The sequence below is a fragment of the Rousettus aegyptiacus genome, unplaced genomic scaffold (genome assembly GCF_014176215.1).
Source record: "Rousettus aegyptiacus isolate mRouAeg1 unplaced genomic scaffold, mRouAeg1.p scaffold_m13_p_1, whole genome shotgun sequence".
Lineage (NCBI taxonomy): Eukaryota > Metazoa > Chordata > Mammalia > Chiroptera > Pteropodidae > Rousettus > Rousettus aegyptiacus.
The window spans coordinates 114,962,599-116,116,031 of record NW_023416284.1 but is presented as its reverse complement, the minus strand read 5'-3'; the positions used below and the strand labels follow the sequence as shown (position 1 = coordinate 116,116,031).

The 1,153,433-nt window shown below is 31.5% G+C and overlaps 6 pseudogenes; 4 read left to right on the top strand and 2 right to left on the bottom strand.

The window, feature by feature from the left end:
* Positions 1-310,723: 310,723 nt before the first annotated feature.
* Positions 310,724-310,842, bottom strand: LOC118605382 (annotated as a pseudogene).
* A 916-nt stretch (positions 310,843-311,758) lies between these two features.
* On the top strand, positions 311,759-311,877 carry LOC118605525 (annotated as a pseudogene).
* An 84,853-nt stretch (positions 311,878-396,730) lies between these two features.
* On the bottom strand, positions 396,731-396,849 carry LOC118606773 (annotated as a pseudogene).
* Positions 396,850-400,823: 3,974 nt separating this feature from the next.
* Positions 400,824-402,546, top strand: LOC107517171 (annotated as a pseudogene).
* Positions 402,547-441,396: 38,850 nt separating this feature from the next.
* LOC118607039 lies at positions 441,397-441,515 on the top strand (annotated as a pseudogene).
* A 321,337-nt stretch (positions 441,516-762,852) lies between these two features.
* On the top strand, positions 762,853-762,971 carry LOC118604306 (annotated as a pseudogene).
* Positions 762,972-1,153,433: the final 390,462 nt, after the last annotated feature.

Below are 1,153,433 nucleotides of genomic sequence, written 5' to 3'. Positions count from 1 at the left end.
TGCTATTGCACACTTAATAGAGAACAGTATAGTGTAACTGTAACTGTAACTTTCATATGCACTAGGAAACCAAAAAATTGTGTGACTTGCTTAATTTTGATATTTGCTTTATTGTGGCAGTCTGGAACTCTGAGGTATGTCTGTACTTTAAAAGTTGCTGCCAGAGTGTTTGGCTTCCAACTGGCTTGAATCTAGGTGCTGACTGACATCCTCCTCTCTAGGATAAAAAATCTTGGCACACCCTCAACTGGGCAGCATTAAAAATAAAATAGGTCACTTAGAAAATCACATAGATTTGAGAGACAAGAGCTAGGGCATGGTTGAGCAACAAGTTGTATATACTACACAAAGTCACTCTGTCACTAGTCGAAGAGGTAGCTCCTTCATCTAATGAAATCAACAGTGCTAGGGAAAATGAAAAAAAAAAAACAAAAGAATATGTTCCATATAAAAGAACGAGATTAAACTTCAGAAAAAGTATTTAATGAAATGGAGAAAAGTGATTTTCCTACTTAAGAGTTTGAAATAATGATCATGAAGATGCTCACTAAACTAGTAAGAATGGACCAGAAGAATACCAACATTCACGTTGTATGGGTCTCAGAAGGCAAAGAGAAAAAGTCAGAAAATTAATTTTAAGAAGTTATGGTTGAAAACTTCCCTAACCTGGAAAAACAGACATCTAAATACATGAAGAGTTCCAAATAAAATGAATCAAAGAAACCTCCACCAAGGCACATTACAATTGGTTCTCAAATAAAATCATTTTGTTCGATGTCATTTGGTTATAATGTTGATGAGATTCTGTAGAACTTAACTCTCTTTTATGTCAATTAGCCTATAGTAAATTTGTTGTTGTTATATGTCATTTCACTTAAAGTCTCAGAACCTATTAATAACATTAAGACACTGTGTAATTAAAATGTCAAAAGTTAAAGACAAGAGAATCTTAAAAGCAACAAGAGGAAATCAATTTGTTATGTACAAGGGAACTGCCATCAGACTACCAGTAAATTTTTTAACAGAAACTTTGCACTCCCATAAGGGAATAGCATGATAAATTCAAAGTGCAGGAAAAAAGAAAGGAAAACCAAAGATCTGAACAATAATATTTTACCTGAAAAAAATTGTCATTCAGGATTAAAGAAGAGAGAAAGGATTTTCCAGACAACAAAAGACGGAGTTCATTATTACTAAAGTAGCAATAGAAGAAATGTTAAAGGAACCTCTTCAAGGTGAAACAATGAGTGCTAATTAACAGGAAAACATATGAAAGTGTAAATATCACCATTAAAGAAAATATATGAAAAATTTAGAATAACAATGTAATGGTAGATTAATGACATATAACTAATGAATGTTAAAAGACAAAAATGGTAATTACAGTAATGAAGGACATGCAAAATTAAAAGATGTGAAATCTAACATTAAAACATAAAACATGTGGATGTGGTATAAAAATATAAAGCTTTATAATACATTCAAACTTAAGTTGTTTCGACTTAAAATAGACTTGTAAATTGTTATATGTAAGCCTCATGGAAACCTATGTTACATACACAAAAGATAAAGAGAAAGGAATCTAGGCATACCTCTGTAAAAGTTATAACCAATATAAATAACAAAGAAAGAGAACAAGAGAAAAAAAAAAAAGAACAGAATCATTACAAAATAGCCAGAATATAATGAACAAAATGAGGATAAGTACATACTTATTTATAATTACTTTAAATGCACTAAATTAAATTCTACAATCAAAAGACATAGAACAGAAAATAGATAAGAAATAAGACCCATCTTAAATGTTGCCTGTAAAAGACTCACTTCACCATGGTTGGATTTTGTTTTCAATGTTATGACTATTAAATTGTTCATGTCTCTTTCATCGCTGGACAGTCATTTCTTCATCTTTATATTGATGTGTCCGACATCATAATTATTTCATCTTAAATTTGTAAAGGAGAGATGAAATGACGGGTATGTGGTAGGCTTTGTACTTCTCTCCCTACCTCGCACACTTTACAGTTAGTAGTCTTGTACTACTTACACATTTTCCCATAGGCAAGTGCTAGTTACATTTTCAGTTTTTAGAGACCTCTGTGACCTGTGAGTAGTTGCCCTCTAAGAATTAATGTCACCTTATTTCATTTTTGTATGTAAAAGCTCTTCAGTGTTACTTTCTTTGTGACTAACTAGAGCAAGCTAATTTTTCAAGAAGAGTAAAAATTGGGTATGATAAAAATAAAGTATATGTCACAGTTTTATTAAACTCATTAATTAGGAAAGTAGGATAGTAAACTGATTCAAAGGGTATTTAAGGAATTGATATTCACTGAGCAAAAAGAAGTTCGGATTTCTAAGTTATATACAATCCTGACTGAGTAATATCCTAAAGGGCAATAAAACCATAATCTTTGGTTATAATTTCAATCAGACAAAAATTACTTGTATCTCTAACAGACAAAATCTTCAAGGTAATGTGACATTTTGGACTCTGGTAAGTAATAAAAAGCATGTCAAAAAAGGTTTATTACACTAGAGATTTCAATAATTCTTGGGTAAAACAATGCTCTACTATGACACTGAAAGCACATGCGGTAATCTTTCTATCTTATTTCCAATATTTTATATTTCTTCTTAGCAGCGATGATTATACAATGTTATGAAGATTAAATAATATATGTGCAATACTTTATACCATAAAGCTTCATAAAAATATAAATTGTTTTTGTAGGTTATTACTATATTTATATATCACAAAGGCAAGCTTGACATAAAGGAATCAAGTTAGAGTGAGACTATCGATATTTTTTTCTGAGATCCTAAAACAGAGGAAATGGTGTATCAATAGCAAATGATAATAAATTTATGTCAACTGGGATATTTTATGCACAAAAGATTAAAGGGACCACAAATCCTTTACTATTCTGGAGAGAAATGTTGCAAAGTAAAATTAGTTTCATTTTCATGCCTCAGCTTAAAGATACTCATGCGAAACTACATTTCCTACTTTATTAATTCAACAAATAATATGTTGAGCACTAATAAGGTGCTTTGTGTGTCCTGATATGGGAGGTGGGAGGAGACTGAAGGGAAAAGGTATTCACTCTCTCCATAAGGATCTATTTTTAGCTGCAGAGACAACAAGAAAATAACCAATTGCAACAAAGAAGGGAAATAATTATTTTGTTCTGAATAAGGGCAACATAGATCTTTGATTAATTTAAATATTGTTTAATTGTTTATAAGTTGGTAGCAGTATTTCTTGTTTTCTATTGGATACTACTCATACAGAACTGCATATGAAACTCCCCATATTGCTTTGTCTTTATATTGTTGTTTATTTTCTCCTATGAAATATTTGATGTTTGGATTAAGATGAGATTTAATAAATTTAACAAAAATATTAGCTTCTTTAATGTCTGATATTAAAAAAAAAAAATGTGGACCTGTGTTTGAGAAACAAAACTAAAACAAAAAATAAATCAATTAAAAAGTGAATTAATACAATTAAATGAATTATTATAAAATATTATATTTAACCAAATATGTTAATAAATTAAAGCCAATGGACTAAAGACTAGGATTAGGAGATGTTTTATTAGATAGTATATAGTTCTATCTTGCTTTTCTATCCTATCTACAAGAAACCCACATTAAATATAAAGGTAGGTATAGTTGAAAACCCACAAAAAAGTAAACAAGATATACTATGTAAACGTAAGTAAGGTTAAGATAGCTGAATAGCTATGTTACTATCAAATAAAGTACCTTTCAAGATAAGGACTACTATCAGTTATAAAGAGGGATAATTGTAAGGATAACAAGAGACAGTTTATCACAAAGATATGAAATTATAAAGTTGTAAAAGCTAGTAACAATTTCCTAATAAAACAAATGGTGACAGAAACAAAAAAGAGACATTTAGAAATCTACAAATGTAGAAAAATTTCAAGCCTCTTATCATTTCATAAAACAACAGGAGAAAAAAGTAAGAATAGAATAAATTTGGACAATATTCTCAAGCTTAATACTTAAAGACCTCTCCATCTAACGTTATGGATACATTTTTCCCCCCAAAAATACCTTTACATAACCAATAGGTTAAAGAAGAAATCACAATGGAAATTACAAAATATTTTAAACTGAATTACCTTGAAAAAATATATCACAGTTTGAAGGAGGAAGTTAAATTAGTACTTAAGAAAAATGAGAGCTTTAAATATTTATATCAGAAAAGAAAATTTCTATTTTCAGTATGTAAGATTCCACAAATGAAATTTAGAAAAGGAGGATAAATAAAACTAAAGGAAAGATATAGTATAGATAAGAGCAGAAATCAATTAACAAGAAAACAGAAAATTATAAAAGCCAAAACTTGGTTCTTTAAAAACATTATAAAATATGTCAAATACCTATTGAGTTAAGAAAAAAACAGACATATCACTATAGATCATACAGACATTACAGTAGTAATAAAGAGATATGAGCAATTTAATGTCGATACATGAAGCAATTTTGGTAAATAAATTTGTTATAACATTCAAAATATCAAAAGTTATATAAGGGTAAATAGACAATTGGAAAAGCCTTGCTTGTGTCTAATAAAGCTCTTAAATTTGTCATTGCCATTTTCAATAAAAAGAACTCCAGAAATAATTGATTTTACAGGTGAATACTATAAAATGTTTAAGTGATGAATGAGACTAATTATAAGACTTCTTTTAGAAACTGAGGGCAGTATAACTCTTATATTGAACTTTTGTCAAGGTTCGATATAAGAGTTATACTGCCCTCAGTTTAATACACACACACACACACACAAATTTAAGACCAAAAAACACGCAAAAAAAAAATTAAGACCAATCTCTCATGAACACAGATGCAAAAGTCCCATACAAGTTATTAGGACATTTAATTTAGCAAAATATGAAATATATATTTGTATCAATTAGGGTTTAACCAGAGAAGAGGAACCAGTAGGAGATATGATAGGTATATAAATAAATACTGTTATTAAAAGGAATTGGCTTACATGGTTTGTGGGAGCTGGTTGAGTAAATATGAAATTCATATAGAAGTGAGGAAGGAAAGATCATGAGCAGGATGGAATTCCATGGGCACAGGTAGAAGCTGCATCTATAGAATTTTTTACCACAAGAGGAAATCATAGCTCTGATTTTAAGGCTAACAGATTCAGTCAGAAATATCAATGGAGCATTGTTTACAACATAATCCCTCTTTTTGTTAATGTTAACTGATTACCAGGACTAATTTTATTTATAAAATATATTTATAACAATACCTAGGTTATTGTTTGAAAAATCGGAGGTGGCTCCTATGCCATACAGACATATTAAGGAAGCTATTGCAAACTATTTATTGATAAAATGGGGTTTATCCCAGGAATGCATAATTTATGTAGCATTTGAAAACAACCTAAATTTACATTAATGGAATAAAAAATAAAAATATAATTTTCAATATTTATGCTAAACATCTTTTAACTTTGAAAGACACTGTTAAGGAAAAAAAAGGCAGTAAATATATTTCTAGTATATGTATTTGACAAAGAACTTGTATCCTAAAGATGTAAATAACATTAATCATGAACAAAAAACATTAAACACTTTAGAAGATATTCAAGTGTCCATAACCATGTGAAAAGATGCTTGATACCAGTAGTCATCAAGAAAATAAAAATTAAAACCATGATGAGATTAAGTTATAGATTCCGTGAAATAACTAACATTCAAAAGATTAGCAATACCAAATTGGGGTATTGCTAAGGGCTTTCATACCTTGTTTGTGGGACATAAGATAATATAACCACTTTGAAATAATTCGGCACTTTCTTATAAAAGTAATCATAAACCTATCCTTTGACCCACTGAAGTATCATTAACTCAATTTTAGCTTTGTTGTTTACGCAAGAAAAATAAAAAAAGTTCTCAAAATTACTTTTTAATAAAACTAGCAACTAGCTTAAAAAATTAGAAACAACCCAAGCATCTATTAACAGTAGAATGGATAAACAAATTATAGTATATTGATACAGTGAAAGTTTACTCAACAGTACGGAAGAATGAACTACTGATACACTCTGCAATATACCAAAGAGTATACACTGTATAATTAAATTTATATGAAGCTCTAGAGCTAGCAAAATTTATCCACAGAAATAGAATTCAGAACAGTAGTATGTTGCCTTTGTTGTGTGAGGATTGATTGGAATATGAAATTTTTAAGAATGATGTTATTGCTTATATCTTATTTGAGGTTTGATTACACAGGTTTATTTATTTAGTAAGACTGATGCAATTGGGCTTTTATGACTGGTGCATTTGGCTCTTCATTTTACTTCAAAAATGTAAACATTAAATTTTTTTTAATTAAAAAATCAGATGAAGTTAACATGGTAAAGTCAACATTATAAAAAAGGTTTAATGTGGGCCAAGAAAAGCAAAACATCTAAATTATAGTATAGTTCCAACTTGAGGGATATAAAAAAAAATTTTTGCAATGGAAAATTTGATGTTAAAAAAAGTTGGATTTCTTAGATAACATACAATAGTGAATTCTTCTCATGTTGAAATTAAAAAATATATCTAGTTTCTCTCCTAAAAATAAAATGTGTTGCTCATATTAAATTATGCAGAACATTTTTATCATTCTCTACCTTATATTCTGAAATTTGCCATACATCATGATCCTCGATAGATAAGAGAAAATTCTACCTTATAGGAATTTTCCTCCTTAAAAGACTGAAAACTTAGTTTCACAAGTATCAAAATAGCAAGTTGGGTCCCTTTTGTATAGTAAACAGTCCATATAAAAGGCTTATAATATTTATAGCATTAAATTTGCTTTTACATCCTCTCACATTTCTGTTAAGTCGTTTAGTCATCAAAAAACAATTCTAAGAACCTTTTTACATTAGAGGGAAGATGTGTATTTGCCTAGATTTTTCTAGATATGATTATCCACACTAGCTCTGGGGGCTGTAAGTGATAGGGCAGATAGATCGAGTGACATAAAATAATTGTGTAAATTAATATTACAATTCTTTACTTTTTAATATTAAAGTGGTAGTTCTGAATATGAGAGAAAGAGTTATTTGCCTTTAACACTCATAAGTTATCTTTAGAGAAGGGGATACTGTAGTTAAAGTAAATGATTTTACCTTGAAATTAGGCAGAAAACCAAGAGCTTTGTGTTTAGGTGTAGGGCTTTCGCCCTGTTTTTAGGGCTTGTGAGATGCTTAAAGGGGGAAAAGTTGTCCAGTGTGGACAATTAGAGTTTGAGTACATTAAGGTTTTCATCCATTCCTGCTTAAAGTTGGTTACAAATAAGCTAAACCAAGCAAAACAGAAAAAAAAAAATCAGGTAAAATAAAAATGAAATAGAAGATTCAAGACCAAAGACTCTACAGAAGGGCTACCAAGGCTGAATCAAAACATATTAAAAATGAGAGGGATGCAAATCATCAACTTGTACAATACAAAATCCTAACTAATTAAGATTGGATTTCATGGAAGACATACAGTGCAGAATTTTTCCTGTAGTGAAACTTGAAAAATGTGTTATACAAAACCATTAGCACAAAGCTATTATGACTCCTCCATTTAGCTTATTATAGAAGACACAGACACTTGAAAGTCAGTCACCCAAGTTTATTCCTGATTTGAGAAAGAGCCATATATGGATAAAGTTCTTGGAAAAAATACAGAAGGAAATAAATCATCAGCAACAGTACTGCTAATTTGTTGGAATTATGAAGTATATTCAACTATATATGTATATATATATATTTAATCTTCAATGGGCACACAAATGAGCTTTGTATCATTCTTTCTCACAGCATTATAAATAAGAACTTTGAGGTTATTATTTTATGTGCCAAATGCACTGCTACACACCTACTAATCTTTGGTTTATTGACATTTATACAATGAGAATTAAATGATCAAATGGGTATAAATTAATTTTTTATATCATAATAAAACAGTGGGATTAACACTTTGGAAAAAATTTTCATTCTAGATTTTATTAGAAATTCACAAAAACTGTCAGTTGTGTCTAACCTCATTACAGTGACGAGACTATTTAATTTTCCTATAATACCACATACCATAATGCAATCTAATTCTCTTTAATCTTCTGAGACAGAGATTTAATATCTCAGTATTTGGATTATTAAATTGGAAAATAATTTGGTAATTGCTTTCAATATAACATATGTTTGCTTCTTTTAACTATACTTTAACCATCTTTCTTGTAACGATGAGGACATGTATGTATTTTAATTTATAAATGTTCACTACTTACATTAAATATAAGTAAATGACCAACCTGAGGGGTCTTGTTGGAAACTAGAGTTGGGAGTTAGAAAACAGATTAAAACACAAATAGGAGTAAATTAATTTTGTCACTTTTATATAAATATACACTAAAGGTAATGTGTATACTTACCTTTTAAAACAGTATTCGAAGTAGTATTTACATGGGGGCTTATTTGACGTATCATAAGAATTTAAGTAATGCTATTGATCTTTACTACTTATCTATTTTATTACTTATCTCACAATTATTTTCACATCTGTATGAAGAAAATTTCATATACAACATATTTTTTCTCATTCATTTAATATATTAGATAACATTCTCTTAAATATTACCACTTTTGTTGATTTTAGTACATAGCAAATATTGCAAATGCCATTGTTAGGGCAAGTCCTACATATAAACCAAATTGTGCATGTGAGTCATCTGCCATAACAATGCAGGTAAACTTTCCTAAGAAAAAAGGATGTTTGGTTTGGTGACAAGGCAGCCTCATACATCTGCTTGCTTGGCATTAGATTTATGATGAATTAATCAAAATGGTTCATGCTTTGTTAAATGGTGATCAGCTTCTTGAACTGGGAGTGCAAGTTCAGATTGCAAAGCTTATTTCATTCTGATATTACAATCTGAAATCCACATGATTCTGGTCTCTGAACACATAATAATGGGACAAAAGAGATGGGGGGCATGGATTTTTAATTCAACAATGAAAAAGGCAAGTATATTATTCAGCTGACAAGAGCACTTTGAAATTATGATGCTTTGAAAAATTTGTGAGCACAAATTTACTTCTATTTGTTAATTTTCTAAATTGTTTTGGGTTATATATTTCACTGCTCTATTGCACTTTATTTTTCAGAAGCCATTTTAGTCTTTTTAGTCTATTAGTCTGAACTCCTGCAGGTTGAGGTGAATATAAAAATATAATTATCCTCTTGAGTTTTAATTATAATACATATTTCTGAGAACTATACCTTTACCAGACTTGTGGTAGCAACAGCTCCTTTGATTCACTATAACTTATTTAATTATATCACTTAAATATTACGTCTATGTAAATGAATATAAAGTCATTTTAATGAAAACTGTTTCAACTTTCTCTAGCATTCCACATTCTTCAATGCTGTAACCACACTTTTCTGAAAAATCCATTTTTAAAAATGTTGTATAATCCAATAATTTGAGAAATTTCAATGAAAATCTTTAAAAGGGGCCATTACAAATTGCTAAAGGCAAAAACTGATATAAAATTATTTGTATATACAATTTTCAAATTATGCTGATGATCATGATTGGTAATTCACAAACCATTGTTTGTGCTCCTCAGCCTGGACTCATCAACCTAAAAGGTTAGGAGTAACAGAGAAAAATCTCTTCATTGATTGTTCTTGTTCCTTTGGTTTTACCAGAATTTCCTGATTTAACTGGAAATCAATTTATGGAAAGAAAGTATTGCTTTGTGTCTACTTCCAGTTCCTCTTGCTAGACTAATTCCAATTCAAAGCCTGACTGGTCATTATCTATTCAAAACCTGACTGGCAATAGATATACACAAACTAAATTAAAACATTTTCAATAAATACATTTAGGGTTTTCAATTTATTTTACTTCTATATTTTATAATGAACCTATTATATATGACAAGAGTTTCATTTCACTTCTCTTTTCCAATAGGATAAATAATACTTTCAAACTCCCAAAATTATAATGTCAGTTCTTTCATTCAATGGAATCTCTACAATTCTTTACAGGGTTCAATGAGAGGAAAACGTGGCGCAGTTGTGTGCATTGTGCATAAAAACCAGGTTACAAAACTGGTGACCTTGAATAAAAGCTAAGTTGTATATGATTAATTTTTAAGCTATTAAGAAAATATTTCTGCTTCACGGAGTAGGTATGAAAAATACTAACATGGTTTTGAATTTCCCTGAAGAAATACTTTATAAAGACTTCAAGTATTATTAATTACAGTAATAAATGGGAAGGACAATATTCCACTAGGGTGTCTAGAAATAAAAGAGTCACCTAAAGCCATGCCCAGCCAGTCTCTGGATTTTTTTTAAGTTACAAGAAAAAACACCTTTTTCACATTGGTTATCCACAATACATTTGTTGGAAAATAAATTATATGAAGTGTTAAGTACTAATTATTATTTCTTTTTATTCAAAAAGAATTAGTTTTGAGTCTGGCTACCACTCCCTGTTTTCTTAATTTTTATTTAAGGTGTGTAAGAATGCTACCTATGGGTGAGTTTTATTAGAATGAACATAAAATAACTTTAAAAGCTTTTAGCACTCAGGACTTTGAACTTAATGGCAAAATGATTCCTGAAAGACTGTGTTTTATTATATTACCTTATTCTTGGACCTTATGCATAAAGGCTTGACTAAAATCTACAGAATTTTCATCTTAACATAATAGTATTATGCCATGAGAACTATAATAAAAAATTAAATTGCTTCTTCTATTATAATATCCATTGCTCATAGTTTAATGATCCTGGGATCAAAATACCCTGGGTAATTTGAAATGCATTTTAGGTCAGAATATAAGTTATATTCAAATGTGGCCTTATGAAATTATATATCTATAAAAAAATGCAATCAAGCATTTTTTTTCCTAAAGTAGAGCTCAATCTCAACTATTTACATACAGAAAAAAAGGATTTATTTTTTGGTTCATTTTAAAGAATAATAGTATTTACTATATTGAAAAAAAACTGCTTAATCTAAACAAGATAAAACGGTTGTTAAGTCATTAAGGAAAATATAATTTATACATTTGCTGGAAAATACAGTACCTCATAGAAAAATACTCACCTACACTCATATACATAGTCTTTGCCTTCACGTTTTGTGCAACAAACTACTGACTTTCCTATGGGCATAAGTTCCCTCTAGCTTTTGTTCTAAATTAAATATTTGGTATAACATTAATGTATGTTCTAAAATATATTTCTGGGATTTTTCTGTTTTCTTGATCTATTTTTACAACTCATACTAATTCTCCCCCATCTGGCATTTTTAATAGTCCCTCTAGAATTAGAACACAGAAATCTGCATATTATGTTAGAAATCATCTAATGACCAGCACATACTCCAACCTGCTTATATAATGCTGTTTCCTAATCTTGTTTTTTATGATTAATGTTTATTCATATAAAACCTAAATGTGTAAATTCCATCAACTACCTATATGAGAAGTACACAATTGTTTTGAAATAAAAGTTGTCCACATATCTATAGATGCTCTCATCACAGTAGCTTACCTAATTAGACTTTATTCCATAAGCTGTGCTGTGTGTTCTAACAGCATACATTTAGTTGCTTTGTAGTGAACTCTTGGACCTGTACTTGCTATTTAGAATTTCTTTTTTAGTATTTATCTAGCTCGATAAAATAACTCCACTAAATTCCCAAGATGCTAGGCCACTAGGCAGGATTTTCGATGATTTTAAACTACTTCTTGTTCTTTTCTCCCAGAAAAATGTAAAACACTAAGGTTCCTTCTGCAAGCCTCCAGGGATTTGCCTCAATATCACATGGAAACTGCAGTTTCACTTGCTCTTTTTTCTATTTTTTTTTCACAACTGAATAGTTTAGTAAGAATCTATGAGAAATGCCACAGTATCAAGGACTGTGCACATATTTAAAAGCATAACCCTTAGTGTATGTCAAGTCTCTTTATGGTAATTGTTAACTATTTTATTTTCATCAATATAAAATTCAATTTAGAACATTAAATATAGCACACAATAATTTAAACTACTTCAAAGTAGTTTAAAAAATTAAAGGCACATATAAACATAATTTCTAGATCGATACATATATTTCGACTAAAATTTATGGAGTATTACATCTCTTAAATGCATAGAAAATGTTATCTGTGTTATGACATAAGTGGAAAATATATGTGCATATTCATTAAATTTGTCTATTTTTATCTATTGAATCTATATAGACTACATTGCAAACAAATATTACACATATCCTAAATGAGACAGACTCATACAGCCTTGAAAACTGTTTTCAAAAGTAAGGATTATAAACATCATTTACCTTAATAGTTTCTACGTCCTTGTGCTATGCTCTTATAGTAACATTGCTTCCTCTTCACCCTGACTTTTCATGTGTTATCATGTCCTTAGCTCATATGCAGACTTCTAGATTGTTGAAAGTTCCTTGACAGAACATGACACTATTGTTTTATGGAAAAGAAAGGACTTTTTAAAAATGATTTAATGGGCCCAAGATTTAAATTGTTCTGACAGTCACAGGGATATAGACTATAAAAAATTTTCTGACAAAATGATTCTTGTACAAGATCTACTAGTGCACCAACTAGGCATTTAAAGATGATTTTGAAGCAGAAAAGCAGGTTCTAGTCTGGCCTTTTTCTTTTATTTAGTACCACTATGCCTTTAGCTCGCCCCACTGCAAACACATAGGCCTTCTATCTGTTACAAGAACACACTGACTTCATTCATACATTTGAGTCTTTGCCTTGACTCTGCCTGGAGTACATGTCACTTGATTTGGCTTGTCTCTCCAAGCCTTGTCTTAGAGGTTACCTCCTCCGTAAATACTGCACACTAGCCAGGTGAAATTAGCTTCTAATATATTTCTCTTCGTTCAACATTTTATTTTTTAATTTTCTTCATTACTTATTATGCTCTGAAATTATATGGTGAATTATTTGTTAAAATCTACTGTTTCCTGGTAGACTATTAGGTTCTGTAACAGTAGATATCTTATCTTCATCCCACAGTACCTCCAATGCCTATAAGAAAGCCTCAGTCAAATAAGTAGTAAATAAGTGTTTTGTTAAATGAATTAATTTACTAAAGTCAAGTAAAGTATAATAAGTAATAAACTGTTTCAACTATGTAATTAATAATCTGACTCTCTTGGAACTTCAGGATGCCAAATTTCATACTCTGAGTCAATTTTGAAGCTCTTGTAAAGAGACAGTGTTCTCTTGCTCAACAATTTTCAGGAGTCTAGAGAGATGGTAGAGAGAAATATGAGTGGGGAGACTTTAGTAATGGGAGCAAAAGTACAAAAATGTCTGTTACATTATTATCCTAGCTTGTTTCCATTAGGTAGACTGGATTATCCAAGTTTTAATGATTATTTATAAACCCACATAATTGCTTTGACTATAATTCCATTTTATGTATCTGTGCAGTGATAGCCTGTTTTCACATTTTTTGGAATCCTCAACTTAGGAAAACAGTAAGTGCTAAAACTTGCAGGTGATAAAGGAAATTTCAGTGATACTTTTTCTCAGAAGCATGGTTGTTCACATGTACATGATCTTTGTAGAACAGCAGGTTCTTAATACTTAATGAAGCTCCTTTGTGACTCATATTTCTGAACCATTCTAAAATGTTTATAAAACTTAAACTATAAATATGTAGTTCATGCAAATATAATTTTTGTGTTAAATACACTATAATACATTAAAATCATATATAGATTTTCTTATGATAACAGAAATCTGCTTTGAGTTAACACATCTATGTGCCTATATATGTACTCTCTCTTATACATATAATTTTCAATAGAGAGTAATTATATGAACACTTAGGTTTACTTAGAATATGCTTTGAGAAAATTTGTAAGAGCTATACTTACACATTAAATTTCATTTAATTTTATTACATTTTAGAAATGTTAATTTCTTTTAATTTAAGACTTTAGATTAAAATTATCCTAGAAATATCTATTTATATATGGATATAAAATATCAAATCCAGTAACTATATTTTTATAATAATGTAAATGCTTTGGAAAGTCACAGAAGTCATAGCCAATAATATTTTTCTTAGGCTATACATTCAGAAAAATTGCAGCTTGGCCAAGAAAAGAATTTCCTGATAAAAATATTAACCAAAAAATACACTTTTTCTCTTTTCTCCAAAGCTTCAGTCTTAAAAGGACTATTAGCAGAAGTACTCTAGCTGACCTTCATTGTTAGAAAAATGTACAGATATTTGCCATCATTTATATCCTCTACTGTTTTTAAAAAGTCCTCTAATTTTGTGACTTTTCTTATATTCTCTAGTGTCCTATTTACCATGCCCTACCACCATAATTTCATTTATGCTCTCTCAAAATGATCATCTTAAAGGTGTTTTGTTTTGTTGTTTTTGCTTATTTAAACCACACTGATATAGTGGATTTTTATTTTGGCTACAGGTTTCACTTTGAAGAGCACATCACTGCAAAGCTGTGGTATAACAGCTGTTTGTACTGACACTCCAACCTTTTCTGATTAGAGACTACAGGAAATTGTTTTCAGTTTCGTTTTATTTTATTATTTTTTATTTTATTTTTGTCGTTGTTATTGGATCACAGTATTTTGTATTTCAGTTCAGTGTTATTTCTCCTACCTTTCAAGTTCAATCTTTCCATTTCCTAATGTTAATAACAACTCAATTGTCCAATCTGATTTATTTGCATTCTCGTTTCAAATGTCCTATCTCATCATATTATTTTCTCTTTATGCTAGTTTATTTCTTGGATTTTTAAAATCATCAGTAATTTTGCTAGTAAAATTCTGCCTTTCACAAAAATAACTTTTGATTTTAAAAACAATATAACTAATGGTAACTTTTTAAACCTGTTTCTTGAGGTTACTAACCTAATGAATGCACACACATCACTGCTATTCTTTAACAAAATTAATGTTTCTGCTTAAGAGAAGATCATTTTCAAGTATTTTAACATCATGTTAATGATGTTGATTGACTCTTATTAAAGGGTTAATATTAATATAAAAATATGCATATGTAATTTTGAGATTATATAGCATTAGAATACCAGGTTTAACATAATTATCCCTGTTTAAAAATGTTTGATTTTACATAATTACTCCAAATCAGTGGAGTAATTTTCCAAGGCAGAAAAGGTGTACTAAAATACTAAAAATTGTATTTTAAAGTAAGAAATGGTAACAGAGACATAATTTTAAAAATAAATATACCTTACTGTTAAAATGTACAGTGGAAACGTATTGGATTTAGTTAACCAATGTCACCATAAAAAATATTAATTAAAAAAATAAAAAATAGAAAAAAAATAAACCATTAAAAAAAAAAGTCAGTCAGAAACTTGTAAGGTGTTTACTCCGGGGCCACTGCTGCATCAGACAAGAACAGTGGGGAGAAAACAAAACAAAACAAAACTTTAGCTCTCTTCCCAATCTAATATTACCTAAAATACTACTATATTGATCTTCTAAAGACATTCTCTTTTCTCCATTGGCTCTTGCCAATATTCTATAGCTGATTATTTTCTATTTATGGATACTTAAGTATCTCTGTCTTTTATTTATCTTCAACACATGGCTATTGGCTGGGTTATGTGCCCTTTGCTCAGCCTCTCATGTATTCTTTTCCACCATAGCCCCATTGTACACAGAATGTATATTTTCCCTCTCATTTTTACTAAGTAGTTTTCTATATTTAAAATGTTATGAATTTTATCCTTTATAAGGGTTTCATCCATTGTAAGGTTTAACTTAATAGTCAAAGAACATCAGAACTTTTGACAACCTTCTTTTCACACTTTTATTACACATTAAAATGACTTAAGCATTTTCCTTTTTTTTTAAGAGACTTATTTTATGGATTCTTTAAAAACTTTGAGCAGTAAAATACATATTTGTACTGTGTATGTTAAGGTACATTCAAGCAAAATTCATGTCTTATTTTACCTTAGGGGTCTAAAAATATTAGATCATAAGTATAGTGTAGGAATGCAGAATTATATTTTCACTAATGCAAATGAGAAATATCTCATCTTTTACCTTTTCATAATAGAGATTTTATTTATACATGAGCTTGCATAATTCTAAATTTTTAATAGACAAGATGGTTTTCTCTGTGGCAAGCCTAGAATAAAAACAAATGGAAGTAATATTGTCATAACAGACACTGACTTATCTATTTTGAACTCTATGCAGGGTCATACAGATTTTAATTATCGTTTTCATTTTAAAAACTACAAGTATGGGCATTGTTTATGTTTGGACTTCAAAATTAGTAAGAAAGATTTGGGCAGCTGGATTAAAATTAGGCAAATAATTTCCATCCCCTCAGTGTATACAAATTCTAACACTTAAGATCTGTGATTAAGTATTGGAATTATTGGTCATAAAACCTATTACATTGCCTTCAAATATGTAATATTATGCCAAGTACACATAGATTGCTTTATCCCTGATCTCTAAAATTATGACCAAATATAATTATAGAAGGAGGGGAAGACACATATAGACTTAGGTATTGTCTTAAGTTAGGTTTCCTAAAATCAGAATTCAAGTGAGGTATATATGTCCATGTTATTTATTAAAAAAAAAAACATCAGAAGAGGAATGATGAAAGTAGGAGAGGGCTAGGGTAAGTTATGAGCTATTAAAGCTGAAAGAGTCAGGTGAAGGCATCGACAGGCAGCACACCAGCAATGTTATAAAATTGTAAAATATAAGAAAAGGGTCTTTATTTTCAATGGCAGATGATAACTCCTGATGTAACACCTCTTCATTTTCTAAATGAAAATATAGAAGGGAATTTAACTAAGTCTATCTGGTTTCAAATAAGCTGTTATTGGTGTTGGTGGTGGTGGTGATGGTTTGTTTTTAAATTCCAGTGTAAATTTAGTTTCTTTGAATTCAGAGCTTGTGTTTCCGGGTTTCTCCTTCCAATGTAATTTATCTATATGTTAATAGCAGATGCTGATTTGATTTTCATTTTGCCTGGCCTGTGTGTGTTAATTTTACCTCCCTGTAGCCACTGTTTAAGTGTCTTCTGGTAATGACACTTCTATTTTCAGGCACTCTGTTTTATCAGTTTACATTGCATCCAGCTCTATGTGATGTAACATTCATTTAACTATAGCTTAAAAGCTTTATTTGTTGTTTTATCCTGGAGGCAAATACCAGTTTCTGTAACTCTTTCAATCGCATTCTAAAAACCTGGCCACCTGTCTGAGACCTTCTCATTCTACTATCTACTAATACCTATGACTTTAGGCTTGTAAAATGTTTTTAAAGGAATACTATTTTGAGGTTTTTCTTCTTTGTTAAATGGGGCTGTGAATTATTTAGCTCTATTTTATTTCACCCTCACTATGAACCCATATGCTTTATATCTTCTAACATTCTTTATAATTTTAAGTCTGATAATTTTGGTTTTATGTGTGTATAATGGGGCTTGGTGCTTTCTAGAATAGCTATGAAGTTATTTTTCTAGCATCTTTTTCATTTTAATGGTATGTGAAGAAGAATCAGTAAATGCTGGTACTTGTTTATCCATTTTGTATAAGAAATCCTGTATCATTTTCTGTCTGATTATTTATTGGAAATCAATATTTCCTATATCTAGTGAAAGTATACAACTAAAGCATATTCCTAATTATACTTATGCAGTAGAATAAAATTATATGTATTTTAATTTTAACTATAATTTTTTAATTTATATAAATATAACAAAGTGTATTTAATTTGTTGAGCAGGGTCATTTAAAAAGATTCTATTGAAAGTAGGTTAGTGTAACCTTGTTTCTATTACAAATGTCTTGTTTGTTACATGTTTTGACAGAATCCCACTGGGACGTCTGAAATGAACCTCTTTATCTCTTCTATAATATGCTTTTATAGAGTTATGAATTTTTAAAGACAAATATTTCTTCAATATATCTCCACAATACAAAAATTTATTCAATTAGAATTTCAAATCTAATTGCTCAGAAGTCTGTTGTTTTTTCCTTTTCTCTATCTTAGTGAGATATTTATATTATATAACTTTTTCTAAGTATAACTTATTTCTTGAGAGAATTACAATATTGTGATGTTAAAAATAGGAAAACTTTAATAATTACTGTTCATTTGGTTATTATGGGATCCATAAAAGCAATACAAAATACATGCTCTGAAAAGAAATTGAGATTTTGGTTTTAGAGAACCCGAATGACCTTGAATATTTTCACTATGTTTCAAAGATTCAAGTATATTAGTTCTGCTATTTTGTAGGACTTTATAAATTAGGTCACTGTACCACACAAAAAGAGATTTTTTTTTTCAAAGTAAATGTCAACTACAGGCTAATATACTTTACTTAAATTTTCTTACCTACAGAAAAAGTGCAGAATTGAAAAATTCTAAACACACTAATATTTCTACTGAGAAAGGGCAATGAGAAAGTATCTTTTTACTAAAAGCATGCATCAAATAAAGTTTCCTTTCAAACTTTTATATGATTTGTGTATAAAAAGGGCATTGTTTAAAGATGAAGATAAGGCTAACTTATATTTTACATTCTTCTTAGATTTCCTTTTTGAGATTTAATTGAAAAATGAATACCTATGTAGAAACTTGCTGAATGTATTCCAATTTGTAGGTATTTTCTCTAAGTGTACACACTAACCATGAAGCCAAAGGAAGATTAAAAAAGAAAGAAATATGAAGCATAAAAATAAACATTCTAGTAGAAAATACACAGACAATAAATGGAATAAATAGATTAAGTATTGAGAATACAAAAATATAAACTGCTTTTATTCCATTAAGAAAATAATCAAGTGAAGTCAGGGACAATTATGCTTATTTTGCATCTGAGATGCTAAAAAAGTAACTCCTGTGTGTCATAGCAACATGAGTCATTTCCTTACTCTCTCTCCTTTAAGTTACAAACAGTGGGGCATTCATGATTGAACAAAGGGTCCTCTGCACAGCAAATGCCAGGATGCCTGAGAAATCCATACAGCTGTACATCCAAAGGTGGGTAGGTTGGACCTTGTGGGGGTGGTGGAGCCAGAGGAGCAACAGTGCTAGAGCTCACAGTCCTCAGGAGCTGAGGCACAGCCTACATTTGGAGACTCCAGGAACTTTAATGGCATTACATCCAGACTGAGCCGCCCCACTCCCAGTGGTGGTGACAACAATCTGTCCCTCACAACAGTGGGGGCTACATCAAAGATTCCAGGGTTCATGGCAGTTAAAGTGCTACCCAAACCCTGAGGCTCTAGGAACTGATCCAGTGCCCCGAGGCCAGAAGTTCCAGGAGCTGCTAAGGTGTTGGTAACCCAGTGAACCAATAGCAAGGCACTAGTGACTTTGAAGGCACAAGCAGTCACAAAAAGGATACTGGCAACGCCATTAGTAAAGGCAATGGAGGGTAGAAAGTACTAACTCTAAAATATAACAAGGCAATCCAGAAAGGTGTTTGCTACTTCAAGTGTGCTAACAGAGGAACAATTCATTGAGCACCAGTAAAAATCACAGTAACATGATATTACAAAAAGAAGTTGAGGTAGACTGCAATCTAACTGATAGAAAATTCAAGGTAGCTGACATGAAGAAATTTAACAAGGTCTAAGAAAATTCAGAAAGACAGTTCAGTGAGCTCAGGAAAAAAAAATAATAAACCGAAGGAATCGTTTACAAAAGAGATTAACAGTCTCAAAATGAACCAACAGAAATTCTGAGGCTGAAAAACTCAAAATATGAGATAAAAAATGCATTAGTAAGCATTGTAAATAAATCATACTGTATGGAAGAGATATATTTTGAACTTTCCATTCAAAAGCAGAATAAACATTCTTCTCAAGTGCACATGAAGCATTTTCAAGGACTGACCATATGTTAGGGCATAAAACAAGTCTCAATAATTTTAAGAAGATTGATATCATATCACATATCTTTTCTGACAACAATGGTATGACACTAGAAATCAACTCCAAGAAGAAAATGAAAAATCACATATACAGAGATTAAACCACATACTAATGATTCATGAGTTTATTTCATTTACATTTAGGGTAATAATTGATATACAAGGGCTTACTGCTGCATAACTATTGGGTCAAAAAAGAAAAAAGTTAAAATACTTAGAGACAAATAATTTTGGGGATGCAGCAAAAGCTGTACTGAGAGGAAAGTTTGTAGCAATACAGCTCTACCTCAATAAACAACAAAAATCTCAAATAAACTAACTTTACACCTAAAGAAACTAGAAAAAGAGGAACAAATGAGACCTAAAGTCAGTAGAAGGCAATAATAAAATTATGAGCAGAAATAAAGGATTCACACACACACAAAAGAGATCAATGAAACCAGGAATTAGTTCTCTGAGAAGATAATTATAAAACCTTTAGGTAGACTCATAGCAAAAAGAAAAAACTCAAATAATAAAAGTTAGAAATGAGAGAAGTTACAAGATAGCACAAAATACACAAATTGTCATAAGAGGCTACTATAAACAGCTATATGCCAACCAATTCAAAAATCTAGAGGAAATGAATTATTAGAATTATGCAACTTTCCTAAACTGAAAATAGAAAGTCTTCATAAGTCAATTGTTAGTAAGGAGATTGAAATAGTAATCAAAATCCTCCTGAAAAAACAAAATTTTGGTACCAGATGACTTTACTGGTTAATTCTAACTAATGTTCAAAGAAGATTTAATACCTATCCTTCTCAAACTCTTCCAAAATATTGAAGAGGAAGAATGTTTCCCAACTAATTATACTAGGCCAACATTACCTTGATAACAAAACCAGATAGAGACAACACTATAAAAGAAAATCACCGGTCAATAACTCTGATGAACATAGATAGATGCAATTATTCTTTTTTAAAAAAAATTAATTATTTTTATGGTGACATTGGTTAATGAAATCCTGTAAGTTTCAGCTATATTAGATTAAACTATTTTTAAGAATGTTAGCAAATCAAATAAAACAGTACATTTAAAGATCATACACTGTGATCAAGTGGGATTTATTCCAGGGATGCAGGGATGGTTCAACATTCACAATCAATCAAACTGATATACCACATTAACAAATTGAAGGATAAAAATAATATAATGATATTAATAAATACAGAAAAAGCATTTGACAAGATTCAAAATCCATTTATGATATAAATTCTCAATAAAATGGATATAGATGGAAGATACTTCAACATAATAAAGGCCATATATGATAAACTCATAGCTTGTATCACACTTAATGGTGAAAAACAAATGTTTTCCTCTAATATCAGGAATAAGAAAAGGGTTCCCACTTTCACCACTATTATTCAACATAGCAATCAGGCAAGAAAAATAAATAAAAGTCATCCAAATTGGAAAGAAAGATGTAAAGCTATTACTATATACAGATGATGTGTTCATGTGTATATATATATATATATATATATATATATATATATATAAAACTCTAAATACTTCATCAAAAACTATTAGAAATAATAAATACAGTAAAGTCACAGGATACAAAATTAATATACAAAATCATTTTTGTATATTAATTTTTATACACAATGGAAAATCAAAGAGAGTATAAGAAAACATCATTTACAGTTGCAACTAAAAAATACCTAGGAATGAATTTTAAAAAAAGAGGTAAAAGACTTGTACACTGACAACTATAAGACATTGCTGAAAGAAATAGAATAAGATACAAAAAATGGAAAGATACTTTCTGCTCATGGATTGGAAGAATTAACATTACAAAAATGTCTATATAAGAAAATCTACAGATTCAATGCAATTCGTATCAAAATTCCAACAGAATTTTTCACAGAAATAGGACAAAAATCCTAAAATCTGTGTGAAATTACAAAAAATAAAAATTAAAAATTAAAAAAAAAACCTAATAGCTAAAGCAGTCCTGAGCAGAAAAGAAAGTCAGAAGAATCATAGTTCCTGATTTCAAACTTTATTACAAAGCTATAGTAACCAAAACAATATGGTACTGGTAGAAAAACAGATAAACTGATCAATGGAACAGAATCAAAAGCTCAGGAATAAACCCATACATATCTGGACAACTAATTTATGACAAGGGAGGCAAGAAGATACAATGAAGAAAGAAGTCTCTTCAATAAATAGTACTGGGAAAACTGGACAACCACATGTAAAAGAATGAAACTAGACCACCATCTTACTCCATATGCAAAAATTAACTCAAAATGGATTAAAGACTTAAATGTAAGACCTGAAACCATAAAATACACAGAAGAATCTATCATTGGTAAGCTCCTTGAAATCAGTCTTGAAGTTTTATGGACATTACGCTAGTGATGAAGGGGAAAAAAAGCAAAAATAAGCAATCTGAACTACGGTAAACAAAAAAGTTTCTGCATAGCAAAGGAAACTATATACGAAATGAAAAAACAAGCTACCAAATGAGAAAAGATATTTGCAAATCATACATCTGACAAGGGGTTAATATCCAAAATATATAAAGAACTCATACATCTCAAAAACAAAAACACAGCCTGATTAAAAAATAGGCAGAGGATTTGAAAATACTTTTTTCCCCCAAAGACGACACAAAGATGCCCAACAGGCACAAAGATGTTCTATATTACCAATTATTAATAAAATGAAAATCGAAATCACTATGATATATCACCTCACTTCTGTTAGAACGGCTATCATCAAAAAAACAAGAACAACAAATGTTGAAGGGAACCCTCGTACATGCTGGTGGAAATGTAAATTAGTACAGCCACTATGGAAAACGACGTGGAAATTTCTCAAAATATTAAGAACATAACTACCGTATGATCCAACTATTCCACTTCTGAATATTTATCTGAAGAACATGAAACACTAATTTAAAAAGGTATATGCAGCATTATTTACAATGGCCAAGAATAGAAACAACTTAAGTGTTCATTGACAGATGAATGAATAGAGAATATATATATTATAATATATATATCTCCTGGAATATTACTCAGCTATAAATAAGGTGAAATCTTACCATTTTGGGGCAATATCAATAGACCTTGATGATATTATGCTAAGTAAAATATGTTAGAAAAAGATCATAAGGTATAATTTCACTCATATGTAAAATATAAAAGCAGTAACAAAAACAAATGAACAAACAAAAGCTAATTATAGAGGTAGACAACAGACTGATAGTTACTAGAGGTGAAGGAAAGTGGAGGGTGTGTGAAATGGGCAAAGGAGCTTAACTGTTTGGTGACAGATGGTAACAGGACTTTTGGTGGTGAGCAAGATGTAGTACATATAGATGTCGATCTATAGTGTTGCACGCCTGAAACTAATGTTATAATCCATGTCAACTCAATTAAAAATAAATTTAAAAAGAAACCTTATATAGGAAGATTTAGATATCCCCAACAGTGTAACAGTATAATCAACTATATTTCCTATCAGAAGTCTCTTAGAAACAGGTCCAAAAGCACAAACTTCTAAGCAATAAGATGCATCCAAAACCAAAGAGGAATGGGTAATTGTGTTATCTGTCAACAAAATTACTATTTTAATAAAACATTGCAAGTGAAAATATTAAAGAATTTTCATCAGTGAAAACAATCTCAAGATGTACAAGCCACTAGATATAAGCTGACATTGTACTTTCTCAGTTGTTAAATGGTACCTGAGGAAATAAAAACCTATCGAGCAATTGCCTAGACATACTGACTGACTGACTAGGCTGAAAAATACTCAGACTCTATGCCTATTTCCATCCAGTGAACTAATACTACCCCAGTAAAATAAGAAGTAATTACATTTTCTCATTGCCATATTGCTCATTAAATGTGTAAAGATACTCCTTACAGAACAATAGCATTTTGGGAGATGCAAAACAAAAAGTTAATTAAATATTTATGAGGTAGAGAAAATGACATTTCAGGGAATGTCACAAGATATTTAAGGACTGGTTCAGCCTATTTAGATTTCTACAACAGAATCAGGTAAGTAAGAAGAAATTAGTTTTAAGCCATTTCTTCATTTTTGTTGACCCTTGAGGGGAAGGGTCAAACATGCTAGGAAAAATAAAACTTTATTTTTTTATTATTATTTTTTAAAATAAAACCTTGTAAAATGATATTTTATAGCAGTGGAAACAGCTGACTGGTCCCCATTCTTATGAATACCGATGACTTCGCCATCAGATTATATATTTGCATAAAGGTTAGTAGGTTATGATAAAGTGCTATGGTACTATGTGATCGATAGATGGAATTAGAGGTATATGTGGTGTGATGATGAGTCGGGGTGTGGAGTAAAGAGGAGTAAACAAAAAATTAAGGATGACTCTGTGAGTACAATTTGGTTGTGGAGAAATGCATATGCAGACGAGCAAAGAATCAATAATTTGAATGCCAGATGAGGTCTCCATCAGTGCCAAAAGCATGCCATATTCAATATGATTTAGGCCCATTAAGGAAAGGAAGAGATTGCATGAGGCTCTGTGGATCAGTTTATTTAATGGAAGTAGATTTGAGCATGATGTAAATGGTTAGAGCTTTAATATATAAAGAAGGGAGGGAGAAAATTCCAGCTAGAGAAGAAAAAGTAGATAAGAAAAAAAGCAAGAGGTATGCTGAGGAGGAAATGTGGTAAGTAGATTTGCTTTAAAAATGTGTGATGACAAAGAAATCTAACTCTGGGATGTGAACACGCAGTGTAAATGTATATATGCCTTACTGTTAAAGTGTACAGCTGAAACTTGTTGGGTTTTGTTAACCAATGTCACCATAAAAATTTTTAATTAATTTAAAGAAAAAGAGTAATGAGAAGAAGTAAATTTAAAAGAATAAATTAATGACAGATTATGGATTTAGTAATTTTGGCTGCCGTTTGACTGATTTGTTTTCTCACTGGCTATTTTCTCTGTCAGAAATGGTCTTTGCTAGATTATAAGCATTGTGAGAATATGGACTGCGTTTTATAGTAGTTCTCTGTATGCTCCACAGCACTTATCAGATAAGCTGGTACTGGATGTTTGACTTTCTCAAAAGGCAATAGAAATAGAAGATTAGTGTTTATTTGAATAATGGTTTCCTGGGAAAATCATTCCTGCATATATGCTAATGCTGTAGTTTCTATTGCTTAGGTATTTGGAACAAACTTTGTTCCTCCCAATATCTAAGGCTTTATCTAACTTTCCCATTGATTCTAGGAATGCATTATGGGCTTGCAATAAATTTCTATTTTGCCTAAGTTAGTGACATTTCTGCTTATTAAAAAGAAAAAGTGACCTAGTAGATGACCCCAATTTTAAATTAGATATTTTGCTATCTATGGGTTCTTCCCCCAAGAACATGACTTATCATCCCAGTAATATTATCTCCAAAAGAAAAATAATCAGCAGATGTATTTTTAAAGAAGTGATATTTAGAAAACCAATGGTTTATCCATATGTAATGAAGTCTGCACATGTGCAGGTACATATTTATAAAGTTAAAAAAATAATTTTTCTTATGTTCTTCATACAATTTACATCTTTTGACCGCCCAAAGATTACTTTTCAAGATAGACCATAACTGGTATAATCAATTTATCAGATTTGGTGTAGAACTAATTTTCAGATCATTAAAGAATTCAGTAGGCAACTTTTGTGAACAATAAAAATGGTTATGCAAATTATTCCATTTTCTGCAAAGACAATTTTACCATTTTCTAAATATTCCTTTAGTATATAAAATGTTTATTTGTAACTTTTGTTAATATTTGTACCTTGAATTATAGCTATAATATATAAAATGCACAATGTATTTCTTTTCATTAAAAACCACAGTTCAACATTTTTCATTAATAGTTTGAAATATCTCTCGAGTATTCCTTCTAAAGAAAGTAAAATGAATGAAATTGATATTAGCATCAAAATTCAAAGAATGAAAAAGAATAAGCTGAATGATATATATTGTACAAATAACTTTTGCCAAGCTGTATGGTGGGTATTTTGCATAGTCAATCCTCAGAGCAACCCAAAGCAAAGGGAGAAAGTCTTTGAAAGACCCATATTTTAGAGCAAAGTCATTTTTTGAAACAATTATTTAGAAATTTCAAAAAAGTACACCTAGGTCATTTCTGTTCTCCTTTCAGTTTGTTAAGCACATAAGATTAAATAAAGGCATGATTCTTGATTTAGTTGTTAGTTTTTAGGCAATATAAAAAAATATGTTCACTTTATTATAAGTAAGCAGTAAACGTCAATCATTATTTTGCTTGAGAGTTGATTTTTCCCTAAATGTGTTAAGTGTTCAGACAAGATGCCTTTGGTTGTAAGCAAACCAAGATTGAAAATTGGCTTTTAATCCATAAGGTGGTTTTACCTCCTGGCTTTTCTACCTCAAACTGGTGGCAAGATGGCTGCAATAGTTCCAAGCAGGTCATCCACATACTACTGGACAAAAACAGGAAAACATACTGTGTAATATGGTATCTTTATAAGGAAGAGGACAGCTTTCTATGAGTATTCTAGCAGATCTCCCCTTCCTGACTCAGAAGTCAGCAAAGTGCTACATTTTTAGTATTTATAAACTACTGCTTTCATTCACTACTCCATATCCAAATTTTTGTCTTTTTCCTTCAGACAACTTTTTGAGCAATAGAACCATCGTGACTAGTCTTTATTAATCAGGATTTATACACGGAACTATGTAGGGGATCACCCTTCCCTGAGTCACCTAAGGAAGAGATAGACAGCTCAGCAAAACTAATTTCTGTCATGAAGGTCATGAGAAGAATGGAAATTGACAGTCTGTCATAATCGGTATCTATATTAAACATTAAGTTAAAGTTATATTCAAAGTATATTCAATTATTTTTACTGACTACTTAGAATATATCTTACATCATGCTTACTTATGCAATATCCATCAAACTCAGCAATACTGGTTTTCTTCATTGTTGTTTCCAGAAAGTAAAATTAAAAAAAAAAAATTAGTAGGAGTACCATGTAAAGTAATCATTGTGCATGAGTAGGTTGACTCTGCCCGAGATCTGTAGGATCCTTGCTGCATTTAAGTTTTATTGACTAACAACCTTACACACTATGATGGATATATTCAGTAGCTCACAATGGTAACTGGAATATAAAATAACCCAGTTAGTAATGATGATGGTAGATTAATAAATTCTATTTAAAAAATCTAGCTTACACCATTGCTTTTCAAACTCAAATATTTAGAGGCCCCTAAATTATATTTGTATTTTCTAGGGGTCCCTAATTTCAGAAACACTATATACAAAGTTAAAAGTCCAAAGTTTGGAGGATTTTCAAAAGACAGCTAATGTATGGAAAAACACAAACACATGGGACAATACTCAGCTACTTCAGTATTTATTAGAGTACAGAAAAGGAAAGAATACCACATCGTGAAGCAAGAAATTTGAATTTTGGTTATAGCTCTCCTGCTAAGTGATTCTGAGAGGACCTCAAACTTTTCCCACAGTAACCTCATCTCTAAATGCAAATTTTAACTAATTAATCTCCATGGTCTCTTCCAGATACAAAAGTTTTGTGTCTTTGTTAAGATTTGGGTCACCTGTTAAAATAAGCAAAAATGTACAAGAAAGGTCTCTACCCATAGCAAACTGCATATGGTTATAGTGCTCTTATGTGGATTAATTATATGAACTTCTACCTAAAAGAAATAATTATTCTGGATTTTAGAAATTGGGTTGGAAGAGCCTATGCACGCAAATATAATAATTTATTCATTCACATTCTGACATATTTATGATGTGAAAAACAATTTAATGTTAAAATAATTTTTGACATACAGAAGAACACAAAGATAGTGCAGAGTTCCTATATGTTTTATGTTTTTCACCAAGCTTCCCCAAGGCTATCATATTATATAACCATTTTATAGTTATCGAAACTAAGAAATTAACATTGGTACAATATCATTAACTAATGATATGCTTAATTCAGATTTCACGTTTTTCTAATAATATTCTTTTTATGTTTCAAGATCAAATCCAGAATGGCATGTTACATTTAGGCATCATTCTAATTTTTCCAGTCTATGATTTTTTTCAGTTTTTCCCTTTTGCTCGAGATGTTTGCACTTCTTTGAAGAGTACTAATACAGTTTTTTGTAGAATGTACCCTCAATTCGGAATTGATGTTTTCTCTCGATTAGACTAGGATTATAGAATTGGAAGAAGCATGCCATTAATGTTAGTATTATTTAACTTAGTTAAGGTAGTGTTTACCACATTTCTTCACTGTTTAGTTACTACTTTTTCTTTTCTGTATCATTCTTGGAAATAATTCACTGAGTCCAGCTCACTGAACACACTATTAATAATGACAAATTTATTTCTAAGTGATTCTAAAAACATAATTACAGAGGTCTTATATAATAAGTTAAAAGCTTCTATTTGAGCCCCTGTATGCAGTCATTTATATATATTTCCCTAAAAGAGAATGATAAAATTAAGTAATTTCTATATTTATGTGTTTCAACAGGAAAAGTTAAAGTTCTCCACAAAGCTCTGAATTCTAAACAGTGCTAATATAAATATCAAGAAGTTATGAATCTTGAAGAGAATGTCAAAAGCATAGAGATATACTCAGAACCATTCCCAAGGTGTCAGCTGCATTTGAAAGCCAAATTGATTCTCACAGAATGTGAGAATACATTTAGTACCAGAACCATTACTCCTATGACCTTAAATTATTGTTTGATGCAACTTCAAAAAGTGCCTAACTTGTTTAAAAGTACCAACTTGCTCACTAGAAGAATGAGTCAGTTCTATTTCAAATATATTTTTGTTACATTAAGCTAACACTTTACAAATTATTGGTTACATTCATTTGATGTATCATAGGAAAGTCTCTTAGTAAAACAGAAATCTTGCCATATATTTATTAATTGATTGATATTTCCATTTAAATACTTTAATACAAGGAAAAGAAGGGAAATCTTTGTGTTAGTAAATTCGTGAGAAATTCATTAAAAATAATTTTCATTAACTTCTCTCACTGCCACCAGAAGGATCTCTCAAGCGTGCACACACACACACGCACATGCACATGCACACACACACATACATTTTCTATTTCTGTTAGAGATGTTGGTCAATATTACAAGTATTTTTGATGTCAACTTCGCAATCACCTTCACAAAATTTAATCAATCATCTACCAAGTTTTATTGACTCTTCTTTCAAAATAAGTCTTTAATTTAGCCCTTATTTATACTTTTATTGCCTTTGCCTTAGTTTAGGCTCTCAAAAATGAACCATCAAAATATCTTCCTCCCTAATATTCTTTCCTCGGTCTCTCCTTTCCTATCATTTGATACCCCAGCATCAGAGAATATTTGCAACCGTTGTGTGGAATGTATACATTTTTGCTAAAAATATTTAATGGTTCACCTTGATTTACAGAGTAATACCTCAGATATGTTAGTGCCTTGCTCCTGTGTACATACATACATCGTAGTGGATGTTTGTAATTTGACTATCTTATTCCTTTTTCTTTTCCTTCTCTGTCTTCTTCTGGGCAATTCCCCCTCCCTATATTCTAGCCATATTATTCTAGTATGACTGTGTTTTCTTAGACACATTCTGCATCCTTTACTTTGTGTTGATTGGCCTGGAATTTGGCTTCCAGAATGATATGTTAAATGTATTTCTTTATAACTATGACCACAGTTAATTGCTCAAAGAATAGTCATTGCCACAATTAGGACAACTAGAATTCTTCCCCAGTTTTGTACTTTGGTTACAACCAAAGGAAATCTTAAACCCTTCCAAGTGACAAATCTAGAGATATGAAGAGCAATGTTTGATGCTGGTTATATAATCTACCACTTGCATAAAGACACTGAGAAAGAATGAAGCCAAGAAAGTAAAACAGATATTATAAATGGAGAGACCCAGTAGCATCCAAGGTTTTTGTTTTGGGAAAACTGGCTTAAAAATGGAAAGACTATCAAGAGAAGCTTAAATAAACCACAGAGTGTCTGAGGAAGATGCATCTGGAGATTAGATGCCATCTCTAAAACCTCTACCACCTGATATCGCTGTTGTTCCCTAAGCATGGATTCTCAACCGTCAAATTCTTTGTCTCACTTATCTAGATTAAAGTCCCAGGTGAAAGTGTCTGATTGCCCAATATAGGACATACATATGCACATTGGTTACCAAAACTTGAAGAGAGAAAATTTCTGAAGAGAGCAAATCTCTGATGTCAGAGGTGAAGTCTACCTCTCACTATTAGTCACATGACGGCAAAGCCCCAAATATAGAAAGTCAGTTTTGAGGCTACCAAATAAATGACCAGAATTTCATTTTAATTAATGTTATTTTTTTGCCTAAGCTAGTTTCAGAAATTTCTATTGCAAACATGATTTATATCAATATATTAATTACATATTAATAAAGCTAACATGCCTTAAGAACCTAGTATATGTCAGGTACTTTTTATTATTTTAATTCTCACAATAACTTTATTAAATACATCTTATTCTTCCAAGTTTTACATATGAAAAAATGAAGGGAGAACTAGTGACATTTATTTGTCATAGACTGTACAATTAAATGACAAAGCAGTGATTTAAATTCAAGCTCTTAACTTTTATATATTGCTACTTATGGCTACTACATCATCTTTTCCTGAATTCTATTGACATTCTAGCTGTTGCTTCCACCAAGTAACCTCCCAGTCACTCTCACTTATTCACTGAACAATTTGGTTTCTGGCTTACTGTATTCCTCTCCACCCATATCTCTGTATCTTGAACCCATAGATAGCAAAATATCTCATTTAAAATTGGGGTCATCTATTAGGTCACTTTTTCTTGGTCTCTTGCTTCTTTACCTCCTGAGCATTAATAATTTTCTTTCCATCCCACATTTTTCACCCACTCACTCTCTAGATACCTATACCTTGTCATCACCAGTAATTGTAATAAATTCAACATCTGAATTTAAACATTTTACTTCATCTCCTGCTTTCTCGCTTATTCTGGTACTCCTGAAGAAAAAAATTTGGATTCTTTGTCTATTTGTTGAATAAGTTTTATATATATATATATATATTTTAGATACTAATCCTTTATCAGATATGTGATTTGCAAATATTTTCTCAAATGTTTAAACTGTCTTTTTACTTGAAAGTATCTTGAAAATGCTTTTTAAGCACAAAAAATTTTAATTTTGATAAAGTTCAATTTATCTATTTTTTTTTACTTGTGTTTTTGCTATTATATTTATAAAGGCTCTGCTAATCCAATAGACAATGAAAACACTCATTTACTTCTAAAGTTTTTATTGTTTTAGCACTTACATTTAGGTCCATGACTCATTTTGAGTTAATTATTGTGTATGATGTGAGAAAGGAGTTTAACTTTATTCTTTTGCATTGTCCTGGCACTATCTGAAAAAACTGATCATACAATTTTCTTGGCACTCTTATTAAAAATTGATTGTAAGAATTTATTTCTGGAATTCTAATTTTATTCATTGATCTATATGTTTATTTCACTATCTTGATTACTATAGTTTTATAGTAAATGTTGATATCAAGAAGTATGAGTCCTCAAAACTATATTTTTCCTTTTCAAAATTGTTTTGTCAAATTCTGGATTCCTTATATTTCAACATGTATTTTAGAATCAGCCTGTCAATTTCTGCAAAAAAAAAAAAAAGATTGTAATTTCAAAATAGGAATTGTGTTTACTCTGCAGATCAATCTCAGGTGTATTGCCATCATTAACAATATTAAATCTTCTGATTCATGGGATATATTTTTATTTATTTGTCTTCAATTTCTTTGACAATATTTTGTAGTTTTCAGAGCATAATTTCAGGATTTTGTTTGCTAAATTTATTTCTAAATATTTTATTTACTTTGATGCTATCACAAATGGAATTACTTTTTAAATTTCATTTTCAGATGGACTCATTCACAGTGCATAATAAACAATTGACTCTATATATTGATCTTGTGCTCTACAATTTTACTACATAAGCTTATTTGTTCTAAGAGGATTTAGTGGATTCCTTAGGACTTTTTCTGTACAAACTTCTATCATCTATGAATAATAAAATCTTCACTTCTTTATCTGGAAGATTTTCTTGTCTAATTAGGTTAGATCCTTCAGTACAATGTTGAATAGAAATAATAAGAGCACATATCTTTGTATTTTTCCTGATATTAGGGACGCAGAATCAATCTTACACACAATAAGTATAATACTAGCTGTGGATTTTTAATAGTTGCCCTTTTCAGGTTGAAGAAGTTCCTTTTTATTCCTAGTTTGTTGAGTGTTTTTATCATGCATGGTTTCTCTAATTGTCAGCTTCTTTGTATGTATATCTTCAGATGATCTTGTGGGTGTTGGCCTTTATTCCATTGATATGGCTTACATTAATTGATTTATGGATGTTAAGCTAACCTTTTATTTTTTGGATAAACCTCAATTAATAATGGTGTGTAATATTTTTAATATGTTGCAGGATTTGCTAGTGTTTTGTTGAGGATTTTTTGTATCTATAGTCAAAAGAGATATCAGCCTATAGCCTTCTTATGAGGGTTTGTCTGGTTTTAGCATTATCATACTTCTCTCATAGAATGAGTAAAAAAGTGTTCCTCCCTCTTCATTTTTGGGGGGTAGTTTATGAAGAATTGGCATCAATTATTCTTTAAATTTTTGGTACAATTCACCAGTGAGGCCATCTGACCTTAAGCCTTATCTTCGCTGGAAGCTTTTAAAATTAATAGAATTTCTTTAATTGCTATAGGTCTATTCATATTTCCTACTTCTACTTGAGTGAGTTTGGTATAATTTATGTCTTACTAGGATTTTGCCCATTACTTTGAATTTATCTTATTGCTATACAATTGTTTATAGTATTCTCTTATAAGCATTTTTAATGTTATGAGGTTGATAGTGATGTTTCCTTAAGAGTGTCTTTTAATTTTCATTTTGGTGGTGATCAAGATATGGGGACAGAGGGTATAGCATTTGGAAGTATGTAGAGCCATGAAATATGTATGCATATACTGAAATTAAAATTTTACTGAGTGCACTGTGAAATTTTCATTAGACTGATAAAACATAACATTTTCTGCTATTTTTATATTTACTGAGATTGGTTTGGGGTTATTATTTTTGTAAAAATATTTAAAAGAACTGAAGAAAGCAGCACTAAATTATGAAAATTGTAAGATTTAGAAGAGACAGGGTTATCTATATATAACAAAAATGCATATTTTTGAAGAGACTGCTTATATTTTCCTTCTGTACTTAATGAAAATTTCATTCCTAGCCTGAAAATTATGTTGCACTTGTGGTCACTATCTCTGTTGATCACTGGCAGAATTCAAGCTATGACTTAAGATGCTTCCAGGTAAGGCCAGTAATAAATGTGCACTGAAATTTATCAGTTATCAGCGTGAAGCAAAATCTGCCTATGACTAATGCCTGAATATGAATTTTATTTTGGCCACAGCCTTAGACTTTTGATTTTTGGAGTCCTGTGAAATGTCTCTTCTTACTATTTTGTAAATGACAATATAGCTGACTCCGTACTACCTGCCTAAGATATTGCCTCATAGATTGATCTCATACACAGCCTGATTTTGTGTTCTTGTCAATGTTTTAACTTTCCCTAATTTTTATTTGTTTCACTAGATTTTGAAAACTAAGATCTGTTTTTGGTGTTCAATACTTTTTATCTTAAAAGAAATAAACATTTTTTTTTCTTTTTTCCCCAATAGTATTTTGGAAAATGTATGTATTTAGAACATTGTTGCATGAGCATACTCTCTAAATAATAATGGGATTCAAATGAAAGTCTCCAGCCAACAAATATTCACTGGCTAACAAAATTAAAAACAATTTATAATTCTATATATTCTCGGTTGGCATAGTTGAATTTTCTTTGCATTTGAATAGGAAAGCAATCCTGTATATGCCCATTTACCTTATTGCCTGAAATTCTTCCAACTACCTCACTGAGGTAGAAAAAAGGTTCTTGGAATTTACTTTGCCACATTTCTCTTAGAAATCTCAAATTCAAATAGAAAACCATGAATTTCTCCTGGAGTTTTCATGAGTAATTTTCAAATCGTATTTGCATAACCTTTTAAAGTTCTAAAAAATATATTTTGGAAAATAGATTTTGAAAGAATAAGAGAATGCTACTTGAGAAAAATTGGAATACATTTAGGTGTTTCTTAGCATTTATCAAATCCATAGGTAAATTTTCAATCACAAAATGGTGACTTTATGGGTTTTTTTATGTTAAAAATGTTTCATAATAAATGTTTGTTGTAAGCAATTTACATAAAATATACCAGATCTATTTTCATGTTATTTGGAAATTATTGTTCATACATCTTTATGTATATTTAAAGATTAAAATTAAAATAAACACAAATACCTTTTCAAATACAAGTATGCACTTAACTATTTTATTACTACTATTTCTATATCCTATTTCCATTTACTCTATGGTGCTAGTCCTTCTTATTCTTCCCACTACTCCACTACAAACTCTTCATGACTCCTCATTATTTGATCACAATTCCTTTGTGAATTACATAATATGCATACTATGTAACCTTATTTATAACATTTTAATTTATCTTGTGCTATGGTGCTATTCTTAATTCTGTTATTTATTTTGTTTGTATGCAGAGCAGAGAAAATATGTTATTGACAATACTACTGAATAAGGGTTTATTGTTTTTAACTTCTTTTGATTATTGATTATTTTTAATAGTTTACCCAAGTATAATTATCCTCCTTATAGCAACTCCTAAGTGATTAATCTAATTTTACCTTCTGTTATTTCATAAGTAGCCCTCAAGATTAGCACATGGAAAATATCAAGAAAAAATGATATTAAAATTTCTTTTCCAAAATGTGGTTTTTAAGGCACTGCAATTAATAAATAAGTCACATTTTAAAAAGCATTTCATGTGACTTCATGCTTACAGATATGGCAGGATGTCACTTTATATCTACTTCACTTCTCCTTATTCTTGGTTAAACTCAGTAAATAGAAACTTTGTTAGCATAATAAATCGACAGAGTTATAAAACAGTGTTATGACATGAGAGACAGTTGAAATTAGCAAAGGAGAGATTTTTGTTTATCTTTATCTCTAAGGATCCTAAGGAGACTTTTTGAGCATTCAAATTAGGAAGTTGATAATTCTTTTTGTAGATGGACCTTTGAAAGAAAATGGAAATGAAAGTAGTACTGATTGCAAAACCAAGTTAGATATAGGACTGTAGGAGGAATACTGAGGATAAGAACAGATAAGAGATACAGAGGTTATATGGAGATAAAAGAGAACATATTGAAAACATAAGAGAAAGCCTAAAACTTGTTTGAGTTGGACTTTGAATGGCTTCATAATTGACTTTACAATTAATATTTTGGATTATCATAACACTCTGTATGCATTCCTGATCTGTAAAGGCAAATCTTACCTTCTTATAAGGAATTATATCTTTATGCTTCCCCAGATCTCAAGCAAACTGAGATTGCATGAGAAGTAGAGATTTCAGTGTAGGGATTTTTAACTGCAGTCTCATGTCTGCCTATTTCAATTTAAATCATTGTCTTTAACAAGGAAGGCACTACTGTGATATTTAAACTGGTGGAGAGAAATGGGCATGAACCTCATCTGAGAAGTAATGGTAGAGAGAAATGAGGTGATGCCTAACACGGTAATAGCACCAGAGCCTCTGGGTAAAGTCATAAATAGTTCAACAAGAAATCCAGAATTATCTTCTGACATTAGTTTTCTATGCTGATCACCATAGAAAATTTTTTGCAGTAGTTATTCAGGAAAAGACCAATGGAATGTGGTCCACATACTACAGACACCAGATTTTTATAGAAAGTTCTATTGTTTTTGAAAAGGGAGTAAAGATGTTCTGTATCACATGGTGGGAGGGTCTAGGCAGACCACCATATTGGTACTCTAGACCGAAAGATTGTGTGACAAGTAATAGAAAAGGCAGTGTAACTTCTACTGTATGCAAAAAGGTATTAAAATGATCATATTTTTTGAGTGGAGCTGAGTAAAGGTATGAAACTTGTGCCAGGGAGGAGAATTTTGAAGTCTGCATAGAACATACTGTGGCAATACCATAATAAATGGCCCAGATAAGATTTATAGCTTAGGAGAAGCTGCCTGAGGAAGTGCTGAGTGTGAAGGATGAATGGTTTTGTGTCTGCAAGTGACTGGTTGCAAGTCTTTAACAAAATCTAACAAGCAAATGTATTCTAGGCTTGGGACCACCCAGGAGAGAAGAAATTTTTAAAAAAACTCTAGATTTTTAACTATCTATTTTTCTATTTACAAGCGGTAGGAGGGCAATGACGTAGGATGCAGGGAGAAGATGAATTTCAGAAATACAAGACAGTGCAAGAAGACAGATACAAATAATAGATATATATGATTCTTTTCATATAAACTCAAAAAGAATATAACCAATCTCTGGTGTTAGAAGCCAGGTTATTCTTTTTTCTTGGGGGCAGTCATGTGGTGGGGACAAAGGAGTCCTCTGCAATGCCAGGAGATGTTCCATTTTATGTTCTTGGTAAAGGTTACATAGATTTGTCAATTTTGTGAAAATTCAGAGTTGAGTACTTATAATTTGTGCAATTTTCTGTATGTGAGTTATTCTTCAATGTAAATTTTTCTGAAATAATTTTTTAAATTGTGATCATGTTAGTGTAGTGGGGCCAGGGAAGAACATGACTGGAGAGATCTTAAAATTGGAGGCAAGAACAGGAGAATGAGGCTGACATTAGATCAATGTATTGGGGAAGAATGGAAATTGAACAACTTTGCTCATCTTCTGGGTCTGATCTCTGAGAACCCCTTGGACAGATGAGACGGTATTTGCAGGGTGTGGCAAGCTTGCTTATTATTCATACATACTTTGTGTCTCACAGCAGAGGGAAGAGCAGAAATACTAAAACCTGGTCTCTTTCTACCCTCTGATCTCCTATGTCATTTATTTGCCATACTCAACAGGAAACTAATTGGAAAAGAAGCTTGGCGATGTAGTTTATAGGGGTCTGATTTTCAGGCATAAAGCAAAAACAGAGAATAGATCTGGATGGACAAATGAAAAAGCCACAGAGGAGAATTCAACAACTACTGAAATAACCATTTGTAAAGGCTATTGTTATAACTACAATTGTAAGTAAATACAGTCACATTTTATTTTTTACTTGATTTGGTTGCTATAAATTGCAGGATTGGACTGACCCAATGTTTTCCGAATTCCAAAAGGCTGCTGAGAGTCAACAAATCTGTGGAATTGACTGGAAGTTCAAAACTTTCACATAGCTTGAGGTGTTTAAGACGTGGACAGTTATGACCCTGTACTTTTTAGTTATGTTCAATTTGGCATCTGTGCCTGCTGTTTCATCACGAATTATTCCCCCTTAGTTACCTCTACTTCAAAGATTTCCTAAATTAAGATGCCACTGCTGAACTGCCAACAGCTGGATATGTGTATTTAATTGTTCGTCCAGGAGAGAAAATATATTGCACCCATCCCATTGGGACCACTGGCTTGCTTTCCCAGGATGGCTGACTACATTTAATGGTGCAAATTGTATTGGTAGAACAGCTTTGTTGTTGTTGATGATGTTGATTTTTTTTTAACACAAAACTAATTGTTTCATACAATTAGATCCATAACCTTGTATAATTAACAATTTTCTAAACAACTGATAATCAACCTATAACATTTTAGTTAATGGTGAAAATTCAATGTGATTCTCACAAATTAAGTGAAAGACTTTGATAACTTCCTAAGAGGTTAAGTATCTTGGTTTCCTCTAAATTTAATTTATAAGGTGTCTATTTTATTCATATTAAATGTACAGATACTTTTAAAAAATTATCTAATTTTATTCTGTTTTGCATATATACATATACACATGTTGAAGGCTTTTATTCCTCTAAAAGAAACAAAATATAACAATTCTACATTTAAATACTGATTTTTTTATATAGGGAATTTAAGATTAGATAGCTTTCTCCAGTATATACTTATAGTTTGTAAATACACTACATAAACTATTAGGAATCTTAAGAGCCATTTTGAAAATTAATATTAATCATAATTAACCTTAACATTATGTTATTTTTTCACTTCTTCATTCACAAAGATACAATTAAATTAGTAGTTTAATATTTTATTTTCAAAACCACATGTGACTTTAAAGCTATCCAAAAATAGAGGCTTCGAGGTTGCATAAAAGTATATTTATACATACTTACCACAATCTATAAAAACAATGATTTTATCAATAGCTCAATATCTAAATCCATCTATCAGTAGCAAATTTACCAAACTTTTGGATATTTGAAATTCTTCAATAAAAATAAAACAAAAAATGTTTCAATACTGCTTTAGAAAATCAGACATGACTTCATAGCTCCTCACTAATATACTAATAACCTCTTTAGTTGACCTCAAGCTTTACCTACTATTTCATTCACATCAGATCACCAGTAGCACAGCTACTTTTGGGGAGTATCCAACTATAAGCAGTTAAACTTATGTGTTAGTTTTGGAGAGTCACATTCCAGGTCCATGGCACTCATTCAATTTTATGCTATATAGCTTTTCTACATAAGCTAGTTACATTTAACTAAATAATATCTAATTTGTAATATGAAAGTTAAGAAAATAGTTACTTTTTACAGGTTTGTTGAATATTTATCACATTGTTTCTTCCACGGCAACAACATTTGAGAGGGCCTAAATAGCCAGATAATGTGGTGGAGCAAATGTGACCACTCAGAAAAATTTATCTTCATTAGTTTGTGAAACTCTTAATGACAGATGGTCATATTTGTAGTTATACCCCAATTGTCTAATGCAGTGCATGGCATGTTATAGGTTCTTAACATATGTTTGCCTAAAGAGAAAATGAAACCATATACTTTGGGGCACTAAAACACATAGGATGATTAAAATAAATGTTAAATAATTAAAATAGTACCTCCATTAATATAAATACTACTTAAAAAGTAATACTACTTCCTATTATTAGATTTTCACTTAGATAAAAGAAAACCAATATGATTGCATGTAGATATTTATATTAGGAAATGATGCTCTTATACAAATCACAAATATAAAAAAATATTAGGAAAGATTTATGATGTAATAATTCTTTATAATTTGCAAGAAAATTTTAATGCTTCTTTCTCCATTTTTAAAAAATAAATATGTCTGTCTATTCCTTTCTTTTCCTTGATTTATACTATATTGATAACCTCAGTTTGAAGAGATAATAAAATGCTTTAAAAAGTATGACACAAATAGCTAAATTAGACTCTAAAGCCTCCAATTTCTAAATTTCCTTGAACTACTTTCTGTTCTCTCTCATACAAGTTTACTTGGATTGAATCCAATACTGGTGAAAATTAATTTTCTTCCTTCCTTGGAGCCTAGGTACCACAGTTAAATCCTGTGTCATAGATAGATATTATAATGTTGTTAAAATGTCAAACACAAAATAAATTCTATAGTAGGTTCAATGTGACCTACTTACCTATACTGAAGTAATTTTTGTTCTTTGGCATACTAACTTTTTACTCCTGAAATTGTAGGTCATGTGTTAAAATAATAGAAGATTTGAATAGCTCAAAGAATTTGAAAATGCCACATTTTTCTCTTTATCTTGGAAAGGATTAGCATATTTTCAGACTAGAGAAAACAAATAGGTGTGGAGAGCTTCTGGTCAAGATGGCAGAGTCAGTAAAATGTGCTGGCTTCCTCCCATGACCACATCAAAATCACAACTACGTTAGAAAACATCCATCATAGAGAAATACCAAAAGACTAGCCAAACAGAACTCCTATAACTGAGGATATAAAGAAGCAGCCACATCAAGACTGGTAGGAGGGGCAGAGATGTGAGCTGGGCAGGTCTCATACCCACGTGTAGGAATTAAAATTTAGGAGGGATATCTCAGCTTCAGAAGTCCTTTTGGGGAGTGAGGGACCCCAACTCCACACTGGGCTCCCCAACTTGGGGCACCAGTGCCAGGAAGGATTCCCCCTAACATCTAGCTGTGAAAACCATTAGTAATTTCATTCCAAAAGGATTAGAGTCTGCTGGTGACAGAGGTAAACCTCTTAAGGGGCCCACACATAGACTCATTTGCTCTAAGTTCCAGTGCAGGGGCAGTAACTTGAAAAGCACCAGGTGTATATGATAGGGAAGTAAAATGACTAACTACAGGGCAAGGCTGGAAGGGCAGAGGTTGGAGCAACTCTCTCCAGGGACAGAATCACTGGGGGGCATCATTATTTCTTTGTGGAGTTCCCCTCCCACATAACCATCCCAGAACATGTTGGCCCAAATCTTTGTTCTCCTTTAACCTGGCTAACACCATGGAACGGCTCTTGCGATACACTGAGACCCTACCCTACTCAATTCACCTGCCCAGGCCTCTTTCAGCAGCTACTCCTTACAAGAAGCCTGTCTTAATTTAGATGTTGAATTTCCTAAAATCTCTTAAAGCTTCACAATCCCTGAAAAAGTAGCAACTGACTTCAGTATGCCTTGTAGCTCCTATTAAGCAACCCTAAGCCAACCATAAGCAGTGAATGGTCTCAGCCTGCATTCTAACTCCATCAGGTGGCCCGAAACCTGGTATAAACAGTGGTTAGGCTGGACCTGAAACACAGCTTCAACTAAGAAGCCACAAGCCTGGCACAAGTGATGACTGGCCTCAGTTCACATCACGGTGTCCAAATGGGCCCAAGCCTATCACAAATGACAGTCAGCCTCAGTTTATAGCATAACTTGTCCTAGGCATCTCCAAACCCAGCACAAGAGGCAATCAACCACAAATCAGTTTGTAGCTTATACCAGCTAGCCTCAAACCTGGCATAAATGGCAACTGACCATGGCCTAAACTGAAGCACTGCCCAAAAAGCTCCAGAACGAATACACCTAGTGGTTGACTTCAGAATACACCTGAGCAATACCCAACCAGTTTTACAAATGACAAACCCAAAAGGCAGACTCAGATGACTCCTGCTTAGTGAGGTTGGTTCTTGTGCAACAGCTTATTTTCTGTAGTCACAGCCAGCCCTTACATCCAGTCAGCCTGAGGGTCTATCCTACAGACATGTGCCAATGACAGTCGAAGCTCAACTACAACACACAGCACACACAGGAGCACCCTGGAGCACATGGCTAAGATTTCTAAGGAAGCTAAGCCGTGGGCCTCCAAAGGACACCTTTTACATAAGGCCACTCTGTCAAGACCAAGAGACATATCAGATTTACCTAATAAACAGAAACCAACACAGAGAGTTAGCAAAAATGAGGATGAAAAACTGGTCCCAAATGAAACAAAACTCCAGAGAAAGAATGAAATGAAATAAAGACAAGAAATTACCAGATACAGAACTCAAAACACTGGTCACAAAACTGTTTAACAAGCTTGGGGGAAGACTATATGAACTTAGTGAGAACTTACGTAAGAGATAGAAACTATAAAAAAGAAATAATCAGAATTGAAGAATAAGTGAAATGAAGACTACATTAGAGGGCATTGACAGATTAGATGAAGTAAGACTAAATTGGTGATATTGAAGACAAAGTCGTAGAAAACATCTGATCAAAATGGCAAAAACAAAAAAAATTAAAAAATAAGGATAGTTTAAGGGACCACTGGGATAACATCAAACATACCAACATTCACATCATAGAAATACCAAAAGGAGGAGAGAGAGAAGAAGGGATTGAAAGCCTATTTCAAGAAATAATGACAAAGAACTTCCCTAATTCAATGAAGAAAATAGACATACAAATCAAGGAAGAGCAGAGAGTCCCAAACGAGATGGAATCAAATAGGCCTACAGTATCATAGCTTACAGACAAAGAGAGACTCTTAAAAGTAGCAAGAGGAAATAAGTCAGTTACATACAAAGGAACTCCCATAAGACTGTCAGCTGATTTCTCAACAGAAACTTTACAGGCCAGAGGGGATTGGCATGAAATATTCAAATTGATAAAAACCATCAACCTACTACTAAGAATGCTCTACCCAGCAAGGCTATCATTTAGAATCAAAGCAGAGGTAAAGAGTTTCTTAGATAAGAAAAGCTAAAGAAGTTCCTTACCACTAACCAGTGTTACAAGAAATGTTAAAGGAAATACAAAATCTGAATAAGAAAATATGGAAAAAATTCTGATAATGGCAAACACTTAGTAAAAGCAATGAATAGATCAAGTGCAAAGCTAATACAAAGGTTAAAAGACAAAAGTGGGATGATCACATTAATTATAATAAATTAGACACAAATACACACAAAATAAGTAAAATATAATCAAAACAAATGGGAAGGGGTAAGTAAAAATTACAATGGACTTAGAATCTGTTTGAACTTAAATGACTATTCACTTCAAACAGACTGCTATAAATATATGAAGCGCATGGTAATGACAAACCAAAAATCTATGAAAATTAATATAAAAACAGTGGCCTTAAATGACACATTAGCCTAGATGGATTTCACTGATATTTTTTAGAACATTTAATCCAAAGGCAGTTGATTATACATTTTTTTCGAGCACAAATCACACATTTTCAAGGTTAAACCATATATTAGGTCACAAAAAAATCTCAATACATTTAAGAAGATTGAAATTATATCAAGCAAACTTTTGATCTCAATGGTATAAAGCTAGAAATCAATTATGAAAACAAAACTGCAAAAACACAAACATGTGGAGTCTAAATAATGTACAATGACTGGTTTAACAATGAGATCAAGGAATAAATCAAGATACCTTAAGACAAATGAAAATGAAAGCACATGACCCCAAATCTATAGAACACAGTCCAAGCAGTTTGAAGAGGAAAATTTATAGCAATGTTGGTCTACCTCAAGAAAGAAGAAACATCTCAAATAAATAATCGAATCTCACACCCAAAAGAACTAGAAAAAGAAGAGCAAACAAAACCCAAAGTGACTAGAAGGAAGAAAATAATAAAGGTCAGAGAGGAAACGAAATAGATTCTAAAAAAATAATAGAAAAGAATGAAGCCAAGAGTTGGTTCTTTGAAAAGATAAACAAAATGGGCCAGACTCATGAAGAAAAAAAGAGAGCCAAAATAAATGAAATTAGACATGAAAGAGAAGTGACAATTTCACCACAGAAATACAAAGGGTAAGAAAATACTATGAATACTATATGCCAACAAATTGCACAACTTAGAAGAAATGGATAAATTCCTAGAAACACACAAGCTTCCAAGACTGAATCAGGAAGAAACAGAAAATGTAAAGAATCTAATAACAATGAGCAAAACCAAATGAACAACCAAAAACTCCAAACAAACGTCCTAGACCAGATGTTTTCACAGGTAAATTTTACCAATTATTCAAAGAAGAATTAATACCTGTCCTTTTTAAACTACAAAAAAATTGAAGAGCAAGGAAGGCTCCCAAACTTATTTTATGAAGCCAACGTTACTCTGATAGAAGAACAAAAAACACTACATACACAAAAAAGAAAATTATGGATCACTATCCTTGATGAACATAATTGCAAAAATCCTCAACAAATTATCGGCAAATCAAATTCAACAATACATTAAAAAGATCATTCACCATGATCAAGTGGGATTTATTTCTGGGATGGAAGTTTGGCTTAATATATGCAAAAAAAATTAATGTGATACACTACATACACAAAATGAAGGCTAAAAATCAAATTATATAATTAATAGAGTCGAAAAATGTTTGACCAAATCCAATATTCATTTATGATAAAAACTCCCAGCAAAATGAGGGTAGAAGAAACAAACTTCAACACAATAAAGGTTGTATATGACAAACACACAGCTAACACAACACTCGGTTGTGAAAAGCTGAGCTTTTTCTTGCAGACCAGGAAGACATGGATGTAAACTTTCACTATATTTATTCAATGTAGTATTGGAAGTCCTATCCACAATAATCAGAAAAGAAAAAGAAAAGGCATCCACATTAGAAAAGAAGTAAAACTCATTATTTTCAGATAGTATTGTACTATATATAGAGAACCCTAAAGATTCCACTGAAAAAAAATTATAATAAATAAATTTATTAAATTAGAAGGATACAAAATTAATATTCAGAAATAACAAATTGTCAGAAAGAGAAATTAAGAAAACAATCCCATTTACAATTGCAGTAAAAAGAATAAAATACATAGTAATAAATTTCACCAAGAAGGTGAAAGACATGGAAACAAAAACTATAAGGCACTTTGAAAAATAAAATGAAAGAAGACACAAATGTATGGAATGATAATCAATGCTCATGGATTGGATGAATATTCTTAAAATGTCCATACTACCTATAGCAATGTAAAGATTAATTGAATTCTATCAAAATTCCAATGACATTTTTCACACGTATAGAACAAACCATTCTAAAATTTGTATGGAACTACAAAATAGCCAAAGAAATTTTGAGAAAGGAGAACAAAGCTGAAACTATCACGTTCCCTGCTTTTAAACCATATTACAAAACTATAATAATTGGCATAAAAACAGATATACAAATCAATGGAACAGTATAGAAAGCCTTGAAATATATCCATACATATGAAGTATATCGGTTTACAATACAGGAGGTAAGAATGTACAATGGAGAAAGGAGAGGCTCTTTAATAAACGATGTTGAGAAAACTGGTAAGCTACATGAAAAAGAATAACGAGGATTATATTACACCATACACAAAAATTAACTACAAAATAGATTATAAACTTGAATGTTAGGTCTGAAACCATAACAGACCTAGGAGAAAACATAGATATAAAGCTTCCTGACAGTTCTTGGCAATACTTTTCTTTTGTTTTTTTGACATCAAAATCGATGGGAAAAAAAGCAAAACAAACCATTGGAAATACATCAAACTAAAAAGCTCCTATACAGGAAAGGAAACCATCAAAAAAGAAAATAAAAAGGCAACCTACCAAATGGGAGAAAATAATTGAAGTCATGTATCCAATAAAGAGTTAATACCCAACATATATAAAGAACACATACAACTCAAAGCCAAAAAACAAAAACAAAAATAAACAACCCCCTGAATCTATTAAAAATGGGAAGATCTGATATTTTTCTGAAGAAGACATACAGATTGCCAACAGGTACATGAAAAGATGCTCGACATCATCAGGGGAATACAAATTAAAACCATAATGAGGTTTCACCTCATACCAGTTAGAATGACTATTATAAGAAAAACAAGTAATGTGTTGGTGAGGATGTGGAGAAAATGAAATCCTTGGGTACTGTTGTAGATTGGTGTAGCCATTATTAAAAATGTATAATTGTAAAAAATTAAAAATAGAACTATTATATTATCCTGCAATTCCACTTTTGGGTATATATCCAAAGCAAATAAAAACATTGACTCAAAAAAATATATATGTACTGCTATTTCATTGCAGCATTATTTACAATAACCAAGATATGGAAACAACCTGAGTTCACTGATCATGAAACAAAAAAGGAAATGTGATACATACACACACACACACACAATGAAATATTGTTTGGCCATTTAAAAGGATGACATCTTGCCATTTGCAACAACCTGAATGAACCATAAAGGTATCTTGGTAAGTGACATAAGTCAGACAGAAAATGGAAAATAATGTATGATTTTACTTATATCTAAAATAAGCAAAAAAGAAAACACAAAATAAAACAAACTCATAGATACATTGGTGGTTGCCAGAGGTGGAGGTGGGGTGGGCAAAATAGGTGAATTAGGTCAAACTTTCAGTTGTAAAATTAATGTCATACAAATGTAATACTACATTGCATAAGTGAAAGTTTCTGAATGAGTCAATCTTAAAAGTTTTCATCATGAGAAAAAATTATAACTATGTGTAGTGATAATATAAATTAGATTATTTTGGTGATCATATAACAATGTATACAATTATTGAATCATTGTGTTGAATACCTGAAAATAGTGTAATGTTATGTCAATTATACTTCAATAAAAAAAGAGACAAAACAAAAAACATGATCTTAATGTATCTTTTGGTTAATTTACTAGGTTTCTTAATCAAGTATATATATTTTTAGTTTTTTTCCTTTAAATCTTTTATTTCTTTTTAAAATAATTAAATGTTTATTTTTTCAATTATAGTTGACATTTAATATTATTTTATGTTAGTTTCAGGTATACAGCATAGGGGTTAGAAATTTATGTAACTTAAAATGTGACCCCCCACTTAGTCTAGTACTACTCACCTGACATTATACATAGTCATTATAATATTATTGGCTATATTTGCTATGCTGTACTTCATATCCCCATGACTATTTTGTAACTACCAATTTGTATTTCTTTATCTCTTCATCTTTTTCACCTAGGACTCCAAATGTCCCAAATCTGGCAATCGTCAGTTTGTTCTCTGTATCTATGAATGTGTTTGTTTTGTTTGTTCTTGTATTTTATTCTTAGATTCCACATATAACTGAGGTCATATAGTATTTATCTTTGACTTATTTCACTTAGTGTGATACTACTTCAGGGTACTTATTCAAAGAAACACAAAACACTAATTCAAAAAACATATATGACCTCTATGTTCATTATAGCATTATTTACAATAACCAAGATATGGAAGCAACCTAAGTGCCTATCGATATATAAATAGATAGAGAAGAAGTGGTTCATATATATAATGAAATATTGCTTGGCTATTAAAAAGAATGAAATCTTACCATTTATGACAGCTTGAAAGTATACATTTTTTTTAAAAGAGGGAAATTCAATGCATAAAATGACAGAAATCTTACAACCAGACCAGGCAAGTCTGAGTTCTGAGAGGGAAATTCTAGGCATGCCATCATATATTATTCATTTTGGTTAACTTTAATAAAACCAAAGAGAATGGTCTTTTTTTTCCCCCTAATAGTATGTTGGACTAGATAACCCAAATAATTTCTGTTCCAAGATATATAGAAATGATGGGAAAAACCCTCCATATCCTTTATTTATTTTTACTTATTATTTTATTTTATAAGTTTATTGGGCTAACATTGGTTAATACAATTATATAATTTTGGGTGTACATTATAATTTGACATCTATATATTTTATTGTGTGATTTCCACTTAGAATCCAGCTTCCTTCAGCTACCATATATTTGATCCCCTTTACTCACTTCACCCTCCCCCAACCTACCTATATTTGACCCCTCCATATCCTTTAAATACTATGTAACTAAACTAAAAAGAAAGTTTTGGAAATACCTGAGCACCTAAAAAAGTTGGCCTGAAAACCAGAGTGCTAAGCACATGAGCTGATGTCGCAGAATTCCCAGTAGGAATTTACCTTCTGGGGACATGAGATAAAAACTTGGACTCATGCAGAGTGGAGAATTAGAAGTAATTCTATTGCCTTAATCCAGAACCCTCAAAAGGCTATACTGCCATTCTAATGTAAGCAGTAGAAAAATAAAATTTGTCAGCACAGTGAGTAGTCCAAGTTTTTCCATTTTGGACTTACCACTAAAATGGTTTTAAAATATATGAGGTTTTAAAAATTTAAGTATTACCACATGTCAGTTCATGGTACAAGCTTACAATACCACTGCAGTCCAGAAAGTTTCAGTTTAAGAAATTAACAAAAACAATAACAAAAATTATTCTAGATTACGGATACCACTGAGGTGCTTGACAAAAACAAATACAAAACCATTTGAGAGAGAAAGTATTTCAATCTGGGCTACAAAAGATTTCCAAGGACAAAACATTACTACAATAATTTTTATATTGTAAAATTACAAAATGCACTAAGAAACAATTTACCATGAATGACAGCCAGACATTACAAAGAGCATTATTTGTATCCAAGAATTTTATATAACAAAAGCATTAGATACTATAATACATTTGTTAAGGTGATTAGAAAAAAGTCAAAACTAGAAGAGACAAAAATTATCTTAAAATTTAACAGCACCACAAATAAAAATTCTTTACATTAAAATTTTAACGAGCAAGTAAAACCAAAAATTAAACATTGTATTGAGAGTCTGAAAGCAAAAAAAGACGATTCAGAATTGGAAAATATCAATAATGTGTTAAATAGAAAGGAGAGTAAAAGTTCTAGAATGTGTCTAAAAGGAATTTCAGAAAGTGTGAGTATAGAGAATAGAGAAATATTTGAAAATTTCCGAGATTTTTAAAAAGCGTTAATCCTTGTTTCTAGAAATGACAAGTATCAAGCAAGATAAAATGAAATGGAAGGAAAGAAAGAAGGGAATCCACAGAGATATGGTAGTGAAACCATAGAGCGCCAAAATCAAAGTAAAGATCTTAAAAAGAGCAAGAGAGAGCGCTTCCCAAAAAGGTGCTGATATTGTATTGATATTATTAGCAACAACAGAAAATAGAATTCAAGGAATACTATCTTAAAGGTGTTGAAAGAAAAAAATATCAGCATTGAATATAACACCCAAGTAAATTATCATCCAAAAATATCAAGGAAATTTAAATATTAAAACCCCATATCCAAAAGCCATCTTTGACTTGAAGCTTGAATTTGCTAACCAAGCACTTTTAATGCCTCTCCTATATGCTCAACCCAACACATTCAATTTTTAATCATAAATAATATACCCACATCTATAAATTTAACATGAGCAAACATACATATCATTCTTTTGCTCTATCAGCCTTGGAATCTATTTTCATTTATTATCCCCAGATTTCTACTCATAACATAGATGACTAAAGATTATATAATCCATTTCTGTGAGGAAAAATTACTTTTTTAAAATGCTGAGTTGAGATCTAATTCTCATTAAGACCTTTGAGGTAATAAAGGTATGGTGGGGGTGACAAATTACTTGTGAGACAGCTTCCCCAAGTAAAATCTTTTACTATTATTTTAGAGGAAAGCTCTTTGTGGTTGGGGAAGAATAAAGGGTAGTCCACATCTTATGGCAAGGGAAGTTGAAAGATGTTTGAAATTAGATTTACCAGCTTTGTGTCTTTCTCCTAAATATCTCATCCATATTTGAGTCTCAATACTTTGCTTCAGTGCTGTTAATTTAGCTAGAGATCAAGTATTTTTTTATATTTATTTGGCACTGAAACTATGTAACTTTTTTGTCTGCTAGGCATAGATCTCTGCACTGAAGTTACAGGAGATGGAGACTCTTTTAGAGCTGCTATCAAAGCTGTCTGTTCATTCGTATTCTTATTTGAATACATAAAGCTTTCCATTTCTCCTTTTCCTTACCTAAACTGTCTTGATCATGGAATAAGTGAGCTAGTCCCATCACTTTATAGTCACTTTCATCATAATGACTAAGAGCCAAATGTACTGGATCTCCTAATGTTTTCCTCTATTTGCACTTTAACCTATGTTATGTCCAATGGTTATTTAAGCAAGTGCGATAAAATGACATCAAGTAAAGAGAGCAGTCCTCGAACCTGCAGTGAGACAGAACTATGTGCAGAGGATAGCTCGATGGTAGAACTGATTTTCAATTGAATGAACTGGCCAGCCAATCCAAACCATGAAGGAGGGAGCAGAGAAATTAATGTCCTGAATTCACTTATCTTCCTTCCTCTGATAGTCTTAGTATTCCCATTGGCTAAATCCAAGTGAAAGCCAATGGACAAAGGAATCTCTTGATATACTCTCCCAACAGGTCAGCCCTCTAAGGAGAACTGAGAGTGGCTCTGAAGGGACAAAGAGAATATGTCTTGGATACTCGGCAAGAAGATTATAAATGTTCAAATTTCTAATGATTAATTCATAAGTCATTTTATTAATGATATGCACTTTGTCAAGTCTTTCTTAACTTGGAAATGTTTTTTTCTGTTGGGGACTAGATAGCCCATACATGATGATATAACAAAATAATCTTATTACATTAAAATTAAACAAATTTTTGGAAGTAAAGGAACTATATCTTTAGGAAACCCTATTGCCATGACTGCAGTGAAATATATTAGCATTCCATATGAAAGAAACTCAAGGACAATTCATAATTTCCAGAGATATAACTTTTCCCTTCTTGCATTTAGTACTTAAAGCATATGAGTTTCTGCATCTATTGATATGATCATATGACTTTTATCCTTTATTTTGTTTATGTGGTGTGTCACAGTCAATTTTTATATATGTTAAACCTTCCTTGTGCCCTTGAATGAAACCCAGTTAATCATGATATATAATCTTTTTAATGTATTGTTGCATTCAATAGATGCAGAAAAAATATTTGACAAGATACGGCATCCATTTATGATTAAAACACTTAAAAAAAGAGGTATAGAAGGAAAGTATCTCAACATAATAAAGGTCATATATGACAAATTCTCAGCTAATATATTTAATAGAGAAAAACTAAAAAACTTCCAAGATCAGGAATAGGATAAGGCTGTAGGGTATCACCACCCTTACTCAATATCATGTTAGAAGTCTTAGCTAGAGCAAGCAGGCCAGAGAAAAAGCATTCGAATTAGGAATGAAGAAGTCAATTCATCATATTTTGGAGATGATATGATTTTCTATACAGAAAACCCACTAAAAAACTATTAGAAACAATAGATAAATAAAGTTTGGGGATACAAAAATCGATGTACAAAAATTCATAGCATTCCTATACTCTAACAATGAATTTTCAGAAAATGAGAAAAAAAAACAATTCTTCTGCAATTGCAACAAAAGTAATAAAATACCTAGAAAAAAAACTGATGAAGTATGTGAGGGACATATACACTGAAAATAATAAGATATTATTAAAATAAATTGAAGAAGACATAAATAAAAGATATTCCATGTTGATGGATTGAAAAAATCAACATAGTTAAAATGGCCTTATTATCCAAAGAAATATACAAATTTAATGCAATCCATCAAAATCTCAATGGCATTTTTCAAAGAAATAGAACAAAACATCATCAGATTTATATGGAATCACAAAAGACTTTGAATAGCCAAAGCAATCCTGATAAAAAACAAGGCCAGAGGTATTACTCTGCCTGATGTCAAAGTACACTACAAAAAGACAATAATCAAAACATGATACTAGCAGAAAAATAAACACACAGACCAATGGAACAGAATCAAGGGTCCAGAATTAAACCTTTGTATGTATGGGCAAATAATTTTCTACAAAGGAGCCAAAAACATATGACATTGCTGAGAAAACTGGAAAGCCACATGTAAAAGAATAAAACTAGAATGCTATCTGTCACCATACACCAAAATAAACTCAAAATGGATAAGATCTAAATATAAGACCTGAAACAATTAATTGCATAGATGAAAACATAGATACTGAACTCATAGACCTTGGACTTAGGAAGGATTTTATGAATTTGACCTCGAAGTCAAGGTAAATAAAAGTAAAAATAAATGAATGAGATTACATCAAACTAAAAAGCTTCTGTACAGCAAAAGAACCCATCAACAAGACAAAGAGTAACCAACTGAATGGGAGAATATATTTGCACACTACGCCTCCATCAAGGGGCTAATGTTCAAAATATACAAATAACTCATATAACTCAATAATGAAAATGAACAATCCAATTAAAAAATGGGAAGAGGACCTGAACAGACACTTTTCTGTAGAAGACATACAAATGGCCAACAGATATATGGAAACATGCTCAATTTAACTAGTTATTAGGGAAATACAAATCAAAACCACCTTACACCCGTTATAATGGCTATCATTAACAGGACAAGTAATAAGGAGTGTTGGAGAGGTTGTAGGGGAAAGGAATCCTTATACACTGCTGGTGGGAATATAAACTGGTATAGCCACTATGAAAAACACACTATGGAGGTTTTTCAAAAAATTAAGACTAGAGTTACCATATGACCCAGCAATCCCTCTTCTGGGTATTTACCCAAACTTGAAAACATTTATCCATAAAGGTATATGTGCCCTGATGTTCATAGCAGTATTATTTATGTGACAAAGACATGGAAACAACCAAATTACTCTTTGATAGGTGATTGGATAAAGATATACAATGAAATATTACTCAGTCATAAGATGAAATACTGCCATTTGCAACAACATGAATGGATCTTGAGTTTATCATGCTAAGTGAAATAAGTCAGTCAGAAAAAGTTGAGAATTACATGATATCATTCATATGTGATATAAAACTGGAAAGCAACAAATGAACAAGACAAACAAACAGAGAATCATGGATATGGACAATAGTTTAGTGGTTACCAGAGGGAATGGGGAGGTAGATAAGGGTAAAGGGTGTCAAATATATGATGACGAAAAGAAATTTAACTTTGGTTTGTGAACACACAATGCAATATACATGACATATTATTGAATTGTACACTTGAAACTTAAATGATTTTATTAACCATGTCACCCCAATAAATTTAATAAGAAAATAAAATTTAAAATTTAAAAAGAAATAAAAATAAGTATATGTAAGAGAGAGAGGTCAACAGTTATATTAACTATCTGTTCCTCTTATGTCTGTTGGTCCCAACCCAGTACTAAGATACATCACCAGAAATCAAGTAATTACATATATTTTCTCAAGTTGTTAATGTTTCAATTATGTTACCAAAGTTATTCCCTCATTTTCATAATAATTATACACTAATAGTTATAGAATATTTAGTATGTTCCTGTCATAAATCAAAGATCTTTGCATGCTTTAATATTCACAAAAACTCTTTGTATAACTACCTCTTCGAATTATATTTTTGTATGTTTTAGAAAATAATGAGGGAGACACTGTCTGTAGTATTCACTATTTTAAGACAAGACATACAGTAGTCCTCCTTTACCTGTGGGGCATACATTCTAAGACCCCAATGGATGCCTGAAACCATGTATAGTTTTTTCATATATATATATATGCACTCTGGGGTCATTATTAAGTAAAATACCAGGGTTACAAACACTTCGATACTATGACAGTTGATCTGATAACTGAGCTACTAAGTGAGTAACGGGTGGGTAGCTTATAAATAAAGTGTGTATAGAATGGAGAAAGGGATGGTTCACTTCCCAGGCTAGAAGGTGCAGGAAGTGAAAAATGCAATGTAAATCTTATGAATTGTTTATTTCAGGAATTTTTCATTTAACATTTCAGACTGCAGTTGATTGAGGGTATTTGAAATCATGAAAAAAGAAACCATGAATAAGAGGAAATTACTGTGTGTGATAAATTTTATGCTTTAGCAAAAATTTTATGAAAATCATTTTTTTCTCCTTAGGTATGCATACGTGTGTGTGTGTGTGTGTGTGTGTGTGTGTGTGTGTGTGTGTGTTGGAATATAAATGTGTAATTTATCAACATCTTAAAATTTTAAATACAGATTTTCACAAGTTCAGAATTAAATTCAGACTTTGGTAAACACAGCTCAGGTGCCTGAGAGTATCTACTTTCTCTGGTCAGTTTACATGATTTTTATTCAATAATTATGTAAAGGAACACATCTCTTCTTAGTAAAAACATAGTGAAGTATTTAAGGTTAAAGGACATCATATAAGCAACTTACTCTTAAATGGTTTAGGAAAATAATATTTAGAGTTGGGGAATCTAAACCAATGGTATTTGGGAATTATTTGAACTTTCAAGTGTGAAATTATTTGGAAATACAAAAATGTAAAATACATTTTGTTAGTTTTCTAGGACTGCTATAACAAAATACTGTAGACTGGGTGGCTTAACAAGAATGTATTACTCACAATCATGGAGACTAGAAGACCAAGATCAAGGAGTTGGAAGGATTGGTTGTTTCTGTGGCCTGTCTCGGCTTGGTGATAGCCATCTTCTTCTTGTGTATTCACATAGTCTTTTCTATATGTTTCTGTCCTAATTTGTTTTTCTCATAATAACACCTGTCATATTGAAATAGGGCCAACCGTAATGACCTCATTTTAACTGAATTACCTCTTTAATAAAACTATCTTCAAATATAGTAATATTCAGAAGTACTAGGGGTTAATACTTCAATATATAAATATTGGGAAAAAAGTTCAGCCCATAACATACATAAGCCTTTAAAATTAACAGTATTTCATGGCTATTTGATATTAAAATTTCTTTGGGGATTAATTCTTACATATTTAAGAATATTGGCACCAGACAAAACATTTATGTGGTTTATTATTAATAGAACTAAATTATTAATTTTTATATTGAGTTTATTTGCATTATTGTGTTGAATAAAACTACTCTAACATTTACCAGTATGTTTTTTTTAACGTGTGTGTGTGTGTGTGTAGATTCCATTATTTGCTTTAAAAATAACTTATTCCTCCTTTCATTAGTGAACACTGAAAGCATTTAAAACTGAAGTTCGGGAGTTGTAAAGGCTTGTAAAATTGTAGGAGATGGAAAAGAAAAAATGTGTAAAATTTTTTTCACAACTAAGTTAAATTTAGAGACAATTACAAAAATCTTTTGGGAATAATGATTAAATCTGAAGTCTGGAAATAGAATGCATAGTTTTCCTGCCTGATGTAAACATTGAAATTTTCTCTAGTAATTAGTATTGTTTAGACCCTTTCTTAATACTCTGAGGTATTTTCTCCAGTACCAGTGCTCTTTTCATAGCATAAGCTTCTATACCTTCCCATCTGAATTTTGGCACTGCCATTCTAAAAGATTCAGTGTTCTTATCACTAGAGTTACTCTTTTCAAAATCTAATAAGGTCACCAAGAGCTTAATACCATTTAATAGCTCCTGCAAAAGTCTAGAATAATTTGGTTTTCAAAATCCTTGCATAATTCTGTGCCCATTTACCTTTCCTGTTCTTTCATCAGTTGTCTCATATAATATGTTAAACCAACCCTAATAGCTCCTCTCTTGTTCTGGCTCATGTGTGGTTGTATGCACACACATACACGCACACACACACCCTGTAGTTCTAATATACTTCAAGATCTTATAAATATTTTGAAAAAATTTCTAGACTTCTGAAATCTGGTCAGTGACTCATTTCTGATCATATAGCATCTTTATTATTATTTTTTGCAACAAAAAAATGATCTATCATATACACACCATACAATTCATCATTTTAAAGTGTACAATTCATTGATTTTTAGTATATTCATTTTAGTATATTGCATGAGGTTGTGCTACAATCACCATTACCTAATTCTAGTACATTTTCATTAACTCCCTCCCAAAATCCCCATATCCATTAGCAATTGCCCCTCATTATCCCCTTCCTTTAGCCCCATATAACACATGGTCTTTTTTCCCCTGGCTTCTTTCACTTAGCATAACATTTTAAGGAATAATATATATTGTAGTATGTATTAGTAATTCATTCCTTTCTATAGCCAAATAATATTCTAATATATGTAAACACCACATTTTATTTACCAGTAATACATTTGTTACCTGCTCATTGAACTACATTTTCACTTTTTGGCTATTATGAATAATGCTGCTATGAACATTTGTACATAGGTTTTTGTGTGGACATAGGTTTTTAATTATCTTTATATACCTAGGAGTAGAATTTCTGAGCCGTGTGGTAACTCTATGTTTAACTTTTTGATGAACTGTCAAACTGTTTTCCAAAACTGCTTAATCAATTTTATCATTTTACCAGTAGTGTATGGGGTTTCCAATTTTTCCATATCCTTGTGTATATGTATGATTGTCTCTGTTTTTCTATTTCTCCTAGTGGGTGTGAAGTGGTATCTCATTTTAGTTTTGATTTGCAAACTCTAATGACTAATGATATTGATAATCTTTTCATTAGCTTATTTATTAATTACATATATAGATAGATAGATAGATATACACACACATTTTTAAAAGTGTCTTCAAATTTTTTTTTTCCATTTTTAAATTGGGTTATATGTCTTTATATTGGTGAGTGGTAAGATTTCTTAACATATTGTGGATACCAAATCCTAATTAGTCATATGATTTGAAAACACTTTCTACAATTCTATGATTGTTCACTTTCTTGAAAGTGTCATTTGAAACACAAATATTTTAAATTTTGGTGAAGTCCGATTTCTTTTTTCCTATTGTTGCTTTTGATGCTATATCTAAGACTGTTGCCTGGATCCAAGGTACTAAACATTTATAAAATCTATGTATAAAATCTGTGTTTTATTCTAATATTTTTATAATTTATGTCTTATACTTAATTCTTTAACCCACTTTGAGTTAATTTTGTAAATAATGTGAGATAAGAGTCCACCTTCATTCTTTTGCATGTGGGTATCCAGTAGTCCCAGCATTATCTGTTGAAGCCTACCTTTTTTCCCATTGAATTCTCTTGGCACTCTTGTTGCAAACAATCTCCTTTCATATATTTTATCTGATTGTATTGGTCTGCTTGCGCTACCATAATAAAATAGCATAGATTGATGGACTTAGACAACATAAATGTATATTCTCAGAGTGCTGGAGGCTAGAAGCCTCATATCAATGCCAAGCAGGTTGGGCTGGTTTCTCGTGAGGACTCTTCCCCACTTGCAGATGGCTGCCTTCTTACTATCCTTACATGACAAAGAGAAAGCTCACTCTCCTGTCTTTTCTTAAAGAATATTAGTTTTACTGAATTAGGGCCCTAACCTTATGATCTCGTTTAACTTTGGTCATCTACATAAAGGATCTATCTCTAAAAACAGTCACATTGAGGGTTGGGACTTCAACATATGAATTTTGGGAGAATACAAAGATTCAACCCATAATAGTCAGTAATATTTTTCTTGTTTGTACACTCTGATAAATTATACACTTCTTGTTTCATTCCCTACAGTGGCCCCATACTTAGTAAAGTACCAGGTAAATAGCAGATATTCAGTAAATATTTGTTGAATGAATGAATGAATAATTCTAACCTAAAGTTATAGTGGAGAAAACTAATGAGCTAAATATAGTTGAAACATATTTATGGTATGTTTTTATGATTCTTTGTTATATTATGGTAGGTAATGGATAGGTTAAAGAACACATTAACAGCTGAGAATTTTGTGCAGTTAGTGTTTACTGAAGAAAAGCAGTAAAGAGAATGTCACGATAATTTCTTGACCACTCATTTAACTTCATTTAAAAGCATGATCTCAGTTTTCAGAGAAACTATATGAAGATTTTTTAAAAGAATTTAAATTGAATCTGAGCTGTTGAGTACTTCCAAAATTATTTACCAAAGTGAGACAGAGCTAAGAAGATTCTTGAGACCTATTAATCAGGCAATTTCCTAAATATATATTTTCCATTAATGTTTTTGTGTTAATACTGCATAAAGTTATGTATTGCATACATTGGCATTGACCTTAAATATATTTCATAATTAAGAATTCTACTACTTGTTCATTTATATGCTACTTTGATCATTCATAGATGAGTGACAGATTATAACTAATCAGAAATGAATATGAGATGAGTTGAAATTATCATGTCACTTTCAAAAAATTGTTGCTATTTGCATTTTTAATGAAATCCATGTTTTAAGTATACAGTCAAATATTTCATTCATTTATTCAATCATCCAACATGTATTTGTGGAGTGTCTATCTATGACAGGCACTGAGAACACATGGGTTGTTAAAATAAAATTCCTATACTCCAGGAGCCCACAGTCTAAAGTGAGACAAAAGAAAATAGATACAAATTCATTTGTTGAGTTGTGTACTCACTATGTACTTGTGTACTTACTATGAGAGGATTACTATTTAAGTAATTACATGTAATTACTATATTTTCAAGAGAGGCTTTTCAGGTGAATAGAAACTCATTCTGCTAATTGGAAATAAATAGTTTTCCCAGTGAGAAGGAACTGCCTATAGATATAAACAAAAAATCAGGCACAAAGGGCTGCCAGTAATTTAGTATAGAGGGACCACTGGATATATAAGGGGAGATGAAACTAGCAAGGTCTGCAAAGCATAGGTCATAAAAGAGATAGTATTCAATCTTTTTCCTGTAGGATATTCAAAGCCCTGGAGCATTTTTAACCAGAGAAGTGATCATCAGCATTTCATTTTAGAGCAATCACTAGGCAATGCAGAGTCAAGAGACAAAATAAAAAGTAGAAGCCCAGTGAGGAATTACCTAATAGTCCATAAATATGCCAGAATTAAGACAATGTCTCCCAAATGGTATAGAATTACCAACACTTAGTGACTGATTGCATGTGAGAATTGAAGAAGCAAAAAGGTGCCTAGAATAGTAGTACTCAGTTTTTATGTCTCGGGAAACTAGGATTGAGGCCACATTATTACTTTTCTGAGTCCCAGACACTCTTATCTTTATAAGCCACTTCCTCAAGTGAAAAAGTTAACTATGTTGTTATCAATAAAGATATGTTAATATTAGATATTTAAACATTTTCTTTGACTGAAAATTTCATTGCTTTCTTCAGATTTTGAAAGTAATATGGGCCCTAGACACTATGTCTATTATTCTTGTGGATAAGCCAGCCCTGAGATAAATTATGACACAGATCATAAAGAACACACACAAAAAAAGTAAGCTAAGTGTGGGACATCATTTGTTTGAAGTGTCTCTTAGACATTGAAGTGAACTAGTTCAGTACAAATGAAGTCTCTGAGGAATGTCTAAACTGAAAGTGAGTACTATATTCTGGGTATTTGAAGCTGTAAGTTCAAACAACCTAACCTATGGATGTTTAGCATGAAAGACATTATATCTCAGGATAAACTTGAGGAAACAATGATATTGAAGACACTGATAATGCAGCATAAGACAGACGCTACAACCACAGAGAAAAGATTGTAATGGTCATGCTGAGTTTTGAAGAAGTAGAAAGGTCTACAGAAAATGGTTAAATGAAATATAAATGAGAGACTATAATATTAAAATTTGCATCTGTCAAGTAATTAAAGTATAGAACATGGACACAGGTTAGACATATCACTGTGAAAATTGTGCAGACATCACATCTCAGTTTTTATGTACTTACTATGATGAAGAGTATGTGGGTCATGAGAAGGTGATGTCGGTATTGGAGACTGGAATTTTTCATGTAGCTTGGCTCTGAAGGCAAGACAAGGACTTGTGTGATAGGTAGAACCCTAGTGTTGAGAGGTTGTCATTGTTTGTTTTCTTTTCATTAAAAAAAAAAAAAAAAGGTTTGCATAGTCTAAGAATTGAGTGTAGAGGAATAACTTGAAATTGCAGGAGAGAGAAAAGATATGATGAACTAACTAAAGTCCCAGAAGAAAGGAGAAAGAATGGTAGTCGAGAATGTTGTTATTCAAAGTATATTTTGTGGGCCAGTAGCATGAACACTGGTAGGAATTTTTTTAGAATTTCAGGCTCTAGTCTAGACCTACTGAATCAGAATCCGCATTAAACAGGATTCACAGGTACTTCATAAACACATTAAAGTTTGAGAAGCTCTAGACTCAGATACCATTGGATTAATTAGTGTTAGATAAGCAGAGTGATTTTTTTATTTGAGACTAGAGATGAGAAAATAGGGTGTATGCAGATAAGTTTACAGTTGATTAAATAGAAGAGGTAGATACTGATTATTTAGTTTCAGGAATAGAAGGCAAGCTCTTCTATTAATAGAACAGTGGTTGGGGCTAGCACAGGTTACAAATACGGAGAAACTTTAAAAATTGTTTTTGGAATAGCTGTTGGGAATGAGAGAAGTTAGAGATTCAGTGAATACTGTTGTGTGTGTGTGTGTGTGGGGGGGGTGAATGGGTGATAGCCAAGATATTTTAATACTAGGCAACATATAAATGTTTTTGACCCAGTAAGTCCCAACAGCCCATGTTAGAAATAGAGAATTCAGAAATTATGTCGTAGTGCTCTAAGGTTAGAAAGAGGATATATCACCAAGAATGTTGAGACTATTGGTTAGAGAGTAAGAAAGTAATTTAAAACTTGTTTTTGGTTGGGTAACACTAATACTGAACATCAATGAAGTCAAAAGGACTGATAAACACTGAAAAAAGGTAGTATTAAAGAAATCGTAGAGATTGATGAAAACGAAGAACACATTTACAGGCAGTACAGAATGAAAGGATATAGAGGTTAAGGATCATAATCCAAAAAAAGGCACATTGTAGTTTAAATTTTTGGATGTTATCGAATTTGTATTTGGCACTATCTGCAGAAAGAATCACTCAGTAAGGGTCTGAACCGTGAAAGAAAAAAGAATTCAAATAATTTTATCTAAAATGTTGGGTGTTCATTCACATAGATTCTCAAAGAACATTTATCCCCCTTTCACCAAAGCTCCCACACTGCCTTGATGGTAAATGGAAGACTGTGAGCCCACTGTCATGACCACACTGAGGAAGAAACAGGAAAGGTAGGTAAATAGCCAGGAATAAACTTCACAGGTGGGGGGTGGAAGCACTGCTTATGATGGAAAACTAAAGGTTTAAAATAGATAAAGAAATAGTCTATATCTAAGGCCTTAAATGTATGTAGAATGAGAAAGTACCTCCTATACAGAGCTGCAGAGAGAGACATTTCTTTTTAGACACCAGGTTTGAAGAACTCTACCAAATTTTGAGGATAAGTATTAACACAGAGGAGAAGACTGGAAGGCAGGTATGCAGAGACAAGATGGAGATATGTTTTTGAAAAGACTTCTTCATAAGGGAAAAGAGAGAAAATTATTTCTCTGAGGACATTTACCTCTAGGCAGCATCAACAATCACCCCCCTTGGAATGTAGAGAACACTGACACAGTTGGGGAGAACAAGAAGATGCTTCCCAGGACCCAAAGTCCAGCCCCAGCCTACCCCTGACCAAAAAATAGGTCTCCCTAGTTAGTGTGGAGGGGGTGGGGTATGAGGAGAAAGAGTATCAGGGAAATATCCTTTCCTGGTGCCAGTTACTCTGGGGTTGAGGAGCAGCACCGCTGATTGTGGTCATACCTTTTATAATACTCAACCATCACTGCCAAAGCTGGGGAACAATTCATAAATAGTGCTTGGACCATTGAGCCTTCACTTCATTCAGTCCCCTTACTTCTCTTGCATTACATTTGTATATAATTTCTGGAACTGTCTGACTTTCCTAATGGACCGAAGTCTACATTATATATAGTTACCATAAATTCATCATCCTTGTCTTGTCTTTTCCAGCACTCCACAGCCTACTTTATGCAATAAGTATTTGTTTCCTAAATCAGTAAATCTCAATGGTCTTGTGTCACAGGATGCTGCTGTTTCAGGGAGCAGAATAACACTGTATGAGCAATGACTTTGCATTCTTTCAGCAAGTAGAATGTAATACATATGAATTTGTCTATGGGACTGATATAAAAAAAATGGTAAAAATGAATGGCAGGTTTTTAATTCAATTTCCAAGTAGCTCAGTTATGCTTTAGGGTTAATGGGGCTAATTTCTCCATTAAAAATTGGGAGTTTATATGTTCTTATCTATTCTACAGTGTATTAGCATTATTATTTTATTATGGGAAATCCAATAAAATCCTTCTTCCTGAGAAAAAGTTTATATATCACACATAGCATGATGCATGCTTACGTTTTTAGAGTTATGATTTGCACCATGGTCGGTTATTTTATGGCTATGATTATTTTTACTTTTTATATTAGCCATGCTTTTTCTGTAACATGCTGTATGAAAGTTTTTCTCAGAATTACCATTTTTTCCTTTTATTTGCCAGCAGTACATTTTATTGCAAATAACAGAAAACCTACTAACACAGATGGATTTATTTATTTCATTTTATAGAACATCTGGTAATAAACAGATAAGAGCTCAATGGTACTATCAAGAACCAGGGTCTCATCATTATTTATATATGCCACTTGTGAGATATGGCTATTTTCCTTGAAGTTCAAGATGGCTGTTGTACTTATTTTTATGTTTCTGGCAAGAATGGAAGAAATGGGGAAAGGCAAAAGAGGCATGCCTGTCAAACCTCTCTCTTTTAGAAAGCCTTCTTGGAAGCTTCACCCAGATATTTCAATTTTTATTGCACCAGCCAAAACTGGGCCATGTGGCCTCATGGAGACCATTTGCCTAGATGGTAGCCATAGAGAAAAGTACTGTGAATAACGATTGGTTAATCCAATCAGAAAAACTATTATTACCTTTTACTATTAATCAGAATGCTTGTGTAATATTCTTTTCTGAAGTATATATATCTTGGATTCAAACCCCATATTTTATATTATGCATCGTTATTTATCTATTTCTTTTATAAGGATATGTTAACAATAAAGTATCAACTATGGCACATATTTGTTAGCTATTTACTCTGAGTAATGTGTATAATAATCTTATTCAATCTTAATTCTATAGAATATTAAGGAAGAACTGGGTCTTGGATTGAATAAGTCACCCGAAGTTAACAAAAATTTTTATTTTTTGAGGGGAAGAGTGGTGGGAGGGTTAAACATATTAAGTCTAGTTTCTGCTGTTTTTTAAATCACCTTTTCCTTTATGAAAGATATTACTGTTAGAAAAGAGTATTTATTAAGGTGTTTCAAGTATTAAGTGATATACATTAAAAACAGCTATGCAGTTAAATATTAAAATATTGTATAAAACAATTGAAATATTTATTTATTTGATTACGATTTGTTTTCCCAGCTGAATAAGCTTTCAGAGAGAGGTAGCTGTGTCTGTGTTGCTGCTTATAAACCCAGAGTCTATTATGATGTTCAATTCAAAGTACACCACATGTAGTTATTTTCATATAAATCCTAGAGCTCTTACTATGCCAATGAACTGAATGAAAGTCCAAGAGAGTGCACACAGGCTTAAGCCTCTGTTTGCAAAAATTACTATATGATTAAAAAATACACTATGAATTTTTAATATGTGAAAGACATACAAAATTAAAAAAAAAAAAAGGGAATGATGTCACCAAAATGGCAACATACGTCATTCCTGACTTTGCTCCCCCTCATAAGAACAACTAATAATTACTAATGGACAAGGTACCACTTGGAGAATTCTAGATCACAGCGGAGATGCTGAAGCACCCACCCTGCACCAAGGCAGACTGAATTAGAAGGGTAAGAGGAATTGCTACATGCTGACAGTATTGCCCTCCTCCCCAGGCCAGTGCAGAACCACATCAAGGGGTCTCTCCTGAACCTATCATTCCTACAACAGGAAAGGAAGCCCAGGTGTGACATTCAGTCCCCTGCCCTTCAAGAGTGTGGGCTGCATTGCGGGAGCATGAAGATTGCCAGGGAATCTTTAGAGCTCAAACCCTGGAATCTGACTGTGACAGAGAAGGCAGAGAGGCTTCCAACAACCAGCATTCAATCTTGATAGACTGAGTTTATACCTGCAGAGCCCAGTAGCAGTCCCAACCAGTGGCATTTCTCAGATGCAGAATCAAGTTGGTGGCACAGTCTGACCAGGGAACTTGGAGGAGTACTGGTCTGGCTGATTTGGGTCCTCAAAGAAGGAGCTTTGTCTGCCATGGAGCCTGGTTTGCCCATGGCCAGGCAGACGAGCTGAGTGACAGCTCCACCTGCTAAGAAATGTGTTTCCTGGCCCCATCTGACAAAAATACCTAGCTAGAACATCTGGAAGCTATATGACCCAGCAATGCTTGAGCAAAGAAGTAGGTGGGCAAAACTGATCATCCCAGAGCAAAGCCAGTCTCTCTATTCAGCCAAGAGCTTTGGGGAGTAGGTTCGCTTGAATCAAAACCACAAAGAGCTTTAATGGCCTTGAACCTGCTTCTCCTACTAATAGCCCCACTTATTATGAGTATAGCCTTCAGCCTGTCCAACAAGGGAAACTTACCAGAACATACAGGAAGCTGTGTAGCTCATTCTACCTCCCTGATTACTGTAGTACTTCAACAGACAACACAGCCTGTGCCTTTCCCTGTCTGCAAAGAAAAACCAGTGGCCTCACCTGACCAGGATATTCAGTGAACATCCTTGCCTTATATGAGTCCCCAAACAATAAACCAGTCAGGCCCTGGGTCTCATTCTGTTGCCCTAGTAGGGCGGGAAAGCTAATTCTTAGCCTCATCTACTGCTGAGTATACTAACCAATCCTGACCATCTAGAAAGCCTGACCAGAGAATCTAGGCAATTATGGAGCCCATTCTACAGATTCACTGGGCAGGGAACTATGGCAGCTGTCCTATCCTGCTGTTTGTAGCCAATGTTACATCCCTGCACCTCCAACCTCAGAGCTCAAACCGTTGTCTTGCCCCCAAATAGACCCTATTAGCAGGCCCCACCTTCCCAAGGACATTTCCAGCAGACACATCCAAGAATCTAAACTGAGCTGGCTGGTGAAGGACTGTCTCTGCCAAAGCAGACCTATAAAGTATGAAAGAGGATACCACTTACCAAATGTGCAGAAACCAACATAAGGATCAAAGATCATTGGAAACCAGGTAAATATGACACCAAAGGAAATTAATAAAGCTCTCATAACTGGCCCTAAGGAAGTGGAGATCTATAAACTATCAAAGAATTCAGAATGATCCTCTTTAAAACGTTTAGTGAACTACAAGAACACAGACAACTAAATGAAATTAGGAGAACAATGCCTATACAAAATGAGAAATTCAACAAAATAAAAACCACCTAAAAAATCCAAACAAATTCTAGTGTTGACAATTTAATGACTGAACCAAAGAGAGCTTCAAAAACATACTCAACCATGCTGAAGAAAAAAAATCAGGGACCTGGAAGACAGGACATTTGAAATCAGTAAGAGAAATAAAAAAAAAAAAAAAAGAGTAAAGAAAATCTATGAGACTTATGGGAAAAGAGAACAAACAATATTCGCATTGTGGGAATTCCAGAAGGAGAAGAGAAAGGGAAAATAACAAAAACTATATTTAAAACAATAATGGTTATAAAGTTCTTAAACCTAGAAAGAGGAATAAACATCCAGATACAAGAGACCAAAGGATCCCAGATAGATTGAACTGAAATAACACTACTGTGGGACATATAATTAAATTGTTACATCAAAAACAAGGGGTTTTTGAAAGAAGCCAGAGAAAAGAGAGAAGTTACATAAGACTGGTGGTGAGTTTCTAAACAGAAACTTTTCAAGCCGGGAGAGAATGAATGACATAGTCAAAATATTGAATGAAAAAAAAAACACTGTATAGTAAGAATACCATATCTTTTGAGGCTGTTCTTCAAAAATGAAGGAGGTATAAAGACTTTCTAAAACAAAGAAAAGCAAGAGAATTTATCCCTGCCTTAAGAGAAATGCTAAAGTTATCTGAGTGAAAATAAAATAATAAACATCATAAAAACATATGAAGGTAGCATTAAACTCACTGCTAATTATAAAGTCAAAGTTAGATTCTGTAATATGGTAATGACGGTATATAGTTCACTTACAACTCTATTTTAAAAGTTTAAAAAAATAGTAGTAAATAACTACAATAATTTGTTAGTGGTCACACAATATAAAATGTGTAAATTGTAACATCAATAACCTAAAATGCAAGGGAGAGAGAAGTGTAAAGTTTAGGAATTATGTTAAAGTTCTATTGTTATTAGTTTAAAATAGGGAGTTACAATTTTAAGATTTATGTAAGGCTCATGTTAACCACAAGAGAAAAACCTGTAGCAAATACACACACACAAAAAACATGATAATGAAGACAAAGCATATTGATATCAAAAGACATTAAAGTATATTTAAAAAGTAAACAACCAGAAAACAAATAACTAGATGGCAATAGTAAATTCTTACTTCTTAGTAATTACTTTAAATATAGATGGATTAAATTCCCCAAATGATAAAATGAATTAAAAAAATAAACCAAAAATGAGATTCAACAATATGCTGCCAGTAAGACTCACTTTAGTCTTAAAGACATACATAGAGTGAGAATAAAGGGATAGAATAAGATGTTTCAAGCCAATGCTTACCAAAAATAAACAAACAAATAAATAAATAAAGTGAGAGTAGCTATACTATATCAGACAAAATAGACTCTAAACTAAAAATGGTAAAAAGAGACACAGAAGGTTGTTATATTATAATAAGGGGTTCAATACATCAAGAAGCTATAACAATTTTAAGTGTTTATGCAGCCAACACTGGAGCACCTAAATACATAAAACAAGAAACAACAGAGCTAAAATAATGAAAAACAGTAATACAATAATAATTAAGGACTTTAATACCCCACTCTCAACAATAGATAGGCCATCTAGATGGAGAATCAATAAAGGAAAAGCATATTTGAATAACACTATAGATATACGGACCTTACCGACATATTTGTAAAGAACATATATATAACATTCTCTTTGACAACAGTGGAATACATTCTTCTCAAGTACACATGAGACATTTTCTAGTATAGGCCATATGTTTGCCCACAAAACAAGTCTTACCACATTTAAGAAGATCGAATCATAACAAATATCTTCTCTGACAACAATTTATGAAACTAGAAATCAATATAAATAGCAAAACTAAAAAAATTACAAATACATGGAAATTAACCAATCAAGGATCAAAGAAGAAATTTAATGGGAAATAAAAATTTATTTTGAGACTATAGAAAATGGTAACTAGCTACCAAACTTATGAGATACAGCAAAAGCAGTTCTAAGAAGGAAGTTCATAGCAATACATGCCTATATTAAGACGCAAGAAAGAGCTTAAATGGACAATGTAACTCCACACCTTGAGGAATGACAACAGAACAGCAAAAAGAATAAATTTAGCCTAAAAGTAGCAGAAGGAAGAAAATACTAAAGATTGGAGCAGAAAAAAATGAAATAGAGAACAGGAAGACAACAGAAAAAGTTAAACTAAGTGTTGGTTCTTTGAAAAGAAAAAAATTTACAAAACTTTAGACTAACCAAGGAAAAAAGAGAGTAGACCCAAATCAATGAAATTATAAATGAAAAAGGAGACATTATATATGATAACAAATGCAAAGGATCATAAGATGCTACTATAAATAATCATATGTCAACAAACTGGAAAACCTGGGATAAAAAAAAATTCTGAGAAATGTAAAGATTACCAAGTCTGACTCAAGAATAAATAAAAAGTTTGAATAGACAAGTTACTAGTAAGAGATTAAATCATTTTATGATACCGGCATTGTCCTGATCCCCAAACCAGAAAAGGACACCACTAGAAAAGAAAACAACAAGCCAATATTCTTAATGCATATACATACCAAAATTCTCAGTTTAAATGCAAGCAAATCAAATTCAGCAGACTATTAAAAGGATCATTCACCACAATCAATTGGGATTTATAACTGGGGTGCGAGAATGGTTCAACATATACAAATCAATGTGATGTATCATTTGACTAGAATAAAAGGAAAAAAATTGTATGATTATCTCAATATAAGCAAAAAAAGCATTTGACAAAATTCAACATCCATTCAAGACAACAGTTCTTAACTAATTAGATATATAACAAAGATACATAATGAAGTCTATTTATGTTAAGCCCACAGCTAACATCACACTCAATGGTGAAAGATTGAAAGCTTTTATCCTAAGATCAGGAACAAGAAAAGGTGGCCATTCCAACTACTTTCATTCATCATAGCACTAAATGTCCTTTCCAGAGCAATCAGGCAAGCAAAATAAATAAATGAATACATATATAGATAGGTAGCAGCTGAATTCAAAAGGATAAAGTAAAATTCTTTGTATTTACAGATGACATAATTTTTATATAGAGAACATTTTAAAGACTTGACCGAAAAGACTGTTAGATCTAATCAACAACTTTAGTAAAATAGGATACAAAACTCAGTATTGTTTCTATACACTAACAATACATTATCTGAGAAATAGGGAAAAGAATCTCATTCATAATAGTATCAAAAATGAAATACTTAGAAATAAGCTTAACTAAGAAGATAAAAGAGCTCTACTCTGAAAACTACAAGACACTGATGAAATAAATTAAAGACACAAATGAAAAGATATTCCATGCTCATAGATTAGAATAATTAATATTGTTAAAATGAGTATACTACCGAAAGCAATCTACAGATTCAACACTATCCCTATTAAGATTATGATGATGTTTTTTGGTTTGTTTGTTTGTTATACAGAAGAAACAATCCTAAAATTAATGTGGAACAACAAAAGACCTCCAATAGCCAAAGCAATCTTGAGAAAAAGAACAAAACTGGAGGCAACACACTTCCTGATTTCAAGGTATATTGTAAGGCTACAGTTATCAAAACTGTATGATATGGGCATAAAAACAGACAAATAGATCAATGGAACAGAGTCTAGAGCCCAGAAATAAATCCAAGCACATGTGGTCAACTAATATTTGAAAAGGGATCCAAGAATATTGAATGGAGAGAAAAACAGTCTCTTCAATAAATGTGCCAGAAAAAATTAGGTATCATATGTATAAGAATGGGTCTAGACTCTATGCCACTCATGAAAATCGACTCAAAATGGTTAAAGAATTAAATGTAAGACCTGAAATCATGAAACTCCTAGAAGAAAACATCAAGAAAAAAGCTTGACTTCGATCTTGGCAATTTAGTTATGTATATGACACATAAAGCACGACCAAAAAAATGAAAAACAAAAGGGATTACATCAAACTTAAAAGCTTATTCTCAATCTAATTATGGATGACAAACACACAATGCAATGTATTTACAACATACTGTTGAATTGTACACATGAACTTATTGGATTTTGTTGATTAATGTCACCTCAATAATTTTTTTAAAAATGCTTTATGCATAGCATAAGGGACCATAAATAAAAAGACAACTTATAGAATAGAAAAAAATATTTTTAAACCATATTTGATAAAATTTAATATTCAAAAAACAAAGAATTCATAACTTAATAGCAAAAAACATATAATCCAATTAGAAATAGACAAAGAACCTGAATATACATCATTCTGAAGAAGATATACAAATGACAAACAGTACATTAAAAGATTGTCAACATCACTTGTCAGAGAAATAAAAATTAAACCTCATGCTTTTTAGAATGGCCATCATCAAAGACAAGAGATAACAAATGCTGGTGAGGATGTGAAGAAAAAAGAATCCTTGTGTGCTGTCTGTGGGATTGTAAACTAGTACAGTCACCATGAAGAATAGTATGTAAGATCTTTGAAAGGTTAAAAATAAATCTACCATATGATCCAGCAATCCGCTTCTGGGCATACAGCCAAAGGAAAAGAAGACACTAACTCAAAGAGATACCTATAACTCTATGTTCATAGCATCATTATTTACAATAGTAAAGGCATGAAAACACCCTGAATGTCTACTGAGGAATAAGGACATCATGATATATATGTATATATCACATACATACATGTAATACACACACAAGAACACACATACATATGATGGAATATTATTCGGCAATAGAAAGATGAGGAAATCCTGCTATTTTGTAGCAATGTGGTTGATCTCACGTATATGTGGAATATAAAATAAATAAACAAAACACTAAAAAATGAAACTCATAGAGGAAGAGATCAGATTTGTGGTTACCAGCAGTTGGTGGCTAGGAAGGAAAATTGGAAAAAGGTGTTCAAAATGTACAAATTTCCAGTTATAAGATAAATAAGTACTAGGGATATAATGTAGAACATAACTGTAATTAACACTGCTATATGATGTATTTGAAAGTTGTTGAGAGTAAACCTGAAGAGTTCTCAAAACAAGGAAAAAGTTTTTTAAAAATGTTATGAGATGGATGCTAAATTTATTGCAGTAATCATTTCTCAATATATGCAAGTCAAACTATTTTTATGTACACCTTAAAGTTATCAACAATGTAGATTGAGTACATCTCAGTAAAACTAGGGAAAAAGAGGTGAGCTACAAGGTAAAAAAAGAAAAGGTAAAAAAAATGTAAAAAAGCTTTAAAAATGTTTTTTAAAAAGTTAAAAAGTAGAAAGACATTCTCCCTACTCAACTTCTTTTCCAGCTACTTGTTCCTTTTCCTAAAAGCAATCACTTTTACTAAATTTTTACATATTCTCCTAGAGAAACTGTGTGTGTAAATGCATGCATATGCATGCATTTGTGGGCACACTCATATATTTTTTCTGCAAGTGGAAGCATATTGAGCTCTTGTTCATTTGCTTAATCTTTTGACTAAACAATATATAGTGCCCTATCTCAGTACATATAGAACCATTTCATTCTTCTTTTAGCACCATATTTCCTTATATGGCCTCAACATAACCTAGCAAATCTCTATTTAGGTTTTCTCTGCATATTACTTCATTTCATACATGTAAAAACCTTTGTAAGATGAATTTCAAGACATGAACTTGTTAAGTCAACATGTATTTGAATTATCAAATTTAATAGATTGCTAAATTGGTCTCCATTAAGGTTATATGAATCTATACTCTCATCCATAATGGATATTTGTTTTCTCTGTGGGACAATATTTCACGTAATCGGTTTGTTATCTATAAAGTTCTCATAAATTATAGTTGAGCAAAGTAGACTTTATGACTTTTAAATTTATTCTGAATGTGTCTGCAACATTATATCTTATTTTGGATTTTGTGCTTTTTACTTTTAGCATGCTAGATCTCCCTGCCTCCATTTCATTGTATAATTTGGTAAGTTCTGTTTTATTAACATATTCCATTTTGTAAATGTGTGTGTGGGGGGTGGGGAGGGGTATGTCTGTGATGCTTAGTATATGACATTAGTTTAAATATACTCTTTTAATCGTTATAAATACTCACAATATATTTATGTATTACTCTCATTTTAGAGATGTGGAAGAGACAAAGACTCAGAAGTTTAAGACCTTACCGGAGGGTCACACAGATAGATAAAATAAAACCTAAAATTGATTGCAAATCTTAAACTAAACATGGGCCATCTGATTATAACCAATATGTCAACTTAGTTTTATCAACGTTTTATTACCTTCTATTATGCTAAAATGATTTAATGAGAGAAAACGTATGTCTGCTCACATATACAACAAAATGGACTCCATTTTTAATGACTCATATTTCGGTTCGTTAAAATACGTATTTAATTATTTTCAAATAATCAAACTGAACTAGCTATCTGAGGTTTATAATGATTACAATTCCTTCTGTGTTAACTATGTACCAGGTACTTTCTTAAGCACCTCACCTTATAAAAAAAATTGCATCCTCATGCAACCTTATGTGGCTAAAATATGATTTTTTCCCCATTTTTTAATTAAGAATAAGACTTAGACAATTAAGTAACAGACGTAATGAGAGAAGCTATTTCTACCCATGTATAACTAATATTAAAGTCCCTATCCTTTATTGAAAAGTAATAACGCCAAATTTTGTTTAGTAAAATAAATTCTTTTAACATAAAACATATTAGTTGATCAAGGAAGATGTGGGTGTTTAGAGGGACTTGAGTTTAGAGGAATGATATAGACAGTAGGTTTTCAGAGTAAGCTCTGCCTGACAGAGTGAGAACACCAGTTAAGATTCAGGTGACTGGATTTTTAAGACTTCTTATCATGAGTCAGTGAAAATGAAGGATTTTGAGAGGAATTTAGAAATGCTGGGGGGGCGGGGGAAAGGCAATTTTCTACCAGCAAAGGAAAGAACTTCAGTTCCCCAAGGAGAAGTTAGTGAATTCCGGACCCGGTGATTAGAATTACAGGGTAATTGTCATCCACTGATGGGATGTAGTAAGTAAGTGAATTTGGGTTTTAAATGTAAACTTCTGAAAGAATGTCTTAAAGTGTAATTAAAACGGAGACTGGCATGTTCCTAAGACTAGAAAATGTTTAAATTTTTCCAAATAGAGAAATTCAAAATTAATGTGAGCAGTAACTAATTATTGTTGAAATTTTCTAAAAAACAAATCATAAATACTTATATTAGAAATAATACTGGGCATTATATTCATTTGTTTATGTTAGTTTAGTAGAGATTTAAGTATATTAAAATTTATTTTGTGTGTGTGTAGCAAAATCTCATGTACAAAATTTCACTTTTCTCTTAGGAGTCCACACCTGGGATACTTCTTACATTTTTTGTTGTTTTATGGAAACATGAAAATGCTCACACCCTCATTAGTCATGAAAGGCAGCAGAAAATAGTAGAAAGAGTTTTGGGTATAGGACAACATATGGCTATTTTTTGAATCCTGGACTTATACAACTACAGTAAAAGTATTAGCCCCTTGGTTTTCAGTAAAAAATGTGGGCATAATACCAAAATTTTAGATTTGATAGATTTGAAAGTCTTACCCAATTTAATAAAAATTCCAAATAAGTTGGGAAAAGTACCTGGCAAATGATATGCACTCATTTTTTAAAAGCCTAAGGGTAGTTAAAATGCATAGTGCATGCCTATATAAAACCGATCAATGAAACTTCTGCAATTCTGAAGATCACAGCTGAAAGAATTACATATCTAATTCATTCATTCATTCATTTTGAATGCCAACTACATTCAATGCCAGCATACTTCAATAACAAGGCTTTAATATTTGTTTTGTCTGAAATGCCTTTTCCAAGATATACACTTGACTGATTTTATGTTCCTTGAGCATCCTTAAAAATAGTATCTAAATCGGGCTCTCCCTTATACTGTTTGTCACTATCTGACACTTTAAAATGTTTATTTGCTTATCTTTTGTACCTATTTCACCATAATAATATAAGCTTCATATGGCCAAGGGTTTATTTGTTTATGGCCATGTAGCTAGTGCCTTAAATTATGTGTGATATATTTCATGTGATCATAAATATGCTTGAATAAATGATTTAATAAATTATGCCATATCATTATATGGGGTGCCCATTTATGCTTGTCATAAAATATCCTTTTCTAATATTCTTTAATGTTAATATGTTATTTCCTGTTTAAGAAAATTCAACATTTTCCTTGCTTTAATTTCAAATATTTTGACATTTCTAATAATGCTACAATAAACATCTCTGTATATAAATGTTATTGCCTAATTTTTCAAGATTAAAATCCTAGTGTGGAGTAGCTTGATTAAATGATTAACATTTTATGACTTCTTAATTATTTTGACAGCACTAGATTCATTGGCTACTGCTAGCCCAGCACCCTGCTAATAAGAACTCAAGCGATATTTTTTTAATTAAGTTTTTGACTAAAGGAATAGGGTGAGATGTGGAAGGAGCTCAGAGAAATGAGGTGGTCTAGCGTAACCTGGAAATCTGGAGTATTTCTATACAAAGGTTAAAAATCATGAATTTGATCAGGTATTAACTACACGGGGCATGGGGTGGGAGGGGCAGGTTGTTCAGTTCTGGATGAATGTGGTCATAAAGCAAACAGGGAATAAGATTTTAAAGTAGGTTTAGTGTTTATGCAAAAGCCGATCACTGTCTAGATATATAATAGAATAAAATGCCCAATAAACAAAAATGGCATTTTACTTTAAGCTATGAGACCATCAAGTTAATATTAACTTAAAGGGGCTTCTAGTGATTGTACTATTTAGCTGACTATATGTAAACTAAATTGCTATCTATTATTCGGTGTAAGGAAATTACAAATTAAAATGCTTTTGTTAAACCATTCTTTAGCTCATTAATATAGGAGTATTTAATTGCCCCATCTTATGTCATTAATAGGTACAAATGAAGCATTTTAAAAATTTCTCTGCTTTTCAGACCATCAGAGCACCCTTAAATTTACTTAAGCAGGCTTGTAAATCAATCAACACTCTGCAGCAAATATCATGTTAGGTGGTCTTTGCTAGAATAAGACAAGTCACTGTTCATGTCTTTGGAAGATTTTAATCCCTTTGGGAAGAAATACAAATATAGGAAGTAACCAAATAGTTAAATAAATGTTCAAGGGAAGAAGAAGCAGTGAAGTAAACAGTACCAACATCCCTGACAATCAACAGAAGTGTGACCTGAATTTAAAAGAGAGAAGGATAGCTTAATTTTAAGTGCCAGGGAAGACTGGATGGAGAAGATGGGATAGCAGGATTTAGGTGAAATCAGTGGAATGAGATAGCATTATGTCTGGAGAAACAATGATTTAAAAAACCATAAAAATGTAAAGAAAGAAAGTGGGAACGAAATAACGTTTACTTCAGAAAACAAAACAGTTTGGCTAAAGTGGATAGCAAATGTAGAAAATCAAAGGCAGATGACACTGAAAGACACAATAGATATTCATAGAATACTAGGTAAAAACACTTATTAGAAGACTGAAAAGAGTGACTGTAACTTCTAAAATGATTTGCCTAATCATTATGCATGTGACATTTTAACAGTGAACCACATGCTTTCACAGAGAATTATAAAGACAGGAGTTGATCTATGAATGAAGTTAATTGACACTACTAAGTAATTTCATTCACCTTAAACCAGAAGGTTCATAAAATGTTTAGCCATTTAGTTCATTGCTGCATTGGAAGCACATTAGGAGAAGGAAACTGTATAAGCCCTGGACAGACCTAGCATAATTTAATGGACTAACATTTCATATATTCAGAGGTTGTGATTCCTAATCCTGCTCTTACAGTTAACACAGCATGTGTCCTTTCGGCTTTAATTTCTCTGGTTATAAAATAGCTGTTTCTCACAACTCTCAAGGGAATCCTACAAAATCAATTGAATAACGGCAGATAAGTACTTTGAGCTTCTTAAAGAGAAAACTAAATCTTATAATTGCCTTCTTCAACCACCTTCATTTTATTTTATAGAGTGAACTGGAGTACATATAAGAGATGGTTTAATCTTATCTCTCTTCATTTTTTTTCTTGGTAATTGCACAAAAAAGAAATTGTCGCAGAAATGAAGCATATAAAACTTTTGTTCATAAATGATAAACATAACTAGCAATGAAATCGCTTCTAAAATACATTAAAGAATTGAGGCTTACTTCTTTGTAATCAAAACTCATACATATAACATATCTGAAGTATGATTTTATACATAACCTACCTTTAGAATGCTCTGTGAATGTTCTTTTGCTTTTTTAGAAGAAATATGGACTTTCACTGATTCACCTACTTTTTTTGGTCCAGATTCAACTTCTCTTCATGGCATAGATTTTTTTAAAATTTCTGGTTAAGTTTAAATGTGCTGTCCTTGGACATAGAATGGTTCTCTGTGTAACACTAACACATTTATTGTATCTGTTAAGGTTATTTTGGGTTCATGCAATAGAAAGCAATGGACCTTGACCTACTTAAGTACAAAAGAGATTTATTATAAGGTGGCATGGTACTCAAAAGGCAATGACAGAGCAGAGTCTCAAAGTCTCTGCAAGGGCAGGTGCCAGAGTAGCACCAGGGAAAGGAATTGCTAGAAGTGATAGCCAAAGCATTGTCATTAAGTTCCCTCATCTCTCCTGGGATTCCAGTTTGTATCTTTCTATGATCAAAATTCCTGGACAAGGGGTGAAACTGATTGGCTCTCCTGGAATCTTGCTCATAATGGTTTGTGCAGAGTACAGACTGAGGTATTTTGGGGCTGTATTAAGACTAGGAAAATTTTTTAGGCATCCAGGACCCACCAAACTTAGTGACTACTGAGGTTCCAGGGATAGAAGACATTTTTGGCTTTTATTAGACACTCTTCTCCAGGATATGCTAAAGGGGATTTGAACAAAAACACCTTCAATAATAGTAAGTGTAGTTGGAGGGATAAAAAAGGGCATCTCCTGAGAACTAGGACAAATAAATTTGTTAGGAGTTAAAACAAGTTGTACGAAAGTCACTTTAAAAATCTGAATGGTTATCACTCAAAAAAGGATTTGAAAAGTGGATTATAGAATATAAAGGGCAAGAATATAGGAAGAAATAAAAGATACAATAGTATAAGAGAAAAATTCTAGTATGTCATATAAAGTAATTGAAAATGTATTCAATAAACATCCTAAGGACTTTGGATGTGGACACGAAAATACTGAGAACACATAATAGATGATACAAAAGAAATACTTTAGCATGTCAGCTGATATCAGTTTATATGTATCATGGAAACTTTAAGAAAAGAGACTAGAACTGGACTAAATTATTTCCTTAATAAAAAGATCTAGAAGAGAAGTGGTAGAAGTGTATCACAGATGACAATGAGGTGTGCAACTGAATGCGAATCCGTGGATCCATGGGTGAATCACAGCAGATAACATTTGGGTGAGGATAAAAGGAAAGAAAATCATAATTGATATTGCTGTGGAAGTAGATGACAGCTTACTCAGCCCAGCAGATGCTTCCCTAATACAGATCATGAAACTGTCACAGAAGCAATATATAGTAGTAATGTGGGACTTTAAATGTCTGGACATCTGCTGGAAGTCTTGTTTTGCTAAAAGCAACAAATCTGATAAAGTCCACAGTGGTAGATGATGTGTTCTTTTTAATGTCATCCCCATATGTCTCATCTCAGCATTCTCCTACAAACCCATCCTCCAGCCCCACCCAGACCTTTCCACTCCAGGAATCCCAATCTCATGTTCATAAACCTCTAATGAAGCATAGCATTCTCTTTTATTGGCTTTTACTAACAACTGGTTCTTTTCTAAGAAGATGGTTTCACCATTCGTTTAAGGGACATTGTCTTAGCTTCCTGTTTAATGTAATGCAGGTTTGAGACTACTTTGAGGGACTCGTTTCATTGCTGCTGTTTCTAAATCACTATGACCCAAAGCTTATGTAAATATCTGCACTTTGCTTTGATGCTTATGATATCTGGCCTTATTACCTTAAGTCTTTCCTCATCTCTGTCATCTACTCATCATTTGTCAATACCCCACTATTACAATCAGCCTCTTTGACGTGCCTGACCCTGGTTTAAGTTTTACCCTATGCCTTAAGCCTTGCCATTATTTTGGAGTTGACAAGGCCAAATCTTAGAGCATTCTGACTTCCCAAATTTTTGCCTTCAATTTCTAAGACTCTTTCCCCCATTCTACATTAATTACTCTCACATCTTTCACAGTCTGGAGTAGGCTTTTTTGTAACAGTATTTTTACTTATGGAGTCTTATATTCCACTCCTTGCATATTTCTTCAAGTTGCTCACACTTTTATCCCTTTTACAAGTTTTCTAACTACATTTAGAAAGTTCATCTTTGACTATAATTTTTCCAGCTAACCAGGACAATTCTCCCTTTGCTTTTTAAAATTAAATTTATTGGGGTAACAGTTAATAAAATGACAGGTTTCAAATGTACAATTTAATAATGTCATATGTATATTGCATTGTGTTTGCCATCCAAAGTTAAATCTCCTTCTCTCACCATATATTTGACTTTCTTCACCTTTATCTTTCTTACCCCACTGTCTCTCTCTTTCCCTCTGGTAAGAACTAAACTGTTGTCTGTTTCTATGAGTCTGTTTATCTTGTTTATTTGTTGCTTTCAGTTTTATATCCCACATGAGTGAAATCATATGGTTCTCACCTTTTATCTGATTTATTTAGCTTAGCATAATCTCAAGATCTATCCATGCTGTCACATATGGCAGTATTTTATCTTTCCTATGGCTGAGTAATATTCCATTGTATATATGTACCACTTCTTCTTTAAATAATCATCTATCGAAGGCACTTCAGACATTGCCATGTCTTGGCCACCATGAATAATGAGGCAATGAAAATTGGGGGTGCATATATCTTTATCAATACATGTTTTCAATTTTTTTTTGGGGGGGGCTAGATATCCAGAAGAGGCAAGCAAACTAGAACATGGTACTCAAATTTATTCATTCTCTTGCCCAAAATCTCATCTCCTAAGTCTTCTTTCTTCACCAGCTCTTATTTAGCCTATTAACTCTCTACTTTCTCTACTCATATCTAGGCTATTGAGTGTGAAAAAAAAAATTATTTGCAAATTGTTGTGGTTAAATACTCATGTTTTTAAATCTCATCTGCTCCTAACACTACATTTCTTGTATGTAATCCTATTTGGCTCTCATTCCTACTCACTATAGTTGTTATGCTCAACCTTCATTTATGGTAGATCCAAATTGATCACCTGCCTCTAATTCAAATTGAAAATAGAGGCCCTCTAGAGAAAAGTTCTTAACATCTCTTATCTCTTTGAGAAACAGGATATTTTTGGCTGGAAGTAGCACAATTTTTAACCGAAATTGTTTTTTTTAAAGAGTAAGAACTTTTATTTACTCCTTTAAAAACAAAAGCTCTGAAGTTAGGTGATTTAGGACTAGTTCAACTGCATAATAATATCATTACAGAATTAATCACTTTCCATCTATTGTAAACAGATTGAATTATGAACTCTCATGATCCCTAATTTCTAGTATTCATGTCTTTGTATAGTCTCCTTCCCTGGGGTGTGGGTAGGACACGTGACTAAGTTTTAACAGAATATGGCAAAGGTGACAAGATGTCACTTGTTTATGGTATGCATTCTTACTAGTGGGCTCATTTTAGAAACACTGCTGTCTTTGAAGAAGCAGACATGTTTAGAGGCCCACATGCCAAGAAGCTGAAGGTGGCCTGTAGGAGCTGAGGGGCAACTCTAGCCAACAGGCAGGAAGAAACTGGTGAGCTCAATCTTAAAACCAGGAGGAAATAAATTCTGCCTATAATATGAGTGAGGTAGGCAGCAGAAAATTCTTTTCCAAAAGAGTCTCCAGATGAGAACACAGTCTGACACCTTGATCTCAGCCTTGGGAGACCCTAAGTGAAGACTTCGGTAAGCTGTGCCTTGACACCTGATCCAGAGGAACTAATGAGATGATAGATGTGTATTGTTTTCAGCCACTGTTTGTCATAATTTATTACCTAAGAACCTGTCTTGATTCTGTGTGTCCTTGATATGCCACAATCAATTCATCCACAGTTCCTATTCAGTTTACCTTTAAAATGTAACCGCTGTTTATTACCTCTGCCATAACCACATTCAACCAAGCCAGGATACTTAAAGGCATTCTAATTCTTTATTTCCACTCTTTTATACTTATGGTATAATCTCTATCCATAAGATGGAATGATCTTTTAAAAAGCAATAATTAATCATGTACCATACCCATATACCATTCAGTGGAAAATCCTACAAAAGCATTCTATCCTTCTTAGAATACAAGTAAGTTTTTTACTATGTCCTGCAAAAGCCTTCAAGATCTGAGCACCGATAAACTCCTTAACCTCATCTTTTTATTCTTTCTTGGAACTCATTCTACTTTAGACAAAATAGGCTTTTTTTCTTTTTTTAAACAAAGATTGGTCCCCCCAATAGACTTTGACTTGATATTTCCTTTTTAAGGCACATTCTTCTTTATTCAGTTATACAAATTTAATGCCTACCTTGTGCCATGCACTAACCAGATAATAGAAATTTAGCAACAGACAAAACGTTTTTATAAAAATGATACCAAATATTGCCTAAATAAACTATTTAAATTACTACATTGGATACAGCTAGAAATAAATTTGGAAACTCTACTAAGATAGCCCAGTATATGTAATCTGAACAGTGATTCATTCTGCACCTTTTTGGTATCAAATCCAAGTCTATTCTATGCTTATAGATATCTATGATGAACTAGGCCAATTACTGAGAAAAGTGAAAATAGAACATGGCATGTTTTAAACACTTATTGTTTCCAATGTGGAATTCCTCAAACTGACTTATTTCTCTTCCTCATTCCTCCTATGTAATTAATCAATTCCTCTTCTTTTCCACTTAAAAAATAGTTTACATATTTTTCTATTTCCTGAATGTAGCTCTTACAACAGTGTAGGCCATAACCGAAGGATAATTTTCCCCTACTTCTTTACCACTATTATTTACAGTACAAATGAAATGTATCTTTTGGTTGAAGGCTACCAGGTGTAGACTTTGAGTTAGCTGTTTTGGTTTCTGCTCCTTTGATACTTTACCACTGACTTATGAGGCACCTAAAATGTTTATGTGATTGACATATTTGTCTGCCCTACTAGATGAAATGTTTTGCAAGACTAAGTCTATATCATATTAACCTTTTTATTCTTTAGGATCTAGAAAATGACTGCTATAATAGTCACATGGAGTATATTTAGAAATATTAAGAATTAATGACACTCCCAGAAATAAAGCTGAACTCCTTTATTCTATTGATTTACATCTCTAAGACTATCTTCATTTTAAAAAGATAACTGCTAATATTATTGGCAATGTAACACTAATTAAGAATTTTTACAAATTACTGAGAAACAGTTTAAAGAATTTTTAGTTGAGAAGGATTGGAAGGAGTTTAGAGAACTTGAGAGGGGTGGGAAAATATGGAGAAAATGGATCTATGTTGGTTTTCATAAATTGTGTACTTCCCATTAGTTTATAATTTACTGATTATTTGCAGTAGATAATATAATAAACACATCCTGTAATAGATATGTGTTTTGGTGGCTTACAAATGCCTAACCTTTACAACAGACCATGTTATGCAGAGCTCAATGACAGTGGAGGAAAGAAAAATAGGAGTGCCCTTCTGAGAACAGATACTGCAGTTTGGCTAAGAATCTGGATGATCAAGAGCATGTTCACAGAAATGGATAGGGTTTGCAACAAGACCCATGAGACTAGTATGAGAAACAATACTTTGCCACCAAATCAAAAATAATGGCAGTCCAAAGCAGAGGCATGATATCTGATTGGATTTTCTAATTTTATTTCCATGAGGCCATTAATGTTGGAATAGTTCCTTTCCAGTGAGAACTACTATAGAATTATTAATTGTGTGTGTGTCTAATATTTAAGATGAAGAGGCTGTGAATCCCCCCTTTTGGGTACTTCCTGCTAGTCTAACATATGGACACAGGTCAAATTTAATATGAAAAGAAATGTGATTGTGTGTTATAATCCATCTGGCCAAAATACAGTTAAGGATCCCTATCACTCTGTCCTCATTATGGACAGTTACATGAATTTTAGAACATGTTCTATCATCTCTCAGCCAAAAAAAAAAAAACAAGTTGTATTATATTACCAAATTTTTCTTACTGTATCTTCGGATGTTTTGGTTTTACTATCTAGTAGTTTCTAAATTGTTTAGATTTGTTTTTAAGTCATAGCCGAATTTTAGTATAAATTATGAAGACATGGAATGTTTGTTGAAAGGTAATAATGACATGAAAATTTTCAGATATTAATTTTTTCCTGTAATATAATTTTAGCAGATAAAAATGGTAATGTTTCCTGTATATCTTAAAGAGGTGTATTTAAATAATATCATGAAGGCAAAGCTCTATTTAACGTGTCCCTTCTCTCTCCATTTTTACTATCTCTTTACGTTCATTTTCTGCCATAGTTGTAGCATGTCTCACATCTAAGCTCAAAAAAGTCTTCAGTAAAGTGTCTCTGACAACTCAGAATAGATGAGCCTCTTTTATGTATGCTCAGTGCAACTCCCTTACCTTCAGAAAATTTTAAAACATGTCAGAGCACAATCTAATCCATTTCCTGGAAAATGGAAAATCTCTATTAACATCTGTCTGAGTCCACAGGTACCAGAGTACAAATCACAAAGATTCACATGCATTCCACATTGGTAGTGGAGTGCAGTTTTTCACCTGGGTGGTGAAGTTATACCAAATGGGCAGGATGAGGGACTATGGAAAGAATAAAGAAGAATGGAGATGTAGAGGGAAGTCAGATCAATATGAAATATACTTTCATACCTAATACAAGAAACCTGATCCACCAATCCCTTATTTGACACAATAAATGACGTAGATGAGATTGTTGGATTCCTTACTTTTGATTCCTATGGGAGGCTAGATGACGTTTTGATTAAAAAATGCTGAAACCCCCAGTAGTGCTTCTCATGCTAATCTTCTCTGGGGTAAGCTGGTGTAATAGTACTTAGGAAAGTAGTTTTACTTGCTTCTTGGTCCACTAGAGAGGCTGTCAAGGCAGAAGGTAGAGGGTAGTGGTGGCAATAGTTCTATCCCTGAGACTTATTGTAAAAGAAAATAATATCTCACTTTTGTATGATTCGCAGGAATATGAAGAGATATTTGACACTAAAAAAACTCAAAATACATATTGTGTGCTTTCATTTGTATTTCTAACCTCATTATGGAAATCGATGAGATCTATAATATTTTTTAATGCACCCGAAGTTTCTGGAGCCACGCGGGAATTCATTTTTTCTGTGTGAAAATTCAAGTAGAGAAAGAATTAAATGCTTTTAAGTATTTAATTCCTCAAGCCTGGCAATCCATTCACCCTGCTGTTTCTTCCCATGATCTGTTTCCATCATACCATCCTGTGGCACCACTAAAGGTAATTAATAGAGGCACTAATGAACTTGGAAGAGTCGAAACAAATAGTCCAAAAGAAAGTTCACTTTTTCCTTTCATCTCTCAAATTAAATGCCCCTAATTCAAGGTTTTTCTTACACTGCTTCCTTCTCTTAATCTCTTCTTTATCATCATTTCCTTTTTCATCTCTTTTTCTCATCTCATTAAAAGCATATACGAGTAAAATGAAATCAGGAAAAATATTATGTTTTTATTGTAAAATCTGTCGGTTTTTAATCATATCAAAGTAGATTATGTTTATATAGGTTAATTCTCTAAATTGACTTAATTCATTATATCATTTGTGGTTATTGTGATTCTAAAGAAAAATTCAAGGAATGATTCATTTATCATGAACTGTTCTTTACCTTTTGAGTTTAATCCTCTATAAACATAATCAAGCAAGGGATATTATTTGACATTATTTGTAGTTATTTACTTATAGCTATTAATCGTGTTTTGAATATATTTTAGAAAGTGAAATCTATAAGTTTTGCAATTCAAACACAAAATACTATCTCCCCAGGAGGACTATTGTACTTTGAAAGTAATACTCTGGTGGTTCTTTTAGGTTTTGTCCATTAAATACATGCCCCTGGAATAACATATCTGGTCATTCATATCATTAAAAGTTTTTCAACAAATATTTATAAAAAACTTAACATGTTCTAATTCTTTTGGGCCTGACTGGTTCACTGCAAAAGATTATAGTAAAATTCTATATTCTGCCTATTTAATCTTTGTCTTGCCCTTGATGATCTCCTTCATGAGAATCACCATGAGAGATATCTTCTCTATGCTTGCATCCATGCTAGAAAAAAAGTGATAGCCAAATAGAGCTGGCTTCTCAATGTTTATACCAACCAGCTGCAACCTGGCCCTGACTACTTCTCAGCACGTCCAATATTTCTCCCTCATTGACTCCTTGGCTCATTGTTCTCAGAAATGTTCCAAATCTCTTTAGCCTATAAGCTTCCAATTTCTCCTTCTTAATCTGTTAGAGCACATCTCTTACTTCTATTTAGGGACAATTCAGAAGTTCTTTTGTTATCTCAGCATTCCTCAATTTTTTTTTTCCTCAGGAGTAGAATGAGGTGAAGTTGTCCAAAATGCAGAACTATTTTTGATGCCACATTCTGGCATCCTCAGGATGCTAAATGCATGCTAATCCCTTTGATTTTAAATATTTTAAATGACATCCTCCCATTTTTTTAAGCAATTCATTCAGTTATCAAATATTTACTCTGGGCCTGCTATAATAGGCACTCTGTCTAAAGAAACAAATTAGTCTTGATATTAAAGAGTTTATAAACTGATATTTAGATGATTATTATATAATATGGTGAATGAAATACAAATATTAATAAATATTAAACTCTGACTATAGCCGAGTAGTGCATTAAACTCATTCAATATAATTCTGAAACAAACTATGATAAAAGAAAAACTAGTCCAAGAAATTTCTATGCATATATTATTTTTACTGACTATAAAACTGAATTTTTGAGAGGTTAAATGACTTAAAGCATATTTAACTAGAGGGCAGTAGAGTGGATATTCAAACCTGACTTTGTGATTTCAGGGCTCATGCTCTTAAAGTATTATATTATCTGTACCGTGATAATGGGCTCCATACAATACTATGGGAGAACAGGAATGTCTAATTTCATACTTAAATATTGCAAAGGCTCCGTAGAGCAGATTATATCCAAGTTGTCTTACCAAGTGATAGTTGGATTTAGATGAAAGAGTGGATGGGTCTTCCTCTGGAGAACATTGTATATAGAAGAGACTGCACATAGCAAGGTGACTATGAATAGCATCAATAGAGCAAAAACAGTCTAGTATTAGAAGATCATAAAGTAGAAAGATAGGAGTAGTGGAAGATTATGCTGAGAATTAGGATGGCACTTTATCCTCGAGGGCCTGGGATGGCACAATGAGGTGTTTAGATTTTACGTAAGAAGCAATTAGGACCCGGTACAATTTTAATAGAAGAACTTCCATGGTTATATTTGCATTATGCACTTATTCATAATTCTGCCTATAATGGGAAAGGGTTAAAGAAAACCAGAAAAGGAGTAGAAACAGAAGTTAAACAATTGTTCCAAAAATCTAGGTGAGACGTGATTAATGAGGGCTGTACAAAGCAATGACATTGGCATCAAGCAGACTTGTGCTATCATCCTGACTCTGCCACATACCAGCTGTGTGACTCAGGGACAATTTTAACCTAATTTCCAAGTTTCTAAAAATGGTAAACGAGGGTAATAACACCTTCATAGATTTATTGAAAAGACTAAATGTGGTAATCCATGTAAACTGCTTAACATATTACTTGGCACATTTATAGTATTCAACAAATTAGTGATGCTATTATTGTTACATTTACTTGCAAAATCAATGCTAATAGCCTTCTTGGGGAGCAGACATAAGTATTATCTCAAGTTTTGGTCTTAGAAGTCATGATTAAATGTTGTAATTGATGGATCAGGTCTAGTGCACTGGGCTGCAGCGTTTTCTAGACACAAAGCATATGTAACAGGTGGCAACTGTAGTGCACATACATGAGATATATTTCACATGGACACTGCATTCGGGCCTTTTCTGATACAAGAGTTTAAACTTCAGGTATTATTGGGGCTCCCTCTCCTCCATAGGGTCCTATAGGTTTCTAAAGACCTGAGGGAAGAGCCCAGGCCCTTAATCCATAGTGATGCTATTATTCCTTAAGTTCTTTGGATTCTGCTACCCAGGATAAGAGTTGGTCTTCAAACTTTGTTCAATACACTTCTCACAGTGAACTCAAGGATATTTTATTGGTCAGATTATGCTGTGGTAGCAACGAACCCCAGAAAATTTTCTTGCCCATGCTACATGTTCATTTCAGAACAGCTGGAGGTCTCTGCTCTACATTGTGCACATTTTGGGACCCAGGATAATGAAATATTTCCAGGCACCATGGCAGAAGAAAAGGCCTTATGAGTCCCTCATTGACTAAAAGCTTCTATAAGAAAGTGACATGCTACTTTTTTTCATATTTAACACTGGCCAAAGCAAGTTATGAGGGCCCACCCAAATCTCAAAGGGCAGAAAAATAAAATTCCGCCATGTACTCAGGAAGAGAACCAGAGATATTTGTCAAATAGCACTAATGCCTACCACAAATACCTGTCACACTCTGCTACCCACAGACTTGTCCACAGTAATCTGTCAATCAGTTCTTTAGTCTGGAAAGTATAATGTCCATTGATTTTCAACAGCAAGCTCAAATATGAGGCATTGCTTGTTGATGTGGGCTTTGTCTCCCTTGTGCATGGAGAATATCGCCGAGACCACCACACTGAGAATCTCAAGCTTCCATGGATGGTCCACTTCTGCTTCTCTCCACTCAAGCTTTTTTTGGCCCACCAAAGTCTTAGTGAAGATAACTTTTAGATGTCTATGAACTCTGCTTCCAACCCTTCAGTTTTAAAACAAGCTAAAGTCCTGAACTATCACTCACTATCTCCATCAGACCCAAAACTCTAAGTGAAGAGCTCTGAAATGAGAACTAATACAAATTCCATAAGACAGTAGAAAGTAAAATGCCTTCAACAGTAAGAAAAATAATATATACATACACACACATTATGTAAAGGAACATTTTTAAGAATTGTCACATTTTAAGCAAAAGCCAGTGTGTAAAGGATAGTCCTTAATGAACTACCTACTAATCTTTGGCAATAGTGGGGATGATCTGGCCAATCAGGAAACAGGAATTGGAGAGAGCCTCTGAGACAAAGACAAAAAGAAAGAACACTTTTATACAATGAAAGCACTGGAGCCTGGGAGTGGGGCTGGCAAGGAGAAAGCAAAGGGCACAGAATCTGTCCCTGAGATAGATATAGTGGGTTTAGTGAATAAAGGATGATTTTTAGGTTTAAGTCTGGTCCCTTGGGCTATTGAGGGTATCATTTACTTAAGTATTTAACACTGAAAGGGAAGTAGGTATTTTCTAATTGAGAAAGGGGATATGGTTTGGTTATGTTCAATTTGAAGCATTTGTAAAGCAAAGAAACAAAGATCTACTAGCTATCAGGTATATGAGCCTGGATCTCAGAAATAGTTGAATTAGAAGAACTGCTACTTGATACCACAAACCTATTGTTTTATCTGCTGTAATCCGACTGAATCATGTGGAGAATAATTTTGGTAAAAATACTATTAGAAATATACTGGTATGTTTTGTAACAGATCTTTCACACTAGAACAAAAGATTTCAATATAGATGGAACAGCAAGCACACCGGAATCAATGGTTAGCTAAGTAATCTGGTTAACTGGAGAACTGATTTTGGTTTATTTAGCCTTGGTCTAAAACTCTTACTGATACATCCAGGAGATTACAATGAGACCTATTTTCTTGACCTAAAACTTTAGTGACAGCAAATAGCCACCATGGTCTTTAGGCCATAAACTACAATCGGCCAGCCCGAACTTTGTTATTGTTTCTTTCCATGCAGTCCAAATAGAAACTCATACACACGCATTTCCTATTTTACTGTGTTTCAGCATTGCCTAACTATTTTTATTAGTAGTTATAAAGCTGAAATATTACAGTATCTTCTGTGATTTTAGCAGTCAAATACCTAATGTTCACTACTAACACATACATGCAGAATTAAGGAGCTTAAGTGGACATTTAGGAATGTTTCACCTCACCTGTGTATGGCAATTTTGATGAATTACTTCAAAGCAGATGTTAACATTTAACACATTTGCTTCTTGGATGTTCATTTGAAAAGAAACCTCTTAGGCTGTAAATGATCAGAAGAATGAGAGAAAGGGAAAATATCTATATTTTTCCTATCAATTAAACACCTTTGATTTTAGAGTCAATGTCTTTAGTGAAGCCTTTCTGAGCTGTTAAACATTGTTCATGTTTCTTCAATTACTCTAAGCATTTAAAAACCCCATAGGGAAAAACTGTTCTCCCAATGTCAGTGGTTGCGCAATTCCTGATGTTAATCCTCTTACTCATTAAAAACATCTCTTACAGTAAATATCTGTTCTGAAAGAGCAGGTCGGGATTACTCAAGTCACATATGGAATAAAATAATGGATGTCAAACATCAGTGTGCATCAGAATCAATGCAATGTGAGCATATTAAAATGCCGACTACTAGGCCCCACCCTCAAACTTTCTGATTCAGTAGCTCTGGGGTGGGGTCCAAGAATCTACATTTCTAACAAGTACCCAGGAAATATTGGTGCTGAAGTTGCTGGTTTGGGAAGCATACTTTAAGGACCACTGGTATTGGTATAAGTTCAGCAATTGTCTTTCTAGGTTAAAAAAGTGTTCAATAGTTTTAAGTTATAAAAATCCTGCAGACTAGATGATCCTATTCCTTGGAGATTTACAAGAAACATTTTTAGAAGCCCTAAAGATTTTTTTGGGGGGGGGGAGGCGGTTAATTTTCTTTAACTATTTCTCCAAATTTGCTCCAAACTCTTTTTGTAATTTATAGTTAACATCTACTTGGATATTTTTTGAAACAGTTTATAAACTTCCTCACTTTGAAACCTCATAGCCTGCTGTCTTGAAGAACTGCATTGCTTACATTCTTTTCCTCCTCTTCCTTTTACCAAGAAGATATTTTGCTGTACCACATAAAGTTCAAGAGATCACTAGTCTTCCTCACAGAGACAGTAGAACTCACATTTATTTTAATAGAGTAGTAGTTACCAATGAATGTGAAGGCAAATAGGACATTTCAAATGAGAAACCCAGGCTCAGAAACCATAAGACCTGAGGAAACAAGTTTAGCTGAAGTATGGGGTTAGAGAAGGCAGATGGAGTAACACGATCAGACAAAATTGGCTTCTTGCACAGTCACAGTTAGTACGTATCAAAGTCCACTTCCTTACTGTCAGAAAGTTTCAACAGTTGGTCAAAAGTTTTTAAAATGTCCAGATACGGTCTCTTATATATCATTCCCTCTACCCCAGCTCAAGTTACCTTCAAGGGGAAAGTCATTGTTTTTATCCTAGGAATGTATTTGTAAAGGAGTTTTTCTTAGGTATTGTAAGAGAGATGTTTGTTGTAAGAGAGTTGAAACAAAAAGCTTTCATAGATTTTTGGATTGAAGGGTATGTATATACTGAAGGTTGGAGTAAATATCAACAGGTGAGGTGAAGTCAGGCTGAATTTAATCTGTTATTTTCATTAAACGTAGTCAATTATTTTTAAAATTATCTTAGTGTTAAAGTCTACCCTCGCTGATTTATTTTTATAGCATTTATCCACCAATGTCCCAGTGTAGGAGAATATGACACTTTAAGAAAAGGATGCCAAATAACTTACTTAACTTTCGGCATAGAGAAAGACAGCAAATGACATCAAACATGCTCCTTGAACGTATAAATAGTTTTCAGGTGGCTAAAATAGAATAGACATGCTCATCATATTGTGAGTTATTTTTTTCAGATGTTACAATCTGTCAAAAAATATTTATTGGTCACCTATCCTGTATCCAATGCTCTTTTTCCATCTTTAGATCCAAATAAGATTCATAACTTCTGACGAATAAAAATGTCGCCTAGGAGCCAAAAGGAGGTGGTAACTGAATTTGTTATGCAGAAATACAAAACTAATAATCCCACATATAGCAACTTAAAACACCACACATATACTATTTCACATTTCTGTGTGTAAGGAATCTGGACACAGCTTACCTGGGTCCTATGTGCAGGATCTCACCAGGCTGCAAGTTGAGGTGGTGGTCAGACTGCATTTTCAACTGAGGATAGTTCGTCTTCCAAAATCCCTATGGTTATTGGAAAAATTAATTTCTCTGCAGGCTGAGGTGACAGTTTTCTTCCTGACAGCCAGTGTCAGCCTCACCTCCTAGAACCTGCTCACTTCCTTGCTCCGTTACCCAATCCACTGGCCTTCTCACAATGTGGGTGGCAGCTCACTTTTTCAAAGTCACAGAAGGAAAGAGGCTCTATACTAGCGACGGTCTAGCTCTTCTTTTAAGGATTTTCTACTAATTAAGTCAGGCCTACCCCAGATGATCTCCTTTTCGTTAATTCAAAATGAACTGATTTTACGTCTGCAAAATCCTTTCACCTCTGCCATATTACATTGGCTAGAAGCATGTTTCACTCACCGTCAAGGGGAGGAGAATATATGGGCTAGGGTTATCAGGGGGCAGAGGTCATAGGTTTCATCTCAGTGTTTTCCTCTCACAATAACTTTAGGTCACATGTTATTTTAATAAGCAAATCCATAAGGATCAGACAAAAACAATTTAAATCAGTGATTAATGGAAGGGAGAAACACATGCATAATTTTAGATCATGTTCATGACTGGGCCTTACACTAGAGTTTATCATTTAATTATTTGGGAATAGGACTAGTGCTTCAGTTTTTAAATATTCCCAGGTGATTCTTTGTTCAATTAGGTGGACACAACTGCTTTCAATACCTGGAAAACAGAAGAAAAGAACTACAGCACTTACCCACAGCACATGTGCTTGTAATCTCATTGGAAGACCCTAAATAAATGAGTAAGGCTCTCTAATTGAACACTGCAAAACAAGGGGCTATCAGAATTTGGGAACTGTTTTTATTCAGATTTTTTGTGAGACATGGGAAATCTAGATTTTAATTCTTTAGATAAAATGTTTAACTTTAACGAATAGTTCATTTGCCTGCTTTCTTCATGAAAAATTTGGTCAAGGGTGAGAGCAATTTAGTCATGCACTGGTAGGGTGGAGTTGCTGCTCTGAACTGGAGAAGAGTGTGACTGAACAGTGGGTGAGAGTAATGGAGTGTCAAGTCTGAGAAAGGTGAGGAAGCTGTCTGTACTGGGGTGGTGTCTTCAGTAGACTTGTGACAAACGTGAAGACTGAGCCTGTTTACCCTGGTAAACATATTAAAGCAAGATTTCTCACTGTTAGGGAATGGAACTATAAATATAGAAAGAAAGGAAACTATAATAAATCTTGTGATGATGTTAGATTGTGTTAGATTGGTATTGAATTAGCAATATGAACTCACAATTTTGTGTGCGTGTATTGCATCCACTCTATCCACTGAAAAGCCTCGAAGCAGTGACACCCCAATAACAATGAACTCGTTTAGTGCTTAGATCTTGGCTTCTAAATGCCACTGTCACTAAGAGGAACCATGGCTTCTTGAAGAAGTGACCGATTCCAGGAAAAGGGCAGCAAGTGTATAAGATGAGCTTGGAACACCTCGTGGAGAAAGTTCTCAAAGAATGTTGGGGATATGTCAAAACATTAAAGTAAGGTCGAAGAGGCTCCCACTGTTGAAATTAGGGATGATTTAAGCATCAAAATAAATAAATATATAAATTATATAAATAAATGAATACAAAAAGGAGAGAAGACATCTTTCTTATAGTAGAAAGCCATGTAATATATAAAGAATTAAAAACTCACCATTGGTAAATATCAGAATAATTGATATAGGAAAGAATCATCTATAGATTCTAAAAATATCAGGTAAAATTTTGATGAGAACCAAGATATTTACATAATCTCAACCTATCCCTCCATAAACAACAAAACAACAAAATTAATTTTAAAAGGAAAAAAACTATCCTTTAAGTGAAAGATCACAACAATGTGACCCTAATTAAATGATTAAATTAACATTACCAACACTGGAACAAGTTCAAAAAAGGATTCAATGAAATAACAAACAGCATGCATTGTCTGAATCTAATCATGAGGAAATTATAAAACAATGTGAATATCTTTATATAACATAGCTCTGCAGAATTGTATGTTCAAGTGTCAAGGTCACGAAAGTCAATGGAAGAATGAAAAACTATTCCAGATTAAAAATGGAGAGACATAGCAACTAAATAAAACTGACAAGTCTTGTTTGACTGTTTCACTATATATTTTATTATCAGGTAGTTGTGAAAATTCAAGTGAGATTTGTGGATTAGATAATGTATTAGTTTGCTAGAGATGCACGAAAAATATCACAGACTGGGGAGCTTAAACAATAGAGATTTATTTTCTCACAGTTCAGGAGGTTGGAAGTCCAAGGTAAGGGTTTTTTCTAAGGCCTCTCCTTGGCTTGAAGATGGTTGTCCTCTTGCTGCCTCTTCACGTAGTTGTCTCTCAGTGTATAAGTGCCTCTGGTATCTCTTTCTGTGTCCAAATTATCTCTTTTTATAAGAACACTAGCTGGATTTAACTGAGACCCATCCTGCTGGCCTGAATTTAACTTAATCTGCTCTGTAAAGTCCCTACCTCCAAATGTAGTCATATTCTGTGGTACTAGGAATTATGACTTGAATTTATAAATTTTTAGGAGGCAAAATTTAGCCCATAGCAGATTCTATTAACAAATTGGTTTTAATTTCTTATTTTTGTTGGTCATATTGTGGTTCAATTAGAAAATGTCCCTAGTTTTAGGAATTTGAAAGTGATAAGAACTCAAGTCCTTAACTTACAATTGGTTCAGGAAAAAAAATAATAACTTATTTGTGCAATTTTATAAAAAAGTAGGACTAATATGAAATAAAAGCTTATGAGTGGCATTATGGAAGCGGCATCAATGCATTCTGAGGAAAAGGGGTAAGAGAGAGGCAATATTTACTAAGTGACCACATATTTTTCGATTTAGTTCGTGTTGGAAATTATAGGAAAAGTGAATACAGATGAAATCACTTTCTTGCTCTAACTGTGAAAGATATCCAGGCAGATAAAACAGAACCCTAAGGAAAAAAAGGAGAAATAAAGCTCCAGCTCAGTATAGTCAAAAAAGATGAAAGATTTTTGAGGCTCGCGGCACAAAACTTTACATCAACTTCTGACATCTTAAGTGGAGAGCTCTGACAGGTATGCATTTGTGGTTGTCTGTGAATAAACTAAACTGGAAGCGTCAGAATGGAGAGTAAGTTAAAATAATTCTGGAGAACACCAAAGATAAGTTCGATATTAGTTAATAATTAATAACATTTGACAGTACATAAAAAGAAAACATCTCATTTTCCTCTACACTGATTCTTTCTTCTTTGAATATTACTACCATATTTAATTGCACTAAACAAAATTAGTTGATTAGTGTCCTAAACTGTGCGTACAACATTGCGGAGAATAAGAAATAAGTTTTCCCAAATAAAAGACTTACCATCTGGTAGTAAAAAAAAGAAAAAAAGAAAGAAAACGATACTCTAGTATTTATACACAAAGGAAAATAAGGCCTATTTTGCAGTTTATTGAGGAAAAACATGGCGGTCAGGAGGGTGAGAAAATATGGCAATTACTCAGTGTGCCATGTTCTCTCTCCTTCAGGTCTTTTTAACATGCTGTAGATATTCTTCCTCCCCTTTTTTGGAGCTCAGTTCACTTTGCTAACTCCTATGCAGCTGTAAGTGCCTAGCAGCATAAGTTCTGTTTTGTAGACAATAAGGAGACTTTAGGTGTTTTGGAAAAAGGAATTAGCATAATAATCTAATTTTGGGCTCATTCTTTATTTCAAACAAAGATTTACTGCATCCCAGACATGATAGACTTCTTTCAGACATTCTTTCCTGACACCCCAAGAAGGTGGATTGAATCCCTCCCTCCCTTATAGTTGTCTAGAACCTTGTACCTATAACTAGTAAAGCATCTCAAGCATCGCAATCTGCTTGCAAGTTTGGATTCCAAGTAGCTTATGTGTCTCATGGGCAGTTGCTTTGTTTCACTGTATGTTAGATCTTCAGCACTTAGCTTCATCCCTCATACGCAAAAGTCTGCAAAAAACTATTTGATGAATTGAAGAGTAAATACTTGCTAAAAAACTTATAATGAAAGAGTTTGTAAACTCAGAGAAATTTCTTCCACATGAATAATCACTCACAGATTGGGTGAAACTTTAACTGTTATTTGAACTATGGATATAATTTGAAAGGCTAGAGACGGAGGAAAACAAATTCTAGGCTGGGGTAACAGTATTGGGAGGATGATCTATGTTACTGGATTGAGTGTCTAGTCTAACTGAAATGCACTCTTTTTCAGATATTGCAGTAAATATTTTGGAATAAAAATTGGTGGCTAGGTTGTAGAGGATATGAATATTATGCCTAGAAGTATAAACTCTATGTTGCAAGTAACCTGGAATTCACTAAAATATTTGAGCAGGGAATTGGCATTTTCAAAGCTCTGATTTGGGGTTCATTAATTACTTCAGTAAATGTTTTCTGATTGATCTCTATTCTAGGCACTATGTAGATTCTAGAGATAACACTGAATAACTATCATGAAAGTCACTCTGATATATATGAAAAGACTGGAGAGAAAGCAAAGAAAACAACCCAATTGCAATCTTATTGAAATAATCTAGTGAGAAATAATAAGACCTTTTTCTAAGACACTAATGCTGGAAATATTGGAGTTATGTTAATAAACATAATATAATTTACAGAAAAAAATAATTTTATATAATTAATTAATTTTATATAATTAAAATATATATATTTATATATATATAAAATATTTTTGTCTGTATTACATTAGTTGTTCATACTTGGAAGTCTATGTACTAGGACCAGGTAATCCTTTTATGAACTGACTTTTGGAATATCTCTGTTTATAACTGAGTTTCAAATCACCCTGACCTGTTCATATTCAACTAAATTAAGTACCTTTTAACAACATGTACTTAAAGGGTAGAAGCCATTTACTGGGCTTATGAACAAAAAGAAAAGGACACATGTGGCACAAACTGCACACTTCCTTCCGCTTCATTCTTCTTAGAGTTCCAGAGGGGGAGGGGTTCCTTCTGTCTTCCTTGGTTGAGGGAGGATTCTGCCCTCTGGTGGAAGAGGTGTTAATGGCTCCTTCTGGAAGTTGTCTTACCTACATAGGCCCCTACCTCTCTAAAGCCAAGGAAAGCTGAAGACTTAAGGTTAAGTCTTAGCCTATTTCAGGGGTGGTCTGACTCCAGTTTGTGTCCAGGGCTTAGACTTTTAAAAATACTTCTCCAGCCCCTACCAATCAGAGTAGGACCAACTTTCTCCATTTCTTTTTTCCAAAGGCAGTGGCATCAATACAGAGCTTACACCTCCTTGGTCTCTTCCTCCTAAGCCTCTGCCAGAGATATGTGTTAATTAATACCAATTCATTACTGTAACTGTATCTACTTTAGCTTAGAGAACTGTACCTAATATAATAGATTAGAACATTTTTCTGGATTTTTGGCTTTGCTGACCAGTATAAAGAAAGCTTTGATTCATAATACATTTGGGCCTAAACATATTCACAGTCTAATCCTAAAACTTCACTTCAGTTTTCAAAGAGAAACCTATACTGATGTTCTGACTATAAAAATGTCCTACTTTAGTTTTTTATCCTAACTTCTAGGAATGGCTTTTAAAACACAGGACTTTAAGAAATATTGTCAATGTTTTTAAATTTGCAAAACTGACTTTGGATTGACAGCTACTAGAATTATAGGCATAATGGCTAGAAGAAGATAATGAGCTTCTAGGGTGACCACCTTGTCCTTCCCCCTTATTTAAATGATGATGAATGTCCCATAAAGTGTTAAAGTCAGTAGGCCTTCTTTCTCATGCCTTCTTTTTCATTACATCATAAGCCCAGGGGTCAAAAATTGCCTCTGTGTCACCAAAAATCAGTTTGAGCCACCTTGGCATACTTCCATGGTCACTGATGCATGCTTGAAACCCATGTTTAAGTACTTCTTAAGCATTAGCCCAACAGTCACTGTTGAATATTATTAATGCCAATTACTGAAAGTAGATTTATTTTCAAAATGTATATAGAAAAATACAGTATCATTATATTCTGAGCAGTTTTAGTTTTAAAGGTGATGATATATTAGGGATGAAGTTTCAATTGTGTGGGTATGTTTGCAGTCAAAATAATGCAAAATCATTGAAAATGATTGGAGGCTGCTAAAAGAGTGGTACACTGAATAGTAAGAAATTACAGCATATGTATTTTTTGGATGCTGCGCTGATTTTTATTATAGTATATTGGTAATGTTTAACAAGGCTTTGTTTCTAAAATAAACAATAAGAATTCAAAAGAAAAGAGATTTCTATGACATATTCTTAGCATTAATTAATTGAACCTTAATAAAATACTCTGTGCACTTGTTGAGTACCTGCTGGGTGCTGTAGACTGATCTCAATACGTTATGTATATTAACTCATGGCAATCATACGAGTTAGGTACTGTTATTGTCCTGATTTTATAGATAAGGAAATCGAGGCACAAAGACATAAGTACCCTGTCCAAAGTCATACGCCTAGTGTCAGAATAAGGATTTAAATCTCAGCTGTCTGGCACTAGAACCTGTGTTCTTAACCACTGTGCTACGTACATTTGCTTCTCTGAGCCTAGAAACAGTAGGGACCTTGCTCGCCAGTGTGAGATGGCAGAAGCCAATAGCCAAGTGGCAGAGAGAGTGCTGGAACATCAGCTATTGAGGGATACAGAGTACTCAAGATGCTACTACTTTACAGTGCAAGGGAGTAGGAATGAAAGCCAGGAAGCAGGTCTAGGAGGCCTCTTCCTCATGAGTTACATATCCAAAAAATAAATGCACAGAAGCTGCCAGAGTGAACTCTACTGAGATCGAAATAGTTTATTTTTTTTTTCAATATTAAAAGATGACAACAAATCCTTCCATTGAAGTATCTTTACTGTTGCCCTGTTAGGGGATATTCTCATATCACAATCGTCTTTAAAGAATTTAGTATACCATCTTGGTGGCTCAAGATAGCAGACCATGTGATCTGTAATGCTGTGGTCTGAATGTTTGTGTTTCCTCAAAATCGATATGTTGAAATTCTAATGCCTGATGTAATGGTTTTAGTAGATGGGGCCTTTGGGAGGTAGTTAAGTCATTAGGGTGAAACCATCATGAATGGAATTAGTGCCTTATAGAGGAGGCTCCAGAGAGATTTTTTACCCCTTTCACCATGTGAGGACACAGTGAGAAATCTGTGACCTAAAAGAGGGTCCTCACCCTATCATCATGGCATTCGTATCTTGGACTTGCAGCCCCCAGAACTGCGAGCAATAATTTTTTGTTGTAAGCCATTCAATATGTGGTATTTTGTTGTAGCAGCCTGAACAGACTAAGATAGGCTGTTTTGTGTATCACAGAATATTTTTAAAGAACTAATAAGGCAGAAAATTTGGTATTTGTCTTTTCTAGATCTTATTTAGTTTTTAATTTTTAATTAATCTCAGCGTGATCTGATATTAATTTCTTATGATTAATTGCTTCTATCATCTAGTCTCTTTTGACCATTTTTAGTCCTCCAATAATTTTCTACATTCAGGGCTGGCATTCTATAAAGATGGACATGCAGACCTGAGAGATATTCTTATTATCAGTGCTCATGACATTTCTATCATTGATCATATTATCACCCCTGCTTATGTGACTACTATTGTCCTTGTCTCACTCTCTTACTTATTTTCAAGAATTCTCACTATCTCGAAATATTAGGTTCTGGATGGAACAAAAAGGACAATGCCAGGGGATGAGAATAAACATCAGCTACATTTTCATCTCCTAATCAATGTAGAACTACAAATCTCATCCTTCCACTGCATATAACCATTAACAACAATGTGGAAAAAAAATTATCATCCTAGAGCTATTATGACCAATGGCTAAGGAATGAATTTGGTGTGAAAAAATTTGCTTCACTCCTGAACATTCAGAGCAGCATAAATTGTTAGTGATGCCAGGAACCTGGGAAGTTATCTAGATCATTCTCTTCCTTTAATTGGTAAGAGAAGAAAGTCAAGAGGAATTAAGTGAGTCAGTCACTCACAGAGGTTGTTCAGGGAAGAAGCAGGAATGAAAATCTCAGATAAACAGATGTGAAAACTTTGGGTTATAGCTGAAGATATATAGAGTGCCTACTATGTGACAAGCTAAATTTATACATGTTAACATTTAATTTTCCCAACCATCTTCATTTGCATCCTTTTTGAAAAAAAGTTTTGGCTTTTAATCTAGGTGGCTGAAATATACTTGTGCCTTGGCTAGAACAAAAAACATTTTCAGAGAATATAAGATGTGTGTAGAAAAAAAACACTAAACGCCTTCTTTGTCCAGTAATATATGCTTGCAACAAGGCTCAAAATAAGCATAAACTATAAACACTACTTTTTAAAGAGATTATGGTTTTCTCAGATAGAATAGACTTATACAGAAGATACAAATAACAGACAATATTTAGAAGTCATAATCATAGAAATGACAACTAAATCAGGAGTATGGGCAATATCATTCATTCATTTATTCAGTGAATATTCACTGGGAAGCTACTCACTACCATGATCAGTTCTAAGGTTAGGCTGCTGCAGTGAATAAAATGACAAAGATTATTTCTATTGATAGAGTTTAGATAATAGTGGAAGAGACACTCGAAGAATAAAAAATGTAACAGGTAGGGAAATTTATATTTTGTTAGAAGATAATAAGTACTTTGTTGAATAGAAACAATGGGTATTATTAGGATTTGGGAGGATTTGAAGAGGAATTGTAGTTAAAATTTATATGATGTAGTTAGAGTAGATTTGCTTGAAAAGCTGACATTTGAGTAAACTCTTTGAGACAGAGATACGGATATTTGGAGTAAAGGGGGACAAATAAGTGTAAATCTCCCTATGAAGGAAGTGGTGTCTGGTATGTTCAAGGTACAGCAAGAGGCCCAGTGTGGTAGGGATAGTGTGAGAAGAATAGTTGGAGATAAGATCAAAGAGGCAACGAGGAGCCAAATCAGACAAAGCTCTGTTGGGCTTTTATTCTAAGAAAAAAGGGGAGCCATAAAAAGGTTTTGGGATAAATCAATTTACATTTTGAAAAGGTCATTTTGATTTGTGGATTGAGAAAAGTGTAGCAACATAGGATGGAATCTAAGACAACAGTCAGGAAGTTATTGCAACAATCCCAGTGGAAGATCATACCGATGTCTACAAGGATAGGGAGAGTAGAAGTAATCATAAGTGGTAAACTTAATATATTTTGACATTAGTGACAGTAAAATATACCTGGAAAATTTGTTATGGGGCCTGAGAGAAAGGATGGAATCAATGATGGATTCAAATATTTGTTTGTTTATTTTTTGACTTGAGTAACTGGAAAAACTGATTTGTCATCAACCGAGAGAGTGAAAATTCTAGTGGCACACGTTTTTGTGGAGATATTACTAGTTCAGTTTTTACGGATAATATTCGAGTTGGATATTGGACTTCCAAGTGGAGGTATCAAGTAGGCAGTCTGAGCTGTGACAGAGAGAGGTCTCAGTTGGAGATACAGAGTTTGGGATTTCTTTTGTCACATAGGTGATATTTAAAACCCTGAGGACACCAAGAGAATGTGTATTCATACAGAGCAAAAGAGGATCAAGACTTAGCTCTAGGCACAGCAACATGAAGGGTTAAAAACAGGAGAAACCAGCAGAAAAACCTGAGCGGGAAAAATCAGTTAATTAGAAGTGACATCTAAAAAACATGTAGTTTTGGGAAACAAGAGACTAATAGTGTTGAGGAGGCAGCAATCAGCTATGTGAAATTCTGCTGATAAGGTTAAATGAAGGCAGAACATTAAACTCTGGATTTAGCAGCACGAAGGGAATTGGTCACATAGCAGTTTTATGGAGAAATGAGTGTTAAGTTGGATCGGGGTGGATTAAACAGAGAATTGGCTAAAAATTAAAAAAAAAAAATAAGTAGAACAACTCTGGAGGAATTTTACTGTGAAGAGGAGTAGGAAAATAAGGCTGAAGCTCTTGGGAATATGTACACATATATGGATGATGTTTGCATGCTGAAGGGCATTATCCACTAAAGTGAAAAAAGAGTGAGGAGAAAAAAATGAACCTAAGGGAAATGGGAAACAGCTACATTTTAAAAGTGATAGAGGAAATATAGCTAGATAAAAGAAAAGAAACAATCAGAAGAGAGATTTTAGAGAAGTCAAGAATAAGAATACCAAAAATCTCTTTTCTATAGATATGTTCATTATAGAAGTTTTAGGATAACTAGGTTAAAGTCTGAATATAACTGTTTAATGGAGGGTACTGGATAAAGTCACACTCCTGTAGGGGTGGTATGTTTGAGAAAACTGCATGCTAGTGATTCTGAGAGAAATCACTTGAGGAATGCCAGCTGGCCAACCAAACACGTCCCAATAGGGAGGCACTATTTTGGTGAATTCATTACCGCTTAACTGTCAGAACTGAATTCATGCTGAAGAAGCTCACAGAGAATACAAATTTATTTTTTTAAATTAGGCACATTCTTTTCCGACCAATGCTAGAGACATTATCATATTGTGTCTTTTAGTCTCCTTTTATTTTTCTTAGTCTTTCTTCTCTTCATATATTCTTCAGGCTCTTTGAACACAGTTAAATGTAATTATTTTAATATGTGTTTCCTTAGTTGTACCGTCATGCCTCTGTAAGAGCATTTTTTTAAGGTCATTTTGATCAGATTGCTGGTGCATAAAGAATGTCTCGAATAAAATGATTTAGAGAAATGTGGTGATAATTAAGCTTATTCCACGTCTTGAAAGTCCCTAATTAATTTATAACTGGGTAAATTTTACTACAGTACTGGAGGAACTTTGTGTACACCTCACATACTACTCATAGGTAGTGGTTCGATTCTTCTTTAACCCTTTTTTCATTTAGGAAAAAAGTGCAACTCACTACCAGCATTTAACATCATGAGTAGGAATGCTATGTTTTCTAGGATTTGACATTTTCTACGATCAAAAATTACTATATGTCGTAAATGGAAATACCACTACTGAAAACAGAATGCTATAAATAGAATGATGTCATTTGTTTCCAAAGACTTAATATACTAGAGTGATGCAAAAATAATAAGAAAAGCGAGATATTTTGTGGCAAACTTTGGTGGTAAGGTTAGGACTGTACTCTGCTACTTATCTTTAGGGGTAAGCACTGCAGCCACAAGTGCTGTCAATGACTATTCTTGGGGCAAATGGGAAATGGTTTAAAAATATGGCCATTTTGGATGTTAGTCATTCAGGAAACATAAAGAACCTGCAGAAAAGCCAGAGACTAATAATTTCCATCCCTTTAGGCTTTCTTTTTACACGTGTACAGAAGATATTAGACACATGCTCTTGGGGACATACTTACTGGCATTTTTTAGAAGATAGCCATCCAAGAAGTAGCATCATTTGTTAACTTAGCATAGTATTTTGTTATTGGCTATAGAAAAATGAGCTTTGCAAAATAAAGTAAAATAGTTCAAAATATATAGCTTAGGGTAGATACGGTAGATACGGTGACTCCATGAAGCCATAACATCAAAGGCTGTCTATCTTCTTCCCTATTATTCATTCTTTGCAATTGACTTGTATCCTCAAGGCTCTCTCATTGTTATTGGCAGTCACTGCAGCTCCAAGCATCATGTCTCCAAAAAGGCAGAGAAACCTTAGAATCCTGCAAGCTAGATTCAGCCTCCCAAAAGCTTCACCTAAAATTTTCACTCACATCTCATTGGCATAATCTGTTTCTACTAAAAAAACAAATGAACAAACAAACAAACAAAAAACCAACAAACAAACAAACAAACAAAACCCTGGAAATATAGGGAACACGGAGTTTTGTAGTTGGACACAATATCACCCCCACAAAATTAGGGTTGTGTTACTAAAGAAGAAGAAAACAATGGATTTGGGATGAATAATAAACCTTTTTCTCATGGTCATACTGGGAATATGAGCACAGCAGTGGGCTAATTATTAGAAATGTAATAATTTGTGTATTAATTTCTTAATTTTGCTTCAATTTGTTATACCTGCAATTTTATTTTATTTTTTACTTACTGTTCCTGTTGGTTTCTTCTATTGCTGTCTTTAATTAAATTTTTAAGTGTTGCTCCATGTATTGATGAGTAATCATTGGACCTACTGTTTACATTTAGAGTTGATTTTTACCACCCAAAGTTAAATTCTCTTTGTATTGCTTTGACAATTATTTTTCCAAGCCTATTCTGTTAATAGATATTCACCTAAACTTAAACTGTGCTTTTGGCAAAATAAATCATTTCACATGCAGTCTTCCATACAGTGATTTTCATCTCATTATGCTAAAGACTATTACCACAATAAATTTGTTGAGTTTCTATGTAATCTATCTTCCCAATGCTCAAATGATTTATAATATTTCAACACTTATGATTATTAATTTGGCACTCCCAGGTTTGTTTTCTTTATGACCATTTTCCAAATGTAAGAAGATAAATTTCTACTTACATACTTCTCAAAATATTGTTCTTTTTTAATTTTCCTGGTTTAGATAGTGTTACATTCGTGATGATAGCAATTCTATAAGGATGTGTTTTTTTTTTTTTGCATTTTTATTTTGTTAAGGTTAAATAACAAACATTTATAAAAATATCCAGCTTTACAGAAACTTAGAATCCAATTTAGACAAACTTATAAAAACAATTAATAATATATACTTACTGAGTACCTATGTTGTATCGAAGTAATACTGTAGAAACATGCATACATGAATAATAATAGTCTCGATTTAATTTTTTTTTAAAAAAATAAGCAAATAAATGCAATGCAGTATGATCAATGCTGTTATAGGGACATCAGCTAAGTCATTTGTGCAATGCCAGAATGAGCTCTACTTGAACAAATCAAAGCAATGTTTTTCAATACTCACACTCTCTCAGAATTAACCTGAGGAATGAAAAGAAAAAAAAAAAAAAGATGTCAGTGTTTCACTCCTAGAAATCTAGAGATTTCTTAAATGATTCTAAAAAAACAGATAGATGCGGGGGTGGGGAGCAGGGAAATACTGGATTCAAGATATTTGTGCTAATTTTTGAGAGTGGGCAGGGTTTTTCCTGAAGAGGGTTTATTAGGCAGATATAATAGCAGCCACAATCACCAATGGAAGTCCTATAAGTGTTTCAGTGTGACAGGAATCAGAGATGAGAAGAGTTGCTATCAGCAGGTTTTAGAAGAGCACAGGGTTAAAAGCACTCTTATATTGCCACACATGAGAGTTTGAAATTATTCCATAGACCAACATTTATCAAATTGTGTTCTTAAGCTTGTATGCCCCTCCCTCTCTGCCATGGATTTTATAAATGAATGGTGTTCCATCTTCTTAGATATTAAAAATACCTGTAACATCAAAATGTTCGGAGAAATCTTGGTAATAAAACAGTTACAATCACCATTTTCCAAGCTTATTTGTCCAAGGAACTTTTGTTTCTCTCCCTCAACTCTATTTTGGGTTTCAACTGATATTCCATGGAACACAATGTGGAAGACACTGTAATGGGCTATTAGAAAGCTTTGAGTACGGCATCAAAGAAAGCAATGTGCTCTGTGTTTCAAAAATTCATTTTAGTAGTTATTTAAGTTGAAACTTGGCTAGACTGGAGGCCTGAAAGCAGATATCAGGCTATTGCACCCGTCCATAAAGAAGATCATGAATTCCTGAGTAAAGCAATGTTAGTGAAGGAAAAAAGAAAAAGAATAGTTTTGAGAGAGATTTAAAAGACAGGACAAGATTTATAGATCATGAAATAAGAATTATTCATGTACAGGTAATAAAGTTCAGTTTACTTCAGGAGAGAATCAAGGATATTTACACGGGCATACTTACCAAGCCAAATGAAAAAATTGCAGCTTTGTGAAAGATGCTTTATTCTGAAATGGAGAAAGACAAATGCCTATTAGTAGTAATTGAAGTATATTTACATGAAATAGTAAAAATAACTAGCAAATATTTTAGCTTAAAATAAAATTATTTTAGTTACAAGAAAATTTGATTTTAATAGAATTCAGTAAGGAAAGTACACAATTTTTGACATAAATGTGTTTTATAAATGTCTCCGAAACACATGTATTTTGTCAATGGGATAATACACAAGGAAGAGTTTGAGAAAATCATGTAAACTGTCAGCCTGAACAAAGAAGATACAGCGGAAATGTGATCTGAGGAATAGTATGGGTGATGACATACTGGGAACCAGAATATGATAGCATGGTACATTTCTGCAGTATGTGTGATAGGGAATGGAGAAACAAGTTTTTATTGATTAGCTCTGTTTTTAGTAACTTAATAGACTATATTTAGTCTAAATTTGAAGTATTTGAAGGACAAAAGATTCACAGATCTTAAAATTTTACTCTTGGTTTACTCTCTTATTTCTTAATTTCTTTATTTATTTTTTAATATACAGATTCCCTCAGCCTGGGTGCTATTACCAAAAGATTTTCATCAATATTGATGACAAATAGATGTTTCCACTGCACTACAGAGCTTAGAATTTGGGAGTTAGTGATTACTATTAAAAATATAGGATTTTATGTATTTTTATGAGGTAGGAATAAATTAAAATTAAGCATTTAGATGTGATGAGTATGCCTTTGAGCTATTCTTTTTTTAAAAAGATTTTTATTAAAATATAGAGCTGTTTTTATATTTATTACAATATAGACTGCAGGACTTTTTATATGTCACAGTTGAAATAACATAAAATTAAATTAAACGTTAAAAAGATTAAGATTAAATCTAAAAAGATTTCTAATCTCTCCAAATACTATAAGGATATTATAGTCCTAGATTAAAGCAAAATGTAGATTAATATCTACCCTAAATAATTTAAGTGTAAAATATCCAGCTTAAAAATTTTTTAATTAAGCACTCAAAAATGATGGTATGAACATATTGAAAAAGAAGAAGTGTTCTAATTTGAATATATTTGGCTATCTAATGAATACAAGGCAGTGTGCAGCAATGTGTGTGAAATCTCGAGTGTTCTATTCCATTTTTTATTTCTTGCATTTCTGTTGATCATAAGGAGAAACAGACAGTTCTTCTCTAAAGAAGTATAGGCCCATCTGCTTCTCATTTTGCCTCTCTTTATGCTTGAAAGTTTTAAACTAATTTTCAGACCATTTATAAAGCTGATCTAAAAGAACTTTAATTTTTAAACCAGGCACTGAAGAAGACAGCTAAAAATCCTGATCGCAACTCATTTATTTCTGTTAAAATATTTGATATTGCATCATCAATTTTTTTCTCTTCCAACAAAAATTGATATTGGCTTTAAAGCTTTTCATCATCATAAATATAATAGAAAATAGAAAATAAGGACAAAATTAATATATTCTGAGATCAATATACTGTTAATTTTCATTTCTCCTAATGGATTTCTTAGTAATATCATGACCCTCATATTCCTTCCAAGTAAACATCATTGTCATTTATGAATAGATTCCATATATCTCCAATTATAAAGTCATCTATTTATATATACATATTCTTTTGCTTTTCCTTGAGGAATAAAAGTAGTATCCACTGATAAAAAGGGATTAAATTAATTTAATTTATGTGGAGGAATTAGACTAAAACAAAACTAAAATTGCTATTATTAATTTACTAATTATGTTTCAGATCTTTAGTTAAACCTGTTCAAATGGACAGTTATAATTCATTAACAAAATAGGAAAAACATGTTGATTCCTGCTATGTACTGTTTTTGTCAATTTCGCAGTTTATAAGATTTAAGTATATTAATTCCACTTGAGGTTGGAGGAAATTTGTAGAAGTTACCTGTATAAAATGATATTTTAATTATTCTCCATTTAGTTCAACAAAAGAATAACAGAAAATGACATAATCAATAGGAACCATCTTCTTACCTCCTCTAACAACTGAATTAAAGGTCAGTTGGACTAGAGAAAAAAACTTTCCATGATTTAGCAGTAGTCCCCAACATTTTTGGTGTCAGGAACCAGTGCTTCTATGAGAATCTAATACCTGATGATCTGAGGTGGAGCTGAGGCCGCGATTCTAGTTCTGTGGAGCGCCTGCAAATACAGATGGACCTTTGCTGGCTTGCCCACCGCTCATCTCCTGCTGTGCAGCCCATTTCCTAATGGGTCATGGACAGGGAGTTAGGGACCCCTGATATAGCACTGAGGACTGTGAGGGCTGCAATATGTTTCAAGGTAAGCACTTGTAAGAACTGGTTAGTATTATCTGCAGGTCTCAGGAAAGTTCTGTGCCCAATTCCATGACTTGGTTCATACTGTATATTGGGAAATGGAGTGAGAAACATACAGTGCAGAAGATACTTTTTAAGAGGAAATGCATTTGAGTTTAGTAGAGTTGCATAAGAGTGGGGGAAACCAAAGCTTGAACCACAGGCACAATATTCCTGCAGAGTTTTGATAAATGTTTCATGGAAAGGCTTTGCATTCTAAGTCCCTCAGAGAGTCTCAGTGTCTCTATACTCCATATCTCTAATATTATATATAAAGGAAATACATTCCCTGGTCATTAAAATTCTTCCTGTAACCAGATGGTGATTGTTTTCTTTCCTTCCTTCCTTCCTTCCTTCCTTCCTTCCTTCCTTCCTTCCTTCCTTCCTTCCTTCCTTCCTTCCTTCTCTCTCTCTCTTTCTCTCTCTCTCTCTCTCTCTCTCTCTCTCTCTCTCTCTCTCTCTTTCTTTCTTTCTTTTTCTTTTCTTTTTGATATTCCCAGAAGTACTGAGAGGGAAAATGTCAGGGGTACATTTACATAAAATAAATTAGTAATTAATAATTACTAATGTGTGGATTATGGTATTTCTAAAGACTGCTGAGATATTCCTAGGTAGAGCTTTGCTAAATATGCATGTTGCTCATGTCTACTTGTTTGGTTCCTTGGCAGATAAAGCAATTTGCACTCTCTCAATTAAGAAAGGTCTGTGTTGTTTATAGTCACAAATACCAGACAAATAAACCAATAAAAACTATTTCTTATCATATTTCATGTTTCATGGAATATTTATAGATCTAGAACTATTTATAGAAAAAATTATAAACCATGTTTGAATTTCTGATTGATAATCTTGCTCTGGTGCATTCTACAATGGTGGGAACTTGGCCAGAATGGGCTGAACACTCTCTACCCAGCAAACAGCCAGAAAATGATTGACTGTCCTTCAAACAAGCTGCCCAAGCTTGAGGTCATTGAAGGGTCATAATAGAATTGCTATTCGAGGTTATAATGGATTTGGCCATAGTCTCCGCAGTCCCAGCTGCCCACCAATTTCCCATAGAGCCATAGGCGGGACACAGTCCATTGTATGCCTGAGAGAGCATTGATGAATACTGCAACTCCTTGTGGTCTGAATATTTTTGAACTAATGGTACTAGATGTGGTAAGCAGAATAATGGTCACACACACACACACACACACGTCTACATCATAATCCAAAGAACCTGTTACTATATTAGTTACGTGGTAAAATCTAATTATGGTTGCAGTTGGAATAAACAATGTTAATAATTTTACCTTAATATAAGGAAATTATCCTGGATATTTTAGGTGAACCCAATATAATCACAAGAGTCCTTAAAAGTGGAAAGGGAAATTGCAAGAGAGAACGAGAGAGATAAGAGAGAGATTAGAGCATGAGCACTATTTGTCCTGATGTTGCTGGCTTCAAAGATGGAAGCCAGCTAAAGAAATTGGTAGTCTTTTGAAGATGGAAAAAGAAAAAACTCTGTTCCTACCCAGAGGCTATGAAAAAGAGCACAACAATGCTAATACTTCATATAAGCCTTGTGAAACTTATGTTAGAGTTCTGACCTTTAGGACTGTGAAATGATAAATTTGTGGTAATTTAGTATGGCATCAATGTAAAATTGTGTATTTGTGGTGCCTGGAATTGGGGTACTACTGTAATAACTATCAAAAAATGTGGAAGTGGCTTTGTAATTGGGTAATGGGAAGAGGCTAGAACAATTTGGAGGAACATGAGATAGAAAAAGCACAGATTTCCTGGAACAGACTGATAATTAATAACCCTGCTAGGGAGAACTGAGGAGGAAGTGATAAGTATGGTAGAGAAGGTACTTATTGCCTTAGAGAGTACCTAAATTGTCATTACTAAACTGTTGGTAAATGATGTTGAAGGTGCTGCTGGCAAAGTTTCAAAAGGAAATGAACATATTATTGGAAACTGGAGAAAGAAGGTTCTTGTTGTATAGCGCTAGACTTTTAGCACAACTGTGCCTTGCAGTTATGTGGAAAGTAGAATTTCTAAATTTATGAATGATGAGATTCAACATTAACTGAGATTTACAAGTAAAGTGTTGAAAGTGTAGCTTTTCAATGCTTATAGTAAAATAAAGATGAAAAAAAAAAAGATAAGTTAGAAACAAAAAGGAACCACACTAGATGATTTTGGAAAATTTCAGCATATCTGGATTATAAAAGGTGCTAAAAATAAAAGATTCGCTATTGGAAAAGTGGGTTTTAGGGAAAAAGCCTAGCATGTGACTGGGCAATATCCCAGAAAGATCAAAAGTTTCGAATATGTTTTCACACAAAAGGCTCTGAAAATAATAAGTGTGTGACTCAGATCCCCTCAGCCATACCAGGAAAAGCCAAAATTAGAGATGAGATTATTTATAAAAGATCTGTGGAGGGGCCTCTTGTCTAATGGAGTGAATGTTACATGATATAACAGCTATATAAAAGTTCAGTGACAATCAGTGCAATGGCACACACTTGGTACCCCATCCTTCTCGACGAACACCGGCAGTGTTAGAGAACTGTATTAGAAGCTTCCTAAACTGTCAGGCTCATTTTGAGGCTACTACTCAGTGCCAATGCTGCCTCTGTCCTCATTTGATCTTTGAAGCTTCACATTTGAGAAATAAATTACAGCACATATGGCCAATCTTATGCTTGTTTTGTTAAAATATTGTACAGATCAATACGGCAGGAGCTAGCATAGATATACCGGACACTAGAGCTCTTTATCCTATCTTCTGAGAGCAGGATAACTACTCTTCCTAAGCGTGTTTTATCCCTCTGAAGGAGTTCTGGCAGGGGATAGATTTTATGTTTAGCAACAAATGGTGCCCTTCACGTGATGATGAAGAGATTGTTCTCCAGTTTCTGCTGTCTTCTATTTTATCAGTGGGAGAATGATAAAATTTTATATTTTATAAGAATTAAGCAAGTTGTCATTTGAGGGTTTTGTGAGAATAAATATATTTCCAACACCATTTTAGTTTTATGAGTTTGAATTCAGACTCCTGAATGTAAGATTTAGTCCTTATGTTCAATCTTCCTACTCCTGAACTTGAAGACATATTATATATAATAAATTTCTTGGGCAGACATGTCCCAAGAGCATTGCTTATGGTTTCCTTGATCTTCTTCTAATATAATCTGACCGAGTGATAGAGTATCCACAAATAGTTAAGGAAAATTAATTTAATATGGCTAACTTGCTACATACAGTTATGATATATCAAATGTCATGAGTAATTCATAAAGATCAAAAAAGGCTCTTATTTACACACAAGAACTAATTTTTTTTTCACATTTTAAGTTTTACTAAATTTTTGTTTCACTGGATAATTCAGTAAATCCCAAATATTCCATAGCAATGACAGATTGTAGTTACTATATCAAAGCAACCTCTTTAAAATATATTTTTTACCTTTCCCTGATATTTAGGCTTAATTCTTCCCATAATGCTGCATACCTATTGTAAACTTTACGAGGATAAATGAGATTGTAAATGCTTGTTATATGACTTTTTTCTTGATATATTATTAAATATACAAAGCTTGGAGGGTGATATATATGTTATCAATGTATGAGAGCTTTCTTTCCCTTGTCTATGAAAGCTGCTGCTAGAAAAAGGGTGTTTTGGAAAAGAAAGATCATGTCAAGTTTTCACAGAGCACTGAAACGATGTGGCCATTTTATGGAGGAGGCATTTCAGATGCAAACTAGACTTCTTTATAATCTGAAAAGCCCTGGTGATGACAGAAACTATTTCTTCTGGTCTTAGACAGTCCCTTCTGGTATCTGGACACACAGATGGGATGGAGATTCTGTCACATGAAAAAAATCCCTCTCTCCCTGCGCTCCAATCTCTTTGATACACATTTATTTTCTTGAGTTCATTCTGAAACTCTCATGAGCTTAGAAACATCAACTAGGAATGAGTTTCTTAAGATCCAGGATACAAAAATAGAGTAAAACCAAAGCAAATTATATCCTATGGTCCCTGTTCATATCCCTTAATTTATGCTTAAAACATTAGTTTTTGACCTTTAGAATCAAACTGCAACAAGGAGCATACAGATACCATTGTAAACATTAAGGTATTAGCTAGTTCTTGGCTCCTGTATATACCAAAAAGTATCAGAAATTTATTTTATAATGGTAAAGGTTGAAATTAAAATGTCCCACATTATTCTACAAATGACAATATATATCACAATTATTATAATATAGTGAATGTTTTACATCAAAATGCATATTTTAAAAGGCAACCCCAGTTTTTGCTAAGTGATTTGAATCTCTAGGGACATCAGAGAATGTAGAAAGATAATCACCTAATGAAGGAACAGTGCTTTGCACTATAACTATTTTTTGAAAAGGTAGTACAGTATGGAATCTAAATCAATATACTTAGTTAAAAAGGCATAATTTAAACAATTTCTTTAATTTTCTATTTATAGAAATAGACACCTGAATACAACCATGGTAAAACTTTGTTATATTAATTTTTATAATAGAGTAGTTATTGCTATTTTCTTTTTAAAAGTTTAAAAAATGAAGGTTCAGAGAGGTTAAGTTCTATGAGATCATATGGCTTGAATATACTCAATTTTGGATTCCAAAGACTACCAGCTGCTTTCCACTTTAATAAAGACTATGGTAAGGAAAATTGAAAGACTACATACACTTACAGTGTCAGTGATAATTAATGTAATGCCTTCAGGTTCAGGTAAAGCATCTACTCTAAAAAAGGCTTCAAATTCTCACTACTGGAATCTCCTCTTTAAAGATTCTACTAAATTAGTGTACTATTTTTCTCATTCTAATCTCGTAACATTTCTATTATACTCAAATGAAGTATACACATATATAAGCATTGTGTGATTTATCCCAACTCTGAAAATGTCTTTATATAAAATTGACAATTTTTTTTAGTAATACTGTATTTTATTAATTTACAATTTTAATCTATAGATGTTTGGCTTTGCATATTACATATGGCTTTATGTGATAATCTTCAAAGCACTTTACCAAAATCTCTTTATTTCTATAATAATCTTATACCAAAACTAAACATTCTTATTTGCAGATTAAAAAAATAATAACTCCCCTCTGCCCCCTCCAAAAAAATGACCATAGGTGACTTCTTTTAAATTATTTTATCAATAAATAGAATAAGAGTTCCTTATAGCTAGGAATTGTTTTTATTTTCTTTTCTGAGCTCTAAGCTGTCTCTTTGTGTTTCTACAATGGTATTTTCAGGTATATTTCGAGTTGAGCCTTTGACGGGCATAAGAAATGGCTTTCTGCTCTGTAGCCATTCCATGAAGTCTTCTTGGGGCCTGCAAACCTATGGATTACAGGACGTCTTTATACATGGTTTAAAGGGGTATCTGATGAGTACTTCTGTTTTAGTAGCAAGCTCTGGATCAAGGTAGCAAGGTCAACATGAGTATTAGAATTTCTGTGATAATCTTGGAGCCTACCTGGTCACATATTTGTACTTTAGTTTCTAAAAGGACCTTAAGCAGTTCCAAGCAAGGGAAAGTGTGTGCATAATGAGGCATTGCTAAGTCAGGTCTCGAAATCTCAAGTTTACTTTGAAGTCGATGGAGCCCTACATTAAGATAATTTATAGAAAATGGATAAGCCTACAACATTCTTCATGGAACACAGTTATGGAATGAAAACTCTTCAGATACATATAGGTAATCCAATAAGTATATTCAGCTTGATTTTTGGCAGAAAATATGCAAATAAAATTTTATTCTTTATTGCCTTTTCCTCCATTTTGATTCTAAGTCCTATTTTTAAAAATAAATTACACATTTATGGGTAATAACATACAAGCTATGAGAGAGAATCAGACATTTGTCTAGATGCATCTTTAAAACTGAACAGGTTTAGAATATTTTATATCAGTAATCTTAATCTCATGTTTATAAATTTTTTCATGCATTTGAGATTGTTAGAGATCTCCTCACTATTCAAATGTGTTCATTTACATATTGAATCTTACTGATACTTAAAGTCCTACTATATTAAGAAATTTACAGGGAAAGTGATAAGACAATCTAACCTAAACTCTTGAACTGTTAATCACATTCTTATTTTATCTCCATCTGGGTCCTATTCCTAAGTAATATTTACAAATAAGATGAACTATGATTTTTTAGATGTAACAAACTTTTTATTTGAAAATTGAAACATTGCATGATTTATAATTTAATTACAAAAGAAAAAATGTTTTTAGTATTCTCGTGTTAAGAAAATACAGATCAGGTTCTCGTTTCTACTTTGTGGTAATGATATTCTTTTAAATGATACTTTATGCTAATAAACAAAAACTCTAAAATCTCTGACATATAATCATGAATTAAAATGATATATTTGCATTAATGACAAAATATATAATTAAATAGAAGAACAGTTATTGTATAATTATTTCATACTTGCTGTATGACTATTTATTCACCGAATAATTTACACACTTTAAACATCACTTTTCTAATGCTAAACATAGTGAATAATGAATAAATAATATATATATTCATTAATTCACAAGTATCTTTTTCTAGAGTCATCATGCTATACATTACATCCCAAGAACTTATTTACCTTATTTTATAATTGGACATTTGTGCATGTGTGTGTTATGTGCCACTGAGTTGGCTCTAATGCCTGGTGACCCTATGAATGAGTGATGTCCACAACGTCTTGTCCTTAACAGCCTTGTTCCACTCCTATAGACCCATGCCTATGGCTTCTTTTAATATTTAAAGTGGTTTTGTAAAAATCATAATTATGCTTTCCTTTATTTAACCGGTCATAATATTCTGCTAATACATGATAAAAAGTTGGTATCCAAGATAGTGAACAAAAAATTTAGCTTTTAGGGCCCTCTGCATAATTAAGAAGTCTTTTTATCTTATGTTACAAAATATAATGTTGCAAACCTTTTATATTCTCAGTGATAAGTTGGTGCTTTCTTTTCCTGTACCAAATAATCTGTTTAGTTTGGTAATGAAAAATTATATAATATCTTTTTTTAAATCTATTCAATTCTACACCAGAGTTAATGAATCTTATATTCATAGAGATTTTTTGTGTGTTTTCTTCTAACTGGCCAACAATTGGAAAATGGTTAAATAAATTGTAATACATTGATACAATAGAAAATATTTAATTACTTATTAAAATATTTTCACAGGTAACTAATTACCTGGGAAATGCTTATCATATAATAATCAATGAGAAAAAATTCACATGTGGACCACCATTATTCAGTTCACCAATATATTATTGACTGCTGCTCTGTCTGTATATATAGATTCTCCTTTTGTTTACTGAATGGATCATATTCCATTGTATTCAGCTAATCCTGTTTTGATGAACATTGAGTTTATTTTCAAATAGCCTATTATAAAAAGTGATGAAAGACGTTTTTTGTATAAATGGCTTCACATACATGCATAATTATGTCTTTTAGGTTTATTTATTGAAATGGAGGTATAATTTGTAAAAAGAAGAGGCATATTTTAATTTCCTGAGTTAATTTGTATTCAGATATTCAAAAGTCATTTTCCCACTGAAATCGTAGAAATTTTTTTCTATTTTCAAATTATTTTTATTTTTTAATTATACTTGACATTCAACATTACATTAGTTTCAAGTATACAGTATAGTGGTTTGAAATTTATGTAACTTACTAAGTTACTCCCCCATAAGACTAGTACTCACCTGGCACCATACATATTTATTACAATATTTTTGACCATATTCCCTGTGCTGTACTGTACATACCCATAACTATTTTGTAATTGCCAACTTTTACTTCTTAATTCCTTTACTTTTTTACAAAACCTTCTAACCTTCCTCCTATTTGGCAAACATCAGTTTCTTCTCTGTATCTAGAAATCATAGAAATTTTAATTTTATTATAACATAACCTAAATAAATCTGCTTCACATTTGATATAGAAATCAGTAGAACCCTTCAATAAAATTATGAAAAGTAATATAGAATTGACTTAAAAATAACATGATGTAATATATTTAAACATATCCAATTTTTTTAGTCCAGATATTTTTTTAGTTATAAAGTAATGCCTGCTCTTTAAGAATTTGTTTTAAATATAGAATTTATAAAGAAATAAAACTAGCTATAATTTTCTTATTTAAAGTACCCCAAAAAACTACTCTTTACATTCGTGTATTTTCTCCCTGAAAAAAATATAAAACATATAAATATATATACATATATAAATATATATATGTGTTTTTATTTGACTATAAATATATGTATTTTTCATGTTATTGGAAATTTTTCAACAACATTTAATGTCCTATTAAGTAGGTATTCCAGTTTGCTTACCCAGTCCCATAACGATTGACACAAATTATTTATAGCTCTTCACTCTTACAAATAAGCTTATAATAATGACCCTTGTACAGAGAATCTGTTGCATTTCAGAATATTTTCTTAGAGTCACTTCTAAGAGGCCATAAGAAAGGGTTAAACAGTATTTACATGTTTAAGCTCTCCACAAAATTGCCAAGCAGCTTTTCAACTGTAGTTTCTAGGAATAGAAGTGTTACCAAATCCTGTGCAAATATTTTTTAAGTAGATGCAAGCCTTTATGTACCATTGGCATGTCTTCTTGCCTGGCTCTAATAAATTGTTTATTTTCACAGTACTCAATCTTCCTCAGAAGCAATTTTCACTTTGTGACTATTTTTATTATTAAAGAACTTGCTTTTTATTGTTTCATCTATGCTCAGTGGTTGTTAATTCTTAGTTTCCTTTGCTGGCCCCTCCTCCTTTGATCGACCTGTAAGTATTAGAAGATTGCAAGGTTCATTTTTTGTAGGCCCTTTTCTTTTAACTGTCAATATTTCCTCTTTAGATGAAATTTCATCTCTCTTGCTAGCATATCCTCTAAGCTTTGGATTCACCTAGCGGTTGCCACTTAATCTTTCTTTTAGTATCCCCAATCTAACATATTCAGAGCATAACACTTAATCATCAGTTTTTCCCATTTTAGCTGATGGCAACACTATCAAGTTGCCAGATGAAAATCTGGAAGCCATCCTTGATCTCTCACACATCAAATCCATTGGCACAAACATTGATTATACTTTCACATCATATCCAAAATCCAATTATGTTAAATCATCTTCATGTTTAACATTTTAGTTCCAGTTAACTTCAATAGCTTCCTGGGAACTAATTTACTCCTCCATCCCAGACTTTTCCATGCAGCAGTGAGAGTGAATTTTAGAGAAAAAAATCTAAAGCAATTATAAGCATGTCTGCAGACTTGAAGCATGAGTGTGCAGACACACAATAGCTATACATGATCTGATATTGCCTGTATCTCCGGACTTATATTACTCTCACTCAAGTTGAAAATACCCAAGCATACCCGCCTTTGTGTGCAACTCAATGAGCCAGGCTAATTTCTCACATAAAAACTGAACTTACTATCTTTTCTGCTTAAAGTGCTCTCCCTACATTTTCACTTGGCTGTATGTACACTTGAAAAAAAAAATCGCTCAAATCTGAGTTTAAGCATTAACTTCTCAAATACACTTTCGTGATGAAATCATATAGGTGTCATACAGGCGGACTATCACTTATGCTGTGTTATTGTCTCCATAACACTACAATTTACATAAATATTGAATGTTTTATCTAACTAGTATATATTTTTTAAATATTTCATAATATATTGTTTTTATTAATAATATATATCCTTTACTACCTCCTACTGCCACTTTAGTTTATGAGTTGATCTTTGAGGAAAATAGTGCTGGTAAACTCTAGATACTCAAGAGGCTAGTATGACATCAATCACTTATACCCCATGATCTCAAGCTAGCCTTTGCTTCAGCATTACCACTGGAGTCCTTTTCTGACCCAGACATATGGAGTATTCTAAATTTGTGGGGGGAAAACGTATATGCATACACGTTTATATCCATGCACACAATTTCCTAAGCTTTACTATACATTACTTGTGATCTTGAATGCTATTGCTAGCCATAAAGTAACTTCCACGCTTTTTTCTTTCCTCTACCTGCTGATTACCTTATATTCGCCCTACACATTCTTCCTCTTGTGAGATCACAACCCTGATCTGAAATGATTAGGTTTTTCAGTTCAGGTCTAGGAGTTTTTAATTAGCTGATGGAGCAGATAAATAAAGCACACAGACTTTTAGTAATCCTAGACAGTCTGTTTCATATAAAGACACAGATCAGAACACAGAGCAACTCAAATATGAAACATTGTAGATTTTTTAAATTTTCTGTCATTGATCTTCACCAAACAATGTTTCCTTCCTTGCCATAGGAAAGAATGAAAATTTTCAAGGGTGTTTGGGTTCTGGTACATTCTTGTTCTTCTTCTTTCCTTTGAGTATCCACTAAATCATAAGTTTAATTTTCTATCAGCTAGTTTTGTGTGCAGCCTTTCTTTCTGCTACCACTTTCTGTTACCGTTCAGCCTGACCTAAACCTACTTCCCAACATCCTTCACATCTGCCTGACAGTGTAGGTAGAGAAAGGACTCCTCTAGCTCATTATTGACCATTCCCTGAACTTCCTGTACATGCATCAGGAGTATTCTTGGCTTAATACTGGGACAAGCCCATTTCTGAACCAATTATAATGGTCCAGGGAAAGTCATTGCAGATTGTGTTTCTGGTAGTGAGGGGGCCCCACTTTTCTCAGTCAGAGGAATGGAATGGAGTAGTTCTCCAAAAAAAAATTTCAGAATTCTATTGCCATGAAGGAGAGGGAATGGGTAATGGACAATAAAGAGGCTTCCACTACAGCGATGAAGTATAGCAAGTTGGAGATTACTTCTGCTTGGCATGCCCAAAAAGAATAGTATGGCTTGATGACATTAGTCTGGAAACTGGAAACCTGCCTTATTTTCTAAAATATTTGCATATTTGCAGAAAGAATATCTCTAGGTTCCCTTTCTGTCTTGCATCAGCTTCTGCTGGTTTAGCTCTTGTCAAATGTTCTTCCAGGGTCCACCCATTCAAAAGGAAATCACTCAGAATAATTGTGGCTCTGTTGATAACTTTAAATTCAAAAAGAGTTCATAGTGAGAGAGTTGAAGAGCTATCAGGGAGAGACAGAAAGGAGAGAATTAGAGGAGAATTATAACTTTCTTTTAGAGATTTGCCCATAATTTGATATAGAACAAATATAACAGGAATTTTATAAATTTGATACTCTGTCCTGATGGTGTCTTTTATTCCATTGAAGGAAAAAGAAATCCTAGAAATCTCAGGGAACATAAGAAACTTTTTAGATTTTAATTTAGATTTTTAGGACAAAATCCAAATTTACTACACTATTGCTGCTGCCTACTTCAGTCTCAGGATTTCCACTTATTTCTGAGTTTGCCACACTCTAGACACAGATAATGTTTGAATTTCTTTAATGTTTTAAAAAGAAAAAACAAACTCCTTTATTCCTCAGTCTTTTGCTTAGGCTACTTAGATTCTCTCTCTCTCTCTCTCTCTCTCTCTCTCTCTCTCTCTCTCTCTCTCTCTCTTTCTCAGAATTTTATTCCACAACTAATTTAAGTTCCCTTGCAGCATGCTTCTTAATCACCCTATACATATACTTCTTTTTTAATTACTCATAGTTTCACATCTGTCTAACTATGAAAGTGATTTAGTATGAAAGCTTGACTATGTGGAGTGTTAGAATATTTTAAGATATCACTGAATTGACCATCACAAAAACCAAGATCGTACCATCACCAACACCATTACCAAAGTAAGTATCCTTCCAGTTCTGGTGGAAATAATTATTATCTGCCTTGTTCTAAAGAAATTTTATTTTAATCTTTGCCTCTTCCTTTAGAGCCTAATTATTTATTTAGTTATCTTGTCTTACAGATTCTATTCTGTTACACGTCTTTCCAATTAATTCGTTTCATTATCCCTATAGCCCCTGGAACCTGATCTAGTTTGCTAGACTTCTATACAACTTCTATACAACATCTAAATGCTCATATTCACTTTTTCTCTTGGCCTCCAGTTCTTTACATTGAAGCCAATATGGTCTTGATATAATACATATCTGATGATGATATTTTACTGTTCCAAAAGACTTCAGTGACTTGTTGCTCCTTGGAAAAAGCCCAAAGTCCTCTTGCTTTGAACTTTCTTGTCTCTGAAACCTCATACTCACTGTTCTCCACCTCAAACTCAACTTTCTAACATGCAAACATTTACTTTCTTCAACATGACATGCTTTCTCTGGCTTGTAAAACTTTGTCCTTTGTGCATAAGACATACTTTCACTTCTCTCCACTCTATTTCTGCCTCACCTAGGCTTGTTCTTACTCATCTTTAAGGTTTCTACTTCGGATTTGCTTCTTTCAGAAACCCATCTATTCTCCCCTTCTCCAGAGTCTTAAGTACCCCTCCTCTGTGTTCTGAGAGCTTCCCTATTCCCGTATTTTGGAGCTTATTAGAATATCTCATAATGACAATGTTTATCTGTCTTCTTTAACAGACTGAAATCTCTGTAAGAACGCAGAGGCCTATGTAGATGCAATATAATTTCTGTGCAGACTCCATGTAGGTGACTAGTGATAGGGTAGCTTTATGACTTGTCACACCTAGGAGTGACAAGAGATGAGATTTGTAGTTTATAACTGGAGAAACCATTCTCTAGGTGACAATTCTTTTATTCTTTCCCAAGTTATGGGGCTTCCTGAAAAATAGAGGGTTAATACACCCCTCTCTATCCTAGAGTCACTCAGTCAACTGGGAACAAATGAACAAATAGATATGCAAAGAGCGTGGAGCTTGAAGAATGTGGCACATATCAGAGAGGGTGAACACTTCCCAAGCATCAGGGGCAGATTGAGCAGATGGTGGCAGCAAAGAAAATGACTTATTTGTTTCAATTCAGGATTCACTGGAAGTAAGCAAACAGAACAAATTTAAAAATAAATAAACAAATTGTAAGTGTATAATGAGAAATGCAGGTTATCATAGATTATAATTGATGTTAAGTCTACAGAAAAATGATTATAGGTAGATTAAGATAGAAAAGAGAATAAATCCAGAAAAGAAAGGTGAAAGAGAAATTGAAGGTGGTCATTAAGGATATCCAACTATGGAAAATGAGCTCAAATAAGAGAATAATTAGACTTCGGAAAAGAGTTGTCTTCTCTTTTTTGTCTAAGATGATTAAATAGGAACTTCTAAGGTGGTTTTTGCCTTTTACTCTTTTCTTTTTCCTCTTACTACACACACACACACACACACACACACACACACACACCATGTCTTTCTTACTTAGTGTTGTAAAAAACAAAAACCTAAATCTCACAGAAACAAATAAAAAAACTATGACTGACTCATATAATATTCAATAACATTTGTTGAAGTAAAATTAAACTTCACATATTCTATATTTCTATGCAATAGGAAATATGCCGAATGTTAAGTAAAACACATCTATCCCTTTCCTGCTACCAAGTGATTTGTTGAGACTGTGATTATCTTATATTATCTTGTCGGTGTGCCTCAAAACTGCTGGGCTATCTATTATATGCTTGACAAATACATATTTAGCACCAGTACATTTTTTTCCATTAACTCATTGTTAGAAACACAAAAAGTTTGAAACCCCTACAAACAATATTCTTAAGTAATTTTTAAGAATACAGGGTTTTTTTCCTGGTAAAATTGTATTTGTTAGCTCTGGTTTCCATTATTCTGAGACCTCTTATAATTTGCTAAGAGAACAAATGGACTGTACTAATTATAATGTAATTTTTATAATTGGTCTCGTGCTTCTGTCCAGTAGACAGTTACAATATCAATTTTCTATTAAAGGAATGATGTCATTTAACTAGACTTTACATTTTAGAATAGTGAACACAACTTTAGTATTTTCACATATCAAGCATATGTTTTTGCCATATTTCGATGTCGTGTACCACTGTATTGGATTTTCTTTATTCTTGAATGTGGCTGCCTGAAATGTCAGATGCTCAGTTACTTGCTTTTCTTTATGTTATATATGAGAAAATAATCATGATGTGGGATGAAGACAATCATTGCCTTTATAAATCTTCTGAAAAATGGAAATATAAAGCAAACATGCAATACCAGAAAATAAGACATCTTTCTATGACTGAGTTCAGTTTTTAATAAAAGTTTCATTGAAGTATGATACACATATACATACAAAGATGAAATGAGTTTAATTAACACTCATGATTGATTTTCACAGACTTTACATAGGGGTAAATGTATCAAGATCGCAAAACAGAATTTTATCATTATACCAGAAAAAACACCTCTCCATAGCTTGCTTATCACTAACCTTATTTCCCACCGTCCCAAATTTGAAAACAATATATTCATTTTGGCTCTTTTTGAACTTTACATAAATGAAATCATATAGTACATACTCTTTTGTCTCTTTTTTTTTCACTCAATGTTAACAAGACATCCATATTGTTGGGTGTAGTTGTAGATAATAATGTTAACAAGACATCCATATTGTTGGGTGTAGTTGTAGATTGCTTATTATTATTGCTGTGCAGTATTCCATTACTGGAATATAGAACAATTTATTTTTCCATTCTATGGTTGATAGACATTTGAAAAATTTCTGGATTTTTCCTATTATAAAAAGTTCTATTATGAACATATAAGTATTTCTGCTAGGTATTTACCCCACGTTGAAATTTCTAGGTCAGAGGATATATGTATATATATTAAACTTAATATATAGTTAAACACTTTCCAAAAAAGTTTTACTAATTTGTTCATCAACATGCAGTATATGAGAGTACTGGTTTCTCCACATCCTTGCTAACACTTGTGATTATATTTATTATTATTATTACTACTAATACTATGCTCATCCTTGAATTTTCATGGATTATCTGTTCCATGCATCTTTTTTTTTAATCATGAAAGAAAACTGTGTAAAAAGAGCCCAGTACAAAAAGATACTAAAGAAATAGGCCAATATAAATTATAAAAATATTTATTACACATATTTTCACATAAAAATGCTAGTGAAAATTCAGAGAAAAAGAAGTAAATTTTATTCGCTGCTGGTGTCTGTACTGTAATCTGAAGCAATTAACCTTCTCTTTTTAATTGACACAAAGTCACTATCTTCATTGCTTGAAATATTTTGAGGTACTACTTTGGTTTCATTTTTTATGTGTATGTTTTTGGATGATCTTTTTCCAACTCCATCTTTTTCTAAGTTTTCAAACATTCTTCAACATTTACTGCAACATTTTAAAAAATCTTTTAGAAATTTTGAAGATTTGTTGGATGTTTAGATAAATATCTAGAATTGCAGTTTCCAGTTTTGTGGCCAATTGAAGAGCTCCATAAATATCTTCCACAGTAAATTAAACTGGTTCAAGGTCACTGCTGTATTCATTGGCAGGATGGGCTTCAGATATTAAGTGAAGTAATTTGTTATCAGTTAACTCATGATCGACCAATAATTTGTTAATATCATCTAAATTCAAATGGTCAGAGCCTTCCTCTTAGAATTTATTTAATAAATTAATGATGCCAGTTAATCCTTCTTCAGTTGTTGGAATCATATTCCCTGGTACAACTACTTTTAGCCATATTGCTTTCTGTAAGCATTTAAATCTGACAGCTTTTTATCACTCAAAGCTAAAGCAATATATCTGATATGACTTAAAATTGTGTATTTATTCCAGGCTTCTGTAACTGTGAGTCATTATCTTCAAGTTTATTTAAAATATCGTTAAAACTCCATTTAATATAATTAATCTTAAAGGTAGAAATAATGCCTTTATCCAAAGGTTGGATCAAGGAAGTTGTATTTGTTGGCAAATACACAACTTTTATATTTGGATGTTCTCAATTATATGGATGACCAGGTGTATTATCTAAAAGTAAAAACATTTTAAAAGGAAGACATTTTTCTTTCATATAATTTTCAGCTTCTACAGCAAAACTAGTCCTAAAAAAACATCAGTAGTTGACTCATGCTTTTTTATTGTCATCCAATGAATGAGATTATTATCAATAATTGTGCATTAGTAAGTATTAATTGTTTTTGTTCACAACTCATTGACCATAATTAGTAACATGGCCCTATCCAACCAAAAGAGGGCCAAGAAATACATATTTATCATGTGGCTGAAAGGTGAAGAGCTGGAATATCTGACTAACAGGTGCAATGAAAATTTTCACCATTCTCACTGTGTGTGTGTGTGTGTGTGTGTGTGTGTGTATTTCTCAGGAATACTGTGTCTTTATAGCAACAAACAGAAAAATACACTCCACCACCGAGATGTGTACAATAATAGTTCAGCGGCTACACACACACACAAAAAAAAAACATGATAAATTTTTGATGAGAGTGAAAAGACTTAAAAAAGAGGGATATAATTGATATCTACCTTGAGACATAAATAAGAGTTCAATATGAAAACTAAAATGGGATGTATAATTATTTCAGGCATAAGAAACAACATGTTCGAATCATCACAAGTACTTATCTTTAACAGGGAAAGTTTGTGAGTTAGCATAGTTGGATCACAACATAAAGGAGAGAAATGTCAAGGAAGGAAACTGGAAAATTAGGAAGGGATAAGATCATGGAAGGACTTGCATACCAAAAGCCTGAGCATAGATTTGTATGTTTGTAAAGGGGGCAAAACTGAAAGATTTTGAAAATGAGATAAACATTACCAATTTTTGATTCACAAAAAAAATGTTTTGGTTCTAGGTGGAGAATTGATAGCTAGCATGAAAATGTAGTCAAGAACTCGTTACAGAAGGTAAAAACATGAATAAAAATGTATTAGTCAGCATAGATTGAAAAGAAAAAGAAAAAGTGTATGTAAGATATCAAGAAGCTTCTGCTTTGGCCAGAATGGAAGAAGCTAATGAAACAGACAACATATATGAAATAATGGAATTCTCTATTGGACATCAGACAAAAATTACAGTGATTCCGAAGAGACAGGGAAATAATGAGGTGAGTCATACAGTTGCCTAATTTATTACTTGGAAAGAGTTTCCAGTCTGTGGCACAAGGGAATTGGGGACCCAGATAGACACTGATGATCTTTCTTAGTTATAGAAATGAAACTAGGAGTATAGAAAGGCCAATGCAGCTAGATAGAGTCATTAGGGAAGAGTAATTGAGAAGAAGGGGACTGCAGTGAGAGAGAAGGAGGAAGAGAGAAGAGAGGGGAGAGAGAGAGAGAGAGAGAGAGAGAGAGAGAGAGAGAGAGAGAGAGAGAAAACAGGAATTTTCAACAAAATACTGATCTTTGTATATATAAAATGTAATGGAAAATCCTTCAAGACCAAGGAAAGAACTATCTGAAAAGACAAGATAACCAAGAACAATTCCTGATCCCACCAGTTATGGTGGAAAATCTCATAATTTATAGAGCAAATGATTGAGTTTGCATTTTTTGTCTCAGATTGAGAAAAAAAATATTCACAAATTGAATCCTGCTCTGGTACTGCATAGCAAAGTTTAGAAACTATACCTAACAGCATAAAACTTTTTATAACTAACAATGATTTACAGAACAAAGCTCAAGAATATTTATAGAAACACAAAATATGCTCCACCTGGCATGTTAAACACACAATGTCTGGCATCAAGGAAGGAAGGAATTTCCATACATACAAAGAGGCAGAAAAATAGCACTCAATATGAGAAAAAAATTAATTAATTGAAACATCTAAATTTAACACAAATGACAGAATTTGTAGACAAGGGCATTATAACACCACTATTACTGCATTCCATATTTTTAAGAAGCTAGAATAAAGACTAAGCATATTAAGTTATGATGTAGAAGACATAACAAATATATATTTTGAAAACATCAGTGGCTATCTAGAGACAGGGTGGTAGGGTTAGGGCTGTGAGAAACAGTAGGAAAGGGTTTGTGAAGTGCCATAACAACATTTTGGTTATGAATATATTTATTATTTTCACTATGGTAATGGCTTCAGAGAAATTTTATCAAATTATAGTCTATAAAGACTATAAGAAGATCATTAATTTAGTTTTATTTCTAAGGTTCTCTTGCAATTGTTTAAGTGATGTTACCATAATATAAGCAACAATGGAGGCACAGTGTAAGGGAAAAGAATGTTTATTACATATACGTAACTAGAAGTTACTTGGAACATTCAGAAGGAGATGTCTTATAGAAAGTTTGACAACATATTAGTAATGTAGAAGAATATTGTTGTATAAGATGTTTTTGGAGGTCAACACTGTAGCTAGCAGAGGATACTGTAGTATAGATGAAGCCATAGTATTTATGAAAATTAGGTGTCAGCATTAATCAGTCAGATGAGAGATAGGACTCTGGTCTATGGTCATGCCACCCTGAATGTGCTGGATCTTGTCTGATCTTGGAAGCTGAGCAGGGGTGCGTCTGGTTAGTACTTGGATGGGAGGCCACCTAGGAATACCAGGTGCTGTAGGGCCTGGTTAGTACTTGGACGGGTGACTACCTAGGAATGCCAGGTGCTGTAGGTGTTAAAAATGAATAAAATAAAATAATAAAATAAAATTAAAAAGATAGTACTCTAATTAAATTTCTATTAAAAGAAGGATGAAAAGGGGGATTAATAAGGAAAGATAAGAGAAACTTTAAGAAGCAACAGAGCAGACAGATTAGAATAAGAAAATTCTCAAGACCTTAAAGGAAGTTCAGAACATATGTGAAAGGATGACCAAAAAACCAAACTAAACAAAACAAATTACTGTGAAAATTGAGGAAGTGATAAGTACACAAAATTAGTTTTTATATTTAGGAATGAGATATGAGGGTATTTACCTCTGACTGGCTAAATTTACCCAGTGTAAGTTTAGAAAGCAAGATCAAAACCGTGTGGAAAGGATGTCTACATACATCTTTTATAATGAAGACAATGCAGCACACAATAACAGAAACGTAGCACATTTAGTTGACAAATTATGATGCCTCAAGGGATAATGTAACATATTATAAATCTAAATTAAATAAAAATATTTCTCATGATTTCATTTAAGAAAAGTTTAATCTGGCAGATTAATTATAAAGTATACAATAATGAAATCATTTCTGAAGTAGTCACCCCCCAAATATGTTTGTTTATTGCTCTTTGGTTTAAATTCTTTGACTAAATTTGGATAGTAACCTAGGTGAGACAAGGGCTGAAGAAATTCACTTGGCAATGGTAATGTTTTATAGCAAATTCTTTGACTAAAGTATTTAATGAGTTTAAAGGTTAGAACTGATAAACAACTTCAGTCAAGTTACAGGACACAAAATCAATGTACAAAATTCATTGTATTTCTGTAAGATAACAATGACCTACCTGAAAAAAATTAAGAAACAGTCCTATTTACAATAGAATTAAAAAGAATAAAATACCTAGGAATAATTTAACCATAGGGTAAAAGATTTGTATACTGAAAACCATCAGACATTGATAAAAAGTTGAAGACATAAACAGATGGAAAGACATCTCGAGTTCATAGGTTGGAAGAATGAATATTGTTAATGTTTTTATTCTACTCAAAGTGATGTATAGATTCAATGATATCTCTATTAAAATCTAATAGCTTATATTTTCATAGAAATATAACAAACCTAAAATTTGTATGGAAGCACAAAAGACCCCAAATAGCCAAAGCAATTTTGAGAAATGAGAATACTGGTAGTTTCACACTTTCTGATCTGAAACTATATTATAAAGCTATAGAAATTGAAAGAGTATGGTATTGGCATAAAAACGGACACATTCATTAATGGAAAAGAATAGAGAGTCCAGAAATAAACACACATGTATGGTCAACTAATTTTTGACAGTCACCAAGAGTTCACAATGGAGAAAGAATACTCTCTTTATAAAATGATGTTGGTAAAACTAGACAGCCACATGCAAAAAAAAAAAAAAAAATGACTTTGTGCTTCTTACAGAATACACAAAAGTCAACTCAAAATAGACTAAAGACTTAAATTTAAGACCTGAAGACATAATACTCCTAGAATAAAACATAGATGGTAAGCTCCCTAGCACTGGTCTTAGCAAGATATTTTGGATTTAACACCAATAGCAAAGTGAACAAAAGCAAAAATAATCAAATGGGACTACATCAAACCAAAAAGCTTCTGACAGCAAAGAAAGCAAGTAGCAAAATAAGAGAACAACTCTGGAATGGGAGAAAATCTTTGCAAATCATATATTTGATAAAAGGTTTATATCTAAAATATATAAAGAACTCATACAATTCAATGCCCAGAAAAAATATCCCAAATAAGCAAATTAAGAAATGATGAAAGAATTAAATAGACATTTTTCCAAAGGAGGCATACAAATGGCCAATAATTATGAAAAGATGTTCAGCATCACAAATCATAAGGGAAATACAAATTAAACCTATAAAATATCACCTCACACCTGTTAGGATATTTATTATCAAAAAGACAAGATATAACTAGTATTGGTAAGGTTGTAGAGAAAAGGAAACCCATGTACACTATTGTTGGAAATGTAAATTAGTACAGCCATTATGGAAAACAGTATAGAGATTCATTTAAAAAATTAAAAATAGAACTACTACATGACCTAGCAATTCCACTTCTAGGTATACATGCAAAAGAAATAAAATCACTATTTCAAAGAGATATCTGCGATTCCATGTTTATTGCAGCATTATTCATAAGAGTCAAGGTGTTGAAACAATGTAAGTATCTATGGATCGATTAATGGCTAAAAAAAAATTCAGTATATAGAATGAAACAATATTCAGCCTTAAAAATTAAGCAAATCTTGCCATTTTCAACAACATGGGTGAAACTTCAGGGCATTATGTGAGTGAAATAGCCAAAGACAAAAACTTTATGGTATCACTTATGTGTAGAGTCTTTTTAAAAAGTGGAACTCAGTGAAACAGAGAGTTGAATTATGGTTGCTGGGGTAGGTAAATGGGAAGAGGTTGTTTAAAGGGTACAAATATTCAAATATAAGATGAATAATTTCTGAAGATCTAATGTACAGCATGGAGAATATAGTTAATATTACTATATTGTATATTTTGAAATTTACCAAGAGTAGATCATAAGCATTCTCACACACATGAATACGAAGGTAACTATGTGTGGTGATTGATGTGTTTATTATCTTGATTGTGGGAATCATTTCACAATGTATATGTATATCAAGTCATCGCATTGTACACTTTAAATATATATGTATGTGTGTATATATATTTATATATGTATATATTTGTCAAGTAATTAAAAGAAGTAAATAAAAGAGCTGAAGAAGTGCAGAATGCCTGGAGAAGAGAGGACTCTAGAGAAATCTAAGGTGATTATATTAGAGGAAGACACATTACTGGCATAGGGAAATAATTTTTTTTTGTCACTCTTAGACATAAGTAATAAATCTAAGGATGCCATTTAAATTTGGGGTAGGAAACTTTTAAAATCTCTCTTGTTAATTAAAATAAGTTAATGCCCCATTTTTATTGAAAACTAGCAGTTTAGATGCTGAAAGAATAGATGACTCTTGGAAAGTAGCATAATAAGTTTTAGTTTAGAATATATATATATGATTAGGCTTTTGATTGCACTTTCCCTCTTTTCATTACTTTTTAGAATCAAAATGGCTGATTACTTGTATGTTCCAAATAGTAGGTGTAGCTAATACCTATTCTCAATCCTTTACTTCAAATCATTAAATGTCACATTTAAAAATTTATGGAATAGAAGACTGACTAATCCAGATATCAGCCTTCCTCTTATATCATTGTCCTCTCATGTGTGCCAATGATGACAGGCAATAGGATCTTTTTTTCTGTTTGATATAAAGTAATATTGATTTGTTTCTTTATTTCATTATTCTAATGCTAGCCTCTAACTATTGATTTGTGTCAGCAGAGTCTTAGAATGTAAAAAGAAAAAAAAAAGGAAGCTGACTACAAATAAATGTCCATCAAAGATTTACTGATGGGAAAATTACTAAAAATAGCACAACAGCTGCAACAATAACAACAAAAATAACTACCATTTGAACCCTTATGATATGTACTGCTCAGCAGTTTCCACTTAAAAATTAAGACATTTTATAAACCAGGTTGTATAGATTACTGTAATTTAAAGGTTAGAATCTTGAGACTGAGAGTAGGTAACATCTCAGACCTGACAATTAAAAAGTTGCAAAATCAGCTGATCAAGATGGTGGTGTAGGTAAATGCTGTGCTTGCCTCCTCCCGTGACTGCACTAAAATTATAACTAAATAATAGAACAATCAACCTGGAGGACCATTTGAAGTCTGGTTGAACAGAACTTCTATAATTAAAGGTATAAAGAAGAGACCGCGTTGAAACTATTAGGAGAGGTGGGGACACAAAATAGGCTGTCCCCCATGCATGGCAGTTGAGCATCAGGAAAATCTAAGTCTGCACTGGCCTGATGAGTGCAGCTTGCTCCACTCTGGTGACTCCCTGGGACCTCACTGCATCCAATTCTTGAATTGCCAGAGGAAAATTTGTGGCTAGGTAACCAGACTCACCTTATACTCCTAGCAGGAGGCTTTTTCAGCAGTAATCAATAGGCGTTAGCTCTCAAGCCTCCAGAGACACTTTCAGTAGTGGGCAACAAGCTCTGGCCTGAGCTACAAGGTTTCTTGAACAAATCTCAGGGTTTATGCACTTGAAGTTGGAAGCAGCTGGCTTTGATGTAATCTGAAACTTTTGTGAATGGCCACAGGCTCAGCACTGGTGCCAAATCTAAATCTGCACTAACCTGGTGAACACTACTCTCCCCATTCTGATGACTGCCTGGACCCTGTCTCAACACATTTGCATGCTTCTCGAAGCTCTTCCAGTTGTTGAGGCTTTTGGGGAGCCAGCAGGCAGCCGCAGGCCCTGGGGTTTCCTAGACCTTTTGCTGAACTACTCCAGGCCCAGTACTGGTGGCAGCCAGCCTTGATTTGCAGCATGGCATCTTTTATGTGCCTTGAGGTACAGCACAGGCAGAGACCAACTGTGGACCACATTACAGCTCCTCCCAAGTATCCCTGGGCCAGTCAAAGGCAACAGCTAACCTTGGCCTATACAGGAGACCCTCCCAAGGGACCCCAGAATCAACATACCCAGAGGCCAATGTCAGATCATGACAGAGCACCACCACCACCTGACTAGCCCCATAAGTGCCCAAACCAAAGGGTGGTTGCAACAGATACATGACTCTGCTGCAGTAAATCCCACTCTGAGAGGTCAGCCCCTACAGAGCCACTCATACTCTGTGGGTATGGTCAATTCCCACAGCTCATCAGCCCAAGAGTCAATCCCATTCACTGATGTGCTAACAGCAATCAAGTCTTAGCTACAACAGAGGAACACATACAACCAACACAAGTAAACAACAAGAGTCCCCAGAACAGATGATTAAGAAGATTGCCACTGGGCCATACAGGACACCTACTGCATAAGCCCACTACATCTAGCCAATGCTGGGGGATATAACAAATTTTCCTAACACATAGGGCAACTAAAATAAGAAAACAAAGAAACTGCAAATGAAATAAAAGAAGAAAACTCCAGGAAAAAATTAAACAAAATGAAGGCAAGTGACATGTCAGAGACGTAGTTCAAAACACTGGTTATAAGGATGCTCAAAGAACCTCAGGGGGAGAAGAGATGATCTCAGTGAGAACTTCAACAGAGAAATAGTAAGCATAGAAAAGAAATAGAAACCATAAAAAAGAACCAGTCAGAAGTGAAGAATACAATAACTGAAATGAAGAATACATTTGAAAGAAAAAAGAGTACATTAGATAAAGCAGAAGATTGAGTCAGAGAGTGGAAGACAAAGTAGCAGAAAACACTCAAAAAAATAAGTGAGGAAACTGTAAGAGACTTCTGGGATAACATCAAACATACTGACATCCTCATCATTGGAGTACCAGAAGGAGAAGAAAGAGAACAAGGGATTAAGACTCTATATGAAAAAATAATGACAGAAAATTTTCTTAACCTTGCAAAGTAAGAAACTCAGAGTCCCAAAAAAGATGAACCTAAAGAGGCCCACACTAAGACACATCATAATTTGCATGCCAAAGTTTAAAGAGAAAGAATCTTAAAAGCAACAAAAGAAAGGCAGCTAGTTATTTACAAGAGTACTCCCAGAAGAATGTCAACTGAATTTTCAACAGAAACTTTGCAGGCCAGAAGGGACTGGCAACAAATATTCAAAGTGATAAAACAAACAAACAAACAAACAAACAAACAAACAAGAACCTACAACCAAGAGTGCTCTATCCATCAAGGCTATCAATTAAAATGGAAGGTGAAATAACGAGATTCCCAGACAGGAAAAAGCTAAATGAGTTCATCACCAACAAGTTAGTATTATAAGAAATGTAAAAAGAAGGGGAATGGGGAAAACACATAAACATGAATAATAAAATGGCAATAGCTACTTTAAATGTAATCACTTTAAGTATAAATGGGTTAAATTCTCCAATGAAAAGACATAGGGTAGCTGAATGGATAAAAAAAATCCATGCACATGTTGTCTATGTAGACCCACTTCAGATCAAATAAACACTCAGACTGAAAGTAAAAAGATGGAAAAAGATATTTCATGCAAATGGAAATAAAAAATAGCTGGAGTAGCAATACTTCTTTGAGACAAAGAGACTTTAAAACAAAGGCTATATATAATAAGAGAAAATGAAGGGCATTTTATGCCAACAGACTGGGTAGACTAGAAGAAATGGATAAATTCCTAGAAATATACATGCTTCCAAGACTGCACCAGGAAGAAACGGAATGTGAAGGAACCAATAATTAACAAAATCAGATTAGCAATCAGGAAATTCCCAAAAAAACAAGTCTTTGCAGCTGAATTTTACCAAACATTCAAAGAAAAATTAATATCTATCATTTTTAAAGAATTCCAAAATTGAAGAGCAAGGAAGGCTCCCAAATTCATTTTATGAGGCTAGCATTACTCTAATACAATAACCAGTAAAACACTACAAAATAAAAGAAAAAATTATAGGTCAATATTTCTGATGAACATAGATGCACAAATCCTCAATAAAATATTAGCAAACCAAATTTGGCAATACATGAAATAGATCACGTATCATGATCAAGTGAGATTTATTTCTGGGGTGGAATTTTGGTTCAAAATCTGCAAAATAATTAATGTGGTACACATATAAACAAAATGAAGGCTAAAAATCATATGATTATATCAATAGATTCAAAAAACATTTGACAAAATCCAAAATCCTTTAGAGAAAAACTCTCACCAAAGTGGGAATAGCAGAAACATACCTCAACATAATAAAGTCCATATACGACAAACCCATGGCTAGTATCATATTCAATAGAGAAAGGCTAAAAGCATTTTCCTTTATATCAGGAACAAGACAATTATGTCCACTTTCCCCACTTCTGTTCAATATAGTATTGGAAATCTTAGCTACAGCAATCAGATGAGAAATAAAAATAAAAGATGTCCAAATTACAAAAGGAAAAAGTAAAACTGTCATTATTTTCAGATGACATCATACTATATATAGAGAACCTTAAAGACTCTCTAGAGAACAGATCAATAAACTCAGTAAAGTAGCAGGATACAAAAGTAATATTCACAAGTCAGTTTCATTTTTATACACCAATGATGAACTACAGGAAGGAGAAATTTAAAAACTAATTCCATTTACAATTACATCAAAAACACTAAAATACCTAGGAATCAAATTAACCAAGGAGGTAAAAGACCTGTTCTTAGAAAATTATTAGCCATTAAAAATGAAATTGAAAAAGACACAAGTAAATAGCATCATATACCATGCTCATTGGTAGGAAGAATCAACATCATTAAAATGGCCATATGACCTAAATCAATCTATAGATTCAAAGTAGTCACTATCAAAATACCAATGGCATTTTTCAGAGAATTAGAACAAATAATCCCAAAATTTACATGGAACCATAAAAGATCTTGATTAGCTACAGCAATCTTGGGAAAGAAGAACAAAGTAGGAGGTATCACAGTACCTGATATAAAACTATACTACAAAGCTAATCAAAACAGCATGGTACTGGCATAATAACAGATACATAGATCAATGGAAGAGAACAGAGAGCCCAGAAATAAATTCACGCCTGTATGGACATTTGATCTGACAGAGGAGGCAAGACTATACAATGGAGTAAAGACAGTCTTTTCAACAAATGGAGTTGGGAAAACTGGACAGATACATACAAAAAAGTGAAACTGGACCACCTTCTTACATCGTATACTAAAATAAACTCAAAGCAGATTAAAGACTTAAATGTAAGACCTGAAGCCATCAAAAATTTAGAAGAAAACATAGGCAGTAAACTCTGATATTGCTATAAGTAATTTTTTTTTCCTGCTATGTCCTCTCAGACAGGGGAAACAAAAGAAAAAATAAGCAAATGGACTATATCGAATGAAAAGTTTTGCACAACAAAGGAAACCATCAACAAAAGAAAACTTACTGAACGGGAGATTTGCCTATGATATATATCATAAGGGCTTACTATCCAAAATTTAATTAGAACTCATAGAACTCAACACCAAAAAAAAAACCAAACAGTTCCATTAAAAAATGAGCAGAAGACCTGAATAGGTATTTCTCCCAAGAGGAACTACAGATGGTCAATAGACATATGAAAGGATGCTCAAGATACTAATCATAAGAGAAACACAAATTAAAATCACACCGAGGTATCACCTCCCACCTGTCAGGCTGGCTATATCAATAAATCAAAAAAGAAGTGTTGGCAAGGACGTGAGGAAAAGGGAACCTTAGCAGACTATTGGTGGGATTGCAAATTGGTACAGTCGCTATGGAAAACAGCATAGAGGTTCCTCAAAAAATTAAAAATAGAACTACCTTTGGCCCAGCAATTGCACTTCTAGGTATTTATATAAAGAAAACTAAAACATTGATCTGTAAATATCCATGTACTTCTATGTTCAGAGCAGCACTATTCACAATAGCCAAGATATAGAAGTAACCTAAATGCCATCAATAGACATTGGGAAAGAAGTTATGGTTCATATATACAATGGAATAATACTCAGTCATAAAAAATGAAATCCTCCCATTTTCGGTGACATAGAAGGACCTAGAGGGAATTATACTGAATGAAATGTTAGAGAAAGATAAATAACATATGGTTTCACTTATATGCAGAATCTAAGGAACAAAAGAAATACAGTAAATAAAAACAGACTTGTAGATATAGAGGACAATCTGGTGATTGCCAGAGGGGAGAGGAGTACGAGGTTGACTGGAAGTACAAAATAGTAGCTACAGAATTGTCACAAGGACATAGAGTACAACATAGGGAATATAGTCAATGGTTGTGTGTAGAGCTAGATGGGTGCTAGAGTAATTGGGGGATCATTTCATAAACTATATAAATATCTAACTAATGTACTATATGCCTGAAACTAATATAAAATAAAAATATTTTTAAAGATGTACACATATACAATCAAATATTACTCAGCCATTAAAAATGAAATGTTACCATTTACAATGACATCAATGGACCTAGAAGTTACTATGCTAAATGAAATAAGACAGAGAAATTCAAATACCATATGCTCTCATTTATCTGTGGAATCTAAAGAACTGATGATTGCCCGTTAGGGAGGAGTTTGGGGAACTGGGTGAAAAATAGTAAAGATCATTTAGAAGCACAAATTGGTAGTTACAAAACAGTCACAGGGATGCAAAGTACATGTAGGGAATGTAGTTAATAATATTATAATAGCTATGTATAGTGCCAGGTGGGTACTAGACTAACTGGGGGGATTACTTTGTAAATTATATAAATGCTTAACCACTATGCTATGTACCAGAAACTAATATAAAATAATATTGAACATCTACTCTAATTTAAAATAAAAATAAAGTTGCAACATCAAAATTTGTATCCATCTAAGTATGCACTCTTAAAAACAACATACTAACTTTTCACTTTATGAGATTTGAATTGAAAAAAAAAAAAAAAAAACAGGAACACATTATCCTCATATACAACCTCCAGTCTAAACGCATGCAAATTGACTGTGGGTATTTCCATTACAAGGAGATATATGTCATAAGGAGGCATTCTCTGATAATGATAATTTTCTCTTCCACTAGATGTGGTATAACTAATGATGAAAATCTAGTTTAAATACAGAATAATTTTAAACTTCTGGAGTTAAACTCAAAATACTACTCAAAACAGAATTTTATTTCAGGGATCTTAAGTAAGTTCACCTCTCTGAACATTATTTTTTATCTTTTTAATGGGGATAATACATGTTTCATAATTGTGAAGATTTAGGGAGATAATTCATAGGAAATGATTCATAAAGTGACTGGAACATAGTGCATATTCAACAAATGGACCTACTCTTACCATCATTATCACTATAATCTTCATCATTTAAAATTATATAAACCCATCTTTCTACAGAGATAACTATTATGTATGTTTGATATACTAATGCAGGCAAATTATTACAATTTTCATCCTAAGCTAGTTTGATTGCAGAGAGTGATCCAAAGATTCTTCTTGTTCTATATAAACAGCAAAATGGAAAATACAAATTCAATACAGTTATTAGATTCTTAAGTATAATTTGAATATAAGACAGATATTGAAAGTCACTGACACATAATAAGCTATTCTAAATAGTTTCATATTTCATGAAGGAAGAAAATGAATATTGTTATATTTTTGGATTTATACTTATTGATCAAATTAGAGTGACTTTATAGTGATTTTTATACCTCATTATCAAGATTTTGGTTAAGAGCATGTTAAAAAGATCAAGTCAGAAAAATCAAAAGTGTTTTTTTAAACTATTTCCACAAACCATCTACATTATTGTGTGTTTGGTATATTAATTATACGACATGTCCATAGAAAGAGAAACCAACAGTGGGTGACCTACTTGCATCTAGCTGGTGGTTCTCACTTATGAAAACTTTCAAAATTATTTAAATATTATTTTAGTTTGTGGCTGTGCTTTATATTATGAGACACGGAAAGTATTATAGGAAATATAATTGGATTGTGACTTTTGATGTTTTGTTTTAGAATGTGACCTTATGACATGTATTTGATTGGACAACTTCAACTCATGCATTTCATAAGCAAAGCACATGAGGGCACATGCAACTAAGCAATGACGATCTTTGGTGGCAAGATCTTTGACTGGAGAGATTTTGTGAGCTTAAAGCTTAAAAATAAAATTAAATAGTGGAAATAGTGGTTATTCCTTCAGATAGAAAATTGTAGTCCAAAGAAAAAAACCTGTTATGTTGATAAAAATGTACTGGTATTTAACATCATGTTTGTTAGATGAAAGAAAAACATTTTCAGAGCTCTCATCTGTACATATATTTGTATGCTTTCAGATTGGTATAGCTTAGTACTAGACAGAAATTCTATACCTTACTGACATGTTGCTTAATTGAGGAGAGAAGAAAACAGAGTTCAGTTTGCTGGGTTCACATAAAAGGTAGAAGAATTAATTAACATATTTTAATGATTAACTTAAATTCTATAATTTCTAGCTGACTTGTGTCAGAAATTTTGAATGTAATAGAAGTTCAATAAATATTTGTTAAATCAAAAAAATTAAATAACTAACTTGAATAAAATCATTTGGCCCTTTTTAAAAATAAAATTAAGATATGACATTCACTTTTTAAAAATAAAAATAAAAGAAGGTATTCTTATTCAAAAGGAGTGTGCGACTCCATCCTGGCTCAGTGTGAACAAATTTTGGTTGATGAGTGTCATCTGCTATGGGCGGCGGTGGAGGGAGGCACTAGTAGTATGCATGACAGGCTGTCTTTAGTCTTTTCTATGTAGATCCCTCAGAGCTCCTAAGCATACTTTTTTCAAGTAGAATAGAGCCCTAAGTCAAAGAAAGGTTGTAGAAATAATCATCTGTTTGTACGATAACCAATGCCTTTTGAATACTATGTAGGCGCTGTATACATAGTACATATGACAGTTAGCAATGATATTTTAACTCAGCCTCTTACTAGATATATGTCCTAGGCTGATTTATGTAAACAACTTAATAATAAAAGTAACTTGTTCTGGTGGTGGTTATGGAGTTTATGAAACATGATTAGTACAATCTCACATAATAAAACCTCAATAACTATTAGTAATTATCATTCTCATTATGCTAATTATACAGCAACAATTTGTGTGAGAAAATATTTATTCTGACCATTTTCTTAAGATATATATATATATGATATTAATAAAAAAGAGGCTTAATGTGCATATATTACTCATAAGTAAAAAAAATATTATTTAGTATAATGGCATTCCTTCTAAAGAGTGTAATAAAAAGAGCCTAAATTGTCTTTGTTCTTCACGATTCTATGACTTTTATATTAAGCTCACTGTTATAAAATGAGAATAAAACAATATTTTCATACATGTTTTATTGTTAAAAATAGCACAATATGATTGGTGACCTAACAAGTACCTGAATATTGCTTAAATTATTAAAAGTAGAATTTTAATATTTTTATGTCTCGAATAACTTCAGGTAGCAAGTTGTTGTGACTGAAATAGGTACAGGATCATAGAGGTTTCAAATGGTCAACTTTTTTTTATTCTAATACATTTTGAAGAAAGCCTGGATTTAAGTAAATATTTGTACACTTAAGACTGCTCAGGTTTTCTCCAAAACTTCCTCTCTCTGCTTCTCAGCTCTTGAGTGGTAGAAACATTGGGTTGTGAAAGTGTAGAAGTCTAACTTGATTATATTATAAATGTAGGATTTATTGCAGCTCACTTCTTCAAAGTATACATGTCTTTTTTTTTGGACACTATTTGTGGGAATGTAAATTGGTACAGCCACTGTGGAAACTAAATGTAGGTTCATCAGAAAACTAAAGTAGAACTACTATATGATCCAGTAGTCACTCTTCTGGGTATATACCAAAAAAATAAAATAATAAAATTGATATCTTACATTGATATCTGCCTTCTCATGTTTATTGTTGCATTATTCACAATAGCCAAGATATGAAAATAACCTAAGTGTCTGTGGGTAGATTAATGAATAAAGAAAATGTTACACACACACACACACACACACACACACACACACACACACACACACACAGAGGAATATTATTCAGCCTTAGAAAAAAGAAGATCCTGCCATTTACAACAACATGGATAAATCTAGAAGAAATTATACTTTGTGAAATAAGCCAGACACAGAAAAAATAAATTGTATTATCTCACTTCTATGTAGAATCTAAAAAAGTAGATATGTAGAATCAGAGTAGAAAGACTGTTTCCAGGTGCAAAGAGGCAGAGGAAATGGGGAGATGCTGGTGAAAGAGAACAAAGTTGTAGTTATGTAGGATGACTAATGTGCAACATGATTGTAGTTAATTAATCTCTACTGAATATTGAAAATTTACCAAGAGTAGATTTCAGGTGCTCTCAACATACACAAACAGAAAAAGTAACTGATAGGAAAAGATGTTAGTTAGCTTGACAATAGTAATCATTTCACCATATATATATATATATCAAATCGTGTTGTATATCTTAACTATATATAATGTTTATTTAAAAACAAGCTAGACTTCCTGGAATTAGTGTAGTTTAGAAAGGAAAAACCTGAATCTGTATTAAAATCTAGGCAGGACTAGTTACTAACCCTTTGATGCTAGGGAAAACGATATTAATTCTGCTCCAATTTCCTTACATTTAATAGGGTGTAATGATATTAAGTTTACAGGACTATTATGGGCACTAAATAGAAAAGTGTATGCACAGGGCCTCACTCATATTAAGTACTCATTATTCATGAGATTCCTTCATGCTTTTCCTAGTATAAATAGTCTAGTAATTAAAATAAGAATTGATATTTTTCATCACATAGTGGGGGAGGAGATATGGTGAACTGCCCAATGATTAGTTTATATATCCAAAGTTTATCGTTTAAGATATCAATCAGATCATGCCAATATCATGCCTAAACCTTGCAAATCTTCTTAAAATGCAGGTAAAACCTTTTACTATTGCTAACATAGCTCACTATATCCATTGTCTAATCATCTCTTCAAAAATATATTTTTCATCCTCTTTGGGGCAGACAGACACTGGGAGGCCCCCTTAATCTCCACCTCTATGCCCTGTATAATAATTCTCTGTCCTTGAATGTTGTCAGGATTGATGACTTCCTTTTAATTAACAGGATATGACAAAGAGGAGTGATGAGATATCATACATTTGAATATGTTATGCTAAATTAGACTTCATTGTTCTAGCAGATTCACTCTAAAGTCATCCTTGGTGACTTTAAAGAAGCAATTTGTAATAAATTCTATGACTGCGAGAAAATAATTCTGTCAACAACTTGAATGAGCTTGTTAGTAGGCTTTTCTCCAATTGAGCCTTTCGATGAAAACTCAGCCTTAGCCAAAACCATTATCACAGTCTCACAGAGGATCCGAACAAGCACTTCCAGAGTTCCCAATACCCAGAAACCATTATATATACACACACACAAATAAATATATGTGTATATGTAATGTTTGTGGTAATTTGTTATGCAACATAGAGAATTTCCTATTTTTCTAATCCTTCAACATACAAACCGTATGCTCATGATTTTATCTCAACTATGCTAAGCCCTACCATTCCCAAACTTTCTACGTAATTTTCAATAACATTATCATTTCTTTTATTCACTGTCCTGATATATTTGACATTAATTTACTTTAAAACATTTATTATGTGACTTCTCCCCCAGGAGATTGTATTCTCTATGTTTGTGCTGTATTCTGCAATATCCTCAGACCCTTGCATAGAGCCAGGAAGGGGAGGAGCTCAATGTCATTCTTCCCACAGTGCAGTTTATATCTATACAGTTCCAACTAACTGGCTTGTACATCTCACTGATATAACTGAACTTTGGTTGAACCTTTTCTAGAAAAATTATTTGGTTCATAATATACATTAGTAACAAATTACTGTATATAAAAGCAAGATAAAATTGGCATTAAATATAGGGCATCTAATCATAAAATGTACAAAGTCATAAAGAAAATGAAGTTTTAAATATAAAAGTTTTAAAGATCACAAGATGCAGAGCTATAGAGACTTCATAATCCTTTTTTTTATAAAAAAATTTCCTGATGATCATATTTCTGAGACACAAATCTGTAAATATATTTTCTCAAAATCATGAGGCCTAAACTACATACTATATACCAATAGATAAAATAGGCTATTTTAAAAATGCCTTGTTTAGCACTCAAATTTTGACAAACTTGCTTCATTTATTTTGAGAGAATTTTAAAAATCTTTAACTGTGTAAAGAGAAAGAGGCAAATGTATTCAGAAACAGCAAACATGTGTAACCATATAAGAATATATAAGAATTTCATAATAAAGATGTTCTAAACATCTACCAGCTTATTAAAAGCTGTAAAATGCTGAAGAGAGATCAATTTTTGTTTAGAGAGAAGACAAGTGTGGAGATAAATTTAATTCCTTAAAAAAAATAAAACCATTTTTAGTCAATGCAAGCTTACCTTTTACATTCCACTACATTGAATGGAACATATCTAGAATATTAAAATTTGAAAACCAAATACTTTTAAATCTGTTCTTTAAAATAGCTTCAACACTTACCATGCCAAAAATGCAAAAGGTTCCTTTTGATAGTACATATTCTTTATCCCTGACACTTTAAAACATGATCATGGCAGAGAAAATAAAAATTTGGGATTAGCACATGGACGGCGAGTCATATAATATAAAATATTAATATACAAATTTCAATGTATTTGACCACAAATATTAAGAGTATTTGCTATAAATATCAACTATGTGTCTGCTATACAAAATATATTGAGAGCATAAATTTGAATTATGTCCCAATCTCCACTGATTTTTACTTTGACAAAATTAAGTCGCCTTATTAACTCACAATCCCTTCAATTTAATATATAGAAACTAATTTTATCTACCTCATAGTATTATTATAAGGATTAAAAGATGTAACAAATTAAATGTTTAGCACAATAATTGATTAGCAACATATAGTTAAACATCGCATTTGTTTTAATATCATGAGTACTTAGGTGGGCTTTCAATCAAGATGGTAGAGTAGGTAAATCCTGTTCTCGCTTCTTCTCACAACCACATCAAAATTTCAACTAAACTATGGAACAACTATCTTTGAGAATTGCCTTAAGTCTAGCTTCACAAAAGTCCTAAAACTAAAAATATACAGAAGAAGCCACCTTGAGACTATTAGGAAGGTGGAGATGTGGAAGGGATGGTCTCATACCCACCTGTAGTAGTTAAAAACAGGGAGAAATATCATAGCTGTAGAAGACTCCCCTGAAGAATGAGGAGTCCCAGTCCCACACTAGCCTCCTCAGCCCAGGGTTCCAGTATCAGGAAGACAAGTTCCCAAACTTCTGGCTCTGAAAACCACTGGAGATTGTAGTTGAGTGAAACAGAGAGCTGCTGGAGTGTCAGGCATTTCTCTTAAAGGGCCCATGCGCAGACTTAAACACCGATGGACTCATTTGCTCTGAGCATCAGCACTGGGGCAGCAGTTCCAAAGGTGCCAGGGATGTACAAGGAGGAACTGAATTGTCTGGTTTCAGGGCAAGGGATGGAAGGGCAGCTTTTTCCCAGAGAGAAATGTTGGTGGAAGCCAATATTTCCTTGTTGAGCCCTCACTCACCAAGTGTGCAGATGCAGGTGGCAGCCGTATCTTAGTCTCCATTAACTTAAATAACACCATTTTGCCCAGCCTGGTGATTCCTTGAGACCCTATCCCACCCACTTTGCAGGCCCACCCAAGCCACTTTGGTAGCTTTTCCATACAAATGTCCTGCCTTGACTCATGCTGTGGACTATCTAAAAATCTCTTAAAGGTTCACAAATCCCAAACAAGTAGCACCTGGCTTTGGCTTGCCCCATACCTCTTGCTAAGCAGTCCTAAGCCTGGCTCTAGTGGTAGCCAGCTTCAATTTGCAACTCTGCCTCTACCTAGGCACCTCTAAGCCCAGCAAAAGTGACAACCATGTGCAGATCACTTTGTAGCTCATACCAGTGGCCTCAGGTAGGGCACAGGGATTGGCTAAACTTGACCTGCAACAAAGTTTCTTCCAAAGGCCCCAGAATCAACACAAATGGTGGCCAGCTTCAGACCACATCAAAACACCATCCAACCACCTTTACAAAGACACACTCAAAGGGCAGACTTGGCAGACATCAGGTACCCACTAAAGCAAATCTTGCTTTGTAGGATCAGCTCCTGAACAACATCTCTTCATCGATAGTTACTTCCAGTTCTCACAACAAATCAGCCCAAGGATCAGTCCCTCCCATTGATATGCAAACAGCAATCTGGGCTCAACTACAATAAGAGGACACACACAATCCATACAAGGGACATGTCTGAAGCACCTGGATAAGGTGACTAGGTCGCAGGACAACTATTACATAAGGCCACTCTACTAAGAATGGGAGACATAGAAGCTTTACCTAATACATAGAAACAGATGCGAAGAGGAAGCCAAAATGAAGAGAGAAAGAAATATGTCCTATATGAAAGATTAGAAAAAAGCTCAAAAAAAAAAATTGAATTAAATAGAGACAAGTAATCTAAAAGATGCAAAGTTCAAAACACTTATAAGAATACTCAGCAATCCCAGTGAGAAACTTAACAAAGAGCTAGAAAACATAAAAATGGAGATAGGAAACATAAGAAAGAACCAGTCGGAAATGAAGAAGAGTACAATAACTGAAATAAAGAATACATTAAAGGGAATCAACAGTGGATTAGATGAAGCAGAGGATCAACTCAGCAATTTAAAAAATAAGGTAGCAGAAAACACCCAAACAGTAATAAATAAATAAATAAACAAATAAACAAATAAATTAATAAATAAATTAAATAAATAAATAAATAAAGGAAGATAGTTTAAGGTACCTCTGGGACAATGTTAAATGTACTAACATTTGCCTCAAAGGAATATGAGAAGCAGAAAAGAGAGAGCAAGTAATTGAATACCCATTTGAAGATATAATGACAGAAAACTTCCCTAACCTGGTGATTGATGGAAATAAACAAATGAGCCCAGAAAATACTGAAGTCTCAAAAAAGATGAACTCAAAGAGACTCACAGCAAGACACATCTTAATTAAAAAGCCAAAGTTTAAAGACTAAGAGAGATTCTTAAAAGTAGCAAGAGAAAAGCATCTACTTACCTACAAGAGAGCTCCCATAAGACTTCCAGCTGATTTCTCAACAAAAACTTTACAAACTGGAAAAGATTGGCACAACATAATCAAAGTGATGAAAAGCAAGGATCTACAACCAAGATTGCTCTATCCAGCAAAGCAATTATTTAGAATCAAAGCACAGATAAAGAGTTTCCCAGAAAAGAAAAAGTTAAAGGAGTTCATCACCACCAAACCAAGGGGACTTCTTTAAGAAGTAGAAAAAAAGATAAAAAATATGAATAATACAATGACAATAACTACATATGTATCAACAATTACTTTAAATATAAATCAATTAAATGCTCCAATTAAAGATATGAAGTGACTGAATAAATAAGAAAACAAAACCCTCATACATGCTGCCTACGACAGATCTACTTCAGATTAAAAGACACACACAGAGTGAAATAGATATTTCATGAAATGGAAACAAAAAATAAGGCTGGGGTCGCAGCACTTATATCAGACAAAATAGACTTTATAACAAAGTTTATAACAAGAGACAAAGAAGGATCCAGCAATCTCACTTCTGAATATTTATCAGAAGAAATCCAAAATACTAATTCAAAAGACATATGCATCTGTATGTTCATTTTTTACAATAGCCAAGATGTGGAAGCTCCCTAAGCATACATCAATAGATAAATGGATAAAGAAAAAATGATGCATATATACAATGGATCATCAGTCTTAAAAAAGAATGAAATCTTGCCATCTGCAACAACAGGATGGACATAGAGGGTTTTATGCTTAGTTAAATAAGTCAGATAGAGAAAGACAAATATCATGTCATTTAACTTATATGTGGAATTTAAAAAATAAAATAAATAAACAAACAAGACAGGAATAAACTCATAGATACAGAGAATATTATGATTGTTATAGATGAAAGGGGATTAGGAGGATAGATGAAGTGAGAGGAGGGATAAAAAAATACAAATTAGTAGTTACAAAATAATCAGGGGATATAAAGTGGAGCATAGGGCATAGGCTCAATAGTATTATAACAACTATTTATGGTGTCAGATGTTTGCTAGATTTATGAGGGTGATCATAAGTTATATAAATGTCTAATCACTGTTTTGTACACCTGAAACTAATATAACATTTTATGCCAGCTATAACTGAAAAATCAAAAATTATATACTTAAAAAGTTAAAAAAAAATAAATCATGAACATTTAAAGATAATACATTACATGAAATAAGATAAAATAATTTAAATTAATTACTTTATTTTTTTATGGTGACATTGGTTAACGAAATCCAATGTTTCAACTGTATACTTTAACAGTAAGATACACACACACACACACACACACACACACACACACACACACACACACACTGTGTGTTCACCTCCTATAGTTAGATTTCTTTCTGTCACCACATATTTGATCCCCTTTACCTTGTTTAACTGCCCCTTTCCCCCATCCTCTGGTAAAAATAAATATTTTTATTTTGCCTAATTTATAATGCTATGTGTTGCATTGCTGACCTGCAAAAAAAAATAAGCCCCTGGGTCAAAAAAACATATGCTACAAATATAATGCCATGTCAATGTTACATAATTATAAACACAGCCACAGTTTTCCTTTGAAGAGAAGCAACATTTTTCTAGTGGCAGAAAGCCTTTCTCTCACCTGCCAAATGCTACTTCCTCAAACTACTAAAGATAACTTTGTAGACTATGTGAGTTATTATGTACTTCTCTTCTCCAAGTTACAACATATGCTGGTCTGAGGAGGTCTGAGAACCTTGGTTAATATTAATGAAATAATTTGGGCCACAAGCAGCCCAGAGAGCAAACTTTGTCTTCATGGGCTGTGCTGTATTGCCTCATTAAACACGGGGAAGCTTCCCCTCACATTCAGTTACAGATGCCTAAATAATATTTTTTTCCCCTGGCAATCTAAAAGGTTTTAAGCATTAAGGAGGGAAAATAAAAATCATCTTTTCTTTCCAAATAGCATTATTAATTTTTCACACTCAGACACAAAATGCTGTCAACCAACAGTAAGTGTGTAAGTGACTCATTGGTCAGGGAGATGCTACATGCTTTTTTGAGAAATGATGAATGATTTAAAACACATGATTTGAAAAAAAAATTGGATTCCTAAGGGTTATTGGAGAATTGTTATCTGTAGCAGCTCACAGAAAGCCATAGACTGCTGGTTATGCACTATTTGAGCAGGCTTGTCTCAGGAGGTCTAGGCTACTCTTGGGTTTTATGTTATTAATTCTTCTGGGAACCAGGTACCTTTTTAAAGTAGTAAATATGGCATTAATAAAACAGAATCCAGGATAGTGTTTAGCAAGCAATTATCTCAGTGGGGTGAGGCGATGGAAAATTTACAAATTTTCCAAACTCAAATAAACTCACAAAATCTGGCTAATAATTTTTTTCTCATCTTTTTTTTTTCTTTTGCTTTCCCCGCCACGTTTTCCATGAAAGGTGTCTAGAGACCTCCCCATATATCTTACGCGCCCAAACTTACTTTTGCTAACACATGAAGACCATTTATCAGCTTCCTTAATTGCTAATATTCTACTTCTCTGGCAGATTAAGGAAGGAAAGGGAAAAACTAACATTTTTCAAAAGCCTATTCTTATCAGAGTGCTCAAAACAACCCTGGATATTAGTATCGTCCCCTCATTTTATGGACAAAAATATTTGGTCCAAAGAAATCAAGTGGATTCCTGAAGATTATATACATTGAGCTACTGACAGAGTATGAATCCTAACTCAGGTCTGTCTGATGCCAGGGTCCATGCCTCTTTCCAAGAAGCTGACTTCACTTTTGCTAATGCTGAGCATCTTTTTGCCTATGTTTTTAATTTCTGCCTTATCTAGGGACTACTTCCTCCAGTTTCTACTTTTCCTAACTACATTTAAAACACCTTTTTAACTGGCTATTTTAAAAGTAAATTTGTTCTTGCCTTACATAGTGCAAAACAACAAATAAAACTATCTTTCTTCAAAATTGGTAACTTCCATTACAGTCCAATAGCCTCTTTCCTTTACCTTTTACTTATTTGAAATAATAATTTACACTATGGATGTCACTCTCTCAGAAACCACTTTCTTTTTAATCCCTTGCAATCTGTGCCACTTCCATCTTTTTAATAAATAAGTCTTCACGAGGTCATCAATTGTCCCAAGTAAATGCTTCCCTTTGATATCTTGCAGCATTCTTATTTCTGGTTTCTAGTACAACATAATTCGTTTCCCTTTATGAAAATATCTAAATATGTTATGTGCTAGTGACTCCGTTAGGATCTTTACATCTTCATTACATTTAATCCTAAAGACAATTCATCAGGATAGAAAGTATTCATTACCACAAATCAAGAAAATGAGGCTTATAAAGTATGTAAGTTCTGCAAGGTAACACAGCAATGGGGAACACCTGAATGTGATCTCATAAGTGCTTTGTTTTGAAGTGTCTTCTTTACTGATTAATTTTTCTTATATTTCATATATTATGGCACTTCCTATGATTTCATGACAGTGTCTTCTCTCCCTTCATTAGGTTCTATTCTCTAACAACATCATTGTCTATGATGTCAGCTAACTTCACTAGATAGACTGACTTAAATTTGAACTCCATTGTATATCTCTCCTACACCCGTCCATCCTTCTGTCCACATATCTCCACCCCAGAAGCTTCACTTTCTTATTACCACCGGTTACACCAAATACTCTCAACTAATTAGTCTTGAAAAATAATGCATTCTTATTCCCTTATATCTTTGTTGCCCTGTTGCTAATTCTATTTTATGATTATTTCTCCTTTCTATTGGTAATGCTATAAAGTAGATCGAGGCCTCATTGTTTTTGTCTAAGCTATACCAATAGCTCATTACAAGGTCATTATGAGTCTTGTACAGAATGTCAAATAAATCTTCCTAACATGTGTCTTCCTTCATAACATTTTCTTGCTCATAAATCGTCATAAGATTTCTGCTTACCTCTTAAGTCTGGCAAATAACTCCTTCTTTCATGAAGTGTCAACTTCTCTAATACAGTCAAGCCCACCATAAGTAATCTGTATTCAAGTCAAATGGAATTCAACTAGAATTACTCACTTATACACCTTTGTTTGTGCTTTTAGGAGAAAAAGTCGATTTTCTTCCACACATTTACTTATAAATCTTATTTCTTGATTATATACTATGATATACATGTGTATGTATACATATATACATGTACGTGTATATATGTATATATACAGACACGCACATGCATGTATTATACCACAACGCATGGTGTTTGTTTTAAGAACATTACCTATCCTGTATTTAAAAAATTTGTTTATTTTTTGGAATTATGTGTTTTCCAAAGAATTTGGAAGTTTGGAAGATTAGTTTGTAGAAAATCTCTCTCTCCACGCATGCACACATACACACACACATATAGGTGATGCATATACATACATGTGTATATGTACATATGCATACATCTGTATGTATGTGTGTGTTTATACACACACACATACACACACACACACACACACACACACACACAATGTAAAATCCAGATAGTTAAGCATGAATTTATTTGGGAGTACTTATTCACTCTATTTACATCTAATTGACTTATTTGGTCTCTTTTCCCACATTTTATGTATCTGCATCATTTTTCAATAGGAATGTATGTTTTCCATGAAATATCATGTTTCTTCTATATATCCAAATTTCGATATATACTATATAAAATAAGAAAAGAATAGACAGTATGAAAATGAGGGGGAAGAAAGAATCGTCAAGCAAAGATCTTCTGTTTTAAAGTAATGATTCTTGATTTATTGTGTATATATATTCTGAATTTAATGTTTCTTTTCACATTATCTTTTTTTATATGTATAGTTATATATGCTAAGAAATTAAAACAAATTTTTAAGACAATACAATACTTAATGTCGCTTGTAAAAACATTTAATTTATGGGGACTCTCGATTCAAGACGGCATAGAAAGTAAAGACAGTACACACCTCCTCTAGCGAACCACACCAGAATCATAACAAAACTACAGAGCAACCAGTATGCAGAGGCCTGGCTGAACAGAAGCCCTAAAACTAGGTCACCTCAAATAACAGATCAACTCAAAATGGTAAGGGAGGAAGAGACACAAAACAGCCCAGTCCCACAACACAGAGTGGCAATCGAGAATCAGAAGGGCTATCTTGACCACAGAGCCACCTTCTCCACCTGAGTGAGAGGTCCAGGCTGCACATCAGGCTTCCCAGCCCAGGATTCTAGTGCCGGGAAGATAAGTCCCTATAATCTCAGACTGTAAAAACCAGTGGAGTTTGCGGCTAGGTGAGATGGAGGGCTGTAGGAAGTGGAAGATCATTCTATTAAAAGGCCCACACCTGGCTTTACTTGCTGATGGATTCACTCACTCCGAGCTCCAATGCTGAGGCAGCTGCTCAAAGGGCACCAGGGATATATAGGAAGGTGCTGAGTTGTCGAGTTTCAGAGTGAGGCCTGGAGGGGTGGCTGGATCCTGGACAGAGGTGCAGGCAGAAGTCTTTGTTCCATTTCTGAGGCCCCAACCCACCTAGCCTGCAGACATGGATACCCTTAACCTGGATAACACAGGTCGCTCCGCCCAAAACATTCTCTGAGACTTCACCTCTTTCAACTTGTGGACCCACCCAAGTTGCTTCTGTACAAAAATTTATTCCATACAAATAGGCTGTCTTGGTTCCTGCTGAGAACTTTCATAAAATATCTCACAGTCTCACAAAACCCAAAGAAGTAGCATCAGCCTCGGTGAGCCCTGTATCTCTTGCTGAGTAACCCCAAATGTACGCCAGCAGCAGAGAGCCTCAGTTTCTGACTTGGCTCCATGGGGTACCTATAAGCCCAGCACAAGTGCCAGCCAATTGCGGACTGCTTTCTGACTCTTTCCACGTGGCCCTGGAGGAGCACAGGCTGCAGCTGAACTCGACCTGAAGCTGAACCCCTCTCAGACCTATGCCAAGGGACCCCATAGCACACCTACTACATTAAGCCACTCTGCTAAAACTGGGAAACTTAGGAGCCCTACCTAATACATAGAAATAGACACAGGGAGAAAGTCAAAATGGGGAGACAAAGCACGTACCACTTAAAAGAACAGAACAAAGCTCCAGAAGAAGAATTTGCCGAAATGGAGACAAGTAATATACCAGATGCAGAGTTCAAAACCCTGATTATGATGATGCTTAAAGAACTTAGGGGAAGAGTAGTTAAATTCAGTGAGAAGTTTAACAAAGAGGTGAAAAACAAAAACAGGGATGGAAAACATAATAGGAAGCCAGTCAGAAATAAAGAATATAATATCTGAAATGAAGAGTACATTAGAGGGAATCAACAGGGTGGATGAAACGGAGGATTGAATCAGTGACATAGAGGTTGGAATAGTAGAGGACAGAACAATCTCAACAGCAACAAGAGAAATAAAACCCCAAAAATGAAAATAATTTAAGAATCCTTTAGGACCATGTCAAATGTAACAACATTTGCATCATAGGGGTACCAGAAGAAGAGAGAGAGCAAAGAATTGAAAACCTACCTAAAAAATATAACGGCAAAAAATTTCTCTAATCTGGTGAAGGAAATAAACATACAACCCCAGGAAGTTCAGGGAGTCCCTAACAAAACGAACACAAAGGAGCCCACACCAAGAAACAAAACAATAAAAACATCAAAGATTAAATTCAAAGAGAGAATCTTAAAAGTCGCAAGAGAAAAACAGTTAGTTACCTATAAAGGAACTCCCATAAGACAGTCAGTTGATTTATCAACAAAAACTTTTCAGGCCAGAAAGGCTTGGTACAAAATATCAAAAATGATGAAAACCCAGGACCTACAACCAAGATTACTTTATTCAGCAAAGTTATCATTTAGAATCAAAGGACAGATAATAAGTTTCACAGACAAGAAAAAGTTAATGGAGTTCATCACCACCAAGCAGTATTACAGGAAATATTGGAGGCACTTCTTTAAGAAGCAGAAAATAATTGTGTACCAAAAGTCTAAATAAAGTATTTTAATAAAAATGAACAAATTAATAAATTTCTTCTATTTCTACCATTCCAAACACAACTGGTTTCCTTAGAGCCTACCTTTTTTACTGACAACTGTGATCGAAGCAAATGTGAAGGACTCCATAAAAATTCTTAAATAAAAAATCATTGAAAATCTCAGATTTACAGAATAGAAATACATGAAACTGTGTCCTGGTCAAAAAATGACCAATGAACCTCACTGTTAATTTTAGCATTCTTATTTGTAATATGGATGCAATAATAGTACCTGCTGCTTAAGGTCACTATTAGTTTTAAGCAAGTCAATGTATGTAGGTCACTTAGCAGAATCTACAGCCCATAGTAAGGACTCTATAAAATATTCATTATGTTTTGGGGAAAGATACCACTTAACTTAAGGATTTGTTATTATCTAAAAACAGATGTATTTTGTATTATATAGCTTTTTTTTTTGTAGTGTTATATACAATTTCTTTAAACTCTACTGGTAGGTTAAAAAGCCTAATCCAAATATAAGATGAAATAATAATTAAACTTAAGGTGTATGTTTAATGCTATTAGAAGGAAGCGTATTGTACCAAAAAATCTATGGTACAATATGCTTCCTTCTAATAGCATTAAACATATATCTTAAGTGCACCCAGTTGAAGGGAAATGAAATTTATTGGCTTTAAAAGTCAAGAAGGTAACAACACATGATAAAGGCAATAAAACATCATTCATGTCAGAGACAGAAATATTCACCAAGTGGTTCATTTACTCATTTGTATTTTCCATCTCTCTTTGCAGAGGGACATGACTGTGTTGACTTGACCAATGAAATTGAATAATGATGCATGTTATTTCCAGGGTAAACAAGTACAAGCCTATTCTCCAGCCTCTTTGTGGTAACTATAGAGGCTACATAGTCTAAGAAATGCAGGTGTTAGGCCTCTGTCAGTCTGAGCTCTTGAGAAACTGGAGAAAGCACAGAACTCCCCTGCTATTCCACACGATCACCCCAAGAACATGTAGGGTAAGTAAAAATAATATTTGTTTTGATAAGTCTCAGGTATTCTCCAGGGGTAATTTGTTAGTACAATATAACAATGCTATGCTAGTAAATACAATGTCAATCACAGTGTAAGACAATACCTTTATTATGCATGTTATTTTAAGACTAATATTTTCCTTTATCATAACACTGCATATCATTTCTCATTCAGAAAATAATTCTTCTGTATAAATAACACTATTCCGAAGGTAATTTGAAATGGCAAATCAAGCTCCAAAGAGAATTTTACTGATTTAATTACTTTGTTGTAGATAATGCTTGAAAGTTTTAAAGTTTAAGATATTTGTAATTGACATTCCCTAATAGTTTCAACTTTATATAGTTAAGTAAACCATTTCTTTTGGGGAGTAGTTTGGCATCTGAGACTCCTTCCAGAGTTGGAACAGTAAACTGTTTTATAAACCCCATGACAGGCAAGATTCTAGATTTCACTACAGGCTGGAAGGAGACCCTCCCCTCCCCCCGACCCCACACATACACACACCGATTTTCTCTAATGCCTGGTGCTGAGATTGATGGTGAGCTAGCCAAACTAAGCTAATTCAGTTCTACCACCTGGAACTTTAACTCCGATTCAATGGCACAATGAATTAGGGTGTGGATTGGAAGTTATTGCAGTGGTAGCCACCTTCATACTGTGGAAGTCTTGGTGCATACTGCAAAAAAGCACTACCACAAAGATAAAATATATTACTCCTTTTTTTTTTTTTTTTGGTATTAGTCTTAGGAAAGATCTGAAAAGCCTCATAATCACTCAACAGATGCTATTGAGTTTTAAAGAAACACTTTGTAAACATTATAACAGGATGAAGTGCAGTCTGTTCTTTAGTTCTTAAATCAAGTTAGTCCATTGAATTTTAATGAATGTTTCATTCCAGATATTTTTCATCTCAGGTATATGCATCTATCAAAATGAATAAATCTTATATTTTAGAATTTACATTTGAAAAAGAATTGGAATTTATTATAGGGAAAAAATAGCTATAGTTTTATCCATAAATAGAATATTGCCATAGGGGATGTAAGGAAACCTTTTTTAAACTGATGAAGAGGAAAATAACATTATATTCTACATACCATAAATTATATTATTTAAACTATAATGAATTATATTCTATATTAATTTACAAAAATAAGGTCTAAAAGTTTTATATATTCAGCTTCCTTGAGAATTTTAAACTAAACATCTAATTTATGCTCTATCAGAAAGATTCTGCAATTCTCTTTAAAATATTAACTGAGTAATAATAACTTTTACTGGAAACTCTCTACCAGTTTAAAAGTAATGTAGTGTTTATTATAGTTTCTGGTTAACTAGAATTAAGTTGGAACTGCTTTTGGATATTTCCTTTAGGATTCCCTGATCTTGCCTTAAAAGGATATACCAAAAAAAAAAAAGAAAAGAAAAGAAAAAAGATATCACTGTTTGCTCAATGTTATGTTACCATAATTCTGAGAACTGGTGCCCATCATATTAGATTGTAAAAAGAAGATATGAAGAATTAAGTCTACTGTTTTACTAAGTTCTGGGATAGAGTTTTTCAAAGACATGATAAGGATGTTTAAGATGAATTCTTGATGTGAATCTGTGCCAAACTGTGCCTCCTTTACTAATGCTAAGGAGCTACCTTCTTTATGTTCAGCTCTGCCAGGTCCACAAATCACTGGAAACTCAGTGTAGACTAATTTAGGACTCCTTTATTAATAAGTAGGACATGTGATATTCCATGATGATGGGCTTTCATCCCATCTGAATAGCAGCCATCTCTCTCTTAATCTTATTAGGTTCTTAATGCACCTAACTGTCCTTGAAACTGTCTATCTTTTAGCTGTAGTTATCCGTTGGAACTCCTGGAAACCAACTGGAAAACCACACCTTTCCCTCTCCTTAGATTCATTCTGTACTATTTATACAAACTTGATTCTTGTATCAATATGGGCAGAGTTGACACTCAAAGCTTTGTTTGGTATTAAAATTTGTTAGACTATTTTAATAAAAATCTTTCTGTCCTTACACCCCTTAGAAATGGCAATATCTAGCCTCATACCTGAGTGTCATATGCTCACTTTGTAAAAGAAGCTAGTCTTTCATCTTTTCCTTACTATTTTTTTTTTACCCCACAATGGGTTTATTTTTTGATTCAGACAAATTTCAGGCCTTTATGCTGTATTGTAAACATTTTCCTCTCGTTCTCTTGGTATGATTTCTTCACTGAATTCTTTAGGAATGAGAATTAGTGAGTTAGTTGGAGAAATAAGTTGGAAAGGGAAACTGCTTTCTTTGTCTCAGGTTGATTAAAATTCTCGGTTCTTTGAGCTTTTCCCCGTTGGCCTTATTTTCCAAAAATTACTCATCTTTGTAGCTCTCTGCTTAACCTTTGCACATTTTTCATGCTTTTTATATCTGAATTTTATAATTCTACTTTAGCCATATTAACCTATTTTACTTTTTTGTAAGTTACTTCAAAACAACTTTAAAAAAGTATTTTAAAAACAAACTAATGGATATTTCTTATGTATTTTGGAGCTTTTGTATTACCACAATGAACTGGGTAAAGGTGACTGAAAAGGAAAAAAAAAATAACATTACTATCCTAAACTCATATTAAGAAAACATTATTTATCACCTATCATTTTAACTCACATAATAAATGATGAGAGATACCAAGAGGATACAACACATTGCTTACATGCAAGATGATTTCATTTATTAGAGATTTAAATTTTTTTTATTACAGGAAGAAATATAATAAATAGTGAAATTGAATGTTAGTCTTTTTTGTTCATTATTGCTTTTATTTAGACTGTAGTATTTTTATCTATAAATTTGGTCATTTCTACCTTTTTCAGACCTTACAGATTGAGAGTTTTGATTGTATCTTTATTAGCACTTTTAGTAATAAACTTCCATTTCAGAACCCACTTATAAGTATAAGCATTTATATTCCTTTATTTAAGGTGCAAATAATTAATTCTTAGGATCAATAATCACACCTATGATAAATGTAAACATATCATTTAAGCATCTCTGGACATGTGTCTGAATCTGAAACATAATAATATTACTCTCATACTAATATTAGTTAATTACTATTGTCTGTGTACAATACCCCAATATTTTCTCATTTTTAGATTACTTTAATATTCTATGCTCTGTTCTATTTAATATCATATTAATTTCCCAAAAATTTCTGTTTTATTTTATCACCACAGCTACCATTTAAACCTATGACCAGTAAAGTTGAATGGGTTAAGTGGAACAAAGCAAATATATAAATTAAAGATGATAAGATCACTGTTAAGTACTCTCAGACTAATCCAGGTGGCTTATGTGGCTTATCACCATTTACTGCAATTTGAAGAATGCATTTCAGGGGGAAACCTTGCTGGCTACTTAGACAGGTCTCTACAGGACTGCAGCATATTGGTATTATCATTAAGTATCATGATCTGCTCTGTAATGAATATCTGTTAATCCAAGAAATTTGATTCTATTAGTGCACCCAGAGGCAATGAACTCAATGATATCTACAAGGCATGCATAAAAATCAGAATGTTAATTTTTATTTTATTTTAACAAATATTTCATAATAAATGTTTATTGGATTGATGTTCATGGACTATACTTTGTTTATGGGCAGATCTACATAGTAATTTAGATTACAATCATAAGATTTCTTAATATGTGTAGAATTTATCCAGGTAAAACATAAAGTGGTATTTATATTTAGTTTATTTTGTCTACTAAACACTGAAATGCCCATTTCCACTGACAGGTTTTACCAATCCCACCAACTAGATACTTATTGATGTTACTACCACCTCATCCACTACTATCATTACTAGTATCACTGCTGCTGCTGCTGCTGCTACTAGTACTACTATTACTTCTACTACTGCCACCACAACTACTGCTGTGTCTCTACAATACTGCTTATACTAGCTATTCTTAAAGTTTCCATGGAAGCATGGTCATTAGTGTAACCCCCCAGGCCCCTCTTTTTTCTATTTTCTTATGTACTCTATACTGGAGTGACTTTATCTGATGGTGGATTTATTTAAAAAAAAAAAAAATCTAACATGCCTACATCAACCCCATCCTTTTTTCTATTTTTCTTGGGAACTTCATACTTGGACAACACAAATACTGCTTTGTTTCTTCATGCTGTAACTCTTATAGAAGTAGATCTCTCACATGGGGAGGCTAGCTAGGTCCGGTGTCACTGTTACTGGTTGCAAAATTCTGCCTGAATCTCAGTTTCAGTATTTTTAAGTCTACTTGCTTATAGTTATAAGCTATAATGCTTTAGATTCAGTTTTATCCATATTAAAAAAAGATTTTCTACAACTGCCTTATTCTACCTTATTTCTAAATTGTTCCAGAATTTAGTCAGAAAATATATCTAATATATCTATTATTTATTGGGCCCTGCTACCATTCATAGAATATTTATTAAATGCTAAAGTGATTTGTATAGATAGGAAAGCTACTCTTGTTATCACCATTTTACAGATGTGAAGGGTTGAGAAACAACTGAGAAATTTGTTAGAGGTCACACTGCATGTATTACTTACCTATGGGTGTGTAACAAATTACCTATGGGTGTGTAACAAATTACTCAAAAGGCTGCAATGAAGATGGCCCCCAAACTGTAGCCTCTTTTGAAGAGTTAACTGGAGAAGTATCTGCTTCTAAACTCATTCTGTGGTTGTTGACAATATTTAGTTTCTTGCAGGAGGCTATTGGCTTGAAGTCAACCTCAGTTACTAGATACCTGGGCCTCTCCTACATGGCAACTTGCTTCGTGAGAGCATATAAATTAAAGAAGGAATAAGGAGTCTGATAGTAAGATGGAAATTATAATCTTGTGCAATCTAATTATGTAAGTGACATCTCATTGCTTTTGCTATATTGCATTGTTTAGAGTCAAGTTACTAGGTTCAGCCCCCACTCCAGAGAAGGGGGTTACATAGGCCATGACTAACAGGACATGGATATCTTTAGAGACCATCTTACAAGCCAGGTTATCACACTACAATTAAGCGCAAGGGTCAGAATTTGAATACAAGTCTTCTGACACAAGAGACATTCTCCCAGCTATGTCAATAGCTCAAAGCAACTTCTGTCCTCTATAGTGTTAGAGCAGTTTGCAATCGTTTGACTATATGATTCTCCATTTCTTACTCTCTATTTCTAGCAAACCCATATCTAATAACAGAATTTTTTTAAGAAGATTTAGACTATTGATCAGGTTATGGTCAAGTTTTCATTTGTGTATCACTATAATCTGATTTTACTTGTCTGCTATAAGGTATGATTTATATTTTTTAATATTTTAAATCCTAGATGAGGATCGTTCTCCTAGATTATGCAGTCTGTCCATTGATTATTTGAAACATAATTTTTTTTCTAAAGTAAAACATACTTTTTATTTTAAACACTAAATTTTAATACTAAGAAAGTGATTCTAGATAAAATATGGTGATCAATCTAAATTAATAATACAAGACATTTCCATATATATTTTAAAGCCAAATATAATTCTCAACTATTATTACTCTTCAAATTATAATAATATGCTTGAGTACTGCACATTTATACAAGTTGCATTGTATAGATCACTTGAGACAAGAGGAAATTATGATCTTATAATAGTAATGTTTTAAATTATTTTTCCTCCTATTTATTTTTTATAATGCATGACACCAACATGATAAAAAAAATTTATGAAATAATCAGAGTCTATATCCAAAAGTATTAGAATTTTGCCAGTGAATATGAATTAAATATTTCCTACTAAATTATATTATAATATTTTAAATATTTTCTTTATTTGCAAATCATTTTTGGTACGTGGGGATTTCAAATATTTCAGACTTAGGCTTTTCTGCCCCTCAGGCTCAGACTCTCATTCAAGTAGATATTGATTTACACATAGACACTGAACTGGACTAATAGGGTATCTATTTATAAAACCTGTAGTAGTCTACTATAACACGAAGTATTTCTACTTAATCATTTTATCTATAAATGTAAATTTTTGTCCTTCACATTCTTAAAAGCAATATGAACCTATTGTTAAGACACGAAAATACTCTATTTTTCCAGCAAATATTAATCGGTCAATTCAAATTCTTATAACTTGCTTTTAAAAGGAAATCCTCAAAGTGTCTCACATTTCTGAACAATTTTTTTTAGATTTTGTTGTATTTCATAATCAATACTCGGACTGTTTATACCTCTTACCTTTTATTTGCTGTTTTATCCCTTGAGTTTTCTCAATTCTCCTAATTTTCTTTGTGTTATTCACTGGAAAAAAACATAACATTTCATGTGAAGAAATACTATGTTCATCCTTTAAAAAAATCAATATATTTCGTAGTTTCTTCCTCTTTCTACCTAGACTCTGTGAGATGTATCTATGCCCTCGGAAAGGTCTTCTTGTAACTCATCAATTGCATTTTCTTCTGTTAATATAATAAAAATCTACAATGCTTTACTTGACAAATTAAAGAAAATGTTGGCACTTTATTATAGGTTACTTAACATGCGAATGTATAGAGAATGTTATCTTGGTTGCTGCTTTTTACCTTTTTCATTTTATGATATTATTAATTATGGTTATTAAAATGAAGGAAGGTAATCCTTAGTAACTCAAATTGTATTTGAATTAAAATATTTCACTGATGTTTTAAAAATGTTGTACTCTATAAATCATTTATTTTATAATTGCAAATGAAAGTACATTTGAAGTAATGCAGGTTTGAAGTTCAACACCCCTGTAAAATATAGGTTAAATAATCTGACCATGCATGCATGTTTTAGAAACACATACTAAAGAAAAAGTGTTCCTCAATTCTGTCCAACAAAAGCTCAGTCTGGGTCATGAGAACATTAAATTCTTTTTATAATGTCAATTTATGATATCCCAACTGCTATATTCAGAACCTGCCATATGGTAATGAAAGGCAATTTAGCAAACACATAATGAAAACACTTTTCTCATATTTTATTGCCAGTGGATACCTACCTTATCCTATACCAAATTGTACAGTTGTTTGTGGACTTTTAAGACTTTTTGTCTCTTGGCTTTTTTGATTCATTATCTTAGATGTTTTTGGATATTTGAGTTGAGTGTCACTGTTATTTATAAAAATAAAATTTCTTCATTGCTGAGTCGATGTGAGACCACATATTGGAAATATGTAGAACTCACATATCATGAGGAAAGGAAGTATCTAAATTCACTAACCTATAGTATAATATGAATCAAGTGTAAGAAAAGGAGAAAATATAATTTTAAGATATAGCTGCATAAAAAATACAAAATTCTAGGCCTTGTTGCATATTAGAATCACATTTCGAGGACTTTAAAAATTATTGTGCTTCCATCTCCAGATATTCTGATTCACTAATCTTAAATAGGGCCAGAACATCTGTGTTTGTAAATATACCTCAGTAATTTTTATATGCAGCTAGCTTTGAAAACAGTTTAAATCCATTGATATTAAGAATTAACATTATGCAACATAGTTTATTTGTGTATTATAAAAAATATAAGAAAAATATCATTCCTCATGAGACATCGATCTTTATAATTATTGTTATAGTAATCTTGAGTAATTCTGACAGTAGAAAAATAGAGATATATTAGAATTTTACTAATTAAGTTACATAATTTGAGAAGCAAAAATTTTGCTTAGATAGATAGAGGTAGGGTGAAGCTTGAAGTCGTATTAACAAAATAGAACATATCGTAGAAGGTAGGTAGAGTAAGCAGAATAATATTCTTATCCTCCATCCCCCCAAAAATGTCAAGGTACTAATCTCTGAAACCTATGAACATGTTACAAACAATACATGAAACATGGGCATTAAGATTGCAGATAAAAATGAAAGCTGCTAATCAGTTGACTTTATGATACAAAAACTATCCTGGTCTACTTGAGTGGGCCCTGTGTAATCACAAAGGTCTTTAAAAGTGGAATAGGAAGGCCGAAGAGGAGGACAGCATGACACGATATGAGGATTTGACCTGTTGTTGCTGACTGTGAAGATGGAAGAATGGAGCCATGAGCCAAAGAATGCAGCAACCTCCAGAAGCTGGAAAAGGCAAAGAAATGTATTCTCCCCTAGAACCTCTAGAAGGAAATGTAGGCTTGCAGATGTCTACTTTGATTTTAGCCCAACAAGACACACTTCAGACTTCTAAACTTCAAAAATATAAAATAATACATTTGAATTAGTTTATACCTTAAAGTTGGTTATAATTTGTTATAGCAGCAATAGAAGTAAAATGGTAGATAGTCACACAATATTAAAGTGGGTATTAGGGAAACAAGTTTTCAATGTGCAGCACATGTTCTCAGGAGGAGAGTGGAAATTCATCTGCGAGCATGTATTATCTAGACACTAAAGTGATGCTCTCTCTTTCAAGGTAGGGATAGTCCAAGTGGTTTTCAAGGTTGTTCAAAGCATCTCATGAAACTGTTTTTTCTTCTATCTCTTTCTTTTTTTCTCTTTTCTTCCCTTTCCTTCCCCTTCCTCCTTTCCTTCCTTCCTTCCTTCCTTTTTCTTTCTTTCTTTCTTTCTTTCTTTCTTTCTTTCTTTCTTTCTTTCTTTCTTTCTTTCTTTCTTTCTCTTTCTTTTCCTTTCTTTTCCTTTCTTTTCCTTTATTCTCTATTCACCAAGAAAACTTTTAATGGCTAATTTAACATTCTATGTAAACTTTCACAAAAAGACAATACATATACTTCTTGTCATTAGATTTTCTGTCAAAAAATTGACAAATTTACTTTCAGCGATACATTAGTGTGTGTTAGTCAGTGAAAATTACTTACTTTAATCTTATTAATATTTTTCCAAAACTAAGAAATACTTACTCCTTTTAGGAATGGAATTTTATTGACGAAGCAGATGTGTAAACTTTCTTCTTTCAACACATGAAATTCTATACAAAAAATTCTATCCATTTTTAGATATTTTGGTGTACTACTCATCAAAATATTTATTATCAAATTATAAATTACTTTTATAATGCATTAAATATTCCTCATATACCCTCAAACATTCTTTTTACCTCTTTTAGTACTTTCAGTATGTATATTTAGTCTGCTTAATAGGTAGGCTCTAGCTTCATAGGCAGAGGCAGGGGATGCATATTTTTTGATGTTTCCCAATATTCAGTGACAAAGACCCAGTTCTTCTTGAAACAAATTCTCTTTTAATGTAACAATTTCCATTCATTAGCTTACCTGTTATATCATGTGTTCTCATTGCCCCCTGAGAATAGCAGGTCAACAGAATTATATTACATATAAAAAATAGAATTTTTAACTAAAAATATAGTTTGATAATTGGTTACTAGGAATAAATTGAAGAGATTTTTTTTCTTTTACAATGAGTATTTCTTTGGTTTGACTCTCTAGTATTATAATTCTAGCATAGTACTTCAAGTATTATGATTATAATTAATACAAACCTCATCATTGAATGGTGATGAAAAACAGGAATTTCATAAATCAGGTAAATAAAATTAATATGACATTGTATATTCTGATATTTGGTTGGTCCTAAAATCCTCTGTGTAGATACAGATTAGAATAAGTGCTTACGATTGGTCATAACAGCTCATTTAAGATTCACTTGTTTCCCTTTTCCTATTTTTCCCTCTAGTGGAGTGACTATTGAATTGCAAAATAATCAAAGGATGGCAAATTCCAAATAGGAAATCAGTTATAACACAAGAGAGACAGGTAAACCATGACTAATGTGAGAACCATTGTCCCCCTATTAATTTTCTCAAACATATTTATTGCGCACCCTTCATCATTCAGGCTGTACTGGGCTCAAGACATTCAAAGAAGTGTGAGAGTTGGTAACTGTGCCTGTGCTCTCAACTCACCAGAGAGTTTTGTACTCATTCACGCTATATTCTGTGCATGCCTTTCCATTTCATTATTATTTCCCAGGAATAATTTTTTCTTGAGCATTTCAACCCTCTTGAGAAGAATTTGTTTATATATTCTCTCAATGTATTTCTTTCTCTCTTTCTCTCTCTCTCCAAAATCATTTTTCTCTTATATTTTAACATTCGTTCCTTATTATTCATTCCAAGAGGCTATAGAGACTTTCTCTAGAGTTCATACCACTTCAACTCCTTAAATGGTTTCTCTTATTAGTGATAATTAAGTCTAGATGTTGTTCATTTCACTTCCTTATTCTAGGATTTGAGAGATGCAATGGTTATCAGGTCAAATAAATATTTGTCAGATTATTTACTATTAGACTGTGAGGTTTTTTCTACATCTATAACAAATAACTTCCTATACTAGGAATTTATTATCATTCGTTTATGTTATTACTCGTTCATTCATTCTCTATAGGTATATAATATATAATATCAACTAATTTGCAGACGCTGAGTAAAATTTTCTACTAGATTGTTTCCTTTCCTTTGACAGTTTAAATTAAGATGACTTATTTTTAGTCAAATGTGCAAAAAGGCTAAAATTTGGTACATATTTCTTTGACTAAAAATAAACATTTATTTCTCTTTGTTTATTGTTTTGTAGATATGCCTAGGGGCATTGAGTACATTTTTGTAAATGAAAAATAACTTTGTGGGATGTTGATAACAGACAAGGCTATTGCCAACTATACCACATACATCTGGTAGGAAGGGTGGTTTATCTTTAACCGTAGACTTCTAGTTTAGTTAAAAATAAAGATAAACCAGTTAATACTGTTGCCGACAACTTGTATATTTGAATATTAGACTGAATGGAATGATGTTAAATTTGCTTAACCAAAGTATTTTTGTTTTTCAAAGCATATGTTATTGATTAATGAAATAAAAGACTGGGACTCAGTGAACTATGTTCAAAAATATCATTTACTATTTTAAAATATGTATGAAATATTGGTTTTATCCAACTCTGGAATCCTGGCAGAGAAAACCACTAGACAAAATATGAGATTCTTTTAATATTTTTTATAATATCCTAAACATTACTAACTAAATATCTGAATGTCCAGTTAAATACATGCTGTTTTGACTTATATAATGACAAACCTTAAGTCACTTGGCTTTTAAGTTTATTAACAATTAGGAAAAATATAAGGCTATAAAAATATCATAGATGAGGTGGAGCATTAATGCAATCTACTTATTTTATTTTATTATCTTTTTTTGGCTGAAACACCAAAAAAACCATAGTTCTTTTTTTTTTTTTTTTTTTTTTTTTTGGTAACTTGAAAATGTTGGTAGGGATATCAACATTAAAAATATTTAGAATTATTATTTAAGCAGTACTAAACTTAACATAACAGACATTAAACAAAGCATTTGGACCATGCCCTATTCAAGTCTTACAATGGAATGTCTGGAAATGTGTACTCTGTGAAAAATGAATAATACTCTATTTCCTAAAGTGTGTCTTTAAGAACCATTCACAAGAGCATCCAATAGCATCTCATGCTTAACCACAGTTAAAGCTTCTGACAGGGCTAAAAGTGTCTGGGACCAAGCGGGGTGATTTATAGAGTTCCTCTACCAAACTTGGATAATAAACAAGAAATTGCGATATCAGGAATGCTCGGGAATTCTCAATGTAATTATAACTTCTTCACCCCAACCCCACCACTATTGCTGAGAAATAGAAATCCGGAATTTTAATTTACAGAATAAAAATGGCGCAATAACAACTTGCCAAGATGTAGTGGGTGTTTTTAAAGGACTGGGAAAGTATGCTGATAAAAATGAGAGTACAAGAACAGATATCAGCAAGAGAGTGATTTTGAAATCGCAAAACGAATTTTCAAGATATTTGCATGAAACTTAATTCTTATGGGGAATGACTCTCAAGATTTTCACTGGTAACATATATAATACCCTGAATCCCTGGATCCATAATGAATAATCAGGAAGATATGGCAGTAAGAATAGACCTAGATTTGATCCAGGAACAGTGGCAAAAGTTGACTTTTTACTTAATATGTCTTTAAGACCCAGAAAATCAATGACGCATATGCCATTCTATGGTAATATTCTCAAATTCTGGCCCTCAATTATGTGAGAGACTAGGCAATTATTCATATATGCTATACGTTGATAGTAATATTTCTGACTGATAAAAGTTAGTCATTGAAGCAATTATTTTATTTCCCTTTATTGTAACATGCTTAAAAATATTTTGTTATTTTCACATATGTATACATTTATATACAATTTCAAAAACATGGCAATGTGAACTAAAGTCATGGATAATGATTGTCTCTTATTGTTCAAGTTCTTACAGAAAAATACTGCAATGGATTCCAATAATATTATCTTTTCCTCGAGCTGCTAACATTAGTTTCCTTGTCCTCCTTCTGAAAATTTATTATTGAAATAAACCTTTAGTTAATGAGTTATTCAAGTTTGGCTTAATGGCAAATGTTCCAGTGAATATGAGTATATAGTCCTCAGGAATATTTGTGTTCAGACATGGGATTTATTCGTGGATTTGACATGAATAGACTATTACATTCACCATTACATTCACCCTCCTCTCTTGTATTTGTAAATTTTCAATAATACTGTAAAATAATTAGAAAACAGTAAAATCTATTTTCTTCATTATTTTATTATAAGAAAATTTCAAACATACATAGAAGTCGAAAAACATTTTACAGTGAATATACATGTGCAGACCAACTAGATTTTATAATTAGCATTGTTTGCTATCTTTATTATATCTTCCTTTATATTTTTATCCATTTATCAGTTCACTTTGGAATATTATGTATCATAAATAAATTGCAGAGATCAGTTTAAGGTTCCTCTAAACATTTCAGCATATACATCACTGATAGCTTGTTACAAAAACCCTCTTCCTCTAGCTGTATGTTATTTAAAATTTCTCTTTTTACTTGTTTCTTTCATGAGTATATTTTCCCCTTCAGAATATTGTTTTAAAATTTTTAAAGAATTTAAGGCTAGTTTTTAATGATTTGATGTGCAAAAGTAATAAATTATTGATTTTAACTGCATATTTGGATTAATGCTTGATCATGAGTTTTTTCTTCTTTGTTTTTTAAGGGATGTCTAAGATACTTCAAACAAAGGATAAAGCATTACACCTAAAGTCTGGATAATAGTCTTCTCCATAAGGTTTCTCCTCTTGATTCTTGCTTACTTTGTACTACATTCTGGGAATAAAACCAGTATGAACTTCTTTATTCCCTCTCCAAAATAGTGACTTGTACTTTGCAAGAGGCAGGAGGATTTATTACTTGATTTCATATGTAACTATTGCTAAAACTGGGAGCTGTTTTGGTTTTGTTTTAAACAAGTACAGCAACTGAACATCATATATCCAAAAATTCTTAATTTTATTGCAAGATTCCAATAGAAAATGCTTAATTTCATCCTAAATGCATTATGTAAAACATGTTTTTTTTTTTTAAAGCAAAATGTATACTGATGTGGTTTATACTGCTCAAGTAATCTATACTATGTTATCTATAACAAATAATATAAAAGTTGATCTATTTCTATCATTTCAGACTAAAAGTTTATTTAGCTCAAAACATTCACCAAAAACTGCAAATTAATTAGACTAATTTTTAAATCCCCAAAAAGTGTCATTTAATAAACTGCCTCTAAAAATTAACATAAGTATAAATACATATGTACACATAGACACAAATATATATAAAATGCTTTCAACAGGGTAAAAAATCAAAGCATTTTAGTTTGGTTACCACTTCATCATTCATCTTAAAGGAAATAATATAGAATTCTCTTTAATTGTATTGATTCCATTTTGTCTTATTATTTATGTGTTTCATAGTTAGATAATATAATGTATCAAATAAATATTAGAAACAAAATTAATAAATATAGAATAAAATAAGGTATTGAGCAATTGTTTACTACTGTACTTCATTACTTTCATATAACTGCATATACTGTAAAGTTATCAGTCAATACTTTACAAGGTTAAAAAAAATCTATGCATATACAAAGCTGATATTTTAGGAAAGACTTAATCCCATATATTCTACAGTATATCAATACTGTTCTGAGGGGAATAATTCAATAAGACTAAGCTTTAGTATGTTATCTAAAAATATTTTTTAAGAAAAAATTTGAGTAATGACTTATTTCCATATAATGGAAAAAATAAAATATAATCAAACTTATTTGCCCACTTCCTTAACATGAGAACATATGGAAATATAAATCAAATTACAAGAGGTAATCCTCATTATGCATATGTTTTTAATCTCCAAAAGAGCATTCCTACAGGGGAAAATCCATAGTAAATAAGTCGATTTCAACCATTAGTTTCAGACTTGCTTAAACTGCCAATAAATTCTATCCTCTCGTGAGGTCAAAAGCATTCTGATTTTAATTCAAGGTTGAGCTGTAAAATCTGTATTAGTCTCAATCTGTAAAGATGTTTTTATTTCTGTTCTTTTCAAAGTAGACATTAGGAACATTTGTGCCAGATTCTCTTAGTCTAGACCTGGAGTTTACTCTAATACCCATGAGATGCATGCAGGAAACAAATGGTATTCTAACAAGAAAAAAAAAAAAATGAGTAATCTCCATAAAAAGAACAACTGATTCTTTGTTGGTAAATCTCTGTTGTGAATATGAATAAAAGTTGGAGAACAAGACAAACCGAAGAAAAATGTCTTTCTCAAGGGAATAACACTAGTTGATTATATAATGTGGTAATATTGATTCAGTGTTGTTACATCTAGTAAGAAATCTATTTTTATGAGATATGAGAAGTTTTACAATTTAATTGTAAACAACTTATTAAATCTAAAAATATAGACAAAACTCAACAACAACAAACACCGATGGTCAATTAAAACCCATCTGCCTGATCAATAAAATCTGAGATCCAATGATTCTTGACTTGTTCAAATTAACTCAAAAATTCTGCTTCTTTTTGATCTCCAAAGTTCTTCTTCTAAGTACAACTATTCTAAGGAATGAGGTATAGTTAAGTACTCCGGTTCCTGAAGATGCTCATTAGAAAGAGATGAGCACAGGCAACACGTGACTCTTGGAACAGTCTTCAAAATGCATTGATTGAGGTCAGATATTCTCAGCCTTCTTGAAGATGTATGGAAACACAGCTTGTGGCTCCAACCATGTTGCTTCAGTAAGATGTCCTCTTCCCTCCCCTTAATCTTTGGGAATGCTTTTACTCTTCTTCCATGCTGATCTTGAGTGACAATAATTCTTTCTTCTTGACACAATTAGCCAGTTGACCAAAGAAAGAATCCAAGTACATGGCATACAGGTTAATAAAATGATGTAGTCTCAACAAATTTTGTAACTTAACTGAAAATATTTTTCCACTGAATAGATAGCAAAACAGTTAGCCCCCAATGGCTTTCTCTGATTTTTTATTGCTTGACATAGTATTCTGTTCACTGTGGATTTTTTGATGATAATTATATTTGCTTCGTTTATGTAGTTTTCCCCTTATCAATCATACAACACATTTAGGTAATTTTGGTTGGCTCTACACACTGTGGGATAGTTTATTTGAATATTTTTTTGAAGATATCAGAAAATATTTCAGATTTCAATTCTGACTTTGTCATGACTCCCATTCAATAGCATTTATATTTTTTATTTACATTTACATATAGTACATACCATGAATATTCTTATGTCAATATTTATTATAGATATTAGAGTAATATTGCTTTTCTGGGTGCCAAATACCTTCAAATACACTGCCAGGATCATCATACCAGGTTTGTTTAATAAAATGTGCTTAAAATTTGATAGAATTTTTTCTAGACCTTCTGGCTTTTTGAGTTTTTAATTTGCTTTACATAGTAATTAAACAAGCATATCTTGCTGGCATGCTACCTTCATAGTCTAAGAAATCACATACTCACAATGAAATAAAATCCTAGATTACCAGTCTACATATGAAACGTTCTCAGAAAAGGAATTCACTACTCATTTAACTCTACAGCCAGGTGTGATTTTATGCTCTTAAGTCATACGATGAGACTAGGTGCTTAGATTGCTAACCAAGGAATCAACAGGCTAACCATGCTTTTCAGCTATCTCCCTGAACATATGTCTCTCAGAGGGAACATTTTTTCTGAAGTCTAAAATGCTCTGTTAGTTTCCGAATAGCTGTATTAAAACCTTTATTATTTCCCATTCTCTTGAGCATAGAAAACATATCCTGGAGGTCAGGTCCCCTGAAGGGTGACATTTTGTAAAAACAACTACAGAATCAAATGCAGTTACAAGCAGTTTTAAACATCACTATTTAGATTCTATTTGAACAACCCTTAATCCCATCTTGAACTAAAAGTAGTTGAATACATAGAAAGGTTAAATAGTCATTTAAAATTACACGTAATAACTGATGTAGGACAATTCAGACATTCTCCCGAAATTAATAGCAAGTGTCTGCTTTGGATAACTTTGTGTAATACATTCTTTATGATACTATATTTAAATTATTTTTATTAACATGCTTCTAAATAGAATATCACAATATTATTTATTCCTCATCTCAATTTTTTTGAGATGAGGAATAAATATTATGATACTCAATTACATACATAAATTTTCCTGTACTCCAATAATATGCTATAAATACAGCAGCACATTCTTTTTCTATTGAGCTATTAAAGAAAATGTGTTAAGGCTATAGCTGAATCCATAGTTTTAGAATCCATATGTAAAGATATTACTCCTACTTACTTAACAATGGGATACATATGAGAAATTTGATTCAAAACAAAATCGATCTAAGACAGATCCTTCAGGAATTTTACCAGTCTCTTCTTTAAAACTTGTATGCAAAATAGGTTAGATAATTATGCTTACTCTCTTTGAGAGAAAGGATTGTACAGGCTCTGTGCTGATGGGATCCCTGCCTTCAAGACTGAAGGACTTATTCGCCCAACTTTTAGAGAGTGGCTGGCTGCCTTGCCCAAGGTCGTGCCTCTTTCCCATGGGCTGCTGAACCCAATGACTGACTGATATAAGGAGTTCAAGCCTCTTTGCCTGTCAGAAATCTAAACGTCTCAGATTATGCTTTCTAGTAGATGCTTATCTTCACCACTACTCTACCAAGAACCAAGTTTGGAACAAGTACATGGTGAGTACTCAGTAAATATTTGCTGAATGAAGTATGTTGAATATAAACTGTACATAGAGTGGTGATCAGGCTCTAAATTATTTTCACTTTGACTTTCTCTAAAAGTTCATCAAAGATTTCAGATAGGTAATATAATATTATGTGACAAGATGAATTTAAATCACTATCTTTCTATACTTCCCTTTGAAAGTTTACCTAAAAAAATATTTAATCCCTGATTATAGTGAAGTAGGAAAGCTTAAGCATCTCAGTCATAGTCAGAAATAAAACAAACATAAAAATATGGTTAACTCTCACTCTAATTTCCACTAGAAGTTGAGGTCAAATTAAATGAGAGAGAGAGAGAGAGAGGGAAAGAGAGAGAGAGAGAAACTATGTGTAAGTAATGTCAAATTTCCAGCCAGTGTATCTAAATGCTTATTATTTTCTAGTAGTGATATTAAAAAATTTTTTAAATGATGGTTAATTTTAATCAATTACATTAACTTTGTGAAATTAAAGCATGCTATTTTTTAAAAAAAAACAGTTAAAATTTGAGGTTGAACATTTGTTTTGTGAAACTATTGGTGTTTCATAAAACTTTCTGCTATGGATTGAAATTTTACTGAAAGTGGAACATAAACCTCCAGGTGTAACATCTGTTACCATGAATATAATAACATTTTTGTTGGGCTGGAACAGCTGCAGCAACTGCCAGGTCTTTTCTCTGGAGGAGAATACCCTGGAGAGAATAAAAAAGGCCCTGTAGAATTACCATGGGCTAACACTGAGTAGTAGTGTTAACCTGTTCAATAATTTTGTGTGTATGTGCCAAAAGTTGGAATTCTTTTTAGTTTCTTGTGATTAACGTATGTCTCAAGTAGTGACTTTTTTTTTTCTGATTAGACACTAAAGTAATAAATGAGAAATTTTATATTAATGATGTATGTACATGTTTTATTGTTGCATTTTTATTGTTGTCCTTACATTGTTCAACATCATCCCCAATTGCTTTATGCTATGACTTTCAGATACAGAGAAAAGCATATCCATTACTACAAAGCTATGTTTACAGTAATACAAAATGGCACATACATACTGATGCAAACTTTGTATTTTAGGTAACATGAAAGAATTACTGAGAACTCTGTATAATGTAAATTCTGCATGGAGCTTTAATTTAAAGTCCTGAATCTTGGAGTAGAGACTTCTAATGTTTTTGTATATCCAATTTTCCTTTCCTTCTATAGATGAATAGGGAGATTACAATCCCATGCTCTGTTGTAATGAGATAGAGACATGTGACTATTTCTAGGTAATGAGCTTTGAGCAGAGGTGGCCTATATCACTTCCAGGACAAAACATTCAGTTGATGGTTTCAGATCTTTCAGTACTTCTTTCCTGATTCATTGGCTAAGGGTACAGCAGTAGGATGGCGGAGCCTTTATCAGCCTAGAATTCTGAGAAGCCACATGGAGGAGAACTATTTTGGGAAGACTGTTAGACACAGGAAAGACTTTGACAAGTGAGAAATCAATCTTATGTTAAATTAGTAGGATTTTGTTATTGTATGTTCATAATCTATCCTATTCTGACTTTTGCACATAGCTAAAATATGTAAACCAGATGTTTATTTAAATTTCTTAAGAATATATTACCTGTATTGTTTTTGAAATATTCATGAATTAAGAGACAACTTAAAGAAACACTTCCTAATAACAGGATACAGGATAGTGTGGCTTCGGAAACACCAAAATCGTTTTAGTTCTCCTTATCGATTAAGTCATACCTTAATCAATGTTACCTGTAGTTATTTCATATGTTAAAAGTCAATTTTACATCATGAAAAAAATTAATGAGTTTTTCTTAACCTTTCTCTTTGAATATTATGGATATACATTCTTACTTATAATTATCTATATATAATACGCTTAGTTTATGTTATTATTTTTCTAGTTTATTCTATTAATATTATGAATTAATATATCCCTATGCTGTCATCATTCCACAGTGTTCATAATCTCATCATTTCACAAGTTCTTCGGGAAAATAAATAAACAGAAAACATTATCAAAATATAGATATAATCAAGCTAAGTAGATCACATGACATCTTCTACCTTGTTTTCTATATTTGGTTTTTAATATTTTCTCAGTCAGATTCAAGTACATTTTCTTGCTAATTTCCTTTCCAGAGAATATGTTCTCTTATCTCATTTTCAAGATTAATATATGTTTTTATTTTCCAGCTTTTTAAATTATTCCCTTTTTTCTTGTTTTATGTGTTGAAGTTCCAGTTGCATGTTGCCTACTAAAAAACAACAAACAAAAAACTAAGTCATACTGAGATTAGCATAAACTGCTTTCAGGAAGAAGTAGATGCTTTATTGTTTTTCCTTCTAAAATACTTGAGTGTGGTTAATGAGAAAGAAATGAGAGCCATAGATTTCTTTAAAAAATAATAAAATAAAATAAAATAAAATAAAATAAAAATCATTATAGACATGATGATAGATTTCTGAAACTACAAACTGTGACTCATAGTCTAAAGACTGCTTCTGTTTTGTGGAGTACATATATAAGATACATTAAAACTACATAAAACTAAAATACACAATATGAATTTAAGAAGATATTCTAATTATAACAGAATAAAGTAACATGTAATTAAGATTATGGCAGAAAGCCTCGTATTTATTCTAATAGTATATCATACACAAATCAGACATATAATATAGCCAAATAATCACTAAATATAGGTAACCTATATAATAATACCTTATTAATAATATACCTGAGAGAGATAAGTAATACACTATGATTATGCTCAAATAAAATAATAAGAGTTAATGTGCTCTGGAGATTTGAAGTAGTTATAGTAATCAAATTGTTTTTTATTGCTAAAAGAGTAGAATTAGAAAAAGCATCATGTGGCCAAGACTGAATTTCTTAAACTATTTTCAAAAACATGAGTTTATTAAGAGTTAGATATGATTTCAGTGATATTAAATGGTATTTGCCTTGAGATTCAAATACTACCTGATTCTCGTTTCACAATCACTTCCTTTCCTATGAGTTTTCTGAGATAGCTTATGCTAATAAGGAGCCATAACATAGTGGGGAAAATATCATCTTATTGTTAGATGGACCAATGCTTAATACTCAAATGTAGAGTTAAGGTAAGGCTGGGTTTCAGTATATCTGTAAGGTGAACCAGGGGGCAAACAGAAGTGATGCTTCAGTTTTAAGGCAGAATCTCTTATTCAGGAAACCTCAAGTTTTACTCTTAAGACCTTCAGCTGATTGGAGGAAGCCCACCACATTACTATGAACAATCTCCTTTACTTAAAGCCACCAGATTGAGCCATTATCCACATGTACAAAATACATTCAATGTAACACCCAGATTAGTGCTAGATTAAATAACTGGGCACCATAGTTCAGCCAAGTCGCACATGAAACTAACTGTCATATCTCCCTCTAACACAAAATCTAAATTTTGGTAACTTAATGGTGTTAGGTTAGACACTTGGTGTAAGGACCTGCAGCAATCATTAGTTTAACTGAATGCTTAAAGAGAAGAGTTCTAGATGGTTAAACTCTACTGAGCTGGACCTAAAGCAGAAATAAAGGATAATTTCAAAGACAATCATAGAGGCAAACACAGTTTTGGCAAGAATAGTATCCTGTCTATTCACAAATATTACATGTCTTAAACTTTGTGAACTGACGGAGCAGGTAGCAAACCCATCCTCTCTTAGAGAGAAACAAGGAGAATGAGTTGACAGAGAGCTGAATGGAATGAAAGCTTTTTTTTCTCTCCACAAACACTTGGGTAAATCCACTTTGAAAACAGAAGCTCTAGCATATACTGTTGGTGCACTGTTCAAACTCCATCAGCACTTATCATTTCTGAGCATGCCAGAAGTTTCCTCCTAAGGAAGTGCCGGGCAGTTAAGATCATTGGGAATGGTTCTCAAGTAATGATGAATAGAGGTTAGAGGATAAATATCTTAGATTCCTCATCTCAGTATCGAACAACTCCGTGGTATATTCTGCAAAAAAGTCTCTTAGAGTTCCCCATTGGGATTGTGCCTCAGCTGCCCACGGTGAGAACCTACTCATTATGCCATCTGTAGTGGTTTCCTCTCTTTTGTGACACTTATCCAGTCTCCTACTGCTATTTCCTGGGATTATCTCCCAAATAAACCATGTGTGTTGGGATCCTTGACTCAGATTCTCCTTTGGGGAGCGGGCATAAATGAGATCTAAATCTAAGACAAATACCTATAAAATTCTTCACATAATCATATTAAAAACTTTGAGAAATGCTGTAATAAAAAACTGGCTATTCCTACATTGTTTAGTATACTCTAAATGTATTTAACCATAGAATCCTTTTTTTCATATTACCATCTGGACCAAGTTGAGTCTTCTACATAAACTTTGAGAAATGCTGACCTAGAAAAAAATTGTTGTTTATCCATAATCATCAACTGTTGTGATAATTAATTTCTTTATTAAAAATACACATGTAGCATTCTTTCAATTACTCATGTAATTTTCAAAATTATATAGAATTTCTAGATTGATGGATTTATTTATATTTAATGTTTCCTAGTGAAAGTCTTTCTAGGCAAGACAAAACATGCAAAAGCCCTATATTTAAGAATATTAATATAATATACTTTAATACATAAACATAAAAAATTTCCACATGGAAAAGTACTGTAAGTCCAAAGACAAATTGAAAACAAATATTTACAAGTCTTATCTCAAAGTCATAATTTCCTTTATATTAAAACTTTATATTGTCTGTAGAAAAAGTTCAATACCAAAGAAAACAAGATGGGGAAAAGATATGACAGGCAATTATAGGAAAAAAATACTTTTAAAAAATGAAAAGAAGCATAACTACATCTTATGACAATTATATATGCACAAACTATAATCACATTTAAGTAACATATTCTCCTACATGTAAGATCAAAACTCAATAACTTGATCTATGACAGCAGCATGACTATACATTCCTTATGAGAGTATAAGCAGGAACGATCCCCCTTGTAAGATAATATGGCAATATTCGTAAAATTCCACTTTTAGGAATGTATTTACAAATAAATTTATTTGTGCAAAAAGATCTATTTATAGGAATATTCTTTGAATCAGTAATAGAGGACTTGAAAAGTTATAACAGTTCTATATTTGAACACTATTAGTCATTACAAATAATAAGACTTTATGATTATGATTATTATGTACAAGAGATTGGTAGCAATAATTACTTTGTGGAAGAGGAATTAGGAGGGGTGGAAAGAAAACATCTATTTCTATATCCATTAGACCATTTGAAGTTTTGGTTCCATGTGCAATCATTATTTTAGGGTAAAAAAGTCTGTGTGTGCAATATCATTTACCCTGTTAATTAACTATCTGAGAAAAAATATATTTAGAAAAAAATATTTAGAAATATGTCTCCTGTGGTTTCTTTCTATTTTTATTAATAGCTATATTTCCTTGATGCCATTTGTATATATTAAATATACAAGGAATAGGAAGGCAAACCGCGAGAAATGTGAAAATCACATGGCTATATATTTCCAGTCAGAATTACTCATAGAACTGGCTTGCTTTGAAAGCCAGCTGCAGCTAGGCGCCAAGTCCTGTGCTAGGTAGGAAAAGAATCAGAAGTAACTGATACTGTTTTCAAGACCTCAAGGTCATGGCAATTCTCAGGTGTGTAGAGGATCCCAGAGGTTAAACAACTTTTACACCCTTTAATTCAACTGTACATAACACATTAAACTCTGTTTATAAAGAAAAGATTATATTAGGTGCTATGAGGAGAGCAGTCTATGAAAGATACACACTTAAATTTATTTTTCTGACAGAAATCTTTATAATGAATGACTTGGGCTTAGTAGATTTCCAAATATTGTATCTCTCTTTGCTGGGAAGATGGTCCCTAGGGAGCTGCAAATCTTTAAAGCAGATAGCTCTAACAAGAAGGATTTCCAAAACTAATTTCTAAAATGGTTTGTGTTCCAATTAGAAAAGATATTCTATAAAAAAAAAACACACATTTTAAAAGAGAAAATTAAAGCTTCTTAATTCCACAGACAATTCCTTCGTCTTATCAGTTTCTCCCTAACTTTCCCACAAACTCTGCCATTTTTCCTTTCTTAGTCTCTATAGCATATTCAGGGTTTTTTTTTTTTCCTTTTTTTCCATTTTTACACCGTCACCAAGAGCTATGTAAAAGGAGTGCCACAGCACATAGTTTTAACATCCTAATTTTGAATTTTTCTTCTAACTGGTCAGTGAATATTATTGATCCTGACTATGGATCCAATGGTCTCAGGTTTAGTTGTACTGTACTCTTTCCTTCTTGACTCTACAGTTTGGTATTTAGTAGCGATACTTTACTATAAAGAACTCAGATTCTCTGCATTATGATTCTGTTTCTCCTCTCAGAGGTTCAGGCTGACAACTGTAAATAACCTTCTCAGGTTGATATCCTCGAGGATGCCTCCAACTTCAATGGGTTTCTTCCTACTAGGCATCCTCTTCCTGAAACCAGAACTGAACACAGGAGGCATCATTTCTATAAAGAGGTTACAGATTTTTTTCACCTAATTCATATATTTAATTTTTCACTGTCCTTTTTGAGAACATGTGTAAAAATATTTACATATTTTATTTTTCTTATAAAAAAACCTTGTTTGCTTGTCAGCTGCATAATAATTTGCTATTTGGAGATTTGTTTTTGCAAAATACATTCGACTATCAATAAAGTTATAAAAACTGTTAATTTATATAAAACATACTCTGTTGTTTAGTTTGTCGTATGTGTCATATTTTTATTTGTAAGTTAGGAATGCTAAGGTATAGTTCCTCTCTTCCTCCTTATTGTAGTTTCCTAAACTGAATAATAATTTAATGAGGTACAAAGATAACTAAACTCAAGATTATTGATAACAAAGTTATTAACTATTTTTTACTGAAAATATTTTAATTTTTTCAATTACAGAAATTTTGAGTGGCTAAAAGGGAAAGTCACTAATTGCTCAGCTATATTGTCTGTGATTGTATTAAAGACAATGCAAGGCTATGGACATTTTAAAAGTAAACTAAAATACTGACTATTATTCAAAATCATTAAAGGCGTAAATAACAAAGAAATATGTGCAAAGCATTGCAGTTAATGAAATGAGTCAACGAGCAACATAAGTTCTAAGCAGAATGCCTCTCTAGATTATTGAAAGTTAAGAAACTGATTTGGAAGAGTAAGCGAATGAAAGTTAAGATAGAAAATAATGAAGCAAATTTACTTTATCAAACTGAATAGAATATTTCAGCTCACAACATTGTATTCCTCAAATCTATTCATGGCAGACAGAAGACAAGAGAAAATTGGCTCTCTAAAGTGACAGGGGAGAAATGTATCTTGTGGATAATGTAAAGGAGATTTGCTAAGCAGTTTATTTTTTTGTTATCATCAGAACAGAGAAAGGCCCCTATTTCTGAGGCATATTTCTTTGTATATGTCACTGCCCAGAATCATTAGCACTACATCCAATCACAGCTAGCTACAATGACTCAGCCTGACCCTTAACTGCCATCTAAGAAAATATAAACAACTCACATGGTGCCTACTTACACTTGAGAGGTATCTCTTCTGTTTTCTAGATGAGATTTGGAAGTAGAAACAATAGGTTTCATTGTAGTTAGTAAACCTACTACTAATAGACTGGCATGATCCTCAAAAACACTGACTCATCTGAGCATTATCATCCCAGAACGTTACAGTATCAGGTAAAAGGGAGAAGGAGAAGAAAAAGATGCTTTGATTATAAACTTGTCTGATAATTTACCAAAATAAATGCTAAAACAGATGCCTGGGCTCACCTCAGATATTCTGAATCTGTATATTTGAGTGGGCCATAAGAATTTACCTTCCAAAAAAAAGCTCCAGCGTTGTATTGATGCTTGCAGTGTGAAGATCACACAGATAAGAGCTAGAAAGCTTTCTTCACTTTATACACTCCCTATGTAGCTGATGACTGCCAATTTGCTCCCAGCCCCATCTTTGTATTACCCCTGCTCTGCTCTATATTGTGGGAAACCACATTTCCCTGTAAACCATTGCCCTCTCACTTTCAGGTAAGATTGGTCAATCACAGGTCTTCTTGTTATATAACCACTTTTTTTCCTTTTTCTCTAGACCTGAGACCGATAGAGTCTGCTGTTGCTAATGTCTAAATCGCTTCACCATCTCTTGTTTGACCTCAGCGCTATTCCACTCCATATATAACCAATTATTTATATTAAAGATATTTATGAAAGATCTAAAATTGCTTCTCTTTCCTTGATGGACCCTGACTGAAAAAAAATATATTATTGTGTCATGAAACTACTTTGGGCTTTAGACAAACAAAATCATGAAAATTTATTCGTATATCTATTTCTAATGGATAAATTGTAATATTTTTCCATGTTAAATGTCACTCAAATCTAACAAATTTTAATCACTTGGGAAGAAAATAAGTTTAAATTGTGATAAATTAAAGTCAACCTATAAATTAAAAAAAAAAAAAATCAGTTAATTCCACTGAGAAACGTGAAAGATATTGGGAAGGTTTGTTTTCTTACCTGAGGCAAAAGGGGGTAGAAAACATGTAACTTCAACAAATCCCTATTTGTGAAACTTGAGAAGCTATACTATTAGTCAAACCAGATGTGATCAGACCAATGAGTTTCTTAAATTTAAGTCAAGTAAACTCCTAGAGAAGAGAAATCAGTTTAAGCCCCAAGAATTCTTAGATTCCCCAACAGTACATTTTTATTTGTTGTCGCTGTTGGCATCATGTTTAAGCCACGATCACGTACAATGTATTTATTCTTTGCATTTAGTGATAAGGATGATTATTCTTTAATTTTTTTGTCATTCTAGGGATCAGAATCACTGTAGTACAAAGATATTCAACCAAAACTCAAGACTATTTATTTGCGAACCACTGATTTAAATCATTACTAAGTGGTTTCACATGAGGAAGAAATTGTCGTGCCTCTGACAGTATTTATGCTTGGTTGGGGAGTGGGAAGTAAAAGAAGATTATATGAGAAGCTCTTTGTGTACCAGGCTCTAAAATGATTTTAATTGTATATTAGAATCAAAGTTTGTTACTAAATATGTTGAATTTATGCTTTAAAAGGATAATGAAATGGAATAAGACAAAAAAAGAATTACTATCAACTTTGAAGTATTACCTTTGGAACCTGTAACTTGCACAGAAAGAAATTATTGATATTGTTTTGATACTTGTAGGGTTTGATAACTGAAAATAAAATTTATCTTTTTTAAAACTTAGTATGTTTGAGTCTAAGTTCTTTACATATTTTAATTTACTCGAGGATCATAAAATCCTTACCTGATAAGTACTATTATTATCTGTTTTAAAGATGGATGTGGGTCCCAGGTCTGGCTGTTCCTAGGTCTGGCTGTGATCCAGGATCACGGCTAGGAATAGGATCCCAGATTTAGAATGTTACATTAGTGTAGTAGGGTGCTTGTGTCTAACATACGTAAACATAATTCAGCTTATTGTATCATGCATGTGTGGCAGATATATGTGGAGCCCATGTGGTCCCCTAAGAGTAGAAGCCTAAGTACGCTCTCCACAACAGAAGCATGCTTCCTGCAATAAAGTTGATAGCTACTGTTTCATTCTCATGTCTGCCCCTCGTGCATTCCTTCAACTGGGCATCTCACCATTGAAACCTCCTCTTCTCAATCGGCTCAGTGCTGACAATGGGGAATCTCAAAACACATAAATTCAGAAATTGCCCAAGCGACACAGGTCACACATGGCAGAGCCAGGATTTGGATGCAGGCAGACCGCCTCCAGAGTCCATACATTTGGCCATTAGTATGTTCTACCTCATCTTGTACTGTAATACCATGACACTCTTTATGTATTATCTGCAGAGGAAATTCTAGGCTCAAAAAGTTGTCTTAGATTAAGTAGAAATAAAGTCCCGAAGAAGGAATACATATTGGCGTCTAAAATTAGAGTTGAAAAATTCCTTAGAATCTTCTAAAATCTCTATTTTTTTCATCTAATTGATCCAACTACACAATTTTTCTTCTTGAAATAAATTTATTTGGAAAACAAAGACTTTATATTTCTGAGCTTCATAATAGCTGAGTATAGATAAAATGGTCATTTAAAAACTGCTGGAGTATTTTAAAAGTGAGCTGTAGAAGACTGTTTCTACCCTTTTCTGATGGGGAAGGTTTGAGATGGGAAGTGTGGGCCATTGGTAGCTCTATACTTGCTATGTAGAGGAAGCCAGTTCACAGTTAGAAAAACTGAAACCAACATGTTAGAAAATGTAGTAATAAGAGTTGTCTGCATGTGTTGGAAAAGGGGGCGAGGTAGAGTAAGAATTTAGCAGTGTTCCATTCCCTGGGTTTGGTCACACCAGAGATCTCTGCCTTTCCCATAGTTACATGAACTTGAGAATGAACAACTTTCTTTTTACCATGCCTACTGTGACTTTTTTGTCTGCCATTTGCAATGAAACATATCTGCTAAGAGTATAAACATGCCTTTAATTTTTGTGTAAATACCTTTCACTGAGGACAGGGCAAAATCTTTTCAAAAATTATTATATTAGATAATCACGATCACCTTTTAAAAGCAGGGATGCAAGTGAATTCTTAAATACGGAGAAATCGAGCAAGAGGGAGAGAGTTCCCATCTGTATGGGGAGAATTCTCTAACCCCATTATGTTGGCTTTGAGCTCAGAGGGAGACAGCTTTACCAGTAAATCTCAGAGGTATAAGACTAGTTCATAAACAATGGGGACAATTATATACAGTATTAAATGTTCTTGTACATTTAATAAAGTTTTTTTAAAATCAGCAGCCTTGTTTAACCTCACTTTGGAAAGTAAAGGGAAGGACTATCATGCATATTTTAGAATAAATTGAAGTAGATTACAAATTCTTCATACATATTCAATATAAAATAGGATAAGCCACAAATAGGATGTGTCATTTTCTTCAAGGCCTTGATCGAGGCTTGAGAAAGGAGCTATAATTTATAATATTAAATATTAAAAACTTATATTATTATTTTGGACATAAAAGGATAGGATTCTGCTCAAAATATGAGAAATCTAGAAACACCTTGGGTACATATGTTGATATTTTTATTATCTTCTGTACCAACATTGGATCCATCAGAATAATTGTTACTTATATAGCAAAAACTGACTACATAGGTAAGAAATTTATAAAGTTAACTGAAAGATAAATATATTTGATTACATAGAATTAAACACATGTGTGTTATAAACCATCAAAAAAAGTCAAATATTAGAAGAATATTTGCAACATTTAAGACAAAAGGTAACATTGACAATTTGTTAGAACATTAAAAATGATCCTAGAGAAATATGGGCATAACTATAGATACATGGAACAAGTATATGGGGTTACATTTACATGAAAAGAGTCAATAATCATATTAAAAGAAGTTAAACATTAATAATTTAAAATATTGCACTTGTTTGTAAAGATGTATAATAATGATGGCTTTATATAATAATATCAAAAATGTAATATTTGTTAAGGTAAAATAAACACATTACAAATATGAAGCTTTGGAAGCAACTAAATGTTTAACAATATGGATTGGTTGAACAAATAATGCAATGACAATAAAATGATATTGTAGAAAAGATTAAAATGACATAATAAAAGTTGTTGACATATTGCAAGGTGACATAAAACAGGCCTTAAAACAGTAGAGTAAGATTATAGTATAAGACTTTCTACAGGAAAAACGGTCTTAAGTGTATGTTACTAAATGGACCTGTACCAAATTGTTAATACTTTTATCTTCATGAGATAAAATTTGTGTTGTTTAATTTTTTTCTTTTATTTTTTTTCTGTACTGGGCATGAGTTCATATTTGATGTCAAAAATGCTGTGGTAAAAATAGTAGATATTTGTATGTAAATGTGCATATAAAATATGTATGTAACAATAATATGCATGTAATAAAATAGATATATAAAATAAAATAATCATGTAATTAATAAAATAAAAATATGTATATAAAATAAATTAGCATGACATAGACGTATAATAGTCTTTCATCTCCTAGAGTGAAAGGCAGGAGATAAAATCTCTTATCATTGGAAGAAATACCCTGAGGTTAGTTAGTTTCTCAGAACCAAATGGAAAGTGAAAGAGATGGTTTCCTAAGAAGGATAAATCTTTAGAATTTCATAAATAGATATTTTATAATAAGAAAAATTTTAGTCTAAAATTTATTTTGTTTTAATATGTAAAACAAATATGTACGAACATTAAAAAAAAAATTGCCAAGGATAACCAACAATTAATTATCATCTCTCATTCTTCTTTGAGTCATTCAGCTGAACACTTCTCACTTGGGGACCTTCACGTGATAATACTCTAAATTTGACTGGAACGTCAGGCATCTGAAGTCCAAACTGGGCTTGTTATTTGAGATGGCTCATTCGTGTAGCTGACTGTTGATCCTGGTTTTCTGCTAGGAGCTCAGCTGGAGCTGTTGACCAGAATACCCACACATGAGTTTTCTCCGTGACTATAGTGTTTAATAGAATAACATTTGGGTTGAAAGTAGGAGTGTCCTAAGAGTGAGCATTTCACATGACTCAAAGAGAAACTTAAGTCTTCTTGTAACTAGTCTATGAACTAAAGCAGCTCAAGTTTGCCACATTCGATTGATCAAAATGTGAATCACGAAGCCAACCTAGATTCAAGAGTAGAGTAATATTATGTGAGGGTACAGCTAGCTGGAAGAAGATATCTCTATGTGGGAAGAAGCATCCTAGGAAACTAGCTGCCGCATTCCTCATACCTAGTTAATAATAGAACTTAATATCAGCATATAATTTGGAGGATACTAAAGCTTAAGTATAGGAAGTTTAATTATTCTACCTAAGGTTAACAACTAGTAATTGTACAAATCAAGTTTGAATCTAGTATATCAAACCATGAGTGATGATCTTTAGTCACTTCCCTACCTCGATTCTAATGTATTTAGACTTAAAGCCAGGTGATTAGAATTCTAATACCCACTCCACCACCAACACATTCTTGACTTTGGGCAAGTCACTTATTTCTCAACCTCTGCTTTTATTGTCCTCAGAAAGTAGATTTATATTTTTCCCTTGACTCCCTTAGTAGCTACATTCTACACTTCCTCCCCATAAGTCATCCCCTTTTCACTCACAATTTAAGCTCAAGCCATTCTGAAAGTCAGTTTCTCGACTTTAGGATGCCCTCTCCTATATAAGTCTGCTGATGTTGTTCCCTCTCCCTGAAATAATCTTTCAATCTCTATCTAGTGATTTTCCACATGACCCTTTTAGGTACAATTTTCAACATAATTACCTCAAGTAGTTGTTTCTTCAGACTCATTAGACAATATCACGTGTTTTTGTCCACATGTTCATTATGTTACTTGGCCTATATTGAAATATACCCTTGTTAAAGAACCGTTCTCATACCCTGTATTTTCCTTATTAAACCATTATACACTAATGTTATGGCATATTTACCTGGATCTCTAGGCTATATCCTCAATGTTTAGTCTTATCGCCTGATTGGCTTACTATTACATCCACAGTATGTAATTGTACAAGACTTAGTGGGCACTTAAGCATTTGCTGAATAAGTGAACGAATGAATGAATAAATAATAAACAAACAAACAAACAAACAAATAAATAAATAAATGGATGAATAAGACAGTAAATAAAGAGATTTACTATCCTTCTGAAACCAGGGGCTAATATTTTTCTCAATAATGAAAAGGAAAGAGTCATTTTTATTGGATTTTTAAAGCATTGATATACTTGAGTCCAATTAAACAATACCAAAAAAATATTTATAAACTTTCAACTCGGCCATTTTATTTGAAATTATCAATGCCAATTGCACGTGCAAATTTAGTACCATTTTCCTTTTTTTCACTCTTATAGGCACACTTCCATTAGAATTATATTTAGTGTCTAATGAAGTTAAATCATTTTGTCTAAAGCCTAGAAATTAGAAATAATAAAAAAATAATGTGGATATTTTAAAATATTTCATCTCAAAGTAAAAAACATTATTATGGTTTCGAGAGTTTCAGAAGTAGTAGGTATTTTAAATTCTTTTAAGAAATTAACTGTGGGTTCTCTTCTTATCTAGAAATAAAAATATTTCAATGTGTACATTCACATACTACTCTTTTCCTCTATGAGAACTGAGATGGGAGAACACTGTTTTTCCTTTTTCTAATCTTGAATTATGGACCACATCAAATATTTAGATTCTAACGAGTATTCTACATCAAGTAAATTAGTTAAAATTGAGGATGACATTTGAAATTTTATTAAGTATAATATATGTGTGCATCCGTAAATTAGAATATTATTCATTCTATGTTGTCTCCTTCCCTTAATTATTTTTAATATTCACCAAATGTACTGAACATCTTCTAAGTTTAGGGCACTATCTGACATGAAGGGAAATGAAAATGTGTAGGAGCCTTTGATCTCAAGGAACTTAAGATTCACTGGGAGAGTCAGGCACACAACTCGAGGAAGCACACCTACCTCACCCTGAGATATTAAAGGAGGCTTCTTTGAAGAGTTAAGACTTCAACTAAGTCAAAACTGTTAAAAGGGAATTAAACGTAGCAAAAAATAAAAATGGGAATAAAAGTGGGGAGATTTTAGCAGAGAGAACAGAATAATAAAGGATTAGAAGCTAAAAACAACAGAGTGTTCAGTGAATTAAAAGTTGTTTTATGTGTCTGTGGCATAGTGTGAGTCCTGGCATGGTGAGAGATGAGACTATAGGGATTGGGATGAACTGGCATGTTTCCTAAGAAACAGAGATATTATTCTATATGTAATGAGGGGAGACAGTGTTAAAGGATTTTAAGCAATATCGTGAAATGACTATATTGCATTTAGATAGATCATTCTGTGTGGATGATTATTGTGAAACTGAAGGCAAAGATACAAATTGTAGAGAAATCTCAAGCCTTACTAAAAAGAATATCTTCAGAAATATGTAAAAAGGTTGAGAACTTGCAGGACCACCAAAGCTGCTTATAGTGGCTCTTTCACACAAACAGCCTGTCTTTGCTCATATTGTGGATGTTCTTAAAATCTCTCAAAAATTCACAAATCAAAACAAGCAGCATCTGGCCTCAATATGCCCCCTACATCTTGCTAAGAAGCCTCAAGCCTGGAACTTGCAGCAGCCAACCTCGGTTTGCAGCTTAGCTTCTTCCAGACACCTCCAAGTCCAGTACAAGAAGCAATCACATGCAGAAAACTTTGTAGTTCATACCAAATGGCTCTGGGCAGGACACAGGCAGCAGTTGAACTTGGTCTGAAACACAACCCCTCCCAAGAGGCCTCAGAACCAGGTGGTCAGCTTCAAACCACACTAGAACACCACCCAATCTCCTTCACAAATGACACACCCAAAGGGCAGACTCTGCAGGCATCAGAGCCCCACTAAAGCAAATCCTGCTTTGTAGGGTCAACTCCTGCACAACAGCTCTTCCACTGTGGTCACAGGCTGTCCTCACACGCATCAGTTCAGAGAGTTAATTCCTCACCCTGATGTGCAAATAGCAATCAATATATACCTCTCAACAATTACTTTAAATATAAATGAATTAAATGCTCCTATCGAAAGGTGGCTGAATGGATAATAAGACCCTTAATATATTGCATATTAGTGACCCACCTCAGATCAGAATACACACATAGACTGAGAACGAAGAGATGGAAAAAGATATATCATGAAAATGGAAACAAACAAAACTGGAGTAGCAATGCTAATACCAGACAAGAGACAAAGAAAAATCCAGTAATCCCACATCTGGGTATTCATCCAAAGAAATCTAAAACTTGTCCACAGCATGAGCCAAAACAGGCCATGTCTACTTCAAAGGGACATATGAATCCCCATATGTTTATTGCAGAATTATTTACCATGTATGGAGGCCAAGATGTGGAGGCAACCTGGGTGTCTTAACAATGGATGAATGAATAAAGAAGAGGTGGTACATATGTCCAAATAGAATGTTAACCATAAAAAAGAATGAAATATGGCCATCTGCAACAACATTGACCTAGAGGGTACTGTACTGAGTGGAGTAAGTCAGACAGAGGAAGACAAATACTAAATAAGTTTGCTTTTACATAGAATCTAAAAAAAAAAAGTGAACAAGCTCGTAGATACAAAGAACATTTTGATTTTTGCCAGATGGAAGGTGATAGGGGGAGTGAGTGTAAAAGGGGGATTAAGAAGCACAAATTAGTCATTATTAAATAATGATGGGATATGAAGAATAGCATAAGAAATACAGTCAATGATGTTGTAATAACAATGTATGGTAGTTATATAAATGTCTAATAACTATGTTGTACACTTGAAATAAACACAACGTTCTATGTCAACTATAATTTAAAAAATAAATAAAAATATAGATAAAGGTGAATTATTACTTTGAAAATATAAAATTAAATTTACAGAAAACTTCTTATCAGAACAATAAATTCCTTAACACTGCTGAGTAAGAGTGAGGGTAACCTAAAATTTTATACTCAGATAAAATTGTATCAGAGTTAGAAGAAATTAAGACAATTTTAGACAAAGACTGAAAAAGGTCACGTTTTATAGAACATTACTAAAATAAATTCTAAAAGATGTGTTTTAGCAATAAGAAATGTGAATAGAGATAAAGTAGGTTGTTAAAAAATGGCAAAAAAAAACCTTGTAGTGATCAAAAAACAAAGTATTATTATATATAATTAAACATAGGCCTTCAGAAAAACATTTTTCCTCTATAAAAATATGGAACTGAATTTCCAAACAAAAAATAAAGAGCAAGATAAAAGAGGTGCTGTTCAGGTGTTCAGTGAGGAGCTAAATTATGTTGACATTTTTATCATGTTCAAGAGGAGGATAAACATTTTAAACTGTTAGTTATTTATTTTAAAAATACATACTATGTTAAATTATAAAAGGAGAATGACATATTCTCTAAACTTTCCTGTCATTTCCACTTACCCATCCGTTCCTCCTTGTTGCTCAGAATTAAGTTCAAAGTAGAAGGTCCTTCATCATTCGCACTGTATTCTAGAGGTAGAAATGATCAACTGAAGAAGCTAGAAACTCTAGAAACTTATCCAACATATCAACTAGAACATATAAAGTATTGAACTACACTTGTATTATTAGTAGAATAAATCCCTCCCCGCCCCCCCTCAACATTTTTGGTAACGAGATGAGTCTAGTTGTCTTCTCCAGAGTTTAAGGAACTATTCATAGACTTCTCCATTCAGAAGTAATTCCACTCACCTGGTTTTGTTTGTGGCTCTATCTTGAGGTAAACTTTAAAAATAAAAGTTTATTTTCCACTATACTCATCTGCCTCCTCTGCTTCCTGCTTAAATGCCGCTCATATCGACTAAAGTACAGTAAATCAGCAGAGACAGTGGGCTTTAGAATAGGTGATCTTTACTGCATACTTCTAAGAGCTATTCTGACTACCTTTGTGCCTAAACGTACCAAAGGGGTAGGTGCAGAAGAGAGAGTGAACAGAGTGAGGGGTCGCAGGAGACAATGAGGGACACTTACATAGGAGTCTCCCTCAATTGGCTCTAAGATCATTATTTTCCCTGATAAATACCTAAGGGAAAATTACTGTTTCATCTGAAAAGATAACTTAATTTTTAATAACAACTTGATATTTTATTAATTTTAGAACTCAGAAATATATTTCAAAAAGAAATGTGCCACTACTTCTGAGAATATATAATCTATAAAAAAATATTCAGTTTAATGAGCCTGTGACTTCAAATGCTTTGATGATACATATGTTAATGTGTACAATTAGAGACAAAATATGGTTTCTCTGTATTTGTGGCTTTGGCTAAGAAAGTATATTTTTTGTCATGTTTATTTAAAATGTGTGTGTGTGTGTGTGTGTGTGTGTGTGTGTGTGTGTGTGTTTTACAAACTCCTCTAGGAAATAGTCTCTTTGTAACTATTCATATAGTTCTTCCCTCCTGGTTCTTATAAATGCTTTTCTTTTAATCCAATCTTCTGGAGGCATTTTTGCAGTTAATCTAAATTATTAGAGTCTTTTTTTTTTCCTGTGACATAAACACTTAAAAGGTAGTTTTTCATTTACCTGAACATGCCCACGCAGATTTTCTTTGTAAATTATACTTCAGAGACAATGCTTCTTCTCTACTCAAAGTCTGACACAAAAGGAGACCAGTCTAATTGTGTACTGTCGCCAGCTCTGCCTCATAGAGGATCAGGAAGTTTTAACTGCAGAGAAGAAAGACTGAGCAAGATATGCCTAAATTTCAACATTGTAAAAATAAAATAGTACTAGTAGATACCCTCTTAAAGTGCTTTACTGGATTTTATTTTCTTTGTTTACCATTAAATTATCTTAAGAGGGTTCTGAAAGTTTTCAGCCCCTTCACTTTATATCTTTAGATTAATATGCTGTGTTTGAAGTAAATGAATCTCGGTTCTGTGGAAATTACATGAGCACTCAGGTGGATCCTAACCCATTAACCAGGGTACAATTATGTTAGTTCAAGTGGCCTTCTGTGTCCCCTTGGCTATGCCTTCTTTCCTTCCTTCAAGCAACCAATCCTTCCTCCTTCTTTATTACTTCTTCCTGATCACAGACAAAGTTATTAGTTGTATCTTATTGGCATCGATATGTTTAGTGTCTTTATTTGTGGAATGAAATTATTTTTAATTCTCTCTTTAATGACTTTAAAATGTTATGCAGTTAGGGAATTAGAATGAGATAGCCATCGTCATTTGGTGTGTGGAGAAGACCCAAGCTTTTCAGGCAGACTGGAGCCAGACTTTTCCCTCTATAATGTTTATCAGGTGTGTTACCTTAGTCAAGGAAAGCAGCGTTTCTGAGACTCATTTGCTCATATGTGAAGTAGGATCCATGAAAATATGTCAGAGAGTTATGACAGTAAAATGACTGGTATGTAATGAACATTTAATACTGGTTAGTTTCTTTGCTTTTCCCTTCTTTTTGTATTTTCTTAAATGGAAACAAAACAGTACTACCTCCCTTTAAACAAAATATCTTTAAACAGATAAAAATCAAGACTAGCCCTGAAAGAATATTTTATGAGGCATATTTTGGCTTTAGGATGCTCTCATTTTAGGAACTTTAGTTTTAAGCCATTTTATCCTTAATCCAAGTTCTTGGTAGCCTTAAACTAGTTCTTAAGAAATGATCTGCTAATTTCATTTACTAGTAGTAGAAAATGACTCATGCGATTAAATTCTACAGGGAAATGTGCATTTTAACGGAGGTCAAAATTTTAAAATGAATGGGTATTTACCACTAGTAAAAGACAGCAGATAAGAATCTATTCTCTTTTTAATCTGTACTCTCAACGGGCATCACTCATATTAAACCATATAAACCTCTATCCTTTGTATCTTCCCCATGCTGATTGAGACTGTGAACATTTTACTCTGCAGAGAAAGGTGGCAGTAGTTGTGTGCATGCCCTCATGAAGCAAGAAAGCCACATAATAAGGCATTTGACTGATTTGGGAATTAAGCACTACAGAGGCACACTTGTCGTGTAACGGCATTTTCAGTTCCTGTCTTGAATCATTCATATATCTTCAAGGAAGCTGAATTGTTTAAAATTATCTGTGACTTTAACCTCTGATTCATCACATTTCAATATATTCTATCCTGTATTCTAATTTATCTCAAGATTCCTTTATATTTTTTTCCCTTATCTTTAACATTTAAGTCTGCCATCTGCTTAATTTGTTTTACTGTGCAGGATTTAGCTGGAAGCACAGTGCAAATAAAGCACTTATGGTGAGTAGCTTTTATTTTGCAAGTAACAAAAAATGAGGTCTATGCAGGACTATACTCAAACAGTAAATGGTAGAAGTGGAGGGTCAGAGGTATCGTTTGCTTAAGTGTGCTGAGGGTAGTGTTTATGTGAAGAGGGGATGTGAAGGAGGAAGAATGAGTAGAACAAGGAAGAGAAATAATTTCACTCTTTTTGATATAGAAGTAGAATTTGTATAAACATGGCCAGCGCACACACATGCATGTGGAGACAGGGCTTTTCCAGGTGCAAACCGCTTGCCCTCCTGTGTAGTATAACACAAAATGATATGATGCCCTTCTACTAAGAATGTCTATTTTCATATGGCCTCAAAAGGGGTTGAGTCACTCATCAATTTTCCACAATGTTCTATTTACCTCTACTATGAATATTAGGTGCCTGGACTCTATATTCAGGCTGCCTGGGTTTGAAATCCAACTGCGTAATTTAATTGCTATGTAACTCTGAACAAGTAACATGATTACCCCATGCTTTCTTATTGTCATCTATAGAATAACAATGATTATAATAGTTCCTATATCATAGCTCTTGAAACTCAGTAGTTACGAGCTATTTTCAGAATGTATAAGAAACCATTGAGATTGTTTTCCTCTATTTTTTCATTTGTATGATTATATTATATTCTCTTAAATCAACTTATTTTAAAGTAGAGAATTGTTTTTTCTAGTCACTGTGAAAATGGACATTTATCTTGAGAGACTGGAATAGTTACAGAGGACATACCTCTCTAATTACTTTTCAATAGTTAAAAATATTGCGTTAATCATTTCCTTGTGAGGAGGCAAAGATAGCAGATAATATAATGTGGGTGTGCTATTCAGTACTTAAAACACAACTTAAATGGGAGGGTTAGGTTGAGGGGAGGAGATATAATAGCAAGGGGATGGAATATTTTGATTGTCTAAGCTTCTGGAGAGTTAAGGTTGGTCTCACATGAACACCTAACTTTTGTAGAATTACTATGCAGTGCAGGATAATTCATTCTCAATGAAAAGAAATCTAAGTAGACAAACATAAATGTCTATTCTGTTCACACCGTTGTAGTCCACAAACATTTTTCTTCTTATACATATACTTTAAAAAGGAAAATGCCAGTTCTAATATAATACAACTACTTCCACATGATACTGAAAATGCATTTGCTTTCTCCTCAAAGGTTAATAACCCAAAGTTTTATTTAATTTCTGGTCCCCGCTACAAGATCAGGATCCTTGGGTGATCTAATTTGCTCTTGTTCAGTCTGGATGACGCCCTAAATAATTTTGTAGTATAGCTATGTGATAAATATAAACAGCCCCAAAATATCACATCCAAAATGAAGTAGGTAGAATGGGATAAATGCATAAAACAATTTCATATGTAAAAGAAGAGAAAAATAAATAACACACAGCAGTCTTTGAGCTAGAGCACATATCACTTCTGCTGAACAGGAAACAGAGGCCACTGTTCTGTGCCAGTTGAGTTAATTCCTTGGTTAAACTGACTCTCCGTCCTATTTCAGGATGTTCCCTGTTCATTCTCCTCCATGGCTGCATTTGGGAAGATTATTGTAGTAGTTACATTTTAGGGGTATCACTGCTTTGGTAGAGAACTTCCTTTTTGTGTAAACTAGGAGATATTTGATTTGCTTTAGACTTTGGAAAGTTGCCAGGATTAAAGTTTCTCTGACAAAATAATGCCCTTACTACTTTAGCTGACTCTTTTGACTGCTCCTTTCTTCCTCCCTGGACTGATAACCAGCATCCAAGCTTGGTGACTATCATCTTAAGTCTGAATTTCATTCTGGTAGTTTCTACATCTTAGTAACACATCTCACTGTTTCTGCCTGGGACAGTGAGGCCACAAATCTGTCTCTTAACTCTGGACTATGTAAGAGTTCATTATTCTTAACCACACATTTCCTATGTGCTTTTTCAGACTGAAAGTACACAGTGGGTGTTTGGGTCTGGTTCTGTTCTTACAATTTTGATATTTTGTTTTGCATGAATGTTCTGCATTAATTTTGATTTCTTAAAATATTATTTGTCTTGATTACCAAAGATTTTTAGTTCCATATTTTTAATATTATCCATATATATCCAGATCTCACTGAACAGAAACATTTCCCCGAAGAGTGACAAAATTATGAGATAGACTGTGGTTAGTACGGCTTGGATCGTATGGCCTTCTCTAAAATGTCTACTATAGCCAAGAAGATAGTCTGATTGATGGTGTGCTATGAGTGGCCAGGTTTTGCCCACACATAATCTATGGGGAGGAAGTTTGAAGAGGGTGAGTCCTACTATAAACACAAAGACCGAGTAGGATTACTATGATATGAAGAAAGGATGGTTCCTCAAAGGGGAAATTTGGAGAAAATGAAAAAGGTTCCATTTCAATGTTACACATATGCTCTAATGGGGGAGAAGCAATAAGGTTACATTTTAAAACTCTGAGGGATTTGGACAGAGAGCGATGTAACTAAATGAAGGAATAGGTGTAACATTCACAATTTATGCTGGACTGCTCCCAGGGACTGCTCTGATCTTCCTGGGAGAAACAAAGACACGCTCTCTCAGAACATTCTTTTCTTCACCTTGGTTGGCTTGATTCAGAGATATGCCTGGGCTTCCTTTTTTAGGATGACAATTTTCTCCCTGTAGTTAAGCAATCCCAGTAGATTGTGTGAAATGCGTGCTATTTGTGTTGAGGAGGGTGGAGGGGATGAGAGCATGAAAGAAGCTTCGCTTCTCTCCCGTGCAGGATTTAGGAATGCACTGCACAGATATCTTTACAGTCCAAAGTGGCCTTTACAATTTTTCAGTGGTTAAATACACACCTCTAGAGTAGTTTCAGTATTACCTTAAAATTCTTAAAACTCTTGTTTTTCAAAATATTGAATCCACAAATGATATAAATCAATAATTCTGAATCACAAGCTAGAGAAATTACTGGGAAAGTACTGAATAAAGCTGTTTTAAACGAATATTTTTCAGCACATTTCAGTAGAGTACTTTAAATTCCTTCAACATGTATGAGTACATTTAGTACGGAAATGAAACAAATGTTTAAGAAGTGGTTACATAAGCTGGCCTCTTCTGCATGTGGAGGAACAAGCTGTCTCAAGGGCACATACAGCATCTGACTCCTCCAGACAACTCCAGTGAGAGCTGTTTCTTATATGGGATCCAGAAAACACACCCCAGGAATGCCCTGAACTGGGGAAGAGAATTCTATTGGAGAGTTAAATTATCATAGGGACTTTTTAACTTATAACTTCTGCCTTGAGCGATTGAGGTTTAATTCCTCACTGATGCCAACATCTTTTCTCCTTTGCGTGGTTGTAAAACCCAGTTTCATGGACACACAGAAGTTTCTTGAACCCTTTGAAATGGAAGCAATATTATGAATATATCAATGCATGTACATTTGTCTCATGAGAGGGCTTATGCAATTTTGTAGAATATTGTGGAATGAATCCAAGAAAAGATAAAGACCACTGATTTATAGGAAATACAATATTTACTAACAGATTAGGGAAAATGCTCAAGTCCCCACTATTTGATGCATCAAATGAAAATGTGATGAACCCAAACCTAAATTTTCTTACAAGGTAACACAACTTAGTCTGCTATAATATGTCTATACAATCTTCAGAGTGGAGTGATCAGAAATGGATATCTCTTTATCTGTAATTCCACTATTCTACAAAAATGAACCCAATTGTCAATAAAAAGATAGAGAATTGTGACAGTTCTCCAGTCTCCTTGCACAATACTGTGGCAGCTTGTGGCTGCTGAAGAGACTCCATTTCTCCTCTGCCATGATAACTGTTCTGTGGCATTTCCCTTCATTCAGGAAAATAGGAACTGAGAATGCTCATAGCCATATTCCCCCTGTTCTCTGAAGTAGGGTGGGAAGTTCAATTAGCCTCTGCTCAAATAGTTGCCCAGAGCTGACTACATTGAAATTTTAGAGTGTTATGAAATTTCTTCACTGAATATCTACCATATGGTGCATGTTACTAGGTGTAAAATGATTGAAATTTTAATGAACAGTTTATAGTTGATTTTCCAAAGACCCTAGGCCTTTAGAGATGGCTGGTTTGTGAAATACCCATGAATGAAAATGACCCCAGGTGACTGAACATTACTGACACACAGATATGTGTGTTATACAGTCAAACAATGAAAAGAAAGCCTCACAGAATGCTGATTGTATTTGACATGCAGTTCCTTGTAATTGTTGCTGAAATAAAGAAAATGACATACAAAATTTGTCCACAGCTCCATTATAGATGTGGTTAGATATGTATTTAGGATGAAAATAATATGTTATTATTGAAAGGGAAAGTGGCTCCTGCAGATATACCCTGAATGCCACTGCCTCAAGTCTTCTGAACAACAAAAAAGCAGCTTTGGCCAATGCATACAACAGCAATTGATTCATTTCATGGGTAAGAAATCCTTAATTATGGCTGCTTAATAAACATGCAAATCTTAAAAAGTTCACAGTTTCAGAAATGCAATCAGATATAAGTTATGCCCTCCATTTTATCTACTTTATGAACAATTTCTGAATGCTAGATGCTTAATTTACACAGCATCTAAAAATATTTCTATGAATATATTAAACATGAATGAAAAAAAGTGGTAAGCCTAGGAATAATAGGTTTAATACACACTACATTTTTATAACCATCTGTTAATTCTCCCTGGTCATGTAATTCCTCAGCTAACTAGAATATGCAATGAACCTAACCATCCCAATTCCTGACCATGCTGTATAAATAGGGGAATTTATTATATTTCCTGTAAAAAGTAATAGTTCTGTGGGAGTTGGTCCAGTGTTTCTACATCTCTAAATCACTTATAACCACTTCCAATGAAGAAGCAAGCTACTGTGCCTAGATGAGACAGAAAATAAAAAAATTAACTTTAAAGAATTTGGCTCCATAAACATAATTGAAAATTTATGGAGTCAATGAACTTAGTCAAGGATAAAAATAAATATTTAGGACAGTTTAAGTACTAGTGGGACAGATTAGTCATGTTCTCTCTAGAAGGTTCAGAGGATGGCAAATAACACATTTCCTAGTTTCAAGAAATATTTGGTATTATAAGGCCAGCTTACAATCCAAATTTATTCTCTCACAGGCTGGTTTTGATGCCCTTTCATTATGATTATGTTCGTAATCATTATTATAGATGATTTTGGAAGCATTAGCTGCATGTGCATAATCAATTATTGAATATCTTTTTCTTCCTTTTCCTTAAAAGGTCTTTCTTCTTTTTCTTCCATTTCTCTCTCTCTCTCTCTCTCTCTCTCTCTCTCTCTCTCTCTCTCTCTCTCTCTCTCTCTCTCACTCTCTCTCTCTCATAGTATCCTAATTCTCCTGCAGATTTTTCACGAGAATATTTGTCATCACAACCTCTATGTTTGCCTCTGTTACTTATTTGCTTTATTAATTTTTCTGCAATTCAATATTCTAATCTACAAATAGAGAAGACTAATCTGACACATGGAGTTGTTGAGACTAATCGATGGATAATATGCAGGGCCCCTAGCACAACTCATAATGGATGCTTTCCTTCCTTTCTCCTCATTGAGGTCCTTGTGAAGTATTTTATGCTTACCCTTTTATATCAAGGCCCTCCGCTACTGAAGTTTACTCTGATCAATGTGCCATATCTTAACATTTGCCTAATATCAACTTTTATCTGTTATTTATCTTATTCCCTTGGAACCACCTGTGGCCAATCTAAGGGAAAGGGGCTATTGGGGTAAAACTGATATAAATCAGCAGCTGTTTGAATGTATAAATTTCCCATATAAGAAATTTTATTTTAACACTGAACTTTAGCAAGCAATGGCTTACTTAAAGAAATAAATCTAATGAATGATGTTTCAGATGAACTAACAGGTGTATACAAGATGATTTCAGTTTATTTGAGTCTGTTCATGCCTATTAAATTCTGTCATGTACAAGCTATAGATGTGCTTTTTAATTTCTGGTCCACGGTATGGTATGTGCACAACAATAAAATGGAATTTTCTCCATTACTTTTCTTTGATTAGATAATCTGAATATTTCACATATTTTACTATTTTATGTGAACTTTTATGTGACTCTTACTATCTTAGGATGAGTCATTTATTTATGTAATGTTTACATTTTGACACATTTATTTATCAATTGAGAACTGACTAGTTTTTTCACCAATATTATTGCAGGGTTTTTTTTTTTTTCTGTTTAAAATGTGCTATATTACATCTAAGAATATGAGGCAAAGACAATGACTCAGAAAAACAGCTGGGTTAAGAGAAAAGTACAAAACACAAATAACACAAATATGAAAATACAGAAAAACAACAGCCATGGCTATTTCCCTTAAAACCACCCAACTGACAAAGGTTCTCTGGAACCTGATGGTAAGTAAGGCAGAGCAGTCCAACTTAATCCCTTAAAAGAGATGAAAAATAAAAATTTTTTTTTCACCTCTGCTTGAAGATAAAACAAAAGGTACATAAGTTTCCTTAGCAATGTCCCTACTCCCCTGCCCACCTATTTCATCACTACTACACCTGAAACGTGTGATAAGACACAGATTTTCATCTTCTCAAATATTAACTGCTTGAGAATCTTTAAATTTGGAATTTTTTCTTTTTCCTGCACATACATAGTGTTGGGAAATATCCCTTAAACTAATGCCCCAACAAAAGGCATACAACATAATGATGGTGTTAGTTCTCAGAATGTATTGGTATATAGAGCTAGTGGTGTGAACATAAATTTGAGAAATAATCTAGGGCCATTGAAGAACACATAAAATAAAATCTGTTTTATACTCTTTGTTCCAACTTAAAGTTATAAAACTTTGTCTTAAGTTAGTAAATAAAATACAAAAAGAATTATAAATGTTATCTTGTAAAGGGGCTTACTATTGCCACATCCAAATTATCTGCCTGTGCCTGCACCATATTTTTTTCATTACCTTTTGTTTTGTTTTTCTAGATGTCTTAAATTCTAATCCAGAATCCTCTGTTTTACTCAACTCTCAGCTTTAAGTAGCAGTTAATGTTACTTTGCTTTAATACTTAGGTAAATCATATATGAAATCTTTTGAACATGAATATTCTTTACTCCTAAGTTCTTAGAGAAAAAAAAGTATTCAATAATTGATCTTGGATTTTGTCCTAACAGATGAAGCACACTGATTTTATTACATTGCTCAGCATTAATATAATAATTTTCAAAATATATAGGTAAGAAAACAATTTGGTTCAGTGTACCTGACATTTGAACAATGCCCACCAGTTCACCAATATTGATTATTTACATCTGGTATCCATTCTTCTTAGTGACTTTGCTGATTAAATTAAAATTTTTATTATCACGCCTGTTTGTAGATAGTGGAAAATATATGTGATTTTATTCTTTTTAATTTAAATACATATTATCCTCAGGGGTCTCTGAAATTAACCTTTGATCTGGTAACTAGCCCCAGATAAATAATTTTAACCTAATTTAATACAATCTTAACACATTCAGACTTTTTGTTTTATGTTATCCATGGAATTATAAATAGCACAAGCTTAAGCAACAGAGTATAGGTAGTTAACTAATATACTGTTATGTAAATATGGTAATACACAAATATGGTAATATTCTTATCAGTTCTTATGAAATTTTCTAAACGATGCACTTATCTAACTAATAGGTTTATGTTTTCTGTGTCTATATCTACCCATATGCATGTATCACTGTTAGGGAAGCACTTTTTAATTTTTCTCCATTCTGGTGAAGTAGTATTGTCTAAATTGCCTGTGATAATCTACCTGGATATTAAGGGACTTTACCATATTATATGAAATACCATTTTGGTTTTTTATTCTCCACAGGAATGCTTTCATTTCACAGAATAAATTTTTGTTGAACAACCGAGCACATGACTTTTACACATTGTTATTTTAATACCCTATGCTTATTTCTAGCACGTGGTTATTCGTAATACTTACTAATTATCAGATACGTGATCTCCTTCACTACACTTCTTCAAGGGTCTGCTAATTATTGCATATTTAGCACTATACCTTCCAAAATCATAGCAGGTTTGAGGTAAATACTTACCCACTGGATGAATAAATGAATTAATGAATGGCTTTATTTACTGAAGACTCACAATTTACAGGGTTTGATCTATAACATCTCTCTATAGATCTATTCATAACTGCCACTGTGGACACTCTTGTTAACTAGCTGACTCTAACAAGTGCTTGATGTTTAACCAGGATGTAACAGTTTGAATTACAATCTGGAATTACAATTTCCAACATTCAGAAAAAAAAAAGAACTGTTATGTCCTAATGCGGCTTTAAAATAGTTCACAAAATTAGGTACTCAAGAATTTATTTGGGGCACAAAAAATTTGCATTGACTTTGTCCAAATTTATTGTTAACATGATTGATCAATCAACAAGTCCAAATGCTTTAGAGCATCTTTTGAGTCTTTAAGTGTTGCATGGGCCTGCTTGATTATATCATTGAATTAGATGCAGCAAAAAAGAGAACTCAAAAAACAAATTTAAAAAGCACAAAAAAACAACTTGTGGAAAATTGCAAAATTAAAGAACAAAGAAAGGAATCAGCAATAATGAAACTCAGGGAAAATAATGATTACAGCCCTTCTTATTGGATTGAAAATTTCTTTGTGTGATCCATATTTATAGGTCTCTCTCATATGTCACTGTTCTGTTGAGACTTAATAGCTCTGTTTCCTCTCTTATTCTGCTCCTAATTATAGCTATCTCCATTTTATCTTAACCACTGCAATCTTCTACTCAGACAGCTAAAAAGTAGTAGTAATATGTCCCGTAACAGAACTTATATAACACAGAGAACTAGCAATGACTACCATTGCTATACAATTGATCAATGGATCTACTTCCCAAGCAGTTTCTTAGGAGGCAGTTCAATGCTGCTGCTAAAAGCACATACTTTGCTATAAAACATAACAGGGTTGAATCCCAGTTCTGCCACTTACTAGCTTGATATCTTGGCCAAATTGCTTAAATTATAGAGACCTTAGGCTCCTGGTCTATAAAATGAGACCAAATATCTACTACTTAGAGATTTTTAAATACAAGTTAAACAAATTTGAAAGCCTAACTCACCAGTATTTAAGATTCTGTATTATCTTGTGCTATCCTGGCCATCCTCAGAAGTAGGTGTGTTGATAACTGGCCTGACAGGGAATCTCCAAGTAGTTTGGAAAATCCAGGTGAGACTAGCTTCTGAGCTCAGTCCACAAGATATAATTATTTCTCAAGTTCCAAAGAGAAAGTCGAAAATTACTCCTAGTGTTACATAAGAACTAAATCCTAAAGATGTCTAAGAATTTCAAGTTAAATCAGCTTCTATTATATTAGAATCCAATTGTCTAAATTTAATTGTATAATTATTTTGATTTTGGTCTTTTTTGTACTCATTATTTTTGTCAACACTTCCCTTAAAGGGATCAACTTACTTTTTACACATAAGGGTATTCTGAAAAATACATCAGAAGGTCAAGCGTATTTTTGCAAAAATTCCTGAAGCAACTAGGGGGCAGTGCTGTCAAGTGATAGCTTAAAATCAACATTAGTCAATGGAACTATAAAAAACAATTTGGCTCAAAAAAAAAAAAAAAAGAAGAAAGAAAACAGATGAAGGATGATGTAATAGAATGTATTCAATTGAAGTGTTGCGTGTAAGTCAAACTCATGTAAAACGCAGACCAGCATAGTCTCATATTTGCAGGAATTTATGAGTCCCAAGTTATCTTTGACTCTAATTTTGATATAATTAGTGAGGCCCAGCGATGCTTTGTTTGAGGTCTTATTTGGTTGTATGTCTTTTCCATCACCTTTTTCTTTTTTCTCTACACAATTCCAGTCTTTGAGTTCTTATCACTTTTTATATAGAAGTAATAAGTACCTCTTACTTGGTATCACTGAATCTAAAGGAGATAAGTTTTCCAAAAATTCACTTGCTCCCTGAGAGGCAGGATAACATGTATTTGAGGGCCTGAAACTTTGTGTCAAGAATATTGGAGTTTTCATCTTGGTTCAGCTGTGTACTTTGGTATCTTGGATAAATTGATTGACCTGGTTGAATCTCAGATTCTTCCTAGATTTAACTCATGTAATTAACATCTTCCTGTCTTGAATCATTAGTTCTTAGATGATGGGTTATTCACTTGTATGAAAATAGACAATGTTTTAACCTTAAAAAAATAAAAAGATTAAAAAAATCTTTTTCAAAAAATGAAATCTTTTTTCTTGATCTTGCATCTATCCTCTAGTCCCTGGCTTATTTCTCGTTCTTATTTATACACACTTTGAAAATTTTTTTGTACTTATCTCCATTTCTTCACTTCCCATCTCTCTGAATAGTACTCCAGCTAGGGTTTTTGCCACTACGTGTTTATGAAGACTGTGTTTATCCCCCTAACCAATTTCCAACATTTTGTCATGGTTGATATCCATCTCCCCCCATTCCCTTCTCTTACTTCTCTTCTCTAGGTTTTCTTATTTGTCTCTTAACTTTAAATAATATTTAAACAGTGATGCTTCCAAGATCAGAATTTTATACTACCTAAACAAATGGAATATTCCTCACTTTAAGTCATATTTGTCATCTCAAACTTTACATATAACCAATGTAATCTTTATTTTTAATCCTCTGAAACATCAAGGATTTTCTATTGCAATGTATGTTACCACCACTCACTTACTGGCTCCAGCAGAAAATAAAACAAAATAATAAACAAAAGAAAGCCATTCTTAATTTATTTATACTTACTCCCCATCTTATTTTTGTGATAGAATTCAGTCTGGTGGACTTTTATCTCCAAAATACATATCCATATTATCCCCACCTACATCCACTGCCACAATCTTGTCCATGCCACCATATAGATCCAAAAGAAGACTGTAACTGTCTCCTAATTTGTTTCCCTGCATCTAATCTTGCTCCCTCTACAGCCTCTTCTCTAGGCAGCACATTAACATATTTTCTTTAAAGTAGCGCTATGGTCTGAAAGTTTGTGTCCTTATAAAATTCATATGTTAAAATCCTAACCCTCAAAAATGATGGTATTAGTAGGTGAGACCTTTTGAGAGGTGATTAGGTCATGAACTGTGGAGCCTTCGTAAATGGGATTAGTACTCATATAAAAGAAATCCCACAAAACTCTCTAGTCTCTTCTGCCATGTAGGGATACAACTAGAAGTTTGAGACCTGAAAGATAGCCTTCTCCCAAGCATACCAGAGAGCCATGATCTTGGACTTCTACCCTTCAGACTGTGAGAAATACATTTCCGATTTTATAAGCTACCTAGTCTGTGGTATTTTGATATAGCAGCCTGAACAGACTAAAACAAACAGTGATCATATCATGTTAATCTCTTGCTTAAATCCCTCCAGTGACTTCCCACTGTAATTGGAATATGGTCAAAATTTATTGCCACTGACTAGGAGGCATTATTTGATCTATATATTATCTCTCCCTCCAAATTTGCTTTGATTCATTCTCTTAGACACCTTCCAGAGACAGCGGTATTCCTTCAGTCTCTAGAACTGCATTGTTTAATATGGTAGCTATTAGTCACAAGTGACTATTAATCACTTAAAATATGATCACCATGTTTACATATTCTAATCTAAATTCATTTGCTCCACATGTGCAAAATATATACCTCATTTCAAGGACAGTATAAAGATGAATATAAAGTATCTCATTAATTTTTTAATCAATAATATGTACAAAAGCTACTATTTTGAATATATAAGATAAAATAGAACAAAGTTAAATATTAATGTAACTCAACCACTTTATTTTTATTTTTTTAATGTGGCTCCTAGAAAAATTTTAATTATTTATGTGTCTTGCATTATATTTATATGGGATAGTATATTTCTAGAATAGACTAAATTTACTTTCGTTTCGGGAACTTTTATTTTTCTTCCTAGTTGTCTTCCTTTCTGAATATTCTCTCACCAGATTGTCATTTGATTGTTTTTTCACTTCTAAGGTCTCAGTTCAAATTATATTTACTCAAAGTGCCTTTCCTTGAACAGCGTAGATAAAATCTACCAGCACCCCAATACCACCTTATTTACTCTTTATAATATTTCTTATTTTATTTAATTCTGAGCCCTTATAATTCTTTGAAATTGTTATTTTTGTCTCATACATTAATCGAAAAGAAGGCATTGTCTATATTATTCATTTCCATTCCCTAGGTTCCTATTTATACTGACTGGCAAGTTGTAGATACTCAATTTATATTCATTAGCTAATCGAGTTACTGAATGACTAACTGGCTATCTACAATACTTTTTTTTTTTTTTTTACTTCCATTTTCACCTACTCCAAGTGTTGCAGTTTCTTGCTATTGAAGACAGCCATTTTAGTTCATATGGTGGTAGAGAGTGTGTGAATAGAGGAATGGAAAAAATTCTCAGATACTCATGCTCTTGATGTATCTTGCTTCATTTTTCATTGCCATAAGGGAACACAGAGAATTTTCTTGGCTTTTGGAACTCTCAGGGAGACTTTACATAATCCTGGGTACATATTAATCATTCAATAAATTTATGTTGATTTTATTTTTCATGAGCTACAAGGAGCAGATGTAGTGAGACTTTAATTGAAACTGATTCTGTTAGAGCACATATAGATTCAGCTGTACTCAGTTGCTCTACAAAGATCCCCATGGAAACTCATAAAAAGAGAGAGAAAAAGAGAAACAAGATATTGAATCAATTTAAGCTTGCCAAATGATATCCATTTGAATGGCTTACTTTCTTGTTCTTTATGAGAAATAGATACTTATCTATTTTCTTTATAATTTTGATTAATATTATTTTTCCAATCCTCAGTAATCGAAATGCATTTTTGTGAGAGCCCCTAATAAACTAGATAGTGACACAGAGAAATTTGTTGTGGAGACAGATGAAGGTGTAGACTCCTCTCTTGGAGTCCTCCTTTCCACTGAAAGAATTATTTTTCCTTATTTGAAACTGAAACTTTGATAGGAAGAAGTTGATTTTTCTCAGGTCGCTTTCTAGAGTAAAAAAACCTAGTTATTGCAATATGTAGAAGATACAGAGATGTGCTTTGCAGATACCCCTTCAAGAAAGGACATGACAGCTTCTAGGGGAGAGGTTATTCAAAAGCCTTCAGCTGTTAGCTTTTTCCTGGTCAGACTCCGATTTTGGTCTGAAGTAACACTCTGTTTAGAATGGCTGCCAGCCAGCTAATGAAAAAGCAATGGTCCAAGGACTTAGCCATCTGCAAATGAGGCTAAGATGGGACCTCTCTAACAACTAATCTTTAGTCTAGAGCTCTCTGTGTGGCTGAGAGACTTCATCAGATCTCACCATTCCTCCCACTGGCATTACTTCCCAATAATAATAATAATAAAATTGTACATCCATCTCTGACTCAGTGTTCTCCTTGGAGAGCTCAATGTGCAATGCCTGGCATTGTCTGTAGTGGACACTAGCACTCTATCTATGCAGCAGCCACCGCATGTTGTCTATTGAGAAATCAGCTAGGAAAGGACAACAACAACAAAAGTAGTTAACTTATCTCTTCCTCTCTGTTTCCCATCCTCTTTCTCATTCTTTCCTGTCTTCTTTCTTTTTTTCTCCTTTGTCCCTTCAAAATATATTTACTTGGCATTTAGGCCCAAGATATACAAAGGTAACAAGAATGATAATACATATTCTCTGCTCTGGTAAGTGTCTACTCACTAGCAAAAATGGATTTTTAAATATTTTGGGTAGCCAGATCTTTTAAAAATTAAAAAAAAAATTAACTAGGTCTCTTTTACATAAACATATACACAGTCACACAAATAGGCACTACAGGTTGTTATTTATCATAGAAAGTAGATCTGATAAGTACCCTAAATCTATATGGATTTACTTCTATTGTTTTAAAAGATAATATAAATTTGCAGAAGTAAAGCAGCTCTGCTGAATTTTGTTTCTTAGATAGGGAAGTTGGACAGAAAAAATTGGTTGGATGTTTTAAGTGGTTGTAGATCTCCCTAAAAGTTAAAGTAGGTCAAGGAAACACACACACACACACACACACACACACACACACACACACACACATTTTACAAATACACAAAGGATCAGACTGCCTCTTTCGTAAGAAAATTCAAGTCTGGGTACAGTATTTATGTACTGAGAAGTTAAAATGGACTTGTTGCTAGCAGCAATAAAAGAGCTTACATAAGAAAGCCTGCTTTCTAGCATCAGCTGACAGATTTCTTTGAGAACAATTGGACATATCACTTGGCAAGGCAAACAACATTGCAATTAGGTTTGTTTTCCACAAAGTAAAAGCCATTCCCTAAGATTCTTTGTAAGTATATGTGTGTGTGTGTGTGTGCGTGTGTGTGTGTACCCTGAACTCAGTCTGATTCACAAAAACATCCATTTTATGGCATTGTCTTTTTTTTTTAATCAATAATTGAGGACTGAGGGATACAGATGATGCTTAACCAAATAATAATAATAATAAAACTGAGGAACTTTAGAAAACATGAACAAAAGAAAAGAATTGGTGATTATTTTTCGTTTTCAGGAGATGGCTGCATTTGGATGAAGTTCTCCTTCCTTCCAAAGACATATGAAGCACTTTAACTTATAAAAACTATATACCTTTTAAATTTGTGGCAATATGTATAAAGCATGAGATGTTGAATAATATTGATAAAATATATATTTTTTTTGCTTTGGGAAATGAACTTCCTCTCAATTCTGTTTCTGTTCTCAATATTCTCTCATCTAATAATGGGTTGAAGACACCATGCAGGTTAATATCATCAACAATAAAACCTTCTCTTCAAAGAGCAACAGGTTAAGTATAGTCAACACAAAGACATGTAGTATATGAGATTTAGAATCCATTTACCTAAAAATTAATTTTATGGATACTAAAAATTTAAATATATTAATTTACAAATACTATAAATATACAAGTTTATAAATATTTTCACTGTAATCATTAGTTTCAAATTAGGATAAGTCTCCTCCACACTAGGCTCAGAAAAATGATCTCGGTTACTTCTCTTGATGAAAATCTTTCCACAAATGCTTCTTTTATATTTAGTAAATGTATATCATGTGCCAGACATTGAGGTTGGAAGATATCACAGGGAAAGATATTAGTTTAGAAGTATACCTTTGTATTTTTGCATATTTTAAAGCCATAAGTTAAAGCAATGAGGCCAGATGGAAAAAATTAGCATAAAGGTTGGAAAGGAATCTTTGGGTTGCAACAAAATTTTCCAGTGAATTTGAAAACTTCTCTATAAGCATTTGGTAACTATATATACATTCACTTAGGGGGAGAAAAATACGTACTTTAAAAGGCCAGTTTTTATGAAGGCATTCTGCTCCTTCCAAGAAAAAGTGACACAAATCTTCATGAAGAAGCCTATCAACCAATTAATATTCCTAAAGGAGTATACAATTTAGTGATTAAATGATCTTTGAATTCAGACCGACTAAATTTGAATCTCTGATCTGATACATATTAGCTATGTGAGCTTGAACAATTTATTTAATCTCTTTGTTATTTAGTTGCTTGCTTCATTTGTACAAGTGGGAACAATAATAATATTTACTTCATGGTATTATTTTGAACATTTACTGAGTTGATTCATGGGAAGTACAGTGCCTGGCAGAGTAAGTATGCAATGAATGTTAATGTAAAAAGGATTCTTTGAGAACATTCTGATTCCTTCGGTTTTTTGCCTGCAGAGGGGGATCTTATATGTTTATAAAGAGTGTTGCTCTGATTTTGCAAGGGAGAGTTAGCTTGAGTAAGATTAAGACTTGGGGAGGTATACATAAAAAAATGTTTTTGTTGTTGTTATTTATTTTTTTAAATTGAAAATTAGTACCAGACTATCCAATTTACAGCTCCAAAGAAATAAATCAGATGAAGTTCAGAGAAGAAACTGATAGCTGAATCTAAATCCTAGCTGGGCATGGCAAAGATCAAGGAAGCAAGTGACTGTCAGTGACAAAGGATATAACAGGCATTTCTAGAAAAGTTACAAGCTCTTGAAGAGAGTTTAGACAAGATAGACTATGTTATGGGGGAATTAAAAGTACATAGATTTTTTTCTTTTAAGACAGAGCCTTAAAAAGAGCAATAATATGAATAATACATTTTATGGGTCATGCTCAATATTTTTTAAACTATACACCAGAATTGCCTACTTTATTTCAGATATGAATTCCTTTATTGGAACTAGTTAGTCCTATTAGAAAACCTTAGGCTAGAAAAAGGAAGAACTATGATAACTGTTCATGATGAGAGGAGGGTGAAAAAATCCATTAAATCATTGATTAAAAATAATTTTAATCTCAGTCGAATTATCATATTAAGGGATTTTTTCCCTATAGGCTCAACCCTTTCTTTATTTTTAGAAGAAAGTAAGACATGTCTTTCTTGTGGTTCAGTGGGAAGATCTTCCCATCAAGCCATCATATTTTCCAAGCTAGAAAATTACAAGTTTATGGAACACATCTAAGCTTCTTGATATATAGTAATATTTGGAAAAAATGAAGCTGCCTGAATATTTATTGTGTTTAAAAGAACTCCTAGGCTATGGCACAGAAAGCCAGATGGGTAGATTTGGACTATTTACTATTCTATAGGTTTCTTAGGTGCAATGATTCAAAGGACTTAATGATGTATAAATCCTCTTCCCAAGCCTAATATGACCTCTCTAACTTTACCCCCAACATGAACTGATATCTCCACCCTTTGAGTCATTCCTTGATATTTACAGCATACCGCATAGTGGAAATAACATGGAATCTGATCTCTAAAAACCTCAGCTGGAATTCTGACATGCACAAATTATGTGAATATGAGCAATTAACCTCTTGGAGGTTTAATTTCTTCATCTCTAAACTATGAATAATACTTATCCTGTGGAGTTGTCGAGAGAATCAAAAATTATATTTTAAAGTGCCTGATATGTAATATTTATTCAAAAATTGATAGCTGCTATTTGTAGCATAGATTTATTTTTTAGCTTTCACATTCTAGGCACTGATTGCCTATACTTAGGGTGAGCAAATAGGAATAGGCATGTTTCTTTAGGGTGAGGGGAGGAGAAATGAGAAAGTTCACACTACTAAATGGTTCAATCAGGCAAATCCCAGACAATGGCATTTGGAACATTGATGTGAAGTAAATATACCCACTTAAATCATTCACCCAACAAATGTTTATTAAGTAGGCACCTTATAGCAGACAAGTGAGGTACTTTGAAATTGTGGTGGTAGTTTTAACTGATAGATGGTCCTGATGAAATGAAAGGACTTGGGGAGTCAAGGTTCTAGAGGAAGTAAACTGGAAGTATTGGAAGTTGGGACCAAAGCATGACTTGTTTAAAATTGAGACTATGGAGGTATTATAGGTATTGGAAATAATAATATGTAGAGTAGAGTAGAGTAACTTTGCTTAAAGAGTCAGATAGTAAGTATTTGGGGCTCTGTGGGCCAAGAGGTGAATTTGAAGATATAATGTTGGTATTTATATATACCATTTTAAATATAACTATTGAAAAATATAAAATCTATTTTTAGGCTCATGGGCTTTAGCAAACTAAGTGACGTGTCGGATTTAGCCTATGGGTTGTAGTTTGCCAACTCCTGTATATCTGTAATTGGAAGAAGGTCAGATGGATGAAAAAGAAAAGGGTGTTTGAGGCAGGATAAAATCTTTCTCAGGGGAGACCAGTGCCAGTGAGGCCAGTGAGATCTTGCCAGATAAAGTTTATTGGCAAAAATTCTGTTACCCTCAACCAATGAAGGTCAAGTAGAATACAGAACAGAAACCGTCAGGCAGAGATGAAAACTGGAATAGGTCCTCACACAGGACCAAAGGAACAGAGGGTGGAAGTGGGGGCTGAGAGATGAATTTTTCAAGCAGATGAGTGTGACTCTGCGTGATGACGCAAGGCAGATGCTTCCTCCCATGATGGACTACAGTATGTTTTCTGAGATATTATGTGAAAGGGTCCAACCGCATTAAAAGAATAAAGTATCTGGTGGAATGACTGAAGAGGGGCAAAGATAAATCAGAAGTATTTCTCATTTTCAATCCTCCTTTCATGTAATGTGGGTGCAAATTAAGAGTCTAATCATTATTTTTTGCCTTTGTCTACATTTCTCATTTGAGACAAAAATATGATGGCAGATTCATGGTGTTTCTGCACTGCTGTCTCCTACCTTCTCTAAGGGCTTTCTTATTTCTGAGTTGTGATAGTGGCAAGCTCTTGTTAATTACGGTGAATCTATCCTTATAAAGTCCTGCAGTACATGCATAACTCTCACTACTGTTCTTGTGCAAGGGTCGATACTGCTGCACTGTACCTGTAGCCCTGAGTGATCGTTGGGCGCGAACCTGAGGAAGCTGATTCAGCTTCTGCAACAGTCAGGAGCAGGGTGCCTCAGACTCAAGTCTGTGGTACGGTATCTTTATATGTGCTCACATGGCCTCTCTTTTGCTCAATCTCAGCCAAGCCCGCCAGTATTCACCTTTCCTTCTAACATTGCAGACATAATTTCTGTCACTGTGTCAAAACCTTGTGAATTTGTAAATTTTTTTCTACCTCATCAACTGCTAGAAAGTTTTTGCTTGATTTTCTTGCCTGGGAAGTGGCTATTTCTTAGGCATCGCTTCTTTCCAGTGAGTGTGTAACTATCATTACAACTAGAAAGGATATATTCTTATCAGTAATATAGATCTCAATGTTTGCGCCTCTAGACCTGAACTAGAGGTCAAGGGTGGTGTTTGAATAAGAGTTGATTTTTTACTATATGATGATTTTGGAAAGAGAGTAATAAATTTTTGCCTGAATGTTAATTATGAAATTTTAAAAAATAGGAAGCATTTCAAAGAAAAAAACTTCTATTTTTGGCACATTAACATACACACATTTATTAGTAAGTATATTCTTAAAACATATTAACTACTCTAGTAAATCAAAGAATGCAAAAAAAAAAATAGCAAAACTTTTTAGCCAATAATATATCTTGGCAATATTTGAAAAGTAGCACCACAGAGAAAACTTTCTAAACTTTATCTTTAACTTGAATCTGGGGCCATATCAAGAAACTGAGTGAGTTTTATGTATTGTATTTTGTTAATCATTACTGGCATTTGAAACAATGGAAGAATCTGATTCTCATATTATCCTTACTGTGACCCTTTGAAGAGGAAAAAAATACAAATTCATAAAGTAGATCCCAAAGTTATCTTCAAGAAATGTCCTGACATAGGAACAACACTAACCTTTTTCAAGGTATGGTCTCTCTCGTCTCATCAAAACAGAAGGTTTACAGTAATGTCATTCTCTTTGACTTAATTGTAGTCAGCATTCTTGTTTGCTCCAAGGGAGGTCTGAGTTTCCAATTCTAGGCATAGATCTATCTGGTTTGGAGGAATGGGAACCCATTTGATACACAGTCTCAATAAATGCTGATTTTAGGATAAGAAATAAAGATAAATAAATGATGGAGATGATGGGGTTAATTTATCACTGTGTAAGAATATAGACAGCAAAGTCCAGAATAGTGGGTTAGCCTCTAATAAGAAAAATTGTTTGTATCAGAATTGAAATATTGAAAAGAAGATTTTACCTCATTGTCAATTGAAGCTCCAAGTAGTTTTCCCATATAGGGAACTGAAGGAGATAAATGATGTAAATAACTCTTTATCATCAGCCTTATTTATTTATTTATTTATTTATTTATTTATTTACTTACTTACTTACTTACTTACTTATTCATTCATTCATTCATTCATTCATTCATTTTTATTACGGTGACATTGGTTAATGAAATCTAGTAAGTTTCAGGTGTACAATTCAAGAGTTAAGTATATATATACACAGCATTATGTGTTCATTGCCCATAGTTAGATTTCTTTCCGCCACCACATATTTGACCCCTTTTACCTCTTCTACGCCCCCACCCTCTGGTAACCAGTAGTCTGTTGTCCATGTCCATGAGTCTCCGTTTGTTTGTCCTGTTCATAATACCATGTGATTTTCAACTTTTTCTACCTGGCTTAGCATGATTATCTCAAGGTTCATCCACATTGTTGCAAATGACAGTATTTCATCTTTTCTTATGGCTAAGTAATATTCCATTGTATATATGTACCACAGCTTCTTTATCTAATCATCTGTTGTAGGACATTTCAGCTGCTTCCATGTCCTGGCCACTGTGAGTAATGCTGCTATAAGCATTGGTGTGCAAATATCATTTTGGATATGGATTTTCAAATATTTGGGGTTGATAACCAATAGAAGGATTGTTGGATCATATGGTAGATCGATTCTTAGTTTTTTTGAGGAACCTCCATACTGTTTTCCATAGTGGCTGTACCAGTTTGCAGTCCCACCAGCAGTGTATGAGGGTTCCTTTTTCTCCGCATCCTCTCCAACACTTGTTATTATTTGTCCTGTTGATATCAGCTATTCTAACCGGTGTGAGATGGCATCTCATTGTGGTTTTGATTTGCGTTTCCCTAATAACTAGCAATGTTGAACATCTTTTCATATGTTTGTTGGCCATTTATATGTCCTCTAGGGAGAAGTATCTGTTCAAGTCCTCTGCCTATTTTTGATTGGATCATTTGTTTTTTTGTTGTTAGTAAATTGTATGAGTTCTTTGCATATTTTGGATATTAGGCCCTTATTAGAGATGTTGCTTGCAAATATATTTTTCCATTTGGATGGTTGTCTCTTTACCTTGTTGATTTTTTTTTTTATATGCAGAAGCTTTTTACTTTGATGTAGCCCCATTCATTTATTTTTGCTTTTAATTCCCTTGCCTTTGAGGTCAAATTCATAAAATCTTCTTTAAGTCCAAGGTCCATGAGTTTAGTTCCTATGTTTTCCTCTATGCAATTTATTGTTTCAGGTCTTATATTCAAGTCCTTAATCCATTTTGAGCTAATTTACCTAGGAATAAATTTAACAAAACATGGGAAGGACCTATATGATGAAAACTATAAGACCCTATTAAAAGAAATCGAAGAAGATATAAAGAAATGGAAAGATAGTTTGTGTTCTTGGATTGGAATAATCAACATAGTTAACATGACCATATTACCTAAAGCATTATACAGATTTAATGCAATCTTCATCAAAATCCCATTGCATTTTTTAAAGAAATAGAACAAAAAAGCCTCAGATTTGTATGGGAGCACGAAAGACCCGGAATCACCAAAGCCGTCCTGAGAAAACAGAGCAAGTCTGAAGGCTTCACTCTGCCTGACTTGAAATTATACTACAAAGCAGCAATAATCAAAATGGCAGGGTATCGGCAGAAAAACAGACACATAGACCAATTGAACAGAATCTAGAGTATAGAAGTAAACCTATATGTATATGGGCAAATAATTTTCAACAAAAAAGCCAAAAACATACAGTGGAGAAAGGAAAGCTTCTTCAATAAATGGTGCGGAGGAAACTGGAAAGCCACCTGCAACGGAATGAAACTAGACTGTTGTTTATCACCATACACCATTAGTCTTTTTAAAAAGAGATCTCTGTCTTATTTTGATGAAAGAGTTCATCGTAGGTATTTAATATAGAAGGAAGAGGAGGCCAATGATTGAAAAACAGAGGGTTAGCTCCTCACTAGTCATTTTAACCAGCAAAAAAACACCTGGTATTCCCAGAAATATCCACTTTGACATATTTAAGATATATATCTTTTATGTATTCACATATTTATTTTCTGTATATTATATTATTTAAAGGAACCATTCAGTCTGACAGCTTCAGTGGGTCATAGACACTTAATATTTTCACTTATTGAAAGCATGACTTTTATTTCAGAGAACATAACTGCCATTGACTTAACCAAAACTCCTTTTTAGTTTGCTTGAAATGGGAAAAAAATATTGCACTTTAGAATTTTGTACCTGTTCATATTCAAGAAAAAAATAAAATATTGTTTTTTAACCAAAGGGAGAATAATGGCTCGCAAATCAGTATCTTATTTTTTATATTTTTAAAAATCAACTTTAGGTTGCAACCTACAGATTACCTTATGTTTTAAGACTTTATTGAGCCAGACTCTGTCTAGCATACAAGTTCCTTCACCACAGTCAAATAGAAGAGTGTATTAGCTCTCTCAGGTCTCAGGGGATCCATAATGTGATTGTCTGTCTATGGCTGTGCTCACAAAGCTCAGAGCAAAGATAGATTTGGCAATTACAGACAGGTCTCAACTAACAAACACATTCCGCTCCAAAATCTTTTATTTATTTATTTATTTACTTATCCATTTATTTATTTATTTATTTATTTATTTATTTATTTATTTATGTGTGTATTTATTTATTTATTTATTTATTTATTTATTTATTTATTTATTTTGAGTCAGATATTTGAAATCCAAATCCATCATTTCATATAAACACTGTAAGAAAAAGGCAGTAAGGCTTCCAGGGCAACCCATACAATCCATTTATCATGTAATTCAGCATAGACATTGAACTGCTGCAGCAGGTGTCAGGACATTTGTACCTCACCTGGACACTTGCTGAAGATGGGGCAGTGTGGTTACCTTATTCTAATTGAATGACACTCTTTCTGCCCTGAGGATGCTTCCTGCCCTCTGAATCATTTGGAATAACCCATTTTCTCCTCTAGAAATTCATTTTCATAGGTATAGAATATGCATGATATGACTATTCCTAATTTTGGAACTATTTCCATCTAATGAATTACATCAATGTAACAAACATGTTTGCATAATTCTGAGCACAAAGTAAGTTTATTTGGCTTGAAAATCTCTAATTAGGCTTATTGCATAGCCAAGTTCTTAACTGCTTCCTATGTTTATACTTGGTAAATTTAGCAATTGAAATAGACAGTTCTGCCTAAAGTGTTATTTAGCACTTTATGTGTTTTTAAATCAACCATAATAAGAGTAGTCACCTAATAATATGAAGGAAGTAATTTTTATTCTTATTTATCATGAAGTATTAGATACCGCAGAAAGTTGAGCTCACTTATTTTTGACTCTTATTTTCCCATTGAAAAATAAATCAAGTTAATTCTGACACTATGTGAATTTGTGCATATTTATTTTTAAGACATAGTCCAGAAATCTTTCTTATTTCTTATTTATAGTATCCATTCTGCAAGCTGTTTGCTTTCTCATATTCCTTACTGGCCATTAAATGCTCTGTTCAGAGTGTTCTTTCCAAAACACCTCCATCTCTCACTAAATTATTAAACAATTCCCATTGAACCTCCTTTTCTTAAATTAGCATAGCCAAAAAAATGCAGTATTAGGCATAGTAAAGCACAGAACTCTTTGTTCTTCTATTCCAAATGGTTTATTGATATGTTCCACTTAGTATAATATTGAAATTCATCCAAAATTGTGGTTTTGGAAGGATTTTTTCCTGGAGTAAAATTGTAGATTAAGCCATTTTCTATTGATTGAAGCTATATTTATTTACTTACCAAAATTTTAAAAATCCATTAAATAAGCATTTATATGTATGCTTTTAAGCCATTTCCATTGCCATTAATTGCTAGATAATTTATGATCTAGAGATACAAATTATTTGTTAAAATTAATATTATATATTTAACAATCTATATTAATGAAAATATATTTTGACATGAAATGACTACAAATATAGTTTAAAATTATTAGTCATGTAATCTATAACTGTTTCAATAACACTTTAAATTTTACCTCCTTCATCAAGTTTCTCTTTTTCTCTTTTTATAATTGAGCGTAAATTAATTTTAAAATATTATTTTAGATTTTCAAACATTCCTTCAGAATTAAAAACTATAGGTTTATTCCCAAAATAACTTACATATAGGTACTGAGATAACATATTGACAAAGATTAGTGAGCAAATAAAAGATAAATTTTTTGTTTTTCATACAGTAGTTAGAGGTACTCATTATAATTAAATGTCTTCCTGAAGCTAATATTGGAAGAAACTAATTCTCAAAGATTTTAACAAATATATATATATTTATTTATATGTATTTTTTTATATATATAATACTCGTGTGATAGTGATAAATTCTAGGAAGATTCCTGATTTTCAATAAATAGTTTCTTACAAGACACACAAATACATGTAATTTATATTAAATAAAATTGAAAGAATCATTTTTAATCATTAAGTTTTATAAAATCCTAGACCTGGAAGGGATTATATTGGTTACCTATTGCTGTGTCATAAATTATCCCAAAATTTAGTGGTTTGAAACAATATTTATTGTCTCATCATGTCTGTAGATCAGTCTTACAAGCATGGCTGAGATGAGAGATTTTACAAGGCTATAGTCAAAGTATCAGCAGAGGCTGGGGACATCTCACAACTTTACTGGGAAAAATCAGTTTACAAGGTCATTCATGTGATCGTTGGTAGGATTCAGTTCCTCATAGGCTACTGGACAGAGAATCTCAATTCCTCAGAGACCTCCCTCAGCTTTATTCCATGTGGATTTCTCTCCATGACTGTTCACAATATGGCAACCAGCTTCATCCCAATAAGCAAATGAGGGCATGAGAGTGCAAGAAAGACAGCAGTCACAGACTTGTGTAACCTAATTTCAAAAGCAATATCCTTTTGCTTTTGCCATAGTCTTCTAGCTATAAATCATTAGGTTCAGTTCATGGCCAGGACATGGAATTATACAAACACTTGGATACCAGGCAGCAGGAATGGGAGCTATTTTGGAAGTTGCCTAGTACAAGAGATTTAAACATATGCTAATACGAACTGTTCTTTATACAAAGAAACTGAGACACGGAAAAATGAATTTATCAGACATCTGCATCTGTCTAGGACCACCGATAATATTAATAGTTAACCTTTATTTATTTCTTTATATGCTTGATGTATGCTAAGTGCTTATACACATAATTTCATTTAATCTTCTCGGACATCTTTTAAAAAAATTATATTTTAACCTCATTTTACAAATTAGGAAACTGAGGCTCTAAGAGATTCGGTAATTTTCTCATATAATATAGCCTTCTGTTGGTTGAACTGGGACTTAATCCTTGGCAACTGGATTCCAGATCCAGCACTTCTAGGAACAGTATTATACTGAAAAGTTTACAGAAACTAAAACTTAAAATGCTATAAAACAATTGTTAAAGACCTCCAGTTTTTAACACATTTTCTTTAATAAATTGCCATTTGAGAATTAGTTGAGTATTAAGGTCAAGAAAAAATTTTTCTACTCTCAAAAACTAATGTACTTATTTTATTTTATAATTACAAGATAGATCTTATCACTTTTTTCCTCTTTAGAATGATTTCCAGAACAACAAAAAAATTTTTTTTGAGAGTGTACATTGTTTTTTAAGACAACACAGCCATATATATTAAGAACATTATGTTTTTCAATTTCACAAATTTGTCTAGATAATAAATATAAACGCAATATGTATACCTGTAAAAGATACTGTAAAAATTTTATTAGTATTATAAGCTATAATGAAATAAAAAATCCAAATTTTGAAGTAGTTAAGTACAGTAAGCAGTTAGGATAGAATATTATTTAGCCATTTTAAAGGATATTGTAAAAAAATGATTGAAAATTTTCATGCATTAGCTGAAGAAATTATCACAAAGCACTTAGATGAAACATGAACTCAATTAAGAAAGAAAAAAATGATAGGACTACAGAGCAGAAATATATGAAACTGTTCTACAAAGGTTGCTGTGAATTATGTGAGCAAAAGTTTCCTAGTTTTATTTTGTCCTTCACTTAGATTTATTATTTTGAAAACCAGGGAATAAAATTAATTAGGTAAACTTTTTAAAAAATGATTCCCATGAAAGTGAACAGTTCTCTGCTGTCATCGTTTAAACCTCAATTTTTTTTTTTTTTTTTGTATCCCGTCAAGATTTTATTCTCAGGATTTTAAGTATTTACTATTCTTCAGCTGATTTAACCTTTTATCGCTTTTACTAGATTAAAAAGTGCCATGAGGGTAACTATTCTATCTTATGAATTCTCAGTGCATAGTGTAATGCTTGGTACAAAGTAGGTGCTTAAGAAATGATTCTTAAGAGGAGTTTTAGTTAAGATGACACAGTAAGTAAACACTATATATTGTTTCCTCTCATGACCACATCAAAAATACAACTAAACTACAGAACGACCATCATTGGAAGTCACCTGAGCTCTAACTTACAGAAGTCCTACAACAGAGGACACACAGAAGCTGCTAACTCAAGGCTGGCACAAGGGGTGGAGATGTGAAACAGGCTAGTCTCACACCCACATGTGGAGGTTGAGAATCAGGAGGGATACCTTTGCAACTGAGGTCCCCCCAAAAGTGAGGGGTCCCAGTCCTACTGCAGGTTCCCCAGCTGACGGTTCCAGTGCCAGGAAGAGAAGTCCCCCTACTGTCTGCCCCTCACCCCCACCACCACAGACAACTTCTGGCTATAAAAACCAGCAGATTGTGACTGCGTGAAATGAAGGGCAGCTGAATTTGCAGTGGTTCTACTTTAGGGGCCCACACATGAACTTACTCGCTGACAAACTCACTCACTCTGTAAGCTCTAGCTCTGGGGCAGCATATCGAAAGGTGCCAGGAACATTTAGGGAGGAACTGAGTTGTTTGGCATCAGGACAAGGACTGGAGTGGCAGCTTTCTCCTGGAGAGAAGTGCTGGCAGAGGGCATTGCTTTTTTTATTGAGCCCTCCTCGCTCTTGGAGTGCAGACTGAGACTGGCACCACATCTGAGTCTCCATTAATCTGACTAACACCATTTGTTCTGTCATGGTGATTCCCTGAGACCCCACCCAAGCCTCTATATATATGGTCTGTCTTGCCTTATGCTACAGAATGTCCTAAAATCTTTCAAAGGTTCGGAAAACAAAAACAAGTAGCATCTGGCCTCGGCATGCCCTTTATCTCTTGCTGAGCAGCCTCGAGCCCAGCAATAGTGGCAGCAGGCCTCGGTTCGCAGTTTGGCTTCTTGAGGCACCTCCAAGCCCAGCACGGGTGGTGATGATTTTGTAGATCTCTTGGTAACCCGTGCCAGGTAGCCTCAGGCAGGGCACAGGCTGCAGGTAAGCCTGATCTGTTGCAAGATCACTTCCAGGAAGCTCTGGGATGGCATGCTGGGTGACCAGTTTCTGACTGAGCTAAAGTACCACCCAGGGCTGCATCAGAGGATGACACACCCAAAGGACAGACTGAGCATGCACCAGAGCCCTGCTTAAGCAAATCTTGCTCTGTAAGGTCAGCTCAGGTGACCAGAGAAGACTGCCACTGGGACCTACAGGACACTTACTATATAAAGCCACCCTCTTAACACTGGAAAACATAGCAGTCCTACCTAATATATAGAAACAAACACATGGAGGCAGCCAAAATGAGGAGACAAAGAAACATGTTCCAAATGAAAAAAACAGAACAGAGATCCAGAAAAAGAGCTAAAGAAAATGAAGACAAGCAATAAACCAGATGCAGAGTTATAAAAATGTTCAATGAACTTAGAGGAAGAGTAGATGAACTCAGTGAGAATTTTAACAAAAGGATAGAAAACATAATTAAGATAGAAAACATAAAAAAAGAAACAGAAAGGAAAAGTATAAAAACGGAAATGAAGAATACAGTAGAGGGAATCAATAGTAAATTAGATAAAGCAAAAAACCGAATCAGTGATTTAGAAGGTAAAGTGGCAGAAAGCACCCAATTGGAATAGCAAAAATAAAAATAGGAATAATAAAAAAAAATGAGAATACTTTAAGGGGACTCTGGGACAATGTCAAGCATACTAACATTTACATCATAGGGATAACAGAAGGAGAAGAGAGAGCAAGAAATTGAAAACTTATTTGAAAAAATAATGATGGAAAACGTTCCTAAACTGGTGAAGATAATAGGCATACAAGCCCAAGAGACACAGAGAGTCCCGAACAAGATGAACCCAAATAGATTTAAACAAGACACATCATAATTAAAATGCCAAAGGTTAAATACAAACAGAGAATTTTAAAATCATTAAGAGAAAAGCAATTAATTACTGACAAGGGAGCTCCCATAAAACTGGCAGCTGATTTATCAAAAGAAGCTTTGCAGGACAGAGGCTTGGCACAAAATATTCAAAGTGTTAAAAACTCAGGATTTACAACCAAGAATACTTTATCCAGCAAAGCTATCATTTAGAGTCGAAGAACAGATAAAGAGCTTCCCAGACAAAAATAAGCTAAAAAAATTGATCAACACCAAGCCAGTATTATAGGAATTGTTAGAGAGACTTCTTTAAAAAGAAAAAAAAATATGTATCAAAAACAGGAATTAAGAATGGTTATAACTACTTTCCTATCAACAATTGCCTCAAATGTAAAAGTGACCCAACCAAAAAATAGAGTGGTCAAATGGGCAAGAAAACAAGACCCCTACATATGCTGCCTACAAGAGACTCACTTTAGATTAAAAGACACACACAGACTAAAAGGAAGGGGATGGAAAAAGATATTATCTTGATGGGCCGTGAGGGTATTGCGCTGAATGAAATGCATTGGATAGAGAAAGATCAATATTGCATGATTTCATGTACATGTGGAATCTAAAGAACAAAATTGACAACAACAACAAAAGTGGAAACAAACTCATAGGTACAAAAAATATTTTGAGGGCTACTAGATGGGAGGGAGGTGGGAGGAAGGCAAAAAAAGGCAAAGGGATTAAGAGGTACAAATGGATAGTTGAATAATAGACATGGAGAAGATGGTTAATAATGTTGTAATAAATATTAAGGGGGAAAAGGGGTACCAGATTCAGTGCAAGGTTCGCTTTGCAAGTTAAGTCTCTGATCACTATGCTATACAAGTGAAACTGGTATATCATTGTATGCCAGTTTCATACAATGACTATACTTGAAAAACTATAATTGAAAAAAAAAACCTCACTGAATTGTATTTCTCTATTATATTTCAAATTTTTGTATATCAATATATTTGTATATCAAATATATTGATATACAAAAAAACAATATAGTCAATAATATTATAATAACTATGCATGATGTCAGTTGGATACTAGGCTTACTAGGTGATCACACTGTAAGTTATATAAATGTCTAATCACCATTTTGTACACCTGAAACTAATTATTGAAACTAATATAATATTGTATGACAATTTTTTAAAATTATTAACAAAAGAAAAAGATGTTTTTGAAAGTTCAAAAAATAAATGAGTCTATATAGTAGACATTTTTATTTATCTTCCCTTCTATGATTCTGACATTCTATTTTATTAATTTTGCTTTATATAACAGATCTCTACTTGAAAATTTGGGGGGGGGAACAATAGATAAAAATTTTTAATTTTTAATGTAGATTTTTATTTTAAAAACGGCCTAAGACTAGAGCCTAGCTCTCCCAACTCAGGACAACTATATCAGTTTTCAGAGTTCTCTCCTCAAATAGATTTTGGAGTGTCTTGGCATAAAGAATTATATCTTATTCATCATTCATTTTCTTTACCCAAAGTCTTAGCACAGATCTTGGCACAAAGCAAGCACTTGTGAAGATAGCAAGAATGGTTGTTGACATGAATAAATGCTCTGAGAAGAGCTGAATTAAATTCTTCTCCTTAAAAAAAATATTGTATTTTATATATGCAAGGAATTATAAAAATGCGACAAGAAAATGGGTCATCATTCCAATATATAGATGTCCTGAAGAAATAAAACAAAAATAATTATTGAACTGTTTTTAGGAAACTCTGAGTAAGAAAGGTAATGATTCTTTCTTTTCATATTTCTATCCCAATGATAAATTTTTTTTCTTGTGATTTCTTATAGAGAAACAATCCATATACTAAAATACCAATAACTAGTTATATTCTTTCACATAGTTGTTTCCAAATTTTAGCATACAACAGAATCACTTGAAAGACTGGTTAAAAACATAGCCTTCTGGGCCCCATGCCCAGAATTTCTGATTCAGTACATCAGGGGTGATACTTAGAATTTGCTTTTCCCAGGTGATACTGATACTGCTGGCCCAGGGAGCATACTCTGAGAACCACTAATTAGCACAATTTACTAAAGAGATAATGCATACTGTTTTGTCCTTTCCTTATTCACTCATAGCATTTCTTTAAAATTCAACACAGAGGCGTCCAGAGTTTGAAGTAAAAGAGTGTTTAAAGGAAACAGAAGAATATTAAAACTGAAAACCTTAGAGGGTCTTAAGCTGGGGAAAAAAAATTGAATAAAACACAAGGTTTACCTAAAGAAATTGTTGTAGAATGTATGTCAAAGTTTTCTTTTTCCTGTGACTGGTTCCTCTTAGGGAGCACTATTTTTATGAAAATCAACTTTTCCGTCTCTTTTAGATATCTTTACTGTCAAAAATTGAACATACATGCTTTAACAGAGAGGGTTATGCTCTTTTAAAAGAAGCACAGTCATATAAAAAATCAGCAAACAGACAGCTGTAACATCTCATTAACATAAAAGAGCAGACTGGTTTGATCCCATGATCTTAAAATGTGTTTTTGGTTCTGTATTTTTCCATAATTAAGAAGATTCTGAACTTTTTCATATGAAATACATACAGTACCTCCCCCCACTCCAAACATTACTTTGAAGTTTTGGAGCTCCCTGTAATATTCTCTGTTTATGTGAGTAAAGTATTTGAAAACAGAGTTGTGCCATGTGATTGAAAGAAGTATTAGTCAAAATTTGATGGAGATATTATTTAAAGCTTCCTTATTTTTACCTTTAAGATTACATAATATCATCTTTAAAAAGTGTTAATCATGTGGTTAACTACATTTGAAGATGCTTACAGATTGCCAAGGTTGGTGAAATAAGTTTAGAGGGACTATGTAAATGCGATAAAATTTGGAAGCTTGATAGTATTCCCAAAAGGAGAGTTGAAAAAAAAGTAAATTAATTTTCATCTCTACAGAGAGGCCTCAGAGTAAAAATAAAAGAAAGAAAAAAGCCAAGTTTCTTGTGAATAAGCTTTCCTCAGTAGCAAAGGTAAGTGCCAAAAGGAGATTTACTGAGCTACCATGTTATGCATCAACATATTTTTTAAATTAAAATATTCTTAATGCAACAATTACTATAACAATTGTTTAAATAATTGTTATGTTCATTAAGTGCTAAGGTAATATTTTTTGTTACTTTTGGTTTACTATAACTTGCTATAATTTAAACCATTTTATATAATTTAATTTTAGTTAATTTAAACCAACTTAATATAAAATATTGGTTATAGTTATGAATTATAATCACTCATATTACTTGTTGGTCATTGATTGATGATATTTGCTACCAGCAAAATTTTTCAAGATTTCACAAAAGGCTACTACCTACAGCAAACTATAATTTCAGTGTAATAAAAAATATGTATATCATAAATTGAAAGATTCGAGTAATATTTTAATATTTAATTTTCTCTTGTTAAAGCCTTAGCATATTAGATATACATTGAGACATTTTATAAATACTAGAAGTAATAATAGGAAGGAATAAAATACAAAACTTAGGTATATGTGCAATAGAATTTTTGTGTATTAAAATCACAAACGAAAAGTGAATATATCAAGTATTTATGATGTCAGTAAAGAAGATGTGAATATTTTTTCTCAATTTTTAACTTTTATTGATGTTTAAAATGATTGTATAGAAAACAGATTTCATGATTAAAACACCTCAAAAAGCCTCAAAATTTGACAATTAACTTGGTATATTCTCTCTAGTCTAATGTCCGACTCTTGTAGATAACAAACCTTGTTTTGACTTGAAGAGGAAGAATAGACTGTCTGTTATGAATGAATTCTTTTTAATCAAAATTGAAACATGAGCAAGAAATTCAAGTTATTAATTTAAAATCAGGATTATACTTGAGATATAGAATTTGACAATCTTGTTAGCACAAACTAAATTTTCTCCCTGTATTACTGGAAGTAAAATTATAAACAAAGTTTTGGGATGAGCCTGCATCAAAGGTCATTCAAATACTCTATGACATGAAGCAATGATGAATATATCCATTTTCTTAATAGCCATTACTGAACTTCTTGTGCCCTTTTACGAAACTATCTTCATTACACTTCATGTCACCCAGACCTAATCCTTGTTGCTGACTGACCTTCTTCAAGCTCATTCCTTCACATTCTTTGAAGACTCTGGCCTCTGGCTTATAAAATTCTCTCCACCATTAACTCCACTATCATCCTGGACAATTTTAGAGTGTAGGAAAATAAACACCTACACCTTAACAATAGATCACAATGACTTTTTGTTGAACCCTAGTGACATTCTCTACTCCAGCATTACTAACTTGTTTCATTAACTCAAGTCATAATATCTATTAAACTTCTGAAATCTAAACTACTATAGTCCCAACCCCATTCCTTTTAAGCCATTGTGCTCTATACTTTCAGGATTTTCATTCTCTTATTCAGAATCTAACTTATAGCCAACGTCACCTAGATTTGACCATTTACTAGAAGTTTTAGCTCAATCTGCACAGCCTTTTAAAAATTGATTGTAATCATTATAAACATGAACACCATTTATCCTGGTTTTCCTGGTGATGGACTCAGTTTATTCCTGTTAACTGATATCCTGTTTGATTATTGTCTTCTCTCACTCAAAAAATCCCAGTTTGGATAATAATTTATACCATCACTGAAAAAAAAAACAAACAAACATAGTCTCATTCTCCTTATTATCCTAAACATTCCTACCTCATTTTTGTTTCATTTAACTGCTTTACATTGACATAACCAATGACTTAATCATTTCTTTACCTGGTTCACTGAATATGCCTAGAGAAAATCACCTAGCATTGTATATTGAAGCCAATTTAAATTTGTGTTCTCTAATCACATATGCAATTCCAATACTACCCATGGATTCTCTGAAAAATCCCTTACCCAGATAACTCCCTCATTGCCTTAAGGAACTCTTCCAAATTTTGAACTTCTTTTCAAACTCCCTACCCTATAAGCTGCTCTCTCAACCTTAGGCCAAATTTGTTCCCTACCTCATTAAGACAATGAAACCAACAGGTTTTTATATTGTCTTCCCTGATCTTCGCATATGAGTAATCATATATTCATTTATTTTCTAGCCATCTTCCTTTATCAATGGAAATGGTATGGCTTCTCCTAAATACAGTGAATACCCATATATGGGTTTTGGCTTTCATCATTCCCACATCTGAAATACCTTGATTCATAAATCAAGCTTTCACATTCCTGCATTATCGGCCTTTGCCTTCTTATTGGATTTTTATCCCCAAAATGTGCATACAACAAAGTCTATTCAGTATTAAAAACAACACAAAATAATATTTTTCCTAACTTATGTTCCCTTTTGTTTGGTGATTTCTCTTTCAACCTAAGACAAACTTTCAAGAGAGTCAGCTGCCTATTAACTTCACCACCTCCCACTTTTTCATACCTTAACCCACAATGTTCTGGTTTCTGCTCTCGTCACTCTACAGAAATTGTTTTTTTCCAGGATGGCTTCTGTACTGTCTTCTCTAAAATTCCCAATTCTTCACTTATTTAAAACATTCTGTTCCTTCTTCTATATTTCTGGCTTCTATTTTGGTATTTTCACTGATATATATATTCACTTCCTTAATATTCATGCCCACTAGGGCTTAACAATGACCCTATCTCTTTCCTTTTCCATTCATTGCCCTTGTGTATCTCATCATAACACATGCTGATTGCCAGAATGCTTATTTTAATCACTTTCATACAGGTTATGAAACAATTTTAGGAGCTGTATCTATTACTGAGAACAATAAGATGCATCAGCAACTCATGTTTGACCTCAATCCTTTCCAGAACACTTCTTCAACACTCAGTGCTAGTCAGTACTTATTTTGTCAAAAGACTTCATCAATAATAGTTCAGCCAATAGAATTAGTAATTCTCTTTAGCCTGTTCCAAATTCTTTTAAATTTGAATGTTACACCAGTTGTAATCTGTATATACTTAAATAAATATGCATGGGACCTTATAATAATAATAATAATAATACTTAATCTTCATGAATATATTTCACATCAAGAACTTTGGGGGAATTATTTAAACTTGATAGGAGATTAATATTATAGCTACAAAACTGACAATATTGAAAATATCAGTAATATGTTATCATTTTATAACTTACAGTTGTTTTTCCTTTTCTGTGAGGAATATGGTCCAAGATCTCCAGTGGATGCCTGAAACCACAAATAGTACTGATTCTTATACATATTATGTTTCTTCATGTATATATATACACATACATACATAGATTTTATGGCTTCTTTTTGGCATATCTGAATTGCCAGTACCACTACACTTGTGCTTTGGGGCCATTATTATGTAAAAAATGCTGCTTGAACACAAGCAATGCCATATTGTGATAGTCGATCTGATAATCCAGATGGATACTAAGTAACTAAAAGGTGGGTAGTGAATGCAATGTGGATACTCGAGACTAGGGGATGATTCACATCCCATGTGGAATAGAACAAGACAGCATGAGGTTTCATCATGCTGCTCAGAATGGCAAAAATTTCAAACTTTTAATTGTTTATTTCTGTAATTTTTAATTTATTATTTATAGATCGTAGTTGACCATAAAAAATAAAACCATGGATAAGGGGAAATGATTGTATTCAGAAATGAGCTTTAAGAAAAGTAAATCTTATCTACTCTTTGTAATAGTATGTGGCATGTGGAAATAACTTCACGTAATGCAGGCAGGAAGGTGCCCCTTTGAAGTATTAAAATATCAAATTCTTTTATAATTGATCAAAGCACAGAATTACACAAATATATAGAGATTTATTTTTAACATAATGATAACAATCATACTAAAATGGGTTAATGTATCAGTGGAGTCATGAAAATCTGATCTTTCTGAATGAGAAAAAAATGTCATAAGAAGTTTATGTGTATTAGTAACCTTGGCATGTCAACTGGCATTTATTTTCATTGCTTAAAGAGAAGAGGCCCAGATATCCCAGGATCCATGTACCTGAGCATAAGGGTTATAACTTTCAAAATTACTCTCTTTAAAATTATCCAGATAGCTTATAGAAAAATGACTTAATGTTTATCTTAGATACTGATGTGCTATGAGTAGAGAGCAAAAATTAGAATATTTATCAGAAACCTTCTCTTCACATGTCATGTTCGTCCCTTGCAAAAATAGCATAGCAGAGAAAACATTTATTTTAATTTTGAGCACCTAATAAGCTTTGCTTTTTCAAGCCTTGAACTATTTTTCAAATTTTACCATAAAAATACATCTATTTATCTTAGCCTCTAGGCACTTGTACATTGAAAATACATAAATCATCTGAGAACTAATAAAACAACTGTAGCCCAGCAGAAACTCAAGGAAATAAAAGCATTGTTTAAAAGACTAACACAGAACATCTCTATCGGACTGAAAGAAAGAAACAGGCTGTTTGCTTTCAGCAAATCTAACTTATATAATGAAGGGACGGCATTGTAATGGCTACACAAGTTTTTATCTGTCATGAATAATAATAATAATCAATATATTCTACAAGGTTTCGGAGATCACATCCTGACTTGGATTTAAAGTGTAACTGGGGACAGGAAAGTGTCCTGAAGAAAGATAACACTAAACCTTGATAAGAGGCCCAGGAAATTCTTTACCTTAAATTTTAACATCCTTATCAGTTGCATTTTTTTTTTCAGAATTAGATAAAAGGCCTTATTTGTAATGGCCTACTTTTTTTTTTTTTCTGTTTTAAGGTCATTAATGGAAAAATAAAATAAAACATCAAGAGAAAGTATATACAAGTACAAATAATATAAATAAAAAGGTACAAATATTATATGCATATCTCACAAATATGATTGCATTATCACAAATATTAAATAAAGTCATTATGACTTTAATAGCATTTGTCATTCCTTTGTCAAGATGATAGAAAATGCCTAGATGAGCTTTTATTCTTCCTGTCTTCATTGGCTCTGATTTTCTACCTTCTTTTAATTCTTTTTCTGACTTATCACTTGTACTTTATCTTTACCTTAGCTTTGATCCAAATGGTGCCAGCATCCTCCTTTCCTATATCAGTCTCATAGCTGACACCTATATCCTCTAAAAGACTTATACTTATTAATCTTCATAATAAAACACACAAAAAATATTACATGTGCATCTGTGTTATTTAAAATATTTTTGGCTAATCCACCACTGGGGCTATCATTTGTAACGACAGTTTCAACTTTTCTAGAATAAGTCTAGGTCTCCAGACCTGTTTTTATCCTCCATTTCTTTCCTTCTTTTATTGCTTCTCTCCCCACCTAATGGTTTTGGGGAACTATGATTTCTTCTCCCCACTTCCGTCCCTGATTTTTCAGAACAATTCAACTAAATTCAGCAAAAAAGTCTTCATTTGTGTGTTTAAACCCTTTGCAAATCTTTATTAACCCAGAATCACCTCCCTTTTTTATGAAGGATTCACATACCTTAAACAGTAGTCTTTTAAAATTAAATTTTTTTCTCTGATACATGTAAGATATAAATATTCACACCTTTTAAAATTAAGTTTTGCATTCCAGTATCTTGGATTAATTTAGTTTATGATGACCTAAAATACAGATATTCTCATTTCACAAGTAAACAAACACATGTTCAGAGATTGAGAAATGGGTTCAACGGTCTCATAGGTGCCTAGATTTGAATTCCTGTAACTATGAGTTCAAACACTGGATTTCTGTAAATTTATCTAATCCAGAAGATTTCACAATCTACTTTGTTGTTCATGTTAAAGGAATTTTATGCTTTACTCATCAGAAAGTTTGTAGGATTATGTACAGGAAAGCAGGAATAATGGAGTTAAAATACAAAATTTAGAGAGGTAGATTGAAACTAAAAAATAAAATGATTTAATAGTTTCGAAAGCTTGTTGGGGCATAATGTAATTTGTTTTCTGAATGTTCTAATATCATGATGACATGATTTAAAAATGAAGTTATAGTCACAGCTAGGGATAAAGTAGATGTGTGATTGGGTGTGGAGGTCCTCCAGGACATCCAAGAGAAATCACAGGTCCTCTGATTTTACTTACTTCAGTCTGTTCCAAATTATAGTTGGAAATTAACTCCTAAATTCTTAACTGCTTTATACTACAGCTTCACATATTTTTAAATGAACACATAACTCCAATAAATGCTAAAGAGTGTTTAAGAACTCACTAAGGAAAATTATTAATGACTCAATAAATTTTTTAAAAGGTGATGGAAACGAAGTTTTTTGATTTTGTGTATATAAATATGTGTGAAGTCACAGTTGCCGATTTCAAAACAACTCCCGGAAAAGATAAGAAAAGTGTTAAATGATTCTGTTGTCTCAAATGTGATACATAGTATAGTGGGGGGAGTCATTTTTTAAAAGTCAGACAGGTCTAAGTTTGAATCCCAGCTCTTTTGCTCTCAACTGGGACATCATAGGCAAGTTACTTCTCCATGCCTGTTTCTTTGTCTGTATGCCTGCAAATGACAATTGGTTTTAATTTGTTTTTCCTAATTATGAATGATGTTGAGTTTTTTTCATATGTTTATTCCTTATATCCTATATCTTCATTGGTTAAGTATCTGTTCATATTTTTGTCCACTCTTACTCATACAGAGAGTTCTTTATATACTCTAGATACAAGTCCTTTACTGGACACGTGATTTGTAAATATTTTCTCACAGTTAGTGGCTTGTATTTTCATTTTCTTAACATCAATGTTTAAAGAGTAGACATTTTTAACACTTTTCCCATTTGCCCTGAGAATGCTCTCTGCTGGCACTTGCGGAAGCAGTGTTTACCTCTAGATAACTCACTTATTATAGTCCTAATCTTACCCTGAAAATTTGCCATGAAATATCTAGCTTTTATTATTATTTTCACACCACTATAGTATATCAATAGTCTTCGGAATAAAATAACATTTTATTTATAGCATTCTGTTTTTAGTAGTTCAATCACTGGAAATGTCAAATCTTAGAAAACGTAGCATTCCTATGCGTGATGTTAAATGAACACTGGCAGCAAGCTGTGCTTTTTTTTTTTTTTTTCTAAACAGGAAAAGAGCTGAATTTTGATAAGTTTTCATTTATCACCTAGTTCTAATATGGCTTGTACAACTTCTTTTTCAGTCATTCCTGTTAATATCTGTAATATAGGTCAATATGATATTCTGTGTAATGTCCAGATAATTCAGGTTCCTAGGGATCATATTACAACAGAGGGTAGGAAAGTTAATATAGCAAGACCATAAATGTTCATTGTAGTCCATTCTAAATTCATGTAAAATGTTTCTAGCTGTCCTTTGTGATTGGAATATAAAAGAATGCTTCCATCAGAGCAGTGGCTACATGGCATGTTCCTGAGATAATGTTATTTTGCTCTAGTAAAATACTACATTTAAAAAAGCAGCTGCAATTGGGTTTCAGAAGAATATGACGATTCGAGGTTTTCAAATTGCTAATATCCCAGGCTCCTCCAGGGTCCTGACATTGGGTTAGGAGTCTCCTGAATTTAAATGTCAATCTCTCCCAGGGCTCTGCTAGTCATGATTGCACTCTGGGCTGATTATTGACTTTTCCTACATTTCTCCTGTAAGAACTGCTTATATACTCCGAGGCCCACTTACTTTCATCCGTTGCAGTTGTTGGTTATTTTTCACTCTTAGTCTTTAATTGTCTGCCCCTAAATTATTAATTGGTTCCAGAAGATTCATTCAGTTCTATAATTCTCATGTTATTATTTATCCTACACTTGTGGGAGAGTTTGCAAAGAAGAATGCAATAGGAACCAGGCACTCATACCCTGACTGAGATACTAAAATATATGACTGGTCTTGATAAAAGATTGTGAAATTGGTTTGGTCAGTATTTACCCATTAGTGACTTCCGTTTTGCATAATATAAGGCAAAGTATTAGTTGAGCAGTTTAGGAGCTAAGACTGGTATTTTTTGGGGGGAGGAAGATATTTTTAGACTTAGTTCCCAAAATTTCACATGACTAGTGGGGGAACAACTGTCCTTCACTTCGGGAATCCAAGAGAATCCCTGGAGGACTTGATATATATATTCTCTAAAGTATGAGAGGCTGATCTCTGCCACATCCTGAAAAATCTGAAGTCTAGAGCTTGTGGTAGCAAACCACCCTGAGACAGCAAAGATGGCTGCTTTTGAATGCTTTCACTTTCAATGTAACAAAAAGTGCGAGATTGCGTGCATATGCAACATAAGTATGATGTATTCCCAGGGAAGGCAGCTGGACCAGGCAACCGTGGGTGGAGTTCTGCCCAAGAGGACAATAAAAGAGACAAGTGAGTTCACCAGAGAGGATCTTCAGAAACCAGGTCCCCTAACGAGAAATTGTGTAGGGTCAGAGAAAGCATGGTTTTCTTCAAAGAACTGTAGATGAGATTAATACAGGAATAGGATCACGCCAGGAATAGAGAGTCATTCAAGAAACTTCCCATCCTCTGCCAGTACTGGATAGAATCAAATCCTGGGATCTCCACACCTGGAAGAAATCACTGCAAGGACCAATACTGCAGCTCTTGATGGAGAAAGAAAATGTGGGAAAAAGAAAAAAGGTGTCATAGCATCTATTTCACCTACAAGAGCTCAGAAATAAAGAGACAAGTCTTACACTGAAAAAAAAAAAAAAATGTCTGCAAGTTTGGCACTACACTGTACCATGTATTTTTTAATACATTTAGAAGGAGACAATTTATTTACTTCCTAAAAATGATGAAAGACTGAAATTTCACTCAGAGGTAGGGAAACTGGATGCAGAGGGAGGGTTTGCAGGGTTAAGTAAAAAAATCATATGTCTTAATAACCTCATGGAAATGCTTCATTTGAAAAATAGTAGAGTTATTAATTTCATTCCAGGGTAAGAATGAACATCAGCATTTCTTTTTACTCTTTTCACTAAATCATTGACAGAAATTTCTGACTTCTTTTTATTAAATATCTATAAAAAATTTTTTATCTTTTTAAATGTACTTCAGATTTATTAACCTCTAAGTCCATAAATATTTGTGATAGCTAGCTTTAACATTTTGTAAATCAATAGTACTTTGTGCCAAAATATTATATTTTACATTCATTTTTGAAGAAGCTTTCAAAGTTTAAAAAATCAGTTTTGGCCTCCTTTCCCTTATTTAAAAAAGTTTCAGTTTAAACTTTCTCCTTTTCACTCTAGGATAGTAGATTTTTGTGCTACTACTCTGTTTCACATATTTTGAGTCTTTATCACCTGGGTTTCTTTTTTGATAGCCTATAATTGGTATCATTTTTTTTTTAGTAGGAGTAAAGAAGAGAAACCTAATAAGAAATTATATGAAAATGCAATGAATAGAAATCAGGCCTTAATAGAAGAAGTTTTATCTTTTTCTACATCATTTGATACAGCATCTAAAATTCAGGCAATAATCCAGAATAAAAGCAATTCATAACCTATACATAGACCTAAAGTACATTTTCTTCTCTCCAAATACTGCCCTTACCGAAACTGTTATTTCTGTGTTCTATTTCATTTAGGTTCTCTGTGGTCGTTTTGAATTAGCAGAGGGAATTAGCAAGGATACAAGGGAAGTCATACTGCTTTCTACCTTCATTGGTACTAATAAATCCTATTGTGTGCAAATGAGCTTAAAAATCTCTATGTAATTAGCGTTCTATTTTACCTTGAATGTTTTAATGCAGATTGTTAGCTAATCAAGCTGGGAAATTAAAATAGAATATACACAACATTGTTTTGAGTAATATTATAAATAAGAAGGGCAGCTAGCACTGTACATGTTTTACTGTTATAATAAAATAAGCAGTGATATCAGCATTGCATCTATTTAGGTGTAATTGTATAAATTGCCAACTAATCAGATGAGAAACACAGTACTTAAAAGACCGATGTTCTTTTTATATGCTATTACCTTTTTTTATTTAGCTATATGTGTAAAGGATTTTAAGATTTGAACACAAAGAATAAAAATGTATTTAAATTTTTTTGATATAGAAAAGTGAATTTTCTCTTTTTTTGCAATAATAAAACTTCTTTTAAAATGTGAACTTGTGTAAATGCCTAACATTCACTGAAAAAAATACAAGCCTTTTTATCAAGCCACATGAAGTTATTAGCTCGAAGGATTTTGACATGCTCTACACAGCAGGGTCCCAGCTAGACTTGTTCAAGTCTGGCAGAAAGACATGTAAATTTTTCAAGAAGTAGGGTTGAAAATTTATGAGCACAACAGGAAGTGACATGTTTTCACCTTTCTATAACTTTTATTTTATCTCAGGTTTTATATACTATAGTGCAAGTTTGACAATGCATAATTTCTCTTGTCCAGTGAAAATTTATCTTAGAGAAAAGCTTTCAGATATAGAATAAGGAGCACAAATTAGGATTTCCTGATTTATTGTTTCTGCCTACTCATTTTTGATGCAATCCCAACATACATTCCAAGGAATGAAAAGTATTTGCTGTGTGTAATATATATTTGTGTATGTATGCATCTGTGTTTATATATGTGCATGTATCTAGAGCTGACAATGCTATTATACTATTTTTAAAAAATGGCGCAAATTCCAGCTAATGCTTTTTTTTCAGACAAATAAAGAGTTAAGTCTACAGCTTTCTTTTCAAAATTCATATATTCTACATATATATGTTTAGCACCAACTGCGTTCCAACATCACTTCTGGTGCTTCTTTCATGCAGCTTGCATTTTACTAGTGGATCTCTGCTTGGTATAATTTCTCTAAAAGGCCTTCTCTAGTTTCTCCACATTCTGTCAGATTGTGCTTATTCCAAAAGTGTATAGTCGATAAAGGAATTATATTTATACTTAATGCTTCCTCCTTGTACTCATTGAACTTTCTATAACTTTAATTCATATTAAAGTAGCTTACCTTTTTCTAACTAGGGAAGAATTGTGTAGCAGCAAGCACAGGTGACTTACTATACACTAAGAAGAATAAATTACAATACTAAGAAAGTGTCTATAAGTTTCTCTAGTCATCCAAATATTCACATTATTAAAACATCTTGTTTAAAACATGGTGCCAGATTCAGAACTACAGCCCTGTTAACTGGCTTTAAATTCCTTGATCTTTCCATTGAGTAGAACACATACAATAATAAAAAATACACATAAATTTAAAATGAGGGTTAAGTTTTAATTACAGCTCCATCAGATGTGACATTAGTTAAGTTGATGTGATATAAGTCATTTCATTTTTCTGAGTCCCAAATAATAATCCATGAATTGGGGATAATAACAAATCAATTTGTAACTATAAACTTTAATGTAATATACTATCATTGCACATTATATTTGTGATATACAAATGTTTGTTCTCATTATAACAGACATTGATAATGTTCCTTGTGCAAATAAATGCTGCAGAGTTTCACCAATGACATTGCTTTCCAAGTTAAGGTCATGGACATTTCAGTGATTAGATTTTCTTATCATTTTGAACTGATCTTGGTTTGATTTGTTCTAAAAGACACTTTTTTTTAGAGCAGCTTTAAGCCCACAGAAAAATTAAAAGGAAGGTACAGAGAATTCCCATATGAACCCTTCCCCACACACGCATAGCTTCCATTATCAATATCACTCACCAGGGTAGTATTTGTTATAACTGCTAAACCTACATTGACACATCACTGTCACCCCAAGTCCATAGTTTACACTAGGACTGCATTCTATGGATTCTATTTTGGTGTGCATTCTATGGATTTGGACAAATGACATGACATGTATTCACCATCACAGAATCATATAGAATAGTTTCGTTGTCCTTAAAAGTCTCTACGCTTCATGCATTCACCCCTCCCCTACCCCCAGCTTCTGGCAACTACTGATCTTTTTACAATCTCCACAGTTTGCCTTTCACAGAATATCATATAGTCAAAATCATATTGCATGTTGCCATTTTAGAATGATTTCTTTTATTAGTAATATGCATTTCATTTTCCTCCCCATCATTTTATGACTTGATAGCTCATTTTTTTGGTGTTGAAAAATATTCCATTGTCTTCATGTACCACTGAAGAACATCTTGGTTGCTTTCAGTTTTTGACAAACATGAATAAAGCTGCTGTATACATGCTTGTGCAAGTTTCTATGTGGACATGTTTTCAACCCTTTTGAGTAAATACTAAGCAGCATGATTATTGAATTTTATTGTAAGAATATATTTAGTTTTGTAAGAAACTGCTAAACTGTCTTCCAAAGTCTCTGCACCATTTTGCATTCCTACCAGCAATAAGTAAAAGTTTTCGTTGATCTACATCTTTATCAGCATTTGGTGAAGTCGGTGTTTTGAAGTTTGATCTTTCTGGAATGTGCAATCATATCTAATTGTTTTAATTTTTTTTAACTTGGTAATAAATACATATTTGCCTTGGGCAAAAACATAGATGAGTTCTTAATATGTTAATTAAGAAAAGAATTTAGGGATGCAAGTAAAGTATTTATTTTGGATTTCCTGACATTGTAGTTTTCAGGATATTCTAATTGGCATATACTAATTCCTAATATGATGCATTAGGTCAGAATCAAAGCTTATTGAGTTGGAAGAGTTTCCTATAGAGCCAGAGACAGCATGCAAAACTGAGTCATGCTTTAGTTCTTAAGTTCTTAAGCATAGAATCAGTGAATGAAAATACTGAATAAATCTGCAATATTCAAGTAGCATTGTTTTCCATAAATGGTAAAATGATTCATATTAAACAAAAATGGCTTCAATAGTAACAGTATCTGTTATAAAATCAAATGGTAGCCTTTATGTTTATAATGAAGAGGAATTTTCAATTCAAATGGCTAACCTTGTAATCAGCTCTTTATTCTGCTTCTGTAGATATGCTTGAAACGTAGGCCAAAGGGCAGGGTAACCTGAAGATCAACTGAAGACTCACCCTCCCCTTTGCTTGTTCTGTCTAGATAACATGCATCCTTGGCTTATTCGTGGATAAGCCCTATAAAAGTAAGATTATTCCCAAGCTCAGAGCCCAGATCTTCTGAACACTAGCTCTTCTGAGACCGCCAGCATAATAAACCTGAGTTCTCCAACTTTCCGAGTGGTGCTTGGTTTCTTGTTGGTCTGACTTTTCTGCAACAATAAAATGCCTTAAATATTTTTATCAAGTTTAATATCTATAAAATTGTTGCTGAAATAATTTAGTAAAAGTGTTGAAAAAGAGTTGGCAAAATAAGATATCTCAGTTAACATGTGAATCAATATTGTATATTTCATTAGGTCAATCACCCTTAAGAAATTAAACTTCAAAAACTAGATTGGATTAGAGTCACAGGGCATTATTTTAGTCATTAATAACTTCCATTTTGTATTCATAGATACCATACTGCTTACAGAGAATTATCACATTTGAAATCTAAAGTTTTAAGTTTCATTAACTTTTAAGACATTTCTCTATCAGGAAAACAAATAAGTATTTTAAAAATCGATATGCACATTGAAGAACATATATATATATATATATATATATATATATATATATATATATATATATATATATACCCAATACTATTGCTGTTTCTGCTAAGAATTAAAAAAATAAATTATTTTTTCTTCTATTTGTAGTTAAGTTCTCATTCCATTAACAGAGAAACTGAGATCTGGAAACTAGAGTAAGTTCAGCAGCTAAAATAACATCAAGTTTGGAATTTTCCACACCTTATGCCTGCTCTACTCATATACATTTTATTCTTTTCCTATCCATTATGCAACCAGAGTGTAACTAGAAACATTTTCTTTTATATTCTTTCTCTTATCACTCTGCAGTATTTTCCCCTTCACCAATGTTAATGAAAAAAATTTAAAAAGCCTTCTTAAGAACAACTTTTTTTTTTATTGTGTATTTGGTGCAAACCCTAGTCTTTTGTAATAAGAAAGTCTCAGTGTTGCTTTCCAAACTTTATCTGTATTGTAATTTCTAACTTACATTCTATTGTTAATATTATCTTCTTGTTATTTTACTTCCTTAGGGTGCTTCAAAAACAGTATGAGCAGTGTCCTATCAGTTAGCAAACATCCCAGATACTTCTGGAAAGTCTTAGATAGGTTGTTACAGACATCAAGTTGAAATTCAGCTTCTCTCATCTTCCACTTACACTAGAATTTTAGAGGAATAAACACTTGCAATATAGTTTATCAAGTTAGATTAAGGAATGTTTTCTCAAGATTCTTCTCCTGGCTACAAAATGTATACTTAAACCTGTCTTGGACCTGAATATCCAAAAAGTCTGAACTATCTCACAGGTGAACAGTGAGTTACAAAGGATATATGGGCCTATATATTGGACAATACAACACTTAATTTATATCTTAATTGATACAAGTAAAGCAAAATAATTTCTTAATCATTGTATAGATACAAGTATCTATACAATTGCTGTGAAATGGGAGGATGAAAACATAACCTGGATGTTTTTGAAGAAGGTTATATCTCTAAAATCAATCTACTCAAGGAGGTAATGATAAAATTGCTTAGCATCTTCAAGAAATTTTTAAAAAATTAATAACAGACTAAAAAGCATAAGAATGAAATGGACTGAGATTAAAAGACAGGTATATGACATAAGACAAAATTGAAGAAAACTAAAGAGCTAAGACCTGAGTCTATATTGATGATAGAAGGCACCAGACTTGATTCTGAAAAATCAGTAATTAAGACCATCTTTAAAACTGTAAATGAGTGTAATGCAATCATGAGAGCAATGTGAAAAATTATTAACTATGTGCCATGCTATTGAAAGTATATATTTTAAGAGGTTACATTTACTTAGGGAAAAAACAAAGTAACATGACAGAAATAATAACTAAATAATTGAGATACAAAAGAAGAAAAAAACTAAGAAAAATATTGATAAGTTTAACTAGTAAAAATTATTAAGTGTGTTAATGTCAAAAACTATAAACTAAACTAAAATTCATATATACATGTGACACATAAGTGTCATAAAATATATTGAACATGTAATAACCTCTAAATACTCAATGAATTGAATTTTAAAAACACTAAAATAGAGACCAATTTTTACAATTTTGTACATACACTCACACACACACAGCATAATCATTGTGCAGGTGTATATTACAAAAAATACAGCAATCTTATAAATTATTTTAAGATGACAATTTGATCATATTTTCCCAATTTTCTACAATAAAAAATGAATGATTTTATAGTTTAAGAATAATCCCAAAGAAACAGATATTTTTATCTTTAAATGATGAGTCATTAACTTATTTTTAGTTAAACATGAAGAATGTATGTTAACAAAGTTAATCTACTTACCTTTATTCTCGTTCAGATAGATGTTATTGGTGTTTAGGTTTGCTTGCCTTTATAAAGGGTCTTTTTGCGGAATGTGTGTTTTTCCCAACAGTCTTAGCAAAAAGATTTCTCACTCTATGTTAACCAAGCCTGAGAACATCCCCTAACTTATGTAAATAGGATCCTACCTGAGATTTGTCTTCCTTCTTCACTTCTATTGTTTTCTTGTTATTTTACAATTTTGTGTGACTATGTGCTATTTTTTAGTCAACCAATTCAGAAGAAAATAAAAGAAATACTCAGAAAGTTTTCGTCCAAAATACATATTTTGATGTAGCTGAGGCATCTGAAAACCAAAAGCATTCATTCATTAAGTGAAGCTCCAGGCAGGTGCCAGTCAAAATGTTTTCATGTTCGATTGTTATGAGTAGCTCACAGGGCAATCGACAGAGACTTCACCAAAAACAAAGGTTTTGCTGAAATACACATGTAAACTTGAAGTGCTGGGGGCAGACAGTGAAAACAATCTCTACATTTTTTCCATCTTCATTTCAAAAATACCACAGCCACATTGTACCCATAGGACAGAAAGACCAAAGACATTATACAGAATTGCTGATTAACTGGAGGCCCAGGAGACCCAGGATAGGTGTTAGAGACACCACAGACAGCTAAATCAAGAGAAACTGAACCAATAGGATTTCTGCAGACTGTTTCAAGTCTTGAAATACTCTTGAACTTGATTATGAAAGTCATTCTCCCTCAGAAATTTTGTCAAAGCATCTTGGCTACACCTGGATTATTGTGAATTTTAATGCACATCAAAGAAAAATGAAAAAATGACATAAGAAGAAAGTTATTGAATTTTTCTCACTTCGCACTTAAGACCTGTTTTTCTACCAGTGTTTTCTTAAACTAGACTGTAAGAAACATTTATCATAACTTTCTGGCGTGTTATCCTCTTTTTCCAATTTTCCTGAGCATTTATTCAGGTGATAAAGCCTCTATTCTCATTTTCTCTCATCTCTATTATATGTTACCTGGTAATTATATTACCTTTTCCAGCTTACACAGCTTATCTCCCCAGCTCAGGATGTGGAGACTATTATTTTGTGTTCCAAGAAAGCCCAGGAGAGTATCTAGTACACAGAGCAGAAACAGTTGCTGATTGTATGATTAACTGATTGATGAAGAAGATGAGAAATATTGATATGCTACACAGGGATTATTAACACTGGCAAATACTAATGCAAGGGATAGATTACTTCGATTGTTCAAGATGAATACACATTTTCCCCTTTTCGAATGGGCCACCTAGTCTATTGTTTCCTCTGCCTATTTAGCTTTTCTTTGACAATCCCACCAACAACACATCACTATGAGAACAGTTTGAGTAGCATCAATATTAATGAACTAATGTGCACCCTTAAGGCAATCCAAATACTGCTTTTGCAGGAGTGTCTTTATGTAAATTTTGACTAAAGTCACTTTGTCGTAGTATTATGCACACCTTTATTCTGACAACGTTCTGCTCATTTCAAATTTATATTTAAATATTGTCAACAAGAATTAAAAGTCAGGAAAAGGTGCAAAGGTTAGAGGTGATACTCAGACAATAAAAGTATAATGTTTAAATGTAAGTATTTTGTCACAGGATTTGAAATTTTGCTAACACGTAAAAGGAGATTGATGACCTAGTATTGATAGCATATCTACACACAGTGTTCTTGCTTGCTTCCCTCTCAATGGATTGCTTGACTGCCTCATTCATGGTCACCAATAAATATGTATTGGACTTCCACGAGGTACCTGGTGTGTAGATATAGATTCATTCAGCATGAATATGCCTTATCCTCTCTGTAATAAATGTTGAAAAAGCCTAGTTAATACGAATTTTAGAATTACTGCACTGTTAGCCAATCAATGTATGCATTTAAAACTCCATACTCAGTTCATTTGGTCTAGTGTAGTGAGGTTTAGATTAAATGACAAGGTAAAGAGACAAATATTCAGGAAAATATGTACCTACTTCCTTTATATAGGCAAATAATATAAAAAGAGCTCTTCCTGTATTGGCACTTCTTTATAAATCAACTAAAATCAGAGGTTTTATTTTGTTTGTTTGTTTAAAATAAATTGTATACAAAGGGCATGATTTCTGTACTCCCAGAGAATGAGAAAATGTAAGAACATCACATATAACAAGAGATCCTTGAAAAAGCACCTTTTGCTTAGATCACATTTGCATTTGGTCTTGTCCCAGCAATTCTACAAGATAATTGAATTATTTAATTTGCAGCTGGATCGTTTTAGTTGTTCCTTCCATCACTCATTATTGAATAATACCTAATTCTCCTAAGAGTAATTTAAACAAAAATTCTCTCTTTGCTTTACATTGAGCTGAATGTACAGATGCTTTCTAATGAGTCAATAAACAGTATAGCACTTTAATCAGTGTTGTCATACATCTGAAAACTGCTACGTAAATACCTCTATGCTCTGCTACATATGTCACTTTCATTTTCTAAAGTAATTTTAATTAGATTGGCATGTGAGAAACTATAGACCATTTTCTTTGAGGTGGCATGAACCAGACATTAGCATTAGGTCTCCTTGGATGCTAGAGCTTACATAGTTAGAATGAACATAATGCACAGTGGAGGAGGCAAAATCAAGAGAATAATAGGAGCCCGATACAGTGCTGATTACAATGGGAAAGGTTTTAGTGACTGTGCTCAAGTAAAATATGAGAAGCAGCTTTTCACTTGCAGACTATTCATTAGGTAGAAGAGACTTTTTCCTCTATTTAGAAAATACTATCAATAGGATATTACATCATAACTGAACTTAATAAAGGCAGTTTTATTTTTAGTATGTTATACCAAACCAGAATTATGACATTTTAAATGCTTATGATTAATTCAAGGAGGATTAGAGACAGTGCTAAAAAAATGAATAAAAACCTACTAATTAGTATTTATTAGGACCTAAAAATGATAGACTGATAATATAATGATTAAGAAAACAATTACTAAGTTTTAACAATAGCTAGCAGTAACATTGTTAAAGGTTAAATTTTGTTATGTTTATCATTTTTCTTTTTACCATGATCATATTTACTTTAAAAACTAGTACCTTATGAATTAAGTTTTAATGCTGTATTTTTCTTGTCTAAAAATTTATTCACAGAGCTTGAAATAGGGAAATACAGTCATATCACCAGAAGTTTCCAAGGGCAGATGAAATAAAAATAACAGGTTTGTCATTCAATTAAATAAAACATAAAGCTCAGAAAATTAATAGATCATTCAACTTTTTCGTTTTAAAAATGCATTGACATCTCATTCATTAAATTTTGACCGTAAGAATGTATTTAAACTGTACCTTTCTAAAAAATTATGTAGCTTTTGGTTGCATATCAATCAGTGTAATTTACATTGATTAAAATTGAGTGTATTTTATGCTTTATGCTGCTGAATTTTTGTGATTTCAGAACCAAAGTCCAGTTTCCTTGGAAATATAATTGTAGGTCAAATTCAGGGTAAATATAAACTCTAATTACCACTTGCCTCCCCGTAATGGGAGGGGAACTCCCAAAACAATACAAATTCTATTCAGTAGACCAAGTGACAAAAGCAACAGCCATTTGAATAAGTCAGATACATTTCCTCTCCAAGCTGTATGGTCATTTATTTTGAAGTGGCAGCTTCTATACATCATAGGTAAATACTGGAAGAGTGAGATGGACATGCAAACTAGTCTTCACACTTTCAAGCCTTCATGTTTGGTTCATGGATGGTCCTCTTATCTAAAATCGCAAAAATCCATCCTTTAAGAGGAAATATTGAGCATATTATGGTTGGTTCGATTTCTAAAACAGATATCCTTAAAATGAGTAAATGGCTTCATTCTCATTTCCTATACTCTCTAAATTTCTTTATGTATTAATGTAGAATCATAAGATTAAAAATCCTGACACTATAGACTGAATCTCCAAATATTGTTTTGTTTGATTTTGGTTTGGTTCATATTTTTTCTTTTCAGTAGTATTTAGAAACAATTTCAAAATTTAGATTGATGAGATTTGGGTGTGAATCCTATGTTTTTAAAAAACTTTGTAATTTTAGTAAATAACCTTACTGAGTTTGAGTTTCTTCAAACTTTGAAAGTAGAATAGTAGCAAAAATGTTATGCAGTTTCAAAGAGGAAAAAACTATTAAGCCTTTGATATACCAAGCCTGTCAGAAAATGGTAGCTTTAAAAAAACAAATCTCTATGTAATAAATTCGATTGTCTTAAAAAATAATAATTTAAGTTCTAAAAAGATTTTTTTTAATGCAGATCATTCCAAGCTATCTGTAAAAATGGATTTATGGGTCTGTGAGTCTGTGAATCACTGTATTTGCCTAACAGGCACCAATGAACCCTAAAATCTATATAGTTTAACTATAAATTATTTCAGAATACATATCTTTAAATATATGTATCTTTATATTTATATATTTAAATATATGTATTCTGAATAAATATAGTCTCATCAGAATTTCAGCACCAATGTAGGCAACAAGACAAATAGATGAAAGCTTCAGCCCAAAACATAAATAACCCATATTCCTGAGGCATGAAGGGGCCCAAACCGTTTGTGTGGGTCAGAACATGAGGGATGAGGAAGAGCTCAGGTTGGAAGAGGGGACAGGGCAGAGGCTGGAAAGAGAACATTGTTGATCCCCATCCACACTGCTCTTGCTCCCCCAAAGAATTCAAGTCAGAAATAGACTCAATGTAGCAAAGCCTAGACTAGATGGTTCAAGCTCCTTGACCTTGGTATAATGGATGTGCGGCTGAAGAGCAGGTGTCTCTTGTTGACCATAACTCACAGACAAAGGAGATCTTTTATAATAAAAGAAGCAATGAAAACATTAAGCGGATACTTTAAATATATTCGAAATACAATTTCTAAGCAAAAGTAGCAATGCCTAGGAGATTGAAGCTGCCTAGATGTTAATTCTCTTTGTTTTTGTTATTGTCATTGTTTCTGGATGTTAATTTATTACGGCAATTCCGTTTTGTAATTGCTCTCATAATCTTGAGTTTTTAGTTTTCACTAACCAAATTGGAGAATCATGGCTTTCCCCCTCCCCTAATTTACCTTTTTTAATACCTCCTACAAAGTTCTGAACTTGGTAGACCATCACTACATACTTACAAACTTACTTTGTGTTAATGAATTTTTTACTATCACAGTAATTTATTGATTATTGAGTCTTATTAAATTGTCATAACCTTATTGAATCACATTGTTTGTATTTCCAGAGCCCATCATCACCCGCAATACTTTTACCTTTTAAACATTTCTTCGTTCCAGAATTATGGAGACTGATAATACTCTAAGACAGACTTGAGGCTCCAAATTCTAGCTACCATCATATACAGCACTGAGATTATCCATCCATAATTAACTTCTTTTCTGATACATCACACATTTGAACTTGGCTTAGCTGTAGTTTTGGACTTATCTAAGCTGCTAATAAAACAAACCCTCATCTCTTTTATCTCTACATGTGTTTCATTTCCTCTTCAATTTAAAATAAAATTAAAACATGATCTAATGCTTTTATCCTAGTTCTGGGCAAAAAGCAAGTGTTTAGTAGATTCTTATTAATAGACTGCGTCATTCCTCACTGTTATCTAATCTCCTCAGTAGTAATGTCTTTATACATTTCTAGTGACAAATTCTTGCCCTTTTTATTTCATTCATTCTGTTCTTCTTAAAAAAAAAAACTTATTTTTCTATATAGATAGAAAATAATCATGTGGTATAAGACATCAAAAATGAAAATTTGAGATAAAAAAAAGAATAATAACTGAAAATTTAACTGTGCAACTTGCCTTTGAGGGACTTTATTCAGTTATCATTTTTTTTTTTTTTTTTTGGTGTTTTGGTGGAGAAGGAGAGCATAGCTTTCACCACAGCAACATACATATAAACCACAAATGAGAAGGGTTATATATAATAACATATATATATATACATATATATATTATATATATATATATTCAATTTGCTCCAGAGAGTCTCTTAGATTAGAAATGCCCTTGAGAAAATATCTTAGGAATAGACTATTAGATCTTATAAGAATAAATGTCTACAGAAACACAAGCAATCAGCATTATTGAATTTTAGTTATTTCATCTGAGATGGAGAAAAGACTTTTTTTTTTTTATATTCTGGGATATAGAAGGAAAGAAAAGAAACAGTAAAGCAAAAGGGATTCTATATGAGTAGTGGTTACATAAAATGAAGGGTAAAAATAAAAAGAAGCAGTGGTTGTGTGACTATGAGACATCTTAAAAATGAACTTACCCAGTGTTTAATTTAAAATCATATGCATTATTTTAACATAAATATATGTTTTATGATTCCATCCTGCCTGCTTGATTTTCACTATAATTTATTATACACTATTTATAGATTTTATATAAATAAGAGTTTGAGGTTCATGTTTGAATCAGTGGCCTACAGACTTTGAGAGTTGAGCCTTGAAGAGGACACAGATCCAGAGGTAATTATGAAATTATAAGATCTCTGGATATTAACAGAACACTTGCAGAAAACTTTAAAGTTCTACAGGGTATATTCAATCATATTGAAGTGGAATATAGACTCTAATCAGCATCTGGTTTCACCTCCCATACCCACACCAGGACCAAATTGTGACTATGATTGCGTAGAAAAAATTTTCAAGTTATACTCATTGCTGAGAATTTTAATTTTCACTTTTTTCCTCTGTGTCAGTCAATTCTACCACATGAACTTCAAATAATGAAGAGTTGTTGTGTCTACTTTTTCCCATGATGTTAATTATTAGGTGCAAATTTTATTAAATCACAGTTTTTGTTCTCAGATTCAGGTCAATTTTTATGGTATCTTTTCACAACTGCCCATCATAGGTAAAATTATTGACAACACCAATAATTGCTTATCTAGTACTTGATTTATTTTATGATTTATATATTCTATTATATTATTTCTCTATTACTGCATAGCAAAATAAAATCTTGACACTTAAAAAAATATTGTATTGTATGTTATCTCATAGTCTCTGTAGGTCAGGATTTAGTTGATACCTCTAGTTAAATGTCTTTCATGAAGTTGCATTCGAGCTTTCAGCCAGGGCTAAAGTTTCATCTAAAGAATCAACTGAACAAGTAGGCTGATCAGTCATTATAAAACTAACCAAGTGATTTTATTAAGTAGCCAATCAATAGACTGTATATTAATTTATATAGTTAGATGGGTAGATAGGTAGCTTTTGGATGGCTAAGGCATTCTCATATAATGAAAAAAAATAATCATTGCTTATAAAGATAAATGTACATGTTCATAATAAATGTTACTTTTTTCAAATATTAAAAAAAAGTATTTGGTAGAGGATCTTCTAGATTCAGTGATGTGGTTATTTGAAGAATTTGATTCCTAAGAAGCTGTTCAGTTAAGGACTTTAGTTCCTCACTAGTTGTTTCCCAGCTGCTTGCTTCTTTCAGAATAAGCCAGTGATAGGGCAAGAGAGAGCACCCAAAACAAAAGCCATATTCTTTTTGTAACAATCTCACAAGTAATATTCCATCATTTTTACTGTATTTTATACTTAAGAGGTGAGTCACTAAGTTCAGCCCACATTGAAGTAGAAGGGATTACACAAAGTCATTAACACCACATGAGGATATATTAGAGGCTGCCTATAATATTCTGAAAAAGAGGAAGCACGTTTGTATTACATATAATGTTACCTTCAAAGATTAGCATTTGGAGGAGATTAGGAGATTAAAAATTAGGAGATTAAAAACTTATTAAATAAAATTAAGTGAATTAATTAGGAGATTAAAAACTTATTAAATAAAATTTAAGTGAATTGAATTTGATTTACCATAATGGTAAATAAAACATTATTTTCAAGTACAAGAAAGTGAAAATAGCTAGTGTCTCATGATTTAATAATTGAGAAGTACACAATTTTTTAATTCATATCTAAATACTAGTAATTGCTATAAGACTTTATTTAGCAAAATTTATATTGATAGTATTTTATATCTAATAATATTTACTTTGATTCTATTAATATGATAATATTTTACAAGATAGTCATTTCTATTTCAAAGTGTAATATATCAAATTAAAATTACACATACCCTTATGTATGGTAGGAAGAAAATTCTGTCTACAAAAGACATCACTAAAAAAAACTTATTTTGAACCCTAACATCTGCTCAGTCAAAATAAGTTCTATTTTAGTAAACATTTGTTCCCCTATGTATTACTTTGGTGTGTAAAACAGTGTAACTTGTATTTATGGTTCAATTTGAAGGGAAGAGAATCCACTTTACTGTGAATAAAAAGAATACTAACTAGAACATATTCTATATTTTTTTATGTTCTTAAGCCAAAAAATAATAGGGCATTCTCAGGTCAGAGAAAGCAGTGAGGGGCTGGAGCTGACCAACAACATAAGATGTAAAAGTATTTGTTTTTATTGTTGTTGTTTTCTAGAATTTAAATGCAGAGTATCATATAAAAACAGATATGATACGACTTGGAGAAAGGGTTAACAAGTAATATATTGTAGTCAAATCAGACTCCTATAGAAACTCGACATACTTTTGCTATTATAGTAAATAACTACACATTTTCTAAATGCTTGGTCAGATTGCCAAATCCATAAAAAATTTTCAACAAACATTATGTAAGTAAATCATATCTTATAGACATATCTTATGACTACTATAAAAATGATGATTTACTCCCAAAGATTTTTTTTATATGACATAATAATTTCCCTAATGTAGTGTGTGATTTGATCATAGCCCCTTGGAGAATTGAATGCTTTTTTGTTATGTAATTTTCCTTCATCCCAGATAATCTTCCTCGTTCTAAAGTTGTCTTTGTCTGAAATTAATATAGCTATACTAGATTTATTTTAATTAGTATTTTTATGAAATATCTCCATCCTTTTATTTTTAACTTAGCTGAGTCTTAATATTTAAAACGATTTTCTTATAGATAGTTTGGTCTAGTTTTTTTTTATATTCCAATCTAAAAACATACGTCTTCTAACTAGTGTGTTTAGATCATTTATATTTAATGTAACTATTGATATAGTTGGATAGAAGTCATCATCTTTCTGTTTTCTATTCATGTACTCATTAATTTTTTTTCATTTTTTTAATCTTCTCCAGCTTTGATTAAGTGTTTTTAATGATTCTATTTTCTCTCTCTTATTTTAAATTTCTATTTATTTTTATAATAAAATCTTGAGGTAGCTTCCTTCAAATTTAATATATATATATATATATATATATAAAATTTACCTTGAAAGGTCTTTTATTTTTAGGTTAACAACAGGAAGAATGTGTCGCTTACTAGGGGTGTTAGCCAGTTACAGAATGTGGCCAGCTGTTGTCCTTCCACCGAGGGTGAAGAGAAGGGGGACAGCGTCTAAGGCTAGGGTTCATTCATGCACCTGCACTAGGGCCCTGTGCTAGGTCCCACCCAACACCTCCCGGCAGTGCCCCGCCCCCCCCTCCCCCCCCAGGGCTCTGCTTGATTACAAGTAGGGTGCAGCAAACTTACCCTTCCAGCGGGCAGCCCAGCCCATAACAAAGGGTGATGGGCCCTTGCGGCCAAGTTCCACCGATAAGAGATGCCGAACCTTAGAGCATTCGCAGTCTGACCTAGAAGGAAAGGCAGCTTTGGTGGTGCACCGGCCAGGCCTGTTCCACCACTGCTCACTGCTCTCAGAAAGCATTAGTCAGAGAGCACACCAAGGAGAGTCACCTCCTGCCCTCCTCCAGATACATGGGATGCTACAATAAAGATTTTTAAATAATATGTCTACCTTTAAATAATGGATGACATTTCATATGTAATACTGGTGACTTAGAATAGTCCCTATTTGTCCCTCCTATCCTTTATATCATTTATTGTCATTTATTTCACTTTTACATATATTACAAACATCCAATGTATTGTTACTACTTTTAAACAATTTGTTCTTTTAGAGGAATTAATAATAAAAAAATTAAAAAGTATGTATTATCTTTGTGTCTTTTATACGCTCTTCCTTTCTGATCCAAGTTTCTAACATATGTCATTTTGCTTTAGCCAGAATCACTTGTTTTAACATTTGTTATAGGGCAAACTTATTTGCAATGAATTCCCTTATTATTTGTCTGCTTGGTATAGAAGACTGAAAAGTGCTTTTCCCTAAGGTATCCATGTCCTAATCTCCAGAACCTGTGAATATGTTACTTTATACAGAGAAATTATTTATCAGTTGTGATTAAATTAAGGTTCTTGAAATGAGATTATCCATGGATATCTGGGTGGACCCAAAGTAATCACAAGGGTACTTTCTAAGAAGGAGGTAGGAATTCAGACAGGAGATAAATGCTACGCTTGCTGGCTGTGAAGATGGAAGAATGAGTCATGAGCCAAAGAATGTAGGAGGCATCTAGGAACTGAAAAAAAAAAAAAAAAAGAAAAGAAAAGAAATGGATTTTTCCCTCTAAAATTGAAAGGGAATACAGCCTTGCTGACACTTAAGATTTATTTATTTATTTAATTTAGTTGCTTTTTTAAAAAAAAATTATGCATTTATTTATTATCAGTTACAGTCAATATTCAATATTGTTTTATATTAGTTTCAACATAGCAGTTAGACATTTATATTATTTAGGAAGTGATACCCCCGATCAGTCTAGTATTCACTTGGCACTTGCTATATGTACCCCACATCTCCGCGACTATTTTATAAATACCAGTTTGTAGCAATTAATCCCTTCCCCTACTTCGCCCATTCCTGAAACCCCCATCCCATCTGGCAACCAACAGTTTGTTCTCTGTATCTGTGAGTCTGTTTCTGTTTTGCTCTGTTTGTTTTGTTCTTTAGACAGCGTAAGACAAATACCCAACACTTCGAATTTAAACATCTGACATTGGAATTGCAGGACAACAGATTTCTGCTGTTTAAGCTCCTAAATTTTTGGTAATTTGTTAACAATAGCAAAAGGAAACTGATACACTAAGAAATTCTATTTCTCCTGTTTTCAAGGATGTTTTCACTGAATATAGAATTGTGGGTTGGCAGGTTTTTCTCTCTCTTTCCTTTTCTTTAAAGTTATTAAAGATTTCACCTCACTCTCTTCTTGTTTGCATGGTTTCTAAGGAAAATTTCACTATAATTTTTATTCTTTTTTCTCTGTAGATGTGGATTTTATTTTTCTCTTCTAGCTGCCTTCAAGAATTTCTTCTTGTCATTGGCTTCTGCAGTTTGATCTTCTTGTGTTATTTATTATTATGATTATTTGTTTGCTTAGCTTTGTTATTGTTATGGACATTTATCTTTCTTGACTCTGAGTTTCTTAAATTTGTAGTTTTGTTTCTGTCATTAATTTTGGAAAATTTTCAGTCATTACTTTAAATATTTTCTTTGTCTCATTCTCTCTTCTCTATTTGACATACCAATTACATATATGCTATGCAATTTGATATTGTTCCAAAGTTTTTGAATTTTCTATTATGGGTCCCCTTTTTTATTCTCTGTTTCTTCTTGGACAATTTCTATTGACCTATCTTCAAATTCACTGAATTTTTTACTTGGCTGTGCTGAGTCTACTAATGAAGCTTTTGAAAGCATTCTTTATTTCTTGTACTATGCTTTTGATTTACAGCATTAAACATTTTTTTTTCTGTATAGTTTTATATGTTCTTTCATGTAGCTTTGATTTCTTTGTAGATATATACCCAACATCTGGTGTTGTGTATTACATATTTTTTTAATTAGCATTTTTAGCATATTAGTCATAGTTATTTAAATTCTTTGTTTTATAATTCCAACTTATGACACACTAGAATCTGGCTCTGACGATTTTTCTATCTCTTCAGACTCTGTTTTGGTATGGTTTATAAGTTCTTGTTGATAAGCAGACATGTGCAGGACTATGGAGATTGAAGTAAACAAAAATTCAGTATAAGGATTATGTTGGGATATGCTTAATGATTCTTCAGCTAAAGACATCTGAGGTTTCAAATTGCTCTGGAGACTTTGATTTTTTTTCCCATTTTAACTCAGGGCTTTCCTGTATACTGTCTCTTACAGATTTTTGAGCTATAATCCCGTTATTATTACTGGAGGCTTGTTAACTTGATGGTAGGCAGTGGGCAGGTATTATGTAATCTGATTAAATATCAGTCTTTGAAGTACTCAGTGGGCCTGTGCCTCAAGAGTCTGGCCCTAATTAGAGTTTCTGTCTTTCCACCATGAGTAGAGCTTTTCCCTTGTATTCCTTAATCCCTTTTCTTGAGCATCCTTCAGTATTCCCCATCTATATCCTATGTCCTTCAATATTTATTGTCATGTCAGAGAACAAACCTTTAAGTGATGTGATGGGATAAAAGAAGCTAAGGAAATACGGGATCAATAAAAATCTTATGAGCAGCATAAAGAAAGGGTCAGAGTGTTGGATGCCAAAAGGATGGGTAATTTGTCAAAAATGAGGACAGTATGGAAGAAGAATAAAATTATCTCATTAGTGTAAAATCCAGAGGGAAATTTCATTATTTTTTAGCAAATTGTGAGATTATGATAGATAATTGGTTATAAAATCAAATGAAATGAAAATTTACTCCAAATGATTTTACCTCCATTAATAATCAATATATCTACTGAATGTAATCTAAAGAATTTATATTTGCATATATCTGAATAGGAAGATAGATAAATGATTGGCTTTAAACAATAGGGTTAATCTTAACTTTAAAGAAACAAATTTTACTTGACTTCGAAAGAGGTAAAAGGCATTTAAAAAGATAAAAAATACAACTGATGGAATTAAGATTTATTTTTTTATAAATAAGTCCTATATACCCTCAAAACTCTCTCCTCTTTATCTCTCTCTTTACACACACACACACACACACACACACACACACACACACTTTCATGTGCTAATATTAATAAAAACAAAATTTTAAAAAATTACCTATGCATAAAAACATAAACTACCATACATTGCTGATGGGAATGCAAAATGCTATAACCACTTTGGAAGACAGTTTGGAAGTTTCTTAAAAAGTAAACATACTCTTGCCATATAATCTAGCAATCACTTTCCTTGATATTTACCCAAAGGAATTGAAAACTTATGTTCACATAAAAACCTGCACACTGATGTTTATAGCAGTTTTATTTATAATTACTAAAACTTGGAAGCAAACAAGATGTCCTTCAGTAGGTGAATGAACAAATAAACTGTGGTACATCCAGACAATGGAATATTATTTCATGCTAAAACAAAACGAGCTATCAAGCCATAAAATTATATGGAGAAAACTTCATTACGTATTACAATGTAAAAGAAGGCAATCTGAGAAGGCATGATTTCAATTATATGATATGATATTCTGGGAAAGGTAAAACTATGGCAACAACTAAATAGATCAGCATCTGACAGGGGTAGTAGCAGGACACATGAATAGGTGGAGCATTAAGACTTTTTAGGAAAATGAAAATACTTTGTATGATATTGTAATGATAGATACATGCCATTATACATTTGCTCAAACTCATAGAATCTACAATACCAATAATGAACTGTAATATAAACTATCAACTTTGGGTGATTTGGATGTGTCAATATAAGTTTATCTCTGGTAAAAAAAAAAAAAAAAAAAGTACCACTGTTGGGGAATGCAGATAATGGGGGAGGCTAGGTATGTGCGGAGGCACGGGGTAATGTAAGGCTCTGTACTTAAATTTTAATTTTGTTGTAAACCTAAACCTTGTAAAATGTATATATAATTTATATATATAAAATATAATATTTGAATTTTACATAATAAAATTTTACTTCTCATTTGAGAGATTAAAGAATGCAAACACTAATATCTCTTTCTACTCCAAAGGTCCTCTGCCAGTTCAAAGGTAATTGTTATTTGATTTTGAGTGAGGAGTATTCTATTTTGTTTTGCTTTGGTTTTGCTGATTAGTTTTTATTTTATTTTATTTTAAAAATATGAAATATGGTGGGGTTGGAGGAGATAAGATAGGCAGCCAGAATTTTTAACTCCAGTTTTTCAACTCAAAATCTTGCTAACAATACTACTCTGTTCACTGCCTTCCTATTATTTTTCACTTTATTTTCAGCCTTACATCTTTGTATAGTTCTGTCTGTTATGATTGCTTTGTTTCACCTATACTCGTGGTGGATCACAACTCACTTTTGGCAATTTCCTTCAGATTAGCGGTATGTCATGGATAATGAAGGTGTCATATCTGCCTGATTTTTCTTTTAGCTCTAACTTTTCAACCTTGTTTTGATGTGGGTCCTTGTCCAAATAAAAACATTTTCTATTCTTGTTCAGTTCACTCAGTGCCTAGATTAAATTTCTCTAAAAGATTAGTTGATGGACCTTTCATGAGTTTTACACTTTCAAAGAAATTTACATTCTTCCCAAGCTTTAAAGAGGTATGTGCATGTTCTCAATATCTTTTATTGTTTTGAGTTAGATTTCACTATATTGGAAGATTCTTCATAGCTTTCTTTTGTAATTATGGCTGTGTAGTGAAGATAAATTATCTAAAGTATTTTTTGCCCTTTCATAGAGTTTTCAAATATTAAAAGTAAAAATAAAGGTAAAAAGCTTTATCTCTTTCATTTTTTTTTCAGAAGTTTTGTGACATATTCTAAATGATTGATATGATGATGGAACATCTTAAGACACTCTTCGTTTCCACTTTATTTTTCTACAACCAAACCACTACATATATAAATGAGATTATTGATATTGTCTCCCTTATGTTTATGTCATCTCCTAGATAACAAGTCATTTTTTTTTAAATACAGACAAAGGTTAAATAAAGCTAACCAAATTTAAGAATTAAATAAATAACTTTAAGTTTATTTAAAATTTTTTGCCAATGCCTTGTAAAATAAGTATTATTAAAAGTAGAAATCAGGTCACATCTAATAAAAAAGATTTGCTGTTTTTGTATATGAAGAATATGTTATTTTCTTATGTAAGAATTTATACTTCTATCATTCAAATGTTAGCATTAAATGAGCTGTGACTTTCAAAAAATTAAACTTTAGAACCAATGACTATATTAAAAAAATTGAGTGGTGAGAAAATAAAATTACTTTCTAGAATTAGATTAACTACTTCTAAAAAAAAAGTAAGCAAAAAAGGATTGTTTCCTTATAATAAAACAACTTTCCCTTGATTAGTTAAAATTAGTGTTTAAATATGCACCTAAGTACTTGATTTTAAGCTTAAATTTGTGTATTATCAATATACTTATTGCACCATTCAAGGAGAATATTCCAGAATCCTAGTGGTTAATTTTTTTATGCTTAAGAAATATAAAATGTGACAGAATCTCTCAGAATAGTACTGCTTGTTCTCTTTTTATTGGTTCAATATAACATAAAGGTGTGAAATTACAAAATAGTATTTAAAAATGCAGCAATAAATTTTATAAATATAACCTATAAATGCTTTTGAACTGTACTTGTTATTCTCATGAGAGATATATTCTATAAAAATAGGTATCTCCAAAAAAACTATATTGCAGGCAATGTTCCATTGGTATTTAAACAAACACTAACTTTTTTCAAAAATATATATATTATATTTATTAAACTTTTAGTGTTGACTTTATGAAAATCATACAATGAAGCAGAAAGCCAAGACAACAGTTCAAAATAGTGTAACACTTCATAATAATTAATTGTCTACTATTCTCATAGCTAACTAGAAAATGAAAAGGAATAGACAGATTGTGTGTTATAGATATTAGAATTTTAAGTTTTATTATAATATGCAGCTGAATAAAGAGGAAGTAATTACTATCATTATCAAGAGGGATATTAGTGAAATTCTTAACAATTTAATTCAACGAGCATGTATTTCGCACTTACTTTAGGTTCAAGAAAATGCTAAATTCTGAGAAAAATAGAGATAAAAGATACCTATTTCAATATCTATTTATTTATCTATTATCTAGCTATCATCTATTAATCTATAAATCTATCTATCTATCCATCTATCTATTGCCCAACTATCATTTATGTATTTCTTGTTCTAAAGGACTTCACAGACTATTGAAACTTATACATAGATAAACTTGGACAGTGTAATAAATGTAATAGAACAAGTGAGCCAAAGGAATGCCGATGAAAGGCACATAACTTCATTGGGTTGGGGAGTTTTAGGAATACGTGGGTTATAAATATGTGAAAGACAAAAACTAGAATGAGATTGGAGACAGACTAAATTAGAGAAGACTGTGCAAGGGTTATACACAGTGAAAATCTTCAAGAAGTTATATTCTTCCAATTCAAGGGTAAAAGAATAAGTTTGAGAAAAAAGTAGATAGGATATTTCAGGACTTGAGACTAACTAAATGTATTACTTTGGAAAAAAAGCTGTTTTATACCATCTTTCATGGTTTTGTCAATATTAAATGAGAAGCATTGGTGGCTCTGTCAATAACTGAGTCAGAGACAACAAATAAAGGCCCTGATTTTAAGTTATAAAATTATTTATCTAGCACTCCCAAAATATTGACTGAGAAACTATTTTATGCATGACTTTTGGCTTAGTTCTAAATCTACAGAGATTAAGAAATATTAATTGTCCTTAAGGAGCTCCCAATATAATAATAATAATAATAATAATAATAACAAATAATAATAATGTTACTGTTATTCTTATTATATTACATATGTAGTGTAATTACATTATTATGTAATTATATTATAGTGTAATTACATTATTATGACCTCTAATGTAGGTTAACTCATTTAATCCTCTTAAGATATGTATAAGGTGGGCACGACTATTACGAACTATTTTATAGCTGAGAGAACTGAAGCAAAGAGAGACTAAGTAAACTTCCAGTGCTAAACATAGGGGAATGGCAAAGTCAGAACTCCAACCCAGGAAGTTTAGCACCACAGTCCATCCGCTTAATAATTAAACAAATAAACAAATAAACAAATAGGATTAAAAAAAGAATACAAAATTATGACTAAATTCAGTTAAGGATGCCATGTAGGCTAAAATGAGAAGGCAGATAATTCGGTCAGCAGACACTTCTTGACAGAGGTGAAGTTTGACATTATTGCTGAAGGTCAAGGAAGGTGTAGGCACAAGAACAAAGAGAAGTTGTTTGAACCAACAGATTGTCAGTCGAAACCATGCAATTTGCAAGCAATAACAATTAGTGCAATATAATAGAGCTGATGACATGCATGGTCAGTTGCAAGAGGTAAAACAGTTGAAATTATGGGAACATTCATGGGATCTACATATTTTGTTATAATAAAATAGAGAATTCAATGAAGGATATGCTGAGTAATTTTAGTAAGTGTATATACAAGTTTCTTAAAAATTAAAATCTTCATATTTATAGCACATAGCACCAAAGCACAAATTTGATAGCAATTATTTACATTTGCAATATCATACACCAGTTGTTTTAATTCTACTTTGCTGAGGCAATAGATAAGAGTAGATAGTGTATCAATTATTTGTAAAATCTCATACTTTTTCTCAGATTATATAAAATTTTTATTTAACTGATGTTGGAAAGTTATATGAACTACTCTCTCATAAACATAAAGGTATGAAAATTAATTCATCATTAAATACTATTTGTAGCCCTACTATGTGTTAAGAAATATGGAAGTAAAGATGAATCAGAAACAATGTTCTTAAAAAGCTTTCAATCGAACTCTCTAGGTACATATATAGCTATAAAACCCACTAAAGTGTGGTCAGGGCCTTGGAGAGATTCAAAGAGCTATGATAATTCAAATGATTAAAGCCAGTCTACTTTAGATTCATGAAAAATTTCCGTTAAAATTACAGGGAGAGCAAAATGGTGGTGTAGGCAGTTCCAAATACCCATCCCTCACATGAGCATAAAAAAACAAGTAGAAACAGTCAGAACAAACTTTATTAGTAAATAGTTAAAGCCTGATAACCAAGCGAAGGCTTGATCAAGAAAGAAGCAACTTAGAGATGGTAGGATAGATATGTAGCATTTTATTGACCCTTCCCTAACTCCCTTTCCAGATCAGCAACAGTGATGAAGATGGAAGCCCATGTTCTCAGTGGTTCCTGGTTCTGGAGAGAGCATAGCAGATCTTATTCACAAATTGTTATGTTTCTCTTTTCTAACCTATCTAGGGGACTACTAGAAGAACTAAGACAAGATGCTTTTCTTTGTTTCACTTACCTTAGAACTCATTCAGGGTGGACAAGCAATAGACATTGCTAGAAAACATTGTAAGTCAAATGAAAAACTTGCAGACATCTGGGGAAAATAATTATTGTTGAGATATATAATAGACTGTATGAAGCCTGAGAGGAAAATTTGGAGTTTCTTTGAAAAATTAAGGTATTTAAAAGAAATTTGGTAAGCTATGCATATGCTCAGGACAGAACAAACTGTCAGAAAAGGCCTATATCTGGCAAAATGAAGGAAAATTTAAGGCATTAACAGATGATCAAATGTAAACATGACATCTAAATTTGAGGAATGTGGTAACAGCAGTGCTTAGAGTGCAATTAATAACACTGAATGCATATATTAGAAAAGAAGAAAGAGCTATAATCAATAACCTAAGATCTCACCTTAAAAAGTTAGAAAAAGGACAAATTAAATATAAAGTAAGTATTAGAAGAAAAGAAATAATAAGGATTAGAAAAATGAATAACAGGAAATCAATAGAAAAAATAAAATGAAACCAAAAGCTGATTCATTGAAAAGATCAATAAAGTTGATAAGCCTAGCAATGCTAATTAAGGGAAAAAAAAGAGAGAGGATAAAGGTTAATATCAGAAGTGAATGAGTTCACTACACTATAGATCCCATGACATTAAAATAAAGAGTATTTCTAACACCTTAAATGTGTGGTAGAATTCACCAGTGAACTTATCTGGGCATAGTGCACTTTGTTTTGGTAGGCTTTTATTAACTCAATTTTTGATAGATATAAACCTGTTCGAATTGTTTTTATTGTATACATTTTAGCAGCTATATCTTTGAAAGAGAAGGAATTGGTCCATGTCACCTAGTCGGCTGAATCTAACAATATATTAAAAGAATTATACACTATACAAAGTGGAACTTACTCTAAAGTGCCAGGGGGGTTCAATTTAAGAAATTCAATACATATAATTTACCATATTAATAAAAAGAAGGAAAAAAAAAAACATGGCCCTCTCAATTGATATAGAAAAACATTTGACAAATTTCAACATGTTTGCATGATAAAAACACTGAGACAACTAGGAATAAAAACGCAAATCAAAACCCTCATGATGTACTACTTCCTATCCGCTAGAAACATATGAAAAAAAAATGGAAAATAATAAGTGCTGATGAAAATTTGGAAAAATTCAAACCCTGTACATTACTGGTGGGAATGCAAAGTGTTTCAACTGTAGAAAAGAGTGTGACAGTTCTCAAAAAATTAAACATAGAATTACCATATAATTCAGCAATTCCACTCCTAGACATATATTCAAAATAATTGGAAACAAGTACCCAAACAAGTATATGTCCATGGGTGTTCATAGCAACACAATTCACAATAGCTAAAAGGTGAAGACAGCTCAAATGCCCATCAAATGATGAATGTGTAAACAAATGATTGCGTACACATATGATAAAATATAAAAGGGATAAAGTATTGACACGTGTTATAATATGAACTTCCAAAACACAAAAGATTAGATATTGTATAATTCTATTAACATAAAATATCCAAAATAAATAAATGTGTACAGATAAAGGGCAATTGAGAGTTGCTAGGGCCTAGGAATAGGAAACTGCTAGAAATTGCTTAATTGGTATAAGGTTCTGCTTTGGAGTGAAGGACTTGTCTTGGAACCAGATAAAAGTGGTGGTTGTACAGCATTGTGAATGTGCTAAATGCTACTGAGTTGTTTATTTAAAATAGTTAATTTTATATTATGTAAATTTCACCTCAATAAATAATTATTTTACTAAAAGGAAAGTATATCAAAATCCTCATAACATTAAAAATTTATAAAGCTCATGCTCCCTAAACTACTGAAATGTTATCATGTAAATCCTCATATTAAGCAAATATTAATACATTTTTTGTACATTTACTGTTCTTCCTAACAATATACATAGAAATGACACAAAACCTTCTTTATCATTGACTTGTTGAGTTTTGAAGCTGTGAGACTAACTTGTTATGACTAATACAACATTTTTTTCAGAATCTGTTTATCTCAACAATTGAAAACGCGACGAGAACATGGCACATACAGGATGTTCTTTTTACATGAAGCAAGCTGGAGAAGAGCTTCAGAAGATGAATTAACCTGGTCGCTCAGCCTGTCATCCTCATAAATCTACAGAGTAGGAGAGAATCAGATTCATTAACAGTATGCTCTTAGCACTAGCAATATCTTTCTGGTTTTTGGATCTGGGTACCCAATGGAGTAATTCTGTTATACTATGTAGCACTCTGCTACAGTAAATTAGTTATATTGAATTAGAATACATTGATGTCTACACTTTTGTGCTCACAGTTAATTGTGGCTTAGAAACACCTGTATTAACAGTAAGTATTCTTTTGTTTCCCATGAAAATGCAAAATGGAGGTTTGTCTAATTCTTTTCAATGTGAACCCAGTGAGATTCTTTGGATAGGATGAGAATCATATTAGAGTAGTCCCTTCCTAATTTCAGAATGAGACTTGTTGGAGACTAAGTTGATAATAAAATAATTGAATCAGTATGAGGTAACCTCTCCTTGAAAGGTTTGGTAAAGCAGTGGAACAGTGTTAAATGATCTGCCAGCAATTCATTGAAATTAAGTGTTAAGGAGAGAAGCATTTAGTATAGATAGATGTTGAAAGGTCAGAGAATGAAAAGACTTGACAAAATTTTACTGAAGATGAAATTCAGAAAAATAGTACCAGTTCAAAATAAAATTGTACATAGTAATCTGATTATCCAGGAGAGATTATTCAGATTGTCCATTTCACTGCTTATTAGCATTTGAATACAAGTATGTGCATACAAAGGTAAGTAATTAATGGACAACTAACTTAATGCCCTGCGCAAACTGCCATGGCTTTCAGGTCCTACTCAGAGGAACAGGTTTGAAAGTAAGGAAGTCATTATTACATTGACTATGGAAATAAACGGTGACCATATAGGTAGATGTAGATGTTACCATCCTTATCTATTTTGGCCATTCACAATGCTAAGTTCAATAGTTAAAGGTAGGGAAGTGTTATGAGACTCTTACCAATAACCTTGATGCCAAGGCATGTTTTAAGGAAAATAACTGAAATTTGCTAATGCCTATCTCTTCTTAAATTCATTTTAAAGATGGGATGTCATGGATAGAAAATAGTCATCATTTATTCTACTCTATGTAGTATGGAGAATAAATATTATCATAATAATTATTGATAAAACAGCTGGAAAATTTAACATCCAAGTCCCAACATTTGACAGTGAAGGGAAATGTTAGTAATCATAATGCCATGATAACCAGTGTAAACTGGGCCTAACAGAAGCAAAATTTTGATGTATGGTCATCTTAGTCACAGGCAAAGGGAGATCAGATTAAATGAGAGTAGATAAGGGCTCCTGATTGTATTTTGTAATGTGATATATAGGTCAGTAAATAAATATTCATATTTATCTAATTATAATATATATTTCTCAATGTCTTATAAATAAAAATATATAACCTAAGGTAATGCAATAAATAATTCAAATAATTATAAATCCTATAGATATTTAAGTCAAAATGTTAGTATATTAATATAGATAAAATAAGAACTCCATATAAAACAATGAACACAGTGAAAAAGACCATGAGACAATGAATTTGGCTAAATAAAAATAAACAAAAAGAAATACAAATTAATAAATAATCTAGATGTTTAATTTTAATAGTAAATTGAAACAAATACAACAAATAAAATCAAGATGAAGGTGGTTTGCTAAAACTGAGGTTTGTTTCAATATTCAAATGTATATTTATTTGTATGCCAGTCTTCATGTCAGTTTATAGGTAAAAGTAACACTAATAGAAAAGTTTTAATAGAAATTTTCATAAATAAGTTGATGAGCTTTCACCTAAAAATATCTCTTTAGAGTAAAGATATCAATTTATTTTAAAAGTGATAAAAATATGTCCATCATGAAATTCCAAATTAGGCAATGTATAAACATTAATCATAGTATACACTTCAAATTGTTAAAATCCAAATAGGTAAAACAAAATGACATAAAAGCAAAAAATACAATACAAAGGAAGAAAATACATGTAGTTCAAAACAGGTTAAACGGTAAGTCTTCATAATATGGGACTGTTATAGAGTGTGTTAATGGTTTATAAGCATTGTACTGCATAATTGCTTCAATGGACTTAAACTTGTAAATAAGAGGTTGCATATAAAGAAAGGGACTTAAATTATACACAGTCCTTTTATTTCTGGCTTTAAAGTGTTTTATTTAGAAGGCACTTTTAATATATCTTATGTAAATTCTTTCTAACCTGAATACACATGACCTCGGAAGATACCTACTATAAAGCTACAATAATATGATCTATATTAATATATATATATTATAATAATGTTAAAGAAGCCAGGACTTATGTAGAATAATGTAATACAGTGAATATTATTATAATATGGTTTTTAATTTAAATTTCAGAATTAATTTCATATCTAGAATTTATAGTCTGAGAGGCAATGTGTTTTTCACGATAGACAAGATTTGATGTGGAAGAACTCCCCCAATTTTAGCGGCTTAATACAAAGAAATGCTTATATCAAATTTATACTATGTGCCCCAAACCAGCCAGCTGGGGTGCCATTTTATGGAGACATTTAGAGATTCAGGATATTGGAGGCTCCTAGTACTACCTAGTACCTGTCACTATCAAGTAAGATCAGTGGTCCAAAGTATTAATACACTTGGCTACAAAATAAAGTGAACAGATGTAATCATGAAATGAAAAAGAACTCTGGGTTATTTCTGACTCTTGTTCTTTAATCATACATGGCCAAATGTATCATTCTGGACAGGTCATGTAAACCCTCAAATGTTAAGTTCTTCAGCTATAAAATGATGGCATAAAATTGGATAATTTTTATGTTCCTCTCCAGCACTAAAATTCAATGGTGATGATATGTAAACAAATAGACAACATGTAAATGTGAGTAAATGCTCATGTCTGTGTTTCAAGAAAATTTTGTTTACAAAAATAGGCAATGGGCCAGATTTGGCTCATAGGCCATAGTTTGTCAACCTTTCACCTAGAGTAATCCCTGTTGGATAGGTGGAACTTTTTTTTCTTCCACTTCTAATGGATACTCGGAAAGGATTTAGTATGGTAAAATTAAATTTACCAATGTAATAGAAGTAATATGAAAGAAAATGTCAAAAAGTTTTGGAGGACTTATACATTCCTCTGTTCATCTTTTATTTTCAGTATGGAACTTTTTATAATGTTATGTTCAATTTAAGTGTACTTAAAATACTGCTCATGAGAATGAATTTTTATAGTGTTGGTGAAAACATATGTAGTATATATTTATAAGTCTAGAGAGTCTAAGATAATGGTGGGGAAGGTGATTTTATTTAAAACCATTAAATGTAAGTTGTGGGCTCAGATGGATTATATATAATCTATGATTCTAAAAAATTAATCTGTCAAAGCAGGGACCCCAGATGTCTAAATTGATAGGTGGGAAGATGGTGAGGATAGAATGTATATCCAAGAGCAGGATCCTACAGATGGAGCAGAGGGTCTATACTTCTTTGTATCTCTGAAGGTCAGGGATATATTCAAATGAGAAGATCAAAATGTGAGGCAAGCCACACTAAATGTATTAGTTGAAGACATATTATGTCACAAAAATACATGTGTTTTAGATCATCTGTGACATATGTAATCTAAAGTTTCTGTACCCTCTAGGTAAATAAAATTTCTTCCTTCTTTGTTCTGTTTGGCCTTATTTATCCTTGAAACATGTGTTCTTCTTGTACTATACATTGCTTTTGTTTTCTACTTTTTTTTCAATATTTTACTTGCATGGATTACAATTTACAGAATTCACTGTGAAATTTTAACACTTCACTAGCTTCATTTTCTGCCCCACTGTCCTGAAACTTTAAATGGAAATAAAAAAAAATAGTGGTGGAGTGAAGAAATATTCTTCTTATTACACAAACTATACAGTAATTTTAAATGGGTGTTAAGAATAGTTGAGTTATGAGAGATTAACTCTTAAGATATAAGAGAACTCAAAAGGCCACACTAGGGCTAAGGGAGAGTATCTGAGGGAAAACAAATTAAAAAAGAATGTTTTCTCTTCCTAAGGCTGGGCTTTAGATCTCATTATAGAAGTGGCTGCAGTTACTGTATAGCAGAGATGTTTGTGGGGTTGCAAGAGCCAGCGCTGGTCTACCATAGCTAGTCAAGTGGAAATAACCCTCTTGGTTGGAAGGCAAATGAACTGGGGCACTGCTGTACATGAAAGGACTGGGATTGTCACTGTCTGTTGTGGGAAGGCTTTGAGAAGAGGGTCACAGAATTCAAGTTTGGGCAGTCTAGGCTGTTGAAGGACTTTGGGCATGCAGCTGGGACAGGTCACCACTAGATGTCTCCACATATCTGCACCTCTGAATGCAGCAGAAGTAAAAGAAAAACCAAAATACACACGACATACCACAGTGAGACACACCCTTTTTTTCTACTCTATCCTTTCAGTACACTATGTAGATAGAGCTAACATTTTGCTCATTGCGAAGAAGAAATGCTTAAAGAATTCAGTACATTATCATGTACTAGATAGATAGATATAGAAAGGTGAATTTTGAGAGACAATAAACCAATAATTGGTAGACAAACCAATAGGTAGATAAACCTCTATTTTTCTCCATTCAAATCATTGTAGTTAACAAATATAATCCATCAATGTTAGAAAATTCGGGATTAATATCTTAATTCTAATAATCATAAGTTTATATCTTGAGATCTGCTGTATAGCAATGCACATATAGTTAATAATACTGTACTATCTACTTAAAAATTTAATAATTGATACGATTTTTTTACCACAATAATGAAAAATGAACTCAGCATATAATAATGCAAAAACAATACATTACATAGAAAAACATTAAACAAAAAGCATGGAAAATCTCTGAAAATTACAAAAGATAGCTAAGAGAAATTAAAGTAGACCTTAAGAAATAGAGGACAACGCTATATTTATATATTGGAAGATACGACAGTGTTAAGACGTTAGTTTCTCCCAAATCTACCTAGATATTCAATGAAATTTCAATTAAAATTCCATTGCTAATTTGAAAGATTTTCAGTTTGTACTAAATGTGAAGTGCAATGGGCATGTAAATTGTTTGTGTGTTTGTAAAGTTGACCTTTAAACAACTCAGGGGTTAAGGACACCAACCCTCATTCCCCCGCAGTCAAAAATTCACCTGTAACTTTTGACTCCTTAAAATTCTAACTGCTAATAGCCTACTGTTGACCAGAAGCCTTACCAGTAACATAACCAGTCGATTAACACATATTTTGTATGTTATTTGTATTATGTACTGTATTCTTATAATAAAGTAGCCAGAGGAAAAAAAAAAGTTTCCAAGAAAATCATAAAAAAATACATTTATAGTATTTATTGAAAAAATTCACATATAAATGGACATGCACAATTCAAACCTGTATTGTTCAAGGGTCAACTGTATTTGTATTTAAATATTAAACATATGTTCAAAACTCAGGAATCATATAAATAAACATATCTTTGAGAAGTTGTACAAGATATAGTAATGAGAATAAAACATTGTACTATTATTTCTTTTTATAATTTTTCAGTTTTGAAACACTTGAATACATTATTCAAAAATTAAATTAGAATACTAATTACATTCTATAATTCTCAAGATACTAGTTGTATACCTGCAAGAATATTAGTTGTACAGAGATATGGACCTAAGTATTGAGACTGTGATTTATAAAAATAATCACATGACCAAAATATATTTCTCATAAATATGGTATTTGTCCATAGTTCCTGTCTCATAGCTCCCCAAACAGTTGAAATTTCTTTAGTGTTGAGAGTGATAAAGGTGTTATGTTAATGAGTGACTTTTGAAAAGCATTAAGGATGGGAACCAGTTGCGAGTAGAAACAACCATGTGATTAGAAGGTTGATAATTTTAGTTCCTCCCACCAGACACCACCTCAGAGATGGAGAGGGTCTGGAGGTTGAATTAATTACCAATGGCCAATGATTTAATCAACCATAACTTTTTAATGAAGCGTTCACAAAAGTCCAAGAGGACAGAATTTAAAGAGCTTCTGGGTTGGTGAATATGTGAAGATGCCTGGAGATTGGAGCACCTGGAGAGGGCATGGATGCTCTGTGCCCTTACCCATACCTTGACCTATGCCTCTCTTTCATCTAGCTATTCATGAACTACCCTTTATAATAAATTGCTGATCTATTAAGTAAATGTTTCTCTGAGTTCTGTGAGCAGCTTTAGAAACTAATTAATCATACCTAAGGAAGGAGGATGTCTTGGGAACCTCTGACTTGTAGCCATTGGTCTGAAGTAACAGGTGGGGCTGTGACTGGCATCTGAAGAGGGTAACAGTCTTGTAGAACTAAACTCTTACCTCGTGGGATCTGATGCTATCTCAAGATAGATAGTGTCAGAATTGAGTTGAATTCTCCTACACTACTGTTATCTAAGAATTAATTGCTTGTCTGTGTGGGGAAGCCTCTGCATACATACACTGAAATTGGATCCAGAAACCCAATTTACAGGGAATTAAGCAATGTTCTAAGTAATAAAAGATGCTTATTCAAAAATTTGAGGGGGGAAACATTACTTAGGTGTTTATTTCAGTAGTGTAAGAATAATATGGAGTTAAGAAATGTGTACTTCAAATTCAGTTGGAGAAAATAAAATTTGGGAGTAACATTATCTCAGTCAGTAAAGCAGGAAGGGTATACATTTCAAATATGGTGAGAGAAATAACTGAATTTAAAAAATTTCAATTCAATGTCTTAAGAAACATGCTGGAGTAGGGAAAGTACTCTTTCAGAATCAGTTGAAGAAAAAAGCCAATCTAGGAAAAACAAAGAAGGAACAATTGCACTGTGCAGTCATGTCAAAACAAGTGAACAATTCAGGTTAGAAAGAAGTAGTCAGCCTCTGTTCTGGATGTTAATTGATAGTTAAATCAATCTGTATTTTCCCTCTAAAAAGCAGTACATCAGTACAACTAGGTTTCTGTGTTGTTTTCAATTATTTACTTTGAAAAATAGATCGTGTCTAACTTATTTGCTGAAATTCTAAAGCTGCCCTATCCAATATATAGTTCTTAGTTAGATGAGGCTATTTAAATGTGATGGGAAAAAAAAGATTCAATTCCTCACTTATACTAGCCACATTTCAAGTGCTCAAGAAACACATGTGTCTAGTAGCTACTGCATTGGAGAGCACAAATACAGAATATTTCCATCAGGACAGGAAGTTCTCAGAATCTAGTCTTTCTAACGAACCAACCCTATACGTAAGATTATAAAATAGTTATTAGGTGTCTCGGGTCATAGTGAACTTAATAAACAACTTCAATGTCACCTCAAACCTTCTTTCTCCCCAGCAAATACTTTCCTATATTTCTTTATTGAATGACCCCAATGTCATTCTAATTGAGAATTTCTTCTATACTAGTACTTCGCTTGGGATGCTCATTAGAACGACAAGGCATAATTGGAAAAAAAAAAAAAAATCCCAACTCTAGATTACCGATGAAGATTGGTCTGGTATAATAGCCAGGCAGTACTGCTCTTAAAAATCTCCTCAGATGACTGTAATGTGCAGCCAGGATTGAAAGCCTTTTTTAGAAATGCACCTAAGACCCATCCCAGACCTCCTGAATCTGCAACTCTGGGAATGAGACCCAGCAATCTGTATTTTCCCACATAAACTGTCCATGTAATTTCGATGCACACTTAGATTCTGATGCATTCTTAAATCTTAAGAATCATTGCTTTTCTACTTTCCTTTCTATCTAAATACATCTGTGGTTTACTTTCTCTTCAAAATTTACAACTGATTTTGAGAAAACACTGCCCTTCCTACATGTTCATGCAAATCTCACACAGCTGTCTTCTTAAACTCCTCTTCTACCTACTTCCACAATCTGCTTCTTAAAAACTCTAGAGCTATTGATCTTTGTTTTGTTTTCTTTCCATTTATATCTGTGGATATTTAAAATATACATATAGACATATATACTAAAAATTCATATATGTATAAAATCTACTATATCTACTTGGTAAATATTTAAATATATAAATGTATACATTAAAATGTATATATGCAATATAATACCCTACACACACACACACACACACACACATATAGAATTTTCTATATCTCCATTGAAATATGTTAGTTTATGTGAGAATGTCTCAGTGGGTATTTGATGTAATTTTTTTATGTTGAGATTTTTTTCAATGTGAAATTGTTGCATGTGGCAAAATAAATGTCATGGCAGTCTTAGTTTAAATATATATAAATGGATAGAGTAACTACTTTCAAAAAAATACATGTTTTATGGGAGAAAACATATATTAAATGAAACTTCATAACCTAGAGAAAAATACTGTTGATGTATTGATAAGCACTTTCATAAATCTAGCATTATAGAAATTCCCACATTTAGTATGTTAAAGAAATAGTACCATATTATGTTTCAATCTTCTGAATCTTAGACTTTTCAATTTGTTTTAAAGTCTTTTTCTTTTTCTTATTATTTATTTGTTACTTTTTTGCTTATCTGTGCTCCCTTAGAGAACCAACATTATTGGCCTGCTTTAAAGGTATGAAATAACTTTTTCTTTGTTCATTATGCATACATATAAATATATAAAAAAACATATGTACAGATTCTTATTGTTGTTTTAAATAAATAGTATTATGTAAATATTTCTAGAATGATTACTTTTACAAGTTAAAATACATTGGAATATCATTTTAAATAAAGTGGCACAAACCTAAGTCATTTTTTTTAGTGCTGCTACATATATCAATAGACACAGACATATTTCAATTATTCTCTAACTGGTAATTATTCAGATATTTTAAAACTAATCAACAGTTTTACTATAATACTTATGTATTAATGGCTTTATTGTATGGTATATATCCTCAAACATGGAAATGTTAAATGAAAAACTTATGCATTTTATTTTTAAAAGGTAATAAATACCTTAAGGCTTACACAAAAGACAAAAAAAAAATGAGGTTTACAAAACATGGGTGCTTTCTTTTACCACATCCCTAATAACAATAGAAATCATTAATCGGATTTTTGACAATGTGATGGGTGAGAAGTGTTCATCATTATTTTAATTGTGTTTTTCTACCTTCAAAGATGATTGAGCATAGTTAGCTTCCTTGATTGTTAGCACTTTCCTCCTTTAATTTGCCTTTTCATATTCTTTTCTTATTAAAATATTTTGTTGTATATTTTAGAAATTTTATATTTATTATAGACTTTATGATTTTGTCATATAATTTTGTCTAACATCTTATGATTTACTTTTGACTTTGATATATTTTTCTTCCTAGATGACCAGTTATTTAGAAAGAACTGACATTGTTGTTACATGCTACATTTTTAAAATTTATTGAGGTAACATCAATTAATAATATTACATAAATTTCAAGTGTACACCATTATAATCTGATATCTGTATACACTATTGTGTGCTAACCACCAAGAGTCTAGTTTTCTTCCATTACCATAAATTTGATTCTCATCACCCAGTTCACAACCTCACCTTCCTTCCCCATAGCATTCTGCTATCTGTAACTATGAGTTTATTGAAACAACAACAACAACAAAATGGGAAGGTGGATTTGCCAGTCAGATAATAAACATATTATAAAGTCTTTTTAATTATGAATGAAACACTACCTTAGAATGAGAAAATATGTAATTGAAGATTGAAGTCCAAAACTATGTTTTGCCAAATTGTTATGCCAAATTTTATTGGCTATTGTCACACATTTAAGAATCTACATGAACATTAGTATCATTTTATCTTACTCACTCTGAAAAAGCCATTACAATTTTACTAAATTTATATATTAATTTTGAGAGTATTACAATCCAAGAATATGTCATATTTTATAATTTCTTCAGAGCTAAGTTTATATCATTCAATAATATTTTGTGGTCATTGTTTAAGTTCTTTACTTTTCTTATTAAATTTATCTTAAGTATTTCTTAGGTACTCTCACATGGTATATGATATAATCTTTTGTAGTTCCATTGTTAACTATTTTTGGGAAAGGAGCTGGTGAACTTTTGAATATATATTTACCTTACATTTAGCTATTTTAACAAATTCTTTTCTATTTAATTTTCCTTTCTTAACAACAGTATTTTGGGTTATTTGAAGGAATGATATCTATTATCAACAAGAATATATTTGTTTCATCTTTCCTATATTTATACAAATATTTCTCACTTTCTATTCTTGAATTTAAAAAAATGTTAAATAAAAATGGTGAAATGGAAGACAACATGTTCTTGCTTTTGACTTTTAATTGGAATGGCTTTACTATTTTGCAGTTTAAAATGATATCTGCTCTTGTTTTTTATTAACAATTACTTTCTGTTAATTTTTATTTCACTTACAACATATTTTAAAGCTAATGTTTACATAAGAATATTGTTTATTTCTTTAATTTGTTGATGGAATAAATTATAATGAAAAGCTATAACTACATTTCTAGAATATTTTCTACCTCATAATTTTTAATATTCAGCTGAATTTACTTTTCTTCACTTTTAAAATGCCTATTTTCATATTTACTAATAAAATGTTTCTATTTCTTACCTGTCTATGTTATCTTCATCAGAAAAAAGTTATGCTAAATTCATAAACTAAATTGGGATGGATTCATTTTCTTTCAATGAGATTAATTTAAATTAAATGCAAAGTATCTTGCCAAAAATTATATTTAAATCTATATCACTTTACAGTCTTAACAGAGCTTGTCTATTCCATTTTCTTTTCATTAGATCAGTTTTTTAAATTTATAGTTAGCTATTTATATTGAATGGTATTTTAAAATTTGTTGTCATATATTTGTATTTAATTTACTCCTATGATTATTTTATATTTTTATATCTCTTATGGAGTTTTCTTTAGTCCCAATCTTATATAGTTGGTCTCTATTAAAAAAAAATCTTACTCATAAGGGATTTATTTATTCTAATGATATTTTAAAAGAACTAGATTTTAGATTTATTAATTGTTTCTATATTAAAAATATCTAAAGTTCCAGCCAGCTTCCCAAACTCTTGGAACTTCCTGAGCAATAAGAGTCATGAAATCATCTTTTAAAAATAATTTTGGTCTCTTGTCCTTAGTTCCAGAAAGATGAAATGGGTGTCTTGCTATTTATAACAAGCCCCTCCATAACAACCGGATTATGTTAATGAAAGTGACTTTTGGAAAACACCTAGGAATGGAGGCTGGTTGCCAGGGGAACAAATCCTAAATAGAGGGTTGAAACTTTCAGTCCTAGCCCCTGATTTCTGGGGAATTGAGGGACATGAGATTGAATCAAACACTAATGGCCTATGAAGCCTCCATAGAAACTCAAAAGCAGGAGGATGGGAAAACAAATAGCTTCCACATGCCAAAATGTCAGACCTCAAGCTCCATGAGGAGAGAAGCTATTTTGCTAGGGAACTCAGTGAGAATTTTAAAGTGTACTCAAAATAGAAACTTAAAGTAGTAATTTGTTTGACTAACAGACAGTGTTTAGGATACAATATTTGTTTCTTTCCTGATGCAGAAGTTGATCTATGGAGTTCTGCTTCTTTTCATGTAGGGGGTGGTAGTTGGAGCGCAGAGGAAGATAGAGATGATCATTCACTTTATTCTCTAAAATATGATACAGTTTAGTCACAATTTAGATAATTAGATTAAACATATATTGAGTTACCAAGAGCAGCAATTATATATTAACAAACGAGTGAAGATAACATTTCATCTTGAAGTTGAAAAACATTTAATTTAGAAAATGAATATGTTATAGACGTGGCTGAAGAGCAAGAAACCAGAGATCAAATAGGCATACAAAGAAACGGTTTTCTAAATATGAGCCTATACTAAAAAGACCTTTCCCTGTACAGTGCCATGATAAATAGGAGGATAAAAACTATAACTCAAAACTATAGCTTTGAGCACTTGATGCAGAAAAAAATCTAGAACTGATAGTAGTTTAGTAATTGAAGCATTATTCAGAACCAAGCATATTTGAGGCCCAGTTGGCATATATGTGTTTGACTGTGTTTACATATATACAAATACATATATACACATACACTTGTATATGTATATATATTTATATATACACATACATAAATACATATTCATATATGTGTTTATTGAATTTCTTAAATATTTATCTGCGCATAATTTATTACATTTATTTGTCTAATTTTGATATTATGTAGATCTTTACATATACTTTGGAGCAGAGTTTTCAACCTTGGCACTTTGACATTTTAGATTACATAGATCTCTGTTTTGGGGATGAGGCTTTTCTGTGCAATATAAGATGTTTAGCAACATCCTTGGACTCTCTGCTCATAGATAAACAGGAGTAGCCAACCTCCTAGTTGTGACAACTAAATATTTTTCCAGACATTGCAAAATGCTCCCATTTAAGAAACATTACTTAGAGAAAATTATTTAATAAAAGAAACTGGTATATATCCTGACTCAGCATATGGAGATCTTTTGTAAATATGTAATATAATTTTAACTTTATAAATTGCTATATTTTAAAAATATATTATTTCTTCTGTGGCCAATTCTAACTTGAGAAGTATGTATGCAAAATAATAAGGTTAAGGCTATTAGCATATTCTTTTACTTTAAAAATTCTACTTAAACTCATCAGAAGTCTGTAATGATTGTACAGTTATTATCTGTAAAGAAGTGTGTAAACTGTGTAGCAATAAACTCCACACTCTGTATTAAAAATTTAAAGACTAGAGACATCTGCACCTTACATAAATTTACTTCTATAGACAAAGAAAATGTTAATAAAGAACATGAACTTGAAAATGTTTTAAAATAAATACTTGTCTAATTTGGAAAATCTATTGAAATCTTGCAGTACTTTGATACTTTATGCATTAATTCCTTCTAAAACATTGTACTGTTTTGTTAGAAATTTCAAGGACATATTGAAAGAAAATTAAATTACCAAGTAACATTCGGCTCATTCTTATACTTATTTTGAAAGAAGGAATTTTTTTTTTGATGGGGTAGAGAAATATACATCATGCTAATGCACACTCAATTTAAAATTTGCCCTTCATGCTGCAACTGGACTTTGTCGAGCTCATTTTGCAGTAGTTTTGTTTGTTGGAGAGGAAAGTTGAAATAAGCACACTCCATATTTGTCTCCGCTTAGAACATATTTTCTGTTTTACATTTATGTGGGAGCAGTGAAACAAAAAAATCATCTGCTGAAAAGAATAACCTCCATAATAATCACTTCCAAAATCTGCTGAACTGATCTTCATATGTCTACCCAGATGGTGAAGTGGTGAAATGGAACCAAGAACACCTCAAGGCAGTTGTTATTATTAATCTCTGGAGAATTTCAATGTGGGAGCATACCTGCCCTAAGTATGCATCAACCATGCAAGTTAAAAGAGATTTTTAATATATCATCTAAAAAGTAGGATAGTAAACATTTTGTGTATTTACTCTTCTGTTCAAAAAAAAAAAAAAAAGCCTATAGAATTTTGCTGGTATGGGAATACAAATGTGTAACATGGCCTTGCTTAAGAACTAAATTAACAACCACATTTACTGCAACTTTGCCCTGAGGTTCTTCTAAGTTTTCAAATTCCTATAAATTCTGTTCTAATGCACTTAAATTCAAAATCTGGGCTGGAAAACAAGCATGCCAGGAAGAGAAAGAAACTTTAAAGGATAATCAAGAAGACAAACTCCATTTCCATTCGTGAAGAAGTGAGTAGTAATTAAAGGAAGCAAGACCCTGAGAACCTTTTGATGTTTAAAAACAAGGTGATGAGTGTCATTTTAATACAGATGATGACATTTGGAAATTACTCCTTGGATAATTCCCTGGCCAAGGCTATTATAACTCCAAGCACAACCAATTAAAATGTGGGAAAGGAACCAAAAGGATATCATCTATCTTGTGAAAATAGTCAGTGGGAATTTGTATTATAAAACAGGACTTTTCTATTATTATTAAAATAGAGTCTTCATTAAGAAACACATTGGTATTTTCTATCAACATTATTATGTGAAATTCCCCATTTAAGTTAGAAGAAGAGCATCTTTATGCACATGTCCACACATAGATGGATAGATAGATAGATGGATGATAGAAGTAAAGGGAGAGAGAGAATCAAATAATTCTTAGAGTCCCATTCTGCCATTCTGTTGACCAACTCTTAAAGGTTACTTTTATTTTACAAATGTTAATAATGACCAACAATATTTGGAATTTTCGAAAAAGCAAAAATAATGATTTTATAAGGTCCTAAATCCCTAAGATGCATGGATTTCTTGGAAATAATAATTTTTAAAATGTACATGTTAATTAACATAGTAAAACTAATGAATTAAAGTATTTAACATAGTACATTTTCAACTAAATGTGGCATAAATGTAGAAGTATAGTATTGAAAATTGTTTTCATTGTCAAAGTATATGACCACATTTATCAATTAAAAAAAGTGTTTTGCTCAGGAATTAGTCTCAAATGATTGCCAAGCACCATTCAACATCCAAAACCTGCATTTAATATAGCTCAATATATCACCATACATTTTCTAAAGGACAATGTGAAGATAAACAAGCTATAGCAATTCTTCTAAGGCTTTCAAAGTATATCTTTCTTCAAATATCTTTAAACATTGCAGCACTTGTGCTGTTCTTGTATACATTTTCTTGTAATCTTTGAACAAACATCTTTGATGTCTTCTTTTCATTATTGTCTCCTATATTATAGCTCCATTTTTTTTCCCCCCAGAAGATCAAAAACCGTTTTGGCAAGAAAGAACCTTAGTGAGGAAAAGAAATAAGTGGGTCAACATGAATTTTCCTTAGTGGATAATGAAAGAAAAAGCAGTGGGAACAATAATTTTATTCAAAATTATAGTATACTATATTTAATTTTGATACTATATTTGATTTAGAATAATGTAGGATTGTCCTAAAAACAAAATACAAAGATTGTTAAATTAATAATAGAAATTATGAAAGGATGTTTATTTATTCAGTAGACAGTTATACCACATGAATAAACAATTTAAAACACAGTACAAATGGCTGAAAAAAGTGGTCTACATTTATGCTCACTAGCAGTAAAAAATAACAATAATTCAAGGGGGAAATAGTGTTTAAATAAAAATTATGTGGAATTAAATGCTATTCTCTAAAATCTAATTTCTCCACTTACTACAGGCATGAGGATGAGTAAATGACTAAGCTCTGGTTTCTTCCTCTGTAAACTGGGGTTAATAATACTTTAGATTATCATTGTTCAATAGTGATATAGAATTTCTGTGTAGATGAAAATGTCCTCTATCAGTCCTGTTCGGTATAGTAGCTAGTAGGCACATGTGGCTATTTAGCACTTTAGAAGTGACTAGTGCTACTGAAAACTTGAATTCTTAACTTTAGTTAATTTAAATTTACATAGCCTTATGTGGCTAGTGACTACCATATCATTTAGCATAGCCTTAGAGGACTTATTGATATTATTAGGAAATTGTATTAGTTTTTTGATGGAATGTTTCACTATTTCCTTATAAAATTAGCAAAAGTTTAAAAAATAATAATACTTGGTGTTGACCAGGGTGTGGTAAGAAAGTCTTTTTAATAAAATTATTATGCAAGAGTATACTAATATTATATTAGAAATAAAATTAATAATATATACTGAAAGTCTTAAGCTGTTAATATTTTTGACATCATAATTTTATTTTAAAATATAATCTAGAAAAATAATTTTCAGACTAAGCCTTCTACACAACTGACTTTCACTTTAGGGGAGAAATTGATTAATTGCTCTAAGAACTCATTAATTCATTATATATTCAAAGTATGCGAGCAACAATAATTAAATTTAGCACCTACTAAGTTGGCATGGATTGATGTGAGTTGTAGTACAGTGAAGAACTACAGAAAAACTACTCTAAGAAAGACATTTCACTTATATAAGCTAGTTTTATATCTTTGGGAAAATCAAAAGACTGCTGTGGGTCTTGCTTTCTCATTTACAAAAATGAATGGTAAATAATCTATAAAAGACATTCCAATTTTATAATTCTATGTCTCTTGATGTTTTTCTTTTAAAAATCCAGACACAAGCAAACAAAAAATCTTGTTGCTCATCACAGTTGTATATAAAGGGACTTGTATCTTTAGGGAAAAATTAATGTCTATCCTGAGGCAAAAACATTTTTAAGTTTAACTTGTTAAATGCACTTTGAGAGTATACTGTTGTGTATAATCAAAGAGGGGGAGAAAGCATTTGGATTCATCTTGTAGTAACATGTAAGAAAGACTCCTTGTACTGGAGGGTATAAGGAGAGCTCCAAGGCACACACAGCAGTCAAAGGAGAAATGAGCGGGATAACAAACCGGGTGAAATATTAACCCTGGTGAGAAGTTGACTATTTCTATAAGGTTTGGTAATCAAGATAAAGTCTAAGAACAAGATAGTGTGTTTAGATTTTATTTGTCTAACTTGTAGTGATAAACTGGAAAGAAAAGGCCCGGATTATCTGTGTAGGATGCTGGGGAGATGAACTTACATATGGAAATATTTCTGATCCCATCAATGTGATGCTGATAATGAACTATGAACTATGAACGTGAGAAAGAAGAGGAAAAATTTTAGAAAAAGAGCACATATTTTACTTTTTGGTCTAGCGAATCATTAGTGTTATGATATAGCTATGAGAAATGAAAATTTGAAGCTTTAGCAGCAGTCAGATCAAGAGAGATTTTTTGATATATATTATGTATATTCCATGGGATCAAAACTCTAGTCATCATTGGAGCTAACACTTATTTTACCTTCAAAATCCAAGTTGTTAAGAAATCTTGTTTCGTAAACACATTTAAACCAGCAGGGTCCATCCGGGCACTAAAGCAGTTATAGCCAATAAATCAAACCTGAGATACTTTTATTCCACCTATGGCAGTTATCCCATGTCCTCTACCCTATGTCATATCTCAGTGTCCTTCCATAGTAGTTCTAATGTGCCACAAATCCATGTGCCACAAATCCATGGTCTTTTAATTTTGTTTCCACAAAATTAAATCCATGTGCCACAAATCCATGGTCTTGAACCATGGATTTGTGGCACATTTGACCTCACTTCTATCCTTTGCTCTGACCAAAGAATTTTGGATTTGGGTCTCTATGTTCAGTTGTGTCATATCTATTCTCTAAATATTTCTGATTAAGCTCATAATTGGATCACTTTTTATTGAGCTACCAACCAAAGGTTGGCTATTATATCTAAATTATCCTTCTAGATCTTAAAACTCTGTCCTCAACATTCGCATCAGGTGTCACTGTGCAAAATGATTCCAAATACATGTAAGTTGCTAAAGGGGCCACATCTATGCTCTAGGATCTGTTCTCCTGGCCATGGTTTTCAACCTACAAAATATAACCTAACTCAATTTAGGCAAATCACACTTTCTTTTCCAGAATTTGAAGCCTGAACAGAGATACAGCTATTTGAGACTCTTGGAATAAGATCTTAGAGGTACGTTGAAACCTGCTCTGGATAATGTCCTGGCCAAGACTTGCATGTCTCACTTTGCTTCCATTCCTGAGTTGCTCAAGGGAACTACTGATAATTTTATTTTGCTTATGCTGTCCTGAGTGAGTGTCAACCAGAACCTTAGCAAACACAACCACACAACCCTGTGTGGTAAAGATACACATAGACAGATATCAATATAAGTATCTCTGCATCTCTCTATCTGTCTATCTATCTATCTATCTATCTATCTATCTATCTATCTATCAATTATCTATCATCTATCATCATCTATCTATCTATCCATCCATCACCTATCTATCATCTATCTATCATCTGCTTCTGGGTATTTCACTTAAGCCATCTGACCTGAAATTTGGTCGTTTAAAATTTAGGATGAGTTTAGTTATTTCTTACATCTCTTACACTCTCTGTGAGTTCTTACTAAAAAGGCAGGTTACTAAAATCCATTCCCCAGAGATGCTGATTATATGAGGAGGTGAGTTAGAAATATGGCCTAGAAAACTGCATTTATTTGTTTATGGTCACTATTTTATATATGTATGTATATATATATATATGTAGGAGTTAAATGTATATATATGTTTATAAATATATCTTAGTTGAAGCACAAATAACCACAGTGAAATTTTGTGGAAACAAAATTAAAAGTAAAAATATAAGGTTAGAAAATTCAAGTAAACTATGACTAGGAAAACCCTTTTTTTCCACTTTACCTCATGCCCTTCAATGAAAAACAAAAACAAAAATGAAAAACTCCGTATGGCAAATTTATGTTCTACTTGCAAATGGAAGAAAACAGCTCTGAAGTATATACATTTAATATCAGATAGTGAGAGATGTCTTATTTATAAAGATATATCAGATATACAGAATTCACACATGAACTGACTTCAGAATAGAAGAACTAAATTTATCTTATTTCCCTGTTACTTGTTTTATAGCCTATAGACAATGTAAACACAATTAACACCCTTTGGACTTTGTCTGGAATCTTATCACTTAAACTATATACGAATGAGATTCTAAAATATTTTCTATTGTTAAAAGTACAAAATACTTTTCAATTGTGTCAAATAATATTAAAGACAAATCATGTAACAAGTATTAAAAAATGTAGGAGTCTTTAGCACCCAGCAGAAAGAGACACTGGGGAAGGCCACTCTGGTTTCATCGGCCACCCATTGATATCTTCAGCATTCCCAACCATCCTTTCAGTGACCATCATGGAAAGTTTCCAATCAACAAGAATAATCAAAACATGAGAAGTTCCCTTTCCTCATTTTCTTACATACTTCCATGGAACATTCAGATGGAAGCACTACAGCCTTGCACTGCAATTTAACTGCTGACATAGAAGCGAAAGGTACTCTCCTCAGTCATTCTGTTGCTCTGGATTATTTCCATTTTTAGTCTCTGTTGCATAGGACCAAATATGTGGTACTAAATCAGTAATTTCGTGGAGTTATAGAAATTTTCTCACTGTTTTAATTTTAACTAAACTGAAAGAAAATTGAAGTTTGAACATGATAATGAGTCAGACAATGGTGAATCTGAAGCTCAAGAGAGAATTATATTTTCAGAGTTTAAGATGAAAAGCTGACAATGAGTAATTCAGTTCAACTACATGTGTACTCATCCACGGAGTAGAGAAACAATCATGTGTATGATGTTAACACGTATTTGATAAACTAATAATGTTAACTTTCACATTTGGAGTTTTACACATGAGAAATATAAAACAAACAAATAGCCACAAACTTTGTTTTCCCTTCATTTTGATTTACAATGGTGTCCTTAGATACCAAGTTGTATTTTTGTAAGTCTATTAAATATTGCTCATTCTCTTTCCTTCCCCTTCCCTCTCTGCCTCTCTCTCTCACTCTTTGTTGATAAGCCTCATGGAAAATTCCTCACTCATCTCCTCAGAAGTTTATCTTTTAAGCTGTATTCTCTCATCATTTCAAATACTAGACTTACCATTTTCTGTGCCTCAGTACTGAGGGTTTGTAGGTGGCTAGCACCCTAATCTTTTAAGGGCTGGCACCTAAGGCAGCTTGAGGTCTTGGGTAGGTAATGGCAGCTCAGAATGTAAAGTCAGCAGGTGTTTGCCATACCATTATAAGAATAACTCCAATATAAATGCTGGTCTCAAAAGGAAGTAAAATGATTAGTTTCATTGATAGGTATTTATTTTAAGAGGTGCATAAATTTGTGGTTACAGGAATTTGGCAAGGTTACTTATTTTAAAACTCAATTCTATATTTTATGACTTATATGGCACAATGTCTGTTGCCTTTTCTTTCATTACTAAAGTCATGCAATCCCCATAGCAACAACATACTGAATCATGAGTTCAACTACTAAAAAAAACCTTCAAAATGAAAATAAAAAGATCTTAAGCCTATATATTTAATATCTGTCTCTCATAGAAGATTACAAATAGAAATCATGTTTTTCTTGTTCACTGCTCTATCTCTATTACTCCAGCACAATGTCTGGCTCATCTTAGGTGCATGATAAATATTTTTCATTGGACTCGCTTAATGAATTATATCTTACAACCATGGTCTCCAGGATGCTGCCACAATCCTTATACCCCTTGGATTTTTTTCCATACTTAGAAACATCTTTTACTTCTCAAAGCAGAGTTGAATTGAACCACACTTTTAAAGAAGGTATGAAGTTAACAATAGGTAATAACAATGTAGAAAGGGGAAAAAGAATAAAGTAAACTGGATAATATATCTGACCACTTCAAAAGTGCGTAGCACAAGGTCGCTCACAGTGACTTTCTCTTATCAAATCTGGAGACTTCTTCCCAAAGACAACTCACCCACCTCAATGCTCACTTTCATCGCAGAAGTGCCTTCATAATGTCTTCAGGTCTGACTGGTATTCTTCAATATTCCCCTACCCCTATATTTGAATCATCTTCTCTGAAATGTAATTAATTCACAATATAAACACTCTTATGACCATTGGCAAAACTAGTTACTTCTTTTTATACTTTGTATTCTTGCATAGGACATCTATTTTATATTTATATAACCAGAAATCTAAACAAAAGGAAACATTGCCCTTGAATATTAATTCATATTTTTACTTAAAGAAAAGAAAAAAAACTAGAAATCTGACAATAGTTGTCCTATCCCCTCTACTCATCCAAATTTCAATTGGAGCCCACTTGTACCTAATAATTTAGGGAGGCTGGATATGTGGGTGCCAATTTCTTGAATTCCAATTAAATTCAGCAAAAATTGACTGAGTACCTACTGTATGCCAGATGGTGTTCTATAATGAATAAGATGCTACAAAGTAAAACACAATTTGGAAAAAGAATAAATATGTTCAAATGTAGCTAAAATATAATATAATGATTGCTATATTAGCAGGATGAGCAAAGTGCTGGAAGGGTACAGAAGAAATAGTTGTTTCACTTTAGAATTTCAAGGGATCTAGCACAGAAAATGTGTCATATAAATTGGACCTTGAAAGTAAGAAACAAAAAACTTATGAAAAGAATTCTAATAAATGTGGCAAATTGAATGCATGTATTTATCTTTTTAATTCCACTAAAATTCTTGTTAAAATTAAAAGGAAAAAATAAAAGAAATATATACCTCCTCCTCCAGCTCCAAACACTTCCACCAAATAAAGAGAATTGGAGAAGGGACAACTCAATTAGAGAGTATCAATGTATTTTTATACATCAATAGAGGAGGGGCCAATGAGAAGCACAGTTTTTTTTTCTTTTTTTCTTTTTTTCTTTCTTTCTTTTTTTTACCATGAGATGAATAAAAGGTTACAATGTTATGAAACTACTACACTAAAAATTTAGAAAGCATGTTTTTACAAAGATTTAAAAATTTCTTCACATTTTTGAATTGTCAAAAATTTAAGAAATGAAAAATTTAATGAAGGCAAAGAAAAATTTCAAAGGGACTACCTTCAAATTTTAATCAATACATAATAACAGGATGTATATACTCCCTTGGAACAGAAAAATATGGAAAGTCTGACAATTAATTTTAAACATTGGTAATGATAAAAAGATACAAATGTATGCTTATTTTCACTGGCAGTAAGAGGCTTATGATGAATTTGAAGACTACATTGCTGTAATGATTAACCACTGCAAACTCTTAGGGTCTTCTAACAATAAATATCTAAGTCTTGTTCATGTTTTATGTCATCAACTGCATGTTGCTCAGATCTGATCTTGCGGTCTCCTTTTCCAGAACGCAAGCTGGAAGAGCAGTCTTATTTAAGACATTCCATTTTCTTGGCAGAGAAAAATAGGAAAACTGGTAGAAATTTGCTATGCTTCTTAAAACTTCTGCTCAAAAGAAGCACATACTATGTTTTCTCAGATGCCATTGATCACATACATTACAAATCCATTAGTATCATTACTGAGACAATACACACTCCTCCCATTAGAGACATTGAATATCATGTGACACCGAGTTGGGACCATTGAAAAAATTATTCATGTTATGTAGCATATGACAAAAAAAAAGTATTTTTATTATGTAACAGGTAGTTTAGATCATTTAGGATAGCATAAATGGGACCTATTTGGAGAATTCAATGTTATACACTAAAATGTTAAGCTTCGATTAATGAAATTTAATAAGAAGTCAGAAATAACAAATCAGATAAATTCTAACAAAGTAGCTGAGTAGTACAAAACAGTGAATTCTTAATAAATTGAAACTACCCTTAAAGTGGATGATCGACTTCAAGTCTAGAACAGATGAATGGGCAATAAAGAACAGTAGGATTATTGATGAACTTTTGCCCATATGCATAAATTGGGATAGGAAGACATTAAACAAGTAAAGTGTCCATTTCAAAGTGTGTTACATCCCACAGAATTTTGCAAAGAGATGAGAGAGGTAATGGGTAATAACATTTATACTTAAAATTTGTTAAAAGCTTAGTTAAGTACCAGGCAAAATGTTAAATTCCTTTATATGCTTCATTTAATCTAATTCTATCAATCTCTCTATGAAGTACTATAATTTCTAACTTTTTAGATAATATAAAAATTGACAGAAAAAAATAAAATAATTTTTCCAAATATATAATTTCAATAAATTTTGATGTAACTTTGTTAGATAAAAATGTTGTTTTCTGTTTATCATTGTGAGACTATTACAGCAACATGAACTCTGATGACAGTGAGATTACAGTTTGTTAAATCCTGTAGTTTAGACTTCTTGTTTTTTCTTGAAAACTGTGGACAGACCACGCATGTTTCTCTTGACAACCTTCATTGGGATGGTAGTAGTGGTGAGTCACAAGAGATGAATACATGTTTGACAGATTTTTAGACGTGAAAAAGTACTAGTAAACAAATCTATAGATACATAGAACAGAGATAATTGCAGTTTACATTGCAAACAGGAGGGGACTGCTGTTTATTTTGGAGTTAATCTTTCTAATGATAATCAGGGAAGAGAACAGTTTAAGAGCTGGGTAAAAATATGAGGGAAGGAATGAAGTAACTGAAAATTTATCTCCAGAAATGTTTTTCTACTTGGCTTTCATTTTCACCATGAGGGCTAAGCAGTTTGCTATTTATATCCAAGACTCAAAATCAAAATTACTTGACAATGTCTCTAGTTCTGAGAACCATGTTAGTTAATGGGGATGTGGCTCTCCTTATTTTGACATTTTGTGGACCTCTATGCAGATGATGATTCTCTGCAAGTGATGATAAAGGAAAGGTTGCTATAATGCAGCAAGCCCAGTGAACATACAGATTCCATTCAGAATTCCAGTCACTATTTCTTTTCAGGTTGAAACCCATTAGTAAGACAGACCAATAGCAGGGGGCTGTTAACGTAAGAAGAAAGAAAAAGCAATGTAGTCATCTCTTAAGAATGAAAAGAGCCTCAAGAAAACAGACATATAAGAAAAAACAGCATGAGAGAGAACAAACAATTAAGGAAAAAAAACAGCCCTAAAATAATTGACCAGTAGGAATTCAAAAGATTTAGTGTGATTATCTACAGAGAAATTCAAGAAAATATTTTAACCAGGACAGGATTATTATAAATGTAATAATAAATACTGATAAGAGGCCCATGAAGTCCTTTGATTTAGCTTGGAGGCTTTATATGGTAAAGATTTCTGGGGTCTCGGATAACTGGGATTTTTTTAGATGGGGACCATGAGCTCTAGGTGGTCATGCTCACTGCCCTTCCCCACTACCCAGCCAGTCCTTGCCTTGTGGTAAAGAGTATAAATATATAAGGGCAAGCGCTAGGCTGTAAAATTCTGGACTCCATAATAAACAGTCACTTGCTGCAACTGAAGGGTAGTAGTAGATGGAAGAAGAAGAGCCTCTAAGGCTGTGAGTGTATGAAAGAGCAATTCATCCCAAAAGGTATTTTGAGGTAAAGTGGTAAACACATTAAATGCTGCAAGAAAATAAAACTATGCATTGTCTTTAATAACATGAATTGCAAAAGCCATTTTAGGGATATAATTGGGGAAGATTGTAATAGATTTCATTGCTTTTGTTATAATTACAGTATCTCTTATCTACAAGGAGTGTTCTAATCCTCTTCATGTTTAGTTGTATCTTAACTCAACCATCTAAATCAATGGATCCTCTCCATGAGACCTGGAATAAAGAATTCTGTACTTGTTGGAAAGTATGTCAATATCTTCATTTCAGTTTATATACTATGTCATAAATCCTTGCATTGCTATTATCTTCCCAACATTGGTCTTGGCCTTTTTTTTTATTCAGTAAATGTTTATTGAATTAATACCATTGAATAAAAAGAGTTTGTCTATTCTTAAGTTGATTGTCTATCATTGCTGAAGCTGTTGTTTTTTCCCATTAGCTTGAAAAAATGTCTGGTTTGATGTATTATCTTTTCAAGCTTAGGCATTGGTGAGCTAATTTATCTCAAATAGAATCCTCCAGAAAGTCAAATTCTCAGCCGCCTGAAGAAACACGCATATTGAGATAATTGAAAACAATTTCAAAAACAACTTGAAGGAAGTCCTACCCACTTCAGCAGCTGAATGTTGAGAAAGAAATCTAAGTTAATTTGTGGCATACAAGAAACAAGTAGAATATGTGAATGAAGCAATTTCATTTTTTTTACTATATTTCTAACACGGGAACACAACGATGACTTTTAACTGCCTGTTTGAGTCATTTTTGTCATAAATTGCTGTTGTTGTCTCCAAACCAGCACAAAATGGTTAATTTACACAATTTCTATTTGATATCCTTGTATCCAACTTAGATTGTATAATGCTTTCCCCTTTCCTCTCTTTTTAACATTTACTGCAGAATAACATATTGAATGGTGGTAGAAAGGGGAAAAGAACCTTTTAAAAGTGATTTTGAATTTCACTGGACTTGAACTCCTTATATCTTCACAGAACAAGCCATTGACCCTAATTTTAATAATTTTTGAACAATTGTCAGTATATCCAAAGATATTCAACCAAGAATCTAAAGTTCCTTTTCATATTGTCATCTCTGAACTTCCAGGTAAGTTGATGTCCTTTTCTTTAGAAATTCATATATTGTTTCCTCATTTTGCTGCACAAAGTCAGCAAATAAAAAAAGATTAAGTTTATTTAGTATTCTTAGTTGCCCATAAACAGAAAAGTTGGTTTTCTGTCTTAATAATGTTGGAATTTTTTCAATGTAACTAAAAAAAAAAAAAAAAAAAAAAAAATGAGGAGAATGTTTTTAAAACTAAAAGAAATGTTTACTCTTTGTATCTATAATTTGTAGAATTTACAGATCCAAGCCTTCTCAAAAACAATATTTTTCTGTAAATAGTGAAATAGAAACATACCCTTAAAAATGTTATTGTACTTTTGATAAGATGCGTACTTTTCTCTAATGTATGAAAAATGTACCATTCGTGTACATATTTAGTAATATTGGAATTTATAACTGACTTATTTAATAGTAAGTTTATTTTCCTGGAAGATCACTGTTCCTGACAGTAAGTTGATGATCCTGATCTATTTCTGAGTCTGTAATAATATGACTGCCTGAGAGGCTAATCACTCACCTAGGTTATTTTACTAGGAACCTTGTATATTTTTTTCGAATATATCCTTCTGCTGAAGCATTAGTCAAAAAAAGTTTGATAATGTAATTAAGAGTCAGTGAGGCTAGAGGAGAGAGGCATTGACAACAGAGTTTCAAGGTCCAGAAGGGAGGAATATTCCAAGAAAGGAAGAACAGATGAGTGCTGGAAGATTAGAGCAGACAAGACTTTTGGAATAGACACCTTTAATAGAACAAAACCTGTTTCAGCCTCAGTAATATTATTGCTAACAAATACACACACTACGAAATCCTGGATAAATTAAGATATATAAACTAAACTTCATTTAACAACTTATACTACTTTAGAAGTAGGATAAGTTTAGCAAGATATATTTTGACTGTTTTAGTTCAGTTGAGTTCAACAAACATTGATTAGTCTCGATTCTATAGCAGTCATTTTGTTTCTAGATAGAAGCAAAAAAATAGGGGCAAGTTTGTAAGATCTTTGGTAAGTACAAGTGAATGCATGTATGCAGGTGAGTATGTGACGTTAGGTAGCCGGAAATACGACTCTGGATTTCAAGATCTATGCAAAGGATTGAAAGAAAGATTGTCAGAGGATGGCATATAGAAGGTAGCTGTGCCCTCAGGTTTTAATAATCTCATTAGGTCAGGTCTGTCGAGTATAATTAAGACCAAACCTCAGGACCTGTATATGACTTTATTTAAAATTGCCTCAATCTTTTCCTTATCCCAAAAAAACAGAAAAATAAAATTACCTTTTTTAATAAAGTTGTAAGAGTTTACTAAAACATTGGTTTTCCAAGCTGTGTGAACTTTATAGTTTCCGTCATCGAGAATAATTATCTGCTGAAAGGAAGATTCTAGTTACTTTTGCTAATGATGTTTCAAAGCAAAGATTGGAAAACTGGCCTGTTTTATAAAATGAACTGTTTTATAAAGTAAACTTGTGCATGTGTGTGTAATGGTGTGTTATGTCTCTACGGGGTAGGTACTGGAGTGTTAAACAGAGAACAAGGGTCTTACTTGGTGTTTCTACATGCTTCCTAATCATACAAATATGGATTTCCAAGGGTAAGAATTACAAATTAAAGACTAGAAGGCAAAACAAAACAAAATAAAAAAAGACCAGCAAACACTAAGAAGTAATCCAGGGATCTGGATATTTTTCCCAGAAAAGGAAAAGATATATAAATAACTCCTGGCCTTACATTTTCTTTGTAGGCTCTTTGCATATTCAGGAGATCAGAGTCCCACATCAAAGGACAACATTTAATGTGGAATCTGATAGGTTCCCTTTCACATCGTGACAAAGAGTGACCACTTGTGTCTCTGTTTAGCCACTGATTTCTCAAAGAAACCAGGGAACATGGGAATAGTTTAAAAACAAAGCAAAACAAAACAAAACAAAAAACAAAAAACAAAACAGATATTAGCTGTCTCTCTTTTTTAATGACTTTTTTAGAGCCTGAAATTCTTTCTCTTTATGTTCAGGATTTCCTCAGTCTAAGAATTATAATAATCAGTTCTTGTAATTCAAGGATTTCCATGTTAGCATTTGCCACCTTGATCGTATATACTTAAAGCTCCATTTTATATGGTATCGAAGTAGTAGATTCTTAAATCTTTTCAGAAGGGAACTACTACTGTGCTTTCTAAAGATCTGCACTGATGATAACATTTTTATTAATTTTAATTGAAATTATTCTACATTTGCTGCTAGAACTATGGTGGACATCACCTCCAGTTTCATCAATTCCTGCTTCTCAAAATTCCTTAGTTTTCCAATCAAATGTCCTTGAAGATTTTAATAATATAATAAAGTTGAGGAAAATCATAGATTAAAATTTTAATGGAGTGTTCTACTTAAAATAGCCCCAGTCTGATTGAATCCAAGTGGTCTTTGAGCACATTTTTTCAGAATCTGATGACTTACTGCCAGTGCTTGCCTGGCAATGTCTCTTACTTCTATACATAAGCATATTCGTCCTCTCCAAGCTTTAGGAAATGCATGAGAATTTACAGAGTAGCTTTCAGACTCTTTGTTCAAGGTTAAGCTAACAATTGCTACTTTAGCAACTTCTCAGTCATATGTCTTAGCTTCCACTCAACACTAAGTTGCATCCTGATGGAAACTCAATGTTGATGATTATGTTCATCAGAAATTATAGGAAATAATGCTCTCCAAAAACTCATCTTTGTGATGAAGAGTACTCATCAAGTTGACTAAGTTCCAGGGCTATTGACCATAAACAGGGTTTCCACACTGCATTCACCAGGCCAACCGTGGTGTGTCTTCTCTCTCAAATAATAAAGTTATCCTCTTTAAGATGTTTTAAAGTTAACTTTAAGGATTCCTCTTCTCAATAGAGATTTTTGGAAAATAATTTTGGTTAAAAATTATAAATTTTCACATAAATATAGGTATGGTAAAAATCCTTTTTGGATCATCTCAGACCTGAAAAACAGATGCATTAGATAGTCTATTTTAGCTTTTGCCCTTACAGTTCTTCTCAGAACTAGCAGGTTTTAGTATTGTCAACAATTCTAGAGACTGGTCATTTTTATTCTTATGTCCTGTTACAATAAGCACAAAATTGCTAGGTTTGCCTAGGTGACCCACAAAAATAAAATAAAATAAAAATGCTTGAATAGCTGTTTTAAAATTTAAGATGTTAAACAGTTTATTGTGTAAAATGGAGGATGGTCTCCAGTTCATTTATGACAAAAATTTTTTCAACTTTGGTGACTTGCTTATAATCATATATACATCACATGATCTGGAGCCAAAATTGCCTTTGAGAGTTCTGTAATGATTATGTGATTCAATTGAATAATCATCATTAGCATTTATATATACCTATAATAATTTCACTATAGTCTACAAAGGACTCTTGGAAGTCTAATATTGAGGTATAAAGATCCTGCTTGTGATTTGAATGACATCACCTGGATGGATAATTATCTTTTGGACATGCCTTGAACTTTTAAATTATTACTTTTATTACTTTAAACATTTACAAGATCATTTCTTCAGGTGTACAGTAGTCTTTCAATACCCAAAGCATTATTCAATAAATATTTTAGTGAGCATTCAATGAGACTAGCCAGATAAAACCAGGCAGGTTTAGGCTTGTAAACAAAAAAAGGCAATACCATTTGGAAGGTGTTATAATGAAGTAACATACAAAAAAATAAAAATGAAAAAATAAAAACACACAACAACAGCATGAAGGAGAGATAAATAAAAGGTTTTCTGTAGAATATGACAATTGCACCAAACCAGAAAAACTGAGTTAAAACTTTTTTGGTAATTTTTTTTTAACTCAGTTAATATACCCAAGTAAAAAACAGGCAGAATATCTAAATAAATATTTTTCAAAGAAGACATACAGATGGCCAACAGGTACATGAAAATATGCTAAATATCTTTAATCATCAAGGAGATGCAAATCAGTACCACAGTGAGATATTACTTTACACCTCTCAGAATGTTTATTATCAAAAAGACAAAAATAGCAAGTTTTAGCAATGATGTAGAGAAAGTAGTACTCTTGTGTACTCTTAGGTTCAGCCACTATGGAAAACAGTATGGAGATTCCTCAAAAATTCAAAAGAGAAATACCATATGATCCAGGAATTCTACTTCTGGACATTTATCCAAAGAAAACAAAAACACTCTCTCAAAAATATCTATGCATACCCATTTTCATTGCAGCATTATTTACAATAGCCAAAACCTGGAAGTAACTTAAGCGTCTGCCGGATCGAATGTGAAAAGTAATTGAATATATATATATATATATATATATATATATATATATATAGTATATTACACATATAATATAATATACACAATAAAATATTAGTCATACAAAAAGAATAAAATCTTGCCATTTGTGGCAACATGGCAGATCCTGAGGACATTATGTTAAGTGAAATAAATCAGACAAAGAAAGACAAATACTGCATGATTGCTCTTACATGTGGAATCTAAAATTAAAATAAAACAAAACAAAAACAAAAGCAAGTTTATAGATACAGAAAACAGATTGGTGGTTGCCATTGGGAGGAGGTGAAGGGAAGAGAGAAATGTGTGAACTTTTTTTTTTTTGGTTTAAATAAATGTGTGTGTGTGTTTACAGATAGCAAAATATAATCAAAAGAGCTGAATTCCAACTCTGCCCCTGTAGCTACTCTGTGGCCCAGGAGGCCAGTAAGAGGCGGGAGGAAAGTAGGGCCATAGTATTAATTTCTTTACCTGCCTCCTGTTGAGGAAACTCTGAGTGGGCTGTGGCATTTTCCTGAAGGCTTGTTTTCTAGGAATTGCTTTCTTGGCCCACTCTTGTTTTCTAGGAATTGCTTTCTTCTATTTGTCCTTTCAGGCTGAGTAATAAGAATAATTTCTAGCTATTACTAGCCCCAATATATAGCACAACTCCTTGTTGCTTTTCTGTAAATCTTGCCTATAACATTGTAAATAGCCTCTTTATTAAATTCTGCTCTATTACTACCATTCCACTCAAAAAAATTTTTTTTTGGTAAACAAGAGATAAAAGGCATTTGAATTGTGCAAGATAAGTAGGACAAGTAAATACAATAGTCCAGTAGAAGCAAAAATTATGGAGGAACACACACATACACACACACACACACACACACTATAACAGGAAATAAAAAATGAAAAGTTGATTTACCCTTGAAACTGTAAGGAGTTCAGAGTGGTGAAAGCAGAGTCTGAGGGTCTGATAGTGGCTAGGAACTGAGAAGGTGAAAAATCCACATGATTACAGAGCCTTGTCTTGACTGTTCTATAAGATTTTTTTTTTTTTTCTGTAGGCTCTGGGGTGATGTGGTGAATATTTCCAGCAGACAGTAGTGTTTGTGTCTCAATTTTAAGATAAAGATTTATGATTCTCAGCCTATGAGTGGTAGGTAAATCTAATAAAGAGAATAAATAAAGTTATTCATAGAAAACACATAGAACGAGATGAGAAGAGGCAAAATGACAGAACCATAAGAAGTTATCTAATTAAAGCACATGGAGGTAATGCTCAGATCAACTGATGACATTTGTATAACTAGTCACATATAGTTAATTTAGAATTATATGTAATTATAGTTGAATTATTTTTTATAACAATAAAATAAAATGAATTAATAAATAATTATAACCCATTTAAAATAACTCAAATGAGTTAGTCAATGACATGTTACACTGCATCCTTACCGGTTATAAATTCTATTTTGTTAGAGTAGAGAGATGTCCCGGGTTGATGCCTCTAAACTATTTTCATAATCACAAAAATGTATTTATTAGTGTAATCTTGCTTTATGTAAACCAACTCCAAAGTGCTCAGCTAGGGCTGGCGCTGAGTTTGCTCACAGCACATAATGGAAATTATACCTGCTTGTTCTCTTGCAAGTCCTTCACACAAAAGGTGTCGCAACTTTTTTTTTCGGATCATGGAGTACTACTCACTTCTCCTTAGGAAAGTTCTCCTTAATGCCTTAAAGATATCTACACTCCCTCTTCAGAAAGAAGCTACTTCAGGGACTCAAAAATTGTTTGCTCTCTCCTCAGTGATGATTGGAGAGATTTCATAGAGTGAGGAAAAAAAAAAAAAAAAGACTGTCAGACTCTAAGAAACTCATCTGATATAAATGTTCTATGTTTCAGTCACCAGATTTGGAATTCAATGTAGTTTGTGCTTGGAACAACTTTCTTAAATTTTCTGAGCCACAGTTTACTCATCTATAAATAAACATATCACTATCTACCCTATTTACATTGCACAATTCAAGTATCTCGTAAGACATTTTTATGAAAGTACTTAGCAATATTTTCTTGGTCTACTCTCCTCAGGCAAGGGCAACAAGGAAAAAATAAATAGGATTACATTAAATTATAAAGCTTTTGTACAACAAAGGAAACCATTAAGAAAATGAAAGGAAGAAGATATTTGCAAATCATAATTTAATATAAGATTAATATCTAAAATTTATTTAAAAACTTACACAACTTAATATTAAAAAAGCAAACAGCCTAGTTAAAAAATGGATGGAAGACTTGAGCTGACATTTTCCCAAAGAAGACATGAAGATGGCCAACAAGCACATGAAGAGGTACTCAATATCACTAATAATCAGGGAAATGAAAGTCAAAACCACAGTGAGATATTACCTCACTTTTGTCAGAAGGGCTATTATCAAAAAGACAAGAAATAATAAATGTTGCCAAGGATGTGAAGGAAGGAAACTCTTGTGCACTGTTGGTAGGACTACCTTATGATCTAGCAATTCCACTTTGGAGTATTTATCCAAAGAAAACAGTTACTAATTTGAAAAGACAGTGAATCCCTATCTTCATTGAAGCTCTGTTTAAAATAGTCTAGATTTGGAAGCAAAATGAGTCTCCATCAATGGATGAATAAATAAAAAAATTTTTTAAATGTGATATATATATATGTGTATATATATATATATATATATATATATATATATATATATATATATATATATATATATATACATACAATGGGATATAACTCAGCCATAAAAAAAGAATTAAATCTTGCCTTTGTGACAACATGAATGGACCTAGAGGTATTATGCTAAATAAAATAAATCAGAGAAAGGTAAATATGATATGGCTACACTTATATGTGTTACTACAGTTATATGTGTTACTCATAGTTACAGGAAACAAACTGATAGTTACCCGAGGCAGGTGTGGTTAAAGGTTGGATGAAACAGGTGAAGGGAATTAAGAGGAAGAAACTTCAGTTATAAAATATATAAGTCATAGGATGTAATGTACAGCATAGGTAACATAGTCAATAATAGTGCAATAACTTTGCATGGTGACAAATGGTAAGTAGAATAATTGCGGTGATCATTTCCCAATGTATATAAATACTGAAACACTGTAGCGTACACCTGAAACTAATAGGATATTGTGTCAATTATACTTTAATTTAAAAAATTTAGGAAAAGTACTTAATAAAAGACATAGATCATCATCAAAATATTAGGAATTGTGCTATTAAACTAAATAAATATTTTATATTCTAGCTTTATTGCTGTATCAGTATTTAGCATACTCTTCATGTTCCCACTTAAAAAAAATGCATAGAAGAATGTTGTCTGTCTTTCATAAAACCAGAATCCTATGGATAGTTAGCCACCTTTAAGTTACTCTACAGAGCTTGAGTCTTTATAATAAAATACTATGTCTAATTTTATGATGTTATGACAGTATCTGTACCTTCAGATGTTATTCATATTCATGAGCAATTTGCATATTCTTTAATATTCTCCTGCTTTGCTACATTTGTTGTGATATGCTATCTAAATTACCAGCTCAATTTTCAAAGAGTGTTATAAGTGTGTAGTTAGAGGCAATGATATGCAGTAGCACTTACACAAAGAGCTCAAAATATTTTCAGAAACACAATTGAAGCATCTTATGCTAAGGGATTTGTAGTGCTTTCATATCTAAGTCAGTTTCCTTCCACTGTAGGTGAGTGCAAATCAGATTGCCTAATAATTTGGAAATAATGCTTAGTACTTGCTCTTTCACAATGTTTGACTCTTTTTATTCAGTCCCTTTAGTTTCGCTTTCATTAGCCTACTCTAAGCAGATTTTAAAATCTTTTTTTCACTCCATTCTAAAACCGACTTACCAAGTATAGATTAGAAAAGAGTAAAAAGTATATTCTAAAAACACAACACTCACAAGTCTTTAATGAGAGAGCATTTTCATTTGTTTAATTTTCAGCCACATTATTTTTTTATTGGCCATCTCCTTCATTGTTTGCCACTATCAATAAAACTTAAGAAATCCAGAAATGAAATCATTATTTCTTCTCCATAATCTGCTCTTCCCTACCATGATTAACATCACCCAGGCACCAAAGTAAAAACTGTAAAAATTAATCTAGATTCTGTTTTCTTCTCATTGCTCCCCATCCTCTTGATTCAATCTAACCCTAAGTGACATTGATGTCACATTTAAATATCTCCCAGATCATTCTCTTTCTCCACTTCCATTCATTTTGCCCTAGTTTGAACTTTTTTGTTGTTATTGTTATTTATATTAGTTATCCCAACTACTGGCCTTCAATCTTGCAAACTTTTGTTGTTGTTGTTATTTTTCAATTAATAAATTTTGTTTTATGAGTCTTAGATTTGCAGAAAAATTGAGGGAAAAAAATACAGAGAGTTTCATATACTACCTCCCACCCTCGTTTTTCCCATTAGTAACATTTTGCATTGGTGTGATCCTTTGTTATAATTGAGGAATCAGTATTGAAACCTTATTATTAACTAAACTCTACAGTTTACATTAGTGCTCACTCTTTGTGTAAAGGTTTTTTGGGGAGAGTTTGACAAATACATAATGTTAAGTATCTATCATTAGAGTGTCTTAATGAGAAGTTTCACTACTCTACAAACCCCTATGCTCTATTTATTCTTCCCTCTTCCCTCACCTCCAAGCCTCTGAAAACCACTCGTATTTTTTACTATCTCTATTTTTGCCTTTTCTATAAAGTTGTAAGTTGAAATCATATAGTATGTAGTGTTTTCAGATTGGCTTCTTTCACTTAACAATGTGCACTTTAAAGTTACTTCCTATATTTTTGTTGCTTGGTAACTCATTTCTTGTTATTATTGAATATCATTTCATTGTATGTATCACAATTCATCCATTCACCAAGGGAGAATATCTTGGTTCCTTCTAAGTTTTGGAAATAATCAATGAAGCTGCTGTAAATTTTTGAGTAAAGGTTTTATGTGAATATAATAAGTTTTTGACTTGTTTGGGTAAATACCTAGGAGCATGATTGTTAGCTCCTATGGTAATGGTAGATCTAGTTTTTAAAGAAACTGCAAAGCTGTCTTCCGAAGTGACTGCCCCATTTTGCATTCCCACCAGCAATGTATGAGAGTTATTCCACATCCTTATCAGCATTTGGTGTTGTCACTGTTTTGAATATTAGCATTGTAATAGGTATGCAGTATTATTTCCTTGTTTTAATTTACAGTTTTCTAATAAGATATATCAAAGACCATTTCAAAAGTCCTTGATTGTTTGTAAATATTCTATGGTGAGGTGTTAAAACCTTTTACTCATTTTTTCAATTGTTTGTTTTCATGTTGTTAAATTCTATGAGTTCTTTGTTTATTTTGGATACAAGCTCCTTATCAGATATGTGCTATATAAATATGTATTCACACTTCACGGATTTTTGTGTTTTTTTGTTTTGTTTTGTTTTGTTTTGTTTGTTTGTTTGTTTTTTTGCTGTTCACTTAACGATATCTTTTATAGAGCAGAAGTTTTTAATTTTAGTCAGATTTTATTTATCAATTGTTACTTTTCTCAATCTTGCTATTGGTATTGTCTTTAAAAACATTGTCAAAGCCAGCATTGATAAACCTATGCTATCTTCTGAAAGTTTAATAGTTACATTTTACAGCTAAGTTTATGCTCTATTTGGATTTAATTATCATAAAAGGTGTAAGGTCAGTGTCTAGATTTTTTTTTTTTTTTGGCATGTGGGCACCCAATTGTTCTAAGGACATTTGTTGAAATTTTTCCCTATTCTGTTGCCTTTTGCTTATCAAAAATCACTTGACAGCATTTGTCTGGGTCTATTTTTGTGTTCTCTTTTATGTACCATTGATCTATTTGCTTATTCTTTCATCAATACCACACTGACTATTTGGATCACTGTAACTTAATAGTAAGTCTTGGAGTCATGTAGTGTCAGTCCTTTGTTCTTTAATACTGTGTTGGCTATTTTGGATCTTTTGCCTTTCCATTGACTTAGAGTTAATTTGTCGATATTCACAAAGTAACATGCTAGGATTTTGATTAAGGTGGCATTAAACCAATAGATCAAGTTGGGAAGAACTGACATTTTAACAATATTGTTAAATTTTCTTATAAACATAAAATATCTCTCCATTTTTTAAGAATATCTTTGATTTCTCTCACTTACTTTTCATTCTTCACAGTAACACCTCACTATGCCTCAGAAAATTTATATATGATATGCTATTTTAAGTTTCTTCTTGGTTATCTCTGATCATTTCAATAAAACGCGGGCTCCTCTCAAACCCTGAAACTTGTTGACCTCTCCAGCATCATCCTTTCATATTCTCTTCTTCAAAGTTTACTGCTCAGCAATACAGATAGATTTATTTTCCTTAATGCACTATTGGCAGACCATTTGAAGTGGTCTAAACTGTTTAATCTCTCTTTACTTTTGACTGCAACATTAAAGAGACTTAAAAATTATTTTTATTTCTAGACTCCTTTGAACCTAAAACCAACAATATCATCAAATATGTCTAATACACTTAATTAAAACTTTACTGAGGTTTCCATGAAAGATGTTTAGTTCTGATAAAAGATACAAGGCTCACAAGAAGAACTGGATAAGCTGCCTGGGGCTATGGTACCCATCTTACAACCATCAGAGAAATAATAAGACAATAGAGGTTACATTGATCCAACACCTTAAATTTCTGGAGTTACTAAACCAACTGTACAACTGCTTATATTTCTTTATTAAAAAAATAAATAGCCTCATTATTTAAACTCCTATTTGTCAGGCTCTCTGTTACTTGTAGCTGAAAGAACTCATAAGTGGTTTATGTATCATTTTGTTTGTAAATTTGTGGGTGTTAATGATCTCTGCCTAGATTACAATTCTATTTTATCTGTACTTCAAAATTCAAATCAGTTGTCATAACCTTTATAAAATTTTCTCTGATTCCCCTACAGCACTGAGAAAATGAATCATTTCCTACCACCTTTTGTCATTTTTGTAATTATTTGTTTACATGAAAATCTCTCCTATGAGTTATTTTTAAGTAGAGATCGATTTTACTCATTTTTGAATGTATCTCTTTAAGAAGACTCTGTAATAGAATAATGTTTATTGTTTATCACTATTTGCCTCAAAGCACATTGTTCTTATGAAGGAACTTATTTAAACTTCCAACTTTAGAGCAAAATCAGCTAAACAAATATGTTTATGTTTAATATTTTCCAACGGTGATTACTTGAATCGTGATATGTTTCTATTTCTTAGATCTGAGTGAACACTGAATCTGATACATATTTTAGACATGCATATATTTTGAATGTTTTACTATTTTAAGTAATGACTAATTTTTTTCAAATAGAAATACATGAGTGGAAATAAAATGACAAAATTATATTTAGTATTTTTTAGTTTTAGCCGCCCAATATATTATGCTGATTGGAATAGAATTGAAATCAAATAATTGTACTGAATTCGTTAAAGGGATCTCTCATAAGTTAAAACAATTACTTTTAGTCTCCATTCTTTTCTTATTATAAAAATATTGTAGAAAACTTAAAAATACAGATAAACGAATGAATTTTAAAAAGTTATTCACATTCCCATACTATCAAGAGAACCATGGTGAACTTATTTCTTTATTTCTGACTTTTCACAGTTAGATTTATTTTTTAAACAAATACAGCATCATCCTATACATAGTCTATAAACTGCATAATTCACTTAAAAATCTATATGATGAACATATTTCCACATTATTATATATTTTTCTACAAGATTTAAAAACTTTTTATTTTTTAAAAAATTTAACTTACTGCAAGCATGCAAAAATAGCGTAGGCACTTCAACCAACTTCCCCAGATGTTAACATCTTGTACAGCCACAGTAAAGTTATTAATACTAATGAATTAATATTGACCAATACCATTAACTAAACCACAGGCTTTATTTAGATTTCACCAGTTTTTCTCACTAATGTTCTCTTTCTGTTCCAAAATTCAGTTTGGGGCTCCACTTTTCATTTAGTTGTTTGCAAGCTTATTTTTAATGCCTTCATTGTTTTCCATTTCAGGGCCCTATATTATAAGGAATAATAATGAGAGACTGCCTTTATTGAACATTTTCTATAATCCAGACAGTTTTCAAATACATTAATCCTATGATTTAAAAACATTTATTTTCAATTTTACAATTGAGGATTCTGAGGCACAGAAAGATCACATTTATTGCCAAAAGTCATACGGCAACACTTGTCAGAGCCAATATTTGAATCCGAGTGCTTTAATCTTCAAATCTTTGTTCCTTATCACTTACTAGTAATAGGTATTTATAAGTTTGAAATTTTTACCAATATAAAGATTATAGCAGTTTATATTCCTGCGCGCGCACACGCGCATACAAACACACACGCACGATTATTTTCCTGTAATAAATTCCTAGAAGCAAGAATCTCTAAGTCATTTTCTGAGATTAAAATTTTATCCTGTTTTTGTGAAATAAACAAGTGAAATAGCATCTCCAAAAGTGCTTTAATGAATTCTACATCTCTCAAACTCAGTTGAGGGTAGATTCCAAAACAAGAATTATGTCACACAGGCTGGGTATGTGATAAAAAAAAAAATGCAGATGATTAAAATACGTGGCAAAGCCTATGGATAATATAGCTACTATGTGTATATAAACTCAAATGAGAATTTAGTGAACTAGAACTGAAGAAATAAAAAGAATTTGGTGTAAATAAAAAAGAATTACTCATTAGTCTGACATAGTTTTTTTGAAGGTTTATGGTCTTACTTATTTATATACCTTATATATGATAGGGTACTAATGTGTTTGTGTAGTTTATTACCATAAAGTGAGCTTAGAAAATATTATATTAGTATATCTAAAATATATGCATAAAGTGCCTCGAAATATGGTACATCTTACTACTAGTTCTATTATTATTCTTATTATGATTACTTGCTCTATAATGTAGTGATAAAGTTTAACTTTTATGTTTAGCATATGTACATTCTGTATTTCAGGGGAAGTTCTGTACAGTTGACAAAATATCATTATATTTTATAAATAAAAAACATAACCACTTAGATTGATTAGTTTGCCTAATTTTTTTTTTTTTTTTGGTTGATTTAAAGCCCTGATTTTCAATGTTCACAGCTTGGTGCTTTTCATTAAGGTTTTTTTTGTATTTCTGTTTTATGAAAATCATGACTGAGGGGTAGGATAAATAAATTTGTCTCAGAGTAAGATATTTTATAGTATATTTTATGGCATTTTAAAAAGGTAAATATGTTTGAAAAGTCCAAATAGTATAAAATGGATATTATTATCATTTTTTAAAAATACCACTTTTTTTGTTCCTCCTCGCACTCTGTCTACCAACCACCTTGTTGCATTCTCATTCTAATACAAAACATGATTAAAAATTATGTTTACTCTATACTATCTGCTTCAATTCATTGCAGTATATCTTTTACCTCTGACATTCCATTAAAATGACTCTCAGAGCATCAGTGCCCTCCTGCTGCACCAGGCCCTACTGGCTCCTTTCTGTTCATCATCCTTGACTCCCCTCTTGCATGTGAAAACTCAGATCTTGTTTCTTGTTATCACCTTCTCCCAAGCTTCTTTCCATTCATGTTATCTGCCCATCTCTGCTTAATTACTCTTTCTCACTTATCATTTATATTTTTCATGAAAAATTTTCAAATGTACATAAAATTAGAGAGAACAGTGTAACTCCTCATCCTCATCACCAATGTCCCAAAATATATCAATATTTTGCTATAATTGATATATAATACCTTTTTATTATTGGTTTGTTTTTAACCTTGTTGAAGTGTTTTAAAATGAATCCAAAACATATCACTATATCCTGTGTATTTGGTATAAATTTTTTGAGGCATGGAAATTTCAATATAATAAAGCATATAAATGTTTACTTGTATAACTACAATGCCATTAACCTATTCCAAAGTGTCTAGATCCTATTCAAATTTCCACTCTGTGATGTTTGAATGTTTGTATCCTCTTCAAATTTGTATGTTAAAATTCTAAAGCCCAAAGGTGATAGTATGAGTAGATGAGGGCTTTGTGAGGTGATTAGGTCATGAAAGTGAAAGCCTCATGAATGGATATTATGCTCTTATAAAAAAGACCCCACAGAGTTCTCTAGCTCCCCATACATGAAGATACAAAAAACAAACAAACAAACAAAAAAAGCAAAACAAAAAACACGCTGTGGAATAGATCTCTCACCTAACCATGCTGGTCCATAATCTCTCACCTAACCATGCTGGTCCATGCTGGTCCTCCAGAACAGTAACAAATAAATTTTCTATTATTTACAAGTCTGTGGTATTTTATTATAGCAACCCGAAAAGACAAGGCACCCTCTTATTATAAAGAAAAAAAAAAAGCTTCTTTATTGTAGGTTGTGTGTAACAGAATTCATAAAGTGCAGTTTTTGAATTTGATTATCATATTTCTATTTTTTTTTCTATCTAGGGCATTCTATTCTCTTTTTCTCCCATAACATTAAAGAAAAAGTGGTCGTCTTATAGACTGTCCCACCTTATCAAATTGTTGGCTTTTTACATTGTGGTCTTGTTTAGCTTAAAGTTTGATTACGAATCTTTTGGGAGGTGTGGATTGAGCAGGAATCCTTCATTGATATTGTTATAAAATGAATATTCTGCCTGCCACACTCCCAACCCCCATTTCTCATTTATTCACACAATTACTTCCAGGCAGTGTCTATGTGCAGTTTTTGCAATTTTTCTCCTTAAGATGAGGAGTTATACTTTAGGTGAGATGCTTGCGAATATTAACAATGAAACTATTGAACAGAGTTCACAACTTCTTTTTAATTAAATTTGTTCTTATATTTCTCTGGTGGATGGTAGTATTGTTTCAATTCTTTTTTTTAACAAACAATACCACAATTAATATTCTGTGCATCAAGATTTTGCTATTTCTGCCATGTGATTTTTGGCTAGGTTTTGAAAAGTGCTGTTGCTGGATCAGTGGGAAAATTTTGCTGCTTATTCTGTTTTATCCCTTTGGCTTTTTTTTATTTTGCATATCCACAACAGAGGGACCTTTTCCCACAACCTTAACAACAGAGAATGCTGCCAAACTTTTCACCAATCAAATAAGTGAGAACGATATTACATTTATAAAACTATTATTGGCTTTGTGTATTCTAAGAGCCACATTTTTTTCCTATGGTTTGTCTCAGCATATTCTTGGCTATTTGTCCACTAAATTATGTCTATTTCCTTTTCATTATTAGGAAGCACTTTTTAAAATTAGTGATATTTTCCAATTAATTGTCATTTGTCATTTACTATGGTATTTTTATCTGCTTTTACAAAAGTTTAAACATGGTATTATTATATTTTTATGTAATTCTAATTTATAGTGCATCTTTTTATGCTTTTGGATTTTTGAGTTACTTTCAAGAATTACTATGAATTGTATCACCCCTCCATAAAAGATATGTTGGAGTCTTAAACCCCAGTATCTCTGAATGTGACCCTATTGGAGATAGAGTCTTAACAGAAATAATCAAGTTAAAATGAGGTCTTTAAGGTGGGCCCTAATCCAACATGACTGGTGTCCTTATAAAACTTGGAAAGTTAGACACAAAGACAGACACACATAGAGGGAAAATGTGAGGAGACAGAGAGAGGATGGTCACCTAGAAGTAAAGAGAGGGTCTGGAGCAGATTGTTCTTTCTCAGTTCTTGGAAAAAACTAATATTGTCACCACCTTGATTTTGGACTTTCAGCCTCCAGAAATGTAAGATAATAAATTTCATTTTTTTTTAAGCACTCGATTTGTAATACTTTATTATGGCAACCCTACAAAACTAAAAAACCAATAAGGAAATATTTTACCTTCACAAATTTTAAACAAATTTGTCTCTATTTTCTCATTGTTTTAGCGCTCTTAGATACTTTTTTTCTTATTTATAGTTTTTTTACTATTTAAATGACTGATATTTTTATACTGGGATGTACTACAATTTTAATTTTATCTTTTTTCTTCAAATATCTTGTTTCTACATTATCAGGAAGTCTCTTTTTTCCTACAGATTTGAGATGTCTTTGTTATCATATATTGAGTTTTATTATATACTTGGATTTATTTCTGTAATTTCTGCTCAATTTAATGTTCTATCTCTGTGTTCATGCATCAAAACCACACTCATTTATTGTGCAGCCTTTAAAAGATGCTTTAATATCTGAGACTAGCTCCACCCACTTTCACCCCTCCATCTCTCTCTCTCTCTCACACACAAACATTCTTTGCTTTTCTTTATATCAGTGTTTATTTGGATATTTTTTGCTTTTTTTTTTCTATAGGAATTTTTAAATGAAACATTTTATCTCCATAATATAAAAGAGAAAGTTTATTTTCAGTTCAATGGTATATTTTTAATTAACTTAGACAGTATTGGAAGCTTTTGGATGTTAAATTATTTTTTTATACATAAACATGTAATGTTTTTCTGGTTTTTTTAACCTTCTTGATTTTCAGAATGAACTTCACATTTTTTAGGTTTATGTGTAGGTACTTTATTTTAAATTTTGTTGCTATTTTAAATGGTGATTTTTTTTATTTATTGTATTGCCTAGCTGGTTATTATTTGTTCATATAAATGTTATTAATATTTATAATAATTTTAATACTAGTTCATTAAGTTATCTTATTGTTATTTTTAAAATGTCTTACACTTTTCTTAGATACAATTTTATTTTTTTTCTGATTTTTATGCTTCTCTTTGCTTTCTATGATCACATTTGTAAATATGTCTAATATATTGCTAGTTATAATGGTCAGTTTTTCTTCCTGACATTAGAAGAAATGATCTTAGAATTCCTCTTTTATGTAATATGCTGAATTTGGGGCTGACCTGTACATAAGCACATATACCTATTTTGTATGTTATTTTAATATCCATCAATATGTATTTATTTATTTAATCAGAATTTTATCAAATTTTCTCAAAAAGTTTTGGGTATCTATAAACATGATTGTGTGATTTTTTTAAATATTCAACTGCATGTGCTTTCATGGAATAAATTTGAGTTATATTTTTTTCGTCAATTTTCATAATCGAGATTTGTCTGTATTTTTGTGTGTAATATTATAATGTGTTGATATCGATGTGAAATTTATTTTATAAAATAAAATAGAAAGTTTTGTTCCTTATGAAGTTTAACTTCAGTAGGACATCTATGTCTTATAAAAAGCTTTATAGAAAGATAACAAAAAAATTGCTGCTACATAATTAAATTGCTCCATTATCTACTCCGGATATATGAGACTATAGATGACAATGTTTCAATTAATGCCCTCTAAAGATTATAAGTAATTTAGAAGTGATAAATAAATATAGCACCATGTTCCAGGTTTGTCTTTTTGTATACTATTTTGACATCTTTAGGATATAGTGAAGAAAGGAAGGTAGAACATCAAAAGCGCCATGTTTATTGATTTCAAGATTCAACAAAATGAAGTCTGGAATATGGACTGAATCACTGTGTCTCTTGTTTTGAGGTTTTAGCCCAAGGACAAAGTAATCTAAAGGCCCATCATAGGTACTCTTTACTGTTTCGTCAAGTCCCTTTTTATAGTTAAGCATTCTCAGAAGTTTGAAGTCGAAGAAACACATACACAATCCCATACCCCACTATTCTTTTAAGATATACTGTGTGAGTTTTCATTCAAACTAAACAGAGGGGTTCATGCTGTACTCCAGAACTTTATTCTTAGTAATACAAATATGTTAGAAATTCAGATCTTTCAGTAATCTGAACATTTTGAGGTTTTGCCTCAATCGAAGCTGCGAAAGAAGAAAAAAAACTAAAACGACTTCCATCTTTGTCAAGTTAAAAAATGAAATTATCAGTCACGTGGAATGTCTGTAACTGATGGCTAATAAAAGGTATGAAACTGACCACTACTGTCTCTTAAAAATATCTCCCACAGTGGTGGAATGGAACGTCTTTCATAAAACCCTTAAAAGCATTGTTTTGTAAGGCATATCTCTTACATCATTCCTAGAATAAGGAAGAAATACATAGTTAATAAGTATAAATTCATACATTCATAAATAAAATTTTAAAAATGCCAAGGGACTAATTAATTTTAAAGGAGAGATAACCATCTCCTGTATGTACACCAAGAGTTTCTCTCCAGAGCCATTTCTATTCCCTACTGTATTCATTAACTAGAGAGAGAAAATCTCAGATGAAACTTTTATATCAGCAAAGCATCAGATGCTTATCACTATGTGCAATCGACTTCATGTTAACATATGTAGAGTCTGTGATCCTTTCAACCATTAATTTGAAACTTTAAAGTAGTATTAACCTATGGTAGCCAAGAATTTAACACTACTATATGTTTTACGCATCAGTCAGTATCATTTGAAAAACTTAGTTTTAAAGATTGCCTCCGATACACTTTCCAGTTGTGTAGTATGATTGCACATCATTTCTTACTCAAGATTTTATATATCAAGGAAAATATAACCTTCCCTGAAGCTTTTAGCTTTTATTTTCCATTTTAGTTTTTCATTAATAGTAGGGGGGAAAAAGTATTTTTAATTGGATTATTTTGAATGTGTACATAGTGAAATCTCAAGAAAGTTTAATAGTTAACAGCTTTTATTACTTAGTGTTTTTTATGCAATTAACGTTTCTATTCTATTGCATAAGGGCTTTGCATCTAAAGGCCCATCATAGATATAGTGTAAAACAAAACTTTGCTAATGAATCTTTAATTTCTTTTATAGGATATATAAAATTATGTTTATTTAGTTTGTTTCCTCTGTTGATCCCAAAGAAAAGTCTCCTTGAGTTTGTCACTATAGTCATACCTTTTAAATTCTCTTCATTTTCTCTGCTATTGTGTTGACTTAATCTGTGATTTAAATGATTAAACCGCACAACACTTTCTACATTTCCTCTCGCCAATGTTTGTCTCCAGCTGCTCCTTGTTGAAGGTTTTGTTCTCTTTTCAGCAGGAAGGAATATCCACCCACACCAGCTTGAAGTGCTTTATTAACGTCAACTAAAGATATAAAACAGAAAGTAGAAATCTCAATATTAAGTACTTTTTTTTTTTTTTGGTAAAAGTAAAAGAAAGTATATTGGAGATGTTAAATAATATGCATTAGGTAACTTTTATGAGTCGCACACTTTTAGATAAATTATCTCATTTAACCCTCAGAACAGACTTTCACATGATGTGTGAAACACAATAGCCATAAGATTTGTTATGTTATGAACTACCAGACAGGTAGTAATTCTCAGCTTGGAATGCAAACCCAGCCTGTTAATCTTCAGAATACATGCTCATTCATCTCTGTCATCATAATAGGTGTAGTGAATATTTAATGGTTTTAGTCACCCATTTAACCTTATGTTTCTGGGATACAATATTGTGCTCTGCCTTCCACAGTGCACACTGCAAAGTTCAGATACTTGCTCTCTATAACCCTTGACAGCTGGATCAGGGTCCATGGCCTAGATTTGTCCCATCAGATACACCAGCATGAAGCTTTGAATCTTCAGTGAGTGTCACAAAAAAAGCAAAGGGCATTAAGAATTTACTTTTGTGGTGGCAACACTGCCATCCAGTGTCCAAAGGTCTATGGTGGCCACTCAAGTAGCAGCAGTGGTAGTTGTTAGTATATAGGCTGCTGTACCTCCCTTTGTTTCTCCGATTTTCAGTGTCCAGTTCTCTAAGCTGTTTCTTTAGTCTTTTTCCCATCAATTTGGTAGATTATTCAAAATACACTCTTGGAATTTCTGTTCTGCTTATGTTAACTAAAGTTAATTTGTATATTTTGCAACTAAGAACCTAAACTAATATAAATGATAATAAATCAGATTTCTAGTGGTTAATGTCAATAATAGATAAAAAAGGTGTAATAAACATGGCATTATTATGTCAATTCCTAGTGGTCATAACATTTAAAATATTGTCAAAGTTAATAGGAAAAACATACAAGCAACCAAATTAGCCACTTAAAGCTAAGGTATTTATATTAAAAGATCATTTTCCTGAATATATTAATGCCCAGAAATTCAACATTTGTAGTTTATCAGCATCAATATGGTACATATTTACTCATGCTAATTCACACAACTTTCTTCTTATGAATCAGCTCTAGTTCTCATTTGGTAATTTAAAAATAAATCCCTAATTTATATTATCTTTTTTTTTTAGGTGTTGCTCACTTGTATTTATTCAGGAGTGTTGACATATCTTTTTTCTTAAATAATTGGCTTTATTCTCTTTCTGAAGTACTGGCATGTAAAAACCAGTCCTAATTTTCTGTGTTCTGATTCCTTGCTTTCTAATCTTATTTGAATATACATTTTAAGAATCTTAAAATGGTTAATAGTAATAAGATACCACAAATCAAATTCTCTCATTTAATAGGCATGCAAATTGCTGGAGAAATTATGTATCCGGCTCAAAGCAGCAGCTCCTGAGCATGAGTTCAAGTCTCTTTACATTGCTCGTTTGTTAATGACTTACTTTGTGCTAAGATTGCTATTACATAAGTACATACAAATGCTTTAATTATTAACTTATTTAATCTTTCTAACAAAAAAATCGGTGCAATCAATATATCCATTTTACAGATAAGAAAACTGAGGCATCTAAAAGCTGGGTAAAACTTGCCTAAGGTCGCAGAGCTAGTAAGTGTCAGAGCCAGGATGCGAACATAGGTCGCCTGGCTTTACACTCTGCTCTCCCAGCCACTGGACTCTGCTGCCTCCTAGATTTTGGGCGCTTCCGAAAGAGTGATCTAAGTTATTTGGCCATATATCTATTAGACTTCTGTTTTTATTCTCCCAAGATATACCTTATTTCCCTTTGATTTTACTTCACATTTCAAAATACATTCTCTAAGATTGATCTTTGAGGTCATTTATTTAACCAAATTAGAATTTATATATCTGAAAAGGTATAAGCCATTGAAATAGCCACTTAGACCACTGACATTGCTTTTGTTTAAGATGTATCTGAATTGCCATTAGACAGAAAGTCCTTATTCCTTGGGGCAAAGAAGCAATAATTTTTCAAAAGTAATTCTTGTAGAGGGCATTGTCAAAATACATAAGTATAAAGGACGAACTATATAGTATATCTCATGTTTTTCATGTGCTCTAGAAGGCATGCCAAAGATGAAGTTCTCTAGATGTTTTGAGACATCATAGCATCCTGATGTTAGTAGATATGGTTCCAGGTTTGTAATATTGAGAAGGACAAACTTTGTCCTTTGGACACTATCAGTTATACATCCAATAATACTATATCATAAATACATTGAGCATGAACCTTCTCTGTCATTTCTTCTATATTCCTGGTATGATAGATGTGGAGTATGGGACACAGAGAAGCTGACTCCATTTGGGATCAGCTAGGACATAAAAAAGAACAGATTATGTGCCAGAAGATAAAAACAAGAACAGGAAAAATATTTGGATTGCTTTATTTTTACATTTTTTTAGCTTAATTTCATAAAGAAGGGGTTAAGATATAAAATATCATTTTTATCAATGATTTCAATGGTTAAAGATTTTGATTGATATTGTTTTTCAGAATCTCATGTTTTAAGGCTTTGCAAGAACACATATATCCTTACATTAGTAATTCATAAAATTATATGTCTGAGTTTTCTGTCTATTTTCTTAAATAGTATCTTTGCCAAATAAGGGAATAAAACAAGTATGCAGCTCAAACAACAACAAAAAAGCTTTACAAAATATTTATTCAAATGGTGCAAATTTAAAAATAAATGCTGAATTGTAGTGACTATTTGAGAAATAATTACACACTAGGACAAGGATATATTTTCCACGTCCTCTCAGCTGCTTCTAGAATTCATTTTATTTATCCTTATCATCTAATTAAGTTTAGCACCAGTGGCCAAACTGGAAAAAAATTTAATCTATGTTACAAGGAGAAAGGAGCTTATATGAAATATCCAGTACACTTGAACTTAGGAAAACTGAACTTATTTTAATGATTTAAAAATCATTACAAAATGAAAGGTCTAGGTTCAACAAACATCTAATATATTAAAATAACTTTTGGTAAATTACAAAACCTAACAAAGCTCTACTGGGAATTTATTTTCTTGTTATAGTATATCTTTTTTTCCTATTTTCATTCCTCATAAAATTTGGTACATCTCATGCAGTTAAGTCATCCTGAACTTGTTTACTTATGGTCAAATATTTCACTTGCTTCTTCTGAAGAAAGTGTACAAAAGGAGATAACTCATTCACTGCACCATGAATTATGTTTCCCAAGTCACGTAATAGTTTGCTAACTTGGTTGGAATTTATAGACTGGTTTGTTGTGGGAAGCATTATTTCTACCACAATACCTTTTATATAGTACTCTACAGAATATACTGAATAACCTGTGGCTTAGTATTTTGAATAATTACAACAAAGGAATAATTTTAGAGTGATGGACTTTATGGATAGGACAGCATTTTGCTTTTTTATAGTTGTGCTCATGTACTATTTTTGCATTATTGGATTTAACTGTCCAAATGTTTTTTTTTGAATATGTTCGATTTGAGATGACTTACAAGATGTTTTAATGAAGTCACCAGAAACTTATTTATATACTGAGGCATTGTTGAAAACATTTATCATTTATAGGAATATTTTGTATAACTTAAGCAATTTCAACAGCTATTTCAAATATATCTTTCAAGATCCGTCCAATTATATATTTCTTTCTAATTCCTGAACTATTATTCAAATGAGCATTTTTATTATGTATTTTAAAGTGATGTATTTCACTTTAAAATTTTGATAGATGACTGAAGGCAAGAGATAGAGAACCAATGGAAACACCTGCTCCTGTCACACAGTGACAGGCTGTCTGAACTCTCCAAAGCTCTTAGACAAAATAAATTCACGTGCTTGAAATTCTTCTCTCCCAAGTTTTCTATTGTTTCCTTTGTACCCTAATTTCAGTTACCCTTGATTTTCTACATAATTATCTTTATTGCTATAATATGATCAACCTGAGATTTTTATTTTAACTTAAAACATTCTAAAACACATTTATTGGGCAATAATAGTTCAAACCACTGTGACAGAGCAAAAGCTTGCTTCTTTTTAAGCGGGGGAGGTTTCAGTGCCCTCATGTTGCATTGCTACATCTCATCCAAGTCAAAATTATCCTTTTGCTACTTATATTTCAACATTTATATTCTCAGATAACTTTCCTTTCATCTAGTTGGCAAGGATTCATTCATTCGAAAATTTATTTAATGCACATGTTGCTTTAATTGTATTTAAAGATTCAAAAGAAATATCAAGGGATGTACAGTTCTTGGATGAGATAAGCAGGTAAACCAACAGAGACACATTAAATACACAAGAAACAAATCTAGCAGGCATCACATGTATTTAAAAGGGAAACATACTAAGCTGAATTGATGGATTCCTGACAATCTAATACAGGACAGGAGGGGGAAAAGGATCTTTATTTCTCCTAATATTCTTAAACTATTTCTACAGATTTTTCTCGCTAGGTAAAGCGTGGGCCCATCTCTTAGCTTTCCAAATAATTTTCAGATTAAAAGTTATAAAATTAAAAAAAAAAGTCTGAAAATAAGCAACTCCTCAGTGTCTGCCTGTGAACTTAAAATTATCTTAAGATAATTTTCAGCCAGCACAACTAGAAGCTATCTAAATAAATTTAATACCTCATGAAATATTGGGGGACATGACAAACATTACATATTTTAAAGACATTTTTATAATAAATTGTTTAAATATGTATGTTAAAATACTGACTACTCCAAAAGCCATGCTAAGTCAATATGGTATTTTCTAACTAGGAGCTCAAAATATCAGAAAGAAAACACTGATGTCAAATGATTGACAAGATTAAAAGGAGAACTGAATAAATGAAAACAACCTTATTTTTAAACAGATATTGTGTAGAGGAAGAAAAAAGATATACACTGTAATAGACAACTTGAGTGATATGACAGAAGTTCTTAGAGGATAGAAAAATAATAAATGCTCTTTCAATTAAAGAAAGATTGTTAGGACAGATACAACTTGCAGATCAGAGTATGTGCAGGAGAGACTGTTCCACGACATGACTGCCGTTTGTCCCACGAGCTAGACCCAGGCCAGAACAGAGATTGCTTACTGCAGACTCCCCTTAAAGACTGATCATGATTGATGTTCATTCTGAAATAAATCAAAATGCCTACCTCCTGCTACATACTGGTTCCTGGAATAGGCCATTGTCCTGATCTGGTCAAGCATGGAAAGTAATTTCTCGAATATCTCATAGCGTTCATGTACTAGTACTGGTGACTATTCCTTCTCTTTACCCTACATAGTTCTTTGGCACCTGCCAAGAGGTGCAGAGAATATTGTCTTCTTCTTGAAGTCACCCAAGACACAACTCCTATGTCAGTTTCCTCTCATAAACTCATTTAGTTGTTAAACTGGAGTAGCTAGCCTCTTTCTTCCACCTTTCCCTGCCCTCTGCTTAGAGAGGCATATTTTTCAGTCCCGGGGCTTTTCTCTGAGTCTTCACACTAACAAAGTAGGAATGTTAGAATATATGCCATTTGAGAGATCAAGAGAAGGTTCTGTATAAGATAAGAAATTAAGATGTAATGAAATTATACTGTTTATTTTTTGAGGCATTGGGCAAACTCTAGGCTATCTCAGTGGTTTTGTGTTGAAACCTAAATCTCCAGTCATCCTCAAGAATCACCTGCTCCAGGGCACCATGTGGAATCCTGGATAGCCAATTTGAATGCCACTGTTGCCCTAAGATACATTAAAACTTGAAGTACTTCTAGAAATACTAAAGGACTATAGGAAGAAGAAAGATTATTAGGATGATTGCTAATTTTACACAATTGCTTAATTGGAGACATTATCGTGTATTAGAATAGCTCAATGCTCTCCAAAGTATATCCTGGCAACACTATTCCTACAAGTTGCTCTGCACAAAGAAAGGAAGGGGAAAAATGATTTCATTTTAAAATGAGTTTTAACTGCTATACACTATATACTCCTTTTAAATAGCTATGATGTACATTTATATATTTTTGAGTCTGAGGAGTACAACCTTAGAAAAGCCTTAATTTGTTTGAACTAGACATTTAAACATTATTTGACTACAGAAACCAGAAATCACTTAATGCTCACTGATAACTTGTTAAATTCTGAGAATATACTTTGTGAGGACTTGGTCCGATTGCTTCTGATCCTAAGATACATGAGTATATTTCAAAGGAACTATCAAATCTGTAAATTGCATACAAAAATTTTGATATATTTAAATGTTTTAATATATATAGAGAGATTTTTATTCATTATAAAATATCTATGACTTTAAATGTTAGAAACCCATTGACTAGGAAAAAATTCTTAAAGAACAACAAAAAAGTTCCATGTATCTAATGATAGTTTAATAACTTTTAATTATTATTATTATTATTAAGCGAAAATTTAAGTCATTATTTTGAATTATTTTATAGCATAGTCAATGTATCTGAATATAAATATCTTTATTTACACACATCTCTTTTTGGATTTGGTAAGTCTCAAGATTTTCTGTAAAGTCAATGTATGTTTAGCAAATACTATTTTTCCCAAGAAAAGCATGACACTTTACTTTAAAAAGGAAGAACAACAAAACGCAGTCATTTCTGGCTAATCACTTAAAAATATACATAATTTGAAACAATTTTAAAAGAAAAATCATAATTTTGCTTATCAGTGTATAGCGTTGTACAATAAAACAGAAAGTAAAAAAAAAAATACTGACAATCAAAATATGCTACCAATCAATGGAACAGAGTAGAAAATGCAGCAATAGGTTCACATAAATATAGCCAACTGTTCTTTGTCAAAGGGGTGAAGGAAATTCAATGAAGAAAGGAGAATCTTTTCATAAATACTGCTAGAACAATTGAATATTTATATATAAAAAGTGAATCTAGATACAGACTTTATATCCTTCACAAAAATTAACTCAAAATAGATCACAGACCTAAGTGTAAAACAAAATTATAAAACTCCTAGAAGATAAAAATAGGAGAAAATCTAGATGTTCATGTGTTTGACAATGCTTTTTTAGATGCAGCATCAAAAGTCCAATCCATGAAACATAAAAATAAATAAATAAATAAATAAATAAATAAATAAATAAATAAATGAAACTTCTCTGAAAAGGACACTGTTAAGAGAATGTAAAGACAAGCCATAAACTGAGAGATAATATTTGCAAAACAGAGATGATAAAGGACTGTATCCAAAATATACAAAGATTTTCTAAAACCAAGCAAAAAGCCAAGTTAAAAAGTGGGCTAAATATTTCACCAGACATTTCACCAAAGAACATATACAGATGTTCAGCACACATATAAAAAGATGTTCAACATCATATGTTATTAGGGAATTGCAAATTAAAACAACAAGGAGTTACCACTGCACACCTATTTGGATGGCTAAAAGCCACAACGGAGAGAGCACCAAATAATGACAAGAATGTGAAAAAATAAACTCTTATTCATTGCTGGTGGGAATTTAAAGTGGGATGGTCACTTTGGAAAGCACTTTCGTAATTTCTTATAAAACTAAACATAGTCTTACTATAATGATCCAGCAATTGTGCTTCTAGTATTTATCCTAATGAGTTGAAAATGTCCACCACACAAACACTTGCACATAAATGTTTATAGTGACTTTATTCACAATTGCCATATCTTGAAAGCAACCAAGTTGTCCTTCATTGATTAATGAACAAGTTGAGGGACATCCATACAGTGAAATATTCAACAATAAAAATAAATGAGCTATCAAGCCACAAAAAGTCATGAAGGAAATTTAAATGCATTAAATAATTAAATTTAAAAATCCAATCTGAAAAGTCTACATAACTATCTAATTATATTGCATGCTGGGGGCGGGGGGGGGCGGGGAAAGAAAACTACTGAGACAGTAAAAAAAGCAGTGGTTTCCAGAGTTTGGGGGAAAAATAAGGAGGATGAATAAATTGAGCACAGGGTATTTTTTAAATGGTGCAACTACTTAGTATGATACTATGCAGACAAATACATATCACTACACTTTTGCTATAACCAATAGAATGCACAACATGAAGTTGAAATGTTAGGGTAAACTTTGGTTTTTAGTCACTAATATTGTACTGATACTGGCTCACCAATTGAAACAAATATACCACAGTACTACAAAATGTTAGCAATAAGACAAACTGTGAAAGACGATCAGGGGTTATAAGAGAAATTTCAGTACTCACTGCTCAAATTTTCTGTAAATCTAAAACTGCTTTAAAAATAAATTTTATTAATTAAAAAGTTTAAATATGGAGCCTCAAATAGTAGATGCCCCAATATGAGAAATTATTTCTAAATTAGAAAAATTACATAAATGCATTAACGTGATGCTTACTTAATCATTTTTTCTAACCTCAAAATTAATTTTTATTTATTTTTTTACATATTTCCAGGTACGTTCCCCTATAGAAAATTTTATGTTAGCCTTGGTTGTAGGCGGCAATGCATAAAACCAGAAGTTGAAATTTTTATTTGCATTTAGCCAATGAGATCCACCCATTAATAAATTAAATTTTTTCTTTCTCAAAACAAAACAGTTTGCTGATTTATATTACAGTTAGTATCCTAAGAGCTTGATGCAACTTCAGATGTTTGTAGGTACTGCTTATTACAGATTGGTTACATATTACTCGCAGACAATTAAGGAGTAAAAGAGAGAACGGCTGGATAGAAGAATTTTGATAAGTCAGGAACCCTTTCCTGGAAATTATGCCATTCTCTTAGGTTGGCCCAGCAATCCAGAGCCTCTCTCCCTGTGCACTGACATTGAATGAAGCCACATACTTATGAAGCTGGCTGTAGATGAGTCTCACATAAACAGACACGTCCTAAGGTAAATTTTAAAGGCTAAACTTGATTTGAGCTAAATCTATTGAAGATTACCATTTCATGGGTAAGTTTAATCTCCTACTAGTCACTTTAAAGTATTTTACTAGGTTGTCAGCACCAGAAGAAGAGCTATATTGAGAAATATATAGTACTCGGTGCATGGAGGGTTGGAAGGTAGCCTGAAATGTTAAAGGAAAAAATACAGAATAAATGTAAGGTGAAATGTGTGAAAGATCTTGTTTACGCAAGCATTGTTTTCTACAATATAAAATTGCATTAATGTCACGAATGTAATTAGTTAGCATTTGTGCACAAGTACGTGCCCATACACAAATACAGTCAAGGTATAACCTCAGAGATTCAAATTAAGAAATAGAGAGTTATCTGAGGACAATTTCTGTAGTTACTTTTTTCTTATTAAAGTTTCTAGGTTGAGACATCACTGGTTTTCAGCATGTGTTTATGATAACCTCTTTATGTCAGTCAGCCTAATATTCTAAACTTTCAATTTATTTCCTGTCTCTGCAACCTAGATAATAACCTCCAATGCAGAATTTTGCTGAAAATTCTCAAAAAGTATGTATAATATTGAATACCTCTTTTGTCTCAAATGACAGCAATATCTTTTGAGAATTTAACTAAGTAGTAAACAGCCAGCTTCCTTATTTATTCTTAGTTCTTATCAGATAATACCTTTATTTTTACCCCTTTCTTGTCTCTAATCCTGTATTTTTTTTTTGTTCAATTTTTGAAGAGTTTGAGTTTATAAATATGTTTGCAATATCTATTACTTATTTCAAGTCTTATCTTGTATAAACCAATACTGGATATTGTTTTCTCGGTCATGTATCTTTCAATTTGAAAGCTTCGATATTATCAATTCCTACACGTGAAGAAACCTATAGAAATTAACATTTAAGCTCACGTATGCAAAATATGAGTTAGATTGTTTCAAAACATTCTCATCAGTAATAACATCAGCCTATTACATAGGTCGGAAATTCACCCTGGGTCTTATTTTTTTATTCAAAGTGACCCTGGGCCATTTTAAGTCTTTCTATGTGCAAAAATTCATGGGGCTCTGAGTAGAATGGAAGGTAGAAAAAGTGACATCAACTCAGGACAAAAACTCAACTGGTGCTGTGAACTGTTGCCTCCATAATAGTTTGTTCCTCTGTCTCACTAAATGTCATTGTGCTTTCCCTGAAACTGTGACCCCAAATTTGCGAGAATGAACACATTTTTTAATTTAAATAGTTAAGTTTAAATGTGCTTTAAATCATATATTCCATAAAAATGTATTTCTTATCTATTTTTTGTTCTAATCTTTTATCATCTCTTGTACTTAATTCTTTGATTATGGTCACTAAAAAGTAATTAGGGGATATTGATTTTTAAAATGTCTAATCTGTGAATAGTTAGAATGCTATTAATTGACATTGATAAATTTACAAATTACCAAGAAATTACACGATGAGGGGTTAGCGGTACTCCTCGACATTTTAAAATTGATAGTTTCTTTTAATAACTATAAAAATATAATTCACTTCCCAACCCTCAATCAAGAAATGCTAAAATATTCTTCTTTAAAATTCTTCTCATTTGATTCTTAATATTTCACCTACTTTATTATTTGAATCAGATAAGATAGTTTTATGGAAGATTATTTTGCCTATTACATAATGGTTTTTTACTTTCGATTATACAGATTGTCAGCTAGAATTAATGATATCTTTCCTAACACCAGGAGACTTATTTCTCTGAATAAAAATAATTGGACTAGGTAAATTTAGGATTATCAAAATTTTATTGAGTCTTTTCTCTAAGACAAAGATCAGTTTACTCTGCCACTTATTGTAGTATACATGGAAGAGAAGTTCAAAATGCAGTGTTGTATCTTTGCCACAGGGGAGTCTAAACTCTGGTGTGATATCTGAGCCTATGTGTAAGGTTAGGTTTATAGTACAGCAAGATGTAAGCATATATTGAAATATTCATGCATTAAACCATATATTCCTTACAATATAGTCTAGGAAATATTGACATAACTATTCAGACCTAAACATGTTCTACTTTTTTCCTGAATAATTGGGCTAATTGTTTTCTTATTTTTGTTTTTCTTTACATACACAAACCTAAGAGATTATTCTACTTAACTCTCATTAAAAGTTTGCTTGCTTATTTGTTTTTTAATGGTGCTAAATTAATCCAGCCAAAAATACATGACTTAATTTGAGATAATTCTGGAAATTGTCAAAGTTAAGTCTTTACTTTTAACTAGTTATAAAATTATCTCTGGACCCACGAAACAAATAGCTTATTGAGTGCTTATAATTTCCAAGCATTTTACATGATTCTTCTATGTTTATTACATTCAGTGTAGAGTATTTCAGAATTTATACACTTACAATCATATCACTTGATTCAGCCACAGAAAAGGATAAGTTAAAAAGTAGAAGATTGTCTTTTAAGAGTAAAAGTAAACAGAAAAAAGCAAGTAAATTTAGTTATTATTTCTGACCAGTGTAGGTAAAAAAAAAAAAAAAAGATTGTTGCATATGAACAATAAAAGCACTGATTATGTGTTAGACTGATGATTGGGGTGAACATTTACATACAGCATGAAACCATGCAATCTGTGACACTACGATGACTATATACGTAATCAGATGTATGTCAACATATGTATAGGTAGCACTGTGGAGCTGAGTTTACAGGAGAAGAAAGGGCAATTTGCAAGTTGGATGAGGGTCATAACACAAACATTTAAATGTTTATTCACTATTCTGCAGGCACTAATAACAGTACTGCATGGGGTGGGTGATGAGCACAAAGCCAATCTAAAAGAAACTTGTGATTATAAATAAATAGCAGCATTTTTGTTTAACTGAGCCATAGTTTCTTTTTTTGTTATTATGACTTAACTCTTCCCTCATCACTTCCAATGGCCTATGATCTAGGCACATATATTATTAAAATAATGTACGATTATTCAGTCTTCTAAAATATTCAGTTTCTTCTGAATTTCACATAATGGCATAGGAAAAATTTGAAATAATCTATTTATCTCAAAGCATCAGATATTTTAGAAGAACATTTAGTATAATTTATATAATATAATAAAAATTAGTAAAAATATAATTTATATTATCTTTTGGTAAAGTATTAGAAGTCTAAATGGTGATTCCATGTTATATAAATTGGTTTGTGACTGGAAAGAAACACAGAGAAGGCTCTGGGGTGAAGGTAATGTTTTGTGTTCTTTTATTTATTTACTTATTTATTTATCTATTTATTTATTTATTTTAAAAATGTTTTGTTTATTTTTAATTTAAATTCTTTTTAGGTGAGACAATCCTTGGTTGACCTCACAGCAAGGACCTTGTCAGCTTACAATCCCTTCTTTTTTATTTTTTATGGCTATGACACCCAGTCTTCCTGGGTGGTCTCCCATCCAAGTACTAACCAAGCCCAACCCTGCTTAGCTTCTGAGATCAGACAAGATTGGGCTTGTTCAGGGTAGCATGGCCGTAGTCTTGTGTTCTATTTTTTAATCTGAATGTTGGTTACATTGGTGTGTTTAGTTTGTGAAACTTCATTCAACAGTACCTTTATTGATTTATGCATTTCTATATTCATGCTATACTTTAATAAAAAGTTTAAAAATTTACAGAAAGCTACTGTAAAGGGGAAAGTATATTTTTTTATGTCTTTACTACTAATAAAATCATTTAATATTTATATTATTAAGATTTTGTACCTTAATTTCCCTGTTTGAAATTATCAACCAACATCTGTTAATCAAGATTCAAAATTAAAAAAAAAATGTAAAACATTTTAAAAAGATAAAATAACCCCATTTTTTATCAGTTAGGTATTTCAACATGTGAAATTACATTTTAATTTTTAAGACAGTCCCATGAAGTTCACATGATAAGCAGTCACACATTATATTATAAATTTATATTTTGAAAACTCTTTTTTAAGTACTTGGTTTTTATTTACTTTATTGCTCCATAAACTGTAATAACATTTAATCAAGAATCCTAATTTTTGACAAATCAGTTCACAAGGACAATATAATTCCAGCATTAGCCAATTTTTTTCCTGTAAAAGGCCATGTAGTAAATATTTTAGGCTTTGCATGTCAGATATATTCTCTCTTAACTACTCAACTCTGCCACTGTAGAGCAGCCATACACATTAAGCAAATGAATGGGCATGGGTATGTTTCAATAAGATTTGATTTGCAAAAATGAGCAGCAGACTGAATTTGATCCTTCTGTTACCATTGGGCTGATTTGAACTTTGGTGTCACCCCAACGGCACATGGGTGTAGCGGATAATGGCCCAGAAGTGTAGTTTGCATTTTTCCTCAGTTCTTCCTCATTGATGCAATGAATAATCACAAGTCGGTGAGATTTAGAAAATATTTATTAAAAGCATATCTTAGTCTATGACCATGCTACCCTGAACAAGCCCAATCCTGTCTGATCTCGGAAGCTAAGTAGAGTTGGGCCTGGTTAGCACTTGGATGGGAGACCTCCTAGGAAGACCAGGTTTTGCAGGCATAAAAAATAAAAAAGGGATTGTAAACTGACAAAGTCCTTGTAATCTGTGAGGTCAATCAAGGGTCGCTTCACCTAAAAAAAAAAAAAGTTTATTTTAGAAAGACAAAAAGACAAAGCACACTCCAAGGAGGCACATGATTTCAGTGAAGAGCTATAACCCAGCACTGTCACAACAACCAACCAAAGACCACAGAGACAACAACGACCAAGAGAGGGAGAGACCTTTCTTACATTAGGGCCTTGATGGATGGTTAGGTGATTGGCACATGAGGTCATTTTGATTGACACTTGGCTGCTATGTAACTCTGCCTACTACATGTGCACTTACCCAGGATTCTACTGCATTGGAGTGTTCTTTAAGTGGTCTCTAGGCTGGACCCCTATTCTTTTGTTCCCCATTTCACTCATGTCTCACCAGCTACCTCACACTTGGGCTGTAGTTTGCCTTTCCTAAATATATGTCATGGAAATGAGTTGAATATCTTAAAACATTTAGAAAAAACCATTGCAGTAAAAATTATATGGTGTTTGGTTAAATTGTGGTATGATGTTGCTTAGTCTAGTATGGTTATTTACAATTATATATAACCCAGTGTCACGATTTGCTTTTTAAAAAAAATAACAAAAAGAAAAGAATTCTGAACATACTGGGTTTCAAAAACTAAATTAAGTATTCTGAAAGAAAGTCATAATTAGATACATAAATCCCACAAAGAGAATTTAAATGAACAGAAACCTATGAACTTTAGATGTACTTTCTGTTGCTTAACCATATGGTTTTTATCTTAGAATAATAAAAATAATAGAATAAAATATCTTCATTTAAACAAGAAAAAAGATAGGTTCAGGGAGGTTAAGTGATTCCCATGGTCTCAGCTAGTGCTAATATTTAGTTGAATAATCAACTTGTTATCTGTTTCCAATTAAAGAAAAATCCTATTCTCACTCATTTACCATAGTACTCCTGGGGATATTCATACTTGTCTTTTGGTTCTTTGTTTCTGTATGTCACTACTGTAAACTCAACCCTATCAGCCTTTGTCGTATTTCGTACTACATTTTAAACTCCTACAAATAAAACTTAAGATTTAAAGGCAATGCCTTGGTAACAAAAAGAAGTAATTTACAAGTCTGACTAATCATATGCATTATTTGAAGAATTTTGAGAAATCAGGCTGTGAGGCTTGTACCTGAGTGCAGTAGGCTGGAGTAAAGCTTGTAATCGGCATTCTATAAAGCTCGTTGGGCCATATTAAGATGGTCAGGACTGGGAATTTTCAAACAGTCATCATAGTAGCTAATTGCTCACTCAGCCTGGCTCTCTGCACTTATTTTATTTCTCAAAGCACACAAATATTGCAAATATTGACCTGGGCTTCCTGAATGCTTGCACTTTAAAAAGAATTTGTTTTTATTGTGAAATGTACAAATTCAAAGAATATATAAAATGTATGGTGATAAGAATATTAAGTAAACATGTATGTCATTAATGTCTAGGTTCAGATAGAATGTTAATGCCTGTGAACACTTCCTCTCCCTCCTCCAATATGGATAAACACAATTCTGTATTTTGTTCATCCTTTTTTACTCTTAAAGTATTTGTACATATAAGTGTAAAATAAGCAAGTTATAACTAAATTTGTTTTTTTCTATTTTTGAGCTCTGTATACATGGTATCGATTTGATTTTCCACTTTGTACCACACTTCGAGCTTCCTGTATGATGAGGCATAAAGCTATTGTTCTTATTCACTAGCGTGAAAATTTCTTTGTGTGAATATATGACAATGATTTTTTCCATTTTTCTGTTTATAGATTGTTTCTTGCACATCTTTGAATTTTTTATAAGTAACAGTTGTTTTTAAACCCTATGAATATATATTTTAAAAGGCTTCTGGTAAGTATCGTTTGAATGTATACCTGTTGGCGGAAATGTTATGTCTTGAGTGTATATATATTTAGCTTTACAGAATAATATGAAATCATTGTCCAAAGTAGTTATATCAATTTAATCTCCATCCAGCAGTATACAAAATTCTCCGTATTTGCATTTGTCAGCAATGCTAATATTACCTGACAACATTATTATTGCCAATCTAAGGAGCCTAGAGTAAGATTTCATTAAGATTAAGACAAATAATTTAATTAATACTTAAATAATAATCCACCAACACCTATAAGTGCACATTTTCATTAATTTTTAAAGAAAATTAAGAATTTAACTTTTAGTTTTCAGCCTTCCTTTCTGTGTGTCAGTTTACAAATAAAGTGTTCTCTAGCTCTGTTATTTTTTTTCTATACTATTTATATATGGATTATTAGACTTTTTTTTCTAATGGAATTGCATTTTGCATTTTTTTATTATAAAAATAATACTTCCCTTTCCACATAAAATTAATGTTCATGTACAAATAATCATTATATGATTCAAGCATGTTCTAATCTTGTGCATTTCAGTAGTTCGAATACATCTGAATCTGATGCAAGGAAGACTGCTATTACTCATGTTTTGTTTTGTTTTTCAATTCTTCTATGCCCTTTCTTTTTTTCTTCTGTCATCCCTTTTTTTCATGAAATGAAAAGTCTTCTTTTTCTATGTTTTTTCTTTTCTTTCTTAGTGGTATTGGCAGCAACCGAGAATATAGTTTACTTTTTCCACTGAGACTCAAGAAAAGTTTATCTTGCAAATTATGATAGTAAACATGCAATTAGAAATATTAAAAAATGTTGTTTAAATTAAAATTAGCCTCACAGGACTCTTCCTTTTTGCCATTTCCAAAATCATAAATTTGGAAATCTTAGGTTTATACACTGTGTACAATTCATAAATTTTCCTCATGATTAAAGGAGACAACAAAAATAAACATCTCGTATTTATGGATTTAATTCAGTTAGGTGTAGTTGAGGAAACATTATACTTTAAAATATTTTTTTCAGATATGCCACTCAGTTATTGATTTGTAATACTTTAAAATTAATTCCAGGTGACTTCAATATTGTGTCTCAAAATGATGACATTTTTCTATATGCGAAATTTTTATCTGTATTGTTCTTATCTATACGCAACAGAAAAATAAATCTTTTACATTGTTTCTATAAAAAGTGTGTGTACAGTTTGTACCTGATAATCTAAATTTATTCAGGTTTCCATTTAAAATGTTTTTATTTTAATTAAATAGGAAATTAATTTCTGGTTAATGGATAAATTAGTGCTTTTTATAAAATATTTTTAAACTATCCCTGTTTAAATATATTTTACTGGAAAGAAAAGAGGGTATACAAAATATTATGTCAAGTCCAAGGGAGTCTACATGATATCATATTTGGGCTTTAAAAAATTTAACTTTTAGATATTAAAATGTCAGCAATGTCACTAAACAATAATATTAACACATAATGATTTTAAAAATCTGATTTTTTTGAGTTTCTTTGGTTTTGTCTGGAATGAGGAAAACTTTTATAATTTAGGTCCCCTAACAGTCTCTCTTTCAGCCATAGCATCTCAGCTTTTAACTGGATTACAGATCGATCATTTACTTAGTCTATTTTTATTAAAGAAACTATTTGATGGTTTATTAATAAATATTGTATCATAAAAATAATATTAATATAATTATTAATAAATATTTAAGTAGTGAATGAAATATTAAAAGGTTTCACTTCAGTGCAGGCTACATCTCATAAGAAAAACACTCATTATTTTTCTATGGTTGCCATTTTCTGGCTAGATAAATCCACCTTTCATATTATATTATGTTATGTGTTATGTTATGTTGTTGTTGTTGTTATGTTATGTTATGTTATGTTATGTTATGTTATGTTATGTTATGTTAAAGAGAGAGCATTAAACTCAGTTTAATCCACTAAATTCATTTTTTAAATTTGATATCACACTTCATGAAATACTTTGATGTCATACTTCATAAAATACCATAGAAGTTGTTTTGCTGAGGTTTCTCAACAATTGAACATTTCAATAATTCCACTGGTCAATTTTAATAGACCCTTTAAAAGCCATGTAATAGAACTGAAAAATTGTTTGCTTTGATAGATGAGTAAAAATAAAGCAGTTAAAGTGGTAGCACATGCAGACGCAGTGAGAAAGTCAGTTTCAGTATTACCTAAACATTATTACTGTCAAATAGAAATACAATAACTTATTTTGCAGAGATTTGTCATTTTTACACATTTAAATATACTTGTATAAGTATTCCCTGAAATGCGAAAAGGAGATTGGAAGATGTGAAATTTAAATAAATCCTTTCCCAAGTAAGAAATAATAATCACCATAACTACCTAGTTACTTAAAAATGACCACAGATGAACTTGTAGAGAAACAAATCAAAATAATTATAAGTACAAGCACAGCTTCACAGGTTTAAGTATTTTTTAAAGTAAGGGCATGCATATGTCCTTGGAGGATAAAAACAACACATTTTATCTATTAATTAATTTTTACATAATTTGTATTTATGCTTTTGTGAAATTTATTTAGCATGTTAGTTAATTGATACTCATAAGTTCCAAGATATGTCATTTCTAAACAACTTTAATTTCCCGGTAAATTTATACCTAAACCACAGTACATAAGAATCAAGAGCCATTTGAAGAAGAATTTTTTATCTTCCCTCATGTTTTGGAGCAAGGAGTATGTTTCTTATTTGTTTTTCTCATTTTCTCATTGTCAGCAATTCCTGCAGCAGCAACAGCATTAGTCTGAAACTTCTGAAAGATTCATAAAACTGTGAAAATGTTTTGAATTTTGCAAATTAAATAATGTTTTCTAAATATTGAAAGATCAAACTGTTGGGATACAAGAACTACAAGACCAAAGCTAGAGACAGAGGTCATAGTAATACTAGCTAGAGTTTAATATTCTCCCTTTCCAGAAGCCCTGCAATTATTCATAATATTGATGTGGGAAAAAAATAAAAGCTGGAGAGAGCCCTTGCAAAACCCAAGGAGGAAATTATGGGATTAACTTGCTGCCCTAGGGAGACTCTCTAAATAATTTGAATCTACATAAGAAAAGACAGTCAAATGTAAAATCCAAACTAAATTTTAGAAGTATTTTTAACTCACTGCAATGCAAGAAAACTTAATTCATTTCTAGTAATAGTCATGACACTCAGCAAAGATTATTACCACTGCCTTCTGTATCACTGGCAACTGCCCATGTGTGATTATATAAGCAGATTGTAGTTTTCCATATGAACTTGGGGCAAAAATTTTAATGGTATTTTGAAAAATGTATACATTTCATATAATCTTATAAATAGATACAGAATTGTGCATAGCAAGAGTATTACATAAACCAATCTGAAATATTTGTGCAAATAAATAATATATAAAAAAGAATGCCTCTCTTTTTAGTAACTCAGATTTTTTATATTGTAAAGGTAGAGAAAAACAAGTTGGTGTTTAAAAGTTTTAGTAGAATAGAAACTATTTTTAAGAATTGACTAAGAATTATACAAAGATTAAAGCAGTGCCTTTGAAAAAGAAAATCAAGTGTATTTAATATTAGCTGTTAGGGAAGTAAATAATAAAAGATCATTTTGAAGAGCACACCTGTATAAATAAACCATCTATACATTATAATTTGAGGAGATATTGCTTTTGTAACGTGTTATGTAAAAACTAAACCCATTTTTTTTACGAATAAGAAAATAGGAATGGCACAATTATATATTTCATTCTAATCCTCACCTGTTTGTATCATCTGGTTATTTTCCTGACATAAATAAATTTAAATATAGATTGCATTTTTAAAATATGAAGAATGATATAAACATATTTTCTTCCTATGGAGAAAGGAAATTATAACAGTATTTAGCCCATGGTGTTACTGTAAGCCAAAAAAAAAAAAAAAAAAAAAAAACTAAACTATGTAATGTTCTTAGCACACTACTTGATACAGAGCAAACATTTAATAAATGCCAATATTATGTTTTAAATTAATGCTTCTTCATAAAAATCTAGTTTTCTGTTTGTTTCAACATGAATATTTTCTTCCATTTTGTGGCAAAAATTTCTAAGGATGATTTTCTGCAGACACAGAATATTGGAAAGGCCACTAGATTTAGAGTTGTGTTTTTACTGACAAATATTTTTGGGCACCTGCTAAATATCGAGCATATAAGTGAGCTCCTGTTTTAGTTCCTAGAGGCATGTCCTGTTAAAACACAATTCCTAGCCTGGAGAACGTCACTATCCTGACAGGAGACAATTTATATATGGGTAGACCAATAAATAGAGTATGATAGAGTACAGCTGACAAGCTGGGCACCATGTTGCCCTTGGGAGAGTCATCTGACCTGGCTGGAAAGGAGACAGGAATAGCATAAGACTTCACAGTTGGGTTGTAATCTCATTCTGGAGCACTGTGGAGTTTGGTAGGAGAAGAGGGGAGAAACATTTTAAGCAGAAAGAGAGCAAGCACATTGGTCAAGTAGGAGACACACGTGAGTGTGTTCCAACTAATTCACATAGTAGCTCTCAATTTCTGTGTAAGCCATTCAACCCTTTGAATGAGTTTTCTTTGCTATAAGTTGAGAATACCAAAACATATACGCTATTTCTTCCTGATGAGTTTCTTGGAGGGAGGAATTAAGTAAATAATAGATGTATGAGTATTTTTCTACCTTTGAGTCTGGTGAGAATATTAGTTATAATATTAGTATAATTAGTATTTATTTTGTTAAATTAGTTATTCATTCTATAAATTTACTTATTGAATTGCTACTAAAATATTTCAGGGTCTCTGAATTCTTTATTTTTGCTACTCATTTCAGTATAAACTCATTTGATCTCCAAACTTTAATTGCCCAACATCACACAGCTCGTATTTGATAAAGCATGATTTAAACCCATTAGTCTGCCTTCCCAATCCAAAAGTACAATTCCTGAGTTTACTATCTTGTTATATTATGTCACTCTTATCTGTTATTTCACATGAAACATATCTAGTGCCAGGGACAGAGGCATAAATAGTATGGTTCTTGCCTTTCAGGAGCACCCTCCCAGTCTTATGGGTACCCAGCTAAGTATGGTGATTAGGATAAGAGCATGATTAGTATTATCAGATATGGAGGAAGGATGTCAGGTCTAGGACAACGATATAAAAAGGCTTACTTGAGGATGTGATACAGGAACTGAAACATGAGAGATGTTCTGACAGAATCAGGCAAAGAAATTAAGAAGGACATTTCAGGCAGAAAGCCTAAAGATAAAGTGACCGATCATTCATCCCTGTTAGTCTGGGATGGTCCCATTTTAGAATTATTAATAAAAACCACTTTAACTCTCAGCGGTGTCCTGGTTTGCACGATTAATTATATGGCCACCCTACCTGAGGGCAGGGACACAGAGTTGTGAGCAAACATAGTATATTTGGGAAAATATAAGCAATTTATCATGGCTAGAATTCAGGATGTGAGATGGGAATTGTATTAGAGTCTGGGGATACAGCATGAAGAGCTTGCTCCTCTGATAAGAGGATTTTAAGTTACATTTGAAGGTGATGGCAAGTCACTGAAAGGTTTTAACTGAAGGAAATAATGTCGTTCGATTATGCTGTAAAAGATCACTCTGAGATTCAATTCATACACTGAAGAAAATGTATCCTTATGTTGCATGATTGGATAGAGAAAGGTAAAAACCTTCATTCGACACATATTTAATAAGGCCCTACTACATGCTGGTATACATTAATGAATAAATTACATTCTGGTGGGGGAAGTCACGATAATAGCAAACATAATAAATAAAGTCACAGTAACAACAAACATAATAAATAAAGTGACCAGGGAATGCTTTTAGTTTCATATTTGAGAAAAGACCTAAAGATATCAAGGAAATTGGCCATTTAGATATTTGAGAGGTGTCCCATCTGAAACGAATAGCCAGTATAAAGACTTTGAGGTGAAAGTGTGGCTGGGAATTCCAAAGAACAGAATTACGCTGGTGTGGATGGAGTAGGGAAAGCAAAAGGTGAAAGAAGATGCCACAAAGTGAGATTGAGAGCATTTAGGATATTGCAGGCCATTTTCAGGAATTTGAGTTTTACTACTAGTGATATGGGGAGCCATTACACACCTTTGAACAGAGGAATGACACTATGACAACTTTGTACAAACTTGCTCTAGCTACTATGTTGAGAAAAAAATCTGTAGGCACAAATGGTGGTCCATGAAAGACTCTTAGGATGCTATTAAAGAAATCCAGGCCAGAGATGTTGGTCTATAGGCAAAAATATCCAGGCAAATGGAGATAAAAAAAAAAAAAAAAACAACAACAACAAAAAAAACAACAACAACAAAAAACATAGATTGTAATTTTATCATCAAACAAGACAGAATTGAGACCAAAATAAATGAAAGAGAAAGATTTTATCATGTGAAAGGCCGTACTTTACTGTGAATATATAATGATATTGAAGATCTATGGATCAAATAAAAAAAGAATTCTCCCTATAAACAGGCACTACTGGAAACAAAGTGAGGAAGTGACAGAATACATTAAAAATAGATTTTGCTACTCTTAGTTTGAGGAAGATCAAGTGCATAAATACTTTTAAATATATTGGAAAAGATTTTAAAACTATATCTCAAAATTCAAATACAATAAAGAGGCTTATAAATTTAATACCTTATTTTAAGTATTTGTATTGTGACAATAAACAATAAAGTCAAAAGAAAGATGACAAACTAAGAGAATATATATATATATATATATATATATATATATATAGATTACAAAGTGATACTCCCTCTAATTTCGAAAGAATTTTTATAATTTGGTGGCAAAAATAGTTCAAAAGCCTTACAGACAAAAAAATGGGAAAACCCACAAATAATTCACAGAAACATGTTATAAAATTAGCTATGTATTTAAACTTATGAAAATTTTCTGAATTCTACACACAGTAGGAAAAATAAAATTTAAACTACACAGAAATATTACTTGTCATCTATTTATTGACAAAATTAACTGTCAAATATCTTAGTATATAATTGTGTTTCTTCAGCCATGAGCCAGTTTCAGATCAAGAAATTGATGATTGAAGGAGAGACCCTTGAAAGAGGGCTACAATGCTACCTTAAGAAGGTATAGGAAATATTTCCCCATGAATGAATTAGAGAAGTATAAGAAGTAGTAGTAGCATGCTCCTCTGTTTATGAACCAGATCTCCTTGGTTCACCTCTGATTTCAATAGTAACAATGGTGGACATTTCTGTGCAAATCAAGCTTATCTCAAATTTACAGTATGACACCTCAGAGGCATTATCTTTCTGCCTCTGGCCCTTCCCCAATGCCATGGCTATTTGGCCCAAATGCACTTTACTCTGGGGATTCTGGAGTTAATGCTCTTGGGAGTGCCCTCAATCAGTGGGAGATGGGAGCCAATAAATTAATTAGTCTTTCAAACAGACAGTTTTGCAAAGCATGCTGTACACATCAGGCTGTTTGACAGTCTTGCCCTGTTGCCCACAGCAGTGAAACTGAAAATGCACTCTTATATTGGATATTCATCTTCCTCTCTGACTCACTTTTGCTTCCTGGGATCATCTCCAAATAGATTACTAATCCTACATTCTTCTTCTCCCCCAACACTCTTCAATATATTGATTTCTTAAGCTACCTTTTAGTTTTCGTTGTGCGTTTTTTTTTTTTTTTGAAAAGTCTCTTATTGGCTATTACATGGAGTAATTCCTTTAAAGAAGTTTGTTTATCTTCCTCGTAAAATGAACATTTCAAGTGTAAAATAAAATTGGTTCTACCTGGTTGACAAATATACTCCTAGCTTTCAGTAAAAATAAGTGTATTATCCTCAACTACCATTTCATCTTGCTATTACCTAACTTGGAATAACTTTTAATATTTATACATTCTGGTTTCAAATTCTCTTATCATTATCTTATCAGTTCCAAAGCAAATATTACCTTTAAAATCCATTGTCTTCACTTTACCTATGGTTACACTGAGCTAACTATTACTTGTTTCTACTCCACAACATTTTTATTTTCTAAGATCTGTGTCTCAGGAATAACAATCATAGAAACTAAATTTCCCAGACTCTTAGCAGCAGATTTCTGGCTTAGATTCTACTAATAGAAAGCCCTTTCTTAAGATGCGAAAGGCAGCAGTAGAAAAGAATTAAACAACTGCTATATCACTGCTAAGTATTTGAATTTCAGCAGAAGGCAGACAAGAGGTTCTTGTCTTGGCTCCCAAATATCCTCCTGTACATCGGTTGTTCTTAGATGTCTTAGCCAGCTGAGATCACTGACAGTTATCTTCTGAGTCTCTTGTTCCCAGGTTGCTGGAAAGTCAGTGGCCCTTTACCCTGATTTTCACTTCCCGAGCCCTTTCCAACTGTCTAATTTTCCATATGAGTCTCTTCCTGTTTGAAATATCTACAATATATTTTTGTTTTTCCTCAAAAATCTGATTGGTAATAAAGCCTTTTTACAAAAAATGAAGATCTGTTATTTTATCTTGTTTTGTTAAGGTGACTATTGTTGCAATCATCTTACTTATAAAATATTTGGATCATTACTCAATTTTAACAATTTTTCTTTCATTCCTCAGGTTATTTTCTCAGCCAGGGATCTGCAAACTACTGCTTGTAAGCCCAATGCGATCATTCTCATTCAAGTATGCAGTCTATGGCTACACTTGAATTGCAATATCAGGTTTCCATAGTTGCAACAGAGACTATGTGGCACAAAACCTGAACGCTTTTACTATCAGGATTTTTATAGAAAAGGTATGCTGACAACTGTTCTAGACTAATCAATTTTTGTTAATATGTTATACATTCCTGTATAGTGCAGGAGATGAATTGAATTATATTTATTGAATCACTCTTGTGACAAATTTAATAATAACAAAATCCTTCTGCCCTAAAAGTCTCAGAAATTTGAAGCAGTATATATCAGGAATGGAGAATTATAAGCCAGAAGATAGGATGCTTCAAAAGTCAGTTATGAAGAAGACCTAATGTACATACTGATGATACTAGCTAAGATTAGCTGAGAGCCTCAGAAGTGCCAGGCATTGTACTAGAGCACTTTACAAGCATTAGGCCACGTCGTCCTTACATCACTCTGACATAGTTAAACCAAGAAAATGAGACAAGAAAACAGTATGTTTCTCAAGGTCACATAGCTAATTAGTAACTGGTATCCAACTCAAGTTTGACACCAAACTCTGCAGTACATCGATTGTTAATTGTTAAAACATTTGCTATGATAATGAACTGTGTATTGGTAAGAATGTTTTTTTTTTTTTACACTACTATATGATATTTTATATCATTTTACAATGAAATCAGAAGGTGAAATTCAATTACTTATCACTATTAGTCATACTGCTGACATCACTTAAATTCTCTATGTAGTAATCGGGGCTCAAATCCACACTATTATATCATTTATAACAAAGATTTGGTATGATCCCAGAAAGCTGCTGAAAGAGTATAGTTACCATCCTGTCAGGGCCTTGGCTTGCTGTCTCTTCTGACTATACTCATGTATTACATAAGCTGATTGTGTTGGATGAGTTCATGTGTCTAATTAGAGTTGTCTCATCAATTGGGGGAAAATAAATCAGAGTCTTTATGTCAAAATAGGTTATATTTGGTGGACACTCCAGGTACGATTTCCTATACTGATAAAAACAACATTTTTTCCTTGAAATTGAAAAAGTAATTTCTATACATGACACCTGAGATCATTTGAAATAAAATTCAGAAAATTGGAGAACAATCTGGCTGCCTTCACTGCTTGGCTGAAAAACACTGTCTTCTCAGGATTTAGCTTTTTCCCTCGGGGACATATTGTTAAGTCTTGGAGAAGGTTGGATAACATCAAACTAGGGTGATATCACAGGTTTAGAATAGTTTCATGGACATGCGAGCTTTTCTGATATTATTATCAACTTTTCAGTACATGAGGACATTAATGATGTATTTCGAAAATGAGTAAAAAATGTCATCAACTTTGTAATCATCAAGATAGTTCTCCTATATTAAATACATCCCAGCACGTACACTTTGAAGAAATGTAGTTATGTATCACAACTGATATTTTTTGGACATTTGAATGAATGAGTAAATGATATGGCTAAATCTAAATCTTAGGAAACTCTGGTTGCAGGGAACCATTTTCAGAAACTAATCAATAAATGAAATATTGATAATAGAACTAATTCCAGTCAATAGAATAACTTATTCTCTGGAAGTATCTAGGTCATTTTTACTGAAGCTGCTAGAGATATGTCTGATTTCCTCAGCTCCTAAGTAGATGAAGTGCAAAATGTAAATTATAAAACTTTTTCTTGATATTCAAAAACATTATTTTCAGAGGAATTTAGTTTTGTATTCATGAAAGTGACAGAAATTCTTTGCATTTAGCAAGATTATTAATTTGTCAATATCTAGGGCCATAAGCTCTAACCTTGTTTGTATAACAGTTGGAACACAGGGGCTGTTAATGATTTAAAACCCTTACATTATTATACCAACTAATTACTCTAAATGCCATATAAAAAAGATTCTTTCCACTCCTGTTAAGCAGATGCACACTTGATTTGCTCTTATTAGAATTACGCACAGCATAGGAAAAATGTCAAAATTGCAAAAGATAAATTTTATTTTGTTGAATAGCAAACCATTCATCTTAATTATTTCTGACACCTTTTGCATTATGTTATGAGTATCTCAAGAGAGAAGAGAGAGCTCATCTTCTTTAAAAGCAGTTTATTGAGAATGACATGTTATTGTCATAATCTGAGAATCCTAAACCCTACTTTAAAAATCTAGGAAAATAATAATAAAAAAAGACATAGTTTTAAGAAAATTCATCTGTGAAAAGCAAGATATCATATCAAATATTTGTAGCTAATAAAGTATTTTTCTTAAATGCATGTAAAATACAAAATTGCATTCGACTATTTTTCTTAGATACATGTGATATATAACTTGCAAATTGTCAAATTTAAAATAAGAAGTTCTCAAACAATTTCATTTAAATGTGAAGTAATTGTATGGATATTATGGTTAAGACATAACATCCATTGATCTTAGTATTGGAAAATGTTCAATTGCCTCATATCATCATCAATTGTCAATTTGAAATGACAAACCTATTAGGATGGCACATGATTAGGCATAGTTACAATCACAACTATTTATTCAAGGATCTCTGTCAATGAGAATAAAGAGCAAAGCATGATTAATAGAAGGCAATTGTGAATACACCAGAGATTAAACTTTTCATAGTGACTAGGGTGGATTAAGTTTACATATCATCTGAAGGTGTGTGAAGAAGGCTGAAGAAAAGACAGTGCCAGCAGTGAAAGGGACTATTGAAAACATAGTGATCTGAAGCAATTGGGGAGTTTGGGAGGCATGAACAATAAATATGAGTTAGATATCACATCTGAATTAGACAAAAAATATGAGAAATAGAATCTGGGAGAAAAGTCTGTTATGTTTTACACGTGTGTGTGTGTGTGTGTGTGTGTGTGTGTAAATTGAGCAAGATATAAACACACAACTATATCAGAATGCAGAGAAGGGATTTCTGAGGAATAACCCTGAGATACTACTGATTTCTATACATGAAATCTAAGGGTCTTATACTCATACCTCTTTCTCCTTCTACTCAATTTAGCATGCTCTCACCAAGAATAATTGGCCCAAATATTCTCCATTTTCCTGTAGGCTGCTTTTGAAGCCCATAATATCTAGTGATCTCTACATGAATATCAAACACCTTATTCATTTTTAGCTTGATTTTAGGACTCCTCGTCTTTGCTTTCAAAAATTTCCTCATCTTTGCTTTCAAAGATTTCCTAACTGTAACAGCACATTACTAGCTAACTGTATCAGCTTCTGCTCCAATAAATACATGCTAACCAAGTTAAGTGTACCTCTCTCTGCCCCTTCTTGCTGCTGAAGTTGAATTCCTTCCCCACCCAAATCACACAGAACTTCCATGGCATTTCTTCACCCAGTTCTTGTACCCCCATGCTTCAAAAATCAGCTTGGCTCTGCCTCCTCAAGAAATACCACAACAATCAGTCCAGTCCATATGAAAGTCATAGATGTGTAGAATATCTAAATTCCAGAAAAAGAAGAAACATTCAAGAATGCCCAGCAACACAGTCCTGTCATTGGGCAGATATGGGGGAAAAAAACCTAAGTTTTTTGTAAGATCATAAAGCCAATAATTGGCAGACCTGGTTTTCAAGCAGAGATTTGAGCACAGTGCCTGGGCTCTCCTTAAAAGATCATATAGTCTCCTTTATTAATTAATAAAAATCATCAAAAATTATAGAAGAGGAAAGAAAGGGCAATCTTTCACTAACTAGATAATTTCAATTTATACTTATGCTTTTCCCCCCATATCTGCCCAATGACAGGATTGGGTTGCTGGGTATTCTTGAATGTTATTATAAAGATTCAATGAGAAAATGGAAGTGATTTCTCTATTACAATGCCTTACACACAGTAGGTGTTCAGTAAATGTTATGTAACTAACTGATTGCTTAATTTGCATGCGTTATTTTCCCAACTTGTGTACACTCTTTTAAGGCCTAAGTAGTATTTTTCTTTTCATTGTTTTACTCTCATCAACTAAGCCAGTAATTACATATTAAGCACTTAATACACATTTTTCTAATGAATTTAATGTCTCCTTATTTTTCTTCTTGTTATTCTCTTACTTAAGTCTGTTCACAAAGAACATAAAGAATCTGAGAGCTTCTAAGAGAACTACACTTACCAGCTGAATATTCATACCAAAAAGTGTAACTAAAAAATCAGGGATTTTACCATCTGAGGAAAATGTATGTGAATACCAAGGATTCATTTAACAATATTCATCAAGAATTCATCAAGAATTTGAAAGACTCTTTGAATTAGTCAACAGGTCTTGCCATTTTCCATTTGCAACAATGAGGAGAATTTTCCTGTGAATATGATATTGTTAAGCATTGGAGTGTTTCATAAAATTACATTTTATTAACATTTTTGTTAAATCCTTAAAAGGAAAGAGATTCTTACTTGTTTCTTACACTTCAGTGATAGAACTTTTGTGCAACTGGACTAACATTCTTAACAGATTAATGCCAATTTTGCTACATGATAGTAATATGGACAGAAGTGCTACAAATAGATACTGGTAACATCATCATACAGAATTTCTGTGACTAATTTTGCATGGTATTTTCTTTGGTATTGTTTTGTTACTCCAAATAAAATTAATATAATATCCCTATAGAATATGTTATAAAGAAAATAAAGCTATTAATTGATCTGTTACAAAAACTTGAAATAGCTATAATTCTGTTTAGAAATTGCACCAATGTACATGAATACGCTGAATATAGAATAAATAGTAAGTTTCAAAATCAGTAAGTAAAATATTTGATATATTATCCTGTCCTTCTAAATGCACAAATGGCTGCTTAGGTTTAATATGTGGTACAAAGACAGTACTGGAGATTGCAAACATACTGATATGTTTTCTTTTAATGTAGACACTAAATACAACAAAAACTCCCACATTTTAAACCAAGTGTTGAATATAGTTTCATAATCTTATAGAAGAAAAAAGACACTTTTTAGGTTTACAGTGTCCTTTGTTGCCTCCTTTCAAACATTCTGCTATTTGATACCAAGTGAATTTTTCCCTAAGGTTAAGAATGCATGAGAGACATTTTAAAAGTCATAAAGTTCATGGTCTTCCTAGCACAGTAATAGCTTCAAAACAATTTGAAGCCCAAGATATTTAAAATAAAAATGGCCAAACATTATTTTTTTATTGAGAGAATATTTTCTTCCTCATACCAATTGTCTAACCGTTATCTATTTAGTGAAATATTATATGTATTTATAAATACATAGGCTATGAAAATCTTTTATAATAGGCTCTCAGAGTTTCCAATATTTTAGATAGCCTTACTTCCACATTGTGGGAGAATTGTCAGTAAAGATGTATGCTCTTGATGAGAAAAAGGTCATAGCCTCACTAAGAAACTACAGAGAAGAGAACTAACCCACACAATCCATTAAATCAAGATGTCCTTTCCTAGGCCAAACACCTTGCTATAAACTCTACCCCTACTGTTACTTCCTGGAAAGAACATTTGCTCTCCATCATTACCAAGACCCTCTTCACTATTTATAGTGTTTAAGTCTCTGCCCCTCGCTCTAATATTCACGTCTCTACGTGTTACTAACCCCCGTTTCTTTAGCCTTTTCTCCTAGGTCTCATTTCTCCAGTTGTTAATCATTTTTATTACTCCTCTTTGGTCTCTTTTCAAATTCTCCGTATCATGACTCAGTTAGGGATGTCAAATGAAACCAACTATGCTAATAAATATTTGATCAGTGTTGGAGTTAAGAAGAAAATGTCTTTAGTGATTTATATGGACACTACTTGCTTGAAGTCTCCTTAGCTAAGGATTAAAGATAGTGGAACTTGGAATTCTTGAGGTTTGGCCTTAAAAAGAAAATAATAGGACATTGTAACAAAGTAAGAGCTGAAATGGTGAAACTGATTCAAACTGTGTAAGAGGCAAAACAATGAGAATAAAAGAGAAAGAAAATGCCAACACAATGCCCTATGGACAGAATCAGAAATAAAATAGGAGACTGAGATAAATATCGATAACCAGGATGATAGTGAAATGCAATGGGAGAGAGGTTATGGTTGAAGTAATGCATTCCTTCATGAATGCCATGAATGAAGCTGAAGTATCTCTGGTTCATTTTTATTGGTCAGTTACTTGTTTGTGTAGGTAGACAAGGCAGATGGAATCCAACGTATATTTGAGGCAGATATTATTTCAGTTGTAGCTATAATATATTTGCATTATTCTATATAATAAATGCAGGTTTTTTTTCACTTGTTAACAACTTATTTAAAGTTGATTTCCTTACAATTATTCCACATAAAATGGCATGATAAAAGTTTGAACTGTGTAAGGGAAATCCTCCATCTCCAAAATCTCTCTCAAAGAGACATTTGAGATTTTACCAAAGTAAAACATTATTTTACCAATTTGAGACAAGCAAAATGATATTTCTCTTCTTGCTTGTCATATGTAAACGTGAGGTTAGCAATTGTGTCTGTTTTATTCACTGTTGTATCCCCAGTACCTTAAACATTGTGGCAGCTCAATAAACACAGTGGCAGCTCGATAAATGAACGAATAGTATTTTCCTCTGCTTTCCCATCTTGAATGGTGATGCTCTACCAAGTTAAAGATGCAAGACACATTCTTGACAGCCCTGATTCCTATGCTTTATCTTCTTTTTCTTTTGTCATTTTCATAAATGATTTAAGTCTTTCATAAATGTTAACCTATGCCTTATTCTTTCCATCTAGTCCTTCGACACATCCAGAAATGTCAACTCTTTAATCTGAACCCTCCTCTTATTTCCTCAGGTTTGACTTATTTTGTGCTCTTTTAACTACTCACCTGATTTACTAAAATTGGTGTAGAATTCCCCTTTCTCACTGCAGACAATTTTCCAAAACGCTGTCAAAATAATCAGAGCAAACTTTCTAAAATATGATTGTAACACATTCCAACTTTAACAATTTTAACAGTTTTATCGTCTTTGAAATTTAGAAACGCCACCATACCAGCAAATGAGCTCCTAGCTATATCTCTAGCTCATTTTCCGGTTTTTCTTTCCTCTAGTCCTTTTTTACCACCCCATATGCTATAACCATACAGAGGACTGCAGCCATTAAATATCATTATGCTTTTGTACATGCTATTTTTTATCCATCTAAAATCTTAATACTTCTTTCCCTCATTTTCTCTAAATTCTCCGATTCAATTAAAATCTTTTTCTCAGCAGCAGTTAACTCTGTTGACCACACATTTCTGCTTACAACATTTTTTTTTTTTTTCTCATTTGGAGTTTCAAGAACTTACACTCTCTGACATTTTCTCATACTCCAATAGCAGCTCTTCTGGGTATCATTTTCGGGTTTCATTTATTCTAATGCTTCATCTATGAAACTATTAAAACACTGTGGGTCCTAGGGCTTGGTTCTAATCTCTGCTTTTGTTTAATTCTATATTCTCTTTGTGGCATATCTACATCCAAAGTGTGATTTCAACCTCCTTTCTTTTCCTTTCTCTATCTTTTGAGATCTCACTAAATTATATTTGCCAATTAGACATCCTCTTGACCTCCAGACATGTGTATTTAAATTGATACATCTTTTTGGATAGCTCTCAGGCACTATCCAGAGATTTAAACTGGTATTCATTTGACTTGTTTTCTTGCACATTTCAACCTTTTAGAAATGTAACATCCTCTCAATTGTTCATGCAAGAAACTCTGACACTATTTCTTTTTCACCTTACTCCTCTAACTTTTGTCTGTCCCCATGGCCAACACCTCAGTTAAAACATTAGTTTCTCACCCTCTCACCTAGAATTTCAATACCACCTCTTCCAGAGCCAAAGTTAAGGTTTAAAAATACATACCCGTTTGTATCACTTCACTTCTTAAATCCTTTCTATGTCTTTCCATTGCTCTTAGTTTGAGAGAAAAATGTGAACATGGCTTATAAAACCTATCTCTAACATTCTACTGCCCAGATCCTTCCTTTTTTTTTTTTTTGTTCCTTCATGCTACACATAATTCCATTAATTTTATTTTTTAGATCAATGTTGAATTTAGACTTTATCTCAATTGATTTTGTTTTCCTCTAATACTCCCTTAGGAACTTACCTCTCCCACTCTCTTGTCTTTACTCATATAATTTTTCACTCTTTCTTCTGTCACACAGATCCTTTACTATGCCTATCTTCTTCCTCTCCAGGCCTTTGCAGATGTTAGTCCCTTTGTATGAAATATCTTACTTGACATTCTGACTAGTTTCTTCTTTCCGTCTTAAATATCAACTCAATATCTTTCTCTCAGAGTAGTTCTTTCTGATCATCCAAGCTAAAGTAGGCCTCCAACCCCATCCATTCCTTCCTAACATTTTTCTCAGTTGTTTTCCTAACTTGTCACTATGTATTTATGTGTCTGCTCACCTGTTTCTTAACTGTCTCCCATCCTAGAGTGAAAGCTACAGGAGGTCAGGGACCATGTTTGTTTTGATTATCTATTGTACAGGTGATTGATATTGGGTTTGGCCAATAAATATTTATTGATTAAATGAATAAATATAGTTTTATAATTCCAGATATTAAAGTAAACAATATACATTGGCTCTTCTTGCATCCTTAAAATAAATATAATTCAAACTGTGCAAGGAAAATGTTTGGGTCCTTTTCTCCTGTTCATAAGTTTATAAGCCACATAGGCCCTCAGTTTATGGCACCAATATGGAGGGCCCTGGTTTTGTTCTTTATCAGATACTAAGAGGAAAGTGTGATGTCTTATGCTCTTCAGCATGTTAGACTCTGAGCAGATGGATTGGGTGGCAAACAGACTGATTTAGACCTTCTCTGGAGTTCCAGGAGACAAGAAATGGGCTGGAGAATGGCAGAGCTACAGTATAGAAAACATTCATGAACTGAGACAATTTTCACAGTTAAATCTTAGAAAATTTAAACAAAAAAAATATTACCTGAGTACTTCACCATAAACTTAATGATGTCATTCAGAGTAGGACCATCATTCTTTTTGTATTGCACTTGCTAGTAATTCAAAACTCATCTACCACCAGATACTCTTTTTGGCTAATGCTCATTAAAATAATTCACTTATTCGATATCCTTTCGATGCTTCATATTGACAAAATATATATTGTGTTATAAAAACGTACTAATTTAAAATAGTTTTAGAGAAAGTTATAGTATATTAAAAATATTCTAGTCAGGAGAATGCCATTTTGTGACTTTGAACAAATGACTTACATTATCCAGGCCTCAGTTTGACAACTTATAAAGCTTATATTCAATCTTTTTGTATGTACTATTATTTAATGTTCTAAAAGTTGGCCTGTACCTTTGTTGTATTTTTGATTTACTCTGAGCTGAGAAACTGTTCTCCCAATTTCTGCTGCCCTGCTGTCTATTAACTGGAAAGCCTCACGGCATGGTAGTTAGTCCCCGAAGACAGAATGATTTAGAATCAGTTTTTCTATTGTATCTTCCATAGCAATTTCACAGAAACTCTTTCCCCCTGTATTAGCTTCCTACAGCTGCTGTCACAAATTATGATAAACTTTGTGGCTTAAAACGCACATGGTCACACAATTTTTTTCTCTTATAATTCTGGAGGTCTGAAGTCAAAAATATGTCAGCATAGCTTCATTTCTTCTGGAGGCTCTGAAGGAGAACCTGTTTTCTTGCATTTACCATCTTATGTTAGCCACTTACAATCCTCAACTTTTAGTTCCTTCTTAATCTTCAAAGTGCACAGTGTAACAACTTCAAATGCCTCTCTCACTCTGATCTCTGTTTTTATCATCACAGATCATCTTTTGATTCTATTATGACCCTTCTAACCCCCTCTCATAAGGACTCTAATGATTATGGTTGAGCTCACAAGGTAATTCTGAAAAATCTCCCAACAGCAAAATTCATAATGCAATCACATCTACAGAGTCCCTTTTGCAATGCAAAGTAACATATTTGCAGGTGCCAGGGATTAGGAGACATTAGGACATGGGGTTCACTATCTAGCCAAGAACATTTTTCTTATGTTTTTTCTCCAAATAACCAAACTGGTGAGGGATGCATCTCGCAACACAGTGTCAACTCAAAGATAATCTAATCCCACCATCATTATTACTTCATCTGTCGTTGATACTCAGTCAAATTACTTCTCTCATTATTTTACTGCTTTTAATCATCTGTAAGGCACACAGAACTCCATGTACTATGAAGACCTTCTGTGGTTGAAGGTCACTATTCATTGAAGTCTGGAATGTTGCTGATATTGCTGATAGTATGTACTATTACCTACTGTAGGTCCAAGAATATCAGTGGCAAACTTTAATTTGTGCTAAATATATATATGAACAATAATTGAAGAAGTTTCTTAAGTAGAGACATTTGAACACACATGTATGAAGATGAATGTCTTAATTCAGTTCTAGAGTGTATATGACATACATTTCTAATCTAAGCACATATGCCTTACATTGGGATGTTAAGAGTACTTTTCCCTTTTTCTTCATTGAAAATCTATATAAAATATTACCCCAGTATTATTGAGATTTTTTTAATGTTCTGTTAATGTATTATTTTCTTATTTTTTTAATTTCTATCTGTATTGGTTTATATATTTATCTCTTTGTGTATCTCATATTGTTTTTGTTCCATGATAGTTTGAACTAAAAAATTGGTTCTATGTTATAGCTTTTGTTTTTGTAACAGAGAATTTTTATCTGCATTTATTATCATTTCATATTTTAAATAAGAACCCCATTAATTGATTTCTTAGTAGCCCATGTATTTCTATACCATGCTTTCTAAAATGTATTCTTTAAATGTACTTTTCACTTTAGGTTCTTCATATTCCTTTTCTTAAGCATCCAGATCATTTTGTGATGTCCATTTTGTGTCAAGTGTACTGCTTGGATCTGGGGTTTCAGTGGTCTATAAAAAGAATCATAGCCACTGCTTTCATGGAGCTTATAACTTAATGAGAAAGAAAGTAGCAAACAAACAATTACATACATCGATATTGTATGTGTGCAAAGATTTAGCATTTCTACAAAAGTAAAAATTTTTGAAGTCATATGCTAAGTCAATTATTTTGGACAGTTCCCAACAACACTGTATCTAGTGCACTTAGCATACAATGAGGGCAATTAAATATTGGCGACTGTCCATCAAGGGAGACATTTGCCTATAAAACCACTGGGCAGCTATATACACAAATTTCTAGGAAAACAATACCTTTTTAAAAAATCAACAGTTCATAAATACTACACATTCTCGTGTCAACCTGATTCAGAGGTTTAGGGCTCATAATTTAATTGTTCTTAATTAAAGCTCTTTCTTTTCCCTGGACCTCATTTCCTTCAGGAAGGCATGTTTTCATGACGACCCATGTCTATTACCAACCTTTTATTTTAGAATAAAATAGAATTTGTAAAATAAAATTCAAGGGAGTATATAATTGTAAAAATGGGAGAACTTTGGAGCTACATGGTTTATAATGAGCAGATTACGAAACTGAAGGTTTTGTAGATGATACAGCACAGTAAAAAAAAAAAAAAAGAAAGAAAAAACAAACAAACAAAAAACACCATAATTTGGGAAAAATTCAGTTGCTGTTTTTTGAATTTTATTCACTAAGTGAACTCAGCACTCTGTCGCTTAATTGAGCGCAAGATAAAAATACATAATCTAATGCTAGACCACATTTTGTGACAGGAAACGCATCATGATGCCTAACTTATAATTCAAATTATAAACTACCCAACCTTCATGGAGTCATATTCCTACATGGTGAGTCATCTAATTTACAACTAAAAAAAAAAAATAACAATTTATCTTATAATTTTATTTGTGATGCTTAACAATATTACAGAACATGTAAGTGTTTTCTCTCAGTGCTAAATTCAAAATCGATATAAATCAGATGTTTGATTTACAAAGGTTTTGTAATAGAGATAGAAAACACAACTTGTATATCCAATGTTCATTTTGTGACAAAGATTTCTTTATAAAAGTAAAAACATGAAAGATGAATTAATTTAATATATTACCTGATATATAAATATATAACTGATCGCTCATATCTCTAAAAATAATGTAAATAAATATACTAAAAAAGATTCTCAGTTTTGTTTTATATAGAGAGATCAGATTATATTTTCATTATTAGGTGGATGGAATATGCCACTCTGTTGGGCTCATACTGTTAAGTATTTATCCTGCTCCCCTGTCTGTGCTCTTTCCCAATTTATTCTTCACACAGTAGTAAGAAATGTTTTAAAAATTTAAACAGTTTCATATTCTTCGCTGCTTACACATTGCATTGCCTTTACTTTTGCTTACAGAATCTTCAGATGGTCCTTGCTTAATTCTCTGGCTTCATCTTATGTCACAAACTCACCTTGTTCATCATGTCTCAGCCTAACAGAGATTTTGTAGTTATTTAAATATTCCAAACTCTTTTCAGCCTCAGGGCCTTTGCACAAATCCATTTATTTGCTAGAACACTCTTCTGCTATGGCATGCCTTGTTCCACTGGGTTCTCAGTTTGAATTTCACCTTTCCAGAGTCTTTCTCTCATCGGTCAGCATTGGGTAGGCCACTAGATAAAACACAAATGTATCCCCGGATATTTGCATTCTCTCTTATAACTCTTTGAGCTTTTCTGTTATAGGAATTTACTAATTTACTTACTCCATTCACTAAATAAGGAGGGTAGGAAAGTTTTTCTTATTCAATATAATATCTTTAACTCGAACACAGTGAATAGCATTTTCAGGTGCTTTATAAAGTCTTATTGGCTACATGACTAAGTGAATGAATGAACGAGAAAGTCCGTTTGCATTTATTCTTTAATGTGCATCTTTCGCTGTCTCAGAGACAATGAGAGAACATGCTGCATATCCAGGACTATTGTGCAGTTCAGCATGAACATTCTAGCATCTGCAAATGATTGAGGCTTCATGGAGTCAGGGTATATTTTCTATCTTAGAGTTTTCAGAAGAAAAACATTGTAATTCATATATTATTAATTACAGTCCAGCCTTCACTGACTAAACAATGTGGTTCCAGATAAATACACAAGGAACATTACGGATAAGTGAATGTCAGATACTTTAGTTGGATCACCCTCAAATCTACATAATTGCTAGTCTTTGTGGCTCTTTTGGGCAGTGTGCATATACTGTGTAGTATTCTGGTCCTGGAGTGGGGGCATATTTGAAAATCACTCAGTCATCGAGGTATTAGTTTGAGGAAATCTAGTTTATCAACCAAGACATGGAAATTTGCTATATAATTATGAATAAAGCATCCTTTGTATGAAAGGACTGTGTAAAGAGAATTGCTCTATGCTTAAAAATTATTTTTCTGAGAGAAAAGGAGAATAATTAAAATATAAACATAATGAAGACTCTTCTGTACAGAGATAAATAAATTCTGCTTGTGGTTTTATAGAAAAATCTTAAATTCTTGCTATTAATGTTACAATTAGAACCCATAAAAACCCAAGAGTCATGTAAAGTTTATGAGACTGCAATTAAATCAGAGCAATAGTAGCATCCCCATCCCTGTAATCAACTACTTTGGCATCTCAATACTCAAAAGTAAAGAAATCCAGGATTAATAATACCAAAAGTTAAATCTAATATTTGAATAAAATGTACCTAATACACAAAATAATGAAGTTCCAAAGGGAACGTAAATAGGACCAAAGGGGATCGGTACCACTATATGATATTTAGGTGAATTTGCAAAGTAGTTTTTTAAATGTTTATACTTTTCTGTAATCTGAGAAATAGCTGTGGAGCAACAAATGAAATACTATCTTACTGATTATTTACTTTTAGAATTCTGTATCATAATTGTCACAAAATATTGTACTTCAATTTTTTAATGTAAATATTGGCCTTTAAAACTTTTGACAACTCTACACTTCAATTTTGATTGGTAGAATATTAAAGTTTATTTGAATACAATTATGTGTTATATATTTACTACAACCAATTTCAAGTATTTTTTGTTCTATAGGTTTCTTAACTTGATATGATATTGCTTCTGAAATGACAATATACTTTACTAAAATGTGTATTCATGTAGTCATTATAGAAACAATTTTATCTTCAATGTTGAATTCAACTATTTTGCAAAGTATTTGTCATGATAATACCTAGAGATTATGTTAACTGCATTTTTTAAAAATATAAACTCAAGTCAATATGAGAATAATTGATTTCCTATTTAATTATATGATAATAGGGATATAAATCTAGTGTTATCAAGCTATTTGCAAAAGTATTCTGCTCATGAAGCTAACACCTTAATAATTATCATTTCTCATTTTGTTAATTCAAGAAAAAAATTTTAATCAAAATAAGTAAAATTAAATTAGAAGAATAATCATTTAATCTCAATGAAAAGTCATGGTTTCCCTATATGCAACTTCTGTAACTACACGTGTCAAATCCTGTTGTTCAATTCAATCATCTTAAAATTATGTTTAAACATGATAGATACTAATATTATTACTTCAGCATTTTTGTTTTTTGATTTTTATGTGGTTGGGATGTTACTTTGATGCTCATTTTGGGTTATATACATGAACATACATTTGAAGAATGTAACTCATTTATAGTCAACATTTTTAAGAAAAAAATTCAACATGTTATATTTCATTAAACATGCATTTATATTTTTACCACATTATTTCATAAAAGGTTTATTGTAACATTTTAAAAAGCATTGCATTCAGTAAAAATAAACTCTTGAGGCAATAGCATTCAGGTTCTTATAGCTGGTAAAACAGGACTACCGAAGCCCAATTTCTCATATACATTCCACATACACTTACCTTATAATTCCTCATGTTTTCCCCTGACAAAATAAAATCCTTCTCCCACTAGCCCAATGAATAGAAGCACTTAGTTGTGCTGAGCTCCTCACCTCACATCTAGTACAAACCATTTGGTGAATAAGAATCTTTCATATATTTTTTTAGAGAGAGATATTACGTTGTTGTGTCTAGAAAGGATTAGAAAAAAGAGAATTTCTGTGTATTGTTTAATTTTGACTAGTTGTAAAATTGAAAACTTTTTTCAGTGTCTCACATTACTAGATAAAATTATGGCAGAAGTTAGAAATACTAAGTGGAAGTCTACAAAACTCAACAATGACTATTAAAAATATTTTGTTAACACAAATAATCTGCAACAAATTCTAAACTTGATGTGATAATGGGATGAGAGTTTTAAAATGGGACTGTTTTGCCCAATTGCAATATATAGTTTGTTTGTAGGAAAATCTAAATCTATAAAATAAACAAGATGTTTGTCAGAAATTGCTATATACATATATATTTTTAAATTTCATATGTATATTAAATTTTCTGAAAGTGAATCTAAGTGAATCTGAAAATGGAGAGGTATTTGTAGCAAGATTCTACATAATGTTCTAAATGAAAGCAGAGTTTTTGGATATGTGGTACTGCTTCGAACTTTTTGTGGTATCACTGAGTTCCTTTATTTGTCTCCAATATTAGTATGCCCTTCACACATCTGTGTTTGATTTATTCATCTGAATGCTCTGAGATTCTCCTACATTGCAGGTGTAGCATTCCAGCCAAGCAATCACACTGCAGCCAAGATGAGGCCCTGTTGGAGCTAGAAATACTCATGATATTAATTTCATTTTGTCTGGAAGTTTAGGTAGCTGGAACTGAAATACAAGATGATTTGAGCCACTCAGATTCTCTAGGCAATGGCAAAGTTATAATTTGAAATCTGAAATTTACCAGAGTATTAGGTTGTAGGATTTCTTACATGACAAGAAGTCCAACACCTCTTGTAGGGTTAGTAATAACCTTTTTTCTCTCCCTCTAATTCAAAATCTAATCACATTAAGGTTTTCTCCTTTTGTTAACTTAATCTTACCACTTTATTACTTCTTTAATAAGATTAAATAAAACAATGGTTCTATTCCTGTTCTAGACTCTCTAAACCCCTTTTAGAAGCCATTATGGTTTGATCATGGACCACTGATTTAAAAGACCTGGTTTTGTAACTGAAAGATGATTATTTAAGGTCATCATATAGTAGAGTTGTGCTTCAGATTTTTAATCTTAAACAGAAAATTATCTTTCCTTGAGATGTTTCATGGAGACCTAAAGAGAAAATGTATGTGACTGTACTCAAAAATTACATAATGCATAGAAGGAGCTAAATAAAGGAGAGTAAAATCTGAATCTAATTGTATAGCGATACTCAACTTTTGAAAATAAAACTAAAGAAGGCATATATTTATTCAGTTACATATATTCATTTACTGTAAGTCACTTCAGAAGGCACTGGGGATAGATACATCAGTAAACAACAATATTCAAAAAGAGTCCATATCTCGGTCCTCATAGAGCTTAGAATATTGGTGAGATTAATTTAAAAAATTCTGAACTAAGCTAAAGCCAATTTCTTTGTGATATAAGACCTTTCACTAAAGTTTTCCTCATGTCAGACTTGTACGCTTTCAGCGAGAGATATAGACAGAAACCCCTCTCTAACAAACAGAGATGGTTGCCTTTAGCGATATCATATAATAAACAGGTCTACAGGTCTTCTTGTCAAGCCAATGATTGAAATGATTAGTACCATCTATAGGACAATAAAAGACAAGGGAAAAAAGATCTTGTTTATTTAATAAATAAGGATATCTGCACCTGCTTAAAAAATCTTTGGTTGGAACAAACACTTCAAATGTCAGAATAATTCAGAGTGGCAACCGGTGAATATTCATTTTTTTGTATGATTAACCAAGCCAAACCTCAGCTTCTTCAACTCTATAAGTTTATGTATCATGAATTGTAAAGCAGGAGAAAGATGAAATAATGTAAAGCAGGAGAAAGATGAAATAACAACATTCAGGTTAAGAATTCCAGAGTCTAGACTGCATTACTTTTCATGGACAGAAGATCTATTTTAGGGCTCCATAAGTGAAATGTTTTCATTTTTTCTGGTTGATTAAAAATGCTTAGAGATTGTATTTTAGCTAGAACTCATCTCCTTTGTATCTACAAGCTTATTGGGGGGATTTCTACCTGAAAGATAATCCTGAAGATACATTCTTGTTTCACTAGAAAGTTAAAATAATAACTGCATTACACAAAATCTCAGAGTCCAATATTTTAAAAATCTGATTGTCAGAACTCCATAGTAGAGAAAAAATTGTCTATCTAAAATTTTTTCTAGTATTCCAAAAGTCATGTAGGATACCATCTGAAAGACTTTTTATTAAATCTCAGTGCCATGAAATTAATTTGATTTATTGATGGATAAACTTTATTAGTATTTTTATATGTTATAGCAATAGGCTTTTTTTGCTCATTTAGTGGACTCTAAGTTGTTTTACCAAGTCACTGAAAAAAATATATCAAAGTTATAAGGACATATTACTCAAATATATCCATCTCCCTTGCCTTCTCCCTCACCACCTTATTAATCCGGTGTATTCCCAAAACATTCTGATGTTCAACCTTTGAAGACAAATAAAAATTTGAGACACTGGTTTAACAAATTTAGTGGCAACAAAAGTAAATAATCATTAGTTTTCAGTAGTGTGATAAAATAACCAAACTTTAAATAAGGAATCACTGGCCTCAATATTTTCATGACAATTTGTATAAATTCATGTTGTAATATATAGTTCTGAAATTTTAACTTATATCTACAATGCAAATACTTATTTTTATGAGTATCTCTGTAGTTTCATGCATAGAAAGGCATAGGTCTGATCAGGCAGACAATTAACAGAGACTTTATTTGAATGCATCAAACCATTTTATCATTCAGATACAATTCAATAAACTCCTATCATGGTTTGCAGGCAGAATTTTTTGAGGAGAGCATAGGAATTAGGTAGACTGTGATGTTGTGCTGTATACACTTGAAGAAATCTGCTCAAACCATGACCATATCTCTATGCTAGCTTAGTCCAAAGAATTCATCTTTATCTAACCAGTATGGTCTTTGGGAAAGTATGTCAATTTACTTGCATCTAATTATTCTGCTTTAGCTAATATTTATGGAGTCTACATGGATTCTACTGGAAGAATAAGATGTAAGAATTATAAAAGAAATACATTTAAAAAATTGGCACATACATATGAGCAGAAAAAAGGAATGCCCTTAATAAGGAGGATTTTCATAATTAAGTACATTTTCATAAATATATTCTTATAGATTTTCAAGACTTTCAAATGATAACTTAGGCATGTGAATTAAATAGTTCTTAAATTTAACTTTCTCCCCCAGCATGTCCAAGCACGAGAGCAATGTAGATTTACCTGCTATGGAATTATAGTTCAATTTATAAAGCCCTATTCTGTACTGCAGTCATGCGGGCACCTTTAAAAAAATGATGGAAAGAAGGAAGAAAGGAAGAGAGGAAAAAGAGAAAGAGAGAGATAGAGGAAAAAAGATGGGGAAAGGAAAGGGAAAAGAAGAAAAACTTACACGGATTTTCAAATCAAAACTCGTTTTAATATCTGTGTATTGAATTAATGTGTCGATGACAACTTTTTCTTTTTCTTTAGAATTTTCCGTATATTCTAAATATATAAACAGCATAGACAAATATTTTAATCATAGAAAAGATATATAAAATAATTAAAACTTCTTCTTAGAAATATATTCATTCTCATTTGTTATTTTCTCTGATGTTATCCCTTCTTTTAAAAAGTTTTATATTGCATATCTCATTTTATCTTTTCAGATCTTTTTGGAAGCTAATGTTCCTTTTAGTATGTAATATTTCCAGGAAAGACAACAAGATGTCCTTTATAGAGTTTTGAATTGAATTTACCAACATTGGAAAAGTTCTCTCCGTGGTAGTCATTTACCAAATAATTAGATGCAGGGCATGTCTGCATGCATCGCTTCAAGTGAGTATTTAAAGACTACTTAAAAGTCAGCCATCAAGCACTGAAGGCTGTCTCTTAAACTTTAGTGAATTACTCCAGACTTTTAGGCTCCCCATTCTCCCTCCCTATAGAGTGTTGTTTGTGTTGGTTATTCAAATATATATGTATATACAAAAAAAAAAAAAAAAAAAGAAAGAAAGAAAGAAACATTAAGAAACATTAGATTCAATACTTAGTTTCTCAACAATCCTCTACCTACAAGAGACTGCCGAGTTTCACTAAATTACAAACAAAAATCATTTGGCAAGATCTAGAAATGTTGCCTGTGTTCTTTCTACATCCTCAGTTTTAAATATCCTTAGTTTTATATAGCTGATTAAACTTTTTTTTTTTTTTTTTGGAATGCGAGATAGAAGAGAAAGTGATTGATTTTATGGCAAATTTTACCCAATATTAAAAAAAAAAAAAATTACACCAGTTAAACAGGCCAGGAAGACCTTTTTCAAGACTATTGTATTAGGAGAGCAGGATTGAAGTCAACTCCTTTGAAACAAAAGGCAGGAGAGTTTTTAAGTGTTCTTTGAGTTAGTGGAGAAGTATTAGAAGATAACAGGGGGAAGACTGATCAATGTAACTAGGCCATCTGTGTTTGTTCATTGGTGCTTATCTAAGCTGGGCTCCTACCCTCCCACAGACACCGAAAGATAGGGGCATCATCTTCTTGATATTTACAATTATCAAAAGGTTGGCTCCCAAGAATGTTTCCCATCTCAATGAGGCAAAGAAAGAAATTATAATTTCAAGTTTACTAAAGTAGATGTTCTAAGAAAGGAACGTCAGGAGCCTAGAGGTAGGAAGAAAAACTATCTAAAGTATAGTAAAGGTGAGGGCAACATTAAAGCCCTCTTAGTTGCCAGGCAATAACTTATGACTCCTGAACCACTCCTTTATTTTCTTTTCCTTATTTATATCTTCAAGATTATGTACATTGTCTCAATGCAATGTCTACTATGACACTTATTTAAAAGTCTTATAAACATGTGGATCATTCATACCTAAAGATGCCACAGTCTTGCAAACTGAATCTATTCTGACTGAAGAGACCTCTGGATAATTATAAAAAAGACTCAAGGGCATCATGCAATTGATTTGACAACATTTAGCTGAGCCCTGAAAGCAAATCTATTTCGGTTCAAGTGCACGCTTTTTCTCAGGGTTTCTTTATAACTATGTAGAATACCATCAACACTCTTATATAGTACATGCTCAATAAAAATTTGTTGAATCAAATTCGTTTTGGTCATTATCATGGAATTATATTTCTGATTCTTTCTTTCCACTTTTTTTTAGGTCATTTTCCTTCCATGGCAGAGTTCCCCATGGGAACTCTATTTATAGATAGATAAAAACAAACAAGTAGTAATTGCTCTTCATTAACCTTATGTTAACTATATATTTGATCAATAGTTATATGTTTTCGGAATTATGTTTCTATATATTTAATTCTTAGTCTTCAACAAGAATGTTTTTAATATAAAACAATAGGAAATTGAATACATTTTATATTTCTAAATGTTTTTAATCATTACTGTTTCCAACTGAGATTTGTTCTGTTTTCTTTAAAATGGTTACTAACAGCATCATAATAATATTACTATTTTTAAAACACAATAGTTTAAAAATATTTGTCCATGCATAATTTCATTTAATATTCACAAATAAAGTAAATGAAACCTTCTTTAATTTTACACATCAGTAAGTAACAAAGTAGGGACTCAAACTTAGCATGTTGCTCTCTTCTTCCTTTCATACCTCAATGGTTTAAAAATAGTTGACAAGGTGGATTTGCCGCCTGATAGGAAATAGAATTGACCAAGAAAAATGTCTGAATTTTCCTTTTAAAATATTGCTATGAGAAAATGCTTTCAAAACCATAAAAAAAATAAATTCTAAATTTATATTTAGAACAAAATGCTATTACCTTCACGGAGCCTGTTATTTTTGCAATTCTTTGTATTGAAACATATTTATTTGATTATGACTTGGATGTATTCATTTTGTTGTATTTTGGATTAAAGAAAAGTGAAAGCTTTGGTAAAATTTATATGTAATTAACAAGGTTTATTAAAATCACAAATATTTTATTTTTCCTTGACTCATTCATTAATATAGTATTGTGCAATTTTACTTCCCAAAAATGTTTCTGTATTGGAAAGCACACATATTTGGGTGGTATACCATTTTAAATATTTTTATGATAATATTATTCAGATTGTATCCACACATGCAAAGTGAAGTGCTGAGCAATTTTCTAACTAATTCAATTAATTTATGTATCCACTCTGGATAATTTGAACCAATAAAACCACTTTCATTTAGAACAAGTTTATTTATCTTCATTACCTGAATAATTGTTCCTCACTTCATTCAAATTTGCCTACAGAGAAATCACTTTCTGAATTAAGAACCAAGATGTTAAGATGTTGAATCACCTTCAAAAAGAATTAAAATAAGAAGCCTAAGATTACAAACATCTTTCATTTTCAAGTCCTCTTTAATGAATGTTTTATTTTTTATATATAATTTAAAAATGCATTGTCCATCTGGACTGAAAGCCTATCAGCCAAGTTTCAGTCCAGGGAGAATTTTACCATAAAATATAATTTTTAAGACAAAAATGTATGGATATTTATCTATATTTATATTTATCCATTTATTGATTGATATACCTATAGTTCTAATTTAATCTGCAAAAATCTCATGGTAGTTTTTAATCCTATAATTGCAATTTTACTCTAATTTTGAAATTTTTCCCTATTATAGTGGTAGACTAATTTAAAGTACAGAAACAATTCACTCTCTGCTAAGGAAACACAATCGATTCTGCAATTAGAATAGGAATACAAATGAGGACTAGAAAAAAAAGGTTGCTTTAAATTTTATACTTTCAGACTCTTTACATTACTGAAGTGTAACCTATTTCATTTCTTTCAACAGTAAATATCAATTGCAGTAGAGAAAAGTGACATTCCTCATGGTGCCCCTGAAATATAAGATAGTGTGCTCAAATGACAATTGAGAATTTATATGCATGGTATCAAAACGCCATACAAGCATTTAGTATACAACACCCAGATCTCATTTTCCCTGTGACACTGATTACCTGTATTTACCTGTATTTAAATCCATTTCTAGGTTCTCTGTGGTTATGAACTTTCTACAGCATACAACTGAAATAAACAAATCACATAAACAATTTATAACTCATCTATTGTTTAAATGTCTTACGAGAGAACAAAAGTTATTGTCCTTACATAGTAGTGAATATATTGTGCCCATATGTAGAACAAAATCTCATCCTCTTAATACTACCATTAAAAAATAGTATTTTAGTATAAACGACAATTTCCATTGAATTTCGTATTATCACAATTAGGTTTGTATTAATTTGTAAAAGTCAATTTGACATATTTTCAGATACCTGAGTTCTTAACCAAATAGGTGCTTATTCATTCTGTATCTATTACTGAGACATCTATTTGTTTTTTATTTTTGTCCCCTACATTCCAGATAGGCTCATTGGATCTTCAGCATTCATGACAATATATATATATGTGTGTGTGTATATATATATATATATATATATATATATATATATATGTCGGCAAGATGTTAATGCCTTGGCAGAGACATATATAAAACATATAGTTGAAAATGAATTTTGAGCAGGACAAACTGTCTTCTGTTTACAAATCAATTTTAATACAATTTTATGGAATGTGAGTTTACACAAAAATTTTTTATTATAACATTGAAATTCTAAGGTTTTGTCATTTTAAGTTAAGATAATTTTGGAAAATAAAAATTTTCTACTGAGTTTTGACATACTTTGGCTAAAGATAACTCAAATTAGAAATTAACTGAGAGCATTCGCAACAGTTTTGAGTTTCTTTTTAATCTTCTATCTTGAATATTAAAACCTGGTGAATGAAGAAGAAAAAATACACTTAAAAATGCAAGTGAAATCACTAGCAAAATTTATTGTTGACATTATTCAATGATGTATTTACATACAGAGCTTCCATTTCTATCCTTTTAAGGTCAGGAATCAAATTTTTATGATTGAACTTTCCTCCTCTCATCATGTATCCCACATTATTCTTTCATCGGTGCTGGCTACTTAGGATACTTTTCACTTTGGTTATGTTTACTAAACAGACAGGGTTAACTAACCATGGTTGTGTCAATAGACCAATATAGTTTCAGAAAACTTTCCTCTACTACACACAAAGAAACATTTTCTGCGTGGTTGTGAAACAATGTCTCAATGTAAGTGGTATAAATATGTGGTAGCCATGGAAACACACCTCCTAGATCTCCCATCAGGACGGCATAATTGAAGGAAGGCCCCTCCTTTACTTTGACAGCCACTTCTACACCACATTCACATCAAGGCCAGTGAATGAGTGTACAAGGCATGCTAAAGCAGGCAGATGTCTGTGAGGCATGGGACTCCTCTGATGAATGACTTTTGCTTGAAGACTCAATCTTGCTGAAACTTTCTTGGAACTGCGCTGCAGTTTAAAGTCTCCCACTCAATCTTTTTTCTTTTCCTCATTCCTTGACAGAGATAAGATCTGTATTAGAGTTCAATAGCTCTCACTATCTCCTCTACATCCATCCTCCTTCTCCCTCACTAGAAATTACCCCAATAGAGACTGACCTGTGCAATGAGGGCTATTATTGTGGGGAAGGCCTACAGTAATACTGTGGAAGCCAATAGAAATGTTTCTATCTAAGAAAACAGTAAACAAAAAACAATATTACATTCCTGGAGCTGTTGTAGTGATTAGGGCCACTATAAAGGACTTGAAGGACACAGGGGTGGTGATAACAAAACAGCATGCCTGTTCAATTTGTCTATTTGGCCTAAGTAGAAAACAGATGTAACTTAGAAAATGGCAGTGGATGTTAGTAGGCTTAACCAGGTGGTATCTCCAGTTGCAGGTAATATACCAGGTGTGGTTTCATTGCTTGAGCAAGTTAACAGATCTCCTGGTAGCAGGTATATAGCTATTGGTCTAACAAATGCCTTTATCTCCATCCCTGTCAATAACGTACACCAGAAACAATTTACTTGCAGCTGGCAAGGCTAGTAATACAACTTCACTATTCTACTTCATGAGTATATCAACTCTCTAGCCCTACGTCATAATTTACTTCTCAGGAATCTTGATCATCCTTCTCTTCCACAAGGTATTACACTGGTTTATTACATTAAAGACATTATGCTGATTGGATCCAGTGAGTGAGAAGTAGCCACTACTCTAGACTTATCAGTAATATATTTTTTATGTTAGGGGGTGAGAAATAAATCCAACAAAAATTCAGGAGCTGTAACTTCAATGAAATTTCTAGGTTTGAAACTTTTTGAGATATCCTGTCTCAGGTGAAGGAATAAATTTTTGCATCTGGACCCTCCTTCAACCAAAATAGAGGCACAAAGCCAAGTAGGCATCTTTGGATTCTGGGTGTGACATATTCCTTATTTAGAGTGTTTCTCTGGTCCATATTCTGAGTAATTCTAAAAGCTGTTTGTTTAGATTAGGAGCCAGAATAGGAGAAGACTGAGCAACAGGTCCAGGCTGTTGTGTCATCTGCTCTGTCACTTGAGTCATATGATCTAGAAGATCCAATGGTGCTTGAAGTGTCAGTGGCAGCTAGGGATGTTGTTTTGAGACTTTGAGAGGCCACAATAGGTGAACTGCAGGGTAGACCTTTAGGATTTTAGAGCCAAGTTCTGTCAATCTCTGTAGATAACTACTTCCTTTTGAGAAAGAGCTCTTAGCTTACTACTATGTCTTAGAACCGTACATCCTCAAGTTACCATGTCATCTGAGCTGCCTGTTATGAGCTGGATATTACCAAGCCATAAAGTTGAGTGTGCAAAGTAGCACCCCATCATCAAATGGAAGTGGTATATATGTGAATGGGCATATGTGTAGGCCCTGAAAGCACAAGCAAGCTGTTTGAAGAAATAGCCCAAAGGCACTTGGCCGCTATGCCTGATCTACAGCTTTCTCTTTCCCAGGCTGCATTTATGACTTTTGGGGGAAAATTCCTTATGATTGGTTAACAGAAGAAGAGAAAACTCAAGCCAGTTCTGCATGATATGCAAGCACTACCTGAAAGTGGACAGATACAGTGTTACAACCCCCTTGTGGGGACACCCTTGAAGAATAGCGAAGAAAAATTCTCCAAATGAGTAAAACTCTGGGTAGTGCATCTGGTTGTTCATTGTACTTGAAAGGAGAAATGGACAGATGTGTGATTATACACCAATTCATGGGACTGTGGCCAGTGATTTGTCTGGATGGTCAGGGATTTGGATGAACACGATTGGAAAACTGGTGATGTCAAAATTTAGGGAAGAGATATTTGGATAGACATCTCTGAATGGGCAAACATATGAATAAATTTGTGTCTCACATGAATACTCAGCCAAGGAGGATTTTAGTATCAAGTGGATATGAGTACTCATTTGGTAGATATCAATCAGCTTCCTTTTCCAGCCATTCTTGTCATTGGACAATGGCCTCATGAAGAAAGTGGTCATGGTGACAAAAATGGAAGTTATGCATAGACTCAGGAACATGGACTTCTACTAGCGAAGGTTGACATGGCCACAGCCATCACTAAGTGCCCAATCTGCTAGCTCAGAGTCCAACACTAAGTCCCAAAGATGGCATAATTTCTCAGGGTCATCAGCCAGCTACTAGTTGTCAGCTGATTATATTGGACCACTTTCATCATGAAAAGGGCAACATTTCTGTTTTTACTGGACTATATACTCTGCATATAGATTTTCCTTCTCTATACACAATGCTTCTGCTAAAACTACTACCCATTGGCTTACAGTGTGCTTTATCCACCATCATGTTTTTCTATAACCCATTGCTTTTGAGTATAGACTCATTGCTGCACTTCTTTTGCTCTGAAATAAACAGTCACTTCAGAGCAAAAGAAGTGCAGCAATGAGTCTTGCTCGTGGAATTCACCAGGCTTACTATGTTACTCACCATTCTGAAATAGCTGACTTGATAGATTGGTGAAATAGCCTTTTGAAAACTCCAGTGCTAGGTAAGTGGCAATACCTTACAGTGCTGAGGTAAGGTTCTCCAGAAGGCTGTTTGTTCAGAATCTGTATCATACATCTGGTGCTGTTTCCCTCATTCCCTGTAATTATAATTAGAACTGATATAATGGGCAATTGAACTAGCCTTATATTAGGTTCCCAGCCTATGGAGTAGGGTCGATTGTAGAAGAAAGGCTAAGTGTAAACCTCTGAAACTGCCCCTGTGATCAAGATTGTAAATCAAAGACAAAATTGAATCCTGGAAGTGGGGAAGATAGATATAAATAACACAATTAAATTTCTAAAGGAAGCAGAATTTTTGGTTCTTATCATATTTGTTTAGCATGTCGATCTTGCCCTGCAGAAGCTTGGGAAATGACTATACACTAATGCAGGGTTAATTAAATACTATCACTGGTCCTAGTTGTGCTGAACATGGTATCATTTTAGAGTAGATTAATAAAATCTTAGGTACATATATAATGACCATTGATTTTTTATTTATGCTCTTTTTCATTCCAATCAGAAAAAAAGGTGAGAAACAGTTTACATTCAAGTGGGACACAAAGAATATTCAAGTTAAAGACATGGTTCCATAGTGTAGCAGTTAGTACATCTGCTTTACACGCAGAAAGTCCTGGGTTCACACCCCAATGGAGCCACAGTCAATGGTCTACGGCCATGCCACCCTGAACAAGCCCGACATCTGATCTTGGAAGCTAAGCACGGCCGGGCCTAGTTAGTACTTGGATGGGAAACCACCTAGGAAGACCAGGTGCTGCAAACATAAATAATATTCATCCCACTAACATCTGCCTTATTGATTCCACTCAGGAAGAAAGGGTTTCGGGGATCATGGGGCATGTGGTCCTGGACTTTGCGAGATAAGTAGTGTCCTGTGGCAGCAGTGTTTATACACCATTCAGATCTCCTGTTGTGAGGAGCATAAATGACACTTTGAAGATGTTTTAATCTTTTCTGGGTCCCTCATCATTTTTCTTCCGTAGCATTTTCCCCAGTAAATCTCTGGTACGCCTAATACTGTCACAGTGTTTGGACCAATATTTGGTAGAAACTTAAGCACTTTTTAGAGTTTTTATACTTATTTTATTTTATTTTACATTTCTTTGTCACTTATTTTTTACCATATTATAATAATTTATTCCTATGTCTATACTCTTCTCAAATTATTTAAACTAATTATCTCAAAAAAGAACACTTTATTTTTTCTCTCCATGTCCTAGCATTCTATCCAGAACATTTTCAAAATATGTTTATTTAACATAAATATTAAATTAAAAAATGATCAAATGTGTAAGTAAACATTTTATATTAATACTTAAAGAAGTAACTATAATGTCAATATACTTTCTTGGCTTCATATCTTCTCTTTAGAGGTGGGTTTTAAAAAGTAATAGATTTACATGGATCCACTTTTTACAAAACTTTTAGCACATCAGCAATAGGAAATTGATATATAGTCTAAAAAACAGATACATGCAAATAACTAATAAGTAAAATGATATTAATTTACTTTTGAATTGAATAAAGTCTTAGGGAGGACATATTCTATTATACACCATCTTTCCAAAATAATTGCTATTAGCCGACATTTTGCACATGCTAAAATCAATATAACATATAAACAATGATTCCTCTGACACTGCTAAAAATGCTTTCTTAAATTATGACATAAATTTTACCACTTTATATAAAGGCAATTATTTGAAAATACAGAGGAAAAACAACACACCTATAGATGAAAGAGAATTAAAGTAATCCTTTTATTAATGGTGTTATGTCCATATGTTTAACAATAGACAAAAGCTAATCATATTATTTTAAACTTTAACTGTATTCTAATGATGCTAGGTGATATTTATGATGTCATTGAAATTTACATAATAGTAATTTGTATTAGAATGCAATCATTTTACATTATAAAGTTCCTGACGATAAAGAAGAAAAAACACTAACATAATTATAATAATAAATTATTTAAAAATAAATTAACTAAATATCTACTAATGGTAGGAATAAGTGTTTAGGATGTATATTAAGCACAAGCTGATTATAGAGAGAGCAGATATAGAATTTAAACAAAAATGCTTTCACCTATTGTATTTCTCTAGCAGCAGTTGGATCATTTATGGTCAATTTAATTAATGACTCTTCCCAAAGTGACTACTTGTCATAGACAAGCACATAAATATTGCAAATAGATTTTTAAGATAAACATGACATGGGCATTTATATGGTCTATTAGTAAACACTTTTTCTGTGTTATGATGCATGAAGCTAGGGCTGACATGTTTTAGTTGCCTGAGGCGGGTATTAAAGAGGAACTAATATAAAATCAAATAATAATGTTATGTTCTTATGGATATATTTTTTATATATTTTAATTTTTTAATTATAATTGGCATATGATATTATATTAGTTTTAGGTGTACAACACAGTGATTAGACATTTATATAACTTACACTGTGATTACCTTGATAAATCTAGTACTCATCTGATACCATACATAGTTATTACGATGTTATTGACCTTATGCTATACTTTACAATCCCATAACTATTTCTCCTTCTTAATCTCTTTCTTTTTTTCACTCACTCACCAACCCCCTCCCATCTGGCAATCATGAAAATGTTTGTTGCATCTATGAGTTTGTTTCAGTTTTTTGTTTGTTTATTTTGTTCTTTAGGTTTCACACGTAAATGAAATTATATGGTATTTGTCTTTTTCTGTTCTACCTACTCCATTCAGCACAGTCCCCTCTAGGTCCATTATGTTGCAGATGGCAAGATTTCGTTCATTTTTTATGGCTAACTAATATTCCATTGTACATATATGTACCACCTCTTCTTTATTCATTCGTCCATTGATGGACACCCAGGTTGTCTCTATATCTTGACTACTGTGGCAATAAACATGTGAATTCTCATGTCTCTTCCAAGCAGTGTTTTGAGTTTCTTCAGATAAAAACCCAAAAGTGGGATAAATGGGTCCTTCTTTGTCTCTTGTTATAGCCTCTGTTCTAAAGTCTATTGTGTCTGGTGTAAGTATTACTACCCCAGATTTCTTTTTTTTTTTTTTTTCATTTCCATTTTCACGAAGCATCATATTTTATCCCTTTAGTTTCAGTCTGTGTGTGTCTTTCGGTCTGAAGTGAGTCTCTTGTAGGCAGCATACATAAGGGGCTTTTCTCTTGTTGTTATTCTGATTTGGGTGTTCTCTGCTAAGCTGTTGTGACCCTCTGCTTCATCTAATGTGCTGTCGATTCCTCCTAAGGTATTCTTCCTTTCAGTTATTGTAGTCTTCATTTCTGACTTGTTCTTTTTTATAGTTTCTTTAACCATTTTCATGTTATCTATCTCTTTGTTAAAGTTGTCACTGAGTTTATCTACTGTTTAACTAAGTTCATTGAGCATCCTTATAACCAGTATTTTGAACTCAGATTGCTTGTCTCCATTTTGTTTATTTATTTTTAGAGCTTTGTTCTATTCTTTCATTTGGGACATGTTTTTGTCTCCCCATTTTGGCTTTCTGTCTGTGTTTGTTTCTATGTATCAGGTAGGGCTGCTATGTCTCCTGGTCTTAGTGGAATGGCCTTATGTAGTAGGTGTTCAATGGGGCTCAGTCTTTCTGGTCACCTAAGCCAGGTGCTCCAGGGGTGCCCTTGTATGGATGGTGCATGTCCCCCATGTTGTAGTTGAGCCTTAGTTGTTGTTTGTATGTCAGTAGGAGGGATTGACCCTCAGGCTGATGGTTGCGAGGACTAGTCGGTGACTAGAGTGGAGAAATTGTTGTACAGGGGCTGACCTTACAAACCAGGAGTCGCCTTAGTAAGGCTCTGGTGCCTGCCTAGTTTGCTCTTTAGGTGTCATCTAGAATGGGCGGTGCCCTGGCTCAGGCTGAAACTGGACACTAGGCATGCAGGCTAGGATCTATAAGCCAAGTTAAACTGCAGCCAGTGCCCTGCCTGGGGCCACCTGGCATAAACCACCAAGCAATGCACAGATGGCCACCACTGACACTGGGCTTAGGTATGACTCAAGAAGCCAAGTTGCAAACAGGCTCACTGTTGCTAGTGCTGGGTTTGAGGCTACTCAGCAAGAGGTATGGGGTACACCAAGGCCAGATGCTGCTTGCATAGGTTTTGTGAACCTTTGATAGATTTTAGGAAAGTACACAGCAGGAGCCAAGACAGGCTGTTTGTATGGAAAAACCACTAGAAGTGACTTGGGTCCACAAGTTGAGTAGCATCTCAGGGAAACACTAGAACAGGGAAACCAGTGTTAGCCAAGTTGATAGAAAATCAGATACGGCAGTAACCTGGGTCTGCATGCCAGGAGGGGAGAGGGCTCGACAAAAGAGGCAATGGATTCTGCCAGTACTTCTGTTTGGGAGAAAGCTGTCTCTCCAACCTTCACCCTGAAGCCAGACAATTCAATTCCTCCTTGTATGTTCCTGGTACCTTTTGAGCTGCTGCTCCAGCAATGGAACGCAGAGTGAATGAATTTGTCAGCAAGTAAATTTGTGTTTAAGCCCCTTAAAAGGAATGTCTGGGACTCCAGAATTTTTCTGTCTCACTCAGACAAAAATCTCTGCTAGTTTTTACAGACATAAGTTGTGAAGACTTCTCTTCTCAGCACTAGAATCCTGAGCTAAGGAGCCTGTTGTGGGGCTGGGACCCTTCACTCCCCAGGGAAATCTTTGTAGCTGCGCTACCCCTCCTGATTTTCAACTGCCACATGTAGGTGTGAAACCAGTTCTTTCTGTGTCCCCGACTCTCCTACGAGGCTCGAGGTAGCCTATTCTGTGTGTCCCCAATTGTAGGACTTCTGTTCAGGTAGACTTCAGGTGACTCTAAATGATGGAATTATGATGCGTTTTTAAGAGGAGGCAAGCACAAACCTATTCTGCCATCTTGACCAGAAGCTTGAAAACATTAATATAAGAAATATATATTTGGTCTTCATTGCCCCCACCACCACTTCTTGGCATAGAGCTACTAAAACTCTTTGAATTTTCTAAGACTAGGTATTGTTAAAATGAACTGTCGGCACTATGTGATCTGCCCTTTCATACAACTGAGACAATTAAACATTACGCATTTGTATTATTGTAGCTTTTGTATTTTCTTCTACTTTATGACATACAGTTAAAATAAAGGATATAAAAATAATTCTATTTAAGCATATTAAACTTTCCTTCCATGTGATAATCACTATTAGGTATTATCAAGCTTTTCATTCCAGTTAGAGATTCTTGGTAAATGTTTATATGCCTGCTTTAAAAATAATCCTTAAAATTTTGAAATTAATCTCTATTTGACAATGCAATTGTATAGTTGAAGAGCATAGTCTCGAGACAACTTAAACATTTATAGAGTACATGCATTTAGCTAACATTGTGAAGAAAATTATTTTTCAGATTTGAATTGAATAATTTAATAGTTATTATAGCTTCACGTTTAGAGCCTAAATGTAAAAATCATAAAGCATTTTAACTTCATTAGGCAGAGAGGTATTAATAATGGTAGCTGTATAGATCTTATTAATCATCCCTTATATTCCAATGATATACTCATAACATCTGTACAAAATAACTACAAAAATAGTTGGATAAGTTAAGTTCAAATCTCAGAATATTTTATGGGTCTCAGAAGGAGCTGATTGGTTTCTAGATTGATTTAACTCATTTTTGAAATGATTGTTGTCACTGCATATTGGTTTCAGAAAGACATAAAATAATGACATGTAAGCTGGTAATGGCCTTAAAAAACGAATATGCATTCCTGCCTCTGCTATTCCTTTATTTTTTATTATGTTTATGAGATTTATGTATGCAACAGCTTGGATCTCAGATGCCACAACCTATTTTTATAGGAAACATTAGTAAGAATTTGAGGAAGAGAGAAAAAAGAACTTTGATCAATATGGGAATACAAATTCAATTTGTATAGGCCGAAAAGCCTCCCCTTGCATCTAGTTACTATAATATTTGCTTGGACTGCATATTTTTCTGCCTTTCAAGTGACTCTTTACCTATCTTCGACTTCTTGTTTTACTGACATGAGAGACAGCAAGGTCTAGTTCATTGATTCAGGAGGTAATAATTCTAATTATCTTCCCAAGCTTAACTCTAACTTCTCTCTCATAGCGAAGGCAATGAAAGCTGGAACAGCAGCTGAATTTAAACATGGCAACGCTCAGAGACTTGATTCCAAAGGACATGATTACCTCTTCTTTTCAGACTTAAAAACTATGTTCTTAAGACAATTTGAACTTCTACTTTGGAATACAAAAATGGAGCATTTAAGTTGCTTCTGGCTTTAAAATGAAACCAGATTGGTGAAATCACCTGGATAAACCCCCACAATGTGGTGTGACAATTTCAAACCAACCATGTGGAGCTTGTCTGTACTGTGAAGGTGGTTTACCTTGACGTATGATTCATTCTTCCCAAGTTACTGCCTTCAGAGGCATGTAACAGAGAACTTACTTTGTTATTTAATTTACCTTTTTTCTTATATTGTTGAATTAAAAGCATTTGAGTTGCTCCTGATTTATCTTGTAAGGAAATACAAATTTCAAACCATCTCTATTCCTGCAATTACACTTTATCTCAGCGTGGTGTCTGGGAAAGAAAGTAAATGATAGATTTGGGATGGCATCATAAAAATACCAACCTTTCCTTCCATTGCAAAAATTTAAAAAATGAAATAAAAGCTATTTTGCAATGCTATGCTATTTCCAATCACATTTAGCATGAGGTGAATTGAGAGTATCTCTCTTTTTCATTTTTCTTACTCTTTGTTAATCTATTATCTACATAATGTTTAAAAGATTGCTGTAGCTCTATTGTTTTCCTTCCTTTTTTCCTTCCTGACATTGAGTTAGCATCTGAGGAATTAATCATTTCACCATTTCATGCTAGCTATCCTATTGTCTAATATTGGTCCTTCTGTCCAAGATTGTTCTGCTTACATCACTGAGCAGAGAGCAGCATGCATCTTTTCAGTGCGTGTTTCTTGATAGCTCTTGTCTTCAATGATAGCAAGACAGAGCTTTCAGGGTCTCTATTAAATAGACTTACTCAATTTGTTTCTGCTCTTGCATTACATAAACAAACCCAATGGAAAATATATGCACTGAAAAGTATATCTGACATAATTCCCAGGTATGTTGTTCCAAATGATTTACTTTAAGATTGTGAGTACAATTGCAATGGGGTAGGGGACCTATCCTGAGGTCCAGATACAGATGGATGATGCGAGAAATAAAAAGGTTACTTTACTGAATCAAGCAAAAAGACATTATCTCACTTTGAGCATAAAGATCTGTTATAATGGGACTGGATTGAAATTGGAAAACTAGGGCAAGAGGCAGAATTTTAAGCCACAGGAGCAAAAACTAAATATGGTTAAAATTTAGCAACAAGCAATAGAATAGAATAACTCTCAAAGGTCTTATGACTCTTTTCTTCTTGCTATAAACATTTCCTGAGGGGTAAAGTAGGAGGCAGAACAAATGGGGATATAAGATTCTTTGGCAGGTAAGGCCATTTAGTTGATGAATAATCAAATTTTTACCAAGAGACCAAAAACAACATTTTTGTTTGTTTTTATTCTCCACAAAATTTAAAATATAACTTATGAAATTTAAACAGTCCAAAAGAGGAATCCAACATTTGGTGCTATGAGTTCATAATAATTACACAACCTACTATTACTTTGTTATAGTTGTTTATTTTTTAGAGCGTAAAAGGTAAAATTTGACTCTGTTCTGCAAAAGTAAATCTTTTATAAATGGCATTTGGACTGCGCTAGTTCATGAAATACAGATCTGTCACTCAACTGCTGAGTTTTCCTTATTTGTGAAGTAGTCTTATCTTCTTTACATGCTCTTAGATACAGCAGCAGCTGCTAAGTGTGTCTTAAAAGAACCAGCTATTTTATATGCCATGGGGTGACTGGGGTGACAGCTATGAACATTCAGGAACGTAATTAATTTGTCAATAACTGTATGTTCTCCAATAAGACACAATTGGAGAGGCTTTTCAAACAAGGAAATTAATATACTGTATTGCCTGATGCACAATGAGTGTGTGATTATTCTAATATGCTTCTTAGATGTTTTTTCATACACTGAAATGTTTATAATGTTTCTGAAATTATCTTAGCTGAAAATGATCTTTAGCTCCAGAGGGTAGAAAAAAATAATTCTCTGACATTTCTCCCCTTCTCAATTTTCTCTCCTTTTATTGGCAAAACAGTATACTCTTTAAAAGGGTAAGAAATGTGACGGGCAAATTGGGGAAGAGTATGGTGAAATGCGTGGGACTGTTCCCTGTGAAATTTACCTTTTCTGTCTCCCGACCCTGTGATGATTATTACTTGGGAGGGAAAATCTATGTAAGTAAAGGAAGAAGCTCTATCTCTGAACTTAGATTTAGAAAAAGTGATTCATGGGCTCCAATTCTCATAAAGGAGATTGGTCGAGGATTGAATTAATCTATGCTTTGGAGAACAATAAGTCTGCTTCATCTGAAGCAGGTTCTTCAAAGATTTATCAAATAGGAATCTATTCAGACCTAATGGGATTGTTATGAAGACCAGTGAGCTAGTATACTTTAACACTTTTAGATTTTTAAGGAAGAAGCATATTGAACTGGGTGAAAATACTATTATTGTGAAGTCATAGAATCCCATAAAGTTAAAATATCATTTCTCAAAAGCACTTCTTGCAACTTCTGAAACTATAAGCACAGTCATTTCTACAATATCTTTTTTAAATCTAAGGAAAGTGCAGCCAACTAACTACTATTTAATAAAAGTAATAGAAACTCTTCCTTTGCAAAAAACATTTTTCATCTACCAAGTGCCGAGAAGGAATATTAATATTGATTCAGACTCAGATATAAATTCTGACCTCAAAAGTACTGAATGTGATTAGCCTGTATGTGCATTGGCCCCAAGGATTATGAATTCTGGCTTTTTTCTTGATAATGATATTTTGAATCAAAGAAATTTGAGCTTTCTATAGCAATATTGAAGGCCTGAGTATTTTTAAATGCTTTCAGTACAGTCCAGAAAGGACAGAAAACTAGATTCTTTTCCCACATAATTCTGTACAATAAATACCATCTCATCTGCTGTTAGGGTATATTAACCACAATATAAGTTTGGTAAAATCAAAGTGATATGAATACAGTAAATGCATGTTTTGTCTAAGCTAATAATATAGATATAATAGTAAGGGTAGAGTGAACAGCTTTATAAATATTGGTATATACAGTTGCTCCCCTTTAAAAGGAAGGTTTCTTGTCATTAACAGAATGCTGGTTTCAGAATCTGTGGAAGCCAAGTAAAATCAAAATCAATGGATTATATAATACTAAGTGTTCTTTACTGATCTAGGTGATTTAAAAATGTAGTACCCCTCTAAAAGAAGTGATTCTTTGTGATTCCAAAAGCAAATTAGAACCACACAGTTTTCAAGATTACCAGTGCCAACCTAGGCACAATGTGGACTACTAACCCAGAATTCTGTATCCAGATTCATAAAAATTGTGAACTTTTTCTTTGTCTTTAACATCTTCTTAAATTTCTCCTTGGTGATGTTCCTACTCTGTGCAGTCCATACAGTTCATTTTAATAATGACACAGGTACTCAGAACTAGATGTATACATTTTCTTCAGGATCATTAATCTTTTTGCTTTTCCCTCTACCTCCAACATCTTATTTTCCTACTTTTCTCAGTTTTTCATTCTCAATTGACTTGTTCCCTTTTCCCACATGTATTGATTGTGGAGAAATTTAAATGAGCCGCATTACCATGAGGAGGTTATGGTTCTTTCATGCATAAAGACATCCCAGCACATCATTTAGTTATTTGATTTCTACTGATGTGGTATTGACTAAAAAGTGTAAAAGAGAAAGTATATCCAATTAAAGTGATACAAACACATGTGAGCATTAAAAGACAAATAAATAAATCCAGTCACATTTTATCCCATCAAGTTTAATGAAAGTAGTATAATCTGAAATGTGATTCTTAAACATTTTTTGACAGGTCTTCAGTGATTTCACACACACAGACACACTCTCTCTCTCTCTCTCTCTCTCTCGCACACACACACACACACACACTCTTGAAATGCTTTTCTGTTTTTTGTGACACTAATGACTTTAAGAATTTTTTTGCTTGTGAATATATTTTCTGTGGTAATTTTCATTGTTTAAAATTATGTTGCAGAAATAAATCCACATGTAGAGACTGACCAAACACTTGTTTTCAAGAGATGTTTTGTACCCAAAGGAGATTGTCTCTCTCACTTCTGTAAGTGTAAAACTGTTGTAGAATTTTTAGGATTTGCATGGTTAATTATGTCTTTCAAAGTGTCAACAGTTCTCTTTAAGGGTTCAGACTACTTACGCATTATAATAAATTTTCTGTGATAAATAGCAAATTCCTTTCTCATATATATGTATATATAAAATACAAATAATTATTAAATACACATTTATACACATGAGGATCCTAATTGTTTTTTCTTGCATTTCCATTTCCAGGAGGCTAAGCCAAATCATGTGACCTCACAAAATACTCATTATTGTTTAGAATTAAGCATTAATAATAGAAAAATCACAAAAGGCAGCTGAAAAGTAGGAATGCCCAAAGATAGTCAGAGGTAAGATGGGAAAATTGTCACTATGTAATCAGATCCTTCTTGTAACAACATAGTGTGCCCTGCTCTCCTTCAGTAATGTCCCTCTGATCATTTAATGAACATTCATTAAGCAAGTGCCATAAGCCAAACTGCTAGGTTACAAGACAAAGGGAATTCATGAACCATATATATGAGGAACATACATAGCAGACAAATAAGTACACAGCTAAGATACTTGGTAGGTACAAGTACTATGCAGACAATGAAGAGTCTATGGCTATCTACTGAGATAATCAGGACAAAAAGTGTTGAGTTCTCTGTGTGGATCAATATTTGACTTTGGAAGTCTCAGAAATATTCTCTGTGGCAGAATGGCTTGACATCAGTGAAGCATGGCATTAAGTGATCTGGTCAGATATATTGCTTTTACAGATATCATTAGCTGTTCGATTTTGCCCAGTCTTTGATATTTATCAAGTAGCAATGGAAAATCAAAATTTAGACAATTAAAATCAGGAAATCATTAAATTAATGTGAAAAGGACCTTTGAGATATCTAGTTCAATTAGAATTATTAGGAAATATAGCATTAAGTTTAATATATAACACTGTATAAAATTTCTTAAATATCAAACAATAACAAACTCAATAGTAAAATGATATTTTCAATTAGTTGAATAAATAAATGCTGCTTTATGAATCATTTTATGAAAGAAAATTGTGGGAGAGAGATTTTAAAATAGACCTGTCTGATAGGTAAAACAGGTATAACCCATAAAAAAGAGAAAGCTCATTAAGTAAGTAAATTCGAGAAATAAATATCTTTATATCTTTCCCAGAGGGAAAGATATGGCAAGACCCTAGTGGAAGGCTAAAAGAGAATGCATAGTAAAATTAACTAGAACGACTAGAGAAAGAGAAAGTACAGAAAATTAGGTGCCTTAATAACAATAATTAGTTTTAAAGTTATACTTCACATGTACCAGTTTTCAATTTATTGTGTCTAATTTTCTTCTGCTTGTGGTTACAACCCTGCTGTGGATAATCTTCACATTTCTTATTTGGGAGGCAGCTGTCATGTGGAACTGTAGTGGTTTTTCTCAGTTATTGATTCATAACGATCACGTCATTTTAGCAGAAGAGCTATGAAAGATAATTTGTATAAAAATCCATGTTAAGAAAGAAGGATCTAAAATCAGAAGACTTCCACTGTTAAAAGTATCGTTTCATAAACATAATAAACTCAACACTCTCAATCCTTCAGTGACTTTTCTTGGCCCTACTTTTAAACTGTAGCCAGTATCTGACCATGTCTTATCATTTCTGCCACTGCTGCTCAGTACCAACAGTCACCATATCTTGGATTACTGTAATCTCTTCTAAACTGGTTATTCTGCCTCCACTTTTATGCTCCTACAGTCTGTTTTTCCCTCAGGGACAACATGGCCTTGAAAATGCAAGTAGTATAACATGCTGTCTACCATATCACAGGTAGGAGCCAATGTTCTCAGAGTGACCTACTGCCTTGTCACATTTCTGGCCTCATGTACTTTTTTGCTGCCTTTACTTTGGCCATAGCTACTACAATGGATATGGTAAGCTTTTCTTCAGGAACTTTGAAAAATGCTATTTCCTTTACTTTAGTTGATCTGTTCCCAGATATTCTCTTGTGTGTTTCTTTACCTCCTTCATGATTTTACTAAAATGTTAGCCACTGGCTGTTACTGCAGTTCAACATTTTTATTCAATATTTATATTTTTATTAAATTACAGTAACAACCCACATTAGCAAATCTAACTAGATCTTCTTAAGATCAATTTAATTCAGGTTTTAAAATGACTTAAATAATAATAATATTTATTAGCAACCTTAAGTACCTACTGGGTGTCTAATCCATTTGTGGGTGAATTCCTGAATTCTTATATATAGAATCTACAAATAAATGAAATTCAGGATGTAGCAATACAAATACATACAAAAAAGTTTTTAAAAAATGTTGTTATAGAATGTTTCCATTAATTCATCATAATTATATAATTCTTCAAGAAGCATTTTTAAAATATATAGTTATGTATGGTTTCAAACTAGTATAAAATGATTGTACATGTAGAAATTTTAGTTATTGAATCAGTTTTTATCTTTGCATAAATTTATAAATATATCAAATTTCCCAAGGCTTTAAGCTCATAGAAAATTAACAACCAAACTTAATGCTTTGATACAGCTATTAGGACTCTAGGCAATTCAATTTTAATTCAACCTATTTTGTTTGAAAAGTTTTTATTGTGTATTTTTAAGTAACTTCTTTATATCTATAACTGCCTTAATGTAAGGAAAAAAGAGTGTATTATATAAAAAACATATAGTGGTCATTTACATCCCCAAATACTTCTCTGTTCAGTTCTAACAAATTCTTTGCTTTCGAAGTTTAGTTTTTTATCCTAAAGATATTCTTTCTTTGAATATTATAACTATGAATAACATGGAAATTATGTTTTAAATATTACAGTCAATGGCTTTCTCTAGAAATGATCCTACTAACATGAAGACATAATCATCTTACAATAAGGTGCCATCAATAAAGAATCTTCAGAATGACAGTGTTTACTGTATATTTCTGAGTAGTCCTCAGATTTCATTTTAATTTAACTTATATCTGTATTCAATGAAAAGAGAGAAAAAAAGCTCTCTATGTGAATGCACAAATAATCCAAAACCCTTCATTATTCTCCCAAAGTCAACCCTTGGTGATTTTCTCTGAAGGCTGGATTCACATCACATGATATGTAAGTACATTCATATTTCTAGTCATATTTCTTGACACATTCAGTAGTTATAGTAAACGTTTCTTTTATTTATTCCAGGGAAAAGAAGCATTCATGTTTCAACCATTTTTTAAACTTTGAATTTTAATCTTCATACTTCTTGCACTTACTGTTTTATTGTTTTAGTGCACATTTGTTCTAAATAGCCTATTAAAATTGAATAGGTCAAATTGTTCAAGCATACTCGTCACAATTTTTTTCTCTGCATTTTGAGCATTTTTGTATTCATGGTTGCAAATATTTGAATTTATTTAGTACAGAATTTAACTCAATTTAACTTTTTCATAAGGATGGGTGAACCCAGCCATCTTTTTCATTTGTCAAATGACTTGCATTATTTTAAAGGGTTTTGGCATACTATAATCACATTTTTTTTTTTCAGAACAAGTTATACTTAAGAAAACCTACATAGGAATATCTCTTCCTATTCTTTATTCAATATTAATAAAAATGGAAATATTTACTTTATTATAGGGATTCATAAAGTTTTGGGAATCATAGTGAAATAAAATATAAATATTTATGTATGTAATTGAATCTGCAGTGAAAAACATTTGAAATAAAGGATTTTTTTGTTGGTATCAAAAATGCCAAAACAAAACAAAACAAAAACAGTAAAAAGAGAGTATACAAAACTGAATTTACATTCAAACACATTATTTCACTATTCTGGTTTATAAAGCTCATTACTGTGTCCCTAGAACATTGAGGTCAATAAATGTGGAAGTGTAATAGACAAGTCAAAAATATCTATCTTTTTTATTTTCTGTGTAAAATTAGCTCCAATCATATATTGTACCTCTCTAAAAATGTTTGCATCGTTTTTCAATTTGTTAGTCAAATGAATAAATATCTTGACATAGAATTTAGAGAATAATATCAAATAACCAATCACATAATGAATCCTATCAACATTTACTCACTGCTTCAATTACATTCCTTTAAAGCTTGTTTCTAACTGTAAATGCAACAATAAAAATAAAGTAATTGCTACCATAATTCAATTATGGATGTTTCCTTTTCTTTTTTCAAGTTTTTATATAATATGGTTTCATCATCTTAATTGATAATAATATAGGATGTTTGAGATGTTCTGTAAAGGGAAAGAATGTTGATGTGCAATTACTTATTCATCTATATAAAAAAAAGCACATCACTGTTCCAAATCAGATCAGCTCCAGACACACAAAGCAGAAAGTGAGCATAGACTCTTTTATATTAATTGCCACCTCACTTCAACCTCCAAACTCTAGCTAGTCCATGTTTTCTTTTACTCTTTCTAAAATAAAATAATATGTCCTCACAGTTTGAACAGGACTAAAAATAATAATAGCAAACATTCTCATACATTTATTACATTTCGGGTTTACTCTAAGAGCATTTCATGAATGAAATTCTTTAGTCTTAAAGCCAACACTAAAAGATTAGTATTTTCTCCGTTTTTTAGATGAGGAAAACAAAGCATATATGTTAGATAACTTGCCTAAGCCACTCATCTGGGATGTGGAAAGGCCGCTTGAACCCAGGGAGTCTGGCTCTACAGTGCTTGCTCTTCATCACTCTCCTAGTACTCCACAAATGCACAGCCCTGGATCCTGTTGAAATATTGATAATTGAAATAGGTCAGGGCCAGAGGCTGAGACTGGGCATTTTGAATGACTCAGCTCTTCTGCTCAATTTAAATGAGGAAAGCTTGGGGGCATAGAAAACATGCATGACAAAAGAGGTCCTTTTGACTGCAAGTTTATCTTTGCCTTGCATACAGAGACAGCACCATGTAAGGCTTTGTTACACAATATCTGGTCTGAAGAACAGCACCAATTTAAGAGGCAGTGATTTCTAGCCTTGTCCTTTCTCCCTTTCTTTTTTCCTTTCATCCTTTTTTTCTTTTCCTTTCCTTTTTTTTCTTTTATTTCCTCCTTTTTCTTTCCTTCCTTCCTTTCTCTGTTCCTTCCTTCCTTCTTTACTTCCCTCTTTTGTAAAAACATTTAAATTCTACCCTCAGCAAATTTCAATTATACGACATACTGTTATCAATTATTAACTATAGTCATTTTTTTACAGTTAGTGTTTCCTTATTATGATCAATACCTAATCAAGTATTCATAAGCCTATCACAGTTTATCTATATTTATCTCTTCCATGAGTTGTCCATTTCCTCAAGTATCCTTTGTCTATAATAAAAGATGTACCTATACTAATGAACTCCTTTAAAGTTAGTGTTTAAGTCATCGACTAAATTTTTTCTTTCAATTGAATTGAAATTATTTTAAATTATTATACAAGTCATTCAAAATAGATTGATTAACCTCATTTAGAGGATTGGTTTTTTTGAAAACTATTTGAGAAAAAAATAAAAAGATACAAAATAATATTCAAGTCTAATTATATAAGCAACATATACCTTAAAGAGCTAATTAGGTTAAGTAAGAGGGTTAGAAATCTCTTAGGACAGAAGCATCTGGAGATGAGCTTTCTTGGGAAAAACAGCGACCCCTTATAAAGTAGTAAACGATTTCAAGGTCCACAAAAGTGTACTTCATAGCACAGAGAGGTGTGGATAGGTTGGGATAAGTTAGAACTAAACAGCCTGACAGAGAGAGATCAGGTCTCTCCAATGAGGAAACATGACCATTTAGGGTTGCAAAAACTAAAGTTAGGATTTTTAAATTGAAAATAGAATGTAAAATAAAAGTAGGTGGTAATATTGGGGTGAGAGTTGTGATGAAATTTAGGACAATCAGAAGAGCAGAAAGGCTATAGCCTGAAAAAGGAAAGCAGTAAGATTGTTTAAAAGAGAGGAAATCAATTACCTGCTTTATAAAATACCAACAAATTAACAGAGATATAATTAGTAAGTATAGTTAATAAACAGAGGAAATCCAACTGTTGGGTTTAAAGAACCAGGACATGGCAGATTTTAAAGTAACTTTAGGAATCTATCTACTTTGGCATGGAAATCACTTTGTCAGTAAAGAAATAAAAAAAAGAGTGTTTGTAGAATACATAACTGTGACATTTATAAAAATGCGTGTATCACAAACACTCAGAAGTATCAGAGCTTCCCTTGTAAAGTTTGTACATTTGAAAATTATCACATTCAACAGAAAGTCTCTATAAGTGTAGTTTTTCAAGTAAATGCCCTGAAATATTGGTTTTATTATTCTCCAGTGATATGTGTAAACTCCAGTAAAACCAATTTACCAGTTTAATACTTTTTATTTGTGATAGCATAACTATATGAAACTTTGATTTACAATAAAAAAACTCAAGTTCTTAACTTCTGGATAAGTTTTTATTTTCTTTTTCACTAGGAAAATTGCTTAAGGTAAAAGAAATTTTAAAAATATATGTATTAATATAATATAAAAATTAAAACCTGAAGTATGTATTATAAGAGTACAAGCTTCTAATTTTCTGATATTTGTATAAATTACATGAAATGATATTTACTATCTTAATCTTTTTCATATTTTTTGTTTTGTGTATTCTTCTTTGCAAAATACTAGTCACATTTCCTTTCCCCATTTTATTCACTGTACCCCCCATTTTTCCTTTTGTTTTGTTTATATACTGAGTTGGTATTTATAACTATATTTTTGGTCTTGCTGATGACATTTAAATGCTAAGGACACACTATATGACACTGAATGCTATGGAATATCCAAATGACAGCTATCTTAATTTTCTTGTTTCTAATCACAGCAACTCTGAGTTATAAAGTTGACACACTATTACCTCCAGACATGAATACTTGGAATACAGGTAATTTTCAGTTATTTGTCCAAAGTCAATGACAGATGCAGATCTCTAATTTTCATTTCTGAATATCTCATTTTCAGTAATATTGAGTCTACTATATGGGCACAAAATAAGAAAAATATCTCTATTTCTACAGTCTTTTACCCTTTGTAAATGGAATCTTCCTAGTTACTGTTAACCCAGGAATACCGAAATAAGTAATTTTCTGTTTTCTTTCAAAAGTGATGGCAGAAGGGTGTTCCAGGACCAAAAAATGGATTTAGTCAGAGTAGACTGCAGGATCTCCCTCACTTTCTTATTCTGGACACATTCTTTATACCTTGCATGTGTCATTGGACATGTGCCGTCATGATTCAGCATTCATCTTCTATTCAAGTGTTAGACAAAAAGTGATTGTATCACATCCATGTGTTCCAACATACTTCTATTGCATGGAGAGAGAAATTGTAAAATAGAGTTTTATTTTGTCCCAATTTACAATAAATATTACAGTACTCAAGCCTTTACTTGATTTTCAAACATCATCACAATACTCAAAGTAGTTAAAATGCCAAGTTAAAAAAAATTAACACATGCCATTTTCAATTATTTAGTGTTTTTTATTTTTTATTTTTAATTGAAGAAATGATTTAATTTTTTTAATTGAAGAAATGATTTAAATTATTTTTATTTCTTCCTTTTTTTCTCCCTAACCTCACCCTTCTCCCCTATTAAATGTTTTTTGACTGACATTTTAATAGAATATCTTAAGCAAATCCACAAGACTTATGGAATTATAGAAAAAAATAATATCAGAGCATTCCTGTAATATTCCTGAAGTAAGAATTTATATTTTCAAGGAGGGTATCATTTCTATAGTTTTACATAGCTAGGTTATAATTTGCAAATTTCTTAATTATTTTGTTATATAATAGCTATGCTTTATTTATGCCAGAAACTGTCCTGGCATTTTCCATAATTTAACTTATATAAAGCTTATGTTACTTTATATGGTAGCCAAATTATTATCACATATTGCAGATGAAGAAACTGAATGACAAGTTAAAAACCTGTCGAAGTTACAGTTCATAAGTGATAATGTAAGGAATGAAACAAGTTTGACTGACACAAATTTCAAATTTTTAAACATTTTGCTCCTACAACACAGCTCATAAGATGTTATATAAGTATTTAAATTTATTCTTATTATCTTTTCGGAGTGGTAAGTCAAGCCAACATTCTTCCTACATTATATAACTGAACTGTGAATTATCAATTTAAGGGCAAATATGATAAATGTGGAGGAAAAAACACATTTGACTAATTATCCATCTGATATATATTTACCTCTTATGCTTACTAATACAATATACTTTCATTAAGTATGGCAATGTACCTAGCTAAAAAAAATATATTTCCTAGTTTTCCTTATGATTATCTGTGGTTAAATGAAACAATCCTAAATCATGAAATGTAAGTAAAATTAGTTAGATGATATTCTGGAGTGGCTTTTTAAAGCAAAATTTTATATAATGTCCAATACCTGGCAGTCTTTTTGAGATAATAAGAATGAGAATCAGACTATAAACATGACAGAGCTTAAAGAGTGTGACTCTTTTTTACTTTGTTTATGAGAAATAATCAACCTTTATTATAATATAATTGAAACTGCTGTTTTAGGATATCTCTTAATAACAACTGGATGAAATTCCTTCTGATATAGTACTTAAAATTAACTCCATCAAAAAATTGTTTTATGCTTGGTAAATTTAATTCTTCTTATTTATATTAATTCATAAACTTTTTTAAAAATTGCATTTATGGCAAAAGATATGTATATTGTTGAAGAAAAACATTATTTCCAATGGCTAAAGACTCATTTCACAGTTAAATTAATTTTTAAAAAAGTCTTTAAAAAGAGTGTATATTGAAAATTAAACTGTTATAGTCTTTCATCAGTATTTAAATTATAAAGTCATTGAACTGATTCTATTACCATTTTCAAAAAATTTTACATTCCATTGTTTTAAGGTAAAGAATAGATTTCTAGATAAAATCTTAAGCACATCCAAGAGATCAAACAAAAACATGGATAAAAATTAATATTATTTATGAAATGTTGAAGGAAGAAAGTGAAGGATAAAAATAGAATATACAAAAAGTAAAATTTACTTATTTCAATGGCAAAGATAAAATCAGCAACATGAAATACTCAATTTTAGCTCTATTGGTGTATTTTATATTTGCAGGAGTAAAATAAAATTGACCTTTTTCTGTCCTTACTATTTTTCTAAAAATATAATATTACTTGTATAAAATAGATGCAATGTGCATTTTTATACATTGAAACTTATTCTGAAAAGGAGACATGTAGTTTTACATTTGTTCTTTTTTCATGATTTTCATGAAAATCATAAAGTCAACACTTTAAAAAGAGTAGAAAATAACTTTCAGAAATAGGAAAACATGCCAATCAAAATATGTATTCTAGAGAGTAAGATTTCTAAATCTATCTTGTAATAAGAGAAAATAAACAAATGCAGTGATGATTCTATAAGATATATGTGTTGTAAGGCTAAGGAGATATTGAGAGAATGAGGAATATAAAAAAAAAAATGAAATTAAGGAAGTCAATATCAACTGTTCTCATACAGCACACGTATGGATAGAAGAGTTTATTATAATACTAGAGACTCTTATTTGTGGTTTTCTCTGTGGTCTGATTTTCTTTTCTTCTGATTACCAGCAAAGAATTAGATGCTTATCAACAATGAAATTTCAGAAGGTGGTTCCCTGTGGGCATTCAATTACTTTCTTCCTCTGCAGTCAGTTACTGGGAGATGGTAACTGATTGACAGATGACTCTGGGGTACAATCCTCCAGGCCCAGGGGTACTCCTCCACTTTGAATCTCAATGCTGAGACTTTTCCAAAACTCTTTCAAGGACACTCTGGAGAACCGTAATTGATCTCCAGGGGACTGAACTTAATTCATTTTCAACTCTTGGTAGCTCCCAGCCTACAGAAGCCTTAGACCCAGAAGCAGCTTGAAGTTGTAGGCAAAGGAAACAGGAGCCAAGCCAGGAGATCTAGGTTCCTCCTGCATCAGCATATCTGTCCTCCTAAGTATATAAAGTGAGCCTCATGGTTTTGATAGTAGATAGTACTGTTATTCCCTCTGCCTGGAGTGTCTTTTTCTCATTCTCTGTTTCTCTGTAAAATTCTGCAATTTTTAAAAGTCTACTCTAAAGTCTTTTCTAAAAAGCCTTTCCTAGTGTGTTTGGGGATCACTCATAGTATATTCTTAACATTTCCAAGGGCTTTTGTAAAATGAATAACACGAAGGCAGAAAAGGGGCCCTAGAGATCAGCTACCTGCTTGATAACCTGTAATTTATAAAATGGGGCTTACTATTTACAGGGAGTCATAGAAATTCCTCTTGGGTCTGATTTACTCTGTCTCCAGATGTCTAGAAAGCACACATATACCAGGCTTGTGGGAGCACAGCACAAGTATTTCCCAGTTGAGCTACATTTTAGCTTCTGGAAATGGCTCTGACAGGAAAATTAGCATATGGCCAATTTGCTGGATGCCCAGAGGTTCCTGGTTCATGCTGATACATCTTTATCTACTCATTAAGATTATGGCCTGAAATTTGATTTTCTTGAGTTTATGCCTATTACTTTTGAAGTATGATAGATAAACAGTTCATTCACATTATGCTTCGCTTTTTCTTTCTATGAAATAGATTAATTAACACTACACTAAAAAATAGGCTTGGTAAATATGTCGACATACATCTAATTATATGTAATGTCTTCTCAGTGGGCAGGGAGTGAGAAATGATCTTCAAATTATAGATACCTATAATGTTTACTAAAGATTTTTGTTATCATTAGGGCAACATTTAGACCAGTATACAGATGGCTGATACTCAGTGTGTTTGCCTTTTTGGTGTTTATATATTAATAAGATCTCTTTCAAGAACATTAATAGATACGTACCATTAGCATTGAAACCATCTTATTGAAGAAACTACTCTTCATGTAATCTTAACGAAATTAAATTTCGCCTTCTATTTCTCATTTAAAAATCTATTTAATGGGAGAACATCTTCTCTTGCTGTCAGGTAAAACTTGGGCAGGTCTCAGAATTCTTTATTTATCTGCTTACTCTTAAGAAACTGCTAGGTTACAAAAGCATTCTCAATTTAGATATTGAAATGCTCAGTCCTGTGCAATAATCACAACTCTGAACCTGATTTGCCATCATTTATCTTCCACCCATCAGTTCTACATGACACTTAGTGGTGAATCCAGCATTGGAGTCATTTGGTTGGGCAGATGATCTAATGTTCTCTTCCTCGCTCTTTCTTTTCTTTCTGATGGTGTTTTCTTGGAGACATCAGAGGTTTCCCTGTTGGGTACCACATGGGTGATACCACTTGCCCCTTAACCCAGCTCTTCATTATCCCACTCCACACTATTGTGGTGTTATTGAATTTGTTCTTTTGAGTCTTTGGAATGATGATAGTGCTTTACTTATTTTAATAATAATAATAGTAATAATAATAATAATAATAATAATAAAGAAAAATACCTGTAAGTATGGGGAGGGTAGAGTGAAAGGGAAATGGAATCTTACTGCTGAGGTAAAGAAATAATAAGTTAAGTTTATTCTGATATTGATGTTGTGAAGTTTGCCAAATGAGGTCCAGAAAAGGAAAGTCTCGTGGTCACTGGAATAGTAATTGCCACTCAGAAGAAGATATTTTTGGAAAGTATCACTTGACTGGGCTTGTTTTGGGAAACTGAGAGCACAGGCTTAGAAACAACAGCAAGACTAACAACTACTTTTACATCTTTTAAGGCAGATTACAAGGTTTATAGTTAACTGTGGGTATGCAGGGTGAGTTTCCATGGAGATAGGATTTAAAGGCCTAAGGAACCAGATCCTGGAAAATGAATGGTAGCACCGGGATAAAAAAGACAGTTTGGGATAGTGCGGGAGATAGAGAAATACCGAGTAAATAGCAGATAATTGGAGTGGGGGAATTTACATAAAGTTCACATGGAAAGTTTGTTCTTATGAATGTGGGCAACTTGCAAAATTGGAGATAGTCTCAAAGCAAAGCTCATTTTCTGTTTACTCCAGGGTTACACACATGAGGACCAAGGTAGAAATTTTTTTTAAAAAATTAAATATATACAAATATATATTACATATCTAATATATACATATCTTAATGTCCCTTTCATATATGTATGTTTATAGACTTATATGTACATGGAAATTAAGAAAGAGAAAACTAATGAAACTAGCTTTAGTAAATATATTAAAAATTTTGCAACTATGCTAGTGTTTTTCAGATAGAAGGAAGATAGTTTAAATAGGTGGTCAATTTTTTACCCTTGGATTTTTAGAGACTATCACTACCTTAATGAAATAAAATTAAGATATATATGAGTTTTAATGCACTTTTAGGGGTATAATAGAGATATTTCATAAATTAAATACTGCTTGCTGTGTGAGATGATTAATACAGCACAGTAGATAGCGCATCTGTTACTCTAAGACAGAGATCAAATGTCCAATGTAGGAAGAAAGGACCTGGGATGACATATGTGAAGCCTTAGACCTCTGTCTGCTTTGTTTGTACCTCTTGAATAAAGCTTGATACTCAGTAAGGTCTCTGACGGACAATCAGATATATTTGCATCCACATAGATTGGTTCTATCATCAGGAGTGCCTTTCAGTCCAATGAATCAAAATATATTAGTAAGAAAAATGAAGGGATGAAAAAATATAGTGAGCATAAAACACTGGAGAGTTGCTATTCATTCTTCAAATAGACTAGTGAAAGATTTAAAGCAAATTATTGGGGTTAAGTCTTATCAATGGAATTCGGAGCAAATGGACATTGCCTGAGGTAAATAGGGTATTTTGATTGGCAGTATATGCAAGGCTGAAGGAAATGTAGCAAAATATATATATATATATGAATATATTTTAAATTTTCAATAAGGAAATATTGACCAAAGTCAGATGATAGAGAAAGCAAGAAAAAGTTATTACAGCTGGTTGGTGATTAATTTCTTCCATGATTGATGGGTGATGAGACACTTTAGAGGAAAGGAAAAAAGACAGGTGACCTGGCATAATCTCTTTGTAAACATGCTGATTGCATGTCTGGGTATATAGATTAATAATACTAGTTATTATCTATCTTCTTAAGATATTGCATAGTCTTAATACTCCTGGATTAAAATTGCTTAGATAAACAAACATAATTAATGGAGCATGTCACATTAATTATACAATTCTCTGAGTTATAAGATATAGATGTTTCATAATTTAAACTCTCTTTGTTGTATGTAGTAGCCTGTGAACCTCTCATAGAAACTTTCTCTATTATTTTGAGACAGAGAATATGTGCTTGATGTGGAAAACAAGAGTTCTGGGGGTGAGCTACACAAGACGATCCATATCTTCCTTCTTTGTCTGGCCTCCTGATTAGTTGACCCTAAAAATTACTAAGAATCTTGACTGATTCTAGATTGGATTATTTGAGGATTTAGAAACATTAATTTGCTGAACAATTCTAAGAAGAAATTGTTGTTTAGATTATAAACAACTGTTACCTCATATCATTTTGAAATTTGTTTTTGTTTTCTATTCTTTTTCATGGAGAGCTGGTATTGTTATATTCCTATGTCTCTTCTCGCTCTTAAGAGGATTTCATGATAAAATTAAAGTTAGGGTAACTCTGTGGTGAAGGAGTGAAAGGAGACAAGCTCTAGAGAAGATGATGAAAGCCACTTGAAAGAAGCTGACTCCGAGTAGGCACCTGAGTGAAACCTCTTTGGCTTGCACTGAGCAAGGATAAAAAGAAAACTGCGTGAGGGAGATGTATGTATATACATACACGCTATTTTTACTGTAGAATTAATAGGTTCACCTGAAAATGTGAGAAGTTCCCACTGTCAATATTGATGGGATAGGGATAAATCCAAAGCATTTCATGTTGCTGGCATCATGTTCTTACATGGTATCCATTATGTAACCCTTACATAATGAACTTTGATAGACAAAGAGGTTGGCATAAATCAAGATGGGAACAAGAAGTTTAAAATATTATTTTATAACTTGTATTTTTGAAGTAAACTTAATTATTGTCCCCTCATATTTCATTTCAGAGGTGTCCATGGCTGAAATATATATGCCATTGTTCTAAGTGATATACGTTTAGGTCAATGAGAATAAATTAAAAATAACTTTGGAAGGTTTAGGTGAGACCTTTCTGATACTCGACTGTGTTGAGCTCCTTCCTTCACACATATAGTCCTGATTGAAAACAGTATGGATTTGAAGTCCAATGGGTTCCAAATAAAAAACAAAAAGTGGGGAAATTTTGGCTTCTGGGGAGAGTGTAAGGTTTCTTCTTCCTTCCATCTTTTGTTAGAAATTTCAGTTTCCACTTAAGGAATATAAAATATCAGGCCACAGATTCCGTGGAAAACTATCACCCTCTTGTCTCTCTTTATAATATCTCTGTGTCACCATTTAGACAGTACGATAAGACTCTAGGCTGTCCTTCAGTGTCTGGGAAGAAACCTCATCCTGGGGAAGATTTGGGATATAGTTTGACTGATCCTGTTGTGTATCTTATTGCTTTCATTCTCCTCTATGTTTTTACCTTGGAATTATATACCCTTCATAGATCAATGTGGGAGTCCAGATTCAGGAGAGCCAGAAACAACTCAATCCATTTCTGCCAACTGCACTTGGGGGCTACTCATGGTTTGCTGACAGGATTGGAGTATCATATCTTACTCCAAAAACTAGGGAGATTTTTGTCTTATGTACCTTTTCTGCATATCTGTTTAAAAAATCTGTCAGGAATAGGCAAATAGTCAGGAATTTTGGTTTTCAGGATTATGATTCCCAGCCAAGTAATATTTCATCATAACTAACATCCATCCACCTATGACTCCATCCATTTAGGTTGACCAGGCAAGGCAAAGTGAATAAGTGAAGAACCACTCCTATATTTTTGCAAACATTACATCATTTCCTGAATATTTGGAAAAGTCAAGTATTGCCCCTTGTGTAATAATTCCCTTTCTTGCTGACAAAAAGGATTAATCAATGTAGATACTTCCGTTAGTTGGGAATAAAGCCACTATCATTGATTTAAGCATTCAGCATGTGCAGATGCTGCTAGGGGTCTCTCTTGCATCAATTATTATAGAAGTCATACCTCAAAAAAAAAATGTCTCTTAAATCTACCTCTGCTGGTGGTGATAGCACAATTGTAAAACCTTTCCTTTGAGTAAGTAGAGAGTAAGAAACTGCGAATTCTGTGTTTTTTTTTTTTATAAGAACATGTCAGTTTGCTATATAAACTGTTTAAATCCCTAGATTCATCAGATATGTAGAGTTAGCATTTGAAACTTATAGTTAACAGCAATCACTTCAACTGTAATGCAGTATGTGGGAAAGTAAAACCAAATAACATCTAATTTATTTCAACAAGAATTTAAAGTATGTCATATTCTATAAGTCCACTTTTCATAAATAATCCTGAGTTATCTGGAATGGGAATAAAAGCAATTTAGAGGTGGATAATTGTAGGAGTAACCAAAATAACTACTGGTAGTAAGAGAAGAGATAAAACTACATATAATTCAGATTAAAATATTCCACACGATGATGAGGATGAGGATAATGAAAATAGTTTAATGCTTTTAATGTAAATTAGGAAGCACTCTCTCTGTCACTACAAGTATGTAATTCGTGAGCACCCCAGAGACTTAATATTATATCAGATCTACATTTGTGTACTTTGTGATATTTATTCATGCTAGTTTTTGTTTTGCCAGATAACACAATATTCAAACATTATCCAAGATGGCAATAATATTTGTCTTTCTAATCAACAAATAAAACACTATAACAAAAGTTTCCCTGCCAATCAAATATTAACAAAATATAAAATATGGAAAAGACTAAAGATAGTAAATATCAGTGAAAAAAAAACAAAGGCTTTTGATAGCAGACTGGTTTAGAAAATTGCTAACATTGAAGATGAGGGAAAGTGGTTTCTTTATGAAAATCTTAAGTTCTTTAATATAATTTACTAAAAATATTTAGTTTACACAAATATCACAATTTATAGTTCGTAAATACACTTTTTTCACACTAACATGGCTTTTGCAGTTAGCATTTACCTACTTTCTTCCAGGTGCCAGGCACTATGTAGAACAGGTTTCATAGCAACATTCTCTCCTTCCAGTACAAAAATCTATAATCCTTTGATTTTACCTCTCATGTTCTGTTAAACGCTGACCCTATACTCATTGTTTTTTAATTCCATCTTGGATTTCATGGATGATGTTGACTCCCAATTAAGTCAAATTCTCTCTGTGGCATTAATCTCTAGATAATGTCCTAGACAATTGAGCAGTCTTTCTCCACACTTAGCTCCTAACTTCCCTTTTCTTAGAGTGGATTTCATGATAGTCTCTTTCAAGCCTTTTGCAGAGCACATAGATATTCCTACTTGTCTTTGATTTCAATATACATATTGACTTGATTATACAAAACTTTCATCATAAGAAACAAATAAATGCCATTCTAAAATGTTTTAAATTCGTGTGTGGTAAATAAATGTAAAAAGGATTATGGAAATGATAGAGAAAAAGAAACAGAATAAAAGTAAATCAGAAAAAGTCAAAAACCATTTAGCCAACCTATCTGATAATTGGAGCATTTAATCCATTAGCATTTAAAGTAATTGTTGATACATATGTAGTTTTTGCCTTTTTATTATTCATATTTTTGAACTTTGTTTTTTCCTTCTTAAATAAATCTCTCTAACATTTTTTTTTGTAATACAATTTGGGTGTTGATAAACCCCTGTAGCTTTTACTTGTCTGGGAAACTCTTTATCTGTCATTTGATTCTAAATGATACCTCTGCTGCGTAGAGTAGTTTTAGTTGTAGGTATTTGCTTTTCATCACGGAGTATTTCCTGCCAATCCCTTCAGACTTGCAAAGTTTCTGTTGAGAAATTAGTTGACAGTCAGTCTTATGGAAGTTCTTGTGTATCTAATAATTGCTTTTTTCTTGCAGCTTTCAAGATCCTTTCTTTGTCTTTAATTTTTGGCATTTTAATTAGGATGCGTCTTGGTGTGGATCTACTTGGGTTCATCTTGTTTGGGACTCCATGCTTCCTGGAATTGTATGTCTATTTCCTTCACCCTGTTAGGGACATTTTCTGTCATTATATCTTCATATAGGTTTTCAATTCCTTGCTCTCTGTATTCTCCTTCTGGTACCCAAATAATGTTAATGTTGGTACACTTGATGTTGTTCCCTTAAACTATCCTCATTTTTTGGATTCTTTTTTCTCGTTACTATTTTCATTATGTGTTTTCTGCTACCTTATCTTCTAAACCATTGATTCAGTGCTCTGGTTCATCTAATCTACTGTTGATTCCCTCTAATGTATTCTTCCCTTCAATTATTGTATTCTTCATTTCTGACTGGTTCTTTATTATATTTTCTATCTACATTTTTATGCCTTCTCTTTGTTAAATTTCTCATGGAGTTCATACACTAACTACATCTGGTAGATTGCTTGTCTTCATCTTGTTCAGTTCTTTTCTTAGAGTTTTTTTCTCTTCTTTCATTTGGGACATTTGTCTTTGTTTCCCTATTTGGACAGTGTGCTTATGTTTGTTTTTATATATTAGGTAGGGCTGCTATGTGTCCTGGTCTAAGTAAAATGTAGTAGGTGTCCTGTGGGGCCCAGTGGCACAGTCCTCCTTGGGTACCTGAGCCACGTGTGTCCCTTGTATGGGTTATGTACAGCTTCCTATTGCAGTTGAGCTTTGGTTGCTCTCTGTACATCAGTGGGAGGGACTGACTCTTGGGCTGATTTGGTTAAGAGTACTGGTGAGGCTGACGGGCTGATGTTATAGTGCAGGATTCACTTTAGCAGGGCTCTGGTGCCTGCTCAGTCTTCCTTTTGGGTGTGTTGCCTTCAGATATAGCCCCAGGTGATTACTTAGCTCTGTCTGAAGCTGGCTACTAGTTATGGTAGCCCCAGGGCTTCCTGGGAAGGGGTCTCACTGAAAGCCAAGTACAGCAGCAGACTATGCACTGCCCAGGGCCACCTGGCAATAGTCACCGAGCAATCTGCAGATGGCCGCCACCTGCACTGAGTTTGTAGGTGCCTCAAGAGGCCAAGTTGTAAACTGAGGCTGGCCACTGCTAGTGCCGGGCTTGGGGCTGCTCAGTAAGAGGTATGGGGCATGCCAAGGCCAGAGGCTGCTTCTTCAGGTTTTGCAAACCCTTGAGAAAGTTTAAGAAAGTTTACAGTATGAGCCAAAACAGGCCATTTGTATGGAAAATCCACTGGAAGTGGCTTGGATGGGCCAGCAAGTTAAGTGGGATGTGGTTTCAGGAAATCACCATGGTGACCAGTGATTTTTCAGGTTGATGGAGACTCAGCTGTGTCTGCCTGCATCTACATGCTGGAAGGGAGCAGAGTTTAACAAAGAAACAATGGATTCTACCAGCTCTTTTCTCTAGGAGAAAGCTGCTCCTTTAGCCCTTGCCCTGAAGCCAGACATTTCAGTTCCTCCCTGCCTGTTCCTGGTGACTTTTGAGCTGCTGTCCCAGTGTCAGAGCACAGAGTGAGTGAGTACCGTTAGTGAGTAAGTCCACACACAGGCCCCTTAAGAGGAACATCAATGACTTCGGCCGCCCTCTGGCTCACCCATCCACAATCTCCATTGGTTTTACGACCAGAAGTTGCGGGGACTGCTTTTTCTGGTACTTTAACCCTGGGTTGGGGAGCCTGGTGTGGGGCCTAGATCCCTCGTGCCTCCAGGAGAACTCCACAGCTAAAATATCCCTTCTAATTGTTAAGCACCACACCACACGCACGTGTGGGACCAGATCATTCTGTGTCTCTGTGCCTCTGATCAATCTCAAGGTGGCCTCTTCTGTGTGTCCCCAGTTCAGCTAGACTTCAAGCAACTGCCAATGATTGCTGTTTTGTGGTTTAGTTGTAATTTTGATGTATTGTGAGAGGAGGCAAGCACAGCATATACTTACTCTGCCATCTTGACCAGAACCCTGAAAATATAATTTAGAAACGAGGGAAGAAACAAACTTTTATCATTTAACTATTGTTTAGATTTTCATCAGAATTTCTTAATATTTAAAAAATTAGAATACAGATATTAAAACAGTGCTTAGGTTTTTCAGATTATATATTCAAATACGCTTGATTGCATGAATGCTTATATGTCTGTATGTAAGTATCTATCTATATCATAGTCATTTTAGGAAGAATAAAACTTTTGTGTTTTGGCATACGTTAATCTGTTTTATATTTTATTATTGCCTACTGAGTAGGTAAGATAAACATAAAACTTAAAATAGAAATTTCTCAGAAGTAAAAATACATTAAACTATTAAAAAAAATCTGTTTATTATTTTCCCTTTTCATGATTTTTTACTACATGTTTTTATATCTATATATTTATATCTATCTAATATATATTGATATGAGAGGGAGAGAGAGAGAGGCAAAATACTAAGCTAGATTATTCTCTAATATTTGGAATAGATCTTCAATGAATAAATATTTAAAAACTTCATATGGCCATACAAAACAAGCCAAAAACATTGGTAATAAAGAAGAAATAAAAAAAGAAAGAAAGAATGAGTTGCCTGAAGGACAACAAAGCATAAATTTTAATAAAAGTAGCAATTATGACTTAGAAAATTGATGTCATACTATGTTGCTTAATTTAAACTTATGTAATAAATAATTTATGCTCTGCTTATTGAGAATAATCTATCAAATAGCTACTAATATGAAATAATTTGATCAGAGCTTTTCAAGGAAACTTAGGTCTGATTTCTGTGCTATAGGCTTGATGTTTCTTATAGCTGTCACTTAAGTACCAGAATGAGTTTTGGACAAAGAATTATAGAATATTCTCTTTTATGACAGATTTTCTGGTAGGTTGAGATTTTATCATTTTCTTATGTAAATTTATATGGAGGTGTTTGTTTGCTTCATCAGAGTTAGCAGGGAAAACAAACAGAGTGACTACTGCTAAACATCCTCAATGTACATCTCACTGCTGCTGTGGTGGAGTATATTGATTTAAAATGGGTATCAATACTGGGATTTGCACTATTTTTTAAAAATAAATATTTCACTTATGTAGTATTTATATACATTTTATACCTAAATGCTGAAGGGCTCGCATACTTAGAGATAGCTGTTTTTTTGTAAATACACTGGCAATTGAATAGCTAGAGGCCACAACAGCTTTCCTGTAGAATAAAACATCTCAAGGCAGAGAAGCTGCATATATAGCTGTAGGGTTCTATCGTTTACAAAATATACCTTTCTAAAAGTAGTTTTCAAAACTAATGAAAAGCAGAATTAAAAAAAAAAAAAAAAAGCCTACACCATGCATAGCAACCTACTTTGCTACATTCAATGGTTAAAAAAAAAAAAAAAAACATAAATTGAAAAGTAACTTTTGTGTCCTACTTAAGAATTAGTTCATTATCTTACTGTGTTCATTCAGTGAGTTATTTAGTTAAGAAGTCTGCATTAAATTCCATCACAGCCAATGAAAGACAAAGAATAATCAAAGGCTTACTAAAAGCTACTGTGGATGTGTGATCATCTTCAAAAATTGTGCTATTGGTTCCCATCACCAATCTATAAACTATGTAAGCCCAGGATAGATTTGTGTAGGATGTCACACTATCTTTCTTGATAATTATTAGGAGTTTAAATATTTCATCTGACTTTTTGATAAAATGTTTCTGTATTTCTGAAGTTACAACTTTAATAAATATCTCTTCCTTTTTTCTTTTTAAAAATATTTCTAATTGAAAAAATATAAAAAAAATACCACTTAAAAAAATCACTAAATCCTCAAATCTTGTAACAAATAAGGTAAAATTAATGCATTCCTTTCTTTTGGAAGCCAATACAGTTTACAGAGAAATAATCTGAATTGCTATGGCTTTCTCTGAAGTATTTATTGAACAGTCTAATAAGAAAATATTATAAATAAGTAAAACTTTAATATATTTCAAAATAACTTATTAATATGATTTTTAAAATTTAAACATTTCAGATGAGAATTCTAATTAAATAAGTCCTCTGCATACACATTTATCTATTCCACCTTTCTTTTAATATATCATTATAACTTTATAGAACTGGAAAATACATGGGTTTACAATGGCGACATGATTAGAAAGGGAAAAAACACCATAAGAGATTTCATAAGATGGCAGGAACATTAAATGAATATAGAGGAGTAGTAACTGATAAAATAAATTGTCAGAGCTGCAGCTTAGATTATTTACACAGTTTTCTTCAGAGGGGAAGTCAGTGATCCTGCCCAAAGTAATCCTGGAAAAGCTTTGGATTTGGAGACACTAGGGAAGTCAGAGGTAAGTCATAAGGTTGAAAACCAGGAAAATTAATTAAAATTACACAAAGCAGTTAAACTATCAATTTTCCTCCCGAATTTCATAATGAGAATGCCAAGAACTATGAATTTTACAGAAATTTGCATGCGTCCTGGGCAAGAACTTTTACTTTCTGTCCAGCAAAGCAACCAATTCTTAGACCAGATATACAAAAAATATTAAGAATGACATTGAACGATTCCTGCCCACATACATAGAGCTTCTCTCCCATATTTTAGGCACCATTCTTAAGTATGAGTGGACTGTTCTGGATCAACGAAAATTAAAGAAAATTTAACTTTGGGCGGTAAACACATACTGCAATATACATATGAACTAATATTGACTTATACACTTGAAACCTATATAATCTTATTAACTGATGTCGCCCCAATAAATTTAATTTTAAAAAATAACAAAAAAATAAAATGCCTGAAATGAAAAAAAGAGAATGAATGATTTAAAAAATACAATCTGTGACTGAAAGAAATAAAAATAATTCCAGGATTAGAACAGAACTTTTAGATACACTGTTATTCAAAGAGTCTACAAGGAAACATAAAATCATAAATGAGAAAAGGGTGTTATAATAATAGTAAAGGCATAATAAAATATTTATAAAAATATTTATAAAAAGTGAATTATATATACATAAATTATAAGTTCTCTCTTAATTTAAATAAACATAATTTAAATATCTATACATTAATTGTAATTATATAAGAATTATATATTAACATATTATCTAATTATAATATATGGTAAATTAAAGATAATCTTGTAGTTTTAATTTAATATGTAAAAAGTTTGGAAATTGTCTAAACATAACAAGAAAAAAGCTGAATGAACTAAAAATCAATAGTTTTTATTAAAAGGAGATAGGTGAATCCAGAGACCAAAAGCTGGTTCTTAAAAAAGATTCATAAAATTGATAAATTGGTTAAAATTGTAACCTCTGGTCAGACTAAGCAAGAGAAAAAAAGAGACAAAACACAACTTATCAATATTATAAATGAAAGAGGGGACATTACTACTGATTACATAGTCATAAAAATAATAATAAATGAACAACTCATTGATCGCAAGCTTGATAACTTAGCTGAAATGGACCAATTCTTTCAATGATTCAAACTTCAAAGCTCCTGAAGGAGAAATATATAATCTGAATAAGGCTATATCTATTAAAGCAATTTAACCAATAATTAATAACCTTCTAAAAAGTAAAGAGTCAAGTACAGATAGTTTCACTGGCATTTTTTACCATTTAAAGAATAAATAACACCAATTTTTCACAAACTCATCCAGAAAATATAAGAAGGAACACTCTCATTGTATGAAGCCAAAATTAACCCTAATATCAAAACTAGACAGAGACAATGCTAGAAAGGAAAAGTACAGACCAATTTCTCTCATGAACATAGATGCAAAAATGCTCAACAAATTATTAATAAACTGAATTCAACAATGTATCAATAAAATTATTTCGTGATTGAATGTGATTCATTCCAGATACACAAGTTTGTTTCAACATTTAGAAGTCATCTAGTGTAATTCACAACATCAATAGACTAAAAAAAGCAAATCATATACAGTCGGCCATCCATAACTGTGAGTTCCGCATCTGTGATTCAAACAATCACAGACTGAAAACATTAAAAAAAAAAATCATGTATCAATGAATTATCAAAACCCATAGAACTTTACAGCATGAAAAGGAAAATTAATGTATGCAAATTTAAAAATGAAATCCCTTTGGGAGATTGGAGGATTATCATGAAGAAATTTTAGACTATGACAAGATAAATTAATGATATTATTAACATATAAAACAAGCATTGTAGAGGCAAGGGGAAAATATCCTAACTTGACTAACTTTGGGAATGAGTTTATAAGAATTAAGAAAAAACTAACTGCACACAAGGTAATCGTTACACAAATATAAGCACGGTTAATAGTAGGGACTCTCATTACAATGTAATAAAGTTGATCAAGTTGTTTCTCACAGGGGTAAGGATGAACAAGTATGAACATAAACATATAAAATAGTGTGTGTGTGTATATTTATATATATAATATAAATATATTATATATTTATATTATATATTATATATATTATATATTTATATTATATATTATATATATATTTATATTTATATATTATATATATATTCACGTTTAGAGTGAAAATTTATAGATGAGTAGGGGAGGCTGGAATTATCCATGTGGTAATAGATTAGAGTTGGAGACTCAGAATAAATTAATATTAAAGTAATATAAATCAAGATCTTTACTTACAGAAATATTTAGATAAATTTATAAATGGATCAGTATACACACAGATATTTCCACTAACTGTCTGGTAACGGTGAACAAACACATCAACTACCCAGATTTGGTTTTTAATACCATTCTTTAAAAAGAGGATCTGGCTTCTGGGAGAAAAGACTGATTCTTAGAAGGGGAAAGAAATATACTCAGTCTTAAACACGACTGGGTATAGCTTCAGTCATATTCCAGTTTGGAACATCTTATAATGTCAGAAAGTGAGACAATGATAAAAAAATAAAAATAAAAATAATCATTGGTGGAGGTATGTCACAGAAACACAGAAGGAACTAAAAGAGCTCCGAATGGCCAAAGCTGAACTAATTAGCAAACAAATAAAGTAATATTGGATTATAATACAAATGTAAATTAAATATTCATGAATCATTACTGATAAAAATAAATAATAAATAAATATTAAAAAGGGAATGGGGTGGAGGAGATACACCTTCCATGTAGAAGAATCCCAAATAATTTGTGCAGATAATTTATCCTCATAAGAATAGGTAGCATAAATCAACACACCCTAAATGTTGACTGTACATAATTAGATCCTTCCAATGATTAAAAAAATAAAATAAAATTCACAGTGGAGAAATCTGGAAATCACTACCTCAACTAGGTAATCGAGGTCAACATCAATAGTCATAAGTCGTGTTGTAGTACCTACCCTTGATACAGTGTGATGAAAGTGACACTTATCTCAGTGGCTATCCTCTCCAATACCATAATTCCAATCTAATCATGAGAAAAATTTCAAGCAAATTTCAACAAAGGGGTATACTCTAATATACTTGTTTAAAATCCTTTAAATTGTCAAGGTTATCAAAAACAAAGAAAAGTTAAAAAAATGTTACAGACAAGAGAAGCCTAAGAAGATATGACAATTGAGATTTTGTGGTATTCTGGATGAGATCCTGTAAAAGACAGCTAAAATATAAGAAAAAAATGAATAAACTATGTACTTTATTTAGTAATAATATGTCAATATTTGTAAATTAATTCTGACAGAATTGTATCATACTACTAAAAGATGTTGTTAATAAGGGGGAATTGGTATAGGATATATGAAAATTCTTCGTAATGTCTTCTAATTTTTTTTTTAAATCTAAAATAAAAATTTTAAGTCCATTCTTAAAAAATGAAGGAGAGATAAAATCTTACTCGGGCAATAAAAACTGAAGAATTTCATTGTCAATAGAACAGCACCACAAAATATACTAAATGAAGTTCTTGAAGTAGAAGAAATTTGATGTAGGTCAGAAACGTGTGTGTGTGTGTGTTCTGATCATATATATATAACCAGAAAAGGAATATGTGAAGTAAAATATAACCTTTTAATTTATTTATATTAATTACCCTAAAAATAACTTAAAGCAATACTTGTGACAATGTATTGTATGTTTATAGCATATGTAAAAGTGAAATAAATGGCAACAACATCATAAGGGATGAAAGAGAAGAATTATGATTATTTTGTCAAAAGAAGTCTGCACTGCATGTGAATAATATTGTTTGAAAATTAATATACATTATTTCAAAATATATATTTTCAATCCAAGAGTAACCTCAAAAATGTTTTCCAAAAAGTATAAATGAGATATCCAGAGAGGAGTTTAAACAGAATCATAAGTGATACTCCATTAAAGCCAGAAAAGGAAGGAAAAGAAATTAAAAAATATAAAAGTGAAAGTAGTGAGCAGCGGCAACAAAAAAATAGCTTATATTTGTGTAACGATTACCTTGTGTGCAGTTAGTTTTTTCTTAATTCTTATAAACTCATTCCCAAAGTTAGTCAAGTTAGGATATTTTCCCCTTGCCTCTACAATGCTTGTTTTATATGTTAATAATATCATTAATTTATCTTGTCATAGTCTAAAATTTCTTCATGATAATCCTCCAGTCTCCCAAAGGGATTCCTTTTTTAAATTTGCATACATTAATTTTATAGTAAAATACCAATCTTACTATCTCAGTATTATCACATTAAGTGTAAGTGATATAACCTACCAGTTAAATGAAAGAGATTATCAGATTGGATTAAAAAAAAAAATCCAATTGCATGAGTTCTATAAGATAAATACTTTGTGTATATAAAGATTAACTTTAAATATGAAGGTACAGGTCAAAAATAAAAAGATAAAGAGATGGAGAAATATATACCATGATAAAACTAGTCGAAGAAAGCAGAAATAATATTAACAAGATAAAACTGACTTAAAAACAAGAAAGGCAATCAGGGATAAAGGGAAATATTATATAATGATAAAGGAGACAGTTTTCTAAGAAGCTGTAACAATCCTAAATGTGCATGCCTATATAAACACATAATTTCAAACACATGATGCAAAAATGTTAGAACTTAAAGCAGATTCAGACACATTCCAAATTATTATTGGAAACTTTAATACTCCTTTCTCATTAATCAATGTATCATATGGCTAGAAAATCAGAAAGGATAAAGATGGTCTAAATAGCAGTCCTTAATCATCTTGACCTGACAATCACAGAATTTAAGTTTTTACCATGAACCACTATGGAAGTCTGGTGAAGTTTATGGATTCTTATTTAAAATAATTTTTTAAAATATATACAAGAAATATGTAAAATTACAATAAATATAAATTATATTGAAATTCGGTTGGCAAAATATTAAAACATATATTTGATATATAGCAATGTTTTTCTTTGCTAAAAGATTAAACAACAATATCTAGTAATTACTATAATTTTAAAGTGGCAATGAATATATAAAGTATTTCGAGATATATATAACTTTGATGGAGGTGAGCGAGCCTTACATTCATGCATAGCCAACACTACTCTGATTTGTTACCTATAATAAAAATCAAATGTAATGCATAATATTAATTATAGTTTAGTTAAAATAAGAAAAAACCTTTATTTTTTAATAGTTCTTATTTGAGTTCACAAATCCCCTAAGTTCTATTCATGAACTCCAGGTTAAAAACTCCTAGTCAAAAATCTCTAAACAGCTAAACCCCATCAGACTAAAATTCACCTAGGTTAAATCCCAAAGTGGATTTGACAGGTCAGAATGTAAAATTTTATGCTTTTGACCTTCTGTATTATGAAAATGCCTACTCTGTTTGTTGGAATCTTCAAGGAAGACTTCATGAGACAATAGGGGTTATTTATAGGTTTAATTGGTTAATGCCATAATAGTTATTATATAGTATTATTATTTTAATAGTTATATTAATTTAAAATGAATATTTAGGAATGAGAAGAAAGTAATTTTTCACTGATTTGTAAAAAATTATAAATGTGATACATATGGTAATCTCACAGGCTTTGTCCATTAGAATTTTCTCTGTTCCATTTGCCATTGTAGGCTCTCTGAAATCTGAGTTTTAAACTGTTATACTAGCAAGGACATGGAATTATCTTTCAAGTTACAAATGAAAGAGAATTTATCATTAATCCTTAGTTTAATGAAATAATTATTTTATCCTGTAGTAGGTATTTAAGATTTGCCTTATTTTTCATTTGTTTTTATCACAGCTAGTTTGCAGAGTAATAAGAACTCCCGTTTGAGATATATTTGTAAGGAAAAAAAAATGGTTTATTAGCCTCCTGTGGATAAACAATATTATATTAAAAGGATGAAGTTTTGAGGTTTTTGAACCACAGAAAGAAAATATGTTTTTGAAGAGTTTTTGGTAAAGTATTTAATCACAGGAACATTGGTTTCTTTAAAGATTTTGCTCTAGTGGATGTATTATATTACTATACTACATTTTGTGGTTTTTGAAATTTTAAAGATAAAAGGTGCTTTTCAAACACAAAAAGCTATTATATGATTATGAGTCACTTTTTATTAAAACTAAATATAAGTGATCCTCTTGATCCATTCGTTTCCTGTTGTTGATGAAAAACCATTTCCATTTTTGTAAGTATTATTAAATAAAAGTAAATGTGAAAGGTATATTTAAGTGCCAGCTATTCAAGTAGGTGAATAAACATGTAATGTAAAAAAGGAACATTTAAACAATTATTAACCCTTTTTGTACGAAAGAAAATTGCATATGTAAACCTATTACTTTTATTTATTGTTTTCACAGTTTGAAATAAGTCATCATCCTTGTTATAATTGTTAAGTTCACATGTTCACATAAAATCTTGTATATAATTTCAGAGACTGTTAAATAGACTGCTTTTAAACTAAGCAGACTATTTCCTCACTTTGAAATGTTCTTATTAATGGTTTCTGTCGAAAATAAGAAATCCTTCCTAGAAAATAAAACATAATTGGAATTGCATGTAGGTGTTTCAAGTATAAAAAATATTACAAATAAAAAATACATATTAACGTAAGTGTGGATATAGATGTCAATATATACATTTTCATGGAAACAAGCTCAACTACATCTTTAGAAATTTGAAAATATTTTATGAAAAAATTATACAAATTCAATATTTTACAATTTCACTATTTGTTTTTAAAATAATGACATAATTTGGAAAAAAATGCCATGCATCAGTATGCCATATAATGCTATCATCTTCTGAGTGTCCCGCTACTGAATAAACAGAGATGGAGTGCACCACTTTCAGCAGCTACATCGTGTCTTCCGGTTCCAGAGTCAGTTTACTGCCTGCCTAAGAGGGAACGCTGAGGCCTGACTCTTATTTTGTTTGAAACTCTACTTTTGACCACATTCCTCCCCACAAGAACAAGAATTTCCGTAAAATTAACGTGTTTACAGGGTCTTTAAATGAGTGGCTTGTAAGCTGCCAAAATCATGATAAGAGAGAACTGAAATGAGATGACTTTTAAAATAAATTAACCTGGGTGGCGTGAATGAAAACACTTTTTGCCTAATAAAGAAGGTAGCTATAGGAGTATCGCATGTAGAGGCACACAAAGTATTTGAGATAGAAAATTTCCATATGAATATAGAAAGACCAGGTTCTGAAACTTGAGATTGCCTTTCATTGGAGGAGTTTAAAACAGTTTTGGGCCAAAACATATTAAGCTGCTACTTACTATTTATGATATAATAATTACTTTATACATGATATATATTGATGTCATATAAGATTTAATAACTATCTAGGTTGCTTTCATACCTTGACATTTGCTTTTCAAAACAATCCTAATTAGAGATTACAAATTCTCCATATGTGTGTGAGGAAATTAAAGGTCATAGAACCTAATTAAATATTTTTTGATATCAGTTTTTTTCTCATACCCACATCCAAAAAACTAGCAAAGACTCAGCTGGATCTTTCAAATAGGTTTAGAAACTGGCCACTTCTCACTACTTCTGTCTTTATAACTGTGGCCTGAACCATTATTTAGTATTGACTAGAGTCAAGACACTTAGAATAATTCTGACTTCCCTTGTCATTGAGACTAGTCTGCTTCTCATACCCTTACACAGTCCATTTTTTTTTTTTATAGTGCTATGAACTGAATGTTTGTGTCCTTCCAAAATCTTTAATTGAAACTTTAATCTCCAATGTGATGGTATTTGGAGGCGAGTCTTTAAGAGATAATTTAATTTAAAAGAAGTCATAAGGTTAGGGCCTTCATACTAGGATTAATGTTCTTATAAAAAAGAAGAGAACTAGGATCACTCTCCCATGTGAGGAGGTGACCATCTGTAAACAAAGAAGAGAACCTTCAGCAAAAACCTAATCATGTTGACTCCCTCACCTCAGACTTCCAGCCTCCAGAACTGTGAGAAATAAATGTTTAAATCACCCAGTCTGTCACATTTATAATAGAAGATGGAATTGACTAAAACAAGTATCTGGAGTGATATTTTTTAAACTGTTAAATGGAAAATTGGAATTAAATTCAAAATCTAAAGTGCTTTCCATGGTCAAGTCCCAAATGATGATTCTTGGTTTAAGTTGATCCTCTCTAACTCTCGTCTTCTCCCCCCTCTCCCTTGCTCACTCTGTACCAGCTCACCTCCTTTCTTGCTGTTCTTCCCACCTGCCTTTCACTTTCCTACCTCAAAGCATTTATATAGTTTCTTCTGCCTAGATCTCTTCCTAGATATCTAGATATCTAAGACCTCTCACACTCATTTCTGTCTCTACTAAAACGTCACTACAACCTATATTCTCTATCCTTTTCAATCTGTGTATTTTCTTCATATATTATTTCCACTTAAAGCAGTGGGTTATATATATATATATATTATATATATAATATATATATATATAATAGTAGACTTAATGTGTTTTATTCATTGCAGTACTCTCAGCTCTTAGAATAGTGCTTGGCATCATTGCTGCTTAATGAGTATTCATTGAATAAATGAAGTTCACTCAGCTCAGCTTGTGTTAGAGACCATATTTGATCCTCGGTTTCTGATTTCTAATCTTACATTATTATGAACTTATCATTTTCTGTTGAAGTCTAAATAGTTCACATATATTTCTTTGGTTCAACTAGTGTGTGAAGAAAACAAAACAAAACAAAAAACAAATGTACACAAACTTCATCAGATTTTAACCCAGATATTTAAGATGCTCCAGAATGGTTATGTTCAAGTCTTAATATGACAAACCTGAATGATATTTTGTAACTCAAAACAATATAATCATAGGAAGTAATTTAAAGAATCGAAATGACAATATAAGTGAACTATTTACAGATTTAATAACTAAATATTCTGGGCATCATTATAACTACTTATAATGTTACTTATACGAGGTTGTGGATAGCAAGGATATAAAACAGCTTGGGATGGGAAAAATGGAAGTCTCAATCATAGATAATTGACTTCATTTTGGTATTTTCTCTAATATTCATTGGATTGACCTTTTCTCTCCGTTGAAATATTGTTCCTGGGAGGAAAGAGCACTTACCAAGATTCTTATGAAATTACCCCACCCAAGTTTCTAATTTTAAGAGTGAGAATGTCATTACCATTATTGTATTAATATGCCTCCTGTTCCTGCTACTTTTATTTTTCGTATAACTCTGTATCTTTTTTTTTCTTTCACATAGGTGTGCATCGCATGTCATATCTGAGTAAAATTTGCTTTTATTTTTATAAAAAAAAACAGGAAATTTATTTTTATCTTTTATTTTTCAAATTTTCTACAAATTACTATTTTTTGTGATAAGCTAGTTTACATTTAGTTTTTATTTTTTTCTTTGCATGTCTTTTTCAAGTCATATTTATCCTTTGATTATTTTACCCTAAGAACATAGCTAAGATAGAGGTACCAGTTCTCTATGGCAAGGGTTTTCAAACATTTTTTAATGCATTTGGCAGATTAACATATATTTTATATTCTCTCTCTTTATGCATGCACAAATTAGCAAAACGGATAAACATAACAGACACATTTCATGTAAAACTAATTGTCTTTACTCATAGGATTCTCTCTCTCTCTTCCTCTCTCTTTCCAAATAAAATACTTTTAGAAAGATATTCTCAGAAGTAAAAAGAGTTTTCTTTGTTTCAAGGCCTCTTTCCAAGAATCAACTGCTATCCTATATTAATAGTTGCAAGTAAGAACTTATGTTTAACTCTTATGAGAAGAAAATTTTAAATATTTTTAAACTTTTTCTTTAATTTCAACTGTATAATTTGCATTAATTATCTCTATTATTAGGATTAATTAGTTTTAATTCTGTTAATACATATTTACTCCAAAAGCCAGTTAATAAAATCTCAGGTTAGTGAATCCCCAAGTTATACCAAAGCAATTTCTGTGTAGAGCTTTGAGCTTCCATATTCTCCCTCAACACTGCTGTAAATCAAGCTGGATCACGTTGAAGACTCATTTATGAAATTTTCTATGCTATCTACTAAAATTAAAATATGAGTACATTAGTTAAGAGCATTCATCCTCAGATAAATCAATGACTTTGATATGATTTTAAGCTAGACTATAATTTAGGTATTTATTAAACCTCTTCTTCATGAAAGAGAAATATATTTAAGAATATTCTCATGTTAGTTGAATCTAACAGGCCAAGAGAACAATTGCCAGGTGGCAAATTATTTCAAACCAATGTATTCTTAAAATACTCTCTTGTATGAATATTCACGTATTTCTGATGAAAGCAAGTAAATGTTTTTGAAAACCATTCTTCTGTCCTCTCCCCTATGATTAGAAAATTCAGTAAAATGTTCATCAGGAGGCTGCCAATTTGCTATAATAGAGAGAACAAATTATAGTCACAAGATTTTACTCTATGGCATTAGTCTAGTCCACAGTTCTTTTAAATTTCAATGAAATTCAATTTTTCATGCACTGGCATTGATGAATGCTTGTTATTTTTAGACCTAGAGCTGTAACAAGTCACCAGTGTTAGAAGTACCCTGGCTAACATGGCGGCCGTTACACTTTGATTGAGATTACTCTTGACATAGGTCAGGCAGAGCAGTAGACCGGGTCATGCTGTCCTGGTCGCTGGCCTCTTTCTTGTCCTTGCACTCTAAAGAACCATGAACCTAATTCAGACCATGCAGCATTGTGGTGATAATCATTTCTAATGGAATATGATTATAAGATGTTGCAGAAATAGATATATATCATCAATATCATTCTGCCCTGGTAATATATCTTCTTTGCAGAGAGCAAATAGTGCCCTACTTAACGAGAATGGGCACATTCATCTTGATCTTCCTGGGGTGTTAAACTTTACTTGGTTACTGAACTGATTTTCTAAACAAAAAGCAGTAGAATGTTAAAACATGTTGGAACACAAACAAACAAAAGATTTCTATTTATGCAAAGATTGAATGTCAAAGCTCTTTTAAAAATTTTTCAGGTGAATATACAGTCATTCAAAGAACAAATGTTTTGGTTATGTTTTATTTATGGGTTTTTAAAGACAATTAAATATTAATGATACTTCTAGTTAAGGGGAAAAGAAGTATAATTAAAGCTGTTAAACTGCTTTCTTCAAAATTAAACTTATAAGTATTATAATTGCTTCTTCCTATTCAGACTTAAAAAGAAGCAACGAGACAGATGGTAAATGCAATATAATCCTATGGCAGAAACAACTACCTACTCAATATCCATTCTCTTCCTCTTTCTTAGTAACTCAGCACCAATTTTACTTCATGTAGAAATGTGTCAGCTAAAAAAAAAAAAAAAAATCCCTATATTCTGCAGCTTTTCTTGCCACTAGGAGTGAATGAAATGTAAACGGGAGACATTAATCAAAGCTTATGAGAACACTTCTGAAAGAGTCCCCAATTCAGCTAGCAAGTCCTTTATTTCCCTTATCTTTTTCCTCACTCCTGCTTCTTTGATCCTAGAAATAACATTTAGGTCTTCAGCAAGCATCTTATGACAGTGAGGTGACCTCAAGTAGGAAAATTATATACTAACAATGGCTTGGCAGAAAGAGAGAAGCTACCATAGACTGACTTCCTCTTGATTTCTTTATGAGAGATAAAAAAATAATTACCTGTGTAAACCATTGTTATTAACAATCACCTTACTAGCAGTAAAATTTTATTCCTATGTGACATAATTCTAGATTCTGTAATGGAAATGTTTTCCTCTTATTATGGGTGCCCTAATGCCCTGTTGGCATTAGATTTTCTCAGAGACTTGTTCAGACTTCCAGAGACTAGAGAGACGATGTGGACAGACAGAGGGGTGGCCTCCATGTGCCCTCCTCCAGGTAGCAGTCACTCTTAATTCTCCTTGTAGGTAGTTACATATTAACAATCCCTATGTTTGTTCAGTAATTTTTTGTCTGTGGTTGTATTTATATGATATGATTGAATTTCACGAAGGCCAGTGTTGGAAGATAATTCATAATCTCTCTTCTACACATGAAATTATGGAATAAGTGGAAATTTTGGCTGAGAAACAAAATATCTGCTTTCTTTGAAATAGAAAATAGAAACTGGGCCAAAGATCACTTATCAGGAGGGACAGCTAGACAAAACAAATTGAAAACTTTGGTTTCTTCTTAATTATTTTGTTTCTTGTAGATTCTATTTGTATTGTCAATCTTAGTAACCCTTTAGGGCGGGATTATATACATTGTATAGCTTCTGTGATGAGATGTGCCTTTGGGAAAATTATCTCTTAATTTTTGAAACATTTTTTGTATATTTGGTAAAAGGATTTTTATATTAGAAAATATGTAGATTCAAAAATTTTTAACATGCTGGGCTAAATGACAGCAGCAGCAGTATAGCTTCTGAATATCTCTAAGTCATTCCATAAAATATAACATAACAAAAATTTAAAAAATAACAAAAATATTATAGCCAACTTATGTAATAAAGCCAAGTGACACAGTATCTTCATGCAGAGGAGTCTGAGTCATTGATATTAACAATATCAGAAAAGAATTTGTAAAAAGATGCTTGATGGCCTAACAATAACCTTAATAAAAATGTCCAAAATGCCATGAGGAATATTGTAAAACTTTCCTGAAAGACACAAAAATAGCTTAAGCAAATGACAGGCATATTATGTTCTTGAATGAGAAAAACCAATATCATAAAAATGTTAATCCTTCCAAAGTTAATGGAAAAAGCAATAAGAATATTATTTTTTGTTTTTATTTATTTCTCTGCTTGTCTTGCTTGAGTCAGACAAACTCATTATAATAATCAGTTTGAAGAACAAGCAAGTAACGTAGCCATAAGAATCTTGAAACAACAAACAAACAAACAAACCAACAAACAAAACCCAGAAATGAAGCAGAGGCTGTATTCACCAAATATTCAAACACATTTAAATTGCAGGGGAAGAACAATAATTTTACTTCGGCCTTTCTAAGTTCTTCTGGTTGGTTTAATAATCAAATTAACATGAGACAGAGTAACAGAAGAGAATACTCAAATTTATTTTGTATATACATACAGGGATTACCTATCTTCTTTCCATATTCTCCTTTTGAAGACTATTTTATTTTATTAATGAACTACTATTATTATATTTTAGGTGGGCTAAATCAAGGCCTTAAAGATAAATGCCAATTATGTATGAATAAAATAAAAGGAAGTATGGATTATGCTTTAAAATTATTCTAGAGAGGAAAATATTATAAAAAGCATAGATGAATCAAGATGGATGATGAGTTTATAAATGTTGAAGTTAAATGATAAGTAGTTAGGGGTTCATAATACTGTTCTCTCTGCTTTTATAATATTTGGAGTTTTCCTCAAGAAAAAGTTTTATAAATTTTAAAAATAATCTTGGCATTATACCAATAATGCTATCATATCTTACCTATCCAAAAAAATATGTTATTTTGAGAGTATATTTAACAAAGTCCGGCATGCATAAATGATAAATTGAAAATCTGCATCATATTCCACTGAGAGAATAGAAATTGTCAACCAGAAAAACCTCAATATCCCTCCACTAATTATACATAATTTAATACATTTTTTGCCATATACTCAGTCTTCCTTTCTGTTAATTACAATGTTAAACTCTCCCATTTAGACTAATCTTTTCATTTGTTCAATTAATTGCCTGTACTCCCTCTTTAATCAAGAAGTTTCCTACTAATATTATTTCTTTTTTCTATATCCTTCCCTCTTTTCTGAATCCAATCCAGCAGTATACAAACATGCTGAGACTCAACAAATAAACCTAAAAACCACAAAACAACTAAAATATCTGGACCATGGCCCCCAGCTATTACCATGTTTTTCTCCTTTCCACTATAGTATTATTTTTTCCATTTCTGATTCAGGCCATGATGAACTTCCTGGCATTTGACTTGTCTTTATGCCAAAAGAAAGACTGAGAGAGAGAAAGAGAGAAGGAAAAAAGAGAAATAAGAAGGAAGGAAGAGAAGAAGGAAAGGATGCTGATCCCTGGAATATCCTGCAGAGAGTAGCACTTGTAAAACTGAGGAGCACATTGGAATCATCTGGTTCATCTAAAATATGGACACCCAAGTCTTATCCTAAGAGATTCTGATTTAATTAACATGTGGTCTGTCTTGGACCTGGGGATTTTTCAAAGGTCCTCTCAGATGACATAATATTTAAGAACCGCTCAACAAAAGTTTATACTTAATAACAAGAAAAATACCATCCCTTTTTTCTGTTTTCTTTCCTTTTTCATTCTGATGTTTTATTTTTTTGAGCAAATAAAAATGCCACTAAGTTAGTCAGTCTTGCATTCCTTTACCTGAAGCATTACCGTACATTTATTTGCTTGTTTGTTCATTCTTGCTGTAATACTTTCTCAAACAGTTTTTTCCAAAGTCTCGAAAGCTCTCTGACTCTCTAGGTTCAAGTTTAAGCTTTACTACTTACTAGCTGTGTGAGCATAGAGACTTAAGTTACTTTTTCTCACTCTCCTCATGTGAAAAATAGATAAATTAATAATAAGTAGAATTTGTATTATGATTATTAAATCATACAAAATATGCAAAGTTTAGAAAAATAACTGACACTTAGAAGATTTAAATAAATGCTAGTAATTGTTATAGTCATCTTCATCATTAAAATAGTGTTGATTGGTAAGTCTTCTGACAACTTGTTCGTTATTTTTGTTTTGCTATCCAACACCTTTGGAAAATTCTTCTTATATTTGGGGAATTTCCTGTTTAAGATGGTACACACCAGAAACTCCTTTTCTTAGTCTCCCTTGGAGAAAGGACTTCATCATATGATCTAGGCTCCACCTAAAACATACATCTAGATGAGGCTTCCAGGCAGAAGAATGGACCCTGCAGACTCTGTATTCTGGCCTGGGGTGAGGTCCAAAGCATTTGAGAACAGTGTTCACAGATGTTCTGGTGTCCTAGGCACAGTACCAGTGGTGACACCTGAACTATCCATGCCCAGACCTAGTGACGGTTAGTGCTTCCTTGGAGAAGTCCGCAGTATCGTTTTAGGTTTGTTCTTATATACATATGCCCGTGAAATATGATTCTTTGTTCATAGCTATTATGTTCCATAAAGTGATTGCCAACACTGAAGTGGAGAATATTGAACACTGTTGCTAGGAAAAATATGGGCTAAGGTTTTTGCAAGCCTTTGGTCACAATATCTTCATCAACAAACCGATATGTCACTTTGTTTCTTATGTGTTTCTGTTTAAAGACAACTTATTTAATATACATTGAACTCAGAGCCAACAACACAATAACTTATGCTGGAACAAAGCTGATTTAACACACATTTTCTCCATAACATGAATCATAGGCTTCTTGTGTTTAGAAACATTAGACAAGCACTAGACAGCACCGTGACATTGTGGTTGGGGGTCATTTTAAACAGTAAAATCACACTTGAAAAAAAAAAAAAAAAGACCCTGAAAAAATGTGAAAATAATAAACCAAAACCCTTAAACACATGGACTAGTTATAATGCCGAAAGGACACTTGTTTACAGTATGGTTGCCTTGTTGGATTTCAGTTGGTTACTTGCACATAAGGCGACTCTTTTTTTCTGCTGCTTTGTGCATATGCACAGATGATCACTAAAGCACTGTGAGTATTGATTCTGAGGGTACGAATACATTTTAGTGAGTAGGTGAATTCATAAATTTGAATCTGTGAATGATGAAAATAAATTATTTTTAAAACCAGCTTTTCTAGTGCACTTGGAGATTCTGTGTACTAGTTCATATCCACTAAATATTTTTGTTTCAACACTGTAGAGTGTTACTAGCCTAGTCCTATTTTATACTTGAAGGGCTGTTTCACATGGTCTAGGCACCAGTAGTGATTTCTAATCACTAAGATTTTTATAAAATTTAAAAAAATCCTCTTAAGGAATTATTTGTATTTTCTTCTGTTTGTGATTTTATTATTTTGCATCTACTGAAATTGCTAGTCTATCCTATTTTGTAGTTAGTGAAAATAATAAGACAAGATGTAGCGCTAACATCTATAAAGCATCTATTGTGCCAATAAATCTGTCAGATATTTCATTGTGTGATTTATAAAACTCTGTAAGAATTATTTACATTTTCAAGTTGTATGAGGGAAGTTTTTAAACTATATTCTGTGTTTACTTTTTCTTTTTTCTTTTTTCTTCAAGTGAGGCAACCCTCGGTTGACCTCACAGATTGCAAGAACCTTGTCAGTTTACAATCCCTTATTTTTTTGTTTTTAACACCTACAGCACCTGGTCTTCTTAGATGGTCTCCTATCCAAGTACTAACCAGGCCTGACCCTGCTTAACTTCCGAGATCAGACAGGATTGGGCTTGTTCAGGGTAGCATGGCAGTAGACTGTGCTTCCTTTTCCTAAAACGATCTCTAAAGAAAATCATAATTAAAAATAAGATTAAATATGCATGCACGTTTTACATTTGCACACATCATTTCCCATTTCTATCATTCTTCATTCCTTTGATACCTCCACATTTATTTCAGGTTTTTTTTTTTTTTTTCTATCTGAAGAACATATTTTAAAAGTTCTTGTACTGAGAATTTCTTAGTGCTTAATTTTCTCAGCTTCCCTTTGTGTTATATTATTTTTAAAAAACATATATTTACTAACTGTGAATTCTAGATTGGTTTTTGACAAATTTATTTTATTTACTTCATATGATTTTCTTATTAGTAGGTTATTATTTATTCTAATCAGAATATTAGAAAAATTGAATATTTACATGTTTAAATCTAACCACATTAATATTTTCTTCTCAGAAATAGTTGTAATGTCAGGAAAGATATTTTTTCTTTGATAACATTAATTCTTTTATGGTACATAATATTTCAAGAATTAATTACTTAAATCTTTATTTCAAAATGTTTATTTAAAAATTGATTAGATTTCTAACCTGTGATGTACTTATGTGGATTATTCTCAACTATTCATCTCTCTTGATTGTTTTAACCAACCTTGCAACTTCCTCACATCTTCAGAGGCAACAGTTGTTATTTTTTACTCCAGTGTTCCTGTGTGGGAAGGGGCCTGTCTAGCAAAATATCCTTGAGAACAGATGTACTTGGAATGATTTCAATTAACTACAAAAGACTGCCTCTTTTTTTTTTAAATAAAATTCTCAGTCTACCATGTGGAAAAATAAATCAAGTATGAAGTAGGGAGAAGCCAAAAAAAAAAAAAAAAAGAGTGAAGAGGAAGTATGCTTTAGTAAATGCAAAACAATATATTATTTTGAGTCTACCTTAAAAGTAAAATCAATAATAACACATTTAGTCTACCTGAGATACATTAGTTAAAATTAATGAAACCTAAATAGAAAATTACATGTGCAAAATTATTGAAGACAAGCTATTTAATATTTTAAACTGACACTTCCCTAAAAACTTTGTTAAGTAGCATCTGCTTGTTTTCTATGAAATTTAATTTAGATAGATTTATCTAGCTAATGTTAGGCTACATTTCTAATATTTGAACTTTGGCTTAAATGTATGTAGAGACAAAGAAAATATGGGACCCAAGGAATAAAAGGAGAGAGCTTAATGAGTTTGGATATTTAAACCATTACTAAATGAAAAGTTACAGAAACAAAGGATAGACAATACATGGAGAACATGACAGAAAAAAAAAAAAACTTATTGTAAAATGTTTAAGTTGCACAAAGACATGTATTTTAGCCTCTACATATGATATAGAGCTCTGTCTGTCTGTCATTCCATCAAATGGAAACATGGTCCTCCATCAGTTTTCCTACTTTATACACAGATAGATTTCTTAAAATGAAGAGATTGTCAGCCTCCTTTCTTCCCTATATACTAAGGTTTTAATCCTGAGATAGACAAATTATGTAGTCCATAGGTTAAATTCAGCCTACCATGGCTTTTACATTTTTAAATAGTTGGAAAAATGAAAAGGATACTAATAATTTATATAATATGAAAATAATATAAAATTCAAATATCAGTGTCTATAAATAAAGTTTTATTGAAATACAGGCATGCAAATTTGTTTATGCTAATTTTCTGTGATTGCTTTTTCATTGCAACCATAGAGTTGAGAATGGTTCATAAAACTTAAAGTATTTATAATCCATTCTTTTGCAGAAATGTTTGACAAACCTTATTCTAATTCAACAAAGCCAAAACTTAGACTCAAATATGCCTAGTTCCACACTGTATAGCCCTATTCATCACTTCCTCTTTAGCTTACATTAATTTGCATGTACATATTTTCTCTTTTTTCTACACCATAATAAAATTTTTGAAGGTAAGTTTTATGACTTATATGTATTTTAGGTAAATTTTTCTTCACTATGTCTATAGCCCTTATAGTTCATAGACCCTCAAATAGTTTAAGTAGACATGTGAATAGCATACTTGATTATAATGGAGACATAGTAAAGATGAATTAGCTCTTTCTACTCATAATTTTATAATTGGTTTTTTGAGCTAGTGTTCTCACAAAACGAAGTTAAAAAAATAATGAGTAAAAAGGAAAATTTATCTTAATACACTTCATCTTTTGGTCATGTATATCTTAATCTTTTTTTTTTCCAAAAGCAAGTTGCTTCTCTACTTTGCTATCTTCCAATATTTATTGCCTTACTTGTGATAATAACTATGCTAGCAAAGTAATTAAAAAACATATGTAAGAGGAGAAAAATTATTAATTTATGAGTTTAAAAACTTCTCCTGTGTTGCCTTCCACTCTCAAGTTAAAGTGAGATAAGGAGATTAGGAGAATTCAACACCTATGCTGATTCTCTAGAGTGAATTGGTGAGATGCGAAGAAAAATACCTTTCCTAGGTTCTGTGCACTACAGAACGTATTGCTTCCAGCCCTTCACTGCATCAAGGGGGTTGAGTGTGGCCACGGTATTAAAATTAAAAATTTTAGACCATTTTTTATTTTTAATGAGTAGCATGAGTGGAAATAATTGTTTTTTCCTTTAAAATGTTGGAAATTAAGGTATTAGAACATCAGAAATACATGTAATGGGAGAGATGAAGAGAGGACTAGAGTTTGGAAGAGCTTCCCTTTACAGTTTTCTAAAAATATAAGTAAAGGACTGAGCTTTGAATAGAATAAGTAACAGAAGCCAGAAAATTATGGCTTTATTAGCATTAAAACCGAGCTGTGGTGGTGGAATTTGGACCAGGGACTTAGCTGCCTGTGGAAGCAGTTTCACCATAGCTTCCTGAACTTGCACTTATACTTTGATAAACTAAAACAGGATGTTGTACAAGCTGATATGTTTCTTAAAATACCACCAGAAAGATAGAAGGATATTATAAAGATCATGCTGAATTTGAAATTACTTTTTCTCCCTTCCAAAGAATATCCAGTTTGAGACTGCATGTTCCAGAGGGAAAAACAGAAGTATATGGCAAATGTGAGTTAGCTAAATAAAAGTTAGAAAAATGACCTGGCGAAATTACAGGTTGAACTTTTTTGTTGTTGTTCAAATGTCGTTAAAGATACCTTGTTTTTAAAGAAATTAAAGGCAATTCTGGGACGAGAGAGAAAATCAGTGACAGGGACTTATTGAAGGCTTCAGCACTATCCTATCAGTCAGGGGCCAAAAAATAAGTCGGTGAATTGTATACCTATGGGCATGGTTCTTGGACAGGATTTAGAATAAACAGAACAGAAAACACAGGAAATATTATGCCATGGATGTGAGAAAAGACCCTTGAGCTGTGATAAGTATATACCATTAAGATGATAAAAGAGCAGTAGAGACTTACCCAAGCAAGGCATATGAAAGTTTAGGAAGCTCTTCACCAAGACTGTTCATGAATTTAAAGTTCCCTAGAGTAGTGATTCTATGTGGAATGGCTTTACTTTTCCTAATGAAGATACTGAGAGTCATCTTTATGTGTCATCACCACTAATAAGCTTCTGACTTCCTGCATTATCTTGCATTCCTGATAGGTAAGATTGAAACACCACACACATGCCCCCCTCTCGTGCATGCATACACACACACACACACACACACACACACACAACACAAACTGGTTACTTTCAGAGTTTATGACAAACAATAAATAACTCAAAGTATGTTAAAATTACATTTTGACCTTCGAGTTGCACTCCTTGGATTTGATGCCCCAATGGCAAGGAGACTCTGGAGATGGGGTTCCATTTACTTTTTTGTTTGTTTGTTTGCACACATAATGTATCAAGCTTAGTTTAAATTCTTTTTATACTCTCCCCCCCATTTAATCCTTATAATAGTCTCTGAAATATAAATTACTCTCATTCTTAATTTCACAGATAAGAAAATCAGGTCTGAGACTGAACAAGCTTCCAAAATGATGCCCACACCAGTTATCCTGTTGAAAGAGGGGACCGATAGCTCCCAAGGCGTCCTCAGTTTGTAAGTAAGTGCCTACCAGGTCATTGCCGAGGCTATAAGAACGACCCTGGCTGGTCCCGCATGGCATGGACAAGCTCCTTGTGGATGGCCGAAGCAAAGCCACAATTTCTAAAGATGGGGACACGATTCTGAAACTCCTTGACGTTGTCCATCCTGCAGCAAAGACTTTAGTGGATATTGCTAAATCCCAAGATGCTGAGGTCGGTGATGACACCACCTCAGTGACCCTGCTGACTGTAGAGTTTCTAAAACAAGTGAAACCCTGTGTGGAGAAGGTTTGCACCCACAAATCATCTTCCGAGATTTCCTCACTGCCACCCAATTGGCAGTTAACAAGACCAAAAAGATTGCTGTGACTGTGAAGAAGGAAGATAAAAGTAGAATGGAGGAAGCTGCTGGAGAAATGTGCCATGACTGCTCTGAGCTCCAAGCTGATCTCCCAGCAGAAAGCTTTCTTCGCTAAAATGGTGGTGGGTGCAGTGATAATACTCAATGATCTGCTGCAGCTTAAAATGATTGGAATCAAGAAGGTAAGGTGGAGCCCTAGACAAGTCCCAGCTGGTAGCTGGTGTTGCATTCAAGAAGACTCTTTTTTTATGCTGGGTTTGAAATGCAACCCAAAAAGTACCATAATCCAAAGATTTCCCTTTTAAATGTTGAGCTCGAACTGAAAGCTGAGAAAGATAATGCTGAAATCAAAGTCCACACAGTTGAGGATTATCAGGCAATTGTCGATGCCGAGTGAAACATTCTCTACGACAAGTTAGAAAAGATCCATCATTCTGGAGCCAAAGTCTTCTTGTCCAAACTCCCTATTGCTGATGTGGCCACCCAGTACTTTGCCAACAGGACATGTTCTGTGCTGGCCGAGTGCCAGAAGAGGATCTAAAGAGGACAATGATGGCCTGTGGAGGCTCCATCCAGACCAGTGCGAAAGCTCTGTAAGCGAATGTGCTGGGCCGCTGCGAGGTCTTTGAATAGACCCAGATTGGAGGGGAAAGGTACAATTTCTTTAGGGGCTGCCCCAAGGCTAAGACTTGCACAAACATCCTCCGCGGTGGCACCAAACAGTTTATAGAGAAGACAGAGAGATCCCTGATGATGTATTTATGATTGCCAGGAGGGCCATCAAAAATGATTCAGTAGCGGCTTGTGGTGGGGCCACTGAGATGGAGCTCTCCAAGCACCTGCAGGATTATTCAAAGACCATTCCAGGAAAACAGGAGTTGTTGATTGGAGCATATGCCAAGGCCTCGGAAATTACCCCATGCCAGCCGTGTGAAAATGCTGGTTTTGATGCCACAAACATCCTCAATAAACTGCGGGCACGGCATGCGAAGGTGGCACGTGCTCCGGGGTAGACATCAACAACAAAGACATTGCTGACAACTTCGAGGCCTTTGTATGGGAGTCAGCTACGGTGTACGGATCGATGCCCTGACTGCAGCCTCTAAGGCCGTGTGCCTTATTGTGTCTGTTGATGAAACCATCAAGAACCCTTACTGGACAGTGGATGCATCCCAGCTGCTGGCCGGGGCCGAGGTTATGGCCGCCCCCACAGAGAGATATCCCACCCCTCACATGAGTGGCTGGCAGGCTGGCAGCAGGGTGTGCTCACTCTCCTGTCTTATTTAATTGGTATTACAAGGGAGAGATAGTAATTTGCCCACTGTTCTCACTGAAGGTTATTTAAATAAAACTTAAGACTTGGGGGAAAAAAAGGAAAATGAGGTTTGAGGTTCAGAGACAGTAGATTATTTTTCCAAGGTACCAATTAGTTGGTTAGAAATTTTGATGCACATCTATTTCTTCTCCTTGACCAAGGCTTTTACAATTAAAGCATTTTAGTGCAGAAAATGGAACCAGAAAGTCAGAATTACAGGACTAAAGAATATTTTGGACAGATAAAGTTCAAACTTACTTTTTTTGAAATGAAAAATTTGAGTCTGTCGTAATAAGTGGCTTGTTCAAGTCAATGGGTGATGCAGAACTAAAACTTGTCTCCTGAATCTTGAATGCCCATTTGACTGTATAGACTACTTATATTTGCTTTTATAACAAAATATTTCTTCTGTCTATTGAACATTATTCTAATTTGGGTAACTTTCAAGATACTCAGTGCCTACATAATAAGTAATGTAATTTTATGAGGTGTTTATTTAATAACATCTTTTTTTAATGGTTCCATAAATTTTCAGTGAACCTGTCTTGCTGACATACAAAAATCTTGATCTCCATGTAGCTGGTTAAGGAGGTATCATTATAAACCATATTGAAAGCTATCCAAGCACTTGAAGTTAAATTGATTCCTATGCCCCTCAAATCACCAATCTTAAAACTAAATCAGAAACTTGGCAGGATGAGCTTAAATTCTTAAATGAAAAGATTCAAACATTACAATCTGAACCATAGACTTATAAAGCTCTCTCTGGAGTTTTAATTAAGGATATTGCTGGGGTTTTTTTTGTTTTTTGGTTTTTTTTTTTTTTGTAAAAGACACATTTTAAAATTTTATGGGGGAAAATAAAGCAATAGATTTTAAATCCATGTGAGAACTCAGAGAAATACTATATATTAATCCTACTTCTATAATTGAAGCTATTTCAAAAATTTAATTCTCATTCCTCCCTTTTTACCAAAGGCTAATACTTTTGCATGCCAATGATAAGGTTCAATACCCATGTGAGCTCAGAGATATCTTCCTTGGGGCTTTAGGAAGCAATGCTGTAGATAAAGATAGAATTGCCTGTATTGTATGAGGAGGAATTATATATACAATATAAAGTGCTTTCTTCTTTTAATTATCACCTCGTTTTTTTTTTTTTCAAAGGTTTTTGAGCCTTCTCCCAAAGTGGCACTATTTTACCTTAGACAACATTTTTCATTCTCATGTGATTCATTTGCTGTATCACTGAATAAAATAATAATAATAATAATAATAATAATAATAATAGTAAATAAAAACAAATAAAACATTTTATAGTACAAAATTGGCCCAGAGCTATAATGTTTATATTATGGAATATTAAGAAATATGATGTTAGTATTTTTTAAATTAATTGGTAATGTTTAAGATGGAGAGTACCACGTTTAGATTATCTAAATTTTCAGCCTTCTAAATATCAAAACAGTATATTTTTACTTCAAAAAATTCAAGTTCAATTTTCTCAATAGAACATAAGAAATAAATATATCTAAAAATTATGTGTTTAATAGTGTGATGCTATCTATATTCATTAGTGAGTTAGATCTATGCCATAACAAAAATCACCATGGTTATTGTATTGAAACACCAAATAAGTTATTTCTATAAAACTTTTGATAAATGTTACAGCTATAGCACAATTGTTCATCAAATGAAAGAAAAACCTTAAATGGAAATTAAAATTGTGTTTTACTTGGGATGTGAGTATAATACGCAATGAATATATATTTTTTTCTAGCAAAGTGATTTTAGAAAACTCCAATAAACTGCAGTAATATTTTGTAAAGTACTGGGAGGAAAATGTGACCAATAGGGTGTTATTTCAAGTAAAATTTAATTGGAAAATTTTAAGAAAATAGTTTCTTTGCATAATCTGTTCACTTATACCTCATATATATGGTTATTATATGCTAAGCATTTTTGCTTGTTTTTATGAATCTTACAGTCTGTTGGGGAAGATAGACATTAAATAATTAATCATGCAGATATATAAATTTCACTAAAAGATTAGAGATTACCAAATCTAGGGGCAAGGAGAAGATAGGGAATAATTGATACTGGGCCCTGGGTTTCTTTTGGGGGATGATGAGTATATTAAAAAATGTTGTAAAGGTGATGACTCTGCAACTGTGAGTCTATTAAAAACCACTGAATTGCAAACTTTAAAAGAGTAAAATTTATGTCGGTATATCTCGGTAAAAGCTCTTAGTAGGAAAAAAGAAAAGATGATGACTATTTATGATGGCTCAAAACTCAACTTCCCTTACATTTGTCAAGCTTAGAAAAACATGTAGTTATTGCTACCATTTTTGAGGATACAAATTTAAAGGACTATCTATCTCTCTTACCCCAGTTGCTCCCATTCTGTATCTCATTATGCTCACTTAACAAGCCAAAATGCTGTTCTTCAATTGCCAAACTTATTTTTGCCCTAGTGACTTCACTCTTTCTATTCCTCTTCCTGGAGAGCAACTGCCCTGGATAGTTTTAAATTCATTCTCTTTTGTCTTGAAATCTCTATTTGAATGGAAAAAATTTGGAAGCATATTTCCTGAACACGGTATCTGAAATACCCAGTTTCTCCACCTCTCTCTCATCCATATATCCCTTAATATTTCTTAATATTTTGTACATAATTATTTCTTACTATTTACATTTCTCATATTTTTCGATAAAATGAGACAAAGCCTCTGTTTTATTTACTTATAAGGTTTTGGCATTTTTGAATGAGTTAATAAGTGGAAAAATAAATTAATAATTGAATATACTAAATCTATTAAGCATAACAATTAAAACTTAAATCTGTTTTCTCATCTGTAAAAAGTAAATAATAGTAGTTGCTGTTTGAAGATATTTTATAGATGAATTAAATAATGTGTACAGAGTACCTGGCATGTACTGTGCTTAACTCTCCTAATAACGGTCCAAAGCCAAATTTTTCTTTGTAGAAATTTTAGGGATTCTGAATTTTACACATGATCATTTAAAAACACTAATAATTGGCCTTACCTTGAAAATATCTATACATAAATTACAATAAATGAAAGAAATAAAAAAGGAAACAAGAGAAATAAAGAAACAAAGCATTCAAGGTTTAAATATAATATGCTTTGAGATCGTGAACGTTGATATTGTTAGTGATTTCTTGTATTGACTCATTTAATGTCATAAAAGTCCCTGGAGTAATTGGATTACTTGTTCCACAGTACTTACTAAAAAAAAGAATTATTCAAACCTGCTGATTTATCCATAGAAATAATCTGCAGAAAGAAGGCTTGAGTGCTGAACCAATTTTATGCTCTCAACATCTAAAAAGTGTTGTCCAAAGGAGAGCATAAATTTGAGAGTCTAAAAATTCTGTCATTTTCTTGCTTTTTGTTAAAATAATAACAATAATATTGTGCTACATTTTTTCCCATGAACTTCAGAAATTATCAATTTTGAATATATTTTACCAAGTGAGCAGTCATGGGAATATATGTTTTAAAGGGATGTTTGAACCGTACAATCATTTATGCAGGTAAGAATCATATGAGAACCTAATGTTTTTATGTCTATGCTTGCCCTGAGGATTCTAGTAAAGGACAAAACAGACACATATTATGTGTTCGTGGAGATTAAAGTGTTACAGGGAATATTGACATTAAACAGACCAAATAGTAAAAAAAAAAAAGAAAAAAAATGTGCGGTTGACCCTGAACAACATGGGTTTGAACTGTGTGGGCCTACTTGTATGCAGATGTTTTCAATAAATACTTTAAATGTATTTTCTCTTCTTAGTGACTTTCTTAATAATATTTTACTTTCTCTTGCTTACAGTATGTAATATATATACTGTAACACACATACAAAATGGGTATTAATCGACTGTTTATGTTATTGGTAAAGCTTCCAGTCAAGTGCGGGCTTTTAATAGTTACGTTTTTGGGAAGTCAAAAGTTATACAGTTTTCCAAGAGTCAACTATATTTAAAGATGTACATTAAGCAGAAATAACAACTACATCTAGATTACAAGGAGAAAAAAACAGAAAGATTGCTGGAAATTTCAATTTAAATTGTAATTAGGGCATATTTCTTTGAGAAAAGATAATTTGGATAAAAGCCTAGAAATTAATTTGGAGGTAGCCAGGAAATAATGAGGGATTTATGAATTCGAACCCATAACTGAAAGGAGCAGTATACAGACATTCCTGAGAGAAAAGCTAAGTGAGCCTTTGAAGACGGAAGCATAGTGTGATGAGGAAACAGATTTGAAGTGGGTACATTTTCTAAGATGCGTCTAGAGACATAGGCAAGACCAGAACTTTTAAGACTTTTCTATGTATTTTCAATGCATTATTGGGTTCTTTTTAAAAATCACTTACGAAGTACTTGTTATTTTAAATAGTCCAAGATAGGAGACTACCTCAATCAGTTTTGTATTTTTAAAATTATTGGTGTTTTTCTTTATTTTCAAAAAGCTATTGCTTCATTCCTAGTAAGAGATGAGTTGGTTTAAACTGAGGTGATAGGGCAGTGTGAATAGATTTGAGTGGAAAGCCGGAGATTTATTTTAGAGGTTGGGTTGACAATATGAGAGGAGAAGAAAAACGAATAAAAAAAAAACATTTAAAATCATTTACTAAGTAATATATATGGTGGAGGCTCTTGTGTGTCTATAAAATCAACCCCACTTGGTAAACACAATACAAGCCTTTCATATGGATTAAGAATCAACATTTTTGCAGCTTCCTCAAAGCTCTAAATAACAATAATAATTATTTTACCGATTGTTTACATACTATACTCTGAATTATATTTGCTTCTTACCCAAGATCTTTGAAATAATAACTTGTATAAGTATCATTATTTTCGCAATTTTATAATGGAGACCAGGGCTTAGTAAAGTCACTCAATTTGCTCAAGGAATCCCAGATAATATGTGGCAGAATCTCCACTCTAATTCATATTTGTCTGATCTGAACTCCTCTGTGACACTGGTCATCAAACCTAAGTCGACATACGCATCATCTAAGATACTAGATAAAATATATATTCTGAGATATCGAACCCCATTTTTTGATTCTGTGGATATGAGATTGGCCCTAGAATTCTGTATTTTCAATATCCATACCAAAAAAAAATTGGATAAGGACCACACTTTCATAAAGATTGACACATTTCTAAAAGATGTTTTGGAGGCATGTAGGTGTGTGAGAAGAAGGGCTACAATCTTCCATTTCTGTAACACTCCAGATTTGACTTGCAAAGCTACCTGCTTTCTATTTTGTTGGGAGAGAACAGGAAACTACTTCAGCCTGTAAAACTAGTATTCCCAATACTCTAATCTGCTAAAGTATAACAGCGCCAAGGCACCCAGAAAGCCAGTATGGTGGTAAAAGTTTCAGTATTCAGGTTACTTTGATTTTCCTAGAAGATATTATGCCTCCTGAGACAGAGTTAGTTTAAAAGCAATGAGAAGACAAGCTGGATTCCAGGACTGTATTAGAAAGAGTATCTTTCAAATAATCAATAGCTACATGAAGTAGATATGGAATATAAATTCCATCTGGCAGTACTACTGGCAGCACATTCTTCTGCTTTCAGACTATCCTAATTTTCACATCCATAGATGGCTATCTTTACTGTAAATTGTGATAGAATCTAGTGGAATTGTGCACAATTATGTCAACAACTTCTTAGTTAGATTAAACTTTCCATTTATTTGACACATAGGTAATAAAAATTGTTGCTTATAATAATAAATGATGTATAGATGTATAAAGTGTTCTTGCTCTTGAAACTACAATCAATAATATTCCAAAATATTGCATTTTCAGATGACGAATCTATTCTTAGCTTGTGCCACTCCATCATGCTTAAATCCAAGAACTCAATAATTACTTTAATCATTAACATTTATTCCAGAAACTACAACAGAAGATCAAAAAAGGACAGTTTACTTTTCAAAAGTATAATTTTTTAAACATTTGAACTTGTTCAAACCTATTCATATTATTTTGTCTACTTTATATCATTTGACAATTATAAAACTAATATTACTACTATAAATAATAATTTATATAATAATATTTTTAATGCATGTATTACTGCAACTATAAATTATCTTCTTGAGAAGAATTAAATGCAAACAGTGCACAATGACTCATAAAAGAAATACTAAAGTAGATATAAATTTTAAAACACATGGCTTCAACAGATAGCTGAGAAATGAAAATAAGATGAAATTAGGTCACTATACTACCAGAAAGTAAGTACTATCCCACTTAAAAAGCTAAAAGGACACTGATACGTAGAACTGTCTTTGAGGAATAGAGGACACATTTTATAAAGACTATCACTACAGGGATTAAGAACACAGACCACAGGATAAAAGAAAACGAAATTCGAACCCTCAGATGCCATTCATTAGTAGGGTGTACCTGGTACGATTTATTTAAACTTCCTGAACTTTGTGGTTTTCTTGTCTCTACAACTGGGGAAAAATTTTTTTATCCCATTGGCTTTGTTAGAAAAAATCATGTAAAGTAATGCAAATGCATTCTTTATGACAGTATTTCACACATAGTACGCATGAACAATTAGACAGGGTCTATGACTTTCAAGTTCTCAAAGGAGAATAAGTGAATTTAAAATCTTGTTCTGCACTTAACAATGTTCTTAGTTTTCTTCGTAACTCACAAAACTACTACACTACAGACTTTAGGAAGGTTAATGAAAACTCCGAACCTCATTTTCTTCTTCTACAAAAAGAAACTAATGACAGTATTAATTTAATAGAGAGGGTTTTGAGAAGTTTCCTAATAGAACAGTGCCTGATCCAGTATAGGATCTCAATCAATGTATATTATTATTGTTATTGTCCTTGTTATTGTCACAGCACATTCTATTTTTTTGAGAAGGCAAATTTATAATTACTGCTTATTTTTCCATATCTGTATTTTCTATGTTGCCTAAGTGAAGCTTTAATTCTAGCTTAGTCTTTATGACGAAATAATTATAACTTGTACATATTCACTTTCCCACAAGTGTATGTTGACTTAGGAAATCTGAAAAATAAGTTAGGATATTAATTTTATTAAGAATAAAATGATATAATGCATCCCAGGAGTCAATTTTAATACCTTTAAAAATGTCCCCGACACTGTTTTCCCCATTAGATTTGAGTAAAATTACTAATAATTATAATTAAGTAAACCCTAACATATTATGTGAAATATAACATTTATTTTATTTCTTTATGTTCATAAACACTTTGCAAGGCTTCTACCAGTTTAACGTGTAGCTATCAGGACAGTCATTTCATACACATCAATCAAAATGTGCAAGGGTAAGCCATAATGTCTATAATTGACAGATAAATTTTTCAAGATTGCTTTCTTTTTATGTGAGTAGGACCTAGAAGAAATACTGCCTAAGAGGGATGCAAAAAACTCTGTAGACAACCATTACTTTTGCTATTTAAAGCACATATGATATTGATAAAAATTCTGGCCCAGAAGATAAAGCATTATAAAAAACACTAAAAACATTGTTAAAGATAAAAATATTATACAAACACTAGGAATATTGTTATCAGGTAAGAACAAGATAAACAAACAAATATCTACATTCAGAAACAGTGCTATAGAACAAACATCCATATCACGACTCTTCATACCATACTCAGAGAGTATCATTTTTTTTTTTTTGTGAGAGACTCCTTACAAATACTCTTATGATGTGAAGTATGTATTTATGGATGGTTCCCTTTGACAGACAGTGAATGACATTTTATTTAATGTAACTCACAAAACTAAATACAAGTATATATTGAGCTTTTATATAACCTGGCAAAATTTCAAGCTGGGGATGACACTAGCCATTGTTGACTTCCTTACATTTAGAAGAAGATGCAAAATTCTCAACCAAATTTAGTTTTAAGAAGGTTAGACTTGTAAAAATATTATTATTATGAGAGAAAAGGTCACTGGTTTTCTAAACACATAGTCTTAGCACCACCATAAAAGTGAATTTATTTTATTAAATGAGGGATGGGCCAAGAAGGTCACAGTGGCTTGAAAAGAACAATAGCAAGCCACGAGTTTATAAATCTTGGAAGAACATTCTTTCATTTATAGGGCCCAGGATTATGATACAATTTAGAAAAGTGCAAGAAGCAATAGGTAGTCATTCATGCTGATACAAGGCACCAGTTAAAACTTTAAAAATGTTGAGCGTAAAATTTTACCAAGTTTTTATCTGAAAATGTGTGAAAAAAGGACAAAGTATATAATTTATGCCATTTTGCAAAACATTACAGAATCAACATAATTTAATAACGTAAGTTATTTGCCAATTAACATAAAAATGACAAATTCAATTTAACTTTTACATTGCTGATTTGACCATTGTGCTTATTTTTAGTTATTTTTCAATTAGCTTGATTAATTATAACTTAAACTACTCAAGTTTCAGTAAAATAAATGAAAATAATTAATATTTCTTTCACTTTTTTAGTTTTTTTTCCTGTAAATGTTATATTGTACCACCACAGAAGGGAATGACCATTTCAGAGTACCTCCGTGATATTTTAGTTATTATAAAATCTGAGAAGAATGAAAGAAATATATCCGTATATATCACAAGATATAATTTATTCCATTGTAGTTATTTGTCAATAAATCTTATTTCACAAAATATATGATAAAATTCTATAAAATACAGAGCAAAAATTTGCCTTCTTTAACTTTATAACATATAGCACATTTTAAACATATTATATACTAGAGAATATTTGTAAATTAGTGAATAAGGATTATTTTTTTTAACATTTTTAATTACATAAAATGCATTTCAGTGTATTTGAGCATAGTGATTATTTTTTTTTCTACTGAAAATAAACAAAATTAACTTTCTGTTTTAGCTCTGGCATATAAAGAGCTTGGAAATCAAAATTCCTGATCTTGAGTGAAAAACTAAACATACTAAAGATTAATGACTTTCAGAGAATTGATAGTACAGGACAAACTGCCACCTCTGAAGAAAAGTGAACCCAGAGACTAAATGGAGATCTACTTACTTAGAGTAGTGCTGCTAGATACATAAACTAGTAAGAACACTAAACTGGTAATTTTCACAAATTGCTGAAAGATGAGATTAGATTAGTATGAGAGAAACTGCAGAGGGCTACAATCTTGGGAGAACTCAAAACTCAAAAATCTCCAGGTTCTCATGTTGAAGATTCAAAAAAGCTCTTATCTCTGGCAGGGAAAAAAGAAGAATAATTATTGTGAAATACGTTCAGAACGTAGTTCATAAGAAAGGCCTACGGTCCACGAAAAAGACCTTATTGGAACCTTATTCCAACTGCAGCTTCCTACAGCCTCTGTCTTCACCTAAAAAGGAAAGGAAACATGCCATCAGAAAATGAAGGACCTCAGACACGGTTCCAGTAAACATTAAGATTTACTAAAATTGAGGAGGGTTGGAGGGTTGGGTGAAAAAGGTGAAGGGATTAAGAATACAAATAGGTATTTACAAAAAAGTCGTGGGATGTATAGTATAGGGAACATAGTCAATAATATTATAATAACTCTGTATAGTGCCAGGTGGGTACTAGATTAATCGGGGAGATCATTTCATAAATTATATAAATGTCTGACCACTATGTTGTACACCTAAAACTCATATAAAGTAATTTTAAATGTCAACTCTAAAAAATAAAAATTAAAAACTAATAAAATTATAGAACATGTTCCTTTCCTCTCACTTTACAACCAGACAAATGGAATACCAGTATAACTAGATTGCAGCTGAAAGAGCTAAAAGATGCAGACTCTCTCTAAGGACAAGTACTTGAGGAATATCAAAGGCAAAATAAAGACATAAAAGGTGTTTGAATTCCTGAAACCTATGTAGGGAAGGAAGCCTTCCTTTTACACCCTTAGGTTGTATGGTTGGCTAAATAATTAAACTGACATAAAACAAATTAACAGGAGTAAATCATACACATTGATTTAACATTTTTATATTTACAAAGGAGTTTTCATATGAAAAATGAAGACCCAGACTCAGATATAACAGACATTGGAAATGTGAAATAAGAAATTAAAAAACTATGATTTATATGTTAAGGGTTCTAATAGAAAAAAGTAGAAAATATTTAAGAGCAGATGGATTGTGTAAGCAGAAAGACAGACACTCTAAAAAGGAAAAAGGAAATGCTAGAAATCAAAAACACTATAACAGAAAAAAAGAATCTCTATGTTGAATTCATCAGTAGACTGGACACAGTTCAGTAAAGCATGAGTGAGCTTGAATATAGATCAACTGAAACTTTACAAACTGAAATGCAAAGAGGCAAAGGAAAGGGGAAAAAAAAAGAACGGAAAATTCAAGAAGTGTGGGGAAATCAAAAAATGTGTAATGTATGTGTAATTAGAACACCAGAAGGATAAAAAAGAGAGAACGGAAGAAATATTTGAAGTAATAATGGCTGAGAACATTCCAAAATTAATTATAAATAACAAAATACTGATCTTGGAAGATCAGAGAACATCATGAGGTATAAGTGTCAAAAGAAAAATCCATTCCACAGCATGTCATATTTAAACAACTACAAAGACATAGAGAAAAATCTAGAAATAAAGTAGAGGTTAAGAAACCACACCTACCTATAGATGAAAATGTGTGTGTGTGTGTGTTTGTGTGTCTGTGCGTGCGTGCGTGTGTGTGTGTGTGTGTGTGTCCCTTTAGGAATAATCATATGGCAAAGAGCTAAAAATTTTATATTTAGAAGTTTTATACTTTGAAAAATTTGACACTTAGAAAATAATTTTTCTACAAGCCTTTAATATTCTACATGTAAAAGATATCCACCCTAAAAATATCTAAACTTTTATAATAACAAAAATATCCTCAGAGGAAAATTGTATTTAAAACTCTGTTTTGTGAATGGAGCCTGTGGAGTCTAAGCAAACTCTTCATTTATTATAGTATTTGCCTGCATCAAGCCAGTCACTTTCAGTGTAATAGAACATTTTGATATCTGAATCAGAGTAGGTCAAGAAACAAAGGGAAGACATCTATATTTATCTAAAGGCATTTAAGTAATTTAAATTCAACTCTAAAGCTGCCCATGATAAAGGATAAATAATGACACCTCCTTTGAAATTGAAGCTTTTAAAGCAGTTATAGACAAAACCTCAGAGACGTGTTATTGTCTCTATTGTCTGTCATTGCATCCATAGACAAATTGGATGTGAGTTCTGTATTTGATATACTCTGAATCCTAGTTACTTTAGAGAATGACTAGAATTTTATTTTTTCTTTCAATAGTTGCTGTTCAAGTGAAGACAGCAAAAGGGATGGTCTTGAACTACATTATTTGGAGACTGATCTAAAGGTCAAAAAGAAAAATAAAGATTTGCAAACTTTGTAGCATCACTATAATTTAGAGATATGCCTAATGTGATAATATATAGAAAGGTATGCATACTTTGGTGAAAGAGGGGAAAATGGGGTGAACAGCTTTCCTTTTCGTTATCTTAGCTAACATTAAATGAATGTTCTCTGTGTACCGGGCATTTTTCAAAGCGATTCCCAAATATTTAAGAATTGAATTCCTAAGATGACCATATTATTTATTCCATTATTATTCCTATTTTACTAAAGAGGAAATCAAGGTACAAAAAACAGAGTAGATATAGATATAAAAGACAAAGATGGAAGGTAACTTGCCCAGGGTCACATTACTCATTATTTGTGAACTGAAGAAACTTCACACAACAGTCTTGATTCCAGAGTTTGTACCCATTACCACTATGTTATGTTACCTCTTAGAGCTAGAGAAAAGCAAAACAAAAATAAAACTTGCTAATTAAGGGGAAAGAATGTTAAATGTTGCTCCTATCACAGAAGTATTTAGCAACCCCAGTGTATAAAATATAATTTTTTAAAAAAAGTATTTATATCTATTTTAATGTATATGAAATATATCAAGAACATTTTAAGTAAAAACATTCTAATGCATTAAAAAATGGAATTGCAAAGAAAGAAAATAAAATAATAATTTAAAATTATTGTCACTATTAAGCAAAGCTTTTTTATATTTAAAATCTGTTTTTATTGTGTGGGAAAATATATTATTCAAATTAACAAGCATAGCATTGAATATGACAGATTTTTTTCAAAAACTTCACAAAGGATATAATGAACAGTTGAAAAGTTGTGAGTAAAATGCAAGCTATCATATCTACTCCAGTACTCTTGCCCCTGGAACATTAATATCCTTTTGAAATCAATAGAGATTTCATTTTTTTACTGAGAAAAGTAAAATCTTGAGGAATAATCCATACTCTTTTTAAATAGATCCTAGAAACATGTTTTCTAAGCAATTGAATATTTCACCATTGGCCTTTAAAAATGGATGATTCATCATTCATATGACATCCTGTGAAACAAGCCTAAAGGGCATTTTGGTAATTGAGAATTAGCCCCTCAGTATTTATAGTAATTGATTAAAATATTTATTTTTATAACTTAAGGGTGTTGTTTTGGGGCATTATTCTATACCTTTAAAATTCTTCTTCCTCCGATAAGAATGAAAACCTTTTATGAATAGCAAAGCATAAGCCCGCAGGCATGTTCCACATTACAAAGTTCAAAGCCCAACACATTAGGGGGCCTGTGCTACAAACTGGTTCATTTACACAAACACTGACATTGTTGCACATAATAAGATACATTGCTGTCCTGACTGAGAGGAGCAGATGAAATATAGTAAGTTTTCTTACAGCTTCATGGTCTAGAATATTCTTTCATGATGTGTAATCTATATCTTTTCATGTGTTCGTCCAACTCTTATACAACTTTACAGAGTAAGTTTATTTTTTTTGAAATCACAGTTTGAATTTAAATTCTCAGCTTTCCCCAAATATTCAAATAGTCCCAGGACTGCTCATTAGCACTTTGTTTAGATGCCTGAAGCTTGAGAATGCCATTTAATGTGCCATCCAATGTAAAAGAGACAGTCATACTAATGACTAATGTAGGGGCGGGGAGGAAGGAGGGAGGAATATTGCATCATAAAATCTGAACACAAACTGCTATTTATGTGGTTACTTTATGTATCCACTTCGCAATTTACTGCAGATATATTTCTCGAATACCTATTGCAATACATTCCAGGCAACTGCAATGACATGGAGGATTCATCAGTGATGAGGACAGAAAAATCTGTTCTCATGAGGGTTTTGTTCAGTGTGAAATCTTAAGTTATTTTATACATAGAATGCTATCAAATAATTTTCTTTATTTTGAAAATCACTTCTGTTAAAATTAATAAACAATATTATTTATTTCTCTTTCAGAATGAATGAGAGTTCAACTCTTTAAAATAATCACTTAAAATACACTTGGTTATGACGTAAATACATGAATGAAAAAAATTATTTTTGAAAAAAATAATCCATGTCTTCTTTCTTAGATATTTTTTGCATCTTCTTTTTTGGCAGATTATTTAAAGTAGTGTTGGTGGTAAATAAAAAAATGCAAATGCTTGTTTCTCCATTTCATTTCTTTGCCATTTTACTCCATTTTTGTAAAGTTAAAGCATCTATAATAAGGCAACATTAAGCAATATTTAGGGTAAACAAAGGAATATAGTAATAAAAAAATAAAAGATAGATGATTCCCTGGTAATATGACAACTTTGTGTGTGCAAAATAAGAGTTACAACAGATGTTAAAAATGTCATAAATTCATTAAATGAGGATTTATATAAACTCATGTTTTAAATTTTTACAAGTTACTACCAGACATTGTCACAATGAATTTACCCTGAAACACACCATCACCCTCACGTTTATCACAAATTAACAGAAATAGACAAACATTAGTGAGGCAAATCATGTTATGGGACTGGTGGTTTACAGACACAGAATCATGATGATAGCACACAGACCAGCTCTGTCAGTAGGCAAACTCAGCATAATTAGATTCTATGTCTCACAGGAGAATCTAGAAAGTGTCCACAGGAGAGTCATTTTTTTCATCTACTCTTTCGTCAAAGAATAAAAAGTGACTTTTAAAAAAAGAAGCTATAAGAGGTTTATAAAGATTACTATGTTTTGATTTTTTAAATAAATATTTATACCTAATTATACATGGCCTATATTAATTAAATGAAAAATTGACATATTCATTTGGTATACAAATGTATGTCAAATAACTACATTTGTAGTTAGCTAAAATATTCAGTTCATATATATACTATCCCTAAAATTGTTATAATGTCTTTTCGAAGAAAAAATTAAAAATAATGTATCTGATTATAGAAAGTACTCATAAAACTATATGAATAGAGACCATTTTTACTTATATGGAAAAATGAAATCAACTAGAAATTCTTAAGTTTGATGAAAACATGAAGATTGGAAACTGATTTGACCCCTATGTCTTTGTCTTAGATGGAGAATTTCAGTCTTCAATTTTCTAATTTTCATTTAGTTTACATAATTATATTTCTTTCTAACTACAATCTGCAAAGATAACTGGACATAGCAGGACATAGCATAGTTGTAACTGTTCTTATAATAACAAGTTTTCTGAATTGAACTTGGCCATCTACATCTTTAAAATTTCATCAGATGACAGAGGGAGAATATAAACCCTTTGATCAGAAATTCTGTGTCTCTTTTACATTAAAAAATAAACACCTTAAGAAACATTTTACAGATTTAAATAAAAATGAATGTTGCGGCTAAGGAGAGTATATATTTATTTATACAAGCATTTATAATGAATGCTCTGCTCTTATTTATTTTATTGGGTAGAATTTAGCCCGATATTCTTGGAAATCTTGACATTGCTGTCAATATTAAATGAGCTCCTTAACCTGAAACATTTCTTTTATCTCTTCGCAACCCTATTTATTACAAAATAGTGTGGAAGATGAGTTTAATTGTACAAAAAGAAGGAGAAATTTTAAAATCAATTACCGTGTCAATTGTTTTTCCAAGCACTTGTTTTGTTATAATTTTATTATGAAAGCCAACATTAAACAAATTATACATCTTCCTATTAAAAATAAAACCCTTTTAGAAAAAGGTGTGTCCAATAGATAATTTGAAAGCATTTACTACCCTTTTGATAAAAATTAATATTCAAATTGTTATATAAAATTAGCACATAATTTTAAGTGATTCATTTTGTTTAAGAAAAGATGTGTTTGTATGCATATGTGTGTGAAAGTGTGTTAATTCGTATAATTCAGTAGATAGTATACATAGATAATAATTACATAATAATACAAATAATGACATCAGCTGTTTATTGGAATAAAATTAAATGATAAGCAATTGGTATGTGCATATTTTAATCCTAATAATCATGTAATTAGGTGTTTTTCACCTCCATTTTTCAGTTAAAATAATATGTCTCATAGATGGTAACTCACTAACTTCAACGAACATCAATGTGAAAAATTATAGCCGGGAATCAAAACTAGGTATATTCTCTCTAAAACTCATGCATTTTCTATTATACCATGCTAGTTCTAGTGGAATTTTTTTGTGAACTCTTGTAGAATGTGTGTGTGGGGGGTGTGTGTGTGTGTGTGTGTGTGTGTGTGAGTGTGTGTGTGTGTGTGTGTGTGTGTGTGTGTATACATGGGTATCTGAACTGGGATCAAATTCAGACTTTGATATTTGCAAGTTGTGTGACTTTAAGTAAGTTATTTGGCTTGCTTGAGATCTATTTTTATTTGTATAAGTGGATAATAATTTTATTCAGATTAAATGGTTGTTTAAAGATTAAATGATGTAACACAAAATTTCTAACATATATGAGGGAATATACACATATTATGAAGAACGAATACCTATGCCTTGCTCTGTTTGTGTATGTATGTAAATGTATATAAATGTATCTGTGTATATGTGTATATATAATAGAGAAAGAGAAAAAAGGATTGAAAAAGCATTTTTTCAGTTGATTTTAATGCAAATTTACAAGTATTTTTAATTATATTTTCTGCAAATGTCAAATAAGTTGAGGTCTCAGATAAAATCTGTAAAAATGACTTACATTTTTCCAAATATTCTTTTTTTTTAAAATATAGCCTTCTTAAAAGTTTAGACTTCTTAAAATTGCAACATGGTGGATTTGACTAGAAAGCTTCTATTTTATTCCTATTTAACCTGCATCATGTATTGAACTACAGACATTCTACTTCTCAAAGGAGATTTTGTTTTTAAATTGGGGCATAAAATTGTAGGAAAAATGACACCTTTTAGCTTTTGTAATAACTGTAGTTCAATATTCTAGTATGATTATGTCTCATTAAATGAATATTCTTTCTAAGTTTTTAGATAAATCTTAATCATGATTTACACATAATTTTTTCTCTTCTACTTTCTATGATTTTCTTTTCTTCATATAATTGTGTGCTTTCCTAATGCTTCTCCTATTTGAATTTTAAATAACATATTTGAATAGTATGACATTTTTTATTTTGAGTTCTGAATAAAACAAAAAACAAACACCTGAGTAAATAAATATGTATATATTTACTTATTTATATTTTGGTTTATTCCATACATTGTTTTAAGCATCCTATAATATGAATAGTGACAGTAGTGTCACAATTTATTCAGAATTATACAATGTTTCTATTAAGCATGTGAAATAAATGTATTTTATGGATGGTCACATGCAATTGTGAACTTATGAACTATCCTGGCCTAATTATTCATGTATGGTGTGCTAACTTTTATCCATACCATTTTTCTTTTTCAGAAAATGCTTGACTATTGCTAAATTCAGTGCACTCACCTTAATTTAATTTTTAAAGTTTATATAAACTCTATTATGAGGCAAAACTTTATTATCAAAATTTTACCATATCATTATATGAGTTAAATTTATATTAATCATTTATAGCAACCCATCAGAGTGCACATTAGTCAATGTAGATTTGAAGATTCAATTGTGTGACAACAGCTATACTGGCTGCATTGTCTTTCCTGAAGGATAAGACTCAGCAGACATGTCTCATAAGACCATATTTTAATAATGAGATTTTTATTTTGGTATGTTATCATTTATTATTGCTGTTAATTAAATATTTTATTCTAAGTTAAGACATATTACTTGGATTTTCTAGATCGCTCTGGAGAACATATAATATATTTTAATCCATTCATTTAAAATTTTGTTTTCTTGGAAATAATAATAATAATGCAAAGGAATTATAGACACAAAATATATAAATGCCCTTTCAAGTAAGATTATTAGTATTTCTCTTTGTCAACATTGTATTATCCTATAATTTTCTAATTATAGTATAAGTTAAGTTTATAAAAATTAAAGAAAATCTTACTAAATTTTAATTATGATTTGATGTCAACCTGTTTGGAAAAAATTAAATAAATTTCTATTTTATTAAAGTAATAATTAAAAGATCTTACCCTGATTTAAGCTCCTGTTTATAATTTATCTGAAGTAGTAAGGTGATAATTTACAGAATGAAAACAAGCCCTCTTAATATCCTTGGCTTCCCTTCCCAGATATCCATGGAATATTAATATATACTGGCCGACAAAATTTTCTACTATTTTCAATTTTATAAATTTTGATTTTGTTATTTTAATTTTATAAAAACCCTAAGCCTTCATAATAATGCTATGCTTTGCCTCATTTATGCAGGGCCAAGTATATTTGTATTTGTATGTACATATATAATTTTTCTAAGCGTATTTGAGAGGAAAGAGTAGAGTCTCTACTAATAAAATATGAAATTCTATGTTAAATGCAGAAATAGACTGATGAGTTATATATATAATATACTAATATGTGATACATAATAATATTATACATATATATGAGAGATTCTTCTCTTGTATGTATTAACACTTATATCATATTTTATCTTATATTTGGAATATTTTATAATCTGAAGAGAGAATCAATGTCAACATAATTTTATTATCCCCACTTTAAAAATGAAAATATGAAAGTATGAAGCAGAAGGAATAAGAGAATGAACTAATTCAGGACAAAGTCTGACTCAATTGTCCGTATAGCAACTTTGGTGAATCTTCATATAAAGTGAGTACTAAAATTAATAATACATGGAGATTTACTGTTTGAAAAAGATAAAATGTAAGTAAGTCTTAGATGGCTGCTCTAGGCACTCATATAAACATTTTTCTTTGCCGTCAAACTTTGCATGATCGCTTATTTGAGGAATTTTTCTTCTTCTAGGAATCTAGTCACACTGACTGTTTTTAATTTCTCAATTCAGATTCCATGGAAGACTTGGATGTAAGAAAAGCAGCAATGATTTGGGAATTCCAACAACGTGATTGATATGTTGTATGATCTTGACCATGTTACTAGATTTTTTGAACCTAATTCACAGAGTAGAGAGACTGGCATGGTGAGAATCGGCCTGGCTAAGTAAGAGGAAACAGAAGGTATTGTTAAAGAACATAGCATCTGGAATCAGGCAACTGGATTTGTATCCTGGTTCTACCACTTACCTCTTTTTTTTCAGTTCTTTCATCCAGAGAACATAATTAGTATTAGTAAATTCACTCAGGTTTGTTATGAGAATTAGATAAGTGCTGCATCAGTATTTTCAATTTCTGTTATTATTGCAAAGCTTGAATAAATTATATTATTGCTCATTTATGTTTTCTTTTATATCACATTGTAAATTCTTATTTATTTATTGTATACTTCTCTAATTCAACTAAGTGTATGCTTAAACTCTAGATGGCATGTGATTTTCATATTGTATTTCTCTAGGCAGGAGATTAGGACTGTTCAAACAGAGAAAAAATATTGATGATATAAAAACAATTTAGTGAGAAAATAATTGAAGCAAAGGAGAAAATAACTAAATTGCCTGATTTTTAACAGAGATAGCCCAGAATATACTAGCACAAGGAAGATGAAGCTTATTTTTCTTTCTCTAGTGGTTCAGAGGTGAAAGGTTGAAAATAAGTCGTCCAGGTGCTCTGGTTCTTTCTGTAATGTCATACCCATGATCCTCTACTTATTGTCCTCGTCCACATACTTGAAGCTGGCTCACTGGTACCACATTCTTATTCTGAGTAAAGAAAAAAAAAAATTTCCTGTACAAGTAATTCATCTAGAATTTGCATTCATTCAGATCGCATCTTGCTGGTTAGAACTTAGACTGAGAAGCATCCTTAACTTTAAAAAAAAAAAAAAAAAGTTTTCTAACTAGATGTTTCTGAGTCAGCTCTAAGAAGGGAGGTAAGGATAATTAGTGAAGTAAAATTTGCCATATTACAACCCAGCTAACACTCTTAAAACCATTACAAATTATAGTTCTTACTTTAAATTAATGTCTGAGATTGACTTCAGATAGCATAAATTGCGTAATAAAATGAAAATACGATAAAATATGAATGCAATAGTATTTGGCATATTTATTTTTTTTCCATCAGCTTTCCTAAACTCTTTTATGATTTTTTTTTAACCATTGATGAACTGATATTTTCTCAACAAACACTCAAATGTTTCACTGTAGTTGCTGCAAAAGTGGTTTCTAGGTCTCCAAACTGTGTGCAAAGAAAACTTCAGAAGACCTTTGGTAAGCATAACTTCCAGCTTCAAAGAACAAAACTTATTCAAGCTACCTTAATGGACTAAGTTCCATTAGGTATGCTGCAAACTCAGCAGCATCAAGACCATCTGGGTCTCATGGGAATATTGAGGGTGGATATGAAAACTTGGCAAGGAATCTTTTCTTCCTTTCTTTGCCCTTATGTCTCTCTTTTTAATTAAATAATGTCTTAAATCTGTTCTATCTTCTCTCTACAGACTTGACTCTACTGATGATTAATAATTTATACATAATCATTAACTCTAAATTTTTAGCTCAGTTTTATCAAAATCTCACATTCTCCATATTTTCTATTTCTTTTTTAATTGAAGAATCTGATCAGTTTGAGGTTCTTTGTTGTTATGGGACTATTTATTACAAGCATTATGATCAGGGGTATGATAATTTAAAAGACCTATGGGAAGATAAAGATAATTTAGTGGACTTTTACCATTCCGTCATGAATATACTTTGTACTTCTGTTCTTAGGTAAGTTTTCAGTTGTACCTGCTTGTTTTAAGTTAAAAAAAAATCTAGACTTACATTCTTTATCTGATGGAATTCATAGCCTATTTTTTTAAACCTTTAAAACTGTGGATTCGAGAGGATGTGAATATGGAAAAAATAATGTATTGAATTATACCAATAAAGTGTATGTCTTTGCAATGTGTGCACATTCATACATTAATTTTTCTTTATATTAAAAAAGATACATTTTGTAGGTATACACAGTCTTTAAACATTTTTAATAAGAGCATGATTGATTATTAGGTGATTTTTATGATTGTAGACAGGAGTTCATGAGAAAAATAACAAAATATATGTTTAATTTTTATTATTTACTCAGATAAATTTGTATATACTAATTATATACATGATACAGAAAAATATCTTCATTTCATACTGTTTATGTATTCTGCAGTGTAGTGCCCACTGATTTTGTCAATAAATTAATTTCATATAAAATCTCTTTATATAAAACGAGATCAAATACTTTACCTTGTATTTCCAAACTGTCTAGAGTAGAAAAGCAAAACTCTGAATAAAGTCAATAATATTGATAATTTAGGTCAAATATCTTGCTACTATTAAAAAAAATATATATATTTTGATTGATTTTAGTGTTCCAGAATTCTTATCTTCATTTCTCTAAATAAAAATCAGGTTCACAGCCCTTCTCCAAAAATTGTTTCTATGGGAAATTTTAAATTCAAGTTTATTTTTTTTTATATTTAGTTTTAGTGACAATGTCTAGTATCATACTTTACACATTCTAGCTGTTAAATAATTTGAAGAATGACTGAATATTTTCCCATAGAGTAAACTAACTAAAAAATACAACTTGTAATGAAATTTATAGCATATGGAAAATTTGACAGTTTCTGAAATGTCTTTTTTCAAAGATAATAATTTGAAGCACAGTGGTCACAGGTATCTGAATTTTTCAAAACAAAATGTGTAGGGTATTATAAATATTCCCATATAGAGGAATAATTCAGTTGCTAAATGGCAATTGGACTAATACACATGAAAATTTATTAATTAGATGAAAGTTATTCCACAAATATATATTAGCTATAGAATACATGTCACGTTACTAATTTAGCCACTGGACATAAAGCAATGACCAAAAGTAAAATTTCCTGATCTCATGGGACACGTTTATTTTGGACAATAAATATAGTCAACTATATATCTATAATTGTTATGCATGTTATGAGTGGTGATAGATGCTTTATAAAAAATATAGACTGCTAGAATTGTGAGTGAACAGGACAGCAATTTTAGATAAAACAAGTTGTCATTTGGCATAGATCTAATTGAAATGAAGAAAAAAATTATAGAGATATGCAAGCTGATAAATGCTGAATCATCAAAAGTATCTCACCAGAATAACTTGGTCAAAGCCAGGTTTATTACCTACTAAAGTAAAGGAGACATTTAGAATAGGAATTGTTTAGAAGGGCAAGATAAGAATGGAAATTTTATACATATGTGTAAAATATTATATATATGGGCTCAGGTATAGGCTCAACTAGTTTAAGACACATCTTAAAATGCAAGGATCTAATTGTGATTAAGCAAAGTTTCTAACTTAATAGCATAAGATTGGAGGACAAACCAAAGTGAGAGAGTCTTGAAGCAAATTGATTAGTGAATAGTTGTCTGATGAGTGAGATTTTTTCTCCAATGGGCAACCTACTATTTTAAAAAGTTTGCTGAAATTATTAACATATTGTACAAATAAATTGGGTTTAAGGAATGTCCTGAATCAAACTATAAAGAGTAAAATATAACCTTATCTTTCCGGAAATTTTTTTCTAGACTGAAGAGTTAAGATGTTTACATCTGTTGGTCAAATTTTCAGTCATGGTTACACGTTATTGGATGCAGACGGTTTCAGTTTTTAGCAGGAAAAGTATTCAGGCAGATTGAACATAAGTGCAGGGACAATAAAAAGTAAATAAAGCAAATTTATAGTAGCACAAGAGGTTTCTTTCTAATGCTTAGCATAACCTTATATGTAAGAACTCAGTGCAATTATAAATGCTCTGAGTCTTTCTTGTCAGGAAAATGGCTCTGGGCCTTTTTCTAATGTCTAATGCCCTATTGAAGAAACAGCTCGCCAAATGGTAAAGAACAGAGGATGAAATGTATCAGCTATTGCATTCCTAATACATCTTCCGTTCTTTGATATTATAAATCTTTATTCCTATATTCACCTGTGAAGTAAGATGTTGTGATTGGCAAAAGACAATCCCAGACTCCTAGAAAATAGCATACTTCATATGTCTTTTGTTTTCTAGCTAGCAGAGGAGAGTTTGCACCACAAATTTTAACTAATCAGTGAATAGTGACCAAAGAGGATAATGATTTTGAGTGAGTGACTTCAGAACACAAAAAAAGAAAGAGCAAAATAAAACAAACAGATATTAACAACAATAAAAACAAAAACAGTACAACTGTCATACCAAAGAAATCTTTGGATTTTTCATAGCCTAGAAGTCTCTGAATTCCTTTCATTGGTTGTTCTTTAGCATTTGGATGTCAAATCCATCAACCACCTTAAGCTAGGACTCACCTCTGCAAAAATGGATAGTCCGCTTACTTTTATTTAATTAATAATTGAACCCATAGTAGTAAAATAAACCTGATCTCTCATGATTTGTGAAGTTTGTTAGTTAAGTAGTAAGGTGGTGATCTAATCTATTAGTAGCCCAGCTATAAAGAACAAAAGAAATATAGAATAAAATGGTTTGGAAGCCACATAATGTGGATTATAGTGAAAATGGGTTGAAAGTGATAAATATTAGACATTAATTGAAGCTTAACAATCAAAGGGCTAGGAATAAATAACAGGCAGAAACAGAAATAGGATGATATAGGGTAGAGGATTATGATAGCCTGAATTTTAGTGGCACATAAATTATTTTTCTTAAAATTTTGTTAAGTTAAAAATTGGTGTCACTGACAATTGAGTATAAATTTCCAAGTCAGTGTCACCTTGAATTTCATTCAGAGGTTTAACATTTTGTTATTACCTTCTATATTTTATAGGGAAGAAGCTCTAAATGTTGGCATGAACAGACAAGCAATAAAAATTTTAAGGCTTTGAACAATGCATGTCATATCAGCCTTTTAAGTTATGATAGAATCAGGTGGATGCTTTTAAAAATGTTTCCTGTGTTAAAAACTATTTGGAAATAACATTAAGTGTTTTAACTGAACATAAATGCTACTTTTGGAGGCAGCATACCTCTTAGTACTATAAAGAAAACAGAGTAGAAAATGTTCATTGCTGAGAATAAATAAATAAACATACTTGTGAGTTTCTTTTGAATATCATCTTTAAGAAAGAGAGGAGAAAAAAGCAAAATAACAGAATCTAACTCATCATAGGTATAAGTTAAAATTTTTGTGTTTACACACACAATGTGGTAATTTTTAAATTAGTTTTCTTCATGGAAAAGGATAGAGAAAAAATATGCATTCATATGCATATCTAAGGGATGAGTGAAGAAGACTCTTAGAAAAGATGATGGCAGTTTCGCAGAGGTGTAGATTGTAAGTGGGTTCTTCAGTGTAAAGCATTTCTTCCAGTGATCCTTGTATCATCTCGCTTTGGTCCTTAAATAATTTGGCTGAAATTTCTATGAATTCTCTTATCCAGAATTTATTATGAGTAATTGTTTAAGACAAAACTTAGATTTTTTTTTTTTTCTGAGTTAATATGAGAACAGATTTCAGATAAAAGTAAGATAAGTTTTCACATGAATTACTCTGGGGGTGAATTTTTTACAAACATTAAAAAATAAATTAATTAAAATTAGTTTCTTTGTCATTCTTACCCTTTTTTTTTCTTTTTCTCTTTCTGCTTTTTTCTCCTGTTTTTCTTTCTCCCTTTCACCCTTCAACTTTTTCCTCTTTCTTTTTCTCTTTCCTTCCATCTTATTATAATGGTACACTATTGCTTGACCATACATAGGGTATTCCTTCTAGTATAGAGTTGAATAAAATCCTTGGCAAGGTTTTCTTTGGGACACTGAAAATTTGGGCTTATTGTGACATGCACTTCATCTTTTGGGATCCACAGCCTATCCAAATATATGCTCCATTTCTTCAGTGATTCTGTCTTTAATGTGTCTTAAGCATAAACATGACTAACATACCAATGTTTCAAGTATCTCAATTTCTGCCCATCTGTCCTCTTTCAGGCCTCTATCCACTGATCTTTGCAGGCTCTACCATGAAGACACAGGTCTTCACTTTGAGTTGGCCTTCTTGGCTGTGTGCCCATGAGAAACTGCTTCCTTCACGTGTTCTGTAGGCCACTGCTAAACCATACAGCTTCCATCATCCAGAATTTACCCCACCACCAAAAAAGTTTAGTCACGTGATATCTTCCCAACAGTCATCAAAATCTTAAACTTATTTTAAGAAGGAGAATTTTAATTAATGAGTTACATGCAGTCCAAAATAAATATTTTATTTAATACAAGGTACATGTAATGGATATAAAGCACATAAATATCAATGATTTTTTTTTAGATCTTCTATTTTCAATGAACCTCTTCCTTCTCACCACCCTCTACCCCTCCCCTCATTGGAAAATTAGTGGATTTTTCAAGTAGTTGAATTTCTCTGGGAAACTTGTTTTGAAGTTAAAAAACTTGAAAAGTCATCTAAATAAATCAAACGATGGTCTATTTTTACTTGATTATTTTTATTTTAGGAGTTTGCATTCACAATGTAGTATTTTTTTTTTTATGATCAATGTGAGGCCCTTACCTATATTTATGCCTTTGATACTGTCTTCCCATACTACTCAGGACTTTGCTATGTGTTTTACTTTAGCAAATGGGACAGTAGCCAATGTGGCACAAGGAGAGGCTTGAAACAGTACGTATTCACTGGACTCTGCCCCTTTCTTCTCTATTTGAGGTTCTTCCAGCAATAAGAAGGCCAAGCATCCTGCTAGAAGATGAGAGATGATATGGAAGAGAGATGATCTGTCCTATCTCAGAACCTATCTCCTATATATTTTTAAAATCTTTTTCCTTAAAATGACTATGTGTTAATGCTCTAAGGCATCCAGTGTATATAATGCATTACTTTTTTTCATATGTATTTAACATGGTATTAGTTGTATGCCACCTTTGGGATAATTTAAAAATACACAAATATTTTTCTGTGATCTGTAATCCAGATCAAAATTTTAGTTGACAAAGCATTGTTGCTTAGAAAATCTGGTCACTGACTGCAGATCCACAAATGATCTCAGCTGGTACTGGAAGACTGTTTAGTAAAGCCCTGGTCAAACTGCCAATACTCAGAATCATGAGATAAATACTTTCTTTGTTATTATTTTAAGTTTGGGGTGGTTTATTGTGCAGTTTTAAATAACTGATACAAGCAAGAATTGGAAATGGTTAGTTATGTAACAGAGTGAAATGCTTGGCATTTCCGACTCCATCTCATTGCGTTCAGGTTAATAGCTTCTTGCATAAAGACATGCTAATCATTAGAGGAACTCTGTTTGTGGTTTGAGTTTTACAAAAACAGACCCTTATCAGAAGGTGCCTCTTCTGGGGAGATAAGGGAAGTACATACAAAAATAACAGTGCTTTTCAGTGATTTTCAGGAACCTCATGATAGCACTCAAATCAACTAGAGTTAACTGACTAAAATCAAAAGAGGTTTCAAAGTCTTCTTTGGACCCCTTCTGGCACCCAGATACCCACAGTCGTCAATCATTTCTTGCCTCTCCCATTTCCCCTTTCCTTGGAAAAAAAAAAAAAAAAAAAAAAGCCTGAACTCTACTTTTTTGATGGATTTGAGGCACCACTAGGTCTCCCATTTTCTTAGTTGGTGCCGTCTCAATCAATAAAGCTTTTCTTACTCCAAACTCTGAGATTGTGAGTTTTGAACTTTTGAAGCATAGGGAACATAGACTTTGGACCAATAACAGTTACTGGTGATTAAAAGAATCAAATTGCTTGTGTTATAGACACAACCATTTTTTAAATTATTATCCCTATATTGATGATTACATATTCGTTATATTACATAGTATATATTGAGCAATTGACCTAATAAAATTTACAGATCATCATATTTCCACATAACCATCCTCTTTACAATATTTCCTCATTTAATCTTTATATCTTTATTTTATTTTATTTACCATTATATCAAAATCATTTTGAAAGATCTTAATTAAACAAAAAAGCGCTTGCTAAATTAAATGTAATCAAATTATAACATGTGTATGTACAAATAATTAGAAAGTTTAATTTTCAAAAATAAGAATATTTAAAATATAAATACTGTATAGAATAGTATAACAGATTCTAGAATATATTTAAAACACGTTGCAACAATTAACAAAATAGCAAGTTGGAAAAACTTGGTCTTTAAAATTTTTTTATTGATTTCAACATTTCATTTCCTCTGTAATGCTTAATATTTATTTTTAATGATTATATATGTAAATGCAATGTGATTTTTAAAAATGAAATTGTATGTATTTAAAACACACAACATGTTGTTTCGATCTCCATATATACAGTGAAATGATTACTACAGTCAAGCTAGATAACGTATTTGTCTTTTCATATAGTTACTTTTTGTGTGTGTATGTGTGGTGAGAGCATCTACTGGAATCTACTTAGCTGATGATTATAGTTAGTAATACTGTATTGTATACTGGGAATTTGCTGAAGTGACTTGATCTTTAGATAGTGAGAAGAATGTAGATATACCATTTTCATTGAATTAAACTTTGTGTGTTGATTGCAGCATTCCTGTGAATAAATTATTCATATTAATTGGAAGCAATCTAGTACTCCATCATGAAAATTACAAAGGCTACAACTCAATATATCCTTGGAAGGGAAAAAGCTCAACTGTTTGTTTTGAATATATTAGGCATTTTGTTTATAAGCTACTTAAATATTACTCAAAAATTACAATTAAGTATAGGCTACCATATTTGTCAATTCAACATGTAAAAATAAGTTAATAACAATAATAAATAAAATATAAATAGAAAAATAGAAAAAGACACTGAGATTTTAAAGATGATAACCAAGAACAAGCTAATGAAGGCAGTAAGATTATTTGGGGGATACTATAATGACAGATTCAACTGAGAAAAAAATACAAGTGGAAAAATTAAGTCAATGACAGATTTCTCAACTGTCTTGCTCTAAATGATTTTGGTAAAACACTTTCTTTTTATTTTCACCTTTTAAATTCTTTTTTTCATTTTTTTATATATATTACATTACAGTTGGCATACAACATTATATTAGTTTCAAGTGTACAACATAGTAATTAACCATTTACATAACTTACAAAGTTAATATATCTAGTACCCATCTGACCCCATGCATAGTTATTATACTATTATTGGCTCTATTTTCTTGTGCTATACTTTATGTATCATGACTATTTTGTAACTACCAATTTATACTTAATATTCCCTTTGCCTTTTTCACCCTTCTACTCAATACCGCTTCCATTTGAGAACCATCAAAATGTTCTTTGTATCTATGAGTTTATTTCTGTTTTGTCTGTTTGCTTGTTTTGTTTTTAGATTCCACCTGTAAGTAAATCAATCATAAGGCATTTGTCTTCCTCTGTCTGACTTACTCCACTCAGCAAATACCCTCTATGTCCATCCATGTTGTTGAAGATGACAAGATTTTATTATTTATGGTTGAGTAATTAATATTTCATTGTATATTTGGGGGATACTATAATGACAGATTCAACTGAATCTATTCAGCCATTGATAGGCACTCAGGTTGCCTCCATACCTTGGCTATTGTAAATAATGCTGCAATGAATATATGAATTTACATGTCTCTTTGAAGTAGTATTTTGTTTTTCTTCAGATAAATATCAGGAAGTGGATTATTGGGTCCTTCTTTATTCTTGCTATAACCTTTGTCTGAAAGTCTATTTTGTCTAGTATAAGTATTGTTACCTCAGCTTTTTGTTCGTTTTCATTTTTATGAAATATCTTTTTCCATCCCTTTATTTTCAGTCTGTGTGTCTTTTGATCTAAAGTGAGTCTCTTGTGAACAGCATATGTAGTAGTCTTGTTTTCTTATCTATTCAGCCATCCTGTGTCTTTATTTGGAGTATTTAATCCATTTACTTTTTAAGTAATTGTTTATAAATATGTATTTATTGCCATTTTATTATTAATATTTTTTATCTTTCTTTTTCTTTTTATTTTTTCTTCTTCATAAAGAAGTCCCTCTATCATTTCTTATAATACTGATCTGGTGGTGATAATTTCTTTAGCTTTTTCTTGTCTGAAAAGCTCTTTATCTGCCCTTTGATTCTAAATGATAGCTTTGCTGGGTAGAGTAATCTTGGTTGTAGGTTCTTGCTTTTCATCACTTTGAGTATTTCCTACCAATATCTTCTGACCTGCAAAATTTCCCTTGAGAAAACAGCTGACAATCTTAAGAGAGTTCTTTTGTAGGTAACTAACTGCTTTTCTCTTGCTGTTTTTAAGAGTCTCTCTTTGTCTTTAACCTTTGGCATTTTAATTATGATGTGTCTTGGTATGGGCCTCATTAGGTTCATCTTGTTTGGAACTTTCTGTGCATCTTGGGCTTGTATTTCTATTTCATTCCCTAAGTTAGGGAAGTTTTTGTCATTATTTTTTTCAGATAGGTTTTCAATTCCTTGCTCTCTCTCTTCCCCTTCTGATACCTCTGTGATGTGAATGTTGGTATGCTTGATGTTGTCTCAGAGGTCTGTTAAACTATCCACATTGTTTTAGATTCTTTTTTCTTATTGCTGTGCTGATTGGGTGTTTCCTGCTACCTTATCTTTCAAGCAAATGATCTGATCCTCTGTTTTATTTAATCTGCTAAAGATTCTCTATACTTATTTTTCATTTCAGTTATTGTATTCTTCATTTCTAACTGGTCCTTTTTTATGATTTTTATCTTCATTTTTATGTTTTTTATTTCTTTGTCAAAAGTCTCATTGAGATCATTGAGCATCCTTATAACCAATGTTTTTGAATGTGTATCTGTTAGATTGCTCATCTCCATTTTTAGTTTTCTTTTCTTTTGTTTTTCTGGAGCATTATTCTGGTTTTTGTTTGTTTGTTTGTTTGTTTGTTTTTCAACTAGGAAATGTTTCTTTGTCTCTCCATTTTGTATGCCTCCATGCATTTGTTTCTATTTATTAGGTAGGCTGCTGTATTTCTAGGTCTTTGTAGAGTAGATTTATGTACTAAGTGTCTTGTGGGCCTCAATGGAACAGTATCCTTGATTACCCAAGCCAGGTACTCCAGATGTCTCCCTTGTATGGGTTGTGTATACCTTACTGCTGTAGTTGAGCCTTGGTTGCTCTTTGCATGTCAATAAGATGAATTGACTCTCATCTGATTGATTGAGTAGACTGGACATGACTATAGTGGAAGAGCTGTTGTGTAGGGGCTGATCTTATAAAGCAGAATTCTCTTTACCAGGTCTCTGATGTTGGCCCAAATCTGTCCTTTGTGTGTGTAATCCTCCAATGTGTCCCCAGGTGGTATTTTGGCTTGATCCAAAGCTAGCTACTGGGCATACTGGTCCCAGGGCCTTCTGGGTGAGACCCCACTGCAAGCCAAGTTCATCTGGAGTCTGTGCCTTGCTTAGGATCACCCAGCATGAACCACCAAGCAATTCGCAGATGGCTGCCACTTACACTGGACTTGGAGGTGCCTTGAAAGGACAAGCTGTGAACTGAGGGAACTGCTGCTAGTCCTGAGGTTAGGGCTGCTCAGCAAGAAGTTCGGGGCATGCTGGGGCCAGATGCTGCTTATTTGGGTTTTGTGGACCTTTTAGATATTTTAGGAAAGTCTGAAGCCTGAGCCAAGCCTGAGCCAAGACAGGCCATTTGTATGGGAAAGTCACTGGAAGTGACTTGGGTGGGTCTGAATGTGGGAGGGAAAGGTCTCATGGAATCATCAGGGTGGAGTGAACAGTGTTAGCTAGGTTAATAGAGGCTTAGATATGGGAGCAACTTGGTCTGCACACTGGGATTGGGTACAGCTCAACAAAGAAACTATGGGTTATACCACTACGTTGGTCTGGAAGAAAGCTTCCCCTTCAGCCTTCACCCTGAAGCCAAACAATTTACTTTCTCCTTGTATATTCCCAGTGCCTTTCATGCTGCTGCCCCAGCAATGGAGCTCAGAGTGAGTGAGTTCATCAACCAGTAAGTTTGTTGGCAGATCCTTTAAGAGTCAAAGGCCCTCAGTCTCACTTATTTACAATCTCCGTTGGTTTTCGTAGCCAGAAGTTGTGGCGACTTCTCTTCCTGGCACTGGAACCAAAGGCTAGGGATCCTGATGTGAGGCAGGGACCTGTCAGTTCTCTGGATGGACCTCACAGCTGAGCTGTCCCTCTCAATTTTTAGTGCCACACATGGGTACGGAGACTGCGTTTTCACCTTTCCTACAAATCTGGAGATGGCCTCTTCTGTGTGTCCCCAATTGTAGGACTTCTGTTCAGTTGAACTTCAGGCAATTCTCAGTGATAGTTGTTTTGTAGTTTAGTTGTAATTATGATGTGGTTGTGAGGGGAGGTGAGCACAGCCTTTACCTACTTTGTTGTCTTGACCAGAAAAATCCCCTTTTATTCTTTTACGGTTTTCTCTTTTTGACCCTTTAGCATATTGTTTTGTTCTTTTATTACTTCTTTAATTAACTCAATACATCCCCCAAAAACCCACAAAAATAATCAAATAAGAATTGAAAAGTTAGTTATAACAACCAGATCTATTTAAGTTTCTACTATGTCAAGAAATATACTGGTCATGACAGGGAGAATCAGGTTGGTTTTTATTCTTGAGAAAAATCTAGCCAAATTTGGTAAACCTAAAACTGTAAGGCTATATTTTCTATGCTGTTCATTTGTCTCCCATCACTTAACAACATTCTAAAGCACCAAAATATGAAAAATTTATTTTATTTTTATTCATATATTTAAAGGAAACAAGTGCAAATTTAAAAGTAATATGGAATAAGAGAATATGGATGAAGGTATATTTGATGGTATAAAATAAAAGACTGGTAAATATAAATGAAATAAAGCTATATTTAGAAGATATTTGGCCATTATATAGGCAATATGGTGAAGAAAAATTGAAAATGAAAGAGATAGTTGGAGTTTTATATCTACCTTGGCATTTTGCAGGCATTCTGTGGATGATACAGTATGGCAAATTACTTGTAGGTCTTAATAAAAGGCTTAGCAAAGTGCACAAAAAGAAACACATGCCTGGGGCTCTCTAGAAGAAATCAATGAAAATGTTTAAGAGTTTAGCAAGAGAGATCTCTAAGTGACGATTTTCTCTAAGAGTCTAGAACTGCAAATTTATTAACATTTTTCCAGAAAATGGCTTTGTGCCAAGTAATAGAGAAAGGAATGTAGCAAACAGTTATTTAGAGGAGAGAGGAAGTACTTTAGTATTCTTCTCTGTTTTCTAGCCTCAGAAACCCCATGATAAATATGCTGGATCTACCAATGTGAAGTTCAACAATTAATTAAAACTATATTTAATTAAAGTCTATTATGTGGAATTATATTTCTAGATAATTTAGCCAATTGTTCATGGGTTAGCAAAAACAGTTTATGCCAATGTTCAGTAATCCACACAAGAAAATTGGTTTATCTAAGTATATTTTCCACCAGGTAAAAGGGAGGAAGGGGAGGAATAAAAGAGGAAAAGGAGAATGAGAGGAGACTTATTTGTTTGGATTTAAAAGGCAGAGAATTAAGTAGTGGCAACTCTGCCCCTAGTTCACTCTAAATCTTTCTCAAAGGTACATTTTTCTTAAAGGACCACATGATCTCCCTTAGTCTAAAACAGGTGGATGCCATGTTAGCTACTCCTCTTGGACCACAGCATAATTTAAAATATTCTCATGTTCAGTTATTCACCCATAAAAGAAGGTGAATTTGATGAGCCATGACTTTCTTCCTTATCTAGGGATCAGTAGTCTTGTGATTTCGTGCCCCCAAATTACCATCTTCTCATCAACAGGAGGGGCTTAATCATCTGGTGTGGTTCATCTCTCCTGGAGTGATAAGTCAGAAAATTATTACATTGGATTACATACAACTTGCTCTTAAAATTGGAGGCCAGATAATTATTAGCTCCATCACTGTATTTTACTGAGCAGTTTATTAACACTAAGAATTAAACTAATTCAGTGAAGAATTATGGCTTTATTTTATTTTCTTATCTGATTATAACCAAACTTGAACAAGTATCTTGACATCTCTTTGCATTACTTTCTCATCTTTAAAATGAGGTTACAATAGTAACAACTTTACAAAGTTGTAAGCTTTAAATGAATTAATACAAGTAAAAATCTTAGAATGTTGACTTGATAGTACTTTAAATATTGGCTATAATTATCATCATGCATATTATCATTGTTATTACTGTTATATTTTATATTATGCTTATTAGCATTCCTCCTCACAAAAGTAACTAAGATTGGAGCCTCAATTTGGGGGACTTCAGATCTCTTCGGTCTTTGTTAATGATCTATACTTTATGCAGATATTTGTTTCTGGAATGAGGTGAGGAACCACAAATTCAAGGAGCACAGTTATTGTGTCTGTTTGCTCTTCCAAGAATTTTGTTTAGTTAACTCTGAAGTGAAGCCCAGAATTCTACAATATTGGCAGAATTACAGGTGATTCTGATACAGATTGTAAGCTGGCCTTGATTTTAGAAAATGATCCTAAAATTAATTTAAAATTTTGTTTACTCATTCTTTCATTTATTTAGTAATTAATTAATTCATTCATCCATTTATTTTGGCCATATGCTTTAATGAGGCAAATTCATAATTTATATAAATTTTCTCTGTTTTTCAAAAAAATGATCAAATACTGCAAATTAACTTTTCTGATGTAGTTGAGCATCATTTTTAGAGGCCCATGGGAAATAATATAATATTAATTTGGGTCATATTTCTATAATATTCGAGATGGATTCAATATTCATTTTTCTTGTCTTATATAATTTCTTTATATATATATTTTTACTTTTCTAGTTAGAACTCTCAGTAATGTTTTGAAGTTATCTAAATATAATTTATTTACATTTTTCTTTAAATATATTCTTAGATAATTTTTGTTGTAACCATTTTAAAGGGATAAAAAATATTTAGATGTAAAGCTAAAATATTAGTACTTTACTTCTTGTTCAAGATAAAAACAGTTAACTTTCTTGTATCTATTTTTGAGTGGTGAAAATAGACAAGTTTTATAAGTATATTAAGATAATTAGATTACTAATCTAGGAAGAAACAAGCTAATTGGGTTGTCTGATGATTTCTATGCTGTCATACACTTCTTTCCCCCAAGGTTTTACTCTCTCACTGATAAAGTTAAGAGCTTTTGAGTGCTTGGGGTTTCTTTAGACCCAAAACAGACTGACAATTCCATTGTTTCTAAAATTTGAGGAGGAGGTCTTGAGTTTATTCTACTATAGAAATGTCTCCACCACAGTAACATAATTATATCCTGATATGATAATGAGGAATGTTATTAAATAGAGTTTAATGACCAAAAGGGAATAGACTTAACCGAACAGATCCTGGTTGTTGTTGAAGGGAACATAGAGGAAAAGAAATAACATATCCATGATGTGGTGAAAGTAAAAAATATTTAAGAGTAATGAAGGACTATAAACTCCATTGTTCTTTTTATGAATCAGGCAAGCATGCTATAAATCCACCTATGTCAGTAAATATGTACTATTCCTAAAATAGTTTTGTAGAAAAAACTGGAGTCCTTGCTAGCATGATGATTTCTATGCTTCTTAGTTTTGTGAAATAACCAAACCCAACCTTGTTTTCACTGAAAACAAAGGAAAAATAGACACTTTGTATTGGGGTTAATAGTCTTTTACTTCTATTTCTGTGGTTTTCTAAAGCATTCATTTATTTATCAATAAACATTTTCTGCATCTCTCCAAAATGCCAATAATGCTGTCACTCGTGAGACAGACTGAGGGACAAGACTGAAGGTAAAAAGATTCATTAGTTTATTTGATAATTCACCAAGCACATTAGTAAGAACACATAAGTTATATATATATATGGATATATATATATATATAGACACACACACATATATATGCATACACACACATATATGTGTCTGTACACACACACACACACACACACACACACATATATACACATTTTAGCTAAATTTGCTAATTCAAAATTGAAACTGGTTATCTGAAGACTAAGAAAAACTAGGCAAAACAAAATAAGTTTTGGGCTGTCCAAACCCCAAAGCAAGGTAGTTGCTGGTATAAGAGTATCATATGATAAATGTTAGTTTTACTAAATTTCTATATTTATTTTTATATATTTCCTCTAATACCAAGTACATATGTCTATGACTATCTCTAAATACCTTCAAAATAAGCTCATATTTTTATCTATACAATTTTATTTTTTATTAACTACTACATAGTTTCTCCATGACACCTTTTTACTTTTTCGTCTGGAATTACTCTTTTCTAAATATTAACTATTTTTGATTTTCTAACTCACTCTTAGCAAAGACCAAGACATTTTGATGACATTCTGTTTTAAAGTACATCAACAATTAATTTTGTACTCACTAATTTAATAAAATGATTATTGTTTGGTTTTGCCTACTGATGTTTCCTGTTTTGTTTTTAGGTTCTTAGGAAAGAAATCTTGCAAAATAGGATCTACTTCCTTTGCCATTTCTCGGGAGTTGTTTGACCTTGAATGATAGTAAAGCTATACAGAAGGACAGTCACATGTATAATCTACACATTTTACAATAGAAGAAACTAAACTCAAGAGTGATTAGTTACTGGTTTGATTGTGATATTACTGGTTCTAAACTCTGAGTCTTCTAATTCTGATAATGTGTCTTCATCTATAGTAATCTAAAATTTAAAAAAAAAATTAAACTTCTAAAAAATAATAAATTTTTATTATATATGTTTTAGTGCTATCACTAATATCTGAATATTTTATAATTATTTAATTTGCTACCTAATTCCCAGTGACTACAAAAGTGCAGAGCAAATACTATGGAGAAAATTAATATGTTAGGATTGATAGGTTAATTGTCTTTGAGATGCTTTGCCTTTTTTTAAATTAAATTTTTTGGGGCAACATTGGTTAATAAAATTATATAGGTTTCGAGAGTACAATTCAATAATACATTATATATGTATTATGTTGTGCGTTCACCATCCAAAGTCAAATCTCCTTTCATCACTATATATTTGATTTCCTTTACCCTTACCCACCTTCTTTCCTCCCCACTTTTCCTATGGTAACTATTAAACTATTACCTGTGTCTATGAGTTTTTGTTTAATTTCACTTACATGGTCTTATTATCTTTGACCCAAAATTCAGTAAGTCAAAGTCATGAAATCATGTAATTTTCTACCCCCAGTACCTCTACCCCATGGTCCCTAATCAATCAACATATTTCCAACAAATACTGATTGAGCACATATAATGTATCAGGCACTCCGGAGACAAATAGTAAAAAGAAAAAATAATAGTAAAAAAAAAAAAAAAACACTACCCTGCTTTAATGAAATCCATAGTCTTTCAAAATAGACAGACTTTGGTCAAATAAACACACTCAAACCCCTCCCCCAACACACAAATACACAGACACAGACAGGCACACACACACACAACAGGACGCAGATGATATCTAACTAGATTAAATGTTTACAAGATACATATGGTGAATCAATGAAATACTAGGAGTATACACATCCAAGAATTGACAGAGTGAGCAAAGAAAATAAAAATTAGTTCTTGAATAGACACTTGTGTTCATTATAAAGATGTACAGAATTTATTTAGGTGCTACTGACTGAAAAGAGAACTCTTGGAGAGAACCAGAATAAGGAGGGATGGCTCAGATTATATATATGGGAAGTTGTGTTTCTGCAAGAGATTATGGAACATTTTTTAAATTAAAAGTCTGATCCAGGTATATTCTTCGTTTTTTTTTTTTAATACTGAGGAAATGCCTTTGAATTTTAATCTGAACTCACAGCTCTGTCAGTTTAATGTTGTTGAAAGTTTAGTAGATTTTAAAATTATCGAGCCATCCATTAATTACACTTTTGCAGAACTTTCAGCTTTTCCTTAAGATCTTCATGTGTTACTCTGACTTCACTTCTAATTGTGAAGTAGCTTGTTTCTGATTAATTTAATACATATCATGCTGGGAAACATCACATATGAACCAATGTGACTTTCACATTAAACTTACATCACCCCCCTGCATATGACTATTTTGTATGAGTCAATTCTCACTAAAGAACCACATGTTGTAGCAGAATATATTAAATTAAGTTTGAAATTCCTTTGAGACAAGCGGTTAGACATATGGGTCTGGAGTTCAGAGGAGACATCTGTGCTAAAGTTATAAATGCTAATTATGTGAGCATGGTTGGTTCTTGAAGGCCTGCTTATGAATGAGATTACATATGTAGAGAATATAAAGTGAAAAGACAGGGACTAGGACTCAGATGGAAGAACTCCACCTTTTTATAACCATGATCTTTAAAAGGAAATAGAAAATGGCCAGAATATCTAGAGAAAGCAAAAAAAATAAATTAAAGCAGCCAAGGGAGGAGGTAAACCCACAATTCAAATATTTCCGCTAAATTACCATCTTCTTTTCTTATACCATTTCAAGTATACTTATAATAAATTAAAGCAAAATTAAAACAGATTTTAAAATTGCACATTAGCATGTTCATAAATAGATCTATGTTGATATAGCAACTTAAATGTACATGCTTATTCTTCGTGTGTGTAAGCATGTGTATGCATTTCTTTGCATGTGCATGTGTTTTAAAGCATAATTCATGGCATTTTATTGTGAATTTCTTTTTATTTTAATCTCTCCTCACAGATTAGTAAATAAATGACTCATGTGCAGGCTATTAGAGATACCATGTAGATGTGCTAACTATGTGCCCTTGAAAAGAGCAGAGAGAAACTTTTATAAAGAATAATATACACATAAAAATTTCAACAGAATTGACAAAGAAACATATTATCTACACCTTGGTTGACAATGATACATGATACATGAAATTTGAAAGAAACAGAAAAGCCATGAGTAACTACTCAGAATTTTATGCAACAACTCTATGACATGTAATGATGCTGAGAAGCCAGGAGCCACTACTAAGTGGAACCTAGTAGTTAGAAGATAATAGCTATGATAAATGATAAAATGGGAAGACAGTGGAGTGAACTGAAGGAGGGTACTCTGTGCAAATTTTTACTTTCTGTTAACAAGAATATACAGAGAGAGGCAATACATTGAAAATATTTTTTAAAAATAGTATTAATACATATTTTGGATAGTAGAAATAACTACAAGTATAGTGAAAGATGATTCCAAATCTAAAAAAAAATCTTATGAATCAGAGTTAGAATCGGATTTTTGAAAATTAGTTATACAATTCACAGCTACTACAATCCTGGTCCAATTTTACTGGCTTCAGGTTTTAGAACTAAGATTAGCATAAACCCTATGTGATTATGAAGAGATGCTGTTTTCTACTCTGTTTTTAAGTGCGGGTTCTCTAGTCTCACCCTAAAGTAATGCCTCTTAATACCACTTTGCTCAGGTCTTTACCTGCATAGACAGAGGTGTGAAAGACAGTGAGGATGAGTAAATATTTCTACTACTACTTCAGAAGCCCTCCCAACCCACTTTAAAAATTGACTCTACAATAATTAATTTGTATTCTTATACCTCCTCTCCATAAACCTCGTTATATGGTTTATGCTTCAGGCCACATCTGTATATATACACTTTTAACCTGCTTTTTAAAAAAATCTTTTCTAAGTCATATAGCTAGAGTAATTTGATTATAGAATATTTTATAATGGGTGGAGTACTATGGGATTGGGCTGCCAATTTTTTTAAATAATTGTATTAGAACTTTTCTACTTATTATTGAATGAATTGGATTCAAAAGGCTGTGATGCAGAAATTGGTTTTATTTCATCTTATCAGTGACTTTCAAAGGTGCTCAATTAGATCTCTCTGCCCTACACATGGGCATCATTCCATGCAAATTTCAGAGCTTTTTTTGTTCACTTTTAGGTATTAAGAAACAATTCCATTTTTATATAATTTTAACTATTATAGCTCTCATTCAATTTAATGCCTTTTTTTTTTTTTTTCTCTTCACACAGCCTGACTCACACTTGGCAGATGACAGTGTGGGGAGTGGAATAAGGATTAGAGAATAATGACAAAGTTTTATATAATAACAAAGCTAATGGTATATTATGCTAGCTTCTGGAAACTCTTCCTGGCAAATTTTCATATAATGCCTCAAAACATACAAGTTACTTTGGTTTATACTTTGCGGATAAGTGACTTGTTTTTGTACTGTTGTCCAAATGAATGATAATTCTTGTTTTAGGACCTCCTCTTTAAATTCTGTAATTAGTGGGACATCTTGCAAAGATTTATTGTTGGAATGAATTCACTCAAGATTACAGAGCTTGCAGGCAGATTCCCTTCGAGATTACCTCCAACCCAGCTCCTCATCATATACACATATAAAGCAGCCAAAGTCTAGAAGTGATAGTTGATCAGCCTATGGCCATGCTACCCTGTACAAGACCAAACTCATCTGATCTTGGAAGCTAAGCAGGGTTGAACCTGGTTAGTACTTGAATGGAAGACCACCTAGGAAGACCAGGTGCTGTAGGCTTAAAAAATAAATAAATAAATAATAAAAGAAAAGAAAGTTGATCATAGCTGAACATCAGAGACGAATGCACTTATCATTGCACCTTTAGATTTCACTGAAGAGTGTCAGACACCAGTTCCTGCATTGGTGAAAAATCAAAAGAAACATATAAAAACTCATTTGATCTCTTGAAGTCAGCTGACTTGAAATAGTAGTGGGCAAGACGGGTGGAGGAAGCACAACACATAGAAAACTCCCTTCGAATAATTCTCTAACAATTCTCTCTTCAAATTTGTTTCCTGCCTTCCCAGATATATCACCTATGGTGGGAGTGAGCTAAATTTCCACTCCCTTAGCAAGACTTCTATTTGAAATTTGGGGTAAACTTTTCACCTATTGTTCCCAATTCTCATCTAAATTGAGATAATAGTAAAAGTTTATTTAACATCTAATTATGTATTTAAGGATTATTTCTTAGCCACTTAAAATAGGAAATAGTGATGGTGATAAAGTATGAGTTATTAAGAAAACATAATATAAAGATACTTATAGTATTTTTTAAAGTGTCATAAAGGTGAACTGGATGACAGGATAAGTGATTGGAGGTAAATTAACTAATTTGGTTATTGACAGATCCATGAATATTCAAGGACATATTTAATTCTAATTTGTCTGAAGAAAAGCGCTAAAATTCAGAAAAAAAAATAGGAAAGATTTCTAAATTTCAACCAATACTTCATATTGAATATTTGTGCTTAATATTTAATATTAATGTGGTTCCTCACTAAATAGTATTATTAAAAGTATTCATACATATCATTCAAATATTTGAGGTTAATACAATCACCCTTCTTTGTGGTGTTTAAGAAATATAATATTCTTAAAACTGTGAAATAATAATAGCAAATAATATATCCTTTGTATGTTGGAAAGTAATGTGATCTTTCAAAGACAGGAGAATATTGGCATGTAACAACCAGGAAAACTGTATAAGATACTAAATTTTTGATATCCACTAACATTCACAGCTTGATATTTTAGAAGTTGCACAACAACTGTTAATCTTCCTGCAAAACTATTAGGGAAAGATCTAAGTACTTCGTGTTTTATATTTTGTAAAACCATATCTTTGGTAGCTACTGACAGTGGGTGATGAGAACTTCATTTCACCTTCAAATCTAGAGTACTCAATTTAGACCAGAAGATAGAAATTTTAATCCACAAATATGTCAATTTCAGTAGTGAAATTAGAGGAAATATTAAGATAACTGAACTAATGCAGATTAAATGCAATCTAATAACAATACTGCAAACATAGAAAATCTAGAACCCCATCTAAATTATCTCTAAATATTAGAGCCCCATCTAAATTATCTCTAAATATATTATACATGCATGTTCCTTAAAACTTTAACATATAAAGAAGGATAAAATGAAGTCACTTGGAAGAATATTATCAGAAATATAAATATTTCCAAAGATAAGTATTCTCAATATTAAGAATAATAGGTAAAGCTGAACTAGTTCATGGCTAGTTTTTATTTCATTATTTTGCATCTATAGATGAACTTATAAATTTTTGATGGAACCATTCATCATTTATAAAAGGCAAATGAAAAGTTCTTAGGTTGTCTTTCCTAAATATAAAATATTTCCTAAATACAAAAATCCTAAATATATTTTTAGTTTCTTGGAAATCTCTAAATGATTAATCTGAACTGATCATTTCTTTCTAGATGTATTTTATGTTCATAAGACTATATTAGCTGTCATGGATTAGGAGGAAAGCATTTGATTTGATGACCTCAGAATATTTCCAGTCCTATATTGTTGGTTATATCACTATCTGGTCTTATTTATGATCACTAAATTCTCTTAAACTGTCAATTCCCCTACCTTTGATAGGGAGCAGTATCCTCATCACTGTAATTCTTCAAGGGATATGTTTATTGCAGGAAATACTCTATACTGATACATTCTTAATTGAAAATTAAGCTGTGGATCTTAAATTCCTTTCATATATCCTTTGCTAATGTGCTAAACTAGACAATGTAAGTTTCCAGGAATGATGATCAACATTTATCCCAAGAGCTCAATAAAGACAGGCTTAAGTAGCTTGTTCCACTTTATGAAGTTGGCCCCTTGCCTTGCCTTGATTCTATTTGACCTTCCCAAGTGTGAAGGAGGAAATTACCTCCCAAATGAGATATAGAAAATAGAAGTATGCAAGAGCAAAAAGCAAAATGAGATAAATAGATGGTGCACTGCCCAGTTGTTTTTATAAACTGTGTTTATCAATTAAAATTCCAGTACCCGTGACAGTGCACTAACTACATTTAGTATAGAGAACATCATTTTGTTGCTCATTTATAGCAGAGATCTCCCCCTAGGGATGAATTAGGGGAGGGGATCTATGAGTTTTATCTGAAACAGTGACTTTTATATGTCTTTTGGATAATATTCTGTTTTAAGAATCTGATGAAAAAGTCATGAACATACTGTACACAAAGTCACGAATATAGCTATCTATCCAAAAGAATATTACTCAACAAAAAGAGAAAGGGTTTAGTGATGGAACAATATAAATTAACCTAAAAAACATTATGCTGACTAGATATGAAAAAATACATAGTGTATAATTCTATTTATATGCAACTGGAAAAATTAAGCTATAATGACAGATAATAGGTCAGCAGTTTCCTTGGCCAAACACTGAGATAACTGCACAGAGATAGAAGAAACTTTCCAAAATGAAAATTTATACATATTGATTATGATGCTAATTACACAGGAGCATTTGTTTTTTTTTTTGGTTAAACCTCATTTTAATGTATATAAATTAAACTTCAATACATTGTACTGTTTTTAAAATGACATACCTCAAAATGGTGAATTCAATTCTGGGGCTTCACAGACCTCATGAACTCCTTCAATATATCTTATTAATATTTTTGACTCCTATTTGGGTAATATAAGATAATGTAAAAAAAAGAGTAAAAAACCAGATAGAATTAGATTTTGAAGGGTCACAGTAAGTTCAAATTTGCTTTAAAAGAGAGTAAAGAGACATAAATACTTTACATAGAATTGAAATGTACGCTGAATTTTTGTGTTCATTGTTTGTGCAAGATTGTGTCCAAAGAAAGATAATTCTGGAGTTAGTTTTAAAAATTATCATTTACTTTGAGCAATTGATCCTTTGCATATATTTTCTGATATTCTGATAAATGCTAAAAGAAATTGATACCATACACGTATGTAAAATAAATAAAAGCAGGGAGTGAACAAGTGGTTTTAGATGTGTTCTTAAGAATGTGGTATACACACACACACACACACACGCACACACACATCATGGAATGCTATTCAGCCATAAGAAAACATGAAATATTGCCATTTGCGACAAGTTGGATGGACCTTGAGAACATCATGCTAAGTGAAATAAGTCAGCTAGAAAAAGTCAAGAACCATATAATTAATTTCACTCATATTTCGAATATAAAACTAAAAGCAACAAACAAGACAGACAAAATCTTATAGACATAGAAAAAATATAGTAGTTACCAAAGGGAAAGGGGGGATGCAATGTCCAAAAGGGTAAAGGGTGTCAACTATATGATGACAGAAGGAGATTTTGACTTTGAGTGGTGAGAACACACTATAATATACGTGTATTGTATTACAGAATTATTTTATACTTGAAATCTATATCATTTTATTAACAAATGTTGCCCCAATACATTTAATAAAATTTAAAAAAAAAAAAGAAATGCTGGAGTTAAGAGGAGTCAGCTAGATCCTCCATTTTGTTATGGGAACTGAGAGAAGATGGCCTGTATTGTTCTGGAAAGCAGACAGCGCAGAGTATAGGGGACGAGCTTGAGGAGAGTAATATAGGTTTGCAGCAGGTGCTTAGAAAAATTGGAAAGGGATAATGGGAAAAAAAAAGAAAGAAAGAAAGAAAGAGAGGTCTAAATGGTGGCAAAGACAATCCATTTATGCTGGAAATCATAGATTTGTGTCAGCATCAATCTAAAAAGTTGCATTTTTTTTTTTTTTATTCCAATGGTTTGAGTAGCCCAGGAGGTGAATATATCTACAGCTGGATTAAGAAAGAGGTGGGATTTTGAAGGTCAGTGTATTTTAAGAATGAGGAGCTAACCTTGCTTGAGGAAGTGAAATCAGGGCTACTGACCTTAGGATCTCTACTGATTAGGAAAAGAAGAAAATTCAGAGGGAGGGGACTGATAAACTGGGGAAAAAGAGACGCATCAAGGGACAGGTGTCCTGAGGAGGCAAAGAAAAGGGTATGTAAGAGCTCTGGATGGGGAGAATGCTGTAGACAAAGAGAGGCATATTTGGTTTTAAAAATTTTAGAAGTATAGCAGTGTGCAGTCTTAGAGAGTTTAACTTTATCATCTTCTGAGGCTGGAAGTGAGCCTCAGGGCTTTCAATTGAATCAGGAACAGAATTGGTGGAAATGACCTACTTACTAACTTGCCAGACAGAGATATGGAATTTGATAGGAAAAAAATTACTTACCTAGAAAATTTACTTTATCAGGATTAACCACGAATAGGACATAAGAGATAAAAGTTGCAGGGAGAGTGAAGGAGAAAAGACCAGAGTGAATAAGTTATTGTGTTTTGTTTTCTGGTTCATCTAATTTACATTCCCTGTCATTTCTATTCAAACTTCTAATTACCTCCATCTATCTAACTTACATTGCCAGGCAAGAGGGCCTGCTCTCAACTGGGTGATTTTTTTTTTTCACTGCTTTAAAAGCAGTTAAATTTCCTGTCCAAAGCCATATTGTTTGTGATATAGAGAACATTTGTTTTCTCAGTAAAAATTCTTAGCAGATCCCCCATCAGTTTGTGATTCAATAGTGAAAATGTGTGATTTTTAGTACCTACAGAGAATCTGTTTATCTTTATCACTGGCTCACTCTGGTCAGGTTTCTTTCATGAACTCCAGCAGTGGCCATGGGAACAATAAGAAAACAGGGTAAAAGCACTTCTTCATAGCTAGTTTCCTGGGATCTCAGGGACTTTATTTTTGTGTTATACAAATTATAATCCCAAAATAAAATGCTAGTATTAATTTAAATATCTAACTCAAAGAGTTTTCATTTAGATTATTTAAAAATAAATCATTAATAAAGCATGATAAGACCGTGTAGTGCATTTTCATAAATACCAAACTGCTCAAAATACTTGGGAGAGTTCAGTGGAGAATATTCAATACACGAACCATCATATACATAGTTCCACAGTAATTTACTCAAAAAGTTCTAAGTTGATCCTAAATGAACATTTGAGATAAGTTGTATTTTATAAGGAAAATTTCGTTTATTATGTGTCATGTCAAAAATCACAAAGGTGCCAAATTATGGTGACTGGATTGTTGGCTTCAAACCTAATGCATTTTCTATTAAAATCTGCCATCTTCCTGAGAAAATTTCTGAGCACAAGTTGATAAGAACCAAGTTATAGAGAATGAGAAGGATGGATTATGAACAAAGATTTTGTTCTTTCAACATTTTTCTATTGAGCGTCTGTGGTGTGCCGAGGCTGCTCGAGGAACTGGGATCACAAAGGTAAATGAGAAACAGCTTTTGCTGTCATAACGGTTATATATTAAAGCTGCCTGAATTATATAAATATATATTTAAAGGACAATTAGACAAGATATAAATGTGACTAAATTGTCAAGTAAATGTTCTGAACTTCAGGAAAAGTGTGATTATTTTAGTCTGGAATGGTCATATATGTAGAGAAAAGTGATGCTGAGTAATCATCATAGTCAATAGAGGAGGCAGAGCCAAGTCATCTGTAGCTTTTGAGGGTGGTTCTTTCCTGTTATATCCTGAAAGTCAGGAGAATTTTAAAGACAGAGTATGACAAGCAAAGAATCAAAACTGAGGTATGAGATTAGATCTCCGAAGAGTAATACATTCTACTGTGGGATCCCAAACTGTACATGCTTACAGCATTCAGGCAGATCCAAATGTATCTAAGGGAAGAGAGATGGACTAGTTAATGTGACCCATGGCAAATTGGAAAGCACATAAGCTACCTAAAAAAACACTCACTACTCAGCTCAGCTAATTTTACTATATAAAAGGATGTATTCTCAGATACTTTTATTATTAAAGAGAGTGTTGGGAGCAGGTCGTTGAGAGGCCGTGACTGCTGGATGAGCTGAGAATTGGACCCAAGCATTTGGAGGCTCCTCATGCTCGGTCCCTCCCACTGTTTCCCCAGTGAGAGCCAGTTTCAAGGATGCAAGCAGCTTTGAGAGAGCTATTGTTAAGAATATATGTACTAAATGAGTGATTAAACCCTGTTAAGGCCTCTATAAGAACCTTTAAGATTCTGGCTAGAGGGTGCTGAGATCTATACGTCTTGTGACAACTGAAGAGAAGCCATTTGTATATATTTCCTTGCTTCTTAAACCTGCCGTCTACCAATCTGAACTGGTGTGTCTTTTTCTCCATTTCTTCTTGCCCTCTGTGTCTGAAGGCTATTTTCAGATTTCGTGAGGGGAACTCCCGAATTTGTGAACCAACAAAGTGATACAAAATTAAGATTTTCAAGTAAAGATCTCTGAATTTGTAATTTTTCACACAATTTAAGTGTGTACTAAAACTGTGTAAGCCGTAAATATGCCTGCAGGACAGATATAATCTAAGGATGTCTGATTTGTGCTCTGTGGCCTGAAAGAAAAAGCATTTACAGGATTATGAATTTGAAGGCTCAGGACCTTCCCCTGGTTGCCTCTGGCCTGCTTCGTAATGTACAATAACTTTAAGGCTCTTTGCTTCCATTTACTCAACAGAGCAATAAGACTGGTATCTAACATCTTGTAGCTTAGAGTTGTTATGAGGGCCAAATGAGATAATGTTGAATGGGATCTGAAAGGTTCAAAATGCTGCTGAGAAATACTTTTATTATTTACAGAAATGATTTATGAAGCATGACAAGGATTTATTGCTGATCAAAAAATAATGTATTGTTTCTGTGTTGTCAATTCTGTTTTCAGCCTGAAGAATTGTTTGTTTTATTGTTTTCATAAGAAGCTATTATCACTTGAAGTGTGTAAAATATCACTGGGAAAACACAATTTATCACTTGGCCAGACTCAATAGGAAGCAGTTTAATGTGTTCATTTAACAAGTGTTATTTAGGTTTTAGAACTTGGAAGCGCTGCTGGATAACCTGAGATTGAGGATAATTTTGATATGATTCATACCTTACTGGTCTTCTTCATTATTGCTTGAAACTAAACTGAATTTTAGGAAGTATCTGAATCATACAGTAGTGCTGTTAAGTAAGTGAATAAACAGAAATGAGAGATGGTTGGACAGTTTAAATACCAGCTTATGGAGAGGGGGATGAAATTGGGACCACTGTGTCCAAAGAGATGTAGTAAAATTGGGCTTGGTTTGGACAATTGCCAATACCGAAGGATTAAACTCGCACACATGATCTAGCTCTACAGAAGTTTGCAGCTGATCCTCAAGGGAGGTTCAGTTCCATGGAAAACATCCATGTAGAGCTGAGTGCCATTTGCATCTGATGACATGGATAGTAGATTCTAGTAGCCATACCTTTTAAGTGACTGGAATCAGTTCACTGATCACTGATCACATCTATTTGAATTTTTAACTGAGACGTAATTTAATAATATAAAATGAATGTGTTTTAAGGGTACCACTTTATGAGTTTTTAAAAATATCAGCTGTGTCAGTCCATACATGAATTAATGCATTGAACTTTTCCAGCACTCCAGCAAGTTACTTGATGTCCCTTCCATGTGAACTCTTCTCTTTAAAGACAACTACTATTCTGGGTGTATAACCACAAAATATTTTTGCTTCTTCTAGAACTTTGTACAAAGGAATCACACCCTGTGTACTGTTTTTGGATTTGGCTTCTTCTATTCAATATGTTTTTAAGATCCATGCACCCATGTTGTTCAGCATATCAGCAGTGAATTCCTTTTCATTACTGTCTCCCCCTCTCTCTCTCACCTCCCCCGCCTCTCTTTTGGTTAGTCTGTTTTATCACAATTTTTTGAATTTTTGGCTTCATTGATTTTTCTATTATTTAGTCATATTCTATTGTATTGATTTCCTCTCTTATTTCTATTATTTCCTTCTTTCTATTTATTTTAGATTGTGCTAAATAAAACCAGAGCTGGACAGTGATTTAAGTGGTAAAAACAGATTTTATTAAGAAACTATTGCAATAGAGGTATTGAACTGGGCTTGATCCAAATATAGCAAGGACAAATCAGGGTTTATAGTTAAGGAACAGGGAGAGGGTCAGTAGATGGACAATTACTAAAAGGTAACATCAGGGAAAATGGAGAATTCTGGCTAAATCAGCTTGACAAGATTCTTTCTTAAAGCAGGCCAGGATGAACAAATATCATCTGGATGGTGGTAGGAGAAGAAAATATTAGTTAGATATTGAATGTAGGGGATTCTTTCTAAAATAGCTTAACAAGATTCTTGCAAAAATTGGGCAATGCAGACCCAACAAGGATGAGAACCAAAGCCCAAAGTTAAAGCCTAGTTGAGAAGAGGCATTAGAGAAGCCTGGCTAAAATTTGGTCAAGAATGGTGTCTTTGTCAGTTGAATTTACTATGACTCTGGTTTCTTGAGATTAAGTGCAAATCTTTTATTTTACAATTTTTTTCTTTTCTAACATAACTATTTCAGCAATAAATTTCCCTCTAAGACTACTTTGGCAGCATTCCACAAGTTTTAATAGGCTGTGTATTCATTATCATTCAGTTTGAAATATTTTCTAATTTCCCTTGTGATTTCTTCTTTGTTCATGGGTTATTTGGAAGTGTGCTGCTTAATTTTAAAATGCTTGGGGATTTCCTAGGTATTTTTAAAATCAATTTTCAGTTTAATACTGCTGGGGTCAGATAAAATGCTTTGCATGATTTTAATGCTTTGGAATTTATTGAGACTTATTTATGACCTAACATATGGTCTGTCTTGCTGAACATTCATGTATTCTTGAAATGAATGAGCATTTTGAAGTTACTGGCTATAGTGTTCCATATAAAAAATTATATCAAGTTGTTGATATTATTGTTTATTTACATTATAGCCTTAATAATATTTGACTAGCGTTTCAATCACAAAGACAGGGTGATAAAATTTCCAGGTATGATTGTGAATTTACCTATTTCTCCTGTTGGTTATGTCAATATTTAATTTCTATATTTTGAATCACTGTTATGACGTACACACCTACTTAATTCATGTTGAATTGACACTTTTGTCACTCAGAAATTAATCTTTTTATCCTGGTAATACATTTCTGTAAATGCCTATTGTCAACGTGGTATTAACATGACCATACCAGCTTTCTTATATAGGTTTTTCCTGGCATATTATTTGTTCCATCTTTCTACTTTCAACTTATTTGTTTTTATATTTAAAATCTATCTATCATAAAACACATAAAATTGGATCTTGTTATTGTATTCATTAGATAATCTTTGCCCTTTAAGTGTTTAACATAATGGTTGATGTACTATTTGTTTTCTACTTGTCCCTGTGATTGTTGTTTCTACATTTCTTCATTTTCTGTCATTAGGTTAATGAAGCATTTTTTATATACAATTTTTGTTTTATATTGATTTTAGCTATACCATTTTACTTATTTTTTAGTTGCTATAGACATATCTTACTTCGAATTAATATGCAATGTAAGTATTTTAAAACAGTTTAGTACCATTTATACTTATCCCGTCTGTTGCGCTATTGTTGTTATGTTTTGCTTCTGCATATATTATAAACCCTAAATGTACATTTGTTACTTTTGCTTTGAACCAGCAATTTACTTTTAATGGATTTAATAAAAGAAAAGATAAACTATTTTATATATTTACCGTTTTCAGTTTTCTTCCTTTTTTCCTATCAATCTGTAATTTTAGGTTGTCTCATTTCCCTTTAGCTTGAAAATTCTTTTTATCTTCTTTTCTGAGAGATTTTGTTGACACCAAATTCTCTCAGCTTTCATAATTTAAAAATGCCTTTATTTTTTATTTTTGAAACATATTTTTTTGTCAGATATAAAATTCCAGGTTGACTTGTTTTCCTTTCACACTTTACAGATGCTATTCATTGTATTTTGATTCTATCTTTTTCTGATGAAAGATCAGAAGCCATTTATATTTTATCTTTATTCTTAAAGGTTTTAAAATTTGTCTTTATATTTCAGCTATTTGACTAGGATATGCCTCCATGCAGTGTTCATTGTATTCACATTTTGGAGTTTACTGAGTTCCCTATATATTTGGCTTACTAATTTGTTCAAATTTAAAAATATTAGTACAAATTATTTTATAATTTCTTATTGTACTTTAAAAATTGAGGTATAATTGACATATGACATTGTATTTAAGTATACAACATGTTCACTTGACACATTTATATATTACAATATGATTACCACCGAAGTGTTAACAAACATCTCCATCATGTTGTATAATTATCATTTTGGTTTTTTTTTTTGTGGTGAAACCATTTAAGATCTAGCCTCTCAGCAATTTTGAATTGTATAATAAAGTATTGTTAACTATAATCACAATGCTATGCAGTAAATCCGCAGAACTTATGCATCTTTTATTTATAAACTATCACCCTATGACCAACATCTCCCCAGGTCCCCCATCACCCAACCTCTGATAGCTACCATTTTACTCTGTTTAAACTTTTTAAAGATTCTGTATATAAGGAAAATCATATAATACTTGTTTTTCTTTGTTCATCTTATCTAACTTAGCTCATAAATGTCATTTAAAAATTTTTCTGCCTCATTTTCTCTCTTTTGGAGATTCTAATTAATTTATATTAAGACTTCTTGACACCATTTCACAGGTTATTTTTCTTTTTCACTTTATGTGTGCATGTATCTTTTTTTAAATGTATTTCTCCAAAGTTTTACTAAACTTCATTCTTTTGGGTTTAATTTATTTTTAATACCATCTTTTTTTTTTAATTTTATATACTGCATAGAGTCTTTTAGATAGTTTAAAAATCTTCTGTAAATTTCTCAATTTCTTCTCCTATTTATTATGTTATATATATCTTTATCTATAGTCTTTGACATATTTATCACAATTTTAAAATTTGTATCTGCTAATTTTAAGATTTGATTTAACTATGGATCTTAGCTACTGACTCACTTTTCTCTTAACTATTGACTATATTTTACAGTTTATTTTCATTCTGTGTCTTTTTCTGAAAAGTTTTGTGCTTTATAAAAGTAGTTAAATTAATAGTGGATTACTTGTAAACTTGAAGCTTTAAAAAAAAACACAAAACATTATTTATGTATCTCTATTGGTTTTCCAATAGTTCTAGGGACAATCTCTAAGACTAGGGATATTTGCTTTATTCTTAATGGATGCCCCTTTTGAGATTTCATTGTAAATCTTATAATATAATTCAATTTCCTCAAACTCTGCGAGTATCAAACTCCAAACTCTGTCTTAGGTGTAGAAGCCATATTAAAATCTCTGCTATGTATAGATTTCTTATTGAGTTATTTGGAATTTCATCCATGTATGTTCAATTCAGGACTAAGCCAAAAATGTTAGAGAAATTTAAAATTATATTTTGGGGCTTCCACTTCAGTGATCGTCTTCTTTCTAGGATTCCATCTTCCATAATATTTATGATTAATCTGGGAATCCCAAACTCAGTCTTGCATTCCCAGGTAATATAACTCTAATTCAGTAAGTCCTCCTGGGAAGAGCTAGATATCAAACTTATTTTAAGGGTATAATTCCTTGTAGATTCTTCCCACTTTGGATCGTTTTACATGTCTAGAAACAGTGTGTATATGTGTATATATGCGTACATGAGTGTGTATGTATATCTCAGTTATATCCAAAATTTATAATTGCTATCTAAAGATTGATTGTCTAATACAGGATACTTCACTTTATAACCAGAAGCAGAATATTTTACACTCTCATTCTCCACTTAACTTCAGAGTCTATTTTTTTATTCTATTAAAATTTTAAGAGGATAGGATAATGATGACATGCTTCCCTCCTTTCAAAAATAAAATAACTTATTTGTAGCACTTTGTATTCTCCAACTTTGTTTCTCTACTATGGCTGTGGTAAAAACAAAACAAAACAAACAAACAAACAAAAATGATCATATAAATACAGATTATAAATTTTACCTCAAAGGCAAGGAAAATAAAAGCAAAAATAAATGAATGGGACTACATTAAACTAAAAAACTTCTACACAGCAAAAGAAACCATCAACAAGCTAAAGAGACAACAATTCAAATGGGAAAATATGTTTGCAAGCAAATTAAGCCCTCCAATAAGGGCCTAATTTCCAAAATATAAAAAGAACTCATACAACTCAATAACAACAACAACAACAACAAAACAAACAATTGAATTAAAAAATGGTCAGAGGACCTGAACAGATATTTCTCCCTAGAGGACATACAAATGACCAACAATCATGAAGACATGCTGCACATCACTAGCTATTGAGGAAATTCAAATCAAAACCACAATGAGATATCATCTCACACCTGTTAGAATAGCTGTTATCAACAGGACCAAGAAATAACAAGTGTTGAAGAGGATGCGGAGAAAAAAGAACCCTCAAACATTGCTAGTGGGACTGCAAATTGGTACAGCCACTATGGAAAATAGTATGGAGGTTCCTCAAAAAACTAAGAATTGACCTACCATGTGATCCAGCAATCCCTCTACGGGGTATTTACCACAAGGACTTGAAAACTCATATTCGAAAAGATATTTGCACACCAATGTTCATAACAGCATTATTCATGGTGACCGGGACATGGAAACAATCAAAGTACCCTGCAATAGAGGATTCACTAAAGAAGCTGTGATACATATATACAATGGAATATTAGCCATAAGAAGAGATGAAATATATCCATTTGCAACAACATGGATGGACCTCGAGATAATCATGCTAAACAAGTCAGACAGAAAAAGTTGAAAACCACATGATATCACTTATAGATATGATATAAAAGCAACAAGCAAACAGGACAAACAAGCAGAGACTCATGAACATGGACAATAGACTAATGGTTACCAGAAGGTAGGGAGGGAGGGGGAAGAGGAGAGCTAAATGGAGTAAAAAAGGGTCAAATATCTGAAGACAGAAAGAAATCTAACTATGGGAGGGCACCACACAAAGCAATATATATATATATATATATATATATATATATATATATATATATATATTAACCAATGTCATCATAATATGTTATATTATGTTAACCAATATATACGTTAACCAATGTCATCATAATAAAAATAAATAAGTAAATAAATTTTTAAAAAATTTAAAAATAAAATAAAAAAGAAATAAATGCAGATTCCTACAGAAAATTCTAGCCCTTTAAATCTTTGTTATTTATTGACAGTAAATATTTGAGTACTTACTTTGTTCTAGGCACTGTTATGAATGCTAGCACTACCACAATGAATGAAGAAAATTTCAGCCACTTTGTATGCTTATAGTGGAGCCATATAATCGATGTGACTAGTAAAATTTATATCATCTTTGATACTAATTGAGGATTGAGAAGAATTAAATAGAAAAGGGATTATAAGTAATGTTCTGTGAAAGGTTATAATTTAGTTTATATATCGTTGGATAATACAATCTATTACCACAAAATATAATAACATAGATTATTTCTATATGAACACCTACTACCTCACTTTTTAGAAATTAACACCTTCTTACATTACTCACCAGGTATTTTATACATTCTTCAGCTCACTGGCCCAGGTGTGCATATACTGAGATCCCTCTGATCATGCTTAATCTTCTGGTCTCTTATTTTTCTGCTGCCATAGGTAATGCAGCTGAAACCCTTGAAATAACCCCTCTTTATTGATCAGAGCTCCAAGAGAAATCTGCTAGTGCTCCAAAATATGGATTATATCTTTATTTCCTAATAGTCATGTGCCTTTCAAATTCTGGCCTGATGGGTCAGAATCACTGTTTTTCTTTAAAAAAAAAAAAATTGAATTACACGCCTGTTTCCAAAGATGTAAATAATACAATAATGGGCAAGGGACAGGAAAGAAGAAAGAGTCAGGATGGTGTCATGTATGTGTGTAAGTGTGTATCTTCCATTCTGATGCATTCTGAGCCTGCTTGACCATTTTACTTTCTCCAATCTCCAACCTACATAATTGTGTCTGGGGTTTGTATAACTCCTATCATTTTGAAGAAAATAGTACATTTTGAGAGAATATTATTTTAGATCGATTTTAACCTCTTTTTATAACTAATTGTTTAATGCAGCTAAATTATTTCCTAATTCTGTCGATACCTGTGCTACAGCTGCTTATTAATGCGTATGAGAAAGATTTTGGCTTTTGAAGGGCAAACTATTTTTTATTCCTTCAAAGTCTTTTATACCATAGTTTCTTTCTGTGCCACATTAACTAAAAACACAGGCGATTTAAAACATATTTTTGCTATACCTTTCCATTGTGCCATTTGTCAAATTCTAGAAGGATTCCAAGATTTTTTCTTCTTTCTTTCTGGTGTAAGACTAAGAATGAATTAGAATTTAGAACAAATACAATCATTCTCTAAGAATGTTATCAAAGTTCAATAGATAGATAGAGATAGATATAGATATATTATGTGGACCATTCTTTCTCCATGTACTCATTATTAAGTTTAATTACCCCAGTTCTTATACTTTTAATTTATGTGCTTCCCTTACTTCTTGGTGGTTGGGCAAGTCAGAAGCTATAAGCTTCATAGGTCTCTAGCTCCTTAAATACCCCTAACACTTCACCCCCATACTTTATGACAGCAATCTTTTGATGAATTATCTGCCTAATAATTTTTTTTTCTATTAGCACATCTGTAATTGGAGGTAAAAGGACAGGGGTAGGACATAAATAAAGACGCCTATCCCAAGAAAAATGAATCATAAATTGTCTACTCAATATGAGCAATCCTGTTTCTTTATGCCAGTCTTTGATAGGCATTTGGCTCACATCCAACCAATGAAATGTTAAAGGAAATTTGCTGAGAGCATTGCTATGATGGATTTTTCTCTCACTAATAAAAAGAAGCATAGAAAGAGAAGGATTTTTTGCATCCATCATCTTTGTTGCTGCTTAGGAAACTATTCTGTGAGGATGTGATGCTTCACACTGCAGGTAAGATTAGCATAGATTTGATGAAAACATTTAAAAAGACAGAGGAACTTTGATCTTTGATGATATAATTAAACTACTAACCCAACTCTTGAATTGAATTTTTCAGGACATTTTGTGATATAAGAAACAATATGACTTTCTCGATTATGACACCGTTTGTTAAAAATCATAAATAAGAAGGCATCCTACCTGAGACAGAGGAACTAAGAAAAGCTAGTCATTTCAATCATAGAAAATATATTAAAACAAACAAACAAACAAACAAACAAAAAATGCTACCCTTTTGTCTCCACTTCCTTGTGGCTAGTGGGCTTGACTTTTTATATGGTTATAGTAGTGTGTTTTCAGATTTGGGTTTAGGGAAAAACTACTATCTGAAAACTTTAAGATCATTGCAGAGTAGTTCAGAGAGCTAGATAGAGATATGGAAGACTGACAGAGCTATCAAATGTGGAGCTTTTAAGAAGAAATGAAAACATTTGGGCAGATTAATGGTGATTAAAACTGAAAGTGAATGAGCTGGAAAGTGGTACTGTCAAGAGTCCACTTGTCTATTATGAAATCTGCTAAAGTCAAGAAGAGATTTGAAGAGAGAGAGGTAGAATGGCGATAACTAAGTGACCAACCTCATTACTAAAAGATAGAGTTCTAGACTTTTAATATAAAATACATACCTTACACAATATTTATTTTTAAACATATTCCTAATAGAGACAACTTTGGTGAAATTTTTCATGCAACGAGTTACTGGAATGTTTTCTTTCACATGACATTATTCCAGAAAAGCTGATGATTACCTAAAAATGTAAATTACTCATTGATAATCAATTCAAATAATTTAAAGTTATCATTGGTACCATACTATATTATATCAGTGTTTAAAATCTAAATTAAAGGATCCTGCAGCAGGTAATATATTAATTTTTCTACTATCAAGAGTGATTTCTTGTCAAATTCTGAATTTTTATTATAGTAGAGCTTTCAATCCTTTTTTTCAACTAATTTGTGTGTTTTTGTTTTTGTTTTTGGTCTGTACTTCTTAGTGAAAGCACAAGCACAATGAATGTATGTAAATGCCTTAGGATATTCCTCCTGTCCTATTCTTGAGTTAGATTTATGCCCTAGTTGGGAAACAAATTGTTTTTCTTGAACTAGTAGCCTTTAGGGTTGTAGGTTAATTAGCGTTTCTGTCATGTCCTAAAATCCCCACCTGGGAAAAATCCTGAGCTACCCTGGATAGAACTCTTTGTAAAACTCTATGCTGGAATAACAACAAGAGATCATTCTTTTCTTGCATCTGAAACTAGAAAAAAGTCCCGTGAGTGACAACAGTGGGGATTACTTTGTCCTCCTGAGTACCTCTGCTCTTTGACAAATGACGTTTGTATAGTAATCTGATCTGGTTAGTCCTACATACACAAGTCTACTTGTATTCCTTTATGGAATATATATGCCAATACAAAAATATATGTTTAAAAAATATATCATTTCTCTTAAGTTTAAATTAAAAATAATTGGTATGCTAGTTGGAAAAGAAAATTTTATTTTAAAATATCCTAGAACTATTTGCTTTATAAAATAAAGACTTTTACGTTGAAATGATTTAGTTGTAAAGGACTTCTTTCTGAAGACATTAGAAATGTAAAGAAATAGTATTTTTTAACCATTTAAAATTACTATTCAGTGATTCATTAAGCAAATACATTATTTATTTCTTATATTTCCAGTATAGACTAAATATGAGTTTTAACATATACAAGGATATCTTTATGTTTGTGTTAGATTTTTTTCCCCCAGTGCATTACTAACAAATAATGCATTTTAAAAGCTGTAGCTAAATCTATTGTTTACTGGATATAAATCTGTTTGACTCTTAGATGGTTGAAGAATTATAAATGGAGATAGGATTTAAATATCATCTTATTTCAATTGACTGAGAGAGGAATTAAATTGGCCCTACTGAGTAATGTTGATCATCTAGTATCTTTGACCTTTTTTACATATCATGCTTAGAGGAAGAAGGAAAAAAAAATTGAATTGGTAATGGGAATTGCATAGTATGAAATTTAGTATCTAAGTAAATAACTATATTTTAAAAAATTGATTTTAATTAAAAACAAAATAACTTACTAAAATGTCTTGTGTTTTTTTTTTTCCAGATAAATATAAATACTATGTGTTTAATATACCTTCCAAATAGATTTGGTGACTAGATTTGGTTGTTATACACCATACAGATAGTAAATTAAGCTCAGAGATATCCTACCTTTGTCACACTTTGCCCACCACACACATGCTGAACTCTATTTTTATGCCAACAAATGGCATCAATTTCTAGCTCTATGCACAACAGATATGGCCAGAGGACACCTAATGAGATTGAGGGGGGGGGGGAGGGATGGAAATGATGAAGTAGAGAACTAAATTCGAGATTAAATGAATTCTAAAATACAAAAGCCAATGATGGTGAATAAACTGCCTCATGAGGAGAAGTGAGGAGAACCAGACTTTATAAATCTAGTATTATGGAGATCTGTTGATTTTTGTCTATCAATGCTGTTCTTCCTCCTCATAATAGAACTACATTTTGTAATTGAGAACTCATTTTCTCAATAAGGGGAGGTTTAAAATTGTGTCATGATAAACATAGTGCCTTATCAGAGTACTGAATAAACAAGCCAAGGCAGGCCAATATGTTTACTTTATCTTCCTGGCTAAGGTAATTGTCTCAGAGATGGGCAAATGACCCAAGCCAAGCCATTAGTGTCTTTTATGAAACTTTACTGTTGGACTTCCCAGAAAGATGGTCTTTATACTGAGATTGTGAAAGAGATAGAATATGAATTTAGGTTTGGTTGTGGCCATTTTGCCAGTTATAGGGAGAACAATTATGTCTGGTATCTACCAAGGTTGTAAATAATATCTGAGCTCCTAAGCACTTCAGATAGTCTTTTATTTAACAGACTGTACTTTGTCAATGATTTTTGCTCAGCTTTTTTAATGGAGTGCACTTAATATCATTGATTATTTGACTAGTATAAAATTATATTCTTTCAGCTCAGTTTGTTTCATATTTACTACATCCTTAAATGTTATTCCAGCAAAACTTTCTCTCATATCACAATAAGAGCAGCTTCAGTCAATCTCTTCAAAGACATGGGGATATGGAACACAAATATATTACAATGGTACTTTTCTGACAATTTAGCTCCCACATCTACATCATTAGATATTTAAAATTTCAATATCTGGATTAATTAACAGTAGTTGCTATAGATCACAACTTTTATGTAGCTTTAAATAAGTTATCACTCTAATTTTAGTTTCATTATTGTAAATCACAGATAATAATAGTTATTACCTTATGCAAATATTAAATGAGACGATATATGTAAAGCTGTTATCATCCTGCCTAAGCTAGAGGAACTACTCAGTAAACATTACATTCGATAATCTATTTCTCCTTCTTCCCTTTGTAAGCCATCAACGTTATTATCAGCAAAAGTGTTATATTTAAAAGGACTATATGAAGGAGAGCACCTGTCACATGCATTTTATTGAACATCGTTGTCCTTATTCACCTTTTCAGCATTACAATTTTTTATGGCATTCTTGAAACTTTCACTTTGGAAAGAATGCATATGGGAATATAAGGAAGAAAGAAGGAAACTGAGGAGTTGATGTCTCTCATTCTTCACAACACAATAGGAAACATTCTTGGGATCAGTGATGTACATGACAGAGGATCAGCTTAGTTGACTGTATGCATTGGTCTTAAAAGGTGTAGGGTATTCTAAGCCGTTGAATTCAATAGGACTAGGGCTTATATAAAACAATTGATGTGTGTGCATCTGTGTATGAGAGGGTGGGGTTCTGCCTGCCTTTCTGTCTGTGTATAGATGTATTGGAGTGGAAAATTAATCCAGCCAGCATTGTTTTAAATACTACAGATTTCTATGACTGTGTCTTCTTTACCATTGAATAAAATCGTATGGCAGCTTTGCATTGTTGGTGCTTGTTTCCAGTTTACCCCAAAATCAAAGATTATAAGAATGAACTCTGATAATAGAGAGCTAGAAAATAATTCTGAACCATTGAATCAAGGTGGCACAAATTCAAAGGTAAGGGGTGAGGAAATTTAGAAATTAAGAACAGGTACAAATGTGGAGTAGTTCTCCTTCTTCATTTCATACTCTTTTACTACTTTACTCTTTTAAAATTATTTTATTTTTCTCATTTTCTTATCTTCTCCTTAGTCTTTTATTATCTTCTTTTGTTGCTTTTATCTCAACATTCATTCTTTTTGTCTTTTTTCAGCCTAATTCGCTGCTATCATTTCTGACCTACAACTCAAATCTTTGATGAAAATCAGAAAATCAAGTAAATCGTATAAAGTAAACACACACTGTATAAAGAGAGACTCTTCATGGTTTATTTTATTTTAGTTTGAACTTTTTATTTATATATTGTAAAAAAATAGAATATTACTTAATAAATTTTACACATGCTTAAAGGAAAATAAATATAATTGTTTAGATCCCATAACTCAGTTACTATATTAGATTTCTAAAAATAAATATTAAATAAATAAATAAATAATAGCAAAGCCACCCATGTCTTATCTATTTGTGAGGGAAAACAATGGCTAAATATTTCATTGCATAGAAGTTTGGAGAGAATCAATAGGATGTGTGTTATGCGCATGTATCTGGAGAGAAAGAGAAAGAGAGATGTTTACTTGAAATAATTGACTCACATGATTATATAAATAAGCAGGCTAGCAAATTAGAAATTTGTAGATTAGTTAGGTAACCTGGATATCCAAGGAAGAGTCCATATTGTAGTCCAAAGCTTATCTAGAGGCAGAACTCCTTTTTCTTAGAAGAATATCAGTCTTTTTCTCATAAGATGTTCAACTGATTGGATGAAGTCATCTACCTCATGAAGTGTAATTTGCTCTAGTCAAAGTCTACTGATTTAAATGTTATTCACATATAAAAGGGATACCTTTACAGTAGCATCTTTGTCGCTTTTTGATTAAACATCTAGGCACTATAACCTAGTCAAGTTGACACGTAAAATTAAGCACCACAAATGCACCACTTGTCAGTTTGGCACCCACACACATCTCCTTAAACCATACTTAATAAAGACAATAGCAAGGTAATAATTTGGCCTAATATGATAAAACTATCCTTCATTCAACTGAAAACAAACTAATTGTTTTCCAAATATAGGGTACAAAGTCACTCTTCTCCTTGATATCTTGTAATTTAAATACTGTGAGATAAAGTTAACCATACATAAAATTATGATGTGAAATTAATTCATTTTATGTTATATGTTAATGGGATAAGAAAAAATAAAACAAAATTTTTTTATACACAAAGACATGTTTATAACAAAATAAGAAATACTTATAACAGTTACTACTCCTTTCTGTACTTTACAACATGATCATAGCTCTGATATTTATAACTACCTTTTCCACTATCCATTTTGTATTTCCTTTGTTCTCAGCAAGCACCTCAGCTAATCATGACTTTTTATCCTTTGGATTGACCCAAATTTTCATTCCTGAAGGGTCTGGGCTCTTAGTAGTCTTGCCTAAATTGGATCATCACAATGTCCCATTGATTTTCTTCACAGGGCATGGTAATACTAAGAGATGCCCCAAGTGATCTCCTATATTAAAAAATACTCTTCCTTACCTTCATTGTGCTGTAGTTGGTGCAATTTCCCTTTGATAGTCAAGATCAGTTACCCCAGGCAGCACAGTAACTCCCTCCTTTGCCCATTAATTCAGAGGAATGGGAGCCCAAAGCGGCCAGTGGCTATCTTAACTTTTGATTTAATAGAATCATCGGTGTGTCTCCTGATAAAAATATTCCTCACTTTGGAATTAAGACCTCTAGACAAGCAGAACACAAAGTGGTGGGGACAGGAAGGATAAAATGTTGCTAGTGGAATGCCAGAGTTAACAGTTAATGGTAGCACTCCTGTTTCCACACCTGGATTCCTGGACCTGTGAATCCTGCCAATGGCAGAAACAGCATTATATATTGGATGCTCGTTCAGAGCATATACAACTTTCTAGAAAACTTTGAGATTATTTGGTTAGAAATATCCAATGGTGATATTTTACATAGCTCTGTTGCCACACAATACTATGAGTGTTTTCTGTAATATTAGAAATAGAGTCATTAGTGTCTTTAACTCTTACCAGAGTGAAAAATCAATTTCAAAAGCCCCAGACCAATTCAGAAAACTCAAGTTTTCTTAAGATTCTTCATTCTAGAACCACTCTTGGTACTAAAATCTGAAACAAGAGCATGTGATTGTTTGTAAGTGTCTATACATGTATATATGTGCATATATATGTATGTGTGTGTGTGTGTGTGTGTATGTGTGTGTATATATATAGAGAGAGAGAGACAGAGACAGAGAGAAGGATTAGACTTGAGATTTTAAGAAACTGGCTCACACCATAACTTAAAAATGGATGATCTAGTGATCCACTATACTGGAAAAAGACTGTTTTTGAACATTGTTTGAGGGTACCTTGTTAGGTTTTCTTAACTACCAATAAAACATTTAAATTAGAAATTAATACTTAGGTCTGCATCTCACAATTAAATTGACATCTCCTATCCAATAAGAATCAGAAATAATTGGAAAGCTAAAGATCTTTAACTTAAGTTCCACAGATGTCCTCCAAATGTTCCATGAAACTTTGATGCCTACTTGCATCTTTACGACAAGTGAACAACAATATAAAGTAAACAGATTTCATTCAAGAAAGCCAGAATATAATTATTTTAGATGTTGTAAACTCCTTTACATAACTCTTATTTCTTATGTTTTTGACTGCGCTTTTTACATTTATAGGGTTCAATTTACATACATTTGATTTAGTCTATCATGGTCATTTAACAATAATAATATGTTAGTTAATTTAAGACTTCCTAGAGGTGATAATCTATTTCCTTAAATTCACTTAGTTATTACTAGTACAATCAATTTGTAAGTCTTATGGAGCTGGTTTCTAAGGATATTGATATCTTCAATATGAGTTGTAAAAATCTAGTTGACATCAAAAATCTATCTCTCACTTTGGCTGACATGATACATTTTATAACTTGAGCCCTGGGAGCAGAGCAAATGTCTTATCCCAAATCCCAAGTAGTTACAAATAATAGATTAGCCTTAAATCTACTTTTGGCGAATCGATGAGATGGGGCTTTGTATTGTTAATACTTCATGTTGTACCTGTATCAATACTTGGGTATGATGTAAAAATCTATATCTTAGCTCAAAGAATAAGTGACCTGTCTATTTAGACGAACTCAGAGAACTTTTGAAATCTCTTTACTTATCCAACCCTGGAAAATCTTGGTCATGGTTCCAGAGTATTGCCCATGCCCTTACTTTACTTTTAGGAATACTTGTTGGTCTCACAGTTCTTTAACATCTGAGATTCAGAATTTTAATTGTTTCTGCATAGTCACATTTTGACAGTAAAAATCTTATTAAAAAACAAAAGTAGAATGGAATAATTCTGAAGATATTAAGCAAAATTTGAATCTTTGCGAATAAAACTTCTCATATTAGAGAATCAACAATAGTGGTGATGATCTAGACAATCTTTATTGATATCTCTTGCACCATTTGTTGAGGAACAATAAAAAAAGGAACTAATGATAATAAAATAATATATCTCACACTTTTAAAGAAAATAATTGATGACTTTTTTTAGCTATGATAACAAGTATCACTAGACTGCTTTTAAATTTATAGAATTAATCAAGAAAAACTTGTCTCAGTAAAAATGCTTTGTAAGCCAAATAATCAATATCACCTCATTTCTGAATCTCAGCCAATCAGAAACATATCTATTTTAGTACACATACTTCAAAGCGTTGATCAATCATCAACAGGATTACAGAAATAACCACACGTTCATAGATGATGTCAAGCTATTTACATATCTGATAGCCTGCCAGCCCGTATACTACTTACAAAATCCCCGTATAATATCAATAGTCTTCTCTACTTGGGGAAGTCATACCTGATTGTCCTGGCACTCCCTAAGCAATAAATTCAACTTTGTTATTTATTTTCATTTTCTCTTGACATAGTGATGGTAATGATATCATCTTATGAGATTAAAAAAAATATTTGTGTGTGTGCATATGTATGTATGTACTCAAATATGCACACTAGATCTTTGATCTAGGGCAAATGACCTTTTAATAGTTATTTTCTTCATTTGTTAAATACAGGTATTGAACTATGTAATTTTTAACTTTTATTAAAGTTTAAGATTCTATAGTTTTATACATACAATCCCATTGAATTTCAGTGTAACAAATCATTTAAAATTTAATAAAGCCTTATGTTTTGCATAATAAATAAATGTTAAGTGAGTCATGTTTGTAATGTAGTTTAGAGATTAGTATTGAAGAAAGAGGCAAACTTAAAGGAAAGAATATTGATTGACAACATTTATAAAAATTATTATTCTGGTAAGTAGTTAATTTCCAAATTACTTATCAGTTGCTTTCAAGAAAATCTATTTGACGATATTTTTTAAAATATCACAAGCATTGTGAAATAAATCTGAAAACTTTATTTGCATATTTGAATCTCTTTCATTACACTAGATAACACTCAAGAGAACTAGTTTATTATATCTCTTTGAATGTTAGTTTCCACACTGATAAAAATAAAATTAAAATATTTATAATGTATTTGGATATAAAATGGGAATACATACCTGTACACATAGTTTTTAACACAAAATATCTACTACTTTCTTTTTTTTATATTCTCAATATAGTTTATGTGTTTTTATCCATTCTCACATAAACTATTAATCCAATATGTTTATATTTTCAATTTATTATATGCTTAAACAAAAGGGAAGATCTTTGTTGAAGCCACTTTATTAAAATAAATCTGCCCTGAAACCTGTATCGAACATCTTTCATGACAGAATTGGCAGAGTTTGGTTCAACTAAATTAGCCTCCCTATTTTACTTGAAAGGGCAATTTGATATGTCATCATTCAGAAGGTTTTAGTTTCTCTCATTCCTATAAATAATGTAACTATGCTATTTAGCCTCTAAATAAGAAGAGGAGTAAATTCTGACAATAATGACCACTTACAGGACACTAGCGAGCATTGACTATTATTATCATTTTAATGTTAATCTTATTTTAAATTTGATAAACTAAATAAGCATAAATGGTGTTTTCAAATATTTTCATATATATTTTTTAATTCAAACACTCTATTTTTAGGTAATTAGGAGTATTGAGTCACAGAAAAAAAAAACAACAAAGAATGCAGAAAGGCTGAAAATTAGAGCAGTGGCAGTGAATCTGCTGCTTTCTCACCTATTGTGGTAACTACTGATTCACCCTTATAATCTACCTACTTCTTTTGGATCACAAGGAAGGCTTTCTCTCTTAAAAGCTGAAAGAAGTTAATGAATACAGCTATTGTCTACTTTCAAATGATCATATTTACAGGACTATCCAAGGAATAAACACAAGAAACTTTATAAACTGATGTGTGAGAGAAGAATCCTTCAAAAAATGTGGCAGTTTTTCTAGAAAAATGATCAGTCTGGATATAGACAGATGAAGGCAAGGGACTAACCAAAATTCAGATATTTTCTAAAATTAAGAAAAGGTTAACTAAGCTATTAGTACTGTTAAGGAAAAGAAGGTTGTATTTGAGTTGGGGAAGACCACAAACTGCAATAATAAATTTATTGGCATAACATTTCTCCCTTCCTTTCCTCCTTACATTTTGCTAAGAACATGGAAGACATAGCGGACAGCAGAAGGAAAATGTTCTTTCTTTCCTTCTGTGGTGCCTGGAACTAACATCCCAAGATATATGTGGTCAAGTCTCCTTTAAGTTCTAAGTTTAAACAGATGAAATTTTTGAGTTCTTTCACAGCATCATTGTTTTGGGAGATCTGGAGTTGGACTGGCCCAAGATTATCTCAATTTACTTACAACAAATCTCAATAGTCAGTGATATCTAAATGATTATCTCCTCAATTTAATCACTAGAAATAGACATGAGAGAAGGAAGAGAATCAATCAAAAGAACATAGTAATATATCTCAATTTACACACACACATACACACATATACATAATAAAAGGTATAAAATATTTTAGACATTTAAAGTAGCAAGACATTTAGAAATAAAGAAGGGAAAAAATCTTATTTAGAAACGAAATAAAACATACATGCAAGAAAAACAAATCTAAATCTGCTGAAACCAAAATACAGACTAACTCTTATGTTGAAAGTAGCAGAGAGGAATTTAAAATAACAGATATGAATATATTTAAGAATTTAGCAAAAAGCTGAAAGAGATAAAGATTGTATGAAGGCATAGGAATCTCAAATCTATTTTTAATAAAACAAATTGAATTATAAAAATTGTAGAGAGACGTAGAGTAGTAGAAAGGATCATTGAATTAAAAAATAATAATAATCAATAGAAATTATCAAAAACACAAAATGCAACATAAAGAGGAAGAAGGAACTTAAAATTTAAAATCTGAATAGAATATTTGTATCATAATATCAACCTATCATATTATAATTATGTAAAAGAATGAAGCATAAAGAGAAGAATAATAATGGCTTAAATTTTCTGAACTTAATGATCATCATAAGTTTAAAAAGTTCAGAAAACCAAAAGCAGAATGCATGCACAGAAAATCAAATATGACACAATTTTTTTTTTTTTTTTGTCAACTTGTTGAAAATAAATCTACATACAAAATTTTAAATGTAATCTTAGGGTGAAAAAATTTATACATCTTATATAGTTGAACAAGGATAGACATAAAAGGTTATTTCTCAACAGAAAGATTTAATTATAACAATGAAATTACATTTAAAATCTTAACAGAAAAGTAGCTCAAATTTGAGTTTAATAATTAGCAAAAATGTCCTTGAAACTGAGGTAAAATATAGTTTTAAGTAAATTGTAGCTGAGAGAATACACTATTATCTGATCTGAATTACCAAAAGTAAAAAAAAAATAGTAAAAGTTCCCTATGCAAAAGAGAAAATACATCGATTGAAAACTTAGAAATACAGTAATGATAAAAGAGCACTGTAAATAGTACATAAATAATAAATATAATGGACTTTTTTATATTTCTAATTTTATTGAAATATATTTAATTATTGAAAGGGAAAAAACTTGCATTTTAGGTGGGTGTTTAAATTTAAAGAATGGAAAGAAGGTGAAGGTAATTGGAAATATATTGTTGTAGCTCTTATATCATGCATGACATGCTAGAATATTGATACAAAGACTCAAATAAATTAAGGAAACATATTTAACAAAATACATAAACATAATATAAAGAAGGAACACAGAAACTCAATACCAGAATTAAAACGAGGCACTAAAAAGTAAAAACCAATAAAAAAGGAGACTGAAAGAGAACCAAATGAACATAAAGGACAAAAAGAAACAAAAACACAAAACAAATGGGCTTAAACCCAATCATATTAATACTTATTAAATATGATTATGCCAGATATTTAAAATTAAGGAGAGATTTATCATATGTTTTAAAAAATTGTACTTAAAAATACAATTTGTGAAATGCAATAAAAATAAAACAATGGGAAAATGTAGACATGTATGCACTGAGTATAAAAATGCTGATGTGTCTATTTAATACCAGATAAAATAAACTTAAAAAGTGGTATTACCAGATTTAAAGAGGGATATTTCATAATGATAAGAGTCAATTAATCAAGAATCGTCAGTAAAACTAAATATGCATGTACATTGTAGAATTTTAAATTATATGAAGCAAATTTTCAGAATTAAGTGGATATATAAACAAATCAACAATAATAGTTGAAGATTTTACTATTCTTTTCTTAGCTATTGATGGAAATAGACAAAAAATTAGTAAGCAAATAAAATATATAAAAACATTGTTAATCATCCTGACTTAATAGATATTATACAAAAATACATGCAATAAGTATAGAATATACATTACTTTTATATATATGTTATAAATTCCTCAAGATAGACTATGTGATGGAGCATGAAATAAGTTTCAGAGCATTAAACCGTAGAGAGTATATTTATCTTACAAAATCAGAATTAAATTATCAATCAATAAAAGAGAGATAGACTTTAAAAATCCCACAATATTTAGAAAATGATGATGAAGATATAATATGTTAACGTTGTTAGATGTAGCTAAAGTAGTCTTAAGAGGAAAATTATGAGTTTAAATATTTACTTTAGAAAAAATAAGAAATTCTAAAATGTAAAATTCTAGCTTGAGAAGTTGGAGAAAGGAAAGTAAATCCAAAGCAGAGTTGATAGACAGAAGGAAATTGTTAATGCATAAAAAATAATAAATTAGCAAACAGTTAAACAAAGCAAAATGTTGGGGGTTTTTTTTGAAAAGATTGATAAAATGTGATGAACTCCTAATAAGGTTATTAAATAACTGCAAAGAAACTAGAAATTATCAATATCAAGAAGGAGAAAATACACATCACCAATAGTTCTATGGACATTAGAAAGATAATAAGGGAACATTATAGATAACTTTATGCCAACATTTAAGAAAATGTAGCTGGAATAGTCAAATTCTTTGAGAAACAGACAAACTATATAGCTTCATACATGTTAAAATGGTTATACTTGTAATTAAAAGTCTTAAAAACAAACAAGAAGGCAAACAAACACCTCATGGCTCACAAATCTTTACTGGTAAATAGTATGAAATGTCTAAGAGAAAAAAATGTATGACTCAGGGTCTTTCAGATTCATTTTCTTTTGTGTTGTCTTTGTAATCCCAGGCTTATCAACTTGACAAGTACATTTCTAGAAAAGCATACATGAATAAAAATTATTAACAAAGTATTAGAAAATAAGATTAAACAATACATTAAAAAGATAACACCTCAGGCGAAGTGGGGATTCATACAATTAATTAAAGGTTAATTCAAAATTAAAACAAATGATTTGTGTACCAAATTTATAGAAAATAACTAAAAAATGGTAAATCCCAATAACAGAAAAAGGAACAGAACTTAACACCCAACAGAAAAAAAAAAACAACAAAAAACAAAAATATCTCCCAGTATTTAAGGACTGGAAAAAACTTTTTAAGTAGGAAGTCATATACAATATAACCTATAGCTAACAACATATTTAATGATGAAAGACTTTATGCTTTCCCTCCAATATTAGAGGAAAATACTTGCATGTTCATTATTACAGGATATCCTAGAAAACATAAGATGCTACTTAAAAGAATTAAAAGCATAAATATTGAAGAAAAAAGAATAGATATCATTATTTGCATATGAAACAATTATTTATGTAGAAATCTTAAGTAATATACAACAAAACTAACTGATATAATGTGTAAATTCAGCAACTGTTCAGGAAAAGAGAATAATATTCATAAAGCAATTTATTGATACATAATAAGATATTGAAAAATAAAAATGAAAACATCAACATTGTTTATAATAACATATACAATAAAATAGGGTCAGTTTAACAAAAGATGTATAAGAACTTTGCACTGAAAGCAAAATGTTGCTGAGTAAGATTAAATAAAAGATATGAAAGTATCTCTTACAAATAAATGGTGTAAAATATGCCATGCTTACATGTCAGAAAACTAAATTTTATCATGTCGATTTTCCTCACATTATTCTATAGATACAACGTAATTCCAAAAAATCCCAGGAAGCTTTTTTTTTTTCCTTTTTAGAGATTGTCAAGATGATGCCAAAATTTATATAGAAATATAAAATACCTGGAATAGCCAAAATAATCTTTTAAAAGAAGATCAAACTCAGATGTCTTTCATTATATAATTTTAAGAATTACCTAAAATAATATATTGTTTTAAAAATAGATAATTCAATGGAACCAAATCGAATCCAGACACCGACTTTCTCCTTTCTTTTATTTAAAGTGTGCTAATTCAGTCCAATGGGTGAAAGTAATATATTTGCAACAAATGGTACTAGAAACTCAATAAGCATTTGGAATCGTAGGGAACATTGACATACCTAATTGTATAAAGATATTAACTTGAGATTGATTATATATCTAAGTGTATAAGCTAAAACTATGAAGCTCTTACAATAACATATGAGACAATATCTGTAGTATTTGGCTGAATAAAGATTTCCTAGATCAAATGCAAAATCAAAAACACAAAAGAAAAAAAAAAGATGATAACTTGAACTTTATCAAAATACAAAAATCTTCTCGAAAGACTCAAAAAAGAAATCTGTGAAAGGAGAATGAAACCACAGAAGGAGAGAAAATATTTAGAAAAACAAACACTTGACAAGGGACTGATTTCCTGAATATTTCTGAACCATGTACAATGTTTTAATGAAAAACAAATAACTCGATTTTAAAAAGAGATTTATTATTATTATTATTTTTGGTATTGCCTTGGAAACAGAAAAAGATTGGAAGACATCATTTCTGTTCTTGCAGTAAAGAAAACACTGAAAGAACCAAAAATAAATAACTTTCCTAGGACTTTTCAGAGAATTGAAGTCACAGGGCATGCTGCTACCCCAAACTCTAGAGAGAAAGCGAATGTAGAGAATCAAGCGGAGATGCACTTACTTGCTAGAGAAGCTACCAGAGTCATAAAATGGTGGTATAAATGATGAAAAATAACACTGATCAGTTGCTTGAGGTGAAATGTTGATTAGTGTGAGAGCATGGTTGCAGTTTTAGGGAACTCACATACTTCTTTGAGTGTTGAGTCCAGGAACCCCACATTTCTCACCAAGAAGAGTCAGAAAAACTCTCAGTACTTCTAGCAGTGCAGAGGGGAGATAAAATAATTTTGAAATTTGTACAGTGTGTTCTCCCTTACAAAAGCCTCCTAAACAAAGGAAAAAGTTTACCAGATCCTTATCCTATTGGGGGAAAAAGAAATAACCCACCTCCACATTTTGGCTTTCCTGTCTCATCTAAGAGTTAAAAATGGATAAAAACACTTGTGAATGTCACAGCTGAAGGATACAGTCTCAATGAAGACTGAGACTAAATTATGGGGTTATAGATTGCTTCCCACATCTACAGGGCACAAAGGGAATAAAAATGTATTATAGCTGAAAGACTTTAAGGCTCATAAGGGATGTTTAGAGAAACTGAGACAAAAAGAGATAGAAAAAAAAAAAATACCTGAGGAAATCGAAGCCTCTGGCATCTGCAGCTAGAACAAGAACTGAAGGCAGATCGATACTTAGCCTGATTAAAATAAAAACTTACATTAAAAGGCCTATTTACTTTGGTTATTAAATCTGATACAGGGTATCCAGCTTTAAGAAAGAAATTACAAGGCCTCCTAAAAGGCAAGTAAAAACACAATCTGAAGAGAGAAAGGCAACCATAAAAACTGGACTCTGATAAGGCAGATATTTTGGAATTATCAGACCAGGAATTTAAATAAACTATGAGTAATATGTTAGCGCTATTGGGAAAATTATACAACATGCGATAACTGCTGGGTAATGCAAGGGAAAAAAGTCTAAGAAAGAATGAAAAAAAATTTCTCCAATTCAAAACCTCTATAATAAAATTGAAGAATGGCTTTGATGGACTCATGAATAGACTGGGCATGTCAAAGAACATAAGTAGTGAACTTGCAAACTTATCAGTAGAAATGTTATATAAATAAATGAAAAGAGAAAAATCTTTTAATAAAACAAAACAGAATATCCAAAATTTATGGAGCAGCTTCAAAAAGTATAACATGAGTTATTGGAACACAAGAAGAGAGTATAAGAAATATCTGAAGTAATAATGGCTAAGATATTTTCAAATGACAAACACTAAAATCTCAGATCCAGGAAACTCAAAGAATATCAAGTAAGTTAAATACCAATTCCCTGTCCACAAACAAAACTAAACTAAAAACTAAACTAAACTAAACTAAACTAAACTAAACTAAACTAAACTAAACTAAACTAAACTAAACTAAACTAATGTATTCCACTGCAGAATTCCAAGAATGAAGGGAAAAATCTTAAAATCAGCTACAGAAAAAGGAAAAGGTTTTACTCATAAAAAAAAAAAGGAGAAAACTACATTAGTCTTCTCAACAGAAACTATGGAAGCAGGAGAGTAGAATGAAATAAGTGTTGAAAGAAAACAAAATATTAACCAGAAACCTGGGAAAAATATCCATATACCTATTAATTTGAATGTTATACAATAAAGTGAAAAAAAATTGGATGGCTCTCCAAAACATAATAAGCCAGATACAAAGTAATGTATACTATACATTTTCTTTTATAAAACAAACAAACAAACAAACAAACAAACAAACAAAGACTATGTTATGAACAATCAGAATAGTGATTATAATTGGACGGGAAGGTCGAATACTAAGGGGCATGTCAGGGGCCTCTAGGATGTTGGTGGTATTCTTTTTTTTTTTTTTACTTTGATGGGCTTCATTGGTGTATTCATTTTTTGATAACTTTTAGACTTGTATATATATATTATTTGTGAATTTTCCTGTTAGCATGTTATACATCAATTTAAAAACTTATTTGATAATTCATCATCTGTATATTTCATTGTGCGTTTGCCACCTAAAGTCAAAGTATTATTAATTGTATACTTGAAATCTATATAATTTTATTAACCAATGTCATCCTAATACATTTATTTTTAAAAAATAATAAAAATATAGACAAATGTCATTTAAAAAATAGTAATATCCTAAGAATTTATACTTAAATTCTGGGACCAGAAATGGAATTATGCCTCTGAGCCCTTATTTCACTTCGCATTCTCCCTCTGTAATGGATGCAGAAAACCAGGATCACTTTGTAGACAGAGTAAACAAAAAACATTGTCTGAAAAACATAATTGCCACATGCTTTGCACTAAAAAAAAAGTACAAACGTTCAGGGAATTTTAAGCCGTATTCATTATTTTTTTTTGGTCACTATTTGATAATGGGATTGCTCAGGATAGTATCTGTGCAGAGCTTTGGCTATACTTACTATAATTTGCAAATCTTGAAAATGGACTTAATTCTTACTGTAGAAAGCTGGAATCAGAAAGTGGAATTGCTGCAATGAATTTGTAAAATAATAAAGAAGTCTGAGAGAGGAAGAGTAAAAATAAATTAAAAAATAAAAATTTATGTAGCATTCTGAGTTACTTAAACAATCTAGCCATATATTCAGTCAAAAGGGGTGTCTTTTGCCTTCACCTCCAATCTGTGACTTAGGGTTTGTGATTGAGCCAAGATCACATAAGTGAATGGGACCAACTCATATAACAGATGCTCTCTGGGTGCTTCTTTTCTGAACATTTTGTAGGATTAGTTAGTGTCCTTGCTGCTAAAGAATTAATCTTGAATCACTGAATTAGCTTAAAAGACATTATAAATATTACAGAAAGCTGTAGATCCTAATAGCAAGCAATTTTATATAATGTTCACTTTCCACTAGAAAATAACAATATAGCCTTTTTTTCTTGAAATATAAGAACACTTCTTGATTCATATAAATATGGAATAATAGTACTTTCAGAGTTTAAACAAAATATTCTGACATTCTTCTATCTGTTACCTTCACTGTCAGTAGTGAACCATGAGTGTAATATCTGGATGTTCTTTAGTGTTTAAGATTGTGTCTTTGATGTGATTTTGACCTGAATGGCCCTTCCAACTCTGTAAACCAATCAGTCATATAATAATACAAATACTTTAATTATAACTCATCTAGCTCTATAATAGGCCTTAACACATGTACAAATTCAAGTAGCATAGTTCATCTAAACCCATTTTATCTCAGATCACTCTAATTTTTCAACTATGGAGTTTGGTCTCTAAGTTTGTTCATAGCTCCAAATACCATTTAGGTTAAAAATCACAAGATACTGTAAAAAAAATTCAAATTTTCTTTTGAATTTACTGAATTCAAGGACTTGATCTCTGTTTCTCTGAACTCTTTCTCTTATATTATTTTCAAGAAGACATTAACATATAAATTCTGGCTTATTCATGTCCAATTGACTATGTGATGATTATAAGAAAATCTATAAGCTCAGTCTCTGCGTTTGTATTAAATATGCAATAGGTTTAACAGTCCTTCCTCAATTTTGAATGCTTTCAGAAAACTGGGGAAGAATACAATCAATCAAAGTTTTCAAGTTTTTGGTCATTCAGAGTAAGTTTGTGTTTCTGTTCTGGGATGCTCCCATTGCATATTAAAAGTGAGCTGATTTAAAAAAACAAAAAACACAAAGATGAATTATTCTGCTTGAACAGGCCAAGCTGTTTTAAACAGCCTGCTGCTGACAGTGCTTAACTAAAGTCAACAAAGAAAAGATAAGGCTTACTGGTATTGTTTGTTGAAATATTAATACCAATTCCAGCTGTAAAAATGATAAATACTTTAATAAAGATAGCTTGTTCCTCACCAAAGTTTGCAGTACTCTTTATTCTCTCCACGCAGGAGATATTCCCAGCAGACAGATTTAATCTCACAAAAGATATGGGTTACTAAAATGTTGTTATCTTACAAATGTCCCCAAAGCTTTTAAAATAAGCAGCCAAAATGTGTTAGCTACATTTCACATCCTTTAAAAATACTACATATCTTTTCTTAATTAGTAATCTAAAAGAAGTACATTAATTGTGTTTAATATACTACGTCACATGTATTAGATGTACTCGAACATCAACTGGGTGGAATTTTTTTGTCGTTTGCCTTTTTGGTATCTGGGGGTTTTTTGTTTGTTTGTTTTGATGCTATTTGCTTTGTTTTGGTTTTGTTTTTGTTTTCTGAAAAATATATGAACATGAACTACATGGCGTCAAGGAGCAGCATAAATTATAGAGGATCGCAGAGGTAAACTGTTGAACTGAACTTAAGTGGTGGAAACATTATGTGCTAATTTGTTGGCAGAGCAGCTTTGTGCTATGTGCTTTGTGTATGCTGATAATGAAAGCATTATATGAGGCCGACGCCACTTCAGTTTCATGAGCTTTTTATGTGACATGACACATCAGATCTGCCAAGCACAAGACCATCTGGAAAGAGAGTACCAGTTCGAGAATGTGATTTTATTTGAAAGAAAATAATGTAGGTAAATATTAGGTATAATTAAAGGTCAAACAAAGATTCACACACAGAATCATTGTGTTATCACTATTAATAATAAAAATAATCACAAATGGATTATATGAAAGCAAAACAAAATGGTCTTTGGAAATCATTAAAGCCAGTGTTTAAACCCCTTAGTGATTCTGGGTCATAAATTAGTGGAGGGAAAAATTACTCAATAAATGTTATTTGGATATTGAAGTAATAATTTCTTTAAAGAAAGATATTTTTCATTTACTTCAAACCCAAATAAATTGCAGATGCACTTAAAACTAAGAAAAGGCTAAACCTTGTAAGGTCTACATCATTATTATAATAAGTAAATACACTTTGCCTATTTATTTTCTCTCATAAACCCCTGACAACCACTAATCTTTTTACAGTCTTCATAGTTTTGCTTTTCCAGAAGGTAATTTTTCAAATTGTCCTCTTTCACTTAGTAACACGCATTTAAGTTCCTGCCATGTCTTTTTATGGCCTGATAGCTCATTTCTTTTTAGCGTTGAATAATATTCTATTATCTGGGTGTACCATAGTTTTTTCATTCACCTACTGAAGGATATCTTGGTTGCTTACACATTTTGGCAGTTACGAATAAAGCTGTTATAAACATTTGTGTGAAGGATTTTGCGTGAGCATAAGTTTTCGACTCCTTTGGGTAAATACCAAGGAGCATGATTGCTGGATCATATGGTAAGACTATGTTTAGTTTTGCAAGAAAACACCAAACTGTCTTCTAAAGTGGCTATAACATATTCCTTGCTTCCCTGATCTTGGATTTAGTGTATTGGTTTTTAGTGTCTTAGCAACCTTGCTCTAGAGTGTGTTCATGGTTTCTAAAGAAAGTTCCTTTATTAGTTCACTAAGAATCCCTTATTTCTTAAGATAATACCAGATTTTTTTTTTATTTTCTATAGAATGTAATAATTAGTTATGAAATACTTTACGATTGACATTTTTTCATCTTTTTCATTTTGGTGTAATGGTTAAATAAAGCAGTGTATTTAAAGTCGGTATTAATGTTTTGCTATGTACAGTTGAATCTTTTGGTAGAAATTTTATGGCACAATCTTCTGTGTGACAAACTAATGCTGGCTTGAAGTTATATAAGTAAGTTTTGTAATTCAATTATTGGTAAAATCAAACTGTTAACTTTTTTAAGCTCCATTTCTTTATCTATCTTCATTTTTTTGACACCACTAAGGGTAATCACTGACTCAGAGGGTTGATAAACACCAGCAGAGAGTGAAAGAAGAGAGTGAAAATGACCAACATTTTTCAAACTTTAAGGATCCTGAGACTATATTGCAGTTTGCTGGCATTTCTTGGAATTTTCTTCATACTGTAGCTCAGTCCTTTTTATCCAATTTAAAAACAAAGATCATGTGAGCTAATGTGGTGCCAAGAAGGTTACATGACTGACATAGCGTCCCCAAAATAGTGATAGAATATAAATCATTCACTTCCTGGGTAGTATTCTTCATGGATTTATTGAAAGGTAGGACTTCTAAGCTTTCAGTGTGTCTCTAACTCACAGAAAAATAGGAACATGATGATAAATGCATGCCAACACCTGGCTTATCTAGGCTACTGCAAATATACTTTTAACTATTTCCAAACAATTTATTCTGCAATTAGAGTTCTTTTCTGAGCCCTTCTTGAGGTGTCATATTCTAACAGTAGACCTGTCTTTTGACTTTCCCACAACTCAGATTTATGTTAATAAAATCTTTTCATCTTATGTTAGTTCTGTACTGAGCATAAATCTCTTGTACCAATATAATAGAATAGAATTCATTAATTTTAAAATGGATTAAAGTCATTTTAGTCATTCGAGCTTGGAAATCATTCAAACTTGTCAGACAATATGGATAAAACTGATGACCTCTTATCAGGAAAATGCTCCATGAGTAGTAATACTTAAGATTCAAATTATCTCAAGCATGCCATTTAATATATTGGTATTAATTCATTAATATGTGAAACATTAAATTGATATAATCACCCAAAACCTCAAGAGATATTCATCAATATAGGTAGTTGTAATTTAAAATATGTCTGCTTTAGAGGAGAGAAAATGTTGTATTTCGTATAAAGTAGAATTTGACATATTGGTGTGTGGCATTATTTCAGCAAGCCATTTCTATCCTGTTCTTAGCTTTGTAACTTTGGAAGATTTATTGTTTTAGTGATGATTAGGTAGAAATGGTAATATTTTCACAAATATGTGAGAAAGTATATTAGCTTATGTAAGGTAAGGGTTTGACAGGAAATTAGAGCTGCTTAATGGAATCTTACTTCAGTTTCTCAGATTATCAAGGAAAGAAAAGAGTATGATTATTAGGTGATAATATTCTTCTATGTGCATAATTTTATGGGATAGCTATACTCTGTTCTTTACATTTTCATGTAAATGGTTCATAACACACTAATTTCAGATGTATAAAAATAGCATGTTATGTTTTGAAAAGTGTGGGCAGAAGAGTACTGTGACTTTCCCGGGTGAAGTTTTGTTTGAACATAGAACGTAAACATGTTTTGTGTATTGAAGATTGTGTTGATGGGATGTATAGTGTCACACAAAAATTAAAACATCTTTCTTCCAGCAAGAAATATGTTGTTTTGTGAATGCCTTTTCTATGGAAAAGTGTACAATAAAATGATCTGAAGGATATGTTAAATGCATAAAAATTTACAATGTACTATAAATGGTTTGTCTTATATCTCTGAACAAGACATATGTCCTAAGAAATTTAAAATAAAGCTTTATTTAATTTTAAAATTAACCAGGCAACATGATTTTTGGTTTCCAAATTCTTATTAAATTTAAGTTATCATTTTGCTACTTAGAGTGAAACACACTTATCGCTTAAATTTTAAAATGCTTTAAAAATAACCAACAGATAGAATAAAAAACTCAATAATGATGAAATTTTGGAGAATGTCCACCTGTCTTAAATGTTTTCAAAGAAAAAAAGCAGTCTATAGGCCTCATCCATCATATATGGTCTATGTTACCTCTCCTCAAAAAGCTTTTGTAACTGAAATGAAATTGAAAACAGGGATTTAACATGAGTATAATAGGATGGACAGACTAAGGAATGGGTACACAAATTCTTCACCATGGTCCTAAGTGAATCTGACTACTCAAATAAGTTTGAAGACAGTAGCCAAAGAGTTAGAGGAAAACCATGAGAGCGTGATATCACCAAGCCAAGTAGGAACGTGCTAAACATTAAGCCAGTCAACTTTGTCTGTTGAGTCTGTGGATGTACTATCTTTGCTCTATAGGCATCCACTCACACAACAGTTATTTACTGAACATTTATTGTGTGCATGGCACTCTTTTAAATATTATGGGTAAACTGGCAAGAAAAAAAGCAGAAAGCTCTGTTCTTATGCAGTTTATGTTTCATGAAGGAAAATAGTCAATAAATAAAATAAAATAAAAGTTAATAACAAAAACTGTGACTTAAATGCAACGTGGTGAAGCTGTGGAGAGTGGTGTCTTGCTGAAAGGATAGTTAGTATAAATGTCATTAAGATAAAAATTCCTTTGTATCAAGGACAAAGAAGGCATGTGATTAAGCACAGTGAGGGTGAATGCCTTAGGTTGGCTTCCTGGAAACAGTTTTTGCATGACTTTTTGAGGAAGTATTCTAAGAGGGGAAAAAAAAAATCTATAAAGGAGAAGGCAAAGTAGGCTATGAAAGGGATAAAGCTGAGCAAAGATGTGGGCCCTGGAGTGTAGTCTGTGTGGTCCAGTTTTGCATCCCTGTGAAGCAGTTTCAGTTACTCTTTGGTTGGGGAAACCATCCATCTAGAGAGCTTAATACTCCTACCAAGATGGCTCCCATCACTTGAGAACAACTTTATGGATGAGAGCGGATCTGTAAATCTATAGCATTCAACACTTATGTGAGCTGGGGATAAGTACATCAGCTTTGGAAAAGGGATCTGTGTGCAGTACCACAGCTTTGGTTAAGGTAAGAGGAGTTCAGGAGAAAATTAGAAAGACCAAAACCATGAGCAACTTTGATTTAAGGTAAATAATTTAAATATTATTTGAAGAACAATAGAAATCTTTGGAGGGTATCAAAGAAAAGGATGATATGATCTGGTTTACATTTTTAAAAGTTAACAGTGAATGGTAAATGTAAAATGGGATAGGTAAGAGGAAATGTATAGATATAAATTATGAAGTAGTTTCAGGATTCCTGTCAGGTAATAATGGTGGCTTGTGTGAGCTGATATTACAGGGAATAGGAAAAATAAAATGAGCGTAATTTTCCTGTGAAGAGGAGAAGAGAAATAAATCGGTAAAGGAAAGGATATGTAGAATTAAAGTATTAAAAAAAAAACTAATGTGATTTACTAGAATATATTTATTTAAGAGAATAATTCAGTTGGAAGAAAGAAATGAATATTTCTCAAGAAAGCAGGAATAATTTCAGAAGCTATGTCTTTCATAAAGTAAGAGACAATAGAATGCACAATAAAAGTGGAGGTGCCAAAATGTTAAATACAGTCAGGATTTTGTGTAGGTGAGTGATGTGATAGCATTCTGAGTATTATTATTACAAGGTTCAGTAAATCCTGTCATTTTTTTTCATCCACACCTAAAATGTCATTTAAATTAATCATTGGATCAATGGATGGGAGAATAAGTCACACATTGTCTATACTACCAAAGGCATCATCTTGAAAGAAGTGATCAGTGGTTGTTATTCCATGGGATACATAGGAGAGTAGATGAGGAAAAAGAGGACGGGCAATCTACTGCTGTAGGTATTTAGTAGTGAACAAGGAAGGAGAAAGTGAATAAAACACGTAGAGGTTATTGTGAAACCAGGACTTCTTGTTCGCTAGTTCTTTTTATTACATTAACTGCCTTCAGAACTGTGCTTCTCATTGTGAGCCATTCCTTACAGTTATATATACCACTCTCATCAATGAGCTAATGAGTGAGAAACAGAAACTTAACAATATTCTTTATACCTTTGGTGATTTAGAGTAGATTATGAAGCAGATGTTTTGCATTAAGCTACATCATAAAAGTGTGATCTTACATAACCTCTAGGATTTTGCTATGAAAACAAAACAATTTATTTTCTAACCAACCATAGTGTAAGCGGTAGTCGAACACCTGGCAAGGAGATTAGAGGCAAGGAGCAACAATTCTATCCTCTAATCAATACTAAACCAAAGCATTCTAAATATATATTTACTTAGACAAACTAGTCTTCATTCTGTACGCTAACGAGGATCGACATTGAAGCCCTAAAAACAACAACAACAACAACAAAAAAACCAAAACAAATGCTGTGCTAATGCCTGTGTCCAACACAATTGTTGGGAAAAGGCAAGTTAGATTAGAATTCAAAGTTACACATGGTGATAGAAGTTGTAGCACAGTCCTCAGTGATCTATAAAATCGAATACAACAATAGATCAAGCAGTATCAAAGTTGCCTGAGAAATCTCAGCAGTAGTAACAAGTCATTAAAAACCCTATTGAAAATCCCTTTGGTGCAATGACTAGGCCTAAGCCCAGATTGAAAATTTAAAAATAATTGACTCCGAGGGAGATGGGTGATCAGCTGTACAGCAACTTTTATATAAAACTCTTGCTGAGGCGAATATATTTTACATGGGAACATTGGAATGAAATTGTCCTTTAAAAGATAGAGATGCACTTTTCTGTTACCATAAAAACAGTAATTATATAATTTGTATTTCAAATAAAACTAGGAATGTTCATGTATCAAACATAGGCGCTCCTTGGAATCCAAAATTTCACATGAAACTTTTCTATATATAATAAATAGAAACAAAATTCAAAAATCCCAATATCTCGCATGTGTAAACACACACTACACACATTTTAGTTTATCCCAAATTCATTTTCACTGTGTGTGTAAAACTTAAGTTTGCATAAATTGTATGCATTCTAACATAATCACCTAGGATGCATCTTTTTTCCTAGTTTAGCTAAAATAATTTTCTCTCTCCCTCCTTCACTCCACACCTTTCTTTCTCTTTCTTTCTTCTTTTTTCTTTATTTCCCCTTTCCATTTGTTCTTTCTCTGTCTCTCTCTTTCTTTCTTCCCTATTATCTATCATTTTTAAATTATAAGCTTCTTTAGGAAAAATGGTGTTTCTTTTTCTTTTTAGGAAAAAATGGTGTTTCTTTTTCTTTTTTAAAGCCCCAAAAGTTGCTTTCTTCTGCTGGCAATTGAAATGCTGGCAATGAGGTTACAGTAAGATCTCACTTTAGGAAAGGGAAATCAGATCATCTGTATAAGGTTGGGTCCATGAGCTTTATGTTTGATAGATCGAAACAAATTTATATCAATTTTACAGAGAGATGATGGGCTAGATCAAATGTTTTATACACCTAAAGAAAAACTTGGGATGTGCCATCCATAGGAATATGTAGTCTGTTTTAGAAAGTTATAAAAATGAGACTATTAAAGACAAAACTTTGAAAATTCAATTAAATTATATACATTAGAGAGGCAGTCATGTTCAATGAGCTAAAAATATTTTGGAGTCATTGGTAAGACAATTTCTATTTTTAGAAATGACTACGAAAGCTCACCCCACTTGAAAGTGATTGTATTTTGAATCATGTAGCTAACACCTGGCATAGTACCTGGCATATAATTAATTAAGTGAATTTGATAAATTTTCTATTCTGATTTTTTGTTTATTTGATGAATGTACCCTTAAACATTGGTTCACTATTATATCTATCTGAAGGAGAGAATAAAGTATATATTACAACTTGAGTGATCCAATTTCACATTAGTTATATTTATTTTTATAAATTGACTGAATTTGAGTTTTTGGGTTTATTCCTCAGTCTCATGAGCTTGGACAACATACACAGTCTTGGTAAATAAATGTGTTCTTGTATACAGTTTATAGTATAGTATGTCATATAATACCTAATCCCATTAAGTCTATAATGCTTATTGATGGCACATTCCTTATGGGTAATAATATCCTTAAAATCATTTTACAGCTAGATTTCTACTAATATGATTCTTGCCTTCAGTACTAGGCTTTTTGGGTTTTTACAGGCAATTTTTGTCATTAAGACATTAGGGATAACTGATAGAAAGGAAAACTACTCCATTAAAATTGGAAAATGATTATTATATATTATATATTGAGTACTCACTATAATGTAAGGTACTGTGGTAAGAATCTTAAATACATTTTTATTATATCTTTTAAACATTTTATTGATAATACTTACTATCGTCATTTTATGAATGTAGAAATCGATAATATTTACCCTGGTCGACGAGTGTTGGAACTAGAATTCGAATCACTTTCTGATTCTGAATATTATATTATTAAAATTTTTTTACACACAAATGCCAAGCATAACCTCATTAGTGGTTCATAGATTTATTTGCTTTTATTACAATTTGCTTGTATTTTCCAAAAATTTGAAGAACATTTTATATGAAAAAAAATTTTGAATTCTCATTTAAATGAAGCATCCCATAGGATCCCCCAGAATGCCTATGGGTATATTGAATCTACAAGAGAAAGATGTAGCACAGATATTGAGAAATGATGACTTCTGAAATGTAATGGTTAAAAACAAGGGGAAGTCAATAATCCTCTACATTTTTACTTTAAGTAAAAAATAAGTACTCATGTAAATAGAAATTGAAAATCAGTATCATTAAATCTTGCATTATGATCCAGAGTCTTCCAACTGTTTCTCCTCTTCAGAATTTACAATATTTCTATCTGGATAAAATTAGTTTCAGAAAAAAGCCATGATAACTTTTCCTTATTATTTTATAAAATACTTTACTTATAAATAATTTAACATTTTTCCAATCATATTTACATATGTTATCTAACTTGGTCTTCAAAGAATTGTGAAAGAAATCCAAAAAGGTTATTATAGATATATGTAATAAAAGATTTGTCAGCATAACATATGTAAGAGACATTTAAGACACATTTTACATTATAAGAAAACTCATGAAAAATGTTAATGACTTGTCAAAATATTTTTGAAATGTTTTTAAATATTAGGAGAAATTTATACTAGTACCAATTTCTGGAATACAGTGATAAATGATCATTATTTATGCAACAATTACCTACTAAAGCTAGAACAAATATCACATAGCTAGAAATAAATATAATTTAATGACTACTCATATAGGGGGAAAGAGCACAAAACAGTATCTTTTATAAAACTACATGCAAATATTCATATCTAAATAAGTACTTTAGAATGAATTAAAATTACATTATAAGATGAATTTTTAAAAATTAATCACACTATAAATAATTTTATTTCTCCATAAGTATCTAAGGCATAACAATTCTATTGCACTATAGGCATCCTCTATGTAGGATGCAAACAGAGCATTAAAATAAACAACATAATTTTTATACCGATATGGTAGATCAAGGTAAAACTATACATTATCAAGTATTCCAAAACTATGTTTCTGCATGCAGTAGAAAACATGTTTCACTGAATGAATAGAATAACCGTCGAGGAAGGATTTTTTAAAAAAACTTATTTCAGGAATAGTCATAGTCACATAAGTGGCAGTAAAATAATTTAAAATAATTGTAAATGCCTTATTCTTTTATTTTCAAACTTAAAAAAGGTCATATGGTGAGACAGTCATTACCAAATAACATCACTGATAGAATTATAATGGAACCTCTCATCACTATTAATTGTTTACTAATAACTGCATTTAATGTATTAGAAACTGTACCATCACTAATCTTCAAAAAACAATTATATTTGATATCATTAAAGGCCTTACACTCTTGGGAAATTAAATGATACATGTTTGGTTCAGGACGATGCCGTAAAAAAACAACATTTCAGAGGAAGCAAGGACTCAGACACTGAAGTTCATTTATATTGTGGATTAAGCTTGCACTCCGTATTTCCGTGTGTGGTCTATTTGTCATAAGAGCCACTCTATCCACCCATCTTTCCAAATACTGGCTAGCCAGGAAAGCTAAGTGTGAAGGTTTATTAGCTTTAGTGATTCCTTCGGCTCATGTGCCCGAATCCAACGGTGTATTTATAAACGGACTGGCGAAGAAGGTCAATGAGGAGTGTAGAGACACTTATTATGAAGGCGATCATTTATCTGCAACATGGGTCCATCGGACACAATTTTAAATCAGAAAATTTTGCCATATGTTAACAACTATTATTTAATTTCCATGATGAACCCCTCCCCAAAAAAGTTTTATTTGACCTTGTATATAAATGTTATGCCAATATATTTGTTACTGTTTTACTCTCATTTGTTCTCTTCCATGAATGTGCATTATATTACATGAAGCTATGTTGAGTTATAAATAACAAAATGCTATTTTTTGCAATATATTCCTTTGATACAGTTGTATTTTTTCATGGAGCTTGAAGATGTTTTAAATGTCTTTTTTCTACTAAAGAGTATTGGTTTCTAGGAGAGAATTCCTTTAATCTTTTTTTCCCCAGCTAATATTTTTCTAATTTAGCCTTTTCAATTTTTAAACTGTAGCTTCAAATTTCCCATCTTCTTTACTGGTATAACTTTCTATTCTTGAAAACCAAATAACTCAGTTCAATAGTATCTTACCGAGCGCTAGCTTGAAGTTGTGTATGTTGTTAATGTTTGTGTGCACAAATGTAATAAAGGGAATAATTCGTGGAGAAATATCAAGAGCAAAGTGCCAATAGTACAGTTGATTAGTCTTTTTCCAGAGAAAGAATAGCTCTTTCTTTGAAATTAAAGATAAGAAAATATAATAGGAAGTAGAGGGAACCACACAGAGAGACTTTATACTGAATGTTCTCTCATTTTTCTATTAACTGATGAAAACATCAGGTGCCAAGAATGAAAGGGTAGATTTTGTAGGAAATTTGATTAGAGTGAAAAAAATCAGTAGTCCCCACTTATCTGTGGTTTCATTTTCCATGGTTTTAGTTACTTGCAGTATATCATAGTCTGAAAAAATTAAATGAAAAATTCCAGAAATAAACAGTTTATGTCTTAAATTGTGTGCTGTTCTAAGTAACATAATAAAATGTCCCACTGTCCTGCCCTACCACCTTCTATCTACTCCTATTTCATCTTTGTACCCCAACTTGGGACATGAATCATCTCTTTGTCCAGTGTATCCATGTTATATATATGCTATTCACCTGTTAATCACTTAGTAGCTATCTCCTTTATCAGATCATTTATCAAAGAGATAGGGAGAGAGAGATCATATTCACATAACTTTTATTACAGTATGTTGTTATAATTGTTCTACTGTATCAGTAATTGTTGTTAATTTCTTACTGTGCCTAATTTATAAATAAACTTTTATCATAGATATGTATGTAGAGGTAAAAGTATAAAGTTTGGTATCATTCATGGTTTTTGGCATCCACTGAGAGTCTTGGAATATATCCTCTGAGAATAAAGGAAGACTACTATATGCTGTAGTTTTATCTGTTCTTAAGCTTAGTCCTATTTTCACATTTAAAATAAATTACTTTTGCTCTAATGTGTCTAATTTAAATTTTTTAAATCGAAGTTGTCATGAATATCTTATATAGATCAGTATACATTTTAAATATAAATGGCTTTCTTTAAAACCATTTATTTTAACTTCTCTTTTAAAAAATTTCTTCTTGAATTCTTTTTATTCAATTTGCCTATTTCCTGGCATTTAGAATAAGAAATAGATTTTCTGCTTTTTAATCATCTCCTTTTATCTTATTTTTATATTTCTTACTATTCAAACAGAAATTTGCTCATCCTCCAAATAATTCTGAAAATTTCCCTAGTTTTCGATAAGTAAATTTCTTCTATCATCTAATAAGAAAAAGAATAATGGAATTTTCTTCTTTAAATACAAAAATTCAAATTTACATCTGCTTTAACTGAGTTGAAAAAAGGTATTACTACAGAACCTCTTTTCGCATTAACTTCCGGCTTGGAGATTTTGTGATAATCACATCATACAAATTATGATCTCACACCAGCATGAGATCAGTGCAATGACGTGAATACCTAGAAGAGTCTGGAAGAAATAAATATTGTTCTTGATATATCCCTATATTGGTGGGCAGGTTTTTTCTGCTCCTACTTTCCATCTGATATGTGCCTTTCAAAGTCAAAGTTTTAAGTGACGATTTCAATTTTAATATTATTCCTCTGGTCTCATATGTCCATTAATATGCGATACTCCCACTAGGGTCAATGTATGGAAGTGTCAGCTTACGATCACATGGCCACTTTCCATTTCCCTCTTCATTGTTGGCATTCCTTTATTTTCTTGATGCTATGTTAATTAACTATGGGTTAGAATTTCCAGGGATTTTGTAGGAAGAAGATATAAACTAATTTGGTCCAAGTCATAATTATGTTATAACTAAAGTAAAATCTGTACTATATTGAATCATTGTTCTTAGAGATATTTTCCAATATATATATTTTATAAAAGAAAATGTGATTATACTTATCTAAGCACAACTGTCTCATCATACTAAATTTTAATTCAAAAATACATAAAATCATTTATGCTTTTTATTTTATTTGTTTCTGTTTTTATAAGTAGGATCATACAACGTTTATTCTTTACTTTTCTTAAAATATATCTTAAACAACTGTTCAACTCAATAGACATGTATTAATCCAAACATTTTTCATACCTAGAAAATATCACATAGTATACAAAATTATTGAAATATTTCCCTTTCCCCCATTCTTGAACATTTAGATTATTTCTGATTTTTGCTATTAGATACATATGAGAATGAATCTGTTGTACATCTGTCATTTTAGAATTGTGTTTTTATGTGATTATATGAATTGACTACCCAATACTATATATTAAAGTAATGTTTATTCCTATGACAAAAGAATGTCAGATAACTTTCAAAAAAGTTGTGTAAAGTATCTGACATTCCCCTGGTAATGTATGAGAATTTCTTTTGTAAAATTTGGATGGTGCTTAAATATTTGCCAGTCAGGTAGGTGAAAACTATTCTGTCATTTTTGCTTTAGCCTACAGTTATCTGAAAACTATCAAAATTGAATGCTTTTTCATATGTTAAAGGGACATATGTATTTCCTTTCTCATGGCTTGCCTATTTTTTAATATTTATTTTTTGTGTCTGTCTTCATTAATGTTATATACTATACTAGCAGTATTCACATATGTCTGACCTACATATTACTCCTTTGAAAAACTATGCCTTTTTTTCCTTGTTTTGTATTTCTTGTCTTGCTTATTAGATTTGGTGTTTAAATTGGATAATTTCTACATTCCAAAATTCTATGGTTCAAATTTTAAATTTCTGAATAACAAAGAATATTTTATCATGATAACAATGCTATACTGACTGAGGGTGTATTGAGTGACTGGCAGAGCATTCCCACAGGTTAAGCAACAGGAAGTCCAGAAGAACTTACTCTGAAAATTCTTTCTCTGTAAGTCACTTTAAAGTTCGGTAATAGTAATTCATTTCCTAGATATTTTTAGAAATTATAATTACTCACCCTGTGCATATGTTCCTTTCTGATTATATTGTAAACCACAATAGTAACTATACAATTGAGTAAGGGATATTATATCAATATTAAATTTATATGACAAGCCAATTGATATTTTTCTTATTATGCTTACTCAACTTACACACACACAAATTTTATAAGTACCTGTATTCAGTGTACTTAAGAAACAATTGAAGTGATAGATATGTAAAACCCCAGAATCTCATTTAAATTTTTATAAGTTGCATGGATTATAAGTACATGATTTTGTTAACAGAATATCAGTCTAATTAAAAATAATTATTGATAAATATTTTTAAATTTGGTAGAAATTTTCAGATATTAATAAATGAATCCCACTTTAGTAATTAAATATAAAATTGTTTCATTAGAGTTATTTTTGATATTATTAAAGAGTTTAGTTAGAAGTTTGCTAAGGGACTTTTTTTATATATTATGTTAAATGAATGCAAATGATTCTATCTTTATGTTTTGCCACAGTTTTTCAGTTGGAATAAAGAAAATACAACGATTACTTCTATTTTATTTTTGTTTATAGATTTAAAAATCTGCTTCCATTTCCTAAAATAAAGAACAAATTAGCACTGTTACAAAAATTTGATATTTTGTTCTTTATTTTATTTTGGGATACATGATATATTTGAACACGTATCAATTTTTTCCCTCATTATGTTCTTTCTGACCATATAAAAGTAAAAATTATTTAAATAAATATATATTTAAAAAAACAATTATTGCTATGTAAACTACCTAAAGTACAAAACCAAAATATTAAGCATTTATTCAGAAAATTTATTTTTATTTCATGTATTTTTAAGTGTAATTAAATGTACTCTAGCTTATAGTTTAGTAATATAAATAATTCTCTAATATCTATTTTTAAATACTTTTTTTACTCTTTCACAATATTTCTGCATAATCAATTTGTTAGAAATAATTACTGAATTTAAAGTGGGAATTATATTTTTATGGCATTTGATACATATTTTTTAATTGTCTTTCAAAATATGTGTGCCAATTTACACTTTCATCAGCAAATATATGACTGTCTTCTGATCCACAACACTGAGTATTATTATTGCCAAAATGAACTCCCCCAAAATGCAAAAACACCTTATTATCTATCAACATATTACTTACTCTGGAAGCAATGAAAAGATCTCGTGAGGAAGCAACTAAATAAATTATGAGTACATCAAAATTATCTAGAGGACCTGTTAAAGCAGGACCTGTTAAAACATTCATAGGTTCTGGCAGTTAGCTAAGGCGAGGTCCCAAATTTGCATTACTAGCAAGTTCCCAAGTGACAATTATGCTACTGGTACAAAAACCACATTTTGAAAACCATTACTCTATAGCTATATTCTTTGTCTACATTCAATCCTCATTCCAATCTACTTTTTTTCTGGTTGGGAGAAATTATTTTTAAAGATCAAAATGCTTAAAGCAAGAACCATACAATATGTTCTTTTTACACTGTGTCGTATGACTGTATTTATTAGATTAAACTCAATGTGTTTGTTGTGTATGCATGTGGGATATAATGAGAGAGATTGGAATTTGTACTTCAGTGCCTTATTACAGGTAAAAAGGAAGTGACAGCTATGCTACTAGTACATAGGATGAGAAAAAGATTGATTTTAATAAGTAGGATTTCACCAGGGATTAGTAGCATAGAAGAAAAGTCATTTGGAAGTAAATCACTGGTTTATTTAAGACAGTAGAGTTTTCTGTTAGTAAAAAATGGATGAGGAGTAATGGAACTTCAAGAGGAATGCTAGAAAAGTAAAGAGGACAGAAGTCAAACAATATTTATTGCTAAAGTATTTGACTTTTGTAGTTAATACAGTTGGGATATCAGCACAGTTTTCTAAATAAGAACTCAAAAAATAGAATCAAAACAGTGAAAGTTAATACATTTTAAAATACAGTAAAATAAATAGTCTCAAAGCCATAGATAAAAATCAGCTATACGGTTTTCGATCTTTAGAGACCTATATATCAGTTGACTTTTGTGATTTTCCTACATCACAAAGTACTGTGTCTAAATCAAATTCCCATTCACACTAAATACATTTGAAGCCATTTGTATGAAGTCAAAATTTTAAATCAGTTTTCTCTGATTCAAGAAAATGTATAATATATATTTTATATTACATAAAAATGCACATTTTAAAATAGATTAGAAATTAACTTATTTTGAAATGCATAATGACATATAGTACAGACATATAGTATAGAGTCTCCAACTTTCATAATTTCACTTTGGATTTATTAGCAAAAAATTAATTTAAGAAGCAAGGAATTCTACTTGCTTAAGAAATATTTTTAGATGGTATTATCAGCCTCTTCAGAAAAGTCATCAGATTTATCAAAGAAATATTAAAATATACATATATATATATGATGAACTAATTAACAGGTAATGCAATGAAGGAAATTTAAATTTTTATAATGAGACAAAATAATGGAGGGTTTTGGATAGTATTATAAAGAGAGAATCTAATTAAATGACTGACTAGCAGGCAATTGCTAATATTGAAAAATAAGCCTAAGATGTTATTGTATGAGAGCAAAAATGTGTTTATGAACTGCAAACGCATTTGGTAACAGCCTACACTTTGCTTAGTCATTTATTAAATAAGTTGATTTTAATTACAAAATTAACATATTGAGAGTGATGCATTCACTGTCTATTCAGCAGAGCTTTGTTGTGCACTTACTGTGCTCAGTACTACTATTCTTGGTGATATATCTATGACCTTAGAAAAGTAATATCCAATATTGTAGAGATGTGTTTAAATGGCAAACTCATAAAAAGAAAAGTGGGGTAAAAATATAGATGACCACGTGAACATAACCTTTCTAGATAATAACTATCCAATATGCATGTATAAGTCCTAAAATTGTGTATATTTGACTGTACAATTAATTTCTACAAATATGTTAAAAAATAATCACCATGAATAAAGTGACAGTTATTAAATTTTTAGCAGGTAGATGAGCCTAAAAATTATAAATCTTTAAGAAATTTAAAAGGCAGGAAGACTCTTACTCATTTTTTGGAAGGTCTATGATTGAAGACTATGAGTGTTGTCATGGGACTCAGGTTCAAGGACAGACTAATAATATTCAGGCAAAGAGCTTATACAACAGAAGCCATTGGTTCCAGAAGGCAAGGGACAGATGTGAATAACTGACTCAGGAAAAATATGAGAACCAGAAGCCATTCCTAAGGGAATGGGTTTTTGTTCTGGAAAGATGTTAAATGGTTCTTTTATTCTGGGAGCAGTGTTAGATAAGTCTATAAAAGAATGATTTTAGTGAGTGAGGGAGCTAAGAGACATACAAGAGAGGCTGAAACAAGATTTAGGGTTGTGGTTAAGTTCCAGGATGGGTGAGGATCAAGGATATGTGTAGATCTTACTTGTTTATTACAGAAAACTGGAATAAAATTGTATTTAACATCACAACAAAATAAATGGCAGCATGTTCTGTTAAAATAGCCAGCATTCTCTAAATAACCAGATCAAAGTATCATGTTCTCAGTTTAATTTTTGTTAGTATGTTTCCTTTGCAGGGAGATATTCAGGGACTGATGCCAACAATCTCTCATTTAGGAGACTCCGTGACCCCAGTATAAGAATCTGAGGGAAGACAGAGCAATGGGAAATGACTTCATTGTTTTACAGTTGGCTTTTGGAAATGAATGAGAAACACTATACCTATAACTAGCAAATTTGTTACTGCTTTCTGTCTCCAGCAGAAAATCATGAAGTCTTCCTTCCTTATCTTTAAATCATACCAAAATGCCTAAGGCATTATTCAGAATTTACAGTGTGGGTGATATTTTAGTAAATAAAAATACAAACACTAATGTTTTTTAAAGAAAATGTCAGTATTTTTAACTAAAGCAGATTAAATGATCATAATTATTCAAAAAGACCTATTTCTCATAACCTGCACAGTATCAAAGGGGATAATTAGAAATGTTATATTTCTAATCTACCAGTTTTTTCAGTAGACTATCAATTCTTAGGAAGTTACAAACACAATTTGAAGATGTCAGGAATTTTAGGTATTATCTAAAAAGTTTAAGATAAGAAATAAATCTAAACAACTAATGATCTGAGGACAAATAGTTTAAAATTCAAAAGAAGCATTTTGTCACGAATTATAATGTGTCATATTAAATAAGATTATGGAATATGTCACAATGATTATTTTTGTCCTTTCTGCTTTTGTAGATGTGGTAGATAAATTTACAATTCAACTGAAAACGTTATTTTCTAAATTTACCTTAGCTCAGTCATGTGCTAATCTTCCAATTACTTATTTCAGGCTACAATACTCTTTTCTTCTCAGTCTACATATCAAAAGCACATATCATCTAATCATCTTAATTCTTGTGACAGAGATTTCTTTCTAGAAAATGTTATTTCTAATCTTTTTATAAAACATTCCTGTAAGTTTGTTTGCACCAATGGATTAAATGGAAATTTGGTCAATAGTCTGGCTACTAAACTTATAATTCGAAAGAAAAATAGCTATTGTACATCTGTCACATGCCTTGCCCTGTGCTAATTCTGAAGTTTCAAAGAAGAAAGAAGCCTTTATTTAATTTGTTTGCTCTGAGCTTACTACAAGAAATGGACAACCAAACAAAGAAATAAAATGCAGCATGATGTGAAGTGGTGGAAAACTGGTAGATACTCTGTATTTTGAGGACGAAGAATATTAGTGAATCTTAATAGAGATATTTGTAGTTGAACTAGATTTTGAAGGATGATTAGGAATATGTTGTCGGCCAAGTAAGGAAGAACATTTTAAGCAAATAAAATATTGTATATCAAATGTAGTAGTAATAAATAACACAGTTTGTTCAGGAGTACCACAAAATAATTTAGTATTGCTTTTTATTATCAGACACTGCTAGTTTTCTGTTTCAATGCAATCCCTCCTTTGTAGGTGACAAAGGTTTATTTACTTATACTTTTTTTCTGGAATTCTCTTTATAAGTAGCTATTTTCTCAGAAAGGGGTTTCCTTCCCCTTTTTGGCAGATACAGTGTGCTATATGTTCATTAGTTTCTAGTTTTCTTGACTGCATTGGAAAATCACATTTCTCTGAACTTTGGTGATTAGGTGGTGTTACCTAGTTACCATGAAAGAATCTTTGGTTATAGGAAGGGCAGTTTCTGGCAGACACAATGTACATATTTTTCTACATAATTTCGGGGTCCTAGTAGATTCACGGGAAGACATTTCCCAGCTCCTTTGCTCTGGGTGGGTCATGTGACTAGCAATCTCCACATAATGTCCAGTACCCACAAGTCTGAATTTAAAAACTTCTTCATTCATTGGGCTCTTTCCTGTTAGAGAGAGCAGGGACACATAATGGCAAGGGCTCAGGTCTCTGAATCACAACTTTGAGCAAAGCTACTCAGCCAAAATTATTAAAATTGTACTATATATAAGAAAGATACAAACATATTTTGTCAAGTCACTGAGATTTCATGGTTGGTTTATTTTTACTTTCATCAGCTTGTGCATCTTACCTGACTCATATAATCCCTATTTTACATCTGTGTGGGCACCCAACCGGAATAGCTTATAGGATGTTGATTTCAGTCTTCTAGAGTGAAGTCACATTTATAGGCAGCACAATACTTAGGTCAAAATATAAATTAGATGAGGTGGGATTATCTTTATCAGTTACCTAGCTTATTAATTTTTTAAAATCTCCTTCAATTTAATGTTCATCTTTAATCATCTAGAGAGTTCAGATGCTACCCTGGCTGTACTCCTTCCATAGTAACCCATCCCATTGACATTTCTTTACTGCTTAAGGCACTTCTGGTTGATTTCTACTTACTGTATGTGGAGTCTAACTCTAGACTATAAGTACCCATGAAATGCGAAAAAAATGTTTCCTTTTCTGAGATACACACATCACTCTGGGAAGTCAGAGGGAACCTGAGGACGTCATCACTACCAAAATCAACAATTATATATGTAAAAATAAAAAGAAGGGAATAGCAATAGAAAGAGGAAAAAAATGGTTTGGCCCTTGCTATGTACTAGGAACCATGGTAGGTATTTTTTTTTTAACATATATTTTTAATTTTTCAAAAAACCTGAGAGATAGAAAATATCATGATTAATTTTTGACAGAAAGTGTATTTGGAGTTCAGTACTGTTTAAATAACTTTGCCAAGTCAGAGAAACTCATGTTTATGAAGAAATTTCTAAAATAAATAAATATAATTCTATATTGGTAGAGAGAAGACAACATTGAAAGCATTCATTGGAAAGGGAACAATTGAGTTTTATATGATCTTGCTTTAGAAATGATTTATGCTATATATTTGTAGTGCTTTTTCATTTAAAAACTGCCTTCATATAAATATAAATTATTTCATTTAATAATTACAAAGATTTCAAAGTCAGTTATATCTTCATTATACCAATGAAAAACTATGACTCAAAAAATAAATAAATAGGACTACATCAAACTAAAAAGCTTCTGCAGCAAAATAAACCATCAACAAGGTAAAGAGACAACCATCCAAATGGGAAAATATATTTGCAAGCGACACCTCTGATATGAGCCTAATATTCAAAATATACAAAGAACTCATACGACTCAATAACGACAACAAAAAAAAAAACCAAACAATTCAATCAAAAAATGGGCAGAGGACCTGAACAGACACTTCTCCCTAGAGGACAGACAAATGGCCAACAAATATATGAAAAGATGCTCAACATCACTAGCTGTTAGGGAAATGCAAATCAAAACCACAATGAGATACCATCTCACACCTGTTAGAATGGCTGTATTCAACAGGACAAGTAATAACAAATGTTGGAGAGGATGTGAAGAAATAGGAAACCTCATACACTGCTGGTGGGACTGCAAATTGGTATGAGTACTATGGAAAGCAGTATGAAGATTCCTCAAAAAAACTAAGAATTGACCTACCATATGATCCAGCAATCCCTCTACTGGATATTTACCCCAAAGATTTGAAAACTCATATCTGAAAAGATATTTGCACACCGATGTTCATAGCAGCATTATTCACAGTGGTCAGGACATGGAAGCAACCAAAGTGTCCTACGCTAGATGATTGACTAAAGAAGTTGTGGTACATATATACAATGGAATATTAGCCACAAGAAGAAATGAAATATTGCCATTTGCAAAAACATGTGTGGACCTAGAAATAATGATACTAAGTAAAATAAACCAGATGGAAAAGGATGAAAATCACATGATATCACTTATGTGTGGGATAAAAACCTAAAAGCAACAAAAGAACAAGACAAACAAACAGAGAGTCATGGACATGGACAATGGACTAGTGGTTACTGGGGTCGAGGGGGGAGAGGGAGGAAGAAAATAAAAAAATAAAATGTTAATAAAAAATTATGTATATATAGTATGAAAAAATAAACTGGTATTAAAAGAAAAAGACAAAAAAGAAAAATTATGGCTCAGGGATTTTATATCATACAGGCAGTAAGTAAGCCAAGCTACCCAGAATGAGAAGTTAGTTAAGCCATTCTGATTCCATATTCCATGCACATTTTCTTAACCTACTTTGTGCTTAGCTTGAATTGGTGAAATTTTTGTATTAGGTACCAATATACTTGGGTTCTAGTCTTATCTCTCCCTCAATATTGCATGACTAAAAAAAAAAAAAAAAAAACAAGACAACTTCTCTGTAATGCAGTTTTGTCATCTCTAACATCGCTTTCAACCCACATGTCTTTGTTTCTAATTCAAGCTTAGATACTAAGGACTGATAATGTCTCAAATAATTAGTTTTTTTCCTATGTCATTTGCACTTAAACTTCATTTCCCTAATCTCAGTTGAATATTTAGGTGGCAGTTTTAGACAGGGTTAATGAGGGAGCTATTCTGATACTAGATTTTGTTTTGGAGTCACTCAAATCACATTCCCTTCCACAGCAAAAACAGTTCTGCTTGTAGAAAATAACAGATAAAAGAAAAGACAGCATGTGTTGAATTATATTTTATAAAATTTGAAAACTACGGAGTTCTTTATTAATGTGCCTAACATGTAACAACTTATGATGTGATTAGCAGTGAGTAGAACTACCTGTCACTGCTATTATAATTTATTAGCCTCCTTTTTTGAATAACAAAGATGATGGGGTAATATGGGAGCAGGAGGAAATCTTCCAAGTCATTGCCCTGCACCTGAGGCTCAGCCTGTTGTTAGTCTCTGTAGAGTATACACAGTAATAAATCTATATTGATTAATTAATTAGTGCTACCCATTGGTTCTGTCATCAACGAGCAAAAATAAATAAAACAAAATAAATGCTCTGAAATTCACAGTTCTCAGACAGATGAACTAATATCCATTTCAGTTTAGATTTATCTTTCAACTTTCACTCAATAGCCATTTCTTGGGTATCTTCTATGTCAGAGGCAAAATGTTAGTTGGTGGGCATACAAATATACAAATACAATATGTTACCTCTGAATGCTTTCATCACAGTGAAAAGAAGAAACACACAGTTATAGCACATTGAGGAAAGAGTTAATGGAATAGTGAAGGCTACATGGGGTGTTCTTGTGGGAGCACAATAGAAAAACTAGCTATAAATTTATCTAATTTAAGGACACAGCTGATAAGGAGATGCATAAAATGGAACAATAAGAACTATAAGTATGAGTTAGAGCTTATTGATTTAGCACTTGTTACATGAGAATAGCCTTCTCTGGATGCCACTGGGGAAGAATGAACATTAGTTACTCTGGGAGGCTACATGTCTCATCTTTTGGGTCAGTCTTTGAGATTTAGGATAGGTGAGGTGACCAGTAACAACAGAGTTTTTGGGAAGCTTTTATTCACTCATTCATTCCTTTAGTAATTTACAGTCCTCTAGAATAAAATTGACCGTATCACAAGTGCTATAAATAATCATAATAAATTACATGTGGAATTTTTTCACTTATTCCCAGTGAGGACCATAAGAATCAGGATGAGGGGAAAAGAATATAGAGAATAGATTTCACCAGCATTAAATCACAGAAAACACTAATCCTTTCAGTTCCATTACAAATTGAAGTGATCTTCCTCCAAGACTATTATTCTGTCGAAGAATGAGCTGGCTAAACAGTTCCATTTCTGATCAGCACACCCACTTTGTACATTAAGCCCATGCTTCAGCCAAGCCTTTTGCTTTTACTAGAACTCAGCCCAGCTTGTGGCTGGCTCACCCTGCAGAGAGCCCATTTCTTCTGCTCAAATTGAACTTGGCTGTACTATTGCAGATCACAGCATCTAAACGGTTCTCTCAGCTAATGCTGTTCCCAAGCTCTGCCTTAATGGAGTTTTAACTCAAATTCTTTTATCTGACAACCTTGTAGACTACAAAAAAAAAAAAATGTTTTCAGTGTACTTTAATGGTGTCAAGTCTCCCGCCCTTCTGAGCTATTTGCCCTGGAATACATCTTTACCAGTTGGAGGGCTTTTGTTGCAGAACACACTGTAAAATGGTTCTGCAATACCTGTTAAATGAAAGTGGGGGTTAGGGGTTCCCTAGTGAGTCCATCATGCCTATCAACATTTGGATGATCTTCTTCTGTAATACAATGCATGCTAGCAAAGCACTGCTGAGGGATCAAAAAGCCAACTTCACCATTTTGTTGAAAGTCATTGTGAAAGGTTCATGGCTGCAAGTCTGACATGCCTAAGCAGGTTGATACTTGACCTCTGCCTCATTCAAATCAGAGCTCAGTGTCACTTGTAAAACAATCAACACCAGCTGAATTTCCTCCTGAGCTTATGCCTCTAGGGCACTAGTGTCAGCATGTAATAACTCCTGGATGACTATTTCAAAGACTGCCTCGAAGTCCCACTTTCTAGATGAGCACACGTTAATCTTTATATAAGGGCTCAGATTTCTGTGGGCTTGAGCTCCATAGATCTGTTTGATGGGAGAACTGTAATGGATGAAGAAACAAAAAGAACTCTCGGTGCCTTTAAAGAGATTCTGAATAGGCGCCAAAACCCCTACAAATATGGCAGAGCTGAAATATGCTGGTTTCCAACATGAAAAGGGACCAAGCTGCTTGACTCTCACAATTGCAATGAGGATCCTTTATGTTTGAAGATCTGTTGGCACTGCTGCTGTTAGGGGTACTTACATCACATGTGAAAGTAAGTAGCAGGTAAATGTGTGATTATGTGACCAGCTCTGCCTTTCAAACTGTGGTTTCTTGTAGATGCTGCCATTTTACAAGGCTACTGCTACTACCTGAAAGCACATCTGTATGCTTTAACTCAGTTTGGCTTTTTAATCTCTTCCTTCAATGAACAGAGGTTTTCAAGAAAAGTTAGCTGTAAGGAACATCTTATTTTCCCACTGGCTTCTGTTATATAATTAGATATGTATTGGTACAAAATACAAAGAAATGGCATCTTTCCTAATGGAATTAAGACTATGCCTGTCTTCTTGACATTCTTGGCATTGTGGCATGCTGGCAACATTATGACAGATGGGAAATTGAGAATAAAATATACATTTTGCCTTTAAAAAAATTCTTTATTTTTAAAACTTTCTTAACTCTAAGTCTCTTCTATGGAATTGGCTCTCCTCAACAGCAATTTCTATAGCCTGTGAAGTATAAGTGTTTTTTTTATATATTTTCAACTTTAGCACTGCTCACTTTGAACACAAAGCTTAAATATGCTTCTCACACTTTTTCTCTTTGGAATGCACAGTTTTGTTGGATTTGAGTTGCTATATCTTTTACCGAACCCGTAATTTACTGAACTCAGCCTTTCTTGTTTTTTATGCTTCAGGATATAAAAATAAATTTTGAAGAAATGGCTAGGGATATAGTCAGTCATCATGGCGTCTAGTTACTGGCTGTTTCTCATGAGGATCAAGTATATAAGATGTATAGTTTACATCCCTACATAAATATGTAGTTTAAATACACATGATCTTGATTGGCTTAAAGTAGCAAGTTTAATCTGCTCAAGCCATACAATGTTCTTGATACATTGAGAAAGTGGTACCATTAATAACTAGTGATGCTAAAGATACTTTTTAAATGAGCATCTCAATCTCATTTTTTAATTCCCAAAGCATACATACTTTTTTTCACACTCATCATATAACCACTAAAAAAAAAAAAAAAAAAAAGACGTTTGGATGGAAAGGCTCTATAGCAGGAATTTTTCAGTAATTGATTAAATACACAGATTTGTGCTGAATTTTCAAAGAGTGGGTATTTAAAGCTTTAGAAATAAAAGGTGAAATCTTTGAAGTAAATAAGAAATATATTAAGACATGTGTATCAAAAGTGGTATAACAATCCTAACCAAAAAACATAATTTCACTGTAGACAATTTGGGAACATAGAGCATAGTGGCATGCAAGCAAGAAAAGAGTGTATAACCTGAATGACGAAATTAGAAAAGTCTAGGTCAGGGAGTACTTTGAATCATTGAGTTTCTTAATAAATAGTGATTGTATTCAATATAAAAACTGTCATCAACTTGAATGTTTATATATATTTGTATTCTATTATCTATTTGAATGTATTAATATGTAAGTATTCTATAAAGTTGTGTGACCTGTAAAAGTTCTTAATTAAATTTTTATGAGTAATTAAGTAGAATTGTCCAGATCTCAGAAGATAAAAATTATTACAATTTTACTTTACAGAGTTTAAACAAGACTTTGCTTTGTATTTTATATTACAAAAGCCTCACATTATCATAATTTAATAAATAACAGGAAATTTACTTAAAAGAACTACCTGCAAGAAAGCAAAAGGGCCACCTGCATAATTCCTAATATAAATATTGTTTTGTTTCAAATGTATGTCAACTGAAATATTAGACTGTTTCTACTTACATGTTCTGATAATATATGAACATAAGAATACTTTCCAGCATGTAAAAGTATAATTGTTGCATATATAAAGATATAATAGATTTCAAATTTTACTTGACAGATGATTGAACATAATTTGTTATTAACTTATTTTTAAGATTTATTTACTCTTTTTGCCAAATGAAAATTAAACTGGGCATAAAATATAAGGTTTTAACTTCCAAAACTCAGAATTGAAAATAAAATTGTTCATAAATAGCCTGTACAGTCAAGTATTAAAAAGAAAACTGACATTCAGCTTTTAGAAATGGAAAATTTATTGAGTAAACAGGAGAACAGAACCTCTTTTTGTCCTACCCAAAGTATATGAAATATTCCAGAGTAAGGACACAACAAACTCCTCAATTTGTAGTGATAAACATGCCAAATGTTGCAATTTGTCTTAAGTAATTTATATTAAAGTTAATGGGAACCAAGCATCTGAAAACCAACATTTGTCATTTTATACAAATGTCTGGCAAATTTTCATTATACTTAATCTTCATGCTGTTAGGTTATAGGATTTTTTCCTTTCCAATTTACTAGTCAGATAAATGATGGAGGATTACCTCTACTGGAAATTTAACTGAGAATGATTTGGTTTCCTGATAGTACTGAATAACAGCCTGCAAGAAGTTAATGCTCTTCTGAAACCCATAGTAATGAGAAATTATACCTATAAATTTAGTATAAATATAGTAGAAAAGAGATAAGTCTCTGATTATGAAGCTGTGTGTGTGTGTGTGTGTGTGTGTGTGTGTGTGTGTGTATTTGCAACATAATATAAATAGAGGAAAATATCCATTTAAGAGTAATTTCTGTTCTACCTTCAGGTGATTCACTATTCATATTTATTCAAAATTACCTTAATTTTGAAAATTAAATAGAAACATGAAGTACACTTTTTCAATATGAATTGCCTCAACTTGATTATCACTAAGGGAACTGATTCTGTATCAGCCCTTACCAGAAGGAGCACTTTCAAAATTGACTTGACTTCAGTTGTGAGTATTTTGTTAAAAAATCATCATCACCAAAACCATCATACTTTGGGAAGGGAATTCAAAATGACAGACTGACCGTTACTTAATATTCTTTACCAAAATAAATTAAATTTCACACTACTATACTCCATGAAGGGTCAGGGATAATTTCTACAGCACAGATTATATATTGTTTTTTTGGTTTTTTTTTTTTGTTTTTTTTTCTCAAGAAGAATCACAATCTCTACACTTTACTTCAAACAAATTATATTAGGAAATCAGAAAGTAGGTCCCTGGGATTTTTTTTTTTTTCTTTTTAAAGCACTATTAAGCAATAGAAAATGAATTTGTCCTTCACAAATCTACATTCTTTATTACTATAATTACTGCTGAGCCTTTTATATGAGATTAAGTTGTAGCTTCCCAGCTCCTTTGGCCTCGATTTCCTGCATAATCATAAGACAAATGTCATTTGAGGCATTCACTACCACTTGAGACCTTGTTGAAACTGCATACAAACCCACATTCAAGGATCTATAGAATTTTGAAAGATGTTTGCTAATTTTCAGTAGTCTTACAGTCTTTCATTACATTAGTTTAGTGTTACTCCACAGTTCTTCCTGTCTCCTTAACATATTAACTCTTCATCTTTCATGCCATTCTACCACCTCAGCCTCTCTCACCTTGACCACTATCAAGCATGTCTCTCACAAAGAGCGTATATGATTCCAGCACCATGTGCTGAGAAAGCTGAGGATCCTCGAAATGGGTTACATCTGATGAACTTCAACTCCCACTTTTTGTTTGCTTCCTCTCTCTTCTCTCTACTACAACTGCTACTCAAGTTTCTTCAATATTCTCTTGTAACTTTGGTAATTATAATACCATATCCTAAAAAGGAAGGAGAGTATGATAAATTGTACCTTCTGAAATAACTACTTTACAAAATATTGTTTTATGAAATATAATTCTTCCTGAGGAAACCTTATGCTGGTTATTAAGGAGATTACATTTTCTTTTAACTGTTTATGAGTTAAACCACTATTATTAGGCTTTTTCCTGCTAGAGTAAGCTCATGGTACTCAGAGAAAATCAATGACTCCTTAACGATTGGTGGGGGGGAAGTAAAAGCTAAATTTTAACTGTCTAGAGTTTTTCAGTCTATATTGTTATTATAATGAGTGAAAAAGTTAGTCTTTACGGATAAAAATCCATTGTGTTTTCAAATGACTGCAGCTTCTGTTAAAGCACTCAATAAGGGTTTTGGAGTATCTAGTCTGTACCAGGTGGGGGACATTTTAAGCTCTGGATATCTGGCAAAAGAAAAAAAAAAGACAAAAATCTGGGGAAATGTCTAAAAGCCAAATAAAGTACATTTAAGTGTATTATAGAAAGAAGAAAAATTAGAGTGCTATTGGAAGGGATTAACTTAGATAAGGGATGGTATTTTAAATACAGTGGTCAAGAAAAGCCTTAGCAGTTGCTAGATTAGAACAGAAGAAAAATCCCCTACTCCCAATCACAGACTTAGAAGCAATAGAAGTCTAGTTCTGGGGGAGGGAGAAAATTGTAGAGAAAAGCTCTGTCCATGATGCAAGCAAGCAGGAATGACTGAATGATTAAGTGCAGACTAAAAACCATCCTTTGACAACTGAAATATCATTTGGAACACAAGCAACAGTATCTCATGGCTAGAAGAACTTAAAGACTATGGTTCCCTGAAGGTGAAAATATCAGTAAGAAAACTCAAACCCACTCAATTACTTATCAGGTTGACACATACTGAATGACAAAAGGAGCCTGCTTAATTCCAGACATAAATAATCTTGATTTCAGTGTCTACTATTTCTCCAACAATGTTAACTTTAACTAAGGAAAAAAATAAATAAAAGAAAGAAAAGCTCATACAGAAAGTAAGACATGAGCAGTTGAGCAGTCAACTAAACCAGACTTAGAGATAGATATCCAGATATATTCTAGAACTATTAAACAGGAAATTTTAAATATGTATTATATATGTTTAGAAATTTAATGGAAAAGATAAACAACATATGTAAACATTTGGGTGATTTCATTAGAAAGAATGAAACTATAAAAAAGAGCCAAATGAAAATTCTGAAATATAAAATACAATTCTTATAAGTAATGAAGATTCTTTCAGTGGCTTCTCTAGTAGACTTAACACAGCTGAGGAGAGGATTGGTAGACTTGGAGATAGGTAAAAAGAAATTGCTGAAAACTAAAACACACAAAGAAAAAAGAGTGACAAAGGAAACAAGCAAAAAAAAAAATCAGTACAGCAAAAAAAAAAAAAGAAAAGAAAACAGTGTATCCAAAACTATGAGAAAATTGCCAATAGTCTAATGATGTGTTATTGGAATCCATAAAAGTAAAAGAAAAAAAGAGAGAGAGAGAGAGAGAGAGAGAGAGAGAGAGAGAGAGAGACACCAAAAAGAGCAGAAGTAATATTGGAACAAAAGATGGTAAGAATTTTGCAAAAACTAATGAAAGACATCAAAGCACAGATTTGAGAAGCGAAGTATAACAAAAGTAGAATGAATACTGAAAAAAAAAACCCTAAAAAACAAAAAACAAACAAACAAAAAAAACTTGTACTGAAAAAATTGAAAAACACTTAAAACTTAGTGACTTTGTAACACAAGGATTTCTTCTTGTGAGATAGGAATTGGGTAGCTCTTTAGAGCTGCTTGTCTTTCTTGCTATTTATTACCCAGTGACCCATGTTTTTTTCCAGCCTGTGGTTCTCACATCTCATCTTGTGGCCACAAAAGCAATTTAAGAATAAATAACATTGTGTATAATATTAAGGAAAAAATATTCAAAGGATTTTCACCTGCTGCCTTTTTAGGGGAATGTGTTTTACATATTTATCCATAATATTCAAGGTCTATCTATTATGCTCTTTGTTCTTAAAACATAGATATTCTTTACTCATTTTTCTGTCCTAGACATCACATGATTGTGCTTCTGTTTGTACATGTGTGTATTTTATATTTTTTATTTCTAAAGCCGTGATGATCAGAACTAGATGTGGTCAACCTGAACCAACCATATTTATATTTATTTACTACTAATCAAAAGCTGAGCAGGCTAAACCGAGGTATACATTGTGTAACAATATAGCAGATAAATTCTATAAAGTTAATTATCTGGGTTTACTACATTGGAAACTGTTCAGCATATTCCAACCAATAAGTTGATGTAGAAGATTATTTCTAAGCTTTGCAGGTACTTTTGGAGAAACGTGCTAAATTTCAGCGTTTTTAAAAAGGAAATGACTTTCTTTGGTCATGTAGCAATTAGAAAAAATAGAGGGAAAAGTAAGAACATTTTTATTGTCAAAGTTGGATAACTTTGAGTAAAGACTATCTTAACACATGATTTGTGAAAAAATTAATAAAGATATGATGACTGTAGTTAACATTATAGAATAAATTTATTTCTCTCATTAATAGTTTTTAACGAGTTCACATGTTGTAAAAGACTTGTGGTTTCCTTTAGCAGAGTTTAAAAAGAAATTCCTAGACCTTTAGATGAAACTTGGATCATATGACAGTGTCTTAATTTAAAGATTACTTCCTGTGGAATTTTCATTTGCCACTGTGTGTGGATATCTGGCAAAACAAGCAATTTTCATGATTTAATAACAACAGGGTAAAAGCCAGAAATCACTTTAATAACTAAAAATGTGTTTCACAGTCAGAAAATCATTCTTTATCAAGCATACTATAATCTCCAGTAATTTGACAATTACTATATCTTTGCTGGTATAGATTTTTTCACTGATTGTGTGGTTATATTTTTTTAAGTGTCAGAAAAACCTAACATCACATTTTTTTCAGGAAAATATCAAGATATATTTTCCTGTTTGAGAAAAGAATTTGAAAGAAAAAATATATTTGTACTATGCTCTTTAAAAACGGTAATAATGGCAATTATTATATAGGATATTTATTAATGGTCACCACTACTGAATGAGAACAGTCATTGCTTTAACTCTCCTCAGTTAATGCTAATTAGTCACTACTGACTTCATGGATAAAGTAAGCATCACTTGGCAAAAGATCACTGCCTATAATAAAGTGTGTGCAATGATAAATTATATCAGATAGAGTGAAAGTGTGTATAAGAAGTGAACTGAAACATAAGAACTCTTATGTACTAGCTCTCATATTTTAAATATCTTTTAAAAATATTTCTTTCAATTGCCAGAGTTGGGGGATCATCTCATGTTTCCACTTTACAGGGTGACAAGGGCTTGAAGAGGTAAAACAATTCAAGAATGCTTGATGTATAAATTAGGAGTTCAAAATAAACCAAAGACATTGTTTTCCATGAATAGATTGAGAGTGACTTTCTCACTTGATCCCCTCTCCCTCAAATTTATGTGAGATTGAGGACTATAGTTTCCAGGTAAATATAGAACATCCTGTTAAATTTGAATTTTAGGTAAACAAGTAATTATTGTAAATATCTTCTGAATATAGCATGGGACACATTTATGCAATATGCTTATACAATATGTAAGTACATACTTATGCATTTTTCTGAAATGAAAATTTAATTGAGCGTATTTTTGGTGGTTGTTTAATTTTACCTAAATCTGTCAACCCTAATTGGGTGGGAATATATAAAAGATTCAATATTAATAAACTGAGCAATGGGAAATAAACTTTAAAAATCAACTGCTGGATGCAAAATGAAAACAGAAACTTCTAAGAGTGGTAGAAAGTCACTATAACTCTCTCATATACCAAAGCACTTCAAACCTGATTAAGAACCAAAAAAAACCCCAAAAAACCAAAAAACAACAAAAAAACCCTCCTCCATCAAACAATGACTCATAAAATCAATGGTCCATTTTTACTTATTGATTTCCACTTTTCTTCGAGTAATGTTAGTTCATTCGTGTTTTGGATTTTTTTGCTCAGCAGTGAATCAGTCCTTTGCATCAGCACTAAATGTGTTGTACTCAGTTTGCGGCCCTGAGGTGCTCTAAACATGAAAGACTCAGCTAGACGTAGATATAGCTGGTTAAAATGCCAGCAGTGGGGATCAAGGTGCAGATTTAGATTATGTTTCTGAACACAAGTTTAAGAGTCTTGATTTTGAAACCAGAAATTATGGGTTCAAATCTTGACTCCGACATTTATTAACTATGTTACCTTAGGCAAATGACTTAGCCTCTCTCTTTAGCATTCTTCATCTGTCAGCTCTAGCTAATATTATACTAGTCTTCTAGAGTTTTTGTAAAGAACAATGACTTAATGTATATAAAGTTTTTATAATGGTTCAGGGCACCTGGTAAGCATTATATATATATTAGTTGTTATTCTTATTAGTATTTTACTTATTTGGTATTTTAAACTACATTCTTTATAGAGACAAAACTGTCAGATGGTAAAAATAATTTTATAATTCAACTCTTTCAATGACAAAACTAGTCATAATATATATTCCTAAAGGTATTACATGTTCTCTTAATTAATCAGTAACCATAGGTAGAAAGGTATATATAAATTGGATCTGGGTTATTTAATTATTTTTGTAATTTTGTACAAAAGAGTTTTTGAATAACTAAAATAGAGATAAAAAATGATATAAGTAATATATGAATTAAACCAAATGAACCCACACTAGAAAGCCATTTCATACTTTTTCCATTTAGAGAAACTCTAGATATATAACTAGAGGAATTAGTGAAGGAAAACTTTCATAAATGAAGAAAATAATCATCATGAAAAGGATGAAAATGTCACAGAGGAAGTGGTGCTGGCACAAATGTCACATTATAGGAACATTTAGAGTTATTTCATGATATTGAAAGCTTGAAAAGATAAAACATTGAAGGCTGCTCCAAACATGAAAAGGAGTATGACAATTTTCCAAGCAATAAAAAGAATTCTTGCTCCATATGTTATGTTACAAGAAGGCAAGCACTAGTCAAACTACATTTTTTTTTTTACAAAGAGATGAAACACTTTAATTTTTAACAAACCAGTATGCAATAGCATTTATTTATCTTTGTTCAATTACAGTGTGCTAAGTAAAGATCACCTTTACTTTTTTTTTTTATTTTTGCTTTCTTATACATGTTTAATTGACAGAGTTTTAAAATATCTGGCAAAATATATTAAAGGCCATAAAACAGTTATAACTTTTCCCATTGATTATTAAGATCGTTTTGTATGATTTCAGCATGCATAGTCATTTTTACAGTCTCGCACAATACAGTACATAGAGATATTGCAACCCTTCTGCTATGTCAAATCATGAGAAAAAGTGCATCTTGGGAAGACTGCTTGACATCTATGAAACTTTTTAACCAGAGCTCAAATGAACAAAACTGGCAATCACCATAGAAATATTGTCATATTTTATGATATTTTAAAGCGATAATCAAAAAATGTTACAAATACATAGGAAAACTAAAGAATAACCAATCAAAGCTTTAGGTCCAATATCCCAAAATAAAAAATATGAGATTGAGGTCATTGTTTTCTATTTCAATGTTTTAGTGTTTCTTGCTTTCAACTATCATTTTTTGTTGTCCCCAAATATTACCTGCGAAAAGTTGTTTATGAACCAAAGGAACCATAGCACATCTCCCCTTTACTTATTTAATGTGAAACAACTTCATCACCCAGAAACAATTTTTTTCACAGGATAAAAAAAAAAAAAAAGCATATATATATATATGTGTGTGTGTGTGTGTGTGTGTGTGTGTGTGTGTGTGTTTAATACACTGTATTTGTTTAAATTGAAGTTTTCATTGATTGTAATATGTCCCTAATTTTGTCTTTTAAATAAAAATAAACTATGACACCTGTTTTCTATTAATAGAGTTTTTATTTGATACTTATTCACTTGTCTTTATAATCTTTATCATATCTGTTATTTATAGAAAACACATAGGAAATAAGAGACATAGTTTAAGAATAAACATGAGGAAAATATAAAATAATTTGGTTAGGAAATTTTTTAAACTTCTGTAAAGAAGATTAATACTTCAGAGTTTAATTCTCGATTTGGGCTTAGAGTAGTTAATGTTTATGTTTTCTGCAAAATGTAGTCCTTTGTTTTATCAAAAATATTGCTGGTACAATATTTCTTAAAAGAATTTCTAAAAGAATTAAAGGCCCACCTTGAAACTACATAAATTTAGCCTGACTTTTTGGGAAATGTTGGAAAGCACATCTAAATGATCGCCTCCCTCCCAACTCCCACACTATTTAGCTACTTGATATTAAAAGATTACCCATCTAGGATTTTCTTCCAAGCCATTGCTCTTTTAATTTTTACTTTCAGAGAATAATCACGTCCTTATCTTTCATTTCTACTACATTTAATATAAATACATTTTCCCTGTAGAGAGTTTGAATAACTTATTTGAGAAATACTTCCATGAATTCAGGATTTGGGGCATTTAGCTAGCTTCATCTTCAATGATGTGTCTATCAGTTTTATAATCTCAATTTTAAAGAAAAAAATATACATTTTCTGTTATTATGAGCATTTTGACAACATTTCTTTGGTTTTATTATTTTCGAAGCAAAAATACCTGGTAAAATATTGTTTTAAAGTTTAAAGTTTTAAAATTATTAACTAAATTCTACATAAAATAAAATGCTACATTAAAATACATTTAACTGAAAACTGTGGGACATACTTTTGTTTGTAGGCTTCTTTGAAACACATTTATAATCTGATGCTAAAATTCAGGCTATTGAAGGAAACATTATTATATAGGTAGAAATTTATTAGGAGAATTGTATTTCAAGATCCTGTTCATCAGGTGACATTTCACAAATACTTAAGACTGCTGGATACTATTGTTACAATCTTCCCCTGAAACTCTAGCAGACAAAGTCAGTGAAACTGTCACAGGTCCCTGTGTAATGACACCTGGGAGAGGCTCTTATCTTCTGAACAGTCTATCTAACAATCTTTCTGAACATAGATAAACAATGCAAATAATGCTCAAGAGGTAATAACAATGAACTCAGGCCTTTTAGAACTAATATAGCTATTTTGCAGCAGAGAAATGATAATTGTGATAATTTTTAAACTGCTAAATATAAAGAAATGTGTGCTTAAAAGTATTTTATCGAATGCTGCAAATTATAAAAAGCTTTATAGCAGCACTCATGACAAATATATCGATAAATGTATCTATGAGAGAAAAAATGAAATATGGAAAAATGTATAGGGTAGCAATGTTACAAAATTTTTTTTTTTGAAAATGCAGGTAAAATGAATTTTACTAATATTTTATTTTATCTAGTATATTCAAAATATCATTTCTATATGTAATCAATATTTTAAATTTATTAATGAAGCATCTTACATACTTTCCACTATCTTTGTAACCTGGTATGTAAAACATATCTCTATTCAGTTCAGTTATGGTTCAAGTGCTCATGAGCCACATGTGGCTAAGGGCTGCCTTGTTGGACAACACAAATTTAGGGATTTATTTTTTTATCAGTATAAATAAATATGGTTAGAGATAATTTCCTCTTTGGTATATAGAGGGGGAAAAGCATCCTATTTTCTTACCCCCCAATTCCTTTACGTGTCCCTAGCCAACAGGATATGTGATGCTCATTTAACCATTTGACCATGCATCTGTCATCAGTTTGCACCAGAAAGAAATGTTTCTTTCCTCTTACATTGTAGCAACAATAAAGCAATTATTTGTGTGAAATATTTTTGACCATGAACTTTAAGAAATTTCTCTTAGAGTGATGATTCATGCAAATGTTTCATTTTAAAGAAATTTCCAATTATTAAATAATTTAAATACATATCACATTTAATTTTCATTTTACTCTTATTAAAAGGTAATGCATCAGTTTTAGGCACAAGTAGATGTATGTCTGAATCTCAGTAATTATCATTACATGATCATGAGTGTGTCACTCAGTTATATCTGGGTCTCAGTTTTCTAAATTAAAAAAAAATTGTTATAGTTATAGTAAAGTCTTTGTCCAAAGTCACACATTGGTAGTAATTGGTTAAGTGGACCTTTGAAACTATACAGAGAAGTCTAGTACATATGAATAGTTTAGAAATATATTAATTAGTAATATAAGTAAAGATTTCATCAGATATCAGTTGGCCAATGTTACAGATTTTCAAACAAGGATAATGACAGGGTGAACAGAAAAATTGAGAAAGATATAGCAAAAATTATATTTTTGTCTTGGAGAAAAGCAGTGAAGGTAGTTATGGTAGTGTGTATTCCAAATCATGAAAAAGCTTGAGTAAATGTATTGAGTCAGAAAATAATGTGATATCTTTGGGGAAAAAAAACAAATGACTGAATTTTGGAGCAGCAAGATTAATACTTTCTGGAAAGGAAGAGAAGTTATATTGTGGAAATAAATAACAGATTACCTATTTTACATTGGTAGCAGCCAGTAATAATGAAAGAGGCATTTAGAGAAGAAATTCTAAAAGTGGTGTCCACATTAGTTCTAAGATTCTGCTTTTGTGTCTGCCTTAATTTTCCATGCTGGACATGATTGTTTCATAGAATATTCATAACACTTAGAATAGTCATAGGATCAGAGCATTGATTTTTCTACCCCTGCTAGGATCAAGGTATAAAAATCAACTTTGGAATCACTAAAACCAAATATTTTATATGTATTAGCTCTAATAACTAACAATATTTTTGTGGCATAGATATTATTTCCTTTAACATTTAAGGGAAAAAAGTCATGGAAAGGTTTACAAATTTTCTCAAAATTCAAACACTTCATTCACGTGAAGCTAGGAGGCAAACTTATTCAAGTTGATGGCAGAGCTATTTTCTCCTGTTTGATCTTACTAGACATATCTCTATGTTTTAGACACCTACTATATTTCTCCTTTCTTTTTAAAATCCCTATATTTCTCTTCTTGTATTGTTTTAATAACTGTTAGCATACCAATTAAAAGAAAACAGCATGATTCAAGAGATTATTCCATTTGACTCACTGTATTCAGTTAAAAAAGAGAAAGGTGATCATTCTCACCTCTTTAGGAAGACACTCTTCCAACTCCTCCCATCCATATAATCAACTCCCACAAAATGCTTTTGTTCTAATTATTTATTCCATACTTGCTTATTACCTTTTTTTAAGAAACAGAATTTTTTTAAGTAAAAAGAGGCCTTTCAAATATCCAATCTTATTTCTTCTAGCTGTTATATTTGTATGTTCAGAATTTTAAAAATATAGCCTACTCTTTTATCTGCATTTTAAAATAAGATGATAACATGATGGCAGAATTGCACATATTGTATAAAAATGATTATATGTTGACTCTTTTTACCAGGATCTGTTTGTGCAGACTGGTTGACAAAAGATGAGTGGGATATGAGTAAAAAATGAAAGATTTAGTATTCTCAATAAATGATTACAATTTTCTATTCAGGATCCGAAGGAAAGAATGTTCTGGGTATTTATTTTGGTTAAATTGTCAACTGCATTTGCTGTTTTATAAGATGAATTTAAATGGAATTCATCATAAAGGCACATTTTAGATATAGTTGTATAGTCATGTATATGTGCATAAATTGACGGGCTCAAAAGAAAATTAAAATCATAATCTCATTCAGCATAATGGAAAAGAATGACTCAGACATTCTTTTCTTTCCGAAGCTGTTCTCCTTTATTCCCTATTTTAGTTAATTGCAACATCCTCTTCCTATCCCTTAAGCTTAGAAAATATAGAATTATCATATCATTATATTCATGTATCTTTCAGTCTATATATTACCTAATTTCCTGAACCCTTAATGAATTTTCATGTTTTTGCATCCTTTTTTTGTACTATTTTCTCAGCACAGGATTTTATCTTCCTTAATTCAATGTTTCTGTAGTCTTCATTCTGTATAGGGAATCTGTCAGAATATCCTGCCTCTTGATCTCTTCCTTCACAATTTTACATAATCTCTTTCTCTTTTTTTATTTTATAGTTTGTTTTATCTAATAACTTACTAAGTCTCATATCCCCCCTTCTATAGTTTGAAATGCCTGAGAAAGTTCAGTGTGCAGCATAGAAGTTTAATAACTATTAACTGGCATGGAATATTTGGGTATGTTCTTCCAAAGTAGAAACTAAGTGAGAGTAGATTAGGCAGCACTTGTTTGTTTCAGTTTGTTTTTTGAAATAAAATTTACTATAGCATCTCTAAATAGCTTTTGTACCACACACACACACAAATGTAATAAATGTTCAGGACATGTGATATTTAATTCTAAATTAAAGAATACTTGTCAGGATATTTCTGTTATATTTAATGTTACACTTTCAGCCAGTCAGTAATTAATGAGATAATATTGGAAAAGATTCTTGTAGAATCTATCCAGTCATATTTTTTATTATGTCTTTAAATTTTTTTCTAAAGTTAAAAACCCCAATTAGACCATCAGCAGGTTATTCTTATGTTCAGAAAACTTTCAAGAGTAACAAATTGACGGATTGAAATGGCCAGGATCTATAAAATGGTAAAAACTGACAATTTGGAAAAGCAAAATACCAACCCATAAAGTGAAATGTAATGCATAAAGAGAGAAGTTCAGTGAGGACTATGGAAAACAATGGCTTTTGAATTTAAAAACAAATAGCAAGTGAAGAAAACTCTTTTGCTCTGCTTTAAAAAGAAAACAGATATAAATTTCACAGTATCTGATATAAATTTGAGGCCCCAATTGTTAAAAATTTTTTTAAAGTAGAAAAATGCAATAGTATTTTTTTTCTTCCTTTTCTTTTCTAAAACAACATTTAAAATTGTACTCCCTGACAGGAAATGTGAAGATATTCTCAGCTTCCTGGCAGATAGGCAGTTCGGAGGCAACGCCCAAGGGAAGAACAATCGTCTTTTGCTAAACTTTGGTGCTGTCACTTTAGAAATGCAGCCCAAAGGCTGGCACTCAGAGTTTGGCTAAGTAACATCTCCTGACACCCTTCTTGAATGCTTTGAGGTGGCAAGAAAACATAGTAGGGTGTTTTATTTTGTTTCATTTTGTTTTGTTTTTACAAATATATTGCATCTAATTAAAAATATTATATATATAACACAACTAAGTGAGTGGAATATTATTCCCTAAGAGGAAACAACATTGTAACTTTCAGTTATAGGATGAATAAGTTCTGAGTACTTATGTATAAAATGGTGACTATAGTTGATAACACTAGTGTGTAATTGAAATATGCTAAGAGAGTAGAACTTAAATGTTCTCATTCATACACAAAATATAAATACATGAGTTGATGGATGTGCAACAAAACTAGATGAGAGGAATCCTTTCACAATGTATACTTAAATTATCGTGATGTATACTTTAAATATCTTGCAATTTCATTTGTCAATTATACTTCAATAAAGCTGAAAAATATTGTATATCAGTAACAAAGTTTTGTATCATTTTTTTTTAAATTTTAATCACTAAGTATACATGGTTTCTTAAGTCATGAAAGTATTTTCCTATGAAATATTTCAATAAAATGGCTTTACAAAGCACCCACTCATTCTTGTAAATAGTGAAAAGGAGAAAAAAACCTAAATGCTCATTATTTGAAATATTTTCTCCATAGTAAATTTCCTGATTTCCCTCAATCAGGCGAACATAAAACAGTTCAAAGTATAGTGTCTTCAGTATTGCAACTAAAAATGTGGTCTGTGGACCAGGATCATTGACATCACCAAGGAATCTGAGAAATTCAGAATCATGGGTTTCATCCCAGACCTAGTGAATAAGTATCTGCATTTTCACAAGATTCCTGGTGTTTCATATAATCATTAAAATTTGAGAAGTTCTGGACTAGTAAATGTGGATAGGAAAGACAACATATTATAGATATTTCTTGCTGACCAAACTGAAGGAATTAAAGTGTTCTTTGTCCTATGTTGAACATCGTAGATATGGACCAGGGCTAGGGAATTTGTTGAACACACAAAAAAAGAGACATCTCGAAGGTTATCTAATAAAGCATATCAGTAACTAATATTCACTTCTGCCAGGATCCCTGTAGTTTTCCAGAGGCAGGACTTGGCCTGCAACTGAATTTTTATTTCTCCAAAATTTTAGTGAAGAGAATTTTTCAGAATTTTGTGGATAGTGTTATTATCTGCGAGACATCATATCAGACTCTAAATTATACATTATAGTTTCCTTGAAATCGTGATTGAAAAACAAGTTACAATGAGGCTTTTAGGATGAATTCAGAGGACAGAACATGCTATCTCATTTGCGTATTTTACATTAGAAAATATATAAACACAAGGAAGCTTTCTGTAATAATGTCCTATCTTTGGAATAGGAAGTAAAGAAGAAAATAAAATACTTTGTTATCCTATTTTATTATTTTATCCTAAATAAAGTCTGTCATAGTGTTTCTTAGTGGTGTTTAATGCAAAAGTGGCATTAGTCTGAATCAATATTGAAAGTTAAGGAAGTACAAATTAGTAGTTGATATTGGGTCACAGAGCTCGGGAACATGGCATAGAAAGTAGAGTCAGCAGTAAGGTAATGGCTATGTGTAGAGCCAGAGGGAAAATAGAGTAATCAGAGAGATCGTTTCATAAGCTACATAAATGTCTAACCAATGTACTATATATTTGAAACTGATAAAAAAAAGTAAAAAATAAATTTCAAAAAAAAAAGAAAGAAAGAATAAATAAATAAATAAATAAATAAATAAATAAATAAATAAATAAATAAAACAACCATTTAATTAGGGAGGATTTCAATCAAAAGTTGCTCTTGTAGGGACAATTACTAAGTTCTATAAGGAATTAGATAGAATTGCTAGATTTCTTGAAAAGCCAAAACTAGGAAAATTGTGAGTCTGGTAAAAGTCTGGTAATAAGAAAAGGAGATTGAAGTCCCAGACACATCAATCCTAGTGTATATGTCCTGACACCTCACCAACTTCATACTTGCTTGAAATGTGTGTGCACCAATCAGTTGCCTATTCTGCCTAAATTTGATCCATCATGAACCAAATGGTAGTTGAATTCAGAAAACTTGTATTAAAATTTCAATTTTCTCAGTGGACTCTCTGACTTAAGCAGCCAATTGGAAACACTTAAAATTGTTTATGTAAATCCATCATATTTATAGTTTAAAAATATTTTATCTAAGAAATTATAGCAAGTGGTTTCCTAATGAAGATATATATGTGGTAAATAGCTACAAATCCCTATTTTAACAAGGCTACTACATATGTGTCCTTTATTTATAATCTATATCATATTGTATTCTAATACATGAAAAAAGATGTTATTTTTATTCTTTGATTTAAAGTGATACATAAATTTTATCTACATTTATTGGTACAAGGACATCAATAGCTATAATAACAGCTTGAGCCAACCCTTGGACACCAGTTTTGCGCATGTAGAATAAACAACAAATATATATCTCAGTGGTTTGGCATGGCAAATATAGATGCTACAGTTTTAGTATCCCTGTAATGATATTTGATTATTTTTCCTACACTACTAATATGTTGCTTAACAGTACTCTTTCCTACTCTATTACCCTAGTTACTAGGTTCCTCTTTTTGCCTACTCAGCTTTGAGTCCTCTCTGTAACTGAGCCTTTTTTATGTAAAATTGCCTGTTAGTAGTTAAGTCATACATATCACCTCTATATTACTTTGATACCAAGTGGCTCCGGTAGAAATAATACAAATAATCACTCTTAAAATTATTTATGTATGTATATATACATTTACACATATATATTTTTTTATGTTATGGATTTTGTACAATATCCATAGCAACACAATGCTGGAGGCATTGGTATTTTTTTTAATATACATTTTATAATGGAAGAATCTGAGTCTTAAAGGACTTAAGTGAATTCACCACTGTTGCCCAGTAAGGGAATTTGTCAGTCATTTTTTAAACATAGCTTTGTTTAGTGTCAAAACCTGTTCCATCAGCATCACACACACTAATTTTTAATTTACTTGCTTGTCTCTGTTTGATTTTTCTCCCCCACCAAATCAGTGATGGCAAAGAAGATTTATCTTTAGCACCAACTCTGGTCAATTGATATATACTACCTAGAATTCTGTCACAAAATTTTATTTTTTTCGTTACTTTTTCTTTGAGAAAATTATAGATTCTATAGAATCTATAATTTTCTCAAAGAAAAAGTAATGAAATTGAATAAACTCTTTCCTCAATTTCCCCAATGATAACATCTTATGGAACTGAATAATAAAATATCACATCCAGAAAACTGACATTGACATAATCCACCACTATATTCAGATTTTGTCAGTTCTACATGCACTTGCATATGTGTGTGTATACATTTAGTTCTATGTAAGTTTATTACATGTGCAGATTCATGCCACCAACATCACAGTTAAGATATAGAATAACTTGATCACAAGGATGCCTCATGCTAATCTTTGACAGCCACAGCACCCTACTTCCCTTTCTATATTCCTAATCCTTGGGGACTACTAATCTCTTCTCCATCTCTATAATTTTGTCATTTCATGAATGTTATATAAATGTAACCTTCTGAGATTGGCTTATTTCTCTCATCATAATTCCCTTGAGATCCATCCAAGTTGTTATGTGTATCAGTACTTCATTTTTTTTTTATTGTTGAGTAATATTTTATGACATGGATGAACGGTAGTTTGTTTAAGTATTTTCCCATTGAAGTACATTTGGGTTGTTTCCACTTTTTGATTATTAAGAATAAAGCTGCTCTAAACATTCTTATACAGGTTTTTGTGAGGTTGTAAGTTTTCATTTCTCTGGGATAAATGTTCAAGACTATAATTGTTGAGTTATGGGATAAGCCTATGCTTTGTTTGTTGTGTCAGAAACTGCCATACTTTTTTCCCAGAAGCTGTGCCATTTTACATTCCTGCCAGTAATTTGTGAGTGATCCAGTTTTTCTGAATTCTTAACATCATTTGCCAAATGTCATCACTATTTTTTCAAAAATTTTAATCATCCTGATAGATGAGTAGTGATACCTTATTGTGGTTTTAATTTGCTTTTCCCTAATGGCTAATGGTGTTGAACACTTTTCATGTATCTATCCATGTCTTTTGCCCATTTAAAAATTTTTTTTAACGTATACATTTCCAGAGTTTTTATGTATTCTAGACACAGGTAGGTTGTCATATATGTGGTTTGCAAATATTTGTTTTTTTATCACAGTCTGTCACTTGAGACACTAGGATTTAAATGCTTTATTTGGGTTAGTATGAAAGATTCCCATGCCAGTTTGGTAATGTGTACAAAGGAGACTATAAAAACTTTAGTTTTCTACATGTACATTTACCATCCCTATCCTACATATCATAGTTCAGACTTTAAATGAGCTTTCCGTCTCTCCCAACTTATTCAATTTAAATAAGAGATACAGACTACTCATAATGTATTATACAGAATAAGAGACTTTGATAGCAAAATATGATTTTATCATATACTTTTCTATTTAATTCTTGGTAAGTCATCTAAAAATTTTTCAAATTAAACATGTTAACAGAAGATATTATTGTAAATTACTAAAAATTAATATAAAAGTGATTAAGTTAATCCAAACTACTAAAACATATGTATATATTGCTATTGAATATTAGTGTTCATTTATTATATGCTTGTGGAATATTTCTGCCTGTTTTTATAATGGAGACATATTTGGGCTCAATTGTTATTACTTGGACCTCATTTTAATGAGTCCATTTTTGTTTTTGGTGTGTGATTTAGCAACATAATAAAGTAAATGTAAATACATTATCTCTTCCTTTTTAACTGCAGTTAAAATTATTCTTAAACTAGGAATTGAGTTGATAGTTTAATGTTAACTTTTTCAGAGTTGTGCAGTTATGCTGCTACTAGAAAAAGAGGAAGATCTCACCACATGCAGCACATGATGAATTTCCTTAAACTGCCTCCTGATATGTAAAAGTGTTGGAAGAGAAATTTCCCCATAAATAGTCTATTTATATGCTCCTAAATATTTACTTCAAACTTGATTTAAGGAATCTGGTTATATATTTTTTCAACACTAACTGATGACCAAATATATAATACAATGATGAATTTATACGTTATTGTTCTAGACATATATTCTTGGTTCTCACAAACAAAACTAATTGCTGAGTAAATGGTCACTTAGAGTGAATGGATAAATAAAATGAGACAAATGCCTGCTAAACACCCTCTTTCTATCCTCCTTATTCTCTTCCCTACTAAATACCAGATACTTACTTCAAATGCTTTCTTTTGCCTGCACAAAAGGAGTCACAGGGAGGTCGATGGCATAAAAGGGGGCAAATATGTGGTGACATAAAGACATCTAACTGTGGGCGGTGAACACACAACGCAATATATATGCCTTATGGTTGAATTGTACACCTGATACTTACTGTATTTCATTAACCAATGTCACCATAATAAAAATAAAAATTTTAAAAAGTCACACACTTTATTATTTTTATTTTTTTTATTTTTTAGACAAGGCAACCCTTGGTTGGCCTCACTTATTGCAAGGAACTTGTCAGCTTACAATCCCTTATTTATTTTATTTTATTTTTATTTTTTTACGCCTATAGCGCTTGGTCTTCCTAGCGGTCTCACATCCAAATACTAACCAGACGCGAACCTGCTTAGCTTCGGAGATCAGATGGGATCCGGCTTCTTCAGGGTAGCAGGCCCAAGACAAAAATATGTCGCAAACTTTAATTTAGAGAATGGCTGTGAAGTTGATGTGAAAAGAGCCCCTATTCATTGTAAGCTCCACCTCATTCTCCTTAATTGCTCCCTCTAGATTAAGTTCCTAGTCATTAATTTACCTTGAATTATATAGGCTAGATAATCAAGTCTTGCATCTGGATAATACATTCTCAAGTGAATCTTTCAATCATTTATTTAAATTTTATTTTGTAGGCCTGGAGAGAGAGATCGTGGTCTAATACAAACACTTGCCTCAACATCTATTGTGATAAATAACACAGTCCTGCTCAAAAATTTTGCTCCTTCAATTAAATAAATAAATAAATAATCCATACCTTTTAAATGAATAAAGACATGTAGATTTTTAACATTTTATTTAATGGAGCATAGTGATTCTTCTCTTTAATGTTTTTCTCTTCCTTTTGTATGCAACAGAAACAAATAAATGAGAAATTACAATTATAGTTAGAAGCATTCTGTTTAGGGTTAAATGTATAGAAAGCAGACATTAAAATATTATTAGGAGAGATTTTTCTCTTCAATATGGAAGACGGAGAACTTTCATTTTTGTTATTTATTTCTAAGTATTTGACTATTAACAGAAAATTAAATTTTACTTTTTAAATTAGATTTTGCAGTAAAAGTTAATTTTAAAAAAGGACAAAATAGATATTTTAGAAGAACTCATGAATTGCATGTATTTGGCATGGGATTTTCTCAGGAAGACTTATTCCATTGGTCGTTCTTAAAGTACATTTGCTTTTAAGGGTAGGTTCATGATAGAAGATTTAGTAATCCAGAAGATAACTTAAATTACAGGATGAGTACAGTATGCCCAAGAGGTATTTTATTCACTTTAAATTCCAGGGGACGAGATAAATGAAATTATACTGATTTATTGGTAGATTGCATGCAAAATTCATCACTTTATAATAACTGTCAAAATGACAAATAATTTGTAAATTATTTTTACAAATAATTTAACATTGAGTTAAAAAACAAAAAAAGAAGCAAGCATTTTAAACCACTTTTATATAACTCCAAGTTAGAATTTTGTCATTCTAACCCTTCTGGGAGATGGTGAAACATATAAAAGTGTATAAAACACCTGAGCAATGCAAAAGGAACCACAGAACCTCTGAAATTAAGTTAGACCTCCCTTTCTGAGTTCTATTTGCCTTGTAAATAGAGCCAAATTTAAAAGCTGGGTTGCCTATTTTCCTAATTTACTATAGATTAGAAATTGCCGTTAGATCAGAAGCAATAAACTAGGTATAGGAGGAGGTAGTGAAGAGTATTGGTTAAAAAGCATTCTGACAGCAGCGAGACATTACAGCTGACAGCCTGACATTGAGGAATACAGAAACTCCCAAGCATATGCAGAAATGTGCCCTGTGTTCTAGCACAGAACAAGAATGGAGGTACATAATGATGGTGATGAGTCAAGAAAACAATGACGTTATGTGCTGTGTCTTTGGTTGAGAAGCAAGTGAAATGTACTCTCTGCTTTTTGGAAGAATTTCTACCAAAAAAAGAGAGAGAGAGAGAGAGAGAGAGAGAGAGAGAGAGAGAGAGAGAGAGATAGAGAAAGAGAGAGAGAGAGTTAAAATAGATCATTGGCGCCTGATGGGAAAAATTTTGTTTTTCACTTATGTAATATGTGGTTTCGTGAAAACAAATTCTCCCTGACCTTCGTGTTTTTTTAAGGATTTTATTCTGAAACAAATTGGGATTATAAAAATATACAGGTCCTAAAAAAAAAAAAAAAAAAAAGTAAGAATGTGAATTGAAGTTTTATACCTTAAAGTGTATGACCAGGCAATGAAGTCTGTTTGAGGTCCAGCATTCACATCAGTAAACTCCAGTTTTACTTCCATTATTAGTTTCAGTGCAGAGCAAACAAGAGTAAATGAAAGTGAAGTCAAATTGATTATGTGATAAAGTTGTTACTGATGTTTGTACAGGCCTTCTCTTTTAGTAATTGAGAAGATTTGAGGTTCTGGATACTGGATTGGACTCTAGGCCAGATGTTTATATCACCTTAAACCTTCTGGAAGACAGTAGGTTATACAAAAATATATAATATATAATGCATCTGAAGTACTTAATACAGAACCTGCAATTAAGAGGCTTTTGCTCTGAGCTCTGTTTGCACTGTAAATCTTAAAAAGTCAGATTATCTATTTTTCTGTTTTATTTCAGATATTGCCTTCCTTCTTTTCCTTGTTTTTCTTTTTATTAAGCTTCATTGAGATATAATTGTTTTACAAAAAGCAACATATGTTTAAGGTATAATTTTATGAACTTTTTTTTCTGAAAAAAATTAGATGGGACAAGAACTAAGAGAAGTTTGAGGAGAAAACTGGCTATACTTGCTTTAAATTTTAACTCATCTCTAGATGATGATAATCTAATTAAAATTCTACTTTTATTCATTTAAATATTTTATTATATTGTAATAGAAAATAAAATATAAAATGTTTATTTTTTGAGATTAATGAATATGAAGATAAAATTTATGAATAATCACAATTGCTTTTGTGTTACATATTGTATCTAAATAAAATTAAGTATAATATCAATATTTTGAAATTCACAATCCCTGTGTGTATAAATAATGTCTTACAGTACTTTCATTCTAGACATTTCTTTGTTTCTCTGAATAGGAACAAAAAATCTATTAAGTTAGAAAGCCTCAAGCCAGAAAATTGTAAAATAAATTATCTTATTTATATGATTTAGCATTTTTTGTTGTTTTTCACTCTCGAGTTTGACAATTTATTTTTTCTTTGTTTACATTGTTCTTTGATTCAAATTATGCTTTTCTTCCTTTTTATCTGCATGACATCTTATTAAATGATCCCCTGGAATATTCATATGTTAAATGATTTTGAATATCATTTATCTTTCTTTTTCAGGTGCCGAAAATCAAGAAAAGGAGTCAATTTCAAGAGTTTTTTCTCCCCATGATGAGTATTATGTGTTTCATAACTCTTACAAGGTAAATTTTCCATTGGTCAATGGCAAATTAGGTGAGTAATTTTCATTACTTTTAATGGGCACTATGCTGTGATTGTATTCATATTGAACAAAAACATAATCTTTATGATGAGAAAACGCTCCAGTGTAAAAAGATGGAACCGATATATTTAATTTTCCTCTTGTAAATGAATAAGCATAATCAAAAATTTTTAAAGCTTGATTAATCAAATGATAAATGAAATTTATAAATTGAGAGTACAGACGTTTTCATTTCTCAATTATATGAACTGTTCACTTTCAATTTTAAAGAACTTATTTCACATTAATACAACAAATAACAGGAAAAGAAAAGGCAGTCTATTTCATAACCAGAGACAGATATAGGCCAGATTCAACTACAGTGCTCTGTATTGTATCATTTTGACAATGCACTTGTTTCCAAGTGCCTTAAATCATTCTACTCAGAATAAATACCTTCTCTTTTACTTTTGGAAGAAAAAATGCCAACTAAAAAATTATATTATTTAGAGAATAATATAAAATCTAGTACAGCAATCAAAGCAAAATTTAATGTAATTTAATATTTTCAGTTGATTATTTTTAGTCATTAATAATATCATTTATAATATGCTTACCTTACTTTGCTAATGTACTTAAGCTGACAATGATAATCTCAATAAGTAAAAGATTAGTTTCTTTAGATTTGCAAACTATGTATAGATATGATGTTTTGTCTATCTCTATTTAGTCTCCATCCCCAAGACACACCCTTGCAGGCCTCTACTCTGGGAGCTTAATATATGTTTACTAGAAATCCTTCTTCTTGGCTGACTTTAATCTATAATTCTCCCCTACCCCAATTATTTCAGACTGAAAGTTCTACTGAGTTTATAAACCACGTTTTTGTTGTTGTTGGCTTTTTGTCTCTTTTATATTACAGTTTAAAAATCTCAAATGTTTCAAGTGAAAAACTGGCAAAGATTATCAAGCTCTCTTCAGTAGTCTTGTTCTAAAATTTTAACCCTCAAATTTATGGTGGTTTTGTAGGTATGAACTTGAAATTTTGTCTGGTCAGATATGTGACATAATTAAAAATTTTTTTGGTTCTTCTGGCTTAAGGGTTCCCTTCTGACTGACTTTATAGGCTCCAGCTCACAGAATTTAGAACTTGGAATAACATTTTACAGCATGTTGGATCTCACTTCAGTTAACTGTCCAGAATTATTTCCTAGAATACTGGCACACAAAATCATTGTTCTTTCAGATGCTATCTATTTACTTTAACAGACTCCTTTTTTTTTTTTCCATTATCTAACTTTCGTAGTTTTACTTGTCATAAAATTGTTATGGTAAAAGCCACTCCATCATAGCCGTGATCCCGGCCTGAGGTTTTGACTTGAGCAACGAGTTAGATAGTTGGTGCCATTTACTAAGATGAGACATTCATGCAAGTGCCCACATGACATCAGGAATAAATAATTCCATTTTGAGCATGTAAATGTTGAAATATATTTTAGATAGTGGAGAGGATCAGCGAGCAATTTTATGTATCGATCTTGTTCATTCTTTAAATTTATCAACTAGGTGTCCAACATATGCCAAATACTATTCTCATGGCAGTATACATTGATGAAAATACATTTGATTTAAAAACATTAGACTGTATTAAAAAGCATTAAAATAACTGTGTAACACAGACACACACACACACACACACAATCTTCGAGTGCCAGGTTAATTGAAAACTACTAAGTAGGGTAGAGCAGTGGTTACCAAAAATTAAACTGTGTGAGAATCTCCTGGAGGACTTGTTAAAATACAGACTCAATGACTCTCCACCTCAAGTTTTTGATTCAGTGCACCTGAAGTGTTGCCTAAGAATTTGCATTTCTGAAAAGATCTCAGGTGGTGCTGATACTGTTAGTCAATGAACAACACCCAGAAAACCAATGCTTTGGAATACACATATCAAAATATATTTTCTTCAAAAATGCATTATTTTAAACCTATCAAGCATTCAATTTTCCTTTGGCTAGCTTTTTATTTGAAAGCAGTTAGCCACAATCTGTTCCTAAATGTTCTGTTGTAATTTATAACGCATCACTTGTGGTGAAATATCACTTTAAAATAGAAACAACAGAATGATCAGATTCCTTAAAAACTGGATATATTCAACTTTCTTAACCCTCTTACACATGATAAAATGTGTGCTATTAATAGAGCTTTATTTCCTTCTAACTTTACTACTTACTAGAAATAAAGACTAGAATAATGAGTGTGCATACATAATTTGATACACAACTGACTTTTCCTTCCTAAAAGCATTTATTTATGTAAGAATTTGATTTTTGGATGAAATATGTTTTTCCCTTTGTGAAGTCAAGATACTATAAACAGCTGGGATTTATTGGGAATTCACTGAACAAAAGACAAATGTGTATACTTCCTTTTTTGTCTATTCCTAAATACATGACTAATCTACCAAGTAGAATTGCTTTTGAACTTATTAGATGTTATATATATGAAAAAAATTGTTCAACTTAAAATTTGTTTGAACATTTTATATGAATGTGATTCCAAGTGTACTTCAAAGAGGAAGTAATACTGATAAAAATATATATTAAAATGTTTTTAAAGGTACATGATAGAGTGTGTATGTATATTTGTTACTTTTCTGAAAAAAATCGGTATCACTATGATACAAATTATTACTTGAAAAATAAAATGATAAACACAAGTATAAAGAAAAAGAATTGAGCAAATTTTCTTTAGACAAGAGAAAAAGATGTAAATAAATGGTCAATAAACATGTAAAAAAGATATCTCCGCACTAATTATTTGAGGAAGAGAAATAAACCAATAAAATAATTGCAAGATTTACATTTATTTTTTTATCTTTATCCTATCTTATTAGTTAGCTCATTCATGGGTTATTTATCTTAATAAATATTATTATTTTTTAAAATTTTCATGCTTTTTTTTCTTCATGAATTTACCTGTCATCTTTACCATGCTAATCTTCTCTGTATTAAACCAATTTTAGAGCACTCTATGCTCTTTTTTATGGAAAGAATTTCTAATTGCTTTTTTATAGCTTTTTGATCTTGCACTATGGATATCAAATTCAACTGTTCTATTGCTTCCTCTTGATCTTACCTTATGTTTTGGACTTCTTAAATGGTCCACTATTTATTGGTTGTCCTTTCATATTTACAAATAAAAACATATCTATTGATTTGAATAGCTACAGGAGTTTTTTTGTCTATATTTGTCTGTCATCCATGGGCTGTACCTTCGGTAACATGTGCATTAGAGGACCAGGCTCACTGACACGAGGTTTCAATAGAGAGTAGGAAGGAACTCTGGAACCCCGACCTCTACTCCATATAGTTAAAGTAGTTTTTCTATGAATTGTGAAATACAGTGTATTTACTGTTGAACCGAGTCATATTACTTTGCCTTACTTTTCTTTCTTTCATCATGTTTTGGAGGACCCTGTTGTCACCAAACTGAAATTCAGTCCCTTGATGAATTACTCTGCTTTTTAAGGACCAGGTCCTATCTTTTATTATAGTATATGATCTCTCATTTAATATACCTTTGGTGTTCTAGTATAAAGAATCTTACTTATCTCAGGAATTTTTCTCTGCTTTTATTTCTTCATTATTGCGATCCCACAAGCTATCGAAACTAGAAATTTTTAAAAAACATATCATCCAATTATAGCTCCCCTTCCAGTTTTTAACACTTCTTCAACTGGATATTCTACATGTTTGTTTTAGGCTGCCAACATCACCTCAGGCCAATTCACCAGGCACCACAGCTTTTTTTAAAGATCTTCATTCCAAAATACTCTCCTTTACCTGTTTATGATACCATATTCAGTCTAATTCTCATTTTTCTAGCTCCTAACTTTGCCCCTTCCTGTTTGTAGCCTTGCCTTTATATTCCAGGTTATATATATATATATATATATATATATATATATATATATATATATATATATATTTGCCATCCCAAGCCTGATTCAGAGTCTTACTATAGTTTGCTTATGTAAAATGCTACTGATTTTTTTTTTTGGCCACAGAATATTGATGCCAACTATATATAGCTGATGTTTTGTTCAAGTTAATTTCTGTCCTGCAAGCTGGAACTGTGATGTTGATTGCACCACGCTGGGGAGGCCTGTACTATGTAAATATAATTAATTAGTCTTTGTTCAACAATGTTCCAAGACATGATATTTGCCAAAACAGTATTTATTAAGGGGCACTCATTTTTAGTGGCAAGGTTGGAAAATATATTTTTCACAGTATTTTCATAAGTGCTCCCTTCACTTAGTAAATCCTTAAGGTATGATTTGACTTTTATTGGTTTTTAGTTGGCAGTATGCAATTACAAACTAATGTCAATGTTGAAAGACATCCCTGATCTTACCTGGAAGTCAATAGTCACCGAGTATTTCAATTTCACTAGAGAAGTAAAAGGCTCAAAAGAGCTTGCAGGTGGGGAGATAGTATCACAAAAAAACCCTCACAAATATGATATAGTTGTTGACAGGTTCTGAAGTTCCCGAGCGACAGCAGGATCTTGAAAAAGGAAATTTTCCTAAGAGGATTTATACAGTCGAGGTTTGATATATGAAATGAAGGAAAATATCTCTACCAAAGAAAATGTAATATAAATGGGGGAAAAAAAAAGAACTGAATAGACTTGAGTTATAAGCTACTTAATATATTGTGAATGCAACTGAACTAAATATAGTCATATACATTTAGAGAGAGATGAAATTAACTTTATTTTTCTATAATTTATTTCTTGCAATTTGAAACCTGTGCCATTTTTAAAGCATTTAAAAAATTATAATCAAATTAAATAGTGATTGTCAGTGATTACAATCAGCTGGATCTCAGTATATACTGGACTTAATTTAAGGATGATTAACCTCTACCCCATAATTTTATTTCTTAACCTTTCTAATGAATTTACAAATTGACTAGAAATCAACCCTTTTGATTATAAATCTGCTTGTCATGATTTTTTTCTATCTTTGGGTGGTGTGCTCTCAGCCACAGAAAGGAGGGGTGGGATGCTTCGTGAGAATTTGCAGATTTCCCAGAGGTGTCTCTGGATCACAGTTGCCCGCTCATTCAGGCAATAGTAGAATGATTTTTTTTTTTTTTTCTCTTTTGGTGGTGATAAAACTGCAGTGGCATATTCAGTTGTACACACAAGAGTTTAATTATTTCATAATGTGCCTGAATTATCTTCACAGATATATTTTTTTTTCTCCAGAAACTGATGCCTTCAGGTAAAAAGTCTTAGTTAGACATAAAAGTCACTTTGAAGTACTTTGGACTGCTTCCCAGATCTGGTGTGCCTCTTTTTTCGCGATATAGTGACATCAGCATTTTATATTTCAAAATTTATTCTAAGGAAAAAATCATTTTTTAAAGCTAAATAAACAATGATATCACTAAATTGGCAACATTGAAGGAACAACAAAAGCATCTACATATACTTTATGTTCCTTTAAAATTGTGGGATAGAGATGGGTGTATGTATCAAACTGAGTTTATAAAATTGATAACACATAAAAGGCTTTTCTCAGGAAAGAAAATATTCATGTTGTTACTTTTCATCTTTTAAATATGACTTATCATTGAATATCACAAAATTGTCTATCTTATATTTGAGAAAAGTGTTTTACATTTAAAATTCAAGTTATTATACTTTGTTGAGAGCTTATACAATAATTGTTGCTGAGGGGCCAAGAAATGGAATTCAAATATGTCGATGTATGAAACTACTAGGTTTATTTCTTATGAAATGTTAGATTCATTCTAAATGATTGAACTTTTAAATTAGTATTATACATGAGTTAGATAGGGGAAATAAGTCTGAAAATGTAAAAAGTACACTTTTTAAGTTTTATTTATTTTAAGTAAATTACTTGTATCTGTGGTAATTTGAGCAAATGAGAAAATGCTTAAATATTTACTATATATAAATGTGATATATGGGACTGTGCTAGCTACTCTGGTATCTAATAAGAAGCCTAGAATTGATTCCTTATTAAGGAGTTAATGCTGTTGATAGAAAAATAAATGTAAGCGTAAGATTAAATTATAATTTACTTGAACAATTCCTGATAATTTTTTTTCATGTGAAACATACAAGTGAAAGTTCTATATAAAAAAAGGGTACATTTAAAGACTAAGGTCAGAACCCGTGCTCCATAAATTACTCTGAAGCAAAGCTAACCAGTTCTTATTAATAAAGTATCAGCTTGAAGCATGTCCCCTCAATAAATCTTTGCTGACTACAAATTATCCACAATAATATCTTTTTTTACTTCTGAATTTCTAAACCATTTAGTTATACATACGTCTAACATATATATTGACATATATTTTCTATCACTATCTATGTTTTTATGGTTGCAGTTAGTCCTCCTAGTTTACTATAATCTTCTCACAGTAGAAGCCTTTTATATTATACTTCTTTACTCAGCAGAGTGTATTATATGTAGTAGGCACTAAGTAAATATTTACTAATTAAACACAGCACACTTAGATTATAATAGATGTTGTTTGTGGCATGTGCCCTGACTAAAGACGCTTTAAGAGGTAGTCTTACGTACCACATGAACTCTCTCCAGACACAGAGGATTAGAACTAACCTGGCAAATAATTTTCAGACATTCCAATAACCTATGCCGTGTAAGACAAATCCAATAATTCTGTCCGATGAGAATTTAAAATAAACAACACAGACAGTATTATTATCAGTAATGAGCTCTGGATGAAACAGACAAGTCATAGTGAAGAAATGAGGATGAACTGTATTGAACCAAAAGTAAAATACCTAAATAGAGAAAACTAGTTGAGACAAAAAGGATTAAAAAAATAGACATGAAAGAGCAAGAAGCCCCAGAGAAATGTGCTGTCTTTGGTTTGGATGGATTTCAAGAGAACATTTTCAGTTTGCAAAGATTAGTAGGTCTTTTTTTTTTTTTTTTTCTTCCTGAGGAAGTGGAAGATAGGTCAGAACAGTCTATTAATTTCAAGAAAAAAAGTTCTTTCGAGTGATTTTGATGAATGGATCTTTGATAAGCCCCTCCCATTATTTGAGAATCATTGATTAAATATGTAAAAATTAATGTGATTTTTCTAGACCTCATTTCTTAATTTACCAGAGCAGATAAATAAGGTATGGCAGTTTCTTTCCTTAGTGAAAAAATAATAATATAGAAATTCAAAATAATCACATTCGAATGCTTGCTTTGCTTATCCATTTTAGATTGATAAATATGACTTTAACCCTTATTTACATATACCAGATCAAATTCTAAAAATTATTTACAATATATAAAAACACAATTCAATGCAGAGAGTCATACACCTTGCTAAGTTATTATCACTGGCTATCATCAACTTATAACTGAACAACCAAATCATCATACATGCTTCAAGCAGCTTTTGAAGTACAAGTTGAACTCTGCATACTCTAAATTAAAAGCATAGATCCATTAGCATTCTAAGTGTTTTTTGTTAAAGAATGTATTTATTTTTATTTGGCTTGACAGTTTTCTAACAACTGCTCAATCATTCTGTGAACCAGTTTGATTTCAAACCAGGAAAATCCTTATTCAATAGCATTTAGATGATAAATATATTCTTTTATAAAAGTCATGAGAAGAATTGCTTATAAAAAAAGTTGTGATGTTGTTAACACAATTATAAAAGGAGTATTTGAATATGTCAAATTTAATTTAAGCTTGAAATGCTAATTCCAACATTTACATTCAAGGTGACGTTCAGTTTATTAAACTCACCACTGGCAAGAATGTGTCAAGAAGAGGCATTTAAAGTGATAAAATTTTCAATTTAATTCTGCAAATATTTATTGGGCAATTACAATGTGCGAGCACTGCATTAGACTTAGTTAAGAAGACAAGATGAAAAAGACAAGGTTCCTGCCCTACATTCTATAAAGAAAATGTAAGCAACTATATAAGCTTGTATTTCTTATCTTTCAAATTAGATACGGGCATCTTTCCTGAATTGCTATTATAGTTTTCAAGGTATAAGCTATATATTTCAAAACTGTGATTATCTACTGCTTCCTTAAAAAAGCAAATTACAGGCACTGGTTCAATAAGCTAATTTGACTTTTTTTTTTGGTTGTTAAAAGATCGAATTCATGAGAAGTTGTGATAAAAAACAACAACAACAACAACAACTCTAGAAGCCACGTATTCTTACTTGAGTTTTCATATCCTCCATATCATAATTTTCCTTTTTCTAAATTACTAGTTTGATAAATGAAAAGCTGTTGTCTTAGTAGTATGGAGAGGATGTTAAGAAGAATGGCTACTTATGAGGTAATTCGAGTAAGTCAGTTTAGTAGGTAGAGGCTTTTTGAGAAAGAAAAAAGTGGGTGGGTGCCATTTTCAATGAAAAAATAGAAAGTGATTTAGAAATAGCAGAAATCCTTACAAAATAAGAACACCCTTTTGCTTTTCTTCTCTAAAAAATATATGAGGTGAGGACATTAAAATTCTTTAATTTTTAAAACTACGTTTGTTGAGTACTGGCAAGTTGGGACTCGGCGTGATAGAGGTGAGATAAATTATCATGGCCTATGGGTTGAGTATGATTTTCAGGATATCTTTATTTGGCTAAAATGTCTCGACTTAAAAACAAAACATTAACATAACCAAATCCTTATAAAAAACGAGCACTGGTTATAATTTCACTAGAGTTTCTATGCTTTGCTTATTTTTTAATATAACCATGATCTCTATTCTAATATAAAATATTGCCTTCAAAGAACATTAAATAAAACAATTCTAGGAGACATGGCTATTTATACATCTCATTTAAAAAATATGTTATAGTGAATATCGACGAACTTATTCCAAAGTTTATTTGGAGAGAAAAAAGAGCTAGGATAGCCAACATGTTATTGAAGAAGAAAAACAAAGTTAGAAGACAGACGCTCCCTGACTTCCAGACTTACTATAAAGTTACAGTAATCAAGACAATATGGTTTGGTGAAAACATAGATATATAGATCAATGAAACAGAATAGATCCACGTAACAGGTTTTTGATAAAGGAGTAAAAATGATACAATGAAGCAAAGGCAGTCTTTTCAACAAATAGTGCCAGAACAACTAGATGACCACATGCAAATGAATTATAAATCTAGACACAGATTTTACACACTTCACCAAAAATTAACTCAAACAAATCACAACTCTAAATATAAAACTTAAAACTATAAAACTTATGAAAGATAGCATAGAAGAAAACTTAGATGATCTTTGGTATAGTAATGACTTTCTAAGTACAACACTAACGGCATGATCCATAAAAATATAATTTATAAGCTGGACTTCCTTAAAATTAAAAAAAAAAAAGAAATCTGCTCTATGAAAGACAATTTCAAAAATGAGAAGACCAGGTACAGACTGTGAGAAAATATAAGCATAAGACATGTCTGATAAAGAACTATTATCCAAATATACAAAGAATACTAGTGGTTACCAAAGGGTAGGTGTTGGGGGTGGAGGGAAAAAGTAGACACAATAAAGGGGGTCAAATCTAGGGGGGTAGGGGAGGAAGTGGGTAAACGGGATCAAATATATGGCAGCTGAAGGAAACTGGACTTTGGTGATAAACACATAATAGTATATACAGATGTCAAATTATAATGCACACCTGAAAATTATATAATTGTATTAACCAAAGTTACCCCAATAAACTTAATTTTTTAAAAGTTAAAAAAAAAGAAAATGAACAACCTAATTAAAAAAATGAACCAAAATCTTAATGGACACCTCACTTGAAGAAGAAATGCAGATGAAAAATAACCATATGAAAAGATACTCCACATCATGTATCATCAGAGTAATTCAAATTAAAGTAACAATGAGATACTACACACCTATTAGAATGGACAAAATCCAGAACACTGATAACACCAAATGCTGGTGAGGAGGTGAAAAAGCAAGAACTCATCATTTGCTAGTGGAAATGTAAAGTGGTTCGGCTACTTTGGAAGATAGTTCGGTGGTTTTTTACAGAACTAAACATACTATTGCCATATGATCCAGCAATCATGCCCCTTGGTATTTTCTCAAAGGAGCTGAAAATGTATGTCCACACACATGCCTGTACATGTACATTTATAGTAGCTTTATTCATAATTGCCAAAACTTGCAACGACCAAGATTTTTTTAGTAGGTAAATAAACAAACCAAGGTACATTAGGCAATGGAAATGTTGTATTCAGTGCTAAAAAAGAAATGAGCTATCAAACCAGGAAAAGACATGGGGGAAATGTACATGCATATTACTAAGTAAAAGAAGCCAATCTAATAAGGCTACATGCTATATGATTCCAACTAAATGACATTCTAGAAAAAGAAAAACTATAGAAAGGATGAAAGAATTATTGGTTTTCATGTGTTGGCGTGAAAGGAAGAGATGAATATGTAGAGCACAGAAGATTTTTAGGGTAGTGAAAATGCTCTGTATGATACCATAATAATAGATACATGTCATTATACATTTGGCTAAAAACATAGAGTATACAAAACAAACAGTGAACCTTAATGTAAATGATAGACTTTGGGTGATTATGATGTGTTAATAATATATCTTGATCAGTCGTACCACTCTGCTGAGGTATGTTGATAATAGGAGAGGATATGTGTTTCTGAGCGGGGAGAAGGTATATGAGACATTCGTGTGCTTTTCTCAATTTTTGCTTTAAACGTAAAATTGTTCTAAATATAAATTCTTAGTAGATAATTATAAGGAATTTTAGATAGCTGATGGATCAAAAATAATGCCTAATTAAAAAATATGTTGTATTAGTTTACTAGAACTGACGCAACACAACAAACTGACACAACAAAACACTTACTGGGTGACTTAAATAACTGATTTATTTTCTTATGATTCTTGAGGCTAGAAGTCAGAGAAAAGATATTACTATAATTTATATCCTTTGAAGACTTTCTCCTTGGTTTGTAGATTGTAGTTTTCCTCTGTCTTCACATGGTCTTTTCTGTGTGCGTATCTTTGTCCAACTTTTCTTTTATAAACACACTGGCCATATTGATTTAGGACACATCTGATGATCTTATTTTAATTTAATTACCTTATTAAAGACCTAATCTCCAAACAAAGTTACACTATAGGATACTGAATGTTAGTGTCTCAACATATGAAGTTGGGAGCAAGCACAAATCAGCCTATAATATAGATGAAATTTATTTCTTTCTATAGATTAACTCAGTGTTTCACCTCAAGACATCTTTATACCTAACACAAAGTGTTTTTGTATAATTCAAATCTCTATTTCTTTCTTTATTGAGGTGGAAAAGATAGTTCCTTTATTGCTAATGTCAAAATCAAAGTTAAATATTATATTTTGTGGCAAAAGATATAAACATGATATATTGATCAAAAAATTTTAGATATAATAGTTCTAAAGAAAACGATTAAATAACATTTATTTTCAAAAACATATATTTAGACTATACATTATGAACAAGTAATATTCATTATAGCAGAGCAAAGCTGGTTTAATTTAGGAAATATATCAACACATATTCTTAAAAATGGAAGAATATACCAGAATATGCTAAAAAGTCATACAATAAAGTTGGTAATCATTCTTAATTTCAATTTCAATTTCACTGAACAAGAAGTAAAATAAAACAACCTAAATATAACATTAATTATTCCAGCCAAAATTAATCTATAACTAATAAAACAATAAAGACACAATGATTAAAATAAGAAAAGAGAGAAAGATTTCTATTATTTTGGTCAGTATTTGACTAAATTCTAGATGGATGCTGATGTTTAGGAAAACAGAGACAATTAAGATACTTTTAATAAATCCACTCTCGTTAGGATGTCAGATAGTTGCTATGTTTTCGACCTCAGTTTTGTGTCCTTTTAGACAATGCTGAGAAAAAACAATATATTATAAAGTACAAGCATTCCAATTTATAATAGAACTACCAATTAGAAATAGTTTTGAATTTCTATTTATAATAATGAAAAAACATAACATAGCTCGAAATATACAGAAAATGTAGAAGGCCTGTTCACCTAAAACTATAAAATTAATAAAATAACTAAATATCCCTGACTAATATGTAGAGGCATGTCATTTTCCTGTATTTGAAAACTTTATATAAAAATATAAATCATTTTAAACTAATATAGAAATTTACTGAAATTACAATTACAATTTCCAAATGGTTTCTTGGAATTAGTAAAAATGATTCATAACTTTAAAAGGAGGAATGCATTTCTGAGACTTTTCAATTGATTTTTTAAATAAAACGCAATGTATTTAGACTGAAAATAATGCTAGTATAATGAAATCAATTACCATTATAAAATTAAAGGTATACTCTCAGATATGCTTCATATACATTACTTGTATATACCTTTGATTTCTTTCCAGTTTCATCAATTATGACTAACTGGATTAACCATTTTTTTTTCATTGATATTCCAGTTTTCAAAAGAATGAATTATATATATTTTCTTAATTTTCTAATATTTTATAGTTTTATTTATAAAATGATATTTATAAAACTTTATGAAATTAAAAGAAAGAAATTAAAAATTAAAAGAAAAAATTTTGAAAGAATGTATGTAACTATATTCAGTGAAGGCTCATTTTTTTTATTAAGTAATGCAGGAAATATAAAAACCTTAAAGACTACATAATTAATTAATATTTTCTGTATACCAGACTGAACAAGAATTAGTAGATAAATTATACACCAAAGAATATTCTTATAATATATAACATGGTCAAAGGCTCGATATCTCAGTATAAAAAGATCTACACACACACACACACACACACACACACACACACACGTAAATAAAAATGTAGGTAAAATGTTAAATGGGTAGTTATTAGAAATAAATGAAACTGTATTAAAACTAAAAAGTATCATTGCCTCATTTATATGATGAAAAAGAAGATATTTTACTTTGTTTAAAAATTATTTTATTTCAACCATACTTTATTTTACCTTTCAATTACTGTAATAAACAAATTTTACGAGTAGTTTCTTTCTCTAAATGTACCTATATAATTTGGATATCAGTAAAAATAATTACGAAAAATTAGTCATTTTAGTGATTATTGCTTAATATAACAAGGTTGATAATAACTCAATTATTCTAACAGGTGGTAAGATATATATTCCTGCTGGAGTAATTATAATCTCAAATGTAAGAATTTCTTTGCATAGTGGATTGTAATAAACCTATTGCAACTTAATTTCACGGGAAGTAGTTCTGAACAAATGTCCCAGGAACCTCAGTTCTTGAAGGTGTATGGAATGTGCATAAATAAAATTAAAACAGAACTTTTACCCCATTTGGTTAGTGCATTTATACTGCTAATTTAGTACATAATTTACCCACTGTATTTAACCGAGTTCTTTCCCAACAACCTTTACACCAAATATATCACAATAAGCAAAATTGAAACATATAGTTTTAATTTTCAGCTTAAGCAAAAGGAAGCTATTTTTCCCATATTTTCTATTTCTATGGAAAAAAGTGTTCGTTAGTCAAATATTTAAATATCTTAAAGTGATTTAAATTCTAATATTGTTGAGAGTATACAGATACAGTCACATTTTTGTATATATATATATATATCAGCAGATGAATTATTTATGCTGTAACAGTTTGTAAATATTATTTGGCAATATTAATTATCTATATATTTTTGTATTTTTAATTTTATTTCTTTGATTCTTTAATGTCACCACATATTTGACCCTTTTTACCCCATCCACTTCCCCCTTCCCCCTCTTCCCCTATCCTCTGGTAACCTCTTGTCTGTTGTCCATGTCCATGAGTCTCTGTTCATTTGGTGCTTTTAGGTTTTTATCCCATATATAAGTGATATCATGTGGTTTTCAAATTGAATGAGATGAACTCCTAAACTAGATTTCTAAACTACATGATGTAGTAGTTTTTAATTAGTTTGCAGAAAAATCTTTTATGGACGTATTTCAAGTACAGAATACATCACATAACAAGAATCCAAAGTGACAAATCCTCAGTTAACATCATACTTAATGGTGAAAAACTAAAAGCCTTCCTTCAAAGATGAGAAACAAGCAAGACAACTCTGTTCACTTTCATCACTATTATTCAATATGGTATTGGAAGTACTAGCTAGAGCAATAAGGCAAGAGAAAGAAATAAAAGGCATCCAAATCGGGAATGAAGAAGTCTAATTGCCGCTTTTCACAGATGCAATGATTCTGTATATAGACAACCCTAAAGACTCCACTAAGAAACTATTAGAAATAAACAAATACGGTAAAGTTTCAGGATACAAAAACTGCGTATAAAAATCATAGTATTTCTATACTCTGACACTGAATTTTTGGAAAAAGAGATTTTAAAAAATTTCTTTTGAATTGCAACAAAAAGAACAAAATACCTAGGAATCTAACAAAACATGTGATGGACCTATATAATGAAAACGATTAAGATATTATTAAAAGAAATTGAAGAAGACACAAAGAAATGGAAAGATATTCCATGTTCATGGATTGGGAGAATCAACATAATTAAAATAACTTTATAGCCTAAAGCATTATACAGATTTAATGCAATCTCCACCAAAATCCTAACAATATTCTTTAAAGAAATAGAACAAAAAAAATCATCAGATTTGTATGAAAGCACAAAAGACCTCAAATAGCCAAAGCAAGCCTGAGAAAAAAGAACAAAGCCATAGATATCCCTTTGCCAGGCTTCAAGTTATACTACAACATGACAATAATCAAAACAGCATGGTAGAAAAACAGACATACAGATCAATGGAACAGAATTGAGAATCCAGAAATGAACTCCATACATATGGGCAAATAATTTTTGACAAAGGAGCCAAAACCATACAACGGGGAAAGGAAAGTCTCTTCAATAAATGGTGCTCCGAAAATTGGAAAGCCACATGCAAAAGAATAAAATTAGACTGCTATCTGCCACTATACACCAAAATTAACTCAAAATGGATCAAAGACCTGAATATAAGACTTGAAACAATAAATTGCATAGAAGAAAAAATAGGTACTAAACTCAAAGATCTTGAATTTAGAGAAAATTTTATGAATTTTATGAATTTGTCAGAGTATAGGTGAGGGAAGTAAAAGCAAAAATAAATGAATGGAATTCTATCAAACTAAAAAGCTCTGCACAGCAAAAGAAACAAGACAAAGAAGCAACCATCCGAATGGGAGAAAATATTTGTAAACAAAGCCTCCAATAAGGGACTATTTTCTTAAATATATGAGGAATTCGTACAACTCAACAATAAAGAAAACAAACAATCCAATTTTTAAAAAGTGGACAAAGAACCTGACTAGACACTATTCCCAAGAAGATATACAAATGACTGATAGACATTTAAAAAATGTTCAACTTCACTAGCTATTACGGAAATGCAAATCAAAACTCCAATGAGATACTACCTCACACCTGTTAGAATTACCACCGTCAACTAGACAAATAATAAAAAGTGTTGGAGAGTTTGTGGGGGAAAAAGAACCCTCATACACTGCTGGTAGGAATGTAAATTGCTACAGCCACTATAGAAAACAGTATGTAGTTTCCTCAAAAAGCTAAAAATAGATTTATCATATGACCCAGCAATCTCCCCTTCGGATATTTACCTAAAAACCTTGAAAATATTTCTCCACAAAGATATAAGAACCCCTATGTTCATAGCAACATTATTCATGGTGGCCAAGACATGGAAACAACTAAAGTGTCCCATCAGTAGATGATTGGATAAAGAATATGTGGTACATAAGACAATGGAATATCACTCAGCTGTAAGAAAAAAATTGAAATACTGTCATTTGTCACAACATTAATGGATCTCAAGATTATTATGGTAAGACAAGTAAGTCAGACAGAAAAAGTTGAGAACCATATGATTTTGCTCATATGTGGGATATAAAATTAAATGTAATAGATGAACAAGACAAAAGAAACTCATGGATATGAACATTAGTTTAATGGTTATGAGGAAGAATAGCGGGGAGATGGAGAGGTAATTAAGAGTAAAGGGGGTTAAATATTTGGTGATGGAGGGAAATTTGACTTTGGATGATGAACACACAATGCAATACGCATATGATGTATTATTGAATTGTATACTTGAAACCTATTTGATTTCATTAACCAATGTCATCCTAATAATTTTAAAGAAAAAAAAAAAGAATACCAAGTAATATGATCAGGACGTACTAGAGAAAATAAGAGGAGATCAATATGCTTAAAGATGAGTTGTCACTCATATACAGAAATTTGCTCGTTACTGGCCTCAAAGGCCCTGTTCAGGGGATTTGGTTTTATCTCAAGAGAAAAATCAGGAAACCATTAATTACCTTATATTTAAGCAAGTGAATAAAGTGATTTGAATGCTAATTTTTAAATAATATCTATATAATAGTTTGAAGGGAGTAAGAAGATGGCATGAAGATAGGAAAATTTTCACATATCTTGTGGAAGATGCTGTCTTGAATGAGAGTACTCAAGAAATAGTGTGAATATATAAATGTGCAGCATGCAGAGAAAGCAGTGCTAACATTGGCCTCTTCATTGGATGGCCTACAGACACTTAAAGCTGAACTTACTTAATATCAAAACATTTTTCTCCAGGTTTCCCAATTTCAATAAATTGTACTTACTGATATTAGTACAGATGACCACTCCAATAAAATGAACAATTTTATTAACTTATCCTCTATTCACTGCCTAGATAAAGTCAATAAAAAATTATACTATGTCTGCGCACTCATTTAATACCAATCATTGGCTCAAATTTTTCTTGGTGTAAAGTGCAACTCGTTAAAACATAAGTTAATTTGAAGGCTTCTTATCTGGCCAGTCTCAGCATTAACAATACATTAATCCCACAAATTTTCCAGAAGTATAAATAGCATGATACCAATTCCTGAATTCTTTCATAATACAGTACACTGTATTTATTTGTTTATCTCTCCTATCCTAATGCACTATCACCCATCATCTAGCACAATGTGTGACACATCTGATATGTGATATTTTCTCAGTGACGATTTGATGAATTCATGAATAAATGAAAGTAATAACTATATGGATATAATCATGAGAGTAACTAGTAGTGATCTGCCAGTCTGATACTAAGCTGATTGTTTTATAAATAGAAAAGTTCATATTTTTAATGACAAAATTGGCATTATTTCAAGAAATATTTCAGATGCCTATAGACTTTTAAAAACATTTACATATGTTAAGTAATTTATTAAATTTTTGCTCCAATTGTTGTTTGTTGGCATGAGATAATATAAAAAAACATTGTCAATGTCATCTCTACTGTAGTTAAAACTTTCTTTAGCACTAATTTGTAATTATTCTTCAAATATAACCATTTAGCAAAAGCAACATGACAGAAAATCGAGACAATATTTTTCTAGCATTGTAGAATCAATTACAACTATATGTGACTTTTCCCAAATGCATATGTCTCAAAGAACAATGTTTCTTTTGTGGAGCACAGTTAACAAACCATTTTTTAAAATTTGCTTTATATAAAACAATGTACATAATATATATTTGAACACACTTTTAATTCAATACTAACATATTATATAATTTATTCTTTATTATTTCATACCTGTTTTTATGCTATCACGTGTACTGCCTATTCATTCAGGTATTACATTGTAATAAAGAGTTAACAATTATTTTTTGTTCTAGACCATGAGACAGCATATAATGACTCACAGGGTAAACCCCACTAGTAAATTCTTTTCACATGGCCTATGAGCTAACAGCAATTTTTTTTGAAGTGCTATTAAAACAAAAACAAAACAAAAATCTGAAGAAGAATCTGAACAGAAACATATGGCATGCAAAGCCTAAAATATTTATTATCTGACCCTTTAAAGAAAAAAAAAAAAACGCCAAACTCTAAAACTAATTGAAAATTCCATGTTCAATTATTTCTCAAACATTTATCCCTTTCAAATCATCATTTTCACACAATTAACAGAGAGATTATAAATATCTCCAGACACCTTTGAGTCTCAGCTATGTCACTATTCAAATTGCAAATATTTGTCAACCAACGCAGTATGATGCTAATTTGTGACTGTGGGTGAGCTACTCACCTGTTCTGAGCCTCCTTCTCCTCATCTGTACCATGAGATACAGCAATAGCCTGAGGTGATATTTTGAAGATTATTAAAACAAAAAAGACTAATGACTTAATACAGCGACTCACACATAGTAAGTATCCCATCATTGCCAGTTTTGCTTTCCCATTTTCTATTGATTCATTTTATACATTCATGTAAATTGCAGAGATATAATAAACTAGAAAATTAGAACTCCAGCAACAGGAATGAACAAACAAAGCATCAATATTAAAATGCAGAAATAAAAAAGTAAAAATATTCTCACCTATGTGAAAATATAATTGTTTTTATTTTATCAATTCCAAAAGTCAAGTGCATGACTAATGTTCAGTGTTGGATTTGTATGAGTAAAACTGCAATATTTTAAAATTACTCTGGTTAACAAATTCATATACATTAGGGACATAAAATTATCTATAGATTTAGTCATTATTAGGATATAGAAAATTTCTCTCCCTCAATCTTTTAGTCATTGCTGTGTATTGAAAAATAATTGACAATGATTGCTCACAAATTGTTAAATGCTTACATATTAGTCTTATGACTTACAGAATACTTTTCATGGATTATTGCATTTAATCTTCAAAAATCCTTTGAATTAAGTGTTATTACTCTCATTTCAAAGATGAGAGAACTGAAGCCTAACAAGTATAAGTGATTGCCCTAGATCTCACCGCTATTAACTGGCTAAGTCAGAATTCAAACCAAAACATTTTGACCCGGAGCCTGTGTTCTTAACCACTCTGTCAAACCATTGCTGAATTAATAGCAACACGTTAACAGTAAATTTGAAGTTATTAAAGTTCATCACTAATTTTAGATGCTCAACTGATTTTAATAGTTTGGATATAGGATATGGGAAATTTTAAGGATGGCAAGGAAAAAGCTGTACAACATTTGAACTAATTCTAGGCCTATTGAGAAGCCTGAGGCAGTTCAGACTACAGAACCATAAAAGAAGATGGTAATACTGTTTAGCCGCCAGCCCCCGAAAGACACACGGACCACCAGAACTCAGCGAGTTATAGGAAACACACTCTTTATTCAGCCAGCTGGGTCTGCCAGGGGTACGCAGACCCCAAATTAAGCAGCCCTGAAATGTAGAGGTACAGGGTTTTAAGCCCAAAATCCCATTCTTCATTCTGTCCAAACACAGAGGGCTATCTTTCTTCTATTCACTACCTGTCAACTCACAGGTCAGGTGCATAAGCGGGGTTACAGAAGCAGAAAGCTTGTTTAGAATGTTATGTTCCTATGGGTGACAGCATATGTTCCTACGGACATAGCCAAGCAGTAATTTTTCAGCCAGCACAGTACAGAAGGAATAGCATAGAGGTGTTTTTGTTGTTCTGTTTGTATTATTGAGGTATAATTGTATAAGTTTAAGATGTACACCCTGTTGCTTTGATACATTTATACATTGCAATATGATTATTATCATAGTGTTAGTTAATATCTCTATCACCTTTACACAATTAAGATCTAGTCTAGCAATTTTGATATTTATAATACAATATCATTGACTACAATCTCTATGTTGTGCATTAGCTCTCTAGGAACTATTTATCTACTAGTTGCAAGTTTATATCTTTAAGCATCTCCCCAATTCTCCTACTCCCAGCCTCTGGTAACCTACATTCTATGCTCTTTTTTTATCTTTACAGTTTTTCTATATTCTGTGTATAAATATCATACAGTCTGTGTATTTCTTTTTCTGACTTAACTCACTTAACATAATACCCTCAAGGTACATCTATATTGTTGCAAATGGAAGAATTTCCTTCCTTCTCATGGTTGAATAATACTCCCTTGTATATATACAGTCATACCCTGCTTAAGGACAGGAATGTGTTTGGAGAAATGTGTCCTTAGGCAATTTTGTCCTTAAGTAAACATCAGAGAAGTGCACTCACACAAAGCTAGATGGAATAACTTGTCAATGTAAGAAAGTCCAAACTTGTAGAGAATTTTTATAAAATTTTATTTGAGCCAAAATGATGACATTTCTGGGAAGCAAGATCTCAAATTCTTATGAGATAATTTGCAGTTTTTTTTCACTCATTTGGAATTAAGGAGGGAATGTAAGGAGATTACATGAAAGTGGGAGAAAAGAAGACAGGAATTGGATTATAGGATGGTTAATAAGATTACTTGCTTTCTTAAATGTGATTACAATTTATTTCAAAGGTAAGTTAACCTCAGTGCACTGAAACAATGGACAAGGCTTGCTTAAGGCAAAGATAAACTTGTGTTAAAAATTTGTATGCCTGGGGATGTGGTTCCATAGTGTTGTGGATAGAACATCTGCTTTACGTGCAGAAGGTCCTGAGTTTGTGCCCCAGTAGAGCCACAATCCATGGGCTATGGCCATGCCACCCTGAACAAGCCTGACGTCCGATTTTGGAAGCTAAGCAGAGTTGGGCCTGGTTAGTACTTGGATAGGAGATCAACTAGGAAAACCAAGTGCTGAAGGCATAAGAAAAAAAAAAAAAGTTATATTCCTGGGGTTTAACTACCCACCACAACCTGCTCATTTAGGAATATACGATCAGATCACCCCGTGGCATTACTTGTTATGGAACTCTTTTTATCCACAGGAGAAAGGAGACAATAGACTTCTTGAGTTAAAAAAGTGAAACAAACAAAAACAAAAACAGAAAACAGAATTTAACCCAGTATATTTGAAGATCTAATTGGCTTTATTAAGCTATTCATGAATCGAGTAGCATCTCATCTATAGCAAATAGATGGATACTCCTAGGGGTTGTACAAAAAGAAATGTTTTTATAGAAAGAAGGATGGGGCTAAGGAGCTATTAACAACGACAAAAAAAGAATTATTTTGGGGCTGGGATATATTTTTGGGGGGAGTGGAGGCAAAGGGAAGGATTTTTATCATGCAGATTGCCTCTTCTTTCTATGAGGGATGAAAAAGGCGCAGGTGACAGATTACTGGTGCTTGAGCAGAAAATTCCAGACTGGTCGATTAAAATTGAATATTAAATCTAGGTTTGTTATCATGAACTTTCACAAGTAACACCGTTTTGGGACTGTGGTTTTCTCTTTAACACTAGTAATACAATTATTTAATATATATAAACATATATAATATATATAAATATTGAAAACATTAGTCTGTTGTTTTAATTTTCTGCTTTGTAGAAGCAGCAGCGTCAAAAGCTGAACTTAGTGTGCATATAAATTAATATTAATAAGTTCTAGAGTATAGTGTCCACTTTTGAGACTCCTAACAGAATTCATCACATTTCATTTTTTGGTGCTAAGAAATGATGTCCCAGTTAAGGGAGTTCCCTAGGCCTGAAACAATTCCACTGTATTTTGAAGTGTGAATTCTATTCAGCATTGTTTTTCTTTTTTTAGTGCATACTTCGCTATTGTCACAAAAACTCTGAGAAGGAATCCCATAAACTGTTTCAGTAAGAATTTAATTTTATGCAGAGCAAAATAAGTGGCTTTCAATGACTCTCATTTTATTTAAAAGCATAGCAACAACAGCAAAAATATTCAAGATCCTTCTCATCACTTCCTGGCTGTAACTTTTGCCATTATTTGCAACAAAGGGCCAATAACTTTATTTTTAAATTAAAGATAGTTAAATATTTTGTGACACACAACATAATTGTATTTAAGAATGATATTAATATTATAACAAATGAAGTTCTTCTCAGAACTAATTCAAAAGCCCATCAAAAGCATGTAAAGCAATGTAAATACATTGGGAGTAAAGGGATCTAGTTATGTAGTTTAGAATGAGACACTTGGCAACTAAAGTTTAAATCAACTGGACTGCATTAATGTAATGTCTACCCAGAAGAGAATTGCAATAATAAAGTTATATATTAGTCCTTAAAGTTATGACTAAAATTCTAAACTAATTTTCTTATATTACTGCCTTGGTCGATAAATGAGATTTGGTGTAAAATGTTCTAGCTAGATGATGAGAAAGCTATTATTCTTTAGCTTACTATTATTATGTGTGAACCAAAAATAGAGCTATCTTAATATAATATTTTGGTTATATTAAATTTAAAGATATGGAATAATGTTCTATTAGACATAGAATGTTTATTTAAAATAAAGAGATTAAATTTAAAATTTTATCTCTATGACAAGTCAAGCTTTCTAAAATGTTTAAGTCTAATTTTAGTCATTTTACTACATTTCTAGTTATTGCTGGTACACGAGAGTGTCAGCAAAAATTTCCAAAATAATACAGAAAGAAAAAACTTTCAAGCAGACAGTTTGCAAACCAAGGAGACATAGCCTTTTGTGGAAACTGAAAGTGTGCTCCACCAACATAAAGGGGGAGACATCTTTTATGGAGAAAGTTTCAACCCAAGTTCCCAATTTGGTTCTTTGTATGTAAATGAGGTTTCCAAATGATGCAGTTCTGATTGATCTAAATTGCGTAGTTCTGTTTGTTCAATACAGATGCAAATGAGGATATAATTTGTGCATTTCTGATTGGACTGGGCAGGTCTCAGTCCTTTGGTTGAAAGACAAAACCAGAAACTTCCTTGCAGTGGTCATCTCAGAGAGTTAAACGGGTGAGGACATAGTGCAGGAGTTTGAAAGGCCTCTGTCAGCAACAGCCCCTAAACCTTGGTTATAAATTTGGTTCCAGTTACCCATGAGAAGCCCATTTTGACAGATGTATGTCTCAGGGTTCACAAAATGAAGATTAAAATTCTATAAAACTCATCATTTTTTTCTGTTCTCTCTCTTTTCTTATCTCTTTTTTTAAATTCTTTTGTAATTGGAGGAGTTTAAAAATGTATTTCATCACATTTTATTAGAGATTTTATTTTAATCATTTGCTTGGTGTCTTTCTTCTACTCCATAATATGAAATATTCTTATATCTCTTTAGTTTACTAGTATTTTCTTAGTTCCTAAATAGTATCTGAAATATATGTTCATTAATTCAAATGTGAATAAACAAAATGATGGATAATATCAAGTAGAAATAGTTGATGATTCTCTTAAGTAAATTATTAGAAAGATATTTGTTCCAAGGATGTAGGAGGAGACACAAACAAGAAAATATACAATACATGTCAATGTTAGTAAATAAATCACATAATTACTATTTTGACCTAACATTAAGGTCTATGAAACTTAAATATATGAATAGCTAAGTAAATATTTTTAAAAATAAAATTAGTATTAAAAATAAAAATCCATTTTTAAGAAAGATGTCAAGAAGTCAAAAGGCTCAGTCCTCTTTGCTTTATGACTACAGAGATTTTTTTTATTTGTTTGAAGCCTGAAATTTTTCACAAATTTTTCAAAGATATGCTTAAACATATGATTGTACCAAGTGATAGAATACTGAAAACATCTTGCCACACTGTCTATCTCCTGAAGTATTCTATATAAAATTATATTAATTATTTGTGAAAAGATATTAGTATCACTAGTAATTAATAATCAAGACAGTTCCAGACTTAATTCAGTTCTAGTTCAGTTGAACTGGGGATCCAGCTAAGATGGCCAGAAATCATATATTGGGTACTCTTTCAAACTTGGAAAACCTAAAGGAGAATTGAATGTAGTATAGATGAAAAGTTTATTTTCATTTTACTAAATCCCCATGTTTGAATTTCATCAGTAAAGGCAAACAAACAAATAAATAAACAAAGCAAATCAATAATTATCCAGGTAACTGAGCTGTCAAATTCTGAACCTGGCTTAAATGACTTATTGAAACAACAAATGTAAATTTAACTGCATATTTTCATCTGAGATAGAATTAAAGCATATTATCTACAAAAATTAAATAATAATTAAATCATTTATTTTCTTTTGAATGTCCTTTGTTGTGCCAGGCAATGTTCTATATATTAGTTTTACAAATAATGATGAACAGATCTTAACTCTATTCTCAGATAGTTAAATCCGCAAATAAATCCTGTATAATATAAAGAAATCACATAATGCTTTTACATTGAATATGATGAACCCATCGAATGAGATGAACTCATAAACTAGACACCTAAGCTATGAGACAAAAAAATTTTTAATGAGTTTGTAAGAAAATCTTTCTTGGAAGTATTCTAAGAATACATTATGTAACAAGAATCTAAAGACATGTGATCAGGACACACTAGAGAAAATAAAAGGAGATCAATATGCTTAAAGATGAGTTGTCATCAATATGTAGAAATTTGCTCATTAATAGTCCCCAAGGCCCTGTTAAGGAAATTTTATCTCAAGAGAAAAATCAGGAAGCCATAAATAACTTATGTTTAAGCAAGCGAGTAAAGTGATTTGAATGCTAATATATATATTTTTTATGCTACTTATGTAATAGTTTAAAGGAGGCAAGAGGATGGAATTAAGATTTTCAAATATCTTTGTACTTTTGCCTTGAGTAAGAGTACAAACTAGCAGGCAGAGAGAATAAATAAACTCAAAGAATAGTGTGAATATAGAAATGTGTAGAATACAAGGAAAATAAAATTACAGTGCTTAGATGGAATATAGAAATGTGTAGTATACAAGGAAAATAAAATTGCAGTGCTTAGATGGAAATTTATGCTATCAAAGGCATATATTAGAAAACATCTAAACTAAATAATATTTTGCCTTAGGAAATAAAGAAGAAAAGTCAAACCTAAAGCAAGCAAAAGAAAACGAGTAATAAAACATAGAGTAGAAATCAGTTGAATTGAAAATAAGAAATTAATAGAGAAAATCAACATAACTTAAAGATGGTTCCCGGAACAGATCAATAAACTGGTAAATCTCTAACTGGGATAACCAAGAAAAAAAGAAAACACTAATTATCAATATTAGAAATGAAAAGAAATGATCACTGCTGATCTCATGAAAATTAAAAGGATAATAAAGGAATCCTATAAAAAAAAACTTCATGTTCTAAAATTTAAAAACTGAGATAAAATGGACCCATACCTTGAAATACAGAAGCTACCACAACTTACATGATGAGAAATAGGTAATCTGAATAAGCCATATGTAGTATAGACATTGAATTACTAATCAATAGTATTCTAAAAAAAGAAATAACATGTCACTGATGATATTATTGGTGAATTTTGACAAACATTAAAGGGATAAATAATACCCATTCTTTATAGTCTCTTTTAAAAATAGAAGAAAGGGACCATATTATAATTAATTCAGTGTGGTCAAAATGGCTCTACAACCAGAAAACAGAAAGTCATTACTGGATAGAAAAACTATTGAGCAAAATCTTTCATGTGTATAGATGCCAAACCTCTTAGCAAAATATTACCAAATCAAATCCAATATTTATAAAAAATAATTATACACGAAGACCAAGGAGGATTTATTTCAGGTATGCAAGGCAGTTTCAACAATTGAAATCAATCAGTGTAATCTGTTGCATCAATAGACTACAGAAAATGGGAGTAAAGAGAAATTTCTCTAACTTGCTAGAGAACATTCACAAAACTCCTACAGCTTATATCAAACTGAATGATGAGAAACTGGGAACTTTTCCCCTAATCTGGGAAAAAAGCAGGTATATCCTCTCTCACCATTAGTATTCAAGATTATACCGGAAGGCCTAGCTGGTGCATAAAAGAAAAAAAAAAAGTTTATACTAAATAAGAAAAATTAAACCTTATCATTTTTCACAGATGATATTGTTTACGTAGAAAATCCTAAAGGTTCACAAATAAATAAACTTCTGGAACTAAAAAGCAATTATTAAAGGGTAACAAGGTATAAGTTTAACATGCAAAATCAATTTCTTTCCTAGATACAGAATGAACATTTGGAATTGGAAATTAAAAAACAATGCAATTTATATTAGCACCAAAAAAAAGAGAGAAAGGCATAAATCTAACAAAATATGCACAAGGGCTATATGAGGAAAACTATCAAATTTTAATTAAAAAAAATTGATGGAGATATAAGTAAATAGAGACATAGTCTTTGTTTGTCAATAGGAAGACAGTATTGTAAAGAAGTCAGTTCTTCCCAACTTGATCTATTGATTCAATGTAATCACAATCTGAATCCCAGTGAGTTATTTTGTGGATATTGACTGTAGACATAAGAAATGTCCAAACCTGTAGAAATGTTTAATGAGTTTGTTTGAGCCAAACTGATGACAGTTGCTGGGAAGCAAACTTTCAATGCATTAAGAAAATGCTCCGAAGAATAGTAGTTTTGCAGTTTATTTTACACATTAAAATCAAAGAAGGAGACATAAGGAAGATTACATAAAATCATTAGTAGTAGATTAAGGGGGCAAGAGAAAGCAAAGCCAAGAAATCTCTGGGATTGGATAAAAAGTAAAACAGAGAGAAAAATAATTCCTTCACATTGGTGGGTACAGGAGAGTTAATTAAAATTTATATCACATAGAGATGGTGTGTGGGGGATGATATATCCAGGAGGGGTTCTGTGTTCTCTCCTTTGTGATCTGGTGTGATAGGTTTTGCCCTGAGGAATCTGGAATAAAAGGGACTATTTTGACATTCCATGGGTGTGTTATCTAAGGTGCAAAAAGACAATGGACAGAATCACTTAAAGTAAAGATAGAGCTTTGTCAAGAAAGCTACAGGCCAGGATGTGACTACCACCGTGACCTGCTTTTAGGTAGGAATTTTTATGTTCGGACCATCCCGTGTGGTTATTTTGAGTCTCTGAGTTTGTAGGGCTCTCCATTCAGGCCTCCCCTGAGCTCATCAGGCAAGAAAAGCCTGTGAAGGCATAAGGAGTAAGTATGATGTAATCAGGATGGAATCCTGAAATAAAATGACATTAGATAAAATTGTAAAAATATGAACAATTATATAATTAATTAAAAATTGTCTGTGCATCCTATTAGCCTCTATTTCCAATAGATTCTCTTATAGTTACTTAGGCAATATGTCCCAAAATATATTATAATTTTGGGTAAAATTAATTTAAATGTATAATTTATATCTTTGTAGTAATAAATTATCATATTTAAATATGTAGTTTATTTTTTCACTTAAAATTTTTGTTTAATTTTTCTAATATGGTAACTTTTTCCAGAATATCTTATTCATTCATTTTAATTCCATTTTTATATAAAATTGTTATAATAAATAAAACATAAATTCTCCTAAATTTATTTTCTGATGATGTCCTTACTGAAAAGCTGCTTTCATTTTCTTTCTAGTAATTTGTCATTGGCTATTTTTAGGTATCTAAAATAGAAAATTATGCTATATTTTAAAATTATAGTTTTGTATTCTATTAACTCTTAAAGAGTAAACTCAGATTTTTGTGCACTATTAGTCTTTCTTCTTAGGTTGATAAGAGAATTAAATTAGAATTACAAAATCATTGTATCTAGTGGTTATTAATTATTATAGTTATAGTAATAATTGCTCTCTTTGTTAGCTCTTTTATATAATTTTTTCCTAACTAAAACAGGGAGAGCAACATCTCAGATATATGTACAGGAATAAAAAGTATATATTATTAATGTTCTCCCCACTGCTCACATTGAGGTAATTATTCTGATTTAAAAACAATGCATACAACATAGATAATTTGTCTTGAGAAATATTAGGAATATATAGAGTGAGAGGGAAGTATATTCTATAATAATTGTTCAATATTATTTTATGAACTGTGTTTTTGTAATTTATTAATTCTTAATGGATAAAAAGGCGACCATTTTGATTAGGATAGAAGCAAAAAAAAAAGAAGTGTAATCCATGAGTTGCTTACTCTAGTTTATTAACTAAAATGTGAATTAGGCTTAAATTTAAATCTCTGCCCTTCACTTACCAGCTGCATGACTGTAAAGCAAGTCTTTCCATTATTAGCCTAACTTCCTTATATATAGAATAATTTTACCCATATCACAGGGTTTTATACAAATTTTAAAGGGAAATTGTAAGTGGCAAGACACACATTTAATTTTTATTATAATCAAGATGATTATTATATCAACTCTAATATTCATGGAGGCAAATATAATATAATTTAAATCAAGTCATAAATTACCTTAAATTCAAATAAAAAGAATATGGGAGATGAAAAACAAATTATATGTAAGACCTTAACACTAAGTTTAATAACAAATAGGTTGATACTCCATCCTTGCTATGGAATAAACATTGAAGGAAATGGTAATTTTTATAAAATAGATAGAAGGTTTGGTATAGAAGTATATTATAAAATATGTAAAAGGTATAATATGATTATTTTAAAAAGAAATAATCTGAATTTACATTAATTATACTTCAGTTAGGAGTACCCTTTGAGCATTAATGAAGATTTTTCTTTTGTATTTACTTCAGAGGTTAAAGATAGATGCTCAGAACCTACTTACAATTCCGAAGAGCAGAAGTGATTTTTGGATCTCAAAAATCTTAAGTGTCCAATAAATTGCATGTAAGAATTCAGAAAACAGAGCACATTGCTTTAGAATAATATTTTCTTTATGATTGACAAATAATTATAAGATGATAGATACAAATTAAGAATTATATTTTACTTTAAGAAAAAACAAAGCAGATGAGAAATATGATAGATACACAAAGTTCTAGTATTATGTTTATAAGGCAACATATATATTTAGTTAATATTATATAATAAATGAACTTAAAATGATTGTGACATTGTCTCTGTTAGCATTTTGTCCTCAAACAGCAAATGCTTTTAAGTATTAGGTTACATTGGTTTTCTTTGAACTGCCACACATTCACTGAAAGATTTACCTTTGCTGACTTTGTGAGTAAATCTAGGCTCTAGTGACTTAAAATATGAAATTGAATCAAAGAGAATAAAAGAGCAAAGAGAACAAAAGTTGATTACTGGTTATAAAAAGAAAAACACATTTATAATTTACAAAGCTTAACTCAAAAGCTTTAATAGAAGATAAAACATTATGCATTCTAGGACTAGAGAAATAAACAGAATTGGCCTTGTTAACCTAAAAATAAAAAGCCCAAATGAGAGGCAACAAGCATTTATTTGGTATCAAAAAGAATTGCAATTATTGAAGCACAGATTCAGATAGAAACCCAAATACGGAGTGAGGACAAGGGCTTTTTATGAGAAAAGGAAGGGAATAATTATATAAATAGAAGAAAGAGATTCTTATTGGTGGTAACAAACTGAGTTACTCTTTAGCTATACATGGTTGATTGCTGAGACTCTGTCTTCAGAAGGTCCATATTCATTAGTCCTTTTGTCTGCTTTCTTATTAGCTTTGCAAACAACTGTTTGTAAAACAATGTTAATCTGGCCCAATTCCAAGTTGTCTCACCATTCTCACCCTGGATTTCAAACATTCCAAAGTTTCAAGGAGCAAGATGTGCAAGGCAGTTCCTGTGGTATGGCAACTCAGATTCCATTTTAAAATAGTTCCACTTACATTAACTTTTACAGCCTTCATTTTATTCTAACATAATTGATAATGGAATGGGCAAAACCATGGCACTATTTTTAGTATAACAATTAATGCACTGCATTTTCTAGAAGTGAATAAAATATATTAATTAAAAATATAAATTAAAATTTAATATAAAATATAAAACAAAATGTAACTTTGTTAAATATTGTTTAGTGTAATTGAATGCCTGTAAAATATTACCTATAAATAGTCTACATTAAGATTTACATGTTTCTGAAGTATTGGCATTATAAATATATTATATACTTTGCATAATATTAATGTATTATTAAGCACATTAATTTTCTTCTAATTTAAAATGTAATTTTGACCTAACATTTTTAGCCTGCCCTTCTTTTTCTTAAAAGAAGAAGTCCTTCCCTTTAGCATATTGCGGAATTGAACCAAAACAATAAACTTTTATTTCCTCACAAATGAGAGATTTCCTGAGAGATTATTCTACTGCCTATAGCTTCTCCTCTACTATGGACTGAATTGTGTCTCTCCAAAATTTGTGTTTCAGCCATAATCTCCAATGTGACTGTATTTGAAGAAAGGGACTACAAAGAAGTAAATAAGGTTAAATGAGTCATATGGTGGGGCCCTGATTCAATAGATTAGTGTCTTTATAATAAGAGACACCAGATAGCTTGCTCTCCCTCTCTGTCATGGTCACAAAGAAGTTATGTGAGCACATAGCAAGATGATGGCTCTCTACAAACCAGGAAGAAAGAGAGTGCTCGCGAGAAATTGAATTGGCTGGTCCTCCATCTTGGAATTCCCAAACTCCAGAATTGTGAAAAAATAAATTTATGTTGTTTAAGCCAACAAACCATGATAATAATAAAAGCCTTTTGTTTAGTATACTATTTTATACTATAGAAAAAATAGTGTATTCTTTCAAACAAACAAAATTATCTGGTTTATTTGGGATCAACTATTAATAAACCTTTATTTGTTGGATATAAAAAATAGATGAGAGTAATAAATAAGTTCACATATGTAGGATCCAGAGGTCTTTTACTTTTAATATTTTAACCATAAAATGAAGTGTATAGTATGTCAAGATTATACAGTGAAGACACAAGGATGGCAACAGGAAGTGATTTGAAAGTAACAGGATGTAGATGCATTGTAACCAGATAACTATAGTTTGTTAGCTTTCTAGTTGTTTGTTTGCTTATTTATTTGGCTATATAATAGGTTTTAAGAGGGTTGCCCCACTTTCCTTCCTAGACAGTGAGAATTTGATCTCTAGGCAGAAATGTCACTTCTAGTACAGGGTATCAGTATGAGTGGTGGCAGGATAACACTCAGCTAAAGCAGAGAATCAAACATAATTAGATTCTGAATCCTAGACTAGACTTTCTAGGAATACATCGAAGTGAGATACAATAAACTCAAAGAAGCAGACCCACATTGAATTCCATATACAAACAATTAGAAGCAGTGAGCAAATTAAAAACCCTAGCAAGTAGCAAAGTTACAGCCTAGAAAAATCTCATGAAATAAAATCCTACTAAAGAGGGTAATTTTATGGAATATAAACTTCAAAAGTTTCTGGGTTCCTTTTTAAGGGAATTATACTTATTCAACAAGAGAATACTTAAATATTTAGTGAACATTATCTATGTGCTATGTATCAGGCATTATGGCTGGTGTTTTCTACAGGAAGTTAGATGTGGTATCTGCCCTCATAAGTCATGCAATATACTGAAGGTGTCAGCTGACTAAATGTTAATATTATTATAATCTCACAAGCCCCCTCATGAGAAATGCAGGGTGCTATGAGATGAACAGCAGGACCATATGACATAGTATAAAATGATAGAGCATCTCCAGTGAAGTGACAATGAAGACGAGTAGGAGTCATTCAGGCAAAAAGTAGGAAGTACGGGTTTAATCAGAGGAAAGAGCACAAGAAAATGAGTGAGCTCATTCAATATAGTTAAAGGTAAAGTATAAAGAGCAAAGGATAGAATGGGAGACTGAAAAGTTAAACATGGACCATATCACAAAGCACTTTACAAGCTGTGTATATTAGTTGCAGTTTGGATTTTAACAGAAGAATTACTGGGCATTTCTAAATTGAAGGGAAATTTTGTTTCTTAGAAAGAAAATTATGGCTATAGCTTTATGAATGGTATAACGAAGGGTCAAATTGGGGTTGTTTCAGTTAATTAAGGGGGAAATGATGTAACCTAGATTAAGGAAATAATATATGAAATAGAAAGTACTAATTTTTCAGTTTTTTTTCAAAATAACTGATTCAAGAATGAAAGAGTAAAAAAAATTAAACATAACACTGAAATAATTTTATATAATATCAAGAGCTCATATATTTTCCAGTAATTCTGCTAAGTAATTTAAAACACCTTTCTATAATCTTATGAGACCATTTTAATAATCAGCTTATAAATTTTAAAATAGGTAAAGGAGTTAAATATCTTGTGAATTGTCTCATTACCAGTAAGTTATAGAACATGAATCAAAATACTAATTTCTCTGATTCAGAAACAGGCATTCTTATTCACAATACTACATTTTAAAGAGGCAGTAGGTCTTTTGATACATGCTACGTTCAGTTACTCATTATATGAATATATCATTTAATGAATAATATGAAAATGCCATAAATTGAAATGAAGTCAGCATTTAAAAATCTTTAAGAATTTGTAGATGCCAGGGAACCAGAGTTGATGAATTTGAGAATGAAAGTACATGGTGGTAGTTGCTCTTCATAGTTAATAGTCTGTGGCTTGCATTTTAATTTTCCTATGTCTTTTAAACAACAGAAGTTTTAATTTTTTATGAAGAGCAAGTTATCATTTTTTTCATGTTTCATTATTGTTACATTTTTGCTTACCCCAAGATGGCAAAGATATTCACCAATATTCTATAAAATATGTATTTTTTAAGCTTAGCTTTAAAAAATTACTTAGTTTGTGATACATTTCATTTAATTTGTGTGCTCCTTTCATTTCTTTCTGGATTATTTTTAGCTCTTCAATGTGAAGTACTTGAACATATTTTGTTACATATACCAGTATTCATTTCAAATGTGATCATTTATAAAGGTTGTGTAAGGCTTAATTTAAATTTTCTAAATGTTTTTAAATATACTTTAAAAATAATTTATATATGAGTATATCAATTCGTATGAGCTTTTATTCTCTTATCTTGTAAATCACTTCTTAGTTGTAGTTGTATTTACTCATTTATTTATTTATTTATTTATTTATTTATTTATTTATTTATGCTGTCTACATACAGAACCATAACCCTATGAGCTAAGAGAATTAAACCTTTTTCTTTCCATTCCATATGCACTTTATAATATTCTTCTGCTATGCTGTACTGGGAAGGATCTCAACTACAAGGAAGGATCTTTCCTGGGTGTTGTGTTCCATGTCAAAGGAAAAGTGCTCAGATTGAAAATCTATCGTGGTAAAAGTATAACAACCAATAATTCCTGAACATACATGCCACTTTTAATTTTGCTTCTTCTGGAAGTAAGGAAGCCACATTGCTTCCATAGCATTTCAAAATCATGAGCTACTCTGGAAGGATATCTGCTATCAGTATAAAGGTTGACAGCTTTGCCTTTGTCTGGGATGCAGGACTGTGTGCTCTGTGTGTGATAATTCAGTTCATTGGATGATAGTAGCGAAAGGCAAAGTTGCCACTTCTGTTATATGAAAGGGTGTTTATATTGCATATCCAGCACCACATTTGTTATTATCACCTTTGAAATAAGTACCATCAGTAAACCATGAGAAGTTGCTGTTACTAAAAGGAGTTTGCTGCAGATCATCACAAGGGGTCAGGAGGAGATCTGTCAGCATTAAGCAGTCATGAAGGGTTTTGTCATTAATGAAGTGGGGAAGGACAGCAGGGGTAAAGTTATTACAAGATGAAAGGGTTATGTGAAGAGCTGTTAACTAAAGGATTTTATAAGACATGAGGTGGCTGACTGAAAAGTGGTGAGTATGATGAGATTTCAGGAGGGCTTCTACTGTTTGGGGTAAAAAGGTAGTTAAAAGAAGATCCCACTGTGATTTCCTCAGTGGCCTTAACCTAAAGGGCAGTGGCAGTAATGGCTCTAAAGTCAGGAGAATATCCCTGAACTATAGTGTCCAGTTTCCAGCTATTACACCCTATAGGTTGGTGATGTTCTCCATGTTTTGGGGTGAGTAACATGAGGGCATTCCCATCGTTTCACATACTAAAAGGAAAAGGAAATCTTATCATTGGAATCCCCAAGGGCAGCTGGGTTTATCAAACTCTCCTTTAAGGTGATAAAGGCTATGTTGTTTTATTCTTCCCATAAAACAGGGTTAAGGATGTTGATCTTTAGTAAAACATACAGAGGTTTGGCCATAAGGGAGAGATTTGGGATCCAATTTTGGCAATAACTAGCCAAAGAAAACTTTGCAGCTGATGCTCAGTTTGGGTTTAGGGAATCTTAGGATAAAATGAAACCACTCTGGATAAAGGTGTAGTTCTTGTTCTAATATCAGATGCACTAAATACAAGACTTAGGTTTGGGAAAAGTGCAAATTTTTTTTGGCGATTTTATTGAAGGCTAAAAGCTTTAGCAAGGAGGTGATGTCTTCCTGTGGGGAGACGTGGGAGGAAGAGAAAAGAAGTCACCCATATATTACAACAAAGTAAAACTCTTAGGGAACTTTATATCATCTATATCAGCCTTCAGGATTTGTGAGAAATAAGGTGAAAGCCCTGAGGCATCACTGTCCAAGTAATTGTTTCCCTACCCAAGTGAGGGCCAGTAGATATTGGCTAGCTTCATCAACTGGAATGCTAAAGAGTGCGCTACATAAGTTACTTACAGTAAAAAATTTACTTTCAGTTGGAATAGATGTTAGTAGCGTGTGATGATTAGGAACAGCAAGGTGTTCAGGGATAACAATGTTATTTATTACTGGAAGGTCCTGGACAAACCTTCGCCCTCAAGCCTTGGGTTTTGTCACAGGCAAAATAGGAGTACTAAAGGGACTAGTGCAAAGGATAATAAGTTCCTGAGTCTTATATTCTTTTATTATGGACTTTATACCTGAGAGGATCTCTTTGTTTTGGGGATATTGATTGATTTTGGAAAGGGGTTTTGAGGGATCTACTTGAACCTTAATAAGAGGTGCATTGTAGATTCTAATAATATCTGTTGAAGATTTTGCGCATAAAGAGAATGACAGCTGATCCAATCGGGATAAATAATCAGTGCCCCCAGGTTCAGCTATAGTTCTGTTGGAAATGAAACAGAAGATGTCAATGGGTCATTTAACTCACCTGATTAGCTATATTGATGACAACTTTCAAATACTAGATTTCCCCCTTTTGGTAGAATGATACTTTTCTAAGAAGTGTAAAACTAATAAATGAATGAATGAATAAATAAATAAATAAGGGTGATAGAACAAAGATTAAAAAGGTGAGTATCTCTCAAAAGGCCTAACCAAAGAGGGATAAGTTTAGAAATATATATTTATTGAAGCTTATTAGAGATTCCTACTATTTGAACTGTTTTAGTACTTTGAGTCAGGGGATGCTTTATAGCAGTGAGGTTGAGCACAGAAAGTGTGGCTCCGATAATAGAGATTCATTCCCAATCTCGAGTGTGATTTCTTTGAGCCAAGTAAGAGAGATGATTGAGAAGCACCTCTGTAGTTCCTCAGGGTCATGCCATTCATGATTAGAAGGATATTGGAAGGGCTGGTCAGAAGGCTGAAGTCACCTGAAACATTTAAATTTGTGACAATCTATTTTCCAATGTCCTGGCTCTTTACAGTGATAGCAGAAATGAGAAGGTTTTGGTTTCATACAGGAATTTCATTTCCCGGAATTGTAAATTAAGAATTACAGGTATTTCTCCCCCCTCGCCCACCCTCAGGTGACTTATCCAGGTTCCAGGCAAGCTGATTTGCCAAATTAACCACATCTGGAGTGGACAGGAGCTTCCTTTCCACCTGGTTCTTTTAACTAAAAGAGACAGTCTTGGTTCAGTTCGTTAATAAACGGAGTTAAAAGCTACTTGAGTAGAATCAACATCTGAAAAAAGACCAGATTTTCTTTGAAAACATTCTGAAGTTGATTATAATATTCATGAACAGGTTTATCAGACTTTTGTGAGAAAATCTGAATTTTAATCCAATCAGCAGGCTTTGAGAAAGCCCTAGGAATTGCCCAATAAAGTCACTTAGTGATTGCCTGAGCCTGATTATATAATAAGTCAGGAGGCTTGGTCTCCCAGTTATAATCCTAGAGACCTTTCAGAATTTTTGCTATCAGCAATTTTCATCCAATATTGAGCCTCGTCTTCACCTAAAAGCATATCAACTAGCTAATATTAGTCAGAGAAACCAGGTTGATAAATCTGAATAATTAGAATAAATTCCTCAGCATATCTGCAGAGAGCCTCAGTTACTTCGGAAATTTTTGACTGTGACTCACAGTTCAGCTTTAGTCCAGGGAATATAAAAAACAGGGCTTTAGGTTTTCAAACCTCAGAGGCTTAATTTTTAAAGGGACATGTTCTGATAGATTCAGAGGAGGAGAACATGGGGAGAATATCAGAGGAGAAAGATGGCACTTGACTCAGAGCCTGAGACAAAGGAGCAGGGTAAGGAGAATGATAGCTTCAGGGTACATTTTATCTTTCTATAATTGTTTGTTGGCCTCAGCTAATCTTAATTTTTTTTTTTTTTTTTTTTTGCCAAGAGGTAATTTTAGGCTCCTGGAATGACACTTGCAAGCCTCAAAATACCAATTGAAATAGGCATTCCATTCAGTTTTGAAAATTTCAGCACTATGGTTGTCCAATTCAGTTTTAAGAAAAGTAAGATTGGATAGTTCAAAAATACTCCATAATGACCAATGGTGTTCAAATTACTTCTGGTCAAATTGATTCATTTGGATGTAGTTCCATAGAATAGCGCTTAGCACATCTGCTTTACATGCAGAAAGTCCAGTGGCGCCACAGTCCATGGTCTATGGTCATGCCACCCTGAACAAGCCCAATGTCTGATCTCAGAAGCTAAGCAGAATCAGGCCTGGTTACTACTTGGATGGAAGACCACCTAGGAAGATCAGGTGCTGTAGGCATAAATAATAATAAAAATTAAAAAGAAAAAGAGAGAGAGAGAAAAGAAAGAGCTCCCCCCCTAAATTGGTTCATTTATTTAGAAATGCTTATGATAAGGGTAGAAGTTTTTAAACATAAAATTGTCCAGCACCCCTGAAGAGAGGTGCCTTTAAAGTATTTAGGTAACTGAGATCCCATTTTTCAGAAGCTTTTTTTCTCTACAATAAAAGTCTAAACAGCCTGCAGGTCAAAACCAGCATGGCTTCATTAGGAACAGATTGATTTTACAAAACTAAACCAAAGGCGAAACAGTATAATTCCATCAGAAACAGTTTGGTTCCAAAAGAAATTGGACCAAAAGGTAAATGTTATAGTTTCAATGAAATAGCCCTATTTCAAAAGGGTCAGGCCGAAGTGCCAACTAAGTACTCACAGACAAAACAATGCCTTAACAGAAAAGGATAAAATCTTAAATTAGTTACATCTTTAACAGAGCCTAGCGAGCTTCAAAATGCAAAGAGCTCAGATTCAGGAGAGAGACTTATTCTAGCACTCCGGGGTCATCAAGACAGCAGCGAGCTTACCACATCTATTCACTCAGCAGCCTCAGATTTGTCAGGGTTTTTTTGTTTTGTTTTGTTTTTTTCTGGATCCCCGTATGGGAAGCATTTAATGTAATATTTGAATGTTTGAACAGTAAAAAGCAATGACTTACTCTCTTGACTTTCCTGCCACTGGAGGTACTAGAAGTACCATAGAGAGTTTTAATTTGTAAAGAAGTAGTTATATAATCATCTTCACTATGTTTTTTAGAGTTTTTAAAAAAGTACAATAAGAGTATTAAGTAAAATAAATTGTGTTTAATTAATTTATCGAATGCCTAATGAGATCTATGTGCCTAGGACTTTGCCTTACAGAATATAATTTTTGATAACTTATGGCAATGATTGAGTTAATAATTTGACAATTATATATAGTGTATGTACATATTTTAATACAGTGTTGTTTTATTCCAAAAATAATTAAATTTCATAAAACTTTAAAAGAAATTCTTAATGCATTTTAGTTGCAAAGAAGTTTTATTGTGGTGTGGATGATTGTGGAGTCCTTTCATAGTAGTTCATTGTATTGAGCTAGCACTGCACCATTAAAATTTATTTGAATAATTTGGCATATATTTTACTGAAATGTACTTTATTTGAAACATTTATAGTTGCATAATTAAAAAAATATTTCTCACCAAGTTTAATTACAGTCTTTCCCATTTTCTTCTGGAATTTCTCAAGATTTCTTCATTGAGTTTATTATGTTGGGATATTTATATCATTTCCTTCAGTTTAAAGCAATTTGGGATGTTTTCTAAGTATATTTATGGCTTAGGAAAGCCATTTAGCATGTGACATATATAAGATTGACCTAAGTCTTGAACTCCAAGTTTTATAGTGACAAGCTAACTTCTGTGCCTTCAAGAAGATCCTAGTGTAGTAAAGAAAGCAGAAATTTAAAATTAGAAATAATTATTTGTTGAAAAATCTGCAAACGTACTTGCCTTTTCTCTAATGGAAAGGTCAATGAATAGCATTAAGTTCCCATAGAGATAATTCTGAATGTTGCTTTAAAATATTTTAGACCAGACAAAAACAAAAATGAAATCTCTTTAATAGATTTTATAGTACCAGTATATTATTTATACTGAAAATGGTAAAGATAATCTGAAAACAAACTGATGCTTGATATAGATTAAAAAGTACAATGTGTAGAAAATGGAGATAGGCAGTATATCAAAAGAGTTATGTCTGAAGACCAAGTAAAGCACAGACCTGGAATGTAAGAATTATTTATCATTAAGAAAGTTATTATCTTAATTTATTTTATCAAAATAAATAAGAGAGAAACACATGATCATATCAATAAATGTAGAAAGTTATTCTGATAAAATTCAATACTCCTTTGTTAAAAATTAAGTAAAACGACATAAAAAGTAATTGCTAAATATGATTAAATATTTTTAAACCAAAATCAAACTAAAGCATAAAATTCGAATTTGGTTTGACATTATTTGAGAGCTTCAAATAAATTTTTTAAAGCATGAAAAAGAAATAATGTGTATACGTCTTTGGAAAATCAGTGTTCTAATTGAAATTAATTCTTGCATTAAAAACCTAAGAGTCTCTAGGAAAAATTTTTTGCATTTGTTTATGTTTGAAAAAATCTGCTTTTTTATAAATCTTTAAAACATTTTTATTTTAATACAGTAGCATTTTTGAAGTAGTATTGATTATTGTAGATGCATAAAAATCCATCAAGTAGAAATATTACAGATTACTTAAGCCTAATTTTTAATATTAGATTACTTCTAATATTAAATAAAAAGTTTACCTTTGGGCATTTTTTAACCCATTCGAAGGTATAGTATGCTGTGATATTTCTCAAGACCTAGGCTTAACTAGGCTGTTGATATGTAATGGTAGCATATTAATATTATTAAAGACCTTCTAAATAAAATTTCTGTGAATATATGCAATTTTCTTCAAAATATTTCAGCACATACAGTGTTATATTATGCAAAGCTTTAATTAAGAATAATGGTCTAGGAGTCAGCCAATTATAGCATGCTGATCAGAAATGCATTTTTGAGTATTGGTCAAATAGTGCTAAATAAGAAGTTACCAAAAAAAAAAAAAAAAAAAAAAAAAAATATCTCAGATATCCAGTAACGTGATTATTTTACTGAATATCTGAAATGCATTTTTATTTGTGAAATCAATGACATTAATTAAAATAAAGAATATTAGAATGGACTCTCAATCAATTTTTTAAAAATTATTTGATTAAAAAAATCTGTAATTCACTATACTAACACTTGTAACAATATTTCAAATAATCACTTGTTGGCTATTTTGGAGGTTTAAACCTGCAGAGGTAATTCCATATACTAAAAGTAGGGTTAAGTGAGAGTTATACCTTTTTTCATCAAGTAGAAAAGTGTTGTGAAATGTGAGAAGAGATGCTCCTTTATCACAGATATGTTTTAAAGAGAGTACATGTAGAAGCCAAATATCCAGAAATTATTTCTTTAAAATTATTTCAGAAGAAGTATTCTTAAATGCTGTACATGTTGAGACACAGTTTTCCAGTTTGAAGACCACCGTCAAAGACATTTATTCCCTAACAGGAAAAAAGGCAATTGGTCTTTTAATTATGAAAATGTCTGTTACTTCTGCTTTCAACCAAGAAATATAGCCTTTCTTTTTTGGAAAGTTGGTAGTGGCAGGAAGGTTAGTATAAACTCAATGCAGGGATTTTGGCTCAAATCCCTTTTCAAGTTTTAGGAAATACAAAACTTGTCTCTAATTAGAATCTCCTGAGTTTTTCTTTCTTTCTTTCTTTCTTTCTTTCTTTCGTCGTGGGTCTTTGCTTCTTTAGGGAGGTATTAGGTGTTTATTTCGTTCTTCTTTATTCTTCTGCTTCGTTGTGAGCTCTCTCTCTCTCTCTCTCTTCTCTCCTCTCTCTCTTTCTCTCTCTCTCTTTCTTTCTTTCTTTCTTTCTTTCAATTAGTTTCAAGTATACAGTACATTGGTTAGACATCTATGTAGTTCATAAAATGATCTCCTCAATTGATATATAAAATCTTTTAAATTAAACATAAAAAAACGTTAAAATATTTTTACAGTATGTAAGATAATATCTACGGCAATATTATAACCTATATTTTAATTTATTTTTTAAATAAAATAAAGCAAAATATGACCAATCAATTATATTTTAAATATTCTTATATATAAGAAAATACAAAAGTATTCCTCGATGTTTATACTCAATGTCATAGGTTGCTTTGTTTCTATTAAGAATTTTCAAGGAAGAGAAAATTTTATCTTTATCGATATGCTTTATTTTTTTAAATGAAACCTTTTTAAGCTAATTTTCAGCATGTTAAGAAAACACCTCTTAGAATTTTGGATTAGCTAAGAAAAGATATTCTACCCTTTAAGGTTTACATCAATAATAATAGAGCTGGAGTTAATGATAACCAAATATGTCTGCATATTTTGCTACTTCAACTTACATGTGCAATTGCATAGTAATTTATTCATGCTCTATTAGCCATGTGATTACAATGAAGCCACTGTAAGCATTACACTGAAGCAATTACAAAACAAAGACACACTAAAGTTGAATTTTAAAATATTAAATAGAGCATTTAGATTGTTTCATATAATTACTAGGTCATGTAAAATTTGAGGTAAAAAAGAAAAAATATTTAATATAGATATGTAATCTTTTATGTTTGTAATTCTTTATGTTATTACTTTGTTAGGAAAATTTTTTGATTGCAGGTATTGATGAGGATACAATATTAGAGAATATACTAACCAGATCATCAGTGTTTGTAATATTAGTGTTATCAAAATATTTAAGGGCATTTTAAATGAAAGAGATGAAAAGAAAAGCACAATGTATATTTATGCATTTACCATTTGGGCAGTAAATTTCAGGCTTTAGATTCATTTTTCTAGTGTATAATTCAGAAGATCAATACTAATGTGATACAAAAAAGGAATTTTTGCAAACTAAATTATTTAAGATGTTAAACTCATATCAATGTTTATACATTTATGTTACTATGAGATATATATGGCCAAGATTTAAAAAAAATAATAAAATAAAAAAAGCCCAGTGCAGTTTAACTACTGATGGATGTAACTTAAAACCCTAGACACAATACAAAAATAACTACCTGAAGACTCTAAAAAATAAATCAAAATCAAGCAGATTACAAAGGGGAGTCAAAATTGGGGAACTGATCAATATGGTTAGTTAGGGTTAGATATAAGTATCACCACTCTCTCCCTCTTTCTCCCTTTCTTTCTCTTTCTTCCCACTTTCGACAGTCATCTATTGAATGCTAGGCTGTTGGTATTGGTGGGTACCAGTAGCAGCTATAATTACAATAGAAATATTCTCTTTCTAAAAAGATAAACAAAGGAAAAGAGGTCTCCAGTTTGAAGAGAGATGGGGAGGAGGATACACATTTTTTCTTTTTTCTCTTTTAAGGACACTACAGTCACAGAGGTGCAGCTGAAACAGCCATTTTAGCTATTTCTCCTAGAAGCCCAGTGTCTACTTAGTGAAGAATTGTATTTATAAACCAATAACTGTGCTCTAGGTTTACTTATTACCATTTGTACATGTGCACGAAGACATACACACAAATAAATCGGTTATCTATCTATCTATAGCTAGATGAAAGATTAACATTCAAAAAGCAATGGTGTAACTACCCATTTGTAATTCTTAATCCCTTCACCTTATTCATCTAGTCCCATACCCCTGCTCCCATCAGGCAACTCTTAGTTTGTTCTCTGTATGTATGACTCTGTTTCTATTTTGTTTGTTCATGTATTTTGTTCTTTAGATTCTAAATATAAGTGAAATCATATGATATTTCTCTATCTGACTTATTTCACTTATAAATTGGTAGTTACAAAATAGTCACAGGAATGTAAAGTATAGTATAGGGAATATAGTGAATAATATCATAACAATTACAGTACCAGATGGGTACTAGAGGGATGACTATGGGTATGAAGGGATCAGTTTATAAATAATATAAATGTCTAACCACTATATTATACACCTGTACACTTGAAACTAATGTAAAATAATATCAAATGTCAACTATAATTGAAAAAAAAACAAACAAAAAATAGTGTTTTTTATAATAAAAATTAAATATAATAAAAAGACAAATTGATTTCTAAGAGTAACAAACCCTATGTAGGATATAGTTATAGATTACTTGTGATAAGATCTCGAATGTTCTTAATTGTAGTATTATATACTATAGCAATAAAGAGTGGTACAAACTTTCTTAACAGGTAAGCAGCATGATCAGAATTCTGCTACAAAAAATTAGTTCAGGGCCTATGTAAAAACACACTGCAAAGTGAAGATAGTGTGGGTGGCGACTTTGCTTATTATGCTACTTCCATACTCTAGATTACAAATAATAATTTCCTATAGAGAAATAATTAAATGTAATTAGAAATGAAAAGGAGAATATAAATAAATATGAGAATAACAGAGGTAGAATTTTAACAACTTAGCAACTTATTGGTTATGTGATGCAAATCTCAGATGTGTTCCCTGAGCAATTCAAAATGTGATTAACCAAATCAAAGAGTGATAGGGATACAGGCTCTAATGAAAGTCAAGAGAATAAAAGGCCCTCAGAGAAGAGGAGAAATGGCTGAGAAAATATAATGGTGTCTCTCAACCAAATAAAATAAAATCTGTGTGTTTTTATGTTTAAGTGTCAGTGTACATGACCAGTAAATAAAAACTACTAAATCTAGTAGAAGAGTTTTTAGTCTTTAAGTAATTTGCATTTTCTAAATATTTGACAATTTAATATTGTGATAGTCAATTTTATGTGTCAACTTTGTTCACCCACAGAACCCAAACATATGGTCAGACATTATTTAGATGATTCTGTGAGGGTGTTTTGAATGAGATTAACATTTAAATCAGTGGAATTAGGTAAAGTAGTTTCCACTCTAAAATTTGTATAGGCCTCATCCAATCAGTTGAAGGCTTGGATAGAACACAAGACTGACCTTTTTCTGATCAAGAAGGAATTCTCTAGCAGACAGTATTTGGAGTTGAACTGAGAATTTTGGGTATGTTAGCCTCCATAATTGTATGAGCCAATTTCTTTTTTAAAAACTCTTTCTCTTTTTTCTCATCATCATCATTATCATCAACATCATCATCATTTATCTACTCATCTTACTGGTTCCATTATTCTAAAGAATCCTGACTAATATAACTATTGTCTCTTAACTTTTCCACATATAATCAGGATTTATGGAATAACTTTTCCCTATAATTAAGATTGTCTCTTCTAGTTTCTCTTTCCTTACTTCCCTTATAAAATAGATGCTCCCAGGGCTCCACCCAAATTCATCTTTGATTTTTTATTTCCTATATTTAATTGAAACATTCTTTATTAATGTATGTATGCCATTAACTGCAAAATTTCTATTTTCAATACTTAAATTGTATTGAAGTTTTGTCGTTTGATATGTCTAGTGGAAATGCTTTACTTTATAAATCTCTTATCCACTATTGCAAAAGCTTAAAATATGTAGAGTGAACGTGAATCTTATTTTGTGGCCAAAATATTTTAAAAGTCTGAATTTTGAAATGCGTTTGGCTCCAATAATTTCACATAATGTATTTTAAATCTGTACTTGGGTTTATTAAAGACACCTCAGATTTAACTTATATTTTCATTGATTATATGAATTGTTAACCCCAGCCCTGAGTTCTCAATTAGGGTCAATGATACCATCCATTTTTGTAATAGAAACCTTATAAGATTCCATGAGTTGTTTTTTAAATTTATGTTTGATGTTGTGGAAAATAACAAACTTAAAATATAACATTCAAATTTGTAGAGCTTTAGAATTTATCACCTTAGAAATAACTTACCTACCAAATATGTACATAGGTACTCATGTTGCATCTATTTTAATGAGGGTTTTTAATTTTTATCTCATAATTTCTTTTTATTTATAAAGCTCTAAATATCGGAAATACAAAGAGCTTAAATTCTCTTTGATCATCTTTTGGTGCTGCAATGAACATTCTTATATTGTCCTTTGGTGAACATTTATAACTATTTTTGGTAAATAACTAGGGGTGGAATCACTAGGTTACAAGGTCTATCTACACTGTTTTAATAGAGAGTAGAAAATCATTTTCCAAGCAATATAAATTTACATTCTAATCAGATATGTATTATATTTATTTTTGTTTACCAAATTTTAAATACTTATTTAAACACAATGACAGATAATTATAATCACTTTGATAAGTATATAATAACATTTTAATTGACATGACTTTCACCAGTAATACTCCAAACCCTTGAAGTTATATTATACTCAGACCTAATTATACTATCTTTCTGAGCATTCAATGAATCAGTTAATCTTTTCTGCTAAAAAGTTAAAGGGAACATTAAGTAAAGTGACCCTTACAGGATTGCATGTGCCAGTGTCACTCACCCAGTCAGTAGAGTCAATCTATCTATATATTTTTTCTCTGACCATCCTGTGCTCATTCATGGCATGAAGTCTATCTGATCGTCAATATTTTTATTTACTCTTCTTTTCTAATTGTCACTGTTTTATCCTCTAATACCACTCTTCTACTTGCTACAGTACCTAGTGAAATCTCTCCATTATAAATACTCCTACATGTAATCATTCTTTTCACAAAATACTCTGTACCATCATGTCTTGATGTGTCTTATGTTAAGCTTAGTTCTCTTACAGAATATTTTCTTTCTTGTGAAACATTCAAGTACATACTGCTCACTCACAAATACAGTGTTCCTAGAGTCAGATAAAGTTTCTTTGCTTTTCTATTCAGTCTTTTAAATAACTTCTGTTATATTCTTATTCGAAATTCTAATTTGAGAGTCATTCTATCTCAATCTTCCTTTTTTTTTTTTTTCATAATTACTGTCATCCAGGAATGGTGCTAACTCTTTTTGTTCACTTTATTTCATATTGTTTTTTATTCAATCAGAGAATTACCTGTATCTCCTGTCTTGCCATCACTTTTGAAAATAATAGCTAGCACTATCACTCTTTTTTCTTCTTCTCATGCATAGATACAATAATTCTTGAGTTTGATTAACTTAAATATTTGGTTTCTTCATTGCTATATTATAACTTCTAAGACACTCCATGAAAAATTATATAAACCAGAAGATTGTGACAATTAAGAATTATAATCTGCAAACTCAGTATTGAAATTGGGGGTGAGACATACGTACATCCTTCATATGTTGGGACAAACTCATTTTCTAACACCACATAGCATCTTTACTGTCTCCCTTTCCTTTATTCTTTTTTAAACCTTTTCCTTTTATTCTTTTTCCTTTTCTTCTTTCTTTCTTTCTTTCTTTCTTTCTTTCTTTCTTTCTTTCTTTCTTTCTTCCCTTCTTCTTTTTTTTTTTTTTTTTTTTTTTACCAACAAGTGCCCTTGGCATACATTTTAAAGAGAAAATTGAGGCTAGTAAGCATTAATTTATCTACTTTCCTGTTCCATAGCTATGGATTTATAATCTCTGATTACTCTTGGCTCTGAGATAATAATTTCGTATGAGCTCTTGATTTATTAATTTGCCTTTTTCCACTTTTTTATTTTTCTTTCTTTTTTTTTTTTCTACTTGGAGTGCACCACAGAAGAACCCTAAGATTAGGAAACTATGATATTATGTAGAGCTGCTGGTGAACTGCTCAACCATCTTCTTTTTAACAGAAACAAAGAGAAGAGAAGGTATTGAGAAAGAGAGAGAGAGAGAGAGAGAGAGAGAGAGAGAGAGAGAGAGAGAGAGTGCTAGCACCTGCACAAGAACTCTGGAATGTAAACAGATGTTCCCAAGAAGGGGAATAGGGCATCATTAGATTTATTATCCTGAGAAAAAAATCAAATCTACTTCAGGGAAGAGAAAAGACGTTTTCACATTTACTACTCTGGACCAGGGAGTAGCACATGTCTTAAACATTACCATCCTGGATTTTTTCCTGTACAAGTATTCTTAACTTCATTTAAAATTCCTTGCTCAGAGGATCTGGACCAAGCAGAAGTGTGATAAGCATAAAAAATAGTCTCCCAACAACAGTCATACTTTGCTGTCCTTGAACAAATATTTATAATTGCCAGTGTTCTTCCTGAAATTTTTCTATAAAATCATTTAAAATTTACTGCATGATTTCATCTGAGAATTTCCTTAGAGTTTTCTTTGACATCATACTTAAAGCAGTCTTACCCATAGCTATGTAAAAAACTCTTGCTTTAATTTGTTGGTATGGTTTCATTTACTTATTTATTATGTATTTAATGTTATAACTCTCGTTTTATCTGAAATTAATTTTAGTGTTAGGATAATAATCCAAATGGCTAATTGATTGTGTCACTGTCTTTATTTGAATAGTCCATCATTTTCTCACTTATTGAAATTCTACGAGTCTCATAAAATATCTGCACACACAGACACATATGATACATACTTTTGATTGATTGTAAAATTTATTTTCTGCTTTATTAATTCATCTTAGCATTCTTTGGAATGGCTTTACCTTTTAGTATATATTTAATATTTGGTAGATTTTTAAGTGATTTTGTTTAAGTATTGAGATGATTGATGATATATATATATAAAGTATTTACATATAAAATACTGAAAAGAAAGATTTTATAAATAGAAGGGGATCTTTGAAAAGCCAGTAAGATTTGGATTTGGATCACAGGTGTAGGACCAGTTGTATGTATTAGAGATAGAATGTTATTTCCATTAATAGATGGAAAATAATAAAGGTATGCAATAGTGCTATATTTGAAGTTTATTGTTTGGACTTTAAAGCATGTATTTGCTAAGGAATTCTGGATTATGTATGTTGCTCTTCTTTATACTAATGTTGATCCACTTAGTGTTCCTCTCTCCTGTGAATTCTGGATGATTCTAAAGACTTCCAGTGAATTATTTTTCTGCTGTGTCACTTTTAATCTTTATTTAACTTTTATTGCTGATTTAGTTCTATAATGACATGATTTAAATTTTCAAAAACTCTTTTTAAATGTTTAAACTGTTGTGCAAAATAATAACATTATTTGCTTTTGTCTGCCTAAAATTCTCTTCTTGGTATGGATGACACTTCAATTTTCCTTCAGATAACTACTCTCTTTCCATTGCTTACAGTTTTATTTTGAGGATTCCCCATCTTCTTCAGTTTATGGAAATTAGTCTCTTTCTTATAGAAATTTGATTTTAGTTAGAATATAATGAAGAAATAGTTTGTTCAACTACTTCCCATGAACTGCACAAGTTGTTATCCTTTCTGAAACAGAATCCTTCCATTTTTTTCTTTCATTGCATGAGCTTCCCTATAGATTTATTAAATTTCTTTTGCTGTGCATGTGTTAACAAAATCAGTTAGTGTTGTCTGCACTTACACTATGTAGCAAAAGACAGAGAATAGGCTAAACCTAAGTGCTGATGGAACAAATTTTAATTTGTTATGGAACCGACATGGGGCAAAATACAGTGCCAATCTCATTGTTTTTCTGAGGTGTAAAAGTAACAGTCTATGGTAGTTAATTATGACCTAAGACCACATAGAACTTTGTTTACTCTAGGGAAAAGCTCTGGGTGGTTGAATAGCCAAAGACAGAGTAATTTGAAGAGGTTGATGAATTATGTAATCATGGGGGAAAATGGTGGTGTGCTTATTTAAATGCAAGAAGAGAAGAGAATAATTAGATTCTTAAATTTTCTTCCTACTCACAGAAACTTAGAACTCTTTTGCTAAAAGAATACTATACTTCTTGTAGCCACAGGATTGAAATCACTAAAAGAAAAAGCGAGTCCTAGATTTTTAATTTGATAAATTAGAACATCATTGAATTCAAATCGAATAATTAGAATGAAAATTGGTGTAGATTCAGGAATACACTAGTAAATCGATTTGATTGAACATCCTAAACTCAGTCTTGAGTTCATTTCCAATTAATTCTTATTCAACACTTCTTTTTTGAGCATCCCCTGAAACATCCATTGAGGGGTGAGAGTGTGACAGAGAAAAATGTGAAGTTGTCATTCAATGATGTTTCAACATCTCCTAGAGCATAGCAGTCTTTTATTTTTACGAACCGAGTTCATTGAATCATTAGGAGACAGCAGAAAGTGTTGATTTAACTGCTTCCTTTGATTTTGTCTCTTTTGGGTTTATGTCAGAAATCAAACTCTCTAGTAGCTGCAGGGACAAGCAGCAATAGCTATTTGCATCTTCTTGTCTTTTATTAGAGTTGTACTTCGCTTAATCCTGTTGACACATCAGCTCCATCTATGCTACTGACATCTAAAAGCTGGCAATATGGCAGAGGAGCATTTGCTGGGTTTTGAGGAGACTCTTCAAAGACTCCATGTTTAAGAAGATACCTTGTACAAGGAATGTAGGCAAGCTGCACCTTCACCCACCACAGGATCCCAGGAATTTGTCCACCTCATACTATAGGCTCTAGATACAGTGCTCACCCCCTCTAGTAGATGTCCCTTTTAAAAGACCGAAAAGGTATTTTGAAGTTGGTAAAAACTCCCATAGAGTCTTCTTAATCCACACATACTCAAGTGATTTTGCTAAATCAAATAAGAAAAAAATATTTCTCCCTGCCATGCTTAAACTCTTCTGCTTTACTCTATATGGCTTCTGCTGTTTATATGACTTAGGGATATGTGGATGAGAAACAAACTATGACTTAGGGGGACGGTCAGATAGAAGAGGGAAAGGAGAGATTCTGATTCCCTGATGAGATACCTTGCTGTTTCTTTTGTTACCTATATGTAGAGGAGGGTAAGTGCAAATGGTGGGAAGCCATTTTGTTTCTCCTGGAATGCCACTGTTCTGTATACCTTCTAAAGGGGTCACAGACAGTCTTTCAAATTAGAAAGTGAAGCATATACGATCTTCTGTATTTTATCTGTGAGCTAACTATATACTTGTTTTTTACTATCCTTTAGCGAGTAAAATTGGAAATCGTTACAAAATAAGGAAAGTAACTGTATATCTCAAATTTTTGAATCCAAATAAACGCTTCTACCACTAAACTGCAAAAGTGAACAAAATCTATATTTACCATGGTCTGAAGAAAAATGTGAAGTTAAAATATAGAAGAAGGAATTTTCATTCATAAACTGTAGCAAAAACTTATTAATGTGTTTTAATATCTTAAGGCTATTTTTAGTGACTTTTGAGATTAACTAGAGAAACAAAACAATGTTCAATTAGACAGCATTTACCTTTATAAGTGCACTTACTAGAGATCTTGTGGTTCTTTGGATGAGTCAGTTTTCTATTGTAAACCAGTATGCAAATTTGGTGCCCAAAAGATTTTGAACAGACAGAAATCACATGATATTTGAAGATATTGGAATTCAAAGATATTGAATTCTAGATTCAGAACAATTCTGAAATGCTGAATATATTTTAACAAATTAATTGAAAACTGTTGCCTAATTTTATTCTCTGAGAGGTACTAAAATGCACTTCCTTTACCAAGCAAGACTTTAAGGAAAAGATTTGAGAAAATGCACAGGTTTCAAAAAAATACATCTGTGAATGATGTAATAAGGAGTTCCAGTTGAAAGTGTGGCATGTTGGATTACTAACACCAGAGTCTAGGTACGAGAAACAGAAAAGTTTTAAAAGAAGCAAAAATGATGTGATTAAAATGTGCCTCTACAGACAAGCACAGTAATCCAAGGTTAACCTCACTGAAAAAAACTTCTTAGGCCACCCTGTAAGGAATTATTTGCTTTATGTATCAAAGTAACAACTATATAATTTTAAAATTATGGGTTTATTATATTTGATTATATAATATAGTTAACAAAGTCTAGACTTGATACATTACATTATAGAGTCACAATGCTTCCCTCAATACATGTATCTAAGTCATGGCATATTGCCAAGTCCTAAAATGAAGAGAAATAACTGTGTTCAAAAGCCACATGTTCTTATAGTGATTCTTTCTTCAAAGCTTCTCCAAAAAGATCCAGTGATCTTGCAGTTACTTACCTGCCAAATTAAGCTTTACGGAAAGGAAAAATATATACAAAATTATTAAGAATTAGTGGATACTGGGTTTTATTTAGCATTAATCCTTGGGGATTCAGAACTGCATTATGGTCTGCTGATATGAGTGGGGTTTCTGAGTCTCAAGAGATAAATGGAGTTTACATGAGTGCTACATGGCAGACATAGGTGAACTCAAATCCCCATGGAGGTCACTTTTCCAGATCCTAAGGTCACAGTTAAAATTGATATACTCTCAATTGATGAAAAACTGTAAGTTTTATGATATGTGAATAAGATTTATATTTATAGGGAGGCTCAAATGGTATTTATTGATGTTTCTATTATTTTAAAAAATTAACTCATAATCATAACTCATTTCTAAAAGAATTGCTCAGCTATTCAACTATAAGGGTAACTTGAAAGTTTAATTTCTATCATGCCTCTTTTCAATCCAGTTGTAGTTCCAATGGAAAAGTCTGATAGTTTTGGGAAATTACATGTGTTTATCATAAGCTCGATGTAGTTTTGACCCTGAGTATGTGGTAGAGAAAATAACATATTTCATCAAGTTATTTTACTTTACTCCTGAACACTAGAAAGTTTGCTTTGCCCCACTTCCCTTGCTTCCAGAGTGGATCTCGTGGCTGAGTTCTGGCCAACTATGGGGAGAAGTGAAGCACAATTTATTTGTGCCTGAATGTAAGGCAGTCTTTACAGCCTCTCACACTCTTTTTTATGCTTGCCTGTCTGATAGTGAAGTACTCCAGATTTGGTGGAGCCACATGATAGAACTCTAGATTTTTGAATATGTTAAACAGAATATAGCCATCAAGAAATCCACCATACTAGAATCATCTGCATAATATCATGTGTGAACAAGATTTAAATCTTTACTGTGCAAAGTCGCTAGGGAATTTGGGAAGGTTTGTTCTCTTAGCTTGTGATGATGTATATATACTTACTTCTCAGTTCTTTATTATACTTAGTTCACTTCCTAGTGATTTTTTGCTGTTATCAATTGCTCACTATTTATACTGAAAATATAAAATATTAGAAGTTTACAGTTTATCATCACAGATGTTTCCATCCTGCCTCAAAGGAGCATCAACTCTTTGGTTAGTTATGTATAATATAAGCATCAAGGAACTTGGCCATCTTCCAGCTTTAATAGGACATAATACTTGTCCACTGAATTGATGAAATCATGCTGATAGGTGCTACAGATCAGAAAATAATAGATTCCTTATATGGCTTGGTAACACACAGAGCTTTCAGAACATGGGAAATAAACCATATATACATACACACACATACACACACAAACTCTGAGAGACTTGCCACCTAAGTGGAGTTTTTCATATTGTGTGTGGAATTTCAGGAAAAGTGCCACTGAATTAAAGAAGAATTTTCCATAGGTTTGGACCTAAATTATTATATGTGATTCACTTGATGGAGTCCTAATGTATTGTAGAAAGCATAAACACATTTTGACTTTCTCATTTTACTTTACCAGTTAAATTAAAAAAAAAAAAAAAAGTAACCTAAATTTTAATGTAGCCTAAGGTGGTAAACTGGGAAGGCTCACTGTTGGAGGAGATCATTGAGAGGATGTGACTGCCAATTGACCTATGAATTAGGACCAGGAAATAGGAGGCTTCTTACCCCCTCCCCTTTCCTTGGAAAATATATCCTGCCCACTGTTCCCATAGCAGGGGACACAAACTTGAGAGAACAGTATTAAGATCATCTGGACAGTATATATGGCTAAATTCCATTAAGGAATCTATATAAACTCTTAAAGTTATGGCTGAAGGTGCAGCAATCTACTTGTCTTGTAGCCACCCAGGATAAACCTCATGTGTAAGTTCTCTTAGTAAAATTGTCAGCTACAGGTCTAAATTGGTCTGCTTCTTTCTTCAGTCTTTCCCTGCCTTCTGTGAACAGAGGTTAATTTCAGATTTTACCCAGGAGGATCTTGAGGCTTTAAACCAACCAACCGCCAGCTGCTTTTGATTGCAGGCCTAGTGGATTTATTTGCCTCTTGACCTTTAGACCCAGGAGCAATGATAAAAAAGAACCAAAATTAGAGGACATTCTCATCACCTATATATTTTCTGTATAATGAAACTTCAGGTATTTCTCTCTATGCCATCAATGCTGCTTCAATTGGCCTGCTACAGTGTAAGTGGCTCAGATTATTGAACCAATTTTTTCAAAGTACAAGCTTCAACACCATAACTTATGTTTACTTCAGTGTGAGTCCACATTACAACTACAGAGAAAATATAGGGAAAACTAATGTATGGAAAGTTACCCCACAATCTCTTCTTTTCCTTACTACTAGCCTCCAAATGGCATTACTGTTTTTCAGAGAATGTGATCCATATGAACTAGCACCTTTGTGTTGCATAGTCTACTCCAAAGACCATATTATTATCCATTACATTAGAAAATACTAATAAAATTTGTCGTAATTTTCTTGTTTTATTTTTTCATAGCACATATCAGTATCTATAGACTATCTAAGCCTTAAATTTGTTTTTTTAAATAATATCTACCTTTCTCAGATGGAAAATAAACACACTTTGAACAGGGGCCTGACTTATCTTTCTCAAAATTCTTATTGTCCTTAGAAAAGGGCCTGGTATATGTAAGGTAGGGGCCACTTAAAATTTGTTGAATGATTAGCTGGTCTTCTGAGTTTCCAGCAGATATTCTAATTGGGCTGATATGAGGAAATACTCTCTACCTGCCGTTGAGCAATTTTTCTTTCCTTTCTTTTTTCCCTTCTTTCTTCCTTCCCTCTTCTTTTCCTCCTCCCTTCACATCACCTCTGTATATCCAGTACTGAGATGAACCTGTTATTCGCCTTAGGGTATACTAATCAGCATCTATTCAAATTAATTATCACCCAAGATATACCAGTTTGTTAAATAATTTTTACATTTTTTTTCTGCATATCCAAATCCTTTTAGTATACATTCACTCATGGTGGTTTGTATATGCAGCTCAAAATTAGCATACTGTAATAGATCAGATCACAATTCTCCCAATAATCTCATTTGGTTTCATTCTCAAATAATAGCAATGCAGAAATCCACTCTTTCCAACTTACATACACCCAAACTGTCCTGCATAGTCTCCCCTCTTAAACTGCTATCTCTATTATCTCATACTACTCAGTCATTGCTTCCTCATGAGTTTAGGCACTGATTCCTTTCTACCGGAAACACTGAAATATTATTCTGACTAGTTTCCCTGCTCATTATCCAACAAACCTCTAAATAAGCATTTCTAAAATGAATTTTTCTAGGGATTTGTCTAAAAAATAAACATCAGCATGTTAAAGACTCTGAGATTAGCAATAGTGAAGAATCTGAATAGAAGAGTATTGAAAAAGAGGTACTCTTTAATTAGACTGTCTGGGTTCAAATTTTAGCACTTCCCAGTACATAAAACAATGTCTAGCAGATAATATGTGCTCAGTATATATCTGTGGATTTTCAAATAGAATCCAATTAACAGATAAATATTATGGGAATGTTAGTTAACATTCTTGTCTTATTTTCTCATCTTACAAATCAGCTAGCAATGTGCAGACCTACACATTTGCAGTAACTAAACAAGAATGAAGGAATGAAAAAGGTCTATTACTTTTGTCATATAAAAAAAACATTCTGGAAGTAGATACTTCGAGGTTTGATGTACCTGTATGATCATAAACACAAGCTTCTTCTAGTTATCTTCTTTTCTATTCCCCTAAAAAAAATGTGTGTAAATTTTTTTATTATATTCTGGCATCTCATTTATGTCCCAGGCAGGGAGAAGTCAGAGAGAGTAAAGGGTAAAATGACATATCCCTTTACATCAGGAAACCAGTAGAATTACTGAATGCCTCACCTATTTATTACACTATATTTTCTAACTGGCCGAATCTGGGACACACAATTATCCCAACTTCTAAGAATCAAAGAAAATAACGTTTTTAAAATATGCATATGGATATTTTGCAACAAAATTATAGTACTATTAGTGAGTTAGAATAAAAGAACATGTATGTATCAGCTTTCACTACTAAATGAACCCATGCATTTACATTTTAAACAATAATCATTTATTTATTGCTCAAATGTCTGTTTTAACTAAGTGAATTTGCTCATATGAACTAGCTAGGCTCTACTGATTTCTACAGCCTGGCTGACATTTTCTGAAGGCTGAATGTTCTGGCAGTTGGCTCACTGTCAGCTCTGATTGTGAAGGGTAAGGATGGTGACTGGGTTACATATTTCTTATTATCCAGTAGGCTAGTCTGAGCTTGTTCACAAGGCAGCACACAGCATGTTTCCAAGAACAGCGAAAGGACAAAACTCAATGTGCAAGAAATTTTTATATCTCTTCTTACTTTGCTAATAAAACTTTAGCCAAATTAAAGTCATATAGTCAAGCCCAGAATCAATATGGAAAGAAATCACCAACCAGCACATCTACAGGGAGGCAAGAACAAAGTCGGACCATTGCTGTAAACATTCAACACAGTAGATAGCTTTTTCTGTCTCAAGATAACCAATCAGTTTCTTGGGGGAAATAAGAAAGACGAATCAAAGTGTATAACACAATGTCTTGAACATAGTCAACTTTCTATCAAATTTAGTTATATTTGTACATTTAAACCAGATTTTCTTAAAAATTTAATTTCTCCTTATTGATAATGGAATTTTTAAAATATGATATATATTATCACATGGTGTTATTATTATACAAAAGATATATCTAGCAAAATACTAAACTCTTCACACTTCTGCCAGCATAGCTTCTCCAAATAGATACCTGATTCTGCTATTCCTTTTACTAAACTCTTCAATGACTTCCTGTGCTTACCTCATAAAGAACACGCTGTGAGCTGACCCGGGAGGAGCCTCTGTCTTCCTAGCCAACATATTAACTACTTTGATATGAACATTCTATAATCAGTATTTTTTTAATTTAAAATTTGAAACATTATATAGGTAGCAACCATTAATAAAATAACATCAGTTTTTATTTTGCTAATCCTCAGGAATTTGGATAATGTTATTTCTGGATAAGTATCCCTGATATTTTAATATCACTAATATTATACACACTAGTGACTCAAGATTTATGTTGATATATTTTTTAAATTTTTAATTAAAGTATATATTAATGCCTTTAGACCTATGACATGTATTATTTCTAAACTATATCAAGTCATTAATCAAATTAATTAAGTGAATAATATTGTTAAAAATAAGTACCATGAACGAGACTCACCAGGGCCAAGATGGTTTAAAAACTAAATTTCAAGTGCTCTCAAGGGATGATGGATTGCCTATGTGTGTCAGGCAATCTTAACATACAAAACCACCATGGGTTTACATTGTTTCTGTTATTAACTGTACTGTGCCCTAAGTGAAGTGAAAATAATTGTGCTGTCAGTGTCTTTAGGGTGACAGTGTCTTGAGCTGAGGCATTACAAACAAGAAGACAATGATGTGGCATCTGGAAAATTAGAATAATCCTTGCAGCACTAATATAATAAAAATGTGTCTTTTGAAAACAATATCATATATAATATATACATATCAGTAGTACACCTAGTTAAAGCTTTTAAAATATATTTAACATATATTTTATATATACTATATGTGTTATATATTATATATTATATTATATGGTTTTATATAATATATAAATGTAATATATAATATGTAATATGTAATATATAATATATATAAAATGACTGGACACACTTTTCATTCAATATATACATTCTTTTGCAGTCTTTTATAATTAAAAAGCTACCCTTTTTCTAGAAACAAATACAACATTTATGCAGTGATGGCTTTTTTGACAAATATTGAACACATAGCGCACTCAATAGTCTCTTTTATGCAACTTAAAGTGAAAAATAATACCAGGGAAACATACATGTACATATGTCAAAAGAGATTATAACATAACTAACACGAATAAATTTTGACAGTATTTTTACAAAAAAAAATTACTTTTGTTACATACCTGATACTACAACTATAAAAATTAACATAGGTAGGTAAAACACTTTAAATCATCAGGATTAAACATTATTTTTACTGTATAATTCTCAATTATTTGCAAGCATGTATTCAGAAAAAAAAAGTACAGTTAGACTGGGTTGACATTTGATTATATTTTTAACTAGGTGCAGAAATATAGGGTTCTTTCTGATTATCTCTCTGCTTTATCTCTGAAGTCAAACTATTATAAATATTTCTGGCTCAGTTCCAAAATTTTTATTTCACTACCCTAAATGAATCTAATAATATCCCTCTCCAAACTTGCTAAGAATGTCTAAGTTATTATCTACTTTAGTCATCCACCCCTTTCTGTACATGTGCATTTATGCAAACATAAAATATATTAAATATGACAGGCCGAATTAACTTTATAATAAATATTCTAAATTAATATCAATCATTTGCTTAAGTCCATGCAATGGCATTAATTTGGATCTTAATGATAAAGACCTTATCTGTGACATGGTGTTGGGATTAATTAATAATTAATAACCACTATTCAAAAACAACAACAAAAGCAAACACACATACACATAGATTTCTGTGGTTTAACACAGTGGAAATTTATTTTTCATGGTCATAACTGTATACAACAAGAACTCAGATGACACTAGTAAAAAGGAAATGGACACTATTCTTCTCACTGTCATTTGGAAATCAGACTACAGGTGGCTCTTTTATCTTTAATACAAATCACTAAGACCCCAAAACATTGGCATTTAGCTTGCTGATGTAAAAAGAACATTAATAATTGACTGTGTCATTTTTGTGCCCAGTCTTGGAAGGAGCACACATTATTGTCAACCATTCGCTCTCATATTTTATTGGTCAGAACACAATCACATGTTCACACCGAACTGAAAGTGAGGCTTGGAAATATAGTTTAGATGTGTTCTTAGAAGATGACAACATGGTTGGGTGAATAGCTAACTGGTTTCTGTCACGCTCAAAGACCTGCATTATCTGGCCCCTATTTCTCCAGCATCGACTCACAGTTTCTACCTCTGTTGCTCTGTTGCAGGCATTCCTGTCTTTAAATCGTCTATATACTAGGCCCAATCTCACCTCAGGTATTGGTCCCTTAACACATTTTCTCTATCATCCATCCTTCATCTTTTGTATCTGAGCTCAAGCAGTGTTTGCTTAGATAATGCCACCCTTTCCACCAATTGATTAGTTGTCCCTAAAACATGCTTGTACAGCACCCTGTATATTTTTATATCAACACTTACCACTGTAGATAATTACATATTTTTGTGATTATTGGACTTATAATATACTCCTGCCTTCATTAGACTGTGTATAATTAGTTTGCTAGGACTGCCGTACAAAATTTCACAGACTAGGTGGCTTAAAGAATAGAGATTTATTTTCTCACAATTCTGGAAGCTGGAAGTCCAAAATGAAGACATCGAGAAATTTGATTTCTCCGGCGGCCTTTCTCCTTGGCTTGCAGATGGCTACCTTCTCTAGTTAACTTGGCCTTTCTTCTGTTCATAAACACCCTGGTTCTCTCTGTGTGTCCAAATTTTCCTCTTCTGATGAGAACAGTAAGATTGGATTGGAGTCTATTATAACAGCCTCATTTTGACTTAATTACCTTGATTAAGGTCCTATCTCCAGATACAGTTACATTCTGAGGTCCTGGGGGAGTTAGGACTTCAATGTATGAATTTGTGGGGGCATTAAATCTGTCTTTAACAGATGGAAAACTTCATGATGGTTAAAAGTAATATTGTTTCTCCAGTATTAATAGATCATTCAGCATATAGTAGGTACTCAATATAAATGTGTTGAATTAATGAATGATTTGATAAATAAATATAGTAGTCATAGTTTTAAATGTAAGCTTTTTTTTTCATCTTATGTAGCCACCAAAGTCAATAATGAGAATCCCTATTATAGGGTATGCAGAAAATAATGTTATACATTTTTCTAAGGGCTGAGAATACTTTATATAATTTAGTCATTAATTTACTATAGTAAACCAGAATACATATGGATAAAACCTTATAATGTGAGTAATAATTTTCATTACAAGTGATATCATTAAAGTTCCTGACACCTTGTTAATTCCAAGGGAATGCAAGAAGTTAGCATGAGTGATGGAAAGAGTCTGCATGGCATAACTGTATTGAAGCAGGGTCACCAAACTTACTCTGATACTCCTTGAATTTCCTTATTAAAAAAAAGAATTTAGACAATTTACTTAAAAAAAAGCTATGAAAATTAAGATGGATTATTAAAACATAAAATATAAAATATGATCCTGTACAATGTTCAATAGAAGTATTGATAGTGAAAAATCTGTCTCATTCCTGACCCCAAGAAGATAGTTTTCAATATTTACCATTTAGTATTTTTTTAAGTTTTTTTTTCTTGTAGACACTTTTAATTTTAGAAGATAGTTTTCTTTTTTAAGCCAAGAATAAGCATTTAATTTTATTTGATACTTTTTCTGCGAGCGACAATCCTATGATTTTTTTTTTCTTTGTTTTCATTCTAATGTGGTTCATAACATTGTTTTGTGATTCTAATATTAGGCAAAACTTGAATTTCTAGAGTAATGTTGACTTGGTCTTGACACATTACCATGTTGGAAGACATGTAATGCTAAATTTCTCTTAGATAGTTCTTAGTATAAATATTTATACTTAATATTTATGAGAATATTCAGATTTTCTTTTTATTTTAATTTTTATATTTTATCTGAATTGATTTCATTCATAATATCCTAAATATTATATGTTTAATGTCTGTAGAAGCTTTTCTTATTTTTTAAATTTATAATTGAAAATTAAGTTATTTAAATACATACAAACACATATTTCAATATTCAAGAAATCAACCTTTAGCTTTGTAAAAATTTCTTAATTGTATCTGTGTTTTCTATTTTATTATTTAACATTTTTTAGAAATTATTTTCTTTATTTTTCAAATACTGGGTTTAATTTGCTCTTTATTGTCTAGTTTCTTCAAATGGTACCTATATTAATGTGTTCCACATTTTTCTTATTGTTGTGTATGCATTAGACACTACACATTTTATTCTCACAATAGGTTTCACCACATTCCACAATTTTAATATGCTGTATCTTATCATTCCATTCCAAATATTTTTTAATTTTAATTTATTTTTTTATTGACTCAGTGTTTCCTTATATATGTTTGGATTAATATAAAATATTTTTGGAAATTTTTAATTTGAGATTTTTATAATCAATTTTTATTTATTACTAAACATACACAACTATGTAAACTTTCAATCATTTGAAATTAGTTGAAATATAATATTAGTGCTCAATATGTTGTTAATTTTGGCATACTCATCTGCACTTAAAAATATACATGAACTGCAATTGTTATATTCAAGGCTCTTTATAAGTCACTTTAGTTAAGTTTATACATTGGTTTCCAAATCATCAATATTTTTATGGACTCTTATCTGTTGTATCTATAACAGAAATGATTCTTTTAAAATAATCTTCTATAGTTGTTGAATTTATCCATATGCAGTTTCTTCTGCATGTATTTTAAGACTGTCATATTATTCTTTAGAATAAACCTTTTTATTATGAATTTTTTTATATGTAATTATTTTCCTTGTTGTATTAAAGTCTACTTGGTGCAGTGCCTTTTTTGGTTGATAATTGCTTCACATACATCTCTCCATGTTTTGTTTTCTATTCTTTATGCATTTTCATATTCAATAATTCTATTTTATAAAAAGTATACAGCAATTTCCTACTGATATCTAAAATTTTAGTAGCTTGAAATAACACATTTGTTATCTCACATTTTCTGTTGGTCATGAGTCTGGATATAGCTCAGCTGATTTCTCTATTTAGAATTCACTAGACTGCTGTCCAAATTTTTGATTAACTGTATTCTAAACTGGAAGTTCAACTAGGAAAGAATCTACTTCCAAGTTCATTCAGATTGTTGGCAGAATTCACTTCCTGGCAGCTGTAGGTCAGAAGACCCTAGATTCTACCTGATTTTTGGCTAGAGGCAATCATCACCTCCAATAGGTCATCTTCAGTTCCTAGAGACTAAACACAATTTCTTGCTACATGAACTTTCATAACCGGTTGCTCACCTCATTAAACCAACAATAAGACTGTCTAGAGTGATTTGGCTAGGACAGTGGAGATTCAAGATAATCAAGGAGTAATAGCTATTAACTTTGTAATAATCTAATACTTACAAATAAGACATGGATCCTCACCCCACTTGGGGGAGGGAGCTGGAAATAATTACGCAAAGGGATAAGGACTAGAAGATCAGGAGGTGTGAAACATGGGAGAATATGTTTTTCTGTCACAGCATATCATTCAATTTCTTTCAAAATTTAGTTTTCCGATCACCTTCTTATAATTGGATTATTTAGTCACTTTACATTTAGTGTGATACATATCTAGAAAGTAATATTCCATTATTTTAATTTTATTTACTTATTTTTTGGCCATTTTTATTTTATTTTTTTCTTTTTTGGGGCGGAGGAGAAGGTTAGGTCTACTCTTAAGTTATTCTAGTGTTCCCATCATTATCTCATTAATTGTGCATTCTTTTATTAATCCCTTAAAGCAGACGTGCTAACCACTACACTGTGGAACCATGTCTAGCCCTTTTTCTATTTAGAAAAAAAAGTTCAGCTCACTGCCAGTGTTCATTTAACAACATGCATAGGAATGCTATGTTTTCTAGGAGTATACATTTACAGCGACTATAATACTGAAAACAGAATGCTGTAAATAGAATGATGTCATTGTTCTCAAAGACTATCGATGTATTAGAATGATACAAAAATAATAATATAAGTGAGATATTTCATGGCACACTTTGGGTGTAAGGTTAAAATTGTGATTTGCCAGTTATTTTGGGGTAAAGGCTGCAGCTGCAAGTACCACCGGTGAGTATCCTCAAGGCAAACTGAAAAAGAGTTAATAGGTATTCCATGAACTACAAAAATCATATTTAATTTATTAAGGTTTACTATGAATTTTCTATTTCTTTGACAAATTAATGACCTTACAACACTTCATATCCTTTTATCATACCGCATCTTTTGTTTGACATATACTTTATCTCTCTCTATATTTTTATATAAGATGACAATATTACTTATATATGTAGATATATATCTATCTATCCATCTAACATCTATCTCTCTATCTCTCTATCTATCTATCTATCTATCTATCTATCTATCTATCTTCATTTTAATTTACCCACGTATTTACCTTTCCATTCTTGTTTTAAGGTGATTTCATCTGGAATTCCTGCATCTTCAAAAAAATATCTTTTGCTGCTTGTTTTTGTGCAAGTTTGCTGAAGATTAATTTTTTAGTTTGTGTTTTTATAAAACTATATGCTTTTAAATGTGAATTATACATACATATAAAAGACCATGCAAATCTGAATTTTATTTTTAACAGATTTTATTGTGTAAAGGTTATATAATACATATAAAGAAGCCTCTTGTTTTATAAAATAATTACAGAAATAATTTTGCTTCTACTTCCTCCTAATGCAACAAAACTCACTTCTAAAATTTTATTTCACTTGGCTTATCTCTTGAGGGCTGTTTTCATTTTAATAAACATCATAAAATTATAGCCATGAATAGTTATTATGAAATTATACTAAGTAAGGAATGCTAAGGAAAAGAGTTAAAATGAGCCTTAGAAGATGTGATTTTTATTTAAAATAAATTTGAAAGTCATTGCACACTCAGGAAGACCATCACAGAAAATATGACAGAATGCTAAATAGAATCAGTCATTTTAATGAAAGATATATTCCTTCTATTATAAAACATTAACAAAGGATAAACAAAATAAGATAAAATTATTTTTCAAACAGATTATTTAAAAATATTCATTATTAAAATTACATGCCATGATTTAATTTCATATTAACCCTTCTGTTGAAATTATGATCTATATTAATATAGAATTGTAAAATATAAGTGTTTTTAAAACTAGACTTATGACTATGACTCTACCTCAATAGTCATAAAGCTGCTCATGTAATTTTACTGAAAACAAGTTCTAGATTTAGTAGGTTGTTTTAAAATTATGTGGTAGAAATTACCAGAGTAAACACCTTAATACTACCAGGAGAATAATTATTAGTAAAATAATTAATTTTAATTAATAGTCTATTTGTAAAGCATTGTATTAAAGCTTTATATTAAATTGCTAAAATTTCAGTAAATTTTTATCTATATATTATAGTTGTATGTTAATTGATTACATTTAAAAGATGGCAAATGAGAGAGTGAAGGCAGCATCATGGCAGTATAAGACATTCCTCCTTTTATTTTCACAAACTAAGTTACCTTGGTGGGAGTTGTGGGATTCAGCACCATCTGCTACAGTACCTGGTAGAAGTCTGGCTAACCTGTGCAGGCAGACACATCTTGTTATGGCTATGGAACCAGTAGAAGAGCAGCCTTTCTTGCCATGGTTGGAGAAAAAACCTGGAGAGTTATAACCTAGAAAGATACTCCAGGACAAGAGAGAAATTTTCAAAGTCCATCCTTCTAGTGGGGGGATTTAGTGTGTCTTTGGAGGAAAAAAAAAATGAAGACATGGTACAGTAAGAAGAACTTTAAGAAAGATTAAGAAGTGCTGCTCCCTCTCCAAGGCAACACTGCCTAGGGCTCTCCTGTTGGAGAAAAGGAGTGATATGAGACTCAGTGGGAAGAATATGTATCTCCCCAGCAGCACCCAGAGTACTGAGTTGGCTTCTCAATGACTAAGAGGAAGGAGAAGATTGTGAAAGAGTCAGGTAAGACTATCAAAGGGCATTAAAGGGATATAATTAAATAAAGCAGAAGAAAATTTAATTGCTAATCAAAGAACTCTCAACAGAAAACCCAAGACCAGGTAGCTTCACTGGTGAATTCTACGCAACATTTTAAAAAGAATTAATGCAAATCCTTCTTGCAATATTTCAGAAAAACAGAAGAAGAGGAATATGTCCAAACTTATTTTACAGAACCAGCATTTCTCTGATAACAAAGCCCAATAAGAACAGAAGTGGTGACCAATCTCCCTGATGAGTACTGATGCAAAAATTCTCAACAAAATATTAACGATCCAAATTTAACAATACATTGGAAAGATTATATGCCATGATCAAGTGTGATTTATACTTGGAATGCAAGAATGGATCAACATATCAATAAATCAATGCAATGCATCACATTAATATAATGAAATATAAAAATTATATAAATATCTCAATACATCCACGGAAAACATTTGACAAAATGCAAAATTATTTTATGTTAAAACCCTTAAAAAATGACATATAGATGGAACATGACTCAACATGATAAAAGCCAAATATGACAAACTCACAGGTCAAAATAATAATGAGTAATTAAAACTTTTCCTCTAAGATCAGGAACAAAACAAGAGTGCCCACTCTCATTGCTTTTATTCAACATAGTACTGACAGTCTATCTACAGCTATCAGGCAAGACAGAAATAAAAGTTATCTCAAGCATAAGAAAAGAAGTAAAATTGTAGTTATTTGAAGACGATAGGATCTTATGTATATGGAAAACCCTAAAGACTCCACCAAAAAACTGTTGGAACTACTCAACGAATTCAGTAAATCTCCAGATATAAAGTCAACGTACATAAATTAGTTATGTTTTTATACACTTACAACAAAACATCTGAAAAAAAAGTTGAAAAAAGCCCATTGACAATGGAAACAAAAAAATAAAATGTTTTGAAATAAATTAACAAGGAGGTGAAAGAGCTACACACTGAAAACTATAAGGCAATGATAAAAAAAAAAAAAAAACAACTGAAGAAGATGCAAACAGATGGAAAGATAATTTATGTGTATGGATTGGAAAAATTAATTTTGTTAGAATGTCCATACTACCCAAAGCCATTTATAGATTTAATGTAATCCCTATATAAAAATGCCAATGACATTTTTTACAGATAGAAAAATTTTTTTTAGTTTGTGTGGAACAACAGAAGAACCCAGAATAGCCAAAACAATCATGAGAAAGAACAAAATGGGAGGTATTTCCTGATACCAAACTATACTACAAAGCTATAGTAATTAAAACAGTATAATACTATTTTTATAGACACATAGACCAATGTAACAAAATAGAAAAGGCAGAAATAATCCCCACATTTACATTTAACTAATATTTGACAAAAGAGTCAAGAACACTCAGTGGAGAAAAGTTAGTCTCTCAATGAAGTGTGTTGGGAAAATTGGACAACCACATGCAGAAAAATGAAATGGACTCCTATCTTACACTACTCACAAAAATTAATTTACATTAGATTAAAGACTTAAGCATAAAACTTGATTCTGTAACATTCTAGAAGAAAACATAGGGACAAAACTTCTTGACATTGGTCTTGGCGATGATTTTTTTTTTTTTTACAAATGACATCAAAAAAGGAAGCAACAATATCAAAAAGCAATAAGTTGGACTACATCAAAGTAAAATGCTTCTGCACAATGAAAGAAATAATAAAAAAAGGGCAACTTATGAAAGGAAGAAAATATTTATAAACCATATATCAGGTAAGGGGTTAGTATTGAAAATATATAAAGAACTCATACAATTAATAAAAACAAAAACAAAATATCTGGTTGTTTAAAGGGCAAAGGGACTGATCATACATTTTTCCAAAGAAGACATTTTTGTGGTCAACAGATTTATAAAAAAGATACTCAACATTACTAATCCTTAGGGAAATGCAAATCAAAACCAGAAGGTATATTACCTCACACCTGTCAGAATAGCTATCATCAATAAATTAACAAACAAGTGTTGGCAAGGATGTGGAGGAAAGAAAACCTTTGTACACTGTTAGTGGGAATACATTTCGATTCAGCCACAAGAATAACAGTATGGAGGTTCCTCATAAAACTAAAGATAGGACTACAGTATGTTCCCACTTCTGAGTGTATATTCAAAGGAAATGAAAACAGGCTATCAAAGTAATATATGCACTCTCATGTTTATTGCAGCTATTCACAATAACCAAGATATCAAAGAACCTATATTCATCACTGGATAAACGGATAAAGAAAATATGGTATATGCATATACATACATGCCATTGAATATTAGTATGAGAAATAAGGAAATCTGCTTTTTGCAAAAACATGGGTGGATCTTGAAAGCATTATATTGAGATAAGTCAGACAAAGACTAACACTGTACCTATATGTGAAATCTAAAAAAGTGAAGTCACCAAAACAGAGTAGAGTGGTAGTTATTATGAAATGGGTGTTGGAGGAATTGGGGAGATGTCATATGAGGTTACAAACTTGCAACCACTAGAAAAATAAGTCCTGGAGATCTAATTCACAGCATAGTGGTTATAGATGTTAATACTTTGTAATATATTTCAAATTTGCTAAGAGACTAGATCTTAATTGTTCTCACTAAAAAAAAAAAAAAAAAAGGAATGATAATTATATGATGTGCTAGAGGTGTTAATAAACGCCACAGTGCAATATGTAAGTGTATCAAAAAACACATTGTACACCTTAAGCTTACATAGTGTGATATGTCAATTATAGCTCAATAAAATAGATGTAGACAAAAAAGATGAGAAAAGACTGTTGAGACCTTGTAATTTCTGGAAATTGCAAAGCCAGTATATTTGGAGTCCGGAATTCAAATTTAGACAATCCGATTTTAGACCCATTCTATTGTAATTACTGTGCTAATGTGTGAAAGCAATAATTTCAGAAATCTGAATGATAATTTTTGAGAATATGATCAAAATGGATAAAATATATTTGATATTTAACAATGTACAGGCCTTTGTGCTACATTATAAGGCCATGCAAATTATTGAAGCGAAAAATCTCTGCTCTTCTAGATTTCACTGTTAATTAGAGGAAATGGATATGTAACTCTAATATAATGTGATATGGATTAAAAGATAGGTAACTATAAACAAATATGTAGGAGCAAGTGATTTTGGGGGGAAATAAAAAAATTTTTATAAATGATAGTTATATTTTTTTTAAAGATTACTAGTTTTGCAGGTGAGCAAGATGTAGATGACTATCTTAGAAGCATAAACGATAATGATATGGTGGCCTGAAAGTACAAAATATTCTTGGGAACTAGAACTGTTCATGTGACTGACACATAAAGAGGCAAGCCAAGGGGGAAAGGAGGAAATGAGAATGAAAATTTGGTATGTCGTAAATGACACTGTGTAACATACAATGATCAAAGTATAATTCTTGAAATTATAAACAATTTAATGAAAATATTCTTGTGAATTTTGTTATAAATAAATGCTATTTCTTTACAGTCACAGTGGACTATGAGTAACATATTTGACTCAGGACCATTGATTAAGTTTGCAGTGGTTGAAGGATATGCTTAATTTCCTAGATATCTGAATGTAGATATCACCTTTTGATTGAAATCAAAAGGTCTCCTATAGGTTTGTGAGAGCTTATCCTTAGCTTAAAGAAGATTGTTGGACCTAAACACTGACTCAGAAAAGTGTGGAAAATGTACATGATTATATAATAGGTGGACAAAGTTTATACATATAGCACTAGCATAAACGCTACTCAAAAATCAATTAAAAAAATATATACCATGTTTTAAATAACATATCCTCAGGAGTAATAGAATTTTATTTATATCTCTAATATTCATTTTGCAGTTTCATCTTGCTACAATTTAGAATTATACACGGTGCACCATTATTTTTATATTTTAGAACCTTTAAATACCTCGGTATAGCTCCAAGCGAAGAAGCCTGAGGTGAAGGTTAGTAATAAACCCATTCTGGATCCTCAGAGGAAACCTTCCCTTAGACTTATGCAGAGAAACTTTACCCTGCTTCTTTCCACAGTTATACCTCTAGAGATTATTGTAGCAACTCATCTGCTCCTAGAGAGGTCAGTAGGGCCAGAGGCTATCCCTTAAAGGGTACCAAGACATACATAAGAAAGAGTTGGTGCTATTCCCAGCTACGGAGAAACCTCCAGGAACAGATGCACTGCCTATAAAGAATCCTATTGCTTCAGGGTGAGGTTCTAAAATACCAGGCTATGTATATCTGGGCACTAGCTAGAAACAACCAGAAATGAATAGAACCAGATACCAAAAGCTGATCCTTGCTCGGGATGAGTGTAGAGAAACAAAACCAGAAATACAGATGTTTTAAGCTACAGTGTAAGTCTTTAGCCAGACCAAGAGATTAAGCAAGACTCAGACACTGGGTAATTGCAAGATACTCTAATAAGACATGATTCATTCTGTCCCTATGGTATCGTAGGTACATTTTATTATGACCAAATATCTTATTCTACTGTGCTGTCTAATAAAATCGATGGCCATCAAGTTTTTAGGAAACACAGGCTTTGCATTATTGTCATTAGGTCTAATTAATTTTAGTAGACATGGCGGGAGAAATATCAAATTTTAACTAAAAGATTATCATACACTTACACTTAAAAATAGAATTATATAATCATATATTGAGCACAAAATCAAAATGTTATTAATAAACAAAATTACTTCTTACTCTAATATATGAATTTAATTTATCATTCCACGTAACCATTTTAAGTTAATATTTTACTGAACATGTTTATATGAATGTCCTGCTGAGAAAATATAATGCTATTTTTTATCATTTGGATTTAGTCATTTGCTCATTTATCATTTTCATTTCCTTAGTGGATTGATTTCCAATTCTTCAAATTGTTATAATTTCAGAAAACAAAACTATTCTTCATCACATGCATTGATTACTTGAAGTTAGTTGTAGCTTCTAAAAGAGCAAAGACACATTTTCGGTATGAATCAAACTTCTGTGGAAAAATTACCTGCTCACCTTTACCCTACATTTAGTTTGCTGCAAACAAAACTGATTAATAGTCATCTATGAGGTTTATTATGACAACACACAACAAGCCAATTTATGTGGCACCAGGAGATCATTTTGCATTCATCTGGGTGTGGAAAAGAAATATAATGTGCATGCAAACAGGCCCAGAAGAGGCCATTTTGCCTTTAATGATTGAGACTCTATTCTCCCCTTTGTCTTTAGAGACTTCCCCTAGTTAATAGGTTTTCTGAATCACAATCAAGGGAGAAAAAGCCAGCGGAAATTTTATCATGGCTGGAGCCTAGGTGAAAACAGTTTCAGCATATGTCTTTGGGATCCTAAAATGTGCAAAACATTTTAACAAATAGAGCAGAAGATGCATTGCCAGGGATGATGACTGACAGGGATAAGAGGGATGCAGAATTCTTACCCCTGTAGAGTTAAACATCACTAAGATGAGTAAATAGGTGCTAATTGCTCTTATTAATTCATTAATTCAATAAGTAATTATTGAGCACTTACTGAGATTATTCCCAGGTATATCCTAAAGTGTTTTTTCTATCTCTGATTTATAATACCCTATCTAAATATGTTGAGATAATCCGGATGTTTTTCCTAATTCCTTTGCATATCAAAACCAGGAGATATTTATGGTCTGTTGCACACACACAAATAATAAAGATAATAATGTTTACACAGTAACATATGACTATTAGAATTAGTGGGGTGATTGCATTGTAAAGTAAAAAATATATATCGAATCATATAATACGCTTGAGACTAATATAAATAATATAATATTGCATACCAACTATATTTAATTTAAAATACATATATATGTAAAATTTCAGTAGATACCGTCAGAGCTCCACTCACATTCCCTCAGATCCCTTTACTATTTTCGTATGCAATGGTCCTGATGTGCTTTCACCCCAAACAGCCAACAATTGTGTCTGTTGTTGGCGGTCATAGTCAAAGATTGCTTAATCAAGATTAAATATGCTTTTTCTGTTTTCAGATCAACCACTGTTTTCTGTATTGATTGAAAGTCTCTGAAAGTATCCAATAAAATTAATGTTCTCAATGTTCACCTTTTTATTAAAATCTTTTGTGAGTATATATTTTGGATTCCACATTATAAGACATGACAAGTTATACATATAGTGAGGATTACATAATATGTTTCATGAATCTCTCAATAGAGAACTTCTCATTATCCTATCTGTTCCACTAACTCAACCAACATTTAGGATCTGTTCATCTATAGCAGTTAAAATAGAGGGTTAATTAAGAGCATTATTATCTCACATAATAAGAAGTTCAGTAGATACGAGTTCAGTTTCTTTGAAGCCCAACCTTCCTCTTTCCAACTGATCAGCTAGATATAAGCTCCTTTGTGGTCAACTGATGGATTTTCCTCAAATTAAGAAAAGTAATGAGAAAAGTAAGGAAGGAACAACTAGATTTAAAAATATTTGGTTAAGAGTGATTTTGTGATAACTAACTCAGTTAAAAATGCTTGTTGAAAAGTTGGGGTTTTTGTTTGTTTGCTTGTTTGTTTTAAGGAGATATATCTTATCACTTCTCAATGTGTTCAACAAAATCTCCTTCCTGGATACTATCTTAACAAGTTATAAAAACTGAAAAGTCAGGGTGCGTTTTAAGTTGAGAGTAAAAAGTTTTGACTAGTAAAGTTATAATAGATTATTATGGAAAACAGGAGTTAAGTTTGTATTTTTAAGATGCTTGAAAATTTAATCTCATGGCAAAGATATTAAACCAGTTTACCTGTGAGATCTACCTGTGCTAAAGACAGGCCATCAGGTTGGAAAAACTAAGGGTTCAATACTAGTGATAAAATTTTTAGGTTCTTTCTCTTCATGTTTCCATTACTGCTATAAAGATTTTCCTTTTACAGCTACTGCTAACCTTTCTGAGATTCTTTGATATTGTATCTGCTGCTTTCTGCTCCAAAAAAATTATCATGTTCCAGGAAGAGTCTAAATTTTCAAAATATTCATTGAACACAATTTTTCTCTACTTGTAATTCACACTAGGTTCTTTAATCAAAAAGAAAGAAATAAGATAGAACATTATAATACATGAACGGTTTTTAACTTACCCCATAAGAGATGAGGAGTTTGTATAAATCCGTGAATCTTACTTACATCTGTATATGTAAAGAAAGAGGAGGTAGAAAGAATTACCATGATTACAAATATATGTGACTCTTTAGGTGTAAGATTTTATTGCTTATTTCATTCTTCCCTGCAGGAATGATAATGAAGGAAACACAATTAAAAGATTGCAAAGTGGTATTTACAAAATCTTTAGCACCATGTTTATACTAAATGAAATAAGTCAGCAGAATTACCTTTTAAAATCTAAGAGAAAGAGAGAGTATGTGTATGTGTGTAGAGGATTAATAAAGCTTGTTGTTTGTCACACCTTAACTACGTGATATTGAGTATAGCAATATTTTTTCAATGTTTATCATTTTTATTAAATTATCATAATTAAATTTTTTTCTACAGGCGTTTTGTCATACCATTAATTTCTAGTTTGTACATTAAAAGTACACAAACTATGGACTTAACTACAATAATAATGTAAAAGAAAGTATTGGATTACCATGATTACAATTTGCACCGTAATGGTTTTCTATAGCATTTACTTTCAATTTGAAGAAACTCAGTTTAGCATGGCTCTATGACACTGTCAACTATCAAAGCTAGTTCTGCAATTTCCTCTTTCATCCTTGAGTCACAATTGCAGTCCATTTTCTCTCCTGTTAACATTCGGTTTGTTCTGAGCATGGACTGGTGATCATGCTGGTTTAACCAGAGACATTCTGCTGCAGTGGTGGTAGGGAAATATTACTAGAGTTTAGACGGCCACACAGAGCCAGTTTAACAAATTGCAAGTTAGAAGGGCCTCAAACACACAGCTAGTTTTCATTATGGGACATCTGCTGAGGTTTAAAGAATTGCAGAAGACGGAGAGAATGGCCTGGAAATCAGAAAGACATGTCCTGCAGTCTCATCAGAGAAGACAAAGTTTCCTGGAGGAAAGAATTCTGCAACAAGCACAGGGAACAGCAATGGTTCTCCTCAGGCTATTTGCCAGATTTCGAAATGAAGATGGATTGAAAGATAAAGACTTAAACTCAAAACCACCCAAAGACAAATTTTCCAGGGTCAAGGTAATAGAAGCTGTTGTGAATAAGGTATCAATGGCAATGCTAATGCATTAACATTTAACTGCTATGGAATAAATGTTTTAAAGTACATAAACAGCTAGGAAAATTGGCTTCATCCAAACTAAATTTTGTTTTAAAAAGAATATGGCTGCTTTTACATCATTAAAACAACCATGAGTATCATTTTAATAATCCCTTATTGAACCCAGACAATATGTTATCTCAGAATAGAATTTTTTTTTCTATTATGCCATGACATCAGTTATGATGTGAAATTATTTTAATACTGATAGCATGCCCCTTTTCTCTTCAAAATTTGGGTATAATACATTATTCTGTATTCTTCCTTATTCATAGGTCCAAGGGCAGGTGGAGGAAAAGTACTGATAAAATGCGCCAGATCCTGTGTGAAGTGTCTTATGTGCATCTGCCTCATTTGATATTCAGAGCAATTCGATTGTTAATTGTGAATATTGCTCTTTAGCTAATAATAATTTTCAAAACCATCAGCAAGGCTGTTTTGCAGTCTCAATATAAGTAATAATTGCTACCATTTATGGTGCCCTCATTATGTGCCAAGAAGTCTACTTGGCATTTTTCTTATATTGTGTTACTTAAGCCTCCAAACAACTCAATTTTTTCATTAAGAAAAAAAAAAAAAGCAAATAGAGAGGATAAGTAACTGTAGGTAAGAAAGAATGAATTCATAGTTAGGCTCCTTTGACTAGAAACATGTTATTAGCCTCTCTATGCCATCGCTTACACTCAATCTCTCCAAAGTTAGTTGTAGCCATGATTAGGCATGGAGACAAGGGGAATTGGTGATGTGGTTACTTCAGTCATGTCAGAGCCGTACTTATTTCTCTTCTGAACTGACTGTGTTAGGCCTCTCTCTCTCTCTCTCTCTCTCTCTCTCTCTCGCTTTCTTACCTCTCCCCATCCCCTCATATACGTATGTACATGTGTGTTTATAAAGAAGAGTTAAATTTTCTAACATAAGAAACTCTTTTGTTGGGGTAATAGGAGTTGAATGTGGAAAACTAGGAATGGGAAAATTTCAACCATCATAAATTATTCCAGGAAATTTGTTTTCATTCTTTAGAGATTTTATCAAAGACCAATCACACTAAGATTTCTTCTACATTTTTATCATTTAAATACAAAATACAATACATATTTTGTCCATATTAGGTTTTATGAGTGATTTATCAGTTGAAGCAGCTGGAGAAATAAATATGCATATATGTAATATAATGTATATATACATATTACATTATACTATATTACATATATATGTATTTCTCCAATTGCCTCTATTGGTGTGTGTGTGTATGTGTGTATATGTATATATGGTATACACATATACACATACACAATGAGTACTCATTGTGTGCTATATATAACATATACATATATATATATATACACCCATACCTCAAAAGTGCTAATAGACATGATAACCTAACTTATAAATTTTATACTCTTAGAAAAAAATAATAAATACATGAGAAAAGTGAAAAGTGAATATGCATGACTTTATCAATTTAAGGGAAATTCTCTAATTTTATTACCATAGAGTCAGAGACAATGAAGAGAACTAAAGTATAACAACTTTCTTATATAGGAAGCATTACTCACATTATCTCTTCATGTTGTGCATAATGTATTTAAAATTGTGGGTTCTGGCACATATGGCTCAAAGGGTTGTACAAGTGATTTTACTGCTTTGTGACTGTTTCCCTATTTATCTATAAAAACTACCTCTGTGGTATTTCCCTATGTATGTATAGTAATTTTACCGATACCAAAGAATTGTGAAGATTCAGTACAACAATCATAATAAAACGTGTTTAGGTTTGTGCCGGCCCATATTAGGTGCACAAATTGTGTTAGCTAGATTCTTTCTGCTCACAGATAGAGCACAGCATCTATTCTGGAGCAAGTCTGCAGTAAGTATTTCCTACATCAGTAGTTATAGTATCTATGGGTATATTACTCCTTTTATTTTCTCATCTTTTCAGGTAGTTTCATTTTGGCCTAGGCTTGGGGACAGAGGGAATTGTATCTTACAATCTCTTTTCATAATACAAGTTAAAAGAAGTATTCAATTTATGTAAATATAAACTGGCTGAGAAAATTGCAAGGGCTTTAGAAATACAAGGATTATATTTATTTTTCTAAAATAATTAAGTGTTTCATTATGAAACTTCTAGTTTCATATATTTCAGAAATTTTCTTTTCTGTAGATGACATATGTGATTTATTAGTTTATTTAAATATACTTTATTGGTTTAAATGCATTGTATTGGCTCAGAAAAGAAACTAAATGAAAATAATCAAAACAAATGGTCCTATTTTCTGCCACTGCCCTATTGGAATGAGTGCAGAATGGGAGAAAAAATGCATTTGATTATTCCCTCACCACTGGCCCTATTCCACAGGTGTGGGACATATCAGCAGAATCAAGATAGGTGAGACACTCTTAATTCTTCAAGGGATGACAGAATTTTCATATGAAAAAAAGCAGTGATTTCAACCCTTTGAAATGTTGTCTCTATAAATCTTGCACTCTTTATTCACTTAACAAAAGGTAAAAAAAAAATCATTAATATAAAAGATTCTTATATAAAGAGTATGAGATCAGAAAATTGGTGTGACATTTTTTAGAGTGTTTTTCTATGATTTTTAATGGCCAGGAACAAATTTTATCCTTGGTATAATCTTGAATGACAGGTAAAGATAAATCAAGTATATGCTAAGTGAGTATCTGCTCCCTTCCCTAAGAGATAGTGTGTATTTCTTAGGGAGAAGAGTAAAATTAAACAGGCAATTTGACAATTTTTTCAGCTGTACTTTCTTTAATAAAGATGTACCCAACTAATCATTAACCCTTAATTTGGCATATTTCCAGAAAATATGACAGTGGGTAGATTCATTAATTTTAATATTGAGCTTATTTTCATGTCACCAGAAACTACTATAATTTACATAGGCCAATAGAATTCTCATAAAAACTACAAACTATGCATGCTGACCATTATATTATGCATACAAATCTAACATCACACAAACTTCTTTTGCTTTGGTAACTAATCTGTCACAAACCATTAAACATGTCAAATAGCTCAACAGTTTATATTTTACAAACAATATTTTTTAGGAACAAATCAATGTGTTATGTATTGAAATTTGTATATCATATGTCAAATAAGTTACATTTCATTTGACCTATCCTTTGGAATTTTAAGTACTAAAGTTACCAACAATAAGCTTTAAAATGCTTCAGTTTTGGTCTTTAAAAAAACATATTAAAAAACTGCTTAATTATAGCTTAAAATATAGAAATGGCAAATTTTCTTTTTATTATATTTAAAATCAATGTTAAAAAGTGTTGAAAAGTGATGTAGAGCTTTTGCTATGGGGATATTCTTTCTTTTTAAAAATATAGTTAGCATACAATATTATATTAGTTTCAGGTTTACAAACTAGCGATTTGACATTTATATACTTTATGATATGATCACCAAATTATGTCTAGTAAACATCTGTCACTGTGCAAAGTTATCACAATATTATTTACTATATTCTTCTTTACCTTTTTCACCCATCTCCCTGGCCCCTTTCCTTCTGATAAGCATCGGTTTTATCTCTGTTTCTACGAGTCTGTTTTTGTTTTGTTTGTTTGCTTTGTTCTGTTTTTAGTTTTCATGTGTAAGTGAAACCATCCAGTATTTGTCTTTGTCTTACTTATTTCACTTAGCCTAATAACCCCTAGGTTCATTCAATTTCATTAGTTTTTATTGCTAAATAATATTTCATTGTGTATATGTATCACATTCTATTTCTCAGTTCATCTATTGATGGACACCTAGATTACTTCCATATCATGGCTATTGTAAACTATGGGGGGATCAATATGTTTTGAGAAATGCTCCGTGGAGAGAATTCCTAAAAATTTCATTCATTGTAAATATATTTTAACAAAGAAGGATTTTTTAAAATTATATGTAATGAAGAGCAAGAAAAATTTTACAGATGTTAATTAATTTGAATAAAATTAATGATTTATCAAAAATTTATTCAAAGAATCAAAAGCTATAATGTACAACAATTAAAAGCTAAAAATGTTGAGAAGTTATCCATGTTCATGCTTATGTCTTATTTGGTTGCTTACATGATACGAATAAAAATTTAACTATAAAGGGAGAAAATCAGTAACTAAGTCATCTCATCTATAAAACATGCAGTAATTTTATCAAGCTGAATTGATATGATTCTAAAAGAAGTTGATTATTCTTAGGAGCAGTTAACAATGTAGTGTCACGAACTAACAGCCATGAGTATACCTTGAGTCTCACTATGGCTTCTGTCACTCTGTCTCACCAAAGTGCTAAAGGGCCTATCACAGCAATGGAGCTCCAGTTACTACAAGTTGCAGCCATACTGGTCTTTCTATTGCAGCTCTCATCACCTTTCAATGAACATGACAATTACTTTTACAAAGTTTATTTACTTAAATGTAACAAATACATGTCAAAAACTAAAACATTAAAAAATAATAATAAATTAAAATAAAAAACAGAACATTCAGAACAATCTTATTTGTGAACTACGAAAGCAAAATCCCACAGAAATTATTATATTAAACCTATTACCTGATTGAGAAGAATGATTACCAAGTTGAAGATGGTGTGAAGCCATCTAATTAATACATAAAAGGATAAAAAAGAAAAAAATACATAAAATACAGCATGCATTTCCAACTATTTAAAAAAGCTTATTAAATAGGTATAAAGGAAATTTTTCTTTACATGATAAAAAACATTATTAATTTACCCCAATAATCATCATGCATGTAAGTATAATACTTGAAGATTTATATCTAAAATAAGGCCAAAATATATTTCCTTGCATTATATTACATAACAATATAATGAAAATGATATCTAATATAAAGATAAAATAAACTCAAATATTCAATTTTAGGAAAGGATGAGAAAATTATCATTGCTTAATTCATTTGTTCACAAATATCTTGAGCTACTGTTCTGCTCAGCATTTTGTTAAGCATGATGAACAAATCCAACATCCCTAATGAAGCTAATCTTATCTACCTCGAAAATTCAACAATAATAGCTAAAAATCTTTTTGAAACAACAAAAAGATTCAATAATTTGCCTGTTCCAAACAATTAAGCACAAGTGAATAAATTCCCTCTATACTAATATGAAACAGAAACTAAACTACTGAGAAATTCTGCAGGATGTGTGCAAACGTGTTAGAAAACCACACATTTTAGTGAGGGGCTCAGAAAAAAATCATAAACAAATAAATAGTTAAATAATGCATGTCTCTCATAAGAAGTTCAACAATAATTTCTCAAAAATAATCATTCTACTTAAATTAATGTATAATTTCAAAGAAATACCTATAATATTTCAATTTTTTTTTGCAGGTATCATTGAACGAAACTCTTTCAAAGCTTATCTGCAAGAAGAAATAGTTACAGATTTACCATTGCAATGTAGACTTGCATTATCAAACAATGCATTCTGCTATAAATAAATAACAATAATAACAATAAACTTGGACCAAAATCAATGGGAATCAAAAGCCTAGAAACAAGACTTGGGGTATTTCCAGTTTATTATATAGCAAACATAGAATCCAGGTGAAGTAAGAAAATGAAGCATAGTTTTAAATATTTATAAAAACACTTTTTAGTAAATAATGTTAGGTTTATAGATACCCTTTTATAGACAGGAGAAAGATACCTTAAAGATACATTTCTTGTCTCTACAAAAAGTACTGCTGAGAAATAAAAAATGTGTTAGGTTGGATATCTTGAGGAAACAGTCTCTGTGAAGGAGATCTGTGATCCAGAGGTTACTGGCAGTGCTGTCAGTTTCAACACCTGGGGCAGTGAAGGGGGTAGGACTGTGCTTAGGAAGAACTGTGTTGCAGTTGCAGGCTATAGGTCCCAGAGGGAGCTCTAGGACAGGAAGGGCTCCTAGGAAATATTTCACCTTGAAGGCCAAAGACTGGCATTGATATTCCTGCTTTGATCAATCCTTGGATTTGGGCTGAACACTGGGGAATCTTAGGTGAGAGAGGTCTCTTTGACTGAAGCCAAATCCTGGAGAGAGCTATGATCACACAGACACTGAAAAAAGTTTTGAGCTCTCTTTTTAAAAACTCATACATATGATAGAAAAATATCTATTTATCTATCATCGATCATCTATCTGTATGTGTATATATAAATGATAGTAAAAAGTCGAAATCAAAATTAAAAGACGAGACACTAGAAAATATTAAATTATATTTGACAACTGAAAGGTTAATATGTACAAATCATAACCCCAAATTAGTGAAAATTAGAGAAATATCACTAAAGCAAAATGAGCAGGGGACATGAACAGTTAATTCACAAAAAAATTTTAATTTGCCAATAAATATATGAAGAGATATCCAGAGTCAAAATTAATAAAATAAGTGCAAATTAAAACAGTAGACTGTTATTCAGTGGTGGAGAGCCATTCATGAAATAATTAGAAAATAAAATGAAAAAAATTTAAAGAATTGCACAACTACAAAAATTGGAAGGGATAACAATTATTTTTCATTTTATTGTATTATTTAATATTCACTTAATAATATTTTGATTTAAAAATATATGCACTTTCAGTCACTCCTGATTGCTCTGTGATCGTCTAAACTTCTTGGCCTGGAACATAGAAATATTAAACATTTCAGAGCTTAGCATTTCATTGCTTCTGGCCTCATCTCTTGCTACTCTCCAAACCACTCTACACCATAAAAACAGTCAATTACTTGCAGCTCCCAGGATTGTTCTGCATGGTAATTCCTTCTACCTGGAAACTTCTCCTCAATCCATGCCGAATCACACCACCTGCTCCTTAATTTCCCAGATGAGCAGTCCTCCCTTCTCCCAGCTGTCCCTGATTACTCAGGGCTAAGGTAGGCGCTCCTTCCACTATATGTATGAACATTCTGCACCCAGGGCATCCACCGACTACATACTGGGACAGTTTTCCTTGTTTCTTGGAGTAGAATTTAAACTGCTCCACAATTAGCCAACTCCACTTTTCAGTGGCATTGAACAAAGTTCATCCCTCCCTCCTGGAAACAGTTTCTTCATTGCCAAGTGAACACAACTTGGACTTGATTTCCTTCCATCATAGGTAACTATTTCATAATCTCTTTTGCTAGATCGCTTCTTAGTCTTTCTATATTGACATATGTCAGGATTCAACTTTTGAATGTCCTTTTTTCCATCGATACCAGTGAGTTTCTCCATATACAAGTGGCTGCACCTTAGAATTTACTGCTTTAGTTTAAAAATGCAGACGTTAAGGCTCTATTCACAAGTTTATTAAACCAGAAATTCTAGGTAAGGACTGGCATTGGCATCATTTATAATAGCCTAAGTGACCACAAAGTTGAGCCAAGATTGGAAATCATTTGATCTATAATCAATCAATCTCAGGTTGATCTCATCCATTCCCATAACTTAAAATACCACAAATATGCTGATAATTTCCAAATTCAAATGTCCATCTCTTCTGATCCACATGTCTAACTACATATTTTAAATCTCCCTTGCATGGCTAATAAGAATCTTAGCATTATTCATTCATAATAGAAGCTATTTCTTCTCACATTGTACCAAACTTGCTTTCTCCCAGTGTTCTGAAGCTCAATAATAAATATCTCCTATTACTAGTTTTTTGGACCCCAAACTCTGGTGCCATCTTTAACTTCTTTCTTTTATTCTTGTCAGTTTCATCAGTAATTTATGTTGGATTATGTAAAATATATCTCCCATTTAGTCACCTCTCACAATCTCCATTTCCACCTAATTAAGAACTTTCCAATTCTGGTGCCAGGGCCCTTGAATTGGGGATGATTGTAGTTGTGCTAAGATAATTATCCTTTTTAGCCTACCTGGGGTGCTGGTAGGACCCAGTTGAGTTGCAACATCTGGGTCTGTCCCATCAGGCTTAGAGAAGCAATCCAAAGTTACCATCGGTCTTCCCTTGACTACTGCAGTCCTCTCATGTGAAGTTCTCTTGTTCTAATTTTCAATCCTCTGTACCTATTTTCGAAACAGAAATTAAAGTGATATTTGAAAAAGACAACTAATTATAATACTCTCCTTCTCAAACTCTTTATTGGCCTCATCACCAAGCCCCTTGCCTATTTTTTTTTTACCTTCATTTCTTCATTGCTCTTCCACTGTGACACTCAGCTTCTAATTGATCTTCAAAAGAGTGAAGCTTGCAGTCTTGCATTTGTTGGTATCTAGACCTGTGTGCAGTCCGATCATTTCCTTCAGATATCGGCCTTATGATACCACTCAGAGAAGCTTCCCTTGCCCATAGATTTCCCCTTATCATTCATATGTTTTTTTTTTTTTTCATGACATAGGTTACTACTGTATGGTAACTATGAATTTATCTGCTTATAAAGTTTGCATCTCCCAATGGAATAAAAACTCAGTAATGCAGACTTCCACTGCTCTAGCTCAGCATCTGGAACAGGTGCCAGCAATAGCTGTGTTTTAAATGGATGAATGAATAGATATGATTATCAAACCACATTTTTCTCCTTTCCTTTCTGAAATTATTTAAATATTCTTTCTGACTGCCTGAAAATTAAGAGCCAGAAACCAGTGCTAAATTGATTGTTGTACTTATTGGCAGCAGACACTACTAAATCGAAATAAATTATAAAATATTCTGAAAAAATAGAAGAGTTAAAAACAGAAATTTAAAGATTTTTAAAATTAATTATTTGGAAATAAAAGGACCACTTTATATCCTAAGATCATCTCATCAGCTGATTTTGTAGAGGGTCAATTCCAAATTTATTTAAATAGATTCTTTACAAGAGTTAACACAACAGTCAACTTCTCCATCATGGTCATATTATAATCTGAAAAGAAAATAAATGGTGAATAATTCATGGCATTTAATATGCTTTTATGCCTTCTGCCCCTCCCTCCCATTTTTGATTAAAATTTTGATGTGGTGGCATATAAATAAAATTTATATAGGTGAAATTAATATCATTTTTTAATATTTCTATTCATTTACAAATATAACAGATACAATTTTTAATAGGTAAATATCATATATTACTTCCGAAAAGTATATGAACAAATGGACACATGGAAACAGCATAGAAGGAGTTGAAAAAAATAACAAAATAGATTAATCACACATTTAAAATACAATGGATATTTAGTGTGGATACTGAATTGATGCTGCAATTATTTTTTTTAATTAAAAATCAAATAAGCCTAGTAAACAGTAAACGTTATTACTTTGGATTTATATTACTTAATCAAAGGATAGTCAACGACAACTCCAGATTCCTAATATTATGTTGAGATCATGGTGCAACTGAACTTTAATCGTTTTGATAATTATTTATATCCTTTTTTGATTACACTCTAAAAACAAAAGAAATTGGTTACTAGCAGGGATAATGGACTATATATAAAATTGCATGCTTTTATTTTTAATATATTTAATATATTTAAATAATTTTGCATGCAACAAATGTTCAAAAACCACTATGCCCAAGCAGTACAATCATGAGAATGATAGTTGTTAAATACTCTATATAAAGTCTTTTAACTGAAGTACAATATTCTAGTTTGTTGGTTTATCTTTAGGCTGTGTTCAAAAGAAGTTTCTATTTTGATAATGCCAACCTCTTCTTTTTTTTTTCTTTCATGGATAATTATTTTTAATGTTGTATTAGAAAACTCTGTGCCCAATCCAAGGTCTCAAAGACTTCCTTATCTTTTCTTCTAGAAATTTAAAAATTTTAGGTTTTACATTTAGATCTAAATCATTTTGAATCATTTTTAGGATTTTTAGGCTGCCACTTACAGTTGTATGTATGTATATGTCATCTATTTATTGATCTATCTAACCTACCTTAATCTATTATTTATTAAAATATTTATTTTGTGCATGCATAATTGTTTAGTAGCATTTGTTGAAAAAACATTATTCTCTCCAGTAACATTATTTTGTATTTTTTTTTAAATAAATTGACAATATTAGTGTAGTTTTATTTGTGAAATATTCAACATATTCTCTTCTTTCCCTGGTGCCAAATTGTCTTCATTACTATTCATTGCTCAACAGTATATTTGGAAAGTATTTAGTGTAAGTTTTCTAACTTTTTTCCTTTTCAGAATTGTTCTCTTACATTTCTTAATTGTATTATAGTTTCTTGATATTTCTCAATACTTAAAAAAATTCTACTAAAATTTTGATTGGAATTTAATTGGATAAGTAGGTCAATTTGGAAAGAAGTGGAATTTTAACAATATAGAGTTTTCTAATCTATAAACATGATATATATGTCTCTCCATTTAGTTAGATATTTTTATTTCTTTCATAAATTTTTATAGTTTTAGGCAGATAGATATTACAATATTTTATGTTTATATTTACATATTTTATTTTTGTGCTATCAAAATAATACATGTCTATACCTATTACATATATGCATATACACATATATAAACACAAACATCATTTCTTATTGTTCATTGCTAATATGGATAACTAGAATTACTTTTGTGATGAATTTGAATTTTCCTATTGAACTTGTATTTTCCTATCTAGTTAAACTTATTTATTAATTTTAGTGGTGTTTTATAATTCTTTGGGATTTTTATACAGATAATAACTTTATCTGAGTATAGATATATTTTATATCTCTCTTTACAAACCCTGTATTTTTATATCTTTTAAATTTTTATTGAGATAACATTAGTTTATAACATTATATAAGTTTCAGAGGTGCAACATTAAAATTTGACATCTGTATATACTACATTATGCTTACCACCAAAAGTTTAATTTCCATTCATCATCATACAATAGATCACTTTTACCACTTTACCTTCCCTCCACCTTCCAAACCTGATAACCACCAATCTGTCGCCTGCCTCTATGAGTTTTTTTTGTTGTTGTTGTTTGTTTATTTTGTTTTTGTTTTTGTTTTTACATTTCATTAGTCCACTAGTAACTGATCATTAGCAATTTGAAAATTTTAGAGGAATTCTTACTGACATACAACAGTGTATACTCCAAATAAGAAATCTTTCCTTGCGGGTATTGGCCTAACATTTCAATTTACTTGGTTATCATGTGACCACAGATGATGGTTTTCAGATGGTTGTGAATTTGCAGGTTCTCTATTGTTATATGGTTGTTGTTATAAGAATAAAAAAATATATTCTTATTAGCTGTCTGAATCTTAAAAGGAAAGTATATTGTTGTCTTCTTAAAATGTCTTTTTTAGCCCTTACAGTTAGATCTAAGATGCATTTTGAATAAAATTTTTATAAGGTGTAAGTGAAGGATTATTAATAGTATTATTATTGTTATTATTGTATGTACCATGACATTCAGTTGTTATAGTATGTATTGAAAGAACTGTCCTTTCCCTATTGTATTAGGAAACACTTCTGTCAAAATCATTTGACCAAACATATGAAGGGTCTATTATATCTCTCTATTATCATGTATTGATTTATATTGCTTTAGCTTTTTCCAGGAAAATACTATATTGATTAATATTAATTTTGAGCAGTTGTGATATCAGGTAGTGTAGATATTTTAATAATTGTCTTTTAAAAAATTTTTAGCTTATTTAGTCCATTTAAATTTTCATATAAATGTTAGAATCAACTTGCAAATACATACAAAAATTTTTCCTGAGATTTTTTTATTGGGGTTACATGGAATCTAGAGACCATTTTGTAAATACTGGATATCTTAAAAATAATAAATCTCTGATTAATTAATTTTGTATATCTCTCCTTATTCAAATCTTCCCCATTTCTTTCAATGATACTGTGTATGTTTTGGTGTAAAATTTTCAGATCATTTAAAAATTGTATCTCTATTCTAAATTTTGATGTCATTGTACATGATTTTTAAAACATCAATGTCACATTTTTGGCTGGAATAAATGCTTTTGGGTTTTGTATATTGACCATGTATTTTGCAATGTTGCTAAACTCATTCAATATTTCTAAGCTTTTTTGCGTGTGAATTCATTCGTGTTTTCTGCTTAGATAATCATATCATCTAAACAAAACAGTTAAACACCCTTCAATTCCAACCTATGTTTTTATTTTATTTATTATGCTTTATTTTACTGATTAAGAACTTGAGTTGGTTGTTGAATAGAAATACTGAGAATGAAACGTTTTTCATTATAACCATTCTTAAGGAGAAAGTATATATATATATAGGCTCTTCAAAAGTCTCTGAGATAAATGTGATTTCTTTATCTGAATATTTTTGTTGTTTTGTTGACATGAGGGTAAAAATTTTCCATAATCTAGTTTTTAATTTTTTCATTTTTATTTCTCCTTTTTTCCTTTTTAATCCTTTCTCTTTGCCATGTCATTTTTTTGTGCTAATCAGAAGTACAGATTACGATTGTATAAATTTTAATTTATTTTAATGTATTTTTCATTTCTCTTATTTTTCTTTTTTTATTTCCTTTCCTCTTCTGAAATATATATCTTTGCCTATTATAATCAAATTTTCTAGTAAATTTTTAACTTATTGATAGTTGTTCTACTTTTTTTTTTTTTTTGCCTACTACTATAACTGGTTCAACTATAATTATTATTCTATTTACTATATTTTCTCTCTTTTTTTTTTTGTTTGCATTCTTGCTTCTTTGCATGTACTATAACTTTTTAACCTTTCCAGGCAAGTTTTTTTAAAGGAAAATTATGATAGAAATAGAATGTTTTCCTTCTTTCTTTTCTTTTCTTTTTTCGTTTCTTTGATTATTTCTCAATGAGTACAAGCCTTTTTCTCTCTGATTGATGGGCAAGTTGCTAATTCTATAGATTCCCCCTAGAGTTGATTTGTCCTAGCATCCTACCCTGTCATCATCTATGGATTGGATGATTTTCTTCAAGCTTTCAAAATAATTTTTTTCTATAGCAACCCATTCCTATATCTTCTCCTATTCAGATGAGGAAATTATCCCCAGGAATGAAAATTGTCATGGCTTTCTGCTGCCTACAAAGGAGGGCTTATTTCTCATCTGGACTTAAGTTTGTGTTGGCTTTCTCACACACTCCACTCCAGTTTTTCTTAGCCTATAGAAAACTATGTTATATTAAATTTTGTATAATTTTTCTTTTTGGTTTCAGGGGTATCCCAAATAGTGAAAATATATGTATCTTGTTCACTATTAGTCCCTTAATACCAAGCAGAGAGTATATATATATATTTTCACAAATATATATGTACATTCACAAGTATATATATTCACAAATGTCATTATAAAAAATATATGCTTACAAAGTGGACATACATTTAGTTATATTAAACAATAGATTTCCACTTAAGACTAGTGCAATAAATATTTTATATATAAATAGTAGTCATACAATTAGCCACAAAGAAAATCATGGAATTTTAGTTAAATTGTGATATTAATATCAGAACTTTAAAACTTAGCATACGACTTTACTGTGGACATTTGGAAGATATCTGAAGTTTTGAGTTACACAGAAAGTAGATCTGAGGACAGAAAAGAGTATATTGAAATAATTAAAATTTTAGAACGTATTTATTTAAAAAAAGAGCTTATTTAAAAGTAATGATATCTTATACATACAAGATAGATTAAAAATACCAATAAGTGTGGTGATAGCAAAGTATATGCTCAAAAAGTTCACTTGAGAATACTAGAGGTTAGATAATGTGTATGAATATCTAACATTGATTGAAAGATTCTTCTCATTTTAGAGGATACGCAGTGTTTTAAAACTCATGAAGAGCAGACAAGATAAGGTCTGTGTGGGCTATAAATAAGGTGATTATATATTAATATCACAATTTAACTAAAATTCCATGATTTTCTTCTTTATGGCTGTCATTGATAGCCTCTTATTGACTATCCATAATCTCTTCAGCAGCTCTAGAGTAGTAGTTAAAAGTTTGTTGTTCCTCAGTTCTAGTTGCTACCTAATGGTTGTTATTTCATTGGAGGATTATAAAGAAATAAGTATTCATTTGTAAATGTCTTAGTGTTCAATATAGTACATGCCTAAGGTGAAATAAGCAATCAATTAGCAAAGAAGAGGATGAAAAGGAGAAAAGATACATGCACTATCTGCAATTTGGCACTGATATTCAGAAGTATATAAAAAGAAAATACAATATATCTCATGGAAAGTGGTTCCCACTAAATTGTCACTCAAGATGGTAATTCATTAGCCATTGCACTATATTCATAGCTTGTTATGATACTGATAAGTAATGAATGTAAATCATCCTAAAGACTCAGAAAAAAACACATAATTTCCTAAATTGTATAATAAAGTGCTCACATATTACTAATTTTCTAGAACATAAACAGAAAGAAATTTCGATGCCAAGTTTTTCAAATGGCTAGCTACAAGGTCTTTGCTATTAAGAAGTTTTAGTGTTAGTTTTCCAAAGGTTATGTCTGCTTTCTTAGTTTCAATAAAATATTATCAATTTGCTCTAGTTTTGAAATTCAGAGCACATTATAAAATCCTGAAAGTGTTTAATTTATTATTTTAAAAGATAATATATATTTTATTATAGGTAAAACAATCATAATTATAAACAAAATCATATCATCTTTCTCTCTTTAAGAAGAAGAATTTTTCAAAACTGATAAGAATATTTAAAGATATGTGTTTAAATACATAAGTATAAATATCCATAGCTTTGTGAAAGTATTCTGGATAATTCTTTTTCTCTTTAGTGTTTAATATGAACACAATTTGCTTCTTAGTATATATATTTTATCATGTCTCACTTCATTTCTTGTCTTTATTCATTAATGTTACTAAAATTTTAATGGTATTTAAAAAATTTTAGGACTATATATTATACCTCTGTGCGTGTATGTATATATGTGTGTGTATGTATACCTCTGTGTATATATGTATATACATATACATATATATATATATATACACACACATATACACACACACACACACGTATTTTTTCTTGGAGAATCTGGAAACCAAGAAGTTTTAATAAAATATCTCAGATCAGATGTACAAGATTATAATAGAAAGAACATTAAAAAAAAAAAAGGGTCACATAATGAAACTGCATTTCATCGATGTCCCTGGTTTGCTCTGTTATTATTGACAAACCATTTAGAAGCTCTGTACCTTTGTTTCTTCATATAAAAATGTGGGATAATCAAGTAATCTGTGATATAAATTCTAACTGCTTGCAGATGTGCCTACAAATTTTACCATTTGTAGAGTATGACTATGATCAGAAGTATAAAAGCATTCTAATTTTGCAATTATCTATTGATTTTTAGGTGTAATAGACAACACTTGTTTTAAAAATGAAAAATAAAAAATCAAGATCTTATTAAAATGAACATTATCAATAATCGATATTTGATAAATTATTTTTAACTTTCTTTTCCTTAATATAACTTTTCTTAAACATGCAAAATTTGTTATGAAAGAGCTTATTTAAAATATAATATTGTTCCATTTATAATTTTCTAAATTGTTAGGCATATAGACTATTAAGTATCACATGACCTGAAATAAACTACCAAAGTCACATCACTAGAAATCTCACCACTGAAATATGAACAGAAATCTACATGATTTCACAGTATGAACTCTTAACTACCTTCTAGATTTCCTCCAAGAGTCACAAGAATGTAGGGATATTAAGATTATGCAAACTCTTCATTTTATAGTTTAGAAACCCGACTGTGGTTTGGGAGGGGTTAGATGGTTAGTTCAAGGTCATACAATGAGTAATTACAGTATTTGAAAAAAGAAAGGTGATTACTCATTTTATGCAACTTGTGCTCTTTTATCTACATAATACTCCTTTCATTATACTTATGCATAGTAATTATATCATTAATCAGATCTACAAAGGAAAGCAATAGTAATAATTCAAGCTAAAGCCCCATAGAGGCATTTTTAAAATCATAAGTTTCATACGGTTATTGAAACATTCCTTTTCATTTTGTCTCTATAAAATATAAAGAAAGTCGTGTTCAAAGGATCAATGTAGCCATAATATTCCATGTGGTTATGACTTTGGTTATTTAGATAACTTAATCTTGGGAACGATGAAGTTTGACATGTTACCAAGTAAAGATATTACTATTTAGTTGCCTGAACTATTACCAAGTATTATCAATTACCTGGTAAACTGTCACCAGTTTAGGATTTGGTTCTGGATGTAGCTACAGTAAATTGTGCCCCATGTTCCCTGTTCTCTCCCTACATCTTTTCTTTCCTAAAAAAAAAAAAAGATAATAATAATAATAATAATAATAATGCTATTCTCTTATCTCCTTTTATCCATCACTTCAATGTAATTTTTGCTCAAATATTTATTTCTCACCATGTAGCTATTTTGAAAGGAAATTTCTAGTATGTTTGTGTATTTTCTCTTTTAAAAAATCTTTATGTATTATAATTTAAAATTTATATTTATCTTCTTTTAAACCTTCAGTCCTTTAGAATTTTTCTTCTTTTATTGTTGACATTGAAACCCTCTTAATCATTTTACTAGTTAAGTTTCTGTTTTAAACAATAGCTAGTTTGAGTAGAAAAGAACATCTTATCTGACATTAGTTTGCTTACAACATAATTGAAAGAGTTGAAATAATAGATTGTAGACAGAAAATTTAAAATAGCTCTCTGGCTCCCAAATTACACTGTCTCTGCTAAAATTGCATGAAAACATGAGTCAGAAACTTGACCATTTTGACTCACTGAAGAAATAAAAATGTTGCCACTGCCGATGCTGGAAACTGTAAAATCATGAAGCTGGGAACTGTAGAACCATTTTGCTGCTGCAAAATAGATACCTGATACACTTATCTTTTTCTACTTAATCTACTTTTGAGCATAAATCGTGCATTAGTAATTCTGATTAGTAGTACCTAAATCACATTTAGAATATTAACTTCAAGGAAAGATGAGATATGTAGTGTGTTTGTTTATTTGTTTGTTTGTTTGTTTTTCTGTGAGCTATTGCAGAGAAAAGTACACTAGTAAGAATTTGGAATGAAATTTGAGTAAGTGAACTGATAGCATTTCTCAATGCTCTCCTTATTTCAGTGTTAGAATTGCTTCTGACTTCTTTCTCTGCTTGTTATACCTCTTTATCCTATTTGGCATTAAAGTCTACACATTCTTCCCTTATCACATCTCACATATCAGTCAGTATCTTCCATATCTATCATTCTCTACTTTGCTTTTTGAGTTTATTCCCATACTATTTCAAAAGTATCCTTATGGGCCTTTCATAATATATAATTTTCCCCATATAGCAATTTTTCTAACATTCCACTAAAGCATCTTTAATAATTAGCCATTTTCAGAGAAATACAACTCTGAGAGTGGTAGTCTGATTTCTAATTACATTGAAAGGTTATCTCTCACTACTCTGTACATGTAAGTTAGATTGTACTACAGGATGCCCCATGGTCGTGTACCCCAAGGCCCTGCACCCTCCCTTCATCTGTTCCTTTAACTTGAAAATACCTTCTTTTAAACAAAATTCTAAATTAGAAAGAGTGGCAATTTTATAAAAAAGAATGATATATTTTTATTACATTGATGTTAATTTTGAGTTGGCAGAGGTACCCTAACCAACTACCATTATGTTTTGGTACTTAGGAATATACATTTCAATGAAATTACTAAAATTAAAAAAAAAAAAACATTCCCTTCTTGCCTCTTTTTTTCACATGTAGAAATTATCTATGGCTCAACTCTTATTTTATTTATAAAATAATTCCTTACTCTTAACTAGAACTAATCATTGTTCCTTGAACATTCAATGGTAATTAACTGTTATCTTGTCTTTCTGATTTACTTGGTTGTATACGTCCTCACATTTATACCAATATTAAGTAAATTATGTCTTTGATGAATCAATTCTCTGTTGGTTCCTTGCTTCACTGCTTTACTGCTCTTGTCACTGTGGATTCCAGTTTTCACACTCAAAGTCACAGATGTAGTTCTGCTGAATTCCAATGATCCTTCTTTTCCTCTTTCCATGTTTCTTTTTTTGGTCTATATTGGATTTTTTCACATATTTATAATAATTTTATATTTTTTGTCAACTAGTCTTCCACTTTATTTTCACTGTGAAAACCTAGTTTGATAATATTTCTGTCTTAAGTTCATTTTAGAGAATCCACAGAAATATATTTATCTATAATATTTTGACTATTTTGCAAGGTACCAAGACATATGAGAAATGTATAATTTCCTATCTTCAAGGGGGTTATAGACTATTTTCAAAGTCTAATAAGTAAATAAACAGTTATAAAAACAATGAGTAGGTGCTCCATTAATTAATTATAGACTATGGGAGCACACAACATATCAACCTGTATCCCATCTGGGTGGAGGGGAAAAGGATTTTCAAGAGAAAGTCTAACTGGAGAAAAGTTAATGATAGAGGAACTAAAACTATGATGGAGAAAATCTGAAACTTAAAGGAAAAGTCAGGGCTACTTTGGTGAAGAATGAAAATGCCAGTAGGGAAACAAAAGAAAAAAAGAGTACTTTCAAAATATACAGTAGCTTGCGTATGAGTGTCAGGGTATGAAACTAAAATTTCAAGAAGGAATTGGACATTAAAGACAGTTATATGCTATTTGAGTGCATTTTTATTTATCTTGGAGGTGTAAGCACAAAGTTTGGAAGAACTGTCTAGAGGAATGACATAGTCATATTTGTGGAGTTCAGTCAGGCAGATTAAGCTTAAAATGCTTTGTAACATCAAAAGAGACAGGTCTAATTGATAGTTAATTGTATGACTCTGGAGCTGAGGTCTGGGCTAATAATATATATTTACTATTTATTAGCATATTTATTCTGTTAAAACTATAGATATCCATAAACTTGTATGGGAAAAAATACTTAGAATGAAACAAAGGACTGACAGCATAAACTGTAGGGATAATCAACATCATACTGAACTGTCCCATAGCATACAATGCAAAATTTTGTCCAAGAATTTACTTACACTCTTACATAATACTAATTTTCCTTTTGGACTCCACAAATAAAATGTGAACTATCTTTTATCCTTCAAGATATTTCCTTTAAATTCCTTTTATTAAAGGAAGTTTTTTTAAAAAAAAATCAAAATTATCTTTCATTATAAATAAAATCTTACTTTTTCTCTTGCTGAAAAAAATTTTGTTATGTCATTATATTTGGCTCCTATTTATATCACAATTTTTAAATTTGTCAGAACTTACAAGTTCTGATACCAGAAAAATTTGTTTTTAGGTCCAATCATTGGATGAGTTCTGATTCTCCAATCTGAGGAGCAGCAAAGGACATGTAGTCAAAATGATAAACAGAAGACCCAGAAGCCAGGGCTGCTTGAACTAAAGGGGGTGGCAAACAAAGCTGGTCCTTCGCAAAGGTTAACTGAGGGAAATGATGACTGAAAGCCTCTACGGATAGGAATATTAGGAGGTCACTAATGAAAGTGATTCCAGTGGATTCTTAGTAGACAAAAGCAGATTGTGGTAGATTGAGAAGTGAACTGGATAACGTAGTAAAGATATGTAATTTAGATGGATCTTATAATAAGCTTACATGAATGTGAAAAGATACAGCTGGATGGTAGAAGGGGAGACATTTTAAGGAGTAATCTTTCAAAATTTTTTTGTGGTTAAATTTAGTGGATTTTGTTTCTTCGTTTGTTTAATTGTCTGACTCTTTTATTTAGTATGGGAAGATATTTGAATATGTTACCAGTATGTGGTAGTTGTGGATTACTCAGTGAGAGTTTATTTGTATTTCAAGATATTTTAGTTCTTTCTGGTAATTTTCAATTTCATATACTGTTTTGGAAATCTAGAATTTGTAGAATAAGGCATCTTTAGACATAGGTTTAACTTTATCTTTTGTTTTCTGTCAATTGTACACCTTTCTCAGGGTGATGTCTCTTAATCTATTCATAATCCTGAAGTTTTCAAACACGTATCATTAACATTAATTGCAGTAGCTCTAAAATAATTACAGTTTTATTTTAAAAAATTGCTGAAATTTCTTTGGAGAAGAGATGTCCAGACATGTTACACAATAATATATACCAGTTATGAAATGAATGGATAATATGTGAGTATGAACAAAATTTATATAAATGCTAATATATATTTGTATTTAATATATACTTCTGAATCAACATATAGAATATTCAATTTGGCAGCTTTGCAAAACATTTACAAATTGAGAAAAAAAAGAAGACTGGTAAACTTGAATGTTCTTAACTTTATTAGGTTGTGATTATTTTAAAAGTATGACTTCTGACAAAGAATTGTAGCAATTGAACATTATGTGTAGCAATTTACTTCATTATTAGACATCATCCTGTTTTTGTGGAACATGTTAAAATATAGCAAATTAAAATTATCTTGCTTCTTTGAAAAAAATACTGATTATTGCTCATGTTCAAATTTCAAGTGCTTATCATTATTGCATTACTTTATGAACACAAATTTGAAATGCAAAGTGATAGTTGGTATGAAATGAAATAAGACAGGCACTAGTAGTCATATTTACTAATATGGCTTTGCATATTAACTACATTAAAAAATCTTCTATTTTGGCATTTTGTCAGGAGTATCTTCAAGCTTTTTATGAGGTTACTGATAATATTCTAGAAAACAGTACAATTAATTATGTGAACTTTTGTAAATCTGTTTATCCTTATGGTGAGAATCAGCTATAATTAAGTTTGAAAATTGCCATGCCCCTTCCAGTTATGGTTGCAAACAATTTTGTATTCATGCATAGTCAATAAACATTGACAGAGACCTGGGAATAATCAGGAAAAAAAAAAGCTTTAGGAGAATTTGTTCTCTTAGAAGAGGCAGGTATAAGCAAGTAATTGCCCTTCTACAGTGCTATGAAAAAAGTGTTATAAAAGCCCAAAGAAAGAAAAAAAATTCTGTCTGGGTCAAAATGTGGGAGGAGTTATTGAGAAAAGGATTTATAAGGAAAATATTTTAATTAGATCATAAAGATAAATAGTAGGAATTTTCCTAGAGCGAAGAGAGGGAAGAACATTTTACATAGAGAGGTAAATATTTATGTTTACCTAAATCAAAAGAATAGGAATAAACTTTAGAAAAGATCTGATAGGCATTGTATTAGCCAAGTTTTCAATGTGATGCAAGCAAATTTGGGTGGGTATGCTTATTCTATAAAATACTTTCATTTTCTGAAAGAAAGAAAAAAGAAAAGTAGGATGGAGGGAGAAAGGGAGAGAAGAAAGGAGGGAGGGAAGAAGGGAGGAAGGGAGGAAGGAAGGAAGGAAGGAAGGAAGGAAGGAAGGAAGGAAGGAAGGAAGGAAGGAAGGAAGGAAGGAAAGAAGGAAGGAAAGAAGGAAGAAGGAACACTTGTGCTTGGTTCTTTCTACAGACTGAGCACTATTGTAGGGACTTTATAAATATTCTCCTGATTAGTCTCCTCAGTCTGATGTATTTTTAGGCTAAAGAATTTTTATATAGGTGATGAATTTTAAGGTACATTTACTGACTCAGTTATGTATAAATAGTAAAATTTGAGCTACATAATATGAAATATAATAGTGTAAAATTAATTATTCTTAAAGACAGAAGAGAATGAGTGACATATGTTACAAAACAACTAAAATAGGTAGAATAGTATTGTTGTTCATGAATATATTTTTAAATAGGTCATGTATACAATATCTATCATATATACTTCCAGATATTATGCATGCAAGAAGAGTCTGTGCATCACACAAAAGCATGAAGAAGATCACACTTGGACTAGGGTTTATGGGACAGAGAGAAAGAATTGGTGATCTAAAGTTGAAGTGACTCCTGCTTACAGTATTCTTTTGTGGTTTTCTAGCAGCAGGCCATCTAGTATAATACTAAGAGCCAAAAAAGAAAAGCAAGAAGGGCTTTACAAAATTGAGACTGGTTCCAAGGGAACAGACTGAAAAGAAACCCTGAGTTACACTAATCTTTTCATATAAAACCACTTTGGACACATATTAGAATGGAGAATAGTTGACTTTATAGTCTTTTCAATTAAGATTAATACATCATTAAGAAGAAATGTTTAAGGTATGGATTATCTAATTATAATCAAACATTTTTCAGAAGCCCCTGAAATGCATTAGGAAATCTTTCAGAAGTAAGAAGAAAGTTGCACAGTTCATAATTTTTATTAATAGCCACCATTTTTTACTTTTCGAACACTATGAATTGGTTTTCCCTTGTATCTTAAAAATCAATTAAAAGTAAGACCAGAGTTTACAAATGATGTTGTTTAATATGGAAGGGCATGGGGAAATTTCCATGGTGTGTTGTTATTATAGAATTAAAAACAAAAATAAATCATGTTATATAATCTTACTTGCCTCTATTACAATGCAAATGGGACCCTGCTTCTATGAAAGACAGCCCTCCTACTTGTGTCCTGGATCCTATTTAGTTTTGCAATCTCAAGAAATGATTTCCTACAGTTATCCCTTCTTTCAGTTGCAATGTTTACTACTCCTTTTCTCTGACTCATTTCCACCAGAATGCAAATGTGCTTTACAAGAACTATCTTGAAAAGATTACCTCCATCACATATACTCTTTAATAAATGCAGCCCATCTTCTGATTCTACAACTCTGTTAGAATTTTTCTGTCAGGATCACCGACTACAATCTTGCACAGCATTTTACTTGGCTAGATATTTTTTTTCTTAACTGCCCTTTTTATTTTATTTTTATTTTTTACGTTCTTATTTTCTCTTTTCTCCTACTCTAAGAAAACGCAGTAATGTTGGAGACCCTGAGGAAACACCTAATTTGTCTAATGTTTGTATCTCTTCTCTGTTCTTAGGTGATTTTTATTCAATCCAATGGCTCTAAATAATATCTGTTTGCTGATGAATGCTAATTTGCATCTCTATTCTTGATTCCTCTTAAATGTTTGATTTTTTTTAATTTCTATAATCTGACAACAAATTTCTCTGAATATCATAAAGAACCCTAAACATAACATGTTTAAATTAGAACTGTTCCTATCCTTCTTCTTTCTCAAGAGATCTCAAGTCGGACTGAAGTTAAAGACTATGAGTCATTTTTGTTTAAACCTTTCTCCCTCAACAACACCCTCCTTCAATTCAGATCCAGTCCAACATCTACCAATATGGGTGCGTAATCTAAATTTTTCCACATTCTCTGTCTCCAGATTTCTCTAAGCAGCCTCAAATTTCACTTATACTGCTATGATGGTATCCTAAGTTTTATTTGTGATTGTAATTTTGCCCTCATTATCAACATAGCAGCCAAAATGCTGGTTTACAATTACAAATGAGAGCAAATGACCCCTCTGTTTTAAAATAAATAAACACATAAAATCAAAATTCTTTCCCTTGACGCTCATCACTGTAAATGTGTGCAATCTACCTCTTCAAATTCTCCCTTCAATGTTCTCCTTTGGTACAGCCTTATAAGACTGTTTTCTCTTCCTGTACATTATATATTTGCTCTGGCCTCTTCCACAGGCTCTTCTCATGACTGATTCTTTCTCCTCACGTATGTCTCATCTCAAAGAAGAGAGGTGAAAAGACTTTCCAAGCTGTATTCTTTAAGAGCCTCCTCACACCTTCCTACTTTAGGCACACTCTAGCATACATTTATTTCTTATTTCTTCCCTTACACATACACTAACATTGTTTATTTATTTGGTTTTCGTTAGATAAATGATGATGATGATAAATAAATAGGTAGATGATTGATAGATAGATAAGATAGATAGATAAGATAAATAGATAGATGATAGATATACTCTATAAACTCCCTCTTTTCACCAGTTTGTTCCATGAGAATAAGAATTTGGTGATCTGGTTCTTGTTCTACCCTTAGGTTTTGAAACAGTGTTGCCACGCAGGACTGATGCTCTGAAAATGTTATCAAGTTAAAAATATAAATAAGTGATAAAATATAAATTTAATTTTCTTAAATTCATAAATGCTTAACAAACACTCAAAGAATATATATTTAACAATTTTTATATATTTTAGGACTATCTTATGATTTTTTATCTCTTAATTTTTCAGAACACTTAAAATTTACACAATAAAATATAATAATTTTATGGACCTTAATAAAATTAAATATTAAAAGTTTATCCTAGATAATATTTGAATAAAATAGTTAAATAATAATGGCCTGTTTCAGGTTCAATATGGTGGTATAAAATGAACCAAACACTTTGGAAGACACTTTTATAGACTTTTTTCTTTTAAAGTTAAACATACACTTACCATATTAATCAGCTATTCACTCCCAGATATTTACCCAAGAAAAATAAAATTATGTCTACACAAAAACCTGTGGATGAATGTTACAACAGTTTTATTTGCAATAATTAAAAACAAAATAAATTTTCATAAATAAGTGAATGAATGTATTATTGTATATCCATAAAGGGACTCTTACTTTACAATAAAACTCACAAATGATGGATCAATATTAAATCATTATAATGAGTGAAAGAGTAGATGAAAAAGTATATATAATATGTAATTGCATTTATATATATATTTCTCAAAAATGCAAACTAATCTTCAATGACAGAAAGCCAATCAGTGGTTGTATAGAGACAGAATGAAGAGCATAAAATATTTTTGTATGTGATAGAAATGTATTTGGATTGTGATTTTGATTTCATACATATGTCAAACTTCATCTAATTGTACACTTTAAATATTACAGCTTATTATAACAACAAATCCTATAATAAAATTATAAAAAATAGATAAACCCTACTGGGAGACTATCTTCTTGGTGGTTCATTTAGTAACTCTTGAACTGAAAATAAACTTTAAAAGAAAACTATTCATTATTAGTGCTAATCACAGTGTATAATACTCATGATCCAATACACATTTTTTTTTTTTTTGTGCTAGGTACATATTCTCACATTTATATGATGGCTACTCTATTCCAAAAATCTTTTATCACTGTCAAGTGGATTGATTACTCTTTAATGTATTAATAGTAACTTATTCTTCGGTTAGGAGAAAAGTATATTTCCTATATAAAATATAGTTTTCCTGCCCTTTTAGCAATTTGCATTAATTTCTCTTTGATAGCTTGATTCCAGCTGCCATCATCAATCCCAATAACAAATTATTTAGATATGAGAGATTCAGGTATATTATTATTTAAAAATTATAATTATTTCAAAAGTCTGATAAATCTGTATAAACAAAAGAGATATTATACCTTCTCAAAACATTACAGTTTTTATTAAAGTATTTGCTTAATATGTTGCTCTAATATAATCTTCATATATGTCTAATTATTTTTAATTAACTTTGTGTTAATATTTTTCAGTATCACATGGTAAATAAAGCATATTAAAGTAGAATTCTACTGTAAACTATCTTGCAATGAAATAGTTGAAATAAAAGGTTCAATAATATAATGAAACTTAAAAAAATAACATTCATTTGTGAATTACTTTACAAGGTCATATTTATTCATCTATTTATCATATAGTACTAATGACTGTTCTGTGCTGAACACTGCACAGATCAATAAAAATGCAAAAATGAAATAGATAGGACCTCTGCCTTTTTATGGTGGCAAAAGAATCGATATAAAAGTTACTAATTATAATAATTGTGAAAAAATATGCAGGAAATAGTCAATCATGGTGATTAAAAATGCAAATTTTTGGAGTAAAAAAATCTGAATTTCTATTGTAGCCCTAATAAAATGTTGAGTTAGTTACTTGATATCTCTAAACATAAATTTTGCACCTTAAAAATGTGACTAATTAAACCTTCCTCACAGCGAAGGACCAGTGAGGAAATGTTTATCTGTCCTTACCCAGTCCTTGGCATATAAGATAAGATCAATAAATTTTTATCCTTTGCAGTGTCTAACCTTTTGAAAAAAAGAAATTGCTCAATATTTGTCCATAGTATTTAATACAGTTCCAGTGCTACAGAATGGGCTCAGTAAGTATCTGTATTATGAATTATGGAATAAGTAGATTTATTTTTTAACTTTAGGGGGTTAAGGTATAACTTACATACAGTAAAATACAAATTAATATATTTGTGCAACCACAACCAGAATAAAATATAAAACGTTTTCAACAACCCAAAAGCCTCTCTTATGCCTTCTTCATTCAATGCCCTCCAAAGGCAACTACTGTTTTTTTTCTTTTTACCATACACTACATTTTGTCTGTAAAATTTATGTAAATGCCATCACATAGTATGCAATCTTTTGTCTCTTATTATTTTTTACAACATAATGTCTTTAAGAGTTTATCATGTTCTTAGATGAAACCATAGTTCATTATTCTTCATTTCTTTGATATATTCTATTGTTTAGATATTTATTCTGTTGATGGAAAATTAAATTGTTTCCAATTTTGTATTGTTATGAATAAAATTTCTATGAACTTTTTTTTTTTTTTTTTTGTATTTTGGTGACATAGCCACTCATTTTTCTCTTGGGAGTATATCCAAGAGTAGTATTGGCAGGCCATGAGTAATATGTACATTTAGATTTAATAGATATTGCCAGAAAGTTTTACAAATTGATGTACCAATTTATACCCATAGCAGATATTAGCACATGTGAGAATAGCTTCTGAGATGTCATTCAGAAGTTACACATAGACTTAGACAAGATGAAAAGCCCATCATCAAATGATGAAAACACCTCACAGAAACTCTGATCCCAGTAAACTCCCTGAATGTTAGTGCACCCAACTTTAGCCTTATAAATTGCAATGACTTGATATGAACTGAATCTCTCACACTTACTGCTCTGTAGAATTCATCCTTCATCTGTGATGGATGTGCATACAGTTACTGTGGAGCTCGGGGGAGAAGAACCAGTAGTTCAAACAGACTTCAGGGTACTCCTAGCTAGATCCACAGCCCAGGAACTAAACACATGCTATTTCTTTTCCTCCCTCTTTCTCTCTCTTTCTCTCTCTCTCTTTCTCTTTCTTCCTTCCTTTCTTTCTTCCTTCCTTCTTTCTTTCTTTCTTTCTTTCTTTCTTTCTTTCTTTCTTTCTTTCTTTCTTTCTTTCTTTCTTTCTTTCTCCTTTTTGTTTTGTTTTCTTTATTTTGTGAATACTTCAAATCTCCTGTTAGTAAATGTCATTTATACAATACAGTGTTATAACTATTGTCACCTTGCTGTACATTAGATCCTCTGAAATTATTAACCATATAACTGAAAGTTTGTACACTTTGACCAAAGACTTCCTATTTCCCTCACATAAGGAAAAGCTACTTGACATCGATCTTGACAATGATTTTTTGTATTCACAGAGACAAAAACAAAGGCAACAAAAGCAAGAATAAACAAATGATATTATATCAAACTAAAAAGTTTTTGCACAGCAAAGGAAAAAGATAAACAAAAGCGACTTGTGGATTAAGAGAGTGTTTTCAAACCATATATGAAATAAACAGTTAATTTCCAAAATGTTTAAAGAAACACTTACACATACAATTTTCTATTCTTCTCCATCATGAGAGAGGCCTGAAAGGGTTTTCTATTACAGAACTCTGCCAATTAAATAGCTTTCTATTTGTTAAGTATAAATTTATTTTAAAATCATTTTTTTAAATATCCTGTTGGGGCATATGAGAAAGTAGCTATCTATTATTTTCAGCTAACCATAAAGACAAAACAAACAAACAAACAAAACACTTAATAAGGCAGATACTGTTGAGGTTTTATGATATATAAGGACCTTTTAAAATTATGTCATAGATGTAAATATACATTTAAAGTACATTAGAAGCATTTCTGATTTTCAGCCATTCTTTGTATGTATTTCAACAATTAACAGAGAGGCAGTTGTCTAAATGTTAGTTAGGCCCTTTTCATCCTATATTTATAAAAAGCATTTAAATAACATAGAACTTTTTTTTTCAGAAAATGAGAATTTCTTACATTAATTTTTTCCTAAAAATGCTTTAGGCTCTGCTCTTTACTTTAGTTATCCTCAATACCTTTTCCTCATGTTGTAGTAAATTATAATTCACAGTGAAGCTTATATGAGTTTTAATAGACAGAGTTAACTTCTACAGTAGTGATTAGTGCCACTGAGATGTTTATGCTAATATTTTAGAAGATGACTGGGAGTCAATATTCTTTATGGAGCTGTTTCCACTCTGAACTTGGACTCTTCTCTGTGTGTAATTAGTCATTCTATAGAACAATGCTATATTGGAGGAGAGGTGGTCTATGAGCCTTAAGACATCATTGAAATATTTCTCCCTAGGAGATATGTCAGGTCTTCCTGTAGAGCTCATCTTTGAACATGAAGAAACTTTGCTGCCAAGTTCAAAACCTTAATGACCACTGACTCTTTTCATGTTTATTATAATGCCATGGTTGTCTCACAAGGGACACCATTATGGTAATGTGGCACAGGATACCTGCTGCCTTTTGTCAAACTGTCCTCTATTTCATCTAAAATTTGACCCCACTCCCTTCCTGGTGTGCCCACATCTCCTTGGAAAGAAAGAGTATAAACCCAATTTTTTTTTTTTTTGCGCAATATGTAGATTATTTGAGCAGTTATATTATTCAAAACTGAAAATGCTTCCCATCTACAGTCAGAGACTTGGAACAAGTGTTGCACTGATAAGATATAAACTTCGGGGTTGAGATAAGTAAGCTTGGGTAAGTGCACACATGTTTGCATTATAATTGTGGCATCACAGAAGGACACAGAAGGCAGGATGAAGTATCTTCCAAATCAAGAGTAAGATGATCCCCAGTGATGTGAAAGAACATGCACTCTGTTTTTCTGCAGTGGTGTTGGACAATTTGGGATCTCTGAATCTCATTCTCTAAATGGAATTATTGGGCCGAAACATTGTTGTATATCTACTGATTCAGATTAAAGTCTAACAGGTTAAAAACAAAACAAAACAAAACAAAATAAAACAAAAACGAAAACAAAAGCAAAAAAAGCTCCTAGATGCTGTATGTAGTAAGAACGCACAATTCTCCAACTATCATAAAAAATAGCCTTAAATTCTGCTTCTCAACTCTGTCACCATTCTTCTCAAAGATCATCCCTCACCTTTTACCCAAAGAATAAACAAAACCAGTTATACGTAAAACTAATGATTTTTTTCTCAGAGACTTTCAATAGTTTTGCATGCAATATATTCTATAGCATAAATTATTTTTTTTAAGATGTGATAAATTTTAGTTGATCAGTTTAACTGGTTAAGTAAATAAAACAAAACCCAAACAAACACAAAAAATTAAAGTGAGACATTTATTCTGATACATTTAGCTGTCTTTAAAGACTATTATTCCTTATCATACTGTAGTGTTGATTCTAAGGAGAGGCAACCCAGAGAGGACATAAGAATTTCTGACCAACTGAATGTAAGCAGAAATGGTACACAACATGTCTGTGATGGGAAGGTTAAACTTTTTGTATACAGTATCAACTGCTTTTTCTTTCCAGTTATCATGAAAGTCATGTGTTGAATAGGGCAGAATCACAAGTTGGAAGAGGTTTAGCTCCCTAAGTCACAGCTTAGAGGAAGATGCCCAGGAGGCCCACTCAACAAGTAATATCTATATTGAATTCTTCCACAAATGATAAGGGAACATATTTAGCAGCTAATAATTTGAAATCACATTTCAGCATCAAATGTCATGATTTTTACTAATGAAAGTAAGAAAGAGGTTGAGGAATTACAGAAAGATATAAATGAAGAGAGATGTAGGTGCAACATACTATTTGTGAGCCTTAGTGGGAAACGTTACAAAAAACTTGAGGAAGACACATACTATTGAAAATACATGATACTCAAAATTAAGAATTTATTGAGATCCCATAATAAATGGGGCAAATTTTAAATTTAAAAAATATCAATGAGGGCCATGCAGAAAAGTGTATGTGTGTGCCTGTGTACATGTGAAAGACAGAAAGAGGGAGACAGACAAATAGACAGATAGAAATAATGAATTCAGAGAATATTAATAGAGAGAATGTTCTTTGCATAGCAAACAGCTAAATTAAAAGCATGTATGCAGCATAAAGCCTTGATAAAGAATTAGATAGAAGATACAAAGGTACAGAAAGGTGGTAAGGAAAATTGAGGAAGTTGTAAAAGAGGAAGTTGGCAATAATGGAATTAAGAATAAAACACGATAGCTAGCATATTAGAATTAAGGATATCTTTTTAACATTTTGAGGTTGGGGATGTTGTGTTCCTTTGGGAAATGTATTTAAATTCAATGGCTTCAATTTCTTTCTCTATTAAAGAACTAGGGAATAGACAATATGCATCCTTACCTTTCTAATATTTTATAGCTTAAGCCTTGTGAAACTTCTAAATATACACACATAATTTAACTAAGGAATTGCATATGCCGCAGTAAAACAATCCTTGAAATCTTGTGTTATTTTTTCTCACTAAGTCAAATAAGGTCCCACACATAATAATGTACAAATCTCCAGTTAGAAAATAAGTATTACCTCAGTCTTTGTCTTGTACTTTCTAAAATGATTGCATTTCAGCACCTCTTATGACAGCAATCAGAAAAACAAAGCTTGAAATTTCACTTTGACAGTTTAAAAATAAAGATTTTTGTATTCGATCATTTATTTCTATAGAACTGATAAAATATTATCACACTTCTTTGATGAAACTATGAGGAATGACAGTAAAGATCTATAATCAAATGATAGACACTCTAACTTTCCTGATTTAGAAAGATTTAGATATACATCATTATAATTCATATTCAGAAATGGCAGAGTTGATGCAATTTCTGTCCTTGAGCAAGTGAAAATGTACTGGTATGAGCAAAGATATTTTCGCACCTAATGCATTAAGTAATTTCCAAACCATTTATGTCCTGGATGCCTTCAAGTTCTAAACTTCCAATTCTAAAAACTACATTACTATCATCTTAGCTTGGGTTCCCCACCAAAGCAGGCCCTGAGATAAATATTCTTCTAGAATTAATTTATTTGGATGGTGAAGAATAAGCCAATATGGATGAAGGAAAATAAGACAAGGAAAGGACCTATTAAAGATGCATTACCAAGGCAGTTACAATGAAAGATATTGAAAGTTAACATAACTGGGAAAAATCTGCTATAGTTATGTCTCAGAGAGGCAAGTAGGAAGAGATATTTAAATACAAGCTCATATCGAATATCTGTTGACTGGTGAACTTGAGCATTAATGCTCGACATTTCCATCCACTTGCAAAAGCGACTTCAGCAACAGAGAAAACTCTCAAAGAAATGAAGGACTTAGAAATAAAAAGTAAAGCCAGTGTGTGCTGATTTCAAGAAGCTGAGGGGACATATGTGCACATCTTTTATTTATGGCCACTTGTTTATTTTTTTATTAAAATTTTTAGGGTGATATCATTTAATAAAATCAAATAGGTTTCACATCTACAATTTAATAATGCATATGTATATTGCATTGTGTGTTCACTACTCAAAGTTAAATTTCTTTTGTCATATTCGTACATTTTAATAAAGCCTTCAAGCCTATGATGTCTTTTGAAAAACTACCATCATAGGTGCACTATTTTAGGACAAAAGTGACTTTGATTTCCTTCCAAATATTTTAGGAGGTTATGAGTCGTGTGGAAGATATTGGCAAATATTTCTCAAGTTTGGTAATTCCACAAAACTTCTGCAAAAGATATACTATAGCTATCAGGAAAAATGTGTACAATTTGGATCACCCATATCCTCAAGGGGATTATAGAACTGACAACAGGTAAGATTATTTATTTGTAGGATATAGCACCAAGTACTTTAGAACTTTAGATGGATGATTTGGTGTGTGCGAATATAGTGGTACTTTTATCACAAATATAAAAGTTAGGAAGATATTGGAGGTGAAGTGGAGGAAAAAAGATATTTGCCATTATTACCTCCTTTGTGTTATGATTCATTTATCTTGAAGAACACTTTCATAGAGTTCTCATTAGGATTACACATTAAAATATTAAATATATGGAATATAACTATGTTGCATATCACTTTTTAACCATTCTTTCATAACAATATTTTCTTTCCAAACATAAAAAATGGAATTTTTACCATTTTATTAATGAGCCTAGATAAGTTTAACTTGTTTATAAACATTTGAGTAAAAGAATATATATATATATATATATATATGCCTTTACTTTAAAACTCTGAAGCAAACATATTTTGACACAAATAAATCTAGAGTATAAATGATATTCTAGATTTCTCTATCATTCTGGAGATATTTCAATTGATGTACCTTAATACATACACATCAGTGATCCCAAGCTCTCTTTTCTGGGAACCCGTTAACAGCTCCAAGTGAGGCTGATGAACCTGACATGGCTTTGCTGCACACTTTTTTGACAGCATGTGCAGAATAATTGCTGTAAGAATACTAGAATGACTTTTAGTGTTAAACATGTCAGCTGCACTGGTTAAGAATAACACTAACAGGTGTTTTTTTTTATGCTAAACTGTGCCTCTACTGCCATAGTATTATTTAGGCCATAGGGTACCACTGAGAAAGGGGGGGAATTTATCTGTGTAAATGTACTATGTGGTTGCAATTCTAAAGTAACAGGTGCTTTAAAATTAAAACCTAGATATCAGAATTAGTCAAGAGACAGTGAACTGTCTAGAAACTGGTATAAAATGAATGGGTTCCTATGAGCTTGAGTAATGTATGGAGAAATTGAAGCACTGTAAAATCACTAGCAAAATATTTAATTAGATACCACCCATAGACGCTTCAATAAGTATCTGGAAGACTGAGATAAAGAAATAGAGGATTAAAATTTTAAATTGGCACTAGGATCTTGAGATAATTATGCTAAGCAATGTAAGTAAAACAGAAAAAGTTGAGATGCATTTTTCACTCATATGTGGGATATAAAACTGGAAGCAACAAATGAACAAGACAAACAAAAACTCATAGACACAGACAACAGTTTAGTGGTTATCAGTGGGAAGGGGAGTATTGAAAGGGTAAAAGGAATCATATGGTAACGGAAGGAGATTTGACTTTGCGTGGTAAGCACACACTGCAATATACAGATAATGTATTATTAAATTATGCACTTGAAACACATAATTTTATTAACCAATGTCACCTAAATAAATTTAATTAAAATTTTTTTAAAACTAAAATAATTTTTTTTACCAGTCTGTGGTTTTCCTGCTGTTGGATATTTCTCATATGGTAGATAGTTGTCAGACATGGCACAGTTACCAAATCGAGACCCTCTCTGTAATGACCTTACAAGAATGCATTGAGCCCAGAGATAATTTGTACCATCTAATATCTAGACATAAGCATGTTTTCTCTGTAGTAAGAGAGAAGATCACACACACACACGCGCGCGCGCACACACACACACACACACACATTTACCTATCTCCAAAAGTTGGTAAAGAATTTCCTCAATTGAATGAAGGTATTTTCTTAATTGAATACTTTTTTTTTCACTCATTTAATCAACACTTAATTATTAAGTATCAACAATGTGTCAAGCTCTAGGAATAAACGAAACAAACCATCTCTGCTCTTTTGTAGGTGATGTCAATAGATTATGAGGAAAGAAAGCCATTTAAAAAGTAACCTCTCTTTACCTTGTTGATGTTTCTTTTGCTGAGCAGAAGCTTTTTAATTTGATGTAGTCCCATTCATTTATTTTTGTTTGTACTTCCCTTGCCTTTGCGGTCAAATTCATAAAATCCTCTTTAAGTCTAAGGTCTATGAGTTTAGTTCCTATGCTTTCTTCTATGCAATTTAGTATTTTAGGTCTTATATTCAGATCCTTAATCCATTTTGAGTTAATTTTGGTGTGCAGTGATAGACAAAGGGGTCAAATATGTAGATACAGAAAGAAATCTAACTAGGGGCAGTGAACACACAGTGCAATATACATAAATATATATATATATATATATATATATATATATATATATAGTACACCTGAAACTTACTGGATTTCGTCAACCAATGTCACCATAAAAAAAAATAATAATCTAAAAACCAGTAAAAAAAAAGTTACTTCTTAGTTCAATAACTCCAATTGTGATTAATGGTCCAAAACACAGGCAGAGTGCATGAAAAGCTTTAGCAGAAAGTCCTATTCTAATCTGTTTCTAGAAGTATCGAATATATTTATATGTATATATATAACATTTAAACTGAAATTGAGAGGCATGATTGTTAGTTGCTGATTGAAGGGAAAGGAAATGTTTAGAAACTATAGCATGTTCAAAGTACCCTAAAAAGAAAAGTTCTTGGTACAATCTGTAAATCTAAAAAAAAATAAGTTTGGCTACATTACAGTCTACATTTTGTGAAGGAGGCAGAAGAAATAGGCAGACAGTTTATAATGTAACCTTATAATAAGGTATGTTAAAAATGTTGCATATTTTCCTAAGGGTAATGAAAAACATTGGATAATTTTGATTTAGAACAGTGGATCTCTATAGGGGATGATTTTGCCCCCAGTAGATATTTGACAATGACTAGAGGCATTATTGATTATCATATATAGAAGAAGGGGCTACTGGCATCTGGTGGCTAGAGGGCAGTGATGTTGCCAAATACTCTTCAATATACAGGACAGAGTTCTCACACGCACACACACAAATTATCTAGCCCTAAATGTTAATAATGCCAAGGCTAAGAAACAGTGACTTTCTAGAAAATTATAGAGTAAGATTTAAAATCACAATGTTTCTTTGGAAAAGTTTGAATTTAATAGGAGCAACAGAAAATGTGGGATAAACATTTAGAAAGTTATTGCAATGTTGTAAGCAAGAGGCAATTGTAGCTGGATCGAGTTTGTAAAACAATTTCAAATTTTGGAAAAATAGAGTGGACGCTGTTGTCGCTCATGCATATCATCATGGATTTCTTGGCTTACCTTTTGGTGTAAGGCAGCAACTTGGCCCACAGCTCTTCGAAATGCTGCTAAATATCCTTCTTTACCTCTTTTCGGTTATTGGGCTAGATGCATATTTAGCTTCATAATGAAGGTCACCAACTTTTCTTGTTCCTCATTCTATTATTAAAGTTGCAGATATAATAGTGGCGAGAGAACAATATAGTTCTAGTTTGTCCTGTTGACTCCAGCTCATCCTTATGAATTCTGGTTATTTTCTCTTCCTCTTTTTTGTATTTATCTTTTATTCTTGACAGCTTACCTTGCTGCCTGCAGACCCAGAACCAGACATACATGAATAGCTTTGTGTAAACTATTTAACCACCTTCCAAAATTATACAATGCCGAATTTCTCACAATTATTTTATGCCACTCTTAGTAGTTAGACATTTCTAATTAAATTCTGACTGATACAATTGAGAGCCATCAGTTTAAATTTTAGCCCTTTCCCCATTTGGCTCAAGATAATTTCGAGGGTATAGTCCTAACTTTATCCCCAAAGTTTGCCATAAAATATCTTGCTTTTACTATTATTTTCTCATTGCTCTAGTATATTTATAGTCTTTGGAAATAAATAATATCATTCTATTTATAGCATTCTGTTTTTAGTAGTTGGATCTCTGAACATGTCAAATCCTAGAAAATGTAGCATTCGTATGTGAACTGCTCTTTTTTTCCCCCCTAAAAGGGAAAACGGTTAAAACTGCTTAGTTCAGGACCAACCAAGGCCTGACTGGTAGTTAGGGCACAAATGGGTAAACTACTGTAGTAGAAGTAAACTTAAAAGAGAGGTTTTCACAAAGACTGATGCATAGCTTTGAATAAATCAATCTTGGATTGTATCAGGGCTGTCTGCTTTCTAGCCTCACTGGTTTCCAGCACAGGAAACAAATCTCTTGGAAGAGACAATATCAAACAGAATCTCAAATTGTCTTACAATTTTTAAATTTGTGTTTGTTTATAGCAACACTTCCCAGTACAACTTTCGTTATGTTTTACATTTCATTTTTTATTTCTTTAAAAATGTATTGACTATTCTTGAGGCCTTCTCTGTCATGTAAAATGTAGGATGAACTTTCTGATAAATTAGTTTATTATAACTATTAATAAAGTCACATTACATTTGTATAGATTGATGTATAGATAATTAAATTTATATAGAGGATACTCTGATCTTTATAAGGCCATATATATATATATATATATATATATATATATATATATATATATATATATATATATGCTTGAATTTTTGGTCATTCAAAAACATTTTTTATTACTTCAGACTTATAGAGACAGAAAATATAAATACTTAAAAGGTTAATTTAGTGAAATATAATGTCTAAATGTGGGTAGTAATATTTCACTTTACTCTTCACTCTTTAAATCACATTTAATCTGAAATATTCACCTATGATTTTAAGTGAATATAAATTACAAGATTGTAGCAAGAAACAAACAGAATTCTACAAGACAAGAAACCAAGCCTTTTTTATTTATCTAATATACAGCTAGAGTTTGCAACAACCAATACTATCATTTTATTTTTGGAAATAATTAAAGCAAAGAACTTAATAAGCTGATGAAGACATCTATATTTAACAAAGATAAAATTTAAAAAATAATAAAAATCTTTAGCCTGAAGACACAAAGGCTAAAAACTATATAGCATTCTTCATATCTGAGAGATTTTTACTTAGAAGAAGGAATAAAATTCTGAAATTAGTAAGATTATTGGAGTCTATAAAAAGGAGATTTGGACCTGTGTATATTAAAGAATTGTACTTTTCTGAAGACTAGAGTTGTTCAATAAATTGTGGTTGGTAAGATATCTGTCATAGAGAATAAGTGCCTTTCAGAGGTTAAATGCAAAATGAGTTTGTATAGGTGATGATGGTCGTGTATATTAGTGCTTGCCAAGTACCAGCATTGAGGAGATTCCTTAGATTTGAATTGTGATTCAGGAATCTATTTTACATTATTCCTAACTGAATCCAATGAAGACTGAAGTTTGGATATCATTATCCTAAATAGTGTCTAAATTTCAAGTAAAATATTCTATTTTTCACTTATTAAAGAAAATGTGAGGGGGCATTATTTAGCGATTGTTGCATAAAAAACAATCTTGAAACAGCTTAAAAGAAACGGTATTAAATTAGCTCATGATTCCTGTATAAGCCAAATTTGGCTGATCTCTGATGGGCTCATTCATGACCTACAATCAGCTGGTGGATTAGTTTGGAGCTGACTGGTCTAGGGTGACTTCACTCATATATATAGTGCTGGCCTGACGGGTGAGGCTGGGATCGCTAGGCAATGCATCTCTTATTTTCCATATAGAAATCTCTGGACTTATTCACATGGTAGTGGCAGAGTTCCAAAAGAAAGAAAAAATAATAATAACACTAAACTACTTAAGGGCCAGTTTCAGAACTGGTGTACTGTCTTTTCTGCTGCTTTCTATTATTAAAAGCTAATCACAAGTCTGGTCTATACCTAAGAGAATTAAGTAGATTTCATCACGTTGTAGAAAGTCATATCGCAAAGAGTATAATACCCAAAAGAGTAAAGATATGTAGATATTTCAACTGATCTTCCAAAAAAATGAGAATAACCAAAGGTGCATGTGAACTTAACATCCTGAACATAGTACATCTATTATCTCGGCCTTAAATATATTGGCTTTGATATTATGTTATAATTCTATGATTTACACTGACTTCTTTACTCACTGAAAAGCTTATTTACCCTATATGCCATAAAAATAATGGATTATTCAAAACATGACAATATTAATGTAGCTCTGATTCCTGTTGAATTCAGTGCTTGAAAATAAATATACAGAGTTGCGCAACTTCTTCATCTGGAAGATTATGTGAAAATAAATTTAAATCAGCCTGAAAAAGAAAGTGTCTATACGGTTCTATCGACAGTATGATGAGATTTAAAAATCCTTATTTTTATTCTTATAAGAGAACAGTTGAAAAATCACAAGACTACGTACATTAGTTTTCTATTGCCATGGGTTTACTGATACTGTTGTGAGGCTAGAGTAAATCATTATTAACATAAAAAGTATAAAAAATGTGAGCTTTGAACCTTATCGTTAATATTGGTTAGGACAGACAATTCAGTTAAGGCATAGATTTGATATGTATAAGGGGGCTACATCCTTTTTTCCACCATGCCATATATTTCTAAAGCATACATAAATTTACATGTTGTTACATGCTTATAGGGAGTACAGAAATAAGAATTATGCTCAGTTGTAGTAATTATTTACTTTATTAGATATTTTCTGATATGTTCAATCTTCTCAGCTTAAAGTCTTCATCTTACTTGAGCCAATGTTTTATCTTTATTTTATTAAATCTATTTTTGCCTTTGATTAGCTTATTCAAATTATATCTGGAGATAGTAGCTGAACTGAAATATCAGAGAAAAATAATTATAGAAATTTCTCTGTCAAAATTTTTATGTTAACCTATCTGAGAATAATTATAGAAACTTTTGTTAGAGATAATGAAGCAAATAATATATTTTCATTAAGAAATACTCCTAGATTTAGATTGTAAAAATGAATTGCCTTAGGCAAGGTTGTAACCCCAATTACTTCAATTAGGTGTTTCATGGAATTCATTATAGTCAAATAACATTTGTTGAATTTATTCAGTATTTATTCAGTATAACACTTTTATGAGTGTCATAAAAATGCATAGATAAAGTGAACTTAAAATTTTTATTCCTGAAAGTTGAGTTTGAAACATAACTATCCAGATTTCTGTAGTGACTTATTAATATTTTATAGGTTCAATTTTTTAACCTATGAATTTAGAAAATTTTTCAGATCTTTGGTTTTAGTGCATTTCTATTTCAGTGTTACTAGAATCTATCTTCTACAAGCTAACGATCGCTCATAAGTGGATCCTAACCACTCTCCCAAAAAAACATATTATCTGGTTTCAAGATTTTTTAAAACTTCTTTCTTATTCTCTTTTTATATTACTTTTGTCCATTTCTATATGACTATCATTTTCCTCACAAGTTTCTAAAACAAAAACTTGAAAATTCATTTTGAAATAAATATAAGTATTCTCAAAAAACAGTTTATAACTTTGTAAACAATTACATCCAGTGACTTTCCTGGGGTTTTATTAATTGTGTTTTATAAGTAAAATGTATTGCCTGAATTATTATCTGAAAACAAATAGTAACACCGTTGGAAGAAATATTGAAAGTTATTTTTGTAGGGGACTAAACTTATTTCATAATTTACATAGAAAAGCATTGAAAGTTGGAACTGTTAAATAACTGTTTTAAATAAAAGAACTAGTAAACAGAAAACTCACTAATTCTGGACCTCCTTTCTAATCCCTGGATTAGATATTTTCTTCTATATAATCCTGTAAGAAATTATCAAGGAAGTATTGCTCCTCTAAAGGACATTAATTTATACATATTCACTCTTCTCTCTGATATATAATTTACTGATCTAAAAATGAAAGTTAGCTATCATTAGGAACAGTAGGAATCACTAGTTATCAGAATCTTTGCTTAATATATCTAAATCTGTTGAACTCTTGTGAGAATTGGAAATTAAGTGACAGAATTTCAATACCAAGTTCTTAAGACAACCTAGATGTCCTACTACATCTAGATGAAAAATAAGGGAAGTACACAGAGAACATACTGCTGCCTATCAAATTATAATGGTTGTCTTGAGAAAGGCATGAGTGTGATTGTTCCAGTTGTGAGCTGAAATGTCCAATATTTTTTGTAGAACGCTCAATAGAGTTCCTATTGAGTTCCTATTTGTTTATTTATATAATTTCTATCTCTTTATTAAGATATTTGGTGAGAGGTAGTTGTCATACTTTAGTTCTTTAAACATTGTTTTAAGTTCCTTGAACATTTATAAAGGACACTTTAAAGTCCTGCTAGGTTGAACATCTAGGTCTTTTCACAACTTCTATTGACTGTTTATTTTTCCTTTATATGGCCACAATTTTCTGTTTACTTGCAAATCTAATTTTTTGTTTAAAAGTGAACATTTTAGATAATATGTAGCAATTCTGAAATTAGAGTTCCCAATGGTTGTTGCTGTTTTTGTTGTTGCCACTGTTGCTGTTTGTTTATTTACTTCTCTAGACTAATTTTATGTAAATTATATTTCTTACAGTGCGCAACTGCTAATGTCTCTGTTGTTTTTATTTTGTTTATTGTTATCATTGTCTCAGACTGTTGGGCTGCTATAATAGAATACCATAAACTGGGTAATAGAAACAACAAAAAATTATTTTTCACAGTTATGGAGACTAAGAAGTCCAAGATCAAGGTGCCAGTAGATCTGTGTTTGGTGAGGCCCACTGCCTGGTTCATATTTCTACTGTGTCCTCATATGGAAGAAGGCAAAGGGAACTCTGGGGTCTCTTTTATAAGAGCACTAATCATAACCATGAGGGCTCCTCCCTCATGATCTAATCACCTTCCAAAGGCCTCACTTCAAATACCATCATCTTGGTTTCAACTTGTGAATTTGGGGTACACAAAATTCAGTCTATATAAATCTAGATCATGCAGGCTTCTGGTTGCACCTGAATCAGCAGTTAGTATAGCTTAGTGATCAGCCAATGACTTCCTTAAGTTCTTTAAACCAGTAAGTTTTCTACCTTTAGAAGAGAATCTGTGCCCACGTGCGTGTGTGTGTTAAGGTTAACCATCAGTGTATAGGCATTGTATAATTCTGCCTTATACTTCACTTACTACTTGTGTACTGGTTTTAGAACAGCCAGAGGTCAATAAATGCAGCACTTTCCATACATGTAGCTTGCTCGATCACCAGGAAATTATCAGGGCTTTTTATAACCTTCCATTTATACTTCCTGTTCTCTAGATATTACACTTACTTTTTTAACTCTGGTGTTGTTTGTTCAAACTAGTATTATACCTCAGGTAACCTCTGTGTTAAATAACTGCAGCTGATTGTTTTCAGTGCCTGAGGATACAGTTTTTCCTCTTGAGCTGATCTTTGAGTCAGGTCGAAGAGCTGTAATACCCTGGGAATGAGACTTATCCTGGGAACTTCATGTTGGGTCATACAGTGATAATACACTGGTGATGTGACTTTTAATAAGTTCCAAACAGGTATACCCTTTCTCATGGCTCTGAGGTGTTGATTTTTGAGATAGTCTTAAGTTAAAATGTCAAAAAACAAAACAAAACAAAATTCTCATTAATATTTAGTATTTTTTCTTGAATAAACATTTTTTGGTTTGACTTAAACATTATTTTTTTAATTTCAGATTTCAGTGTTTGTGAAGTATACCTTGAATAAATGTTGTGCTCTGACAGAAATAACTGAGTTTTAAATTTAAGTATATTTTCAGTCACGAGTGTAGTCATTTGTTTTTCCAAAAATGACAAAAATGATTCTAGAATTTATCTGGAAGTAAACCAAAGTGCAACTTGACACATTTAGATGAAAGAATAAAAATAACTTTTTACAACTAGATAACTGTTTTTAAAGGGTGCAAAAATGAAAATCTTGTGATACTGGCACAAAAATGTTTTTGTGAATATTCCCAATTTAAATTAGAATCCATTTTTTTGTTAAAATAATCTAAATTACCCATACTTCTATTTTTAAATGTTTTATGAAAAAATATCCTGAGATAAACAAAGTAGAAATTGAATATTTTACTGTTATACATATATAATTTTTCCATGTGTTTTATCTCTTAATCATACCCTAATACAAAAATTTATTTGACAGTATACAATATAAAGACAATATTTTGGAAGTAAATCTGGCATCTTCTTCATTTATTACTTTCTTCACTGAATAAATATTGTTGTACATTCCCCAAAATATATTAAATACTAAGAACATAGTATTGACCAAGATAAACAGGACCTCTACCCTCATGGAATTCTCCTATTGGAAAGAAGACATAGATTAAACAAATTTAATATTCTGAGTATGATAAAGGGATAATTGGAATTGCCAATATCAACAGATCATGGAAAATGTAACCTCATTTGTTAAGACACAGGCAACATTTTCTATAAACATCACTGTATTTTCACTTTATTCAACTCAGTAAATCAAGACTTAATATGTCATAAGACTTAACATTATCCAGGAGCAGAATTTGTCACTTCCAGTTATTCATCTTTCACTGGTCACTTAAAGGTTTGACTTCAGAAGACTTCTTAAAGATGAGAGAAATAATTTTGATGACAATCCAAATATACACTCTGTTAAGTGCTCTAATTAAAACACTTTTAAAATATCAATATGGACAAAGATATTATCTTGAAAAAATGTAAATAGCCTTGCATTTTCCTGAAAAAGATAAAGATTAACAGGACTAACATAATCACACAAGTAGTTCATGTGGACTCTGGAGTTGATAGACTGTCACAAGTTTAAGCAGTCAAAAATTATATACTATTTCCATTTCCATATCTATAAAAAAGTAATTTCCAGGAATTTGGGTGTGTCATTAACATATATGGCAAGAACTAAGGAAAAAGGTAAAAATGACTTTATTTGAATTATAGCACATTAAAAGCTTCCAAAAAAACAGACCGGTATATATGAAATATAACACATAGGCATATATATATATAATGTTTGTATGTATATGTGTGTGTAGATAGATGATAGCTAGCTACCTAGCTGAGTAAATAAGGAAGTAGCTAAAGTAGCTAGCTAGCTAGATGTCTATTGTACATACACAAACAGACAGACATATATACACACATTTCGTTTTGGGGGATTGTTTCTGCCACAGCATTCATGATAGTTTACTCAGAATGTTGTCATTGTTTGTTTAAAATACTATTAATTCTTCTAGGAGTTAGAAAATGATGATCATCAGAGTGAGCTTTGTGCTAAGATGTATATACTACGCATATTATATACATGACTTTTAAAAATTCATTTTAAGAACAAAATGGTAGTTGGAACTATATCCATGTTATAAAATGATCATGTAAATAGCCTGTTAAATAAATTAGTCACTGTATCTCTATGGCTCGAGATATGCAGAGTTCTCATATTTATTGTGTAAATATAGTGACTTCACCTTACTTTTTATGTTATATCTTAAGATATATTTTTATAGGAAACTTTCCTGTTCATCTATTTTGTTTATTAGATTAATTTAATAAGTTCCCTTCCCCCCAGGTAATGCTGTATTAGTGGTTATATTCTTGCATATTATATCCGTCTTCTTCTTAGACTATTCTGGAGGACAAAATGTGGATAAAATTTTTAGAAAAAATTAGTAAAATATTTAGGTTTATTCAATATGGTGAGTGAACATAGCAGGTCCTTGAATAGCATTTTGTTCAAAATCATTTTGTTGTAATGTTGACGAGATGCCATAGGAACGTAATTCTTGTTTATATCAATTAGCCTACAGTAAAATTGGTTTAATTATACATTGTTTTTCCTTTAAGCTACAGAATCTATTGAGGATGTTAAATGAGGTCTTACTACACATTAAAATCTATCTTGGTGGGGTATTCAGTATGTTATTCATCTAGGTTACTGGCGACATCCAAGATGTTGAAGTGAGACTTGCTAGCCACTTATTAGCTGTTTACCACTGTTATTAAACAGCTTTATGCCTCAAATTAGGTAAAATTAAAATAAACAAGTAGGTACTTTGTAAAGTAGTTAAGAATTAAATGAATTAATATATATGTGTGCATGTATATAAATATATATTATACACACACGCACACACACACACACACACGCACACATATTTGCTGCGCTTCGCACATGGTAAATGCTCAGTACATGTGAGTCAGTACTATTCTCAAGTAGTAAAAGGAAGAGGGCCTTTTTCTCTATTAGATACAACAATAAACAATTTTTTTTAATTTAAGCGGTTCTCTCACAAAAAGTTCTGAGTTGATATTTCTAATTTAGAAGGGGGTACTTTTTTAAAATGTATTTTTCAGACGTGGATAAATAAAGAGGTCAAAGGGAGACACAAGTAATCATATTCTTCAATTGCTTTTTTTTGGATAAACTTCTAGGATAATTCCAAACTCAGTGCAATTTTACCATTTCCATTTTCTCTGAGAATAAACTTTTCCTATATCCAAGTTACTGCTTTTAATCCACCTTTAGTCTATTCAGCATTTTCTAGCTTCAATCTAAAAGGACTTAAAGAGTTGACTTTAGATATTGAAAGCTCTAGTTCCTACTCATTTTTCTGCTAAGAGCAATTTCTTATGTCCTATATGTTTCCTTCCAGGCAGTAGACTTTGGCTTTGTTTTAACCCTTACTTAACATTGAAACCTGGATTCTTTTCCTTAGAATTTACTAGAAAATTTATATGTCCTGTAAAAGAAAATCATAGTTCTCACATTCCTCTCTCCAAAGACATATTTGTAAAAGTTTAGAAAAATGTAATAAACGGTTTCATAAATTCATATTTATACAAATGTTACCTTTTATTGCAAATAAATACACTTTTATACTGTTCATATGGGATTATAAACTTTATTTCTTTCATGTTTTTTAACATCTATGTTTCATAATGTTGCTCTGTCAAGTTTAGTAAGTAAATTTGTTAATTAAACTGGCTGAGTTACTTTTTATTATTATTAATAAAGAAAACATTGATATTTTAGAATTTTCATATACGTAGCCAGCACATTTTAAAACAAATATGCAATGTGACAATTGTAACATTTTAAAAATATTCTCATGTCACAAACACTGCATATAAAATTTTATTATGAAATACATGATAATTATTTGAAATAAAAATAAAACATAAAAATATATTGTAGTTGTAAAATATTCAAATTCCTAGTATGTAGAGATAATTACTGTTAACTCTAAAAACATTATTTAACATATAAAGTATTTATGATGTATTTTAAACACCATTTGTTATATATTACATATTATAATAAATATGGAAATATTTTAATATTATATATATTATAATATATATTACATTCTATATATGTATATATAAAATTGTATTCTATGATATATACTATTGTGACTTTCTTTATATAATGAACAATACATACTCCTTTCTGTATTGTAAAATATTCCTCGATAATATTATTTAGTAATACTTGTTTCATGTTATTTAAAACCTTGTTTTTTATTGTGAGAAATTTAAGTTTCTTTTGATATTACACTATTATAATGAGTGATGTTGCAATGAATATTCTCACCTATAATTTTTATATTCCTCTTTTTATTTTGCATTAAACATTTTCTAGAAGTATGCTTTTAGGTCAAAAGGTCTAGGCTAATAATTTGATTAAATGGTGACATTATAATTTTGAAGTAAGATTTATTTATTTGGATGTATGAAAATAATAGTGATTGTAGAGCGTTTGAAAATTTTGACATACAAACAACCAACAAACATATGAAAAGATGCTCAAATTTACTAGCTATTAGGGAAATACAAATTAAAACCAGAATGAGATACATCTGTTAGAATGGCTATCATCAACAGGACAAGTAATAACAAGTGTTGGAGAGGGTGTGGAGAAAAATGAAGCCTATACACTGATGGTGAGAATGTAAATTGGTATAGCCACTATGAAAAACAGTATGGAGTTTCCTAAAAAGTTTAGAATAGAATTACCATATGACTCACCAAACCCTTTTCTGGATATTTACCCAAAAACCTGAAAATATTTATCTGTAAAGATATATACACCTCGATGTTCATAGGAGCATTATTTGTGGTGGCCATGACATGGAAACAACTGAAGTATCATTCAATAGGTGATTGGATAAAAATATGATACATATGTACAATGGGATATTACTGAGCCATAAAAAAGATAAAATGTTACCATTTATGACAGCATGGATGGATCTCGAGATTAAATGTTAAGAGAAATGTCAGACAGAAAAAGTTGACAACCACGTGCACTCATATGTGGGATATGAAACTGAAAGCAACACATGAACAAGATGAACAAAAACTCATAGTGTCAAATAGTTTAGTGGTTACCAGAAGAAAAGGGGAGAGCATAGAGATAGTTAAAGGTAAAGGGGGTCAAATATATGGTGACAGAATATTTGAATTTGAGTGGTGAATACACAATGCAATATATATAAGAAGTATGATCTAATCGTACATTTGAAAACTATATAATTTTATTAGCCAATGTCACCTTGATCAATTTAATAAATAAAGAAAATAAAGAAAAATTTAAATCATAGGGCCATTTGAATATTTTATTTGACTATTTTAATATATATTTATTTGAATATTTTAATATATGATCAATGTTATATGTGTGTGTCTGTACACAGACAGATACACACATGTAACAGTTATTTTTTGTTTATATAGAGGAGCATGAAGACACAGACTCAGTAAGCATTTCCATGTTACATATGTATTTGATTCTTGCTATTGATGGTAGTTATGTTCTATAAAGTCACCATGAGCACTATATAAGTGAATGCTGAACCAATGCTTCTATACATAATTAGGTCTTGTGAGCTTCTGATAACATTTTTATTAATAGGTCAATGCATAAACTTATCTTATCTGTGTTTCTGTTTAAAGACACATTGTTTAATACAGATTGTTGATTTATAAACATTTAACTCACACCCAGTAGCACTATGGCTCATGCCCGAATGAAGCTTATCTAACATACATATTTTCTCAGTAAAATACATTACAGCCTTTCCATGCTTAGAAACAATGCTCAGCACTCCAGCACTATATTTAGGAGCAATTTTAAGCAGCAAAATCACTAGCAAAAGAGTGCAAAAATGTGACACTAAATATATCAAAAAAGAATACAATTTTTATAGTATGAGAGCTGAGACAGGAACACAGAACATCACTTTGTTCAGCCTCAGCTGGTACCCTAATAGCAAGCAACTGAAATATTTCGCTAATCAGCACATGTCTGAATGACCATGAAAGTACATGAATATTGATTTGGGGGTTAAAAATAAATTTTAACAAGTAAGCAAATGGCAGATATAGAATCTATAAATAATGTGAATTGACTTGTAAATAGCTATCTATCTATCTATCTATCTATCTATCTATCTATCTATCTATCTGTCATCTGTCTATCATCCATTATCTATTTACCTGTAGATAGATAACTTAACGCCTAAATGTGGCATAATCAGAAATAATACGATCTTACTTAGAGCAGAAAAATGGTCACACTTTGTTCCAGTGGCTGAAGCTAAAAGATATCCTTACTTTTACCATTTGATAATTATTCTGATTTCATCAAACAGGTGGTTGTACCAAAGTTCTTTTTAGATCATTTTTACTTATAATATTCCTAAATTTTCCCTACCCTCATACATCTCATGCGCTAGGGAGATGGCTATATCTTGCCCTTGTCTTTTGGGGTCAAATTGATTTACTCATGTGGCTGAGCTCGGTAAAACTTTGCCTATATATTCAGTCTTCAGAATAGACTATGGGTCGAGCCACTACCAAACTCTTTCTTTGTAAAACTTTAAGATTCTATTTGATAAATCACCCATTCATGACTAGAGCTGATGATCCAGAAGGTGCATGGATGAAAAAAAGACTACTAATCCCATTTTGCTGCAGATGGTAATGCCCATATTCTGATTAAGATCTTATTGAGATTTCTTGAATATAAATTCTTGGGAGGGAGTACTTATAGGGTATGAGAATGTTTAAGGCATTAATTGTGTCTTGGCTTGACAAATTAACTTTCAGAAAGTTGGCATGAGTGTACATTTACATTAGCAGTCTCTAAAAATTTATTTTTTGTTGTATTCTCACCAAAACTTCTACCTTTAACTTTGCGATTTTGGCATGACACTTATTAAAATTCATTTTTTAAATAAATAGTGAAGTTGAACTGACTTTTAATTAGTTATTATATTTTAAAATATTTTATCTGTAAATTGTTATTTCTTGTTTCTCTACTTTTCTATTGGGATATGGAATTTATAGATTTACATTTGCACACTGCTAACTGAAACAATTAAATTTGGCTTTCTTCTTTATTCTTCAACCCAAATTTTACTTCTTCTAAATATTTTATGAGTTGAAAGTCATCTGATGTATAAAAATAGAGACAATCATACACTGAATATACATCATCTCTAAATAAGAAAACATTTAAAATATGATTTTATATGTTAATCATTCTCTTACCTTTCCCCAATTCTTTCCCCAACAAAAAAAAACAACTCAAATATTTATTATACTATAATGCAGAACACCATTCTGTCATTTATATAAAGTGGATGAAAATGCCTATGTGAAAATTAGGAAAGGTGAGGGAAACAAATTAAGGATTGATTTATTTCATTAACTGCTTTTACTATCTTTTGATTTCATGGAGATGTAAGTCTGTTCTCAGACCAATTCCTGCCAGCTTTTACTACTCCTTTGCTTCTTTACATTGCTAGTAAAAAGTTCTCTCATTTGAAATTCATCTTCACCCAATCTCCAAACCAATATTAAACCTGTGTGGTTTTACACTTAAGTGGAGTCCAAAAATGAACTGCTCATCAATTACTGTGAGCATGATGGCTAACCCTGTCGAACAGAATAGTCTTTTCTGCAAGCCTCACCATAATATTTTGTACTTTCTTGTATAGTGTCCTGCTGGTATTAAAGCTGAGCTCATTACACTACCCCTTTCCTTACCCATCACTTTCAGTCATGATGTCCAAAACATTACTTTTGATAACTTCAACCCAAACTGAGCCCTTTTTCATTAAAAAGATTTCATATATTTTTGTACCATAACCCTACAAATACTTTAAACATTTAAATATTTAAAATATAGTCTCTACCATACTATACAATTGTCTTTAAACAGTTTGTTAGTATACAATGATTATATAGGTATTATTGTTTCACTTGATATTTTATTCCTCTATTATCACCTTGAGAGCATTGCTAATTAACATTTATTAATTTATTATTATGTATCAAATGTTGTTATAGATATAGGTTCCCAGAGACAATTCTTGCTCACACTTCTGCACATTTATATGCAAAGACATTAGTGGCCATCTTGCTTTAAACTATCTTCCAAAAAATGTTTTATAGTAAATATTCATGGAACATATAGTATTTCTCTCTGGAGCAGATTTGTCTAATGTGTAGGAAAAAAGATATATCCCTCTATGACGATTCATCATATTTGCTATCAGCCCACATGTAAGATCAGGGCTCGCTAATCCCAAGGTTTCTTTCCTATAACACATTCTACTGATTGTGTAGGGAACTCATCACGCGAAACTGGAGATTGGGGTTAAGAAACCACTATGATGATATTGTTTTGGCTACTGCTACTGTTGTTGGTAATAAATGATCATTTGTCTCTCACCCAAGAGCATCATACCTTCTGCCAATATCTATGAAACTAGAAAGATAACTGTTATCTTACAAGTATGGTAAAATTTCAGGCCCTTCACAGTTACCCAAAACAGGTTGTATATTGTATACAGGATTGCCAGGCTCTTTAAAATAATGATATTCTATATCTATCAATCTTTTTGTGTAAATAATTTCATTTAATCTTTACAACACCTCTGAAATATGACACTAACACTGTTAGTTATTAGCCATTATATAGAGGAACTTAACTTCATTGAAATTTGTTGTTTTTATTTTTTAAAATGATATGATTTCCACCTCATATCTTTGTACAAATTAAAATAGTTGGAGAATATAAAGCACTTAATAGAGTATCTGTAATAGGATTGGTTCTCAGAGTGTCTTTCAAATCTCACTATTCCTTCCAATTATTCTGAAACCTAATGACCATTCAATTTCTTATTCAAATGGTTCTTGATAAAGCTTTTATGTTGTGTCCTCATTTCTCAAACCATTTATTTTTACCATCAATGTATGACTTATAACTTAATAATATGCTTTCACATGTAGCTTTTGGGAGTTTCTATGCAGACAGTAAGCACTTTCAGAGCAGAATCTAAATATCATACATCTTATTTTTCTACTAAAATATCTAATAGAATTCATTCACATCAGTGATTAAGATCCAATAAGATAACTCTAAAACCTCAATATATTCTAAAACTTGGACATATTGGGCGAATGAATAATTAATTTTAGACTTATTTTTAGAATGAGTCATAGCTCAATTTTTCTAAATGTTTTGTGTTGTCTTCCCTCATTACTTTAGGAAAAATATATGAATATTTATTTTCTTGAAATGTACAAAGAATTTACCTTAAATTAGGAAAACTGCTCCAAAATAATTATTCTTTGGTACATATCATATGAAAGATGCCCACAAATCTGGGCAGCTTTCCAATGGTGCATGATTGACTTTCCCAACTGTATCATAGAACAGTAATAGTAACTATAAACTCAAAGAATTCTTTATATTACAATGTAAATGTCATCAATAGTAATTATAGCTAGTTAGCAATATTTCTGCAAAATGCACTAATCTTTATCTAATTAGATTATGTTTCCATTTGCTTAACTGAAGCCTAGAGTTCCATTTAAGATATTTGGTTTACAACCAAAGTATTCAAAGTAACTTTATAACTCAAGAACATATTTATATTTGTAGAATACATAAACACAGATCATTTACATTTAGATGTTCTGTATTGTGTAAGTTGTCAAATAATGTCAATCATAATATAGAGAACTACTAATTGTGTTATCATTGTGCTGATAAAGTAAATAGAGATATATGAAGGTAAAAAACAGAGAATGGCACTATAGTTTAATCAATCTTGCAGCAGAAATATTTTAAATTAGTCCATAAAAAATAGGTAGGTTAATTAAGACATGGGATAGACATTAATATGTAAGACTTTTTTTTGTAGAACATTGAAACTAAGTTGATGTTAGAATTAACCTTTTGTCCCAGAAGGCACATCAAATACTTTTTTTAAAAAAGGTATCCTTTCTTATTTCGAAATGATAAAAGCTATCAAAATTAGAAATGAGCTCACAATATAATACAATTAGAATAAAGATTTATTAAGTAATAACTTGTATAACATATACCAATTTGATAGAAATTTTTCCAAGATTTTTAAAAATTGAAAAATAATTTAGGAGTTAAATTTAACATCATATGTTATATAAAAAAAAGAAGTGTTAAAAATAAATAATAAGCTAGCATTCTATGACGATAAAATGAACACTCTATCTGTAATAAAGTATTAGTATCTCTAAAAATCATAGCAGAAAATATGATTTATATTTGTCTCCTTATTTCTAATTTTATGATTTGCACCATAGTAATACTTAGGAAAAAAAATTGAAAGATAATTTTAATCTATTTAAAACAAATTGAATTCATTGGCATGGAATTACTATTTTTGAATAAATATCTAGAATTTGTTTTCAGGATAATTTTTATGAAAATACATAGCAACATTTAACTGATAGTTCTGGTATGTCACTACCAGACCATAAATATTCCATTATAACTTGTTCCTTATATAACAAAGAAAATGTAGATTTTTAGAGAAAACAAATCACAATTAATTGTAAAATGTGCAACAGATGGTGAAACTTATAATCATTCTATCTGACTAATAGTATACTGTCTGCATTTTGGAATTGCTTTTCCCAAAAGATGATATTGGGTTGAAGCCATATTGACAGCTGGTACATTCCTAATGTAGTTAGTTTGATATACCTCATCTATTAAATCTTGTACATTTTCCAAAATAACAGATAACAAGTGCAATTGACCACCTGGGAAAAGACAATTTCAATAGAAAGAGAAAATTGATCTTCTCTTTTGATGATTGTAAAGTTACTTGCTGCTTTTTTCTATTTTGGATTATATTATTAATTCGTAGCATATTATTGCCTTCAAAAAGCACACATTTTTGAACACAGGCAATGATTAAGAGTTAGAGTAATGTATGAACAACTAACATCTTTTACCTATCATAATTTTTAAAAACATTAACATCTTTTGTACAATATCAATTCAAAGGAGCATTTACAATTATGTCTTACAAATGTTACATTGAAATATCAATTAGATAATAAATTTCTCTTATGTAAATAAAAATGGATCATAGTTGAATGGTATATAATCACTTGTATAAATCTGATTAATAATTGTATAAAGTAAAGCTATTCATTGTAATAAAATATTTAATGTGTGATGCTTTCAGATTGAACAAATTATAAAGTTTCTTTGGCTTCAGTAAGACAAGCACTAGCAGATAATTAAGATAAGAGAATCATAGACTATAATGGCATGTGAAGCATATGCTCTTAAACTATAATTTTAACTTGGTTGTACCACTGAGGACTGCATATCTCTTTAATAAGAACCTTCTATGTCAGTGCATAACTGTTCAGAAGAATCTTGTGTATTTCAGAGTTTGTAAAAAGTGAAGGCCTCACGAGATATTATTAGATAATAAAATACGTCTGTTTCTACCATGGTAATATTATTTCTTTTCAAATTTTTCAAAAATAGGCAAAATGTTGAGTTTGAAAACAATTCAAGCCTTAACAATATAGATACATTCAAACATTAAGAAACTAATCAATAATTCAATAGCCATTTACATTAGATATACTCTCAAGCTAATTGATTTTAAAATTTGTGAAATAAAATATCTTGAAAGTAGAAGTGCTTGTTTACTGAACAATAATACTAGTATAAGAATATTTAAGTAAGAAACTAATAGCAAATATTTAATTTTGTGACAATATAACTAAACAATAGCATTTAAATTTTATCTTTAAAACTTAGAATTTTAATCTTTAAATCATATAAAATATAAAAGGAAATGTAAATAAAAACTCAAACCATATGATGTATGATTTATAGTCAGTAAAAATTAATCTATTCGAATAGAAATATACTCTTTTCTCCAAGTTTTTCAATTGAGTACATGTGACTATAACCCCAGATTTGTTATACAACCTTATTCCAATTAAGCATTTTCTTTAGTGTTTAAGATTCTTTTAAAATATAATACCAAGTTTATTTTGATGTTATTTTAAATCTAATATTTATTTTTAAAGTGTTAATACTATTCAAGCTTAAGTGTGTAATTATTTTCCTCACCCCTACAACAAAATTAATTTTAATTAAAATGTTATGTTATAATTAATGTCTAATCATCATTGTATATCATAATTTATAATTTAGTATATAATTTAATTTATATTAAATTCATGATCATTTACTGTATATCATAATTCAGTGTACATTATAATATATATAAGAACCTGTGGAAACAAACATGATAAAATTAAAATAATTGTACTATGTATACGATAGGAACATAATACATGGGTAGAAAAGAATGCATGATATTACATCTAAGAATAGTTGCAGTTACCTAAGTAATTTATCATGACACTCTCAAAAAATTATTCTACATAGACTTCTGTATACCAGGGTGAGAAGGAAGGACTTTGAAATAAAATAAAATCATTCCAAGCAGTGGGTGAAATATCATTGTTATTGACAAAAAAAAATTTATTTACATTTAGAGTTTAAATAACATGTCACGTTAAAAATCTGGACTATAGAGTTCTGGCATTGAAGAGTAAGCCCACTAAAACCTATATTCCTCACTAATTATAACTAAAAAATTCATGAAAAATGGAAAGACAATTGACAACGAATTCAGAACATAAACAAAACAGTTAAATATTTAGAAGAGAGTCAAAACTTGGGTAAATGACCTTCAAGGAACCGGTTTCTCATTCCCTACCCCCTTTCTCTGGAGGGCTTGCCCTGAGGGTGTACTAGTCTCTGAGCGGAGGGAAAGAATTGGTAGCTAAAAGAAGTAGAAATTTATATTTCTGGTCAGAGGAACCAGGAAGAATGCCACTAATAAGGTAGTAAGGGGCAGAGGGAAACACACAGAGGAAGGCACCCAAAGCAAATTAGCAAAGGCATTAGGAACTGAACTGATATTAAAACTGGCCCAAGGATCAGATTACCCTCTGAATTTCAAACACATGAAAGTAAAGAAAGAAAATAAAGGGGACCATACTCTGAACTGAATTAAAACATGTATACATTTATATGTGAATACTTATATGCAAACACACTTGTAGAACAATTGAGTTATAGAAAGCCCAACATTGAGTGTACTAATAAATATATGTTTATATGAGTAGAGGCAAAAGGGAAACCCAGTGTATGATTTTAGGAAAACTTTAAGAGGAGAGTTGTCCTCAAATAGATTCTCTGTCTTTTATTATGATGCATCTAAGTCAAGGAATGGAGAAAAAATGATTTACTCCTCTTTTAAATTGTTTGATATTTTGTTCATTTTACCTTTGTGTATGTAGTTCATTTTCTTTGTTACTGTTGTATTTCAGATATGCTATAGTAAGTATAAAATTGTCTAACACTCATCTACTAATATTCAAGGTAATATGCTTTACAAAGGTACTATCTTTTTATAACCCTAGCTATTTACATTCTTTTTTTTTACAATATAGATGAATCTATGCAAATGAAAGCTGTCTCAGATATCTCACTCTCTTCCATATAAATGTATTTCACGAGTGCTCTTTGAGTGTTCTCCACAAAAAAAAAAAAAAAAAAAAAAAATTGCTGCAGCCACTATAGGAATAGAATTATTGAGCACACTGGATTTTTGTCAAAAATAATAATTTTCTATCTGAGCATTAGTCTGAAATAAACTTACTTCTCTCTGTATAACACAAAATTTGCTTCGAATTTATTTTCTCCCTCCCTCCGTCTCATGTTCATGGACTCCTGCATCTGGGGTAACTCTACCAACCAACTTCATTGGTGGAATTCTACCTCTTTAAGTACTTAATTGTCACTTTCATTTGAATTAAAAACATATACATGATTAATGAGTAAAATAATATCTATTAGTGAAATTTAACAAGTTAATTTATATTTGCTTTGCAATGAGATTTTGCATATTTTTATTTTGAATTTTCTGAGCTGCATTTGTTCAGAATTTTTAAAGATAAAGATAAAACTATGAAAAATAATTTAATCTCACGAATAAATTGAAGCTTTTCAATGTCTTCATCTTCTGATTCTATTCGTTTGATTTAATGTCAATAACAGTATTCTCAGAATTCAGTAAAATTGTTTACCCTCATGATAAAAATAACTACCTAAAACAACATGACTTTTATCATACAACTGCTAGCTCTCATCATATCTTGATTATAAGAAATATCAAATAAAAAATGTTATGATATAAAAAGTGTTTAATATAAATTTTACTGAACTTTCATAAACCAAATGTATTTATGGTAACAAAATTATGTTCTAATATATGTGATAACGATGTTAATATAAATTAAAAAGTAAAATTTAAATGAAAAAAGTTAAAAGAAACATTTAAATATGAATCACTAGAGTTGATTAATGGTGCTTAACATAAAAACATTAACTATGCTCATTTGGCATGGTTTTCTATGTTTGAATAGTTTTTTATAAATATTTTTCCACAAAATATGAACAAACAAATAAAAAATTACGGTCATTTTAAAGACAGAATGTGTTCATGTAATCTAGATTTAGCATACAGCTAGTTCATTCAAGATTTTGTTATTTGTGTCATATTAGCATAGATACAGTAGTTCTAATTTTAGTTTTTTATTTTGTTCTTGTTTTTTCCCCACTTAGTTACTGTTTTATTCTCTTTTGACATTTTACCAAAATTATTAGCCAAAACCTACCATTTGAAAAATATGACAAAATACACCATGCATAGGTATTGTTTTCCGCAATGTTACTTTATTTCTTTACTGAATTTATTTGTTCTAAGTTTTGATTTGAATTAATTTTTCAGAGCATTAAATATACAAATGAACTTCCAAACACTGAGCATTTGTCAATATCATTTTGTTCCTGTTGCCAAATTAGAAAAGCCATTAATGTATATTTGAGCAAGCCAGAAAAATAATAAATGGAAAACTAAGGTCTACAGGTATTAACTGTCATTTGAAAATATTTATTGAATAGATTTTAAATGTGTGAGTCAAACCATTTTTTATGAAAAAAAATCATTGGAGCCATTAATTACATTAATGTGCATCTAGCAATTGGATCACCTGTCCTCTAAAGGACTAGAAATTCTGTACTCATTAGTATATTAAATATATATTTTTAAATTCTCTACTTAGAGGCTTACATACAGAGAACCGTACCTTCCATTATTTACTGACCAGCAAATTGAGGACAACTTCCCTACCTAGAATCAATGGAAACCTACTGGCATAAACTGTTAGGAAAATGATTTTAAATTACATGCTGTGTGATATAGCTCTTAGTGATACAGCTGCTTTGTCCTAATTTTGAACATGATGTAGATATTGCTGTGTCAATTGAAACTAAAAGAGCTTTTTGGAAAGAGGAACTTTCTAATGCAAAAAATGCAAAGATTATGTTTAACTTTTAACACTGGCTGGACGACTATGGATATTTTATCTGATTTACTTTTAGCTACATATAATGCATCGATGATAAAATATCTGTTCTTTCAATGCCTAACATTTGAGTCACACATTGTGTTTTCAGTCAGATGTAATTATTTATCTGGGTTTGATACATAGACATAATTTCTATCTATCTATCTATCTATCTATCTATCTATCTATCTATCTATCTATCTATCTATCTTCTATGTATCTATCTATCTATATCTATATCTATCTATATCTATATCTAGATAGATAGATTTTTCAGTATACGTACCTGAGACAATTTTTGTACAATTTATCTCTGAGTAGTTTAATAGTCTACATTTCAATTCTAAAAGAGTTTATATTCAAAATGATCTTCTCTATTTGACGGGCCTTCTATTAGTCAATCCATCTGCTTCTATAGGCCCTGTTTTTAACAAGAAAATTCGACCTTGTTATTTTTCACCTGGGTCATTGAAAAGAATATATATTCCTAAAGAAAATGAGTTTTGTATAAGGCATAGCTCAAGATACTTAGTTTTGTTTAAAATAAAAAGTAAAACTATCAATTTTATGAAAATAATTATATAATTCAAATAACGATTTTTAAAGTCAAAATAGTGCAGTGAAAGTTTCAAATTGTTTTTAACTAAAAGGTGAATTAAATTAAAATGTTTTGACATGCTGTATAGAATGGTTTTCAAGCAACTTGATAAATAACAACAGATTATTTCACTCATATCGACCTGCCCTTAAGTTTCAACAAAAACAAGCATTCGGCATACTAGATATTTAAAAGCATAAAGGGTTTATTTACTTGAGGTTATTTGGATGAGTCAAAAAATGGTAGAAATAGTGGAAGTGCTTCATTCTTATAAACTATTCTAGAGGAACCAAAGAAAGAGAGTCTCACCATCTGGCTGTCATTTTATGTAGTCATAAAAATAAATAAAAATAGTATGACCTAAAAACATGCCTTTAATCAGTTGTTTCATTATATTTTAAGCAACTTTTATGTTCTATACCTGTTCTGGATAGAGTTCTAGAAACTTTTCTAGATGTGTATACTAGGATGTGAAAACAGACATGATACCTATTTGTACAGATTTTAAATTTTATCTATATAACATACTTTATATATATAATTGTGTGTGTGTTTCCAAAGGAAAATATATATGTATGTATGTATGCATGTATGTATGTATATGTATATACATACATATATGTGTCTTTTAAAGTAATTTGTTATAATTGTGAGTTATATAAATGAAAGATATACAGGTTTATAAAATTATATAACATGAAAAACTGATTTCATATGAGATCAAGAACTTCATATACAAAGAAGTAAAAGTTTATGCTGAGGACAGAAGGACCAGTGAGATTGAGGCAGAGTGTATATATAGAGTGAGTAGGAGAAAGCAAGCTCCTCCTGGGAGTAGAAAAAGCTTGTCTTGGGAAAGATCAATAGAATTTTTCCTTCATGTTGCTACAGCTACATTAGGAAACCAGACTGTAGTGTCCTAGTCCATAAGAGTCTTCAATATTATTGTACCATGTCCATTATCACAATCAAGAATTAGTTAGTCCTCTTTAACATTTGAACACCATGGCATATGTTATGGATGTGAGAAAAAAGAAACATAGAACACAGTTCTTAGCCGCAATATATTTGTAGCTTCATTGTGGAAATCATGTTTTATGAAAACATAATTCAAGGTAATATGTAATGTATTAAGAGCTTGATACTTAATAAGGGTTGTGAAATGTGATGAATGTAGGGAGATTTATGAATATACCATTTGGTTAAAATTAGAGATTAAAGTAGGAAACAGCAGAAGCTGAAAGTTAAAAGGCAGTTAGTTAATAGTCCCGACTATCTTGCTATATAACTTGGGCTGCTCCAGTCACTGACAAACCACTGAAGATTTTAGAGTTTGTTCTACATAAAAGAAAAAAATATTCACAGATTTATAGAGACTACTCAATTCAGTAATACCAGTCTACAACTAGGTCAACCTTATACGAAAAATTTTTTCAAAGTATTTTCAGTATGATATAGCAAAATGACAATTCTTCACTACATGATATTTAATTTACATAGTTCTATACTTTAATTTACATAGCTCTACACTTTAATGAATGTGACTTGCATGGAGATTGACCAGCATTATATGCTTTACTTGGTATATGGTTTGTGTTTTGTAGTTTATTGTTCTTTTTTAATATCTAACGTATTTCACAACTGGAAAAATGGAAGATAACAGTTAAGATATATCCTCAAGGTCCAAGACAACAGAGAGCTAAAGGTTAAAAAGATAGACCTCTACCACTGTCATTCACTGGTAATCTCAGATTTGTCAGATTTGTTAGGTTTTACTGAAGCACATGGCAATATAATTTTCTCTTCTCTAGATTTGAAAACATTGTCTTATGTAATATAATCATAAAAATGATTCTCTAGTATGTAACTTTGGGCTATATGTAGAGTCCTAATTTTGCTTACAGTCACCATGATGGCATATTAGCAGCTGGGTGCATAAAAAAAAGCAATATTTAAAGATAAGATGCGCATTAAACAGAAATAATACAATTTCACCATTTTTCTGATTATTACATAATATTTAAGTTGAATATCCAGGTGGCTTAACAAACAAATACTTAACTTTAAACTTCACAAAGGAAAAAGAGCAATAGAAAGATCTAAAAATAAAATTATAATTTCCCTAGGACACTTTAAGTCAACATTAGGGGTATTAATAGACTCTAATGGTAAATGGAAAGAGCTTGAATGCATTTAAAATTATTTTATATTTTAATCTGTTCAAAGGAAAAGGAAATCATTAAACCGTCCAGTTAGTCACTTAGGTATGCAGGAGTATTTTTAATTTAATTTTGTTTTGTTTTCACAAAACATTTGTCTTCGCAAAGAACTCAGACAATGGAGACAACCTCACAAGTGTATACAACAATGGATGATTTAACAATTGTTAGTTATATGTGCAATGCTTTCTAGAGGAGTGAGAATGTAAAATTTAGTTCTATGTCTATTTGATAATAAAGACCAAGTAAAATACGATAGATTATATAAGAAAGTAGAGAAAAGTGTAGCTATTAAACAACATATAAAAGATGTTATCGCACAGTGTACATTCCTTGTTATATATAACAATATAGAATTTATTTCTAATCTTTTAGTTCTCTTAAGTATCACTTATTTCCTTGAAGGAATCATGTAAATTAATAAAAATTAAAGTAACAGTACACAATTTTTTTTACTTTAACAAATGAAAAATATACTTACACATAAAAGCAAAGCAAAATGAATAAAATAGACATTAAAGTTTATAAATAAATATATATTTAACATTTGTCTCACTGCATATACTAGAAAATCTTTACCACCATTATTTATGCTAAAATAACTAATATTATTTTATATACAAAATTAAATCATTAAAATATTTTTGTGTATACAATATGAAGACAAGTTCAAATCCTTGAATGATTGATTTATACTTTAAATAGAGCTTTTAAACTTTCTAATCCCCGAGGTTTCTTTCCATAGCTGTATTTATTATAGATCATTTTTACTTCATTGCCCTACTAAATGTCAGCATTTAGTAGGGCAATGCAGTAAATTGTTTTTTCAAATATTTCTAAAATTTAAATATAAGCAAATGAACAAAAACAATGTACATATCTATGAATTTTTACAAAGCAAACATATCTATCTAACCACTACAAATATCAAAAAATAAAATGTTGCAAGCATCCAGGAAGACATGTATCAATCACATTGTCCCCACTTCCAGACACATTTCCACCACCTATCAGAACATAAGAGAGAAGTTAAAGAGAGCTTTAGGAAAAGTATCCAGACAAGGAGTAAGTACCACCACCATGAGGTCGAGCAATAATGAAAGTAGCGATTATTTCACCTAAATTAAAAGTTTATTTTAAGAGATGATAATAGGAGAATAAGTAGAGAAGGATCATATTTAAATAATTCAAAAAATCATGCAGAAGTGTTCAGTTTTTATGTAATTGAACTCAAGTATTTTGTTATCTTTCAGGTACTAACATCCTTATAAAATCATTCTGTTCTATAATCTTACTGAAATCTATTATAGTTGTGAGCCACTTTAAAGTCAATCTTCTTAAATACAAACCAATCTTATATTAAGTGTAGGAGTAACCTATGGGCTAGGAAGATACACAAAAGGTGTTGAGATTCAAAATATAACCTTATCTAAATTAATAACAAACCTTATTTCAACTCATACTCTGCATCATTGTAGTAAAGCAGGGGCATAGTTTAGTCTAATACAGTATAGGCAGTACTAGGCTCTGCGTTTACTTCAGGTAGCAGAAGTAGACCTTATTTATTTATTTGTTTGTTTGTTTGTTTGTTTTTGTTGTTGATGTTGCTGCTGTTTTGTTAGTGCCTTTTGATTTTTGTCTGTTTTTCACTTTTAAAAACATTTATTTTTTTCAGAAGGAAGTGATATTGCAAAACGGAGCTGTAGAAAAAATAGGAAAGGGTAGATGAGCAGAGCCTTGAAGAATACAATAGCCTCTTCTAGTGTATCGAGATTTATCCAAGAGGTTTCAGGTCCCATGGACCATAAATAAACAGTATGTACTAAAATGACGGTAGCTAAAATATTGTATTGTAGAGTGAGTCATTTTAAATGTTACATGTGAAGTGAGTCATTTTAATACAAATCTTGCCCCCTCATTCTCAAGTTAGTATCTCGATGTGGATAAAATGTCTTTTTATGCTTGTGATTTTTTGCCTATGCATTCTGAAAAGCTGATAAACTCATGGAGTAATCATAAATACAACATATCTTGACAACCACTTAAGTTCTTTGATTTCTCTATTTTATCAATGTATGTATTTTTTAAATAATCATTAAATTTTACATTACATCTATTGAATTAAAGATTTGAGATAAAATTTAGGTTTATATTTTTACTGAATATAGATTATAAAATGTCAGTTAACCAACCACACCAAAAAGAAAGAAACAAAACTTGCCTTCTCTTTTCATCACCTCCCATCTTTACCCTCATTTAAAATTTATCTTTTGTCTCTTTGACATAAAAGGAGTAAACAAGAAACCACGTTATTATTCATGTGTTTATAAATAGCTTTTGTAATTTTTATTAGAGTCTTTTGAGCTCATTTTTCTAGAGACATAAATTTTCATTATTTTTATTTCAGGCACAAGCAGTTTTTCTTTCCAGACAAAATAATAATAATAATAAAAACACAATATATGTTAACATTTAAACTTTGTGCTTTCTCATTAAAATATGGATGTGTTATCAAAATTTATTTTTTATATGATCAATCTTTGATTTTAAAACCTATCTCCTTTAATAAGTTTATGTTCTCCTAAAACTAAAAACTATTATAAAGTATCAAATTAACTTTAAATATATGCTGTCTCTTAATCTACTGAACAACAACAGAACATAAGAAACAGATATTTTATCAGCACACAGTAAAGCAGTAATCTGGCAGAGCAAACACAGTATAATATAAAAATTACAAAACAGTTCTATATCTTAGGTAAGTCTTTGTTAAATGTTTCATAATTTTGGAATGCAAATAAATGTGCTATATATAATTTTGAAGATTTTCAAATTTTATATATGAACATACATAAAATACATATATGTATACCATAAAATATATCAAGGTCTTAATATTTTAAAATCTCTATTTTAAGTTTTAATTGAATTTTGTGTTTCATTATTATGTAGTCTTTACTAAATAAAAATTCATATTTAAACTTTTAAGTTCAAATTATTTACAGAAAAAAGGAGATATTTTTCATTTTTCACCTAAAGGTTACCAGAGTCACACTTACCAACATAAAAATTGTTTACATTTCAAAAGTTTTGACACTGAAAATCAAAAAAGAACACTTTTTTCCATGTATTTAACATTAAAGATTTTGATTTTCAAAGATGATGCTTTTAGTATTTTTTTATGCTCTAGAAAAGTAATAATATATTTGTTTATCTATTTTTTCTTTTGACAATATTAGCAAGTAAATTCTTTATACATTTCCCTTAGCATGGTAGTGCAGGACTATAAAAAACTAAAACTTTGCAAAGTGTTCCTAATCACCAATGGAAAATATTGTTTTGTGATCTTTAAAAATTTTGTGAAATGTTATTACTGTTGGTTATAAATTTATAAGAAAATAAAAAAGAATAAAACTAATATTTATTTAGTACTCTGTTATTTAAAATATAATATTGAAAATTATGCGGTTTGTTTTTTTGTAAAAACTTATGACAAGTAAATAGTGTATGTCTTCTCATGTAAGTTATGAAATGGAGATAGCATCATTTCTGTGTCTTAGTGAATTGTCACACTTCTTCCTAAGTTTGAATTAGCTTAGAGCATTTTATCCTTGTGATTTAAATGTTGCAAATTATCTCTGAAAGTTCCTTTATCATAAAGATTTGTCTATGTCACTTCTCTGAGATATCATGATCCTTTTGGTCATAAGCACCCTCCTTAACTAATCCTTGGAATCTGGTTGCAAGTTTCAGAGCAGCAACCATATCTACATTAGCTGTTTGACCAGGTAGCTTAACACTAATCAATGCATTCCATCTTCTGAAATGATGAAACTACTCTTTTCTGGTAAGATTCCTTTTTAGTCTCTAATTCTCATTTTTATTCACCTTAGTAATTAACTTCAATGTTTTGGCCAGGATTCTAGTTAAAGAGATTGGGATTTGGGATTTTATTTTTTATTATGGAAGTATTCATTCCAAAGTAGAAGTAAACACTATTTCAACCATAAGCAGCATTCTGCAAAATAACTTTTCATGAATTCATAAAAATATTGAGGTCACAGGGAAAATAAACTGAAATGCAGAGAGTGACAAGTGTCTTTAGATAATAATGAGGACTGAAAATGTGTTGATCCTATTGAACACCATATATGCATACAAGAAGATTCAAACTAGAAAAAATTGAAGGACTTCTGGAGACTAAATATGGGCTTGTTTGTGAGTGTTAAGTCCCTGAAGCCTATGATTACTCAAATCTGGTAATCAGAACCAAAAATATCTTCAAATAAAGACAGAGTCTTGATTAGATTAACCTATATCATGCACTAAATGTCAAGTGGTACAAAAGTTATACTAGTTTCCATGTATATATCTTACACAACTTGTCCAGATTTCTAGATTAGATAGATAGATAGATAGATAGATAGATAGATAGATAGATAGATAGATGATAGATAGATAATAGATAGATAGATAGATAGATAGATAGATAGACAGATAGACAGATAGATAGATAAATAACAAAGTAAATCAGAAGGTAAGAAAAAAGCAGTCTGAAAAGACAGAGCCATCATTAGAACCACACTCAGAAATGAAAAAAATTTTGGAGTTATCAGAAAGGGAATTTGAAATTATTATATTAATTATATTGTAGGTCCTAAAAGAAGAGATAAACAATAGGCACACTCAAATAGTTAATTTCTGCAGGGAAATATGAACTATAAGAATAAAATGTGAATGTTAAAAAAATAAAACAGTAATAGAACTGAATAAAATCCTTTTGATGGGCTCATTTATAGACTGTACAGAGGCAAGGAAATAATCAGTGAATGTGAAAATAGGCTGATAGAGATTACCCAAATAGAATGCAAAGAGAAAAAATAAAGTAAAGAAAAAAAGATTCAACAGCTGTTGGCCAATATCAAACCATGACACACACATAATTGGAATCTCAGAAAAAGAGGAAAAATGAATGGAGGGAAAGACATATTTAAAGAAATAATAGCCTGGAAATAGCAAAATTAATGACAGGCAGAACACTTCAGATCCAGGAATCTCAGGACACCAAGCATGATAAACACCAAAATAAAAAACAAACAAACAAGAGAAGAAAATCATATATATCGATACATATGATATTTTAACTCCTGAAAACCAAAAATAGAGAATCTCGAAGGTAACCAAAAGAAAAATAAAACATAATTCCCAGAGGAAAAAAAAATAGAAATTAGACTTTCCCTCTAAAATCATGTGTGCACGCAAGATGACAAAGGGACATCTTTTAAAGTATTGAAAAATATGCCTAATCAGAATTCTATATTCGGCAATATATATATGTATGTGTATATATATATATATATATATATATATATATATATATATATATTAAGTGAAGGAGAAATACAGATTTTTCTCAAATAAAGACTTGGGAAAATCATTTCCACCAGATCTAATTACAGGGAATGCTTAAAGAAAATTTTAAACAGAGGAATTTTTATATAGGTCAGAAATTTGGATGTTTGAAAAGAAAAAGAGTGACAGAAATGGACAAATGAAGGTAAAATATAACTTTTTTCTATTTAGATTGCAGTCATGGGGGCATAAAAAATATTTTTTTTCTCACTCTCTAAGATCTTCTAGCAGAATAATAATCAGATTAACAGAAACAGATTAATAGGAGAAAATCACAAAAGTTTATTATATGAATGTATATTTAGGGGCTTAAAAAAATGTAACCTAAAGAGACATTGAGTAGTTGGGTTTTATGCCATGTTGAACAAAGGAGAAGGGCAAGGTGTGCCTGAGATTACAAGGGGGAAATAGGCAATTCGCAAGTAGCAGAGAAGGAGCAGAGAGGTGGCAAACAAAGTCCTGCTGAGCAACTCAGAAACAATGGGATAGAGAGAGAAGAAACAGTCTTTGCTATAGATTTCTTTCTGTCCATCTCATAAGCCCTAAAATAAATAATCTGAGATGATTATGCTAAGATTCCCTTTCTAAAGCAAGTTTATCTGTGTTCTTTTAGGAACGAAGGAGAGGGTCAAATTTTCTCAGTCTTTTAGTTTTTAATAACCAGCTTAAACTTAATACCTCAAAAGACACATTTTAGAGTGGCAAAACTTTGGTCCCCCACACTGTACAACATGTGTACCTGTAAATCAATTTTTCTATGTATCATATGTTTATAAGCATATGTTAAATAAAGTAGGACAATAATGGCACAAAAAATGGGAAAGAGAAATTGAGAATATACTCTAACAAGGTTTTTAAACATGAAGCGGTGTGAAATTATTTGTACATGGACTTCTATGCCGGGAACAGAATTTTAATTTATGTAAAATGTGAACTTTGAAGATGGAAAATGTTAATGGTGAAAAAGATATGTACGTGTGTGTGTGTGTGTGTGTGTGTGTATATATATATAAAGTTTACTAGGCAATCTGGATTCTTATATTTAAGGAAAATTTAATTGCTCCCATACTGTGTTAGAATTATGAATTACTCACTATTGCATTTATAATATGCCTTCCATAATTATGTAGTATTTAGGAAACAAATGTTCACTAAGAAAATATAACATGATAATTAAAAATAGGACATATCAACTTCAAAATTTAACCATTGCATTGTGCTAAGGAATTAAATTTCATCAATGTATAAATTTAGTGATGTAAACTTTTTCGTTGATTTTATTCATCACATAAATAGAAAAAAAAACTGTGAAATAAATATTGTCAACATGGTTAAACAGAAAGAGTTTATTATTCTCATGTTTTCTCTTCATAGTTTCCCTACTGATGCATTCAAATATTTTAATGATGAGCTATTCTCCTAAATTTTCTCTTACACCATCTGAGTTTGCATGGTCACAAAGTAAATAGAGTGTTTATGCATGTATGTATAAGTTGTGGATGGAATTAAATACAACTTCATCCTTGGAATAAATATAATCTTTCCTTCTTGCAAAAAAATAAAAAAATAAAGAACAAAGGTACACATTGACAATTTTTTTTATAGTTCTCTTTAGGCTCTATTACTCAGTCTATAACTGTCTATTTTTATCCACAGTATCTTCTTTCCTGATAGTTCTAAAGAATTGACATTGCCCTACTTGTGTTCTGATCATAACTAAAATATATAAACATCATTGATATTTCTATATAAAATTTAATCCCTTAGCACAATGGAATGGGTACATTTTGAGGTCACTGTTTCAAATATTCTATTATCAATATGTTTTTGGTATTCTAAATCTTTTTTATTTCTAAATATTAAATAATTATATTCTCTTGTGCAACTTAAGTATATTTTGTGCTTTTAGAGCAAATGCTTTCAAATGCAATATTGCCTGGCTAAAGGTTTGGAGGATTAATTGAGAAGTTCAAATCAATTTAAAAGCATATGCACTTTTAATATAAATATAATTGCAATTATACATAATAATTTATAAGTTCTTGATGACACCACTCAACTTACATAAAATCTAAAAAATGTATTATATTATCTGAGGGCCCTCATTATTTTTTTTATAACTTTTAAATTTAGAATGAGCCTAAAATAGCATAGACTAGTTAAAGATTCATTATTTTTAACAAAAGCTGAGTGAATTAAATTTTTTTCCATAGACTATCAAATTTTCTTTACTCGGATTTTAAGGCAGTCTTTAAATAAAAATGTGCAATTTCTGAAATCAAAGCTAATTTTTTTTTAACTTCAGCAGAATGTTCAAAGTGAGAATTACCAAAGTGAGAGAGGGCTCTAACTTTTGAACTTGATTCAGGATATTTTGGTGTTTCCAAAACTTAGAAATCAATTTACTTCAAATGCAATTATTTACATTCTCATACTTAGGGAGAGGGATAAAGATGGTGCAGATGTGTAGTTAGCATTTTCCCTCGGTTCTTCCTCAAATGACGGGAGTGAACAATCACAGGTCATTGAGATTTAATAGTTTTATTAAAAAATATATTTTAGAAACACAAAGTATGCCCCCAAGGAGGCACATGGTCCCAGAGCTGCAACTAACATAAAAAGCCAAAAATGGCCACAAAAGGGTAAAAAAGACACAAAAGGCCACCAAAAAAAACAGAGAGAACCAAGAATGACATAAAAGGGCCCAGAAGCAGGAATGTCTGCTTTATATTTGGGCTGTGAAGGTTTGGTTCCAAAGGCATTCCTAGGTGATTGGCAAGTGAGGCTATTTTGATTGACACCTGATTGCTATATAACTTTGCATATCCAGAATTCTACTATCATTGGGGTGTTCTTTGGGTGGTCTCTAGGCTGGGCCCCTATTTTTTTGTTCCCCTGTCACTCATGTCTGGCTAGCTACCTAACACTTTTGTCATATGTACAAATTGATGATTGAGATGTAAATCTTCTAGCTGCAGGTTTAAACTGAAACATCAAAGTCCAGGAAGTACAAATGAGACTTTAAATGTTCCCCTCTGACAAATATTAGTCTTATTATTGTAGGCAATTTTACACTAGTTTAGACCATTTTTTTTCTTAATAATGTAAATTTTTTTAATATGAAGAATTGTAGTTTTTATAATTTGTATTTTTATTCTTTACATAGACAATTGCTTTTATTTATTTCTCTTTTTAAAAAGTTTCTTGTTTGCTTGGATTGTTTTAAAACATCATTAATCAATGGAGAAAAAAATGGTGTAGATGATAGAGGCTCTGTTCATCCCTCTGGCGACGAATTCAAAGTTGTGAGGGAAACAAGGAGCAGCATCAAGGAAAAATCGCCTGAGATCTAGATGAACAAGTCATACAAATATGGAGAAATCCAAGAAAGCACTCTGCAACGGCAAAAGGTAGGATACAGGCCTGCTGGATCCTGAGCGGCCGAATGTACAGCTGAGCCTCACAGTGGTCTAATGTTTTATATTTAGGTAACATTTGTTAATAACATGTAAATTTTGAGTGCACAACATTGTAATTCTATATTCATAAACTGAATTGAGACCTTACCACCAAGTCTAGTGTTTTTTTTCTTTTATCATATATTTGACCCCCTTTACTCATTTCACACTCTCCCTACCCTCTTCTCCTTTGATAACCACCATTCTGATATCTGTAACTATAAGTTTGTTTTTGTTTTGTTTCATTAATGTTTGTTACTGTTTTATATTTCAAATGAAGTATTATGGTTTTTGTCCTTTTCTATCTGATTTATGTTACTCTTGGGAGCCATTTTGAGGCAGGATTAAACTGCCAGTAAAGCTGGAGTTTTGCAGAGTTGGCGAGCTGTGCAGTCTGCTGACTCAGGGAGAAGTGCAGCTGGCTTGGGGAAGAGAAACTGAAGGTAGCTACAAAGTTTCAGTGATTGTTTGTTACTTAGAGGTGTTTTGCTTCTTACGCACTCTGTAGGGTATAAATATGCTGTGCAAAATAAACTCGGGGCTGCAGTATTCACTGTTAGCTCTCCAGAATCTATCTCTTGTCTCTGTCTTTTTCTTAATCCTCACTCCCCCTCTCAGGAGCTGTTCGACCTAGGCAGGCTGGCTCCGGCATTTTACTTAGTATAATACCTCAAGATCCATCCATGTTCTCACAGTATTTCATCTTCTTTATGGCTGAGTAGCAGTCTCTCTATATATTTTATTTAATATATTACATTTATATGTTTCTATATGTATGTTTACAAGTTTGTTTCCATATCTTAGCTATTGTAAATAATGATGCAATGAACATACAGGTACATCTATCTTTTCGAATTAGTGTTTTTATATTCTTTGGATAAATATCCAGAAGAAGAATTGCTATCATATGGTAGTTCTATTTTTAATTTTTAAAGAAACCTCCATAGTGTTTTCCATAGTGGCTGCAACAATTTACGTTGATGATTGTCATTCTAACAGGTGTGAAGTGATATCTCCCTGTGGTTTTGATGTGTATTTTTCTAATAATTAGTGTTCCATTCATATACCTGTTCTCCATCTGTATGTCTTCCTTGGAAAAATGTCTCTTCAGATCCTCTGCCCATTTCTTAATCATAAATCTTTTTTTTTTTTTTTGTATAGTGTTGTTGAGTTTTATGATTTGTTTATATATTTTAGAAATAACCACTCCCATCAGAAATATCATTTGCAAATATTTTCTCTCAGGGTTGGTTGTCTTTTTGTTTTGTTGATGGTTTCTTTTGATGTGCAGAAGCTTTTTAATTTGATATAGTACCGTTTGTTTAATGTTCATTGCTTCCCTTGCCTTTGGACTCAAATTCACAAAAGCACCACTAAGACCAATGTCCAGAAACTTAGTGCCTATGTTTTCCTCTACGTATTTTATTGTTTCAGGTGTTTCAATCAAGTCTTTAATCCATTTTGACTTTATTTTTTTGTATGATGTAAGATAATGGTCTAATTTCATTCTTTTGCATATGATTGTCTAGTTTTCTCAACACCATTTATTGTAGAGATTTTCCTTTTTCCACTTTCTATTCTCTGCTTCTCTGTTGTAAATTAGTTGCCTCTGTGTGTGTGTATGTGTGTATGTGTGTGTGTGTGTGTGTGTGTGTGTGTGTACACGTGTGTGTTTATGCTCTCAATTTCAACAATGATTATTCTTAATACTATATGACAGGAAAAGTTTCAGTACCTATCTGAGATCTAAGTCACTCTAATTTAGCTCATCATGTCAAATAACTTTCAAAGTATGTATTATCTAATTATAACTAAGGATTTCATAAGTACTTGGAGAAGCAAGGACTTTATCATCTTCTGAGGAGATTCTCACTAGATACTGACCATTAAAAATACAAAACAATAAACCAGAAATAACATTTAATTTGCAAACAGTATGAGACAATGTGGGTCATATCTATGGGGACTACTAATTCACTCAGAGATTCTTCTCTAAAATAAAAAGTGAAAAAAATTCCTAGTAATGTGGCTACAAATCTCTGTCAAAACTTCTAAATTTGTACAAGGAAGAGTTTTAATTTTTTATTTGATGGACTGAATGAAAACCACCCCTAAAAGGCTTTAGTGGTTTAACATCCTCTGCTAGATTCCTTCTTACTCAATATCCTGCAAGAATGTTTCTGTTATTTAAAGGAGAAATTACTGAAGCTTATTAGCAGAATGTTTAACTGTCATTGGTTAGTAATAATCTAGACTCTGACCTGTACACCATTATTTACTAGAAAAAGTAGAATAAAAAGGACATTTATGTCATGATTTATTAATGAAAACCACAGATTGCTTTTATTCAGTATTAGATTCACATTTTCCAAATAAATTAATGGTATTTCCATCTCATTAATTAAGGGGATTTTGCATTTTTATGCTTATTAACATTGTGAATCATGTCACTTAATGAACAAACTACAATATTTCACTGCTTATTAAAAAGAAAAACTCTCGTTTTCTCAGTTATTGCATGTACTGCTTATTTTCTTTCTCTCTTTTTTTAAAATCTTTTTTGTTAGGTGTATTTTTGAATGTCTTCATCTCACCTTCTAGATTTGATGAATACCATCATTTTTCTATTTCATAAGATTTGTATCAGCCTATTCAACAGCTGCACAATGTTAGTTTATTTACCATTGAAAAGGGAAATAAGATACATTTGGACAAATCTGCTGATGTCTATTTTTATTTCACCTATTTGTATCCACCACATGAGACTTGTGAAACTAACTAGAGACAGAAAATGCTTGCATGAGTATTCAAAAAATAATAATAATAATAATAAGGAGGAGGAGAGAGGGATGGAGAAAAAAAAGAAAATGTTCCAAAATTACTCACCTTGGAATGTCAGTATCGCCATAGGCTAAAATAATCCTCAAGGTGACCAAATAAATGAAATACTTTTATTTTTTCATGTGAGTCAACCCTTGGTTCACTTCACAGATTGCAAGGACCTTGTCAGTTTACAATCCCTTATTTTTTTAATTTTTTGCACATACAGCATCTGGTCTTCCTAGGTGGTCTCCAATACAAATATTAACCAGGCGCAACCCTGCTTAGCTTCCAAAATCACATGGGATCAGGCTTGTTCAGGGTAACATAGCCATAGATTCCAAATTCTAGTAAATTCAAGTGATTTTTTTCCTTGACAAAAAATATGAAACCTACTAATCCCAGACAATTCTTTATTATTTCATAAAATAAAATTTTTAAAAAAATAAATGGTTTGACATTAATACTCAGGGGGAGCCCCACAAGATAATCCTTCATATTTGATATTAATATATAGTAAGATAATTTTTTCTTACTTTAATGGTTTCTAGGAAATAGGCACAATAGAAAATTTATAATAAAATTGCTTAAATAAAAGTGTTATACTTGCAAGTCTGCCAATTAATTTTTTTCTAACTGATTCATCTCCTATTCAGATAAGTGTTCAAAAGGATTATCCTGTGTGGATCTTCTCAGCTCCTCAACAAATAAAATAAAATAGAAAATATTTGAGCTTTGATTATCTATAAAAAATTCTTGTAGGAAAGAAGTCCCACATGAAACTATAAAATAGATCTCCACTGCCTACTTTATTTTTGATCACCACAATGGTTACCTTCTTGTATATTATATTTTTATTTATGTTGTTTGTCTACTCAAACACAATAGAAAGTACATGAGAGCAGAGTACTTTATTTTGCTCCCTAATATATACTCCAAATAGAAAACAATCTGGCTCATTAAAGTGTTTATTAAATATTTGTTAAATAAATATATGAAATATATACACAATAGATTCTAACTAGACCATAAAAACTGACAGCAGGAAGAAATGTAGGTCAGCAAATGACTACAATATCGCATAGAAAATATTCTTATGAATTTTAGGTCAGGAATGTTTTCTTTCTTTGTACAAACTCCTAAAATGAAATAGGAGAGTCTTGGGTCTTTTAGAGGAAATTGGTTAATGTTACCAGATTCTGAGGAGTCCTCGAACTCCTGGTCCTCGGTTCTTGGAGTCCTATGACTTGAGGGTAGATGCCTCCCAGTTTGTAAGCAAGCTAGTTTTACTGAAAGCAAAACTACACTTCTCAGGTGGGAGAGTAGGCTGCCAACAGCATTCAACCTCAAAGATAAAGTACACTCTCAGAAGGGAGAGTGGGCTGCCAAAGAGGTCAGCTCCAAAGCCTTCTGCTTTGGGTTCTTTTATTCTGCCTGCAAGTCCTTTGTTCTCCATTTGTTATGGTAGCCCTTCCCCTACAAGCCTTGATTAACAGGTTTCTTATATAACCTTCTGTTGAGCATACGTATATCCATAATGCACTTGGTCTACCTATAAGGGGATACAAAACCACGATGTAAATTTATTATAATGATTGAATACTGAGTGATCATATAATGAAGTGGAGGTGAAATCTAATCACACCAGCTGTCCTTCTGTGCATGCCTATGTTGAGGAATTTCCCTATCATTGCCTCACTATTGTGTCAGGTCTGATAGTTAAGCCAAAGTTATTGTTTTAAGGCTAGTTTTCATTTTGCCTGCCCTGGGGAGGGCCCCCTAGTGTAACTCTTACTTCATTAGTATTCAAGGTGCACTGGGAAACCTGGTCAGTTATAGCCGACACTAATTATTAACCCTTTTCCCCTTAGTGAGCTTCCCACCCACACTTTTTATTGACAGGCCCACTCCCCAGTTCGGCACATATTAAAAGCAATTATCACATACTGTTCTCATTGCTGAGCTTTACATAAGTCCTTCATGAATGGTGAATTAAACAAACAGAAAAAAAAAAAAACATTGATTTTTCCAATCACGGGAAATTAGGTGTTTATGCTCCACTCCATTGTTATAATCCAGATCTAAGTATATCGACCAAGTTAAAAAATTAATAATCATAAAATTCTAAACTCTAAGTTTAGAAAATGGCTTCATTTCTCTCAGTAGTGGCAATGCTATGGAACACATGATATAATGACCTAAATTCTATTCAGAAAAAAAGTTATGATAGAAACTTAAACTTCAATACTTTGCTTTCAAACATTCTTTCTAAATTTTAATATTCTCTATTATCAGAGAACATGAATTTTAGACAATTAATTTTCTCATATCTATAAAACCATCTACTATTATAACCCAAACTCAAGATGAATAAAAGTGGTTTCAAAATTGATGCAGGTTTCATAAATATGAAACTGACAAACTTTAAAGTAAGTAGCTTTATATATATATATGTGTGCATTAAACATTTACTTCCAAATTGACACATTTTTGATTGCTGAAATTCTCCCATGAGATCATCATTAATTTTTCATAAAGACCAAATTATTTAACTTAGCTCATATGACCCTACATAGTCTATATTCTATTGACATTTGCATCTCATCTCATACCTGTATTCTTCTTTAAAGTAGTGAATTATGAAATTCACAAATTTATAAGTATTACAAATGTTTGAATGATGTGCCATGGGTTAAGCATGAAAGTAAGAGTGTAATCCTGTGAAAAAAATTTGAGATTCATAATTAAGATGTAGTTTTGGTTTTACTTCTAATATTTTTTAAGTATGTATCTATGTTACAGCTACTAAACATTCTGTACTTAAAACAGAGTTGGATTGATTATTTAAAAACCTCACTTAAAGTTTTTTTTTCAGTCATTTTACAAGTGTATATTGAATATCTACTATGTTCAGACACGGTTTTTGGAAGTAAAAAATTGTGACAAAAATTCTTACTCTCAGAATATTTTCATTATTGCTATGAATGACAAAATTAGAAAATATTAAAAAAAATAATAACGCCCAAAAGTTAAAACATTACATAAGTAGTTGATTTGTTTTCTTAAGTATTATTAGCATATAGTGGTTTTTTGCTCTCTAATTTTTGTGATTCACATCCTTGTCATTATCACATTTTAAAATTTGTTTTCCCCCTTTATTTACTAAATGTACAACCAAAACAACATATTCCAAAGACTATGCTAACTGCTATTTCTACATCGATCTATTTAAATTTTACAATTAAATAGACCCTATATTAACACTATTAGAGTTCTCCTTCCTCTGGGGGAGCATCAAGACAATCTCTTTTGCACAAGACTCATCACAAGTTACAAGGCAGAAAATGTCTTCCATTATAAAGCGGAAGTTCCACCACCACTAAAGCAGAGGAACGACTCTTAGGTAGGACCAGGGTAAGAAAGAATGATATTTCACACAAAGTAAGTCCCTAAATAGCCCATGAATCAGAGAGTCAGTATGGAAATTAGAAAATATTTTGCAATGATTAAAAATGAAAGCACAATGTATCATAATTTGTGAACCACAACTAAAGCAGCACTTATAGAGAAAGTCATATGATTAAATGTTTACATTAGAAAAGAAGTTATCAAATTAATGACATAGCTAGCATATTAAGAAACTAGGAAAATAACAGCAAATTAAACCCAAAACATGCAAAAAAAAAAAAAGATAATATAAGAGCAGAAATTGAGGAAATTAAGACAGAGGAACAATGAAGAATATTAATGCAATTAAATTATTCTTTGAAACCATTAATAATTTTAATAAACCTATCACAAGATTGATTTTTAAAAGAGAAAGCAAAAATAATAATATTAATAGTAAAAGAGGGACATCACTGCAGATTCTATGGATATTAAATGAAGAGACTATTGTGCCCAACTCTATGCTAATAAATTATAAAACAGATGAAATGAACAAATCCCTTGAAAGAAACAAATTAGCAATGTTTGGTTATAAAGTAATAGAGAAGCTTAATAGTCCTATATTTATTCTTAAAAATAGCTTCGGTGGTAAATTCAGTCAAACATTTAAGAAAGAAATTATATCAATTCCATGTGCATTCTTTTGGAAAATAGAAGAGAAGAGAATACTCACTTTGTGAAGTTAGCACTACCCTGATGAGAAAATAAAAGAAATACAAGATAACTAAGTAACTAAGTAACTAACTAACTAACTAACTAAATAAATAAATAATAAATGAAAAGAACAACTACACATTTATATTCTTCATGAACATAGATTCAGGCATTCTCAACAAAATATTAGCAAATTAAATCCAGTAATACATTAAAATTATAGTACATATAATTAAGTGGGCTTTATCCTGGAAGTGCATGGTTCAATACTCAAAAAACTGTTTAATTGTATCAACATATCAAAGAAGAAAACTCATATAATTATCTTAATAGGTGGAAAAGAAACATTTGACAAAATTTAATAGACATTCACTTAAAATAATCTAGGCAAATTAAAATCAAAGTGAACTTTAACAAACTGGTAAAGAATATCTAAATTAAGTCTGCCTCTGACACCATGCTTTATGATAAAAAAATGAATTCCACTCCTTAGTATCAGGAAAAATGCCACGAATAGCCTCTTTTACCACCTTTTTTTTTTTTTTTAACACTGATGGAGTTTTCACTGACTGCACCAAGCCAAAAAAAAAAAAAAAAAAACAGAAAAAGTTTCAATTTCAACATTTTAAAAAATTCTGCTGTTCAAAAGACATATTGAAAAAATCAGAAGGGAAGTCAGAAGTAGGAGAGAATACACACAAAGCATATATCTGCATATTATAATTTATACATGGTAAAATTCACCACATACACATACACACATACACACCACATACACATACCCACAAAGATATACTCACAACCCAATGATAAGGATAAAAAAATATTAACCTTACATAAAAAGTGGAAAAAGGATTTGGATAGACACTTCACTGAAGAAGATAAATGGATGACATATAAACACAGGAACAAATGTTTAACATCATTAACCATTAAGAGAATGTAGATTAAAACCTCACTGATTTACCTTAACATACCTATCAGAATTGTCAAATTAAAAATAAAAATAATAACTTCTGGTTAAGATGAGAAAGAACTGGAATTCTCATTATTGCTGATGAGAATTCAATATGGTAGAATTCTTTCAGAAAAGTTTGTCCATCTCCTAACAAGTTCGTATGTAGTTACCGTACACTCCAGCAATCCCACTGTGATTTACTCATGGTTCAATCCATCTAATCAGTGTTAGTCAAATATGTATGAATGTTATGTCTACACACGACCCTTTATTTAAACATTGATAGTGGTTTTATTTATAAATGCCAAAAACTGGTAAGTTCAAATGCTCTAGGATAAATGAATGGATAAACAATGCTGTGCATTCATACATTGGGATATAACTCAGCAATAAAAAGGAACAAATTACTAATTATCTGAATCAATTTCAAATATTTTAGATTTTAACTTAGACTAAACGAGCTGCATATTTTTTGATTCTGTCTTTGTGATTTGGGAGGATGGTAAACCTCTAGGAAAAGAAAGATCAGTGGTTATCAGGATAGAGTTCAAATCATGGCATTTATTACAGCAGACTATAAGTAAACATCTGCAGTGTTGGATGTGTCCTGTATTTGATTATGATGACAATTGCATGACTATAAGTGCTAATAAAATTCAACTTTCAATGGAATTTAATACTTAAAGAGGATGAATATTAGTGTATTTCAATTATTTAAAGCCGACTTTTAAAAATAGCACGTATAACACAACCAAAGCTAGCAATGGTGATTAACAAGCTAAATTATAGTATCTAGAAATTAGAATTGAACAGCTAGTATCTTTCCTACTGAGATTTATATGAGCCCACTTATTTGACAAGCAGATTTTTAAATTATAGTATGATAGTTCCAGTTTTCTTCTGCAGTAGTAGGGGTGATTTAAATATAATTTATTGCTTGGAAATTAATTCCAGAAAGTGATATGATCAGTATGATAATTGGAAGTAAAATGTTCAAGAATACAATACAAACAACTACAGCTATGCTTGTAAAAAAATTTGTATAAATTCCAGATGACTTATCAACAGAAGAAAAATATATAGATATAATATCCAGATCAATAACTGACGTCTATTTAAATTATAACAATCCAGAGACTTCATTTATTCATGGTTCATTCATCTAATTAACACGTTTTCAAATAAGAAATGCATCAGCATGTGGGTATAATATCCTTATCAGCCGAGGTCTTAAAAATGTTTATAATCTGCCAAATTCCTAAAAGTTAACAGATATGCATCATGAAAACCACAAGGATCCTTTACTTCATTATGTAGATTTGAAATATGGGCAATGATTAGTATAATTTAGGTGATATGCTTTTTTAAAAAATCAGAAAATAAACATTTAACTAAAATATTTATTTCAAAGGTAACAGATATGTTTATGTGAAATGTCTAGTTCTAAAGATAAATATCATTGTAGCATTATACAAAATACATGAGAGAACTCCCAGTTTATGATCATTAAGTCAGGCAATGGGATATGAAAAAAAAAGAGACAAACATTAGTTTGGGTGGAGGTGTCAGGATTGTTTTTGTTCTTTACAAAAATAAAACAGAAGATTAGGTCATATCAGCCTCAGGATTTGTTTCCTTAGGGAAGGATGGAGATTGTACATGTTATCCTGGTATATTCAGAAGTGTTGAAGCTTCTAGCCACATAATTTGTCCTCTTGCTAATAAAAGGACAATCACCTTCTACCCTCTAGAAGAAACCAAAGCCCAACTTCAGAACAGAATTCTGGAGGATGCAGGCTGCAGGCAAGTGTTATGCCCTTTTACCCCTATGCCTACCAAGGTATGAGTTCTTTCATACAAATTGATAAATAAGGCTGGCATATTAGAGGAATATTTTTCAGGGTAAGATGAAATATCTTGTATTTCTAGATACCAATTTCCTTAAGAATATAACAATTATTCTGCAAAGCAGATGCTAATAATCTATTTTCAGACTACTCTAATAAAAACTACAACAGCACAGGAAGCAATCTTGGGTCACTTTTATATATGTATGTATGTGTGTGTGTGTATATGTATATGTTTTTTAGTATATGTGTATATAATGATTGCTCTAACTCCATTACCAGAAATTTTCTTACTTGCTGTATACTCCCCCATTAAGGGAAAAAACAGTGGCGTCAATAATTCATAGTTACTTTCCTATTACAAATGGCATGTTGACATAAAACATGTCAAGAGATAATTGTTACATTTTAATTTGAAAGTAATTGAGTCGATCTTAGCTCGTTGGTTAGGGTGTGGGTATGGAAGGGATCTTCAAATATTCAGAGTCCATTGGTGTGAAATAAAGTCAGTTGAGTCCCTCACAAATGGCCCATCTTCTCCTTGTGTTCCATATACCATTTCACTGGCTAACACATATGAAATATCCAGTCGAATAAAATGTATTCACTATGGCTATTTAGTTGCAACTATAAGATACAAATAAATATTGGTAAATTTCTTATATACTTTTGAAGATTATGTCATGTTATTAAACTGGAAAAAGTGAAATCTGATACCTAATGTGGTAATTTATGAGATCACTGAAACATATTCTATTTTCAATAAGGCCTGTTCTACATCATATAACTCTCTGAGCTCTACTGTGATTCTTTACAACCAAACTGTTTTCTAGGAACATTTGGCTTGCATATTGATTCACTAATCCTCATTAACATTTCAGTCATGCCTATGAACATATACTGGTTCCTATTTTATAGATGAATAGATGAAACAACATAAAGTTTAGCCGCTATTAGAATGTGCACCCTTATGCAGAGTTGGAATTCAATTTCATGACGGACTCTTGTTCTTTAATTTTTTTCCACAAAGATGCTGAAGTTCTAAATAGAGTATTACTATTTTCCCACAAAGGTGCTAAAGTTCTAAATAGAATATTAAATATTCTAAGGCTTTATAATAAAATTCTTTGTATTGTATTAATACTAGTGTAGTAATTTTATAATTTCTTATATAAGAAATAATAAATGACTTTAAATATAAAATTTAATAAATTAGAGAACCGAGATCATAATTTACAAATATGATACCACTACATATAAGCTCCCAACTTTATCTTTGCTATATTTAAATATATGAATATAATGACAGTAAACTCTTTAAAAATAATTAAATATATTTGTGCATATCTGCATGCACATACAGGCACACATTATTCTAAGTGAATGGTATTTATTTAACAGGTATAGTTGTTTATAGATAGATGATAGATAGATAAAGCTTGAGTTCACTTAAAACATGCTTAATGAACACCACCTTTCGGAGACCCCTCATAGCAGCATGTTCTAGTCCCCAATAAGCAGGATTGAAAGAGTGAGGACTCGGGATGGGGAGTGAGAGGTTAGTGTGAAATGTTTAGGCAGAAAACCAGAAAGTACATTAAGACATTGTTGACGGCCTTCACAGATTTCCCTAGAATGTATATCTAATAGAAAAATACGGAATTTCCCATATTACTCAGGAAAAACACTCAAATGTAGCTCTGAGAAGAAAGCCAATATATCTGTTGAGAAACTACAGTTTAAATTAAACACTTACACAAGGGCATGACAGGAACTCTTGAGGCTCTGCTGTGCTAAAAGAAGTCAAGCTGGGGCCAATTCAGTCAAGGGGAATGAAAACCACCAACTTTTCATTAGACCAAATGATCAATTCAGCCTTGTGTGCCAGCAAATTGTAAAATATTTACAATAGGCAAGATTCAACTCCATGGTAGATGGCATGGCAAAGAGGACAATAAGCTCCCACTACATGCATACATAATACATTTATTAATTTATAATATATTCCTTGGATTAGAAGCGAGAGACTGAGGTGGGGGTGAGGGGAGAGAGAAAATGAGAAAGAGAGGAATTCAATGACTTAAAGAGCCAATATAAATTTAATCACCAGTAAGTTCAATAATGTTAAAGCTATCCTTGTTATAATGTTAAATGAGCCCCAAATATACATTATTCATATATCTCAATACAATTAAAGAAAAATTACATAAGTTTAAATAAAAATTAATTCCATTAATAGATATTCCTTTAGAAATATAAGATGTTACAAAAATATTTTTAAAGTTTGCTAAAGAATGTTTGAAACTCAGTTGCATTTTTATAGAAACAACACATCATAAAAGAGGTCTTCTTTGGCTATGTAGACAAATATAATAAAATTACAAATATGTGATAAAAGCTCTAAAACAATAGTCCTAAACATCTAAATATTTAAAGTTCATAAAGTTCATAAAGATGACAGATGATAGATGATAAAAAGATAGAAATAACAGATAGATAGATTAGATAGATAGATGATAGATAGATAGACAGATAGATAGATAGATAGATGATAGATACATAGTAGACAGATAGACAGATAGATGATAGATAGAAAGTAGATAGATAGATAGATAGATAGATAGATAGATAGATAGATAGATAGATAGATAGATAAATAGATAGATAGATAGATAGATTATAGATGTTAGATAGATGATAGAAAGAATATGTATGCTTTGTATAATAAAAAACTATTTATATGTATGTAGCTGCATCTATGACTATGCTATTATACTTTTATCTGTTAGGTCAAGGTTTAGAGTTACCTGCTTATCATAAACATATATACCTTTGTTTGTGTGGCAATCAGAAGCCAACTTTGAGAACACCTTTCTCAAGATGTTGCAAGCACACTATTTCAAATTTCTACATATATATGCATATATATGTAGCTTATATATATACATATATACATACACATAAATATATATACATACATAGATATATACATATACATATATGCATCTATGTACATAAGCATATGTATCCTATTGTATCATTTTCTGGGATAGGTGATTTCAAATTTTTAAATAAAAAATGAGAACTACTAGCTTCATTCAAAGAGCTTACAATATATTCTTATTTTGATTGTTTTGCTCACATGGACTTTCATATGAGAAAATAAAATAGCATTTATTTATTCATTTAGCTAAAATTTTTAAATCTGTTTGTTTTAGGAAAGTTCAAAATACAGATAAATGGGCTACAGATGTTTTTGTTAAATAGCCATCAAGCCCTCAGATATACCTTCTGTTAGGTTATTGTTCTCATACTTGAATTTTACAAACTTGGCATATATGTTATGTCATTTAGTTTTCTGGTATTTTACACTTTTCTAACAATATTCTATGAAATGAAGTGTGGTAAGCATTGAGTATTACAATTTTGATTACCTTTCCATTCTTTGATCGGTGCTTAAACTTTTAGTACCTACTATTACCCTTAAAAATTACTTTGGTTCTTAGATGGTTATAGATATTTCTATGAATTATCACTCTCAGTATTTTAAATATATTTTTAAAAATTTAGTATGTGTTTGGTTTGACTATATTTTTATATGGTCCCAAGTTTGTTTGTTTGTTTGTTTTTTGCTAATTATTCATCATTACTGTTTCCCAGAGATGGAGGTATGTTTGTTTTTAGACCAGCAAGTTAATCAATTTTTTACTGATAAAAATTCCATTATGAAATCTAGTAAGTACTAAATAAATATTGGTGAATGTTCAACTAATAACTCTTACTGTTTCCAATTTTTACGAAGCTTTTCATTTACTTGGCTTGGTTTTTGTCTCAGAGTACCTAAGTCTTCTTGAGTCTTATTGAAGATATCTTGATAGCTATTTTATTAATGATTAAAAATTATTGCTGCATCATTTAACATGTATTTTCCTAAAGCTTTATTTATATTACACATAGCTAAAAATATAAATTAGTTAATCTTTAAATATCTTCTAATCAGAAAACAAATTAAGACAGACACAAGAGCTCTCTCTCTCACACACACACATACACACATAAATATAATATATATCACATATACTAGATTTCATATACACACCATTATTTCTTTAAATATATAATAATTGTTTCAGAGACTAAATTTTGTCATCTGACTATCTGATTTTTAATTTATAATCTGTACTCTTTCAATTTTTCTTTATATTCTACTCATATATGTAGTGAAATTTTTTAGTCATATAAGGTTTTTATCTATTTTTTTTGAATCTGTAAAGGTATTTCAGTAATAGGAAAAGGTTCAGAAGAGACAACTAGAAGATTTGCAAGGTGACTATTTAAGCCCTCCTTTGACAACTTACTACTTTGGTCCCTTCGAGATGCCTAAAAATAAATGGAAGTAAAATGAAATTCGTACGAGCACTAAAAAGCGAAAGGGTAGCATTACCAAGCTAGAAAGTTTAAGTGCTTGCTGGGATACACAGAGTAAATGGGTTCAAGTTAAGGAAAATTTCCTTATTGTAACAAATGCTTTTTCCTGAGAAATCAATGGAAATTCTCTAAACGTACAGTTTAAAAGATGAACCTTGTGGAAGTTACTGGGGAACAAATAAAATAATTTTGAGGATTTTAAAGGTGTATTGTGCACAGCTGCCATGATTAGCCTTGTATTCCAACAGATCGTAAATTAAATCACATGGCATGCCGCAAATGATTCCTAATGAGAGCTGTTAGAACACACAAAGAGATGTAGTCTCCCTTCTAACTTCTTGCTGCCAAAATAATAAGAAAAATATAACTTTGCAACAATTGTATACATCTCTAAAATATATTTACTTGCTCGGCATCTCTCCTATATTCCATAGTTCAGACTATGATTTGTTTCTTGTTCCCATTATGCAGTACACAAAAATTGAGAGAAAGAAAAAGTCAAAGGTACATGTGATGCAATGAATAGCATCAACTGTAAGCCTCAGTGAGTACTTAGGAAAAATTGGCAAAATAGCAAAGTTACTCTTTTTTCCTTAAAAGTATTGGTCAAATCTCAAATTCAAATGTTCCTCCATCCTTGGAGGAAAAATCAGGTTTGCTTATTTGCCTTTTTTACTAGTATTATGGCATTATCAGGGATCCATATATCCTCTGAAGACAAAAAAAAAAAAAAAAAAGAAAAAGAAAAAAAGAAAGGAAGAAACATTTCAGTCAGCAAGAGGAAATACATTTTTTAAAATGAGTTAGAAAATTTAAAAAGAATCAACTGTCCAATTTTAAAAGACTTCCCTTTGGTTGCTCTTTTGTATTTGGTATGGCCATTGTTATCATTTGTACGTCTTTGAGCATGTCTATGTCTATTTTATTTAAGCAGTTCGAGATAAAAGAAAGTCATTAAGTTTCTTTTCATAAGTCAAAAACACACCACTTTTCTTTAATTACATATGTAATATTAATAGAAATGATATATATTTACTTCATAAAGAGTTTCTGTAAGGTTATGATAAGGGTCCTGAATATAAAAATATTAATGAGAAACTTTTTATGTATCTTTCCTTGCTTACTTTTAAATGCTGCTTTGTTTTACCCTTCTTGCTTGTCAGGTTCTTTTTAAAAATACCTTGGGGTTGACTAAGCCAAATTTAATAAGCCCTAGTCTTGCTCTCGGATAAGGTGCAACCTGTTCCCATATCTACTTGTCTACTGCAAAGCATCTGGTCAGCCTACATTTCCATAATTGCAAGACATGCATGTCAAGATGTTTATGTGGTTCCTTTGAATTTCCATTTCCTTTCCATACCACATACAACATGCCAACTAAACAGACCTATCCAAATTTTTCTACTTCACCTAGTACCCACAAATTGGCTGATGGTTAATGTTGGCTAAATGCATTTTATACTTTCTTAGGCTTTCTTATACTGGTGGATTAACATTTAGTTTCAGTATATGGAGGTATATGGAGGTAACTGGCAATAACTGTAATGCTCCAAATTTGAAAACTCAGTCAAGGCTGGAAGGGAAAAATTCTTATTTTAATATCCTGCTACAACGATATACTTTTGAATAATATTGTAAATAAAAATTCATTTATTTGAACTATATGACTAATTTTAACTCTATAGAGTTTACAGGAATTCATACAACTACAAGGAATATTAGATCTTTATTTTCCTAAAATTTCACTGGTTTGATAATAGTTTATAAAAACTTTTCCAATCAGATAGGGCAAGTGGTCTCATTTTGACCCATAAGTGTGTAGATTTTTAACTATTAATCTATCTATCCAGAGAAAATCACCAACACAATCAAGATAATGAATATAACTATTACCTCTAAACGTTTTCTCATACCGTTTTCTACTCCCTTCCTCTTACCCCTCCTTGTGCTCATTCCCATAAAATATATGGGCATTTGCTTTCATATCTTGAACTGGAATGGATTGAACATATACTAGTTATGTATTTGACTTTCTGAGAAACTGCTAATTGACTTTTAAAGATGTACAATTTTATATTCCCAGTAGCAATGTCTGAGGATTCCAGTTGCTCCACTTCCTTGCCAACATTTAATGATTATTCTAATAGATGTGTTATGATGTTATGTTGTGGTTTTAATTGGCATTTACATAATATGAATATCTTTTCCTCTGCTAATTTGGTGTATTCCCTGGTAAAATATCTATTTAAATCTTATATACATTTTAAATTAGATTGTTCAATTTTTATTTAATTTTTAGAATTATTTATATGTTCTGGGTACAATTATTTTATCAGATATTCGATATCTAATTTTTTCTTCCAGTGATGGGTATCTTTTTATTTCCTTTACAATGTATTTTAAGAGCAGAAATTCTTAACTTTGAAAAAGTTAATTTATTTATTTTTTCTTATATAGATCTTGCTTTTGATGCTAAATGAATGAATCTTTGGTAACAACATACAAAAAATAATCTTAAATTTTCTTCTAGAAATTTATACTTTTAGGTCAGGTATTTATGTCTATGATCCATTTCAAGTAATTTTTGTATATGGATTAGCATTTGTTTTTCTACATATGGATCTACAATTGTTTCCATTGCAAAAAAGACTATTCTTCCTCCACTAAAATGATTTTATATTGCTGTCCAAAATCAATTATTTACATATTTGGAGATCTATTTCTGAATCATTTACTCTTTTCCATTGCTTTGTTTGTGTAATATATGCAAATGCCACACAGTGTCTTGATTAGTATTGTTTTATAATATCATGAAATCACTGTATGTTTTTCAACTTTTTCTTCTTCAAAGTTGGTTTGGTTAGGTCCTTGGCATTTTCAATTAATTTCTACAATTAATTTGTAAAGTTATCCGAGAAGTGTGGTGGCCTCTGGTTAAGATTTCTTTAGGACTATATATCAATTTATGGAGAGCTGATGTTTAAACATATTGAGCCTTCTGATCCACATTCTTTAGTTTGTCTCAGCATGCCTTGTAGTTTATACTCTATTGGTGCTGGACATCTTTAATGAAATTTATTCCTAAGTATTTATTTTTATGGTATTTAAGTGGTAATTTTTAAAATTTAAAAATTATTAATTACTACTAATAATGTGCAGAAATATAATTGAAATAAATATTAACTTTTATTTTATCCTATTTTCAATAAATTGATCCTTGTACATACTTACTAGCTTCACTTTTTTAAAATTCAATAAATATCTTCTTTTATTTGTATTTCATTCTTGAGTTTTCTTTTTTATTTATAACCTTTATTTAATAATTTTCACTTTTGTGTAATGATATAAATAATTAGGACTATAGATGTTTCTATGATCAATTACCTAAAGGTAATTATATGCAGTCTATTTGTTTTACTTATTTAACAAATATACGCTCTTTGAAATTTTCAAAAATGTTCTGTTTAACTTAAGATTTTTTTAAACATGTTTTATTTCTGTCTTAGTATCTTTTAGAATTTTGTTTTAGCAGTAGTATTTTATTTTAGAGGATACAGAATTTTATCTACTTTTAAAATATATGATTTTTTGTGATCTAATAAATGTTAACTTTTTTAGTGGTTTTATAGACATTTGAAATATTTGTGCTATTTCAATGACATGTTTAATATGTACATAAATCATATTGAACTTTTAAATTATATTATTGATTGCTTCTATTGTCTTAATAAGGTCGACCAATATTTTAGAGGAATAAATGAGTTTGTTTTAATTTATTTTTTAAATATCTCTATTTCTTTTTTTATGAACGCCGATATCAATGTTATTTTGTGCACAAAGAATTGTAATAATTACATATCTATTTTTGATGCCAATTTTTGTCATTTTAAAGAACTTATTCTCTTATTTAAAAACATAGGAGTCTTAATAAAAAACCCATCTAATAAGATAGGAACAATACTCTCTTTGTTTTCTTGCTTCAAAATTCTAATTAATCAGTTCAATAAGAGCATATGAATTCTTTTAGTTAGAAAGCCTAGGATTATTAAAATGGATAATTTTCAGAACCTTGTAACTGCAGGACATAAAAAATTAAATATAGCTATTAGGGAATGCTTCAAAAATAGTAATATAAGCAATTAATTTTTTGAAAATTAGAATCAATAGAAACAATTATACTTTGACCACTGTGGGGACTCAAGTGTACTCTCTAGATTCAAGCTAACAGATTTTATGGTCTAATGCAGAGTTACACTGCATCCAATTAACCCTGAGTTGACAAGCGAAAGCTTTTTTAAACTTGTAAATCACTTACCCTTTCCCAACAATGAGGCATTTGCCACTATAAGTCCTACCCTTATAGTTTACTTATCTATTGTCTTCACAGGGCCCATTCCTTCTCATAGATACCTTTGGAGATAGAACTTTCATACTCTACACTATTATTTTTTACTTTTTTCATTAACACTTAATATCAAGTCACCTCCTAAAGGAATGACCTAAACTTTTGTGTTTCATCTGCCTTTTATTCTTTCCTGGCAGTAGACTTGATATAATGCTCACGGTATCTGTGCCTCAGAGTTCGGCTAACTGGAGCAGGTCACATATTCAGAGAAGCAGTCAAAAAGAAAACTTTACTTTCCTCAAAATTATGAAAAGAAATGGCACCAAGAAGTATTACAGCCAAAATGCCACCTACAAAAATATATTGACAGAGTTGGTTATATCTTCTTTAATTGAAACAAAAAGTGGATCATTTATTAGCAAGATCAATTTGAAAAGAAAAATGTCAATAAAGGTGAGTGAAGAGTGAATATTTTAAAAATTATTTATTACTTTAAATAGTAAGGGGAAAATCCAGATCAGTGTTGCAATTAAAATGGATAACAAATGTTATATACATATCAACTTTGGAAAAATATCAATATCAATATCTAACATATATTTCAATTATCACTAAAACGTACCCTGTCAGAAACACTTTTGAAAGGTTTACAATAGTAATAGATTATTTGTTGTGTCTTTTTTAATGAGTACCAGTACAGATACTTTATTTCAAATATGTATCTGCTTGTTTCAAAGCCCTGCACTTCATGATTATTCTGTAATTTTAAAGTTACTTTGATAGCATTTTCAGGAGTCTCATTTTTTTCAGCCTGCCACAAAATATTGAGTTTTCCAAATACCAATTCACTTATTTATTGAGATGCAACATTATGTTTATCACTATTCCATAATTGATTTTGAAATAAATTTAATCTAGTAATAATTTCTGATATAGTTCACATAAATATTCAATAATATTGTGAAAATTATACTTAGCATTCATTACTCAAGAATATCAAGATTTCAAATAATAAATAAATGTTTAAAAATAAATTCTCTAAACCTTTTGAATATTTTAAAATTTTAATACATTAAGAGAATTTTGACATATAACAATAAAGTTATTGATTGATAATTTATGACTTTAAACAATACAAAATACTTTATTAAAATACAAAAATAATTCCAGTGGCACAAGCTTTGAACTCAAAGTTAAAATTATAATAAAGCTACTGGACTGAATGACACTTGAAAGATGTGTCAATTATTTTTTTTTTACATCTAAAGGAAAGATATTATTGATCTATTTTAAAAATTGCTGATTTTTTACTGTTTTTGACCTGCGAAATGGCAATTTTATGTGGTTCACATTTATAATTTTATGAGGAAATTCACACAGGCTGAGTTGAGTTATGTGAATTGGCTCCTTGGTATTGGCTAGGTTCAGATGTGTTGGAGTGAAAATGAATTGCAGTGCCTCCTAGACTCAGACAACCCCAGACAATACAATGAAAATCAGAGCTGCATCTTAACTGATTTTTCCAGAGCGGAGAGATTCCTTGCTGACTGTCTGATTACTCTAAGGGTAAACTGATTATTCTTATATAAACAATAAAAACAACTCAAAGTGTAATTACTGTTGCTTTGACCGGACTGGACAGGCTTCTTATTGTTCCTCTTTAGGTTTTACTCTGAAATACTGTTTTGGGCCTGACAAAAGACTTGTATCTAGATGGAGGGAGACATAAAAGAGCATTCATTTCCAATGTGAAAGTCAAGCTTTTTAAGGGCAGTTCCTCAAGTGAACTAAACATGTTTTCTCAGAAGAGACCTAACAGAATTTTTTCACCTGTTTCTTGAGATACATTAAGCACTAAACAGTGTTAACTGATATTGTGGAAATTTTAAGTGTTAGAAGCTTATGTTATTAAGGATTCTATTTACTTTTATGCATGTTGAATGTCAACCTTATTTTCAAACATTATTTCATCTTTTAATATCTTTTGAAAGTTTCCCGCATTTATGTTAGATTAGGTATTATCAGAATACAGTACCAAATGTATTATTCCTAAAGTTATAAAGTTGACATTAAACTTTTTACTTCATATAGGTATCTTTTAAATATAGATTTATCATAGTCTCAACAAAAGATTTCATCTACTTAAATACTGAAACATTTACTGTAATCATGGGGCCATAAGAATAAACTAAATTGGAGAGCATTTGAGATCTTGCTCCCTGGCATATATGGTCATTTTGGCTCAAATAAACTCATAAAAATTCATTACAGGTTTGAACAGTTCTTACACTGACACCTTTAAGTGTCAAGACAATTCTTAAAAGGGACATCCTTACTTATAAAAATGAAAACAAAATTCTTATTTGACATGAATAGTTTTTGTGACATTTGTCATGACTCTCCTTTAAAGTGGATTTTCTTCCTTGAAGAATGTGATTTTTTTTACATGGATGCTAAGTAATACTAAATTATGCAAAGTTACACCATGAAAGATTGTATCGTGTGTTTCAATAAATCAAATTGGAAGATCATTTCTCAGAGTTATTCATTTTATGCCAATAGATGGATAGTATACTGGTTCATAATGCTAATATTAATAATTTTCCTAAAATTTATTAAATGCTAGTGGACGAAAAGACATAAGTTGATGTGATCACTGTAGAAGCTATGCAACAATGATAGTGGAACATAGATTATAATTGCAAGGAATTTTATAAGCAAATACTGCAAAATAAGAAACTGTTAAGGAGATTCAAATTATCAAGGAAATATAATGAAAGAAATGTTAAAAAAAAGAATAAACTAAATTAAATTGAACCTAGAATTCTGTATTATGATACTACCTTCTTCTTTTGAGTTATTGGTGATAGTTTTAAAACTGAGTAGATAACCACATATAATCAAAAATCATATTTATATAACAAATTATGAAGTATTGTAGTCACCTCACAGATGTGTGACTGATGTCCCAAACCAAAATTTGTTTTTGATGTTCAGACTGATATCAGCATCTATGAACCAAGAGGGTATAAAAAGTTTTATTATTCACTTGATCAGGCTTTTGTGGAAAGTAAGGCAGTCTCCCAACAGATTTAAAAATGATTTCTTTGAAATGGAGTTGGAGCTGGATCCTAGAAAAACTGCCTTGCACGTCTTACTCCTCAAACCTTTGGAATGTTAAAGTAGGGCAAAGTAACATTTGAATTAGGCTTAAAGCATCATTGTGTCCCCTGCCACCACTTTTCTCTTTGTACCCTCTTATACTCCAACATTTTACTGAATTGATATCTTGTTTCTCTATTTACCTTTTTTTTTGAAAAATACTAGTCATGTTTATTCATAACTTTCTGTGACTTCTATAACATTCATAGTCTAGTCCACTTTGCTCTCTCATTCTCAAAAATGTTCTTCTCCTTTCATATATTCAGTTATTTACTTTTTGTTTTTCAGTTTCTAACAATTTTTCTATTAGATCTTCTCAACTACTTTGGTATTATGTCATCTTTGCCACCCTCTCAGACTTGTGTTTTGAACAACTACTCTTCTGCATGCTTTCTTTAGTGATCTTGACTTGCTGCAAGATCACACTGATTTTTTTGCTCCATTGTCTCTTAAATCAATTAATGCAGTCTCAATCACTAATAAATAAATAAAAAATATGTAAAAGATTAAGCTGATTATTTTGTTCGTGTTCAATTCATCCTAAATCAGTATCTGTGCATGTCACTTTATTGTTTTCAACAACCCGGAGGCCTTCATGGCTCGATATGTGCCCAGTTGGAAAAAGTCCTACACTGCAATTAGCTTTGGTGAAAATATATGGAGGTAACATTCTCCAAAACCTTCAGAAAACTTTCTTTGTGTCTCACCCTGAACCAATAACTGTTTCCAAGGGAGCAGGGTGAGAAGCTTAATCTAATGAGAGTTCATTTTTGGAATTTGAACATGAAGAATCTTTAAAGCCTCAAAAGCAGATAGTATCCTTTTGGGATGGGAGAGGGGCAGCAATCTGATTAAGAATTATGAATAGGAACAAGATGCTGAAAGCAGAAATCATCAGTCTATCCTTTTGCTTACGTTCCATTTTACTGCTTTGTTAATCTGTCTCTTCCAGAGATGAGAAGGGCTTTGTATGTCTTTAACCTTTGTGTACTCAAGCAGCTAGAATATTTACACAATTTTTTTTGCTGAGTAAATAAATAAATTAAGGAAATATGAAATAGTATATGGAGAAATACAATGAGTAAAGAAGATGAAACCAAAATACAAGCAGGGGGCGGTCATGAAGTACTCTGCATATTATATTAGAATAAACTGGGTTATGTCACAACAACAAATGATGCAAACACTCAGTGGCTAAAGCAACAAATTGGTTTATGTTCATCCTCTATATGCAATGTGGATGTTCACAGCTCTGCATACTACCTTAATCCAGAACCCAGGTTAATGGAGGCTTGTCTCAGTCCATGTTACCACCACTATTATATCATGAGCAAGGATAGCAGGAGTCTTGCACTGGCTCTTGGAGTTTCTACAAAGAAATTGTTTATGTCACTTCTGCCTATACTTTATACTTCACATCCAACTTCAAATGGTAAACAGGAAAGTATTTTAAACTATATGTCTGGAACATTTTGTATAAACTTTTTAACATTTACCAAAAATAGTATATTTAAATGCCTTTTATCTAATTAAAAAGACATATGTGGATAAGAGAAATTATGAATTGTGAGAAAAAGAATGGACAGAGTATATGTTCATAACAACCATCTTAGCTCAGTTTATAATTTTTCCAGAACATGATGTTAGTTATTGTCAATTAAGATGGTATGTTAAATATTATCATATATTTAAGTTAGCTGAATAATTTTAAGAAAGGAATAAAGGTATACAAACTAACTATATCCGAGGAAATATTCCATTTTAAAAGACTCATTTAAAGTATACCATTGTAAAATATTGAATAACAAATTGTTGAGCTAAGACTTGAATTCATATTTTTCTTACACCAAAATTAATGAACTTGTCTTTATACTACATTTTTTTTCTAAAACCAAGTAAACAAATAATAAACAAAAGTAATCAAAAATTCTAGTTTCACCAGGAGCAAAATGTCCAAAGAAAAAGACTTAATAAGTGTTCAGGGGAACCTTTATTACCACTCAGGATGTTTCCTTTTATGTGGACAGTTATGATTAACATAACATTCCTAACCCCATCTGTTCCCTCATTCCTCCTATGCTAAGTAAAAGAGTGATTTATTTTATTGGTAAGTTTCAAAGAGGAAATTCTCAGCTTCTTCTTTGTTTTTTAAAAGTATTTATCTTCCTGGACAGAGGACCCATTGCAAGCTCCTCTTCCATGTCATAAGTAATGCAAGTGCTGGTCCTCTGATGGGGAGGACTGTGGTTACCTAGCATGACATGTGAGTGGGTCAGAAATCTTTCAGTTTCCTCTTTCAGTTTTAGGAAAGTCATTGCTGCCATATGCCCAAGTCTCACTATCAACTATCAACTATCTAAATAATGGAAGTAACACATGGATATATCCATGTTCTTTCCTAATGTCTTTTCCTCAGTTGACTCAGAACTTGGACAGAAAAAAGAAAAGTGCCATTTTTTTTGTCTTTTAAACACCAAAAAATGTAAAGAAGGCATAATAATGACTTAGAGAAATGCAGCCTTTGAAACTGGACTTAAAAAAACAAAATAATATGTGATAGATTTAGGGAGAGCATAGTTAAAAATCCTATTCCAACTTAAAAGTATTTAAATTCATATTGCACTTGGGGTTTATTCTACACAATAAACACTTAAATAAGGTAAATGTATAAGGAAATTCAAGGTGCAAATATGGAGTTGCTGCTATTGTGCACATGTACCTACACAATTCTTAGAATATTCTCCAAGATATATTATAGCCCACCTTCTTTTTGATGATTTCCCTGACTTATCAGATATTGCAATATTGCTTTTGCCAAATTTCTGCAGCAGTTTGACTTGATCTTATTGAAAATCATTAATTTCATATTTTTATAGGTTTTTTATCTTTGTTTTGAGTTAAATATGTTTTCATATCATTCTTCAGTTGATTAAATCTTATCATGTCAGTAGGATTAGACTTTTTATGCAAACTTACCATGGATTATAAATCTTCGTATCCCCATAGTACCTTGTACAACTTCTTGAAGCTAGTGAATAACATAATTAATTATTGCTGGTTTTATCATTTAATGCATAGCATAGCAGAAATCCAATTATAATGAAAAAAATGACAAACAGCTAAATTTCAGCTTTATTATCAGTTAAAAAAGGTGATCAGAAAAATATGACGTGTAATGTGCAGTGAGGAATGCATAGTTATGGAAGAGGAGCAGGATAGATAAGAAAGTTGAGTAGATATAATTTTTTATAAGAAAGAGTATGTATTCATTCAGTCAGTCAATTAGTAAACATTATCTGGAACCTACCTTACGACAGGGCTGTACTTCATGCTGGTGATACATTCCTGAGCAAGTCAGACATGCTATCTGTCTTTATAAGATTAGAATCTAATAAGAAAAAGATAAATAGGACAAATAATGACAATATATTTGATTGACTGTTGTGATCATCTATTTACTGAATGTTATGTATTCTTTATGAAGACAGTCCACAACTTAAACACAGATGTCCTACACACATTTTCTTAGTGAGGAAAGTGCTAAAAATGGAATTTATCGTGTCAATGTGTTGAAGTGGCAGTTGGTGTGTATGTATAGGGCAATCTGGGATCCTGGAAGTCCACAGATTTTTGCAAATCTCAGACTCTGAATTTTACATTAAATTCTTCAAATACTGGAAACACAGACTTCACCATGGTGGGGCGGGGAATGGGTGGAGAGGAGGTAATGTTATCACAAATTTTTTTTGTCACTAAGCCATAGCTAAGCAAACAGAAATGCATCTTGACATCCAGGGGATATGCTGCATCTACATGTCAAATGAGTATTCTCTTGTTTTCAGAGTAGAGCCTTCGTGATTTGGCTATCATTGGCAACTGAAGGCCTGTACAGGAAAATTAGAGTGCAGTGAGGCTTTATGTGGAGTAAATGTTTTAGAGTATAGTGAACAAAACAGACATAAAATGTGTTTTGTTCAAGAAATCATTTTAAATAGTTTTATTGTATTCTCTTAGGAGTCAATTTAACTGACTAATCTTCAAAGAGATAAAATATTAGGGAGGAAACATAATTAAACAAGTGTTTCGTATTAATTACATTTGAAAAAAATAACTATATCTAGGTATTGTCTTAAATGAAAAGTGGATAAGAAGGAAAAATAAAAGTGGGTCAGAGAATAGAGAAAAGTATAGGTGAATAATGCAATTTGCATGGACATGGCCTGAGAGCTTCTTGATCCATTTGGTGAGGTTATGAGCAATTTCAGCAGGGAGTCTTATCTAAAAGTATTTTATTTCTGTTTGTTGAAACCATATGTAACTATGTAAAATCCAGGAGGATATTTTCATGGAGTAGCTTTTTTTTCTATTTTCACATGTTCTGGGAAATTTCTACATACTTATGAGGTGAATTATATTCTTACATTTGCATTATATTGTTAATATTTAACTAATTATTATTTTTAAAAGTTTTTATTCACCAGAAGAATGGCTTTTCAACATTTATCATGTTTCAGAGTGAGATAAATTATCCTTTATGTTAACATTAATACAGTAAATTTTTAAACTTTGAGATTTCGCTAAGATTTAAATTGAATATAAAACTTATATGGTTTAATTTCTCCATAAGTCACTTAGATATAGGAAAAAAATGATTGAATTGAACTATCATTTTGTTTTCTGTGAGGTAGAAAATGGGTGAATGGAAAATCTCTTTTCTGAATGGTTACCATATCAGTTATTAACAGTACCTGTCATTGCCTTGGGTTCTTAGAAGCAGCATGAGTCTTTTTGCCAAATGCCATATTGGGTTACACAACTGATTCTTCTAATCCTGAATCCATTCTTGACATAGATTTCTAGCACTGTTTTATGGAAAGATATGGTTGTACTATACGATATCTAGTATCAACTTAAAATACATTGAATACATCTCAATTTTCCATTAGCAATCTGTCATAAAAACTTCATATACATTTACCTAATCATTTCAAATTGCCTTATATCTTAATCATGTGGCATATCAGCATAATGTAATAAATATCAAGTGATGATAATCTTTCATTTGATAGGTAAATAAAATTGAATTAATCCCTATGTATTAGTCAGGGCTGTCTAGAAAAAAGAACAAAAAAAATGTGTCTGTGAGTTTGTGTGTGCGTGCACGCGTGTGTGTGCTTTTAAAGATTTATTATAAGGTATGGAGGCAGGTAAGTCCAAAATCTGCAGTAGAGGTCAGCTGGCAGAGATTCAGAAGAGCTGGTGTTGCAGTTCCAGCCAGAAAGTGTCAACTGGACAGCGAAGCAAGTCTTTTTGCTCTACTCAGGCCTTCAGTTGATTAGATAAAGGCCACTCATAATGGGATATCTGCTGTGCTCAAAGTCCACTCATTTCAATGTTAATCTCATCTAAAACATCCTCTGAGTTGATGCATAAAATTAACCATCATACTCTGTTCATCACATTTCTGCCTTGTACTTATTAGCAGTTTTTGAATGCAATTTAGATCACAATTTTTTATCTGTTGCTCATTTGGTAATCTTCCCAGCAGATTAATTTCTCTGAGTATGAAATGTAGCACACATAATTTAAACATAAACAAACAAACAAACAAACAAACGTGCATGCATACATACATACATACATACATACATACAAAACGTAGGTGGAAAAATAATAAGACTTTATTTTTCGATCGCTTAATCTCAACATTATCCTCATTTTTATGTCAAAAAACATAATGTAGTTAATTTAACATATACAAACTTGTTTTTTTTTTTTTTTAATGTATTGCTTGTATTAGCTTCAGCTAAGTTATTTCAGGACATTATCCTAGTTGTTCTTCCTTCCCAGGACAGTGTTTATGCTTCTAGAAGTTTATAATCTGTTGTGGCATCAAGGAAAGGATCTGATCATCAGTGGTGGCTTCCCATTGGGGATTTGGCTGAGGTATAGACATGCATTTGGTTCTGGGTGGCTCTATTCTATCTATACCAGCATTTGCTAAGATGGCTGTGGTCCCAACTGGTCTGCCCTGGCAGAATCCATGTAACTAAGGCTATTTTAAGATCTGCAAGCTCTCTCCTACTAAACTATCCATGTTTCTGAGTGGCACAGGAATATTTAGTTCTCCCCTCATTCAACTCTAGGGTAACAAGAGATTTGTTTGATAGTTCTGCCTCGGGTCCTTTTTTCTACTGTTCTATACACATCCATATTATTTCACTATTGTCATACTGAAGTGGTACTGGGGAATTCTTCAAAATTCTCACCATCCAGAACACTAGCAGAAGGTCAGAAACAAAATCTTCTCCACTCTTAGATGTCACTAAACTTCCCAGAGGTTGTATCATATTCTTGCCCCAATGACAACATGGTTAAAGGGAAACTAGACAGCGACTCTTTCTCAAACACTCCAGTAGCACCTGTATCTATACTATATGTTTCTGATTTTCTTCCTTCTTCACAGTCTTAGAAATTGTATTAATCCTTAAATAAGAAAAATTATAATAATGTCAACATGAATATGTATAAAATATGTTTTGACCTGTTGATATAGAATAACTAGGATTTGGAAATGTGAAACTCCCACAAATAATGACTAAAATCATTAAGAAATACTTCAGGGAGTTAATAGAGACAAAACTAACATTTTTTTTTTTTTACCATTTTTCTCATATTTCTGTGGTGGAAATTCTGATTGCCTTCACCAATCCTTGATATGAGACTTACAAAGAAAAAAAATAAGAGAAAAGAAAAATCGTATCTATTTATGTTTTCAGTTAAATCTGGTGGATAAAACATGTGTTTATTCCATTCTGAAATCCTACTTTTATGAGTAAAATAGAAAAAAATAACAGTATAAAGATACAAGAACAATGAGAATTTAGAGGTGACTACAGCAGATGAAAGATGTCAAATTATTTATTTATGTTGCTCTGCAGATGGATGAGGGATAATTGATTTAAGATTAGTTTCTTTTTTCAAATAAGAACTTATAATAAAATAGTCAACAATATATAAAATTATTTGTGCCAGGAAATTCAAGAATGTCTTAAGAAATTTAGACAACAGTACCTTTGAAAGAATGTCACTGAATGGGACTAAAAAAGAGGATAATTGGTAGAAAGGCAATTTAAGTTATATTCGGATTCTAAATACCTTATTTCTACCCAAAACAGCTTAGCGATTGCCTATTCCACAGTAAGAGATGACAAGTGTTATTGTTAGTGTAACTTGAGTAAGAGAGCTCATAAACTTAAAGAAAACATGCTTAGTTGAAAGAAGAAAGAAAAATAATAATAATTCTGTACGTTAAATGGTAACTAAGCATTCTTTTTCTTTTTGCTTTTTTAATTATTTTATATTAGTTTCAGGTATACAGTATAATGGTTAGATATTTATATAATTTATAAGGTGATCCCCCTGATTAGCACCCATCTGGCACTACATGCAGCCATTACAATAATATTTATTACATTCCCTAGGGTATACTCTACATCTCCATGACTGTTTTGTAGCTACTAATTTGTACTTCTTCATCTCTTCATCTTTTCCACCAGTCCCCAATAAGTGTGAGAATCACCAATTTGTTCTCTGTATCTGTCTGTTTTCATTTAGTTTGTTCATTTCTTTTGTCTCTTAGATTCCTCATATAAGAGAAATTATATGGTATTCATCTTTCTCCATCTGATTTATTTCACTCAAAATAATACCCTCTAGACCCATCTATGCTGTCGCAAATGGTAAGATTTCATTTTTCATGGCCAAATACTATTAACATATATATATTATATATCATTATATATATACATATATATATAATAACTTCTTTATTCAATCATTCATTGATGGACACTTAGGTTGTTGCTATATCTTGGCAATTGTGAATAGAGCTGGCGTGAACATAAGAATGCATAGATCTTCACGAACTAGCGTTTTGGTTTTTTTGGATAAGTATCCAGAAGTGCAATTAGTGGGTCAAAAGATAGTTCAATTTTTAATTTTTTGAGGTACCTCCAGACTGTTTTCCATAGTGTCTGTACCAATTTACAATCCCATCAACAATGTACAAGGGTTCCCTTTTCTCATCATCGCCAACACTTGTTTTTTGATTCATTGATGAGAGCCGTTCCTTCTTGATTAACTTCCAGAATGCTGACTCTCAGTCTAAAATTTTTAGTAATAAAATAATTTCTTCTGGAAATTGAAGCTTAAGAGACATGTACTATCAACCCCAGTATTTAAAAATCTAACAAATGTAATCAATTCTCACTATATCACCTTAGTATTAGACACTCTGTTGATAAACCCTATCCAAGCAAGCAGATTATCCTTTCAATACTATGACTACTCACAAATAACTGAAGCTTTCAAAAGATACTAAAAATGAAAGGAAAAATACATGTAAAGTAACATACAGCAGAGAAACACGAAGAGCAGAAGTAAATGAAATATTATTAACAACATTATTAACAGCATACTCAAGTAAAAGAGATTATTATACCCATTAAATAAGAGTAGGATGACTAGGAAAATAAAACACAAAGATAACAGAATAAAGCCTTGAAAATAAAAATTAAATATGTATAGTATTAAAAGTGGATATAATATGGTTTTAAAATATGATCCCTCCACCCCAACTTGTGGTTCTTTATTACAGAAGCCCTAGGAAACTAGTTCAACCCACTACTCATCTTTTCCAACTGGAGGCCCCTCTGTCTTGCTAGTGCTCTCCCAGGACCCTGTGCCCTGGACTTTTGGAAAGGAGAAAGTGATTGAGGTCACCAGACTCTGTATTAGATACTCTACATTCTTCATTTCATCCTCACATAGCCCGAGGAGGTAACCATTACCATCCCCATTTGGGAAAAAAAAAAATCAAAATATGATTTAAAAAATATATAATTGATGGTAAAGTTGAGATCATCTCCTAAAAAGTAAAAAAAAAAAAAAAAAAAAGTGAAAAATAAAATAGTAGAAAAGCAATAAATTAGAAGATCTGCTGGGAGCTAAAATATTGACACAATTTGTTGCCACATAAAATAAGCGAAGTACATTATCAATATGATAATAAAAGAAAGTACTGACAAGCCCATTGAATGCATAGTAAATTTAAAAAAAAAAAAAGCATATCATTGTGATATTTCAGAATGCTGAGCATATAAGGAGAATAAAAGATTGTCATTTAGATTTCCACATTATAGTTTCCATAAAATAAGAACCTGGAGAAAAATGTATATTACATAGATAATCACTTTGTCCCCTGTGAATGATATTCTTAATGATATTCTTCAGTGTGTACGGAGTCTTAAGAGGTCTCTACTAGAAATGAATCTAGTGTACAGTAGAACTTAATACTATAGTATGCTTCAGGGTCATACCTTTATTTTTGCTTAGATAAAATGCTCTAATAGTTGTTTTCTCACCCAAGACTTTCTTCCTGAATTTTCTTATCATTTCTCACTGTGTCATGATGTACTTTTGATTCACAAAGCTAGTTTTGTGAAGTTTATCCTACAGTTGATTATTTACCAATGTTATTAAACATCTCAATAAGATTAACCCCTTGGAACTTCAGACCCTTGTTTAGGCAATTACTAATAATACTGAGAGAACAAAACTCTAGTTGCCTCAAAAATTCTCTCTTTAGAGAAAATTGAGTAAAGAATATGCAGTATACTACTGCATTACATTTGAGACACTGACTGCTCTGGTTGAAGACATTTCTTTTATTCCCTTTTGATGTAAACTTTTATTTACATATTTCAATTATTAACTTTGTCTCAATGAAAATTCGAGGTTAAGATAAAAGGTAATGGAGGACAATGAGGTATCCCTGAGAGTATGGAAAGAAGATCAAATAAAGAATCAGATTTTTTCTAGTTGACATCAAATGATTTATAATTTTTAATTCAACAAATAACAAAATAAGGATTATTATAAGATTATTGACATTTCTACAGAAAATAAAATTTTGTTGTTATGAATCTAAAAGAATAGGTAGCTATAATCAACAAGACAAGTAATAACAAATGCTGGAGAGGAAGTGGAGAAATAAGAACCCCTCATATCCTGCTGATGGAACTGAAAATTGATATGGCCACTATGGAAAACATAGTGGTATGGAGGTTCCTCAAAAAACTAAGAATCGATCCACCATAAGATCCAGAAATCCTTCTACTGGGTATTTACCCCAAAGACTTGAAAACCCATATCCAAAAAGATATTTGCACACCGATGTTCCTAGCAGCATTATTCACAGCGTCCAAGACATAGGAGTAACTGAAGTGTTCTATGATAGATGATTGGCTAAAGAAGCTGTGGTACATATATACAATGGAATATTACTCGGCCATAAGAAGAGATGAAATACTGCTATTTGCGATAATATGGATGGACCTCGAGATAATCATGCTAAGCAAAATAAGCCAGACATAAAAAGTTGAAAACCACATGATATCACTTATGTGAGGGCTATAAACCTAAAAGCAACAAATGAACAGGACAAACAAACAGAGATTCATGGACATGGACTATAGACTAGTGGCTACTAGAAGGTAGGGGGTGGGGGGAGGGAGAGGTAGATGGGGTAAAAGGGGTCAAATATGTGGTGACAGAAAGAAATCTAACTATGAGAGGTGAACACACAGTGTAAATATATATATATATATATATATATATATATATCTTACTGTTAAAGTGTACAGCTGAAACTTATTGGATTTTGTTAACTATCGTCACCATAAAAATTTTTAAATATGTAGCAACAGTTTTTTAAAAATATTATTATTATTTAATATTAGTGGCTTTCATTAAAACAGGTACTTTAATATTTTGGTAATATAAGTTCTCCTAGGAACATCGGTGGTCAAATTTTAGTAGAATAAGTACAGGACCCTGGGATACAAAACCGAATAAGAACTCATACATATCTAATTGGAGCTCAGGAATTTGAACAGGAAATTTTCAATATAATATGTGACATATAAAAAGAGAGTTTTAAAAAGGATGTGGGATGTCAGAGAGTGGGTTATTAACTCTTCTTTAGGAGTTAGTGAATAATTCGCAAAAGAGTTTATATTTGAATTAGAGCTTGAATAACTAAAAATAATTAGCTAGAACTTTTGTTTCTGGTAGCAGAGCTCTTTACCTAGATTACCTATCTCCAAAAAAAAAAAAAAAGGGCAAAAAGTCTTGGTTTGAGGGCGAGGGCGTGGGGGACAACTCTTACAATTCAAAGGTGAGCTGGAAGTAATAAAATAGTTCTACCAAAAACTAAGGAAAGAAGCTGGAGAGATATAAAAGAGTAAGGAAAACTATGCGCTATAATGCTGATAACATTTATCTGTTTTGGTGAACTTGAACTTTTGCTTTTCATTGTCTCACAGCACCTGAGGACAAAATGCAAAATTCAGATCATTTCCCTAAAGTACAGACATAGAATACCTTCATCCTGTCACGATGAAAGTTTTAAGTATGAACCAAATATAAACCTCTCCACCTTAGATCAACCAAGAAAGCCCAAGAGAAGTGATTTTCTTGAACCGTAATGCTGAGCAGAAAAGGAAAACAAACGCACACATACAAGCACTGTTGTAAATGTGTTTCTTCACTAAAAAAGAAGAATGTTTAAAAACATTAAGCATTTATTTCCTCTCTTTCTAGGATTAGTTATACTCTGTATTTCATTAGAATATCGAAAGGCAAAGGCCCAGATAGGACACAGTTGTTCCGATGCCAGTGGCCATTATGAGATTAAAAACAACTGCCAAGGAGCTAAAAGCTGAACATTCTCTCTATCCCAATTATCCAGACACTCAGGGACACCAGAACAAGTTTAAGATAGTCTTTGGATTGTTCGAAAAAGAAGAATGAGGTGTATGTTGGGGTTTTGTTAAGACATTTATTTTACAGATATTGATTTTTCTTGAGCACATACTATAGATCTAATCTTGCATTAGCTGCTCCTTATCTCTGATGAATAATAACACAGTAACTTAATTTATGTTAAAATAAATATAAACTGATGCTATTGTATTGTACAGGTTCAGTAAAATTTAGCAGAGACAATAGATCTATGTTAATTCTCATTTCCTCTAATTCCAACAATGAATATTTGTTTGTTAATCACATTTTTCAGTTATTTTATTTATATACATAATTTATTGCACAAAATATTTTACAAATTTTTACATAAATTACTTACAACATAATATTAATAGATTGTAAGAACAGAAAATATATGATTTTAGACATATCAACCAACTATAAAATAGAGACAGAGATAATTAAGCCATAAGGCATTATACAATTATTATTTTTGAGCAATCATTCTTATGCTAAGCTTCCTTGTGTTTAATGCTTACAAAAAACTTGTATTTCAAAACATACAAGAGAATAATGTTGATTTAATTTTTTTAGTTCAGTAACGTCATTTGAACAAAATGCTTTTGGATTTCAGAAGGTAAACTCCTTGCCTCATTGCCCTTTTTATAAAGTTTTCTTTTATGAGTTCATTCTATCCGTATCAAGTCATAACCTCATCTTCTCTGAATTTTGGACTTTGCTATCAATTCTTTCTACATGTCTCCCACAATGTCTTTCAGAAGAATCCACATTTCAAAATATCTAAAACATAAACATTTTCCTGACCTTACTCCATGCTGTTCTTTTTCTTTACTGCATTTTAAATCTTCCTTGTTAGCAACTTTACTAGAATAAATATCTTTCCTTATACCACCACATTAAACCAAGCACCAAGTAGTGTTTATTTTACCTCCTAATTATATTTTAAATAATCATACTCTTCTTCATCCTGAGTGCTAGTACTCTAGTTGTAAGTAACATTGCTCCCTGTCTCCATTCTTGGATTGCAGGCATTTTTTTTCTAATAGTCACTACGTTGATCTATGGAAAATGCTTTGCAAGTCTCTTCCCTGTCCAAAACTCTCTAATGGACCACAACATTTACTGAATAAAGCTACTTAACATGGTATGCAACATCAACCACACCTGATGCTGGAATAAATCTTTAGCCTTAATATTCTCTCACTCCCTTCAAACTACAAGAAAGCAAAATTAGTCTTACAGTTTCTCATGCTAATAAGATGCAGTTTTTTCATGCATACCTCTGATTTTTCTTTTTTACAATTCTCTCTTCCTTCCTGTCACTTTTTCTTCATCTCTGCCAAGGAAAACCCTCCTCATCCTTCAGGTCTATAGACTGGAAATTACTTATACAAGAATCAATTTATAATCTTCCTGGTTTAGTAATCTCCTCTTTACTCCCAAATGCATTTCTCTTCTATTGCTCTTAACTTTGTAAACATATAATTATTTGTCTATTTCACCAATTAGAATGCGAACTACTGTGGATAGTATTTAAATAATATTCTTCTTTATGTCCTTTATATCCTCAGCCATCAGTACATTTTAAAACAGAGACATCAAAGGAATATATTTTGAAAGAATGGATGAGAAGTGACATCCTTGTGAACTTATCTCTGTATGACTATATATCTGTCTTTGACTTGAAGTTTATTGTTTATTTGAAATTTAATATACTTTGTAAAACATAATCTGCCCTCGTTTTTATTTTCCATAGTCCATCTCTGAAAATAGAATATATTTTACTCACTCATCTGTTCTTTTTACAAATGTATGTGGTTTAAATAGCTTATGAGTACCTGAAATAGCATAAACACATTCTTCTTTTAAGCTTGTATTTTTAAGGATTGAGAACTTAATCCAATTCTATTAATTTTTTCTTTAGTGTAATTTACCAAATCTATTTATCCCTATGAATACTCCTAATCTTTACAATGGCACTTGTGAGGGTTTGGAAGTCTTTGAGATTCTGTGTATCTCCTGATAAGGGAAATCTAATGAGTCCATATCTCCATGGAAAAGAAACCTGTTGGGTTCTATAAACAAGATAATATAAGCCAGTACATGTGATTGGGTGAGGGATTAGTGCCACAGGTAGAATTCTGGCTGTGAAGTACTCAGCAGTTCTAAGAAAGCCCAAAGGGCCTCTACCTATGCTTCTCCTGTGGCAAAATTTAAATTTTGAAATCGGGGAAATAGATATGGATACATTTTATTTATTTTTATTTGAAATAATTTTAGAGCTATGGAAATTTTCAAAAATAGTACAGAAGGTTCCTGTACAGTACTCTCCTCATATATGGAGTTTTGCTTTCCATGATTTCAATCAACTGTGGTCCTAAAATATTAAATGGAAAATTCCAGAAATAATTTATAACTTTTTAATTGTACACCAGTCCTAGCGATGTGATGAAATCTCATGCCATTCCACTTTTTACCATCCCATTTTGTCCTTCCTGAGATGTGAATCATCCATCCCTTTGTCCAGCCTATCCACACTGTATAGAATACCCACTCGTCAGCTGCTCATCCCTCTCTGTTGTCAGACGAATTGTCATGGTATTACAGTGCTTGCCTTCGTTCAAGTAATTTTTATTTTACTTAACAATTGTAGCAAAGTATAAGAGTGGTGATGCCGGCAATTCAAATATGCCAAAGAGAAGCTGTGAAGTTCTCCCTTTAAATGAAAAGGTGAGTATAATATATTAAGATATTGTGTGAGAGAAAAGGAGAGACCATATTCACATAATTTTTATTACAGTATATTGTCATAATTGGTCTATTTTATTAGTTATTATTGTTAATTGCTTACTGTGCTTAATTGATAAATTTAACTTTATCATAAGTATATATAGGAAAAATTATAGTATATATAGGGTTCGATACTATCTGCAGTTTCAGGAATCCACTGGGGGTCTTGGGATGTATCCTCCACCAAGGGGGGCGGCAATTATACTGAGATGCTATACTTTACGTTACAGTCTTAGTTATTCTTATATCGTGCTCATTATAACCAATAATAGGTCTTGTAATGCAAATATTCTTCTCTTCATAATAAATCATGTTATTTTATTTTGTGTAATAAAGCATCAAATTTGTAGAAATATTTCTACAGAGTTAGGATGGTATTGCTTGCTTAATTCATGATTGTTCAGTGAAAGATAATCTTAAAAGGATTTGTGAAACCGCATTTCAGCCAATTAGAAGTTCAAGGTAAACTATTATTATTGTATAATAAAATCATTTATGATGCAATTTTATAGTTTATAAAACATTTGTTGATTCACTGTCATTTTCAATCAACTAAGGATAAACAGATGTAGGAAAATGATGAGGCTTAAGACTTCTCTGTGCATAACACGGAAAAAGAGGAGCTCATTGGTGAAGATGATAGATTCATATTCACTATTCACAAACGATATGTCTAAGGATTATTTTCCAGATCCTTGGGTATTTTTATTTTAATACTAGATCGGGAAGAATGGTGATTCTTACACTGACACAAAATGTTGAAATATTTTTTTGAATAAATCAACTAAATTATATTCTCGCTTAGTTATTAACCATTGAGGTAAGTATTACATTGCTTTTGGTCTAAAAATGTAGTAGATGTAATGTTAGTTTATAATCAAAGGACTTAACATTCATGGGTTATAATATTCTTATAGAAAAACAGATTCAATAATTCTACAAACATCAGGAAAGATCTGTTAATCAGAGACACTAGATAAAATACCGAGGGGTATATTACCATGTGATTTCTACTGAGAAACCAATCAAATTCTCAATCTCACTTGGCAGTTCAATTTTTATTCTTGATTTTTTTCCCCATTGTATTGTAACTTTTTCTACACAATAACAGATGCTACAGTTAAATAGTCAAAATTCTAATTTTCCAACATTTTATAGTCTAAAGGAAATGCTGGATAAATCAATTCTGATTTTCTTATTAAGAATTACTTCAAAAGACTAAATAATGTAACTTGTTAAAATTTAATTAAAACATGCAGTTAGAATTATATCATAAATATAAATATATATTTTTTGAAAACACATTTATTTTTATCAAATAGTTAATTTTTTTGCTTTTCCTGGGGAAAAGTAATTGTTCCTAAGCAAATGTAGGCACATAGATATTTCTTAAATGAAAATTTGTAATAACAATAAATATTTGACTATTAACAACTTAATATAAACATTATAGATTTTAAAAATACTTGCTTTACTAGATTTAATATACAGAATCTTTCTTCAGTGATGTAATTTCATATATTCTGAATATCTTTGAGTTTTATTTTTCTTTGTGTTCTGTACACATATATATGTCATTACTAATATGAATATCATATATTTGCTTTTATTTTAGAATAAAATTTTTCAGTTAATATCTACTTTATGATTTTAAATATTCATGACCTGTCAGGAAATTTTTTACAAGTAAATGTTTAAATATTCAATTTATCAGTGGTTTTAACCCCTGCTAGAATATGCAGCCCTCATTTGTCCTTCTCATTTCAATAAGAATTTTGTATTTTAACTCTTCTATTATTATGTTCTGCCTTAAATCAATAATTTACTTTTCCCAATGAAGAACCATCAAATGTCTCCCCAGTGACACATACTATGTACGCACTGAGCATACATTAATATCTCTTACCTCAGCAATCAGTCTAGTTAGAAAAACATAATTCCTAGGGTTCTACATGATTATGTTTAGTGAACCCTACTAAATTGCAATGATTCTGTAGCATAGGCAAACAGTAAATTTTGTTGGAGTAGGCTGCTGAAATTTGGACATATAACATAATGTAGTCTAATACAATGGCTTTTTAATTTCTCTTCTAACTTTACCATTTTTATCCAAGATAGCTCATTTTAAATCATACATACAGTTAACTCTTGAAGAAGGGAGGGGGATAGGAGCATAAAAGCTCCACAGAGTAGAAAATCCACATATTTTAACTTCCTCAAAACTTAACTTGTTTCTTAGTATCAATAGGGGATTGGTTCCAAGAACCTGTTGATACCCAAATCCAGGGATGTTCAAATCCCCTATATAAAATGGCATGGATCAATGCATACAGTCAGCCTTCCACCTCCTCAGACTCCCAACTCCAGGTATTCATTGAAAAAAATCTATATGTAAGTGGACCTGAGCAATTCAAATCCATGTTGTTCAAGGTTCAGCTGTAACTTCATTCCATTAATGAAAATATAAAAATGGATACATTATTACAGAATGTCTAGGTCCAGAAATGAAATGAGTTTTTATTGGAGTATAGGAGATTTAGGTCATACATTGGAAGCATTATGAATGATAGTAATTTAGACTACATTTATAATATTGAAAATATTTAAACATTTAAAACTATGGTGGACTTATAAGATAAATGAAGAAATTGGTGATGATAGAAATAGAATTATATGGCTATGAACTGGAAGGAAGTATATTTATCTTAGATGAATATTAAGAGGAAGAATTTAGATCAGCTTCCATAACAACATCAAAGAAATAATACAGATAATTTTTCTTAAACTTTTTCTTCTTATTTTAGAATCTTAAACACATCTACTGAAAATTATTTTACCACCTTTTCCTAAAATTTATCAAGCTAGCACCTAAATTTCTAAAAGGAATCAAGACAACCAGATAAGTAAAACCAAAAAAAAAAAAAAAAAAAAAAAAATCACTGGGCAGATAAAGATTTACACAATATAAACTCTCAAAACAGACACAATGCTTGCATTAATAAGGTTTCTACTAATTGCACTTGAGGGAAGGCCAGTGTCAATAAGATATTTATTTACTTATGAAATTGGAGAGCACATTTATGAAGCTTAATTCAGAAATCTTCGAGGATTTTATCAATCCAGTACTATTTCTTTATTTCCATCTTTCGCTCATTTTTATTTGTTGGCTACAACTTCTTGTACTTCTGACTTGATGGAGAAGACAAAACATGAACATGCTAAAACATTTACTGATCATGAAATCTGGTATTATAATTTTTAAAGTAGAGAAAATATTCTAATATAAGTTTGAACATGTAAAACATATAGTTTTTAAATGTATCATTCTACGAGCTCAAAAAAACCCAATGTTTTCTTAATTGCTTCTATGCTTATCTAATGCCTCTAAAAGTAAACGTTTTTTTATTAATGTTACAGACAAAAGCCATGCACAAACTCTGGTAAATTTACTTCTAATATCTGTGTTCTCTTACAATATGTGTAATAATTTATTTTTATATAGTTGTATAGTGTTATTATTACTGTTGATACTTTTAAAGCTAATATTTATTTTGTACTTAATATGTGCCAGCCACTGTGAAAAGCACTTTATAACCACTATCAGCTCTTTTATTTCTCATAACAACACTTTGAGGTGGGCATTATTATTATTCCTATTTTAACAATGAGGAAAACAAGACAGGGATTTTAAATAAGTATAAGCATATACAGCTAGGAAAGGGGGCTATTATATCTTGAGAACTGTAACTTATTTCTAATACACATACACACATACACACGCACACACACTTTCCTTTTTCTTGCACAAATATTTTCTTTAAAAAAAGCAACAACTACTAACAAGTTGATTTAGTAAACCAATCTATATTTATGAGTCTTAGGGGACATAGGGGGATGGGATGGAGGTCAACATTTATGTTTCTTGCTCAGTTGATTCATAGAAATAAATTAATCTGTAGATTGACTGTATTAGGTTAAGTGTCAATATAGTTTAAATCTTAAAATTTTCTATTTAAATCAGTTGACAATTGTAAGTATAGAGAAAACAACTCGAAACTTTTTTTTTATCCAAAGATATCATATCCTAGTATATAGAACTCAAACTTTGATGACGGAAATGTTCTGCACTGTCCAATATTGTAACCAGTAGCCACCTGTAGCTGTTAAACATTTGAAATGTAGTTAGAACAACTGAGAAACTAAAATTTAAATGTATTTATATTTGATTAATTTAAATTTAAATGTTAGAGTCACATGAGGCTAGTGTCTACCATATGAGACAGTGTATCTCTAGGTGATCTTATCTAGTCCAAAACAGGCCTTCCAAATTATATCCCCTGCATATCTTAATAATGTATTCAATTATTTTCTTAGCATTTCAACATGTATGTCTAAAAGGCATCTCTGTTTAATCTATCTAAATTCCTGATTTTCATTGAAAGTCAGTGGCTTCTCTTATACTTAGTTCCCATCTTCATTAAAGCACATTTCTTATAGCTATATTCCATAACCTATCAATACAAAATTCATGACATTTTTACCTTCAAAAATCTATAAACGTTTCACCAAATCTAGAACTGTACCTTGGTTAGAGAGACATTCATTATTTTTTACAAATTAAAAATTAAATACTTTTATGAAAAAGTCAAAATTATCCATCTAGCTTGAATAAAGAAATATATATATATGTGTGTATGTATGCTTATGTATTTATTTATTTATGCTATTTATTCCAATTTTAAATTTTTATTTTTAATCATTGGTTTTGTGTGAAATTTATTACAATAATGGTTTTATTTATAGATGTAAAGCAATTATTTATACTTATATCCAACTATTATTTATTAAATTAAGAGTTCTTATCCAACTGAATATATATTTTTCCTTACCTACTGTGGGAGTTTTGTAGAAATATGATTAAGTTTAAATATTATCAGAAGCTCTTATATCAGTTCTCTGTGCCCTGATCTTATTCAATTTTTTAAAATTAACTTTATTTCCCCGTATCCCCTCTCCTCTTTAGTAATTATCAGCTCGTTCTCTATATCTATGGGCCTGTTTCTGTTTTGTTTTCTTCATTAATATCTTTTCTTTTGTTTTAGATTCCACATGTAAGTGAAATCATATGGTTTTTATATTTCTGTCTTACTTATTTCACTTAATCTACTACCCTCTATATCCATTCATATTGTCACAAATAACAAGATTTCATTGCTGACTGATGTTCCATCCTATATATATCACATCCTCTTTATTCATCTGTTAATGGACACCTAGGTTGCTTCCACATCTTGGCTATTATAAATGCTACTGAAATAAACATAAAGATGTATACTTCTTTTTGAATTAATGTTTTTTTTGTTTTCTTCAGATAAATATTCAAAAGCGAAATTGGTAGATCATATGGAAACTCTTTAACTTTTTGAGAAATCTCCATATTGTTTTCCCTATGACTGCACTAATTTGCAATCTTACTGACAATGTATGAGAGTTCCTTTTTCTCTATGACCTCAGTATTTGTTATTTGTTGATTAATCAATGATCACCATTCTGACAGGTGTGAGGTGATATGTCTTTATGGTTTTACTTTGTATTTTCCTGACGATTAGTGATGTTAAGTATCTTATGATATGTCTGCTGGTCATCTGTTTATTCTTTGGAGAAATGTCTATTCAGGTCCTCAATTCATTTTTTAATTGGATTGACTTTTTTTGTTGTTTGGTTTTGTTTTCTGTTTTGTTTGTTCATTTTGGTATAAAAAATTTATTCTTGCCTGGATTCTATTTTTTCACTTTCTAACTGAAATCCCTCCTTCGCCTCTGAACATTACAGTGTCTCTTACCAGTTTTATTTGTTCTCAGATCAGATTTTTGTCCCAGTTTCATAAGACAACTTTAAGTATTGAGGACAAGTCAAATATGCTTCTCTGTGGAGTCTTTGTTCTTGTCTGAAATTATCTCCATTTGGACATCCTTGTATAGACTTAACTTCATTTAGATTTCTATTCAAATTTCACCTTATTAGAGAATCCTTTAACAATATTTCTGGAATAACATTTCTTTATCTCATACTTAAACTTAATTTTAGTCATATATTAATATGTATATATTTTTTCTGTTTCCTCCATCTAGACTCTATGTACAGTATAGCCAAAACTTTTTTGTTTTCTGCTGTATTCTCAGTGCACACACAGATGTACTAAACCTAAAATTATTCAATAATTATTTATTAAATAAAAATATATATACACATATACATATCTGGTTTAGTTTTAAACAGCGTCATATAAACAGCAAACAATATATATATAACATTTCTTTTGTTCATGGCCCTGAAACATTTGCCTTGATTGCCAAATGCAAAAAGAAAAATTGGGGTTAAAAAATAAAATTCTCAAGTTAATATCTTAAAAAAAATTAAACTGGGCCTTTCACATGTGAGACAATGACTAAAATCATGATATTAGACGAGTAATGCTTCAAATGTTTAAAAAAAATAATGATAGATAATTATATCCATGTCAAAATATCTAAGGATTTAATTTTTATGCTTTTATTTAAATTTATATGTCATTAACTATAACCATTCTATAGCAGATTAAGTTTTGAAACAGATTAAATTTATTCCTTGCATTGAAATGGAGCAAGAGGAATTCTCATTCATTACCAATGGAAATGAAAAATAGTACAGCTACTTTGGGAAATATTTGGTGGTTTCTTACAAAACTGAAAATACTCTTAATATATGATCAAGCAATCACTTGGTATTTACCCAAATGAGTTGAACATTTACATCTACACAAAGACCTGCACACAAATGTTTATAACAGCTTTATTCATAACTGCCAAGATGTGAAAACAACGAAGATAATCTTCAGTAAGTGAATGGATAAACACCTGGTTATCCATATGATGGAGTATTATTAAATAAAAAAAAAGAAATGAATTGTTAAACCACAAAAGACATGGATGAAACTTGAATGCATATTGCTAAGTGAAAGAAGCCAGTCTTAAAGGGCTACATATGTATAATTCCAACTATATGAATTATGGAAAAGACAAAATTATGTATACCGTAAAAAGATCAGTGATTGAAAAAGATTTGGAGCAAGAAAGAAGAAATGAATAAAAGTAGAACAGAGGATTTTTAGGGCAACGACACTATTATTTGGTATGATATGTAACAATAGATACATGTCATTTTATATTTGTCAAAACCCATAGAATGAACAACATAGAGAGTAAACCCTAATATGCGCTATAGACTTTAGTTAATAATAATGTACTGATGTCAGGTAATTAATCATAACACATACCACTAATTAATTCAAGATATTAAAAATAGGAGAAGATAGGGAGTATAGTGAAGGTTATGTGGGAACTTTCTGTACTTTTTTGTTCAAATTTTTTCTAAATATAAAACTACTATAAAAATAAGTTTATTAATTAAAAAAAATTCTCTACATGGTTTTTTTAAAAGTCAGTTAATGATATCAAAAAAATTGTGAGCTCACAATTTTCTCTAGTGTTAAATTTAGTCAGTCAGTTTAATTCCACATAGAGTAGGATTTCATAATTCTCATCTTTCATTTTTATGCCATGGATATGCTATTATACATTTCAGTCAGCAAAAATAGATATTCATTATATGCTACATATGCAATATAACTGGTCTCATAAAAATGGTAGAAGGTATTAAAATAGTCATTTTTATATTCTTATTGATGACAGTCTGATTAGAAATGAATAAGAAATTTTACATTTGAAGTACTCAGAAGAGAACATTAAGTGGTTAGGTTTATCTGCTCTGCACAGTCATATTCATATCTAAAATGCTTGATTAATTTGTTTGATTTGCAATGACCAAGATTTATAGGAGCAATTTATTTTTTAAGGATTATAGATAATTTTTTATGAAATCTAATAATTGTAAGGGCCTTTTGTGTTTTATAACTAATAGGTCAATGGCTAATTAAAACACAGTATAATAGGACTTGCATATACTTTATTCATGAGATTAATGAAGTGTTCAACAATTTTCTCTATTTTAGGTAACATATTGATAAATTTTTATAGACCAATATTTGTTAGATTGTTAGGGAGAACTACACTTTTAATTAAAGGCGTTTCATGAAAAGTATATAAATAAAAAAAGTCATAATTTTACCTTATCTTTAATTAATTACACATAGTTATGCCATCCTCTTCAAATAGAAGATGGAATTAAAAGAAATAAAGATACATTTATAAATGAAATATATTTTGAAATGTTTTCTATGTGAACATACAAATTGTTTGGATAACAAATATAAAGTTAAGATTCTATACTTATTATTGATTTGGACAGAATTAAGAAAAATGGAGAGTGTTTGATATAACTCAGAATAATAATATGGTTTAAAAAGTATTCATTTCAGCAACAGATTTTTCTGCTAGCCAGATACATTTTTGTTGTGTACAAAACAGACACATGTATATACACATCAATTACAATATATTTTGTGCCAAGCACATTAAGGGAGACTGTGAGACATTTCAGTGTCTCACAGTTTTTTTATTAAACACTTTTATGGCAAGTGTTTAATAAAAAAAAAAAAAAAAACAAACAAATAGATGTTCTGGTAGGCTCCTACTCCCACTTCTACCAAGAAACTTCCATGTTCACCAGGTCTGTATTTCACACTATCAAAGGCTATTGTTTTTTATAGCCAAATGAAGTTTGGGGATTTGCTACACTAAACAAAACATCAGGAAAATCCTCTATAAAAAAAAAGGTAGTTCAAGCCAATGAATTACTTAATTTGATTAGTAATATTTCTCATAGAAATCTCCTCTTCTCTGTATGCTAGTTTTATACTAATCATTTAAAAAATAGGGTAAAATGAACAAAAATATATTTGTTTTTTAATCTTATTTTACTCTGAAGTAAAACGTAAAAAACAAAATATGAGACGTGGAAAAGAACACACTTTACAAAGAAAATAAAAACAATAGTTAAACACTGTCTATGTTCTTTGTGTATATTAACTGTGTTAAAATTTACAATGATTTGTATATAATAACTGACAGAAATTCAAATCTCGACAAAATTAACAAGCAGGGATCTGTTTGGTTTATGTACCTGACAAGTTCAAAAGACTAATGGATATATATATATATATATATATATATATATATATATATATATATATATATATGTATATATATATGTATATATTGGCACATGACTACCCAAATAGTTTCAGGAATATGTGCTATTTTAAACATTTCTATGGTGTGTTTTATTCTTTTGTTGAGTCAGGGTTTAATTAAGTGGTGGAAACAATGATCATGATCAACTCTAGGAATTTATTATGTTTACCATATCTTTAAAAACAGAACACCACTTTCCCAAGACTCTGAATGTACTATAGTTTTCCATATTTCCAGCTGAACTAATAAGTTTAGAAAAGGCCTAGGGAAAATAATATCTCAAAATAAGAAGTATAGATACACACAGAAAAGCTAGGCAAAATACCACATCCTCTAAGCCAGTATAGTTATTCAAAATATGGCAGTTTACTGTGTTGAATGGAGACTCCCAAAAGATATGTCTACATTCTAATTCCCAAGAATCTGCGATGTTACCAAATTTGGGAAAAGGACTTTTGTAAATGTAATTATGTTAAAGATCTTGAGATGAGATCATTTTTGATTATCTGATAAAGTCTAATGATACTAAATTCAATAATATAGTATTAACACTAATAATAACTGAATCCAATAATGTGTCCTTATAAAAGACAAAAAGGGAAAAGACATATAGGAAGAGAAAAAAGACTTGTAATGATGGTAGTACAGATTGTAGTTATGCAGCCACAAGCTCAGGAATGCCTGGAGCCACCAGAAGCTGGAAGAGGCAAGGATGGATTCTCTCCCAGAGCCTTTAAAGAGATCAAGGCCCAGCCAACACCTTGATTTAGTATTTGTGGTCTCACGACTGTGAGAATATAAATTTCTGTGTTTAACCTAACAAGTTTATGGTGATTTGTCACAGCAGCCACAGGAAACTCATACAGTCAGTGAGAAAATTGAGCTCAAACCTCAAAGCAATTTGGCATTGTGTGTACAATCAATAAGTAGTAGAATAGAATTCAAAACCAACCTCATTTTTTCTAACTCCAAATCTTCTGCCCACTCTGTTGTTTCTACACCACTGATATTTTATAGATATATTGAACCAAAATTATAATTTAAATACTTATCTCTTCCACTAAAGTATAAATATATTCAAAGAAGGCTACTTTTTCATTTACGTTTGTAATAATCTTTGGTTTTATATTGTCATAACGGCAATAATCTCTTTGCAACCAAACTCTTCTTTTACAAGCCGCCCTTCAAAAGCAGTCAGTTTTATTTCTCTAAATATCAAGTTGGATGAAGCCTCATATAGGCTGTGTGCACTTGATGTATTTATTGAATTTTGGATTTTTAATGCCACTTGACTATCTATCATCTATCTATCTATCTATCTATCTATCTATCTATCTATCCTATCCATCCATCCATCCATCCATCCATCACCTATCTCTCTATATCCACATAAAAATCTATGTCCATATCTACACCTAGCTAGCTAACTAGCTATCATATTAGAACTGTATATAGCCGTTGGAGGAGAACATCAAGAACATGTGATTGCCCCTTGATGCACAATCTGCTCCTAGGTAATTGAAGGCTCCTCACTCCTCCCCTATCCTTTGAATGTCTTTCCCTGGCCTCCCCTACTCCCAAAGACTGTTTCAAGAATACAAACTTGAAAAAGAAAGTGGTATTAAGGCTATACGCACTGGGTATGTGACTGAACCCAACTAAGGCCTCTCTATAAACTTTTAAGAGTCTGACAGGTGGATTAGAAAAATTAGCCTTCCTGTGGCTGCCCAAGACAATCCTTGTAAATAGGTTCCGTTGCTCATTAAAATTGCCACCTATCAATCTGGAGTGGTCTTTTCTTCAGTCTCTTGTTGTCTCATGTGAGTACATGGACAATTTCAGATTACACCTGGGAAGCTCCTGAGAAAGTTGTGATCCAACAATAGCCTAGAGTTCTTCTAATATATGTAGAGTGTTTATCTCCAAGTGTACATTACAGTCTCATACATTAGTGTGTTTACACTTTTCCTTTTATCTGTTTATATCCTTTTCTGACTTCTGTTATCAAATTATAACCAGGGTTTTTGTTTTTGCCTTCCTTAAAAAAAAGAAAAAATATTTTGAGGTCCTTCTAGAACTTTCAAAAACAAGAAAGATATCTTCTCTCATTTGCCACAGAGAAATCTCTATGTACAATACAGTATTTTAATGTCTTACCTGATGTTGTAATTGTTGAATACTAAATTTTAAGTTTGTAGGAAACTTTAGAATCATTTTATAGACCCAAAATTCAAAGAATAACTCCTTAAAACTGAAGTATAGATCTACGCATGAGAGGCAAAAGAAGCAAAATTGTCCATAGAATTTTACATAGTAAACAGTGTTCTCCAAAACATATTGCACATCTTGCAGGGACTTCACAGTAATTCCTTATTTGGAAAACAAGATCACCAAGTTCAGACAAACCATGTGACCCTCTCTCAACTCTGTTTATGCTGTAATGCGGCAGCATATATGAGGATGAGAACAAAAGCATATTGTCAATGTAGGAGGGTGAGATAGAAGTGATAGGTAGAAATAAACACTGCAGAAATAATTCATAATTAGCTTAATAGAACGGAACAGAGTTCTTTCTAAGTGACACCATAAACGTCTATATTACATAGTGCCTCACATGACCAGGAGGTCTTTCTTTGTAGAAAACTGGAGATATAAAGATCACATAGATCCAAAAGATGTTATGTTTGGGAATTTATATGATTGTTCAGTTATGAAATAAAAGCAGTTTAGATGAGCATAGTGGTAAAGATTGAGAGTTAACAGATTGAGAATATTCTTAAAATAAATGAATAAAATTTTACATTGGTTTAAAAATGTAAATATGAGATTGGAGAGAGGAGGAGATATCGAGATTGATTCCCAGATCATTACATTTGAAATGAGATAGACAATTGTTTCATCAATATAAAAGTGGATTATAAAAGAAATACATGCTTGCAAAATAAATTTAATTATTTACATTTTGAGGTATCAGAGAGAATATATTAAGAAACAGTTGCCATGGATACAATTGGGATTACTAAGAGAAAGATTTTTGAGGTATCATTCGCAAAATCGTGCCTTGAAAACCTCCAGTATGTATAGACAAATAAAAGGTGATGAGTGTGCAAAATGAAAAGGAGTAAATTAAAAAAAAATCGAGTAGAAAAAGAGAAGTCAATGATATTAGATACAACCGAGATGCAGACAGAAAAATATCTGGATATATCAACAAGAAGGGCAATATTGGCCAAAAAGAAATGGCTGCTCTGAGGGAATCCTAGTAATGACCACAGTTTAGTATGTATTTGCTGGGAAATTGGAGTTAGAATTCTGAGTTACATGGCCATTGTTTCTGATTCTTTGGGCTCTAACCCATACTCAGATATCTAATTTTTAACCTGAGGGAAGCAATGATCTTGTCCTTCTATTTATTTTACTGGATTAAAGTCTAAGTAGGTGAGAATTTAGGGTGAGAATGTAGATGTCTCTTTTACCCTCAATTCTTCTGAAGCCTGAACTTTCTCTACCAAGCTTGGTCATGATTTGATCATCAGATCATCTTCAGTTGTTCTTGATTCCAAAGCCTGTGTTAGAATTATGTCTCTCAGTAAAACAGCGGAAGCTTAAATTCAAAGGCAGTATAACTCTCTTCCCCTTTTTACTTGGAATAATAAATTCAAAATATAAGTATCAAGAATGCCTATCATGTTGATAATGCTTCCAGATGTAATTAGGCATACTACTCCAGAGCTAGTAATAAAGGCTTCTACGATTTCCAATTTTTGACAGTCACTTCATCTCCATTGATTCTTTGCCTACAAAACAATATTGTAACTATCATCAAAAATCATCTTTCATATATGAAATTATTCTCCACACATCTTTCTCTAATTTTTTGTTCTATAGCTCTAACTCCAAATATGCTTATTTATTTATTTTTCATAGCAAGAGCTTAGTCTTCAACGGTACTTATATAGATGGTCACTTTGAAAAAAGTTTTTATTACTTAAATAAAATAGCATACATTTCCACAAAGACTTATAGTATGCAAGTTCACATGGGGTATCTTTAGTATAGTAATTATATTCTATTTTGAAAATATTTAGGTCTTTGTCTAAAATACTCAAATCTAGATCATTCAAGCTTTTCCTTAAGTGTATGTTTCCAATCCCCACACCATTTTTAAAATTTTTCTTTGGCTGTTAACTTCAATTCTAATAACTATCCTATTCAACTTTTAAAGTAATTTTAATTCCCTTACAATAAAACTCCAGTAATGCTGTGCTCACATTTTATGGTGAATTAATTCTTCTGTGCGTTTAATTTTGGGTTCACGGTTTTGGAAGATAGAGCCAAAACTATAGATTTAAAAAATTACATATGTAACCACCTTGGTACACTGATCCTAGTATTATGTCCCGATTATGGTGGTGAAAAATATACTTGCAGAAGCCCTTTAGTAGTTATTTTTAAAGCCACCAGGGTGTTATACTAGGCCCAAGGGCTTTTGCATGATGAGGCTGGCCTTAGAATTGCTGGCTTTTGATTTCCCCCCTCTGCATTCCCCTAAAGAACAAAACATGTCACTAATAATGTTTTTCATCAAAATATTTTTTAAAAAGCTAAAAAATTTTAAATGATTTCTGGATTATGAATAAGAATATTATAAACATATAGATTTGGGAGTTTACTGGTATATAAAGTTAGGTCTCACACACCGAGAGTTTCCCATGCAAGGAATGCCTCTCTCTGGCATTTTGAGCAATAAAATTCTCTATTTTGTTTCCTTAATTAACAATATTTATAATTTTTAAATTAGCAATATGTATAATTCATATCAAATTATGCATGTTCAAGCATAAGAGGCTTGATTATCCCAAATCAAGTTCATGGCAGTACTTAACCTTTCATTCTCTTTGTGTCTCAAAGGGAAAAGAACTATCTTTACCCTTCGCTTTGTCCCTAATATACCGGTGGCTATCTGAATATTTCAGTTTCATTATTATGTAGAATACAAAGTAACACCTGGAAAGATAGATCAGGGTTGGGACTGGGATTACTCGTGGAAAATTTTTCTTGATTCAACAAAAGACATACATGTATTCCCTGCAAAAATTCAAAGATGCTAGTATATGCCATTTCATGAAATAGTCTCAATATTTTAATAGACAACTGCAAGGTTTAAAATCAACTACATCTTCTAAAAAATAAAATCTTTTTATAATTCCACAAGCAATGAAAAAAATATGTATATATACACAAATATATGCACATGTATCCAAGCATTAATTTATCCAAATTTTATGCATAATTATTAAAAGTTTTTATGTAGGTTCATCTATAAATTATGTTTCATTATTTGGAGTTCTTTGTAAAATTCCATTCGAACAAAGATATCTTAATAGAAAAGGAAACAAAAAATAGAAAAGGAAAATATAAACCTTCGTGTATAAAGAAAATGCTCTTCTGAGAACTTTTCATTTTCATTTATATATATAAAGACAAAGATACATGTAAAATAAAAATAGATTTTAACAATTTAGATGTCACCAGTTTTTACAAAATGATTTAATATTTCAAAAAGTTATGACTTTTCTAAACAACTCTTTAAATATAGCCAGACATCTGTTGACCAGATGAGTTGTTAACAACTTTTGGATAGGATATTTTCTAGCAAGCTATTCTGTTTTGAATTATTTGATTTTGAGCAAGATGAAATGAATAACACATTAAGTGCTATACATTGGATACAATGGATAATGCCAATACACATCTACTTTTAACCAATCTCTGTTTTAATTTACTCATTGGGCCAGGAGTATGGAAAATGACACTATTAGGTGTTCTGCCTTCTTAAATTTTCTTCAAATGGAAGACTTTTTCATTTAGACGGGCATAGTTGAGAGGAATCATCCTTTTTGTAGCACTCTGAATCCAGGCATTGAAAATTTTAGAGATAGCTACAAGAAATGCTAGCTTTATATTTCATACTGAAAAAGCTTGAATGTACCTATTTTACCCATTACCTAGCAAAGACTACCCCCTTGATTCTTAAACATCATCTGTATTTCCCAAAAGAAACTTTAATTACTTTAACAGTTTAAAAAACTATAAGTATGAATACATGGACAACTACTATAAAAAATAAAAAATAAATAAAAAAATATAAATAAATAAAATTTAAAAAGAAAGAAAGAAAAGAAAAGAAAAAAAAAGCCTATTTTAAAAAAAATCCAATTAAAACTCTTTTTGTATCTACTCTTCTTAGTAGCTTAACCAACAGCTTTTCTTTCAATAATGACGGTAGAGTATATATTGTAGTTAAGTAAATGAAATTCTATAAAATCAATATATAAATGAAAGGACTTCTAGTAATATATAAATGAATTATCCTAAACTTGTTTATTCTCATAAATAAGTTTATATCTACTCAAGCAACATTCTCCATATAAATATATCACATAAATTTGTGTCTTAGTTTATTGGGGTTGCTATAAAAAACTACCATAGACTAAGTAGCTTATAAACAACAGAAATTTATTTCGCACACTTCCAGAGGCTGGGAAGTCCATGATCAAGGCATCTACATGGTCATTCATACTCTGGTGAGGTCCCTCTTCTTGGTTCATAGACGGTGTCTTCTCACTATAACCTTACATGGTAGAAGGAATAAGAGATCTCAGTGGGGCCTCTTTTATAAGAACCTTAATTCTGTTTATCGGGGCTCACCCTCATAATCTAACTATCTCCCAAAGACCCCACCGCCTAATATCGTCACATCAGTTAAGATTTTATCATATGAATTTTGGGAAGACAAAATAACTCATATTATAGCAACATGTAATTTATATGAAAATTTCATATAAAGCTGCTATTAAAGGAAGAGAAAACTACTATAATGGCAAAATTGATATAATGAATATACCAATGATAGTTCCACTTGCAACACATTTCTCTTACAGCTACTCTAGAATTTATGTAATTCAAAGTATGGATGATGTACCTTCAAAATGTAAGGTACATCTATCTCATTATAGTAATAAAATATATTCTCTATTTTCTGTTATTTGTTTGTAGAAGCTCCATAACCCATTTAAGAGGGGGAAAAAATCAATGCGCAAGGTATATTGCTATTAGTAAGCAGATATACTATACTTTTATGTAACAACATTTTTCATAAAAATAAGTTTCAATGTTGTAAGGAGTTTTAGAAGAGCAATCAGTACAATTTAAAAGTACTCATTTTCTCTATTTAAATGGTGAAATATTTTGTACTTGAGAGAAAATTAATCTATCTTTGAAAAATGTAGTATTTTGTGAGGCACAAAACTGAATATGTTTTAAAAAGATATCAGTGCATGAAAGCATTTTATCTGTATGGGTTCTAATTTATTAGCGACAACTTGTTATTTTAAGCTTTAATATTTAATGAATGTAGATGTTTACATGTTCGTGACTTTTTCCTTTGAAAATATTTTCTGATAAAAGCAAACTTATGTAAGTTTTGAATTAAGAAATAGAAATCATTAGACTACCATGGGTCATATTCCCTGTAATAAAAGTTAAATTCTAGTGTTTTTAAAAATTCTATTGTAATGTATTGGTTTGCAGAAAGAAAAATCCAAAAAATAATACATCTTTAGCAAACATATAATTCTGGAGAGCATTCATTAACTAATTCAGATTAAGTTACTGCATTAAACTGTACATTTTCTTAGCAATTTTATCAACTACTTTATGATTTTCAATTATTTACATCATTGTGTTTCTTTTAATGAGACTGAGATACCTTAATATTGGAATATTTATTTTGCAGATCAACTAGAACTAATATCAATGATAAATAATCTAGATTTAAAATTAACAAAAAAACAAAACAAAAAACCTCATGGCATATGCAAGCACTTGACTCCATAATATATTTTTGAATAGTCCAAAATGAAAGCTGGACTTGTATTCCATGACAAGTCTATCACTAACACTTACTGAGTGTTATTACACACTAGATTCTGCTTTAAGTGCTTTACATACATTTGTAGATTACATGTTCAAAAAAACGCTATAAGGTTGATACTATTATAATCTTTTTTTCTGTAGACTATGAAACTGAAGCAAGAAGAAATAAAGTAACTTATCAAAGAACACAACCATTAAATGTTGGAACTGGAATTCAAATTGAAGAATTTGGATCCTGAGTCTGGTGCTCTTTGTTATGTTATCCTGCCTGCAGAGTTCAGCTTGTGGGATATTATTAGGAAGCTCTCAGACTGACAAACCCTATCTTGTTTCCTAGCATGAGATGGTTTAAAAGGAGTGGTTAGTCCACAGTTCCCCCAAATTTTATTTTCTTCTATCAGTTTCTATCAACCTTTGTTTTCTCACTTTAGTTTTTTGAGGGTGTTTACACTTCTTTCTTTATCTCATCTTACTCCTGAAAAGTAACTCTAAATGACCCAGCACTCTCTCTACTCTATCACACAGGAAACGACAAGTCCTGGAGACCTTTTAACTTTTTTATATTTCAACTATCATTGATCCAACATAGTGAAAACAAGAAGACAAGTGAGAATTTATGTTATTGTTGTAATCATTTGTCACCTTTGGAAATATCTGAAACAGCATTTAGAGATGTCATAAAGAGATGTAACTTCTGAAAAGATAAAAATGGTGCCAAATATCTTAAAAGTAGATTCGCAACTCAATAAAGATAAAAGTAGTCAGCTTCAAACACCTTGAATTATATTTTACCACATCTGAGAGACTGGAATTTTGAACATATATTTAACTGAATCTACCAAGGCAGCATTTTCTGTTAGTGAATTTAATACATATTCAATTTAAAAAAAAAATTTAAGCATAAAGAAGCTGGCTTATCCAAAATTACTTCCAATGTTAAAATATGATTTTTTCACATGTAACCCCATAGTATATTCAGTTAAGTTTAGTAAATTAAGAGATGATAGATTTAAAGTTAAATCAAAAGAAGCGCAGTTCTTCATTCATTGAACTGCCATGTACGACGATAACCAAACTCAGGGCAATGGTATCCACACATGAAAGGTGACTTCTTGAAATGTAGACCTCTTGAGCTGGAATTGAACATCTTTAGGGTAACAAGCAGTGATGCAACCCAAAGTTATCTAAATTCCAAGGACAGAGGAGGTTGCAGTTGACACTCAAGTTCTATTCATCTTTTCTTCATGTATGGGACAAAAAGACTTTAAATAATACATATAAAACCAATTAAACTTCCCAATGTTTCTTTTTCAGCATCTATACAGTTCTCTATTAAACAAAATTAAAGAATGGAAGGTACTAATAATTCAGTCTTCATTCTGCTTCTTATATCCTTGTCTTGAAGTTTTTCGTCCTTGCTTATATGAGGTAATTGATGATTAAGCGAATCACAAGTGAAAACCCACCTCTACCCACACTCCTAAATACATCCACCTCTCTTCTGGATAATTTCACCACAATGAGAGGCAGATTTTGCAGTTATTATAGCAGAAACAAATAGACAAATCTCCCTCTTAATATCTTTTTCTTATATTCTAAAATTTTCCATCGACCCAGTTATTCAAAGAAGAAAAACTGAGGTTAACATTTCTTGTTTTCCCCTTTGTCCACATTCACTAAATTTTTGAATGATCTTAATTTGTTTTAAATAGAGACAACTCTTACCATCTGCACCATAATCTTTACATTGTCTTTCTAACATTGATGTTTCTTTATAACATTCTATTTCACAGTCGAAAAATTATCACCCTAAATTAAAATATTACCATATGCTTGTCTTCTAAAAATAATTCTGACCTAATATAGTTATAAATGTTTATGTACAGAAACACTTATACATATGTGTGTATATAGCCATATTCACTTTATTGTGTTTTTCATATTTTGTACTTATAAAACTGAAGATCTCTGGTAACCCTGCATTGAGCTGGGGCCATGTTTTCCCAACAGGAATTGCTCATTTAGTGTCTACATGTCACATTTTAGCAATTCTCACAATATGTCAAGCTTTTTTATTTTATAGATATATTATGGTGATCTGTGATCAGTTATCTTCGATATTATTACTAATTGTTTATGGGCACCACAAAGCATGTTCATATAAGGTGGTGAACTTAATAAAAAAATGTGGTGTATGTTCTGACTGTTCTACCCACTGGCTATCCCCCGTCTCTCTCCCTCTTCTTAGGCCTCCTTAGTCCCTGACACAACAATAAAATACTAAAATTCTTCCAATATTTGCAATAATCCCATAATAATCTCTGAGTATTCAAGTGAAAGGAAGAATCACACATTTCTCATTTTAAATCAAAAGCAAAAATGGTTAAACTCCGTGAGAAAGACGTGTTGGAAGTCGAGATAGGATGAAAGCTTGTCCTCTTGCAGCAAACAGTTAGCCAATTTGTAAATGTGAAGAAAAAGTTCTTGAAGGAAATTAAAAGTGGTATTCTGGTAAACACATGAATGATAAGAAAGTGAAATAAGCTTTTTGCTGATATGGACAAAGTTTTAGTGGTCTGGATAGGAAATAAAACTAGCCACTACACTCTCTTAAGACAAAGCCTAATCCAGAGCAAGGTCCTAACTCTTTTTAAGTTTACAAAAGTTGAGGCGAGGAAGCTGTAGAACAAAGTTGGAAGCTAGCAAAGGTAAATTTATAAGATTTAAGGAAAGAAGCCATCTTCATAACATAGAAGTGTAACATGAGGCAGCAAGTGCTGATGCAGAAGCAGCAGCAAATTATTTAGAAATCTAGCTAAGATAATTAATAAAGGTGGCTACACCATAGAACAGATTTTCAATGTAGATAAAAAGCTTATATTGGAAGAAGATGCCACCTAAGACTTTCATAACTAGAAAGAGAAGTCAATGTATGGCTTTAAAGTTTCAGAGGACAGGCTAAGTTTCTTGTTAGGAGTTAATACAGTTGGTGACTTTAATTTGAAGCCAATGCTCATTAACTATTTTGAAAATTCTAAGGTAGGTAAGAGTTATACTAAATCAACTCTGCCTGTGTTCTATAAATTGGATAACAAAGCCTGGATGACAACACATCTGTTTGCAACATAGTTTACTGCATAGTTTAAGCCCACTGTTGAGAACTACTGCTTAGAAAAAAAAAGATATCTTTCAAAATATCACTGCTTAATGACAGTGCACTTGGTCATCAAGAGTTCTGACGGAGATGTACAATGAGATTAATGTTATTTTCCTGCCTACTAACCCGACATCTATTTCACAACCCATGCATCAAGGAGCAATTTTAACTATAAAAAATTATTATTTAACACATACATTTCACAAGGCTATAGCTGCCACAGATAGTGATTCCTCTGATAGATCTGGGCAAAGTAAATCGAAAACCTTCTGGAAAGGATTAATCATTCTGTATGTCTTTTAGAACATTTATAAATCATAGGAAGAAGTCAAAATATCAACATTAAGGAGAAAGAGTTGGAAGAAGTTGATTCCAGCCCTAGTGTATGACTTTGAGGGGTTCAAGATTTCAGTGGTAGGAGTAACTGCCAATTGGTAGAAATAGCAAGAGAACTAGTGGAGCTTGAAGCTGTGACTAACTTGATGCAATCTCATGATAAAACTTCAACAGATGAGGAATCGCTTTGTATGAATGAGCAAAGAAAGTGGTTTTTTGAGATGAAATCTACTCCCGGTAAAGATGCTGTGAAGATTGTTGAAATGACTACAAAGGACTTAGAGTATTATATAAACTTAGTTGATAAAGCAGTGGCAGCATTTGAGAAAGTCACTTCTAATTTTGAAAGAAGTTCCGCTATGGATAAAATATTGCCAAACAGCATGACATGCTACAGAGAAATTGTTCAAAAAAGGAAGTTAATTAATGTGCTAAACTTAATTATTGTTATATTTTTAAAAATTGCCACAGCAACGCAGTCTCCAGCAACCACTATCTTTATCAGTGAACAGCCATCAATATAGAGGCAAGACTCTCCATTAACAAAAAAATTATGACTCGCTGAAAGTAATAAAGTATCTTTTTATTAAGGTGTGTACCTTTTTTAGACATAATTCTATTATGCATACTTAATAGACTACAATATAGTGTAAATATAACTTCCTTATGCAATGGGAAACTCAAAAAGTCCATGTGACTCTTTTTATTGTGATATTTGTTTGTATGGTTGTCTGGAAGCAAACTTGTAATATCTCCAAGGTATACCTATATAACGGTTCATTCTCTCTCTCTCTCTCTCTCTCTCTCTCTCTCTCTCTCTCTCTCTCTCTCTCTGTGTGTGTGTGAGCAGAGATGACCTAGAAGCAACTACACCATAGTAGCAAGAAACACACCTAATTTTCAGATCTTGATTTCTAACACTGTTTTCCAATAAAATGAGTAAGAAATCCTTAGAGAAATAGCTGACTTTTGACTGGGGTAGTAATATACAAGATGAGCCTGGAGTATTTTGTAGTGTCAGAAAGTAAAGAAGTGCTCAAAACAAACAAAAAAACAAACAAACAAAAAGGTAAGTGGTGGGCTATGTCAAAGAGACATAAAAGCCAGATGAAAAACCTCCCAATGGCCAAAGCTGAAATAATTCGAGAAATGAAATTAATGTAAAAAGTAAGCATGTATGGGTTCATAATTATATAACTAAATGATTGAATAAATAAATCATTAGGCAAAATAGACAAATCTCCCATGCAGAAGAATTCTAAATTACTTATGAAAACATTCCACCCTCATAGTGGTGGTGCATACCTTCTTATTGCCTTAGTGTGGCTAGACATAGTGACTTCCTTCCAAAGAAGATAGTGTGTGAAAGGGGGAAAAATGGTAACTTTACAGAGGAGAAACCTGAAAAGCACTACATCAATTAGCTAATAAGTATGAATATCAACAGCGATAAGTCGCGATGATAACATGAATCCTTGGTACAAGAATGATGCTTTACTTACTTCTGTGGTCTTTCTCCTCAAAATTCATAACCCCAATATAAACATGAGGAAATTATCAGAAAAATCCTAAGTGAGGAATATTTTATAAAACACGTGACCAGTACTGCTCAAATTTTTAAAGTCATAAAAAGACAAATAAATTCTGGGAAACTGTCACAGCCAAGAAGATTCTAAGGAAATATGAAAACTAAATGTAATGCAATATTCTACATGAGATTTTAAAGAGAAAAAGGATATTCGGTAAAAACTAGGGAAATCCGAATAAAGTATATGCTACAGTTAATAAGGTTTCAATATAGCTTCATTAATTGTAACAAATGTACTATACTAGTAAGATGGTGACAATGATTTATATGGAAACTCCCTAAACAACTTTTTTTGCAATTTTTCTGTAAAACAAAAAAATATTCTAAGTAAAAGAATTATTAAAAGACAAAACCAATTTTCAAGAATTTCTGATTATAGATGATGACTTCTTAAAGAAAATAAAAACAATAAGATGTGAAAGTATAATCAGAAACTTCCTTTTAAGCAATGAAATAGCTACAAAATGAAACTAAAACCTTTTAAAAATACTTGGAAAATATTATAATAAGTGAGAAAAGTGGCTATTACAACTTTTATGAGTATCTCAAAATCCTGAGAAGATGTTTTATTCTGAAGGCATGATATGGATGAAAATATAATTCATTGATCATTGATAGGGATAGTAAGGACAAGAGAGAGAAGCAAGGAGGGCAATAAAAAGGGGAGAATAATGGAAAATCCTCCAAAAAATAAAAGCTAAGACCCAGATGTCTTAATTCATGAATGTTATCAAACATTTAAAGAATAAATAATATCAGTTTATCAAATATTTTTTTTCCAAAAAATTAACCAGTGAAATTTATCCCACAAGTACCAGATTGGGTAAATCTTTGAAAATCAATTAACACAAAACATCAAATTGATAAACACACACACACACACACACACACACACACACACACATGCACACACACTATCATCTCAACAGATACATGAAAAACATTTAGTAAAATCTAGCACTCATTTGTGACAAAAATACTCGGCAAAACAGGAATAAAAAATATTTCTCAGACTGATAAAGGACATCTATATACAACATATATCTAATAGTTTACTTATGATAAAAGACTGAATGGTTTTTTCCCTAAGGTCAGAAAAAAAATGATAAAATTCTATCCAAACTCTAAAAAAAATAAGTGAAGACACAACTTATCAATATCAGGAATGAAGAGAGTATGTTGTATAGATCCCACAGATTTTAAAAGGATAATAAGCGACAACTTTAAAACATTCCGTGCAAATAAATTTGATAATTTAGATGACATTGATTGATTCCTGAAAAACAAAACTATCAAAATCACTCAAAAAATAAATAACACAATAGTCAAATAAAGGAATTGGATTTGAATTAAAAATCTTCCAAAAAGAAAGAAAGAAAGAAAGAAAGAAAGAAAGAAAGAAAGAAAGAAAGAAAGAAAGAAAGAAAGAAAGAAAAGAAAAGAAAATCTCTATTCCCTGATGATTTAACTGGAAAATTCTTCCAGATATTTAATTTTAAAAAATCACAATTGTACACGATTTCCAAAGTAGAAAACAATTGTTATGTTTAGATCTCACTAGTTCTCAATATGGTATAAAAAGTGGTTATGACTTTATTTATCGCATGACATTTTTGAGTACCAATTCAGTACAAACATTTGGCCTAGATGTTTCATGCTCTCTGGAATTATTATTAGCTCTAGAATTTAATAACTCCTGAGATATTTGGATATCATACTTTTTCTGATTTACAGTTACCTTAGAGAATGACCACAGATTGTGTTAGAAATGACTATGAAGAACTATTAATAATAATTATGCATAGTATTGTAGCAATTTTTCCTCAAGGGTACCCAGCAGTTATTCCAGGAGCTTTGTGTGTGTGACACAAATTTTAGTGGGAGGCTATGGCTATCCACGGTTATAGTTAAATCAAATTTCTTTTCTAAAGCCATGAATACCTTGTGTTTTTCTCAGTTTATACAAAATTCATGATAGCTCTCTGAATGAGTTGTCTGCTGACTTCTTCCCTATGAGCTCCATGATTAATTAACCATATCCAAAGTTCACAGCACAGTATACCACTTGCTGAATTCTGATTAGCATGTTTACTTTACTTGTTATGTTAACCTTACACACATTTGCATCAGTTAAATAAAGCAAGTGGACTCCAGAGTCTTTGTCTCTTTCTGTTTCTGCTGATATCAGAGACTCTATGAAAATAACTCTTATCCCTATGTTCCCAACTTGAAAGAAAAAAACACGCTAAGGTAATTTTATTTCTTTAAAGATTCTGGCATTTCTCTACCAATTCACTCTTTATGTCATGAAAAGAGGTGTTTTGAGGGGATCTCATGTAGCATTGCTTAGTACAGATGTAACTCAGAATTCCAGTTTCTTAAAGTTGAATCACTAACTCATTTATTAATCAGTCTGTGGTGGCAGATATATTGACCACTGAGTATTAATCTCTGTAAGTACAAGGCATCAGATAATTAGAAGATGTGGCTTAGTTTTATTCTTTTTCTTTGAAAACCATGCATTTCTAATTTTTTACTCTTGACTGTGAATAGGTATTCACTGTTTTTATCACATTTTAACATAATAACTAAGTTGAAGTATCTTACTTTTTTTAATTTCCTGCTGCCCGTGATCCATGATCATGTTTTATTTTTAAAAAAATCACAATTGTACAATTGTCTCTGACTCATTAGCAAGTAATAAAAATAAATTATAAATTAAATAATGATAATTTAAATAATGATGATGATGATGATGATATACTAAGTGGTTACTAAGAAATTCACAAAACTAAAGAAAGATCTGAATGTCATCATTTCAATCAAAAATATAATTAGAGTAGCTTCTGGATTTCCATAATCTGAAAATGACTGTTTAAGACCTTCATTTGGTTCACCTGATGTCTTTGGTTTTTCTCTAACTTTCACTGAGATGCCCATATCATTTATTTATTTCTGGTTGTAATCATGTATCGATGTATCAATCATGTAGGATCACATATAATCATGTGGGATCAGCTAAAAGCAGAATAGTCGTATTTGATCAGTTAGACATTCTAGACAAGTGCAGGTCCATCAAGAGCATTTACCTTCTTTGCACTTCTATGTTTCAAAAACAGGCATGTAGAAATGTCTGGATCTGCTACATGTCTTATGCCAGCCTATAGTTCAACTTCAGTCCACTTATCTAACTAGACTTAGCCCTTTACCAATTCTGCTCCAATCTCCTTAAACCAAAGTAGGTTTGCCAGGGAAATCCGGTGCCTGCTTAATTGTTTTCTATAATGCTCTTTCAAACAAGTTAGAAATTTTAAATTTCTCTCGTGGTGACCTGCACATCCAAGATTTGCAATGATTTCACTTAAGCCTAATCCCTTTGAAAATGTCCTTTACTATCTCTTCCAAGTATTGTACAACTATTACTCCTTCCCATATTACACATTTTAACATATTTCTCCTTTCCTAAGCATGCTTTGATTACAGTAAAACTTTCTACTTGATTACTATCCAAGGGTTAAAAATTAATTCCTTTTAAAGTTAATGTTATTAGTTAAATCAATAAAATATCTATATATCTATATATCTCTATCTCTATCTATCTATCTATCTATCTATCTATCTATCTATCTATCTGTGTGCGTGTGTGTGTGTGTGTGTGTGTGTGTGTGTGTGTATAATTTTGTGGTATTCCACAGTCATCATGGGCATTTTCGGTTAGTTATTTCACTCTGCTATCTCTATCATTAAATTCAGGATCATATTGGCTTCCATATTATGTTTCATTCCATAATATGAGGTACAGGAATATTCTCTACTTGTTGGAAGCAAAGTAAGTATTCTGTTCCAAAAAGCCAATATTTTTCCATGTTCAAAATTTTAACAGATTCGTAGCCCACCACTTTCTGCTCAGCAATTTCTTTTAGAGAGCCACTTAACGCCTAGTCTTTTAGAAGTTATTCCAGGTTAATTTATTTGCCAATCATACAATGTTAAATACTGCCTAAATTGAATGCAGAGATTTTGTGTTATCTAAGGATAAGAAGGTCAGTAGAGAACTCAGTTTTATACTTGTCAGAATGGCAGTCATTAGTCATTTTTTTACACTTAAATGTCCTGTGAAAATAATTTAAATTGGGAAAAATATTCCAACAGAAATTAATTTTGTTCTCTGTATTGATTGTATCTTAGAGAAATCCTTCTACATAGAGTGTATTCCTTCTGAAAAGAATGGAATTTGAAACTTGTATTTTTCCAAAGCAAAAGCATTTGTAACTGTGATGTAACCAGTCCCAGGTTTTAATAAAGTTTCTTTCCTATCTTTTCCTAACTTCTTAATCTCCATTTTCATTATGTACTTTCCAAAGAGAGAGAGAGAAAAAAGCTAGAAATTAACTTCACTCTCCCATTGGTCAAATATTTGTTCATAAGTTATTTTCTCTCTTGATCAAAGGTCAGTTGGAGGCAAAAGGCCAGAAGCACTGGCATAAGATGAGCCACTACAATAGGTGGTGTCCAATGAGGTCAGTTGAATCCCATAGTTATCTGCTGCCTCACTGCCATAGCACACATTAGGAAGGAGGAAATTACATATTATATATATGTAATATATACATATATATATACACGCACACACACATCCATAAACTAGCTACTCTGTCTCCTGAATGCAATAAAAAAACAATAGAAGTGTTGTTTTCCTCAAATATACAACAATAAAGTAGCAAAATTACTTCTTCTAAGAGATACTTCTTTTCTTATATTTGAAAAAATTAAGTTTAAAATGCTTGCTCTCACATTTTATTGGATAAACTAATTTAAAATCAAATAAATATTTAACTGAAGAACTCACATAAGTTTACACATTTTTTTCTTACAACGATCCAACAAGAAAATTATTTTTATTTACCTAACATTGCACAGAAAGAAACAGAGCCTTGACAAGGTTAAGTAAGTTATCTAAGGTCATACAGCCAGGAATTGATTGTGGCTAATCTGCCTCCAGAGTGTGACCCTTAAACCAATATTCTACAGAGTCTCATGAATAAAAATACTTCCTTGAGAAAAAATAAAATAAATTGGGACATTTAGACTCTGGTATGGATTATTACTCATGTGTCTATGAAAACTCCAAGTTTTGACATATCTTTGACAGACTTTAGCGTCGGTTCTGAGAAATTACTTTTACCATACTATACATCTGCATTGATTAAGGAAAACATATATTTTATTGACATCTTCAAAATGGTACCGTTTTAAAAACTCTATTGCAAATTGCTAGGCCAGAAATCAATGATGTATTAAGAGCATTAATGCAAGCAGTGTTACAAGCTCATAAAAAACACCAACACTATTGTTAGTAGATAAATTATGCAAGCTTGGTCATGTACATCTGTTGATTTGCTAGATAGCTAATTAAAATGCATTAAAGCTATTATGCTGCTTAAAGGCACATTTTGTGATTTCATAAAATGTCATTTATCTAGTTTAAACCATTCTTGTTTTGATCTGCTGCACAAAAATCACTAAGGGCACAGATTTTGCATATAAATGCATTTCTAAAGGAGTATGTGCTTCTTTAGACCTTGGTTTGAACGGAGTATAATCTATTTTGACTGACGTTATGGTAGGGGAAAAATGGCATGCCTTATATATTGATTTTGATTCTTTACTAGGAGTTTTAAAAATATATTTACATAAAAAATTATGTTCAATTTGACAAAAATTCTTATAATCATATCATAACCTAATATGTATTGAGTTTTGATATATACCAGGATATTTTAATTTCTTAATATGTATTAAATCATTTACCACTCAAAACAAACATTTTGGAGAATGTATATCATTATCCACATTTTACAGATGAAGCAAAACTGGTCAAATATCGCACTGCTAATAGGTGGAAGATTCAAGTGACTAGCTTAGGAAGCCTGCCTCCAGAGCCCTTGCTATCTCTTTTACTGCCTCTCAATTTTGCCAGTAGGAATCAACTTCATTTTCTTAGGAAAGAACAATGACAAAATGAAATAGTAAAATTGCTAACATTATTTAAGCTTTCTTCAGATAATTTGGAGACTACTTATGCTAATCTTATTCTACTAAGAAGAGGTCTAACGAAGCCAGAAAAAAAAAAAAAAAGATCTATGCAGCTCATTCTTCTAATCTAAGGACCAGCAATACTGTGGATCAAGACAGGAATATTTAGTTTGGCTCTTAGCCATGAGGAAAGCAAGAATAGTCAGATTTTAGCAATATTGAAGAAGCTTAAAAATAAAGACAAAATTAATTCAAACTTTAAAATATCCCTTCTTTTCCCCCATTCTTACCTACTTTTTCAAAAGTTTTTTTTTTAATTAAAACACACTCCTATCTTATTTTGCTCAAAAAATATTGTTTATATATAGCAACATTTCTAAATTAACTCAATCATCCTTGCTTGAAAAGAAATGGTTACCACAAATAATTTTTAATAAGAATTTTATATTGTACATGTACTCGCAAACGTGAATTAATATTGAAACTGCTGAATTAGACTTTTTTTAATTCTACAGGTTTTACTCTGACAAACATGGACAAAATTAAATAAAATCAATTGCTTTTCTTCTATTTTTTAATGAGGTAAAAAGGAGGAGTAAAGTGCATATTTCCAATGTCAGCCAGATATTACCTTTTCCCCTAATCCTCTGGAAGGGGAATTTGTACCTATCTACCTGCCTACATAGTTGTAATCACATGTAGAGTTTGGAGCACCATTCTTATGCTTTAAAAATCTAACAATCTGTTTTACTCTAGACCAAAATCCTCAAATCTAAAACCTCAGAGAAAAAAAAAATTAATGTATACACACATGCTCTCACACACATACATTTTTTCCTATGAAGAATTGACAAGACAAAAAGAAAAACGTGGCTTAACTTATGTTTGATTCTTTCCAGAATTTGATACAAAGTAAAAATCAACTGAGCAGCACTGAATCTCACATCATGGATAGCCCTGAATAACAGCAAGGAAATAAAATATTCTAAATATTCTAATAAATGTTTTTTTTTTTTTTTAACAGTGAATCTGCCTAACAAATTTGCCTAGTAAGAGACATCTTATGAACGGACCAGTGGGTATGCACCTTTGTATGTTTTTTTGAGAATGCTCACCTAAGTAACAGAAGAGATTTTCAAAAATCAGATAGATAAAATAACATTTTCTGTTAATAACATCTCCCAGACTCTTTCTCCACCCATCCCAATGATTTCTCAATGGGCTCAAGAAAGGTGAAGTTTATACATGAGCTTAAACTTATGGGCTTCACCTTACCAAAACTGATCTTACTACTCTTGATGACCATACTACCTGCCAACAACAGAAACCAAATTAAAGGACACAATGTGAAACCATTCTGAGAGGGACCAGCCAGCAGCCACCTCAAAGCAGGTCGATTATATTAGAGATATTATTATTAGTTAATGTTATACCCTCACCAGAAAATATAATTAATTTACATATGAATTTACCTTTTCTGCCAGTAATTTTTCTGTCTAAACAACCATCTATAGAATCATTAAATGCTATATTCACCATCTCTATATCTCAAACTGCAGTGTTGGTGACCATGTAACAAATTTTGCAACAAAGAAGTGAGAAAGTAAGAAAAAAAACTTACATCCATGAGAATCACTGTTGCATCTATATATATCCTCACCAAGGAGTAATTGGCCAGATCGATTGACAAAATAGTCTAAAGAAGATTCAGTTGTGGCACTGGCTATGGAAAATTGATGTTCTGTTTAGCAAGTTGTAAAATATACTCTGACATAACGGATCTATAGTATCATTTCTCCATTAGCCAGTACCCATGGATCAAAGAAACCAGGAATTAAATAGGAAATGGCTCCTCTCTCTATTATGTCTAAGAAATTATATGTATATGTGTGTGTATCGCTCCCTGTTACTAAAAGCTTTCACTATAGAAGCCTTGAATCTAAAAAGAAGAACATCTTCCCCAGAGTAGACAACCATATTTGTATTGAACTAGAAGTGAAAACTTTCATTGGCTAAATTGAGATCTTCTTCCATTACTACAAGGTAACTCTATAAGATAATTCTATTAACAATAGTAAATCAGGTTGATCATAAAGAGTAGAAAGACAAACAGTCAGAAACTATAAACTCTCTGTATACGGGAGGGTTATTTTTAATATATCCTGTGGTAAAACTTAATAGAAAATTAATAGAAGTTTATACATGAGCTTAAACACAACCCTATATAGTCAGGATTAATAAGAATTACCACCTTTTAGAAATGAATATCTACATCAACAGGTGAATCACCATTTCTAGCTGAGGTAATTGCTGAGATGTTATCTCAGAATAAAATGAACCTAGAGTGAATTGTTAAAGGTGATAAAAAATACCAAACATTGCTGCACTATTGCCTATGACATGAGAATTGTAATAGCTATAATTATATTAGCATTTGTTTTGTTATATAGATGTTTAAAAATATTAACCAATAATACATTTTTTTCTTTTCCATTTTCTATTACTTTATAAAAGACGTGATGATGGTAATTAACTGTACAATTTTACCTTTAAGTTACAATCTATCAAGGGTAGATTATAGTTGATCTAGAAGAGGAAACAAATGACAAATGAGGCTTTGGTCCTTCCTTTTGAGTGGTCAATGAGCACCATCATTAAACAAAAAATAATTGTACCATGTTAGGGTTGCAATAATTTTTATTTGCAGGTTAAATTTAAATATAAAGATGTTTTCGGATTTGAATTGACAAGTTGATGGACAATCTCAGATTGTTTTGTTATCACCTTGAAATCATCCCTATCCCCTTTTGCAATTCCATCTACAAGATAGAAGAAAGATTTGATAATTTAATTTCTGAAATCTCTTTTTTCATAGGATTCTGATGTGATATTTAGAATGCAGAATATAGGAAGATGACTTTCTTTTTTTCCATTTGTAGTACAGGAAAGACATGTGGGCATGATATAGATGTAGGGTTAACTTTAAATTGTAAGCTTTCTTTAGGTGAGTCACCCATATCAATGCTATAGGTACCAATGCTCATCAGAGGCAATTTTCAATGTTTTCTGTAGTCTTCTAATTTCCTGAAAACAACAGTGGTTTTCCATCAACACTGTTCTACCAGCCTTTTATTTGGTTTATTAATTTTATTTTTGTTAAGATTATCTATCATCAATCTACCTATCTATCAATAAAATTAGCCATGAGATTTATGTCTGTAATTCACTGACATTAATTATATTCACAGCCATCTATACTACATGCACTCATCACCACCATCTCCAAAACTTTATCATTCCAAACAGAAACTCTGGAACCACTAAGCAGTAATTCCTCATTCTCTCCTCCCCTCTGCCCTTGATAACCTCTAATCTATTTCTTATATATAGGACTTTGCTTATTCTAGACATTTCATATAAGTGAAAAAACACACTATTTTTCCTTTTGTGTTTGGCTTATTTAATTTAGTATAATGTTTTTAGGATTCATCTCTTTTTTGCGTATATCAGAATTTTGTTCTTTTTTATGAGTGAATAAAATCTCATTGTATGCAAAGACTACACTTTATCTATTTATCTGTTAATGAACTTTGTAATATTTTCACCTTTAAATTATAAATAATACTGCAATGAACGCTGATGTACAAGTATTTGAGTTTCTAGTTTCAGTTATTTTAAGTATAGCCTTAGGAGTGAATTTACTGGGTCATATGGTAATTGTTTTCATTTCTGTAAATAAAATTATTGGAATATAATAGGGATTGCATTGAAGGTGTGGATGCTTTGGGTTGTACTGACATTGTAACAATATCATCTTCCTATGTATGAACACAGACTGTCTGTTTATTTGGGTCTAATTTAATCATTGTTTTATAGTTTTCAGTGTACAAATCTTTTATTTCCTTGGTTAAATTTATTCTCAAGTGTTTTATTTTTTTGGATGCTGTTGTAAGTTGAATTGTTTTCTTAATTTCCTTTTTATATGTCCATTTATAGCATACAGAAAGGAAGTGTTTTTTGAGTGCTGATCTTGTACTCTGCAACTTTGCTGAATTTATTAATTTTAGAGTTTACCTGTCTATTCTTTATGAAAATTTATATATAGTAAGATGTCATTTGCTCATATAGTTTTCCTTTCTCTTTTGCAAATAAGATTATTTATTTGCTTATTTATTTTGCCTAATTGTTCTTGCTAGAACTTCCAGTGCAATGTTAAATAGTAGTTGTGAAAGTGAGCATCCTTTTTTTGTTCCTTATCTTAGTATGGATATTTTCAGTCTTCCACTTGAGTATGATGTTAGTTGTGGATTTTTTCATAAATGTCCTTTATCATGTCAAGAAATTTCCTATTCCCCCCTAGTTTCCTGAATGTTTTTATCATGAAAATATATTTGGATTTATCACATACATTTTTTTGTATCAATTGAAATGAGCATGGCTTTTCTTTTTTCCTTCCATTAATCTGATTACATTGATCTATTTGCTATGCTGAACCAACATTGTACTGCTGGAATAAATCCCACTCATTCATGATGTATAATCCTTTTAACGTGCTGTAGTTTGGTTTACTAGTATTTTGTTGAGAATTTCTACATCTATATTCATAAGGCATAATGATTTGTGATTTTATTTTGTAATGATGTCTTTATCTGGCTTACTTTCAGGGTGATGATGAACTCAATGAATGAGTTAGGAAATGTCTCCTCCTATTTTTTTTTTTTGAAGAGTTTGCGAAGAATTGGTGTTAATTCATCTTTAAATATATGATAGGGTTTCTAATAAAGCCATCTTGTCCTGGAAATTTTTGTTAGGGTGAAATGTTTTTACACACTAATTTCCAGTACTTACCACTTAAAATACTTGAGGTATTTCATTTTATTTTGTTTTCTCTTCTTCTCTAGCCAATGCATAAAACAGTGGAGCCTTTTTAACTAATAGTAAGTTGATGTATTACATCTTACACATATAGGAATTGTTAAAAGATAGGAAACAATAGTAAGGCTATATTAAAATGAATTCAAACCTATACTCTAAGAAATTATTTGACTCAATTTCATACAGGTAAAATCATAAGTAGAATACTAAATATGTTAGAAATAGAACTTAGTTCCACTTTTACTTGAATGTTTTAGGAGACCACTGCTACTGTATAGTCTCCACATGGACTCTTTGAATATAAAAGTAAATTAATATGTTATACTTTAATGTTGTTTAGTTATGTTTGCATCCCCATCACTTAACACTTTGGTGAAAAAATTTCACTAATAAATTTTAAATAAGACATAGCAATGTAATTACTTGCCTCATATGTTATTTATTAGTGAAATAGTGAGAAAAATAAAGTCTATTATTTATAAATTAACAAGACTTCAAATGCTCGCTTTCATCATATATTTCTAAATCTCACCCATAAAATACAAATCAAAACCACAGTGAGATACCATCTCACACCTGTTAGAATGGCTATAATCAACAGGACAAGTAGTAACAAATGTTGGAGAGGATATGGAGAAATAGGAACTCTCATACACCGCAGGTGGGACTGCAAATTGGTACAGCCACTATGGAAAACAGTATGGAGGTTCCTCAAAAACTAAGAATTGACCAACCATATGCTCCATCAATCCCTCTACTGGATATTTACCCTAAAGACTTGAAAACTCATATTTGAAAATATATTTACACACTGATGTTCATAGCAGCTTTAATCACAGTGGCCAGGACATGGAAACAACCGAAGTGTCCTACGATAAATGATTGGCTAGAGAAGCTGTGGTACATATATACAATGGAATCTTACTCAGCCATAAGAAGAGATGAAATACTGCCATCTGCAACAACATGGATGGGCCTTGAAATAACCATACCAAGCAAAATAAGCCAAATAGAAAAGGTTGAAAATCACATGATATCACATATGTGGGCTATAAATCTAAAAGCAACAAATGGACAAGACAAATAAACAAAAACTCAAGGACATAGGCAATGGACTAGTGGTTACCAGAAGGAAGAGGGGAGGAGGAAGAGGAAAAAAAAAAAAAAATCAGCAGAAGAATAAAGCATCTAGGAAGGAAAAAAAATATCTTGCCCATAATTCTTTTTAAAGCACAAAATATAATTAATTAATTCAACACATGTTCTTTAAAGATGTACTACTGATTTATTGTATATATATATATATTATATTATTTTTTTATATTATATACACACTCACATATATATTTTGGTATATGTGAAAAAGAAACTGTAAATTTTTTTTAAAAAGTAAATTTAAGACATTGACTTTTTTTTTGAGAAACCAATTTATTCACAAGCTGAAACAACTTTTCAGCATTCCTTATGGATACATATGGTGTTAAACAGATTTGAGCATAGCTCAACGCTGTGCCGAGAAAAAGCACAGGTGATGGGGCATTACGGCCATATAAAAAAGAAAGTTCATAAATACATAGTTTGTCTGAAATAAATAGAGACTCTGAAAGAAAAGGCTGAAGTGAATAGCAAATCATTCAAATGCCCCATCCTGTGGGATAGCCAGAAGTATCAAGGAAGGCCCGGATTCTGAGGCTAGAACAAGTGTGTCGAGAGACCCTAAATTCTCAATACATGCTCTTTTAAGCCCCTGTGAATGCTCAATGTTCTTGTGTTTGTGCCAAAGGCATCCTTAAACACCAGCTTTTCATACTATCCAGCTGGGGTAGGGAGAGTGCTATAAGGTCCTTATTTTCAGTATGAAAAAATTCAGGTTGAACAAAGAAGCAATATCTTAACAGACACCTCAAATATATACCAGAAACAAGCTGGGTGCCCCAAGTAAAGTTTCTTTTTATTAAGTACTTGTGGGAAACAAACAAGCAAACAAACAAACTTGAAAGTGGCGTTCTATCTGAAAATAGCGAAAGTAGGATTATATTACAAAATGTGCTTTCTTTTAGACATATAATTTACATATGGAGAGATCTACATTTATTTAGCCTATATTTTGTTTAGTATCATATTCAGGTATTTTTTTGTTTTAAGATTGACTAGAAATGAAGATGTAGGGGAATAGGACCTAGTTAAATTGACCTACACAGAAAGGTGAATAAATTTTGAGTTTAGAAAAGGAATTAAAAAAGAAATCAACATCTACCATTATAGAAAATATTTGGAATGAGAACAAAAATGAGCGATAGAAAATCTATTTAGTTGTGTCATAGCACATATGTGAACACACTATCCTTATCTCACAAAATATCCAGTAAAATTTGTATTGGTGCCTAAATTCTATGGGATGAACTTAATTTTGGAGAGATACAAATAAATGTTTAGGATCAATTAAGAAGTTAATTAAAAGGCTACCATTATATTTGCATTTATTTTGGCTACCCCGAATAAATCAGATAGATCCCACCCCCAATTTGGTTTGGATGTTAATGATCACAAACACATATACCAAAAGAGTATGAAAAGTTTATTAGTTACATAATAAGACTTTCAAAAGAGCAGAGTATGTCTTACAAGCTAATCTGAAAATACTTGGAGAAACAGCTATGTGCTACAGCCATTTATGGTTTTGATAGTGATTAGGTGGTGTGGTCGGAGTTAAAGTTCTCATAAATAGGAAGAGAGTTGTATGATTTGAATCTCCTGGAGACTCCTAAAGAAGTCTTTCTTATCATCAGCTCAGATTAGGGAGAGAAAGGGCAAAGAAGGAAATGAGGCTTAGGAGCTGCAACCAGTCAAATATCAAAATTTGGAGTCATGATATTTATTAAGTGTTATTCTACAAACAGGGGATACTATAACTAATAAAAGGATTCTTGTTTTATATGCACAAAATATTAACTTATGAGAAAGAACTATGAAAATGTATATGCTAATTACTAAAAATAATTTAAATATAAAATTTTCTATTATATATAAATTATCCAAGTAAATTCAAGAGCAGAAAATTAACATAATCAATGATACCTAAAATGAAAAAACAATCCATGCCAAAATAACATTAAAATACTAGATTAAGACAGTGTTCTGAATAAATTCTACTACATCTTAAAAAAAATCATTACTGTGCTATTATTTCTTGTAACATACAATAAAAGCTTTCTAAATTTTTTAAATACGTAGCCTATAAACAGACATAGCCAATATCAAGTTAGAATTATTTTGATAAAATAAGTATGGTTAATAGCGAATGTTTAGATTTTTTGAGGAAGAAAGAAAAGAGGTCAAGGAAAAAGAGGAAGGTGAACATTATTGGAAGCGCTAAGCATGGTCTGAAGTACTTTATCTCATTTGATTCTTACATTTCTTTATATGAGAAATGCTGTTATTATTATTCCTGTTTCACAGGAGCATAAACTTATCCTATGTTACACAGTTGGTAAGGAGCAGAGCCAAGATAAGAACACTTTTCTGTATGAGTACAAAGATTGTACTGATAAAAATATGAATCATCTATTTATCACTGAATAAAAGTAGGCCTGAATTTATTTTATAAGTTATAATGGTTTGCAAAGGAATCTTTCTGTATCTACATTGTAATTATCTATATGAACATATTTACATTTATATTTAGAAATGTATGTAAGTACCAAATTAAAATATGAAGGTTATAAACCAAAATATTAATGGTACTTGTGTTTGAATATTAAAATTATTAAAATTATTTAATTTTATTTTAAAACTATAGTTTTTATTTTCACTAATCTACATTTACTAGTATTTTGTAATTAAATTAAATATAAATTAATGTTTTATAACAAAACAAAAAAATAAAAAATAGACATGGGTCAATAGAAAAGATACATAGCATTTGATTAGTTATTAAACTGAATTTTTAAATGTTAAATTATTGAGAAATAAATGCATACAAATATAAAACCTAACAAATCCATCATTTTACAAATAAAATAGGCATTTGCAATGTTATGTTTAACATTTTTCTCATTTTTCAATGAGAAAATTTCAATGACAGAAGCTTTTAAATTATATGAAGAATAAGAGCATAAAAGTAATTATGTGTAACTCTTGAACACCTCATTAAATTTAAAATAAGGAATCTTTTTAAATTCCATAATCCAAATTCTGTACCTTAAGAACAATTAAAGTGCTGATTACTTGTAGATGTTACTACAAATGTCTCTTACTGATAAAACAAGTGATTCCACATTATTTTTTACTTTATCCTTGCTAACATTTTCTACATCTGTTAAGGCTTTGACTTAATTAACTGAATCTTCATTTTAGGATCTCAGAAGTTTCTGTGTAATAAAAATGATAGAAAATATTTGATGTGTTATTTTTATATTTATTCTAATTAAAATTAACTTACTTCTTTTAAAGGAAGTGCTTTTTATCCTTTCTATTACCTCTAATAATCTTATATATTCTTTGTTAACAGGTACAGGTTTTAATGAATTATAACAATTTGAAAGAGTTATTCAAGTGAAATTTTTATTTAGTCAAATATGTCATGAGCTTCATTCAAACTAACCACTAACTGTTAGAAATGTCAGCACAAAATAATTGCATCAAATTTATTTGGACTTCCTCTGAAATTTTAAATACCAGTGTACTTAAATTTTGTAACATTTTGCCAGGAGCCATTTATAATAATCCATTATTGTTAATGACAGATTAACGAAATAAATACTTCAAAGTTGTCAAATGTTTTAGGAAAAAGAATAATATAGAATAAAATCTAAAATGCATATTATATTTTTATTAAACTTTTAAGAGAAGCTAAATTTTTAAGGGTAGTATAAGTTCTGACTAGAACATTAGATACAAATTTATGCTTTTGCGTTGTTTTAATTTATCTAAATAAATTTTAAAGCTTTTTCAGATTAGGTATTTTATTTTATCTTGAATTTATTCCTAGTGGTGAACTGAGTGCCATGCACAGAGTAGAAAATTCAGGTTGGAATCAGAGAACTATTCATTTTTATTATATAAGAGAGCAGTAAATGGAAGTAGTATTTCTCATTGACTAGGGAAATGACAAATTAAAGGATGAATGAAAGTCACGAGATGTCTCAAGTGCAAAAAATTTTTAAATTTTTAAATTTTTTAAATTAAAAAAATAAAACACAATATTGAGAAATTAAACTTTTTAATTAATTAAAGTTTTTCTTTACTGTCATAATATACAACATTGAAATATATAGGAGATCTTAAGAAAAATCATATTAATTTTACTTATGTTCAATTTCTTAGCATAAGTAATTTATTAGATTTATAAAAATTTTAAGTATTTCGGAAGATTTCACTTGTTAGGCAAAGATCGAGCTCTTAAAAGGAAGTGAAATATTTTAATTTATAAGTGCAAATCAAAGTTTAAGAAAAATTAGTTAAAGTGTAAACACCTACACATTATTATTAAAATGTTTCTATATTTTTACATAACAAAATCAAATTTGTAAACTAAAAAGAAAATCATAAAAAAACTATAATTTCAGATTTGTAACTTTAATTTACTGAATTTGAAGATATTAATTTTAAAACCATCATAAAATTAATGGTTTTCTTCTATGCACAAATAGCACCATGGAAGACACTAAGAAGCCAAGAAGCCAAAAACCGACAACAAATATTGTTATCAGTGACATGAAATTCTGAAGAATCATAAATAAAGGCTAGCAATTTTATTTTTGCCTATTTTAGCAAAGTTTTAAGAATTTATGAGTGTATATGTTATGACTTTTACTTTCATAGAACTAAACATGCAAAAGAAGTTAGATAATTTGATTATTCGACACTAGACTATATCTGGATGCTTAAGTTTACTATGTACGCATGAACTGAACTCACAATGTTTTATCTTGTTTTCCCTGTTATGATGTCTTACACATTCAGTTTCTATCTGTATAATTATGAGACTTTCTCTATAATATATTTCAAAACTGAAACGTTCCTCCAAAAAATTAATCTTTACCAAAGTCTGTGATGTGAGTTTTTATGTTTTTGAACCTTCGCGCAGTGGCCAATAATGTTGCTATGTGTTTTACATACACTCTAACATACTTTGAAGAAATTACTTAAAATAAGACATAGTTATAAGTATAGTCTGACATCATGCCAGTTTTGTTGACAAAATTTTTTTTCCCCCAGTTTGGACCACTTGAAATATTTTAAATATCTGAAGATCTTTACATATTGGCAAATTTTGAGAGTAACACATGAAAAGAACAAATTCTATGATATTCACTTGAGCAAAGTAGATTTCAATATTTTTTATTATTAACCTCTAAAATAGAGTGTCTGCACCCTAGCTTCATAAGGTAATAAGATCTAATCTAGAAGAAGATGCTAGAAGTTATATTGGTAAGTAATTTTAACCAAATATTTAAAAAATAAATTATTATTAATGTTATATATGAAACAACCATTATATATACCACACACACGCACACATACCCACACACAAATAGAGTGCAAATAAAAAGATTTGGAGAGAAAGAGTAATATAGGCAAAATGGTTGCTTCAAAATGTCCACCCTTGCAGAGATGCATGGCAAAACAAGCAGGAACTGTCAAAACCTACTTTGTCTATTGGAAACAGGCAAAACTTTATAGCAAACAAGCAAAAACTAAACATAGAAAAAGGTAAAAAATGGTAAGAGAGATTTGTGGCATTTTAGCTTGCTTTTTTTCCAACTTCTCCTAGCTCAGCATCACTCTTGAAGATGGCAACCTGCATTCTTAGTGTGGACCTGGTGCCTGCTCCTGAAGGGAACAGAGCATACATTATTCACAATGAATTATGTCTGCCCTTTCTAACTTGTCTAGGGGGTATGTGAAGGACTGAAGCAAATGTTTATCACTATTTTTGCTCAAATTGGAACTCTCTCAGGGTGAAAAAGTGACAGGCATTTTTCCAAATCACTGTAAGGTGCAGTAAAATCTACAGTTGTTTGGCACAAAAGATTATGGTTGAGATATATGTATTAGTTTCTGGAACAATTTGGCAAGAAAAAGAAAGAAAAGATATCCACTTTGGAAAGTAATAAGTAAAACTATCTCATCATTAGTCATCAAGAAAGTTTGAATCAAAAGTTTTATTAGGTACTGTGTCACACTGGAATGGTTATAATTTTTTTAAAATGTAAAATAGCTAATGGTAATGAAGATGTGGAGAAATTGGCACTCATACATTGTTGGTGGGATGCAAAAACAGTTTGGCCACTATAGAAAACAATTTGATTGTCCTTTGAAAATAGTTAAATATAGAATTACCATATGATCCTGTAATTCTACTCCTAGGCATTTTCTCCAACAAATTGAAACTCAACAAAAACAAGTAAATATCTGGGAATGTTTATAACAGCACTATTCACAATAGTCCAAAAGTGGAAACAGACCCAAAGTTAATGAATGAATGAATGGATACACAAATTATAGTATATGCCTACAATGGAATATTATTCATAGGTGAAAAGGAATGAAATACTGATAAATATTTCAATGTGGATAAACCTCCAAAACTTGCTAAGTACAAAAGACAGTTGTAAAAGACCACATAATTTCATTATATGAATATTTGAAATAAACACTAGAGATAAGATGCATATTGGTCGTTATAAGATGATGAAGAAAGGGGGATACTATTTAATATTAAGAGGTTTTGCTTTGGAGTGATGGAAATATTTTGGAACTGGCTACAGGTAGTGGTTACACATTATTGTGCACATACCAAATTGTTTAGTTTCGGATATGGTTAATATTATGTTATATGAATTTCACCTTCATAAATTATTCTAAAATATTTGTATAATTTTGTCTATTATTAATCATGAATTCTTGAATTACATTTCTAAAATTAGTTCCAGTATAAACATAGAGTTCATCTAACATAAGCCAAAGTTCCTTTTAACTTAATTTGTAGGCTACTTTGAATTCATCAGATTTAATGTTAAAACTTTTGTTGGATGAAAAGATAGATGGAAAAAGGGACTAAGTCAAAGTAAAAAAGTATCAACACAATTTATAAATTAGCTGAATAATATTTTACTTTTCATAAACAGTGAAGAATAAAGGTTGTTTTACAATTATGAGTGACGTATATCCAACCAATTCAAATTATTTTGCCTAATTTTTCTCTTAGAATTAGATTTATCTTTATAAGCCCCTGGCATATCTGGACTTAGTTACCTTTCTTTTAGCATCATCACTCACCTTCTTCCTAGCTCCTCTTGTTACAATCATATCAGACTTTGTTCCATTACTCTTCTCTGTTCTTTTCCCCTAAGGGATTCTCCTATCCCTTTAATAGCTCCTGAAAGAACTCTCCCTATCTCTTCATAGACAAAGGCCCTCATAAGCCTGTTCTAACCTAATTCTTAGTATATTTTGGTAAATGGACTGATGTCTTTCACCATAATCTTATTTCTTAACGTCATTGATCATATTGATCGTCTTTATCATTTGACTACCAGCATCTAAGCATCTGGCAAAGTAACTAGAGATTATTAAGGACTCAATCAGCAGGGGAGGGGCAGGGTGGGAGGAGGAAGACTGGCCAGAACAGGAATAACCATTATAACTCAAATAGAAAATGGGTTCCAGTTTTGTGCAATTGTTTCTTTTTAGTTTAAGTATTTGGTTGAGATTTATATTTAAATGTGCACTGTTTAAGTTACACTGAAGTATGCTCTTTAGTGATTTATTTCTTCATGTACTGTTTTATTTTTACTAAGTGCCATGAAAAGCTCTATGTCCCATAGTTATCTGATATAATCTGTGGACAATGTAAAAAATTCTACATGAGAGGATATTTGTTAAAGTATCTAGAAAATAGGAAAAAAATAGTTCATTTCTGATATTCAATTTTTATGATAGAAAACCAAGTTGTAACAAAGTGAATTTATCACTGCTAATAAAACACAAAAATTAGTTTTTAATTTTTGCTAATCTCTATTCCCATCAGTGAGATAAAGCAGTGAATCAAAGGGAACTAAGCTGCTGTTTCCAATATTACAAACTTGGATAAAAAATAGGCCCCAGCAGTGAAGTAAACACCCTAGGAATTAGGACTGAGCTATATTTGCTTTAAGTATATTGAGTTTAAATTATACATTTAATAATTTACTTTCTCCCTATCATTTTACATTATTTTGGTAAATCGACCCTATAATACTTGCGAAGTTTCTACTAATCAATTTCTTTCCAAAATTGCTCCAATTTCCTGCTTAATGCTGTAAAAGAACATAATGAACTTTCCTATTAAATCTGCCTCGAATAAGATAAGACCATTGGGATTGGGTACAATAACTGTCAAGTAATTTTTCCACATGAAAGTTTAAAAGAAAAAAACACATCTCACTGCTTGTAAGCTAAAGCTAATATTAAGATGTTCATCCAAAATAATAAACCATAATATATAGGAAAAAATATATATGTCTCACAAGCTGAGTGTTGAAACAATATAGTTAGTGTAGTGATGCTGTGTTTTGTTTTATTGTTTTACATCTCTAAATAAAAAGCAGCAGAAAAGTACTTTAGTATCTATATTTCTTAGAAAATGAAATGTATTTCTTATTGTTAATTTAAAAATCTAAAATATCCTTAGCCAAATGGAAGGTACTTTTCTTGAGATTTCATACTCTTTTAATGAACCTGTTGAGAAGTTATCCTTTTTTCTTTGATAACTCATTGAATCTCAACATGCCACTTTCGACAGTAAACAAGTAACTTTTTTAGAGAGCTAAGTGTTCATCAATACACATTCAGGGACTCCTAAACATAACATCTGTCACTGCCCACATTCTTGCTAAAGGATTGTCAGAACAAATAGCTGAGAGTTTAAGAGAAGGGTGGTTGATATCTCCACTCCCTACTTTGTCCAACACACCCAATATATGGCTCATTTTTTTTTCTTTATGGACCTTTAATTGGTAGCATTTAATTAGATTGTTGTATGTAAATGGCTTATGGAGAATTGCGTTAAAATAATTTTCTCTTCCTTAGTCTTGCTAACTACCATGCTGGTAGTGGTAGGGAGTCTATTGGGCCATGTATTTAAATAGGCATTTGCAATCAAGTATAAGTCTTGCCATGGCAAGATACATTCTTCATTTTAAACTGCCTGGGATATTATAACAAAAACTTTTTCACTCATTACAAATATATATTTTTAATGCCACAATTAGAATCAGCAGGATATATCTAAGAATATGGAAAAGTAAATAGTCTTTTGTTATACTTTCATTTTTCTCTCTTACCTGTCTGTTTTTTATTTTTTTCCAAAAGTCAGTCAAAAGAACAAAGCAAAAAATAGAACATATAAGTGCTGTTCTAAATAATATTTTAATCATATATTCATGGGCTTTGGCATAAAGCCAAATTAATTAAATAATATTTATAATTCAGGTATCACATAGAGAAACTCAATTTGTAAAGAAAATTAAAAGAGAAATTACCTAGGAAAAAGATCACAAGAAAAATCAGTATAACCAAATGTTTCTTGTCTTTGAGTTTTCCTTAAACTGGTGACTCCAAGCTTACCCTTGACTAAGGCATTTCTTTACCCAAATCATGAATTGTTTGAATTTTGTGATTGTCATTTGCTACTGCTACTGACAAAACTTTTTACATGGAATTATTCATTATACAAAACATTGTATTTAATTAAAGGACGTCTAATATATCAGGTTAATATGACATGTTTCGAATCAAGTTTAGAATAAAACTATCACAAAGATATGTCGAAAAAGTAGCTAAAGATTTAGATTTTATTAATATGAAGCTTATCATTCGACTATTTGACTGGAAATGAAATTTTACACACACACACACACACACACACACACTTTTGAATATATTCCAAAGTATATGAATATGTGGACAATTCTAACTTTTATATTACATATATAATTATTATCCATCAAATAAGTTTCTAGTAAATTGGAAGGGTAAATAAGTACATTCTTTATTTTATAGTCTCATATTATAATACTCTAGCTCAAAGCTCTCATTTGCCAACATAGATATATTAATAAAAATGTACTTGAATAATAAAGTCTTTGAGATTTATACTAGGAAAAAATATGTAGATTTAGTGTAGATTTCAATTTTATATAAATATCTCTGTAGTATTCATGGCAGCTTGTCGACCAGACTCTTCCTGTACACTCTCTTGGTAAATAGTTCATTACATGTTGTATTGTTCTGCTTATTGTAAAAAATTTTAAGGCTGAAATATTTATTTTCAAAAGGAGGCTTATTTGTTCTGTGTATATTCTCATGTGTAATTAAAGATAAAAGTATGGTGAACTTTCTGGTATTTAAAGAAGCTTGTCCCAAACCTTTTATGTATTTTCTTCTTTAGGTCAAATTGTACAACCACAGCTTCTTCAGTCATGTCATATGACTAGGTTTCCAGATGCTTCATGACCTTCCCCTGGATGCATGTTCCCTTTCCTGGATGCAGTTTCATCATTTATATACATTTGCATTGACATGCCTTAATTGAACATAGTAATACAGATGTGTCCTGATAGTACAATACCCTTGTTAATAATCAATTGACCAAAATTTTAGTTTTTTTTTTTTTTTCGTACTCTTAATTTTATTCCGCTGATCCATAAGTCTAGCCTGGTGCCATTGCCCCACAGCTTTGTAATAAGTTTGGAAGTTAAGAAGTGTGTCTACCAACTTTATTCTTTTTTCAGGATGTTTTTGCTACCCTGAGTTGTTTGTATTTCCATATTAATTTTGGCAGCTTAAAAATTCTGCAAAAGAAAAAAAATCAGCTGAGATTTTAATAAGAGTTACATTGAAACTCTAATTAGACTAGGGAATATCATTTTATCAGCATTACCTCACTCTCCAGATCCATAACATGAGTTATTTCAATTACTTGTCTTTTTTAATCTCTTCCAAAAATTATTTGTGATGTTCAGTGAATAAGTCTTTACCTGTTTCATCAAATTTATTATTACCTGGAGTTTGTTGAGCTTTTCGTATACTAACATTAATGTTTTTTAAATCAAAGTTGGGAAATTTTTAGCCATTATAGCTTCAAATATTTTTCTGGTCCTTTCTCTCCTTTCTTTCTGATACTCTCTTTAGGCATATGCTGCTGCACTTAATGGTTTCCCACATTTCTATGAAGCTCTGTTTATTCTCTTATACTTTTCTCTTTCTATTCCTCACATTGTATAATCTCTAATATTTTCTTCTTACAGCTCAAATCTACCATTAATCTTTTCTAGTTAATTTTTCTTCTTTATTATTAGACTTTTCAACCCAGAATTTCAATTTTTTTAGTTTTTATTTCTTTACTGATATTCTCTATAATACAATACATTGTCAATATATATTCTTAACTGTGTTAAACATAGGTTAACTTAATTCTTTGAAGAGATTTATAATAGCTGCTTATTCTGACATCCGAGTTTTCTAAAAGATGGTTTTTGTTGCCTACTTTCACGTTTTTCCTTGTATGTGTGACTTTTCTCTGCCTCTTTACGGTCTTATTTTTTTGTTTTCTAAAACTGGACATGACAGAAAATTTCTTGGTAACTCTGTATATTAACCCCCATTTAGCTCTGAAGCATCTTATCATTGCTATTAATGTTGTTTACTGTATTGATTGTTTAGTGTCTTGAGTGGACTATTTCAGTGAAGTCTATTTCTGTGAAGTGTTCATCCCCTTGTAACACCTTACAGGGCACCGATTAACATATTATCACAATCAACATGGGATGGCAGTAGTTTTTGCAGGGTTCTCTTGGAAGTCTCTTTCCTTGATTTTCCTGTTAAGCTTTTAGCTGATCTCCTTCTCTTGGTATCACACTCAGCGCTTAGCCCTCAATAACTGCCAGCTGATTGTTGTTTTTGATTACTGTTTGACAATGTCCTGAGACATAAATTGTCTTATAGTCTGACTCAATTAACCTTTGCAGGGGTAATCTTTGAGGCCAGGCTTTGAACTTTGTTCTAGCCTCAGGAGTATTCTTTTTAGCTACTTATTTACCCGGTTTTCTGTGTTAAAATTCTAAGTCTTCTATACTTTGACTTTTTGCTATCATGGAGCTACCTACCTCCTCTTAATTACTTACAATCAAAATCTCCATTGCTTTCAACAGTGTCTTTAGACTTTAACTTCCTCAAACTTTGTCCCAAATAATATCAATTCGCTTAGGGAGAGCGATTTATCTCTCTTTCATAAGGACTACATTTTCCACTTGCTAAAACATTTGTATCAGTATTTTGGATCTAGGCTTGGGGTAATGGTCCACTTCTTTCAAATGACACCATGAGTTACAAATAGGGTACTAGGCAGAGATGGTAAACCTTGGCTTTTTTCAGTTTGTCTCTCCTAATGTGGGACTTCCACCTTATAAGTAAACTAGGGTAAGAGCAATTTGGGACTAGTATTCTCAGTCTTCTGCACTTGGGGTAGAGTTTCTACTCCATGATAGGAAATGGACAGAAGAAAGGAGCACAGACCTCACAGCTGCTCTTACTTAGAATACAGATTCTACAACACTGAGCTGGGTGGATGATAAATGCTCACAGCCTGCCTCTCATAGAGACGTCTATATATAGCCTTTTACTAGTAGCTGAGAAAGAGAGAACTTTATAATCTTGCCTGCAACTGCCAGGAATCTTACTCAATTCTGCTTGTTCCTTTGAATTTAAGAAAATTCTCTCTCGCTGAGCCATGTGAAGGAAAACTGTTTGCAACATAAATGCCATAGGATCTCACTGTTCCATTAGGTAAAATTTTCTGTATAAATATTTCTCCATTTGCAATGTGTCTTTTAGACAATTCCTAGCATTTAATATAGCTTAAATATATATTTTTAAAGAATTTTTACCAGTAAAGTTTGTTTTGCTGGGGAGAGGGTCCTCAGAGACCCTCATATGTTGTTCTGGAAGTGTACACCCTATAATAAACTTTCCATTTTATGAATATAACTCCTATTATTTGTCTTTTTATTGATGGATATTTATTAATTTGAGATTTTTTTTGTCTTTTACTGGAACATATTTCCTTGTGCACATGTGCAAAAGTACTCATAAATTATAAGCCTGGAGAAAGAGACATCCTCCAATGTATCGTCCATTCTTATTTTATTAGTTTTTTTTTTACTCAAAAATTTATTAGCCATTTTGTAACTTCCAATTACTCTATAGAATAAATTATAATTTATATTACAGATAGCATATCAGAATACTTTTCAGGAGAGGAAGGCATGAGATAAGCCTCACATTTGCCACTACTTTTGCCTATGCATCATTTGCTGACTTGCGGCAGAGGACTAGAGATTGAAAAAAGCAGCTTGAGGCTTACATTAGCCTCATTGATCTAAGGTGACAGAAGTTGGAATTCAGGGCTCCAGAGGCAGCCAGGTATTGAAGATTCAAGCTACAGAGGTTGGAACAATAGATTATAAAGTTGTTATGTGTGCTCTTTCTTAAGAAACTTGATGGACCCTAAGTATGAGAAAAGTGTTGGAGAAACAAGTCAAAATTAGGTGCTGAAAGGATAACTCAATGATCAAAGATTTCAGCATTTTTCAGACCTACTGAAACAGGTGCCAGGGCATGACAAGTTGAAGGGACGCTGATAAATACCTACACTATTACTGAGGTCCGTGGTAACAAAGGCAAATTAGAAATAGCCTATCTCCACAAAGCTTGACTCCTAACCTAGATTCCATCAAGGTAATCTGCCTAACCTCAAGGAACCTAAACAAAGAAATCATATCTAGAGTACCATACATCACCAAGTGCCTTTTAATTTTTAATAATATCTAGCATTTTCCCCAAGGTTACCAAGCATTCCAGTAAGCAAGGCCAAATGACTAACAAACAAGAAGAAAAACAGACAATAGCTACCGTTTCATAATTTATCCAAAAAGGGACATTAAAGTAATTAGGAATAAAATATTCCAGAAAATAGAAAAATAAAAAAAAAGACTTTCACTAGAGAATTTAAATTTATTTAAAAAACAGTAAATTAAAATTCTAAAACAAAAAAAAATATCAATTGTCAAAATGAAAATTGAATGGATATGTTTCACAGTACACTACAGCAGAAGAAAAGATTAGTGAGCTAAAAATATTTCAGGAGAATGTATCCGGATTGATATACAGAGAGAACAAATAAGAAATACAGAACAAATTATAAAAGCAATTTGGGCACATTGCAAAAGTTTGATATACATACATTTGAGTACCAGAAAAAAGACAAAAGAGGATGGGAAGAATAAAATTTGAAGAGGATTTTCCAAAACTGATGAACTATATTAAGCCAGAGTTTACAAAATACACATACAACCAAAACATGATACATAAAAAGAAAAGTAATGTAGGCATACAGTAGTAAAAATCCTGAAAATGAAATGCAGTGAGAATATATTAAAAGCAGTTGGCATTGGTGGGTCCACAGCTTAACTACAAAAAAGCAAGCATAAAACTGACAATGAATTGCTCACAATAAAGGATAAAAGAATATCATAGAAAAAATACTTTAAAAGACTGAGTGAGAAAAACTGTCAATCTGGAATTATCAATTCAGTAAAAATTTTTTAAAGCAATGTCTATGTAAAAATATTTTTGACAAGAAAAAATTATTTTTTTATCAAAGCTGCATTAAAAATGAAAAGAAACACAAACCAACAGAGGGAAAAAAAAACAAAGTTTTAGGAGAATAGAAAATTATATGAGAATCATGAGAATGTAGAAAAGAATGAGAGGAACCCAATTATAAAAATGTGACAAAACAGAATAAAAAGTTTGGAAATAAAGCATATTTATAATCACATAATTAATGAAAACATTATGTTCTAAAGTGTAGGATTGATAGTTTTTTCATTAATCTATCCTGGGTTTATTGAATATCCTTAGTTATAAAAATGATAATGAATCTTTTTCTGTACCTCTTAAAAAATTCAAGAAATATAGATATAAATGTGAAAGATAAAAGCTTCTAGACACCAAATGAACTCAATGTTGGCTAAAGGTTTTAAACAGTATTACAAAGACCAACTTCAAAAGAAAAAAAAATGCCTAAAGGGGTTTCATTAAATTAATTAAGTCCAAAGGAAACAAGAGAAACAAGTCATAGAATCATTGTCGTTCTATTTAGTTCAATTTTTTGACGAAGATTAAAAATCATATACCTTAAACAAGATTTCCAAGCTATTTTTACTACATCAGCATAATTGCATTTTATTCTAAGCTGGCTCCGATACACTACATTTCTACCAAGCGAGGCAAAGGGCAATATGATCATTTCTATCCCAGACTTTATCATGGAAGAATAAAGTAAATTATGTTTTATTCAGTGGTATTTTGTTGACTCTATTATTGTATCTTCAGCTCTAAATAGTACACATGTGTTCACTGAACCAAGAAATAACTCATTTAAAATTCATAAGTCATTTATTTTGCCATGTCTCTCCTCTCTGTAAGACAGAGAATGCTAGTAATGGCTCACAAAATTGGCAGGTATCACAGATAGATAAACCTTAGAAAACATAAGAAATATAACAATTTTGAGAAAAGGAAGAAAAGTCCTATAGATAATAGAGCCATTTTTCATACTGTCTTAGAATCAAAAGAAGAAGAAGAAGAAGAAGAAGAAGAAGAAGAAGAAGAAGAAGAAGAAGAAGAAGAAGAAGAAGAAGAAGAAGAAGAAGAAGAAGAAGAAGGAAAGAAAGAAGAGAAATCCAAACTTTACATATATAACTGGTATATATAATTAAATTTTGATTAAAATCTATATTCTATCTGTTACAATTGCAATTATTAGGCTACGAGTAGATATAAAGGAAAACATACAGAGTACTCTGGACATGTAAGCTAAAGTGAGATACATAGCAAGGAGACGTTATAAATTTTTGAAAGAATATTATGAACAATTTTAAACCAATAATTTAGATGACTTCCACGCTGATACAGAGTATTACATATTTGGTTGGGCCGAGTGTTTCTATCCTCAGAGGATTGTTTTCAGAAAGCAAATTAATATTTTAAGATTTTCAATTCACCTGAGGCAAGGTCAATGTACCTCACAGATTCTATGACACATGTAAAAGTTTGTTTTTCTCTTTTACTCCCGAATTAATACAGTTAAAAATCAGATTCACAATTTGATACTATAGTTAATAAAGTTAAGCATTAGGTGCACAATTTGATACTCTGACTGCAGAATTAAAATGTAATTTGAGTTCACATTCTAACCAGGTTCCTTAACTGTCTCTTATGACAAACTTCTAAACAATGGACCCCATAATATTTGAATGGAGGCATTTTTTACAAACTAATCTGAGACCTCTGTTACCAGTACTTTCTCCAATGATAGACAAGAGTAAAATTAATAAAAAACTACAAGAACTCAATAAAACTTTTTTTTTTTTTTTTTTTTTTTTTTTTTTTTTTTTTTTTTTAGGAATAAGGGATTGATTTTCTCTACAGATTAAGTTGTCCCATGCTCAGCATCTCCTTAGACTAATATCAAGATGTTGGATGGGTCCATGATCTAATTCAAGACTCAGTGTCCTCTTCTAAACTCACTGGTTGTTGTCAGAATTTAGTTTCTTGGAGCTCTATAACTGAGACTCCACCTGCCATTCCATGTTGTGTGATCCTCTCCACTACATAGCAGTTTGATTCTTCAGGGGAAATCAAGAAGGAATCTCCATGGCTGTGAATTTTTAGGACTTCTCATGTTTCTAACACTAGGAATTATTGTTTAAAAAGAAGCTCAGGTCATTAGTATAAGCTCATCCAAGATAACTTATTTGAAATTTAATTACAGCTGCAAAATTACTTAATCTTTCCTGTATAACATAACCTTATCATAGAAATGTTTCATTTTATTTACAAGTCTCACTAACACTCATTTTACAGGTCTGTACTCTGGGGAGTTAAAAACCTTGTGGACTGCTTTAGAATTAACAATGTCAAAGCAAGGCATATTGTCTCTTTTGAAAATTATTCTGTTATTATTCCCATGTCCTTAGAGCATTTCCCTGTCATTATGTCATCCAAGTGGGATTGATGCACAAGTTAAGAGAATTAATAATGTTACAATTTTAGAAAGCTTTCTTTATGAAGAACCAAAATCACTGCCAAATTTTGTCATGTCAAAATAAGTGATGTGTTTAAAAAGTCATGTTCTAAATGTGATAGCAAGGAAAAGTTTACACATTTGAGAATCTGACTGATAAAATATGGAATTAAAGTGTTGATGAACACTTTAAATTCTCTACTTATATTCAGATTTAGATATTTCATTACTGCGAGGGTTTAAGCAGTTAATGGTCTATTTTTTACATTATGGTGAGAGGGAAGGTCCCAGCACCAGCTAGGTGGGCATAGCATGGAGTGTAGGATTTAAGCCCTAAGCCTGTAGGTAAGATCCTCATGCACAGGAACGAAGCAGGAACAAGGATTCAAGAACCTAAATATCACATGGGTCCCCCACCCTCTCCAGGTCCCCCCCCCACACACACACACACCCAGAGGAGACCAGCCACAGGAACACAGTCTACAGCAATGAATAGCAGTGAGGTTGAGAGAAGCACTTCTGAAAAGAGCAAGTACTAAGTGCAAGTGTGGTTCAGAAACCACTGGGTTAAACACTCAAAACAGCAGCCAGCTATAGCAAGATCTCCAATAACTGCGGGACTGGAGGAAGCCAGGGAATTCACCTTGCAACACGCAGTCTTGTGTTGGGGGTAGAGTAGGTGCTAGTGGAAACCACAGCCTCCTCTGCATAGCGTCTCTAGAGGATTCAAGCATCTCCAATGTTTCTAGCCATGACCAGGCCTGGGGAACCCCTGTACAAAGCCCTCAGCAAGTAGCTCATACTGTCCCAGCCCTGCCCCAGCCTGGCCTCAAGATACCAACAGGGAGATGGCTTTATGGACAAGAACTCCTTCACCCCAGAACTCAATTTATAGAGGAGTCTGTCCCTTCGGTCTCCTGCAGATCTCCCAGGACCAGAGGGGATAGGGCTGTGTCCATCTGTGCACTAAGTTCACCGGGTGCCCAAAGCTGTGCCTGTTTGATCTTCACTGCTGGTTACTTTTCCATTGAGTGGATATGCCACCATTTCTTTATCCAACAGGCTGGTGATAGACCTTTGCATGTTCTCATTGTGCTACAAATTTCCCCTTTCTGTCATTTGGATGGTACAACAGAATTCTTGTTGGTTTCTTAGACTCAGTGTGGAATTGTTTCTTATGGCGTGTTCTTCGCTTTAGTACTTCATGCTGCCCATGAGCTTTCGAAAGGGTGTTTACCAGTCCTGTTCCACAAGCGCTCCTGCTGGTTAGTATTTTTGCCCATGTTTAGTTTTACAAGATTTTACTGATCTATTGACTTTGCTGCAGTTTTAATACAAATGTCAGTGACAATTATGAAGTTGAGAAATTTTTCTAACTGATTTGATTTTTTACGAATACATATGATTTTTAATATAAAACTCATTGGCAATTAATATGTTTCAACCATTTTCCATCCCGTAGGAGTCTTTTTACTTTTGAAGTGTATATATATATATATATATATATATATATATGTAAGTATATATATAAGTATATATATATACACTCACACACATACATATATATGTTATTTTTTTATTTTAGTGTCTGTTTCACTACTTCTCTAATCACATATTTAAATATATATATATATACACGCACATATGTATATATATACATATACATATATTTGAATTGATAACATGAACATTAATTACTACAGAACTAAAGGAAGTCTAGATATTTGGCTAGGTATATCTTCTCCTCTGGTTCTTTATCAATAATTTCTCCGCTTTCACTGGCCTTTTGCTTTTCTATAAAATTTTAAAATGAGTTCAAGTTTCCCTAAACAACCTAGTGAGATTTTGATTAGAATTAATTACACTAAATCCATAAAAGATTTAAAGAAGAAATGACATCATTACAATACTGAGCTTTCCAATTTAAGAATATAACTTATTGGGTCCTTTAAAAAGCTTTTCCAGAAACTGCTTTATTTAACCATAGAAATATATCTTTTTGTAGTTAAATTTCTGGTACTTCATTTTTATTGTTGCTTAACATTTTAGATGGTATTGTTATTTCATTTTATCTGTTTTGTGTATAGGAAACAATGTTATGTTTATTTTTACTTTATACCTAGAAATCTAGCTCAACTACTTTCGATTCTAATAACTTAGCTTGACATTGTATTGGGCATTATAATATAAAAATTAATAAAGTCTATGGTGATCTTGAAAAAATGTATTAAAGCAATACAGATAAATATTATTTTTCATATTACTTGGATTTGATGAAAAATAATTATAACTACTAAAATAAAAATAATATAAAATAAATATTAAAAAATTCCTTAAAACATGGCAGAGTGAGAGACATCCCCAGACCTCTCCACTTGAAACAACAATAAGCTGAATATTTTAACTCAACAAAAAACACCAGACTGCACCCCAGCACATGTGAGCATGAGATCTGCACATTAGAGCTACCACATGTCAGAACCCCAATGTCAGATGGCAAACTGCGAGAAATAAAGAAGTTGCCTCTCACAACTGCCAGAGCTCCCTATAGGAGAAGAGGGAGGGGAGAAAGTGCTGTGAGGTCCCTGAATAGCCCTGCCTAGGAGACTCATGAGTTCCTCGCAGCCGGCAGCAGAGTTTAGACATCACAGCAAAAGCAGAGAAGTGGGACGGGACCACAGAAAAACAGCAGTTGATTTCAACTGGCCTCGGTTGCAAAACAGAGGATGAGCTGCAGCCCCCAATCCCCAACCCAGAGAGCCCCTCCCCACATACCTTCCAAGACCAAACACTGTGGCGCTTCAGGGGAATCTGAGCAAATGTTACTGAAACTGTTGCTAACACGAACAGGGATTGAAACAGAGGTTGCAAGCGTGATTAAATACCTACAAGAAAATAAAAAGGCAATATTAAGGCTTTATATAAAGCAGGGATCCAAGAGGCTTAGACGCCACCTACTGGAAACCAAAAGAAAAGTGTCTTCTTTGCAGCAGGCTAAAGAGAGACCTTTACCTAATAAAATTTTCTGGAAAAAAAGCAGATTACATTTCCATTAATGCCCAGATAGAGAAATAGTCCATTTAACATCACGAACAACCAAGGTGACAAGGCATTACAGAAAGAAAGAGAAAAATCTACAGAAAATAAGCTTACAGACATAGAAATATGTGACTTAAATGAAAGACAGGGCAGCCAGTTAGAAGAAAAGGGTAACTTATAAAGAAAAATCCATTAGATTATCCTCAGACTTCTCAGAGCAAAACTTACAATCCAGAAAGAAATGGAATCAAATATTTAAACTATTAAGTAAAGGAACTACCAGCTTAGAATAATGTATCCAGCTCTCCTTTAGATATGAAGTAGAAATTAAGACCTTTCCTGATATACAAAAATTGAGGGAATTCTCTACTATGAGGCCTGCACTGTAGGAAATACTGAAAGGGGTCAGCTCACCTAAAACAAAATGACAAAATAATAATGATAATAATTAGAAATAAGGTGACTATCAGGCAAATAGAAGCCAAGAAGTGCAAACCTTACTAAGAACAGGAAATTATAAGCCTAAATAATAATAAGAGAATTGCTACAGCAAGATAGTAATGAACATTCAGCATACATAGGGACGAATTGAGACACCAATGACTGAAAAGGGGAGGATTCAAAGATCCAAATTTGCAAATGGGAATGGATATAGAGCATGCGCAGAAGAAAATGGACGACCGTATATATATAACTGTCCTTTACATATTTGTACTGATAACCACACACCAAAGATTCAGAATTATTGTATATAACATAAAGCAAGAAGAACCAGAGGCTAAACCCATAAAAACCAACCAAAACAAAGAAAACAGAAACACAAGTACAAGGAAGCAACAGAAACACTGAGCTACCAGGAAGCAAAAGGTAAAATGACCAAAAAAAGACCTCATATTTCAATAATCTTCCTAAATGTAAATGGACCGAACTCACCAATAAAAAGGCACAGAATTGCAGAGTGGACTAAAATACAAAACCCATACATTTTTGTCCTTAGGAGATATATCTCAGCTCCAAAGACAAATATTGACTCAAAGTGAAAGGATGGAAAATGATATTTCAAGCAAATAGCATTCAGAGAAAAGTGGGAGCAGCAGTACTAATAATGGATGAAATAGAATTCAAGGTAAAAAAAAAAAAAGGGTAAAGGAAGATACTGAGGAACACTTCATAATGAAAGGGAATCATGCACCAAGAAGACATATAGTGTCTTCCCAATCAGGGAAGCCCTGAAATACGTAAAGCAATTACTAACAGACGTAAAGGGAGAAACAGACCAAGACATTATCATATTAGGGGACCTAAGTACCCCACTGTTGGATATGGACAGATCATCCAAATAGAAAATCAATAAGGAAATAATATTGTTAAATGATACATTAGACCAACTGGACATAATTGACACTTAAAGAACCATCTATCCCAAAAGAACTGCTTATACATTCTTTGATAGTGCACATGGAATATTCTCAAGAATCAACCACATACTGGTACACAGAGATAGCCTCAACAAATGTAAGAGGGTTGAAATTATATAAGTCATATTCTCTGATCATAATGCTTTGAAACTAGAGATCAACTGCAAAAAGAAATCAGGAAGAACCACAAATACATACAAATTAAGCATCACACTACTGAAGAATAGCTGGGTCAAAGAAGAAATAAAAAGAGAGATCAAGAGATACATAGAAATGAATGATAATAATAGTACAACATATCATAACTTTTGGGACATGACAAAAGTGGTTTTAAGAGGAAAGTTCATATCATTATAGGCCTATCTCCAAAAATATGAATGAGCCCAAATAAATAACTTAACGCTTCATCTTAAAAAAAACTAGAAAAAGAAGAACAAATGAAGCCTAAAGTCAACAGAAGGAAAGAAAAAATCAAAATTAGAGCAGAAAAAAAAGGTGAAATTGAAAACAAAAAAACAATAGAAAAAATAAATGCAACAAAGAGCTGGTTCTTCGAGAAGGTTAATAAAATTGACAAACACCTGGCCAGACTCACTAAAGAATAAAGAGAAAGGACACAAATAAATGAAATCAGGGATGAAAGAGGGGAAATTATGACTGATATCGCAAAAATACAAAGGATCATACAAGAATATTATGAAAAAGTATGTATCACCAATTATAATAACCTAGAAGAAATAGACCAGTACTTACAAAAATACAATCTTCTTGGACGGAATCAAGAAGAATTGGAAAATCTAAATAGACCGATCAGCTGTATGGAAATTGAAAGAATCATCGAAAACCTACCAAAAAGTAAGTCCAGGACCAGAAGTCTTCACCAATGAATTCTATCAAACATTCAAAGAAGATTTAATAGCTATTCTCCTCAAACTCTTCCAAAAAATCAGAGAGGAGGCAATACTTCCCAACTCATTTTATGAGGCCAATATTACTCTGATACCAAAATCTGGTAAAGATAACACACCAAAAAGAAAACTACAGACCAATATCTTTCATGAACACAGATGCAAAAATCCTAAATAAGATACTAGCAAATGAATACACAAAATATTAAAAGGATTATACACCACAATCAAGTGGGCCACAACCCAGGGGCAATATTTGTAACTCAATTAATGTGATACACCACATAAACAAATTAAAAGATAAGAATCATATGACCATATCAATCGATGCAGAAAAAGCCTTCGACAAGATACAGAATCCTTTTATGATCAAAACATTTAACAAAATCAGGATAGAAGGAAAGTACCTTAACATAACAAAGGCCATATAATGGTGAAAAACTAAAAACCTTTCCTCTAAGATCAGGAAAAAGGCAAGGCTGTTCACTATCACCACTCTAATTCAATATAACATTGGAGGGCCTAGCAAGTGCAATCAGGCAAGAGAAAGATATAAAAGGCATCAAAATAGGAAACAAAGAAGTCAAACTGTCACTATTTTCAGATGACTTGATTCTCTATCTAGAAAACCCTAAGACGCCACAAGAACACTACTAGAAACAATAAGCAGATACAGTAAAGTTTCTGGATACGAAATCAAAGTTCAAAAATCCGTAGTGTTCCTATACTCTAATAATAAAGTGTCAGAAAAAGAAGCAGAAAAAATAATTCCTTTTGCAATTGCAACAAAAAGAATAAAAAACCTAGGGATAAATTTAACGAAATATGTGAAGGATATATATATTGAAAACTACAAGACCCTATTAAAAGAAATCAGAGAAGATACAGAGAAATGGAAAGATATTAAGTGTTCTTGGATTGGAAGAATCAACATAGTTAAAATGACCATATTACCTAAAGCATTATACAGATTTAATGCAATCTCCATCAAAATCCCATGGGAATTTTTTAAAGAAATAGAACAAAAAAATCGTCACATTTGTATGGAAGCACAAAAGACACCAAATTGCCAAAGCTGACTTGAGAAAAAAGAATAAGGCTGGAAGCATCACTCTGCCTGGCTTCAAATTATACTACAAAGAGACAGTAATCAAACTGTCATGGTACTGGCAGCGAAACAGACACATGGACCAATGGAACAGAATCCAGAGTCCAGAAGTAAATATATATATATATATATATATATATATATATATATATATATATATATATAAATAATTTTTGATAAAAAAGCCAAATACATACATACATACAGTGGAGAAAGAAAAGCCTCTTGAATAAATATCTGGGAAAACTGGAAAGCCATCTGCAAAAAAATAAAACTAGACTGTTTTTTATCACCACACATAAAAATTAACTCAAAATGGATTAAGGACCTGAATATAAGACCTGAAGGAATAAAGTGCATAGAAGAATTAAACTCAAGGACCTTGGGCTTAAAGAGGATTTTATGAATTTGACCTCAAAAGCAAAGGAAGTAAAAGTTGAAATAAATGAATGGGACTTCATCAAATTAAAAATTTTCTGCTCAGCAAATGAAACCATCAACAAAGTAAAAAGACAACCATCCGAATGGGAAAATATATTTGTAAGCAATGCCTCCCATAAGGGCCTAATATCCAAAATATACGAAGAACTCATATAATTCTATAAAAACAAACAAAAAATAAATGATTCAATCAAAAAATGAACAGAGGATGAACAGACACTTCTCTCTAGAAGACATGCAAATGGCCCACAAATATTTGAAAAAATGCTCAATATCACTAGCTATTAGGGAAATGAAAATCAAAACCACAATATGATACCATCTCATACTGTTAGAATAGCTATAATCAACAGAACAACAACAAATGCTGGAGAGGATGTGGAGAAATAGGAAACCTCAAACACTGCTGGTGGGACTGAAAATTGGTACAGCCATTATGGAAAATAGTATGCAGGTTCCTCAAAAAACTAAGAATTGATATACCACATGATCCAGCAATCCTTCTTCTGGGTATTTACCCCAAAGATTTGAAAACTCATATCCGAGAAGATATTTGCACACCAATATTCCTAGCAGCATTATTCACGATGGCCAGGACATAGAAGTAACAGAAGTGTCCTATGATAGATGACTGGCTAAAGAAGCAGTGGTACATCTACACAATGTATATTACTGAGCCATAAGAAGAGATGAAATACTGCCATTTGTGACAACATGAATGGACCTCAAGATAATCATGCTAAGCAAAATTAGCCAGACAGAAAAAGTTGAAAACCACATGATATCACTTATATGTGGGATGTAAACCTAAAAGCAACAAATGAACAAGACAAACAAACAAAGACTCATGGACATGAACTGTAGACTAGTGGTTACCAGAAGATAGCAGGTAGAGGGAGTAGGGATGTAGACAGGGTAAAGGAGGTCAAATATGTGGTGACAGAAAGAAATATAACTATGAGAGGTGAGCATAGAGTGTAAATATATATTTATACATATATGGCATATATATAAGGCATATATATATAAATAATTATTTAATTAATCAATTTTTAGGAATTAATTAATCGATTGATTTTTAAAAATCCTAAAACCAAAAAAATATTTTAAAAGACAAAGAAAAGAAAATAGACGAATAAGGAAAATGATTTATATGATATTAACAAAAAAAATTAAGATAATTTATGCCAGAAATATGAATATACCAAATGGGCTATATCACCTTTCAAAAGATTTTCAGACTGGCTCACAAAGTAAAACCAAATGTTATGGTAATAATAAGTAACAAGGTTTCAAAAATTTTGAGAGAAAAGTTAAAAATAACAGTATTGAAAAAGGAATCCACTTGATTTAAAAAAAATAAAAGAAGCAGTGATTGAAATCAATATAATGGAGGGAAGAATTCTACTTCAAAATTTCATAGATAAAGAAAACAATTTTTGTAGTGAATGCCACAATTTATATTGTATACATAGCAGATATGAACACTAAAACATTAAAAAATGTAATAATATTATGCATTTACATTTTATGGATATTCAATATAAGATTTCTAAATTTTAAATTTAAGCACAATTTGCTAATGAAACCATACATAAAAAAGACAATTTTACATTTATTAATTATAACTAATACTTTTCGGAAATTGCAAATGTTCTGTTTGAGTAGTTTGTGTATTTATTATTTTGGAGTGATTTTATTTTTAATAACACTAGAGCATATAATCTCTTTAAATATAATCAATGTTATTCCTTTCAGAATCCCTTATACCATGTTTTATAGTTTTCATGGAACATTGTAAGTTTATGAAAATTGATACAAATTCCTCATTAGAATGCTAATTAGCAATTTAAGACTAGCTTCTTAAAAAATAAAATTTAATTTTTAACAGTGATTAAATAAATTAAATTTATGTCAGACTGTCATAAACATTGTGTTTTTAACTTTAGTTTAAAAATTACTCAAATTTATAATGCTTGTCAAAGAGTCAGCATTATATATAAACATTTTAGGCAAAATTGTATTATCTTTCATACTTCTCAATCACTGGAAATAAATAATAAAATATCAAATCAAATAAAAATTCCCATCAATCATAAAGTAATCATAAGTAAACTATAAATTAATTCATTTCTAACTAGATTAATAAAATACATATAGTTATTCTTTGAGTAAAGACTAGGAGACTTATAAAAAAATCTAGAAAATAAATAACAAGTTATATGAGTTCTACAATTATTTTATTCATTTTCTTCTATTAAAAAAGTTATCTCTTAGGAGACGTGAGATCTCAATTTTAAGCAAATTTTTAATTTACCTCTGACATTAGTAATGATGTTTCATAATTATTTCATTAATTATTTTTCTGACTAAAAACTCCTACATGTGTTAAATCTAATTAGATTGAACCATAGAACAATCAGCAATAAGCAGTATTTTTTAAAGCATCTCATTTTGAAAATTCCCATAGATCACTAATCCATCGTTCATGTCCATGAGTCTCTGTTTGTCATATTTGTTTGTTGCTTTCAGTTTTATATCCCACATATGAGTGAAATCATAGTTTCAGCTTGTTTCATCTGACTTAATTCTCTTAGTATGATAATCTCAAGATCCATCTATGTCATCCCAAATGGCATGATTTTAGCTTTTCTTATGGCTGAATAATATTCCATTATATATATATTATTAATGCCACCTCAATAATTGTTAATAAAAAAATTCTTATGAATACATTTGGATTTTACATAACAAATTGTTAACAGGTCATTATTATTGCTGATAACTCAAAATATAAGGAAAGTGATTTTAAAATACAATACCACTTACAGGAAAATCTCCAAGTCTTGAGAAAATTTAAGATCAGAAATGTTTTTTCATAAAGAACTTTATTCATCAACCATTTTTGTTGTATCAATGAACAAGCACATTTGTTTTTCTTCCTCAATTTTGGAAAAAAAAATATATAGCATGGCAGTTAATGATTTGAATATATAAAACTTTAAATATTTATTAGTCATTTTACAAAGGAAATAGTACAATCTTCTTAGAGCTCATTTCCTCAAATAATGGAAAAGAAACACTTATATGTGTTGAGATTTAACTTATTTATTATGCATATCCCTTCCAATAATTAAATGTTAGCAGGTACTCAGTAAAAGAAAAGTATTTCTCTTATTATACTTATTGCCATTTTAAATAATTAATTTCTGAGATATATGAAAATCCCAATATCTTAGTGACATATGTGAAATGTGTATGTGTATTGTCTTTAGTGGACATTATAGTAAGTTAAGGTTATTTGGCAAAGAATATAAGTACATGATAAAATTAAACAATAACTTAGAGATATTTAATATATATATATCCTTCTTGTCTTACAGATAAGCAAACTATTCTCAAAAAAGATTAAATAATTTGCCAAATGATAATTGACCAAAACTAAATTACAACTACACTCATTAAAAATGTTTTTTTGTTTTCTTTATACCCACAGGCATGGCTCATATCACAGAAGTTATTTTCTTATTTTATGAATAAAAATGATGGATAATCTGTGGGATTTAGGTAGAACCTCTGGATTTATGTATAAGATAAGAACTATTTATTGAGGTCTTTAAGTACAAAGTATGATATTATGAAGATCTTACATAGACTATTTCAATTATTAACTATAGGATAAAATTATATAAAATAAATGTATTGACCAAGATATAGTTTGATTAGTATTAATATAATTAACACATCTTAAAATAGTGATATTTTGAGAAGAAAAACTGTCATTTAATGTGTTTATGTGGAAATAATACAGAAATATCTTCCAGGCTCATATATTGAAACTAAAAGTACTAATTAACCTCTTTCACTATCCCCTCCCTATTAGGTAAGTTCTTTGTTAACAAAATAATCTATTTTGATGATATTGTTCACTTTTATCAGGTTTATTACTGGGGTGGCTATAATATTAACACAACAGTGTTGCAATTTGTTAAGAATGTCATAAATCAAATTGCATTATGCTCTGTGAAAATATAAATCAGAAATTTGACATTTTTTATCAATGTTTTACAATAATGATACTTTCTTAATTTTTAATTAAATAAAAGTAAATTTATTCTAAAAGAAAGTAAAACCAGAATGTCCTTATATAATTTATAGTATAGCCGTTTAAAAGAGATAGATATTTGAGAGGTATACACCAAAATGAACTCATAGAGAGTGTTTCCTTTCCCATTTATTTACTAATATTTTTATAATGAAGAAAGTGTAAGGGAATAAAATTGATAAATAGAAAAAATAGTGTTCCCAGGGAGCACAAAAATTCAACTTTAGTCAAGAAAAAATTGACAGATCTCTTTCTTGTAGACCCTGGGAGAAAAACCTTTGGACTTCTAGTAAGAATTATGACACAATAAAGTGCCATAAAGAAATGCTTTCCTAATGAGTTTCTGATATAAATAAAAACATATCTTGAAGAAGAGTAGGCATTTCTATTTTAAAATAACATCTAGCCCCTGGTACAGCTTTTCTCAAATTTGCACTACGATATCTAGGCAGTGCGCACACACACACACACAGGGAAAAGGAGAGGTGGAAGGGGAGAGAGAGGGGGAGGGGAGGGAGAGGGGAACCAAGAAATGGTGTAAATGAGAACTGAAAGTAAACTTATGGCTAAAATTAGTGGTTTATTTTCCAGTAACTACAAAGCTAATTAAAAAAAAAATGTAAATGCTTAGTTACTAAAAACCAATTAAATGTACTGTTCTAAAGAAGTAAAATATATACAGCAAAGCCTTACTTTCTTTTCTAATGTCTACTTATTATTTTGTAATTTCATTGTCCATTCTTCCTTTTAGTGTTTGCCACTCACAGAAAACTATTTTTCCATTTTTAAAGTAAATCGTATTTTACTATGTTAAGAACACTTAACATGTGATCTATGTTACTAACAGATTTTTCAGTGTACACTATATTATTGTTGACTACAAAATAACTCTCTAAAGCTTATTCATCTTGCTTAATGAAAACTATATACTCATTTACTAGAATTTGTCGAGGGAGAGGTAGTTGCCAGGAATTAAGAATAATTGATTCTATGCTATTATAGAATAGATGTGAGAAGTTATGAGCAACACTGAAAAATTCATACACACTGAGAACTGTAGGATGTTTAACTTGTTACTCCTCTGATTTGTAATACCAGAAAATCAAGCAGTAAGAATAAGGGGTTTGCTCAAATTAAATTATGTCGAAGACCTTACAAGACCTTTTCCTTAGCCTTCTAAATATCTTTTTATTCTATTCACTCCTTTCTATCAGCCTTGTGACTATTATAAAATAAAACAATGTCTCTCGTTTTATCACTACAAAAGTTTCCTAACTGCTCCTTTGTCTATAATCTTTTTCTCACCACCAGTCTACCTGTCACACTGGAACAAAGTGACTTTTCTAAAACTCATATATCAATATATCATTCCTTTATAAAAACTTTCAAATTGTAACTTATTATTTTGGGGGGAGGATAGTCCAACTCCCTAATAGAATTTGTAAGATCTCTGTATTAGATGGATCATTTTTATTTTTTATTAATTCAGTCTCATTTCCTGCTAGGGCCAGAAAACAGTAAACTTGGTGTGGTAGACAGAATAATGGCCCACCAAAGAAATTTACATTCTTATTCCTAAAACCTGTGGATCTGTTAATTCCTATGAAAAAGAAACTTTGTAGATGTGATTAAATTAGGCCTTGAAATGGAGAGATTATCCTGAATTATCTCTGGATGCTCAATATAATCATAAGGATCTATATAACAGGAAGGAAGGAAGTTCAGAGTCAGGGTAGGGGGATACAATAACAGAAACAAAGGTAATGGGAAGAAAGAAACATTACTTTTAGACTTCTGACTTCTAGAACTATAAAATAATAAATTTGTGGTGTTTTAAGTCACTATAATTGTGATTTGTAACAGTGTTAGTAAGAAACTAGTATATTTGGCAAACACAAATAAATCAAAAGAAGAAAGTAAATCAAATCTATGAAGCAATAGAAAGGATGAGGCAGGAGATTAGATAAGAGGAACCATGCAACAGAAGAATTATGAATACAGTGGGAAAAATAAAGAAAGCCTAAATAAATTAATAGATACCTCATGTAAGTGATTTGGAAGAGACAATTTTTTTAAATATTTAAATTCTTATCAAATTAATGTGTTTAATGTCATTTCAATCAAAATCTCAAAAATTATTTATATTAACTGCCGAAATAGTCCTAAAATGAATGTGGAAATGCAAAGAATCTAGAGTACTTGTGGTAATCTTGAAAAAAAAAGAGGATTTATACTGCCACATTCTAAGATTTGCTATAAAAATTACAATAACTGCAATAGAACAATTGAAATAATTGACTGAATAGGAAAAAAAGAGTATAGAAACAGACAGACATGTATTGGTCGCTATTGTAATTCATTGAACAAGAAAGTTCTAACTAAATTGTGCTGGGCAACTGGATATTCTTATTTGGAAAAAAAAAGAACAAATATTGACTACTCAAAAGTAGTTGTAAAATGTGAAAGCTGTCTATGGACATGCTACCCTGAACAAACCCAATCCCATCTGATCTTGGAAGCTAAGCAGAGTTGGGGCTGGTTAGTACTTGGATGGGAGACCTCCTAGGAAGACCAAGTGATGTAGGCATAAAAAATTTAAATAATAAATAAATAAATAAATAAATAAATAAATAAATAATTGGAAACTGACAAGGTCTTTGCAATCTGTGAGGTCAATCAAGAGTTGCCTCGCCTAAAAAAATATATATATATACTACTAATTAAAAAAATAGTGAAAGCTAAAACAATAGTGCATTTTGAAAAAAAAAAAAAAGACAGAATAATATCTGCAGCCTGAGGAAGACAGATATTTCCGATAGGACACAACAGAATTAACTGTAAAAGAAAAAATGAAGATATTTAATTTCGATGGAGTCTAATTTATAATTTTGTTTTATTTATGACTGATCATTTGGTGTTTATGGAAATTTTTCATTCCACAAAGTTGCAAAGGCATTCTTTTTTTTATATTTTATTTATTTTTTACGTTTTTACATTAGGTTCCCAATGACTTTGGACTCCACACGTATGGCCCTATTTCTCTACAATGTCTTCCACACCGCAAGGATGCTCTTTCTACTCTACTTGGGCTCTGTCTCCACAGAGAGAAATCTTCCTTACACTGATCAGCCTGGAATGTTCTACAATAGACCATAATCTTCCCCTCCCTGTGGAGGATTCCTGATTCAACTTAGGCTCTGAGAACACTCAGAAGTTCGTTATGACTCTTTACCACCACCACTACAATGGACACCCACGCATTCTGCTCAACATGAGTTTCGCATTTACTTCATTGGAAAGAAGAAAAGTAAGGAAAATTTGATAGCTTGATGCTATTTTGAATGAAATTGTTTTGGTAATTGTATTTTTAAAAAATTTTTATAGCTAGGATCTATAAATACAGTTAGTTTTTATTTTACTTTAACTAGTTTCCTGTTTTGTTAAATTTATGTATTAATTCTAGTATTTCCTTAGACTAGATTTTCCATATAATCTATCCAATAATCTATGAACTACATATATATAATTTAATATTCAATTTACAATGCAAATATTATATTAAAATTAATGTAACATTGCACCAATGATTTTTAAAAGTTTATTACTTGAGAGTTATACCTGTAAAACACTGTCATTATAAAAAAAAAATTAAAAAAAATAAAACTTAAATCACAAATTGAACTATATATAATTTTATAATAAATATATTTACAATTTATTTTTACTTTCAATTTGTAACAATTATATTTTACCAATTGGCAAAGAATACTTTAAAGGAGGTGAATGTTAATTACTTCATTCTATAAACATTTGTTGAGCAACATACGTTTTGCCACAAATGATTAACCTCAAATTTAGAAGAGAATATGGTACTTAATTGATACTGTGCTGAATCTTCTCTTCTGTTAATAAGAGAACATCTTTTTAAAGTGGTATATGTGCATTCATGCATATGGCTAATTATATAAACAGATATGAGTATAATAAGCTTTTATGTAAATGTATGCTTATACATAGAAAGCCATACATTTATTTTGACAACGTACAAAGTGTGTGTGTGTGTGTGTGTAGAGAGAGAAAGAGAGAGGAGAGAGAGAGATATTAATTATAATATAGATTTATACAAATATAGTAAATCTTAATACTATCTTTAAAGGCATTGAAGCCCCTAATGATACATAAAAAGACAATTAATTACAAAACAAATACTGCATGATCTCGCTTATATGTGGAATCTAAAATAGTCAAACTCATAGAAGCAGAAAGTACGATAATGGTTACCAGGGGCTGGGAAGATTTTGGTGAAAGAGTACAAATTTTCAATTATGACAGATGACTAAGTTCTGGAGATCAACTGTACATAATGTGAATACAGTTAACAACACTGTATTGTATACTTAAAATTTGCTAGCAGGTAAATCTTAGGTGTTTTTTATCTTCTGCCGCCAAAATGAAGGAAGAAAGAAAATGGTAACTGTAAGATGACACATGTGTTTATTTACTTGGTTGTGGTGATTTCACAATGTCCAAGTATATTAAATCATGCAGTTGTACACATCAAATATATACACATGTCAATAGTCAATTATACTTCAATAAAGCTGGAAAAATAAGTAAAATACTTTATAGTAGCTAAAATGCAGTGTAAATAATTATTTTTACTTCCTAGAGGTGGGGCAAACAATTAGAGAAATTAAAATTCCCCTTATTCTATCTCCCCTGCTTTTATTACAATAGTGAGTTTTATTTAATGAATAAACAAAAAGAAGCTGAAGGATGGTCACATGAACAAAACTATTGGAACAATCTAAAGAGATTGTTCCTTTATATTTATTCCAAAATATTCTGGTTATCAGAGAAAAATATAGAACTATAAGTAAACACTGCTGATTTCAAGAGTAAAAATTTTATTAATAGAATTTCTCCAAATTACCCCCATATATACCAATCAGCATTGCCATTTTAGGTTTACAAATACATTAGTGAAAAAAAATTATTGAAGTTGTTATATTTTTAATAAAGGACTTGTTTTATCCTACAAATGCAAAGTTAAATTAACATAAGACAATCAGGTTTTATAATTTAACACATAATAAATTAAAAGAGAAAATCTTATTTTTTTTAGTTGCAAGAAAACAATTAAAATTTAGCATCAAATCAAGATTTTCTAAAAAGGAAGAAAGTTTTACAAGTTAGGAAATAGAAGGAAACTTATCTTAATAAAATACATATAGATAAAAAAAAAAATTCCCTAAAATAACGTCACACGCAATGGTCAAATGTTGAAAATATTTTTTTAACACCAGAAATAAGCCTAAGGTGCTCAATATGATCAATTTTTCTGAAGTTAATTAATTAATTGTATAGTATAACATTGTACGTTTAGCAGTACACAAAAATTCACCAATAAATTAGAGCTAAAGAAACTTGATAAATATTATGTGAAAGTCTATTGTTTATTCACCAGAAAAAAAAATTATTCAGACATGAATACGTGTTTTTAAATTATAACTTATACTTGTAAAATAAAATGACATACAAATAAGTATATCACATCATTTTTAAATAAGTTATACAAATCATGTAAAAGTTTATATTAATATTATATATAAGTTTATTGATTACTTTATATAAATAATATGATACTAATATTAATAATATAATTGTTTTATCAATCAATTTTATATTATAAAATTATGATTGAATAAAAATAAAATAAACAATTGATGATTTTCCTATTAATAAATTTAAAGGCCATATATGTATGAGTACAAACATACATAAACATAGATATATATACACATAAACACAATATAGTCACATATGGGGTAACTAAATATTGTTTATATAATTTCCTCTAAGTTTGTCTATAGATTTCATGTGATACTAAATGATTTTTGTTGGAAATTTCAAGAATGATTATTGTACCTTTTATACAAAAGCAAATAGCCAAGAATAAACCACATTATTGAAGAAGAATAAGGAAAGAGGGTATTTTCTATTAGATTTCAAGAAATACTGTAAAACTCTATTTAAGAAAAATGGAGATGGAACAAAACAGAAAGCATATAGAAAACAGAAGTCAGTTGAGCCATATTTTATTATAATGAATTTTAAACAATATCAATATAAGATAATGAATCTCAAACAAGTAAAGATCAAATAACAGAAAAATATGTACATCGTATTTATGTAAAAAAGGCAAAGCTTATAACATTTTCTGAAAACCGAGTACAGTAAAGTTTGTCGAGGATGAAACTGCTACAAAATTCAGTATAATGTTTCCTGTAAGAGTGAAAGAATACAATGAAGGAAGGAGTGTACACTGGCTCTCTTATCACTGTTAAAACTTTATCTGTAAAGCTGTGTGATGGCTGGATATAGGGAGTGGCTGGTAGAGTGGGGGGGGGGGACTTTTAAGGGCAAAGTACATGGTGTCACGATAAAAAAATTGTATGGTTTACACAGTTAACAACTAAAAATATATATCACATGAACAATAGAAAATCCTCACAGTTGTTCACTGTCTGTGGAGTAAGAATCATAACGTCCCCCTGAAATCGCCTAATATTGGTCTTTTTCCTCAGTTCATAATGGTAGATCAGAAGCCACGTTGTTTACCAACCTCAAAAACTTAAAGGGAGCATAAAGGAGGTTCCTGTCAACAACCAATTTCCTTCACAGAAATGTACCTTCCAAAAAGCGTATTGACTATGGAGGATGATGGTAGACCACTATAAAATTAATCAACAAGTAATCCCAACTGCATCTTCTATTTCAGAAGCACTGTTTTTACTAGACCAGCACAGTCTCTGGAACTTGGCATGTGACTATAGATATGGAGAATGCAATTTTTCATTTTCCATCAGTAAAAAAAGAGCAAAAGCTATTAGCATTCAACTAAGATTTTCAGCAGTAAAAATTTACTTCTTTACCCAATGGTTTGACAGTCTGGGATATTTGAGAATATATTCTCCAAAATAAAGAACAATGTTCCACCAAGGGAGTGGCCATACACTTAGCAGGACTTTAGGCATTTTGGAGACATGTAGCACCCTTGGGAATACTGTCTTAGTTGGTTTATCAGGTGAATTAAAAAGTGTCACTTTTAAGTAGGACCCAGGATAGGAAAGGGGACTGCAGCTGGTTAAAGCTATATAGTACCCCCTGTTCTGCTGCTGAAGCCACATGATCTGGGACACTTAATGGCTCTTGGGATACTTGTAATGCATAAAGACCCTGGACAAAGTTTCTAGTAAGCTCCAACTAGAAAAGTTATAGCCTAGGTCCCACAATCCTTATAATAGAGAACAATTCCCTGTAAAAAAAGCCAATTATGATATGCTGTTAAGTGGAACTCGCACCATAGACATCAAGTGATACATGATTGGAAATGTCCATCAAGAGCTGAGCATTGCCAGATCCTTCAATCAGGCAGGTGTAAAAGTAATCCATTGTAGGCTAAAAATGTTATAATCAAGATTTTATTTAAGCAGGTCCAGAGACCACAAATACATTAGATAAGCATGTGGTCTTGACTACATATTACCTACCTGTTTCATTGATGTATCACCTTCAAAATAACCTATGACTTCACTTGCCATTGTTTTGGCCAGCTGACAGAAGCAAAAAAATATCATAAGTGGGCTGTATTAATATGTTGATGTAGGATGAAAGAGAATCACTACCACGATATAGCTCCAATCAGTGGTGACTCTGAAAAACAGTGATGGGAGCAGACATATTTTAAGTGGGCATATATTTGAATGTTATCTAGTTTTGGAAGGAGAAGTGGTGACTAGCTTGGTTCAGTCATCAAGACCTCAGATAGAGAAAATTGAAAGATCAGAGACAAGAAGGTTAGGGGAAGTACTATGCAGATGGACCTATAAAAAGGTGAATAAGTATGTAGATTGTTGTGTCAACCCTGAAGCCATGTCGACAGCAACCACCACATAGGAGATGCTCGATCATAAGGTGCGTGAAATGACTTTTTCAGTGAAAGTCAGTCCTCAGTCACTTCAGTGCTTGCCCAATGGGTCCATGAATGAAATAGCCATGATGGCAGGAATGGAAACTATGCGTGGGTTTGACATTGGCTCTCTCTTCTCAGAGATGATCTAGCTACTACCAATGATCAGTGTCTGACTCACTTGTAGCGGAGACCAATGCTGAGCCCTCATTACCATACTATCCCTTGAGGAGATATACTGGGCACTTGGTGGAAAGTGATCATTTAAGACTACTTCCAACTTGAGATATTAATTTGTCTTGACAGAGATTAGTATATGTTACAGTTATTAATTTCTCTTTCCCTGACATTTGTTCCATCAGCACCACTTTTACAAAGATCACAGAATGTCTAACTAACTAAAGTGGGATCCTGTAGATAACACCTCAGATCAAGGGACTGACATCGTCATGAAGGAGGTAGAAGAATGCAAACTAGACCAAAGGATCCACTTACCTGATTATATAACACTCCAAAAGTATATGCATGATAAACCATTGGAATAGCCTTTTAAAATTCAAATTTGAGGATTATATCTAAGAATATTAGGAAACTATTGCCCCAAATGCAATGTCTGCATTATCATGCTTTCTATGATTGCTTCCTAAATAGATACCACACACTCAGATACTTCTCTCAGAGGCTGTTATTATAAATCATAATATTATCCTTTAATTAAAAAATAAAATTGTAGTTCATACTCAACTTTTAAGATAGTTTATAGTCAATTACCCCATGTTTACATGGACATTTATGAAAAATACACTGTAGAATTTCTTTGCAGTTATAAACAGGATCCACGTTTCTCTCTCAATTTTTCTCTCTCTCTCTCCCCTTCTCTCTCTCCCTCTTTCTCTCTCATCTATCTATCTTTTTTAAGAAAGTGAGACTTCATGTTACTTTCATTTAGGAAAGTGCAGCATCATGTTAGAAAACACACAGTAATGGTTTCCAAATGTGGATATAATTAGAAAAACCCCAGAAGCCTAAGACATAGGATTCCCAGGATTACCCTGGAGATAATGATTCAAAATATGCAGGAGTCCAGAAGACTATAAAGATATGTCTTCCCTCATAATATTTCTTTCTCACACAAATTTCAGAAAAAAAAAGATATGATGATCTTCTTTCTTATATATGAGGAAATAAAGACTCATGAAGGATAAGGTAGAACATTTCTTAAAGTTGTTTTTGTGATCATCTGATCTTAAGAGTTGAGAAAGACATTTAAGAAATGGTGAAAGACATTGTCAGTTGCACATAGGTAACTTTGTATAATTTTAAGTGATTTTTATAGTAATATTTGTCATGAAATAAAGGATGCAAATGAAAGCAGATAAATCAGATCTAGGGGGAATCATTAAGAAACATTAAGAACTCTCCATCGCAAAAGGATTTAGGTTTATACTCTTTTCCATAAGAGCCTTCTAACCTGGAATTAGGGGTAGTAGAATAGAAAAAAGGGTCTGAAGAATCCTGTCATTCCTATTTTTTTTGAGTCTATTACCCTGATTAATAGGCATCTTTCCCTTTTTAAGTGCCTGATTTTAAAACTTCTTACTTTGGTTAAACGACTTTGGAGGGGTAAGGAAAATTGAAATAGGTTGTAAATTATTAAAACTGTACCACAAAAGCCATTCTTCAACAGAGGATATTTAATACTGCTAAGGTCAAAAGGTAGTAAGTGGCAGAAGTGAAATTCAAAGTTCTGTCTGAATGTAAATTTCATGATTTTTTTTTTTTTTTCCCACTACATGGACTATGGCTAGACTGCTAGACTTTAATTTCGCTTTCTAAATTCGTGTTTCCTCAATCAAATTATATAACTTCTCTGGTCTTCAGTCTTTTTATTTACACATTGAGTATGTTGTAGAGATTATAAGAAATTTAACATAAATTTCACTTGGAAGAGTATCCAAAAGATAAAGTTTTCTTTGTATTTAATCTATTTTTGTTATGATTTTCATCATATTAGTACGCCAGCAGTTTTTTCATAAGGTTTATGACAAAGTTGGTCTAAATCTCCTATGCCTTCTAGAATATAGAAGCAGGTAATCAAAGGCACTTTTTCAGGTATATAATACAAAACAAAGAACAAAAAAATGTTGCTGATCTAATTAAGCTATATACCATTGTTATGACTTTTCTAAGTTAACATTTGTTAAGCAAAATACAAGATACTGGTTAATGGACAATAGTTCAACAAAAGACCATAGGAGAAATTAAAATAGAGAAGTATATTTCTTACAGGTCTTGGAAAAAGTACACAGCCTCAAGGGGCCATACACACACTTAAGGGGCTACCCTGGGAGGTCAATGCAGAGCACAGGCAGAGAGAGAGGCAGGACCTGGGTCATATGCTTTTACTAGGGTCCATTGGTGGAGCGCTATGGGGTCTCCAGGTTAAGGCGGGATTGGCCAATTTAAACCAAAAAAATACGGTCCTATTAGACACCAGGGCTCAAGTCATTCCAGTAAATCCCTCTAAATTCCCAAAAGCAAGTTCTTTAACCTACAGGGCTTTGCCAATAAAACAATGAAAAGGGGTACAGATTCATTCTGATGTAATTATTATGACTGTTCACCTCAAACGGCTTTCTCTGATGGTAGCCCTCTTGCTCTCTCTTTGTCTAGATGCACTGACATGACACAATGCCAGATGGAACAAGACCAAGTTTTTGGCCTTTCTGGTGAGACTTGCCAAATGGACATGAGCGACTCTTTCTCCTCTGATCAACACAGTAAATAACCCTCAATACCAACTTAAACAGGGCCCTGAAGCCCTATACCTGTCATTAAAGATATGCTCGAGACAGGAGTCATTAAACCCCAAATATCCCTTTTCAATAGCCTCATTTGGCTGGTACTTAAGCCACCTGCTAATTAGTGGCACTTCACCACTAACTATTGAATCATCAATGTTCATGTAACCCCTATTAAGGCTTGAATTCCTAATATTGGAGAATTGATAGAGAGCATATGACTGCCCTAAGGAAACTTAACTATTATATTCTATTCTGTTTCCATTGTAGGGGAATCCTGGGCCCAACTTGCTTTCAATTTTGAAGGGCTGAGTATACATTTTCATGGCTCCCAATGAGATATTTAAACAGCCCAGTAATTAGATGTAACATATGCTGCCAGGAATTAAATATCTTACAATTGTAAAAAAAAAATTATTTTGTCTATTGAATTGATGAAATTATGTTGAGGGGTCCCTCTGAGGAATCAGTATAGGCAAATTTGCACACCAAGATCCAAGACTCAGCCTCATTTGTCAAGTGTCTGGGCATCATCTGGTCCTGTAAGGATGGAGAGATTCCCGTAGCCATCAATCGTTCACTATTAAACCATCCACTACACTCAGACAAGTACAACGTATATGAGTCTTTTCATATTCTGAAGGCAACACATCCTTCATCTCTTACTAATTCTTCATCCTATATATGTGACCACACACAAATTCGCCACTTTTCATTGGGGCAGGGCCCAAAAGTGCTTTTTAAAAGCCGCCCAACTGACAGTACAACAACACTCATCTCTAGTCTCTCCTGGCTTTGCATTCCGAGTTGAGTCCTTGGCCACATCTTACATGAGTCTACCCGTTTTTTTGTGTGTGTGCATTGATTTGAATTAAGTGCCAACCCCCAGAAGCAGCCCAATATGCTTCCCTTGAGCATAAACTTTTTGTATTCTATTGGGCTCTTTTAGAAACTAAAGCCTTAATTAGCCCCACATGGTATTACTCTGTGCCCAAATTCCTGTAATGCCCTGGGTTAGAGCTATCACCCAGCAGAAACTCAGCCACTAATTAGCAAAGCCACTAATGCCTCCTTGGGAAAATGAAAATTGTACCTTCAGGAGAGGACTAAGTCTGAATCAAAGCCTTTCCAAATTACAGGAAGATGTGGCTTCCCCCATCTCAGTCCCTTGCTGAGAATTTCTTGGAATTGGTATTAACACCTATCTCCTTTCCTTCTCCTCTGACTACTTGGGGAGCAACCTTAGACCTACTGTCTGAAATGAACAGGGAATAAATGTTCCTTTCGGATGGCATCTCCAACATTATATGCAATGCAGGTAGTTGGAGGGCCTCAGCATTTCACTTGGCCTCAAGCACCTGTCTAGTTTTTTAGCCGGGAGGAGGACTCTCCCAGCTCTGCCCAATTGGCAGAACTTGCAGATGTTCACTTAGCCCTTAAAGAGGTTATTTAAAGAAGCCTTCACAGATCCATATTTTAAACAGACTCTTGAACTGTTGCTAATGGTCTTTTATGATTTGGTCTGGCCAACAGCTGAGGGACAATTTTCTCATAAGGTAATTCCACATGGAAGGATCTAGCAGAGTACAAATTCCTATCACTGTTACTCAAATTTCTGCATACGCTAACTACTCACCAGAAGACATTTTCCACAACTTTATAGGCTCTCTCATGAAAGCTCTCCACACTGTACCAGTACAGGTTCCTCAAAGTGCCAACTCTTCCTAACAGCTTGATAATTTGGGCCCACACAACCTCTGGGAGAATTCATGCCTTAACCTGGGCTTAAGCAAGAATAACCTTTTTCCTCTGCATCAGACGAAGCTGTGAGAGACAATTACACTCTTTGCTTTCAAACTAAACAGTAGAGGCTACCCAGAGGGCGGCGCATATTCCTCTGGGAATACTGACCATACTCTGGTCAGAAAATTAGATTCATTGGCCTACTTCCCCTTTCTGCTGGCTTCCAGATATGCTGTCACAGTAATTGATACATACATAGATTCTCTTTGGTAGTTTCCACCTGGAATGTCTTTTCAAAACAGGTAATCTCTTTCCTTATTAACTTCATTCCTATTTCCTATGCCTTGACAGACATTATTGATTCTGACCAAGGTACCCACTTCATCTCTCAGGGGACTAAACATAAGCTCTCCAACATAATATTCTTTAAACTTCCATCTAGGCCGCTGTCCCCAGGTGGCTGGCCTCATTTAGGGTCATAATGACCTCCTAAAGACAAACTCCTTAAATTATTTTCAGGCAAGCCATTTTCAAAATGGACCAAACTCTTGCCTCAGGCCCTCATCTTGCTTAATTCTTTCCACCTAGGCCTTCCTTCATCCCCACATACCATCTATTACACAGCCCTTAAAATCTCCCTTTTGGTCATCTCTGTCAATCCTCAAACATTCACTCTCCAGAACAATGTTATTATTTCATCCTCTGACTTGTCTTCCCCTTTTCACTATAATTTTTTGACCACCTCTCCATCTACTTCACACAGGGCACCTAATCAAGGGCAAATAGTCCGATAGGATCCTCTCAACATAGAATACCCCTCAGGCCAAAACTCCACCAAGTCATTACAATGTCACATCTTTGGAAGCTGATAATCATGAGGACTCTCTTAAAGGAGCCATCTCTGTGTTGGACACGCTCTCCAAATGTAGTGGCTACAAAGACTGGCTAATGAAACTACACCTCCCTACTAATTTATAGGAAGTAGAAATCACTTCCCAAGACCACCCAGTGGCACAGTTTGGGTGTCTAAAAGAAGGAAATAAACTCTCTGCTCACTTGTAGACATGAGCCATATTCGGAGATGAGGATATGACAAAAAAACTACAAGTCATAGCCTTACCCCATGCTAGATGAGAAAAACCACGAGTTTCTCACCAAGAGCAACCACATTCAGTCACTAGTCAATATACAAATAACTCAGCTGGAAGAAACCCAACCTGAGCTTAGCCACTCTGTGTGGCTATAGCTATTCTTACTGCTTTATGCAGCTTGGGTGATATGGCTATGGTAGATCCCTTGGGCCTAACAATTACCCAATAGAAATATGGAACAACACCACTCCAAAATGAAATTGCACTATAGGGTAGAAAAGGAAGGGATGTTGAAGCCCCGTTGGAAGGTTTTAGTCCAGTGGGCCACCAAGCCTGAGTGACAAAGGGATTGAATCACTTCACACATAATGGCCCCCATAGAGGAAATGTCTAAATGATACTCCCTCCGGCGCAAATTCTTTACAACAAATATTACTTCTAGCTAATTGACCCTGTGATTGTCCATATATAAAACTCATCTAGTTACATGGGCTATGTTATTATAATTTTTCTACCACTCTCATAAGTTGGTCTTAGGAATGTCTAAATAGCATCCATAAAATCCTCCTTATTCTGGGATATACATATGCCCATTACGTTTATGATGACCACAGGGAGCTCTTAAAAATTTGTCGCACTAGTAGCAGGCACAAGATAGGCATCTCACTCCTAAGAAGAGCTTTCAACTTATGCAAGGCTAACTTATCCTCAGCCTATGACCAATATTCCAAATGGATAGCCACATTGAGGAGGGAGGGGTTCACCTGCCCCCATTGGCCACCACTCCAGAAGATGGCGATGGACTCATCACTGGAAATGACATTGCCACAGACAGCATTGTTCAAGCCCAAGAGTTTATCATTGGAAGTGATTCCACCCCCTACATCACTGCTGACACCGCAGAAACATATCTCTAATTGGAGACCTCATCACTCACTTAGATGGCCTCTCCCCCAGTTCACTGCAAACTGGGCAAATTATCATCATGAACACTTAAACTTTCAGGGAATAATGGACTGCCATGATGTAATCAGGGAATCCACTGAAATATTATTTTCCTGAATTTGCCTTCGTTTGCCTGCTAACTCTAACCTATATCAAGATGCCTGTGAAGTTGTATGTCCTCTGCCAACCGTAGGGCAGCACTGCATTGTATTTCCCCACTGTGGCCAGCCAAAATATACAATCAGAATCAGACAGCTTCCCTGCCTAGAAATATCTCCCATTTAGATTGCTTGCCCTCACTTATTTTCTCTGATCTACTTCTGTGTGCTTCCATGGGAATATCCAACCAGAACTTCCGCTGGTTTCTCATTTTCTCTAGTTACACCAAAGTTTTCCCTTCACTGACTATTTTTGGCCACACGTTCTCTGTATTCTATTCCAGTCTTTCTCCTTCCCTACCACAATCCCACATCCTGACTATCTCTAACATTACTATGACTTCTTTCACCACACCTTCCCCTAGACTTTCCAAAACCTTGCTGAGATGCTTCATGAACACCATAACACTTATAGTCCATGAGCTGAAAGGGCTGCCATGCGTCGAAAATAGGACTTGCTGGACAATTATTTTGAATTCTTTGTCAGACAGTTAATAGATATACATTTCTTTAGAGTCGATTTTTAGGACTTTATTTCTTTACTGGTGTCATGTTTCTTTACAGACTTACTGGTGGTCCTCCTGACCTTGTGTTGATGTCTGTGAATTCGAAGAAGTAGGCTACTCTTCTAGTCTCTACCAAATGGCTTCAGTATGGAAAGTTCTTCACTTGTTAATCCAACCAGAAATTTTTGGTGGACCAACTGGTGTGCTTCCCTAGTGGATTGTGGTTAGAGTCTTCAACAGATTGACCTGGTGTCTAGGTTACCAGGTGGGTAGGCCTGGCACTCGGGTCCTCAGGGCCTAGCATGGTGTTTGGGTTCTTGGAAGCGGGACTAGAGCCTAGGTACTTGTGGATAGGCCTGGCACTGGAGCAGCCATAGCACCTGCATTTGCAGTGGCCAGCCAGGAAGCCAAGTCTGGGGGTGCTTGTCTGTACCCCAGGCCCAAAAAGGCCAACCTGGAGGCTGAGCCTATGGGTGCTGGCTTGAAGCCTGGCTTTGCAGAAACAGGCCTGGAGACTGAGTCTGCAGGAGCTGACCTGGAACTAGGGGTCATAGATGCTAGCATCACACGAGTTCACTGGAGCATGCCTGGTGCTGTGGTTCACCGTGAAATTCAGTACTCATTTCAGTCTCCTTTCCCCATGTAGAGGGTATCTCTCTTGGCACTGCTCTGCTCAGAATTGAGGGAGTAGTGACACAGGTAACATCTTCAATGTGTGTCTTCCTACTTCTGTGCTCCACCCAGGTGTTACAATTGCTCAGCTGGATTCCTTATCTCTCATGAACATATCTTCACACATGAGTAGTTGTTTGAATTGATGTTTCTGCAAGAGGACAGTGCTAGAAACTCCTTTTGGAACATCTAGCTTATATCATGCTTCACTCTGTTTTAAATTCCTGTTAGATAATTCCAAGTTCAGTGTCATAACTGGGTCTGTACCAATGATTGTTTTTGCTCTTGAGATTGCAGTGATTTCCGTTCCTTCTTGTATGCCTCTTAATATTTTCTTTAAATCTGGACATATTGTGTAGGACAGTAGAGACTGAGGTAAATAGTTTCCATGCCTAGAAATGAGCACATTTTCCTTTGGCTAGAGCTTTAGTGTGGGGTCAGTGCTAATCTAGTTAAGAAATGAACTAAGTTTAAGAATTATTGTTGCTATGGTTACTCACAGTGCAGAAAAGTTTTCAAATTCTTGTAAAGATACTTTGTGTCTAAAGTAGAATGAGGTTTACCAGATTAATTACTGTTGAACTCTGAGTTTTAGGTCTTTCCTGTTTTCTGTGCCTCAGAATCAGTGCCTTTGTATACCCTTGCTCTTTCCCTACCTCTCTCTCATCTGTATTCTGATCTTACTCATTATTAGAAGCTTCTTAGTTTGGCAGTGGAGAGCAGGGGGAATGTAGGGGATGAATATGTGCAGTCTGTTACTCTGGTTCAGCCTAAAACCTATGCCTTACATCTGGATCTTGGAGGTGTAGCCTCCTCAGTTTGTCTGCACCTCCCCAGGTTACAGATTTCCAGATCCTTCATTTATCCTTTCATTTGTTGCAATATTTGTTTACCAATGTTCAAGTTCATCAGTGCTGTTGCTTGTCCTATAACAGATAAAAGCTTTTTTTTTTTTTGCATAATGGAGATGGTAAGTACTGTTTAGGCATTGTTTCTTGCCACTCCTGTATGGGTATGACTCCCTTCTGCATGTCTGCACCATAACAGACATTTATTACAGATCTTTTAGACCTTTACATGAGTGCCTGATAGGGCTCCTGGAGAAAGGGTCTACAAGGTGATGCAGACTACTCCGACTTTCACACTGTCCCTCCAGCCCACACTCAACACTTCATCACTTTGTCAGCTATTCTAGCTAAACTGTTTTTATTGGTGTCTAGTTTCGTATTCCCAGGAAAGTGCAAGATCTTGGCTCCTCTCTCCCTGAAAGCACTGCCTCTCCTTTGATTTGAGGACCATTACATTCTCTATGGCCACATGCTCTAAAGCATTTTAAAAAGTCATGAATTTGAAGTTAGTCAAGTTGTTTTTTTGTTGTGATTGTGGAGAGATGCTACTTAATAGCTCTGTACATCATGAGGATGAAGCTAGAGGCTTCATTAGTCTTCTGGAATACTAATGACTTTTTAAAATTAAAATATACACAAATGTCAGTCTTTAACTGAATCAACATAGAGAGGTTAATAGGCCAAAATATTGCTTATTGGTATTTAATAAATCAAGACTAAAAGAATTCGAAAGACCTTTATATTTTTAAATAAAATATTTTATAACTAAAAAGCTATCACTTTAGGTTATTAAAATATGGTGTACATTTATTTGATCAATTTTTAATTTGAGACATCATTCAATATTAAAAAGTACTGAAATAAAAAATCTAAAAAATAATTTTAAAAAATGAGATCTGAACTCATGAACAATAACAAAAATAGATCTGCAGGACATCTGGCTGAATTTGTTATTGCTTCAGCATTTAAGTGAATTATGAACTTTCTGGCAGGCAAAGCAGAAATCTAAGTTTGCTATCAGTCAAGTAGGTTCTGTTTGAATACCTCTTCATGTTGTAATCGACACTTCCGCTCTCTAGGGTTCAGATATACATTAGCAGTATACTAATTTGGGGAACGAACCCTTCCTAAACGCTGATAAAAGCATAAATCTAAAGGGAAATCCTTGCTAATTGCACAGAAATGATAGCCTAATCCTTCCTTAGGGAAGACCAACCTAATAAAAGTGGCAATATATATATAACTCAGATACAATGCTCTCAGGAAAGTAGCTTACTCATGAAAGTAAGAGCTTTAATAATTTTTGCAGTCTTTATTTTAATTAAATGAGCACCCCAAATTTCTGATGCACACTAGTGTCTAGTATTACAAAGAAAACTGAAGGTGAACAATACTTTGATTGAAAAATGCATTATAAAATCTACATTTATTTTGTTTTATATACACATTTGTATATTTATATATAATGTATATACTTTTAAATTATATGATTAATGTAAAAACCTGATAATTTCCAATATTAGTAAATTTATTATGATCCTTGACTTTCTGGCCTGGCTAAGTTTGCATGTGTGTAAATGCATATGGGTGTGCATGTGTTCATGTGTGCATATGTATGAGTGGGAGTATGTGTGTGCTTGCTTGTGTGTGTACCTTCTACAACTAAGCCGACATGCCTTAAATATAAAAGATTTGTAGATACTATAATATAGAAAAGATAATTGTTTTTACTTTAAAAGCTCTTTGATCCAAAGTATACTAAAATCTATGGAGTATTTCAGGTAAAATGTGGCTCCCCGAAACAGTTCTTTATAAAGATGAAGAATAGAAAAGTAAGGAAGAAGATAGCCTACAAAAGAGAAAAAGAGAGAGAGAGAGAGAGAGAGAAACAATAAACTTAATTTTGTACACTTGGCTGCAACCAAAGAAAGTCAGAAATTTTAACAAAAATGCAAATTTGTTGTAAAAATCAGCCTGAAATTTAGGACTATGCAACATAAGGTGAGCTGCACCTTTAAGAAGTCATAATATTAAGCTTTTAAAATAAACTTTGTCAGGTAGCTTATTTATTTTATAGTTCGTTTTTTTTTTTTTTTTTTTAGTAAGGTATAATTAACATAACATTATATTAACTTCAGGTATACAATATTGTGGTTTGATATTTGTATATATTGCAACATGATCAATATAATAAGCCCAGTTAATATACATCACCATACAAAGTTGAGAATTTTTTTCTTATGATGAAAAATTTCAAGGTTCACTCTCCTAGCTATTTTCAGATATGCAATACGATCTTATTATCTATAGTCACCGTGATATACATTACATTCCCATGACATTTTTTTTATTACTAAAAATTTGTACCTTTTGACTCCTTTCACCCATTTCACTCACTGCCCACCATCCTCCCAGGTAACCACTAATCTGCTCTTTAATCCATGAGCTTGTTTTTGTTGTCATTATTGTCATTTTTGTTTTTTCTTTTTTTCTTTTTCTTTTTTAGATTCCTCATATAAGTAAGATCATATGGAAATTATATTTTTCTGTCTGACTTATTTCAGTTAGTACAATGTTCTCAAGGTCCATCTATATTGTCACAAATAGCAAGATTTTATTTTTTTAATGGCTGAATATTTTATTGTGTATATATATATATACCACCAGTTCTTTTTTTAGAAATCCACAATTAGACTTTCGATGTATTTTTTCAATATGGTATATAAAGTTGAAATTAGGAAATCAGTCTGTTAAGCAGGTTTACTCTCTTAAAAAAGTACATTCACAAAGGAAAAATGTAGACTGTAAGGGTGACCAAATAGAGGCTCAGTAAAGTGAGAATAGAAGGAACATATCTCAACATAATAAAGGCCATATATGACAAACCTACAATTAACATCATACTCAATGGGGAAAGGTTAAAAGAGTTTTTCTTAAGGTCAGGAACAAGACAAGGATACCCACTTTCACCACTTCTGTTCAACGTTGTATTGGAAGTCTTAGCTACTTCTAATATTTAGACGAGAAAGATAAATAAAAGGTATCCAAATTAGAAAGGAAGAAGTAAAACTGTCATTATTTGCATATGACATGATACTATATGGAGAGAACCCTAAAGATTTCACACAAAACTGTTAGAACTGATGATTTCATAGAAGTAGCAGGGCACAAAACTAGTATTCACAAGTCAGTTGTATTTTTATACACCAAAGATGAACTTTCAGAAAGAGAAATTGAGAAAACAATCCCATTTACAATTGCATCAAAAACAATAAAATACCTAGGAATCAAATAACCAAGGGAACATATCACCATTTCTTTATCTATTCTCTCATCGGTAAACACTTAGGTTGTTTCCATATCTTAGCCTTTATAAATAATGCTGCAGTGAACATAAGGGTACTGTTACATTTTCGAATTAGTGTTTTATTCTTTGGAAAATACCCAGAAGTGGAATTGCTGGATCATATGATAGTTCTATTATTAATTTTTGAGAAACCTCCGTATTATTTTCCACAGTGGCTGCACCAATTTATTTAAAGACTAGGAAAACTGTTTATTTTTGAAATAATTAGTAAATAGTAATTTAGAAAAAAAAATTGAAATTGGACATTTGGTAAATCTATATTATATCTTAATGATTGGGCTTGATGTTTTGATCGTTTTGCTCTTTTCTGAACATATTAGAATTCGAGCATGAAAATGTCTTCCTTATTTATTTCATCATAAATTTACTTCTATTATAACAGAACAAGATTGGTAATTACTATTAGTAGTTCCTATTTACTTCAAATCAACTCAGAATTTGGTGATATATGTTTTACACATTTTAATAATGTCTTGAAAAGCTTTAGAACATGCATTAAACAAAAACTCAAGATATAAAAGCAACATTAATAATAAATGTTAATTATTATAATAATTAATAATACAACCTATTTTCTGAATAGTTGAGCTTCTTTTATATGTTTTATTTCCAAAAATTGTTTGTCTATAGAACAGGTTTCATTTTTACTTTTGAGCTTTAGAAAGAAAAAATAGTTTTCCCTCTGGTACTTTGTTGAAAATTAAGCACTACTTTTAATCTTTATTTTAAATATTAAGAATTTAGTGACTGAGAAATTTTATTGATTATTACAAGTTGATAAAATTTATTTTGTTTTGTAAAAATTATGTTCATGAAGAACACCTGTTTTACATAAAAATGATTGATAATAATGAAATTCCTTTAGATTTGTTTCTCACAGTATCAGGAAAAGGTTAATTTAATCTTTTCTTATACTATCTATTAAAAGCATTCTTTTTTTCAGTGATTGACACCAAGAATGTTTATTTTTCTCTAATTTTAGTAACCACTTTAACCAGTGTACTAAGCATTTCAACAGAAATTGCATGTAAAGTTTTATTCTATCACTAAGATATTGATATGTAGCCATTGGCCTATGACTTTGAATCTATTTTTTCTCTTCAACTATAAAGTAAAATGACTATGTATTAACAGCCATTAATATTACTATGATATATTGGTTATCAGATTTAATGAAATTTTGTGATTAATGACACTATAATAGTTTAATTAAAATAAATGAGTGAAAAGGAGAAAAGATGAAATATAGTATTAGGATATATAAGTCATGGTCAGTTAAACAACTGAGCGTAATACAAATTAAAATATTTAAAATACAAGTAATTGATCTTACAAGAAATTTGACCATGATACAATACAAATTAATGTTTGGAAATATATTATCTATTACTTCAACAAATATCAACTGAACACCTACCCCATGCACTGCTAGACAATAAGGAAAGAGAAGATGGAATTAATTATATAGCATTATGTTTTATTATAACATTTTAAAGAATCATATAATATAACATAATAATATGTGATAATAGACATAATCTTAGTCGGCTTGTATTCTTATAACAAATCACCACAGACTAGATAGCTTAAACAACAAACATTTATTTCTCACAGTTCTGAAGACTGAGAAGTCCAAGATCAAGAGTCTGCCAAATCTGCTGTCTGGGGACAGCTGGTTTTGTGGTTTGCAAATGGCCTGTTCTTGCTGTAGCCTCACATGGCAGAGAGAGAAGCAAGCTCTTTTGTGTCATTTCTCATAAAGTCACTAATTCCATTCATAAGGGCTCCACTCTCATGACTTAATTACTTTCCAAAGGCCCTACCTCCAAATATCATCATATTGGAGATTAGGCTTTAACATATGAATTTTATGTGGACATAAACATTTAGTTTATAGTAGACATGTATAAAGTATAAAAATGAATAAGCTCAATTATAATATGAACAAAATATTATGGACTAAAATTCTAGGCAGAGGCTTATCACTTTGAGAAATTAACAAAAGCTTCATGGAGTCAGAGGCATGTAGTATTACTATTCAAGTTTTAAAATAGTAATTTTGAAATTATGGCTGCAACTAGAATAATTTAATAACAAAAATATAATAAAAACTAAAATTATTTCCATCAGATATCCAAATATTTTAGAGTCCTCTTACATCTTTCTTTGAAGGGCAAGGAAAAGAACATTAGAAGTTAAGAACAAAATTCTTTCTAAGAATAAAAAGCTATAAACTAATTTATATTATCCCTTATTATATCTTTGAAGAACAGGAATCCAAGTAGTGGCTCTATAAACCTGAGTTAGAGATACTAGGAGTAATTATTTATCCTTAAAATTTTCTTTAAGTACTGTGACTACTTAGTATGTGTGAGCATTAGCCTCTGTGCATGTGTGTATGATCAAGTTATGATATCAATAGAAGTTAAAACTTATTATTAATAAACCAATTTTTTTGTTCTTTTAGATCTGAATAGTATATGCATTTCAAAGAAAAAGGTTTTCTGGAAATATTTTTCCTGTGTTCTTTTCCTGCCTCTATTCTTTTCTCATATCTTCTTTGTTCAAATAAATATTGACTGTAGAAAGCATTCATTTCTAGAAAAGTTTAGAATATCTTCCTATACATAACAAACAAAAATACAAAGATAGATGATAGATAGATAGATAGATAGATAGATAGATAGATAGATAGATAGATAGATGATAGATAGATGATAGGCAGGTGAGCAGACAGAGACAGACAGATATACAGATGTATGTATGCACAATGCACACATCAATACATATGTGTGCACACAGACACACTACATATCACGCACTACACACACATATATAGTAAATTATTATTAGTTTTTTCTAGCCATACTAAACTCTATTTCTCTATATAGTATTTTGTACTTATTAATCCAGTCAACATATTTTTTAAACATATAAAACAGGCACATATGATAGTTACTCTTGAGAGCGATCTAGATACAACAGTGAATAAAATACAGTTTCAAGCTCAAGTTTTTTTGTTATTCCAATATACATGAGAGAGATGGTAAACTAATAAAATTATAAATATATCAGGTAGTCATAAATACTATAAAAAAATAAAGCAAGGTAATGGATAAGAGTATGTTAGTGCTGTTTTAGATGAGGAGGTCAGAGAAGTCCTCTCTGAAAAGATAAGATTTAAGAAAATATTTGATTAAAATGAGAGAGTGGGCCATGCAACCTTTAACAAACAAAATATATTTTTTTTAAATTAAGTTTGTTGGGGTAACATTGGTTAATACAATTACATAATTTTCAGGTGTACATTACCATTTGACATCTGTATATTCAATTGTGTGTTTACCACCCAAAGTCTAGTTTCCTTCAGCCACCATATATTTAATCCCTTTTACCCACTTTCCCATCCCCTTAGCCCCCTATATTTGACCCCCTTTACTCTGTCCACCTCCCCCCTCCTCCTTAATCCCACTATTAGTAAATACTAGTCTATAGTCCTCTGGTAACCACTAGTCAACAGTCCATGTCCATGAGTCTTTCTTTGTTCTGCTCATTTGTTGCTTTTAGGTTTATAGTCCACATATAAGTGATGTCATGCGATTTTTGACTTTTTCTGTCTGACTTATTTCGCTTAGCATAATTATCTCAAGTTCCATTCATGTTGTCGCAAATGGCAGTATTTCATTTCTTCTTATGGCTGAGTAATATTTCATTTTATATATGTACCATAGCTTCTTTAGCCAATCATCTATCGTGGGACACTTTGGTTCCTTCCCTGTCCTGGCCAATGTGAATAATGCTGCTATGAACACCAATGTGCAAATATCTTTTTGGATATGGGTTTTCAAGTCTTTGGGATAAATACCTAGTAAAGGGATTGCTGGAATTCATGGTAAATCAATTCTCAGTTTTTTGAGGAACCTCTATACTGCTTTCCATAGTGGCTGTACCAGTTTGCAGGCCCAGCGAGATAATTTTTATTAGAAGGAGCAGCAAGTGCTAAGGCCCTGAGCTTGATTGTGCTTGGTACTTTTGTGGAACCGTAAAAAGGCAAACGTGTCTGAAAGAGAAACTGCAAAGGAAATTACCGATAACTGAGATTGAAGAGTAATTGGAAACCACAGTAAAGAATTCAGATGTGTATTAGCTGGGTAACCATTAGAGGGATTTATTGTTTTAAATTATCTCTCTGGCTATGTGGAACACATAATATAGGGAGTTTGCACAGAAGGGAAACAAGAAACTGGTAGTTTTGTTAACTAGGCAAGGAGTATGGTGGCACAGACTATGGTAGCAGTGCTGAAGGTGGTGAGTATAACAGAAATTCGAAAAAGTAAACAAATCATGATTATATAGCTTGACGCATATTCACAAAATGAACACATCCCCCAGAGTACCCGTAACCCAAACAAAAAATAGACACTTCCAATTTAGAGAAGGATCATCAGAAGTAACCACCTCCCCAACAAAAGTGACCACAATTCCAATTTTAACACCGAAGTTGTACTGTTTGTTTTTATTTTGTGTAGTATTTTGTTTCTGAGATCGATTCATTTTATTGCATGTAGCATAGTTTCTTTATTCTTATTACATACAGTACAATATTTCATTGTATGCTTCTGATAGACATTTAGGCTATTCTCCAGGTTACAAAATTCTTGTATATATCTTGGTTTCATAAGCATTCGTATGTATGGGGTTTATTACTAGAAATAGAATTGCAAATTATTGGTTACGTTTCTTTTCATCCTAAGTAGAACTTAAAATTTTCCAAAATGGCTGTACCAGATTATATTTCTATGAACACCGTATGAGAGTTCTGGTTGCTCTGCATTGCAGGGATTCAGATGTGTCACCCCAAGATGTGCCTCTGTTGCATGTAGATTGTTTTGAACTAAAGGCAACTTTAGCAGCAGGCTCAAGAGAAACTTTAGCACCGTCTTTAACTACCTATAAGAATTTGAATTAGGGGCCTTGTCCAGAATAAGTGGTTATCGAAGATAACCCCTTGAGGCAAACTTCTATTTACTGATCTCACTGATCATGTACTCTTATCCTTCTGGCCAGGACCAACCAAAAGCACCTTAAAGGTAGTGGAAAGTTTGTTCCTTCCCCACCATATTCTCACTGGATAATATGTACTCAATCCTTTTCTTTTAGCCATTCTTGTGGGTCTGTGCATTAGTAATACATTGTTACATAATTCACATTTTCCTGATATCTAATAAAATAGATAAAAAATCGTTTTTATAGGATATTTGATATCCTTCATTGTGAAGTGCTCACTCAAAAGTCTTGTCTGTTATTGTATTGAGTTGTCTTTGTTTTTCTCATTGATTCATAGGAATTTGTAAACAAAATTTGTAAAATATGTTCAATTAGAATATTTTCCCTTTCTGTGGTTCATCTTAATGATGCCCTTTGATGAACAGATGCTTCTAATTTTAATTTTAATGATGTCCATATTATCAATTATTTATTTTATTCTTAATGCTTTTTGTATTCTTATTTTAAAAAAGTCTTCACTTACCCTAAGATCAAAAAGACATTCTCTACGTTTTCTTCTAAAAGCTATGTGGTTTGTTAGGTAGTTAGGCATGATCTACAGGAGTGAAGGCCCAGCTCTGTAACCATAGAAACTTCCTTTGAAGACCCTTCTTAAGGACCTCCCAGAAATACCTCCCTTTTAGGGTTGTAAATTACCCCAAATCCTAGAGCACAAAGGCCGTAAAAGCTGCTGACCTAAACCAGCTACAAACATACGTGAAGAAAGTACTGCCTTTTATACCATCATTATAATCTCATGACTATGCCTGGAAGTTCATAAATCTTATAATAGATTAAATTCTAGGTAAGCACATGCACAGTAGGCAAAAAGTTATATAGCAGCCAATTGTCAGTCAAGGTGACTTCACATGTGGATCATCTAGGTCCTCCCATCGCCACCCAAATATAAACAGATTTTCTCATTTCTGCATTGTTATAGCACATCTCTCTGGAAATCTGCCCCTCCCTTTAGAGTAGAATATGTTTATCTTTTAGAGTAGAATATGTTGTACTATCTTATCTCTTTATCTCCTAAATTCCACAGGGCTGCAGCCTTCCTGTCTCCTTTGAAAATGAACATTCAGTAAATCTTACTTTTTCTCACTCTCTGATCCATAATTCTTTACCGCTTCTGCAGGGAAGAACCAAAGAACAACACACAACGCCATCATCTACCATCCCCTCCCTATCTTCCTCATCCTCCCCCACGCTATTTGAGTGAAGCCGGATTTCACATTTCCCCCAGTAGTGACAGTTTTATCTTCATATTTTTAAATGAATTTTTGAATATTGTGAGGTAGAAGTCAAGATTCACTCTTTTCCATATGGCTAGCCAATAGAAACAAAAATATTTATTAAAAGACCATCTTTCTCCCAGTATATCACATAAATCATAAATTAGGTTACAGCATATGTTGCATCCCTCCCTAGGCTTTTTCCCCCCCTCTTTTGGTCCCTGTATATTTCCGTGTGCCAATACTACACTGTCTTAATTCACATAACTTTATAATAAGTCTTGATAGTTACTAATAATATGTCCTTGAGCTTTTTTCTTCTTCAAGATTAGCTTGACTATTAAAAAAAAAACTTTTATTATTTATAAATTTGATTTCTAGATTTTTTGACAACTCGAGAGTAATTAAATTTTTATCTTTTAGAGTAGAATATGTTGAATAAAAATAATGTATGCTTTGTGATAATTATAAAATATTTAAAATTTTAGCAGACTTTATACATGATAAATTAAAAAAAATAGATATTAAACTTGACTATCAGCAAACATCTGCATCTTTTTCTAAACATTTAATTTCCTTCCTTTGTTTTTTATGACACTTAATATTTAAGTTAAAAATTATGAATGTCCTATTAAAATATCCTAGAAAAAACTTTTAAAGAAAAAAACACTCATGTTTTCTTTTACTCACTCTTGACGATTTCTTTCACACTCAGAATGCTCCACCTCAAAACACTTCTGATACTAGACTGTGAGAGTTTTCTCCAGCAAGCAATTCTATGACACCAGCTGGGTGTCCTATAATTTAACTTAATGTAGGGTAGAGGTAAGTGAATTAAAATGTTAATCAAGCCACATTCAAAGATAGCAATGTGCTGATCAGTCCTGCAGCCGGGCCAGGACACCTTCGGAACATAGATTCCTGCTGGACTACTAACAACCTATTCTCCATATCTGTGAAGAGGAAACAGGAACTAAGAGTCTTCCCTATGACTAAAACCATGGAGAACCTATGGATTAAAAGCTAGGAACTGCCAGCAGTCCTTTCACTCTACATATTCTTACCTTTTCATGCTACATATGCTTCCCCTTCCTCACTTAATGTCCATATCAAATGAAATGGGAACTAAAGAATGACAAATAAACTGAATTCCCTCTCACTCAGAGTACCTTTCAGTGAGTTTTCTCTGTATCTCTCACTGATTCTTTCACTGTCCCTCTTACTCTCTGCCTCTGAGAGGAGACGACACTCTATGGAGTGTTACTCCTTTTCTAATAAACTTTCCTTTTAACTCTGATTTTGGCATGTGTGTTGAATTCTTTCTTCATTCTTTGCCAAAGGACCCTCTTCTTCTCTCAGTGCAGGGCTTGGTTTCCCTGTCACTTGGGGAAATTTGCCCTGTCCTGCCTGCATCGAACTCAATCTGACACTATTTACCTGAGGTCAGCATTTGACTCCACAGCATAAGGGCTCAGTCCTACAAGATTGCTTCCCTCCTCCACCCCACTTCTGATGCCAATCACAAGTCAGGTTTGCTATCTGTGCTTCTGACTGACTGGCTATAAATCAGAGATTCCCACAGTTCCCTTCCTGGGTCTGATTAATGTAATAGCCTCACAGAACTCAGAAGAACATTTTATTTACTAGATTACTTGCTTATTATAAAAAGAAATATTTCAGAAACAGCTATATACTGTAATGGCTGAAAAATGACTGCTAGAAATTTATTACTTATAGGAAAATTACTGCTTGGCTATGCCTATGGGAACATGGCTATGTCCATGGGAACATAGGCGGTTACCCATAGGGACATAACATTCTAAACAAGCTTTCTGCTTCTGTATCCCCGCTTATGCACCTGACCTATGAATTGACAGGTAGGGAATAGAAGAAAGATAGCCCTTTGTGTTTACACAGAATGAAGAATGGGATTTTGGGCTTAAAAATCCTGGACCTTTACATTTCGGGGCTGCTTAATTTGAGGTCCACATAACTCTGGCAGACCCAGCTGGCTGAATAATTCACTGAGTTCTGGTGGTCCGTGTGTCTTTCGGGGGCTGGCGGCTACAACAATACAAGCAATGCATAAGGCAAGGTGTTGAGGAATGGGCATGGGACTCGTACGCTCTCCCAGGTGTGCTACTCTCCCAGCACCAGCACATGTGCATCAGCCTGGAAGATCTTAGAATCTGAAGCCAACAGGAAATCATAACTAAATTTGATATATTTAAATTTAGTTAAAATTATCAAATTAGCCCTTCTTAATTGTCATAGCTGTACTGGAATGTAGTCATGTCCTGAAGCCTATCAGCCTGCCTATAAAACAAATTAAATAGGTATACTTTGCTTAAGATAATAAAAGAATGTAACCTGTTAAGCATGCAATGTACAGCTCTATTCTTAACTTTCCGCTCTTCAGATGATGTCATTTACTCTCACAACCAAAGATGTTTCACAGACTTCATTTTTGTTGGAGACCACCTGGCCATAGTCACATAACACCAGGACAGGAGGCATCAGGAGCTGAATAATTCAGATTGCTAAAGCTTTCATAAGAACTGACCAATCAACACAGCTCACAATACTGAACCCCTTATTCATGATTAATCATCATTGATGCTCTACAAAACCCCTTATCTGTAAACCATCAGGGAATTTAGGCTGCCCATTTTCCACTGTGCAACATGATATAATATATAATAAACACCACTTTCTTTCACTGCACCTGGGTGTCAGCATAATTGGCTATCTGCCATGCTGGGTCGACAAATTCTTTGCTAAGTTACAAATTCTATCATTTTAGATTTTTAAGGAGGCTGCATTACACAGTCATGACTGATTAAATCATTGACTATTAGTAATGGATTCAACCATCAGCCTCTCTCCCCTCCTTGGAGTTCAGGAGGTAGGGCTGAAATTGCAACCCTCTAATCGCATGGCTGTTTCTCCTGGCAACCAGCCCTCCTGTTAAGGCCTATCCCAAAGTTATATTATTAACATAAATTCAGGTGAAGGTGAAAGAGACTTGTTATGAATAACAAAAGACACTCAATTAACCTTCATGCTCTGGAGCTATTTCAAAAATTGGAAACAAATTAAATGTACTAACGAAAGATGTTCCTATGGTTCTTATACAGAAAATGACAAAAGTTTTAGGAGCTGTATACCAGGAACACCAGACAAAGACCAAACATATTTCTTATTAAAAATTACATAAATCACAAAATTTGAAGATAAATAATATTGAGTTTATTTCATTATCAAGTATTAGCTGAGTGATTTTTCTTTAAATAATTTGCAGTATTAAAAATTGCCAAGATTTTTAATTCAGATTCATAACATAATTTTCCACAGAAAGCTAATAACAAAATTCCTTTCTAGAGATCAAAGTCCTCGTAAGAAATTAAACATTTTATGTCATTTATTAAAGTAAATAAATCTTGTCTTCAGCTCTAAGTTTATAACTTCCTTTGGAAGATTAGAATGAAACTAATCAAGGAAGAGCTTGTTCCAGCCAAAATATCTGGAATCAGTTCTGATTTACTTATTCATATTTTGATCTAATTAGTCAGCACATTTACTCAGCTCTATCAATGCAATACGTGCATAATCTGGCTTTCTCTTATCATTTTCATTTTTACCATTCATGTCCAGCCATGGGGACTCTGGCAAATGCCGTCTAATTGGTCTCCCTGATTCATTTATTGGAGGAGTCTATGTTTTATAAAATAGTAAAGACCTTCAAAATTATGTCAGCTCATGTCAAAATCTTGCTCAAAACTCACTATGATAAATTTCACCATACACTTGAATTCAAATTCAAATGTTCACATGGTCTGTAATGGAGTTCAGGACACGCTATGGCACATTGGCATACTGACTATCTTAAGTTAATGGAATTCGAGATAATGGCAGAAGCAGGAAGGCTATTCTGACTTCCCTCCCCTTACCCTTTTTCCCTGAAAGGGGTCATAAAAACTTCATGTGAGAGGTGCCCTCCTAACACCCAGGAGAAAGAAGATATTCTATCACAAGAAACAGGGAATTTGAGCTGAGATATCCATACAAGCAAACCTTATTAAACTAACCGCCATACTCCCATTTACTTCTTCACCATTTATTACCCTTAATCCAAACACATTTGTCACATAAATTCTTCACAAATTTATTGTTTATTTGCCTAAAAAGTGCAAAACTTCCTGCTCTGATCACTATTTTCTTTTGAAGGCTCCTGTATATATGAGAAAGTTCAATTAAGTGTGTATATTTTTCCCTGTTAAGATCACTTTTTCAATTTAATCTTCAGACTCAACCAGGAACCCTAAGAACAGTAAGAAAACTTTTTCCTCCCCTACAAATGTAAAATGTTACCTAGTGTAGAGGCTGAGATCATTAACCTAATGTCTTCAGACTGTCCTTGCTGCTTCAACCTCCTCACTCTTTTCTAAATATGGAAAACATCCTCCCCCCTCAGGTTCTTTGAATTTGCTGTTTTTTCATAGAATGCTCTCTCCTGAGATATTTGCACAACTTGCTCTTTGATCGCTATCTCTTCTTAGATGTCACTGACATAGCAACACCCTGACCACTCAACCTAAAATAGCACTCGTTTCTTTGGGAGTCATTCAAATGTAAGTAGTTTGAGGACAGGACAATATCTGTTCATCATTTCTTACTATCTAGGATAGAGACTGAAATAGTAAGGTGTTTAATAAATATTTGTCCGCTGCATGAATGGACAATGTATCCTCACTCTTTAGAGGTTCCTAATTCAAAAAATTCAAATGTACATACTTATTGTTTTACATTTCTATGAAGTATCATTTCCTAATGACCTAATAAAAATCATGAATGTTCTGAACTTTAATCCTCATTAAATGACTTCTTCCATTGAAACTAATAAACATTTCTGAGTAAACATTAAATATAAAATTTAAGTATATAATTCACTGTAAATTTATAAAATTCAAATATTAAATTATTGGAGAGTTCGCTATCTACTTTCCATGAGCTGTCACTCCAATGGAGGAAACAGACAAATAAACTGGCAAGTGTATAAAATACCAATATAGAGCATAACACATGGCTCCAGATGAACATATCAGGAGAGGCCCCTCATCTGGAATCGTAGGTAAGGATAGAGTCTCAGAAAAGATGATGCTTGCCTTTATTATTAAAGGAATTTCTCAAAATTGTTTTTTACTTCAATATTAATTTCTCAATTTTTATCCAATTAAAGTACGTTTAGGCTTGAAATTCTATTTTCTAAGCCACTGCTAAAAATAGGTAAAGAATGGCAAACTGAAAAATTCCTCTGAATCAATACTAAATTACAAATCGATAATCATTATGCAAGATACTTACACAACAATAACATTATCTAAACCTCATTCAGTGCTGTCAATGAGAAAAAAGTGTCATTTAGGAGAGAAGAAACTGCTTTCCTGGAGAAAAGAAGAATCATTTTTGTTTCTTCTTGCTATTCACAAAGCCTATCATGTTGTCATAGAAGGAAACTTGTTTGACAAGTGTGTGTCTTATTTGTGAATTCTATAAAAAAAAAAGTGTTTTAAGATGAGTGAGTCTTAATTCTTGTTATTTTCAAAATCTGAGAAATGTGAATGTACATGAAATATCAAAACTATATTTATAAAGAACTTCTTTTTAGCTTTAGTTACAAATAAAACTGATAGAATAATAATATAAATAAAAGAAAAATTCAGAATACAGATTCAAGAATTGTAAGCTTCGGGTTTGTCATAAATAGTTATTATCCTCATTGAAGGTAATAAAAAGAATCAAAGGTTGCTGAATGCTAAATTCTATATGTTCTTCATAAGAATACTGTAGTTGAAACAGAAAAGGACTGGGGTATGGAGAGAACACAGAAGACTTTCTTATTTGTGTAAAACTTAAATACAATTTATCCATTCAGGATGACATTAGAATAAACCCATATAAAATATGGATTTTGAAATTTTTATAATTAATAAAATAACTTGGAATAGTTAAGATATACTTCAAATTTTTGTAGCCCAGAATATATGCTCTTATAGACTAAATTAATACTGAGAAGTTCCAAAACAACTCTTTTTTTTTTTAATCTTAAGTTGTATTGACACTGAGAGACTTGACTTTTGTTTTTTTTTAATTTAATGAAATTCTCCAAAATTGAAGGGCATAGACCTAACTCACCCACTCAATCTCTTTTGACTGGCAAGGGTTTAAATTTAATAGTTAATTTATTTTAACAGTTACATTATAAATCTGGGGGGGGGGGTATAAATTTTAACCTCATGTATATGTAGGAGATACCCAGGAAAAATGAGTAAACTCCCTGAGACGGCCCAATCCAGGTCTTTAAATATCATCTTAAAGACTGAAGAATTATGTGTTTTTGGAGGAGGGAGAGAAGCTTCAATTCATAGGTAAGATAGAGGAAGAATGTATGGTAAATAAGGGTTGTCCTGCCAGGAAGATAACTTTCTGGTTAAAAGTAATTTCTGATAATAGCTCTTGTCCTGGTATAGATTCCTTTCTAATGTAAGTTGTATTAATAAGCATAGATTTCTCATACAAAAGGGTAATTTCTATTCTCAATATATCTTGCAGTTTCTTAAAATAATCTGCTCAAAATAATCCTATGGCAAAGAGGCATATTTTGGGGTAGCATATTTTGTTACCTTCAGTGTTTACCTCGCCTTGATTCCTCTTCTTTTTTCTTTTAAAAATATTTCTGCCAGCTTTCTTTCCATTCAAATGGAATTTAATTTAAGTGTATCATCATTTATTTATTCATTTCCTATTGATGAACACTTTGCTTGGAGATTTGCAAGGATAAAAATTAGTTTAAGAAATGTTTTTTAACCTTAGAAAAAACTAAGTTCTTTTATTGTTTCTAATAGATTTTCAGGCAACTACTTTCAGTTCAGATGTATAAATATGTTATATGCAAATAATAATTTTGTTTTTTATTTTCAAAATTTATAATTTCTCTATTTTGGCTTATTCCTTCATAAATATATTAAGTAATTGTGGACATTCATAATTTGTTCAGGACTTTAAAGTGTATACCTCTCTTTTTCTATTGTGTATTAACTAACCATGTTAAGGTCATTCTATCTATCTGTCTATCATTTCTATCTATCTATCTATCTATCTATCTATCTATCTATCTATCTATCTATCATCTATCAATCAATCATCTATCTATCATCTATCATCTGTCTATGTAATTTTGTTATATGTTTGACAACTCAAGATTATGTAATATCTCTTTTTAAATTTACTTTCTGTTTTATTAAAAATGAGCAAAGTTACATTCTTATTAATGATTGCAAATGGTTGTGGAGTACTAGTCTAATACATTTACACAAATTCTATTTGTTAATATTTTATTTTAAACATTTGTCTCAATTTTCATAAGCAAGGTAGCTGATATTTTATAATTTATAACAGTTAATGACACACACGTAGTACTTTAACTTATTTTAAATGTGTGCCATTTACTAAACCTTGAGTTTTACCTAAAAATGTCATCAGTGTCTTATGTTATCTCTGTACACAATTATAAAAAAATTCACTAGGCTACTTGCTCTCATATCCAAACCCATACATTATCTTCTCTTAAACTTTCATTGGAAGTTGGTAACAATTTTTTGTTTTATCCTGGATAGCTTTATAACTTAATATGTGTATACCACCATGTCTCATTTCATCCAACTTAAAAATAATATATCAACTCTTTATGAATAAAGATGAAGAAATTAATACATCGCCTTTTCTATCCACCACATGTACAATATATTTACTGTCAGTATTTATAACATCTTCCATTTCTAACTATTGATATTTTTAACTCATGTATAGTTAGATGGATTCAATATTCATCATTATTTTTTATACCAAAAAAACAAAAACAAAAACAAAAACAAAACATGTTATTTCTTGGTTGGCTAGAACTATAACATGCATGCCAAATAACATTTTTTTTTTTTTTAAATCTATGAACAGGGCTATAACATAAGTCCCTTGATGCAATGAAAATGCTGGTAATTTTAAAGTAGCATTTTAACTTTGTCAGTAGACTATTAAATTAAATAATAAAAATTATAATAATGTGTAAATGTTGTTATTTACTACATCAAATAATGTTAGGTTAAAGTTGTTGGCCTAAATATACTTGTTACCAAGAATCTGTAACTTATAAAAATTTTTAGTAAAAATTTTAAAATATTCTTATAGTAATTTTCAAACAAGTTATTTCTTTTATGTTTTATTGTATTATGGTACTGCTTGTAGTCTTTTGTGTGGTTCATTATATGTCGAGATTAAAAACAAATAAAAGTTAATAATAATTTAATTCAATTAAAATAAGGAAATTGGCATCTCCCCTTTCCCTTTTTCTTTAAGAAAATTGTGATATACATTCTTTTGAAAACTAAATAGGCCTCTTGTGGCTTTGTGACCCAGGAATACCTTTCTGAAAAGCTAAGTTACCATTTCTGAAATGGAAACTCAGGGAAGATTATACTCCTATTTCCTAGTTTACACAGAAGAAATCTAAAATTTTGGGTGGCTATCTTGTTCCGAGTTGCAAAACTACTTCCCGTCGTAAAGATGTAAGAAGTTTGTTTTTCCTCTGAGTAAAGTAAATTTAACAACACAGATAGTCACCCCAATTACGAGATGAATCTAGGACGAAGTATGTATGACAAATGGCTCTATCAAGTCCTTTTACTTAAAGATTTGTCATTATTTATTTTGCAAAGGTATATGTAACGGTTGTATCCGCTTGGCTGCATAAAAGAATGAGAATCCATCTCGTCTTTGCATTTGCTTGCTCAACTGCCTGTGATGGGGATCGTATTGGGGTTTAACATTTATTAAATAACAAAAGTGTTTCCTTTCTCTACTACTTTTGTTAAGAAGTTTTCTGGTTTACGGGAGGTTTCTTTTCTAATTATATTTCCCCAGCAGACATAGTTTTATATATTTTCTGTAGACCAACTAAACACTAACTACAAATTATGAAGTGTAAATATCTTCTTTTCAACACCTGAGAGAAATGTAAAAGCATATACTAGAATTTTTATTATAATATTTATTAGTGGAATTGTCTAATGTATTTTCTCATGAAAGAATTGTTTGCTCAGATATTCATGGGATAATTTAAAAAAGCTAAAACCATGAAACAATTTCCTACTATGTGCAAAATTCTCTATTTGGGTCTGGACATCTGTATGAGAGGATAAGATAAATAAAGCACAGACCATACCATAAAATAACTCGTAATTCCTGAGAGACCTATTTTCTCCTGAGGTAGGAAAAGTCATTAGCTATGGTATAAGACAGAGTGGAATAAGCACCATTATTACACCTACTACATAAAATGTCCCAAAGTGATAACTCTTTTAGCTCATAATAATCCCATGGTGATGTTTATCTACTAGTAAAAATATGATATTCATTATAAATAAGATTTAAAAAATAATGCTGAAGATAAACATGCCATACATGAAGGATGACTATTTCATACTAAAAAAAAAAAAAAAAAAAGAAACAAAAAACACTGCCTTTCAGAAAATTTTTAAAAAGCAAGCAAAATCTCCACTTTAGATCCTGAGATGAAGAATCCCTAAGAATTATGCTCATGGGATACTGATTACTGTGCTGTCAGCAAAATGGTATACTTCTGATTTAAATGGGATTAAGAATTTTGTCAAACTCTGATTATAACAATACCTTTCCAAAAAGTGTCCTAAAATTTAAAGTGTAAAAACTGTTTTATTACAAAAGGAAAAATGACAATAACATAAATGAATGTGTGGATTCTCATTAAAATTATGAAAAAATAAAGTACTTATATTTACAAATATATATATGTATCTCAATGCCTATTAGCATATTATGGTTACTTATAAGTGTTAAATTAGAAATACTTATAGAAAAAACTAAAAAAAAATGTTCACTATAAAAATAAACATAAATCTTATACAGCAATATTATCTAATGTATTTTCAAAAAAACAAACAAACCATAATGTAGGAATAGAAAGAAGTATGATTTCTAACAATTTAGAGAATTGTTATACTGTCAAGTTAAACTATCATACCATGTACTAGACTGAAATGTCAATTTCAGAACACACTAATTTTCTTATAGCTCGAGCAGTACTTCAAGTATAGAAAGTTTACTAATTACTTTTTAAAAAATATGTATGTGCGTATATATATATATATACACATACACATATATAAATATTTTTGTTGTTGTTAACTGGTACTTTGTATTTGTTGGTTGATTTTTTTTTCTTGCAATAAAAATTCTAGAATCATAATCTTGTCACTTCACCATGTAATAAACTAACATATAAAATAGTAACAATATTTGAGAGAGAAACTTTTTTATACTTTTATTAGTTTGTATTATACAGTAGTCTCCCATTAACCACAATTTTGCTTACCCTAGTTTCAGTTATTTGAGGTCAACTCCAGTCTAAAAATATTAAATGGAAATTATTTATTTCAGAAATAAATTTATAAGTTTTAAATTATGCGCCTTTCTGAAGAAATCTCACATCATCCTGTTCCATCCCATCTGGGGCATGAATTATTCATTTATTCAGGGTTTTTACACTGTATAAGCTCCCTGCCTATTGATGACTTAAAAGCTATCTAGGTTATCAGATTGACAGTGCTTGTGTTCAAAGTAACCCTTAATTTATTGTTATAATTGTTTTATTATTAATGTTGCTAACCTCTTACAATGTCTCTTAAGTTTATAACTTAAACTTTATTATAAGGTATGTATGTATAAGAAAACATATAATGTGTATATATAGGGTTCGGTACTCTGTGGTTTCAAGCATACACTATAGATCTTGGAACATATCCCCCACAGATAAGAGGGGACTACTTTTGGGGCATTACAAAGTTCTAAAATAAGTAACTAGTTTATATTAACTTAATGGTAAAAATTTACATAAAATTTGACAGATGGATAGTTCTTCATTCCATATGCCCTTTGAAGTTCTTAAGTGGACCAAGCTCCAGTTTCCTTTAGAACTGGCTGAATGATACACGCTTATTATTAAATTTTCATCTTTGCTCATGCTCTCTGGGACTATTTTCAAAAAAAAAACTTACATTCATCAAAATTCTTGTCTCAAGCTCCTCTTTAATGCAGGTAGCTGGGGTAGATAAGCTGAGAGATAAGGATTACCATACACCAAAACTTAGTATAATTTTGGTAGAGAAATACTGTTTATTCCACACTTCTTAATTCAAGAGTTTCCTCAAATGATTCTGCAACGTTTAGTAATTTTCTTAAATATTTGTGTATTATGTTTTAATTTGAAAATCTTCTAGATTATCTTTGTATAATTTTGATAGAGTAACATTTCATCTATTTTATTTTGTTGCTTATTTTATTTTATTCCATATTTAAATAATAATTTTAAAATTATTTTATAAAATTATTGCTTTCTCTAAGTTAAAATAATTATCAAAAATATTAAAACAAAAAATTTATAGATCACATTGAAATTATTATGGTATGTGGTAATGGTGTAACAAAAAGCTTGAAAGAAAATCTTGTCCTTATTAATCTTTATTATTGTTTACTGTTCCTTAACAATGCGTTAAGAAACATTAAACATTAAATTTGGTGAGAAGAAAGAAAAGTAATCTGTATCAATCACTTTCAGCTACTCTGATATTTAAAAATATTTGGCTTCTTCTATGGATTTTTTCCTAATGGTTATAAATTCTGATAACAAAGCTAATGGACCCTGGGTAGTTTATTCACATTATCTCATTGAGAATTATTTACTCATTATTCTGTTTGATTAGCATCTCCTGTCACTCTTTATCATGTCATCCTAATGATTCTTATTCATAACACTCATTAATAGCTGGTATGGTATTATATATTTATAGGTTTATTTATTTTCAATTTTCCATATTGGAATATAAGCATGATGAAGACAGGATGTTCCTGTACTGTATCTCTGAGCATGGAAAACTGTAAAGACTGAATTAATATTTGTTATTTAAAAGAATGAATGAATTTACACAGAAACTTTGAAAAGGGAGTATTCATAATCTCTTTTCCCAGTGAAGAAATGGACATTTCTGAGGAGTTAAACTAATTTCTCAAATCCACTCTATTTATAAAGGCTGATAAAATTTAATACCAGGTCTAATATGATCTAATGTTAAATCTACATTTTTTTTTTCCTATACCATCATGCCTCCAAGATGGAGTGGTGTACCAATAAGTGATCTTATTCTATAAAGACTTTTTAATGTGCTTGAATGAGTGTGGAACACCTGAAGGCTATCACATATGCTGCCCAGATCTCTGGCCCACTTAGACCTATCTCATAATTAATTGGATATTCTTGAAGTACAACAGAAACTTTATAAAACTCAATGTATTTTATGTTAAGGTTACCTAGTGAGATCCTTTCTGAAATGTAAAACTGAATGAATATTTCATTAGACATTTTAGAAAGAAGCTAGGAGTAGCAGGAGTATGACATATGCTATGTCAAAGAAATAGTAATATAGATGACATTGAGACACTGACATTGTAAAATATTCATGAGAATATAAGTATCTATTAAGAAGTTAGAATCATAAAAACTTCTTGTACTAGAAATACTTTCTATTTTCTTACTTAAGACTGTACAATGGAGTACCCACAGTATATTTATTCTTGCACACTCTAATCTTTTCATTGCTTTCAGGAAATATGAGCGGGGGGCGGGGCGGAAGCCAGATATTTGTAAATGTATATCCCAAGAATAAGATTCTAAAAATACATTGAATCTCTGTAGGAATGATCTTCTTAAGAAATTCTATTGAAGGTGAAACTTCAATAGAACTTTCAAGATCCTCTAAGTTGATTGTGTGTCTGAGCAAGGGTCACACTTAAGACAGTGAACATATTCCCACCTATAATGCACCAGATTAAAAAAAAATTAACTTGAAATTAGACCAGCCCCCAAGCCAAACCCACCCAAAGGTTTAGGGAGCCCTGGGCACTAACCCCAGCATGCCAGGCGAGTTACTCAAGCAGCCCTCCTTCCATTTCCCAGGACAGTACATGTGAAATGAGAAAATATCTCACATGAGAAAATGGAAATTTAGAAAGATTTGGTATATTCTCAAAGATTTCATGTCTGGGAGGTGTCTAACACTAAAATCAAGGCAGTCCTACAAATTCCAATTCTAATAGTGAAGCTAAATTCTGTGAACTCTAGCTTTGGTCTCTTCTTCTTCCTTCTCTCTCTCCTCCCTCTCTTCTTGTCTGTCTCTCATACACTACACACCCACTTACTCAACCAGATTCATATAATTGATATTCTCAGAAGCATTGTCTTTCTTCTCCCAACTGATAACAAATATATATTTCCCATGTTGAAGTGCTGAGCTTATAAGATCTTATTACCAAATATCTGATAAGTATTTTCATTTTGAATATTAGAAAAAAGTTAATATTTTGATTGCTTCTTTTCATATTAGCATAAGATATTTCACCTCAATCACATATTAAATAAATAATACTATCATCTTAATTTTAGAAATGGAAAAAATTGAGAATAAGAACGTTTTTAACAAACTAATGATACAACTCAAGTGACATTAGCATTTGTATTCAGGTTTTCCACTCTCTTAGTCTCTAACTTACATCTAATTTTATATCTGTGGCTTATTGCTTTCAGTATTTCATTACTTTCATAATAAGGTGTTTCTAGACATATTTGCTGTATATCTTAGTTAGTCACAGGACATATAGCAGTTGTTTTCAGAACTTTTATTTAATGTGACTTTTATTGAGGTCAAGTTAAATAATTAATATTCACATACCACATGTACTTATTTTTTGTGATTGTCAGTAATACCACAACGGTTATTTTATTTTATTTTATTTTATTTTATTTTATTTTATTTTATTTTATTTATTTTATCATAGATCCAGATGCACTAACCAGCATAACAAAATAAAGTAAAACATGATTGCTAGGCAATTGTAAGAAAAGGGGTTGAAGATGGAAGATTTTAGTTTTGTCATTCTGTTACTACTTATAAATTATTTTGTTGTTCCATAAGCTCTAGAATCTAAGATAAGCCCTCAAATTTGTCATGTTTCCTCTAGTAGAAACCCAGACTCATTATGATTAAACAATGATCCAAAGATCAGATTTCCGGCTGGACATTTCTATTCCAATTTTGAATTAGTATTAATAGAGACAGAGGTGTATTATGGCCAAATACACATTTCCATATTTATGACAGTATATTAAATTCACTGGAGAAAATGTTATCATTTTTAATTTTGCTTCATTTTTATATTTCGATAATCATCAAATCTTCAATGACTATTTTGAATCCATATGCTGTTTTGGTCTTATGTAGCACACTTTTTCAACCACAACTAAAATTTTATTTCTATTTTGTTTCTCTTTCACTCAATCTATATTGCACACTCTGTTTAAATATCACCATTTTCAAAGGTACAAAGGATACATACAAAGTCAAAGAGAAACAAATGTTTACATTGGATCTCCCCTCTCAATTTTTTCCAACTGCTGTGCGTCCCAATTGTCATTCTGTTTGTTCATTCTATATAATTCATTCACCTACACCTGGGGCCATACTTGCTCACAGTGAGCTAGACTACATCGGATATATAGATTTTCTTATGTTTGTAGCAGAATGTTCATTAAAAAAAAAAAATTAATGACCATTAAGAAATCGAAAAGCTAACAAATAAACATGAATTTCCACATTCTCGAATAATCTGAAGTGTTAGCAACACTATTACTAAAGTTGAGAATTTGTTGCTTTTTATTGATAAATCAAATTCTCTCCCATGACCCCTTCACTTGTTGCTAATTAACACAGCTAAACTTTTACAAACACTCTTAAGGCTTTAGGCACCTCTAAACCTACTCTGTCCAACTGAGCACTTGAGGTAATGTAGATAGCAGAGGAAAAAGGAGACTAAGACATTATGCTGTTATCTGGCTATTATGAAATGTGACTGATGGCTTGATCAGTGAAAGCATGCCCATAAGAAGCTATATAAACTGTGCTCACATCTTCCAATAGAAAAAGTTTATCCCACAGGGCATTCATTCTATCACATCTCTAGGTTTTACATGAGACTTGGGACCCAAACAATGTCAATAGAGAAGCTCTGAGTCTGTAGGCAGGGTATTGTTCGTTCTTTCATGGAGTTCAGTCAGAGCCCAAATAGAGCTGCAAAAAAGCAAATAAATGAAGGGAAGAGTATCTAATGGTATACACAAGGGGAGTGTGATGAAATGCTGCAAAACCAACTAGGGCTAAAGAATTAGAACTGATGGAATATGGAAATGCACGATTTAATTTTTTTCGTGTATTGAAAAGTAGAAAGTAAATGATTGTACTTTTATGGTCTAGTTCTACTTTTTTTAAATCTTTTTTATTTTTCAAACTTTTTATTTTGATATGATTTCAAACTTACAGAAAAGTTGCATGAATAGTACAAGGATTGCCTATGGAATTGACTGATTATATACATTTTGTTAGATTTGCCAAAATATTCCATATGTAGTTGTACCATTTGATAATTCTGTAAACACTATGAGAAAGTTTGTTACTCCACATCCTCCAAATGTGTGTCTGTATTTTACATATGTTTATATAAGTAATTTGTATATTATATATTTATTTTGCATATTTAGATACACATGCTATGTATAAATTAATATGTGTATATATCTATATATATAGAGATATACACACATATATAGCCATATATACATACACACACAAACATATTATATACACACCCAGTTTTCCTTTTCCTTTCTATTTGGTTTTATATATAATCTGCAAATTTTAGAAAGTCAAAGAAACAGTAACTCTATGTATTTTTATGTCAACTTCTAGACAATTGCCAAGTCTGAATTTTAATCGCAAACTATTTTCTAAATCCATCTACTCTCTCTCACTTTATCATGTTCTTGTCATTGTTAAATTGTCTCTTACTAAAGGTAAAAGACTGTCTTAGTGGAGATAGACACACAATATTTTATGCATATACCAGGAATGTTTGGAGAAGTATAAGTGTAGATTGGAATAAACTACAATTTTTGGAAACCTTACATTCCTGGGTAGAGAAAAACACTCTGTTACAGTCATAGTACAGATTCCTGAGGAGAGAGAGTCATCACCCTCAGCTCTGTCTTGTAGTTGTTTCATAGGAAATTCATCAAATTAAAGAAATGAGTTCTGTTTTCCTGATATCCAGAATGGTATTTACAGTGAAGAAATAGACTCATAGCCAAAGAGAATATATTTTTTTTTTCTTTTCTAAAGATGGTGTTCACTGTGTTCAGGATAAGACTGTGAGGATGCAACCAAACTTTTCTAGCTGTGTTTCAGGATGGTCTAGAATTTTTTTGTTTTGTTTTGTTTCAAGTTAAAGACATGTGGAGTAAACTTAAGAGCTATTACTCTTAACTTAAACATCAAAATACCAAAATCGATGCCATCAACTTTAACATTTTTCTAGGAAAATATATTTAACAATATATGGTTGTGCTTGAACTTTTCCAAATGTACATATTAAGTGAATTTGTTCTCTGCATCCAATGTTCAAGGAGCATTGGAATATTTATTAGCTAGTCAGTGGTTTATGGTACTAATCTTTAAGAATTTTATTATTAATTAGCTGTTATTTTGAGCATAAAGGAAAACAGGTATCCTTTATCTATCATATGTTTTTTTTTTTTTTTTACGTCAATTTAAGAGTACCTCAAATTACTGGGGCTATTTTGCATTAAACACTTAATACACACACACACACACACACACACACACACAAATGTTAATAGTGTTTACCTAGAATGATTTAAACAATTGAGATCACATAATTGTTATTTTTTCAGAATTTTGAAAGACTTTGAGCCCTCACTCTTGAAATTTAAACTGTTTCGTGAAGGACAGAGTTGAATTTGTTTCTTGATAGAAATGGTTTTGTGAGTCCTTGAGTAGAGATACATATGGTCAATGGTAACATGAATGGGAATACCTCAGAATCAGTACTTAGAAGAAAATGAGTTGCTGTGAAAAGTAGTCCATTAAAATTTGAAATATTTGAATGTATTAGATAATATAAAAGGGTATTGTATTTTACACCAAAATTAACCATGGACATTTGTAATAGAAATTGCAAAGTGCCTGGTTTTCCAAATGAGTTTCAGTTTGTAGAATTCGTTGCTATTTTCTGGAAGTGATAAATAGTTATGACTCCATATATTGACAGACTCATTACTCTTCACTGAGCTACTAACACTCAGTATGCTGTATTTATAGATTACACAATAGCTAAGTGGGCCATAACTGACTCTAGATTACAATGATAAAGCCACTGTTCAAAAATCAAAATATTAATCAAATATTTAATATACTTCATAGTACATCGGTGAAATAATATTTTTAAAAGATTGGAATTAAATGAGGTTTGTGTAAAAGTATTTTTTTTTATACAACTAAAAGAATAACTTAATGATTAATCCAGCAGCACTGTACAGAGAGTAGTGAAAGTCATCTTGTTCAAACCAGGAACTATTATTCATCCTTCACAAATCAACTTCACAAATCAAATAGCCTAGTCATAAGCCTGATCATCCCTTAATTCCTCCATTCCACTTTCATTCATTTTATCTAATTTCATTGTAGATACTGAAAAATATTCTCATTCCAAATATCTCTTCTTCCACTCTTTCTTTCTTACAAATTTTTGCAAACTTTCTTCAATTCTCCACTATATTAACAATCTAACTTGTCCCTCTGCCCTGGTCTTCCACCAATATCAAGTCCATCTTCCAGAGTGCCACATATGGATCATTTATATTTACAAGTATAAATCTGGACATGCCTAACTTGATCATTGCCTTAAAATAATCATTGGTTATATGTACATTTTGCAGTGAAATCCAAGATCCTTAGTATTGCCTAAAGCACTTTCATAATACTACCTCTAATTACTTGTCTAGTTTCTTCTATCCTCCATATTTACTATACCATTGTTATATATATATATTTTTTAAGTTGGCCAAAATCTGTACTGTTCAATACAGCAACCATAGGTCATATGAGCTACTGAGCAACTGAAATATGATTAATCTAATACAAATGCACTATAAGTATAAAACACAGACTAACTTTTGACAACTTAATTTTTAAAAATGTAAAATAACAATAATTTTTATATTGATATATGTTCAAATTATAATATTCAGATACATTGAGTTAGAAATATATATTTTGAAAATACATTTTACCTGCAATTTCACTCTAATTTTATCTGATTATTAGAAAATTTAAAGTTACATTTGTGGCTTATACTATGTTTCTATTGGTCAGTAAGGCTCCAAATGTTTAAAGTTGTACCAACAGGTCCTGTCTTTTATGCATGTATGTTGACAAACTGTTTTCATTATTAGAAATCCAGTGAGGAGTGGAGGAGTGAAAAATTCTGAGGCTTAAGCTTCATTAACTTTACTGTGAATGTATGTATGTCTCCATTACAAGCCAATGCCTTACTTTCTATCTGAATGGAAAAATAAAAATAGAAACCAACTTTTAATTGCTAGATTTTTTAAAAAGAAAATACATCTTTTCAATTTCTATAAAAATTTTTTTTTTTTTTATATCTTGAATCACTATGCTTTTATACATTCTCTAATAATACTGCTTGGAAACCATAAAATTCACCACAAACTACTTAATTTTTATTAAGCTTTTTAGAACTCAAACTATTTATCTTTATCAATGGCAAATGCTTTCTTTGGAAGTGGAATTGAGGTCAGTTTTACCCTCAAAACTTTTTAAAGTCTAGTGTTTTTAGAGGAAGTATCTCTAAACTAAATGTGCTGATGAACATGGACTATGAGAAGAAAACTAATTTTGGAATTAAAAAAAAATAAAATAAAAAGATGGTATATCAAGCATATTCTCAAACTGTGAGAGATAAATGGCTATAAAAAAAGGAGAGGAAGGTTACCTTTAATATCTTCCTTACAGATTAAGCCTAATCTCTTTGTTACATCCTCCTCAATGATACCATGATACATACTCTCATGCTTTCAAGAATGTTTACACAATATTCTCTGCCTCAGAATTTTCTAATCTCATTTCTCCAACTGAAGAGTAATTCCTTATTCTTTAATGACTCTCAAAATCGCTACATAGCATTCTTTATCTACTGCAGTTAAGAAAAGTTCTTTTTATTGTCATTTACAATGATAACCCACTGACATATAATTTTTATCCCTCTCCTAGTTTGCATTATTTATTTATATGTGTAACCCTCACTTCTGACCTTGTTATAGGTAGATACTGACTCTCATTTTATCTGTGTCCTTAGTACCTTCCTTGCTGCTGCTTGGAGTATCATAGTTACTCAAACATCATTCAATGAGTTGATCAAATGTATGCGTGATACTTCTTTTATATACCCTTATTTGCATGTTTTCACCCCAGTCTTGAACACAGTGAGGACAGATTATGTCATCATTTTTATGTATCCTGCACTATACATACCCTTAACTAACACCATAATACCCATGATAATGTTTAAATTTAATTGACTTGAATAAGATGTCAGGAAATACACATATATATTCACAGTTGTAAAAATTTAATTAAAACTAATTTAAAGACCTAATCAGGAATAACAAAAAAAAATTAGAAAATATGATAGTAATATTTAACCTCCGTACTATTTATCTTTATAATATATTAACTCAGGATATTTGTAGTATTTTATGTATAAATAAATAAATGGTAGCAAAATAAAATTAGAGGAAAGTGTTTTGAAAAAAATATGTTCAGCCATTTTGATTGTCACTCAAAAACTGAAATTTTCTCTTTGATTTAACTGAATACTTACTATATCGTCAAATATAATGAACCTTTTTTTTTTTTTCAATAGTGATCGGGAATGGGGAAGATAAATTCAAATCATAATTCACCATTCCTATAAAGGCTCCTCTTTGCATACTATATAAGACAGATTCTCCTGTCCTGGACCATTCAGTATTATCATTGCCAAGAAACAGGAATGGTATGAGTTTTCCCTTACTTAAAAGCTAACAAGTAAGTTTGCCACAGTTTCCTGTTAGCAAAATATATGACATATTCAGAGACAAAGAACTTTATTACTGTACATCAGGCATCATGAATTTCATGTTTGCATTTATTCCTCTTGCCCCTTATGTTCCGTGAGAGCAATGTAGAGTGCCCAGGTAAATTTTGCACAAGAAAAATTTTGTACAGAATTTTTGGTTTGTACAAAACCAAAGAAATCCGATTTTAGGAAACCTTAATATTTTTAACAGAACACAGTCAAATCAGTTCAAACATTGGCCTAGAAAGATTCATCATCTTTATTATTTTGGAAAGCAGAAAAATCTGCTTTCTCTACTGGAGAAAGATATTCTTTATACGTCCCATGTTTGCTTGCTGTATAGTTTTGAAAAGATTGTTTGATACAAAATATTTCAATATCTGTGCTCAGAAAATATGCAGAAATGTGAGAAACCAATAGATAATTGTCTCTCAAAAATCATTATTACCCTTTGTTATTTTTGTTGTCTTAGAATTTAAAAGTTACTACAAACTTAGGGTAAGACTGATTGCTTGTATCCATGGTGACAAGAAACAATCAGAATCTATTTAATCATTCAGTGACAACTCATCTCAGCGATCATTCTTTTGCAAACCAGTCAGTATCAATTCTTTGTTTTTGAAATTCAGCCAATCAGGAATGGATTATAACTAAAAATGCTACCTCTTACCAATCAACAACTATTTCATCTGACTGACCATGATTCTACAGATGACATTGACTCTTGCAGCTATTAAAGTCCTCTAATCACTGAACTTCACAATTTCTCTTAACACTATAACAAGATAATCAGTTTGATATGATGAAGGAAATTGTGACTGATTAGCATAGCTCTCTCCAAAAACAATAAATTTAACTGTGTCATTTTATTTCAGGTATTTTATACAGCGTTATCTTTGGACATATTTCACATATTCATTTATTTATTCATATTTATTATGTATACTCATTAAATTATAAGCTCTTATTTGCCTTGTATCCTATAGTTAAGCCCAGAGTAGGCTATTGATAAATATCAGTTGAAGGATTGAATTAATTAAATTAGTAATTCAGTATTGAATGTTGGCAAGATATGTGACCATAAATAAACTACCAATTGAAGGCACAATTATTGATCGCAGATTTATCTCTCTGTTAGAAGTATGTAAAATCAGGTAAGGCCAGATGATTAAAAGTATTAGAGAGGGTTCAGGATCTGAACTTATGATAGAATATAAGATATAATATGGTATTAAGATAATTGAAAATCAGAGAAGATGAAAAAATATGGGAGTTTAAAATTTTTGTTTTGGAGCCTCTTTTAAAGTCTGATGTAAGTTCTGAATACCATCTAAACAATCCTGAAATTTAGAGTAAAGTCATGGAAATAAATCATTGAGCTGCAGTGAAGAAAATAAAGAGGCCTATGTAAGAATGACAGTATGTTGATGTGAAACTCACATAAAATGATGAAAGTTAGACTCCCCTTGTTTCTCAATTCTACCTTCTAAAATTGGTCTTCTTAATAAAATAATAGCATCTTAGCCTTTTACTTTAGCTCCGCTAGTAGCAGAACCAGGCTAAGAAAATTTATGCAAGGAGTGGCCCTAGAAAGCAGTACAGAATTTGGACACTGGATGATCCCTGGCATTTGGTGGCATAACTGGTGATTGGTAAGTTTTTGCCATACATATATTCAAAAATTACTATGCAGGGGAACTCATAAATTTTACAACCCCCTTAAATCAAGAAATTGAACTTCAGTTAGGAACACCTGAATTTAATAATAATTATAGGATTGAAATATATGTAGTAATTAGTAGTAAGGACAAGGCATTGAAAAATTAAAAAGTAATTTTAGAATTTTGAGCATTTTTTTTTTAAAAAGAAAGCTATTTAAGGTTTATAGATATGATTTAAGTAAGGAGTGTAGAGCGAGTGGATGATGAAAAACAGAGTGGTCAAGGAAATTGCAGATGAGCTTTCAGTGAAACAATAATGTGCAACTGAGATAAATCTATTGGCACAGAAGAATTAAACTTTTCAGTGGAAAGACATAGATGATTATGTAACCATGTAAGTGAATAAGTGCATAGACTGGTATGATGGGCCTGTTAACTTTAACTAAGGGCACCGTAAGGAATTTTCCTTTCGGAAGGTGAGGGTTGGAGTGGGAGTCATGGTAAGTATGTTACAGAGAGCTCTAGGAAAGAAAACTGATAATGTTGATTTATATGACTTCCAAATACTTTAGCATTAGTAGAAAGATACTAAATAGATAATCTAACAACATTTTAAACACACTCTAACAATTATGTTAAAACAAAATCAGAAATTTCAGCTTATTTTTGGCTTAATTAAAGTAATTTGACCATTGCATCTTTTCTTCCACTTTACATTTGTTTAAAATTAAAAAGTATGGTTTTCTACAATTACTTTAATCAACAATTTTTTAGGAAATGTTTATATATCACTTAAAATCTCTGGTACAGAATTTTTTTTTTCATTCTGCAATCATGCCATTATATGTATCATTATGATATATTACAATCTTCTGTATACAGCAAAAATCACCTATCAGATAAAGTAGATGAACATAGCTACTTCAGTGCAGAGATTTACTGCTTGTTGATATCCTATTCTTAAGGAAGAAAGAGACATAATAGCAAAAGATGGCAGAATGTAATAGAACTAGTATAAGTTTTGAGTAGCATAAATTGTGATTACTTACTATCAGCTCATCTTTAAATAAAGTCCTCAACTCCCCTAAGGTTCAGTTTCCTCATCTATGAACTAAGATAAATGAAATAATTAATGAAACAGCAGTATATACAAATCATTAAGCGCATGATCATTTTCAGTTAACCAAAAGTAAGTAAATAAACAAATAAAAGAATTTATGAATTAGTAAATTTAACTCAGTAACAGTTAAAGTAATGAGACAAATAGGGAGAAAAAATTTGTTTTGCTCTTTTAGCATGGCTTTCAAATTAGTCTCAGATTGTTCAAGATAAAGCAATAGACACATAGAAAGCTTGCTAAACATATATATTATAAAATGTTAAGTTTAATGAGAATATGGTTGTGACCACCCCTTACCTAGATGATCATAATAATACTTGGTTTTTTAAAAAGATAAATTTCCTTTTCTGGGACCTTTGGCACTTTTTGGATCTTCAAAGCAATGCCATGTTTCCTCAATTCTATGCACTTTTCTTTTTACATCATAGGGTTTCTGAAATTGAAATGTATATTTCAGGCCATATTACTTAAATGTAGTAGTGAATAAATTGATGGATTATTTTGCAATTTTGGTGCCTTAGAATTACAGAGTTGATTTCTTATTTATGCTCACAAAACTTGTTTGTGAAACAAAACATAATTATTTTTTAATATGCAGTTTATCTTCTTACTCTAAGCCCCCCTTTCTATTTTGATGCACAAAGACAACATAATAACTTCATTGTAAAGTAAATTACATTTCACAATTCCTCAGCGATTAGGGTGTTTTAATTTGGGAACCGAATTCTCCCTACTGGTGATTTTCTAAGCTGGGAAAAGAAGAGGCTTATGTAAATGCTATCTTGATGGTGAAAGGAAGAGATGACCTCAGTTGTTATTGATTGACTTCTTTCCTAATGTGAGTTGTCTTGACAAAAATTAAACTATCATAGTTTTAAATGGTTATAATTGTGATATTCAGAATTATATTTGAATCGATATTAATTTATTTACAAAACAAACAATTTAGATAAATCTTACTATTACAAGCATTTTGAAGTCTTCTTTAGTCTTCTACTCACTATCTATTGAAGGCTTTCAGTCCTGAAAGTCTACTTGTGGACCTTCTGATGGGTAACATGGTGGATTCATTCTGCCTAGCCCAATCTACATTGGTCTAGCACTGGGACGTGGTTATTGAAGAAAAAGGCTTCAACTCATGTAGTTAAAAAGTCATTGAGCCACAGGCCCAGAGGATATTAATATAAAAGTAATAGTTATGAGCGTCTTTTTAGAATTGTAGAGTCACTATCCATTGAAACGATACAGTGTTATAACATTTATTCACTACCATTTCTTTCCTTGACAAGTTATTTAAGTATATTTGGGATTATATACCTAGTTAGAACACAAATTCTATCTGAATACTAAGAAAATGGTATTGATTAATGTGAAAATCTTTTCTCATACTCTTAGGTAAGAAAGATGTAAATGTTAAAGTGAAAAACTTGTATCTAGTCAATATCTAGACTAAAGCTGATTAAATACTCATTGAGAAAAAATATATATATATATACATGTTGGATTTCCACAAACAAGTAAACATGGCAAATTACAATTACTGTAATGTATAAGTTGGCCAGTTTTCTGGAAGTTGCAAGAATACAAAAAAATAAAAGTTTATTAAAAATATTAATAAATCCCAGTATGTTAATCAAGCATAAATATGAGTTAAAAGAAAAAAAAGGGATAAAAGAAAAATAAAATCTAAGAAATTTGGGACAACAGAAAATAGTCCAATGTATGTGTATATCAATCCACATTGATAAAAGAGGAATTACTAAAAAAGAATTGAAAAAAGATCTAATTTAAATTTTACTTCGAGTTTGAAGAATCAAAGAAAAACTTTGAAATATTGCTAGTAACCTTTTGACACTGATGTAAATGCAATTGTAAATTCAGTTAAAACATTCACTCTTGAAGGTGATTTCTTTTGCTGTTGGTAATATAAATATAATAAATATAAATTTGGAAAAGTACAGCATCTGGGTTAAAACAAGTTTATTTAAAAGAAACATATGGACTAGAACTTTTCTTGGGCTGTGTTATGAGACACATTTAGTTGAAAATTGTATCCAATACAAATGTGGGGGAAAATAGCAGTTGTAATTGTCAAATTTACAAACTCACATGTATTGAATCACTGAACTACAAATTTTGGGGCAAAGCTTATGTTTTATAGAAAACATAATTTGGCCTATTAAAATGTGCTTTCTCTTTTTCAGCTTTTTCAGGTGACTGACATTTACTAAACTTCAGAAAAGCTTGAGTCTTCAGAAACCGCTTTGTAAAATTAAGTGATCTACGATGGTAATTAAATTTTAAAGTAAGCGATATTCTAAATTTGTTTCAATAATTATTGGAACTCTTTCATCAGAATCCTTAAATATTGCACTCCTTAATTTTTATGTTTGTTTTAGAAGCTGTTAGTGAATTACTTTAGTAAATAAAAGCTTCCAAACAGGAAAATATTAAAATTTATCCTTAAAAATGAATGCCAAAATAGAGCAAATTAACTTATGAAAGGTTGAGATTTATTTTAAAATTTTATAATATTCCTTTGGAATTTCTCAAACTCTGGAAGAAAATTTTGATAGCGCTCCTACTTTGAATTGGACAGTCTTATAATTTGCGACAGAGTGAAATACAATTGAAATGAGTATATTAGTATAGCTTCTAAAATGGCAAATCATTCAAAATAATAACAAACAAAAATGATTTACTTAATGCATTTTTTCCTTGTAAATAATTTATAAAATTGTTAGTTCAGTAATGATGAGTCGGGACATTGAAAAGTGTGAAGGAAGAGTGCCTGCAAAAATAGTCAAGTTGACTGCTACTGTGCAATTGCGTTGAATCCATTCATAAGAATAATGAGAGACGGGGTGGCCATTGAAAAGAAGCTGAATGAGAGCCTTGGGCCTCTTTGGTTGTTTATAAAAAGGCATTATGACCTGTAGTAGAAGAATAGATATAGCTAAGCAATAGCCTGAACATGTGATAAAAATCACAGAATTCCAAACATTTCAATGCTCACTCAAAACAAATCTGTTATGATAGAGGGCCCTTACACAGTAAGCCTAGGATTTTAACACAAGTGGTGTGAATTTCTGGGTGGACGACCCTGAGGATGTTAGCTCTGATGATCTGTCTGAATTCTTTACTTTAAGGTGGTCTACCTTGCCCTAGAAAGGGTTAGCACTTTTGCTCTGTCAAAGACACTGCAGTGTCCTTTGCCCTTGCAAGAAAATTGGTGCCACCCTCAAAATCTTGGATTTTAGGACAATAACTGTGGTTAAATAACAGCATAACTGGGCTGGTGATGTTGTGGGCCTGATAAAGAAAGAAAATATCTGCAATAATTAATTAGCTTTAGCCTGTTCCAGTATTTTATATTTTGATGAAGAAGTCCAGAATATAAGACTGGATTGAATTAGAAGCACATTTTTGTAACATGGGATTTATCATTCTAACAAGAACATCAGAGGATGTTTTCTTAGAGGCAATATAGACAGACAGACAACAAAGATGCTACTTAGCATTTATAACCAAAAAAGGCAAAAATGTAGAACCACAAGGTCACAGGATCAAGGTGAGAGCAGGAGGTTTCAGGGTAGAAGGAGGAGTCACAAGAAAAAATTACAATTTCTTAATCATATACTGGATGTGAGCCAATTTTTAGGTGGTAAAATCTATTGACTAAAGAACTAACTGGGTTCATAGAAGGAAGGATAGCATGTATATACTGAAATTATTCTCAATCCTTTCCTAAAAGGACCTAAGACCATTTACTCAGATGACTGCACTTTAGAGAAAGCAGAATAACTAGACTGCACACTTTAGTGATACTGAGTGTGGATGAAGCTTGGATTTCTCTTAAGGGAAACTTTGGCTTAAGGATTTGCCATCATTCTGACTGAAACTTTCTTAGAATTATACTACCATCGGAATCTCTGCCTTTCCAACCCTCCTTCCTTCCCTTTCCTATGGCTGACTTCGTTTCCTCTAGCTGACTTTGTTTTGTCTTTATGGATATTTCCTTCACTATATTTTTTACATTCCTAATCCCATCTTCATGTCTACTACTAAGAGGATCTGGGCCAACTCCTCAACAAAGGGTACTCTTCAAGGAATCAAAAATACTGTGTGAAGATCTTTATACCATTGGTTAAAATATTTCCTCTATTTGATACAAAAAAAAAAAATAGAATTTAAAATAGTCTCCATTTAAAATATTTTTTTTGCTTACTGATTTCTTAGCACCTATAGAAAATATTTTCCCAATAAAAAGAATTATTGTAGATAGAGAAATGCCAAGTAATAATGTTAATAATTTCAAATTATGTATCATAAGATGTAACTATAAAAAAAGATCACAGAAAATTTTGAAGAAAAATAAGAACACTATAAAAATACATTTTTAGTAAAATAGTGATATTTCAGAAACAGATGTAATAAAACACTGACTAAAATGCATAAATAATTATTCTAGTCAACTTATTTTTGAATTTTCATATAATTCATATGAAGATGTTTCTATAATGCTAGTTATTTGTTTGAATTATCGATGTCTTTATGATGTATGCTATATACATGATACATATTATATAAAATATATACATATATAAACAATGTTAGCATACTACTTGATAAATTTTGACAAATATATGCATCATGTAATTACTACTGAGGTTAAGGTAGAGCATATTTCTATCATCTTAGAAAGTTCCGTTATGCCTCATTCCATTCAAACCCTCCCCATCCCAAGGCAACCAATTATTTTATTTCTATCGCTGTAGATAGTTTGGCCTATTATTGACTTTCATATAAGAGATCACATACTGTGTATTTTTGGTGTCTGGCTTCTTTTGCCAATATGATAGATTTCATGTAGACATAGAGGATAGATGATTAGATAATGATTGATAGATAGATATAGATGACTGATAGCTAAATAGTATTCATGAGTACTACAATAATATGAAAACACTATACATTTTTTAATTCATGCCCTTATTGATAGACATTTATTATTTTCAGTTTTGGACCATTATGAAAGAAACTCTCATAAGCTTTTTTTTTTTTTTCTTAACATATACTAGTTATCTTGAGTATATTCTAGGAAGTAAGATCCTGAACCATAAGTAGTTGTAAGTACATGTACCTACTTTAAAATTTATTAATACATAAAAATTTACTCAAAGTGATTCTACCATTTAATGCTTTTATCGGGCACCTTTCAATAATGCATGAATTCTAGGTATTACACATACTTGCCAACATTTGGAAATGCAAAGATTTTGTTTTGTTTTTGTTTCTTAATTTTAGACTTTGTAGTTGTTGCATACTGTTATCTCATTTTGATATTAAATTGTGTTTACCTAATAAAGCCTATGAAAGTCTGACTTGTTTTCCTAATTAATATTAGTTTCTTGTCTCAATATGAACTTTTATTGATATACACATTTTGAATATTATATTGATTTTTATGAAGATATTCATTTTTCTAAGTATTCTGAATAAAATTGTTTTGTAGGGCAACCAACATAACTGAATCAATTTGATGATCAATAAATAAATATTTCAAAATCATATAATTTAAATTTTGTAGCACAGTCCAAAGATTATAAATTTGATTATTAATTATATGGTCACTGTTACTATGGAATTAGTTGAATAAAACACTAACAAAATATAATGTAGGTATATTTCATGTATTTTTAGTAATAATTTTACCACGACCTGACAAAATTGTATTATTCACAAAAAATAAGTCAGCTCAATTATATGTTAGAAAAATGATACATTATTTTTAAAATTCAGAAATGAATTCTTAAACCAAAGGAGTGCTTCAGTTAAGGAATTCCAGGCATCCATGAGTCACACATAAGAAGCTGTTTCTGACAAATTTTCCATCTCCATGCCTCTGAAATCATACCAACATGAACTACATGGTGTTGCTGCTGGACACATCTTTTTATTTACTCAGTATGATCTATATTCCTCTGGCAATCTAAGATATTAGAATACTTATCAGAGGTTAACAAGGAAAGAGATAAAAATGAGGAATTTACGAAGGGACTTTGCATGACTAAAGGTATTGAAAGAATGATATTAGAACCAGAGGAAGTGGGAAGATATCACTATGAATCCATTTTGCATAATCAAATGAAAAAAATAGTGCTTACAAAAAGAAATCTGAAGTTTCTTCTCAGTACCATAAGATAACCTTTAAGTTTCAATCAGAACTGAAAAAAATTCATAAAGAGGAACTGTAAATGGACACTGTGACATATGAAATAATTTTTACAAGTTTCAAAGGAATGCATTGATCAAAAGATGTAATTACATTTGCAATAAAGAGTATCAAGCAAAATATAATTATTTTTGTCATTTCGGTTTCTGTGGAATTATTTTGTAATTAAGCGTTAAAATAAAATAAAATAAAATAATTCATCTCTGTTCTCTCAAACACTCAGTATGTAAAAAGGAGACAAAATATTAGGGCGAATTAGATAGATGCGCATTTCATAACTTAGGACAATGTGAGGTGACATCAGGAAAACAGAAGCTTCTACAAAACTCCTATCTAGGAGAAAAGAAGAAAACTGGAAATATAACAGCCACAAGTTATCAAAAAGCTAAGCTAGCCAAACCTGGAGTTAACCATATGATTCTCAGTATGTATGTTCTATATTTTTGTAATGTAATTTTAATGTAATAAATAAGAAATGACTACCTACCTCAAAATTATCACTTATCTCAATACTTAGTCATTCAAATTTTGAGGTCTAATTTGTTGTTCCAAGCTATACACAATATCATTCAGTTTGGGAGACATTTAGTAACCCTACTCATTTGTTGACTCAACCTAACAATATACTTCTAAAGGTCAAAATCAAGATAATATATGTGGTTAAGAAAAAATATACAACAAAACAATGACTAACAATTATCAACACATAATGTTTTGATTTACTTTATCTTAGGTAATTTATTCTATTATATTTGAGATTTCTATATACTTGTCTTATTTGCCCTGCTAAATTTTAAGTTATTTGGCTCATGAGATTTTTGTCATTGAATCTTTTACATTTAACACAGTATCTTTCTTCAGCTTAATGGTTAATAAATGTCTGCCGAATAGACTAAGCGTATTTCAAATATTTTGAAAGACACTCTGGGATAGGTAACACCACTTTATTGCATAGCTGGAAGGTGATAACACAAAATTCCTGCTCAAATCTTCCCTTTCCAAAGCTGATACTCTCCTGTTCCGTTGTTGTTTCATTAGATATATTTGCATGATTAAAAACAAACAAACAAAAAAAACAGTACCATATATCATAAACTTTATGGGAACTTTGCAATGAAAAACTAGAAATCACAATCTTTTGAATTATCTAAACATATATGCAACCTAAAATTGATATAATCTAATTCCAGCCTCCTAATATCTGGATGGAGTTGAGAAGTATAGTATATTGGAGAAATGGAATAGAGTCCATTCTTTTAAAAAGAATCAAGTTATACCATCTTTAATAATCTTTATATATCTAAAGCTCAACCAAGATCAAAATTTCATCAATGTGATGCATCAGAATTTTAGCTGCATGTAAAATGGAAAGATTGGTTTTGAATTTTGCAGGTAATAACTTACCATAAAATAATATAAAAACAATATTTTGAAACTAATTTGCTTTTCTATTTTTTCCTATTTAAACACATTGTTAAACATAATGATGCCAATTTTTGATCTAAACATTTTGAGCCTCCAAATGTAGAACACATTTTTTTCTGAGCTTTATATAATATAAAATAAAATATGTTTCTTTTCTTAATATTATATATATATATATTACATATATATGCTATACAAAGTACCTGTTTGTCATCTCTAGAATTTATAAAATATTCACATATAGGTTCTGATGTACTAAGAGCCTTCCAAAAGGCACCTTATGACTGACAGATAGTATAGATCTAGATAAAAAATCACTATGCTTCCCCAGGAACTAGAAGTTACAATTTTTCTAGTCTTTAGCAATTTTCTTGGCCTATGATGTGTGCATGTTACCTGTTTTCAAGTCAGCTTTGATTCCTGAACACCCTATGAATGAGGGATGTCCACAACGTCTCATCTTCAACAGTGTGGCTCAGATCCCGCAGACTCATGCTTGTGGTTTCTTTTATGAAGTCAGTCCATCTCATATTGGTCTTTCTTTCCTTGCCTCCTTCTATTTTTTCCCAGTATTATTGTCTTTTCCAAAGAACTTTTTCTTCTCATAATGTGCCAAACGTAGGAGATCTTCGGTTTTTTGCCTCCAACAAAGTTTCATGTTTAATTTGCTCTAGGACCCACTCGTTCATTTTTCTGGTCATCCAGGGTGTCTATCTGTAGAATTCTCCTCCAAAATCATATTTCAAATGAGCAATTCTTTCTCCTTTGAGCCTTCTTCACTGTCCAACTTCCATATTAACCTTAGTAACTGAAAATATGAAGGCATGGGTGATTTTAGCCTTGGTCTCTAATGACACATCTTTGTTCTTGGTGAGCTTTCCTAATTCTTCCACTGCTCTCCTACTGAGATATCAACCCTCCTCTGATTTCCCAGCTTCAATCTCCATTTGGACTGATAACTGATAAAGGTAAACCTTTAGCAATTTTGGTATGTTCATTGTCCATATTAAAGCTGTGTATTTCTTCTAGTCTCCACTACCTTATGTTACAACAACTGTAACATAGTTTATGGTATATTTTTCTGCTCATCATATTCAATATATTCAACCATAATTAAGAGAGACAGCACAAAATGAAAATGTGTATATATACAACACTTGAGAAAATGGAAATAAAGTACATTAATAGTATTTTTTTAAACAAATAAGTATATTTAAAAAGTACTTAAACTGTTTTAAACCTAACAATTCTTGATGAGAAACTCTGCTCAAAAATAATTAACTGAAAATTGAGACTTCATTTTATTAGCTCTTTTGAATTGACAAGATAACTTATTTATCAGATTCAATGTTTGTGTATGTGTTTATGTATGTGTGTTTGTGTGTTTATGTATGTGTTTCTTTTTTATTGTGATTTCAAAATTTCTCCTTGGAAGAGGTTACTATAGAAACTGCTCTTACTATTATTTCTGGAAATAAGTTTCACTGGACATTAGGAAACATTTTCAGAGGCATTACTTTTACTTTATAACTCATTTTTACACATTAGAGCTTAGCATACACAGATAGCTTACATTGTTTCTTTAAATAACACAAAAGAACACATTATAAAATAGTAAATCCACTGTAAATTTTGTCATCAATTAAAGAGAAAAATTAATAGTTGTATTTCCTTTTAGCGACTCAGCATGCATTTTTGATTCCTTTAGAAGTATGCTAACTTTAAAGCTCTCCATCTCAGTGCTGCAAATAAATGCTGGGTATTCTTCATATGTGCAATACTGCTTTGGGATATAATCCAAAAGATACCTAATTCTACCTTATTTGAGTAATTCCAAAGGCACTTACTTAATGAATGCACAAAGTATAAATTTCTTGAAATTTTACACAAGTATCTCTAATATTGGGACTGAATATATAACTAACGTCTTTTTCTTTTGCTTCTACCATACCTCCACATCTCTTTATCTTTTGTTTTATGTACCTTGAGCTGCAGCCACACTATGACATCCATTCTGAAACATATCACATATTCTCCTTGTGTGCATGCCTTTCTTTAAGATCTATTTTCTCTCTGATTTATCCTCCCCAAACCTCTACCTAATGAACCTCTAACATATATTGCAATTTAGATTATACTTTCATTTTGAAAACATCAGTCCTAGATAGTTAATCATTAATATTTATAAGATTCCTGAATCTTGTAAACCATGTTCACTATGCACACTTCATGTACTATATTTCGTGTGTTTGTATATGGCCTTAAATGAATTATATAGTTAAAATAATGTAAAGTTTATGTAAGTTATTTGAGCATATAAAAATAAGCAATATATGTGATCTTTGTTCTTACTGCTCTTATGAAGTTTATATTCAGGTATAAGAAAATACAAACATACTGAGCGAAGAGCTAACTATATTAAGAAGTAAGGATTTCCTTCTTATCTCTAAAAGACTGTCAAAAAAGTCATTAATATTAAATTTAAAGCTATATAATATCCAAGTAGTTGGGAAATCTTTTTTCAACATCTGTATAGAAATTAAAGATGATCAAATCTGCTTCAGTCAATTTCTCAATTTCAAAACAGCAAGAGTTAATAATTTCTAACAATGCTTTAAAATGTGAATAAATTGATATCAAAGGGGGACACATCTTTTCATTGGTCAATCATTGTTAAAAAGCTGAAAGAGATGTTTTCTAAGTGAAGAATGATCAATCGCAAGAACCTGGTCGGAGATGGTAACAAAGAGTAGAAGATAGTTTAAAAAAACCTTTTTTCTTATCCATTCCTCTTTGCTTGATGCATACACTAGCCTGTGATTTTACACACAAACACACACACACACACACACACATATGTATACATACATACATATATAATGATCATGTACATTGATTCTATGCATACATTTGTATATATATATCGATTTTAAATATCTATCATATTTATTATCTATCTGTTTTTATCTATGGTCAGACACTAAAATATCACAGCAATCCATCTTATTCTCTCATGACCAAAATAACAAGCATATTTATTCAAATGTTAATTCAAATTTAAATTTATTCAATTGGGTTCTGTGGTTCAATATAACAGAATAGAATAATGACAACTTACTTCTGAAGGTAAAATATCCTTGATTATTTTTTGCCTGTGGTAACACTGCCTAACTATAAGCATGACCTTGGATAGTCTTCATGAATATTTTTAAACCTTTGTTCAGTTCCCACTTTTCTTTAGAGTTTTCTAATATCAAAAACAGACCATACTCGATTATAGCTTACACAATGCACTATAGTAATTTTCAGAAGGGTGCCATTTTATTGTCCTTTTGAAGTAGGGTTAAAAGGCTATGTTGTCTATATGGTGTCGCTAGTGAAACTGCCATTTAAAAAATAAACATAAATTTATACCACACCTCAGAGAATCTGTCTAAATACATAGGCGGTAGAACCTAAACACTAAAAATGTTTTTAAAATCACAGTACTGGTTTTACAATCTTAAATTACTATTGAGTTTCCTTAGTATTTTCTGATAGTTAATTCCAATGGGACTTAAGAGCTATTGTGACCCATTTCTTAGGTTAGTTCTACAGAGTGCCTTCTACTTACAAGTAGGCAAAAGTAATTTCTCAAGACAGGCTTAGAAAATGTTCTCAAATCTACCTCATTCAATCCTTTCTCCCCCTGATGCATATCACTTTGTTGTTTATTCACCTTTATCCATTATAGAGCCAGAAATCCTGTCTGAAGCAGAAAGAAACATGATGGAGTTGGAAGGGAGAGAGTAAAAGTGCTTTTCCATTATTACTTAGCAGTGTATAGTAACCTTAAAAAATTAAAATGTATTATCCTTACTGTAATATTTTAACCCAAACAATAGCTTTAAAAGTAACGCAAATAGTGTAATAATTTCAAAGACTGTATTAATTTTAATTCCAAATTAACTGTAATTCTTGATGTCTAATCATGGACTATAAAAGTGAAAAGCTAAAAGTGTCTACAAAGGTAATTTAAATATATATTTTTATTAATACAAGTATGCTAAATATAAAGTAAACATCTGACTTTAAAAGACACATACATACACATATGAATCAAAAGAGAAGCAATGTAATGGTAAAAGGTTGGTCAAAGGGTATAAAGGTCCAGTCATAATATTAACCAGTTTTGGGTATCTAATGTACAGCACAGCAATTATAGCTAATAATACTATATTATATACTTAAAAACTGCTGATAATGTAGATTAAATGTCCTCAGCTCAAAGAGAAATGGTAATTATATGATGGAATGGAGATGTTAGCTAATGTTATGGTGATAATCATTTTGCAATATATAAAACTATCAAATCAACATTTTGCACATCTCAAACTTACATGTGTTATATATCAGTTATAACTTAATAAAGCTGGGGGTGGAGAAGAGAAACAAAGATAGACAAACCCAATACTCATTGCTTGGCTAATGTTTTTAGTAAATAATTATCATTAATTTTTAAACACCTATTTGTCAGTTACATGCAGGGCATATAATTGAAAGAAACAGAGCTTTCATGCCAACAGACAAATCAGAAAATAAACATGTAATACATAATAATGTATTAATATTGATTGAAATATAAAGAAAATTGTTTCATAAAGATTAAAATTTAGTAAACTTTCAATAAATGGGTCAAGGGGAAACACTCATATAATTTGCTTTGATTTCTCTTTATTATGATTTTCATATCCTGTGATAAACCAACTTAGTATACTTCCACTTATTGCCACTGTCATTTCTTTGAGAGTACTTCAAATTGTAATATTTCCAGTGGCTGAGCTACCCTACTAACCTCAACCCACTAAAATAAGGTACATAGAATAAATAGGTAAAGAAAACAACTAAACAGAATGTGCTCAGACATATACAAATATCACAATTTGGCAAGAGAAAAAGTCAGCAAATTTAATAGAGATTAAAGTGGGTCTATGTGTTTTAAATATATTAAAATCAATATATTCTAGATATGTGTGAAACACAAAATGTTTTAATGCAGGCATAGTAAAAAGACATGGTTTTTCTTCTCTGAACCTAGAAAGTTAATAATTATGGTGTTAAAAAAACACCATTATATATATACAAATTTTGTTGTTTGTTTCATTATAGGCATATTTCTTATGTTTTATATCTACTCAATTTTAATTTAAAGTAAAGAAATTGAATTATTATTTAAAGATATATGATATTATTTTATATACAACTTGAAGTAATCCCACCACCATTTTCTTCTTAAATGAATTAAAGTTTTTATAATTATTATTAAAGTGTGTTTTTAAGAAAAAAAATTGCTTCCTAGATTTATGTGACAAGAAAACATTGCAAATGTAGTCTATTTATATTTAGCTTCTAAAGTTTGTGAGTTGTAAAGAGTTACTGGGTAATTTATTGCAGAGTGACAGAGAGAGGAAAAGGCAGTAAATGAGAAAATGATTCATCCATAAGCTCATATTCAAACCACAACTTGAAGAAGTAATTCTCAATTGATATGGACTTATGTGTTATCATTACCAGATGCTGAGGATCACCACTGAAACCAAACATGACATTTAGTAATCAATACTAATCATTGCAAGCAGATTTTCTTTATGCTTAGTTTTAGATGACTCAGGATTCTTTTTCACGTTCTTCTACTCCATCAGTAAGGATCCTATCCAGGTATAAATAAGTAAATATATGAGTGTGTATATGTATATGCTGAAAATAATCATATATGCTAAAAATAATGATTATTTAATCTTATGATCCAATGCTAGTTGTACATTATTTGTTTTTTATAATGTGATCACCCTGAGTTACTTTCAAATAAAGATATTAACAAGGAAATAGTACAGAACACCTATATCTTGATTTTTTTTTTTTTAAGTTTAAATGCCTGGTACTCTTTAGCTCTGTTCTCTGTAATATATTATTATAAGAATGTAGAATTTACTAATACTTATACCAGTGTATATCAGTAATTTCCATATGTCAATGCCTTACTTATTTACTCATCAGATTTCTCACAATATATATTATCTGGAACAAAACAAGAAAAAAATTATTATAGAAAATATCTCTAAGTAGTGAGAAAAAACGGTCATTACAAATTTCCTATAGGGGAACCACAAAACTATTATTCATTTACCTGCAGGTTAGAGTTTGTTATTTAGAATTATTGTAATGTTAAGCCTGCTAAATTGACGTTTACTTATCACATTTGTCCAGACAACTTTCAGTTCTTTCAGTTTAAAAGGCACAAAGAGAGAGGTAGATAATAATAATTTTCTAAAAATTGACTGAACAGGTAGACATTAAAGAAAATAGCAACAAAGGTATATGGAACATAATTTATAAACCGCTTGGGGCATTTAGTTTCAGACAAAAAAGCTCACAAACCTCCATATTTCCTGAAGGCATTATGGCAATTGAAGTTTGTTAAGATTTTGTAGAGCCTCCATTAAAGAAACGTTAATGATGAATTAGTCTATTTAAAGGAGACAATACAACTTTCACTCTATTCTAAAAATATGTGAACAATATGATTTAATTAAAAGTGTTCATAGAGATGAATTGTGGGTATCAGAAAGTTAACTGATTAGATTGACACAAATGTAGATAGTATCAGAAAAGCAAAATATTGTAGAAACTAATATAAAATAAAGTGAAATACATGACTTTTTCTATCTAGTAATCAGAAATTTGAAAAGAAGCATATATTTTGAATAGTTAAAAATTATGTTCTTCTATTCTTTCCAGAGAAATAGAAGACCTCGAATCAGTTACATACCTTAATTTAACTCTGCTATAACGAAAGTTCTAATATTAACTGACGGTATTTTCACTTGCTATATGAATGAATAAAAGAAAGACAAGTGTCAGGTAATAAATACCCATAACTAAGTATTCACGAATGTTCTTATTAATGTTATTACTAAAATAAGGGAGGACTCTGAAAAAGGACATTGCTATCTCTGGATGTATTTTGACTCTGAATGCGATGATAAAGTAGAGTAAGGAAAATACATGCTTATTAATCTCTTATTTCCTGTCCATTAGTAACTTAGATTTTCATCAAAATTGCACACATCATAAAAGCTACATATTAAAACAGTTTAGTTTATACTGTTTTTATTCCCTTTAGATTTTGCTACTTTTATGGTGGACTATTTGGACAGTGTTTAATTTTTATACCAGAATTACATGTTGAGTTTCAGCATAAGTATTATTTTAAAAATCGTGTACTGGCAAGTGATAAGTAAATGTTCATTAAATAAAAAGATGTCAATTTGTCATATAATATCAATCCCTTGAATCTTATTTTTTTAAAAAGAAAGAGGTTAGTGAAAAATCTATTTGGAGATTATCTTTTGGTGTACCATATTAGAATTCTTTTTACTTTTTTTTTCTTTAGTTGTAATTAATGGATATGATTTGAACTTTTTTTAAAATCTATTTATTTTATTGGTCCTAGTCATAGTTTTTGCAATAATGAAATATTTTTAAATGGTAGTCAGAGGTTAAGGGATGTTCACCCTTAGTGTTTTATCTACTTTATGAAATGATTATTTTAATGCAATAAATAATTAGCCGTATTTATGTCTAGTTTTCTGGGTATCAAACCTTAGCTATCTAATTTCAACAATATAGTGCTCCCAATCACAAAATTAAAAAAAAAAAAAAAAAAGAGTTCAAAGTTTCTGTTGCTTTCCAAGAGGAATCCAGTATTTGATTACTGATATAAACTGAAAAGAAGAAAGTAACTCAGTGGACTTAACCTTAACACTAGAACCCTGCACAGCACAGAAAGGACCAATGCCTCTTCGAATGGCTCTAAGTTTTTAAGATTGTTTACTATTGACTTCCATACCCTTCCCTACCCTTCATTTCCATCTGGCTGGGGCAACCAGTCTTGAACAAGAAGGTCAGGCCTCTCTGGTGAAAAAGGATTGTCCTTACTCATTTTGTAGCCCAATGTATAACACAATGTCTGGGATGCAGTATTTATTAAGTGGAAAAATGAATGTCTCTAAAGGACTCGTCTAATTCTTGCAAAAGCAAGGTAAATTATTTATACATACAAACTCTTAATTCTTGATACTGCCCCAACTTTTAGCCCCATCTGCATTTTCTAGATGAAGAAACTTACACAGTAAGTTTCAAATCAACTGAAAAGAAAATCCAGAGTTATTCTTGATAGCAATATATTTTCATATTCAATTAGCTTTCTAGTCTTCAATATTATCACATAAATATCTTTTCTTCTCCCATCTGTAACACCACTGACATAACTCAGTCCTGAACACTTTGGATAGTTTTTGTAAGTGTATTTCAGTAAATATTAATGGCTATTATTTAACAAAAAATTATGTTACTTATAATCAATTTTATAATTATAAAAATGTAAAATTTAAACTAGATTTTTTATGTTTCAAGCTTTTTCTTGTCCCCTTTAAATAGATACAAAAATTAAGTCTTAATAGAATGCCAATATTTATATAAAAAGTGAACCGTCAAAATTATACTGTTATAAGTCACTGTTCTTTGAATTTTCAATGTTTTCACATTTTAAGATATTTTAACTATGTCACATGCTGTATAATTGTAGCACAGAGTTTTTCAGAACCAATCTTGGTGTTGCCACTACATTGGTTATATCATCTAGAAGTACAAAAGATTGAGAAAAAAACATGTATCTGCATCATATGTAGCGTTAAATATGGCATACTCATTATGCATGTAAATTTTGGTCATTCTATTTTATCAGGACCCAGTTTAAGACATAACTTACATGAAATATAGGCAAAAAAGCTCAATAAATTAATTCTTATAAACTTTTTTCACATTTATGAAAAAGAAACTGAATTCTTAAATCTTTCCACGGCTCCAAATTAGATAATACATTATGACTCAGGGAAGAAAAGAAGAAACAGAATTAAAGTGAATTTTTTTTCTAAAGGAAATTCAAAGCAATTTGAAAGAGACTGAGACTGTAACAAGACGGCAGTCCTTTCATGTATCTATTTGTGTAATTTGTCTCATATAAGCTTTTTTCTTAATTGGACTTAAAAGTGAAATCTTTTATCAACAGAACTTTGCTTCAGCATTAAAATAATGCACCTATAGGTTCTCAGCAGGTATTTCAGTGTGTTTCTGAAGAAGCATTTTGAGTCAGAAGGCATAGTTATGCAAATAAGATTAAAAAAAAAACCTTGCCTGCCCTAACTTATTTGGCTTTCTACAAGATTATTTTCTTCTTCTATTTTTCCCAAAGAAAATGGCCATGAATATGGAAGTTGGATTGACAATCATAAGTCATCTACACAATGCCAATATATCCACTAAAAGTAAAAATTTGGTTTATAATCCCAAATATTTAAATTTTTTTAGATTTTATTTTTTAGTGCAGTTTTAAATTCATGACAAAATTGAGAAGAACGTATAAAGATGTCCCACATACACCATACATTATCAATAGAATAGCCCACTTGTTACCTAGGATGAACCAGTATTGACTTATCATTATCCCTCGAAGTCCATAGTGTACCTTAGGGTTCAGTCTTGGTGGTTTTCAGGTACTTTTTTAATGAATCCTCTATAATATATCTTCTTTTGTGCTAAGGCTGTACTTTTGATAACTTGTATTTTCCAACAAAGTGATATCTTCAACTTATCAATATTGATTGAGCATCTTTTTCAAGCAACTTACTCTGGAAGGTACTGTATGGAGATGAATCAGAGTAATGAATCCTCTTTCCCGCCAGCGGATGCATAGCGTGTACATAAATAATTACAGTGACAGAGAACATGTTAAAAGTGCCCTAAAATGAGTGTGTATCAAAAAGTTGTCAGTGCAGAGAAACTGCATCCTATGTTTGTTGGAGGGGGAGATTAAGAAAATCCATAAAAAGAAGCTAGGATTTTAGCTGAGTTTGAAAAAATAATTTACACATAGGAAAAAAGGAGAGTATGTTGAGCATTACAAACACCGTTAATGCTCTAATCAAATACACTTGTTACACAATTTATGAAACTAAGAAAAAATCTTTAATGGTTTCTATTAACTATTGAACAACATTAAAGACATTTAAGATTTACTGATATTCAAAAACTACTCATTAAAAATATACTGTCTTTATAATATATGAATCTATTTTTTAACCTTCTATATTATTCTACTAATGTTTTCTCTGATATTTTCATCTCATAAAAATATCTGAGTGTTTCCCTGTTGTAAACCAGTGTCTATATATACAAAAGATTGGTCTATTTTTTCCTTACTCTGGAGCCTTATAATTGAAAGCAGCCATTATTCAAGTTGCCACTGTCACTTATCTGGATTGAGAACCAAAGTGAAAAGAAAACTCCTTCATCATTCCAAAAATATGCAAAAAAATTATATAATTAACTGAAACATCATTTAATCTATTTACCTCAAAAAGCATACCCACTTAACTGAAAAGCCTAGCTCAACACAAATCTACTAAGAACTTATTTAAAAATAAGCCTGAGGTCTCTAAAGGCAAGAGGCCAATGGAGATAGATAGTTCTTTCTTATGGAAGCCTTTATCTGAAATATAAAAGCACTCCACTCATTCTGTTAACACCAAAATACAATAGAGGCAAATGTAATACTAAAGATTGTATGACAACCTAGCTTTGTCTAACCAGTTTAGTTTTTCTTAACTTTTTTTATGAAAATGTGAACATTTGCTTTTGTTTCGTATAAAGACTAGTTGTTATTCAGAAGGCGAAAAGGAAAACAATAATAACCATCTTAAGTAATTGTTAAAAAGACATGCACATATGTTTGACTATTTACTTATTTTGATCATATGCTTCTTGAAGTAATTTTCTTTGAAGAAACTTAGAAGCATACTAAGGGTGACAAACACTAAGTCTATCTTTTTAGTGTGTTTTGAGCAGAGATCTTTTATTTTATAAATAATTTTGTTGCTTTTATGATTTATCAATTCGATACAATTATACACTTTGAAAAAATTATATTATATTTTCTTCTGAAATGTGAGCACTTGGGTGGACAGAAAATATTATCCCATTAATATAACAAACTAAACCAAACGATTTGGTGTTGGTGAGAAATTTCATAGGATGAAGGTAGAAGTAAAATAAAAGAGTTCTATAAATTAAATCCAAAGCACCTGAGGACAATTTCAGTTAACCTGGACCTAGGCTATCTAGTGCAGAATTCATTCTTTTCCTCTCCAGAGGACAAATAAGGTGTAAGAATTTGGTAGAAGTACTTTTCTCTGTTATGAGTAATAGTCTCTCAAAAGTACTGTAAAACATTACGATTTCCCTCTGCTGGCCATTTAAATACTATAAAAGCATAGCAATATAAATAGAATTTTGAATCACTTTATTTGTGCAATAGGGTGAAAATATAATTAATGAAATAATATTTATGCTTCAGACACAAAATTCAAAATCATTACCATTCTGTAAGCAAACTTTCAGTGGTTCTGCAAAGTGAGACAACATCATCTGTCTGTCTCACTCTCATTTTCTCATAAGTATATAGAAAAAATTTTTAGAAGCTATATCATATCTATTATATATAAAATATATATATACAGATGTATGTATATGATATCATTGAAAATAGGTACTCAAATAAATATGTATACATATATGTTTATTGCAGCTCTATTCTCAACAGTCAAAAGGTTATGCCCCAGTATCCATCAGTGGATGAATGAATAAACAAATCATGGAACATCGCTTAATCATAAAAAGAAGTACTGATACATACTACAACATGAATGAACCTCAAAAACATTATGCTGAATAAAAGAAACTAGACATAAAAGATTGCATACTGTATGATTCTATTTATATGAAATATCCAAACTTGGATCTATAGACAAAGAATGCAAATTAGTGTATGCCAGGGTTAAAGAGAAATGAAGCACAACTGTTTAGTATATGTTGGGTCTACTTTCAGGGTGATGAAAATGTTTTGGAACTAGATAGAGGTGGTGGTGGTACAACACTCTGTACTTAATATGACTAAATTGTTCACTAAAAAATATTAATTTTGCATTGTATAAATTTTACCTCAATTAAAAAATGTTAAAAAGAAAAAAAAAAAGCACAAAGAAAACTTGTTTTGCTGTGAAACTGTTCAGGAGAAATCTTTTCCAGGCCAAACTTTCATCAGCAATTTCATCTCCTGGGAGGTGGTTACAAATGCTGAATCTCAAGCTCCTCCACAGACCAACTGAATCAGTCTGAATTTTGAGAAAGTCCACAAGTGAATCATGTGCAATTTAACACTTGAGAAGCTCTGCCTAATAGCATTGCTGCAGGATTTGACATGTGAACTGTATTACCTTGCAATCTCATTTCATTCAGGTATTTTAATATATATGATATTATTTTCATATTAAAGATAATTCAAATAGATTATTACGGTGTTTCATAAGAATATGGGAAATTATGGGACATATTGTTAAATAGGACATCTACATTAAAGTTCTTTAGGTCTGGGGATTGTGAAAAAATTATATAAAGGCATAGAAATAAAACTTATTTAAATTTTTATTTTTAATAACAAGCCACTAAAAAAAAATGCTTTAAGAGAAAGACCTCAGTCATTTCTCCTATATTCTTAGAATTAAAAATATTCATTCAGTTCTACTTTTAGGAATATTTAAGTTGAATGATTTGTGAAGCACCAGTCTAGATAATCACTCACCTCACTCCACCCTCTAAAAATAATATATCAAATTATGTAACTTAAAACCTGTTTTTATATATAGTTTCTAATTTTTCAACTAATGTTTTCAGTCTCTAAACAAGTAGACATTTTTGGAGATAAATCCTATTTACTGTCATATGTTATCCAATTACATTTACTGATAATCATTTGAAACATAGGTTTACATTTTATTACTTTACACAAAAGTTTCCTGAGCTTTTTACCACCCCTGGTACCTCTAGATGTTGGAGACAAACATCAAAATTTGGTATTTGACACACATTTGAGGAGACAAATCTTGATTTTCTCTATAAGAAGAAGAAACAAACCTTAGCTTTAGAAAAATAGGTTGACTACAATAAAATTCTGAGCTTGAATTTGCTCCTGTGCCCTAATGAAAAATAATTGATTTTATTACCACATGAGAAAACCAAAATTCCCCAAAGCACCAATTAAGCAAATCAATTCCCAAAATAATTCTGAAAATATCAATTGCTTTAGAGAATAAAATTATTACTTGCCAAATTGAGAGCATTGTTCTTCTTCTTCTATTTTTTGTTGTTGTTTATTTGTTTATATTCCAAGGGCTTCTCTAGAAATGTGCTGATTAGTATCTTATTAGTTAGCCAATATTAAATTAGATTTCCAATTATTTTTTGTAGTACCTAGAAAATAACTGTTGGAGAAAAATGAATATGTTGAGCAATCCAAGAATTTACCCATTTAACATATTTATGACCACAATAATGTAAGCTTTAGAAAGTCATGATTTTTAAAATACTTTTAATTTTTATAACTATATCTCCAGGTCCAAGAAAAGTACTTGGGCAATTTTCAAAACATTTATTGGTTGAATAAATGACAGTTGTGCATGAAATAAAATGAAATTCATACAGGAACTATTTCATCACCATTATTATAAACTTTCCTCCAGCATATCTCCAGCTGGTATTCTTAAAGAAATCCAGATAGACGACTTCATAGATATAAATATCTATATCTTCTGATTTTACTGCCAGACATTTGCACTAAATTAGAATATATATGTAGGTGTCTGAGAAAAGGCAAGTAGAAAAGACAAAATATGTATGTCTGAGATTTGGCATGGGTCATCAAGGAATTTCTCAAGATCACTATAGAATATCAAGAAATGAGCTATTTTTCAAGATGTGAATGTAAACTTTTAAGCAATAGGTTAAAGGTATCAGCAGCAATTTACTTTAGTATTTCTCTCCTGATATATTTTCCTCCACCATTATTCTCTGTGGATGGTTTTGATTGTTAAATTAGAGAGGAATAATATTTGTGGAACATGATTGGGTAAATATGGCTCATGGAAGCTTGAGAAAGCTTCTCTCTCAAAAAATGGTTTAAACCTCAACAGCGATCAACTTACAGTGGGGTGTAGTAGCCATGTGCCAATGATGCAAATTAAGACTCTTCCTTGAATGTGTTGCTATGCTATTGGTTGATCATCAGTGTACTAAGGACAATTCTTGTTTATGCTTCTTAGCTGCCGTATGAACTAGGGTTACTTATCTGAATTTGTGTCTCAGATTTTTCCAATAATTGTATCTCTTCTAATAGTAGAAGAGTCCTTCCCAGGAAAGAAAATGTAGCACAGTGACTGTTTCTTGGTGAAGAGTGAGAAGTTTCACAATTGTTTATATGAAATAAGCACTGGAAACTGAAATATTTCTCTATAACTTTGGTGCCAAAACTCATTTGGTAGTAAATTTTATCTGGTGAATTACTGCAAATATTCATACATTTTACTTTAGAATATTAATGTGGTTAATAAGCAAAGCTCTCCAGATTTTGGGTGTGCATATTACTTTATAATAATTTTATTGCAGACTATAATTGTGACATGATATTGAGAATATTTCTTCATGCCTTTCTGAGAAAATATGTAAACAAAGCAGATAAAAATTTCTATTTATACATTGCTTAAAAATTGAACTGGTCATACATGAGTGAATGTCCTATATCATCTAGTTATAGTTGGGGTTTTATTATTATTTTACAAATTTTGTTTCTTGTAATAGGCATCACCACCTTGATGAAAGGATATCATTTTTCCATTTCTATTCCCATAGCACCAGCCAGCTGCTTTTGTCAATGATAAGCTCACTAAATATTTTCTGAATAGATGTCTTTTTTTTTCTACTGGGTCTCTGCTTAGAGACTTACTGTCATGACTGAGAACTTCAAGTTCCCTACTATGCACTTCTTAGAATGCAATGCTTAAAGCTTTTGTCCCCCTTTGATCCTTGACTTCTTTCCCATTTCCCATTGATCTAGAATAGATTTTAGACCTCAGCCTCTCAGAGACTGGTCCATTGCACTATTTACATTCATTTCTATTTTTGCCTTTACATTTCCATGAAAATGCATTTGTTGAGTTTTAGAAACCTTTATAAAATTTTAATGACCTTATTATAAACAGATACCAAAATAACTGGTTTCTATACTACTTTACTATTTAGAAAATCAGTGGATCAGATATTTAAGTTCAGATGATCAGTCGCTTTTGATGTAATGTCTCTTCTTTAGTTATCCATTGATCAATGCCAATAAGCACTCTTTATTCCAAATCATTATCTACAATATAAATGAACTGTGGTAGAAAATAACTTTAAAACATTATGACTCAAAAGTAAAAGCAATAAGTTATTTATTTTTAAAGCACTGTCTGATGAAATTGTAGAAATTGTATATGGTAGAATTATTACTTGCTGACTGTTAGCATTATCAAACAATTCTCTCATATTTGTTTTGATAATTGCACCATTAAATTTAGCTTTCAAAGGATTGTGGAAGATATTTAGCGAGGTAGAGCTCATAATTATTTTCTTATATACACAGAACTACATTTGTTTTCAATCCCTTAACACACCACTAGGAAGTTAGAAATATTTACCAAATATTTCTGCAGAACCATTAAATACTGTGCATTTTGTTCCATGGGGGTCATTTTTGATCTAAACTTGCCTCAAATAGAACTATTTTTGTTAGAGCTGAAAGATTTAGCAAAATAATTATTAATAATAAGATACTAATTTGAAGTTTAGATAGATTAATATTTTTACAATAAGTATTTCACATGCAGTGTATTGGCATACTTATATTAAAAATATTATTTATCTAAATTTCAAATTTAATATGATGGCCTGTATGTTATCTGGCAATCTTAAAATCCATATTAATATACTATTTTCTAAAATCCCAGTAGTGAAGAATGGAGAAAAGATATAATAGTGTTGTCAAAAAAAAGTTTAAGTATAAAACTAAGCAAAATCATGTTCTCTAGGGTATGAGCAAGAAATCTCACACAGTTGGTTTTTCTATTACATATAGTAAAAACATTGCTATTAATTGTATTGATTCAAAAGATATTTTTCAGAGTAAAATGCATATATAGGCAAATTTGAAAACTATAAGTTAATAACTCAATAGATTATCTGTAGTAATTATACTCATGTGAATAACCACCTAGGTCAAAATATAGAAGATTAAAAATATCCCTTGTGTAGCCTCCCACTCATTAACTCTTCATTGCTTTTGAGACGTAACCACTAATTTCTAACACCATGGATTAATTAATCTGTTTTAAGCTTTAATAAATAAATTAATATAGTATGTTTAATTTAGTGACTACCTTCTCATATTTGCTATTATATTTGTAATAATTATCTAATTATCACAATATCATATTTATGTAGCAATAATTTATTCGATCTCATTATCATATATTATTCTGTGTATGAGTACAACATAATTTATCTGTTTGGCTCTTGATAAATATTTGGGCTATTACAAGGATTAATTACAATGTCTATGTATGTATTATATTCCACAAAATATCAGTTTTATTTTATGATGTCAATATTTACTTATATTTTCCACATATTTATACTTTATATTACTCTTTATTTCTTTATTCATATTTGAAATTTATTTACAACATATTCTATGATACAGAATAACTCTGACACCAAAGCCAGACAAGGATATCACAAGGAAAGAAAATTGCAGATTAATACAACACACACATATATATAGATGCAAAATTGCAGATCAATACAACATATATATATATATAGATGCAAAATTCCCTAATAAAATACTAGCAAAACAAATTTAGTCACCTATATAAAGGGATTATGCACCATGACATGTTTATCCCTGTGACATAAAGTTTTAACTTATAAAAACCAATGAATATAATACACCATATGAACAGAATTTAAGGACATAAGTAACACAAGAATCTCAATAGACAAAAAGAAAAAAAAACGTGAAAAAACACAAAACTCTTTCTTGATAAAGTCAACACAAATATGAATAGATTAAAGTTTATTCAGCTTGATAAAGGGCCTTTACCAAAAAAAAAAAAAAAAAATAGCGAACATCGTACTTGTTAAGGAAAAACTGAATATTTTCCCCATAAGATCAGGAATAGAAGTTCCTGTACAGAAAGTGTTTACTCTCAGCACTTGTTTATAACATTCTACCAGAGGTTTTTGACAGGGGAAAAAATGGCACATTGATTAGAAATGATGGTGTAAAATTGTCTTTATTTTCAAATGGCATGATCTTGTATTTAGAAAATTCTAATAAATGTCCACCACCTTTAAAATAATTGCAATAGGCTAGTTCAGCAAGCTTTCAGAATGCAATATCAATATACAATGAACATGAGGCAAATAAAATTGAGAAAACAATTTAATTTATGAGTATCAAAATAATAAATACTAAGAATTAAATTTAACAAATGAAGTGTATGATGTCCACTCAAAACTACAAAATATCATTGAAAAAAATTAAAATTCTAATAAATTAAATAACATTGCTTGCTGTATTGAATTTGTCAAGAAGAGGGGCAAAGTAAAAGGAAGAATTTAAGACATCAATAAATTGGTATTTTGCTGAGAAGAAAGGTTCTTCAGGATTATTAGGGCATAATTAAGGATCAAGTATTGAAGAACGGAAATGAGAACATATAGCACAAAAAAACTCATCAGCTTCCTAGATTTTCTACAATGTATACTATGGGCTTTGAAGTATTTCAGGTCCCTAAAAGATTTTTAAAAATACATATTAGAATGTAACCATGTAAAACCATACAAGAAATACAAATATTGGTGATCTTAGAGATAGCTAATGTTTAGGAAACGTGAACACTAGTGCTGTTCTACATATGGGGAGAAAACTGCATATGTCCTCAGTTGGGGGAGAGAGCATTGTGACAAGAATTATTTATATTGCAAACACATCTTGAGGCCTGTATGACTGTTCTTTTCACAAATTCTCCAAACATTTATCTAACAAGTGAGTATTCTTTAGTGTGCTGAAACAAAGTTTGTGTAAAAGGTACAACAGTGATACTGAGGGCAACATTGTTCACTTCAACATTTCCAATATTTCAAAGCAGAGACTTAGGATTTTCAATAAACTAAAAATATTGTATGTGAAGGAAAAATCACATCCTGGGTAGTTGAGCTCCTTCAATCTCATATTTCTAGCCAGGAAGGAATTGCCAAATTTCCATGCACATGTTGAGTAGAGAACCTCCTAGGTACCTGGAACTTGAAACATTTTTTATTATGAATTCTAAGCAAGCCAAAAACACCACTGGGAATTGCTCTTAATGTGTCTATAAGAAGGTACAGTTGAAATAAAATTATCTGTTGACAGCTGAGATAAAAATTCCACTACAAATACAGACATAATAAATTCAAGCAAAAAGCAACATAGGAACACTTACATTTCAAAGCCTTAAAAAAATACTAAATAGTACAAATACAAAAAAAGTACAGGTTTTCAAAATACTATACTATTCAAAATTTTATATATATATGTGTGTGTGTATATGTATGTATGTATGTATGTATGTATGTATATAATACAGGAGTTTAACTGAAAAGAGGAAGCAGAACGAAGAAATAACATCAAAAATCCAGATTTACTTTGAAAGACTATTTTCACAGTAAAATTACAGTGGTCCCCCATCATCTTCAGGGTATGCATTCTAAGATCCTCAGTGGATGCCTGAAACTGCAGATAGTCCCAAATTCTGTATAGACCGCACATATTTATGGTAAAGTTTAATTTATAAATTAGGCACAGTAAGAGATTGACATTAATAACTAAATATAAACTAAAATAAAACAATTATCACAATATACTGTAATAAAAGTCATATAAATGTGGTCTCTCTGTCTTATAATATGTTATTATGCTGTACTTACCCTTCTTGTGATGATGTGAGATGATAAAATGCCATAAGTAGAGAACTTTCACTTTTTTACTTAAAGGAAGCACATTGCGGCTTCTCTTCGGCATATCCGAATTGTGAACATTACTACTCTTGTGCTTTAGGGCCATTTTTAAATAAAACACAGGTTACTGGAACACAAGCACTACAATACTGTTACAGTAAATCTGATAACCAAGAGGTCTGCTAAATGGCCAACAGGTGGGGAATGTTGTGCATATGTTGTTTAAAGGTATGATTTATTTTGTAGTGAGATGGAGCAGGATGCTGCGAGATTTTATCTCAGTACCTAGAATTGCATGTAGTTTAAAAATTTTGAATTGTTTGTTTCTGGAATTTTCCTGTTAATATTTTTGGACTTTTGTTGACCTCAGGTAACTGAAACCATGGAAAGTAAAACTATAAATAAGGGAGAACTATTGTATATATAACCCCACACTGAAAAACTCATGGTAAAGGTTTATAACACTAAAATATAAAATATCCACACAAAGTACTCCAGGATCATGGTATATAAACCTACAAACTTTAGATAACTCATGAAAAAAAAAATCATCCTAATGAGGAAAGAACCAAAAAATAAAGATAGTTACTGGATCATTCTGTATAAACACGAAGAAACTATTTCAAAGGACAATCAAAAATACTGGCTGTTAACCTAAATTCTCTGAATATAGCTCTGCTAGTGTGACCACTTAACTCTGCTTGCTACTGAATCACACTAAGTATATAGGAAAAGAAACAATAACACTATAAAATTATGAACATAAGGATAAAAAAGGAAATTAAAACTGTGTTCTTCTGGACACTGAGAGGTGGGAGAATGTGTGCTGGCTAGCCTATCACACTCTAGAAAACTGAATTCAGAGGAAATGTGAAAGATAAAAATAGCATTCTAATTTTCAATACAGATAATCCAAAATGACCAAAAATTGGTATATTCAGAGGCCACTGGAAGAAGATAATGAATTCCTATTCGAGTCACATCATGATAGAGTAAGTCATTCATAGAATAGAATGAGATTTCACTCTCTGAAAAGAAAATTACCGATTTTATTGTTTGGTTACAATCTGTGGTACAGTTGACATGAATATTCTGCAAATTTTTTTATGTTGTAAACACACGCACACACATGCACACTCACACATTTGTACATATATACATTTAATAATATATACAAGTTTAAGGGGTCCCTACACTACTTTGTTCACCAAATGATGGGAATCTAGCAGTGGATTATAAACAGAATATTGGATTTTTTTTTTCTCTATGGAATCTATTCCATGTAAAAACAGACATTCTGACTTTGTGAAAATGGATCTCTCTTTTGATAAGTCCCATCTATGGGCAAAAGTTGCCATTTTATATATTACATGTATAAAATAAAAACAGAGTATTATAAATTTGGAATCTTCACAGTAATAAAAAAAATCTTGTACATTAAAGATCTAATGGCAGAATTTTAAGATATGCCTTAATACAAGAAATAAGTGTTTCAAAGTGGAGGAAAAACAAGAAGAAACAGCTTTTGCTTCCATGAAGGTGCCGACATCATCCTTCCACATACATTTTTATTTCATTTGTCTGGGGGTCAGCCTGGGCATTGATTGAAGCCAAGACAGAAAACTTCTAATTCACAGAAGCAGAAATTATTTCTTCTTGTTTTTACTCTATTTTGGAAGACTTAATTCTTGTATTGAGGTGTATTTTAAATTCTGTTATCAGATATACAGAAACTCTTTTTTATTACTGTGAATACAGAAATTAGGGAAAATAGATTAAAAATAATAATAAAAGATGTGTTCGGGAAACAATATTCAAATAAAATAAATTTTAGAAAGGAAGAGAAAACAGTGTAGGAAATCTTCAAACAAATAATTTAAAAAATTTTGCAACATTGTAGAAATTTAGCATTTGATTTAAAAGTGTCTTATAGCAAGCCCAATCTCATCTGATCTCAGAAGCTAAGCAGGGTCAGGCCTGGTTAGTACTTGGATGGGAGACCACCTAGGAAGACCAGGTACCGTAGGTGTAAAAAATAAAAAAAAATTAGAGATTGTAAGCTGACGAGGTCCTCACAATTGTGAGATCAACCAAGGGTTGCCTCGTCTTAAAAAAATAAATAAAAATAAATAAAAAATAAACGTGTCTGATATTTCCTAGCACAATAAATGCACTCTGTCAACCTGAGTGCTTAAAGCAAAAAGCATGAGACAAGAATTTGGCTGCAGGGAACTTGTTTGGGAGGCGATTCCCAGGAGGTAAGAGAGGGACCAGGGAAGCTGAAAACAAAAGGAAAGGCCAACATAATACTGTATGATCATTGCTATGGATAAACTAGAGTTTACTCCCATTAGGATCTTCAGAGGATGGCCCCGTATCTTAGGACTTCCCGTACCCGGCTTCCAGTGTAGCTATCAAGGAATTTGAAGTCATTTTGATTTTTGATGTTATGTGTAACTTAATGTCTATCTCTATGGAAGTTCTTCACTTCATAAGTATTCTCAAATTTCACAATGATATACTTTAATTTTGGTCCATATCTCAGAAGTTTCTTGTGCCTTACATCGCATCCTCTCAGCCACAATTTTGACTGAAGTCATGGCTGCAAAAGACAGCTCCCTATCATCAATTCTTAATAAATACTGAAAGTCTCTTTGTTTTGTTTTGTTTCCCCAAGAAGAGTTTATATACAAGTTCAAGGGTCACGTGTTTCTCAGCAACACTGGGAGCCAACATATAATAGAGCCGTATTGTTAAAGTTCTAAAGGAAAAAACAAGTTCCAACTGGAATTTTACAAAGAGTCTAGAGTCCTGTATTCAAGAAGTTAATAATTAAACATAAAGTTTCAGTATAAACAATTTGCAGGTATTCAGTTCTTAAAATATTTGCCTCTGCATACTACTTGTCAAAACAGTACAGGAAGAAATAGTTCATATAAATTAGGAGAGGAAACTAAGGAAGACAAAACCATGAAATCTAGCCAGCAGGGGATTGAAATTGTTAACCAATATAAAGATCTGAGGCTGTAAAACAAATTAGAAGTTTATTTGAGGTCATAAAGGATTTAAATTTGAAAGATGCAGATTTAAAGAGCAACCCAAACTATGCTTTAGAGAGAACAAAGAAAGGTAACGATGTAAAAAGGCAAAAAAAACATAAAGTATAATTCTTTCATGCAAATTGAGGATTACTGGCTAGGTTAACAAGGATGGATTAGTTCTAATATGCAAACGAGGGGGGCAAAAACTACAAGAAAGAAAGTAAAGTCCACGTGTCCATGCAGCAGTTATTTTAGGATGTTTATGGGTCCAGAGTTTTATGGCTCAGCCTTGAGTTAAGTTTAGCAACAGTTTGAACAACTTAGCAGCAGCTGAGAACTGAGGCACAAGATATGCAAATACCCCCACTTCCTTAACGGTCTCCCAACTCTATTTTAAGTTACTTTCTTAGCAATGCTTATTCCATTTATATTTTGCATTATCAAATCACAAGAGAAATAAAGGGAATTTTTATGATTATGGTCAAGGAGATAATAGTATTGTAGTAGATCTCCATATTTGAGAGGGTCAGCTCTTTCCAGAAGAGATAACTTCTTTAAAGAGTTGTTTAAAAAGATGGTATTTTAAAAGTGCTGAGGACACATTTAAGCAACTGAAGGAAAATGTAGGCGATGTATTGATAATAAAAATGTAGAAAACTAAGTAAACATAGACATGAGACAAATATTAACTCAAGCAACTAAAGAGGCATTCAAAATGGTATGAGACGGGGAAAATGAAAACAACACAGCATGACTCAGCTGTAAAAGCATTTGCTTCAGAGTATTAATGTAAACATTGAATATTGCTCTATTCAAAAGTATGCTTTAACTACTTCAAGCCAATGAAAGAACAGAAAGTAACATGATTATGAAAGTAATATTACCATAAGGCTAATAAAATTTAAATGTTAGGACCTCTAACTTGTATGGTGTCACATGTTAATGTATTTTTTGTAAATTTTATAACAGTAAACACTTTTATTAGAATTTACAATGACTGCTGTTTCTTTCCACTTCAGTTCTCATTGAGCATATATTCCTTTCCAGGATGGTAGTGCTAGAATGCCCATGGACATTTTCAAGATCTGGCAAAGGAAAGGTTGAGTCCGTGACACATTTAATTTGGAAATAATAAGATATGTTTTATGATTCTCATCATTTCTGCATATTGTAAAGCATGAATAAATATTTAAGGGTAAAGATGGCTTCCAGTACTACTCTTACAATTCATTTTAGCTGCAATGCTACATGCATATAAGCCAGAGTTTTATATCTGGACATATATTATATAATATGTCGTGTGGTATGTAGCTCTGGGAGAATGCATATAATAGAGGATATAATAGGTTTAAATTATTTTAAAATGTGAAAAATTCTCCTAAATCTTACGCCACATGTATAAAAAGTTTGATGGATTTTTTTTCTTTTTTTTAATAATTTGGTGATAATGTTACCATTGAGGCTGTTTGGAGTTTGGTGTCATCCCAACGGGGTGACGGGGGGTGGGAGGTCGGATGCGGAGCAGGGGGAGAAGGACAACGGTGCAGAAGTGTAGATAGCATTTTCCCTCGGCTCTTTCTCATTGACACAGTGAATAATCATAGGTCAGTGAGATTTAGAAAGCTTTATTAAAAGTATATTTTAAAAAGACAAAGCGTGTCCCAAGGAGGCACATGGTCCTAGTGAAGAGCTGTAACAGAGTACTGTAACAACAATCATAATAACCAATGCAAAAGAAGGTCACAAAAGCCACAAAAAGGCCATACAAAAGGCCACGAATAGGTCACGAAAGGGTTACACAAAAGGACCCAGAAATGGGAATGTCTGCATTATATTTGGGCTATGATGAGTGGCTCCCAAGACATTCCTTGGTGATTGGCAAGTGAAGTCATTTTGATTGACACTTGGCTACTACATAACTCTTTGCCTAGTGCACATGTGCGTGCCCAGAGTTTTACTACCTTTGGGATGTTCTTTGAGTGGTCTTTAGGCTGGGACCATATTCTTTGTTCCTCCTGTCACTCATGTCTGATTGGCTACCTAACAATATTATTAAAAAATTTACATAACATTGTCAATAATAAATTGTGATGCTAAACATTTCTAAATCATTACTTATAAAAAAAAATTAATAACATTAAAAACCACTATAGCTGTCAGGATGACACCAAAGTCCAAACAGTCCCAATGGTAACATTATCACCAAATTATTTTTTAAAATTTCCATCAAACTTTTTATACATGAGATGTAAGATTTAGGAGAACTTTCGGTAGTTTAAAATAATTTAAACCTATTATCCCCTCTATTATGTGTGTTCTCCCAGAGCTACATACCACATGACATATCACATAACACATGTCCAGATGTAAGGCTCTGGCTTATATGCGTGTAACATTGCAGCTAAAATAAATTGTAGGAGTATTTTCTATTTGTGGTTACTTGAAGGAGCAATCAATAGAATACAGCCAAAATCATGTAGAAAAATATTCTAAATGTGCGTTAGACAGTTAGTCAATTAAAATATCATATCATTTTCTAAATTTTGTAATATTTATGGCATTTATCAGCTTTAAAATTAAATATGTCAACAGTGTAAATGTATATATGCTTTACGGTTACAATGTATAGCTGAAACTTACTGGATTTCATTAACCAATGTCACCATAAAAAGTAATTAATTTTTTACTTGAAAAAATTAAATGTGTTGTAATTCATTTACTTGTTTCAAATAAATACATACTTTGCTTATTTTTAAAAACTGACTACCCTTTCAAATTGCGTGAACTTCATAGGGACATGAGAGCTGAGAGGGGCAGAGAGACAAGGAGGAAATCTCAAAATATTGATCAATGCATATTAATTCTTTTCCCATCTCCTTAAAGAACTGTAGTAGTTTTAGAAAGATTTCCCTATGTTATTTTTAGTTTCCTAAAAACAAATTTAAAAATTTACTGTCGGCATTTTGTTTCATATAAGATCTTCACAGAAAAACCCTATATTTAATATAAGATTAAAATAGATGTTGAAAAATTATCATATCTAATATATTTTCAAATTTTATTAGCTTTATGTTACCTAATTTTTTGGTAGAGATTTTACAAGATAAAAATATAATTCATGTTCTCTTTTATTTTCCATTCTTTTCAAGTCTGGATCTACATAGAAAATGGCTAATTTTTTTCTGAAATTAATGGAATGCTTTTCATCTAAACTGGTTAAATAAATAAGCAAAATCATGTCGTGTTGTCTTGGATCTGAATTATAAGGACAATTTTGCATAAATATAAACTAAGAAAAGAATCTTGAAGGGCTGTTTTTCAAATTGATACAGATTCATGGCACTGACAAGAAGTTTGGAGAAATTAATGGTTTACATATATTCTCTAATTTGCTTTTAAATATAAAATAGTCATTTGCTGACTGCCACATAGAAAAGGATAAGAAATTTCATGGTAGTGTCATATATTCTTTGGCAAGATAGAATATGCATACATTTGTTTTGTTAGGTGAGTTGATGGCTCAGTCTAGACATGATGAGGACGGAGAAAACAATGAGGTGAATTTACACAAAACATAGTCTGAACATTGAAATTGGTTTAATGTTGGCTAAAAATGAGATCTGTTAGAAGTAATTTCCCACATTTTATTTGACTAGTGCTTAAAAAGACTATGAAACAGGAAGAGAAAATACTTAAAGTTATATAAAAAAAATATATGCTCTAACAGATTGCACAGGCCATAGATTTCATTGTTAAAATATGTGGGTTTTCCTCTTTTAGAGAGATGACTAAAAAAATAAACTTTTTCCTTTCATGTTTCTCTAAAAAATATTTTATGAATGTTTGCCTAAAACTACTTCAAATTATTTTGATCTTAAGTTTAAATCACATTTGTTTATTTTTGTTCCTATTTTGATCCTTCAGAAGATTTTCTCTCATATATGAAACCTAAGAGTATATTATTATAAAGCACTTCCCTGGGTTTATAAGGAGAATAATATGAATCCACCCTACGATCTTTATACAATTTTAGTGCTTCTGAATAAGTCTTGAAGCCCTGAAAAGGTGGGTGATATCAGAACGTATTAAAAGTTCTGCTCCAGGCACATGAAACATTTCAGAGAGCGTATGTCTACATTCTACCCATAAAAACATGTTTCCAAAATGATTTCCTTACACCAGTTATTTGCAAAACAAAACATGCCAAATTGGGGATATGAGTGAAGAAAGCTCTATTTTCTACTGGAAAGCTCTATTTTCTATTTTCTACACATTAGCAAAATTATGTCATAAATAATGACCTAACTCCAATGATACATCATTGCAAGTATTTTAATATATTATTTAGAATAAAAATGATTTAAAGCTATATAATATATCATTTAAAGAAAAATACAATAATGCATATTCTACTATATTGTGGAAATAATAGTAATTAGTATTTAACTCTATCCAGTTATTTTTAATAACTCATTTCCAAAATCTCTATTTTCTTCTCACATGAATCCAGAGTGGTAAAATAAAAAGAGCAGAATGATTAAAAATAGTCAAGGATTTGAACACAGGTGCCACCTGTTATTGATCTGGTGTTTCAGATAAGAATATTTAAACATTCTGAAATTCACCTAGTTTTCTCATCAATGAAATGATTATACTATTGTTAAAGTTATTGTTGAAATAAAAATGAGATAAAGTATTAGAATGATATAGCAGCATCCTTCTCTGAAGAACTATAAATTAAAAGTTTTCATCCTTTTACTAACCTATACTAATGATGATAATGAAGAAGAGGATGTGGTAATAATAATTATAATATCTAACATTTATGAGACAATGTTATACGGCAGGCATTAATTACTTTAAAATTGTACATCACCTAATTGGTTCCTAAGAAAACCACTATCTATTGTATCCTTTTTTTTTTTTGTCAAAAATTACAGCACACAATTTTTAAAAAGTACACAAAATTTAGTTAGACTCAGGCTTGAAAGAGTTGCCTGACAATAGAATTTATCTCAAACTACCAAGACAGTTTACTGTTAGAGCATTGATTTAATTTGCAATTAATGTATTTATTTATCCCTTTATTGAGCTAGCATGTATTGGTGCTGAGAGGTGCAAGAACTCCATGAAATCCAATTTCCCTTCTAATTCAGTAGCTCTGATTGTATATTATCTGCTTTTGCCTTCACATGTAATCTTCTTCATCATTATCTAAAAACTAATTTTCATATATACTGAATTTTTTCTGTATATAGTTAATATTTGAATAGAGTTAGCATAGCAATATACATATACATATACATATACATATACATATACATATACATATACATATACATATACATATACATATATATATATATTTAATTCACATGAGTAATGTCGATAAGATAAGAAGTCATTAGTAAGTGGTGGAGCCTGTCCATGAATCCATGTATTCATACTCCAGAGATCATATAATTTTTAATATTCCAAAATGGTTGACAATCAAGTCAACTAGAATTAAATTTCAATTTAGAAGTAATTGCAGTTAGTAATTCTTAACAGACTCTGAGCATACATCCTACATGTTCTAAATTGTTTGCCCGGAGTTTGGTTAAACAAGCAGAAATGCTGATTTACATAAAGTATTGTTTTTTTAATGAGCCATTTTATTACATTTTAAAGGCTGTATGTATTCCTGAAATTTTCCACTTGACACTAATTTGCATACTAAAAAATTAGTTGTTACATAATTTTAAGCAATGAAGAACAATCTGGTTAGGTCCTACCATCAGTTTAAAATTTTAACTGTGTTAATAATTTGTGTTATTACTGTGTTAAGTAAAAGCTTTTAAAAATCCATTGATATGCAATGGTACTTGGTTTCCTGAAAATGTTGCTATTTCAAAATTAAACTATATTTATAGTATGTAAGTTTAGATTTTTAATAGTCTATATTTTAATGTGAAGAGAAACCATGTAATTTATATTTACAAAAGCAGACATGTATCACTGTTCTTCCTGCTTCATTAGATATACAAATTACATGTTGGTAGAGAAATTGGCATATTGAAATATTTCATGAAGTAAATTAATTTTTTCTCGCACATTTTTTTCTAAGATAAATAGTTGTGAAATTTTCTTGGCAGATTATTTTAATTTAAAGATAAAGCATATGTCTTAAATTTAAATTTTCTAGAGGACAAGAAACATGTTGAAAGCATTGCATACAGAATGTGGTACTTTATAAAGACAAATATGTAGACTTAATAAATGCTTTTGAATATGATAATAGAAGGCAGTATTAACTATAAATATACATATATATGTATATATGTTTTTTACAAGGGAATTTTTACTAAAGTATCTCTATATTTTCTATAATTTGAGACTATATTTGTACCTTACTAATCATAATTATTTTGAAATTAAATATTCCTTCATGAAAAATCATGCATTAGCTTTTTTTATGTGTTAGACACATACAGAATGATCCCTGAAAAAAGATAGGAGGTAATATTTAAATTAAACCTTAATAGCTATATAGAAATTTAACTAAAGAAAAGGATAAGAAATTTCTTAGTCAAGAAAATGAGTTTGTGAAAGATATGAGTAGCAAAGAAAACTTAATAATAAAAGTTAAAAGCTCAATTTGCTGGGTCACTTAGTGAGAATTTGAGAGGAATAGAAAAATGAGAGTCTAGAACTATCATTGTACCTTGTAGATATCAGAGAGATACAAAGATTGTAAGATTGTAATGGACGGGTAACATATTTGAAAAGACCTTGTTTTTAGTAGAAAAGAAGAATTTAAAGTAGAAAGAAAAAGAAGAGGTGATCAGTGGGAATAAAAATACAAAATTTCATGGAGAAAATTTTTTTTAAAAAGACAGCTAAGTAAGTGGGGGATGTTCTGTAGAAGATCAAGAATTATTTATAAAATGTATTCAACAACACTTGGTGACTGATGGATGTGCTAGATGACAAAAATATTACCCATTGATGTTTCTGAAGTTGTTAATTTAAAGAGACCCTGGGTGAATGATATGAATCAATCACAGGGGAATTCATAAATAAAGTTATCTGGGAAGATAATGAGTTCATTTCGGATGTGTTAATTTGTAAGTTCCTGTGTGACATACTAGAGGATACGACCAAAGAGAACCAGAAATTATGTGCTGAATTCAGGACAGTATGAGTAAGAAATAGACATTTATAAGTAATCGATTACTAGGCAGTGGTTGAAATCAAAGGAGAAAGGAACTGCTCAGAGTGGAAAACAATGGTGAAAGACATAATTATAGAAAACCCTGAAGAGTAAGTAATTAAAAAAAATAGTGAAATTCATAGGAAAGGTTTTCAAAAGCAGGTTTGAAATGTCAAATTCAGAAGAAATCCAAAGAAAAGGAAGATTTTAAAGTGTTCTCTCTTAAATAAATGAGGAGCTGGGCTATGGACCAAAATCTTATGTGTGATTTTTCAATCTTGAACCATAGGCCAAATACAAAGACCTTACCTGCCAGGCCTCATGAGGTAGGAATGCCCTCTCCAAACAGACGTGGTCCACAGTTAGTGCATTGCAGTCTCTGAAGGGAGTTGCATTTAAAACCTTACCCCAACCTCGCCCCTTATTGAGCATGCCCCTAAGCATAGCTGCATTGCTAACCCAGGTGCCTCCATTGGGAGCTTACCTTCAGTTGAGGCCTTCCCCACTTGCTTCTGCTGAAACTTCATTATGGAAGGCAGGGGTGCGTGCCTTAAAGATATTTTTCTCCACAAATTTAGTAGTCAGTACTTTTCCAGTCCCGCCCTTCCCCCTCTCCCTGCTTCTAGCTCCTGAGGGTTCACAGAATGGCAGGAACCTTTTATTCAGGACTCCCTTGGCAATGCGATGATTTCCCCCAACTGTGCTGCTCCCTCACTCTCACCTGGTGTGGTTCCATGGGGAAAAATGGAACTGACAATGCGGATACTTTCTTTATGGTTTCTTGCTTATTCTATACTATTGCAGTTTATAATAAAGTTATAATTGTTGCTTTAATTTTGCCTTGCTATTTTAATCAACCGGGTCTTTCCAGCTCAGCTGGAAATGAGTGGGTATACTACAAGCATAGGCCCAGGATAGAGATGAGTTATCTAGAGGGAGTTTTAATACAACAAAAGCCAACAAGTTGACATGACGTAGACTTTCATTAGAGGTAGTTATTATTTACTGCTCTATTGAATGAGGTCTATTAAAAACACAAAAGCTATATAGTAACATTTCTTTGGCCTTCTATAACCCTATATCCTTCTACAGCCACTAGCCTCAGAATATACTATTTTGTAGACAGTCTCTACATAACAGAGGAGAAATAGTGTGCTAATATTTTTATGACATGGATTAAAGTAAAATAAGTTTTTACATGAATAGTACTCTTTAATATTAATTTAACTTTCTAATATATGTTATCTTTATTAATTTGTTATTATTAGAGTCCTATTTTATTTTTTGAAATAAAAGCAGAAAATCAAAGGGATAAAGGAAAAAGTAAACTCAAGAAATTCCTCTGATCCTAGGATTCAGAAAATGTTAGTGAATAGAAGAGGATGGTGGGAAAAAGAAAAAATTATGGTAGATGCATTAAAGAGATGACTCTATATTCATATAATAGTATTCCTAAATTAAAATAGATAGAAAAGGGAAACATATTCAAATAAATTTAATAATTTTATTATGGAAAATTAAATAAAAAAATCAAATAAGCTCATTCTATTTGAAAACATCTTTATCTCTATCAACCCCTTCCTTTCTATAAAAATCACCACACTAAACAAATACAAGGTAGGAAATGTAAAACATTTAAAGGAATGCAAATTAGATACATAGCAAATTCTCCATGCTAAATGAGAATAGGTACTGGTACTAAAATGTAGTTTTATTTAAAAAGAAAGAAAGAAAGAAAGAAAGAAAGAAAGAAAGAAAGAAAGAAAGAAAGAAAGAAAGAAAGAAAGAAAGAAAGAAAGAAAGAAAAGAAAGGACAAAATTTTTTTCAAATCCAGAATATTATACCTATGTAAGTGGTCATTCAAGTAAGTAAGGAACCAAATGCTATTTTGGGGTAAGGGACACTAAAGGCATACTGTAGCTGATGTGGATAAAAAATAAAATTAATGGTTGTAATTAAAAGATAAAATAAAATTTAAATATTAGTAATTAAAAAGAAACTATTAAGGTTAATACATATTTAAGAGTTAGAAAATTAAGGAAACTATATACATAAATAAATTAGGGTATATAATTGTATTGATATTTTATGCTAATTTTCTCATTTTACACTTATATTTATGACAGTCTGTAGCAGTTTATACATAAATCATGTTATTCCAAAGCATGATAGAATAAGAGAAAGAAATGATCATATTATTTAGGTACCTCTGCCTAACAAACTTAATATGTAAATCAGTATTTTATTATTATGTCTCACATTATATGAGTCAGGATTGAGAAGGGATAACTCATTTCTTTTCCAAAATGTCTGTGTCCACAACTGGGAGCTGGAACAGCTGGGTTCTGACCAGTCATCCATCTTTCTCTTTATCTTTGTCTTGAGGCTTCTCCCTCTACCTACCTTAGACTTACAAACAGCATGGTGACCTCTAAATGCTCAGACTTCTAATGTGGCAGCTTAGAACTCTGAGAAACAAGCAATGGAAATGACAATATCCCAAAAGAATAGGTTTATAGGTTACTCATCTATCAAATAGAGTTATTAATATGTCTTCTGTCACAATGTTAAGAAGATTGAAAGTTTCAGAATATGTTTAAGATAAAATATTTAATGCATAATTTAAAAAGTATTGAAATTTTAATTTTATGTTCTAGCAAATATTCAACTGAGCTGTAGTTTTTTTCCTACTAAATCTATTCCTGAGCATGCTTGTGTTCAGGTTCTCTCTCTCTCTTCTTTCCCCGACCTCTCTCTCTCTCTCATTCTCTCTCTTACACACACACACACACACACATACACACACGAACATATCCATGAATATTTCTCATCTTTATCATATTCTTGGACACACACATTCAAAAATTATGTATTCTAAAGCAAATAATAGGTCAGAAGAGACATTGATTTCTTAAAACTTTAAAAAAATTAAAATTAGATTTAAATTAAAAATAATTAAATTAACAAATTGTACAATGACTTAACCCACCTAGAAATTTACCAAAAGAAGGTACTATATTTTAAATAACTCAAAATAAAGAGGAAATCAAATTGCAATTAAAGGTGTTTGGAAAATTAATATAGTAACATTCAGTAACCAACATGTAAAATTTTATTATATAAAATAAAACTAGATTGGAAATAAATACATCAAACATTTTTATTGTAAAAAAGAAATATTAGGAAATATAATTAAAGCTTTAACTTATGAAGACATAAAACAAACAACAAAGTATACCTAAAAAATATTGAGGTAAACAGTTAGCTAAATTAAATCAATGTTTTATGGAAAATATCAGGAATAATAAATGAGTGGTATATTTATTTAATAGATATAATTTCAAAAGCTCTTCCAAAATCTAACAAAAAAATGCAACATTATAAATGTGACACAGAATATAAAGAGAGATATTAAGAATGCAAAATATTAAGATGCCATCTATGCTATTCTATACCATTTAGTTTGAAAATACAATGAAATTAATGCTTTTCTTTAGAAAAAGTGAAATTCCAACAGTATTTTATGAAATTCTGAATAGAAAAATAATTTTAAAAGTTTTTTAAAGAAGGAAAAAAAGATAAAATGTTTTAAAATAATTTAAATTTCAAATAGTTTTATATGTTAGCTTCAGAAACAGATTGTTCTATCTTATTTAAATGATACTAGGACACAGAAAATTATGGTACACCTTTCTGATTCTTTTATTAATTTATGAAATGATGACAACTCAAGTCCTGAGCATTTTCCTGAGCAGTCTTACTTATAATATAATACAAACATAAAAATAAAATCTTAAAAAATTAAAATAAGTAGTGAATTATAGTAATATTAAATTATATTGCATAACAACATTAAACAACATATAAAAGTACCAAAAAAAAATGTAGTAACTTGTGACAAGAATCCATAACTTCTTCAGATAAAGATCAACTAAACATTATTTTTGTGTAATTAGCTCACCAAAGAGTGTTTGTAAATTCAATGACTCTACTTCTTGAGATATTTGTTCCTATTAATAATTAGCAGAGATTGACTGGAGACTCTGTCTAAAAGTATTTTCTTTGTGGAGCTAATAAAAAAAACTGCATGAGATGTTGAATTTACAAACTGAATCTACTAGTTATCGTATAGGTGAAAAGCTCTGTCTGAAATTGAGTTCTCCACTGAAAACATATTCATCATTGGTAATAGAAAGTTTTTAGCTCTCAAGCAGTTGGAAGGGAAAAATAAAAAGAAGAAGAAAAGAAAAGAAAAAAAAAGAAAAGAAAAGAAAAAAGAAAATAAGAATGTGGCATCTGAGAATATTTCCATGACTCCTGTTTTCATGGATTATATCATTTGCATCAAAATTATTTTTGAAAAAACAATTCTAATAATTAGCACAGTTGCACATGAAACAATTCTACAAATCAGATTCAAGGTGAAATATAACATGATCTAGAAATATTGAACTCTGCCAGATAAGGTCAATTAACTCTTATGGGAAAAGTACAGAGGTGGTCATTGTGATAAATCTGCTTGCAATATCAAAAGGAATTTAAAAGCCTTAGATGATATCTTTAGAAAAGGTTAAAATAGCTCATAACTTTTACTTTTTAGAAAGGCTAGCATTAGAGCCAAAACTTAATAATTTTACTCATGTGTCTTGACTAGTTCTGCCTCTCTTACTACATATTTTGTTTGCTTTCAAGACTGGGTGATGGAAGCTATTTCAATGATTATTATTTTCAGAATTATGCATTTTTAATTATTATCTGTATATTAAAATTATAGTTTATGCCAGTATACAGTGAGGAGGTAAAATACAGAATTTCAGAAACTTTGGAGTGTATAGTCTTAAACATTTTTTGAACACTGTCCAAGTTCATCAGCAATAAAATGTTACATGAGAAGAAAATTACAGTGATGCTTGCTGAAATATTTCTTTAATGTTATACATCAGTAAGCACAATGTCTCAATGGATTATAAATGTATCTCTGACTGTGCTCTTAAGAGTATATCACAAATAAGACTCTCTTTATAATGTCATTTAAAGAATCTACCTATTGCTCCGCTGCTGATGAATAACAATAAAAAATAACAATTGCACATCGTCTATTGAGTGTGTTAAGATGAAGAATTTCAATTTATAGCTTTCAATATAAATACAAGAAGAAAGATATATAATGACACTGGAGAAAGAACCATGGAATATTTATTTAGTTATATTAAACTTAGTGAGTTATAGTGTGATATATTTCAGTAAAAAAAGAAATGCATATAAAGAAAATTGAATTCAGCACAAAATAAATAGAAGAGCCCATTTGTTTTCAATCTCTTCAGTTAGCTAATTGATAAAGTAATAGATGGTAGCCAAGAAGCAAAGTCCATACATCATTTTTCTAAATTTCTACAGCCCTAATTATTCATTCCAATTATTTGACAGATATATATTGCTTTTATTTTATGATAAATAACTGATAGTTGGTAAATAGATTGATATTTGCTTTTTATCTATATCACAATATTTTAGGAGCAGACATTTTATAGCTTAATAGTTATTTTCATGTTTTATGTAAAGTATAAGATAAAAATATTCTGAAGGTACACTGTAAGATAAGATGGAGTCAAAAATAACACTAATTTGGTATTTGGTGTACTGAAAAATATAAGAATTAACACTATAAGAACCTAACTTCTTAAAAGATGAATAGAAAACAATAAATGAAGTTTTTAAACTAATGATATTATATGAATTAGGATAGATTAAGGAAAAGCTATGGTACAAGTAGTATTGATATGCATATGTATATATATACTTATACTCTTATATATATATATATAACCAAAATATAGTAAAAATCTAAGGTAAATATATAACAAAGATATCTGGTATGTGCAAAGTATTCTACTAAATAGAGACTATGATTATGACCATGCCTTTTGATGATCTTAGATTTACAGAATTATAGGTATGTAAGTATTACACTTGTGGAAAAGTAGTAATAATGACAAGTGTTATAGCAATCTATGTTAGGCAAAATTATTAGATGGTGCCTAAGATTTCTACTTACTGTTGTACACATCCTATATAATTTTTCCCCTTGATTGTGAGCTAAATCTGTGACAATAATAAAATATCACATCCCTGATTAAGGTATTAATGATTTGACTCAAAGAAGAGATTATCACAAGTGGGTTTAACTTAATTAAATCAAGCTAGGAAATAAAAGAAGTCAAATTGGCCTGACACAAAGCAAATGTCTCTTTTTGTGAACTCTCTCTGAGGCCATGTGACAGGGAACTGCCATAGTCTCTCAGAGTTGAGAGTGTTCCCCTGCCAATAACTAACAGAAAATGAAGACCTCAATCCTATTGTTCAAAGGATATTCTGCCACACCTTAATAAATTTAGCAAAGGACACTGAACCTCATATTTCACAGCCTATCTGACATCTAGATTATAGCCTTATCAGATCATTGAGCAGAAAACACGGATTTTCAGCAAATCTGTGCCTAGCATCTTCACCCATGGAAATGGTGAGAAATTAAATCTATTTTGTTTTAAGCCACTAAATCTGTGGTAAATTTTATACAAGAATAGAAAATGGATATGATTAGGAAAGGAAACAAGAGGCATCCAAATTATAAAAATAAAAGTAAAATAATCTTGTATATGGAAAATCCGAAAGACTCTATTAAAAATAACTGTTGGAACTCAAATTATTTTAGTAAAGTGACAGGATACAAAATCAGCATGCAAAAATCAGCTGCATTTCTTTACATTAAAAGTGAACCACTAAAAAAAATTAGAAAAACAATCCCTTTTATGATAGCACCAAAAAGAACAAAATTTTTAGAAATAAATTGAACCAAAGCAGTAAAATTATAAATTATAAAATATTGATATAATATTTTATAATATAATATTAAATTATAAAATATTGATGAAAGAAATTAAAGAAGATATTAGTTAATACAAAGACATCCCATATTAATGTATTAGAAGTCTTAAAGTTGTTAAAATATCCATACTACAAATTTAATGCAATACCTATCAAAAATCCAATGGCATTTTTTACAGAAATAGAAAAAAAAAATTTAATTCATATGAAAGAAGAACACAAGTACCTGCCCAGTTTTAGAGAACCCTGAATAGCTAAAGCAAACTTAGAAAAGAACAAAGTTGAAAGAATCATACTCCTTCAGCTTTGTAATAAAATATATTACAAAGCTACAGTAATTAAATCAGTATAATATTGGCATAAAGACATATAGGCCAAAAGAACAGAAATAAATAAATAAATAAATAAATAAATAAATAAATAAATAAATAAATAAATAGATGAATGAATAAATTCGCACATGTGTGGCTACCGATCTTTGGCATACCAAGACTACACAATAAGGAAAAGATAGTTTTTTCTTCAATAAATGACTTTTGGGAAACTGCATATCTCCATGCAAAAGAATGAAATTAAAACCTTATCAAACATATGAAAAATCAACACAAAATGTATTAAACACTTAAACATAAGACCTGAAACTATAAAATTTCTAGAAAAAAAGGAGAAAAGCTTCATGAGATTATTGGCAATAACTTTTTTTGTGATACAATACAAAAGGCACAGTCAATAAAAGCAGAAAGAGACAAATGAGACTATATTAAAGGAAAATAATTTCTGCACAACAAAATAAATAATCAACAGAGTGAAAAGGATGCCTGTAGAATAGGATATAATAATTGCTAAACGTATGTCTTATAAGGGGTTAATTTTCAAAATATATAAGAAATTTCTTCAACTCAAAAGCCATTAAAAATAACTAATAACTTGACTAGAAAGCGAACTAAAGTTTTAAATAGACATTTGTCAAAAGAAGATATACAAATGGCCAATAGGTATATAAAAAGATACTCGACATCACTAATTATTATGAAATACAAATCAATATAATGAGATACCTCAGACTTATTAGAATGACTATTATTAAAAAAATAAAAAAAAACAATAGAATGCAACAGGTATTGTGAGAACGTAGAGAAATTAGAACCCTTATACACCGAGAATGCAAATACAATCATTATGGAAAACAGTATGGGATTTCCTCAAAATATTAAACATAGAAACATCATATGATTTAGCAATTTTATTTCTGGACATATATCCAAAAGACATTAAGAGGAGAGCTCAAAAAGATACTAGCACTCTCTCTCCATTATAGCACTATTCATAGTAGCCAAAATGCAGAAACTACCTAAAAGTCCAACGACGGACAAATACATATACTTAAAATGAAATACTATTTAATTGAGAGCAGATACATCTTCATTTGGGTATCTCTAAAACTCATGAGTTTCTGGTACAGAATTCCAGAACTATTCGTCGAATTGATATGGATAAAACTAAGTTTCAAAAAAAACTTAGAGGAGAGGCAATAGTTATTGAGAAGACAGACTTGGAGTCAATCAGACAGAATTAGTCAAAGTTTACTTTGACCACTCTCCAGCTACATTACCTTGGTAATTTTACCCAAGTATGTGCTGGATTGAAATTATTTATGTAAAATTTTGAGACTGTTAGACAATGTGCAATCCTCAAATCTATGCCACCTAATAGAACCTGTTTGAGCCCAGTCTCTTAGAATTACACTGGTTGAAACCCTTCTTTCAACGTTGTATAACTCAGTATGATATAATCAACACATTGATAACTGTTGGTCACTAAGTGATCAATTTAATCAGAATAATTAATCTGCATATATATGTAGATGGTGTAAGTTAGAAAATCTATCTAAGGAGGCCACGTATAATATAATAGTTGAAAATATATTTCATTTTATATGACTTCTAGGTTACAGTTATTTGTTTCTGCATAATTTATTTGTTCCTAAGAGTCAACCCTGATAAAGTGGAATTACCTTTATCATCACTGTAGAGAAAAGAAAACTGAGTCCCAGGAAGTTAAGGTAACTTTTTAATAACTTCAGTAAAAACTGTGAAATTGAAATTCCATTTCAGATCTTAGAGATGCAAATTGAGTAATTGTTGCTAAACAATTTACTTACACAAGAGATTCAGTAGTTGAATGCTTGTAATGGTGTATGTCAACTTGGATATGCTATCATGACCAATTTCTTTGTCAAACACCAGTCTAAATGTTACTGTGTATTTTTTACGTGATTAACATTTAAATCAGTGGACTTTGAGTAAAGCAGATTACCCTCTTGTAATCAGTTAAAGATCTTAAAAATAAGACTCAGGTCCCTCCCCACCAAAAAAAAATTAGTCTTGGAAATATAACCTTAAAAAAAAAAAAAAAAGAACCGCCCTGCCGCCACCCCGAATTTCTAGCCTGCTAGACAAAGGATTGCAACATCAGCTTTTCCCAGAATTTCTAGTCTGCCAGCTTGCTCTACAGATTTCAAACTTGCTAATTCCCATAATCACGTAAGTCAATAACTTAAAGTAAATCTGTTTATATTGAATGTATATATTTTATTGGTTCTATTTTTTTGAGAACCCTGACTAATACAGTGCTACTCCTATTTTCTTTTAAATAAAATCACCTCAGCTAAAAAAATATTTTTATATATTTGTTTTTCTTTTCTTCACTACTGGAATGTATTCCTTAGTTACTTCAATACTGAATAAAGCTCCTACAAAATTTTAAAAATGTTTATTGGTTTGTTGAATGTGTAAATAAATAAATAAATTCTCCAAATATGAATTCAATTTATGAATTTATATATCCACAGTACTTAAAAAAATTCTAGTATAAAACTATTCATTTAAAAAATAACTAAGTGTAATTAGGTTTGTTTAAAAAATGAAGTTCTGTTAGTAAAACCACTTTTATTTATCCAAAGAGTTTGTAACACAAAAAATAAAATTGATAATTTTGCATTTGTTGTAATAGTAATAATAAATTTTGAGCTCTTACCGAGAATAAGGTATTATGTTAAGTGCTTTTAGATTCAATGGCAAATAATCCTCATACTCAGCTAGGACAATTACTTTTACTATTGCAATTTTGAATATGAGAAAAATAAAGATTCAAAAAATTTAAATTCAATAACTTTCTTAAGTTTGTTTATGTAACAAATGATAAATCTAAAATTACAACATGAGTCTTTCTGAGCCCAAACTCTTCATAATGGTATTTTGATCTCCAGATTTTGCATAAATAAAGTATTGTTGGGCCTTTTTCCAACAGGTACTATTAGTTATCAATTATGAAAGTAAGGCCGATCTCTGCTTTTCAGGCTCTATATTGCCTCTTCTCCCTTTTACTTCTCTCTGCGAGTCTGTTACAATCCCCTCTCTAACATTTTTCTCTGCTTGTGTTTTTATCTACTCATTGCACACATATTAGATGCTTACTTTTCTCAAGACAGGTTTCTCATGATATTAAGACTTTGTTCTGTGTGAATAATTGCATCTCGATTAAAAGCCCAGGGAAACAAAGACTGTATTGGCTCATGTAATTGAATCATGAGACAAATAGAGGAGCAACTAAGGTTCTGTGGCTGTTGAAACCAGACCCTAAAGGCTGCCTGAGTTTTTACTCTTCAGTGTTGCCTCTGCTTCCCTTGCACCAGACAGTGTTATTCACTTCTATTGAAGACCACCTTCCACATTAAAAGAATAAGGTCGCTGAAAATTATAGACTTCCACATGTCCACCACAGCAAGGAATTGAGACCCAACTCTCGCTTTGATCACAAGTAAAATAATATCCTCATTAGAAGTTCTGATTAGCTGAATGTGTGTATTGTGTTCACATGCATGACCAATTAACATGATCAGCGAACTGTGATTTGAATGGCATTGCCTGTATTCTAACCGCATGCTTTCTTCCTAAAAGAATGTGGAAATGTACCAATGAAAACAATAGATGATCGCTATACTTATTCTTCACATGGCCTATATTGGTACCCTAAGCTGACTCTACATGACACATCAAGTCAAACATATTCACCCATATTATGAAGTGCAAAGAGTAAAATTTATTTCTCTTTATGATTTACTTGCAATAGTAAAAAGTAATAAAACAATTTTACTCTCAAGACCCCACATAGACTCTCATTTATTCTTCATGTGGATTGGTTTTATTTTAACTAATTGTTTTATTTTAACTAATAGATATTTTTTCATATATTATAGACTAATGGGTTCCCATAATTTGATGGGCTATTTGAGACTATTTACCCAATAACATATTTTAAGTAAATAATCTTAAAGCCAAAGGGCTTTTTGGAAAAAAGGTCTCATAAAGAAACATGTGGTCTGTTTTTAGAAAAAGGCCCCACAAAGAAGCATAAGGACTAAATCTCATATGCATGTATAGAAAAATCAACTCTGTAAAGAACCAAGATGATATGACCACACATAAAGTTCATCGATGATCGGGCTTAATCCAATTGGATACTATAATATTTAGAGAACAGCATGGACTATGCGTCCAATCTTCCACACACACACACACACACAAATCTGTCTCTTTCAAAAAAGATTTGATAATTATTAAAATGCAAAGTTTTTTTTGTTTAAAGTTTATTTTATGTTTATTGATGTATTTTCCATTTGTGATACATTTTATTGTTTTGTGTAGATATAACTTTCTTTTTCATCTAGTATAATTTTCCTCCAATTTGATTTCTTTAACATGCCTTGTAGCAATTCTATTGGTGAAAATTTCTCTCAGCTTCTGTTTTTATTTGAAACTATCTCTATTTTCCTTTCATTTATTAAATATGCCTAAGCTCTATAAACAAGTCTGGGTTGACAGTTTTTTAATTCTTTTAGTGCTTTAAAGCTGGCAATTGTTTTGTTCTAGTTTGCGCTATTTATGATGAGAAGTCAATGGTCGTGCTTATATTGTGTGTCTATTTTTTACTGTATGGCTGTATTTAAACTTTTATATTGAATTTTAAGCAATGTAGCTACACTATCCCATTCATTTTTCATGTTAATAAGGCTTAAGGACAATGAGCTCTTTTGGATCTTATTGAATGTTTTCCACAAATTTGAAAATATTTTAGCCATTAATTTTAAAGATATTTTTTTCTTTCCCAATTTATCTTCTCCTTCTGAGACTTTAATTATGTTAGACCATCTAATATTCAAACATCACAAGACTTTGTTCATTTTATTTTAACCTTTTTAATTGTGTGCTTTAGTTTGGACGCTTCCTATTGTCCTGTCTCAAATTCACTGATTCTTTCTTCTGCAGTGTCTGATATACTGTTAAGCCAGCCGGTGATTTTTTTTTTTTTTTTTATTTCACAAACTGAATTTCTCAATTTCAGAATTGTCATTTATTTGTTTATTTGTATGCATGTGTCAGTTGGTTCTTCTAATCTACTCACTCATGCCTATCCTTTTTTTTTTAAACATTTTAAAAATTTTTTCAACAATGGTTGGTATACAATATTATATTAGTTTCATGTATACAATCCAGTGTTAGACATTTATATAGCTTATGAAATGATCACTCCAATGAATACAGTATCCATCCGACACCATACATAGTTATTATAATACTACTGACTATATTCCTCATGCTATATTCTACATTCCTGTGACTATTTTTTAATAACCAATTTGTACCTCTTAATCTCCTTCTCCTCTTTACCCATCCCTTCCAATCCTCCCAAAATATGGCAACCATCGAAATGTTCTCTGTATCTATGAGTTTGTTTTTATCTTGTTTGTTTGTTTATTTACATTGTTCTCTAGATTCCACATGTAAGTAAAATCATATAACATTTGTCATTCTCCAACTTATTTCACTCAGCATGATACCCTCTAGATCCATCCATGTTGTTGCAGATGGCAAGATTTAATTCTTTTTATGGCTGAATAATATTCCATTGTGTGTGCATGTGTGTATGTATGTGTATCACCTCTCCTTTATCTAGTCATCCATTGATGGACACCCAGGTTGCATCCATATCTTGGCTATTGTAAATAATGCTTCAATGAACATATGAATTTACATGTCATTTCAAAGTCGTATTTTGGATCTCTTCAGATAAATACCCCAGAATTGGGATAACTGGGTTCTTCTTTGTCTCTTATTATGGCCTCTGTTTTAAAGTCTATTTTTTCTGGTGTAAGTATTGCTACATCAATTTTTTTCTTCATCTCCATTTTCGTGAAATATCCTTTTCTATCCTTTGACTTTCAATCTCTGTATGCCTTTCTCTTTGAAGTGAATCTTTTGTAGGCAGCATATGAAAGAGTTTCGTTTTCTTATCCACTCTGCCACCCTGTCTTTGGATTGAAACTATCATCATTTTTTTAGATTCTTTTTCCTTTTGCTGTTCTGATTGGGTGCTTTCTACCACCTTGTCTTTCAAATCGCTAATTTTATCCTCTGCTTCATCTAATCTATTGTTGATTCCCTCTAATGTATTTTTTGTTTTGGTTATATTTTTCATTTCTGAGTGATTCTTTTTTTATGTTTTCTATCTCTTTGTTGGAGTTTTCAGTAAGATCATTCAGCATCCTTATAATCATTGTTTAAAACTCTGAATCTGAAAGATTGCTTGTTTCCATTTTGTTTAGTGCTTTTTCTGGAGATTTTTTCTGTTATTTCATTTGGAACATGTTTCTTTGTCTACCCATTTTGTCTGTCTTCCTGTGTTTGTTTCTATGTATTAGATAGGGCTATTTTTCCAGGTCTTGATTGAGTGGCCTTATGCATTAAGTGTGCTGTGGGGCTCAGAGGTGCAATCTCCCTGGTCACCTTAGCCAGGTGCTGCAGTGCCTCCGTTGTGTGAGTTGTGTGTGCCCTCCTGTTGAGCCTTCATTGTTGTTTGCACATCAGTGGGAGGGATTGACCCTCAGGCTAATGGGTTATGAAGATTGGCCAGTGACTACAGTGGAGGAGTTATTGCACAGAGGTTGACCTTACAGAGCAGGATTTGCTTTAGTGGGGCTCTGGTGCTTGCTGAGTCTTGGGTGGTGTTCTGGTGTAGTATGAAGCAGCCACCAGGTGTATTGCTACTGGGGCCCTTGCAAGGGGCTCTGTTTCAGGCCAATTTCAACTATTTCCTATGCCCTGCCTGGGGACATTGGGTATGAGCTACAAAGTGATCTGCAGATAGTTGCTACTTTGGCTGGTCTTGGATGTGCCTAAGAGAGGCCAGCAGCCACAAGTGCCAAGCTTGAGGCTTCTTAACAAGAGGCACAGGGCACACAAGGCAAGATACTCCTTGTCTGTGGTTTGCGAACCTTTCAGAGATTTTAGGAATGTCTGCAGCATGAGCCAATACAAACTATATGGAAAAGCCACTGGCTTGGGTGGGCCCAAAAGTTGGGTTGGGCAGGGAATCACCAGGGTGAGATAAATGGTTGATGAAGACACAGATCTGGCAGCTGCTAGCATGTGCACAGCATGTGAGGGAGGGCTCAACAAAGAAATAATGGCTTCAGTCAGCACTCCTGTCTGGGAGATAGCTGTCCCTCCAGCCCTTACCTTGAAGCCAGACAATTCAGTTTCTTTCCGTATGTCCCTGGTGACTTTTGAGCTGCTGCTCTGAGCAAGTTAGTCCATCACCAAGTAAGTTCACTCATAGGCCCTTTGAGAGGAACGGCTATGACTCCCACAGCCTTCCATCTCGCTCAGTCACAGTCTCCACTGGATTTCACAGCCTGAGTTGTGGTAACTTCTCTTCCCAGCTTTGGGACCCTGGGCTAGGACCCAGATGTGGGGATGAAACCCCTTGCTCCTCAGGAGGGACCTCTGCAGCTGAGATATCTCTCCCGATTTTTAATTGGCATATGTCTCCACACCTCCTACCAATCTCAAGATAGCTTCCTCCATATATTGTTGGTTATAGGACTCCTGTTTAGTTAGCTTTTAGGCTTATCAGTGATAGCTGTTTTGTAGTTTAGCTGTCATTTTGTTGTTATCATGACAGAAGGCAAGCATAGTGTTTACTCTACCATTTCGACTAGAACTATAAAATGTGTAGATTTTGAAAATAAGAAGTTAATTTATTAGTATGCATTTTAACATTCATTTAAGCAGTGATGGAATTGATATTTTTTACAGATACTTTGTGGAATAGATGATTTTACTGATAGTGGCCATATTTTTCTCATAAACACTTAAACCAATATATAATTGAAGCCCCAACTCACCACTCCAGAATGCACAGCTGTAGGGATTTTAGTCTAAGATATTATTAAATCAAGTTTTCCCCTTGTCCATAAAAGTTTTAATATAACCTGCCCTATGGATGGGCAGCTCCAGTGGCTGCAGCAGGTTACATAAAGAGAGGGGAGATCAAGCAGAGGCCTGGAATGGCTTAGATTAAGGATGTGAGGTGGAGAAAAGTCTGAGAGGAGAGGACACAGAATTTAAAAACGTGAAGTCCAAAAGGGAGTTCAGTGCCCTTCACTTTACCGGTGAGGTGCCGGTAAAGAAAACCATAGAAATCCTATGGTTTTCTGATTCAATTGTTATTACAGGTTATATTACAATAATTAAATTCCTGCTGCATCATCCAAGATTGATTAGCTATGATAAAGCTCTTTATATAGGCTACAAGTTATTCTTAAAAAAATAAAAATAAATTGGCTTTGGAGTTCATGATCACAATGGGATTTTTCTTTAACTGCTAATCAGACAGTAGGACTTGTTACTACTGAACTTAGTTCTAGCTCAGAACAATAAAAACCATGTATCATCATACAGGAGAACACCTGCCTTTTCTAAAATTATAGACATTTTATGATGCAATTAAAAACCCCATCTATCTACAATAAACTATAAAATGAACCATAGAAATTTCTTTTTAACAATAAAACTTTACATGTTGAGCCCTTGAAGATTGCTGTCCAGTTATGGCTAAATAAAACATCTTCCTTATGTGTCTGTCTGGATTGTTTTGCTCTTTATCAAATTCTGTTGTTCATCCATTGCATATTTCATTCCATTCTTACTTCATTTAGCTTTGTGATAAATTGCCTTGTAATAGAAACTTTATTTATTTTAGACTCATGCTTATCCATCTATTCAAAGTTACCTAAAAATTTCAAGTTGTTTATCAGTGACAATATTGTTTAGAAGATACAACTTGCCTCTAGTACAATCCCCTAATGCAAATGCTGGTTTCCTATTTTTATTTAAGATTCTTTTTTTTTCCCTTTCTTTTTGCTGAAAGATAATTCTATAATATGAACACTTTTTAGGAATAACTTTCTGATTGTGAGAACAGAAAATGGACTTTTCAGTAGGCATAATCTTATGTAACAAAACATGCTCTACAGTTAGCACTTTAGAAGAAATGGATCAACTTCTTAATCTTGGGATTGCTTTAAAAATGTTTCAAAGAAGTATTGATTTACGTCAGTCTTGAGAAATGAAAAGTCAGGTACTAAGACGTTAAGAAAGAAAGTCTAAACTGAGAAAGAAGTTCGTCCAAATTAGGGATGGAAGAGGAAATTTCATTTGATAGAAAAGGAATGGAAAATAAGTCTATATAATTACATATATATATGTAGATAGATAGATAGATAGATAGATAGATAGATAGATAGATAGTAGATATAAAATAGCTGCACTTAGGTATGTAAAAAAATAGCAATTTGAGTTTTCACAAAATATTCTGAGCTAATATAGGAAACTGTACCAATGTAGGAAGGCCACAGAGTCATGTTATTTAAAAAGAACTTAATGCTTTAAAAATATAAGACCAATATGGCATTTTTATGTCAAATTCGTATAAGAAACATGGTTTAATAAAGACATTATAAAAAGAAAGTAAAAGATAAGCACTTTGGAAGTGTGTAGAGTTAGCAATCTTTGAGTGTTCATATGCGCCAGATACTAGTTTAAGCATTTTTTATGTATCATTTAATACTTAAAAAATATTAAGTGTGTATTATGAAAATGTGATTTGTTATATAAAGACTCTGAAGCATAGACAGTATATGATTATACCAAAGGTCACATGGTTAATACATGTGGCTATGAAATTTAGGCCCAGACCACTTTTTTAAAGAGCCTACACTTTCAACCATTTTGCTCTCTTATTTTTTCAAATGAACATGCTTGCCTTTGTAAGACACCACTAGGAGAATTTTATTCATTTTTGCCTTAAACAAAAGTAGGGACAGTATGTTTATCATGTTTTAAAAATAAATTCTATCACAGACTCTCCTTGTTCTCTTCTCATTTTTCAAACTATCACTCTTTCCTCTATTTATCCTTTTTTGCTTATGACTCAGAAATTCCAATATAACCCTGTGTCATTTCCAATAGCTAGATACATTTCTCACTCTTTGAAGATTTTAGGAATAAATGCTTCACATAAATCAATTATCAACTACCAACACAATACTTAATTTCCAAATATCACTTGAAAATTGAAAAGAATATGATTGGCTACAAGGTCGTATCTTATGCAGAATAACATCCTATGCATCTGGAGTAGAAAGATGAGCCTAACTAGTGTGTCCTATGAAGTTATCTGGAGGAGATGTGGACCCAATGATCCATCAGCAGTCACCTCAGATGTCGGAGTCACATTTCTCAGCTACTACAGGCTGCTTTCCCTAGACTTCTTTGAATCCTCGCTTTCTCATGTATACCCTTTCTCTAGGCTCTTTTCCAGGATAGTATTCCGATACATGTCAAAGAACAAATTTGATCCTTTACCACTTTCTTCATGGAATATTACAATTTCAAAGAATTATCATTTTAAATATTTAACCCTATTTCTGCCTTACACATTTTTATGTGAACTCCACTGTAATAAATTCATGATTATTTATTTTTGTTATTCTAGTTTATTTGTTATTTTCATGAAAGGATGATCTGAAGCACACAAAGCTGCTAGGTTATTGTATGATACATGTTCTAGCATATATGAGAAGCAGTTATATAATTTTCAAGCTCTCGCCAAATTATACCTCTGAAGAATGATGAACATATTTCCCATTATGGGATACACACATTTATACAAAATCTTAGGCTAATATAGCTTCCTAACACCTTTTAAATTAAATCTCCTGGATTCTGTATATTTTAAATGATTGTTTTTCTTTGATAAATACATTAGACATATGGTGCAAATCTCATTTTAAATGATTTTGAAGAAACAATCTCACTTTTTTGTGACAAAAAAAATGCTCATGAAATGTCCCAATATCATGTTCACTGTGAGTTAAATTTGCTGTTTACCATGTTTAAATGATTGTTAATGAGGATGATATACAAAATTAAGTCTCACACCTAATTTGGAAACACTTGGCTGCACACATTAGTGTTGTTATGTGCATTACAGTTTATCACCATCCTGTCATTAAGATGACTCAGATACTTTTCAATCTATATAATACCTTCTGTTGGAAATCAATTATAGTGTGTTTCAAGTCAGCAAATATTAGAATTTTATGTAAGAAACACTGGGGATATTTTGAAAAATACATTTAAAAATATGACAACAAATTCCTTGAGTTTATTTTATGAAATAAGAAAAATGAAGGGTTTATCGACTTTTCTATTTGAGACCATTTGCCCTTTCCTTTAAAAATTATGGAATTATATGACCAACAACAATTCATTGAGTCATTCCACAATGGATAAATAATAGCCAGGCACGGGATATTTTCTGGAATAAAAAGAGAAAATAAATATTTGCTAACTGAAGTTACTTAAAATTTCTTGCAAAAACAGAATAAACTTAAAACAAAAACCAGAGAAGCAAAAAGAAAATTATAATAATGTTTGAGGTTGCAGGCACACATAGAAATATTTTTCACTTTTTTGCATCTATAGATAATCTCTGAAATTTTCTCAACTCACTGTTAAGAATTTTTCTGAAATTTTTCCTATGTAATTGATTTAAGTAGCTATTTCTTAATGATGGGAAATGAAGTCATAAAACGTTGTATCCTTAATGCAAAGTATGTATTTTTTTATATATATAAAATTAGTCCTAAAATGCTAGCTAAATGCAGCATAGTGATAAGATGATCATTTAAGATTCCTGCAGTGTCCTTTTTTTGTCCTCAAATTTCTAGTTGCATTGTAATAGAGTCAGTCTTTTACTAATTCCCTCAAATGTTTCTCTCTTTTTCCCATTATTTAAACCTTAGGAATCCTTAAAATTTAAAACGAGTTGTTTTATGACAAAATTAAAATGAGGTGTAATGAATATGTAGTCATAAATATGCAAATCAACACTACATAGGTAAAATGCATAAAGTAATTATGACTATCCAGTCTTAATCTGAAAAAACTTCATTCACTTTACTCCCAATTATATTTCCCCATTTTCTGCTTCAGACTTCCATTCATTCAAAATCTTATATCACATACATTTGATCTTAGAGAAAACTACCTCAGTGAAATGTTTTGTTATAAGATTTTTAAAAATTTTTAACTTTCTTTTTTTTCTTTTCTTTTCTTTTTTTTCTTTTCTTTTCTTTCTTTTCTTTTTTGGAGACACAATAACATCCTATTTCATATCTCTCTGTTGCCTCTCAGCTACCCAACTCTTTCAATTTCTTTATATAATACATTTCTGTTATGACTTTGTAGCATATAGTTTCATGTTTTCATATGTAAAATGTGGTTGTCTGTTAAGAAGATGTGGAGATGTCACACAAAATTGTCTTTCACTTTTTGGATATCTAATAGAGGGTATGGTCAAGAAGGAATTTGCTATAAGGTGGTAATAGGAAGGCCTCTCTGCAAAAGTCCTGGAGAGTAAGGATATTTTTGCTTTGCTTGTTCAAGGCGGGGAAAAAAGCAAGAAGATGAGCAAGGCTAGAGCAGCAAAGAATCATCAGTAAAAGTTATAAGTTATACAGGTAGCAAGGAATGAGAATATGAAGTTTTTGGCTTTCGACTTTAGATAATGAACTACTGGAGTTCAGTAGCGAAGAAAGACAACTAAATTAAGATTTTCGCTCTTATTATTGTTACTGCTTTTCAGAACTCTAACATTTATCTTGATATTAGACTAGCGTGAAAGTGAAAACAGATGTAGTGAAAGCAATAAGAAGATAATGTAAAATTATCTTAATGTAAAGATAATGTATATAACAAAGGCTAATATCTAGCCTTCATAAAATCAGGAATATGTAAATACGTCTTAATAGAGATTGAACGATCAAATTACAAAACACTGAAGTAAAAGATAAAGCCTTAAAATTTGAAGAGGAGTGATTTTAGGGCTATTCTGAAAAGCACAAAATGAAACTAAATTTGTTCCATGACTACTGTGTCCTATGCACTATGCTGGGCACTTGGTATATGTTCTATCTCTAATGTGCTCAATTTGTCCAGAAAAAATTGATTGCCATTTTTAAAGAGAATGAATCTGATTAAGAGGTTAGATATATGATCTTGGATAAAAATGCTTCTAAGTTGCTGGATAATATTTGTTTCAAAGTATTATCTGACAGAATTATATGGCAAATAGGAATGAATGGAAATCTTATCCTCAAGAAGTACACACAGATTCAAAATTTAAAGAATGAAGAAAAGTTTAGATAAATTAATGGACAATTGCTTTAAGGTAGATTTTTAAAGTACTTATTAGTAATAAGTATATGACGTACCTTGTAGAGCATGGGTGGTGAACCATGCAGTAAATTACTTTGTGGTCTGACCCACTACATAGCTTCTTAACACTTCAGTGAAAGATAAAGTCACAAGATGGTGGAATTGCTTTAGTCTCTGGAGGTCCCTGTGAGGAAGCACAGCCTTGCTTGAGACAAGTAATCAGGCAGACACTGTGTACCTAATTAGTTTTCTTGGCAGAGGGAACTCTTTTTTTGGTGGTAAAAGGACAGCTCCTTCCTCCCTGTCCCAATTTAGTGACTGAAAAAAATAATAATTTTATAAAGTTACTGTTGATAGTTGATATATTATTATAGAACAACACTTTAAAATATTAGCAATCTCATTTATTGTAAAATACACATTTGAAAAATATTTTATGATTCAATCCTTATTTTGTTAGCTTTAACTTATATTTAAAAAGCTAGAAAAGTAGCAAAACTATTTTTTTAGCAATTTTTATTTACTCAATGAACACAAAACTCCAATTTCTAATTTTTTTCTGAAAATTTTCTCAAAATTATTATTAATTACAACTGTTTTAGAAGACTTCTTAAATATCTAAAATGGTGGTTTGAAGAGCTCTTACTACCACTTTATATGTATGTTGAATATTATTTCTAATAACCTGGTAAGTATATCATTAAATGCCATTAAATATATCTTTTTCTTTAACATAGAATATAAATTTTGGAGTATAATAACATTCTTGGGGAAAAAAAAACCCTCTGATAAACAGTATAGAATGAATTAAGTTTTCAAGGTCCTAAAACCTACAGTTTTGAAAATTAGGCTTTATAGTCACCATGACTTCATATCCAATATTAACATTTTTTAAACCTATGGCCATTTATAAATTTTGTATAATAGTGATCCTATGTTGGTAATAATTTTTTAAAAGATCCAGAGGAAAAATGATGGCAAATTTGCAATTTGCTTAGGTGTGAATAGAGCATGCAATTTATGTATGTATTCTTAAGCATATAATTGCTAATTCTATGTAAATTCGTATCAGTAGCATTTTGCCATTATGTATTTTGGCCTTCTTGTAAACCTTGAATGAAATGTAAAATATTGAATTGTCTCATAGTATCTACAGTAAAGCATTTATTTTGTACATAGTTAAGTAGAAAATAAAACATTTTCATAGGTGTGTGTGTCTTCTCCATGCAAAGATAATATCTGCATATTTTGATTGATTTAAATACAATTTTTTTCCTACACTGAAATAAAAATTTTCTTTTGACACCAAATATTCTTTGAAAACTGTACTCCAAATAAATAAAATATTATAAATAATATTATCAAGCTCCCGTAGTGACTAGTTTTCTTATATACTTTATCACATTGTAATGCACAGATAATCATTATATTTAAAGTCGAGCATATTTTTATTGTTTTCTTTGTATAAATTAATAAATTTGAGTCATTTAAGTAAATTAATAGCATTTCTTTAAATGACAATAATGAATGAAAGAAAATAAATATTTTAAGTCTTTTAAATTTGTTTACATAAAATATTTTCTTAAGTTAAATCTACATCAGGAGTTCACAAAATTCATGAAATTAACAATATTGCATATTATATTTGCTGTGATTTTAAATAGTAACAGGATCACATGTTTAAATTTTTTCATTTATTTCTAATTACCTTTAAATACTCATGTATTTCTTGGACATTAATTCTGTTTGAATTTCCTGTCTCTGCCCTTTCCCGGTCTTATATAGGAATATACATTTCTCTCTTAATGAATTCTATGAACACTAAGTGTATTAATTATATTAACTTGTCATGTTTTTTAAAAATTATTGTATGCATTTTAATATTTATATGATGTCAATATAGTAAGATTTAAATTTTTGTAATATAATTTTTCATATTTTACTTTAGATATTTTCTTTTATTATTTTGATATAAGATCCTTTTCCTTTTGAATATTAGAAAAAATATATACCTTTGATTTTTACATTTAAAATTTATTTTGTAATATTTTCAAACTGAAATTCTTTATTATTTTTATATTATTTAATCACATTATATTACATGATTTTTTATTTTCTGATTTTAAGTACCAGAATTTTCATATTCCTAAAACATTTTAAATCTTCAGATACTTCTGAGCTGTCTATTTTATTCAATTTTATTGTTTTTTCTTTTCTTTTTTTCTATTTCAAAAAATAGTTTTCTGGGTAATTTTGTTGGGACATAATTAAAAGAAGGTCAGATACATTTTTATAAATTCTAGGAATAGATTATGTTTTACTTCTATGTTAAATTGTCAACAAATAAATTAAATCACAACTTTCTATTAAGTATTATATTTAAAAGGTTTTAAGAATTATGCTGAATGCATACACACAAAAACAAGCCTATAAGAGATTCTTACATATGCACTGCTCCATTTTCCATGGTTGAATGTTTTTTCCAAAGTAACAAGGTAACTATATCAGAAGGAATACTGCCACCACGCATTATGCTTATCATTATATAACTATGTCTAATCTGATACATAAAGAAGTTATATTCTTTCTCATTAGAATTAAAATATCTTCATCAAAGGGATAAAATAGGACTTCAAAAGGATAAGAAATATTAAAACCAAAGTGTCCAGCATAGCGTTCTAAATTAACTCTTTATTTTAAGAATACAAAGAGTTGCTTCTCTTTTTTATTTTACCTGCCTTTCAATTCTGGCAAATTAGAAAAGAAAGGACAAGCAGAATTTAATCGAAGTTGTGTTATATCACATATTCCAGAAAGACTAATAAAATTGGTTTATATCAATTTTGTCCACTAAGTTTAGTGGCCTGAGAAAGTCATAAGAATGAGTATTATTCTACTTCCTCTTTATAGCCACCTGGAAGAAACATGTTTGATATACAAAAAATATCACTTTTGGCAAGGAGTTTCAACAATATTTAAATGTTATTTTAATTCAAATTACTCCTAGATATGTTTATGTGTATAATTGGGAAAAAGTTTTCGATATGAGCAACATACTTAGATTAAATCTCAGAGACATGATAATTTTAAAATGCCATGGAAAACCTTTATCGAGATAAAAATATGAGTATATAAATAGAGACTAATATTTCAAGTGTAGCCACAGAGGATTTTCAAATTGAATGTGTGATGTTGACATTGCCCAGTGTTTTGATTCTTTCAGGAAAAAAAAAAAAATCTTATATAACAGCCAATAGATTTTTGGCTTTTGTTGTTCTATTCAAAGTGCCAGCCACTCCACATACAGTGCGATCACTTCATATTTGTACATTTGAGTGGCAACTCAAAACAAACTACTTGGAGTTATCTTAAATCTTAATTGTTCTTAATTCCATATTTTCTAACTTCTCTTTAAGCTAAAAGTGTCCAGCTGATTAAGTTCTGGATAAAAGGATATGAGTAGAAGTATTATGTTTAATTTTCAGGTGATATCTTTAAAAAGAAGCAAATTTCCCTTTTCTACTGCCTCTATCCCCTAATCTTTCCTGCAGTCTGGAACACAGTTGTGGTGGTGAATTGGTTTAGAATCTGAAAAAAAGATGAATCTTAGGGAAGGGCAGAGCAATGAAATGGATGAATTTGTGTTCCTCAAGGACCTTGGAGAGGAAACCCACTGTTTCTTTAGATTGCCTTTCAGTTTAGATGTTTACATTGGAAGAGAAAAAGCCTATTTGTGTTTTGTTTAGTTGCTGTTAGCGCAATTGAAATAAAAACTTTGCCATCTGCTTGATAAGCACATCTTTGTACTTTTTTAGTAGTTGTCTACAGGTAACATTTTTTCATACCTTGTCAAAAACTCGTGTATTTCATTGTAATTCTTGATGGACATTAATTATATTTATATTCATATTATATTATATTACTAATAATTATATTGCATTTATATTACTTATATTATAATTATATTAATTAACAATTATGGTTCAATGGTTACTTTCTTTAAATGCTTTCAATATAACAATGCTTTGTATTTTGGTCTCTATTGTTTCTTCTATTGTTCCACTGATAAACAAGTTGATATCAATCTAATTACTTCTGTCAATTACAGTGTGTCCGCACCCAAATCACCCTTGTACAATTTGCTTTGTGACGTTTGGTATTAGAATCTGCAGACCACATTTCTGCTTTGCCAGTTAGCTTCACATGAACCTCTGCTTACAGGGGATGAGAGAGGAAAACTATAAGCCTGGAAGAGAAAAAAAGGGCTTCCTCCTCCTTTATGTTTGCTTCACGAGATCTTCCTGTTTGCTTTAATTTTTTCTTACAGACAAAAAATACCCTGTCCATATTTATCTTTCTGTAAATAGCTTTTATATTTAAGTATTTATAATGATTATACTAATTATACTCCTTTAAAACTTTTAAATTTTCTTCAACAGTATAAAAATTTTGTCTATAATTTTAATCATTCTCCAAACCATTCTATTTACTGCTTGTTTTTGTTATACAAATAAAACACTTTATTTAACCCATTTCTATCACTAAACTTTCAGGATTCTTTGAGTATTTTTTCTAGTGTATATTATAATTATTGTATTATTTTAACATGTCATTTATCTATTTATTATATTGTGCTTATTCTGTCAAACAAGAACCTAAGTATTTTATACATACCATCTGTGTTGTGACACAAAATCCATGAGAAGAAATCACTGCTTTTCTTTCTCGTGAAGAACTTAAAATTCTGAATTTAGAAAGTTTGCTTAAGCTCAAAAACTAAGTAATAGATTTTTAAAAGGTTAAACCAAAATTAAACTATTTCAATAACATTTACATCGAATAATTCTTATACATAGCTATCCTTTGCTCTTTGCTTGTTTTCTTGCTTTATAGTTTTTGGTCTCCATTATCTATGTGCCATGTTTGTGGTAAAAACTCGTAGTTTTCATTTGGGGATTAGAATCTCAATCATCCTTTGGACTTGTGATTTAGAATGAATTTCACTTCTGCCAATAGGTAAGTGTGTGACTACTTTTAAACCAATGGTGGATTTATCTCTTTGGTCACAGTAATTTAGGGTCGGGCATGTGATCCAAGTAATAACAACCCAAGTTATTTAAACCCACATTTGGATATTGAAAAACTTTAAGACACAATTTGGAATTGAACCTGAGAGCATATGAAGCTGAAAGTACTGCAGTCATCCTATGACCATGCACAAACTGAGAATAAGACTAGTACATGGAAAAAAGCAGAGCTGAACCAAAAGACAGAAGCAAAACTCATTCTGACAATATAGATAGAGTCCAGAATTCAATCATTCTCAAAATCAATTATGTCCACCTCAATATCATTTTAAAAATAACCTATTAATAGCCAATTATTAATTGAGCCCTTTCTCTGAGCCAGTCAATATGTTATTTTATCTGGAGTAGTAATTTTTAATGTTCAAAATAACCATATGAGATAGATGTTACTGTTATTGTTTTGTCATACTCTATTTTAATTCACGCTCTTTTCTAAAGTCAATAAGAATACAAAAAGCACCTTTGTCTAACATTTTATAGTCAGGTCATCTTTGTGATTTTTATTTATTATCTTTTCATGATGCAGAATATGTTGATGATTGGAACCAAAGGGAAGTTATTATGTAAATGAGTTATATTCCTCATCGGCCATAAGTTTTAAGAAATAGCATCCTCGGATATAATACATCTGCTATAAATAATGACTGTCCTGAAATCTGCCCTTCACTGAATGAACATATAAACTAGCCCATAATAATGCAGCTTGCTTTGCTCAGGGTATGTTTAGACATGAAATATGAGTGGAACATTGTTAATAATTTTTGTAGTATTAAGGTTTTCTACTAGCAATAGTTTTTTTTGTACTATTTCAAAAATACAATGTGATTTCTTTGTCTTCTCATTATAAAATATTAGTTGATAATTTTTAAAATTATAAAGTAAATGTTTTAAATTGAGAAAAAATTTTATTTTTTATAGAGAATCTAATGTATTAAAAATTCTTTAAAGTAACTTTTTATTATTACTTCCAAGTATATTCATAGCAAATTTTTAATGTAAACCTTTGAAATATGAAGGAATAAAAGATACAATCTAGATGGAATACAAGAAAACATTTTCTTGTGTGATAATGCTGTAATATAACTGTAATTCACTTCACAAAAAAAGATAGCATTGTCCTGCCACAGAAATAAGACTGCATGTTTTTTTGATAGGAACTATAAAAACTTACATTACTCTGTTCTAAATTGAACCATTTAGAAAACCTACTAGTGCAGAGTCCCACAATTTTTCTCTAAAAATTTAAGTTTTGTACATCCCAGAATACTATTATTGGAAACAACAAAATATATTATTGTAAGATCAACGAGGGTTGAGATGACTATACTCTCATAAGCTAAAAAAGACAATCAGTATGATAATTAGAGCATGTTAATTACTACCAGCAACAAAAATGCAAATGATATACAGCAGGAAATTAACAGCAGTTACTGCTCAATATTGCATGACTTTTCCATTAAGAATAATATGAGGAGTTGTTAAATTATAGAAAATGAGAATAATGAGGCTAGAATATTAAAGAGTTTTAGGTTTCCTGTCTGGCTGCGGAGGAAATCATTAAGAATGATTCTGAGCAAGTATTACATTCTGTGCGGCTTCAGCAAGCTTGTTGAGTACAATGGGGAAATCTTCATGTATGCTTTTGTTTTTACAAGATAAAACAAGACTGGGTATTCTGGCTCAGCTAGAAACAGTTCAATAACCTTTCCTGAATAATACATTTGCCAAAATCTGCTAGCACCATTTCACCCTTTCCTTTAAAAATGCTGGACTGATGGAGCAATGAATATAATTTGCTACAGTCCCAGAACAATCTGAAGAGTTGCATGTCTTTGTAATTACAAATCATTTTTAAAGAAAGAAAACAATTATATGAGTAAGACTTAGATGAAACATAAATATGGTAAGAAACTAAGAAGCTTCAACTTCCTTAACATGTGCTTCAAAGAAAAAGTCATATTAACTTTCTTTTAAAAAGTTTTAATATGAAAAGAAACTGCATTATAATAGACCACCTAATGTACCATCATTACTATATAATGCAGTCTGTCAGATTTGGTACAAATATAGCAGAGAGAAAACCTAGAAAGTTTGATATTAAATATATATTCAAAAGAACGTACAATTATAAAATACGCCCTAAATTATGTGAAGAATAATCTGCTCCCAAAGAGAAAATCATATTAATTTATTCAAGCCATAATTTAGTACACTAATAAACTACATGAAAAATCAAAACTATTGTTCTAGGAAACAAGGAGAGAGGGTGAGGACAAAACAGAATATTTGCAACATGTTTAGTTTTTATTTATTTTGGAATTCTTAACTATTTACATTATGATATATTAACATAAATTAATCTTGCTTTGTTCTATAGAATGTATACAATCTATATAATTTGGTATGATTCAGCTACTTTATTTTTTTCATTCTTAATCTAAGATCTTGCATTTAGATGTTTTCTAAAATTTCATTGTGAGATTAATAACCACTCAATGTATTCTATATCCATTTTATCTAAGATTATGATCATTATATGCTTAAGTAATAGAATTATTTTAATTAACAGAGCAGAGTTTGAAGTTTAACTTTTCATACTGACCAGGGATCTCCAATCTCCAATTTCCCTATGAAAATATTTCTCTTTTGCTGAAACACAGCCAGTTTTTCCCAATAAAGTATTTAGTTATATCAGAAGCTCCTCCTTTGCCTTATAGTCCTATTAACATCTATTTACTACCATCTGTATTTGCGGTTTCATTTGTGGAAAGATATTTAAAAGCATCCTGATAAGTACCACATCACTAAAACTATTCCACAACAAAATTATTGGCATAAGTAGAAATATCCTAGCTAAATACAAGCTATTGCCCACCACACAGAAGCAAGCTTAGCTATCTCTTGCATAATATCTTTGCACTCCAGGTAGGCAATTCATTCCTTTGGAAATATCTCTGAAACAGACCTTGAAATGATTATTGCCCAGTAAATATACATTTTAGTACTTCGTGCTTTGTTGTTGTTGTTGTTTTGTTGTTTCACCATAGAGGTTTTTAAAATGTCTTCTCTGAAATTAATATTATACTGTTTTGAAATTATAGAATCTACACCAGCTTTTTCATCAAAATACAGACAAATAGGGATGAGGAATTCTTTTTCCCAAATATATCTTATGATTGGTCAATTTCAGAGGAATAACTGGGGCTGGCTTAGCTCAGCATCTCCCCTTCTTCCTTCTGGGAGTCAGTTTCCAAAGGTAATCTTCAAGGTAAAAGTATGGCAGTTGAGGAGAGGGAAAAGAGAGGTGGTAGAAGACCAATGCTAACATGGTGGTGAGCAGAGGAAGTGAAAATGAAAAAGTCCTGGTGACAGAATGTCTAACATCCAATTGTTTCTGATTTTGTGAAAATCATCTGTTATGTGATATGGCAATGTAACCAGCCTCAGTATCAATGGTCCTTTAATAGAGTCTCAAACACACACAATACAGGCAAATAGGATCACAAGGAAGAGCAAGATTCTCCCTAATCTTTTACATTTTATACTCTATTTCATTAAGATTATGTGACAATCTCCTTTCACGAACACACACAAACAGTAAGTTTTATCATGAAGAAATTGGATGGATGCCGTCATATGAGTCCTTTTCCTTACTACTGTTAATTATCATAGCTGAATCAATCATGATATGACTTGCAACACATAACATGACAACATCCAAAATGAAGGTGATATACAGGATGTATTCTTATGATTATACTGAACATTGAGTTGCAGAAGTAGATAGGGTCTGATATTCTCAACAGAAACACTTCAAAGGAAAGATGGAAGATGGAAGTCAAAACATGCAATAATGCCAACTCAATATTTGTGCTTCAAAAGCATCTCAAACTTACAATTTTATACAAATTATCATTCTTGGCCTATATAGTCCATAATGACAGGTATGACAAGTGTTAAACAATAAAATTTGAAACTAATTTAGATATTAAACTGTACTCAAATGATGCAATTTTGCAGAGACTATAAAACTAAAAAAGTGAGTGATAAAATAAATGATATCAGTAATAAAGATTTTATTATTGTTTTTCGCTCCAAACCACCTGGTGTTTTTTCCACAACACCATGCTGCCATTCAAATTATTAACATAAACAAAAGTCCTTATTTTGTACAACATATAGTTTATAGAGCTCTTTTATATATATCATAATAGTTAATCTCTTTATGATGCTACAAATACTGTGTTCCTTTCCCCCTAATTATATATATAAAAAAAATTGATTGATAGAATTTAAGAGATTGGTTCAATAGTGGCTAATTTAAGAGATTGGTTCAATAGTGCTAATAATTATTATAATTCTGGCTCAAATTTTTCTACAGTATCACAGAATTTACTTATAGAAGATATATTGTGATTTTTAAAATTTTTTATTAAATATATTGGGGTGATATTATTTAATAAAATTATATAGGTTTCAAGTGTAGGACTTCATAATTTCTTTTTAGAAATAAATCATTTATTCTGTTTGCTCCATGTGATGTGCATTGTGATTATCTGCTGGTCTTGTTTAAACTACAGAAGCCTTGGCCTCACCCCAGGCTATTACTCAGCCTCCCCAAGGATGGTTGTGAAAATCTGGATTTTAATCAACATCTCTGGTTATTTTTTGACATACTGGATTTTTAGAACCACTATTCAAGCCATTCGCCCATTGTTTTAGAGATTTATGTACCACACTTAACAGAATCAGAAAATGTACAAATTTTATTTCTAAATAATAGCAGCCAAAACAGATAGCACCTACTATATATCAAATACTTTTCTAAACTTTCTGTATATATTAACTCATTGAAACCTCACTGTAATTCACTGAGGTGGTTCTTACAGTTGTCCCCATTTTACAGATAAAAGAATTAAAATCAGAAATCATGAAGTAACTGCCAAAGATCATACAGCTTTTAAATCTGGCTTCAGTCTGTGTTTTTATATAGTAAACTATATTTCTTCTAGTGCATAAAGTAGATAATTGATAAGTGATAGATGAGTAGATGGGTAGATAGATAATTCCAGAAATGTGGCAATGAGATCAAAGTTATCATAGAACAAACAGAAAGCATGAAGTGTCAGTCACATGAAAAATAAACACACTCTTTTCAGTCTTTTAGTAATTCAGATGTGGAAACTACTACTTCTTAGCAATAGAAACTACACTCATCTACAATACAACCCAAACTGCTAGCTTATGTAAATTAGATGTTTATTACAATTGATATTCTTAAGATACTCTCTGATTCAGAGAAAATGAATAATTCTGAGAATTAGGCCTGAAATATTTCTCACTCTTAATAGTATCTATGTTCATTAAGCCAGATAAAATTTTAAAGAAAAATCTGGCTATAAATATTACTCATTGGCAGTTAATTTGGAAATTCCAATTTTGAGAACCTGATTCAAAATTTGTTGTAATGTCTGATTCTAGGTATATAAAATATCTAATCTCCAATGAAAGAAATGACCACGTTATTCAGTAGCTTGTCCAAAGACATAATTTAATTCAAAGGTAGTATCATACTTTTCTTTATTGCTTAATTATTTAATGGTAAACAATATAGTTAACTGTGGCTTGAAGTTATTTTATCACCTTCTATAGAAAAAGCACTTTATATGTATTATTCCATGTAAACCTTATAATAAAAGAAAGTAGATATTATTTAGAGATGACTGTACTGAGACTCAGAAAGTGATTTGCCAAACACAGCAAGTAATTTTCAGATCTTGGAAAATTAAAAATATGTTTCTTGAAAAGAAATGGGCCTTCTAGAATACACAATTTAAAAGATCATAGATTGATAGACAGCTAGATAGATAAATAGATAAGTAGATGAATAGATGAAGAGATAGATGATAGATGATCATAGTAGATGATAGATTAGATAGATAGATAGATAGATAGATAGATAGATAGATAGATAGATAGATGATAGATAAATAGATAGATAGATTGATATAGATAGACAGACAGATAGATAGAAACCTGTGTGTGTATATATGCATGTGTGTGTGTGTATTTATGTGTGTGTATATAAGTAAGTCTTCACTTAACATCTTCTATAAATTCTTGGAAACTGCAACCTTAAGTGAAGCAACCTGTAATAAAATCAATTTTATCATAAGTTAATTTATATAAATAAGAATTGAGTTCCTACAGTACATTTCTGGTCACAAAAACATCACCAAAGCACTTCTAATATTAACGTTGAAATAACTGGGGGCTATACATATAGTTAATAAAGATTAATAAAAACAAGATTGATCATGATTTTCCAACCCTCTTATTCCAATTCAGGGAGGTGAGTGGCTGCAGCCTCTTCTGTCAGTTCAGGGCCTACAGTAGGAACCCACATTGGACAAGACACTCTTTCATCTCAGGGCCACTCACATTCAGAGTGAGATAATGTAGACATGCCAATTCATCTTACATGCACATCTTTGGGATGTGGGAAGAAAATTGAGCCCTAGAGAAAACCTACAGACATGGGAAAAACATGCAAACTCTACACAGACAGCAGCCCTGTCTGAGATTGGCTTTTTTTTTTCTCATCAATATTATAATGAAATGACATTATTCAAGGATCAGCTATATATATACATTATAGACTGCACATATGTATAGATTTTACATACATACATATATATATCGCATAAATATAATTAGCATCCAATATTTATTAACTGCTTGTAGGATACATCTTATCTGCATTTTATATATGAAAATGAGCCTCATTCATTCATTCTTTAAACAAGCTTTTATTGGTTGCCTCCTTGGTGCAGGCAATAATACTCTATGTGTTGCAGATATATAGTCTTGAACACATGGACAGAGTCTCTGCTCTCAGAGACTGACACTCTTGGGAGGAAACAAAAATAAAATAATAGAATTAAAATTAAGCCTTGTTTTGTTGGGGGGTAGGGCAAAACACCAACAAAGGATTCTTTACATTTGGCAAATACATTTGGCAAACAGGCAGGTGAAGATTCTCCAAGGAGATGACATTGAGGCTCACATTCCATAAGAAGAAGACAGGTTTTTATATCTGACCTTCTAAGTCAAAGGCCAACACAATTCCTGAAGCAGAAATAAGCTTGAAAGCTTGATTTGTACCCAGGATTGAAAAAGCCAACTTCTTTTTTTTTTTTTTTTTAACTCAGTGTTCAAGGAAATGCAGTTGTATGAGCCTGTGAAATATTTTATCCTGTTTGTTTTTCTTCATATTAGGTGAGGATGGAAGGAGAAAATGTTAATACTGAAAAAGATGCTAGTGAGCGAAGGAAGAACAGTGTGAATTTGCATTTTCTCTATGTAAAATTGCATATTTCTTTTGAGATGAAAAAAAAAATTAAGGCTAGATATTTTAGTTATGCCTATCAAGATCAAATTTAACATTTAACTGACCTCAACAAAAATTTACATATTATCTATTAAATGATAGCCATTATAGGGGATAATGCCATAGAAAATATAACAAACTTTTAAAAGAGATAACAGTTTAGATGGTAAATTCATTACAAGAGTGGCTAATATACATATGTTTTTGAAAGAGAAAAAAGTAGTAAAAAAGAAGTCATTGTTTTTGGCCTAAGTTTGAATACAGAAAATATCAGAACTATAAAAAAAAAACTATTATTTCTTATTAATTTGAACTTCCTACAGCCTTTTCATAGCATATAAATAAAAATCTTTGCAACAGAAAAGCTATAATTTAAATATGGATACTAAGGATATAAGCATAAAAAATATTGTTTCATTATTCTCCTGAAACAGGATTATATGGACACTTAAAAGTAGAAATAGAATGAGGACTGACAGGTATTTTTCAGAGAAACAGTGGAAATGCTTAGAGTTTCTGAGATGGAGAAAATCATATATATAATGACTTGAAGAATAAAAAAGGAAACAGTAGCTGTGAATTCGTGCAACTTCAAAATGTCATCCTGAATACAGAAAGAAGATATCTATAGGAAAAATGGCACAAAATATTTAGAAAGTCCAGAAACTACTATCAGTGGCAAGAGATATGAAGTATAGCTCTTCTCCTGACCTCAGGCATCAAATCCCATTTGAATAGTACATTCAATATTGATGCATATATTTTCCTTTTATGAACCATCCTGTATACAATGTACTTTTGGATCTTGAACTAACAAGTACCATGAAAACTGAACTTGGAATCTAGGGCATGTTGGACAAATCAATTTTACACAAAGACACAGAAAAGTCGCTTGCTTACTAGGAAAAAAAAATTACTTGATTTTATTTCATAGGGCAAAAGAGAGCTATAAATGACTTTTACAAATAGGTCAAGTGGATGAGCATAAGTATATATTTTTTTATTCTTTAGCCTTCAAGCAGTTGCTATACAGCCTGAAGAAATAGGCTAAGCTGGTGTTTTATCTACTGCAACTAGTGTACTCATGAATTCAGATATAAATAAGGAGGACACTAGAGAGAAATAGATGAAAGTTAACGATACAAGAACTGTCAGCATGAACTTCTGAGACTGCTTGAAAAACTCAACTGTTGAGTTACTTGCATCTGAAAACAGTCAACTTCTGCAGGATAGTCATCCTCAATATTTATAGGAATGCAGGGTGTTATTTGATGAAAACAAAATATAGGCTTTGTGGATCAGAAAGAGCATAATCCTTGTGCTTATTAACCTATTCCCATGTTGACGCTGAAAACAAAAATGTAGAAGAACAAAAATTTTAGTAGAGTTTTGAATCAAACTGATGGAGGTGATGACAAGGGTAGAAAACTGAAACCAGAAAATAAAATAGCTATAAAACTGCTACCCAGCTGGACATCACCATGAAATGTGATGAATTAATTTAGTGCTAGGCAAAGCTCATAGAACAGAAGATGATGTGCATCACAGGAGACAAAAATAACAAAATACAACTATGTAATTTTACAGAGCATTTTATAATATCTATGAGATTTTTAATAAACAACGGGTTAAAGTCATGATGGTAAAGCATTCTTATTCTTGCCATATCCAATTATTGTTATTGGTCTCTAGATTATGGCTTAGACTATTTATTTTCATATTCGTTTATTTGACTTAATTACTGAAAATAGTCATTAAACATTTTCTAGATGCATTATGCTTTTTGATCCTTCAGATTGGCTTTATTCCCTTCAATCTGAAAAAATATTTTTAATCATTTTAAATGATCAACATTACAGGAAAGTTTTATTGAAAGCCATTGAACAAAAACATTGTATTAATGCAACATATTTAATATAAAATACTATGCCTAATAAAAGAACAAAGCAAAGCAAAATTAAACTAATTTAGGGAGAAAATAATCAAAAAGTTTATGCTTGCACTTTTTTAAAGTACGGTGCAGTTATAATTCAATTTTACAATGACAACAAATTCTTTTACTGCTTTCTCAAGCAATATAGATGGACATATATATATATATATAAAGCTCATAATTTAGCATTTTACCTATTAACAACATGAAACCTAATAAAAAAATGTTATGTGTGAATATTCTGATAAAATTGAGTTAATATTTAAATTAAATATTCTACTTATCATTTCAGAGTATTCTTTTTATTTAGTTATAATAATTAAAATATAGTTAAAAATTGTAGGAAATGTGTTGACATGTATGATTCTATTTTACACATGGAGAAAGCCAATTATATGTACTTTATAATTTATAAATATGTAATTTCCAATTTACAGTGTTTGATTAAAAATACATTAACAATTTACAGATTGAATTAAAAAATCAAATGGCCAATTTCCCCCAGATCTAACACTAACTTTCTAAAAATATAATTTATTCATTATTTTGAAATAATAAATAATATATTTAGAAATGATAGCATTGTTTCTAAAAATATCAAAATGCATTGTTATTTAAAAATTTTGTTGAAAAATAAAGCATATATTTGTATTTTGTTATATAAGCTTTTAAAATCCTGATCCAAAGTATCTTTGACTTTACTTCTTTGTGTTATCTAAAAATAAGCAAACTTATTTGATACCACAATTTTAAAAAGAATAATAAATTGATAGATCACAAATTAAAAAAGAACTTTAGAATGATCATTTTTGTCTGGATTAAATATAGCAGATAAAAGTATATTGACAGAATAACTGCTGCTAGAAATTATCAAAGTGTGGCTCATATATATTATTTTTTTAGTTTCTCTAATTTTTGACTTTATTTTTTTCAGAGCAGTTTCAGATTCACAACAAAATTAAAAGGAAAGTGAGGTTTCTCATATACTCATTTCCCTGGCACATGCATATCCTCCTTATTATAAAGATCATTCATGAAATTGACACATTTATACTAAGGCTAACCTACATTGAAACATCATAATCACTCAAAGACTACAATTCACTATAGGGTTCACTCGGTGTTGTGTATTCTGTGGGTTTGGAGAAATGTATAATAACATCTATCCATCAATATAATGTCATACAAAATACTTTCACTGCCTGAAACTTCTCTCTGCTCCACCTTTCATTCTTCCTCTTCCCATTATTCCAACTCTGGAGATCATTGATCTTTTTACCATCTCCACGGTTTTGCCTTTTGCAGAATGTTATACAGTTAGAATCATACAGCATGTTGACTTTCTCAGATTGACTTCTTTCACTTAGTTATATGCATTCAAAGTTCCTCCATATCTTTTCACAACTTGATAGCTTATTTCTTTTTAGCACTGAAGAACAGCAATTATGAATAAAGTTGCAGTAAAGATCTATGTGCAGTTTTGTTGTATAAACATAAGTTTTCAAATTATTTGGGTAAATACCAAGGAGTGCAATTGCTAGGTAGTATAGTATAGTATCTTACTTCGTTTTGTAAAAAAACAGCCAAACTGTCTTCCAAAGTGGCTATATCATTTTTCATTCCCACCAGTAAGGTGACAACTTCTTTGCTCCACATCCTCATCAGCATTGGGTCTTGCCAGTATTCTAGATTTTGGCCATTCTATCATGCATGTAGTAATATTTTATTGCTGTTTTAATTTGCATTTCCCTGATGTCATATGATGTGGAGTATCTTTTCATATACTTTTTGATATCTGTATATTGTTTTTGGTGAAAAGCCTGTTAAAGTCTTTGGTCTATTTTTATTGGGTTATTTGTTTTTGTATTGTTAAATTTTCAGAGTTCTTTTACATTTTGGATAATATTCCTTTATCAGATGTGTCTTTTGTAAATATTTCCTTCTGATATTCTCACTATGTATATTTTGTACTTTTTGTAATTACCCTGCAGTCCTTGGGTATGCTGTTCAGTTTTATTATTATTATTATTATTTTATTTCTCCAATCTTTGTTCTCTTTGCTTTCTGGTTTTTGAGTATTCTACTTATGTATCCTCTAGCTCAGAGATTCTTTACTCAGCCATGTGCAGTTTACTGAAAAGCCCATCAAAAGGCATTCTTCATTTCCAGTGTTGTTGATCTCTAGTTTTTTTCATTGGTTCTTAGAATTTCTATCTCTCTGCTTCCATTTCCCATCTGTTCTTGCAAGCTGTGTACTTTATCCGTTGAAATCCTCAACTTATTAACCACAGTAGTTTTAAACTCCTGGACTGATTATTTTTAACATTGTCATATCATGTCTGGTTCTTATGCTTGTTCTATCTTCAAATTGTGCTTTTTACCTTTTGGTATGCTTTCTAATTTTTTTCCTGATCACCAGCCAAGTGTTGTAAGTAGGTCTTTTATAATGTAATGGTGAGATATGAGGGAGGGGAAGCATTCTACAGTCCTATGGTTAGTTAGGTCTCAGTCTTTCCGTGAATCTATGCTTTCGGACTGTAAACTTAGCAGGTGTTTCTAAATTTTCTCTCCCTCTTTAGGTAGGATTAGGATGGTTAAATTGGGCTGGGATAAGTATTTCCCATTACAGGTCAACTGGACTCTGATAATACCTATACCACAGTAGGTTAGGCTCTGATTAACCAGTTTCCCTACGGGGCAATTCTTATTAAGAAGAATTGAATATCTGTCAGATTTCAAAATGGTTTTCCTTCCTCTTCCCTGCCAGAAACCCAAGGGGATTTTTTAATCTGATATTTATTGTGGGAACCTGGTTGAGCTCGCAGAGGTAGATTTCACAATATTTTACCACCCCCAATCCCATGATTGGGGTTCTCTGAAGTTGTCTGCACTGAGTCTCCAGCACTTTGCCCATTACAGTTCATGTTTTCCCATCCAGGTACTTGTTCCTGGTTTTTTTTTTTCACTCTTGAGTTTCTGTTATGGTGAGCCATAACTCCTTGCATTTGCCTGTGTGTCTCTCCAATCTTGGATGCAGAGATTTTCCCTGTGTCCTCCTCTCTCTTATGGATCCAAGAAGACATTGATTTTCAGTCTGCTCAGGTTTTTACTTCTTCTTAGGACAGACTGATGACTTCTAAACTCCTTATAGGTAGAACCAGAAACAGGAAGTTCTTCTCTAATATTTAAACATATTTTTGCTTTGTAATATATTTTAAAATGATTGTATATATAAAGAATTTTATAAATAATAGTAACCAAATGAACCCCAATTAGACATTACTTGGCTTAAAAGACTGTAATTACTAATTGTAGTAACAATGATGTCCCTCTTCTTTCCCCTTGGAGGTAACTGCAGTCCTGAATTTAATGTGAGTTTTTCTCATCCTTCACTTTGCAATTTTCTGCATATAGAATCTTAAGTGAGTGGTATGTCAATTCATTTTTCTGTTAATGGGTATTTTGTAAAAAGGATTCATGCTTTGTATTTTACTTCTTCAAATTATATCCACTCAGAAATATTTTCTGAGATTAATTCTTATATTTATGTTTCAAATAGTATAGTGTTTACCATGTATCAAACATATCCAAAAATGTTTAACAAATTTTAAGTTGTTTAATTTATTATGACAACTTCTTTAAACACTTATAAATGCTTCTTGGATACATGTGAACGATTTCCTCTGGAGTGACAACTTTTGGAAAAGATGTACTATATCATATTTATCTTTACTAGGTAATGCCAAACCAATTGAAATTGGTGCAAACTGATTGAATTAATTTGCATTACACTTTTCTTTGTTCAACATGCTAGCCAATACATGATATTATTTGATTCCTAATTTATACAAAACTGGTGGGTGTAAAACCTCATTTTGCATTTCATTAACATTCTCTTGATAAATATTAAGGTTGATGATCTGTTCTTAACTTGAATCATTGATGTTTTTTGTGATATGTCTGTTTATAATTATTTCTCTTTTCCTATTATTATTCATTTTTTCTTTTTGACCCAAATCGATTTTCTATTAAATCCCAGATATTACAAATGTCATCCCCCAGCTTGTATTTTTTAATTTACACATGCTACAAATATCTTGAGGTATTTTGTTTCTTGAGTTATGGTGTTTTTTGATGAATAAAAATTTTTAATTTTAATGTATCTTTTAAAACTCATCTTTTATGATTTATGTTTTAAGTATTTTTTAGAAATAGTTCTCTCCCATAAAATAATAAGTATATACTCTTATATTCAAAGTATTAATATTTGAATATTAGTATGGAATCCATGCAGAAGTAATATTTTGTGAGGTTTTAAATTGTTATGCATTTTCAATTTTCTCTTGACAAGCAGAAACATATTATTGATTTTTTTTTCAAAAATAACTTTAATAGAAGAATTCTCATAATTTTTATCCACATATGTCTCTGTTCCTGTGCCCTATACTTTTGGTCTATTTGACTCCACATGTAACTAAATAATATTGCTTAATTACTATTAATCCATAATGATTCTTAATCTCTAGTAGGGTACTCATGTCTAATTATTTTCCTTAAAGTATCTCTTGAGAATATTGTACTTTTTTCTTTTTCTAATATGTTTTAGAGGAAAATTTTAATTTGTATAAAATTATTATTGATAATTTATTGAATTCATAAATCAATTTGGAGAGAACTTTTACCTATTCATTATTAAATCTCACATACAAAGAGCCTAATATGTAATACCATTTGTTTATGGTTGCAATGAAATTTAATAAATTTTAATAAGTTCAATATTAAGGTCATGCACATAATTTATAGAAAAGTTACTTTTATTAAATTGCATTTTCCACTTTCTGCTAGTTTTCATTGTGTAAATCAAACTTTATTTTGATATTTTATTTGGAAAACTTGTTAAATAGCATTCTAATACATATAACATATTTGTCAGTTCTTATGTAGTGCATGTGTAGACAATCATAATCTATAAAAAAAAATAATTTTGATTTTATTTTTACTTTTATTAAGTTTCATGTCTTTTTTCCAATCTGATTATCCTAGATAGGACTTCCAGTATACTGTTAAATGAGAATTAAAATATTAGATGTTCTTGTATTTTTTTGACTTTAATAAATAGTTTATAAAGACTCATAAAGTTCACTTATCGTAAAAATTTGGTGAATATTTTTAAATTTGGAAATTAAAGAAATGTATAAATTTTTAAAAATATTTAATATAAAATTTAAATTTGTGGAATAATTTTTTTGATAAATTCAACAGTATCCGTTATAAATGCTACATAACAATGCTACATAACAAGTCAATGCTACATAACAAGTCCAAAGGCCAACAGATTGAATTATGTCATGTTAAGTAGAGGTTAATTCTTCTATTCAGGTCTTCAACTGACTGAATGAGAGGCCCCAAGGTTATAAAAGGTAATCTGCTTTACTCAAAGTCTGCTGATTTAGAAGTTAATTTTATATAAAACACCCTCACAGAAACATCCAGTGTAATGCTTGATCACACATCTGGGCACCATGATCCAAAGAAATTGACACAAAAAATTAACCATCACACAAGCGATGGAGGCAGCGATGGCTCCATTTATCATTATTTCCAATGACCCACTTGGAAACATACTTCTTGTTTCTATAACTCTAGGGCTTATAGTTAGATATTCTGATTCTCAAAGATGGTACACCTTAACTAAGGGCCATACCAAGTATCTCAGTGATTTATGAGCTATGACTGCTTTCTGTTTAAAGAAACAAGAAGAAAGCCATCATCAGCATAGTATGGATAATTGTCTCTGATCATCAGGAGAAGTAGAGATTTTTTTAACACTGAGGGAAAAAAAATATGTGTGAGACCCAGAAAAAAAAGGCATTTATTTAGGTGCTTCTTGACATCTCCTTCCTGAATGTGATTGTGTGTGCACAGACTCACTGAACACAACTTCGGATGGGTAGGTAGCCACAGGTCATGTTTTTTGGGGACAGATCACATCCTGAGACTGAGCTATGTGGAGGTTTAAAAGCCTGACTATTTCAGGATGATATGAGATAACTGATGCTCAATTCCCATCCCAGAGCTCTCCACCAGGTTGGCTGTAGTTTTGGCAGGGCTACATCACAATGCCATTTTTTTCTTTACCAAAACATATTTTCCCCTGTTTCCACAGCATCTGCTTGCAGAAGACTAACTGGAAGATGTACACTATAAAAGAAAATATAAAAGATAACATAGGAAATTTTAGACATAATAGACTTAAATGTATTTATTTCAAACTTGCAACAAAACATGTGTTATACAAGCATATATTATCACTAAAGCACCTTATTTGATTATACTATCCTTTTGGAGACTGAAATAAGTATTTAATTGGTATCAAAATTGGAAAATAATACGGTACTTTAAAATCAGCCCAATATTAGTTTAATTTTGAAAGGGGAAAACTACAAAAAGCAAATTATTCAAGTTGACTGATGCATATCAATTGAATTCTATAGCAAGATTTATACGGGTAGTACATGACTAAACATGGTGCAAGTTCTTAATTTTTACATAGAGTGTGCCCAAAAAATCAAGAAAACTAAAATTTTAGGTGACCAGGGTATCTTGGAAAACACACACACACACACACACACACACACACACACACACACACCTTTGTATTTAAGCTACTATGTAAAACTAAACATCTAAAATTTTAAGCTTAGTCATCGAGAATATGTGTCATACTAAAAGGTACTCATACCTGGAAAATCGATAGTTCTAACTTAGTGTCAGGAGTGAGAAGAGAATCAGGATCAGAGAGGCCCATTCAGACAGCCATCCATTGTCACGTACTTGTATCACATCAGGTATACAAATGTTTCAGAACAATTTGTATAGGTGTGAAATGTCTTCTTTCATTTCTGAAATGTATCTTTGTTGAATTTCTGCCACTAAATAAATAGTCCATCCATCACTTGAATTCAAAATCCTTCATTTTTAAAGTTTGGTTTTCCTGCTTTGTGAATGTGATTCCCAAATGATTCCTAAGAACAAACCACCTTCAAAGGAATGTTGTCTCATGAAAAACTTGTAACTTCTCAACTCTTTGTCATGTCAACCTAGGCATATAATTGTGTTTCTCTTGCATATTCTAGAACCCTTAAATATAAAACTTTTGTGCCCACAATTTGTCTTGAGAACATAATATAGTTATAATGTGCAAAATATATGATCGGAACAGGAATGAGTTCACATAAAAATATATAGATGAAAAATAATTTATAATACTGAATCTTTATTTAGCATTTTGAGTAGGTTTTTGTGCAATATTGCAAATACTTTAGTTGTCCTAAAAGTCTAGACTCAGATATGTTTGGAATATCTACTATATTCTGAGCATTACATAAAAAAATTAATATGTGACCCATGGCTACAGGGAACTTACTACTAATTCTGTACTAATCTTCTAAGAGTGTTCAAGTAAGTACTTACTGCCTGACCAGTTCAGAGGAAAGCAGAATCACTAAAAAATTAATAAGTGGCTTTTCTAGGGCCTGGAAGCAGAAATATAATCTAAGTTTACAATTAAAATTCATAATAAATCGACAAAGTGCAGTTCTTTAACTTTATAAGATACATTTCGCTTAGCTTTGCAGGGTTTCTGGGTAGTCTAAATGGAAAGTTTTCTTTTAGTTCCCCTACCCCCAATGGACTATAGAAAAAGGGCCTGCTTACGTTTGTTCTTTTTCACTTCCACAAATTACTGCCCAGAGTCTCTTCATTTTTCAAAGATTATTCCATTTATATTGCAGTGACTCGTTCAAAGTAAATCATTTGTAAGAGCTACTTTATTTTTCTTCAGATAATAAGGTAAGAATTTCACCAGAGAAAGCACAATCAATTTTTTTTTTTTTTCTGATTCCTTAAATTCAAATGATAGGCTCTGTGGGTGACTCTATCACGGAATCATCGGCTTAGCAAGGAAATTTTCTTTGGTGTGGTGCTAAGCATTGAAATAAAGTCTTCTTACTGGGTCGTCATGGTAACATGCACGCATCACCTGTCCTGTTCACATTTAAAATTTGTTCCCTAATATCTCCCATATGTATACTTATTTTTTAAAACTTTATATAACCTGTGCTACATTTCGTAAGATTCGAGTTCACATTACAACTGAATTCAATAATTAAATTAACTGATTTGCAAACATGCACTCACAATTAAGAACCTACTGAGCTTATAGAAATGGGCATGAGAGGGGAAAAAAAAAACATTGCAATTAATAGTACTGTGTAGTAGTAGTTTAACAGGCAAAATTTTAAAGATAGATATGATTATAGGTTTAATTCAGTCCTGTTATGATAAAATATACATGATGTTATTAGAAACAGTGGGGTTTGCTAGAACTTGTTTGCAAGTGAATCAGGGCAGTCTTTGCTACTGCTTTAGCTGTTTCCATTTAATCATCACTACTACTACAAATAAATAGATTATTCAATGCTAAGTGTGTATGACGTACTATGCTAAGCACTTGACATACTAGTTCTTGTTTATTTATTGAAACTACCCTGTGTGATGAGCATTGTCATTATTTACAAAGAGAACAGCTGAGAACTAAATGTTTAAGCTCTTGCCCAATTACACATTTTGGAATGTATAAACCAAAACAAGCCTAATTCAAAAAGGTTTTTTTTATTTTATACTATAATTTATTTTCAGAACAATTTTTAGGGAAACTCACTAGAAAACAAAAGGCAAGAACTGAGCTAGGCACCAGGAGGTATATACCTCTCAAGAAATGTTGTTTCAAAAATTATAAAAAGAGAAAATGCCACACCCAATTTAAAAAGCTGTGCCTTGTATATTTCATTGGGTCACATTTCTAATTAATTGTGAGCATTTTGATAAAAATTATAAGATAAGTGGCAACTTGTATGCTGGGAACTTTCCTGTGTTGTGTAAAAATACTATAGTTTCTCCTTGGAAAAATATTATTATGTCTAGCATTCAAAGAGTGAATATATATGAAACAGAATCCATTCCATCACACGCTGACTGTTTCAGTCACAAGAGACTTCTTGTTTGCTTCATTTCTCTCTGAAAGATTTATCACCTTCTGGCATACACATTTCCTGCAGAGGATACTGCAGTGTTCTGCCCAATCCCCTCTTCAGGGAAGACACTCCTACCCTACCTGCTACAAATTGTGGCTGTCGATGGATTATAACTTCAACTATCAATGGGAATTGCTTTGGCCAAAGGGATCTATCTAACTCAAAGCTGTAGCTCCATCCAGCAGTAAACCAACGTTCAATGATGCAGGTATTTAAAGGCCAGCAGACTTGCCTCCATTTGGGACAACTCTGGATGGCCATCTGGCTCCAAAGTTCCATGCACAATTGGCTGAGGACTCATGAGTAACCACATTAGCAGTCAGCTTTTGCTCTTCCCAATCCTCTCTCTCACACTTCCTCAAAGGTACATTACCCACAGGGGACTTCCGCATGCCATATTTTATTTCAGAGTGGGAGTTTTTTTATATTACTATATCTATAGAACAGAAGGTTCTTTGTTTTCCCTTGAAATTGTAAGGAAATCTACTGCTATTCCCAATCATGTCTTTTATCTTCAGTCTCACAAGAGTGTACTTCTTTAACTTTTCTTTGTTTTTACTAGTTTTGATATCCCTGATACAGGTGATACTACCAAGAATGAGTTCAGATTATAATGCTTTCTCGAATTTGTTTCATCTCCTTGACCTTTAGGTCTAACATTCAGAAACTGGCTTCTAGTTTTCAACTTTGATCCTATTTCTTCTCATTTTATTTTGAGCATCAACTTTCTGAAAAAAAAAAAAATAGAAGTTCTCAGGCCCCTTAAAAATTAACATTAAAATACACGTGTCATGGTATCCAACTTCTCAGATGAAACCAATTTCAATGAATGTGTAATATTGATGTTTTATATAAAATTCTCTGAAGTTTTTTATTTTCATGGATCTTGGTCATCTCATATATCTCTTATCCCTGGCATTTTTAGTGTTAACATCTCATTTTTAAAAGTTCTTTAGATGAAATCTTAGATGTTTAATTATCTTAGAATTTTATCTATCTTGCTATCAACAACCAATAAACAATGCCAACAAATGCAACCAAATGATTAACTTTTACCAAAAATACTCAGGTAAAACAATCTAATAGGTTCATTTCAGTAGTTCTAACTATATCTATACTATCATATAGAATTGGTTTCACATGCTCCAGTTTTCATAAAACATTAGGCTTATAATTAGATTGTATTTTAAATGTTTATGAATAATTCTCAAACATTTTGGCCTTAAATTCAGAGGATTTTATTCATATAAAATTAACACAAAAAAACATAGCAATTAATAACTGTAAAATTTCTTGGAAAATTTGAATTATTGCCACAGCCAAATCATGTCATGCCTGATTTCTTGTTCAGTGTTAATTGCAATGATAACCACCAAGAAAAAAAAACAGAGAAAGATGTACTTATGGTTAATTATGCAGATAGCATCTAATATGCTTTACAGGTATGAGATACAGTTTTGACAAAATAATAGGTAGTTTTTTATTGTTTTTATTTTCTTGGATCTTTTGTAAACATAGCAAGGATCTAGTCTGTATAAACTCTCCCTTCTTCCTAATAAATAAAATTAAAATAAATTTAGATGCTGCACTGCAGATTTGTTTTGGGGCCAGAGTAATTCTAGGCTTATAATTAGCAACTTCGTTCAGACTACTTGAATACTCAATTTGGTGCTATTCTCAGATCATTCTACCTCACTTACACAAAGCACTCATGGTCTCTCCAGAAATGAAATTTTATTTCATGTTTCCTTGTTGATGGAGGTCAACTGATTTTCTACAACCCTCACTAAGTAATCTAGAAGTTACTCACACAAACTTGTTCTCTCATCTTTTGATCTTTTAATTTCCATGGTAGCTGGGAATGCTGCTTTTTTCTTAAGTTTTGTTCAGACTCCTCTTTTATTGACATGTTTACTTTTTAAAACTTGTGAGTCAGAACAGTGATTGTTCAGGGGACCAATGAGGGATCAGACCCCTCATGGGGCCTTAACAAGACTTATCTTAACAAGGCTTTGTCCAAGAGGACTTTATCTGGTGCTCCAAGTACCAGAGACACTAATGTTAATAACTTACCGATATTTCCCCTTATTTGATGTTATTCTTTACTCAATATCATCAACTTAACAACACACACACTTTTTAAATCTTTTATTCAAGAAAGTCTGAAATTGGTTATAGGAAATCTCATAGGTATTTCTTCAGCCCTTCTTTCTTCTTTTCTAAATCACCCCCCTCTCTCTCTATCTCTGTGTCCCTGTCTCCATATCTCTGTCTCTCTCTCTCTCTCTCTCTCTCTCATATTTTATATTTTTTCAGTTATTTTTGAGAAACAGTTGGCAAAATAAGGAAATATGTTTCTCAGTTCCAGTCACAACCAATTCCCACATCTTAATTCTAGCTATAGCTTCCTTCTGCCTGGTAGAATGATAATTGTTGAACTGACAAGGTCCCTCTGCCATTAAAACTTTGTGTCTAAGCTGTATTTGTCCTGAATGTCATTAGGACATACAATCTCAGAGGTGGTTTCTCTTATTTATCTCATCCTCAATCTAGTGTTTCTGTTTCAGTTTCTGATGAAAAATGTCATTTTTTCTGCCACATCTTAGAACTATATCCAACAGGACTTGGAGAAGGAGTTAATTTTATCACAAATATATGAGGAACATAAAATGAGAGCATCGGCATGGACTGCAAACTAATATGAGGGGAAAAGTAAAGGACGTGTTCATATTATCTATCCTCTGGATTCCATTTATGTTTATTCATGTAATACTGAACTTTGTTTCCTGGTAATGCCATGAAGTCTTTGCAAGTATTAACAGCATATTTAAACGTTTTACACATTTATTTACTCCTTGATTTCTTGGATAATTGCCTGTTCTAATCTTGTGTACATTTTTTTCTATTTATGTATTCATTTATTTCTAATGTAAGTAAACAAATATGTAAGCATTAATCATATATATATAAATTATATAAATTATATCTATAAATACATAAATATATATGTTTGTATTTATGCCCCACATTTAAATTTTGCTTACAGTAATTTTTTTTGGTTGGAATACTATTTAGACTTTGAGTAAACACTTTTCCAATGACTTTTCCATAGTGAATGCTGATTTTATTCACTTTTATAATTTTTGTTGTTTTCAGTGTCTTATATTTAGAAAAATAATTCTTCCAATATTTTTTCAAAAGAGATTTAATCTTCCATTTTTTTCCCAAAGAAAAGATGTTTGACTTCTATTAAAATTAAATTTATTGAAAATTTATTTTAATAAATCATTGAGAAAAAGATTTATATTTTCAGATGAATGTTATCATCAACTTTATATAACTCAAATTTATTTAATTATTTAAAATGTTATTCAGAGATTTGTTATTCACTATCAAGTGTTCAGCTGCCTATATCCCAAGACTACAGCTTCATCATACAAAGAATGAGGTATTTTTAATAAATATGTGTTGCATGAATGACTTTGTCAACAAATGAATATATGAATGAAAAATATTGTGAACTGATCCGGATACTTTCACCTTGGTACATTCTGTTTGGGAGAGAGAGACAGGGAAGAAATATTGAAGGGACAATAATATTTATTGATCATGTATTATAGTGTCAGAATCTATACTATTTGTATGTACATCATTAATGTCTAAAACTATAGAATCAATGTTGTTATTTCTTTGGTTCATAAATTGGTAATTTAATTAAAAAGTATTAGAGAAATGAGTTCAGCTCACTTCTGAATAATATCAAAGTCGAGGCTCTTTCAAATTTAACAATTAAGAGCCATAATTTTGGACTCTGTGTTACCTATAACTTGCTTTTCCTTATTTGAACAACAAATCTAATTTCTGATGGGAAGTAAAAAAATATATATTTTTTAATTTTAAAATTAGCAACAACTCTTTCATTGACATTCATCCGGACCTTAACATAATGAACAAAGTTTTGAAATTAGATTTCTTTCCCAAGTCTTTTTACTATTAGTTTAACTTTGATTGAAAAAAAAAATAGTACTTTGATTTTTTTTCCGAAGTAATTTACTTTAAAAAAATATTGCTTACTGCCATACCAGATCACCTTGCCATTTAACACAACTTAGATTGTTGTAATAAATCAATGTGGATTAAAAAGCTGAGGAGAAAAGAGTATAAATGTTGAAAGAAGAAAGATTTTTATTTTGAATTATTAATTAAGTATCCTTTTGGCCTGTGACTCTATTGTGTGGTGATTAAGAACAGAAGCTCTAGGTCTAAGTACCTGGGTTTAAGTCTGAGTTCATTAAAGTAGTAGATAGTGAGATTAGGCATGTTATTTAACTTTTCTAAATATTAAACTACTTCTTCTGAATTAAGAGAATTAACATTAGCCACTTCGAGTGGTGCAAAGATTGAATGAGATAATGTGTATTGCCTGTCACATAGCTACCGATGAGTAAATCTTAGTAGTAGCAACTGGGAAGCAGTGACCATCAAGAGTGTAATGATGTAGAGGGAGCATCCTGAGGGCGAACATCGCTGTCTACTATTTCCCAACGCAGGAGAAAAACAGTGTTCAGATGAAGCTGCTGGTTGAACAAAATTGCCAAATTTGAACAAAAAACAACACTCAGAGGGGTAAAAAGGAGTCAAGGTAAGCAGATGCTAGAAAAATTAACTCCGAATCTATACAGAAATTGGCTCCACACATTTGTTTCATTAGTTTTATCATAATAACCTAAGAAATCAATACACTACAGATAATATAGATAATACAGCTTACTGTTAAACTTGGTGTTTTCAGGGATATAGCAGGTAGATGCTTAGGGAAATTAAATTAATAATATTTACTTAAATTATCTCTACTCTATATGAAGTAAATCTTAGTCCAGTGACATTTACTGACTGTAGTTTAACTATTTAAGTTATTAGTAGATCCTAAACTATTCTTTTTAATTCTTTCTTATATATTTTAAATGTTAGAACTCCTTATGAAATCAAAGTTCTGTCCTATCTACCTAGAATAGCACACAAACTGTGGTTTTGGCTACTGTCTGAAGAAATGTTTGTTTGTTGTTTTTACTTATTTTTATCTTTCTATTTGAAAGCTAAATAAAATTACAACAGCAAAGATGGAATTATACAAACATGAGGAAGTAAATATACTCAAGTAAAACGACTTAGAGTATAGGAAACTGATCTCTAGTGCTAAAAACCTTGTCTTATGTTGACCATTATTACCGTTGAAAGAATGTATTTCTCTGTATACCTTCTAGGCTCACAAAAAATTGGGAGCAGCCTAGAAGCATTATGTGGTGCAAAGTCAAGAGGATAAGGAAGCTCTGCGTGATAGAGCTCAATTATAGGGAAACAGCAAGGAGCTTTGTAGAGAGAGCATAGGTGAATGATAAAGATTCCAGACAGCTAAGCATGAAGGTTACTGAAAAAGGCATAAACGGGAGTAAAAATGTCATTGCTTCAAGAAGTGGCTTACCTAATGCCTAGGGAATAAAGGACATAAGTTGTTTAGAGAGAATTTGAACAGATGGTAGGAATTGAAAGTAAATGCTTCTCCTTTGTTAAAATATGTGTGTGTATATCTATGTATAGGTTATACATAGATATAAAAAAATATAATATATAAATTGCTATATATGAAATATATATACATAAATTATTACTTAAAATTTGAAAGCAAATGGCAATAAATATTTTTAGTCATATGCTTTTGAGAACATATAAATGTCTTCCCCTTGTACTTTGACCAAATGTACTTTGGCCATTTTTATTATATTCTTAATTCTAATCAGTATCAAAACAATATAATTTGTGATTCTTCTGGTTTCTTACTTTCTTCAAAGACAAGTTCATTAAAAATACATTGAAAGTGATTCTTACAGAACTTCATAGTATATCATAAATTGTGCAAGCCTTTCTACGTTTAAAGCCTTGCTACATGGAGCCTGTGAGGCATAGCATTTTCATCAAAAAAATTAATTAAGTCAGAAATTCTCTTCTTAAAATTTCTCAAAGCTTCATTAACTCAATAGCATAATTTGTTAATCAGATTAACTAGGAGTTACATTTGTGGTGTGGAATTCAAGTGATTCTAGCTGCAACTTGTACAAATACCTGGTAGAACTGGGAAGAGGAAAATGCACAATACGAATTCTACGAAAGAGGATTAAAAATCAATAAAAGTCTCCATGCATGAGTAAAGACTTCAATCCTATGTTGCTGTGTCACATAAGTCATTTTGGTGTCTAGAGGAAAAACATGTGTATGGAGAACATTGTGATAAAGATAAACATTAAAATAAAATAAAGATCAAATTTTTCCTGTCCAGTCTTGACCAAAAAAAAAGCAAAACTACAAAACTTTAAAGACATGTTATGCTCATATACTTGAGTTGTGGTGTGTGGAGGAGACACGTAGTCTGAGAAAATAGCATAAATGCTTTTGGTAATGATAATACATGTTGGTATTTATTGATGGCAGTGTAATTATTCATACAAAATATGCATTAAATTACAGTAAATATGTATTACATCCATAACAAAATGCATAGTGCTATAATGACACAAATATGACAAAATCAGTTTCTGTTCTCAAAAAATGTTAAATCTATCATGGAATATTTTTAAATGCACAAATAAAAATTCATATAAAAGCATAATTAATACTCCAAAACATGAAAAGCCAAAGTGTTCTATAATTCAAAGAAAATAAATAATTATAATTTCATTCTTTGGTTGCTATTAATTTTTACCATACTTCTCTATTAATTCTGTTGTTACTCATTTCTATGATCATAATTTTATTTTTACTTCTACTATCTTTTGCAATGAAAATGTATAATTTGATTGTGTTTGCTAGCTAAATAAAAATTAAAATAGTAGAATATGAACAATATAAGAAAAGGTGGTTATTACCGGAGAAAAAAATCATAATGGAAGAAAGGCGCAGTGTAGTTTGAAAATATTAAAAGTCAAGTCTAAGTGGAGCAAAGGAAAAATCAGAGATTAAGTCAAGTAAATTGTGATTATTGTAAAGAAGACTTTGAAAAGAGATTTAGACAGCAATAATTATGAAAAGAAGCTTAACTTAATAACTAGGGAAAGAAATTGCAACCTAAAAGATAAACATTTTTATCGAAAAGGATTTGTATTTATAAAAGCTAAAGCAAAATGCATATATGGCACAAATCCATGTGCATTTTCTGTTGATTTTCTGCATCTCAATAAAATCGATGGCCCATTTTTTCACATATTAAGTACATTTTTTCATGCCATTTTTAAAATTCTATTATAAATCATCTTTTATTTAGAAATAACAGCCACACTATCATTTGCCTTGTCTAGTTGGTAAAAATATGCCTTAAACTTTTACAAATGAAGTAATTAAAATAATTAAGTATAAAGAAAATAGCTGAAAATATTTTTATTCATGTCTATGAGTATATAAATATATTCCTTTGTACTTTGACTAGAAATACACTTTGACTATGTTCATTATTATGTTACTAATTCCAATAATCATCAAAACAATGCCCTTTATAATTCCTTACCTGGTTTGTTTATTTCTTCAAAGACAGTTTTATTCAAATTCTTTGGAAGTATTTTTTTCACTTGATGTGATAGTTTATGAAAATGAACTCATTCAGGCTAGTTTAAGTAATGAAAGTTTGATATAAATATACAAAAAAAAAAAGAACACTTAACTTCAAAGAAATCAAATAATAAAAACTCTTTCATGGCAGAGACTATGAAGAAATGTGACTGCTGGAATGCTAGAAACCTCAGAAGCAGTCTTTTTTTGTTGTTAATCTTGGCTCAATTGCTTTCCATGTGTCTGTTTATCTGCTACCTGTCTTAGTGTTTACCAGTCACTTCGCACCCATGTGGTTTCAGTTTTCCTTATATCCTTTACTTTCTACTCATCGGTCTTCATGGACCCTACTCTATTTCATGAACTTTCAGCTTCGATTTCAGTCCCTGTTTCTCAGGAATCTTATTATCCCTAATATTCCATTCAAATTCTAATTGAAATTTATTATTATACTAATCAAACTATTGTTACTTATTTCACAGGAAATTTTCTGAATTTATTCACAACTTACAATTTGCAGAAATGCCAATTGACTGCTAGCAGTGGAACCCTGTGTAGATTGTGCTTCTAATGAGAAAAGATTGTCGCTGACAGGCCTGCTGAACGCTGAGACTGCAAATTGAATGCAGATGTGGAGGGTTGGAGCTATCCAAAGCCTCTGCACTTCAAGAAATTAAGAATGGACCCACATGAAATTCTGTTTTAAAAAAATCTTTGTTTGATCGCAAATATAAAATATACATATCTTTAAGATCACTAGGATTTTAGTATTATTTTATTTTCTGCGATGATTTGGTACCTGTTTTGTGCAAATTAGAACTTTTTAAAATTTTCTCCTCAAATGATGCATCCATAGATGTATATATTTTTCTTAACACTTATTCAAGATTTTCATTATCTAACTTATTTTTTTATATTCCTTTCCTTAAGGTTTTATTTCAAATGTGAAGTTAACTATTCCTCATTATTATAACAATTATTTTTTAATATTTATTTAAAATTTTTCAGTTTATCGGCACACAATTATTTAAATTGTGTATTCTTAGTTTTACACCATGGTGCTAATATTTATCTTTTTTAAAAATTATTTTCTCTTTTGTCTCCATTGTTTATAAATAATATTTTCTCTGCTAGAGTTAAATTTTACTTATTTAAAAATGTATTCTCATGCTCTCTCTTATAATTTTATACTTTTCTGAATAAATCATTCTTAATTTATGTCTTTTTTTTGGTTAATTAATCTCTCTTCTTTCTTGAATGAGTAATTTTTTATGATTTCTTATTATATTGAAAAATTTGATGCATATCCACTGGGAAAATATCAAAGATTATCTGAAATTCAATTAAGTTCCAATCAAAATCCCAATAGAAGTTTTGTGTAACTGAACAATATGATCTGAAATGCATGCATAAGGATAAAGAATATTCTGGAAATTTTAAATAAAAATAAGTATGCTAATCGTATGTGTATTTTGTAAAGGTCTTTGAATAAAGCTGTTTTTTTTTTTTTTTTAATTTGATGTAGGTTTACTCCTAATTCCTTTCAGTGAAAGCCTTTGCAACTCACCCAAACATTAAGATTTATTTTGAAGTTATAGTGATTAAAACATTAGGTTAAGCATGGGATACCTCTACAGCTTTTAAAGATCATGATAATGAGCCTGGATTTTATCTCAGTTGTCATGGGAAAACCATGGAAAGTTCTGTGCAAGTGAATCACATGATCTAATTTGCATTTAAGAAACATCACTCTGGTTGGAGAACCAACTACAGAGGCAAAGCATGGCATCAGGGAGACTAGTTTAGGAATAATTGGCTTGATTGGGATGTGGAGATAGCAAATGGTATCAGATTTAGGATAAATTTTTCAAGAAAGCTAATATAAATGGATTGTTAATATAAATGGATTGCATGTGGCTATGAGAAAAATCAAACGTTAGGGTTTGGTTTTAATTTGAAGACTAAGCAGTTGGGGGAGGATCGTGGTGAATTTTATTGAGTTAATATAGACTGAGGAAGGCATAAGTTTCAAACAGAAAAATTAAAGGTTTGTTTTTTAGATGGTTTACATTTGAAATGTTTATTAGACATCCAAGTGGAGATGTAACAAAGTTCAATGAGTCTAGACACAAAAAATAAGATATAAATTTGGAACCATCAATGTGTTTCAGTGCTTAAAATCATATGTCAGAAGTCAAGTTAGAGAATAAAAGAGAAATTATTCTGGTATTTAAAGAAAAAAAGGCAATATTCAGATTATTATACAAGAAACAACCAGTGGAGCATGAGAATAACATGATAAATAAAGCTTATTTCGAGGAGAGATCAGCAGTATTAAAAAGTGCTTAGCAATAAAATAAAATAAAGATGGCCTTGGCTATCAGCTTGGCAAGACAAAAATTTTATGTGACAATGACAGATATTATTTCAGTGGGGTGAGTTTTTAGAGTCTGTTCAGAAAAAAAAATCATACAGAATTTTGGAAGGCATTTTTCATACAAAAGGGAATAGGTGGGTAAAGTTACACAGTTAAGGGAAAATCATTTTAACACAGTTAAGGGAGAATCATTTTAACAAAGTCTTTGTGCTGATGGGAATAATCCAGTAGAATGAGCGAAAATGATAAAGCAGAAGACAGAGAGATAAAAGAAATAACGCAGGAATAACCCTTGAGAAGGAGATGTAACAGGATTCAGTGCACAAGTGAAATTGTTGGCATTTGATGGAACAGAGACAGGACACTGCTTATACGAAAACATAGGGGCATTGACTCAGGTAGATAAGGTTGGGTTAATGCATTGGTTGGCAAGTAAATGTAGCAATTCTCCTCTGTTGAATTTATTTTATCGAAATGAGAAACCAAATCAGCATGTAAGAGAGCATGTTTGGTAGTTGAGGTTTGAAAAGAGGGACGAACATATTTCAAAAAATTTAAACATATCAGGAAAGTAAATTGAGTTTAAGGAATGTAGTAAGAGTTTTGGAGCATTCTAAGTCCCGGATTAAGGTTATAAACAAGCAAAAAACAAAGAAATTTGTTGATAAATCTGAGTTTGTCAAACTTAAAAATAAATATAAAGCAATTTGCAATCTAAGTGAAATAAAAAAGACAAACCACATACTATGAGAAGGTGCTCACATAAAACTGACAAAAGATTAATACATTGGGATAGATTTTAAAAAGTTATTTAAACAAATAAAACATTATCAAAAGATATCAATAGACAATTACAGAAATATAGAAGGCAAAAGGAATCCGAAATGCTATTTGACTAAGAGAAATTTAAATTAGGATCACAATGAGTTACATTTCACATCCAATAAACAGGCAAAATTAAAGCTGCCCATTTTCCAATGTTGTGAAATATGAGATGTCAGGTGACTTCATACACTGAGAGAAAAGTATGTTTTTGCACTCAGTTTGGAGAGTAAATTGAAAATACTCGACTGTCTTGTGATACACACATTTCACTTCTGGTCTTGAAGGGGTATTTTAAAATCGTAAAAGTACTAAACTTTATAATGTACATATTTAAATGAATTGTACATGTTTATATATGTAGTCAAAATATAAAAACATCAATGGAAGGATAGATACCATTTTTTGCTTACGGTTACTTCTGGAGAAGGATACATATAGATTGGGTGAGACTGTCTTCAAAATGTAATATCTTCTTTGTAATAATTACCCAGAACTAAATATGGCTGAGTAACATAAGTGAAAGGTTAATGGTTGTGTCTTACATTATTTTCTATGCTTGTCTTCATGTTTGAAATTTCATAATTAAATATATATCTTTATAAAAATATAAATATCTTTAAAACACAAGTTCTATTTTAAAAACATAGATACACATGTTTAAAAACAAAAGGCTTTCTTTTTTCTTCCCTTTTTATGATTGTCCTTATAGTTGCTCTCAACTCTCTCTTAAAAAAGATGAATAATTAAAAATAGCATTAATGATATAAATATACATAACTTTTAGACTGTATATCCTTGTCCAATATATTTAAAGAGATTCGCATCCATGAACCTACTTTCTCTTCTTTATAGGTCCATGAGGAAAGTATTATTTTTCACATTTAACAGATCAGAGAACTATGAATTAAATAACTTCTTGGAATTTAAATAACTTTGGTTGGATCACACAGCTAGTTAGTGCCCAATATGTGCATTGACTCTCCTCAAAGTCCATGTTCTGATCCACTATAAAGATGGTTTCCTCTAATATATCTTGTTAAAGTTGATTTTTCATAAAAGACAAATAAAACCTCAATTTTAGTTTATATTTTGTCAGATGGCTGATATGATTTACAAGTACCTTTATCTAAAGCCAGATACTAATGATACTAAATTGCATTAAATGAGTTTTTAAAGAGGTGCTATATGTAAGGTCCTAGGAACAGTGCCTGAACTGTGTAGCACTATATGAGTGTTAGATAATGTTGTTATTGTGATAATCCTCACAACTGTTGAGTGGTTGGTGCTAAGTGCTGTGAGTAATACAAAGATAAAAACAAGATGCTTGAATTGTTAAATATATAATTTAATGTACTTTCAATTTAAAGACAGATAGAGAAGAAAATTCTTTATACAACTAGCTGTAAACCAAGGCAGAATGAAATAGAGACTATAGTAAAGGTGCAAAATATGAGATTCCCGATTAAAGATAGGCTAATTATCCCTTTGAGACTTGAAGAAAAATGATGATAGTTAAAGAGGTATAATTCAGACTATCTTTGTAGAAAAGAAAAATTTCTAAACAAGGCAAAAAAAGAATATTTTAAATTGAGGGAATAGTGTAAATGAAGGTAGAGGCCAAGTATCCAATTACGTGACTTGTGTTTATAGGGATCCATGCTGGAAGGATGCACTAGAAAGTTCCTAAGTTGTCATCATGCAGAGTCAAGGCAGGAATGCCAACTAAGACATTCATTGAAGTAGTTGAAAATATAAAAATATTTAAATGCCTTCCGCTATTACTAATGCCTTGTTTAGTCAAATTATTTAACCCATTTCCCATTTGCCCCAAGAATACTCACAAGTGGCACTTGCGGTGCGGTGTTTACCCTGAGGCAATTTGGGGGCAGTGTTACAATCTTAACCTTAACCCCAAAGTTTACCAGGAAAGATCTCACTTTTTTATTATTTTTCACATTGCTCTGGATAGTCTTCGGAAACAAATGACATCATTCTATTTATAGCATTGTTTTTAGTAGCGATAGTTCCATTTACAAAACATAGTAATTTTCAACTGCTGAAAATGTCAACTCCTAAGTTTTCCACTTGTGTTGTTCTGTGCTTTGAAATTTACCACACCAAAAAAATTATTAAATACTGACCATCATATACATTTCTGTTACACTAGGATTAGAGACAAATTCTATTTAGAAATAACTTTAAGAACAGTTTTTATATTTTACTTTCACATTAAAACCAGATTTTCTTCAGCCTCAAACACATGTTTATATAAAATTAAATTAACACTGGCAGTAAGCTGCACTCATTTTTTTCTGAATGAGAAATGGGTTAAATGTACTTAATTGCTGCATGATATAGATTGAAAAATTCTCAAAAAGCTCGGATTTTCACATCCTCCTTTCTTTGTGTATTTAGACACATGCTATTATCAAGTCTCCCCATATTTGCCATACAAACTGAAAAGCTAAAACAATTATGAGTACTATAGTTATGTTCCTTCACAAACTCAATAAAATTAAATATTTCACATTAGTCTCAATTTCTTTTATTATTATTCTATTATTTTTATTAGCCTTTAGTTTTTGTTTCTTATTGTAGTAAAAGCATTTATACACTAGTACCTTTCAGAAGCAAGAAATGTTCTTAATGATATACTTTTCTTGCCTTGAGAATAAGAGAATTAGATTAAATGGTCTCTCTTTGCCTAAGTATAAGACCTCCATAAGACTACCTAATAAGAATTTTGAGAAAATTGTAAATGCATTAGAAACTTTTTTTGAGAGATAATAATCCAAGTCTTATTTAATTAACAGAAAACTTCAGAAACAGACCTCACACTGATAAAATTGAATTAAAATATTACATAGCATAGAACTCTGCCAAATCTGAACTAGAATAACCTTGACATTTTTTGATTTATGACATGCCTTCACTGTTAATCAAAAAATCACATAATTATATGTAGAATAAATTACAGTATAAGGAAATTATTATGTTTGTTCAAAAGAGGTTATAATTAATTCAAAATTTAAATTTATAGTTAGCATATGGCAACCTGGTAAATAAAATTGATCTTCAAAGCAAATAATTTTTGAAGATAAAATATAATAATTAATAATACTAAATCAGTATTGATTTAGAATTTGTTCGTATTGGCAGGATATAATATTTCATAAATTTACTTATAGTTACTAAAGGTATTTCTATATTAATGATCTTTATTTTCAACATTTTTTATCCAAATCCACCTCTTCCTGCTGAGTTACAGATTTAAAGATTCTTCTGTGTGTTTAAATGTTGTTTGATATATTTAGAAGACAAAATGAAAGAAAACCTAGAAAAGTTCTTACCCTAAATTTTTGACCACCTGAAAATATCTCGTAAGAATCTGGAAGAAACAAACTTGTATAATTAGCACACTATAGAGTGCGTCAAGAACATTTATTTCAAGACCTTCCTAAATTCATTTTCATTTGATTACTTATTCTGAGGCTGTATTAATTTTTATTCTCCTAATAATTCCTCTTTCTGCTTCTCTCATTTTCAATTCTATATTCATATCTATTTGAAATATAATGTTTTGCATAAGGTACTATGAGTTTTTAGAAAGATAAGTTCCAAGAAAGTTAATAAATACATGTAGGAATAAACATATAAATGTAATATGTCATAGAAATCTATAGATTTTATAGCTTTATATTTAGACATATAAAAATAGACAGTAACATTGAATTAAAATCGGAAGGAACAAGCAGGAAGCCTTTTCCGGTCCTCATTTATATTTCAATCCTTGTCTCTAGAATAGATTAATGCTGTGTTAATTTCTGTCCTTTATTAAATTTTGTCATAAGAAATAAAGCACTGGAATTTTACCCCAAAGTGTTTAACAGTTAATGAGCCTGATCTTCCCAAGGCAAAATCTACTGCCTAGAACAAATGTCAGCTATACACAGTTGAAACGGCTGTAGAATTTATCAGATGCATTGATTTATTTTTCTAGTGTACCTGGTCACAGTCTATTCGACTGATACACTGTCTTTGTTACCTCATCCATGGTCAATGTAGTTCTTTGTTTTGATTGTTTTAAAGCTACTCATATATATTCACAACAATCTATTTAATTGGCCTCGTTCTGGTTCTTTCAGTCACATAGAACTAACATATAGACATACATAATCAGTACTACTCTTCAAGGAAATTCCTAAATCTTCAAACCTGGCAAGTACTAAATGACTTCCTCTGTGTAACACAGTCAAATCAATCATGCTACTTTGTGGATTATTTTATTAAGTAAGTGAATAGGCAATTCTAGTTTGCTCTATTTACTTATGAGGAAAATAAGACAATTACTGAGAAAAAGCTAAATTTAAGCAAAAGCTTATGAGAATATACAGCTATAGGTAATTTTAGAATAGGTAATTCAGAATTATTTTCAGTACTATCCTATCTCATTTTTCTTTTTAAATCACTTGTCCTTTTAAATCACTAGGCAACCTTCACACAAACAGCTCTCACCAAAGTGATACTGTTTCAAAAATATAAAATATCACACACACACGCACACACACACACGCACACACACACACACACACACACACACACACACTCCTTTTAAAACCTCTTTACCTTAGAAGTCATACTGGCCTAAACTCAAGTGTCTACCTTTGTATTTCTTTTAATATTGTTCTTACCTGAAATGCTAAATCTGAAGTATGTAAGATGAATATTCTAAATCGTTTCCTAGTAAGTTATTTACAAACTTATCTTTGTGCTTTGCATAGATTAATTCTAAATATATACCTATATATGTATATACAAATACACATATTTTTATATATATATATAAATTGATTATAATTGCTAAAGTCACCTACTGTGTTTGTATCTAGAAACTAAAATAAGCATTGTTGAAATCTTTTCAAACATGAGGTCTCTTGATTTAGTTAACCAAAGCTTTAATGCCACTTTAGTGGTATAACTTCTCAAGATTACAATGTGAACATATCAAAGTTTACCAGATAATTACTCTTCACCATACTTTCCCTTTAACTTCTCTCAATGGAATTATAAATCCAAGGCTTGGATTTTAAGTATGTTACTCAAAATCTCAAACCATTTCTCTTGCCTGTTAATTAATATTTTCTAATTAGTGTTTAATTGTGCATATACTTTTGATATTTTTATTTAAAAAATTATCATCTGTTACTATTTATTATTTTTTAGTTGATTTATTTAGAAAGTGTGACTAATCTACCATATTTATTATGATTAACTGAAAGAAAAGTCTAACAACTTCTTTTCCAATAATTCAGAAACTTAGAAAAAATGTAAATAAAACTATGTGACATAATTTATAAATATTTCACACTAGTAAAACTCATCAAAGAATATTTTCCAGAGAACAAGACATTGAAATTGGAAAAAAACACTCAATTATGATTCAATTTCTAATTTGGCCATGTATTAACGTTTGTCAACTTATATGATTTGTCATGAGATTTAAATATTAAAATGTATAATGTGTTTTAAAAACCATTGACTTCCTTTCTCATATTACAGAAGTCAAGGATCTATCTATTTTCTCCAATAATAAAAGCTACTGAGTAGAATTTGGTAACACCAAGTGAAAGAGATGTATTTTATCTATTTAGCCAATTCTAGAAAATTACTTCTAATGTATTTTTAAAAAGAATGCTTTTTAAAAATTTTTTAAGAAAACACCCTTTCATTAATATCGAAGATATAAATATAAATACCATGGCAAAGTCTATTTTATACAATTAAAATCAGACACTTTTGTCCTGCAATGACCATCAGGCACATTAATGTTTATATTGATATTAATGTTTCTTCCAAATCATTTTTTTGCCTAAATTATTTTCCTAAAGTTGTTATGTTTTTGTCATTTAGATATTTTATTATATTATAAGATATGCTTTGTTTTACAGTGTTGCATTCTTAAAATTTGTCAAGGACAGTGACCAAGTTGATTATGGAAAGAATGAAGAGTATAGAGCCATATTGATATTTCTCGTGATGGCAATAACTCAGAAATTCATACCTCATTTCACTTTCCATGATATTTACCATATAACTTCCTGGATATTCATCAACTCAGTAGGGACTTGTGACCCATTCTCTACTCTTCCCTTATGAATGTTTTATTGCATATAAGCAACAGAAAGTTGAGTTCTATAAATCTTACTCTGTGTTTCATTGACTCCCTTACTTGCTATTGCAGAAACTTTACTCTTCCACAAAGTCCATGAATCATTTATTGGAGTGTCATAAACATGGCTTTTCAACTACTTAGGCATTTTTCATGTCCTGCCTTTTGTATTCTACCTATCTTCCAGCATGATGACCATTACCAAAGGACTATTGCATGTCAGAAGCTGGATGCTAAGCAAATAGTCTCAAAAACAATCTTATAGTTATGTATGTTAAAATTTATTATGAATGAGAATAACAAGATGTAATAAAACAATAAATTTTCAGGCATAGTTTAAAATTTCCATAGTCATGGAAATTTTCTAAAAATTTTCTAAAACACTGACCATAAGATATATATTCATTAAGAAAAATTATAAATAAAAATAACATTTAATTTTTTAAGTTTAAAAAATTGTGATTTCACAATATCTAGGAAACTAGTATACAGAAAAATTTATAAAGTACTATTATAAATTTCTAAATTTATAATATAAATATATAATATAAACATATTTATTTATTTAACTATAACCTAAGAAAAGTCTTTCTATTACTAAAATTAGAAATGCAATTGAAAGAGGAAAAATGATTGATTTAAGTATATAAAAATAAAGAGAAAACTTTCATGGCAATAAGTTGCAGAAGCAAAATCAAAAGATATGTAACAAACCAAAAGAAAATATTTTCAACACATATAGTTGATACAGGATTACTATAGCTAATATATAAAGAGTATTTTAAAAAGTAAGATAAAAAGTGTAAAATTCTAGACATAGGAAAAAGACAAAAACAATTCACAAAAAAGACATAAAAATAACTTTTAAACATATGAAATAAAATCCAATTTTACTCATAACAAGAGAAATGCAATGAAAACTACACTGAAATTCTATTTTTTAACCCACTAGATTAGCAAAACAGTAGAAGCTTAGAAAGTGACAAGGCTTTGAGAAATCAGGCACGCAAGTATTTCGTGTGATGGGAATGAAAATTGATAAAATCCTTTTGGATGGGAATTTGGCAATATAGGTTATTTAATAAAGCAGTTTTTGTAAGTGCAAAATATTAGAAACCGATTATAGAAGACTGGGTGAATATAGTGTGGTACATCCATACAATTTAAAATGTATGATTATAGTACGCAGCTGTAAAAATGCAATGTCTATGAACTGATATAAAATTAGTTACAACAGATATTCTCAAGTAGAAAGAATATTAAAATATAAAAATACATATGTATAATATTTTATTCACATATGTTATATATATACATACATACATATATATATATACACTTCATGTAAAAAGGCAAGAAAATAATATAGCATTTCTATATATGCTTATCTTCACAAAAGAGATACAGGAAGAATAAAACAGATAGGCATTAAACTGGTTACCTACAAATAGGGAAATACGATAGAAGATCTCATTTATTTTTATTTTGTTTTGAGTTTATAAGCATGTTAACATTCTACATTTTCAATAAAAATTAAATTAAATCAATAATAATGCAAAGAATAAATATGTAGAAATGGAAACAAACAAATAAATGTATCCAGATGAATTTCAAATGAATACCAAAGGGAAGAAAAGACAGAGAGAAAAGAGAGAAAAAAGGAAAGAGAAGATAAAAAGGTAGAGATGGAGGAAGTAAGAAAAGAACCAAAGTCATTTACAAACATAATATTTGACAACATATCCTATCTTTAGTTGGGGCAGAAGTTGCAAACAAAACTAAAAATATTTTTAGTAGGTTTATTTTTTTTTTTTTTAGTATTATGGGTAAAGAAAACTTAAGCAATTTTGGGCATATTATAGAACTGAGCAAAAGATTATACACATTAATACTTTGGGAGCAAAGGTTCTCATTGAGGAAGAAAATATAACAATTATGGAATGGGAGAAGCATAAAAGAACCATGTAATGATGCACTGGAATTGGAGGTATCAGTGTAAACTCATAATTTTTCTAAAATACGTATATACATCATTTATGTATATATCTGTACATTTGTATATATATTTATGTTTGTGTATATATATGGATATGTGTACATTTATATAAGTGATGTATATTTGTGTATATATGTTATGCATATATGTATATTCATGCTTATATCATCTAGCTCTGTCACCCAAAAATGACCAAGTAACAATGATACTCTTTGAGCACATCTAGTACCTGATCTTGGTTACTAATACCATTCACCAAATAGTACCAGAGAACCTAAAATAAATTTGTTTTATAGGGCTGGGTCAGGGTATATAAAAGATTAACCTGAAATAACTTATTCCAGAAAATAATAAAGTAGTAGTAGTGGTAATAATAATAATAATAATAATAATAATAAATAATAATATAACAATTATAGTTCATGTAACTGGCCAAGTCTGGGAAAGTGAAGGATCAAAATAATTCAATACATTGATGAATTATAAGGATTTAAAATAGAAATGTATAAATCTATAAAGATAATAAACCAAGAAATAAGAATATAAATATATAATTGAATGATAAGGGAAGGACAAAACTAGCATTATGCAGCCATCATATTAAGAATGGATCAAGCAACAATCATCAATGGATAATATATGTAGGTGAAAATTGTGATAAGGAGTTGGTTATTTGCATGTTCATAAATTGTTTTCCCCCAAAAAATGCTTATTGGTTGCAAAGGGAAAAGAAACAGTATAAATATGATGAAGAAATCAAACAGTACCTAGATAGACTCATCAGAATTAATATCACCAGTGGGGAGAGATAGACATCGTGTGCTTCCAAATGTGATCCCCTGAAAAGGACAAAACGCCATCCTTCAGAGTTCAGCCAATAATACATAGCCTGATTATAACCATAAAGAAACATTGGACGAACTCATAACAAAAACTGTTACATTTTTTAAAATGACAAAAAATGGTACTATACAAAAAAGTCTATTTTATGGAAGACAGAAAACCTGGGGAAATGTTTCACATTACAGGAACCCAAAGTTGACATGACAACTAATGTAATACCCATCCCTAGACTGAATCCTGTACTGGAAAGATATACTATAATAACATAGCATCAATTGACAATAATGGAATTTAAATGGTATATTAGAATTAATATTAAATTTACAGAATAGATAACCATACTGCGATTTTGTAAAAAAAAATATATATATATTTATTGCTATTTTTAGAAGTTACAAACTGATGTATTTAGGGGAAAGGGCCATAATGTATGCAATCTAACCTCAAATACATAAAGAGCCACTGAAAGTGGTAGAAAAAAATGATAAAGTAAATCTGGTAAAAGTTTAACAATTGGTGAATCTCAGATAAAAAGTATACAAATGTTCTTAGTACTATTTTAATTCTTGTAATTTTTCATGTTTGAAATTATGTTTAAATAAAAAGTTCAAGCAAAAAAGATATGAAGTATTTGTTATTATATTTTAGCAATTTTAAGGAAAGGAGGATTAATGTATTAGTTAAAGATTATTTTGAAGATTGAGTAATTATTAGAAATATATATTATAGATTTATTTCTAGGATATTCTTTGTTTTGCTCTACAACTAAAGAAAGACATCATTCAAAATATGCAAATCTGACAATTTCATCTGTACCAAATTCTAGTAAACTCCTTGCCTAGGTCAATTGTTCTTAAGTAAGCACACTAATCTCTAAGTAATCATGACAAAGAGTTAGAAGAGAAGCTGTTGTAAAGGTAATAAAGAATAAATATCAATAGAAGTTATTTTCCCTTTTAGCAAATTGCTTTCCTTTCACACCTCTGAAGAGCAAGACACCAGTTAGGCTTAGAATGTCACATAAAAATCATCCTAACAGATAAAAATTGTCTCTAATGTTATGTGAGAGAGCAATAAAGATGAGTAATAAAATATTAAACAGGAAGAGTAAATCTCTGGTGTAAAATAACATCTACAAACTGCTTAAAGTAGACAAATCAATGTATAGCTCCTCATAAAAACTGACTCTTTAATTTGTGCGTTTTATAAATTTAGGTGATCTAATCACCAGCTAAGTGACCAAGCACTAACGTCGTGTTAATACCTGTTTCTAAATTCTAAAAAAAAAAAAAACAAAACAAACAAACAAACAAAAAAACCAATCATTTCTAATCTCTTGGGATGACATTTGCCTCATTCTTGTAATAAAATTTAATATAGATATAGTATAGATTTCATACATTAAGTCTCAAAGCATAGGCCAAATTGTAAATTTTTTAAGAGCTGGATGATTAATCTGTCAGTTTTTCTCACCAAATCTACTGAGTACTCAATAAACATTTATTTTCATTTATTCATTAAAGACATGTTAGGTATTTACTATTTTCAAGTCACTGTGCTAAGTCCTTGGGATAAAACAATATAAAAAATATAGTCCCTGGCATAAATAAGCTCAGTTTAGTGGGGAAAATAATCAAATAGGCAATTTCTTGTCATTGTATAAGTACTTATTACAATAAGCACGGAACGGGGGAGTTGTTTTTTAAAGGAACATAAATAAGAGAGTCTTAACTCAGGTTTGGGGAGTCGGGAAATATCTATGATTGTGAAAAAGTAGATATATGTTTAGACCAGGAAGATGAATAAGCATTTACTCATAGTATTTAGAAAAGATTACCTTAGTTGTGAGTGTATGTACAATCGGTGAGAAACGTTCCAGGAGAAAGAGTACATACATGGCATACAGACAGAGAGAACTGAAGTGAACTGCAAGTATTTCATTATCATTGGGGCATACTAAAACAAATGTTGAGAACTTAGGTTCAAGCAAGATCCAATGGATACCTCAAAAAGGGCCCTGGAGCTATAGAGCTGGGACTTTATCCTGAGAATTATGGGTAGGCATGTATTTATCTATAAATATTTATTAAGCAACTACTATTTGTTTATACAGTTTTGGATGTAGTAGTCTTTGCCTTCAAAGAGTTTATATTCTAGAGTATATTACAGACAAAAATCAGATAAACAATTTCACAATGAGAAAATGAAAGAATTAAGTAGATTTGATAATGGTTCAATAATTGATGTGATCTATTTGTTAATTCACTGTTGATAGTATAGATTCTGAGTGGTATATTCTAGATATAGAATATAATGAACAGAAGACATTCTTTTCAAACTTTAGTGTTTATGGTTTAGTGGAAAATGGAAATCTCATGAAAATAAATTATTATTTAGCATTTACTATGTGCCAGACACTGTTCTAAATATTTTACAAATGCTTACTTTTTAAATTATAACATCTTTAAAGGCACTGTTATTCTTCATATCTAATAAATGAGCAAAACAAAGAGGTTAAGTAATTTGCTTAAAATTACACTACTAGACTGTGTTGGACCCAGGATTTGAACTAAGAAGCATGTTCCATTGCCTGAACCATTACACTATGTTATTTTTCAAATATGTATATAAATGAGAAAGTGAGAAGGAAAACAGAATGTCACTGAAACATATTACTTAATCTGGGGTCAGGATAACCTTTTCTGAGGAGTTCACATTTGAGTTGTAGGAGGAATGTTCCAGATTGAGGAAATAACATAAAATAGTGACTAAAAAAGTAGAAATTTCTAAGCTAAGGTCAAGATTTTGAGCTTTACTTTCGACATTAAGAATAAGGAAACTACAACCACAGAAGTCTCCTTGTCATCTATTTGTAAATAAAGTTTTATTGGAACCCAGCAGCATGCATTGGTTTACAGCATGATTATTTTGATTATTTTGTGCTACAGCATCAGGAGTGAGCGGTTATGATTGAGACTATATGATCTGTAAAGCCTAAAATATTTACAACTTGGTCATTTACAAAAAAAAATGTTTTCATACCCTTGTTATAGGCAATAAAATAAAAAACATCAAAGATGTCAAGCTGGAAAGTAGCAGGATTAATTTGCATTTAAAAGTATCACTCTGCATACCACATAAAATAAAGATTGATGAGGGGTAGGATTAAAAGGAAATAAAAAAGGCCATTTCAGTTTTTATTCATAGATAAGAAATGATAGTGATTTAGACTAGAGTGGTCAGGGGGGATAAAAAAATGTATAAAGTTAAGAGAATGGAAAAGCTTTGATTAAGAATTATAAGGATATAGGCAGGGTGGCATTAACTGGTCTCTAGTTTTTCAAGAGATACCATTTTATCTGATGTGCCCTATAATGGAATGTGATAGTAGAGTTTGACTAGGGCATGGGAAAAGACTAGTAGACTGAGCTACTTCTCTATTTTCTTTTTTTCTGGGCAACCACTTCTGCTTTTTATATACCCCAGTACTCATTATTTCTAGAATTCCTACTGAGACTATCCTATCCCTTATACCTTGTGTCTAGTTCAAAATGTCCAAAATCATTACAAGAGCAGTGCTCCTGCTAATCTTGCCCTTTTATACAGGCTTTGGGGTCAGCCCTCGAATACCGTCCTACACCACTCAATGACCAGGATATGTTATGAGAAACTCATTGTTAAGTGGTTTCATCATTGTGCAAACATCATATAGTGAGCTTATATAAACCTAGATGGTATAGCCTACTACACACCTAGGCTACATAGTATAACCTATTGAAGTGTAGGGGAGAAAAAAATAATTTTCCTCTATCCTTCTGGGTTCTTGAATGAGAAATCCACGTAATAATAATAATAATAATAATAATAATAATAATAATAACAACAACAACAACAACAGATTAACAGAAGAAAAACAAACAAAAGAAGGAAAGAAAGAAAAAAGGAAAGAAAGAAAGAAAGAAAGAAAGAAAGAAAGAAAGAAAGAAAGAAAGAAAGAAAGAAAGAAAAGAAAACATACATCTCCTGTATACTTGGAAGGGTCCCAGAAAAACTAAGTAATTCACCAAAATGGCAAAAGTCACCACCTCAAATAACATCTTCAGCTGAAGACAAAAGAAGATGTTGGGAGATACAGGGAAAAGTACAGTTAACAATGATAAGATTGTTATGTAGATTTAAGTTGTCTTCTGCACTGATAAGAGTTTAAAAGATAATGTCATCCCCCTCTTTCTGGTACAGTAAAACACCCTTACAAATGTAAATATATTTTACAAAGGTAAGTACTACTTTGCTTTCACAGCTTCTTCTATGTCTGCTGCATCTTAAAATTAACAGTTTAAAATAATCTTTACACCAGATAGATGTAATGTGAGGTGGCACATTCTGTTCCCCTACCACTCCTAGACTACAAAACTGCTATACTGCTATACTGAATGCTGAAGGCAATTCTAACAGGATAGTCAGTTTTTGGGCAATGTATTAGTCTAGGACAGTAGAACGGTAATGACATCACTAGGCAATAAGAATTATGCAACATCACAATCTTATAGGACCACATATATGTGGTCTGTCATGACCCAAACATTGTTATGTACCCTGAGACTATAGTCCATCAGTATTTCTCTTCTTTGGGAGAAATTTATCCCTGATACATAACTGATATTTAACTGGATAGGAAACATTTTCACTTAGTTTCTGTTACTGCTCAGATTTAATCCATTCACATTTGAATATCATTATACAAAATAATTCAGATCTCCCAGGTTAGGTAATTTAAAAATTATCTTTGAATTATCTCTCTACTTTGTTTGCTATGGATAATTGGTCATCAAATCTTATAACTGCAAACTTAAGTCAAAATACTTAGATCATTTACTATTATGTATCATATTGGGTAAACCCTTTAACATTCGATACCTCTATCTTCTCATTGAGCAAATCCAATGAGTACTTTTCTCATGAAGAGGATAATCTATTGAAGCTAGAATAAGAGGTACCATACTGCAGTGTTTCAGTGTTTCAACTTGGGGGTAGGATTCTTTGAATTTGGATCCTAGCTCTGCCCTGCACTAGCTATAACTCTAGCTAGTAACCAGCTGTGTGATCTCTATGATTCAATGTTCCACCTATACAAGGCAGATAATGTTATCTGTCTTATAGAGGTGTTTTGAGAATTAAATGCGCAAATATTTGTAAAGCTTTTAGAATTGTTCCTGACACACGGGAAGTACTATATAATTATTTCTTAAATAGAAGCCATATCTACATACAAGAGCAGAGCATAGATTCCGGCACATTATAAGCACTTAAAAATGCTAGTTATATGTCAAATATTAGCTATATTAATTATTCATGTTCTCAGCTCCCATTGTCTCTATTATGACCCATGTTTTCATCAGATTGCTTTGAATTACACCAACAGAATATTTACCTCTAACTTTTCCACCCTTATCATTACCTATGCTGGATTGTCTGTGATTAGTTTAGCATCATGGCTGCTCCTTTCTTTACTCTTATAGTTCTTGAGCTACATTTTCCACAATCTTCTCCTACTGGAGTTCAGGTCATGTTCTTGTAAGAGTCAGTGATTATGTGGGAATCAACAGTTAGTTGACATACGGTATCACCAGCAGATCACCCTGCTCTGAGAATTATCTACTTCAGTGCTGTTGGCAATTGAGGTCATTATCAGTGGCTTCCTTTCTATTTTTTTACTTTTGGAATGTCTTGATCTTCCTAACCTTTAGTATTTTGGTCCTTCCAAAGTTGTATTGTAACAGTGTAAAAAATGCATTTCAATAACATCTTCCTTGTTCACATCTTCCCTCTTTATTCCGGCCATTACTACTTTGGAAAATGTGTTGTTATGGATATTGGTATCAATTCCTCAGTGAGTCAGCCCCAAGGACAGGGCAGAGAGTGATATCTCCAGGCTCCAGCTGCCTAGGAGTAAATAGCTCCAAGGCTTCCAAGAAGAAAAATAAAACAATATTGCCACTGGAGTATAGATAACATAGCTGTCCACCAGAAATCGTATTTCTTTGTGCTAGACGCTAACAGCTAACTTTTGCTTTTGTAATCTGCTTACTTGCTTGATCAAGGCCAACCAGGACATAGTTTCAGGCTTTATAAGCTGCCTCCTCGGGAGGCTCGGGGCTGACTCTCTAGTGAGGAGGATCAGTCGCCGGCCAGCTAATAAAGGCTCGTAATTAATCTCGATTGGCTCCGTGGGTCTTAGATTTGAACACACTATACCAGTATGTCTCATTCTTTGTATCGAATCATTTCCTTCTCTTAATATCTAGTTTTTTCTTGCTGTTTTCCCCATACTTAATGAAATCATTTGTATGATTTCTATATTATCAAACCAGGTTCCTATCAAACCTTAATGATTTGCCACTGTTCATTAGACTCATTTCAAGTAGACGTTCCTACTGATCATGTCCTAGTATGGTATAATCAAGGATTGGTTCCATTACTACTAAAAACATAGAAACCTTTCTCAAGTAAAATGAAGTCTTTCTACTGTTTGGTACTTTCACATCTGATTTTTTATATGTGTTTCATATTATTTTGGCTCACGTTTGAATCTCTATTGTCTTTTATGCATTTTGCATTTTACCTTTCATTTATGTCTTTTCAGGGTTTCCTTTCCTCCATTATCTTCATGTTTAGTTGCCTAGGTCAAACAGCACCTGAGAGGCGGAGTGAGGGTTAAGAAAAAGACAGAGACAAGAGATAGATTCCAGAGGGCTAACAGTCAATACTGCAGCCCCGAGTTTATTTTGCACAGCATATTTATACCCTACAGAGTGGGTAAGAAGCAAAACACCTCTAAGTAACAATCACTGAAACTTTGTAGCTATATTAAAACCCCTTTTCCCATGGTCAAAGAACATTCAGTTTCTCTCTCCCAAGCCAGGTGCACTTACCCCTGAGTCAGCAGGCTGCACAGCTCGCCAACCCTGCAAAACTCCCAGTTTTACTGGTAGTTTAATCCTGCCTCAAAACGGCTCCCGACAGTGTAGCATTTCCCTTACTCCATTAAGAAACTAGAGCTTACCCTAAGTATTTGTACATACATGTACTTTGGTCTAGTTTACCTTTGTTTTTAAAAACCCAAGGAAACCTATCTTTTAAACAGGAACATCTAGGCATATGTTCCCAAATCTTGAGAACCAAACAGATATTCCTGAAGGAGAAAAAGAAAGATGATGCAGAGAAGATAAAGAACTTCTATCTAGCAAAATTCCCCTCTACCCTCAAAACTTTTCACTGCGTACACTTACATTTGGTGATATCAAACATGGTTCCTCCACATGGGGGTGTAAGTGAAAAACGAGGGTGTTAATGGGACGTCATGCACCTGTTCCGGCCTACAGTTTTCTTAATTCCTAAATCGTGCTTGTTGATCTGTTTTCTCTTTAATTTATTTTTTTCTTGTATTCCAGTCAAAAACATATTTTCATAGTCCCAATTTTCCTTGTTTACATCCATTACCTAAGGGGAAGTACTACATGCAAAGGAGTAACCATGGCATAGTGGTTAAAAGCACGGCTGTGTGTGCTAATATTCCACATCTAATACTAGCTAGATGCTTCCTTGGTCAAGCTATTTAACCTTCTTGTAAGTCAGAGACACAGTTTTTTTTCTATATATTTTTTAAATTTATAACTCTGGGATAATAATAATGGTTTCTTCATTCTTTTTCAAGATCAAAGAGAGATTAGTACATGTAAAGCATATCATACATATAAAATGTGCTTCAAAATGTTAGCTTACTAAATCACACATAATCAGAAATATATTTTTAAATTATTATTTTCAAATCAGTATTTAAAACAAGCCTCCAAGTCCAAAGTTTCTGTGTGTTTTCCAAGTACCTCCATAATCTGGTGTAACCAATATATCAATGCTATTTTCTATTTTTCTCAAAGTAATCTTTTTATTCTAGTCAAGTTGAGCTCTCTGTATCTGGATATATATTTCTTAATAATAAAATAATAACTAACATATATATAGAGATTTATAGTTTATAAATCCCTTTCTGGTATGCTACTGCTTTTAATCCTGCACCTTCCCTTAGAGATAAGCAGTTTTATACTTGTTTTTCAATGGGAAAACAGAAGTTTAGAGAGGTCAGGTGATTTGTTCAATGGCACATTTCAAGTAAAGCATTCCGAAAACAAATTTCATTTTTTTTTTGCTTGTTCTCACCCTATGTCTTGACTTACTCTGTATAAAAAAATTATCTGAAATCCCCCACCCAATTTCATCTACATATCCATCTTAGTGAGAAAGTTCCAACTCAAACTGTCATCCTTATAAGTTCACTGACTTTATATCATATCAGTTTGTTTATACCACTTGTTTTCCTACTTAATTACAATATACTTTAACACTATAACTTCAAAAAATGAAGAAATAGCAGATTAAAATGTTGCACACCAGAAAAAATTGAAGGTAAATACTACTTAACCTTGCTTTATTTATTCATTTATTCATTTATTCATTTATTTCTTTATTTATTTATTTATTTATTTATTCTTTCTATTTTAATTTCGAATGTCTGGTTCATGAAAACATTTATATTTAAGAATCAAAATATGCGTGAAAAGAGTAATTTTTTTTTCCTCTCCAAACACAAGTACTGCTATTAATATGCTATCTATACTTTTTTTGTGGTTTGTTTACTATAATATAGTGTTGTAGTATGCATACAGATCTATCTATATTTATATGTAAGCTTTATATATATAATTCACAGACAAACAAAACACAATTTACATATGAGGTAAATACTATTAAACACTATTTTCAAATGAGAAAACTAAAAAGCAGAGATTAAATAATTTCTTCCTTGTCACAGTGATTAAGCAGCAGAAAACTAAGTTCATTCTAGAAAGTCTGGCTCACTTGTACTCTTAAACCCATTTTATTATTATGCCTCATTTTAGTACCTGATAGATTATTATATGGCTTTACAATTATGAGCCTTCTCAACTACCAATATTACATGTTTTTAAAAGCTACATAATATCCAATATTATAAAGCTATCGTAGTTTATTTAGATTTTTTACCAATGGATTAATATATAAGTTGTTTCCAATTTAGTGCTATTATAAATATTTAAATCAGCTTAATTTCATATATTTTATTATATGCATAAATGGACTTTTCTTTAGTGTGTGTTAAAAATGTGGAAGAACTGGTCATATAGTAGATGTCAAATTGTCTTCCAAATTTGGCTATGTTAATTGACAGTTCCAGAGGCAGTGTACAAAGGGCCTTAGAAAGAGTCATGCTCCATTACTGTTATGGAGAAACTAATTAAAACCACAAAATATTGTTGACTTTTACATATTTTACAGCTTCTAATTCTATAGCCAGAGATTCCACTAAGCTAAGATATGAATTGAAATTAGGAGTCCTTCTCTCTTAGTAACTAATGCTTATATAGAACACAATTATATAAAATATATCACAGAGTTAGGGGTCACTAGGAATGTTGTTTCCGTAGATATGAAAAGAACTTGAGTTGTTTAAAACAGAAATACAATATTTGCAGGTTGTATTATTTCTGTATTAATAATTTGAAAGTATTTTAGTTAGGAATGGAGATAGCAAAAAATTTAAGCTATAAGAGTAAACCACTCATTTAAAATTGGTCTTCAGAAGACTAGATACAAGACTTTCATTTCCCTAACACAGGATTTGCCACTCTACTAGAAAAGGGCCATATTCTTAAAACAATTTTTGCTTGACACTTGCTAAGTATTCTTTGCCTTTCTTGTGTAGACTCTTTTAGTATTTTTTCATTTTAAATATTTTTTGGTTGAACTCCTATAAAATACTCTCTATTAAAAATAATTTTAATAGCATGGCTAACAATAAAATAAACTGTATAACCAAATATAAAAGAAACGTTGAATTATATTTATTTTTGGTAAATTATAGCAAGGTAAATAGAAATTCTCTAATTAGAGACATATATATAATATGTTAAATACCAATGTTCATCTGATCTAGAGTTAGTTATTGAAATAATTTTAAAATGTAATTTCCTGTTTCTCATTTTCCAGCTACTTAATTATAGAATTTTTAAAAATGTATTTCCCATTTTAAATCCTTCAAATACATATCAAACATTACTATGTTTTTCAAGCTAGGACAGAGCTCTAATAGTAAAGGTGCCTTTGGAAAGACAGATGAAATATGTTTCTTTTCCCATCATTTAATGTAATTTATTTAGCATCTTTAAATAGCAAATGGTAAATAAATGGTGGTTTTAGCTATGAAAAAACTCAGAAAACACCATTTAGTGATTCTTAATGAGATGAAAACATAATTTGATCCCAGAAGTGAAAATTGGAAATGTTAAGAAACCTTTCATTAGTAAGTAGAAATAGTAATATATGAAATCGTTTGTAGAAATAGGATCTGTACACCATATGGTTGATTCAAGAGGGAAAACACATGCCCTTGAAATACATTTTTTCTTAGTGAATTCAATGATTCACAATCATTTTCATCAACAGATTAAAGACAAACATTGGGAAAAAATCACTTGGTATCTAAACTATTTTGATCATTTTGTTTTTGAGATATTCAATATGCCTGATCTTCCTTTGCTCTTTTTGGCTCATTTGACCTATGTATAACTTTAGATAGCTCCCTGGCTGACAGACAGGCTATCTCATCATATGGTAAATGGTAACACACTCCATTACACAGTAACTTAAAAATCATAGCCCCACTGAGAAACTGCTCCAAGAGTTTAACTACTCTCCTGGCAGATATCAGCCAATATCTAGATATATTAGCAAGGAAGACTCTACTGACCACAAAAAGATCTGGGAGGGAGTTGGGAACTTATTTCAATTTTATATAAAAACCTCTGGAAGTTCAATAGCTTAATCTATTTTTTATTGAATGCATACAGGAAAAAAAATTCAAAACTTTCATGTCAAATAAAACTCTGCCACCAACTCTGTCCTTGATCAGTTCTCTAGACTTTTTACCATTTATTTATTGAAGAAATTAAATATTAAAACTATACAGTTTTTTTTAAAGTTAGTGTTTTTTATAGCAAGGACTATATATATATACACATACATATATATATATACACATACATATGTGTGTGTGTGTGTGTGTGTGTATAAATTTGAAATTGGCAGAAGTAGCAGTGGTATCACCAAACTGATTACCCATGTTCAAATATCCAAATAGTATTTTTTAATCTTACAGAGATTACTAGTAGTGTGTTATTCTTTATTTAATAGTCACTTTACATTTAGGATTTAGTGTGCAAATATATAAATGTATAGCAAGGAAAAATCAGCAATAACAGATTAGAGGACAAATGCACTGCAATTCTCTTATTCCTACCACAGAAAGGCAAACTGGTGGGTGTATCCACCAGCATGTTAAAACAATACAATTCACTTAGCTGATACATAAATACTTTTGATAGAAAAATATTTTTGCTTTTACCTCTGATCATGACATATTTTTAAAGGCACATTTTGGAAATAAATGAGGGAGTAAGTGTGGGACTTTGTATTTCTTGGAAGAAAGCCATTATACACATACACATAGATGAGTAGATTTATAAAGAAAATTACTTTGGTCTAGAACTGGTGCAGTATTGAGCTGAGCATCCTGGTAAGGATGTAATAATTATCCTCGTGGCTTATTATTAGTGCTAGTGCTGTAGAAAAGAAGGTTAAACTTTTTCATAGAATGTATCAAGGATTTTCAGGATCTAACCATAGAAAAGTTTTCTGCAAAAAAAACAGTAAAGACAAAGGTTAGTTTTAATGATTTCCATATTTTCAATTTAAAAATTAATCTGTAAAATTAACTTTAAGATGTGGCTGCCTAGCATTGAATTATATCATTCTTATGAATAAAGAGGCCATTATTGCATCACATGTTCTAAGGAGACAGTAAGTCACAGCAAAGGATTATGAGAAGAGGCACTGAGAAGGAGTAAATGAAGATTGCAGTTGTCCATCCTTCTAAAGGACTAGTGATCAGTCTTCTTCACTTGCACAGAAAAGGCACAGTCAACATGAAAAATGCTAAAATTTTTAAAAACTAATGTGTGTGTGTGTGTGTGTGTGTGTGTGTGTGTGTGTGTGTGTGTCGGGGTCTGTGTCTGTGTCTGTATATACATACACACATACATATATATCTTATCCATATTTCCAAAGTGATCATTTACCTCAGTTGTTTATAATACAGGGAACTTTGTGTGTTGAAGTTCATGACTTCAACACATGAACAAAACATCTATTATCAAATAAAGAAAAATTTTGTTTTATTCCACAGACTAGTTTTCCGTCTGCAAATGTGTAAAAAAAATTGCATAACAAAATTAATGGCTTTTTTGTAACCAATTACTCCTACGGAACAACAAAAATAAAACTATATATTAATAACGCATTCCTTCCAGTGCACCCAGTAGTATATACCATTTATATAACTAGTTTGATTATGAATAAGATATTGCACAAATTATATATGCATGTGTATGTGTGTGTGTGTGTGTGAATGTATTCTCATAATATACAGTTTCAAAATGTCTATTATCAGAAAGATAAATTCTTAAATTTAAAACAAATTCAATTATGGTGAGAACTTTATATTAAATAAAATACTCTAAAAAGGCCAGTAGAATGTTATTCTCTAATTCAAAACTCTATTCTTTATTGAATGTAGAATTTATTCAGCTTTAGAAATTGTAAGCCCAACAAGATATTTTGCAATTAGAATAATATATTACTTCATATTTATCTTGGAAAATACATGTAGAGCACGAAAGAACTTATTACCCTACTTTGTGCATTGGTAGTGTCCTTTACAGATTATACTTTCCCATGCATTATCTCTTTTTATCCTTACAGAACAATCTTCTGAGATAAAATGGGAAATATCATACATAATAGTTTCTAAGCTTGAGAGATTAAGAAAACTCTCTGAAGTCAAACTTCTACTAAATAGCAGAGCTAAGATTCATAATAAAAGTATGTTTATTTGAAGAAAATGATGCTCGATTGCACTTCAAAATATTAGTTCTATTATTTTTCTAACTAGAGTTAAATAATTAGATACACAGTATTTGATTTTGCACTATAGGCTTCAGAGACACAGAATCTCAAACCTTGTCAAATCTTGGTCAGTTCTCATAAATTTCTGCATTGTACTTGAAATTTTCTTCTCTAGGGTACATGTTCATAACTAAAACCAATTCCTCCTGAATAAAATGCTTAATCTTTTTGGGAGTGACCAATAAACAAAATGAAAAATAAAGACAAAGATAAAAAAAAATAAGTAACAAAACAGGAACATAGTTTTAACACACTTTAAAAAAAGAGAAAAGTAGAGTGAAAATTTTAAATGGACAAGAAAAATAATTGAGGCATAGAAAAAGGAGAAAGAGAATAAAAGAGAAAGAAAAAAGAAAAGTCACAACTATCATTGTCATTTAATTACCAATTTCATAGAAAACATTTTTTTAAAGTAACAACTAAAAACGAGTGCTTGTATATTTATTCTATATGTCTGCATTTTTGTGACATACAACAATCTTTTACCTAGCTGAAAGAGTATGGGTGCTACCATGCTATATGCTTTACATACTGTTAGCCTGTTTAAATCAGTCACGAATCTGCATTACTGCTTCTACTACCACTGCCACTGCTCCACAGATAATATTAATAAGTGTATGCAGCATTTATTAAGCAACTTTTATTAAAACATTAGCTCTACCTCACAAAGAATTATCGTCTACATTTTTATTCATCTTTAAAAAACAAAAAGCAACATCGCTGGGTATCAAGAAATCTAGGGAAGAGTTCTTCCTCACTTACTTCTTTATTTGCCCTATCTTTAAATTACATAGGTCTGTTTTGATTGTTCTTTTCACTATTAATAAACTCTCTAGAATATATATGTCAAGTATCAATCTATAAACATATTGTTCTGAAGTATGAATATGTGACTTGACATAAGTGAAACAAATCCTTTACTTATTTAAATTTAATCAGTGTTTATTTTTAAAGACAGCTCCGTGCTTATTAAATTATATGCCATCCTCTCTTCTAAGTTTAAAAGACTACTTACTACCTGGTATTCCAGTGACTCACAGAATCATTATTCTACCCCTCTAGTATGTAAAACACTCTGAAGATTTGATAGAAAATCTATAGTCATTCCACCTTCTTTATTCTTCTTTCATTGGAAATTCTCAACTTCCCATAGTCAATTTAGATTTAACACCTTTTAAACATATTAGGATTTTCTGAAGAATAAGATTATGATTATTAGATAGAATGACTTCTTTGACTTTTTTTACAATTTCATTTTTATCCACTACGTAACCAAAAAAAAAGTGATTTTACTCTACTATGTCCCATATATTTATCACAATATTTTAAGTAAAATGTTTCTCAGGATTTTTCTATATTTTATGAGTTACTATTTTGTGTGTATGTATTTGTACGTGTGTGTGTGTGTGAGTTGCTATCTCCATCATTTAGAATAATTCTGAAGAATGTTAAAATATTTCATTAGAGTTCAATTGATATTTTTCCAACACCTAACAAGATACTGAGCAATATTGTATGCATTCATCAGCCTTTTATTTAAATTGCACAGATTGCCTTCTATGTTTTTAGAAATACAATATTTTTGCATTATAAGTATATATTTATGATTTATATGGAATGACTTACTGTGTATGGAGTGAAAAAAAGTTTAAGGTTTACTTTTCTCCTATAAAAACAGAGAGAGGGAGGAAAAATGATAAATTATAAATTTACTTTAATTTTGTTCACATATTTATTCTTTCTCATGTTTCACATACTTCTTTTAGCATTTCTTTTTTTTTTTTTTTAAGTTTTTAAAAATTTTTTAGGCAAGGCAACCCTTGGTTGACCTCACAGATTGCAAAGAACTTGTCAGCCTACAATCCCCTTTTATTTTTTATCTTTTATGCCTACAGCACCTGGTCTTCTTAAGTGGTCTCCCATCCAAGTACTAACCATGCCTGACCTTGCTTAGCTTCTGAGATCGGGCTTGTTCAAGGTGGCATGACCTTAGACATTTTTTAGCATTTCTTGTAGTACAAATTATCTAAAGATAAATTTTCTCAGCTTTCACTTGTTCAAAAGGATCTTTATTTTGCATAGATTTTGGACTTAATTATTACTCTGTGCAGTATTAATCTAAAAAAGGAGGAAATATAAAGTTAAATTCTAGATTATTACTGATTTTATTTTATTTTTCAGTGCTTTAAAGATATATCACTGTCTTTTGAAACCATTGTTTCTAAATATCATTTCTCTATGTGCAATAAAATCTTTTTCTCTGACAGCTTTTAAGATTTTCCTCTCCTTTTTTTTTCCTTTTTTTTTTTTTTTTTTTTAACAGTTGTATTCAGATATGTTTAGCTCTGGTTTTCTTTGTATTTATATTATTTAGGTTTCTCTGAGCTGTTTTGATCTGTAAGTTTCTGTCTTTCATTAATTAAAAAAATCTCTTTGCATTATATCTTCATAAATGTCTTCTATATTACTTACTTTTTTTTACTTCTGGGCTCCAATTAAACATATATTATATCCACTGTTCCTAAAACTTTTTTTGTACTCTTTTCTGTTTGAGTTTCAGTTCAAATAATTATATTGCAATCATTTCAAATTCAACATTTTTATAATTTTGATTTCTCTACTAAAATTTCACATCTAATTATGCATATTTTATAAACTAAACCTTTTAAAATTATTTTAATAGATATTTTGCAGTTTTTGTCTGATAATTTCAATTCCAACATCTGGACTACCTTGGTTTGCTTGTATTGATTATTTTTCCTTTTAAAATGTGTCAAATTCTAGCTTCTTTCCAAGTCTCACAACTATTTATTATATGTCTGATATACTAAGTAGGAACTAAGTTTAGCAATTCTGAATCAAGAAAAGACAAAAAAAATAGATTGTGGTGAAATAAATTTGGGTACAGTACTTGTGCATACTCTATATTTTCTCCCTTTTTAGATTAATATTGCATGTAGTATATTGAAGGGTTTAAACTATTCCACAACACAAATCCATTTAATTATCTTTAAGTATAGAGTGTTCCAGGCTAATTTGACCACAGAACTTGAGGAGGAAAATAGCTTGTTACATTATCTCAGATTTTGTTTGATAAATGCTAAATTAGAATATTGGAAGAAAAAAAAAAACTACATAACTAAGCAAGTTTGTTTTTGTAGTTCTTAGTACTTAACTGTTTTTAAAAGGACTTTGTCATTGTAGATTACTTGCTTCATTAAGACAAGTCTGAGCCAGTAAGAATCGCTGCATATTTAAAATTAATAGAACAGCTCTAAATTATATATTTATTATTTCAATAAATTAGTCATTTTGCAAAGTTCTAAATGTCCATATAGACAACATTTTGTTTTACTTATCTTGCCACTGATGATTTGGATTAGATTTGGTTAATTTGTAAGAAATTTATAAATAAAAGTATTTCTCCATACAACATTTACTTTGATGTTTAAAAAAATATGCTATTTCTACCTATTTCTGCACCCTTGAAAAATATCAATATACATATATGTGATTTATGCAGAATCAAATGTAAGTAGGAATATCTGAATGCTATACTCTCCCAAGGAATACCTAATTAAACAAAAGAGTGACAGTGACTAAAGATAATGGCTTGAAGCAAGAAAGAGTCATAAGATCTGAGTCCTGATTTAAATTATGTCAATATATTACTCAAAGAATAGAAAGAGTTATGATAGTGTATGCAGTTTTAATAAATTAGATTTCCAATTCAACATCAAAGTATCTAATAAAGGCAGACTAGGAACGTCAAATTAAACATTCTTTTAAAGAAAATCTAAATCAATTAATTAATTTATTAATTATTAAATAAAAAGATGACTGGCTGTAACTTAAAATATATCTTTTAAGAATGCATCGAGAAACTAAGAAGATAATGAGAATCTAATGACACTAATATCTAAGAAAATATGAGAATGAAGCAAACGTAAATGAAAAGAAGCTGGGTTCCAGGTCTTTGTTTAAGCACAGCTGTTGAGGGTTGGTTATCTGGAGTTAGAAGGAGCTGGAAGTAAGGCAGTCCTTGCCAGTACTGTAACACAACTGGCTTCCATGTTGCCCAGAAAATTGCAAATTCTAAGACTGGTGATCATATAAATTATTTCCAGTGTCAGCTTTAACAATGTAAGGAGACACTAAAAATAATTAAACACATAAAGTTTTTAAAATATGTTATTGACCAGTAAATTTGTTTTTCATTATCCATAGTATACCTATAACATACTTTCCTCAAAAAGTAGTTTAAAAACATAAAATTATTATTTAAAAAACATATTTATATACACTAAAGCTAAATAGAATACATTGACGACATAAACATTTAAAATAGCATAAACAAATTATTCTTAATACACATTTATTTACTTGAATATTCAGTCAAACAAAACTTTAGTATTATGTTCACTAGCATTTTCTGAGGATATTTTCTAATATGATCTTAATAGTAATAGTTTTTAATTTTCAAAATTAACAGCAATTTTCTTCTAAGTTACATGTCACGGTTAAAATAAAGTTAAAACTTGTTCTAAATAATTTTTCTCTTTATATAAATTTTTTTCTGAAGTCAATGAGGTTTTGAATTGGGAAACTACTCTTTCTATAGCTGTCAGTATTTACTAAGTTAAGAACGAATTCTGCTAAATTGAAGTTATTTCAAATATACTTAATTTTCATATTGAAACATGCAGTTTAGCCTAAATATTTTTTAAAATAACTTTGTTTTTGCATCCATGCAGAACACATTTATTCGACAAATACTTTTATAAGTAAAAATTTATTAGTAAGCTATCTCTTTATAATTATTAAATGTTTTGCCAAATTGGCAAAATTTTAGGCCTTTTCAATTTGGTTCATTTGTGTTGAATGTGTATTTACCCTACTAAGAAGAGGTATTCTTAAAAATATATCTTTTATAGGTCAAATTATTTGAAATATTAAATTTTAAAGTTAAACCTTGTATATCATTAGAACCCTAAACTTTTAATTTTAATTAATTTCTTGTTTTTATAGAAATACCTTCTAATGCTTTAAATTTTTTTTATCAAGTAGCTTGCAAAGTTTAAGTACATTTCTGTCAAAAGTTCTTTAGGAAGAACATTATTGTTTTTAAGATGTTCCATCAGAATTTTTACTTGCATTATCCCTGTAAAAACAATAAATTTTGTTCTCAGTGTTGAAGTTTCAAACTGAATTTACAATGACATTCGTAATAATGTTGTGAAAAAAACTTTTAAAAAATTTACTTTGATTCTATCTGTTGAGAAAATCAAATTATTATTAGAATTTACTGACTTATTATCTGAAGCCTCTGCGGACACCAGAGGCTTCAGATAATAAGTCAGTAAATTCCAATAATAATAGCAGGGAGAAAAGAATTCGTTGGTTTTTTAAAACAAAATACACTCTTAATTTTGAGATTCAAACATATGATAGGTTTAATGGGACCCGATAGATACTTTTAGTATGTAAAATGTCTGTTACATATATGTGACATTTTACCTGTAAATGTATTAATATTATGCTGGTACAATCAGCTGAATAATAAAAAGTTTAGTTAATGAGACAGCTTTCCATACATATGTTCAATATTTTAAATTAGAAGTTGATTGTTCTAGTATTAAATATGTGGAGTCTAAATACTAGTCACTATAGTGTGTGATAAAATATTTACAAGTTGAGAAGGGGCAGGAAAAGAAAAAATACAGTATATTTTTAATGAAAAAAGAGAATTATATTTAAAAAGAAAGTAAGTTGTCATTTTCTTATTACCCCCCCTCCAAGATTATACTGGATTATTAAAACCAAAAGCCTGAAGTTGCTGTAATACACCCAATAATGGTAAACTGAAGAGTATCTATCCACAGAGTAAAATTCATCAGGTACCAGCTCATTAAACAGCAAGGCCTTCGAGTTACTGGGATTGGGAGATGTTTAATGGCTGAATGTAGTAGAGTTAAATGCGCCCAAACAGAAAGAGAAATATTTTCAGGAAATTACTCTTCACACAAATTGGGGTGAAATTGCTCCTCTTATGCCTAGAGGGCTCAGGGAATGCTGAGGGGGTTGAAAATAATGCAGCCAACAATGAAATGCAGCTTGATTAAGATGAAGAGGCGGTTTTGTAATTCTATTAAAGTTGACCTTTAGAATTTTAAAAGAAAATATTGAAGGGAAGCCAAGCCTTCTTTAGAAATCAACTGATGAAGACACAATATACAGATTCCTTTAAAAGGTTTTCAGCAATTGAATGGGCAAAGAACTTTCTGCCTTTAGTGAAGAAGCTTAACAGCGAGAACCTTATATCCCAGTGCAAGATATCATGAAATGTACAGAACTGGAACGCACGTCTTGGAATAGTAATGATGCAAACTAAACTAGAATCATTCTCTTTAAACTGGAGTTTCTCAGTCTTTTCCATATGTTAGTATTACCTGAGAAATTTTTTAAAAAGTGATCATTATCAAGCCTCACTCAACACAAAATTACAATTTCCAGGTGGTTCTAATGGACCATCAGTTTTGCTGCCGTTGAAGTGACTAGAATTCATTATTAGATGACTATTTTAAGATAAATCTGGATAGTTAATACCAGACCACATTTTATAGTCATAGCTCTTTAAAGTATATAAAGTAATTGATTAATCCCAGTGAACAAAAATACCTAGAACATACCTATAATCTAAGATAATGGGATTCACTAATTGCTTCATCAAGGACATAACACTCTGGGTGGGACTTTGGAGCTTGCAGTCAGAGTTACCTGTGAAAGGCTTACTACAGTACTCTGAATTGTCCAGGATAATTTGAGGGAAGGCTTCAGGAAGGGCTTAAGGTGAGGGAGGGCACGGTCTGGATTGAGTGCTCTCAGGAGGAAGGGGCGATTTTATGATTGACCTTAAAAATTTTTATCTAGAAAATAAAAGAAATAAAATAATGGATGTGTCTTTTGTAAATGTAAGGGGCTACTCAGTGAGCCAAGAGAAAGGAACATATTGGACTATTTCTGTGGTGGCACAGTGTCCTTTTCTTTGGCTTATGTTTAGAAATGAGAAAAGATTGATTTTGTTTTTGATTGTGTCCAAATATTTTTGACATTCTGTGATTTTTTTTCGTTATGCTTAGTAGGAAATACCACAGTTTAACCTTGAACTCTCAGCTTCTAGAGATTTTATAATAAGATAAAATACATAATTTTATTTTAGATGTTTTAGTCATTTTCAGGAAATCTTATTATGTTTCTATAAAGTTTAGGTTTTATAAAATATACTTTCTAGGATGTCTATACATGTAGATTGGGATGGAAAGACCCTATTAAAGTTTCTATTAGGGAACATTGATAAATAAGGAAACAGGACCTGTATAGGATACTTTCACATAATCTAGTTCTACTGGGTATAAGAGAGGTTTTTTTGTTTTATTTTCACTGAGTACAATAGATGACATTACTTTCTCCTTTGAATTTTACAACACATTCTAAGCCTAACATAGATTTCTACTGGCTTTGTGTGTGTGCATATATGTTATGTGTTAGGGTATTTGTGCATGTGTATTGTATGTCAAAAAGGAAATATTTGATTATTATCATTACTAGGCCATGATAATTTTCTGGTTCCAGGAGGCTAGACTTTCTAATATAAATCCCAGGAGAAAAGTATACTTATTTAAAGTGAAATCAAGGATTGACTTTTTGAAAAGAAATGGATAAAGATACAAGAGGAAAATCATGCCCACTTCTTGAGAGCAACCAACCTAGATATTTCAATAAGAAAAGTGTCTAAAAAATTAATTCTGCATGTGATTTAGATGTGGTTTTCCTAGAAGTTAAATTGACTTCTAAATATCATGAGGAAACATTCAACCCAAAACATCAACATAAATAAGCACATATAAAATAATGTGACAAAAGCAATTCTCGACATAGGAAAAGTGCCTTTAAAATGACAAAGTAAGGAGAGAACAGAGCAGGATATGGTGAGTTTTCAAGCAGAAGGTTTAGCATATAGAGGTAGAACAGTGTAGAAACTAATTCTGCATGAGGAATACTACAGGCAGAAAAGAGTATCATGAAATTAAGTCTGGAAAAGTAGACAGATTTTTGTTAGTTCAGGCAAAAAAAAATTGTTTAGCCTTTTTAACAAATCAGTAACAGCATTCTCAGATTAATATCAAGGAATGTCAAGGTCATTTAGCATTTGAGTTGTTTCTACACTGGTAATAATGGTATGAATTCCAAGTACCCAAGTAGAAGGTAACTTCCAATCAAGAGATTATTACAATAATCCAGAGAAAGGATGATGGGGTTTAAATTTGAGAGAAGAGACATGTGACTGGGGAGCATGGGATAAAATGAGAGTGTTGATAAAGTGAAATGTTTTTTGTATTATTAAAGAGAGAGTGAAAGCGAGATTATTCTTTTGTATTTGATTTGCATGTGAGGGGAGGTAGGTGTCATGAACTAAGGTTAGAAATGCAGAAGATGAAGCAAGATTAAGAATAAGGAGAAAGATAATGAAGTGACTAGATTAGATCAGAACTCTTTGAAGAAGGGGCTCAGTGGAAATGCAGTTTTGAAATTTCCCAGTGTTTGAGATGGTAGCTATAAGAGTGATAAAACCTTGGAGGGAGAAAACCCTAAGGTACAGGAGCAAACACACATGATGGAGGAGAGATGATCTTAGCGGTGAGAAAACAAACATTTGGTGCTGTCTGAGAAACCAAGGGAAGAGACTGATGGGGAGATACAGAATGAAATGGGACAGGCAGCAATTTTGGTGAGACTGCTCCTTGGATATAGCCATTGAAAGATCATTTTACATATTTACCAGCATATTTTAGTGGAATATAGAAGTGAAAACCAGATTGCAGTGGGTGGAAAGAGCAAATATGATGTGAGGAACATAAGACAAGAAATATGCTCTTTTATATTAAAAAAAAAAATCACACACATATGCAACAAAACTTCTCTAGAAAGGAAAACTAGGGTGACATACTGAGGAAATTTATGTTTGAGATAGAATATATCTTTGATTATTTTAATACAATAAAGTTTTGTTGTTTTATTCATCAATGAAGTATTATTAAATACCTCCTATGTACTAGGTATTATATAAAATTAATATCATACTGTATGTGATATTGTTATATTACATTTTCCCCCTAAAACTCAGGACTATCATCTTATGTGCTTTTATAAGATTTGGCAATAGAAAGATGATAGATAGATAATTGTTATAGATTATCATTTTATAATACAGTTATATAAATATTTTGTATACTTAGGATGTTTCAAATTTGAAAATCATGAATAAAATTAAACTGGTGCCTTTACACAGGCACTTGAATACATACTAAAAATAGTTACTTGCTGAAGAGTATATTTTTTCTCCCTCCACAAAATGCTAAGGAGTCTTTATTATCATTTTTTACTGGCTCACCCCACAACATCTGTAAGGAAGGCACACCGTTTCTGCATAGGTGGCCAAGTTGCAGAATGCCTTGCCCTGCAGTCTAGATAAATGCTATAAGTAGGTCCCTATCAGCACAGCAGCTTCCTAAAGAACCAACTAAATAGGCTATAACAACTTAACATAAAAAAAAAAAAATGGGACTATGTAAAGTGTAGTTGTTTATTTTTTTTTTTTTCCTTACAGTGTACAGGCATTATCTCAATAAACCACTGAGCCTTCAGAAATTTTATTGAGGGGAAAAAAAACATTTTATTTTTGTAGGGGTTTTGTTCCATGCTTTAACAGACATATTTCTCAGGCATCTAGATTGTCTGTTACTCCCTGCACTTTGGGACATGTCAACATAAGTTTGTCACTCCAATGGGCCATCAACATATCCTATTATAGGGTCAGATGGTTAAGAACTCTGAGGCAGAAATTGTGGCCTAGAGGAAGGGTTGATGTAAATAAAGCTGAAATGAGACATGAAATTATAATTATGCTAGGATCTGACTCTACAAATTTGAGAAAATGAGGTCAGTCATGTGTGAGGCCTGAATTGAGTTGGCTTCGACTTACTAGGAAACTTTCTCAGGTGAGATGTTCAGGAAAAGCACCAATAAATTCAAGGTAAAAAGGAGAAACAACTGGTCCAGCTGTAAGGGAGACTCAGTCCATCCAGGTCTCTTGCTCATCTCACAAATTTATGACAATACTTCTACTGCCACAGACCCAGTGATTTCTACTCAGTGACCCTAAATTTTGCTTAAGTGTCCTGACAATGCTGTGAATTCTACTTATGTAATTCGTAATTTAGCAGCTCATAGGATCAGACATTCACTTGATTCACAGCTATCTTAGCTCTGCTGTTGCCAGTTATGGATACATTTAGCACTGAACTAGATATTTCCTAAGTATCCTTCTGTGCTTTTAACAAAGATTTTAGGAATGTGAACATTTCATTCTCATTTAACTCTATTGTACCATTGGGAGAATCTGCTTAAACTTCTCAGTTTCCAGAAAACATCATGTCCTTATAGAGTGTCAGTAAAAGCAGAAGTTTAACCAAAATATCCTGGCTTATTTTAATGCAACAGATTTTGATAATTATTTATTTAAAAAAATTAAAAATTGTGCAGATACTCGGCCAGATAGAATATCAAGAAAATAAATATAAATCAGGCTTTCCCCAGGCAAACTGGGTACACTACAAGTACCCTGTTAAGTTGATCTAGAATTGCTAGTTCCTCTAAGCACCTAGGCGGGAACAAGTAAAAAGCATCTATGAGAGAAGATAAAATCCTATTTTAATTCGATTTTTTCTATATTTAATTTTTCAAATGCCTGAAGGAATAATACAAACTGAGGGGAAACTACCAGAAACAATAAACAACAGGAAAAGATCCATAGGCACCTCAGGTCTGTGGTCTATTAGGACCCAGGCCGCACAGCAGGAGGTGTGCGATAGGCAAGCAAGCAAATCTTCATCTGTGTTTGCAGCCGCTCCCTAATGCTAGCATCACCACCTCAGCTCCACCTCAGATTGATCATCAGGCATTAGATTTTCTTAGGAGCACTGGTCCCGGGTGGCAAAAAGGTTGGGGACTGCTGCCTTATAGCATCTTTTTTTCTTTTTATCTTTTATATTCTGTAGTAACACAATAATAGTCTAAATTAGTGCTTTGTTAATCTTAGGATTTATATCATTCATTCTGAAAAATTGTCAGCCATTGTCACTTCAAATATGTCTTGCCCCTGTTTTTTATATTGTACCTTAAAGAAACTCATTATAGGTTAATGCAGGATCTTCTCATCCTATCCTTCATTAACATCCTTCTGTCTTTACAACACATTCTGATAATAATAACAGCTATCACTGTTATACACTTTATGTGCCAGGAACTGTATAAGTACTTTACATTTAACTCCTAAGAATCATTTCAGAACCTAAAAAAATGGAGATTAAATAACTTGTTGATGGTCACATGTTAGCTCTCAAGCCACCTCTGAGTAATTTCTTTTTTTTAGCTCTGTGTACAATTTACCCAAAGTTTAATATTTGTTTCAATTGTTAGATTTTTTTATAAGACTATTATGTTTCTTTTCAAATTCATATACTTTTAAAAAGTGCATTATTCTTGCTTTACAATACCATTTTTAAAAATTTATCTCTTTGAACACATTAATGCACATTTAAAAAATATCCCTTATGTTATTAAGGTGCCTTTTCTTAGGTATCGATCTCATATTTGTTTCATCTAATAATTATGTCTCATGGAGATTTACTTCTTTGTTTGCTTTGTAACTTAGATTGTGAAGTAATCTTTAGCAGACTTTCTTAACAATAAAATTCTCTTTGTCATCTGAGTTATCTACTTGTGTAGTTTTACATGCTATAGAAATAGAAGTTTTGAGTTTCTTTTGTCTGAAATATCACTGTATTCTGATATTTTATACTTTAAAAATTATGTACGAAATGTTGATATCAAATTATCTGGAAAAGAAAACCACAGTTAGTGAGTATATGGACCCATACCAGTGCAGAGCAGAGCTTAAGCTTCTCATTTCTTTCCAGTACACTTTTACCACATGCACGATCCCACCTGAATGGCCCACTTCACTAGGCCAAAGGTTGACATTATTTTTTTAATTATTTATTTTATTTATTTTTTTATTTTTCAATTGTAGGTGACAAACAATATTATATTAGTTTCAGGTTTACAACAGTGATCAGGCATTTATATAACTTACAAAGTGACCATTCCAATAAATCTAATATCCATCTGACACCATACATAGTCATTAGAATATTGACTATTGACTATATTCCCTATGTTATACGTTACATGACTATTTTGTAACTAGCAATATGCACCTGTTAATCTCCCCTTCACTCTACTCCCCAAACTCCCTCCCATCTGGCTATCATCAAAATGTTCTGTACCTATTAGTTTGTTTCTCTTTCTTTGTTTGTTTCTATTCCACATGTGAGTGAAATCATGTGGTATTTATCTTTCTCTGGCTGACTTATTTCAGTTAGCAAAATACCCTCCATGTCCTTCCACACTGTTGCAGATGGCAAGATTTCATTCTTCTTTTTATGACTAAGTAATATTCCATGGTGTGTGTGTGTGTGTGTGTGTGTATGCGTGTGTGTATATATATATTATATATATATATATACGCTACTTCTTCTTTATCCATTTATCTGTTGATGAATACTTAGGTTGCTTCCATATCATGGCTATTGTAAATAATGCTTTAGTGATCATAGAAATGCACATATCTTTTCAAATTAGTGTTTTGGGTTACTTTAGATAAATAAATACTCAGAAGTAGAATTACTGGATCTTGTTCTGATTTCTGTGATAGCCTTTCTTTTAATTTTTTTTTTTTTTTTTGTATAAGTATTGCTACCCCAGCTTTTTGTTGCTGTTTCTATTTTCATGAAATATCTTTCCCATCCCTTTACTTTTAGTTTGTGTGTCTTTTGACTGAAGTGAGTCTCTTGTAGGCAGCATATGTAAAGGTCTTGTTTTCTTACCCATTCAGCCATCCTATCTTTTGATTGGAACATTTAATCCATTTATATTGCAAGTAATATTGATACATATGTATTTTTATTATTCATATATTTTTTTATCTTTTCTTCTTTTAATACTGTTTTGGTGTCAAATTCTTTTAGCTTTTTCTTGTTTGGGAAGCTCTTTATCTGTCTTTTGATTCTAAATGAGAGCCTTGCAGAGTAATCTTGGTCGTAGGTCCTTACTTTTCATCATTTCGTGCTAATCCTTCCTGGCCTGCAAAGTTTCCGTTGCAAAATCAGCTGACAGTCTAAGGGAGCTCTCCTGTAGTTAAGTAACTTCTTTTCTCTTGCTACTTTTAATATTCTCTCTTTGTCTTTAACTTTTGGCATCTCGATGAAGATGTGTCTTGGTGTAGGCATCTTTGGGTTCATCTCGTTTGGTTGGGATTGTGTGTTTCCTGGGCTTGTATGTCTATTACTCTCTCCAGGTTAGAGAAGTTTCTGTCATTATTTCTTCAAATAGTTTTTCAATTCTTGCTCTGTCTCTTCTCCTTCTGGTACCCCTATGATGTGAATTATGGTACACTTGGTGTTGTCCCAGAGGCCCCTTAAAATATATGTTTTTGGATTATTTTTGTTGTTGTTGTTATTCTGATTGTGTGTTTTCTGCTACCTTATCTTTCAAACTGCTGACTTGATTCTAAACTTCATCTAATCTACTATTGATTCCCTCTAATTTATCCTCCATTTCATCAATTGTATTCTTCATTTCTGACTAGTCTTTTTTTTTATGTTTTCTATCATCATTTTTATGTTTTCTATCTACTTGTTGACATTCTCACTGAGATTATTGAACATCTTTACAACCACTGTTTTGAATTCTGCATCTGGTAGTTCTTTTTTGGGAGCTTCGTTTTGTTCTTCTATTTAGGACATGTTTCTTTGTCTTCTCATTTTTGACTGCTTCCCTGTGTTTGTTTCTATGTATTAGGTAGGGTTGCTATGTTTTTCAGTCTTGGTAGAGTGGTCTTATACATTAGATGTGTTGTGGGGTCCAGTGGCATGATCTCCCTGGTCACCTGAATCAGTTGCTCCAGGTATGTGGGTTGTGTGTGCCCTCTTGTAGTTAAGCCTTGATTTCTGTTATATCAGTGGGAGAGATTGATCCTGAGGCTGATTTGTTGTAAGGACTGGCAGCTGTGACTACAGCTGGAGGAGCTGTTGTGCAGAGGCTGAACCTATGGGGCAAGATTTACTTTAATGCCTTCTCTGGTGCCTTCTGAGTCTGTCCTTTGTGTGTGTAGGTGGTTCAGTGGTGCTCTGGTGTGGTCTGAAGCTGGCCACTGGATGTGTTGGTTCTGGGGTATCTTGGGAAGGGCACTATTGCAGGCAAATGTCAGTTGTTTCCTGTGTCCTGCCTGGGGCCACTTGGTATAAGCTACAGAGTGATCTGCAGATAGTTGGCACTATGCTGGTCTTGGAGGTGCTTGAGAGAGACAAAGCAGCAAACCGATGCTGGCTGCCACTTGTGCCGGGCTTGGAGCCACTTAGCAAGAGTTATGGGGCATATTGAGGCCAGACACTGATAGTTTGGGGTTTGTGACCTTTAAAAGATCTTAGGAAAGTCTGCAACATGAGCCGAGCCAGGATGTTTGTATAGAAAAGCCACTAGAAGCTGTTTGGGTGGGCCTGCAAGTTGGGTGGGGCAGAGTCTTAGGGAATCACTAGAGTAGGACTAACAGCTTTAGCCAAGTTAATGGAGACTCAAATAGGGTGCCCCACTGTGTCTGCACACCAAGACAGGAGAGGAATCAACAAAAAATAATGGCTTCTGCTACTACTTCTGTCTGGGAGAAAGCTGCCCTTCCAGCCCTACCCAAAAGCCAGACAATTCAGTTCCTTTCTATAAGTCTCTGGCACCTTTCAAGCTGCTGCCCCAGTGCTGAAGTTCAGGGTGAGTGAGTGGGACTGTCTGAAAGCAAGCCTGTGAGTGGGCCCTTTAAGAGAAACATTTGGGACTTCAGCCACCACCCATCTCACTTAGTCACAATTTCCACTGCTTTTCACAAATAGAAATAGTGAGGAGTTCTGGGCTGGGGAGCCTGGTGTGAGGCTGGAACCCCTTGCACCTCAAGAAGGACCTCCACAGCCAAAATACATAAAATGATATTCCCTTTTCTGAAGCTTCAGCTCCAAACTGGAGAGGAGATTTTTCACATAGTATCCTAATTTATTTATTAGTCAATGCCCCTCCCAGAAGAAGTAGTCCATTTTAATATTCCCCAAAGCTTTGTGGCTTCACTTTCTGCTGTATAATGGTATCTTTTCCTTCTTTACTTCTAGTAGGTAGGAATTCCCCTTGTTCCTTTAGAGCTGAAGTATGCATTTAAAATGTTCTATTGTTATTCAGCCAGACTATCAATGTGTTTAGAGTGAGGAAGAAATATGTTTGAGTCTTCTCTTTCCCAGAACCTGAGCTTCTTGAAAGGGATACTAGAAAAACAGCTTAATCTTGTGTCTTCTTGATTCATGGTTTAAAGATATCTTTCTATACATGCAGACCTGTTGTGGAAATGTAACAGGACTCATTGGCAAGCTTTCTCACTAGAAAATTCTAGTTTCTCCCCTGCCTCTTGCTCTACAGCTCTAATGCCATATATAATCGAAGGGCATTTCAATCAACTACAATTTTGGTACCTCTGAGAGGATAGGACACTAAATGTAATGAATAGTTACACTTCAAGAATGAGCAGTTATCTCAAAAAAGAGACTATTGCCTTGACTACCATGCTTTTCCTTTCACCTTTTATGTAAACTGCAAAGTGATTATGTTTAGTGTTCATACCACAATAACATAAATAATATAAAAATTTGTGTTTTAATTGCATATAAAAATTAATTCCGCTAGATTTGTTTCAGTTACTTTTCTATGATTCTCTAAGGTAAGTCACAGTGTTCACTTAAAATAGGTTTGCCTATCCCCCCAGATGTTACCATATTATCGATTATTATGATTAAAATAATTACATATCTCACAGTATTCACCAATAGACTGTAGCTTCTGGGAATACAAGGACTGTTACAGAGTAGTTCCTTAATAAATAATAGTTAATAATAATTTAAATAATAACTCATGAGAAATACTCACATTCCGTAAATAAAACTAGTTAAGGTTATAAATTATTCTTCAAAAACTAGTAGTTTAGAAATGAGAAAAAAAGTCAGTATAACTTAAGAGTAATTATAAATCTTGAGATAATTCATTTGATCATGTTTTTTGGAATGTAACATATTTCTGCTTCTAGAATTCCTCAGTGACTACTCTAGCTCTTTAGCATATATTAGAAATTGACAGCTCATTAACAGCTCATTAGGAATGTTGTTAACTGTGTAAAAGAAATATATTTTACACAGTAGATTCTCACTTGTGAAATGTATTGAAGTTTGATACAGATTTAGCATTTCAGGGAGACTAAATATTCCTGCTTAGCAATAATAAAAACACATGCATTCAGGATTCAAATTATTTTTAAAATGCCATAAGTTTCATTATATTTCAAAAGATACCCAGTGTGATGTACTTTCTTTTTCTGTTAATTTTTCTCTGACTGTCTGTTTATAAAAGTTGCCTGTCAATCTCCAATTCCCTTCAAAACACATGCATTCATCATTTATTCTAGTTTCCTAATTATAAAATAATTTCATCTAAACTTTAGAGATTATTTGGAATTATTTGTCAATAGACAAAACCAAATCACTTTTTATGAATAAACACATGAAAGAAAGATATATTAAAACATTTTTGAATAAAGAAAAATTTATTCCAAAGTTTTAAAAAGTATATCCACATCTATGCTTGGAACATAGTTTTAGCTCAATAGAACTTAACGGTATTCTGAGGATAGGAAAACTATGGTTCATTAGCCAAATCCAGTTCATTGCTTATTTCTGTAGATAAAGTTTTATTAGGACATTGCCACACTCATTCATTTAAGAATTATGTATGACTGCTTTCATGCTATAATAGTAGAATAAAGTAGTTGCCAATACATATGGCTCATAAAGGCCTAAAATATTTACTATTTGGATTTTTACTATTTTGCCAACCTTTGGTTAGACCGAGATAATTTTTTAATTATCTTGAGATTTGCCATCTGAGTTATAAAATAGTATATAGGAATAGAAAATATTTTTTCGACCAGAAAGTCCACAAAACAGGAAACCTTTAACTTTGAACTTTGGACACTTTAAACATTTAGCTATAAGTTATAAATAAACCATAGAGTGATTTATAAGCTTAGATCATAATTTTTGTTTTCACTCTGTATTTTTGTTATTATGATAGGGATGGAACCTGAGCCAACAATGGTAGCATACATTAAGCGTGTGTTAAAATGTTTTAACAATAATTTCTACTTTGATTCCTTAGCATCCAGGGTAGAAAATATTTTAACTCAGTGTGTCAATTTGTGATTTTCCTTTTTTTCACAATTTCTATGTCTGTTTGAGCAAATCTCTCTGAGAGATTTGGGGAGGACTGGTTAAGAATTTTGACCACTCTCTCTCCTAATCTGATAATTGATTTTTTAAAATCTGGTTTTAGTCATCTGATAAAACATATCAGTGCAAAGGAATATTTCTATCACTACGAATACACTAAAAATACCAGTTTGTCTAGTCAGAAGCAAGAAAGGATATTTTCTCATTCTAAAGAAAACAAGTGAAAGAGCATCCATACTTTCTTCTTCAATATGTTCAGCAAATCAGAATCTCAAAAGACATGAGCAATATAATTTTATTCCTTCACTTGTGTAATTGTAATGGAAAGGTAAGAGTTTACAGTAAAAACAAATCAGTTTTCAAGTTTTGCTTTTGCTGTGTTAATAAAATAAATTCTTTAAACAAGTTATAGAACAATATGAATATATAGTCATTATCATTGCATGTTCTCCTATATCCATTATTCATCTTCACTAAATGAATTTTCATGAAAGATAGGAAAGACAATTCTATATTCAAAGAACATATTGGCATGATATATCCTCTCATTAAAAAATGTTCTTAAATAAGTGGAAAGGAAGGGTTATTGTAGAGGAACATCCATTTTTCTTTGTTTCAGAACTTTTAATAATTACATATATTAAATATATTTTATATATTTATATTTTAAAAAAGAAGAAAAATAAAATTAAAAGATTAAAGATAAAATTCAATTAAATTTTTATTTTAACACAATAAATAGTATTCTAATATGTATATTTTAAATAATTTAAAATAATCAGAAATGACATTTTTTTTTATTGATTGATTTGAACTAAAGATACTATTTTTGCAGAATGTGTATTTTTTGTAAGTTCTAGAAGAGTAAAAACGATTACTATAAGTAAGACTGTGTCTGTAGTTGTGTATTATAGCTCTTTCAATCACCAGTCTATCACGATGTGGGGGTGGGGGACTATTTCGTTGGAAAGAACATGTAAAGCTAAATAGGCTTGAGTCAGCAAACAGGCCACATGGCTGTGAAGTCCTGATTCACTTCCTTTCATTAGTTCCCCTTATCAAGTAAAGTGAAATTTAAATTACCATCTTCAAAGTTGAATTTATTTTCTTAGTCAAGCAGTCAACCATATTTATAGAGGTCTGACAATTCTAGGAAGGAAAAGTGCTGATAGTAGCACCAATATGAGGATAGAGAAATAAAAAAGAAATGTAAATATCTATTTAAAATGCTAATGAAAAACTTCTTTAAAAAGCATGTGATTATAATTTCCCCAAATTTTAACTTTTGGGGCACTAATAAATCAATTACTTTTAATCAGAAATTATCTTTTCTTTAATTATATAGTCATGTATTTAATCCAGATTTAATACTATAAATCATAAATCTTAGTATAACTAGATTTAAGCTTAATGTTAAAAAAAATGAATATTCTCAACCTGTAAGAAGTTTTCTACCTATTAGGCACATAACATCATATTATAACCATTTATTTATTATGAACTCCAAGTTGGCATTCAGTTCTACCTTCAGAGTCCACGCTTTGCTCTAGCAAGCCAGTAGCTTCTTGGTGACAGTGTTCATATGACAAATGGATCTCACTATCATGTGCCTGTTTCCTTTGCTATAAATTGGATTTCTTGGCCTGATATGATGTTACATGATGTCCTCTGTCAGAAAGTCCACACTTTATAAGCACTCAGATAGTGGTGCTGGCTAAAGGCCTGGAAGTAAGGAAGACAAACCCATACCAAAAACATATGTCAATTCCAATTAAGATACTAGAGTTTATAGGGTCCAATTGCCTAGTTGATCTCCAAGAGGAAAGTGCAATATTGGAGGGATAGTGTTAATCTCTGTTTGGGCAGGTTGCATATTCTGAGCAGCAATAACTAGATCAGCCATGTTGAGTAGGGCCCAAACCATAACGTCTATGTGTAATCTACATCCCTGTTACCATGGTTTCTCCAATTCTGCCGTCATTGTGCCAGTTCTAGAGACTAATAAGAAAGGCTGACTGGTAGAATCATTCTGCTTTCTTGGTTGCTTTTTGCCCCTTCCTTGGTGGTTCTTAATTAACATACAGTACAAAGATCATCACAATTTGTGAAGCCCATCCATGTGCCTTTCTCCAAAACCCTGTCCTTAACATGATAATCTTTCTACTTCCAGACCTCTAATAAACTAGCTACGCCATTTATTAACCTTTAAGTATATACTTTTAGCTCTGGCTACTTCTCTTTTAACAAAAAGTAAATGGCAAAAAACATTACTCAAAGATCTGACCACTGGGATCACTGTCTCTAATTATTGTCTCTCAGAGTCACATATAGATGGACTATAGTGCAACAGACTCCTATTTTTAGTTTACAATCGCTAAGTCAAGCCATCTCCTAATTTATAGTGGCCTGTTTCTTCCTCAAACTTTTGTTCATAAGAAACATTCACTCCCTTATCTGACCACAGGTGTGAACTGAGGAAAAGTCACTGGTGCAACAACACTTATGGACACCAAGTTCTAGGCTCCTTGTTTGTACAGCTTGTTTGTAAACTTAGAACATTCTCATTTTCAATCCTATAAATATTACCTCTATATTAAAATGGATTGCTGTTGGGCAGCAGACTTAATAGAACCCAGGCCATTACAAACTATTCTGTCTGCATATTCACCTGATGTCCCATAGCCAGGTGTTCTGTCTCTTCCAGGACTCAGGAGCACTCTAGTAGATGTTTTTGAATGGGTGTAAATCAAATGGTTTAGATTCGTTGCAGGGCCTTTTCCTGCTTTTAGACTCACTAAATGCTGGCAGACTTCCACATCACAAAGAAAAATGTGTTGAATCTATATTCCCAAATGTGGAATTTCCATTGTAATCTTGCTGCTCTAATTTTGCCTCTCATTACAATGGTCATGCTCTGACTCCTTTGTTTCTTATAGTTAAGTATCAACATACACCCTCTAATATATTGGAATTTTATTCATTTGCTATATGAGACCCCAGTTCTATAGCAATATCACCTACTCTCAGCTCTGACTACTCAGCAGAAAAAACCCAACACTGAGTTTCTCTGTGATGCTGTTGCTTCTTTCTCCAGTATACAGACTACTGCTTTGATAAACATTGTGATCTCAGACCACTCCCAGCGTTCAGGTAACAGTTAGTTGCTTAGTGTGTGTTCAGACCTCACTTAAGATATCCACCTCATTTCCTCTGTTGTGCGTATAGATTAATTTCTACAATTATTTTGAAGGATAGTTCCTTTTATCTTTTAATACTGTCTTATCTAGATCATGTGGTCAATTAACCCTAGTTATTATTTTGATGGCTTAGAGAGAAAGTGGGAGTAGATCATGAGTGGGGTGCCTATTTTCTTCCAAAGACAGAGACCACAGTAACATCTTCTATGGGGGTGGGGTGAAGTAGCACTAGGCTTTAACAGAAAGTAGTGAGTAATTCTACCGATCCAGATGGTTGACAGAGATATGGGAATTGAAGGTTTTCCAGTGTCCTCTGGTTATTCCTGAGTGTATCATTCCTAAATTGGGCTCTAACCTTAGGGTAACCAACATGCTAAAATTGAGAATTCAACCTCCTCTGAAGCTCTACTACCCTTATAATTAAGTTCTTGGCTTTTAAATCTTTCTACCCTCTGACTGCAGGACACATGAATATGTGTTGCCAAGGAAAGCCTCTTTCTTTCTTAAAGACTTCAATTTCACACCATCAGCTGTTTGTTCTTTCTCTCCAATGCATCAATCAAACTAGCAACAACCAAGCAATTTCATAGTTTTAAAATAAGGACTTCCTCTGAACTTCTCAAATGACTGTGGTATTGCTCCCACCAGTGCAATTTCTCTTTTCCACTTGTTTTACATTGAGATGACCACAGGGATAGTATCCACCTACCAGCTGTGATGATTTTTTTTTTTTTTATTACCTGTTAGACATTAGGTGATCAACTTCAAAAATCTCATTTTAGAGTTTAACTCCTTGGACTACACCTGGCATCAATTATCTGGGTCAAGTTTCCAGAAATTAAACTCCAAGTTAGAGATTTATATGCATAAATTTATTAGGGTCACCTGAGTAATCAACACCTATGGGAAAATGAAGAAAATATGATAAGCAAAAAGAGAAATTAAATTGAAAAGTCATAGCATAACAGTCTCAGTCTACCTTCAAGGAGATCTGGAGCTGGGCCGGCCTTTGGAATGTCCAACACTTAAGAAATGTAGCTGAGTCTCTATATTCTTGCATATAGAATGGCCTCTGTATTCCTAACATAGAATGCAAGTGGAGCATGGAGTACAAGGTGACATTGAATGTGGCAGCTCTCTTTGGCTGAGGATAATTTTTGAAAAACTCCTCATTTGAGAGTGATTATCTACCAACACTCAACAGCAGAAGATAAATTTCTGGGTGGTACATCATAGCTTCCATCCTAACATTCTAACATTCTTATTTAGATTATCTATCATATTGTGCAATGTATTATCTCTTTCTTACACACACACACACACACACACACACACACACACACACACCCCCCCCAGTGGCCTTGACTGTTACCTAAGTATACTATGTAACGGACCACCTGCTTCTGCATCTACACCCTCTCAATTTCTTATTTTACTGTGTTAGATCCCTGATTTCCAGAACTACCACACTTATAAAAGTCCACCTCTATACTGTCTTAGATTTTAAGACTCAGAGAATGTTCGAGTAAATCCATGAGCATTATATTACAATTCTACAATGGCATTTTTATAAATGCTGTTTTATTTCTTCATGATTTCTCCTTCCACAATTAGAAGAATAGAGTGTTTGTGTAGAATTTGGGGAAATATCAAAGTCAAAAACTTAAGAACATGTAGTGCATAAAAGATTTTCTTGGACTCATCAGAATTTGGAGCCTTCGAGTATATATGCCTTCAAAGAGTTACAACAAATCCTTCCTTTTTTTATTAAAGACATTTGCAGGAACAGAAGACATTGTTTTTAACAGTTCACAAGCTTCTGCTGTTTTTATACTATCTGAAGGCTGTATCATCTTTTAATGTCAATGTAGTTGGTTGCCATAGAAATTATAATGATGTCACTCACTGTTTAAGTCTAGAAATAAACAGCAGGAACAGATGGGCATTTCGGAATGAAGGGCAGAGTTTTAATGCAAATGTTCTTGAAAACAACAAATGACAGGTTAAAAATTACATGCAAAAGATAAAACTACCTTGTACATCATTGAACATTAGGATTTGTCTCTATAGTTAACTATCTAAGCTGCTGGGTTGGAATCTGGGCATAAAAGCTGAAGGAGCAGGAAAGGCATTTTTACAGAGAAAAGACTAAAACAAAATCTTGTCTAATAACATTAGAATTGAATCATGGTTACAATATACAGATATGAATGCCTAGTAATCCCAAGCAGTTACAGAACTGAGAAAGACTGAAGAGAAAAGTGAACTTAATCTCAAAAAAGTTAGTTGTGGCAGGTATGATGACAGGTTTTCATTGTTGTTTGTTTGTTTGTTTGTTAAGCTAGTAATATGTGTAAGAGCAGAAAATCAAAGGTCTGCAATGGCAACAAGAATTAGCTAAAAATGCATTGTTTCATAGTTGCTGCATCATTTTCTGATAGAAAATATACAGCTATTTTTCTAATATTCTTTGTCAAAAAAATTCTCACTTTGACATAAAATATTTACAACTTACTCAAAATATGACATTTAAAGTACTATGAATTCCAGTATATAGGGGGATATGCTGAAGTCAAACAAGCTAAGTCAGCAAAAAAATGCCACCAATTTAAAATTAAGACAATTTAAATAGGACTTAGATAAAAGGTCTTTTTAGATACTGTGTTTTTAAAGTATTGATTAAGGATAGTAAAAGGTCTAAGAATGTTTTCATCTGCAAGTCTTTGTTTAGTTCTCTTTATCTGGTTAGAAAAATGTACTGAAAGGACACTAATGTATAACTAAAAAATAAGAGTAGAAAAAAAATATATCTTTTGAAGAATCACATTGAGTTAATTCAAAGTAGAAATCTCCATGAAAATGCAACACAAAAGTTATTTGTAAGATTATTTTAAAACTATTTTACCATGCACTGATTTTTACTACTGATCTTTTAAAGTTTATACTGATGTGTTTTTAGCATAAACTGTCTTGACTCTTGAGCATATGAAAACAGGCAACTATGGATTGGTAGTAAGAATATTCTTAAATAGGGCCACTGTTATAACTTTGCTTCTGATGGTTTATGTGTATTACCCTTTCCAATTATTCTTACATGCATTTATTGTGTTTATGTAAGGAGTGACACATGCACAGAATGCCACATCAAGTCACCGTTTTATAAGAAGTGGTGTTTTCCTCAGGAATATGGACTCTTAAAACAAGTTGCATGTTTTGAGTTCACCTCTTGTTAATGATTTCATAAATATTTTTGAAATACAAAACAAGAAGACATTGAAGGTTTTGTTATAGACTGGATACTTACTTTTCCCCAAAATTCATATGTTGAAACTCTATCCTATAATGTAATGATATTAAATGGTAGCGTTTTGGGGAGGTGATTAGGATTAGATGAGGTCATCAGGATTGAGTCCTCATAAAAGGGATTAGTGTCCTAAGAAAAGAAAAATTGTAATAAAAGGATTTCTTAAAAAATAAAATGTCTTCTAATGTCTCGAATGTGAAATGAAGAAACTATGATAATATTAATAATTTTTATCTGCCTTTTTCCTTGACTATAATTTAATGAAGTAAAATTGAGGGTAACTATCTAGATAGAGCTTGCTTCTCTCTGCTCTCCATCATGTAAGCATACAACATTAACATGGTCAATTACAAATTAGGAAGCTGGCTCTTACCTAAGCTGCTGGTGCCTTATTCTTGAACTTGACGGCCTCTAGAAGTGTGAGAAATACATGTTTGTTGTTTCAGATACCCAATCTATGGTAATTTTGTTATAGCAGGCTATCTAGGCTAAGACAGGTTTAGTTTAGGTGATGAATTAACTTATTTCATAGGATTAACAAATACATTTTTGAAAACAGAGAAAGCAGACCAAAAAATACAAAATTTTCCTATTACCTTTCTTATCAACAAGTAGATATGAAACTTTTATTAATTTATTCCATGCAGAGTCACTGTCCTGATTCTGATCTGGGGATTTTTCTGTCATTTATCCAGTTCAGTGCCACCTATAATTTATGTTTCATGTTCATGTGCCATATGGGAAAACCCCAGTCCATCCAACAAAGCATTGTTTTATCCTAAAGTTGACAAACAGTTACAAGAACACTTGAGCCTTGTTTATAGTTACTAATATAACTCTTCTTTAAAAACAAAAACATGACAACCATATTTTTACTGCTTTTAAAATAAAATTAAAAAAATAAAATCCCTCAGGAGGTACTATGTTCCTTCGGTAGGTGCTCTGCGTCATACATAAATGGAGTATCAAAGTCCTTGCTTCTCCTGTATATAACTAGCATAAATAATTTTTGAATCACATTTGCTTTTGGAAGGAAAATACAAAAAAATATAATCTAAAGACATTTTATTTTTAAACAATTTTTACATAATAGTTAATATAAATATCCAGTGTCCTCCTTAATTTTTCCTAATAAATAATAACAATTTTAATTTGTGTTTATAATTTATAGTAAAAATGTTTTAAACATATGTGTTCTAAGAGAATGAAAATTGAAATAAAGGGACAGTATGTACCTTTTGATATATGAAATGTCTCCTGATTTCTTCCATGTGAAATTAAGAGGCCATGATTAGATTAACAATTCTTAATGATTTTTTTTCTTTGATCATGATCTGATGAAATAAAATAGATGGCAATTTTACATCATCGAAAAATATGAAGTAATTTATAAGTGGTTAGTGGACATACTAAAACCTATTTAGCCATCGAGCATCTGGCATCTAATTTTACTGATAATACAATTAGACTGACTACAGGTACATTATTGGGCAATGATATTCAAACTACTGGTGTACAATTTTGAAAATTATAATAACAGTTATTTCTTGAATATTTTCCAAAGAAAAAAGATATTCCTGTCTAGAAAGGTATGAGTAACATCTATCTTTACATTTTCTAAAAAAAGGAGGTCAGATCTAATTTCTTACTGACTTTTAATTCTATTCATTAAACCACTCTTACCCTACCAACATAAACCATTTTAATTTTTAAATTCACCAAAACTTTTGTTGAATAATTTATAAAATCTTTAAAAAATCAGCTTAGATTGTTTTATATATAATTTTTTTAAATTTATGTATAATTGTTATACAATATACATTAGTTTCAGGTATACAATATAATGTTTCAACATTTATATACCTTACAATGTGATTACCACACTGTCTAGCAACCATCTGTCATTGTGCAAACTTATCACAATAACAATTTTATTGACTCTATTCACCTTCATTTTTTTCACCCTTGTACCCCCAACACTCTGGCAATGATTGATTTGATCTCTGTTTCCATGAATTTTGTTTTGCTTTGTTTTGTTTAGATTTGTACTAGATTCCACATATAAGTGAAACCATTTAGTATACACTCTAGGTGCATCTATGTTGTTGCATATGGCAAGATTTTATTTTTTTATTATTGAGTAATATTTCATTGTGTATGTGTATGTATAAATATCACATTTTTATCCATTTTTTTTTTAATCAATGGGCACACAGGTTGCTTCCATATCTTGGCTATTGTAAATAATGCTGCAATGAGCATTGCAAATTGGTGCAGCCATTGTGGAAAACACTGCAGAGAGTCCTCAAAAAAACAAAATAGATCTGCCATACAACCTAGTATTATCACTTTTGGATGTTTATCTGAAGAAAATAAAAACATTAGTTCAAAAAGATACACGCACCTGTGTTCGCACTGTTTTTCTTTTTATTTGACACTTTATTAAACATTGGATGACAAATTTACTTCTTTTTCTTCATTATTGGAACAAGAACTTCATTTAAAATCACTTCGCCATCCTATCTTTAACACGCATCAACTCTTAGTTGAATGGGTAGACACAATTACACTTTGCACTTCCCAATCTCATTTACTCTCCCTCCAACTACATTTCTGATAATGACCTGCCATGAACACTACATTTTCTTAGATAACATAGTTTTGAGAATAAATCTGTTATGACATGTCCTAGACCTTAATGTTTATTTCTCTTCTTGTGACCCTCTTCTGCACTTTCCATATTTTGAAACTCACTTCCCTTGGGTTCTAAGACAGAAAGTTTAGTGCTTTTTCAACCCCCCTTTCTCACTACTTTCAGTTTCTCTTCTCTCTTCTTCAGGCTTTTTTCCTGGCTTGCCCATAAAATGATACTTTTTAGATTCTATCCTTAGAAAAGACCTTAAAATCCCCCACACCTTACTCTCCTAAACCTTGCCTGAATTTGTCACTCATATCAACATTTTCAAATACCACAGAAATGCTAATGATGCCCGTTCATTCTCTTGAACACTTATGTCAGGGAGTTTTCACTAAGGTGTTTCAAAAATATCTGTAATTATGTGTGCTAACATTCAACTCTCATTTCTCTTTTGACATCTCACTATATTATCTTATGTTCTTCTAGTTCCTATATCAGTTGTCTAGCCATTCATGCCTAAAATCTGGAAATCACCCTAAAGATTTCCCTTTCTCTGCTTTATTATGTTCATTCAAATCTTCTTGTCTTTGCACATATTATTTTTTCCTAGTCTGCTTCAATTGCTGATATATTTATGATTCCTGCTAGCATGAGTTCCTAGATCCTACAAGAGTCACATAAGCAGCATTTCCTGCAGAAAAATCTTTTTGATATGCCCATCATCTAATGTGACTAGATCATATGCTCTTTCCTTTGCCCACTTAAATACATGCTATTATTTCTGTGACGGAAATATTTTTTTTTTATTTTCCTGTGAGTTTCATGAAGTCAGGTACTGTGAATTCTGCATATGTGTCCTAAATTGAAGAACTTGCAAACATATTGAATAATCAATTAATGAATGAAACCCAGAAATTATGAACAATAAAATCTATAAGCATTTAATTGTATGATTTGGATCTGTTCATCTTATTCATAGTTCTTTTAAATGGATTAGAGGTACATGTGTAAACACATGATAGATATACTTAAAACTTAAGCACTGCATTTGATCTACTACCAATATAATTACATCTCTTGCTTGCTTCTTACATCAACCTGCAACTCGCGTATGCTTATTTATCTTTCAAACTTAAGTGCGTCTTTCTCCTCTTATTCATCTCACATCCTCTGTGCTCTCTGCCTCTACAAAAAAAATTAGCTGAATATAAAAGACATTCTGCCTATGAAGGGTCTATGAACTCACGACACAAGAAACTATATGTAACCATTTAGATTGACTAATCTGTGGAGTAAGATCGATTATGAGATGTTTTCTAGGGCTGAGCAATTTAGCCAAGAATACTCAGTGTGTTAAAATGTTGAGAGGCATACAAATTATTAATTATTGTGGAAAATTACAAAATAGAAACACGGTTTGAAGTATTCCATCAGAATGTTAGATGATGGGAATTTAGAATTTTGAGAAGGGAACAGCCAAAAGATTTATTGAGCATTTATCATCTACTATATGAGTAGCATTTCCTCAAGCCCTGAAGATGATTTAAGTATCTACAAGCAACAGACATCTAAAACTAAGTCTCTGTGCCAATTCAAGTATGGCAATTGTTCCCAGGAGAGTGAGTATATCATTTAATGCAGAGCCCATTTTCACCTACCCTATAAAGTGTACCGATGCATTTGAGAATGAAAATAACTATAAATCAGAGGACAGAAATCCAGTAGACAATATTAGTTATTGTGAATTGGCTTTCCAAGAATAATCAATTGTTTAGGACCATCTGCTCCTTTCTACAGTCTCACTCTCATCCACATATATATTGTAAACATAACCTTGTTAGTATCTCTTAGTTGGTAAATTGGATTAGATGTGTTCTAAAATGTTTTTATGCAAAGGAGATATTAATGTTTCAAAAACTGAATAGCTGAGAAACAAAAAGAAATGTAAATTAATTTGTTTATTGGCAAATAAAATAACATTTAATTTGATTTTTTTAGGTTAAAAAGTTTTAGACTTGAATATCAACACAAAAACAGCATTAATAAATACTCATACACAGAGACACACGCAGACATAAAAAAAAAAAACAGAAAAAAGGAAGAGCAGTAATGAATTGTACATACAGATATTTGTTAGGGTGTGTCAAAAAAAACCAAGAGTTATTTCCTTCAAAAGAAAATATATTTTTAATGGTATGGTGATAGTGACCAAGAAACAAACAAACAAAAATATGGCACACATAATTTATAGATTGATAAAAAATGTGGAAATCATCTTAAAGCTGGCATCAAGAGAAATAATTAAATTATATTATGAATATTCTTAGGAAAAATAATTTGAATATATAAAATGAATAGGTAAATACTAGAAATAATATATGGTGTCCGTGACTATTAATCTACCTAATTGATCAAACTCTTTTGTTTTGACAAGCAGCCAGACCAGATAGGCAGTGTGAAAGAGTTAGGTGACTGAGATCAAAGTATTACATTTCCAAGTTGGTCTCATCAAGTTCCTATGCATGATCATTTACGGTCTCACATACTCCAGTTCCATATACTGTAGATGGCAAGGCCACAGGGAAAAGGGCCTGGCTTTTTGAAGTCACATATTTGAAAAGAACCACCTGGCTACTAGTAATATACATTCACGAATTTTATACAAACATAAAATTGACTTGTGTTTTAATAAGGTGATGAGATTCTGACATTTAACTCTTAAACAGCTATGAAATCTCAACTATGCACTTCATATATTTTAATGTTAGTATTACTTCCAAAATTATTAAATAAATAGCGTGCCTGAATAGAACAGTGGAAAATAAATTGCATGAGAAAAAAATGCAACAAAGAAATACATCAAGTTTACTTGTCTTTACTAGTAAATTCTACTGAGCATTCAATGAAGAAAATGTTCTAATAATACACAAAAGCCTAGAGAGAATAAAATACATGTTACACTCTCCAACTCATTTTATGAGAACAGTAAAACTTTGATTAAAAAAATCCAATAAGGGCACTATCTAGTAGGAAAATTATAGTCTAATATTGTTCATAAACTTAGATTTAATTACTTTCAAAAAACAAAAACACCCTACTGGTAAACTAGAAATAAGTGTCAACTTACTGAAACTAATAAAGATATCTACCAAAAATTTGCAGCGACCATCATACTTAACAGTGAACTTTAAATGTGGTGATGCTGTGTCAATTATTTTGATTGTACTATATGTATATTAAACCATCACTTTGTATTCACTCAATCATCAATCAATGCTTTCCCTCTGAAATTAAGAAGAAAGTAAAGAGGTTCATTACAATCACTTTTATTCAACTCTGAACTAGAAGTTTTAGATAGTGCAAAAGAAAAGAAAAAAATACATATGATCTATAAAGATTGTAAAGAAAGGTGACATGACGATGAATTTGAAAATTCAAAGAAATTAAAAATTAATGTTAAAGAATTACTAAGAACATATATCAAGGTTTCTCAACACAAATCAATATACCCAGTATATTTTTTTACATATCAACCAAACCAATAAAAAAAAGTATTAAATAAGTAAAATATTATTTTAAAAAGTAGTAAATATATAAAATGAGACAATGTTTAGTAACAAATATAAAAAATATTTAAGGCATATTTTAATTTTCTTATTGAGAGACCTTACAGAAGACCTAAATATTTTATTGAAAGATATTAAAAAGTTCTAAATAAATAAAGCTTACATCATAGTCCTAAATGATTCTCAATGTTGTAATAATGTCAACCATTTCTATATTAGTCTACTCAAAATCCCAACAGGATTTTTGGACACTTCACAAGTTGATTTTAAGATTTATTTAAAAAATTAAATGGCCTCATATAGCCAAAACAAGAAAAACAGAGTGAAAAAAAAATTTATTATCAAGATCTGTGATAAAGCTATAGTAATTGTCAATCTAGCAATGGTACACATCTAGCAAATAGAGAAAAGGAGCTAAAATATAAACTTAATGATTACGCGATGATACTTGATATGTTATTTATAACAAGGTAGTATGTCAATAAAGTGGATAAAACAGTTTTTTCCATGAATAGTGTTGGAAAAAAAATTAATGTATAAACAATGAAATGTGGAAATCTACTTCCACTACATTAACAAAAGTAAGCATAGATAGATTATAAAACTACCTGAAAAGGCAAATTTAATAAATATGTAGTAAAACTTTATAAATATATAACTTATGAGAATATTTTCACAATCTCAGAGTATAACTAGATTTTTAAACAATATATAAATCATACCAATAATTATAAAAAATATAATGATGACAATTTAAGAAGTTGCTCCTGTTGAAAGGCACTCTTAAGAACATGACACAATAAGTTACAAAATGAGTTTATATTTACAATTCTCATAACCATCAAAAGACTTGTATACAACAAATGCAAAGGTCTCTTTTATATCAAAGAGAAAGACATTGCAAAATAAACAAAAATATTTTCATATACTTAAATTTATAGGTAATAAAGAATTCTGATTAGAAATCATGCCTATTAGAATGTCTGAATTACTGCTGACTCGAGCAACTGTGGGCAGAAGGTGAAAAAATAAAAACTCTGGTGATATTTTGATATACATCAGTGACATGTGTGCACTTATGTAAGAATACATATACAAGAATATATATATAAGAATATTCAAAGCTGCATTGTTTGTAATAGCTCATAACTGGAAACAACCCAAATATACTCAAACAATAGAGTAAATAAATAAGTTGGAGTATGGTCAACTAAAGGGATATTATATATCAGTCAAAATGAATGTGCAAGTGCTATATCTAACAAAAACGAATCTCCAAACATAATAATATGAAATAGAAGTAAGGCATAAAAGAATATTTGTTGTATTTACTTTTGGGTGTGTGAAAAAGAACAACTTGATGAATCTAGATAACCAATAAACAATACGTAATATAAAGCTCAAAAATGGAGAAGCTGTGAAAAGAAAGAATTGACGGGGTCAATCATATTCATTTAAATGTATATCTGAGTCTGGATGACTGTGGAGATTTATTTGTTTGTTGTTTGATAAAAAGAATATAATACCATGAACATTCAAATACAAAATAATAATATTCCTAACAGAAGTGGGAAAAATAGAAGTATTTGGACTATAGCTTCTTCATTTTTAATCCTTAAAAATCAGGCATAAAGGTTATTAAATATAATAATTGATACATTAAAATTATCTATAAAACTTCTAAAGTACATAATACTACCATGAAGATAAAGAAGGCATGAAAAAAAATTACAAAGCAAAAAATTTGAAACATCAAAATAGAAATGAAAAAACAATGGTGATTATAAAATCGTAGATTATAAAACTCATATAGTAAATGTATGTAGAATTAATGTATCCAGTTAAAGTTGAAAATAGAATAGCAATATTTGAAATACTGTATACACATATAACACAAAGTAGCTCAAAATGATTGAAATTTAAAATGTGGCCAAAGCAGGACAAATGCATGGAAAGAAAAGAAAGCAGGCATAATAATAATAATAATAATAATAATAATAATAATAGATAAGAAAGAAGGTACTAAAATATAAAAACCATGAATACTGATGGCAATAAAATGTCACGTAGAAATGTAAATATCATAAGAAATAAAGGGAGAAATGGAACAAAACACAAGAGAGATAATAGAAAAACAATAAAAATTTTAAAAATGCAGTATAGAGATGTCAGTCATTACAATGGTAAGCTTGAGCTAATAGATTACTTTAAACCCATATGATTTGAAAACAGAGACTATTATTCTTTTGAAGAGCGAATAAAAATATTGTAAAAATTATCCATATACTATAATAGAAAATATCAGTATTTACATAAGGTAATATTCTCTAATGAAAATGAAAGAAATAGTTTAATGATAAATAAAACAACCAATAAAATTTCAAAAGACAGCCATTGAATTAAGAGAAAAAAAAAACACAATTGCAAAACACAGATAATTGTAATGAATATGCTAATTTCCTCAAACTCCTGGTTCTTGCAAAAGATGGCTAAAGGTAATTGGCCAATGATAGCTGAAGACTTATATTTAAAGATTTAAAGACGCATTTGTAAGCGAGAAGAGGAAAAATCAATTATATATTGAATAAAAATGATAGAAAATAATAAAATTAATGTAAGTAAAACAAGAAAAATAATGTAACAAAAATAATATAACTGTCAAATGTATGTTTTATAAAGAACCACGTAAGTGGCTGACTTAATTAAGAAAAAATATCCTAAATGCACCAAAATGAAAAATTAAAAATAGAAAAGGAAAAGTAAACATAAGTAAAAGAGAAATGTAGTGAGTTAGTAATTTGCTTATTCCTGAAAATAAATTTGAAAGCCAATTGACATGTGAAAAAAATAATATGTTTTCAATGCATGATTTCTCTCCCTCTCTCTTACACAAACACAAGGCACATATTTCAAAAGTGAATTTAAATAAAATTTCTCAAAATAATTTCAATTCTTCATTTAAAATGTATTACAGTCTTCTATAAAAGCATTGGCATCACTAGGGATCTTGATAGACCTATGTAAATAATATATAAAATTTTAAAAAGACATCCCGCTAATTCATATGCCCATGAGAAGTCCTATGTTAGAACAGTGGTTATCATAATCATTTATACATTAGAACTACTCAAAAAGCTGTTAAAAAAAAAGAAGAAGAAGAAGAAGAAATAAGAGAATAGACTGTGGATCTTAAACCCAAGATTGATGTTAAATCAGTATGGAGTAGCTCCTAAACAAAATAATTTTAAAAATATATATTGTTCTAGATTAGAGAACCAGACTATAGCAAATATATCATATATGAATATTTTTATTTTTGCCAATAAATTATGTCAACATCATGTGCTAGGACCATACGACTTGACAGCTATGGAAAAATTTTTTAATTTTCAATTAACATAACAAACAGTATTATCTGGTGATTTTGTAATATAATTCACCTATGAAAATTTTAGTCAGTACATCATTTCTAATCACAATATTAAAGTTTCCTTGTTTTATGGGAATATTTTCTTTCCTCTTACTCTTGATCTCACTTTTCAGGCACAAATATTAGGCATGAGTGACAGGAGTGATGGCTCAGCTCTGTAACTATAGAAACTTCACTTGAAGACCTTTCTTAAGATCCTCCCAGAAATACCCCCCTTTTAGGGTTATAAATTACCCCAAATCCTAGAGCACAAAGTCTATGAGATTTGTTAGTTTAACTAACCACAAATGCACATACAGAAAGTACTACCTTAACCTGTCCATAACTTCAGCCTCATTATACCATCATTATAATATCATAACTATGCCTGAAAGTTCATGAATCTAATCATAACAGACTGAGTTTTGTGTAAGCACAAGCATAGTAGGCAAAGTATTATATAGCAGCCAGCTGTCCGCCAAGCCAATCGTCTAGGACCTCCCAACAGGGCTCAAATATAAACAGACCTTTCCACATCTGCATTGTTATAGCTATCCTTGCTGAAAACCCACTACTCCCTTGGGGCATACTCTGTTTTATCTCTTCACTTCTGGAAATCCACAGGGCTGCAGCCTTCCTGAGTTTGCCCCATCTCCTTCTAAAATGTACTTTCAAGAAATTGTCTTCTAAATCCCACTGACCTATAATTCTTTGCTACAATGACAGGGAAGAACTGAGAGACAACACACGACACCATTGTTCTCCCCGATGCTGCTGGGGTGACACCAGATGTTACATCACACCAGCTGTACCAAAAGGATCAACCAAGTCTAACACTCTCAACTGTGAGAGGAGAGAGAAAATGTGTGGGAGGGTGAGGTGTTTTTAAGTTATTAACTATCGTCAGTTACTGATGAGTTTGGATTTCCCATCCTTCTAAAATTGCTGGTAGGCACTCTCTGCTCCTGCATCAATAGCTCCCTGATGCCCTTCTTGTGGCTCCTTCCTACCTCCTGGTGGCAATTGCCTTATGAAGCCTTTTTAAGCCCCCACCCATAGCAGGCAATCCACTCCAAGGCTACTAACACAATATCTGCATGGGCAGTGTTTAAGCAGGTTGAAGCCATGCCTACCTTTGGCTATGTTTTTTATAACTCAGAGTGTTGTAGCCGCCAGCCCCCAAAAGACACACGGACCACCGGAGCTTAATGAGTTATAGGAAACACTCTTTATTCAGCCAGCTGGGTCTGCCAGAGGTACACAAACCCCAAATTAAGCCCCAAATCCCATTTTTCATTCTGTCTAAACAAAAGGTCTATCTTTCTTCTATTCACTACCTGTCAACTCTCAGGTCAGGTGGGTAAACGGGGGTACAGAAGCAGAAAGCTTGTTTAGAATGTTATGTTTCTATGCGTGACAGCCTATGTTCTCATGGAAATAGCCATGTTCCCATGGACATAGCTAAGCAGTAATTTTCCTGCAAGTAGTAAATTTCTAGCAGTTATTTTTCAGCCATTACAAGAGATATTATGCACAAACCCTTTCCATGCAAGTAGAGAACCTGACCTCTCTCATCATGGCCTTTTCTCTCCTCCACTCAGCAGAAATTTGGACAGTTCTCTGGACAACCAACTTTCAGATGGATGACTAAAACAGTCTCTGTTTTAATAAGTGTCTATGGGGAAATTCTGGGACAGAAACCATATCGTGTACATAAATGTAGAAGGACATTATTAAAATCTGAAACTCTTGTCTCTCATGAAAAAGATATTTCCCTAAGCTAATACAGTGGTCAGACGTGTTATCACACAGATTTTGTGCATTGAAATCCTTGTAGTGTGGTTTCTGCTACTAAAGTGTACTTTGTTGGAATTTGGAAGCTAAATTTTATCATTAGTTCCAGAGCAAGTAGTCTCAGTTAAAACAGGGTTAGCCATAAAACAAATTTAAAATAAATAAGATTTGATATTGAAAGATATATAAATATATAAATATATGTAATTTATAAATTTTTAACTAGTTTATTCTAGGATCATGCTTATATTTATCTACTAAAAATTTTTAAAACTTTTATAAACATTAAAAATAAGTACTCTCAAGTACTCTCACGACTTAATACTTATTCTGTAAATTTGTTTTATAAAAGTATAAAAGTATAAAAGAAATTAAAAGTAAGTGTATACTTTGAAAAGAAAAAAAATGTTAATATCAAGAGGTGCTAGAGCTGCAGAAAATTCAAAGGAAATTTAATACTAAAATATGGGCACAATATTAAAATTCAGTTAAATAGCTGATTATAAAATTATAGATGTGAATACTATAATAATATAAAACAGCAACTAATTAAGTAATATAATGGAAGAATAGATAGAAATTTCAGTAGACAACTAAAGAGAAACATTTGTGAATAAGTTAATAAAAGTTACGGAAGATCTTTATGATCCCTGGATAGGAAAATATAATGTAATAAGGGAGTAGATTCTCACTCAGTCTAAAATTCAAAGCAATCCAAGTCAGACTAACAAAGGAGTACCTATGAAACTTGATTAAATATCTCCTAAATTTCATATTGGAACACATATTCAGAATGATGAGAAAATGTTTGAACGAACAAGGAACTCTCAAATATTAACCATTTCAAATGTATGATATTAATATATCTGTCTATATACAATGACAGACATACACAAATCAATGAAAAATAATAGAGCTTTTTGTTAACTGATAAAAGTAGTTCTTTGTCTTAGTGAAGGAATAATTAATTATATAATAATTTTTTCTCACAATTGGTTAGTCATTTAAAATAAACTAGTTTACATGTTCCATTACACCAAGATAAAATACAACTGAAATCAAGGTTACTATGTTTTAAAAAAGAATTTACTGTAATGGTACTAGAAAAATGTTATGAGAATTGTTAAGTATAATTTTGGATTAGAGAGGCTTTTATTAGCATGATTTGAAGAAATTGTGCCATCAAAATGAAGATGACAGAGTTGTATATTTAATATAACTTTTTATCTATTAGCAGAGGGAAGTTTTTCTGTAAATAAGTTCTACCAACAAATTGAAGTAAGCTCATTTGCAATGAATGACAAAGAAATATCTTGCACAAAACATATTGCTTTAACAAATAAAAAAAAATTGACTAGAAAAACGAGAAAGTCACAAACATGTAGATAATAGAAAAAAATGAAAATATAAAAATATATGACTCATAATAAAATGCATATTGTAATAATCAATGATGTATCACTTTTCAGAAACTCAAACTGGTAAAGATTTATAATCAATTAATTAATATTAACTTTATAACTTGTGTAAAACCTAATGTTGTTATACATTATTAGTAGATATACAAATTGACACAACTATCAGAGAGTTTGTGTCAATATTAATTTACATGGAAATTCACATCTTTATCAATTCCATTTTGAGTAATATACGCTACATATGTGTAGGTATATACTCACATACATGCAGAACTATTGATATAAAAGATATTTTTGTAGCCTTATTTTTAATAAAAAAGGAAATATTTAAAGCAACAAAACAACCACACTTCTACACTTGGAAAACCTATTTCTGGTAAAGAGAAAATAATGCGAACTTAATGGGAGAGTTTATTGCATGTTAAGATTACATTGTTCACTAATTCTGTCTTTAAAACAAATAATTTTTGTTTTATTTAATCCTATTTCACTTCTGGTTTCGAAGATATAGTTTTGTTGGTCCCATCAGAACATTTTATTGGAAAAAAAAAAATCATCCAGGTGTAATTGTAACAATTATGTACAAAAAATCTTCTGGTTTTTACTCTTTGCTTTCTTTACTTCAGTACCTAGATGACCAGTGGAGAAAGGGCACTTAAGACATGATGGGTCAATAGTATGTGGAAACACTGATTAGTTTCATATTATCCCAAGGCTAGTTAGCAAATAGATGTTAAGCCCATTCCTTTGTAATTTGGTAATACTACACATATACAAGAGTCTAGTAATATCTTACTAATAAGAATCTCTTACTAAATAAGAAGATTCCTTAATAATTCACTTCTCATTTATATATAAACAGTGATATAAAATTATTTCCTACTATAATGGTATAAACACACTGGATAGGAAGGTTAAGGCCTTATATGCTGCATTTTCCCAGTGATGCAAATTTTATAGATTATCACAGCTCTATAAAATGAACCCTTAAAAAATTTAGAAAATTACCGATGGCTCCTGAAAGGCATTGTGGCATCCTGAAGGCCACTATCTACCAACTGATATCACCAGGCCACTTCTTATCTGCAGAGAATGTACCACTTGGCTCTCTTGCCTATTCTGCCAGCAATGAGAGCTAGCACACTTCCAACAAATGCTGAACTCTGCCTGGGTAGGGAAAAATCAGAGTCAGAGTGGAAGAGTTGAATAAATTTGAAGTGCACATCAATTTTCTGCTCTGCATATGGAAAGAAATGGCTAATCAAATGATGTTCTGGACATTGCCTAAAGGAAACTGGTGTTTATGTGTGAAGGTGAGACTGTGTCAACCCCGCTGAAACACATGTCCCTGAAATGCGTCATGGACACCTCAATTTTTAGCATTATTGGAGACAAAATGACCTGAAATTATTCTTAAATTTAAATGTACAATAACTTTGGCCCACAGACACAGAGCTGGATGTGGATTGTGGCTGACGCATTTAAACTTTCTCAACACTAATCCTATCATAGTGCAAAATGATTTGAAAATTCACATAGATAATTCATCTAATATTCTGGCTTTGCAATTCCTTCACCTCATCTCCTCCAATGACCATTAGTTAATCCCTTGGTCATTACCTACCCATTATCAATACCAATAGCTCTACCACTATAATTTCTATAATTTCAGTATCAACATTTTCTTTTCTAAACACTGACTCCATCCTTCCAGCTCACTCTTTTGGGTGTCTCACCTCCAATTACTCTTGGACACCACAAAATGTTTTATCTATCGACCAAGAACATTTACAATGTCCAGAGCCCCTCATGTCTTTACTTCTTTCTTTACTCAGGTTAGATTCTGTGGCCCATCATTGAACTTCTCCCTTGTACACACTCTCAATTTCCCTGCAACTATCTCCCTTTATTGTATTTGCCTGGTGAAACTCCAGCAGCTAATTTAATTCAAACGCCACCTATATCCCACCTGTAATCCATTCCCCAAACATAGAACATAGATACCTGAAGGTTTTAATTTAAATTCAAGACCATTACCCTCTAGAGAGCCATTCAATTTAACAACTATTTCACATACTCTCTCCTTAAATCACCAAGACCTCATCTCCAATTGCCACTGTTAACAAATAATCTTTCTTTTTTTTATCATTGAGAAAGTTGAAGGCATCAAAAGAAAAATTCTTTATCTTTTTACATAGGTGAAGGTACTTGCATTAGAAATACATACTTTGTCTTCTGGATGAACAGTTCTTTGCCATGATCTAAAGCCAACTCTTTTGCTGCTACATTAAATCTTCTTTCCTCCCATCTCTGTAAAGAAATCCACTGAGTTATTGATACAATTTAAAAAAAAAATTTATGAGAGTTTATTTGAGCCAAACTGATGACATATACTGGGAAGCAAGATGTCGAATGCTTCCTTATTGATACCAATTTTATGGTCTATCATCAATAAAATTATATACATGCATATATATATATATATACATATATACGGAAAAATACTATATAACTCCAATCTTGAAGAAGAGAATCACTTTTAATGTTATTCTTACTTCCTACCTCATTTTTCATTGCTATTCATCACAAAATACCTCAAAAGTGTTGTCAACAGGTTTAGGTTTAGGTCTATGTCTGGGTTTTCGCTTCCTCTCCTCCATTCTCTTATGCGAAAACATTATTCAATCTTTTATTGTTACCACTGTGTCCAAACTGTACTCATCAGAGTTAAAAAGATACTGTACCCACTTTGCCCAATTTCGTGGCCAATTTTTAGAACTTGAAATATTGCCATTATCAAAATAATACTTTTTTATCCTATTAGGTAGTCTTAATATCTTCTTGTTTTGTGAGACCTTCTCTGTTCTCTGAGACAGTAGGAGTCTCTGCTACTATATTTTTTCAAATTTGCTTGGTATCATTTTCATAATGCATGAATTTCTTACCAGAATGTAACCTTCTTAAGGACAAAATCATGTCTGTTTATAGTACCATAAATCTAGTGCTTAACACACTGATGGCATACAGCAGCTGCTCAATAAATATGTTGAAGTGAATAAATGAATGCATGAATATTTTATGACATTTTCTGTTTCTTTTCTCTGGTACTACTGACACCCTATCAGCTTTATTCAGATAAAGGAGAATAAAGAACTCTAGAAATAGTTTACAAATTCAGCTTATCCTCCTGTCTAAATATAAAATCAAATAACACAAGTATCAAAAATCATACCTAATTATTTTACTAATGGATATAGATAAGAGCAACATAAAATAACATTACAAAATATTACATAATCTTGCATAGATTAGGGGTCATAAATTGTTCAGATAAAATAACTTGAAATTGTATTCAATATTTCTGTTTATGAAATCTACATTGATTAGTTGAGCCAGTACTTACCAATTTGGTGATAATTCCATCAAGAGGAAACTGACTTCAAGGCCCTACCATAATTTGTGAGTTTAGACCTCCTCACTCTTAGACATCCAAGTTGTATTGAGCCTCAGAACCTTAACATTTTCTTATAACTGTGTTTTCACCTCCTTCAGGTCTTTCTTCGTTCAAATAAAAATTGCATCCTCTCTCTAATACTTCTTTGGCAGCTTTCTTTATCCCATAGCAATATCATCAACTAATACACTGCATATTTTATTCACTTAATTTTTTCTTGTCTGCCTCTTATGTTTGCTAGAATGGAATTATCATAGAAGCAAGGATTTCTGTTTTCTTTCTTCACTGTGATAATTCTCGGCGTTTAAAAAATCTCCTGGCACAGAAAAACACTCAATATATATTGACTGAGACTAATGAATTTTACCTCTTAGTGTCATTTCTCAAAAAAGCAACACAACAGAATTACCTCCTGAGACCACTTTTCCCCTCAAAATAATCCTATACAATTACAGTAAAATTAATTAAATTAAATTAAATTAAATTAAAATTGTTAAGATTCACCAGCTTAGGGAAAGCAGCATCCTCATCGCTAGACATCTGTGAACTTAGAGGGAGTAACATGTTTTAATGATTATCTCTCTAGAAGTTTCTTTTCCTGTTCGCCCAATTACAAGGTCCGATTCTATCCCACCATGCTTTTCCTTTTGATTCTAACCTGAACCCAGCCATCAATAGAGCATTGTCCTCAATCATTACGAAGCAAAAACATAATATTCGCAACAGTTTTTGTATGGCCAGTAGGCTTTACTAAACTTTTTGTAAGCTGGAATACATCATACAAATGTTAATAACTGATAGACTATTTGACATCTTTTTTTAAAACAGTAGCTCAACTCATTTCCTCAACATAGTTCCCTGACGTGTCCCCTCATTCTCTTCTGATCTCTCTCTCCTTGTTTTTCTCTCCTCTTCTCAATTTTAAACTCACATTTCTATTATATATTAAGCAAGGTAATTTAGATATGTTGTATGGGTGAGCACGCAGGCACTTTTTAATTTTTTGTCTTCACTCAATGCAAACACTTAAAGTTATTTCTCAATTGATGGTTTTATCAAGATATACTCAACAAAGTCACTTTTTATCCCAGGAGAAAATCTAGCATATAGTGTATTTACTCTGATATTATTTTTTAAAATTATTTAAACATATAGTCGTGTGTCATAAACTTAATCAATGTATATTGTTTTGCTTTTCTTCAATTGTGCTTCCCTTTAAAATATACATACTCACTTGCTTTGCTGAAATCACCAAGAGGCAGCTGTATGGACAGATGGCCTGTGTTGACTACAGTGTAATAAACTATATTAAATGCAATTAACACATTTTCTTACTTCTAACAGGAAGTAGTTTAGTGTCATCTATTTCAGACCAAACTACATTTGGGGTGTATATATGCATTCATAAATTCTCAGATGCCATGCATTTTTTAAGTGAGTACTTTTATCAGCACTTATAAAAACGTCTATGCTTCTTGATTATAATTGCTGCCAGTTATAAAAAAAAAAAAAATAGGAAAAGAGATATCCACACTGACCATAATGTTTGGTCAGGAAACTGGTTGAACAGTAGTTTTATTTTTGTAATTCATAGTTATTTTTTTTTGTTTTTGTTAAATAAACTTTAAGAAAAATAATGTTTACTGAAGCAACCACATTTACTTTATTTCAGCCAATTACACCATAAAAAGAAAAATTATTTTTCTTTCCAGAAAAATCTCTATCAATAAGGTCAAATAAAATTTACAAAAATGTAAAATAGGTTCACATAAGTCTCAATGAGATAAAACATTTTATGTTTTAAAACAATGTATTTTCTCATTAAATATTAGTTTGTAAAAATATTCTCTGAGACTTTAAGTTACAAATGACAAGTTATTATTTGACCATATATTTAGGCTTACTAAAAAACTTAAAATCAAAATAAATACAATAAGAATGGATACTTATGGAGTATTTTCTATAACATAAAAATAATCTAAGCATATCACCAGTGTTGTTATTATCTCTGTCCTTATTTTATAAAGGAGAAATTTAAGCACAAAGAGAAAGTGAATAAATTGCTCACAATCACAATTTGAGTGTGAGAGTTCTGCTTTAATTCTTGGCTGTCTAAATCCAAATCAAGACTTCTTAACACCATGCTACAAAGCCTGCCAACATGAGTTCCAACTGTTTATCAGGAAATAAAATGAAAGACTGAAACCAGTCACTAGAGTTTGAAAAGTATTTGTTGACTATATTAATTACAACTTTTTTCTTTGTATAAAGGGATAATCTTCATAGTAATCCATATGAATATTCTAATATTGTTCATAATATTACCTAAAATGAAAAGCAAACAAAATTTATAAATGTTGAACCTAAAGGATCCAGTTTGAAAATTATTGTGTAATGTCAATACCTATAATCTATGTTTTGTGTGACATTTAGAGGGAAATAATACATATCTCTTATGTTTTGTAAAGATCTAAGATCATAATAAAAAGTAAAAAAATAATCCGAAATAGATATAAATGATTTTTTAATAATCTACTCGATGAGGTAATCTCAAAAATGTTTATGGTATACAATTTTATTTTCTACAAGGTTCATAATTTTCCATACTTTTTGTTTAATATTGTGTATATTTAAAAGCCAGACATTATAAAGCTATCTAAATGCACATGGAAATTTATATTACTGAATTTACTTATTGTATATACTTGTATAAATAAGCATAAGCCATTTCAAAGAGTAGAATTCTTTGGAAGAGCTACCATTAGCTTTTAATTTTTAATACACTCTCTGTTAAAGACATAATCTGTAACTTTGATATAAATTTAAAAATAAGAACAACTTTAAAGTTAAACATCTACGATAATACCTCATTACGAAAGAGGACTAAAGACTTCCGAATTATAACATATGAGCAGAAAATTTTACAGACTCAAATGCAACACCTTTTTAAAGGCCACCTCTTAATAGAAATGTCAAAAATATCTACATCTATTTTTCATTTTCACTGTTGCACCTACATTTACAAAATGTCAAAAGGAAGATATTTTGGATTTAAAATTTCTTTTGATGTTTCTTAATGTGAAGAAATGGAATATATTTTATTAAGTCAAACATAAGCATGAAGTTTACTTAGCACTTTCGGCTTAGGCTGTACTATTGTTAGTGTCACTTTTTAGAATGTAAATGAACCATATGGTAAGTTATCCTGATCTCATATCAGAAGGTTGGAACTCATCTAATACATCCTCACTATTGTGATAACAACAATAAGTTTTCTGCAATGATTCTAGCTTCAAAATGCTAATAGATTCTGTGAAAAAGACTGGCGTACATGCATGAACAAATAGCAAAAATATGAGAAAAAATATACATGAAATGTAAATGGCTAGTTATGAATTACAATTGCTACAGGAATTACAAGGAGGAGTTCTTGGTAGCACTGGATGGGGATAATTATTAATCAGATTTATTGTGATGATCATTTTGCAATATATACAAAGATCAAATTATTATGTTGTATGCCTAAAAGTAATATAATATTATATGTCAATGATATGTAATTTAAAAAAAAAAGTCTTCTGTAGACTATGTTCATAATGGTCTTTTTCTCTTTGTTCTTGTTTTTCTTCATGATGGTTAATTTCTCCTCCTCTAGTTTACCTCTTAAAATCATACTGATTCATTCTCAATCATCCCAGTTTCTGTCTTGGTATTTAAAAAAGCACTGTAAATTATATATAGCACCTTTATCCTTTTTCTACTACTTGCAATGTATTTCTGTATAACAATGCTATATTCTGGATTCTCATTTTTTTGTGTTACTATGTATCTATTTTCTTTAATGTTCCCTAGTCAATTTAATAAACAATAAACATACAAGTGTATATCACTGCTGTTATAGTCTTTGTCTATGGTTCTTTCTGGGTTTAGAATGCAGATGCATCTATCTATTAAAAACCCAACCTTTCTTAAAGGATTTACTTCATGAGGAACTCCTTAGTCATTCTACTTAGAAACAATAGTTGTCAGTTTCCCTTTTGCAAAACATTGAGTACATTTCACTTCTAAGATACTGCCCTAAATTAGATATATAGATATAAATATAGATATTTAAATAAATGGACATTGTTATAGACATTTTAAAAACTAAATTGTATGCTTGATATAGTGATATAGTGATATTATGATATAGTGATATTATAATATAGATCACTATATCAAGATTAATGCTATACACACACACACACACACACACACACACACATATATATACATATAATGTGCTTAATAAATTATTGAAGAATGCTGATATGTATGTTTAATTGGTCATTTTTAAAGTAATGTTTCCCCTTAAAACATGTTGATTTAATTTAATTAGGTTATCATTTTAATTTTAGTCTACCTTTAATTTTTTATATACTGCCTTTTAAAAAATCTAGATATTTATTGCCTTCCTATTTATCTTTTAGAAACTTTCCAAAATCTTTGGATTTGGTTTAGGAACATTTTTTTCTGAAAAAGTTGTCCAAGTCACAGGGAGATTCAGGGACAGTATTACCATTTGTGTTTCCTACAAAGATCCAACTGTCATCAGACTGAGATCTTATATTCTCAAGGAGGTCTTTAATAATTTTGTGATCATCATCATCATCATCATCATCATCATCATCACTTACTACTCATCTAAAAGGAAACAAATTTGTTCATGAATTTGCCCTGTAATTTCTATGAATAATACAATAAAAAATACTAATTCTAGACATCCACCCACTGCCCTCAATGGGCTGCCTGCTCCTGCAGTTACTTATAAGGTTTCCAAGTGTTCCAGCCATGAAGTAATATAAGTAGTTCTGGAACCTTAGTTTGGAGAGGCACTCCCCACAGCTGTGCTACTTTGCGTATAACTGCTGTTGACCTTCTTCTTCCTTAAAAAGGCCTGCCTTTGTCCCTGAGTTAAAATTTTCCCTTTTCCCAGTTACCTTTACATAATGAAATTTTTGAATGAAAAAACAAAATTTTTTATTTTATTTAAAATATATGTATTAGTCTACGGCCATGCCACCCTGAACGTGCCCAATCTTGTCTTATCTTGGAAGCTAAGCAGGTTTGGGTCTGGTTAGTACTTGGATGGGAGACCACCTATGAAGAATTGCAGGTGCTGTAGGTGTTAAATTTAAAATAAATAAATAAAAATAAAAATATATGTTAATTCTAAATATAATGTTATTATAACAAATCTCTGTAAAAGTGTTACTAGTCATGATTCCTTTTCTTAAATATTATTAGTCTACAAATTTAACTCAGACTCCCTAACATGCCCATATGCTGAAAAGATAGTTTAAGATGGAATCAATCTCATAAAGAAATGTCATTCTGAAATCTCAGGATAATGCTAAAATGGTCTTTGTAGTATTATTTAGACTAACAATCAAAGCAATATAAATTAAAATCTTGTTTGGGTTGCCTCAATTAACAAAAAAATCATTTTAAATTTAAATATTGCCAATACCATCCCTGAGGTATAAGGAAATGATTGTTCTTATAAGTTAGGAAGGAAAATCTAATTCTTTCAAGGGTGGTATGGTCATATTTAGTACAATTAAACAGAATATTTCAATATCTTTTGATTCAACAATTTCGCTTCAAGTATTTATTATGTTTAAATATTCTCAAAACATTTCCCATTGTTGTGAAAAAGGATATTGATGCCAGAATTATTTGGAAAGGTACAAAGTGTAAAAGGAAGTAAATGAGAACATTTAAATAAATTATGGTTTACTAGCACAATTACATAATATCTTCTATGGCATGCACTTTCAAAATCATTTGTTAAATTAAAAAAAATAAAATTTATAGTTTCATTTTGATAAAGACATTTATGTATGTGTATATGCAATAACATTGAAATCCATGCATTAAAAAATTTCTAAAAAGACTTGTACAAAGTACAGAGGACATGACTAAATAATGCTATATAGATAGGTATATGCATAGGAGTAGGTGTATGTGTGTGCATATATAGGTGTGTGTATATATAGGCATATGTATATATATATATATTTCTGTTTTCTTTATATTGAAATTTTAGTTGGCATTGCTATATTGGTGACTGCTGGAATCTTCTCAGCTTAGTTATTTGACTGAGACAGCTAGCCAGGAGTGAGAATTCTATTCAACACATAGTGATAGAGAATTTAAATCATCGAATTAAATATTATTATAATTTCAGGGTCAAAAGTAATTTTACTCCTTTAATATCTAATTAAACATGGGAAAGGAGTTAGAGATGTGTGTATTATGTAATTGAAGTTCTAGAGGTCATTCATAACTTCTGGTATTCCAATAAATATAGCTTAGTTTTTAATAAGTTTTTTAATCAATTCAAGAAAGAGCTATTTAGTTAAAAAGATAATGCATAATTGATTTAAATTTTCTTTTATATAAAAATTAATTCATAAAGTTGGATGCTTGAATTAAATGAGAAAGATAGGTATAGGTGTTAATTTTGTATCAGAAAATAGTAGGTATTTAACATTTAGTTTACTATAATTATTTTTTTATAATTATTTGATGAAAAAATCCTGTTCCCCTGATGTGGAAACTTATTTAATTTCAATGATATATTTTTTTTACTTGCTGTATAATATACATGTTATTGTTTATATTAAAAACAAATTTAAAATAAATATATCTTTCTCTCTCTCTCTCTTTTTTTTTTTTTTTTGATGTACTCTTCTGGTACACAGTGATGATGTCAATGGTAAGAAATCTTTCTTCTGGTATTATAAACAAAATTTTTGTATTTTTTTCTGCTAATTTTCTTACAATTACTCCTGTAAGCTTTTTATCAAGCTTCTAGTTCAGTATTTCTGTATGCTATACCCATGCTGGCATTACTCTCTACCCGTTATTTATGAGAATGACTGCTATTTAATTTTAAGGTCTTAATTTTAAACATCACTTATCCAGAAAGGTATTTCCTAAGTAATTAATATAATAAGAATTTTCTGTTAAGTTTTGTCATTACATGGTAGGGAGAAAGAGTAAAATCACTTTTGTTATCAAGTAATCATATTTAATTATGAGTTTTCTATTGATATTCCACAAGATAACTAGGCCTATCTATTTTATTTAGCAAAATATGCCCAATGGAGCATCGTGACTGACAAAGTATAAGTGCTCAATAAGTATATTCGCTAAACAAATGAGATAATTTTAGTTACGCTGTAAGTGTCAAAACACATTCGAAAAAAAAGCCTGTTCCCTTGATTAATTATTGCTCTTAAAATAAGATTATGTGATAGATATTTTTATTAGTAGGTATTTAAATATTTTTTATGGGCTCCCAAATTTACACAAAATTATCTTTCTGCCTTCTAAGTTCTGGGAAAGTACCTAGTAGTCAACACCATTAGTAAAGAAGCAACTGTCTCCTTATTTGTACACCTGAATTTCAAGCTTCAAAGCACAGTTGGATAATAGAAAGCTGTAAAGAACGTTGTCTTTTTTTATCTGGATATAGAAAAAAATAGAGAAAAATATTTAATTAGTACAGATTACCAGAATTAATTGAGACTCACATCCAAAATGTCTGTTATGTTTTTATAGACAATAACCTTTATTGTGTCATTATTAGGCAAACTGAGTACAAATGATATGTTATATCAAATATGGGAGCCTGACTCTGCTGTCATTTCCCCTGCATCATTGCATATCTATGCTGCACAGGAAAAGCCTGCCAAATCATCAGGAACTATGCATTTATGTCAAAAGATATGTGGGAACAAGCAGGACAAGTGGGTTGTGTAATTAAGTTGGAGAAATCTGAACATTTCTAGAATATCTGTAACTACTCTGCAATGAAATAAAAAAAATAGTAACAAAGTTGTCAGCAAAAGTTTTTTCATGGTAAAAATGTTCTTTTTTAATGATAAAAACAGTGCAATGAAAATAAAAAGAGTTTTAAGTGTGAAGTTGGACCTTCAAAAAATGATAGTTTTATTATTTGAGTTAGAAAGTTGTGCTCCTGAAAAAAAAATAAGGGAAAAAATTCTTGGATTAAATAATTTTCATTAAAAAAATTCATTTTAGATAGAATTTATTTTTTAAATTTACTTTTTATCATTCTGATTCATGCAGAATTTTAGTTTTATAGCTAAGTACTGGCTAAGTTAAATTTTAAGAACTTTAAATAGGGTATATTTTCAAGTAAACATTAAATAGACTTAAGAAGATAGACAATATTTTAATACATAATTATTTAAGAAATAAACAGATAAAAGAAACTTTCTTTAAATCTTCATGTTTTATCTTAAATTACTAACAAGTAAATATCATGAATAGAGTGGACTTGCCATTTATTTATATACAACTTAACTTACATGCAGTCATTTCAGTATATATTAATTTCACAAATAATTAGAGGAATAGAAGTTCAAGCAACCAAATACTCAAATTTTATATTAAAAGGCAATCTCCAAGACGAAAATGTTAGAAAAAAATATGTAATATTAGAGGATAACAGTTCATGCAAGATGATAGCAAGGAAAAGATGTTTTCAAATTGGTTTTTAACTGATTTGAAGAAAAAGTTCTTTTCTGATATACCAGATCTCAACCTATAAATTAGAATTAAATTTAGGTGGGAGCTTGAGGAATACAGCAAGAGGTCTACCTAAGTATATATGGGCTCCTGAGCACCATCTGATGTGGGTCTCTTTTGTGTATAATAAAACAAATGAACAGCAAAAAAAAAGAAAAAAATCAAATTTAGAGAGAACATAATATATTTATCAATAGACTGTATAAATTACATAATAAGGTTGTTAAGTATTGCTATAGATCTAGATCTGTAATTTTATTTTGTTTTGCTTTCTGCCAAGGACATAGATGATACACTTGCATTAAATCATTGTAAAGTAACTCATTTTCTGAAGGAGCTCTAACCACTATTTTAATATAGTAGTCTAGTTCTTTGAAATTTTGTTTGTTCCTCAGAAGTTCTTCCAAATATATAATCTATTACATATTTAAATATTTTGGTTTTTATCTTTTAAGTCTGTACAGTAAAATATACCATTACATTCTATACATTTTGTTGTTCCAATAAATTTCAACAAACTTTTCTGTACATAATATTTTCTTCTTAACCTCCACTAGTTCCATCGATATTCTTCTTACATTTCTATTTGACATTAAAAATTTTAATCTATAAGTTATTTCCTCCTTTCAGATAAAGCTATAATCTCTTTATACATAAATGCACTTTGAATGACCACTTAAATTAAGAACTCATTCTGGGAAATTGGGTGGAACTATTTTATTATGTGGGAGGTTAATATCATGTCCTTGTTGAGAAAATGTCAGAGTTGAGCACATTTTTTTACAACTCTTATTTTGGTCAGCAGCTCAGCATGCAAATCCAGGTTCTGTTAATGAATATCTGCAGGTGATGGGCAAAGACACATTGGTACTGAGATAGAAAAGACACATAATTGATCTTCACTACTATTACTAAGAATATAATACCCACAACATAAGAGGAACAAAAGTGATGAATATAGTGATTTGTTTACTCATTTGGAAGTATTTACTTAATACTTATAGACACTGCTTGACCTGGTAATTCTATATTTTACACAGTTCATAAAAATATTATATGATAATATTAAAAATTTTGATATAAATGCAATGCTCATATAGTTTCCAGCTTTACAGGATTTTAAAGATCATTCTAGTTCAATCCTTATCTAAGAAATTGAATAAAAAAAAATACTTGAATTTCTCAAACAATGCCTGTTTCAAAGGCGGAATAAAATATAAAACTAGTTTAGTCATTTAGTTATAGCTAATCTTGCTCAATATTCTCAAGCTTACTTTCCACGTCTTGTTTTTATCATTTTCTATTAAAAATGTTTAACGATTTTAAATTTTTTTCTTTGATTTTACTTGCCTAACTATTCTTTTACTCCATTGCTCTGTATGTTATAAACTCGTGTCTCTTCTATTTGCATTTGTTAGTAAAACACTTTTTTAAGGGCTTAGATATCTCAGACAAATTTTTAATTCAATATTTTTCTTTTATTAGTGGTGCATTATGTCGTCTAATGTTAGATAAATGATGACATCATAATGCAAAATCAAGTATTGTGAAACCACTATTGATTTTTCCATGAAGAACTTACTAAGATCTGATATCAGTTTGACTAAAAGGTGATAATCTGGCCAGAGAAGTCTAGAGTCACCAGACAGAATAACCTTAGATTTAATTATTCAAGTTTTAAATGACTAGTGCCCATTCTTAGCAATCATACATTCACACACACACGCGCGCGCACACACACACACACACACATACACACATATGTGTGTGTTTCAATGTATATATACATATATAATGTGATTTTAATATAGTTTTTAATAATAATTGATGCTTGAATAAATTCCTTATTTAAAAATATTTAAGTAGAGATAAATTTTGAATGAAATGATAACCAGTAAAGAAATGTGGCACTCCTATTATGTCTATCAGGCAAAATTAAGTAATACTGTCAATATTTAAAAGTAATAGCCATTGTGGCTTGGGAAAGTAGACTGTCAGTGTAAGCTTAATGAAATCGCTGGACTAGAAAACTAAGTGCAATTAATTTAACCATGTTGATTATTTGAACAATGAAAATGTTTCTTCGTTAAGGAACTGCACCATTTAGAGTTAATTCAATCCACCTTGTTTTGCATTTCCAACTGATCATTTATCATTACTATTATATGACTTTTACCCTTACTATTTGGTAAAAACATTGGCTTTTCTGAGTCCTTAATCAGGTGTCAAATTAATTCCGAGAAGCTTCTACAAGTGATAAAAGTAGCCTAATTTGTTTTCCTTATTGGTCCATTTGGTCTTTGGCAAAATATTCTCTTCTATTAATCTTTAGAAACATTTTAACTTTCCTTAGCAGAGTTGGCTTTAGAGTACATAAACTACAAATATACAGGGACGTTTTATGATGAAGTGTGCCAATGCAGAAGGAGGAGGAGTCATAAAGAAAGCAAGAGACTACTCAGAAAAATAGAAAACAAGAGCATTGAGAATCATGCATCGGTGGGCTTATATGGAGCAGACTGGCCTGAAAAGAGCTCATTAACTGGGACCCATTGTTTTAGGTCACACTAGGGAGATCTGATCAAAAATATGTGCCTCTAAATACAGAAAAAGGTAGCCCCAACAGGGGCAAAATAGTTTTATTCTGCCTAATTTTCCTTTTTGAAAGTTCAATTATCCAGAACATTTATTGATAAAAGTTTGAGATTAATATTTTAATATAAATTGAATAAATTAATAAAAAGTAGTGCATGTGCAAATTTTATATATACCATGTTATTCATAAAATATCTATTTAAATTGAATGAAATTCTAAACTATTTTTATTAATTATTCTTTTTCATATAATTGATTTCCTGAATATTATTCATGAACTATATTACATTTAACATATACCAAATGCATATAATCTAATAAATTTCACTCTATGTTTACTGAGAACAATAGCAATAAAATATAATGATAATAATAATAGTTAATATTTATTGATTTTTTCCAACATGCCAGGTTCTCTTCCTAAGAGCTCAAATGTATTAATACATTTAATCTTGACAATGACTTTATGTAGGTAAGTACTATTATGTTCTTCACTTCACAGATAAGAAAGTGAAATACATAATAGTTAAGTAACCTTGGTGTAACTAGCATATAAGACCATACAGTCTCAGACAAACTGATTCATGTAATAAACTACAATGTATTCTCTCTTTCACACACACACATACACACACAGAGCTACACATTGTCTCTTGAAAGTAAAGAGCAGTTCACAAAAAAAACTTACTTTTTAAAAAAATTTTCTGATATTTTAAAGGTAAAAATATTAAAGAAAAGAAACAACATTTCCCACAAACAAAAATTGATGAGAATTTTAAGTAATATTAATTCAGCAACAATTCCATTAGTTCATTTCAACTTTTTAGGGAGAGCAAGAGAAATAAGAAAGATAAAGAAGGAGGACATGTGAAAAAGTTAAAGGTAGACAGACAGAGACCGAGAGAGAGAGAAACTTAGAGAAAAAAAGAATTCAGATTTCCTACTGTCTAGAAATATTACTTTTTCATAGAATTAACATACCTCATTTATTATGTTATAGGTACATTGATGAAATCAGGTCTAAGAATCTGAAATATATGTATAATACTCTTTTAAAGTATCCTCAATAAGAGCTGCAAAAAGACAGATTTCATGAGCTAATTCTATTTAAAACTCTATTTATATACCATTTTCAACTAGACATCCATTGGGCAAATCAATATGGACAAGATATATTTTGCAGCACAATTTTTAATATAGGAAGATTTTTCATTTATAATTTTCCACATATAGTTTTCCACAAAAATAGACACTTTGTTCAATTTTGTGCTTTTTCCTGATTCATTTTCCCACTCCTTCTGAGTTCATTTTCTGGACCTTTTCCTCTAAAGGGCATTGTAGGTCTCAGTCTTTAGCTCTTCTCTTTTCCTTTTCCCTGTCTTTCATCAGCATTCTATTTTCAGTTTCTCTCCAAGCGAACCCACTCAAGTCCCTGACAAGCCTGACTATAGAAGGCCAAATCATTTCATATCTTCATATCTTAACTATGCTAGGGTTCTAAATTAATACAGTCATACTAATTAGTACAGCATCTTTAATATTCACTTAGATTTCTAATAGAGCATTTTAAACTTAACATCTTTAATATAAAAATATTAATTCCCTCCCACCTTACAATGAATGGTAAAAACAAAACCTAGCAGTTATCCTTAGTAATTTCATTTTCCTAATCTCTCCTTATCCAGCTCATTTCAATACTACTTACCTCCAAACTATAATTATTTCTCCTATCACTTCTGCCACCTCCCTAGTCTAAGATATTCTTTCTTCTTCCATAAACTTCTAAATAATTCCCCTGCTATAACTCTGGCCCACAGAGGACCAGATGCAAATAATACACCCATACAAATAATATCTTTTTTGTGATTTACTACAAATCAGATCTATAGAAAGCAGTTGAAACCCTAAGCACACTGAACTGAGAGCCCTTAAATTGTTAACTGCATCTTATTTCATTTGGAAGCAGCATTTTAAGAATTCTCTTGGCATTGACAGTATATTAGTAAAGTCACAAATGTTCTTTAATCTGCAAATCAATCCTCCAAAGAAGATATTACTATTAATAAGTCATAGAAGATTATCCTTCAGTTTAAGTAATTAGGGCTCATGAATAATAAATAGTTGGTAAGGTTAAAATGTATACCAAGTTTAATTTGAGAGACTGTTTATTGCATGACTCTTAAGCATTTTATTCATCTTTTTTATCTATATCTAGAAAACTGTTTATCATAAACTAGTTATTCAAAAAGTGTGACCTTCTGTAGCATATCCCTGTATTATTTTGTATAATTACAAACTGCTGTTGAAGATTAAAAACCCACATCTCAGTGGAGTAGCATAATTCATATCAGGAAACATCTCTTCCAAGTGCTCATTCAAAATTAATTCTTCTTCTAATTTGTGGCATTGATGATTTCAACAGGTGGTTTCCAAAATGTTTTTTTTTTTTTCAGATTTTTTTGCATCGAATCGTGGAAGGAGTCTGAAAGTGGTACTTATATCTTCTCACATGCCAATCACTGCAGCTCAGTCACACAGTGAAATCTGGCTAAAGTGGAGGTGGAAAATGAGGTCTAACCCTAAGTTCAAGAAGAAGATAAAACAATTTGTAAATAGCCAGTCTCTTTCTGATAATCAAAAATTCATTTTACTCTTCTTCTGACAGATACAATATATTCAGACTCTATTGAAATAAAGGCAATCCTAGATCACATCTAATTTCTTAATCTACCAAAATGTCACATCCTTTCTGTCTTAAGAAAATATTGTTTTATCTTAAAGGCTATACAAATCTCCTTTGAAACAATTTTTTATTGATAATGATAAGAAGTACACATGATTTTTTTAAACTATAATGCTCAAATTGATATAAAAGTGTGGTGACATTTGTTGGTTGATGATGGATAAATTTAATCAAATTCAAATGCATGTAATGTTGAGTCTATGTTCAGATCTGTTGAAATCAAGGTGGAGAACATAATCTTTGATTTAAAGCCAGTTTCTGTTCACAATGAATGGGCAATCTAATTAAGTGAAATAATTATTCTAATAACCATAATAACTTTTATTTTATCTTTAAAAAATAGTCAATTAAACAATAACAAATGAGGCAAAAATACACAATGAGGAAATGAGTCTCTTCAATAACTGGTGTTGGCAAAACTGGACAGAATCATTTTAAAAAACGAAACTAGACCACTTTCTTGCACCAATAAACTCAAAATGGATAAAAAAAAAAAAACTTAACTGTAAGACCTGAAAACATATAACTCCTGGGGGCGGGGCGGCAGAACTTAGGTTGTAAACTCTTTTATATCAGTCTTAGCAATATTCTTTTGGCTATGTCTCCCTAGGCAAGGGTAACAAAAACAAAAATAAACAAATAAGACTACATCAACTAAAAAGCTTTTTGCACATGGAAGGAAACCATCAACAAAATGAATGACAATTTAATAAATGGAAAAAAGATATTCACCAATGATGCATCTAGTAAAGGATTAATATTCAAAATATATAAGGAATTCATATAACTGAACATCATAAAAATCCAATTGAAAATGGGCAGAGGACCTGAATAGACATTTCTCTAATTTCTCCAAAGAGAACATACAGGTGGTCAATAGGCATATAAAAATGTTCAACATTAGTAATCATCAGGGAATTGCAAATCGAAACCATAATGAGATATGTTACCTCACACACATCAGAATGGCTATTATCAAAATGCAAATAACAAGTGTTGCTAAGGACATAGAGAAAAAGGAATCTTTGTGCACACAGTGTTTGTGGGACTGAAAATTGGTATAGCCACTGTGGAAAACTATATTATATGCCTCATAAATTAAAATTTAAACTACCATAATACTCAGCAATTTCACTTTTGAATATTTATCTGGAGAAAACAAAAACACTAATTTAAAAAAAGATATGCACCCCTATATTCATTGCAGCATTATTTGCAATGACCAATATATGGAAGCAATCCTGGTGTTCATTGATAGATAAATGGGTAAAGAAGATGTGGTATATGTGTATATACATGTGTACAAACACACACACTCACACACACAATGGAATATTACTCAGCAATTAAAAAAAACAACATGGATGTACCTAAAGTTAGTATGCTAAATGAAATAAAATCAAACAGAGAAAGACAATTACGGTATGATTTCACTTACATGTGGAATATAAAATAAAACAAAACAAAGCAAAACAAAACAAAACAAAACAAATGAACAAGCAAAACAAATCAGAAACAGATTCATGGATACAGAGAACAAACTGATGTTTGCCAGAGGGAAGGGAGATGAAGGGGTGGAAGAAAAATATACAGGGGAATAAGAGATATAAATTTCCAGTTATAAAATAAATAAGCCACAGAAATGTAGGGTACCGCACCTGGAATATAGTCAATTATATCCTAATACCTTTGCATACTAACAGATGGTTACAAGATCTATCATGATGATCACATATAAGGTATATAAATGTTGAATCACTATGTTGTGTACCTGAAAATAATAGTATTGTGTGCCAACTATGTTTTAATTAGAAAAAATAAAAATAAAGAAGAAATAAACATGGAAAGCAGAGTCTTCTTTTTATTCCCCTACTATGTTCTGTAGAAAAATCTAAATCCTGTTGAGAAATGTGTGTTACCTAGGCAAAAAAAAAAAAAAAATGTTGCTTTTACTTTTAACATTTTCCCAAGCATGTAGTTTCCTTTTCTTTGTTCCCTGGAAACATTATGACAGGAAAAAATGTTACTGCAAAATATACACAACAAGAAATAGAAAAAGTTTTGACAAAATATTACTGTATCAATATATGCAATTTTCTGGAAAGAAGAAACAAAAATTCTTAAACCTATTGGGATTTTCTTCTTCTTACTGGCCTTGGCTTGTGTACCTCTTGGGATAGTCCATGTTTTTTAAACATCATGGTTTTCTACTTTTTAAAAATTGTCTCATGATATTTTTGCTTATTTCCCTATAGTACTTACAGGAATTTAAATAAAGGCATTATTGTAATTTTTACCCTCCAAACCCATTTCTAACAGATTCAGTACTCACTGAAATGTGATGCAAATTTGCCAAATGATACTTCTGCCTACCCTCTTTCTAATTTACATGAAAATTTTTTTTTTCAAAATGTGCTTTATTCACTTATGCCAATGTTTGCAGGAAGAAAAACAACAAGAAATAAAGTTTAAGCTCATTGAAATATGGAATCCTTTTTATAGTTGTTTTTCTTAATTACAAGTACTCACATTATGTTACTGAATTCTAAAATATATGTGTATATTTCTGACCTATATAAAGCTTCCGGGTATTATAATTATAAAGAGCTCATTCATTTTTCTTTGAACTTGAAAATAACATCATTTAACTTTTATTTTAGTGAAGCAGCAGCAAATGATTTGAGTTATAGAAAACAATTCAAATTGTATTTCAGAAACTTGTTTTATCCTTTATGAAGAATATTTGACAAAAGAATCAACTCACCAAAATAGAAGAGAAAAAAGTTTTAATGAGTTATTGTCTTTTCTCTGAAGTTCAAACGTACTTCCTTGAGATTTATAAATTTTTCAAAATTTGCCGTGTTGGTGTTAAAGAATTACATATTTCCTTTACTCTCTACTTTTATACAATGCCTTCTCTGAGGTACACACTGTATCTGGAAGTGAAATACAAAGGATAGCTGCCTAAAATTGTTTGATGAGGAACCACTGAGGAATCTACAGTAGAAGAGATGCATATTAACAAATGAAGCAAATTGTTTTGAGCCCTAGGACAAAAAAGCAAAACAGTCATACAAAAGAGAGATAGATGTAAAAAGTGCCCCTTGAGCTGCATGTCGAAAGATAGTTTATGACCTAACTTGAGTAAGAGATGAAAAAGCATGCCAGGCAGAGCGGAATAGCAAGTATAGAGCAAGGCCATAGGAGCTCTAGGTAGGAAAAAAAAAAAAAAAAGTGTGCTTCAGAAACATGAAAGATGGAGTACATCTAGGTGTAGGCTGTGAGAAGGTGTGTGTGAGAGAGATTCATAAACTATTAGGCAGGTGCTTATTCTGTGCCTTTTTCCCCTCAGGGTACCGAAGCTCATTCTGGCTGTATTCTTGCACTCAGACTTGTCTTAGAGATGATTATTACTCCCTCTTCCTCAAATGTACATCTAAACTTCTACAAGTTAGACTTTATCACTCTCTGTCTTCTCTCATTGTCTTGATCCTAGTTTAACAACTAAGTGCGCATTAATATTTATTGTATATATATTCTCTTTCCACCAATTCTTTAAATAGATTTAACTAAATGTACTTAATTTTTTATTGCTATTGCAGAATGTTAAATACATAACCGTGGTTTTATAAAGTTTGATTGACTCTAATAATTTACACTTTCTTATTAGCCTTTCTGATGCTAGAAGTCAAAGAACAATAGATTATCTGATTTTTTGGTTAAAACTGCATTTACTATATTATTGTTGAAACAAATTATCACAAACTAAGGAGCTTAAAACAACACAATTTTTATTTTTTATTTTACTAATTTGGAAGTCAAGGTTATTGGTCTAAAATCAAGGTGTTGTTGGCAGGAAATCATTTTTTTAATTTTTTTCTTTTCTAGCAGCTTTAGGGAAGAATCAATTTCCTTGCCTTTTCCAGATTCTAAAGGGTACTTGTATTCTTTGGCTCCCCCTTCTTCCATTAAAAAAACCATCAAGAGTGAGTCAAACTATGTATTCTTCGGCTCCCCCTTCTTCCATTAACAAAACCATCAAGGGTGAGTCAAATTCTGTTCAAATTGCATCACTGTAACCTTTCTTCCATTGACATATCTCCTCTGTCTCTTCTGCCTCCCTCTTCTACTTTTAAAAACCCTTGTGATTGTATTGAGACCACTCAGATAATCCAGGATAAATTCCCTGTCATTCAGCTGTTTAGCAACCTCAATTTTAACTGTGACCCTTTAACCTAATTTATTCACAGGTCTGGGGATTAGGATTTGAATATCTTTGAGTAGCCATTGTTCTGCCTGTCACAAAGATTTGTGAGTTTTCGATTTCGGATCAATGTCCATTAATATTTAACAATTATTTTTCCCCCAGAGACTTTTCAAGTATAGGCAATATGGTCAAATAGTAAACAAAAAAAATAATAAGCAAAGAAACTCTTTAATCTCATTATTGCTTTCTAATTATTTGTTCTTTTGTTTATAATGTATGTATTAATATATTTTTAAAAACAAGAATGCATAATTTATTCCTAACACAGACTTCAATGTTAATTTGTTGTACATTTTATTAGTATGTCTCTGATAGTAAAAACTCTCAAATTTGAGAAAGACATATGTAGACTTGCTTTAATCCATCAAACTTATTCCAAGATATTTTAAATAATTATTTCCCTATGTCTTATACAGCATTTCACTTAAGTGAACGATCCTTGTTCTTTATCTTGTCTAGACGCTATAGGTATATATACAAAAAATATATAATTTTATTCTTAATATATATATTTTTTCAATAGCCAGAATTTAAGTTTTTCTAATTTTTTCCCCTAAATTACCCAAGACCACATATATGATGATAGTCTCGTAAAATTATAATGGAGCTGAAAATTTTCTATCACTTAGCAATGTCATACCCATCGTAAGGTCATAATACATCACATTACTCAAAGGTTTGTGGTGATGCTGGTGCAAACAAACCTACTGTGCTGCCAGTCATATAAAAGTAAGGCAAATATGATTATGTACAGGACATAATACCTGATAATAAAGAACTATGTTACTGCTTTATGTGTTTGCTGTAGTATGTTTCTTTATTTTTATTTTAAAGTGTCCTTCTTCTACTTATAAAAATAAGGTTTTCCATAAAACAGTCTGCCATGTTATGCCGGTAGCAGGCTCATATGTCTCATGTTTACTGTATCTCTTGATTACATAATGTTTTCTTGTGCTTGATTTAACTTCATAGCTACTTTTGTCATTATTGTGGCCCCTAAGCATGGAAAATCCCCTGCTGATGTTGCCAGTAAGAAGCCATATCAAGTAACTGACCTGGAAATTAAATTAGAAGTGGTTAAGGACTACGAACACAGAAAGTCAGTGATGGTTACTCTTTGCCAGTCAGGCATGTCCCATTCCACCATAAGTATAATCTTGAAGAACAAGAACAAATTGATGGAAGCTGTTAAATAATCTGCTTCTCTGAAAGCAATGAGACTAACACAAATTTTAAAAAGAGCTTATATCAGATATAGAAAATCTTCTAACAATCTGAATTGAAGACAAACACAGAAGCGTATCTCTCTCAACATCCTGACGATTACAATCAAAGCAAAAGCTTTCTCTGTGATGTTGGAAGAAAAGGCTGGACACGACTCTGATATTGAATTTACTGCTAGCTCTGAGTGGTTTAAAAGATTCAAGATTTGTTATTATATAATGTGAAAGTGAATAGTGAGTATGTGAATGCTGTTGTGAAGGCAGTTGAAGAATATGTGGAAGCTCTATATAAGTTGATTGTGGAGGAAAGTTAATTGCCAGAGCAAATATTCAATAAGAATAAAACCTCTCTATTTTGAAATGGATGCCTAAAAGGACTTTTATTTATAAGGAGGCCAAGTCAATCCCAAGTTTCTAAGCTTTTAACACAGGATTGCAATTACACTTTTGCTTGAGGGCAACCTTGCAGGCTACAAAGTGAAACCCTTTATGATCTGGCACAGTGAAAACTCCAGGGCCTTCAAGCCCATCAGTAAGCACACACTGCCAGTATACTACAGGAACAATAAGAAGTCATAGATGACCCAGTTCCTCTTCTAAAATGACCTCCTGAATTGTTATTTCAGCCAACTGGAGAAGTACTATTTGGAGAATGACATACCTTTCAAGATTTTGCTTATTATTGATAATGTTTCTAGACATCCTCTTTTTACTGGTGATCTTCATCCCAATATCAAAGCATTATTTTTGTCTCCAAAACCACCTCCTTGATCCAACCAATGGATCAAGGAGTGTTGGTAATTCTTAAGGTCTGCTACCCAAGGAGGACCTTCACCTAGGCTATTGCTGCAACTGAGGAAGACATTGTGAAGATACTAATGCAATTCTAAAAGGATTACATCCATGACTGCTTCAAGAATCTTGTTTGGGCTTGGGGTGATGTCACCAAGTATACAAATGACACCTGGAAAAAGAAACTCTAGAGGTTCATCCATGACTTCAAAGGATTTTCCAAGGATGAAAAGGGTGCAAAAATCAATAAGATTTTGCGTGATATGGTAAACAATTTTAACCTGGTTGTAAATGAGGATGACATTGAGGGACTCCTAGAAGTTGTTCCTGAGGAATTGACTACTGAAGAGTTGTTGGAACTGGAACAGGAATATATAGCTGAAAAAGAAGCAAGAGAAAAGGAAACTGCAGGAGAAGAAAAAGAAAATGAACGCACAAATAAATTTACAGTGAAGGCTTTAGCAGAAGCTTTTGTAGACCTCAACAAGCTTCTTAAAGTTTGAAAACATGGACCCCAATATCAAAAGCATTCTATCGATAAAGAGGAATGTTTATAGTACATTATTTGCTTAAAAGCAAATCTATGATGAAAGAAACAAAAGGAGCAAACCATAATGTACAAATTTTTAAAAGGAGTGATACTGCCTCAAGAGGGCCCTCAGGTAGCTCCTTCAGGAGGTATTCCAGAAGAAGGCAGTGTTATCACAGCTTTGTGCTGTTATTGCCCCTGAGGACTTTCCAGAGGGACAAGATGTGGAGGGGGGAAACAGTGATATTATTGATCCTAAACATGTATGGCCCCAGGCTAAAGTGAGTGCTTGTGTTAGTTTATAACAAAAAATGTTTAAAAAGTTAAATAATAACAATGATAATAATAAATAAGAAAAATTAAAAATATAAAAATGCTTATAGAATAAAGATATAAAGAAGATATTTTTGTACAGCTGCACTGTATATTTGTGTTTTCAAGTAAGTATTATTTTTAGGTAGCTAGTCAGACATGAGAGACAGGGGGACAAAGGATTATGGGCCTAGTTCTGTAATCATAGAAACTTCTCTTGAAGTCCTCCTTTAAGGCCCTCCCCAAAATACCTCCCTTTTATAGTTATAAATTATCCCAAATTCTAGAGCACGAAGGTCATTAAAGCTGCTGGCCTAAACCAGGTACAAATACATGTGCAGAAAGTACCGCCCATAGCTTCAGCCTCATTATACCATCGTTATACTATCATGACTCTGCCTGGAAGTTCATAAGCCTAATTATAACAAACTGAGTTCTGGGTACACACATGTACGCTAGACAAAATTATTGCCTAGTGTCAATCAGGTGTCAATCAAAATGACTTCTCACTTGCCAATCATCTAAGAATGCCTTCAGAAACACTGATCATGCCCAAACGTAAGGCAGATATTCCTACTTCTGGATCCTTTTGTCTTTCTGGGCTCCCCTCCATTTTTGCCCTTCTGGGTTCTCCCCACTTTTTGCCCTTTTGGGGCACCCTTCCTTTTTGGTGGCCTTTTGTGGCCTTTTTGCCCTTTCATGGCCACGTCGGCCCCTTTGTGTTGGTTACAGCGCTGGAACCATGCATCTCCTTGGGGCATACTTTGTCTTTCTCCAAGGGCCTCCTTGAGTCGTCGTCTTTCTTAAACATATTTTTAATAAAACTATTAAATCTCACTCACCTGTGATTCTTCACTGCCATCATTTGAGGAAAACTGAGGAAAAATGTTAACTACACAGCTGCGCTGTTATCCCTCTCCCTCCCCTCTGCCGTTGGGGGACACCGAATTCTGATTGGCCCCAATGGTGACATTAGTACAAGTCAAAGAGTTAAAAATTTTTATGACGTAAAAATTTATAGTAAGCTGAAGTTAATTTATTATTAAAAAAATAACTTTTAAATAAATTTAGTGTAGCTTAAGTGTAAGTGTTTATAAAGTCTATAGTGGTGTACAGGTGTGCTCGAGCCTTCATATTCACTCACCACTCACTCACCGACTCAGAGTAGTTTCCAGTCCTGTAAGTTCTATTCACGGTTAAGTGCCCTAAGTGTACCAGTTTTTATCTTCTATTCCATATTTTTATCATATTTATCTTTTCTATGTTTAAATACACAAATCCCCACCATTGTGTTACAATTGCCTATAGTATTCAGTACAGTCACAAGCTGTAAAGATTTATATTCTAGGAGCAATAGGTTAAACTATGTAGCCTAAGTGTGGAGTAGGCCATACCATCCAGGTTTCTATAAGTGTACTTTATAAAGTTTGTACAACAAGAAAATCATGTAAAAACACATTCTCAGAATGTAGCCCTGTCTTTAAGTGACTTATGACTATACTAAATGTATGTATCTTTCATTGATTTTGGCAAATTTTAAGCTGTCTTTTCTCCTTGTTTCTTTCCCCACCTCTATTAGATGTATGTCAAAACAGACACTCTCTTATTTCTTATGCTTGCTTCCCCACTCCACTGACTTTACAGTCAGTGTTTGAGAATTTCAGTATGTGAACCTTTGCTAAACTCATTCTATTGCTGGTTCTACTTTCTGTTATTCATGATGCTATATATATATATATATATAAAATTTTGCATTCAGTCATTCTTAACTGTGAGCTCTTATTCTCTTACTTTTTGGGAATAAGGCCTGATTTGATGGTGATTTTCCTTTGGAATAGCTTATGCCATGGTGTGATGTGTTACTCCAATGCAGGATAACATTTATTATGCTTTTGCAAAGTTTTCTCAGACCGAATTGTGTGAATTTGAGCTGGAAGCCTGCATAAGAGCTAGTTTGTGCTTGTCGTTTTTTACAGGGTAATGTTTTTCCTTCACAGAGCTAAATTCAAGTCAGGTAATTTTCTTAATTTTCCCTTCTCAGGAAAATTAAGGAGTAGGTTTATTTCTAATCTGTTTTATGCAGATTCCTATTAGACTCTAACTTAGGGTGAAATTCCTAGGTTTTTCTTCTGTCCTTTGTATACCAGGTTGCAGTTGAAACAGAAACTGGAGTAACCAGAAATTGGAACCTGCCTTGAAGCAAAATCATCTTGACTGTTTTCTACCTCTCAGGGTAAGCTATTTTACTTTGCATTTAGTTTCTGAGGATCTCTTAGTTTTTGCCAGCTTAACTATGCATACATAATTTTATTCAGCACACTTAGTTTTTTAAATATAAAATTAGTAGTTCAAGATATCTAGAGTCCATAATGCCAGAAATATTCTTATAGCTTATATTAATAATATCAAATTATGTATTATTATAAAACTTTTCATAGCAGCATATTTATTTTTTCTCCATTGGCATACATAATCATTTTTAATAATCAATTCCAAAGAAAGAGTACGAGTATTACTAATCTGTAGCATTTCAGTACTTAATACAAGAACAGAGGGACTATTGCGTGCACTAAGAACAAATACTTAAATTTTATATTACTTAAGGAGATGGAACCAGGGATCACTAAACTTATCATTTCTATCCTTAAATAGTTTTATTTGACTGGCTTTACTTGACCAAAATATCACTAAACTTTCACCCTTTGGTTACTGTAATCATCTATACTGAGCCAAATTGACATACATAATAAAAAAAAAAAACTGCTAAAAATATCCAACTAGTTACTTTGTGTATCTCATCAACAGAACTAATTTGTCACATTACAATTTCTTCAATGATTGACATAAAAAAAATGCTAGTATCAATGGCTATTCTTATTCTCCAATAAGTAAATGGAAACATAATGGAAGTGCAGATCTGTAATCTTATACATTCTGACTGAAAGCAAATAGCGAACGAATAGAAAAAAATGTTAAATTCGTCAAGAAAACAGTCAATAATTTTGTATAAGTTTTAGTTTTCTGTCTGGTCTTAATATGAATTAGCTTTTGACAACCACAAAGCTTAACATTATTCACTTTAACTTTTTAAGCATCCAACTCTGCTTAAATAATCAATCTTGCACAGAGCTAAGCCTTTTAATCATTAATTTAAAGAGGTCTGTTTTGAAGCTTCCATCCTGGTGAGCTCTTTAGAATTGAGGAAAGTAATTCTCTAACATAATGGATATGGACTGGGAATCTTCATCTTGCCCTCCAGGTTCACCCTTCACTCTTTCCATTCTGCTCTCTCCTCCAGAAGTTAGACCTGCCTGTATGGACTAATCAGTGAACCTCCTTGCCCTCTAGATTTCATGTTGTATCCATCATTGAGAGCACTAGGAGAACTCTGTAGAGAGAAAAGAGATCAGGGCGTTCATTTTCCTAGATGTCTCTCTGTAGGGTGGATTTGGGCTAGAAGCATTCTTCACCATAGGTCACAGCTCTTGGCAAAGTGACCTTCTTCACTGGCCCCTGCTTCCTGGTTCCAGTACCTTTTCTCCTCTCTAATTCTTTCAAGAAAGGGATGGTATCATCCATGCACTATCCCTTGTGTTTTTTCTCTACCTCTGCCACACTGTGAATTATTCCCTTTGTTAAATTCTTTTAAAGTTATTCTAACTGGATTGTAGCCTTTGTTCCTTTTTGAGACCTAATAATAAGGGATGTATGGTTAGAACTACACTAATATCCATGGGAATAAAGAAATAGTGATAAATATGAAAGGGTTTTCTTTTTTTTCTAGATTTTTTTCTAGGTTGAAGATGTATGCACTTGGTACCTTACTGACTGTGGAAAAGCAAGGGAGAAAGGATCAAAGAGACATTTTAGGTTTAAAGTCTCAGAGTATTCCTGTTTAAATCTGTTTTATAATGTAAAACATTTAAAACAATATCTGATACATACTAAGCACTGTAAAAGTGTTCATTACATAAATATATAATATTGAATGAAGCAGGAGAAGCCATTGGGGCAAACTCATGAATAAAGTTAATATGAAGGTTAATTTTATTCTGAAAAAAAATTGGAGTCCTTCACAGGGTTTAATTAATTACAGGGTATTATCAGATTTAAAAATATTTGAAAAATCACTGTGACTCATAAAGTTGATTAATCTAAAGAAGAAAAAAATTAAGATGTACCATATTCAGGAAATTATTACAAATTGAGGGTGAAAATGAAATACGGACTTTAAGTATGGTTAGAGAGCAAATTATATGATCTGGTTGTTGACTAGCCAACGGAGGTAGAGGAAAGAGGGGAGGAGGTAATCTAAAATGTCTCTAGAGATGCTGGTGTGTGTACCTAAGTAGATGGTGGCATTATATATTTAAATAAAGAATGTGAGAGTAAGGTTAGGTATAGCCTATTTTTGAAGTTATGACAGTGTATCGGGCCTCCAAATAATGAAGCAAATCTTCAGCTACATTAGTTTATTCAAATTTATGTAACTAAAGCTTTATAAAAATATTAGTAAATTGTTTCTTTTTAAGGGGTTGATCTTTTTTTCATGAAAAATACTACATACTAAGTAGTTTAAGATGAACGAATTATATACATGGCATATAAAATTCTTAATAGTTAAGAAATATACTACTGAGTAAAAATAGGTTGTTTTAATTGGTCCTTGTTTTAAGCTATGGAGATTTCTCTTTCTAAAGTAATTTTTCTTGTGCTGTAATCTCAAATTTTTATGGTCTTTGTTCATAGCAATGATAGGTAGGAAGATTATAGTTTTGAAGTTACATTTTTTAACAAGACAGGTTAAAATAAAAAGAACAATTAATTTTAATAAGGTTTGTGAATATGGCATTACATTAAAAAACTAAATCAAAGTTCCAGATGTAGAGGTAAGAAAGAGACATAATATTTAGCTTTGATTAATATTCTAACCTCTAGGTAGCAGCATTACAAAATATTTTCTTTTGGACTTGTTCAGATATTTTCTTTGCTTTGAAATACTTGACTTCTTTTTTCCTCCTAAGTTTCTCCTTTCTTATTCTTCAGGTTGGCAGTTCTCCCAAAGAATGTGTGTGCATCAGACTGTTATATCAAATAATTTTTGACAATGATTCTGGTTACATGACATAACTTTATGTTAAAAGGGGTATAGGAGGTGCAGAATTTTTGTAAGAGAAAGTTTGTAAGATATCTATATCTATATATATACACACACACATACGCATATATATATACATACACATGCACACATGCACACATACATATTATATTAAAATATATACTAATGTAGAGATATATATTATATATGTACAGTGACCACTCATCGATTTAAAATATAAAAGAATGATGATTGATATAACAACATGAAACATATACAGGAATATGTATGGTGGTTTAAAGGTTTATTTATTTTAAAAAAATGCATTTTCAATCAGCAATAGATACACTTCACTGTTAAGTACATTTAATGTCTTTAGAGTAGCTCTTATTAGAAACCATATAGCTGGTGAGTCTATAGGTCAGATGATACATTCTATTGGTAGATAGCCAGGTCTCAAACTATCACATAAATCTTGAAATATTGAGGAAATTTTTAATAATTCTGTGCATATGATGAAAGAGATATATTAGAAAAATATCATCAAATGGAATCAGATTTCTCAAATTAAGAGACTTATTACTAGAATAAATTTGGAAATCCGACAGCCTTGAAAAAAGGTACGCATCATTTTTTGGATGCAGACACTGAATAGTCTTTATGTTATTATATGACAAGCATAACACTGAAGTAAAGACAGAGAAAAAGTATTAAAGAGGATAATCTTCTCTTTTGTATAATATCTACATACTGCGCCCCTAATTGGAAGAAAAAATCTTTAAAGAAAAGATATACATATATATACATACATATATATATTTCTGTTGAAGATAATAAAGTAAATAATTTCTGAATAAATCCAAACATAAGATACTTGTAAAATAAAAAGAAAAACTCTCTCTGTGAACCTTAAATGAAAAAGTGGATCAAGCAGGTGAAAGTGCAAACTGGACTAGAAAAAAAACCAATAATTTATGAAAATTGAGCTCCTGTGGAAATATGATAAGTTAATACACATGTGTGTGGCTGCGAATTTGAACCAGGTTCACTGTATGAACCAAAAATTTACAAAAATTCATTCAAGACTCTTGTTCACAAGTAGCTGCTTTCTTAAGGTAACAGGATAGAGCGTTGAAATCCCTACAAGATGCTATAACAGAGCACTGGCTTGAAGAGTAAATATGCAATATCCTTCCCTATAAGTTATTACATCTAAATTACCAATAAAATTACCAAATTACTTCACAGGAAGGGCAGAAAGAAGGGAAGAATAAGAATAATGTCACCAACTATTAGGAAAGATAAAAATTCAAACTAAAAATTTAAAACCAAGAGAAAAACTTTTTTAAATTCCAACACAGTCAATAAATTACAGAATTCATTTTTGATAAAATTAAAATTAAAAACTAATGTGAAAAGGGCACTGTAGAAGCATGTTTAACTTTTTTAAGTCTAAAAGAATTAATTACATCCATATACAAAGACAATAACATGAAAAAAACAATAATATAAATAAAAATGAAAATAAATTATTGAAATAAAAATATATAAATAAATGAGATAAATTGTAGAGAGAGTTCAGTAAAAAAAAGCTTCAATTACACATTTAATAGACATTTTAGAATTAAAGGATACAGGAAATGATGGAAAGGCAATATTCATATAGATATGAACTGGAATGTCTTTGAAATTAAGAATGATAAGTCTGAAAATTGAAAAGACATATAAAAGAAAATGAGTATAAATAAAAGTAAACATTACAAAGAACTAAAAAAATAAAGTAAAAGAAATTTAAAAATTAGAACCATTTATGAACAATGGCAATAGATTAAAGGAAACTAAAAGGAATTAAATATTAAAGGTAATTTAAAAAATTAGAATTATTAACAATGACAATAGACTAACAAAAACTTATATTTAAAAATAGTTTTCAAAAGACATTAAGATACCAGCTTTGATTCTTGAGAAAATAAAACATATATCTTTCAAGATTTAAATAAATATATAAAAATACCTTAGGTATGTTAATCCAACTGTATAGCTCCTCTAAAAGAGTTACTGAAAATGGGTATCAGTTATAACCAGTGATCAAAAAAAAAAATGATTAGCAAATACTTAATAAAATATGATAACATCTAATTAATTTTAAATACTAATGACTGATTTATAGGTGAGTTAAGAAAGATGAATCGAAAATGCTGCATGATAACAAATAAGATCCACAAACATTTCAGAGAAAATTAAGATGTACTAAGTTCCTTGTCTTGATCCAGAAAAAAATAGATCATTAAGCATTTTAGAGTATAAAAAATATTTAAGGCAAATTATTAAAGAAAAAAGATCATCATGCGACACAGCAAATTTAAATATACTCTTTCAGTTAAAGATGAGAGAAAATAATACATAGAGAAAACACTGAGCAAAATACAAAGTGATACTGGAAATAGTGTAAAAATTATAATACTGCAATAATTTTTAATAAATTACAAATAGTTATTAAAAGACAGAGATGGTGAGAATTTAGAAGCTGTGACTGACCTATATTGCTCTTAGAAAAAAATCATCAGAAACAGAATCTAACAGAAAAACTTGTCTTTAAGATAAAGAAGATAGTTAGTGCAATATTGTTGATATTATTTATAATGGTTTTTAAGACGTAAAGAAACTATTAAGAACAAAGGGAAATTATAGTTATTGAATGAAAGAAAACAGTATTTTCCAAAATACTTGTTCACACCTAACTTCACAGTATCAAATACATTCAGAAACTAATAGAAATAAAAATATAATTTTATTCATTTAACAATTGAGTTATTTAACCTGTCTCAGAAATTAAAAAGAACAAAAATCATTAAGAATATAGAAAGTAAAGAATACAATTTAAAAAAACTTAAAATATTAAATGAGACAGAGAGGGAGAGAGGACACTAGGCAAATTTCTATTATCTATTTTCCTATTATCTATTTTTAGATGTTCCATAGTGTCTCTTCTGCTATATTCTATTATATAAAAAAGTTACATCAGCCAGTGTTCAGAGAGAGGAAAAGTAGATATCTCTGGAAAGAGGTAAGTCAATGTCACAGAATTTATAGGAGAGCTTCTGACATAGAAAAAATATTGGTGTAGCCATTTTGTAAAATTCAATATATCTATAACATTTGAGATTTTGATAGCCTGACTCTTAAAGTCATTGGGACTTACTTTACAGATGTGTAATACGTGTGTGCATGCGTGTGTGTGTGTGTGTGTGTGTTTGTACATGGTGCTACAAACCTAACTTGCTTAATTTCTTTAATCCATCTCAGTTTACTTTGGACTGAGAGGTTTATAATTAATCAAATTAATTTTTGAATTATAAACAACATAATTAGAAATTTCTAATGTCAATTCAAATTTCTTACTGTCTCTTTGAAGTTAACGTGTTACTTAGATTACTGTTTTCTCAGCTCATCTTCTCTTTAACGCAATAATGTTTAGAAGAAAATGAGAAAGCCAAGCAAGTAACTATTTTTTTTTTTGAAAAATAAATGAAAGTGTAAATATTCAATCTGAACAAAAATAAAAAAGTAAAACTTGGGAAATAACAAAAATATGTTTAAAGGTTTACAAAGCCTAAGATTGTTATATATTTTAATACCGTGTCATTTTATTCATTGTAAAAATTGGTTTGCACGTGCCAACTACAACTTCATTTAAAATCAAGGTCACAACATTAATATCTCTACAGGAAGAATATTAGTCATAATAATGATTATTATTTTGCAACATAGCTCAGCATCATGTGTGTGTTCCATTTGTTTCCTAATCTATATTAATCGTCCAATTTATTGTGTGAAAAGGTCATTCCTATGATGTACTCTGGTGACCTAAGAGTTCATATAATTTTTCCAATAAGGCTATTTACCTGCAAATGACAATGTAATAAGTTGCAATTTTTCAGTAAGTCAACTTTATACAGAATTATATGTTATCTTAAACAATTTACTTCTATTTGTAGATGTCTATATGTCTTCGAATGATGAGTTTTGCAAAATTACATAAAATTTTCACTTGGATTGGAAGTAACACTCAAAATGATTTATAGCATGTCCTATGATTATGTTCAAGAAAGTACAAATATGTCTGTGCTCAGTTTAAACATACTTTACCATACTTTAACAATTTATGCTATACTTTAACAAATACTAGAAATGTAATCTAATACATAAATCTACATGAGTCAAGATCAACTGATTAGATCTAAATTGTTGGTATCTTTTCCCAGAATTAATATGTTAAAAATATCCATACTATGTCTTTTAGAACTGATTCTCAAAATGTGATCTCCAGACTGGAAACTTCAGCATTGCTTGGGACATTATTACAAATACAAATTCTCAGGCTCCACCCCAGACTTACAGATTCAGAAACCAGAGGGAAAACCTAATAATCTGTAGTGTTTTTTGTTTGTTTGTTTGTTTGTTTTTTAACCAGTCTTTCAGGTAATTCCGGTGCATGCTAAATTTTGGAACCAATGCTTTATTCATTTGTTGGTCTTACATTAGTATACATTAAACCGTGGGCTTAGTCAGAGATCTCAGAGAGATCTTAGATGTGCATGATGCTAGAGGGCCTCATGCTCTGGTGTGAGCAAATGCAATAAACTGCACTATGGGACATTTCAAGGTTGTGTCGCCAAAGGACTATTTTCCACAAGTTAAGTTATTTTTCCTAGGAAATATTTTCCAGTTAAGATCGCTACAGCTAAATAAGTAAATAAATAACCTGTGACTATTTTCTCAAATAACCTTGGCAGTTAGTTCTCTTGAAATCAAGATTCATTTTAACCTTCCATAGCTTTGGAAAATGCAACTGTCAAAATGAACCAAGATGGAAGTAGGAACCTAGTGGATGTTGATGCTCTTTTTGTTGACAGAGATTTTTATTCTCCTTTTGCCTCTGTGTTTTCTCACTACATTTTCTCATTTTACCTTTAAATGTGGCTCTGCTCTGACTATTTGGCATGTACTCAAACTACAGTACAGAAGTCTTTCTATGTACTCTAGTTACTCCTAAGGGAAGCCTTGGATTAACCACTACAAGCCAAATAAAAGTATATGTAACACTCAATTTAAAACTCTCCAAATGAACAGAAAAACTTTCCTTGTCAATTAGTTTGGCTCCAAGATTTCCTGTTTTAACTTGACGTTAGAATACGTCATTATTACATTTTAAATTAAACTTTAACATCTATGGTACCTTATGACCTCATTTCTTTTTTCTTATTAAATCTCTTAATTGTTGAACAATCATTCTCTATGTCATCTTGGCCATTGGATTCTAAAAATAGACATAGTAAACCCATGAAGTTCTGATTCTTTTGGTCTTTTTTGACTTGATGACTTAGTTTTCACCTTCTACTTATTTACTAAGTGTTGTCAAAATCTATTTATATCTTCCAAAGAGTTTCTCTCTCCCTCCTTTTCTGCAGCCAAAACATGAAAGTGAATTAGATGAGTATGATAAATAGTGCATAACATCTCTCCATGGCCAGAAGAAAATAAAATGCTCTTCTGGAGCTTTATCCTCTGTGATACAAAGTTCATTATGCTCATTTCAAAGATGTTCACATTAGACCCCAAGAGTTTCTCTTTTATGAGTCCTGGGATTCCAAATAAGGTAAGGCAATAGATTGGCATGTTTATATTTTAATCTGAAATTTATCCTGCAGTAATAGGGTTTTGTTTTCTTTTAAGATATTAAAATGTGTTGAGAAGCATGTCTGTAGAGACCACACTGTGCACAGAATGAGCCAAATCATCCTATTCCTTTCAATTAGATATAATAAGAAAGATAAACATAACAAATGAGCCTGTGGAATATACAAACAGTTTCAAGAAAAAAAAAAAGAATGAGAGAATTGCTAAATAATAAGCAAGCACTGGCACTTTGGCAAAAGACTTGAGTGGCATTTCCTCCAGACATTAATAAAGTAATAATAATGTTATTATTTAAAGAGTAATATTAGATAGAGAGACAAAACATCAGCTCTCTTTATATGAGATAAAGAACTTTTTTCTTGTTAGGTCTTTAAGGAATAATGTTCATCTCCTTAAGTGTCAATATACTTAATGATTTACCTTTTGCATAGCTCTTCTTCACTCACTGTTAATTTTAGTAGAGATACAACATTTTATCTTTAATATAAGAGAAAAAAAAGTAGAAAGACCGTGTGTTATGCAGAATTTCACCAAAAGCTTGCTTAATAACATACGGTTAAGTAAGAGGACAAGGATGACTGCTCTCGTAACCTCTATGCAACATAGTATTAAAAGTCTTAGGGTACTTAGGTCAGAAAAAGAAACAAAAGCCATCTTAATTAGAAAGGAAGAAGTAAAATTGTTTCTGTTTGCAGATGACATGATCGTATACATAGGAAATCCTAAAGACACTGAAAAAAACCCTTAGAATTGATTAATGAATTCAGTTATGTTGCAGAATACAAAATCTACATAAAAAAGTGCATTTCTACCCACTAACAATGAACTATTTGAAAAAAAAAATTAAGAAAGTAATTCCATTTACAACACAAGCAAAAATAATTAAATACTTAGAAATAAGTTTAACCAAGGAGGTGAAAGACCTGTACATTGCAAAGTCATTGATGAAAGAAATTGAAGAAAATATAAGTACATAGAAAGTTATCCTGTGTTCTTTAATTGGAAGAATATTGTGAAATGTCTATATTACCCAAAGTGGTCTATAGATTTAATGTAATCCCTTTCAAAATTTCAAAGGCATCTTGTTTTGCTGAAACAGGAAAAACTTCTTAAAATTTGTATGGAACCACAAAAAGCTCTGGATATTCAAAGTAAACTTGAAAAAGAAAATCTTCTTTCTCACAGAAAAAAGCCACCACACTTCTCGATTTCAATCTATATTATAAAACTATAATAATCAAATAGTATGCTATTGGCAGAAAAACAGACAGATCAATGGAATAGAAAGAGAGTCCAGAAATAAACCCATGCATGTATGGTCAATTAATTTGCAACAAGGGGCTAAGAATATACAATAAAAAAAAATTATAGTTTCTTGATAAATGGTGCTGGGAAAACTAGATTGCCAAATGCAAATGAAACTGGACCTCTGTTCATAAAAATTGACTTGAAGTAGTTTAAAGACTTAAATGTAAGACCTGAAACCATAAAATTCCTAAAACAAAACAAAGATAAAAACTTTTTTTTTTGGTCTTGGCAATAATTTCCTGGATAATACATTAAAAGCACAGACAACAAAAGCTAAAATAAACAAGTTGGGCTACATCAAAGTAAAAAGCTTTTTCATAGCAAAGAAAATAATCAATAAACTGAAAAAGCAACATACATGGGAGAAATTATTTGCAAATCATATGTTGCATAAGGGACTAATATTCAAAATATATAAAGAACTCATATGACAGAACTGAAAAAAAAAGCAAATTAATGCAATTTAAAAAATAGGCAAAAGGCCTAAATAGACATTTTTCAAGGAAGAGATACAGATGGTCAACATGAACAGATGCTCAATGTCACTCACCACCACAGAAGTGAAAATCAAAACCACAATGAGGTTTCTTCTTATATCTGTTAAGAAGGCTATTATCAAGAAGAGAAGACATATCAGATATAAACTGCTGGTAGGAATGTAAATTGGTATAGCCATTATGTAAAACAGTACAGTGGTTTTTCAAAAAGAAAAAAGAAAAAAAGAAAAAAAGAAAACGCCCATATTATCCAGCAATCCCTCTAAAAGGCCCATAGCACCTTTTCACTCTTCATGTACCTATCCAGTATTTACTGAGTACATAATATGTTTTATGCCCTGTTGAAGTTTTTTTGGCTGTTGATCAAGCCCAAGTGTTTTATCATCATTTCTAAGTGAACCTTCAAATTACATCTGTCTTTCCTTTCTCACAGACACACACACACAAAATCTTCAGTTTCAGTCTGGCTGGTTTTATTTCCAAGTTAGAAACGTGACTCTTGATGATATATATCCCATGTACAATGTATCCATATATCACTTATTAGATTTCTTTTCTGTGGATTCTCCTTCTTACCTCTAGAACTGTGCTGTCCAATTGAAATATAAGAGCCACAAATGAGAGACACTTAGGCAATTTTTTTTGGAAATTTTAATTACATGGAAGTTTATTGCCAGGATACACACAAACGTTGATGTAGAAGAATCCTCCCACCACCAGCACATTCCAGGTCCCCATTCCCACTTCTGGACACTGAGAAATTCACAGGCTGTTCTACCTGAATTTATACTTCCAAAAGAAAGAATTTTATTGGGCAGACATGAAGCCACTCAGTGGGGAAGTTTCTGGTCAGCAATTTTGACATTCCTAATAAAAATTTATGTTCAAGATTTGTCCAAGAGATAGCTAAAAAGGCAAAAAGCTGATCAGGACCACTTTTCTCAGCAGTTATTTGTGTATAAGATGTGCGTCTAGTACATTCTGGATTCTTGCTTCCTCATCTGTTAAGTGAGGATAATACCTCTTGCTTGTGGTCTTGTTGTAAAGATGAACTAAGATAAAGCATGACATAGACCAACATCAAAACATACACAAAGCGGAGGCTCAATAAATATTATTTTGGGAGGTAAGTAGCCTGGTATAGTAAAAAAAATTTAAAAAAAATAAAAGAAGAAGAAGAAGAAGAAGAAGAAGAAGAAGAAGAAGAAGAAGAAGAAGAAGAAGAAGAAGAAGAAGAAGAAGAAGGAGGACAAGAAAAAGAAAAAACATGGATTTTTAAAGTTAGATCTGTATTTTAGCACAGTGTCTGCTCACCAAGAATTTCAACTTCCTGATCTGTACAGGGAGGAAACATGTGCTGTGTGGGGTTGTAAAAAGTTATTTTTATTATCATGGGAACCAACTTCTAAGAGCTTCCAGTTCCTCTGTAAAAAATGAAGCATGGTTACCTGATGGGAGATAGTTAAGAGGAGCACTAAAGGTGTAAATAACTGCCTTGGTGATTAAGGAGAGCAAATAGACCAGGAACCCACAAGGGTTGCTTGTTGGTAGTGGCATTCATTATATAGCTGTGTTTTTCTTTAGCAGTTTGAATAGAGGAACAAAAAAGATTAAACAGCTGGAATGATACAAAAGGACGCAAGGGTAGCAAGAAAATGGAATGATGGAGCTGTAGGCCATTCGGACTGCTGAATTCAGAAGTAAATTCCACAAAGAGGCAGTAACAAGGAGATAATGGATAGGCTGGAATAAGAAATCACAGAACAAGCACAACATAGGGTAGAGGGTGAAAAAGCAGGAATTAGATTATAGACAAGCACTGAGACATTAAAGGTAACATTAAAGAGATCCCGAAGATTTCATTTCATCCCTTTATTTCCATAACCATCATCATCTACTTCTCCCTTGAGTTTCTCTCCCTCAAGTGTGACCATATTGCAAAATACGGCCCCCAAATTTTCTCTTTTCTGACTGTCCCTAAAGACAAGCACACAGACCTTCTTTGCTTAAAGGTTTTACTACTCATTCAGAAGAAAGAAAATAATAAGAAAGTAACAACTTGAGGAAATGGCTGAAATTCCAGAATACCCCAGAATTCTTACAGGTTTCATCTTTGTTCTGGAGCTACTGATTTCCCATAACGCAGTGTCAAAAAACTGATTTTTTTTTTTTAATCTATTGTCCTTAGATAGCTCCCCCTTCCCCTAAGTCTGACAGAATTCCTTCTTGTAAGCTATAGTCTGCAAAAAAAAAAAAAAAAAAAAGTTATATATGAATGCATACCTGACTCACAAGTGAACCATTGAAGTCTGACAGATTTAATTTAAGGACAGCTAGACAGCTCCTATTTCCTCTGTCATCTAGGCAAGAACCAACTTTCTGTTGCTAATTGTACCCACAGATCTTGCTTTAACCAGGTGCCTGAGAATGCTGAGATTTCCTTCTATACAATCTCCTCCTACACACAGACAGCTATCTTAAGACTTATAATCAAATCCATAAATCCCTGTTCCAAATTCTTTTCGCTATCAGTCTCATTAGAGCCAACCACTTTCAATTAATTCAGTTGTTTCTTCTGGTACCTACCTCCGTATTTTTAATAATATAGTCTACTAACTTTTATAATGTGTGTACTTTATTATCCCTTGATTTCTAAATATAGACAAGGATATTGCACTTTTAAACTATCCCCGGCACATTGGCACCTCTAAACTTTTGCTCTCTCTTCCCTTCTCTCTCTTTCATTCTCTCTCTTCTCTTTCTTTACCAACTTCCTGTGTATTTATAATACAGTTTCTAGTTAAATCAATACATTAATTACTTCAACCATGGAAGTATTCACAAATGAGTAAGTGTAGTATATTTCTTGAATGCCATAGTTTTCTTAGAAGAAAGACATAGAAAACTATATCTTTTGTTTTCTTATTTTTCCTTATACCTATGAATATATATTTTTTCTTCAACTTTCAAGTTTGACTGGGAGTTTCATAATGTCCACTCAATATGGCAAAACACAGGAGATAATATAACTTTTATTTTGTTGGAGATTTTTTCCTGAGTATTTTCTTCCACTACTTCAATTTGCTTTAGATATTGTCAAGATCAACTTCACAGATTCTTGGTTTACCTTAAGCCTCTTTTTTGTGTGTGTATTTGATCTCTTGTATAGTATAGATTTCTAATTATTTCCTTAAAAGCATCTAGTTATTCTTTCGCTGAGATAGTATTTTCACTAGTAGGCATTTGTTTGATTGTTTGTTTTCTTCGATTTATAACTAATTTAAATTTCTTCTAGTTTTCATTGACCCATTTTCATGTTGGAGGTTCTCTTCAATGTTTAAAGGTTATTATACATATACAACTACATAAAACAGTAAAAAATTAATTAATTGAAAAGGTATAGGGTAATTGAACAGCATCTGGTATGTTATGCAGAGGCTCTTAGATGTTATTGTAGACCTCCACGAGTCAGTTTTTCAAGAGGTGACTTATCTAATACCTTGCTAGTAAGTATAAATATGGTTGCCATTATTCTGGGAGATGAGTTGAAGGAGTCTTCAAATCTCACATTTTGGCATGCAGATTGTAGCTCACTTCTCTTAACTTCAGTGAAGCATCACCCAAACCTCATTCTTCCTTGATGTCTGTGGGTCTAGAAACCTTCTCACGTTCTGCTTTTGCAGAAAGAAAAACTCCATCCTTCTGCTTGGGTGAGAGACAGATGGTTGACTGCCTGTCTGGATAAGAGAGAGAGGTGGGAGTCTAAATAGTCTCTGTACTTTATTTTCAACCAATCCTCCTGCTTTTATTTTCATTCTTCATAATCCAAGTCTCAGGCAATTTCGATTTATGGGACTTTCAAAACCTACTTGATTTTATTTGGCCTCCTTTACATTCTTGTACTGACATTTAAATCACAGCATCTCTTATCTGATATTGTCAGCATTTATATATCCATTCTTCAACTTCCAAAAGTGTTTTGGTTTTTCTTGTCTTTGATGGTATCTTCCTATGCTTTGTTCACTTGTTCTTTATTTACTGATATAATTTTATACTGTAATTATTATTTTATTTGAACTCTTCAGGAAAATAGAAATAAATTACTTCAATTCTTCATGTTTAACCAGAAGTCCCAGGTTCCTCAATTTAAATGAAACCAATGTATTAAGATTTTGTGAAAACTAAATGAGAATAAATAACATATATACTCAAAAGTTCCTTATTCTGTTTTGTCACCAAGTTAGTTAACACTTTGTCTTTATGTTTTAAAATATTCACTGTCTGCTGAATTAAATTGAACTTACTTCTGAAGTTAGAGACTATAACCTCTCTTTCCTGTGTTTATACTCATCTATTCCTAATAGCTGAATATATGTAAAATGTCTCAATAAATACTTAATCATTGAAAACATTTGTACTAGAGGTTTGAAATGGCCCACAATCACATCATGCAACAGTGGCTTCTTTTCATGCAGATATAAAATGAGAAAATGAATTGTTTGTCTACATAGTAAAGTGCAAATTTTTTGTTCTCAGCTACAAAATTCAATTATAAAAGATTACTTTAATTGCATTAAACCAATCATTGATATAATTGTTATTTTTATATGAAGGTATTATAGTTTAATCAATGTAACATAAATGCAGTATATAAAATGGTAGTTTTTATCACAAGAAATATTCCTCGTAAAATGGAGCATTGCTTTTTTTATTAAAAAAAACTTTCTAGTACCTGTTATGAGTTCCATAAGAGCAAGATTTTGTCTGTTTTGTGTGTGTGCACGTGTGTGTATATGTGTGTGCATACGCATGGGTGTGTATAATTGTACATAAGTAATATATTATGTAATTATGTAATTATATTGATGTAATTATACTAATTCTGTTCTGGTAACTCTTTTTCCAAGATTCCCTCACAATTTCAAGTGTTAGAAATTAAAACACAGAAGCCTTTAAAAGATTAATAAAACTGACAATATAGATCAATAAAATGAAAATTGTTACATTTTACAAATTACAAATATGCACATTCAGTATCAATAATAATTTTAAAAATTATTCCAATATTATGTGTTGTTATATATTAGTTGAAATACAATTTCTAATGACTACATCCTTAAGGAATTCAAGAAGTGCTATGTCACCATCAACATAGGATAATAGAAGATGACTTACCCTGAAAAACTAAGTTAAATGACTCAAAAATTGCTGTAATGATAAAAAACACAATAATGTTTTTAGTGCATCTATTGGATCATAAAAATAATTCTGCCGTGTGAATCTTGGTATTAAAAATACCAATATTTCTAAAAATATTAATTTATAAATTTTAATATGCATATAAACATCAATTACTATGTCTCAACTATTTGTTATTTAATTTTAAATTTCTAAAAATTTTATAGTCAAGATGGACAAAAAGCTACTATGTGGGGCCTTCTCACTGGGAAAATGAGAATGCCTTATATTTCAGATATGTTATACTTAGCCATTTATGTTAATTCATCTATCTGAACTGCCCACTATTCATATGGATTTTCTTTAATGTATTTTATTAGTGGATGACCACTACTAAGACTAATTTAAATATCATTTGGACAATTTTGATAGGAAAAATAGAGTGATAAGTTCTACTCAAATGTCTTATTAATAATTTTGCTCTTATTAGAATAAAGTGTTAAATATCTTAAAACAATTATACATATTCAATTACCACCAGAATATTCTCATTGTGTGTTTCTAACAAAGGTGGGAAATGATGCTCGAATGTATTAAAACACATCTGCTTTGTAACTGGATGTATAGAATTCATATTAATTAATTCTTGGTGTTTAAATTCAGGCCCTGAAAATTGTACTTATAAAAAAGATAAAAACATGAATATTTTCAGATATCTTTTATTGGCTACTGCTAGTCATTTTAAGTGCTAGAGCTACTTTGCCACAGATTTGTCTTATGGAATATATAATATTCACATGATCTTAGACACTTACTTGTGTCAGGTCTTTGATCTAATAACTTTGGTCAGTGAGTACAGATTGATGAAATTTAAATATAAAAACCCTATGAAGTGATGCTGTTTTCAGTCTGGCTTCAGTCATAAAGCCTGGACAATCTGACCAAAAAAGTCTTATACTATAGTTTTTCATAGAACAATTCCATTTTTAAAAAGCTAATAGTTCTATTCAAGGAAACATAAATTACTGTAGTTTCATAACTATATGGCATGTTTACATTCTTATTTTGTTTTGTTTTACTTTCTGAGGTATGGAATTAAAAGAGTTACTGCATGAAACCATACAGAATGAAATTTTCCAATGAGAGTTCTTTGGTCTTCTAAAGTTTTCAAGCCTAATAGGCAGGATCTTCATTTATATATAATTAGTCAGAATCTGTATTGTTTCTAGTGTGCCTCTACCCCTTAATCATTAACTAACTTGAAGACAGGACTTTATCTTGTTATCAATCCATTCATTGAATCTGATCACTGTACTTATTAGTAAATACTAAATAACTCAATAGATGAATGAAGGTCAAATTTATTAAGATCTGTACATCAGAGCTTTGTACAAAAATATGATTATTACCTACTGTATTTATCCAGATCATTTTCTTCACTAAATAGTTAATAAGGTGGGCATAATATGATCTAAATATTTTTATTTAGAAAGTGAAAATGCATTTCATTTATATGGCTCACCTCAATAAATAAACTAAAATAATTGTCAATATGAAGAATATCAGTAACATAATATGATATTCTACATTAATGATAAATTCTATATTAGGAAGAATTCAATAAATACCACAGACAATGCAGTAACCAGAGTAGAAATAATTTACACATGCTATGAAAAGTATGAGTTTTAAAGATCACTGTAACACCAGAAAGTCTATTATTTAAAGTTTACCAATCAAAAGATAGATTATTATTTTTTTTTTTGTTTCCAAGGTCCATAAGCACTTGGCCACCATGTATGGAAGTTTTTTGGCATTCAATATCAATAACTACGTCACTTTTCCTCTAAAATCTTGACCTAAATTAATATAATGAATAGTGATGGTGAGAATAGTATAAACAAAACACAATAGAGGCCTAACCAAATAATTCATAGAAGGCAAATGTTAAATAATTAAATATAATTAATTTATAGACTAAACAGTCAATTCTAATAAACAGATATCTTCAGTAAATTTAAAAAAATGTATTTCAAACAAAAAATAATAACAGAAGACAATATATCCTTTCTGTTACATATGTATTTGAGTTAGGTCTTTGGAAATTTAATCTCATTTGCAATTAACTGATTTTCTGCTCATATTCTTAAAGCATTTTATAAAAGTAGAGTTATATAGATATTTTATTAGTAACCATTTAATCATAATTTCTATTTGAAAAGTTTTAATAAATTTTCTTAAAAAATGGCTAATCATTTTTCCTCTTAATTTAGTATTTATAAATATGTACCATGAATACCGCTTTTATTCTTATATGTCGTATTTATTTTAAATTTTTACCTTTAATTCTATCCCAAAGAAGAAACAAAAAGTGTTCATCTTAATTGTTTCTATACCCACAGACATCACACTTTAGAAATATTTACATGAGCACTAAGCTATATCATTTCTGATAACCAAGAAGTAGAAATCAAATTTATCTCGGCCTAATATTAGCCTTATTTAATACAGTGGAAAGATAGAACTCTCGAAATGATAAAACACAGATAATATTACTACAAAGTGTGTTTAATTCATTGATTCTGCTAATGATTCTACTTCCATAAACAGTAACATCTCAAAATTTATTTTGATGCAATTAGGCTTACTTAGTTATTTTTCATAGTTTGTTAGCTCACTAGAAATAAAATATGCTACATTTAAAAAAACGACAATGCATTCTTTTTGAATTTTATGTTTCAAGTTAAAAGAAATCATAACGATAAGAGTCTATTACTATTCTACACCAAGGCTAAGCTTTCACAGTACATCATCTATATCTTTCAGGAACTCTTTTATGATTCTGAGTTGTATATAGTGTTTCACACAATATTCCAACAAATATAACCTATGTTGTATTTTTATAAATCAATTATTTTACTTTGTTAGTATAAAAACTAAAATTGTAGGTCTCCATTCTCATTTTATCTCTTATTTCCAGGGGATGGAATTTTTTTTACATCCTATTTTCATTACTTGATATTGTATCACCTGTTCTCCATAGTATGTTTCCTTTTAAAAGTCAAAATATTTGGCTGTTTTTATATCTTTACCTACTCATTGCCATTTGCTTTCTTCTTTGTTGGTTTCACTTAGCAGTCCCTAGTGTGGTCCTATAGATAAATTTGAAAATGCACTTTCATGAAAATAGCAGAAAATTTGCATTCACTGGGATTTCATTTAAGAAGACTGTGGCCTCCCCTTCACAATGGCAATCATATGTAATTCATGTTGTTATGATACCAAACAGAATACTGGTGAGAGATTAAAACATTCAAATTCATGTCCATAAAGCTTCTTTATAACTGGAAAATATTCATTATTTGATTTTAGTCTTCATTCAAATTAACATAAAGAAATGCAATCGAACAACTTTTCCTCCTCTTCCTCCTCCTTGTCCTCTTATTATTACTTTTTCTTTCTTTTTTATCTGATAAGATGATTTAGTCTAGCTCTGATCTTTCTTTGACTTCCATCTCATAGACTGGTCTATTTCTGAATTATTTTGAAATATAAAATATTTATTCTTAGGTTTGATTCTTTGAAATACAAAAGGTACTTTATGTTCAATCCAATTATTTTAGTTTGTTCTTTTTTTATTTTTTTTTTAATAAATATATTGTTGTTTATGTATGCATGCCAACTATGGGAAAAAATCAGAATCTGACCAAATTACCATTTTATGCTAAGTATATTACATTATTATATTATTTCTACTCTTAAAATTCTTGATAGATACCATCTTAGTAGCATTTCTTTGTTTTTAGAGCTTGGTCCAAAGGGACATTGTGATCCTTTAAATGTCCATTCAGATTAATTTATGGAATTGATATCTGAGGGAAAAAAAAAATAAAAGTGTCTTTCTTCTAATATTTCTAAGTTTAGAAAATATAGGTTGTTGGCATCCATTATGTTCACAATATCGAAAAACTTTTAGAATAAAGGTACTTACAGACAAACAGAGCTTAGAGTTGGATAAAGAGCTTAGCTGTCATTCTTTGAGGCTCCAATACCCAATATTTCTTGGAAATAGAACCACACCTAGTCTTCCTGGTTAAGTGAGCCCCAAATTATTCTGTTTTCTTAAAACATATTTAAGTTAGATGTATGTCAGTTTAAACTATAAGAGTCCTAGAGAATTTTTCTCATTTATATTCTGTTTAGACTTCTACTGTTTACTAACCATCTCTCTTTCTGATAATTAGTTATTTTTAATGAAATAGTACAAGTAATTAATTTAATGTCAAAATTGGTGCTATTGTGAAAAATATTTTGTCTAATTAATACAAATTTACATATCAACAATGTTCTCATACATGTTAGGTTTATATTTAATCAAGTAAAAATATTCCTATTTCTCTTATTTTAAAATCCTTGTGGGCTACTCACTGTTGCTGCCAGACATTCCCACGCGCTCTTGCTTATGGTGTCCTAATTCTCAGTTCCGAATGTATAGTTTAACAAAGCAGAGAACAAATTTTCTATCTGCTCTTTATGGAAATTCTCGAAATACTTTATGGAATTTATCATATCCTTTGAAGTATTCATTTATTCAAGGTAAAAATTCCATTTTTTCCTCATTTAGTATGGTATCAGAGAGCTGGTTATGTGCTTTGCTTTCTTGGGGTTACATTGCAGATTTTTACTTTCTCCTTTTAAATAGTATATGAAATTTTACTAAAATCCATAATTTACATGAAGGATGGAAAGTAGCAATAATATGTCAGTTATTTATTTTTTTGTCAAACTCAAAGTATTATCTTATGTAGTTAGGTTTGAAATATCCTTATATATCCTTATCTATGGGCTGAATAAGTCGGAATCAGTAAACCCTGATATGCCTAAAGGGAACAATATAAATGCATCTAAATTAAATTCAGAAAATATGTTTTACATAAGTCATCTGGATTTTAATAAATTGTGGTCAGTTTTTTCTACAATAAAATCTCAAAATAACTGTGATGATTTCTTTAAAAACAAAATGAAAAAACATATAATTCTGGCAGAATAAACTTACACCTATGTAGTAATAGGTGACACAGTGAGGGCTGCTTTTTCACTTCCTCTTGCTGAAATGAGCTTAAGAATCCCAGCCCCGGGCTCTGTTCTTTTTTCTAACTTGACTATTTCTTATCTCAACCAGTTACAAGCTTAACATGGTTCATCCTCACCAGTATAGGCACCTTTTCAGTCTAGGATTGCAGTGCTTATGTAAACTGCCATGATTCAACAACTTGAAATTTTTTACCTTCAAATATAGAGCTTTTATTTCTAAAGATAAAATTTTCAACGATGGTCTTGATTTGGTTCTAAATCAATGAAATGATAGTGGAAGCATGATAGAATATACTTGGATGAGGTTTTAGAAAGAGATCATTTTCTTTCAATTCTACGTCTACATATAACCAAGTAATAAGTTATGTCTTTGCCTTGCTGACAAGGTCATCTTCCATAAAATTGGGAACATAACCACGGTAGTTCAATTTTTACTTAATTTTAACAAAAAAAGCCCTGCCTACTAAAAAGTAGTGATGAGAAATAGTGAGAAAAAAGTATCAGTTTCTATGTATAGTCATACTACTACTAAAGTAGTAGCATTATTCTACTATTCTACTCTGCACATAAGATTTTTTAAAGATTTAGGAAGATAATGAAATAATTTTCTGGTAATTGAATATAAAAATACAGTGGATTCTCAGTGATTATAGACAACATGGCAGAGTAACTGAAAACACCTAATTCTGCTCATGCCACTTACTAATGATATAACCTTCTTCATTAATTGTAAGATAATAATAATAATAATACATATCTCAATAACTTATTGTGAGGCTTTAATAAATTAAAATATATAAAGGACTTAGAACAGTGCATGGCAATGGCTCTTACTGAGAAATTTTGATAATTAAATTCTATCAATTCAATAAATAATAAGAAAATAAAGGAGAGGTATAAAAACAAGCAGTGTTGCAGTCCAGGTACTTCTCTAATAAGGATATATTTTTTTTTAATATGTAAAGAACTAATATTTAACTTTGGACAAATATATCAATAAAATAAAAATAGAATAACCCCAGTGTGTCTGTTATCAAAAATAAGATGGTACTTCTTAAATATTAAGAAAACAAGAACATTTGTGAATATAGATATACTTACCATTTTATACAAATATTAAAAAAATAAAAATGACTACTAAATATAACATGTTTGCTTTTTTTCTGTCAAAGAGAAAAATTTGCAAACTGGATAGCGTTGGTGATTTATAGTTGAGGGACCTCGTGCCTGTGACAAGTGAAGGAAAACATTAAATGAATTAAAATCTCTAGACACTGAAGATTATACATTCGGCTTTGTAAATAATTTAAAGTGTGATCGTGCAATCCTTGTTGGCTATCTATGAAGTATTATAAATAATAGGATCAGGGCCAGAATTTAAAAACATGCAAATGCTACTACATTTTTTATAAATGAGAAAATGATGTATTCTGGAACCTACAGGCAAAGTGCACTAAAAGTTTTCCCTGGCAAAATTTAAGTATTAATTATAAACCATATGGTTTGTAAGCAAATTTGTAGGTGGCAGTGAGCTAGAATGTCAAGATTTTAAACTTTATCTTTCAAATTCCTGTTCTGTAAACCTAGTCAAGACCTCTCATTTTCTTGATTTATAATTTTTGTCACCTGAAAAGTGAAACGTTATATAAACACTATTTTTTCTCTTTTAACCAGAACATTTAATAAATCTATAGCTATATGATTCTCTTATTGGCAAAGGCAAAACACTGCAAACGAAACATATTTCACTGTGTATGAAAATAAAACATGATTGAAATTAAAAGTAGCTATGAAAATGTTAGCATTGTTAAATAAAAACAAATCTGAAATTAGGAGAAACTATCTTAGAATGGATTCCTGCAATAAGGAGAAGAGAACTATTGCAACGGGGAAAGGAAGACCATTGTAATGGGGAGAAAATCGCAGACTTTGAGATCTATACAAATCTCAAATGTCAGACAGAATAAGATTTTTCTTCTTTTCTTTCAATTAAAAATTATTGAAGTGAGATTGACCAAAAAATCCGTAAATTTTAAATGTACAATTCGACAGTATATCAAATGTATATTGCATTGTATGTTCACCACACATATTTAGATTTCTTTCTGTCACCAAATATTTTACACCTTTCACCCTATCTACCTTCTCATTCCCCTACTTCCCTCTGGTAACCACTAGTCCATTGTCCATGTCTACGAGTCTCTGTTTGTTTGTCATGTTTGTTTTGTTGCTTTTAGAATTATATCCCACATATGAATGAAATCATGTGGTTTTCAACTTTTTCTGTCTGACTTATTTTGATTCTTTAACAAGGAAGAGTAAACAAAGTTAGAAAACAAGAGTTGTGAGAAAATGAGAAGAGTGGATGCAGATGCTGTGATAGAATAGTTGATCAGAAAATGTTTTACCCTTATTTTTTTCACCCTTATTCTCTCTTCAGAATGGGGTCATTAAGGAAGTTTTGTGCTAGCTCAAGCTAACTGGGAGTCAAAGATCCTATGCCTGAGGGAAGGAGAGAGGTTTAACTAAAGTTCTATCAAGTCAGATTAAAGGGTATTTTGGTTCAATTGATCACTGGAGACAGGTTAGCTAATTTTTATGAAATACAGAATTTTGGAGGGTGTGTGCCTGGCTTTGCCATAGGTAAATAAGGAGGGAATCTGTGAGTCATATAGGAAAGAGTGATTCTAATAAGCCTTTTCCTGGAACTGAAAAGGGATTTTTAAATAATATCTGTTTTCCAATATCACAGACTTGGGTAAAGTTTAATATTATCAATGTATAGGTAGACAGTTTTTTTTTTATTTTTCTCTGATAATTAGTTAGAAATAAAACACTGAGTCATATGGTATCAAAGAGAAATTGCATTAGACAGAATTAAATGGGCAAAGAAAGATTTTATTTGAGAATATTACAATAGAAGAGATGGAACTCAACTCCACTGAAACAGAAACAAAAGCAAAAACAAAGAAATAAAAAAAAATAAAAGGTTTTTAAGCACTAGGGTAAGCTAATGAAAAAATTATGAAAGATGTTAGTAGGGAAGCTATGTCAACGTAAACAGGCCATCTGCATTTGCTAATTGGCATTTATCAAATTTAGAGTTCTATTCTCCCACAGAAAATGGGAGATAGAAGGTCTATATTTCTTGAAGATTACATTTCAAATGGATGCCTCATAGGTCATAGAGAAAGACATTCTCTGGGTTCTAAAATTGACAAGAGGTCAGAAGATTTACACCTCAAAGGGACAGAAAAAAATTTAAAATTGAAAGTAGTCTAAACCAAATATTCTAAGAAAAGAGAGAATAAAGGCCTATATGAAGAAGAAACTGGTCTGAAGTTTAGTCAAGCTGAGGAAAACATTAAGGTCACCTTGGTCAATAATGAGTTTATGTTTAACTTCTAACAAACTATCAAATTGTTTTCCAACATTTTTGTATTATTTTCTATTCCCACTATATTATGACCAAAAAAGAAAAAACCCAAATGTCCATGGTCAGATGAAAAGATTTAAAAACTGGTATATCTAAACAATGAGATAGTGCTCAACAATAAAAGGAAATGTTTGCTGACACATGGAAACACATAGGTGATTCTCTCAAACAATATCTAATATCTTGGTTTAAAGATGTCAGACATAAAAGAGTACTTACTATATAATTCCATTTATACAAAAATCTGAAAAGACAAATCAAATTTACAGTGACAGAAAGCAAATCAATTGTTGCCTGGGGCTAGGAATAGGGCTGAGAAGGAACATTAGGAATCTTTTTTGGAGTGATGAAAATGTTCTATATTTTAATTGTGGTGGAGGTTAGATGAGTATATAAATTATCAAAACTTACTAAAATCTATAGCTACAATGGGTATATTTAATTATAAATTATACCTCAATAACTTTTTTAAAAGAAGCCATGTCACAGTAGTATTAGGTAGGAAGAAAAAAATTAAGTATTAATTACTTTCCATTTTCAATGTACAGGCTGATAATTAAGTTCTCATCTAGATAAGATAAAAGAGTCTGGAAATAAGAGTATTTGTGACCTAAGGCTTTTATAGAACAAAGAAACAGAATAATGGAAGAAAGATCTTATTATAATTTAAGTTTATTTACTCATTTTCTCCTTATGATCATTGAGGAGCAAGAAATTTCCCAAAATATTCATAAATGATAATAAAGTGTTCCCTGAGCTCTTTAGTATGTGATTCTTTTTTAAAACTTTCTGTAAATAGCCTTCGACTTCAAAGCACATAAAACATCCAATGTTCAAATGATTTAGAGAATGTTTATTGTAGGGAAAGGTACCTGTCCCCACTTAAGTAGTAATTAAACTTGAATAGCCATGCATTTACCCATACCATAATTATATAAATTGTCTAGCTTCTTTTGCTATTCTGATAAAATATCAGAAACCAAATACATAATTTTTCTCCCAACGCACTTGGCAAGATAAGCATGACTCATATAGATTTGAACAGAAAAACAGTTGAAGCTTGATTTGTTCCATAAAGGTTATGGGTCTACCTGATGAATGAATGGCTACAGACTACATGTCTTAATTTCTATTGCAAATTTTCAATTTATACTATGGGATCTTTTGGGCATGATAAAGAAATGTATTAATAGAAGGGTTAGGATTAATTAGTTAATCACATTGACACAAAGTTGAGAATAGTGACAAGAATGACAGCATACCATGCAGCTTGTTCTTTATCTCTCAGTAGTTAAAAATCTTTGTCACTGACTTCACATTTTATTGGTGTGCCATCAATCCATTTGTCCTCAGACTCTTTTTTTATTCTTTCTCCAGTTCTGTCTAGCCTCTCAGAAAGCTGGCTTGTCCAATATTTGCCAGACACCTTACTATTTGATGGTACTGGTAGAAGAAAACAGGAAAGGAGGAAGAAAGAAAAAAAAAAAAAAGAAAGAAAGAAAGAAAGAAAGAAAGAAAGAAAGAAAGAAAGGAAGGAAGGAAGGAAGAAGGAAGAAGTAAGGAATTACAGGAAGGAATTCAGGAAGGAATACATCCCTGCGACTACCTAATCCCTCCCTCAATCAGTCACTCCACGAAAGAAAGAAAGAAAGAAAATTAGAATATGTGCCCTCGTTTCTCTGTGCTGTAGACAGCATTTTTTTTTTTTAATGTTTCAGTTCCTTCTCAAGAGTACCTCTTTCTGTGCTCACAGCTCTTATTGAAAAGATCCCTTCATGTTTCTAGCTCCTTCCATACAGCCACTCATTAGGACTCAAGAATACCATCTGCTCTCTAAGGATGCCTTCTAACTTTGCTAATCTCTGAGTTTCCTCACTACTGTTTTTTTTTTTTTTTTTTGGCTTTCATTTCTTTAATGCTTTTGCTCTTATTTCCTTATATTAATTTTACTTCGACAAACTACCTGTCACAGGCTCTGTTTTTCTGACTTGCCCTTGAACCTCACAGATACAGTTGCCATGTTCATTATAATTATAGGTGGCCTAAAAGTACAATTCAATTTGCCATAGTGTATTAAGATTTAATTCTTATATTTGCACCAATGAATTCCTATGTTAATTTAAAAAAGGGCTATATGCTACATAAAATGCCTTAATAGTGGTTTATAAACTCATACTAAGGATAAGGTGGCTTGTATCACAGGTTGAATATTCTGGAAGAATACTCAGAGTTTGGGGTACACAGGAATCAACACCTGTGAACTGAAGAGGGAGGAAGCAGGTTCAGACAGAGAAAAAATTCAAACTTTAGTGCAATGTTGCCAAAGGCTCAATGAATATGAGAGGAAACCAGGAATGATTATAGCCCTACAGAATGTTTTACATGGGCCAAAATGGCCAGGTCTTTATACTCATGCTTTACTCTCCAGATGTAAGTTTCCTTAGAAAGAGTGAGAAGGCAACCCCAAGTAAACTGTAAACTGAAGTCTACCTGCTTACTCAATGTATTTTTCCCCTTCTCTCCCCTCCCCCTTACCCTGTGTCCTCTCTCCAATACATAGCAGGGGTAGCAAGTCTTTCCTTGAAGGGAGAACTGGGTAGCACATCTTCAGGTACTCCACAACCTTGCTTTGAGTCCTGGATCACATATTACTTATTTTAGTTAATCTTGGACACATTTTACATTTCTCTCCATCCCAGTTTTACTCCTCTGTAACATGAAATAATAATAGTACCTATCTGTGATAGTTACTTTAATGTGTTAATTTCACTAGGCTATGGTGTCAAGTTATGTGGTCAAACACCAGTCCAGATGTTACTGTGAAGTTATGGTTTAGACGTGATTAACATTTACATCAGTAGACTATTAATAAAACAATTTACCCTCCATAATGTGGGTGGGTCTCTCACAATAGGTTGAAAGCCTTAAAAGAAAAGACGTGAAGAAGAAAGGAGTCTGTCTTCAGACTACTTTCAGACTCAAGACTATAACATCAACTCTTGTTGGGATATCCAGCCCCAGCCTTGTGCTGAATATATTGGACTTGCTGGCCCCTGTAATCATGTGTGCTGATTTTGTAAAATAAATCTCTCTCAATATATATACATCTTATTGTTTCTGTTTCTCTGGATAATACTGACTAATACATTATCCCACAGTCTTATTTTGTGGCATAAATATATTGAGCTGTGGCATAGTGCCTGGCAAATAGTAAGAGCACAATAAATATTGCCTTCTTCTGTTTATCAGAAGGTTTCTATATATTATCAATTTAAGAATTTATAAATAGTTTATCTTAACTATAAAAACAAAGTAAATAAATATACATATAAATATATATATATTTGTTTATAAACCAAATGATTTAGATACTAATTATCCTTGAATATTTTAGAGTTCATCTAAAAATTAAGTATATTTTCTTATACATAAAAGAATATGTTTCATTTTACTATTTAATTTATTTTTCCCAGCAAGTCTCTGAAAATACATCATGACTATTACAGTATAGTAGAACCACCTTTTAGTACCAGAGGACTATAAAATGTACTCCATGGTGTTTCGGTGCATGAAGGTACTTTTAGAGTGTTTTATGAAGCACAATCCACTTAACTAAAACTTGCAGTGGCCCTTGTTTTATGAGGTTCTGCAAAAATGACAGATGTTCCTTAATGTTAAACCCTGGAAATTCTCCTTCAAACAAAGTTGTCTACATAGAAAACTATGAATGTAGATTCAATTATTGAGAGGATGGAAATTCTCTAATGATAACACTATTTATTATGAATTTCACAAAAAATAGTTGTGCTAAAACAAAATGCACTGGAGTAAAATGAGTCAGTCTCTTAATCATCACATAAAAGATTATTGCAAAACTGTTTTTCAATGCATGGGTGTAAATCCTGACTGTTGTGTAGAGAGATGAGGTAGAGAGATTGTGTAGAGAGATGAGGTAGAGAGATTGTTCAAATACTGATTTCTCCACTTTACCCATTCTTATTGGATTAGAATCCTCCCACATCTCCATTTTAATAATGAATTGTATTTCTTATCCACTCTAGTTTAAAATCCACCAGACTATACAGTCATAAAATGAGTCTAAAAATTAGGAAACTTTTAGAATCAACTATATACTTAGAAATATAATTGAGTAAAATAATCGTTTGACTAAAAATGCATAATTAAATGCTTTTTTTATAAAAGAAACATAATAATCGGTGTGCCGTAGTATTTTTACACAGGTACAGTATCAGAAAGCAAATAATTTACCTTACAACAAAAATTAACTTTGTATCATCGTATTACATTTATATCAATTAGATTTTGACCTAATGCAAAGAGATCAATATAAAAATGTTTTTTTGAAAATTACTGTAAAATATTATAATATTTTAGACTCACTAAATAAATGAATAATTGTTAGAAATATGCTTATTTTGATGCAATCATATCAATTCCCAAAGGTACTTTTATTTTCTTGTACAACATTAATTATATCTACATGATTAACTATGTATACCCACAGAACTACAGAATCAACAGAAAACTATGATTCTATGTGATACTCAAGTTATGGAAGAGGAAATAACTATTTTCTTTTTCAAAACTCTTTATTCTTTAGTACATACAAGGAGAGAGTGGCTAAAATCTATTTCAGTTTATCAAATATTTATTTAATAACTACTATGTACTACCTACTATTTGAGTATCTGCTACATAGATTAATAAAATCTTTCTCTTGAGGAGGTTTAAAAAATTTAATTAAAATAATTCTTATTTTCTTAACAATCCTATTGTGTACTGAACTATTTATAGTTATGTTCACCTACAAATACCAAGGACCAAGTTTAGTTTCCTATTGTCCTGTTCTAGAGGACGAAAGTCCAAAATTAGCTTACTTGGGCTCAGGTAAAGATGTCAACAGAGCTGCACAACTTTTGGAGAATATAAGCTAGAATTTGTTTCCTTGCTTTTCCCACATTTCTAGAGTTGCATTGCTTGGCTCCTGGCCCCTTCATCCATCCACAAAACAGCAGCCTCCAGTCTAATATCTGTCCCTGTAATCGAATCTTTTTTTTTTGCCCCTCCTTTCAAGGATTAAATTATACCCTTTTGATTAAATCATACCCTTCCAGATAATCCAGGATACTCTCTCCTTCTCCAAATCCTTAATTTAATTACATCTTCAAAGTTATTTTTGCCATACAAGGTAATATTCACAGGCTCCAGGGGAGTAAGACCTGGATATCTACAGGGCCAATAGTCAGCCTATGACTCAACTTAAAAGAGTGGTTCAAACAAACAAACAAAAAAATAAGTGCATTTTAACATCCTAAAAATATAATTCTAGAGTAGGAGACAAAGGCTAGAATGACAGCACTACAGTGTTGTCATTTTTTTCCATACCATCTGGAGAATATGACCCTTTGTCCAAGTGCCTGTAAAATGACTTCTAAGGTTCTAGCCATTGCATGCAAATTCCATGCATTAGGAAAAAGGAAAAGCAGAAGAACAAAAAAACTACAAATCAGTTGACTCCTCCTCTTTAGAGGGTTTTCACAAACATTCCACCCAAAGAATTTCAGGTTATTTCTCATTGGCTGGAACTCTGTCACATGATCCTCTCTGGCCGTATAGGAGGTTTGGCATAAATTGTTCAGCTTATTACATTGCTGCTTATACAGAATTTGATTTGAGATAAAGAAAATTGAAATTAGGTACAAAAGTCTGACATTATACATTAATATTTATTATGGATCTATATTTTTGGTATATTTATTATGAAAAAATATATATTATTAATTGTGTCACCTCTTAGTAAGACCATTGCTTACACAGCAAAATACAAATACTTGCTTTTGAAATGCACCATCTTCAAAGGTAGAGTCTTTCCTTTAGGTATGTCTGAAAAAAATAAGATTGAGTGTGTGGTAGTCATGTCGTACCAGAAATATTTAGTAGTTGTCATTGTGTCATATAATACAGACTATAAACACTAAAATTAGATTGAAAGAGCTAGATGTAAAAATACTGCACAAAGATGACTTGTTTTATTTATCTTTCTAAAAATTTGAGAGGATAATTCTGCCAGGATTTCTAACAAAAATTTGAAATAATCTATGCTGTTTATTTCTACCTCCTGATTAGGTCAATAAGATTTAAGTAACAAATTCCATCATTTGTATATATAGAAACATTTCCAGTTTATTTGAATTGTTTTCTAATAAAATATAGTACTAAAATGGAAACATTAATAATTTATGTTGTAAGAAACAACAAAGAAAAAATATATTTTCTGGCAAATTAAAACAAAATATTAACTTTTAGTATTTGGAGGTTTTTTTTTAAATCCTGAAACTACTTTGCTCTTTTTCCCATATCATCAGTGCTATTTGTCTTGAGTCGGAACTAAGTATACTGTTGTTTTTATCTTTTTTGCCTTCCAGAGCTGTTTACACTAAAAATTACGTCTATACAGAATTGCTTTCCTGTGGCACAAACCACATTGTTTTGCTTTGCAGTTTTGAACATCAGAAGTATCTTTGAAGTGTTCATCTAAGTGCCTTGCACTCGATATCATGACACTCATCTCTTCTAGCTTTCTTCCATCTCGCTTGCTGCTCCTTTTCATGTGCCTTTGTGACATCATTTCCTCTGACTTTTTAAATGATGACGTACACCAGTTATTTTCCTCTCCCTTTACTTACTCTTCCTGGGAGATTTCATTGCCCTTGTCTTGTTTTTGACTTTTAAATGTGTACCCCTAATCTAAATCTTTTCTTTAAGCTCCAACTCTGTAAGTTTAAACGTCCATTGAAGTTTTCCCCTTAAATGTCCCTACAACAAAGCCTCTTCAAAGCTGAACTCTCCCTGTTCCCTATGAATCTACCTTTTCACTATTGTTCCTTTAATTAGTAAAAGTCACCATCATCTACTTAGTAGCTAAAGTAGGAAACTGGGGATTACTGCATGTCTTCTCATCTGTGCCACTCACTCCCCTGCCACAGCCATATCCAATCACCATTCCCTATAAATGCGCATTCCTAAATATCTCTAGAATCCCTCCACTCTACTTATCCAAATTCATTATGTTTACTCACATTAAAATTCCAGCAATTGCTATTCTGAATTAAGCAACAGCTTTGCAACTGGCTTCAAGACCAATTGTGCTGATATATAACCTTCTCAGTTCCCTCCCACACTGCAGAGCATGCTTTTGAAAGCTATATCTGACCATGTTTATGCTCTTTTAAAAACCCTCAGGTTAAATTCCAATCATCTCCAGATGACTACAAAAAATTCTTCCTGTTTCAGGTTCTGTTTTTCTCTCCAAGCACATCTCTTTCTTTGCACTCTAAGCTCCAGATTTACTAAATATATATATATTTTTAATTCCTAAATATGTCATGTACTTTTTAAATTCTATGTATTTAATATAGATTTAAGATCTGTTCTTTCTATCTAAATATCCCTACAATTCAGTGCTTATTAGTGCTTTGCGTCTCATTTTATTTGTTTTATCTCTTACTAATTTCCTCAACCTGGTAAAAACTAACAACACACACACACGCACACACATACACACACACTTTATCCATTCTAGTAATGTTTCTTTATCTTTTCTGTTCTGCTCTTAGATATAAAACTCCACATTATCTGCATGCTTGTATAAATTACTATAGTAAACTTAAGTTTACTTCTCATATTTTTTGACTTTTTCGTATTAGTTTCCGTTATACAGTACAATAGTTAGACATTTATGTAATTTATGAAGCGATCCCCCAGATTACTCCATTACTCATCTGGCACTACACACGGTCATTACAATATCAACTATATTCTTCATGCTGTTCTCTACGTCGCCATGAGTGTTGGTTCTCTTCTGGCAATTACTAGCTTATTCTCTGTTTATCGGTGAGTCTGTTTTCATTTAGTTTGTTCCTCTTGTTCCGTAGATTTCGCATATAAATGAAATCATGTGATATTTATCTTTGCCTGATCATTTCACTCAGTTTAATACACTTCGGGTCTATCCATGTTGTTGCAAATGGGAAGAATTCACTTTTTATGACTGAGTAATATTCCATTCTACCATTATTTCTTTGTTCAATCATATTTTGATGGGCACTTAGAATGCTGCCTTATCTTGGGTTTTGTGAATAGTTCAGCAGTGAGCTTAGGGGTGCATAGATCTTTACTAATTAGTATTTTGTTTTTCTTTGAATAAATATGTAGAAGTGCAATTACTGGGTCAAAAGGTAGTTCTATTTTTATTTTTTGACAAACCTTCGAACAATTTTCCATAGTGGCTGTACCAATGTGCGATCCTACCAATAGTATAACAGGGTTCCCTTTTATCCACATGCTCACCAACACTTGTTGTTTTCTGATTTATTGGTGATAGACATTCTTACAAGTGTGATATGATATCTCATTGTGGTTTTAATTTGCATTTCTCTCATAATTAATGACCTTAAGCGTCTTTTTATATGTTTATTGGTCACCGTATTTCTTCTTTGGAGAAATACCTATTCAGGTCTTCTGTCCATTTTTTAATTGGATTGTTTGTTTATTTGTTTGTTTGTTTTGTCACTAAGTTGTATGAGTTCTTAATAAATTTTGGATATTAACTACTTATCAAATGTATAATAGGCAGATATCTTACCCCATTTAGTAGGTTTTTCACTTTTAAGAGATGACTAGTTTCTGAAATAATCCATATAAGGGTGATAAAAAAAAATATCAACCTTCAATACCTGAGAACTGAGGAACAGTGATCATAATGGGAAAAATATAGATTCTTCACTGTCCTGAACTTTCATTCTTAAAGCTAAACCAAGAAGAGAAAAAAAAAAGCGAGAGAGTGAAACTCCTTATACTATTGTTTTTCTGATGCAGTTAACATTCAGAATGATTGAATGTTCTCTTTTATTTTTGTACTAATCATATGTGGTAAAAAAATATATATATATCCTCTGTGTTGGTTAGTTTATATATCCTAGATATGCTCGAGAAATTCACTGGTTTTCATAATTGTCCACAGGGATTATTGAACTTTTTAAAATCTTCTTTTATAAACTTTCCCAATTTAGTCCTCATGATATTCACTATTTTTGCCTATTGCCTTATATTTGGAATATCTTTTATTTTTATTATTTTATTATCATTTACAACTTTCTTAATGTAAGAATGAATTTTAATATGTTAGTCTTTATTGGATCAGAAAAAGTGACACTTGTGAAAGAAGTTTAATGTATTAAAAGAGACTATATTCCAAGAATCAGACTAGAATGAATCCTTTTTAGGATATTGAATCAAGAAAATCATGTAAAACTGGTTTCTTAAGGCTGCAATAACTATAACAACAACAACAACAATAATAATAAAAGTCAAATTATCTTTTATTTTTTATTTATAATTTGCTCAGTAGGTGCAGAGAATCCCCAAATGTGATAATATATAATATTCAAGGAGAATTAGCTCCTAACCATAAAAGTAATGCGGACAAATTGATGAAGAGAAGACCGCATGTATTATTATAAGATGTTTAATACATCACAGATAAGTTTCAAAGTGACCTGAGCATACATGGCCTAGAAACATAGTCTTAGACTTGCAAGTAAAGCAACAAGAAAAGATTGAATATACTAACATAGAGCCAATATGGACATTTAATTCTTAAAAAAGGAAGGAAAATATCTTCTAAGTGAGAATATTCAACTAGGACAATTAAACATGGACTTATTTTCTAATACCCCAAATTTAATGATTTAATATATCTGGCTAAAAACTATCACAAAAATCAAAACTATCACATTAATAATTACTTCAGCCATGAAAAACAAATCAAAGGATGCTAAAACTAAAGGATGAAATTTTGATGAATAAAGAAATATTTATATAATCTCCCCACAAAATGCTTATTGATTACAAAAAGAAAAATAGTAACTCTACAGTGGAGAGAGTCATCAGACACCCTCTTAGTCAAGTAATGTATATTAATATCACCAATAATGGGGAAAATTTAATTGTGTGCCATGTAATGGATGCAATGAGAGAGATGCATCATTACATCTTACTTCTATGAAATTTTGCCAAAAATGCATTACCAGAATTGAATCATGAGGAAACATCAAACAAACTGAAACTGAGGCTTATTCTTCAAAATAACTGCTGGTAATCTTCAAATGTTTCAAGGTCATGAATGTCAATGAAAGACTGTGGAGTTGTTCTATGTTGAAGAAGCTAGAGAGACTAACAACCAAATATGATGCATTATCCTGTATCGGATCATTTTATTATGAAGAACATTATAAGAATGAGTTTAATTGTTGCTTTAAAATGGTGAGTTTAAATTAGAAAATTACAATATTTCAATGTTAATATCTTGATTTTTGTGTATATATTTTTATTACATAAATTAATTTATTGATAGGAAATTTCACTAAAGATTTCAGGGAGATGGGGCATCCTGTTGGCAACTTATTCTCAAATGTCTTAGAAGGAAAAACGCTCATATTGTACCTGCTGCATTACTGTAAATTTAAAATTACCTCAAAATAAAAATAAAAGATAAAATATCAATTTATATTTTAGTAGAGTATCACTATTTATTGTTTATTTATAATTATTGTTATTAATTTGTGAATTCTTATTTTTATGTTACGCAAATAAATTGTCATATAATACTTAAAATATTTTTTCAGTCTCAAGTACTTGTAGCTGTTAAACAAAAAACAGGGTCCAAGAATGTTAAACTATTAAGGATGTTATTTGGTTCTAGATTTCTTTCTTTCTTTCTTTCTCTCTCTCTCTTCTTTCTTCTTTCTTCTTCTTTCTTTCTTTCTTCTTTCTTTCTTTCTTTCTTCTTCTTTCTCTCTCTCTCTCTCTCTCTCTCTCTCTCTCTCTCTCTCTCTCTCTCTTTCTTTCTTTTTTCCTCTTCTTCTTTCTTTCTCTCTTTCTCTCTCTTTTTTTTTCCTCTTGTATATTTGTTTTAATTAGAATTAGAAGAGTTCATCTTAAACTTGATTCCACATTAGAACCTCCTGGTCAGGTTTTTAAATATTCACATGCCCGCGGTACACCCAAAAATGTAATATCATTGGTCCAAATGATATACAACCATTATTATTTTTTATAGTTGCCAAGGGTAGAAACGTGGACGCCACCAGAGTTGAGAAATTTCAGGCTTGATATCTTGGTAATGACGTCAAGATGTTGCTTTTCGTCCTAGGATTTATTTTGAGAATAGTGGAGCAAGAACTGATAGATTAACACTGATAGATCAATTCTTGATGAACAAATAACATTTTTTTTTATACAAGGGAAATTAATGAGAACACAAAAACGAAATGTAGCTATTTGTTTAAATAATTGTTTCAGACATTGTTGATGCTTCTTATTTTAGTCAAGAGGATCTTACATACTAAGATTTGTATAAAATTTAAGAAACATGGACACGTTCATTTTGTAAAATGCCTTATAATTTCATTTTGAACAGAACCTAGCATAAACCAAATAGGTACATAATATTCCAAATAATTTAGAGTTTATTTACCAAAATAATTGCTCAATAACATTTAATTTATAAAATACCAAATGATCACTTTGTTTCAGCATATTTCAGTCCCTATTGACATAAATTTAATTAATCATTTTCCTGCATCTGTTTATACAACACTTTGTAGTTCATTCAAATGTTTTACTTATAGTCCTAAAGGTCAGAGTTTAGGCTATAATCATGTCTATGTCATCAGCTGCACATAGACGGTCTGATCAAGTTGAGTGAATGAACTAATGAGAAGCTCAATTGATAGTAGACATTTTGACTCTTCTAATTTGGTTCTCTAAATTATACTGTGGCTGTTCTTTTCACATATAAAGTTATCTCAGATGTTATATGTTGTATTTTACATTTTTTAAACAAAATTTGCTAAAATAAATTCTTGATCTTTTCATATAGAAAGATAACAAATCAAAAGTTTTTGAGAATTTGCTAATAAGTTGTAGTCGAATGTTTCTATAATTAAAAAAAAAAAAACCTCAAAATATAACCTATCTAATAGAGGGGCTTTATGTTTGAAATGAAGCTTAAATAAACGTATTGATATCAAGAAAACAACTCTTAAATGGAAGAAAATCATTCTATTTAATAGGTGCCATTTACATCTATGTAAATAAAGAGGGATAAATACAAGTTACGAATCAAGGCTCTTTTTAACACTTCATCCTTTATAATATGAGCTTTCTTCTGAGGTAAGCCTCTTGCTCACCTTCTTCCTTTCAAAGGTCTCTAAGTTGGTCAATTACAGTGCATTGCCGTCTTTGATTTTATGCCTTTCCTTGTCCTTGGCATTCTCTTTGCCTCTTTATGGTAATGAGCCTAATCCTTTCTTCAGTGGGCTCCTGTGGGGCTGTAGCATCAAGGCTCTCAGTAAAAAGCTGAACAGTTCAACAGTTTTTATTGAGTTTTGATTGAACAGCCCTCAGAGAGATAAGCACAAAAAAGAAGAGATGGGGCAAAGTAGTCAAGAGTTATAACAGCTTCAGTGTAAGGACATACAGCACCAGTCCAACAGACCTGGCAATGTCTAAAATTCAACAGCTTGGCATCAGTGCACATCTCCTGGTGCCAAATAAAGAGGCACAGAGAACAGAAATAAAAGTGGCATTGGAGTTACATTTTTCTTTTCATTATGAGACACTTAAGTTACAACAGAATTGTGAATGGTCAATGTCAATATTCTTTTGTTTCTTCTAAGTAAAATTTTAACTTTCAAAATATAAGAAAACATGTTACATAATAAATGTTGGAAAATCTGCTGGCACTGCTAAAGTTACCTCACCAATGCTTGATCTTCCTCAGACCCTGCCAGTCTTTCTCTCACAGGACTTATGCCTCCTTTATCAAGCTGATAGAGAAATAACATGGGAATGAAATAGAGCAGTCCCACTCACAGAAGAGGAAAGAAAACTATAAAAGTGGACATAGTTTCCCAAAAGGAAGATATTTCTGGTAGTTACCAGACAGCAGGAACAGGGATCTAGCAATATTCATTATTCCTTGAGGAGTCTAAACAAAGCTCATTGAGGGCTCTCGTGGGTTCGTTGTTATTCCCTAAGATATGTAATCTATGTCATGGAAAGCTGTTAAGGAAAAACATTTTCCATGGTGAAATAACTGGTAGAATTCTGAGTGGAAAAAAATTAACATTAAAACTTTGTAGAACCCTCTGTTGAATATAGCTTATAAATCTTCAAGCAAGGAAAAAGATATGTAGCATTTTCCAAATTAGAACTTTACTCTTCAAAGCATTTTGAAGGCAGAGCACTAAAAATGTAGAGAACAAAAAAGTAAACATATGTCAAATAATTCACTGGTCTAGTACATCAAAGAACACAAAATGTTCCTGTCATATTGTAACTTAATTTTAATAATGGTCCTGTGAATGAAATCAGACAATTTTTATTCATCTCATGGTATATACTTTTTCCAAGAGATGAGGAAACTGAAGCTGAGAAAAGTGACATAATAAATGCCATCATTGTGTCAAAGGAAAAAAATATATACACATATTTAGATTTCTTCCTTTGACTTCAAGTTTCCAAAAGCAACAACTCAAATAGTTTGCTTTAGAGAGTAATGTTCTCTTGGGATTTATTCTTCTGATAATCCCAGCTTTGGGACTGTTTTTCCTCAATATAGATGTCAAGACATCAGTCAACTCAGCTGCCTAGTGAAAAAGACCACAGTCTACAAACTTGGAAATCCAAACCTTACTAAGTCAAAAATACTGAAGAGTCTGAAAGTTTACCTTACATATACACAGACAAAGCATATGTGTGTGTGGGTGTGTGTGTGTATACACACATAGAGATATATATGTGGGTAGATGTGTGTGTGTGTGTGTGTATCGGAAACACCAGGCTTGTTCAGAGATCAGAACTAAGACAACAGAGTAACTTGGCAGGGTTGGTTCTCCATGACGGCTCCCCACAGTGATGCAATGAGTCAGGAGTCATAAATCTATATGTTCAAAAGGATCACACTCTGGGACAGAGACATAAAAAATATGAATTTCTCTACTTATATAGAAGTGGGAATATCTATGTTTTGAAGAGAGAAAGAAGAACCTTGACTCTTTACCCTTTAGTGTGCAAATACATTTCTTCAGGGGGAAAATAAGACTATGTCTCTGAATTTACAATTCAGGATTTTCTCTCTTTTGAAATTGTAAACACATAGAAAGAGAATATTCTAAATCTTTTTGAAGCCCTGTGAGCTATTTAATCACCTTTTCCCTTAATCCAATTAATATTTTAAAAATATATATGCATGCAATAAAACAACAAACCTAAGTTAAATTAGGTGTTTTTGTATAATCATATATTGAGTCCACGCTCACCCTTTTATCTAGGAGAAACTGCAAGGGAACAGAAATAAATTGCCCAGTCTGTAATAACAGGCTGGGAATTGCAGAAATATCTGTGTAAGTGCCGTACAGAAACACCATGGCATTAACAATCTAATTGAAATAATCATTGATGAATCAGACACAAGTTGGCCGTGTTGTTTTCAGTTTCATACCCAACAGAGAATAAATACTATTTATGTTAATGGCATACTCTGAGGACTCAAAAAGAGATATTCAGTACTTTTTCCTTCCATGCAGGAAGCAGAAGCTGTCAATTTTTAAAACAATAAGACAGAACAATTATCCTGCTGTGACTCCCTGGATTTTTGCATGTCACTAGAAAGAAGAGAGGCTGAGCTAATTTAGGTTGACCTACTGAGGCCTCTCACAGAATTTATGTGGTAAGAGGGGCTGCATCTGGTCTTCAATGAAAGAGAAATATAAAACGATTCTGGATGATCATAATGAATGTTATAGAATACTTTTCACAGAATTTACATTAATGCACAGAATTGATCAATAGACTACAAGATCAGAAAATTAATATATTATTTTACAGTTAAGAAAGGGCTAGTTCACCAACCAATGAGATAGAATTCTCATTCCTTTGTTTTTTGCATAGCACCTTAATTTGATTTTTTAAATTATCAATTAAAAGAAATTCCACTATATATTCTGCTTTATTCTTTCTTATGTAAAGTGAAAGAGAAGTTATTAAAAATGCAAAAATTTAAAAAATAATGAAAGAGAATCATTTTTTTTTATTTTTTCCACTATCTCAGCATTTTCTCATATTTTAAAATGGAAAAATGCAAATTATCCTTATTTAAGTTCTTAAACAGTACTTAGATCTTTTGTCAGATTTTGCAGAATTAGATTAGAAGACTCCAAAATCAGGAAAAGCTGACAGGCAGAGAACTAAGAACTTGAAATATTAGATGGATATGGTTTTATTAGAGTAATATATTGAATTCAATATAATCCATACATCTAGGGGATTTCAAATACCTGCTCATCTTTATTTCTTACTAATGCCACAATAGTAAATAATATGGCATTTTTCTCTCTTTTTTCACTTATTGATATTCCTATTCATTGCTTCTTAGAGAGGACAATCCAAATAATAAATATGAAGACTATTTGACTGACTACACATGAAATAAAATAAGTTAAATCAATTTATGCTTAATTTAGAATAATCTTATTCCAAAGAATTAATTTTAATCCAAGTATATATGAAAAACGTATTGACCCATCTTGACTTTAAAAACTTTGTAACAAAATTCACATAGTTTCAAATTTATGCAGATTTATATGAGATTAAAATCTAATTTATTTTATGGATGGAAAGCCAAGTAAAGTGATATAAAAGGAAATATATTACCAGTGGTTCCCACTTTCCAGACTTTTTTTCCCATTTCATCTTATTTTACAGATGTTTAATTTCAGCCCCTCATCTCCTAACAAATTGCATACTATTACAAATCCTGTAAGATAGTTCCCAAAGTAATGTACCAAATATGTGAAAGTTTTGATAGAAATATTCTAATTCTGAATTGAATTTCAATGTTCTAGGAAAAATAAAATTAAAGTGAAGGTTGAGGCAAAATTGATCTATTTAAAGTGGTTGTGTCTCTTTTACCTGGATATATTTTGAAACTGGATATTGTATCTGACTGGTTAACTATTCCTGTAAAATAGAAGGCACGTAAATCTGTCCTTCAAGGAATATTAATTGAGAATGCTAAATGGTAGGCAACAAATAAGACTGCCTGAGTCTGTACAGTGGAGAATAAGAGCTGGAGTGTTGGTATGAACAAATTGTCTTTGATAGCTCTGTGTGGAGCATTGATTAGTGCTTATGGAAAAAGTCTGAGTGCCTCCAAAGATAACAACTGGAACTTTAGACTAGAGATTTTTCATTTTAGGGGCAATTATTAGCTTGCTGTTGAACATTAATTTAAACTGTCCCTATAACTGAAGGATATAAAACAATCTTGAAACCTATTTAAAAGGCTACCTCTCTGATGAAAGAAGGTAAAAAAAAAAAAAAAAATCAGCTCAGTGGGCTGAATCATATGCTTCCTGACACGATATTTTGATTTTACCAGCTCGCAGGAAGTAGCCAGTGGCCTGACCATGTGGTCAGGAAGAAAGGCAGTAAAAACTTGGCTATTAAAGAGATGTCCATATAGAACACAGCTCTATCAAAATTTCTATAGAAATTTGAAAAGTATATGAAAGAAGAAAATGTCAATGTACATCAGAAGAACCCCCTTTTAAGGTGATGGAAATGATACAAATTATAGTTACCATATAAATAATTCCCAAAGTAATGTACCAAAATGTAAAAGTTTTGACAGTAATATTCCATTTCTGAATTTAATTTCAATGTTCAGGAGAAAGAAAATTATCATGTTTAAATACTAATTTTGTCTCAAATTTATGTCATACTTCTACATTGATATAATTTATTTTAATTACATTATAATAGAACTAAAATAATTGTTAAATGTACCTTTAAATTAAAAAATGTTATTAGAATAAATATTCATTTTATTTTTGAAGTGCCATGATAATAATTAAGTTATATACACAGATGAAGTTTTATCGCCATCATTTATTCAATAAATCTTTTTTGAGTAAAAGCTATGCATTAGTTATTTGCTAAGATAAAAATATAGCAAAAATAGACCAGGTAAATTCCCTGTTTTAATGGAATCTTTCTTTTAGTAAAAAAGAAAAAAATAATAAACAATATAAATTCAGGTATTGATTAGTGCTGTGAAGGGATTAACTAGAAGAAGATAAAGATGGAACTGGAAGAGTTCATGATTGAAAAAGATGAGTCTGCTTTGTCGTAGGCAATTGGCTATAGAGATATAAAAAGAGACAGAAGAATACTAAGAGAGCTAATGAAATAATTTAGATATGACTCTCAAGGCAACCTCAAGAAGAAAGTGAGATTTAGAAAAACTAAGCAGTTTCATACTATTACTAGTAACCATTCTTGGCACTTGTGATTTATCATTAAATATAACAAATTCCTGTAGTTTACATTTTATTTAGAAAAGATTAAGCAAATTAAAATGTATGTTTGGATGAAAAAATTGACAAAGAAAAATGTAAAGCAAGGAAGTTGTGTAAGAGATTGAAAAGAGGTTATCATTTGAATGGCATGGTCAACGAAGTCCTCATTCATAGTGTTTGAGTAGGCAAAAGTTGTTGAAGGGTTAAGTACCAAAAATATCTAAAAGGAGAATCTTCCAGACAGAGAAAACTACTAAATCCCAGAAGCAGAAATATACCTTAAGTTTGAAAAACAGTGAGGAATGCATGAGCCTGGAGAAGAATAAAGCAAGAGTAACAGATGCAGTCAGAAGATTATAGAGACAAATTGGTTCTTTGAAGTACTTAAGGTTTATTCTTAGTGATATGGTGTATGACTGGAAAGGTTTGATTACAGGAGTTAGTCGTGTGTGTTTTAGTAGGAATATTCTAGCTACTGATGCATGAATAAACTACAGAGAAAAAGAGCAGGAACAAGAGGCTATTGCAATAATCTTGCCATAGGATACTGGCGTCTTGTACTATATTGGTATCCATGGAGATAATCTGAAGTGCTTAGATTCTGGAACTTTAAAAAAATAATAATAAATAGAGCTGACCTAATTTTCTGACCAATTAGATGTAGGCCTTAAGATAAATGTTCATTTTAATTCAACCTTTTATGAGTATGTACAAAACAATTTCTACCCTTTTTGGAGATTACATTCTATAACAAGTGTATCAATTTTAACTCAAGAGATGCTTGTGCTGAGCAACAGAATAGGGGGAAGGCCCACTAAGTGAAAATGGTAAAATTGTATGTAGAGCTCATTTGAAAAGGAGTTTGGGATTCTGTTTTCAGACATATTAATTCTGAGATGCTGTGAGATGTGGAGGAGTTCAGTAGAAGAGCTAGAAAAGCCTGAGTTCAAAAAATAAGGCTAAATAGAAGGTTAAATTTGTGGGTCTTTAGCTATCGATGACAAGTAAGTCCCCAAGACAGAATGAAAATATCAAAGTGGGTATAGATAGATGAAACAGGTTAATTGACAGCCATGAGAAACTGCTGGATCAAAAGTTTAGGAAATGAGGACACATCAGCATAAAAATGGAAGAAAGAAAAAAAGCAATGATAACAGGAAGAACAGGAAAGTGTTAGCTCCTAGTAACCAAGTGAAGAAAGTTTTTGAAGAAGATAAAAGTGATCAGGTATGTGAAACTCGTCTGCAAAGTTATTTTAGATGAAAACTGAATATTGAGTGAATGGATTCAAAGAAAACAGGAAGAGAGAAATTACAGACTATGAAAACAAGTAATGTCTTTAGTTTTATGGTAAAACATATTGAAGGGGGAAATAGAGATAAGATAATTCTTGGCTTGTCTTTGCTTTGTATCTTTTTAAAAGGATGAAATGTCAGCACATTTTCATGGAGATGATCTAGTAAAAATGGAAAAAAAAATAATGATGCACAACAGAGATGGAAGAATTGCTCTCGATAACATAATTTTTGTCAGTTCTACTTGACTATATCTCATAGCCATTCTTCTCTCTCCCCAGGGCTGCTGTCTTAATTAAGGGCCTTGTCATTTCTCATAGGGATTGCTAAGGAAAGCTCCAAAATTGTTTAACTGATTCCAAGCTTTGCCCTTCAGTGCACTCTCTACAATGCTGCCTGTTTTTCTTTGTCAAATGTACATCTGTTCAAGTATTTTTTCCTGGCTTATGTCCCTCTATTGCCACCCTAAGTAATGTATTGCCTTCAGGAGATTGTTCTTAGCTTATCAGAGACTCTTCATAATCTGTCCTCTGCACATTTTTCCAGGCTGATGTCTTGCTACCCAATCCTGCCACTCCTCACCCAACCACTCTTACTACCAACATGTCAGGTAATAGAGTCAACGAACGATTAGCAATTGCCTGTGTGTGTGTGTGTGTGTGTGTGTGTGTTTTCACTATTTATCAATATTCACACTATTTCTTTCAATCAAAATATGATTTCTCTCACTTTTTTGATTAGGCTAAAAGCTTCAGACTTTCAGGATAGCTGAAGAACAGGTTATTTCTCAGCCTCTTAATGTTAGTTTTCCTTTTCTGTGAGGTTATAGCACCCAGCAAATTTTGGTGTAACAAGTATTGCACTATAATGAGACTTCCCCTCCAAGTTTAGCATCTCTTAATAAATTATCTATTTCTTGATGAAAATGTATACATCTTTCATCTAGTTAAAAGAGGCATCCGGCCAGGGTAGGGCTCAATAATTGTTTGATGAATGAATAGATGAGCTAAAAACTCCTAAAGAAATCATCTCAAAAAGAATGTTGGCCTCTGAATACCCTGCAACCTCAAAGAGATGTTCAAGAACTGAAAAGCTGAGACTCTGAGACAGAATTCAAGGTTAGTTAAAATACAATACTTTCATCAAAGTCTGTGCATAACATCATATCAAAATATGATGGATGGCCCTTGTAGTTTAAGGGAAAAGTTATACAATTATATCAAGTTACACACATTTTGAGGTTTTCTTTAGCATAAAATATAAAATAACACATATATATGTATATGCCGATATACACATATAATTGTCAACATTCTATTTGTATCTATTTTATTAAAGAGTTGCAGTCAGTAGAAGAAAAAGACCATAGAAATATCAGAACTGTAATACGCATCTTAAAATGTAACCATGTGGTAACAGAAAGAAACCTCAGATTACAAACGTTCTGGTAGTAAAGTGGGATAAAGTATGATTTTATTTTGACTGAAACAATGTTTTCCAGACAGACTAATAATTTGGTGTCATTCAGAACCATTATTTTTTCAGCAAAATGTTGATTTTTATTTATGTAGTTCATTTTATGTCCGTTTCTTTTCAAGTTTTTCCAAACACCAGTGTTTTGGTTGTAGATTAAAATTTTTACAGTTTATAAAATAAAATAAATCATTCGTTCGCTGAAAGCATCATTAAACCATGAAATATTAACTATCTGAAGACCGGTTCACTGTGAACTGGCAGCCCTCAAGATTCACAGGCTTTTTTATAATTATACCAAGGTTTAGCATAGATGATTAGAGATTGTTGGGTTTTTGTAGCTGTTACTGTTTTCAACTTTAGAAGACATTATTTACTTTAGTGGCATCAAGGTCATAAACATTTCTGGTCATATAAGAAGCTTTATGTTGTAACTTGAGAGCATTGTTAATTTGCTTCCTCTTTCTATCACTGTTGTAGGTGATGTCTCATATCTCAAAACCTCATGTAACCCCTGTCTTGCTCACAATTAAATGGTTTCAAAAGGGATAATAACTGAACTTTAAAAATTAAAGAAGATGGAACAAGATTTATGCAATGCCTCCAGAGGAAAAAAGGCCTAAAATGTTGACTTAAAATAAATGAAAAATAGGAAAAATCAGAGAGAGAGAGAGAGAGAGAGAGAGAGAGAGAGAGAGAGAGAGAGAGAGAGAGAGAGAGAGAATAGGACCCTTGAACTCCCTCTTGTTATCCCTTAGATGATGACTGCAGCACTGAACTAAATATCCCTTGTCGATAGCGTCAGTAAGCATCATTATCAATTAATTCTGCACATCTGTGAGAGCTACTAAGAAGTAATATATCACAAATTTATCTTTCTCTTTCAAAGATTAATCTCCTTGAAATAAAACCTGTACTGACCCTTAGTAAAAGTTACTTTCTATAGTGAAATTACCCAAAGCTATGGCTCTTTTACGCAGTCGCTGTCATTTGGGAAGAGACCAGTGCCCTCTGCTCATTCATCAGAGGAAAAATAAATATGTTAAAATTACTTGTATCACAATGGGTGCAGTTGATTTCCCACCCGTGATGTATGTGACTAAGACTGGGCACTGTCTCACTGATGCAGTATTTGAGGTTTCCCAAGCAAGCGGTTCTAGACAGGCAGGAAAGCTGTAGAAGTGGAGGAAGGAACAATCATTACTGTTCTTTTTTGTTTTGTTTTTAATTAACTTATTTTTTGTGGTGACACTGGTTAATGAAATCCAATAAGTTTAAGTTGTACACTTTAATAGTAAGGCATATATATATATTTGCACTGTGTTCACTAACCATAGTTAGATTTCTAACTATGAGGTGAACACGGTGCACTGTTCTTATGTAGACTCGTTGTGCTCGTCAGTGTAAGTTGAAAACGGCAACCAGAGAGCGAAATAGTTTGTAGGTCTTTTTGCTATTTGTCCACTTGTTCTATCTTCTATTATCTATCATCCATCTATCTATCATCTATCTATCTACTTACCTATCTATCTATCTATCTATTATCTATCTATCTATCTATCTATCTATCTATCTATCTATCTATCATCTATCTATCTATCATCTATCTATCATCTACCTATCATTTATCTAGTCTATCATCATCCATTATCTATCATCATCTATCATCTATCATCTATCATCTCTTTTCCTCCCTCCTTCCCTACCTATCTACCTACCTACATATCTACCTATCATCTATCTATTATTGTCTATCTCCCACTCTCTCTTTTCTCCCATCCCAGTTCTCTCCTTTTCTACTTTTTCCTTTATATTTCTTCTATGTGACATGATTGTTGGAAGCATAGATTTTGACAGGCAGTCTAGGATTGAATCTATCCTCCTACATTAATATATGCGTTTCCTTATATAAATTACATAATTGTACTGTCCTTGATGTTCTCTTCTTTAAATTGATATTAGTTAAGAGATTTAAGTAAACATGTTAGGTGCTTAGAGTTTTATAAGTATTATAGAAATATTTGGCATATTTACTAAACTCTATTACTTATTGATACATAAATTAAACTTTTGTTCTTTTGTAGTAACATTGCTACAATTCGATTCAACTTTTATATATGATGTAAATAATATTAGGATTATCATTAATTTTTGAGGACTACGATTTGCAAATAAAGTGATATCACTAATGACATATTGAATGATGTTAGTTCTAGACATGGATGACTTTATTTCCATAAATGAATTCAAACACTAATTTTATAAATTATTCCACAGGACTTATAAAATTACTGTTTATGTACCATGAAAATGCTTTAAGAGTTATGCAGATCCAGAGTTCTTTTCATTATACCCAATTCAATCTATAGATTTTTCAAACCTTGATTTTGCTTCAGGACAGTTAGTCATTTTTATTCATCTAGCACAAAATGAGGATGGCTATGAGGAAGCCATGGTGAAGAGAAAGGACAGATATGGAAGTTGATAGAATGCCAGGTTATGTTCTAAATTGCAATTATCGGTGATTACATATGATTAACTCCATCTTTTCTTTCTTTGATTTATACTCTATAACACATTTTTTCTACCCATAGTTCTTTTTCTCTTAAGTAGTTTTGTATTCCTTAAATATTTTGTTTTTCTTTAAACATTATGGTATCCCAGATGTGTTGCAAAAGTATAAATAACCCATAACAATATGATTACAATAAAATTAATTTTCTAAAGAGTAAATATATAAAAAAGGGTATGTAATTATAATACTACTTCAATATTTAACATTATAAATTCCATTGGCTAAGTCTGAGATAGTAACTGTTAGAAAATTAATTTTGGTCATCTTCATCTAAGATTTTATTTTGTTATTGCTCTTGTTAAAACAAATCAGCAAATGATTTTAGATATACTTTATATTGGTCACAGTTACTTTACATATCCTACGTGAATACTAAAGACTGATATGAGAAATCCAGAGTTTACTTAAAAATAATATATAGGTTGAGATCGGTCAGCTAAAGTTCTGGGGACAGGACATGAAAGCTTATATGACCTAACATTTCCATGTTTTTGTGTCTTATTTTTTCTTCTTCCTTATTTCCACAGAGATGCACCAGGTTCTTCAGCTATAAACATTAAACAATCTTAGATATAAAAAAGTCAACAAAATGAAGAAAAATATTATCAAACAATGCAGTGTTATTCAATATTTATTGCAAAATCTGAAGATTATGCATGAACTCTATTTTGTGTTTATATCAGAGTTACAGAATATATTTGACCAGAGCTAAAAAAGTAAGAATAGTTATTGAAATATTAACTAAAGTTGTTTTTCTTCTTATTCTTTTTAATGATCTGCACTTTAAAATTGTGACATTTTCTTCAAAGTGAATAAGAAATTTTAGATAACAGATTTCTATTTAGTGTATAAAAAATATGCTTTTTTTTTTTTTTTTTTTTTGCTAACTTCAAAATATTTATATTTCCCCAGGAGAAAAAGTGATTGTCACCATCTGAAGTGACATCATTGTTTTCACATAAAACTTATAAGGGTGACATTTTAGATATGCTCTTTATAAGATATTCTTTGTTTGCTGCAGAATAAAAATTTGATTTTTTTTTTGAAAGGAAAATCAAAATAGTAACAACAGTAACCACCAATGAGATATTTTTTAGTAAAAAAAAAAGTAAAGTTAATAAAATTATTTTGATATTTATTTAGTTCAGACTTTGCTCTTTAAAAACACATTTTTGTAGAGCCTTACATAATATTAAGATATGCTCTAGATGCTTATCAACATTTTTTAAAAATTTACTATTAATCTCTTAAAACTATAATTCTATTGCAAATGCTATTTGCATATATATTTTTAAATAACTCTGAGTGAAAACCAATAACATATCAGTTCAGTAAAGCTGTTTATTAGTATATTTGTATATTAGCAGATTTACTTAGCAAATCTGAATTTATTAAAATTTATCTGCTAATTAAATCATCGCAACATAATTTTTGAATAAAAATTTTTATTTTAAAATCTTCGTTACAATAACTGAAAATTTTAAGCTCACGAATATTTGCTTTTTGAATAATAATTTAATATAACCCATGTGATCCCATATATTTTAAATAATTGGTAGCATTAATCCGTAGCCTCATTAATTAAAAAATAAGTAAAAAGTAAAAAATCAAAAGAAAAAAAACTAAAAGTATTTTTTAGGAAATTCTAGTTTATATATTTTAATACACATATGTAAAAAATACAAACACACACACACACACACACACACACACACACACACATACCCCAAAAACTTTCAGCTAAATATTTTTAAATTACTGCAACCTGAGAATAAGTCTAAAATAACTGTTTTGCAGGGAGTAAAAAATTTAAATATTTTGTAGCACAGGTAGAGAAAATTTGGTCATAATACTCCTTATTTTGAAAACTTTTTGCTGTTGAAATTTTCAGAAGATATAGGAAAATTGAAGTTTTATTAGACATGAACAGAATACAAAAACAGCAAGACTAGGGTCTTAGTTTAGTATACATTGCTTAGGCAATATGAGGTTAACAAAGAGTTATAGATAAAAAATTAGGAGCTGTTACATACTGAATATTTGTGTTTCCTCCTAATCCCCAATGTGATGGTATTTGGAGATGGGTTCTTTGGGAGGTAATTAGGTCACAAGGTGGAGCCCTTATGATGAAATTAGTGCTCTTGTAAGAAGAGACACAAGAGAGATTTCTTCTATCTCTGCTGTCCTCCATGTAAGAAAACAAGAAAAAAGGGGGTCATCTGCAAACCAGGAATTGAGCTCTCATCAGGCATCAGATTTGCAAGCACACCTTGATCTTGGACTTCAAACCACCAGGTCTCTGAGAAATACATTTCTGTTATTTAAGTCACTCTGATATTTTTGTGGTAGCAGATCAAACTAAGACGGGGCTAAGGTCTTCCTTCCAAGGCTCAATGGGAAATTTTTATACTTTTATGGTCTTTCTCAGTCCTTTTGATCTGGCATTGGCATTATGGCCAACATGCTTAAGCAAAATTCATAATCCAGACATTGCTATATGATATTTCTAAGTCTGAAAAACTAATGAGATTCATAAACTTAGGAGAGAGTTGTGTCTTGAGTGAGATCATTATTTTCTTGCATGATTTTTGTTTTCTGTGTTCAATCATTTGTTGAGCTAGATATTGTGTAGAAGCATAACAGAGTTAAATATAAGACTGAGATGCCAAGGGCAGCAAGAAGATGATTTGCTAAAAGGCTCTAAAACAGTTCCCTTAGGCACCAACATATATCACATCTTCCTAAAAAGGAAAATCAACTCCATCTTTCATCTGGATTTTCTAAACTAGATGACCCAGAAATTGACACAGTGGTCAGTTTTCCAAGCTTAATAATACTTTCTATCTCAGTCTTTATCCTATTTGTCAGATGTTAACAAAATACCAAGTGTTAGACCTTGAAAACCAAATCACTAGAATTAAATATATGACTGAAAGTTTCTATCATTAATAATTAATAATCTAGAAACCTAAACTATTAAATTAAATTAAAGGATACTTACTGAAGAAAAAAGAAAGAGAGATAAAAAAAATTGTGTCACAGGTAGTGGTTGCTGGTATTGAATCATCTTTGTCTGGAAATATTAGGCGAACATGTCTACATATGAAAGTATGATGCTTAATTTGAACTTCTTGGAAAAGTTGTTTCCTTCATGATCATCTGTTCCCATAGAGTCTTGAGAGATTATCAATAGTGAATTTGTAAAAAATGAAGACATCATAACATTGGCCCATGTTTTCATAATTGTGAAATGTGGATCCATGAATCTATGACCTGTAACTTAATTATAGGTTAGCAGGTGAGAGTTCCTGATATGCTTCATTCCAATTAGGTTTGAGAGCAATCTTACATTAATGTTATCATCATACATCAGTTCTAAGGACTGATGGCATGCAGGAGTTTCTGCATTTAAACAGACAACAAGTTGCCTACACACTTAGTGGAAAAGTTGTGTATATTGTACAAAATATTTTATAATAACTCTTTAAATAAACTTACAAGCTAATTTGATGGAATTATTTGTTCTTTCAATTTTCATTAATGACCTAAAATGATAAGAGTAATTTATTTCTGCATGGGGGATAGTGTCTTACAAAGCTTATTGATTAAGTTTCTATCAATGGGAAATTGGTACTCAATAAGATAGTATCCTAAAAGTCAAAGCACAAATTTTAGAATATTTTTCCTAAAGTTTGGTTTCTTGTTTTTTTCATTGGTTTGTTTCTTTTTCTACTGTTTGTGCTGTTACCTTTTAATTTCTTTTAAATTAAATATATGCAGTTACCTTTTGACAAAAGAAATCTTCTAGCCATACAGAATATAGACAGAAAAGAGCAAGGATTTATTCATATTTATTCAAAAAATGCAATTGTAAAAAAAAAAACTATCTGAAAATGTTTAAATTGATTTTAAAGCTTTAGTTCTTACCTATGTCTCACTTTTACAGTTTGTCAATGGCGATAACTTTGGTATATAAGACCTGGGCCAGAATATCTTCAGCAATTTTGAGTAAAATAGCCCTAGAGATGCATGTTTAAATTTTACATCAATTAACCTTTCCTATAATGATAAAACTGAACAGTCCTGGAAAACATATTATGTTAGCCAAAATTATTAGAATGCAAGAGAGGGAAACACCCTCTTGAGGTTTAACACAGTCAATGTGTAAGCATTGAGTTAATGATTACCCAATGAGGATATTAGCAATTCTTCAGTGATTTTTTATTTGAATCATAAAACATACTGCAATTATTTTTATTAATTGACAAATGTATTAAGATGTAGATAATTGTTTGTCTCTTTATGTGCATATCTTTAATTTAGAAATAAGCAATTATATATATATGTATTATATATATACACATATATATCTTACTTATATATAGTAAAATGATGAAAACTGATATTTAAATGTGTCATTTTATTATTTTATCCTATTTGGAGAAAAAAATATTCATAATAGTTTTGATTTAATTATAATTTGGCGAATGTCCCCAAGCTAATTATTTTCATTATCTTTCCTTCTATAAAATGAAGCAGCAAATTATTGTGTTAACTAGAAACTGTTTCAAGAAACAAAAAGTTTTAGCAAAGAAAACATTCTAATTTATTATTCATAATTGAGAAATTTAATTTTTTAAACTTTTTTTTTTGGAGATTACTTTAAACTTACAGTAAGGTAAAAATAGAACAATGTTTCCATATAACATTCACCCAGGTTTCCCTTTAGCATGTAACAGTACAGTAAACTAATTGCTAAAATTAGAAAATTAACCATGGTACAATATGTAGAAGTAAACAAGAAAATGTAATCAGATTTTACATATTTTTTCACAAAATTTTTATTTATATTCTAGGGCTGGAATCTGAATTTGAGGAATGCAAAATCGAGAGGAATTTATATATAAAAAATGACATAAATAAGAAGAATAATATTTCAAAGTAAAAAAATATAGTTATTAAAAATACAGCCATCAGGAACAACTATTACTGGAACTATAACTTTGAAAAAAGAAAACTTTTGCTCTCTGGGTAGAGAATTGCTTATTCCACAGAAAAAATAACATATTCCAACTTTACTATTTTTATGCTTTTGGATGTAATACTTAGTACAAAAAAAATTATAAAGTTTGATATTTATAAATAAATCAGTGAATAGGGTAAGTTTTTTAAAGATGTAACATTTCATTATTTCTTTTATATGTACTTTATTATTTACAAGCTTCATAATTTTAGTAAAACTTATGAGTGTGTTGTTAGGTGTACATAAATATATAACTATATAAATAGATGAAAATCAAAGTTTTAATTTTACCTTTAAAATAAACTTTAAAATAAACATATTTACCAAAACTGTGTTTTATATAAGAATTTCTACTTAATAAACTGATTATTGATTTTCTTAAGAAACTGGCCATATCAATCATCTTATGTATATTCATATATCACTTAAATATTATGCTTTGAATAGTTACAATCACTTTTATAAATTTTTAGGAGAAAAAGGTATATATAAAATCATCCCAAAATATTAGCACATCATATGAATCTTAACACATTTGATAACGATAAGAATTATAAGGTTAAATTAAAAATGTGACAAGAATGATAAGGTTAGATTAAAATTAAATGTACTAACCAAAGTTTGTTTCATGTTCATACTTTAAAATTGTTAGGATATCAAAAGTTTATTTATTGATTAACTTAATTTAACATTAGTCTAAGAACTTAAATTTAAACGAGATCTGGAAATTATAGTAAACACATTGAACCCTTACTACTATTGCATTATAAGCATCCATTAAGTAAAAGTCCTTTAAAAAACATCTTATTAATACTTTTTCATTTAGTTAAACACAATTTTATACATTTAAAATCTTAAGCAATTTGGGAAAAATGATGTCTTATTTGACTTATAAAATCAATGTAGGAAACTTAGAATGTTTAAATCATTAGATTTCAATGCAGCACATAAAGAGCATAAGTACAGAGAGTGGTAAAAATTTTCAGCAGATGCAGCAATAGATTTCAGAAAGTCACAAGAAAACTCTCTTCCAGCATGTTTTTGTGATAATGTATGAGAGAACAAAAATGGACAGCATGGCCAAAAAAAAGTTCTAGATCCAGTGGTTTAGGTAAGTAGAACAGAAAGGGCTACAAACATAATTGACCAATAGCAGCAAATTTGTAAAAATAGTCTGTTTTAAAGGTAAAAGAAAATAACTGAAGACTGTCATTCTGTTCTATGCTTCCTGCAAAAACTCAAATTTTATTTTTTTCAGGGGTGAGGGAAATATTATTAAGCTCATTCTAAAATTCATATGGAATAAGAAACGAATAGAAATATCTAGGAGAACACTTGGGAAAAAAAAAGTAAAGAGGAACCACAAAATATAAATCTACCAGATAATAAAATATATTATAAAACTTTATTAATTAAAAAAATGTGGTACTGGAAAATAAATAGACGAATGATGCATAATAATACATCCAGAAAATGACAAGAATAGATATGACAGTAAACAGTAGGATAAGATTAGCACACCAAATTGCCAAGAAAAATAAAGTATTCAGTGAATTGTAATTAGATATTTTGGTAGACATCAGGAAACAAAATAAATTAGATCTATACCTCACATCTAATATCAAGAATCATTCCAAATAGATTATAAATTTACTTGTAAAACAAAATGAAACCATAATGTACTAGAGAAAAGAAAAAATGAAAGTCCTTTTTAACTACAACTCAAAACCCAGAACCAAAAAAAGTAGTTAGTAAAATTCACTATTTATGTAAACTATATAATTATAAATATATAATAAGTATGCATAAATATAAACAGTATATTATATAAATTTATTTATAAAAATAAATTCTACTTGGAAAAGTTAAGTAAAATCTGTAGACTAATGACAAATTCAGAACAAGATTGTAACTCATATCTCCAAATGCTAATCTCCATAATATGTAAAGAATGAGGGAAAAAAATTAGTCATCTCCCTCATCAATAAGATATTGAAAGCCTTTAAAGCTAAACCTTTAAGCAATTAAATATTGAAAGTTATATAAGGCAATACAAATTTCTAATATATTGGAACATAAAAAGGTATTAGAGTTCACTAATTCCATGTCGAAAATCTCATATTTTGGAAGCGTCTCAGAGAAAGTAAATTACCTACCCCAGGTTAATTAAGGCAATAAAGAGAGTTGAGATTTTAGCATGATTTTTTTTCATTTCCAGTCAAGTGCTCTTTATACTTCTCCATGTTGTTATTTTGATGATATCAGCATTGTCTTTGTGATTACTTCATTAAACAATTTAAATTGAATTGCACATTTTACCATGGCTGTTGACTAAAAAGTTATGTTTTCGTCAACATTTTCCCTCCAATGCTTAGCACAGTAACTATTCCATAATAGGCACTCAAGAATATTCCCCAGTGCCATTCTTTGAGCATTACTGGAGAGTGGAATGTCTTATATAATCACTGCTTCCTATGACTAGAGGATGTATCATGCTATAGAATGTTCATTACATCTTACTAAAATTTCAAACTTTCTAATATTAGAAAGTTATAGAATGTAATACAGTTTATTTTTTATTATTGTTTTACTATTTTTCAATTACGATTGATTTTCAACAATTTATTGGTTTCAGTTATATGTCATAGTATGTAATACAAGTTTAGCTAAAATTTAAAATAATGTTCTCTAATACTGCCTATATATTATGTATTGAGAAAAAAGGAAATTTAAAAAGTAATGTAATAAAATTAAATAAAAATAAGCGAATTGAAAAATTTAATATAGTATAAAAACACATTTTAAGATGTATTTAAAATTGATTCTGGATAGTATTTTGTTTTGAAAATCAACTGACGTGTTTAGGTTCTAATGCTCTTTGGAAATTACTGTACTTGTAGATAATCTGTCTTCTTAAGCCAAGAATACATTATTTAGAAGAAATGCTATGTTATTAAAATAAATTAAATTATATTTCTCTTAAATAATTTTATTATAACTAAGCCTTTTTCTTATCCATTTTTGAAAGTGGAATATTTTTCCACATGTTACAATTGTTGTCATAAAAATCAATACAAATATAAAAGCTTTTGTACTAAGGAACTTACGATCAAGATACACTATAACATGAAAAATGAAAAAAGTACATTTATAGAACTTAAACAAAATAAATAACAAAAATTTTAAATGTACTATATGATTGTAATATTTATAGTTTCTAAATTATAAAAATAAGAATTTGATTATTTTAGAATAATAAGCAAAAATATAAGAAAAATAAGTAATAAAGCAGAAAAAGTTTAAAGATATGTTTTAAAATAAATTTATATATATGACTAATATGAGTTTGTACAACTAGTTTTGCATAGATCAGCAATAGGTAATTTTGAAAAGACCTAAATTTGTGACTAGAGTCCATATTTTATATGTGAATGTACATATTACATACATGCACATATAAGCAGATATACTTATTTGTTGCTTTCATATTTTAAAAGATGATTAGCAAGTATTGTGAAATATCAGGTATATTTGTAGTATAATTTTACGTGTTTTCCTATGAAAGGAAAGAGTGGAAAGGGTATTGAGTATACATGCTAGTGAGCAACGAAATTGATGGGTCATACAATTTGAGTTAAGCAGTTAAGGAAAGAAATAAGAACATAAGGAAGAGGGGAATAGTGAAAAGATAATGACAAGTCAATGGATTAAACAACCTAGTGAGATTTTTTTTGGAGTGGAAAAATTAAAGGAATGAAGCTGGAAAGAGAGGAGATAATGCTAAAGAAATGAAATGTTTAAAATGGATGCAATTATTGCTAATGACAAGGCCCACAGCATGATTTGACATATGTGGCTAGGGACCATGTGGGACAAAATTATTGAATGTGGATCCTTATGAAATCAGGAGTTAAGAAATTGGGGACTGAGTGTGCAATTATTACTTTTATAATTAAAGGGCATTAGATAAATAGAAATAATTTTGAAGGAATATATAATGGATTAATAAGTTTTGAAAATACTTAAGTATTTTTATAGGTTAAAAAGAATAAACAGAGAGGAAAATAGAGAGACAGAAGCAGCAAAATATTTAAGGTGAAAGTGAATGGTATCTGTAAGCTTTGAGAAAGAGACTTAAGTTCTTTAAGAGTCGGCTAGGTATGGTGGAGGAAAGAGGAGAAGGTGGAGAGATGAAATAAATTTATACATTTATTGTGAAGGTGAAATAATTAGATGGCTCCTATTGGATTAGAGAAGTAATATCAGTTAAAAGTGGACAATGATTAAAAATAAGGAAGAAAAAGTGATTAAGAATGTTTCATGTTTTCTTTGTAAATGGAGAAGTGACCTTAAACATTGCTTTAAAAAATTGTTAGACAATTCCGAATTCACATTTGAAGATCATGATCATTAATGTAAATTAAAATCCTTTAGTCCTATTGTCTTATTGTCTATTTGCTGCAGATAAATGTTTAGAAGACAAATGTTTAGGTTCATTCAGTGCTTTGATGAGGGCAAGTGAAAAGAAACAAAAAAGTAGGTGAGTAAATATATTAATAAGGATCATTGGAAATTATGTTAGTAAAGTCAATGGATTAGCTATAGTGGTTTAAGTAGTGACTTCTAAAAATTCATGTTCACTCGAATCCTCAGAATATAACCTTATAAGATAATGTAGTCTTTATAGAAATCATTAGTTAAGGTGAAGTCATACTGGATTAGAGTGGGCCCCAAATCCAGCGATGAGAGTCCTTATAAGAGCAAAGGACACAGAGATAGATGCAAAGGGAATGTCACAGGAAGACAGAGGCAGAGATTGAAATGATGCTACCACAAACCAAGGAATAGAAGGAGCCATCAAAAACTGAAGAGGCAAAGATTCTCCCCTAGAGCCTTTGGAAGGAAAGAGGCCATGTTACACTGCGATTTCAGACTTGTGGCTCCAAGAATATGAGAGAATAAATTTATATTATTTAATCCATCCCTTTTTTGGTAATTTGTTACAGAAACACTAGAAAACCAATACAGATGTTTTATAGGGTTGACAATTTTGGCATTTGTATTACTTAGGCAGTATGTGAATCAGTTTGTAAATTTAGAGTACGTGTTTTTTGAAATGTGATTTCAGATTGATGTAGTTTCTGAAAATACCCAGGTTCACAGTGAGATGACATTGAGGATATAACTGTAGCACAGGAAAAGCTCAGATGATGACAGTAGGTGAAGAAACTGATTAAAGATGATAAGAATAAATTTTCCAAAAATGAGAGCAAGTCAGTCTAGAGAGTTAGTCTAGACTATGTGGTAAGAAGGAAACACTTCAAAGAATAAAGAGAACATTTTAAGCTTAATATATAAAAGCAAGAATGAGTTATTTTATTTTTAGAAGAAGGAGAAATAGTGTGAAGATGGGATTTTCTACCTTCATTTTCATTTAAAAGATGAATATGGTGGAACATTACCCCACCCAGTCAGAAAAGTAGGATCGTTTTTTTCTCCTTTCTTCCATTCTTCCTTCCTTCCTTCCTTCCTTCCTTCCTTCCTTCCTTCCTTCCTTCCTTCCTTCCTTCCTTCCTTCCTTCCTTCCTTCCTCTCTTTCTTCCTTCCCTCACTTCTCTCTCTCTGCCCCCTGCCACTCCTTCTCTCTCTCTTTTTTTTGTCTATGGGCTAGTCATAACTGAGGTATTTGTCCAAACATAGTGTTCTGGAGACATTTTTTTTTTTTTTAACTTTCTTTGTTAGAAACACTCTTCTGGGCATTTTGTTGACCGTTTCTAGCCAGAACATAGGTAAATTCAGTAGGTGGCTTATTTTTCACTATTCTATGAAATCATTTATGTTGCATTAAATTTAAAATATAAACAATGACATTGCCAATAAAAAGATGTTGCATTCCATTGGAAAGCATCATTCTCCCATTTTAAAAAAAATGTTTTTAGAAAACCTTTATATACATGACAACTCAGTTGCTAAGTATTGTTCAAGCACTCTTTATTTGGGATCATATATTTTTGACTGTTATATAATGGGATCTGCCCAAGGATTATAAATTAAAAGATGACTAACAAATAGTTCTTGTCCTAATGCTGCTAATAGAAACAATATGTACATATATAAATAGTATGTAAAATGTCAATATTAATAAGGATATGTACTATGAAAAATGTAGGAGCAAAGGAAAGGTAGAATTCATGCAATCTTCATGCTGCATGAGCAAAGCAAACATGATCCAGAAAAAGGAGGGATTCCCTCAAAAACTTAGATTTATTTTTCCATAGACCAGGGAACAGCAGCTCAGAAAAAAATATATTGAATTTATTTGAAGGGAAAAAAGGTGTGATTTTTTTTTTCCACACCTAGAATTTTTGGACTAAAATACATATTAACTTCTCAGTCAATATTAGAGATCAGGACTTTGCAGAGCGTGCCTTTTTTTCCTTTTATCTTCTGATTCTCTGAATTACTACTTTACTATGTATCTGAAATAATATTCTATTAATGTAGCTGTCTTTATTTTTTTTCTTCAGATTGAATCAAAAGTAATCATTGAAACATTGCCCTAAAATCTTTCAGTATTTATTGTTAAGTTTCAGATCCAGAGCAAAAACTCCAATGGAAACTTTTTTTTTTTTTTCTTTTTGCATTTGAAAACCATTGGCTTTAATGGACCTGATAACATCTGTAACCTCCTTATATAAATCCCTGAAGTCACTAACACTTCACCCTTATGCCCTTTGGTGGGCAGGGAAAAAGAGGCCACACAGAGACACATTCTACTATTTCCAACACTGTGCCTATGCGCACAGCTTTGTGTTAGGCATTAGGAGCACAAAAGAAACATGGCCATTCCTTATCCTTGAACAGACACACCAAGAATCCTGTATCATTACTGAGATACACCATGAACTGCTCAAGTCCCAAAATGTGTAAGATTCAAATAGCATTAGAACAAATGTGGAAATCTGATTTATACTACTGTGTTCAAAATTTTGCCATTGGACATAACTAATTGAACTGAAAATCTTCTAGATTACGTTTAGCAAAATGTGTTACCAAAGCTGAAAAAAAATATCCTTTATCAAATATGTTTTGAAAACATCAGATTAGACAAAACTAAACTAATTGGTTGGTTTGCTTGTTAATTAATTTACTTAGTTACAAAGAAATATACTCATTTGAAACTGAAAGGACAATGTCAGAGCTGTTTCTATGTTGTTTGTATTTGATTAACTTTTTATCTTAAGAAAATTGTAAATTCATTGTAAGATATAATACAGATGACATCCATACAACCTTCGTGCATTCTCCTCTACTGGTAACATCCTGCATAAGCTTAACATAATATCTCAGCCAGACAATTGATGTGATAAGTTTGTTTTCAAAGATGGCTCACATCACACTCCAACAATTCCTGTGATGTTCTGGGGAAAAGGTTGTGGTGTTCCAAATGCCCCAGTCTTACTTGTCTATATAGCCTTTCATTTTTATGTTATTTTTCCCTTGTAGTAAGCCATGCCACCAAATCTGTACTCTATGAAATGTGCTCTAGAACAAGGTCTCCTAGAGGGAGTAATGAGGTTCTGCCTCTAAACTCATGCACACAGTTAATGAAATATAGGTGATAGTTTGGAGCTTTCTGGATTAGAATGTAAGAGGTGGTCTAGACACAAAGAGAAGTTGTTGTGACACAAAGTAAATAAGTAAAATGTATGAAAAGTAATTGATATATTATTATTTTACAAGAAAACATCTGATTGTTGTGAGTAAATAAAGATTTGGTTTGTGTACATACGTATACATATTGATACATGTATATGTATACAGAAAAACTTGAGAAATGTGCTAATTTTAAGAATGATAAGGTTCTCTAAGAGACAAATTTTTTAACCTATGAAACTTCAATATAATATTCTTTAATGAATAGAATTCAAAACTATCCCTGTTTCCTAGTATTTAGGTATAAATTTGAAAAACTTTTTTTTTTTTTTTTAGTACCGGAAATGTGTCAGACTCTTTGCCAGAGGCTAATAATATAATAACGAATAAGACAACTTTTGTCCTCAAAACACTATCAGGCTAATTCCAGTGGAAATAAAAAGATAGTTTTAATAATTTCAGAGATAGATATCTGTGAAATAATTCTTTTTTAAAAAATAAAAATTTTTATTTTTCCTTTCATTCTTTAGGTATTGAATATTTTTGATAATTTGCCAGAATTAACTGTGTGTGTAGTAATCTCTATGAAATCAGTGTATTATCTACCTCTAAGAAATTATTTTATAAAAAAAAAATAGAGCATGAAGTAAACAAATATTTAAAATTAGTAAAGCATAGGTCATTTCACATTGAGAAGTGACCAATTTATTGTATACTGGTGGTTTTATAAAAACTTAAATAATCCTGATGATCTATTTCCATAGTACAAAGGAAATAATTTGGAGATGTCTTCTAAAAGAAACAAATCTATGTAAATCTTTTGCTAATTTGAGATCAATCCTACTATATTAGGGTGCTGCCTCATGAGCATTTTCTTTTTATGATACCTTTATTGGTGTATAATCTACATAATATAAATTCACCTATTTAAAGTGTACAGTGCACTGAGTTTTTCCAACTGTCATCAATATCTAATTTTAGAATATTTTGTCACCCCCAAAAGAAGCCCTGCACCCACTAGCAGTCACTCTTTATTTTTCTCTTCTCCAAATCCTGGCAACTACTAATCCACTTCCTGTCTCTATGGATTTACTCTTTTAGACATTTCATATAATGGAATCATACATATTACATGATTTTATGACTGTCTTCTCTTTACTCAATATACTGTTTCCAAGTTTCATCCGTACAACAGCATATATCAGTACTTTATTCCTTTTATGTTGAAATATTCCATTGTATGGATATATCACATAATATTTACTTATTTATCAATTGATAGACTTTTGGGTTGTTTCCACTTTTTGGTTCTTATGTATTTTCACAAGTTTTTAATGCATTTTTGCCTAGGCATTTCCCCCCCCCCAATCTTTCAAATCTGAAACACTAGAGTTCACACACACATACACACGCTTATAAAACTGACTGAAAAAGTATTGGTATGGTGGTATAATGAGATAATTAGTGTTTGTCTGGCAGAATTAGGTTCTGTTGCTCTAGTACCTATGATTTATAATGTGTGTGATATCTCCAAACCTAATTCCCTTTTAAATAGTCACACTCTGTGTGTTTTGGATAAGCCCTTTTACTTAATTGCATGCACATCTAAAGGCAAGTAAATTATCAAAAAAAAAAAAAATAAGTCTATCCCACATTGGAGAAGAAAATGCCATATGAAATATGGAGGTAGCTTCCTTTTTAATATACTATAAGTAGCATAATTTGTAAAATATTGTTTGATTTTTCTGTACAATTTGGAAACCATGGGAATAGTGCAAAACCACTATTACCATTTAGTGGCTATTCCCTAACTTAGTTTGGTTCAAGATTGACCATGTAAACAAAGCAGAAGGAAGAAACTTAGATATGGTCCAAAATTCTTCCAGTTATATTTTGATAAAGCATGTGAGTCTAATTACACAAGGAGTTTTTGATGAAAAATAATTGTGTTCATTGTATTCAATCTCAATCTAATAATTAAACCTACACTGTTATGTTTTGAATGATATATTTATTTACATGCTTTTTTTCTTGTGAGTAAATATATACCCACCTGATCTAGACAGTGGATCACAATATAAATGGGGTTCTTGTTTATATCAAATGTATATTTATGTGAAGAAAAATAAATTAAGGAAATAAGCAAGTTGCTAGTTTTTATCAATGCTTCTAAGAAATGGAGAATGACATCATGACCAAGAAGGACACATAGAAGAGGAAAACTTTAAGCTTAAATCTGAAGGATGAAAATGAACCAGCAATAGGAAGATCCAGGGGGAAAGAATATCTCTCAGAGGTTAATTCCAATGACCTTAATGAAGATGAGATAGGCATGTCAATGGCACAGAAAAAATTCAGTGTGTTTCAAGTGTGGTTAGAAAGGAGAGCGTGGCATAGAATGAAGGGGAAGAAATGGGAGAGGATTATTAAGGGTCTTGTAGAGAGTGAAGGTTTCCTTCTAAGTGCATCTGAAAGCACTGAAGTATTTTTAAAGAGGAATGAAATGACCCAGCAACTTTGTAAAAGGCCATTCTTGCTGTTATGTGATGGCTAGTTTAGATGATGGGATGTGTTTATTGGCTTTTAGAGTCTTCTAAGCAGAAGGCAATGATAGTAAGGACTAGGGATATAGTAATGGAGATGAAAAGTAATAACTATCAGCCTTTCTTTGACTATCCCTGGAAAGACTGCCTCCAAAGTCTCCCTATTCATTTTAAAGAGGTTGCATTGTGAAAAGGAGAATGAGTCAATATTTTGTCTATTTGTTTGTTTTGTTTTTCTTTCATAATAAGTATTCTTGAAATCTCAGTGACAACAGCAGACCTTTATTTTTTCTTATCTATTTGTAGGTCAGCAGCAACTTTGTTAGATCTGGATGAACTTGGCCTCGAACTTTGGGCTGGGGCCAGTTTTTCTCAGGGTGTATTCCTAGTCTCTTTGGAACAGTAGCGTCCTCGAGAAGTGTTCTTATCATGGCAACTTAGAAGAATGCCGAAGGCCAGGGCACACTGTACTAGTGTGTTTGAATATCTCCTTGGAACTGGCACCCTGTCCCTTCAAACCACACATTTTCCTGAGCAATCAAACAGACCCATCTAATATAAATGTAGCAGGGAAATATACCCTCTACTTTAAGTGGAAGGGCTTAATGAATACATGACTGAGGGTATAGATGTGTAATTCTAATATAGAGAAAAGGAAAAAAAATCTGGGAGCAATACCCAACTTACCACGTATAGTGGCTGTACCTTTTACCTACTAGTGCCTAAATTTCTTTCTGTAGCTATACAAAAAAGACCTATTTAACATAATAGACGTTTCAGTAGTAAAAGTCACCTACCCATTCGCAAATTCCTACATATTTTCCAAGACAAAGTATTTAGTTCCATTAACCATTTCTCTGGTGTTAGAGTGATATTAAAATATTCAATGTTCTGGCCTCAATTGTTCTTTCAAGTTATGTCTTGCAATGCCAGAGCTTTCATCCGGTTCTTTAATCACACAAGCAGATTCACAACTCTCTAAATACATCATGAATTTTCAACTTGCCATGCATTGTCTCTTTTAGCTAAAATATTCCACCTCTACCATCCCAATAAAATTATTTTTCTTTTTTCAATACCACGTTCAAATGTCAAGTCCACTGCAGGTAGGATTAATAGCTTCTGCATCTGAGTATTACTGTATTCTTTTAATGCCATTCATAATATAGTCATTGGAGACATTTTTTTCCCTCTCAGCCTCTCCACAGCCCAAAATATATAATTTTCTTTCTATTTATGGCATTAAGGAGGATAGATCCCTCAATACACTATCATTTAGCATTCTCAGAAGGAAATGGAAATGACTCTAGTATTTCAGTTAGTTAAATGGCTAAGAAAGGTTTAGATGCTTAAAAAGTGTTGGAAGTGCTGGAGGAGCCTGATTGAGTAGGTCTCCAGGCACAGTGCCCAGAACACCACAGAACTAACCTGCCAAGGGCCATACCCCCTCTGCTCTGTGAGAAAGAAAGGAAATCAGGGATGTGCTGCTGAGTTTATTAGCTTGAGAATGCACTGCTCTAGCTGGGATGCAGGGATTGGCAAATGGGAATGGAGGGTGGCAGGAGGTTGTCAGCTGCTCCCTCAACACCCACCCACTGGAGCTTGGTTATAACTATGCTGCTGCAGAAGCTTCCACTTCTCCACAACCTGGCTGTCAGCAGAAAACTGCAAAAGCAGCAAGGAGATTGCTTTCATCTAAGTTTGACTTTTCAAATCTTGCACCGGTGCCTTTATTTGTGAAAGCCAATTTACATTCACATGCCTAACCTCAAGGGAGTCAGAAAAAATATAGGTTTTAGCTGTGGGTGTCCATGCCAAGTGCCAAATAGACCGTATATCCGATGGTTTATTTTACCGCTGTCTCCCTTCACTTTAAGAGGAACAGGCAGTGATCTGATAGATGAGCTACGTCAAATCTGACAAAAATTGGTCCACATTTATCTGTCTGTGTAGACAAGTTATTAAAACAGCGAGAAAATAAAACATCCCTCTCTTGTGCTCTTGAGTCTTCTTCACTTAACGAGACGTGGGGCAGCAGCTGCCCAGCTAAACTTTTCTCTGTCCTTTGATCCAACTCTAAGTTCTGGTTCAGAGGAGACTGTTCCAGAAGCCCAACCCTATTTTGCCTCAAATCTAAGCAGGTTTTTTCAATCTTGGCTTTATGAAGAAAAAGAGTCCAAGGCAAAGCAAAACAAAAACAATAAACAAAACAACATACTCCAAGGGGAATGGAATAAGATTATATTATCATTCCCTGACTCCAGTATTTATGTGTTTGTAAACCAGTTCCCAAGGCGAGTTTATGAGCTCTTCACAGTAAAAAGTATTCCCAATGCCTAGAACCTGATAGACTTTCTAATATTTTGATTAAATTTAAACAAATATGATGTTTATTTAATATCTTTTAATTTAACATAGTAAAGAGACAACATAATAATGTCAATATGTAGTTGTTGACAATCAGACAGATGTAGGTTCCAACTTGGCTTTGGATCTTACCAAAATCGTGACTACAGTCTTTTATCTCAATTTCCTGTACCATTGTTTTTTCTCCTATAAATAAGATACAATATTATCTGTATTGTAAGGCATGAACAAAAATGTAAAAGAGTTAATGTTTATAAATAAATTTGGTAATAAGTGACCAATAAAACTTTTTTTTAAATTTGTTTACTATTTGTTTGTTTTTCTTTCCCTTCCTTATTTTTTAAAATTCTTGTCACTAGCCTCAGGACAAGATCAGTGCATTCTACTTTCACTCAAAATGTGAGGCCCAGAATTGAATACAATGCTTCAAGTGTGGTTTGTCTAACACGGTCACAGAGGAGAGAGTACCACAATAATTTCTAATTAAATGTACCTAACATGTTGTTAGATTATCTGAAAATCAATTTATACTACTGATTTTTAATGCATCCAATCAAATCCTTAGATTTTTTAATACCAGAGGTTTCAGGAGCATGCCTAATATTTAGTGAACTCAAAGCAAAGAATATACATTGATCTCTATTATGTTTCATTTATTAAATTTGACCTATTGCCTCTGTCTGTTCAGATTTTTTTTTATGTTAATTCTCTACTTCTACATGTTTGTGATATTTTAAAACTCAATGTTATTTACAATCTTTTTGCACATGATGGCTATCCTCATAGAGGTATATATAAAAATGATTGGCTAGGAAAAGCCTGAGACAGGGATTTGGATTGTCTGCTACAGATCACTTTCCAGATTGATGTCTACTTTATAGTTACTGATTACCTAGTTTATCAAATTATCGATTCCCCTAATTATGCCCATTTACCTCACATCCTTCCATCAAGCTATTTCACAAGAATGTCATGATATATTCTGCTAGATAATTTGAAGGAATAAAGGTTCATTCGACACTATAAAATGCAGCTAGTATCCTGTTGGAGAAAAGAAAAAAAATGCTATAAGCTCTCAATCATCAGAATATTGAGATAAATTTGTTATTCACATTTCAGGCATTTTTTCTATGTAGTAGAGCATGGATCTTTATGACCCAACTATAGTACTATAGTACTCGAAGTTTTCCCTGTCATTCATATCGTGCTTCTAGAATTAAATTATTTAGCTAATGTTACCTTTTCAGCTAAGTACAATTCTTGGACTTTTTGATGTAAAAAGTTGGATTATTTAATTAAATGGAGCCACTTTGTCATTAGTTATTTTTACTTGAAAATAGATCAGATATATTAAACTTTGAAGGACTAGAGTTCTATTCTTCAATTTTTAAAGTTAAACAAAATAATATATTTGTCAAAAAAACTTCTTATTTATTCTTAATTTTGTATAATACTATGAAGAAAATCAGTACTGATTTAGAGCAAAATATAAGCTGTGTAATCATTTTTAAATTAACTTAATTTTCTACTATAAACCCAGGTTTTGTTCACTAATCAAATTCAGATATCACAATGTACCCCTGGTGAACTTAGCGAGCAGGTTGGCCATGAGGCATCTGCTGCAGTAAATTAATTGTAAGAGTTTAAAGGTCTGTATGCTGGAAGAAGAGAAAAGCAGACACAGTCACATTTATCACATCCCACATCTCAGTTATAAGATTCATAACTGAGCCTCATGGAGAAAGATCTATTGGCAGAACCTAAAGTAGCTTTTGTCACTTTGTACCCTTCTGATTGCTCTGCTGCTTTGTTGCCATATGGTGCAATATGATGGTTGGTCTACTTTTGAACAAGCCCAGCGGAGCTTTAACATATTGAGTATGCCAAAAAGAGTTGCGACAATCTGGCACTTTCGGAATACCAGCATTTTGTGCATGGAGAGGCACCACCTTTGTACAGACATCAGTGTTTATAAAATAAAAAGTTGCAGTTAAGTGTTATGGACTTTACAAGCAAGAAATTGAAATGAAGGACTGGAGAAAAAGATAAAGACCATGTTATACACTGTGCTATAACCGTAACCATTGTTCTTTGTGTGTACACATGAGACAACATCTGGGAATGTTCAGATATAACTATCAAGATTTTGAGGGTATCTGGAGATATAAAAGTAGCTACAGCCAGATGCCAGAAAGATTTTGAATACTATTGTTATCATAATCTATTACTTATTCACAGGCCATCAAGTACAGGGGAAACCAGGTATTGATAATAAATTATTAGTTACCCTAAAATAAAGTTGCTATATTCCTTCTTTTTAGGTTATATCTACAAGTCCATCTTCTATTGCCCTTAAAATAATACTTTTTGAATAAATGTAAAACAGGCTAACATTCATTTTTGGTCTTCTTCAGTATAGGGGCTGTATTTTACTCACCTTTATTTCAGTCCTTAGCATATTGTGAAATATAGTACACGTTTAATAACATTTTTGTATTGTAAATATTATATTTATGACAAAATTTTGGAGCTTCTTAACCACTGTGCTTTGGTTAAGTTTCAGTACAAAACTTTATTCACAATTAGCTACTGTGTCGGGAGCCATTAAGAGACACTGAAGAAGTCACTTAGCTGATAGCCATGAAGCAGCTGTTGAGACTGCTTAACAATGGTTCAAGGAAGCAAGATGTTAACAAACATTACTGACCCTGGTGGGGAGACTTGCATCATAAAGAAACCCTTTTAAGACAGTGGAATGTTTACAGCCCAGAAAAGGATGTTCGTACCCTGAGAGAAGGATATATAGGAACTTATGTAAATGTCAGTATTTCTATGGTAATGTACTTTGTGCTTTGCCATTGTACTCTGTACTTTACTATATTGTACCCTGTGCTTTGCTATTGTATCCAAAAACTGATATAAAGGCTGTGCTAAATAAACTCGGGGCTGCAGTAGTGACTGTATGCCCTCCTGAACCGCTTTCCTATCTTCTTTTTTCTTAGGCTTCACCCCCGATTTTCAGGTACTGATCGACTTTAGCCAGCTGGCTCCAGCACTACTGCATCTTTTCTCTGAGTCTACTTTGGAATAGACTACTTTTGGGATATCAGACAACTTTATATGTAAACATCAAAAGAGCAGATATCTAAGCTTTTACACATAACATAATCACCACGCATAGAGATAATAAATATGTACAGTCAAAACTCATTTAGAAATAAGGCAGTGGAAACTGGTTTGTCAATAATACACAGATCAAGCTTAAACTTCAAGATTTACATTTTGTAAAATGATTTTGCATCCTATAAAAATGAATGTGAGTCTATTGTGCCGAAGTAAAAATACAGACAAAAATTATGGAAGACAAGTAAGTCTTAGCTTTTATAAATAAGTTTTAAATATTAATGGGCATATTAGTAGTGAAAAATATATTGTCTCCTTTGCCATGAATATTCTGATATGATAAGTTAATTTCTATGATGCTTTTTCTAGACGTTTGGAAATAGATAACTACTCATATTCAGTCAAACCTGTATTTCTTTGTAGATGTCCTCATGCATTTCTCTTATTACCAAAGCAAACAAACAAACAAACAAAACATGCTTCTTCTAACTTTACATTTCTTCCTTTTCTTTCAGGTTTTTTTTTTTTTTTTTTTTAATGAAGTCACATAGAGTTTCATTTTGCTATATAGTATTTTTCTAACTAGGAAATACATGGTAAGTTTAGACTAAAATGCAAAAAATAATGAACACTTTACTTCCTTTTTAGAATCTTAAGTTTTCTTTTTGGTCTTGGATCTCTCTACAGTTTTGCAAGACAAGTGACTCACCAAAAAAATCACTAAACATCCCATATAACATCCCATATGATGGTTTCTCAAAGTATCTTCTTAGCATAGCCCTTTTAAAAAACTAAAACATTTTTTATGTAATATCAAACCATTTAAAATATACTTCATTCACAACAATAGGTTTTAAATAACATTTAAACAAATTTAGTTAATTTTTTTGATAAAAAAAATAGGAAAAAAAAACCACACAATATTCTAAAAGGTACTCTTCCAAGCCAGAGAGGTCTCTGAAGAATTTAAAAATCTGCTAAAGATTCTAGTTAATGAAATATACTATCAGTGTGGCAACAATGTAAAAAAAAAAAAGAATTGGAAAAGAAAAAAGATATTGGCAATTAAGACAGCAATTGTCTGCATTCCAATTCATAGGTTTGTAAACATTTTATGTGTGTGAACGATGTGTTCAGACAATCAATTCATCTTTTCATATGTAATTTCACACTCTGTTGAAGAACAGACAACTTAAATTTGCCCAAATTTACATAATTGAAATTTAAAATTATCCAAAATATCTGGGAGACATAGTTTTTAAGAGTAAAAGATCTTCTAAACTATTATAAATTATTCAATTTTTATAATCAAGATTGTAATAATAATAGGGCAAATTGATGTTAATAAACTCGAAGAAATGCCATTAAGAATGGTGTTTGCAATAGTAAAGAAACAAATGAACGGTTTGAGTTGTTGCTTAACTGGGTAGGGCTACTTAAGGGTAAAAAGAATAAAATAATTATTTTTTCTGTTATTTAAAATACCATGCATTGAATTTCATATACATTTCCAAGTAAAAAAAGATTTTATTTTTGTAAAACATGCATGCCTATAGTGAATGTTTTAAATCCTTCACATGCTTAATTTTTATTTAAATAGAGTCCAATTTATTCAAATCGATTCAATATACTTGTCTAATATAAATATTAAAAGATTGCACTTTTAAATTTCTTAAAACTATATTGAGGATATATGAAACAGGATTAAAATAGATAAAAGACCACTGTTTATATGACACTAAGGTTGATGCCAGAAATTATTGGTTAAAGTCCAACTTTTAAAAATGTACTAAGAATATAGGGGGAAAAATCATATAAATAGTTCAGATGATCTTTGATGTTTTAATCCCATCATACTTCACTAATATTATTACACAAATGTACTAGGCTTCGAACATGAGACAGGCAAATTTGGAAATTAATTTTTTAAAAGGAAAGAAAGACTTCACTGCTTAGAAATCCGGTAAGGTAAATGCTTTTCTAACTTTTTATAATTGCCAGTGATTCCTGATTTACAAAGTTTACTCAATAAAAAATCTAATTATAATCAATCTTTTTAAGAAATAATAACTAAGAAATAAATAAGAGAGATATACAAAAGAAGCAATTTCATCTAATTTAAAAGTATTTCTTTCAAAAACTAGGTTTGCAGGGCAGTAGATCCTGACTCAGGGCCTCCCCTGATTCACTGGTCAATGGTTTTCTGCTCAATGCTACTGATGACTCTTGTCAAAGATAAACAAAGCTGGACACTAGTTAGAATGATAAGAAAAAATTTTAATAATTAATATTCAATTGTAATAGGGAACTTAAATTTGTGAGAACGTGACTGGGGGGTTTAATGGGAGAATAAGGAGTTAGTGGGAGAAGAACAAGGCCTCTATTGAGTTGTGGAAGTGAAAAATTACAAGCAGTAATTTTATTTATTTTGTTATAAAGCAAGTAGGGTTGGTCCATACAAAACCCGTATGGGTTTGTTAATTGGCATAAAATCTAGGCTTCTATTTACCCAAAAAGATTGAAGAATAGAGGCCCACTCTAACTTCAGGTGTTGGTTCCTTTTGGAACCAAACCTTGAGTTTTCTCAGCCAGGAACTTTAAGGGGAACAAGGGCCATCCTAGGGTAGGAGCTGTAAGGGACTACATTAGCGTTTTGTTCAAGTATTTATAGGCTTCAATTAAGGCTTAGTCAAGAAAAGAGTTCAGAAGAGACTGGCTAGAGTTTAGTCAAGGAGAGAACCTTCCAGGAAGATTGCCTGGCAATCAATAACATCCATGGCAGAAATGCTTTGTGGATGTGTGACCGGTGTAATTGCACAGGGCTGCATACTGAGAAAGACCTTGTGTTTCATTAGTGCTCTGCCATGCCACTTTGGAATTCTTAATAATTTTTTAATAAGGGGCCCACATTTTCGTTTCACATTGGGCCCACAAATTATGCAGCCATTTTCAGGCCATGGAGTGAAAGTTTTCTATTATAATAGATTGCTAAAAGTCTTTCTCCTCTCCCTAATTTGAAAGACACACTTTTTACTGTTTTTTTCTACCCTGTATTGTGGTGCCAAGAAATGCTAGCATGCCATTTACTTACTTTGGATTAATGGATTTTATTTATTTTGTTATAAAGCAAGTAGAAAGTTTGAGGTGGTCTCAAACTTTCTCCTTAACTAGTGTCCAGGTGGATTAGAAATCAGGAAATCAGAAAAAAATAAGCTCTAATATCAGTCAACACTAACTAGGTTCCTCCTTGGACAAGCCCCTCAACTTCTATGGACTTTTGTTTCTAACTTAAACCATAAAGATCTTAGTCTTGTGATGGATTTTTTAAAGTGGCATGATCAAAATTCTTAATAAACAGAGCAAATATTTTCTTTAATAGAAGAAATATTATTAAGTGAACAAACGTTTTTAAGAAAAAAGAAACTAACAAAATCCAAGTTTTGTCTGGGGTCACTCAGATTTAATATTCAAATGATCTTGCCTTGTATTTAAAACACATTTTTTCAATTAAACATTTACTACTTCAGGTATTTTGATAGAATAAATACATAGTGTTGAATGTCTACAAGTAAAGGGATTACAGAAGTCGCCTTCAATGGTCTTTGTACCTACAGTAATAAGAGAGGTGATTCTCAGCAGAATATTTAAAAGTCAAAAGAAAAAACTCCATGTCTGCATGCATATGCTTCCAATTGGTGGAATCTAGACAGAACCTGATTTTAAGTGGATTCTAAGAAATCTAATATCTAGACTTGAGCTCCTGAGGAGCAGGGCCGTACTTAGAAGGAGAAAAAAATATTCAACACAATACCTTTAGATACTCATTGTTCAGATATTCCTTTTAGTGAATATTTATCTTCCAAGCACCCAAATAACAGCATTATTTTGCCTTTCTTCCTAACTTTATGCATTTATTCTTCTTTCAAATAAAGACTTTCTAAACTTCTCCCCAAAAATGGAAGACCCAAAGTTCTATATTCATATATATTCATCTCTGAGTGATAGTAATTTTTTTCTAACCGATTCACATTTTGCTTCGGTATTTCATAATTTAAGGACTGAATCGGTATCACCACCATCAATATACCTTACATGCAATTGTGAGAAAACAGCTAGAGAAAAATAATGGTTAACACACATAATAATATTTTTAATATATACATAACAAAGAGAAAAATATCCATAGACACTACAGCTGTAGTTTCTGCAACTGAACAAGAACATGTGGGTTTTAAGTGAAATGTTCTTTCACTATCTATTCCATATTTCCATTTGTTCCAGTCAATGCCTCAGTTAGATATAATTCTTGAGCACATGTGAAGACAAAATTTCATTTCTGAAAGATCTGAGCCTTACGTTCTCTTTTTCATATTGTGTTGCTATGATCTTTTATTAACATTTACATGAAAACATAGAAGTACTAGTAAGCACTCCAAAGGATCCTCTGAGTTCCAGAAATACTCCATCCTACTACTACATTATACCTCTGTAAACAGGGAATACATACCTATATTCTGAATAAGTGCTCACTTTGTGATGAAAATATTTTGATGTAATCCACCTACTACCATGCAATGGCTGGTTTGCCACAAAATAATGTCATAGCAAAGGCACAGTATCAGTTTCTAACACTCACAAGTTGGGAATGTAGCACTGAAAGTATAGCACTGGTCAGATATGGTAAAGAGAAACCCATATTTGTTGAGCCCATGCATGATATTTGTCTCCTCATTCCATTATTGATTACTCCATGCATCCATTAGCCAAGCACAGAGATGACTGAGAGAAAACGTTTACTAATATTCACGAAATGGGTTATCTTGTCTACCTGATTGTTCTAAGATTGCTTTTCTGTGGATTTCCTTTAGTGGGCATTTGCAAGGGTTATAGATATTCTCACATGTTGTGCCATTCTCTTCCTCCGAACTCCTTGTCACTAATAATCTAATCTGGTTTTTCTGTCTCACATCTTTGTAATCATCATTTTCATCAACAGGTTCTAGTACAAGAACTTGATATCACATGGTGCTGCCTTCTATGGCAACTTGACGCCAGGCAATTACAGGAAATAATTTAAATAACATTTGCCATTGCATAAAATAGACTTTCCAATATTCCATTTGTCATTAGTACTCATCATATTCTTTAACTCTAACCATTTTACAACAAATCTTGTCATCTAATACTATACTGATTGATCAGAAAACAGAAGGCACTTAAGCTATTTGAAGTAGGAAGAGGTTTAACTCAGGGAATTATAAGCTTACACAGAAATTTGGAGGCTGGGAGGCTGCTTTCAGGAAATCTCAGGTACTAAGGAAAGCCATCCCCAAGTTTCTTATATATATGAAAGTACCACAGTGGTACTTAACTGGTGCTCAAAAATGGCTTGAAATCACTGCCAGAGGATAATGGCTTCTCCTTATCCTCTAACTTACAGATATAAGGTGTATGATATATGAGCAATGTGTGAGTGATTATTATTGGAGAATATTTAAAAAAAAAAATCTGTTGGCAATAAGGCCTGGGAAACGCAGTTTCCAAATGTATTTCCGTGGGGTACAGAGGAGAACATAGAATGTTAGGGGTGGATCTAAATATTAGCAAAATGTGTATGACAACCATGACAAATGTAGCCCAGTATCTCACCATCCTCAAAATGCATTTACCAGAACTTTATGAAAATATTTATTTGAAAATTAATTTTCATGTTGAAATGCTACCTTATTCATGATTAAATTAAATATTTAAAAATAAGTCATGTTGAAAACATGCTAAAATCTTCTCCATGAAAATTTATATTTTTATTTCTTAAATTTTATACATCCTCAGATAAATTTATTTTAGTTTTCTCTATACATTATGTACTCAGAATATGTTGCCAACTAAGGAAAAAAATTATTTTTACTCTTCTTTAATTTATTTTTATTGTGCAACATAGTAAACTATTTAAATATAGCACATTCCTTACTTTAGAAAAAGCGAAAATTAGGATAGCTTGAGAATAGAATAACATTAATCATCTTGTGATGTAATATAATTTTAATATGATTAAGAAAATATTTACATCATTATTCACAAATAGTTATGCTAGGTTTTATGATGTACTTAAAGAGGTCTTATCTGATCTCTCAATTCTAGTGATATGTTTTCCTTATGTAATTAATAAATGTGATATGATACTTCGAGACCATGTGACTATCATGGTCATAAGCAACTATTTATCCTGTAGTTTTAGCATCAACCAATGATTCTTGAGCCATTCAAGTATCTTAAATTTGTGAATGAAAATTGGTTATATCTACTTTTATCATTTCTTCCACTTAGAACTTGTCGTTCTTCTGTAAAGAAGAACTTTCCTTGTCCCACTTAAGTAGCACTATGATATCATGAAGTATTTTTTAAATTCAACCTGTCAAAATTCAATACCATCATTATTCTTTTGATTTCAAAATTGTACCAAAATTGATAATGCAGGACAGCTTTTACATCTTCTTAAATTGTTCCTATCTATAAGCATTTATTAACTTTCTGAAACAATAAGATACTCCAGGCTCATCTTGAACTTTTCCTGTCTCAACTGTAGAAACACTTAGTAGGAAATGGTGTGTAAAAGCCAAATTCTTGCCATTGCTGCACCCATGGCAGCTGGAATTTCATGGCTGTCATTTTTTTTCTTCAGTAGATAGAGTTGAAATATATGTATATTTAATCAGGAAATAAATCTAATATTTTCATTTAAAACCAATATCACAGGGATCTTCCTCACCAGTGTTTATTTCATGTTGATGTCTCTTCATCATATCTTGTCCTGTGAGTGATGCAATGGAAAAATACAATATGGTTTTAGTATCTTTGCCTATCATTTGAATCCAATCATTAGGACACAGTCCAGGCATGTGTTCTGAACACTTCATGATGTCAATAGCAAAAAACACCTTTCAAAAAAAAAATGATAATGAGTTTGTTCTATATTAAAAGAATACAAAGAGCTCTGATATCAAATGCAATGGAGAGTCCTTGAAAAAATTACGGATTGTAAAACATAAAAAATAAGTAAATGTATTTTATTATAATAGAAAAAGAAATTTGAATATATCTATAGCAGAAAATATTACTATATATTTGTAATAATAATTGTATAAGGTTATATAGAACATTTTTGTTCTTGATATTTTATAATACACATAATTAAAATACTGGGAGTAAAATGTCATGATTTCTACTTTAGTTCAAATTATTCAGCAAATACACACATGCATATATGTGCATTGAAGAGAGATTAGGGAATATGGCATATGTTAACAATTGCTGAATGCAAGCTAAAGATATGCTATGTATCTTCATTTTATCCTTTTAACATTTCTGAAGGTATTATTTTTTCAAAATAAAAGGTTAGAGGAAAAACACGATGAGTCATCTATGTACTAATATAAAAAGAGACTCAGGATGTCCGGATATATCATTTGGTGAAAGATGCATGTTGTAGAATTGTTAGTTCAATATGCCACTATGAGTTTAGTGATTCAAAATATGTCAATAATTATGTTTTTCCATGTGTATTAGGTATAATTACTGTTTCTAAAGAACAAATATATAACTGAAGGGAAAAATAAATATATCAAAATCACAAGATGGCCTAATTATTTAGAATAAAATTAATAATACAACTGTAAGTTTAAGAGAAAAAATGATATAATTCTACTGTTATGTTGATAAAAGCAAGAAAAGCTTTAATCCTAAAGTTTAATATTTAGAGAAATATAGGACTATTTATTAACAAAAACTTATTTGTTATATATTAAATATAGAATATTAAAAATGATAAAAACAAAATAATATGAGTTAGGTATTATGACATAATAGAAAACATATATTGGTCTCTGCTTCTGGTTTCTGGTACAATCTCTTGAAACTCTTATAATTTTCTGAGTGATAGGATGTCTTTTCTTCCGATGAGGTGACTGGGTAGGCTCCTGGATAATTTCTGGATGAGGGCTGGTCACTGGAAATAACAAGTCATAATTAAAAGTTTAAAATTTTCATCTCTAACCCCTGTTCTCTTGAGAAGGGAGAAAGACTAAAATGGAATTCATGATGGATCATGCCTATGTGAGGAAGCTTCCATAAAAATCTCAATAATATGGAGCATTTATCACAAATGTATAGTAAATAATATTCCCACGAATAAGAATAAAAACAAAAGTTTCCATTATTGTCATGACACCTTTCTAATTAATGATTTTAATTAGATAATTCATAAAACTTCCAAATAAAATGCTGTTTATTATCTGTGAATATAAAACATCAAGTGGTCTTCCTTTGGGCAGGGGAACATAAACATGTCAAGTACAGTTTAGAAAAAAAGTTTGAAAAAAATTGTGTCAATTCGTAATATTCTTATAAAGGAAAGAGTGACATGAAACAGATTACTAAGGTCAAAACAAGAGAAATTCTTGACAGATTAAAGAGCTGTGACTGATTTAACTTCAGACTTTTTAATATAACAAGCAAATTCATAATCTTCACTGTGTATGCCAGCAGGCTTATGATTTAAATATTCTTATGTTTAGTTTCCATTGAATTTTCAGTTATATGTCAAAAGAAGTAAGGTATATGTAGTTGTTTATCTTAAGTAAATTTCTATGCTAGAGTCCACATTTGTCCTTTTTTGGAATGATGTCAAAATTTGCCATCCATTCATAAGATTCATTCATAAGATTATGAAAAATGAAACTACTTCCCTTCTTAATCCCACTACTGTTACTATGTTTCCAATGTAAAAAAACATGGCACACTCTGAATTTTTTTGATCATTAAGTGTCAGGTAGATCTTTACATTTGGTGGGTGTGTCTGGTAATCACGCACACAGTTTGGAAGCACATTCCAAAAATATTAATCAAATATTTTTACAAGTTTTATTGACTAATTATGCATTCAGAAAATGTATGGCTTATTTTCAGTCGTAGATTAAAATATGAAGCAAACAGAAAGATAGAAAGGGTAGGATGGTGAGTAAGGACATTGCTCTCAGCACACAAAGTGTTTGTAGTGGGTAACCTTTCACTAATGAGAAAAGTTTGTCCCAACAATGTATTCATTTTTTAAAGTAGATATACTTTCTGAGAAGAAAAGGCCAACTTCATTTAGAAAAATATGTACTTTTAATATATCTTGTGATGAGCATCAATGAATATTATTTCACTTGCCACAGTTCACGATTAATTAACAAAAATTTGCATCACCTCCTTGGTAATTGAATTGGTACTTAGTACTTTTCACAGACATCGGAGAAATTTTTCAGTACCCAAGATTTTGTAAAGCAAGAAGAAATCTAATTCAGGAAAAAAAAATAACAAGTTAAAATCAGAATATGTATCATTAACTTTTACTGTGGAATAAAACATGGCTGAGAAATTAAGGCCTTGTTCATATCTGGCCACTAGAAGAGCTCAAAGCAAATTCTGAGGGATGTAGTAGCTTACATGTCCTTGAGTGTAATAACAGCTTTAGGAAATTGATTCAGAGTACCTGAGGGAGGTGAACCAAAGATTCTCTTGACTTTTATTTATTGCACAGTAGAGAATGACCACAGATAGAAAAGAGAAACATGTCTTTCCTGCAGGGTAAAGAACGGAAAAGCCGGAGATTTATTAATCTTTCACAAAACCTGTAGCTTGCACTTAAATTTGGCCAACATGGATCTCATAAGAAATAAATCGTTCACTTAACGAAAGTGCACACATGCACTCACACAAGAGCATGCTCCCAGGAGTGCACGTACATACAAACACACCAAAAACTAAGCAGGACTGCAAGCTTCCCATTTATACATAAATCTTCATGTTTTGTAAAATTTGTTTTTGTTAAATTACCAAAATTTTAATAAATGACTACATTTATAAAAATTGAAAGCAAGATGTTTATGGTCCAGATTCCTTTTTAGAGCTATCATGTGCAATAATTTTGTATTTGAGTTCCAAATGCAGGCATACACAATAATTTATACATTTTTGTTTAATCAACTTCTGTCTTACCCTGTGTTCCCAATGTACCAAGTTTACAGAGATTTTCAACTCTGACATTTTTAGACATGCTATCCCAGGAGTATGGAGATATTTCAGGCTTAACGAAGTTCTGAAGCAGCTGTGAAAACTCATTGAGCGTATCCCATTGGTTCACCCTAGTCTTACCAGAGACAGCTTTTTTTTTTTTTTTTTGTCTCATATGTTCTCTCAGACCAGGTGACCTTGTATTGATTTGAAATTATTCCTGGGATATAAGATTCTATTGTGAGTCTGAAATATTCGGTGCCTAGAATATATTTTCCTTGTGTGTTAAATTTAGCCAGTACCTTTCGAGAACTTGGCATTGCCCAAGACCATGCTCAGATGTGCTGCCTGGGTTTCCGGTGCTGAGACCCACTGTCTCTAAAAAGTGCTCTAAAGAACATAACATCTTATAAATTAAGGTTCCTAGCCTGTTGCATGTTTAGATCTGTCTGACATTCCGATGATGCCTATACATGCATTCTCAGAATAATGTTGTAAATGTATGAAAATAAGAGAAGAACAATTACACCGAAGTACATTTATCAGAGTATAAAAATATCAAAATATAAACAAATTTGTTCTATGATAACATCTGAGTACCTTCATTAACACATTAATAAATGATTGAGTATAGAAGTGGATCTCATAACCAAAGTGATTTTGAAATAGTGAGAATCATCAAGATTATTTTGAAATATCTGGACAAGAATAATGTGATATAAAAATATCTGTAATTTTTATTGGTGATCATGTCCCAGATACTGTTAGTTCTACTGAGATATTTTTTGTTGAAAACTAGAAAAAATGTTAAATTGTAATTAGCATTAACTGAGAAATCTAAGGTAATGCTTTACATTACATGTACTTACAGAACCCATAAGTTCTTATCTGTCGTCCCTGAGTTAGGAATGTCCTCTTATAGTTAGGATTTTACAAAATGAAGAAGGTATCAGAAATTTCCTTTTCTTCATTTGCCACTTGAAAATATTACCTGAGTCAAGGTACCACAAAGCCTGGATTTCTGATTAATTGGTAGAAAGAAAGAATTTCAATGAAGACAAAAGCAATTTAAAATTTCACTACACAATTTTCCTATATATGTATTTTATTGGATTAAGATCCAATTAACTTTTCTGCCCTCAAAAGTAATCTTTGTTTATTTAACAAAAGATCTCCAAATTCTGAAATATACCAGACACAATAAAGCAGAATATATATGTGTATATATATATATATATTTAGAAACTGACAAGGAAATAATCAATGTTAAACAATTCTTACTCAAAAGAGCATTGTAGCATAAATCATCAAAAGTCCATAGCTTCTTCATTTTTTAAAGTGTCTATTTCTCACATGGTTTCACACATGATTTTTGTAAACTGTAATTTGTCCTCTGCTTCCAGAAACCTTGTCATCCGTTCCACGTTATTTCCTCTGCACCTACATGACTTTCTGACCATATAGAGATACCAACAGGGGAAGACTTAAACTCCCATTTGGGGGTTAACATTAACAGGGCCCAGGTTTAGAAATAGGGAGGACATCCTTTTTAGTCTTAACTTCCTGATTCCACCTCAACTGTCTGAAAATTTAGGCAAGGTCTTAAAATTTATTGTTTGCTCTTATAATGACACCAGACTTTGAAATTTTATTTATGGCTCGAATTATAAGTATGACAATAGCTTTGAATGTTCAGAGCCTTCATTCCAATTTTGGTGGTCTACTTCACCCATAAAAATTAATTAGGCTCTGTTTCTTCTCCATAGAACCATTCCAACACTTAGTTATATAGATGGGCACAGAGTTGTCACTATCTGGTTTTAAATTTTTAGAGATTCTAGTGAAAGGTCTCCACATTAATTCTTTTATCCAGGATGAAATGATATTCTAATTTTCTATTTAAATTAACATCCCATGAGATCCTGTATAATTTTCTCTGAAATGCAGATGGCAGTTAGGTTGGATGTCAAGTGGAGTGAAGTGAGCGCTAGGGACTGGGGTGAGAGAGAATAAAGATATCAGAACTAAAAATACTTGAGAGGCAAGGTTACTTTTCCCCACAAAATATAAATGTGAAGAAGTAGAGAATTGATGTTGGGGACATTTTTTAGTGAGTCAGATGTTGACTCATTTCTTGTTTTATTCATTGGCTTAAAATCATCACAAAATCAACATTGCAGGAATTTTTTAAAAGAACATTTTAAATGCTTTTTTCAATAGACAAAGGAGAGTTATTCCAAAGATGTAGAACCAAAGAATGTGCATGATAATTAACTGCCACTGAATGGGGGGAAAAAAAGGATTTGAATTTAGACATACTCAATTTAAATAATGAAATAAACAAACAACTAAATGGAGAGTTGCAGTACTGATTGTTCTATACGAAATAAGCCACCAATATTTTTGTCCTTAATCACTTTCTTTTCATCTTCTATGGAATAATTCTTTTTTTTTCATATAGAATTTTTACTAATTTTAATTTACACAAGGATAAAATAATTTCCTTCTACATATGAAGTTCATTAACTCTAGTCCAAACTAAAATGAGGAGATGCTAGAACCTATAACAGATGTAGTTGATGGTTGATTTAAATAATGTCTCAATAATACATATGGAATGCTACAACCTAAGCTGCCAGTGGTACATAAAACAGTCTGCACTTTTTGCTTCATAAAAGCAGACATGATGGATGCGGACAATCTCATTTTCAAACCATGCCTTTGGATTTTTTAATACCAAAAATATTGGAGATAGAATGAAGGGAAGTACAACAGAGCTCTATTTGCAGGCAAATGCAGGATGTTCTGAGGTGATTATGATTCTGTAGTCATAAAGGAGGGTGTCCAAGAAACTGTCACAACTAATAGAAGAATCATTTCAAAATAAAGCCTTAGAGGTCAAAGACATGTCCTCTGACTCTAAATTGTTTATTCCACTCAGCCTGTAGCTGTTCCACCAATCAGTATATGATCAAAGTTAAAAAATGAAATTTTAAAAAGGCTACAATTTATAGCTATTGCAATTGCTAGAAATAATGACATTTTAAATGATGGCAATGATGCCGCAACTTTTTTTTGAAATTTGGTATTTCTACTTAGATAAAAATAACCAGAGTACCACAAGGATATTAAGAACGATTTCATTATTGCTCGATGCAATTTGAAAAATAAAGAAAACTAAGGTGAGTTATCAAAGTGAGGTGAAAATAAAATACTTCATGAGCCTTACACAGATTCCATTGATTTAAATTTAAAGAAAAATAGAATGCATTAAAATTTTCATCAGTAGTTTTTTTACGTTTTAGAAATCACATATCTAACATTTATTGATAAGTGTCTATAATACCTGTGAAATAGATATTTATAGTAGCAGAACAATTTTAAATATTTTACTAATATTAGTAAACAATTTTCATCAGTGATATTCACCAGTGAGATTATATCAAATGTGATAATTTTTGAAATATAGGCATAGTTTACAAATGAATCTTGAGAAATACTACATTGGAGGTAAGCACATATCTAAGATATGATGATATAGAATCCAATGTGCATCATGTTTCTTTTCATATTTTTCTTTTTTTCTTCCTTCCTTCATATTTTTCCATTCTTCTTTCTTTCCATTTTCTCCATTTCTTCCTTCCTTTTTTTCTTTTTAATTCAGAATTCTATGATCATTTTTACTAAGATAGGCTTAGTATTCCAGACTAGTGATTCAAAGTAATATAAGATATAGTCCTTATCTTGGAATAACTCAATATTATGGTGAAGAAAGATTCACAGAAGAGTATTTATAAAATTCTGTGTGCTATATTATAGCTATCTACAGGAAGCTATGAGACACAGAAAATGGAAAATGATATAGTCTGAAGGGTTCGAGGAATGATTATTTAAGTTAATAATTAAAACACTGGTTCGAGATGTCTCTAAGTATTACAAGGAGTTCAGCATGTTGAAAGTGTTATGTTAATAGGGACTGATGACTAACAAAAATGAGATGGGAAGGAGATAGGCTGCACAGTATCTGGAAGATAAACAGATAATTTTGAAGAGATTTAGAGAGGAAATGGGGCCATTAGAAACTGAATTTAGTCAAATTATTTTGAGTCTCTGTTAGATCTTTCACCACTCTTTTCCTTCATAAGATATGGTTATTTATTTAATATTCCTCTGTTTATTAAATGTAGATTATGAATTAAAAAAATGAAAATAACATAACTGTATTATGATTGCTATATCACCAATGCCTATCACAGTTCCTATCACAGGGTAGGTGTTCAGTAATTATTTATTAAGTGAAGAAGTGAATAAACATATTTGTTTACTCCGAGAAAGTGATAGCTATATACTTTATAGTTGTTATTACTAAATCAATTGTGTCTGAAGTTTTGACTATGTGGATGACAAGAATAATGTTGAAGGACACAATATAACACATTTTTTCAAAATTTCTGGTCCCTGTTCATTCAGTCAAACACTAATCTAGATATTTCTGTGAAAACACTTTGTAGAAATAACTAAGGTGACTAATCAGCTGACATTAAGATAGGGAGATTATTCTGGGAGTTAAATATAATCACATGGATCCTTAAAAGTGAAAGAGCAAGGCAGAATTGTTGGTCAGAGAGATGTAACAGAAGGAGAAGCCTGAGAGATTTAGAGCTTGAGAAGGACTCAATCTAAAGGTATTGGAAGAAGGCCAAATGGAAAGCATGAGAAATTATATGAGTATTCGCCAGGTTCCTGGCTAACAGCCTGCATGAGAACAGAGCCCTCAGTCCTATAATTGCAAGGAATTGCATCGGCCATCAACCTGAATGGTCTGGGAAAAAGAGTCATCTCCAGAGTCCAGAGAGGAACACAGACCTGTGAACATCTCAATTTTGCTCTTGAGACATTCAGAGTAGAAAAGCCAGTTAAGATTTGTGACTAGAGGGTAGGGAGGGAGAGGGAAAGAGGGTAGATGGGGTAAAAGGGGTCAAGTATGTGGTTACAGAAAGAAATCTAACTATGGGAAGGGAACACACAATGCAATATATATATATACGCCTTACCGGATTTTGTTAACCAATGTCACCAAAATAATAAATAATTAATAATAATAATAATAAATTAAAGAAAAACTATTTGTGACTCATAGAACTGTGAGATAACACATGGGTGTTGTCTTAAACTGCTCAATTTGTGGTAATTTGTCACGGCAGCAGTAGAAAACCGAAACAAGTAATTATAATATCTTTTCTTTTAAAAAAGGGTATGGGAAAGCAAACTGACTAACTCTTAAATATTCAAACTTTAACACTTATTAAATAAAATCTACTATGTTTCTGACATGTTTCTCAAAGTAGTAGAGGAGAAAATACTCAAGTGAGTTACACTGTCAGAACTCAGGGATTATTACTATCACCCTCTTAAGCATCTTGAGCATCATATTCCATTAAGGACTTACAAATGCCATAAGCTGTTAAAGAAGAGGAGAAGGAGGTATTTAGCTAGTGTAGAAAAGAAGGTGAAAAGAGGGCCTGTTTGTTGCTCTCACTGTTTTGGCGAAGTTCAAGATTTTCTGCTCAGCATACAACAGTGAGAGATTAAATATGGAATTTAAGCAAAATCTAAGGAAATAATTAAACCATGATGAAAATAAAGGTTGCTGAGAGTTTCAAAGAACAAAGTTGTGACAAAGCATTTACCCATTATATATACACATTGTACCTCTCGCATTCCTGAAAATTCACATCAAGTCATTTAAAGAATCTCCTGCAAAACAAAAAACTGGTTTTTTTTTTCCCTTTTTTTGCATTTGGTTGTGTTTTGTTTTGTTTAGGCAAGAGATATATACGATCTTTTAGGGAAAAAAATTACTTAGTCTTTTTATGTTGATCTAAATTATTTAGAACAATAAATTGTCTGAACAAGGATTTGACCCCTAAAGCTTATGAAAAATTATGAAACCAAATCAAATTTATAAAGATCTATAAAACAAATAACATGTAAACTGATGGCAATTTAATGCAAGTGATCATGTGTTACTGTACGAAACAATTTATTGTAAGAAGAATTTGGCATCCACTGCTTTCTCATGGGATTTTGAAGTTTCTCCTGTGCCATGCATCTCATACATTAACTTATTCTCCCAGAACTTTTTTCCAACTTGTGCAAAAGCTATGCAGGCCTTCTCTTGACTGAAATATATCATTATCCTTTTTATTCTTATTTTCCCTTATTCTATTATAATTGAATTCATAGCACTTTGTACTAACATGTTTGTTAAAGTACAGGCATTGTATCATCCATATATTTTAAATATACTTATAATAATCTTTTTAATCAAATGCTGCAAAAATTTATTTTGAAAAAGTTGACAAGGAGTGCAAGTACATGATTAAACAAACAATGAGAAAGAAACAAGCAGTGGTATAAAGACTGTAGAAAAATAGGTTAGTCTTCCTCCTGTAACTAATCCCCCAATCTCTCATCTCCTGCACAAAGTCAACCACTGTTCCCATCTCTTGTTATTATTCTAGAAACCATTTGTTTATATATGTGTGCAAGTATGTGTTGTGTGTAATTAATATGTATACATTTATTTTTATACAAATAAAAGCTGTTCTGTGCCTCACTATCTCCACATAAAAAGTCTTGAAAAATTTATCGTATCATTTCCTGAAGATTGGCTTTATTTTTTTAGTGACTACACAGTAGTACATCGTTAAAGATATGTCACAATTTCCTTAATCTTTTATTGATAATTATTAGTTGTTTGTCACTATAAACTATGCTACTTGGATATTTAAAGGTTATGTATATTTAGTATTTCACATTTTACTTTATCCAGTAACACTTTTTTTCAGTGGACTTTGTTTTTTAGAGTAATTTTAGCTTCAGGCAAAATTTAGCACAAAGTACAGAGATTTTACATGTACCACCTGCCTGACTCACGCACAGCCTCCTCTATTATTAATATATCCCATCGTAGTGGTACATTTGTTACAACTGATTATCTACACTGATGCCTTATTACCACCCAAAATCCATAGTTTATATTATTATACACCCTTAATGTTGTATGTTCTATGGGTTTGGACAATGGTAGAACCACATGTATCCACTATTATACTATCATACACATTATTTTCACTGACTTAAATAAAAATCTTCTGTGCTCCACCTATTCATCCTATATTAAATTTTAGGTCATCCACAAAATAAAAAATAGTACAGAATGCTAAGGTAGTACCCTGAGGAGTTCATGAAACTACAGTCGGTGACGTGAAATCCAATTTTCCATTTACCAGATTCAGATTGATCCAGAGCAAAATGACAGTCCATAAACACACTTTGATTTCTTACTTAACAGAAGAGGGCAGAGAGAAATGGGTGTGCTGAATTGACCCTAGGTTTGCTGCCATGGTCCACAATAATTAGCAAAAATAAAAGAAAATATGTAAAACTGCTCTCTCCTGGAAAATACTACTGAAGACTGAAAAAGTATTGAGAGGCTTTTATTTAATGTAAATGATAGAAAAATTAGATGAAAAAGGACAAATAAATAGAGGATGAAGAGGAGTGATTTTTTTTTTAATGGCCAATGGTAGGAGAAATGAGGAGGTTAAATAAAGAAATATGAAGAAGGAACAAGAAAACTGAACAAGAAAATTAAATTCAAAGGAAGAGTCTTGGAATAAGATGGTTAGGAAAAAAGAAGTGATAGCAAAACATTGGCTAGATTTTAATATTCAGACAGTATCAAAATAGTTTTACACCTTTCATAAAAAAATTATGGTTTGATTCAATATCTTCTATAATTTGGCTGCAACAGTTTCAAGCTTTTTAATTTCCATTTCATTTACAGGTTTTTAAAGTTGGCTGCAAAAATCTGTTCCCAAACAAAACTCAGACCTACCAAAAGAATTAAACATATTTCATGCACTCTCAAGACAGTTTTATCTCTCTTCAAAAAAGTAAAGTGAAAAATATTATCAACCTGCTATTCCTATGCATAGTGAAGATGGAAAAGATTTTGATGTCATGTATTATGTATGTCATTTGCCTTTTTAAAATAAAATAAACATTTAACCAGATTAAGATACTTATGTTAACAAAGAGCTTCATATATGCTGATGTTTTTAGATGTGTTTTATAATGCATTCACAAATAATGGATCTATAACATGCAAATATATGCTGAAGTGTATTTCTAACATGCTTGGAAAGGAACAGTGTGCTTTCAAAGCATAAGCTGTGAATTTTATTAAAAATACATAAAATGTGGCTAGCCATACATTAATTGCTTTATAGCGGGTGCAATAAGAGATATTTTATTCTTAATTTATATTTGCATGAAAAATTAACAGTTTGTGCAAAGAAATATTTTAACAAGCAATCCTATATTGTGTTCAATTAAAGTTAAAATTGATAACATTGTTGTTTAAGAAATAATAATAGAAGATAGATCTATAGGGACAACTAGATGAGTAGATAAAGAGATGTAGATTTACTTAAATTTGTGTTAATATATGCAAAATAACCTCAGATTAACCAAAACATACTACAGATAATCATGTTTAGTAATGTACATTCAAATAGATATTTAGATTCAACAGTGCTCTATTAAAACAATTATGGTTATTAAATTGTAATTTCCTTTACAACAGGGACTTTATCTATATCTTGGCAAAACATCTAAAGTACAATAGAAATACAATAAATACATTTTAAAAAATTGAAGTAATAAACTGTATTTTAATATCCTTGCTAATACATAAACCATTCATTATTAAAGACTACAATAGAGTCTAAATGTCTGGTAAATGAGTGGTGATTGAATAGACAAACAGATAACTATAAAACAACACATACCATTAAATCAAAGTATCCTTAATGCATAAAGGTACAACATAATTAATATTCTTCATTAATATTCATTAAATCAAATATACTTTAAAATTTTAAATATTAATTGGTCAAATTTCATATTTTCATTAATGTTTCCTACATCATCAAATCAGATAATATTTATAGGTACATTTAGATCATTGATTTGAGCTAACCATGGTTACCACATGTTTTAGCTCATATATAATTAAATGCACAGATTCAAAAAGTGTAGTAAAATACTAGAAAGTTTGGATATTTTCTATCGAATTTTCATTCGTTTTTAAGTATTCTCATATCCTGTCTCTTTTGTTTATTTAAACAAGGAAGTAATTACTCTTCCTAAAAAGATAAGGATTTCGAATCATAGTGGAGTTCTTCCATACTTGCTGGCTTATGTTCACTAATGCAGTATTTCTCAACAGTGATTTTTGTCTCCCCTTTGGTAAATGAAATAAATTTTGATTTTACATGGATAAATATTGTCTGTTATATTTAGTTTTACAACTGAGTTTTGGATGTTAATCCTACAATTGTTCTAAACTCTAGTCTTTTTTCTAAATTTTTGACACTAGATTCTTTTGAATTATCTATAGATACAATGCTTATCATCTCTAAATAATAAACATTTTTTTCTTTTTTAAAATTTCCCAATTCTTATACTTTTTTGTTTTCTTACTGTATTAGCTTATATAACAATGATTCAGTGCTATTTACCATGCTTGTTTTGTTCCTAACTTGTAAAGAAATTGAAATATTTGCCTTATGAAATTAATTATATATTATTTTATAGATACACTCAATCACTTCAGGAAGTTATCTTTAATATTTAATTTAAGACTTTTATTACTAATGTCGTTTAATTTTATCACAGGATTTTGCTTCTCTGTCTTTAAAATAAATCAAATTGTTTACTTCTCCGCTAAACATTACAAATTCCATTTTGCTTCATTATACACCCACATAAAAGCTTAATAAGTGTTTTTTTGCTGTTTTTTTCCTGATTTATATTTTTGTTATGAGAATTTTAAAATATTTTGCATAAATATGGACATATGAAGATAACATTTTTAATCATGTTTGCTATGCACATTTATCAACAATTCTGGAAAATCATCATTCATTTCCTCTTGAGTGGTGAATTTTGATTCTCTTGATTTTCTCCTTCCTTCCAAATCCTACTGAAACTTTGTTTATATACATACTAAGCCTTAATAGTTTGTCTTCCATATCCCTTATCCTCTTTCTATTTCCTGTCTTTATGTAATGTATTCCAGATAATTTTCTCAGGAATTTTTTGCATTTTGCTATGTTCTTATCCTTCTGAATAAATGCGACATAATTCTTTCTTCAAGTTTTGTTTTTAATTTGTCTTTTAGTTATGTTTTTTTTTCCAGATGTTGTATTTGGTTAAATTTCATAAGGGCTTTATAATTTTTAAATTTCTTTTCTATTTTTAAACATTGAATGCACAATCATTTTATATTCTATTTCTATTCATTTCAACATCCTTGAGATTTAAATATGTTGGTTCTTTTGTCAGTTGATTCATGCTCTCAGTGTCTTGCTCCTTTATCTATATAGCAATTTTTATTAGGAGTGCATATTTGAGGTTATATTTGAGAGCCTTTAAAAGTCTGTATTTCAGAGGCTTAGTTCCGGACATGAATGCATCTTCCAGATACTAAGGAATAATTTTAAAAAGAAGTCATTTTCAATTAGATAGCCTTTTGTAATAGTAAGGATCATTTTTCCTTCCATTTCCAATAACATGTTCTTTATTTACATCTGAGCCCTCATTTAAAATGCCTTTAATGTTCATATTTCAATGACTACATATATTCTTTAAGATAACACTGGCTTTATCTGCCATATTTTCATGTCCTACAATTGTAAGGAGAGTGAAATTTATACACAATATTTAGTTGAGAGATTTCCCAGGAAGTTATTGAAAGTACGACCTGTTTTTTTTTTTTTTTCTTGTCACTAAAAGTAAAGTGTGAAAGGAAAGATAAATTGAGGGAAAATTTGATAAGCAGAAAGAACCAATACTTGATAATTTAGAAAATCATAAACCTAAACAGAATTTTTTTTAATGTGAAAATTAAGATATGCACTGTTAGGAAAGCAGACTTTGGAGATAGGCCAAGTGTGGGACTAGAGAACATTTTCCTCGTGTTGAAGGTATTAGGCATGTGACTCATAGATCCACTCAGCCATCTCAGCAGAAATAAAAATGGGATTATCCAGAAAATATATGCAAAGAACTGTCTTTTTTAATGACATAAATCCCTATGACATACATGAGAGATCACATAAGTTTTGAAAAATTATACTAATGGAAACATGGACAGCATAGACTGAAACCGATAAAGGACAAAATTAAAAGAAGGTAGTAGAAGTTCCAGGTTTAAATGAACTAATAAAGTTATTCAGATGCAAATATGTATTAACTTCTAAGGAAAAAAAAGGATTGTTCTAAGAGTAGAGTTGTGAGAGACATGGTATATCTATGACTCAAATGATATAATCTTGAGCCACAGAGAATTATTATTCCCAGGTTTTAAAACATAATAAAATTTGCCTTTCTAAATTTTGAAATTTCTAAAAGCCAGTGACCACTTTATTTCTTCAGTTTTCTTTCTTTTGAAACAAGAATATTTATAACTGATACACTACACATGCACCACCAGGTCATTTTGGCAACAGATAACTTGTTTTCTAATTTCATAGGTCCACAGATGGAGATTAATTTGTCCCAGAATGGACTATACCCAGAGTACCAACCACACTTAATTTAGATAATTTAGGTGAAAACATTTGGGACTTTTAAGATAATATTTATATTATATGAGAATTTTGACTTAAGTTGATGCTATAATGGGTTGAGTCTCTTGAAGATTTTAGGCTGAGACAAATTTATTATTCATGGAAGATGGACATAATTTTTAGGGTTGAGAAAGAAAATTATAGTAAGTATTCATATTTTAATCCCTGGAACCTCAGAATGTTACTTTACATGAAAAAATAGTTTTTGTAGATGTGAATACATTAAAGATCTTAAAATGAAAATATTTTCTAGATTAGCCAGGTGTTTCTAAAGATATACATGTCTTTAAGGATAGATACAGAGGGAGATTTGAAGCACACAGAAGAGAAGATGACAGCATTACCTCTGACTCTGAGGTTAGATTAGTTAGATGTCCTCGCGGGGGGGAGTGTAAATATTGCTATTATACTTAATACTTTCCCTCTGAATTCAATTGACATCAAAGGTTTTCATTGATACCCTGTCAGTAGTCATGTTAAAACAGACCACTATTCCATTGTACCATTTTGAGAATGTAGATTTGAAGTAAGAGTCTCAGATTCAAGTCCAAAAATTTTTAAAAACCCAGATGCAGTCTTTTAGTTCCCTGAAAATGGCTGCTTAATCTACACAGTACTAAATTACTATTATGAGATTTTTTTATTAGAGTACTAACCCTTAATATTTGCATATTATTCTAATTTTAGCTTGTTTTTTATCACCCTTAGGAATTTCCTTTCTCTTCATGTCTCATGGCTCAATAATAGATTGAAAGCTATATTTGATGAAGTTTATCCATAATATATGAAATTGTACTTCATTACATCTAATCCAAAATTCTGGGAAATATGATATATTTCTTTTCTGAGGGGATTAGAAAAATAACTTACTCTTCAGCACAATTTATTATAATTCTAGCAAAAAATGTAATTTTGTACATCTTTTAATTTCTTCAGTGAATGTATTTTAAATCTACGAACAAATTTGAGATAACTAAATTACGATACTGAAGCCTACTTTGGTCTTACAATTATCACACTTAAGAAAAAAATAACTTGTCAGGAAAATGTCTACATTCACATCATTAAATATATATATATATGTATATATATATATGCATTATTCCATGAAACAATGATTGACAAGCAAAACTATATTTCAAATAAAATTATGTATGTATGCTTGGGAAAAAATTTGTTATATGCAAATGAGCTAATTTAGAGATTACTTTTTAAAATGTCTCTTTGTACAATGGAGACGAGAAAGCCTCTTCAATAAATGGTGCCTGGGAAAATTGGAAAGCCACAAGCAAAAGAATAAAACTAAGCTGCTATCGCCATACAAAATTAGCTAAAAATAAATTAAAAACCTAAATATAAGACCCAAAACTCTAATCTGCATAAATACTAAACTCATAGACCTTAAATTAAGAGAGGATTTTATGAATTTGACCTCAAAAGCAAAGGAAGTAGAAACAAAAATAAATGAATAAACTATATCAAACTAAAAAGGTTCTACACAGCAAAAGAAACCATCAACAAAACAAAGAGGCACCCCTCTGAATGGAAAAAGATATTTGCAAACAACGCCTCCAATAAGGGGCTAATATCCAACATACACAAAGGACTCATACAACTCAACAACAATAAAAGCAAACAATCCAGTTAAAAAATGAGCAGAGAACAACAAAAGCAAACAATTCAGTTAAAAAAATGGGCAGAGAACCTGAACAGACACCTCACAAGAAGACATATAATGCCAAAAGACGTACGAAAAGATGCTCACCTTCACTAGCTATTAGGAAAATGCAAGTCAAAACCACAATGAGATACCACCTCACACCTATTAGAATGGCTATCATCGACAGGACAAGTAATAACAAGTATTGGAGAGGTTGTAGAGGAAAAGGGAACTTCACACACTTTTAGTGGAAATATAAATTGGTATAGCCATTATGGAAAACAGTATGGAGGTTCCTCAAAAAATTTAGAATAAAATTACCATATAGTTCAACAATCCTTTTTCTCAGTATCTACCCAAAAAATTTGAAAATATTTATCTGTAAAGACATATTCACCCTGGTGTTCATAGCAGCATTATTTATGATGGTCAAGACATGGAAACAACTGAAATGCCCTTAGATAAATGGTTGAATAAAAAGGATGTGATACATATATATTTACACAATGAAGTATTACTCAACCATAAGAAAGATGAAATATTACTATTTTAAAGAACATCGATGATATTACCATGCTAAGCAAAATAAGTTAGAAAAAGTTGAGAACTATATGATTTTACTCACATATGGAATATAAAACTTAAAGCTACAAATGAACAAGACAAACAAACAAAACTTAGACAACAGTTTAATGGCTACCAGAAAGAAAGGAGGGAGAAAATAAGGGTTAAGGGGGGCAAATATATGGTAACAGAAGGAAATTTAACTTTGGATGGTGAGCATAGAATGCAATATCTATATGATGTATTAGTGATCATGCACTCAAAACCTATATAATTTTATTAACCAATGTCACCCCAATAAATTTAATTAAAAAATAAGTAAATAAAAAATAAAATAGCTTTAATTTCTATCTGTCTATTGACTTATTATGCAAGTAATGCTACATGGATAGCATAGCAAAAATTGATACATTATCTTAGTCAAGGAGCTTACAGTGTAATTTTGATATCTCACAATTTTCTTTCAAATTTTACATGAGTAAACTTGAGTTCATGTCTCTGAGTACCCAAGCTTGACATAGTATCTGTAATTCCACTCCTTTCTTTCCCACTCAATAATACCATCAGAAGGTAACAGAATGAGAATGAATTTATCTTTGAGATATAATCGAATCCTCTCATATTGTAATAAGCTATATATTTAATTATTTATAATAATAAATTAATTGGGGATGACTGACAGGTAATTATAATACTTGAAATTTTCCAATATACATATTGAATTTTAAAAATAATAATTAATGTAAAAATTATTAAAGAACTAGTGACTTTGAGTGTTTTAGACAACATATATGTATATATATACATTATAAAGAATATTTATTTAGCATAATGTGTCTATTGCCTGTCATAAAATTTTAGAGCCAAAAAAAGACCACTGAGATCATCTAGCTGAACTCTACCATTTTAGACATGAAGAAACCGAAGTTCAGAATTATTCATATAAAATTTACAGCATTGTTTTGTGTGATAGTTTTTTCAAATAATTTACATCAAAATTAAAAAGTTGTATTTATCAACTTTGTAGATGACAGAAAACAGAATAATATATATTATGATGGATGACAAAATGAAGATTCAGAAATTTCTTGACAGAATGGGCTAATGTGTAAAATTCAAGACAATGGTGTTTAACAAAAATAAATAAATGCATTTAGTTAAACAATTCTACAAGTACAAGAACTACTAAGAACTGGATCCATTGAAGTATTTGTTAAAGGATTTTTCTAAAACTTTGACTGAATACAAACCAGTAAAATTATGTGGCTTTTAGATAGTGGATGTGTTAATTGAAACATAATGTCCAAGAAAGATAGTCATTGAAATCAATTCTATATAGCCCCTGTGCATTTTTTTTTACCACCACCATTACAGAAACTCTCATATGTTGGTTACCCTTCTGAGGAGAGTGCCAAGAATCATTGGAAATTAGATAACTTAAAGGTATTTTAATAATTAAAAAATAATGCACACATGGTCTCATAAAACATGATTTGTGGATCTACCATGAAGAATGTTGCCAAAAATAAAGGGGATTCATGTGCAAAGGAGCTTTAATATCATCTCTTTATTAAAAAAAAAAAAAAAAGGCTAAAAGTGTTAATGAGAAATTTGGCTGTAGTATGTTGGGTATAATGAGTCCTGATTAGAAATCGAAAGGTTGAGGTTATGTCTCAGCTCTCAATTTTTGGGTATAACATCTTGAAAAAGCCACAACCTCTGTGAACCATGATTCTATCTATAAGCTAAGGATAGTAGTATATCTCTTTTGTCTATTTTATAAGCCATGAAGACTGTAAAATAAAAACATAGATGGTGTGTTTTTCATAGGTAATGATGACAATAAAATAGAAACATAAATAAGGGGGTTTTGGAAGTAATAACATCTATACAAATAACAAACTTACAGTAACTTTAGTTCCACAAAGGGGAAATGAGAATCTGTGTGTTTAACACAATACTATGGGGTCTTCTGTATACATTAAAGCAGAAATCAAATCACATGTCCAGATGTTCTAAAAAGGGAATCTTCTTCAGATAATACAATGTATTAGGGGTATCTAAAATCTTTACAAAAAGTAAGATTCTAATTTCAGTAGAGAAAAATTACACATTCCACAAGATAATTTAAAGTATTTGATTCTGGATGAATTAATCTTTAAATAAGTGATTCTAAGGAATCACTCAGAATTCTCATGTTAAATAAATTATATTTTCCTCCACTTTTTGTTTGCAGCATAGTAGTTCTTATGACATAATAAGTTTCTATTTATTTGTGAAGACTAGTATTAATATAAACCCAATTGCTAATCTTAATAATAAAATGAACATAAAGAAAAAAGATACTTCTTTGAAATAGATGGCCATTAGCTACAAAAAACATTCAGATTTAGAGTAAATTACCAAATTTGGAGCTGACAATTACTTACAGTGCTAACAGATGAATCATATCCACTACTCAGAAACAATCAGACATAGCAGTTTCTCAAAACTTTTCTGTGTACCTTCAAACATTTCAAGGACAACCTGTGTTGTTATTTATTATGCATACATTTTTAAAAGTCATAGGACATATTTTCTAAAAAATGTCAAAGTATGTTGTATTTTAGAACTATAAGCAAAAAGTTCATCTAACACATCTATATGTATTTCCATAGTGTTTTTTGTTATTGTTCACTTACAGTAATTGTGTATCTATAACTGATATTTAAAAATTTGTTCACTTTCCTTGAAACAATGTCTCTCAGCCAAAATATTATGCATTTATTCCTTAAAAGTGACTATGTTCATTCATTTTCTGCTTGATTTTGGTGAGCACCTTCACAACAATTACCTTGAACTCTTTATCTGATAAGTTATGTCCATTTCATTAAGCAAATTCAATAAAGTTGCATGATATAAAATCAATACCCAAAAGTATTTTATGTTTCCTTACATTAATAACAAAGTCCCAGAATAAGAAACTAAGAAAATAGTCCCATTTACAATTGCATCAAAAAGAATAAAATACCTAGGAATAAATTTAACCACAAAGGTGAAAGACCAGTTTACTAAAAACTACAAAACATTCATAAAAGAAATTGAAGAAGACAAATAAATTGAAATATATTCTATGCTTATGGATTACAACGATTAATATTATTATAATATCTATAATACCTAAAGCAATCTACAGATTCAGCATAACCCCTATCAAAACTCCAATAGTATTTTTCATAAGAAATACAACAAACAATACTAAAATGTTTATGAAACCATAAAGGGCCCAAATGGCCAAAGCAATCTTGAGAAAGAACAAAGCTGGAAGTATCATACTCCCTGATTTCAAACCATATTTCAGCTCTACAGTAATTAAAACAGTATGATAATAACATAAAAATAAGCACATGGGTCAATGAAATAGAACAGAGATTCCAGGATTAAACCTACGCATGTATGGTTAACTAGTTTACAACAAAGGGCTCTTAACGTACAATGAGAAAAGGAAACTTTCTTCAGTAAATGGCGTTGGGAAAATCGGACAGCCATAGGCAAAAAATAATAATAATAATAATAATAATAATAATAATAATAAAACTGACCACTAGTTTATTATATGTACAAAAATTACTCAAAATAGATTAAAAACTTGAACATAAAACTTAAAACCATAAAACTGCTAAAAGAGAATATAGGTGGTAAGCTTCTTGACATAGGCCTTGATGATGGTTTTTGAATCTAATACCAAAGGCAAAAGCAACAAAAGCAAAATAAATAAACAAACAAATAAGTGGAACTATATCAAACAAAAATCTCTGCACAGCAAAGGAAATAACCAACAAAATGAGAAAGCAACCTACTTTATGTGAGAAAATAATAGTGAATCATATATTTGATAAGGGGCTAATATCTAAAAAATATAAAGAACTCATGCAACTCAATAGCAGAAAAAAAATTCAATTTAAAATAGGTAGATCTGAATAGACATTTTTCCAAAGAATATATACAGATCATCAACAGCTATATGAACAGATGCTCAACATCATTAATCATCAAGGAAACATAAATAAAAACCACAATGAAGTATCATCCTACACCTGTTAGAATGGCCATTATCAAAAGGACAAGAAAGAACAAGTGTTGGTGAGTATGTAGAGCAAAGGAAAACCTTGTACATTGTCAGTGGGAATGTAAGTTGGTGTAACCAGTGTGAAAAACAGTAGGGATACTCCTCAAAATATCAAAAATCAAACTATAATAGATTCAGGAATTTCATTTCTGAATGCTTATGTAAAGAAAACAAAACCACTGATTTGAAAAGATATATGCATCTCTATGTTCATTGAAGCTTATTTACAATAACCAAGTTATGGAAACAACCCAAGTATCTATTTATGGATGAAAAAATTGTAGCACGTGTGTGTGTGTGTGTGTGTGTGTATGTATAATTCAGACATCAAAAAGAATGAAATCTTACCATTTGCAATAACATGAATGAACTTTCATCAGTGAAGTCAATTAGACAAAGACAAACAGGCAAATGACCTTTTTTACATGTGAAATCTCAATAAAACAAGCTCATACACAGAATAGGTTGGCAGTTGTAAGAGGAGGGAGGGTAAGAGAAATGGACGAACTGTTTTTGTCTTGTTTTCAGTTTAATTATATTGAACATTTTAAAAAAGACATTTATAGTCTTTTAGGTAAATAGTTTCTGGAGTTAACAGAAAGGGTCTGCCAAGGAAAGAAAAAAGATTTCAATATTTCTGAAGTTGTGCTCCAGGTAACACTTTTAGATTTAAAATAAACAAATAAACAAATGAACAAACAAACCAAGTTTATGAGCTCCTTCCAGTAACAACAAGCAGGACAAGGAAGAAAAAGCCAAGGGGTTCTCTTCAGTTACAACAGCCACCATATCCACTCAGAGGAAAACAGGGGTCTCAAAAAGGCATCTCTGCCTCCCATTCTCTTCCTATTTTGATTATACCAGATTATCTTCAATATTATGCATTACACTGTTCTCTCCCCCCCTCTCTCCCTCCCTCCCTCCCTCCCTCCCTCCCTTCCTCCTTTCCTTCCTTTCTTTATTTCTTGACTACAGTGATTGCAACCCTGGACCAAAATCAAGATTCTAACAAGATTCTAAGGATTATTAACTACGGAATATTTGGTAATTTGCTTCACCACTCTTAATCTGTTTCCTTATCTGTGAAATGGGAATGAAAAGTCACTGCATAGCCACGTTGAGAAAATTAAAGTGATTCTCACAATGTTTTAAAGAGTGCCTTACCAAAAAAAAAAAAAAAAAAGTTAATGTTCTCTCTGAGATAGCAATTATTATAAATAATCATGGTTGTATATGTGTATGTCCCATATTAGACTATATATTTTGTGAGTGCAAAAATTTTACCTTTGTTTTCCAACTGTAATGGACCCCCATAGATGCAAAGCTCTATCAGTGTGGTGCAGGTGCGTCGGTAGTGTGGTGGTTACAAATGTCAGCTGTGGCATCAAATATACCAGAGGATAAAGACTATTAAAGACTATATCCTGGCTCTAGTACTTACATATATATATATATATGTATATATATATACATACATATGTATATTTATGTATATATATTTTTATATTTTTATATATACTAAAAAAATATATATTTTTTAACACTAATAGGTTTCTTGATGTCATTGGGTTTCAAGTTCATCTGTTAAATGTATTTAGTCCATTAACTTGTAATTCAATTGTGGAATGAAAGCTTGATTTGAGATGAGCACTCCATAAAGTTTAGATAAATAATAAATACATACATACATACATACATACACAAAATGTTAATACACTTATTTTTTGCAGAATTCTCTGTATTATTCACACTTATTTTATGTATATATAGTTAGTGTTCTTTTTCTGAAAGTGTAAATAAAATATTAATGCAAAAACATTTCTTAATGATATTGTAATACATATGTTAATATTGCCAAATAAAAAATTGTCAAATTTTTAGGTAAAATATGATAAATAAATTTTGTTCTTACTGTGATACACGCAGGTGGAAACATTGAGAAAAGACTATAAAAATCTTTCAATGTTACATAAATTTAAAATACAAAACAGATGGCAGTTGGTATCAAAGATTATGAATATTGAGATTCTATACTAGAGAGTGGGAAAAGGTAATATGCAAAGATAGTATGCAAAGGAATGTCAAAAAAAAGGAATGGGAAAAAAGATAATTTTAAAAATTAAGAAGAAATACTATTTTTTTTATACTTTAAAGGTGTTTAATTATATAGCAACAGTGTAGCCCTTAAGCAAACCGCAACTATATAACATTTCTTTCTGACAATAGCACTCATTTAAAATAAGAAAACTTTTCATTTCTTATAGGTGTATATTGCTTGATGTGCTTTATAGATAGGAATTAGTAATATTTTTAAGAAAAGTTAAAAATGGAATAAGAATTTTGAAGATCTATCTATCTATTTACTATCTATCATCTATCAACTATCTATCTATCATCTATCTATCATCTATCACTTAATTATCTATTTGATCTTCCTATGATGATAGTTAATTCTGAATATTTAGCATTATTCAAAACTTTTCAGATATCCTCAATCCAATTTTACAGAAATCTATTTGGTATATTCTGTTACTATCCTCACTCTATGAATGAGAATATTAATCTTTAATAGAACATTACCCAAATTCATAGAACTGGTTAGTTTTGTGGATCTGGAACATGAAGACAGGTTATTTTGTTTGCAGATCTCTGCTGTACTGTTCTTTGCATTCCTTGATTAGCCAAATAGACTTTCAGTCTAGGAAAGATATTGGAAATAAACTGATGAAAACTTTTATAGTTTAATAGTAGTATATAAATTGCTCCTCCAGTTTCTGACTATGACAAGATGCCAGTGGAGAGGTGAAGCTTGAGAGCGTAGCTTCCAAAAGCAAGATTAACTTGGTCTAAATTTGGGCTCTCCCACTTCGTGGCAAATTGGTTTATTTTTCTGTGTCTCATCTTGTGTGCAAAATAAGGTAAAAATAGTATCTGCAGCTGAAAATAATGTGTTTGTTTAACACATGCTAAATAACCTATAGGACTTAAACTTCAAATTTTGGCCCCAGACAACTATCAGCACAGATAACTCCTGAATAAAAATAAAAAATATTTTAAGAAGACACAATGCAGTTGCTCAAATATCTGTAAGCAGTACAGTTTGACCTCCTACCCCCATCCACCCCAAGTAACGAGTCCGAATTGTCTAAATGTTAATGGTGCTAAGAAATAACTGAGTCAATTTAGGACTTGCGTGTTATTTCAATTGAGTAGTGCAATTTCATTCCTGGCTTACATCTGGCTTCATTCCTTACAATCAACAACATCCCTAGGGATACAGAAAACATTACAAGTTTTAAACACACATACTCAATTTTGTATTTAGCTTTGTAAGTTGGTATATGTAGATAATGATATAATTTATCATCACTACAGGTCTGCTTGATCATAACGTGTCACTGTAATAACCATTTAATATATAAAGTAATGATTAAAGTATATGAGACCTTGCCGTTTAAGTTTAGAATAGAAGAATTTATATCCTAAGTCCATACACCGAAGCCTACCGGTTTAATTGTCCAATCACTGGATGTCACTCTTGTTCTGTTAGATAATGGTTGATCATATCTTTGTTGCATAGTCACAAAATATGTTCTTTAAAATAGAGAGAGAATGTTAAGATTTAACGATGTCCAAAATCCTCTGAGTTTTGTAAGAATACTTATCAGTAGCTAAAATATAGTATTTAAATGTTGATTTTATGAAATATTTATACAACATAAGCATAATAGTGAAAGATCAAACTATAAACCTTTTTTAAAAGTTTGAGTCAGGTAAAATATTAAAAAGTAAGACCAAGCTAATAAAACATAAAGAAAATAGCAAAATCTAAATGAGTTCTACCTATAACAGTAAAAATATTTAGCCACAAAAATGCAAAGTAACATGCATACATAGTTGAGGAAGTTTTTTGGTTTTATATATATATTGAACTTACTATAGCTTCAGGTTCTGGACATTTATGCTGAATATAAGTTTCCTGAAACTGTGTATTATTACTTTTTCATATTTTTTATATTATGATACTTGGCATTTAATTTGTGCATAGAAATTGCTTAGCAATTAAGTTGAGTTCAAAGACTTTTGACCAGTTATGATAGTATCTGTTTATTTATTGAGTTCGTTTTTTAAAGTGTATCTCTGAAATTCTTGTAATCTCAGTGCTTTCACATATATAAAAATATATTAGCATATCTGCTCCTGTATCTCACAAGTTTCTGGCAAATATATAATGCATTCAGTAGCCCAGTTAGTCATTTTTCATTTCCAAGTGTAATGTCTTCTAACTCTTGTGATTTGGAGATAGCTGAAAACACATATAAAGCATGATATAAATTAATCTAAATTGTTTTCTTTTTCAAAATTTTATTTCTTAAGTGTTCATTCTACTGTGTGCTTGAACTATTAATTTTTTTGGCAACTTCTAGCAGTATAAATTATTTATGATATAAATATTATATATATGGTTGCATTATTGTTGCTATTATTACTATTAGGAAAAAATGAATGAATAATCATGGTAATTTTTCATAGAAAAAAATGATAGATATCCTTTGTTTATGAAAGATTCTTTCCAGAAATAAGAAAAAAAGAAATGGCATATTTATTCTGTCTTTGTGTTCATATCACTCCAAAAGAAGATACCAACGAAAGCTAATAACAGCTAACTAAAAGCATTAACTTATTTTTGGTGGAGAGTTTACTTTTTTTTTCTTCTAAGGTTTGTGTCTGTTAGATTAAAATTATGTAATTGTCCCCAATGTCATCCTCAAATAGAATGTTCATGTTTCCTTACTGGGTTTGTTCGATTTAAAGACTGATTAAGGGAATCATTAATTTTCTAACTTTACCAAATAACATTTTGGAGTGATATTAATGCAAACTAGATATACATTTGTTAATAAAATAATCTTTGAACGTGAACACCATGTACTAATTTACTAGGAATCCTCTTTTTGAAATATGTAATAAATAACAATGTAATTAAATAATAATTAATTCGTTTGTAATTAAGACAGATTTCACAACGATCATGATAATACTTGCTTGAAAGGTGTTTAAAATTTATGAAATGTTTCCACATGTCTTATTTTGTTCAATCCTTATGACAAATCTGTGAGTTAGGACTTATTACATTTTTACAACTGTAGAATCTGAGAGATAATGCAAATTTTTCCAGCCTTTCTTTGATGAGAAAATAATAAACATCTTGTGGGTTTATATATCCTATTATGAAACTTATATTTCATAACTTGGAGGATTCATAATACAAAAAAGAGTGTCTCAGAAAAAAAAGTGGTGAGAAAACAAAAAGATCTTAAATATTGAATAGAAAATAATTATCAGCAAGATTATTATAGGTTTAATTATTAAACGAATGATTCCTACTTTTTATAGTCTTTACAAAGTTATTGTAACAAAAAAGAAAAAAGTAACTTTAAATATTTTAAAGATTAAATACAATTTCCATAACGAAAAATGCTGCAGATGTAACTTTATGAATTATATGATATCTTTAATTTTGCATGCAATAATCAATCATCGCACTAATGTTAGGAGCATAATAAACTTATTAAAGAGAATTTAAAAACTCCATTGATCTAGTTTATATATGTGATTTCCAGTCTGATTATAATCGATAAAAAACAGTGATAACTACACTTATAGCTCTATATCTTCAGTTTTTCTTGGTTTAGAGGGAAAAAAAGAGTACTATGTGTCTGGCAAAGAAAATTAAAATTTTACTTTTAGAAAAGGCTCTTTGCATTATGTTTTCTATTAAGTTAGTGTCCAGGAATCAAGAAAAATTGATTAAAGATCAAGACAAAAAACGAGTCAGGAAAAATAAATTCAAATTAACACCAAGTGGTAAGACTGAAAATGTACCATTTTCTCCTCACTTATTAAATGCCATCACTTCTCAGAGCATTGCTTTACTAAAACTAAAACAAACAAAATTCAACCAAATATAGATAATATTTTTTGTGTGGTTATTTAAAATAAAAAGTAAAAAAAAAAAGAACACATTTTCTGAATATATAAAAATACTATTATCCATTAGATATATTACATGTACACGTAAGTACTTTATTCTCCCATCTTTGTGTCTGAAGTTGAACTGTCTTCATTTCATCAGGTTCTATGGTGAGCTTATTTACTCTTATTTCTTCAATGTCACCTTCCTCAAACGAATTTACTGTCTTGATTCTAGAGATCTCAAGGAGGAGGGTAATGTAATACAGTCTCATACTACAAAAAATATATTGAGGAAGTGACAGAGCTTTATGTAGACTCAGAATCTCTAGATATCCACTCTCAGATCTTTTAGTACCCATTTAATGAATCAGCATTTCCTTGAGTTTCTGCTATTTGTATTCAAATCTATCTTTTTTTATCATCATTTTATCCAAGTAAATCTTTTAACTGTATTTAACATTATTCAAAACATACTTTCTGAAAAGAGTCAGTAGAAGTTTGTGAGGGGTAAATCACCTGTAAATAATCAAATGAACAGTAGTTGTGATTGCAATTATTTTTACTTTGCAGATGTCATGACTAGACGATAGATGTTATAGATAGATAGATAAATATAAAATAAATTTACTACATTGGTTTTTATACCTAAAACTGTTAAATCTAAATTATATACCTCTAACAAATTTAAGATCATTTTAAAGGTTCAAATTTCCTTAAAATGGTAAAAAATGATATATAAAAAACTACATTTAATCCTTTAAATTAGGACAAGCAAAATTGTTTTTATCGTTATTATTATTAATCGTTATTATTATTATTTTGGTAAAGGGCCAATAGTAAATATTTTATACTTTGCTGTATATATAGTTTCTGTCAGAACTCCTCTACTTTATTGTAGTAATGCAGAACAGCCATAATCTATAAATAAATGAATGGCAGTGGACAGCTCTGGCCCACAGGCTATTTGCCAACCCTTGCTTTAAATTATAAGTGCAATTGAGATATATATAAAAATTTTAAGTGAACATTCCTGACAAATTATTTTCTTTGCATAACAATATTTTTTCATGTACTCTTAGTCAAGTATTGTTAATTATAGTTCTTTAAAGCACTCTTGTCTGAATTGTGTATAAAACAACATTGCATTTATTTTTAATAACTTTGTTTAAATTTAAGTGGTTTATTGTACCATATTAGAAATTACATTTCTTTTTTCTTTTCTATAATAGTGAGAAATTGTGTCATTAAAATATTTATATTTGGAGTTAGTTGCATGCTCAAAAAACAAGCATCATCGATAATTTTCACTTTGATGCTTTTTATGATAATATACAGTAATTGGATTCAGCAGTAAATCCAAACACAGCTCTGAGACATTGATTTTCCAAACAGTTCTGTCAAAATTACGCAGGAAGAAATGAAGCAGTGGCTTGATGAGGCATAGCATGAAATGATTTTAAAATATGCTTATTGAGCAAAAGATACTAAGATGCAGATAGTTCGTTTCTTTCAACAACCTTGGCAATAGCACCCAGCTTGTTAACAAGAGTAGTTGTCATTTCTTTATTGATCGTGACCCTAATTTACCTTACCTAAATGTTAGCAAAAAGTGATTAAACCATGTTCCTGAAAAAGTTACAAAACATCCTGAGTCTTATATGACATTTTTTTCTCATTACTTTCTATCCATGGCATAGTGGACAAATATTTTAATTAGTTTCTTAAATTTTCTTAAACTTGTCAATATTGTTCAATTATTTTCTGTCTTTAATATAAGAACTTGGCTACTTAATATTCCAATTATTCTTAATAGACATTTGAAAACTACCTGGTGAATTCGGTTAAGTAACTATATTAGTCATTTATGACTTAAATTCAAGTGAAAATAAGCAGGTTGTTTTAAGATGACCTATGTTGACTGAATTTAACTACATTAAACCCTCTTACCCACTAAAAATAAATATAAATCAGTTAAGCATCAATATTTTATTTGATCATCTTCAGGTTAAAACTATATTATTTAAGAATAAAAATTAGGTAAATAATAATATTTTCATAAAATTTATGAAAACTTAAGTGCTACACCATTGAAAAATTGAAAGCAATAATCAAAAATGAACAATTGATTATATAAATTATAACTTCATTGTATTCCATTGTATACTAACACTAAAGAAAAAAATTAATGACACAAAAAATGTTAAGGATGTACGAACGAAAGAAAAAGGCCACATACTAACCTGACAAGCTCAGGGGTGGCCAGTATGGTGTGCCCTATGAAGTCAGAGACAAAAAGTGACCACATAGGATGGTCTGAACATAACATTTTCTGACCGAAAGCAGGTAATGGCAGGTACTCATGTCCTGGACTGTAGCTTTCTTGATGAAGTTCAATCTTTACCTTAAGTGAGCCTGTCTATTGTCTTTTTTGCATCAAAGATAACATACCCTTGGAATGTCAGAGTAATCCCTTTCTTCAGACTTCTCAGGGCACAGCCCACTGCACCAGAGCACAAGACCACAGAACCCCTCACGGTTATCTTATCCCCTGTGCACCATCTCTACATGCCGTAAATGTTAATCATGAACTCTCTTGTACCCAACCTTGTAAAAGAAGTATGTGTCCCTCCATTTCACTTTTTATTCAGTCCCAGAAATTTCCCTGCTTTGCTTTCTCCCAGCCCCTCAATCTACCACCAATGAACCCTCCTTGTCTCCCCCTTTAATTCTAATGTATACAGTAAGCTGTGAAACTGCCGTTCTGCAGAGCATTTTCTTAATCCATTGAGATTTTGCTTCCCAGCAATTGTTGTCAGTTGGGCTCTACAGGTTTGGATGATTCTTACGTCTACAGATGCAATGTAAAGTGAAAAGTTATACATGCTTATGGTAGGATAGAGGATAATCTTTTGCATGCTATATCATTAGAAGAAAAAAATTATGAGTTATTTACATTTATATGGTTGGTACTGTAGAGGCAGAAAACTTTTCCCTTCTTCACTTCTAGGTTCTTTGGGTGGACTAATAATTACATTGACATAAAACAGATTAATAAGAGAAAACTATATTCTGTGTATACAGGAGCCCCATAAAAATATGATACTCCCCAGCAGGTAGGTAATTGAGGATTATATACTATCCTGAGCCGAGGAAAAGTGGTAGACGTCTGGGTCTGCAGAGGGGAGGAAGGCAATTCACAGAAAGATTAGAAGAGAAAACATTTTGTAAACAAATGGTTCCCATGACATGCAGATAAGTCTTTCTGATACAAAAAGTTACCTCTGGTAATAGCTCTCTACCTGGTATAGGCACCCTACAAAAACTCTTTTAGGCAGTTAAGGGGAGGTGAAAAAACTCTTCCTAATTCTGCTGAGACCTGATTGTCTTCATTTTGAAATAATCCACATTCCAAGTGGGACATTCTGAGGTGGTGTATTCTGCTTCCCCTAACCAACTCATAGTGCCAAACCAAATGTTCAGTATTTGGGGACTTAAAAGTCAGAAAAAAAAGGAGCTATTAAAAATCTCCAATGTTCTATGTATTAAATCCTCTAAAAAGAACTCTGAAGCTAAGCTCTTGCAATGAATAAGTATGTGCATAGTATTTGCAAAGTATCAGCATCCATGTAATCATTTCTTCAACCATGTGAAAAGCACTCTTCTCCCTGATGTCTAGATGAGGAAACTAAATTTTAGAGATGTTACCAAACTTGACAATAGTTGCCCTCCTAGAAGTAAACTCAGACCTAGACTTCAACTTAAACATCTGCTTCCAAATTCCCACTCTTCCAACTGTTTAATACCTCTTTCAGACCTCTATCATCTCTTCCAAATATCATTGGAAATCCCATCGTAGTGAATTTCAATATTTTGCAGTGTTAAAGAAATAAAGATTTCTTTTGGTCCAGTTTACTTTACAAATGGTATTATTCAATACCCACTCAGGAAAAGGGGAAATAGTCTAGATATTTCAAACAGAAGCATTTAATGGAGCCCATTGTTTACAGTTACTAACATTAAAATTTCTGTACAACCATACTTTTTAAATCTGTTTAATCATTATTAAGATAAGCATTTTTTAAGTCAACTGATAATTTTATTTTAAAATAATTTTTAAAGAAATGAGTAGATGGACTGCAAGTAATAAGACCCCAGGATACAGCTATACACTGAATTAGGGCAGAAAAAAACAGGCTGAAGCAAGCCCTAGAATGGTGGTTCTGAGGTTGGTGGTCTGTGCCCAGGGCCTGAGGATAGCAGTGGGCATCGAGCAGGACCAGCTACATTATCCGTAAGGCTCAGGATAAAATCAAGATATAGAAATTTTTGTTTAAAAAATAAGGTAATAAGTGCTACTAATAGTATTTAGAAAGTTTTCCTTTTTACTGTTTCTCTCTCTCTCTCTCTCTCTCTCTCTCTCTCTCTCTCTCTCTCTCTCTCTCTCTCTTCCTCCCTCGCCCCATCTGTCATGGTGGTTTTAGCTTATACATAATATTATGTATAGCTTATACATAATATTATTCTGAGTAAAGAAAAAATTAAAAAGTTTAAGAATTAACATCATTCTTATTTCGTAGCTTACCCCTGTAGCATGCCTCAAGCTGACCAAAAGACAAAAATGCAAACTAGACTAATTTGGAAGGAGGGAAAAAGGATCTGTTCAATGAAAACATGGATATGACCTAGGGAGTGCTCATGTGCATAATAGAATATTTGTAGAATATTCTACATGGGGTCGCTAAGTACCTGAACTATAGACGGTAAGAACTTCAGTCCCAAGAGAAGCAGACTTCAGCCGGCTGCTAATTATATGTTCTGTGGAACTGCCAGCCTGGGGCGCTCACAGTTTCTGCCATGCCTTCTCCTAAAACAGTGAGGGGCTGCTAATTTGGTCCTGCCCCTGTAACATCCCTTCCTCCACAAACACACACACACAGGCAGGAGAGTGTGGCCATGGCCTCTGGATCAGAGCAGGGAGAAAGAAGCCTTGAGGGGTTTGGGCTGCCCTGGTGTGGGGGCATAGGCAGCACAGAACAAGTTCCATGGAAGTGGCAGGAGACTGTTTAGCCCACCCAAGAATAGAGATTCTGAGCCTCCAGTGCATGCTCCAGGATATCATAAGGCTCCACTTAAGAACACAAAGAAAAATATAAAATTATTAAGAATTTTAAAATAGCAGCCGCAGTGCATTAAACCCTAAGTGAAGGTCTCTGTACAACTGCACCGGTTGTATACCCAGGAAGCCAGCCCTGACAGCAAGTAGTTAGGGACATATATGGAGCAGCCAGTCATGATTTATTTGGATCTATTAGCTAAAATTTTTAAAGGAAATTAAAAGCTAAAGATGGGAAATCTAAAATGGATATTGGAAATCTAAGAAAAAAAAAATTCAGGTAAGGAGTGGCAGGAATTAAAGAAGCAATGTTTGGTTCCTTATAGATGGGTAGGGCCTTAGGAAATGATAGAGGTAATGACTGAAATAATAATAAAGAGGCACTAAGCGCAAATTGAGGTTTTAGGAAGAAGGGCCTGATGCGGGAACTCAAGAATGGAGGAAATGAATAATAATGAGGGGAGGTCAAAGGGAATGCAGATGTGATACTAAATGTTGGGAGGAGGGAACCAAAGAAGAGGCATAAATAAATAGGCATTGCGAAGGATACTGAGGGATGAGATCAGAAGGACCTTCAGTGGGGAAATAGACCTTCAGTGGGGAAATAGAAATAATCAAAAAGAGCATGTCCTAACCACCCTGCTATTAATATTGTAGGACCGTAAGCTCAAAGGTTCAGGAAACATTCAGCAAATAAAATCAATATATCTTTTACTAACAAGAATATATCTACACAATACTGAATATATATATACCTTCAAACTTTCAAATGCCATCTTTTTAAGCCCTTAAAAGTTTTCCTTCCATTTCTTTCTTGATTGAACTGTTAGTTCAACATTTTTAGTTTACAGTTGCTATAGGGCTTTTATTCTAAAACACAAACAGTGTAGCAAAGTGTTTATGAATTCAAACTTCGTAGATTGTTTAAATTTGAATTATGGCTTGGTGATTTACTTCTTGTGGCTATGTCTTCTTGACCAAGTTACTTAAACACTCTCTACCTCAGTTTTATCACCTGTGACATGAGGATAATTATTGTGCAAAACTGATGATTGCTACAAGAACAAAATGACATTTTTAATTATTAGAAAAAGGTCTAAGGCCTTAGAAAAAGTTCTGCCACAAAAAGAGAAAGAAAGAAAGAGAGAGAAAGAGAGAGAGAGAGAAAGCTGTGTGAAGTGTACTGTCATTAACAATTATGAAAACAAGTTAATCAATTTAATGATAACATTATTTTTTACTGCTAAATTTCATAGTCTAAATTTGGTTCAAACTACCACACAATTGGAACTAAATTTTCCCATGGGTTATCATATAAAAATTGTAAGTTGCCCTGTGTTTTAAAGCATTATTTCTTTCAGGATTATATGTATTTTAACTGACAATCATAACTCAAAATCAAATCCACGTATAGGAATTTTTCATGGAGAAAATTTGGCATCAAATTTTGACTAGTAGGAGTGGATACTGATAAAGTTTGTTAAAATTTAGAGTCTCAGGCTCCACCAACATCTTCAAGTGCTTCACAGGTATGCTAAAGTTTGAGAAGCACTGCTTTAATCATTTTGTGAGAACAATAATCCCCTTCATTCATTAGAGTACTAATGAATCTATTTAACTAATGAACACATGTGGAAGAGAGCATGTAATTTGTTTTATAAAAGTTCTTTAAATAAACAGTTTCGGTAATGTATATTCACATTATTAGCAAATGAAAAACTGACAACACATTGTTATATTTTATGTAATTGTGTTTAAGAAGATATAATAACTTGGAGTTCACACTGGTTTAATAAAGCTTTAAAAATTATACTATTTAAATGACTTATAATTTATTTTTAAAATATAATCTAGGAATTTTTGTTCACCCAAAATGATTGATCCTCTCAATAGTGAATCTCAAAAAGATGGTTAGCTATAATTGGAAAGAAAATGTTAAATATTCCATCTCAACCATCAGACTATCTCTTCCAGATTTTCATTATTCAGATCAAGTATTGTCATGAAAATGAATTCATCAATATAACAGAGATAAATGAGCCAACGCAGAAAAGACAGAACTATCTTCCGGTTCTTAGGAGTGAAATTGTCTCATTGCCCTATTATATCAGTGACAAAGATGTCTAGACTATATGAGCATCTCTTTCCATTTAGTGTTTTTTAAAATATTAATGACACAATGATTTAACCTCAAAAGCAGGTTCAAGAAAGTGCTTAGAAAGTAATTCCAAGGTTGAAGACTGAAGATAAAAACTAATCAAATTATGTGAATATTCAGAAAGTTTATGCAAACTAAAGGATATTATTCGTGTTAATTTGGAAAAAAAATGATTTAAATAAAGCAATTAAATGAGTTCCAACATTTATATTATACATATAAAATACCTCCTAGGGAAACATCAAGCCATATAATCAAACATACATGATCATATATACATAATGCATTGTAGGGAGTATCTTAGCTGGAGGTCAAATTCTATAAGTCATTTAGATTTTAGATTTAGGTATGTGTGAAAATAACTGAGAAATGGTACTTTAATAAAGGACTAATGTACTCTCCAGGAGGAAACTTACTTTAAAGTTGAACACACTTTCAACTTGTTTCATTAGCAAAACCTTGGTTGTCAGAAGGAAGAGTGATTTTTAGTATAGCACAGCATCTGTCATTAACATATGTCACCTGTCTAGTCTATGGACTTAGGTTTGGATCATATAAAGAAAATGTCTTTTTAAAATGCTGTTTAAAAAAAAATTGATAAAACACTAAAGGAAAGGCAGCAATGTACTTTAACTCATATGACAGTATAAATCAGAGTACAGGAACCACAGAACACCTTGGAAGCTTGGTAGCCTGAAGTTTCCAGATCTATGGAACATTTCCAAGGAAGAAAGGTTAGAGACAGAGGTGAAAAGCTAAGAGAATAGTAGGGAGGGGAAACTTTCCCTTCTTTCCTTTTTTAGTTCTTCTAGCTTGCCCGAGAATTAAGTTGATTTGAGAGTTAACAGGAGAAAATAACTGAATCTAATTACATATATGTGTGTAAGAATCTGAGACCCAAAGAGAAATCGCATAGTTGAGGCTGATATGTCATCATTTTGAGCTAAGGAGAAATGGAGATTGTGGTTTGAACTTTAAAGGGCAGGAAAGCAATTCACATGGAGATGAAAAAACAAACATTTGTTAACCAAATGTTTGTTGGAACATCTTTAACAATGAGACACAGGAAAGACTAATCAAAGGGACTGTGCTATGTTTCTCCATGTCTCTCTCTTGTAGTTCACCTATCACGATAGCTCCCTAACTGCAGCAGAACCTCTATCTAAATACTTTTTGACAGTTAAGGGGAAGGTCAAAGTTTCTCCCTGAGTCTTAGGCTTCTTAAAAGTAACAGGCATAAAATAATCCTAATACCAAAGAGACATATTTTGCAGCAACAGATTTTGTTTCTCTTTATAGTCACTGTTCCTTGTGAGGAGATATTATTATTTGCAGTGTCAGAGAGAAGCTTTCTGCTGGATTTATATATCAGTACTAGTAAAAAAGATGGTAGACTTTGTTTGGTTTGAGAAAGTGAAATCGAGTGAATAAAATACAATAACTCTCAATAATATGATCAAATTGTGCCAACAGATTGGTTAAACTGTCAGAAATAATTTAAAATAACATCGAGCTATTTAAAAAATAAATTGTTGCCTAGTGCATGAATGAAAAAGAATATTAGATTATTTCTGATCGGGTGACATTAACTATTATTACTTTGGTGATAGCTGACTAAAAGGAAACAGAGAGAAATAATCACTTGTGCATGCTTGCTTTTTATAATCATGTCTCTAACACGCACTCATGCACACACATACACAGAGAGATATAAATACAGAGAGAGCGAATTAACAATCAAGAGCACAATTCTCAAGATAAATGTGAGCTGTCTAGTTTTGTGCTCCTTGCCTTACTGAAATACATTGAACAAAGTGACAGGGTACAGATTTCTTTAATAACAAGTGGTACATTTTTGAAAACCCAAGCAAAATATGAGAACAAAGAAAATTCAGTAGTTTGGTCATGGCTACAGAGAACACACAAACTGGCCCCTTGAATTCATACCCAGAATGTCAGAGGAGAAAAGTTTTTTAAAAATGTCATTCTATTTTTTATTATTTTGGCCTACCTTCCTAATGTAGAGGTTTTCTACTTTGATATTAGCAACTGAGAAAAGATGTTTAAATGAAACAAATAAAAATAAAAATAAAGTTTTATACTTAGCTTTACAATAAGTTATAAAAAACCTCTTGCTCAACCCCAAGAGGTAGAAAGCTGAAAACTGAAGGACACTGTATATCTATCTATATTAGGAAATAAAGCAAACACATAGTAGAAAATATTTTCGTAAATCTGATTAAAGTTTCTAGCCACTTTAGTTTATTTTTTCACCTATTCATGCATGTTTTTCAACACATAGAAGTTCACGGTTGAGCCATTCTCATTGAACAAACGAACAGTAAATATCAGATAATTTATGCATACAGTGTATCCCCAAAACAGAAAACAAACATTCAAAAATGCAAGAAGTATATTATATATCAGAATGAAAAATTCCACATTCTCAGTAAATTAAAAGAAAAAAAAAGAACCAGGGAAAAGAATTCTCAATTGAGATACAAGACAGTGAAAAATAGATGAAATGTAGCTCACAAATCAGCTAAAGCTAATTATATTTCTCATGTGTTTCATGCTTCAGAAAATAAATGGAAGATAAGAAAGTACAAAATTGAAAGCCAAATAGAAGTAACAAAATTGAATATTGTGTATCAAGAATATAATTTTTCACATGAGAAAAATCACAGAAAATTAACTAGAAAATAATAAAGGTTATGGAGATTAGAAAGGAGAACAAGTCATCAACCTATGCTTCATTTCGTTGGTTGAGGCACTGCAGGCAAGAAAGGCAACCTAAGAAGAAACAGTCCCAATATAGTCGACTTGTCATTGAGTAGCTTTTTTAACTTCTCAGGGAATAGTGACATACTGGAGGCTCAGCATTGATCTCCTTTGCTTGCAGATTGGACTTTCAAAGGTAACAATAAAAAGACTGGCATTGCTAAGTGAGAGTCCATGCAGTTGAGCCCATCATAGTCTCCATCTGCCACCATAACTACTCTGTCCTTTTGTCCATGAGATTAAGTTCAGTTTAGTCTATTTGGTTGTTCAGTGCCTCTTTCATGCTGGAAGCTTTCTGGTGAAAACTAATAAGTGATAAAAAATATTCACACTTTATGCTTATTCTTATATATCCATTGACATACCTCTATGTCTTCCCCTTTCCAGATTATTTGCTTCCAGAGCCCTGATCACACAATTGGACCATTGGCCATTGCTTAGGAATCAGTATGTATTTTTTCCTCAGGCTTTTTCACCAATTGAATTACAAAAGTGTCCTACTTGCAGCTGGGGAAATTTTCTTTCTCCACTGTCTTTTAAAGCCACTCTTGAACATGGCCACAGTGTAGCCACTGTCCATTTTCATCTTGCAAGTATGTCCAGTCTCCAGATTTGTCCTCCTTCAGTTTGTTTTCCAGGACCTTTTGTAGGTATTAGGTGTGAACCAGGATAAAGGTGTGTATAAATTTCTTGTGACTGATGTAACAAACTACCACAGACTTGGTTGCATAAAACAACAAAAATGTATTCCCTCACAGTTTTGGAAGCCAGAAGTCCAAAATCAATTTCGTTAAGATGAAATCAAGCTGTTAGCAGGCTCTAATTCCACTGGAAGCTCTAGGAGAGAAACTATTCTTTGTTTCTTCCAGCTTCTGGAGCCTACTGTCATTTCTTGGCTAGTGGCCACATCACTCCAATCTCTACCTCTATGGTTAAATTGCCTTGTCCTTTGTCAAATCTGTTTTTGCCACTTTTTTTTATAAGGACGCATTATATAAACCATAACAAGGTGTTTTCATCCCTTCCTTTGCTGATAATTGGAATATACATTGCAAAAAAAGGTTTATGGAGAGGAAGTTTACCTTTATAAAACAATTTTTATTACATGCTCATTTCCACCTATGTTCACTAGTTTAATAAATGCATTAGTCCTGTTCTTAGTCAGAGTGACACAGATAATTGCAAATAAAGGCACAGAAAGTACAAGATGAAAAACAAGTACACAATTAGGCTGGTTTTCTAGCAGCAAAATTATGTGTGCTTTATTCAATAACTGCTTATTGAGAATGTGGTACTTTAAAAAGGCACAATTCTAAGTACAAAGACACACAAAGATGAATAACATATCACATGCCTTTAAAGAAATTATTGAATTGATTATATACCAGGGAGCAATGAGTAATAATTATTTCTGATATTTTGAATACCTTTGAGTTCTAAAATTCTGAATCAGACACCCAAAGCACCATGGTAGAATAGAAATTAAGCTAAATTCTTTCTATGCACATGCTGTAAACTTAGTTTTGTATTAGCCGCGTTATAATCTTAATCATATATATATCCCAACTTTCACATTACTATGGACCACGTCTTACCTCAGAGGACATCTCTGCATAGTAACTCTGGGCTTAGTGACCAAAATAGTGTGTGTGTGTGTGTGTGTGTGTATGCATGTGCACGTAATCATGTGTGCATTTGTATGTGTGTGCATGCGCATGTTTATGTAAAGAGAGTGAAAGGTATAAAAGAGAGTCTTAGAGAACTTAAAACAATGTTCAAAACTGCCTTCTATTTTAAAAATCAAACTAACTGGTACATAGTTTGCTTTCTGAATTAAAAGTGATCATTAATTCCACTTTAGTTTGTCATCATTTTAAAATATTTTAGATATGAAAATAACAACTTCAATAATGTGTAAAAAGGAATATTAGAAAAATGTTATATAAATCTAATTAATTTTTAGTAATACCTTGTTATAATATGTAACTTGGCAATAACTCAGAAAAAAATCTTTATATTTTTGTTCCCAAAGACAATTTTTGACCCGAGACATATGAGTAGATTTAGAACAATAAAAATAGGGCTAAAAGTTTAATGCATTCTTTATATTGACAGTCACTTTCTACCAAGTAGAATAAAAAAAGAGACAATGAATTATTTTAATTTTTAGCCGACAGTGATGCATGCTGCATAAGTTAAGCATGTAATGTTGCTTCAGAGATATTTGGCATATATTTCAGGTAGCGTCATCAAGATTTGTTTATTGCTACTTGAATTCATTTGTTCATTTATCATCTATTGAGCAATTTTTGATACCAGAGTACTGAAGTCAGTCAAGCAAGGAATTGAAGAAAATGCTCATTCTTTATCCTTTAATAACACATAACAAAGAAACCAAGAAATCCTTTAAATTATCTTCTACACATATGGCAAGAACATAATAGAAATTATTTTCATAAATTCACAGATGATTGGGTCTCCAAAGGGTTTTGATTGTATCCTTTATATTTGTATACCTTAAACCTATATATGTGACATTTCCTAATACACAAAAGTATACAATTAATATAATAATAATCTAATATGAAAGGATATTATGTACCTGATGTATGCTTAATATTTTATATATTAACATTAATATTTACAGATTAATAAAAAATATCAAGAAGAAATATTGAAATTATTTTGTATTTATTATGAAATAAAACTTTCCCTAGTTAATTAACCAGATTTGTTTCTGGTTGCAAATAATAGTCTTTTTATAATGGATTTTATAATATATAGTTATAATTCTAAAGTTACATTAAACAGATATATTACTATAAGTGATATGCCACTGAGTTCGTAGTCATATTTCTGTTTTCACTGTTACATACTTATGCTTTCTTCTTTTTTATTCTTTTAAAATTAATTTTAAATTATATTTTCTTACTATTAGACGTATTTATTAAAATTTTGCCATTTTAAAATAACTTTCAAAAATAAACTAAAAATAATGCTTTGCTATTTCAAGAACAATGAATAGAAATTTGATATGATAGCTGCTTCCAATGCAGATATACATCTTGAACTATGTGAACATAAAAGACAATCAACACAGACTCAGTGTATTAACTGTCACCTTGTTCACCACCTCCCTCTACCTCAACTGCTCTTCTAGCTGCAAATGTGGTTCAAGTCTGCAGAAATCTTCATTCAGCTTTGGACCCTGAGACTCCTCTAAAGACCATCTTGTTTATAGACATTAAAGGTGGATAATGATGACTAATATCCAAGTCATGAATATCTTTTTTATCCATTATTCTGATAGGCTTATACTGGCCTCCTGGTATTTATTGCAATTCCTGAGTATTCTTCAATTTCAGGACAGAAATTTGCTACCTTCCCTGTTTCCTCATTTACTTCAGCTTCTTGCTCATACCAACCTTTTGAGAGAGGCTTCTATCATAAAAGAGCAACCCTGTTTCTTGGCTATCTTCAAGATTTTTTATTTCCTAGTCTGTTTTATTCCATCTATCACACATGTAATTTATAGAGCATATTACATATTAATATTTTTATTGTTTCATTGTTCAGCTCCCCCTACATTAAAATAAGCTACAATAAGCTACAAAGCAGGCATTCTACTACTTTTCACTACTATATAGCCACTGTCTAAACTTGTATCTAGCTCATAGTGCAAGGTTATCATGTAGTTTTAATTAATTAATTATTTAAATGTATCATAATTTCTTAATTTTACAATTTATAGTTATTACATTTTGGATTTTTATTTCCCCCAAGTGAGATATTTTTGAATAATATCTAATTGTGATACGTGAAAAATTTATTACAATTTAATATACACATATGTACACAGTGTGTGACTTACTAAGCATTTGAGGTTTTCAAAGTAATCTAATTTTCTCATTTTTGAAAACTCGATGTAAACTACAGAATAAGATGTATTATTTTCTATAGCATAAAAACACGTTTTATCCTGAGTATATTTTTCTTTCAGATAATCTAAAAATTTTGAATTTTTTATTCCTTTTGAAAATATAAAGACTAACTTCCTAATTGCATCATCATTTTATTTTGAAACACTAATATAATTTTATATTAGTGGCTCTTATGTAATATTAACCTAATAATGATTTATGTTAAATTAATTTTCTTAATAAAACTGTTACTTTTTATAATTAAAGTACATATTAGCAGTGGATATAATAAGGATTTATTCAAGTGACACTTGGTTGATTTAGAGAAGAAAATCATAAATCGTTTTAACTTTAAATATATGGATTTCCAATTTTCCCCAAATTTTTATATGAATGCTTTAATTTTTGAGACAAAAAATTGCTTCAAAAAATAATAATTTGTCCTGTCATTTTATCTTTAAATATTTAGGTTTATATTGATGACGTATCCCATTTTAACTGATTTATTTTTCTATGCTCTGGTATCAGACTGTTTGAATAAGAACAAGAGATACATGGAAGTACAACTCAGATGACAAAATGCACAATGTAAAAAAACATAATCTCCAATACAACTTAAGACATTGACTGCTGCAAAAGTTTCCAAATCCTATATCCAGGCTTTCCATCCTCTACTGAATCCTGACAGTAAAGATAATAGGTTCTTATTTGATGATACTATAGTTCCAACATTCAAATAGAATTGCTTAAAATTTATCCTATAGAAATAAGTTATAATTATAATGAATAGGCTTAGTGATATTTTCAGCTAAATTTCAGTTCTAAATTGTACTAGCAAATACCAGAACAGATTGCATTGCACAGATTTCACAGAAGTTATGCGTTACTAAGTACATACTTATTTGTACAAATTTTTTGTATGTGAACATTGCTCAAGTAAATGGTATTGAATAATATCCCTAAGCCATTTTTGCTATTTTTTGTAATGATGAAGTTAGTTAAAAATATATATAATCAGTACCATATTGATAAAAAGAGAAGGAATTTTATATATGATAACATGTCCTGACTAGAAAGGGCTATGTATTTAGTGGAAGATGTTTTGAAAGTTTTGCAACCAATATGAAAAAAAGAATATGGGGTTCTTAAGGGGGGAGAAGTCAAAATTAAATGTCAAATTTTTTTCCAATATGGCACCCTTTCATGTTTATTTTTTTCTATAACAGTTTGGGATGTCATGGTGTTGTCAATTAAAATAAGCAAAGTGATCTCAATTTACTTTATTACATAGCACTGGAGGGTGAGGTTTGAGCAATGTTATCTTAAAGGGTAGCTGAAATGAACAGAATTAGCAAAATCATTCATTGTGTAATTCAACTGTGAGTAGAACTGGTTATTATTTGTTATTTTGAGAATGCAATGTCACTTTTCAAATCTATTTATGGCATCTGATTATCAAGGGTTATGACATGAACTGGAGTTTAAAGACAATTTTATTAATATAAATTTTAGTTATACCCTCCATCATTATGAGGTGAGTCATGGGAACAAGAAACTGAATCAAAAACAATTTTGTATTATCACAAAAAACAAATACATTCCCCTGTCCTTAACAGAGAGTGTGACTTCAAAATTTGGAAAAAGACATAAAAAAACAAGGTCACATTTGCAAATGGTTTAATACAAGTACCTGAAAAATTGAAACAAGGTTTATTCTACTCAGTATATATTGTCATTAACAAATATAAAGTGTTTAATTATTATGTCTCACCTATATATCACTTTATCTCACTATATATCAGAGGTCTGACATTTTCCAGAAGAAACTGCATCTTGTGTTTCAACAACTCTCTAAAGAAGTGCTTTTCAACTCTGATTATGTTGCATATTGATATATACTTTATTGACATCCACCAAAATGAGAGAAAGGAAGAAAGACTGAAGAGATTATGATTTTCGCACTAAATAACCATTTGGAGATGGAGTCAGTTCCAGATCACAAACCATTTGACTGACAAGACTTAAGACTCCAGGTTTTGAAAATCTATGTGAGATTCCAGAAGACTGTATTCTTGAAGCCATGTAAATGGTTTATTTTAAAATGTACTTAAAGACCAGTCTGACACTGAACATACTTTTTTTCCCCTAGAAAATCATGAAAAATATAAACATTACATTTTTACAAATATCACATTATTGTAAAGCAATCTTATTGTATCTGTATTTGTGCAGATTTTGTGATGTGCAGAATATCTTAGTATAAATATGCATTATTTTATAAATAAAGACAGTGCATGTTCAAAATGTTTATCTTAGGTATATGGAATATATTGGGTATCTTGCAGATAGTGTCTAATCAGGAAACAGAAGCTCATTTAATACTTAAATAATAGGGATTTCAATACAGGCATTTTGCTCACACAAGTAATAGAAAAGCTTATAATCTCAATAGGGAACAGTAAGGCAACCCAGAAATAAGCAACAACCTGTGATTACTTTCATGACTAGGAAGAGCAGTCAAAGGGAATAGCTACTAAAATTGGAGCCCAAAGGCTGCAGTTCCCAAGAAGAAGCTGTAAGACTAGTTGGTTGCATGTGGGAGATCAGTCACTGCCAGAGTTGCTCCTCCACAGAGGGGTGTGTATTGCCTTCCAATCTTCCATAGGTTATTCCTACAGGTAAAATACAGCTGGAAGTCAACCGATAAGGATCTCTGGGAAATAGCCTTATTGTAGTCAGTCCTTCAGCAATACAAACTAGAACAGAGAGATGGCAAAGAAAAAAATCTTTGGGAATACAGGTCTAGGAATGGCACGGTCCATCTCTGTTTCTAGTTCCTGTACATTGTCTTTTCTTTTTGTGTATTTGTCTTTAAAAAACACATTGTTTTGCTTTGTTTTGTTTTATAATCCAGAGGTAAAATTTTATTCAGAAAATACCTCAGTTACCAGTGATCTTGCTTTCACTATATTGCTCTAGTATTCCAGTTACCTCTATTGTAGGACATGAACTTACAAAGAGGTGTCCACCTAATTGCCTGATTTCCAGGCATTGACTTCCTTGCAAGGATTATGTGGTGTCAAGTAATGCTTTCCTTGGTAAATAGTGTTTATTTCCTGACCAGTAGAGTATAGTGGTTCAAGGAGTCTAAAGTATCCTAGTAGCAGTAGCAGTATTAGCTTTCAATTTAGTAAGATCACTATAGTTCACTTGATGGAAACATTCTTGTTTAGAAACTAGAAACTATGGAACATCAGAGTCAGGTTGCAGAGACAAGAAGCCAACAATTTCCAAGTGGGTTATTAGGTGTAATGGTAAGAGGAATCATTTTCACATACATTTTTAGTTTTCTGATCTATGTAATCCAGACTATAGTAGAAACAGTAATTTAGACTTGTAACTGATTCAGAATTTGAAGGACGGCTCACTAGCCTCAGTGCGTATTGTTTACCATTTGGCACTGTAACTGAATCCAGTTGGCCAGTCAAATTCTATTAGGCCAACTTCTTTTGTATTGTAGTGTATGTGGTAGGCTGATCTGATTATCCAACTGCAGAGAGAGCAGCCTGCCAAGAAGAGAAGCCAGCAATAAGCTAAACACTCAACGTGGTACCATTTTCCAGAGGGAACAGCCAATTACCTTGTGAAAGGCTGATTACATTACATCTTTCCATCATCAAGAAGTAGTGATATACCATAATTCTATCCTTATTTCACTGGGTATGAAATTAGAGAATAATAAAGACATTTTTGAAAGGTATTTTTAAATATCAGAGTTAATATTAAATATAACAAAAAATGCAATTATTTAATATAAACTTACTGGTATAAAAAAATTTCCATTTTTTTGAAGGTTTTTTGAAAAGTTAGCTTTTGATAGAAAATAATATTAAACAATGACAAACAGTAGAATTTATTTGTGTACTCAATCTGTTTTATCCAGACTCAAGATATCTTCATGACTATCATTTTAATTTTATGTACTGAGTTTTTACAAATTACCTAAAAATATTGCATTAATCATGAATCAGTTTTTAAAAACATGAAACACTAACATATAATTCTCAATTGATACAAATTTACTATTAGATATTTTATCTATGTCAAATAATTCCTCAAAACTGCATACTCTTATTCTAATTTGTATGTTAAAAAATGAATGAAATAAATTAGAAACTTCAAAACAGGCCATCACCCTAACAAAATCTCTAAGAAATAGATGATAATATTTAATAAAAATAAACTTTCATTATACAGTACACAATACATACAATTAAAATAGCAGTAACAAGATGATATTAATATTTTGTCCAGATGCTAACTTTAATCAAGTATATCCTCAACTTAATTTAAAAATTTCATTTCCTGTCAAAGATTTTTGGGCACACCTCTCTTTTCATTATTGTTAATCAAAATGTTTTTATCTTTCCAAAATTTTATATTATTTTCAGTTATTTGAAATTCTTATCTGTCACATTTCCTACTCTTCCCATAGAATTGTTATTACATAGACTATAATTTATAACATTTATAAAAATTAACACTCATTATACATAGCCTTTAACTCATTGTTTGAATTCATTGATATAGATGAAATTATGTGTAATCAATTATAAATCTAGTTTTGTGTATAAAGAAAGAGCTAATGTTTTTCAAATAGTCACACTTAAATATAAACTTACAAACAGAATGTTGTGGTCAGGATTCTTCAGAGCAACCGAAATAAAAGTATGTTTCTGTGTTTGTGTGTGCATATGTGTGCATGTGTGTGTGTGTGTGTGTGTGTGTATTTGTGTATCTATATCATTTCTGTTTCTCTCTTTCTACCATCTATATCTATTATCTATCTATCTACTATCTATCTATCATCTATCTATCTACCATCTATCTATATCTGTCATCATCTATCATCTATCTATTGAGAGATTTATTATAAGGAACTGGCTAATTCACTTGAGGCCAGAGTCGAAAATCTGCAAAGTAGGCAGCAGGCTGGAAACCCAAGAAATAGTTGAATAGCTCAGATTTGAAGGCACTCTGCTAGCAGAATTCTCTCTGTGAGAGAATTCATCCTTTTTCTTGAAGTTTTCATTTGATTAAATGAGGCCAACTCAAATAATGGAGGATGATTGACTTTCCTCAGTCTATTGATTTAAATATTAATCTCACCTAAAAAAAAAATTACCTTCACAGAAATACCTAGATATGTTTGACCAAATAACTGTGTTCCATTACCTAGCCAAAGTGTTGATACATAAAGTTAACCATCACACAGAGGCAAAAAAAAAAAAAAAAAAATACTTTTTAAACTATAAGGTACTTGTATTACTCTTAATTATTTTGCATACTTTTCCTTCTGAATGGTATGTCACCCTCTCTACTTTTTTCCTCAACTCTAGTTACCTACTAAGAACCAGAACATGAATCATTCATCATGTCACCATTTTATGCTATTAAAAATCACATATTCTGAAGTATATTATTAGGGCTTGTTATATATTGTCATCATTCATTTATCAAGAACATTTTTACTGAGCATCTAATAGGAGTCAAGCATTGTAATGCAAAAATCAATAAGGCAAACGTCTTTCCCTTAAGGAGCTGACAATCAAGTGAGGGATAGGGAAAAATACAAATACTATAGTACAATATGCTATTGCAACATGAGGGTATTTGGAGAGTATAGAAAAGGAGCACATAAGTCAGTTATAGTGGGTTTATAAAGGAATTACTTCTACAAGAGGAGACTAAAGAAATGGTTAAAGATATCCAAAGAGTGAGGCATCACACAGTATGATAGAGTCAATTTTCAAAAGAAAATATAGATTGACTAATACAGGAAAGTGCTCTATTAAAATGAGGGCATAGACATTGGCCTTTAAATTTGGCACATAGTAGACCATTTTATTAGAGAATTAAAAGGGATTTATGACGTAATTAACTTCATAGAGAAATACATGAAAGATAAAATGAATACCATTCATAAAAATGTTCCTTTGAACAGAGAGGATAAGAATGGTAATGGTAAGAAGCATATATTGCACTAAAGTAGTTTTTCATTTAAAAACTGGTTTGTGCACCTTGGATAACTTATGGCAGTCAGTAAGGAGAATTAAAGGAGCTTTGTCAGCTTCAGAAAAATGTACTTAAAAATTTTATTGTCAAAGATTTCACAATTTGTAATATTATATTATGTTTATAACTTTGCAGAAATCTCATTGCAATTTTAATAATATTTGACTTTTGTTCGAGTATGTGACAAGGATTGCATATACTGATGTCCAATTTAGGTAGCATTTAGTTAAGTAGGTGCTTTAATTTTGACAAATTATTTTCTCAAATTTTTATGTTACAAAGCTAACGACTGGCAACTTTGTATTTTTTGATGTAATGATTGTAGTGTTATATTCCTAATTGACAAGATGCATCTGACATGAAGGAAGCTTCATTGAAAGCATAAAATTCTCAAAATTATAGATATATGTATATTGCAATAGGTATAGGATATTCATTTATTTAACATTTGCTTAAAAAGTAGTTATTAAGTTCCTGTATGGTTTTCTTTATAGTAATAGTAAAAAGGAATCTAATAAGATGAGAAATGAGATTTTAGTTGTACAGACAACCAAAATTAAAAAGTTTAAAAGAAGTCTGTGCTTTATTGACTTTACTATATTTGTGATGACTGTTTTGTATCTAATTCTCACTGCATTAGATTTTTTTTAAAAAATTGGGGTCAAATGTATAGATAGTGAAGTGAGTGTATCTTAAGTATACTATTATTTAGTTTTGATTTTTGTATGCAACCATATAACCATACCCAAATCACCATATCAGATGTTTTCCTCACCCAGAGAATTTCCTTCTAACTCTTCCTATTATTCTTTCACAGGAAACCAATCATTTGATTTTTATCACCATAAATTAATTTCACCTGTTCTTGATCTTCATGTAAACGAATTCATATAAATGAATTACCCTATTTTTTCTGAATTTTTTCTTACTCAATATGTTTTTGGGATTCATTTACATTATTGTGCTTGTCAGTAGGTAATTCTTTGTATTTTCTGAGTAGTAATGCATTGATTGAAATATCAAATTTGTTTATTAATTATGCAGTTAATGGAAAAATTGGTCAGTTATCCAGTTGAGTTGTTTGGGTTTTGGTCTGTTATGAATGACATTGATACGAATATTTTTGTTTATATCTTTTTTCCCTGAAAAGTTTTTTCTTGCCTGCTGTGTAAATGGAACTGGGTTAAGTATACATGTTTATTTAATTTTACAAAAGCATTTTAATAATTTTGCAAGGTGATTGTGTAATTTGACAGCCCTCCAGCAAAGGATGAAAGTTCCAGTAGTTTCACATTATCATGAACATTTGATTTTACCAATAATTTTACTATTAGCCATGTAGATAATTTTTAATTTTATAAATTTAATTTAACATCTAATTTCTCAGACAACTAATGCTATTGAGCAATGTTTGTTTTTCAAATGATGCCTAGAGTTGGCTAAAGTTTTAATTTTAATGAAGCCTAAATAATTTTTTCTTTTATAGATAGTGTTTTTTTTGTTATTGTTATCCAGAAATCCTTGCTTACTCCAAAGTAGTAAATATATTATTTTACATTTCTTTAATATTTTGGGTTAATTTTTATATTTGATACGAAGTTTCCTTTTTTTCCTATATATTTATGTAGTTATTTGATGAAAAGATTTTCCTTTTCCTATTGAATCATCTTGGTGTCTTTTTTTAAAAAAATAATTTATACTGTATAAATGGGTCTATTTCTAGACTTTCTATTCTATTTCGTTGATTATTATTTTGTCCTTCCACCAATTCAACATTTTCCTGAATAACTATAATTTTATACTAAGCTTCAAAATCAAGCAGTAATAGTGTGCTTCCTCCAATTCTCTTCATATGTATCTACACATAAATATATGGGGAAAATGTTCATATAGGATATATATTTAATCCTGACTATTCTATTACTTCGTATTTTCATAGTAACATTACAATTAATTAAATTAATTACCCACAAATTTCTACCCCCAAAGGCCTGTTATAGATTTGATTTGGGTGGTATTCAATTTATAGATTAGAGAAAAACTAGCATCTTCTCAAAGATTCTAATAATGAGATTTTCGATTCATCCACAGAAAATTTATATTTCTTTAGAACATCTTTAATTTTTTTCAATATTTTTATAGCTTTCATTTTAGCAATCTTGAACATTTTCATTATCATAATTATTTAACTGTTAAAACTGTGTCTATACTATTTTATCTATTTGAACAATCAAAAATAAATATTTTGTGCATGGAACTGATCATTTTATCCCTACAAAGGAAAAGCAATGAAAACCACAAAGACTTTATTAAAAATGGCAGTCTTAGTAGCAAAACCATATACAAGTTTCATGATTTCTGAGATCTTAAATAATATAGTCTGTATACAGAAATATTTGCTAGACATAAAAGTTCTTCATCAGATTATACTAATTGACGCTACGATGGAAGAGCAAACAAAGATGAAACCAATGCTCTTGAATAATAAATTAGCTGATGGCATATTGTATGTGTGTGTGTGTGTGTGCACATGAGTGAGCATGAGTGTGTGAACTGCCCTATGACTGGTTATCAGTTAGAGGGGGTAAGATGAATAAATGACTTGGGGTTGATATTGATGGACATCCACCTGTGAGTACAACAAGGAAGGTTATTCATTTGCAAATAGAATCCACACTCTGTTTTATTGTAGTAAAAAAGTGATTATCAGTATTATGCTGTCTGATCTTAATGTTCACTAAGAGAGTAAAATTATGATTTTGGTCAAATTTTGTCTGTGGGACACAGCTTTTAAGAGTGTTTTGTTATATTTAAAAATAACCTTTCATTTTATTACTATTTTTCCACATTAAAGTCAGGTAGTTGTTAAAAGGAAGGTACTTTCATGAGTTTTGCCTGTTGTTTTTATTCTCTATATTAGTGATTATATATGATTAGATGTCACAACATTAATAAGGTTAACAAAGAGATAATTTAAAATTTTGATCAGATTAGTAAACTAAAATAGTTCAGTGACATGTATCTCGCATTTTAAATATTCTGATTATTTCACCTTAGGTAGAAATATAAATGTTTTTAATAGTAAGATTGGTATTCCAGCATTTCTTGGAAAGACCGAACTGGTGCACATGACATAATCATTGAGAATATGGCACTTCCCTACCACTTGAGATTTTTTTAATTCAGAAAATAAATAGATAAAATGTCATTAGAAATTTAAGTTGTCATTGAATTACTATTAACAAAACATATTCAATCTTCTAGATTTGAAAATAACTGTGTTATATGCTAGAGTTCTGATCATAATCTGTGTATCATAATAGAGATTAAAAATATTAGATAGTTTAACTCTATTTTTCCAAAATTATAGTTGAAACCATAAAGCAAAATTTCAATATCTCTAAAGATCCTTGAACATATGAAGGCACACATATTTTGTGTACACAATTATATTTTGTAAAAAACATAAAGCTGAAGGCTGAACAATATTAATAAATTAGATATATAAGAAAAACTAAAATGTTAATTAATCCAGATTAGAATTAATATTATTTCAAGTTATATTTATGAGATCATTCATAATACAAGTAAATGTGGTTAGTTTATTTAGTTTTTTTGACATTCTTACAATTAACTCTAAAATGTTTAGCATTTAATTGTTTTTCAAATTTCTGCTTATTTAAATATTTGCCATAAACATTTTATTTTTGTAAACATTTTCAAAAACATTTTTGTTAAAATATGATGCTTGACTCACTGTATGGGACTATATTAATTTCATTTAGCTACCTCACTTGTGCATAAATGCCTTGACTTCATAGTCGGAAAGAGTAAGTTTTTTGTGTGCTACAGAATTATCCTTATGTGCCTTTTTGGGAATATAAACTTTGTGACTCCAACAGATTCATTTCCAAGAAGCAATGCAAATAAATTTTCCTTGACAAGTAAGAAATCTCTTCATAATTGCTGGATCTATATCCAACTCAAATATCTTAAATTGCCTGACAAAACCGTCAAACACTTCCTGACATTCCACATGAATGATAATTATGAGTTAAGATTTCTAATTCACTATATATGACTAAGCAGAAAAACTTAATAAAGGTCAAACTAGATGAATGTTATAAGCCATTTATCAATAACATAAATATAGAGTTTGGAAAAGATTACAGAGTATCAACTCTCACATCCCTTGAAATCATTATTAGCTCTTCCCATTTGAAATTGTTATATTTTGGTATTTTTAATTTTCATGAAATTTGTAGTCTGCTTTTGTGTCAAATCCCTGAAAGATTTGAAATTTGCAGAAATTTTGCAAAATACTAGACCAGCAGATAATATTGGGTAAAGTAATGATTATAAGATGAAGATGAAGTAGACATAAACATAGTTACAAGTTGAGAGAAATGGTCGTTCGCAGGTGGGGCAAGGGGGAGGATGGTTGCTGAAGATAGAAATAAGAGAAATAAATGATGTAATCCCCTGAGATTAGAATTCATCACAGATGAGGTGAAATACAATTGTTTTTGAGAGATTTTCTTGTGGATTCAATATTCTATGTTAGGTTGTCCTCTAAACAAGGATAAGTGATAGAATAAACAGAGAAAAGATGTAGATATTTGTAAAAAAAAAAAAAAAAAAAAACACTTGTGAATACTGGGTTTGAGAGTTGTTGGACAACAGAGAAGTAATAGTGCTAAAGGACCAGGGAGGTTAGAGATAACATATTTTCTCTAATAGCTATCAATCAAAAGGAATCAGAGTGAACCCTAATTCAAGATTTAGAGTCAACTGTAAAAAGTCTAAACAAATTTTAAGTTATCTTTCAAATACATTTTTATGGTTTTTTTTTTTCTCAATCATTAGTAATTTTCAATACAGTGCATCTGGGGGCCAGATTAAACATGATTACTAAACCAAATGTATTCTCTATGTTGATTATTTAACTTTCATTTATATTCCACTGACAGAAAAAAAATATGTATTAAAAGTAATTCATTAAAATTAAGCTTATCAAGCATATTTTAATGGGTTTATCAGTCAGCAGCAATCTTCTTCTGTAGATAATAGATTACCATATACATATTTGTGTTCTGTAACCATGAGTTAAATCTTTGCATTTAATTATAATGTAAAGCAAATGAATAAATAAATAACTTAAACAGAGCTTTTAGTTAGTGAATAGTGTAATACTTTCAAGTGATTTAATCCAAGCAAAGCTTATCTGAGATTACTAATGGATTTTGCCTATTAGGTGTAAAAACTGAATTGCACAATTACTAATATTTATCTCTAAAACATCAATTAATAATATTGAATGATTGAGTTTTGTCGAATGAGTAGGATTTGAGTTTAATAATTTTGTTTATTTGAAACTACTATATACAAGTAAGTTGTGAAGCAGATATATAATCATCTAGCTGATTCTGTAATCAAGATAATTAAGATTTATAAACTTTGAAATGCCTGTACTTATTATTAAACATATTTCATACAAATTATCAAAATGCTTGTTGAGATTTTGATCTCAGATTGTATGTACATATTGTTTTTCTATTTTATAACCAAAATAAATTCTACCAGAATTTAAATTTATCGAGAGGAAGAAATATGCTTTGATATCCTCGTATCTGTTAGAAATATACGTTATAATGCCCATCCAGCACATAGACTCTGATCAAAAACAAAAGAATGAAAATTCATGGTATGGATCCTCTCCGTCACACTCGATACACATTTGCACCATTAAAATTAATAACAATAAAACAACTATTTCCCAAAGTTCTAAGTTATTTTAGCAAATTGGAATTTCCTCAGTTAATCTATCCTAAAAATAAGGTGTGGGAAAGACTCCAAAGAGACTTGTATGTGTATAAACTTTCCTATACCTGTTACTGAACTTAGTTTAATTATCTGTTTAAAGTAGACTTTGACTCTTACTCAGACAATCTAACCACTTTTGATAAATTAATACCACTTAGAGTTTCCTCATTTCTAAGAGCATGATTCACTCCTCTAATAGAACTTTTAGAGTTGCTCTCCTCCTGCTGAAAACCAACCAATTTAGAAATAGTTGAGGAAAACTGATAATTCATGTATTTTCTCTTTAAACATGAGAAGATGAAAAAAAAAAGATTGGGACAGAGACGCACCCCGGGAAAAACTATGCAAGAAGATAGGATATAATCAAAATTCTCTGTGCCACTATAGCAAAATACCCTCTGTGAGAGTAATTCAGGAAAGCAGAGATTGAAAAAAAAAAAAAAAAAGATTTTAAAGTGACAGTAAGTCATTAAAAAAAGAAAGTCATTTTAATCTTGAAAAAATCTTAATAATGCTGTGAATTATGATGATGTCTTAGAGAAAAAACAGGGAAACCTGATTCCAGTTACTTAGGCATCACAGGGTTGAGTTAATTTTACATCTCAGTGTAGTTAATGTTTATGCCCAATGTCTAGTTGACTTTGCCTGGTACATACCAGCTTTTCAGTTAATAATGCTGCAGCGATATATGATTTAATTACATAAGTACTAGTGACTAGTGTATGCTGGGATTATTCATGATGCTAGAAATATGAATACCAATAAGATAAAATTTACTTCAATAAAGACAGACTGCACAGTTTTCTAAACTTCTGAACTGATGCACAGATTCAAAAGATGGCTAGTCTAGAATCTCTAGAATCAGAAATGTCAGACCATCTAACTTTCTCTGGATTTACAATTTAACATAATTTTAGTTGAGAACATTTAAATAATTTTTTATTTAAATAATTCAAGAAAATATATTTTATCTTCTATATTAGTTATTTGTAAAAGAAATTAAAATAGTACTTATATGTAATTTATTAAGAAATATCTTTTTTCCAGTATCACAATCTCAGTCAGAGATATTTATTAAAATATCTAATTTCGTTTTTACCCATTTACTAGAATATATATATATATATTTTATTCCTTTAACACACTATAGAATAGTGTGCTTTATAGATGATACAACAAGGAAAACAAAATATAGTTAATATCTGGCTAACACATGGAACAACTTACTAATGTCTTACATGTTTTTATGTTCACATATCTCTTATTTCTTAACAGTATTCAAGTTTTTTAACCAATTTTACTATGCTGGCTACTACTTCTAACAAGAAAATAATAAATTTATGTATGCAGAGAAAGTTTGGATAAAAAATGCATTATCATAATGGATACAAATTATTATGAGGAAAAGAAACTTCCAGTTACTCTGATAAAATGTGATGATAACCAAATATAAAGCTAAGTTGATATTAAACTTTTCAGAAGATACTAGTTTTTAAAGCTTTACAACTTCACTCAGAAAATAGAGAATGTCTTATTTTTGTACATAAAATAACAAGAAATTTGAAGTATAAAAATGTTTTTTGTTTGAAAATAATTTCATTGTTTAATTGTACTTTTCTGATGTATTCAAATGTGGAGGGTTTAATTTCATATTGACTTTTACATGTAAAATGAAAATGTAAATATTTAAATATTAATGGTGGGGTTTTTCAGGGAGCTATAATCAATGCAGTTATTGATCAACTTTTTATTTCTATTGTACTTTCATTTATTTGTTTCTGCCCATTATATATCTTAGAATCTTAACTCATGAGAGTAATGATAAGATAGAGCCAGACAGCTGTTCATCAAATCTTGTTTCTTCCTTGGTACATAATTTTATGCCTTTCTAATTCTTACTTGTGACTTCAGCTATAAATCTGAGTGAAAGTGAGGCATGACACTTTTAGACAAAGGCTTTTCAGAAAGTATTACCTCAGCTAAAACCACATTTCCCTTCAGCTAACCAAATATGAAAGACAAGGTGGCCAAAAGAATGGTGAGGGTGTAAGACAAAAAAATAAGTGTGGATCCTTGATTCACTACCAACAAACAATATCCACCTTCATCTCTTGCCTCCGTGAGATAAACCTGTTTCATATGTGAGTATTTTACATGTATGGATCTCTTTAACTTTCCCTAATACAGATATAGATTTAAATGGATCAATTTTAAATTATTTAGCAATTACCAAAATATTTATGGGTGAGATAACCCAAGAAAAACTTTTATAATTGATTGATTTAAATTTCTATGTTTTCCCTCCCTCTGAAACCATTAGAAATAGACAAATTTAAAAATTTTTACTCCAAAGATGGCATCTTTAAAAAGCATATTTTTACAAAATAACTTAAGATATTTGAGGAACTAAAAAAAAAAAAAACAACATGTTAGTAACTCTAGGAAACACTTTTCATCACATTCAATAGTATGAGAAATTGTTCTTCACACTCTACATATAAATTTATGATTTGTAAATAATGAAGCTAAGAGCCCTCGTGAAGTAATAGGAAAACAAACTCATTCATTTAAATGAGGGATTTTGTTTACAAGAATTACATTATCACAGACGCATTATCATTGCTCATATTGGTTAGCTAAGGTTCAGTTAACCAAAATAAATAATCTTTGTTATCAAAAAAAACTGAAAGATATCAGTTGTGGCTGACAGAAAAGAAATTGACTTAGGGTTTGGAACTTTTCATGAAGACTAATAACAGTTATAATAGAGCTTTGAAAACTACAGCTTGAACATAATTGTTTCTACTTTATTCAGGCTCCTAGGAAGGAAAGTCATGCAAAAGAACTGAAATAAAAAAAATGTGAAATAATAAAATAGAAATGTCAAATCATAGTTTTAATAAAAGAAAATAGTGAGTCTGTATTGAATATGAAATTAATTTGATCAAAAGAGCAATACAGAAAATTTTTTTTATCAATGATTAAAAGCATGTCAAAAACAGAAAGTCCTTTTTAAGTCAGCATTATAATGACAAACTATAATTTAGAAGTATAGTTAATCCAAAATTTCTACTGTAGACTTACTTATATTACTAAATTTCTATAAAGTAAATATGGTAGTTGAAATTTTGTGATACACAAATAATAAAAAAATTCCTGTTAAGCAATCATTTTTTTTTAACAAAATCCGACAGTTGAATTTATTTATATAGACTGTATTAACTGGATTGATTTGTGTGTGTGTGTGTGTGTGTGTGTGTGTGTGTGTGTGGACTGTACTTAACCTTGAAGTCAAGGTAGAGTTCCTCTCATTATAACTTAAAAATATGCCTTCAAATGTCTTATGTGACTTTGTTTCTGATACATAATAGTGTAACCAGGCAAAAATATATTAAGTATGATCTTATTTGATGAAGTGAAATGAAGAGATTTTCAGTGAAAACCTGCAAATCAGTATGAAGGTAGTAATTATCCTAACTTATTTCCTAGAGAATTTTTTTCCCCTCATTCTATGCCTAGCACAAAATCCAAGCAAATTATTTGGACTGGAGGCATGTATATGTGCAAGGAGAATACCATGAAATATGCTCTTTCATTTATATGCAATTTAAAAGATCAGACATAGCGTTACCTTTGTGCTTGCTTCTCAACATGGAATTCAGAAGGAAAGAATAAATCAGAAAAATAAAAATAAATAGATATGCTTATATTGAGTAAACTAATACTAAAATTAAAAATTGAGAAGTCAATGCTAAATTTAACCAAAGTATATGAATATGGTTCAGTAGTAAGACTGGAAATCCAGTTTCGAGTAGTCATAAACTATATGTAATCTGTATTTTCAAAACTTATTCACATACTACTTGATTTCAAGTCATTTCTCGAGATAGACAAATATTAATTGCTTTGCAACTGGATCCAAAAGACCCAAGAGTTTAAAGTTGTGAGGCAAATTAAAGATGTGATAAGAACAAAAATTTTACATTTCCACCATTCTTATATTCCAAGCTTTAATTCATAATATTAAAACTGTTATAGATATATGTTAGATTCATTGTTCACCCAATTTCAAATCATTAGATAGCTAGTCTAACATGAGCGACAAGGGAAACAATGGAATAGGGGGCTGGCCTAGAGACCACTCAAAGAACATCCCAATGGTAGTAGAATTCTGGGTACATGCATGCACACTAGGCAGAGTTATATAGCAGCCAGGTGTCAACAAAAATGACCTTATCTGTCCTTACCTAGAATGACTTTGGAACAACCCATCATGGCCCAAGTATGAGGCAAATATTCTAACTTCTAGGCCCATTTTTGTCCTTTTATTGTTGTGGTTGTTATTACACCCCTCTGTTGCAGCTCTCATCACAGGGACCATGTGCCTCTTTGGGGCATGCTTTGGCTTTCTAAAATATATTTTTTAAAAAACTATTGAGTGGAAGAACTGAAGGATAATGCTAACTACACTTTCATGCCACCATTATCCCTCTCCCTCCTGCCTGCCGTTGGGGCAACCCCGAACTCAGATGAGCCCCAACGGGTGACAAAATTATAAAGTTATCTCAGGTATTTATAATGATCATCAGTACAAAAGAATAGGAATAAGCATTTACTCTTTTTTTTTTTTCTCCCTCTGCCAGTTGAATAAATGTATGTGCATGTATACACGGGTATACACATAAGAAAATATACACACACACACACTACTAGTCTATAGCCTTTAGGCGATTTTGAAAGGAGTGATCTCTGCTAGTGGTTATAGCCCTGTAAAAGCATGCCTAGTGAATAGATGAACCCTTTTTGCAAAGAAAATGTCCTGCACTCACAGAGTGTCACAGTACATGTCTGCCCTCAATCATCCCCTCAGCTGGGCACCTTTGTAAAGTGCACAAATTGCACTATTATAGGTAGATGCACAGATGCAATAGTATGAAGATCAGTCAGTTCCTTTTCTCAGGGTCAGCGATATCATACCAAATGTAAAGAAAGGACAAGATGGGGTAAGGAACTGGAAAGTCAGGACATTTTCTACTCCAGCGAACTTGTACTAGCACAAGAGCAAATTACTACTCAGGCATTAGCAGTATTCCCATATATATGTTCCTGCAGTTAGCAGAAAGGTATTGGCTGTGTTAGCAATTCCACTCCCCCCGTCCTCCTGACTTGACAGTGAGACTCTGTCTTTTCTAATTGTCCTTGTACTGCTTTTCCCCTCACTACCATCCCCCACCTTAATTCCTGGACTTTTAAAAATGTTTTGTTTTCTGCATGAGGAAAAGGAGCTGGCTTAAGATTCTCATGATGGAAAAGAGGAGATGGGCCATCTGCATTCAAGCTGATCATTTGCTTCTTATTTAAGACATAGATAGAGCTATAGTTATTCATACAGCTCCATTTACATACAGACATATTCTACTCGAAGAATTTGAAATATTACATTTTAATTTTCCAAGTGTTAGCTTTATTATGGAAAAAAACGTCTTCTTAAACTTGTGTTTTACAATAATGGTCTTTTTAAAAACCTTCAGAGGAACTATACAGAATTTCCTCTTCTTAATTCTCATTTACTTAATATTTACTTTTGAAGTGAAGCACAACCTCACTTTTCTAATGGATCTCTTGACTGCTTTCAGAGACAGGTGCCTGTGTAAGCCAGTTCCACTGTGTGCTGCATTAACAAGGGCATTAACTAGCCAAAGGAAAGATGGTCTAAATAGGATACTAGCCAGTCATAAGATAAATGAGACAATTGTCCACTGTTCTCTACATGAACCTACTATGCTTTTCCACTTCAAAAACAGTGCTAAGTCTGACTAAGAAAAATAGAGGATACAAATAACCAAAGTCAGATTACAGTGCGGACTTTACTGTCAACCTAAACAAATTAAAAGGATTATTAGATATGACTATCAATAATTTTATGCTAACAAATTAGATAGCCTATCTGAAACAGACAACATGTTAGAAACACAAAATTACCACCATGACTCAAGAAGAAATGGAAAATGTCAACAGACCTAAAACAAGCAAATAAATTTAATCAGTACTGAAAAATCTCCCAACAACAAAGAGCCTAGGGCCAGAAAATTTCACTATTGAATTCTACCAAATATTTAAAAAAGAATAAACTCTAACTCTTCTTAAATTATTTCCAAAAAAAAAATAGAAGTAAGGACTTTCTAACTCATTCTATGAAGTCATTATTACTCTGATATCAAAGTCAATAAAAACATCATGAGAAAACTACAGATCAATACTTCTTATGAAAATAAATGCAAAGATCTCCAAAACTATACTAACGAACTGAATCCAACAGTGTATTAAAAGAATTATACATCATAACCAAGTTGGATATATCTTAGCACTGGAATTTAGAATCCCTGAGGTTCTAAGAAATCAATATAACACACTTTAGTATAATGAAAGAAAGAAACCATGTGGTCATCTCAACTGGTGCAGAAGAAAAAATGACAAAATACAATACAATTAAAAAAAAAGTCAGAAGCATAGAAATAGAGGGACACATATCCAAGCAAAAAAGAGTATTTATAAAAAAATCTCTAGTTTACATTATACTCAATGGTGAAAGACCAAAAAACTTTCTCCCTAATATCGGAAACCTGACAACGATCTTTCAACATTGCATTTTAAATTCAAGGCACAAAAAAGTGAAAATGAAAAGTATCCAGAGAAAATCTTTGCGACATTGTATTAAGCAAAGTTTTCTTAGATATAACACCAAAATTATGATTCATAAAAGAAGAACTTCATGAAAAGAAAACAAACAAAATAACATAAACCTTTTTGTTTGAAAGACATTGTTAAAGGAATAAATAGATAAGTTATAGACTGGAAAAATATTTTCAAAATATGTGTCTGACAAAGAATCTTTATCCAGTTTAAAAGAAAGAACTCCCCAAAGTTATTAATAATAATAAATACACCAATATAAAAATGGGTCAGATATTTGAACAGACACTATACTAAAGAAGACATGCCAATAACTAACATATACATAGATGACTACAGAAAAATATACACATTGATAGTAGTTAAAAAATGTAAATTATAAAAAATGGGAGGATGTAGAAAAACTGCTTCTTTCATATTTTTCTGATGAGAACATGAAAAATACAATTAACTATTTTGGAAACAGTTTGTCAGTTTTTATAAATTGGTTAGATATGCATGCACTTTATGATCTAGATATTCTAATCCTAGATATTTATTGAAAAGAAAAGCAAATAATCCATATAAAAATGGGTACATAAATGTTTATAGCCTCTTTATTTTTAATAGTCCCAAGCTGGAAACATTTTAAATATCCATCAGAAGATGAATGTTGTCAAGAACTGTGAAAATTCTAAATTTTTACCCTACTTTGAAGCTAAAAATTAACTTGCAAAGTATCATGGATGTTGGCCAAAGACATGAAACTTCTGGATCAGAGACAATGGACATCATAACCCAGAACACGGAAAGCAGCCTAAATTTCATGTTCACATCTATTTTCTAGATGCAAATTTAACCCGTCTTTGTTTGAGGTAGCTAGATCACTAGCAATAAGAAAATAATGTTGAAAGTAGTATTCCTAAACTAAATTGGATGGGCTGACTTGAGAAATACTAGGATCAATGGAATTCTTTCATCATAATTAAGAACTTGGTAGTCATTGATTTGGGTTTTATTAGCTTTTTTTTTTTGAGGGGGGAGGGGATTCAGAGCGGTTCAGTATTACTACTATTCCTTTAAAAGGAAACCTATGCAAAGAAATCATAAGTGAATTTTACCACCTACTTATACTGTGTTTTACAGAACTATGTTATAATAATTCAAAACAGAAATAGTAAAAGAAGTAAAAGCACATTCCTAAATGATGCATCAACCACTAGAAACCTGAAACATAGGATCTGAGCTGTGAACCTTTAAATATGGGAGGTTCAAGACTAATTAATTGGCAACGTGTTAATATTACCGGGCAAAAACATTTGTCATTGATTAAATATTATATGGAAGTATAAAATGAATATCTCCAATAACGATCAAATATTGAGGCTCATAAGAGAATGTTATTGGCCATGTATCAGGTGAAGAGACAGTAAGAAAAGTAATGGAATAAGTGAAAAATAGGGGAAAATAAATACAGTGATAAAATATGATGCACAGTAGGGTTCTGACAGCTGCAATGTCCACCGATTCACTAAAAGAGTATTAAAATAGTTGTTTATTGGTTACAATCTTGCCTCAGGGTAGGTTTTTATATCAACAGAAGAAAAAACTATAGATGTTTCTCCTATTCAGACCACGCTACCGTTTCAATACTCTATTCCAGTGCTCACAAGCATAAATATGTGAACATCATAAATTTGCCGCCTCACTAAGGAAATGAAAATAGTTTGCGATTTTAAATATGATTTTAAAAATAAAGAATCGAAAGGGAAGATAAAGGTAATATTCAGATAATAGTATTTCCAAAACAATGAGAAAGACATATGTAACCCTCAACATTTTAGTAGAGAGAAGCTATAGTTAAATTATTAAATTTACTAAATGCAGTTCAAAACATAATTGTCTTACCAATCAACTTTTACTCAGGATTATGTGGTAATTAATTCATATTAACTTAAAACATGTGAACTGACAGTAGATGTGTCAAGAAGCATATTGGATGAGATCTTAAGAATCCATTGTGAGTTTGAATATTTGCTGTGAAATAATATGTATGCAGTTTCTTGATATATATTGGTCTATAAAACTATATGATGTGAGTCTACCTTACAGAACATAAAAAAACAGTTGAAACTTATTCTCATAATATTAATTCCTAATGTTCTCCCTGAGGATGATATACTTACAGAGAGTTTGTATAGGTAGAAAATGAAAGAACAGGATAAGTAGAAAAGAGGATTACATTCAATGTGTATGTAAGCCAGATATTTTATTTTGAAAATTCCCTCTCATAAGTAATATTCCTTAACATCACCATCATTTCATTCTCCTGAGCTCAATACATTCGAATCAACATTGTTCCGTCTTGATTTTTTTTTATGCTTTCTCTTTCTGTTCTTTCCTATTTCCTGTTTCCCTCCACCTTTCAGTTTTCACCAATTCAATTATATTATGTACACATTTTCCTTCTAATCATGCATCTCCACAGTTGTTACCTGGTTTATGCTCTCATTGCTACACAACTAGACAATTATTTTAACTCTTAACTGGTTCTCATGTTGCCAGAGTCTTCCTCTCTTCCAGGCTGTCAGATTACCTTAATAGATTTATTCCCTGATTTTTCTTTAATATATTTGTAAATTCTAACTGCATACTAATGAACAAGACTAAAGTATGTATTATAGACAAAGTAATAATGAAAATGTTTCTCCAAGGTGATCTAACACATTATAACACAAAATTATATCAATTAAAAAAACTTTATACATTTTAAATGTTTATTTTTATACTCTTTTACATTATCTTCAAACATATTTAAATAAACTTACCAACTTTATACTAGTTTTATATTTATTTAAGAACTGAGATCTAAACGTATTTCTAGAGAAAATAATTTAAGAAGCAGTGAGGAATCTATGCCCTCAGCAGTTCATTGAAATGGCATTTATATATAAAAAGTATAAGTGATATATTTTCAATAATAGAATATTAAAAACCATTAAAGTACTCCAATAAAAAGAAAATTTGCTATAATAGCAAAAATATATTTATCAGACTTTTAGTTGACATTTACATGTTTTCAATAGAAAATGTAAATATTTAAAAATGGGTAAAGATTGTATATACTTATGCAATTTATTATACTAATTATACGTAACATATTGCAAAGGAGAAGAGCCTATAGCCACTACTGCCAGGTTGTTCATGTTTGAATCTAAGATAAACTACCTGTGAATGTTAAATAATTGAATTAAACTTTCTATGTTCCCATTTCCTCATCCATAAAATATAGTTAATAATAGCACAGATTTCATGGATGTGCTGTGAGGGTTAAATGAGTTATTACTATTAAATTCTTATAATAAAGATTCTGGCATAGTAATTGACCAGAGACTATATATACAGTTATCAATAATTATTTCACACGTTTGGTCATTATTTGCAAATAAAATAAATGTCTTTACATATGTCTTATGGATTTCTGCATTCACAAATTTTCAGAAATGACCAGAGATTTTTTGTTTCAATTATATTTGCTACAATTACTGTTTTTATTGTGTTTTACATATATTTAATTCAATTATTAACACATTATAACATTTATTTATTTTATAGGTAAAAACAGAGAATAATTGTTTTCAGATTATGATTTTTAAGTTACATGTTTAGGAATTCACTCAATGTGGACTGGAATCTTATAATGTTGGTATCTAAATCCTGTTTTTCTTACTGTGTAATTCTGCTTTGACAAACTTGGACAGGAGGAAAAAATATAATAAATATATGCTTAAAACTAGAAATTTAAAAGGTGACACCATCTATGAAATATAAAATTTATAAACTCTACTATTAACCGAAAAGGAAAATTCTTTTAGCTCACTTGTCGCAATATTTCTATTTTTATTATGTCTTATGAGGTCATGAGGCCACTCTTTTCTCAAGATCTCTGAGCAGTACCATCCTCCTTTCTCAATTTTTAAAATTTAGATTACTTGAGACATAATTATAACTATTGTATTGAAGATACTATAAACTATCCTGTTGTGATCAGTGGCCAAAATCTAGCCCAGAATAAAATTGTTTTTTTCTTCTCTGGGCCTGCAAAGAAGAAGCTTATCATTGTTGGTAAAAATCGCACACTTGGCTAAAATAGCTTTTATTTTATAATTTGAGATATCAAACTTAAATTGATGCTCCACTTTGCCAATGACATCACTACATTTTTCTTGCAGACTACTTTAACCAACACCTGCAAACTCCATACTCTACATTTTCCCTGCTCTTTTAATTACTCAGCTTCAGGTCGTGGCAGTTGTTGTGTTTTCTTTTTTCCTTTGATGTCTTTTAATATATTTTTCATTCTCCTTGGGCTACCTGAAATATGTTTTTCTTAAGGCATTGGCAAAGGCAAGAGATGGCAAAGACAAAAATGCAAGACCTCTTATGCCCTGGTATCTGAATTAGCATACTCGTCCACCTAAATTCAATTGTCCAAAGCCAGAGCTAAAGAAGAGAAGGGACAACACGTGTTTCACCACCAAACCAGGGCAAGATGTGAAGGCAGGAAGGAGTGAGACATGGAGCCAATAGTAAAACCTATTAAATGTGTGGTATTTAACAATATTTTATTTCATATCTGCTGAGGGGGAAAAAGTTTGTTTCACAGGCTACAGGAAGATGATCAATCAAAAAGATTATAGTATTTTATAGTACATTTTTTCAAAACCAAAATTAATTCACTTTAATAATCAGTTAAATACTATGCTCTAACTCAATTCATAATACTTCTTTTTTTTTTCTCATGAGGTGAACCAATTATGTTTCAGGCTATTTCCACATTTGGTTCCTTTATTTCAATATATTATAAATCGATCTTGGTAAAAAAAAAAAAATCCTGCAAGTTTTAGGTCACGAATTATGTAAAACTAGCTTCTTTGTATAATACTGTTAGTACGTATATTTAGTGTAACTTTAGGCTGTAGATCTTTCAGTTTGAATCGATAGATAATAAAGATTTCAACACAAATCTACCAAAACAACTACCATAGCCTCACTTTCATTTTTCTTGGTAAAACTATCCTGGTAAAACTTCCTACTGAGAAGTTAGGGTTGAAAGTCTAACTTGGCTAAAGTTTAGATGTTATTTATTTCCAAACTGATTCTCATGAACAGCATCTATACAAAATCCCTATAGAGTATATGTAAGAAAAATACAGAAATAGACAAAATACTTTAAAAAATCATAGTTGTTACTTTTATTTCTATAACGCTTTCAACTTTTTTTTATTTAAAAATAGCTGAAATGATAAACCACTTTCACTGAGATTTGTTCCACTGATATTTTAAAATAATTTTAAAATCTGTATTGAGAAAGCATTTTTAAATTTAAAGTCACAGTAAGCATTTTCATTGTTTTCAATTAATTTTTATACATTATAAAATAAACAGAAGAAAATTGACATCTATCTGATTTTAATCTGCTGTGGATTACAAGTAAAATATTTGAAACTCTTATAGAAGAAGACAAAGAGGAAACATAAAAATAACATGATTAAGGATGAGATCTTAGAAGCAGTCTTAAGAAAAATATTGAGAAAAAGCTTATTTTTAGAAGTTGAAATTACATCATACTTTTCTAAAATAAAATGGAGGCTTGAAAAACAAGGGAGAAACATTGCAAATATTTTATGTATTCTGAATTTCTCTAATATGTCATTTATATAATTTGACAAAACGCCAAAAAGTTAACATTCTGGAAGATCATTTTTTATATCGATCCTACAAATATATGCTGGACCATTTGCACCATCTGCTTTGTAAGCTTCTGCAAAGAGAAGGACAATAGACATTTCTGGACATTCGTGTTAAAATGCAATGCAAGGGGATATAGTGTATCGAAACGAAAGGAAACAAAATAAACAGAGTAGAGAGAAGGTTATAGTCAGAACAGGTTGGGAAAAGAATGAAAGTTGAATCCTTTCATCATATCTTATCTTCAATGTGTTTGGAAATATTTCTAAAGAGAGCTAATATTCCTTAATGATATCAAATAAAATAAATCATCATTAAATTATCCTTCAGAATGACTAATAGATTAAAAAATGTATTGTTGGGTCTCATTCATAATTAAATGTATTGTGGATATTCCCATCTTTTAAGAAATTAAAACTGATTAAAGAAGTATTGTGTTTATTTAAGTATTTGTAAAAACAAATAGTTTAAAAGTATCAAACTGTAAATTTATAAAATATATGCTATATTCTTTACATACAGACAGGTTGTTATCAACTTATTTATGTCAGGAGTCCAGGAAGGTTTTAGATAATAGTGCAGCAATAATATTCTGATCTCTCTTTAATAATCTCTCTGTTAATGAATTTAACTCTGTTTCTTAAGATATATGTCAATTCCTAGGTTAGTAAATACACACACACACACACACACACACACACACACACACACGTCCTTTAGAAATTCTTTCTAATTCTAAGAAAGTGCTTTTTCTTCTCCTTAACTGACTTCAGTACATGACTGTGAAATGTTATCTGGAAGAGTATAAGATCTGTAGCTGAGCTCATCAGCTCTTACCTTGAACTTGTGAATTTGCATGTTCTCTCATGGAAACTGGAAATTCGTTTCTTCAATTCTTTAGATTTTTTTTTTTATTTAAGAAAACTGAGTAAATATAAATTTCTTTAGCTATGTGAATTAACATAAAAGGTATAAAACTACCATAGTAATTTGAGTTAAAATACTCCTGCTTTCACATCCAGAGATCCGTAATATTTGTTTTAATTATACTATAAAGGACTTCAGAGGTTATTTTTTAACTCTGAATATTTGTACACATAGCATATATGTATCTGTGTGAGTTTAATTATAGCCCTCCAAATGATATTTCTGCATTCTAATCACAGAAATCTGACTATTATCTTTGATGGCAAAAGATTTGATAGAGTTAATTTTGAGAGGAGGATATTATCCTGATATTATTCAGATAGATCCTAAATCCAATGAGCCCTCCTTTCACTCATGAGGCAGAAGTAATTTCATAGAGACACACAGAGGAGAAGGCAGTATGACCACAAGGTTAATAATTAAGAGTGATATGGCTATAAGTCAAGAAATGCTGATAGTCACTGGAAACTGGAAAAGGCAAAGAACAAATTCTTTCTTATAGCCCTCCAGAGAGTGTGGCCCTGTCAGATTTCAGAATTCTAACTTAATGGAATTGTAAGAGAATAAATTTTGTTGTTTAAAGCTACCAAGTTTGAGGTAATTTGTTATGGTAGCCTCAGGAATATAACACAGTACACTTAGAAAAAGAAAATTTTAAAAAGACTGAATTTTTCACACATTTGAAAAGCATAGCAGAGACTACAAAGGTACTAAAGATACTAAAAAGTTCAAAAATTAGTATTTACAACTCACGAACATTTATCAAACAGATATGCTCTAAGCTCTACGACAGCTACCACAAAGATATATAAGCATGACCTCTCCTCCAGGATTTCTTTATGTAGTGGCATGCCCTACTTATACCTTATGGAAAAACTACTACACTATATATACTACCTTTGTCATCTTTGCCCTCCCAGATCTTGCACCTGCCAAAGACCTCTACATTTCACAAGCAACAAAAAGAAAGCTTCTAAATAAGGAAAGGAAACAAGATGAGCATGTAATTGCTGCTGAATAATAGTCCCCAAAATATATACATGCCCTAATCCCCAGAATCTGTAAATATTACCTCATATGGAAAAAATAATTTTGCACATGTGGTTAAGTCAAGGACCTTGAGATAGAGATTATCCTGGTGGGCCTGATATAATCACAGTAGTCCTTGTAAAAAGATAATGTGATGGAATAGAGTGCGGAGCTTTGAAGATAGAGGAAGAGGCCACAAGCCAACGGCCATTAGAAGCCGAATAAGGTGAGAGAATGGATTGTTCCCCTAGAACCTCCAGAAAGTACCATCCCTATGGACACCTTGACTTTAGCCTGGTAAAGGTGATTTCAGACTTCTACTATCCAGAACTATAAGAGAATGAAATTATATTGTTTTCACTTTGCAGAAATTTGTTACAGCAGTAAGAAGAAACTAATACAGTAATGGTACAAATTAATTCCAGGTTGATGACTATACCACTAACAGCAAGTCAAAAGGTGTTCACTACACCCTCATAAAATCTGACCCAGCATACATAGTATAGGGCGGTATTTTTTAATATTAAATTTCATTCTTTTGGAAAATACTAAAAGAAATTTGATGGTCTATGATGAAGAGTTTTGTTTTTTAAGGCAGCCTAAGACCAGATATTTATTTCTCATTTTCAAAGGCAAGCCAAATCCTTGCTTACAGCCTTTGAGGGAAGTATTTCTTGGGCCCTTTATATTCAATTTTGGTTGCCTCACATAATAGGTAAGTAGCCAGGAGCCCAGAAATATACTGCTCGGTAATCTGGCAGAAGCATTGCACACCCTCTTTAAGGAAGCCCAAGAAAGCTGTTGTGTTTTTGGTAAATAAACCTGATTATAGAACATCATGTTCTGATACAAAGAGAGCTGTTTCTTGCCAATGAGACCAGCTTAGCTCATGCAAATGAGAGAATATAGTTCTTTCCTCTTAATATGTTAATTAAAATTAATTTAAAAATTATATCTTAAAAGATAATTATATCTAACTAAAGCTACAGTCAGAATTATTATACTTTTTACCAAGTTCTCTCTCCAATTAGTCCCAGAGCTAAGCTTGGACACATGCTATTTAATGCCTTGCAGATTCTCAGCAAGCAATCAAAAGCTAGTCTAAATAACAAATATGCATATATCTTCTAAAGTCCTTTCAAGTAAAAAATGGAGGGAACTGAGTGTATTGGTTATATCCCTGGAGCAAGATGCCTGGGATTTAATCTTTACTACCATGTATTCATTGCGCAATCTTCAGCAATCTACTTAGTCATTGCCTTATTTCTTCATTTATAAGATCAGCCAATAACTTTATTTCATAGGATTGTTATAAAAATTATATTAATTCATAGTTTTAAAGGGCTTAGAACAGTGTCAGGACTCTAGGATTATTAAAAATAAGTAAAGCTTGACAAAAGTCAAGACTGATACAGTGGTAATTATAAAAAGGGATCAGAATTATAGAAGCTGTTAACTGGAACAAAATAAGTAGAGGCCATTGGCTATAAGAAACAGGAACTATTATTTAACTACTTTAATCCATAAGGGGATACCTAACAAAATCAAATGGCCAAAAATATAGTTATCAGAGCCTGAAAAAAAATTGGAAGATTGGAGTCAAAATATTTCTTTCTGAAATCTCATGGACTTTTTGTCTTTGGTTCTTTTAGTTTGATTTATATTTTCCCCTCAGAAGACTAGCTTTGCTTTGGTATATCCTTTACAGGAAATTACTACTCAATTTCAAGCTCTGCATGACCCTATAGCACCCAAGCATAGTAACTAAAGTGACTATTTTGCAGAGAAAAACCTGTATTGCTCCAGCTGTGGTCAGGTTTTCACTTCGGTTTCATTAGCATCTGGGTGCAGCAGGACAACAGGCCAGAGAGGCATTCCTGCAGTTTCTACAATAATTTATTATTCACATTCACAGATGTGGGATTTTTAATGTAACTTCTGATTGTCTTCAACTCATGTAAAATAATTTAGGTATTTTAAGTGATAATATAGAAGAAATGGGATTTAGCCTCTAGTATATTTATATAAAAATAAAACACTTGCCTTTTCCAAAAAAAAAAAAAATCTTCATTAATCAAAATCTCAATTATGTGAAATCACACACATAAAAATGAGCAGAAAAATTGGGGGAAAAATGACTAAAACAAAAGTATTAAATATGGTCTTGGAATCTACATGTAAGAATGTTTAATGTCCTTGAAGTATTCCTTATTTGCTAACATAAAAGGCCTTATAAACTTGCCCAAATCTGCTTCCTACTATCTTGCTAACTTTCTTCTCTAATCTGAGTAGTTTGAAAAAAATATCATCTCATTATCTGCCCTTGGTTTTAGTATAAATCTCACCATAAGAGTCATATTTTACCTGAATTAGGAGTAATAAGTTATGTTCAGTTCATTATATTCAAAAAATACCTTTATAAATAGTATAGCAAATATTTTCATTCATCAATATTTATGTAATGCTACTATGTGAAAGATATGGTCTATGAAATAGATTATCTGTGATTATTGCCCTCAAAGATCCCCCAGATGACTAAGACAGGTGAAAATTTATAGCAATGGTTGCTGGTGATGGAGAATCTCAGAGATTACTTACCACATTCAAATTTGCTAATCCAAGTATTATCTGATTAAGGAAGATAGAAATGGAATAGAATGTTACAGGAGAGAAAAATTACAGCTTTAGGACAAGCAATAGATAGTTTTATCATGGTTGAAATACTAAATATAAGGTGACTGGAATATACCTAGCAAACATGCAGCAGCTGCTCAAGGAAGGTCTTACTCAACCTATTAAGTATTTTAGGTTTTAAGCCATAGACGCTAAGGCTTTGGAAAGACTTAAAGCAGAAAATTGGCAAAATTAGATACTGTTTTATAAATGAATTCCTCAAAATTTCTAGTTCAGTAATGTCAACAGGGTAGCTTTCATCTGGCTAAGGATTAGAACTGGAGAATAAGATATAGTGTTGTAGCCGCCAGCCCCAGAAAAGACACACGGACCACCAGAACTCACTCTTTATTCACACATTCTTTATTCACAAACTCTTTATTCAGCCAGCTGGGTCTTCCAGGAGTACACAGACCCCAAATTAAGCAGCCCTGAAATGTAGAGGTACAGAGTTTTTAAGCCCAAAATCCCATTCTTCATTCTGTCTAAACACAAAGGTCTATTTTTCTTTTATTCACTACCTGTCAACTCACAGGTCAGTTGTGCAAGCAAGAGTACAGAAGCAGAAAGCTTATTGTTAGAATGTTATGTTCCTATGGGCGATAGCCTATGTTCCCATGGCGTTAGTCATGTTCCCATAGGCAATAGCCAAGCAGTAATTTCCTGCAAGTAATAAATTTCTAGCAGTTATTTTTCAGCCACCGTAAGAGGAGTATAGTGCAGGAAACACATTTCAGGATCTAATGATGGGTGGGTATTATGGAGTCATTTACCAAAGTGAGGTGTAGAGAATGTGAAACAGTTTTGAGGGATAAGATGTCTTTTTCTTTTTTTTTTTTTTTCAGTTTTGACACATTGATTTTCACATAACTATATGCCATACTTGGTAAGTCAATAGACAGACACACTGGAATTGGAGAGCAATATCTCTCACTGAAGGAAGATCTCTTTCTGTCTCCCTTCTTTTAGATTGCATAGAGTTTCTTGCAACAGAATGAATGATAGAGAAAAGTGTCAACATATTTGTGTGCAAAACGTTTACTTGTCTTCTTTCAAAAATTATTGATAAGAAAATACATTATCTTTTTGTAGAGGAAACTTGTTGAAGTTATACCTCTCTATTTGCTATTGAAGTCTTAGAATGCCTTTCTACCACGTAGTTTACATGCAGTAAATGTCTGTTTTCTAGCATTCATTAATTACTGAAGACAGCATGTGATTTCACATGCTTTTTGTGTATACCTTCAAATGTGTGAAAAGGCTCCTCTGAATTTCTGTTGTAGGCAATGGTGTAGAATTAAATGTTTAACAACTAGTTTTCCAGGGCTACAAATTCTGATTTGTGGTCTTTGCCAGTCTGTGGGATATATAACGCACCATTATTTATTTTATGCATCCAATGAGATGTCACTACACACAAACTTGGGGAGAGATGTGTACAAATAGCTTCTGTAAGCAAGTGCTATTCTTTTCCAATAGTCTATAGGTTTTAGTCCAAAAACCTTCTCTTGGGCAGAAAATCAAGTTATATTGCAAAAAGCATAAAAAGAAGACTTCTCCTATTTTGCAAATAAGCAATATGATTCCCTAAGGGAGAGGTAAAAATGAACGAAAGTGCTGTATAATAAGAGCAAGTTAAACTTGCGAAAAATGCACGTATGTCTACATTTAATTTTACATTTAATATATGGATTTACCTTTAATACTGATGGTGGTTACATACATGTATTAAAGGTAAAATTAAATATCTTAGTATATTTATTCTAGCATACAGATATTCTATACATGTATTTTAAGATGCTAATAGTTGAATATAAATCAAGCTTATACATTTATCCCAGTTACATAGTTAACAAATGTACAAGAAATAAATCACTTTGGACCCTTGATAAAATATAATTGACATTAGTTAAATTGAATAGGTGTATATAAAGTCTGTGAGCCTCATTTACCTATTTTTAGCTTAAGAAAAACAGAATAACTATCATAATGGAAAAAATATTATTTATAATTCTAATGCCAATTATATTTGTGTAAAACTTTATAGTCTGCAAGGCCCTTTTACTTGTCGTATTATGATGTAACCAAGACCTCTCAAAGCAGACAAGCTATATAATTAATATTAAACTGTGCCTTACACTTAAGCCAAGAACCATTTTCAATGTCCTCAAAACTAAAATTAATAGTGTGTACTGAGTGGTTGTTCTAAAGATTTTAGAATGTTTTATGCATTTTGTATCATTAATTCTCTCAAAATGTTTGGTAGTTGGAAAAAAAATGTTCTATCACTGCATACTGGAATAATAAGCTCAAAGAAGAGTTGTGACTAACCATGAGTTTAGATTGTGATACTCAAAATAGAATACTCAGTATTTTTGCCAGAATTTGTTGGATTTAGTGCCAGGAACAGATGAAACTAATAGAGGGGAAAAGCAAAATAAGTGTATGTCCTCTAAAGTGAATGTATTGCATCTATCTGTCATATTGATGAGGACTGAGTACTCATTGTTACAAAAGAGAGTAAAAGCCAGCCCTTTAGAATTCATAGATAATCTGTTCATTAAAAAACTAAAAATCGTTAAATTAAATTAAATATATTCAATTCAGAATTTGATGTTAGCAGTTAAAAATATTTATTTTGAAAATAGTAATCTTCTTCCATGCACATTCTCTACAGTTAAAAGTACATTTGTCAACTAATTACAGGAAGGAGAAAGACATTACAAATAATTTATTGTTAGGTAGCTAATGTTTTTCTTTTCTATCATCTATCTATATCTATCTATCTATCTATCTATCTATCTATCTATCTATCTATCATCACTTGATTAAAAGCAATCCTAAAATAAGTTTCCCTTATTTACCTAAATAGACAAAAAAAGCAAGCACACAAACAAAAAAATGATTCTACCATCTTTTAAATATACTACTTAGTCTACTCCTCACAAGCATCTGACCAAGTTCTTTAACTAGCAATTAGAAATTTTTCAATAGAGAGAGAGAAAAAAAAAGAAGTATCTGCTGACATCGTTCTAACGCTAAAAGTGTGCCATGCATATGGCAGATATTTACTGAAATTATGCATTTGAAAATTGCCTCAGTAAGTACTGCATCTGTATTTTAACCAGAAGATCTGTAAAAGCATTTTCAAATTATACATTCTTTTTTTTTTTCAAAAATGAGATATTAAGTGCATCCTGCCTAATACTGTTGAATATTTTGCTCATATTTCTTAAAAAAAGATATTTAAAGTAATATGTTCTTTTGAAAATGTCATTACTGAAGAAATTTTGTTCCTCTTATATTAACCTTTTACAAAATAAGTCTAAGATTTAGTTCCACACAGAGTTGATTGCCCTTTGATATAACGAGGGGAAAATAATGAATAATAAATATGTATATGTAAAAGCAGGTAGCTGTACCTGTAAATTAACAGTTTGGGGTGACAATTGCAGCAATGAACACAATAAATTCTCTGGAGCTATCATGCCCCACTAGGTGAGTAATCTTCTTTTGATGCCTCCCTAAATATACATTTACATGAGTGATTGCAATGGCTACAAAGAGGCAATTATATCAAAGAAATCAATAACGTACTTTATTAAAAGTCTTAATCTGGTAGAATGCATTATGTCGGCTTCTAAATTACAACTTTTTTCCAATTCTGTAAGTTTGAAAAAATAAATTGAAGAGTTCATTAGTTGTTTAGTTATGTCAGATATATTAATAACAATATCCATTATCTGGCACACACACACACAAAAATGTTTTTTTTATTGCTCCATAGTTAGTTTTGATTATTATATTAGTTATCAATTTTACTTTGCTTTTATAGTTATAGTTTAAGTAATATTTTAATAACAACTGATAATAGTGAGGGAATTTAAGAAAATAATGGTGATCAATTCATGTTTTAAAGGGATAAAAAGAGCTCCAGAATTAACTTATCAACCAGACAGATGAGTAGATGAATGGATTTACAGACCTGTGATTGGAAACATGTAAATTTTGAGTCTACTTTTAGACTTCTTAAATAATAATACCCTTGGAACCAAACTCGCATGTTGTAGGAAGCCCATAATAAATTTGGACCCTGTATTTGGAAGAAAATGACCCAGGCTGCACTGCTCTTAGCTTTGGCTGTTGTGAGCATATTTTCACATATATGTTTGGTAACAGAAGCTAAATTTCAGAATCTTAGCTGAACTTATTTATCAACCTAACTTTGATAGCTTTTATGTTTGTGTTGCGATAATTACTTTTTTCATAATTGTTAACACTTAAAGCATGATGACTAATTGTTTTCAATTATTTTCAAGTAAAATAGTGATGTCTTTTCAGCTGTGCATTATCAGGGCCTATTATACTAGCTGACACGTAGGATGATCTATATCCATGTTTTCATTTCTAGTCTTATCTTTATATCTATTACAAATTCCATAATAGTTGTATTTTGTTAGACAAGAGTATTATAGAGCAAAACATACAGAAAACTAAAAATATGTTATCAAAATAAAAATTTCATCCTTAATGCCTATTACTACTAATAATGAAGATTAAAAGTAATCCATTATACTATACAATCTTTATAAACTTGTGAGGTGACATCATCACCTTCATTTCATGCATGTAAAAGAGCTCAGGAAGCTGAGGTAGATTACATACATTAAATAGCCAAGAAGTAAGTCATAATTTTGACTAAGGTCTTTTGATTTCCAAATGCTTGCTTTTTCATATATGTCCAACTTGAATTTTATAATAAAAATGTTTTGATTGAATAATTTATACTAATATCTAAACTAAAATATTCCATTCAAGTAAAGTGATTAGTTTTATCTCTGACAAATTCATTTGGTCACCATCTGATCAGTTAATACATTTTCTCATCTTTACTAGATCAACATTTTAAAATGACATTTTCAGTATAATTAAATGGTCTGCTAATATTTTTTTTGGAGCATAATTTTCATCTTTAGGGACTATATCTATGTTTCTATACACTATAGTAAGAGGTCATTTCCAAGAGGACTTTTACTACTCATAAATTTTTTAATTTAAACAATTTTTGTTATTCATAACTATTTTCTCATGCTAGTTTGCCTGATTCAATAAGTTTAAAAGAAAGTAATAGACATCACAAGGTAGGTAAGTCCATTATTAGCCTGTCCTGTAAAGCATCTGAGATCATTGTAAAACCTGAATGTAGTTTTAATACTTGAAAGATCAACAAACTAGAAAATAGATCTCAAAGCTCAGTATAAAATTGATGATATTTATCTATATATAATTTTACCCAAAATAACTATTTAAGTATTTTTATACATGCATACCATATAACACATATACTGTTTATGTCAAAATAATATTTTTCAATAAACTCTTGAAAGCAAATATTTGTTAAGGAATATTTCTTTTAAATATCATTTTGTTTAAATTTGCAAATAAATATTGAAGCAATTACCATCTTTTTGTCTGAATGCTATTTGATTTGGGTGGAGTCATATTATCTTAGAACATAGTCTTGAAACTGAAAACCCTTTCTGGTTAGTACTTTTTCATATAAGCTGCCATTTGTAATTATTTTCACACTTGGAATTTTTGCATTCTCTCTTGCCTGAATGCCTTCATTTGGAATTTCCTGGCTTTTATCCAGGGGGAAACAAAATCTAATTTTTGTTCTACTTTAAATGCTTCCTCTCATCTACGTGCATGTCTATAATCATCGATAGGTCTGAATTTCACTTTCTAGGCCAATGAACTGCACTTCTCTGTCAGTTGGATCCTTCAGAATTTGGGGAATGCTGATCAACACAGCAGACACACTCATCTGATAATTTCTCATTCAGCTAATACTCAGCTTTTAACTGATATCAGCATCATGTGGCAAAATTGCTTCCAAGTCATTTAAACAGCTGCACATTGGAACAGGGCTAAATGATGGGTTTTAGTAAGTTGGTGAAGCAAAAGTTTAAAGATGTATAAATTAACCTGGACAAAAGCCAGTTTATCCTCCTAAACAAATATATTGTTTCTCATGGTGAAAACAATGAGTTTAAAAAGGAGACTGATGAATGATGCACAGCACACTTTTGTTCAACCATGTGGCTTGAACCTACAGGCCCTTATCTTCTTCTTTAGGGATCTCAGCCATTGAAATTGACCTTCTCTGTCTTCCGCATTTAAAAGAACTCTTTGCTACATTATGCTTATTTTCAGAATCATGCAGTGACAATGCAATATCTACTACTGCTTCCTTTTTATTAATGCAAAGCTCTTTTATTTTGTCTTTTTTTTCCTGCCATGAGTGATAATTCATACAGAATCCATTATCACTGTTAAAATTGTCATTTTCTAATGTTAATAGTACAGTATGTCTTTGTTCTCAAACCTCAGAAAAATACATTTATATTGGAAAAAATTCAAATCAGAGGAAATTAAGAAACCACTGAAAAGTCAATTTAGAACATCGTTCTATTTTTTATTTTGGGGGGGGATAAAATCTGATCTCTCAACTTGCATATCAATTTGAGTAGCCTAAAAATAATTTTTGGCTGTAAAATAATCACAAAGTGTTGAAATGACGCTGTCAATACAAGTTTAGCTTAAAATCTATGAAAAATCAAACAATAAAAAAAAAAAAAAAAAAAAAGCATGCATTTTCTTCAAGAGCTCTCTGCAGTGCTAAATGCTCCATCTAGTGGCATAATTGAGCCCAGGCAAGACTTATTACACTTGAGATACCTTTTTTACCTTGTACTCAGTGAGGTTTGTTAGTGAGAAAAAGTGCTGAGAAATACAGTGCATTTTTGAAATATGTGAAATTTATATAGTTTCACTTAATATTTAGTTGACTTAATGCTTTTAAGGAGAGTCATCATATATTTCTATTATTATTTGAAATAACTCATACAAAGTAGTGGTTATTGTATAATATTTACATAGATTTAAAATTTTTAAATAAGTTAATGCAAAAATTTTAAAAATGACAGATATTTCAAACATAACATTTTCATCATCTTTAGTCATTTTTAAAGTGAACTTTTAAAATAAAATATAAAAATAAATTAAACTTAGCTACTAGTTTAATTGTATTCATGATTTCATCACATGATAATCTAGATTGAGGGTCAACAAAACTTTTACTGCGAAAAGACAGTATTTTTTACTTTGTAGTTACATCATAAAATATATTCTCCCCCCTCTTCCTTAGTGGTTGCTATTTTTTTTTTTTACACTTTAAAAATGTAAATAAGTTAAAGAAAAAAAGAAACAGTTTAGTTTTTAAGCTGTAAAAAACAGACAATGGATCAGATTTGGCCCATAGGTACTAGTTTGTCAACTTCTGATATAGATTATTACATTTAGAACATAAGCACCTTTGTGATATTTCACACAGATAATGATAAAGTGACATTACCTTTGCCTTTCATTTAGTTACTGTTCGGAAAACCACTGTTGGATGACTATGTAGTCAACAACATTAAGAAAGAAAATTTAAAAATTACATTCAACAGGGTATCTAAACTTTTAAATTTAGATCCATGATATTATGTTGGGTCACATAATAGAAAATTGTCAAACACAAGAGAAAATTGAAGTATATTTAAGTAAAGCTTAAAATAATACCATGCTATTACAGAGAACAAAGAGTCTTATAATCAAAAACCAAGTATTTAATTGTGAATTTCATAAAGAAGTAATAATTCCTGTTCTTTCTGAGCTTTTAGGGATGGTGGTGTCTTGATTCTGAGGTCAAGCATGTCAATGTGAATTGCTTCACCTGACGAAATATGAGAATTTAAGTATCCCAATTCTGAATAGAAGCTGTCAAATAAAAAACAAATCCAGGTTCAGGAAGGAGAGACTTAATTTGAAAGTATTATTGTAAGGGGGAGAGAAGGCACCATGACAAAAGGAGAAGGAATTATAGCAATGGGCGAAACATTCAGATCACAAAAACTGCAAGAGTCTCAAAGGTTAGGCAAAAAGGATTCTCTTTTTTTACAGGGAGAAGAAAGCTGAAGAAAAGTGAGTGTAGAGAACTAGGATGAATTAGAGTGGCATGATTAGATGATAGATCAGAAAATGTTTTACCTTGAGACTATTCTCCTGAGTGGCGTTTAAGGAAAGACTGTATTCTGACTCAGGCTGTGGGTGGGGCAAGGTTCAGGAGACTCCGGGAAAGAGAGAATCTTAACTAAAGTTTGGTTAACAAACATTGAACATTTTGTTTTAGAAGATCAGTGGGAACAAGCAGTTCAGCTAATCACTTATGAGGTGAAGATGGAGAATTTAGGGTCTATGTCTGGCCTTGGCCTATTAAACAAGAGGGCATTCATGAATTTTACCTAAATCATGTGGAGAAAGATGTTTCTTTTAGTGAAGTTTTCTGTAACACAAAGGATAGGAGATTTCTTCAACTGTGAATGGTTTTTAGGATCACAGGGCTTGGATGAAATTCAACATTGTCAAAGCATTTAATTATCAATGCCACAATAATATAAAAAAAAAATTTGCCCCCCCCCCCCCACAATTTACTCATCTAGTAGACTTTTATTCAATGATTCATGAATCAGGTAGCATCTATACTAGCAAATACAAAGCAGCTCCAAAGAACATACAAGGCAGGAATTTTTGTGTATCTAATTGATCAGAAATAAGGAAGTTATACTAAGTATTTGCCAGTGGGTTAAAGCAATGTTACTTTCCGTATATGTAGCAAAGGGGAGTATTAGAGCTGGGTTAGGTAACCTGTGCTGAGCAGGGAAGCACTAATTAGTTGACATAGGCTTTCCTTTTCTTAGAGAGCTAAGAATAGAAAATTAGTTAAGTTTTGGTTTGCTGACATAGGGTTTATTACGAGTAGCTCCATCTGGGGCCTAATCTAGTTGCTTTAAGGTAATTACAGAAGCTTCTTTGTTACAGGGGTTCCAAAAGTTTAAGGATGTCTAGCATGCTGAGTCAACACCTGAATGAGCATGACTGAGTTAGCTCCCCAGGCTGGTAATCAAGTTTAAGTAACAGTACAATATACCTTGATTGTTCCAAGCCACTGAAATTTGGAATCTTTCTTCTTACCCCTAGGTTTAAATGTGCCAGGTTTATGTAATTTAGCATAATCTGATACATTCTAGGCCAATTCTTAAAAGCCAGTTATATGGAAAAATAAAGGGATTAACCAGTAGATACTATTGCTATTATGATTAGGATGATTATTTGATATACATAGCTGGCCATTATACCTCATTTTCCTATTCTTAGATCAGAGAGGATTTGTTTATAAATCACCAAAAAAAAAAAAAAAAAAAAAAAGGAAACACTTAGATCCTAAAATATGTTAGGTAGGCTTGAAAAAATCTCTGAAAATAGATAGGAAGTGCTCAAGAATTTTTTTTAGGTAGAACAACTTTCCTTTCTAAAGGGGCAAAATATGTGTTTTTGACAGAGGTTGTGATTACTCAGAGAAACCATAACACAAAATTAAACAATGATTCACTGAATTAGTGTGTGGGGATTATAGCTTATATAAAATTTCAAAAATAGACAGGGATGACATTCTCTATTCTACTTAATTTTGTATTATTAGGCAGAGAGTCTAATAATCTTTTATTTTTTAATGCACCATTTATAAATGTTGTTATGTATAATACTAATGAGGGACTTATAATTTTAAAACTAAGAAATAATTCAAATGTAAGCACTCTGGCCTTCTTTAAAATTGAGGATTTTGTAGCCAAAAAACACTTCTACAAATATCTTCCTTTCATGGGAGAATATAATTATAAAATTCTATTTTATGTTCATGAAACAAGAGTATTTACCCAATGATTTTTGGAATGCATATTTTACATTAAAAAGTTAAAGAAAGAAGGTACAATTTAGGCATAATCTGAATATTTACATTTTTTAGATAATTCTTTCTTGACTCAAAGATAGTCACAATATCTCTATTTTTTTTAAGATAAATCAATTGATTATGTATGAAAGTGAAGATAAGTTGCTTGAATATGTTATAAATCATTTAATGTGTTTATATATAACATGTAATTCAAGAACTCTAGCACAATTTTTTAAGAAGTTCATAAAATATTAATGTTTTAAAATAAGAAATATATTTTAAATAAGTAATTAGAAATAATACACTAAGGTGATATAATAAAAGTGTGATATAAGTACACACTTATTATTCTTTAATTAGATAATCTCAAAAATCAATACAATAAGATAAAAATTAATAAAATACTTCTTTTAGAAATTACTTGGAAAAATAAACTTTTAAAATTATACTGATGGCCTGCTATAGACAGGAAAAATGTACCAGTCTGAAGCTTAACTAGTTTCTCTTGTTATCAAGAGCAAACATTTGAAATATAGCTGCTCAGATTTATGGCCGAGTCAAATTTGTGGCTTTAGGACCCTTTTATGAGCTAACTGGCTTCCTGTAGAGATTGAAATCAGAACTTTGACCTCATTATCTCTGCACACGAATCAATAAAATTAACTGTTTATATCTGCCAAACAAGAATGACTATCACATTATTATTTTAAAATATAGTATCTAGAAAAAAAAATCTATACATAGCACATTTAGCATTTTGCCTGATTTTAATGCACTCAGTGAATCATTTGACTATCAAAACCAGAGTAGTATGTAGACTCTCCAATGTCACCTGCCTGCAACAGAGTTAGGACAGAATCTTGGTCTTGATATTTTTTCCATGATTACTTACAGTTTCTGGTGACTAAATTGGCCATAAGTTAATGTATTAAAGTTCATTTCTATTTTCTAGAAATGTGTCTAAGAAAGCTATTTTAGAGCAACATAAAAGATATTCTTTCAGGATTTAGTAACAAGTTTGTGCTGTAATTTATCACTCATGAGTGATGTCTGTTTTCTGTCATGTATTCTAGCTTGTTTTGACGAGGCAGCAATCTCATTCACCTTGTGCCAGGACACAGCTTTGTCTTCTGGAGTGTGAATTGTCACAAAAGAGTAATAATTCTGTAATTCCATGTAGGTATGAATTAGTTCCCAGACACATAAAATAAGTCGCCACAGTGAAACCACTAGAGACTGTTACGTTTTGAGGTTGAAGTTTTGCAAACAATTGCTCTGATAGAAGTAGTAAGTAGTTTAAAAAGATTATATCTTCAATTGGTTTTTCAATAATTTACATATTATAAGGCAGATGTCAAGCTGTTTCACAGATGTACCAAAGAATCCAAACTTTCCCAGTTGTGGAATCCAAAATTCTTTGCAATAAAAGATTGTAAAGAGTCTGATGTTTCACATTGAGGAACTACACATGTCTTTAGGATTTATCTAATATAAAATGATTAGAATCTGAGGACAAAAAGTTGACAGAATATAATCTTTGAAAGATATATCAAATGACTTCTTACAATAAATTATTTAATCATATAGGTCAATATTATATTTTATTTCTTTTGTTATTGAATGTCTTCTGAACCATGCTAGATAGTATAATAACATGTTAGAAATAAACCCTTACCTTCAAGTATTTTTTGCAGCTGGTTAAGGAAGCAATATAGAGTCCCACCAGAAGACAATATAGAATACCATCATTAACGTGCTTAAAACCCATTCTTGGATTACTCTGACAGTTTGGAATAAGTCATTGAAGGTTCAATGTGACTTGGAACTTACTTATCTATCTCTGCTCTGTCCTATGTATATTTATTTGTTTGATAGACTTATAGTTCCTCATACAATTTTTACTGTTATGCACATCTATCTGCATCTTGTCATCACAATATTCCCTCTGACTGAAATGTTCTTCCCATAGAGCTTAGACAAATTCTTCCTTATATCTTTAGGAATTATCAGTATTGTCATCAGTTTGGGGAAAACCTTTGAAATTGTCCTAGTGTTTCCCCTCTGTGCTGAAATGTCTTAGTTCAGATTGCTATAATAAATTACCATAGACTAGGTGACTTCTAAACCCCAGAAATTTATCTCTCACAGTTCTAGGCACGCAGAAGTCCAAGATCAGAGTTGATGTCTGGTGAGAATCCACATCTTGGTTCATATAGATGGCTGTATTCTAGCTGTCTTTTCATATGGCAAAGAGGTGAGAGAGCTCTGTGTGGTCTTTATAATAAAGGCACAATTCCCATTCATGGGGGCTTCACCATTGTGACCTAATCACCTCCTAAAAATCTACCTCCGAAAACCATCATATGGAGATTATGAATTTGGGAGAGACATAAACATTCAGTCTATAGCCCTACCTAATACAGATTTAACTTATTAAATTGAAATTTCTGTGTACGAATTTAATTTTCTTCCTAAATTATTCATCTTGGTTCCTCTGTCTTCTAGCAAAGTGATTGGGACATGTTTGAGGGTCAAAAATATTGGCTAAATTAATTTTGGAAATTTAGAGGAAAATAGAAGTCACTCTAGGCATGCTTATGTCGTGAATATTTATGAAAAAATGAAATTATATACTTATAAAATATGCTATGTCTCAATCGTTTTTTAGGCATGATTATTATCTATTTCAACATCAGGAAAGACTAAGTGATTGGAAGTGAAAAAAAGGCTTTTATAAATCAGACTGATTGAACTGTGCAAATAAAAATTGGTGACATTAGGGTAATTTACTGTATCTAGAAGTGGTGATGCTCTCCAAGATGACCCTTTCGTTTATGGCCAAATCTGTTTTAGAAGTCATGTGACTAAAATCTATAAACTCAATATTTCTTAATCAATAACACAGAATGATGGAAAAGATGTATAGTCTTTAAATTTTGACCTGGAGTACCTCTACCACAAAAACATATCAGGATGTAAAAAACATTTATAAAAAGCTCTATGAAAATATTTGTTGGGAATTTTATTATTTGATTCAATAACTACAGGACTGAGTTCAAACATAAACTGTTTTAATTATATCAAGGGCAGTTATTTGGAAGAGATTTCAAACTTATAACTACGAAAGAAAGAAAAATGGTGAAACATAAAGGAATATGGTTTTAGAGACTGTTCTAATGTTCAGAATTTCTTTACTCTGGAGAAAATTCCCCAACACAAGTGGTGAATTCACAGTCACTAGAGATATTTAACATTAGCTGGACAAAAGCTATCACAGATTCCATAGATAAGACTTAAGCATCTGCTAAGGGTTAGAGTACCTGACATTTAAAGAAAATATCATTGAACTCTGATATTATTGGGATGTTTTTCATTTTTCTCACACATTTTGTAATCCAAAGGAATAGCATAAGAATGGCAGGTTGTTTGTTGCAGCATAATAATCTTGTAGTCTGTTCAAGGAGTTCTAATGACAATGTCCCCCTAAATGTTAGTATCCTCTTTTTTTTTTTTTTTTTTTTTAAAGCATATCTAGTTCAATACTTAATAGTCCACACATTATGGAAAAATATGAGGGTTGTCATGACAACCATATGGAAAATTTAGTCAATGTAATTCATTCCACATAATCCAGTATTCTCTTCCAGCTTGTTTGTTTAAAAAATAATTTAATACAAAATCCATAGTCTGAAATGAACTAGCCTGCAGTATGTCTGAAAACCTTAAAGAGAATTTATTTTGTTCTGTCAGATTCTGCCAATATTGTCCTGATTCTACTTCTTCCTCTCCTAGGTCAAGCCAATAATCTGGACATTGAATGCAGTTAAATACCCCCAGGCTTAAAGTGAGCTCAGGAAGAATTCTTTCTTAATTTAGAGTTTAGTGAGTAAAAAAAAATGGATTAATCCTATAGTAGCAAATTTGAAATATCAAAGTGAAGCACATAATTTAACTTATAACTTATATAGAGGGCAGACTGAGGCACCAGACAATGGAATAAAAGCCTGGAGTATTAGACCTGGAGTATTAGAAGGGTCACAGAGAATATCTGGTTATGGAAGTCTTTAATGAAATAAATAATTTAGAGGTCAGTTTAAATTTATCTTATTTTATTTGTTCCAGGAAAATAAATAATGTACCAAATAGAACCCTATCACATTCATATCATATTACCTCATATAAACATAGGTGACTTTATTAATGAAGCCAACAGCACATTTTTCAATTACACTATTAAATATTTTTGGTAGAAATAAGCAGGAACCTAGATAATGAACAAATATAATTTCTACTACATCAGCATTCCTTTTACCTCTTCTTCCAGTGAGGAAAATATAAATACTCAGTTAACTAGGAATGTAGATGTGCTCACATATATCTCAGTCTTTTCTTAGAGGAAAAGTTAAAATTTTAGTTATAAAATTACATAACTATTCTCATAAAAATTTATATTTAACTATTTATGAAAAACAGAGAAACGTAAAAAACTCTCCATAATTTATTCCAAACTTTTCAATTACTGCACTGTAATTCGCCTCGTCTTGTCTTTTTCTGACTAGAGAAAAATAAATTTAATTAAGTAAATTGGTATCTGAAAAGGAACAAATATATAAGTTTTTATGAAAAATTTAGAGACATTTAAATGTCAATGGTAGATTATTAAACAGTGTACAGTCACTAAAAATTAGACTTGTAATTTGCTCAATAGTGTTTATAGTAAATTTGATGAATTTTATTAGAACCAAAAAGTTAGAAGGACATATCATTGTTTTCAATGGACTTTTTTTTTCTTAAGAAATCATGTAATTTAGTGATAAAATCCCAGACTTCCAATTCCTACTGACTTAATTTTAATGTTGAATTAATTATCACGTAGATACACTATCTTAGTTAAGTTACATGTCTTTGTATTGCACTTTCCTCTTTGACCAATATATTAATGTCGATCTCAGAATGTTGATTTGAAGATTAAATAAGCTAATATATTTAAAACACTTAGCAAAGTTTTCAAGGCACTAAAATAAAGGTTGATTTTCATATTTATCTTTATCATGTGTTTTACATCAGTACCATACACGCTGAAGATAAGAGTTTGAAAAGTTTTCATCTATAAATCCTGACCATAGTTTAATATTTGAGGGTATTTATAGTTTCTTAACATTTCTAAAATAAATTGTCCAAAGTTATGTTAAGTGCCTTATAGATTTTATTAAGAACTGAGGTACTTTAGACCATTCTATTTCACATCTACAAAACTGGCTTTCAAAACTCGTGTCTGCCAACTTGTGGTTGCAAAAAGGCATCAGAACACACACTAGTATCCAAATCGAAAACAGCATCACAGAAACAAAACCTTCCTCTAACCTAGGGAGGAAAATCTTCCTAGAAGCTACCAAAATAAACCTACTTACATCACAACGCCCGATAACCCATACATATTCAGACCAATGACCGTTTGGGGGGGGGGGTGCTAATAAGTGACTTAAGGTACCTAACATTAAGATACCTCCACTTGTTTTCTAAAAAAAAAAAAAAAAAAAAAATCAAGGCATTGTTCGCATGAAAAAAAGAAGAGAAAATGGTCACTGTGTAAGCAAATAACATCTACCACACTGGCTATTCAGAAAATTGACCCACAGTTTCTTATCTCCACTATTGCAGTTCCTCTCCCATCAGTGCTTTATGAGTCTATCATTCTTTTACGTATATATCTGTGAAGTATTTGTACTTACTGTGGCAATATTCTGAGGAATAATCTAAAGAGAAGAATTTTTGGTGGAGAAATAATGCATAATATTTTAAATTAGATTTAATGAGTTTAAAATGAAAACAATGCCCCAGAAAGATCTTGGCAGGAAAAAAAAAAAAAAAGAAAGAAAGAAAAAGAAAAAGAAAAAAGAAAATGTATTGGTTTAAAGATTGTCACTTTACCTATTTCTCTCAATAAAATATATACAGTGTCAGATATGTTTAGATATTCTAGTCAAGTTCATTTTTTACTCTAAAAATAGCCTCTCAAACATAAATTTCGTAATTACATAAAAATAATGAGGTACTCTGGAGTCAAGTAGTTGGCAGAAAGTTAAAGAGTCCATGCCAGTAGTTCTCAACCTGTATACTGCAAACCACTGGGGATACTGCCAGAGGCAGACGGTGTGTAAAATTTGTTTTTGTTACAGCTGAATACATATACACTTATGGCACTCTCTGTCAAATGATATATTTCAATGAGTGATTTTGAGATGTAATCTATTCATAATCCATCCTGTCCATGCAAACCCTTCATGGTATAATGTTATGATTTATGTGTTGTGTGCATGTTTATGCATATATGTATATATGTATTTTGGTTGCTCTCCGAATCCAGCACACTAAAAGGAAAAGATAAATTTCTGGCTCACTCAGATAAGAGCTGGTCACAGGTCCACACCAAATGTCAATTTGGCTAGGAAATAGCCCTAGCTAATAGAGTCTATAACTAGGAAGTCATTTTCCAAAACAAAGTTATTTACAAAAAGAGAAGCATGAATTTTGTTAGAATAAGTAACTTACCACACCAGTCCATGTTCAAGTCTCTTCCCCCAATGGACTGGTAATCGTCACTTAACTTTTCAGATAGCTACATCATTAGTTCCAGACTTGAGTAGGCTCCCACACTAGTGAACACCAAGTAATTTTTTAAAAATTCAACAAAATTATTGAGTATTTATGATGTGCCAAGAATGTATTAAGCTAATTATATCAAGGTGGATAGTGTATAAATTATGATGTCCAAGAATTTACACTTTAGTCCAGGGCATAGCTTGATTTCCTTATTACTTCAATACTACAGTATTTGGTGGAATTATCTAGTATTTTAATATTTCAAGAAAGAAAATATATACAACCACTCTCATTTTTGTTTCAGTGTTGAAATCCAAAATCTGAATATTACATTATAATTATATTAGTTTGAAAGACATCATAGAATTTTAGTGGTTAATCAATTTAATTTTATCTTTCATTATTCTTAATAGATGTTAAATTGGTGTGAAATGAATGTAAGATAAAATTTGGGTTCTGTTTCTTGCACTTGGGTTTCACAAAGTACTCTCACACCACATTAGGTGCGTCATTTTGATTAAACTTTGGGTTACTGTTTTCTGTTATAGAGCAAACTCACTTTTCTTTGGACAAATACACATTTTAAGACCCTTCTATACAGTTCATGCTTACTTCTACTAACGATATTTTAACAATTTTATGGTTTATATATGACTGTACTGAAATTAACATGCATGGACATGAAGAAAAAAACAGACGATACAAAAATTTAAAGTGCACATAGAGTGCTCAAATCCTAATATAGTACAGAAATCCATTCAGTAGCATGTTTTTACTTCCTGAAATATAATTTATTGAAATGATAATATGTTTTTAAAGAATATAACTCAAATTAGTACACTAATTGGTATTCCTCAGGGTAGCATGTTTCATGGTTCTTTTCAGAACATACACAGGCTTTTACAATAACTTTTTTTAAAATTTCATAGATCAATATATGTTTTCTTACTCATTGTTTTAAATCTATACTGGGTCAACTAAGTTAACCTGGTACTAAGTTTTCTAATTCCATATCTCTAGATCATCATGGACCACAAGAGACATTTTGTGTGGGATTTGGAAGACAAAAGTGAAGTAGCATCCAAGTTCTTTTTAGGCTTAGAGGGGCAGTGCAGAGCCAGGTGCCGTTGTAGTTCATGCATATAGTTGCAGATATGTTGGCCTGGGACAACAGCCAGGCCCATAGCTCCACCAGATCTTTATTTTCTGCATCTCCTGGGCACCAGTTTCTCTAGTGTGTCACTTTCATTATCAAAACAGGAGACCGAAAGACCAGTGCAAATTACAACTGTTTTTCATGGGTTCCAGTTTGCTTTTAACTCTCCCATTTCACATCCATCTTTCCTTTCTGACAAACTGTCCTGCTCTTCATGCTCAGCACCAATCAAAAGCAACAAATGTACATAAACTGTAATCGGTACCTACAATTGTGTAAATTCAAATATTTTGTATAAATTTCACACTATCATTTCTAAGGTTTTATTTCTGTGGTTGAATTTTGCATGATAGACTTACTATTTTGAATTGTTGTTGCTCACAGTTTTATTCAGCAACACTTAAATTTGCCAAACATAATTTTGTTTTTATTGGGCTTTACTAAAAAGTGAACTAATAAATAGTAGTTCATTAGTCAGTGGGTGAATTTTTCATAGCATCAATATTTTTTTTTTAATAAGAGGCAATAGATTTTGCATTTCAAAATGTAAAATGTGTACCGAAAAGCATAAGAGGCTACTTCTAATATTTTATTATATTAAGTGTGCAGTAAGAGAGTCAGAAAAGTACCTTTTAAAAAACAATGTGAACATAGTGGATGCTATAGCTTGAACACACATCCCCAATTAATTTCCATAATGTATCCTTCTTTGAAATAACTCAGAAAAAAATATTTATAAGCATGCTTGTTTAGCTTAGAAAATATGCCTAGGGTCTCCTTTATTCTGGTTAAATTCCAGGGGATGGTCCTCATTCTCTGTAACACCATGAGAGAACTGGAAAACAACCAACAAATCATGAAGAGAGGTCTGTATATTTCATGACAAACTAGGATACTCCATCTATACTATTCACTTGAATAATCTGTGGAGAGAATCTTCAATCCTGCTATAATTAGGATCCAAAGGAGCTCAGGCACTGAAAGACTAAATCATTCAGTTCATGAGAAGGGAAGCAGATAGCCTCTTACATTCTGAGGACCTTTAACAAGAGCTTTTTCTATGCATCTCAGCTCAAAGGAAACCATTTCCTCAACCGTCTAATGCTCAGACATACACTAATGCACTGCTCAGACATACAACTCCCCTATTTGTTTATTTACCATTGTCTTAGGGACTCTAACAGACTAATCTGGAACCATGAGAACTATTAAAAAAAAAAATTATAGCTTCTTCAAAACAAATTAGTCATATGAAAGAACAAGACTATGATCAACAACACTGAAATAGTATTAAACAAAGAGAGATGAGAATATTAATTTAAAGTAATGACAATCCTCAAGGAGTTACTATTGAAGGGAAAAAAAAACCTTTTGAGACATAAAACTTGATTTCCAGATTTTAAAAAAATAATAATTCACACTATTTAATATGTTGTTAGTAATGAAAAATAAGATCAAGTTGAATATTTTACCAAATAAAGCAGAGATTCAAAGAGGAATGATCACAAGAGAAGCTGTATGAAGAAAACTAAAATGAAACTAATAACCTCAAAGAAAAATAAGACACCAAAGAATCACATAACCCAATAGAAAGCGGGCATATCTAAGAGATCAAGACTAAAGACTGAGAATCCAGATTGCCTGGCTCTACTACGTATCAGCTATGTAAACTTAGACTTATGCTTCAGTTACTTCAACTCTAAAATTTAAAGAACCCTATCAATAATAACTACCTTATGGGGTGTTATACTCTTTAATGGTGTGGATTAAGTATATAATTATTTGTTAAATACGTAGAACAGTACTCGGCACTGAATTTGCGCATTATGAATAAGTGATTTTTATTATTTTTAGGCCAGATTTAACAGCTGATGTTATTATTAATGTACAGTATTAAACTTGAGCACTTACATGAAACCAATGATTTCCTAGAAAATAAAAAAAATTACTAAAACTGACTTGAGAAGTGATAGAAATCACTAATGAACCCACTTAAAAAATACAGTAATATATTCTTTACCTTGATATTCCAGTGATCAATTTTAATTAGAAAATTTGCAAAAACAAACAAACAAAAACAAAACAAAACAAAAAAATGAATTATAGCCATAACAGAAAAACGATGACTTATGGCCCACCAAATGATGTAAAGAGGAAGAAAAACATTCATATACCCCATATTTAACAACAGAAAGACACATCAGGGGATAAGCAACCTGACTGGTGGTTCAGATAGCTTCAGGATGACTAAGAAGCCCACAGGATGATGTAAAATATTTGTGTGTCCTGGCTACTAATTAGAGGAATAATTTTAAATGGAATCATAATTTTGCCACCTTGAAACTGCTTTTTTGGGATATTGATTTTAAACTGTATATTTAAAAGCAAAATTCAGAAGGAACTTTGACTCTCTCCCCTTTCCTGCCCAAGAGACTGAGAGAGACAAACCTGCTCTTTAGGAAGAGAGCCTGGGTTTGATTACCTTAAGAATTTTCACTTCGGAGTTACTCAGACTCCAAGCCTGCTAGCTAAATACCCCTGTGTCCCATGTTTGTAAGTTGCCCAATGAAGGTAACTATAAAATTTGGGCAGAATGAATGGATCAGCTGTTTGAAACTAAAGAATGAATAATAGCTGGCAGTTTGGAGAAAAAAGTGAGAACTCTAAATGCTACAGAACCATCAGTAACTTTACCATTCCCCTCCTCCCTGGTACTTTCTAGCTAGAATGCAAAAACAATATGAAATCACAAAGTTGGCAAGAACATGAACAGAGAATGCTCCAGAAGCGCCTCCCATCCAGTAGTAGGACAAGATATTGTATAGGAATACCTGCATCTCTCTCTCTCTCTCTCTCTCTCTCTCTCTCTCTCTCAACTCTTTCATGCTCTGCCAAGCAATCCCTTAGCAATGTGACCAGACACTTCAATGCAATGAAAGTCTACAGGAGCCAAAACCCTGAGGGAGAGAAAACACCTCTGACAAGTGGACCAACTCCCTTGATTTTGTTTTTCTCTCTCTACATCCCACTGCTTGGTCTTGAATGCAGGAGATACTGCAAAAGTATGCAATGGAATGAGATAATTAAGCTTTAGCTTTCCTATTGGAGGAACAAAAAAGAACTGCAATAATTAAAAACCACATAGAGCTTGGTATTTGGAATATAATCCTATATTTTTGAATGTGATCTTAGACTTCATCTCAAAGCTATGCATACATGAATGTGACCCTAAATAGAAAGCCAATGACTTTGGGAACTAAAATAACAGACTTCTACTCAGGTCTCAAAGTCATTGGGTAGTTCACACCAGAGACAGATCCAAGTGACACTGCAAAGTCTTTGAAAACTAAACTGATATTGGACCTACAGTCCAAAACAAAACAAAAACAATAAAACAAAAACCAAGACATTACCCTTCGATATTCTGTGTCCTGGCAATTCATTTAAAAATACAATGATATAGGTAGGTTTAACATAAAAAAAAATAAAAAAAAGGTATGCCATTCAAACATTAATCAAAGAAAGCTGCAGTGGTTATAAATCAAACAAAGTCGATGTCAGAGCAAAATTTCTAGGTATAAAAATGGGCACTACATATTGATAAAATAGTTAATTCATCTGGAAGGCATAACAATCTTACATGGATATGAACCTGATCATAGAGGCTAAAAATATATAAAGCAAAAATTGACAGAACTGAACAGAAAAATCGTGGCTGGTTTCTTTCACTTAGCATATTGCTTTGGAATTCATCCATATTACAGCATGTGTTAGTACTTTTCCTGTTTTGGTTGAATAATATCCCATTGTATGTGGATTTTTTTTCCCAAAATATATCCAAAATCTGTTTATTCATTTATTTGTTGATGGACATTTGTGCTGTTTTCTTTTATTGGTTATTGGGAATAGTGCTGCTATGAACATGCAAGTACTTGTACTTGTTTGAATACTTGCCTTCAATTCTTTTGGATAGATACCTAGGAGTGTAATTATGGAGTAATAAGATAAGTACATTTTAAACTTTTCGAGGAACTGCCAAACTGTTTTCCACCACAGCTGAACCATTTTACATTCCCTCAAGGAATGTTTAAGTGTTCAGATTTTTCCATTTCCTTATCAA